We start from the raw sequence: 937,319 nt of genomic DNA on the forward strand, positions 1-937,319 counted from the left end.
TTACTTTCTTCAAACAACACCTTCTTTATCTGTGAATTCCCAGAACTTCAACACTGGATATGACTCCTTATCTAACTCATCTCTGAATTTGGAATCTGGAAATATCTTTTGTAAACAATGAAATCATTCTTTGAGCACCCTTCAAGAATCACCTAATGTTTGTACATATTGAAACATAGTATAGAAAATGTAAATCGACTTTAACTTCCATCTACCAAAGTTGTAGAACTCCACTTCGATACTATTGAATTGTATAGAATCCTGTATATTTCTGTTCTATATTATTTATTAATGTACATATCTGTTGTAATTATGTATATCAAACGAATTTCCAAACATTGTGTGCCAGTAACATCGAACATTTCGTCGCTTCCAAATTTTAGATTTTCCACCCAGTTAATTAATATAAACCGAATGCTGGTATAAAGAAGATTCGGGCGGTTTAATTCAGAATAAACGGAAAATGGTTTTATATTCTCCCCATTCAATATTCAGGCCTCCTGTTGAATATAAAATACACAATGAATGCGGGAAGCTGGCTCTGGAGCTGTATGATTGAATTTCGGGAAACAAATTCTAATTTTATGCATTGAAAAGCAACGTTCACATACCTCATTGCTCCTGAGACTGCATCAAATAAATCGCAATCCTTTCCTACATCAATTCAATTTACCAAGATTTCACCTCCAGAATTCATTTGCTTAATTTTCCACTTTGCGAAAAACTTTATCTCATTCGCCTTTTTCTGTTCAAGGGTCTCCTATGTTTCATGTAACCCATTCGGTTGATGTTAACACTGATAAATAATTCATTAGGTCTTGGTTTAGGCATTACTTAGATGTTCTTATTACTGGACAGTGTTTGCAATATCCTAGTCCAATTAATAACGAATGAATCGATTGAATTATATTTGATTTATCAAGCTTTCAATTGGTATAGTTATTATTTAATTTTGTTATTGTTTTTATCGAGATATTGATATCGAATTTTTATAAATAAAATCGAATTACTTGAAAAAAATTCTTTTATTTGCAAGTGATATTGAAAAGTATTTGGATTACTCCAAATTCATCCTTTCCCCTTATTCAATTCGTATGATTGAGACATCTGAGCATCACTTCAAGAATACCACTACAAAAGTATCATCAATTCGAAGATTTCAAAGGTACAAGTTCTCATTCGCTATCTATGAACATCTAAATAAAACTCGAAAAAAAAATTACTCAGGAGAAATGAAATGGGCATTTTAGGTCTTTATAATATTGGCAGTAGGTAGATACAAATTAGTTCGGTCGGTTTTTTATGTTTAAATGGTTATTTTAGAATTTCATTTCGAAAAAATGCCTCCTCTTTGGTTGCTATCCAAAAGTTGTGAGCCAATTTTCGATTTCTGTTGAAGAAGAGGCTTGTCTTCAACGTGAAAATCGAAAGCATTTTCTTCATGATATATCAGTTGGAGCATTGTCATCATAATCTTCCACAAGGATTCAATCTATTTCAACTCTATTTTTCTTCCAATTGAAGCAGACAACTAAAAAATGAAATTCAAGGCAATATGAACAAATGTCTAACCTCTCTGAAACCACTAAAATCTGCTGCCACTATGAGACATTAATGACAGTCAAACAGGCAAAGCCATTTTTTTAAACGGACCGAACTAATATCTACACCCGATATATGAGGTAGGGTACTATCATTTACATAAAAAATTCGAGAATCAGAACAACTCTGCAGCTTACTGCTTCAGATTTCTGCAATCAATATTCGCGCCAAAAATTCCGACAACGAATCATAAATTCTACGTTCAAAGCTCGATCGAAAGATCACTCGTAAAAAATATCCCATGGAAATATTTACTATCCACATATACGTGAATATTACATCCAAGTAGAGTGAAACGTTTCCGAAGATACGAAGGATTCGAGCGTTGGAATAAATCCCATATTTCTAATATAAAATTTTATGTGTTTACACGGCAGAAGCACTCCATTGATTCTTTTTTCTCTCCGATATAGGCCCGCATCAATAATGGATGTGGCATCAATCATTTATTATGTATACCATCTTCAAAGAAGAAATTATGTTTCGTGTAGGTGAACCTACGGATTCAGTAAATTCTCTATTCACTCCCTCATCCCAATGCATCCAAATCAGAGGTATTTCAATCACAACACGATACTCATTTTTCACCTCTTCCTGAATTATAGTATTTCTTTTACCATAGCCAATGCTAAGATGGTGTTTGTCAACAATAACAAACACTCCTACCCGACCGATTTAGATATCTCTTTAGATATTTTCAACCAATGGAAGTTTCCTGAAATCTTCTGGTAGTTTCTTCGGTATCAGGCCTGTAGACTGTAGATGAAATGGCAATAGAGATGGTCTTGATATCTGTCAACTTCCATTGTCTCCTCGTTTGTTTCTTAGAGTCTCTGCATTTCGAAATCTTGTTTTGTGCCTATCTAGAAGGTTGTTTTTTAATGCCAATTCTTGGTGAAGAATCTTGGCTACAGCATCATGTCTACTCTTGTACTCCGTGCCCGCGAACTTCTGACATCCCCCGGTGATGTGCTGGATAGTTTCATGTGTCTCACAGCCATAACGACAGCTATCATCCTTCACTGAGGCATACTTGGCCTTATATTTCATGTAGTTCCTAGTCGGTCCACCTGGTCCTGGATGGTGAGGATGAAGCCCTCTGCCTCGGGAAACAACCCGAGCAATTTCTGCATTTTGCTTTCTGCAGAGTATTCGACAGTTTCCAGGTGGTCCTGTTGTAGCTTCAAAGGAGTAGAACTATCAGCAACACAAACTACTCGATGGAGTTCTGACGAAGCACCCTTTTCGAAGTCCCTCAATTTCCTGGGACATTCGGTTGGACAAGTCAACAATTCCTCTACCCCCGAGGTGTCGTGGCAGCTCTGTCCGTTCTATTGAGCTTTTGGGGTGATGTTTATTATGTTTTGTCAGCATCGTCCTTATTTTTCTCTGTATAGGGCTGCTAAATCCGTGGTGGTCCAAGAGATGATACCGAATGAGTAGCCCAGCCTCTAGCAAACGTAGGTATTAATCGCTTTTATCAGATTCTTGCTGTTAAGACCAGTTCTCATTAATCTTTTCAATGTTCGGGTGAACTCCTCAGTTAATTCTTTCTTCATCTGGGTCTGATTGATTTTTCTTGCCTGTTTTATGCCCAGATACTTTTATGTGTCTCCTTCCTTCAATGCTTCAATTTCTGCACCTTCCTTGAGCTTGAACGTACCATCTTCTATTTTCCCTCTCGTTATGTTCAGCAGTCGACATTTTTCTAGTCCAAACTTTCTTTTGATGTCTTCCGAGAATCCTTCCACCATTTGCACCATGTTGCATTTGTTTTTTGGTAGATGCGAAGAGTTTCAAATCGACCATGTAAAGGAGATGATTCAGTTTCATCATTGTTCTACTGCCGCTCTTGAATGCAAATCCGTAGTCCGTAGAATTCAATCTATGAGACAAGGGATTCAGGACCATGCAGAACCACAGAGGGCTCAGCGAATCTCCTTGGAAAATTCCGCGTCTTATTGGAATAGGTCCTGTTGTAATGGAGCCATCTGCTGCTTTCATTTGAAGACTTGTACGCCAGATTGACATGGCGTTTTTCAGGAACTCAACAATATTGGGATCCACCTTGTAAATCTTCAAGATCGTCAAGAGCCATTCGTGGGGTATAGAATCGAATGCTTTTTTGTAGTCTATGTACGCAGCGTAAAGATTCCTCCGCTTGTAGAACGCTTGATTGCAGATAACTGAATCAATTATTAGCTGTTCTTTGCACCCTCGGCTGTCTTTGGTGCATCCTTTCTGTTGCATGGCGATGATGTTATTCCTTTCGCAATGGTTGTGAATTCGATTTGAAATGCACGATGTGATTAATTTGTACATCGTTGGAAGACATGTGATTGGTCGGTATTTGGATGCGTCTTCTGTATTCCTTTGGTCTTTAGGTAACAGGTACGTTGTGCCATGTGTAAGGAATATTGGCATTCTTTCAGGATTTTCAATGACATCATTTATTGCGTAGGTCAATTCGTCATGCATGATCCAAAGTTTCTTGATCCAGAAGTTCTGTAATCCATCAGGCCCAGGTGTTTTCCAGTTGTGTAGTCCTCTGATAGCTGATTTTACTTCTTCAATTGTGATCATGTCATGTTGCATCGGCTCATATTTTATAGCTTCAGACTTTTCATCTTCAATCCATTCGGTATCTCCATTGAACTGAGGTTTCGTTGATAATTGTTCGGTCCAGAATTGTTCAATGGCTTCCTTTGGTGGTAACTTTCCATTTTCTCCATCAGACGATGTGAGTGACCGGTAGAAAGTTTCTTCCGACTTTTCGAATGAATTATTGTCTCTTTTCCGGCTATAATTGCTTTTATATCTTCTCAGGCGTTCTGCATACAGACTTAGCTTTTGCTTCAGAGTGTCGAGGCAGTGATGAGCTGTAGCATTCTCCGTCTCTCGTTCTGTGTGTGTTCTGTTTCTATCCATGATTTCTTTGGCAGCTTTCACAACCTTCCTTCCGCGATTCCCGTTCAAGTACTCCGTCAGTCGTCCAATGTCTCTTCTTAGTCTCTCTGTTTTGTGTTGAAGACGTTTCTGCCATGGTGGCGCATATAATTTGTGTAATTTTGGACCATCGTTGTTCGTTCGGCGAATTTTTGCCCCTATTGTTTTAGCCGTCGTTAGCGCTGCACAGTAAAAAACTAGATGAAGATATTCCAATGAACTTCCATTCTGTAGGTACTCAGGTAAAACGTCATTATTCAAGATGTCGATTATGAGTGACAGTTTCTTGGATGTATTGAGTCGGGGAGGTGCTATTCGATGAAGAGGATCTGTTCCTTCCAGTTCGGCAAAGTATCTCCTCATCTCAGAGTCAACTTGTCGGTAGAGCTCTTCCCTATCGTCCTGGTGTTCTGCCTCACTTGGGTTGCAAGATGGACTTTCAGCGTCAATTTCTTCTGGCTGTTGTTGCCCAGGCATGTGAATCTCATCAGAGGAGTTGGTGTCGCTCTCTGTTACTGGCGGACGATGAAGTTCTTGTTTAATTGCGTCGATTCTGGCCATTAGTATTAGTTCATTACTCAGAATAACGCGGTACTGGTCTGTCACCCGTTGTTCAGTGACATTGAGATTTGGGTAGGCGTTGCAGAATTCCTCATGGAGCCTTTTCCTATAGTTGTTCGTGTTCTGCCCTAGTCCCGTGATGGAGTTATATATGCGCACAATAGTTTCATTCATGGACGTTGTCCACTTCATGCGCTTTCTAACTAACCCCGCTTGGGTGAGCACTGGCTGAATATCCTGTGCAGCACCTTCAGCGGTTCGAGTCGGCAATTGAATTGGACTGGCTGGTTGCTGTTGTTGCTTTGGAGCTGTAGCTTCTTTTGCAGCAGGAGCCCGCTTCCTCAACATCCTGCCACCGACGTCCCGCATGCTGTCATGTCCAGCGCCGGCTCCAGACATGCCCTAATAATATTATTATTATTATTATTGGTGGAATGGTTCTTTCTGATCTACCTCATCTTAAAAAAAGACTAATTCTTGAATTCACCCTGTATTTGTTAGAAAACAATGAAGGGAAACAGATGCACAAGCTCTATGATGAGTGTTACACTGCCACAACCTAATTTTCTGACGGTCGTTCAAAAAATCCCAACAGGAGCACTTTCTGCAGCAAACGGCGCTTACGACCCCATCTCCCACGCCAATAATCCATATTCCCGATAGAAATATCCGTCAGAATTCTCAATTCAATTCGTCGAAAGCACTAAACCTGATGGCTTCGATCCGGATCGGCACGTATGAAACGGTTTTGGAAGCTGCACGCTGGCCAGCACATGGTGGCCGGTCATTTTCAGTTCAGTGGCCATTTCAGTAACCAAATGGAACTTTTCAATATTCGAACGGTGTCGTCGGCGGACTCTGAGGTCCCTTTCATTTCCACCTCTCCCCGGCGAGAGCACGTTCAGCAGGAATGGAGACAAAAGCACCCCTTCGGCCGTTATTCCACTCTTTTTTCTTGGGTCATATCGATTTCGGCTAATGGGAAAGTTTATTCGTGTAGCTGGACCAGTTTTCATTGATATGGTCAGTCGTCTTTAGGAATAGGAATATACAAACAGAATTTTTCATTCAAAATGAACTTTTAAAATTTAAGAATGTAGATGTTTTCCGGAGATTCATATAAATATTTTTTTCGAATACATAAGCTTATAACGATTATAGAAATATCTTCTAGTTTAACGTGTAAAAGTTTTTCTTCAAGTTGAATAATTATTTGTCCATGTGTGTAGGAAATGTTTTCATCTCTTCAATTCTATTTTAAATGAGATCAAAAGGTTCTATTAAAAGTCGAGTTTTGTTCAAGACAAGTTTCATTTGATGACGATGCCAACGGAATCCTTTCGGGATGCTGATAGCCAGAGTGCGATAACTCGTTTTCTCTCAAGGTACCTTACTTTTCCACTGGAACTGGGAAGTAGTAAAACAAACAAAATTATTTTCTCCTAAACTGGGCCAGTTATTGGAAATTTTGGTATGAAAATATAGGTTTTCGAACACGCTGAATCCATTGCGAACAATTTCGAGAGCCTATCTCCCTTCGTTTAGATTTTCACCTCCGAAATGCCATTTTTACAAAAATTACAAATTTCAATATGCGATATCTCCTGATTTATTCGTCTGATCCATTTAGGATTTCCAGTTTTATAATCAGCATTGCCAAGGCTTCCACCCAAGCACAAAAACTCGATTTCGAAAATCTTGATTTTTTTGGGTCAAAAATGAGTAAGGGGTTAGACCCCCCAAAAATGATCTATTTGCACCTCTGCCTAAAAATGAGGTTGTCCTACTATTGACCTAGGATATGGAGTGCATAGAAGTTGTTTAGTAGATTCCAAAAAACCAAACAGTTCACGGTTCGATACACAATTGAACTTCAGAGAGCCATTCAAACTGAACTCGAAAATGAAAAGTGGAAAAAGAAAAAATCCGATTTTCTTGTAAACAGTGTTGGATATCCGAAAGTTTGGTATGAAATTATAGGTTTTCGAATACGCTGAATCTATTCCAATCAGTTTCGTGAGCCTATCTCCCTTCGTTTAGATTTTCATCTTTGAAATGGCATTTTTTCAAAAATTACAAATTTCAATCTGCGATATCTCCTGATTTATTCGTCTGATTCAATTGGGATTTCCGGTTTTATAATCAGCATTGCCAAGGCTTCCACCCAAGCACAAAAACTCGATTTCGAAAATCTCGATTTTTTGGGTCAAAAATGAGCAAGGGGTTAGACCCCCCAAAAATGACCTATTTGCTCCTCTGCCTAAAAATTTGGATGTCCTACTATTGTCCTAGGATATGGAGTGCATAGAAGTTGTTTAGTTGATTCCAGAAATCCAAACAGTTCACGGTTCGATACACAATTGAACTTCAGAGAGCCATTCAAACTGAACTCGAAAATGAAAAGTGGAAAAAGAAAAAATCCGATTTTCTTGTAAACAGTGTTGGATATCCGAAAGTTTGGTATGAAAATATAGGTTTTCGAATAGGCTGAATCTATTCCAATCAGTTTCGTGAGCCTATCTCCCTTCGTTTAGATTTTCATCTTTGAAATGGCATTTTTTCAAAAATTGCAATTTTCAATCTGCGATATCTCCTGATTTATTCGTCTGATTCAATTGGGATTTCCGGTTTTATAATCAGCATTGCCAAGGCTTCCACCCAAGCACAAAAACTCGATTTCGAAAATCTCGATTTTTTGGGTCAAAAATGAGCAAGGGGTTAGACCCCCCCAAAAATGACCTATTTGCTCCTCTGCCTAAAAATTTGGATGTCCTACTATTGTCCTAGGATATGGAGTGCATAGAAGTTGTTTGGTTGATTCCAGAAATCCAAACAGTTCACGGTTCGATACACAATTGAACTTCAGAGAGCCATTCAAACTGAACTCGAAAATGAAAAGTGGAAAAAGAAAAAATCCGATTTTCTTGTTAACAGTGTTGGATATCCGAAAGTTTGGTATAAAAATATAGGTTTTCGAATACGCTGAATCTATTCCAATCAGTTTCGTGAGCTTATCTTCCTTCGTTTAGATTTTCATCTTTGAAATGGCATTTTTTCAAAAATTGCAAATTTAAATCTGCGATATCTCCTTATTTATTCGTCTGATTCAATTGGGATTTCCGGTATTATAATCAGCATTGCCAAGGCTTCCACCCAAGCACAAAAACTCGATTTCGAAAATATCGATTTTTCGGGTCAAAAATGAGCAAGGGGTTAGACCCCCAAAAATGACCTATTTGCTCCTCTGCCTAAAAATTTGGATGTCCTACTATTGTCCTAGGATATGGAGTGCATAGAAGTTGTTTAGTAGATTCCAGAAATCCAAACAGTTCACGGTTCGATACACAATTGAACTTCAGAGAGCCATTCAAACTGAACTCGAAAATGAAAAGTGGAAAAAAAAATCCGATTTTCTTGTAAACAGTGTTGGATATCCGAAAGTTTGGTATGAAAATATAGGTTTTCGAATACGCTGAATCTATTCCAATCAGTTTCGTGAGCCTATCTCCCTTCGTTTAGATTTTCATCTCTGAAATGGCATTTTTTCAAAAATTACTAATTTCAATCTGCGATATCTCCTGATTTATTCGTCTGATTCAATTGGGATTTTAGGTTTTATAATCAGCATTGCCAAGGCTTCCACCCAAGCACAAAAACTTGATTTCGAAAATCTCGATTTTTTGGGTCAAAAATGAGCAAGGGGTTAGACCCCCAAAAATGACCTATTTGCACCTCTGCCTAAAAATGAGGTTGTCCTACTATTGTCCTAGGATATGGAGTGCATAGAAGTTGTTTAGTAGATTCCAGAAATCCAAACAGTTCACGGTTCGATACACAATTGAACTTCAGAGACCCATTTAAAGTGAACTCGAAAATGAAAAGTGGAAAAAGAAAAAATCCGATTTTCTTCTAAAGAGTGTTCAATATCCGAAAGGTTGGTATGAAAATATAGGTTTTCGAATACGCTGAATCTATTCCAATCAGTTTCGTGAGCCTATCTCCCTTCGTTTAGATTTTTATCTCTGAAATGGCATTTTTTCAAAAATTGCAAATTTCAATCTGCGATATCTCCTGATTTATTCGTCTGATTCAATTGGGATTTCCGGTTTTATAATCAGCATTGCCAAGGCTTCCACCCAAGCATAAGAACTCGATTTCGAAAATCTCGATTTTTTGGGTCAAAAATGAGCAAGGGGTTAGACCCCCCAAAAATGACCTATTTGCTCCTCTGCCTGAAAATTTGGATATCCTACTATTGTCCTAGGATATGGAGTGCATAGAAGTTGTTTAGTAGATTCCAGAAATCCAAACAGTTCACGGTTCGATACACAATTGAACTTCAGAGAGCCATTCAAACTGAACTCGAAAATGAAAAGTGGAAAAAGAAAAAATCCGATTTTCTTGTAAACAGTGTTGGATATCCGAAAGTTTGGTATGGAAATATAGGTTTTCGAATACGCTGAATCTATTCCAATCAGTTTCGTGAGCCTATCTCCCTTCGTTTAGATTTTCATCTTTGAAATGGCATTTTTTCAAAAATTACAAATTTCAATCTGCGATATCTCCTGATTTATTCGTCTGATTCAATTGGGATTTCCGGTTTTATAATCAGCATTGCCAAGGCTTCCACCCAAGCACAAAAACTCGATTTCGAAAATCTCGATTTTTTGGGTCAAAAATGAGCAAGGGGTTAGACCCCCCCAAAAATGACCTATTTGCTCCTCTGCCTAAAAATTTGGATGTCCTACTATTGTCCTAGGATATGGAGTGCATAGAAGTTGTTTGGTTGATTCCAGAAATCCAAACAGTTCACGGTTCGATACACAATTGAACTTCAGAGAGCCATTCAAACTGAACTCGAAAATGAAAAGTGGAAAAAGAAAAAATCCGATTTTCTTGTTAACAGTGTTGGATATCCGAAAGTTTGGTATAAAAATATAGGTTTTCGAATACGCTGAATCTATTCCAATCAGTTTCGTGAGCTTATCTTCCTTCGTTTAGATTTTCATCTTTGAAATGGCATTTTTTCAAAAATTGCAAATTTAAATCTGCGATATCTCCTTATTTATTCGTCTGATTCAATTGGGATTTCCGGTATTATAATCAGCATTGCCAAGGCTTCCACCCAAGCACAAAAACTCGATTTCGAAAATATCGATTTTTCGGGTCAAAAATGAGCAAGGGGTTAGACCCCCAAAAATGACCTATTTGCTCCTCTGCCTAAAAATTTGGATGTCCTACTATTGTCCTAGGATATGGAGTGCATAGAAGTTGTTTAGTAGATTCCAGAAATCCAAACAGTTCACGGTTCGATACACAATTGAACTTCAGAGAGCCATTCAAACTGAACTCGAAAATGAAAAGTGGAAAAAAAAATCCGATTTTCTTGTAAACAGTGTTGGATATCCGAAAGTTTGGTATGAAAATATAGGTTTTCGAATACGCTGAATCTATTCCAATCAGTTTCGTGAGCCTATCTCCCTTCGTTTAGATTTTCATCTCTGAAATGGCATTTTTTCAAAAATTACTAATTTCAATCTGCGATATCTCCTGATTTATTCGTCTGATTCAATTGGGATTTTAGGTTTTATAATCAGCATTGCCAAGGCTTCCACCCAAGCACAAAAACTTGATTTCGAAAATCTCGATTTTTTGGGTCAAAAATGAGCAAGGGGTTAGACCCCCCAAAAATAACCTATTTGCTCCTCTGCCTAAAAATTTGGATGTCCTACTATTGTTCTAGTATATGGAGTGCATAGAAGTTGTTTAGTAGATTCCAGAAATCCAAACAGTTCACGGTTCGATACACAATTGAACTTCAGAGAGCCATTCAAACTGAACTCGAAAATGAAAAGTGGAAAAAGAAAAAATCCGATTTTCTTGTATACAGTGTTGGATATCCGAAAGTTTGGTATGAAAATATAAGTTTTGGAACACGCTGAATCTATTGCAAGCAATTTTGAGAGCCTATCTCCCTTCGTTTAGATTTTCACCTCCGAAATGGCATTTTTTGAAAAATTGCCAATTTCAATATGCGATATCTCCTGATTTCTTCGTCTGATCCAATTAGGATTTCCAGTTTTATAATCAGCATTGCCAAGGCTTCCACCCAAGCACAAAAATTCGATTTCGAAAATCTTAATTTTTTGGGTCAAAAATGAGCAAGGGGTTAGACCCCCAAAAATGACCTATTTGCACCTCTGCCTAAAAATGAGGTTGTCCTACTATTGTCCTAGGATATGGAGTGCATAGAAGTTGTTTAGTAGATTCCAGAAATCCAAACAGTTCACGGTTCGATACACAATTGAACTTCAGAGACCCATTTAAAGTGAACTCGAAAATGAAAAGTGGAAAAAGAAAAAATCCGATTTTCTTCTAAAGAGTGTTCAATATCCGAAAGGTTGGTATGAAAATATAGGTTTTCGAATACGCTGAATCTATTCCAATCAGTATCGTGAGCCTATCTCCCTTCGTTTAGATTTTTATCTCTGAAATGGCATTTTTTCAAAAATTGCAAATTTCAATCTGCGATATCTCCTGATTTATTCGTCTGATTCAATTGGGATTTCCGGTTTTATAATCAGCATTGCCAAGGCTTCCACCCAAGCATAAGAACTCGATTTCGAAAATCTCGATTTTTTGGGTCAAAAATGAGCAAGGGGTTAGACCCCCCAAAAATGACCTATTTGCTCCTCTGCCTGAAAATTTGGATATCCTACTATTGTCCTAGGATATGGAGTGCATAGAAGTTGTTTAGTAGATTCCAGAAATCCAAACAGTTCACGGTTCGATACACAATTGAACTTCAGAGAGCCATTCAAACTGAACTCGAAAATGAAAAGTGGAAAAAGAAAAAATCCGATTTTCTTGTAAACAGTGTTGGATATCCGGAAGTTTGGTATGGAAATATAGGTTTTCGAATACGCTGAATCTATTCCAATCAGTTTCGTGAGCCTATCTCCCTTCGTTTAGATTTTCATCTTTGAAATGGCATTTTTTCAAAAATTACAAATTTCAATCTGCGATATCTCCTGATTTATTCGTCTGATTCAATTGGGATTTCCGGTTTTATAATCAGCATTGCCAAGGCTTCCACCCAAGCATAAGAACTCGATTTCTAAAATCTCGATTTTTTGGGTCAAAAATGAGCAAGGGGTTAGACCCCCCAAAAATGACCTATTTGCTCCTCTGCCTAAAAATTTGGATGTCCTACTATTGTCCTAGGATATGGAGTGCATAGAAGTTGTTTAGTAGATTCCAGAAATCCAAACAGTTCACGGTTCGATACACAATTGAACTTCAGAGAGCCATTCAAACTGAACTCGAAAATGAAAAGTGGAAAAAAAAAAAATCCGATTTTCTTCTAAAGAGTGTTCAATATCCGAAAGGTTGGTATGAAAATATAGGTTTTCGAATACGCTGAATCTATTCCAATCAGTTTCGTGAGCCTATCTCCCTTCGTTTAGATTTTTATCTCTGAAATGGCATTTTTTCAAAAATTGCAAATTTCAATCTGCGATATCTCCTGATTTATTCGTCTGATTCAATTGGGATTTCCGGTTTTATAATCAGCATTGCCAAGGCTTCCACCCAAGCACAAAAACTCGATTTCGAAAATCTCGATTTTTTGGGTCAAAAATGAGCAAGGGGTTAGACCCCCCAAAAATGACCTATTTGCTCCTCTGCCTGAAAATTTGGATATCCTACTATTGTCCTAGGATATGGAGTGCATAGAAGTTGTTTAGTAGATTCCAGAAATCCAAACAGTTCACGTTTCGATACACAATTGAACTTCAGAGAGCCATTCATACTGAACTCGAAAATGAAAAGTGGAAAAAGAAAAAATCCGATTTTCTTGTAAACAGTGTTGGATATCCGAAAGTTTGGTATGAAAATATAGGTTTTCGAATACGCTGAATCTATTCCAATAAGTTTCGTGAGCCTATCTACCTCCGTTTAAATTTTCATCTTCGAAATGGCAATTTTTCAAAAATTGCAAATTCAAATCTGCGATATCTCCTGATTTATTCGTCTAATTCAATTGGGATTTCCAGTTTTATAATCAGCATTGCCAAGGCTTTCACCCAAGCATAAAAACTCGATTTCGAAAATCTCGATTTTTTGGGTCAAAAATGAGCAAGGGGTTAGACCCCCCAAAAATGACCTATTTGCTCCTCTGCCTAAAAATTTGGATGTCCTACTATTGTCCTAGGATATGGAGTGCATAGAAGTTGTTTAGTAGATTCCAGAAAACCAAACAGTTCACGGTTCGACACACAATTGAACTTCAGAGAGCCATTCAAAGTGAACTCGAAAATGAAAAGTGGAAAAATAAAAAATCCTATTTTCTTGTAAACAGTGTTGGATATCCGAAAGTTTGGTATGAAAATATAGGTTTTCGAACAAGCTGAATCCATTGCGAGCAATTTCGAGAGCCTATCTCCCTTCGTTTAGATTTTCACCTCCGAAATGGCATTTTTACAAAAATTGCAAATTTCAATATGCGATATCTCCTGATTTCTTCGTCTGATCCAATTAGAATTTCCAGTTTTATAATCAGCATTGCCAAGGCTTCCACCCAAGCACAAAAATTCGATTTCGAAAATCTTAATTTTTTGGGTCAAAAATGAGCAAGGGTTTAGACCCCCAAAAATGACCTATTTGCTCTTCTGCCTAAAAATTTGGATGTCCTACTATTGTCCTAGGATATGGAGTGCATAGAAGTTGTTTAGTAGATTCCAGAAATCCAAACAGTTCACGGTTCGATACACAATTGAACTTCAGAGAGCCATTCAAACTGAACTCGAAAATGAAAAGTGGAAAAAGAAAAAATCCGATTTTCTTGTAAACAGTGTTGGATATCCGAAAGTTTGGTATGAAAATATAGGTTTTCGAATACGCTGAATCTATTCCAATCAGTTTCGTGAGCCTATCTCCCTTCGTTTAGATTTTCATCTTTGAAATGGCTTTTTTTCAAAAATTGCAAATTTCAATCTGCGATATCTGCTGATTTATTCGTCTGATTCAATTGGGATTTCCGGTTTTATAATCAGCATTGCCAAGGCTTCCACCCAAGCACAAAAACTCGATTTCGAAAATCTCGATTTTTTGGGTCAAAAATGAGCAAGGGGTTTGACCCCCCAAAAATGACCTATTTGCTCCTCTGCCTAAAAATTTGGATGTCCTACTATTGTTCTAGGATATGGAGTGCATAGAAGTTGTTTAGTAGATTCCAGAAATCCAAACAGTTCACGGTTCGATACACAATTGAACTTCAGAGAGCCATTCAAACTGAACTCGAAAATGAAAAGTGGAAAAAGAAAAAATCCGATTTTCTTGTAAACAGTGTTGGATATCCGAAAGTTTGGTATGAAAATATAGGTTTTCGAACAAGCTGAATCCATTGCGAGCAATTTCGAGAGCCTATCTCCCTTCGTTTAGATTTTCACCTCCGAAATGGCATTTTTACAAAAATTGCAAATTTCAATATGCGATATCTCCTGATTTCTTCGTCTGATCCAATTAGGATTTCCAGTTTTATAATCAGCATTGCCAAGGCTTCCACCCAAGCACAAAAATTCGATTTCGAAAATTTTAATTTTTTGGGTCAAAAATGAGCAAGGGGTTAGACCCCCCAAAATTGACCTATTTGCACCTCTGCCTAAAAATGAGGTTGTCCTACTATTGTCCTAGGATATGGAGTGCATAGAAGTTGTTTAGTAGATTCCAAAAAACCAAACAGTTCACGGTTCGATACACAATTGAACTTCAGAGAGCCATTAAAACTGAACTCGAAAATGAAAAGTGGAAAAAGAAAAAATCCGATTTTCTTGTAAACAGTGTTGGATATCCGAAAGTTTGGTATGAAAATATAGGTTTTCGAACAAGCTGAATCCATTGCGAGCAATTTCGAGAGCCTATCTCCCTTCGTTTAGATTTTCACCTCCGAAATGGCATTTTTACAAAAATTGCAAATTTCAATATGCGATATCTCCTGATTTCTTCGTCTGATCCAATTAGGATTTCCAGTTTTATAATCAGCATTGCCAAGGCTTCCACCCAAGCACAAAAATTCGATTTCGAAAATTTTAATTTTTTGGGTCAAAAATGAGCAAGGGGTTAGACCCCCCAAAATTGACCTATTTGCACCTCTGCCTAAAAATGAGGTTGTCCTACTATTGTCCTAGGATATGGAGTGCATAGAAGTTGTTTAGTAGATTCCAAAAAACCAAACAGTTCACGGTTCGATACACAATTGAACTTCAGAGAGCCATTAAAACTGAACTCGAAAATGAAAAGTGGAAAAAGAAAAAATCCGATTTTCTTGTAAACAGTGTTGGATATCCGAAAGTTTGGTATGAAAATATAGGTTTTCGAACAAGCTGAATCCATTGCGAGCAATTTCGAGAGCCTATCTCCCTTCGTTTAGATTTTCACCTCCGAAATGGCATTTTTACAAAAATTGCAAATTTCAATATGCGATATCTCCTGATTTCTTCGTCTGATCCAATTAGGATTTCCAGTTTTATAATCAGCATTGCCAAGGCTTCCACCCAAGCACAAAAATTCGATTTCGAAAATTTTAATTTTTTGGGTCAAAAATGAGCAAGGGGTTAGACCCCCCAAAATTGACCTATTTGCACCTCTGCCTAAAAATGAGGTTGTCCTACTATTGTCCTAGGATATGGAGTGCATAGAAGTTGTTTAGTAGATTCCAGAAATCCAAACAGTTCACGGTTCGATACACAATTGAACTTCAGAGAGCCATTCAAACTGAACTCGAAAATGAAAAGTGGAAAAAGAAAAAATCCGATTTTCTTGTAAACAGTGTTGGATATCCGAAAGTTTGGTATGAAAATATAGGTTTTCGAATACGCTGAATCTATCCAATCAATTTCGTGAGCCTATCTCCCTTCGTTTAGATTTTCATCTTTGAAATGGCTTTTTTTCAAAAATTGCAAATTTCAATCTGCGATATCTGCTGATTTATTCGTCTGATTCAATTGGGATTTCCGGTTTTATAATCAGCATTGCCAAGGCTTCCACCCAAGCACAAAAACTCGATTTCGAAAATCTCGATTTTTTGGGTCAAAAATGAGCAAGGGGTTAGAACCCCAAAAATGACCTATTTGCTCCTCTGCCTAAAAATTTGGATGTCCTACTATTGTCCTAGGATATGGAGTGCATAGAAGTTGTTTAGTAGATTCCAGAAATCCAAACAGTTCACGGTTCGATACACAATTGAACTTCAGAGAGCCATTCAAACTGAACTCGAAAATGAAAAGTGGAAAAAGAAAAAATCCGATTTTCTTGTAAACAGTGTTGGATATCCGAAAGTTTGGTATGAAAATATAGGTTTTCGAATACGCTGAATCTATCCAATCAGTTTCGTGAGCCTATCTCCCTTCGTTTAGATTTTCATCTTTGAAATGGCATTCTTTCAAAAATTGCAAATTTCACTTGAGAATTCGTCAAGACCGAATGGTTGCGCCGAGATGGATGAAATCTTGAGATTTATTACAAGAAGAGTGGCTCTTTCAGAAGATGTACAACATTCGGATCTACGATGATTTTCCTGGAAGATACGAGACTCGAAAGTTGACCTTCGAAAAATTCCCAAAAAGTTGGGTTCAGTTGAAACTTCCTCAAGATCGAACGGTTGCGCCGGGGTGGATGAAATCAAACAACCATAACTGATAGAGCACGTGCTACAGCGCCAGTAGAAGAAGGTTTTTTTAATTCTTTCGGTGTAAGAAGGCAGCATCTCAGCCCTTGCAGAATGGCATTCAGCGTCTTCGAGATGTCGCAGTAACTAAGAGTATCGTGGACAAGGAAATAGTTATGGCAAATATATGTGTCGTTCTTTGAAATAAGAAACCCGGAAAATTAACGTGTGTACGTTGGATTCAATCACGCGTTTGATTTCTCGTCTTTAATTCATGATAGAGCGATTATCCATATCAAATCAACTGAAACGACTGTTTCTAGTTGTTTCAATATATAATCCGATGGCATTTGAATTTCTCCCCTATATAATTATCTATTCATGAAGAAAACCAACTTGCAATCAAAACGGCGGTTTCAATATCATGATGGATGACTTAAAAAGTGCATTCCCTATCATTCCAGTTATGATTGCGTTATAGACCCACACATATAATTCCAATATTACGTCATCGTATCATTTGCGGAGAAGAAACCAAGAAATGTAGGTGTAGTGGCAGGAGCTGTGTACTGTGAACACACAATCGTAACAATTACACACAAAAGCGAATTCGAATTGAGAATCTCGAAATCAACGAAAAACCTTATGAAACATAACTTCAACCCTGCGAACCTCCTAACTTTGAATAAAATCATTAAAAAAATGACAGTTTTTTGTTGTAACAGATCGTCGTGCGAAGATATTCATTACTTTTTCTGGGAGTAGAGTGAAGTTGAGGAAAAAAAGAACCTCCTTTCACAAACAGACAGTTGGATATAACGCTAAGGAAACTGCAGAAAATACAAAGATATCTTTATTAACTTTACATTTCACTTCAAACAAATGCCTATATCGAAAATTTACAATAAACAATTTTCATTTGTAAGTTTGATTGAGCTAATCTACTATTCAAAACTGAGGAGAAAATGAAGTAATTTAATGACTAGTGATAAAAAATCTGGAACTAGAAATCTAACATCAATCTGACAACTGCACACAACCTATTGAGAATATTATAACACTTTAAGAAAATACAAAATACGCACTTATTCCACATTCGATAAACTTTACAAATAAAAATTACCAACTATGAAATTCTCGACAAAACCAAAGGTCTTCAATTTGATTCAAGTTTTTTCAGAGAACACAATCAAAATCAACTAGGAATGAATTCTCATAAGTATTTGTGCAAAAACCATTAACCATACCGCAATTCAAGTCGCAACGTTCATAATCTTTGGGAAAAAATAACAAATAAATAACTATTAATGAAGTTATTGTACAGACATCTTGGAGATTGGTAGATTCTCAGGTAGTAGAGCAATAAGTGTTGAAATTTGTGTTATCAAATAGAAATACGAAAATCTGGGTTCGAAAAATATGTTGAAAAGGTCATTTTGAAACTTTTTCAACACTTATTGTAGGAAAGTTTTGCATATTTCAACGACAAAGATACATGGATTGATGAAGTCACAAAATTATGCAACATATATCTCTTGGAATATTAAACCTGGCTGTTTTTTAGTGTGGCACCTTCAAAACAGCACTGCCAATTTTTCAGGACCAAAGAGAATGTTGATGATGCAACAGTTAACAAATTTCACAGATAAGTCAATTTCTTGCCAGAAAATATACCATTATATCCAGAGAATAAATTCTCTCCAAGTAAAAAGTTATAGTTATTAGTTTTGACTAATTATATACACAATATTCATTACAGATATACTTTGTGGTATTATTGATGTTTTTTTTAAATATATTCTGGGTACAGCAAAAATATTTCTCAGCTCAAGAAGACAAAGGATATATGGAATTAAATTTTTCAGATTTTACAAAACATAAAAGATTCAATTATTACGTTAACTGAATTTCAATAGAGTCAGACCTAAATTAAATAGTAATCGAAAATTTTTTCGATAGTAATTTTATTTTCTGAAATTTATTTCATATCAAACACATAAAAACATATAGTTCATCGGTATCAACAAATTGGCACTAGTTTAGACATATCCTCTTGATGAGAGCTGATAAATGGTTGATGAAGAGAAAGTTCGAATTCATCTTCCCAGAGTTCATTCAGAGTAGTCCATCTTGAAAAAGAAAATGATTTCAGTTTCAGAACACTTATTATTGAACCGATCTGATTGAGAAAGTATTTTTTATTGATGACTCCTATTTGTCTAACTATCAAAATATGGTTGAATAGGAGGGACAAAATATGAGCCAGATAATTTAATTTTTTTTTAACAAAAAAAAAGAAACGAAACGTACGTCTCCCATGAAATGAAAATATGTATTAAAAGCATTAAAAATATTAAGATCATGATTCTCATAAATAAAATCCTTAAATATTAAATATTGTTTAGTGTTTTATTGAAAAAAACTGGCAATTCAACGTGTAACTCTGAAATCAATATAAAAAATTGTTTTATACATGTGATGACAAATGAAATGAAATGAAATGATGTAAGTGATGGGATGCTTTTTGGGGTGTTTAAGTCTAATCTTTTATTTGTGAAAAAATTTTATGGAACTTTGGTAACCTAAACATAAGTTTTGAAGAATTTTATTCAAAATATGTCAGAATAAAAATACTGTCATTTTCTGATATCTTAAATGCTTCAACGAGACTCACTTTTTAAATAATGAGAGGATATCTGGGTAAAAACAATCAGTTTGACTGATCCGATGTTTCGATCAATGTGAAATCCTAATTGGGATTCTGCAATAAATGATCCAGAACTAGTCAGTGATGAAAACAATGACTAAAACATACCGTTAAAAATATTGGAGAAAAAATTTCTGTGTTCAATTTGCGAAACATGTTTCTTTTCAAATATTTCTCACTTAGTCTATTTCTGTTTCAACTTATTTCTCTTCTCTGAATTTTGATCATTGTTACTGACTTTCTAATTATGGATCATTAGTTTTGGAGCCCTGAAGAAGATTTAATATAAATCGAAACTTTGGCATTCTGTTAAATTAAGTTTCAAAATACTAATTCATTAGTTGAAAAAATCTCACAGAATATTTCAAGAAAGTGACATTATTTTAAATGAAATTGATCTGGGAAACATATAACATTTGTGAATAACAAGGAAGGGCGTTAACCAAAATTCACTTCATGAAATTGATTTTGGAAAGGAATTGATTGGAGTTGATAACTGATACATTTTGGAAAAAAAATTAAAAGCATTGATAATAAAAATTTATTAGAACTTATTCAGTAAATAAGTTCATATTTAGGGAACTTGACCATTTTTTCAAAGACAATTGATTGAGAAAATACTAACAATAATCAGTAATAATATTACATCAAATACACAGCTTCATTTTTAAATATATATAATTCTAATGTAAAGAAACCTGACATTGAAGGTATTAGTTTACCCCTGAAGATATGTAATGAGATGGATCTGATTTGTGTATGTGGCTTTAATTTCTTGGAAAAGAATCTAGAAATGGTAGGAAAATGACTTGGTTATTATCAATTATCGTTTTAATGGGCTATCTATATTACCAATAATTATTACAGAGTCAGCCTGCTTGGGACAAAGTTCACTGTAGATTTTCATCATTAAAGTTCCCCTGAAAATAAAAAACAGATTCAAAATCAAGAAAAAGCATACATATCAAATTGTAAACAACAAAATATACTGGATGGTTTAAAATGGAGTGTTTACTTCTCGTCAAAATCGAAGTGTAACAGAAAACTAATATATTTTTACAAACTTTGACAATGACATTGCAAAAATCACTTACTTCGAAGCTAGCCCTCCTCCGGGTGGTAACCCTTCTAAACCAAGGGCTTTGAGCTTCATAACCAAATTTCCCCATTCAATGTCATTCTCCTGCTGGACAATCTCTGCAAAGAAAAACAGAAAGATTTCAATAAAACACATCTGAGATCAAACAGTCGTTTATTCAAACAAACCGTTTATAACAAGAGAACAAGGGACCAAATGATGTCAGTATCAACGACAACATCGAAGTCGCAAAGAAAATATTGTCAACGAGGTCAAGTACGCATTATTGTCGTTCATACTAAATAGTTCTATCTAAACTCTTGGGAAACAGACAAAAAGGTGAACAACATCAATAAAAACAAACCTAACAATTTCAAAATGGAGATCCTAAACAACTCGAACATGTCGAGTACTAATATTTGGACAACAACAATAAAAGATTTGGGGGTAAAATGAGTTTTCATTAAATTTGTATTCGATAGATTGTGACTAGAAACAAGAAGATATATCTAATATTCCGAAAATGTTCAATATTGGAATAGATAGTTGTTTAACTTGAATATGGAAAATTTACTTTCAGATAAATTGGTCATTAAAACTTCTCAGGAATCGTACACTTGAAAGTCATAATACAGATTCCACACCATTTCCAAGTGTAATTCAGAAATTCAGAATAGTCGATTTTATTTCAGAAATTCTCATTTGAAATTGAGTTGTCTCATTCATTTCAGAAACCGTCAATTTTAATTCTGATCAGTCATTTTCAGAAAGTATCAATTGAAGTGTAAAAAATGGAAAGTTCATGAATTAAACTGATTTCTTTCTAAATTACAGTTCGAATTTTCTGGAAAAAATTGACCCTTTTTACACCAGAAAACGATGTAGATATGTAATAATTCATTCATTTTGAGTCGTCACACACTTTTTTAAAGTGTAGAATTTATATAAAGAAATGTGATTCTGAAGTATTCGTATTATGACTCTCAGGTGTACAAAATTCACTTATCTACTATTTGAAATTCTTGACTAAAGAAAAGGTGAACACTGAGTGGTGAAAGGAAGGAACACTTATACGATAGTTGGATTAATAATACTATCACAATGTGCAGATTTCGATAAAAAAAATCATACACTTTTTCGCTTCTGAAGACAAAATATTATTCGACTTCTCTTTCGATATGAGTTATTCCTGTAAATATTGATAATAAAAAGCCTATTTTCATGAAGTGTAGGAGTTGAAACTCAAGAGAAGAGGCAGATTCATCACCAAAAACAATCCAGATATAAACAGGTTAAAGTAAAATTAACTCAATTAAAAACGCTGAAAACGTGTCTTAGGAGATGTTGGAGATATTTCCGACCGAAGTTATTTATTAGAATTTCAATTTATGCGTCTTGAAATAACAAATTGGTAGAGATAGGCTTTGTTTTTTTTTCAACAAGCATTCTTCTGTCAAATAATAATAATGGTTTGTTTTTAATATCTTTAAATCAATCAATGTCACAACCTGCATCTTGCTTGTGAACTGGCACATTTGAATAAGGAAAGTTTGGCTTAGTCGACATATAATTATTGAGTTTTAGGATTTTGCTCTCATTTAAACCAGCCTATATATGCCCAATGAATGAATAATAACTTAAGGGAAAAAAAAATTTAAACCAGTTTTCTGTAATGAGAAAAAGAGGTTAACTGATATCGATGGTAGATAAGGTATTGCAATTGTGATAGATTATTTCACCAATGGAAATACCTAGGTTTTAAATATTTATCACAGGGAATGTTACCACTACTAATGCACAGGAATAATGAAAGTCCATGTTAATACATTCACTGAAAAGAGCACCTAAAAATTCAAGACTTGTAGCCATTTTCAATAAATCAATTAATAAGTATTTATTGCGCTTATGAATATAAGCTTTTGTAGAAGAAATGAATTGCTTTCTTCCAGTTCCAACTTTCAAAAAGGTTTGCAAAATGACTAGTAAATTTGTTACTCTGAAAAACAATCAACAACAGATAACAATAGTGTATAAATAAAATTTTCGAAAATAAAAATAAATATAACGTCAACAATAATACTGCACATAACTGAAAAATACTGAACGATCGTAAAATTGGGGTTGAAATGGTACTCGAAGGCCGTATATTATCACCGCTTTCTGATATGCACAAAGATTCATTTCTGGAAAATTGAATGGACCAACTAAAATCTTCAACAGGCTCAGAAGTAGATGATTATTCATCTAATTTACAGTGTCCACCTGGCAGTGCCCATTAGAAGTTTACGAAGAAATAATATACGAGATCTGTTAAATTTTGTACACAGACATAAGACATGATCTTTTTTAAATATTTGCAAGGATTTATGGCCGAGAATTAGAATTTGCATATTTTAAAGAGGAAGGTCCAACATTTATTTTTCTGTAAACTTGTAATGGACACTCCTGGTATAAGACCCTGTATAATCAAATTTTGGAAAGTAGTTCTCGCCCACTGGATAAAATATTTGTAACAAATTCATAACATTCAAATAAAAAACCTGAAGAACTTAGTTAACGGAACAAGTAAGCCAAACAGCATCAAGGTTTTCTTCCTAATTGACAATGACTAGATTGACTAGAATTACATTATTGCTATATATTCTGGCACATTCTAAGATATCGCAGACAACTGCAATTAGGTGGTGTACCATTTATTGCAACTAATACGAGCAGATTATTAATTCAGGGGATACGCAAAGAAATGAATCAAAGTTATCAGAAAACAATATCTTTGAAAGAGCAGAAAAAGGGGGGCAGTTACGAGCCATGTTATCATTCTAAATATCAATCGATTCTTATGTGAAATCGTCAGCGAAATCGTAATTTCGGCAAGGTAAAAATTTAAGACAACCTCTGATCCTCCTTTCAATGGTGGCATCTAGCTCCTTTTCAGCTTCAATTGCCTCCGCAGTAGGTGTAGGTGCTCCAGGAAATACGACTAACACAATACTCATATTGTCTCTGCTCCCCTGTAACAAAAACAAAATAGTCAGCAACCGCATCAACTCATATTTTCTTATTATTATTCATCTTCTTAGCCTCAAAAGGACTTGCTAACAAAAAACTACTCACTTTGTACAAACATGTGTCTATGACTTGACTGGTAACTTCATTCAGGTTTTCAGTGACTAATAGACGATTATGTATATATTGGCATAAGTCTTCATTACTCATCACATCCCAAACACCATCACAGGCTAAAACTAAAAACTCATCTTGCTTATCATCACGATCTCTGACAAATATATCCGGTTCCGGAGAAACCAACTGTTCACAAGGACCCCTACCCTCAACATTCTGAAAAAAAAAACATCTGATAGACTCCACAGCTTCAATCTTGAACATGATCATGCACCAACCTTGTAATCATAGTCTCCTAAAGCTCGGCTTACGGCCAAACTGCCATTTACCCTTGAGATCATGACTGATCCGCCAGCTTTGACGATACGGTCCAGTTCTGTGGGCAATCCTGGTTTGTGGTCTTGAGTGGAAAATACCGGTTCGCCTTGACGGCATAACACAGCCCTAGAGTCGCCACAGTTCGCAATGTAAATGAGTCGGGGAGAGATAAAAGCGCACACTGCTGTTGTGCCACTCCTATCTTCACCCGATGATAATTCAGGTAACGAGCGCATTTGGTTATCTAATTCTGAAATTCCAACGGTTAAGAATCAGTCTGAAGTGTACACAATTCCTTAATCATAGAAAAGCTTTCTGATAATGACGTTCTATTCAGTTCACTAGGAACTCTTTAATTACAGATTTACAAATTTGAAGAATGTATCCTTTTTCTATGAATGTTAGGTGAGCTTGAGCCACCAACTTACAGGAGCAGAATATATCTTTGTAATAGTAAATTTAATATGTTCAATTACCGAAGTTCAGAAGCTATTTGATATACTTGTATATGTTACCTAAAAATCCGTTATGAATTCCCTTCTTTGTGTCCTCCTGGAATTCATCTGTAGCCATAATCGCTTCCAGTAAATGAGAAGCACAATGCTTTGATACTCCGGCACCAGCATGTCCATCGAATACTGCGAAATAAGACCAGTTTTTGAGTTCGCCTTCACCTAACTGTGTTTTGGCCATATGAGCATCCTCCATCTCCAATCTCCATCCCTGCATGCTAGCAACCCCATATTTGAGACCATTGCCTTCGCCACTCTCCAAAAGCTTTTCCGTCAATGGTTTGTCAAGAAAGGCTCCCATTGTATAATTTATTCAAAACTTTCTTGTACAGAACGTTATTTACAGCATAAATCCCACATTGCTGAAAAAATGTTATGTAAATATTGCTCAGCAATCAAGGACTTGCACCTGATTCGCACTACTTTCAATCAGGATGTAAAAACTGTCTCATAATATAACGTTTAACGTTTTGAACTGTCATCTACAACTCACCGTTATTTCTACCAGATTATCCTAAAATCATTTTCTTTTTTATTTAGTGCAACATATATTTTTTATAAACAATAAACTAATAAACATACAATAAATTATACTAATGGCGGTTATTATAGAACACGCTTGCGTACAGCTAAAAATAGAAGCTCAAATGACGTAATTTTCGTCCAATAAGCACAGTACCTGTTCGATGCTCCAAATTTGTACATTCATTCACGCAAATTCAAATTGAAAACGGATTACCTATATTATGTGCAATAATCTTACCTCAGAATCAATTCAGTTACTAACTGTAAGCGAAGATGCTTTATTTTTAGAAAACTCACATTGGATAACATAACATAGAGAAAATGCTGATTGCTGAAGTCAGCTGATTTGAAAAGTTCCGCTTATAAAAACATTCTGCAGATGGCAGAAGTGGTTGTGATTTCGATTTCGATTTCATTCATATTCGATTCATTCACGGCATCCATAATCCATATCAAAGGCACACTTCAGCTTTCAGAGAGCTAACGGTGTGGTATTTCTAAAATATCATTATTTATTTCAATTTCACCATTGAATTCAATTCTGCCATTCGATCATGCTGGATCCCGCGCGAAAAACTGGATATTTCTGTCAACTGGCATAGACGAGTTCAAATTGGCGCGAATAATCTACGAATTCAAGAATGAAGAATGTGAATGCCGTAGATCCTCTATCTACGGTAAATACTTTGGAATTATCAATGGCTATTGATGAACATTTCAATATCTCAATACCTCGCTACACCAACTTCTGGTGAATATACCTAATAGCAATTTCCTTATGATCAGTCTGTTCTTCTAAATATGAAGTTTGATAGATAATGGATCATAAATCACAACATGTGATTCACAAGTGATTAATGAAGGATAGAAAATAAGCGAAGGTTCGTTAATCACAAGTGAAAAAACGCATAGATGATGGATAAATATATTTTTCAAAATCAAAAATATGCTTTAATTTTTGCATCGCTCCCTTTGGTGGACCACTGATTATGACCTCTCTGTTTTGTTGTGATTGATGAAGATTGAAAATCTAAACTTCTTGGATGATTTGAAAATTTTCTGCTGATATTTCACCTGATTTTATGCTAAACAACTAAAAAGCACACTATATCTATATATAATATATATGCTAACAAGATGCAAAACTCTGCCTTCAGGACTGAATGATCTGACAGAAGATTATTTCTGGTATCTAGATATATTATATATTTGAGACTGATTATCATGGCTAATAAAAACTGTACTGATGGGCAAAGATAGATATATGTTTATGAATATAGATAAGAAGGAAAATTGCAGTAGGGACCAAACATCAATGGACGGCTCCACAATTATGATGATAGGGATCACTGACCTTCCATCAATTTATTTCAGGAATATCTCTTCAAGATATTCATTTTGATCAGATACCCAGAGTATGTTGGGTTGATATCCTCGTTTTTTTTTTTTCAGAAAAGAATGAAAAATTGAGTTTCATAGAAAAAATTCAATTGAAAATATGAGGTTTGAATAAACAGAAAAAATAAATGAAGACAAAACTGAAAGTCTCGCATTCTACTCTTTGAGGCATACTTTCGATGAGACAATTTATTAAATTTTGGGAAAAATTGGTCCATATATCTGCTCCAGATTGTTGATCGGCTCTTCAATGGAAGAGAGCTCTCTGACATCTCTGCCAAGACATGATCAATGCAATTTTGTCTGGAGAGCGAGCTGGCCAGTCCGTCCTTTCAATAGCATGAGCTTCCAGCTTCCAGTGCTTCTCTTATCAAGCCACTTTCACAGAAAACAACCGTTGATTTATTTTATGGCCACTATGGTGAGGTAGGACATTATAGTCAAATAAAATGCAATTTTTTCACCGCATAATTAAGTTCCATTATGTTCTTGAGAACGATTTTCCCTGGATGCATCTATACCAAAGAGGTTCTTCTTTGTCCATACTCTCATGAGCGATACGCAAATTTCGCGGACCACTGTACATTTACAAGAGAATGTATTCAATGTATGTCCATCATGCATGGACCACCAGCTATACACACCTGTCGTATACGAATGGAGCATCCAATGAATGAATGTGAAAGTGTGTTGTCTGCCATTTTTTGCGATAACCAACGTTTCTTTCCTCCGACGCCGTATACCTTCAACTCGTGACGTCACGTTTCATTGCTCCCTTTTTATCACGTCCGCGGTCGGCTGGCGTCGCGACGGCCTGTGCGAAAGTGACGTCACTTAAATGCCGCATGGCATCCAAAATCCTCCGATCGTCGGCAGTACTTGTTAAGATGCGGGAAAATAACGAATGGAAACAAAGCGACATAACGAATAAGTTGCGCCAGTGTGAAAATTAAAAATCAGCAAGAGTCGCCTTTGCTCTGCGATCTGAATTCATAGCAAGCCACGAATCAACTTTCTTTGTTGGGTAATTTTCAACATTATGGACAACTGAAACGCGGTCTTCGAACGTTCAATGCCAGGGGGTTCCATTCTTGTGAAGATGCGCCTTTTAGCCCGTTAAAAAATAGACCGAAGAATCAGCTGTGAACAGTGCGTATTTACGTCGGCCGTTGGAGTCGAGCCACAAACATTTTCGATGTCATGAAATAGCATAATTTGTCCGATTTTTTGAAGAAAAAGAAGCGATAATGGAACAACCAAGTGCTAATATTACTAACCGTACGATTGCGCCTATGATAACGCCTATAACTAGCAACAGAGGGGTCTTAGTTATACAGGGTGAGTACTGAAAAAGTCCTTTAATTATTTGAAACGAACCCCCACACTGCAATGAAGATATTCAACAACTTTGGTTGTCAGTATATGAAATCTGTAAAAATCTTCTACTATCTGTCAAAAACAATACAAATCCTACATATAAGTGCATTTTTTGTAACTTCGGACGTTAGATTCGGACGAAGCCGCAAAATCACGATAATCAATTAATGAAAATTTCATACGAAAAAATAATGACAAAACTTTTCTTTTGCCCGATGAAAATATATAAATAACTAAGTTTTTTCAAAAATAATTATACCCAAATCGGAAAATCATTGACTTTTCAATGAATCTTATACATATAGACATATTAAACTGATCAACTTGACCAATTAATTGAGAAAGAACGAAAAATATTTCCAATTTCAAATGTACAGGAATTCCATCGCATTAAAAAGTTCAAAGTACACCTTCTAAATTCTACAGGGAATAAATAAAAGATATTTCAGATCTGTATATCGCAATTCCTGCAAATTCTAAAATTGCAGTTTAGTCTTAGAATTTGCAATATTTATCTTGGATCTCTCCCAAGAGAACAAGTAAACATCAGAGTTAATCAGATTATCGACAAAAAAACTTGTGTTAAAAGAAGAGTTTATTTTCAATCCGAGGAATTATTAAAGTCTGTAGGAACTTCTCGGTATAAGTGGTCTGATTTTCTTCAAATTCAGCAAAAAATTATGTGCAAATAAATATTCAATATCATATAAGGTGAAACGATACTTGAAAGAACTAGATTGAAAGACCGGAATATCTCCGATCCTCATCAACCTTGGTTAAATGAGGCGAATTGTGAAAATTTGAATGAGCACGATTTTTGAAATATTCTTCAAATCACGTACCAAGACCAAGGTGGATTCGAACCTCGTTTTATTGTATCACATGTTGTGAAAATGTATTTTCTTCTGATGTAATCAATAATAATGAAATTGTCCATTTAGAAAGTTATATTTAGCATTATTTCATTAGAAGGAATATTATTTATAATTATATCACAAATAAAAAACTCGGTGAGCGGATTCCTTTGACAAAAATAAGAATAATTCGTTTATTCAATTTTCCCCTACTGTTCTTATGAGGGGTTGAATTAGGTTATGCTTCAACTTAAAAATGGCCATATAGAAGACTGATAATTTGAGCAATTTTTATATCGATTTAGTTTCTGGACAACTTTGATTTTCACGAAAATTATCCTCTTTTGGAACAGAAATCTGTTGAGAAATTTTAAGAAATGTGGTGTGCACTGGTGCTAACATATCATTCATCAAAAAATTTTGGTGCAAATACTACAATAAGGGGTTGGAAATTTCAACTCATCTTGTGAGGGGCTTGCAAAATTCGTTCAAGAGCGTTTTAAGACAATAATTTTTACCAAATTTTATCCAAAAATCCAAATATGAACTATCATCAGTCCATGGGAAAAAAAATTGTCTCTTCCTTATAAGGTCTATCTGGGAATGTGAATAGAATAGCAATTTGTGACAAACTATCTTTATTTTTGGCTAAGGAATCCACTCCCAAAAAAAAAATTTTTGAATCCCAATCATTTATAAGACCCTGTATCTTAATAAAACGAAAAACTAGAAAAAAAATTTTCAAAACTTTATTATAAAATGTAATCACAAAAACATAATTATCATTATAAAGTATATCAAATCAACCCTTGTATAATATTATTGCACTTTTAAAAATTCCCTTGACACTACAGAAATAACAAATCATTTTATAATTTAGCTTTCTCATTCTTTGAAGAGAGCTTGTTCAAAATTTGATGTGCTTCTGAATAAAATGGATCGAACTCTTTTCTGATTGTATTCAACCATTCTTCCAGTTTTGGTCTTCCTGCTACAGGATTCAATCCAGTAATCCCTAAAACAAAAATTTTTCGAGTCTTTTATTAACTTGAATTGATTAACTCACGTGGTTGTTCAATTTCACAAGCAGCAAATAAATCGGCTACCGTCACTTTATTACCACATATGAATTTATTTTCCCTTAACCATAAGTTTTCAATACTGTCCATAGTTTTTTTAATTCCTTTTGCATATCTAGTTATTATTTTTTGATCTGGTTCCTGACCAGTTAACATTGGCATAAATACCTACATTGGAATTGGAGATTAATAAAAATGCTACGAAGATAAGCACCAATACTTACCTTCTCATAAGTATACATAGCACAATAGAGTCTTGTATTATTATGCTGCCATTCCAAATATTCATCAACAAGTGCTTGTTGTTTACTATCTTTCGGATACAATTCTTCGCTAAGTCCATACTCTCTCGATATGTATCTAACTATAGCCACACTAGAACCAAAGCCAATGTCGTTGAACTGTACCTAATTATAAATTGTATTTTTACCTCTCACTAAGAATAAAATCTTTATCATGTATGAAAGGAACTTTTTGGAACCTATTGAAATTCTGCTTGAAATCTTCAGAAAAGTGCTCACCTAAAATGCGTTAAGGATTCATTTCAGGTGAAACTTGTAGGTCCTATTAATTTTACCTTCACGTAAATTCACAGGACGAGCCTCAAAGGGTATTTTATTCACTTTGAATAATATGTATAGAGCTCTAGATGGCTGTGATAATAAATCGTAAAATAATTTTAAGCTCATTTTAGTGTGTATCAACAAATCTATAAAAAAAAATAGATGAAGGTTAAACGAATAACAAAATATTTTCCATCATTGAATGCTTGAACAGGGTAGACGATAGACCCCATAGGGGTCGAATTAGATAAGGAAAAAAATCCCTACCAAATGAAAGTCAATAAAATATGGAATATAAAATATAAACAGAACAGAAGACTGTTTTATTTTTATTTTCGTAAGTAGAGAGCACAGAACAGAACAGGTTGTCAACACGGATGTCGAATGACAATTGAAAGGATGCGATCCGGCCGCTCCGTCCTATAACTGACAAGTTGTAGCAATCAAATCCTTTTAATTCAACAACAACAACCACAATTTGGAAATTCTTTACCTTACCACATGATTAGGGAAAGCACTGCGAGTGGAGAATGTGGAGATTACGGAGAGGAAAGAGGTTTATTGGAAGCTACATAAGAAATGTCAAAATTAATCTAGGATCAACTTCAATCCCGAACTGAGCAACCTTGCCTAAATATTAACAAATAAGTTTAAAAATAAAAAAATGACAATATTATGTTAACTTGTTATGTTATCTATCCAAAGAAGACAGCTTAGTAGTTGAACAATGATAGTGAGTTAGAGTATAAGAATTATATAATAGTTGAGAAATACTGAACTCATTATTACAGTATGAATAAAGCGAAACTTTGATAGAATAATCTTCATGCATACTAAACAGAACAGACGCAGAGAAGAAATAAGTGTTTCCAAATCTTCTGAAATTTTGACCGAGGCAACGGTCATATTAATAAGCGTTAAATCAAAATTTCGATATCCATGAAATGGCCCATAAAAAACCTATTTAATACCCATTCGACTTGTAACAACAACATACATCTTCACGAAGCGATTGATTGATTGCTCGTAACAAGCCACTAGAACCGCCTGTAAAAATATTGGGAGTAGCTATCCCGCCGAGAAATTTAAAAATAATTCGGATTCAGGTAACGAATGCAAGAACTATTTGGCAGACATGACATCGTTATTTTCGACTGTTTTAATGCAGGACTGAACTGGCACTATAGACCCAGATACGAATAATTGTGTTTTTTCGATGCATGTTCTGAGGTTTTTCCATATTTTTCTAATAATGGTTGTACTGATACTGATGAAGAAGCTCTTATCTTTCCAGGTTTTTATTGAAGGCGTAGGGTGTTATGGAGTTTTCTCCATGTTTGGACCTCTAGAATCATGTCTTGAAATATATAAACATTTTCTTTGCTTCCTTAATACACTGCGCAAAAAAATTAACGCACATTCTGAAAATCTCAATTTTAATGAAAGTTAACTCTACATTGACTTATTTTTTATGTTCTCTCGGGAAGGTTTTGAACGAATCAAGACACATTAAATGGAAGAAAAATTCAGGATTTCACCGAATCTTATGTGAAAGAAGAGAAATGAACAATTTTCGAAATACTGAAAAGCTGATAAGTGATTTTAATACTTGGTATTTCCACCCCTTGCGTTAATTACAGCTCGGCAACGACGGTTCATACTCAAAATGACTGATCTTAAAATGTTCTGATCTAATCCTTCCCAGATTTCTCCGAGTTGGATTCCTAAGTCATTAAGAGTAGCTGGATGATTTTCTGAACTTCTCAGCCTTCTATTGAGGTTGTCCCAAACCTGCTCAATCGGATTGAGATCTGGACTTCTTGCTGGCCATTCCATTCGAGAGACTTCAACCTCTTCAAGGTACTCCTCTGAACGATGCGCGCACGATGGGGTCTGGCCATAAAAATGAAATTTTCACCAATTCACCAATGTATATGGGGCAAATGGCACTACATGCTCTTCAAGAATGTTCCTTATATACTTATCAGCATTCATAGCTCCATTATCAACGACCACTAGGTCTGTGCGAGCAGTCAAAGATATTCCACCCCATACCATAATCGATCCTCCCCCGAAACCAGTAGTATTCAGGAAATTGCACTGAGCATATCTTTCATGTGGACGTCTGTATACAAGGGAACGTCGATCACAATGGTAGAGGCAGAATCTAGACTCATCTGTGAAGAGAACTCTTTCCCAATCGGCCTCTTCCCAATGGATATGCTCTCTCGCAAAATCCAAACGCGCCCTTCCATGGGCTGGGGTAAGAGCTGGGCCTCTTGCCTCGACATGAGGCCTTAAATCATATTCTCTGAGGCGATTTCTTATTGTCTGAGTGCTAATTTGCACCTCATGAGTTTGCTCAAGCTGAATTTGAAGGAGGCCAGCGGTTGCAAACCGTTGTCTCAACGAAGAAACTGTCAAGTAACGTTCTTGAATGGCAGTTGTTACCCGTGGTCTACCCTGTCCTGGTCTTCGGAGATTCATACCTGTCTCCCTGAATCGCTGCAACATTCTGGACACACTTGTATGGGAAACTCCAAACCTTTCAGCAATTCTTGTGTATGTCCACCCTTCTTCTCGCAAAACTACCGCTTGGGCACATTCCTCTTGGGTCAAATTGCGTGTTTCGCGTTGCATAGCGATCGAGTGTAGAAAATCAAACGAAAGAAAAAGGATTGATCACAAGAATTGATCGAGAACAACTGATTTTAGAATGGAGCCAATACATTCAAAATCTGATAATATCATCTTTTTTTATTCCTGCTGGGAAAAAACATCTGTATTGAAGAAAACCGTTGATAGTGGATAACATATGCATGCATAATTCTGATAAAAATAATTATCATTGAGAACACCTTCAGTTGTAGAATAAATTTGAGATTTCCATAATGTGCGTTAATTTTTTTGCGCAGTGTATAACTGGGTTAACTGCATGGTTTCCCTCTGATCATAAGTTTATGTTATGAAAAACCATTTAAATTAGAGTAAAATCAATTAGGTAAAAACTCTTACGTCTTCATAAAGAGGAAGATGCATTCCTATCATGGAACTTTTGAGGAAAATAGATGTTTGTCTCCTTGTACCTAGACACTATTCAATTCCAATTCAACTATTTGATGAATGTAATAAAGGTAGAGTAATGAAAATGCAGAATGGGATACCTATATCATAAAATTTGGAGATATTCGAGATGTGACTGCGTCTGATTTTGAATCAAGAAAAAAAAACTATGCGTAGAATTTTCATCGATTTTCCAGAAATAACGAACAAAGATCCATCATCTAGTCTGATCCTGAACTCGTTCTTCGGGATACACAATACAGGGCGTCTAAAAATAGTCTCGCACGTCTCTGGCAAAAGAAACCCGCGCTTTTATTAGGTGATAGAACAATAAACTCTTGCATGCGGTAAATGTAAACGAACATGCCGAGCACAAATATTTGGTTGTGAAGTTTTGTTCTGTTCTGGAGAATTCGAAATGCGTAATAAATTGATCGAACCGATGATCTTGTTTCAAATAGTTGCGAAAAGTGACGAGATGCATGTGTGTTTTCCATCTTATTGTTAGATATTTTGCCCACGGGTGTAATAGAATCTCTATAGGTGATTTTCAGAAATTCGGTTTTACGAAAATCACTGAATTTGGTACTCAGGATTTTTATTATAACAATATCTCATAAAACTACCTATTTTGGCACTTGACCCCTTCAGAAACTCTTTACTGGGCCACAATCTCTTTGGAACCACTAAACGTTAATTCATGTTGGTCTTTCTAAAATCTGACCTTATTTACAGTTTATACTTATCCCTCGGTTGATTTGTTCATGCCATTCAATAAATTCAAGAATTATGTAACCAATGTACCCTAGAATGTACCTCACAGAATCAATGTAGAGGATTTTGGATGTTGGCTTGTGAATTTTGTGGGAAGGAATGATCCCGTTTGGTTTATATGTTCATAATTCATGTAGTAAATAAATAAATGAATGAATTCTCGAACTCTTTACTATTTGTCGAAAAATATTACCAAAACTAATATTGTGAAAAAATGAATCCATGATTTAATGGAACTATTTGAAATTTGTCTTAGGAGAACATTTTTAAATCTTTCCAGAGTTCTAAACAAATTGTATTCTCGAAAAAAGTAACCTCGAACTCTATACGAGGAAAAGATATAAGAGGAGCTTTGATCCTGCGCATACGCCATTTTGCAACTTTCCAAGTTACACATTAGTGGACATATTTTTTCAGTTATCGTTATAGTATGGTGAAATTCATCACTTGATTTCGGACACAAAAAATTTAAGAGTGGCTTTGTTGTTTCTGAATCACGATATGCTTAGTTATGAACCTAACTTATCCTAGCAAAAACACAATATTTGTATTTCTACTCTCATCATGATAGTGGTACACTTCCTCATGAGACGATACAATAATTAGAACACGTTATTGATCAACATTGCTTGCATTGACTTTTAGGAGCAAGTAGGTCATCTATATAATGGGGTTTTCCTTGAATTCCTCTTATATATGACTTTTAATACTTGTTATAGGCAAGAAAAGAGTGTGAAATAAAGAGTAATATTTCTTAAGAGAATCCATTTCGAAATGAATGAAATGAATAAATGTTCCACCAAGGGAGCCATATGAATCTTGTTGTGTAGGTGACGTCTAACATCTTGACACAATCAATTTCGCTTGTATCGACTCCTTCCACATCCGTCGAACTTTGATTCCATTTTGTTCTGGTTTCGCTGTTTACAATAAATATATTTAGCTTTCACGTTCGACTTCGACGAGTGAAAACAAACAGGCCTCCTTTCAGCCATTGAAAAATTTTGAAATAAATATATAACTTGATGGAAGTCCAACTTAGCTTCCAGCGGCGTTTTAACGATCTAAGTTTAAACGAACAATTGGATCGACGTGCTAATTAGTGCGGTATTTCGGGCTTCATGAATCTCTCAGAAAAGTATCGATTGAGCTTAAGTTGAAGGCAGTGGCGGAACTTTAGGCTGGAGTAGCTTCATCAGACCCTCTTCATTAATTGTTTCATAAACATTGCGAACAAATGCAGGATAATATTGATCTCTGAGTTGTTTGTAATAGGAAAGGTGCTGGAATGCTTCGTTTCCGAGATACAGGGCGTTACATTTTCTTCAAATAAATAACAAATTCCTCGGTATTTGGCAATCTATGAGTAATAAAATTCATTGTTTGATTGCTCTACTCGAGTGTTACTCAATATTTCACTGAAAAGTGGTGTAGATATCTAGGAAAAACACACATACTCTTTTTGTTCTCAATAATTGATTAAAAATTGTAGAAATGAATTCAAAAATATACATTGTACGCTGTTTTAGAAGGTGTTGAAAGGCTCTGCAAGTTGGTTGTTATAAAGGTACCCAATTGAGAGGAAAGTATCTTGAATACTTAAATGTTTACTTCTATAATAGGCCATGAATTAGGGCTTCTCGCAAGTTAGAACGATTGAAATAATAGAAACGAATCACGTACCTCGTAAACATCATTGCTAATCTAAATATTGACACGTTTTACGTCTTCTCATTATATAATAAAATACAGTTTTCCGAAAAGGATATTTACGAGCACTATAAACGAGCTTCCCGAATTAATCTGGACGATCGTTAATCGTGTTATTTATAAAACTCCCGAAGACATCTATCTCTTCATGAAACGATAAAATACGGAGGTGTTTTCGGATTTTTGGGAAATCACAGCTTCGTGGATCAAAGGAAATCATCAAGGTCAACATCTGAATTATGTTCTGCTCTATGGTTGAAAAGTCCATTCTGTTCGCATCGGAGAGAACAAATGGGAGGTCTATGTGCGTGGGAGTTAATATTTTCCGAAATTTTTAGCAGAGGTTTTGTGTTGGAACTTGTCATTTGGTGACGTGCTGGGTTGGTTGGTTGTTAGTCAATCTCCTCCTGAGATTTTCAACACATATTTCCAGTTTTATGGTTCTTTAGTGTCAAGACTTTCAGAAATATGACTTTTTGCATTTATTTCCTCAAATTTTCGTCCTTTAAACGAGTCGATCGAAATCTGGAGCAGGTACTCAATTTTTGTAACTAATTTCATGGAGTTCCCCCTATGGATTATTCCATTTTGGAGTTTTGCATACATTGAAACATACAGCGTGAAATTTTTTTGAGGGTTTATTGCCTTTTCCACACCTGATTTCTATGTCCCTCGAGAAAAGCCGTATGTTTGGTTGAAGAAATATTGGGGACTTATGCCCAGCCCAGTATCTTCAAAAAGACAGAAACGAAATTGCACTTTTATCTATGAAATTCGAAAATCCATACACATTATTCTTTTATCGCTTCAGTGAATAAGGCATGAAAACGAGATTTATTTTATATTGTATTGAAAAAGATATTCATTCAAAAATCGTATTTTTCTATCTTTTCCAAATCAGCTGATATCTGCACTTCCAACCAGGTTTCCATTCCGCCAGTTACAGTTTTTGTGGGTCAAGGGCTTATTGGATCGAATCGAAGGGTTGGCACAAGGAACTACAACGTACAGTTCGCGTGTAACAATTCAGAAAAGTTTCTAATGATTAGTAATGATGACGTTCTTCTATAATTGAACACGAAAGGTTCAGCAAATTGCGTGCTTAGCGGACTTTGATCGATAGGAACGCTGATGGAAACCTAAATTTTGAGCGTTTTAAGTTTAGATTCAGATGATTGAAAATGTATTTCGACAATCTATCAAAAATATGATGTTTGGAGGAAAATCCAGATGTTTTATTCCTGTACTTATATTATGAGGACAGTTTATCTGAATCAATATATCTCAAAAGTTTGCAAGAATTCCATTTATCAGTCTGAAATTCCGCATTTCTTGATTTCCCTTTCGTTCTGAATCACCCTGTGTATAGGATAGTTTCTGACCATTGAACCATCGAGCAGGTGGTAATATGAGAAGTCAAAAATGAGCACCCAAACATCTCTTATGCTCATTATCTCACCTTCACCAATATGTTAAGGAGATTAATGTGCATCACATACAGAGTGATGTTTTTGATATCTGATCATCGAAACAAAGGCTCAGAAACGGTCTTCTACATATAAAGTAATTTTAGCATCTTATTCATAATCATATTTGAAGCTATAGTTTCAAATATTGTTCTAAGGAGTCGAATATTTAGAGAGTTATAGGAAATATTCCGTTTTCTAATAAAAAAATCGAGATTTACTTAATATCAGATGGCTCTAATTCGTAGAAAAACTCGCGCCATTAGAAGTGGTGATAAATTTACATATAGGATTCTTTCTTCTATTCACGAAATATAGAAATAAAGTTTTTTCATGTACAGAGTGATATTTTGGTAGTCCAGTTCTGTTGGGGTCTGGTTTTTTCTGGATTTTCGCTTCTGGATTTTTTGAGTGCCCCTTCTGGCTCCTCATATGGCCCTCATTCCCCTACCTGATGGGTACAGAAAAAGAGGAGAAAACGAGAAAGAATGAGAAAAAAAAATAGTTTTTATGGAATGGATCTGAAGATCCTTATACCTATATTGCAATAGATATTCATAACCATAATTGTCGCCTTTATATTGAAAGTATAAAGAACCTTCCCCTATTTTTAGACTTGTAGGAATCCAATCGAAGAATATCTGAACGAATAAAACTCGTGATTTCCTATAACAGCCGTTATTATTTCCGATTCTTTTCTTTTCAGCAACCGGAAAACCAAAAATACCAACAGTGCCTCCTAATGGGATATCAAATCAAGGAGTTGCCACCCTCATTGTGATGTGTTGCGTGCTTACAATTATCATGATGTTCTGCTGTTTTGCGGCTCCAGGAATACGAGATCTCTGCAAAAGATATGTATTTCGCCAATGCGTGATAGATGACCCAGACGTGAATAATGGTAAGTTGAAGTTGATGTTGTGAATAAAGGGTAATAATATGAAGCCAAATTTCCCAACACCTTTGAATATTTGCCTACTCTGTTCAAGGTTAGCATACCCCTATTTTCCAATCATCCCGTATAAAATGATGATGCAGTTCAACTTCGATCAAGATTTGGGAAGTTCATCCAACATTGGTTGGTTTAAAATTAATCCAACTGAAAATGTGTTTTTTCATCTCTCTTAAAGAGACATCGTAAAATTATTGAAGTCCTATTTCAATAACAATCCTCGAAATTGTTGAAAATTTTTAGCCAAAAGCTTCATTATTGATCTTTGAAACTCTATTGACACTTTTCCCAGTAGGTGAAAATATACAACATACCAAAAATTCACGAAAAAAATAATTTTTAATTTGATTCGAAAAACGCAATTCTACAGCATACACCAATTATAGAATGGGAAATAAATTTACAAATAATAAGAATAAGCTTCTCTTAGTATTTACGAGCCCATTAGATACAGCACTTTTTATGTCAGGGTGAGTAGATGAAAGTGTCCAAAATATGCTGATTACTCCAAAAATACTGACACATTTTGACAGAGGTAAATTCTATACAAATGGTGCTTTACCCTTTTTCACTCAGGTAATGTTGAGTAGGTAATAGGTTAAATTTCAGGTATAGAACATTGAAAACCTTCCGGTAGGTTTTTAGAAAAGTGTTCGTGCATCTGACGCAAACTCGTCAGGCTGTATACAAAGCAATTAACGTTAAGTTATCTTGTTTAAGTGGTTTCGTCTTAGGTTTCAAATATACTGATTATTAATATAGTGACATTAATAGCCATTTTTCATGAGAAAAGACGATTTGAATACGAATATCTCGTCAAAGAGGACTTTATAGTTTTGGATATGATCCAAAACCTATGAAAAGTCAATAATTCAACAGTGAACCAGAACATCAAATGAGTACCAATGGTTTTCACGTACATTTTATCGAGTGAGAGAACAATTTTACGAATAGTGTACGAATTGATGATGCGATCAAGTTCTGATAGATCTTAAAGGAGCAGAACGGCAGAAGGATCTAAATGTTGAACAATAGAATTCTTGGCATCAGAACATCTTCGTGGCATTTGGAATTAAATTAATATGTTGGCATGTCTGCGTTCTATAGCGGTGAATGTGTTAGTTGGCAGACAAATTATTCCGATAAGACGAAGTTCTATCGAATCTGACTGCCTAAAATGCCCAAAATTTCCTTCAAATATCGACTTTGTATACACTGACGAAAATTTCCTCTGGGACTTAGCAGTTGAAGAAAAAATTGAAGAGATGGCCAGTATCTCCATATTCTGGGTATTGGGATACAAATTGTTATGATTTGACAGGTAACGTCAACAAGATAAATAATGTTTGAAATATAAGTGAAATAAATCAGTTGCTACGAAAGTGGTTTTTAATGTTGTAGTTGCCAAAACGAAACAGCAAACAAAATTAAGGATCGAAATAAATTGGTGCTATGGATGAGCTTTTCCGAGATTTCTTTGAAATTTAAAATAGGGAGAGGCGTTTTTTGGTATTCGATCGAATTAACAAAATGCATAAATTTGAAATCGTTTCAAGAACTCTCAAAAATAATTGCAATCTTCAGAACAATCTTGGTAAACGAGTTCTTTGGGATGAAAGGAGCAAACGGTCAAGGAATTTCGAGTGTTTATGCAGAAAACTTACTTCTTTTATTCTTTCATTTAAATTATTTTTTGCTTCCTCATAATTTGCAGAAGAAGGCTCTTTGAAAATTCATTGATGATTTTATCATATTTTGATCAGTGCTCATTTGTTGTTGCTCAGAAATACTTGGGGGAAAGTGGTCTATATATCTCCTTGGCCTCCATACAGGCACATTGGATTGTTTTCAGTTAGAAATTAGGCGTTTAACCCAATTACTCATGACATTCGACGTACTTCACGGCTGAAATAAAGGCTGAAAATATTGACGGGACTATTTAAGAGTAGGTATACATCCGAGGAATAATTAAACAAGTAGAACAGATCTTCGCGGAAGCTAATTATAAATGTCAACACTGTACGTTGACCATTATTTCCTTGTTTCGAGAAGATGAATTTTTGGAACAGTTCCACGAAACGAAACTAATGTTCGTTGCTGAAATTACTGACAGAATGATTCTACACGATAAAGCTCTGCTCATCAAGAACTGAAGGATAATAACACAGAACAGTACCGTAATACAATGTTAAAGGAAAATGAATGAGTATTCGGCATTTACGATTTGATTGTTTGATGATATTTATAGAGTGTTTTGGTGAGAATGAGTCATATTTTGAATGTAGCTAGCTCTTCTCAGTCTTTATGATTGAAGTTGATGAAAAAATCATTATGAAATGTTATAGAGATATCTATACTCTATACTAGTCTATACCCCTTGATACTTCAAAAAAATTCTTCGCTTTTTTTCATGATTTGATATTATGAGTAAATTGAGAAACTTATATCATCGGTATTTTTTCGGATAATCGAATAATTCGAACTGATATCAACACCGAAGTTTATTGAATCTCCATTTCAATCAATTCATTACGGTTCTGTCCCCAAGAATTTTGGCTCGATCTTCCCGTTAAATTATTGAGATAAGATTGAAGAAAAAGAATGATCCCCTTATTTTTAGATGTTTTATAGTGAATTATCAGGATGCAGTCATCGTTGTTTTTTGTTCTCAAAGGAATATTTTGGAAGCTATGTTGAAACATTCTATAAACATCGTCATTTGTGACTGTTCGTTATTGAAACGCCAAATGAAAGTCAATATCTCTTTGATTTTTGAAAATTACGGGATTTCTGAATTCTTTTTATATACCACATGAATATGTATTGGTTGTTTTATTTTATTTTGGTTCTTATGCTCATATTATACATTATTATCATGAGGCAGAATTGCAGGGGTGACTCCTTGTCCAAAAATATTATTATTTTCTTTCTTCTGAGAAATTGGTGGTCAAAAATAGGAACTTTTCCACGTTTTTGTTGATAAACACCAAATAAGATCGACCTTCTTCTATTTGTTCCAGTAGATAGTGATTTTTCAATGGAAAACCTTAAAGTTATCCATATTTCAGCAGAGTTTCATTTTCAGATTCATTTTCGTGGTTTCACGCCGCAAAACGAATTTTCTGGATAATTTGACATTCAGAAAACTCAGAATTTTATACAGAATCAACTTACATGTTAAAATATAGGGCTAAAACATTGGAAAAACGAAAATTTCTATTTCTTCCCAAAAATATTTTGACGCACGCAATTCATGCCACACCCTGTATAAATATATAAAAAAAAGGGACAAGGAAAAAGGACACGAATAATATTGGTGCTTCATCATTCATTGAGGTACCTTTATGGCTATAAATTCGTAATTATTTCAGTTTGGAATAGAAGACGTGAACTAGCAGCTCAACATAAAATTGTAAATGAAAAACAACAGCAACGACGGATGAGTAGAAGCAGTGAACATCGCCAGGTAAAAGAGATTTCGTGTGAGACAAAAAAAAAATAAAATGAATAATAATTCGCTTTTTGGAGCTTTAACATATTTAACCAACGCAAGTTTGCTTTGAGTGTTGTTGTATTTGATTAATGGTACCTAAATTTCTACTGATTTCCCACTAGTCAAACATTATCTTTACTTTTTCTAAGAACATGTTACATGAAATATTTCAGTATCCGATTCAAGAGTGAAATTCACAAAGAGGGAAAGAAAACTTTTGTTTTCTAACTGTAGGAAATGGTTCAACAATCCCTTTTTATACTGTGATCGGAAAGATTTTCTGATCTATTATATCAATATTCTATTCTGGCAACATAATCATTACCAGATCATATGAAATGTCTTATATGACATCGTTTTTCTAAAAGACTGATAAGAGATTTGCCTGATACGGAACTAAGAAAGACTATATATAACTTCATTCAAATTTATTTTAGCAGTCGGTTGGCCATGAAATAATTTTCTCAAGTTTTTGTAACTAGAACGAAGTTAGGTTGGCACTGATGAAATGTCGTTAATGTCATAACGCCGTTGCCACAACTAATATCAATTTTTATTACGAAAATTCGAAAATGCCGAAAGTGATTGAAAAAAGAGACAGGGTTTCAGGAAGTGCTATTTAGAATTCAGGTCCGCTCATTCAAATAGTTACACCCTGATATTCTAAAATCCACAATACGTCAGACGGTAGCGAACATATTCAAGGTAGGAGACTTTATATAATGTTTCATCTGAATCTAAACGACTTATATTTCAGCTGAATATTTCCTCAATCAGAAAGATTGTGAATGAAGAGTATGACAAAGAATTTCCTTCTATTGGGAGACCTAAAAAAGTGGTGGCATTTGGGAATTTTATGTTTGAGTGAATTAATGCGAAAAGTTATCTACAGGATTTTCGATAAATGGCATCGGAGAATGAGTTCCCTAAAATGGATTTTTCTGTTTTTCATTTGACTTGTCCTATACAATGTAAATGTCTTAAGGTACTAATAAATACCTAATTATTATATTACATCAATGTATTAAGATGAATAGCCACAAATACGCGCAAGTTGCCCTGTTACTGTTTATTCATGTGAAATTTTTGTTCAACGGTGAAGTTGCATCTTAACTTGAAACTTCCTTCAACTCCTTTTACTTATATTGATGCAAGATAATTTTTATTGAAAAATTCAACATTCTTGTAATTATCTGTTAATTCCTTCGGGAGATACCCATTGCCAACCACTGCATCATATGCATTTCATCTTCGGGTTAATATTTTTGAAATCTACAAATGATGTAAGCCAAAGAAGATAACGAACATTAACTCCCCTCAAGCTAGTGCATATTATGATATTATACTGATCTCTTGTATTTTCCATGCAAATAACTGGATTTGGTATGCCTTCAATCAGTTTGTATAAACTTCAATTATGTTCGTCAGATATTTTCCGAAGAGATTCGACATTGTGATAAAATACGTAATAACAGAAACTTTTACGTAGAACGGGCAACATAGCGTTGATTTAAAACCCAAAAATGTTTTGACAAGCATCATAACCCCACATTTTCGTACTATACAGAGTGAAATGTGTCAAATTTCCATGGCCAACCGACTGCTAAAATAAAGTTGAATGAAGTATAGGTATCTTTCGAAAAAACCGACCTCCGATTATGAACGAAACAATTTTGGGCATCCCTTGGTCAATATTCTTCTGTGGTCATATGGGCACCTCCGAAAACTGGAATCAACATTGCGTATACTCACATTATGCACAAAACAAATGTTGGAAAGGCGCTGATTACCTTTTTGTTACAGTCCAGACGCCCCAGCAGCACCAGACGCCCACTCTAATACTGCTGCCGTTCGGACGGATGCTCGTGGTCGACCGATCCATGTTCCAGGCCTTCCAGTCGGACCCCACAGGCCTGGATCTGCTGGAGATCGGCAGGCATATCATGAGGAACCAGAGCCTGATCTCAGACAGCACACCCAGTGTCCTAGACTGCGACAGTACGAGCAAGGGACTGACCCCGGATTCCCTGGACCTGCAGCCTCCATCTTACGACGAGGTCTTGAGGAAAGACCTGCCTCCGGCTTACAGTGAATTGAGTTTGATGTTTCGAACACAGCGCTATCCGTCCTCGACATATTGTGCTTCCACGCAGAGTATCGAATTGGACCATTTACGCGAAAGACATCTTGAAAGTGAGACTGATCTTGTAGATAGGGATTTGGTGTCCAAGTAGATGCACTGATATTGTCCTGTTTCACTGGGCTCATAACCTGTTCGTTGATGCAATTATTTTATAGACTATCTATTTATGATGACATGACCTGCCAGTTTATTTAACATTGGTGATGTTTTAGGTACATAAATTATCTTTATAAACTGTTGAAATTATTAAAGTTACTTTTGTGGACAAATGTACAGTGTTTACTAGTTTCCTATAAAAAAACCCGATTATTGTTGGAAGAGATTTCTGCTAATACTTTTCATATGGCCTTGCAAGAAAAATCTAATAAAAAAGCCGCGGAACCATATCCCTTTTTAGATTCCAGTTTCCTGTAATGTTGCTAGAAAGAGAGCTGAAATGGACAGCACGAATACCAGAGCAACGAGTGGGTTCATCCGTAGTTATATCTCCAGAGATGAGAGATCCAGATTGGAATAACCCACTTGAAAAGTTGTTTATGATTGTTTATGAATATCAGTTTATAATATCTCCGCCAACGAATAAATGGTATGAGAGCAGGTTACTTTATGTGAAATAGTTAACATATGAAGGGTTAATGAATGTCAAATTGAAAATGTTGGGGGCTCTATCTTTCTTGGGGGCCACTTTAGAGAAATTTTTTTTTTGAGGTTTTCATCATACTTTCAAGTGCTCTGAACGTCCTCAAATTTTGATCTCCTATTCCAGAATATTTTCTATCAATGAAAAGTGATATTTACAGGGTGAGTCTTTGACTCGTACAGATATTCTAACAGTAGATTCTTGAGGTCAAAAGAAACACTTTTTTCTCAAACCATTTTTCCGATACGGCCCTGATAAAAAGATATAGTCATTTTAAGATTTCATAATGAGCTGTGCCACCTCTGGAAAAACAAAATTACGTTCAGAATAACTAGCTGAATCTGTGACACTACACATCTGTGGATCTTTCAAACATTGTTGCATTCGGTCAAATTTTTCAAATTTCACAGATATTTTTTATTATTGAACATCAAATTACTCGAAAATGGCGCATTATACGAGAAAATATGAAAAAATACTTTTATTTTACTAAATGGTCGAATATTTATTATATAGTGTAGAACCTAGTTTCAAGAGTTGGGTTTTTGAATTTTTGGTATTGTTTTGGTACGTAATGGTCATAATGAGAAAACTGGAAGACGTGGGTGATATCTTGTGTTCGAAAAAGATTCATTCGATAAAACCGTTTGTGAGAACTAAAAATAATTTTTTTTATGGTTTTTCAACAGCCTGTATATTTTTTAAACCTAGCTGATTGCTGATTCGGAAAATATGATACGAGAAAAAAGTGTTCCTTTTGACGTCAAGAATCTACTGTTCAAATATTTGTACAGGTCAAAGACTCACCATTCATAAAGCAAAGATCGAACAATGTTTTTCAATTCATTTTTCAGTAGTCCTCAGATTTAAATTTCACAGCTTCCATCGTAACTTGTTCATAATAATTAAATGCAACTGAAAATTCCCGATTTTCATATGACTGTTTTTTTATTATATTTTCATTATTATCAATGACGTTTCTTCATGAGGTACACACATGAGTTATACTGTATTATTAGTCAACAGTTGGGTCCAACTACATTGGATTTTAAATTTTCATTCTGTTATGTTTGTTTTTGAATGTTTATGGTAAATTTTAAAGGTTTGTTCAATTCCTTTTTAACATTTTATGTTAGAATTCATTATTGGAATTATTATAATTTTTTAGATGTTTTTTATTCGTGGATTGATGCTGTTTTTATATGTGCTAATTCCAACGATTTCCACAACAATGGAAAAATGTGAAAACATAAACTGTGAGTGTTTTCAAGACGAAGGTGGACTAGAATACCATTGCCCAAGTTCCGACTGGCATAGAAAATTGGTGGTCCAAAAACAAACAAACCAAAAAATCAGATGGAGCTGTCTGAACGTGGATGATATGGATAAGTACCTACCAAATTTGAAACTATACGCCGAAGAAATTAGAATATACGATTGTCCGTTAACATTCGAAGCTGCACTAAATATAGATTTCGAAAATATCGAGAACCTTAAACTTCAAAACTGCAACATCACGGCTGGTTTCGTTGAAGTTGTAAGCAACTTCACCACACATCATATCGAGAAATTAATCCTTTCATCCGTCAATTTCGAGGAGGATCTGGATTTGGGAAATTTCAGCGGCACAAATCTCCACACTCTAGAACTTACGGAAGTGGATATAAACTACGGTATAAGATTGTTTCAAGATCAGTCGAATTTGAATATACTCAATTTGAGGTCCAACCATATAAAGCTTCTGAAGGAAAATACTTTCGAAAATTTGGTGAAATTGGTATCATTGGATTTGTCTGATAACGATCTGGTATACCTACACTCAGATACATTCAAAGGACTTTCCGATCTAACCCATCTCTTCCTAATGCAGAATCATATTGAATTTTTGGAAAAACCGATTTTTAGGGACTTGATCAAGTTGTCCACACTTGATCTCAGCCACAATAATATCTGTTTACTCCACAGGGATATCCTGAAACCATTGAAATCCTTGAGAGAAATCAATTTGGATAACAATGAAGGACTAGAACTAGACGATTATTTGTTCTCCAATTTTCCTGAACTCAGGAAAGTAACGATGCGATCTTGCAATCTGAAAAAACTCCCAGGAAATATATTCAGTGGGTCGCCAAAAATATCGAGGATAGATCTACAAAAAAATTCAATTTCCTCTCTACCTAATTATCTATTTGATGGTCTAACAAATTTAGAAACGCTTATATTGACGGATAATGAATTACTCTCAATTCACAGTTCCGCATTCAATTCCTTATCAGGATTGAAGAAGTTAGATTTAAGTAACAATAAGTTACAACGTTTGGAGGCAGGACTTTTCGAACCTCTAGTAAAATTGGAATATCTTGATGCGAGGTTCAATAAGATAAACTACATAGGAAACCGTTGTTTTTATAGGAAAGAATATCTGCGTGAAATTTATCTATCATACAATGAATACAAGTATGATGGAAAATCAGGATCGAAGGACTCTTTTGCGGATTGTCCACAGCTTGAAATATTGGATTTGAGCTCTAATCGAATAGAAACTATCCCACAGGAACTGTTGGATACACCCAACAGCTTGAAGTCTCTCGATCTACAAGGAAATAAAATGAAAACTTTAAATGTGAGTACCAATATTCTGATTTCTCTTCATATATTCCTTCAACTTGTCCACAATCATAATTATATTTGTTGAATTATTATAGTTTCAGTTATGATATACCATAAATTGTCCTACAATCATCATTTTTTGTAATTTGACATAACTGACTATATTTTCTAGCTGACATCTGTGTGGAAAACGGCATATAAAGGGATTATGATCAACTTGGAAGACAATAAAATAACCAGATTCATCTTCGATATGAGTTTTCTTCCGGAAGAACCAGAAGATCCAGACAAAAATGAACATGCTTCGTATATTTTTCTAGCGAAAAATCCTTTGAATTGCGATTGTAGCGCTAAAAAGTTCTTGGATTTCGTTAACAACGTTATGGAAAGATCTCCAGATTGGGGAATTTTATTTGTCTTTAAGGACCTTACTTGTGCCAGTCCGAAAAATTTGAAGGGAATCGAATTCATGCAAATTTCACGCCATATTTCGGGTTGTAAATAGTACAAAGTAGGGAGAACTCAATAAAAAAAGCTGGGGTTCAAAGTATCTATTATATTATATTCAGAATGAACAACTTCGAATACAATCTACTCATTGTTCCTTGAAGGGATACTCAGGATGGTTTTGTATGCTGAAAAAGATTGAAATTATAAATATCGAGTTTTAAAATCTGTTTTTTTGACAAAGACGACCTACCCTTTGAATAAATCAGAGAAGTGCAGTATTCTTCTGTTCTTATCTAAGGATTTGAGTTCTCCCATATCTTGATCATCTAGCTGAAAGTCAAAAATATCCAGGTTCATTCTGATCCTAGAGGGGTTGATGCTTTTTGGAATTGGAACTATACCACTCTGGATATAGAAACGTAGTATAATTTGAGAAGTTTTCTTAGAATATTTGTCAGCAATCGCTTTGACAGTGCGATCCCCTAAAAGATCTGGTAGGTCAATTCTGAAATTTTAAATAAAATCAATAGCAATAACATTGTTATTTATTCTTCTTGATTCATGCTAAAAGATTATCATAAATTCACTTGTGAAATCTGAAAATTTCTCATCATACTCACTTCTCTTTGAACTGTTCATAAAATTTGCGAAGTCCTGGGGAACCCAAAGGAGAATATGCAATAACGAGTATATTATTCTCTTTACAGAATTCGACAAGTTTTTTTTGTTGTAAATATAGATTCAGTTCGATTTGAAGTGCACTAGGTTTAATCCAGCTGTTCTTCAAAACCCTTTCTATTTGTGTTACGTTAAAATTCGATAATCCGATGGATTTAGTCAAACCAGCATTAACTTGTTGTTCCATTTCCTTAAATCGAAATTTTTATACGTAAAAATGATTGTTTCATAGCACGTGGCTCTCTACATACATGAACTCCTTACCTACATGAATAAATTCTTGAAAATTTACGTAATCTGCTATTTCGTTTCTTTCGCAATATTACAATAATAAAGGAGTCAAGTACAGTCAGTTCTTTGACATTTCAAAACTCAACATAATTCAATTTAAAATATCTACATATTTCAGTGAATTTAGTGCAGTTGTTTGATTGAACTGGAACTGATATAAGTATTTTGTAGATTCGAACACAACAAGGTGATTCAAAACTTCATTCACTGTAAAAAATGTGATATAGCTTGTTCATGGTTAATTTCCAGTGCGTATACTTTCGAATTTACAAAAAATTTACAAAAAATACAACATTATCCAAAGGATTCAAGCAGACCATAAGAGTATCTGTCTGTATACGCTCCATAATTTTGGCCAGGAGTTTTGAATCACCCTGTGAGACAGAACCGATAAAAACTTCCAAACCTGCCAAATAGCCCTTAAATCCGTAGTAGAATCCATATCTATACTGCGATTGTCAGGTGCTAAAGGGTACAAATTATTGCCATCTTCCTTGAAAGCAAATGGAACATGAATCAGGTACATGTCGAGGTAGTCAAGTTGGAGGTTTTCCAATGATTTTTTCAAATATTTCGAAACTCCTTCTGGTCGATTACCGCTAGGTGGCAGCTTGGATAATATAAAAAGATCCTCCCCTAAAATAATAACGTCCAGTTTCATAATAAAATTTAAAGTCACTTTAAGCTTAAAGCTTCCCTTAATGGCATTTTTAGTAGGGTTAAAGGAAGCTTTAAAATTAAAGCGACTTTAGGTTTGATTATGAAACCGGCCGTAAGTAGATTGAAATTTTTTCAAACAGAAATGGACGTTTTGAGAGCAAAAGTTGGTATTTACTTTTCAGTTTTTTCTCTGCAATCCAACGTTTTAAAACTTTTCCAATTACTTTCTCGTTTTCGTAGAGATAGGCTGTATCAATATATCTATAACCGGCCTCTAGGGCCTCATCAAGAGCTATTTCCAAATCTTGATCTTTTGCCTGAAAGAAATTGAGAATATGAGAATAAATAACTATAATATAACTTTCCACACATTTTGCTCGAATAAGTAATCATTTGAAGAAGATTTGAAGAATATACCTGATGTTATATTCCATTTGAAATAATATTAATTTGTCTTCAATAAAAAAAATATTTGACTCTTGACTATAAACCTAACAAAATAAATCAAAGCTTTTCATATTCGATATTGAGTATTCATAGATAACTCAATACTATTGAGGATTTATAAAAATTTCTTATAAATTTATAATCAGTGCAGAGCTCAAAAATTTCAAAATATGTATTGAAAACTCACCATCCAAGTTCCAAATCCAATAGATGGTATTCTTCTACCATTATTGAGGATAAAATTTGGAATTTCGAGAGCAATTGATTGTTTTCCACATAAGATACTCAATATGAGGAACGGTAGTTCAAATTTGATCCAAAATTCTTTCATTTCGGGCAAATGATGAGTAGCTTAGAAATTGGGTTGGTGAATAAAATTATATTTTTCCTTGATTACGTATTTATATTTACTTGGCATAGTAGATTATCCAATAGAGGCTTTTATGGATATTCAAGGATTTTTCGGGAATATGTTATTTCGAAGCTACTGAATCAATAGTTGGTTGGTAATTAAATTAAATAACAGTAATTTTTCCAAAATTATATGTCATTTAGAGGAAACAAATGGATAATCATATGCAAAGATATGTGAAAAGATTATACACAGAGCCCCCCCATTATAAAATTTGGGTTATTTCATACTTTTTATCGAATAATAAATACCCCCACCCACTCACAGATAAGTAACCATAAAATTCAATAGTCCCATATAATCCGTTGATCCTTAGAATCAGTTAAATGTTTACCTGACAAAGGATTCCATAAAATAACTACCTTTTAATTCTCTAGGGGTCATTTCAAGAAGATATGCAAAGCAAAGGGTAGGTTTTGTAATCTTGAAGCAGGCATAGCTTCTAACCACTCAGTTGGTGAAGATTAGTCAAGCGGTGTTGGTTTAGTTTCGATACATCTCCAGTTTTGAGTTTTGTTTATGTGGAATAAAATGAGGAAATAACTAAATATTGTGTCTTTTATCATATCAAAAATTAAGTTCTTGAAGGTATGTTTAATTTTGGAAGCAGTACATTATTTTTCATATGTTTTTCACTGTATAGGTATTTAGGTATTGTTCATTAGGTACATATTAGCCTAAAACATACATTTTGAGATTTATAGATCGTAAAATCAACAAAATAATTCAGAAATAAAAAAATTATGCGAAATGTTACACGCGAAAGCATTTTAAATTTCATATTTTGGTTTTACAGAATTATTTTCTTAAATATCTTTCTTTCTGTAACCTTCCTAAACTCTAGAATATTTTCACCGAATAATTTCAATTTTACACACATCAAATAATAGGAGAATGAAGAGGAATCTGGTTCAGGCAGTAAAACTGTTAATTTATTCAATATTTGTTTTGATAATTATAAGTGTTTTTTCCATTTGATATTTTTCCAGATGGCTTCCTGTTATACTATTGTACTACTGACTTATATCATTTGTGCAATGGTTTGTGAATCAGCATTAAGATGTATGGATACCGATTGCTTCTGCGAAGATTATGGGCCTATTCTATATCAATGTCCCAAGGGAAAAAAAACTGAAATTGAGATCCGTGTGGAGAAAAATCGTGACACCATTATGTCCTGCCGAGACAAACAACGTCCAGAGAATTTTCTCCCGAAAAATTTTAATTCAACCGAAAGGCTTACCATAGAGAACTGTATAGTTTCTTCTGTAACCGCCAACACTTTGAAAATCACCAATACAGAGATTTTGAATTTCCACGATTCGATATTCAGTAAAGATTTCGTTGGTTTTTTATTCGAAGCACTTTTTCCCAGATTACAGAGCTCAACTTTGGATGCTGTGGATTTACAAATTGAATCCTCTGGATCTATAAATGCCCCGAAACTCACTTATTTGGAGTTACGCAACTTGGGCTACAATTCGGTCCTCAAACTAGTCAACAACCAAAATAAACTAGAAGTTTTGAATTTGAAAAAAATCGACATTATTTCACTAGATGGAGAAATATTTAAAAAGCTCCCAAATTTGCTGGAGCTACAGATTGATTTGAACTCGATTGAAAAAATAGACGACCAAGCTTTTAGGAGTTTGGAGAGCTTAAGAGTTTTGAATTTGGGGAATAACAACATCAAGTTCATCCGAAGTCAAGTTTTAAGACCTCTTCAGTTTGTACGTCAAATAATCCTTGACAATAATGATGGACTCTCGTTGGACAATTATTTGTTTGCTAATTTTTCACATCTTTCCATTATTCACATACGTAATTCAGGCCTGATTTCCATTCCGGAAAATATTTTCTCTGGCTCGAGTAACATCTCAGAAATATCCTTGCAATCAAACTATATAACTAATATTCCGGAAAAGTTATTGGATGGGTTGAAAAATTTGATGTACGTAGACCTCAATGATAACAAGTTGAAAACGTTGGAAGGTGTTTTTCGAAACTTGCCAAATTTGCAAAAACTCGAGCTGAATTATAACGAAATACCGTCAATAGGCTCTAAAGACTTTTGGGGCTTAGGCAAACTGAGGGAGTTAGGATTGAGTCATAATGAAATAGGGGTTATTGAGGAAGCTGCTTTCGAAACCAACGAATTCTTGGAAGAAATACGTTTATCTCACAACAGGTATAAGTATGAGGCCGTACCCGGAATGTTATACACAGACAGTCCGTTTTCTAAATGCAAAAATCTCAAAGTTTTGGATTTGAGTTACAATCTTATGAAGGATATACCTGATGACCTTCCTGTTCTTTTAAGCTTCTTAGAATACTTGAATCTCGAAGGGAACAACATAGAAATTTTGGATGTAAGTACTTAACTATTTATACCTAATATTCGGTTCGGAAGAATCGATATATACAAGGTGTGTCTTTGACTCGTAGAAATATTTCAACAGTTGAATCTTGAGGTCAAAAAGAACACTTTTTTCTTTATCATTTTTTTCGAATCAGCTCGGTTTAAAAGATGCAGGCTGTTGAAATACCATATATTTTCAGCTCTATATCACAAACGGTTTCATTGAATGGAATGAATTTCGGAATATATTTTTTCATTTATTTGATGAATCTTTTGCGAACACAAGATGTCATCCACGTCTGCCAGTTTTCTCATTATGGCAATTACGTACCATAAAAATATCAGAAATTCAAAGAACACAACTCTGAAACTAAGTTGGACGCTATCTAATGAATGTATGAACGGTTTGTAAACTAAAAGTATTCTTCACATTTTCTCGTATAATGCACCGTTTTCCAGTAATTTGATGTTCAAAAATAAAAAATATTCGCAAAATTGGGTACTTTGGCTCAATGTAAGTCTGTTCTAAAGATCCACGGATGTGTAGTGTCATAGACTTAGCTCGTTATTCTGAAGGGAATTTTGTTTCTCTAGAGATGGCATAGCACATTAAAACTTAAAATGACTATATCTGTTTATCAGGGCCGAATCGGAAAAAAATGGTAAAGAAAAAAGTGTTTCTTCTGACCTTAAGACTACTGTTATTGTAAAAGTCAAAGGCTCACCCTTTCTATTTAAGTGAAATCTGAAGTTTATATAATAGAATTGCGGTATTTAAGTTTTTTTTTTTATAGTGACAGGAATATTTCGGACTGGTGAAAAAACTGTCTAATGCACCTTACTAGCGTTTGAGATTATTGTAAAAACTGAAACCCAAAAACATAATTTAATGGGTAGAGTTTTTTGGGAATTAAGAATTTGAATTCTATATCAGATAACTAAGCAGAGGCTAATAAATGTTTCAATTTTGTCTCATAAAATTCAATGTAGGAGACATTATAACCAAAAAAAAAACATTGGGCAATAAACACATTTCTTTCTTCAAGCTCTTACAGCATTTTCTGCAAAATAATTCATCAGCTCATCAAATTCTGTCTCATAGATAGCTCTCTAAAGAAAAAAACACAATTTTCATTTTATTTTTCAGTTGGAACATATTCATACTTGGAACGACGCGTTCAAATACATAAAAATCAACCTGCAGAACAATAACATCAGTCACTTCCCCAAAAACGAAATGATCGACCCTGACTACGAGATTGAGGAAACTCCAACAGAGCTTGAACATATTCATTTACTGATATCGGGAAATCCCCTGAACTGCGATTGTCACGCAGAGCATTTGGCCGATTTGATAAAAACAGAATCAAGAATTTTCCAGGATATTGAGCAGCTGAAATGTTTCGACCCACCAAACATGAAAACCAGGAGATTCATTGAGGTTTCTCCCAAGGACTTAACCTGCGAGTTACTGTTGGAGAATGAAGATTTTCCTTGCACGGATTCACCAAATTGCACCTGTCATTGGCGACCCTTTGACAAGACATTAATAGTGAATTGTTCCTCCTCCAAGATGACAATGGCTCCGGTATTGAATGTCACCGATGATATGATGTATCAGAAGCTTGAGGTTCATTTGGAAGACAATTTATTGACAGAATTCTCGGAGCTGGAGGGTTATGAAAATGTGACTAGCCTGTTTTTGTCCAAGAATCATATGAGAAATGTGTCTTGGATTCCATCGAAAATTGAGGTGAGTAGATTTCAAATTCTGTATTTAAGGGTATCTTTCAACCTAAGTATTTTTCAGGTGATTGACATAAGCCACAACAATTTGACCGTATTGACCAAATCAATTTTGAATGCGTTGAGTTCGGATGACGTCAAAAACGTGACAATGGGAAATAATTCATGGTTGTGTGATTGTGACAACTATCACATGAATAATTTTGTAGTTGGAAATATCAAGAAGGTAAGCTGAAGTTCTAGAAATCTTGTCTTTTCATTTGAATTCATAATTATTGTAAAATAAATTAGATATTGTTTATTTCTTTTAGTACAATGAGATTACATCTTTTTTCTATTTCTCCAATTTTAGATTGACGCTGAGAATATACGCTGCGCTTCTTCTCAAACAACCATCTATTCTGTGGCCAAGAAAGATATCTGCACTGATACCAACCTTTTCTTGATAGCGAAGATCGCCATCTTCATTCTTCCACTAATAGCATTCCTCACATCTGCAGTATTTTATTATAAATACCAGCAAGAGATAAAAGTTTGGCTCTACGCCAAAAACCTTTGTGTCGGATTTTTGGAGGAGGAAGACCTAGATAAACACAAGAAATTCGATGTCTTCTTGAGCTTCTCACATAAAGATGCAGATTTCGTTGAGAACCACTTGGTTCCTTTAATGGAAGACAACCCGTTCAATTACAAATTATGCCTCCATTACAGAGACTGGACTCCTGGTAGTTTCATAACAGAAAACATCGCCAACTCTGTAGCTAGTTCAAAGAGAACCTTGATAGTACTCTCGCCGAATTTTGTGGAGAGCATCTGGGGCAAAATGGAGTTCAGGATGGCCCATCTGGAGGCCATGAAGGAGAAGAGGAACAGGGTGATCTTGCTCATGAAAGGAGATGTCAACACTGATGAATTGGACGAAGAATTGAAGTTATACGTATCGACGAATACGTATATCAAGTGGGGAGATCCTTGGTTTTGGAAAAAACTTCGATACGCCCTTCCTCGTGTGAAGGAAAGGGAATGTGAAAGTATCCAGATAGCTGCATGAAGTTTGGCGAATTACTCAATTATTGTTGGCCTCCCAATACGATTATTACAAAATCGAGAAATCTATATACGCGATGAACGAGAAAATGTATCATAGATGAGGATGAGAGAATGTAACTGGTTATTACAGACTTTCAACTATTAATGCACAACAAGCATGAATGTTTCTTAAGTAATACAGAATTGATTAGATGCCATACTGAAAAACAACTGCCATTTGAATCAATCAATCAATCAATGCCAGTACAAATTCCCGAGCCAGATACCTACATCCAGGATGACTGTTTTTTAGTTTTTCCTTGGTGTATGCCCACAAAAAATGGGAACAGAGGAAGAATTCTTGATAAGGAAAAGCAGACTGCTTAATATTACATAAAAGCATGTTGTAAATGACGCTCAATCGACAATCATCTGAGAATGTCTTTGATAAACTTTCGATCAATAAAACACATTCTACAATTAAAAATGTTTATTTCATTCTTGTACAACACTAGGTAAAACTCAAAAGTTCTTGATAATAATCCGTATTTCACGGACGAATTCCTAATGAATCTACTCCTTGATTTCTGACTTGAAAGGATATTCAGGATGATGCTGTATCCTGAAAGAAAAACATAAAATTTGAACCTTCTTCCAAAACCGTGAAAATTATTGAAATCAACGCCTGTATTATGATAAAGAAAGCATGTTGATGCTCACCCTTTGAAAAGTTGGAAATTCAATATCCTAACGCCGGCATCCAAACCTTTGAGTTCCTTAATGTCCTGTTCGTCTAGCTCGAAATCGAAAACGTCGAGATTTTGTCTTAGCCTTGCTGGATTTGTACTTTTAGGGATGGGTACTATTCCTCTTTGAATGTCGAAACGGAGAACCACTTGCGCTTCGGTTTTAGAATGCTTCTTTGCGATGGCTTTGATGGTAGGGTTTCCCAGTATATCGGGCAGGTCTATCCTGTAATTATAGTGCGTACATTATCCTTATTCTGTTAACCAAACATAAAAATTAGGATCGTTTAAATTAAGGTATTTTGCTATGATTAAAAGTTCATTCGTAAAATAATAGGGCTCCACAAAACTTCTCGACAACTTTCAAGGAGGATTCCACTAAAATAAAACCATATGTGATTTCGATTGGAATTGGCCAATAAGCACGTGAATTGGAAGGATCAATGGAGGTCTGTATAGTTCACAAAACTTCAAGAACTGATATTCTAGGTACTACAAATAAAAAATAAAAATTCACCTTAAACTGTTAAACTCATTTCTGAACTTGTGTGAAGCGGTATATTTGCACATCTACTTCATATAATCATCATATACACTGCGCAAAAAAATTAACGCACATTCTGAAAATCTCAATTTTAATGAAAGTTAACTCTACATTGACTTTATAACTTATTTTTTATGTTCTCTCGGGAAGGTTTTGAACGAAACAAGACACATTAAATGGAAGAAAAATTCAGGATTTCACCGAATCTTATGTGAAAGAAGAGAAATGAACAACTTTCAAAATACTGATCTAATGCTTCTCAGATTTCTCCGAGTTGGATTCCTAAGTCATTAAGAGTAGCTGGATGATTTTCTGAACTTCTCAGCCTTCTATTGAGATTGTCCCAAACCTGCTCAATCGGATTGAGACTTCTTGCTGGCCTTTCCATTCGAGAGACTTCACCCTCTTCAAGGTACTCCTGAACGATGCGCTCTCGATGGGGTCTTGGATTATCGTCCATAAAAATGAAATTTTCACCAATGTATGGGGCAAACGGCACTACATGCTCTTCAAGAATATTCCTTATATACTTATCAGCATTCATAGCTCCATTATCAACGACCACTAGGTCTGTGCGAGCAGTCAAAGATATTCCACCCCATACCATAATCGATCCTCCCCCGAAACCAGTAGTATTCAGGAAATTGCACTGAGCATATCTTTCAAGTGGACGTCTGTATACAAGGGAACGTCGATCGCAATGGTAGAGGCAGAATCTAGACTCATCTGTGAAGAGAACTCTTTCCCAATCGGCCTCTTCCCAATGGATATGCTCTCTCGCAAAATCCAAACGCGCCCTTCGATGGGCGGCCTTAAATAATATTCTCTGAGGCGATTTCTTATTGTCTGAGTGCTAATTTGCACCTCATGAGTTTTCTCAAGCTGAATTTGAAGGAGGCGAGCGGTTGCAAACCGTTGTCTCAACGAAGAAACTCTCAAGTAACGTTTTTGAATGGCAGTTGTTACCAGTGGTCTAGCCTGTCCTGGTCTTCGGACATTCATAGCTGTCTCCCTGAATCGCTGCAACATTCTGGACATACTTGTATAGGAAACTCCAAACCTTTCTGCAATTCTTGTGTATGTCCACCCTTCTTCTCGCAAAACTACCGCATGGGCACATTCCTCTTGGGTCAAATTGCGTGTTTCGCGTTGCACAGCAATCGAGTGTAGAAAATCAAACGAAAGAAAAACTATTGATCACTAGAATTGATCGAGAACAACTGATTTTAGAATGGAGCCAATACATTCAAAATCTGATAATATCATCTTTTTTCATTCATGCTGGGAAAAAAATATCTGTATTGAAGAAAACCGTTGAAAGTGGATAACATATGCATGCATAATTTTGATAAAAATAATTATTATTGAGAAAAAATTAACGCACATTAATGTGCGTTAATTTTTTTGCGCAGTGTAATTCACCAAAATTTTGCAAGACTTCAGAGTATGAAACTGTGGTTGTTTTGGGCCTAAAACCGTGGCCTTTCTTGAATCAGTGGCGTAAGGATAAATAAATGCTAATGGTAATGAAATTAACTATTGAATCAAGTGTCTGCATGTTAACCAAGAGTTTCTTAGCGATCACGATCCGAATAATGGTCCAAATGCACACTTACTTCTGTCCGAAATTGGCAACAAAAGCTGCTAGCCCAGGGGAGCCTAAGGGAGAGTATGCTGTCACTATAATATTGTTCTGTTTACAGAAATCGACCAATTCGTTCTGTTGAAGGTAGGCATGCAGTTCGATCTGTAAAGCGCTGGGCCTTATTCTGCAATTTTTCAGCACTCTTTCTATTTGCGTTTTGTTGAAGTTGGAGAGTCCAATTGCTTTCGTTTTTCCGCTGTCCATCTGTTTTTCCATCTCCTTCAAATTGACACAATGATGAAATGAGGTGTTAAATCCAATAAAAGTTTCAGATAAAAGAACAATATTACAGAAAAGGAAGTTTTAGTTACCATGAGCTTGTAATATTCATGGAAAAACATCTTGATATTCCATCATAAAAATGATTTTAACTCGAAAAATGTTTGTATGTAATTACTCACCTTCCAAATAGCAACATGATCGGTTGATGTATCCATATCTATGGTGCCATCGGGTTTTGTTGGGTGTAAGTTACCTTCAATATCTTTGAATGAAAACGGTACATGAACCAGATACAAATCGACGTAATCTACTTGTAAATTAGCCAGAGATTTATTCAGGTACTTGGAAACGCCCTCAGGTCTAACACCACCAGGTGGAAGCTTGGTCACCAAAAAGATATCTTCTCCTACAAAAATAATTCATAGGATTTTTCTTATATTTATATTTATTTTAATTCATATTTCTATTGTGTTCTATGAGCAATATAGTTTTTCACATTCTGCTAGTCAGTACGTGTATCGTGATACAAGATGGCCAAACGTTTGTACTCACTTTTGACCTTTCCTTCGTCAAACCATCGTTTCAGCACTTTTCCTATAACCTTCTCGTTCTCGTAAACATAAGCTGTATCGATATGTCTATATCCTGCTTCTAAAGCAGCTTCTACTGCTTTCTCCAGTTCGTCATCCTTTGCCTATAAAAAAAGGTAAGGTGAGGAACTTTGAGATGTAGAGAGTGAATGATGGGTCATCTTTTATACCTCAATTCATGCTAGGCTCGATTTAAAAGGTTTTTTCCCTGAAACTGAGAATCTTAACATCTACGCTAAATGAATAGATTTATTTGGAATATCTGTTCTTTTATGCTTTCAGTATTTTACCCCACAATTCATTTTGAAGTGAGAAGAGTTTAAAATCAGTGCTATATTATGAAAGAATAGAATTGTTGGACGCTTAATCATTCAGGTGCAACTTAATAACCTTGCCCATCATTAGATGCTCTCTTTTCAAGTTTAAATAGGAAGTCTGCGCTTTTATCGAATGCACATCAGGATGCAGAGAAATCGAATATCAATAGTATAGGATTGTTTGAATCGTACAAAAAATTGTTGTTCTAACGATCAATCCTGAACAACTCACAAGTGTCGATTGCAGGTATTTTTTTCAAGGTTAAATCGCAATTATTCAAATTATCATCGTTATGTAATTCAGCAATCTGATTCGAGACAATTGCAGACAATATTTTCCTCTGTATGAAGGTCAGTTCTATGCATTATTTTATTACAGATTTTTATGAAATTCGATTTCCCGGTGACCGTAAATGATAGTTACATATAAGGGGAGAAAGCATGAAAAATTATGAAGAATTAGAATTGATCCCCTTAGCGAATAGGAAGATGGATTTGTAGTTCTTGCAACTGGGATCGTGAATGATTATATAACTTTTTGGAAAGAAACAATAATTGGATTTTCTATGAGGAAAATTGACCAAAATTTTTCTTTCAATCATTGAAGCATCATTCTACAGACTCATATAAATATTTCAACAGTAGATTCTTGAGGTCAGAAGGAACAATTTTTTTATTTACCATTTTTTCCGAATCAGCTCAGTTTAAAAGATACATGTTGTTGAAAAACCGTGAAAAAATGTTATTTTCAGTTCAATCTCACAAACGGTTTCATCGAATGAAATGAATTTCGGAATATTGCTTTTCCATTATTTGATAAATCTTTTTTGAACACAAGATACCACCCAGTTTTCTCGTTATGACCATTACGTACCATAAAAATACCAACTCTTCTAAAATGGTCAGATTTCATTAGCGAGCTTTCTACTCAGCTAAGAGTTGGGTTCTTTGAGTTTCTGGTCTTTTCATAGTATGAAATGATCGTAATTCAGAAAACTGAATGATTCAGATGGAATTTTGTGTTAGTAGAAGGTTAATCACATCAACAAAAAACCATATTCCATATTACTCAATTCGATCAAATTGTTCGTGAGATGTAAAAACTGAAAATTGAATTTTTTAAGGACATTCAATAATCTGTATATTTTCAACCAAGCCGAATTTGATAAAATAGTGAACGGAAAAAATGTTTCTTCTGACCTAAGGAATCTCCTGTTGAAAAGTTTGTATAAGTCAAAGACTCCCCCTGTATATGACCTATAAATCATGAATGTACATATTTAATGAATGTATCGAATTTTCACAATGATTTTTCTAATTCGAAAAAAACGAAAAACGGCATTCTTCTCACCTGCCAAGTACCATATCCGATAGAAGGCATATCTCTGCCGTTATTCATCGTGAAAGCTGGTATTTTTGAAGCCATACTGTTCTCTGTTGCGGTCACTGCGTTTCTAACGTATAAATCGATCGCTGAAATAGCGACTGCTATTCTCAGGGACTTGAATAATACTGACATTATTTAGTCATTAGCTGCAAGCTTCACTTATCTTGTACCTACTTCCTTCTGCTATCCTACTTCAGGTAACAATGAAAAAATCGTCCTTTTATTGGCGAGAGAATGTCTTCGGCTTAGAAGAACCGGTAACATTGGTCTTGACCTCGAAGTGCTAAGAGGTCTATCTCAAGATTTGTTCCATAGGTTGAAATTATATTGTTATTTTGCCGGCCGGTTGATTCTATTACAAATTACCATGACTCATCTTCGTTGTTGCGTTGTAGAGCAACCACAGAGTTGGCCAAGATCTGATAAAGCTTCGGAAGCTCTCCAAAATCTCGTCTGACATATACTGCCCCACAAAAGTTAAGGAAGAGTGTTTGAATTTTTTCGCCAATTTTTAAATATGGGAAATTCAACTCACTAATCTGCCTCATTCTTTTGCCCATGTCATTCAAAAAATTGAATGCTAAGTAAAGAGTATGAAGTATATGACCTCCTCAAGCATCAAATACAACCTGAGAACGCCTATGCATACTTTCGATCAGTTCGTTAAAGTAGATTTGATCAATAGTTCTCCAGAGTTGTGGTAAAAGCGTATGTGGAGGTGGTTGATGAGAATCCAAAGCTCTTTGTAGCTGATCCCAAGCGTGGTCAATGGGACTGAGGTCCTGTTGCCGAGAAGGCAAGGAATATCATGAAATTGCAGAACTTCATCGACACATTTCGATGGAGAGGAGTATTATCATCCAGAAATAAGAAATTTGACTCAACAGCAACTTGAAACGATGGAATAATATTGTCAATAACATTCATTGTAGCATCAAGCACCAACAGTTCTATACTTCCATTGAAATAAATGTACCATCTCAGGATGAACTACCTGAATCGATTTACACTTAGGCTAAACCCAATTTTTCTTGCATATTTCGAAAATGAATCAATCTATATAATTCTCAGCCTTACTCCAATATACGGAAAAAATGAGCGTGTGATTTGAGTCACATGTACTGTGAAACGAAAATTTGGAATTAATAAAACATCGAGTCACATTCACCAGTAATTATAACTGCAATAATTACTCATGCAAAGCCTCTGAATAACTCAATAGGCCAGGTTTTTCGTGATGGCAAATTTATTCTTCGTGTCTGCCAACCAAAGTTGTAATTATTCAATGCATCATTCAGCAGACCAATTCGAAAATACTCCGATATAAATCTTCACATCAATCTCGGTATATTGGAAAGGTTGATTTGATACTTAATCTTTCACAGAATTGATTGAAAAATGCCTGATTTGAGAAGGTTAGTAGTATAATCGAAATATTCCGTTTAATTTTATACTCTTTTATATTTTTCCACTCTTCCATATTCTTGTTTACACAGAGTCTTCAGTCAGATACTGATTGAGAGAGCGAACCACTGGTAAAAAATGTTTCAATAATTTTTAATGAGTAAGTTTCCTCCAAAAAAAATATTTTAGGCATCAATTTTCGAGGATAGGTGATACAATTATTCAGTTTAACAGAAACCGAGATATAACCACTGTTCTAGATTGCCTTCTTATCATAAATGCTAGGAGAAATCGTACATATCCGACATCCAGGCTCATATATGAGTGTTACAAAAGTTCTAATTTCTAATCAGGCTGTAATGGTGAGTTTATGCAGAGGTACTAAGAACTAATATCTAATAAAGAGGCCAATCTCGTGTGCAGATGGCAAACACTTGCATGCCATCTGCCAATGAGATCGATTGGTAATCCTTTCTTAGGTATTAGTTCTTAGTAACTCTGCATAAGCCCACCTTAAGATGGTGACTGCATGTTCGTGGTTCAAGAGCACGTGTAGGTGGGTACAGCATCCCAGTTTGGATAGGGAGAACAGAGTAGGTGTGCTGATGATGTCAGTGGACCGAGGAACACCTCAAGTGGATTGTTGAAGTTTGAAGTTTGACGCCCTATTGTTCAGAGGAACAGAGGTCGATGAGTTTGGGAACAGTTTAAGGTTTCCAAAACGCTTTTATGATTAAAAAACTAACTGAAGATCAGGACTCTTTTTCCCAACTATTTTTATGAAGTGGCGTTCATTAAACTCAACTTGTAGTATCATGATGGGAAATATGATATCAAATTCTGTTTCTGGAACTTCTCGCAAAAAAATAAGAGTGTATGGAGGTAAAAACAATTTTTTCCTTGTTTTTCAGATCTTCGAACAAGATCAATTTCTTCAGATATTCCCAAATTTCGATGATCCTCTGCGGTATGTGGCCTTTAAAACTGAAAAGTCCATTCCTTCAACATGCCTACAAAACCTACAGATTATTCATGAGGCTGGAGCTGATTGGTGCACTTCTATTGTGCGGCCCAATAACAGTACCTTATGCTTTTTTCATCGATAAAACTCTGTTCAGCGAAACCTTGAGCTATGAAATACAGTACATAACTCTTCTGTTAAAAGTATGGGTGTTCGAATCTGAAGCTGCAAGGAACCTGCTCAAAGAATCCCTGGAGATAGAAGAAAGGATGGCCGATTCGGGGATCCAGGAAAATTTGAGAATCCTGAGGAGAAATAAGAGGATCAATGTCAAATTGTCGATAATTTACACGTTGATGATAACCAGCGCTTTCGTTATGTTTTGTAACGCCTTACTCATTCAAACCGAGACCAATTGGAAGGAAATTGAACGTAATTTGAACGGTACTTTGTCTTCAAAGTCAGTGAAAAGGCAACCTATAGTGTTCACCCTGCCTTATATGAGTGGAGGGTGGTTTTATATTGGGATGTTCGCACAGACTCTGGGTGTTATCTTCGTTATACTTTATTCCATAGCCACACAGTCCATATTTTTCACGTATGTGACATTCACTGTTGCCCAGATACAGGCGTTGAGGCATTCCCTAAAAAATTTCGAAGAAAATGTGGATTATTCAATATGCCAATCAAAGGAAAGTTGTATAGAACAGTCGCTCAAACGGAATATACTAACTCACCAAAAACTGATAAGGTTAGTTAATACTCAGACCTCAGATAACTATTCGAGAAAATACAGGGTGCTTTCTCACAAATGACCCAACATAGGACCATATGAGGTGTCAGAAATGGGCACTCAAACGTCCGAATTGATCGTTTATCTTTTTTGCAGATATGTTAAGTCCCTAGATGGTTTCCTAAAATACGCCACTTTATTCGATTTCGCTTTTTATTCCCTGCAAATAGGAGCCACTGTCAGCAAAATATTGTCGGAGATTAAGGTAGGATCCTCGTAGAGTTATTGCATGTAATAAAATTAATTTTTTCAGCATTCAGAATATTCTGCTGTATTGTTCCACGTCAATTATCTATGCTTCAATTACTTAGGATTACATTTTAACTACACGAGCGCATATGAAATCATTTTCGAGGTAAGTAAATATAACCACTACGAGTTTTAACCTATGTCAGAATATCCTTTTATCAAACATAATAGGTCCTTTCGTTTGCATAAAAAGTGTAGCATTTTTCTACATTCGATTTTAGTATTCGTTTGCTGATTGAATTTACACCATTGTAGAGGAGGTGTAGTTTATCTACATCTCCTTTTGACTATGTGTATATAAACTACACTTCCTCTACACTGGTTTGAATCAAATCGAGTGTAGAAAACTGATACATTTTTTATGCAGACGAAAGGACCTTATATACTGTCAGGCAAAATCCATAGGTTTCATTGGCAGTATTTCTAGAAATCTATTAGGGTAAAATTCAAGATTTTGTCATGCATCCTCTACGAAGTGTAGAATGCAGTTGAGCGTTTCAAACAGCACCCCTAACTTCATACAATCCACCCCCAATAAATAAATATTTATTAAAGAGTAGGGTCATGTTCCTTTTTCTTGAACCAGCCATGTTTTCAGTTCTTCAAATAGCATTATTATAGTTTTTAGGCCGAATCAAATAAACCCCTTGTTCTAGAATCGAATTCTTTGTAAATTTTCCAGAGTTCTGGCCTCTCAATGTCTATCTACGAGAGTAGATGGTACGAACAGAAAGTGAACATTAGGAGAAGCTATATCATGATGATGAGGCAAATGAAACATCCCCTGTGCCTGCACATTGGACCTCTGTACGCTATGTCGAATGAGATGTTGATTCTGGTATATTCTACAGCTATTTCTTCAGATTTATATCTATTGATAATTGCTTTTTTAGATCATCAAGGCTGCTTACTCCTATGTGACCCTTTTGAGCAAATCTTCAGAATAGAAATTTCAACGTTTACGAATCAAAACACGAAAATAGCTGCATAGTTCGATATGTGTATGTGAGCAATATACATATAGGTATCTGAACATTAATAACCCTCACTATTTTGTTCCAATGTTTCCCATTTCTTTTCAGTATATTTCATCGAAAATATGAAGGGAGTAACGAAAGGTTTCGAAAATGCTACCCCTGCTTAGTTCTTAGATACAGCTCTCTAAAGATTGCACTTGAAATGCAAGTCCCATTTAACATATTCTTTGTTCAAACTTTGTTATGGAAATCAAATTGAACAATGGTCAATATAATATCTGCCAATAACATTTATTCTGGGGCAAAACATGTAGTTCAACAAAAATTAAACGTATAAGTGTGAAACATTAAACAACTGAATTATTTGCCGTATACAATTACTGGGTATTTATATACATAAGGGTAGTAGGGGTAGTAGGGATATCCTATATAGGCGCTCTCAGCTCCTTCCAGTTCGTCCTTCGGTCCAGTTTTGGCAGAATCATCGCTGAAAAATAATAAGAAACGAATAGTAAATGATGTAGAATATTGGTAAATGGAAAAGGAGAGAGACAAATGTGAAAGTTTTTGATTATTGCTACAGTTGTACGATATATCTGTCCAAAAATAACTTATTCTCGATAAATACATTGTACCCACTCAATTTTGAAAAAACGTATGAATTATTTTCAAGTAGGTATTCATAGAAAACGTTTATCGCCAGTTTTCCCATTTTATTGAACTTTACTGAATTTGTCAATGGGAGATTAGGCCTTGATGAGCAATAAAAAAAGTCTTATCTGATCACTGGTATTTCCCATTATGTAATCGACGATCAGGATAATTTAATTATCTCCAATTCCTTATTGAAAAACCGACGATGTTTTTTGAATACAATCTCAGGCTTTTTCAAGATTCAAAATGATGTCAATCAATATGAGCTTTGAAAAATTGTGAAAATATCGACATTTTGTAGTCTTAACATAAAATCAATTATCGGGGTTTAAACAAATTGGTTATTGTTGAATGAAGGGGAAATGAAGGAGAACAGCACTTCTAGGCAGGAGGGTTTTCTTCTTCTACATGTAGTGACTCAACTTGGCAAAACCTAGGCCTTGTGGACTATCAGCTGGTAGTTGGAGAGACTAACACCCTTAGCCACGATAACAAAAATGTTACCAGCAACAAAAAAGGGTCCCTGTCACCATAAGAATAGTGGGTGATGTGTAACTCGGTGAGGTTACTACAGGCGTAAATGTTTATTGAACAGGGGCTCTATTCACCTGTTTCCTCCTAAAAGCTATCCATACAAGAACGTCTCTCAATGAGTCAAGAGAGTTCACGTGCTCATTCAAAAATCATAACCAAAGCGGTCACCCATTCAGGTACTTAACGGTCCCGGTGCTGCTTGATATTTCCAAAAATCAACAGATCCAAACAAGTTGAAAACCGTTACTTTGGCCCTAGAATAACGTTGAATAACGTTCGAGCTTTAATTTGAGCACCATAATTGGATGATGAATACGAGGTTTAAAAATAACTTAATATATTCGATCCTTAATGCGGAAAATGTATCTTCGATAAGATACTCAAGTTCAATATTTTACGTCTAATCTACGATACCGTAGATAAGGTTCTCCCATGGCTATTAAAGGTGAGAACATAACACAATTGACCAATTCTGGCGAGCTGACGCACTAACATTGCAGCTTGTCAAGCGTGAAGCGGTATTATACCATACTTCTGCCTGCCCTTTGGTTATTGTGTATCCAGAACATCATCCAGAATGCCAGACCACTGCCATGACTGTCATCACGGCCACTGTGACCATCACCATCACCATGATGAATGCTGTGGGTGTTGCAATTGTTCCGGATGCTGTGAGTGCTTGAAGAGTATTCTGTGCTGCGTCGGTATATACGAACTTTTCTCATGTTTTGGATGCTGTGATGACAATTGTTGATTCAGATTCGAAGGACTGATTTTACTATTCTTGTCGTGCAAGTAACGTCAAATATGTATAATGATGGTGGATTTTTAATCGAATTTTTTCAAGTCCATTGAAAAATAAATATTTTTTATTGATATCATATCTTTTATTACTGTTAAAGATGGGGTAAGTAAATTTTCATTAAAAAAATCATCTGACCTCATTTACTGAGGGATTAACAATGAGCACAATTCTTCTTTCTAATTATCACGATTCTTTGACTAAACTGATGATGAGTTTTTCTCTGCAAAGCTTCTGTTTACAACAGTCAATTTTTGAAACTTTGTTTAATTCCTATCACCTAGGTCCTTTTTCATTGAGGAGTTTACTGACTTCATATCTTATTTGTAGGATACAAAAGTAAAAGTAGTAGGTAATTTGGCTTACATTTTAAAGTTCCAATCAAGAAGCAAGATTAAAATTATGTCAGTGAAAACTTGAGAATCATAAATGTAATTCCATGATTTTAAGGCTTTTTTGTTACAGGGCTGAAGATTATTTATATTTTTCTTGTAGCAAATGGTAGGTAAGTAGGAAATTTCTAAAAAACTCGCAATAATTATTCCCTTTTAAAACCTCTTTTTTTAATCCTCGGTTAAAGCATTTTGAAAATTCTTCAACATAACTTGAGTCGGCATTCATAATAGGTACTCACTTTGATTGTTCACTTAATGTGGAAAGTGGCAAAGCCTGTGGTGCGACAGCATTTTGTTGCACAGCCACTTCTTTTTCTACTGGTATCGAAGATACTACCACTATGATTCCTAGTAGAAGGAGGACCACCTTAAAACAAACAACAGGATTGACACTTTGACATTAAAATATTACTAAAAAGAAATAAACGATATGGGAATTTATGAGAACACCGTTGAAAATATCCTACAACATTTGTTGGAAATTTGCATCAAAAAAGGTGTAGTTGACATTGCAATCGGTGTAGGTGCAAGACGTGCAATTATCAGTTGAATCGAAGATGATTTTCAATGTAGCACAAAAAAATTTTCACGAACTTTTGGCCCCACCCTGGTTTCCACGAAAAAAATTATAAACTACCTTTAATTTGCAATCTTTAGGGGCTGCTTAGAAAGTAATTTGTATGAAAGACTCGGACTATTTTTTGACAAGGAAACACCCCTTAAATTTTCAAGCAAATAATCATTCACACCCCGTATACAAAATGGTGCTTTTCCCTTGAGTATCTGATATGTTACTTTTTTGTGCTCATGTTTATTTTTGATTGTGATAGATAAATATTATCAGATAACACCCATAACGGATATAAGTGCATGTACAGTGTGGCGTATCCAACGAAAAACTGATATAGTTTGAGGGTCATGAATGTGTACCTAAATATGAGTAAATCCAGCGTTTTGACTATAAGGTTTCTTGTTTTCAGCGAATTTCAACCATCAGAGAAGCAGCAAGTCCATTGGGTTATCAAGTAAGGATAAAATTGTCGAAGATGCCATCTACATAAATTTTAATCGATTTATTTCTTATACAGGGTGAATCAAGGGTGGGGACCAAAATTAATAATGCCAATATCTTGGGAACTATAAGAGATGTGGTTTTGCGGTTTTGAAAGGTCGATAGGTGATATTTGCTTCTGAAATTTCCCAGAAAATGTAAGAGTAAGGTGCTATATTACGCCCTATAGTTTCCAAATGAAATATTGGATATGTTGTTCCTGTTATCTTTTCCTGAAATCTAAATTGAGTGTCGTTCAAATAGAGCCTAAGTTAATGAATCCCAGGTTATGTTTAAGGAAGTAACTAAGATGTCTAAAACACATCTTAGAAGTAACCGATTGTTTTTCTATAGAGAAAAGTTTATTCACCTCATCATCAGGTTCATAGAAAAATGACCTGAACAAATTTTGTGGAATAGAAAGGGTTTCTGATTTTTTTCTTCTTACCAACATTGATTGTGATATATTTCGAATAACACAAAATTATATTCTTAATTTTTAAATTGCTCCTTCTAGCGGAAAACTTCGATCTTAAAAATTGTTCAAATCATATTTTTCCCCTGATTTTATAGTAGGTACACACGTTTTTCGAGATACAGCCGATCGCTACCCTTAATGATTCACTCTGTATATCATAGTTTCCGAGACAATTGCAGAATTGCTGGAAGAAAGACAAACAAATTTTAAATTCTTATTTTCCAAACTTTACTTTTTCATCATAACCCAAAATTAGTTTATTTCATCCTTATGTGGGGATAATAATTATTGACAACAACATTGATCCAATTTTTCCACTATTTCTACTTACTGCGTATTTCATGTTGTTTCTTCGCTGTGTTATAATTTTTTTCACGACTGATCTGTAGTCCTGTACCGATATCCTTTTTATAAGAAGTCTTCAAGTAACTCATTATCACATTATCTATTAATGGTAACATGAAAGAAAAAATTACAAATTCAAATGTGGCAGCCCTTCACCCACAATAGGATCTTCTCACACATGATCTGCTAAACTTTTCCATTATTCATTAACAATAATCACCTTTGTGTAGGCAGTGTTATTGAACACGGCCTGATTTATATAGACATTCTTGTTGAGGTGATTTGAATGACACGTGGAATTTGGATTTATGGGATAAGATTTCAATCGAAGTTTTCACGATATCGATCAAGAAAATTCCTTAGGTACCGGAAAAAGAAAAATCAGGATAAGGTGCTGATCATTTGTCAGAATCTGTTTTTGAACTTTTCACAAAGTAGCTGCCTCAAGTTTCTATTCTATAAATTTCGTAACTTGTTTTCGAATGTTTTCCTCTTGACTGCATTTCCTGTGTACTCAATATTTACCTCTTCTACAGAGGACCTTACAAAATCGTACCAAATCAGATGTAAAAAAAATTCCTAGCCTAGGCTAGGAATGAAAGAAAAAGGAAAGAGACAAATGTGAAACTTTCTGATTATTCCGATTTGTCTGTACAGAAATAACTGATACTGAATAAATACATTGTACCCACTCAATTTTGAAAAAACGTATGAATAATTTTCAAGTAGATATTCATAGAAAACGTTTATCGCCAGTTTTTCCATATTGTTGAACTTTATTGGATTTCTCAACAGGAGACTAGGCTTTGATGACTAAAAAAAGTCTTATCTGATCAATGGATTTTCCCATTATGTAATTGACGAACAAGATAATTCAATAATCTCCAATTCACAAATTCGTTGATGAAACAACTAACAATGTTTTTTAAAAAATTGTGAAAATACCGACATTTTCTAGTCTCAAAATGAAATCAATTTTCGGGGTTCAAACAAACTGGTTATTGTTGAAAAAAGGAGATATAAAATGAGAACAGAACATTTAGAAGAGTTTTTTTTCTTCTTCTTCTTCTTCTTCTTCAAGGACTCAAGGAGTCCATGTTACCATAAGAAATGGATGTTGTGTTATCCCTAATTCTAATGTTCAACAGTTCCACTATTGCTCCAACAGCCCAAGGAACAACTATCAAGTTCCATTTCCTTCAAATGTTAATTAAATATGGGGCTCAAAGATCAAAGATTATTATAGAGTCATAATCTTTGATGAGGCTAGTTATTGTACCAGTCGCCAGACTCGGCTGTTTCATCCCAAGGGCCAGGCATACAAGAACGTCTCTCAATGAGCCAAGACGGTTCAAGTGCTCATTCAAAAATCATAACCCATTCAGGTACTTAACTGACCCAGTGTTGCTTGATATTTTTGAAAATCAACATATCCAAACAAGTTGAAAACTGTTACTTTAGCTGTAAAATAACGTTCGTGTTGTAATTTGAGCATCATGATTGGAGGATGAATGAGAGGTTTAAAAATAACTCAATATATTCGATCGTTTATGCGGAAAATGTATCTTCGATAAGATACTCAAGTTCAATATTTTTCGTGTAATCTACTGATACCGTAGATAAGGTCTCCCATGGCTATTAAAGGTGAGAACATAACACAATTACTAATTCTGGCGAGCTGACGCACTAACATTGCAGCTTGTCAAGCGTGAAACAGCATTCTACCCTACTTCAACAAGATTTTTGGTTATTGTGTATCCAGAACATCATCCAATCCAAAATGTCAGACCACGATGATGGATGCTGCTGTGGGTGTTGCGATTGTTGCGATTGCTGCGGATGCTGTGAGTGCCTGAAGAGTATTCTGTGCTGCGTCGGTATATACGAACTTTTCTCATGTTTTGTAAACCGTGATGGCGATAACTGATTCAGATTCGAAACACTGATTTTTATATTCTTGAATTCTTGGCGTGCAAGTACCATCAAATATGTATGATTATAGTGGATTTTTAATCAAATTTTTTCAAGTAAATGGAAAAATAAATATTTTTTATTGATATCAAATCTTTTATTAGGTACTGTTGAAGGTAAGGTAAGTAAATTTTCATTAAAAAAATCATCTGACATCATTTACTGAGGGAGTAACAATGAGCACAATTCTCTGTAATTTTCACGATATAGGTACCAAACTGATGAGTTCATCTCTGTGAAGCTTCTGTTTTCAACAGACCGCTAACTTTATATCTTATGAGTAACATACAGAAGTAAAAGTAGATATTTGGCTTTCATTTTGGTGTTTCGAGCAAAAAGCAGCATTAAAATTATATATACCTATCTTTAGAAACTTGAGAATCATAAATGTAATTCTTTAGATTTTAAGGCTTTTTTGGTGCAGGACTGAAGATTATTTACATGAGTGGATTATAGATATTTTTCTCGCTCTTACGTTAGGTAAGTATGAAATTCCTGAAAAACACGAAATAATTGTTGTTGTTGTTGATGATTTTTAATGTAGCGCAAAAAACTGTCTTTTGGACACTCCTTGATTTCCGCGAAAAAAAATTGAAATTGCCTTACATTTGTCATCTTTATGGGGTATATCTAAGCAGGGACTGCTAAAATAAGATTTTATATGATCTAAGATAAGATTAAAAAAACAGAAAAATAATATAAAAAAATATTTATTGCAACCTCCTCTTAAATCAATCTACAATCGAAATATAAATGAGTCTTCTTTATTCAGCATCTGGTGCATTGTCTTCATTTTCAGCACCGTTGGTTTTTCCATCGTTGTATACAGTCTGGAAAACAGACAAAAACAAAATAACTATGACTTGGAAGGTTTTTCTTTTGGCAATGTTTCTAAGTGAACAAAACTCACCTGGGCCTTCAACTGTTCTAATTCCTCTTTCTTAGCTCTCTTGAAGAAACCAGCCTGAAATTAAAATTATAATTAAGATTTTATTTTCAAATTTCCAAATACAAAATTCACCTTCGTTAGACCAAGAGTGAGTAGTAGCAAAAGCAGCAATCCTAATACCACTGAAACTATTATAATCCATGTATCAATCTTTTTCTTGTTGGTATCATTCAGGAAAATGCTACTAACAACTGCCATATCAGGCCTGAAAAATTAGAAAAGTTCAATCAACAAGTTCAATGAAAAACCTCATGCATAAATCGAATAGAAAAAATTGATTTATTCTTTGGATTCTATGAATTAGAAGATTTTCTCCCAAATATTCGTTTGAAAGTCAAACAATGAACACATTTTGGTACATAGTTATGAGTTTATACTCTAGATTTTTTTAAAATAAGATCTCCCAAGAAATTATGTTTTCCTATTTGTTTAACTAAGTGTTACTAGAACTTTTTGAAGCTAAGTGCATACCTTGTGCCGCTCTGCTTAAGGTTTGGAGGATCTTTTATCGTAACTACTCCAGTTGTAGAATATTTGATGATTGCATTTTTCGGAAGGAACCCTAAAAATTTAAACAATTAGCTACCTTCTGCACCGTTATCATGTTTAACATAAAATTTCGTTTTTTTACTCACCTGTTATATTCTTGACGTCAAGGAGAAGCCGAAGTTGAAGGACTGCCGAATTTTTGGTTCCCTCAAATGGTCCAGCCGATCCATATATCCTACCGCAAAGAACATCTTCCCTTTCGCAATTTATTTCATAAGTAGTAGTGCCAATGAATCCCTTCTCCACACTGTCTCCCTGAAGATTTGCTGTGTTCAACTCCAACCGAGTGTCGTTCTGCAGTACCTCTATTTCCGACGTATCAACCTGTCTTTTCTCCCTTATTTCCTTTATCTTATCCGAGCCTATGCCCTCCGAAGATTCGAATTTGTTCACGACCAAAATGGGCAGTTCACTCTCGAAGATCAAGGACTGTCCTTCAAGGAGACCTACAGGCTGATACAGGGATATGAAGGTCACATTTTCTGTTTTTGTCTGTATGGCGTAAGGGATGTAGAGCTGGAACGCTATGGTAGTCACAGGACTCAAACCGAGTTTGCCGATCTGAAAAAAAATTAGGGCTAATATTGAAGCAAAAATTTTCTTCTCGCGTATTTCACAAAAGCTCGAAAATTTAGTAGAACATGTATCTATTTATAATTTGAAATGATATTTTATCTTTCAAGTTTTAATTTGAGGCGAGAGTAGAACATCTCATTTTTCCATTCCATAAACCGTACCGAAATTTTGGAAAAACTGCACTTCTTACCAAATAGGTCTGCTCGAATTCCACCTTTGAATTTGATTCGTTCCCGTATGAATAACTCTGCTCGCCAGATTTGCTGTGAAAAAACAGTTTTATTTTTATTATTTGAAATGCAATAACAGTTGAAGTAAACACCTATGAACGCAAATAACTTCACAAAGAAAAAATTCACTTCCCAAAATGAAGACAAACACATAAATGAAAAAAAAAAAAGATTTTGGGATATAGGAGACATGTTAAAACAGCACTTGTCCAGAGAATGTTTCTCCATCATCAAAGACTGTCCAACCCATTGGTGGTAGGGCTATTGAACATATAGCTCTTGGAAGACATGCCACTTGGAAAAAGAGTATATGAACATCGCCAATCCCTGACCAAAAAGTTCTATTGGCCCAAAACGCACAAATCTACGCATCAAGAAGGCTTCTTCTCAAACACAGAAGGTCCAGCTTATATAGAAGATTATTTCTCAATTGAATATTTTCAGACCTTTTGAACACAGGAACTCATAACTTACCCAGAAATGGTGATATCAGCTTCGGTTTTCAAGTAGAATTTCACCCTTTTGAAAGCTTGGTTTTTGTTCAAACTGTTTGTGAGTACTGTCACGTTTATGTAGAGGAAATCGGTATCTATCTTTTGGTTGACATACTCCATATCAAGTTTCAGTATTTGGACTGCCTGCAATAGAAGAAAAATGGGATATAAGAAACATATGAAACTCGGACAAATAAACCTCAGGATGGCATCAAATATAAACGAAACGTTAGTGTTTCATTTGTTCTTGATACAACTTTGAAGGATATTTGACTCTGAAGAACTACAATTGTATAGGTCCTTTCGTTTGCATAAAAAGTGTAGCACTTTTCTACACTCGATTTCAGTATTCGTTTGCTGCTTGAATTTACACCAGTTTAGAGGAGGTGTAGTTTATCTACATCTCCTTCTGACTATGTGTAGATAAACTACACCTCCTCTACACTGGTGTAAACGTAAGGACCTAATATGTCTGGAAAAGTTTTGGTTTTTCGAATTCGATCGGACTGTTTGGTTGAGAGTTTTTTAATGGATTGTTCTCAATTTATATTTACCGTTTTTCCTTCTTCAAGGGGATTAGCTAGAGGACATTTGATCCTCGTTCGATTTTGTTCACATAGGGTGGGCCTTTTCTTGAAACTCAATTCCTTTGGTAGGTCGACCTGAACATTGAGAAGATATGCCTTCTCTCCGCTATTACTAACTTGTATTTCTAATTCTATCACATTTGTCGAACCACGTATGAAGGTGTCGGTTCTGAAATGTATAAAATTATGTTTTTAAATCTTCAATTGCTGGTGGATACCTACATTGAGATTCAAATTGATTCTGAAGAAAAAAGGGTAACAATAACAAAGATTAGATTGTCTAGGCTATCTGAGCATAAATACAGTTTCTTCAATAATTGGTAGCCAATATTTCATCCCCATATTCTATAATAAAAAATATTTGGCCAGACTCAAATAATTTTTTTTCGCAGAATGTTTAAAATTTGAAATTGAAAATTTAAATCAGGTAGGTAAAAAACTGGGGGCGCAGTATTTTTCAGTTACACATTCTGCAAAGAAGCCAGTTTATTGTACTCAAAAAACAAAGGTACTCTTCCCCTTTCAACAGAATCTAAATTAATTGTGGAATTTTACTGAATTAATTCGAGCTTTATGTAGAAAACAGTTTTCAGACGAAACTGACTGAAATTTTCAATCTCTTCACCTTCACAGTTTGAGCTGCTAATTACCAAGAGTCATACTATATTTCATGATTTTTGCAGAGGTAATAAATAAATAGATAGAAAAAAACTGATGATTTCTGATCGTAGAATACTGTGGTGAATTATTGACCACTACCATAAAGCAATAATTACCTATTGCCCAGTACGATGAATGAAGAATTGAAGCTCAGTTCCGAGAGGCAAACATTATCATTTCCACAGCCAAGAGTGAAAGGAATTGATTCTTCTACAGTTTGTCTCGATCTGAATTTATCGTAAACGCCACACCGCATGCAAAAATTGTCACTACCTTGGGTGGAGTTGCTCACTAAAACGTTACCTGCTTTTGGCTTGTTTTCTACGAAGTAGTGTGTCACAGCCAGGGTCAAAGGGTCATAAGCATTAGGTAGAGATTTCTGAAAGGACAATTGCATGACAGATTTGAATGAAGCACATTACATTTTTGGTACTGAATTGTCGATTCACTGTGAATGTATAAATTCGTATAATACAAGTGAAAGAAGTGCTTTTTGGAAAGGATTACTTCTGAATATTTTTTATCGTGTTACTTCGAAAGTGAATCTACCTTGAAGTTAGATCTTGGGGCTGGTTTGTGTAGCGTAACTAAGAACTAATGCCTAAGACACAAATAATCCAATTGGCAAAGGGTATTCACGTGATCTAATTCCCCCATTACATTGATGGTTTCTTTATTAGGTCTTAGAAAGCCAAGAACCCACCATTAGATCTGCTTAGCAAGTTGTTGGGGAGATCCTCATGAAATTTGGGATTTTACCTACTCAAAAAAATTATATTCTTTGAATTCATCCTTATATATAGAACTCACTCGTAATTTTATTCTTAGTTCCTCACACTTCGGTTGAGACTTCTGCAGTTCGAACGGTTCTGTCTCTTCTTTACCGAGTAAATAAGCCCTCTTGTAATTCTCATCCACAACAATTTTCCTCGTTATTCCTATGAGAAATGAAATTAAAATTGCAAAGTGTAGTTTCCTATTGAAGTCGATTTGGGTACAACTTTTATTCTAGGTGCATTAAATATTATAAGAAGTGTAATGAAAGAAAACCTCTATCCGTGTTTTGGATCTTCTGAGCTATAAATTCAAAACTCCTATTCGAATCCAAATGAATACGTACTTATTTTATCCATTCCTCCATAGGCGCTAAATTCGTGACATAGATAAACGGTGAATTCATCGACTTGGGTTGAGATAGCGTTAGGTTTTCTGGCAAAATAACTATTGACAATAACTAAGGGTCTACTCCTCAAAAGTACAACATGTCCTGATTGATAAGCTCCTACTGCAATATCTGAAAAAAAAAATACATACTGAGAAGAAAGAAGATGATGTCCACCGAAATTGTTAAAATCGAGAAATTGGAGTATCGAGCCATCATCAAGTACCTGTATTTAAATGGATTAAGTGGTAAGCAGATTTACGAAGATATGCTCAATAATACCCTTGATGATCAATGTCCTTCGTATGCGACAGTGAAAACTTGGACTGCAAGCTTTAAAAGAGGTAAATTTTCCATTGAAGATGATGACCGATCGGGAAGGCCAGTTTCTGTGTCAGTCCCCGAAAATATCGATGCAGTTCATGACATGATTTTATCAGACCGTCGAATTGGACTAAAAAGAATATCTGAAGCACTGAATATTTCATACGAACGCGTTCATCATATAGTTCACGACAATTTGGACAAAAATTGCTGCAAAATGGATCCCCAAATGTTTGAATGTTGACCAAAAGCGTGCAAGGGTAGAAGCATCGCGTTCGATCTGTGCTCGATTTCAAAACGATGTAGACTTCTTAAGCCGAATTGTTACTATGGATGAGACTTGGGTACATTTCTACGATTCAGAAACAAAGCAACAATCGATAGAGTGGCGACACTCTGGTTCTCCAAGACCTAAGAAGTTTCGTGTCCAAAAAATCTGCTGGAAAAGTTCTTGCTTCAGTTTTTTGGATAATGATAGAACAAAAACCGGAGATTACTATTCGACTATTCGATTACTGACCACTCTACGGGAGAAAATTGAAGAGAAAAGACGCAGAAAGCTATCCAAAGGTATTTTGTTTTGGAAGGACAACGCCCCTGCACACAAATCTCATGTTGCCATTGAAAAAAATTCGTGATTTAGGGTTTGAATCACAAGAACAGCCCCCTTATTCACCAGATTTGGCTCCAGCCGATTATCATCTCTTTCCTCAACGGAAAAAAGTTTAAAAGGACGTAATTTTTCTTTCAACGAGAAGGTTATAGAATATGTGCGGAGGTCTGGTTTGCAGAGCAAGAAGAAACATTTTTTTTTAATTTCTAGAGACGTTGCAGGTTCCCTGTAATAAATGTATCCAATTAAGAGGAGAATATGTTGAGTAATATAATAAAATATTTTGACATTGAAATTTCGTTTGTTTCTATAGTAGACTAAGAATTTTTTAATATATCCTCGTATTATCGATGTATTGAATACCTTTATATCCATTAGCATCTATATCTGCTGGCTTTGATATACTCATTCCAAAACCCCTGATATTTGGAAGGAAACTCTTCCCAACAATTTTCTGTACTGGATTAGAATCTATACCGTAAGATTCCAGGAGACCTTTGAAAATATACACAACTCCTGAGCCCTCTTCTGCGTAAGGGGCAGCAACTGCAACATCTGAAAATAAGAGGTCGATTAAACGGACCTCAATATACGAAAATAAGTTTTTAAAATTAACTCACATCTGTTACCATCCCTGTTCATATCCCCTAGATACGTAATAGCAGCCCCAAATTGTCCATTGGTTTGAGTCCCATCGATGGACTTACCAATCACAGGATCTTGGAGTGAGCCCTATAAACATGAATAAATAACTACGGACATTCTTCTGCTGAAAGTTGAAAATCGAATAAATGTAATTCTGACTTTTAATTTTTCGAATTTTCAACTGAACAAGATATATGTTTTTATTCGTCATTCTTAAGGATCATTGTTAGAAATAATGAACCTAAATTCAACATATCCTATGGAAAGTCAATTTCAGTACTTACCTTTGGACTTCCCAAGTACAAATACATCCTCCCTTCATTATATTTGGAGCTGTGGTAGAAGGGGGCCCCAACAAAAAGGTCATCGTAGCCATCTTGATTGATATCGCCCGTTGCTAAAGCAGCCCCAAAATATTCGCCGAATTGGGAGCCCTCTTTTGTGTCTTTGACGTTCAATTTCTGGTCGTGATTGTCTCCAAATTGGCTAATGAGCACCTGCGAGAAGATGATACATGGATTAGAGCTATACTAAGTTACTAAGTGACATAGAGAACAGAGCACCCAGTATTTTCGTATCTATACATTACTAATGAATATTTGAACGTTTTGTAAGATAAAAGTATTCTCCATATTTTCTCGTATAATGCGCTGTTTTCGAGTAATTTGATGTTCAAAAATAAAAAGTATCTGTGAAATTTGAAAAACAGATATGTAGTATCTAGTTATTCTGAAGTGAATTTTGTTTCTTCAGGTGTGGCATAGCTCATAATGAAAACTTAAAATTCCTATATTTTTTTATCAGGGCCGAATCGGAAAAAATGGTATAGGAAAAAAGTGTTTCTTTTGTTTGACCTCAAGAATCTACTGTTAAAATATTTGTACGAGTCAAAGACTCATCCTGTATATTTTTGCTATTAATGCAATAACACCCATTCGACTCAAATAACTGAGGTTTACTTACTTGACCACGATAATTTTGTGATCGAGGTGCTCCTCCAGCGTATAAAAGCTGATTCCTAGAGTAGTAATATCCAGATGTCACGGAATATCCTGGAAATATTTTTTATGTGAACTACTTTTGTGAACTTTCATAACCACATCATAAAGCTTTTTATGAAAAAATTTCGTTAATATCTTTAGTTTTTAATTGTTTTTCGGAAAACATAAATTGCTCATTATGTTTTCATTCTACCAAGGTGTAATAATTCAATTTCAACAGTAAATTTTTTATCATTAACAGGAATTCCTGCTCAAGATTTGAAATTTGTTGGTTCGAAGGAAAATCAACCAGACTGATAATTCAAATATTAACAACACTACTGCTACTTCGACTTTGGCTCATGTTGTTTACGAATTCTCCTCACCAAAGAGACCAAACGCGAACAAGCTTCCACTCAGCCTTGCGTTAGCGATGTTAACATCATTCAGAACCTCTGCAGGATCTTCTTCTAAACCGTTGAAAAGTCTGTATTTGTTAGCTACTGGACTCTCATCTTTGAACTGCCTATCCCTGTATATCATGGTTGTCCCTTTCCAATTGAAAACTCCTGGTGCACCAATGTACATTTCCTTCTGGAGCTGTTAAATATTGAAGGTGAACATTTCATGAGTTCATAAAAAATTAAATATCAATTTCACCTCAGGCATATGAACGGATATTCCAGCTTCCCCTTGACCCCAGTTGTAAACAGATTCGTTTGTGGTTCTATCCTTGTAAATGTAATCGGAGGCTGCAACAGAAAAAAAAATTAGATAGGGAATGAGGAGTGACCAAGAGTCTCACTTGTTCCAAGCAAGGGCAATCTTTTATGGTATTGGTCACTGTTCAGGGTCGACCAATAGCAAGCGCCTAGCATTCTGTAATCGAGCTCCCTTCGAGAATCCTTGTAGACGTTTATCCATCTTGGGGCACAGACCTGCACAGAGTGTCGCAATGAAACAATGAAAACAAAGTCGGGAAATGAATTCGAAAAATTGCTCCTCTGTTATATTCGAAGAACTTATTATATCTCATCCCTTTACCCCTTTTTGAATTTCGAGGGTTTGGGATGCTGGGCAAAGATATCAGATAGCAGATTTGGTTATATCTGATAAATAGACAAGTTGAGGGTTAATGCAGATAGGAAGTTCTATAATAGGATCATGAAACTTTTGGCAGTTTTTAGAGAACTTCAGGAATACTTCCATAAAGTGCAATATGCTTAAGAGACTTCAACTCACCACAGTCCTGTTGTATTTCAAATTAACATCCATAGTAGCTCCAATCCACGCATCATCAAATTTATTATTGTACCTAGCGGTAGAACTACCCTCTGAAGACAAATTAATAATAAATACATTTAGTTGATAGTCAAAATTTACAGAATTTCCATACCTTTATCGATCTCTATATATTTACAAGGATTGGGAATGGAGCATCGAAAAATAATTCCTGGATTTCTGTACTGAAGGGAGGGACTGTTTCCTCTAGGTGCTCCAATTTGTAGCCTGAAATAGATCAAGATCATTGGGTAACATTGTAGTAGATACCTTCAGTGTTTAAAGAAGTGCAAGCTAATAGTTAATCAAGAAGAATTGAAAATGCGGGGCCATACTGTAAGGTTTGTAAGCTCTCTTTCACTCACCAAGCTGAGTTAATAGAATCTCCAGGAATAAGTAACACAGATAAACCAAAGAAACTAGTCTTCTCGGACGGATTCACGTATTTCACATATTTCGTTTGGTCCAAGTATATAACAGGATTATTCGTGTCTATGTTGAAGCTCGAAACTTGAAAAATCACTAATACTAGATAACATAAAAAATGTATATTTTCAGTCCCCATCTTTCGCGTATAAATTAAGTTATTAAGATAGTTTACAGATCCATGATTCAGTTCAAACTGTCGATGTAGATTATGAGGTATATAATTTCCCAGCCGACAGGATATGGTCAGATAGCAAAAGGAAATATGATGTAGACATGAGTAAATATCAAATAGTGAGGTTTATATTTGTGTATTTCGTTTTTACGGAATCTGCTGATATCTTGATTAGTCATTCAAAAATTTGATAGATTCTGAAGTTATTCAATGAATTTCACAGCCAATTAAAATATTCTATATTGGAATAAAATGTGTTAACTAATCGCAACAAGGCTGAACTTATTTGAATCAATCAGGAGCAAGTACATTTCAAAAGAACTTGAGGAAAATTCATACATCTGCAGAAAATATTTGATCAAAAGCAACAAACATTGTCTAACGTTTCAGTAATTGCAAAATCTTGAAAATATTACACCTCCCCATTTAAACCAAACCAATTTGAAAAAAAATTTGAAGCAGTGAGCCTTGGACCCGTAAGTTGCTCTAACACATTATATAGAGCGATTTTGTATGAGTTCGCCACAGACTTCAAAGCGAATAAAATGTAATATAGCCTGGAAATTCCAAATAAAATTTATAGGAAGTTAACCATTACTAAATTTCATCGTGGAGTCAAAAACCCTATAGTTCCTCCAGAGAGTAAACAAAATCTACATCTCCCGAAAAGCAAACTGTAAAATTTTTGGAGATTTAAAATTTTGGTTCTGTTTATAACTTGTAATACACGCTATTGTATTGTGCGCTGCCTATCTTCTACTACCTAGGATGGATAGCTACCCGCAATATACACTTTGTGTATTATGGGTTGACGAATAGAATTTAAAAAGCAACTTTTTTTCCAGGGCACTCAAACAAACAATTTTCCAAAAATATTCTTGACAATCAATTGATGTATTTTATTTGTTCATTGATTCTCATCTTCTAAATATTTTTTTTTTTTGAATGTTGGAACGAATAAAATATTCTCCTAGGAGTTAGAAACAATTCAATTCCCATGCATATTATCTTAGTTGGGAAAAGTTTCCAAATCCTCTTGATAACATTTGCATGATTACTCATTATCAACAGTTGGTACCTTCATTATCAGCAACGTTCAGCGAAACCAAATGCCAAAAATGTATCTAGATAAAATCCCCCGTTTCTATCTGAATTGTTTCATTCTGATCTATTATTGTACATAATTTTGGCAAGATGGAGCTGAAAAACTGCATCCAAAACACAATGTCGAATGTTGTTAACTATTGCGTAATAATCTGAGTCTGTACTTCTTACAGTTTAATTGAACAATTAAGACAACAATTGACCCATGACCATGAACTGTAAAAGTAAGGTATTTCTCTCCCACAAAAATGTTACGATGAAATCATTTTCTTGGAGCCCTTATTTCGTGGAATTTTGAATTTACTGGAGGAAAAAGGGAATTTCCTTCTCCATCATGACGTCATTGAACCCCTTTCAGTTCGATTCACGTCAACAAGGCGCGAGTTTTGCTACGTAGCAGGAGCAGGAACGGACAAACAGTACTTGGAAATGAATTTATAAAGCTGCTCATGCACTACATGTTTTGCTCTTACATTTCAAGGCCGAACGTAATGATTGCATAATTATGAAAAATTATGTGATAAACACAGAATGTCTTCGAGGATAGAACTGAAAATTAGGGAAAAATTCAGAAAAACTAGATTTCTTGAAGAATTACCAGACATGTTTTCCTCATCTTCGAAGTATCATTGAAAATTAGATGAGCTTTAACAAGGTGTTCAGCAGAATAAATATTTCTGATTGAAAAAACAAGATATATTTTGTAACTTTTAGGTAAGATTTTTAATAAAAATTTGTCTCGAGTAAAACCGACACTGGATTGATACCTTTAAGCCCAGTGCTTGCGCCGAATCGCTCGTCACGACGAGTACATCCCCGGCTTAGCCCCATCCTTCTTCTGTCTGCCGCTGAAATACTCTGCGGAAAAATATTGCGATATAGGACTTATAGGAGTTGATAATTCTGCCATTCGCTAGTGAAGATTATTGTTCATCCTACAAATTTTGTGTTTTGGAAGTTATTCCTTTATTTTTCTTTGTTGTTAACGATCAAGGAGCACCATGGCTGCACCGATCGTAAATCCAGTAAGTAGAGTGAAAATTCGAAGGGAGCCCCCAAAATTTAATATTATCAATTTCAGCCTACCCCTTTCACAACGATAATTCCTGGAGGGTTTTTCCCCGGTAAAATGATCCGAATTCGAGGATTCGCTCCAATGCACGGTCAAAGGTAACTACTAAATAATAATTAGCCTATGCAATGGTATTTAATCAATGTTTTTTCATTTCAGGTTCGATATAAACCTTCAGACTGGACCAGGAGGCGAAATTGCTGGAGAAGATGTGGCACTTCACGCTTCAGTTAGATTAACAGAGGGATACATTGCCAGAAATACTTTCCAAGGAGGATGTTGGCAGGAAGAATTGGGTGATGGTGGAATGCCCATCCAATTGGGTCAAAGATTTGAGTTCCTCCTCTTGTGTGAGGCCTTCGACTACAAGGTTAGATTGTTTGTGATATTTGGTGGCCCACCAATTTCTTGCTTATTTATAGCATTAATCACTCAGTCAAGGTCAATTTAACATTTGCTCTCATTACCAAATGTAATCTGCATCTAGCACACTTTCAACAAATGATTAATGAAATGAAGATGCTTAAGAATTCTCAAAACAGTCATTCTTTTAAAATCTTAAGGCATCTCATAATTTTCATTGTATAGGTATTGGAAATGAATAATATTCAAATTTATTTAAAATTTCCAATTGTTACACCTTCAAAGTTATCCTTAAAAAACTGGATTTTTGACAGTTATTCATCTAGATTCACAAATCTTCTCTTGTTATAGATTGCTGTGAATGGCCAGCATTTCTGTAGTTTTCCTCCGAGGGTCCCTTACAATAGAATTACTCATCTTCTGATTGAAGGTGATGTACAACTGGAAATGATTTCTTGGGAGGGTAGTGGAGCTAGTGCTCCACCAATGAACGAACCTCCCAAGTATGGAGATGCTATAGCTCCTCCACAGTACACACCACAACAAACTTATGTGCAACAGTCGGCCCCCATGCCCCCACCAGGAGCGGTGAGTACTCGATTATTTGTACCTGGCATGTCAAGAATGCAATTTTCTTTTGTTGTGAGAATTTGTCCCTGATGCTTGCTAAATTTCCCAAAGTATGCCCAGCTATTAATTTTCAAGCATGAAAAATTTTAGTGACATCATCATTTCTATTCCATCTTCATGCAGTAGCATTTATTCATTTGCATGGAGAACTTGTGGATTGTTGACTTCACCTAAAACTTGAAGTTACAAGCTATTCTAGGAAATATGAAAATTATGCTAAATTGTTTCATTCTAGTAAAACATTATATTTGAGTTCATAAACGAATATATACCGAACTGAATCTCCAAGGATCGCTATGCTAAAGTAGTTTTTGAATTATTCAGTTGTGAAAAATAATTAACAATCGTTGAACTTTTGAGTTAGCTCACACTTCACCCACAGGAAAAACTGTGGAGCAATGCAGCTTTAATCACAAGATTCCCTCCTTTTTCTTCATTCATTGCACCTCACTTTCCATGTCCCAATGTCTACATCTACTCTTATAATATATTATTATTTTCGCCCCATATGAGAATTCAAAAAATCATCTCTTCAATTGAAGAATGAATTATTTTTTTCACAGAAAGTTTTTCATCATATTGTGTTGGTTGAATTTACAACAATCTTGATAAAAAAATAAGGATGGTTGAATTTTTATGTGTTTGTGACAGTTCATCTTCTAGTTTGAATTTGACTTTTGGAGGCGGTGCAGAAAATGAAAAATCCAAAGATATTCTGTTGAAATTATTTCGTCATGAGTAATTTTTGGTGTTTATCTCTTGTCTTGGTTATTGCACATATTCCTGCATATTTTCTTCAAGTTGTCGAAAAAATACTATTTTGAGTGTTGAATGATGAAACATCTGTTTTAAGTTCCACATTTTCATATTCCTACTATTGAGAATCATAAGAGGAATTTTTACATGGACGTATTAGGGAGACTTATTAAGTTGCACTTTATGTTTGATTTATTTCTTATTAAGTCCTCGAAAAATTCATTTTTGTATGAAAATCTCTTGGATTTTAGGTTTCTTCGCTTAATGCCAACAGTTGTATAGGCTGAAGTATCATATAAAAATTATAGAGGAAATAAAGATAAGCCTTTTGAGATAAAAAGTTTCACCACAGGAAAAGTATTGCATGGATGGTGTTTGTTTCTGCGATAGTTTGGGTTAGATACGAATGAGTGGATATTTTAATTTAATAAGAGACAATGAGTCTTAAATTCAAGTCAAAATATATTCTTTGGAGTAATAACATCAGGAAATTGAATATTTTTTTTTTAAATAATACATTTCTTAGGTATAGTCAGGATATGATTAGGCAAAAGTTGAGAAACTGTGTATTCTAAATTACGGAAATATATTTTTTTCTACCTAATTATTGTTGAATTTAGCAAAATCCGCCCAGTTTTTTTATTGGTACATTCGATTCTAACCTCGTTTTTTCTTTTCTAGTACCAAGGGCAAGGATATTATAGATACTAAGATGATTGATTTTGAACAGAAATTACTATACAATTAATCAAGAGATCTGATATTTTATGGCTGCTTCAATATGCTGCTTCGATTAACAGTTGATTTATTATATTACATATTCTATTCTTATTCTGGTTATAATAAATTTTCTTCATATTAGCAGAGAAGAATTGTTATTTGTACCCACCCAAAGTAGTTTATAGAGTTTGGCTGAGAATTTTTTTATATGCATTCATCTCCATAACACAGTGAAACAATAAGGATATTGACTAACACTAAATCCACACCAAAAAATAATTTTTTCATATTGAACTTTGTGGAAAACATTTTCCGAAAATTAGGAAAGCAAGCATTTCAGAAGATTATGTAGAAGAAAAATGTAATGCATAAATGATTAAAAATTAATTGGGATTGTGGAAGTTGAAACAGAGGTTTTATTTTTTCTTCATGTCATGAATGGAGATCATGTAAGATGTAGATATAATAAATTAAATAGGGGAAGAATTTCATCAAATTTGAGGTTGGATGGATAATTTCTTTTTTCATTCATGGGCGTCGCTAAGTAGTGGCAGGAGGCGAGATAGTTCCCCCTCCTTGAAGAATCGACTCTAAATTCGTCATAAAATACGAAAATCACAGGAGTTTTGTTTTGTCACCCCTCCTCTCAGCAGGGCTGATTTTTTTTGCCCGCCCCCTAGCCTAATTGCTGGCTAAGCCCCTGTCTTCATTTGAGAGGTTCCATATTTCCCTATAGAACTCTTTCAGTTGGAAGAAATCTTTTTTTAGTCAAGGTAAAACTGGTCGAATTTTTCTTGGTGAGTTGTAACAAAAATATTTTCATCTGCAGGACTATCTCCATAATTTTCTGCATGGCTTAGTAATTTCTTAGCTTTGGATTCGATTTTTTTGTCACAAACACAAAATACAATGAAAGTGGTCCTAGGGTTGTCGAATTTATTTAATAATAATAGTATAATAGTAATAGTTAGAAGTCTATTATGTAATGTCGGTTACTAATGAGGCAGAAAACGATATTTTTTCATGTGTTGACATCCTTTACCTAGTGAATCAATTTAACGTGAAAAATTGGAAATAAGCTTTTAAGGTAAGTACATAGATGAAATAATACTTGATATCAGTATCTGTTAGGAAATATTATACAGTATGCCTACAAACTGAAGATAGGTTTTACTCCCCAGGGAAGCTCTCATATACAGAGTGAGTGAAAAGTAACGCTCAAAATTTGTATGTACTTTCGGTATTTACTATTTTTTAGGAAAATATTAACAAAACAACAGGAAATATAACAGGACGAACAGGTCAATTTTCATTTTAATTTTTTCATAAAGCCTGTACAGTTTCCCTAATTTTAAGCCTCGACTTTTGAATTATCCTCAGTAACATAAAGTCTAATCATTTCTAGCACAAAAATTCCTGTCATTTAAAGAACTCAACTATCCCTACCCCTCATAGAAGGTGCATGAGAAACTCGTAAATTTTACATGAAAAATTGGGTAATTAAAATAAAAATTGACCTGGTCGATCATTTTTTTACAAAGTAATGAGTAAATAAGGAAGAAATTAATTTTGGCGTTACTTTACTAACTTGAATTATTTTGGGACTTTCTATGCTTGATTACGACTTGATTCAAAAGTATTTGAAAAATTTCTCGGTACTGTCCAGCTCTGGCTATATTTCTGTACATAGTTGTGCAATTATTTTGCTTTATGGTTTCGTGATCGTTGTGTTCAGCACACTTCTCGTGGAAAAAGGAATATGACATAAATAAAGAAGTACAAATGTGGGGAATCTACGTTTAATATAAGTGTACAAAACAAGCCCTGTACATTAATCATTATCGCTCTATCGCGGTGTTTTCATTCATAAGTTAATTATGATGTCACTGTTATGTGACACTTGATATTGCAATGTTTTTTGCCAGTTATTAGTTAGATACTTGGGTATCTCACATGAGTCACATGAGGCGTATTACCACATATTATCTTATTACTTTTTGGTATTGCCATATAATTGTGTGAAAGAAACGTTAGAAAAGGAATAGGAAAAAATAGATATTAAAATTATTCAACTAGACATTTCTAGGTCCAAAATATTTCAATATTTTTCCCTATGATCTTTGACTCTATTAAAAGTAATGACACTGTGTCTCTTCGTATATCGTATACGATGAATATGAAAATTGAAGCAGTGGAACTTCTGCGAGTTAAGTTCTAAACACTTCCGAATACCGTGACATATTGCAGTGCACTTTATTAGTTATAGTGTTTGTCCGATACTGCCTTTTCCATGTATTAATTGTACTTCTACTATCATGTCATTTAAAACTGAGCACTCTCTGCACCGGTCCCAGCATGCATAAATGTTACCTGTAAAAGAATCTGAAAGAATAAACTCTATTTGTGTTTAAAGTTTTCAAACTCTGCTTTTCGTTGTAGGTTACTAATAGATGGTCACAAGAACGGCGAAAGAAATGTTTGATTATCTTCGCTATAATATCGTTGATTATGGTTGTCATTTTTGGCGTTTCTGCTTATATGATGCAACGCAATATTAGGGCACAAACGAATGGTGAAAAGAAATGGTTTCATGAACAAACTGACAGAATAATCATTGAGGAATAAAGTGTATAAGCGATAAGACAATGATATCAATGAATGGAATATGTTTTCGATGTGTCATTGTGGTCAACATAAATTTCGATTCGAAATATTGAATGTTTTTGAAATAATAACTTTTAGAATTTATTTTCATGCAGGCAAAAACTTTTTTCACGCAAAAATAGTTTTTTTTAAATATTTTAAATTTGAGATACTCATATATTAGTCGCTTCTCGATATCTGCGGATATCTAAGTGGTACTTCACGTTGAAGGAAAACTGTTATGTGCCATTATACAAATAATAATTTTTTCAATGGAATGAACATTGTGCATAAACTGATGTACTAAGTTTATAGGTAGGTTTTTATAATTTTCGTGTATTTTATGACCGTTAATTAAAAGTTGAATTCAAGAATTGATTTGTTGATTATTTAATAAATAACCTCAAAAATATTAACGACGTAATTACACAGGGTGTGAGTATTTGAGTTGTACAAATATTTTAACAGTAGGTTCTTGAGGTCAAAAGAAACACTTTTTTCCTTTACCATTCTTTCCGATTCGGCCCATATTAGAAGATGCAGCTGTTTTCATTATGATCTATGCCTGGAAACCTGACAATGAAATTTCTCTAAACTTTAAATGTACCATTTCAGCCTTGGAATTAAGCTGCTTCATTAGAAAAAAACATAAACTCACTTTTTCCATTCAATTCGGTGAACGAAGTTGTTTCAATACAATAAATTAAAATAAATAATAATAATAAATAATAAAAAAAAAAAACTTTTATGTTCACAAACCTAAAGAAATTATATTTTTTCTCAACATTCAAACTTTCTTCTTTCTTGTCAAGTTGACAAACAAAGAATACTATGTTTTAAGGATAATTCTGTGGATCTTACAGAGTCGCATTCAGCCAAAATGCCCAATTTTTCGAATTTCACAGATATTTTTCATTTTTGATTATCAAATTACTGGAAAATTGCGCATTATACGACAAAATATGAAGACTACTATTATTATCCAAAATGGTCAAATATTCATTAGGGTTCAACTTTGAAGAGTTGGGTTCTTCGTATGTATGTAAAAGGGATGTTGAAGGGAGAAGTGTCTCCTTTAGCCCTCAGTCAAAGGTCAAAGACTCACCTGCATTGCTTTGATTGGGCAAAATAATCTTGGGTAAGATTAAGAGAATTACAACCGTCTTCGTGGAACAAACTAACTGAATTCACCATCATAATAATATGTTTCATATAAATATAGTTGTGGGAGATGTATGTATAGTACCTATGCTTGTTGGTGCTTCGCTTTCGTTGATCACGTTTAAGGGCTTTAAAAAATCATTTTGTTTTGTTTTTAGGTTTTTGTTCATCCTGTTCCTGTTAGAAGTAATAGATCTCGTGCAGGCTGTTCAGCACTCGTTTTCGTTCTGATCATTCTGTTTTATGTGTTGAAAGTCATGGTCATTTCATATCGAGCCAATCAGCGTTGAATGTTTTCACGGACAGCAGACCGTACACGCCTTGCAATATTTCTGCTCAGAATAGGATAGAATAGTTTTTTCAAAATTTTCAAGTTGAAACAAATTGTGTTTTCCTAACTTTGGGATCTTTCCAATGATCTCTTCTCAATTTTCGTTCTTGAAAATCTTTAGTGACTTTTTAAATAGCACGTCCTGACTGAAGAATTTAACAGTTCCTAGTAGAATATCTACCTATAACCATTTTCCAATTATGTGTTCCAAAAAATTCGCCTTCAAATAGGCGGAAGAATTTTAAATGTTGATGTTCTGTGCTTGATACAAATGCTTGGCTTCACCATAACATTTTGTCATTGTTTTTCCAATTTGAAAAAAAACGTCAGTATGGCATTTTCTCCATATCGTTAAAGCTTAATTTCATGAGAAATATTTTGGCACACAGTACAGCGGCTCTCAAAATTCCATAGCCTTCTTGAACGAATATTTTGAACTCCTGTGAATCTCTTTGCTTGTACCCTTCGATCAATTAATACAGTACGGAAAGTGTAATGTTGTGACTGCCGGACTTTGTATTGTTGTAGGGATAGATTGCGACTTTCCTATTTTGAAGCGAAATTTTGTGAAGGTTTTTTATAATATCCTGAAATATCAGTTCTTACTTTCACGCTTTCATAATATAGGAGCTTGAATATTTTTGCAGTACATTTTTAATACAATTTTTGTGTTTTTTTATCCCCCTCCTCAAAATACAATATTTATTTGACAATTATCCAGAAGTATTCGACAAATGTGTTGTCGAGCTCCTACAATACTCCTTTTTTTGTGAAATTGTTTTTAGGTGCCAATATTCTTTCGCGGAATGCCTTTATGAGTTTACTGCAGTGTCGAATAGTTTTGGTAGCTCTTAGCGTTGGTTGACTTTGTTTAGGAAAAAACACATGAATTTAAGTGCGCCATTTCGACACTGTTTTTTATTTCAGGTAACCTACACTGTCTCAAGTCGTTGGGACCCTAATAGACGAAAGAAATGGTTGATCTATTTCGTTGTTAGCTTTCTAGTCACTTTCATACCTATATATTGGTATTACCGTAGTATAGTGGGTTAAATTGATTGAGTTACCCACTCTGAAATTGTACCATTCATTGATAATCTCCTCGTTAAGATTGAGACCAGAATGATAAGGTATATGATATTAGAGACATTTATGAATGTTTTTGAGATGTTTAAATTTCGCACAGAATTTCGTTAAATATGTCTCATTTATATATAGAAACTGCTTGTTGGAGTATATATAGTAGAAGTATATGTATATAGCAGCAGTTTCCGTGAGAATCATTCAAGAGCAAGGCCAGTAATGGCCCTATGAACTTTGAATAATCTGCATTTTTCAAAAAGAACGCACCCTACTAATTTTTTGAAAACTGGGATTCCGAAGGAAATAAAAAACTTATGTGGGTTGTACAATTGTTGCGTTCCTTTCTTGATGACATGACGATACATAAGGTTATGTTATATATTCGGCAATAAGCACGCTAATTATACTTGACAACTGATAATAAGAAAGTGCAAACAAATTGTGTCATATTCGCTCAAAATGTCGTCAGTAATTTTACTGTCCAAATTGAAGAAACCATGTACTAGTATCATACCATTCAATATTAAACCACTACAATGCCCATGCCCAATAGCCAAAAGTAAACACACCACCCAATAGGTACCATCTAGTCATGCACGAAGTGCAATCAGCAATAACCCAATTTTTGTTTGCGTTTGTCAATGCATTCTTCTAACCGATATAAGTCTTCATGCCATTGTTTTTTCAAGAATTGTTTTGTGTCGTAGGTTACTTGCCGGTTCTCAGACAGAAGGGGGTCACAAATATGTAAAAGATACTGCAAAATCTTTTTGCTTGGCTGTTGCTTTGGCATAATTTTCTTCATCTTAGTAATACTCATCTCTATCTGGATCAAATAGTTCATTAATTAATTTCATTATAAAGAATTTTTATAATGTATATATTATAATATGTTCTTGAATTGTTATATTATCATCCTTATCATTATTACGATCTAAAATTTATGAACAATCTAATGTAAATATTAAACACAACTAACATTGATTCAGCTTAAATTCCTGTTTCATGTTTATAACAAGTTAGTATCATCATATTCATAGCATGGATTTGCATATAGGCACAAAATCGGTTTACTTTTGTAACATGTTTTCTCCTGAGGTTGTTGCTTTTTGTCATTCGATATGTTATCTACATCTAGGAGATGGTAGTCGAACATACATGAAAAGTTGATCAAACATTATTGCTGTGTCCTCTATTTTACCAATTTCAATGTGAGTAGCTATAAGTTGTTACAACACAACACACAGGGATTATATATATTTTTTTTTTGATGAAGAGCATAACAGTTTTTTACATCAAACAATTATTATAGCATGAGTATGAGATACAGTTTAAGCAGGGGTTAATGTGAAGGGTTACCATATAATTTTGCGTATGTGAGATAATAAAATAAAGATTCGTAGGTATCTATGTCAGATTGTCCTGAAATTCACAACCCAATTCAAAAAGATTCGGAAACTGCATGTATAGCCCTAAAATCATCCTCAAATTTATAAATTGGACAATGATTAACCAGATGATTTATGGTTTCTTCTGGTTCCCCGCATTCACAACTAGGGCTTCAACTGAATTCCATCGGAAAAGCATACTATTGTAACGTCCCATTTTCCTGGGAAGATCAAAACCAGGAACTCTATTCGAGGGATCAGTAACTAATTTTTTGTTGGAAATAGTGCACGTATTCCATTCAGACTGTCAAATGTCCTTGTCCCTTATATTCGAACTAAGGAATCGGTTGGACCATAAGGGTTCACTTGACTTCAGTCTTGGAATCCTATTTTGTGGAAAATAGGAGAGAATCGGGAAAGGAGTGAAATTTATTCTAAGAATTTCTAACTGCAGTCTGTCTACAAATATGAGGCGGTACAGTGTTTGTAAGAAATGGTAACCATGGAATAGGTGAAGATCTGACAGTTTCCAGATTTGGGAAACGTCTTCTAGAGCAGATTCAATCCTAAAACAATGTGTAAAGTTCATGTTTGAAATATTCCATTTCTCCTTACGATAATACTAATTCTGAATTCTGGCTGAAACGCTTCTAAGACTTTGCAAATGCTTCCTCACATCTCCTTCGGTAGCTCACATGGCAGAGAGACAATCAGGGGTCGTAGGTTCGAGTCCTGCTAAAGCGGGTACTTTTTCCAGAATTCAATAATTGTCTGCATGCTATTAAAAAAATTTCGAATTTATTTTCAGACAGTTAAACTAACTTTCATATTTCACTTTCGATTGAATGATATTCGGAATAAAGTTTCTTCATTATGACAATTACATACCATCCAAATACCAGCTATTCGAAGAAACCAACTCTTGTTTTCCTATGAATGAAAAAATGAAAATGAGCAATCAGAAACGTTTTATGCGCCATGCGCAACTTGATTCGAGTTTGAGAAATATGCCAGTGGTATTTTTTTGTTCAATTGTTTCTCTGAAAATTCATCCTTATATTCTGCCTCAATTTATTACCATTCACCAAATTAATATATTCTTCCCAGACCCCTGCACTTTTTACTATATGGCACGAAGTTTTTTATACTCATTTCAGTACCCGGATGCTTTATAACTTGGTGGAGTGGACAAACAGTACAATTATTTCAACAAAATTTCCTTTTCTCTGTTTTCTTATTTGTGTCTTTATAGGTTACCTACCGGTTCTCAGAGAGATGGGAGGCAGATAGCTGTAAAAGATACTGCAAACTTTTTTGGCTTGGATGTGGCATTGGCATCATTATCTTCGCTTTGGTTCTACCTATCTTATTTGGACTGCAAAAGTAAACATTTATTTTGTCATCAGTTCCACCATTTCCATTTCATAGGATATGCAATTGTCACGTGCTTCGAATTATATTTTATATAATATATGGTTTTATTGTTCCGAACCAAGCATGCGTCTTTTGTGGACGAGCATTCCAAGTCTTTGTTTCTACTCATAGTATCACTTCAATTCGATATGTCGGGAAATATCTCGGGACTTCTATCTACCCAATTTCTTTTGAAAACTGCGTTTTGTCTTTATAGGTAGTCTACAATTTTTCGGAGCGCTGGGAAGCAGGAAGAAGAAAACGTTTCCTGAAACTTTTCTGCATTAGCTGTGGCCTCATTATTCTTCTTACTATATTAACGATAATTCTAAGTATTTGGGCTGCTATTAACTACTGATTATCGAAGACATCGAAGACATTTTTAACGGACTGTATTTCTTCGTAGGTTCTGGTTGAAGAAATGTCCTTATCTGTACATAGATATAAGCTGACCAATCCCGTATATTTTAATCAAATTGTAAATGTAATATGCATAAAATTTCGATTCGTGAAGGATCCTACACCATTTAAAATAAAGGTGTGTTCCTGTTAGATTTTCGGAATATTGGTATGTTGTGGATTGTGACCTACCCAGCAAAGATGGCCATAGGCACACCAAAAATGATGCTTTCTGCTCAGAATTTTTAACAATTTCGAGAATCGACAAATTCTGAGCTGAAAGTGTCACTTTTCACCGCAGGGTGTTTGAAATCTACAAGGTACCAAAAATTCAGAAAATTCAACTGAAAGCCATTTTCCATTAAAATGGTTTCCTTTGATATATACGGTTTTGGGCATCTCGTGTAACATAAATGATCTATGATATAATATGAAGTAAATATCGGGATTTTGAATTCTGTAAATAACAATATGCCTGTGATTCCTTTCTCGTAAGCTGCTGTGTCTGCTGAGCTTGAAATATTCCAAAGGTATATATATTATAGAGTGGGCTCTAGAACGACAGAAATAGGTGACACAAGTTTTGCATCAAGTTGATCCACTTAAATTTTTACTATTAGTAACTTTCCAAATATCGAATAAATGTTGTACAGTCGAAACTCATAGCTTTCATATTCCCTAATCATTCATTAACATTCAAATTAGAAAAATAATCAAATATAACGGAGATATTTTTATTGATAATCTAGAATTCAAAAATCAGTTAATCAGTAACTCGAAATGTTTTGCTATGAATGAAAAATGTGTCACAAAACATCAAGTCATCCTTAGAACAATAAATAATGAATAGAAATTTCATCGCCATAGTATTAACCTCATTTTTTGGCTCAAATATACAGGGTGGTAATAACGAAAAAATTTGGGAAGTGATTCCTTATCAAAAAAAATTTGGGTCTTTCATATATTTTTTTCAGCAACCCTTGCCCCCTAAACATGGAACTTGAAAAGCAATTTTTAATTTTTTCTCGGAAACCAGAAAACTTTTGGTGATGTGCCCCTGTAATTGCAAGAGGGAAGAAAAAGCTATACACCTGAAATTTGTTTATCAAGAAACTCTTCCTAATTCATAATATACCTTGGTTCATTTTGGACCAACAAAATCTCTTGTAATTTCTCGCTAAAAAATAAGATTTTTCAGATAAGAATAATTGATTAAGAGTCTTCGAACCTTAATTTAAAAAATTAAAAAATTCTTATAGAAAGACCAGAACTAATTTTCAAAAAGAAATCACCATCAGCCCTTTAATTTTTTCGCAACTATTTACACCCTGTATATTTCCACTAGGTCACATCACATCGTAATCAAGTTATCTGACATAACTTCAACATATAACGCTTTTTTTTTTCTTTTTTTTTTTGAAAGTATTGTTTTATGTCGTTATAGGTAACCTACAGATTTTCTGAAAGATGGGAGGAAGATCGGCGTAAAAAACTCTTCAGACAATTTTGCATTGGCTGTGGCATTGGGATTGTCCTTATGCTATTAGTTATTCCTTTTAGTTTTTGGTTAACTAGTATAACGCCGAAAAGGAAATACACTCATTAAGAAATTATTCCTTCAAACAGGTGGTTTTAGGCTATTTCTGAATGGGTCAAGGAAGCTAGATAATAAATGATTTCCTAGTCAATTAGAAGAAAAACGTCATATTTTTCACCTATGCTATTTTCCTTAGTTTCCCAGTTTACTGCACCCAGAGATATATTAATGAGTAATAGAACAAACACAATCAAAAAATAAATATATCTTGTAAATACTGCTACTACCTTTGACACCATATGCAAAAAATTCCGTTTTCATCTTTATGATATTGTTTTTTCGTCTATGCTTAAAATTCAGTTGTATCATTAACATAATTCACTTTCTTGTTCCATAATAGATTTTCAAGTTTTCATGTTTATTGTGATGAATGTTGCTTTTTACTGATGTTGCCAAAAAATGTTAGTGGTGATTCCTTGTCAGAAAATATGGTGGGTCTATTATATAAAATTTTTAGTGGCCGCTGCTTTGATACAGCCCCATGGCATCTGAAAAATATTGCTTTTCAGGTGCTGTATTTAAGCAAAAGCTGCACAAAAAAAAATTATAGCATACACATATTTTTCGACTAGGAGTCACGCCTTGAATTTTTTCGCAACTGTTCATTTACTCCCTGTATAGTTTTCCATTCGTCTATATCTACTGATACATCTATTGTTTTGGCAATCAATTGAAAGATTAATGATAGACTATATTTTGAGTCTCCCAATTGTTGGAGAATGTAAATTTTGTAATTGAAAAGATGCCTACGATTCCTTTTTTGTATAAGTTTTACTAACGTTAATTTAAATGTATAAGTTTATAGATTGCTCAATATTAAGTCACCACTTCTTCAAACATGCGCAGCAAATATACAATCTGAACTTTGGTAGTAGAACCATGGAGTTTCATGTTTTACAATCCTTCATCCACTTACATTTCAATAAAAAGAAAACCAAATATAATTAAATAATAAGGGATTCAAAACTCGCTAGCGGAATGTTTAAATGTTTTACTATGAATGAATAAATAGGTCCATCACAAAAAATCATGTTCATCCTCAGAAAAGGAAATAATGAATAGAGATCCAATCATCACAATAATATTAACACCACTTCTTACTCCTAAATGTGTGAATCTTACACCGCACTTCACAGTTTGCTAATCATTGAATGTGGCGCCTAATTATGAATATAATGTTGTACAGTTGTCTTATTTTTGAAAATGTCGTTTTGTGTCGTTATAGGTAACCTACAGATTTTCTGAACGATGGGAGGCAGATCGGCGTAAAAAAGTCTGCCTACAATTTTGCCTTGGGTGTTGCATCGGAATCCTTATCGTGCTATTAATTATTCCGTTCAGTTTTTGGCTAGCTAGTGTTACCCCGAAAAAAAGATACACTCACTGAAGAACTATTTTTTCATAAGTGTATGTATAGTCATAGGTTATTTCTGCTTTCAAACCAGTCGAAGAAGCTAGCTAACAAATTATTTACTAGTCAGTTGAATTTTTACACATATGCTATTTTTTCAGTTTTATAATAGAATCCAGTTAGATTCATTCATCATGAGCACATGCCTTTGAGTATATTAACTTGTTATAGGTTGATTTTTTTTGTATTTTCCCAGTAAAAAAAAAACAATAATGAATTTAATATTACATTATATCTGTAAACTCCTCTAATACCTTTCAAAATCGTACATTTCTGCATGGAATAACAATATTAGATGTTGAAAGTACTCTCCAATATGCTCTTCGTGGAGGAAAGTTCTTTTGGGGTATTAGAAAAGTATTTTTGCAGTGTCCTATTGGTTTTGTCTTCTGTTTCTTCTGAACATTAATGAGCATGAGGTTGAAATTTCTGTGTGTCAGTTATGTTCTCGTTGCTACTGTGTGATTTAATTTGCATCATTGTATTATCATAAATTTGATTTGATCATTTTTGAACGTGTCATGGAGAATTTTTGGATATTTTCTGAGAGGTGGCCTACTGATTTTCACCCTTATGAGAGAGAAAAAGAAGAGATCCCAATGGGTGACACTCATTTGTTTTTCATCATCACTTGGTTAGTTGAAGGTGCTATCAGGGAAATGAACATTCTATTGAATTGTTGTATAGGTTTCCCTTTTTATCGATCAGTTTTCTGTATCCATTCAGTTGAGACCCATTAATGAAGAACATTAATGACTAATGAAATTACCAACAAACAAAAACGTGGACGTGTAAACAATTCCTCATCTATATGAATTTATCTATGTGAAATCTTGTGATAATTTTTGGTTATTTCTTTTTCTTTATCGATTTTTTTTTATTAGAACTGCATCTATTTATTTTTGTAAATATTTTGTTTCGATTGATTTATATTTGTTTTTCAATTATCCTCATATTTCGGAGTAGATCCTTAGGATTGTATGCTGTTTCTATCTAAAAGTCCTGATAATTGACTAAATGAAGTCGAGTATCGCCATTTCTACTTAAAAATCTAACACAAGCTACTTAACGTCTGGCTAACTAATCATTTGAAATAACGCGTCATATTTTTCATATAATGTGCCATTTTTCAGTTCTTACTTATTCTAGATTTAGATATCTTCATGTAATATCCATGACTAAATAACACTGAACCCACTCTTGAAAAGTTGCCTAGTTTTTGATGCTAGTGTTTCCTGATGTCTCATTCTGATGCTGTTTTTTTTCCACGTCGAACAATCAAGAGGATTCAGACTCACAATTTTTTTTTGAGATTGATTATTGATTGGGATCTGAGATTCATTATAGATCGATAAGGACTTGGCAGCATAAGAATTTTTTTCTGTCATTTCGTGAATTCCTAAAGATATTTGTTTTTCATTTATGAGCGATGTGAATCAGCACTTATTATGCCTTCTTTTATAGGTTACTTTCAGATTCTCCGAGAAATGGGAACAAGATCAGATTAAGAAAGGATTAAAAATGCTCTGCTATGGATGCGGTATAAGTCTCATTTTTGTGATCATCTTGAGTATCATTATATATGAATGGTGTAAATGAAAAATTATTCTTTCCTACCATCCGAAATCTTTTGAGTTTGAAGTTATAACTCGCCAATTAAAATTTTTCTTTTCGCTTTTGATCACAATTCTTAAATTGATAATACCAAGATAATTCCTGCCTAGGATAACAGAATTAAAAACTTGACCCTTAAATTGGAAAGCAACATCGACAAACTTCAAATGCACGTTACTAGGTAGTAGCTTTTTTTTTAGCAGAATATTTCCAGTTCTAGAAAAGTATTATTTTCAGTGTGCCATTGGTTTTGTCTTCTTTGAACAATCACTCGATCAATGAGCATGCAGTTTTGCTTCGGTGTGGTTTATTTGCACATTTCATCATAGTTTTCATCATTTTGGTTCATGCCATGAAGGATTGTTATCATTTTCTTATAGGTGGAATACAGGTTTTCACCCCACTGGGAGGCAGACAGGCGTAAAAAGGCTCTTAAAATAATGTGTGTCACTTGTTTGGTTACAATGGCTTGTTTCATCTTATTGTTCTTCATCATTGCTTGGTTAGTTGAAAGTACAAGTAGGAAAAGAACACATTGAATTGTTGGAAAGATTCATCTTCATATTGTTCTTAAACTTCGTTCTAACTCATTGAATTAATCGATTTGGATACAAGTGATTGTTTTTACCCTTTTAGAAAGTTCATCCATCTTTGTGATTTGTTCATATGTATATCAATGTTATTTATGAATATTTCGTTCGAATTTTTTTTTTATAAAAATAAAATTATATTTGGTTTTCTGTTTTTTCTTCATATTTCGAAATAGGTGCAGTTGTGATTGTATGCTGCTCTATATCTAAGAGCCCTGATAATTAATTTAACGAACATTTTTCAGGTTGTACCTCCTCGTAGAGTTAGTGTAACCTCTGGAACATATTGTTCATCTCGTAACAGGAAGAATCTTCTCAAAGCTGTTTTAGTTATCGTCTATTTTTCTGGTTTCGTTTTCGCTTTTCAGCATATTCGACTGTAATACTAACAATTTTTCATTGATATTCGCATTTTGGTCCCTCAGCTTTTCAGTGTCTTGTCCTAACTTTGAAGTTATCGATTAAATTGTCCATTTGTCTATACGTTCATTGTTTGCTACAATAAAAAATTAGCATTTCTACGTCATCCCATCAAATTGATTGATGAGATAAAAAAGTCCATTCTCAACTGGTGTATTCTTCATGTTCATTTCATGTTTGTTATGGTCCATTTGTTATAGCTGTTTTCAACTTGAAAATTTCGGTAGGTAAACACTTTTGATCGTGTTTTGTCTAGAGAATGTCCGTGTGTCAAAATATTTTCTCATTGGTTCATGATTGCCTCAAAATTCCATCTTTAAGAACCCGTTTGATAGTCTCATTCCAAAAAATTGTCTGCTGTCTCATTTCACTTTTCACATTAATATGCATTGTGAAGAGTTATTTTAAAATTCATTATTTCACCTCTGCCATAAGTTTTCCCTTTAATACCTCAGTATAAATAACACTGCACTCTTAAATCAGTTTTTGTGAGGCTAATTTTTTATTATTTTTGTATTTCACTCTGCATTTCTACACCCATATCAATATATCCCTTTATGTGTTTCGATATTGTCAATGTTTGATTGTAATTGTTGTAACTCATATATCTGGTTGATTCAATTTTTTCACGTGGATTTCTGGGAATAAAAAAATGGAATACTCGAAAGAGTATGTTGAATGTACGAATATTATACGTGTTAACCGAATCTATTCTCTTGCATTAGAAAAACAAATATGTTGATGTTCAATTATTCTAGTTCAAGTTTCTAACGTGACAATACTTCAGGTTCTAAATAAAATTGTAGCTTACTATACGAAAAAAATGCTGCTATGATAAGGAAAAAGGTGCCTTATCCTTAATTTGTTCGCCTTCGATGTGTTACTTATGTTTTTGTATCTGATTTTGATGTGTATTCGTTTTGGGTTGATTTTAGATCCGCACAAATTTTATAATATTCTAATCATTATGATTGTGTTGGCTGTTGTGAAAATACTTACGATTCTAACATGCTCTATTTCTGAATGACCAAAGTTTCCCTGTATTCCAGTTGCCTAACCGAATTAAATACTTATTTTTTCCGATAGATCAAATATTTTTCTCCAAGTAAGTACCGAGCAAAAATGTGATGATATTGTGAACTAACCAAGTTGGCTTCTCATTCTGTTGAATGCTTCCCTGAAAAAAATTTCTCTTTCAGATGCCAACAAGTATATTCCGTGACCCTTTGCTTTGGTACGGTTCAGATCAAAAGGGTACACTTGTTTTTTTCTTAATATTAGTAGCCATCATGGTGACGCTATTCGTTGTTTCATTTTATTTCATGATAAGATCCTTTCATACACCTGTTCAGAGTTTTCAAGAAACGATGAGTAATATTGATGACTATGTTTCAAATGATAATATAGATTACCCAGGATAGATCATGAATGTAGTAACAATAAATCGGTTAAGGCAATTCCAATTCCTTGTTTGTACAGAAATAGGGTATGTTTTCCAATTTTCTATCAGACTTAAATAATGATTTTACTTATTTTATGTTATTTTGATCAACTTGAGAGCAACTTGTACGATTTAATATGTATACTCTATAGTTTCAGTCTTCTCGGCATAATTTTATAGTGTCGAATATTGTTATTGTTCCATTATTACTGGTTTTTAGGATTGTATAGTCGTGAAAATATAATGAACTATTTTTTGATATTTGCTGTTATCCTACATTTTCAACGATATACAATAAAGTTTACATGTGAAGTATTAATGTTTTTTTTTTATAATAACTACGTTTCCTTCAAAAAATAGGTAGGTGCTAAGCTACATTATCACGAGAGCAAACAGCTCTAGTACACTCATCATTCAACCAATCTATACACTTGATGTGTGCATGTTCTGTGAATGGAATTTTTGAATTTTCACCTGAGAATTGCGATTTAATCTTGCAAAATTATTCTTCACTTTCTGTTCTCACATTGTAGGTGAATTACGTGTTTCGTCCAACCGGATATGGTCCTTACAGGAACAGAAATAGGATGCTCAAAATCTGCGCTGGAATATGTTTGAGTGTCTTCCTGATTTGGATGATTCTCTCCATATTCCTCAGGAGAAGACCAGCACATGTAGTTCATGTGGATCATATAAATCATTACGTCGATTAAGTTTATTTTTCTCGAGGATTAGTTTGCATCATTCTGATGGCACTACGACGAATGAAGTGTATCGAGAATTTCATTTCGAATAAATGTTCATGTAAAACCCTCATCTTGATAAGGGGGTGGAATTATATTTGATGAATATAAGTATATCAGATCCAAGCATCAAAATAAATTATAAAGTTGAGAATTTCATTTTATGTGAAAGTTTTCTCTGGCACATTTGTAACAAATGGATTGAAGCCCTATTTTCCTGACCTTCGACGGTTTAAAAAAGAAGCGATGAACGAGAAAAAAAAAACGGTTTGATTTAATATTATATTTTATTTTATGGATAGTTCCTTGGATATGTCATAATCTGAGGGCAGCTTAGAAATAGTGTACTTATTCAGTTTGAAACTAATGATTTTTAATCCAGCATATAATTTTTTCATACTCCTCGTCATTCGATATGTTCTTAATTAGGTTGAGCATTACTAACAAGCCTAATATGCAGGAACATACTAATTTCTTTTGATGGTACTTCTGCAAGAACTATCTGTTGTAATTTTTTTTTGCATTTTCATTCTGCTTTTAATCCAATAACTTTTACTTTCTGCCTTCTATTCATTTGTTTTATATACCAGAACTTCTTTTTCGTTTTGTTGTTTTGAAATAATTTAGCTTTTTTAAAAAATGTTTTTCAGGGATCAACCTTTCATGCTCCCCCAAGAATTTTCGTTAGAAGCTACAAGGAGCAAAATCCAATTGTTGGTTGTATAATACTTTTAGTTTTCATTGCCATTTTTGGCAGTATCGTTTATTACGGTATAAAGTCGCATAATGAGTTCAAAGAAGAGTCTGAAAGACATATGAGGGAATTCAGAGAAAAGCATGGTTTCAACTGAATTAATTATTTATCCTTATTTCATCTTACAGATTATTTTTTCAACTCATTTCTGAAGTTGTTCTCGAAATATAGTGGAATTTTCTTTCGTTTAATCAATTATGATTAATAAAAAAAATTCAATTTCCAGAATGCTCGTATAATCTCTTTTATATTTTTTAAAGGTATACTTATGGGAATATTAATAACTCCTATTTATATGTCGTATATCTTGTATTTATCTTCTAACTTAACTTTTCTCATGAATTTTTGTGATAACTTTACACTTCCATGTTTCTTAAAATTCTCCATTTCTGTAATTCAGAAAATTTATTCTCATTAAATTTTCACTTTTTTTGGATATTTTATGGTTAGCTCTGTTTTATTGAATGGCTGCTAATATTGAAAGGCGTATTCTCTATTTTTATATTGTTGACATCACAAATACCGTTATTTTTTTAGTGCCTATGTGAAGATAAAACTGATTTATGAATATTTTTAAGTACTTATACTGTTGTTATTCTGAACTATTTTAACGTTATATAATAAAGAGTAAGTATATATGGTAGATGACTTTTTTCAGAGGCGTACCTACCAAAATAAAAAACATATCGAATAATCGAAAAACAAAACGTAAGAGTACACTGTACATAGTTAGATGTGGATCTTTCCATTCCATCTATAGTAAAGGGACCATGCATGAAACAATACGACAGTTAAATAAATTGGTTGGGACTCTCAAAAGATACTAGAAATACATAAAAATAAATTTTCACGCTAATGACTCTGATCGAAATGATTAACCAATATTAGTTTCTTTGTATTGAATTCCTGTGGCCGATAATTGATGCCCAGTTTTTGAAACGCCATTTTTCCCAGATTGTGATCATGTCAACGTCAATCTCTTTGTGATTTTCTGTATATAAATAAACATTCTTTGAAAAAGATCCAATTCTTCTACAATCCACAACGCTAACTTGAATTTGAAAGAAAAAACACTAAGAGCGGGAGTCATGAAACTTTGATTGTCCGATCAACGATTTGATAGTCGCTCGATTTCTAAAAAGAAATCACTGAAACAAACCTTTTCATTTCTGAATATATTGAAGAAGTAGCAATTGAGAATAATTGAATGGACGTATGAACATCATAATGTGATGTGATGATATTCTGATGATCATGAATGAATTATCGATTGAAAACAAATTGACGTCTATTCGTCAATCAACTGTTGATCCCCCGATCAAGATTTATGAACCCCGGGGTAAATGGTGTAGTAGAAGCTAAGCACTACGTTTAAGCACAGAATATTCACCATCTGAATTGCATAGCTGTACATATTTAGTTCCTTAAGCTGGAAAATTTCCAAAATAAAATATGATGTCATGGCCACTGTCCTGGTTCCTCCTAAATCAATAAAACTATCTGGATTACGTAAGGGAGTCCCAGTTTACAGAGATAGGCGATAGAAAGTCTAGGGTAAAACTAAGCTGTGCTAAACTAACTGACGAGTGACGAGATTTATTTTATTTGCTTGATTCACACCAAACATACATAAAGCAGCGACAACGTTAAAGATATGCGAATAATATATTGAGTAAATAAACCAATTGCAATCGTTTCTATTGGAAACAATATGCTTAACTACTGTAAAATTCCAAAAATATCAATGCCTGTATCAAATTTTGATCATGCATGTTTGATGATATTATTTTTTCAAGGAGAAATTCGTGGTTCTTCCTGAAACTTATTACGAGTTTTCTACCCAATATCTCAGACAAAAGGAATAATAAAACAAAGTTAGTGCATAATTTCGCACTAACTTCTAACTAGCTTCTGACAAGAAGCGATGGTTTGTGTTTGTGTTGGAGATCAAGACTCATTGCGAAATTGAGAATTAAATATATTCAAGTTTTTAAAAGCTGTCGTAAGTCTTGATGGAACTATTTCATTCATAGTTGATAATTAATTAGTTTTGTTGACAGCTCAACTAAAAAACTGTTCATATATCTCATTTAGAACAGAAAATTTTGAGAAGTTAAATCATTGGACTTCGATCTGCTTTTCAATGATTCCAATGTGAATCATTCGCTATTAAATATATCATTTAAAATTTCTTAATACGTCACTGACATCGTCCTCGCTTTCTACTCAACGATGTTGATGTGATATTTGGCCTGCATCTAGTAGCTAATGAATATTTTCACCTTCTCAAGTATTTATTGTTTATATAGTTATTTGTTCAGTGAGTTATCCAAATAAAGCAGTATTGATCGACCTGGAAATTGGAATATACATTGAGCTTACTGAGCGAAAAAATGGTTTGTACATAATATTTCGTTTGTGCATTTTCAATTCATGACTCACCACACAAAACCTCTAAACATTAGATTTTCTCATCCATAACATACATCCATTGTTCACTAACAAAAATTGTTGGGCAAATTCAGCTGAAGCCATGTTATTAACAAGGATAATGATTAACTAACGTGTCTCCTTTGGCTTACGATGAGAACATCATCGATTCTACAAAATTTGCTTCGGAAAAATAGCCAAGGGCATCCAATCAAAGCAAGAGATTCTCGGGAATAAATTGGTTACCCACCTTAATACATGTGTTGTGAACATTTCAATACGTCATCTCTATTTATTTCTATTAATAATCCTTGCACGATTCTGAACGTACGGTCTTCAAGTTTGTTACTGCATTCAGTGATTTTTGTGAAAATGCAGCTGGAAGACGAAATTATTCCTGATGAGAAACAAGGGGTAAGTAAAAGAAATTTTTTTTTATTATTGTCAAATGTGGACTACGCATTCCACAAATAATAATTCTCGTTGGAAAAAGGAGTTAATTTTTTGGAATATCGTATTAATTACATATGAAGACACTTTTCAATATATTAGAAAAAATTAAATCTCGCTTATTATAACGTTATAAGGCTCGAGGATCCAGAGAAAAATTTGTAGCTTTATTTCAAATTAGATAGAGAATCCTTGAAATATTACTTCATTCCAAATCAGATAAGAAGTGAAGGCTTTATTCCTAAGAATAGCATGTTTTTGATGATTCAGTGTAGTATATTTACGTCCAATTTTTGTTCATTTCTTTCAATAGTAAATATTGAGAATCGATCAATGAAAGTGTTCGACTTCTATTAGAGTTTTAGAAAATTGAATTGAAGGTACTAGTTATGATTTTTTCAGAACATATTCTCCGATTTATTCATTTATTAACAATCGAATCAACTCATGTTTTTTTACGATTTTTTTATCTTTGAATTTCAAATTTATACTCTAGATTTGACTTGGATAATTCTGCCCAAAGCATTCTCAAGAATCAAAATACATATATTGATTGAATCAATCCATTTTATGTCATTTTAGTTGCGTATAAAGAGTGTCCCTTAATACTACAAAATTTTGTCACAGATTCTCGACTATTTTAGACTTTTACCCCCATCGCTCGTACAAATATCACTGAATTTGGTACACAGAACCAAATTGAGAAAATATCTGTCTCTTTTTTCACGAAATATTTTTGAGGAAAATCTAAAAATGTGATTGAGCGCATATCGTGATTTGTATCGAATTCTGCTTGTCAATCAGGGGTAGTTGTATTTTTAGATTATTCAAAAAAATATCATGGGGGGGTCACCTAATTTTTTCTCAAGAATCTGAGACCAAATTTTATTGTAGTCATTTCGGGACACTCTGTATAGTTTGCCGAATTGGAGTGATCTGATAACTAACATAGTGTCTGATTACATCTCAGTCTGAGAATTTGTATGCGGAAAGAGAATAAAGTTCTAGTTCTAACCCAGCTGACAAGAGTATGGAGATTTTCTCAATAATCAAATATTCGCAAAAGAATTAATATGAAAGATGATTTTGAGAAAAAATCTATTCATTCCATTTTATTCCAAGGAATAAAACTATCATCTTACCAACTCGCGTTACTTCTGTTGTTAGCATTTTCAAAATTATAGATTTAGGTATACATATATGACTCTATATGAGTTCAACACATTTTCATTCTTAGTAAGTAATGAACAAAATTTCATATTTCATATGATTGTGTAAGGAATAAATCATTATACGGGTATGTATGTATGTATCCTTGTTCTGCAGTCCCATCACACCAATCAAGGTGATGCCCTGCACAATTTCCTGGATTCAGCGCAGACCGTTTTAGCGGAAGTAGTTGCCAAAAGCGCCACTGAAAAGGTCGTAGATGGTATGTTTTCTCCTGGCCATCAACCGAATCAAGGGGCTCCGCAACCTGGTGGGCCCCCACAAGAGGGTGTAAGTACTTCCGCTTTGTATTCTCCTCATTTTGTCTTTCAAACAAAATTAATCGTGTCAGGATAATTTGGGATATGTTCGAAATTCAACAACACCATTTCCATTTGTATCCAGTATCAAGATATGCATTTCCAAAATAACAATACTGCACACATCGGTTAATTGATTCAAGAAATTTAATTTTTGAATAATTTCAGATCGATTCAACAAGCAGTGAAATGCATTATTTATTATTATTACTCATACGATGTGTTTTTGTTTACTATTTGAAACACAACCCAGAATCGCAAACAACGAAAATTCCACTTCAATTTTAGGACTTAATGTTGAAAAAAATTTACATAAATTTGAATAAAATAGAAGGTTTTTGAACATTTTAGTGGAGGCATATAATAATTTGTGTCACAATAACGAAAACATTTCAAATAATTTATTTTTCTTCACTCTGAGTTCTTCATGGAAATATACACTGTGAGTAAAAAGTAACGGACAAAATTAATATCTTTATGTATTTACTATTTTGTAGAAAAAAGCTTTAAGGTACCCTCTATGAGAGGTGGGAAAATTTTTAAAACACTTTTTACGAGTTACTTTTTACTCACTCCTGTATAACCCCTTTACCTTAATGTATCATTGAACTGTATGGATATAATTATAAATGTTTCCATTCTTTTGAAAATTCGATAGATCTACCCAGATCTCGACAGAGAAAATAATCGAAATAGAGAACCCACCTTCATAGACACTGCTCAGAATGCCTTCGCTGATGCATTTGCCAAAAAAGCTGCTGAAAAGGTGGTTGATGGAATTTTACCATCGAATAAGCCCAGCCAACCCGAAGAAAACCATGGGCGTCCAGTAAGTTTGTCGTAATTTTACCTACCTATATCTATGTATTAAAAAATAATATTTTAGAATCAGAGCAATTCCGGATTCGATCTCAGCAGCTTAGGGTCTTCCCTTCTTGAATCCTTTGCCGATCAAATGATGCATCCATCTGAGAAACAGGTAGGACATTGATTTTTTTCAATTCTTCTTGAAGTATTATGGATTTGCTTGTCTGGTTTTATTGGATTTTATGCCACGAAAATATGATAAAAGTTTGGTAATTGTTTGTTTAGGTATTTAACTTTTATGTTATCAATTGAGCGCGGAAATTGTTTGGTTTATCAAAACTGTGCCGATCGTAACGATCATTAAACATTGTTTATTTATTAGAATATAAATCTTGCAACGCACACATTTCTCTCAGATGATTCGTTCTGAAAAATTATAAAAGAATATAGATCAAGTTGGATAAAAAATAGATACCCATGAATATGGTATTCGGTCTTTATTATTATTACTAATTATCGTTATTTTCCTAATTCTTAATCAATCTGAAAGAAATTTGTACCTAAAAATGTTATTGCGGCAATTTGCAGGGCACCCAACAGCAACATTACTCACCACAGCAACCACGCGGTCAGGGAAAAGAACAATCAGGTTTGGATTTCGGTAATATGGGATCGGAACTGTTAGGATTTGCCGAGCAAATGCTTCATTCTCAAGGTCAAAAAGATCAGTCCGGCCAAAGCAGGCAACCCCAAGCTCAGAGTGACAACCAGGGCGGGTTCGATTTTGGCAAAGTTGGCTCTGAACTGCTCAGTTCGTTCGCTGAACAAGTAATGCATCCAGAAAAAAAGGTATAATCTCGTGGTAATCAGGAAATTTAGTAATTTCTCCTCATTTTTCAGGCATCTGAACAACAAAATCCTCGCCCGACTCATAATCAAGAGGATAAGCAATCTGGTTTCGATATCAGTAAAGTGGGCGCAGAGTTGCTTGGATCTCTGGCTGAGCAAGTGCTACATCCTTCTGATAAGAAGGAAAATGCTTCTGTTCAGAAGCAATCTCCAGACAATCTAAGAAACTCCCCAAATCAACATGGAGGTGATATTGCGGCAATTTTGGGTTCTTTTGCCGAGAATGTGTTAGGAGGAAATAAAGTGAGTTGGACTTAGAATACCAATTAAATCAATGTTTAATTTATCTAGACTGAGAGAACATAACTTCATAATTGTAATATTATCGAACATTTCAGCCGAATCAAGAATATCAGATTAAGGGCACTGATGCAAAACCTCACACACTCGCTGATAGTGCTGGGGAAATAGCATCTTCTGTTCTTGGGTCACTGGCTGAATCTATGTTGCACAAAAATTCTAATAACGAATCGGTAATCTATTAAAATGTTAAACTCTCAACATATCGCCACTTGCAATTAATATTTTCTCAGCAGCAATATCAGGATCCTAGAAATTACGGGCCCCCTCAGTGGTATGGGCCACCAGGGCAACAAGGATATGGGCCCGGACCACAAGGATACGGGCCAGGGCCCCAAGGCTACGGGCCAGGGCCCCAAGGCTACGGGCCAGGACCTCAAGGCTACGGTCCAGGACCTGAAGGCTACGGGCCAGGACCTCAAGGCTATAGACCAGGCCCGCAAGGATATTGGCCTGGCCCTCAGGGTGACTGGCCTGATTCCCAAAGAGGACTTCCGGCGAATCCAAAAGAGGCACCTTTATCTGAGGATATCGGTTCTTTTTCATCGAATCGCCAGGTAAAATCAATTGTGATTCCTATATCCAAGTTATTTTTTTTTTGACGAACGTTTCTGATTGTTGTTTTTCCAGAATCATCAAAAACCCCAAAATGAGGATGATGAGTCGCCAGCAGCTGAGTTGGGCTCATTTTTAGTTAATTCTCTTGCATCTAAAATGTTGCAACCTCGTCAATAAACAAAAGCTCTCTGTTTTGACATAAAATGTTAAAGTATATGACAAAAAAATGTTCTTATTTATTTTTAACACTTTTTAAATTAATTATTCTCTATTGTATTATATACAACGTTCTCCCTATGTTATACTTTTTTCGCAATTATTGTTCAGGCCGAATTAATTATTCTTTCTGGAAGGGCGTCACGGACTCGATATTCTTTGGATATAGGGTGAGGAAAATAACCCCATTTCTCCTCATATCCGTCTATACAACTTGGCTGTGGATGAAAAGTTAACCTAAATAGAATATAGATATCAATTTGTTGAAATATATGTGAAAATCTTATGTGCCTTCATGGAAATTATTATTACATTGTACTATTCAATAAAATATTAATAACACCATTGTGTTGTAAATATACCATATGCGGCTCTTACCACTCATAACATGGTTTCATCAGAGTTATTTTAAAAAATTGAATTGCTCAGCAAGTATTGTATATACTAACATATGGTCATCATCTGTATATAAAATAATTACTTACAATCGATTTATTAATTGAATGATGTGATATTTTATATACCTACACTTAATATTAGTATTGTAGTCATCACATCTCAAGTATACCTACATGAATTGAAAATAGCATTCTTGACATTTAAAACAATCTTGAACTTAGTTTTATTATTTTGATTTTGTAGAGCAACATGCCAATGCCAGCAGGTTTGAGTTACGGGCCAGATAATGGATTGTATCCAAATTTGGATTCTCATTTCCATTCTGGTCCAGGAATTCGTCCTCCCCAGCCAGGACTACATCCCCCTATGCCACCAAATATCTCTACAAACCATCCACCTTCAGGAGGTATAGTGCCGCCCCCACATATACCACACGGAATGCCGCAACCCTCTATTCCTCCTAGTATTAGTGCAAGCTGTCCTTCCCCAGGTTATCCTGACGCTGCCCATGCGCCTTTCCCAACTCATCCTGGATCTATTCATCACGATTCTGCGCATAGCCCTTTTCCTGATGTCCACAGTCATCTTTCTAGAAGGGACTTGAAGAAAATTTCGAAAGCCGAGTATAAAATGGAAAAGGAGATATATAAAGCCCAGAAGAAGGCTGAAAAGAAAGCGTATAAAGCTCACAAAAAGGCTCTCAGGAAACAGAATGGGTGTTCCCACTGTAAACATAGAGGCTCATCCTGTTCTTGTTCGTCCTCAAGTTCTGATTAAATTTTGGAGAAATTGTTGTTTTTGTTTGATACAAATGGTATAACTTTTTTTATATTATACATTATTATTCAATTATATTAGTCAATTTTATTAATGTTTCGCAAGGTAATAAAAAGTAAATATTGATCTTGATTTAAAATTTGCCTTATGTTATAGTCGTATATAATTTGAAATTATTGCAACAAATTTTTTTTTATTACCTATATTAGTTGGAATTATAATTTTCATTTCAATAAGCATTTTCTTCACGAATAGCTTAGCTTAGCATATATGTAAAATCCAGACGATATTTAACAGTTGAAGTATATGGTTGGATATGGAAAATATTTTGAACTTAATACTCAAGAATGAAAATTTGAAAATCTCTAGGCCAGAGCAAAGGAACACTTGTTTTATTGCAAAGAAATCGATTCCAGACAATCAATAAATAATAGCATACCCTGAGTAATTTCGAAGGAAGCGTCAAATACCTTATATATTGCTGTATTTTTGTATGATTTGGTAATTTTTCCAATAAAATTTCAGAATTTAAATGCTGCAGCCTCTCCCTTTGATTTATACCCACCTTTTTCCCAATACTTAAAATTCATTTTTCTTTCAATAGCATTTAATTAACATATCTAATTTGTTTGAATACATAAAGTTTGGAAACAAATATAAGAAAGTTTCTTCCCATCTTTCTACATAATAAATAATTTTTAAAATTGAAATACACAAGATATATGTACATATATCAGAAGTCTTTCATAAGGAGAATAAAACGTAGATTTTCAATTGCACAATGAATGAAAATAACTACAACTCTAACAACAAGATTTTAAAAATATATGGATATTTCATTTCTTCAACCTATATGATACTTGATCATCAAAAATAAAAAACCTTCATGAGCAATACATATTGGCTGGACATAATTGGTTAGATGCATTAAAAAATCATAAAAAATTTTGTCCGCATTAGGAATACATTCAAACATAATAAATAATATTGTCCTTTCCAAATCAAAAATGACGGACATAATATTTGAGAGGTGATATAAAAAATGATTAGATAGTTCTTAATCAACAGAGACACTATTGATAACAAATTCTCATTATTTACAACAAAAAGAGATACATCTAATGGACAAGTTCTGAAGCACTTGCCAACCTTTTAAATATTTGAAACAACTCTTGCAATGGAAACAGATTTTTTTTTACATTTTATTTACGTCTTTGGGTTACCTGAGTCATTTTACAATTGTTGGAATTGAGAAGACTTTCAAGCCCGTGTGATAAGTAAAATATTTATATTATGTTTTCCAGTAGGTAAGTTTTTTAACATTCTGGATTTTTTTGTGTGTTTAGTGCATAACATTGATAGTTTCGCCACAGAACAACTACTGAAGTGTTAAAGTTAGTTATAAAAAATATTGCAATTTCACAAAGTGGTGAGTTTGTGACAAAACCATGAATGTAATAATAAAACCAGATAAGAAAAAACTCCCAAATAATTTCGAAACTTTCCTTGAAAACCCAATATAAATGTTTTCAAATTCCTCAGATTCAATATTCGGCACAATTCCAAGAATCGTTAAAAGATCAAGGCGACAAAGACACAGATAAAATTGAAAAAATATGTTTCTATAAGAGTTTATTGGAGTATTTACAATGTTGGCAAGCGTTTCAGAACTTGCCCATTGCTTTAAAATCAACTTTGTATAATTGGATTAAAATCGGTTAAAATAGGATTCCTGATCACTCACTCGTTACAACATAACAATTTCAAATACATATTCAGAAAAAACGCAAATATAGCTCATTTCAAGGAAGAAACTAACTCGCGATTTTTGAGTGTAAAGATTTTAAATTCCGAATAAAAACATCAGTTAGAATCAGAATCTTCTGTTATCTTTTTTCGGATATTGTTTATCCTACTTTTCTTCATGCGTTTCCTAAATCTCTCGTATTTCAGTTCATCGTCGGAACTACACGAAGTATCATCTGAACACTCTTGGTGGCTACTAGAATTTTTTTCATAGGAGTTCATACTGGAACTTGGTCCTGTTGCAAAACCACTATCTAAATCACTGATAGTGCACCTCTTTTTAACAGGTGTAACATAGTCAATATCACAATCACTATCACTGTTTGTATTGTCTTCATTTAGATCTACTGGTGGATATGAACCGTTGAATGAACTTCTAGGGAAGCTGGAAGTTGCATCGTTGCTTGAAGAGGCCCTATCTAACCCTCCGTCAATGCAAACTGCTGAATCATATCGATATCTGTTTTGTACCGAAGTTGATGGGGAACCAACTGAATTGTCTCTTGTAGTCCCTGAAGTATCGTTCGAATAAGTAGTTAGGGTGTGAACAAACGTGTCTTGTGTACCATTGATAGGCGTTGGAAGAATATTGACAAGATTTTCCTCTTGAACGGTGCTACTTTCAACACAGCCATTAGGTGGTGTATCTTCCTCGGAATCCTGGTCTATTACACGAAACACATTATTGTGTGAACTAGTTATTCCAGTACTTGTACTGGGTGTATCTATCGAAGTATCAAAATTATCACTTAAATCACGCAAACTCTCCCTTGTTCTATATTTTTTTAATTTGCCTCGCGCAGGAGAGGGCTCTTTTTTTGAGTGTTTCCTTTCATTGCTCAATTCTTTTCTTGGCGACTTCTTTGTAAAAGCACTTTTACTTTGCTTTGAATTTTTGCATTTACATGGCCGAATTTGTTTGTTTGATATTTTTGCTGCACCATTTCTGAAAATAACGTTTTTTTTAGTAACCAATCAGAAGAGAATCACATCATTTGAAATCATTACTAATGATACATACCTGTGATATTTTAATGATTTATCATGTGCCATTTTAACAAGGATATTCCTCTTCTGCTCAATCAACTGGGCAATTCTATTTTGTTTCATTTTTTTAGTTTCTTCATTCAAATTCCTTGAATTCACATACATGACTTTACTCAATTCAGTATAACTCTGTAACAGAAATCATAACATTCAAATATTACAACTGAGAAGCACTCAAACCACAAATGAATATACCTTAGTTGAATTATCACTTCCAGAATCAGAGTTATTGGAGCTATTCATAGATTCCCATCCTTCTATCTCCCTCTGTATCAATGAATCAAAAAATGCCATCATCCTCGAGTCTTCAAGAATTGAATGCTCGCTATAGTCATGCGATATTCTCTGAAAAAAACCAATATTCTCACAACAACTGGTTTATACTAGAATTTTGAGTTTTTTTATCACTGATCAAGTCGTACTTTATACTGGGAGTGATTGAATCTGAAGTTCTGAAGTATCTGAACAGTATATTTTCTCTGTGGAGAGAGAATTGATAAAGGCGATACAAAAATCCATGAATAAATTAAAAACTGAAATCTTCACCTGAAGATGCTATCATTATAACGAAACGAAACATGTGTGGTAGTTAAATATCTATCAGAATCAGGCTATTTCAGTTTTTTGTACAATTTCCTAAGATGAAAACTGAGTGTAAATATTCATCAAATCTGAAAAAAAGTGTTTTTGCTTCACTCACCTCTCCTGTTACTCCAACCAAACGAATGTATTCTTCATGCGAGTAAACTGATCTCTCTGGTTCACTCACTTCGTTCAATAATGATCCTTCCCAGTCGCCAATAGGAAGTGTACTCCAAAACTGAAACATGTTTATGTATTATAGAATTCATCACCAACTGATCGAGTTAGCTACCTTGACCATTTTTTCAACACCTGAAGAAGCTATAATATTGTTTTGTTTATTATACCTGACTTGGTTGACTATTGACCTGTGACCTCCTAACACCAAATGTGTAGAGCCCCATTCACCTATAATTGATAAGAATTAGAATTCAAAGTGTGATAAAAACACCAAGAGTACAATTAAAATCACATATATGATTATAAGATTACTTACTGTTATTTTTGGGAATAGACCACATGTAAAGGTTGAAATCATCAGATCCACTTAGAACATACTCATCATTCTCCCCAGCGAAGCAACATGTTTTCATTGTACAAGAATTGTAATAATTAGGGTGATAAAATTGGCAAACATTGTCCTCTTGTTGACTGTTATACAGAACGGGCGGTAAACGCCTTCTCAAAGCCAATATGTGTGTGCCTGATGAATTGAAACATGCACTAATTCCGCTCACAGGACCTGCTTCTGAATCATAATGTATGAGTGGTCTGAAAAATGCATTAAAGAATAAATTATTTCGGTGAAATCTTAGAGTATTCCATATTTTAATCAGAATGTACTCTTGTTGCACTTACTCTCTAGGTTTTCTGCAATCCCAAAGCGCTATACCCTCTTCTGCATTTGCAGTTGTTAATAACATTGTATTTTGTGGATTGTACATAACAGAATGAAAACCTGTCTTTTGTTTAGCTAAGCACACACCTGAACCTGAAAATTGAAATTACACAGTGTGTGAAAAAGTAATTAAAATTAAACAGAAAAGAATGAAAGGGCTTTAGAACAAATTGCGCTTCTTGATGCCTACCTGATTCAGAAGTTTCTCTGAGGTCAAAAATTAATATCCTGCCATCATCTCCTGCAGTTGCTACAATATCATCGTTCTGTGGGTTCACATGTAAACCATATATGGGTTTCTTATGGATTAATTTATCCACCAGAAGTCTTCTGGAATGGGGGATTTCAATTCTTAATTTATGATCATAAAATTTCATTTTCTTATTCAATACTTATAAATAATTATCATTTAATAATCTAGATAACTCAGATGGATATTCATTACACTTACGTTTGGATGTCATGAATGAGGAGCTGATCATCATTGCCACCAGAAAAAATTCTGGTATTTTTAGAATCAAACCCCAGACAAAAAATGTTACTCAAATGGTTTGTTCGCATGGACACAGGAGAGCCTTCTCCATGGAGAGCATTCAACATGGTCCAGAGGAGTACTCGACGGTCATCTCCGCCTGAAAAAGAAATACATAATATTCCAAATTCTACTTATAAGTATTATCAATTTAATGAAATCATCTACTTTGACTGTACAATTAGACTAATTGATATGAAAATCATTATAAAACTAGAAACTGAATTACATGATTATACCTGAAGATGCTACTGGAGTATCGAAACACGTGCAGTGTAGTTAAAAAACTCATTCCCGTGAAAATCATGTTATTCAGTTTCTAGTGTACAATTATTAGTCTTGATTCCTGTGAAATTAATAAAGTTTTTTTTACTTTTACTAATTAGCTGGACAACTCTTATTTTAATTGAATTTTTAATTGGTCTAATGACATAAGTAATCGAAAAAACAATCAGATGCGAATAGACTTATTTTTCGAATAAAATTAGACACTGAGCATGGGAATGTTTCAGAATTTGTGTAATATAAAAGTCCTATCAAAAAAACGTAAGTTGAGATCCACCAAACACATCGGCCTAACTTAAGGGCTTTCGAAAATGGCAAAAGTAAAACTTGAAATTCGGGAAAGAATCAAAAAATTTCTTCAATCTTAATTTAATGATCTAATTTATATTGGATTAGATATCAGATAGTATATTGAAGTTTATCAGAGAAATAATAGAATGAATTGAATTTCCATTTTCTATTAATTCTACATCAAAACATAATAATATATCACATGTCCTAAAACTATGGAAATTTAATGGACAGATATTTTTTTTTCGTTATCGATTTCAAGTGTTCATTGTTAGAAATAATGAAACAAAACCGAGGATTGCATGGCTTAATTTGATTTTCGTTTCAAGAACTTTATACTTTAATCACGCCAATGCGATGAAAACTAATGTTGGAGGAAAAAATATTCCTCAATAAGCTAGAGATTCTTATCGATCTTGGCCTAAAATAGGCTAAAATGCAGTAAATTCGCAAGTTACAGTTAAAGGGTAATCAATATTACATGATGAGCTCTCTTTATACAAAACTTGCAGATAAAATTGATTTTCATCTGATTAAAGATCGTCTACCTAATTCTCCTTTTTCTATTTTCTTTTGTGAGTACAAGAGGTCATGTCACATCAAATAAAAGCAATGAATCCGAGTATATGTCCCAGGATTTTTTAAATAATTGTCAGTTTAAGAACTTATGAAACAATATTTTCAATAATCATATAGAATTAAGTTTTTTAAGGGTTGTCCGTATTTCTTGTTGGTTATCAATGTATGTATGTACCCCCTTGTTTCATAACATAAATATGTATATGAGGATATGGAGGACTTTGTGAGGCTGCACAGTTCAAGAGAATACAAAGAATGAATAAAAAAAAAAATTGAAGCATAAGTAGCTGAGTACTAAATCAAAAAGGGGTTTGAGCCGATTCTTTTCAAATAATTTCCTTGAGTCTTCCAGAAAATGAGTTTTTGTTTTCATTATGAATCATATTATTTAGGAACGCGTATGAACAGAAACTCAAAGGCTCGATATCGTATTAATTTTGACGACTGAGTATCTATATCTATCACAAATGCCTATATCAACAAATGACTAAAAACTGATTGATCGATATGCTTATGCTATTTCCATGTTCGTGGATTTTTTTATAGTTAATATTTATATTTGACTGATTCATATATACGAAGTTCTGAATGTCGTCATGTTGTAAAGAAAAAATATGGTTCACAATAATATACTGAACACATATCGTATTTTCTGATATCCCTTGGAGATTAAATATCCTCCAAGTTAAAACTGAGGCTCGATGAGATTGTTTACAACCAATTCGAAGCCCAAAAAAGAGTACTCAATCATCTCGAAATTTATAGTGAAAGGAACGACATAAAAATTCTACATAAGCTCAATATTTCAAAAATACTTACCAGATATTAATAGTTCACCGTCGTTAGAAAATTCAATAGCATTCACACACCCATAATGAGCAAAAAGATCTTTTTTATATAAACTTCTTGCGTTAGCTAATCGTTCACTAAACAATTTCGATCGAATCGCACACTTTTTTTGATACTGTCTTTCAAGAACGTAACAAGCTGGGTTTATACCCGAATGTTTCAACATTTTATTGTGTTTTACCGAACGTTTGATTGCAAAAAAAATCGAGACAAATCTTCAGAGAACGTCAAGCACTTCCATAACGTCAGAATCAGCTGTTCAATGTGTACAATCCGAAATTCGAAATCAACACAGGCTGAAAGGTCACAAACTATTGGGAAGTTTCTTCTTTTTCAAGTACCATCAAGTAATCATTTCTTTATTCTATGTTCCCTCATTTTTAAAATTTTGAAAAATATAATTTTAGCAATAACTCAATTGTAAAATTTTCAATAAACAAGTATTAAATAAAAGTAAACTTCCGTAAAATTCTCATCCTTTCTCTGAAATCGCTATTTCTCAATTTCCGAACATAATTTCTGTAATCATTTTGCAGTTTTTATAACTTGCGGGCTCTGAATTTAAAGAATGCATTTGCTGCTAGAAAAGGTTTTAAATGATTTAGAAATTGACTTATTTGTTTAATTTGAATTAAAAAAGTGTATGATTCGAACAATTCCCATTAAATTGATATACATGGTGTCCCATACTCTTCATACTTTCTTACACTCATTATTATTTCATTTTTGGAAACGGAAAGCGTTTTGATAAGGATATATCTCCTCCAGCCCCCTAAACATCTCTGCCTCAAATTTTTAGAGCCAGGATTCTGGTTGATTTGTACTTATTAATTTCAAAGGTCTTTTCAAACTGCATATGGTCGTGCATTTGTTTTTGTATTTTGATTTGAAGCGAAAACGTTGTCGGAAGAAATCATTTATGAATTTATTTTATTTAAATAATTTTATGGAATGGAAGGATCTGCTTCCTTTCAGCCACCAAATTTCAGTGATTCGTATATTGCATCGATGTGGCCTATACTTCATGAAAATTCATAATTTAACTGAAAACAGATGATATGATTTTCACAAAAATGAATTTTTAAACCACGACACGTGTTTCGCTATCACAATAACATCTTCAGTGAAGTTTAGATAAAAACAGAGGTGGAGGACTTGCTTTATGTTTATTTATGGTACACATAGAATTTCTATGGGACATTTAAAATCCAGACATAATTAGTATGAAAGCTAGAAAAAATCCCGTTATGAAAATCCAGAAATAATGCTAGGTTAAAGAGATGCTTCAAAAAAAATGAAAATGGGAATTTGGAAAACTGTTTTAAATTTTTTTTATTTCTTCAACTCGAGTCATAACTCATCAGTTGTGTGTAGGATTATGTGATTGAAAATAAAAGATGGAAATAGATAAACATTTTATTCTTAAATTAGCATTGCATAAAATAAATACAAAAATTGTAGAACTACTATATAAAAATGACAGTTGATTACAAATAATGTAATCCATTTATTGCTCATATATTCATATAAAGTATTTTTTCAATATATATTAATATTCCTAATAATAATAACACAAATTCGCTTATTTGGAATAGAAGTATTTTTCTATTACAAAAATATATATCGTTTAGATCCTATAAACTATATAAAATTCATGGAGGGAATATTTTCGCATAAGTGAAAAATTTATATTACAAAAAAGGCATTTCATGGTAGCAAAATTATATCTGCATACAATATAGCAAACTAGCTTGAGCATCGGTATTACTTATCATTATTGAATGTTCCATGTTTAGTACTGGTAAACAAAATATGACTACTGAGGGAAAAATAAAATTACTAGCATAGAATTTATTGAATATTCATTATATGTTATAATAAATAATATGACACTACAAGATTGTTCATTGGAACAAAATAAATATTTTTGGTTTCGTTAATTACTAAACATGGCCGTTTTGGTAAAGTTGACACAAGTGTCAGTTTACGTGAGCACTCAAATTGTTTTAAAATGGCTTCGCAATGTGTCAAAAGGTGATCACATCCAATAATCAATTATGCAGAAAGTTATCATTCGAGAATTAAATGGTTATACCACTTAGAGCAATGTACAAGACACAGCAAAATGTCAAAGAAATTCAAAGAGTTGTCAAATACCAATATTCAATTTTCAAAATACTCTAACAACCTTTCCAATAAATTTCAATAGTAGTAAAGGTCTCCAAAAAACAGCAATATCCATAAATTGTAGAAAATCCTGAGTAACATTTAGTACCCATTCTGAACAACTTGAAAAAGTACTTTTAGAGCTATTTGGCGAAAGGATTCACACAAACCATCAAGTTAATGTTTCGTACAAACAAGAAACTAGATAAGTCCAATTATTCACAAATCATTGACTTTTGGCAAAATTACACTCTCCCTAAGGATTATAAGCTGACAAGCTTCGGTGGGTTACATGTATCAGGGGAGGTTACATCTGCAATACTAATTGGTAGATTCCGTTGTTGAATACTGCAGGTGGGTAAAGGGCCAGAAACCGGTGTGAGTCCGGTGCCCCCAACCATGAGCGAATCGAAATTGAATTGCATACCATTAGATGGAGTTGTTATCGACACTCCTACAAAGAAAAAGAGAAAATTAAAAAACTTTCTTTGGACAAAGCAAGTATGGACTAGACGGGGTGACTAGAAATGGGAGAGGTGTACAGAAGTACAACACCAACGGACAATTTTGAAGACTCATGGATAATTCGTCAAAAGAAGATATTCGACAATTTACTCCCATTTTTCAGAAGAGTGAAATTGAAAGAATATTTTGCCAATATTTAACTTCTGGAAACCTCTCCTGCATTTGGCAGAGTTAAATTCATCTCTTTAATCAATAATCTTCAATTATGAGTCGAATTTTCAATGTTGAAATGGAATTGAATCCTTTTAAAAGAGCATATTGTAAGAAATTTCTCGTATTTTTTATTCCAGTGTATGATTAATTCACTTTGGTCAGTCTTTTGGAAGAAGATCTCCATAATTTTGAAGTTCAATAATACAGATTATTATGTCAGCAACAGGTTTGATAATTATGCAACACAGCAGTTTCTGGGGTGGATCTAATCTAATTGTATTGATTTGCAGGAATTTTAATCGCATTAGTAAGTGTTAAATAATTGGCATTAGTAGTATTCAAATTTTTAAAACTTCTAACACGATCCATAAAGTTGCTTCCAAAATTTTCATGAATTGTCACCTTTTAATTCATCTTATTAATTTTGTTGTTATTCACACTATTCAGTCTCAAAAATTCTTATACACTGAAAATTTTGAATATTTCTTCATGCTCGTCATTCAAGAAAAGTTCAACAACTTACATAGTGCAAAACTGTTCAACTTATCCTCCGATATGTCTACTTTAATTAATATACATCATTATTTACACAATAATTTTAAAAATTGGCCCCTCATTTGCTTGTAACTTTCTCTTTTTGTTTCTGCAAATATCACACATAAATTTCAGCCATCACCAATAATTGTACATATAATAATCCCCAGGGTAAAATGTACCTGCAATCTCATCCATACTAGACTTCGGCGCTGTAGCGGCAACGTTAAGAGAATTCGGTCTACTGGGTTTGGATATCGGTACGGTGGAACTCAAGAGTGGAAGAGGAGCTCTTTGTTTGGCAGGAGATGGTATCGAAAATATGTCACTATCTAGTGTAACTGGAACGGGAGGTAGTTGATCGATAACTTCTATCTTGATTCGTTCTTGGTTTTGGTGTGGGTTCGGGTAACAATGCGTTGGGTTGTGAGGTTTGATTTCTGGCGGGCTGAGAGAACGTCTTTCCAGGCAACAATTCGTAGTGTTCAGATGGTTTTCAAGAAGGAATTCCAACTCGCGTTTCATCGATAAATATTCGTCGTATTCTTTCTGGAGGCTGGCTTTCTTAGCTTGGAGTTCTTCAGTTTCCTGAAAAAATTTATATTGTATAATGGTATTTTCTTCCTAGATACAACGTTTATATCCCAGTTGAATTTTTGGATACTTACTGCGATAAGACGATTTGTATGGTCCACCCGACGTTTTCTACACCTAGCAGCTGCAGCTTTATTTCTCTCCCTTCTGATCTTCCTCCTTTCTTCGTCTTCGGGACTGAGGGAAACGTCTTTAGTGGGCTTCCTGCCTCCCATGTTCCTTCTGGAACCTCCGGACAGATTGCTGGATTGATTGACTTTCTGTATAACCAATGGCGGTGTTGATCTAGTGTTGGAATCTGAGCTTGACTGAGACAATGAGCTGTGCCACAGATTTGGCGACTTGTTGTTTGAATATATGTCAATATCGTTCACCGAGACATACTGGTTGTTTCCTGGAAAAATGTTATCTTTTTAGAAATGTTCAATAGTAAAATTATTCGCTTATCTCGCTGAAAATAGCTGTAGAATCTGCAGAGATTCATTTTTCCAAAGTCAGCGAAATATTTCTGCTTTCATAAGTCCAAATCAAAATTTAAACCGGAGATAGTTAGCCCTATATTATTTAAGGCACATGACAAATCCCTCGATTTTACATGGAAAGTTGCGTTATTTGAAATAAAAATCGACCTGTTCGAGCATTTTTCCACAAAAATGTAGATAGCGAAGATATTAATTTTGGTCAACCTGGTTTTCGAAAAATCGTCTTACCTATTGCCTGAACCAGTGGCGGAACGAAACCTGCTTCGTTTTCATGTGACTCGGGTTTCGATTGTAATTCAATAAAGGTCTGCTCTATATTTCTTAAGGTAGTTGGGGTGAGGGTTGGGGTCGTGCGGGTTGGCACCCCTGAGTTGAGGCCTTCGAAAGCTATAAACTGCAAAGAATAAAAAATTTGATTAGTAAAATCACACATCCATATGGAGAAGAGGATATTGATCGATTGAGTTTGGTGAAGATAAGTCAGTCAACTTGGACGCATATCACATTCAGAAGATATTTGGGTTCACTGAAATGTCGTATATTCTTGGAAATAGTCAGAATGGAAAAAATACATAATTGAATAGGTACTTTAAATAATCAGCAGATTGCATCGTATGACGAAATTTATGATTTTATTGTTCCATAAATCCAAAAATTCAAGAGAATACTATGGATGTTATCGCACGATTTCATATAGTGGTTATTAGAAGAATTGTTGAAGAAATGTATAATAACATTTCTCTCCCCCACGTACGTATTTTCCCCCGTTTTTGAGTGAAATAATAAGGAAAGTTCTCTTTTCATAATAATCAATCTATCAACTGATTATTTTCACGTATTTCATTTAGGTTGTTCCTTCTCAGCTCGACTGACACTGCTATAATTCAACATTGACATTTCCAATGATTTCATAAGGAAAGCTTTTCCTTCAAGCTCATTAGGCAGACTATAAAACACCCACAGTAGACGTTGGAAGCAAATTAAGAATTAATATACCTTTTAAAGTAGTCGTTATAAGCGAGTATCAGAATCTCTAACATAACTTGCGTCTCAAATACAGCAATTTCAACGTATTGCACATATTAGGGACAAGGGCGTATGTAGCATTTTCTCTCTCGTGTTCTTTAGACATTACTTTTTTCGTCGTTTGATCTTTGCCGCTTCGTTTGGAGGTCTTTCCCACGACAAACTGCTTGCAGAACGCATTACGAATAAGTACATATTTATGAAGGAATAAGAAACTGAATATTGGTTAAATTCTTCGAATATTTTATAAAATTTTGTCTCGATGGAACTGAAATTTTGTTATTTGAAATGATTAATCAATTACGCACCAGAAACAAATGGAATAAGTTGTCGCTAAAATAATATAAACTTTTATGCCGGAAGATTTTTCAACAAAATTGAAAAAAAAATAAAATACCTTAAAAATGAAATTGGGAATAAAGATATTGAAAATATCACACACAACTGACCTGTTGGTAAAATAGCTCCTTCGCCAGAAAATTAGCGATTTCTTTCTGATCTAGGTAGGCCATCTCAATACTCGCGAAAAAAAAAATTACAAAAGCGAAAAATACCAACACAACAACAAATAAAAACGAGAAGCGGAAATATTAACAATAACAACAGTGTAAGTACTGATTTTCGAAAATCGTTTTGTTTACTACGATCGTAGTTCGTTCGTTCGATTAAAAAAAAAAAAATTAAAAGCAGAGCGACGTATCCCGAGGCTCAGCTAGTCGAAGAATGATCCTTGCTAGAGGAAATTTTGGTCGGTCGCCCACAGGAGTCTTTATTTAGATCTGGTTGGCTTTAAGTTTGCACTTTAACACGAATTTATTTATATCATTTCTGATTATTGTTTTGCATTCGCGTTACGGGTTTTATGCCGTCGTTTGGATTCGGACAAAAAGCGTGATTTTGGACACAGAAACCGGAAAATTGCACGTGTAGAGGACAGCGCCACTGACGGAGTGGCATGTGCGACATGAAATAAAAGAAGAAACAAAACAAAACAACGATGATCACAAGATAAAAATTATAATTCCACAAATAGATTTTTCAGGATAACTCAATGGGTATTCTGTGCATGAGTTGAATGAAGTGATATGAAAACAAAGACAGAATTTCATTCATTATTTTGAATAATTTTTCAGCTCGAATAAATACAAAACGCCATTTTTTATTAAGTAGGACTCCTTCCATTCAACAATCCTCTCACGCCTAAGGTGACAGGAAAAACAAGCATTAGGTTATCTATGAAAAGCATTATACGTAATTTTGACAATTGACGTTTGGGCACGTAGACATAGAAATACCAAACGTAGACTTCTAAATATGGTTTTCTTGATGTTTGGGCCTTGAGAGACATCTTTGTCACAGAATTTCAATCGAAATTTGAAGTGAAATATTATGAGAATCATTTTCCTAAGCACTTTTACCAAAGACGAATTGAATTAATGTATAGAAACGAGTTCAGTTGATCTGCGGTTTTTCTTCGGACATTAAAGTAGGTACCTCTATGATGCATCGTTTAAATTATTTCACTCGCAATATATCTTTCTAACGGACATGTCTACAATAAATCACAGCATTCGGTTAGGAAATCAGGTTATTTTTATATCAGGACGTCTCATAGATCTACAGTAAATATTCATTAAAACTTTTATTTTCGATTAGGTATAACGATAAAGTTGAGATCAGACGGAAATTCAATTGATCCGACATTCTATGGTAACGAGAAGCATAGACTAATAACATTATTAGTCTATGACGAGAATCAATCAAAAAAAACTTTGATGGTGTTCCACTATAATGTAAAGTAATAAACTTCCTCTCTCTACACTCCATTGATCCACGGTACTACCTATATTCAGGTCTAACCTGCGTGTATCTTTTTTTTTTAAATAATGTCGGCCTAGTTCTGAAGTTTCGATGTTTTAGTTTTAGTCATAGAACAAACGCAGCGGAGACATTAATGAACCAAGACACCCAAAACATAAGGAGCCGTGTTTATCCTTCTACTTCTAATAAGACGACGTGTAAGCGCCACTATACATATAAATAAGCCGGTTTCAGTATCATCAAACTGCGACACGTAATTAATCTGTACGCTTTCCGCGATTTTTTTTTTCTTGTCCCGACTCGCGAGCGAAGTCTCGCCATCTTTATTGCCCAGACTTCCGGTTCGGACGCCCTGGCATGCGGTCTTATCGGACCAAATTAACCAGAAGACGACGACGTTTAACGGGCGCCACCCCGAATGGCTCGTCCTCATCGAAAAAAAAAAGGCGAAACGGCGTCGATTTCGCGGGACGCCGATGCTGGCGACACTTGGGAGTTATTACGGGAAGACGCTCCGAAGGCGATCGACACAACAGGGAAAAAAGTAATTTTGCGTCACCGCTTTTCGAAAAGCAAAATTATCTTATTCGTTTGCAGAAATTCAGCGGAAGTTCATTCAACTATCACTGTCAGTCTAATATTTTTTCGATGACACTAGACCATAGAATTAGAATTTCCTGTGTGACTTTTCCTGCAATAAGTATTTTTCAAGTATTGAATAATAATCAATATTAATTTTCTATATTCGTTACCAAAAAAATGATTGACATTCATTACGCATAGATAACGCAGAAAAAACCGAAACGTAACCAATATCCAGAGAACATGTCATCTGAATTTTGTCCAATTTCTAATTCTATGCTGCAAAAACATTTGTCCACAAATGTTAATCGGAAGGAAGTTGTTTCTGTTATCTGTGATTGAGAAGATATATGACGTAATGAAACGGTTGATATGAAAATTGCCATTGATTTCACTGCATATAAATATTTATCTGCAAAATGATTTTAATAGAAGAATTGGCCACTTCATGCATTTTTTCAGCATTATTAATTCATCCCATTATTCTCCTGTACCAATTCTCATCATAATGCAAACCCCGATAAATACACAGAGAAATCGTAGACACCTGTCTCGTCGAAAATAGAGTAGCCAGATTATAGATTGGTAATCCCGGCGTAACAGTGTCGCCACTATACTTTTCGCAAGTCACTCGGAAGCTGGCTAATCGTCTCTCTAAATATATTATCTTATTTCCATCTTCTTGTTCCTGTACCTCGACATCGGAAAAACTATTGAGTAATACAGCCGGGATGAACTTTCCGAACGCCATTTGTCAAAGAGGACTATCACGACGATTTGGGTTGTTGCCAGCCGGTTGGCAACCTTGAATTAGAATTTTCTGGCTAATCAAGAACTGGATTATCACGAAGGCGCTGATACGAAAAATCACAGTCTGGTGGAACCCGTGAACGAATAATAAATTAATTTCTGTTCGAAAACGTTCTGTCCCCAGAATTGTCAGATAGTTTTAAAGATCTACAGCTGTTGATCAAAGATGGTTTGTCAGGTTGTTTAGGTTGGTAACTTCAATTGCAAATTTATAATCAGAAGAGTTTATTATCAGAAGTGAAACTTGAGGTCAGGAAGAGCAGGGAAGATTTCAACTGTCGTTAATTTTTGCACTCAGTCTAATAATGCAATTCAGGATTCTTGTAGCGAGAACAGCAATGACTGAACATTGATCTTCTGATCAAATTTTAAAACTGAGTTCATTTAACGATCAATATCAACTAAATTGGTAGGGCCTACGGACATAAAGCTGAATTCAGAACACCTTAGAAAGTGTTCATCTTTAAGCATCATGGACTTATTCAAAACACATTGAATTGAAGAGTAAAACTTCCTTCACACCGAAGCAATCGATCAGATATGATACAAATTGGCGGATGCGCCGGAGACCACTGCCTTTTCCTCGAAAGAGATCACATTAATTGGCTTCAAATCAGCACGCAACGTTTTGAAAAACATTTAGTCGACTCCAATGAACAAATTATGATGAAATATCACATACTGAGTGGCTACAACTGTCCGAATTTTCCTTCGAATCCAACCGTCTGTCTGAATATTTTGATGAAATCAACATCTGAAAATGGCACCTGCACCAAAACAAATACCCACTCCACCTCTGGCCAATATGAAATAACACCGAAATTTGTGGTTTTAGTTTCGAAATTAGGGATTTTTACCAGAACAACGATCGCATTGTGATCGCGTTTTTAAGGCAACGTTTCGTCGAGTTACGTAACCTCTGAGTGGGTCGAGAAAGCGGCATTCGTTGGAAGGTTTACCGTATCCGAGGTATGCGAAGCATTTCCGATTTAGGATGACTCATACCCTCCCAGGTTCGCGTCCAACGGTCAGGTGATGCCCGTAGCGAACCCTTCTCAGATCAGAGATGCGACGGAAACAGTGATGTACTAGGGGAAATTTTCAAAAGAGCATTGATAATCTTCACAATATTTTTTGCAATTATGTACACTTGAAAACGAAAAGCAGAACGTCTTATTTCAACAGGTGAAAAATAAAATTGGTCAACCAGAAATTGTTTAAACTGATAATTTCATATCGCGATGCAAAAAAACATTTTAATATAGAAAAACTATCTTCTAGAAATTGTTTAGTTCTATTATTTTTCGTATATTCATAGTTAGATGAGATTTGTTGAAAAAAGTGGAGTTGGATCATCCTACAAAGTTTCCATCAGATACCGGTGTGAACTTAGCAGCCACTTTCCAGCAGCCACTTCAGATCTAGCGGCCGTTTGACCAGTGGCGTCGGGTACTTTTTTTTCCCGTACTGTGCTTACTGAAATCGGTATTAGGTCTCGGAAATGAATGAATTCTTTCAAACCCAGAGTGTTTATTCATTAGAAGATGATAAATACTATTTGAAAGATTTTTTTATTCCAAGAATGTTGAAGTGTCAGTTCCAGCCATAAAATGGATATTCGAAATATAATCGAAAATAGGTCTAAAAAATGAATAAAGGGTTTGAAATTCGGTGTATGTATTTATAAACCCTCAAGGAACGATATTCCGAGAGATTTTTCATTTGCAGGACTTGAAAGGGTGAATTTCACCCCCTCTCCTCAGAGTCCACAAAATAATTCGTAAATAGGTCTCAAAAATGAATAAAGGGTTTGAAATTCGGTGTATGTATTCATAAACCCTGAAGGAACGATATTCCAAGAGCTTTTTCATTTGCAGGACTTGGAAGGGTGAATTTCACCCCTATTTCTAATAATAAAAAAAAAATCGAAAATAGGTCTCAAAAATGAATAAAGGGTTTGAAATTCGGTGTATGTATTCATAAACCCTCAAGGAACGATATTTCAAGAGGATTTTTCATTTGCAGGACTTGGAAGGGTGAATTTCACCCCCTCCTTTGGGAATCCACAGAATAAATCGAAAATAGGTCTAGAAAATGAATAAAGGGTTCGAAATTCGGTGTATGTATTCATAAACCCTCAAGGAACGATATTGAAAGAGCTTCTTCATTTGCAGGACTTGGAAGGGTGACTTTCACCCCTATTTCTAATAATAAAAAAAAAATCGAAAATAGGTCTCAAAAATGAATAAAGGGTTTGAAATTCGGTGTATGTATTTATGAACCCTCAAGGAACGATATTCCAAAAGATTTTTCATTTGCAGGACTTGGAAGGGTGAATTTCACCCCCTCCTTTGGGAATCCACAGAATAAATCGAAAATAGGTCTAGAAAATGAATAAAGGGTTCGAAATTCGGTGTATGTATTCATAAACCCTCAAGGAACGATATTCCAAGAGCTTTTTCATTTGCAGGACTTGGAAGGGTGAATTTCACCCCTATTTCTAATAATAAAAAAAAAATCGAAAATATGTCTCAAAAATGAATAAAGGGTTTGAAATTCGGTGTATGTATTTATAAACCCTCAAGGAACGATATTCCAAAAGATTTTTCATTTGCAGGACTTGGAAGGGTGAATTTCACCCCTATTTCTAATAATAAAAAAAAAATCGAAAATAGTTCTCAAAAATGAATAAAGGGTTTGAAATTCGGTTTATGTATTTATAAACCCTCAAGGAACGATATTCCAAGAGATTTTTCCTTTGCAGGACTTGGAAGGGTGAATTCCACCCCTATTTCTAATAATAAAAAAAACATCGAAAATAGGTCTCAAAAATGAATAAAGGGTTTGAAATTCGGTGTATGTATTTATAAACCCTCAAGGAACGATATTCCAAGAGCTTTTTAATTTGGAGGACTTGGAAGGGTGAATTTCACCCCCTCCTTTGGGAGTCCACAGAATAAATCGAAAATAGGTCTAGAAAATGAATAAAGGGTTCGAAATTCGGTGTATGTATTCATAAACCCTCAAGGAACGATATTCCAAGAGCTTTTTCATTTGCAGGACTTGGAAGGGTGAATTTCACCCCCTCTCCTCAGAGTCCACAAAATAATTCGAAAATAGGTCTAAAAAATGAATAAAGGGTTTGAAATTCGGTGCATGTATTTACGAACACTCAAGGAACGATATTCCAAGAGCTTTTTTATTTGCAGGACTTGGAAGGGTGAATTTCACCCCCTCCTTTGGGAGTCCACAGAATAAATCGAAAATAGGTCTAGAAAATGAATAAAGGGTTCGAAATTCGGTGTATGTATTCATAAACCCTCAAGGAACGATATTCCAAGAGCTTTTTCATTTGCAGGACTTGGAAGGGTGAATTTCACCCCCTCTCCTCAGAGTCCACAAAATAATTCGAAAATAGGTCTAAAAAATGAATAAAGGGTTTGAAATTCGGTGTATGTATGAATGAAAAATGAAAAATCATTACATTACATACACCGAATTTCAAACTCTTTATTCATTTTTAAGACCTATTTTCGATTTATTCTGTGGACTCTGAGGGGAGGGGGTAGAATTCACCCTTCCAAGTCCTGCAAATGAAAAGGCTCTTGGAATATGGTTCCTCGAGGGTTTATAAATACATACACCGAATTTCAAACCCTTTATTCATTTTTGAGACCTATTTACGAATTATTTTGTGGACTCTGAGGAGAGGGGGTGAAATTCATCCTTCCAAGTCCTGCAAATTAAAAAGCTCTTGGAATATCGTTCCTTGAGGGTTTATAAATACATACACCGAATTTCAAACCCTTTATTCATTTTTGAGACCTATTTTCGATGATTTTTTTATTATTAGAAATAGGGGTGAAATTCACCCTTCCAAGTCCTGCAAATGATAAATCTCTTGGAATATTGTTCCTTGAGGGTTTATAAATACATACACCGAATTTCAAACCCTTTATTCATTTTTAAGACCTATTTTCGATTTATTCTGTGGACTCTGAGGAGAGGGGGTGAAATTCACCCTTCCAAGTCCTGCAAATGAAAAATCTCTCGGAATATCGTTCCTTGAGGGTTTATGAATACATACACCGAATTTCAAACTCTTTATTCATTTTTAAGACCTATTTTCGATTTATTCTGTGGACTCTGAGGGGAGGGGGTAGAATTCACCCTTCCAAGTCCTGCAAATGAAAAGGCTCTTGGAATATGGTTCCTCGAGGGTTTATAAATACATACACCGAATTTCAAACCCTTTATTCATTTTTAAGACCTATTTTTGATTTTTTTCTGTGGACTACTCTGAGGGGAGGGGGTGAAATTCACCCTTCCAAGTCCTGCAAATGAAAAATCTTTTGGAAGATCTTTCCTTGAGGGTTTTTAAATACATACACCGAATTTCAAACCCTTTATTCATTTTTGAGACCTATTTTCGATTTTTTTTTTATTATTAGAAATAGGGGTGAAATTCACCCTTCCAAGTCCTGCAAATGAAAAAGCTCTTGGAATATCGTTCCTTGAGGGTTTATGAATACATACACCGAATTTCAAACCCTTTATTCATTTTTTAGACCTATTTTCGAATTATTTTGTGGACTCTGAGGAGAGGGGGTGAAATTCACCCTTCCAAGTCCTGCAAATGAAAAAGCTCTTGGAATATCGTTCCTTGAGGGTTTATGAATACATACACCGAATTTCAAACCCTTTATTCATTTTTGAGACCTATTTACGAATTATTTTGTGGACTCTGAGGAGAGGGGGTGAAATTCACCCTTTCAAGTCCTGCAAATGAAAAATCTCTCGGAATATCGTTCCTTGAGGGTTTATAAATACATACACCGAATTTCAAACCCTTTATTCATTTTTTAGACCTATTTTCGATTATATTTCGAATATCCATTTTATGGCTGGAACTGACACTTCAACATTCTTGGAATAAAAAATCTTTCAAATAGTATTTATCATCTTCTAATGAATAAACACTCTGGGTTTGAAAGAATTCATTCATTTCCGAGACCTAATACCGATTTCAGTAAGCACAGTACGCGAAAAAAAAAGTATCCGACGCCACTGGTCAAACGGCCGCTAGATCTGAAGTGGCTGCTGGAAAGTGGCTGCTAAGTTCACACCGGTCCATCAGATCCATTTGATGGAAAAATTTGAGGGGTGAAAGATAAAATCTTATATTTCCAAAACTGCTGATGACAGACTCCCAAAATCAGAAGTATTCATTGCTTGAAATATAAAGGGTGTTCCATAAACATTGCGAACAAATTCAAGATATTAATATCCGAGTTTTTTGGAGTCGGAAGAGTCCTGTAGGTCTTTGTCCGGAAATGCTTCGTTTTCAAGATACAGGGCGTTACATGTTTCATGTTTTCCAAATTAATAACGACACATTCAACGTAAGTTGGAAACAAAGCACTTCTGGACAAATAAAAGTCCTAGAGGATCTTTCCGACTCAAAATAACTCAGTGGACAATATTCTGAATCTGTTCACAAAGTTTATTAAACATGAATCTACTTCACATCATTCTTCTCACAACGAAAGAGAATCATTTAGAAATTTGAGTGGCCACAAGTGACCACGAAGAGGTTGAATGCTTTTTGAAGGTGTAATGTTTTTTCATAAAGTGAAAGTTGAAAATATCCGACCATCTTGGATATAATGAATGTAGGTATAAAATCTGCAGAATTTCTGTGATTTCTCGGTTCTGCCCAGCGTGCAATTGACTACGGTCCTGATCAATCTAGATGTCGGAGGTTTTTCTCCATCACCTTATTCCCTGGTACCACAAGCGCATTTTAAGGTCACCCGCAAGGCTACTATACATTTTCAAACGACTCGGGCGATTCCCAGAACATCTTAGTCATCGAAGAATGCGGCATTTTATGAATGAAATAAAGTGTATGATGACGGTAATAAAATCTCGGGACTCGATCGCTTGGAAATTGGATGCAGGCTCCATTACCGAGCAAAAACTGGCACAAGTGTGTATGTGTTTCCATGTATACCTATCATTATATAATTATTATTCACGATAATGTTTCCTTGAAAACAGTAGGTTATTTCGTTCCACTACCGTGTGTCAAATTTACGGGTTTGAATAGGTAACTCGAAAACCGCAAACGTTATCTGAGTTATTAGCAAAAATTGAGATTTTCACTATTTCCGAAAGTTCTCCTAACTTTTTTGTCTTTGAAGTTACAGATCTGAAAGTTGAACCTTCTACAGGCATTTTTATACGTAGCATCTACTGACGAATGGTTTTTTTCCAATTCAAAAATAACAAATTCAATAAAAGTTTGCATTTGAAGAACAAAAGTTTGCCTAATAATTTTTTAGAGCTCGTCAGTGGATTCTTCGTAGAAAAGTGCCTGTGAAAGGTTCAAGTTTCAGATCTGTAACTGCAAAGATAAAAAAGTTATGAAAACTTTTCGAAATCGTCAAAACCTCCAAATTTTTTTGCTTATAACTCGAAAACGACGAATTATAGGAGGCTGCGGTTTAAACCATTCTTTGTTTGTCTGAAATAGATCACAGAAATGTGTTATCGGTGGATCACTAGATTTTGTGACATATTATTTGTGCGAAATTGTAAATTGAGAACCAATTCATTAGTATATGTATTTTTGATGTGCAATCCAAATTTGCTCTCGGAAAAACCATAGAACGGACGCATAGAATGTTATTGAGCAAAAAACGTTAAGAATACCAAAAATTCGCCATTTCGACACCAGAAATCTAAATAATAAGAATAGCCCCCACTGCATATTTGTGGGGAATTTCTCGTCTAAACGAAACACAAAAAGCGGCATAATACCTACGAATCCACTTTCTTTGCGACAGTTTCAAAAGAATTGGGAAAAAAGATCCTTCAAACGATATCGTTGTCGGTCGCTTGCATCCATTTTCTCAAACATATACTCTTTCGACCCCCTGTAGAGTTGAAGGGTCTTTTTATGAATGACCACCGGGTTACAGTGAAAAAATCAAGACAACGTTGTAAAACTTGGCGCCACTATTCATCTACGACTTCCGTTCAGGTAATTTTTTTGGTTTCATGAATGAAATCAAAATGACAATACGTCATAAATATTTTTTTGAAATTTCTGGCACAGTTTTCTGTTGTTTTCAAATTCCTCGGAATATTAAGAAACAAAATTGAACCGAATGAGAATAGAAATTATTCATTCCTAAATTTACAACCATCAAAATCGAGCTTAGTCAAATGCTGAGAGTACCATCGACAAATGGTGGGTATTGAATTTTCATACGAAGTTTCATCGGGTTATTTATCTGAATAAAGAAATATTCATCCTAGCATTGGATAGATAGATCTTTTAATTGGTTTTTTGATATTTTCATGAATGAAAAGTTAACTATGAAAATTTCAGGGACTTCAAGTTGTACATACAGACTGTTTCATAAACACTGCAAATGAATGCAGAATATTGTTCTCTGAATTATTTCGAGTCGGAAGGGTTGTTTACGTCTTTGTCCGGAAATGCTTCGTTTCCAAGGTACAGGGCGTAGACCAAACATATAAAGAATTCCATATTTTCTAAACGATATTCTTGAAGGAGATTAGGTAAAAATGAATACCTCATTAAGGTGATTATTTCACGTTGAATACTTCGTCTTCGGCAACTACAGTGGCGTGCGTACTGGCATTCACTTTCTTGTTTTTGAAAAAAGTAGTATGTAATACAGTGCTTTTTTCCAAAATTAATTTCATTTCTACAATTCTTGTCAATGTAGAACAAACTCGAGTAAACAATCGAACAATGAATTTTCTTGCATCAAAAAGCTTTTCAAATTGCAATTGCAAATTGTTGTTGAAAACGTTTCGAAAATATAGAGGATTTTGAACTTTATTTGGAAAATATGTAATATTGGAAACGAACCATTTTCGGACAAAGGCCTACAGGATTTTGCGACTCTAAATTTTCCGACTATCTTGAATTTGTTCGCAATGTTTATGAAACACCCTGAATACCTACTTTTTTTTCGGTTCCAAAAGTTCATGAATGAAAACCAGAAAGAATCAAATACCCAATTTTATACGAAGACATTTCCCCCTGTCCTGATTTTCAAGTCCTCCATCATGATGTGACCTAAATTTGTATTAATAGTTGAATTTAATTGATCAACTGAATAAAATTATGCACAAATAAAAAAATTTCGAGCAATGATTGAATAGTTCAATAAGCAGATTCAGAAACGAGATTTAAAATAAAAAATCAAATAATACTGTTTCAATGACTTAAGTTTTATCAACTCAAAAAAATTCAATATTATTGTAATTCAAAAAATATAGAACGGTGTAGTTTTTACTAGGTATGATGCTAAAGTTTGAAAATATGTCATATTTATGTAATAAAATATTGAAGGATTCCGTCAGCTTACTGCCAAAACCAGATAAGTAACATTTTGTTAGTTTTGTGTAAATGAGGATTGAAAAAGTTTCTTTCTACAATAAAACAACAACATGAACACCTTTAATAAGTGGAAAAATATCACAGATTGTTGTTCTATGAACATAATCAATACCCGAAATCAGAAAAAAACTAATTAACAAAAGTTGGTAATGCAACACGAACACAAAAAATGTTAAAAAATGTACTTATCTTGTTTTGGCATTAAACCGACGATTTTTATACTTAAATTAAGAACGTTAAGATCAAACATCTCTCTTGCAGCATTCTGCTCACCCTCAAGTAATCCATATCCATATTCATGTTACTATTCATGTGGCAGCACTCCATCACTCAAACTAGAACTGACCTTAGAAACTAACAGAACCTCAGCAATACTTCTTTAAGACTAAAGTTTTTAATCAAATGACACCCGGTAATATACCGGCTAAGGGACGGCCATGAAAACAAAATTATTTCTCCATTTAACGGACACTACAGACCTTTTGTGTAGATCCTTCGTAATGATACCGACTGTCAAAATTTCTCGAAAGTAAATTACGGACCATTCTGTGTGAATAGATTTCGAGTTTTGTAAGAATAAGAAATTATAGAGAATTGGCAGAATTACCTGAGATAAACCTTTTGTAAATTGATGTACTTATTTATTAGATACATTGAGAAAAATAGAGTTCGAAGAAGGTACCTACACGACAAATAACATTCACAATATAACGTATGAAATTGAAAAGGAAAAACATCGGGTAAAACTGTTTGTCTTTACTCGATGAAGATGAAGGAACCTCCATTATAGTTTAAAACTCATTCTTGAAGTGATTTATGGAGGATTAAAATTTTGATAGAGCTTTAAATTATAACAGACTTTCCTGAAACTGGCGATAAAGGGTTGAACCGTCATTTGTCTAGTATAGGTTCATCCTGGATAACGCCGTTGCCACAACTAATATCAATTAATATCACAAAAATGCCGAAAGTGATTGAAACAGAGAAAAGATAGGGATTCAGGAGAAGCTATATAGAATTCAGGTCCGCTCATTCAAATAGTAGGTAATCCTGATATTTTAATATCTACAATTAGGTATAGGTCCTTTCGTTTGCATAAAAAGTGTAGCACTTTTGTACACTCGATTTTAGTATTCGTTTGCTGATTGAATTTACACCAGTGTAGAGTAGGTGTAGTTTATCTACATCTCCTTTTTACTATGTGTAGATAAACTACACTTCCTCTACACTGGTGTAAATCAAATCGAGTGTAGAAAAGTGCTACACTTTTTATGCAAACGAATGGACCTTATATCAGACGGTATCGAACATATTCAATGTAAGTGAATTCATATAATGTTTCATCTGAATCTAAACGACTTATATTTCAGCTGAATGTTTCCATAATTTGAAAGATTGTGAATGGAGAGGATGACAAAGAATTTCTTTCTATTGGGAAACCCAAAGTGGTGGCATTTGAGAATTTTATTTTATGGTGAACGAATGTGGAAAGTTACTACGTACAGGATTTTCGATAAATCTCATCGTAGAATAATATCCAGAAGATTAATTTTTCTATTTTTCCTTTGACTTGTCCCATACATTGTAAATGTCTTAAGGGAACAATAAATATATAATTATTGTCATTATGTTATATTAAAAATAAACAGCCATAAATACGAGCCATTGTCCTATTAATTGTTAATTCATGTGAAATTTTTGTTTAAAGGTGAAGTTCCTCTTGCCTTGAAACTTCCTTCAATTCTTTTGACTTCTATTGATGCAAGATGGTTTTTGTTGAAGAATTTAACATTCTTGAAATTATCTGTTAATTCCTTCGGGAGATACCCATTCCCAACCATTGCATCATATGTATTTCATCTTCGGGTTAATATTTTTGAAATCTACGACTGATGTAACGTATTCAAACTTTAGCAAAAGAAGATAACGAACATTAACTGTCCTGAAGCTAGTGCATATTATGATATTATACTGATGTCTTGTATTTTCCATGCAAATAACTGGATTTGCTATGCCTTCAATCAGTTTGTAGAAACGTCAATTATGTTCGTCATATATTTTCCGAAGAGATTCGACATTGTGATAAAGTACGTAATAACAGAAACTTTTACGTAGAACGGGCAACATAGCGTTGATTTAAAACCCAAAAATGTTTTGACAAGCGTCATAACCTCATATTTTCGTACTATACAGAGTGAAATGTGTCAAATTTTCATGGCCAACCGACTGCTAAAATAAAAGTGAATGGAGTATAATTACTGATACTTCTACGTAGAACGGACAACATAGCGCTGATTTCTTCTTCTTCCTTTAACTATGTCCACGGCTGCTTAGGCCATTCAGACAAATTTCCACCACATTAGCCTCATGAGCCTGCTGCTAAGCAGATCTTGTTAATTAAAATACTCAATCGGATTTCATATATAAATTTTTATATAGAACTTTTTTTGTGGTCTGAATAAAAATAGAGGTATCGAGGTATCGATGGTAAGAAATAAAGGACCTAATAAACATGAGAAAAAAATTTTAAGAAATAAAATAAGTTAACTTGCTATACCTACCATTTTCATAATTTAATGTTTGAACATGAAAGGAATTCAATCAAAACTTTAATAGTGGAAATTTCATTACGAAAAAAGCAATGATATATGTATATTAATGGGAAGGGGGTCATTTCTCGCTGATTTAAAACCACTGAACTAAAGTTCAATGTTTAAAACCGAAAAATGTTTTGACAAGCGTCATAACCCCCACATTTTTGTGCTATACAGAATGCAATGTGTCAAATTTCCATGGTCAACCGAGTGCGAAATATAAATAGAGTAGAATTCTTTATTATTTTTCTCTCAATATATCTTTTTGTCCATCGATTTCAATCACAATCAAGTTCTTTACATTTATAGAGGCGATTTCGAAATATAACTTCATATGGGAAGAATCGACTGATGATCTCATTTCCACAAACCGCACTTCTAATCCGGTACAAATATCTAGCTTCCAGAGTTCGGCATCTCCGTTATAGCCGTAGATAAAACGAAACCTTTTGTTTGATCGTGTTCCGAAAATGGCAAATTCCTTTGTTTGTCCGATAGTTCAAGAATTACTGGATTTATTATATCTCATTCAACGTGGTGGCATTCCGTAGTATGAGCCGATGGCCGTGGATGTTTTTCCTTTCTTGTAACAAATACTTTTACTACGTAGATTCTCATATAAATAACCGTGGAAACGATCCGAGCCAGATGAAATTCCCACATTTATTGGAAAATTCAAGGATTTACTCCGATTCGTATTTGCGCTAACGCTCCTTTTATTGGTTTTTGAAGATAGGATCATTATCGGATCGAAATTATGGATTGAAATTTCATACCAGCCGATTTGGTTGTTGTAACTTTGGAACTTGGCGTTCGCGAGTCGGCAGATTATTTTGTTTACTTTCAGATATGGAAAAAATCTCCACTTTCGATAGTAACCTATAATGGTTGAGCTTGCGTTGATATTTACCATAGGAAATTCCACTCCTTGAACAGAAAATCTAGGTTTTTCCATGTTCATACATTCATGGAGTAAAGGAGTAGTGATTATACAACTACAATTGAAGTTAGAACTAAAATTAAATCTCATCACAATCAAAGCCAAACTTTTAATCTGTTTCAGGGTGAGTCTTTGGCTCATAAGAATATTTTAACAGTACATTCTTGAGGTTAAAAGAAACACTTTCTTCCTATACCATTTTTTCAGAATAGGTTCGGTTCAAAAGATACACGATGTTGAAAAACCATAAAAGAAATTTATTTTTAGTTCTATCCCACAAACGGTTTTATCGAATGAAATGAATTTCGGAATATAGTTTTTCATTCATTTGATGAATCTTTCCCGATCACAAGATATCACCTACGTCTTCCAGTTTTCTCATTATGACCATTACGTATCATAAAATTATCAAAAATTACAGAACCCAACTCTTGGAACTAAGTTGGACGCTATTTAATGAATATTTGAACGTGCATGTTGTACAATAAAAGTATTCTTCATATTTTCTCGTATAATGCGCAGTTTTCGAGTAATTATATGTTTAAAAATTGAAAATTGGCTGATTACAACTCTGTTTAAAAGATCCACAGATGTGTAGTTTCACAGATTGAGCTAGTTATGAAAACTATATATTTTTATCAGAGCCGAATCGGAAAAAAATGGTATAGAAAAAAAGTGTTTCTTTTGACCTTAAGAATCTACTGTTAAAATACGAGTCAAAAACTCACCCTGTATACTTTTCATAAGTTGACTTCTTTCTTACTTAAATAAAGTCACAAGTATCCTTCATAATGAAGAAATTGCAAGATCTGGGTGGAATTTTGTGCTCGGAGAAGATTCATTGAAATGAGAATTTGATATTTGGTGTAACTTGAGATACCCTTAAAGAATAGTCATAAAAAAATTTACGATGACTCCTTATATCAAAAAAATTATCTTTGATTTACCCACTGAATTTACTTTGGTATTTATTGCATATTTTATTTTCCGATTGCCAAATAAAGAATGAAGAAATTATACACAGAAAAAGGAGCTGGAAATGAATTATTAGGTCAATTATATGCCCCATTGAATGTGAAAAAAACAATGCATCTTTCCAATAGATCATTGACATAACTGGACAAATAGATATAACCATTCCCCATCATTATTTAACTGGAAAGTAATAAGATTACCTCTCTTATTTGAAATGAAATAAAAATATCGCCTGGCAAATAAAACTTGGAGGATTTTTTACGCCTGAACTCTGAATTATGTATCCGACGTGTCTGTACAAATATTGACCGAATATCCATCGAAGATAAGGGATAAAGGGCGTAGACGGAATTCAGGGGATAACCCTGAAAACTTCCGTTGTTCGGGATTCGAACAGATAGAAACGCTTCTCTTCGGTTAAATTCGAAAAATCACCGGATCTCCCGCTTACATCCTGTCTGTGACATGAAAGAATTATCTTACGGCACTTTCAGAATAAACAAAATAGAAGACGCTCCTTCTGCATGCTTTCTTCGGAATTGTGTATTTGGTATTTCTTCAATTTTCATGAAAAACAACAAATTAAAAAAAAAACTAAAAATTTGGCTTCACTCAGTTACTCTACCTGAATTAGATCTACTTAAATTGTTCGAGTAGGTGAATGAAAAGGAGATACAAATGAAAATTTCCCAATTTTGAAACAAATATTTCAATTTATTTCAAGAAATCTGAATTCGGAGAAAATATAGGATGCCATTCAAACTCCATAGAGAAAATGAACATAGATTTGTGTAATTTTCTGTGAAAGGTAAAATGTTTGCCATTTCTTGTTCAGATTTGTTACAATTTGAACTTAGACTTTTTTCATACATACTATGATGCTTCAAAAAATTATGAGATGAGCAAAACCTAATCCAGGTTCTGATCTAATTTTGGATTTTCTCTGCCTTCTGACACCCCTGATGTAGAATCTCATGAATATTCATCAGGCATATCACAATTGTTTAAACTAAACACTTGATAGGCTGGGGATTTCCCCCACGTTTAAATCCTTACATTTTCATCGACGCTAAACGCTCGCATTAAAAAACTTTTAATCTGAAATTGATAAAATCCTAATCTCATCATAAACGAGTTCCTACGTAACAACAACCCAACCGGAAATTCAAATAGTCTGCAGCCTCCCCCATTCGCGAATGCCGCGCAAAAATAAAAACAATCGTAATCAACTCCAATTAAAAGGACATCAGGAATGTCATTATGTCCAATTCGGCGCGAAAAAAACAAAAACAACAATTTCATGATCATCAAAACCTACATTACAAGTTGAAGGTCGGGAGTCTAACCTTTAAACTTGGAAAAATCCTATCTGGCACACAAGACAAAGAGGAGAACAAGAAGAAGGGGTAATCCAATTACAAACACAACACAAACACATCACACGTTACAAAGGATCATAGAATACTGTCATAGTGCCGGGAAGCGAATTGTTGGAATTGTTCGGTCGCTGTCAGATACTGATAACTCACATGACTTGACGTCACGGTAATTCCACAAAAAGAGAGGTACGACGATGAAAGAAGAAGGACGACGCAGTCAAGAAAGCCGCACGAGCCGATTGGTCGCCGGCGTATCTGTTTACCGATTACACCACGTTGCGTTTATTGTGATTTTCGAAACGATAGCGATGTTGTCGGGTTTAAAAAATATTTGCAGATCCAAAATTGACCCCCTTTCGCCATGAAAATCAGAAGAAAATTTCAAAGTTACTGTGTTAACAAAATTTTTTTGGTGCACCCCTGTATATCAAGGGTAGGTGGGTTATTTTTTGTATTACAATCTAGTCGAGTGGGGTGTCTGTGCATAGGTTTTTTCGATTTGAAAATACACAATTGGGCTTGATTGCGAATTGAAAAAAAAATTTTGAAAAAAAATGAACAAATCTTTTTGATAGAAGTTAGATCAACTCACCTGAGAGAAAAAATTGCTTTAAATTGCTTGTGGGCGATTATGAGACCATAATGAAATTTCAGAATTTTCGCTGGTGGATTGAAAAAGTTTAAGGGAAATAAAACATAGGGAACTCAATCGAAAGGGAAAAATTTGAGAAGAGCAGGGAGCTTTTGATATACATAGAAGATAAAACAGTTGGTTTTAGATTTTAGTTCTAAGTTATCATTTTGTTGGTTGTTACAGAGAAGAATAAATGGAGTAGATTGAGTTTAGAGAGAGTTTCGTGCATAAAAAGGACGTTGAATACATGTTTCCTAATTAATATTAAGTGTTTTATTGATATAAGCGAAATATATTACAAAACTTTTTATGATCCTTCGAGCCGGATCGCCGCCTATCATAAATTCGGGAAATCGAAATAATCGTGACAACTTCGCACGCCGCCTAACCCACTACTTGTCGCAACTTGTTGATTGGTAAATCAACGTGGTCTAGGTCCGGAGAGATTTTCGAGTTGTCGTGCACGATCCCAGCAGAGTTCTAGACGTAGCAGACGACGACTACGACGTTGGCCCATAGAAATCATATTATATATTATTACTCTAGAATGCTAATCCAGTAGTAAGAAATGCGGCGAAAAATTGACAGTGGTCGTTAATACGAATGCGCATCATTAGTTTATTTTCTAGTAGAATGTTGCCGAGTTTCTGAATATTCTGTCTATCGAATCTTATGAAGAGGGGACAATTCATGTTACGAAGGTATGTCGGACAACAACGCGTTTTCTGTCAGTCATTTGATTTTTCACTGTTGCACGATCTGCTCGGAGGTAAGGAGTTTTAAGTCACATTTTCTGAAATGTACTTGTGTACTTGTCTATCATATTAAAAATAATAAATGCAAAAAAAAATTCAAAACTTGAATGAATTATCGAGTTCCACTGATAGCGAATTCCATTGATGGTATATAGTAGTATTGCACTAGATCAGGATCAAAGATTATAGAGACTACTCTATAATCTTTGATCAGGATATTTCAAAATTGTTGCACGGAGTTTATAATATGCACCCAATGCTTAGGTACCTGTTTATCTGATCGAATCTGGGATAATATCGCATTGCATTGGTGATATTAAGTTAAGATCTTCTGGAATTTTTGTTGTGAGTTCCAAATATTTAGTAAGCACCAGTTGTTACCATGAAATTCGCTATAAAACTCCAATCTTCAGCCAATTCACGGTTTGGTCAAACAATCAATGAATACTCAATAATATCTCTATCCACAAATTTAGATTTGGACTTATAACACGTCACCTCCGAGATCCCGATATATTTTCAATGAAACCTGCAACAACATTGTACTGATTTTCTAAAACAAAGCATATATTAACACAATAAGTCATCCATGCATGTGTTCAATACCGACAAGAAGTCCCGTATGAATCGAAAAATAAGTTCTTTTACCGAATGAAATATGTTTATTTCTCATTTATACCAAATAAACAATTCGACTGACATAAGGTAGGAAAGTCTAGGCAACGTTCGAGTTGAAATAAACTAATGGCGCGCCGTCGCCTTAACGACAACTGTCAATTTTTCGCCGCATTTCTTACTACTGGATTAGCATTCTAGAGTAAGTATATATATTATGATTTCTGTGCGTTGGCCGCACGTCGTAGTCTGGGGCAACGTTTGGGGACCGCATCCAACGGTACCAGGGACAACCCAGTACCTCTAGGTGGTTTAGACAAGACAAGACTCGCGGGTACTAATTGGGTTGCCCGAGAGAATGTCATTTTTTTGCATTTAGATCGGTTGGCGGAGATTGTTCGAGTAATCGGTATTGAAAATATGAACGATTGTTCGATTAGGGCGCTCTTGAACCGTCGACATTCACGCAAGTGTGATAATATTGCATCAACAAATTCAGTCACGATCGACCATAGAAATGAGACGCAGAATTTCATCAAATCCCTGGAAAAGTTTCATCACACCACGAAAGATGATTCCACGAGTATTTTCCCTGAAAAATATAGGTAATTTCATCGACTCCCCCATCTACTTTAGTGGGAAAACTTGAAGGACAGGAGATTCAGCTTTTCGAGTCGATTTACCTCAAAAACCCTTAATAAAATTAATTTAATGAATACCGAAGCCTTAAACACTACTCCTCGCTGTCGATGAATTGAATCGACACTACCCACCCCTGTCTGGGATCTGCGCTAACTTCACTTCTATCAAACTGACCACTGACGTATATTTGTTTACATTCAAGTAATAATTTATTTTTGAAAATTTATACTAGAACGCATTTTCACATTGAAATGAAACTACACCTATCGTCACTGCGCTTTCAATTAAGAAAAAAATGTTGATTTAAGGGTCTGTTTGTATTCATCCCGATGAATAATGCAAATAAATGTTAACTTCTGGATTAATTGCAGTTGCAACGACCTCAAGTGGGCTGTGGAATTTTGACGGTCAATGTCCGGTGCCTTAACGTGGCGCTTAGTTTGTACCAACAATCATTCGCAGAGGGGAAGTACCTATGTAAACATCTCAATAACATTAACCTTCAGCGTAAACATTTTCAGGAAAATTCTTAGCATATTTTTGCATAATCCGAAACGCTAACTTGATAGTCAATCAAATTTGGAGGATAAACACAATGTTCATCGAAGAAGCTACGCATCACTTTCAAGCACAAAATATCAACATTCAAAACAGCGTAGGCTACTTATTTGACGACGAATTTATTTGAAATGTCGATAAATGGCAATCGCACAAAATGGCACAAAATCATGTATCACTTTGAGTCATAGACATATAGTCTCTATGTCTATGCTTTGAGTATATATTCTATGATCAGACAGTAAAGTGACAGCACCTGACATTGTTACACAAAAATGAGAGTCTATGTCTCTATGTCTGTGGCATAGATGAACACTGACTGGTCGTCAGTTTGGCCCATAGACATAGACTATGTCTATGGTACTAGTTTGTACCAGCAATAATTCTCCTATAATTTTTTCAGATCATTGCCAAAGATTTTATGCAGCAACAATAATGTAGGTATTATCGTCAGTTAACATTTTTTGCCCCATATCATATTTTCGAACCGAAATGTTCGTAAGAATAAAGGTCGACCATTACCTCTGTTCCAATATGTAATTTTTCCGACTTGTTTTTATGGCGTTTGTAAATTGAGGTAGGGTTATGAACCGAGTAGGTAACAAACCCATACCATGCCCACACTGTCCGGAGTACAAGGAATCATTTACATTCAAAAGGCAATTATCTCTTCACGGTGATAAATAAGACGAATGCTCGTACATCCTCTATGTTATACAAAGAAAATGCGAGATCGCGTTACAAAGGTAAACCCGTGTTTAAAGAAACGAACTGGAATTTTGTTGGGGGTCAACGAAATTATACTTTTTTATTTTAGTGGTGTTGGACGGGTTGATGCACGCTGATATTTATTGCTAATTTCATGCTTGTAGCTGAAAATGGAGGAATTTTACAACGCTTGAAAGATCACATGTCAAGTATTCGAGTAATGAACACGTTCCTGAAAATCGAAAATTTTCAAAAGAAAGTATTGTTTGTTGGTTCACGAGTTATATCAATCAATTAACTTTTGGAATCTAGCCTGAAAACAAAATTATTATTACTAAACCCTCTAAAATCTCAGTTTTCATTCGAAGAAATTTACCTAAAATTAAAATAGTACTGAACTTAATTCAACTCTAAAATGTAATAACAACAAAAAATTAGGGGTTAAAATATAGTAGTGCTTGAAAGGCACTATCTATTTTATCATAAATACCTGTATCATAACTTTGAAGCCAGTGCTTAAAATTATTTCAGATCAGGATAATGTAACTTTTATTGGTTTTGCCACCTAACAGCCTGTTAAATATGGTTTTGATCCTGAGATTTATTGTGATTTTTATAATAGAAAAAGTAATATGATATCTGTGATAATGTTGATGCCAGACTAGTGAAATTCGAAATACGAATTGCCAACATTATACTTGTTTCAACTCCTCTCTAGTCTAGCATAAATACATCAATGTTTCATGATATGGAAATAAGATAATGAACACATACAAGTTGTTCTTTCCTCTCTACGCAGAATATTTACAAGAATCCCTCCACGTATTTCCTTGTTATCTACCAGTTTTTATAGCTCGTACAATGTATCCTCTGTTTTATCTGGTTTTATCTTCTAAAACCTCCCACTGATACACCCATGTAAGTTTTAACGGCATAATTATCTAGGACCATGGAAGGAACACTATGGGTTGAAAAGTCTTAGAATAATCTTTTAAGTAGCTAAGCTTGGAAGCAACCACTTAAAAAGATACCCCTATTGATGTAGACAGGTATAGATTTCAATCAGTGTGAGTTCATTTGAGAATGCACTCAAGGGTTGTAAATGTTGTAATCCAAACGCAAATGGGTACTTAGTTAACGTTTCTATTCATCGTTTGATCCAGAATAAATTAGGGGGTATAACGAGTTAACGACTGATATTCATTCTTGATCTTGATAAAACAAAAGAGGATTTTTTTGTCAATTTCATACACAACAGAAGGCCTGGGCATAAAAAAGCAAGTTAATTTATTTACAGTTCAAAAAATCGATTCTAGTTAGAAGGGAACTACTTTGCTGCTTTTTGCGCATCACCCTCTCCTGGTATGAAAAATCGGCTATCTTTGTGCAAGAAATTCCGCAATGCGTGTTTCCTAGAAGACAATTTCTAACCTCCTGTCGCAAATGGGCATTTTATACGTCCCACGCAACGAAACAATGGTTCGCTAACAGGAAAACAATAATTGATAGTCCTTGAACACTTCCAACTGTCCTGAATACTGAGAGGAAGAGAATAGCTCCTCGAAGTGAGCAGAGAAAGTGTATTCGCATCTGTTATGGGAAGAGATATGACGCACGTGGATGACGTCATCGAGAATCCTACAGGTGAAGACGGGGCATTATCTTGTTGGAACAGTTAACAGGAGGCCAGGCAACGTTGCCACGTCGATCGGGAGATTACATGAAGCACGTTTTCAATCCAGTGAAGAAATCACAGTCGTCTCTGGATTTTGGATATGCTGGACAATTTTATGTACACGGTGTCCGAGTTGAAGTGTGCCTATACCCTTATTGTGGAAACTAAAGGAGCTTGAAGAAAACTTTTATGTAATCGATTGAACTTTTATTTTTTATAACCCACCTTAATATAGGGTGCCCCGTTTTTTCCCTGTTGGTATCAACTTTTTATTTTAAATGAAACACCCTGTATATCATTGCATATTTGAATTCCTTGTCAAATTTTAAGATAACTTTGGTCTGACAACCATGGTCCTATATAGCACCGATTCTGAGATATTCGCATTTTTCCTAAAATTTTGACGGCTGTAAGTGCTCACTCAAATAGCCTGATACTAGTTTTTTAATGAATGTATCGAAACCAAATTTTGTACAGATCTTGTCAATATATTGGATCATACGTTACATTTCTATTTTTAGCAATCTGATATACAGGATCTTCAAAAATTAAAGTTAAAAATTCAAATAGAAGTTCAATCAAAACTCAATTTTTTCAAATGGCAACCTATATTTTTTCTTGTTCATCATGTAGAGCAGGTTAAAATGAGCAAAAAATGTAGTAATTTTTTTTCTGTAATGTGAATAGTTTCAGAAATATGGACGAAAAAAAGCATTTTTCCGTAAGAACCAACGATTTTATTATTAATTAGTGTTGTTGCTTTATTTTTTGATAAATTTAATTAACTAGATTGAATAATGAAAGACAAAAAGACTCTTTTACTCATAATCAGTACTAGCTCCCAATAAAATCAAATTATAAATCAATTTAAAAGGGACACTCAACAAACGAATACATTTTTCTCAAAATAATCAAGTCTAACAACAAAGAGAAAACTCAAAAATACACTATTCGATAAGTGCTAGTTTCCATGGATACCATATTCTATCAGCTCAATTAATTAAAATATCGTTGGTTCTTACGGGAAAATGCACTTTTTCGTCAATATTTCTGAAACTCTTCACATTACAGAAAAAGTTTGAATACATTTGTTGCTGCTCATTTAAACCTGCCCTACATGATGAACAAGAAAAAAATATAGGTTGCCATTTGAAAAAATTAAGTTTTAATTGAACTTCTATTTGAATTTTTAACTTTAATTTTTGAAAACGCTGTATATCAGATTACTAAAAATAGAGATGCAACGTATGATCCAATATGTTGACAAGTGCTGGGCAAAATTTGGTTTTGATACATTCTTTGGAAAACTAGTATCAGCTATTTCAGTGAGCACCTACAGCTGTCAATATTTTAGGAAAAAGTAGAATATCTCAGAATCGGTGCTATATGGGACCATGGTTGTCGAACCAAAGTTACCTTAAATTTCGACAAGGAATTCAAAAATGCAATAATATACAGGCTGTTCCATTCAAAATAAGAAAGTTCAATCAATTACAGACAAGCTTTGTATTCAACTTTTTCTTCTAGATCCTTCAGTTTCCACAATAAAGTATAGGGACACTTTAACTCCCTGTACCTGTACCCTCGCCAGCCTGGTGACCAGTTCTGACACCTATTGAATTTTTCCTATACGGGTTGATACGGGGACACCTCAAATCTGCACAAATCATCATAATCTTTTATCTCAGAATCCGCTGATACGAAAATCACCGAATTTGGTATACACAGGAGTTTCAAGATGTGCAAAATCTCATAGTGATATCTACCTATTTTGGCGATAGACCCTTTTAGGACATTTTTTACTGGCCACAATAGAGAATCCGCGATCAATTTTGCTGCCTCAATTTCGGGACACATGTATATCTTCATCTGAACGGAACTTCCAAGTGAGAGAAAGAGCAGAAAGAGTTGCGCCTTATCCGGTTTCCAATTGATATTACACAATTCCCGCCTTGTCTCGGTCGACTTGCCAATGTTGATCACATTTTGCGATATCGGTTTTTCTGTTGTCCTTAGCCGCAATACGGTTTTTTTTTCTCCGTATTAAGGTCGGTGAAATTACCGTCGGCGGCTGCCGCATAGGTTGGACAATGGAGCATTATTTAAATGTTTAATACCGAGTTGAATTTGTGCTAAACATGACTTATGGCGGCCGGCTTTGCTTGTCATTTCTCCACGCCCTTTTGGAGACAATATTCAGTGGCAGCAGAGTCCGGTTTCGAGTATTCAGGAACTGAACCGAAGACAACTGAAAAAATTTGGCCAATCGTTTTTATTCGGTCGTGCACTCAACCTTTTTGAGCATTGAATTGACCGGTTCAAGCCAAATATAAGAGAATGCATCTGTGTCTGTACCTTTTAAGCTTGTTACATACATGCTACGTAACTTCTTATCGTAACACACTGATTGTAAGACGGAATTACCTACGTTGTTACATGTTTTGTTACATGTCTGCACCCAGCTTTACATCTCAGTCGAACTGTGGAAGAATGTCTGTGATCACATAATTAATATTCACAGACGTACGTTAAAATTCTATTCATATAGATGACTCTAATAACAGGTATTGTACGTTATGGTAAAATGGAGAAAAATCAACCTCTAACCTTCAAATTCTAGAAATCAGACCTTTCCCAACATCTGGATGTTCTAAATATGCAAAACGTGATGATATTGCCAAGGTGAAATTCCCAGATGAATTGCATCACCGAGAATAGTTCCGCCAATGGAGAAATTGTTGGATAAGCATAGAGCATAAGATAATTTACTCATCGTTAAATTTCATGGATATTGAAATCGATATTCTGGGTGATTGGATCTCTTAATTACCCATAGAGAGTAATTATTGGATACACAAACCACTTTTTCAATATCCTAGATGAATTTTCCTTCCACGATTCTTGAGGAAATGGAAATTTCAGTGAAAGAAACCAATAAAAACGCAGTATTTTCAACCTTCCTCAGGCTACAAAGAAAAACAACCTGAAATCGAAGTTATCACTTTAGAGGGATAGGTAATTTTGTGTATTCCCGTAAATATGACTTTTACGTAGAGTAACAATTGAATTTTCTCAAAAAAAGCACAATTACAATAATAAACGAACATGTAATTTATCAATCACTCCTAAAGTGTATGTCATTGATCTTCAAATACATTAAAAACAAAAAAAAAATATTCAATTCAATGAGTTTAACCATTTTATTCTTATAATAGGAAAGGGTTCATAAAAAACTCATCAACAACAAAATCATCCTTAGTAACAAAAAGTCTAATCTATTATCATTTAAGAAAACTATCTTCCAACCCTTGTAGAAAGTGTACGACAAACTTTTCATGGTTTTCCACCAACTAGCTCATTTCTTATACTGCCTAGACGTTATCCAACGTTTCATATAGGTTTATTCGACTGGAATTTCAACTTTTCGATATTTTTTCTCCATTATTTGATCGTATTTCAGGTTAGTGATCTCTGTGCAAACACAGAGTGATCACTCCCATTAAAATTGTTTTTACATGCGGGTTTCTCTGAATGCGAAGACCCTAACTGGGTGGTCATTTATTTATTGAACTTAATTATTAATTTAGCTACCTCTTTGAACGAATTAATTGCTTTATGAGCTAGATATTCAATTTTTATTCGCTCAAGTGGAAGGGTAAACTTTCAAATAAGTTCAGTTGTTAATTATCGTGTATTCATTTCAATTCCGAAACTGCACCTCAATGATTCTCTGCAATTGTCCAAATCGGATATTTTCATTGAAACTCAAACGAAGCTCTAAGGAAAACTAACAGATGCAGATACGAATGAAGATAACGAGAAGAAAAATGCTCTGCTCACAACTCAGCATGGTTTTATTTCGCAGAAGAAATAAGAACGATAAGGTGGCCATTCAGATCTGAAGGCACCTCCATTAACTAAAAATGAGTTGATAATGAGCGATACCAGCTTTGTTTCGAAATGATTTACTTTCGGTCGTAAAAAAACTGTAGTTTCGAATAAGTCCTAATCTGAAAAAGCTCTCTGGGTATGGGTACAGCGTGGAGTAACATAAAAACGCCACTTCTAGAAAGTTCATTTCCAGCAAAACCCATTAGAAGCAGAGTGGATATCTTTGTTGACAAATTCGAACAATGGGTACGGTATGCTAATTGTTACTACGGTGTTCTGTTACTGGTTCATTTCAGTAGATAAAGCGCCTTAATGGACTCCGATGGATGCTTCACAGAAACGTATCGAAGGAATTATTATTTATAGTTGGATTTCGAAACAGAGCTACAAGGTGTCTCGTCGTATACGGTAGTTGGACTTTTATAGCGCATTTTAGGGGACATTTAACCACACTGCTCAAAAATTTACTTACTTTTTGCTCTTCAATCCAATTTCAGTATTGATGTGCAGCTAGAACAAAACGGATGGACACACTTTCTAGCTCTTTTTCAGAGAAACAAATAATGGTGAAAACCGTTTTTTGATTTTGACGACTTCGAAAAGTTCTCATAACTTTTTTGTCTTTGAAGTTACAGATCTGAAACTTGATCCTTCTACAGGCACTTTTTCACAAGGAACCCACTGACGAACTAAAAATATTTTTTTATTTCGAATCATTAGGCGAACTTTCGTTACTTTTGAATTGGAAAACACATTTTGTCAGTAGATTCTACGAATAAAAGTGCCTAAGAAGGTTCAAGTTTCAGGTCTGTAACTTCAAAGACAAAAAAGTTATGAGAACTTTTCGAAATTGCCAAAATCTCATTTTTTGCCAATAACTCAAAAACGAATCATCGTAGGAGGCTACGGTTTTCACCATTCTTTGTTTCTCTGAAAATGAGCTAGGAAATGTGTCATCCGTCTTTTTCTAGCTCTTATAGTACCCGAGATCCCCTCAATAGACAACGTATATGCCCACCCTGTACATAACTTAAGGAGAGGCATATGTTTGCGTGGGACTGACACAAAATAAGACACATAATGGCTTAATTTAAAAAAAATTACAAGAAACTCGAGTTCGACATGCTTTTAGAAGCCTTCCAACTTGAACAATTAGTGATTTCTTTGAATGAAGGTTTAACTCAATCTACTAACTTTCTCCGGGTTTCGCAAAGTGTAGTTAGTAAAGCGTGGAATCGCTATCATACTAGTGGAAGTGCTGCATATACTCATGGGGGTGGAAGAGCAAGAACTACAATCGTCTCACAAGTTCGGCTAGTAAGGCAAGACGAATCCCTTCTTCACAGCATCCCGAACTACTCATTCTGGAAACTAACGGTAGGATACTTTCTGTTCAAACAACGGAGTAGGATGCATAGACTCAATTTGAGGGAAAGAAGATTAAGTAGGAATCAGGGGCGTATATGTGTGATATCCTGCAGTTTTTACAAGGATGTATTGATATCTAGTAAGCCTAGACCAGTTCCATGCATAAAAAAAATATTGCGTTACCATAGCAACGAACAATAACTCATTAGAAGTGTCAGTGTGAAGTTTGAGGTTAAAAAAGTAAATCAGAGTTACGCAATAAATTAAAAGAAAGAAGATGTCCACCGAAATTGTGAAAATCGAAAAATTGGAATATCGAGTCATCATCAAGTACCTGTATTTCAAAGGGTTAAGAAGTGAGCAGATTTACGAAGATATGCTCAATACCCTTGGTGATCAATGTCCTTCGTATGCGACCGTGAAAATTTGGACTGCAAGCTTCAAAAGAGGTAACTTTCCCATTGTAGATGATGACCGATCGGGAAGGCCAGTTTCTGTGTCAGTCCCCGAAAATATCGATGCAGTTCATGACATGATTTTTTCAGACCGTCGAATTGGGCTAAAACGGATATCTGAAGCACTGAATATTTCATACCAACGCGTTCATCATATAGTTCACGTCAATTTGGACATGAGAAAAATTGCTGCAAAATGGATCTCCAAATGTTTGCATGTTGACCAAAAGCGTGCAAGGGTAGAAGCATCGCGTTCGATCTGTGCTCGATTTTAAAACGATGTAGACTTCTTAAACCGAATTGTTACTTTGGATGAGTCTTGGGCACATTTCTAAGATCCAGAAACAAAGCAACAATCGATTTAATGGCGACACTCTGGTTCTCCAAGACCTGAGAAGTTTCGTGTCCAAAAATCTGGTGGAAAAGTTCTTGCTTCAGTTTTTTGGGATTGCCACGGAGTAATCATGATTGATTTTTTGGATAAGAGTAGAACAATAACCGGAAATTACTATTCGACATTACTGACCACTCTACGGGAAAAAATTTAAGAGAAAATTCGCGGAAAGCCATCCAAAGGTGTTTTGTTTTTGCAAGACAACGCCCCTGCACACAAATCTCATATTGCCATGCAAAAAATTCATGGTTTAGGGTTTGAATTACTAGAGCACCCCTCTTATTCACCAGATTTGGCTCCATCCGACTATCATGTCTTTCCTCAACTGAAAAAAAGTTTAAAAGGTCGTAAATTTTCTTCCAACGAGGAGGTAATAAAAGCTGTGGAGGTTTGGTTTGCAGAGCAAGAAGAAACATTTTTTTTGAAAGATCTACAGACGTTGCAGGTTCGATGTAATAAATGTATCCAATTAAGCGGAGAATATGTTGAGTAATAAAATATTTTGACATTGAAATTTTTTTTGGTTCTATAGTAGGCTAAGAATTTTTCAATATATCCTCATAGATCAACCCAATACCCCTGTTGCAATGAACTAGGTGAAGGAGATCACCAAGAAACAATAAATCTAAGGATTTTCCACATGTTTACTAAGTGGTGTTCGGAGATTTTTGAATTAACAGTTTTTTTATGAAAACGAGGGTTTCCAGACAGGCGTGGAAGAAAATATGATACTTGGAGTACTTGGGACTCAAGTCGCACAGAGAAAATCCCCTGGCAGGATGGTGGAGCAGAAACAACAAAACCAGACCGAAGAATTCACGAAAGACAAGTCGGAAAAGCGCGCGTGCCTTCGCATGCATATAAATTGGCTATTTTCCTTTGTTCCAAATGGCAGGGAGCACTGACAAAGGCCATTGAAATACAAATACGTAACGCTCGACCGACACGAACCACAGATAAGAGGTAAGAAAAAGAGTCCGCGCCGCCTTGGCGAACGTAAAAATTCGCGTCCGAAAATGGTGCGATATTTATTGAACAAATAAAACAAAAGATAATGGAGTTTTCCTGTTCTGCATCGAAACAAAGACCGGAATACTGATAACGATTTTCCATACGTGATTTTTAACGAAATAACGAGATAATCTATTACGCCAGGAGAGTTTAAATAATCGTGATAAATGGGTAGGAATGGCTGGAAATCTGCACGTGTTCAAAGCGATACAGAAACATGGTTGGCTTTATTGAAAACTAACAATGGAAACAAAAGACGTCCGATAACTTTGTAATCGTTGGCTCTGATAAGACGTATCGACACTTTGGTGCCTGAATGTGGAGTAAAAAAATGAAGGATTATGGCTAGACAATGGAAAGTTCAACAATGAATTTCGTTTTATCGAAATTGTTTACGATTGCAGGACCACCGACGGTTCTGAAAGAACCCCACGTTCATTCTTGTGATTCGCAAGAACTTTTTGCCACAGAATCGTGCAAAAAAACAATACTCCAATATGTCATAGGAAAACTCCCGAAGTTTTTCCTAAAACACCCTCACGCTCTGGAAGCCCTAGTTAGGTATTTTCATTCCCACTAATAAACCTTTAGACACGAGCGTGAAAAATGATTTACCGACTAAATTTTCCACATATTATAGTGGTAGGAAATTATTTTTTTATTTCAGTGTATGGACACTATGGAGTTAGTCATTGACTTTAGCAGAAGATTCCTGAGGTCAAAAGAAAAATTTTTCCCTTACCATTTATTCAATTCGGTTCGGACTTTTGTTCGGGCTTTCGAACATCCATAAAAAAATGTCATTTTTAGTTATATCTCACAAATGGTTTTATCGAATGAAATGATCTTCGGAATGTAGATTTTGTGATGAATCTTCTCTGGAGGCAAAATTCCACCACAATTTCCAGTTTCTTCATTACAACCATTTCATACCATGAAAATACCAGAAATTCATAGAACCCAACTCTTAAAAGTACCTAAGTTGAACGATCACTCATGAATAATGACCATTTTGAAAAATAAAAGTATAATTTGATAGCAGAAAACGCTAACACATCGCGAAACAATACTTGACTGATACAATCTACATCAACATTGAAATCCTTGATCCTGAAGTCGCTGAAACATTTATTAATAGAATATTTCCGCTGTTTTCTTCCCATTTTTGAAGTAGCATTCAATAATGAATGCTTTTTGCATGTCGGTTTGAACCATTTTTATAATTTACTGATAATTTCAGTACAACAATCCAGAGCGCTGGACAGTTTACCTGGAAAATGGTACCGAAAAGAAGCAAAAGACTTGGTTTAGACACAGAGAACATCAACCTTCAACCGACGAATTTTTTTACGTACCCACGTTACCTACTAATCACAAATTAAAATCAACATTGCTTGATTTCAGCTCAATTCGTTAATCAGATACTAGAAGAATACATAATAAGAAACCAAAATTTCAGAGGTTTAATTTCTTTATGCTAACAATTTGAGGAAATTATTTCAGCGTATCCCAAGAAAATTGAAACCCTAATAAGGTATTTCTGAAAATATCATGCTGAAACCAAGATTTTTCACGTAAATCTTTGTTCAGATCAATACCTCATTCGATGCTCATATCGTATAGCATTTTTTCGTTTACTTTCGTGATGAAGATTTATTTATTTATTTGTTTATTTATTTATTTATTTATTTATTTATTTATTTATTGTTTGAATTCAAAATGTAATTTTCATTTAGAAGATTGGAATTTTTATGGTGTTATTTGCCAAAAATCACTAAATTATAAATTTTGAAAATTTCAAAGCCTAACTCCCGACGTTTTTTTTAAATGGATGTTATTTTTTACAAACTACGAAACTTATGTCTTGCCTTCGGAAAACTGAAAAAATTATTTAGACATCTATTCGATTTTTCTGCGATGTCTAAGTGAGCACCTATACATTCCATAGTATTCTTCAATATTTTAGTGGTAGTATGTTGGCTGTTAGAAGTTGGTGGTGCTTTATATTTCTATGAATAGTGATATTTCGAAAAATTCATTTGCATCCCTTGCAAGAAACTTCTTTATTCGATACCAAACATGATGCGCTACATAAATAATTTTTCCTCTCAAAAGTAATCTAAAAACGTGAAAAATGCTATGAGAAATTTTATATCTGTCAGTTGCGAACTCTGAAAAAGAACTAAGAGGAGAAGAAGAAATAATATTTATGACTGAATCAAAAGGATGCCAGTCGATGAATTGTTTCAAATATATTGGGAATAAAAGAGCGAGAGATTAAGAGAAACACCTACAATAACATTCAATTAACTAATTAGTGTAGGTACTGCAGTTAATTTTTCCTATAGTGGGCGTTCGAAAACCGTGTCAGTTGCATGTTTGTCAGCTGCATGTGGCCAATTGAAAATTCTAGTAGAATCCGGTAAGCATCAACCATAACTTTTTCAGCTTCATTGGAATGATTCGCGATTTCGATTGAGACTTCCACGAATTATAAGAGTCACTTTTGGCGAATCAACAAGTTGTGAAATCATCTAAATTCGTTAATTACTGACCCATGCAAATTGTGGAAAAAGAGAGATACGAGAGAACGAAATCTACAACCTCCGTACATTTAAATCAGAGATATTCATGTAAAATAATTATAAAATATGAAAAATTACTAGTGAATATTTTTGTTGATCGATGTATCAGAGAATCAGAGGGTAAAATTCAAAACATTCAAAATACACCGGAGTCATTTTTCGTTTTACTCAGCCTGAAAATAGTGGAAATACGCCGATTCAAAACATTCGAGAGTAACGTTGGTTGCCTAGCAATTCCATCATATTTCATCACTGGCATTAGAAATTGAAAGTGCTCCTACACTTCGCGAATTTCATTCTCGCGAGTTGAAAAATGTGTTTACCGCTACTTCTAGAAAAAACATTCAATACCACATGTGAATGTGTAGACATAAATTCAATCAGGACGGTGTTGGGAGAAAAGTTACCGAATTTTTTCAATGAAAATTGAAAATTTTAAGATAGGAAACGCAATTTAACGAATTAGAATACAAAAGTACCGTAAAGCAACCTCGACGTGTTTCTGATTAATTGAACAACAGAATGACGTAAATATCGCTCGAATTTCCTGTTCGATACAGCAGAAACTTCTCTTACATTTCTCATAGATAGTAACATGAGGAAAGATAGCAACACGAGGAAAAAACTTTAAAGCAGTTGCCAAGAACCCGATCAATCAACATTAACAAATCTCGGATTCACAGCGCACTCGATAAATAATATGTTTACATTACTGATAAGCGATCGATCAAATATTGATGAATCACTCATCGTCGAGGATCAGCGGATGGAAAAAGGACTCACCATTTTCTTTCTGGAAATCTCGTGGTTGTAAAAATAGTCACTTTCGTAGCTGTGAGTGTCCTCCAAACCGAAATTCAGGTAAGGCACTAACTGAGACATAAGTAGGCTATGGAGCGATACGAAATTCGAAAAACGAAACACACAATCGTCAGTGACGCGTTACGCGTACGTCAATCCGCGGAATACCAGTACAAATAAACGTTCTAAAAGTTTAATTCACAGACAAGGTCGTTGTGCGACAAAATCACGAAATCGACTCGGAGGCAGCATGTACTTCGGATCGACTTTGCCGTTCGAATGTTGAAGTTTGAAAACGGTACGCGCGAAACGGCGGGGCCGGTAGTGGATCGCGCCGCGGCGTGACGTAAATTACACGCCGGCTGGGGGGAAAACGTTCCCGGAATGAATTTCGTTCGATTGGAACTGGTTCTGGTCGGAGAGAGGGACACACACACGGTTTTCGGCGGTTTTCTGGGAAATTCGGAAGTGGGTGCGGAAGATCGGCCGGAGAAAGGCTCCTCCACCTCTTGCGGCTCTTCTTCCATGAACGACGGCGATGCCTCCGTGATTGGAATACCGGTTGCGAAGGCGACCGTGTGGGTTTTTCAGGGATTCCTGTGAAAACGGCGGCGATTCTGCACATAGGCCTATTGTTCAACGCCTTCACGTTCGTTAGGATAGATCAGGCATAAAAACGGGTGAATCTTCGCAAGAAAAATGAGGAAAACATTGAGGAGAAATCAGAATCTTTCGCGAGCTTGGGAGCTTGATAAAATTTATAACCTGGGGCCCGATTCTCAAATGTCTACTGGATAAATCTCGCATGCGACACTACAAAATTGACCAATGAAAATCTACCGATTACTGCGGGAATAACCCGAAGACATGTGAGAATCAAGCCTCTGGACGGACACCCATCCAAGTACTGAACTTGCCTGGCGCTGCTTGTATACCGAGAAAAATATTTTAGCAATGTTTCCAAAAATACAGGTCTGATCATATCGTAAGTTGATACTTAGCTTCTTGGCTGTAAAATAAGGTGAGTTTTACAACTGTGTCTGTAAACAAATGCGAAGGACTTACGGAGGTGATTCCTCGATGAAAATAAGCAGGGGTAGTTCCTATAAATTTTTTTCGAAATCGACCTCCCTTCCATGATACAGCCTTTGGAAGGCGATGAGGAGTTGACAGTTTATAATTTTTTTTACGGGTTCTAAAAAACACAGTCATAAAACTATACATAATATGAACCACTAAGTAGGGGAAAGTTCCTTTGAATTGGACAGCCCATGAACCGGACGCTACAGTTTTCTACTACACTGGATAGTAATTCAGCATCCTTTACGTAAATCCCATTTTCGCAAAATCGATCGAGATCTCTTTGAAAATGGCTGACCCTGTGGCTCGCGCCTTGTTGCGAAAATGGGATTTACGTAAAGGATATGCTAAATTACTATCGAATGTAGTAGAAAACTGTAGCGTCCGGTTCATGGGCTGTCCAATTCAAAGGAACTCTCCCCTAGATGTTATTCACACAATTTTTTTAGATGTCATAATTTTATTATTAGGGGTTGAAAATACCAACCCCTTGTTATTTTCCTTCAAGAATTGTTTTCCTGGGATAGATTTTCGAATAATAAAATTCTCTTATGGTTTCCCATTCAATTCTGGGGAAAAAAAGTCTCTTGCAAAATTTCGATACTTTTCTCGGAATAAATAAAAACTTACAAAAGCAGTTCTGATCATTGTTCATTCCATTTCATCGTATAAGTCTTCCATAGAATGACTACCACCCGCTAAAATACATGCATCAACTCTCTGCCACATAGACCTTCGTATACTGCTTGTAAGTTTAAATTTATTCCAAGAAAAATATCTACTGTATCGAAATTTTGCGAGAGACTTTTTTCTGCAGAATCGAATGGGAAACCATAACAGAATTTTATTTTTCGAAAATCTATCCCACGAAAACAATTTTTGAAGGAAAATCATAAGGGGTTGTTATTTTCAACCCCTAATAATGAAATTATCTACCTAAAAAAATTGTGTGAGTAACATCTACTCAGTGCTTCATATTATGTATAGTTTTATGACTCAGTGTTTTTTAGAACCCGTACAAAGAATTAAAAACTATCAACTCGACATCGCCTTCCAAAGGCTGTATCTTGGAACTACCCCTGCTTATTTTCATTGGGGAATCATCTCCCTAAGTCCTTCGTATTTGTCTACAGACACCCTGTATACGTTTCCATTTGAAAAACGGTTGGATGAGGCTGTCGCTGAGAAGTGAAAGAAAAACACACAATTTTTGCCAGAAATTGAGGTTAATCAAAAATCGATTGACGAGTTTCAGCGTATTAATTGTTCTTACATGATTTTCTCCAGAAGTTTTCTTGTCATTCATTAGAGAAAATTATGAATCATGTAATATTCAATCCCTGATTGAAATTTGCAACGTTCTCATAATGATCCTGATGCTGAAGCCAATGTTTCATTCACGATAAGCGCAAATGATATCTATAAATACTGTGATACAAGGTTCAAAATTTAGTTAGGTGCCCAAAAACAAATCGAATATGAGCTGTTAAAAATACATAAATTATATATTGGGTAACATATTGAGTCGATACATACTTGTAAAGAATAAGAGCGCCAGATAGTATAAACTCGGAATTATAATCATTTTTCCTGCTGAATTACCCATTCATTAACATTTGAATTCTTCCAGGATTGTCTTCGAATAGAAAATTAATTGATTTATCGCAAATATCTCTTAGAGGGTGAATAATTTGAAAACACGGGAAATGAATCTCACAACCACCAGGTAAAAGGTTTTCGAAAATGGAAAATGTTCTCAGTCACTTCTAAGAAGAATGAGCATTGGCCCTGATTAACATCAACGTTTGTGAGAATCGACGAGTACTTCCCTGCATGTCATTGAACAGGCAAAATTCGCTAAAAATGGAATTGAAAAATGAAGAGACCCATTACCTTATCAACCTAGTAATCCAGATATGCGCTCCATCAGATAAAACTGAGTGTATGCTCTGGAGAAATTCAATTCAACTTTGAAGAGAGGATGAGATTTTAATCCGAATGATTAATCTATGGAAACACTTGAAGCGGAAACATCCAAATCTTATATGTCAAATGAAATCTGGAATTCTGATCATGGTACAATATAAATATGTGCTTTTATTTTTGCTCGATTTGTTGTCTTCCAGAGATCTCTCTTTAAAACAACTACTTCTAGTGACATTGATATAAGTATAATACGTCACACAGTGTAGTTAATGAGATACGCAATAGAAATATTTTCTTTATCCAGAAAATAAATGTACAAACGTTAAGTTAGATATGTATCAATACAATTCCAAATGCTATTAAGTTGAATTCGCGTTAGATTATTGAGTATTAAAGTCAATTGTTAGATAAAAAGTTTGAGAACTGATTGTTAGTCCTCACCATTCGTTTTTGAGAAGAAATTATGCCACTCCTACCACGACCCAATGCTCCCAGCAACCATAAATCGATCGTCGATCGAATTAGCCGTGAAATATCACACAGCAAGAAATATTTACCAAAACTAATATATCTTAAGTGTCTCTCAAACTGTTAAATTTTTATGGATAACCCAAGGTAAAGGAATAAAGCATTCCTTCAAGCTGAGATAACAAGGAGTTTAATGTCTCCCCATTTATAATTGGACCGCTGAACAGTGGCTTGGTGAAATATGAATAAACCCGTCAATAATGACATTGGAGTTGACTGACAAAGAAACTATTGAAATGGTGTCAATTTTTCATATCATTCATATTATTTTTAGATTACCTGAACGTTTCTATCTTAGGTAATCATAACAAAAATTATAAGTAATTTTATGAAAGTCCCCGCCACTGGTAAGAATCAATTTTTGATGATTTCCTTCATCCATTAACTCCCATGTGCTAAATATCATTCGAATCTGCCAAATTTTGACAGAGCTATTGCGAATTTGCTTCAGTTTCTCACGAACGGTTTTAACGAGTTGAATGAATTTCAGAATATAGTTCTTCATTTATTTGATGAATCTTTTTCGAACACAAGATATCACCCACGTCTTCCAGTTTTTTCATTATGACTTTTACGTACCATAAAAATACCAAGAATTCAAAGAACCAAACTAAGTTGGACGCTATCTAATAAATATTTGGACGTTTTTTGAAATTGAAGTATTCTTCATATTTACTCGTATAATGCGCCGTTTTCGAGTAATTCGATGTTCAAAAATGAAAAATATCTGTGATATTCGGAAAATTGGGTACTTTGGCTGAATGCAACTCTGTTTAAAAGATGCACAGATGTGTAGTATCATAGATTAAGCTTGTTATTACGAAGATCATTATGAAAACTTAAAATGGCTATATCTTTTTATCTGGGCCGAATCGGAAAAAATGGTATAGGAAAAAAGTAATCCTTTTGACCTCAAGAGTCTACAGTTGAAATATTCGTACGAGTCAAAGATTCACCCTGTATTCCTGAACAGACAAGCACTCAAATTGAATTTGCTCTCGATTGAGTAAAGATTCGTACGATCCGTATAAATCGCATAGCATAGATAGATCAATCAGTATGAATCATCGGTCACGACGAGCCGCCACTGGTCCGTCCCATAATCGTGTACCGGGAGCGTTACATAAAATTTTAAGATGTATCTGATAATTGCTGCTCGGTGGGCATTTAAGTGGGTTCAAATACCGCCATGACCGATGACCCCCCTGACCCCTCGTCCGGCAGATGGTCGAAATTAAGACAAATAGAAGGAACGATTAAAATAGAGTGGCGCGAGCGGGCCATAAAGGGCCTAGCCACTAACGCGGCAATCCGCCGTTTGATATAAGTACATAAATAGAATAGAACGTGCATCATTGACAATTGACTTCGCGGTAATCCGATGACGTTATTGGTCGATCTCTGGTGAATATTAAAAACCCCGATTCTTTATCCCAATTACCCAGAACTATATCAATGGCGTGCAGTGAAAGGCGATAATAATAATAATAATCAATGACCATATTTCTAACACATACAACTAGCACAACATACCTGTTACATGTTACCTAAAGACCAAAGAAATACCACTTATCACATGAATTCCAACGATCTATGAATTAATTACATTTCAAACCGAATTTCTATGCATAAAACAAAGAACAGTCAAATATTATTCTATGTTTTTTGAATATATTAATTCTATGTTCTCTGAATATATTCATTCTATGTTCGAAGTCAGTCTATGTTCGAGGTCAGTCTATGTTCTAACAAGTTCTAAGCTTCGCGATCAAGACGCGTGAAGCGTCTTTAAGCGGTGCTATTCGAGGGAATAAGTCATGACGTCAGTATCTGTATCATCTCTTGGATCACCACCGATTTACCAGCCCCACACTGAAAAATAAGAACAATACTGAACAAACATCACCCTAAAAGCTCAATAGATCGAACAGAACTGCCACGACATCTTTGGGTTTGAGGAATTGTTGATTAGTCCAACCGTACGTCTTAGGACTTTGAGAATATTTTCAGAACAAGGCTACTTCATCAGAACTTCATCGAGTTTGTGATGCTGATCTACTGCGTTGAATCAGCAACAGGATAACTTAAAAATCGTCCAACATTCTCTACCAAAGGCAAAATGCAGACTCTGATCGCCATGCATAACACCAGAATTAGGTCAATCAGGATTACGTCGACATATCTGCGTCGAACCACTGGTTGACTTCCGGAAAGTTGTTTCCCGATGGCTTCATCAAGTGTGTTTTCTGATCTAGCTCTAGGGTTTAGAGTTACCATGACAAGGTCTGTTTAGTTGTTAAATAGAGCATTTTCCGAACCAACTGAAGCAGTTGATTTCCCCTTTTGAATTGCCGACTCGGTGCTTACAAAATTACGATACAGTTTTTGACTCGTACATACCATTTTTTCTTATTCTGCCCTGATAAACAGACATAGCCATTTTAAGTTTTCATAATGAGCTGTGCCACCCCTGGGAAAACAAAATTACCTTCAGAATAACTAGCTAAATCTGTGACAATACACATCTGTGTATCTTTTACAGAGTTGTATTCCGCAAAAGTACCGATTTTTTCAAATTTCACAGTACTTTTTAATATTCCTATATCAAATTACTCGAAAACGGCTAATTATACGGGAAAATATGAAGAATACTTAGTTTCAAGAGTTGTGTTCCTTGAATTTGTGGTATTTTTATGGTACATTATGGCCATAATGAAAAAACTGGAAGACGTAAGTGATATCTTGTGTTCGAAAAAGATTAATCAAATAAATGAAAAACTATATTCTGAAATTCATTTAATTCGATAAAATCGTTTGTGAGATAGAAGTAAAAAATTTTTTTTTTATCATTTTTCAACAGCCTGTATCTTTCGAACCGAGCCGATTCGGAAAAAATGGTAAAGGAAAAAAGTGTTCCTTTCGACCTCAAGAATCCACTGTTGAAATATTTGTACGAGCCAAAGACTCTCCCTGTATATGATAAAGAACATATTTCACCCATTAGAATAAGTCTAATGGTCTTAAATCCGGAACTATTACTGATTTTTTAGCTGCTCACATCCCAGAGCTTGATGCTAACCCCGCCACTGCCACAATTTATTCCTCATTTCAATGAATACTAATTATTGAATGTTCCCTTCTAGCAAGATTACAAGAATATGCAATGATAATACGAATTGAATTGTTACTTATCTTTGCTAATTTGTCCGTTCCGTTGTGTGAAGGCGGTAGAGTGTAAAATAAACTTATCGCATTTCTTCTAATCGAGTTGATTTCATTTCATTGGCGTCATTTGCCAAAAAACGGATTTGTAGTAGCGCCAGGAAGTCCTCGTTTTATTCTTTCTGATAGGATTCCGAGTACATAAAAGGTGATCGGTAGTCAGCCTTGAATATCGGTCGCCATTTGTAGTCCTGCGGTTTGCAGAGAAGACTTTAGATCATTATGGAGTCAAAAGTCGTTTCCGTTGTTTATAAGCCATTTCATAAATTCATTTTGCATCGGTTGATCCTTTGTTTGACAACGATATGAATGGTACGAGGAGGTTCAGAGAAAACCAGTTGAAAAACTAAATGAAAACAATGGTTATTTATATTGGTAAGTAGCATCAGAATAAGAAGGAACAGAAAGTCGATATTTCAATAATCTTCGACGTACAAGTACGTGTGTCATATATGGTCAAGCAATAAAGGAATAGTAGAAGCTATTTTCACACTTAATGAAGACAAAATTAACCTTCACAAAGATAGCTTGTGGAAATGTTTAAAAAGAAAAATTGTTGAACATAACATTGCTATTCTCTTGGTTCCTTGAGAATATCCAGGAAAGTATACAAGAAATCTTTCCACAGCCAACAGAGCTTTTGAACAAAATTGATCCAGCAATACCAGCGATAATATACGCATAATATCTTGAGCTTATCAAATTCCATTGTTTTAAGATTTTTCCCCAACAATAAACATTCTCCATCAGAGTTTATTTTCCCTTCCATATCTTGCGGACCCCAGAATCGACTCATTTGTTATGACTATGCAAACTAATGTTCGTTTTGTTCAAATCTCGATTCCCAAAAGATAAATAAATATTTATCCTTGATTTAAGAAAATAGCAGATGGACATCAACTGTGATCACTTGAAATTATATAAAAAATTATTATTTTAAAAACTACACATTTTGCTGCGGAAAACCACAATATACAGGGAAGAAAGTTTAAGGAGTCAAAAAATGGTGACGGTTTTCCGAGTTAGACAATTCTTAGAAACAATTTTTAATTATTTCTTAGAAATCAGAAAACGGGTGGAAATTAAATTGTCCCAACTATTATACAACATTAAATTTTTTTCACCCAACTCTCTACTGTTTTCATTGTTAGGTAGTATACACTATTGTGGTAAATGAATAATAGCTCAACAAAAAGTGTAGTGTCCTTGAAGAAACATTTAATAACACTGAATAAATGATATACACACTTTTTATTAATTGAATCGAATGAGCTCTAACTGGAACTTATCCACAAACAAAGGAGCTGACAAAGTTTTACACTTTGGCAAGAAGCCTCATTAGCAGGGAATCCCGGAATGAAAATAAATTTCTTGCGTCGAATGGAAGTGTCGTATTATAATATAAACGTTCATTCAAGGTAGCTGGCCCGAAGCCAAGATCTTCAATTCCCTGTAGAACGAATTTTAACGTGAATGATGACCAAGCCAAGCTGACAGAAATTTTTTTAAACGTGCCCGATTTCAAGAGTCAAAACACGTCAATAATTTCTGGTTTTTAAACGATATTGTCTCATTCTGTATGACAAAACTAATTCGACTATCTTCCGAATCGAATACAGGGTTTTCATAACTGATTGTAACATTGCAGTCGGCAGCACAAAATTGTGAATAGTTAGAATAGTAAACTTTAAAAAAATATTTATTGATGAAACAGTGGAACGATCTAGAAAAGACTGTCACAAATTGTGTTACAAGAAATTTCAACACGATATCACCATATTTCATGATTTTTTCCTTTATTTGCATATTGAAGTCGATTCGAATTTACGTCATATTAACCATGAATATCGTTTTATCCTCGAAGATGATCACGTATAGATATCCAATTTCTTCGCCGACTTTTTTCCAATCGAAGCAAATTAGTAATTCAAATATTATTTCCAAGATTAATGTATTTGAAATATGATAACTACACCTTGCTAATTAGTTTCTTATCGAGAATATACCAACATTAAGGCGATTAACAGAATGATAAAATTATTGAACGTTCACGTCATTCACATACTGCGTTTTAATAAATCGATCAGAAGTATTAAATTTGGTTGTGAATGATGAATGCCTAGAACTGGTTAAAATTATACCTATATAATACACATACAAGATTTTTTGTATGTAGAAACATAATAAAGGAGGATTTAAATCCATGGATTTAAATTCGCAAAAAAATTTGGGAAAGATCTGCAAATTGTGAAGACAAATGTTGAGTGAAAATCTGGCTTTGGTGGTCAGAAAAAAGCATTCCAATGTTATACCGTTTCAAAACAGAATAATTTATAGTTTCTGTGTTTTTCTCTGAAACCACAGGTTGACATGAGATTATTTAAGTATTTCCTAAAACAATTAGAGAGGAAAAACCATTACACATCGGATTCAAAATCAATCAATTCACAAACGCCCAAAAGATTAGATTAGAGTTATAAACAAGAGCTATGAATCAACCTGTCTGAAGAAAACATGTTTGTTACCAACTTCTATGGGTTGAGGGAGTAACTGAAGACAGATAAAAGTGTTTTTCTTCAAATCGGCTCCCATTATTACTCAACGCCTCGAAATGTGATACGTGAAGACCAAACAAAAGGAGTTTTTACCCTCCAATCGAGAAAATCTAATCGCTATAATATTTCTTCAAAGTGCTATCAAAACTAAACAAATATTAAAGCAAAAAGCATTAACTGTCAGGTCCTAGGAAGGCATTGAGTCGAGTTCCATTTCAAACGATAACGATGATAACAGTCAACTATACACTACGTTCTTAAGAACATGACCTACCTAAGAAACAACTTTCACCAGTCAAAAAATGAGATATTTGATTTGTCTAGCTGATTTTACTTGCGTTCAATTTCAACCCCCCTCAAAATAAGTCGATTATATAGAATCGAGTTACTTTTTGTGGCTATAGCCACAAAAGGGTTGTTGTTTGTTTTGTCCCATCAGTTTGAAAATCAGTAGGAAGTTGAATCAGAAATTGTACGTGGCCAAATTATATTGGTAAAGAAGGGTGGATCTCTTTATTTTCATATTATTATTATATATACTGCTTCGAAAAATACGTCTCTTAGGACTTCTGCTCATATTGTATACTATACAGGGTGAGTACATATATTTCAACAGAAGATTCCTGAAGTCCAAAGAAGCACCTTTAATCGTTACCATTTGGCTCGATTGAAATCTCGGTTGAAACGATGAACAATGTAATTTTCAGTTATATCTCACAAACGATCCTATCGAATGGAATGATTTTCGTGATACAGTTTTTCCGAGAGTTTTCCATTGATGAATCTTCAACGAACACAAAATTCCACCTAAATCCTAAAGTTTCTTCATTATGACCAATACTATAAAAATTCCAGATATTCAAAGCAACCAACTTTCAAGATTAAGGTGAAAATAAAAGTATTCCTCATATTTTCTCGTAATATGCGCCGTTTTCGAGTGAATTGATTGGGTACTTTAGCTGAATGCTTCTCTGTCTAAAAGATGCACAGAATCAACCTTATAACATAAAACATCACAGATATGTAGAGTCATAGATTTAGCTTGTTATTCTGGAGCATAGGCATAGAGAATTTCTCTATGTCTGTGTTCTGAAGAGAATTTTGCATAGATTCCATGTCTATGGAATTTTGTTCTCATTGTAGTTTTCTATGTTTGTTAATTTGACAAAGATCATAGACATAGAGACTATAGAGTCTCTATTCCATAGACATAGGTCTATGGAATACTCAGAGAAAATTTCAGCTTGCACCTTATCTCACTCATTAACATGTTTAATGAAATAATCAAAACATTGCGTTTATTTCAGTAAGCTGACATGCAGAAGGGCTGTTGACTGTTTACTTTTCATTCAACTTTGGCAGAAAAAGTGTTCAAAGAATTCCTCGAAATGAGGTTAGGTAAGTCCATAATTTACTTAAAGTTATGGACCAATGAACCTCATTTTATCATATAAAATACTTGAAAAAACATATTCTCCGAACTTCATTCCGAATCGCATCATATTTATTTTTATTGGGATACAACACGATACTTTCAACGAAACCTCCCATCAGTTGACCCTTTGAAAGCAACGTTTTGGCGAACGTTCAAATATTCAGGATATTTGGAAACTTGACCTATAACCAATAAAAATAAATAAATTTCCAGGAAAGAGGGATCGTATATTAAATGTCAAGGTAATGAATCTTGACGTGATAATTCCAGCATAATAACTGATAGATAATGCTCGAAACAAGAGGTTAATTAAGTACTAATTTCCCATTGTAATACGCATTCTAGAATAATACGTAGATATGATTCATTTCATTCATTATTTCGGATACTTTGTGCTCGTGCGAGAGGAATTTCTTGAAGAGTGCTCATTTATTCGAGCTCTATCGATACTTTTTTTAATTATTAAGACATATCATACTGGGTATCCCAAAAAACAGGAGCTTGAGCTGGAACCATGTGGATGCCTTGTAAGTAATAAGAACGGCCATTCTTCGTAAAACCTGACCTATGAAGCCGTCGGGCTCAATCCGTACCTGACCACCCCCGCAATCATTCCATCGAACACAAAGAAGGGTGAAACAGAAAGCGGATTAGGGCATGGATATGGTCGCAATTTAGGAAACGGAACGCCATGCCTTGCTTATCGATTTTCCGGACGAGCAAGGTCAAGGGAGATATGGAATTGGGGGTTGAAGCGAAGGGCATGCGACGAGGGTGAAAGTATACTCGTTTTTCAACTGTAGCATTGGCACACCGTGATCAATTCCGCGTACGTTGTCTGGCGCTATTGGGCACCGCCCCCAAGATCGATGGTTGATCTTTTTCGTGGACATAGAAATATAGACATGTCTCTATGTATGTCTATGTTCGTTGATATAAATTCACAATTCCATGACTTGAGAACTATATGATATAAATTTATGAAGTAAAATGTGTCGTTTTAGCAATAAATGCTTGGTTCAACTTTCGAGAGACTGATATCAACTGATTTATGATATCAAAGATATTATTATTATCATCACATCCTTACGTTATACTTTCGTTTTCAACGATACCTGTTATAATTGAATATGTCGTTAATTGATGAATTTACGAGTTCATCTATTTACTATGAACTTGACATAACTTTACTACGTACATTCCATTCATAAACTTCTGTTGAAAGAAGCGACAAAGGCATTCTTCAAGTTTACAGTAGATTAAATAGCTATTCCTTTCTCGAAATTCTTCCCAATTCCATACCATATCAAGCACGTGCTGCATAACTTGGCGCCACTAATTCCATTAGTGTTTCGACGACCAAATCGAAATTATGATAAAAGAAATCAGGGAATTAGTTCTCCGGAACCCATTCTTACTGGATTTGTCCAGGAATTTGTTCTTCCTTTTGGACCTGCAAAATTCTGAATTTTCAATGCTACTTTATCGCGTAAGCTATCAAAAAGTCTTTCCTGGTATGCAGGGTATATACCCCGCGGTTTGTTTAGTGGCTCCAAAGATATTTTGGCCCAGTAAAAGGGGTTCTATAACCAAAATATGTAACACTACGAGATTTCGCATATCATAAAACTCCTGTGTACAAAATTCTGTGGTTTTCGTATGACCTAATTCTGAGGAAAAAAAGAAGACACAAATTGAAAATGATCCTTATTTTGTCTAGAGAATCTGTGACCAAATTTCAGAATAATAATGAACTAGAGTTCAGTTCAAATTTTGTCACTTTTATGAACTGAATGAGTTTCTTAACTTAACGCACAAAACTATTTGATATTTTCGAAGTGATATCGAAAACATGCCTCTTTTCGGAGGGTGGTATTTGTCAAGGTCAAAAAAAGAGATATTTATGTGAATCGTTTCTCCATGAATGCATTCGAAGTACACAGTTCATATATGCAAATGTAGATAGGTACCACTTTTAATGGATAGCTATCAATTCCTTGACCTACGATTCATTGTTTATTATGCAATAATCACAACTCTGCAAATTCGACCGAATTCTCGCATTAATTGTTTCTACTATCTTTCCAAATAAATTTCTTCACATAATCACACCACTTAAAATCAAGGAATTCAATTATTCGTTTACGCTCGTTCATCAAGGAGTTATCTTGGATCAAACTAGAGTTTAGCTATAATAGTAATATCTGTAGAATATACGGGAATATGATGAACCACAGAAATGGAAAACAAGTTTTCTTCACGAAGGGTTGACAATGATTATTTTTGTCTTGCCATATGCCTCGTGATGCGGGATCCGGGTTCAAGGCTCGCTCAGACCAAAAGGTAGACATATTTTCAAAATCAAAACAAGCAATTAGTAAAATTTGAATATTTTATTTGATTCATTTCTTTGGCCATTTATGCTGGTAACGCAAATGAATTCCAGAACACCATACCCTTCAAATATACCCCGTTTAACCCCTTCACACCTACGCGACAAAAAAAGGACGCCTACCCCTACGAGATGGCTTCGACGACGCCGTCTACGGAACATCGTCCATCCGTCTGTCGTGTTCCACTGACTGACCACCCCCACGTTTCGTCGCGACGCCCGTTGCGACGGTGGCACCCCACAGGCTGGCTCCCTAGCTCGGCCAGATCGATCTAAAGGCCGGGGGTGCATAATAAGTGGTCGCACAACGCGAAATGCCACGTGCTATTATATGAAATTGCCGCTCGTCAAACGGGGTTGTTGTAATTGTCGGTAGATCGACGTAATGGCGACAAACGAATTTTACGTAACTATACAGTGTGGCCCATCGAAAAAATCCACCGGGATATTTTCGAATGAAGGAATTTTTCCGGCTGCTTCGTTCACTTCCAAACTGAAAGATCAAGATCTATAAATGTCAAATATGTTTTATGATCATGGCATAGATATCTTTGGAAGGGGTATGCAAGATCGCGACGAAAGGCGAAGTGAATACTTAAAACTGAGCAACAACACATATTTTTGAAACACAGAACCAATTCTGGAACGCATACGAGGTCGTCGAGAGACGATAGCATAGAAATATTAGAAAACAGTCGACACGCTTCTTCTTCTTCAGTCGACAATCCTGAATGAAAGATCATTATTCTGTGATATTTACTATTTGAAGTTTGCCGAGCAATTAATTTTCTATGACTTCAATGAACGTTGCCAGTTCTCCTTGATTAAAAGAATAATATTTGCTAAAGATATTTTGTCTAATTCAACCCTATCTAACATAAAGAAAGATTATTCATTTATCGAGCCAGAATTACATTCCCTCCGTTTCGAATCCAGACCTGACATTCGAAGCTGGCGCCGTAGACCATTTCCTCACCCCCTGCAAAAGACGGCGCTGATACTTCGGCGAATTCACCTGCCTCCCCCTTTGAACTTGGCAAGGGTCTAGATTCGCGAATAAAACAAAGCATTTTTCTTCGAATACGATATCTTTAGATAAAGGGGAGATCCCACAATCACGATTTCTTTACTTGAATTCATATAATGATAATGAATTTTGATGAGGTTTTGATACCTTCACAGATGCCCTTCTAATAGTGTTTGAAAATTTCAAAAATCAGTTATTCTACGGTTACTTTTATTGAGAGATGAAAGACTCGAAAGCTGACCTTCGAAAAATCTTGAAAAATATGGGTTTAGTTAAAAATTCGTCAAGACCGAACGGTTGCGCCGAGATGGATGAAATTCTTAGATTTAGCACTAGAAGAGTTGCTCTTCCAGAATATGTATCACATTTCCATTTACTTCTTCAAAATTTTTTCAACTCAAAAACACCGAAAGCCGAAAATCAAGACAATGTGTTGTTTCCACTGGATATATGGAACTACATACCGAAGAAAGTCGATCCAACAAAACGTAATTTCTCCATTTCAAAGTTAAATTTCTGATAGCACTACTTGAAAATTTATAAGCAGTGAATACTTATGATGAAATTTGAAAATCAAGGAATCTATTATCAATAAAAATATTGTGCAAGTACTTAACAATGTTAACAAATTATTGGATGTTAATATTTTCTGCAGATCACAGGTGAAATATTTAGGACAAGAACAAATCACAAATAATTTACATAACTTTTTAATACTTATTAATTATTCATTATTTCCAACTTCATTCAAACGATTATATTTAATACTGTATCCGTTCAAACGATGTGAATCAAACGGTGGAAATTCATTACACCTTCCAATCAAGTTCTTCGCCGATACTCCGTAAACCACACCTTTCAATCCAATATTAACAAGTCTGGGAATTTCCTTTTCAAGATTTGGTAATTATGGAGAACATGCCACCATCAAGAAATACGGATGAAAAATTCAGTACTTACTAATTTTGGGGCGTAGATTGCGAATCCGAAGTCGAAATCCCGTGCAAATGCCTAGTTTTTGAGAAAAAAAATAAAAATGGTAACTTCATTCACGTCCCTTCATTTCTTTATATTTGCCGTAAAAATGTATTCGTTCTTAATTTCAGCCAAGTATTTCGTGTAAAGATTCATTTTCAATCATAATTCATGCATTTCCATCCGTTTTTCTACCATTAATTCGCTAAAAACGAGATGTTTACGTTTGCCCACGGAATCGGCCATTAGGGTTATGATGACAGCGAGTGGAGCGTAGTTGCCAGACCGAAAATTTTTCGGATCAGCCAAGAAACCACGGGGAAGTGTGGGCCACCTTTGTCTGCATAGGAGAATGGAAAAAAGGAATGATTTTGAGAGGGAAAAAGAAGGTTAGGTAAGGTTACGTTAGAACTTTTTCTAGCACATAACTGAGGCGAGTACAGCTCTCTCCAAATGATGAGGAAGCAAATAATTGAATAGTTCAAATCTGCGGTTTAGTTCCTGAAATAATTTTATTTTTCGTTTCTATTTCATTATTCAAGCTTCTCCTGTTCATATTTGTTCGTAACCTCACCTAACCTTCTCACAATCATTCCTTTTTTCCATTCTCCTATCCAGGCCCACACCTCCCCGTGGTCTTTTCTGGATGATTTTTTCAGCTGTACTCACCTCAAGTATGTGATAGAAAAAGTTCTAACGTAACCTAACCTAACCTTCTTTTTCCTTCTCACAATTATTCCTTTTTCCATTCTCCTATCCAGGCAAAAGTGGCCCCAGAGATATATCTGGGTGGTCTACATATCGCCCCGTGGTATCTTTGCTGATCCGATAAATTTTCAGTCTGGCAACCTCGCTCCACTCGCTGTCATCATAACCCTAATGGCCGATTTCGTGGGCAAACGTAAACATCTCGTTTTTACCGAATTAATGGTAAAAAAAACGGATGGAAATGCATGAATTCTGATTGAAAATGAATCTTTACACGAAATACTTGGCTGAAATCAAGAACGAATGGATTTTTACGGCAAATATAACGAAATGAAGGCACGCGAATGAAGTGACCATTTTTATTTTTTTTCTCAAAAACTAGGCATTTGCACGGGATTTCGACTTCGGATTCGCAATCTACGCCCCAAAATTAGTAAGTACTGAATTTTTCATCTGATTTATCCGATGGTGGCATGTTCTCCATAATTACCCAAGATTTCAAGTAGTACTTATTTACTACCATACACTTAATAATTGTTTTCATCTTATCAAATGAAATTAACGCAATAAACGAGGGAGAAGATATTATATTTCGAAACAAACATCTCATCATATTTTTAATTTAGAAAGAATAACACGAATGATGAATAAATTACATTATCGAAATAAACTTATTCAAAATGTTAACCTCACTTACCGTAGCAGTAGACGTAGTGAGAAGTAAAGATCCATTCCCCATCGATGTCATAAAATCGGCTGTGCTGATTTGAGAATTTTGACTATCGTTAGAAAAATCAGAATGGTTCGAAGCACTATCACAAATCTCAAATTTCATGTTGGCGAATTTTCCGATTTTGTTTATCACCCCAATACAAACTTCAATGGTGAGAGAATTGTACCGAAACCTTGTAAACAAGTTCAACGACAGCTGCTGGTAGGAACGATAAAATTATAACTATTTTTCAAGGAGATAAGAAAATTAACACTTGTTTTGGTAAATCTATTTTAGAATTTTGTCCGCGGATGCAGCAAAACATGTGTTCTTGTCGAAAAACAACACTTTGATGAGTCACCTCGCAGGGAAACCCTTCTCAGAACCACCGACTGTGATGTCACAACTAAAAATACACGGGATTCGCGAAAGCGAAAGAGGCAACCAAAGATACATATAACTTCTCTCGGAACACGAGAGCTCACGAAGAAAAACGATCGCGTACGATCAATCGTAAACGGGTTTGAAAATTTCTCGGAATTGCGGTGACTCATACTTAAAAGTTTTGCGTAGGTAGTTGTTTGAGAATTAATTTCAGCTAATCAATTATCTTATCAGCTTTTTTTTGGGGATTCCGTTAGTGTTCTCGGAGCTAAGAGATATTTGTGATGATCGTGAAGTTCTATAGTAGATATTGAAGATAAATTTTCTTTCCCATAAAAAAAATATTGTTATGTCATCCTTTCCATAAAATTTTACCATTCTCTCAATTCCTAGGTGGAATCTTTCATTTTCATATAAGAAATTATAGTCATTTTTATGCAGAAATATTGGAATAATTCAGTTTTCAAGTTTGTCGGATAATAATGACCGTTAATCTCGGAACTTACGAATGTAGAGGAGTAAATGCACTCTGTTCAAGCTTGAAGATGATCAATCGAATATATTTTTTCATCAGTCCTAATTATTTTCAAATTTTCCTAGATTTCTGGTTTGATTCTGTTGAGAAACCTATAAAAATTGCGCATCCGCCAGATATTAATGTTTCTATGGTGCTAAAGTATGATGATTCCGCCAAAACCTTGTAGAGAGAGGAAAAAAAAACTAAAATCATAGGATCAAACCTCTAACTGCGGATAAAACAGAAGCGAAATATTTTATCGACAATCATTCGATGGCTCGGAAGTTTTTGAAGAACATAACAATAAGCAATCGAATTAAATCTGTACCTCTTTGTTGAAGAACAAGGTAAGGAAATTGCAAATAATGAAGTGTTAATTATATAGTAGTCTCCTGGACATCAAGCTTTTCCTAACATTTACGCTTCATCACAAGCTGTCTTGGTTATATTTCAACAATAGTTCACTAAAGTACCTACAGGTAATGAAGAGAGTGAGAGGCATACAAATTCAGCATTTTTTAAGAATTCCTCGGTGAAGCAAAGCTATGTGTTGTTGTTTTGAATCTCTAACATGAAATAAAATAACTTGTTAACTCTTAAATTAATAAAATATTGAAAAAATTTATAATCTTCACTTGTATTTTTTTCAAACAGTGTCTACGTACAGATGACAGTTTAAATCAGAATTTGGTAGAAATAATGAGGAAAAACTATGAATTCATGATAACGAAGTTTTTTTCTGCAAATAAATTCGATTTATAACCACAATTTCTACCAGAGAATGGCTTCACATACTCTCCTATTCCTCATTCAAGCTATAATATATAATTTTTCGAAATGCCTTCATGAAAGCTAATTAACAAACTCTAATTATCCCTTAATTACCTCATATTTCCTAAATGGCAACAGCCCGACATCCCCAAACAGAACAATTACATTCCTAAAAAAAGTCAACGAATATATAAGTTGCATTTGGACATCCTGCATCCTGTATAATTCATGGTAGAGTGGTCACAACTCGACGAATGTCTTTTAACTTCAACAATACACATATTTCACGTCTACGCCATAATTAATTATTCCCCCTTTTTAATGAACGCATATTATTATTTAGCCTTCATGAGCGTATTCGTGATGTAAAATTAGCCGCAAATTCAGCGAGCAGATGTGAAAATGGAAAAATCGGACAGTGGCTGTACGTCCGCACTTGAACAAGTCTGTACTTGCAGATAAAGAAACCAGAAGGAAGCGCTTAGAACATACTAATGAGAATATCTGGGACCCATTTACATCGCGGTAAATTCATCTAGATTTCCAATAAGGAAACATGAAGCGGCATTAATATAATTTTAACCTTGCAAAAATAAAAGAGGAAATTTTGCGATCTGCTTTCCACTATTCAATCGTGCAACATATAAATTTTTGGACGAAATAAATGCATTCCATGGAGATATTTTAAAAAGTATTAACTGAATACCCTCCACTATGTTTGAAACCGATTATTATGGCTATGGAACAACCCTCGGAAGGGCCTAACGATAGTTGATAATAGATTTTCTTCTATATTTCTTTCGAAATGTACCAATACATTAAAATAGCTGGTTTCACTTGAGGGTACTAGGATATATCATTTGCTTGTGCGTCTTGATTCTTCGGATTTACTTCTTCGCGTATTCATTTACACCCTGTTCATATACATAATACTCAATGATGAACATAGCGATAGGCGCTTCAGACAACAAGCTCTACAAAACTTTTTTCGAATGACCGTCCTATCGGCTATCGCTGAGCAATGGTGTAGAAAAGCCTAGACCAAAAATTTAATACAATACTTAATACGTTCATTTCCAAAGACAACCGTTAAATTTTACCCTAGATCTTGAAATTGAAGAAGACTCATCAGTCTTCGACCTGCAATACTGTGAAAATTTGCATGTTAATTTTGTCAACACTGCGTCAGGCCGGTCAGGCGCCACTGAACAAAACGAAGGGCGAGAAACTCGATTAAATTTAACGATAGTTATGTTTGCGAGCAGAAATAAGAGCCTTTTTGTTATTGCCGTCCTGACAAGAGGAAAACTAATAAATCAACCACATATGTTTGATGAGGCAGAGGAATGGAGTTCATCTCTCTGCATGACATGTTCTTTGTGTTATTGAGATAAGAAGTTAGAATAATTACTATCGTAGATGGCAGATGCGTTTGAATTTATGCGATACCTGTGCCAAGAAATACTACGCATAAGTTATAATAAGAAACGGGGTTGTACTCAGAATCTCTTCTATTCCAGTGAAGGTGGTTGAGATTTCAGCACTTATTTGTACTGGGTGACCTGCCATACTTCTATTTCTAATGCGACATTCAAGTCCTCATAAGGAAGTGGAAGATTTTTGTAGTATCATTGAGTATCAACCCCTTTGAATACTACCCTCACACTAATTGCAAACACTGTTGGTCAGTGTATCACAAACAATGAAGGATGGGTATTTTATTCTTATGGGCTGTATAAAGTACGTGTTCATTACAATCCAGCATTGGGCAGTTGGTTAGTGGATTAATTGAAGATCAAATATACGTTTCAACATTGATTTATTCATTTAACAAAAATAAATAATACATATACATGAAATAACTGTATAACTGTGTAAATGATAAGTGAGGAATTTCAAAACTATAATAATAACTGTAATCAACCTTATCTTCAATAATATTCAGAGTAAAATATGTTGATATAGTTATATACTTTTTGATAAACAACTTGTGTGTATAAAATAAAAGGCACTTCTTCGATGTCACTAAAAAACTAAATCGAATGGTGAAAAAAGAAAATATATATGACACAAGAAAATCACTAGTATCTAAATTGTGAGACAAAAAACTGGTATACTTGTAAAATTGAACAGCAATGGTATCATACTGTTCAAGAAAAAAATATGGCAATTCATTCGATATTAAGCTGCTCTTGTTCTACTTCATCACACATTTTATTGAATTCTTTTATCCACTTCTGAGCTCCTTTACTGAGTTTCGCCTAAAAAACACATAATTCACTAAAGAAAAACACATTCAAACCTCGCATAGACTCACCTCTGATATTTTATTTTTATCAGTTTCTCGATCTGTCCTCTTTTTTGAGTGTGTCTTGTAATTTTTGAAAGGTTCCTGGGAACAGAAGACAAAATCATGAAAATGAAGTTGAAAGGATACATAATTTTAGCGCTACAAGAAGGAAAGAAGCTATATATAGGAATGGCCTAGACTTTCAAGCCCAGTTTTGATGTCAAAATTCTTGAAGCAAGTACAGTTCCTGCAAAAACTAACAATTAAGGCCTTAGGATTTTTCATGAAGGAGCTGAATCTTTCATTTTGAAGAGTTTCAAAAATAAGGGATTTTTAATGAATATACAAGCTGATCTTACTGTAGTTTGGTTGAAATCCTCAAACAATCCAAGTTCACCACAATCTAACCCATCTTTATCTACAACTTTGTCGAATCCTGGATCATCCTCAATGAGTCTCCTTAGTTCAGAATCCCTAACTGGTTGTTTCATCTTGTCTGGAATTTTATCAACCCTGTTATATTTTTTGTATGTCATCTCGATTCTGAATGGTTTCGCACTTTTATCAAGGGCTGTATTTTTTTTTGAAACTCCAGAAATAGAATCAAACCCAAAATTATCTTGTTCCTTAGAACTATCATCGGAACATGATGTACTGGTTTTCAATTCTATTGAAACTCCATTGTTCTTAGAAGTAGGAGAATTAGTTGTATTAATATCATTAATGACTCCTAAAATATTCCTTCGAGTGTGTTTTTTTTCATTACTGTTCAATTTCTTCTCTAATGAATTTTCTTTATCTCCATTCTTATCTTTAGTTGGGCTCAATTCATCGATATCATACAAGCTTTGTGAATAGTTATGGTTTTCATTAGTTCTTTCAACAAAGCTTAATATACTCTGTTGTTTAGGTGAGGACTTTTTTGTAGGAACTGAAACCATTTTATTCACTCCTTTGATACGTTCATCGAAAGTATGATCTAAAACTGGCTCTTGATTGAGAGATGGCAAGGAATTTTTTTTTAAAGCAATAAAGTGTGGGTTTCTATTGACAACATCAGAATCGAATCTCCAGGATTTCTGTTCTTTGAAACGTTTTGGGGTGGATATCTGAAAAAAAAACATTACTAAAGCACAATTGAAAGACTGAAATTTTTTTCAAAGTTTGAAAAAGTTTATAAGTAATGGTTTCTTCATGTTTGAGCTCCTATATTTGGTATATTCCTGAGATAATATAACAATTTTTAATATATTTTATCTACCTATACAAGTTTTCAAAATGGAACTTCAAACTTTAGAAAATGAATGAATTCAAATGATGTTCTACACACTAAAATCAGTGATAACATTTACTTAAGATAATAACATGATCACTTACGTATGGCATTGAAGGTGTGGGTCTATTTATAATAACATTTTGTAAGATATTGATGTGATTTGCAGGTACCTCTTCAGCAGCTCCCACATCATCCGCAAAGCCGAATAAGTTATCAACATTCCCATCGAATGATCTTATGCTCATGTCACTAAGGGAGTTAAGAGACAATGAGTTTGAGCAGCTATCTTGACCTGTGTTAAGACTAGAATTTTCACTAGCAGGTATGCATATTTTCCTGGTGTTATTGACTTTCACACTACCCATTACATTTGGTTTTAAAGTATGTTCTTTACTACCACTAGGTATAATAGACTCATCTAAAAATATCATTTTGTCTCTTTCTGGTAACATGGTTGAATTAAAGACTGTATCGATAATGGGCTCCAGATTTTTCTCAATTTGGACACCCTGTGCAATTTTTTTTTTGGAAATTACATGTTTTTCAACTGTTTCATTATTTTCTTTGTTGCTTCTGATTTTGGTGGCAAACTTATTCATTATTCTGTGTATTTTATCCTTATACTTAATAGTTTCAATTTCCCTATTCACTTTGGCATTATTAACTCTTCGATATATATCTTTTTCATGAAACTTCATTTGATGATTAACTCTCCTTTTTTTTGTAGGCAAATTAATTTTGAAACTAACATCAGAATCTTTCTCTTCATCCGATTCCTGTACAAAGTCATATAAATCCCCTTTCCTCTTTTTAGATTTTGGTGAATCAATCTTTACTTTTTTATATATAGGCATTTTTCTGCTCCCTGGTGAAGCTATTGTGCTCACTTCTGGTGTACCAATAGATTTCTTTTCTTTATAGTTCACTTTTTTCCTGGCTCTCAAAAATTTTCTTTCTGGTAAATCTGGAGCTGACATAACTGACCCGCCAGTTTTAGGTTGATTAATTTGTCGGTAAGAATTTGGTAGTTGTTGCTTGAATTGTACAATTCTAGGATTAGTTTCAACCTCTTCTGGTCCAACTGAATAAGTTTCCTCGCTTTCGGGAATGCACTGTTGATTTGAGAACACTGTCAACATTTTTGATTTTTTTGAAGAGATAGTTCCTTTGCCATCCGTTTGTTTGGCTGAATCCTTTTTGTTGGTAGAGCCAACAGAATAATTCGAGAAATCACAATTTTCTAAATTAACGTAACATTTATAACGGAACTTTGGATCATTAAAAGTTTCAATTCTCTCATTTCCACCACTTGAAGTATTTGAATTAACTTTTCTCTTCCGGACCATTTCAATAAAATAATTTTTAAACTTTTGTTTACTTCAGTTCGTAAATAGAACTCTTGTCCACAGATATCAAAATAAACTCTTGTCAGCAAAGATTATAAAGTTAGGTTAGGTTACTACGCACAGAACAACATATTAAATATTTTCTGCAAAGATTTGATAACTCTTTGGTTTTATGTTACCACCATAGAAAAAGTTCACCACAGATGTGCCCGTAGATTCCAACACAGAACACTAATATATATTTCTTTGTTACAACTACAGAACAAAAATAAAAAAGTAAGTATTCTGAAGCTGATAAGGGAACAGAAATAGTAAATCAACCAAATGTTTATTCATATATAACTCAATATATATTAAACTCACAAAATGATTATGAAAAATTTATTTCAAAGCATATTGCTCAATACAAATGAACTCATAAAAAAATAATGTTAATCATCGATTGGTGAAGTATGTTTATCACCCATTGGTCAGATACAACACGAGTCAAAGTAATTTAAAACAGAAACGACTTCATTTTTCTCTCCAGCAGTCCCATGTTCTTCATATGTCCTTTCTTTACCATTTTTATGAGACTATTGTATGGTTTAATCTTACTCTCAAAGAACTAAAACATATAACAGCAAATTAAATCATGGAAACTTCACTATCTTCCCGTAAAACCCTTCCATATGGAAGCGATGCTGGCGGCAGCACTGTTCACTAGACCACCAGCCATACTACTAGCCTGCTGAGTGTTGACAACTTGACTGGTCTGCACAGCCACTGGTCCCGCTGGTGCTTCAGGGTATTGAATATTGGGCAACTGAAAGATACTCTTCTAAGAAATACAATCGTGACTACATAACTGAGTCTTATTTCGATAAAGTCTGCAATATCTTCAATTACAGCAAGAGGATTTGGCAAGGAAGAAATAATGTAATATTGAAGGCTTCTTAAAAAAATTGGTAAGAACTTACAGCTTCCCAACCACTCAAGCCATCCTCTGAATCAGAATCATCTCCTTTTTGTAAGTCAGACATTATAGGTCGTTCCAGCACATCCACTTTTTCATTCTCAACATCGTTAGATTCAACCCTGAAAATCAAAAAAAGACATGTAAAATAAATTACTTCACATACGAACAGCAGTACTCACTCCTTATTTGCCTCATCATCAATTTCATTTTCTGAGCAAGTGTCCAACAATTGCAAGAGATTGTGTATAGTTCCGCCTGGAATTAATCTCTCCAAATTAACATTTCCTGTGTAACATAGGTGGAAAATGTTTGCATTCAGTCTAGCTACTCGGGTATTGAACTGTTGTTCAGTTAGATATCGGACACAAAACTCACTGTAACATTGTTTAATCAGAGAAATCCACATAGATGAAGTATTGATATACTTTAAAGTATTGGCAACATCAATTCAATATTTAAAAAAACCTTGTTTTCATATTCTATCAGTTCTTAAATACAAAAACTTTCTGAGTCCTCTCCAGTAATCATGTTTTGATATTTTACTCACGTACCTTGGTGACACTTTGAAAGGAAGAATTGCATTCCTATGCTGAGCTAAAATATTAACAAACTGCGTAGTGTATGTGAGGGCAGCACTTATGCTATTAGCATGATCCTCATGTTCTGTATTTGTTGAACTTCCAGGTAAACTACTGCTCTCTTTGACCTCTGCCACTGCGGAAAATTTTCATGAGAAATAACAATATGCAGTCTCTATACAGCCAAAAAATTAGCCTCTCTACAGAAGTTTAATTCTTAGAATTAGTATAAGAGAATAGAGTTTTATGTTTCAAACTAATGAAGAATATAAAATTCACAACATTTACTAACACCACATATTGTAGCAAGTGTAGTTTCCAGAAGCTGGCAGGCTAGGAGCAACAATGGCAAAATTCATTTCACTGCAGTTTTCAGTATATTCCCAGCTTCCTCTCAAATCTGAGCTGTGTGAAGCCTCCTCTAAGGCCAGGACTAATTCAGATTCTATTTGTTCTGCAGTTCTAAAATGAGGAGTTTCCAAACACTGATCAATTTGCATAACATAAACATTAACATAAGCTTCAAAGATTATAGGGATTAGAATAACTTTTTGAAGAATATACAGAAATTAATTTGAAAAAAGAATGGAGATGCACACAAATTCTATGAAAATTACTTACACCTTTGGTTGTGTTTTGAATATTGGAAATATATATTGAGAGAGCTCTCGTGATCGAGTCCTAATGAATTTATTAACCTCAGTTTTTTTAGACTGCAAATCATGTTCAGTATACATCAGTTTTCCAGCTTCGTTTTCAACATATTCCTCAATTTCTTGTATTTTAGTGTCACATTTTTCTTGGAACTCTGCTTTCTTCTTGTTATTTATCTTCAAACTAGAGAGTTCCTTTTTATAACCATCTATTAACTCTCGTTTTTCTAACAATATTATTTCGAGGGACCTAACCCTTTCTCTATAAGTGCGTAATTCAGATTTCTGTAAATAAAAAAAATGAGGTGAACAAAAAATAATGGTTGTAAGAGTTTACCAAGTCATGTTCCTTCATAACATCTTCAGACAATATTTCGAATTCATTTTTCTTGTCCTTCTCCTTCAAGCATAAGTCACTAAATTCAATTTGAAGTTCTTTATAACTGAAAATCATTTCTTGTTAGGACAAATAAACGTCTATTTCTAAAGAAACAAACCTTTTATCACCTTGTTGGGCTTTCGAACAATAAATATCACCTTCTTCGATACACTTTTTGCAGTACAAGTTTCTTCTTGCTTTTAGACATAATGGACACTTGAATTTTTGGAAATCTAGTCTACTTTCACTGTCTAGGGATGAAGATAGATGAAAATCTCTTGGTGTAGTGCCACTTTCGTCTGAACTGCTGGCAGCCATAACAAAACTAAACCATCACGTAAATTAATGTATTTGCTCAGTGACGAAGCGTATTCATAAATGATTACTGTTCAATTGAAATTTTTAGAACCAAAGGTGACTCCCAGTAGTCATAAAATTAATAAATTCGTTTAAATTACTGAGAGAATGAAATCATTATCAGCTGATCCTTTATTTTTGTTTTGATTCTATGTCACAAAAGCGCCATTTTCAAAACAAAGAAAATGATATGGATACAGATCGAAAGTTGTTTGCTTTCATTTGGAACCAGACCAAAGTAGAATGATGATAAATAATTATAGAACTTCTTTTCAATTCCTACTCTTTCATCATGAATTTATTCTTTCACTGAAGTCACATTTAATTCTATTGTTATTTAATTCTGGATGTACTGTTTACTATACCAACATAACATAAAAAACTACTTAAATGCAGTGTGCCAACATAAAATGGAAAACGCAGGTAATAATAATAATATTGGAAATAAGGCATGAACAAATATACATTAATGACACAACATGAGAAAACTAAAGTAAAAAAGTTATGAAAATAGTTATTCTTGTGGAATCATAAGAAATGTTTCCTGTATTAGAATAAATTCCATATTCAAATGCAAAACACAAAACTATAGGTAAATCAAAATCGAAAACAATCCCTTGCTACTAGGCACACACGTGGTTAAATCTGTCAATTGAAATAATCATGGATTTCTATTTGATTTCGAATGCGTTGTGATTTTTATGATTCTTTAATGAATAATGATTGAACTGATGAAAAATCGGGTAATGGTACGTTGATTTAATGGAATTCGTTTTTGATATCTACTGGGATTTTTTAACAAAGATTTGAATGAAGAAAAGGGAATTTCATACATACGAGGGTACAAATTTTTCAATGTACGTATACATCTTTTCCATGATTCGGTGTCCTGGGAAATTATATGAGAACCAGAAAGAAAAGCTGCTAGCTTATGTACTTATATTTTTTACTTTCACATTGCACACGAGTTGTTATGTTCAGATACACAATAGAGGCACAGGTACAGGCAACATTTCATTCTGTGCCTTTAGGGACAGAATTTTCGAAATGACAACCAACAAAAACAATTAGAGGAGGGGATGAAGGGATTCCGAAATTTCGAATTTGTTGCTGCAACTGTATTGGTTTCCGCGTTCCAGGAATTTCTACCTGAACTCACAACAAGGGATTTTTAAATTTAGCGGTAAAATGCTGCTGTAGACCAGCTACTCTGTAATCTGTGTGTAGAGCCGAATCAGCGTGGTCAAGTGGTCAACGTACACTTTGTGTGAATGTTCAATGCAACTTTTCGAATGACACGTTGAAGAACTCGTTTCATGTCATTATATAAAAATTACGGGAAACTTTTCTCACCTTATCAAAGCGTTGCATTTCAATAGTTTTCATCACGTGTATTTCTTCACATTATCAGAAACAGATAACAGTTTAAAGTTCTCTTCTTATGTTAAACAAGTACCAGGGCACAGAAATCAAAAGGTTCATTGGGAAGAAGAAACATACATGCATATGAACAGTTGATCTTCATATCAATAATTTGAAGAACTGCATAATTTTTTAAATTTTATCACCCTTATTTTCGTATCGAGTCATTAGGCTAAGTAAAAAAGGCTCCAAGTATTTTCAAATTAATTGCTTTAATATTTTTGGACTTTTGGAGTAAGTAGGTACTTCCAATAACAGTCTTTCATTTAAATATAGAGATGAGAGGTTTATGATAATGAGTATTAAAATAAAATTGTAATATTCTAGATATACATACAGCGAATTGTATAAATCAATAATCTCTGAAATGCGATTATTTTCAACTTTTTTAAGTTTGGGCAAATATACATATGTATGTTCTTGGGAATTATCATCTTAAAATTCGAAAATCACACATAATTTGACAAAATATTGAAATTAATCATCAATTCTCCCATTCCCAAGAACAATGCAGCGTGGTAAAACAGTGTGTCCGCGCTATCTCCAGGCCTTTCCTTAAAGAAACGTAGGTATCTTAGAAACATTCTCAGCTTCAACCATTTCTGATAAAAATTAAAGAACAAAATACTCTCAAAACCTCAACCATTAAACAATCGAAACTGAAATAAAAAAATATCTGAAACGAGCCAGGATCGAACCTGTAACTACTATTTGGGTTATCATATTTTCGCGCTGAGCTAATAAAGCTGTTGTACCATCGAAACATCGAATCGGAAATACTCTATGATATATTCATTATCTCTATATTTTCCTGTGCGATTGGAAAGGAAGGTTTAACAAAATGATCATTATGTTTTCATTCGAATTGGTAAAAACTATAGACAATAATAAGTTGGAAGATTTATTCAAACCAGGACTAGAGCAGACTAGATATAGAACTATTTATTAAAATAACATTAGATATGCAATAAGAATCTTCATCACGGCAAATACTCCCTAACACCACCAAGTTGTCCCTGGTCCCTTATTCTTTGTTCTTCGAGACGTTCCTGTTCTTTTCCATCGCTTCCTAGTCCCAATCGTTCGATCGCTTTCTCACCAAATCGTCCGTTCACTTCTTGATACTGTTTCGATCTTCTTATGCCCTCATCAGGATCGAATGGAAATGTTGACGTCTTGTGGATTTCTGGGATCCCAGCCACATTGAACTGTATCAGATCTCTGATGAATCCGATACAGCTACAGGTAGCGAGTACAGATAGAATAACGAATATCTGGAAAAATATTCAGCATATTATCAGAAAAAAAAAAAATGGTAATTTAAAGATACCGTTCCGTCTTGACGAATTTTTAACTGAACCCTGCTTTTTCAGGATTTTTCGTAAGTCAACTTTCGAGTCGTTTATCTCTCAGTAAAAGTAACCGTAGATGGAAATGTGATACATATTCTGAAAGAGCAACTCTTCTAATGATAAATCTGGGAATTTCATCCATCTCGGCCCAACCGTTCGGTCTTGACGAATTCTCAAGTGAAATCTTTTTCGGAAAAATCATCGTAGGTCTTAATGTGATACATATTCCAAAATAGCAAATTTTCTATAATAGTAAAACTCGAAATTTCATCGATCTCGGTGAAACCCTTCGTTATTGATTCATTGAGAAAGCGATAATAAACAATTTGAAAACCGTTTCAAGAATTATTATCGAAAATTCGTAACTTACCTTTAGAACTGATAGTTTCATGGCTGTAGAAAAGTCAGACACCGATTACAAAAGCTGGTCACATACTGCTCTACTCTGCGGAGAGAAAGTGATCGCGGAGTAAAGGCCGTTTATTAAGTCATTAGCTTCGTAACATCTTGATTATAATCATAATTGACGGTATGGGCCAACTAGGCGATTATAATAAATTATAGATAGGTACATAAAGTATACACCGTAATCCATCGCGTTGAACACGTACTTCCAAAAAGGAATTTTGGATAGTTTAAGTGGATGATTAAGATTGCATCAAGAAAAAAGGGCCTTCTGCTGTGAATAACAATTCAATGTCCAACCTTTGTAATTGAACCTAAAAAATCTCGATCCCATAAAAAGTTACATTTTGGGACAAAAAACAAATAAAAACGCTGGAAATTTCGAACATAGGTTCATTGTTTCCGAGATTTTCGAAAAGGAAATGGAAGAGTAAATAAATGTATAACATTTCCGGCAGTTTATGAATATTCCAGTTCGATTTCAATTGGAAAATAATTATGTCAGACCTACTTTATGAAACTTACATCACATTCTTGAACAGTAAGTTTCAATTCGAGGAAAATAGATGAAATATTTCTTATTTAATTCTATTTTGAGATGATCTGCATCCTGCTGGAAAAAATCAATTAATATGCATGGTCGTAATGAATGATATATATGGCACATTTATAACTTCTTTCAAGAACACATTCGAAATAGAGAGAGTGGGAAATGATTACTTTCTCTTTCAGTCGACGAGAAGATTTCGGACAGAACAGCGAAAGTGCTTCATCGAGAGTTTCTATTTGTTTTAAAAATGAATTTCGTTCTTATAATGGTAAGTCACAGCAGAGAATTTTCCTATTTAATTAGTTGTTTCAAAGGAACAGTAGTTATAGTTAGGTATAACAGAAGCACACAATTTTTCATACGTTGTCGTTGAAATTTCTGAACTCTATCAGCATTTCTTGGACACTTCCTAATGATGTCAAGGAACTTCTTTGCTCCTTTGCCAGTGAAGTAGCAATTCATAATATGTTTGTGGAAGTTACATAATATTCGTCCATCCAACATTGAGAAAATCTAAGCAGCAGACTGTATTATTAAAATCTAGATGAAACAGCAGAAGTGATCTCTTCACTTTAAATCATGCAAGACTAAAACCTCAATCGTATACTTCCCCAGTGTTGGGGCTGTTTTTTTCCCAGCAACGTGGCGAAGCAAAAATCATTATTTGGTGAAACAAAGACATTTCCTACAGGGGATAGATTTTTTCGTTATGCTTTCAGAGCACCCAATAGCTTTTCTATGGACTGTTTCAATTATATCCATTCATTCTGGGACACCCTGTATTTTACATCTACGATCGTAGCGATACATAGACTATAGAGGGTGTTTCACGCAAAGTGGATTCGATATATGAGGAACTTCTAAATTATTTATAGTTGTAAAATACGCTACTACTAATTAATTTAATAATAATCACAATATTTTGAACTTCTCTTATTTTTATGTTCATTCAGAATATGGCGCGAATGAGGCTACAGGCCCGGCCTAAGTTCGTTACAATAGGAATTAAAAACGAAATTTAACGATGGTGTACACTCCACAACAACAAAAATTCTGTACCATGCAAATGCGCTACAGTGTTGGCATAGTCTCATTTTGAGCTACCTTTATCACTCGGTTAATTTGTATATCCATATTTCTCTAGACCACATCAATGATTTTTTTAACCAAAAACTAATTTTGTACTATTGTACTAGATTAAATTATTCTCCTCGCATGTGACTTTTACAAAGGAAGAATTTTTACAACATGAATAATCAACCCATTTTCCATTTTCAGATGATGTCCTTCGTATTTTTCGGGAGTTTAGTGAATGCCATACAACCGAGAGCCCCTAACTTCCAATATTTTGAAAGGTAAAAATGGTGAAAAAAAAAATAAAAATACCCATACCTAAAATTTTATTCATAACTTCTAATTGCATGTTATTAATTAACTTAACTTATATATGGATATTTTTCAGGCCCAAATACAGGTATCCTTATTATGACGAAAATGGCGTAGGAAGATTGTTATATGGCTATGGAGACGAAAAGCTTTACCAGTACAAGTCTTTCACTCCCTTGGAAGGCATCCATTAAGGCATAAGGATTATGGTTAAGAAAATATTCCAAAGGCAAAAATGATAATAGAGATAATAGAGAATTTCGAGTGGGATCAATGGTCTTCAATAATTAAAAAAATATTGAATAGTATAAATAAAAAACAACGAATGTTGATGAATTTCATGATGCGGCAGAAATATATCAAATCTAGTCTGACTGAATCAATATAATATTTGTACGTAACTTATACCTCGAGACGAGAAAATATAAATTGATAAGTATATTTCGTTTTACTGTTCATCATTATTGCTAGTCAAGTAAAATAGTTTGTTTCTTTCGACTGTCGACATCAACAGACATTTTACATGAAATTGCACACACAGTATTTTTGTCTACTGATTGAGTTGATTCGTGTATATACCAAACAGAACAGGCAAAAAATTTAAATTTTCAGATAGAAATATTTATTTGGAACAATAAATAGTTGCGATAAAAATCATACGTTTATCGAGATAAAATGAAGGCTAATCACTGGACGAAAGAAAATCGTTGAGATATCTCCGATGATGCGACAAATCTAACGTAAAGATAAAACCCTTTCGTCACTGGACGAGCTTAATTCATCACTATAAAAGTTATTTGACTTATTCCTTGATATTCCACATACAGACTTCTAAAATATTGTAAGATGACTTCAGAAGACATAGATATATCTAAGAGAATCATATGGATCGTCCATTCTATACTACGCCAGTTTGTTGCTGTGATTGTGGGCTATACAATTTCAATGATGTTTGGTGAAAAATTTACCAATTGGATGGTATGGCACTACATCTTGATGTCTTCAGGGGTATGTGGTTAATTTTCAACTAAAAATATTCAGTACAATCTTGTGAACCTGTTAAGAGGTTTCATTTTTTTGGTGCCTCTTAAACGTGCGAAATTGTCTTATTTTTACTCCACTATCATTCAAAAAAACTTTGTAGTGAAAGTACACCTCTCTTATTTGGCATCCTTTAATTGTATTCTTCTCAGGTTGTGCTCATCATGTTTGAAGGCATTCTATTCCTGAGTCCACATAATCATTTCTCCATGGGTATCAGAAAAAATATATTGAGTGGGATGCATGGTAGTCTAATGGGAATTGGTTTCATAGTAATGACTTTGGGAATTATTTGCGCTTACATCAAACATGATAATGGACATTTCAAGTCAACTCACGCTGTATTGGGTAAGATTCAATTCACACAAATCATTTTAAATTTTTCCATCCAGAGCGAAATATAGGAGAAGTATGAACAAGATCATACAAATATTATGCATAGTGCTTTCACAAAATTATTTGTATATTTAGTACGTTACTGCACTTATCCAAGAGTAATAACTATCAATTTGTTTTCAACCAGTTATCCCAAGCAAGCTCAAGCTTGTTATTTTACTGGGTTTTTTATTTTTTCAGGTTTGATATCTTGGATTTTCTGCCTGTTATCAGTCTTGGGTGGGCTACTAGCTTACCATTCCTTCAAGCTGAAGGATTACATCAAACCCATTTTTCTGAGGTTTCTTCACACCTTTATAGGGTTAAGTGGATTTTTGCTGTCGATAGCTGCGTCAGCAACCGGTTTCTACAAGTTTATAGATTGGAAACCTACCAACACCCCTATAATGATGACGTTGTTGATACTGATTGGGGTTGGAATATTTCTGAGATCTGGTCGAACAGTGTTGCAACGTTTACAAAGCGTTATCAAGCAGTGAATTAAATTTATTTTCTGTAACTAGAAGATTCTCATGAATCTCACATAACATCTTCGATAGGTAGTCAGTAAAGTGTGAATTGGAATAATTGCCTGCAGTGGTTACAGCCTTAATAGAATGAATCGGTTATGGTGTCAGGGCCTTTGTTCTATCATCACACAATTACAACAACAATAAATATATCTGTAACTTTTTAGGGTTTTCACTCCCAATCCCTGGAATTTACGCAAGAGCAAATCGTTTATTTCAATTTTTTAATTGATTTTGTTCCAGAGATTGGGAGTGAAAACCCTAAAAAGTTGCAGAAAATGCAGAATCCTCCCAGATTGAATTTCAATCGATATCTAATAAATATATCACCATATCTCTCTCAGTGTCTACTGAAAATTTGTGGATCTGAATGAACAGCCGGGATCTATTCAACTAAAATATTGTCCTCACGGTAACGTCCGGTTACACCAGAAGTTAAGCCAAATTTTATTATTTCAAATGGGACACCATTACAGTTTTGGATTCTCCACAAAATTATAATTAATTTTTTTTCAACTTCCCCAGAGCCAAACTTTGAGGTTTTTGAGATATTAGTTCATTTGTCCCAAATTTGATGTAAAGATACATATGCTGTAATGAATTGAATTAAATGAAAAAGATCTATTGTACTCTCAGGATTCTTGAGTTATTCCTAATATATTGTTCATTTTCCCCACTGAAATATGTCCCAAAGACATAGGAGACATAACCCCAAAGGTTGAATGTACGTACCATCCGAATTAAAACATTGGGAATTTCCTTAATGGATGAATAACAATGGGATGTTTATTGTTACTTGGAAAACAATAAAAAACTCAAATTGTAGTGGCGACTTCATTCATCAACAATGGTATTTACAAAATAAATTATCGAAAACAATTACATTTCACGACACTATCAATTACATATCAAAAATTGTTCACACCACACACTTTTGAAATTTCCCTTCAATTCAGACTCTAATGTGTTGCCATCTAATGTAAATAATTGTGGATAAAATCAGAGAAAGGATGGTGAGAAGATACATGTCCCAATAAGAACTGAACAGCTCGGTAAATTCCACTACTTGATAAATTGGACTCTGAAAACGGAGAAAACATCTTTGAATATGAACAATACGAAGTTCTGAAGGAATTGAGTTTTTGAGGAATATTTTCGAGAAAAGACGTTTTGAGACCAAGAAGAGAAAGAGCAGTCACCCATTCAAAAGCAGAACGATGCTGCTTGACTTCCAGAAAAAAATTTGATTCAATTCAAAACTACTACACAACTTAAAAATGTACTCAAGGTTCTTGCAAAATCTGACAGCCACCTGGCCGATTATATCGATATTTTTTCAATACTAAGAAAAAAAAATCAGACGCTTTACCGCAAAATGAAAGCATATACACTGTTCAAAAATTGACGAGGATATTCGAGAGAAAACTGAACATTTCATGACTCAAACAACTTTTTTTGGTGGTGGCTAAGTATGCCCTGTATGCAGTTGCCATTTCAGCCAGGTACTTAATATATCACTATATATACAAAATCTACTTTTCATTTCCCTCCATATATTACAACATGTACACAAATTATCCAGTTCAATTTTTGGGCAGTGTATTTCAGAAGTAACAGAATATTAGAATCGGAAAAAACTAAAATTGACCATTAGATGGAAAATTCCTTTGCTCAGAAAAAAGAGCACTCACCTGTTGTAACATTTCCATTCCAAACAAGAAATTTAATTTGATGAGTGCCAAGGCTACTGGTACCTTAGCATCACTACTAGTTTCAGCTGCCAAATCATACAACCTTTTAGCAAGATGCATATCTTTAGACATTCCCAGTCCTTGCTCATGCATGTATCCCAGATTGAACATTGCTTGAGCATTATGTTGCTGCTCAGATGCTAGCCTGTAATGGGTCGCCGCTGCTTCATAATCCACTGGAGTACCCAAGCCGTAATAGTGATAATCGCCCAATTTCACCTGAAATATGGATTGAAGTGAAAATTTCAGAATAAATTGATAAAATAAATTAAATATTTTTGATGTTTTGAAATATTATTTTACCTGAGCTGCAGAATAACCTTGAGCAGCAGCTCTACCCCAATAGAGAAGCCCCCTGACAAGAGCTTCACTTCCCGACAACATTGGGACTTCTCCTCTATCCAAAAGAAAGGCTGCGTTACTTTGTGCCACTTCATAACCCAGTTCCGCTAATAAGGCATACTGCACAAATGCACCATTGTAATTTCCATCCCTGTAGTCTGTGTGAGCCTGAAAAAAAATTAAAAAATACTCGTACACACAAGGTTTTTCACCTTTGAGAAAAATTCTCACCTGCATCAAGAGTTCACCCCACCTTCCTCTTTCTGCTACATTTTTGAATAACTCTACAGCTGTGGGACAGGATCTCAGCATACCAGTACCTTGTGCATGCATTTGCCCTAAATTATAGTACGCCAAAACGTGTCCGGACTGAGATGCCAATGAAAAATATTTGTTAGCCAATTTGTAATCTTTTCTCATTCCTAAACCATCTGTAAGTAATGATCAAATTTTGATTTTCCACAGTCTTTTGAGAAGTCAATAATTCTTGAAGCTCTTATCATAACAGATGCTATGATACATCAGTTGAAAAACTATATCATTTACTTACTAAGGTACATATTGCCTAACTGAAGTTGACCATCCACCCAGCCTTGATCTGCTGCAGCAAGAAAATATTTATGGGCTTTAACATAATCCTTTTCCACTCCCCTTCCATACAAATACATCAGACCTAATCCACTCAGACCCACTGGGTTGTTTAGATCTGATGCTTTTTTGAAATACTTAAATGCTGTAGCATTATCAGCCTTGATTTCATCACTTCCATCCAGATAAATCTAGAAAAATAATTAGTTAGATATGGATTAAAAAATATGGCCAAACCCTTACTTTTCCTAAGTAAGCCATTGCAACTGCATTGCCTGCATTAGCCGCTTGTGTAAAATAATGGAGAGCTTTCTGGTAGTCCAAATCTACACCTCTTCCTCCTTGATAATGCAGTTGACCCAATCCAACCTGCAGATCCACAGAAACAATGATACAAGTAAATAAATTGTGGTAGATTTGTCTAAATTATATTTACCTGTGCCTGAATATCTCCTTTCTCTGCAAGAAGTTGGTAATACTCAATGAGGTCATTGTCTAATATGCCTGATGAATACCCATTCTCCAATTCATCAAGTAGCCTTATCCTCTGAATGGCCGCTCCTCCCCCAAAAGTAACACCCTGACTAACTGAAACCGCAAAAGAAAAAGAATAATTGAAGTGTAACTTCCTCAATTATTCTAAGTTTTTTTTATTCCAGCAATTAACACTTTTAAGACAGCTGAAAGAATTTTTTCGATTTACCTTTGTCAGCAACTTGCCTATAAAAGTCCAAGGACTTCTCACAACTTGGTGATACAGTTATTCCTGACCAATATCTATAACCCATGACCATTTGCGACCATATATTTCCACCAATTGCTCCAAAAGTATAATGTACTAAAGCTCTAGCTTGACTAACATTCACAGTTAATCCAGTAGAATATAAGAAACCTGAAAACTAAAGTAAATAGTGACTATATCACTAACATAATGTTAACATTTACCTAGACCTGTATGCCCATCTGGATTTCCAGTTTCAGCTAATGATTCGAAAATTTCATGAGCACCTTTAATATCTTGCTTCAAAGGATTACCGAACAGTTTTGCCCAAGCAATGAGAGCTTTTGCTTCTTGACTACCTTTATTTGAAGCCTCTTGCAGCAGAGTGTAGGCTTTGTTCTTATCTGGCCTAGTTTTATTAAGCATTTGAGAAGCTTGATCAAATATTTCTCTAGCTTCTTTTTCTTCTGGGGTCAACTCTTTTGGATGAAGAAGAGCATCAGGCATAGGAGGAAGTTCCTCCTCTGAGTTATCACTCGGACTTTCATCTATTATAGAAGTTCTTATGAAATCAAGCTCTTCAACCATTTTTTGAAGAACTTTAGCTTGATCTAGCATCAGTATATCTACAGTTTCTGAAAGAAAGATGTAATATAACATCACACCAAAATTGCAAGTACATCATTATGTATTTCAAGCGTTTTTACCTTTCTTTCTGTCTTTTTCTTTCGACAAATCGGGAGGTTGGACAATTTTCAATGGGGAGGTTTCATCATCATCTTCACTGTAAGATGCTATAAAGCTCTTAGATTTTTCATCTGTATTTTGTTTTTTATTAGATTCTAAGGGTCCACGAAGGGTTCCATTAGTTAGTTTGTAGTGTACTATTGAAATCACAATAAACAATAAAATTTTGTACCGCATTTTCACAATGTTTTATTCATATCACAATTTCTTATCACCACTACGTGTCCCAGTGAAAAACGTCAACGATTACTGATAGATTGGAAATACAGTCATTTTTTATTTGAATAGCCTATTCACACTTTATAAAACAATCAAGATTTGAATGAGTTTTGTAGAACATTTATCATAATTCCAACAATCGGTATTATTGTTTTATACATATTTTTATTATTCTTTATTCTTGGCAAATTTTGACATCTCTAAAATGCATAGACGATTTTGACAAATGACAACAAAAAAACTGGTTGTGTTTTTTAACGTGACGTAGGATATTAATAAATATTTTTCTATCTTCAATATAGATAATGAAATATGAACGTGTTAAAATATTCATCAATTATTTAAAGAAAATAATTAAAATATCAAAAGCAAATTGACAAACGGAGTAACCAGGTAACTCTTTGAGGTAATTCTATGATATTTTCGGTTAGTTAATTGGCCTTCTGTGATTGAATTTTGATTTGATTGTAACTGCTGTTGAATTAAACAAAAAATAATAATCTGAACGTATTCCTTGTGTATTTATATACTCGAAAAACAGGGTGTTCTCTATTTTAACATATGTAAGTAGACTAAATAAATTTTTTCCTCGTTTCAATTCTTTCTATTGTAAGGATATCATTTTTGATTTGAAATGTATTACAGGACATGGATAACTTTGAAACGATGGATTTTGATAATATGGCACAAAATCTGCACGGCGATCCTTTTGCAAACATACCGATGAATGACATAGATATTGGCAGGGAGTCTATTCCTTTATTAGAACTCAGTACCTCCTTTGGCAGAGAATCATTAGGAATTTTGAAAATTGACTGTGATATAAACAACCATCTGAATAATGCAACACAATTCAATAATACTGATATATCTCCAAATGTTTTAGATCAAGCATTTCTCTTATCATCTCATAGTGATTTGAAAAGTGCATCAACAATTAAGTCATCCAATTTCTCGTTCAATTTAAATGGCCATGATCAAATTTCACCTATAAACATATCAGATTTTCCTAATTCATTTCGATTCACCGGTAGTACTAACATACTGAATGATGGTTTTCTATATACAACTGCATTAAGTGAAAAGTTTCTCCAACAATATAGATCTCGATTCAATTCTTTGCCCCTTTTCACCTTAAACAATGAAGTTGATAAAGTCACAGCAAAGCAATTAATGAATAGAGCATCAGAAGGATGCATGACTAACTGTAGTATCTTAGAAGAGGAGGGAAATGGATTTGTATGTTTTGGGTTTGAAGTGTTTTCGTTGTAAATATATATTCATTTTTTCAGAATGATTCTGTATTCATAGAAGCTCGTCATTTAGCCACAAAATTCAATGATGAAGGTAAGATGTTCTGTTTATATGGAAGGAGGTTGTTTGTGAATTTGTTAACAGCCAAAGTTGAACCTTACAGAGAGGGTGTTTCATGCAAAGTATCCACCTGAAGTATCTAGAGAACCAAGTGGAATTTTTTTCTGAAAATTTGTGGTCAGTCTGAGTCTAGTTGTACTAGAAGTTGTGCAACAGATTGTTGTTTCAAATGGGACAGTCTTTCTTTTATTAATTTTTTGGATTCACAAAATTTTAACTGACGTTCAATTAAACTTCCCCATGAGCAGGGTTCTCTAGATATTATGATCCACAAATTTTCAGAGAAAAATATCGCATTTGGTTGTCTAGATACTTCCAGTGGACACTTTTTGTGAAACACGCTGTATTGATACGGTATAATAATAATGATATAATTATCAATAAGTATTTGTAGGATCAAAAGATGGTTTTATTCTGGATGACACAGATCCTCCAGAGTTAATAAATGGAGATCTAGAAAGTAGTAATAACAGTAAAGATGAAAAAATCAAATATGACAGTGATGAAGTTTTCAAAAGAATAGATAAATTGTTACCAGTTGATGGCCTCCAGCAGCTAAATAAAAAATTAGATAATCTCACTTCAGACCATACAAAGCAGCAGAATGATTTAGTTAAGCAAGTTGAAGAGAATTTGTGCACCAAGCAACCCGAATTACAGCTTTCCAATCCTAATGATAATGCCAAAACGGAAATGAATGGAAAATCTGATGAAGTAGATCATGACAAAGATACAACGCCAACTGGATGTGTTCAAATTAATACTGAGGAGTCGGATAAAATACTCCGTGCTCTATCTTTGATCCTTGCTAAAAGTGATAGAAGTGAGAAAGAAACAGAGGAGGGGCAATGTTTATTGAATACTTTAGCAGATATGCTCTCTAATAGTTCTAAAGAAAAATGTAAATCTGTTATTGGTGACTCAATTAAAAGTATAGATGGTAAGTTATTATAATATATTCAATAAAGTTATATAATTGACAGATGTATTGTGTGGGATTGAAACTAATTAAATTACATTGTGATTCTCTAGAAATCACTAAAATACAAAATGTCTCCACCAAATCCCAGGATGGATCAAACTCGAGTAGTTTTGCAACAGGAAATCGTCTCAGGAGCAAAAAACATAGTAATTCATTTTCAATGCCAAACAAGGTATTGAAGACAAAACTAACTGCTAGTGTAGTTAGATCTCCAAGTTTCGATGGATCCAAAACAAGAAACTCAGTGAGTAGCGCAGAATCTAGTGTCGAAGTTAGAAACTATAGTGCAGAAAATCCATCTGTCAATTTGAAATTGAAGAAGGTCAGTTCTACAACCACGAGAAGAGGACCGATGAAGGCTACTGTTCCCTTGGAGAACATAACCAAACCACAGATAAAGGGTGAGAATGTCTTGATAATTTCAAACAGTATTAGAATTTTTTTGCTGCATTTAAGGAAATTATTCACACAAATGATCAGATTCCAAATTTTTATATTTATTCATCATCTGATGAATAAGTTTAATTAATGATAACGTGTCCAATTTCAGGCACTCCTACCAAAGCGCAGCAAATAATGCCAAAACTGAAAAGTAGAATCAGCACACCTATTCGTGTAAGTGGACTTCAGTTGTTATAATTGATCACAAAATTATATATCATATCATCCAAAATGTATCGTATCAATAATTGATTTAAATTCAATTACCTATGTTTTTTACTGGTCAATTTTTCACAGGATATTCAACTGAAACCTATGGCACAATCAACACCAGATCATAAGGTCAACAATTCCTCAACGTCATCTATGGAATTAACCAATATTAGAAGCTTAAGGTAAGTTCTAATTGTTTTCTAATGACCTTAATAGTTTTCGTCAGGGGTGGTTTCTCTACCATATGCTGCAGAACCTCCAATTTTTTTAAGGCAAAGTAGCAAACAGTTGACGATATAAACTGCTCACCAATTGATAAAGATCACCAATCTTCCATCAATTTATTTCAAGAATATATGCTTCAAGATGTTCATTTTGATCAGATATAGGAGTATATTTTGTTGATTCTCTCGTAAACAGTGTTAGACGTCTGAAAGCACAATCTCCTGTTATATTTCTCCGATTCAATTGATATCTCCGGTTTTATAATCAGCGTTGCCAAGGCTTTCACCCAAGCACAAAAACTCGATTTCGAAAATCTCGATTTTTTGGGTCAAAAATGAGCAAGGGGTTAGAACCCCCTAAAATGACCTATTTGCTCCTCTGCCTAAAAATTTGGATGTCCTACTATTGTCCTAGGATATGGAGTGCATAGAAGTTGTTTAGTAGATTCCAGAAAACTAAACAGTTCACGGTTCGATACATAATTGAACTTCAGAGAGCCATTCAAACTGAACTTGAAAATGAAAAGTGGAAAAATAAAAAATCCGATTTTCTTGTAAAAATTGTTGGATATCCGAAAGTTTGGTATGAAACTATAGGTTTTCGAATACGCTGAATCTATTCCAATCAGTTTCGTGAGCCTATCTCCCTTCGTTTAGATTTTCATCGTTGAAATGGCATTTTTTCAAAAATTGCAAATTTCAATCTGTGATATCTCCTGATTTATTCGTCTGATCCAATTGGGATTTTCGGTTTTATAATCAGCATTGCCAAGGCTTCCACCCAAGCACAAAAACTCGATTTCGAAAATCTCGATTTTTTGGGTCAAAAATGAGCAAGGGGTTAGACCCCCCAAAAATGACATATTTGCACCTCTGCCTAAAAATTAGGCTGTCCTACTATTGTCCCAGGATATGGAGTGCATAGAAGTTGTTTAGTAGATTCCAGAAAACCAAACAGTTCACGGTTCGATACATTATTGAACTTCAGAGAGCCATTCAAACTGAACTCGAAAATGAAAAGTGGAAAAATAAAAAATTCGATTTTCTTGTAAACAGTGTTGGATATCCGAAAGTTTGGTATGAAACTATAGGTTTTCGAATACGCTGAATCTATTCCAATCAGTTTCGTGAGCCTATCTCCCTTCGTTTAGATTTTCATCGTTGAAATGGCATTTTTTCAAAAATTTCAAATTTCAATCTGTGATATCTCCTGATTTATTCGTTTGATCCAATTGGGATTTTCGGTTTTATAATCAGCATTGCCAAGGCTTCCACCCAAGCACAAAAACTCGATTTCGAAAATCTCGATTTTTTGGGTCAAAAATGAGCAAGGGGTTAGACCCCCCAAAAATGACATATTTGCACCTCTGCCTAAAAATTTGGCTGTCCTACTATTGTCCCAGGATATGGAGTGCATAGAAGTTGTTTAGTAGATTCCAGAAAACCAAACAGTTCACGGTTCGATACATAATTGAACTTCAGAGAGCCATTCAAACTGAACTCGAAAATGAAAAGTGGAAAAATAAAAAATCCGATTTTCTTGTAAACAGTGTTGGATATCCGAAAGTTTGGTATGAAACTATAGGTTTTCGAATACGCTGAATCTATTCCAATCAGTTTCGTGAGCCTATCTCCCTTCGTTTAGATTTTCATCGTTGAAATGGCATTTTTTCAAAAATTGCAAATTTCAATCTGTGATATCTCCTGATTTATTCGTCTGATCCAATTGGGATTTTCGGTTTTATAATCAGCATTGCCAAGGCTTCCACCCAAGCACAAAAACTCGATTTCGAAAATCTCGATTTTTTGGGTCAAAAATGAGCAAGGGGTTAGACCCCCCAAAAATGACATATTTGCACCTCTGCCTAAAAATTAGGCTGTCCTACTATTGTCCCAGGATATGGAGTGCATAGAAGTTGTTTAGTAGATTCCAGAAAACCAAACAGTTCACGGTTCGATACATTATTGAACTTCAGAGAGCCATTCAAACTGAACTCGAAAATGAAAAGTGGAAAAATAAAAAATTCGATTTTCTTGTAAACAGTGTTGGATATCCGAAAGTTTGGTATGAAACTATAGGTTTTCGAATACGCTGAATCTATTCCAATCAGTTTCGTGAGCCTATCTCTCTTCGTTTAGATTTTCAACGTTGAAATGGCATTTTTTCAAAAATTGCAAATTTCAATCTGTGATATCTCCTGATTTATTCGTCTGATCCAATTGGGATTTTCGGTTTTATAATCAGCATTGCCAAGGCTTCCACCCAAGCACAAAAACTCGATTTCGAAAATATCGATTTTTTGGGTCAAAAATGAGCAAGGGGTTAGACCCCCCAAAAATGACATATTTGCACCTCTGCCTAAAAATTAGGCTGTCCTACTATTGTCCCAGGATATGGAGTGCATAGAAGTTGTTTAGTAGATTCCAGAAAACCAAACAGTTCACGGTTCGATACATAATTGAACTTCAGAGAGCCATTCAAACTGAACTCGAAAATGAAAAGTGGAAAAATAAAAAATCCGATTTTCTTGTAAACAGTGTTGGATATCCGAATATTTGGTATGAAACTATAGGTTTTCGAATACGCTGAATCTATTCCAATCAGTTTCGTGAGCCTATCTCCCTTCGTTTAGATTTTCATCGTTGAAATGGCATTTTTTCAAAAATTGCAAATTTCAATCTGTGATATCTCCTGATTTATTCGTCTGATCCAATTGGGATTTTCGGTTTTATAATCAGCATTGCCAAGGCTTTCACCCAAGCACAAAAACTCGATTTCGAAAATCTCGATTTTTTGGGTCAAAAATGAGCAAGGGGTTAGACCCCCCAAAAATGACATATTTGCACCTCTGCCTAAAAATTAGGCTGTCCTACTATTGTCCCAGGATATGGAGTGCATAGAAGTTGTTTAGTAGATTCCAGAAAACCAAACAGTTCACGGTTCGATACATTATTGAACTTCAGATAGCCATTCAAACTGAACTCGAAAATGAAAAGTGGAAAAATAAAAAATTCGATTTTCTTGTAAACAGTGTTGGATATCCGAAAGTTTGGTATGAAACTATAGGTTTTCGAATACGCTGAATCTATTCCAATCAGTTTCGTGAGCCTATCTCCATTCGTTTAGATTTTCAACGTTGAAATGGCATTTTTTCAAAAATTGCAAATTTCAATCTGTGATATCTCCTGATTTATTCGTCTGATCCAATTGGGATTTCCGGTTTTATAATCAGCATTGCCAAGGCTTCCACCCAAGCACAAAAACTCGATTTCGAAAATCTCGATTTTTTGGGTCAAAAATGAGCAAGGGGTTAGACCCCCCAAAAATGACATATTTGCACCTCTGCCTAAAAATTAGGCTGTCCTACTATTGTCCCAGGATATGGAGTGCATAGAAGTTGTTTAGTAGATTCCAGAAAACCAAACAGTTCACGGTTCGATACACGATTGAACTTCAGAGAGCCATTCAAAGTGAACTCGAAAATGAAAAGTGGAAAAAGAAAATATTCGATTTTCTAATAAACAGCGTCGGATATCCGAAAGTTTGTTATGAAACTATAGGTTTTCGAATACGCTGAATCTATTCCAATCAGTTTCGTGAGCCTATCTCCCTTCGTTTAGATTTTCATCGTTGAAATGGCATTTTTTCAAAAATTGCAAATTTCAATCTGTGATATCTCTTGATTTATTCGTCTGATCCAATTGGGATTTTCGGTTTTATAATCAGCATTGCCAAGGCTTCCACCCAAGCACAAAAACTCGATTTCGAAAATCTCGATTTTTTGGATCAAAAATGAGCAAGGGGTTAGACCCCCCAAAAATGACATATTTGCACCTCTGCCTAAAAATTAGGCTATCCTACTATTGTCCCAGGATATGGAGTGCATAGAAGTTGTTTAGTAGATTCCAGAAAACCAAACAGTTCACGGTTCGATACACGATTGAACTTCAGAGAGCCATTCAAAGTGAACTCGAAAATGAAAAGTGGAAAAAGAAAAAATTCGATTTTCTAATAAACAGCGTCGGATATCCGAAAGTTTGTTATGAAACTATAGGTTTTCGAATACGCTGAATCTATTCCAATCAGTTTCGTGAGCCTATCTCCCTTCGTTTAGATTTTCATCGTTGAAATGGCATTTTTTCAAAAATTGCAAATTTCAATCTGTGATATCTCCTGATTTATTCGTCTGATCCAATTGGGATTTTCGGTTTTATAATCAGCATTGCCAAGGCTTCCACCCAAGCACAAAAACTCGATTTCGAAAATCTCGATTTTTTGGATCAAAAATGAGCAAGGGGTTAGACCCCCCAAAAATGACATATTTGCACCTCTGCCTAAAAATTAGGCTATCCTACTATTGTCCCAGGATATGGAGTGCATAGAAGTTGTTTAGTAGATTCCAGAAAACCAAACAGTTCACGGTTCGATACACGATTGAACTTCAGAGAGCCATTCAAAGTGAACTCGAAAATGAAAAGTGGAAAAAGAAAAAATTCGATTTTCTAATAAACAGCGTCGGATATCCGAAAGTTTGGTATGAAACTATAGGTTTTCGAATACGCTGAATCTATTCCAATCAGTTTCGTGAGCCTATCTCCCTTCGTTTAGATTTTCATCGTTGAAATGGCATTTTTTCAAAAATTTCAAATTTCAATCTGTGATATCTCCTGATTTATTCGTTTGATCCAATTGGGATTTTCGGTTTTATAATCAGCATTGCCAAGGCTTCCACCCAAGCACAAAAACTCGATTTCGAAAATCTCGATTTTTTGGGTCAAAAATGAGCAAGGGGTTAGACCCCCCAAAAATGACATATTTGCACCTCTGCCTAAAAATTAGGCTGTCCTACTATTGTCCCAGGATATGGAGTGCATAGAAGTTGTTTAGTAGATTCCAGAAAACCAAACAGTTCACGGTTCGATACATAATTGAACTTCAGAGAGCCATTCAAACTGAACTCGAAAATGAAAAGTGGAAAAATAAAAAATCCTATTTTCTTGTAAACAGTGTTGGATATCCGAAAGTTTGGTATGAAACTATAGGTTTTCGAATACGCTGAATCTATTCCAATCAGTTTCGTGAGCCTATCTCCCTTCGTTTAGATTTTCATCGTTGAAATGGCATTTTTTCAAAAATTGCAAATTTCAATCTGTGATATCTCCTGATTTATTCGTCTGATCCAATTGGGATTTTCGGTTTTATAATCAGCATTGCCAAGGCTTCCACCCAAGCACAAAAACTCGATTTCGAAAATCTCGATTTTTTGGGTCAAAAATGAGCAAGGGGTTAGACCCCCCAAAAATGACATATTTGCACCTCTGCCTAAAAATTAGGCTGTCCTACTATTGTCCCAGGATATGGAGTGCATAGAAGTTGTTTAGTAGATTCCAGAAAACCAAACAGTTCACGGTTCGATACATAATTGAACTTCAGAGAGCCATTCAAACTGAACTCGAAAATGAAAAGTGGAAAAATAAAAAATCCGATTTTCTTGTAAACAGTGTTGGATATCCGAAAGTTTGGTATGAAACTATAGGTTTTCGAATACGCTGAATCTATTCCAATCAGTTTCGTGAGCCTATCTCCCTTCGTTTAGATTTTCATCGTTGAAATGGCATTTTTTCAAAAATTTCAAATTTCAATCTGTGATATCTCCTGATTTATTCGTTTGATCCAATTGGGATTTTCGGTTTTATAATCAGCATTGCCAAGGCTTCCACCCAAGCACAAAAACTCGATTTCGAAAATCTCGATTTTTTGGGTCAAAAATGAGCAAGGGGTTAGACCCCCCAAAAATGACATATTTGCACCTCTGCCTAAAAATTTGGCTGTCCTACTATTGTCCCAGGATATGGAGTGCATAGAAGTTGTTTAGTAGATTCCAGAAAACCAAACAGTTCACGGTTCGATACATAATTGAACTTCAGAGAGCCATTCAAACTGAACTCGAAAATGAAAAGTGGAAAAATAAAAAATCCGATTTTCTTGTAAACAGTGTTGGATATCCGAAAGTTTGGTATGAAACTATAGGTTTTCGAATACGCTGAATCTATTCCAATCAGTTTCGTGAGCCTATCTCCCTTCGTTTAGATTTTCATCGTTGAAATGGCATTTTTTCAAAAATTGCAAATTTCAATCTGTGATATCTCTTGATTTATTCGTCTGATCCAATTGGGATTTTCGGTTTTATAATCAGCATTGCCAAGGCTTCCACCCAAGCACAAAAACTCGATTTCGAAAATCTCGATTTTTTGGGTCAAAAATGAGCAAGGGGTTAGACCCCCCAAAAATGACATATTTGCACCTCTGCCTAAAAATTAGGCTGTCCTACTATTGTCCCAGGATATGGAGTGCATAGAAGTTGTTTAGTAGATTCCAGAAAACCAAACAGTTCACGGTTCGATACATTATTGAACTTCAGAGAGCCATTCAAACTGAACTCGAAAATGAAAAGTGGAAAAATAAAAAATTCGATTTTCTTGTAAACAGTGTTGGATATCCGAAAGTTTGGTATGAAACTATAAGTTTTCGAATACGCTGAATCTATTCCAATCAGTTTCGTGAGCCTATCTCTCTTCGTTTAGATTTTCAACGTTGAAATGGCATTTTTTCAAAAATTGCAAATTTCAATCTGTGATATCTTCTGATTTATTCGTCTGATCCAATTGGGATTTTCGGTTTTATAATCAGCATTGCCAAGGCTTCCACCCAAGCACAAAAACTCGATTTCGAAAATCTCGATTTTTTGGGTCAAAAATGAGCAAGGGGTTAGACCCCCCAAAAATGACATATTTGCACCTCTGCCTAAAAATTAGGCTGTCCTACTATTGTCCCAGGATATGGAGTGCATAGAAGTTGTTTAGTAGATTCCAGAAAACCAAACAGTTCACGGTTCGATACATAATTGAACTTCAGAGAGCCATTCAAACTGAACTCGAAAATGAAAAGTGGAAAAATAAAAAATCCGATTTTCTTGTAAACAGTGTTGGATATCCGAATGTTTGGTATGAAACTATAGGTTTTCGAATACGCTGAATCTATTCCAATCAGTTTCGTGAGCCTATCTCCCTTCGTTTAGATTTTCATCGTTGAAATGGCATTTTTTCAAAAATTGCAAATTTCAATCTGTGATATCTCCTGATTTATTCGTCTGATCCAATTGGGATTTTCGGTTTTATAATCAGCATTGCCAAGGCTTTCACCCAAGCACAAAAACTCGATTTCGAAAATCTCGATTTTTTGGGTCAAAAATGAGCAAGGGGTTAGACCCCCCAAAAATGACATATTTGCACCTCTGCCTAAAAATTAGGCTGTCCTACTATTGTCCCAGGATATGGAGTGCATAGAAGTTGTTTAGTAGATTCCAGAAAACCAAACAGTTCACGGTTCGATACATTATTGAACTTCAGAGAGCCATTCAAACTGAACTCGAAAATGAAAAGTGGAAAAATAAAAAATTCGATTTTCTTGTAAACAGTGTTGGATATCCGAAAGTTTGGTATGAAACTATAGGTTTTCGAATACGCTGAATCTATTCCAATCAGTTTCGTGAGCCTATCTCCCTTCGTTTAGATTTTCATCGTTGAAATGGCATTTTTTCAAAAATTTCAAATTTCAATCTGTGATATCTCCTGATTTATTCGTTTGATCCAATTGGGATTTTCGGTTTTATAATCAGCATTGCCAAGGCTTCCACCCAAGCACAAAAACTCGATTTCGAAAATCTCGATTTTTTGGGTCAAAAATGAGCAAGGGGTTAGACCCCCCAAAAATGACATATTTGCACCTCTGCCTAAAAATTTGGCTGTCCTACTATTGTCCCAGGATATGGAGTGCATAGAAGTTGTTTAGTAGATTCCAGAAAACCAAACAGTTCACGGTTCGATACATAATTGAACTTCAGAGAGCCATTCAAACTGAACTCGAAAATGAAAAGTGGAAAAATAAAAAATCCGATTTTCTTGTAAACAGTGTTGGATATCCGAAAGTTTGGTATGAAACTATAGGTTTTCGAATACGCTGAATCTATTCCAATCAGTTTCGTGAGCCTATCTCCCTTCGTTTAGATTTTCATCGTTGAAATGGCATTTTTTCAAAAATTGCAAATTTCAATCTGTGATATCTCCTGATTTATTCGTCTGATCCAATTGGGATTTTCGGTTTTATAATCAGCATTGCCAAGGCTTCCACCCAAGCACAAAAACTCGATTTCGAAAATCTCGATTTTTTGGGTCAAAAATGAGCAAGGGGTTAGACCCCCCAAAAATGACATATTTGCACCTCTGCCTAAAAATTAGGCTGTCCTACTATTGTCCCAGGATATGGAGTGCATAGAAGTTGTTTAGTAGATTCCAGAAAACCAAACAGTTCACGGTTCGATACATTATTGAACTTCAGAGAGCCATTCAAACTGAACTCGAAAATGAAAAGTGGAAAAATAAAAAATTCGATTTTCTTGTAAACAGTGTTGGATATCCGAAAGTTTGGTATGAAACTATAAGTTTTCGAATACGCTGAATCTATTCCAATCAGTTTCGTGAGCCTATCTCTCTTCGTTTAGATTTTCAACGTTGAAATGGCATTTTTTCAAAAATTGCAAATTTCAATCTGTGATATCTTCTGATTTATTCGTCTGATCCAATTGGGATTTTCGGTTTTATAATCAGCATTGCCAAGGCTTCCACCCAAGCACAAAAACTCGATTTCGAAAATCTCGATTTTTTGGGTCAAAAATGAGCAAGGGGTTAGACCCCCCAAAAATGACATATTTGCACCTCTGCCTAAAAATTAGGCGTCCTACTATTGTCCCAGGATATGGAGTGCATAGAAGTTGTTTAGTAGATTCCAGAAAACCAAACAGTTCACGGTTCGATACATAATTGAACTTCAGAGAGCCATTCAAACTGAACTCGAAAATGAAAAGTGGAAAAATAAAAAATCCGATTTTCTTGTAAACAGTGTTGGATATCCGAATGTTTGGTATGAAACTATAGGTTTTCGAATACGCTGAATCTATTCCAATCAGTTTCGTGAGCCTATCTCCCTTCGTTTAGATTTTCATCGTTGAAATGGCATTTTTTCAAAAATTGCAAATTTCAATCTGTGATATCTCCTGATTTATTCGTCTGATCCAATTGGGATTTTCGGTTTTATAATCAGCATTGCCAAGGCTTTCACCCAAGCACAAAAACTCGATTTCGAAAATCTCGATTTTTTGGGTCAAAAATGAGCAAGGGGTTAGACCCCCCAAAAATGACATATTTGCACCTCTGCCTAAAAATTAGGCTGTCCTACTATTGTCCCAGGATATGGAGTGCATAGAAGTTGTTTAGTAGATTCCAGAAAACCAAACAGTTCACGGTTCGATACATTATTGAACTTCAGAGAGCCATTCAAACTGAACTCGAAAATGAAAAGTGGAAAAATAAAAAATTCGATTTTCTTGTAAACAGTGTTGGATATCCGAAAGTTTGGTATGAAACTATAGGTTTTCGAATACGCTGAATCTATTCCAATCAGTTTCGTGAGCCTATCTCCCTTCGTTTAGATTTTCAACGTTGAAATGGCATTTTTTCAAAAATTGCAAATTTCAATCTGTGATATCTCCTGATTTATTCGTCTGATCCAATTGTGATTTCCGGTTTTATAATCAGCATTGCCAAGGCTTCCACCCAAGCACAAAAACTCGATTTCGAAAATCTCGATTTTTTGGGTCAAAAATAAGCAAGGGGTTAAACCCCCCAAAAATGACATTTGCACCTCTGCCTAAAAATTAGGCTGTCCTACTATTGTCCCAGGATATGGAGTGCATAGAAGTTGTTTAGTAGATTCCAGAAAACCAAACAGTTCACGGTTCGATACACGATTGAACTTCAGAGAGCCATTCAAAGTGAACTCGAAAATGAAAAGTGGAAAAAGAAAAAATTCGATTTTCTAATAAACAGCGTCGGATATCCGAAAGTTTGTTATGAAACTATAGGTTTTCGAATACGCTGAATCTATTCCAATCAGTTTCGTGAGCCTATCTCCCTTCGTTTAGATTTTCATCGTTGAAATGGCATTTTTTCAAAAATTGCAAATTTCAATCTGTGATATCTCCTGATTTATTCGTCTGATCCAATTGGGATTTTCGGTTTTATAATCAGCATTGCCAAGGCTTCCACCCAAGCACAAAAACTCGATTTCGAAAATCTCGATTTTTTGGATCAAAAATGAGCAAGGGGTTAGACCCCCCAAAAATGACATATTTGCACCTCTGCCTAAAAATTAGGCTATCCTACTATTGTCCCAGGATATGGAGTGCATAGAAGTTGTTTAGTAGATTCCAGAAAACCAAACAGTTCACGGTTCGATACACGATTGAACTTCAGAGAGCCATTCAAAGTGAACTCGAAAATGAAAAGTGGAAAAAGAAAAAATTCGATTTTCTAATAAACAGCGTCGGATATCCGAAAGTTTGGTATGAAACTATAGGTTTTCGAATACGCTGAATCTATTCCAATCAGTTTCGTGAGCCTATCTCCCTTCGTTTAGATTTTCATCGTTGAAATGGCATTTTTTCAAAAATTTCAAATTTCAATCTGTGATATCTCCTGATTTATTCGTTTGATCCAATTGGGATTTTCGGTTTTATAATCAGCATTGCCAAGGCTTCCACCCAAGCACAAAAACTCGATTTCGAAAATCTCGATTTTTTGGATCAAAAATGAGCAAGGGGTTAGACCCCCCAAAAATGACATATTTGCACCTCTGCCTAAAAATTAGGCTGTCCTACTATTGTCCCAGGATATGGAGTGCATAGAAGTTGTTTAGTAGATTCCAGAAAACCAAACAGTTCACGGTTCGATACATAATTGAACTTCAGAGAGCCATTCAAACTGAACTCGAAAATGAAAAGTGGAAAAATAAAAAATCCGATTTTCTTGTAAACAGTGTTGGATATCCGAAAGTTTGGTATGAAACTATAGGTTTTCGAATACGCTGAATCTATTCCAATCAGTTTCGTGAGCCTATCTCCCTTCGTTTAGATTTTCATCGTTGAAATGGCATTTTTTCAAAAATTTCAAATTTCAATCTGTGATATCTCCTGATTTATTCGTCTGATCCAATTGGGATTTTCGGTTTTATAATCAGCATTGCCAAGGCTTCCACCCAAGCACAAAAACTCGATTTCGAAAATCTATTTTTTGGGTCAAAAATGAGCAAGGGGTTAGACCCCCCAAAAATGACATATTTGCACCTCTGCCTAAAAATTAGGCTGTCCTACTATTGTCCCAGGATATGGAGTGCATAGAAGTTGTTTAGTAGATTCCAGAAAACCAAACAGTTCACGGTTCGATACACGATTGAACTTCAGAGAGCCATTCAAAGTGAACTCGAAAATGAAAAGTAGAAAAAGAAAAAATTCGATTTTCTAATAAACAGCGTCGGATATCCGAAAGTTTGTTATGAGACTATAGGTTTTCGAATACGCTGAATCTATTCCAATCAGTTTCGTGAGCCTATCTCCCTTCGTTTAGATTTTCATCGTTGAAATGGCATTTTTTCAAAAATTTCAAATTTCAATCTGTGATATCTCCTGATTTATTCGTTTGATCCAATTGGGATTTTCGGTTTTATAATCAGCATTGCCAAGGCTTCCACCCAAGCACAAAAACTCGATTTCGAAAATCTCGATTTTTTGGGTCAAAAATGAGCAAGGGGTTAGACCCCCCAAAAATGACATATTTGCACCTCTGCCTAAAAATTAGGCTGTCCTACTATTGTCCCAGGATATGGAGTGCATAGAAGTTGTTTAGTAGATTCCAGAAAACCAAACAGTTCACGGTTCGATACATAATTGAACTTCAGAGAGCCATTCAAACTGAACTCGAAAATGAAAAGTGGAAAAATAAAAAATCCGATTTTCTTGTAAACAGTGTTGGATATCCGAAAGTTTGGTATGAAACTATAGGTTTTCGAATACGCTGAATCTATTCCAATCAGTTTCGTGAGCCTATCTCCCTTCGTTTAGATTTTCATCGTTGAAATGGCGTTTTTTCAAAAATTGCAAATTTCAATCTGTGATATCTCCTGATTTATTCGTCTGATCCAATTGGGATTTTCGGTTTTATAATCAGCATTGCCAAGGCTTCCACCCAAGCACAAAAACTCGATTTCGAAAATCTCGATTTTTTGGGTCAAAAATGAGCAAGGGGTTAGACCCCCCAAAAATGACATATTTGCACCTCTGCCTAAAAATTAGGCTGTCCTACTATTGTCCCAGGATATGGAGTGCATAGAAGTTGTTTAGTAGATTCCAGAAAACCAAACAGTTCACGGTTCGATACATAATTGAACTTCAGAGAGCCATTCAAACTGAACTCGAAAATGAAAAGTGGAAAAATAAAAAATTCGATTTTCTTGTAAACAGTGTTGGATATCCGAAAGTTTGGTATAAAACTATAGGTTTTCGAATACGCTGAATCTATTCCAATCAGTTTCGTGAGCCTATCTCCCTTCGTTTAGATTTTCATCGTTGAAATGGCATTTTTTCAAAAATTGCAAATTTCAATCTGTGATATCTCCTGATTTATTCGTCTGATCCAATTGGGATTTTCGGTTTTATAATCAGCATTGCCAAGGCTTCCACCCAAACACAAGAACTCGATTTCGAAAATCTCGATTTTTTGGGTCAAAAATGAGCAAGGGGTTAGACCCCCCAAAAATGACATATTTGCACCTCTGCCTAAAAATTAGGCTGTCCTACTATTGTCCCAGGATATGGAGTGCATAGAAGTTGTTTAGTAGATTCCAGAAAACCAAACAGTTCACGGTTCGATACACGATTGAACTTCAGAGAGCCATTCAAAGTGAACTCGAAAATGAAAAGTGGAAAAAGAAAAAATTCGATTTTCTAATAAACAGCGTCGGATATCCGAAAGTTTGGTATGAAACTATAGGTTTTCGAATACGCTGAATCTATTCCAATCAGTTTCGTGAGCCTATCTCCCTTCGTTTAGATTTTCATCGTTGAAATGGCATTTTTTCAAAAATTTCAAATTTCAATCTGTGATATCTCCTGATTTATTCGTTTGATCCAATTGGGATTTTCGGTTTTATAATCAGCATTGCCAAGGCTTCCACCCAAGCACAAAAACTCGATTTCGAAAATCTCGATTTTTTGGGTCAAAAATGAGCAAGGGGTTAGACCCCCCAAAAATGACATATTTGCACCTCTGCCTAAAAATTAGGCTGTCCTACTATTGTCCCAGGATATGGAGTGCATAGAAGTTGTTTAGTAGATTCCAGAAAACCAAACAGTTCACGGTTCGATACATAATTGAACTTCAGAGAGCCATTCAAACTGAACTCGAAAATGAAAAGTGGAAAAATAAAAAATCCGATTTTCTTGTAAACAGTGTTGGATATCCGAAAGTTTGGTATGAAACTATAGGTTTTCGAATACGCTGAATCTATTCCAATCAGTTTCGTGAGCCTATCTCCCTTCGTTTAGATTTTCATCGTTGAAATGGCGTTTTTTCAAAAATTGCAAATTTCAATCTGTGATATCTCCTGATTTATTCGTCTGATCCAATTGGGATTTTCGGTTTTATAATCAGCATTGCCAAGGCTTCCACCCAAGCACAAAAACTCGATTTCGAAAATCTCGATTTTTTGGGTCAAAAATGAGCAAGGGGTTAGACCCCCCAAAAATGACATATTTGCACCTCTGCCTAAAAATTAGGCTGTCCTACTATTGTCCCAGGATATGGAGTGCATAGAAGTTGTTTAGTAGATTCCAGAAAACCAAACAGTTCACGGTTCGATACATAATTGAACTTCAGAGAGCCATTCAAACTGAACTCGAAAATGAAAAGTGGAAAAATAAAAAATTCGATTTTCTTGTAAACAGTGTTGGATATCCGAAAGTTTGGTATAAAACTATAGGTTTTCGAATACGCTGAATCTATTCCAATCAGTTTCGTGAGCCTATCTCCCTTCGTTTAGATTTTCATCGTTGAAATGGCATTTTTTCAAAAATTGCAAATTTCAATCTGTGATATCTCCTGATTTATTCGTCTGATCCAATTGGGATTTTCGGTTTTATAATCAGCATTGCCAAGGCTTCCACCCAAACACAAGAACTCGATTTCGAAAATCTCGATTTTTTGGGTCAAAAATGAGCAAGGGGTTAGACCCCCCAAAAATGACATATTTGCACCTCTGCCTAAAAATTAGGCTGTCCTACTATTGTCCCAGGATATGGAGTGCATAGAAGTTGTTTAGTAGATTCCAGAAAACCAAACAGTTCACGGTTCGATACACGATTGAACTTCAGAGAGCCATTCAAAGTGAACTCGAAAATGAAAAGTGGAAAAAGAAAAAATTCGATTTTCTAATAAACAGCGTCGGATATCCGAAAGTTTGGTATGAAACTATAGGTTTTCGAATACGCTGAATCTATTCCAATCAGTTTCGTGAGCCTATCTCCCTTCGTTTAGATTTTCATCGTTGAAATGGCATTTTTTCAAAAATTTCAAATTTCAATCTGTGATATCTCCTGATTTATTCGTTTGATCCAATTGGGATTTTCGGTTTTATAATCAGCATTGCCAAGGCTTCCACCCAAGCACAAAAACTCGATTTCGAAAATCTCGATTTTTTGGGTCAAAAATGAGCAAGGGGTTAGACCCCCCAAAAATGACATATTTGCACCTCTGCCTAAAAATTAGGCTGTCCTACTATTGTCCCAGGATATGGAGTGCATAGAAGTTGTTTAGTAGATTCCAGAAAACCAAACAGTTCACGGTTCGATACATAATTGAACTTCAGAGAGCCATTCAAACTGAACTCGAAAATGAAAAGTGGAAAAATAAAAAATCCGATTTTCTTGTAAACAGTGTTGGATATCCGAAAGTTTGGTATGAAACTATAGGTTTTCGAATACGCTGAATCTATTCCAATCAGTTTCGTGAGCCTATCTCCCTTCGTTTAGATTTTCATCGTTGAAATGGCGTTTTTTCAAAAATTGCAAATTTCAATCTGTGATATCTCCTGATTTATTCGTCTGATCCAATTGGGATTTTCGGTTTTATAATCAGCATTGCCAAGGCTTCCACCCAAGCACAAAAACTCGATTTCGAAAATCTCGATTTTTTGGGTCAAAAATGAGCAAGGGGTTAGACCCCCCAAAAATGACATATTTGCACCTCTGCCTAAAAATTAGGCTGTCCTACTATTGTCCCAGGATATGGAGTGCATAGAAGTTGTTTAGTAGATTCCAGAAAACCAAACAGTTCACGGTTCGATACATAATTGAACTTCAGAGAGCCATTCAAACTGAACTCGAAAATGAAAAGTGGAAAAATAAAAAATTCGATTTTCTTGTAAACAGTGTTGGATATCCGAAAGTTTGGTATAAAACTATAGGTTTTCGAATACGCTGAATCTATTCCAATCAGTTTCGTGAGCCTATCTCCCTTCGTTTAGATTTTCAACGTTGAAATGGCATTTTTTCAAAAATTGCAAATTTCAATCTGTGATATCTCCTGATTTATTCGTCTGATCCAATTGGGATTTTCGGTTTTATAATCAGCATTGCCAAGGCTTCCACCCAAGCACAAAAACTCGATTTCGAAAATCTCGATTTTTTGGGTCAAAAATGAGCAAGGGGTTAGACCCCCCAAAAATGACATATTTGCACCTCTGCCTAAAAATTAGGCTGTCCTACTATTGTCCCAGGATATGGAGTGCATAGAAGTTGTTTAGTAGATTCCAGAAAACCAAACAGTTCACGGTTCGATACATAATTGAACTTCAGAGAGCCATTCAAACTGAACTCGAAAATGAAAAGTGGAAAAATAAAAAATCCGATTTTCTTGTAAACAGTGTTGGATATCCGAAAGTTTGGTATGAAACTATAGGTTTTCGAATACGCTGAATCTATTCCAATCAGTTTCGTGAGCCTATCTCCCTTCGTTTAGATTTTCATCGTTGAAATGGCATTTTTTCAAAAATTTCAAATTTCAATCTGTGATATCTCCTGATTTATTCGTCTGATCCAATTGGGATTTTCGGTTTTATAATCAGCATTGCCAAGGCTTCCACCCAAGCACAAAAACTCGATTTCGAAAATCTATTTTTTGGGTCAAAAATGAGCAAGGGGTTAGACCCCCCAAAAATGACATATTTGCACCTCTGCCTAAAAATTAGGCTGTCCTACTATTGTCCCAGGATATGGAGTGCATAGAAGTTGTTTAGTAGATTCCAGAAAACCAAACAGTTCACGGTTCGATACACGATTGAACTTCAGAGAGCCATTCAAAGTGAACTCGAAAATGAAAAGTAGAAAAAGAAAAAATTCGATTTTCTAATAAACAGCGTCGGATATCCGAAAGTTTGTTATGAGACTATAGGTTTTCGAATACGCTGAATCTATTCCAATCAGTTTCGTGAGCCTATCTCCCTTCGTTTAGATTTTCATCGTTGAAATGGCATTTTTTCAAAAATTTCAAATTTCAATCTGTGATATCTCCTGATTTATTCGTCTGATCCAATTGGGATTTTCGGTTTTATAATCAGCATTGCCAAGGCTTCCACCCAAGCACAAAAACTCGATTTCGAAAATCTCGATTTTTTGGGTCAAAAATGAGCAAGGGGTTAGACCCCCCAAAAATGACATATTTGCACCTCTGCCTAAAAATTAGGCTGTCCTACTATTGTCCTAGGATATGGAGTGCATAGAAGTTGTTTAGTAGATTCCAGAAAACCAAACAGTTCACGGTTCGATACACGATTGAACTTCAGAGAGCCATTCAAACTGAACTCGAAAATGAAAAGTGGAAAAAGAAAAAATTCGATTTTCTAATGAACAGTGTTGGATATCCGAAAGGTTGGTATGAAACTATAGGTTTTCGAATACGCTGAATCTATTCCAATCAATTTCGAAAGCCTATCTCCCTTTGTTTAGATTTTCATCTTGGAAAGGGCATTATTCATAAATTGCAAATTTCACTAGAGAATTCGTGAAGACCGAACGGTTGCGCCGAGATGGATGAAATTCTCAGTTTTATCACTAGAAGAGTTGCTCTTTCAGATTATGTATCACATTTCCGTCTACGGTTACCTTTTTCGAGAAATAAACGACTCGAAAGCTGACCTCCGAAAAATCCTGAAAAAGATGGGTTCAGTTAAAAATTCGTCAAGACCGAACGGTTACGCCGATATGGATGAAATTCTCAGATTTATTACTAGAAGAATTACTCTTTCAGAATATGTATTACGTTCAGATCCACAATAATTTATCTGGAAGATACGCGTGTCCAAAGTTGACCGAAAAATTCCCAAAAAGTTACCATTTGAGCCCTATTAATTAATTGTTAACCAGTGTATTAATAGCAATTTTCCATTATGAACTCGTTTACTTTATTCTTTATTATTATTTCAGTTCTTCGAATATGCAGGAGAAATCAAATCATTCTAGTCCGACAACAAGCGTATCATCATATAGAGACAGCTTTCTCTCCAAGGATCGTCCTCATATTTCACAGTTGCCAAGAAGAAATTCAGTTAGCGAATGTCGAAAAACTTCCACACCTGATGTTAAAAGGACTTCCAGTATGAAGGAAACCTCTCTCATGAAGGCAATGAACAAAATAAGACAAAACATGTCCGTATCCAAAGGCCCGTTGCGTGATTGTTCTAATGTGTCTTCAAGGGAGAGTTTCAGTACATCTGGAAAAATCATCACCACACCAAAAAGAGTGGTAAGTGAAGAAAGAAAAGTTATATATTAGGGAGAATAGAAAAAATAATATAAGGTGAGTTTTCTACTGAAAATTTGTGTTTTTGTATTTCTGATTCACTTGCTGAAATATTTTATCATTTTTGCAGATGAGAGCTATTGGTAAGGAGAACACTTCTGCTGTTTGTTGAATTGTATGTTCCTGGTTCTCACTTTACTTCAAATAATGTGATATGTTTTTTATATGTTTTATTTTTTGCGATAAAATTTTGAAAGAAAACGAAGAATTTTTATATAAATACTTTTATTGTTTATGTTCTACACTTCTCAGTAATGATGCATTAGATAACATGAAATAATATTTAAAAACATCGACTTACAGACAATTCATAAGAAAATAAAAGTGCCTACATTCCCATACATTCATTCTGAAAATACAAGAGGATTTGACTAGTCCAAAATAAAAACATTAAAATAAAATGATTAAACGTGGAAGAAATAGTTTAGACCTTTTGGAGAAAGCTTTAAAATATCTTTACAAACATACCTCAAAAACATTCAAATTTAGTTCAAAACTACAAAATTTATCACAGACAATTTTTAATTTCAAGAATTTCGAAATGAATCAACACAAAATCCATCCAGTTCTTTTCTTAATTTTCAGTTCCGAATCGTACAATAAAATTTGTTTTTATATAATCCGATGAGTCAACAATAATTGTTAAAAGTACCATTTACCATGTTCAACTGCCATTCTATCACATTTCAGTTTACCTCAACTTCATGTTGAAATAATGCCTTCTTCGAAATATACCCACTCGAGATAATCGAACCTAATTAATGAAAATACAATATAGGTTTGAGAAATTTCTGGAAATTGTCATTGAAAATGAACGGTTTAATATTTTAGTTGGTCGTGTTTTTCCAAGCTGCGTCGATATCGATCATGCAAAAAGTTGCCAGAATTTTGAAGGAATAATCGACTATAATGTGTACTTCGGAATACTCAGGATGGATGTTTACATGCAATCTTCTCAGATTAATCAGCGTTATTCTAAAACATGGGTTTCTGGGTATCTTTTCAACATCAATACTTTGAATTTTAGGAGTAAAAACTTTGGAAATATCAAAATTAAGCGAATTACGCTTATTTAATGCTTAACTAAAATTTTAATCCGCCGTTATCCCTTGGAGAATAACAGTTTTAAATTTTAATGGGGCATTATATGTTAATGGACGTTCCTGCAACTGCGCGTTGTCTTATGAACAGAGTGTATCCAAACATCCTGATATTCCAACCAACTACACACACGAAAAAACCCCTGTTTTTTTAGAAGTAATTTCCAGTCTTCAGATAAGTGTTCAGGTACTGAAGTGATGTCATACAAGAATAACTCTAATACTAAAAAACTGATTACCACATTTCCTGTTGAAAGTGATGAGGATCCTTTTTTTTTTCAGTCTTTTACCTCGGTTTCACTGATGGGCTGATAATTTCCAGAAAAAAAAAATACAATCGAAATTTTACTGAAATATATTTGAATTACTTCAACGTAAATCTTCAGCTTCAGTTCTATACTAATTGATTCAAGTATTATCATTAAGTCGTTTCAGTTCATTGCACAGCCATATATGGAGTGAGTCGGAACATGAAAAATGCAACACCCCAAGAAGGATAACAGCTATTTTTCAATAATAATACATCAGCTATCGATGTCCGTTCAAAAATCATTCACCGTCGAGGTAAACACGCTGATTAAACAAGTGAGGGCTTCGAGGGTCAAACTGCGCATGCGAGAACAGTGTCATTCTTACACCTTGTTGCCAGATTGTGCAAAAACCGTAATTTTTATAATCGATGCTTCATATAGAAAAGAATTATCAAGATGTTCCGGATTCACTCCATAAACGGCTGCGATTCTTCTTTCAAGCTTAAATCTACACGTCCTCACAAATTCGTAAAAAATATAGTATTCTTTCCATTCACAATAACGCTTATTTGATACACACATTCATACCTCCACTGTACCAGGACAGGCTTTCAACCGCGTCACTTTTTTCCTTAACTGGCAGTTAGTAGCTCAAATACATTTCTGATAGTAAAAAATTGGAATTTTTAATATACATATAATCTCGTTAAAGTTTTTTTGCCATAGTAATCTATCAGAGAGTTATTCGTGTCCCCCATGAACCACGTATCAAAATATAGATGAAAGAGAATCAATTTATATTTATAAGATGTGGAATATTTATTTTTGCTTCAGAAATAATTTTGTCGGAATATAAGACCTTTTTGAATAATTTCATTAAAAAAATATTGTTGTTATTTTTTTTTTAACAAGTATTGAATCTTAACATGACAGTGCAAAGTGCTGTTTATTCCTCCATAGATATTCGGTAGGGAGTATTTAATCCATTGCTAGTACCTGGGTAGTGCATCTTTTTTGATATTTCTACAATCACTGGAATTTCATCTCTTTTCCACATGCTACCACCAAACTCCTAATTCTTTATTCCTCAAGCGTAGTTTGCAGAGTTTTAAAGCTCTTGTATACTGCACATTTTTGCATCAACCCTCCTTCAACCTTTTTCTTGTTTTGTTTTGGGGGTAGTCAATGAATGAACGTATGCATTTAAATTAAAAATGGCAAATTGAGATACATTCATCCAGTGAGCTTTTTTATAGTACCAGGTACCCAAAGAGGTATTGAATATATCCATAGCCCAATTTCCAACAACTTTCATTTTTTACAAGTGGCCTGCAGTCAATCTTCCTGACCAAAATTTCGTATTTTTCGAATTAGATTACCTCTGCCTCAATCTTATAGGATTGAATATTGATTGAATTGATGTGGCTGATACTGATGAAATTTCATAATTAAACCAGAAAAAACTAAAGTTCCTTTAGTTTTATATAAGATTAAATTCGAAAAAACTAGCATTCCTACAATTCAACATAAAAGAACTGAAAAGAAATGGGTTATTTGAAACTGTATTATGCCAAAGCTCGAACGCCAACGCACGCAAAATCTTGGGATTCGAAAATATTTCAAGTGATTCGAAGTTTCCATTCACATCGGATTCAGTTTCGAGTTGGAAACCGCTGGATAGGGTTCGGGGATACTTTCGACGCTAGGAAATGTTCACCAACGTCGGAAAACATTCCAATCTCGTCCGAGCGAAAGCAGGCTACGTCATCGAACCGTTGAAAAACGTTCGGATTGATTTGGCAATGCCGTTCATATGTGTGGATGAGGGGTTTGGAAAATAGAATTAACAGATGACCAACCAAAACATCCAATTCGGCTCTAATATTAGAGATATTAAAGTATAGTTCGTTTTATATGATTCTAGATTTTTTTTGATTTGTTGACTCATTCAACATCATATTTTCAGTAATCAAATCAACCTTCACTTGAAAATATAACAATAAAATGGTAAGAAACAAATGTTATTCATACAATGTAGTTCTCAAGTCTTAGATAAATATTTCTTCCGGTAGCAAAGTCTTATTGAGGGAAAATATTCACCATTTAGACTTGGTTGAATATTAAGAAAAAGGTGATTTTAGGTAAAGCATTAAAGAGTATACGAAGCGATTTACAAACCAAAGAGTTAGTATTATGACTAACGAAATAAGTTTCAATATTAATAAGTGTGTCTTGCTATATAGAAGACAAATTATTAAAGATATTGATATGTGGATCAAGTGAATTAACACCTTGAAAAAGAAGTATTCAATGATATCCATTATTAAAACAATAACATATATTTCTGGACATAAAATTTTGTGTGTTTGATGCAAGCCATCAAATTCTTTCTTTAACACGATGTGGAATGCTTGTAAAAATAGTTTCAACAGCGTCAGGTATCCTTTTAGCAACGCCAACGATAAACTTTCAGTCACGAATTCGTGATAAATAGAATAGTTCAATATAATCTCAATTTTCAACAAAAATAAAATATTGAAATCCAAAACAATAAAATAAAACTTCCACATTTTTAAGCCATAACAACACGGTTTCATTATCAAATATGTAAATAAAAAACCTGACGACTGGACCGAAACAGTGAGATCAATGTTAAAGACAGAATTATGCTTTGTTAAACCCTGTAAGGATGAATTCATTCAAAATGATACCTCTTATAAAATCAAAGTGTTTATGATTAATCATTTGGAGCAATACTAACTCAAGGGTCGTTTTGGGTTCAAAGGTTTAATTGATACGAATATTGAAATTTTGGTCAGAAGTGATAGATGTTTTATCAAGAAAGTTTATATCCGGGTTACTTTCTAAAACTATGTTATTATCTCCATCAAGTGGTTCAAAAGTAACGAAAGCTTCATTGTAAACTTGTGAAAGTTCGTCATTCTTGATTGGTTGGCCATTTATCAAACAATCCCTCAAACTGTAATTGAATGAATCATCGGCTATCAAAGGAGTGGAAGGATACGAATGCGAATTTTGGATTACTATATCTTCGTTTGGTTGTGCGATTTGGAGAAACGGTAGGGGTGTGCTGGGTACAGACCTAGACAGAATTTTCTGATCAAAACTGATGATATCAATGCTCTGTGATCTTTCCAAGTTTCTGCAGGGCTTCTCAAAATTTGTATTGGTTAGTAGGATATCGTTTTTATCAAGGTTATCCTGAATCAGTTTATCATCTAAGGAGATGATCTCAACGTTATTGTTATTGTAAACTTGAGCGTTCAATGAATTTATAATGTTTGTAACACCTAATTTCTCATCCTCTATCGTGTCCAATTCGTTGAAATCGTCCTGAGACAATGGAGGTAAAAATCCGTTATCGGTAAGTAAAAATGTATTCTTTTCTATCATTTGGTTCAACGGTACAGATTGCGACCTGAAACCTACATCGTCAGACAAACTCAGCACGGGCGAGTTCGTAACTACCTGACATATTTCTGTCGACTTATTGTCTTGTTTCAAAAGTGGCTGATTTATATAATTTGGAGTGTACGATACTTTACCGTTCGTGTTAAGCAGAGTCTGAAGCATGGATTTATTGGGTAATATGGGACTGGGTGGAGCCGACATTGCTAGAAAATTTTTCTTGGGATGTTGAGTTACTTGCCCCGTTGTTTCATTCTCGAGAACCAAATCTGGGCTGAGATCAATTTCTTTTTTCACTTTTGTAGATGTGCTTCCACTCATTTTGCGAGTAGGTAGAATCTGCAGGGTGAGGCCTACAAAAAACGAAAATAATCTGTAAAATCAGTATAATGTACTAAGTTCGATGGCAAAAGTGGTGTTTTTGGCCTCAGTATTCATGAAATTCGTTTAATTATGGTTTGATGAGGCAAATCTGCTTGAAAAGGTGAATCTCCTGGCCAAGCTGTATAATATTGTTTCTATTCATTTAGTACTCACCACTGTTTTGAAAATTCCTTCCTTTGGGCACAGGAGTATTCCTAGGACTCACAAAAGGACTGACATTGGTACTGGAACCCTTAGACTGTCTTCCGTTACCGGTAGGAGAAAGAGGACCGGGAGAGATTGGTGTAAAACTGAAATGTTTACGTCTTGTGTTAGGACTGCAGGGAACACTATCATCCTGAAGCATCACATCAAAACTAACTCTCCTTCGAGCACCCCCTGAAGTACCAGACACGTTCTGCATCACATTCAAATCGACAGGTTGGTAGTTGATGACAGGGGAATTGTGGGAGCTGACCTTCACATCTCCTGAACTATTTATTTCCGGATCGGAAATTTTAGCCTTGGTAAAATCGTTTTCCTGTAGGAGTTGTCTCAGTTGAGATATTTTTGATGTGTCTTCTGCCTCGGTGATATCGTTTTCTTTACTGAAATATTTCGATATCTCCTCCTCGTGTTGGCTATTATTTTTACCTGGGTTGAATTCGATTCAATTATCATCTACACTTTTCGATTTTTTGTGTAAAACAATAGATTAAACAAGAAGTGATTACATATATACTAAAACTAAATTTTCATCAGTAGTTGCATACCATTGTTGATGCTTATACAGGGTGTCTCGTCTTCCATAATTTTCTCCGGACTTTCGTTTTTGAGATACAGGGCGTAAGAAAAAAAAATTCAGAAAGAATCTGTTGAATTTGGTATCAAAATGTTACATTTTTCCAGTTGGGTCAAAATTAAGGGGGAAAAACCCTTAAGATACTTCGGAATCTCCACCAACCTTCCAATTAATTTGGAAAGGGTGCAAGAAAGTAGCTATTCACAGTGGAAATTTGTGTACAAAAACTCAGACCTCAGTCCAAATGGTGCCTAGGATTTGGCAAATAACTGAAAATTTTTTACACACATTGCTTCAAAAATGAAAACTAAGGGAGAAAAATGGAAGACGAAAACAATTTTTTCTTATGACACTTATTTAGGAACACAACTGGGCGAATTCTACATTAATTTTTCAATTCAAATGTACATTGAATACAGAAATTTTGTTTAGCATCAACGTCATGGTAGCACCTAACTTCAAAACTTAGCTAATCATCTTAATGTGTCTCTTACCCAAATAATCATCCATCGCATCCTTATCAACATTACTGATACTGTTCAGTCGTTCCCTTGACAAAGGCAGTTCTGTTTGGAATTCGTCTGTTTCTGTTTTCTTATCACTAATAGGTTCTGAGTTTTGAGATCGATTGTCCGCTACTATGAGCGGGTTGTACATATTATCACATAATTGATACAGGGGCTTAGGCTGGACAGTTTTGTACTTTATACCTATGCTCTTGGGGGAGGGTAAATCCGTTTGTCTGGCCAGATCAGCCTGTGTTGCCGATACCTAGAATGTTATGAGAATAAACCAAAATGGTCGGACATTCATGGAAAATGTCAATGACTCACAAAAACGAAAAAATCAATTGTGTAACTGATAATTTTCAAAGACAGGCGTTTTTTCAACTTACTTCAACTTTAACCTTCACTTACTTTGACTGAAGTATTGTCCTCCGGATTACTCTCCTCTATTACAACAGATTTCTGAAAACAGTTGAAGTCAGGTAACGAAGCAGGTTTATTATTATAGTCCTGATATTTATCACAGATTGATTTGCCCTCAATTGGACTGGTGTTAGAGCTGGCACTGCTTTCACTGGGAGATGCTTCACTCAGGGCTTCGACAGCAGACGTTATTCTGCTTTTCTTCTTGTGGGAAGATTTTAATCTTGTGGACTGAAAGGTATATGCTGATCTTAAATTGCCGTTTCATTTCAAAGAAATGATTAAATTCGACAAAATGATCAGAACCTACACATGAGAAACCTATCATCTATCGATTGGTGTACACCTCGATTATTTTCCTGGCGGTGTAATAAAATAAATCATATGGATATGCAAAACCGAATTACCTGTAATTTTCTTTTCCTATCCTTAATCGCTTCTTCCTTTTGAAGAATCTTTTTTTGCAACTGTATTTGTACATCTCTATGTGACTGATCAGACTTCATAACTTCATTATCTTCTGCAAATAACACTAATTTTACTGGAAATATCCTAACCTATTCAATAAAAACATTTAATGAATATTCATAGACCTTTTCCTTAGTATTTGTAATAGGGAGTTGCTGTTTCAGCTTATTTTGAAATATGCAAAAGATGGTTCAAAATGTTCAATGCTTCTTTTCATTTATCAACTGTACTGTGTCTATAGACTAGATTTGACTGAGTAGAATAGAGTGGAGTACACTGATGGAATAAAGTGAAGTTGTAAATAAAATGAAGAAAAAAAAATAAACTGCGCCCAGTAGGTAAATTTGGAAATAAGCAAGCCACTGTACATTTCTCATCAATTTTAACAGTACACAAGCAAATTGGGAAATTCTTCAAACTTATAAACAATCCTTCTGAAGAACATACATTTTTTTCAATTTACTTCACAAGAGGACCTCTTACCATAGTTTACTTGTTTTTAACACAAGCAGTTATGGTGTAAATAAAAAGAGACAAACAAGAGCCACTTTCTCTCATGAAAATTGTATCCAATAGTCAATAAAATTGAAAAACCTACCTGATACTTCAGAAGAAGTCATCGAACTGATTTGATTTGCTGCCTCGGTACCTATCCCCACTGAATAATTGATTATGAGAAAAAATGCAAGAGCTTGAAGTGAGTTAAAGCAAGCGTTAAGTTGATTTTCTGACCATTGCTTCACTATCAGCCAAGCAGCTGTTGCCAGGGAAGCCTGCGTGAGAGGTTTCTTCTCGTCCTATAAAATAAAATTTATGAAGTATGTATGTGTAGCAATTCAGTCATTAAAACTTCTACCTGAATACCCATTAATTGCATGGCATTCGAATCTTCATCTAAGGCAGGCAACTTAGGGATTTTTAGTTTTGTACAATTTCTGAGGCCAGAGTAGCAATATCTGGAATTTCCCCTTGTGCCCAATCTTCGGGCTTTCACTTTTGGATAAACTTGCTTCATTACCTTACCAAAATCTGCCTGCGATAATGGTTTCATCCTGATCTTTGAACAGTATAATCTAAAAATCAATATTAATTGTCATGTGAGGAAATGGTGACAATATGTAATAATATTATGTATATATATGACTTTGAAGACAGAAACATATTTTTCAGTTTAGTTTTGAACCTCAATTCACAAATTTTATTTACCTTTCTGATGATAGAACAATCTACCTTGAATAAGCAAGAATATTAAAACAGATATTTTGAAGGATAATTGTGGAATGAAATAAACTTGTAAACTTTTTCAGGTTTTCCATCATTAATTCAAATAATATAGACAATCTGAACTTTAATCTTTCTGATGATTTAGCCTATAATATTTGGTGCTACTTATAAGAACTTCAGTTAGTAAATTCAAAAACTTATAACTAAATTCTTAAAATGAAAAAAAAAAGAAAACCTGAAACACCAACTTGATTATGAATAACCTATCCAACTTTTCATAATGAGAGTTCATGAAAAAGTTTTCATCTTTGAAAGAAACCTAAAAAAAGTGAGTCTCTAGAGATCTATTTACTTACAGTGAAAATTTCCAACACAACATTATAATTAATTTTCAACATCATATTATGAATTTGTTGAAAACTTACGTATACTCATCATAAACTTGCTGCTTGGGTAGTGAAATCTCTGGATCCTCTTCCAAATGTGTTTTGATCCATGATATAGTTCTACACACTTCAGATCGGCTTCCCAAAGGATTTAAAGGCTGTTTCAATGGATCTCCACCATTAGATATTTGTTCGTTCAATTTGATGTAAATCAGGAACCTTTCAAGTGGCGGCAAAGATTTTATTTGCTCCAAGATGTTCAATATTGTTTGCCTTGATGTTTCACTAAAAGAAGATAGAGAAATGAACATAAAATCTCATAGGGTTATACGAATTCTATTTCCAGGTTTTGATGTTAAAGGTGAAATAGAAAGATTTACTTATAAAGGAATATTATTGCCAAGCTGTGTTGCAGAATCTTTATTAGAGGAAATATTAAGAAATGCTCTGATGGCAGTATTGAAAATAAACTTTATAAATAGGCGAATAAAGCTTACCAATACCTGTTGTTTTCAATAGATATACTGAAGAATCTTGTTTTGTATCAGGTAAATGTATGTTTTTCAAATAGTTCTGAATTAATCAAATAAATAGTTGAGAAAATGAAAATTTGCGGTGAATTTCCAGCCTGCAGCAGTAGAATATGATACCGCGATCGGATTTTCATTTCTTTCAGAATTTAATAGGAAGAATCATAAAAAATTCATAATGTGAATGAATATATGTTTTCCATAATAACTATTTTATCCTTTCCAATATATTCAGTTCAGTTAAGAATTTCATTATGCAATTGGATGAGCATGCTAAATATATTATATTTGAACACATAAAATCCAGATGAGATTAGAGAAACAGAAATAATAAATAAAGGAACTGATGAAATGTCAAATTTTTGGTTGGGTAAAATGTCTAAATTATTCCAAGTTTTACAAGATTGCTTTGTATTTTTATCTATTTTATAAGATACTCAACCTGATTTGGTATCCACTATCGCTCAAATTATGAACATTTCCCAAATATCCATCAACAAGTTCGCCGGATTCCTCTTTCACTTGATTCTTGCAATCATTGTCTGTAGTATCAGTATATCTATCTGAATTTTGCTGAAATCCTTTGAATTCTACTGGCCCTTTGTGGTTTTCCATAACACTGATATGATTCTTCGTTTACAAGACACAAATATACAAAACTACACATGTAAATCCAACAAAAAGTACTTGGAAAACCGGAACATTTTAGTATCAACTCAAATCAGCTGGTTCCAGGTTTCCAATGGACGAAACGGCAAGTATCAAATTGACAGATGACAAGCCAGAAAACAGTTTTCCATTTTGACAGTTCCAGAGAAAATTCTATCTCCTTTTGGAGAATTTTCGAATTGAATGTTCATTCTTCAACAAATCATTGAATTTGTTCTTATCTCAAGCACAAATTTATATATAAGTATCTGTTTGCACTGGGAATATCCGCCAAAATGGGATTGTATCATCATAACAGAAAGCTTTTCTGCATTTTCTGTTCATTTTTGACGTTTATTGAATTTGATTTTCTGTGTTCAATTTTCATGATCGGCAAGATAAAGATGGCTACACAGTGAAGTGAAATAAATATTTGAGTTTTTATGCGAGTTATCGAATATTAATAGTTAATTGAAGTGTTTAGAAGTTTTATTGGGCTTCATTTTTATTTTTTCTTGGGGAATTGACGTTAGAGGTATGTTAGGACCTTTGTTATTCATTGGTTGAAGGTGTTCCCCAATCTGCCAGTCTGTATGCATATAACTGCTTTTTCTAATAAAATTGCACTCATATTACCCTTTCTAGAGCTCATTAATCAGACAATTTGATTAATCAAATGAATATTCTTCGCAAAAGTAATACATAATTATATTCATGATCTATAATTGAGAGATGATTCGAACGATACATATATGTAAACTAGGTATGTTGATGAAACGAAAAACATTGCAATTTCGATGTAGGTGACTCTTGGATCTTTCCTTGAATGCTGTATAATCTGAAACAAATTTTAATGATTTCTCCGCATATTTATAATTATCTGCAAAAAGTTATGTCATTCAAAAACTTGCACCCTATGCGTAATAATTGTGTACATCTATAGGTAGGGTTATTGCAGATGTTGAATTTTTTGCTTACTCAATATTATCTCGCTTTTATCATGTGCACTGACCCAACCAAAATTCCATATTTATTAAATACTAATTAAATTCGCAGATATCAGGTTGTTTATATTTTCTCAATATTATTATTTATATGAAAGCTATAGATTTCGCTCAGTTATATCCAATAATAAACCTTGGATTCGAACACGAAAAAATTATAACCCCCTCTGATATTTTTACAGTCTTTTGTCGTGCAGATTTCATTTGAGGGATAAAAAATTCGTCCGCCTGCCTTTTCTTCAAAAGTAGTGGAAAAAATTGTAAAATTGATGCGAGTTGGTATCATCTGATCATTCGCCAACAATCTTGCCAGCTTTTGTCTTTAGTCGATTTTGAAGGTTGAAAATTTAACACTTCTTAACCATTTACATTAACTTAAGTTTTCAAGTTGGAACTTGCTAAGGTCATCAAATTTTTTTTAGAATGTAGCGAAAAGTGGAGAGTTATTCTTGTAAAATTTGGAGGTTTTATTGTGTGTACTTATAGTTTATTTTCTTTGGTTTGCGTAGGGACTGTTAAAGATTATTAAAGGTGGGATATTCAGGCAAATCATAAGTAATTCGCATTACGGTTTTCTGGTTTTTTGTCATCTTCTTGTTTCTGCAACTGCAAAGGCAATTTTCTCCGCCTTGTTGTGGATAAGTTAGCGTTCATCTAGTGTGTTTTACAACAACCTTCCGCGCTAACGACTTTTTTCTTTGAATATTTTCCATCGTAGTGAACTATTTATTGTAGACTTTAATTCAAGTCAGATCTAGAGTGTCATGAGTGAATTGTTATTTAAGTTTTCATCATCGTCGAATATATTTCGAAATATTGTTTCGTCTTTGAGCTCATTTTATCAATATAGAGAAAGCTAATAGTTTTCACTTTGAATCGCGTTTGTTGTAGGGGCTTAATTCGAACATTTAGTTTGAATGATTTACTAATATTTTTGTACACAATAGAATTAAACGATTAGAGGATAATACAATCTGCTTTATTGACAAACTTTTGACCTGAGAAACACAAGTCGAACATTTCTGAAAATGAAATTCAACGATCTTTGAGTGGAGTAGTCACAGGGCTACTGTTCTCGCTTCTGTTACTGACGTTACTGTTCATATTCTTGGGGATGTAGCTCTCCCTACTAGGTAGTCGATGAAGGTTTTCCATTGAAATTTGCTAATCATTATACTAAACCTTGCATATTTCGAAGTCATGAGAATTATTATCTCTAGTGTAATATTTGCATCGTTCTTCATATCATCATTTCCATAATTCTCATTCAAAAAATTGTAGTTTTTTCAGGATGTTAAAAAATCTTTACAAGATGTAAAGCATCGTTTCCCGAAGTTAGGTGATTAATCAACGTTCCGCTGTTGCCCAAATACAATATGCACGTATAATATTCCGAACTCTACCTGCTTTATTATTTACGCAAACAACTCCGTCTGAATGGTAACAGAAACCTGCGAAACCATTGACTTGTTCTTTTTATGGGAGAGAAAGAATCGAGGCATAGATTAAACAATTACGTCACTGTTAGCAGGAGCTTGGCCACATCGTTATGCCAGTCTCTCCTTAATCTAGTCCGTAATGGTATTATTACCATGTAATTAGATTTGATACGGACGAATTAAATTGTATATCTTTGGAACGGATTGTTGGTATCGACGAGGCTTGCGACGTTAGGAAAATTTCCCTGGTGGGTTTCCATTCAGTTTTGGATTGATCCCTCGGAGAATTGGGTTTTTCTGGTGAAAATGTTCCTTGTTTCTAAAGTAGTTCATCGAGCTTTTGTTCCACTATAAGAGATGGTTTTTATGTCGATAAATATGAATGTATGTTGTCAATGAACCCTTTTTTTGTTGTTGTTTTTCCTCGAATTGTATTGTTACTCGGATGAGAATTTATTCCTATTGAAACAGTGAAAGGAATAATTGATTATTTATCTTTTTATTAAGGGTGGCTGTGGCTACTAACAATAAGGCAAATTGAAACTATTCAAAATCATTCTTCAAATATGAGGTTTTAATATTTGAATCCCTTTGTTTCTAGTTTACGATTTGGCAACAGCGCCTACTAGAAAATAAAAGGAATAATTGCTCGTTCATAAAATAACAACTGTAGATTTACAGCCATCATAAGGCGCATACTCACTGGCGAGCCTCAACAGCAACCGGCCATAAAAATCCCATAAAATTTTACGACCTTCCTCGTTCGTTGCAGACTTCATAGACAGCCATCCTTGTCTATCTCATCAAGATAGTGTATTTGTTGTCCTTTACTATCAACGCATATTTCAGTCGATGTTGCCAACTTGTGCAATAGAAACGAAACGCTTTCAATTTTAAATACCCATTTTAATTTTTCATTTTTAAGTACTCAAAAGAAATTTTTTTGTGAAACGGTTGAAATGGTTATTTCAGAATATGACGTTTCAAAGATATTTCATAAAAAATACATGATTTTTGTCAGAAGGAGTGTTCCCTATTCAACAGCAACGTCAACTATCGGGCTAAATTGTGAATCTGAATCATGAAGAGCCTCACTTGAGACATAAAAATTTCATCAAAATCGTAACAACAGTTTCGGAATCTCGACTGCAACGCCACCTAGTGAATCTAAACCATCCACGCAAACCCTCTCACATAATTCAAATCATATCGTCCCAACTACAAAATGTTTTTAGCTCCATTTTCGCTGGGACCCCCTGTACATATTGAGATGTATCTTTATACTTGGAATAACCTAAATAAAACCTATTTTTTTATTATTCGCAGTGTTGTCGCGATGGCATATTCATGCCCCCGCGACCTGGACGGGTTTTTGCCCCATATGGCAAAGAACGATACCCGTTTGAGGCAGCAAGTGGGCGCGGACCTCCTGGCTTTTCTTGCTGATCTGTCGAACCCAATTGTTTGTCAGGACATCGGGCAGTTAGTCGACTTGCTCATTCCATGGATGCAGAGCAGCAATTTCAAGGTCAGTATATCGGTGCCTTTCAATTAATCAATCAATATGATGAGGACGTCTTTAATTCAAATGAAATTATTGGTTATTATCGGTGAAACGATGATTCATCGATGTCATGCATCGAAGTGTAACGGGCAGTGCAGGATTTTCCATCAATTTTGACTTAGAGCATTGGCCGATCAGTGGTATAGACCTGTGACTTGTGAAGACCCCACTGCGAAAGGTCTAACGGGGTAAAATCACGTGATCTTGATGGCCTATCCACTTCATCTTCTCCAGAGATAAACAAATCGTTCATACAGCGAAATAAGTTGGAAAATTCTATTCTAGCATTATATTTGTTTAAGTCAGGATAAGAAACACATAGTTGTTCAACCATATAAACATAGTAAGGCGAGGCTGGTTTGTCCTTTAGAGAAATAGTAAATAGGATGTACAGAAGTGTAAATACGGTAGTGGATTGTTGTCGAGAAACCGTACACGAAGATCTAGAACTACTTGATAAGTCAGAAGACTTAATACTGGTTGTTCTCCTTACTCTGCATTTTCTTCAAATATTCTACTATATCCCCACAGTAATAAATCCAAAAATTCCTGTAGTAGTAAAGCATGAAGTTCGTTGGTTCCTGACCCCCCTTAACAACATTAAATTTGCCCCTCACGCCCATCTCTTTAGACAACTCCGGAGTTGTCCTCTGGCCAATGTTTTTATTTTTGTTTATTTGCACGTAACGCTGTCGCAGAGCAACGGGAGAAATGCACCGAGTTTTTTAATTTCGAAAATGTCCCCGGTACCCAAATAGACCGGCGTATATTTAGATCCTCCCGTAAAATCGCTCTAATATGTGACCGCATCTACCAGTCGTTTCTTGTGAGTCAAAGTGCTCGTAATATTGTGATTTTTTGGTCTTGCCGGTGATAAACTCAAGGATGACTTCTTTGAGACCTATGCGACTTGTGTAATCGGTGAGCCTGTAAAAGAAGCTATAAAGAGCCTTAATTCATGGCCTTAAGATGTTTCTAGCTATATTGCTTGGCTTGGGATAAAGAGTTACGATGTTGGCTCTGGTATTCGAAGTAGTGTTGAAAATATACTTATTCTAGGGTCTTTATTAATATTTGCCACATCAAAGATTCAAAGATCCTCTTTAGATACATCGCCTTTGGCTTTTGAACTAAACATGACAGAATTTAAAAATTTTCGGCCACTATAGATATTAAAATAATTTGTAATTTTAAAAGACACCTGTATAATATTTCATACTTATTTATTAAGTTTTAAGACTGAAGAACAAACATACGGCACCCATCCCATAAAGGACAAAAACTACTAGGAAGAAGGATCCTTTCGTTTGAAAGTATTAAAATACTTTATTTTTCAATACCAGAGTTGGTGGATCTTTTAAAGGAACTTTCAAAAGATCAATATTATTAACTAAATATTTGGCAAAGGTCTTCAACCTTCTTTTCGTCAATATTGACTCAATGTAGCCCTCTGACGATCAATATGTTTATCAATTAATCGATTTTTCTTCAATATAACCTTGGAAGGACCTATCAGTTATACAGGGTTTTTATAGACGATTGTAACATCGCAGTGGTCATGAATTTTTAAGATTCTATGAAATTAGACCGAAACCTTTCAGTTAGGAGCAGCAGAGTTTAATTTTAATCATTCTCTTTACATACGTTTCATATAGAAAGATAAATATTAGTTTTTGTGGGATATCCATCAAATCTAATCGAGGCATTCAATATTTTCATATAACAGATCACAAGGATTACTGTCAATCTACAATCAACTGTGGCTGCCTCTCACAAATTGCTTTATTGAGATGCAGCTCACTTCACAAATGACTCTGTATATCAGATGTACCGGTTCGAGTGAAATAAACAACGAGGGTCAACAGTACTTTTCTTGAAGTACATTACGAATTATCTATTAAAACTTATATTAACATACCAACGACATAACTTTGAACGCTTGTGAGCTGCAGAAGGTGCAATCCATCTACTTACTATGCAGTTACGTATAATATATTGTGAATTTTCCAGGGACATCAATTTAGATGCGAATAGAAGCTTCTTCTTCTGTGTCACGATTATGTGTTATTTGGGATTGTTGAACTTTGACCTTAGAGTCGCAACACAAAATACAATTATTATCATTATGTTTGGTACAGTATAGAAAAAACTACATGACTGAAGAAATGAATACAGAGCGTAAAGGAATAGTTGCTAACAAAATTCTGGGGTAATTCCTTGCCGTGTAAAAATAGTGTGGGTGTTTCATATATTTTTTTGAGTAGCCCTGCTTGAATGCAGCTCTGTACCTCGGTACCTGAAAATCAATTTTTTCTTTGAAATAAGAAAACTGACAGAAATGAAATCAAATAAAGCAGACATTCTTCTTTCGAAATAACTACTCCACAGAGAATACTGAGAATTTATCGAATCAATCTTAACTGAACGTTACTGTACGCCCAACTTTATGGAAAGTGTTCGAAATGGACATCAATTCCAAAATTATATGCGAAAATTCGCGGAAACATTTAAACCGTCGTTGAAGGTTAACTCTATTTCTGACTTTGTTATAAGAACAAGGAGTTTGTTCGACATAGTTGTTTATTAACGATTATGGCTTTCCATTCCTTTTCCTTACTAGATTTTTCAATCCCTATATAGCTTTACTTTCATCACAACTACTAGATATCAAAGCCGGTGATGTAATATCTCTATGAATGCATATACCTTTATTAATATAGGCGTGATTATTTGAACAGGAGAGCTAATTTAATAGTTGAGTGGATAAATGCATTTTTTCATACGGTAGATGGAAATTTCTATTGTTCCTATCGTCTCAATGGGATGATCTGAATTGGATCATAAGATGTAAGACATCCATATTATTCTTGCATTACTCCAATGAAGAATCTTTGGAAAAATCCCATCTCCGAAGGTACCAATGGCCTACTCTCAAAATTCGAAATATATGTTGCCAAAATAATACTTTCTATAGCATGTAAAGTAGTTTCCGAGTACCAAAGAAGTAATGGAATTTCAAAATTGGGGCGCTTATTGTATATTAGGGTTTCTGAAAAAAAAAACTAGAGTATCAACTAAACATACTCTATTATGTAAACCCTATCAATTGTTGGACAGCCTATGTGGTAATAATTTATCGGACGATAATGATACATAAAAATTATCGAGGAAATAAGAAAATTACACTAAAGTTTGACGATTACGAGTTTGAAGGCAAACGTTTATTACTCATTGTTACTCAATTAAATAACTTGTAGGAAAAATTATAAACTTATAAATGATTATTCCTAGTCATCCCTCTGCATAGAACCATTAGATTTTTCCTGAATTCGCTACGAATATAAAAAATTTCTACATAGAATATCTCCTTAGTCCTTATCATTATCAGCTAAAAGGCATAGCCGATGGAGGTTCCTAAATACCTTCACCTTGTAATTTTGTCGAACGTCAGCCGTTTATAAATAGAATAATAACCAGTTACGAGATGTTTTTCGTTTTGAAAATTGAAATGATAATGTATTTGTCAATTACGACACGTCTTGCGATTATTATCGAACTTGCTGGTTATCCGAATTTTAAACAAAAGCTATATATTGAAATTCGGAATACCTAATGATGAATGAACGTAAAAAAATTAGTTGGAGAGAAATACCACCTGGTTTTTATGCAACCATCTGCAGAAACAATTAATCGATTTCAGAGGGTGAGAGCTTGATGAAGTAAAAAAAAAACAATATACAATATGACAAAAACAACTCTAAATATCCTGAAAGAACGGATGTATAACAGATGTTCAAGAAAACTTAGCAATAAAAGCCACATATCAATAGAAATTTATACCCTTATCTATCGCTGAGCAGTGTATTCAAGCTGCACATAAATCCAATTGACACTGACAGTTATTTCACTTCGAGTGAATTACCAAAGAAAAATTGTATTCTCAAGAAAATGGTCAAATCGCCTGAAGATTTGGAGTTTGAAAGAGAATTGGGAATTCAATACCTTTCTACAGTGAGTAATCTTCTGGGCACGTTCAAAATCGAATTCATTCATTTTAAAAGCGATTTTTTTTGTTACTACGCTCTTATCCTAAAATAATTTTCGGTTCAGGATACCAGGATAGGTAAGTTCAGCTGAAAGACTTTTAAATGCAATCTCGATAATTGGACATTTTAGCGTTTGAATTTCTTTTTTTACTCCCCTTGAATTGTCTTGATTTCTTGCTGAATTTTATTTAAATACCTACCTCACCGTTACTTTTTTGCAGGTATCCAGCAATGGCATAGAGGTTATGACCTATCTGATCGATAGGCTTGGAACAGACTTCAGACCATATATACAGACGGTTCTACCAAACGTTATTGACAGATTGGGCGACGCCAAAGATACAGTTCGGGAAAAATCTCAACTTCTCATATTAAAACTATTGGAAAGAAACGTGCTTTCTCCACAGACCCTACTGGAAAAATTGACTCCTTGTTTTTCACACAAGAATGCCAAAATTAGAGAAGAAGTTTTAAGATGTCTTGTTAATACCTTGAATGAGTAAGTACATTGCGGACCTAGTGCTGGGGGCCAACCTGGCCACAGCTTCCGAATTTTATTTCCATAAATAATAATTTATGCATTGCAGGCACGGAACCCATTCCTTAACATTGAACAAATTCATTCCGGATATAGTGAAGCTTTTATCGGATCCCACAGCCACTGTGAGAGACACAGCATTCCAAACGATAGTTGATCTATATAAACACGTTGGCGAAAAGCTTAGGGTGGATTTGCAAAGGCGAAATCTAGTCCCCGCATCAAAGTGGCCAGCTCTGTGTGCAAGATTTGATGAAGTTAAATGTAGTGGGGAATTGATGATCACTGCCTCTAAAAGTGTTGAAAGTGAGTGAATCAATCAAGTTCTCATTTATTCCTTTCAATAGCGATTTTACAGAAAACACGTTATAAATTCAAATTCTTTCTTTATCTTTCAGTGGATGAAGTGGATAGAGTGGGGCTTTCAACGCCTATTGCTCCTGTTAAAAAGTCTGTTTTAGGTAGCTCTATGAAACGAAGTCTAATAACTCCATCTAGTGCAAATTCAGGTAATTGAGTGTTAGCCCACCAGTTATATGTTTTCTTACGATAAATTTTTTTCTCAGCTGGAGCAGTGGACGAAGACACATTTATTCGCTCCTTCGATGATGTTCCAACGGTACAGATATTTTCCTCCAGGGAAGTTACAGAAATTTTACGGAACATACAGGACACAATATCCGATTCCAGTAAAGAATGGAATAAAAGACAAGACGCTGTACGTACTAGAATATTTGTGCCAGATGAAAAAAATGGCTCGTTTTATTTTTTAGCTAAAAAAAATTCGTTCTCTAGTCAAGGCGGGTGCAACCAGCTACGATGAGTTCTTCACTGGTCTAAAACAATTGGAAATTCCATTGCAATCAACGATTAAAGACTTGAGGTCCCAAGTGGTCCGGGAGGCTTGCATCTCCATCGCGTATCTTGCTCAAAATCTTGGAAATAAGTTTGATAAGGCTACAGAATTGTTGATGCCGCCTCTGATAAATCTCATACAGAATTCTGCTAAGGTAAGCATCTACTTAGTTTTGGAGGCCTTTTGGAATTTTTTGCTCGTCAGGTTATCAAATTGATTCCATTTCAAGATTTGAAAGAAGAAATGTGCTTTTAATCTAGTTCTAATATGTTGTATACAATGTAGTACCAATTTATTGGTTCTATGTATTTGTATCCCACCATCACTATTATCAAACTTTTTCAGGTTATGGCAACTGCTGGAGCAGTAACGATTCGTTTCATAATTCAAAGCTCCCATAATTCCCGATTAATACCAATTTTAACATCTAACGCTGTGAATTCGAAAAGTAAAGATATTCGTAGGAGTTGCTGCGAATTTTTGGAGCACATTCTGACAAATTGGCCTCCGAACTCTCTGGAGAGGCATATTGGTCTCCTGCAGGAAGCCCTCAAAAAAGGAGTTGCTGATGCAGATCCCGAGGCCAGAGTATTTTCCAGAAAGTAAGAGTAAATGATTATTTAAAAAAAAAAGGTGTTTTTATTTGCTCTTTTTAGGGCTTTTTATGGTTTTCGCGAACATTTCCCTGATCAAGCTGAAATATTACTTCAGTCTTTAGAGCTCAGCTATAGACGAGCACTTCAAGGTGAACCGTCAGTGTCTGCTAGTTCCTCCCATAATAATCTTAGCAGTGCATTCAAACCGCCTAGGCAATACACTAGGCATACTTCAAGTACAGCAGGTATGACCACAACTTTTCTTATGTCATATAAAAAATTTCATATACTGATTGATTGTTGCGAAAATTATTTCTAACAAGTGACTGATGATGTCCCAAATAATGAATTATATGGAATAACGTAATTTTGATAATAACCAAAAAAATTTTCTTTACCATCATTTTGAAAAGAAATATGAACCTAAAAAGAAATTGGAGTGGCAGAAGTCTATATTCAGAGTATACCATTTGTAGAAGTAGATTTTAAAGGGGATTGACTTGAACTAAAGGCCCACAGCTTCACTTGATCGGCATCGTTGGTTGAGTTATGCGATACTGATGAGATCAACGACTATGTCGCTACTCTGCTTCGATGTGGACATGTTCTCTGTCGTATTTTCTAAATATAGACTTCTGGCAGTCCGAATTCCTTCATTATCTTGCATAGCCATATGTGTGTTAAAACACACATTAAAGATGAACAACGATTTTTATCATATTTATTTGTTCAGTCATTTCATGAGTATTTTATATTGCTATGCTGCTTCATTCGGACTAATAGGAAGTACTGAAAACCTATCTGCTAGTGAAAGTAGTGCTGGGGGCTTGCAAAGAGTTCCATCGCTACCAAAGTCATATAGACAGCGTAGTGGCATACCCATCTATAGAGACAGTAGTAAGGGTCATAAAGCTGCATTTTTTCCTCTTACCCAGTTATTTATTTTTCATATATCAATTATTGACATTTGCATGTTATTACATGGATTATAATTTCTGTCAATATTACTTTAGTCATTTTTGTAATTATTTAATTTTTTTGCTATTCTGTAAAGCATCGAGTTCTCATTCGATTTATCAACAGATTCAGGAAGGAAAGGTCTGCGCAGCAATTCTGCTATTGATCTGCAAGCAGCTCAAAGGGCTAAGGCAAGGGCCCAATATGCCGCAATGGCTAGAAATAAAATAGCATCTGGTACAGCTAGTTTACGTAAGTAACAACTATTATGCTTCCTATTGTAGTAGTTTGATCAGTAATTCATTCCATCCTTACCCCATTAGTAGGAAGTAGAGGTAGTTCTGCTATTTTTTTCCCCAAAAAGATTGGTAGCAATCAACAAAGATTTAGCTAATCCGCGAAAATATTGATCTGTTATGAGTGAATCTATCTATACAAAGTGAGCAAAAAGTTATGCACAAAATTCACATTTTCGATATTTACTATTAAAAAAAAATTATAAATCTTGAAGATATGAATTTTGTGCATTACTTTTTATTCGCTCTAAACTAAATTCTATTTATGAGAATTCATACACCAAATTTTAAAAGTTCTTTATAAAAAAAATTGCTTGAAAGATTTAACTAGCAGCTTTTCATATTCGTTTGAAATATCTGAGAAACCATTAGTTTTAGTAGAAAAGTTGTCATTTCATAAATTTTTTGCTTGCTTTTAATAAGTTTTGCAGTAGAAATTTTAACAAAGAAGGTGAAACAAATAAAATAGTTCATTATAGGTAGCCCAGAGGGGTTGGGAGTTTCTTTAGATAGCTTATTAATTTCAATTGGCTTTTTGAATGCTGTGGTATACCTACTAACTTGTTGTTGCTTTCTTGTCTTGTAGATGGAGACGTTGCTTCTCATCAAGGTATTTAAAAATAACTTACAATTTAATTGGTCCTTTGAAATAAGTTCGAATTTTCTGTAACAAAATGAGAATATAGAAATTATCTTTTTTGCATGTATTACTACTTATCTGATGTGGAATTTCGATCTGATAGGAAATTAATTCAAAGGATCTGAGGATACTCACTCAAAACACTGAAGTTGAGTCCTTTTGAACTTTGCATTTCTTTTGATCCCATAACTCTCATTTGAAGCGTTAATGTTGAGTGAGTTCTGAATTGAATTCTTGTATATCATGATGAACACAAATTTCTTTGCTGGAATTATACAGTGCTCAAACAGCCGATAATCCTTAGATATATTATGGGGTAAAAGAATGTATTATTGTTTTTATTGGATTCACGAGGAGTTTTCAAGTCTTCTTCTTTTGGGTCACTATACAGGTTGTCCAAAAGACAGTCGATTCGGCCAGAATTTGAATCATTCTCCTAGCCGAAAATTTCTAAGAGTTATCGACTGATCGAGCAGTGTGGACTCACCCTGTATACAGGTTATGCCAGGTGAACAAGCTGCCTCCATATGCATTTTTCAAAATTGTTCGGATACAGCAGTTTATGTCAAACACTTGGGGACAGCTGTGGCAACCAAATCACGTCCTCTGTATAAAAATTGCTAGATTGAAACAGTTTTGGAAAAAAATTGTTTTAGGGCGGAACAATTTAGTTGAGACAGCCTGTATACTGGTACAGTAAATAAGTCATAATGAATTCATTATATGATTCAAACATTTTTTATTACTAATTTTACAATTTTTATCTTCGTGTAGCAAGACCAAGAAAACCCTCTGATTTGGCAGTTACTCAGTCTCCTGAAAGAACACCTAGGACGAAAAACCGCAGTTCTCAATCGCAACGTAAGTAGATTTAAGTTAGAATGAGGTATAATTGAAAAAAAAAAGCTTATACTTATTGTGTAAATATTTCGACTTGCAGCAACAAGTAGGTCAGCATCTCCTAGCTCAAGACTGGCATACCTGTATAGGGGCTCAGATCACGATTCTTCCAGACCTAGAAGGTTATCTTCTGGTATACCTAGATCGACAACCACCTCCAGAGATACATCGAGAGAAACTAGTCCCAACAGAAGTTCACTGAGTAGATTTAGGAACAGGAGTGATCGACCTCCTCTCAGTCCTGCTTCTAGACCTGTTCTTGCTCAAAAAATACTACAGCAGAGTAGGGAAGCTGAAAACGCGTTGGCGGACGCATTCGTGAGTATCCCTTGATTTTTCCTGGTAGAAACATCTGCTTGAAGACAGATATGTCGCCTATAGCCCATTCATTTTTATAAAATAAGGTTGGCCTTGGAAATTTGACACATTCTACTCTATAGGGCGAAATGTGTCAAAGCATTAAGTATTTCTTCAGAAAATAAATTAATTTGGAAGGATGTGGGGGACATAATTAATTAGAATGGCAAATTTCAATTCTGAATAGTTGTTCCTGATACTTTTTCTTTGCCTTTTGTCTAACACTTTCGGCATTTTTGAAGTTTTGTAATTTATTTTCCAGAATGACTCGGCAGATGCCTATAGATCTCCGCGAAAAGTCAGCATGCGTTCAATGGACGGAGGAATGCATTCGGACGAATCTGAAACTTCCAGCGTGTGTTCTGAACGCTCATTCGATTCTTACAAGAGGCCATGTGACGTAAGTTAAATAATCAGATTATGTTAGAAAATGCTGCATGAAATATGTGGCTAATATTGCTTTACCACCTGATTGTCCTTGATCCAGTGTCATGTGTCAATGTTAATCGTAATTATTCTCTCACCTCAGTCGTATTCTTGGAGTGGTTCCCAACAACGGCTGTCTGGTAGGGACTGGGAACCAAGTCAAGTAAGTACTTTTTCTTGATGAATTTTCGAATGAAAGTTGAATGAATAACTTGAAATTCAAGTTTTGTCACACACTGATTAACAATTTTCTATCATCGCTAAAAATATGAAGAATCTTGAATCTACTGCGATTAATGGTGGTATTCTGCTTTCAAGTGTAAGCCAATCTGTAACTTTTCATAAGCTTACAGGAAAATTGCAATTCTGGACGCTTTTAGTGGTCTACAGCTTACAGGAATCCGTTACTATTTACGATAAGTAGTTCAAAAGTAACACTGTAAAGAAGATAGTAACAGGAACATTTCCAGAATTGCAATCGAACACTTACAGATCGATCGTACGCTACAGATTTGTAACTTATGGATGAAAAGCAGAATACAACCATAAGGGCCAATTTCTCCAACGAGATTAGACGTATAGTCCATTCAAGAATGGTTGACATCCCAGTAGGTCTTGAAAATCCAGACGAAGCTTAATATCCGATCACAAAATATCTTCAATAATTTCTGTAGTTTCACGCACAGAACAGGAATATGCAAATATAACTTAGACAAGTATTTGAAAACGAGAAATATTTGAATTCAGAGCATGTTAATCACCATTCAAAATTGTACGATTAAATTAAGAACATTAATAGCAGTACAAAATTCAAATTATCGTCGGTCAGTGCATAGATTCACACATCATAGGACTATAGATCACTGTTTATTCACAATAACAACATGAATTCCTCAAAACAAAATCTCAACATATGAGCTATTACCAACTTAAATTCGATTTTCCATAGCCACCCGAGATGTCAATCATTCCTGAATGGACTATAACTGGCGTTAAGGAAAGACACTTTCCGATTTATGTCGATTACGCATATTAACTTCAGTTAAAATGGGGTGTCTCAGTGTTTTGTGGTTTCTTTGTCTTCCTCAATTCACTGCAGATGTCCATGTTAGAAACTGTTTGTTTGAATTTTAATCTGAGTTTAGTTAAGCGGAGTTAATTGCCGTTCGGTGAAATTGACCCTAGGGAGATGGAAGGTAGGTATTATACAGGATGAGTCTTTGACTCGTACAAATATTTCAACAGTAGATTCTTGAGGTCAAAAGAAACACTCTTTTCCTTCAACACTTTTTCTAAATCGGCTCGATTTGAAAGATACAAGCTGTTGAAAAACCATAAAAATGTAACAAAACGTCACAAACGGTTTTATCGAATGCAATGAATTTCGGAATATAGTTTTCATTTAATTGATTAATCTTTTCCGAATAGGATACTCTAACAATTTGTCAAAATCAGCTGATTGTTCGTTACCGTGGGGCACACAAAGCTTTTTATTATCACTATAAAGAGGCATTTCTGAAAAAGCTATAGTCTTATCACTCTAATCTAACGTCGGGATGAACATTTTTTCCAAAAACATGCACAAAACACAATACTCGACCAAAACAGCACGCGAATCAATGGAGGGAAAAGCTTGTGTGCCCCACGACAGCGAACACTTAGCTAATTTTGACAAATCGTTAGAGTTCCCTATACAAGATGTCACCTACGTCTTCCAGTTTTCCCATTATGACCATTACGTACCATAAAAATATAAAAAATTCAAAGAACCCAACTCTTAAAACTAAGTTGGACGCTATCTAATGACTATTTGAACATTTTGTAAAATAAAAGTATTCCTCATATTTTCTCGAATAATGCGCCGTTTTCTACTGATTTGATGTTCAAAAATAAAAAAATATCTGTGATATTCGGAAAATTCGGTACTTTGGTTGAATACAACTCTGTTTAAAAGATCCACAGATGTGTATTGTCATAGATTTAGCTTGTTATTTTGAAGGGAATTTTGTTTCTCCAGGGGTGCCATGGATCATTATGAAAACTCAAAATGGCTATATCTTTTTATCAAGGCCGAATTGGAAAAAATGTTATAGGAAAAAAGTGTTTCTTTTGTCCTCAAGAATCTACAGCTAAAATATTTGTACTAATCAAATACTCGCCCTGTATTGTTGTCTTTGTTTTGGTTGATTATTTCCAAAAAAACGTTCTAAAAATCGTGTTTTCGACTACCTTTTTTGGCAAAGTAATGGTGAAACCTGAAGGTTAAAATATATTGAAGAGTTTAAAAATACTTTTGTGAGAACTATAGTAATTGAATTGATGTGGCCGATACTAGATCCATAATTGAACTTGAAACAGATTATACGATTCTCCCAAAATGAGTTTTTAAATCACGAGAACGGTTTCGCTATCACAATAGCATCTTCAGGTCAACTGAAGATGAATTTCAAAATTTATCGTTCTTTCTGATATTTGAAAATGAGATCTATTATTAGGAATTACAATTTTCCTCTTATTATAATCATGATTGTGTTCTTCCTTCAGGACATCAACGAGATAATCGCACTGTGCACGAGTTCGATATGGCAAGAAAGGAAAGATGGACTAATATCGTTGCAACACTACATGAGTTCGGACAAAGTGATCAAACAAGCCGAACTGAAGCACCTCACAGAAATCTTCACCAAGATGTTCATGGATGCTCACACTAAGGGATTAAGCCTGTTCTTAGACACACTCCATGAAGTGATCAAAATATACAAAAACGACCTCCACTATTGGATCTATGTCTTGCTTCAGAGGGTGTTTCTGAAGATAGGCACAGAACTACTGAATTCGGTCCAGAGCAAACTCATGGCCACGCTTGATATCGTCAGATCGAACTTTCCCATACCTCTGCTGATTTCCAACGTGTACAGATTCCTGGTCGATTCTACTCAAACCCCGAACGCTAAGGTTAAGACCGTGGTGCTCAACTACCTTACGACGCTGTGCAATTCGATAGATTCTAGCGAATTCTCGTTTCAAGCGCCCGCCCCGCAGGCTCTGCAGAAGATCATTGTTTTCTCGCAGGATTCCAAGTCGGCGGAATTACGAACTGCCGCTAGGAATTGCATAGTCGCCATGTGGAACTGTAATACGTCGCAGGTGACCATGATGCTGTCGGAACTGCCTAGAGACGTGCAAGATGTTGCTTCCAGCATTGTGAATTCGCATATGAGGAAGAGCTCGAATAGCAGCGAACCCAGTAGCCCCTTGGTGGGAGCGAGTCCGAAGGCCATTTCCCCAAGTACTCCCCCTAACAGGAATGGTTTCGACCAGGAAGAGATATATCGGAGTTTGAGAAAAACGACTACGGAAATCCAGAACTATAGTTACGAAACTTTAGGTGAGAAGTGCGAAATTGTTTGTTATGATGGTCAAAAATTACTTTCATGGTATGGAACTATCAACGCGAAGAAACACACAAATTCATTTGCAGTTCCATACTATGCAGTTTTTTCATTTATTATGTATATCTATTGGCCAACACGTCTAGGCGTTTGGCCTCCATTCACATTTATTTTAGCACTCGGTTGGCCATGGAAATTTGACACATGTCACTCTGTATAGTACGAAAATGTGGGGTTATGACGCTTGTCAAAACATTTTTAGGTTTTAAATCAACGCTATGTTGTCCGTTCTACGTGAAAGTTTTTGTTATTACGTATTTTATCACAATGTCGAATCTCTTCGCAAAATATGTGACGAACATAATTGAAGTTTTACAAACTGATTGAAGGCATACCAAATCCAGTTCTTTGCATGGAAAATACAAGAGATCAGTATAATATCATAATATGCACTAGCTTGAGGAGAGTTAATGTTCGTTATCTTCTTTGACTAAAGTTTGAATAAGTTACATCTGTTGTAGATTTCAAAAATATTAACCCGAAGATGAAATTCATATGATGCAGTGGTTGGGAATGGGTATCTCTCAAAGGAATTATCAAATAATTACAAGAATGTTAAATTCTTCAACAAAAATCATTTTGCATCAATGGAAGTAAAAGGAATTAAAGGAAGTTTCAAGTCAAGATGAACTTCACCTTTGAACAAAAATTTCACATGAATAAACAATTGACAGGACAACTGGCGCGTATTTGTGGCTGTTCATCTTAATACATTGATATAATAATAATAATGAGGCATTTATTGGTACATTAAGACATTTATAATGTAGAGGACAAGTGAAATGTAGAATACAAAAATCAATTTTCGGGAACTTATTCTACGATGACATTCATCGAAAATCCTGTAGTAAACTTTTCTCATTAATTCACTCAAACATAAAATTCTCAAATGCAACCACTTTTTTGGGTTTCCTAATAGAAGGAAATTCTTTGTCATCCTCTTCATCCCTTCTGATCTTGAAAATATTCAGCTGAAATATAAGTCGTTTAGATTCAGATGAAACATTATATAAATTCACTTACATTGAATATGTTCGCTACCGTCTGACGTATTGTGGATTTTAGAATATCAGGGTAAAACTTTTTGAATGAGCGGACCTGAATTCTAAATAGCACTTCCTGAAACCTTGTCTCTTTTTTCAATCATTTTCGGCATTTTCGTAATAAAAATTGATATTAGTTGTGGCAACGGCGTTATGACATTAACGACATTTCATGAGTGCCAACCTTACTCGGTTATAGTTACAAAAACTTGAGAAAATTATTTCATAGCCAACCGACTGCTAAAATAAATTTGAATGGAATATAGATTTTTTTAATGAAATCCTTTTTTTACGGATAGGAACTAAGCTGGATAGAGATAGAGATACCACTTCGCAAGATTCGGGAATATCGCAAATGTCCTTGGGAAATGAAAAGGCAGAAATTGTTGCACTGGAAGAAAAAATGGAGGATTTGTCTCTGAAGTCCGGCTCTCATTCTTTGCCATATTGTAATGTGAACGGTTACTCTAAAACTGAATCTAATGGCTTCAGAAGTTTGGGTGAGACAATTTTAACACATATACCTACAGGTTGTTTCCCTATGAACTGAACAAATATATTGAGTAATTTAGATGAGATTAATTTTTCTCAAGATTTCTTCTGTCAGTTGCCAAATTGGATTTAATTCTTCAAATATACCCGATTTTCTAAAAATTTAGGTAAAAAAACTTGACAAGAATCGAACATCACTGCTTTCTTTCATGTACCTATACAGTGAATTAAAAATTTGAATTAGCTTTCAGCAGCCTTCCAAATATTCGCCACACTCATTAAACTATTGCTGAAAAATGACCTCAAGCACCCTGTATCTCGCTTGTGCTGTACATACATCATAAGGCAAAAATATTTCAATTGATCTGATCTGACTATATATGTTTGTCCAGCTCATGGTGGAAACACCCCGTATATATTCAAAATAATTTTCGTAGCAATTACATGTTCATTTTTTTCCTCACCACCATTCAGGAATTCCCTGTACAGACGTTGTAAGGAGTATCTTAGAAATTTGTGTGATCGGCAATCCTACTCCTGCCTACGAAAAAAGAGAACTGATGGCACAACTGATCGACTTGATACAAAAAGGACAAACGGAGAGCATCAAGATCAATTTCAAGTAATTTCGTCGCTCATCCGTGATGAACCTTTTCAAATTCATTCTTATTTCAGAAAATTGTTGAGGATATTCTTGGATCACTTGAATGAAAAGGGTAACTATATGACGCAAGTTGTAGTTTTACAAATCTTAACTGCCATATTCAAATGTGAAGATTTGAGAGAATATTGGAGGAATTTTGTTGAATTGTTAACATTGAGAGTATTGGAGGCGCATTGTCATGAAAAGAGAGAGGTAATATTTGGCTCTCCTTTCAATTGTTATATCACTATTTTATTGAATATTTTAAACTTTTCGTAGGTTGTGAAAATGGCCGAGATAACGGCAGCTGCCATGAGTGTGTGTCCATTCAACGTAGTGGTCAGTACACTAGCACCTATAATTCTTACAAGTCCATATCCATCTGTGTTAGGTGCTATAAAAATGCTAACGAAATTGGTGGAATCGAATCCACATGAACTTAAGGATGAATACCTTGAACAAATTATGCCAGGACTAATCAAGGTGGGATCAGTTAAAAACTATGAAAAGTTACATTTACTAATTTTATTCTGTTTACAGGGAACAGATCATGTCGAAAGTCCAGTTAGAAAAAGTTCTATTTTCTGTATGGTCGCAATTTATAAGGCTGTAGGTGAAGAACGACTGGGAGAATACATCAGCAAGCTTAGCGCAAGTAAGGTGAAATTACTCCACTTATACATCAATCGAGTGGAGCAAAATACGTCAGTACCCACCAGTCCCAAAAACACCGCTACTAGCTAGTCCTGGCCGTGAGTAAATTGTGAGAACATGTAAATTTTTTAGAATGTACCGCTTGATGTTTGAGTTCAAACAGTTTCGAAGATAATTTTAATCACTGATATTCTGTACAGATAATGGTTAATTATTCTTCTAAACCTTTCAAAAATATAATCGGATGGAAGACAATTACTAATATACGTTGAAATGAAATGGAAGTGGTTCATTAACGAGAATTTAATTTCCAATGAGACAGAATTCACTAAGTTATTATTATTCTTATTTATACATTATGTATACATTATTTGTGATATGAGTCAATAGATAATAAATATTTTTATATTTCTTTGACGAAAAAAATTGAGTATTTTTGCGCAATTATAATTTATGAGTTTTGCAGAGCTTTGTTGTATTTATTTGAGAATAGAATATCAGTGCGTCAACGGAAAAAACGTTTGATGATAAACACACACATTCTCTTCGCTATAAAATACTGAAATTATGAGTAGACAAGTAATTTGATGTATATTCCAAAAAAAGCTCAAACATATCACATTTTTATTTTGACAACATACTTCCATCTCCTTTTGCTGAATCACATGTTCATGGGAAAAAATCCTTTTTTTCATTAATCGAAAAAATACTTGTTCTAGTCGCCAATAATATTTCATAGTGAATTCAAAGGAAAATTGTTGTTTATGAATTTTGCATTTTCATTTTGGAGTAAAATGAAAAATGTATTTATTTTTTGTTACATTTTCTTAAAAGTATAGTGAAGATGTTTTTTCGTAATATAAATGCACTTGCTACATTTGGAATTTTTCATCTTAAAATTTCAAGAGACGAAGGTGTGTTTAAATCTTTGAGAATGAACTGTTTTAGCCAGTGACAGGAATTGTTAATAGTATGAAAGGGAATTTAGAAAGCGCTTCTTGTTATGTGTCTGCAAATTTGTTGACACACGAAATTATTTCCTAGATTAGAACATTTTCTATCATTAAATTTTTATATATTTGTTAATTTGTTCTTTTTTAACCCGTCATGTGGTTGCATACTTTATGAGAGTTAAATATTTTAACCGAACATGTATATATTCGTCATTGTTGTTTCCAACATTTTGCACATGGAAGAACAAACGAACAGAATTCTCTTTGATGAACGCTATAGAAATTGTATATATTTTCTCGATTCATCACTTAGTCATATCTATTACTATACTATATATGTAGATTTCCTACTAATTTCGAGTTGATTGTGTAGATTTCATGAATGAAAGTGTTTTTTTTTTTCGAATGAGGTGAAAATGACGTAAACCATGTGATGGTATGATTCCCTAGAGACATTGTCCTGGCATTTTATAAACTGATCAATACATTATTGATTGCTTTCCACTGAGCCATTAGAATTTGCTGCACTTTCAGCTTCATCAAATTATACGTTCAATTCTGATTTGAATATTTACTGCTTATTTAATAAAGGTGTATTTTTGATGGGGCGAGGAGGGGGGAAGAAAATTACGTAATTTTATATGGCAAATAGATGTTATATCCCAGTGTTTTTGTAACTCAACTAATAGTATATGTTATATCACAAACCCATCTGTTTAAAAATTAGGCTATTTTTGTTTATTATATGTGATAACTTTTAATAAACCATGAGCGAGAAATATTTTGTATGCCAAATAATATAGAGCTATACAATGTGCTATACTTTTTAATATTTTAGGTTGTATATAACACATTCATTTTAAGTTATTTATATAATTGATAGTATATAAAACTTGCTTTCGTTCGTTATTACAGTGAGAATCCTCATCTGATTTTAATAAAGTACACTTTAATAATCAGTTGGATTTGTGTGTTCTTTTGAACCCTTATAATGTTGTGTTATGCGTAAAAGACTATTCTACGGTCACTTCTTCAGTTTCTCCTTTCAGTAAGACTGAAGGGCTAGAAAATTAAAAGGGCTTCAAAATTTGTTGTGAACGAATGGGTGTTAGATAGAGACGAGCTAAGGGAGGCCAGGTCTCGATTAGGATCCATAAAAAATGGATTTTAAAATTTATCATGAAAGTGTCTATGAATGGCTCGATTCTTTTTTTTTATTTGAATTGAAAACTTATTATTATATCAGCCCAACCAAGATCACAGTACCCGGAAAAGGAATCTTCCAGCTAAGAAATATATCTCTCCAAATGGAAACATCTTAGAGTGTTGATGAAAAAAAATCCAGCATCGAGAAAATATTCACCACAATGCTAAGAGACAAGGAGATTGACCAACCACCGTCGAAATTCATAATATACAAAAACGAGTTAATGAAAATCGAAATAGGAACAAATCAATGATTTTATTCATCTTTAAATACAATAAATATCTATCAAATCCTCCCATATTGTAATCCACCAGTGGAAAACCCAAACGATGAATGGTCATGCAGCAGTTTGCTTCCAAAATGAGATGAACCAGTTCCACTACTGCTTGAGAATATACTGCGTGTATAAATCGATAATGTATTACCAGATCTCCTGGCTCTTAAGAATCCACCAGTCGCGATAACCGTGGCTATCAAAAATAGTATTCCAAGTATACAAAAAGATATGGCAACTTTGTGATAGGATATACACAGTGTCTCTTCTCGGGACGTGCCTTCGAATTCAAAAGGGGAATCTAAAACACAAGGTGCATTTTTAAGTTTTCGTGGATGAATTTTAGTCACTGTACATGTTTTCATCGATTAAGGATACCAAAGAAAATAAAATATACCACATACCCCTTTTGATACAAAAAGAGATAGTTTTGCCCCCTAGTCACTGCTACTTATTCCTATTCTCCTCATTTCTTCATAAAAAGAGTCTAACTATCAGCATGCTTTCCACAACATATCTAGGGATAGGTAGTCAGAAGTACACATATAAGGGGTAAAGAGAAGAAAAGGAACTATTCTGTAAATAGACTGTACACATATACAATACAAAAGCACAATAATATTATTATTACATTTTTGCTGAATGATCTGCATATACCTATGTACAAAAGTGCCTTTTTTATCTAAAGTGAGTACTTACTGATCAAGTCTTCATATTCTTTGGTTCTGTGATATTCGTTTATAGTAGGTGCAAGTACTTCAACGCTATTGAAAATTTTTATTTGATCCAAAATGTTCTCAGTTTCTTTAACAACTTTTCCAGAACGGTAATCGTGGTTGTTCGATTGGTTTAATGCACAGTTAGTCTGCATTCAGAAATCCAAAATTATTTTTCAATTTTTCATACATATGGTGACAAAAAAACATACCTCAGAGCATGAATTCTTACAAAGCAGTAACATACAGGTCATATGTAATCTGTCTCTATCAGGAAATTTAAAAGCTGGAAAAAGTGTTATCGCTTCTTGATATTTTGTTATTGTTTTATCGTGAATGGCTCCGTACTTCAGCTTTGGCATTATTTGATCGTCAATAGGACATCCTTTATCGTTTATTAGCTTTTGGGAAGAATCTCCTAGTCCATCATGGGCTATGCAATCCACAACTTTCCATCCTATTCCGACTGCAAAATATTTTTTTGTTTATTTCAATAGGGGAATTCATTTTTCAAGATGAGTATCTATAATCCCCATCCCTATAAACGGCTACAGTATTTCTATCAACACTTGAAAACTTTTTTCTGGACGATTAATTAAATTATTTCGATTCGAAGAATAGCTGAAGCAGTATCTCAGTCAGAGAATATTTACGAGAGGAGAATGACTGGTTCAAGAAAAAATTGTATCATACATATAGCCGCAGTCAAATATTATACAATCCTACCTGGTAATGTAGATTTAACGATAAGTTTTGCCGTTTCCCCAACACGAAGTTTATCATTTTCAAGGGAATCATTTTCCTTTTCAGAAATTATTTCCATCCATGCCTTGGCTCCTTTAACTGATTTATGATATTTGGTATCTTCCTTATATTTATTTTTTTGTACTTGTTGGTTCCAGACCTCATCTTGTCGCATCCTACCGTTCCTGAAAAGTCGCATGTTTTTTCCAATTACTTATTTTCTCAACCAATATTGATCAAAAGCATAGCAAGCATTTTTGTTGCAGACGTGAAATAACTGAAGATGGAACATTGAACTAAAGTTCAAGTTCTTTAGTTCAATGAGATGGAATATTTTTTGTATGAATTGAGGCCGATTATTGGACCATTTCCATCATTTTGATTGTTCTCTTCAACGTTTCGACAAGCATTCGCCATAACCGTCTTTAAGAGATCTGAAACGGCTGGCGAATGATGGAAATAGCCCAATAAATCATACTACAATCGTTTTTTTATAGTATAGTCTATATAGACAGACGCACAATTCTGCCTTTACCGTATTACCTTTTGATCACGTCATCTTTCAGATCAGCTTCCAATTCATTAATCATAGTTTGGCTATTCAGAGAAAATTCTTCTGAATTTATTTGGCAAGAAACATGAATCTCTTGATCTGCTATCTGGCGTAGATGTCGATCTTGCTGTATCGCCAAAGTAACGCTATATTGCATCAATAATTCCCCATTTCTTCCACTTTTAGAACTCAGCCTCAATCCACATCCATAAGTGGGTAAGTTTAAGGTCACTGATTTCTGCAGAGATCCTTGAAATAGGAAATATTTATTTGAAATGCATATAATATCATACTTTTTTTAATTTGTCGAATCTTAGATACTAACGAAAGCCTTACCAATGTAATGCTACATCCTCATTTATCGAAATTAAATCCTAAATCATTCAACTGCTTACCGAAAGAATTGCACTCCCTTGAAAAGTCTTTAGCTGAAAGCATCCCTTTGAAGGGATGTTCCAAAGTTACAGTAACGTTGAAGGAGTCTGCATTGCATATCACATCGATTGATTCTATTTTGTTCTTCACTACTGGAAGCCTCAGTTGTTGAGTGGCTAACACTGTACTCAAAATAGTAGTCTTAACCAACCAAACTACCGCCTTGTGAGGAGCCATATTTTTTACTACTGAAATCAGAAATATTTAAAATTGTTGGGAAGTGATTACTTTTGAGATTTTCTCATATTTCACTCCTAAAGATTCAGTCGACCTATTTTCTTGGTTCATAACTTATTCTAAAAGAATAAAAACTTTTTTTTTAACTTTTCAAGCCAAATGTTTTATCAAAATTAGTTCACTCCAAAACAAATTTTCTATTAGTTCTCGATTGTATGGTTGTTATAAAGCATGACATTTTTATTTCCGCTCTTAAACATTGAAAACCATTTTTGCACGAAAAACTAGGTCGATCTGTTACTTTTGTACTGGGAACTATTCCACTTCCAAGTGGAGTAGCAGTAAATTGAAGTTCCGCTATATCTTTTATTTCTGTTCAATTAACTAAGACAAAGAACTCTCGTGGGAAGAAACAGCGCGAAGAAACATCGCAACTTCAATCACAGTTTTTTTGTTTTATATCTAGCTCCTAAGACCGTGTAAATTATTTTTCTTGACACCTGTATAATAAAAAAAATTATCTATTCAATAATACGTTTCAATAAATCAGAAAAAAAATTTAAATGACTACCAAATATATCAAACTCAGGTAACAAAATAGCTCATAAATCTAAAATATAAGGAAATATTTATTGGAACATAATATATATAAATGAAAAGGCTGAAAGTGAAAAGAATTAGATGGCCTCTGTCAAATAGCTCTAGCAGAGCCTCGGCCTCTAGTATTTTCCTGTTTTTAATATTGCTATCATAAATTAACTTTACTGCCTCACCATGTATCTCATATGAACTCGCTATAGCCAAAGGCAATAATTTTTTAATCATACTGTATAATGACATAATTTTTTTCTTTCATTTCGAATATTTGAGTTTCTAAAAGTTGTATTGAGGTTTTCTGCATAGAAAATTTCTGCTCAGTTTTCCATATATTTCATTACTTGATCTCCAGAAATTTTCAAGAAAAACCCTTTTGAAATTCGAATTAAACTCTTGAAATTCGCAGTGTATACTCATGGTCTATTGATAGGTAATATACTAATTAAACGTTATAAATGAATGATATTCCTGAAACTCACCTCGAATAAGTTATATTATAAATCACAAAAAAAATGTGTAGCGCGTCTCCGGCTCAAAATATACCTATTCTAGAATTTGTTTCGACACCTTCGATCATTGCGATTCTTAAAGACCACTGCGAAGTTCAGACTAAAAGCATAGTTACGCATTAACGTTACTTTCTTTGATGAATTACAGTTCCTTACGGGACTTCTTGCAGCACGCGGTATTGCAACTGGAACAAAATCTAGATCGTTCGTTGAATTCTATTCCTTTTTGCGTTCCTTTCTTTCGCTTGTGGAGGTCAGGAATTCACAAGAGTGGAGATATTCTCGTAATCAGGGGAAAGATGGGAGAAAATAGAGGAATCACTTGTATTTGCTGATAAATGGAAATTCCTTCATGTAAACTGTTATTTTTGGCCAGATATTCGTGACTCTGAATGGGACGAGTAAAAATTGATGATCGTTTTAACGTTGTGAAAATTAGTTATCGCAAGATAGGCCAATTCAGGGGAGTTTTCAGCTAATTGGCTAAAGGGGGTGATTCCAAAAAAAATTCAAAAAATATAAGCTAACAAAAAATTCTAAGAGGGGGTAATTATCCGATTACCCCCACTTGAAACCGCCAATGTTATACTTAAGAGAGGATACGGCTTTTTTCGTGGGGTGGTAAAATTTATTAACAAAAAAAAGCAAAAATTTTGATCAACCAACCAATAACTCAGTCAATTCCTGCTGTTAGGCTCCTAATTTCTTAACTGAATTAATCGGGCGATTTTTTTAACTAGAATGAACAAATTAAGAAATTATAAAATGTATACAAATATTATATAAAGATTTTGATCTAATTCTCAGGAATTTATGAAAGGAAAACTTGGGTTAACCCAAAGGTAATAAAACAAGTATAAGTATGTTAATAAAGTTTTATTAATTACTTAAATAAAAATTAATACAAAATGTATCTCAGTGGATCAGGTTAGCCAAATGCCAATTTTGAGAGACATCAAGTGGTCCATCTATTTGAACACCATCAACTTCATCAATGGTAGCAACTTGATACTTTGGATAACTTCTAGCATCCCTATAGAAGAGAATTTCAAGGGCTTTGTGAATCAAAACTTTAGCATCCTCTTTCTTCAAGCTTGGATTTTTATCCATTGCATCGCGAATCATTGGTGTTACAATATGGGCTCCATATCCTGTACATATAATTTTATCTTCATATGCTGTACCAAGTTTATCTACAGTTCCCAAAAATGGAGTTCCGTCCTGAAGGAAACATATGATTAGACACAAGAAAGGTAGTTAATGAATGAAATGATTTAAGAAAATACATACTTGAATACCTCCTACAACAAAATTGTTCCAAAATGGATCGAATTTGCTTCGTCTATTGTACATAACTCTAGTTAACCAGCAATAGAGGGATTTCGGCTTCAATTTCACACCATCATCAAGGCATTCTTCATCAATACTTAAAAAAAAAACAAAATTGATTGACAGTTTATGAAAAAGTGGTGGACACTTACATCTTCTGGTCGATCAGAGCTTTCACATATTGAAAATCACCGTAATCTCCACCAGCTCCCAATATAATATTATCATTTATCCGCAATACTCTCGGACAATTTCTGTAGCGGGCCAAAGAACCATAAGATCCTAGAAGATCACCAGCAATAATAACTCCTTTGTCGTATACTAATGCAACAATCGAGGTGGCTGTAGTAACAGGAGATCTAAGAGAAAAAAGTTAGGATATTATTTTTTATGCAGACTGTTATTCATAATACGGACCATCATCTTGATCATGATTCTGCAAGATACTTACTGTGAATGTGTGAAAGCATCTGATGGGGAATTCTTCAGTTTATTGAAGAGAGTGTTTGGAAAGTTATAGAAGCTTCCAGGAGCTGGGCCATTTTGCCATAACGGGGGAGCTTCTTGAAACATATTCTACTATATTTAATTATTTGAACCGTTCACAATTTCCAACTTCCACAACTATCACAATGATTTTCAATTTTCCAACAAATCTCTATGTTCTGTTTTCAAACTAATGGTTTTCTATGATCTGGCATAATAAAAAAATACTCACTTCTGCTCGTTTTCTACTGATATTACAAGACAATATGAATTGTATTTCTAGTGGTTATCATATTTCCGTTTTTCAAGAATAAAAATTTGAATATAATATATGTGTTATACGAAAAAAGTTCTTGGCTTCTTTTTTCTTCACAATGATCGTTCTATGCTTTCGATTAGTCATATGACTCATATGTCACTCAATAAAAAGTCAAAACATTAAATAATAAATAGTGGAAGTATTTTTTGAATCTAAATATCATTAATATAACAATGTCTGTCAGTCAAGGTAAATAATTTGATTAGATTTAGCATTGCTGATTAATGCATTTCAATGTTTCATAGACAATCGACCAGAGTTGTACGAGGAGGTGAAACTTTATCACAATGCCAGGGAAAGGGAAAAGTGAGAATTAATCAAATATTTAGTAGACATGTCTTAATAAAAGCTTATAGGTACGACAATATGGCTGATTTGTATGCTGTCATCAACACCTTGCAGCAATTGGAAAAGGCCTACATAAGAGACTGTGTTACACCAAAAGAATATACCGGTGCTTGCAGTAAATTGTTGGTACAGTATAAATCTGCATTTCGGCAAGTCAAAGAAGAATTTCCTACTGTTGAAGCTTTTGTGAGAAAATACAGAGTAAGTGCTCCTAATTCACTGATTAAACAAAAAATTTACATCGATTGTTATTACAGTTAGATTGTCCAGCAGCATTAGAAAGGATAAGAGAAGATAGGCCAATTACTATCAAGGATGATAAGGGGAATACAAGTAAATGTATTGCAGATATTGTGTCTGTAAGTTTTGAGAATATATCATCAAGTATTTGAATTAGTCTCATATATTTATAGTGGGAAATGATGCCTAACTGATGTTTATTTTGTAGCTCTTCATAACAGTTATGGATAGACTCCGTTTGAATTTGAAATCAGTAGATGAACTGCAGCCTGATTTAAGAGACTTGGCAGATACAATGAATAGACTTAGTATTCTACCTGCCGATTTTGAAGGAAAGGAGAAAGTTGGAGAATGGTTAGCAACTCTAAACTCCATGCAAGCTTCTGATCAGTTGTCTGATGCCCAAGTGAGGCAACTTCTTTTTGATCTAGAGAGCTCCTACAGTGCGTTCAACAAAATGTTGCATAACTCATAATAAATTTATATATTTATCATGAATTTAATTTTTATGTAGTATATTTTAATCACCTATTGAAAAGTTAAAAGTTATTAATATAAAAAGGTAATAAATTATCTTTAAAATTCCTCATCACTTTTCATTTCTGCTGGTGATGTCCCTTCTTTTAGATTACTTCTGTATTCTAAAAATGATAATTGGGGTTGGAGCAATATCCCATAGCTTTCAACTATATTTTATTTTCAGCTTATATCATAACCTTTCATAGTATTTAGTAGGAATTTATATCATCTTCTTCTTCGACTAGGTCCAGGTTGATTTATATCTTCTTCCTGCATGTATTCATCACTGTCAGAATTTGAACCTTGTGTTGTATCTCTGGCAATGTTATTGAATCTATCAATTTCAGTCCAATCATTTTTGCAACATGGACAAGTTATTTGACTTTGCAGGTATAAATCTATACAATATGAGTGAAACATTTTATCACAGCTGGCACATATTTTTCCCTTGAAAATAGAAGCTGATCAATATTAGAGCATCCCTTTTTTTAAAAGACAATTGTACTTTAGATAACTCACAGTAAATGATATTTCTGAACACAAATAGCAAACACAATCAGGTCTGTGGGATCTCAAGTACGTGTTGAATTCCAATATTAATCTTGGTCCAAGATGTACAAAATCACTATTCTTCACAAAATAGCCTCCATGCATCCACTTCGTTAAAACTTTTTGACCACTTTCCCTCGAGAAATTTCCTGACAAAGTAGATGTTATGTTTATACATACAATATACATGATTTTTCTCTGTTCAGAAGCCATAATTTCTTGAAGTATTGCTTGAAAATATTCAAGTTCCCGCTCTGAAAAATTGACTTGAAGTTTTGTTAATGTATCATTTTTCATATTAACCCATACAAGCATCTCCTCTTGTGTTACTTCACATTTACATTGTACTATTTTGAAGTATTGATTACATACAACTCTATTTATTTGGTTTATAGTAATTCCAAGTTTGCTTTCACTCAATTCTTCTTCTGAAAATTGAAAAAGTTTTGAGTAATTTTGAATATTTTCCTCGATTACTGACCTTTTGTTACATTACGACAATACTGAAGAGCCTGTTGCACTTTGGATACACCATTCTTCAGCATGAATTGGATCAAATATTGATGACACTTATCAATATACTCCATATTTAGTTAATCAGAAATCAAGTTTTCTTATATTTTAAAATTAAAATTTCAAAATAATAATAACCGTTGCAAAAACATTTAAAAATATAGGCGAACTTTAGGGTTAAAAACACTACTCATAGAGTAAAATCAAAATATGTTCTTTTCTATGGGTAAATTGGACAAAACTTTTCCATCCAAGGCCAAAATTCAAGAAGAAAAACAATTGTCAATATAAGTTGGCAGTACTGAAATTTGACATTCTAGTCTAGTGTTCTTTGATGTCGCGGTTCTTTGATACGAAGGAGTAAGTTTGTCAAGATGGCTGATCAGGTAAAGTGAACTTATTTCACAAATTATCTTAAGTTTTCAAGATTTTTGCCAAATTATAATGTCGTAAACATATCCTTCATAGTTTTGATTCATTCAAGTGTGTGTTTTTACACTGGAAAATATATTTCAGCTGATACGTGTTTTGTGTACCGTTCGGTGCACGTGGTGTATTTTAATTCTTTTATATATATATTTTATACCCACTACTTTTGCAGAATGAAAGAGCATTTCAGAAACAACCCACAGTTGCGAATGTTCTTGCTTCTATCAAAAGTAAAAAGGGCATCAAAAAATCGAGGAAGTCCTTAAGATACCACCGTGAAGTGGGATTGGGATTCAAAACTCCTCGTGAGGTAGGCACTATTTTAACCTTACTAATTTGTGTTTTTTTTCAATATAGGGTGAGAAAGCTTTTCAAAAACAGGCGACAGTATTTTTGAACAAGAAAGGGGGAGTAAAAAAAAAGAACCTTCGTTACCACAAGAATGTAGGATTAGGGTTCAAAACCCCTAGAGAGGTTCGTTTTCTTAATTTTTTTGGAGCTTGGGTAGTCTGATGGTATTCAGACTTGGTGCATGTTGGTCGAGGAGGTGTTGGATATCTTTAGAATTGGAGTAGTTTGTTATCATTTCAGTACTAACTTTCATAAGTGCTCACTAACCTGCTGTGTAATAAAGTTTCACATTCTCATAATACAGTTGAGGCTGTAAGCGATGTTGACGTTTAGTTCTGTTTTCAACATGTTGGTATTGGTCCTTGGTTTAGAATTAAGATGTCAACTTTCAGTGATTGTAATCAACTGCTGCTTCATCATTTCAATGAAAAATTCAGAACATTATCATAATCATTTTGAGTTCTTCATGCGAGTGTTAACTTCCTATGAATGTGATTCTTACAGTACGAGAGTCTGAAAAATCTGGTCTATTCATTGGTTTAAATGGTATTGCTGTTATTCAATATTTAGGGTCTAACGTCATCAATGTTATTATTGATTCATTCTAATTGACACTAACAATTTATTCTAACAAGTACACCATGTCGAATTAAACTTTTTAACATTTAATGTTGTTCAATTATAGGCAATAGAAGGAAATTATATAGATAAGAAGTGCCCTTTCACTGGCAATGTGTCCATTCGTGGTCGTATCTTGACAGGTGTTGTACTGAAGCTTAAAATGCAGAGGACTATTGTGATCCGTAGGGATTACCTACATTATGTAAGGAAATACAACCGTTTCGAGAAGAGACACAAAAATATGTCTGTGCATTTGTCTCCCTGCTTCAGGTATGTTGAAAATATATGAATATTTAAATTGCAGGGGAATCAGGATCAGTATACTAACTACTACTTTGACAGGCTGAATTTTTTTAATGTTAAGTTTAATCTTTGGGCACCCTTGTCCTTTTTGATGAATTAAATATGAATTGAATTCCTTTTTTGTCAATGATGAAATTGAAAAAAATTGTTTTCCTGTGAAATATTTTTAGAATTTAAAACCCATTTTCCACGATTGATTTGTATGGTAGCAGAGTATATGTGATCCACTTTTCCATTTTAAACAGTTTTATTTTTTATGTAGTTTACATTCTGACATATAGTTTACTTTCTGTTACAGGGATGTCGAAATTGGAGATGTTGTGACCATAGGTGAATGCAGACCTCTTTCAAAGACCGTGAGGTTCAACGTTTTGAAGGTTACAAAAGGCAGTAGCTCTAAGAAGAGTTTCAAGAAATTTTAGAAACTTGTTTAAATAAAATGACAAAAAACTATTATTGCTTTTTGATTAACGCCAATCCTGAAAATTTATATATTATATTGGGAAGCTACAATTAATTTCTCTCCAGGTGATCAGCCTAGGCACCGGCGTTGATTGAAGATACTCCAATCAACGGCACCGGCTATTTTGCTGGGGGAGGGGGGTTCATACTAATTGAACATTTTTAAGTCAATGTAGCAAATTATAAACAAATATTTGAGATCTTTGATTAAAAATAAACTTTGGGTCAAAGCTTCTCCCTATTCCTCTGCCGTAATCGATAGTTAGGTCGGAGGTTGTCTCTGGTTAGGTTAAATAACTATAATCTTTTGTCATTAGAGATTTAATCGATTCAATTCAATATTTTAAAGAATTTTTCACAAGAAAGTACTGCATCTCAACTTTTTTATTATAACCAGAATTCTTATTCTTGATAGAGTAGATCATAAGGTAAATCAAAACGGGTGTTTTCTGTGAAGTAGATGAAAGTTGCGTAGGTAACTTATTTTGGCGAAAGTGAAATATTTGTCACAATGTGTTGAATGACACGACAATAATAAATTTTCGATCGTGTAAATTTCTGTTTTTCTTCAAATTTGTTTAATAATAATAATCAAAGGTTCATGATTAGTTTTTTAGGATGGATGTTGCAGATATACTAGGGAGCGGTATAGAAATTATAATAAGTCTAACATAATTCCTTTTATTTTATCGTTTCAGTAATAAGCTTCATTGAAAATTATGGCTGGTATTTACTCATAACTATCGTAATAGGAATTTATATTTATAACCAGTTCCTAAAGGAAAGAATTCAAGAATATTTGAGATGGAAATCTGAGCAAGAGTATTCAGCAAAATATCACAAAAGTGAGCAACTCTCCGAATTATTGTTATAAGTATTTATTCCATAATTATATATATGAAATTATGAACTATGTATGTTCTACTCTTAAACAATTAATTGAATTTGCGTTCTCAACCATAAATTTAATAACATCTTATTGCACTATCACAATACCAGATAAAGATCTCAGGTGATAATATGAAAAACCATGGAAAAGTTTTCCTTTTGAGTAAATCAGAATCAACAGCCGAAAGGTTCTTGAGGGAGATTGAAGATTCTATTAAGAATGATTTTTCAGATCCAGATCTTTTAGAGAAACGATTGAATGCACAACAAACTTACGCCAGCAAATTGCAAGAAAAGTATAATCGTGAAGCAGAGGAATATAAAAGGAAAATGGAGGAGGTGAGTTTGATCCCTAAGAAAATTGCCAGTTCTTTTTGTATCACTGTTTAAACATACTTTGAAAAATTATTTCTGTTGTTTTATTATATATACAATATTGAATGGTTCTCAGAAAGAAGCTAGGAAGAAGGAAGAACTTCTGAACAAACTTGAAGGAAAGGGCGGTACCAAACTAGGTTCTTCTTCCAAATCTGGTGAGTTCATTGAATAATAATATCAGATCTGTTGAGTGATTTCATCCATATTCTGTATTCAATAAATAATATCAGATTCAAACCCCTTACATGTAATTTATTTTGAGTAAATGTCGTGACAAATATGCACTTTTTCCAATAGAAAACTCTATTATGGATGAGGTACTGATATTAAAGCCCTGATTTCAGATTATAATCCCCTAATGGGAGCTGGAACTTCTGGAGGATACAGGCCCCCTAAAAAAAGTTGTTGCAAAAAAGGAGGTGGTTGTGGATAAAAAACTATTGCTCATAGTGTAGAGTCTGAAAATTTATGAATAAACATTTATAAATCTTACCACAATTACCCTTTCACTAATCAAATTAATAATATCAAACAATTATAATTTTTAAAATTGTTGAATAATGTTTTTTTTTATACTGAAGATGTTTAATATGATAATATAAGATAATAAGAAATTAGTGTTTTTCATTCATTCCATTTTTGGTCTTGTAATATTTCTTTTAGAAGAATATCAACTCTTTCTGATTTCCCGTCAGTTCGAGCAATGTTTTATTGACATTTTCATCTATCAGTTGTGTGATTTTTATGTGCAATTTTTTGCATTTTACTTATTTATTTATCACACATTTTTATATTTTATTACATCATTTCATCGTTGAACTATGGCACGAAAAAAAGGTGACGATATATCCAACTTATTAGGCAAATGTGACAAGTTGAAGTCTAAACACAATCATCCACCCATACTTGAACAAATCATGAAAACATATCTGACCGAAGATTTAATGGATACTTTTAAAATCAAGGAGAAAAAAAGAAAATATTTGAAGGTTTTATTAGCTGAGCAAGCTAAAGAAACTGGAGAAAAATCATCTAAAGTACCCATATTACCGCTTACACCAACCATTCCGGTTTTGAATATAGCTCATGAAATAATGAGGAAAAATGCTGAAAGGTGTCCAATTTCTCCGATGAGCAGATTTTTCGAGCAAGATGTCAGAAATATGATTAAAGGAAAGAATTTGGAAAAAAAATATCCAAAAATTGTTGATTCTATAATATTAGAAATTCGGGACATATTCATTACGATGACCCATAATGCAGGAGTCGATTTGAAAGTAAAACCCTATGATGGTTCACTCACTAGATTTAAACCGGCTCCTTATAAATACATGGGAAAAACTGAAAGATATCAGATATTTTTAAAACGGAGAGAGGAGCTAAAATCTAAATGGGTGTTATACTACCCACTGATAAAGAAAGTCCATCAGGAATGTGTAGAGCGTTTGCCTGAAATGATCCTTGATGTTGGTGTTTATCATTATCCTGAGGTATTAGAACTTCAAGAATTAGCTTCTAAATTCAGTGAACTTTCAGTAGGTGTTAGTAAAATTTTGGACAATCTTCGCAATAGAATCATACTGATGATAGAAAATGATAAAACCAGAATTCAAAAATCTCATGTCAGGCATTATTATGAAGCAATTACTACTTTACAAGCCTTACATGTTTCTAACTGTATTAGTCGTATATTGGAGCACATTGTTGATGTATCTGGATGCAAGAGAAGAGTACCTTTCATGAAATTAACGATTCATTTTAAAGGTAAGTGATCAATTTGTTTTTATCTTGGGGGAAGACGCAAAAAATGAATTTTCATATGAATAATTAAGAATTTTCTATGTAGTTTTGGTGAATGTTCTTTCTGTACATAATTATAATGTGAAATAGTTCAAACATTAAACGGAGTTATAATTTTCACTTTTAGTAGGTTGAATGTGAGTAGCTTCTTCCAGGCAAATTCACCTGAAGAACAAAATATATCCATTTCAATAAATTATAATGATTCATTGAGTGTACAAAACAAATTGTCCTGATTATTCTTTGTGACATGCAGGTGGATTGTTGCTGAAGCCTTCCTCTAGCGAAACAAGCTGCATATATAAAGATTTCATGAAGCAACTAGTTGAAGTTGGAAAAGGTTACCAAACTATAGAAAGAAGGCAAAAACAGATAATTGAAAGATTCATCCACCTCAACATTACAAATGATTATTTTGAGGATGTGGCAGCTCGAATGAGATCCAACATCCAAAACCTTTACAAGCCGGTGATGGATTATATAAAAGAATTGGACACTCAATTTTCAACTATTTACAGAGATATTGATAAAGGAGATACAATTTCCCAACAAACTGAGATGACCTTTGAAAGCGGATGTGATTTAATACAACACTACGATAACTATTTCCAGAAAGCAAGTAACATACAGTGTGCAGAACATTTTTCTGTTGGGCAGTTAGTTGTATCTGAATACATCAGAACCTTGAGAGAATCTTTGTTGGGAGTGATGGAAGATATTTTTGTGCAACTATGTGAAATTCATGAATTGGAAAACGAAGCTATAATAGAGGAATTCAATGAAGTCACAAGGAGAGCACTTCAAAGACCATCTTCAACAGAGGAGCTTATACAGCAAGGGAAGTATATGATTGAAGTGAAAACCGTAATTCTAACGCATTTAAGAGAAAGAATTCAAAAACTTCTGAGTGGTTTGGCTAAAATAATGGATTATGGTGTTTTAACAAAAGAACACATGGCACTAAATGCTAGGACTATTAAATGGTTGGAGGATATCGAGGGCGTTCTGGAACAGAATTCAGCAATGTACGAGGGTATTAAGTATGAAGCAGAAGAAAGGGTCCATAAGAGTATCGCTGAAATTAAAAGGAGAAATAAGGATATTATTCCTAAATTGAACATTTTCAACAAAATGGATGATATCAAAATGGCCAGGCAGTATATTATGGAGATGGCACCCATTATGGACGAATTGAGAGATATCAAAACCCAAATTGAATGGACTAATAGGTAAGACATTTTCAGATTCTAGTAACCAATAGGGATCCCGACTTTGTCTAGGAATCTACAGACTATTTAGGTAGTTTCTCTAAACTAGTTCTTTTTGGCGTAGTCATTATAAGGCATAGTTATTAGATCACTGGAATTCTTCTAGAGTGCACATATTTCATAATTTGAATGACTTTCAATTGAATTTCATAGGGAGGAGGCTTGCTTGGGATTTGCCTTATCGGAATACCCAGAGTATGCTGCACTCACTGCATTTGTCTATCCTTTTTATCACCTCGTCAAAATGTGTCTGAACTTGATACGTAAAACTACTGTATGGTTAGATGGACAGTTCGAATTTCTCAATTATGAAGAGACTGAGACGTTCATCGAAGACAATAATAAGGAATATCTGAAACTATTCAAGCTATACAAGACTAAAATAAGACTAGCCCAGCAAGAGAAATCGCCTTTAACATTCAAGGGGATATCTGAAGATGTCGATTCAAATAATTGGCCGTCACCTCTGAAGTTATGCAGTCAGTCGGTGCTTTTGATCAAAGAATTCCGACCAGCTATGACTATGATGCGAATAATGTGTAATGATGCTTTACTGAAACGCCACTGGAAAGGTAACTCATTCGCATAACTATACATGAATTTTTCTTCCAATAAGAGTGGCCAACTTTTTTTTTATTCAATTTTTGTTGAATAATGATTTCAGAGTCTGTAATCTCAGTTCAACGAAATAACTGCATCTTTTTAGTCCTCACAGGCTGAAATTGTTTTTTCAGATATGTCAGATATAGCAGGATTCGATCTGACTCCAAATGCGGGCACTTCGTTAAGAAAAATGCTACATATGGGACTGGAACCAGACATAGACCAATATGACGTTATCAGTAACGGTGCCACAAAAGAACGAGAACTACTCACTAATTTAACAAAGATGAAAGCTGAATGGCAAGAGATCAAATTCAAAGTGGGGCAATATAAGGAAACTGGACTGCCCATTTTAACAGCACTGGACGACATACAAGTAGTTTTAGATGACCACATCATAAAAGCATTAACGATGAGAGGATCAGTGTTCGTTAAACCATATGAGGCTGAGGTTAAAGAATTTTATGCTAAGCTTGTAAGGGTGAACAGCACAATAGAAGAGTGGGGAAAGGTTCAAGCTCAGTGGTTGTATTTATTACCAATATTCTCATCGAAAGACATCGTAGCCCAAATGCCAGAAGAAGGGCTACTTTTTAGAGAAGTTAATGACACTTTTAAAAAATACATGGAGGCTGTGGTGCTTGAGCCAAGAGTAATAGAAACGGCAGGATCTATGGGTGTCCTGGAAGCAATGCAACACTGCTTAGAGTTATTAGAACAAATCAATGAGGGTGTTTCCAATTACTTGGAAAGAAAGAGATTATTTTTCCCAAGATTTTTCTTTTTATCCAATGATGAGATGTTGGAAATTTTATCTGAAACTAAAGATCCTCTCAGGGTGCAGCCACACTTGAAAAAATGTTTTGAAGCTATAAACAGTTTACAATTCGATGAAGTACTTGCAATACACGAAATGATAAGTCAAGAAGGTGAAAGGGTCAAGTTCAAAAACATTGTTAGCACTAAGGAAGCTGGGGGTAGCGTAGAAAAATGGCTCATATTGGTGGAGGATCAAATGATAGTTTCTATCAGAGATCAAATAATCAAGAGCAATAGGCATTATAGTATGGTTCCAAGAACCCAGTGGGTGAGGACTGAACATAATTTCTCACATTTTGTTTTATTCGACAATAAATATTTGCATTTTCATTACATACCGGAAGAAAAATATCTTCTATATTTCAGATAACCAAATGGCAGGGTCAAATTGTGTTGTGTGTGTCACAAATGCAGTGGACAGCAGATGTACATAAATCTTTGAACCATCATGAAGGTTTCACCATTCCAGATTACGCTGCCAGCCAGGCAGAGCAACTGAAAGATACTGTAGCACTCATTCGAGATCCCAAACTATCCAACTTGAACCGTATCACCATCAAAGCTCTGATCGTAATCGATGTCCATGCTAAAGATGTTGTGGAGGAGCTCAACAAAAAAGGTGTCAGTAGTGATAAGGAGTTCAAGTGGTTGTCCCAGCTGAGGTATTATCTGGAAGATGATGAATCGTTAGTGAGACTGATAAATGCTACAGTGAAATATGCATACGAATATTTGGGTAATTCTGATCGTTTGGTCATAACACCTTTGACAGACAGATGCTACAGAACTCTGATTGGTGCTTATCATCTACATTTGAATGGTGCACCTGAAGGGCCTGCTGGAACCGGTAAAACCGAGACAACAAAAGATTTAGCGAAAGCTCTCGCTGTTCAGTGTGTCGTCTTCAATTGTTCTGATGGTTTAGATTACAAGGCTATGGGTAAATTTTTCAAAGGATTGGCTTCTTGCGGTGCATGGGTGTGTTTTGATGAGTTCAACAGAATCGATATCGAAGTATTATCTGTCGTGGCTCAACAGATATTGTCTATAGTTCTGGCTGTGAGGGCCAAAGCAAAAACATTCCTCTTTGAAGGTAAGAATATGTGACATAAGGTTTTTTTTGTATTATGAGAAAATGTATGTATTTATCCTATTATAGGAACTGAATTGAGATTGAATCCTGCTTGTTATGTCTGTATAACCATGAATCCTGGATATGCAGGAAGATCAGAGCTGCCAGATAATCTGAAAGTGCTTTTTAGAACAGTAGCCATGATGGTACCGGATTATGCTATGATAGGAGAAATTTCACTCTACTCGTTTGGATTCATTGATGCCAGAAACTTATCAGTGAAAATTGTAACAACATACAGGCTTTGTTCTGAGCAACTGTCGTCACAGAACCACTACGATTATGGTATGAGAGCCGTGAAATCCGTATTATCAGCCGCTGGTAATAACAAAAGAGCGTTTCCTAACGAAAATGAAAGCATATTGCTACTTCGAGCTATTTTAGATGTAAATTTACCAAAGTTCTTGAGCCACGATTTACCCCTATTCTCTGGAATAATATCCGATCTTTTCCCCGGCATAATTTTACCTCAAGCAGACTATAAACTGTTCACAAGGACCATGGCTATGTGCTGCAAGGAGAGAAATCTTCAACCGAAAGATACTTTTGTTGTTAAAGTAATTCAAACGTATGAGATGATGATAGTCAGGCATGGATTCATGATAGTGGGACAACCATTCGCCGGAAAAACCTCGACTTTGAAAATATTGGCCGACACTTTGACAGCCCTCAATCTGAAAGGTATCAAAGAAGAGAAGGTCCAGTACAAATTCCTCAATCCCAAGGCAATAACAATGGGCCAATTATACGGAGAGTTCGATCCCATTTCTTACGAATGGTTCGACGGTGTCGTATCGAATACGTATAGGGACTTTACAGTTGCTCCCGAACCTGATAGAAAGTGGATAATTTTCGATGGCCCCGTAGATGCTGTTTGGATAGAAAACATGAACAGCGCCCTGGACGACAACAAGAAACTTTGCCTGATGTCTGGCGAAGTTATGGCGATGACGTCTTCGATGTCTTTGATCTTCGAGGTTATGGATTTGGAACAAGCCTCCCCGGCGACGGTGAGTAGAAGTTATTTTGTCTTCGATTTATATCGTTTCTATTGAAGAAGATGGAGAAAGTAGTGCAAAACCATAAATAAAAAGAAGATCTGGCACTGAAAGGCGAGGAGTAAACAAACACTAGAACAATTAGACGTAGATATTGGCGAAAAGAGCTCCCATGAGTGCCCCCCGTGCAATAGATCTTGAGGTCCCATTGCAACGCAACCCCTTCAAACTCTACAATCTCTGTCTTCGATTTTGGGAATACTGCAACCTTGGAAGTGTGAAGTTTCCTCTGTATTTTCATTCATGGGGAAACTATATTTTCATAGGTGAACCTTTTTCTGTTACAGGTGTCTAGATGCGGAATGATATTCATGGAACCTACGTCATTGGGGTGGAGACCCCTATTGGACTCCTGGCTGCCAAATCAAAGCCCGGAATGGTGTAGCCCGGATAAACGGAAGTTCATAATCGATTTGTTCGAATGGCTCGTACCGCCATGCCTTCATTTCGCACGAAAAAAATGCATAATGTTCTGCAACCCCGGCGACATATGTCTGGTGAAAAACACGATAAACTTGATGCAGATGTACCTTGACGACGCTTGCGAGAAAAGCACGAAGAAAGAGGAAGATTTCAAATACCTGAGACAATGGACGGAGGCAACCATGATCATGTCGATCACCTGGGGTATGGCTGGAATCTTAGACGCCGATTCCAGGGTGAAATTCGACGAGTTCGTGAAGAAACTCTTTTCCAACCAAAATCCGAAGTATCCAGTACCAGAATCTATTGGACAAATTGAAGTAATGATACCTCAGGACAACGTATTGACCGAGTACGCTTTTATTTATAAAACGAAGGGGGCTTGGAAGTACTACCCGGAATCCGTCAAATATAAGAGGGTTGAAGATGCAAGCAATCTACAACAAGTCCTGATACCAACCATCGATACTTCAAGATATATGTCTCTAATGAAGCTTCACATAAAAAATAAACAACCCTTTCTACTGGTAGGTCCCACTGGTACCGGTAAAAGCTTCTACATTCAAGACTTGATACTGAATAAAATCGAGAAGGAACTCTACGAGCCAGGGTTCATAACCTTCACCGTACAAATAAGCTGCAATCAAACTCAAAACTTGATAATCTCGAAATTGAATAAGAGAAGAAGGGGCATCTACGGTCCTCCGAAAGGAAAACTGGCTGTTCTGTTCATAGACGACGTCAACATGCCCCAAAAGGAGGTGTATGGCGCCCAACCCCCCATCGAACTGCTCAGGCAATTTTTCGACCACAAGAACTGGTTCGATTTGAAGACCACCGAACCGATCTACATGCTGGACGTAATGTTCTGCGCTGCAATGGGCTTGGTGGGCGGCAGCAGGCAAGAGATTTATGCCAGGTTCCTCAGGCATTTCAGCATCTTGTCGATCAACGAGTTTAGTCAGGAGAGCATGGCGAAGATTTACGTGAACATACTGCACGTCGGTTGGAAGAACAACGGTTTTCCCAGCGATAGCATCAACATGGTCAATCAGATCGTGAACGCCAGTCTGGAGATTTACAGAAATGCCATCGAGAACTTGAGACCGACACCGTCCAAGAGCCATTACGTGTTCAATTTGAGGGATTTCTCGAGATTGATACTTGGAGTGGCGATGCTGAGGAGGGAATCGGTTACAGAAGAAACTGGTGAGATAATTTTTTAAGACTTATTAAAACAGGGCATATTCTTAAGGTTGAAACATTCTTAAAATCACCTATAAAATCTACTATATTGACTGTGTGTCACTAATAAGGTCCAGACCATGGTCAGCATCTATACTGCTCGAAAATTGCAGTGGATATTGGAGATAAAACCTTCTTTTAGCACTTGAATCGATTGATGTACAGGGAGGGCAAAATTGGTGATACCTGAACTACAACTTTTTAACCCAACGAGATAGAGGAAAATGAATGTACGATTCATGTCGTCTCTTTTTGGGAAATTAATAATGCCCTCAACTGCATTCCTCTATCTTCTTTTGTTTTTGAGTTATAAGCCAAAATTCAAATTTGGGCGATTTCAACTTTAGTCATTATCTCTTTCTGTTTGTGCTAGGATGTAGCAATGAAAACATTATACAGACACTTTGTTGGAAGCAATCCAGTGGCGTACTAAGAGTTTTTCCTACAGGTTTATTTGCTGAGGTATAACATAAAGTTGTGTTTTTTCTTATGAAAACAGTAGTTTAAAATGGCTTAAAAGGATCGCCATTTTTTTACCGTTTCAGAAATATATCATACATCGCCCTCAGTCTTTCTAAGTCATTTTAAACTACTGTTTTCATTAGGCAAAATAAATCTCTATGTTATAGCTCAGCAAATATACCTGTTGGAAAAAATCATAGTACGCCACTGGATTGCTACCAAAAAAGTGTCTGTATAATGTCTTCATTTCAACATCCTAGCTTAAACAGAAACGGAGATAATGACCAAAGTTGAAATTTGAATTTTGACCTATAACTCGAAAACAAAAGAAGATAGGGTGATGCAGTTGATTGCATTATTAGTTTGTCGAAAAAAGACGACCGTATTGTGCCATGCATTTTCCTCTATCTCGTTGGGTTGAAAAGTTGTAATTCAGATATCACCAATTTTGCCCACCCTGTACACACCATGTGGAGAGGCGTATGTTTGCGTATTACACACACAAAATATGGTTCTCATGACACTTAACTGGAAAAAATTACAAAAACTCACTTCTTTTAGGAGTATAATATTTTTGTGGTCTGTATGTGCTATAATGGGCTATTACAACTCATCAGTTGTTGTATTGTATCAACATGCGAGTTGAACATGCGTTTAGAAGCCTTCCAACTTGAACAATTGGTTTAACGAATGAATTCACAAGATTTTTATCATCTCAATGATTCTCACAGATTTCCCACTGCGCTAGATGGTGCAATCACAAACAAAAATAATTTGAAAGTTCAATTCATTCTTTTCAGGAAAGAAAATCTATCCGAGGATATGGGTCCACGAGGTTTTAAGAATATTTTACGACAGACTGATAGAGGAAACCGACAAGGAATGGTTGTTCAACAGAATAAAAATCATAGTTAGGGATTTCTTCAGGGACTCCTTCGAGAGTGTATTCGATAATTTACCAAAAAGTTCTACCAATGAAATAACTCAAGAATCCCTGAAGGGTTTGATGTTCGGAACATATTTCGATCAGGATTCCGCTGAGGAAGAACGGAAATACGAACAAGCGTCCAACATTCAAGCCTTCGCAGACATGGCACAAAACTTCCTAGACGATTACAATTCATCGCACAAGAATAAGATGGACGTTGTCCTTTTCGATTACGCCCTGGAGCATCTCTCGAAAATTTGTAGAATACTGACAATGGCCAGCGGCAGTGGTCTCTTAGTAGGAATAAGTGGTTCTGGAAGGCAATCACTAACAAGATTAGCAAGCGAAATATTTCAGCTCAAGTTGTTCCAACCAGAAATTACCAAAAACTACGGTTTGAATGAATGGCGCGATGATATAAAAAAGGTTCTGAAGGAATCTGGCGGTGCTGGTAGAAACTGCGTCTTTCTCATATCTGAGGAACAGATAAAAGAAGAAGTTTTTTTGCAAGACATCGATTGTCTCTTAAACTCAGGCGAAGTACCTAACATTTATCAAATTGATGAAAAACAGGAAATTCTAGACATGGTTAGATTAGCCGCGCAAGGTGGCAACAGAAACCTCGATATAAGCGCACTAACCATATTTTTCTTCTTCACGAGACGCTGCAGGGAGAAACTCCATATTCTTTTATGTTTCAGTCCTGTAGGTTCTACTTTCAGAAATCGTTTGAGACTGTTTCCTTCCCTGATCAACTGTTGTACGATAGACTGGTTCGAACCATGGCCAGAAACAGCTTTACAAGAAGTGGCGCGGACATGGATGGGAGACGTTAATTTGACAGAAGAGGTTAAAAGCTATTGCGTCGTAGCTTGCCAATATTTTCACGTTCAAGCCAGCACAGCCTCTACGGAATTTTTCCAGAACATGGGTCGTAAAACGTACATAACTTCAGCTTCATATCTAGAATTGATCAAATCGTTCACGATTTTAACAAACACGAAACAGCAAGAATTAATGAAGGCAAGAAACAGATATCTTGGGGGCTTGGAAAAGTTGAAGCATGCTGCCGCTTCCATATCAGTTATGCAAACCCAGTTGGCAGAATTACAACCCCAATTGCAAGTAATGAGCGTTAAAGCTACCGAAATGAGGACTCAGATTGAAGCTGAAACAGTTTCGGTCGAAAAAGCAACTGCCTTAGTGAAAGAAGACGAAAAAATAGCAAATAGACAAGCAGCAGCTGCCCAACTTCTAAAGAAAGAATGCGAGGCAGATTTAGCAGAAGCAATTCCAATTCTCAACGAGGCATTATCCGCTTTAGATACATTGAAACCAGCGGACATTACCTTGGTCAAATCGATGAAAAATCCCCCGGCAGCAGTTAAATTAGTATTAGCAGCTGTTTGCATCATAAAAGACATAAAACCAGACAGAGTGCCAGAACCTGGAACTGGACGAATGGTGTTAGATTTTTGGGGGCCAAGCAAAAGGATGCTTGGCGACATGAACTTCCTACAGGGGCTTAAAGATTTCGATAAGGACAACATAAAGCCTGAAATTATAGGACGAATACGAAAAGAATTTCTACCTAACAAAGATTTCAGACCAGAAGTGGTAGCTAAAGCCTCTAGCGCCGCTGAGGGTTTGTGTAAATGGATCATAGCCATGGATAAGTACGATAAAGTGTGGAAGATAGTGGCCCCTAAGAAGGCCAAATTAGACGCAGCTGAGAAGGAATTCGCGGAAACTATGGCAATTTTAACAGCCAAAAAGAACGAAGTAGCTAGATTAGAAGCTGCTTTAGCCGTTTTAAATGAACAGCTCGACGTGGCTATAAAAAAGCAAACGGAACTGCAGGATAATGTCGATTTGTGTAACGCAAAACTTTTCCGTGCCCAAAAACTGATCGGCGGTCTTGGGGGTGAAAAAACACGTTGGACAGAGGCAGCGGATAATCTGCTCTTGAAATATGAAGGGTTGGCGGGAGACATTTTGATATCGGTCGGGATTATATCGTATTTATCCGCCTTCAACGCGCAGTACAGACAAAAAATTATAGTTAAATGGCATAAATACGTCAGAGACTTGAAAATCCCATGCTGCGAGGAATTCGACTTCATATCGATTCTTGGAGTTGATGTCCTGATTCAAAATTGGTACATTTACGGACTACCACGCGATACGTTCTCAACTGAAAACGGTATAATCATGGCCAATTCGCGCAGATGGTCTCTTTTTATAGACCCTCAAAGTCAAGCGAGCAGTTGGATCAAAAAGATGGAGAAGAGAAATGATCTAGTCGTTGTTAAATTTTCCTATCCGGATTACATGAAGCGTATCGAGGTATGCATACAAACGGGTACGCCAGTTCTGATCGACGGTATCGAGGAAACTTTGGAAGCACCTCTAGATCCCATTTTGTACAAGAAGGTATTCAAGCAAGCCGGCATGGAAGTTATAAGTTTGGGCGAAAATGTCATTGAATACAACAAGAATTTCAAAATGTATATGTGTTCAAAGTTCAGAAATCCACATTACCTTCCAGAAATTTTCAACAAGGTGACCATTGTTAATTTCGCTCTGACTCTGGATGGACTTCAAGACCAGTTATTGGGAATAGTTGTAGCTGTTGAAAATCCGGATTTACAGCAGCTCAAAGAGGAGCTCATAGTTCAAAAAGCCGAAAATAAAGCAGCTCTGCTAAGGGTCGAAGAAAATATTTTGAGAACATTAGCTGAATCCAAAGGGGATATACTTGAAGATGAGAGTGCAATCAAAGTGTTGGACGAATCACGTATACTATCTGTAGAGATCACTGAAAAACAAGAAAAATCTTTGGAGATCGAGAAATCCATTGAAGAATCAAGGGTTAAATACACTGGAGTAGCTCAACACTCATCTGTCCTTTATTACTGTATCTCAGATCTTGCCAATGTCGATCCGATGTATCAATATTCTCTGGAATGGTTTATAAATCTTTATATTGGTTCCATCCAAAAAGCAGAAAAATTCAGGCTTATTGAGAAAAGATGCCAAAGTTTAATCAATGGCTTCACTTTCGATTTATACTCCAACATAACAAGGTCGTTGTTCGAAAAAGATAAACTTCTATTCTCATTCCTCCTCTGTGCTAAAATACTGATTTTCCAAAAGAAACTACAAGAGAGCGACTTGGTATTTCTATTGACTGGAGGCGTGAGTGTTGAAAACCATCTAGAAAATCCCACAAATTGGTTACCTACTAAATCCTGGGATGAACTTTGCAGGGCGGCAGAAATACCAGCGTTCCACGGTTTGATTGAACATTTTACAGATCATCACAACACGTGGAAAAAGTTATATGATCACATAGAACCTCAAACTGTAGAACTTGCTCCTCCTTGGAATGAGAGTCTGAGCAACTTCATGAAGTTGATAATAATTCGCCTCTTCCGACCAGATAAAATACTCATCGCAATAGCACAATTCGTTAAAAATGAAATGGGGGAGAAATTCATAATGCCTCCACAGTTCAATATAGCATTATCTTTCGCCGAATCTTACAGTTTGAGCCCTCTAATATTTATTCTATCACCTGGTACAGATCCCATGTCCGCCCTAGTCAAATTTGCGGAAGACAGAAAATTTACAGAAAGGTTTCAATCTATTTCTCTGGGCCAGGGTCAAGGTCCTAGAGCGGCAGCCATGATCGAAGCAGCACAAGGTGAAGGGTGTTGGGTATGCCTGCAAAACTGCCATCTTGCAACTTCCTGGATGCCCACATTGGAAAAGATATTCGAAGATATCGATTACAGCAATACCCACGAATTCTTCAGACTCTGGCTGACCAGTTATCCATCAGATAAATTTCCAGTTACCCTTCTACAAAAAGGGGTTAAAATGACCAACGAGCCACCAACAGGTCTGCAACAAAATTTATTGAAATCATATACGAGTGACCCCGTCAAAAACCCGGATTTCTTCAATGGATGCCCAGGAAAAGAGGCTATGTTTGCTAGGTTATTGTACGGAGTTGCTTTTTTCCATGCTGTGGTGCAAGAGAGGCGTACTTTTGGTCCTTTAGGCTGGAATATCCCCTATGGTTTCAATGACTCCGATTTTGACATATCTGTACAGCAGGTAAGTTTTGGTAGTTGTTAGTCTTCATGACTAAATCAAATTACAAAATATCATAGGATTTACCTCGAGCCTTTGATTCTAGTTATACTTTCATGTTTCCAGGTTAGGATGTTTATAAATGAGAGTGAGAATCCCTACGAAGCATTATCATACCTGATAGGAGAGTGCAATTATGGAGGACGTGTAACAGATGATTGGGACAGAAGACTTATTGTAACAATTCTAGAAGATTTTCTCAGCCCTCAGGTCGCTAATAATGCAGCATATCGTTTTGTTAAAATAACAGCATCCTACTATGGACTACCAAAAGAAAATAGTTATGACGATTATGTAAATCATATAAATTCTATGCCACAAGTACATCCTCCTGAAGCCTTTGGCCTTCATACAAACGCGGGAATAACAAAAGATCTTCAAAATTCAAATATGCTTTTGAACTCGGTTCTTAAAGCATACGGAGAAAGTAGCACAGGTGGTGGAGAAGATGTTGATAAATATTTGATGCTTCTAACAGGAGATATACTAGGAAAACTTCCTAATGTGTTTGATATTGAGACAGCAAAAACGAATTATCCTGTTGTGTATAATGAATCTATGAATACTGTTCTTGTACAAGAAATGGAACGATTCAATAAGTTACTATTGGTGATCAGGGCATCATTGGTAAATTTGCAGAAAGCAATAAAAGGGCTTGTGGCCATGTCTCCAGCTGTAGAAGCATTTTCAACATCATTGATGCTTAGCAGAATACCTTCTAATTGGATGGGGGTCTCGTATCCAAGCTTGAAAAACTTGCCAGATTATATTGCAGATTTCATAAAACGAATTGATTTCCTTCAAAAATGGTTTGAAGAAGGAAAACCAAAATCTTATTGGGTATCTGGCTTTTTTTTCACCCAAGCTTTTCTCACAGGAGTTAAGCAAAATTATGCAAGAAAATATACAATTCCCATTGACAAACTTACATATGACTTTGAAGTTCTGAAAGATGAAAATTTTGCAAGTGCTCCTGCAGATGGAGCTTACATTTATGGACTATTCACTGATGGTGCCAGATGGAACAAACAGCTACGTGTCTTGGATGAACTGCAGCCAAAAGTTTTGAATGAAGCAATGCCTACTATTTGGGTAAAACCAATAAAGTTGGATGATTTGAAGCAGAAGGGTCGATACACATGTCCCGTGTATAAAACTTCAACAAGAAGAGGTGTTCTTTCCACAACAGGACATTCCACGAATTACGTCTTGCCAATACTATTAGAAACTAAACAAAATTGTTCTCACTGGATAAAGAGAAGTGTGGCCCTATTATGTCAGTCAGACTGATGTAAGATATTGTATATGTATATATTATTAAAATTATGTATCAGTTAGGTACGAAAAATATGTTTTTTTGAATGTTTTCAAATAATTTTATTAAACTTTTTACTTATATACACTATATTGAACTGTTCAAGAGTATTCGATAACTGCAGAAAGAATTCAGTATAAAACCAGTTACTTTGCCTATAATTTACCTCTGCCTGAATCAAAAATTAAATGGAATTCGGTCTTGCATAGCCAGCATCTACTTTTCTTCAACAAAATATTTCAAATGGAAATTCATAAGTATTTGGTTAGTTGGAATTCAACTTTTTTTTTTAATGATTCAGAACTAAGAAACACAATATAATACCTTCATTTCAGTTTACTTGAAACACGTCTACTCAATTCTCTTCTGTGACTTGTCTCATGTACATTTGCATCCAAGTAAAATGGTTTTCTAAATGGTCTGTCTCTACCACCAAATCTTAACTGTCCCGATTCCTTCATTCCTCCAAAACCACCTCCAAGCCTCCTAGGTTTCCAACCTTTCAAAAGCCTTTCACACTCAAAATCTACAAATATTGGTCTACCATCCACTACCATTTTATTGGCTTTCACATAAGCTTCTTCGGCATCATTTTCTTCTTCGTATTCTATGAAGGCATACCCTTTTGGCATTCCTAAATATGATTCACTATTATATAAATATGGGTTACCAATTATATTTTCCTATATACCTGTGACAATATCTTTGACAAGCCTGAATCTGCGTATCCTTCCAAATTTGGAAAATATTTCATTTATATCCTCTTTAGTTGTCTTACAACTTAACCGGCTCACAAAAATTGTACATTCTGGTTGTCCCTTCACGTGTTTATTGGGGTAATATTCAGAATTAATAGCTCTAACTATAGCCTTATCATGAGGATCTACATCAGTACCGTCAATTGATCCGATTTTAATGGGGTCATATTCTTTTGCATATTTAGACCATTCTTTCTTCCTCGAATGCGTCTGCAAAAATTTGTGAAATAAAATCATTTTAGTCAAAAATTTAGTACTATTACCTCCATCTTTTGAATTTTTGAGCACAGATTACAGAGTAATCTGTAATCTGTGTTTTTGAGTTTGTCGAAATTGACAAAATTTTGGGTTAGAATTGAAACGTCAAAACAAAAAATAGTTCAAATGTCCCACTCACAGAAATTTTGTTCTTGTGCTCTCTTTTAAATCTGTGCTCATGTTGCAGGTTGCAGTTTCAAAACAAAGAATATTATTTATTTTTTAAACATTAATCAAGAAAGATTTTCTCAACAAAACAAAGATTTTCCTCAAGAATGCTGTAATTCTTATGGAATATAATATCTTGTAAATACTATCGTATGCCATTCAAAGCATATCCTCTAATAATTCTCACTAGTAGATCAGTTTAGGTGAGTTCATTCTTCCTTTTCATTCATCGTTTATTGAATGAAGATTGTAACAACTTATTAAGTAAATGATTAATTTCAATATTTCTCCTTTGGAACAGCCTTTCCTTTATGTTTCCTATGTCTTATACTGAATTGGAACATGGTTACCAAGGGCTACGGAATGCTGCAAGACCAACTCAATTTTATGTTGGAACGGTAAGCTTTAAATTAAAATTGATATTTTCTTCCTCCCTCAATTTTTCATCTATATGCTCCTGTCTTGGCTACATTTCAAACCTCCTCAAATGCTGTAATAAATACATAACATATTGTGTGATACCATTAAGAAATTCAATATGCATTGTTCTTCAATAGCGAAAGAAAAGAATTAAGACTATTTTCTCATTGTATACACAAAGTTTTTCATAATATTCTAGATAATAAAGTATTAAATCCAATAGTTGAATGTAAATTTGATTTGATGTCTACTAAAAAGCTCTCAGGAAAAACTACAAAAAATAATTTATTTCAATGATGTCTCAGAGTTTTTTGCTAGTAATTGATGAGACTTAAAATATTAATGCACTCACTAGAAGATCTGCAATGCAAGAAGACATGTATATTTCAAGACAGAAGCAACGAAAACAAAGACCAACCAAGGACCATCTATTGCTAGTGCCAATTTATCTAGTTTATTCAGTAAGGTTGTTAGTTGATCATCTTCACTGCAACAATCTTCTTGGGGCATGAGGGATTAGAGGTCATTAAGTCGTCATTTCAATTTTGAGGTGGAATGTTTCGAAAAAAAAAATGACAAATTTTACATAAGTCACCTGAACTTTCAGTTTTGAGTGACTGATCAAATGAAAACCTAAAGTTACATATGGATTAGCATTAATGGTAAATATTTTTGTTCAGAAAATTTTTATATGTACTTTATTTTAATCTTTTTATCTGGCAAGATTGGTGTGATGATAAGCTAATAATAATCAGTGAGCATATTATGCTCTGAAGACCTTTTACTCCAGAAAGTTTAAAAAGAAATAACTGGTATTTTTGTCAGCCAAATAATCATATTTCATTATTAGCTTCCCAGGCTTTCCTTCAAAGAATACCTTCCCTGCAATAACTTGGAACACTTCCTAAGGCTGTGAATCTTTTGAAAACTTGAACCGCTAAACATTACCCGCGTATTTTAATTCCTTGAAAATTGTTGAACCACTAGAAAGCCAATTCAATAGAAAAACTTTCTTGTCCTTGCGATTTTTTCATGAAACGCAAAATCTAAATGTGATCAACAAGTAAAATTCTATACGAATCTCGAAATGCGTTCAATCACAATCCTAGATTTTTCTCAAAAATCTTGTATTTCATGAAAAAAATGGAAGAGACAAGGAAGTTTTTCAATTGAATGGGCTTTTTAGCGGCTTAACAATTTTCAAGGAATTAAAATACGCGTCGCGTTTGATTTTTAGTGGTTCCAAAAGACATTAAGGATCAGTAAAGAATGTCTTAAGGCAGTCCATCGTCACAATTAGTAGCAGTTTGAGATTTCGCATATTATATTTAAGTGATTTTCGTATGACTGGAATCTGAAATAAAATAAAAAGGCTATTTTCGAGGGCGAAAAAAGGCTGCCTCCTGGCAAAATCAAAAATAGGGGTCTCCCTATTTTATCTCGAGAATCTGTGACCAAATTCAGTTGTATTAATTTAGGGACCCTTGTGGTGCGAGATTCGAACCTTGCTGATTAAAACTTTTCACATCGCAGCTGAATCGCTTTTTTTGTAGAAAGTTTAAATTCTAGTAATTTAGTTTTTTGGTATCTACGTAACGAAACCATTCACTGTATAAATTGCTGGAGTGATTTGTTTTTTGTTTGGCTCAATTATTAATATTTAATAATCCTACTCACTCAACTCCGTGTAAATGAGAACTGTATACACCTCCTTCTGTCAACATTTGGATAATTAGATGGACTGTATCAATTTACATAATGGCATATCCACTTATTGACCTAACCGAATATAAAGTTTAGTTATACCTACAATAGATTAGACGCATTATCTAACATCAGAGGGCGGCCGTTGTATAACATCTTCAAAATCAAACAATTTAATAACCCGTAATCAGATTTTCGTTTCAGAGTTATCTTTCTCGGTATAGATAAGTCTAGTCGTCAGTGAGTTTTCTGGTTATTAGCATCAGAATGGATTCAGAGTACGAGGATTATTACGACTGGGCAGATTCACAGTCGTCAGGGGTATTGTTATGAGAATTTCTATTATATATCGTTAATTTGATTGACGGCTTTCGGTTATTTTTCATTCGATTTAACAGTATGCTTGCGTGACACGTTCAAATTACGTTAGATAATCTCCAAGAAAGCCAGCTCTGAAGTTTTCGCAGTTGCTGGAATTTCAAATATAAAAAAAAAAATGAACCTGTATGAGTGAAATCTTCTCAGAAATCACGTAAACAGCATCTGTCAATAAGATTGTTCCTTTCTTATTTCAATGGTTCTCAGGAACTCTCATTAACACGCTTGTGGAGATTAGCATCTCTTTGCTGGCACTGCCTCAACTGTCTGGAAAAGGGTGCACTCTCAGAATCTTTGGTTTTCTCAAGCTCGATCTAGAAGGTCTCAGATAGTTCACACTTTCTTTCCATAATTTCTTTCATCAAGAATATGAGGGTTGAAAGACTTGATGTACAGCTTTTTGAACTTGTTTCTTTGCTTGCTATTAAAGCCCGTTTGCAACAGCCGAAAATTCTGTAGAGAATTTACTCGTACTTTCGGTAGAATTCACTGTTTAGTTGCATACAGAATAATCTCTGCCGTTTTCTTGCCGAAATTTTGTAGAGATTTCTACAAAGAATTCTCGGCTGTTACAAACGGGCTTAAGAAGCATTCACAAATGGACTTAACTGCCTTTTCTATATGGCCGTCCATAAGTCCGTTTTTAACAAGACAAAACTCGAAAGAACTATGGACTATCCAAGATGTTGATAATTTTCAATTGCCACACCCGTCCCTAGATTTAAATCCCATTGAATATCTGTGGCACCATTCTCTACAGGCTGTGTCGCATTTAATCTTGGGAAACTCTAGTTGTTTGAAACGACACCTCATCCTGTCGAAGTATAGGGTCACCAAAAACATGAATTTCCTGTCAGATGATAATAGGGTTTCTTGGAAATGTTATAGTTTCATTATTAGAAAAACAAGTTGAAGATATTATCCCTTCTTATTTCACTAAGTGTAGTTAAAAAGTTTTCCAGTCACTATTATAAAAATTCTAAATTCTCAAAAATGCAGCATAATTTCCATATTCAATAGTTTTCGTATCTACTTATTCGATCGCTTATCGCCGCTCTATTTCCTTTGCCAGAAATTTGTTGACCCTCAATTCGATTTGGATACGAAAATAACGTCATGCTTCGTCACTATTTTGAGTTTTTATATGTAAATATCGGTTGTTGATAATGCCTTGGCGAGTTTTCAAGGGGAATAATGGTGAGAAAAAAATCGAATGATTCCATTAGCTTCAAAAACACCCATTGTTGATATTTTTTCAAGTAGAATTGATTAATTAACCAAAAGTAAGCGCTATAGGCTGTTCTGGGTGATAATTAAGTAGATGAGACTGCGAATTTTCTGGACAGTCGACTGAAGTCAGGATCTGAAAATTATGCAAAAAAATATATGTTGGAAACTTTTCCAAAATCTTGTTGGAGGAGTATTGAAATAATGATAGTATATATATTTTGAAAATTTGATTAAGGAATTTCCGAACAAAATGAAGGAAAAGAAAGAAAATAGATCTGATTCAAATGATAAATGAAAGAGCACATGCATGTGTTCTAAAATTTAAGATTATCATCTGGATAATTCCAACAACCTCACAATAACTTATCCCATTTAGATTTAACTATGTTCATTTTTAATGAAAAAACATACATGAATTATTCTTTGAGGAAGAATAATAAGGTAAATTGATTAAAATTATTAATTGATATAGGTATTTTACTTATTAGGAAGTGGTATATCGGTATATTGTAAAATTTTAATTAGTGAAATGAGTTTTATGTACCTGTCTGTTTTCATCATTATCTTGGACACCATTTGCTAATAAATTTCTGGGGAAATACAAGCTAATGTTTATCTGCAAATTTTTTTGAGAGATATGTTAGTTTTAAAATTTGACAATCATCATCTAACAATATGAGAAAATTCTAACAAGACCCAATTGGCGAATTTTCATCAGATTTTCCATATATTTTGTAGAAATATCAATTGAACAAGCTGCTTCGCACGTTAAAATTAAACTGCTTACATCGTATTTGTATTCTGCTATTTCAATATTTCTCATTTCTATATAAAATGATACAATGAAATACATTCCTATTTTATTAACTTTTATAGTTATATAAATATATAATATATAGCATTATTTTGAATTTATAGGGTGACATAGAGTTATGTGACTCCAGTGATACCTCCTTAGGAGGTCCTAGCTTAGACGATGGGGAGAAAGTTGTTATTGTGGGCGTTTGTGCAATGTCCAAAAAATCCCAAAGTAAACCTATGAAGGAAATACTCACTAGACTGCAAGAATTTGAGTACATAAAAGTTACAGTTTTCCCAGAAGATGTGATCCTAAATGTGAGTTTTGTGTTGTAATCTAATTTCAATATACTACGCTGATATACATGAAAGAAAAGAAATAATTATGAATTCATTGAAAAAAGTAATTGAAGAGATCCAGATGTGAATTTTTCTACATTCCAGAAAGCTGTTGAAGAATGGCCAGTTTGTGACTGTCTTATATCATTTCATTCAAAAGGTTTTCCTCTGGATAAAGCTATACAGTATGCCCAATTACATAATCCTTATGTCATAAACAATTTACACATGCAGTATGATATTCAAGATAGAAGGAAGGTGTATTCCATATTAGAATCTGAAGGAATTGAAATACCTAGATATGCGGTGTTGGACAGGGACAGTCCTGATCCAAAACGTAAGTATTTCACTATTTTCAGCAAGCATCTTCGGTAGAGGAGAGTGGATTTACTAGGTACCTTTAATTCATCTAATTTAAAACATGAACAAAGGCAGATTTTCATCTCAACAATTGAAGAAAAACCATTAAAGTGATATAAAACAATTTTGATCAGTATTTCTCTTCAGATCATGAACTTGTTGAATCAGAAGATCATGTAGAGGTAAATGGTGTTGTTTTCAATAAACCGTTTGTTGAAAAACCAGTATCCGCAGAGGATCATAATATTTATATTTACTATCCGACATCAGCTGGCGGTGGTAGTCAGCGCCTATTCCGCAAGGTGTGTATAAATTTTCACTATTTTTTCAGTAGTATTAGATTGGCTTGTTGGTGAATGTTTTGGGGGATCCAGTAGTTTTATTCATTTCTTCTTGTGAGCGTTCCGAAAAAAAATGAGGTCATTCTCGGGTGAAAAATTATAATTGAAAGTGAAATGCATATTGGAGCTTTCATTGCAGCCATTGTTTCATATCCAACTCAAGTGTTAGCCAGAAATATTTCACAACACCTTTGTGTGGAATAAAATTGGTCACTTACAGTTTACTTCGTTTTGCATTGGAACGCTCTGACTACCTTTTTTTTTCATAATTTCTCCCTTTTAATCTATTTCGTACTGTGTATTTCTCAGAGTAGACGGACTATATTTATTAGGCATGCTATCTATCTGAATCTATGTTCAATGTTATGAATTTGCATCCCTAATTTGAGTACTTGTTGTAGAGTAAGTGTGTCGAGTCTTGAAACAATTATCTAAAATAATTTAAGGGTTTCTATTATTCTCAGATTGGCAGCCGGAGTAGTGTATATTCACCTGAATCTAGAGTGAGAAAGACTGGCAGTTATATATATGAAGATTTTATGCCTACAGATGGCACCGATGTAAAGGTAAGCTCGATGAATTGTTTTAATGAACCGTATTTCAAATGATCATTTGACCATCCTAGGTTTATACTGTTGGACCAGATTATGCTCATGCCGAAGCCCGAAAATCACCAGCTCTAGATGGAAAAGTCGAAAGGGATAGAGAGGGCAAAGAAATAAGATACCCAGTGATCTTGAGTAACGCAGAGAAATTGATTTCCAGAAAAGTATGCTTGGCCTTTAAACAGGCCGTGTGCGGATTCGACTTACTCCGGTACAAATTGGAATCGATAATTACAATAAAGTCCTTTTTATACCTCTAAATTTTGTTTTAGAGCGAATGGAAAATCTTTCGTGTGCGACGTGAACGGCTTCAGCTTCGTGAAGAATTCCAACAAGTATTACGACGATTGCGCTAAGATCTTAGGAAATATGATACTGAGGGAGTTAGCGCCGACTCTCCACATCCCGTGGTCGGTTCCATTCCAGCTGGACGATCCACCAATAGTACCAACCACGTTCGGAAAAATGATGGAGCTAAGGTGCGTAGTCGGAGTGATAAGACACGGGGACAGGACCCCCAAGCAGAAGATGAAAGTCGAAGTTAGACATCCCAAGTTTTTTGAAATATTTGAGAAGTACGACGGTTACAAACATGGCCACGTGAAGCTCAAGAGACCTAAGCAGTTGCAGGAAATCCTGGATATAGCCAGGGGGTTACTAGCCGAGATTCAGCAGCATGAGGCAGATCCGGAAATCGAGGAGAAACAGGGGAAGTTGGAACAATTGAAGGGAGTTTTGGAAATGTGCGTTTTCAGCGATTTTAAATAGGATATATTAAAAAGTCTGTGTTTTCAGGTATGGACATTTTTCGGGAATTAATAGGAAGGTACAAATGAAATATCAGCCTAAAGGAAGACCGAGAGGTTCCAGTTCTGATGATGGTAATGAAATTTCGTTGCCATATATATGGATGCACAATGAGATTTTTCTCTAATACTTGGAACTGTGAGACTCTTTTTAACAAGCTTCAGCTCATAGGAGCTTGTTATGCACCCTTTACTTTTTGAAAAAAACAGTATGTTCCAGAGGACGTAAATTTTGAATCTAAAAAAAAAACAGTCTGTATTTTGGTCAGAATCGATCCAGTCGTTTTCGAGTTTCTCGTAATTTACCGGAATTTCAGGTCCATTTATAGAATTTTTTGTTCGTCAGGTATGAAGATTTTTTGAACGGATTTCATTTCGGGTTATGAAAGAGGAAATGTTCATTTCTTTGGATACTTGTGTATGTTTATGTCGAATAACCCTCTTCATTCCTTTCAAGTCAGTTAATGTACCTCCTTCCAGTAGACAAACCAGCGGAACCATCATTGGTGCTTATTTTGAAATGGGGAGGTGAACTCACTCCTGCAGGCAGGATACAAGCAGAAGAATTAGGACGTATATTCCGATGCATGTACCCTGGCGGACAAGGTAGACATCTGGCCGGTTCGTATTCCGCTTTTTATTTTTAATTGAAACATTCTCCTATTTAGAATTTCAGCATGCACTTGAAAAATGTTTTAAACATCATTATTTTAAGTTGCAGCACTGTTTGTTGATTTGATTTGACTTGTTACTTCTCTGTATAATTGATTAAATATCCCCAAGTGTTTTCTGAGAATTCCTACATTCAAAGTATATTATGAAAAAAAGTATTCTGCTTATTTTCGAAGATTGGAGACTTATACAATTTTCATAATAGTAGTGTCCATTCCTACCATCCTAATTTGTTATATAGGGTGATTCACCGCAATGGCCCATCAGCTTTTATACAAATTTTGTGCTGAAATTTTTGGACAATGAACTATCTCCCCTGATAATGAAACATCTCCCTAAAATATTTTCAGACCACTGCAACTTCCGCTTAAATTGAACAATTTCAACATTATGCCATATGCTGCGTAAAAACTCAACAGTTTATGAATTATTGTAATTCTTATGGAAAAAATGGTGGAAACAGAAATCGCACAGCCGTGTTATAATACTACATATTGGTAAAAAGTATGATGTTCAGTTTTCTTAATTTTTTTCATAAGAATCCCAATAACTTACGAACCGTTGGGTTTCTACCCTAAGCATACTGTTGAAATTTTCATCAAACCAGCTATCTAACGATGCAAAGAAATACTGGGTATGCCATTATTTGAACTGAGAAGGTAGTGGGCTATTTTCGGTATAACCGAAAGTTGTGAAGATCAAAAGGTATTTTAGGGAGAAAGTTCATTGTCGAAAACCCAAACTTGCAAATTTTCCGCACAAAATTACCCTGTACATTGATTTTTTTCGATGGGAGTTGAATGAAATGCGAGAATTTTTGTCGTTGATTGGTCAGTTACAATCCTCATCGACATTTTTAGGCGAATATTCTGGCGCCCAAGGTCTGGGTTTGTTGAGACTTCATTCTACATTTCGTCATGACCTTAAAATATACGCATCCGATGAGGGTCGCGTGCAGATGACTGCAGCAGCTTTTGCAAAAGGGCTACTTGCTTTGGAAGGGGAGCTTACGCCAATATTGGTCCAGATGGTGAAAAGCGCAAATACTAATGGGCTCCTTGACAATGACTGTGATAGCAGTAAATATCAAAATATGTGAGTGTTGAAGTGGTACTTCTCTATTTTAATGAGCTCTAAATCTGTGGAGCATAAAGAGTATTGACAATTCATCACATTTTTCCTCACAGGTGTAAATCTAGGCTGCATGAACTAATGCAATTAGACCGTGATTTCACTCAAGAAGACAGGGATATGATAAATCCGTGTAATTCATCTAGCATAGCTGATGCTCTAGAATTTGTAAAGAATCCTGTTAAATGTTGCAAACATGTACACCTGTTGATAAAGTCCCTGATGGAAATCGTTCAAATAAAAAAGGACGATAGTAAAACCAAAGGTAAATTTTCAAGAATAATTCATGATCAGTAATTTGAGATCGCGAATTTGCCCATAGACGCAGTACTTTACCATGGCGAAACGTGGGAACTGATGGGACGCAGATGGGGCAAAATCGAAAAAGACTTCTTCACCAAAAATAAGACTTTTGACATCAGTAAGATTCCTGATATTTACGACTGCATTAAGTATGACCTCCAGCATAACCAGCATACTTTACAATTTGAACAAGCTGAAGAGCTTTATTTGTACGCCAAGTATTTGGCAGACATAGTGATACCTCAGGAATATGGGCTTACAGCGCAGGAAAAATTGACTATTGGTCAAGGTATATGCACCCCATTGCTGAAAAAAATCAAAGCTGACTTACAGAGAAACATTGAGGAAAATGAAGAGACTGTTAATAGGTTAAACCCTAGATATTCCCATGGTGTTTCCAGTCCAGGTAGACATGTAAGGACAAGGCTTTATTTCACCAGTGAAAGTCACGTGCATTCACTGATAACTGTTTTGAGGCACGGAGGATTGTTAGATGTGAGTACCGTCAATTTAATACGAGTTTTTTGAATATTTTAGGATTTGTTGAAAAAATCTACATGGGACTTGAAATCTTTGCCTTCCTCTTCAGATAACAAAGGATGAACAGTGGCGGAGGGCTATGGAATATGTCTCCATGGTATCTGAACTCAACTATATGTCCCAAGTGGTGATCATGCTATATGAGGATCCAACCAAGGATCCTTCGAGCGAAGAAAGATTTCACGTGGAACTCCACTTTAGTCCAGGAGTGAATTGTTGCGTTCAGAAAAATCTGCCACCAGGACCTGGTTTCAGACCACACTCAAGGAATGAGTCTTCAAGCACCAAAACTTCTGTGAGATAATAACCCAAGAGGTTTGTTTTCCACGTACTTAATTTTTTATTTCTCAGAGTTCAAATAATTCGGCTACCCCAACACCCCCTGAGGATGCTAAGAGCCAATGTTCGCTCAGAATAGATGAAGAAAGTGAATCGACATTAGACGAAGACAGGCCAGCTTCAAAGTCTTCAATGGAAACTTTGGGTTCTAGACACAATTATAGTATATTTTTGCCGAGCACGTCAGGCAGTCGTAAATATCGTACCAAAACAAGCGATCCTATTCCGATAGGGTGAGTCAAAATGATTTTGATTTCTGTTTACTGGTATCTATTAAAATCCATTTACAGAAATTCTCACACAGTATGCGGACATGAAGCAGCTCATTTAGCGAAAAAGTTGAACGAAGAACTTGCACAACAAGGCAAACGTAAAAATGGTAAAAACTATATGGCCAACAGAACATTGAGCCCTGATCCCGAACCAAGGTCAAAAAGCTATGACAACAAGAGCCCTAAAAAGGAAAAAGGTACAATCATATAAGTTTTTTATGAACTAATCTTTTTCTAACCATGGTACAAAATCACAAAAAAGTAGAAGCATATTCAGTTTTGGTAGATGCTTCGAAACACAAGTTGTATTGGAAATTATATTGCATGGAGATTCTGGTTTGCCCTTTAATATGACTAATTTTTTCAAACAGCTGAAAAAGTGCAATTTCAAAGTTTGGATGCTGTTAACAGCTCAGGTATGACTTCATACATTTGTATATCCATTGGGGCCTAGAGTAATTTCGTTTAATTGAGGGAAAAAAGTCGATTGTTGATTTTGAAATTTGTATAATTGTCCTGAGTTTTTTTACAGAAGTAGGTAAAGAGTAAACAATTGGTAATACATATTCAACTTGATTTTGCGCTATTCGTAGAATTGATTATCACAAACTTGGGCTTTTTAATTTTGAAAGGCACTTCTTAGATCAGATTTTACGTACCTCTCTTATGTCCTACTTTTATTGGTCGTGAATGTGTTGTGAGTCACTTCATGAAATCGCACATCACTCATTAATGCAGATATAATAACATCTGATATGATAATATGATTGAACTCATTTCGAGGTTCGTATGGAATTCTACTCTTGTTGATCATGAATCATGAAAAAATTGCAACAGGCAAGAAAGTTTTTCAATTGTATGGGCTTTCTGAAGCTTTAACAATTTTTAGGAATGCAAACACGCGATTAATGTTTAATGTCCTGATGTCTCAATAAAAGTGTGAAGAATAAACAAAACTTCATGCATAACTTTTCAAATTAGAATTGGTTTTAGTTTTTTTATGCAGTTTTAAAAATTTTATACTTACTCATCTGAATTATGTCGTGAAAGTGACTCACAAATCGAAAAAGTATGTCATTCATGAATGCCTGTGCATGATCAAAGTCAAGTTGAAATGGATTAACTCGTCTGTCTGGTTGTCCTATGCGACTGGTGCTTTACAACTTTCCTCAAAAATATATCTCACCCTACAGGTGTAACGCCTACTAGGGTTTCATATATTTTTGTTTCCTTTTTTCCTCTTTTATTCCTATCTATAAACGACATAACTGCTTTTGTTGCTGCTTCTTAATCTGTCCAACTTTTCAAGAGTCAAGTCAGTAATAGAAAACATTATTGGTTCAGTAATCTGAATATTGTCTTGCTAGGCACAGAGATTGAAAATTCTTTCATTGAGTTTTCCAGTAATTTGAATGTGAATTGGAATTTTGTTTAATAAAAGCAGTTTTGTTTTCAAGGCATGTGCTTGGAATACACTGTTTGCCTATTGGGAAGTATATGTAGGTATACAAGGTGTGTCACAAAAAGTGCCCACTAGAAGTATCCTAGAAAACCGAATAATTTTTTTCTAAAAATTTGAAATTACCAGAGGTACTATCAAGACGGGAGTATTTTAGTTGAATAGATTTGGCCATTCATAATCATCCACAAATTTTTAGAAAAAACTGATTCGTTTTTCTAGATACTTCTATTGGACATTTTGTGTGCAACACCCTTTATTAGGACTGAATTTTGACTAATACATTAATTTGGGATTTTCGAATACTAACATCCAATAATCCAGGATTAACAGCCAGTTCCAAAAAACTCTGATGAAAAGAGAAACTAAAAGAAGCATTGAATTAAAGAGACATTGATAATTGTGAAACTGGCTGTAATCAATGTAGATGGGGCTCTGTATTACACAGGAAAATCATATCTGTATTCATAAAGATTATGTTCATAACTAAAAACTGATCTATAACAGAATTTTATTGGAAAAATCAATAATGTTTCATTTGAATGGCAGTTTTTGGTCTATTACAAGTAACTCTAAACCTCTAAAAAAAGTCTTTGTCATTGAATACTTAGTTCGCTGACTTTCAGATTAAACCATTCAATTTCTAATAAGATTATGTGTTGATGTTTTTATTTTATTATTTTATGAAAATGGTGGTGAATGAAAGGAGAATATTTTGTTAAATTTTACAACTTGAATTTTTCATCATTTGCCATCATGTTTCATTGTAGCTTTAGGTGGTGGCTGTGAATATATAATTAATTGTTTCTTTTCTTCTATCACCTGCCTGCTTGGCTTCCTTTATTATTAACATTTATACATTTAACAATGTGCCTCTCATTTCAAAATTGACCTCACTAAAGAACAATTTGAGGATGATCAATCTCACAAACTAAGACCCAAAGTGCCAATAATAATCATAAACTCCCCAGTATCCTATAACGTCGAAGCAAGATCCAACTTGGTGTCTCAGGGCACCATAGGAGGCTTAGATACTGAACCATTAACAATAAGCAAGTCTAAACCACAAAGTTCCACAAATGAATTGCCTCTGACCGAATTAAATTTAGAGATTTTCACATCGAATCAAAACGATAACAGTAATTCAAGGATGAGCACTAATGAATTACCACTGAGTGATATCACATTTAGACCCCGTAGTAATACATGTTATACGGAAGAAATAGCAAGAGATTTTCACGATAAATGTAGCCTATCCAAGTATAAACAGAGGTCATTTTCGGATCCCAATATTCTCGATACCGAGATTATATGTTGCTCGGATAGGCTACGTTGGTTGGAGCAGAATAACGAAGCTTCAGTAGCTGATGATATTTCCAAAGATACTGAAGCCACTTTATCGTTTTGTTTATGCGAGAACTCTTTGTGGTTTCGACGGGCGCCCTCTACCATCTTGTCTTTCTTGACTTCTCCGCCCAACTATATGTATCCCAAACAAGTACGTTCCATCTCGCAACCATCATCACCTTGTGTGACAAACCCTTGCATGTCCTATACAGAGTCAAACAGCTCACCAGAAAAGCGCCATCGTCATAGTATAGCCGGTCAGATGAATTACTTCAGGGTGATTCAGACTCCTGCGTTCGGATGGGATTTTACTTTCAAGAGGACCACCCTAGGGAGCACCAATTCTTTGTTTAGTACCGCTGTTATTTCGGGCAGTTCCAGCGCGCCGAATCTGAGAGATATGATTCCGAGCGCGACGAGCGTTTCTGGTAAGTAGAAACATTTGTATCCCGTTCCAGTTTCATGGATTTGCCTAGAAGAAATCCTGTGTTTGTCCTTTCTTATGGTCTTTGTCTCTAGAGCATAAATTTGTCTTGTTTTTTCCTATTGTTCGCGCCTCATTAAAAATTAGGATGATGACAGCTGTCTATAGAGAACTTTTAGACGCCTGCAGGGTGATTTTATACCGCTAATAAAATAAGGAAAAAATAAAAAGCAAAATTGCAATTCAGGTTGCTTATTCTATGTGGTGTATAAACTCACCTTTAAAATGCTGACGAATTTTGTCGTGATTTTATGAATAATGGAGAATTATGGATTGAAATATGTAAGCTTAAGCTTCAAATAATGTGACGGTACAGCTGGTACAAGCTAAGAACCAAAACCAGACACAGAACGTTAATTTTCAAAACTACTATTTGAGAGCCACATATTTCTAAAAGCAACCTCTCACCGCATTTGTGAACAAATAGATGGTGTCCTCCCGAATCACTTCATAGCACATTACATCAGATTACATTTTATCGCTTCCTTTGAGGAGGGGGCGCGGCAACACTTACCCCTCCCCCACTGGTGATTCATCTTCATTGGAGCATGATTTCGTGTGCTAGCATAGTGGTAGATTGTAGACCGCTGTCTTTTTTGCCGTACCTTTTGCAGGTTTGGAAGGATTTGGTGGAGTTCCACCGATTAGGCCATTGGAAACTTTGCACAACGCTCTGTCACTAAGACAAATCGATGCTTTCTTAGATCGCATGACCAAAGCATCTTTGTTCAAAACACCTTCATCTACTCCACCGAAGTACCCGTCTACACCCTTACCAACCCCTGTGGGGTCGCAATCAACATCAACCAATTTATCATCGCTTGGAGAGCCACCCCTGAAGAGCCCTTGTAATGGTAAGTTGAGCATTAAAAAAATTGATGAGTCGATCTAAGAATATGCAGTTTTGAACAAGATAAAAACGGGTGAGGATGAAAAATTTTTCGTTAGTAATGAATTTTTTTAAGGAGTTTGGAGTGGACCACCAAGTTATGTATCAAGTAGCGGGCAATCATCTCCAGGTTTATCAGAAACAAACTCAAAGGAAAGCAGTGACTTATCTTCAAGTGCGATCAGTTACGATGGGTATTTAAAGCAATAAATTCTATAAAAATCTATTAGTTCCTCCGATGTTATGGAGCATTAAGTTTCTTATATGTTGTAAATTTTTTGCTTTCAGTTGCATGTTTTATCAGTTTTTCTCTGTCGAATATTCGCTGCATCTTTTGAATATTTTTGTTCAAATTGCATGAATTTAAGGAATGTTATGATTTTAAAACTATTATAATGAATGAAATGGATTCTGTTTGAAATTTATAAAAACCCAATATTTTCAAGAATAAGATCTCATTGGCATTATTGCACTTACATGTTGTATTTAATAGCCTAAGTAGCCAGTAGGCAAATATTATACACCTTCGAATATACAGGATGACAATTCATTATTTCAACACAATGCTTATATTAGCCGTCTTCTGCCTAACATTATAAATCAATGGCAGTTATAACATCCAACTATTCCTCACCTTACTCATTAATCAGTTTGCAGAATAATATATAATTTTAATTGGTTATAATTGTCTACTCGAGCGTATTTTTAAAAAACGAATAACAATGCTGCAAGCTAGAAGTTGGCCAAGAAAACAATTTTTACATTTTTCTTGAGGGATAAGTCGTATAATGGAATTAGAAATGAACAGGGTAAGTAGTTTATGCAGTAAAGAAATACAATATATTTATTCTAAACTTATGAAATTATTTACAGTCAATTGATAGATTTATAGTTCTCAACAGAGGGGTTGGAATGTTTCGTTGTTATAGTTGATCATTCTTGAATATGTTTGATCGATCAGGTTTCACCGGGGAAATGTGTAACCTATTGTATCAGGAATTCATCTCATTTTTGAAATATGCGCAACATCCACACGCCTATAGATGTATCATCCTGTTTGACTGCATAACATGAATGCTTCTGCTAAACACTTCTCACTATTTTTGATTAAATATTATATGCTATTAAAGCTTTGCTTTCCAATTGGAGCGTAACTATCCAAGCAATGATGAATTTCGCAATGAATTTAAATGTATTAATACATTTTCATGATCAGATTGACTATGGACAACATTTCTAAAATCTTCCCAAATATGGCTGCCGAACTTGATGAAGATTTAGGAAATGTGAGAATTCAGCTTGATTCTCAACAACAATCCCAGGAGGACGAATTACTGGAATATTTTGGAAGATTCAACTTGGAAGGTCAGGAAGTTGGAAAGATTTCGCACAATATTATCCCAGAAATTTTTTTCTAATACCTTTGTTTTAGGAAGTGAAACGACGACACCAATATCTGGTCCTAAAGTGGAATTACCAAAGATCGAATGTCAAGAAAAAAAATTATTGAATATTGAGCAAATGTTCAACTATCCACTCCTAGAATGTGGAGAAAATTTAAACACTATTGATTCCGTAACAGATAACGAGGCAACATGTCAAGAAAAGGCTACATCTCCAATATGCAATCAATACTCGACCGATTGTCATTCAAAATTCAAAACATCATGGAATGATGGCAGAGGACAAATGGAAAAAAAGAAGAATTCATGCTACAAGAATAACTGCGACATAAATTTTGCTGTGAATTCAGTCAAGAATCTCACCCCTAGCCTTGGTTCTGATAAATGGGTGTCTGAAAAGGAGAAATTTTTGGACAGTTCATCATTCAAAACCGAGAATAACGTTGAAAATTCGACTACAAAAGAAAATAAAAAATTAGGCACAGTGAAAGTAAAGGAAAGTTTTATTGAACTACCACGTATAGGTAGAATTTCTAAAAGTTTCCATGGAAAATCTCCTAGCAAAGATAGCTATTTGGTTGTTGAACTAACACCTAGGAGAGCTAGCGATAATATGGTTAACCTTTCAAGTAACTTTCTGAACTCTAAACCAATCAATTTGAAGAACTCTGATTCACAAGATGAAAAGTCAAAATCGACTAGGCCTAAATTTTGTTCCCAAAAATCGCAACCGTGTCCAGTTGCTGCCAACAAAGAAGAATTCAGAAAATCCTCATTATCAGAACCTCAAAACTTCAGAGGAGCAAGATTTACTACAACTATAGTTGACGAAAACTTATTCCTAGAAGGTCTGAAATCAAGTAGTATTCCAAATAGAAGTGTTCCAAATGAATAGAGAATGTGATAAAAGTTCATAATAAAGACTAGGCAATTAGAGTTTTTTTTATATAGGTGTAGTATGCATTTACATCCTAATATCTTTCTTTCAACATTTTCCACCAACCAATTTAAAAGAAATTTTAACTGGTTTTGGAAGGCTAATACAATCAATATTTGAATTAACAAATATTTTAATACTGATGAAACCAACAAAAATTCAATACCTATATAAAACCAATAAATATTTAAAAACTCATACATAGATAAATCCAGATATAAAAGATATCACCAATAGTTGAAATAATTTCCCAAAGAATACTTAAAACCATGTAAAAACATAACGTTTATAGCTTATGTTTCAAAAACAAGTTTAACGTTTTTCCCTCGAATAAGTTCCACATATAAGGCTCTGAAAAAGGACTTGTGAAATCGACAGTTTCAACATGTGATTGATTCTCTTACCAATGTTGCATTTAATTTCCAATAGTTTCCCTTGATCCACTTCATAGTACCACCCATTAACTCTGAAGTGAAAAAAAATTAATATTGAAGGAGGTTTTTCAGTTTGACATAATTCAAAACGTACAACTATGGAGGGTCTAAACATATGACCTAGAGTTAACTTACCCCCTCGCTTTTTTCAGTGCACTGAAATAGGTCAGAGCGCTCAGGCAATTTGAAAATGTATCCAAATTCAAACTGTATGGGTGAATGAACTGACGTCTCATTTCTGCTTCAATTTTCTTTTGTGCTTCAGTCAATATTGTCTTCTCGTCACAACTACTACAAGTCTAGAACGATAGATCAATAATGATCTTTCCTTTGATAGGATCGATACAAATTACCTCAAGAATCCTTATGATTTCATTATAGGAGTAAAAGAATGGTTGTATTACTGATATCAATATATCTTGCATATCCTTGTTATGCCCTAAATTATAGGTATTATGATCTGACTTCTTAATCAAACTTATAGCTGTACTTTGAATAAGAGCTTTCTCAAATTCTTTTTCAATGTTTGAAGAAGATGTGACGAATTCATATAGCAATATGTTTCTCATATAAATAAAACTACTTTTTAGAACATCTGAAACCAAGTTCACTGCAAAAATTTTTCTTGAAGAGTGGAGCGGTGAGGAATATAGAAATTTGTGTAGATTAGATCCATTCTTATCAATATATATCTACCATAACAATAACATGCAGGCGATATCTACTAGATGAATGGTTGAAGTCTTCACATACAAACTTCTGCATCCCTCAAGCTCACATGTTCATTAGATATTAATTTAAGCACCAAGTCGACTTACCTAAAGTTGTACTAGATTTCACTTTTAAAACTGCTACTATTATGGCTGAATCTATCAGATAATGTAAAACTGGATTTATATAAATATAAAGCATGACCAGAGGAACAGAATAAATCATTACTTCCTCTGAGAGCTTGTGAGCTTTCAGTTTAGTAACATTTAAATTTGTCAAATCAATATTTTCTCGTACAACATCAACTTTTCCATCATTCACAAAAATTTTATTTTTATGTACTTCAAAAGCTTCCTCCATCTCTTCATCAATATGTGTACACCAGACATTGGCACCAAATTCTTCTAAAACACCCTTGAGCCACAGGACTTTATCCTTCAGTTCAGCATAAGTAAGGAGTTCTTTACTATTAGTTAAATTGTGATTTACGATAATGGCAATCAAATTGATAATGTTTAAGATCGATAATTTTTGTTGACAATGGACTATTTCATGTGCAAGGGAAGGTATAATTTTTTTGTCCAAATCACTCAATTCTTGTTGGTGAATTGGACCGATATTATGATTAGTTTTATCCAAATTGTCACCAAAGAACTCTTTGCTAGAAATTGGTTTCCCGAAGTTCAAATGTATACTTCCATATCTTTCCTTAATAATACTGAGGGACTTGAATAATGCCTGAAATTTAATTATATCAAAACAGTCATCGAATTCTTATTCTTAAGTTAGTAGAATTTAGGCGTTTTACCATGGCTCATGATAATTTGTGCAACATAATTTTGTAGTATAAATATATACTCACAGATGTACTCTCTTTAGGTTTTGGCACTCCCAGCAATTCAAAAGAAAACAGTTTTTCTTCCATAATTCTTTCATAACTAATGTTGATTGGCACAAATATAATATCTGGTACTTGTCTCAAAAAAAGGGGTTTCAAAATCATATTGAGAAGACCTTGAGATAATTTATCTTATTAGTTATATGTATATATACCCATTTATATATATAAAGTAACAAATCCTCACCATATTTTGGCATTAGAGATTTGTTACTTCTACTCCTAGTTCCCTCAATATAGAATTCTATCGGCAATTCTCCTTTGGTTACAAGCTGATTTATATATTGCTTGAAGGTACTCCAGTATAAATAATCATTATTGTAAGATCGCCTCATGAAAAATGCTCCAGTATCCCTTAAAATTGATCCCATTGCCCACATCTCATGAAAATCTAAAGGAGCATTTTATTATCAAAAAATACTTTTAAAAATTAATAATGAAAAATTATAATTTTCATGCAACTGCAAACAACGTAAATTATACCTATGATGCTGGGAAGCCTCAGAGTTTTCAGATTTGTTGAAGAAACTCCCCACTACTAAACAGTGCAGACAAATATGATATAATCAATAATCTAAGAAAATAAATTTCAATATTTCTTCTCACCCATTCCGGCCGCTATAGCAGGTATTTCAACATCATATGTGAAGCATGAAAATGACATTAAAATAAAATCTGCATAACTTCTGTGACTAGGGACAAAAATTATAGGATTACTACCCATGAGGACTTTGGTCTAAAATTTCATTAAAATTAATTCATTAAAATTGTTACCAAAACATTATATAAAACTTACATGTAATATACTATCATTATTCACATATATTCCCTTGCACACTTTGAGACATATTTTGATAAGTATTAAAGCCAGGCCACGAATTACCCTAAGATTTTTATTGTACCCAATTTCATCTAGAATAACACGAACTTGGCTTTCCAAAAATTCTTTGGGAATTCTTTTTTCAATAGATATCTAAAAATATAATTTGAACAGAACGAACTTTTAATTCATGAATGATAAATATATTGCTCAAAATTGAAAGGTAAATGAATTTTTTTGGAAATATGGGAGCTAAAGAATGAAATCAAGATATTTTCAGAAATGATGCCACAAATCAGATCAAAAACATTGAAAGATGTGTGATCGAAGCTGCCATTAGAATAATCCATACAGGAGTTTGCCTGCTCTCTTAGAAGTTTTCATACATGAAACTTACTGCCTCGAGCAATTCTTGAATTCGAATATGATTAATGACATCTTCTTTGTGACTTTCTGGGGTGGGTCTAATTGGCTGTTTGAATGCCACAGTAGTATCAATTTTTCTCGAAACCCAATAATAGTTACTTAAATCTTTCCTTCTTGGTTCTAATATATCATCGAAAATAATCGACTGCATTTTGATTGATATTTTCTGCTTAAAATGATTTAGCAGTTTTCTTCGTGTTCAAGAAAAGAATCATAAAAACTGAATAAATATATTCTGAGCAATATGAATGTGAACTAAATTTCTAGACTCTGTAATCTGTGTTCCTAGATTTCCTAGGAATTATTGTCTCAATAATAATATTGATAATCCTTTATTCGGCATATGGAGTGTTATTCGGCATTTTATTTTGAAGTTTTTTCAATCATCATTGTTGAGGTTATGTAATGACTTTGACAAGAAATGCCACCAACCAAAGATTATAGAGTTAACTCTATAATCTTTGGCCACCAACCACCAACCAACCAAAGATAAAACTACAAATGTATTCACTTTACTTTTGGAAATCTGAATTTTACTCATCACATAAATATAACATAATTGTTAATGATTGTTCAAATAAGAAAAGAAAAATAATTATTCTAATGATAATATGAAGATAAGGGATTACGAATCAAAAAGTTGGAAATTTCTATGCCATATAAACATAACCTCAATTTATCATCAACAGAGCGTTTTGTTTTTGATATAATGTTATTATATTAATCTTAGTTAAAATCTTAATACTATGGCTAATCGAACGGTCAAAGATGCCAAATCTATCCATGGAACTAATCCTCAGTATTTAGTAGAAAAAATTATTCGTTCCCGTATATACGATTCTAAGTACTGGAAAGAGGAATGCTTCGCTTTAACAGCTGAACTTTTAGTGGATAAAGCAATGGAGTTACGTTTCATTGGGGGCGTCTTTGGCGGTAATATTAAGCCGACACCTTTTTTGTGTCTTACTTTGAAAATGTTGCAAATTCAACCTGAAAAAGATATTGTTGTTGAATTTATCAAGAATGAAGAATTCAAGTATGTGAGAGCTCTTGGGGCATTCTACATGAGATTAACTGGTACTTCATTAGACTGCTATAAATATTTAGAACCATTGTATAACGATAATAGGAAATTAAGAAGACAGAATAGAAGTGCTGAATTTGAGTTAGTTCATATGGATGAGTTCATTGATGAATTGTTACGAGATGAACGGGTAATTGTTTTATTTTCCATATATTTATTTGAGAACAAGTTAATTGGTGCAAAAGATCAATATAAAGTATCAAGGCAACGTCCAGTCAGCTGATAACAAATTAACAGTTGAAAATTATTGAAAAATCTGTTGAAAATTAAAAAAAAATTTCTGTTCATTCTATATTTTAGGCAAGATTATCATCATCAGAATTATCTTTAGGGAGTTCGATAGTAATTTTCACAAAAATTATTTTTTCAAGGTTTGTGATGTCATATTACCCAGAATTCAGAAAAGACATATCCTGGAGGAAAACAATGAAATTGAAGCAAAGATTTCGGCTTTAGAAGATGATTTAGATGAAGATATGGAATTAGAAGATGATACAACTAAATATCAATTGGAGGAATATGTACCAGAAAAAAAAGAAAAGGAGAGAAAAAGAAAGCGCAGTAAATCAAGAGAAAGAGGAAGAAGAAGCAGGAGTCACAGTAGAGAAAGGCATAAGAGAGATAAGGATAGAAAAGATAAAAAGGATCGAGACAGAGAAAGGGACAGGAGGGATAGAGACCGAGACAGAAAAGATAAGGATAGAAAAGATAAAAAGAGAGATGAAGATAAGTATAGGGAAAGAGATAGGCATTGATTGGCATTTTCCTCTACTCGTCTAATGAACTTGGCATAATTTTATGATTTGTAAATATTCATTTTCTCATTGAAATCTACCAAAAATAAAAAGATAATAAAAAAATAATATGGATGTGATATTTCTCTTGGGTAGTTATTCTCAAATAAATTATCCATTATTATGTGGTTGTGATAACTTATCATTGATGTGCAGGAGTAATAACTGCTGTTGTCAGAAATCATTATATCAACACCCACATTCTATCTGCATCATAAATGAAGTTCAATTGCCAAAAATGGAAAGTATTTCTCTCATTAAATAAAATACACTTTCAATTTCCAATACAGCTCAACCAAGGTTATTCAATAAGACAAATTTTTTGGAAAACAAGTTATATTTGTATCTTCGGCTTAAAAAGTAAACAAGGTATAAAAGCAATATTCAATAATAATGTCAACTTAAATCAAAATCGATGTGTATAGTGAGAATTCAAATAGGAAATGGAGGGATCATAGACTAATAAAGTCTATGGGAGGGATTGATCTCTGCCTTAAAAACTCATGATTCACTAATCAATTTTTTATAGATTTCATTGACTTGTTGCCAAAGAAGGGGAGGTAACTTATTTTTTGACTCTTGACAGATTCTGGTTATTTGATTCTGCAAATCATTAGGTTTTCTGAATAAAATGAATTTTATGTAATTAATCCAAACGTCAACATCTTCTTCACCAAATTGTGCACAGGCAAGTTCATGCACTTTCTGCCAGCTATCATGGTCAATGTTCATTTGTGAAAATTCCAACTTTCCCATGAGAAGATGTAGCTCTTTGCAATAAGGTCTCTCTAAAGCAAGGGTGCTGAAAAAGAATTAGTTTCTTACATAAGAATGTTATAGATGATATGATATTTTTATGTCTGTGATTGGTTCAACTGTTATCTAGAAATGTATATGTAGGTGAGAATTTGAAATTGAATTTACCAAATTGGAAAATCTGTTCTAATTAAATTAACTGGCTATAATTCAAGGCCATAATGTTTACAACTAAACTTACCTATATCTTGCTCTAGCTACATCAATTCCTTCATGAAAAGCAATCCACTCGATATATTTTGGCTTTAAAACATCAGAAATTTCAGGAGGTTGTCTGACACCATCCTCAAATATTACTCTCATCTTATCATTCTCTGAAATCAATAAATGGAACCTCAAGAGCATCAACCATAAAGTGAGTGCCCTTTCTTGTAATGCTAATACACCTAGCTTAAATGTAACGTTCACATCATTGACGCTATCTGTTTTGATAGCATATCTCAATTGCATTTTCCACAATTCTTCTGACTGTGGAAAAATACTAGTGGCTTCTTCAAGCGTTTTTCTGGCTTCATCATCTGGCATCATTTCCACCCATATATTGTAATGATATTCTTCCAAGCATTTATCACGATGGGCTTGTTGGAGAGCTGTTTTCAGTAAACCTTCTCTATCAATACTTTGTGTCTGTACATTTTCTTCCTGTATTTCAATGAGAGTTTCCAAGTAATTACTCCATAATTTTTTTTTTCTATCCTCAGCTACCAGCAGTAAGCCTTGCTCATATTTATCTATGCAATACATTATGCATGATTTAGCAAAACTATTTGATCTTGGCTGTTCATTAGGATTGGTGACAAAATGCATACCTAAAATCATTTATTTATTCAAACTAGCATCATAATTATTAGTTTAGGGATCAATTTATCTTACCTTTTTTTTCTCTCTTAGCTAATGTGTGCCAGACTACGTCTTCACTAGAGTGATTCTGGAATAAATGGTCCAAAATCAACTGCTGTGCAGGATTTGTATAATTATGACCTTCCAAAATAGCCAGTGTTGAAATAATATACTCTAAATTCTTAATGTTCTTTAGGATTAAATTAACATAGGTTTTGATTTTTTCACCACATTTATTTTCTTTGAACAATCTTTGCTCAGGTGAACAATCATTACTCGATACCTGATTAATCTCTAATTCAATTGCAGTACTGAATAAAACAGTACTTTCTGGATTTACTGTTAAGCCTTTATGAAGTATCTGTAGAGCTTTATCAGTATCATTCAAATGACAATACCATCCAGCAGCTAATTTCCATACTTCAGGCTTATAGGAGAACATTTTAATCATGTTGTCAACAGCTTGTGAAGCTGAAGGGGTGTAGTTATTTTCTTTACAGAATTTATAAAAACCTTCATGAAGGGAATATTCATTGGGAAATCTTTGTAGGGCAGTTTCATACAATCTTCTTATCCTCCTAATTATACTGTTCTCCACTGAATTTTTTTTCTCAGATGTTTTCTTTTTGTCACGGCATTTTCTAATTTTGTTCAATATCAGATTTTCGTGCGTAATATAGCTTCTATAATCATCAATATTCTTAGAAACATTATTTATTTTGGATTCCATGTGTCTTCTTGCTACAACAATACGACGAATTGTATCATCAGACAATAATTTGGATTGTTTGAGATCTTCCAATTCTTTGACAGTTATTTCAGACGTTTTCTGTACCAACTCTGCCATTTTGAAAATACAGGTTTAAAGAAATTTAATGAACACTGAATTATCCTTAAGTTATGCTAGTTTTAATTTTTCTTCGAAAAGTTTTCATATGTATTTTCGAAATATTTGTTTTTACCTCGGATTTCATAACCTCAATATTATTAACCATAGACAGAGTTGTGTCGTTCCATAGAGTTGATACTATTTGCATAGAAGTTTTAAGTAGAGCACAGAGCCAAAGATTTACTTCTTTGACAGAACACATATACAGACTGTTGATTGTTTTTAAACTGGGTTTTTTTCAACAAAAGTAGTCCATAAACAGAAGTTAGACCTGGTCAAAATTAAGTGTTTCACCAAAAGCACCTATACAAAACTCTCAAAATTAAAATAATGGAGTTGAGCTTTGCATGCCTTCCTATTTGATGTTTGATTCTGAAGGAATGTCCCAAATGCAGGAGTTGCATGTATGTAACAGAATGTTGCATTCACACAACACTAATATCAAAAATTAACCTTCCTCTTGGCTATCTGCAGAGATATAGAATATATCAAAATGGGCTGAATATTATCAGTAATGTTAAATAACGAATTAAGAATATTAGTTATTTGAATTCTTTTATTATTAGTTATCATATTCAATTATTTCCATGTATTAAAAATAATTTACAAATTATCAATATATTCCTGAGTATCAATATTGTCCATTTGAAAATCTAGTGATGCACTCAATGAAGGCTTATCATTTTCATTCGATTTCAATTCTGAATTAGGAGTAATTTCCTTACTGGTGCTTGCTAACATATCAGAAAAATTTTTTAGAGAATTTGGGTTTGGAAATTTCATTAATGACAAGTCCTGATCTGAAGAAGACTCCTCAAATATATCATCATGTTTGCTAGAAGTGCTTTCAGCTTTTATCCCATCAGCAAGATGTTCCTTATCAATTTCAAAAGCATGGTTTGAATCACCCGATCCTGAATCAGAAATGTTCTCTTCAATTTGACATTGAGGTTCTCTAGATGTCGTATTTTTTGTTTTCCTTTTTTTATTACAGTTAATATTCACTTCTACTGGTTCAGCTAAAGATGGATCATTTCTATATGCCTCTAACAATTCACTGAGATGCTGAATTCTTTTTTTCTTTTCATTCAAGAGTAAAACAAAGTTTCTCAACATCATTTGTTCATCAATAATCTTCCTATCAACTAATTCCTCCAATTTTTTTTTATATTCATCAACATCCCTCTTAAGACAATCATTGTCATATAAGAGCTTCTTGCACTGTTTATCTGAATGTGCCTTTTGAGATTGAAGGTCATCAATGAAACTCCCTATAGAAGAACTGCTAGCCTGAAAATAAAAATTCAATGAGTGATCTGATCTTCCACTATCTGGTTCTTGAATATTTTCATGCATTTTTTAATCAATCTCTGCAATCTTTTTTTTTTACTATTATTACTAGCCAATGATATGATAAACCATCAAAATAGAGCCTTCCAACTTTATTAACAGATTAGGCCTTTTGAATCAAGCATGACAAAAAAAATAAAATCATCCCTGAAAATTACACATTTCAGGAAATTTCAAAATATGAGAGTCATCTTATATTATATAATTCTAAGGAATAATTGTTTTCACCTTGTTGATATTGCAAGTGAAGTATTTGACTTGAAGATGGGAATTCACATCCTCAATCACAGTTAGGTTGTTATTACACAAGTTGAACTTCACTCTACATGGATTTTCAAAGAGAGAAATCAATTTTTCGAAGTAGTCATCCTCGCTTAGACCTAGTTTATCAGCTTGATGTTTCAAATTTTGCTCTAGAATCTACATTACATAAGGAAAAGTTATTCCAATTTCATTTTATTTTCAATCTACCATCGACTTGAATATTAAGAATTCCTCGTTAGTTTCTTGGAATATAACAAGGGAGAGACATTTTATACCAAAATCGGCTTGAACTCTTATACCACTTTCCTCAATCTTCCTATATAATACTCGTTCTTTAATATCCATTACTCAGGGAAAAAAATTCAAATTTGAAATTATCATGGAAATTATGATGGTGTCATAACCTCGTTTTTTATTTCAACCATAGAGTGGAAATTTGTGTTTACTGGAATGTGTTTTCAGGAATGAAAATTTGTGCGATGAACCAAACTGGAAAATTGAAAACCTGCAAAATTGCAGAACTCGTGAATTTTTCGAAATAAAGAAAACCTCGAAGCTAGTTCTCGAATTTTGAATTTGAAACGAAGACGGAATTCCACGGAGTATCATGAATGTCAGCTGTCAGTACCTCTATGTTCTTATCATTTTTATTCTGTGTGAGCCAAGTTGTCTAATTTTCTGTGGTGTGATAACGTAGTGCAGCCATTTGTCTTCTTATAAAAGAACAGTTTTTCATCTAATAATTTGTAGTGTAGTTCCCTGGACATAAACAATTATCTAACTTTTATTGTAAACTAGTTAAACACTCAGAAAATCACGTGAAAATGAATCCCGAATAGTAAGTGCTTCTTTTTTTCATGTTTTAATTGATATTATCGACAATGGTAGGAAGGTGTATTTTGACGTTAATTGCGCATTCCTTGAAAATATTTTAATGTTTCCTGGTCATTCTTTGAAGACAAAACGTTCGTTCGCCTAGAAGTAATATGGATCAATTTTGAACAAACTTATATATCACTATTTTCTTTTGTATGTGTTGTCATAAGACAGCTTTCCTTTTAGTGGAAATAGTTACAATTCTACCTACGTCACTTGAAATTGGCACCTTGCAATGATTCATCAATTTGCATACCTTCCAATAGTTTTCCTTTCAATTGGATAATTGTTATCTATCTATTGAGTATCATTTTTTTGAACATTGATTTTGACCGATGTATATTAATATAGTTATAATTAGTTCACAGGGGGGCGTAATGTTTTCTTTGTTCACTTCATTAAATTTCCAGTTTGTTTGAATATATTGAAAAACTATTGAAAGTGCTATCATTCAAAATATGTATGTTGGTATGGGGTAGTTCTGGGAAGGAATTTCAGTGCACAATGAATTCTGTCAGAAATGACTAAAGTTTATTTGTTATTCGAAGGAATTAATCTACATTTGTGCTTCCAAGTTGGATTTACTTCAGTGTCTTGAAGTATCTTCTCAATAGTTAATACTTACAAAAGAAGGTATTTTCTCATTCCATTCTTTCGTCCGTTGTTCTTTCAAAAGGGTGATAAGAGCATTATTTCAGAATCATCTGTTTAATGAACATTTTGAAAGTGAGGAATTCCTATCTATAATTTGGGTTTCCAAATGGCGCTGGCCAATTTTTTTCGTAACCGTCGTAAATTACTCGATCGACAATCTCCCTGGAATCCACTAGTAAAAAAAAAATAGTTCATGAGTGTCATATACTTCTACACTGTTCATTAAAACGCGTTCGTCAGGCATTTTATTACCGTACGTTCACATACCTCATCGTTAAAGTATATTGTGCGTTAAGGATGCATTTATTTTTTTAAATCTTTCTTATTTCTAGCAAACAGTGTGACTTATCCATATCTAGAAATGTTCGTTCATATCGTTTGTTAATGGTACTATAAATTATTAAATAGTTATTGAGTATTATTCTCATCTTCTAATCAATAATTAATTGTTATGGGCTATAAAGATGCAACAGAATATTGCTCAAAAATTCGATATAAATGTTTTACAAGAATAATTTTAAAATAGTAATACATCTAACTAGTGCGAAAGAGGCACTTCACGCATGGGTAGGGAATATTTTTTCTCTCTCTATTTTCCTTCACTCACTTCACTTTTCCGCCTTAGTGCGGGAAAATCACTTTGCGGATATAAAATTACATGACTATAAATTTTGTGAATTTACTTAAGAATTATTTTCTTCCGTTTTTCACTCTACTGCGGATTCTATGAAAGCTTTAATAAAATGAGCTGATTTATTATTTCTAGATGTAGATATGTGTTACATCGAAATGAAAATTTCCAAATTCGGACGCTGTATTACTGCGTATATTTATGGAATCACGCCCCCATCACGGCTTACTTTATGGGGTGAAAAGCGTTTTTCCTTATTTTGAAGTCCTCCATTTTTTTACCTATCTGAAGAAATTTCCCAGGAAATTCATGTATACTTTTTTTTTCTAGTGATTACTTGTTCAAACTTCTCCTTATTGGCGATTCAGGAGTAGGAAAATCTTGTCTGTTGCTTCGATTTGCGGTAAGTGAAACTAATAAATGTAGATATGAAGGATTTTTGACGAGGTTTATGATTAACATCCATTGATATAAAAATCAACAAATGTTACTATTTGAATTGAACTAGTCAACCACCATCAGTCAAAGTATCAACAAAAAAGACTATTTCATCGGGAAAGAGTGGATGCTGACCATGGTTGTGGTCTTATTTGAAATTGTCAGGCAACAACTCGGATCTAGATGAAAATATGTAGTACGAATTAATGGCCTTTTATTCGATGCAAATAGTCGCTACGTTGTCTGAATATACCCTAGCCGCTTGCGCCACCTGGGAAACGAGTTCCCACTCTGAGAGTTGAGAAAGTTAATTGAGTTGGACCTAATTTCCTACCAGGTGGCGTTAGGGTATGTTTATAAACCATATCACCTTATGACATGGAATAAACCATACTCATATCCAATTCTTGCCTCATTTTCCATTGTTTTTTCAAACTTCAGTTCATTCTAAAGAGGGAATTAATCCTAATAGAATCACTTGCATGATCTATTTGTCTCTCTTGTCACAGTAAACTTTTTTTTCAGGATGATACTTACACAGAAAGTTACATTAGTACCATTGGTGTTGACTTCGTAAGTTGTCTCATTCTTAAAGAGTTCATGTATTGATACATTGAAATATTTTTCTCAGAAAATTAGAACAATTGATTTAGATGGCAAGACGATAAAACTCCAAATTTGGGACACTGCTGGCCAGGAAAGATTCAGGACAATTACTTCCAGTTATTACAGAGGTGCACACGGCATCATAGTTGTCTATGATTGCACAGATCAGGATTCCTTCAGTAACGTTAAGCAGTGGTTGGAGGAAATTGACCGCTATGCATGTGATAATGTCAATAAATTGCTGGTAGGAAACAAGAGTGATCTGACAACTAAGAAAGTTGTTGATTACACCACGGCAAAGGTGAGTTCTATCAATTTTGTTTCACTTAGCCTATTTCCTACACAAACTTCATTAAGCAACATTTTTGAATTTATTTCCCTCAATACAATTCTCAAAAGGATGAAGGTGTAATCTTTAATGAAAAATAAAAACATCATTTTAAATTGACTATATTATTACTGGAAAAATTTTCGATTTAAACAATTTATCCAAACCATTTTTAAATTTTTTGTGCATCTGGTTTCTGTTCTATAATGTGGGATATTATTAGTGATCTGTTTTAAGGAATATGCTGATCAATTGGGAATCCCCTTTTTGGAGACTTCAGCAAAGAACGCAACCAATGTTGAACAGGCCTTCATGACTATGGCTGCGGAAATCAAGAATCGAGTAGGACCCCCATGTTCACCATCTGACCAAGCTAGTAAATTGAAAATCGATCAGAGTCGCCCAGTAGAATCAACAAAATCAGGATGCTGCTGAAAGACTAATGGGTCAGTAGATTTATATGATTGAATTAATAATTATTGAAATTCTGCGTGAAAATTCCAATTAGGTGAGAAAAAACCCAATATATTCTTATTGAAACTGTCAGAAGTTGAGTTTATTCACCGAATTGGAACAACACTGTAAAAATTAAATAAACAAATAAGGATGGTGATGATGATCTATCGAAATATCAGAATATCTGTCTTCCATTCTGTATAATTAAGTCTTTTCATTACAGGTGGGTGACTATTTTAATCTTCTGAAGTTTTCGTATGATGGCACGAAGCTACTAGTTATAGTACTACCCCATCTGTATAAATAGTTTTTTATTTCGTGTATTCCATATTTTAGATTTTTCTATCATTGAAAAAATTCAAATCAAAAAGAAGGGTCTAATCAGTACATATGTGGTCGGAAAATATTATTTCCTCTAAAATTGCACAGGTAGAAACCCAGTTTATTTATTTCCTCCTAAATATCAAATTTGTAGATATAAATATGATACATAATATTACATAGGATAATGAGATTTTTAAAATGTGTAGTTTGTTTTAATAGGTGTGAAAATTTGTTATCCAAGTGCAGTATAAAGTAAGGATTCTTTTGTTAATACATTTAATATAAATATAATTCCATCCTCCTTTCATTTTATTTTTTTTTATTTTTTCCGAGCTTTTATTTACACATAGAAAGTATGTAGTACCTTGTATTTAAATTTTGCATCAATTTATTTTGTGGTATCACTTGAATATCTGGAGAGCCTGTTATTATAACATTAATTGTGAGCTGTCTGGGTATTTTCTTTTGTACTGATAGCAAATATACAATCACAAAACTGCAGTTGAATTCTTTGAATTGACATAAATTTCCATCGTCGATATCAAGTGGCTATTAAAAGGTAAGTTGAAAATCTTTATTAGGAATAGAGGTGGAATTTATATTACATAGGTAAATGTTGAAATAGTATTCTTATTCATTAACTGAAGTATCATTATCGAAATTAGGTAATACGTGGGAATGGTACTTGAAATTTATTTACACAAAGATTGGCAACGCCCACTTTATAAGGGTTTGCACAGCAAAAAAATTTCTCCGAGATTTCAAGAAAACTCTTATTTACGCAAATCTTATAATTCAGGGATGACGTGTAATTCAGAGGCGCAAAGGTAGTTTCATGGGAATTTATAAATAAAATTTAATACATTCGAATCGCAAAATGATGTCCGTTCTAGGCTTTGAAACTCAAAATTTATCATTAATAATGATATTTTTGTTGGAATGATTTTTATTAGTAACAAGAAAATTTCGTATGTTCTGTGTCTCTTTCGTCACATCCGTTTTTCAATAATCTGTCAAATCAGTTGCTAACAGTTACGGCTAAATTGAATCTTTTATAACATCATTTGTAAACATTGTCAAGCTGCTATGTATATTTTTATTGCTAATGTATATAGCAAATGACTGGATAATTATCAACAGAACTAAAGGAAATTTTTTTTTCCACGTTTATCCGTAATGTGTCAAATCCCGCCATAACTTCCGCTTCATTTTGAGTGAGTCACATTGCGTTGTTCTAGTCAAAATAGTTACTTCATCGTTCATTTCTTAAGTTCAGTGAGAAACAATTGAATTTTTTGACAAAATAAAAATAACATAACTGTCATAGTAAGAAGCGTTTTCAAAAAGAGGGAGAATTTAATAATTATATCGAAATCGTATAGATATTTGCTAATAAAGTTAGATGAATGAAGCATCCTTTCAGGTATATGCGTGAACGGTTCCCGCGCACTGCATGTTAGTAGTAAATATCTATGGTTCCTAGGCAGAGCCGCCATGATGGCTTTCAGGGAAGCACGCTCAACAAGGAAAGTTTCAAAGTTGTTTTTTAGTATTTGTGACTGAGTGAGTGCAAACAAAAACAATGGGAACAATCTAGGGAAGACAAGGATTCGATTTGTGCCCGTCTCGGACGGTCCGAGACGATAAATATTCGTTTTAAGCAGTTTTTTATGTTGGCCTTGTCGAGTATTTTGTGCTGTCAACAAATATGTCGAAGCTCTCGTTTAGGGCGAGAGCCCTGGATGCTAGCAAGCCCATGCCAATTTATATGGCTGAGGAACTCCCGGATCTCCCTGATTATTCAGCAATTAACCGGGCAGTTCCTCAAATGCCATCTGGAATGGAAAAAGAGGAGGAATGTGTAAGTAAATGTGGAGATTGTCATTCGGTAGTTCATTGAAAGTACTCGGCCATGTTGATTCGTCCGGAGTGTTTATGCGCAACCGGCGAAAATAATTTTCAACAACAATTTTTATCTGCCGAATCACATTTTTCCTGAATGAAACCGAAATTTCTGTCTAATATTCAATTTTAATCCATTTGGTAACAGAATTTCCAGCTGTCATTGAGTTTTAAATTCCTGAAACTTTAAACTCAGTTCTTGTAAACAGTTTGTTTATGTCACTTCATACATACTTAACCACAAGATGTTGAAATTAATTTTATCCTCTAGGAGCACCACCTTCAAAGGGCTATTTGTGCTGGTCTCATCATTCCTACACCAGAGGTTTCAGACATACCACAAAATGACTTCTATGATAAGGTGTACCCTTCTACATACAAGCAGCCTCGACAGCTTATTTATATGCAACGTAAGATTCCTTTCTTCATTTATTGTTTACTATTCTTGCTGCTAGAGCTTGTATCAAAAGAAAAAAGTGTGTTGCTATGGCAAATGTAGTGAAGTCATAAAAGTAATAAAAAAAAAGAAGTTGTTGCAAGAGAACTAATGATTTTGATCAGAATTCTTGGCAATATTTATTATATGTATGAATTGAAGTATGAATTGAAGAAGGGATAATTCTATACTGGAAGTTGATAACATTATTAAATGGACCAATGATGTAGTATAAATCTTGAAAAATTAAACAGTATTTTGAAATAAAAATTCCAAATTTTGATTTACATTTTTTTTCAACTTACATGGGTTTGAAATTATTTGAGATAGCTGTATATCGTGTTAATAATCTTAATAGATTATTTGGAAATCGAATGACTCATTTAGAGACTGATCATATTGATGCCTTTTTTATGATGTCAATGTGGCCTTCTAGGGATATACCTTTTTTTTTTTGTCTTTTCACATGAAATCTTTCATTTTACCTTCCCTGCTAGCGTTTACAATGGAACATGATATTCCGGATTATGACATGGACTCAGATGATGAAATATGGCTGCAATCTCAAACCCAACGGTTAGATCTAACTCCCTTGAAATTCGAAGAAATGATGGATAGACTGGAGAAGAGTAGTGGTCAGACAGTGGTTACTTTGAATGAGGCAAAGGCGCTGTTGAAAGAAGACGATGATCTCATAATAGCAGTATTTGACTACTGGTTGAATAAACGATTAAAAACGGTAAGTTTTGATTAAAAAAATACTATGGGAGTTATACGAAAGGGTGGTTACTTCATTTTTTCAATAGATTCTATATATTTTGTCAAAAATAACCAAGATATATCTATAGACTACAGAATTTGCATGTAGTTTGTAAATGAACTGAAAACTGCTGGTCTATCTCCTCGAAACTGAACATAATTTTTTTTTAGCAACATCCCCTAATTCTGTCCGTTAAAACTGAACAAAGGGCTGGTACAGCCGCCAACAATCCATATCTGGCGTTTAGGAGAAGGACTGAAAAAATGCAGACAAGGAAGAATAGGAAAAATGATGAAGTTTCATATGAAAAGATGCTGAAATTGAAGAGGGATTTCTGTAGGGCCGTAACACTTTTGGAACTGATCAAAAGAAGAGAAAAAATGAAAAGGGAAAATGTACATCTTACTGTGGAAATTTTTGAGAAGAGATATCATGCGAGGGACTTCAGCGGTACCATTTTCAACGAGGTTTCTTCTATCAAAACTTCGTCAAGGCCTGCTTTCACACCTATTTTCCATAATCATTACACTAATCAGTCTTGGACCAGCAAAACAATTCTGAAAGATGAGGTGAGATCATGAGGATTGTGCTCCTTCAAGATCTTAACATCATTCTCTATTTCAAGGCGATTTGAACTTGATTTAACTCTCATATTTTTCAGGGAATACCACGAAAGGAGAAGAGGCAATATAAGAAGCGTAAACACAAAGCAAGCCATAATAAAACTGGTGGTCTTGGGCAAGATGTAGAAATGGCTGCTGGATCTTCTGATGAAGAGCTTGGTGCTCCGGCTGCATCTCCCGAACCTGAAGATACAGAGGATGAGGGACAGTTTGCTTTCAGGAGAAACAAACTATGCTCTTATCATATGGTATGCTTGATTTATCCATGACTGTACCATAAAGTTTTCATAATCTATCTGTTCCTTGGAGCATTATAGCATTGATAAATCACTTGTTATTAATGAGTCATAATTCACTGGTAATCAGAAAACTCTAAACTTAGACTTCTCGTTTGGTAATATCATCATTAGATTTTCCTCAAGGGGTGAAGCATAGAGGAAACTTAAATAAAATGAGCTAAAGGGGACCATTTAACAAATCCCAGTCAGTTGAGTGAATGCTTATAGTTTATTTTGACGAAATTTTCAGCCTCTACCTCAGTTAGGAAACTGGCCCTGGTGTTCAAAAGAAGAAAATGGCTCTGCATTTAGGAAATTCCGTTACAATCTCACATCTGTAACAGACAGACTGCACCAAAGGAGAAGATGTATAGGATTTGCTAGGCGAAGAGTTGGAAGGGGAGGTCGAATAATCTTAGATCGTGCTTCCACAACAGAAGATGACGAATTTTGGAGGACCCTAGATTTCACGATATTAGAGAACGAGCAACCCAACGTAATCAACGTAACCGAGGGCAAAGACATGTTAACAAACAATGAAGTTAGTGTTAAACCGGATAATTCGAGTACCGGTAATGTGCAAATCTTACAGACCGAAGTTAAGAATGAAATTGGTGATAACGTACGAATAAGTAACGGTAGTAGTGTAAGTGAGATGAGAACGGAAGTAAAAGTTGAACCGATGGATTACTCCGAAAGTGACGTTCAGCAGTTGAATGCTCCTCTCAACGTTGAGCCTCCACCTACCTATGCGAAAGAGGAAGAACAACAAATGTTGGAGTTCCTTCAAAGCGTGAGAAAGGAATGGTAAGTTGAACAATAAATTTTTCACCCTCCAAGTATAGCTTCAATAATCCAGGCTGATATTGTTCTGGCATATGTTTGGGTTATTGGGGTGTCCGGATTATTAGATTTATCCATAAATTTTTTCAACATTAATCTATTCAACAAAGAATTTGTACAAATTTCAATTCATTATGAAACGAAATCACCAACTTGTGGAACAGAAGAAAAAATTTGTATGTACAGTGTGTTTTAAGTGAGCAAGCTACATTAATAGCCAAAAACAGTAGTGGATTTTTGAAAAAAAAATTCTCTTCCTGTTTTCCTGAAAACTACAAAATTTTCCTCCTCGAAGTAATCCTTGCGAGTCCAGACACAGCTTAATATGTTTTTACAAATTTTCTGTCGTTACAATTTAGGAAATAAAATATGCAGGGGGTTCGCGCCATGGGGCATCAGTCGATTACTCTAATTCTAATAACTTTACAAAAATGAGTTTCAAATAAAACTTGCCCCTCTTTAAGTACAGTAAGTTTAATTATTTAGATCTATACAAAGTGTTTCGTTTCTTCTGCACAGCTGTCAACTTCGTTATTTTAAAAGGAACACCCTATATATTTTTACATTTTTGAATTCCTCGATAAATTCGAATATGAGTCTGATGATACAACTATGTCTGACTTCTCAACGGTTTTCTAGAAATTTGACTTTTTATTGCTACTTTGACATTTAAAGTACTTTTCTGTGCAATTGATTCAAATTTGGAATGTTTTTAGTCAATAAATGATACACTAAAAATTTTTTTGTAAATAACCATATTATATTCAGGGTCCACGAAAACATAGATCCATTATCAAAACAGAAATTCATCAAAGTTTTCGTTTTTTTATGGCAACCTATTTTTTTTTCTATTAATTATTTGAACATTTTTTGTTCGCTTTTAGTTGTTTCAAATAATGAACAGAAATAAATATGGGTTGCCATTTAAAAAAATTAAGATTTTGATGAATTTCTGTTTTGATAATGGATCTATGTTTTCGTGGACCCTGTATACAATATAGTTATTAACAAAGAAAATTTTTAGTTTTTCATTATTTATTGACTAGACACAGTCCAAATTTGAATCAATTACAAGAATAGGGAAGGAGCTGTAGTCCTTATTGTAAGTACTTCAAACTATCAAAATATTAATAAAAAGTCAAATTTCTCGAAAAACGTTGAGAATTCAAGATCAAAATAAACAAAATACATACGTATATATTTATTCATATTATTTGTCACGGTTGAAAATAAATGAATAGATATACATACACATTTAGAATAAAAGCACTTCTCCGTCTATGTTTCAATCAATGATCAAATTAAGGTTTTAAACTTGAGATAATTCATCCAACCAACATTGAATCCCAGGTTATGTGAATGTTATGTTCTACTAATTTCCTGAAAATAATCTCTCGAAGAATTTCACCTAAAATTCATTGGAGGGACAATTTGGTGTAATACAAAAATATGAACTTGTGGTTTTTTTTATTACTTACGTTTTTGTTCATTGTATTTTTCAGGCTACATTTTCGGCCAAAAACACCTCCCCCAGAACAGGAGCCTGTTTGTAATCTGCAACCGCTGGAAGAATCCTATTGGAAAGTCGGCTCTACTTCACCGTTCTCCTTGGAGATCCAGTGTCTGGATTCGCCAAGCGCCCTACTGGACACCTCGGCTTTCGTTTCAGATCAATTCAATTTCGATAATTTAGGCTCTTTAGATATTCCAATTACCGATACTCGGCAACCAAGTGATAAGATTGTGCAAACGGGCATTAATTTGAACGTTAATGTCGGCATTAATACGCTTACTCCTAGTGTAAATAATGATAATTCTTCGTTTAACCTCAACCATGTCGATGGTAAAAGTGATGCAACGAACACTGGTTCAGATCGTAGGGCCAACAATGATAAGACTATTGGTTGCTCTAAGTTTAACGTGTCAGATTTGAACGCAAGTTCTAGTGCTCCTTCGTCCAAATTCAGTACGTGTACCTTTGCTAGTCGTAAGTTCAATAGTATTAACCAAGCATCCGATGGACAGTTGAGGCCAAATTCAGATGCTGCAGTGAACAATACCAACGGAATCTTACCGCAATATGGTTATGAGAGTAAGTACATATCAGTTATTTCTTCCATTTATCCTACAATCATGAGAAAAACGCTCAATAAAAGTAGGAGAAGTATAACTGCAAAATTTAAGTAATAGAAAGATATTAGTTGTGATTCTTGAATATTGCACTTTCAATTTTTAGCGTTCTCTGATAAAGAAAATTTTCCTGCAGATAAAAAAAGGATTTTATGAAAAACATCTTCGAATCTTTCCATTTCAACCTTTTTCTGAAAAACTTATTTTAAATGTTCAAAAAAGGAAAATAAATAAGGGGAATTTAAATTTTAACGGCTCCTTTTCTGCAGGGTGCATTAGAGCCAATTGGCAATTGCTAGTGTATACATATTGGTTAATTTTTTCCAATAAATTCATCATGTTCATATATTAAAATGAACTATCACTTAGCTTTGCTCTTTCTGTTTGATTTGACATTTTTCTTTGTTATGTATGACTTTACATCACTCAATTATTATTTTTCAGAGTCCACTGGCAGAATGAAAAATAATAAAATGTCTTACGCTTTCCCAAGTGGTATGGAGTATACTAATGCCACCCCTGGTATCAGTCTTCATACATCCGCTCACACTCTTACGCTTAATAGTCATAGGTGAGTTTGATATTTTTTTCCTGATTGATCCATATTTTCGTAGTAAGTCTTCTTTTGAAGCTTCTAATCAGAATCATGATTTGCTGAAATGAATGGCTAAATGACATTTGTTATTTTTATACTTCATTAATAAACTTAAACAAACCTACAATTTTTACCGAAGGGTCATTTTTCCAAATCATTGCAACTTCCACGAGCCAAATGAAAAAAGGAAGATCTCAAAGCACCACGTGATATGGTGTAATTCATTACTTGAAAACTACTGAAGTAGACTTTTGTGTGAAAATTGTTATAAAAAGTCTGAAATCATCGCCAGCACCTATTCTCCATCTGAATATTAATCTTATGGTGGGTTTATGCAGAGTTACTGAGAACTAAGATCTAACAAAGGAACCAATGCAATGGGCAGACGACAAATACAAGTTCAACTCCTGATTGAATAGTAAATCAATCAATTTGAATCAAAAATTCTCGATTAGAAATTTCAAGAGGAGTGCATTCTTTCTTGTTACCATTTCTCTTCCGATATTGTTTGACATTGAATGTTTTGTTTTAGTGCCAACATTTTCGAAATTCCTATATCAAATAACACAGATTCTGTTTCAACTGACTCAGTAAATTCTCAATGTACAGACACTAGTGGAACAACTTCGAATAACAAAAATAAAACCATAGTAAGGAAAAATAACTTGGCAATGGAGGTGACGTGATGGTCATCGATGGGCCTGCAATTTCAGAATGAAATTGCAGGATGGTTGTCTTGCATGGGTTAACTGTAATCTGTAATGTGCTTCAGGTTATGTATACCTGTCAAATTGTTTCCAAAAGGGATGACTTGGATATTACCAATTGGCAAGAATAGATGATTCCATTAGCTAAAATTACGAGAATATTTATTTCTATATATTGTGCTTCACCAAATTATATTTATATAATTTTATGTTTTAATATACTATACAGTCTGTGTTTTAAGCTTCTGGTCACAAAATTTTATTTCTTGACTTACAGGATTAGTTCAGAGATTTGTGTGGATGTGTAGTTTTTCTTGATATTCATTACAATGGCATCAGTGGACTCATTTATTGCACGTCTCTTCATCTGTTCATAGTTTTTTTATCATCAACATTCAAATAATTATGGTCATTAGTTGATCTTATAATTTATGGAAACTTATTGAAATAAAAACATTTGGTTTTCTCATTTCCAACAAGAATTTCCTAGCAAAAATGTTACATTCCAAATAATTTCGGAGTCATCCAACTTTTCACAATTAACTTTCAAAAATCCTAATATCAAAAACTACTCATAAAGAAAAATTAAAGTAAACAGTATTCTAACTTCACTATTTCAAATTCGTATTCATTTAATGATTATTGCGAGATATCTCGGTTTATTCAGTGAAAAACCATTGAATGATTATTATCTCGCTGACGTTATTATCATTCTTCGGATATCAGTGGTGAAAACTCGTAAGCACATATTCCCTGTTTCTAAAGTGCGACTGGGGATTTGCATCATCAGTTTGTAATTGCATTGATCATTTTAATTTTCGTCCTTGAAATATATTTTATTTTAAATTATTAATTTTTACGTCTCCTACAATAATCCCAAAAAGAATTTTTAATTTCAATTAATGAATCATTTACGACTTGCAACCTGAGTTTCATTTTCAAAATTTCTTTATGGCGAACGACTTCTGTGTTTTTTACAGAATGCATAGTCTACTTAATAAATTACTTTTTTGAGTGTCTCTCTCAGCATAGGAAAATGTATAATCGAGAGCTGACGTGCGCCGATATGCATTGATTAAAAATTGCTTGATTAAATTTTTCTTTCTCTCATTAGAATGAGTTATCAATTTCAGTTACGATTTGTGCATGTTATGAATTTGAATTGAAATCAAAATAGGAACTTTGAACGAATGAAGACAGCTTGGTCAACCAATAGTAATCACCTTTACACTCTTGTTGTGTTCAATTAAGTGATTGTGAAAGAACTAGGCTTTCAGCTTTACATAATCAATTGATGTAAAGCATTTGGAATACCTGATGCTAACAAAACATACTTCTAATGTTAGGAGTTGTAATTTATTTTTTGTATATTCAACATTATATAATTATATTTAGGTTATAATTTAGTCTTAAGAATTCATGAGGCTGTTAATATATTATTAGTAACTTATTTACATTTTGTAATTCAAATGTTTTGTGGAATGTACTTACCTAAGGAAAAATTTGAAAAAAAAATTTGTATATTGGAAAAATTTACTTTGATAGCTTTTAATTACGAATATTGTTATTTTTGAGACGTCGTCAAAAATATCCTGAAATAAACCATTTTTATTATTCAAAAATCTTGTACATTTGTTTATTTGGTCTCGTGAAATTTCTTACTGTATAAAATTGTTGTTGGCACTTTGCATCCAATATTGTTAATATTTTTCAGTATGAATTTTTTTGTGTATATTTTTCTGAATATAATAAATCGTTTACCACGTGTTGACAGATCACTAGTAGACAATTTCATTTGGAATTTCTTAATCTGATTCGATAATGATTGTATGTTTTATAAACATTTTAAAACAAGGCTGTTGAAATAAATATTGGTATAGTTACGCTTTTTTTATTTCTTTGTTTCATTATTTTCACCAATTATAAGTAACCAATAGTTTCTAAATATGATAAGTTAGTTCTCTGGATATGGTAAATGATGGAAATAGCAGCAATAATTTGTGATTCTCTTGAAGTCTTAAAGGCTTTACACTTTCGTTTGATATTCTCATTTAATGGAAGTATCCGCTTTGGGTTTCTCATAAATTAAGTTGAACTTACTCAATAATGAAAATAACATACTCTTGTCAACTCCAAATACAAGAAATAATTTGTTATCTTAAGGAAGTATAAATTGGATTTTCAGTATTTATTTTTTTATACTATGAAAAACTTAGGAATTTTCATTGTGTTATGATTCTGTGTTCTGAATTAACTGATCAAATAACTGATTAGTTCCTTTTATTATTCCTGTTTTGAACCAAAAATGAGTCTGCAGGATAATATTCAAAATATTTTTGAAGTTTGTGTTTTAAATTATGGCTGGAACATTTTGTGAATGAAGCCAAAAATTTTAGTAAGACAATATTTTCATACTATCTCATTTTACAGAGAATATGAGAAGTATTTATCAATTTACTTGTCTCAATCCACCCTTCATTTAGATGTTCAATTCTTATTATTACTAACATACGGGTCAATATTATTTTTTTTTGGTTTTAATTAGAATTTCTGAATGTGAATATATGTAAATAAATTAGATATGTGTAAAATATTGAATAAAATCTGTTAACCAGAATCGAGAATTAATTTACCTTTTTCTAGTGGAAATGATGTGATTATTCACATCTTCAAGAGTGGAGTAGTTAAGTGGTCTTAGCACTAACTTGGCCAGAAATATAATTTTTTGGATCTGGTATCTTTCAATTTTGAGTTACTACATGAAGCTACTAATGCTGTATCAGCTACTTCTTTCTGAACCTATGTATTTCATCACTAAATTTAAAAATGTTTTCATGATTTCTTCAATGAAAAGAATAAACAGGATCCATCTGTTGATTTCCATGATTTAATTCAGACAATGTGCTACCAATCCACTACTATTACTCAACGTAAAAAAGCATATTCACAAACCGATCTCAAATTAAAATTTTAAAGGGCAAATTAGGACAGTTTGACTATGAAGATTGAATGATCATTCATTTTAATTGTTATGAAACCATTTTATCAAGTCAAGTATAATTGACATTTAGTAACAAAACATTATTCTTTAAATAACTTAAAATTTACTCAACTATCTTGAGTATCAGAGGTTGGTTCAGTAGAAGCTTGATCACCTCCCGGAAGTAGACCTCTTATTGAAAGATCATAAACAACCTCTTCTATTTTCTTAACATCATACTTCAGAGCATCAAATCGTTTTCTAAGAGAATCATTTTTCAAATTTAGTAAACGAAAACCAGCATTCAGTTCTGCAACAAATTTGGAGATCTCTAGAGGACGATTATAGTTGCCATAGGTTACTGAATTTACTGCAAATCTAGACTAAAAAAAAAACAAAACGTTTGCAAAGAACTACACCCATCTTAGAGAAACTCACTAATTCAGTTGCCAAATTTAATAATCCCATAAGGTAGTCTTCCAAGTCCAAATGAAGATGTTCCTTACCATCCACTGGAAAATACATTAGACAATTCATTTTATACTTGGTCGCACTCACAAATTACTCTGAGTAAGGTCTGATTACTCGAAGCGTTCAGAAATGTGCATTTCTTTCTCAGAGTATGATCTCTAAGCATGGTCATAATTATATTCTACTCTAAGTTTGTGAACGCAACCAATTTGAACAAGTACCATCATTGTTCATGAGATATTTATATGCCAAATAGAATATAATGCTTACTTCCAATAATTTGAGCTGCAGTATCTTTTTCAATCAGGAATCCTTTTTCTAGGTATACAATTAATGCAGCTAGAAAACAGAGACGTTGTGTTGGATACCTCCAATGATCATTATATCTATAATACTGTCCTTCAGGAATTATTTTATCTAGTCTGTCGAAGCCATTTCGAACTTCTTCAAATAATTCTCTAGATTTCTGACATGCTACTCCAATTTGTTCACAGTTCTCCTTATGATGGATAACTTGCAGTTGAGTGATTATTTCACGAAGAGGCTTTTCGATATCTTTCATAATGTTGCGAATTTCCTACAAGTTAATTATTAATTATTCACTATTCATGAAACGATGATCATGCCACACTTCTCTGAGATCTTGTTCAGCATTAATATGATGTTGGAATGGTTTGAAAATATTAGTGACAATGGTGTTGGATGTTTCCATATTGCTCGAGTTTCTGAGAAAACAAATATGGAACAAAATTGTGATTTAATATTCAATTAAAAATATTGTTTACTGTTTGCAAAACAATATCATAGAATTCATAGATAGATAATCTAATTTGTCCATAGAGACATAATTTTTTTTAGTGTTCGAATACAGAACCAAAGAGGATCTTTGACAGAACACTATTTCTGCTCAACCTCTCTTCTTCTTTTTAGTAAAAATTGTTCTTGCAAATACTAACTAGCAAAGCTAATGGCAGAGTCTGCTAATGGTTAATCATTGTTATTTATTCATTTTGTGATGGCTCGATTAATTTTCCGTACAAACCTATGGTTTTGAAGGTTTACCCTTTTTATTTGACCACTGTAATTTTCTCATCAAATTGTCGTAGGTGTAAATTTATTTGTGAAGAAACGTTATTATTGCTTTTATAAATATGTATTTTACCAGATACCCATAATCTTTGCCTTATATAGAGAAGAAAAGGAGGATTAATAAAAGGGCAATCAATGTTACACACATGTATTTTAAAAAATTATTTTTTACTACTATTGATCAATTACCTACTGATTGTTATAAATTATCTTTCACATTTTCTGCGATATCCCTCTTCATCTTTTTTATAAGTGATGGTAAATACTCCATCTGTTTATCAACACAATTTTTAGCACAATTTTCAAAAAGAGCAGTAAACTTTTCCACCTAAAATAAGCAAGTGATGAAAAAAAAAATCTCAAGACTCAACAATGTTTACCTCAGAATCAGTTGGATTGGGCCCCATTTTTACTTTTATGTCATCATTACAATCCATCACACATCGTTGCAGTTTATTTTGAAACATATTCAGATTAGTTTGAACATAATTTTGTGTCCAATTCAATGTTGCTGAACAATTCTCTACACATTTTTGGACGCCTTCTAAAGAAATTTTATTATTGTCACAGCATTTAGCCGCACATCTATGCATATCTGCCTGAAATTTTTAATAAGCTCTTTACTGTGAGCAAAACTTTTTTCATCAGTACCTGAATTTTACGAATGTACATAATGTCTAATTCGTTTATCATTTTTGTCATTTGCTGTTCTATTCTTTGTCTTTGTTCTTCAACCATGATTGCTTATTGATTTCTTCTATATTTCTTCCTTCAATTCAGTTTTAAATTTTACAGCTCCAGACAAGGTGAGGTTTGAGGTTATTTACCGATTTTAGGTTACCACACAGAAACTTATCAAAAAAATTATGGTGTCTTATTCTTTCTTCAAACCTCCACTAATTCTATGGTTAAACTTCTTTAACCTCATTCAGAATTTTAAATTTTAATAACAAAATAAAAATGTTATCTTCTAGACGACTTTTGGATTTTTTCAGATATTATGCAATTAATAAAAATATCAACTTCTCCACTAAGGTCATAAAACCACTAGAGAATATTAAGGCTGAACTTAAAATTACGGATAACTGCGTCAATCGTTTGAAATCTATCATTACCAAAGGTTCTTCTGATTTTTTGAGAGTTTCTGTTGAAGGAGGTGGTTGTTCAGGATTTCAGTACAAGTTTGGTTTGGATAGTGAATTATCAGACGATGATAGGTAAATGCTATTAATTTAGATAAGGATAAGAAACAGTAATTATTTTCTAGGATATTCCAAAAAGATGGAGTGAAAGTTGTGATAGATGAAATTTCTTTAGGGTTTGTGAAAGGGGCAACTGTTGATTATCAAGAAGAATTAATAAGAGCATCTTTCAAAATAGTAAATAATCCTCTTGCTGAACAGGGTTGCTCTTGCGGTTCATCTTTTGCTGTGAGACTCGACTGAGAAATTGTTATGTAGATATTTATATAAATGATTTTATTTATGTAATATATTTGTGTCACTTGAGGTCTGCTTTTATTTCAAATTGCTGGGGAATAAAATAATATAACTTGTTGAAGTTAATTTCTGAAGAAATTACATCAATACCAATTAGGGGAATAACAACTAAATAATTTAGGTAATGAAATGAAAACTTGCAAAACTGTTTGGTGTGAGCCATATTATCATAAAGTATATTTTATATGGAATAAAAATCAAGCAAAGTGATTATAATTGCCATATTATAAATAAATAAACCTATTTGTGTAACTTAATATCTATGTACAAATAATGGAATATTATTTCTTGGATAATAATGTATGTTTAAGCATTTCAATTTCATCAGACTGCTGAGTGATCTTATCATTTTGGGCAGCCAAATGCTCTGTCATCGCATCTAACTGTACTTTATAATTTTGGTTTGTTGTATGGAGTTCTTCTTTTTTTACTTCTAATTGTGACTCAATTTCCCTATTTTCCAGGAGCAAATTCTCAAGTTTTTGACACAAGGCTGTATTTTCAGCCCATAGGGTTTTAGTCTCCGAGAGGCACATTTGTTTGGTTTCTAGCATTTCTCTCAGTTGTGATTCATAATACTCTGTAAGCTGCTCATTTGAGGTAGGTTTTGATCTCAACAATTCACACTCAGCTTTCCATCGTTCTGCTTCTTCTTGCCAATATTTACTCTGGAAAATAAAAAAGGGTTGTAATGAAAATAGGCTTGAAATGCACACATACACTAACTCTTTTTGATTCATCATTATCTTCTTCACTATCCCTTGAACTACTAACAGTAATTTGAGGTTGTAAATCATTTTGACTAATTTGTTTATTGGAACTTGTTTGATTTTTCATTTGAACCATTATATCTGAATAATTTTTTTCCAGTTCTTCATATTTATTTTCAAAATTTTGTATCTTATTTTCTAGCCATTTAATTTTTTCTCTACAATCATTTATCTCCAAGTCCTTATCAGTCATCTGAAATTTTGAAATGTATATAAACAAATACTATAATATGTACTTGCCACGATATATATAAAATTTGATAGATATATAAAAATTATACACTGCTCAGGAGTTGTGCATTTTCCATAATCTTTTTCTGCAATTCTTCATTAATGACAGTCATATCTGGAGGGTGGAATAAATCATTGTTGCCTTTTTGTTTCCCTTTTTTGTTATTTGGTTGCAATTCTTGTTGTAAAACAGCTATTCTTTTACTTAATTGCTCATTACGAAACATCAAACTGTCCATTTCTTGATTGTGTTTCCTCAATTGCTGCTCATGTTTCTTGATAACATCTTTGAGTTCTGCGGTCTTTGCTTGTTCCTCCAGAAGTGCCTTCTTCAATACTGTTGCATGAGTTCGTATCTGCTTGAAACGGTATATGAGTTACGCCTACATTACAGAACATATTTGAATTTTATTTTATTTACCTTTGAGAACTCAGTAGCTAATTTTTGATATTTGACCTCCAACTCAGAGGAGTTTTCTTTATCCATTTTGTTAAACACAATTACTTCCGATATTAATTAATTCGTTTCCTTGAATTAAGTGAAAGAGGTAAAATATTGAACTCTGGTAGTTTTCACTAATTGCTAAAATAGTTTAGGTTATGTTTTTCTTATGATTGTCAAATTGCAATGTTACCAAATGCACAGATTACAGAGTACCAAATGCTAGCTTCCAAATAAAATAATTTCTATATCTATGGAGGATCCTGCAAAAATAGGCATATCTGAAGAGAGTTTATTTACTGAGATCCTCAAATTTTATTGTTCCACGAATATTTTGTGGCAGAAGTGAATACCAGAATGTCTTCACAGTTGAGAACATTTCAAAGGAAAAAAGTTTTCTTCGACAAATATCTCTGCCATCTATACCAGTATAACTCACTTCATTGATGCCATAAACTATTGATTGATGCTTCCTATAATATTTAGAAGGAAATTATATTCGGTTTTCTGAAGAGATTGTTCGCTAGATGTCGCGAAAAAATAACGGCAACCCAACATACACGGACGTTGTTGGCAGTTGCTTTCCCCAATTCTCCGGGCGCAAACCTGAAGTTACTAATTTTGCATTCTAATCTTCAACCCTCTATCTAATACTCTGATAATATTTATAATTAGACTTTGAAATTATGTTCCAATCTGCGAAATAATTGGAGTTCATTTAAAATCGAAATCAAATCAACTTTCATTCTACCTCTTCCTCTTCCTCATTTTTCATCATCCTCCAGTATAAACATAAACAAAACTTTATACCTATTTCTTTTGTGGATGTTGGTATAACGAGAGTTGAAAAAATAGTCGTCAAAGGCTATGGAATTTCAAAGTTGATATTTTGTGTGGACCTCTTACTTATACTAGTTACTTTGCTCCTGTTATACCCTTGTGTCTTTTAGGTTTGATAAAATTAGTAGCAGCGGAGTTACTAGTGTTCGGAAGAGCTATTTATTTCCTTCCTAGAGTTGAGATATTGGAAAAATACAGAAAATTTCGAAGTTTTCATCATAAATACAATGTTTCATGTTTCTCAAGAAACTAAACTGGTCTGAGCTCATTCCTACTTCTCAAGGATATCAAAACATTCTGGGAATCTATTGGTTTTCGTAATTTGAACATGAATAGAAAAAATTATGCGGGAGGAATTAATTATGAATTGTTATATTGCATTGTTTTTAATATAACTCAATGATATATGCCTACTCAAAGATATAACCAATAATATGCTCTGAGATAATCTATCAACGCCAAAGAAAACTCATGAATTCATCTTTTGAAATTGAAGTCACTCAATTCGATAAATCTGCGTTATAAGGGATTTCGAAAATCATTCTTTCAGTTCTCGAACACAGTTACCCCTTCCCCGAAGTCAAATCTCATCATACCATGTGTACGGTTCGTTTGACATTTCAATTTTCCCTGTAATAGGGCACATGTCTTGTTCAGCAGCGGTTTAATCTTTCACAAGGATGTGGATTCATTTGGGGAGATTGCAGAATGCCATTGTGCGTCCTCACAATTTCATCTTTAGTCAAGAGATAGGCTTTCGAACAGAATGTTTCTTATGTTTCCTTTTACGTAAAACGTTCAATGATTAAACTCAGTGGGGTGGAACTAATTTTGAATTTCACAGATGATATTTTTAATATTAACCATTGTTGGTTTGACAATAATTAAAACCGACTTGAGACTTGAGAGAATGAATAGTTTTAACGATAAACGTTAAAACTTCGATTTTCGAGATTAACTCAGGATTATTAAACAATACAATTGAGTATTATACTCAATGACAATACCTAATGTTTCATAAAAAATTTGAAAGCTTATTTTTTCAAATATCTTCCAGATGCGGTTTTTATGGCGGAGCTCAAATTTTGGGTCTCATAATGAGACATAAGGGCAATCAATTTCATGTTACTACTTATTATTAAATTTTTTACTCATTTAATAGTTTAATTGTCATAAACCGGACCAAGGTTTATTCAAACTGAATTTATAGGATATTCAATTCAGGACTTTAAATTGAGAACTAATTTTCGTGAACTGATTGACCGGGATCAGTTGTTTATTTTACAAATAATGAAACTCGTTTACCTGTTCCCACAGAAAACGAACAATAAATCAAAAAAGCTTATTTATAGCGTCCTCTCCCGTAAAATCACCTATTATATGAAATTTCACGCAATTTCATGTGTAATAAATCACATGAGCCGGACAAGCAACCCCAAAAACCTGAGAGTTCACCTCGCAGGGTTTTTCAATGGGGATTTATAATCCCATTTTTGTGATCTGATACAGGTACCTGTCGATGGAATGATCTTTTTCACGGAAAAAATCTCGAGGAATAAAATTTCGCTGTAAAAAGAGAGAAATGCAAACAAAACGAATCGATTTGAACCTTTTTTTCTGATTTGCGATGTTGAATCATCTTTGTGAGGTGCTTTTCTATAATGTTTCGTTTTCAGCAACTAAACATCTGAGAAGGGGAAATCAAATTGTCTTCGTATTTTTATGGGTATCTTTATTTTTTCTTCAGGTTATCTATTATATGATGGATATCGAAAGATGAAAGATATTGTTTTTATTGTTCATTGAGTATATACTAAATTTTTCAGGAAAAAATGTGGGAACAAATCGTTAGGTATAGATATCTATAGGGTTTGAATAAAATATTATTATAGATGGATGGGTATTGAGTATTTCTTGACATATAATGAAACACTTTTTATTTTCCGGCAATTAAGTACCTACTGTTTGTTCGAGAAAATTGCATTGAAATTTGTGAACAGAAAATATAAGTATCAGGAAATAATTTTGTAAGCATTTATATGACACTATATAGGTAGATATACCCACTGTTTCTTTCCTGAAATTATGTGATGTAAAAATATCGACTTCTTAAATCCTTAGTTGGCAGGCTTAAACTTATTTCAGTGTTTTTCACTGATTTTCAGTGATTGCTATGCTATGGTAACCTTGGAACATTTATGTTTCAAGATGGTAACTGCTACAGAAATCACAGAAATAAGTAAGCCTTAACGTTATACATATAAGCCTGCCTCAAATAAGTAGATGCAAACCGGTATTGATTTATCAAATTGATGAATATTTCTGATGGCTAATTAGGCAAACTTTTTATTTAATTTCCTGCGTGATTCACATAACAAAACATAAATTTGGGAAATTTCAATGGCTTGCAAAATGATCTCACAATACCTACAAATACTCATAGGCATAGACAAATGGACTGAAGAGCATTCCCTTTCCATCTGTGCATAAAGTACGGTCAGAAAAATTGACAGGAAGAAACTGAACATCAGGTCAGCTAGAGTTATCTTTTCGATTGGTCCACACTCACGTCTATGTCAACAGAAAATAGGGAGGTATTGGCTTGACGATCATTTCCCTCTTTCTATAAAATAGTTTTATGCTTGTCTTGTATTGCCATAGACATATAGACATTGCTCAGTCTATTTCTCTATGTCTATGCAAATAGTGAAATACTAAAGAACAAGAAGAATCTCTATGTTGATTTCTTAGTAAAATTTGATGAAACGAATATCGTACCAAGAGCCCACAGAAGAAGATCGACTTTTTCATCATCTTCGTGAGCGTGGTGATACGCGTGCCGCGTTCGTGGGGGTCAGTCGAGGTCACGCGGCATGGCCACAGAGACGCCCGTGAAGCACGCACCGACCATCGACTAAATTGTGCGTCCCTCCGCTCTGCCGCCCTCTAAAACTGGTACGGCACGTCGGAGAGGTTAAATTGGAGGCTTCTCTCGAAGATAATTAATAATGTGAGGTATTGCACCGGTACCTTCGGTACTCAGATCTGAGTTGGACGGTCGAAAAAATTTCGTTTCTTGGAAGTTATCGAAGGCGAGAGTCTGATGCTGATACAGGTTCTCTATGGACGATTTATTTCGAATTCTTAAATCGGTTGAGTTCCGAAGAATAAGAAGGCCATTGTTTATGAACTTTAGACATAGAGAATATGTCTCTACTCTCATGGGAACAACGTATTTAGTATATCTATGATTGATATGTTCTGTGTGCTTGTTAGCTTGTTGGCTGTCAACCACAGACGAATCAAATACTTTTTATGATATTGGTCATATATGGCCAGTTTCAACGAAAACCAAACTAAAAAACACTAATCCTGTCTGTTTTCTCGTATATATCGCAGTGGCCTGTCTATAAATCTGCAGCCTGAACCCTCTGCGTACAATCCAGCAATTTGAAAAATTCTCATGAAGAAAATCCCAACTCATCTATCATAGAGGAGAAAAGCTTCATCTTGTTGAAACCTAAAATTTTGGATTGTTTCATTGTTTGCTATTTCTATCGTCAAGAATTTAACTTTAACAATAATTTGGTGTTCGATTTTCCCTTTCCAATCCTGATGAAATATTCGTCTATCGAAAATGAAGACCTTTAGGTATAACTTGATCATTATTGGTGATCAATGTAAGAAAAATCTTGATTATTCTAGCCTGGTCCCTCCCATTCATTTCAAAGTGCATGTATGCATTCAAAACAACCCCCTAGAGACGAGGACTATATCGTAGGGTGCGTGGATTCTTTTTGCTTCAATAACATACGGCCACCCTTGTGCAGCATATTTGATATGGATATCTGCATAATTTGCGGTGATATATTCTCCACACCAGCACCACCCAAATAATTGAGAACTGCATCAAGGAATAATGACTATTATTCAGTATTAATTATCCACCAAGTTTGGTGCTAAATATTCGTATCAATTCGAATCGGAATCGAAATAAGGAGATATAGAAATAGAAAGTAGGAATACCTAATGATAAATACCGAATTTAGTTCACGATAAAACGTTTTTCTTGTACAGGGGTTCCTCCCGATGTTTTTCATCCCCCGTATGAGTCCCAAGCGTGGGAGCTTTATCCAACCATGGTTTGGTCCTTGACAGATCGCATCCGATCAGCAAATAGTGAGCTAATTCGGTCCCGGTAATCCGTTTAGTTGGCTGGCAAAATGAACAGTTACAGGATTATATGGAAATGCGGCCGCCACGCTAATATAAGGAGGGAATTCCCAAGGAGCGTGACACATGGTTTTCTATTTCATCTGATCTAGCGAATTCGTGACGCTTGTGATAAGTGGATTTGAAGCCGCATAAATTTGGCAGAGGATATGTTCTATGATCATTTCCATTTGGTATAAGAGCTACTCTTCTAGTGATAAATCTTGAGATTTCATCCATTTCGTCACAACTGACCCCATCTTTTTGGGAATTTTTAGAAGGTCAACGTTCCAGTAGTTTTTCTTCGAGGAAAATTATCTTTGATCTAAATGCGATACATATTCTAAAAGAGCAACTCTTCTAGTGAGAAATCTGAAAATTTCATCCATTTCGGCACAACCGTTCGGTCTTGAGGAAGTTTCAACTGACCTCATCTTTTTGGGAATTTTTCGATGGTCAATTTGCGATTAGTTTTTCTTCCAGGAAAATCATCGCAGATCTAAATGTGTTACATATTTTGAAAGAGGAACTCTTCTAGGGAAAAATCTGAGAACTTCATCCATTTCGGCACAACGGTTCGGTCTTGAGCAAGTTTCAAATGACCCCATTTTTTTGGGAAACTTTCGAGTAACGTATCTTCAAGGAAAACCATCGTAGATCAACATTTATTCGGAAAAAAAAACTTTTCTAATAATAAATCTCGAATTAGATAAAATTAAACGACAACTTCCACAAAATATTTCTATAATTTTACAACAATTGTTTCGCTAACATTGTAGGTAGCTTCATCAGGTTCATTTCCCAAGCCTTTTACCTATATAGTTTGTACCGTCCCCTCTGCCTGAAGAAGCTACACTGTTAGCGAAAGGATTGTTGTAAAATTATTAAAATATTTTGTGGAAGTTGTCGTTTAATTTTATCTGCTTCAAAATGAACTTCCATCAAGTGAAGACCGAATCAATCAAATAAATCTCGAGATTTCATCGACCTTTTGCTCTTGACGAATTTGAAAGACCCACACTATTTTTTGAGTAGGAACCACCCTTCAAATTTTTCCGCCATAATTCATTCACACCCTGTAGTGGCTTTCCGGTGTTAGTTTCTGAATTATACAGGGTGAGTCTTTGACTCGTACAAATACTTTAACAGTACATTCTTGAGGTCAAAAGAAACACTTTTTTTCTATAACATTTTTTTCGGATCGACCCTGATGAAAAGATATAGCCATTTTCAGTTTCCATAATAAGCTGTGCCCTGAAAACACCAAATCACCTTCAGAATAACTAGCTGCATCTGTGACACTACACATCTATGGATCTTTTAAACAGAGTTGTATATATTCAGCCAAAGTACCCAATTTTCCGAATATCACAGATATTTTTTATTTTTGAACATCAAATTACTCAAAAACGGCGCATTATACGAGAAAATATGGAGAATACTTTTATTCTACAAAACGTTCAAATATTCATTAAAAAGCGTCCAACTTAGTTTCAAGAGTTGGTTTCTTTGAATTTTTGGTATTTTTATCGTACGTAATGGTCATAATCAGAAAACTGGGAGACGTGGGTTATATCTTATGTTCGAAAAAGACTCATCAAATAAATGAAAAACTATATTCCGAAATTCATTTCATTCGATAAAACCGTTTGTGGGATAGAACTGAAAATGAAATTTTTTTATGGTTTTTCAACAGCCTGTATCTTTTAAACCGAGCCGATTCGAAAAAATGGTTAGGGAATAAAGTGTTTCTTTTGACTTCAAGAATCTACTGTTAAAATATTTGTACTTGTCAAAGCCTCATCTTGTATAGCACAGTCAAGTTTGGAAATCAACGAAAACTCGTGTGAATCTCTTGTAATGGTCCATTTATAACGAGTCCGTCGTGCGTACACTTGTGAGATTAATTACATTAAGGCTTTGCCGAAAGTGGGACGGGCGGCCAGAACCCGAACCTTGCGGCGGCCCTTCTCTCGTTCGTGCTCTATAATTAGAAAATTATAACCCTTTAGGAACGTTATGCGTGGCTGATCAAACATAAAACACGGCCAGAAAACATGCGGTCACGATTTTTGACGAATCGTTTTGTTAGTGTGTGTGTGTGATTTGGGTAAATGAAATTTTACGTATATGCGCAATTTGGGCAGGTATTTTACGGCACGCAAATGCATATTTAGTCCGTGTGTGTAGCGCAAGAATCACGTATAAGCCTACAAACTTCATAGCTTAGGGCCTGAAAAAGATATCCCAGTGTGGGCCTATACGAAAAGCATATTCGCCACTGACCTATCTGGATTTTTGAAGGGCTCCATATCGCCATATCTCAAACAGTTTGAGGGCCTTATGAAGTTTAAATCCGGTCACGGGTGTATAAATGAATCCTTAGACATGGAGGGAAAATATCTTTTTTGAAGTATTGTTGACCACACCGTCCGATTGTTGATTATAGGTTTCTGAAATGATCATAGCTTGCCTCATGTTTCTAATTACTCTCAAAGACGTCCTTTCAGGTTCCTCATACAGGGTTTTGATTGCTCTAGGTTAGGTAAGGTTAGTTCGATTGATCTAGGTTTGCAAGTCGCATATACGAGGATATATTGAAAAATTCTTAGCCTACTATAGAACCAATCAAAATTTCAATGTCTAAATATTTTATTACTCTACATATTCTCCTCTTAATTGGATACATTTATTACAGCGAACCTGCAACGTCTCTAGATCTTTCAAAAAAAATGTTTCTTCTTGATTTGCAAACCAGACCTCCACAGCTTTCATTACCTACTCTTTGGAAGAAAATTTACGACATTTTAAACTTATTTTCAATTAAGGAAAGAGATGATAGTCGGATGGAGCTAAATCTGTTGAATAAAGGGGGTGCTCTAGTAATTCAAACCTTAAATCACGAATTTTTTGCAGGACAACAAGAGATTTGTGTGCAGGGGCGTTGTCCTGCAAAAACAAAACATCTTTGGATAGCTCTTCAATTTTTTCCCGTAGAGTGGTCAGTAATGTCGAATAGTAATCTCCGGTTATTGTTCTACCCTTATCCAAAAAATCAATCATGATTACTCCATGGCAATCCCAAAAAACTGAAGCAAGAACTTTTCCAGCAGATTTTTTGACACGAGACTTCTTAGGTCTTGGAGAACCAGAGTGTCGCCATTCCATCGATTGTTGCTTTGTTTCTGGATCGTAGAAATGTACCCAAGTCTCATCCATAGTAACAATTCGGTTTAAGAAGTCAACATCGTTTTCAAATCGAGTACAGACGAACGCGATGCTTCTACCCTTGCACGCTTTCGGTCAACATTCAAACATTTGTGGATCCATTTTGCAGCAATTTTTCTCATGTCCAAATTGACGTGAACTATATGATGAACGCGTTCGTATGAAAAATTAAGTGCTTCAAATATCCCTTTTAGCCCAATTCGACGGTCTGATAAAATCATGTCATGGACTGCATCGATATTTTCGGGGACTGACACAGAAACTGGCCTTCCCGATCGGTCATCACCTTCAATGAAAAATTTACCTCTTTTGAAGCTTGCAGTCCAAATTTTCACGGTCGCATACGAAGGACATTGATCACCAAGGGTATCAAGCATATCTTAGTAAATCTGCTTACCTCTTAACCCTTTTAAATACAGGTACTTGATGATGGCCCGATACTTCAATTCTTCGATTTTCACAATTTCGGTGGACACCTTTTTTCTTTCAATTTATTGCTTAACTCTGGTTTACTTTTTTACCTCAAACTTCGCACTGACACTTTTAATGAGTTATTGTTCGTTTCTATGGTAAAGCAATTTTTTTGTGTGCATGGAACTGGTCTTGGCTAACTAGATATCAATACATCCTCGTTTTGGATGAGTATACTCCAGTCTTTGAGTGCCCATTGCTGACATCTCAAGAAAAGTAGAATAGTTAATTCATTTTCATGAAATTTGGATATTGTCTTGAGTACTCTTGAAATCCTTCAGTGGGTTACCACCCTGCTTCAGAAAATTAAGAACGATCAAAAACTAGAAGATATAATTGTTTTGAAATTTGGGATTCATTCAACCGAATATAAGTATCTTATCAATTTTTGAGTACATTTTATGATTAATCCTTTTGCACTCACTTGTTTTGGGTACATCACTCACATAACTATCGATTTCCATTGATACCATCAGATATTTCCTGATAACAAGTACTTTAGATCATAATTTTCCATTCCGCTTACGCCATATCTTGAGCTATAAATTCGGAAAAATCTCAGTTTTCCAAGATAGAAAAACAAGAAACATGTTCAGATTTGCTTTCGTTTTCGTTCTGGCTCTAGGCATCCAGGCACAAGTTCCTGCACCAGGAAAATGTCCTGAAATCGCCTCAGTTCAACAAGACTTCGATTTGAACAAGGTGAGTACTAAACTTCACTATGGATTTTAGTCAGTTTATCAAAACTCAAGAAATATATATCTATTTGAGTGTTTTCTATATCCCTTTGTGTGGATGGTGTTTCTTTGACTCGTACAAATATTTTAGCAGTAGATTCATATTCTTGAGGCCAAAAGAAACACTTTTTTCCCTTACCATTTTTTCCGAATAAGCTCGGTTCAAAAGATACAGGCTGTTGAGAAACATTTGTACGAGTCAAAGACACACCCTGTATATAGGATGCATATTAATTTTCAGTATTTGGGTACTTGGTACGAAGAAGAAAAGTATTTCGCGATATTTGAGCTTGGTGGAAAATGCAATTCTGCTGAATATTCCTTGAACGAAAATGGTACTGTGAGTGTCAATAACAAACAGATTGACAAGACGTAAGTTGAATCATTCGATAAAGGATAAAAGGTGGTCAGGGATAAAAACATGTTTTCAGAACTGGAAAAGAGACGACAATTGTAGGAAATGCCAAGCCTGCTAGTGCAAAAAATGAGGGGAAATTTCTTGTCAACTTCCCTGGAAAAGGATGTGAGTAGGATGCACTGTTAATTGCTACATAGTAATGTAGCAATTGCAGTATTATTAGATGTCGATAAAACGAATACATGTTAAAAAATTTGAATTGAGCGCTTTTCTTTCTTGTAATAATTTTCTTTTCTTCATCGCTCTTTATCTTGAATACGCAACCAAAATTTTTTACTAAGCAAACCTCAGCAGCAAATTTTTCAATTTTCTACCTATTCTAGAGACTGGCTCACAGTTTTTTGAAACATCCTGTATAGCTTTTCCACATTTCCACAGATATATCTGTAGGGAAAACCAGCAGCATCAATGTCAGCTTGTTTAAACGATTTTCTTTTTATTTTGGGATAGAAGAAGAGCTTTGAATCTGAAAAAAAACAGAGGATGATTGATTGATATCATTTTTGATAAGTGTACTCAAAATATGTGTTACTAACCCCTGGTTTCACAAGGCTTGATCGGGAATCAACGCTTGATTGATGAATAAACGTCAATTTGTTTTCAATCCATTATAATTCAGTAGTGAGCATTCAGAATATCATTCTAGCATCAAATTTTGATCTGTTTACATCCAGTCAATGATTCTCAATTGCTACTTCTTCAATATATTCAAAAATGAAAAAAATTCAGCAATCAAAGATTTGTGAAACCAAGTGTGGGGAAGAAAATTATCCTCTTTTATTATTTACTTAAATTATGATCAGAATCAAAATCCTGTATTTTTTAGAGTAGAGGCGTGTAAAAAAAAATGAGGACAAGCAGCTCTGCAAAACTTATCGATGAAGTTATTAATAATTATTGTTCATTTTAGTCCAAACGGATGCACCTTACTGGGTCTTGGAAACTGACTATGACAATTACTCAGTGGTGTGGTCATGCGTGGATATTCCTCCAATTGTCAGTGCAGGTATTTATTAATGAAACTTCTTACTATCATTTTTTTTACTCCAAAAACTCCACAGAATTCGCATGGATACTGACTAGAGAACGAAGCCCAGCTCAAGAAATAGTGGACAAAGCACACGCTGTTTTCGACAGACTCAACCTCAGCAGAAAGCCATTGACCAAAACAGATCAAACAAACTGTTGAAATTTCGAATTTTTGATTATACCTACTATAACACACTGATAAAATAAAATTAATTTTTTTTCATTCGTATCGTATCTCTATATACCTACCCAAACGTTTCTGAAACCTGAATATACGAATTTTCTTCAGAAAAATGAGAAAATCTGCTTTGCTGAAATTGCATATCTTGTAACCTTGTGATGTGTATAATAAACTTTAGAATGGAATCTTTCAGAAAAAAATATGGGACTGGAATACGTAAAAATAACAGTGGCGGCTTGAAAAAAATCTTTGACTAGGTACGTTACTGCATTCTAATGAAAAGTGTCTGTAGAATATAACATTTGTTTTTCGATATCACTGAAATTTCACGAAATAGAAGCACCAATTCAAAGAGCCAAAAAGTTTTCACTTATAACTTGAAAACAAAAGAAGATAGAATAATGAGGTTTTGTAGATTTATCCATCATTTTAAAAGCGAGGTTGAAAACGTGCAAACCATTTTTCCCCAGATCTTACGGTTACAGAGCTGCCATTCAATCCCATCTAATTTTGCCCACCCTGTACAGCCGATCAAAATTAGGGGAATTCTCTCAAAATGGCTTTCTTCTGATCAGAGTAGACCTATCTCCCTCTATCAATTGTTGAGCAGTGTACATTCAGAGGCACATATTATCAAATGAGAGAAAATAAATATTTATTCGAAAGTCGATATCGAACCGATGTAATATCCGTTCGTTCATTGTTCAAATCAATCGACCAAGCACTTGGCCTGCTTCAAGAAACAAGATTATCCTATTTAGTAACCAGTCCACTTATCTCACGATCCGCTGACAGGACAAACGTGACTAAATCCTGTCGTTGATAGAATACTTATCAGACTTTGGTGCTTATTCTTGTTGAGATGTGGAAATTATTAGCCATTTGGGCGATTTGCATTTGTGAAATATGGTGTCAAGTACCTTTCTTTGGAAAGTGCCCCGAAATCGATAGTGTGCAGAAAAATTTCGATTTGAATAAGGTGAGTTTCTTGGATTTTACGCAAACAATTCAGATGACCAGTTTGCATCTTTTGGCCTTCAGTTGGATCGTCAATTTTGGGTATCTCTTTATCGATTGAACAGTGGCGTATCTTACTTTTTGTATCAGATATCTCACCAGACTTCTCTTTCTTCTCTCCTATTGAAATTATGGGTTTTTATCAGGTTTGAGTGAGATATAAATGGTCCAAAAGATGTCTTGTCAAAAAATAGTTTAGGTCTTTCATCTACTTCTTTTCACAGAACCCAGGAAACTGACAGAAATGAAGTTGAGTAAACAATTAGACAGATCGATTTATTTTGAACAAATGAAGTCCTCTTGGACTTCTTGATAAAAGTAACGGTTTTTGAAGAAAGGAATCATTTATTAACAGATACCTAGCGTGGGTAGTTTTCTGGTTTCTAAGAGAAAAATTGAAAGTAATTGAAATCAGATGCCATCCTTGGGGACTTGTACATAAACAGGGGATGCTGAAAAAAAATTACGTGAAAAACCCACACTATTTTTTGGCTGAAAAAATGTATAAAGTGCCTTCAATGGTTCGACCATCATTGTTCTTCTTCTTATGTTGATTTCGATTATTCTCCAGTATACAGGTAGATGGTTTGAAGCAGAAAAATACTTCGCTAACTTCGAGCTAGGAAAAAAATGCATCTTCGCTGACTATTCTCTCTTCGAGAATGGCACCATGAAAGTATTGAATCAAGATATAAACATTAAGTGAGTTGTTGCATCTATGAAGCAACAGAACATGTTATATTCTGTTTTTGTAGCACCCACAAGAAGAGTTCAATTGAAGGAAATGCAAGACCTGCCGGAGACGACAAAGAGGGTAAATTATTGGTGAATTTTCCGCGTAGAGGAGGTAATTGCATTGAAAAAATTGGCTAATGCAAAATTGAGTTAGTCGAGATGTTTTGGTGATCCTTATCTTCATTGTAACAATTTTTTATTATAGTTCGTGTAGACGCACCTTACTGGGTGTTGGAAACTGATTACGACAGCTATGCTGTTGTCTGGGCATGCTCTGAGTACCCAATGGTTAGCACAAGTAAGTTCTTACGAATATTCTGTGGATACTGATTCCAGACAACTGTATGAAACAATTTTTAGAGTATGCCTGGATATTGACCAGAAAGAGAGACCCATCAGAAGAAACACTAAAGAAAGCTTACCAAGTATTCGAAAGGCTTAATCTCAGTAAAAAAGATCTGTTCAAAACCGATCAGAAAGACTGTCCTATCGACGAATGAAAATGAGGAATAATATTTCGATGAAAAATGTTTTTATTCTTTCAATAAAGCTGTTCCTCATTTTGCATCAAATTTATCATTTTGAATATTGCTATACGAGTAGCAACAACTATACAGCTTTGTCAGTGATCTTGAATAGTTCTCCAAAGCGAATTTTCAAGGTTTCAAAATCATACTTACCTACAACTTATGTGTGACTTCCGTGTTTTGCTCTGAGAGTGTCATCATATCCCAAAGTACATAGTACCGTTGTTTACCTTATAATTATTCCGTCAAGGATACCCCTAATTTGTCATTTCCGATAACTAATTAACTTATTTTCGTTTTGGCCGTCAAGCATTCTTACTATTATTCACTATTCATCGAGTAGGTAATAGAGAACTTATCGCTTATCCACTAGTTACAGTAGTTCATTCACTCGAGTCACTAATTTAGAAGTAAAAATTTGTTAAGTGGCAATATTGACGCTTCCGTACAGTGAGAACAGCGGTTAATATGTTTGAATTATTGATAGTTACAGCATTGTGCTTTTTTGGTGCACACAGTCAAGTGCTGAACACTGGGAAGTGTCCTAAAATCGAGAGTGTTCAGCAGGATTTCGATTTGAATAAGGTGAGATTATGTTGGGGATGTTTTTTCAAGCATGCATAACTTAGTTGACTAAAGGTGTAATTAGAAAATCGTATTTAAAGTTACTAATCCATCACGATAGTAGTAACTATCAACTACTAGTATCAACTAGGTACTCATTTTCAAATAATTTTTTTGTCAGTATCTAGGCAAATGGTACGAACAAGAAAAATACTTCACAATTTTCGAACTAGATGGAAGATGTATCTCAGCAACATACTCCTTAGCTGATGATGGAACAGTCAAAGTTCTGAACCAGCAGATTGACAAATTGTGAGAATGTTACAAGTATCACGTGAATTTTATTTTGACGAAACTACTTTTAGGACAAATAAGACCAGATCCATTGAGGGGTCTGCAAAGCCACAAGGAGATGGTAAAGAGGCAAAATTGTCAGTGAACTTCGGCAATTTCGGGAATTTACCGAGTAAGTCTTACTTCACTATCGTAACTGGTCAAATCAAGCATTGATGAAGAATAATACCAACAGAGATGCAGTAGAAGAAAAATATTACAGGTGTGATGTATTTTAGTCGGGACACTCTGTATACTGGACCATTAGATTAGGTTGAAGGAAATGATATTATTTGAAAATTTGTGTTAAATGCCTTGTTCTTTCTGTTAACGCGATGAAATTTTCAGTTCACATCGATGCACCTTATTGGATCCTTGAAACAGACTACGTAAGCTATGCTGTTGTTTGGTCATGCACGGATTTTGGAATATTGAGCACAAGTAAGTGATTTGAAATGTGATCTGAGCTTGATTTTGGTTGTTTCTGGTACTTCCAGATTAGATGAAAGGGTCTTCATTTGTCTTGAAGATATAACCAAAGAAACAGCCAAAATCATGCAATTTGGATTGGGTTCAATTCGAAACGATTTTTTCTTACAGAATTTGCATGGATTCTCACGAGAGAACGAAATCCACCATCGGAAGTGTTAGAGAAAAGTCATGCAGTATTCGATAAATTCAACTTGAACAAGAAGAGTTTGCAAAAAACAGACCAAGAAAATTGTCCGGAGGATATATGAGAAGAACAACAGATCAAGTTACATAATAAAATTATTTGATTTATTTGATATGCCTGGAAACTTCAATGAGTAGATATCTTTTACAAAGCAATAATGAATATAATGAAAATAAACTCCATCATTAAAAAATTATTCTCGGTATATTTCACCATAGAAATATAAAATTATACCAAAGAGTAACCAACAAGAGGATGCACTCTGTCATTTTGGCCGGTTGGGTTTCAATGACCTTGAGGGAATACTCATAATTCGATATTCGAACTATTTTGAAAGAAGTCGCATTATTTTCATAAACGGAAATTGATTCGTTTCCTACAGGATACGAAAACGAAAGCCGATATCTGCCGATATTCGTTCGGTTCGCAACTCGCAATTTGATTGGACGCCCAGATTCTGATTTGACTGCGGATGATTCTGTTCGCAGTATTCTGGCGCGTATCGTGTCACCACTCCAAGGTTAAAATTCCATGAGTCAGATTTCGCCTTGTAAATTGACAGAGTGAAACCTCTTGTTGGTTACTCTTTGATTATACCTTTCAAGAGCTGTCTGTTTGACTGTTTCTATGATAAGCCACAGAAGTAAGGTAAGAACCTAATCATCAACCATTGTTGAAATTGGTAAAATGGAAAACTGTTTTTTAAAATTCAAACAAGGAAGGCTTCACATCTATTGTATTCTGCTTTTTATCTATAAGATACAAATCTGTATCGTACGATCGATATGTAAGTGTCCGATTGACAGATATGTAAATAATGCAATTTTGGAAATGTTCTTGTTTTCTATCTTCTTAACAGGGTTACTTTTGAACTACTTATCGTAAATAGTAACGGATTCCTGTAAGGTATCGGTCACTAAAGACGTCCAGAATTGCAATTTTCCTGTAAGCTTATGAAAATTTACAGATTGGCTTACTGATGAAAGCAGAATACCACCATATTGGTTGGTATGGTTGGTTTCCATGTCAGTTCCAGACATAATGAAGATGTTTCACCCTGAAGACATTGAATATATTCTATAGTTTTTTTGCAGACTAATACCAAATACAATCTCATGAATCTTTTACTCATTCACAAAACCACATGCTCAACTGTTATTGTCCAGAAGTATAAAAGAAGTTTTTGAATTCAATTCCCTTGAAGAATCTTACAATTTGGGTTAGTAATCGACAAAATTGTGTTCTCAAGCGTCTCCAAATTTGGTCGATTCCTCTCTATACTTCAATGAATGAAATGCTTTCAGTAATTAGAAGAAGTTTTTTCGAATCCGATGGTAATTTTCTTCCGAAATTCAATTCTGTCGAATATTTCATTAGTTATTATGTCATTGATATGTTAATTATGATGGGTGCTGACAGGTATCGAAGGATGTTCAGTCACAGATGAGATGTCTAGTTTTAGACATCTCTATCACAGAATATAAATTAAATTTTTGAAAATTTTAACGATAAGGTGAATATTGTTGGAAGCTCTTCATTTCTCAAGGTAGAATGGTAAGTTTTTATTGAGGATCTTTATCTGGAGCCACTAATTTAGGTAAAAATTATGGTATGTATGAAATAATCACAGAATGGTGGTAAATCACACAGAGATATTCTGTCACTCTTTGGTTCACCTAGCATCTAGCGAATAAATATAATTTGAAGAGTTGTGAAGTGGTCATATTTCTTGCAATGGGCGATAAACTTTTGATTAAAATTTGGTCAATTTTGTGTTGGTGTTTTTGTGCGTAGAACAATGTTTGAAAGATCTCTTCGAGGAAGCTGAATTGACGAGGTTTGTAGTTTTTTTTAACTTGTTATTTGATTTCATTGAGTACTGTTATGACTCACAGATTGCACATATATTTTGAATGAAGTTTATGTTTTTCATCGGATCCAGTTTTTGTAGATAAGTGTCTTGCTCAATAAGTTTTGACAGAGCTGGCAGGGCTCCGTATTCAATATTTTCAGATACTAAAAGGGAGGTTGGCACTCTGATATGATGACTCTACTAATACTAAGTTCGAAAAATACACTCCGTCGCCTCTCTCTACTCTTATTGTTCTTTTTATCTAGTTTAGTGGGAAAGATTCGATTAAAAGAACGATAGGAGTAGAGAGAGGCGATGGAGTGTATTTTTCGAACTTAGTATAAGTATAGGGGCTTACAACAAGAGATCCTTCATTCAAGGATCATTTCATAGAGGTATAAAAATTTCCCTTGAACATGTAGACATTTTCATAGAAATACCAAACGAGACATTTTCCTGTCAATATGAAAAACTGTATGATTCTGTTATCTGTGCTGTAAACTGTGTGTTTATCACAGTTCCAGACCTGCTGAAAAACAGAAAGAATAAGAAAAGTTAGAAGGTAATTTTGAATAGCATATTCCGCTTTCAAATCTAAGTTCCTCCTCTTTAATGCGTTAATAAATTTCGAGGAAAGGTATGTCATCTTCCCGATACAGAAACATACTCGAAATAACAATAATTATCCACCTAGATTCAACAGTTTATTTTTCGACCCGTTCACCCGCCTTACCCTCATCAATATTCAAAGTTCGAGATGTCCATAATCTTAATAATCTCGATTATGGTTGTTATAAATTCGGCATATAATAGTCGGAAGTTCTCTAACGAAAACCGTATCGTGCTATATGTAAATTGGTGGTATGCATAATGCATGAAAATGTTTTTTGTGATGTTGGTGTAATAAATTTCTGGAGTCGATACCTTATCAATATTCATTAGGGGCGGGCACCATCTGTCTCGTAAAAAACCGCCGGTCCTAAGTCGCCAAATGTGTGTTACGGGCTTTAATAGGCGTGTAATAGCCGATTTGGCTCTAGTTTTCGGTATTGATTTTTTGGGGGAAGGGGAAGGGGGTTGCGAAAAACAACAACGGGGGTTATTATACACCCTGAAAACCATCAATTCTGTAATGAGGGCCGATTTTCAATATCTCAATTGGAATCGCGGTGGATGGTTATCGTTTTTTGGCTCATTATTTCCAATGATGAATGCATCAATCCATCATCCCGGTGAAATTTCGGAAATACAGGGTGAGTCTTTGGCTCGTACAAATATTTTATCAGTAGATTCTTGAGGTGAAAAGAAACGCTTCTTTTACATACCATTTTTTCCGATTCGGCCCTGATAAAAAGATAAAGCCATTTTAAGTTTTTATAATGAGCTGTGCCATCCCTGGAGAAACAAAATTCCCTTCAGAATAACAAGCTGAATCTATGACACTATACACATCTGCGGATCTTTTAAACAGAGTTGTAGTCAGCCAAAGTACTCAATCTTTCACATTTCACAGATACTTTTTAATTTAAAACAGTTTTGAACATCAAATTACTCGAAAACGACTCATTATACCAGAAAATTTGAAGAATACTTTCACTTTAAAAAACGATCAAATATTCATCAGATTGCGTCCAACTCAGTTTCAAGAGTTGGGCTTTTTGAATTTAGGCTATGATAAAAAGATCATTTTATCTTTTCCTAATAAGCTGTGCCACCTGTGGAAAATCAAAATTACCTTCAGAATAACTAGCTTAAACTGTGACACTTCACATCTGTTGAACATAGTTGTGTCCAGCCAAAGTACCTAACCCAATTTTTCAAATTTCACAGATAGATACTCTTTAATTTTTGAACATCAAATTACTCGGAAACGGCGTATTATACGAGAAAATATGAAGAATACTTTTATTTCAGAAAAGGTTCAAATATTCATTAGAAAGCCTCCAAGTTAGTTTGAAGAGGTATAGATTCTTTGAATTTTTGGTATTTTCATGGTACGTAATGGTCATAATGTGAAAACTTCAAGACGTGGGTGATATCTTCTGTTAGCAAAAGATCAGTCAAATACCTAAATGAAAAACTATATTCCGAAATTCATTTCATTCGATAGAACCATTCGTGATATAGAACTAAAAATAACATTTTTTATGGGTTTTCAACAGCCTGTATCTTTCAAACCGAGCCGATTCGGAAAAAATGGTAAAGGAAACAAGTGTTTCATTTGTCCCCAAGAATCTGCTGTTGAAATATTTGTACGAGTTAAAGACTCACCCTGTATATGTACCTACCTAGGCATACAGAAATCGGTTACCATCTCCTTGGTTAAGGTCTTGGTACTCAGTTTGAGGGGAAGAAATTGAGCAGTGAACCATAAAAAAATGTTGTTGGACAAAAATCGATTTATATATACAGGCTGTCCTAAATTCCATGCTCACTGAGAGCATCTAGGGAAGAGAGACAAAATCTTCTAGGATACATCAGATACCTCGTATCTCGTATCTTGATTCGTCCTCGCGTGGGCGTTTTGAAAAATGACTGTTTCAAATATTTCGCTATTTCTTGTTCGAGATTAGAAAAATACCAAAAAAAAAATATTGTCATTGATTTTTATGTTTTATATGTTACCTACTAGTAACGGATCATACAAATTAATTACCATTCCTGGGATTAGAGGACAGACGGTAATTTTTAAATGGGACACCCTATTATTTTGAAAAGCAGGTTTTAGTCGCATCTCATTACCGGTTTTTCAAGAATGTCATCCGTTTCAAAGATATATACAGGTTGTTCTTGAATTGGAGATATACCCATCTACAAACGAAAAGAGGAGAATCCTTGAGTAATTCCAACAAAAAAAGTCACCTTTAATGTTAAAGAGATTAAATTCATTTCTGTGGCTTTATCTTAGTTGGTAAACTCCGGTCTTTGATCAGTTAAGGGATCTTTAAATCATTTTGCCAGTTTTTCTGTTGTTATTGGTGATAATAAGTCTTTTTTCTTATCTGTTCTTATATTTCTAATTAATCTCCTTTCTTTACTGTTTTCCCCCAATGTAGGGATTAATTTTTTGACCGTTTTTTTTACCACATTTCATTATTTTCTTGGGTTATTAATTTTCTCGCTGTGCTATTTAGTACTTTATTTTATCGTCTTCTTATTTCGTTGTCAGAAATGTGTGATATTTCTGTGTTTTTCCTAAAATTGCTTTCTAGACCAGTTGATTGCCACATGATTAGAGTTCTTGATGTATTCATAGTGTTCTTCGGTATTATCGTAGTCGACCTTGTCTAATTTTTCATTTAGTCGTTTTTGAAATGATGCTTTCACGCTTTTACAGTAGCTAACGGAATAGAAAGGATACTGGATAGATTAATCTCTTATAATCCACCAGTTATCTGATTTACAGTTGTCAAGATATTGAAGTGACCTCAGAAACTTACACAAAACTAAAGACAGTTTATCCATTAATCCATTCGTTAAGTTTTCGAACTAATAACTAATGATGGTTATCGAACGAGCTCAGAAACCAGGCATCAGCCACATATTTCTTCGAATTTAAGAAGGTTTTGGCAAATTATACTTATTCGGCACAAAATTAAGATTTTCACCAGATGTCCAAACAAGACGTTATAACGTTTCCTTTCATAAGATGAGATCAGATGGTCGTTCAACATATCCTCCCTTCTACGTTCTACGTAACTGAAGTAAGCACCCATCTTTGAAATGGACGAAGCTCAAACAGCATTCGAAACCCTTTATGCGAACGGAAAAACCAGAAAGAATGGAGAGCAGAAACCCAAACAACAACTCCGGTGGAGAATATGCCTGCGTACGTAATAATAACAATGCACCGATCCGGAGGAGGAGGGAATAGGAGGATAAATGAAATGAACTTTGGATAAGAAATAGAGTAAACAGCACTTGTCGCCTCCGGGCCTTGCATTGTAATGTTACGGATGAACTGGGGTATATAATATATCTTTCGAAGGGTGATCCTGCCTACGAACAATATGGCCGGTCGTGGAGATTTGTTTATTGTGCGTCGAGACGGAAAGATCTGAAGGGTTGCAATTTATTAATTCTTGCATTCTGTGCGAATAGCGCACGATTTTTTCGAGAGGGTGCAAGAAAAAAAATATGGGTGTTGCTGATGTAACCATTGGTTTATTATTTACAGAGTGTATATTATATGTTCTTCAAATTTATTTCCTTTCTCTATTTATCGGAATTTTCATAATATATTCTTATAGATTGTGGATTTTCCATCTATTGTGTAAGAGGGATTTTATCAAAAATTTCAGATTTTTTCTGAATTTTCACCAATATTAGAAGCCTTATGAATTTTGTAGAAATCATATTATAATTCTGAAGAATGCGATTTCTCACCAGTAATTACATACAGGGTGAGTACGAATATCTTAACAGTAAATTCTTGAGGTCAAAAGTAACACTTTTTTCCGAATCAGCTCGGTTCGATAGATACAGGCTGTTGAAATACCATAAAAATTGTTGGTTCCATCTCACCAACGGTTTTATCGAATGAGATGATTTTTCGGAATATTGTTTCTCATTTATTTGATGAATCTTTTTCGAACACAAAATATCACCCGCATCTTCCAGTTTTCTCATTATGACCATTAGGTACGTACCATAAAAATACCAAAAATCCACAGAACCCAACTCTTGAAACTAAGTTGGACGCTATCTAATGAATATTTATACGTTTTGTAAAATAAAAGTATTCTACATATTTTCTCGCATAATGCGTCGTTTTCGAGTAATTTGATATTCAAAAATAAAAAAAAAGTGATATTCGGAAAATTGGGTACTTTGGCTGAATGCAATAACTCTGTTTAAAAGATCCATAGACGTGTAGTGTCACAGATGTAGCTAATTATTCTGAAGTTAAGCACAGCTCATTATTAAAACTTAAAATGACTATATCTTTTCATCAGGGCCGATTAGGAAAAAATGGTATGAGGAAAAAGTGTTTCTTTTGACCCCACGAATCTACTTTTAAAATATTTGTACGAGTCAGACTCACCCTATATATATACAGGCTGTCCCAAAACTAGTGAATCAAACGTCACACCACGATAGAGTAGATCAAATACTATCGAATGACACCAACATTAGTTGAGCGAAAATGTACCTTTTTCTGAAAAAACCTAACCTAAAGTTGCGATTTTCGAACAATTTTTTCAATCACAAGGCCAATTTGTAATAAAGAATAGCGTTTTTCTCCCATATTATCACTCCTATAGAGGGGGTTTATTCTGAGTAATAAAAATCATGTAGAAAAATTGTTTTAATTCACATTTACTTAGGTTATCGATTAATTATTCGAAATAATTTCAATTAGGCGAGATGAAACAATAATCTTAGTTCAATATAATTTAAAATCGATATCCTTTTTCACAAACTGGGCCTGTGATTAAGAAAAATAGTTCGAAAATCGGCAACTTCAGGTATTTTAATGAAATTCTGATTATTTTGGAAACGGTACATTTTCGTTGAACTAATGTTGGTGTCATTCGATAATATATTTGGTCTACTCTATCGTGGTGTGACGTTTGATTCACTAGTTTTGGGACACCCTGTATACTAAGTGACACAAGATTGAAAAAATTATCTGCGGGCCTGTTTGACATTTAAAGGCTAAAATGAGTTTTAAACCTATTCAATTTCAGCCTAAAATTTTTCCATAAAAATAAAACCTTTCAGAGCCATTTGAAGAAATTGACATTTTTGGGTCATATTCGAAAAATAGCAGTGTCCTTAAGGACTACCTGTATATATTCATCTATAGAACGGTTTTTGAGTTTTGATCTCTCAACTATCAAAATTGTCGAAAAAAAATGGCCTATATCACATAGATAAATAATTGTAGTAAGTGGAGAATTTCATGTACGTATATAGATTCAAAAAATGATATAAAGCAGGGTGGTATCATGTTCCACCACTTTTGGGACAAGAATACTTCTATCTTGTGAGCTACTTGAAGTCGATCGAATCATTCTCCAAGCCCAACATTTCTAGGAGTTATCGACCTATCGAGAACTGTGGGTTCACCCAGTGGCGGCGCAAGACCTTAATTTGATGTGGGCAAGATACATTTTGCGAGGCCCTCTGGTGACGCCAGAGGACGTTTTGATGAGAAAGCGACTGATAATAAAAAATGAAAATTAAGAATTTTCTACTTTCAGCCTAACTCACATAACTGAACTAATTAATTATCAAGTCATGGCCCACCTGAGATGCTAGATCATGCTTAGTTAAAAAATTTCAAAATATCTACTGAGGCCTAGTTCAAATGAACGCGCAACAACTTGTGATTGGATCGATACACAGTGCAAGATTGTGTTGAACTCGGTCAACCGTTTACATGGTCGCGCGTAATTAATTACGCGTAAACGGTTGCCGGAGTCACGCGATCCTCTGAACTAGGCATCAGTGTATTTAGTAGGCTTAGTTCAGATGATAGTGCGTAAACGCGCGATCCACAAACCGCGCGACTAAAGATATAGAGGAGTCATATACAAATGTTCATATGGTCGCGCGACATCTCGCGTAGACTGCACTGTATCTTAAGGCTTAGTTCAGATGATTCGAACCAGAAACCGGACTACTAAAGATACAGAGGAGTCTACGCGCATATGAACATTTATATTTGAGTCCTCTGTATCTTTAGCCGCTCGGTTTGTGGATCGCGCGTTTACGCGCTATCATCTGAACTAAGCCTTATTCAGTTATGTGCATTCAGTATAGGTCCTTTCGTTTGCATAAAAAGTATAGCACTTTTCTACACTCGATTTTAGTATTCGTTTGCTGATTGGATATACACCAGTGAAGAGTAGGTGTAGTTTATCTACACCTCCTTTTGACTAGGTGTAGATAAAATACAGCCCCTCTACACTGGTGTGAATCAACTCGAGTGTAGAAAAGTGCTACACTTTTTATGCAAACGAAAGTACCTAATATCATAGTCGTATAGAATTATGAACTATATACGCCAATTTAGTGAGTCTCAATGGCTTTTTTTTAACATCCCTATTTAAGCATGAAAAAATTTCATGGTTTCATGGATTCATTCTGAAAATTAAGTTAATGTCAAATTGTTGATAACCCAATTAAAGTCTTGTGAAACCCGCTGTTGGACGTCAAGCTCAAGCGGTGTAGTGGATCCTCAAGGTAAGCGTCCACAGTTAAGTCACTCGGGCGAAAATTATTCGCTTCGAGCGATATTTCGCAGTACCTAAAACAAAGCGCAATTCATGCAGAGCGAAATTGTCGCGTGTAGAGACCTTTGATGCGCTGATAAAAACCAACAGACCACCGACTCGCAGTGAGGGCCCTAGCCCGACAATAACTCGGTACCAAAACTTATAATCTTTGCTCGGTACCTCTACACTAGGCGCTTTTTAAAAAGTCGGTCCATTTCATAGAGTTTCTTGAGTGAATGTATATGTTAATCGCTGTTTTCATGACAGAACATTCTTTTCCTTCTGGCTACTCCTTCCTTTCTGAAGTAATTTTGAAGATCAAAACGGTTCTCCTTAATCAACTCTTCGACTCTAATCAATATTCTTTGATCCTGTTTGAAAATGTACGCAAATGTTTTAAAGTAAAGGAACTTTTAAATTAACTTGTTTAGATTGCTACAGGAATATGTCTCATACCAAACATGTTGGTGGAACTTGAAAATGGCAGAACAATTTTCTGGATATACCCAAAACCCTCAGATTTAGACACGTTCACTGTTTTTATTGCACAAACCTGATGCGAGGGGCTCCTCGGCCCGCGAGGCCCCTCAAGCCGCGAGGCCGTAGGCCGTCGCCCACGTCGCCTACGCCTTCCGCCGCCACTGGGTTCACCCTGTATAATTCCATAATTGGATAATTTTATCGACCTTCATCTTACACACCAACGTCACCAACAGTCAACAACAGATTTAGGGGACGAAGAAAATTTCGACCACGAGAGGAACATCGAAAAATGGATATTTTTCGAAGTGGTCTGTCAGGATTCACCCCCACTTGACCCTTGAATTTAGGACGAAAGAATCCTTGTTCAGCGTTGGTCACCCTTGGGCTCGGTTCAAACCTATTCAAATAATTAGTCACGCATGGCACTCGAGCAGAACCTTCACAATTATTGTGCCACACAGACAGCTTGACATGTATCTGTTTATTCGTACCCCCGGAGCATCTCTTCCCTCCATTATTTATGGCTATTGACCGGCTTATCGGGGTCGATTGTGCCATTATTCGCGAACAGACTATTCAGTGATTTCGGGAGTATATCTCTATATCGAAAATGAATGAGAATAAGAGGAATCGAATACAAAAACGTGTTCGATGTTTGCCCACTGCGATTTCACGGTTATTCTAGGGGATGCGACAGTGGTCGCTGGTTGATGGAAAACTTTATTTGGGTGGATGACGAAGGTAAAAAACGGGCTTTAGAATAGTCCATGAATTGGGTGAATATAACAGGTTGAAATTCTACCTTTTTTCCTCGAGTAGGGTGGTTTCGGTCACGGTTAATATGCTTTGATATTTTGGGGAGAACTGTGCAGTACAGACTAATCAATTATTGGAAATTCCGAACAAGCGATATGCCACCTGTGGATCGGAGAAGATTATAGTGTTTTTATGAGAGTTTTCATGGAAAATATGTCTTAGTCTCTTGGAAATATCTTCCCCTATCTCGTGATAATGAAGGTGTCAGATTTTCAGAGGATTTGTAAATTGAATCCAAAGGAGGATAGTTTTCAAGTGACTGACAATTCGAACTTGAGGCAAGGTCACAGCGGTCCTTTGAAAATGCAGAAAAAAATCGTTACTTGTACATACACGAACGTGTCAGATTTTCATACAGATGGTTAATCTCGGTGTTGTAGTAGACGTGTTGACCCATTAATCTGACAGTTATCTAGGGGTGTTTTCTTAATCTGACAGTTTGAAGATGATAACAAGGCATTTTATTCAAATATCTTCTTTCCTGTTCCTCTAATCGTTTCTGTATTCCTTATGAAAGTTGTAGATAATAAAATTCTATACCACTTTTGTCTGAAGCAATTTTACATATTCTTAACCGTTTTCGAGTTAAAGGGCGATAAGGGCGAGGAGCTTAGCCACACATGCCAAAGGCCAAGGTCAATGTAGAAACCCAGTCTAATGTACATTCATCGTCATATATCTCGAAAACGTTCAAACATAGAAAAAATTGCTTCGGACAAAATTCGTAGAAAATGTTATGCCCTACAACTTTTATAATGAATGCGAAAACAATTTGAAGCCTAGGAGAGGAGATATTTGAAAAAAACTTATTTTTGTGACCTTTATGGCCAATTTTTATTGTTTCGGCTAGCTGAAAGTGTCAGTTCATATTGTTTTCGTTATTCTTGAATCATAAGCTTCAATATAAGGAAAAAGCCACTGCGTTCGAGAATGTACACGTGACTTTTTTCGCAAGTTTGGCGCCCTCCCACACATTTTCGTCACGCTTAAATTGTCAGATTAAGAGAATATATACTTTTCAACTTGCCCACTATAGAACCAAACAAAATTTCAATGTCAAAATATTTTATCACTCATCATATTCTCCTCTTAATTGGATACATTTATTACAGCGACCTGCAACGTCTCTAGACCTTCAAAAACAAATGTTTCTTCTTGCTTTGCAAACCAGACCTCCACAGCTTTTATGACCTCCTCGATAGAAGAAAATTTACGACCTTTTGAACTTTTTTCAGTTGAGGAAAGAGATGATAGTCGGATGGAGCCAAATCTGGTGAATAAGGGGGGTGTTCTAGTAATTCAAACCCTAAATCACGAATTTTTTGCATTGGAACATGAGATTTGTGTGCAGGGGCGTTGTCCTGCAAGAACAAACACCTTTGGATAACTTTACGCGTCTTTTCTCTTTTATTTTTTCCCGTAGAGTGGTCAGTAATGTCGAATAGTAATATCCGATTATTGTTCTACCCTTATCCAAAAAATCAATCATGATTACTCCAAGGCAATCCCAAAAAACTGAAGCGAGAACTTTTCCAGCAGATTTTTGGACACGAAACTTCTTAGGTCTTGGGGAACCAGAGTGTCGCCATTCCATCGATTGTTGCTTTGTTTCTGGATCGTAAAAATGTACCCAAGTCTCATCCATAGTAACAATTCGGTTTAAGAAGTCTACATCGTTTTCAAATCGAGCACAGATCGAAAGCTATGCTTCTACCCTTGCACGCTGTTGGTCAACATTCAAACATTTGGGGATCAATTTTGCAGCAATTTTTCTCATGTCCAAATTGTACACCCTGTATGAGTAGTTGTAGGAATTATAAAGTCCTATTAGGTCCTATGAGGATTTTTATTTTTCCTTATGTTCTCTAAAGCTAGTGAAAGTTATATAGAACTCACTTGCAATACTTTCTGGAGAGTAGACATCAATGCTCGAAATTTCATCTGAAAATCTATACTTAATCTTGAAATAACCCCATTTCTGCTCACCCAAACGACCTGAGGAACTTTTCGACCCCTATTGAGTTAGGTGTAATGATAGATACCGTCGTGTAATAACAACTTTCAACGCGCATAAACAATACGTTACACGTACACATAAGGTGCATGCACGTCCAAAAATCGGGCTCATCTGCATATCGACCAAATTCCTCTCAATTTATAACGATAACAACCAGATGCATAGGTAATTGAGGCCATAAACACCGTTCATAGTACATAAATAATGGCGGGGACTATAATTTAGAATTCAAAATCGACTGTTCGGGAATTATCGCCGGGTCCCATCTGCTGCGCGCGCGCATTTAGGGAGGCAACTTTAAAATTCCGCCGTCGCGCCCTCCGGGAATCCCTGCGGGTCGTGTTTTATCATATCAATTGCATCAAATCTCGGATGAAATGCCAATTTACAATTCAGGCAAATCTTCTCGGAGAAAATAAAATGCACCCCAGCTGTTTGAAAAGCAATCGAAAAAATACGGGTTTCGACTACTCCGTAGGAGGGTGGACTGTATAACATTTATACTCGAAGGCTTTAATTTTTTAAATTCAACTCTTGACATTCCCTACGAAAATGAGAATTTCGTTCATTGACACCAAAGGACTGTTATGTTAAATATGTAGGCATAGTTTGACATTGGAGGAATTACGTACTCATGACATAAACAAACTGCTTGTAGGTACCCTCCCAAACACCCAAACTTCAAATCTTCCAACCTCCAACTCTATCTACTTTCCTTTAACACAAACTGCCAATTTATCATTTCACACTGTGCAACAATCACCGAGTATTTTTTCTTAAAAAGCTAATTTTCATCTAAAATCAAACTAGAAATGTCCTTAACACGTCTTTTTCAAAATATACTGATCCACGAAAGTTAAGGAATTCAGAAATTTCGAGAACCGTTCCCAAAGTTCCGATTTTTATCCACTTGGGAAATGAAATGTTTACTCCCTTATGTATAACTAATTTTTTCTGTCCATTTCTCCAAACTTCTCACAGTTTCAAGTGAAAATTAATTTTTAGTATTTGAAGTTAAGTTGCAGGGTGTTGAAGTTTGAAAGATTTATATCAAACAATTTATTATCGTTAGAATGTATCACACTTGGGTACGTTGATGAATAAGGTAGAACAACAAAAAAATAGCCTTTCTTAGATTGACCGAAAACTTATTTGGTTTGTGCTAACTAACACACAAACGGACATGCAGAGACTAATATTAGTGAGCTGGCAGGAAGACTTCGGTCGATAGCCAATTTGATCCTTTGTATCAATTAAGTTATGTTTCTCTCTCTCTCTCTATTAGTGAGAATGTCCAAATTCTCCACTTTCATGGCCATCACAACCTATAAGTCGATCCATTCCAATTGGGAAACACTCGTACTGAAAATGAACAAAACATATTTTTCATATCAGTCTCTCGAAACAACGTCGACGTAAGGAAAAAGTTTTTGCAGCCGCTCGTTCTTCGCAATGTTACCCCATTCGGTAACAATTCGGAAGAGCAGTCGAGGAATGGGAATCGGAGTGGTACAGCGAGAAACGAGGACTAATTGGAAAGTCCTCGGGCGATCCTTGCTGGGAATCCTTGCATCCCAACGACTGGTCGGATATAATCGATACCGTACACACAGAGAGAGGCGATTATGTGAGCTTCTACTCTGATAAATTGGAGCATCTGCCTGTCAGCCTTCAACAGGATCCACAATGTCGGATTTATGTCCTTTCTGTATCTTGTTCCATGATTCGGATGATCAAGGAATATGGTGGCCACATCGAAAAAAATGTAACAATAATTTCAGGAAGATTCGATTAGACTATAGCTAGTTATGGGACTATGGGTGCAAAAATTATTCTTTTCGATTACGACATTTTCATGATGATCTTTTCTACGTCCCTGCTGCTTGATGGTAGTGCAAAAACACAACAAAAGGGCTAGGAACTTGAACTTTTCTGGACAGATTGAGGGTCGAGAGCGTCAGTTGGAAAATATCGTTTTCGTTATTGATTATTATGATATGGCGAGTGCTTGACAAACGTGTTCAAGCATTGGACAATTCTAAAGCTCCTGTTGTATCTTAGTCCAAAGTAATCGTCTGAATAGAGATAGGTTCCGTTTTATGAATGGTCTCACAAGAAAGGTCCAATGATGTTAAAACTCAAGATCTTGGCTTCAGGTACGAGAGGACTAACGCGACATTCACCAAATGACAAATGATAGTGTTCAAGGTGGCATCTTTTCTAACGAGACTCTTTCCCACATCGTACAATCAAACATAATAACACAAATACTTTCATAAACCCATCATTAAGAACTCGAAACCACCACTTCGTATTCGTTAGCAAGACAAAACTTGTTCATTGAATCGCCTAATAATTGTCGCTTTTGATTGGGATGGATTAATTTGTTGGGTACCATCGACAGTTGACTTATTTATCTTCCTGAGTACAGGGGTTGTTGGTGTATAAGTTAATACTTACCAAGATAGATGCAGGAGGACAAAATAATGAAACACTTATTCATGACTATCTCTGGTCTATTTCAGTTTCCACTATGGGATACTCAATAAGTTCTCTGTATTTTATCACCCACTGTTCAGATTCTTGAAATTGTCTTCCATTTATCCGTGTGCGAGGTTGATTATTATCTCCGGTTATTGTTCCACCCTTATCAGAAAAAAAAATCATGATTACACCATGGCAATCCCAAAAAAACTAAAGCAAGAACTTTTCCAGCAGATTTTTGGACACGAAACTTCTTAGGTCTTGGAGAACCAGAGTGTCGCCATTTCAACGATTACTGCTTTGTTTCTGGATCGTAGAAATGTACCCAAGTCTCATCCATAGTAACAATTTGGTTTAAGAAGTCTACATCGTTTTCAAATCGAGCACAGATCGAACGCGATGCTTCTACCCTTGCACGCTTTTGGTCAACATTCAAACATTCGGGGATCCATTTTGCAGCAATTTTTCTCATATCCAAATTGACGTGAACTATATGATGAACGCGTTCGTATGAAATATTCAGTGCTTCAGATATCCGTTTTAGCCCAATTCGACGGTCTGATAAATTTTTTGGGACTGATACAGAAACTGGCCTTTTCGATCGGTCATCATCTTCAATGAAAAATTTACCTCTTTTGAAACTTGCAGTCCAAGTTTTCACGCTCGCATACGAAGGACATTGATCACCAAGGGTATTGAGCATGTCTTCGTAAATCTGCTTAACCCTTTTAAATACAGGTACTTGATGATGGCTCGATACTCCAATTTTTCGATTTTCACAATTTCGGTGGACATCTTCTTTCTTTTAATTTATCGCGTAACTCTGGTTTACTTTTTTGACCTCAAACTTCACACTGACCCTTCTAATGAGTTATTGTTCGTTGCTATGGTAACGCAATATTTTTTTTATGCGCGAAACTTGTCTAGGCTAACTAGATATCAATACATCCTCGTATACATGCACTTTTCTACATAGAATTCACTGACGAGCGGAAAAATGGTATAGGAAAAAAGTGTTTCTCTTGACCTCAAGAATCTACTGCCAAAATATTCGTAAGGGTCAAAGACTCAACCTGTATAAAAATCGTATCTCCCCTGTAAGTATATCCCGTTGAGGAGTCGAAATTTCTCGAAATCTCGTTAATGATACTCGCTGCTCCGCATATTCACTCCCCAGAAACAAAGGACCCATTGAACGTCCCCAAAGAAAGGACCACACAACGGGGGCGCTAGTTAATAATGAAAAACCCCGACGACGTGTGGTGTAGATCATGCGGTATTTACAGAGACCGCACACGGGGGTACACGCGTTTTCATATGTCAATGCGCCACCCCAACGGTTCGGCACAATGAGGATTGACGCGCTGCCTCTAATCATGCCAATTTTCCTTTTACTGCCTATTTAACCGGAAAATTCACAAACCGTCCGCGAACCAGAAGGCCGCCTACATACGTGACGTAAAAGTCACGTTCGCAAACAGTTGGGGTCGGGGGTTGGGTATCGGCTGGTTTTCAACCCTGATGCGGAATCGTTCGGCATCAGTCATTAGGAATTGACGATGGTGGAAATTGAGTCCTGCTTTTCCGAATTGAAATCGAACATGGTTTCGGAAATCTCCCCACCATATTTGAAATTTTATCCAGATGAAAAAAGGGATGAAAAAAGTGACTTGAACCTTCACCCACCAAAACCGTCGGAAGCATATCATAATTTGCTAAATTTCTCGAACGGTTTCAAAGAAATATACAATGTGAGTCCTTGGATAGTACAAATACTTCAACAGTAGATTCATGACTCTTGAGGTCAAAAGAAACACTTTTTTCCATAACATTTTTTCCGATTCCGCCCTGATAAAAAGATATTGGTATAGCCATTTTAAGTTTTAATAAAGAGCTGTGCCACCCCTGGAAAAACAAAATGACTTTTAGAGTAACCAAATGACTATATTCCGAAATTCATTTCATTCGATAAAACCGTTTGTGAGAGAACTAAAAATTTCTTTATTTTTTATGGTTTTTCAGAGTCTGTATCTCTCAAACCGAGCCGATTCGGAAAAAATGGAAAGGGAAAAAAGTGTTTCTTTTGATGTCAAGAATCTACTGTTGAAAGATTCGTACGAGTCAAAGACTCAGGCTGTAGATATATTGTTCATACACAAGTTTGATGGTCACTGAAGTTGGTTTTCAAGGTAATAGCGGCTAGGGGAATTTATCATTAAACAGAGTTTGGAATTTTCCACCTTGGTGATTTTGGCGCTGTTAACAAAGATTTGCATCAAACGTGGTACATGAACCCATGAACGGTGTGAAGATTCGTACCTAAATAAGTTATCCTCAATATGCATCATTTTTTGCCGAAGTGAACTGCTCCACAAGAGTTAGGGATATCGTATTCAATCGTTTTTAAAAGTATGTACTCTTCGAGAAAATCGCTGTAAAATCATTCAAAACTCAATAACAACTTGAATCGATCCAATAAAAATCAGTATGGGACATTTCGTCAATCTGGTCGCCTTTTTTCTGAAGTTTGCTTCTTTGCATATGCTTCATGAATGTTCTTATTTTGAAATGAAGTCAGTTTATCAACGGCTTCGATTTGAAACTGAAAATGCCAAGACGTAAATTAAAAAACGCTGAGGCTAATAGGGCTATCGGAATACTATAGGGTGGCCTAACTCAGGTTGTTGTAGCGGAAAGGCTCCAAGTCAGCCAAAGTGTGATATGTCGACTTTGGAATAGGTTCAGGGAGACAGGTTCCGTGTTGGAAAGACCAAGGCTTGGTGGGCGACGAAAAACAACACCTGCTCAGGATCACCGTTTTCGGAAAAATGCAGATGGGGTCCAAGTTTCCATCGAAACCATCAGACGACGTTTGAGAGAGGTGAATCTAGGTTCTAGACGTCCATTAAGAGGAGTTCCATTAACACGTGACCATAAGCGTCAAAGACTGGAATGGGCAAGGCAACATATCAATTGGAAGGATCAATGGCGTAGTGTCCTTTTCACTGACGAATCCAGATATGGACGATTTTCAGATTCTCGAAGAATAAGGGTATGGCCGCCTTACCATTATAGGGAGCATGTCATTGACAATGTTGTGGCAAATTTTCACGCTGCTATTAGTGAAACTTTTCAATTTCTAGACGATAACGCTAGACCGCACCGTGCGGCCATAGTTGAGAATGCGCGCGAGGACCTTGGTATTCCACATTTACCAATACCTCCGCACTCACCAGATTTGAATTGCATAAAACATGCATGGAATATGCTACAAAGAAGATAAGATAATCATCAACCTATCCCAGAATCTTTAAATGATCTGAGAGAGCTTCTGCCCCGTTTATGGAACCAAATTCCTCAAGAAATGTGCAACAACCTCGTGTGTAGTATGCACAGTAGAAGATCTATTGATGCCCGTGGAGGCCATACATTGTATTGATAGTCTTAAAATGCTTGAATTCTCTGGGAATATTTCGTTGTTTTACTCGATTTTTCTTAACCATCCTGTATACGCTGCAGACCTACAGGCTTAAATTAATTTGCATCTTGAAATCATATTTACCTACATGAATTGTCATCACAAAAATCTTATTTCAACTATATTTTTTTGCAATTTAAGTCAATATCCCTAACTCATGTGGTACAGTTCATCTGCCCAGTATCTTCCTAGAATCTCGCATCTATCGGCCTTTCCAAGAACGCCGATGAGTAATTAATTTCCGATTCGTAGATCACGGAGCGAAAACGCGGTACCACGTGCTGTATTACCATTCCGTATGAATATTCAGCAACACACGGTTAGATCGAATCAGTTGCGCATAACAGATGAGCATCTCTCAGGCCCGAGGTGCAATTGTTTCGGCCGAATAACCATCTAACCATTTAGGGCTCAACGGGGTGCACGTATTTTACAATATCTCACGCAGCGTGGTGCTGTACGCTTCGTTTTCAGTCTGGGGCTACTGGTGTTCTTCGGCACTGCGAGGGCGATCATTATTTATCTTTCTCATCTTTACGCGTGAAATGGCACTTGGAGCCGCGTTAGCCGATGTTCGATCGGCGGGCGATGAAGGGAGATGTCAAAAGTTAAGGATATTGTAGTATTTACCGTATCATCTAAGATGTCTAAAACCTGTTTAGATTAAGTTCTGCCAATTTTGAGAATATGGGAAAGTTTTTCCCATGTAGGTTTGGAAATTGACAGCTTATTGTTGATTTACATTTGAAAACAATTTGAATAGGTACATTACTACGACTTACGATTGTGCTTCGCTTATAAGAGACTATAGACATGTGAAAATGTATTAGTTTCGAGAAATGGTATTAAGAACTTTCATTTCTACCCTTTGTTGTCTGGATTTGAAGCAAGATTTGTTTTTACGACGAAAATTTAAGTGTGAATCACAAATATTCGTTAAAAGCTGACGAAATGGTCTAGTTTATAGTTCGTACAATATGTTTTTAAACATCTTTGAATGATCTAAATATTTTTCTTTCAATGACATACAGGGTGTGTGTCTTTGACTCGTAAAAATATTTAAACAGCAGATTCTTGAAGTCAAAAGAAACACATTTTCCCTATACCATTTTTTCCGATTCGGCCTGATAAAAAGATATAGCATTTTTAACGAGTTTTCATGTAAAGAGCTGTGCCACCCCTGGAAAACAATATTACCTTCAGAATTACTAGCTGAATCTGTGACACATCTGTGGCTCTTTTAAACAGGGATGTATTCAGCCAAAGTACCCAATTTTTCAATTTTCACTGATACTTTTTAATTTGTGAACGAATTACTCGAAAACGGCACATTATATGTATATACGAGAAAATATGAAGTGTACTTTTATTTTACAAAACGTTCAAATATTCATTAGATAGAGCCCAACTTAGTTTCAAGAGTTAGGTTCTTTGAATTTTTGGTATTTTTATGGTACGTAATGGTTATAATGAAAAACTGGAAGACGTAGGTGATATCGTGTGTTCGAAAAAGATTCATCAAATAAATGAAAAGCTATATTCCGAAACTAGTTTCATTCGATGAAACCGTTTGTGAAATAGAACTAAAAATAATTTCTTTTATGGTTTTTCAAGAGCAAGTATGTTTTAAACCGAGCCGATTTGGATAAAATGGTAAAGGAAAAAAGTGTTTCTTTTGACCTCAAGAATCTACTACTAAAATATATGTGCGAGTCAAAGGCTCACCCTGTATATTTTTAAAAATCATAGAAAGGACTTCTGGTTCATTGTGAGGTTTGCATCAAAGTTTAATTATTTCTTATCCTTGTGTATTAGAAATGCACTTTGTAATGATTTTCGTTTAAGTCTATAATTTCGATTTTCGAAACAGTGATCACCTGATCTATCACTAGTTCCAAAATTTTCCAAGGTTCACTGGACACCTTGTATATGTGTAATAGATCTAATAGGTCAACGTCATACTGAGTGGACTACCACCAAAATGATTTTGAGTTTGCACAGCCACCTCAAATGTCAAATGATTATAGTTTTTTTTTATTAAATTTGACAGGTAAAGTTTCAGCTGGACCTATTGGTACAAAGATTCTCCTTCAATTTATCCTCATACTTCGAACCTACCACCTAGGGCCTATATTATTTGCGAATTTATTCAATTTCGTAGAAATCACTCTTCGAATCTCACGATTGCCTTTATTATAATTGGCCGACTTTTGCGTGCTACCGTGTATACAACAATACCCCTATTTACCGATATCGGATTGCCCCGCCGGTATATGTAGTTATTGCTACTACCCATCGGTAATTTGCAACAGATAGCTCGTGGGTGTGGGAGGTGATGGTGGGAAACATTTTCAAGAATTTGCCAAAATGACGTTTGTCGAACAGGGATTGAACATCGATTTTCGACGTCGACGTTTTTGAAACATTTGAACACACTCGATATATACTTTAATAACATTATAACATAATTTGCAGCAAAAATTTTGCAATAATTCAAAACATTCTTCGCCAACGTAAAACCAAAACTTTCTATTTGATGGGAGTTTGAATTCATTGATGAAACTATGCCAATTATTTTATCATTATTGCTAATAACAGCAAGGATGAATAAAATAAGAGTCGATCTGATCCATCAATAGAGTAACAATAACTGTTTTATATCGTGTTGTAAAATTTTTGGACCTGAATCTTTAAATGTGTTCCTTCCAACTCCTATTGATCTTTCTATGTATTATAACAATCGAAAAGAGACCTACCTAAGAATGAGAGGATTCAGATTAGATTTAAGCATATCTCCTAACACTAATATTCGTTTTCGATATTTGATATTCCATAATTGTACCTGGATTAACTATACAATGTTTTAAAGGCGTTATGATGCAACAGTGATCAGATAAAGATGAGCGATTATAGGAAATACGAACCAAATGATTCTTGAATTAAGTTTTTCTCGATGAGATCTGATTCTTCATTTAAATCGATGTTTCCCAGATCCGAAAAATATCGATGGTTTTAGCACCCCTACCAACTCTCGACTTGCGTGTGGGATTTTGTCTCCCACACTTAGGAAATATCGACTCTTGCACGCAGGTTAAATTCCATAGGTACCGCTGTAATGATTTGGCTTTTTTCGTGATTCTTGTCTTGCCATGGGCACCTCTCTCATTTTGGACGGAATTAGCGGTAGGGTTGTAAGTTTGGAAGCATGAGAATCCCAAGTGAAGGGATTTATGAATTTGCGAATTGCTGTACAGGATGTTTTTAAAGGTGAGGTTTTGTTTTGACAAAAGGTAGAAGTCATCAGAAAAAGTAATTTCACCAAAAACTATCCATACAGGGTGAGTCTTTGACTCGTACAAATATTTGAACAGTAGATTGTTGAGGTCAAAAGAAACATTTTTTTTTATACCATTTTTTCCGATTCGGCCCTGATAAAATGATACGTTTTAATAATGAGCTGTACCACCCCTGTAAAAACAAAATTTCCTTTAGAATAACTAGCTAAATCTGTGACACTACTCATCTGCGGATCTGTGGAGTTGTATTCAACCAAAGTATCTAATTTTTCAAATTTCACAGATACTTTTCAATTTTTGAACATCAAATTACTAGAAAACGCATTATACGAGAAAATATGAAGAATACTTTTATTTTAAAAATCGATCAAATATTCACTAGATAGGGTCCAACTCAGTTTCAAGAGTTGGGTTCTTTTAATTTTTGGTATTTTTATGGTACGTAATGGTCATAATGAAAATCTGGAAGACGTGGGTGATATCTTGTGTTCGAAAAAGATTCATCAAATAAATGAAAAACCATATTCCGAAATTCATTTCATAGGATAAAAGCATTTGTGAGATAGAACTAAAAATAAGATGTTTTATGTTTTTTAATCAGCCTGTATCTTTTAAAACGAGCCGATTCGGAAAAAATTGTGAAAGAAAAAAGTGTTTCTTTGACCTCAAGAATCTACTGTTAAAATATTTTTACCAATCGAAGACTCACCCTGTATAAAATATTCATTATGGCTACAATCCCCAGAATTTCGTAGAATTTCAACAAAATTTCATTAAATTTCAAGTATGGGACTGTGGAAGGCATCGGAAAAACGAAACAAAACATAAACATATGGCCACACAATGAATCTTTTAGTACAACCGAGTATATCTGATTGGTTGAATAAGGTCACTAGAAAAAATTGTTGCATCGTGAAATTTGAGGAGAAAACAGTGTAGAAAATTGAGCACTCTATTAAGTGCTTTCAATGTTCCTACCCCATTTCACCCTATATTTTTAAGACGATTGTTGGAGGGTTCAAACAAGAACAAGATTGTAATGACCATTGTGAAAAAAAAATGTGAATAATTAAGACGAATTTCATTTGTGAGATTTAAGTTACTAAATTCATAATGAGAAAATTTCAGTAATTTTAAGTTTCGAATATCGTAAACGAAATCATCTGGTTGGGGCAGTTATCACGAGACATTGCTTTACAATAATTCAGATATCAATTTATCTAGGGTCGTATTAGAATCTATTTCAGCTTCATTTGTGAAATTTCGTATAGTTGATTTTGTTGAAAAGCTTTATTTTGAGAGGCTCTACCTTCTATTGAAAAAAAACCTTTAAATACACCTTATATACGGTTCATCTTATCAAAATCTTTTCGAGTTAACGGGTGGGTATTCAAAGTTATTGGCCAATGTATCATTTATTGACTGAACTTATCAGCATGTGATTCTATTGCATGAAAAATCGTACTTAGAAGAAGAACAGTCACGTGAAAATTCCTTATATTCATCTTGAATTGAACTTTGAAAATGAAATATAGTCGGGAAATAAAAAATAAAATATGCACAAACCATCAGGGAGCTTTTCGCCTACGCCACTGCCGCAATTTCGTAACCATTCAAAAAGGAACAACGAACGATTTTCGATTTGCGTGCTACTGACAAATCGATGGGAAAATATTTCGGATTCCGGTGGGTGATGGGTCGTGGAATTTTGCGGGGTCCTATTAGCATAAGTAATTTGGTAGTCGCAGAATCGAACTCTTCGATTTGAGAAGAAGAACCCTTCACTTTGGTCTCATTAGACGCTCATCGTCCGATTGATTTCTGCATCGAATGGCGAATAGGTACGAGGAGAACTGTTTGAATTGTTGCCTAGAGGTGATTTGAATGACCGTTATTAAATTTGATAGCTCCGCGAATTGAATTGATCTTTGGGAAACATTTTTCGTTCACAGTTCGATTTCGAACTGCCAACAATGATTTGTTTGGATTTATCTGAAGGTTGTAGAGGTCAGTGCAAGTCTTTAACGTCGAAAGAATTCAGTAAATCAAAGACATTCGTTTCTGTGGATCTCCTGGCCTGCTAGTATGATCTTAAATCCACAGGGTATACTTTTATTTTAGCACTCGGTTGGCCATGGAAATTTGACACATTTCACTCTGTATAGTACGAAAATGTGGGGTTATGACGCTTGTCAAAACATTCTTCGGTTTCAAATTAGCGCTATGTGGTTCGTTCTACGTTAAAGTCTCAGTAATTACGTATTTTATCAGAATGTGCAATCTCTTCGGAAAATATGTGACGAAAATATGTGACTTACATAACTGACGTTTATACAAACTTATTAAAGGCATACCAAATCTATACTTCATTCACTTTTATTTTAGCACTCGGTTGACCGTGGAAATTTGACACATTTCACTCTGTATAGTACGAAAATGTGGGGTTATGAAGCTTGTCAAAACATTTTTGGGTTTTTAATCGACGCTATGTTGCCCGTTCTACGTAAAAGTTTCTTTTATTACGTATTTTATCACAATGTCGAATCACTTCGGAAAATATGTGACGAACATAATTGAAGTTTATATATCTACAAACTGATTGAAGGCATACCAAATCCAGTTATTTGCATGGAAAATAAAAGAGATCAGTATAATATCATAATATGCACTAGCTTGAGGAGAGTTATTGTTCGTTATCTTCTTTGGCTAAAATTTGAATACGTTCAAGTTGTAGATTTGAAAAATATTAACCCGAAGATGAAATGCCTATGATGCAGTGGTTGGGAATGGGTATCTCCCGAAGGAATTAACAGATAATTACAAGAATGTTAAATATTCAACAAAAATCATCTCGCATCAATATAAGTAAAAGGAATTAAAGATTCAAGTCAAGATGAACTTCACCTTTGAACAAAAATTTCACATGAATGAACAATTTACAGGACAACTGGCGCGTATTTGTGGCTGTTCATCTTAATACATTGATATAATAATAATAATTAGGTATTTATTGGTACCTTAAGACATTTACAATGTATAGGACAACTCAAAGGAAAAATAGAAAAATCAATTTTCGGGAACTTATTCTACGATGACATTAAACGAAAATCCTGTAGTAAACTTTTCGCATTAATTCACTCAAACATAAAATTCTCAAATGCCACCACTTCTTTGGGTCTCCCAATAGAAGGAAAGTCTTTGTCATCCTCTTCATTCACAATCTTTCTGATTGTGGAAATATTCAGCTGAAATATAAGTCGTTTAGATTCAGATGAAACATTATATAAATTCTCTTACATTGAATATGTTCGCTACCGTCCTACGTATTGGGGATTTTAGAAAATCAGGGTAAACCTATTTGAATGAGCGGACCTGAATTCTAAATAGAACTTCCTGAAACCCTGCCTTCTCTCTTTTTCAATCACTTTCGGTATTTTGTAATATTAATTGATATTGGTTGCGGCAACGGCGTTATGACATCAACGACATTTCATGAGTGCCAACCTTTTTCCGTTCTAGGTCCAAAAACCTGAGAAAATTATTTCATGGCTAACCTAGTGCTAGAATAAAAGTGAATCGAGTATAGGTACTCATATAAAGTCGAACCAGATGGTCCCAAAGTTTCATTTGAGCTATCGTCTCAATTCAAATGAAGTACCTCAATAACACCCATTAAGGTCATAAGTGGGAGTGTTTGACACCACGTATTTCCAATAAATTGTACCTCAACACCATAATTTCCTGGCCGAGAACGATTTCGTCAATGGAAAAACGGGATAATAATGGGAAGGCTTGGCAATTAGTGTTGAGTTCATATTTCATCTCCTGAAATGGACTTTTTCGTACGGGGAAAATAATCTACTAATCTTAACTCAATTGTACAGTCGGAGTTATTGCGGTAAATGACAAGCGACCACGCATTTATGATACGGCGATCCTCAGCAAGTGTGTCCATTGATTTATGGCTCGGCCATAAATTTCACTTATTTTGCTTTAACTGCATATTAGACAGGTAAAATACGATGGGCTGGTATTGCGGTCTGGTCGTTACATAAATCAAGTAATTAAGAAGCCCATCGTCGTTTATTCTAACTTTAATAATCTTTCGAAAACAGATAATAAACGCTCTAAATTTTAATGAGCATCGAAATTGTGAAGTGATCATCGGTTTTTGCCCGGCTTGTTTCAACTTGGCGGTGATTGTGTTGGAAACTTGGGTTCTTCGAATCGTCCCAGGTATTAATCTCTCTGAAATGTATGCGGCCAGTTAAAGAAAATTTGATTTTTGATATTGGTTTCACACAAGCAACTATTGGTATGATTTACGAGGATATATTGAAAAATTCTTAGCCTACTATAGAACCAAACAGAATTTCAATGTCAAAATATTTTATTACTCAACATATTCTCCTCTTAATTGTATACATTTATTACAGCGAACCTGCAACGTCTCTAAACCTTTCAAAAAAAAATGTTTCTTCTTGCTCTGCAAACCAGACCTCCACAGCTTTTATTACCTCCTCTGTGGAAGAAAATTTACGACCTTTTATCCTTTTTTTCAATTGAGGAAAGAGATGATAGTCGGATGGAGCCAAATCTGGTGAATGAGGGAGTAATTCAAACACTAAATCACGAATTTTTTGCATGGCAACATGAGATTTGTGTGCAGGGGCGTTGTCCTGCAAAAACAAAACACCTATGGATAGCTTTCCGCGTCTCTTCTCTTTAATTTTTTCCCGTAGAGTGGTCAGTAATGTCGAATAGTAATCCCCGGTTATTGTTCTACCCTTATCCAAAATATAAATCATGATTACTCCATGGCAATCCCAAAAAACTGAAGCAAGAACTTTTCCAGCAGATTTTTGGACACGAAACTTCTTAGGTCTTGGAGAACCAGAGTGTCGCCATTCCATAGATTGTTACTTTGTTTCTGGATCGTAGAAATGTACCCAAGTCTCATCCATAGTAACAATTCTGTTTAAGAAGTCCACATCGTTTTCAAATCGAGCACAGATCGAACGCGATGCTTCTACCCTTGCACGCTTTTGGTCAACATTCAAACATTTGGGGATTCATTTTGCAACAATTTTTCTCATGTCCAAATTGACGTGAACTATAATATATGATGAACGCGTTCGTATGAAATATTCAGTGCTTCAGATATCCGTTTTAGCCCAATTCGACGGTCTGATAAAATCGTGTCATGAACTGCATCGATATTTTCGGGGACTGACACAGAAACTGGCCTTCCCTATCGGTCATCATCTTCAATGAAAAATTTACCTATTTTGAAGCTTGCAGTCCAAATTCGTTATTTTCCAGTTTAGTTCGGAGCACTCACAGTGTGTTGGAATAAACCCGGTATTTCCCTAGCGCTGATGTCTTCGTAACCTGCAACACAGATCGATACCTCATAATTGAAATATCATGTGACCGCAGTTAAGCCCTCCCGGAGTTAAATCGTGTCACGTATATGGCCTTCTGTTGCTGATGGCCGGATGAAATTATCACCTTTGATCATCCGACCGTTCGCTGATCCACCGCGAGTGTTCTCAACATTCAATTAACATGATGCACCTACGATATCCCGCAGCCCGTTGTTGTGTTCTGAGGCCTCCTCTCAAAAGGGGAACCGGGATCGGCATGCACTACAGGTTCTCTCCCGCTTTCGATGTAGCTCATCCGAGATCTTCGAGGTGGATGAGCAGGCTTGGTTGCGCTAAGTGATTTCGCTGTTGCCCGTAGAGGGTAATTCCCAACGAGCCGGGTTTATTATTTTCAATTAGGCTGATGTGCATGTTCGCTTTGGAGGAGTTGGGATGGAAACTTTCAGGGATTATCCTCGTGTTTTGTCTGATCTCGGTGTGCTGTCATTAGCTCAGTGACTTATCTAGGTACTGATATTGTGGAAGGGAATATGCTTCTTCTGTAAGCAGACGACCATTTGCAGTCTGATTGACTAGTGATTTCACCAAAATGAGGCCAGTTACGTGAAGAATACGAGGATGTATTGATATCTAGTTAGCCTAGACCAGCTCCATGCATAAAAAAAATTACGTTACCATAGCAACGAAAAATAACTCATTAGAAATGTCAGTGTGAAGTTTGAGGTCAAAAAAGTAAACCAGAGTTACGTAATAATTAAAAGAAAGAAGATGTCCACCGAAATTGTGAAAATCGAAAAATTGGAGTATCGAGCCTTCATCAAGTACCTGTATTTAAAAGGGTTAGGAAGTAATCAGATTTACGAAGATATGCTTAATAGCCTTGATGGTGATCAATGTCCTTCGTATGCGACCGTGAAAAATTGGACTGCAAGCTTCAAAAGAGGTAAATTTTTCATTGAAGATGATGACCGATCGGGAAGGCCAGTTTCTATGTCAGTCCCCAAAAATATCGATGCAGTTCATGACATGTTTTTATCAGACCGTCGAATAGGGCTTAAACGGATATCTGAAGCACTGAATATTTCATACGAACGCGTTCAACATATAGTTCACGTCAATTTGGACATGAGAAAAATTTCTGCAAAGTGGATGTTTGAATGTTGACCAAAAGCGTGCAAGGGTAGAAGCATCGCGTTCGATCTGTGCTCGATTTGAAAACGATGTAGACTTCTTAAACCGAATTGTTACTATGGATGAGACTTGGGTACATTTCTACCATCCAGAAACGAAGCAACAATCGATGGAATGGCGACACTCTGGTTCTCCAAGACCTAAGAAGTTTCGTGTCCAAAAATCTGCTGGAAAAGTTCTTGCTTCAGTTTTTTGGGATTGCCATGGAGTAATCATGATTGAATTTTTGGATAAGGCGGATATTACAATTCGACATTACTGACCAATCTACGGGAAAAAATTAAAGAGAAAAGACGCGGAAAGCTACCCTCTTTATTCACCAGATTTGGCTCCATCCGACTATCATCACTTTCCTCAACACAAATAAAGTTTAAAAGGTCGTAAATTTTTTTCCAACGAGGAGGTAATAAAAGCTGTGGAGGTCTGGTTTGCAGAGCAAGAAGAAACATTTTTTTTGAATGTCTAGAGACCTTGCAGGTTCGCTGTAATAAATGTATCCAATTAAGAGGAGATTATGTTGAGTTAGAAAATATTTTGACATTGAAATTTTGTTTGGTTCTATAGTAGGCTAAGAATTTTTCAATATCTCCTCGTTGAACTTGTTTTTCAACAGCTTGAATCTTTTGAACCGAGCCGATTCGAAAAAAATGTCAGAGGAAAAAAGTTTTTCTTTTGTCCTCAAGAATCTACTGTTAAAATTTTTGTACGAGTAAAAGACATCCCCAAAATGATTTGATATTTAGAAAGTTTGAAGGATTTTAATCATCTATATGAAATAAGCAACCTTTTGGGTGATATCTACAGTGTTTTCTTTATCCACGTATAACTGAGAAAATTCCAGTTTTCTCCAGTACGTGTCTGACGCCGAGGCGTCGTCGGTAGCCGTCTCGCGACGCCAAACGAAGAAATAGGGAAAAACCTCACCCTCCGCATCGAAAACAATACCCCCTTGTAATTGGGCGCATCCCCCGCATAACCCGCCGCGTAAATATAAAATGTGCCTTCCGACAGCGGCGTCATTCCTTGGCCGGGGGCGGCGAATAGTGGGCGCACGCGCAGCCGTTATCGAACGTGGCCCGAGGGGCGGCATCGCCGTCGTCCTGCCAACCCCCCAACCCCGCCGCCGCCGCCCGAGCGACAGGCTGCGTAACGACTGCTCCCTTCGACACACGCCGCAGCGATATGGGGTGTCCTGATGGATACGCGCCGGGGTTATTCCGGTCCGGATTTTGAGGCTTGTACGTGATTAGATTCCGACTGGAAATTTTGGTAATTCGATTCGTGGGAGGCGGTCGAGGTTCTGGGGGTGAACTCGGTCGGACTGTATGAAGTTTCCGATGGGATTATCCTCGGACTTGAGGAGGCGATGATGGTGGTTTACTTGGCGGTAAAGGACTCCAGATATTACAGACGTATTTTCTGCTCGTTGGAGGTTCGACATTTTCAGTCACTCGAGGAAGAGGCGTTCGGTTTGGAACAATGTTGATTTTAGGGCTCGGAATTCTTGATTGAAGGGATGAACGTATTCGAATATTAGTTTCTTTGATGGTGTAATCGACTATTATATGAACATTGACGGCATATCAAGGAGACCAGGATTTGTATAATCTAAAACAAAGATTAGAGAGTCAGGTCAAGTTAGGTAACTCTCTAATCTTTGATCTAAAACAACTGGCGACAAAAGTTATAGGGTAACTCGCCTTGTGAAAACTACACTTGGTAAATCCGAAGCATAAGCAAATAACAACAACAACAACAGTCTTTATTCCATACTTATCAATGGTAACAATAACAACTTAACAAATCTAATATACAGGATGCCTGTGAACAAATGCGAAGGACTTAGGGAGATGATTCCTCGCTGAAAATAAGCAGGGGTATTTAATATAAATTTTTTTCGAAATCGACCTCCCTTCCAAGATACAGCCTTTGGAAGGCGATGACGAGTTGACAGTTTTTAATTTTTTTACGGGTTCTAAAAAACACTGAGTTATAAAACTATACATAGTATGAAGCACTAAGTAGATATTACTCACAAATTTTTTTAAAATCTCTTAACTTTATTATTAGGGGTTGAAAATAACAAACCCTTATGATTTTCCTTCAAAAATTGTTCTCGTGGAACAGATTTTCGAAAAATAAAATTTTCTTATGGTTTCCCATTCAATTCTGGAGAGAAAAAGTCTCTTGCAAAATTTCGATACAGTCCATACGTTTTTCGGAATGAATAGAAACTTACAAGCAATATACGAAGGTCTATGAGGCAGATAGATGCATGTATTTTATCGGGAGGTAGTCATTCTATGGAACACTTATACGATGAAATGGAATGAACAGTGATCAGAACTGCTTCTGAGTTTTTATTTATTCCAAGAAAAGTATCGACTGTATATCGAAATTTTGCAAGAGATTTTTTTTCTCCAGAATTCAATGGGAAACCATAAGAGAATGTTATTTTTCGAAAATCTATCCTACGAAAAAAATTTTTTAAGGAAAAATCATAAGGGGTTGTTATTTTCGACCCCTAATAATAAAGATATGAGATCTAAAAAAATTGTGTGAGTAACATCCACTTAGTACTTCATATTATACAGGGTGTTTCCTAATTGAATATCAATATTTATGGGGGTGATTTTTGGGGCCATTTAAAAAAAAAAACTTTATATGAATATATGTCCTAAACGTCTCACCTTTTGAGATACAGGGTGGTAAAGTTTTCAAAAATGAATCATTTATTATTAATATCTATAATACCACACAGATATATTAATGAAATTTGTCATACATGTATGAATCAGGAGGCATTTTTAATGTATCACTGTTTTTTTAATTTCCACCAGTGGCGTTCGTACGTAATTTGACCTACCTATTTTGGCAGACATTGATGGTACGCCACAGATTTTTCCTGAAATAAAAATTATTTTTGAAATTCCAATCATTTCTTACCGAAGTTGAACATTTGATTTTTTTCAATCCGATTCACGGTTTTCGCTTAAAAAAATAAAAACCGTTTCTCTGCATGATGATAACAATATCGTTAATACATACATATTATAGTATCACCATGCAGAGAAATACGTAGATTTTATTTTTTTTGATGAAACCCGTGCATCGGACTCAAAAAAATTCAAGAGATCAAATTTGCTCACAATTGAATACAATCAATGGTGTGCTACTGACTGTCTAAATACATCAAAACTTCACCACCCTGTATCTCAAATGGTGAGACGTTTACCTACATATGTTCATATGAAGTTTTTTTCTTAAAATTAGCCCAAAAATCACCTCTATAAATATTAACATTCAATTACGAAACACCCTGTATATAGTTTTATGACTCAGTGTGTTTTTTAGAACTCGTAAAAAAAATTAAGAACTGTCAACTCGTCATCGCCTTCCAAAGGCTGTATCTTTATCAGAGTGATTTCAGAACCAATATTATAAACTAGCTGACCCGGCAAACCTATAAGTACTCTATGATTGCTCGATTGGTCGTAAGAAAAAGGAATGCCTTTTTTTCTGTTCTGTACAATTTTTTTTTGGGAATATTTTGTTATATAAACCTTGCCCTAACAATAATAAACACAACAAAAAAAGGATTGTCCAATTTGGTGCGATCGTTTGAACAATAAAGCATTTTGAAGTAAACCATAGATCCTCTTTTATTAATATAGATTTAATAGACCCAATACAGCGGAGGCGGAATGAACCTACTGTATGGCCTACTGAGTATTTCTGAAAATCATTAAAATCGGTCAATTTATTTTGGCAAAGGGTATCAAAATATACATGGTATCTGTAAACAAATACGAAGGACTTAGGGAGATGATTCCTCGATGAAAATAAGCAGGGGTAGTTCCCATAATTTTTTTTCGAAATCGACCTCCCTAAGTCCTTCGTATTTGTTTACAGATACCATGTATATTTTGATACCCTTTGCCAAAATAAATTGACTGATTTTAATGATTTTCAGAAATCCTCAGTAGGCCATACAGTAGGTTCATTCCGCCTTCGCTGTATTGGGTCTATTAAATTTATAATATTGGTTCTGAAATCACTCTGATAAAGTTCACATCCATTCATCTTCTTCAACGTTAGTGAATCCCCATGAACTTTAAGAGCTCTAAGATTAACCAGCTTTCTCCAAAATCCCTAAAAAAGCGATAAAATAAAATGTTTTTCCTGAATCTAAATAAAAAACTTCGTATTTACAAAAATTGACACCAGGGGGCGTATCCCTTGTTTGAATTTCCCAATATGATTTGAAATAAATAAGCATCCAACGTTGTCACCCTTTCTAGCACCGCTCCTCAACCTGTCACAGGGTGCGAACAGCGAAACTTATCGAAAACCATCCTTCAATTCTCGAAAACCCAGATATCGGCCCTAATTCCCTCAACTCTTTGTTTCTCCCCGTGTTCGGCACCTGGCACGGTTGACCGGCCAGGCCGGGGCGTATCCTCCGTATAGTAACATAATGAACATCATGCGGCCAGCGAAGATCGCAGCAAGGCGCAATGACTTGGCTCAAGGGGACAGTCGTGGTCTGCCGATCGAGAAAGGCTGCATTGTTGAACTCCAAAGTACCCCGGGCCATCATGAGCCGACTGGAAATCGTTCGAGAGCATGCACGCGACCGTCTGCCGCGGGGGTGGTAGCATGGGCATTTTTGTGGGAGGCGGCGACCGGCTCTCCGCGTTTTTCCTGTCGAAACCGCGGAAGAAAACGTGTTTGCTCTGCGATTTGTCATGGCCGGCTATAGGATTTGTAGATCGCGGAAAGGAGAGGCTTTCTAGGTGCAATGTCGAGGAGGAACGGGAATTATACAGGGTGTCTGTAAACAAATGCGAAGAACTTAGAGAGATGATTCCTCAATGAAAATAAGCAGGGGTAGTTCCTATAATTTTTTCTCGAAATCACCTCCCTTCCAAGATACCTACAGCCTTTGGAAGGCAATGACGAGTTGACAGTTTTCAATTTTTTTACGGGTTCTGAAAACGCTGAGTCTCAAAACTATAAAAAATATAAAGCACTAAGTAGATGTTACACAATTTTTTAGATCTCATAACTTCATTATTAGGGGTTGAAAACAACAACCTCTTATCGTCGTTAAAACCCGAAAAATGTGTAACTCCATTTTAGCTGATTTTACAGGAGAGGCAAAAAACTTTTTACTATTATCCGTACTCCCTTAATATTTACCTTTGTTTTCACAGCAAAGCAGCACTATTTTTCTACTACTTCTTATGTTATCCACTGATGCGATGTGGATATATGCACTGACGCCGTGCTAGTGTAAGGGAGGTACACGTATTTCTTTTAAACAATTTCAAGCACGGAGATACACATTATTCTATTTTGCGCGGGAAAAATAATTAACTGTTCGATGGAACTACGCAAATTTCTGAGCATGTAGATGTCGAAAACCGCTAAGGGATGGCATCAAAATCTCTTTTTTGATTAAATTGGGAGTTACACATTTTTTGGGTTTTAACGACGTTATACTCTTATGATTTTCCTTCAAAAATTGTTTTCGTGGGATAGATTTTCGAAAAATAAAATTCTTTCGTGGTGTTCCATTCAATTATGGAGAAAAAAAATCTCTTGTAAAATTTCGATACAGTCGATACTTTTCTCGGAATAAATAAAAACTTTCAAGCAGTTCTGATCACTGTTCATTCCATTTCATAGTATAAGTGTTCCATAGAATGACTACATTCAGCTAAAATACATGCATCAACTCTCTGCCTAAAAGACCTTCTTATACTGCTTATAAGTTTTTATTTATTCCGAAAAAAGTATCGACTGTATCAAAATTTTGCAAGAGGCTTTATTTCTCCGGAATTTTAGGAAATTTTGAAGGCTGATTTTCGGTGGCTGAACGTATGTCTTTCCAAAATGTAAACAATGAGATGACATCAACCTATATGTCGTAATTTTGTACGGAAAGGCACTTTTTAGAAAAAGTTACCTGTAAATTTCACCCAACGTTCGAAAAGCATTTCTTTCATTGAGTAAGTTGACAAGAATCCTAAAAACCGGAGGCGGTTAGAAAAATTCTTCGTAAAAATTTTAATCGTCCACTATTTTCATACGTAAGAGAAATGAATCTTGAATTGATCGTGGTATTATGTTTTTTTTTGTAAGAAGGTTCCAGCTGCTTCAGTCATATGAATAAATCACAGTAAGAATCTCAATAATATGTTTATTAAGTCTCTATAAATATTGAATTGATTCAGTCATTACTGAAGATCCATCATGATTAAACTAAAAGAACTGAATTACATGAAAATAGCTTTTGGACAATTTATTAAAATTCAATTCAGCTATAAAAAGGCTTGATGCTTTCTTTGTTTGAACATACCTGTTTCGTCAACACATCGCAAAACAGTGCAATGGAAAAATTCATACTTAATAATCTACAGCAACATATAGGCTTCTATGAAGTCGCCGGAACAGAATATTTGCATTCTCCTTCAATTTTCTTTCCAAATTTGAAGTAGGATTCAATAGTAAAAGCCTTTCACACGTCCGTAAAAACCATCTTTATAATTTGCTGATAATTTTAATTCAACAACAATCCAAAATGCTATTATAAAATGACAGTTCACCTGGAAAATAGTATAGCACGAGCTAAGAATTACGTTTAGGCAAGAAATATCGACGTTCAAAATTCCATAGCCTACTTGACGACGAATTTTTTTGAACGCACGTTACATAAGTTTTTCTCAATCACTCGTCTTGAGATCATAGACTCAGTAGCGTACCGTAGGGGGGGGCGGTGGGGCGGTCCGCCCCAGGCCCCGCACCAGCATAGGCCCCCAAATGATGGGCAAAAAAAAACCAAACATATTTAAAAAAAAAATTTAAATAACTTATCAGGCCCCATGACGGCAAAGACCTCCACATTATACAAATGTACGTTGCAAAACATGTCAATTTCGACGAATTAATCCAACAATTTTCAGAAGTCAAGTCTCGCAAAAAAACATTTTAATATGTTCTTTGTTTTTACTATTCATTGAAATAACTATGTAATTTCAGAGTAGAATATATTATGTAATTTTAAAATTAAAAATCATTATAAACATACCTATTTATGTCTGTTGTCTGCTACCTTCATTGTGCTTGATAGTACCTAATTTATATTTGTTATCGAAACTGTTTGAGTGACAGTGAAAAGACTTATTAGTGTTACTATGTGGGGTGTTCATCACGATGCATTAAAACTAACCTTCAAAAAATGTTGAGGAAAAGTTTCATCTTTAAATATATTCTATAGGGCCCCCTCATCAAAAGCCGCCCCAGGCCCCGAACTATGTCGGTACGCCACTGCATAGACTTGGCCTTAACCTACGAATGACAGACCGCAGAGGGGGGGTTGTCTTCTTTTGGTGGCGGGAAATTCAAATCAATCTACTAAGCATTTGTTGTATTTGCAGCGATTTCCCAACCCAATCAATATGAATTTCTGTGGGGCGAAACTTCATAGCCACCGGGTTCATAATAAATAATACCGGAACCACAGTGGCGTTGCCGCCGTTGTGTACTACGCAAATCTCGCATATATACAAAGACCGCGCCGCCAACTTAGCATATTTGAAAGCGGGGGTCTCGTAAAAACTCCGGAATCGTGACAGAAGGTAGTCATCCACATATCGCCGATAAATATATTCGAGTTGCTGCTTTCGCGAATCAGCCCCCGAGATATGACCCGTCCATGCAGGCAGCGGTGGATTCCCAGCATCAAGTGCTCTTCGGAGGTAGCCGCGATGCATGGGGAATTCACACCCCCGAGGTATTTTCGGTAGGTGGGTGGGTTAAGTCGGTCTGCGTCGTGAGTTTCGTCGAGGATTTTCTTATTCGTGCACAACTCACACACACACACACACGTTCATTAGGGTAATTATACTGTCTTGCTTTTTGGCGTTTTGGCAACATTTAGCGATCGACTATGGAAGAGTTGCGAATGTTTCTTTGGATGAATTGAAGGAGTGAAAGTCAGATAAGATTTCGGAATATAAATTCCTTTCTTGAAATGAATTGGAAGATTCAGGAAACCTTAAGATTTCCATTCCCTTATTGTAGTCATCATTAGATGTGAATATTTCCTGAAACATCCAAAAAGATCGAAATTTTCGGACAAAATATGCCAATTGATTCTTGAGGTCAAAAGAAACAATTTTTCCTGTACCCTTTTTCCGATCCTGATAAAAAGATGTAGCCATTTTAACTTTTCATAATGCGCTGTGCCATTAAAAAATTCCCTTCAGAATAACTAGCTAAATCTGTAACACTATACGAGGATATATTGAAAAATTCTTAGCCTACTCTAGAAGCAAACAAAATTTCAATGTCAAAATATTTTATTTCTCAACATATTCTCCTCTCATTTGGATACATTTATTTCAGCGAACCTGCAACGTCTGTACAACTTTCAAAAAAATGTTTCTTCTTGCTCTGCAAACCAGACCACCACAGATTTTATTATCTCCTTGTTGGAAGAATATTTACGACCTTTTAAACTCTTTTGCAGTTGGGGAAAGAGATGATAGTCGATGGAACCAAATCTGGTGAATAAGGGGAGTGTTCTAGTAATTCAAACCCTAAATGCGAATTTTTTTCTTGGGTACATGAGATTTGTGTGCAGGGGCGTTGTCCTGCAAAATCAAAATACCTTTGAATAGCTTTCCGCGTCTTTTCTCTTCAATTTTTATCTTAGAGTATGGTCAGTAATGTCGAATAGTAATCTCCGGTTATTGTTCGTTGTTTATCCAAAAAATCAATCATGATTACTCCATGGCAATCCCAAAAAACAGAAGCAAGAACTTTTCCAGCAGATTTTTCGACACGAAACTTCTTAGGTCTTGGAGAACCAGAGTGTCGCCATTCCATCGATTATTGCTTTGTTTCTGGATTGTGTAAATGTACCCAAGTCTCATCCATAGTAACAATTCGTGTTGAGAAGTCTACATTAGTTTCTATCAAGCATATATAGAACGCGATGCTTCTATCTTTGCACGCTTCTGGTCAACATCCAAACATTTGGGGATCCTTTTTGCAGCAATTTTTCTCATGTCCAAATTGACGTGAACTATATGATGAACGTGTTCGTATGAAATATTCAGTGCTTCAGATATCCGTTTTAGCCCAATTCGACGGTCTGATAAAATCATGTCATAACCTGCATCGATATTTTCGGGGACTGACACAGAAACTGGCCTTCCCGATCGGTCATCATCTTCAATGGAAAATTTACCTCTTTTGAAGCTTGCAGTCCAATTTTTCACGAAAAATATGCATATGAAGGACAAGGATATCAATACATCCTCGTATTGTGTGGATTTTCACAGATATTTCTTATTTTTGAACATCAAATTTACTCGAAAACGGCACATTATACGAGAAACTTTAAAGAATACTTTTATCTTCCAAAACGTTCAAATATTCATTAGATAGCGTACAACTCAATTGTAAGATTTGGGTTCTTTGAACTTTTGGTATTTTCATGGTACGTATCTAATGATGATAATCAGAAAACTGAAAGAAGTGGGTGATATCTTGAATAGTACATCTACGAGTACGAGATTACTATGTTTTTAGTTTTTCCAGTCCTTGAGTGCGTACATTAATATATAAACGACGAGGCTAAACCTTTTTAACTCTTGGGAATGTCTCCTTAGTCCCTAACTAGTGCCCTAATAGTGGCATAGACGTCTCGAGTTGTTGAGCTAGCAGTCCACCAAGTGTCAACAAAAAAACTCTGTAGGCCTTCTATATACTGTTGCCAAATTCTTCTACAAAAACTGGACATTTCTGGCTTTCTTACATTTACACCCTGTACAGCAAGAAAAAAAAACTAGTTCTTCTCAGTGGCATCCAGGCAAGGGATAATACTTTGCATCTAGGACAGAAAATGCAACCTCACCAAAATAATGTCGGACTAGGCAATCTTTCAGCTATATCTACCACTTCATTTGACAAAAACTTTTCTTTGTACGGTACAGAATAAAATGAGATGTTCAATGTGCAATTTGTCCATGCAATTAAATGCTTGTCTCCGAAAGAACGAAATATCAACCACGGGAAACAGTCCCATCGAATAAAGTATAATAACCATCAGCTAAAGTAAGCGAATTTTAAATGCCCCCTGGTATAGATACCTTCAGTCACTCATTTCTACCTACCCGCATTTGAATTTCAAATTTCAGAGTTGCACCTGGCGCCTCAATGTTTTCAATTCAAAGATCCATATTTTGTGCGGCGAAACTGCTCAAGGGAAAACAATTAAGCCTAATGAACACGTCAGGATTTCGACAGGTCGTTAAGTATTATTCTAATTCATCACCGTGGGCAGTCGTATATAACGCGAACTGATTGATTGGGTGGACAATATGTCAAGATGGGACACTTTGGTGTCAACCTCTTGGCTATGAATCCGCGTAAGTTGAAAGAGATCATCATTAGCTGCGGTAATAAGAGGCTGGAGTGAGTGATAAGAGGCTCCCTTGCAATTTCCTCATTTCCTCTATATGCTGGCTTGGAATTGTCAAGCCTAAGTGACTTAGGTAATCTTTATGGAGTAATTACTTCCTTTATTCTGATCGGAGTAAAATTTGGCATCTTGGATGAATCTAGAAACTGATTTATATGGTGAAAATATATTGTGATAGGATATAGCGAAATACGTGTAATGGTTCATTTCCTGGTTTAATTATACAGGGTGTTTCGTTGGGAAACGGAAATACTTAATAGGCGGATAGGTGGCATATCGGGATGGTTCAGGAGATACTACATTTCTTGGCTCTTACTGTCTTAGTACCTAACCCAGATACAGGATGTTTTATGAATTTTGTTCGTTTCTTCCTGAGGCCATATCTGACGAACCACCCGGTATATTTTCTTCATATTTGGCAAACGTGTTCCTTATTCGAAGCTCAAATGTATCATGCAATAATACCGTGAGAAAAATCCAGGTTCGGGTTAAGAAAAAATTATGAATCGTTTGAATCCTCGACACAACAAACGAAATTTTGAAAATCTGTTTCAATATTTGAAAAGACCACAAAAAACTCAACTGAGGCGTGTGCAGAAATTTTCAACGTAAAAGTGAAGTTTTTAAGAATTTGGATTCCCGAAAGTGGTTTGAAGTGACTTTCAATGACGAATTATCAAAACTATATTGAATCCATGATTATTTTAACTAATGTAATTAGTAATTACTAAGTAATGTTAAAATAAATATGGATTCAGTATAGTTTTGATAATTTGTCATTGAAAGTTACTTCAAACCATTTTCAGGAATCCAAATTCTTAAGAACTTCACTTTTAAGTAAAAAATTTGTGCAGTATCTAAAACTGTCTACGCGAAAATATAACGCACATCAATTCCAGCGGTATAGGTACTGGAAAAATCTGCTATGGTCTGCCACATTTTTTTTAATGGTTTTTCAACAGCCTGTGTCTTTTAAACCGAGCCAATTCGGAAAGAAGTATAAAATATTCAAGATTGTTGAACTACAATTCCTAGAATTCCGACAAAATTTCATTTAATTTCAATCAAGGGACTGTGGAAGGTGACTCCGGAGTCGAAAAATCGAAAAAATAAAACAAAAACATATGGCTGGACAATGAATGGTTCAGTACAAGAGTGTATATCTGATTAGTTGCATTAGGTTATTTGAAAAAATTGTTGTATCGTGTCATTTGGGGTGAAAACTGTGAAGAAAATTGAGATAGTTTTTTAAAAACGCTTATGTTGACAAAGTGCTACTATTGCTACCCTATTTTACCCCATTTTTACGATAATTGTTGGAGGGTTCGAATAAGAAGATGATTGTGATGACCATTGTGAAAAAATGAATTTTATTGGTGAGATTCTATTTTTTTATACTTGTTCCTAAGTATTTTTCTGTCAGTTGGTATCGAAAAGAGCTATTTCATAAAATCGTTAAAGTTACTAAATAATAAAATAATTCGGCAATTCCTACATTATTTTCATCGCTACGTGAAAATCGTTTTTTCTCCTTGCTTTGCGATAATTAAGATAACAAATGGTCGAGGTTCGTTTTAGGATTTATTTCAATCATCAGTTTTAATTTTTTTTTTTCAACTTTGTCATTTTGAAATTTTTTGTATTGGTGATTTTCGGTGAAACGTTTTATTTTGTCCATTTCTACCTTCTGTTGAAAAAACCTCAACTTTAAATACAGCCCCTGAGCTATTGAAACAATTTCAAATGTTTTTCATATACAGGGTTAAAACTATTTAGAGGCTGACTATAGGAATATCGAGAACCGTTAAAATAAAGGGTGGCTTAAATTACAAAAAAGTATATAGTACACAAGTATAATCGCTATATAGGATTATAACCGAATTTCGTGTGCCTAGTTATCTCCAAAAACAAATGAGTTATGAAGAAAAAATGATAATCTTGATTTTCAGATTTTTCGAGATATCTCAGAAACCATCAGAGATATTTGGGAACTGTTTACACCCACCCACTCATCCTTGAATAACGCAACTTTTTCGTAATTTAAGCTACCCTGTATTTCTAACGGTTTTCGATATTCCTGATGTAGTCCCCCCCTAAATAGTTCTAACCCTGTATATCTCTTATATCTTCGGAGATATGCCAAATTCCTGAAAATCCACCCTGTATCCACACCCATTTAATTTACTGTTCATCAATTATAATCATGAAAGAAAGTCGTTGAGTCATAGAATATAGTTTTGATTTTTCCACCCTGAGTTGTATTCGTACAAACTTCATAATTTTTTTACGAAATGAACAACAATACTCATTCTCTTCCTTCAAGCAATCCCAAATATAAATCCTCCGACACTCAATCATCGAATTACGGCGTAGATATGTGAAAACCGCACAGACTCCAGGCAATGTACCGCCGCCGCATTCATTATTCAACATCACCCCCTCGGACCCCTTGGAGCACAAACCGAGAGGGGCGACGCGGCGCCTAAATCCGGTCCCTGTATAGCAGCAGCGGCCCGTTCCGAAGTTGGGGAATGCATGTGTAGAGTGATCTTCGGAAGGATGCGTAACATCGCCCCAGGCTGGGCGTGTCTTGGGGTCCCCATTGGCTGCGGGTCCTAGCCGGGGGGCGGGGACTACGGATGCACAGTGGGACTTTTTCCCCTTGGCGCCCGGGGCCCACCTGGAGGCCAGTTTCCCCCAAGCTTTTGTCAAGATTGTCACTCTGTAAGTGCCGCGAATCTGCATATTTCATTGAAATATCCTCGCTGGGCATACGTGAGTATCTCATTTGATTTTCGGTCGTGCCTGATGCGGTCTGGAATTGGTATCTATACCTTATAAAGGCTGTTGGAAAAAAGGCCCCATGAAAAAAAAAATCGATGTGATGGGAATTTCTTGTTCGCATTGAAATGATTGACGTCTGATGGGTTTATTTTATTGAAAATTCAAACTTATATACTGAGGTACCAATAGGCGCCCGCAGGGGGGCAAGGGGGGCCCTCCTGAAATTTTGGTCTTTATGTCATTTTTCAGAACAACACAGATACATAAAAGGAAAAATATTGGATTCGCAACAACTTTCTGGTTTTCAATAGAATTTTCATATAATCTGCGACATCGAGTTTTGTCATGACTATGGTCATGACAAAACAGCCAACTGGCGCTGAAATATCATCAGAAAAAAAATTAATTTTCTGTAGGAAAAAATATTGTTTAAATGGCTCGCGAATCTTATTTACTGTTGAATATGTGCGCCCAATCTTAGTCAAAAATATGTATCGTAATGAAGAAACTGATATTAAAAAAAAATCATTAGAAATGTGGAAATTTTTTTTCAACATTTTCACGGAATGATGCGTTCATTTCCTGAATGAAATGAGATGAAATTCTATTTTTTAAAGTTTTTTTTGTAGCACATGAAGTTTATTTTTTTTGCTTAGATGAAACCATCATATTTTATGGAAAATGAAAAATTCATTGAAAATTTGATTTTAAGGCAAATCGTTGGTTTTTAATTCACCCTTTCTTATAGAAAAAATTAAAAAAAAAGAATTGAAAATTCGGCTGAACAAATTAGGTAGATATTGGTTTGAAAATTTGCCTTTTTCCGATTGTGACTCGTGAAAATTTCAAAAATGGATATTCAGCTTTAAAAATTTCACAACTCCTTCAACTCATAGAAGTCGATATTTTCAGTAAATAAAAACCGAAATATCGGAGTGCTTTACATTTTTATATATAATTCATTTATAATTTATACCAAATTTTAGGACCAACCACCTACTATCAAGATTTGTTTTTCTCTATGTTTGTTCTTGGACTATTATTGTTGGTTTTAGCATTGTTATTATAAGTATTCATCGAAATCGGATTTTATTCCTAATTTTTCAAATTTAATGCTATAGAGGGATTTTGTAAGCGTATAACAGAGACCGGTCATTACTTTAGAACGAAATATTTCTACTCTTTGGCGTATATAACGCTCAAGTTCTTTCTATTCTATAAGTAGTATTTATTTTTTTAGTATTCATAATATGTTCTGTTTTTTCAATTTTATAATAAATTAATTTTCATCTTCGATATTGTTATTTTTGGAGCAAATCTGTGTTATTTGGAATTTTTCAGTACCTATCCAGTAATAACATGTACAGATTGGGAATGAAAATGGAAACTTAGGATTGCCTAATTTTTCTCATTACTCAGTAACTTGAGCGATTTTATGAAATGGCTCATTTCGATACCAACTGACAGAAAAATACTTAGGACCAAGTATAAAAAAATATTAGTTCAAAATTTCATCAATAAAATTATCATTCAATAAACTGTCTCAATTTTTTTCTCAGTAACTTGAGCGATTTTATGAAATGGCTCATTTCGATACCAACTGACAGAAAAATACTTAGGACCAAGTATAAAAAAATATTAGTTCAAAATCTCACCAATAAAATTATCATTCAATAAACTGTCTCAATTTTTTACACTGTTTTCATAATAAATCGCACGATACAACAGTTTTTTCTAGTGACCTGATGCAACTAATCAGATAGACTCGGATGTACTGAACCATTTATTGTCCAGCCATATGTTTATGTTTGGTTTCGTTTTTGCGATGCCGGAGTTACCTTCCACAGTCCCGTACCGAAAATTTGATGAAATTTTGTCGAAATTCTAGGGGTTGTAGCTCAACCATCTTGAATATTTTATACAGGGTGTCTGTAAACAAATGCGAAGAACCTAGGGAGATGATTTCTCGATGAAAATAAGCAGGGGTAGTTCCTATAAATTTTGTTCGAAATCGATCTCCCTTCCAAGATATAGCCTTTGGAAGGCGATGACGAGTTGACAGTTTCTAATTTTTTTACGGGTTCTAAAAAACACTGAGTCGTAAAATTATACATAATTTGAAGCACCAAGTACAGATGTAACTGACACAATTTTTTGAGATCTCATAACTATATTATTAGGGGTTGAATGTAACAACCCCCAATGATTTTTCTTTAAAAATTGTTTTCGTGGGATAGATTTTCGAAAAATTAAATTCTCTTATGGTTTGCCATTCAATTCTGGAGAAAAAAAGTCTCTTGCAGAATTTTGATATCATTTCATTGTAAAAGTGTTCCATAGAATGACTATATGTACTTCCCGCGAAAATACATGCATCAACTCACTGCCTCGTATACCTTCGTATACTGCTTGTAAGTTTCTATTAATTCCGAGAAAATTATCTATACTGTATCGAAATTTTGCAAGAGACTTTTTTTTCTCCAGAATTGAATGGGAAATCATAAGAGAATTCTATTTTTCGAAAATCCATACCACGAAAACAATTTTTGAAGGAAAATCATAAGGGGTTGTTATTTTCAACCCCTAATTGTAATGTTATGAGATATAAAAAAATAGGGGAGTAACATCTACTTAGTGCTTCATATTATGTATTGTTTTATGACTCAGTGTTTTTTAGAATCCGTAAAAAAATTTGAAACTGTCAACTCGTCATCGCCTTGCAAAGGCTGTATCTTAGAAGGGAGGTCGATTTTGAAAAAAATTTATAGGAACTACCCCTGCTTATTTTCATCGAGGAATCTCCCTAGGTCCTTCGAATTAGTTTACAGACCCTGTATAGACTACTTATTAGGTCCTTTCGTTTGCATAAAAAGTGTAGCACTTTTCTACACTCGATTTTTGTATTCGTTTGCTGATTGAATTTAAACCAGTATAGAGAAGGTGTAGTTTATCTACATCTCCTATGACTATGTGTAGATGAACTACACTTCCGCTACACTGGTGTAAATCAAATCGAGTGTAGAAAAGTGCTACACTTTTTATGCAAACGAAAGGACCAATTTTGAGTTCTTCTTTCTTCAAAAAAAGCTTCACCTTTCCGGTTTTCCAGCCGAGTTTGGCATCTCTCCAAAAGAATTATAACATCCGTGATATCCTCGGCATTTTCTCGTTTATCGCATGGGACAGTCCACCTTCTACACCTTCCAGTTGTCATCATGATACGTATCCGAAGACTCGATCCACCTCGAGGTATCGCCCTAATCACAGACGCGCACACATCGTTCGCCCTCTAATCATCGGATCCCACAAACGGATTAGACGAACTAATGCTTTTTAAACAACCGCATAAGTATAAAAAAGTGAAAACGACACACAAATTAGAACGGCAGAAGCGACGCCGAAACGCGGCCGCCGCTGATGCCGCTGCGCCATACGCCAAACATCAAAAATGCAAATTTATGACAAACAATTTGATAAATTTCGTTTAAATTGCTCGTAATCGAGCCGTAATTCGTATTAATGACCGTGTTAGTCCCCCGACGCCCCCGGGTCGTGTCCAATTTCGTATTTCGGATTACTATTTGAGTTTGGCCCGGCGAAAAGGATACAAAACGGCCCTGCGACATTAACATTTCTAAGGCGAGTTCTCTACTTCGGGCGAGATCTGTTTTGGGGCGGTTCCTGATGCCCCGGATGATCTTGACTCTTGAGCGTCGAGCAGGCTTTGAAAATTGACGTTTCACGACGTTTGAATGGAAATACGGATAATGTGTCAGATGTCCTTCTCGAAACCTTTTAAGGTTGACCAAAGGTCGATATATTTGTCCATTATTTAGTGATTTTTGGGAACCGTTTAATTTTTACAACCTCCTCACGTGAGATATGTTGTAGGAATTCTAAAACTTTTCATCGGCCTTTTTTTTTGACTCTTCTTGTTCGTGAACATTGAACTCCATAAAGAGTGAGTATTGAGTTCAATGCCGGTAGCGTAAGTGTGGATTTATTCTTATGCAGCTCTATAGGTATACAGGGTTGGGATAAAGTTTGGCACCAAATTAATATCTTTAAAACAAAACGGGCGATATTTTTGAAATTTGGCAGCTGAGTGTAAGGGACCACAATGCATCTGATGAGCATATTTTCATTAATGAGATACTTCCGGTTTAACCGGAATGGCAAAACTTTTTTTATTTGAATGGGACACCCTGTATATTTCTGCAGATTCTGAAAGTGCACCTTGTTTCGGATCTGTTCATATTGGTTTCCATATAAAAATTATCTGTAAAAAAAAGAAATTCAGTCTTTTTGTACATTTGAGAAAAAATCCATTCAAATAAATAAATCGTTGTTATTTGTATCAATAGTGAGAAATAAAACGAAATACTTTGTATAAGATAACTCTTTCTGCTTTTCATGACGTATTTTTTATGCAAATCTATAAAAAGAAGAGATACAGGGCTTTTACTAGTAGAAATAATTTATTGAAAATAATTAAAAAAAAAATCATTTTAAATGTTCGAAGTGCTTGCCATTCACCTCCTGACAATAAATTTAAAAATTACCGTCCGTTCCGTTGTATATATATATTAATTTGGTGCTAAAGTTTATCCCAACCCTGTATAACAAATACCAAATAAAAATGATCAATTAACAAATAGTATACAGGGTGAGTCCTTTACTCGTACAAATATTTTAACAGCAGATTCTTCAGGCCAAAAGAAACACTTTTTTCCCTTATAATTTTTTTCTAGTCGGCTCGGTTTAAAAGATACAGGCTGTTAAAAAAACCACAAAAAATTTTTTTTTAATTCTATATCTCGCAAACGGTTTTATCGAATGAAACGAATTTCGGGATATAGTTTTTCATTTATTTGATGAATCTTTTTAGAACACAAGATATCACCCACGTCTTCTAGTCTTCTCATTATGAACAATACGTAGTGCCATAAAAGTACCAAAAATTCAAAGAACCCAACTCTTGAAACTAGGTTGGGCGCTATCTACTGAATATTTGAACGTTTTGTAAATTAAAAGTATTTTTCATATTTTCTCGTATAATGTGCAGAGTTCGAGTAATTTGATGTTCAAAAATTAAAAATTTCTGTGAAATTCGAAAAATTGTGTATGCTTACTGGCTGAATACAACTTCTTTGGAAAGATCCACAGATGTGTAGTGTCACAGATTAAGCTAGTTATTCTGAAGGTAATTTTGTTTCTCCAGGGGTGTCATAGCTCATTATGAAAACTTTTTATCAGGGCAGAATCTGAAAAAAATGGTATAGGTAAGAAGAGTTTCTTGTGACCACAAGAATCTACTGTTTATTGTTATTACTAATATTCTTACGATTCAAAGACTCATGCACTCTGTATATACAATACAGGGTGTTTTCAAAGGTGAGGCTTTTTTTGACAGAAGGTAGAACTCATCAAAATAAGTCGTTCAACCAAAAATTGTCTATATGAAATATCCAAGATGGCTGAGATACAACTCCTAGAAGTTGTACAAAATTTCACTGAATTTCTAGTACGGGACTGTGGAAGGTGACTCAGGCATTGCAAAAACGAAACAAATCATAAACATATGGCTGGACAATGAATGGTTCATCGGATTAGATGCATCAAGTCACTTTTCAGAGAATCATAGTTGTTGTATCCTGCAATTTAAGGTGAAAAAAAAAATCAGAAAATCGAGGCAGTTTCTTGAAAGTGCTTATGTTAGTTATGTTGAAAAAGTGCTATGATGTTTCCCTATTTGATCCCATTTTTACGACGATGGTTGGAATGTTCGAACAAAAAGATTGTTATGTCCATTGTGAAATTCGTGAATAATTTAGACGAATGTTATTGGTGAGATTTTGAAGTATTATTCTATTTCTTAAAACTTGTGTCCTAAGTCTTTTCTGTCAGTTGATATCGAAATGAGCCATTTCACCATTACCACGTAAATATCGAACGAGACAATATCCTAAACGAAACTACATGGTCGAATCAGGAGATAAGTTTTTTCCCAATGCTTTGCGATAATTCAGATAACAAACGGTCTAGGGTCGTATAAGAATCTATTTGAGAAATCATTTAAACTTTTTTTTGTCATTTTGAAATTATGGTATAGGTGATTTTTGGTGAAACGCTTCATTTTGACCCGTTTTATCTTTTGTTGAAAAAAAGCCTCACCTTCAAATGCAAATATCAAAAGATATTTTTAATCTGTAAGCATCGTTGGGTGAGCTCAGTAGATAGGTATCTAATTTTCGATGGGTGGTGATCACCCATTAGCTGTAAATTTGAACAAGCGTACTAAAGTTCCTGAGTCAGTGCACAATTACAACTGAATTTAAAATCATTTTTGTTGTAATATATGTACATGCTCTTGCCATAGCTTGTTCCTGAAGAAGTATATCTATATTTCATCCACTCTGATCTGTACTCGTATCTACCAGATAAGAGATCACCGATAACTTATTCGGTATGTGCCGAAATTATTGCGACAAAATTTGGTAACAAAATAAAGAGACCCCTAAATCCATCCCCAAAATAGGTAGCACTATATGAGATTTCGCATATCAGAAATTTCTTATGCAGGTACCTACCAAATTAAGTGATTTTAGTATGACCGACTTCTATATACAGTCTATCCACTCTAAGTATTTGTAACTGCAATTTTTATACCGTTCTAAAGATCATCATCCACATCCACATCCAACCCTCCAACTTTTGTACCTATGTGTGTCATGTGTCAAGACTGGAACAATATTTGGATTGGGTTGACCCGATCCTTTCGTGTATGCCTCGAGTGCCTCGTTCTGGTTCGAGCCAAGTGGGGACCCGGCCTTAAATGAGACAGGCACACGCTCGCGGTCCATTATTCAAATTGATTTTAAATTGGGAATATCGTTAACCAGCTGAGATATTTTATTCAATTTTTTACGTTAAAGGTGATCGTCCAAATGCCATTCAGCGCTGAAAGAAGGACCCGCTAGGCCCGGTCTCCATTTTGGACGGGCTCTTATACGTCCTTTTAATATTTGTAATTGCAATGTCGTGCCCCTATAATCCGGACTTTCGCCGCATGATGTTTCCTCATTAGGAATGACAAGATTTTCTTAGTTTATGTTTATTTGATGCCCCAAATTGGCATGGTTGAGTTTCGAGATTTCGCATTGTGGTTTTAGACGGCCTGAAACGATTGTCCTTAGGCTGATTGTAACAATGTAGGACTGGGTAAATGCGTGTTTTAGTTTTTAGGATTTTCGGAATGAGTTTCGGGAGATCATGGGTATGTAATCAGGGTTTACCCACTCAGGATGATACACAATTTGATGAGCGGTGATAACTCTTGGTTTATATTCGCTTCGTAAATCGAGTCTGGGTTTCGATCTGAATTGGATCTCGTTGTATACTAGATGGCGCTCGATTGCTTATTAATACTCAGAAGCTACTACTAATATTGAATTGAGATCCGTCAATTCCAAGAGTTTTTCATCGGAGTGTGAGTTGTGTTGCTCTGAAGAGGTCGAATGAGTACTACCCATGGCCAACATCTACTCTTTTTGTTGAATAACATACTCGAACAAATATTTCCGTCTCTTATTATATATTCACGGTGGCATTTTTTCTTATTTTGAAGCTAATGAGTCAAGAATAACGAAAAGAATATAATCTGACAGTTTCAGTATGCCAAAACAATAAAAATTGTCCATAACGCTCACAAAAATCAGTTTTTTTGAATTATCTCCTCTCCTGTGCTTCAAATTGTTTTCGCATTCATTATAAAAGTTGTAGAGCATAACATCTTCTACAAATTTTGTCCGAAGCAATTTTTCTACATTGACCTTGGTCTTTCGCATGTGTGGCTAAGCTCCTCGGCCTTATCACCGTCTAACTAGAAAACGGTTAGAAGTATCTATTCCAATACAGTTCCTTTGATTTTACATGGTGAGCCTCCGACTCATACAAATATATTAACAGTAGATTCTTCAGATCAAAAGGGATACTTTTTTCTCTTACTATTTTTTCGGATTCGGCACTAATAAAAAGATAAAGCCATTTTAATTTTTCATAATGAGCTGTGTCACCGGTGGAAAAACAAAACCATCTTCATAAATCTGGTGACACTACACATCTTTGGATCTTTTAAACAGAGTTGCATTCAGCCAAGGTACACAATTTTTCGAATTCCACAGATATTTTTTATTTTTGAACATCAAATTACTCGAAAACGGCGCAGTATACGAGAAAATATGAGGAATCCTTTTATTTTGCAAAATGTTCAAATATTCATTAGATAGTGTCCAACTTATTCTCAAGAGTTGGTTGTTTGACTTTTTGGTAATTTTATGGTACGTAATGGTCATAATGAGAAACTGGAAGACGTAGGTGATATCTTTTATTCTAAAAAGATTCATCAAATAAATAGAAAACTATATTCCGAAATTCATTTCATGCTATAAAAACCGTTTGTGAGAATTGAAAATGAAATTTTTTGTTTTTTCAACTGCCTGTATCTTTTAAACCGAGCCAATTCGGAAAAAAATGGTAAAGGAAAAAAGTGTTTCCTTCAAACATAAGAATCTACTGTCAAAATATTTGTACGAATCAAAGACTCATCCTGTATATTGCTGAAGTAGCCATAAAACTGTTAGCTGTATCCGTCCCGACTGTTCATGAACTACGAACTAGAAGGAAATTTTGGTCATATGCCATTGTTTTCGTCTGCATGGATTCTGATCTAGGGGGATATTGAGTTGGATTTCGTTGCTTACTAGATGGCGCTGGAGTACTTTATAATACTCAGAAGCTACTACTAGTATTTAATTAGGACCCGTCAATTTCAAGCGTTTTATATCGGAGTAAGAGTTGTGTCGCTTTGGCAGGGTCAAATGAGATAGGAACCATGATCAGCATCTACTCTTCTTTGATGTAACACCTATTGTTATTCAACGTTATATGCGTCTGAAGTGATTCTTATCATTTATGATTAACATTATGGGCTGAAGGTTATATGCTATTATATGTATAATGATAACAGGCATTTTTTTTCCAGAGAGAGATGTCGTTTATCGCTACTCTGGACTGTAACAACTGGCAGGTAAGCGAATACATACATTTATTGGTCGGAAAATTTAACTTGCTATTTTACTGATTACGAATTGTCCACATGTCCCTTTGATTTGATGAAGATGACATTCAATCAAATATGTCATAATATGAAGAGGAACTTTGTTCTTCACATTTTACTACAACATGAAAAAAATTGACAGGATCAGGTAAAATCACAAATAATACACGTTCTCAAATTCCCTCACTTTTGTGGAGAATCTTCAGCTTCTCAAAATATCTTCAATGAGAAAAGTGAAGAACTTAAAAACGGAAAATGTGTGTGGTGTTTGTTCAGCGTCGTCCCTTCTTGCTGTGGGTAACTGTGGCGGAAATAGTCATTCAGGAAGCGTCGCTAGACGGGAAATGAGATCTCAGTGTCGTCCTGATTGAATCATTCCGCTCTGACTGCTTTTCTGAACCCCCGCGTAAGTTAGTTTGAACTAAAATGACCGTCTGCCAACTTATTTACGTCACTACTCTTCGGTAACTTTCCTGAACTTGCGATAAAAGAAGATATTAGTATGAATCTTTTACGTTAGATACTTTACACTCACTCTGTATACGTAGGTAGAGTCATTCCGGGCAACTGTGCGCACTTTTGTCTTTCAAGCCATACCCTGTTTGAAATGCTGAAGCTAGGAAAATTAAAACATATTCATAAGATAGAGAATTTTCTAATCTATAAAAAAACATCAAAAAACAAACAAACAAAAACGTTTTCTTTCCGCAAAAAGAAATTTAATGGTTAAAGTCGGAGTGCGTTCACATGCCCCGTATTGCGGGTAAGTGTCCGCACCCTGACGGGGTAAGTGAACGCAGTGCTTAGTGAACCACACAATCAAAACAAATCACAAAATAATTTCATCAAAATGTTACAATATTAGAGAAATGCTGTTCATTGTCAATACAGAAGCGCCTTTTTACAAGCACTGCATCATTGTTCGTGCCAACATTCCTGGTGAACACAACACTTGATACATTCCCCTGTTGGTGGCTCTTCATATTTTTCTGAACAAATAGGACAATATTGATCTAGTCTTGAGCGAGAAAATCAACAATGTCATAATTTATTCCTCACTGAACTAATTCCCATAAAATGAATCTATGTGCACACTTACCCGCGCACACTTTCCCCAGTAAGCCAAAATTTGAATTAACGTTCTTATAGAGTTGAGCAGCTAAGAGAACCTAAAATTTAGATTAATATGCGCATAATCGAATAAAATATTGTTTAACACTGTCGGACTCGGAACTTGGACCTGGCAGAATTTGCGGAGATGCTAAAAATTATCAAGAAAACTAGTGAATTTGATTGATTGCAAATAAAAAGTTAACGAAACGTCGCACGGCGCACTCCTATGAAAAACTAATATGGCGATTCTGCGCCCTTGCTTCACCCAAATGAACCCCTCTTTCATACATTGCATAGTCGAGATATACGTACTGCGCACACTTACCCTCTGCGCTCAGTTATCCAAAATGACTATGATTCTGGAGTCTTCTTTTAGAATCTCATGAATACATTCTATATCAAAACGTGGAACTGTTTCTCAAAACTGAGCATCTTCTCTCGCGAGAAATCTTGAAGAAATCCCCCGTAACCTTAGTGCGTATTCGCCGGCATCGTTAACCTTGAGAAATTCCTGAACCTCGGCCTTAACAACATCATCAATTTCCTCTTGGACCCGCAGTAACTTCGGTTAAATAATAACAATAATAATAAACTTCTCCTTTATAGTCATGCGATGTAAAACAAAGGGAGAACATCAAATCGAGGCATCCGTGGCTCAGCGCCGAACCATAGAGATAAGAGGATCGTTTAAAGTTCATAATGAGTATCGAAGCATAGAATCGGCCAGATGGCCCGAGGTGCAGCGCCGATGCACATCTACAGCGAGAAGAAGAACTTATGGTACGCCTACATCACCGTTTCTCGAGAGCGAGCTGCACCTGTCGCAACCTACCAGCCACGGCATGGAATTTATCCAGCTATTATACGTTCTTGCACACTTATTACCACGAATTGAATTGTTTATACGGTGCGCTATAAAGTACGGAGATAAGATCTTGGCGTGGCTATGGATACATACGTATAAGCTGCATGATATACATACATTTAGTTTCTCCGGCACGCATCATTGTTTGGCTGATGGCGTGTATACCTTTATGTGGAAGTTTCAACAAGCCTTACACTGTGGGTAGATACCAGATATGCGTATTCCATACCAAGTTGCATTGATCCCAAAATATTCTATTTATCATCCAACCTAACCATCTCCAATCAAAAGCGAAACAATTTTTTGACGTACGAGAATGTATTGATGTCTTGTTAGCCTAGACCAGTTCCATGCATACAAAAAATATTGCGTTACCATAGCAACGAACAATAACTCATTAGAAGGGTCAGAGTGAAGTTTGAGGTGAAAAAAGTAAACCAGAGTTACGCAATAAATTGAAAGAAAGAAGATGTCCTTCGAATTGTGACAATCGAAAAATTGGAGTATCGAGCCATCATCAAGTACCTGTATTTAAAAGGGTTAAGGGGTAAGCAGCTTTACGAAGATATGCTTAATACCCTTGGTGATCAATGTCGTTCGTATGCGACCGTGAAAAATTGGACTGCAGGCTTCAAAAGAGGTAAATTTTCTATTGAAGATGATGACCGATCGGGAAGGCCACTTTCTTTGTCAGTCCCCGAAAATATCGATGACATGATTTTATCAGACCGTCGAATTGGGCTAGAAGGGATATTTGAAGCACTGAATTTTTCATACGAACGCGTTCATCATATAGTTCACGTCAATTTGGACATGAGAAAAATTGCTGCAAAATGGATCCCCAAATGTTTGAATGTTGACCAAAAGCGTGCAAGGGTAGAAGCATCACGTTCGATCTGTGCTCGATTTGAAAACGATGTAGACTTCTTAAACTGAATTGTTATTATTGATAAGACTTGGGTACATTTCTACGATCCAGAAACAAAGCAACAATCGATGGAATGGCGACACTCTGCTTCTCCGAAACCTAAGAAGTTTTGTGTCCAAAAATCTGCTGGAAAAGTTCTTGCTTCAGTTTTTTGGAATTGCCATGGAGTAATCATGATTGATTTTTTGGATAAGGGTAGGACAATAATCGGAAATTACTATTCGACATTACTGATTACTCTACAGGAAAAAATTAAAGAGAAAAGACGCGGAAAGCTATCCGAAGGTGTTTTGTTTTTACAGGACAACGCCCCTGCACACAAATCTCATGTTGCCATGCAAAATGTTCGTGATTTAGTGAATTACTAGAACACCCCCCTTATTCGCCAGATTTGGCTTCATCCGACTTCGGCTATCATCTCTTTCCTCCACTGAAAAAAAGTTTTAAAGGTCGTAAATTTTCTTCCAACGAGGAGGTAATAAAAGCTGTGGAGGTATATATGGTTTGTAGAGCAAGAAGAAACATTTTTTTTGAAAGGTCTAGAGACGTTGCAGGTTCGCTGTAAAAAATGCATCCAATAAAGAGACAATATGTTGAGTAATAAAATATTTTGACGTTGAAATTTTGTTTGGTTCTATAGTAAGCTAAGAATGATATTTAAAAAAACTGTTATCCATTTCGATATTTAGTTTTCCGACTTTATTCTTAACACCTTAGTCTTGATAGTTTTGTCAACCAAGAAGTTCTGATCAATTAAATAATTTGGGATATGAAAAGTTAGTTCAATAGATAATATATGCAGGATTACCACAAAACCACTTTGTATGGAATCAAAAACCGGAAATAACAGCGATAATATCTTATGTTAGTTGTGGAGTCACTGATTGAGATTTCGTCCTGAACAAAGTTAGGGGTTGATGCTTTTTCTGACCGTACGTGGGGGAGTGTTAGCATCGATGACATGCTCGATGTAGCACGTCACCAGTTCGATCAACCGTCTTTGTAGAAGAGGGTTGTTTCACTGATGACTGACTCCTCGAGATATATAACCGAGCGAATGACTTTTGCAATTATTCTTCTTCAATTTTCCATTCGTTTATCGTTCGTAGTCAGAAAGTGATTTTTTTTATTCGTGTTTCGACAAAACTTCGGAAAGGTTTAGTGCTAGCCTTTCTATGAAGTGCTCTCGAATTACTGGGCACTAAGCTTGGAGAGTGCTCAGGAGGACAAAATGACAAGAGCTTTCACAGGCACTAAGCACATTGCTTTGAAAGGGCCCTGGTTAGATCAGATGTGACTTCCAGAGAAATAATGAAGGAGATTGAAGGGGACACTTGTTAGATTTGGTTCATCTTAGCAATGAAATGTCGTCAGCAGTCAAAAGACAACAAAAAACAGCGTTGTCAGACTCTCAAACTAATCCTAGCTTTTACTGGTGACATTAGTCATAACGAATTTTCGTATGAAATGGAAGATCAGTTCATCAGTTCATTCAGGATGTAATCTCACACACATGTGTCACACATTCTGTACAAATCCAGTTTGAATTGCTATCAAATCAACTATTGAACGATGCAAAGATATACTGGGTGTGCCATTTGAAAAATGAGAAAGTGGAAGCCCGTTTCTGGATATAACCGGAAATTGCAGAGGTCTGAAATTATTTCAGGGAAAAAGTTCATTGTCGAAAACTCTAACATGCGAATTTTCAGCAGAAAATTGTGATTAAATTTCTATAAACATTTAATAGGACATCGTGAATCATGCAAAATCATGAAAGCAGCTGCGTAAAGAGCCAACAAAATATAATCCTTCAGATTTTCATAGCCATCTGAAGACGAATTTTTTGGCAATTTGTCCGTTTAGAAGTAAGAAGAAGAAGTATTTTAACACATGAATGGAAAATTTTTACTTGGTTCCACTTCCCAGCAACCGTTCAAAGACAGCGTGCTTTAATTTTATAATTTGTAGTTCATAGACCCAGATTATGATACAAGTGTAATAAAATAATCCATTTTTTTCCTCCCCTACTCATTTCTCGTAGAAAAAATCCAACTAACCAATCCTGTTTGTACCCAACAATGCTCACACCTTATAATCTTCGCCTTGCTTTGTACTAAAACTTTCCCAGTCTAATAACAGTGTCACACATTCCGTACAAATCCAGATTTAATTAGTGAACCTCGGCCGGCATGACCGAGAAGGACCCTAAAAAATGGAAAACTCCAGATTGGTCCGAAATGGGTGTTATTTCGTCGGAGGTAATTTACCGTTTCTTCCCAATGTGACTCTACGATGCTGTAATAACGTGTAATTGCAAAGCGCGTTTTGTGTTTCTTTCCTAACAATGTAATTGTGACGTTATCGCGTGACGTTTTCTCGCTCTATTCCGAAAGATATAATGGAATTTTTGTATCGCGTGTGTGGCATGCGCTGCCGCTACACGTTATTTTGAATGCTCATTGTGGGCCGTAATGGAATGCCTCGAAGTATAATCAAATGGCATTTTTTTCCGGGCAGGATAGGACGAATTATGCGGAGGTGGAATTTCGATTAATCTGTTCAATTTCCTATTTCAGATGACTGTAGGTGAAGGAATTAGGTTCAGGCGGTTGTATACAGGGTGTTCCTAAATTGAACGTGCAAACGAAAAGGGAAGATTCCTTAGGTGAGTTTAAGAAAAAAAAGTCCCATAAACATGGGGTCGCAAACGTTTCGTTTTCGAGATACAGAGTGTTGAAGTTTGAATTTTTTTCAAGTTTTTTTCTCGAAATCGTTGGTAGATACGACAAAACTACAAGAGACCGAAAAGTTTGGTATAAGAACAAAGCTTCTTTTTACATTTTTTCAAATTAACAGTTGCTCACCAAAAAAAAGTTCTGCGGAAGAACAGGTGGCAGTGTTCCAGAAAAAATATCACCCTGTAGATCTATAGAATCGAAATTGCCATGTCACATGGTGAGAACTCTAAAATGTAATATCTATGCCAAATTTCAGTTGAATATCTTGTGAAGTGTAAATACTATGAAAAAAAAACTTGAAAAAAATTCAAACTTCAACACTCTGTATCTCGAAAACGAAACGTTTGCGACCCCATGTTTATGGGACTTTTTTTTCTTAAACTCACTTAAGGAATCTCCCCTTTTAGTTTGTACATTCACTTAAGGAACACCCTGTAGAGAAACAATATACTTCAAGGAGTCTATCTGCCGTAAGATGAAAACATGTAAATGGAAGTCAGTGTTCTCAAACTTAGTTAATAGTCGAAATGAATTGCATAGTAGCGTTCTTAATAATCAATAATGGATAGTGATAACGATACGGGTATCAGTAACAATCCAATCCTCCAAAGTTGAGGGAATTGGTAACTAGGGCGTAGGAAAAAACTGAGTTCTTCGAACTCTAAAATCTACTGTTAAAATATTTCTATTCTACAACTCAAACTCTCACCCTGTATAATGTTACTAAATATTCACATTACCGTCACCCCAAAATTCGTAATTTCGAACAAACAACTAACAGCAAACCACGATGAATATTCATCAGACGGATAAAATCGACAAATACAAGCCATCAGCATCAGACCTAAAATATTTCGACGTAGGTAATAAAATATTGTTGCAGACATGTATTCCAAACAACATCATGCAAATATTATTCGGAGTAAAGCAACTTATTCAAATCGCGTCCCTGCCATCAAAGTAGCTGAAGGAAGTAAATAAAAAACATTTAATATTGTTCTTGAACGGAATAACTGCGGCTTCGTTAAAAGATAATTTAATTTCTCATCTCCTCCTCTCCATCTTCTTCCCGCTTATTTTGCCCCGGTCTTACTTCAAATCTATTTATGCGAATTGACGAAGAATGAGCTGCTCTGTATTTTGATCAGCGGAAGACGATGAGAACGATGCCATCGGTCCTTCTAGGTTTGTACGAGGATGTATTGATATCTAGTTAGCCTAGACCAGTTCCATGCATAAAAAAAATATTGCGTGACCATGGCAACGAACAATAACTCATTAGAAACGTCAGTGTGAAGTTTGAGGTAAAAAAGTAAACCAGAGTTACGCAATAAATTAAAAGAAAGAAGATGATGTCCACCGAAATTGTGAAAATCGAAAAATTGGAGTATATCGAGCCATCATCTAGTACCTGTATTTAAAAGGGTTAAGAGGTAAGCAGATTTACGAAGATATGCTTTATACCCTTGGTGATCAATGTCCTTCGTATGCGACCGTGAAAAATTGGACTGCAAGCTTCAAAGGAGGTGAATTTTCAATGGAAGATGATGACCGATCGGTAAGGCCAGTTTCTGTGTCAGTCCCCGAAAATATCTAGGCAGTTCATGACATGATTTTATCAGACCGTCGAATTGGGCTAAAACGGATATCTGAAGCAGTGAATATTTCATACTAACGCGTTCATCATATAGTTCACGTCAATTTGGACATGAGAAAAAATGCTGCAAAATGGATCCCCAAATGTTTGAATGTTGACCAAAAGCGTGCAAGGGTAGAAGCATCGCGTTCGATCTGTGCTCGATTTGAAAACGATGTAGACTTCTTAAACCGAATTGTTACTATGGATGAGACTTGGGTACGTTTCTACGATCCAGAAATAAAGCAACAATCGATGGAATGGCGACGCTCTGGTTCTCTAAGACCTTGGAAGTTTCGTGTCAAAAATCTGCTGGAAAAGTTCTTGCTTCAGTTTTTTGCGATTGCCATGGAGTAATCATGATTGATTTTTTGGATAAGGGTAGACCAATAACCGGAGATTACTATTCGACATTACTGATCACTCTACGGGAAAAAATCAAAGAGAAAAGAAGCGGAAAGCTATCCAGAGGTGTTTTGTTTTTGCAGGACGACGCCCCTGCACACAAATCTCATGTTGCCATGCAAGAAATTCGTGATTTAGGGTTTGAATTACTAGAATACCACCCTTATTCACCAGATTTGGCTCCATCTGACTATCATCTCTTTCCACAACTGGAAAAAAGTTCAGAAGGTCGTGAATTTTCTTCCAACGAGGAGGTAATAAGAGCTGTGGAGTTCTGGTTTGCAGAGCAAGAAGTACCGTTTTTTTTTTTTGGAAAGTTTAGAGACGTAACAGGTTCGCTGAAAAATGCATCCAATTAAGAGGAGAATATGTTGAGTAGTGAAATATTTTGACTGTTTGTTTGGTGCTATAGTAGGCTAAGAATTTGTCAATACATATATCCTCGTATGTTCTAAGGTTTTCAAGGTTAGACCATCAATTTCCCCCTTCTAAAAAAATCACATGTCGATCCGGCACCGCCCTCTCATTACATTTTCTCCAAACGGCGATGAATAATCAAAAGTCATTCACGGTCAGAATTTTCCATGATTTATGCCCCATTTTAATTTCTCCGCGGCGGAGGGAGAAAAGGCTCCGGGGTAACGATATATAAATCAAAATCCTCGAAACCTCGAATTATCCCATTAAGATAGCTCATCCCGTTCAACTGCAGACGGATCAATTTATCGGATGCGAGAGATGGAGCTGCGGTGAGTTATCGGCGCGCCCGCCATTAAAAACAATTAGGCCGTGATGAGTTTCGCGTCCGATCCTGATTGCGCTTAATTCCAGTGATTAGAGACAGATTCGTGTTATTTGGGTCATGCAAGTAACAATTAGTATTCGATTATTAAACAAACACCTATATTAATCAATTCCTGTAATTAGTTTGGCTACATGCTGCAATTATGTGAAATTACCAATCCTGATATAACTTAATATGCCCCGGTAACTGGGCCCGGAATGTCTGTGTTTAGCGGGTAATTTGGTAGCCGCCGCTGCTGCACCGGATCAAAATGAAAAACCGGGCCCGGACGAAAATGATATCGTATAATTGCCGCCGCGATGCTCTATAGGTACGATTTATCTTCCCATTTACGTAGTTGATAACTTCATGGATTTAATTACGAACGCTAGGATAGTTTCCCAAGAGGGTACATTTGAGATTGAGGACGTTAAACCAAAAATCTCTGTGCTTCACCATAATACTATACTTCATTCAATTTTATTTTAGCAGTCGGTTGGCCATGGAAATTTGACACATTTCATTGTGTATAGTACGAAAATGTGGGGTTATGAAGCTTGTCAAAACATTTTTGGGTTTTAAATCAACGCTATGTTGCCCGTTCTACGTAAAAGTTTCTGTTATTACGTATTTTATCGCAATGTCGAATCTCTTCGGAAAATATGTGACGAACGCTATTGAAGTTTATACGAACTGATTGAAGGCATACCAAATCCAGTTATTTTGCATGGAAAATACGAGAGATCAGTATAATACCATAATATGCACTAGCTTGAGGAGAGTTGATGTTCGTTATCTTCTTTGGCTAACATCATTTGTCAGGCCCGGATCTACGATTTTTTCTGACCGGGGCAAAAATTCATGATGGCGCCCACCCACCCCCTCTAAGGTTCTTAGGAAACATATAATTGCACATTCGTCATCGCGATTTCAACCCGAAATATTTTTTTTCACTAATTCGAGGTCGTTGATTACGAATATGCAATTAGATTTTTCCTAGAATGAGTACTTAAAAAAAAAAATAACTCTTATTTTTTTTCCCATTGTTCCATTAAAAGTTATTTTTTTCTCAAAGTACTCATCTTAGCAAAAATCTAGTTGCTTATTCGTAATCTTAGACCACGAATTAGTAGAAAAAATGACTCGGGTTGAAATCGTTCGAAAAATAAAAAAGTTTGCTTTTACAAGAATGTCGTTTGCAACCCTCGCTCACCTATCGTTTTTACCCGCGCTTTACGAACGAAATTATTCCGAACGAAAATTAATTTTTTCAGCGACATATATCGACCCGGGTTATTTTACTCATTAATTCGAGGTCGTAGATCACGAATATGCAATTTGATTTTTTGTAGGATCAGTATTTTGAGAAAGAAATCACTTTAAGTGCAAAATTTCGAAGAAATCGGTCAACTTTGAGGAAGGTGTAGCAGCCAGAAAAAAAGCACTAGTCATATGCTGATTTTTTTGTGATAGATTGGTTCTTTGCGAATAGAAAAAACCACACTTCATTCATCTACCGCTAACAGTTTAGATTTTATAATTTTTTCCGCGAAGGTCCAAAATTTCCGATTTTCCATCGACCATAACTTGAAAACTTAATTTTTAAAAAATATCTGTTTGCATATTCGTGTTCTACGCCCTCGTATTAGTGTACAGTACGAATTTGGTTTTGATCGGAGACCAAAAATATTTTTCAAAAAATTCATACAGTATGGAAAATTCGGAAAATTTTCGACCTCTCCGATTTCCACCAATATTGTTGTATTTACGGAATCGAAGGCGTAGATTATGAATATGCGAACAGAATTTTGCTGAAGGGATTAGTTTTCAAGTTATGGTCCATAAAAAATCGGAAATTTTGGCCCTTAGTTCCAGATGGAATGGGGATGAGTCGGTAATTCCCTAGGCAAAGAAATTACTGGCTCTATGCTTTCGACAATTTGTAGACATATCCCATCTTTTAACCTATTTCACCCAAGTGTGGCGGTCATTCCTAGATGACTGAATAATACATATACAGTCAATTGATCCCTCATTGATTTTGAAGATTTTTGGCATAATGATGGTTTATCATGTTTCCATTCTACGGTTTCGATTTTAGCTCTAGGAAATTAATTTTTTCCGAGAAACTAAAAAAAAAATTTCAACCTCTGGTTGATTTTGGCGCCCCCTTGAGCTGACGCCCGGGGCAAGCGCCCCGCTTGCCCCCCCCTAGATCCGGGCCTGTCATTTGTAGATTTCAAAAATATTAACCCGAAGATGAAATGCATATGATGCAGTGGTTGGAAATGGGTATCTCCCGAAGGAATTAACAGATAATTACAAGAATGTTAAATTCTTCAACAAAAATCATCTTGCATCAATATAAGTAAAAGGAATTGAAGAAAGTTTCAAGTTAAGATGCAACTTCACCTTTGAACAAAAATTTCACATGAATAAACAAGTAACTGGGCAACTTGCGCGTATTTGTGGCTATTCATCTTAATAAATTGATGTAATAATAATAATTAGGTATTTATTAGTACCTTAAGACATTCACATTGTATAGGACAAGTCAAATGAAAAATAGAAAAATCTATTTTAGGGAACCTATTCTCCGATGACATTTATCGAAAATCCTGTAGTAAACTTTTCGGATTAATTTACTCAAACATAAAATTCTCAAATGCCACCACTTTTTTGGGTCTCCCAATAGAAGGAAATTCTTTGTCATCCTCTTCATTCACAATCTTTCTGATTGTGGAAATATTCATCTGAAATATATGTCGTTTGGATTCAGATGAAACATTATATGAATTCTCTTACATTGAATATGTTCGCTACCGTCTGACGTATTGTGGATTTTAGAATATCAGGGTATAACTATTTGAATGAGCGGACCTGAATTCTAAATAGCACTTCCTGAAACCCTGTCTCTTTTTTCAATCACTTTCGGCATTTTCCTAATGATATTAGTTGTGGCAACGGCGTTATGACATTAACGACATTTCATGAGTGCCAACCTTACTCCGTTCTAGTTACAAAAACTTGAGAAAATTATTTCATGGCCAACCAACTGCTAAAATAAATTTGAATGAAGTATAGTAGAGTCATTCGGGGCAACTGTGCGCACTTTTGCCTTTCAAGGCATACCCTGTTTCAAATGTTGAAGCTAGGAAAATTAAAACATATTCATAAGATAGAGAATTTTCTAATCTATAAGAAAACATCAAAAAGCAAACAAACAAAAAAGTTTTCTTTCCGCAAAAAAGAATATAATAGAGAAAGTCGGAGTGCGTTCACATGCCCCGTATTGCGGGTAAGTGTGCGCACCCTCACAGGGTAAGTGAACGCAGTGCTTAGTGAACCACACAATCAAAACAAATTACAAAATAATGTCAACAAAATGATACAATATTAGAGAAATGCTGTTTATTGTCAATACAGAAGCGCCTTTTTACAAGCAGTGCATTATTGTTCGTGCCACAATTCCTGGTGAACACAACACTTGATACATTCCCCTGTTGGTAGCTCTTCAGATTTTTCTGAACAAATAGGACAATATTGATCGAGTCTTAACCAAGAAAATCAACGATGTCATAATTTATTCCTCACTGAACTATTGCCCATATAAAGAATCTATGCGCACACTTAACCGCGCACACTTTCCCCAGTAAGCCGAAATTCGAATTCACGTTCTTATAGAGTTGAGCAGCTAAGAGAACCTAAAATTTTTTATTATATATTTAGATTAATATGCCCATGATCAAATAAAATATTGTTTAACACTGAGTGACTCAGAACTTGGACCTGGCAGAATGTGCAGAGAAGCTAAAAATTAACAAGAAAACTAGTGAATTTGATTGATTGCAAATGAAAAGTTAGAAACGTGGCACGGCGCACTCCTATAAAAAACTAATATGACGATTCTGCGCCCTTGCTTACCCAAATGAACCCCACTTTGGCCACTTTCATACATTGCATAGTCGAGATATACGCACTGCACACACTTACCCACTGCGCTCAGTAACCCCGAATGACTCTATAGTCTGTTCTCAGAAACTATGAAATGTCTTCATGCCAGCAGCAACCTCCTTGGAATTCGCACGAAACCGAGCGATTTCTGAGACATTATGTTGTCAACACTATGCTGTGTTGTCGGTGCACTATCGATTTATTGCAATCGTTTCGTTTTAGCCAAATAGTTAGGTTAGGTTCAGGTTAGTTTTAAATCTAGATAGAAACTCAACATTGGACGAACTCGAATGAACGCTAAAGTAAGTCGAATATACAGGGTGAGTCCTTGACTCGTAGGTAAAAATATTTTAACGATAGATTCTTAAGGTCAAAAGAAACACTTTTTTTCTTTACCATTTTTGCCTAATCAGCTCGGTTTAAAAGATACGGGCTGTGTAAAAATAATAAAAAATTGTTACTTTTAGTTCTATTTCACAAACGGTTTTATCGAATGGAATGAATTTCGGAATATAGTTTTTCATTTATTTGAGGAATCATTTTCGAACACAAGATATCACCGACGTCCTCCATTTTTCTCATTATGACCATTACGTACCATAAAAATACCAAAAATTGAAAGAACCCAATTCTTGAAACTAAGTTGGACGCTATCTAATGAATATTTGACCGTTTCTTAAAATAAACGAATTGCTCATATTTTCTCGTATGATGCGCCGTTTTCGAGTAAGTTGATGTTCAAAAATTAAAAAGTATCAGTGAAATTTGAAAAATTTGGTACTTTGGGTGAATACAACTCTGTTTGAAAGATCCACGCATGTGTGGTGTCACAGATTTATCTAGTTATTCTGAAGGTAATTATGTTTTTCCAGGGGTGGCACAGCTCATTATGAAAACTTAAAATGATAATTTCTTTTTATCAGGCCCGAATTGGAAAAAATGGTATAGGAAAAAAGTGTTTCTTTTAACCTCAAGAATCTACTCTTAAAATATTTGTACGAGTCAAAAACTCACCCAGTACACTATTCAAGAATAATCAATATTATCTTATTTCTGGCAAATGTTTCATACTCGACTACCAAATTGCCAGAATCAACACATCCTCGTGGCACCACTGCTCATTTCTGCTCGCACCCGATTTCCATGATGGAAAAACGGAAAACCATTCGGATTTCCACTCGTTATCGAAAAGAGGGAGAAATTGAAATGCACCGGGAACAATAACACTCAACTGGCAGTGTTAGTTACCGCTGACAGGGAAGGGTCCTCGTGGACTCGTTAGCAGAACAAATATCCGAACACGTGACAATGCCCACTTCTGGTCCCATTGTTTCGGCCGTTCGTATCTTCGGATCTTTATGCCACAACAACGGAATATCGGGAGAAACTCATTAGACTTCGGGTCCCAGCCACATGTACCCGCCGCTTTGAATTTTCGCTTCATCCGAAGAAACTTCATCAGAGAGAAATGGGTAATAATGGAACCGCGAGTTGGGGTGTTGTAATCCAGTTCGTGGTTATCAGGTTGGTAACCCTGCCTAATGATAAGTTGCCTAAAATGCCATATTTGCCAAACAAAATGTCAACATTACAACCTTCCATTTTGCATAGCGGAGAAGAAGCTTGTTTTTATTAATCTGCCAGCGTGAAACACAATCTTTTTTCACCTCGTTGATGCTCTGTTCAGAATGTAGAAAGGAACAAGGTTGACCTTGTTTTAAACAGACCTTCAAAGCTCATTCACAGCGAACATCAAAATGGAAAAAGGAAATGATATTTCCTTACAGTTGTTAGTGTCCTACATAAATGATTGAAAACACGTTGTCTATAAGGAATTTATTCATATTTTAAAAATCTCGATGTATTGTAGAATACATTTTAAAATCAGTGTGTTATATCCTACAGCTATTTGACTAGAATTGTCATTACAACATTTTCCGAGAAAGAACTCGTGTTTTTACCCTTGCGATAGTCATTAAAACGTTTATATGTACAGGGTGTTCCTAAATTGAACGTACAAATGAAAAGGGGAGATTGCTAAAGTGAGTTCAAGAAAAAAAAGTCCCATAGACATGGGGTCGCAAACGTTTCGTTTTCGAGATGTGTTGAAGTTTGAATTTTTTTCAAGTTTTTTTCTCATAGCATCTACACTTCACAAGATATTCAACTGAAATTTGGCATAGATATTACATTTTAGAGTTCTCACCACGTGACATGACAATTTCGATTCTAGATCTACAGGGTGATATTTTTTCTGGAACACTGCCACCTGTTCTTCTGCAGAACTTTTTTTTGTTGAGCCACTTTTAATTTGAAAAAATGTAAAAAGAAGCTTTGTTCTTATACTAAACTTTTCGGTCTCTTGTAGTTTTGTCGTATCTACCAACGATTTCGAGAAAAAAATTTTTGAACGATTCTCTCGAAATCCTCGTGAAACCCAAATTATGATGGGCCACTTTGTAAGCTGTGGTGAATGAATTCAGTGCCAGTTTTGACACATCAGATCAGGAAAATTTCCATAAAAACTGACACTGAATTCATTCACCACAGCTTACAAAGTGGCCCATCATAATTTGGGTTTCACGAGTATTTCGAGAGAATCGTTCAAATTTTTTTTTTCGAAATCGTTGGTAGATACGACAAAACTACAAGAGACCGAAAAGTTTAGTATGAGAACAAAGCTTCTTTTTACATTTTTTCAAATTAACAGTGTTCACCAAAAAAAAGTTCTGCAGAAGAACAGGTGGCAGTGTTTCAGGAAAAATATCACCCTGTAGATCTTCTATCGAAATTGCCATGTCACGTGGCGAGAACTCTAAAATGTAATATCTATGCAAAATTTCAGTTGAATATCTTGTGAAGTGTAGATACTATGAGAAAAAAACTTGAAAAAAATTCAAACTTCAACACTCTGATGTATCTCGAAAACGAAACGTTTGCGACCCCATGTTTATGGGACTTTTTTTTCTTAAACTCACTTAAGGAATCTCCCCTTTTCGTTTGTACGTTCAATTTAGGAACACCCTGTATATCCTTACTTTTCTCTTGATGTTTTTGGCAATAAATCTAAGGCGGATCGGCCACCAAATACGAAGTTGCGCGAAGCTGAGCATTTTCAGTACTAATATAATCAACAAGCTACGAATAGAGTGACGTAGCTCATCATTTAGCATTGAAAACTCTCAGCTTCGCTCAACTTCGCATTCTGTGGCCGATCTCCCTAATGAAGCAGTTTTCACTGACTCAACCAGCTCTGGGTGAGTCCCAGAAATGGAAAATTCATCATCACTTATCATTTGTTATATTCGAAAATAATATAAATTAAATTTATATGCGTCAAGTTTGACAATTCAACATAAATAGGTTTCCATAGTAACGCAACCAATTTCATTACGAATTTCAAAGCACCATTTATTTGTGATTGCAATAATTCGCGATTTTCTCAGAATTAATTAATATCTTCAGAATTTTAAACGATTTGCGGAAAAATAGTATAGGTATGTTTACCTCGTAGGAAACATTTCTGGACTATAGGTCGTTTCGTTTGAATAAAAAGTGTAGCACTTTTCTACACTCGATTTAAGTATTCGTTTGCTGATTGGATTTACACCTGTGTAGAGAAGGTGTAGTTTATCTACATCTTCTTTTGACTATGTGTAGATAAACTACACTTCCTCTACACTGGTGTAAATCAAATCGAGTGTAGAAAAGTGCTACACTTCTTATGCAAACGAAAGAACCTTTTGTGTTGCTTGTGTGCAATCTTCACAGTCGTTCAAGAATGTTAGGCTTTTCCTAGCCAGTACTATTGCTTTTGGAGAGTTGAACTAGGTATGGTGACTTGATGCGAAAACTTTTCATTCATAATAGAGATGAACACGTTATATGAAAAATGAAAAAAATTCACGTGAAGAACAGACTCTGTAAATAATGAATGTACCAATGAGTGAAATGCGCAGGGTTTTGTATCTGTTGTGTCACACATCAAAGCCCCTTATAGCGCCTCAGCCGTCAAATTCTAATTCCTCAAATCCTGATGTAAATGTAAATCAGCGATCAAGCCTTCATCTCTAATGGGGCCAATCCAGAGGGCCTTGGCGATGATATCGTTAATAGTCATTTCGTAATTGAAACATAGTCCTTTGTGCTGCCCCAACCCATTATAAAGACGCAGTTGTGTGTATTTTAAAGAACTACCCCACCGGATAATCATCCGGTGAACCCTTCCAGAGAGAGAGTATATTGAATTGTCATCTGCGAGAAGGGGGACCCTTCCACAAACAAATTTAAACTCGCTTTTTAAACTTGGAATACTGCAATTTTGGTTTATGAATTCCACAAAGGGATATTAGAGGGTGTATACCCGTCAAAGATCTTGATACGACCGATTCGAGTTGTTATAGTTGGTTCTCTTTGAGAGTAATGAAGGTGGGTAATGTATTTTTTATCGTTTGAATTTGGCGGAATTGAAAAGGAATTGGATTATGCCCTTTGTCTGATGGGAAACTACAAGAAAATAATCAATTTTTCATCCTTTGGTCCTTTCAAATCTGGAAGAAAAGGAATGAAGAGGGTAGAAGCAAATACTACCGTAATAATACGAAAGATCGAATAATTGAATGTTATGTTTAGGAGACTGGATCAGAATGCTTCACCAGGCAATAAATTGAAAATCTTAAGAAATTTTTTCTTAAACTCACAGCTTTCTTTTTCGAAGATTCTTCTTCATGAAAAACGCTTTTGAAAATTACAGGAACACTGATGAAATTCTATAGGGTGTGAGTGTAAAAATAACAATCTTTTGGAGAAAAATTTGGGAATAGAAGAGCCCTTTACAGAGTTTCTTTGCTGGGTGGATTGCTAGGTCTAAACTTAGGAACATTTTTACCACTTTTCGGTTTTAGCTATGGAAATAACATCATTTTATTAAATCACATTTTTTTCTTGAAATTCTTACTAAAATCTCGTCCTTTATTTGCCGATTTTATACGTAAATGGCTCTTCTTATAAGAAGTTTTGAATATAGGGTTGTGAAATATTTTTTGCTGGAAATTAAAAAAACTTAGGACCCTACAAAGTTTCCATAGTTGATCGTTGATCTGATAATCCACCCAGCATCAAAATAAAACTTTGTTAAGGTCGCCTACTATTTCCAAATTATTTTCCAAAAAAACGGGAATTTCACGCTTCCTCAATAAATAATTATCTTGCCGTATTTAGAATCACCCTATATAGGGTGATTATATAAAGGGTGTTTTCAAAGGTGAGGCTTTTTTTTGACAGAAGGTAGAACTCATCAAAATAAGTCGTTTAACCAAAAATTGTCTCTATAAAATATCCAAGATGGCTGAGATACGACCCCTAGAAGTTCGACCAAATTTCATTGAATTTCAAGTACGGGACTGTGGAAGGTGACTCCGGCATCGCAAAAACGAAACAAAACGTAAACATATGGCTGGACAATGATTGGTTCAGTACCAAGTTCATCGGATTATATGCATCAGGTCACTTTTGAGAGAATCATAATTGTTGTATCGTGCAATTTAGGGTGAAAAAAATGTAGAAAATCCAGGCAGTTTCTTGAAAGGGCTTATGTTAGTTATGTTGAAAAAGTGCTAGGATGTTTCCCCATTTCATCCCATTTTTACAACGATTGTTAGAATGTTCGAACAACAAGATTGTGATGCCCATTGTGAAAAAATTCGTGAATAATTTAGACGAATTTTATTGGTGAGATTTTGAAGTATTATTCTATTTTTTACACTTGTGTCCGAAGTCTCTTCTGTCAGTTGGTATCGAAATGAGCCATTTCATAAAATCGTGTAAGTTACTAAAAAATAATTAGAACAATTCGGCAATCCGAAACTACATGGTCGAATCAGGAGATAAGTTTTTTCCTACTGCTTAACGATTATTCAGCTAACCAACGGTCTAGGGTTGTATTAGGATCTATTTCAGTAATTATTTTCAATTTTTTTTCAACTTTGTCATTTTGAAAGTTAGTAGAGTCATTCGGGGTAACTGAGCGCAGTGGGTAAGTGTGCGCAGTGCTTGTATCTCGACTATGCAATGTATGAAAGAGGGGTTCGTTTGGGTGAAGCAAGGGCGCAGATTCCCCAAATTAGTTTTTCATAGGAGTGCGCCGTGCGACGTTTCGTTAACTTTTTATTTGCAACCAATCAAATTCACTAGTTTTCTTGTTAATTTTTAGCATCTCTTCAAATTCTGCCAGGTCCAAGTTCCGAGTCCGACAGTGTTAAACAATATTTTATTCGATCATGGGCATATTAATCTAAATATATAATGAAAAATTTTAGGTTCTCTTAGCTGCTCAACTCTACAAGAACGTCAATTCAAATTTTGGCTTACTGGGGAAAGTGTGCGTGGGTAAGTGTGCGCATAGATTCATTATATGGGCATTAGTTCAGTAAGGAATAAATTATAACATTGTTGATTTTCTTGGTTAAGACTCGATCAATATTGTCCTATTTGTTCAGAAAAATATGAAGAGCCACCAACAGGGGAATGTGTCGAGTGTTGTGTTCACCAAGAAATCCAAGAATTGTGGCACGAACAATAATGAAGTGCTTGTAAAAAGGCGCTTCTGTATTGACAATAAACCGCATTTCTCTAATATTGTAACATTTTTATGACATTATTTTGTAATTTGTCTTGATTGTATGGTTCACTAAGCACTGCGTTCACTTACCCCGTGAGGGTGCGCACACTTACCCGCAATACGGGGCATGTGAACGCACTCCGACTTTCTCTATTAAATTCTTTTTTGCGGAAAGAAAACGTTTTTGCTTGTTTGCTTTTTGATGTTTTCTTATAGATCAGAAAATTCTCTATCTTATGAATATGTTTTAATTTTCCTAGCTTAAACATTTGAAACAGGGTATGGCTTGAAAGGCAAAAGTGCGCACAGTTGCCCCGAATGACTCTATAGGTGATTTTTGACCAGTTCTACTTACTGTTAAAAAAGCCTCACCTTCGAATACACCCTGTATGTTCCTCGGACTACAATTACTGTTGTGATTCGAAGTGCCTACTGCTGTTTGCCCATCAACTCAACGTCTAATCAAACGTACAACCTCCATTGTAGATATTCTTTCATCTGCATTAATTGACCAGTCGGCGAACTACATATCTATTACCCGAGTGGAATCAATACCCATTAAACCATCAAGCTCCTAACACGTGCTTCTAATTACCAATTATGCCCCATAATAACTGTTGATGTAACATCGGACCGACTCTTTGCTACATCTCGTTAATTTTTTTCGCGAGGTAATAGTAACGCTCCCCAGTTTTTTTACTGAAAAGTTATTACTTTCGTCCGAGCCGTTTCACGAGTACGCATTGATGCCCGCGATGCGTGCAGACCATTGGCGTGCGGGGTTCTACTTTCCCAACGGATCGTGGCACATCAAGGCACTCGATATCAGAGCTATATTATTATTCGAAAACAACAGAGGAACATATATTTTTGTTCACTTCTACAAGATTGAAATGTATATTTTTATCTGGACATTCAACCCTAATTCGTCGGGGTCTATTATACCTTTCGATATAGGGTGGAGCCTTCTTTTACTCTTCGTAGACGTAGTTCTCTTACTCTATTCGCCATTATGTCAATCGTCAATGAGTTTATCAATGACTGTTTTGCCAAATGTCAGTCGAAGCATTGGAGAACTATTGTCAATAGTCTCCTAATACTATTCCGCAAGATCTGGGAACAGGGAGATGTGCCACAAGACTTCAGAGACGCTTTAGTTATCAACCTCTATAAGAACAAAGGCGATACGTCGAATTGCAACAATTACAGGGGCATATCGTTGCTTAATGTGGCCGGTAAAATTCTCTCGAAGATTATGGCTAATCGTCTGGTTCCACTCTTAGAGAAGCTTTTACCTGAATCCCAGTGCGGCTTTCGACCAAATCGAGGTACGGTGGACCTAATTTTTACACTGCGACAGCTACAAGAAAAGGCCCGTGAACAACAATCAAGGATTTATACAGCCTTCATCGATTTAAGCAAGGCATTCGACTCGGTGAATCGGAGAGCGCTATGGAAAATCATGGCACGTCTGGGAGTACCCGAAAAATTCCTAGCAGTGTGCAAAAGCCTTCATACCAACAACACCGCTAGAATACAGCATAATGGCTCTACAACCGACCATTTCTCAACCAACTCTGGAATAAAACAAGGCTGCGTGTTAGCGCCTTTACTGTTCAATATTTTCGCGATAGCTGTATCGATAATTGCTGACATGAGCATGCCCGTAAGAGGTGTTGGGATAAGATTCAGATTTGATGGAGGCCTGTTTAACCTGAAGCGCCTCAGAGCAAAAACCCGTACCAAGTTTATCACGGAACTTCAATATGCAGACGACTGTTCACTCATCGCTAGCAGCTCAGAGGATCTACAGATAATGATGGACACCTATAAACATATATACGAAGCTTTAGGCCTTAGACTCAATATTGACAAGACCAAAATCCTGGTAAGTCCGCCAGAAAGCCTTCAAACAGATATCAGCCTGGACAATGAAACTCTAGAACAGGTCGAGCAGTTCAAATACTTGGGAATCTTCATAAATACTGGTGCTAACCTTGACACGGAAATACACAACCGTATCAATTCGGCATCACGGGCATTCTGGAAGCTGAGGGACAGAGTGTTCCAAAATCACGACCTCAATCTGAAGACCAAGACAGCTGTTTACAGAGCAGTGGTCCTCCCAACGCTTCTTTACGGAAGCGAAAGCTGGACTCCCTACAGGCGACATATTAAACAGCTTGAACAGACGCAGCAACGTCATCTAAGACAGATAATGCACATCAGATGGTTCCACAAAGTTTCGAATGCAGAAGTCTTGCAGCGCGCGAGTTGTACAACAATTGAGACTCAAGTAACGAGGGCCCGACTCAGATAGAGCGGCCACATTCTGAGGATGCAAGACACAAGACTCCCCAAAATAGCTCTATACGGCGAACTCACTGAGGGAGCCCGGAAACCAGGAGGCCAGTATAAGCGGTTTAAGGATACACTACATCAATCCCTAAAATCAGTTAATGCTAATCATAACTGGGAACAACTAGCGTTAACCAGGTCACAATGGAGGTCTTTGGTCCACAGTTATAATGGAGAATCGAGAAGGATACAGCGGCGGCCAGATCTGGTTGGCGACTATCCATGCCCTGAGTGTGGAAGGATCTGCAGGTCACGGTTGGGTCTCTTTAGTCACAGGAGGGCACACAGTCGCAACTAGCACCAAGAAGTTACAAGTCTGTTCGAATTTGTTTTTTTTTTCTTCTTCTTTCTGTAGATTTATTCCCGGTAACGGGATACAGCAATGATGATGATGATGAACTATTATAATGTCGGAGGTGGGTGAGGTAAGCGGTGTTATTGCAGTGACATTGCAGACCAAACATGTTCAATACAATTTTGGTCTGGAGAGGTGGTTAGCTAATCTATGGGGTCTTTGACAATTTTGGACAGGTATGGACGAGCATTATCGTCGGTTAATATTAAATTATCGCTGAAGGCTGTCGCAAAGGGAACAATAATAGATTATACAATCAAATTACCGCTGTCATGGTTTTGTTAATGGGAATACATATTTAGATCATTGTTCCCACTGAAACAAATGCCTCTCCAAACGAATACTTAGCTGAGCTACCACCGAGAAGATTGATGGCGTCAGTAAATGTGCCGTTGACATCGACCTTGACACAACAACGTTCGCTCATCGGACTCTTACAGACGAAATCTGGACTGCCTGTATGTATAGGGTGGGCAAAATTCGTTTTTTACTGTGGGAATCTCAAGAACTATGGGAGCTAGAAGAAAACGGATGAAACATTTCCGAGCTTTTTTACAGAGAAACAAAGAATGGTGAAAACCGTAGCCTCCTACGATTTTTCGTTTCTGAGTTATTAAAAATGAGATTTTGACAATTTCGACAAGTTCTCATAACTTTTTTGTCCTTGCAGATACAGATCTGAAACTTGGCACTTTTATACGTTGACAAAAATCATCTGTGCTGTTCAAAGTGGGAGGGAGGCCTTATTTTGAGCAATAAGAATGGAAGAAAAGAATCTTGGACTTTGTGCTGTCGAAGAAAAGCCCTTCTCTCATTGTTGACCGAAAAGATTCCTCTGAAGAATAAACTGAATCAACCTGATTTGTTAATCTATTCTTAATCCCTTAATGCTAATGAACCAGAGCTAACGGTTTCACCAGTCTGGGGTACGCCTATGATCCCTGTATGATGTTTTTTAATTTCGATGAAAAGATCAGGACAACACACGTGCGTATATTACAGACCGACGAAACCACTCACACGGCACGTGTAACATCCTGATGGATCCAGTTAATCCGTCAAAAACTCTCGAATCTTGTTTATGTTGGATGCTGAGAGATGGATATCTCATTATCCCGTATCATTTCGATGGGCTGCTAGGTAACGTCAAGGAGTTTATTGTGATCACCCTATGTTGTTGCGACTTGGAGTGGAGAAGCCCCACACATGGGAAAATGCCATTTTGGAGATTTCATAACGCCCCTGTATGCATGTCAGTTGACACTACTAGAACAACTAAAACAAAGCTTAATCTTTTTGATATCTGAGATATCTGGGATAAGTTAATGTACATCTGTGAAAGCTGCAAGGCTTATAATTATATAATAATAAGAAAGTTATTTAATAGAATGGGCTTTCTAACGGTTAAGAATTTTCAAGGAATTCTAATACGCGATTTGTGGTTCCAAACTCCAGACATTTTGACCCACTAAACAGTGTATTAAGATCATCGCCAAAATGGGTAGCACTATGAGATTCAGTGATTTTCGCATGACCGTATTCTGAGGTAAAGAGTTTCACTATAAGAACTTTCTCACATATACTCCATTCACTTTTATTTAAGCACTCGGTTGGTCATGGAAATTTGACACATGTCACTCTGTATAGTACGAAAATGTGGGGGTTATGAAGCTTGTCAAAACATTTTTGGGTTTTGAATCAACGCTATGTTGTCCGTTCTACGTAAACGTTTCTGTTATTATCACAATGTCGAATCTCTTCGGAAAATATGTGACGAACATAATTGAAGTTTATACAAAATGATTGAAGGCATATCAAATCCAATTATTTGCATGGAAAATACAAGAGATCAGTATAATGTCATAATATGCACTAGCTTGAGGAGAGTAAATGTTCTAATGTTCGTTATCTCCTTTGGCTAATGTAGTAAACTTTTCGCATTGATTCACTCAAACATAAAATTCTCAAACGCCACCACTTTTTTGGGTCTCCCAATAGAAGGAAATTCTTTGTCATCCTCTTCATTCACAATCTTTCTGATTGTGGAAATATTCAGCTGAAATATGAGACGTTTAGATTCAGATGAAATATTATATAAATTCTCTTACATTGAACATGTTCGCTATCGTCTGACGTATTGTGGATTTTAGAATATCAGGGTATAGGGAATAACCATAGACATAACCCCAAATTTGGTTTGGGTTTTGGGTTTAGTCTATGGGAATAATAATAATAATAATAATAATATAATGTTTATTAGGTACTTTCGTTTGCATAAAAAGTGTAGCACTTTTCTACACTCGATTTTAGTATTCGTTTGCTGATTGAATTTACACCAGTGTAGGGGAGGTGTAGTATACCTACATCTCCTTTTGACTATGTGTAGATAATCTACACTTCCTCTACACTGGTGTAAATCAAATCGAGTGTAGAAAAGTGCTACACTTTTATGCAAACGAAAGGACCTTTATTTGAATGAGCGGACCTGAATTCTAAATAGCACTTCCTGAAACCCTGGTCTCTTTTGTCAATCACTCTCGGCATTTTCGTAGTAAAAATTGATATTGTGGCAACGGCGTTATGACATTAACGACATTTCATGAGTTGAGACTTGAGAAAATTATTTTATGGCCAACCGACTGCTAAAATAAATGTGAATAAGGTATAGATTTCGGAATTGACATTTTTGAGTTTTTCTATGTTGCCCGTGAAAATCATGCATTAATGGGAAATCGAGTGTTTATAGGGGCCATTAATGGATGATTTCGTGTATATTAAACTGACCAGTTAATTCGGAATCTACGAAACATATCATTTCGATTGTTACCTCCGTTTAATTTAATTCTGTTCACAATATGTAGATACTGGCCGATTAAAGTAAAAATAAAAAAGTGACTGAAGGGTGCTGGACGGAATGAAGTCTAGACACCGCAATTTTTCTGCTTCTCATTCTGCACGCTAGCTGAATTTTTCCGTTCCCATGGGAAGTCCTGAAAATCAATTTTTAAAATTCCTCCGACGCGGACGTGAGAAAGAATCCGCCACTTTCGGCCGTCAGCCGATATTACGGTATGATTATACATTCAGATGAGCCTACATATCTCGAAAATTATTCATATGAACTTGTCTCTTCGCCGCTGAGTAAGTCGGAACACGCAAGTTAAATATTTGGGAATGCGTTCTGTTGGGTCCAGTTCGATCTCTCAGGAGATGAACGAGGGACACAAATAAGTACATTGGCCGGTAATTACGGATAATGAAGTGCCCTCATTCGTTTCTCATCAGTGTAATCTGAATATAGCCGTCTTCTTCTTGGTTCATGTCCCGGACAAATTTGTCGTTGTAAATCTCTGTATGATGTGGATGGGAGAGTTTTGAAATGTAAATGGCTTTATACTTTGGTCAATTATGTAGACTTTACTTTGAATAATATACTGATATACAAGGTGGGTTTTTGACTGGTACATTTTAATTTTTGAACATCAAATTACTCGAAAATGGCGCATTATACAAGAAAATATGGAGAATACTTTTATTTTACAAAACGTTCAAATATTCCTTAGATAGTGAACAACTTACAGAGTTAGGTTCCTTGAATTTTTTGTATTTTTATGGTACGTTATGGTCATAATGAGAAAACTGGAAGACATGGGTGATATCTTGTATTCGAAAAAAATTCTTCAAATAAACGAAAAACTATATTCCGAAATTCAATCCATTCGATGAAACCGTTTGTGAGATGAAACTGAAAATAAAATTGTTTATGGTTTTTCAACAGCCTGTATCTTTTAAACGTAGCCGATTCGGAAAAAATGGTTAGGGAAAAAATGTTTCTTTTGATCTCAAGAATCTACTGTTAAAATATTTGTACGAGTCACAGACTTCCTCTGTATATTTTGATCTAGGTAAAATCGGAAAAAAATGGTAAAGGAAAGAAAGTATTTGTTTTGACCTCAAGAATCCACTGATAAAATATATGTACAATTCAAAGACCCACCCTGTATAGAAAACAGAAAACCCGGTATTACGGAAGATATTAGAAAGAAATGAAAGAATGTCTAGGAATATATTTGTCTACGACAGGATAAAAAATGATGAGTTTTTCAAACATATCTACAGAGTGGTTTTTGTGTCATCGTCTGTTTTCCTCAAACTGATAATCATCCTTTGTGTTGAAGAAAATGTGAAATGGAAGAATTCGAAAGAGGCAAGTGTGATAAAGTCGTTTTCCACTCACTATCGATGTGGAAATCGTATATTTCCCATCCATTTGACTGGAATGGTATGAAATGGCATCCTTTTTTCGTTTTTCGTCCTCTATCCCTCTCCATCGGTGGCCCATTCCTAGCTCATGAAACCGCTTCCAGGCCGGCTCCTCCACTTTTCAGTCAGGACGCCGTGGGTGAAATTCCGAACAAGGTCGGTCATCCCCTTCGGGACTCAAACACCTGGAGCTGAAAATTTCACTTTCCGAAGTTCATTTCGGTCCATGTAATTCGCGCCAGCAGGACTGGGTCTTGAACGGAGAAAATGAAGCGGTAGATAGAACTTTTCCGGGTCTCTTCTTGTGTCTTTACTTGTTCCTTACTGCCGAGAAAAAATTGTTCGAATCGGGTCTGAATTGGCGGAATGATAGCTATTGTGGAAAATATTTGATATTTAATAAACGCAAATCTAAAAGAATTCACGATTGCAGAATATACGAGGACGTATTAATATCTAGTTAGCCTAGACCAGTACCATGCATAAAAAAATTCAGGATTTCACCGAATCTTATGTGAAAGAAGAGAAATGAACAATTTACAAAATACTGAAATGATGATAAGTGATTTAATACTTTGTAATTCCACCCCTTGCGTTAATTACAGCTCGGCAACGACGGTTCATACTCAAAATGAGTGATCTTAAAATGTTCTGATCTACTCCTTCCCAGATTTCGCCGAGTTGGATTCCTAAGTCATTTAGAGTAGCTGGATGATTTTCTGAACTTCGCAGCCTTCTATTGAGGTTGTCCCAAACCTGCTCAATCGGATTGAGATCTGGACTTCTTGCTGGCCATTCCATACGAGAGACTTCAACCTCTTCAAGGTACTCCTGAACGATGAGCGCACGATGGGGTCTGGCATTATCGTCCATAAAAATAAAATTTTCACCAATGTATGGGACAAATGGCACTACATGCTCTTCAAGAATGTTCCTTATATACTTATCAGCATTCATAGCTCCGTTATCAACGACCACTATGTCTGTGCGAGCAGTCAAAGATATTCCACCCCATACCATAATCGATCCTCCCCCGAAACTAGTAGTATTCAGGAAATTGCTGAGCATATCTTTCATGTGGAAGTCTGTATAAAAGGGAACGTCGATCACAATGGTAGAGGCAGAATCTAGACTCATCTGTGAAGAGAACTCTTTCCCAATGGGCCTCTTCCCAATGGATATGCTCTCTCGCAAAATCCAAACGCGCCCTTCGATGGGCTTGGGTAAGAGCTGGGCCTCTTGCCGCAACACGAGGCCTTAAATCATATTCTCTGAGGCGATTTCTTATTGTCTGAGTGCTAATTTGCACCTCATGAGTTTGCTCAAGCTGAATTTGAAGGAGGCGAGTGGTTGCAAACCGTTGTCTCAACGAAGAAACTCTCAAGTAACGTTCTTGAATGGCAGTTGTTACCTGTGGTCTACCCTGTCCTGGTCTTCGGACATTCATACCTGTCTCCCTGAATCGCTGCAACATTCTGGACACACTTGTATGGGAAACTCCAAACCTTTCTGCAATTCTTGTGTATGTCCACCCTTCTTCTCGCAAAATACCGCTTGGGCACATTCCTCTGGGGTCAAATTGCGTGTTTCGCGTTGCATAGCGATCGAGTGTAGAAAATCAAACGAAAGAAAAACTATTGATCACTAGAATTGATCGAGAACAACTGATTTTAGAATGGAGCCAATACATTCAATATCTGATATCATCTTTTTTTATTCCTGCTGGGAAAAAACATCTGTATTGAAGAAAACCGTTGAAAGTGGATAACATATGCATGCATAATTCTGATAAAAATAATTTTCATTGAGAACACCTTCAGTTGTAGAATAAATTTGAGATTTCCATAATGTGCGTTAATTTTTTTGCGCAGTGTTGTTCACGTCAATTTGGACAATCGAACCCTATCAACTTAATCTGTCAGAAATTCGGGAAGATGGTCTTTTTTGTGTCCTTTTCAAAATGCATCATGGAAGAATTTACTGAAATGTTCGTTAACGAAGCTTCAATAATCGTCTATGAGTGATAAAGAGCCCGATATTGCTGGAACAATTAGCGGATGCTGCCAGTCTTAACAACATTCCCAATTAAAAATAATCATCTCAGAGGCTTTGACAACGTTCCACAGTTAAAACCGTGAAAATCCAATTAGGCCAAACAGCCATTTCGCGAAAATGGTAAAGCGTAAAAACTGCGAAAGACAATAGAAGATGGTCTAAGCGGTTCGGTTTAATCTAAAGGTAGAAGAGGTCTTTCGCAATAAAATACTGATGGCGTTCTGCGTGTCTCTAAATTGGTTTTTCGATCTGGCCGGTCGCTTAGTACTGGGAAGATCTTAGGTTTTGGATGGAATTGGAGACGCAGCATTAGATGGAATTCGAATTTTGCTATCCAACGAGCGTTCTGATGAATATAAGGCAGCAGCCTTGTGCACACGCGAATTTGCTTCATCGTTTCTGAACTAACTGCCAGAATGGGGTATTTTCCTAAATTTCAAAATATATGTCATTGAAATCCTCATAACTCAAATATATCGAAATATATTTTTTTAGAATTTTAACATATTGCGTTTTGTCTGTATTCACTTACGAAAATTCTGATTTCAGAAGTGCTCTCTTATGAACATTCTACGTCATTTTCACAATCCGGCAAAGGCCGTTGAATCAATAATAAAAGTCATGAAAGTTTTATGATCATCATAGACTTAATAAATATCAAGTTTGATAAATAGCGTTTGAAGATCAGTACCCATAGAAATCACGTGGAGCAGTTAACAATGTTGCCATATATGTGTCAGACAGATTGAGTTATGTATTATACAAGGTGTCTCACGGTGGGTAATTAGTATCTTCGTCCGCCAGAAAGCCTGCAAACAGATATCAGCTTGGAGGATGAAACTCTGGAACAGGACGAGCAGTTCAAATACTTGGGAAACTCCATAAATACAAGGGGCTAACCTGGACACGGAAATACACAACCGTATCAATTCGGCATCACAGGAATTCTGGAAGCTAAAGGACAGAGTGTTTCAAAATCACGACCTACGCCCTACAGGCGACATATTAAACGGCTTGAACAAACGCAACAACGTCATCTAAGACAAATAATGCACATCCATGGTTCCACAAAGTTTCGAATGCAGAAGTCTTGCAGCGCGCGAGTTGTACAACAATTGAGACTCAAGTAACGGGGGCCCGTATCAGATGGAGCGGCCACATTCTGAGGATGCAAGACACAAGACCCCCCAAAATAGCTCTGTACGGCGAATTCACATAGGGAGCTCAGAAACCAGGAGGCCAGTATAAGCGGTTAAAGGATATACCGCATCAATCCCTGAAATCAGTTAATGCCAATCATATCTGGGAACAACTAACGTTGGACAGATCACATTGGAGGTCCTTGATCCACAGTTATAATGGAGAAGAATAGAGCGGCGGCCAGATCTGGTTGGTGACTATCCATGCCCGGAGTGTGGAAGGATCTGTAGGTCACGGTTGGGTCTCTTCAGTCACAGGAGGGCACACAGTAGCAGGTAGCCCTAAGAAATTATAAGTTTGATCGCACCGATAGTTTTGTGTTTGAGTCTTTTTGTAGATTTATTCTCGGTAACGGTATACAGCAATTAATGAATGAATGAGAATGTACCTTCAAGAGGGCAAAGCCTGCAGCGGCCGTTTGCTTCCTGGTCTAGTTTAGATGTTGGAGGGACGAAGGACTGTATATTTTTCGATAACTCATTAAAATACAACCAAACATAATCCCCTCTCACAATAAGCGATTCGACTCACCCTTGCTGCCCTTATCTCCTGATATATATGACTGCTGGAGACCCCAGCCTCCCTGCAACATAGTAGTTATCAGACTTTATCGCACAGTCCTCTAGCGGCCTTCGATACAGGCCGCAACGACACGCGGCCTGTGTAAACAGACCTTCATCCTCCGCACTTCAAAGAGACCAACGACACACTTTGCCACTGTCTCTGACTACGCTTTCCCATATTAACTTTTCCATGAAGCATCTCCGTTTGTTTTTTCTTCCTGGCGACTACGCAGCTCCATTATCGAGATCAAAGAAGATTGCGGAATGCATTTGCGATATGTGTACTTTGTGTACGACGCGTGTGAAGATCCAGGTTTCCTTTCTTGGAATTCCGGATGCGAATCCGGATTTTGGCGAAGAAATGACGAGTTTCTGGGAAGGCATAGGTTCTTTCTTGTTTGTTGCATGGATGATCAAAGGGGCAGATGTCGGAAGAAACCAGGAATATCGATATTTGTCGGAAATACATGATCCACGAACTTTCTCTGCTCGGGCGAAACAGAGGTACTATTGGCAGTGATGTCATGGCAGGCAGAACAGTTTAGCAAAACCGTCAAAGGCAAAACTAGGCCCAAAGCTAATTTACTGCTCCGAAAAAGTTAATGAAAAGTGTCAATTTTTATCACCAATTTTCTAAATATGGGAAATTTGAATAGGGATTCACTTGGGTTCAAAACTTCAAGGAAAGTCGTATGAAGGGAGCTCTCATCACTTCACCGATATTGACATAGCCTTCAGCCTTAGTTTTTACGAAAGCTCATCAATTCACCCAAATGACGCAAATTCAGAAGAAAATCCGAGACTTTTTTTGCTCGTTTTAATTCAATCTCCTATTTTTGTTTATGGGTGCAAGCATGGCAAACAATCCATAACATAAATTTACGGCGTTTCCTCCTCTATTATACACCGTGAAATCAGCCAGGATGAAATTTATCAAAACGACCAGATTGTTTTCATTAAAATTTGGTCGGACGGACATTTAAATTAAAAACACATATAGAAAAAGGTTGAGCGGTCATTAAAATATCTCATAGAACTTAATTTAACGCGGTTGATTGTGAATCCATCTGACCGCGCTTCATGGAAAGTCAATCCAATTCTATTCCACCAACGCCAACTTATCATTTCTGGACGCCAGTGGCGTGGGTGGCCAGATGGCCGAGATACAATCAGAATTTTCTATGGAAGTGATGAATAAGGATAGTTTTATTTTTTTAGCACCGTCGTAGTTTTTTTGAGTTGGTTTACTTTTAGCGTGGATCTTTGCAACCTGAGAGCACGAAATTCAATATTTAATCCTTAGAAACCAGAAAACTGAGAGAAATGGAATTGGGGAAGACTCAAGAGATCACCTTTTAAATTTCACAACTATTCATTTACACCCTGTATAATGATATACAGGGTGAGTCTATGACTTGTTGAGATATTATAACAGTAGATTCTTGAGGTCAAAAGAAACACGTTTTTGCTATACCATTTTTTCTGATCGGCCCTGATAAAAAGATAGAGTTTTCATAATGAGCTGTGCCTCCCCTGGAAAAACACAGTTACCTTCAGAATAACTAGCTAAATCTGTGAATCACATATCTGTGGATCTTTTAAACAGAGTTGTATTCAGCCAAAGTACCCAATTTTTCAAATTTCACACATACTTTTTTATTTTTGAACATCAAATTACTCTAAAATGGCGCATTATACGAGAAAATATGAAGAATACCTTTTTTTCACAAAAAGTTCAAATATTCATTAGATAGCGTCCAACTTAGTTTCAAAAGTAAAAAGTAGGGTTCTTTGAATTTCTGTTATTTTTATGATTTGTAATGGTCGTAATGAGAAAGCTGGAAGACGTAGGTGATATCTTCTGTTAGCAACAGATTAATCAAATATATGAAAAACTATATTCTGAAATTCATTTCATTCGATAAAACCGTTTGTGAGATAAAACTAAAATAACGTTTTTTATGGTTTTATACAGCCTGTATCTTCCGTACCGAGCCGATTCGAAAAAAGTGGTATAAGAAAAAAGTGTTTCATTCGAGCTCAAGAATCTGCTGTTCAAATATTTGTCCGAGTCAAGACTCACCGTAGCCGATCCTACAATCGAAAAGAAATAGGGTGAAACCCTACTAAAATTCCAAATCTTGAAAGATAAACAACCTCTTTGAAGTTTGAAGAATTGAATTTCTTCCATTGAAAATTTTTAACGATTTTGGAGGTACAAGATTCGAGCTACAAGAAGTCGTAAACGAAGGAGGTTGAAAATAGTTTCGCAATTTTAGAAATAGCCCAAAACTCTCACATTTCGAGTCGCTGGAGCAGAGGTGTCGTGAAAAGACCATAAAATTTGAGATGCGTTCAGATTGACTTCCGGAGTGACCAGGAGCAGCTTCTAGAGTCAGATCAGGATTTCTCATTGGATTATCGAAGTTTTCGGACAATGTGCGAATCGCAAAAAGGGCTCAGACAAAGTCCGTCGCTGGCCCTGACCCAAACTCGTTAATGCCCGAGGATCATTACTATATAGAGGGAGTGCATATATCCTTACAGTCATAAAATCCGTCAAAACAGAACACCTGAGTTCATTCAGAAAGACCACGGTCGGCTATCAACAGCAACAACAAGCGAACCGACCGTCTTCGGTAGGGAATGGGCCGTTAATTAAAAAATGAATTAGTAAGAGGAATCTGTCATAGGAAAAATGAAATGCCAACCGACGATTACATATGAGGCGACCAGGTAGATGACGGCTTTCCTCGCTTTTCGACAGAGCCAGAGGCGCAGCATCGGCAGGAAGATGCTGAACTTGGTTTATTTCATTTTTCGGATCATTGGAGAAGAGTTCTTCCTCATTTTTCTATCGTCCAATGGATTAGACTTCGCCAGTTCAGACTCTACCCCTTATACAAATTTTTCCTTTTTCTATTTGCTGAAGATGCCGTAAATGAGCGAAACATATCACAAAAGTCGTTGTAGAAATAATCTGCAATTTTTTCCGGAGTATAGTACCCCCTATAATAGCGATGCGGTCTCTGCTGTACCAAGGATCTTCCTGACAGTTTTATTACGAGGATATATTGAAAAATTCTTAGCCTACTATAGAACCAAACAAAATTTCACTGTCGAAATATTTTATTACTCTACATATTCTCACCTAAATTGGATACATTTATTACAGCGAATCTGCAACGTCTCTAGACCTTTAAAAAAAAAGTTTCTTCTTGCTCTGCAAACCAGACCTCCACAGCTTTTATAACCTCCTCGTTGGAAGAAAATTTACGAACTTTAATTCAAACTTTTTTTCAGTTGAAAAAAGAGATAAGTCGGATGGAGCCAAATTCGGTGAATAAGGGGAATGTTCTATTAATTCAAACCCTAAATCACGAATTTTTTGCATGGCAACATGAGATTTGTGTGCAGGGGCGTTGTCCTGCAAAAACAAAACACCTTTGGCTGGCTTTCCGCGTCTTTTTTCTTTGATTTTTTCCCGCAGAGTGGTCAGTAATATCGAATAGTAATCTCAGGTTATTGCTCTACTCTTATCAAGAAAATCAATCATGATAACTACTATATGGCAATCCCAAAAACCTGAAGCAAGAACTTTTCCAGCAGACTTTTTGACACGAAACTTATTAGATCTTGGAAAACCAGAGTGTCGCCATTCCATCGATTGTTGCTTTGTTTCTGGATCGTAGAAATGTACCCAAATCTCATCCATAGTTACTATTCTGTTTAAGAAGTCTATATCGTTTTCAAATCGAGCACAGATCGAACGCGATGCTTCTACCCTTGCACGCTTTTGGTCAACATTCAAACATTTGGGGATCCATTTTGTAGCAATTTTTCTCATGTCCAAATTGACTTGAACTATATGTTGAACGCGTTCGTATGAAATATTCATTGCTTCAGATATCCGTTTTAACCCAATTCGACAATCTGATAAAATCATGTCATGAACTGCAGCGATATTTTCGGGGACTGACACAGAAACTGGCCTTCCCGATCGGTCATCATCTTCAATGGAAAATTTACGTCTTTTGAAGCTTGCAGTCCAATTTTTCACAGTCGCATACGAAAGACATTGATTACCAAGGGTATTAAGCATATCTTCGTAAATCTGCTATTATCTCTGCACCATTCAATTTTAAAGACCAGTCGAATCTAGTGACCTGCTTACTTAAAACACACTTCACCCCAAATGTAATTTCGCAAACACAATAACTCATCGAGTCATTGATTCATTAGCTTAATTTTCCATCAATAAAAAATCAAGTATTTCTCCTTTGTTTCTATCCCTCTCTAACCTTATTCCTGCCAATAAAACCCTCGAAATAAAATAATTCACTGGTGGTTGAACGCCCGTCCACCACATGTCGAACACACAACAGAAATCTCGTTTTTTGATCGTTATATGATTTTTTTTTTTCAATTCAATTCGGTCCCGCCCCTGACACATTTATAATTCCCGAGATTCAGATGAGTGGGAAGGTGGGGTCCTATGAATTTCGGGATAATTTTCATGACAAAATGTGATAGATTGATCATCAAATTAAGATTTTATAATTTATATCTCGTATATAATGTTTATACTGTCATGATTGATAGCGCCGCTTATCTCGCAATTAGAGCCGAAATTGTTTTTGTTTCAGTATATATGGGATATCTGCCTGGTCAAATGCAGGTAGAAAAGACGTTCTCGGAACGTAATTTGTGAAAATTCCTAAGCTCGCGAAGTAATTACAGAAAATTATGCCGTTTACTTTGATTGAACTTTTGTAGATGAGAAATCACTGTCACGATTCAATCGAATCAATTAAATTGTTTATAACGGCCTTTGTTTATTGGCTCACGATTTTCGATAAACATTAGAAGGAATTTCAAGGAATATACAGGGTGATTCACCGCGAAGGCCTATTAGACATTCATAGAAAAGTAATCATAATTTTGTGCTGCAAATTGCATGTTAGGATTTTCGACAAATATTTTCACATTTCAGACCTCTGCAACTTCTGATTATACCGGAAATATCCTTCTACTTTCCCATTTCAAAAACCACAATCAGAAAGTATATATTTTCATCGTTAGATAGCTGATTTGATGGCTATTTCAATAGTAAGCGATACCTTGGCGAAAAACTCAACAGTCCATGAGTTGTGTGGATTCTCATGAGAAAAAAATGTGAAAATGAGAGGTCACACTTAACTGAATTTCTATGCTGGAGATTTTTTTTTTAATTTTCAATTTTTTAGACTCAATCATTCTATACTCCATTCACTTTTATTTTACCACTAGGTTGGCCATGGAAATTTGACACATTTCCCTCTGTATAGTACGAAAATGTGGGGTTATGACGCTTGTCGAAACATTTTTGGGTTTTAAATCAACGCTAAGTTGTCCGTTCTACGTAAAAGTTTCTGTTATTACGTATTTTATCACAATGTCGAATCTCTTCGGAAAATATGTGACGACCATAATCGAAGTTTACACAAACTGATTGAAGGCATACCAAATCCAGTTTTTTGCATGGAAAATACAAGAGATCAGTATAATATCATAATATGCACTAGCTTGAGGAGAGTTAATGTTCGTTAATGTTCTTTGGCTATAGTTTTAATACATTACATCAGTTCTAGATTTCAAAAATATTAACCCGAAGATGAAATGCATATAATGCAGTGGTTGGGAATGGCTATCTCCCGAAGGAATTAACAGATAATTATTAGAATGTTAAATTCTTCAACAAAAATCATTTTGCATCAATATAAATAAAAGAAATTAAAGGAAGTTCCAAGTCAAGATGAACGTCACATTTGAACAAAAATTTCACATGAATAAACAATTAACAGGACAACTGGCGCGTATTTGTGGCTGTTCATCTTAATACATTGATATAATAATATTAATTAGGTATTTATTGGTACCTTAAGACATTTACAATGTATAGGACAAGTCAAATGAAAAATAGAAAAATCAATCTTCGGGAACTTATTCTACGAAGACATTAATAGAAAATCTTGTAGTAAACTTTTCGCATTAATTCACCCAAACATAAAATTCCTAAATGCAACCACTTTTTTGGGACTCCCAATAGAAGGAAATTCTTTGTCATCCCCTTCATTCACAATCTTTCTGATTGTGGAAATATTCAGCTGAAATATAAGTCGTTTAGATTCAGATGAAATATTATATAAATTCTCTTACATTGAATATGTTCGCTACCGTCTGACGTATTGTCTATTTTAGAATATCAGGGTATAACTATTTGAATGAGCGGGCCTGAATTCTAAATAGCACTTCCTGAAACCCTGTCTTTTCTCATTTTTGACCACTTTCGGGATTTTTGTAATATAAATTGATATTAGTTGTGGCAACGGCGTTATGACATAAACGACATTTCAGACATTTTACGAGTGTCAACCTTACTCCGTTCTAGTTACAAAAACTCGATAAAATTATTTCATGGCCAACCGAGTGCTTAAAAAGAGTGAATGGAGTATAGAACCGACAGAAATAATTAAAATATAGATTGACACTCTCGAATTTTGATAAATTCGATTTGTCCAAATACTACAAATTGATGATTATATCATAAGCACCCGGCCAAATGGCATAGGGTGTTATAATGCATCAGAATAAAAAAATTGACATAAAAATTCCAGATAACTTCTCTATCAGAAAAAGTGAAATTGTGAAGCAAGGCAGATTTATCATTTCGCCCTCGCTGTTCGTACGAATCTATCCGAATTCGGTCCACCAGAAAGAAGGGGAAACGTGAAGATCGACAGAATTCTTTTGATGATACCGACCCCACCCTCCCGAAGGTTGTGATTGCGTGATGACTCCCCGGACCGCCCGCGCTGGTATCTTTGATCCAAAAACGAATTTATCATCCGGATCCCACGCCAACTTTGCGGCTTCTTACCCTCACGTCAAACAGACAAATTAGGGGATTTTTATTAAAAACTTTTTCCGGGGTTCCTTTTCGCGGACGACTAAGTTCCGTTAACGAAAATTAATTTATTCTGGGTCTGCGGCTGATATCGAGAATTTTCATCGGGAACTTTTCGTCCGTTGCCGTATCATCAGAAATTAATTGATTGCAAACATCCATCAAGCGGTGGAAAATTGTGGAATTAGCCATGTTTCCGAGATTGTTCCTTCATCCCCCTCGGATCGTATGATTTAAGATAATGTTTCTCGATTTTTTAATCTAGAAGAAGATATTATCTGAAATAGAAATTTTTTATATAAATATAAGATTTACATTGACCTGACAAAGGTCATAGTACAAGGTGAGCAAAATTCGTTGTCCACTGAGGAGATCTCAACTATAGCAGCTAGAAGAAAACGTATGACCCGTTTCCTAGCTCTTTTAGAGTGGTCAGTAATGTCGAATACTAATCTCCGGTTATTGTTCTACCCTTATCCAAATAATCAATCATGATTACTCCATGGCAAACCCAAAAAACTGAAGCAAGAACTTTTCCAGCAGATTTTTGGACACGAAACTTCTTAGGTCTTGGAGAACCAGAGTGTCGCCATTCCATCGATTGTTGCTTTGTTTCTGGATCGTATAAATGTACCCAAGTCTCATCCATAGTAACAATTCGGTTTGAGAAGTTCTACATCGTTTTCAAATCGAGCACAGATCAAACGCGATGCTTCTAACATTGCACGCTTTTGGTCAACATTCAAACATTCGGGGATCCATTTTGCAGCAATTTTTCTCATGTCCAAATTGACGTGAACTATATGATGAACGCGTTCGTATGAAATATTCAGTGCTTCAGATATCCGTTTTAGCCAAATTCGACGGTCTGATAAAATCATGTCATGAACTGCATCGATATTTTCGGGTACTGACAATGAAACTGGCCTTCCCGATCGGTCATCATGTTCAATGGAAAATTTACTTCTTTTGAAGCTTGCAGTCCAATTTTTCACAGTCGCATACGAAGGACATTGATCACCAAGGGTATTAAGCATATCTTCGTGAATCTGCTTACCTCTTAACCCTTTTAAATACAGGTACTTGATGTTGGCTCGATACTCCAAATATTTTTTTGCATGGAACTGGTCTAGGCTAACTAGATATCAATACATCCTCGTAGAATCCACTGACGAGCTCAGAATTCTTTTTCATTTCGAATCATTAGACGAACTTTCGTTTTTTTGAATGGAAACTTGTATTGAATTTGTTATTTGTGAAAAAATCTTCTGTCAGTAGATTCTACGTATCAAAGTGCCTCAGGAGTTTCAAGTTTCAGATCTGTAACTTCAAGGACAAAAAAGTTATGAGAACTCTTCAAAATCGTCAAAATCTCAATTTTTCCTTATAACTCAAAATCTAGGTATGATAGGCCGGTTCTGTTCTCTGATTTTGATTAGTCAGTTTTCTTCTAGCTACTATAGTTCTCTAGATCTCCTCAGTAGGTAACGAATTTTGCCCACTCTGTACGTGTGATTATTTATTATTATTTTTCTAAATAATTGATGAAGCCACATTCACAATTAATGCATTAAATGGATATTTCGAAGTCATTCGAAAAGTTGATGTAATGTAAAAGGAATGTTAATCATGTAGAAGAATAGAGAGTGCTTGTTCGTGTTCAAAGTGCCATTATGACTGCCGTATCGAGTTAAACTGTGAGGACATCAAACTAATGATAGCAACTTTCAGCAATATGGTAATAATTTAGACCAATATTATTGTTGACTGTTTGAATTTATTTAAAATTGTAACACACTGTCTTAGTCTTTTTGAAATTTTTGTATAGGTGGTTTTCAGTGGAACGGTTTATTTCCACCAGTTCTATCTTGTAGTATCATGCAGAGGAGAATTGCACAAAGATTCCTATCGTCGAACTTCACATCACAAAACCAGACAAAAACCCAACCTCCCCGCTAGTTTTCGCTTAATGAACTTGGATCCGAGGACCTCTCAAGAAACCAAAGACGATCCTCACACATCTTCACGCTCAGTGATCACCTTCACGGCGTAGATAGGAGTTTGTTTGATGTAGTTACGCCCTCTACCGAACCCCCAATTAACCAGTAGCCTTTGGTAAGGTCTAATCACGACATGATTGCTACCTGTTAACGCCCAACACTGCTAAATTAATACGAAATTTTATGTCTCAATTAGCTATCACGACCACCGTAAACATTCCATTACTATCAATTATTGCGTTGGTAATGGGTGTTATTGAGCCGTGGAAAGACACAAATCGTAACAACGGACATAAATTATCGGATGAAATATGGTTCAGTTACGCCCGATCATTCAGAACTGTCCGTTCCGATGAATTATTCGGTGTCGGCTTCGATTCGATGTACCGAGTTATCCTTCACTGTTTGACAAGTGACACTAGTGACAGGGGTGTCACCTGTCACCTATCTAGGTGGCGGAGCTGCCCCTTCTGGGATGCTTCTTCCTCTGCCAACATCCAACACCTGAAACACAAGGAATCAAAATAAAAAATTGTTATTTTAGAATTTGGTCTTACTTTAGAAATTACACTTCTTGAAACATTGTTGCCTAACAAAGAAAAAAGAGTATTTGACAACGGGTAATCAGAGAGAGAATTTATTTGATAGCTTGATTCATTTTCAACATATAAGAATAAGCTGAGTAGGTAAATAGATTATCTAGTCAATACGGTCAATACTTTTCTCGTACACCAAAAAAAAATATATGTAACTACAAGTTGCTTTTCTTTTCTTGAATCGAATTTATCAGATCCGAAAACTTCCTTACAGTGAGTTTCATTGCATGAAACTTTCATTGTCATCAACAACATGACAGTCACTCGATTTTCAAAAAGAAATCACTGAGACTTGTTGCATTTCTGAATTTTTTGAAGGAGAATTAATTGAGAATCATTGAATGGACGTATGTAGATCATAATTTGATGCGAAAATGATATTCTCAATGCTTGTGACTGAATAATCGATTGAAAACAATTTGACGTTCATTCAATCAAGCGTTGATTCCCCGATCAAGCTTTATGAAACCGGGGGTTAAACTTCCAACTATTCTAGCAGCCTGTTGAAAATCACATCAAAAGTCTGAATTTCTCATTGGCCAATTTAAGAACTGACTTTATAAGGCATATTTTTGAGTTGGGACTGTTAAGCAATCCCGAACAAAGTGTCGAACCTTCGAAAAAAAAATTACAACCCCTTCTACTCCTGCAACAATGGAAATTGATTAAGCTGTTGATGGACCGGCATATATTACATTATCAATCAACGACTTAAGACTGAAAGAGAGGCGTCACGTGATCTTTCATCCGGCGTACCGTGAAGAAACGTCTGTCAGGATGTTTTTTCAACAAATATTAACTCAAAAGTTAATTATGGTAGGACTTCAGCATCGATGCCCATTATGACCCCCCGTTAAACGAGATATTTTAGGGTTCAAAAGGAAATAATGAATTTAGTTCCACCGGCGCGATTGCGAAAGTATAAATAGGTATTGGTATACAGGGTGGTTCTCTCTGACTTCTTGAATTGTGAATCGTACAGGTTTTCTTTGTTAATCTGGTCCTCCCAGAATTTTCCCTTAATTTATGGATTTTTATGCATAATTAAAAAGAGAACATAAAAATAATATCACTATATCAATATACAGTGTGTGAATCCTTGACTCGTACAAATATTGTAACAGTAGATTCTTAAGGTCAAAAGAAACACTTTTTTCTTATACCATTTTTTTCTGATTCTGCCCTGAATAAAAAGATACAGCCATTTTAAGTTTTCATAATGAGCTGTTCCACCCCTGAAAAAACAAAATTATCTTCAGAATAACTAGCTAAATCTTTGACACTACACATCGCTGGATCTTTTAAATAGAGTTGCATTCGGTACCCAATTTTTGAATTTCACAGATATATATATATATATTTTTTTCGAACATCAAATTTGTCGAAAACGGTGCATTATACGAGAAAATATGGAGAATATTTTTATTTCACAAAATGTTCAAATATTCATTAGATATCGTCCAGCTTAGTTTCAAGTGCTGGGTTCTTTGAATTTTTGGTATTTTTATGGTACGTAATGGTCATAATGAGAAAACTGGATGACTTGTGTTCGAAAAATATTCATCAAATAAATGGAAAACTATATTCCGAGATTCATTTCATTCGATAAAACCGTTTTTGAGAAAACATTTTTATGGTCTTTCAACAGTCTGTATCGTTTAAACCGAGAAAAAATGGTAACAGAAATGAGGGTTTCTTTTGACGTCAAGAATCTACTGTTACAATATTATTACGAATTGAAGACTCACGCTGTATACAGGGTGTTCCTAAATTGGAGGTACAAACGAGAAGAGGACATTACTTGAGTAATTCTGAGAAAAAAAGTCTCATAAACATGGGACCGCAAACAATTCCTTTTCGAGGTACAGGGTGTTGAGTTTAGAATTTTTTAAAATTTTTCTCTTATAGTATCTACACTTCACAAGATGTTCCACTGAAATTTGGCAACACCCTGTATCTCGAAAACGAAACGCTTGCGATCCCATGTTTGGGGTATTTTTCCTAGAAATTACTTAAGGAATCTCCCCTATTCCTTTGTACCTCCAATTTAGGGACATGCTGTATTTGCTGGATTCTCAAGTGCGAAGTTTAGCTAGTAATTAAATTTCTAAGTTTGTTGCTGTAATGACCAGAATGGGCCACCCGGTATAATCGTCATCGATATTGAGAAAAATCAGATTAATTATTGAAACGATAATGGACCGTCTTGCCTACCTGTGACGGCGAATTAATCAACACGTCGACAACGCACACCGAATAGAACCAATTTCCTGTAGCCGCATTCGAGATTTATCCCCGTGTTTCGAGCTATCAACATGAGGAAGAAAATTTATTGTAATGGGCAGGATGCATAAATCCCAACTGGACACTTCCATAAAAAAAATGAAAAACTCCTAACCGCTTGTTTATCGAAGTAATCATCGATTCTCTCCTATGGGAAGCTGATTATTCAGTTAAGACATTAAATTGCAAATCCTGCTGGTTTATTTTCTTGGAGAACTGGAGTATCAATTTCTAATTAGTAGGAGCTGATCTGTTGTCACGATAACGCCGACATTGCGATAAATTGTAACGGTTTTTGTTAAATCTTTCACTGTCGTAGTATTGATTGTTGGTTTAGCGACCTGTATTCCTGTACAGGATACAGGATATCCCAAATTGCTTGATTTTGGCTGTTTCTGGTACTTCTAGACTAGATAATAGGTTAAAACGTTGAGTTATCAATGAAAGTTTGAGGAATGTTTTGGCCGTCGAAGCATTGGCGAGCTGTGTGCGGTGGGTCAGATAAGCGGTGTAATTGTTTTGACACTGAAGACCAGACAAATTTGTTCTGGAGAGGCAGCATTATGCGATCTTTGGCAATTCTGGCCAGTTGACGGTGTGGAAGAGCGAGAAAACATCTCTCTTTTCACGTACAATTATTTCACAGTATCCTAAATAACCAAATCTCAATGAGAATAGTGTCTGAATATAAAGGTATACATCCAATATTTGATACCTGTTTTTCGTCAGAATAAAAAAAGTCATTAGAAGAGAAAAAAATTTGGATTAATAGCAACAAATGGACCCTTCTCTTCCGAGACCTAATTTTTTTTCGAACCGGCATCTTTTCATTTTGCATTCTTCAATTTAATGTTTACTGCCTCTCATCTATTTGAGATGGATCATCCTCGGACCGAACATAAAAAACCGATCCTTCTTTTATTGCGATATTCCACGAAAGGATTCGCCCTTGTTTGTTTTTTTGTTAACGTTCACAGAATGTGCATTGCAATATCAATTAATGACGAGAATTCTTGATTCTCCCTTTACAAATGCCGAACCATAGTCATAAATTTTTGCTGTGTTGATGAATGTATTTAGGTTTCATCGTAAATCTCTGATTTTAAGTTTCTAATCTGTCAGATCTGGTCTTAATATTTGAAATAAGTCATGTTCAAAAATTATCTGTGTCTGAACCAAACAGTATTCTTAGCTTCTATACAGTATACTGTACTATTTTCAGTATTTTCTAAGAAAACTGTCATGTTACCGTTCTGGATTGTTGTGTTAAAATAATCAGAAAATTATAAAGAGGTTTTTGACCATCCTGTGAAAAGCATTTATAATTAATAATTTAGTCTTACTCCAGAAATAGGAAGAAAATAGAAGGAAATAGGTATTAATAAATGTTTCAGCGACTGTATGATCAGGATCTAGTATACCAATGTTGCTGTAGATTACCAATTTTGCCAAAGTACTGTTTCGTGATATGTGTGCATTTTCTTTGAAATTGGTAGTGTCCAAAGAAAAAAGGAAGTGATCGACAAAAAAAGAGAACCCCAGAGTCAATCAATAATGTTGAAAATATCATTACAGAAGCTCTACAAACATCTGTTCGGGTGAAGATTTTGAAAAAAGACATAAATTTGTTTCCATATCGATATAATGACATATTATCTGATGTTCGAAGACGTTGATTATTTTCGTAGGATTTGGGCCAACTAAAGACAAAAACAATTGAAAAAATTATTCAAATTGTCAATTTCATTTTGAATAACGTTTATTAATCTATTTAAGAAGAAGTGTTTGGAGTAAAGAGTAGGACTCCACCAATTACTGTTGACTCAGAAACTTGAAACTCATTGTTATGTAATGTATAGTTTTCTCATTATGACCATAACGTACCAAAAATTTAAAGAACTTAACTCTTGAACCTAAGTTTGACGCTATCTAATGAATATTTGAACGTTTTGTAAAATAAAAGTATTCCTCAAATTTTCTCGTATAATGCGCAGTTTTCGAGTAATTTGATGTTCAAAAATTAAGAAGTGTCTGTGAAATCTGGAAACTTGGATACTGGCTTGGCTTGGCTGAATACAACTTTGTTTAAAAGATCCACAGATGTGTAGTGTAAGAGATTTAGCTAGTTATTCTGAAGGTAATTTTGTTTTGGGAGGGGTGGTACTGCTCTTTATAAAAATTTAACATGGCTTTATCTTTTTATCAGGGCCGAATCGGAAAAAATGGTATGGGAAAAAAGTGTTTCTTTCAAGCTCAAGAAACTACAGTAGAAAGAATTTTACGACTCAAATACTCACCCTATATAGTTTAATGACTCTTTGTACCCCCCTTCCACTTTGAGCAGTGATTTAAAAAAAGAATTAGGTGTCACAGAACATCAATCTTTAAATTCCATAGCCTACTTGACCATGAAATTTATTGAGTGCATGTTACACATATGTCTGCTTGTAGAAAACGCCTTTTATTCAATAGACGAATTCATGAACCACCAATTCTAATATTTTGTAAACATTATATCTCATAGTAGGTGCCTGTAGGTAAATGATTTATTGTTTATGTATGTGCATATGTTATTATTGGGCTCACAAGTCAGATGTCATATATTTACATTCTGTTGTCTCACCCTGTAAGATTTTTGAGGGAAATGAATGAGTATGAGTATGAGTGTGAGCATATTTCATAATTCTCCAAAACATTTTTTAAATAACTTAAGGACGGCATAGCAAGGCTGACAGAACCTTTTTGGAAAGGTCGTTTCTTCAACTTTGCAAATTAATATATAGGTGAGTGTACCTATGACTATGTATGGTGTGTATCCGAAGGTCGATCAGCAGGCAGCATTACTCGATTTCATTAGCAAATAATATCCATCAATACCGATCGCTGTATAGAACGTTATAATCACGCGGGTATCAATGTTTCCAAACCCGTAATTTAAGAATGCATGGTGGGTCCTCGGCGAGCTGTAAATATAATTACAATATTGGCGTATCCAATATCCGCAATGATTGAATGTAGATGGCTATCGGACGAGCGTTGAAAGAAGGTTAACGCGGGTCGGTCATAGGTCAATTGTGTTGTTTTCAAATTTTTTCGGCGTCTTCCATCAGTCATGCCATCTCGCTGATTAAACTGTAAGACAATCATACACAGGCCCCGACGGATCTTAATAGGTAAAACTGCATCAATCTCTCCACGCTTTCGTCGTCTTAATGTTATGCAGATTCGCAATTTAAAATTTAATTTCTGTTCTGCAGGTAAGGTTCCCTCCGCCGACACGCAGAACTGTTGTCGGTTGTTTTCTTCGGAACGGGGCATTTTGCAGTGATTGAAACCCGCTCTTGTGCAGGTACTTTAATTTGTTGGGGAACTTTTGTCGAGTCGTTCATTTGCATACCGATATTAGCTAATGGTCGAGTGTGAAGTCGGTTGTTTTTCGATTATTCCGTTGTCACGAAGATTGATGGGTGTTACGGGAGGGATGATCTCGGGTTCAAGTTTTTCCGATACGGGATTCTTGGCCTCCGAGACCGATCGATTCGAATGAGGGGGGGGGAGGTTCCCTGATGGGTGCTTGTATGAAGAATGGTACTCACTTCGTGTTTTTTGAATACATAAATAAGGAACACTTGATCTTCCCGGTAATTATACAGGCAATTAAACATTTTGAGTATTCATAACGAGATATGCAACCCCTGCAAAAATAAGCTTATGTTATGACACTACACTACTACTGAGGATCTTCTAAACAGAGTTGCATTCTGCCAAAGTACCTGATTTTTCGAATTTCTCAGACATTTTTATTCTTGGGCATGAAACTACTGGAAAACGACGCATATACGAGAAACTTTGAAGATTTGATTTTGCCAAAATGGTCAAATGTTCATCAATGAGCATTCAACTTATTTCTCAGAGTTTGGTTTTTTGAATTACTGGTATTTTTGTGGTATGTAATGGTCATTATGGAAAAAATTAAAAGATGTGGGTGGAATTTTGTGTTCGGGGAAGATTCATGAATGTATAACTATATTCCGAAGATCAATCCATTCGGTAGAATAGTTTGTGAGATATATCTGAAAATTTTCTTGAGGATCTTCGAGGAACTCCGAATCCCAATCTCTCTGAGTTCAAATTTTCATCTTCTAAATGGCATTTTTCGAAAGCCTATCTCCCTTCGTTTAATTTTTCAACTTGGAAATGGCATTTTTCAAAAGTTGCAAATTAAAATCTGCAATATCTCCTGTTATATTCATCTGATCCAATTGGGATTTCTGGTTCTTTAATCAGCACTGCCTAGGCTTCCACCCTAGCACAAAAACTCGATTTCGAAAATCTCGATTTTTTCGGGTCAAAAATGAACAAGGGGTTAGACCCCCCTAAAATGACCTATTTGCTACTAGGTCTGAAAATCAGGATGTTCTATTACTGTCTTAGGATATGGAGAACATAGAATTTGTTCTGAAGGTTCTAGAAAACCAAACAGTTGATGATTCAATAGAGAATTGCACTCCAGAGAGCGCTTCGAAGTCAACTCTAAAATGAAAAGTGGAAAAAATAAAAAAATTATTTTCTCCTAAACTGAGCCAGATATTTGAAATTTTGATATGAAAATATAGATTTTCAAACACGCTGTATCTATTTTGACCAATTTCGAAAGCTCATCTCTCTTCGTTCAGATTTTCATCTTGGAAATTGTATTTTTCAAAAATTGCAATTTTCAATCTGCGATATCTCCTGTTATATTCGTCTAATCCAATTGGGATTTCCGGTTTTTTATTCAGCATTGTCAAGGCTTTCACCCAATCATAAAAACTCGATTTCGAAAATCTCGATTTTTTGGGTCAAAAATGAGCAAGGGGTTAGACCCCCTAAAATGACCTGTTTTCTACTCTGTCTGAAAATCAGGATGTTCTATTACTATCTTAGGATATGCAGTGCATATTATCTGTTTTGAAGATTCTATAAAGTCAAACAGTTAATGATTCAATAGAGAATTGCACTGCAGAGAGCTCTTCGAAGTCAACTCGAAAATGAAAAGTGGAAAAACAAAAAAAATTATTTCCTGCTAAACTGGGCCAGATATTTGAAATTTTGGTATGAAAATATAGGTTTTCCAACACGCTGAATCTATTGCGAGCAATTTCGAAAGCCTATTTCTCTTCGTTTAGATTTTCATCTCAAAAATATGGCATTTTTCAAAAATTGCAATTTTCCATCTGCAATATCACCTGTTGTATTCATCTGATACAATTGGGATTTCTGGTTCTTTAATCAGCACTGCCTAGGCTTTCACCCTAGCACACAAACTCGTTTTCGAAAATCTCGATTTTTTGGGTCAAAAATGAACAAGGGGTTAGACCCCCCTAAAATGAGCTATTTGCTACTCTGTCTGAAAATCAGGATGTTCTATTACTGTCTTAGGATATGGAGTGCATAGAATTCGTTTCGAAAATTTTAGAAAACCAAACAGTTGATGATTCAATAGAGAATTGCACTCCAGAGAGCTCCTCGAAGTCAACTCGAAAATGAAAAGTGGAAAAATTAAAAATATTATTTTCTGCTAAACTGGGCCAGATATTTCAAATTTTGGTATGAAAATATAGGTTTTCGAACACGCTGAATCTATTGCGAGTAATTTCGAAAGCCTATCTCCGTTCGTTCAGATTTTTATCTTGGAAATGGCATTTTTCAAAAATTGCAATTTTCAATCTGCGATATCTCCTGTTATATTCGTCTGATCCAATTGGGATTTCCGGTTACTTGATCAGCGTTGCCTAGGCTTTCACCCTAGCACAAAAACTCGATTTTGAAAATCTCGATTTTTTAGGTCAAAAATGAGAAAGGGGTTAGACCCCCCTAAAATGACCTAATTGCTACTCTGTCTAAAAATCAGGTGGTTCTATTACTGTCCTAGGATATGGAGTGCATAGAATTTGTTTTGAAGATTCTAAAAAACCAAGCAGTTGATGATTCCATAGAGAATTGCACTCCAGAGAACGCTTCGAAGTCAACTCGAAAATGAAAAGTGAAAAAATTAAAAATATTATTTTCTGCTAAACTGGGCCAGTTATTTAAAATTTTGGTATGAAAATATAGGTTTTTGAACACGCTGAATCTATTGCGATCAATTTTGGAACCCTATCTCCTTTCGTTCAGAGTTTCATCTTGGAAATGGCATTTTTCAAAAATTACGAATTTCACTTGAGAATTCGTCAAAACCGATCGGTTGTGCCAAAATGGATGAAATTCTCAGATTTAATACTAGTAGAGTTGCTCTTTCAGAATATTTATCACGATAAGATCTACGATAATTTTTCTGCTAGGTAATCGACTCGAAATATGACCTTCGAAAAATTCCCAGAAAGTTCGGTTCAGTTGAAACTTCCTCAAGACCGAATGGTTATACCGAAAAGTTCGAAATTCTCAGATTTATTACAAGAAGAGTTGCTCTTTGAGAATATGTATCATGTTTAGATCTACGTTAATTTTCCTGGAAAATAATCGACTCGAAAGATGACCTTCGAAAAATTCTCAAAAAGTTGGGTTCAGTTAAAACTTCCTCAAGATCGAACGGTTTCGCCGGGGTGGATGAAATGTCGGATTTACCACTAGGAAGTTTATATCCCTTACGAATTCTAACAAAATCATCACGAGTACACTTTTGATTTCGGAAAAAATTTAAGGTCACGTTTCCTTTGTGCCGCAACGAATGTAATCGTATACGCAATCTCCAATCGAACACAATTCCATTGTGTTGTTATTCGATGTATTCTACCCGCTCGTTTGCACATTTGTTCGGATAATTCAATAAAAAACACTGCTAGCGATCTATAGATCGCCCATCCGTCAATCCGAATGCTAATGGCTCCGGTTATGACTGGTCCCCCCCCCGAGATCCGTGGGGAAAAAGATCATCTCATGGTTAATTAGGCAATGCGGCAGAGGGGGCTTCGCGTGCTCTCTATGTAAATATCACCGAGGGACAATTTCAAGCTCTTTTAACCACCGCTTGACAATTACGCCACAATTTAGATATGTATCTGACGTGAGGGGAGCCAAAGTTGGCACGCCGTGACCTTATGACGCGGTTCGAGTCACGAAAGATCGACCGGAGTGTAGATTTGTACGTCAGATTGAAATAGGAACGTGGGTGGGGTTCACCAACCCGGAAAAATTAAAATTTGTCAAGTGGGAAAATGATTGAGCTCAACGATTTGTGCAAAAAATATAAAATTTTTAGATTTATTGTTTGTATCGTTTGCCACAGTCGCAAATTCTCTAGAGAATTTACTCGTGAATTCATGCGCCGTGAATTTTGTGCAGTTACATACGTACTTTCGGTAGAATTCACTGTTCAGTTGTATACAAAATATGTACTCTCTACCTCTACCGTTTTATTGGCAAAATTTTGTACAGAATTCTCCAGAGAACTGTCGGCTGTTACAAGCATACGGGCTTAATAGAAGCGTTGCTGTGTTAGAATATGTATCACATTTAGATCTACGATGATTTTTTTAGGAGATACGCGTGTCGAAAGCTGACCTTCGAAAAATCCTGAAAAAGCTGGGTTCAGTTAAAAATTCGTCAAGACCGAACAGTTGCGCCGAGATGGATGAAATTCTCAGATTCATTACTAGAAGAGTTGCTCTTTCACGATATGTATCACTTTTTCATCTACGCTTACTTTTATTGAGGGATAAACGACTTGAAAGCTGACGTTCAAGGAGTCCTGAAAAAGATGGGTTCAGTTAAAAATTCGTCAAGACCGAACGGTTGCGCCGAGATGGATGAAATTCTCAGATTTATTACTAGAAGAGTTGCTCTTTCAGTATATGTATCACATTTCAATCTACGGTTACTTTTATTGCGAGATAAATGACTAGAAAGTTGACCTTCTAAAAATCCTGAAAAAGCTGGGTTCAGTTAAAAATTCGTCAAGACCGAACGGTTGCATCTAGATAGATGAAATTCTCAGATTAATTACAAGAAGAGTTGCTCTTTCAGAATATGTATCACATTTTCATCTACGGTTACTTTTATTGAGAGATAAACGACTCGAAAGCTGACGTTCGAAAAATCCTGAAAAAGATGGGCTCAGTTAAAAAATCGTCAAGACCGAACAGTTGCGCCGAGATAGATGAAATTCTCAGATTCATTACTAGAAGAGTTGCTCTTTCACGATATGTATCACTTTTTCATCTACGCTTACTTTTATTGAGGGAAAAACGACTTGAAAGCTGACGTTCAAAGAGTCCTGAAAAAGATGAGTTCAGTTAAAAATTCGTCAAAACCGAACGGTTGCGCCGAGATGGATGAAATTCTCAGATTTATTACTAGAAGAGTTGCTCTTTCAGTATATGTATCACATTTCAATCTACGGTTACTTTTATTGCGAGATAAATGACTAGAAAGTTGACCTTCTAAAAATCCTGAAAAAGCTGGGTTCAGTTAAAAATTCGTCAAGACCGAACGGTTGCATCTAGATAGATGAAATTCTCAGATTAATTACAAGAAGAGTTGCTCTTTCAGAATATGTATCACATTTTCATCTACGGTTACTTTTATTGAGAGATAAACGACTCGAAAGCTGACGTTCGAAAAATCCTGAAAAAGATGGGCTCAGTTAAAAAATCGTCAAGACCGAACAGTTGCGCCGAGATGGATGAAATTCTCAGATTCATTACTAGAAGAGTTGCTCTTTCACGATATGTATCACTTTTTCATCTACGCTTACTTTTATTGAGGGAAAAACGACTTGAAAGCTGACGTTCAAAGAGTCCTGAAAAAGATGAGTTCAGTTAAAAATTCGTCAAAACCGAACGGTTGCGCCGAGATGGATGAAATTCTCAGATTTATTACTAGAAGAGTTGCTCTTTCAGTATATGTATCACATTTCCATCTACGGTTACTTTTATTGCGAGATAAATGACTAGAAAGTTGACCTTCTAAAAATCCTGAAAAAGCTGGGTTCAGTCAAAAATTCGTCAAGATGGAACGGTTGCACCTAGATGGATGATTTTCTCAGATTTATTACTAGAAGAGTTGCTCTTTCAGAATATGTATCACATTTCCATCCAGGGATACTTTTATTGAGAGATAATCGACTCGAAACCGATCTTCGAAAAATCCTGAAAAAGATGGGTTCAGTTAAAAATTCGTCAAGACCCAATAGTTGCTCCTAGATGGATGAAATTCTCAGATTCATTAGTAGAAGAGTTGCTCTTTCAGAATATGTATCACATTTCCATCTTCGGTTACTTTTATTGAGAGATAAATGACTCGAAAGCTGACCTTCCAAAAATCCTGAAAAAGGTGGGGTCAGTTAAAAATTGAACTGTTTTACCGAGCTCCATGAAACTTCGAGATTCATTACTAGTAGAGTTGCCCTTTGAGCACTGGAGAGAATTATAATCTATTATCATTTGCAAATAATAAATATTTGCTATTCAAGAAACAGCCCATAATATCAGTAATCGACATTGGAGTTACAACTTAAGTTTATTAAGATTTGTGAACGATCCATTAGGAGCAGAGCATTTCCAATCGTGAAAACGAATCGTTTCTTCGATTTTCATCTCGAAAAAGATCTCGTTTCCGAGAACGATCCGTCTGCCTCCATACGAAAAGCGCACTCCTGCTCTCGCTAGTTTGTCGTGAACCGCGGCCGTATAATTAGATATGGTAATGGGTGGCAGGCGGTGAGGGCGAGCTGGCCTAATGAGGGGCCCCGGCTCGGTTCAAGCCCGAATGTTCGGGCCCCGGGGCCGCGACCAGACTACACACGCGAGCTAGACGCTTTCTTTTCGGACAGGGCGGATTGCCGGGTAGGTACGTCATAAACAAAAATTAATCTGCGCGGATGATGAACATTGCTCCCTCGATTGCTCAGATGGTGATCGGAGTTATTGGTGCGATCGAAAATCGGGCTCCTTTTGATCTTTCGACCGGCCGTCTTGTTTGGATATCTGCTGGTATATACGGATGTGAGAATCGTGCCCAAAATGACATACAGATTGGTCCACTTATATCTCCATTCATTAAGATTTTCATCTTGGAAATGACATTTTTCAAATATCGCAATTTTCACTCTGCGATATCTCCCGTTATATTCGTCTGATCCATTTGAAATTTCCGGTTTAAAAATCAGCATTGCCAACGCTTCCACCTGAGCACAAAAACTCGATTTCGAAAATCTCGATTTTCTGGGTCAAAAATGAGCAAGGGGTTAGACCCCCCAAAAATGACATATTTGCACCTCTGCCTAAAAATTAGACCGTCCTACTATTGTCCTAGGATATGGAGTGCATAGAAGTTGTTTAGTAGATTCTAGAAAACCAAACAGTTCACGGTTCGATACACAATTGAACTTCAGAGAGCCATTCAAAGTGAACTCGAAAATGAAAAGTGGAAAAATAAAAAATCCGATTTTCTTGTAAACAGTGTTGGATATCCGAAAGTTTGGTATGAAACTATAGGTTTTCGAATACGCTGAATCTATTCCAATCTGTTTCGTGAGCCTATCTCCCTTCGTTTAGATTTTCATCGTTGAAATGGCATTTTTTCAAAAATTGCAAATTTCAATCTGCGATATCTCCTGTTTTATTCGTCTGATCCAATTGGGATTTCCGGTTTTATAATCAGCATTGTCAAGGCTTTCACCCAAGCAAAAAAACTCGATTTCGAAAATCTCGATTTTTTGGGTCAAAAATGAGCAAGGGGTTAGACCCCCCAAAAATGACATATTTGCACCTCTGCCTAAAAATTAGACTGTCCTACTATTGTCCTAGGATATGGAGTGCATAGAAGTTGTTTAGTAGATTCTAGAAAACCAAACAGTTCACGGTTCGATACACAATTGAACTTCAGAGAGCTATTCAAAGTGAACTCGAAAATGAAAAGTGGAAAAATAAAAAATCCGATTTTCTTGTAAACAGTGTTGGATATCCGAAAGTTTGGTATGGAACTATAGGTTTTCGAATACGCTGAATCTATTCCAATCAGTTTCGTGAGCCTATCTCCCTTCGTTTAGATTTTCATCGTTGAAATGGCATTCTTTCAAAAATTGCAAATTTCAATCTGCGATATCTCCTGTTTTATTCGTCTGATCCAATTGGGATTTCCGGTTTTATAATCAGCATTGCCAAGGCTTTTACCCAAGCAAAAAAACTCGATTTCGAAAATCTCGATTTTTTGGGTCAAAAATGAGCAAGGGGTTAGACCCCCCAAAAATGACATATTTGCACCTCTGCCTAAAAATTAGACTGTCCTACTATTGTCCTAGGATATGGAGTGCATAGAAGTTGTTTAGTAGATTCTAGAAAACCAAACAGTTCACGGTTCGATACACAATTGAACTTCAGAGAGCCATTCAAAGTGAACTCGAAAATGAAAAGTGGAAAAATAAAAAATCCGATTTTCTTGTAAACAGTGTTGGATATCCAAAAGTTTGGTATGGAACTATAGGTTTTCGAATACGCTGAATCTATTCCAATCAGTTTCGTGAGCCTATCTCCCTTCGTCTAGATTTTCATCGTTGAAATGGCATTTTTTCAAAAATTGCAAATTTCAATCTGCGATATCTCCTGTTTTATTCGTCCGATCCAATTGGGGTTTCCGGTTTTATAATCAGCATTGCCAAGTCTTTCACCCAAGCAAGAAAACTCGATTTCGAAAATCTCGATTTTTTGGGTCAAAAATGAGCAAGGGGTTAGACCCCCCAAAAATGACATATTTGCACCTCTGCCTAAAAATTAGACTGTCCTACTATTGTCCTAGGATATGGAGTGCATAGAAGTTGTTTAGTAGATTCTAGAAAACCAAACAGTTCACGGTTCGATACACAATTGAACTTCAGAGAGCTATTCAAAGTGAACTCGAAAATGAAAAGTGGAAAAATAAAAAATCCGATTTTCTTGTAAACAGTGTTGGATATCCGAAAGTTTGGTATGGAACTATAGGTTTTCGAATACGCTGAATCTATTCCAATCAGTTTCGTGAGCCTATCTCCCTTCGTTTAGATTTTCATCGTTGAAATGGCATTCTTTCAAAAATTGCAAATTTCAATCTGCGATATCTCCTGTTTTATTCGTCTGATCCAATTGGGATTTCCGGTTTTATAATCAGCATTGCCAAGGCTTTCACCCAAGCAAAAAAACTCGATTTCGAAAATCTCGATTTTTTGGGTCAAAAATGAGCAAGGGGTTAGACCCCCCAAAAATGACATATTTGCACCTCTGCCTAAAAATTAGACTGTCCTACTATTGTCCTAGGATATGGAGTGCATAGAAGTTGTTTAGTAGATTCTAGAAAACCAAACAGTTCACGGTTCGATACACAATTGAACTTCAGAGAGCCATTCAAAGTGAACTCGAAAATGAAAAGTGGAAAAATAAAAAATCCGATTTTCTTGTAAACAGTGTTGGATATCCGAAAGTTTGGTATGGAACTATAGGTTTTCGAATACGCTGAATCTATTCCAATCAGTTTCGTGAGCCTATCTCCCTTCGTTTAGATTTTCATCGTTGAAATGGCATTCTTTCAAAAATTGCAAATTTCAATCTGCGATATCTCCTGTTTTATTCGTCTGATCCAATTGGGATTTCCGGTTTTATAATCAGCATTGCCAAGGCTTTTACCCAAGCAAAAAAACTCGATTTCGAAAATCTCGATTTTTTGGGTCAAAAATGAGCAAGGGGTTAGACCCCCCAAAAATGACATATTTGCACCTCTGCCTAAAAATTAGACTGTCCTACTATTGTCCTAGGATATGGAGTGCATAGAAGTTGTTTAGTAGATTCTAGAAAACCAAACAGTTCACGGTTCGATACACAATTGAACTTCAGAGAGCCATTCAAAGTGAACTCGAAAATGAAAAGTGGAAAAATAAAAAATCCGATTTTCTTGTAAACAGTGTTGGATATCCGAAAGTTTGGTATGAAACTATAGGTTTTCGAATACCCTGAATCTATTCCAATCAGTTTCGTGAGCCTATCTCCCTTCGTTTAGATTTTCATCGTTGAAATGGCATTTTTTCAAAAATTGCAAATTTCAATCTGCGATATCTCCTCTTTTATTCGTCTGATCCAATTGGGATTTCCGGTTTTATAATCAGCATTGCCAAGGCTTTCATCCAAGCAAAAAAACACGATTTCGAAAATCTTGATTTTTTGGGTCAAAAATGAGCAAGGGGTTAGACCCCCCCAAAATGACATATTTGCACCTCTGCCTAAAAATTGGACTGTCCTACTATTGTCCTAGGATATGGAGTGCATAGAAGTTGTTTAGTAGATTCTAGAAAACCAAACAGTTCACGGTTCGATACACAATTGAACTTCAGAGAGCTATTCAAAGTGAACTCGAAAATGAAAAGTGGAAAAATAAAAAATCCGATTTTCTTGTAAACAGTGTTGGATATCCGAAAGTTTGGTATGGAACTATAGGTTTTCGAATACGCTGAATCTATTCCAATCAGTTTCGTGAGCCTATCTCCCTTCGTTTAGATTTTCATCGTTGAAATGGCATTTTTTCAAAAATTGCAAATTTCAATCTGCGATATCTCCTGTTTTATTCGTCTGATCCAATTGGGATTTCCGGTTTTATAATCAGCATTGCCAAGGCTTTCATCCAAGCAAAAAAACTCGATTTCGAAAATCTCGATTTTTTGGGTCAAAAATGAGCAAGGGTTTAGACCCCCCAAAAATGACATATTTGCACCTCTGCCTAAAAATTAGACTGTCCTACTATTGTCCTAGGATATGGAGTGCATAGAAGTTGTTTAGTAGATTCTAGAAAACCAAACAGTTCACGGTTCGATACACAATTGAACTTCAGAGAGCTATTCAAAGTGAACTCGAAAATGAAAAGTGGAAAAATAAAAAATCCGATTTTCTTGTAAACAGTGTTGGATATCCGAAAGTTTGGTATGGAACTATAGGTTTTCGAATACGCTGAATCTATTCCAATCAGTTTCGTGAGCCTATCTCCCTTCGTTTAGATTTTCATCGTTGAAATGGCATTTTTTCAAAAATTGCAAATTTCAATCTGCGATATCTCCTGTTTTATTCGTCTGATCCAATTGGGATTTCCGGTTTTATAATCAGCATTGCCAAGGCTTTCACCCAAGCAAAAAAACTCGATTTCGAAAATCTCGATTTTTTGGGTCAAAAATGAGCAAGGGGTTGGACCCCCAAAAATGACATATTTGCACCTCTGCCTGAAAATTAGACTGTCCTACTATTGTCCTAGGATATGGAGTGCATAGAAGTTGTTTAGTAGATTCTAGAAAACCAAACAGTTCACGGTTCGATACACAATTGAACTTCAGAGGGCCATTCAAAGTGAACTCGAAAATGAAAAGTGGAAAAATAAAAAATCCGATTTTCTTGTCAACAGTGTTGGATATCCGAAAGTTTGGTATGGAACTATAGGTTTTCGAATACGCTGAATCTATTCCAATCAGTTTCGTGAGCCTATCTCCCTTCGTTTAGATTTTCATCGTTGAAATGGCATTTTTTCAAAAATTGCAAATTTCAATCTGCGATATCTCCTGTTTTATTCGTCTGATCCAATTGGGATTTCCGGTTTTATAATCAGCATTGCCAAGGCTTTCATCCGAGCAAAAAAACTCGATTTTGAAAATCTCGATTTTTCTGGTCAAAAATGAGCGAGGGGTTAGACCCCCCTAAAATGACCTATTTGCTACTCTGTCTTAAAATCAGGTTGTTCTATCACTGCCCTAGGATATGGAGTGCATAGAATTTGTTTTGAAAATTCTAAAAAACCAAGCAGTTGATAATTCCATAGAGAATTGCACTCCAGAGAGCTCTTCGAAGTCAACTCGAAAATGGAAAGTGGAAAAACAAAAAAAATTATTTTCTCCTAAACAGTGTCAGATATTGGAAAGTTTGGTATGAAAATTCAGGTTTTCGAACACGCTGAATCTATTGAAAGCAATTCCGAAAGCCTATCTCCGTTCGTTTAGAGTTTCATCTTGGAAATGGCATTTTTCAAAAATTGCGAATTTCACTTGAGAATTTGTAAAGACCGAAAGGTTATACCGGGATGGATGCAATTCTCATATTTGTTACTAGAAGAGTTGTTCTTTGAGAATATGTATCACGATTAGATCTACGATAATTTTCCTGGAAGATAAAATACTCTAAATATGAGCTTCGAAAAATTCCAAATAGTTGGGTAATTTCTTTTCTCAAACGCCTTTATCTTGGATATGGATGGTATTCTCGAACTATTTTTCTGTTTTTCACCTTACCTAAGAGACGGGATCACCTTTTTTGATTGAATGAACGAAGATTTCAAGAATATATAGATACGATTGGGGACGAAGGAATCTGGTGCATTTTAATATGCTTCGAAAAACCAACTTTTTCTCTAAAAAACCCACTATTGACTTAATGATGAAAGATCATCCATGGAGTCACTCCAAGATCATCCTTGAAGTGACAGTCAACTCTTCGAAAAAAGCTGCTATCCTATCTGTTCATAGCTAGAAAATATTTCTCTCCCTAGTGTCCCTATATAGTCATCTTCTTATACTTCGCAAAAGTGAAGACTTGAAGACGACTTCGAGCATCGAGAACGCGCTGGAACAAACACCGTCGGCTCTAACTGGACAAATTGCTCGGTTTCTTCTCATAAACGCCGATCTCAGCATGCAGTAACTTCTGTAGCAAACATTCTGGGGAATTCCCGCTGCGACAGTGGCGACCCCTGCTGTAGTAACAAGGCATCGATCGTAGCCCGCGGCATCGCATACACCCCGCCGCAAAATGGTCGACACATCCACAATGTCTTCTATTTCGTGGAGCGATTCACCCTTCTTTTTTCTCGTACTATCGTCGATTTTCATCGGGATTTTATGGATTGTCGGAGGCGTTCGAAGGTTCTGCTTTTACGGTCGTTTTATCGGGTATTTTATTGGGAGCGTCAACTTCAACGACGGCTTCGAATGGTCTTAGGTGGGAGAGAAGGGTTTTAGTCGGATTGTTCCCAGAAAAATTCAGGGAATACCTAGACAAAAACCCTATAAAAGGCCCTGATAAAAAGATGAAGCCTTTTTGAGTTTTCTCAATTAGCTATGCTACCCCTGAAGAAACAAAATTCCCTTTAGAATAACAAGATAAATCTTTGAGACGACATACTTGCGGATCTTCCAAACAGAGTTGCATTCAGCCAAAGTACCCAATTTTTCAAATTTTACAGATAATTTTTAATTTAACATCAAATTAATCGAAAACGTCGCATAATACGAAAAAATATGATATGAAGAGTGCTTTTATTTTACGAAACAAATATCAAATATTCATTAGATAGCGTCCAACTTAGTCTCAAGAGTTGGGTTCTTTGAATTTTTGTTATTTTTATGGTATGTAATGATCATAATGAGAAAACTGGAAGACGTGGGTGATATCTTGTGTTCGAAAAAGATTAATCAAATAAATGAAAAACTATATTCCGAAATTCATTTCATCGGATAAAACCGTTTGTGAAAAATAACATTTTTTCCTGGTTTTCCAACAGCCTGTATCTTTTCATCAGGGCCGATTCGGAAAAAATGGTAAAGAAAAAAAGTTTTACTAATATCCTCAAGAATCTTCAAAATTTTCGTACCAGTCAAAGACTCACCCTGTATAAATACCTATGCATGAAAAATCAAGATTGCCATTTGAAAAAATTATCGATGTTTTGAGGGATGCTGTATAAAATTTTCCCACAACCAAAAGGGCGCAATTTTAAATACCAATCGTACTTTCCAAGCATCTTCACAACAAAATAAGTGTGTCTTTGATTTACTGAATTTATTAAAAGTCAGGGAATCGCACTGTAGAATTATAAAACTTTCTCTTTCTCAAGGATGTTGTTTCATATAACGCTTTCAACTGGGTGAACCTTTTTTTACCACAAATTTTTGGATGTAAGGGCTCTAAATCCCATTTTAGAATGTTCGATCTGCAGAGTCACATTTTGCGTTTTGAAAATTATCAACAGTTTTCCTACAAGTATAACTGTTTAGTATTTCGTGATGTTTTATTCGAGTAACTCTAATAATTTTATCGAGATATATTGTTGATACTAATATTAACGATGAATCAAAAAAAATAATATTATTTTTGTATTCTCTCAGCTGAGGTGCAATTTATATCATTTGTATGTGAGCTTTATGGGAAATTAAATCAAATCCATCTCTTATATGAAGAATACAGCTTCATATAGGTACAATTATAAAACCACACAATAATTATATGCTATTCTCTTTTCTGCGAACTTTTATGCATCGTAACCACAGTAGATGAACGTTATCCTCATAAATGATCTTCAATAAAAAACGTCCCAACCTATAATGAAGCAAAAATGATACATTTATTCTGAATGGTACCTTACCTAGTCTCTGGAGGTTATAGGTACAAATACGTTCACCCACTTAATTATCAATATATGTTTTGACTAATATAAAAATTAATGGCTTCAACCGACCCGTCTGATACATTATTGATTATAGTTTTCGTTTAGCAGACATTTGGAGAACAATGCCAAAGGGTGCACTGGAATTGGTCCAATAGTTATTATTCTATATACCAGATGGGGAAAATATATTGAAAAACATTGAAGGGATAAATGAAAATTTCTCGTACCTCGTACTTAAATTATAGGGGGAGTCCAGGAGACTTGCTTAGGTAGGAGACTTGAACCACCTCAAATATTTCAATTCAAATTTCGCGCTACCGGTATCGTAAATAGCTTGCGATATATACTCGTAACAAGACATAACTAGTGGTGGCTCCATATTGGCTGAAATCAGAACATAATCAGTGGTCCAAGTTTCCCACACTTAACTTAGATAATAGTTTTCTTCAAAAAAGGAATAGTGAATAATAGAAATAAATATAAGAAATATACCTACAAGAGTTCAAAAAAGTAAAAAACACCTCGGAAATAAGTAAGACTCTGAACTAGAAAATATGTATTTCATACGCTGATACATCTGATGATGAAAACCTTGATATAGACAATCGTTGGTCATTGGAAATTGTTTTCTTTCGATGTTTTTCCTGATGAACAAACTTATGATCAAGTCTCTCTCGCCCCCTGTTCAACAATCCCATGGTTTATGAGACATTAGCCAATTTTCGGTTCCTTGTACTCAAAATGTTCATCTCACCATCACTCTACTATTAACTATCGTTATCTATTTGGACATGATATCTTCACGCAAAAAAATGAGTTGCTACCATTTACAGATACAACTTAAGTGGCTTCAGACTCTTCAGAGTGAAAAGGGGTTCAGGCATAGACTTATTATTATTATTAATATGTCTATGGGTTCAACTCTCTCGAACTCCTCATATCTTTTTTAAGTAAATTGCTCTTGACACCTCTTAAAAGTTTTGGTTAGTTGTGGGAATTACTCAAAATTATACACTATTTGTCAGAAAAATGTGTTGGAAACAATGTAACCTAATTGATATAGGTAATATCAAAAATATATGAATAATTCAAAGTATCGTATGAGATTTTATCAGAAAATAAATCGAATATTTTAGAGAATTAAAAATTCACTTCACTTCATATTGTTTTCATATTTTTATTGGTGACACTGCTTGACAAAATTGCATTGGAAGAGTTATTCTGATACTTAAACTTAAGAAATATCAGATTCTAAAAATGTTGTGGTTCCAGACTAAGTATATTCTTCTGATTTTTCTTGGAGGACACTGAATAAGTAGGTAAATATCAAGGTATAAATAAAGAGTTGCTGAAATAGTGTGCATGGGTTTTTTATAAATGTCTCTATAAATCTCAGGTATGCGGAATTTGTATTTAAAATAAAAAATAATGTATCTATAAAATATCGAGGAATTTTTCCGATTTGCCCAATTGGTCCGCACCGCACCGCCCGCCTTGTAATCCTCTTTCTCTCCTACCACCCCAAACTGACCGAACCGTCCGAAAAGGTTAAACATACGGTGCTTTAACTTGCTACAAGTCGCCAACGTGTTATTATTCGTCCAACTCTGAAAACATTAATAGATGGGCACAAATCGTTCCGAAATATTTTTCCAAATTTCAGTGGGAGTAAGGTTTACGAGATCATATAGTTTTATCGTGCCTCTCACGTGTTATTATATCGCCAGCGTGCAATTCTCTCCGGGTTCTTGTGGCATCAGAAAAAGCCAGTTAATTTGGTCGATTTGTGTTGGAGGTTGTTTGTGACAAACTTTCGATTGTCATGAAATGAAGTCTTTACGAGTGTGGAACAGTGTGTGGTGATTAAGAGAAGCCTTGATTTCTATGCTTTTGTTGTTACAGACCTTTTCACGTGTATCATATTAGCGTAAATTTTATATCCATTCTACCGTGAATTATTATCTTTTGAGGGAAATCACTTATTTTTCAGTTCCGAATTCATTTCCACCATCCAAAAACCGAAAAATCTAGATACCATTATAAAACTAGCTTGTCAAGTTGTTTATGGACTTATTTTGCATCCCCATACTATGTATAAGTTAGAATTATTAAAAATTATCTTTGAATTTGTTCTCTATCAGCTGTTTCAAATCTTGAAAGCTGGTGTTTGTAGTAGGTCCTTTCCTTTGTATAAAAAGTGTAGCACTTTTTTACACTCGATTTTAGTATTCGTTTGCTGATGAATTTACACCAGTGTAGAGGAGGTGTAGTTTATTTACATCCCCTTTTGACTATGTGTATATAAACTACACTTCCTCTACACTGGTATAAATCAAATCGAGTGTAAAAAAGTGCTACACTTTTCATGCAAACGAAAGGACCTATTGTTTTCATTGTACTATTGTACTATAATTTGTCACAGGGCAGGAGTCTTAATTGTTCTTTAGCTTCTTAACACGAACACCGCTGCAGTTTTTCAGAAATATTATCCGTTTTCATGCAGAATTTTCATGAATTATAGTTATTCATTGAAATTTAGAACTTCTTAGGTACTATGAATGTTCTGTCATCATTCACTTTATGTGTGTTATATTATTTCGTAGATATTGAAGAGTTGGTAATAATCCATGTTCTACTTCGTGATTACTTATGCCGCCGTTAAAAAAAAACACAAATAAAACCCGCAGTTCACATTTTGGTTGAAATTTTACGTGAACGAATTTGAACAAGGAAATTTTCTTGAATCCACTTAGAGAAACGTTTAAATACTTAGTATTTGTCTTGGTTGGTTTGGTACAGAAGCAAATAAATAGGCATTGCCTTCAAATCAATATTGTGTCAGACTTTCCCTTGTTTTTTACATTCTACATTTCTACTGACCAAGATAAAATATGTTTTGTGAAAAACGTAAAGGTATAGGTGCGCTAGTTGTGGGCTCAATTTTTTTTCGTTGATAGACAATGGGTACAATCAATACATATAACAATACAATAATTATATGCTTTTGTGCGAACTTTCATGCGTCGTTACTGCTATAAGTGAAGGTTATATTCATACAATATTGAATTAAACTTTCAAACCTATAATAAGTAATAAAGATTCGTTCTATATGTAACCACTTATTTATCAATTTATGTTCTGACTAATATATAAATTAATGGCTGGAATTGACTTGTCGTATGCATCATTGGGTAAATCGTTTTCATTTTGCAGATATTTTTGTAACGTTTGTTCAAAAAAATTCGTCGTCACGTAGGATGCGGAATTTTGAATGTCAATATTCTGCTCTAAAAGTCATTCTTCTGCTGTACCATGTTTCCCAGGTGAACTGTTGTTTCATCAAATATTGGTCACATAAATTCATGACTTATCCAAATCTGAAAACAGAATCGGCCTATCATTTTTAGATTTCGAGTTATAAACAAAAATTGAGATTTTGACGATTCCGAAAAGTTCTCATAACTTTTTTGTCTTTGAAGTTCTGAAACTTGAAATTCTTAGGCTCTTTCATAATCTACTGACAAATGACAAAAAATTTCTCTCCAATTCAAAAATAACAATTTCAATAAAAGTTTGCATTTAAAAAAAATTAAAGTTCACCTGATGATTCGAAATGAAAAAATTTTTTGAGCTCATCAGTGGATTCTACGTAAAAAAGTGCCTGTAGAAGGTAGAAGGTTCAAGTTTCAGATTTGTGAATTCAAAGACAAAAAAGTTATCAGAACTGAAATTGTCAAACTAGAAAACGAAGTATCGTAGGAGGATGCGGTTTTCACCATTCTTTGTTTCTTCGAAAATGAGCTCGGAAATGTGTCATCCGTTTTCTTCTAGCTGCTATAGTTCTTGAGATCCTCTCAGTAGACAACGAATTTTGCCCAGCCTGTACAAAAGGTCCAGATCCATTGCTACATGACCTAAGACAGCCACGTCCCTCACTTCGTCTCTTTCATGCATCCTCTTTTTGGTTCCGACTGAACCAGTGGCGTCACATTTGGTACACAAGTTGCACAACGTAAGCAACAGATAGATTTTTTTTCATTTTTTCAAGGATGTCGTTCGTTAAATTAAGTCGCTGTTGTTACTTACAATCGCTTTGGCACACTTGTAACGTTCTTAAAAATTCACGATAGACTGAGGTAAATCCAAAATTTGACGTGTTTCTTATAGAATTCCAAATTTATTTCGTATTCTTATTGTTTCTAAGAATTTCGAAACGCCAAAGTTACTTTTGCCTTAAGCGTTTCTGATATACCTAATTTCTCTGAAAAAGAACACAATATACAATAAAACCGAACCTGATCTTTATAAAAGATCACCGTAGATAAAATGTGCTTCATAGTATGATGCCTATCATCATAGAAGATCCATAAAAGTTATATGTTAAACCTCGAAGACCAAAATAGACATAATAGGAGGGGACAAAATCCCAATAACCATCGGTTCTACTTTCAACCCCCGGTCTCCAAAAGCAACCCCGAATATCGCGGTATCCACCCTCGCCAAAGCCAACCTGTGATTAGGCATCTGGCGCCGGGACCGCTAAGTGTCTATTTATTAGGCTAATCACAGGGTGTTCCGATTTATCTGTCCGAAGTGCCTCGCTCGCGATGGGCGTAACGACGGGGCGGGCGCAGCCGATACGCCCATACCTCACGACGCAGATCACCAGATTACCGACTATGTCTCAGTTATTCAACAATGCAAATCAGGGCCGACTGGATGTTTTTGTTCTCGATCCCCGACGCGCTGCTGCTGTCATTGAATCGTTGTTGTGTTGGTAGTACCGGGGGAACGGCATTCCACCGTTGGTGCGTGGAATGTTGGCGGTACCGCGTCTCTGGTATCCAGATCGAAATTGGTATGTGCCCGTAGTCGTGGTAGGAAGGGTGTGGTCTTGCATTTATGGAAGGAGTAAGTTGACGGGTTTAACTGTTTTAGAGGTACGAGGGGACATACCGGATTCGATCGGTCTAGTCAACGTTCGCCTAACGTTGCTGTGCTGAGCACTGTGGAATAAGCAAGAGTGGCGCAACTTGTACCTACACCTTTGGCTTTCCACGAAAGGAAACGGCCATAATGATTATCCAAACAGAAGTGGATTAATCATTAAAGATAATGTTAATTCGTTGTGGTCCCAGCTCACCCGTTCTCTGCACCAAGTCAGTCGATCACTTCGTCGAGAGGACGCTATGAAATAAAACTCAAAACAATCTGGCCATGAACTGTTCGCGTTGTGATTAGCTCTGCAAACCATTGCGGAATTCATGGAATGTCAAAATTATTTTTCGGAACATAGAATTTTATTTTTTTCTATGGTTTCCGGTATTCACAGAAGAATATTCAAGAAGTTCGAGAAGACCCTTTTTCCTCAATTCAAGTTTTTCTCTGATAACTCTTGAATTTTGCATTTTAGGTAAAGGTTTCATTTATGTATAAGAATTTTTTTAAGTGGTATCGACTGATACAATAAAATATAAGGGATGTTATTTGAAAATTTCGAGTTTTGATTGATTCGATTTGTCGGGGTTAATTATCCTCCCTGCAAATTTTAGGTCCAAACATCAAACAGTGTTAAATAATACTCAATAATGGAAAAATTGAAAATAGTAAGGATTTTGATCAAACGATCCTTGTCAGCAGAAATAGTAGGTACCTATTGTTGTGATGTTATGTTAGTCCATATGCTCATGCAAATATAATAAAGTAAAATAAAAAAAAAAGTGGTCTCGCTTCATTTTTTTTCAGAAGAATCCCATTAATTCGTAAATTGTTGAATTGTAAGGTATGGCATACTGTTTAAATTGCCATCAAATCTATACAAAGGTTCAATGATATAGGTACCTAACATGGATGAGAATTTTGATAGAGGTTTTTTTTTTAGTTTCAAAGTAATCTACTATTATCTTTACTATGTGTGCAACCCTTTCGTTCCTAGCTTATGAAACCACCTCTAATAATATTTATTCCAGGCGTCCCTATGGTTACATCTCAAAACAGCTGCAATAGTGGTACGTCAAAACCGGCTTCTCATAGCGGGTTGTAATAGTTCTGCAAAATAGCGCTGTATATATAGCTTGAAAAGTTGGTCTTTGCTTAAGTGACAAAAAAACTAGTTTCTTGCCTTCCACAAGGAATAATAATATTATCTACTTGTATTATTAGTAGTGTCCTGGTGGTTACATGTAGAAACCACCATTAAAAAAAAATGAAAATAGATATTCAATGAAATATATTGAACTTCATGTTTTCTCGACCTCGAAATATAAGTTTATTTTGAATGAAATTTTATAATTTGGGCCTGAAAGGGTTAAGTAGAGCTGAAATACAGAGTGATTCATTATGGGCACATGTAACACGAAATAAAACACACTTTGTTTCCATATATTTAGATTTACGTGTTAATGGAACATATATAGAAGATATTGATTAGGTATCCTCCTAGGATGACCTTTTGCCACTGGTTTCTCAACCAATTCCTCGACATGATCTTTCTGGATATGTCAAATCTCAAAATATGAGGATGTGGAACAGCCAAAAATCAGAAAATATTAACCCTGAAACACCGCTTCTCAAAAAATTTGTGTTTGGTGTGGCCTTATGAGTTATAAAAAATATATAAGCCTTCATAGTTTAATTGAATTCTGATGGATGGTCCTACTTATACAAGTTATTTAAAAAAAAAAAAATGAAGCGAGAACACACATTACCATTAGAAAACGTAGTTAGGTACTCTAAGGAATGTTTTTCAGGATCGACTCATTAGCCTCAAATTGAATTTCCTTCAAAATAGTGTAAAATTACACCATGTGCCTCATTTGAAGAATTATATCTTTCAGATTTCAAATAGTAGTATCATTGAAAAAATTTATCGAATTAACAATGTTCCTTTAATTTTATTTAAATAAAGTTCTTGCATCTGTCAAAAGCATCAGACGTTGAAAGTGTTTGGATCAAAGGGGAGGAACTTTCCAGCTCCAGACTCATTGTCTTGACTGAGTTTCTTCAGTTCACTTATCGATTTTCATCAAGCATTGGCTACATTAATAATAATTCAGTAATTATAGAGAATTGTACATATTGGGATTCTTGCTATGATATATTCATATTACTGAAATAAGTACAACCTTTTCACATCAAGAGGTAGGATACAGTTTACTCTTTTGTCCCAGTGTGGATTTCATGAAGAACCATCCAAAAGCGAACAATCCCAAAAGCTGTGAGAATCCCCGACGGATTTTCTCGGAAATTAGGAGTGAATCGCCTGGATATCATAAATTCATTTGAGTTTGTACGTGAAACCCTGTGGTTAGGTTAATAAATGAGGTTTCAACGGCGCCCACCGCCCTGACCGCCTAATCACAGGTCAAAACTTTCAAGATTACACACAAACGCACACTTCGGCAAACTAAAAGCGAGGGTGGGCCCCAAGTCGTGAACTCTTTCCCTAATTTGAGGTCAGCGATTGCTCTTCTTCTTCGTAGTATGAGAATTTCGAAGGACGGATGGCGCCGAATGAGGGATTTTATGGGAATCATACTGACATGCTTCCTCGCCGACCGGAGAGGTGAGTGATATGATAACTTTCTGTTCGTCTACTGATGGAAACGTATATTCAAGAAACAAATTGATTGTCTGTAAGTCTATGCGAAAGGTCTGAGTTTCGAAAAATAAGAACTGTCAATATTTATACGAAAAAAACTAATAATAATCCGATAGTGCCAAATAACTTTTTCTGGAAAATCTCGCATACAAAAAAATTGAGGCAAATTAACTACCGCTCCAGAGAGTGCCTATATGAGAGTTTATTACAGTACAAGAGCGTATGTATGGTTGCTGAAATTAAACTCTGTTACCAAAAATATTCGAAAATCAAAACCGTTGAAAACTCGAAATAACATTTCAAAAGAAAATCCGTGCGCTGCATGAAATATTTTTCGATAGATATTTATAGGAAAACAAAATTCTCAATATTCATGAAGCAATTGAGATTTTCTCAAATACCGTTTATTTGGCATCTGTTACATCCTTGGGTTCCTAATTTGATAGATTTATCCATGAATTCCTTTAAATAGTATTTAATAATTAATTCGAAAGAAGTTCTAGTTCCAGTAATATTTTGACTTATTCACTTAAAACATAAATACATGGAATGGACATTGACGTGCTATGAATGTATTTATTGTTGTACAAACATTCGATGCTTCTCTGTCTAGCGCGACACTAAGGCAGTGGCGTGAAATAAATAAATTTATATAGCGCCTACCTTTTTGTACGGAAAATTGACGTGGCAATGATGTCAGATTCAACTATCTCAATTGTGATTGGCGACACTAAGCAACTATCTCACTCCAGTCTTTGGACAAAAACAAATGTTCATTTTTCATTCCTTGTATCTATATGCCAAGGTAATTCATTCGTTATATTCGCTGAATTTTTAAAGTGACATTGAACTTCTATGATTGACCATTTTTAGCTTTATCAATAGGTCAATTTTGAGCAGGATCGAATTAATATTTGTTTGGCATCCAGCTTGCATTAGACAAGTTTTGATTTTTGTCGCATTTCAAAATGAGTGATTCATTTTTTTTGCCAAAAATGCCCTTGTCTCTTATATTCGAAGAAAGAGTTAGACCATAAAGGTTTACGCGACTTCAGTCTTGGAATCGTATTTTGTAGAATACCTATAGGACATTATTGGAAATGAGTCGGGGAGAGAGTGAAATTTATACCAAAAATTGAATAGATGAAGATCTAATAGTTCCAGTTATAATTCTCATAGAAATATTCAGCTGTGCATTGCGCTATAAACCTATAAACGGGACAACAGTAGGTATTCAGCAGTCGAAGAAACCAAAGCAAAGGCTGCCGTTCGAAGAGTATATTTGCATCAATAACCCATGAAGTACAAGTTAGCTTGTGCAGAATATTATTCATATCCAATAATCCAACTTCACTTCTAGATATTCTGGATTGAAGCTATGTTCCAAAGAAGAATTACCGAAAACTACGCTCAATTTTCTATATTTTTGATGGTTATTTATATGGAAACACGAAACCTCGATTTTATTTGGGTTAGGACGCAAACGCCACTCGAAAAAGTAATTCCTCAAAATTTCTAAATCTGTAGATAGATTATTCTCTATGCATCTAATATCAGAATGACGGAATGCCAGGGCAATATCATCAGCGTACCTATACTTATAAATTCCTCAGAAGAAGTACTCAGTAAGGATATCACACAGATATAAATTGAAAAGGAGAGGTGCTTAAACTGATCCTTGTGGAGGTCCATTATTCAAAGTTTTGAAATCACTACTATCATCGTCAACAAAAACATGAAATCTTCAACATATCTGACGGCATGTTTTCTAGTTCTTTCCACACATCAGATGGTATAAAGTTTGAAAATCAAATTCCATACATATTCCTTCCATACTGTGACATATGCCGCAGATGAATTCACGAATTCTGTTCCTGTTTTTGGTTTATCATTGAAAACTACTTCAATGAAAGTGATGCTTTTAGTTCTCTAAAACCATCGCGAAAACGTTCTGGTATACGTATATAAGCCAGTTCTAAATAAGCTCAATATTGAAGATCTCCGCTCCAGCATCGGAAAACACTTAGAGAACCCCATCCAGCTCGAAGAAATTATACGATAAAATATCAAATAATGGTACATCAGTCTAATGGACCAAACTCCGAACAGATTTCTGGTAGAACAAATAACAGCAATTATAAAAACCCTACAGAACAATCAAATTGATATCCAGCATTCAATAAAAACCACCGATAACATACAATCCGGCATAATTGCACCTTTGACTAGTCCAGCTTTTTACCTCTTTCCGCCATAATACAATAATTTAGTGTAGGATATGCCCTCAATAATAACCCAGATGGAAAAATCCGAGTGCCCAACTACGTCGTCGGTGCTTCATTAAAGTTTGTCAAGGTTCTAAGCTGATAGGGATGAAATTGATAAATACTTCGATAAAGGGGTAATGGGTGGTTTCGACGGCACCGAGCTGCCCCGGGCGACGTATTTATTATGTCACGGCTGGCGAGGACGCTCAAGAAACTTTGATAATTTCACGTTCGAGGGCTGATGGTGAATACATTACGGGCGCTGCCTTCATGTTTCCTTCTACAAAGTGATCATTTTCGTGTTTGCTGCACGGTCGATTCCGATGTTGATTGTTGGGTGTTGTTTCTTCCTCGAGTTCGACTAATTATTGTCATCTGTTCGGCCGAAAGTCAAAGTTTGCAAGGTGCGAACATTGAGGTCGACAAATAAACGGGTTATATAGTTGGGGAAATTCAGAAATTTACGATGAAGCTGAAGAGTATGTTATTATTCAACTCAACAGTGAATGATTTCGGTTTTCCAAGAACGTTCTCAAAATGAGTAGAAATCGAATGCTATTGTAGCATTGTCAATAATAATTATTTTCAACAAGTACGGGGATATAATCATTTCTCATAAGTGTACCGTGAATTGACTTCATTCAGGATTTCACCACTTACCTATAACTTTTTATTTGGCAATCACCAATCACATAAAACAACAAACTGTTAAGTAAAACTGTTTTCTATATACCTACACAGGGTGAGTCTTTGACTCGTACAAATATTTCAACAGTAGATTATTGAGATCAAAAGAAACAGTTTTTTTCTTTACCATTTTTTCCGATTCGGCCCTGATAAAAGGTTATATCAAGATAATGAGCTGTGCCTTCCATGAAAAAACTAAATTACCTTCAGAATAACTAGCTGAATCTGTGCCACTACACATCTGTGGATCTTTTAAAAAGAGTTGCATTCGGTCAAAGTACTCAATTTATCGAAAAATTCCACAAAATGTTCAAATATTCATAAGATAGCGTCCAACTTTAGTTTCAGGAGTTGGGTTCTTTGAATTTTTGTTATTTTTATGGTACGTAATGGTATAGTGAGAAAAATGGATGATATCTTGTGTTCGAAAAAGATTAATCAAGTAAATGAAAGCTATAGGTATACTGAAATTCATTTCATTCGATAAAATCGTTCGTGAGATATACGAGGATGTATTGAAAAATTCCTAGCCTACTATAGGACAAAACAAAATTTCAATGTCAAAATATTTTATCACTCAACACTCAACATATTCCCCTCTTAATTGGATACATTTATTACAGCCAACCTGCAAGGTCTCTAGACCTTTATAACAAAAAATGTTTCTTCTTGCTCTGCAAACCAGACCTCCACAGCTTTTATTACCTCCTCGTTGGAAGAAAATTTACTAACTTTTTTTCAGTTGAGGAAAGAGATGATAGTCGGATGGAGCCAAGTCTGGTGAATAAGAGTATTATAAGAGTTATAGTAATTCAAACCCCAAATCACGAAGTTTTTGCATGGCAACATGAAATTTGTATGCAGGGGTGTTGTCCCGCAAAAACAAAACATATTTGGATAGCTTTCCGCGTTTTCTCTCTTTAATTTTTTCCGTAGAATGGTCAGTATTGTCGAATAGTAATCTCCGGTTATTGTTCTACCATTGTCCAAAAAATCGATCATGGTCACTCCATGCCAATCCCGAAAAACTGATGAAGCAAGAACTTTTCCAGCAGATTTTTGGAAACGAAACTTCTTAGGTCTTAGAGAACCAGAGTGTCTCCAATTCATCCATGGTTGCTATGTTTCTGGATCTTAGAAATGAACCCAAGTCTCATCCATAGTAACAATTCAATTTAAGAAGTCATCATTTTCAAATCGAACACAGATCGAACGCTATGCTTCTACTCTTGCACGCTTTTGGTTAACATTCAAACATTTAGGGATCCATTTTGCAGCAATTTTTCTCATGTCCAAATTGACTTGAACTATATGATGAACGCGTTCGTATGAAATATTCAGTGCTTCAGATATCCGTTTCAGCCCAATTCGACGGTCTGATAAAATCATGTCATGAACTGCATCGATATTTTCGGGGACTGACACAGAAAATGGCCTTCCCGTTTGGTCATCATCTTCAATGGAAAATTCACATCTTTTGAAGCTTGCAGTCATTCTCGTATCTAAACAAATTTTTTTATGGTTTTTCAACAGCCTGTATCTTTCAAAACGAGCCGATTCGGCAAAAATGGTAAAGGAAAAAATGTTCTTGAGGTTTTGACCTGAAGAATCTACTGTTGTCAAAAACTAGTCAAAAACTCACCGTGTATGTAGGTGAACTTTTCTGGTATTATCAAAATCAAGACGATGTTTTTCATTCAATACGTAGACCGTGATAGCTGTCTTGTCAACATTGCGTTTATTTCTTTAATCAGACTCATGTTGCTTTATTCTAACCTTCTTACAATCCTGGAAAGGGAACCGAAACGTTGGCAATTTTTGTAGTTAGCAATGAATTATCCACATTCCCAAAAACAACCGTTCGAATACTCAAAAAAAAAACAATTTAACCAGTGATAATGGGTCTTATTGAAGAAGCAGTCACTAAACAGTTAAGGTTCTCCAGCGATAGTGGATTTTACGCAGAACTACCCAGGAGTAGATACCCTTTTTTTCTTCGTATGGAATCTGGATTGAATCTTCCACTAGAATCGTTCTTTTTCGCAATTTGAGGTCGTGACAGCTCTGATGCCTCCTGAAGATCTAACTCACCTGCCTATCTCTGATTTAACAGAACATATCAGATCCTATCCCGTTCGCAACATCGAATATATGTAGTTGGATGTTTACTTTCGCCCCCGAAAAAAAAATTCGCATCCCACGGATCGAGGAGAACCGCTCCTTCCAACATGGGAAATCAATCAGGACCCCGGCGAAACAGCGTATCGTTGTCATGACACATGTGATGCGAATCGGCGGCTGCAGCTAGGTTCGCAAACAGGCCCCGGGGTTCAATAACGGGCCCGGGATGTGCCCCGTCTCACCGACGACGTCGTCGTGGCCATAATGCACCCGTCACCCCTCCCTCCCCATGTGTGTCTTCGAGCCTCATTCGGGAACTGAAAAGTGACGACACCCCGAGGGCTGATTCGGAGATGCTTTTTCGCCAAAGGTCCTTCCCACCTTGAAGGAATCCGGGATGTCTAGATTGGGAGCTGTCGAAATCTACCATTTCGATGTATGAATGAAAGGTGCTGGCTGAAATCCTGTTTATTTTATGTGGCATTGATTTGAACGTCTACATTCCATGGGGAAAGCTTAAAGTGATCTGCTGTAGTTGGCACAACTGTCTTCTACCCTCCCGCGGAGTTTGAGTGTTATCTGTCATTCCGTTTGTCAACAGTGCTCCATTAATTCAGTCAGTTCATCCGGGGTCAGTCAAGAGCTGATTATTCCTCAAAAAACATCAGTGATCCAATCCACTTTTTTGGAATTACATATAGGGATGTTTTCAGTAAAGCATAGACGTTCTATCAATTGTGAATAGTAAAAATACTTGTCCTTAGGTAGACATACAGAGTATAGGGAACTCTAACGATTTGTCAAAATCAGCTGACTGTTCGTTGTCGTGGGGCACACAAAGCTTTTTATTATCACTATAAAGAGGCATTTCTGAGAAAGTTATAGTTTAATCACTCTAATCAAACGCCGGGAAGAACATTTTTTTAAGAAAAGGCACAACATACAATACTCGACCAAAACAGCATGTGAATGTGAATCAATGGAGGGAAAAGCTTGTGTGCCCTACGGCAACGATCGCTTAGCTGATTTTGACAAATCGTTAGAGTTCCCTATATTTGAAGGTGAGGCTTTTTTTTCAATAGAAGGTAGGGCAATATGAAGCGTTTCATCAAAAATCACCTAAACAAAACCTTCAAAATGACCAAGTTGAAAAAAAATTGAAAATGATAACTAAAATAGATCCTAATAGGGCCCTAGACCGTTTGTTAGCTGAATTATCGCAAAGCAGTGGGAAAAAACTTATCTCCTGATTCGACCATGTGGTTTCGTTTAGGATATTGGCTCGTTCGATATTTACGTGGTAATGAAAATGTAAACTTTCGATTGCCGAATGGTTCTCATTATTTTTTAGTAACTTACACGATTTTATGAAATGGCTCATTTCGATACCAACTGACAGAAGAGACTTAGGACACAAGTGTAAAAAATAGATTAATACTTCAAAATCTCACCAATAAAATTCGCCTAAATTATTCACGAATTTTTTCACAATGGGCATCACAATCTTCTTGTTCGAACATTCCAACAATCGTCGTAAAAATGGGATGAAATGGGGAAACATCATGGCACTTTTTCAACATAACTAACATAAGCACTTTCAAGAAACTGCCTCCATTTTCAAAATTTTTTTTTTCACCCTAAATTGCACGATACAACAATTATGATTCACTCAAAAGTGACCTTATGCATCTAATCCGATGAACTTGGTACTGAACATCTTCCACAGTCCCGTACTTGAAATTCAATGAAATTTTGTCGAACTTCTAGGGGTCGTATCTCAGCCATCTTGGATACTTCATATAGAAAATTTTTGGTTAGACGACTTATTTTGATGAGCTCTACGTTCTGCCAAAAAAAAGCCTGACCTTTGAAAAGACGCTGTATATACAGGGTGAGCCTTTGACCCGTACAAATATTCTAACAGTAGATTCTTGAAGTCAAAAGAAACACTTTTTTTCTGTACAATATAGCCATTTGAATTTTCATAATGAGGTGTGCCACTCCTGGAAAAACAAAATTACCATCAGAATAACTAGCTAAATCTGTGACACTACACATCTTTGGATCTTTTAAAAAGAGTTGCCTTTGGCCAAAGACCCCAACTTTTCAAATTTCTCAGATATTCTTCAATTTTTAAAATTACTCGAAAATAGCGAATTAAACGATAAAATATGAAAATAAGTAGATAGTTTTATTTTACAAAACATTAAAATTTTTATTGGATATTGAGTTGGGTTCTTTGAATTTTTGGTATTCAATGGTACGTAATGGTCATAATGAGAAAACTGGAAGACGTGGATGATATTTTGTGTTCCAAAGAAGATTCATCAAATAAATGAGAAAATGTATTCCGAAATTCATTTCATTCGATAGAGCCGTTTGTGAGATAGAACTAAAAATAATTTTTTTATGGTTTCTCAACAGCCTGTATCTTTTAAGCCGAGCCGATTCTGAAAAAATGGTAAAGGAAGAAAGTTTCTTCACAGGGGCTAATCCATCTATCACCAGATGACGAGGTAACATGTAAGGTACTTTTGTAGGTTCTGAAATTCCGGATATCTACAAATGGGATATTTAATGGAAATGCCAAGATAAAAAAGATTTTTAATCACTCTATTTCGATACATAAATATTGACACATAAATTCCCTCGATAAAATCATCACAGGATCACTTCTTCTTCCCTTTCTTTTCATTCTGTTTCTCCTCAGCCTCCTTTCTCTTCAACATTTCCTCCCTAAGGGTCAGTTGGTACTTGGCGTATTTCTTCCCCAGCTTCCCTACCGGTGTACCATTGTACCATTTCTCGTATTTCTTCCATACCTTATCGGTGATCGGCTCGATCTTCGTGAAGGGTTCGAAGAGCTCTATCTGCTGTAATGGCTGATAGTATAGCTTGACAATGCGCGACGGCGTCATTATCTTTTTCGTGACTTCCTTTATGACGCCCAAGGGGTATTTGACGGTCAGTTTGCTCAAGCTCGACAGGTCCATGCCCCTGTCGACGCTGTGGTAAGGCATCAGCTGTTCCCTCCAGTAGATGAAGACGCTACCATAGTCAGAACGTGGTATCAGGATAGCCTAGGAATAATTAACGATACGTCAAAATATTTCGATGAGAAAGATGAGAAGGTAAAAGGTCATTCATCTACCTTCTCATAGAGTTTATTCATTTTCTTCGCTGCAGCCCATGGCTGATTGCAGAGGCCCAAAAGCATCACTCTATCCTCAGGCTTGATGACTTTCACCACTTTCTTCAGTAAAACTTTTCCGAGTCTCTTCGGATCTAGATCTTTCTCCTCTGCAGGCACCTTCTTATAAAAAGGCTTCTCTGCTGCGTTGAAGAACAATATTGAGGGCTGTAGGAGTTTTGACATCTTCATAACGAGGTGGAGAAGCATATTCAGACCCTACCAAAGAATGAGAAAGGATTAAGAAAGGAATAAGAAATTAATCTACTTAAATAACATTATGAAATAGGAAATCATGTGTCCAGAAAGAAAACTTGAAGAAAAATATAGGGTATTGGATAAAGCACATCGTTGTTTGTAGGCTTCAAGCTGACGCCAAAGGATAGTGCAGGGTTAATCAGTAACAAGTGTCTCAAAAATATTTTGTTAACGCTTCAATGAAGGTAAATCATGGGTAAATTTGAAGAATCTTCTGAACAATGAGGCTTATATTTCCAAGCATAGCTCACCGGCTTTCCAGGGTACTTTCCCGCTAACACCTCAGGGGATAGGTCGAACAGAACGCACCTGGTGGCGGTAAAGATTGCGTTCGCTAAGATCTTCTTTCCAGACTGTGGTGGACCACATAAAATCGCCGATCGCACCCTCTGTTTACACACGCTTAAGCCCAAGGGTAGGATGAGGTCGACCACTATGGCCTGTTTGACGTCACCGAGGCAGGGCGGTGGATCCAAGAACTCATTCTGTCGTAGTTCCATGTTATTGTAGCTGAAGTCGCCGATGAACTCGTCCAGACGCGTCTTTGGATAGAGTCTGATGATGCCGTTATCCACGAGTTCTTGGAAGATTTCCTCTGTCGTCCTGTGGGCTGTTATGTCCTTCGGTGGTTTCTTTCCCTTCTTACGTTTCGCCTTAGGTTTTTTCGGTTTTTTGGGTTTTTTATTCTTGTCCCTGGCTAGCGCGTCGTTGAGCAGCTCTAGTTCTAGCCTGGAGAGAAATTATAAGAACTCTAACCAGTGGTAGATAGAAATACGAAGAATGATTCAAGAAGAAACTGTAGCATAAAAATATGGTTGGTTTTTTCACCTCATCATCTCATCAACTTTCTGCCTCATCTCAAGCTGCACCTCATAGCACCGCTGATCGGTAATCAGGTCCATATAATGAGTCTCTTCAGGATTCAGCATCTCGTCTCTTTCGTTCCAGATCTTCACGTGCTCAGCTTGACCTTCAGCAAAAAGATAACTACCCTCAGGTTCGTCGAACTCCATCTGGTAATTGACCACGTCGTTCCTCCTCTTCTTCTTATCCTTGATAGCCTTCTTCAAAGCCGCCATCTTGACCTTCTTGGCTGCCTTCTCGGCCGCCTTCTGCTTCGCCTTCTCCGCCTTCTTCTTCTCCTTCTCCTCTTTGGATCCGCCAGCCTTAACTTTCTCCCTGCGTTTCCTCTCCACATCGTCTATCCATTCTTCGGGCGTCATGGTTTCGCCCCTCACGACCAGGATGGTGCCTCCCTTGTCTTCCGGAGGATACTTGTCGAAGTTCTTGGCCCTCAGGTACCATTGGTAGAACCACTCTCTTATCTCGTCGCCTATATCTTCCATGAGACCTGGACCTACCACTCGGAGGATTCGATCTTTCTCCGCCAAATTGGCGTCGATGTACTGCTTTATGCGGAGTTCACGTAGTTTTCTGCGTTCTTCTATGGCTTGTTCTTCTATCTCGTATTCCTTACGAGATCTGAAACTTGTTTCCGTCATACCTTGAAACAGAAGTTGATATATAGGGGTTTGCCAACAAGATTTGTCGAAAACTCAGGTTGTATCTCTTTTTTCTCCTATACCTATCAACAATCTCCTCTCGTTTTCCTTTTTCTTCAGATAATTCCTCCAGTAATGTCCTCTATAAACCCTCTGCAGTGTTCTGGCAGCTTTTTCTTTATCTTCCGGTGTATATTCCCTCCTCTGTTCCCCTTTCTTTGGACTTCCATCATCTTTGTGCATGAGGAAGACCGCCCAGATCTCTCTGTGATACAGTCTTGCCTGCCTAGCCCTCTCATGGCGTTGTATGATCTCAACTGCAGCTGTGATTTCCGCCTCTTTCTTTTGGCGTTCTTTCTCCTCAGGTGATAGCTCTGCTTTCTTTTCAACAGCTATTGGAGTTTGAACTGGTGGCCTGAAATATCGGTGTTAAACTTAAATAGTTCAAGGTTTTCAGTAGAATTACCTCTTTTTCTTCTTTTCCTTCTTGGCATCTTGAGGTTCTTCTACTGGAACAGTAGCTTCCTCTACATTCGCTTCTGGTGCAGGTTCTGCAATAAAGCTTTACCTTCTTAGGCTTACTCACCTAAATCATTGTTCTCCTATATTACCTTCTTCGAGTTCTGGTGGGGGAGTTGAAGGTTTGGTGTAGATCCTCTCGCCGTTCTGGAAAAGGGGAAGTTCAAAGGAAAATACGTTCAGAATCTTGAAAATTCACCTTTATTCTTTCGTACATTTGTTCTATGTCGTATGGTCTGGGGTAGCAGAGATACGGATGGAGAATCTCAATATCATGAGGGACCAGTTTCAACTCTACAAGGGCATCGTCGATGTAGTGATACTCGGAAAAGTCTATCCATCTCAGTTCGTTGAACAATTCTTTAAGGCGGAACACAGCCGATTCCACCAGTTTTCTGATAGCGACAGTTTTTTGAGGCTGAAATGGAAAATTAATATAGCGTATTTAGCCTTTTTCCTTAGTGGGACACGTACTTGAGCCAGCTGATCTAAGCACAAATCTAATTCCTGAACCAGCATGCAGTACCTAGCGTACATTCCTCCTACTAGTTTGTTGGCTATACTGCGTTCTTTAACATCTTCTATTTTCGTCCTGAAGTTATCGTCCTTCTTTTTGAGTTCTTCTAATTCTCGCTTGTTCTTAATCCACCAATTCACGTAGAATTTAAAAGACATTTTGAGCGGTTTACACTGGAATTTTGCCTTGAACAATCAAGTTTTAGATTCTAAAGTGGTTTTTTGAGGTTTGACATGGTCCTTGGCAGTCGCATAGAAATAATACCTGTCTTATTCTTCTGACAGTTTGGCTATTGTTCGGTGAACACCTTCATTCTGGAGATATAACGGATGGAATCGAATCAGGGTGTTCAAAAACGTTTCTCGCTACGGTACTGCACCCGTTGATCCGGCTGTCCAACGAATAAAAAGACCTGATCTGCTCTTGTTGTTCTCTTTGCATCGGATCATGAACGCAGGAAATGTCGTGGGCGTCCTGCTCGATAGGCCGCGGGTCACAACATGGCTTCTTGAGTAGTCAATATGGCCGACTACCCATTGTTTCAGACCGATCAGGAATTCCAATACTTCGATCGGGGTATCGGAATGTCTTGGAGTTTATTATACCTACCTATATAGCTATTCTGGTATGGGTTATGTTAATGTTGGCAACATTGGTTTGAGGAAGAGAGAAAGGGGATCGAGGGCACAAGATCTACTGTATAGGTTATAGGTATTTCAATATGAAATAGTCAGTCTAAAGATACCTAGAAAACAATTTAGTGATTTGATTTCGAAAGTGGTTGATTTGACCTATTTAATTTAATTTTTATAACATCATCTTGCCTTAGGGTAAGGATGTTTTCTTGTCAAAATCTCTCAAAGACAACCATTACTATCAAGAATTTCAATACTCAATATCGGAATGGACGCGATCAGAAACCTCTGCCAAGTTTTGACTTATTCGATTGTTTTTTCTGGTGTTGTTCTTTCATTATTTATGGTTTCCCCACAGAACACCTCAACAACTGAATTGTTCTGTGGTAGTTTCAAGGATGTATAACGACTCTATGTGAATTTGCAATATTTTTAACTTGGAACATAGATATATGTTCCAAGGTTTTTAATAACTAAGATGTCTAAAACTCTGGTGTATTCACTGATTCGATTTTGTTTTTAATTTCGTGGGGATATGGGATCAGTTTCGTTTTTCCCACTGTAGGTAGCGCTGTTTAGAATTTGACAGAGCATTGTCAATTGATATTTGAAAATAATTTCAATACTTCCTACGACTCACGATTATTGGTGTGTGAAAATGTATTAGTTTCGAGAAAGGGATGTAGAACATTCATTCATTCAACATGTCGTTCAGTTTTCTGTATGGACAATCAAGAACTACAACTAAGAATTCGGTGTTGTTGGAATTTGAAGCAGAACCAAATGAGATGAACGAACATTCGGGACCGATATAGCTAAGTTTTATGGAAACTTCAGCAATGTTTCAAAGAAACTGTATTGGAAATACGTAATGTGAATTGTGAGCATGTATTGAGAATCAGAAATACATAAATCTATTCGAGTCTGTTATTTAAAATATTCTTCCTGAGTAGATATAGTGAAAATTCCCTTTCCGTCAACTGAATATATTGGATATTTCACCAATCAACTGTGTTTTATTAATATCATATTGAATTATCCCCCTCACGAATTCAATTTGTCAAACGGAAATTATCTTGAAGAAAAATAGTAAATACTCCTCCGAACCCTTATTCGATAGTGTTGAAAATATTGACAGATTTGTTTTTACAAAGAAAATTAAAGTGTAAATCACAAATAGTCCTTAACATCAGCTGACAAAATGGGCCAGTTCATATTTTGAACTCGGTGATCGATAATCGATATGTCAACGCAAAACAAAATAAAACGAGAGATCATTGGGACTTTCTTTGGTAGAACAAGGATAGAACGAAGCAAATGACATGGTGGCGCCGCCACGAAACTGATCCCATATACCCGATTTTCTGAAATGTTGATGCTTGCAAAAAGTGACAAGTGCACACACCAGTGTTTTAGACATCTTATTAATAACTAACTTTGACACTTTAATACTTTTTCTGTGAGGAAACCATCACTGTCATGCACAAAACAAAGATAGATGTCCCAAAATAGGTATGTGATAAGATGTCTAAAAACACATCTTTGTATGTTATAAGATCTTAGTATGTGAAAAAACCTACTTTGAAATAACCATATGAATTTTTTATTTTATCATTTGCATTTGATAGCCGGTACTTTTCGAAGGATTGTTAAATCATTTAAGGCAATCAAACGATACAGGCTGTTGAAACACCATAAAAAATTTATTTCTAGTTTTATCTCAGAACGTTTCATCGAATGAAATAAATTTTGAAATATAGTTTTTCATTCATTTGATGAATCTTATTCGACTACAAGATATCACCCACGTCTTTCAGTTCTCTGGTTATGACCTTTACGTAGGTACCATAAAAATACCAAAAATTTAAAGAACCCAACTGTTGAAACTAAGTTGGACGCTATATCTAATGAATACTTATTTGAACTTTTGTAAAATGATAGTATTCTTCGTATAATGCTCCGTTCTCGAGTAATTTCATGTTAAAAATTTGAAAAGTATACATATGTGAAATTTTAAAAATTGGGCTGATCTCGACTCTGTTTAAAAGAACCATAGATGTATGGTCACAAATTCAGCTAGTTTTTCTGAGGGTAATTTTGTTTTTCCATCAGGGGTGGCACAGTTCATTGTGAAAACTTAAAATGGCTATATCTTTTTATCAGGCCGAATCGGAAAAAATGGTATGGGAAAAAAGTGCTTCTTTTAACCTCAAAAATCTACTACTAGTAGGTTTGTATGAGTCAAAGACTGATATGGTGCCTCTGTCAAGAATTAATTCGAAAAACTAAAATTCTTGAAAACCCGGTAACATGATGCTTTTCGAGAAATCTGCGACTTAAATGCGTTGAAGAATATGGGGTGGCCCATTTAAAAACACCGAATTTCCTCTATATCTCTCAAACGGTTATTAATTTCTATGATCCGTGACGAGTAGGTATCATAAAAACATAAAAATCAATTTTATTCAAATAAAATGAAGGTTTCAGAACCGACTCAAGCACCTTCAAGTTATAGAGAAGTGATTTTACTTCGAACGGTTCTCCTTGAAAAATCCCCGAGTGAATATCCATGAAAGTCGTTATTTCCTGTACAGTTAAAACTGCCATATATGGACGGCAACTTCTTATACGCACTGTTAATAAGTAATGCCGTCGGAAGATAATTATCATCCCAATCCCCACTGCCGTTCGGATCTAGTCTCCTCCCATGAACTGCCAGGAGGGACTTGAGCTTATGGTATAGGCAAAGATCTCCAAACGAAGTGTTATCTCCGGCAAGAAAAAGCCAACGTAGGTACACGTCAGATGAAACGGGTACATTTAGATTTCAATCTACCATTATGGCATGAACATAATTATTATTTATATGACCGTGCTCGCCTTTGTGATTGACCACAGTTAATTCGAACTTTTACCAACGGACGTATCTACATCGTTAAATTTGTTATTAATTGCCTTCTCTGCTGATGACATGATGTCATGTTATTTATGCACGTCATTCGTTCATTTTCGCTCTGTTCCATTCCGTGTTTTCTTACGTTTTTTTTTTCTGTTTAGTTTGGCTTCGTCGAAGAAGTTTCGTGAATCTGATGAGAAGATTGTCCTGAATGTTATGATTATGTCATTAGGAGAGAAATTCATCGGGTTTTAATCAATACCGAATGGCATAAGTTTGCTCACTCGAGGGATACGGGATCAATTTTTAATCCCACTTAAGTAAAACGCAGTTAATCAATAGAAAATGTTTATTCATATAATTTTTCGAAATATTATCTTCCACAACCTACCAATATTCTTGAGAGCATTTTTTTCCAATTTATCGGCTCTCTCAGATCGTTCAAGGATTCTGGGGTAGGTTGATGATTATCTAATCTTCTTTCGAGCATATCCCATGTTATGCTAATGTTCTATGCAATTCAAATCTGGTAGATAAGTGCGGAGGTATTGGTAAATGTAGAATACCAAGCTCCTCGCGCGCATTCTCAACTAGGTATATGGCAACACGGTGCGGTCTAGCGTTATCGTCTAGAAATTGAAAAGTTTCACCAAAAGCAGCGTGAAACTTTGGCACAACATTGTCAATGACATGCTCCTTATAGTGTCAGGCGGTCATACTCCCAGGACAAATGTGTAGATCTATACGCCCGCTGAAACATATCCCGGGCCCATACCATAACACTAGCCCCTCGGAATGGATGGACTTCTTGGACATAGCGACGATTACGGGGTATGCGTGGGATTGTCCATACCCTTATTCTTCGAGAATCTGAAAATCTTCCATATCTGGATTCATCAATGAAAAGAACACTACGCCATTGATCTTTCCAATTGATATGTTGCCTTGCCCATTCCAGTCTTTGACGCTTGTGTGAATGGAATTCCTCTTACATGGACGTCTAGAATCTAGATTCACCTCTTTCAAACGTCGTCTGATGGTTTCGATGGAAACTTGGACCCCATCTGCATTTGGAAGAGTATTCCGTAGCATTCTGCACGTAGATTTAGGGTTTCTTCTCGCCGAAACGATGATGAAACGATCCTGAGCAGGTGTTGTTTTTCGTCGCCCACCAAGCCTTGGTCTTTCCAACGCGAAACCTGTCTCCCTGAACCTATTCCAAAGTCGAGATATCACACTTTGGCTGACTTGGTGCCTTTCCGCTACAACAACCTGAGTTAGGCCACCCTGTAGCATTCCGATAGCCCTATTAGCCTCAGCGTTTGTTAATTTACGTCTTGGCATTTTCAGAAAACTCGTTTCAAATCGAAGCCGTTGATAAACTGACTTCATTTCAAAATAAGAACATTCATGAAGCATATGCAAAGAACCAAACTTCTGAAAAAAAGCGACCAGATTGACGAAATGTCTCATGCTGACATTATTGGATCGATTCAAGTTGTTATTGAGTTTTAAATGATTTTACAGCGCTTTTCTCGAAGATTACATACTTTTAAAAACGATATCCCTAACTCTTGTGGAGCAGTATCTATATATGTATATGTACACTCTCTAACTTAGAGCTATAGAAACATCATCGAAGAGCTAAAAGTGGTACATATAGGAAGAGCAAGTCTTCTAGTAATAAATCTCCAAATTTCATTTTTCAGGTGCAACAATGCAAAATATTTCAGAGTTCACGCCTAATATTCACAGTATTCGTTGGTCGATTTGGATGATTTAAACACTTTTCTGCATTGAATTGAATCGTAGATCAAGGAAATTTATTAATTTATATATAGCTGAAATTCTGAAAGAGCCACTCTTCTAGTTATAAATCCCGAAGATCGTTTGAGTAAAAACCTTAAACCTATGAAGAAACTGAAGATTTTCTGTAAAGAGTTAAAATATCTCATTATAGGGAAGACACCTTATTACTTCTACACTCTTTTTCAATCTCCTCCTCGAAAGTTTCTCTCGTAATCTCATAACGACATCCAAACACTGAAAAAACCTTCTGGCAATCTTACCAAACTCGAAGAAATCGATAAATCGTCTAAAGATAACGAACAAATCTCCAATAAACGTGTAGGTACGTTGGCTATTGAGCGATCATGGTGAGAATTTATTGGTGTGTTTCCAACGTTCCGCATATCTAATCCGAATAATAAATGAAAGAAAGATCGTACATATAGTTATAGATAGGGACAATAAACTCGGGGACGGGAGAATTGAACCACACAAGGCCTGAAACGAAGGTAAGAGGCCAGGTCAGCGCCAGAAGGAACCACCTACGGGGTCGTGGCAGCTTCTTCAGAGGAGGAATGCTTATTCAAATTAGCCGCATTTGTACACGCGGATGATGACCTGAAAAGGTCACAAATCAAGGAAACTATTCGTGTTAAACATGATTTTCCTTGAGCTATGGTTCGTTCCGAAAGATAATTGCAGATATGAGATTTGGGTTTTTTGGAGTCGGAAATTGTATAGGTATTTTTGTTGAAATTCGTAATTTCAAGATGGCGGTAGCGGAATCAAATAAATTTTCTGCATGCGGAGATCAATTTCAGGGTGAAAAATCTTTTCATCCTGAATTCGTGGGTGTAGGGTCATCCTAATGAAGGGAGTTATGATCTACTGAAATCTTGAATTGCAGAGGGTATACAAGGTGAGTCTTTGACTCGTACAAATATTTAAACAGTAGATTCTTTAGATCAAAAGAAACACTTTTTTTCTGTAGGTACCATTTTTTCCGAATCGGCTCGGTTTGAAAGATACAGGCTGTTGAGAAACCATAAAAAAATGTTATCTCACAAAGGGTTTCACGGAATGAAATGAATGGTTGGATTCTGCAGTTATAATACAAATCTGTAGCGTACGATCGATCTGTCAGTGTCCGATTGAGAGATTCGTAAATAATGCAATTCTGGAAATGTTCCTGTAACTATCTTCTTTACAGTGTTACGTTTGAACCACTTATCGTAAATAGTTACGGAATCCTGTAAGCTACAGATCACTTAAAACGTCAATAATTGCAATTTTCCTGTTACCTAATGAAAATTCACAGATTGGCTTACAGATGAAAGTAGAATACCACCAGAATTTCAGAATATAGTTTTTCATTTATTTGATGAATCTTTTTCGAACACAAGATATCACCCACACGTTTTCTAGTTTTCTCATTATGACCATTAGATACGTACCATAAAAATACCAAAAATTCAATGAACCCGTCTCTTGAAACTAAGTTGGACGCTATCCAATGAGTATTTGATGGTCTTGTAAAATAAAAGTATTCTTCATATTTTCTCGTATAATACGCCGTTTTCAAGTAATTTGATGTTCAAAAGTAAAAAATATCTGTGAAATTCGAAAAATTGGGTACTTTGACCGAATGCAACTCACAGATTTAGCTAGTTATTCTGAAGGTAATAGCACAGCTCATTATGAATCTTATAATGGCTATATATTTTTATCAGGGCCGAATCAGAAAATATGGTATGGAAAAAAGAGTTTCTCTCGACCTCAAGAATCTACAGGGTGTCCCAAAACTAGTGAATCAAACGTCAGAACACGATGGAGTAGACCCCAGTAAATGTAAATTGAAACAATTGTTTTTTCTACATCATTTTTATTACTCAGAATAAACCCTCTATAGGGGTGATAATATGGGAGAAAAACGCTGTCCTTAATCACAAATTGGCCCTGTGATTAGAAAAATAGACCGAAAATCGGCAATTTTAGGTTAGTTTTTTTTGGAAACGGTACATTTTCGCTTAAATAATGTTGTTGACATAGTATTTGATCTACTCTACAGTGGTGTGACGTTTTATTCACTAGTTTTGGGACATCTTGTATATGCTGTTAAAATATTTGTACGAGTCGTTTTTTCGAAAATATTCATTTCAATTAATTTTTAAATGCATGTAGATATGCCTAAGTATATGGGATTTATACAACAGACAATAAGAAAACTTCCGGAACTGTTCATATTCAGAAAAAATAAATAAATTGGTCATTTCCATCTTCTAAGTCCGAATATGCAAGTTTATGTGAAGGTCATAAAGTAATTCATCATAGTGGATCGTGGAACTCTACATCCAGAGGCGTTTTTCCTACGGCAAGGGAATCCTGACGGAAGGATCGCCCACCCAGAGAAACTGCAGCGCTCGCAGGGGATGTCATCGTTTTCAAAACAGGGCGCCAAGAAGTCTCAAACAACTACCAAATTGTCTGTACTGTATACATTTTCTATGAACTATTAGTTATCTTTCAGTAGATATGGTACTATGCATATGTTTTGTCGTATAAGTAATACATTACTTCACTCACAACAACAGTTTAGTTTTATTCAAAAAACTTCAGTACCTAATGTAGTACCTACATGTCTTCATCAAATATCTACATCATAATTATCAATTCCTTAAAAGTATGACTTTAGAAGCTCTCAAAAAACTTGTATTGATTCAACAAACCGAAAGTTCCAATGAAAGTGTATTGTTGGATAATAACAAAAATAGTCCTCTGATGAAATATTACTCACCCACACAGATGAGCAGAAAATTATCGTATGAAAACATAAATCATATCAAAGGTCGAAGAAGACCTTTGGAGATTACCTCGCTCGAAAAGCAATTCCAAAAATGGATTACGTATGTCAACGGCTAATATGACGGCCAACCTTCGCATATACATATATTCATTTATGGATATTTATTCATCGTATCCAAGGCATAATTTACAAATGAAGCTCCTGACGAATGTATGAAATCATATTCGGCACAATTTTCACGTTCACCGTGTAATTATATGCCCGTGGTTGCACAAGTGAGCTGTTATTATATGCAAATATGTGCCATACCATTTCTATTCTGAAAAGTTCAGCTCATCATCTCTCACGATTAGTCAGAAAGCGAACCCTGATGCGTGTTTATTATTTTTAACATCTTAAAAATTAACAGAGTCTTGATAATTTTCATCATGATTCGTCAACATCATTCATTTCCACATGAACAATTGTTTCGAGACTAGATTATTGAATTCGAAAGCCTCCAATTTCACTCACCAGTTTCGTTTTATTGTGATAAAGTTCTTGTTCGATCTCAAAGTAAAATTATAACACAACCTATTTGAACTTAGATAATACTCGCATAGTATTACTACTTATATGATCAATTGGCATAGTTGGCAGCTAATTGGGTATGTGTGAGGAAAATTAAAAATTAGTAAATTAGAATCAAGAGAAACATATCTACTGAAAGATAACTAATAGTTCATAGAAAATGTACACAGTACCTACAGACAATTCGGTAGTTGTTTGAGACTTCTTGGCGCCCTGTTTTCAAAACGATGACATCCCTTGCGAGCCCTGGGGTTTCTTTGGATGCATGGGCGATCCTTCCGTCAGGATTCCCTTGCCGTAGGAAAATCGCCTTTGGATGTAGAGTTCCACGATCCACTATGATGAATTACTTTCTGACCTTCACATAAACTTGCATATTCGGATATGGAAATGATCCATTGATTTATTTTTTCTTAACATGAAAAGTTCCGAAAGTTTTCTTATTGTCTAATGTAGGTATAAATCGCATAGATATACTTAGGTATATCTACATGCATTCAAAAATTGATTGATATAAATATGTATTTTCAAGAAAAACGAAATATGTATATATAGAGTGAATCTTTGACTCGTACGAATATTTTAACAGCATATAGATTCTTGAGATCGAAAGAAACACTTTTTTTCCATACCATTTTTTCTGATTCGGCCCTGATGAAAAGATATAGCCATTATAAGTTTCATAATGAGCTGTGCTAAGCCAGGTAAAACAAAATTACCTTCAGAATAACTAGCTAAATCTGTGAGTTGCATTCGGTGAAAGTATTACCCAGTTTTTCGAATTTCACAGATATTTTTTATTTTTGAACATCAAATTACTCGAAAACGTTCAAATACCAATTGGATAGCGTCCAACTTATGGTGGTATTCTGCATTCTGCTCTCATCTGTAAGCCAATTTGTAACTTTTCATATAAGCTTACAGGAAAACTGCTATTCTTGACGTTTTTAGTGATCTATGGCTTACAGGAATCCGTAACTATTTGCGATAAGTAGTTCAAAAGTTACACTGTGAAGAAGACAGTTACAGGAATATTTCCAGAATTGCATTATATACGAATCTATCAATCGGACACTGACAGATCGATCGTACACAACAAATTTGTAACTTACAGATGAAAAGCAAATTTTCATTCGATAAAACCCTTATTCTATTAGGAGACCCAAAAAAGTGATGGCATTTGAGAATTTTATGTTAGAGTGAATTAATGCGAAAAGTTTACTACAGGATTTTCGATGAATGTCATCGTAGAATAAGTTCCCGAAAATTGATTTTTTTATTTTTCATTTTACTCGTCCTATACATTGTAAATACCTTAAGGTACCAATAAATACCCAATTATTATTATATCAATGTATTAAGATAAACCGCCACAAATACGCGCCAGTTATCCTGTTAGTTGTTTATTCATGTGAAATTTTTGTTCATCTTGACTTGAAACTTCCTTTAATTCCTTTTACTTATATATTGATGCAAGATGATTTTCGTTGAAGAGTTTAACATTCTTGTAATTATTATTCCATCGGGAGATACCCATTCCCAACCACTGCATCATATATGCATTTCATCTTCGATTGAAATTTTTGAAGTCTACAACTGATGTAACGTTTTCAAACTTTAACCAAAGAAGATAACGAACATTAACTCTCCTCAAGCTAGTGCATATTATGATATTATACTGATCTCTTGTATTTTCCATGCAAATAACTGGATTCGGTATGCCTTCAATCAGTTTGTATAAACTTCAATTATGTTGGTCACATATTTTCGGAAGAGATTCGACATTGTTATAAAAGACGTATTTACATAAACTTTCACCACGTAGAAAAGGCAACATAGCGTTGATTTAAAACCCAAAAAGGTTTTGACAAGCTTCATAACCCCTCATTTCCGTACTATACAGAGTGAAATGTGTCAAATTTCCATGGCCAACCGAGTGCTAACATAAAAGTGAATGGAGTATTAGTGGGGAATTTTGAAGTCAGATTTTCATGTTGATTCAGAATGATATAAAAATCGGTTAAGTATTCTCTGATGAAGTCAAAAATAATTTTAGCTTATATGCGCTATAAGTAGAGTGGATTCCTCCGAAGTTTGAATCATTCTCCTAATCCAAAAGTTTTAAGAGTTATCCACCGATCGAGCGTGATTTCAAACATATCCGCGCATTGAAAAAAATAACATTTTCCTTTCCTTTTCCAGAATTAACCTCAAATTTCGCTTTTTATTTCCTATCTCAAAATTACTACAACCCGCATGAGAAAAAAATTAAGGGGAGATGTTTTTTTCTATGGTCTCTTAAAATCCATTCGGAAAATCTTAGAAATGGAAGAATCAATTTTCATAAATTATAAGTTCCCTTTTCGTTCCACAATTCCATTTTATTCAATTAATACCTATATCTATTTATTTTTGACTTATTGATCTCTGAACTTATTAATCGAAAAATTCGACCACGAACTTGACAGCTGGAAGAAAATGTTCAATTTTTTCTATGAGTAATGCCGAACCATAAAATTCCGTAGAAATTCGTGTAACTCCATATATCAATTAATCACAGAACATCTTCGACGGTCTTAATTGTTAGTTAGGTTTTTGCCCCGGTACCACTAATTATATATCAACCGGTAAGACACATATTATCTCCCATCTAGTGATAAATGACAATCCACCTCTAAATCCGGCCCTGAAGTGAAACTATTCCTGTTCTATAAGTTATTACCCGTTCCGTGGCAATCCGGCCTTACACCCACAGCCGTACACAGTGAAGTAAATCAAAGGATGAAATTGCAGGTTTATAATCGCGTCGCCTGTGGCACGTAACTCGGTGAGCCAATCGCGAGGCCGACAGCAAAGCGTTGTGGCCAATGGCCGACGGCCTTTCCCCCCGGCAGCTACGGCACTAGCCAAAGGACTCTACACTACCGACTCGCAGACAGTGCCTGGAAACCTGCCTAAAACCAACATTGAGCTAACGCACCACCAATCTGCCCTTCGGTAAATGCACCCGCGACTCGATATCTCTGTTCTGTGATATTATAAACAAACAATTTCTCGAAACGGCGGTTTTGCGCACGGTGTTATTTTTTTGTGATAATAAGAAATTGGAAAGTTCTCTCTGTGCCTCGAACGAGCCTTGATTTCTGTGCCAACAACTGCGACCGACTTTTTTCTGTGATCTGCCCTTAGGAACTATGGAATGATGTCTCGATTTTACCTGAATCCGAACACTTCTCTAGCGAATTACCAGCAATACGAGGTGAGTCTGTTAGAATATGATCGTCGTCCGAATATTACACACTATTACGAAATAGGTACACTAGAAATAGATAATATGAGTGCAACTGATGAAGACGAACAAAGAACTCATATTCAAGAACATAGAAACAAGCCAAAAATTATGCCGATAAATCTTTCATTCAGAATCACAATTTCGACGTGTTAAAAATGGGAAATTGCCAAGAATATCTTGAGCTCATTTCGCGCACTTCGAATTCATTCAAAGCGTGTAGAATTACACTGATATTCATGGGGTATAAATGTTAGTTCAAATAATCCTTCCAGTTTATAAACGGCGCGTACCAAAATGGCGAATGCGCCGGGATAGAATAGGCCTATATAGTCAATATTCCGCGTTAGAACATCGAAAACTCGTATTTCCACAGAGGAAACATTCCGAAACAAGGGCTCGATGCATTTTCTTCGGTTTAATTCGTGATATAATCGATTTTGACGACTTTTTCCGATATTTCTTTACTTCCAATTTAATGATTCGATCGAATTTTCTGTTTCGTTTGTGTTACCGATTGATTCGGTGGTTATTTCTGAGGGCAACCACTCCCCCGGTATTGAGTCATTGTTCATTTTCCTTGTGCGAAATCAACATTGCATTTCACAATACGATTTATCTCGTTTCTCTCTACTCGTGCGTGACTTATTCAATTAGAGTAATTGCTATTACAATTCAATCTTTGACTTCCACTGAATAGTAGACAAGAAGGCGTAGAAGGGCTACGGAATTATTTTATCTTCAATCCAGACTTTGATTCGGGATTTTGGCTATAAGCTTTGTATTTAACTCGATAAGATATCTACAGTGATGCAGAATTGCAGAATTCTATGGAAAAATGGGAGAAATTTTCTAGAATTACATATTTTTTCTTAGTCTTAGTTCATATACAGATTACGACAACAAATTTTCTATTGCAGTTCCATCAAAATATTGGTGTTTCCTTGGAATTCAGTATGAAATTTCATTTCCTTATTCGATCTGAAACAATTATAAACGATGGTTAATTCACTGTAAAATGTAAATATCATTACATCATCAGGGTTGTTTTTAACTTAAGAAGTAATTCAGTTACCTACACATCATTCGAAAAAAATTTTTCTCTACCTACTTATAGGTCGTCAGGAAAGACGAAGAAAATATACAGCTATAAACAGCTTAGTTTCAAGTTTGGACATCTGTTTTATTAATTATTCTAGTAACAAAATCTATATCTTACATTTTCTTGAACGATTTTATGATCGATTTCAGTGATTAGGTAAAAACTCATGGATAATCCTCATAAAATTAAAATGGATCCGAATACAGATTTATATCTACTAGAGTCAACTCATAACAATGATAGGTATATTGCTGAAAACACTAAATTAAGGGTGCTTTTTCACATTCGGTTCCTACGTAGATACGCACAATGTTTCTCATTTTTATGCCACTATATAAATATAGCCTTTTTGGGTTAATGATAAAAATCTACTTATTCGACTTACGTCCAGTTGCAGGAAAGTCCATTAAAATTTAATACTTCATTAAAATCTTAATCCTCCATTTTCCCCTTCAAAAATGACAGTTTTAAATTTTGATAGGACATCAAATCTTAATGGACTTTCCTGCAACTGGACGTAAGTATGTATAAGTAACTTTTCCGATTTTTTCTTCCGTAAGAAATTTCTTCGAAGTATGAGGAAGGTTAAAAAAAATGAATAAAATCAGTTCAGCCGTTTTTTTATATACATAGGTAAGGAAATATTGGGATATTTTGGTTGGTGACCAATTTTCTATTTCAATATTTATATTTCAAAACGTGAATGAAGGAGTAAAAAATAATATTCAGATGATGCACAACATTCATTTGTACCTACTCTGTAAAGGGTGTAATAGTTGCGAAAACAAGGTGGTGATTCCTTTTCAAAAAATATTGTGTGTGTTTTATATGGATTTCTTCAACAGACTCTCATTAGATACAGACCTCTGATGATGGCACCTGAAAATCAGTTTTTAAATTCAGAAGACTGAAATAAGAAATGAAATTAACAGACATTGTTACTTTTCTTTTTTGGGAGTTCAATACACAATATCTAGGAGTTCAGCTGGATTCCTTGCTGAATTTCAAAGCCCATTTCTAAAATTTGTGTCTGAAGTTGAAAGCTAGGAATAATATCCTGCATAAACTAGCTGGTACTCATGCGGGGTGCTGAGGCAACTACTCTTCGAACAGCAGCCTTAGCTTTGATTTTTTCTGCTACTGAATATTGTTGCCCTGTTTAGGTGCTCATGTCTAAAAATTGATGCAGAGCTAAATCTTCCTATATGAGAATTATTATTGGTACTATTAGATCTTCACCTCTTCAAGGGTACCACACCACATTCGTAGACAGACTGCAGTTAAAAATTCTTGGAATAAATTTCACTCCTTTCCCGACTTATTTCTAATTCTGTCTTATATTCTACAAAATAAGATTCCAAGACTGATGTTGCGTAGACCCTCATTTTCCAACTCTTTCTTTAATTCGAATGTAAGGGACATTTAGCAGTCTGAATGGGATACGTGCACTATTTTCAACCAAGAATTATTTAGTGATCTCTCGAATAGAGTTCCTGGTTTTGATCTTCCCAAGAAAACTCAGTGTAGGTATTCTGAATCGTATAAGAACAGGTCACAGACGTTGCAATAGTATGTTTTTCCGATGGAATTCAGTTGAAAGCCCTAGTTGTGAATCCGGAAACCAAAAGAAGCCATAAATCATCTGGCGAATCATTGTCCCATTTATACATTTCAGGATGGTTTTAGGGCTATCCATGCAGATTCTGAATCTTTGAGTTCGGTTGTGAATTTTAGGTCAATCTGACATATAGAACTCAATTTTATTATCTCGCATTTTTCTGTTCTTGTTTTTTTGATATAAAATTTTAACAGAAAGTTGAAAATTGCTTTTCAGGTGCCACTTTTAAGAGACAGTATTTATACAATGGCTGCTCAAAAGAATTTTAATGAAAATGAATCAAACCTCACATTTTTCGCAACTATTTATACCTATACACCCCACATACATAATACAACATTTCAACTAAGTTTGTTTCAATGTTGATATTTCTATTCTTTTATAATACATCGTTCAGATAGAAAAATTGGAATTTTGATTAACTCCTTACTATAACTTGTTGTCAGGCAAGTCTCAACCTAATTTATCACAACGGAATAGTTAACAAGACCAATTTGCTTCAATATTTAAACAGTAATAAGTGATACCCCCATCGCCATTCTAGAAATTCCTCGACATCTATCATATTTCCACCTGAAAACCTGTAATTAGTCAAACTTATATCCTCACTCGACCAAATATTTCCATCTATAACCTGATGAGTACGGTCGTTGGAAGCAGAACACCATTACGATGTTATGAGTAGAATCAATTATTTGAAAAATCGAGCCGTATACCTATATATGAATGAATCGGACACGTGAACGTACAGCCTCATCAATAAATGCGATGATTAATTGGAATACCTTCGGTTTTTACGTCCTGATGGCCTCAGAAATAAGACGAGCAAATACGGGGCTGCACTCCAGCGTTAATGAGAGTTGGAGTGATCATTTAATTGGGTTCGTAACTTCGGAAGACCGAATGAAAGGTGAATTATTGATGATCTAATTATAACGGATCTAGGACAACGGGGAAGAGAGATTGTGTCGAGATAATGGAGCGGCAGTTTGTGATGCCGAGCGAAATTTTACAAATGGTGCGTTTGGAAGGGTGGTTTCAAGATAGTTTTCATATTCATTCAGTTGATCTTTGTGGCATGACTCTGTGAGTCCCAGATATGCTGGGAAACATTGGAGATAAAGAACACATAGACTCTAGCTAAAGGATCAGGAAAAACCCCCATAAGGAGTTCTAGATTCTGATAGATATACAGGGTGCTTTTCAAATTTGAATGGAAATTAAAACCACTGTATATCTCCTGAACGGAATCATCGACTGATGCGAAATTTGGAATGAAGTAGCTTTCATGGGGTTCTAGAAAACTGCAGTCAAATATCATTCGATTTGCAAGACCGTAGGTACCATATAAATTTGAACGGTCCTTAAAAGTTCACGAAATCACTCTGTACATTAAATTTCATGATTTTTTCGATATCTGCGTGGAATGCAAGAAGAAGAAGAAGATTCAATTCGCCAAATAATATTGCATGGCACATTCCAGGTTGCTGAGGACTGTGTTTTTGACAGATGGCTGAGATACATCCCTTAGAAGTTCGACAAAATTTCATTAAATTGCAAATACGGGACTGTGGAAGGTGACTGGCATCGCAAAAACGAAACAAAACATGTTTATGCCATAAGTTTTTATGGCTGGACAATGAATGGTTCAGTATTTCCGAGTCTATCTGATTAGTTGCATCATGCCACTAGAAAAAATTGTTGTATCGTGTGATTTAGTGTTTAAAATTGAGACCGGACAAATTTTGTTGATGAGATTTTTTCCATTGCTGTGCGATAATTCAGATAACAAATGATCTGGGGTCGTATCAGGATCTATTTCAATGATTATTTTCAATTTTTTTCTTCAACTTTGTCATTTTGAGAGTTTTGTATAGGTAGGTATGTGATTTTTGCTGATACGCTTTATCTCGATCAGTTCTACCTTCTGTTAAAAAAAGATCCTCAGCTTTAAATACCACCTATATAATCAAGATAACGATATAAACCTAAAACTGAGATGAAGGTTGTCGTAATATTTGGTCAAAGTATTTAAGTAGGCTGCTATATCTCCTTTAAACAGGATAGGTCTTTGACTCGTACAAATATTTTAACACTAGATTCTTGAGGTCAAAAGAAACACTTTTTTCCTTTACCATTTTTGTCGAATCGGCTCGGTTTAAAAGATAAAGGCTGTTGAAAAACCACCAAAAAATGTTATTTTCAGTTCTATCTCACAAACGGTTTTATAGAATGAAATGAATTTCGGAATATAGTTTTTAATTTATTTGATGAATTTTTATCGAACACAAGACATCACACACGTCTTCCAGTTTTCTCATTATGACCATTACATACCATTAAAATACCAAAAATTCAAAGAACCCAACTCTTGAAACTAAGTTGGACTCTATCTGATGAGTATTAGAAGGTTTTGTAAAATAAAAGTGGAGATAAAAGTATTCTTCATATTTCTCGTATAATACGCCGTTTTCGAGTAATTTGATTTTCAAAAATTAAAAAGTATCTGTGAAATTTGAAAAATTGGTTACTTTGTCTGAATATAACTCTTTTTAAAAGACCCACCCAAATGTGCAGTGTCACAGATTTAGAGATATTCTGCAGGTAATTCTATTTTTCCAGTGGTGGCACAGCTCATTATGGTAAAGGAAAAAAATGTTTCTATTGACCACAATAATGATGAAATATTTGTACGAGTCAAAGAATCAGCCTGTACACTAGACAGATGACAGATGCATATATAGGTTAGCTCTCAACTAATAGTCATTTCAATCCTCTATGGATCTTTTTTCAGAAGCTTCTCTATGTTACCTTATTTGCTCAGGTTTGGAATTCAAATAGGAAGACCCCGATTTAAATGAAAACTTTTTTTGAAAATTGGCTTCTCGATGCTGGCTCAACACTGATCTCTCGTAAGTACGATACGTAATTCCCAGCTTGTTCAAGATCCTGCCTTCGCCAAGAAATATTCAAACAATCCTACCTACATGTTGGCTCAACGGACTAAAGTCAGGTAGCAGGGCGCGCGCAGCAAGAGTCTTTCGGTAGTCGACATTCCTGCTGAGGAGCTGAAGCTGGGTACGCGTTTGGGCTCATATTTAATTGATGAGCTCGCTGGAATGTAGATAATTACAAACCATTTCGTGTCCGCAACGTCGAACAGGTGTACAAGCCGTAAGACCCCTATGTAGGTATATACGACGAAAGACAGAAATCTGTAATCTTCTTTCTATTTGCATATTTTCACGTTGGAATTTCCTGCCACAAACAATAGATAATTACGGTTTTGGATCGTTCGATAGGCGGCCATATCGGAATTATTGATCGATGATAATGGTTGGAATTTTTGTTCGGTTTGACGAATTTAGGAACTTCTAGAAATTACCAATAATAAAACTTTTATTGAATAATGGGAAATGAGCAGGATATTGGTGTTGAATGCTTGAAATCATTTCCATATGTTTTGGATGTAGATTTGGTGCATTTCATTCAGATAGCTCAAATGCAGCAGGAAATTTTCATCCACCTACGTCCTTCCCTCGTTTATACAGGGTAGCTGATATTTTACAAGCAGAATTTGATCAGAAGAAACTCTTCATTTTACAATTTTTCCCAATTCGGCTTAGATGAAAAGGTATAAGTATAATCTCGTGTAAAGTGTTAGTGGGGTGTATATAAGGGTTGATAAAAAGCTAATTAGAGTACATATCTTCTTTATTCCTACATTCACGCTTCGAAGAATGCTTTCATTTTCCAAAATGGTGAAATATTCATCAGTGAGCGTTCAACTCAAGGGAAATTTGAAGAGTTGAGTTCTGTGAATTTCTGTTATTTTATGGTATAGTCCAATGAAGAATGATTGATATCCCAGTAGGCCTTGAAAGTCCAGACGCAGATTAATATCTGGTCACAAAAGATCTCCAATAATTTCTGCAATTTCAATCACAGAACTCAGAACTGGAATATATAAATATAACTTGAAGTATTTGAAAAGAAGAAATATTCAAATGCAGAGCATATTAATCAGCATGCAGAATTGATACAATTATGTTTCCAATTTGTACGATTTAATTTAGAACATACACGTAAACAGTACAAAATTCATATTATCATTTTTTGTCAGTGTGAGATTCAAATAATAATAGGTCTATAGATCAGAGTTTTTCCACAATACGAAACACAATATCTTAACTTATAGGCTATTACAAACTTAAATTCGTATTTCCATAGCCATAACCGAGATGACAATCATTCTTGAATGGTTTATATGTAACGGTGATAATGAAAAACTGGAAAATTTAGGGGAAATTTTGTACCTAGAGTCACCAAGTCAAGGAAAAATAATACACAGTAGAAAATCGAGGAGATTTTTAACACCAAAATAACACCCGGCGGTGTCTATATCCATACACACCATTTTTGTGTTAATTTAACAACGTATACTTCATTCAACTTTATTTTAGCAGTCGGTTGGCCATGGAAATTTGACACATTTCACTCTGTATAGTACGAAAATGTGGGGTTATGAAGCTTGTCAAAACATTTTTGGGTTTTAAATCAACGCTATGTTGCCCGCTCTACGTAAAAGTTTCTGTTATTACGTATTTTATCACAATGTCGAATCTCTTCGGAAAATATCTGACGAACATAATTGAAGTTTATACAAACTGATTGAAGGCATACCAAATCCAGTTATTTGCATGGAAAATACAAGAGATCAGTATAATATCATAATATGCACTAGCTTGAGGAGAGTTAATGTTCGTCATCTTCTTTGGCTTACATCATTTGTAGATTTCAAAAATATTAACCCGAAGATGAAATGCATATGATGCAGTGGTTGGCAATGGGTATCTCCCGAAGGAATTAACAGATAATTACAAGAATGTTAAATTTTTCAATAAAAATCATTTTGCATCAATATAAGTAAAAGGAGTTGAAGGAAGTTTCAAGTTAAGATGCAACTTCACCGTTGAACAAAAATTTCACATGAATAAACAGTAACAGGGCAACTTGCGCGTATTTGTGGCTATTCATCTTAATACATTGATGTAATTATAATATTTAGGTATTTATTAGTACCTTAAGACAACTTTTTTACATTGTATAGGACAAGTCAAATGAAAAACAGAAAAATCCATTTTAGGGAACTCATTCTCCGATGACATTTATCGAAAATCCTGTAGTTAACTTTTCGCATTAATTCACTCAAACATAAAATTCTGAAATGCCACCACTTTTTTGGGTCTCCCAATAGAAGGAAATTCTTTGTCATACTCTTCATTCACAATCTTTCTGATTGTGGAAATATTCAGCTGAAATGTAAGTCGTTTAGATTCAGATGAAACATTATATAAATTCTCTTACCTTGAATATGTTCGCTACCATCTGACGTATTGTGGATTTTAGAATATAACTATTTTAATGAGCGGACCTGAATTCTAAATAGCACTTCCTGAAACCCTGTCTCTTTTTTCAATCACTTTCGGCATTTTCGAATTTTCGTAATAAAAATTGTTATTAGTTGTGGCAACGGCGTTATGACATTAACGACATTTCATAAGTGCCAACCTAACTTCGTTCTAGTTACAAAAACTTGAGAAAATTATTTCATGGCCAACCGACTGCTAAAATAAATTTGAATGAAGTATAGGTGCAGTGTAAAATTAACACTGTGTTGGTGAATATATTTTACACCGGTAGTTGTTGATATTTATCTACCGATGGTGTCTATTTGTCTCCCGGGAGGTGTAAAAAATCACTTTTTACGGTGTATAAAGAGCACCTAGTGGTGTAATTTCTTCATCTGATAATGTTTAAATTCACCATACAGAGTATCAATTTTTGACACTAAAGAGTGTATGGAAGCAATAAAAATGGTGAATCTAAGAGGTGAAAAAAACATGGTGATTATATAAAATTCTTTATTCTCCAATAAAAAACAACAAAAAGACTCTGGATGATAATCATAAAATATTCATATTCAAATGTATGCTACTATTATGTACCCTTAAAACAAACATAGAGGTATATAATTACTCAAAACACTTCTTGAAACAATACAGAAAATAGTATTTGAACATAGCAAAAATAAAATATTACAAACAACTTACTGAAACCAGTTCCAGAAAGTTTGAGAATTCTCCCTGATCAATCAGGAAGCCGCTTTCATCTGCCAGTTTAAAATCGTCCTTTTCCAATCCAGTAGAACTGTTGTGGTGTGAATTTGTTGAGGCCTGAAACACATTTGTATCAATGTAGAAATGTAGAAAAAGTAGAAGCATACAGGTTCTGGTTCTATAATACCTATATACCTATTAGATAATTTGGATGATAGTTTAATGTCTGAATTCCTATTAGATAATTACAACTTACAAGGACTACGGAAAGCAACGAAACTATTGTTATACTCACTGATCAGAATAACGTCCGTGTAATTGATATTTTTATCTACCAACATCCATTTTTCAATGTTTCGGTATTCTATTTTGATGAACACCTACTTTGTATCACACTTCACACTTCACTATTCAATCTGATGTCCGATAATTTAAGTACATACATATCTAATAGGCTTCAAAAGGTCTGGATGCGACCTCTTGACCTCCGACTCCAAAAAGACTTTTGGCAGGACTGGAAACTGGAACCAAAGATCTGGAACGACGCACGACGCGTTACTACATATGGCCAATATGGCGTCTTTGTTTCAATACGCTCTGGTAACTGGTACAGGGTAGTACGGTGTTGTCTTAACCACTTGCGGGTTCAATATTGAACACCAAACGGAGTACAATATTGAATATGTCTTTGGGCAATTGTGGAACCATGTAAAACGGAGTTTTTCAGATTGACCACAGTCAATGGTGTCAGAGTTAACACCATTCAGTGAAGAATGTTTGAATCACATCAGGGTGTAAAAGTTTACACCGGCAAATTTTATACTGTGTAATATATTCCGAAATTCTTTCCATTCAATGAAATAGTTTGTGAGATATGCATAATAAGTACCTGAAAATTACATTTCCTTGAGGATTTTCAACCTCCTGTATCTGTTCAAGTATTTCTTTTGATCTCATGAATATAAGTACAAAAATAAAAGTCTGACTTCCCTCTCCCTATAACTGTAGGTATTCTATAAACAAGGCTTAAAAATATGCTTATTGGAAGGTCCAGTAAAACACTTACCCCCGGTTTCATAAAGCTCGATCAGGGAATCAACGCTTGATTTACGGATAAACGTCAATTTGTTTTCAATCAATAATTCAGTCATGAGAATTCGAAATACCATTCTCGCATCAAATTATGATCTATATACGCCCATTCTATGATTCCCGATTGCTAATTCTTCAATATATGTAGGAATAAAAAAGTTTTAGTGATTTCGTTTATAAAATCGAATGTCTGTCAAATCGTTGATCGGGCAATAAAAGTTTTATGAAACCCGACGTTAGTTTATAAATGCCATTTTCGCAAAACGGTTTGATTCAAATATATATCTTATTCTATCTAAATTTTTCAAATGCCACAGCATATGGTAGTAAATGATGTACCTACCTACCACATTCGAAGCAACTATAGTCTTGATTATGAGGTTTTGTGTTCATTTTCGAGTAGGTAACTTGTTGCAAAAATGATGGATATCATGATATTGAAGAAAAAGATTTTTGTCAGGGAATACCATTGCAAAAGACTGATTCCTCAATTCAAAAGTGCAAAAATTGAAGTAAATAACCCACTATTGAAAAACGTATACTTCTACACTAGTTACCTAGTAACTTATCAATATTTTGATACCAGTTCGATTGAATGATATACAAAAAGATAGAACTAAGAGAAAGTACGGAAAAAACATTATTACAGCATTATTCGAACAAGAATTTTTCGGAAACCGATGATGTTTATAGGCACAATAAAATCGCTAGTCACCAAACAAACAGGCGAGGGTGAAAGTAATTCAGAAGTTCTTTATACGCCAATAAACTGCGAAAACAATTTGAATTCCTCAATAATGAAGGTGTGGTTAAGATTTAATTGAAAATTGATTTAATTAGCCTGCATATTTACTAGGTACATTGCATTTTTAAACGGAGGAACCTTATGGGCATATATAGGGTGTATATATCATTACAATTTGGAAATATATCAATCATATAATATTCTCACCTCAAAATATGAGGATCTAACCCACCTTATGCATCTAGATGAAATGAGTCTTCTTTTTTCGTTACAGAGTGTGTGAGATTCGATAATTTTCAAACTGTTTTTGCCTGTTGCTTCAAAACTATTGGATCCATCATTGTAGATAATGGTTAGTAGGAAAGGTACTGATACTGAATTATGTATGTTAAATGATTTTCTTTGGCTACTACCTGTGGCTTAAGGAAAATGCAGGTACATTCGACACATGGTGGTTGTATGAAGTAACACAGTTCGCCAACATTCACCTATAGGGTGTTACTTTTCCTCTTTAGTATTATAGTATTTTTTGGTTCATATTTTATCATTATTTTCATTGATTTAACTGCTTTGAAACGACATTGTTTCGCATGTAAGGAATCTTCCGTTGGAGCAGCTCGAACAGCAGTAAAGCTATAATCACGATCAACATGGATTAAAAATCGTTCGACTCTTCATCCTTGTTCCATATCGAATCGATATTTTCCCAGAAAACCGTATAGGACGATAAAAATCGACACGATAATACCCGCATATATTAAAACCGGAGATGCGCCATACCTATAATCTACCCGGCTAGAAAGTATCAATTCTAGGTAGAAATCCCCGGCCATTTGAATATCCCGAAACTGCGAAATCGTAAAAACATAGCGAGCTGCTCTTCCCGGACCCGTCAAAAACGTTCAAAACATAACATTACGATGACCGGAGACCGTTAAACCTTTTGTGTGCGGGCGAGAAATAAGAAAAAGGAATAAAAGGAACGTATTTTCTCACTGGGCCAGGCATTCGTGCTTAGGATATGTTTCGCAGGGTCCTAATTATAGTCGGGGAAAAGGCATTTCTTGAGAATTCGCATTTTGCCCCTTAATCATTTCGCAATTTGTTATACCCAATTATTAAACGGACCTTAATTTCGTTTGATAAAATTTCTCGGATAATTACAGACGTGTTTCTCTTGTTATATTATATCTAAGTCGGTAATCGCTATAATTTGGTGTGACAACGAGGTGCATTGTGAAATATGGCTCGTTGGTGAGGATCCGTTACCACGTGATGCCGTCCCGAAGAATTGAAGAGGAAAAACCACGGGACTAGCTGAAATGCATTTACCAAACTTTCGAGGATTCCAATAGAGCGAGAACACTGCTGAGTAAATTTCGTATTTGTTAAATATTCCTCGATAAAATACTCTTCATAGAATAGTTATAATAATTCGAATTGGATAATGAAATTTTTTTCAATACAGAGTGAGTAAAAAGTAACGTTCAAAATTCATATCTTCGGTATCTACCTACTCCTTTGCAGGTAGACCTCTCAGAAATGAGAGTTGTATCCATTTTGGCATAAAAAGTTAGGGTTGCTCAGAATAGAAACCCTTTTTCAAATGAGGTTTCAATTAACCTATCTTTCCTATTCAATATATAGGGGTTGGGGTTTCAACTTTTAACACTAATGATATACAGAGTGTCCCAAAACTAATGAATCAAACGTCACACCACGATAGAGTAGACCAAATATTATGGAATGACACCAACATTAGTTCAACGAAAATGTACCGTTTCCAAAATAATCAGAATTTTATTAAAATACCTAAAGTTGCCCATTTTCGAACTATTTTTCTCAACACAGGGCTAGTTTGTAAAAAAGGATATCGATTTTAAATTATATTGAACTAGGATTATTGTTTTATCTCCCCTAATTGAAATTATTTCAAGTAGTTAATCGATAACCTAAGTAAATGTAAATTAAAACAATTGTTTTTTCTACATGATTTTTATTACCCAGAATAAACCCCCTCCATAGGGGTGATAATATGGGAGAAAAACGCTATCCTTAATCACAAATTGGTATTGTGATTGAAACAATAGTTCTTAAATCGGTAACTTTAGGTTAGGTTTTTTCAGAAACGGTACATTTTCGCTCAACTAATTTTGGTGTCATTCGATAGCATTTGATCTACTCTGTCGTGGTGTGACGTCTGATTCACTAGTTTTGAGACACCCTGTATATTTTTATACAGGGTGTCTGTAAACAAATAGAAACTAAGGGAGATGATTCCTCGATGAAAATAAGCGGGGGTAGTTCCCATAAATTTTTTTCGAAATCGACCTCCCTTCCAAGATATAGCCTTTGAAAGGCGATGACGAGTTGACAATTTTTCATTTTTTTTACGGGATCTAAAAAACACTGAGTCATAAAACTATACATAATATGAAGCACTAAGTAGATGTTAGACAATTTTTTTAGATTTTATAGCTTTATTATTGGGGTTGAAAATAACAACCCCTTATGATTTTCCTTCTAAAATTGTTTTCGTGGGATAGAATTTCGAAAAGTAGTCTGTTGCAAAATTTCGATACAGTCGATACTTTTCTCGTAATGAATAAAAACTTACAAGCAGTATACGAAGATCTATGAGGCATCAGAGAAAGAGATTTTATTTTTCGGAAATCTATCCCACGAAAACAATTTTTGAAGGAAAATCATAAGGGGTTGTTATTTTCAACCCCTAATAGGGAAGTTATGATAGCTAAAAAAATTGTATGAGTAACATCTACTTAGTGCGTCATATTATGTATAGTTTTATGACTCAGTGTTTTTTAGAATCCGTAAAAAAAATCAAAAACTGTCAACTCGTCATCGCTTTTCAAAGGATGTATCTTGGAAGGGAGGTCGATTTCGAAAAACATTTATAGGAACTACCCCTGCTTATTTTCATCGAGGAATCACCCCCCTATAAGTCCTTCGCATTTGTTTATAAACATCCTGTTTCATTTTCAATGGTTACATGGAGGAAAAAGTGGATTCTTTACTTCTGAAAAATCCGTCTCATAGAAGTAAAGTAAATTTCATTTCTATCAAAATGTACCTATACCTATCTAACATATCACTCGTAGAATTGTTGAAAGTGCGAAAACGCGTTCCCTTTCAAGATTAGTTTTATTATTCGTCTCCCGAAACGAAAAAAAAAACACTTTCGAACCATCAAATTCACGACACTTCCTGCTGAGAATATCGAGAGTCGGCTGTCCTCGGGCCAATTAGCAGAACTTTCAAGTGGACAATCCTTTCCAGGCCTGCCATATAATCAAACAAATTAAAATTGCGCGCAAATATTTAGTTCTTATCCGTGGCAATTTTTGCCAACTCGTAGCAGAATGCCATATAATTGCCGGTTGTATACGAAAAGAGAAAGGATGGAATTTTAAATGCAGCCTTTGTCGTTATGTTCATTAAAAACAAATAAATGACGGTGCTATGAATTTTACGCACTAGTTGTGGCGTGTGTACACCGTCAATTATTTCCTCGACGATTTCCATCCTTAATGGGGGGACTCATTTGACGCAACACTATGTCAGTATCAGTTTAACATGTGAACAGCAATTTCGAAAAAATTTTGCGGTACTATAATGACCACTACACGTGCGCCACCTGTAATTAGTTTATTTTTGAACATCTCTTCAATCAAACATAAATGTTTCCACCCTTTGAAAACTTCTATTCCAAGATTTCCGACACAAAATTAATTGTGAAAATCTCCCTGTTCGAAACGACAGTACAGATTTCTTTCTCCGACCTGCCCAGAAGCAATCTGTAAACTCCCGTCAAAGAAGGATCGCTGTTCGGCAACGCCCAAAGCGTCAGATGATCAGGTTATCCTACTGAACGCCAGATGTCTAACTGGCTCCAGTCGGATGCTGTACGGAGAAAATCTCTGGGGTTTACCGTTTCAACGACAGAGTGCGCCAGTTGCTTTTGATGGAGCAAATCGTACTTGGTCCGAAAATTGTCCCGAGGAAAGGCAACAACTTTTTTTATAATTTGACATCCAATAAAGCCATTTCAAATAAGAAGAATATAAAAAAAATGTATCTTGTGAAATAATTTTGGTTTTGGGTTTTTGCTAACTATCTATATTTTTCTCAATGAAACCTCCACTAAATGAATAAAAAAATACAAAATCACATAAATCTGGCACAATGAAAACAAAAAATGTATGCGATGAATAACGATCAATATGCTTTATTTGGTAATGAAAAGACATTCAATAACAACGCCTCAATATACCAATAAAACATCCGTAGTATCATCCAGCCGATCACTCGAGATTTAATCAAACGAAAAATTTAGAAACCGATTACAAGACGTTGATGACCCTACAATTAAGTCCGGCAATAACCGCAAGGTTAATACACTTTCTCCATAAGAAAAAAACTACCGAATTCATTGATTTATTCAGGGGGACCGATGAAACAGGATAGAAGAGGAGTTGATCGTGATGACGAGAGACATTTCGGATTGATTCGAAGTCGTTTGACATTCTTCGGCATGTTATTGCTAAAGCCACCCATACTTGTTCGGGTTTGCTACTCCATAAAATTCCTTTTGAAAAAATCGAGAAAAAACTACTCTTGAGAGTAAGTTGAACACTCACTTATGAATAATTGGAAAGTAAAAATATTCTCCATATTTTTTTTCGTGTAATGCGTTGTTTTCGAGTGATTCGATAAGGACTATGTATGGGAAATCTAAACATTGGGTGCTTTGGCTGAATGTAACTCTGTTGAAAAGATCCTCAGAAGTAACCTTAAAACAAATACATTACAGATGATATAGTGCCATAGATTTAGCTTCTTGTTCTGTTGGGAATTTTGTTGTCATTATAATGTTCTGCGTTTGAGAACTTGGCAACGTTTGAACGTTCAGAGAAAATATTGTACAAGTCAAAAACTCACCCTGGATGGCTACCAACTATCATATATTGCTGAGACTTCTTCGTTGGAAGCTTTTTGTCTTATTTTCCCTGAATCAAAGTTCTCTAAAAACTCTAGAACACTCAATTACCATTCCCTTTAGTGGATTCCTGCTGAAGGTAGTTCTTCTAACAATTCACAACTTTCCATAGAGGAAAAAAGCCATTCCTTTTACATTTCGCTTAACGTCTTCTCCTCATTGTTAGCCGGAGGGTATAAAAAGAGCGCTTCCAGGTGTGAGGGAAAAGAACACTTCCCAAGTTAATGAAATAATGATTGCCCAATGAGTGTACACATTCACGGTTATGAATAATTCATATGAGTACAGGCCTGTTCAATCATAATGGGTTATGAGGAATAAGAAGAGGTGGACACACAAGTGACGATTGTTCTCATGTCTTCTTGTGTTGTTCGGTTTATTCACCAGGTTTTGATCCAGGAAACAGTGGAGGACAAAAATGAAGTTGTTGTTTTTGATCCTGAAAGTTTCAAAGAATGCAAATTGGGATAAATTCAAAAGTTGAACCTCTAAAAATTCACACCTACGAGGTTTGTCGCCTATGGGTTCATTTAAAGAAATTTACAGATACAAAACATATTAGATCTACTAAAAAAACTCTCCTACGGACTATATCGTTATCGTTTATAACGGACGATTTGCATTCCTAATAAATCAGACGTCGCATAACTTTAAAATGATGCCCCGTGCATTCATTATTCCTACATGCTTCGATAAATAAACTAAATAATGAACTGAGAACTATAATGAATTCGCCGTATAAGTGGTGCGATAAAAGCGTGACCATTAACACTATTAGATAAAGATAAACAAGATGAATAATCAACTTTACAAAGTGTTGTAGAGGTGAGAAACTTCAGATAAGGATACTGCCGACAAAATTGTTCATATTAGCATATTTCTGCTGCGCAACAACTTCAAAGTGGAGCAGAAATGTTCATATTTTGCCTTAGATTTGGTGAATCTTCCAAGTTCCATTCTTATTTCGTATTATGGAGGAAAAGGAAATTTTTGCAATCTCAATAATTTCAATTTATAATCGAAGAAATCCATTTTAACTTCGATGTCTTCACAGGAGATGTTTCTGATGCCTAAGTTTCAACACCCTGTAGCTACGTAACTGAGCGTTTGCGGAATATATAAGAATTTTTCACCTCAAAATTACTCAGTGATATCCCTGAAATTATTCGATTGAATTTTGGAATATTCGTTCATTCAGAACCCTTATTTTTTGCGGAAGCGAGACGCCAGATGGACCGTTTCAGGAAATCCAGGAACTGTTCGACATCCACCAGCAAGATTGATGATCTCCGGGAGGTCGTTCCATGTTTCGTCCGAAAAACTAGATGGCGCGTTATCATAAGTCCGTAAAAAATTTGTGGAACACACCTAATAGTCGTTTGTGACTTCACATGAATGGAACGCTAGATTTCTGCGCGGAAATTGGAATATCCATAATGTCGAATGCGATAAACATTTCAATGGGACGCATAATGGTTTTCCAACGTCCCTATCTGCTTTTATCGGAAAGCCGCCTCTTTCAGGAGGTCAGATCCGTCTCGAGGGGAGATATTGGACCAAATCTAAATCGCATCATTCAAGAATGGGAATTTTCTCTGTTTTTCTACACGTTTTTGGCTTATAACACCCCTGAAATTTTTCTCTGAATCTCTCTATGGGATTCGAGCAAATATCTCAGTATAGGAAATGGTGAAACTGTCAGATGAATAATGTCAAAACTAGAATCGATAAAGCAACAGAAGAACAAATTGAAAGAAAAGTTTCATCAATATAAATCAACAGATAGTTCAACAACATATATCAAAGATGGAAGGAAAACTAAGCATGACAGCTCAAAGAAAGTTTATTTGAAGAATTGCTATAAAAATAAGAAAAAAATTGCAACATGGCATCTCTGGTATGGGTCACTACAAAGTCAATGTCATGCATGGATTTCTTTGGATTCAGAACAAAATCTCTGTTCGCATATTAGACGGAGAAGCTTGCAATCAGTGCTTTTTTCATTTATCTTTATGGCTGTTCTACGGGAGTGAAATCTGAAATTGGATTAAATAGACCGTGACATCCGTGACACTACATATCTGTGGGTATCCAATTTCACAGATATGTACTTTTTAATTTGTGAACATCAAATTACTCGAAAACGGCGCATTATACGAGAAAACATGAAGAACACTTTTATTCTACAAAACGTTCAAATATTCATTAGATAGCGTCGAGCTTAGTTTTAAGAGTTGGGTTCTTTCAATTTTTGGTATTTTTATGGTACGTTATGGTCATAATGAAAGAACTGGAAGACGTGAGGGATATCTTGTGTTCGAAAAAGATTCATCAAATAAATGAAAAACTATAATACGATCTTCATTTTATTCGACAAACCCGTTTGTCAGATAGAACTAAAAATATTTTTTTTTATTGTTTCCCAACAGCCTGTATCTTTCAAACCGAGCCGATTCGGAAAAAATGGTGAAGGAAAAAAGTGTTTCTTTCGACCTCAAGAATCTACTGTTGAAATATTTGTACGAGCCAAAGACTCACCCTGTATATAGTATAATTTGGACGACGATTTTTATTGAATTTTCTAAAAAAAAGATGGCCGACGTTTCGGAGTAGTTCACTCCTTTTTCAAAGCTCAATTCGAAAGTTATATCAACTATTTTTGTTATCCTGTCATTAGGATATAATAGATGGGAACAATGTGTTATTATAATTTAAAATCAGCCTCAGATCAGTTCCTGTACTTGAAATCTACCCAAAGATTTCCCCTTCTTCCCTCCAGTTTCCCGCGGACAAACCAAACACAGAATAAGACGGTAATCACAGACTAATAATAGAAAAACAACAATGAATCAGAAACTAGCAACAGAGAGAATATACAAATGAAATAACTGTTGATTAAAAATACGAAATCGGCATAAAACCAGACACAAAGGGCCCCCCTCGACGGGGGGGCGTAATTGGCTGGATTTCTGGACTCCTGTAGCGCCCCCTGACTGGGGACCGCGGTGCCCCACCGTCTGGGGGGTCCTCAAATGAATGCCATTGCTTTTTCACACCTCTACGCGTATGTCAACCCATTATGATTCGGTTTGTCAATGGTTTGTTGTTTCGAATGCCGATTTGATAAATGGATAGAAGCGGACCATTTGGGCATATGGAATCACCGGAAAGAGTTATAGATCGGGTTGAGATATGTCCAGTTGACCTTGTTAATTTTTCTAAGGTCAACTTTCCCGTTGCGTATAGTCCAGGAAAATTATCGTAAATCTAAATGTGAGACATATCCTGGAAGAGCAACTCTTCTAGTAATAAATCTGAGAATTTCATCCATCTTGGCACAACCGTTCGGTCTTGACGAATCATTAAGTGAAATTCGCAATTTTTGAAAATCTCATTTCCAAGATAAACTAAATGAATGAGATAAAATCTCATTCCAAGATAAACTAAGGGAGATAAGCTTTCGAAATTGCTCGCAATAGATTCAGCTTGTTCGAAAACCTGTATTTTCAAATATCTGGCCCAGTTTAGGAGATTTTTTTCCACTTCATTTTAGAGTTGACTTCGAAGAGCTCTCTGAAGTGCAGTTCTCTATTTAATCATCAACTATTACTATTGGGTTTTCTAGAATGTTAGAAACTAATTCTATGCACTCCATATCCTAGGATAGTAATGGAACATCCTGATTTTCAGACGGATTAGCAAATAGGTCATTTTAGAGGGGTCTAACCCCTTGCTCATTTTTGACCCAAAAAATCGAGATTTTCGAAATCGAGTTTTTGTGCTAGGATGGAAGCCTAGGAAAGGCTGATTATATAACCGGAAATCCCATTTGGATCAGATGAATATAATGGATTTGGAATGCAAAGAGCATTCCATATCCTAAGGCAGTAATAGAACATTCTGATTTTCAGAGAGAATAGCAAATAGGTCATTTTAGGGGGTTCTAAGTTCTTGCTCATTTTGACCCAAAACATCGATATTTTCGAAATCGAGTTGTTGTGCTAGGTTGGAAGTCTAGGCAATGCTGATTTTATAACCGGAAATCCCAATTCGATCAGGCGAAAATAACAGGAAATATCGCAGACTGAAAATGGCAATTTTTGAAAAATGCCATTTCCAAGATCTAAATCTAATCTAAACTTAGAGAAAAACGTTTTCGGAATTGCTCGCAATACATTAAGGATGTTAAAAAATCTACATTTGCTTCCAAACTTTCGTATATCCAACACTGTTTAGGAAAAAATCAAATTTTAAATTTTTCCGTTGTTCAACTCTCGAGTTAGTTTGTATCTAGCAGAAAAATCATAATAGATTTGAACATGATACATACTCTGAAAGAGCAAATGTTCTAGTAATAAATCTGAGAATTTCATCCATTTAGGCACAACTTTTTAAAACTGAACCCAACTTTTTGGCCATCTTTCGAATCGATTATTTTCCAGGAAAATTGTCGAAGATCTAACTAAATGTGATACGTATTCTGAAAGAGCAACTCTTTTAGTACTAAATCTGAGAATTTTATCCATCTCGGCACAACCGTTCGATCTTGAGGAAGTTTTAACTGACCTCATGTTTATGAGAATTTTTTGAAGTGTAAATTCTGCAAATTGTTGATATAATCACGTTGAAACCCACACTCCTACATATAGAAGAGTGTTCAAACAGTCTCTATCTTCTTCGTGTCTTCCAACCAATAAATACAAATAACCATTCATGATCATTGGAATTTTTTTCGCACAATGACCAATACAGTTTCCCCGTTTTGATTTATGTCCATCCCACAAAAGAAATGTCGGCCGTAATTCAAAAATAACTCTATTCGTAATCCAGTCTACAGCTAGATCCATTCACCTCCATTAAACTAGGTATTATTTATGGTTACCAACAGAAGATTGATGTTCCGACGGCTAATGACGTCCCAAAATTGTTGTTTTCCTCAAATGAATAGGAAGAGCTTTTTTCAGTCCTTATGGCACTCCGTTGTGTGTCATTTTACAATCATAATTTCGATAATAAAATGCTTTTGACCGTCCAAACACGTCCTCGATTTTTTATTATTCACTCACTCGAACTGAGTGGGTTTTGAAATTCTTTATTACGGAATTTAATGGGACTCCAATTATCTTTTTTTCTTCTGAAGGTGTTCCGGACGCTGTTTCGATGTAAGGGACATCCTCAACGTCACATTCTGCTCGTTAGGTAAATAGTGGAAGAATTACATATCTACTTTAAAGTTGTGAGCAATCCAGCAAACGTATAAACGTGTAAAGTGAATGCAATCTTCTTCAATTTCTTGATTTTTGTTGATTCAACTACCAAAATCACTTCAATCATCTTCCCTTCCATATTTGTCACATAATGCTATAAAAATGATCACGTGAATAAGAATTGGTCTGGAAGGATATGAAACCAACATTTGTGTATCTCTTATTGAAAGGTATCATGATTAGAAAACGAATTTATTGGATCAGAAAGGTCACAATAACTCCTCAAACTGAGTTTTTCCGAAATTTGCAATTTTTTTTCTTCAATATTACGTCGATTTCTTTCTAAGCTCCCGAACACCCGTCGAGTGCTCGTAGATCGAGTCATTAAATATGTATCATGCGATATTCGGGGAAAAACTATGAAAATAAGGCATCTCAAATTGATTCCTTCATTAAATTCCCGAGTCCATGATTATCCACTGATTTATTGGGAATAAAAACTAGACCGAGCATTGGTGACAAGTTGAGTTCCGCCTCAATACAGCCTTCTTGCGGCTTTAGTTGTTTACAAGAAGACAGGGACGGTCTACGTAATTTTAGGCCATCATAAAATTCAGCGATTATGGAATATTTCAGTTCATCCTCAATTTTTTCAAACGCGAACTAAATGGTGCAGTCCAGAGTTCACATTTTGATACTTATTATAACGATTTGGGATTAAAAAAACCTTGGTTTTTTATTCTCGGAAACTACTAGATACTACTGAACACAAATTTGTGAAATCTATGGAAATATGGATTACAAGAACCATGATTTTCATGGTGAAAATACATTTGCCTTACTATCTTAAAATGATTACTGTAGAACTTCAGTACCTTTCATGCTGATCAAAAAACGTCTCACAGTTAACGAAACTCTAAACTGTTCCTCATCCAATTCGAAAAAAAATCTCGAATAGTCATTTTATCACGTACTCCAAGCAAAATCAAAAGAACAGGAATTATGTTGAAAATTTCGATATTTGTTGTCTTATTTTTGGGTAATGTGTTCGACCCCTATTTCAGTATTTCCAGAGGTATAGGAGACGAAGCCTTATTTATTCAGGAATATGTACAGTGTGTTTCACGTATGCAGGCCACTGAAATTTGCTACTTTTTTCTCCCATATCGACTTTTCATCAACACTACCAAACTCTATCAGTCCTATGTTCGAGGATATATTGAAAAATTCTTAGCCTACTATAGAACCAAATAAAATATCAATGTCAAAATATTTTATTACTCAACATATTCTCCTCTTACATACATTTATTACAGCGAACCAGTAATGTCGCATAGTAATCTCCGGTTATTGTTCTACCCTTAGTACCCTTATCCAGAATATCATGATTACTCCATGGCAATCCCAAAAAACTGAAGCAAGAACTTTTCCAGCAGATTTTTGGACACGAAACTTCTTAGGTCTTGGAGAACCAGAGTGTCGCCATTTCATCGATTGTTGCTTTGTTTCTGGATCGTAAAAATGTACCCAAGTCTCATCCATAGCAACAATTCGGTTTAAAAAGTCTACATCGTTTTCAAATCGAGCGCAGATCGAACGCGATGCTTCTACCCTTGCACGCTTTTGGTCAACATTCAAACATTTGGGAATCCATTTTGCATCGATTTTTCTCATGTCCAAATTGACGTGAACTATATGATGAACGCGTTCGTATGAAATATTCAGTGCTTCAGACATCCGTTTCAGCCCAATTCGTCGATCTGATAAAATCATGTCATGAACTGCATCGATATTTTCGGGGACTGACACAGAAACTGGCCTTCCCGATCGGTCATCATCTTCAATGGAAAATTTACCACTTTTGAAGCTTGCAGTCCAATTTTTCACGGTCGCTTACGAAGGACATTGATCACCAAGGGTATTAAGCATATCTTCGTGAATCTGCTTACCTCTTAACCCTTTTAAATACAGATACTTGATGATGGCTCGATACTCCAATTTTTCGATTCTCACAATTTCGGTGGAGATTTTCTTTCTTTTAATTTATTGCGTAACTCTGGTTTACTTTTTTGACCTCAAACTTCACACTGACACTTCTGATGAGTTATTGTTCGTTGCTATGGTAACGCCATATTTTTTTTATGCATGGAACTGGTCTAGGCTAACTAGATATCAATACATCCTCGTAGATTCTGACTGACATCAGATACATGCGTTACCTAATGAAAGTTCAGAATAAAATCCCAGAAATAAACGCTCAGGCATCCATATCCATGCAATAATTTCTTGTGTGCAACATTTCATTCACCCTGTACTTTCGTATAACAGATCCTTCGGTCCGGTCCTGGTAAACAGGTACATAGAATTATGCGAGAGATAAGGAGTTTTACACACACATACCTGAGTTGTGTCATCTATTCTTGTGTATTGTTAGTTTACAGTTAGATATTTAATTGACCTCATGTCCAGCTCATACAATCTGTGAAATCTCCAATTCCTCGTTTCCTTTTACGGGATATCTAATCCCCGGATTTTTCACGGGCCTTAATTAATTTGAATGAGCTACGAGAGGAGTTATTTATCAGTCTGTTCGTACGATCTGGCACGAATTGACATGATTTCCTAATTTAATCAATTTTGCGCCTCAAATTGAAATTGGATTAGAAGTTTTTTCGATCAGAAGCTCAATGAAGACTGTTTTTTTGATTCTTGAGTTCTTTGTACTCAAAAATAGTTAGTTATTGTGCGTTAAAAGGGTAATAATTGTAATCCTAATCGGAAATTTTCCATATGCTGTACAACGAATTTTAATTTAAATGATACGTTTTAAGTTATTATAACTTAACAACTTTTTTGCTCCGAATTGCCTGTAAAATCACTCTGTAGAATTGGGCCAGAGTTAACTTGCTACAATGCTTGGAATAATGCAATTCAGATTGTGCAATATACGTCAAGGAGGAAAATATAAAATAAATTGAAGAAATTTAAATCAATAGTCTCTTGATAACATTTCAAACGCTGATTATAATGGAAGCAAAGGTTCAAAATTTTTTAACGTCTCTTCATTATTCTCTTTGAGAAAGTATTTAATATTTGTAATCTCTTGAAGTTTCACTGATTACTGAAGTTTAGGTCGATGCATGAAATTCTTTGAGCACCCCACAAGAAACGTTCTATTTATCAATTTGTTCCTTGTGTACGACGCGACAAGCTCAAGAGTCCAGAAACAGATCATCAACTTTCAAATTTCCTTAGTCAACATGACAATATAATTTTAATAGGCCTCGTCATACTTCTAGTGATGATATTTCGAAATTGATTGCTTGGAAGCAACATATTTTATTAATAAATTCCTTTATGGGAGATTCAGACTTGGATTAAAATAAAACTGATTGAATTTGTGGAATTCAGTGGAAAGTATTTCAAGAGGCATTGCAGTAAAACGTATATAAGTACAATATTTTATGAAAACGATGAAATTTTCAATTAATTGTTGATGGCAATAATTAACGACAAATAGCTCACTTAATGCAAGAGGAGAAAAACGTAAAAGGAAGAACTTGAGAGTGTTTTTCACTCAGTCCAAAAAACGAAGTCATCCTAATTTCTCATTATTTCAAAGATTGAAAAATGTTTCCCCCATTCTAGTTATTTCAATAGTTCTGTTATATTTCGAATTTGCTCCTGGTTATCTCGAACAATTCTCGATATCAGTAATTTCGGGAAATATTCAGCTTCTCTTTGAACCGAAGAAGAGGAAAATTGACATGTTTTAGATAAAATGAACCGTTTTCTGGACCCTGGGAAGATATTCTTGCTGATAGAACTCTTGTAAAAAGATAAATCCTATTCAATCCTCGCCTCAGATGTTCATCGAAAGATAAAAACGAATATTATTCAGTGTTCAAGGTTTCCCATCTCATAGAAAACAACTCGGACAAGCAATCACAGTTTTATTATATTGTAACCAGTATATCCTTCCTCACAATTGATATATTGTTATAGGCAAATTATGCGTGAATACTATCTTTTATTTCATGAACTTCTGTATTATTACTTTCAGAGACCTTATGGGGCAATGTTATTCAGATAATTTTATCTTATGTATTATTCTGTTTGGATTTATCACGAAAAGGTGCAATAAAATCTTTTGTGAGGACGTTGCTACTATAAGAAATCGACCGGTGATTTTTTTTTTCATTCAAAGATAATCCTGCGATAAAAATGAATAATTCATGGACCACAAAATTGTAAATGTGAATGGATCCATAGAATTTTTTTCGAAAAGAAATTAAGCAGCATATAGACTTTCGACATATGAAATTCTTGAATGGAGTATATTGAAATAAACAAAATTTATTCTAATCAAATCGAACAACGTTTTCGGGGTCGACAACAATTCGAACCATCGAAAATTCACCATCGGCCTCACATTTCCTCGCTTGTCACTACAGATCATCGTCAATAACTGCCAACAATCGATACCCGTCAAATTTCAACATAATTCCAATCTGTCCCCCGCCAAATTCGATAATGAGATTCCATTTTGGCCCTCATTACGCATCAATGGTCTATTAATCGAACTGGAAGCCAATTATATTCGCGTACTTTCTCACGAGTACGCAAGGCTTAACGGGTCACAATTTCGGAACCAGCGATGGAAAAGAGATTGAGATTGTTCGAGTATTGGAAGTCAAGTGCAAAAGTCTTTCTTAACAGGTACACAGGGACGAATCGGGAGAATTCTCCAACGTAAAATCTAGAAACCGGATCGTTCCTATGGTCCCCATTTGACATCCGATATTTTGACATACGTCATGTGTCAAATTAACGGGTTTTCTCTCGTAATTGTGATCGAGATAGAGTATAATCGGAAAGTTGTTTACTCTATGAATAATAATATCAAAATAAAAAAACAACAATGCACGACTGACAGATACCAATCTCTGGAGTCCCCATCAAACCTAACAAACCGAATGGTAAGAAAAACATAGAATCACGGAGCTACTATCAGATATCCATTATGTTGGGGCACCCATCAATGTACCCACAGATGAAGACTGTGTGGGAGACTTTACACATCGTAGGAAAACAATGAAGTGAATGACGGATAGTTTGTTATGCAAATGCTAGACAAATAATAGGGTGACTCTCGTCTAAAGGTGCTTCTTAAACTAGTCCTGATGTCATCTTGTATTGGAGTCGTGGATTTCGAGATTGAAAAATGGTTATAACGTTTATGATTTATTGTTGTTGATTGTTTATCGGGAAAAATGGGCTTCAAGGACTTACATCGAGGATAGATGAATTTTGTTATTATGCTATTATGAATGGACTGCCAATTGCGTACAGGTTGTCCTGGCACTATACTTGACTCTTCCTCAGGTGTGAATAAAGTATGTGGAAAAGAGTCATGAATGCTTTAATAATTGCTTTTTTAGGTTTTCTGTGGTGACTTTCCAATACATTTTTTGGTTGAAGGTATCGGCGAAATTTCTACATTTATGCATTTTGTCTTTAATAATCGGTTATAGAAAGCTATAATAGAGTCATTCGGGGTAACTGAGCGCAGAGGGTAAGTGTGCGCAGTGCGTATATCTCGACTATGCAATGTATGAAAGAGGGGTTCATTTGGGTGAAGCAAAGGCGCAGAATCGCTAAATTAGTTTTTCATAGGAGTGCGCCGTGCGACGTTTCGTTAACTTTTTATTTGCAATCAATCAAATTCACTAGCTTTCTTGTTAATTTTTAGTATCTCTGCAAATTCTGCCAGGTCCAAGTCCCGAGTCCGACAGTGTTAAACAATATTTCATTCGATCATGCGCATATTAATCTAGATATAGGTATAATAAAAAAATTTTAGGTTCTCTTAGCTGCTCAACTCTATAAGAACGTCAATTCAAATTTTGGCTTACTGGGGAAAGTGTGCGCGGGTAAGTGTCGCATAGATTCATTATATGGACATTTGTTCAGTGAGGAATAAATTTTGACATTGTTGATTTTCTTGGTTAAGACTCGATCAATATTGTCCTACTTGTTCAGAAAAATATGAAGAGCCACCAACAGGGGAATGTATCAAGTGTTGTGTTCACCATCAGGAATTATGGCACGAACAATAATGCAGTGCTTGTAAAAAGGCGCTTCTGTATTGACAATAAACAGCATTTCTCTAATATTGTAACATTTTGATGACATTATTTTGTAATTTGTTTTGATTGAGTGGTTCACTAAGCACTGCGTTCACTTACCCCGTGAGGGTGCGCACACTTACCCGCAATACGGGTCATGTGAACGGACTCCGACTTTCACTATTAAATTTTTTTTGCGGAAAAAAAAAAGGTTTTTGTTTGTTTGCTTTTTGATATTTTTTTATAGATTAGAAAATTCTCTCTCTTATGAATATGTTTTAATTTTCCTAGTTTCAACATTTGAAACAGGGTATGATTTGAAAGGCAAAAGTGCGCACAGTTGCCCCGAATGACTCTATTGGTGCTACATCGAAAGAATGCATCGTTTTCCAGTTACAAGCAGTTTTATGATTGGATATCAGAATATTCTTTCATGGATATTGCAAGCTCTTTTCTGTCATTGAGCATTAAATTCTATGATTCTAATAGTATAGTGTATCCATAAAGTATGGGACGGTGAACAATGAATAAATAAACAAGAAGGAACAAAGGTCTATATTTTCAATCCCATAAAAACTCTCCACTTATTTGTGTGTAACCGGTTTCGTCATGAAACGACATCATCAGACACAACACTGAAAAGAATAGACAAATATCAGACATGCACAACAATCAAAACATCAGCTTCTTAACCTACAGTACAATATTTCGTCAAAGAAACAATTTTTTCTCCAAAAAGTCGCTAACCATGTGTTCTTCCAGAAGAGAGAATTCAACGCTGGTACAAAAAAATATTGGCATCGGATTCTGTTCAAAACTTCTCCTATACCTACTTCCTTCGTCCTTAGTATCCTGTTTTTGGTAAAATATACCAACTTGAATAGACTTTAGATACAAAAATATTTATCCAGACAAATTATGATATCATTTACCAGTTTTAGTAACCATTAAAGCCGACATATGAAGTATTTCACCAATGTAGATATTTTTATTTTTTATTTTTTTTATTTTTTTTCACCCTGTAGATATTTTATGAATCAAAATGAATTGGGCCGTGCATTCCGTGTGAAAATGCGGAAAAACCCGTCCACGTTCACTTTTCCGATCGTTAAAAGTCCCTCGCCCGGCCACAGAGTGAATGGACTTTTAACGAGGCAAGAATGCGCTCCTCCCCGACGGCCAAATACGGCCATTACGCAATTTCACACCTGCCTCGGCGATGTGCAACCCGAATTTACATAAATCGGTAAGAAATGCGGTCCCCGCCGCGTCGGAACGCGTCCGTTCCGGAACCCGTCCCTGTCCGTGAATTCTCTGGTCGGAGGGCGCGGTCGCGATCAAACGAAGACCATAGAAATGCGCGCTGCGGCGGTCAACAACCGGCCAAATCGCTGCCGCGGTCCGCGGAGCTGTCTCTTCCCTCTTCGCCTCGAGATGCTGACCCAGATCCCTGGGAGTTTTTGCGTCAGATGTAACAGTACTGGACCCAACCCGTATACACGATGTGTGTGTGTGTGCGAGGCACCGACATATGTTAGTTCTCGATTTTACTCTCACGGAGATTCGGGCAAGAGGAATCATAGAGTTGGAAAGGAAGAATAAGAATTTTCAAGGTTGAAATGTCATTATTTTCAGTCATAGACATAGAGAGATGGGCTGAGCAATGTCAGCATGATATTGACTTTTTTATAGAAAGAGTTAAATGATCGTCGGGCATTTACCTGTCTCTTTTTTGTTCACATAGAGGTGAGTGTGGACCAATCAAAATTCTAGAAAAAGACAACTGCATGCCCGACGTGCGTTTCTCTCTGTCACTTTTTTTGACCGTATTTCATGCATAGATATAAAGGGAAGGCACAATCCATGTCTATAGTCTATGTTATGAGTAGGGCATCGACATAGAGACCTGGACTGTGTCTTCCCTTTCTATCTATGCATGAAATATGGCCGAAAAAAGTGACTGCACCGGGCATGCAGTTGTCTTTTTCTAGAATTTTGATTGATCCGCACTATCCTCTATGTGAACACAAAAGAGACCGGTAATGCCCGACAATCATTTCTCTCTTTCTATAAAATAGCCAATTTCATGCTGGCATTGCTCAGTCCATGTCTCTATGTCTATGGAGTAGGGAGAGTAGAGAGAAGGAGAATACAATCAATATTATTCTAATGTTTTATGCTGCTATTGGGCTAAATTTCTCATTTTTTGACGATAATGCGCCACCCTATCGCGGGGGAATTTCGATGGAGATCAGAAAATTCATGGTATTCCGCATTTGGCCTTGCCTTCTCGGTTGCCAGACCTAAATCTCATTGAACACGCTGCAAAGAGCTTTGGATTCTCATCAACCAGCTCTACAAACATTTCCTAAACTCAGACGGCTTCTTCAACAATCTCATGGAAAGCATGCGAAGGCATTGTCATACTGTGAACTAGTTTTGCACTACAAATACTGAAAATGAATAATAAGAATTAAATTCAGATGTAAACCACCCGTCCATATGAATATCGACAAGTGTTTCGATCTGAAATTGACTAGTCAATTTTTGCCATCGTCAAGACAGCTAAATGAGGAGTTCAGAGCTGAAGTGAACCAAGTCCATTCAGCCTTATTTTGAGATGAATGGCTTAGAAGTTGTTTATCACCAATCAATTCAAAAGTGACGTCTTCATTTATTATTATTCTTATGTAAGCATATGCTTAAATTCTAACTTTTTAAAATTAACGAAGTCACTTTTGAATTATGGGTGATAAACAACTTCTAAGCCGTTCATCTCAAAACTAGACTGCATGAACTTGGTTCACTTCAGCTCTGAACCCCTCAAATATAGAACGTTCCACCGATGAAGAGCAGATGCTGACCATGATTTCGGGCTCATTGGTCCTCGTCAGAGCAACACACCTCCTTCTCCTATGGAAAAACGTTCGGAATTGACAGACCCTTATTGAATACTGGCAGACGCTTCTGAGTATTATCAAGAGGACCATCATTTCCAAACGTTTTTCTATCGGAGAATGAGCTGTGTTGCTCTGATGAGGTCAAATGAGACCGAAACAAATGTCAGCATGTGCTCTTCTTCGGTTGAATGTTGCACATTTAGTTGTCCTAACAATGGCAAATTGGCTAGTTCAATTCAAATAAATACAACACTTGTTGAGTTTCATATCGGCGGGTGATATGCATCTGAATTTAATTCATATCACTTCATTACTAAACAAAATTTCCACCTGAAACAGTAGGAAGGAAAAGTTATACCAGAAATTTGCTGTACAGGGTGAGTCTTTGATTCGCGCAAATATTTCAACAGTAGATTCTTGAGCTCAAAAGACACTTTTTTCTATACCATTTTTTACGATTCGGTCCTGATAAAAAAATATGGCCATTTTAAGTTTTCATAATGAGCTGTGCCACCCCTGGAAAAACAAAATTCCCTTCAGAATAACAAGCTAAATTTATGACAATACACATATGTGGATCTCATAAACAAAGTTGTATTCATCCAATGTACCCAATTTTCCCAATTTCACAGATACTTTTCAATTTTTGAACATCAAATTAATCGAAAACGGTTCATTATACGTGGAAATATGAAGAATACTTTTATATTACAAACCGTTCAAATATTCATTATAAAGCCTCCAACTTAGTTCCAAGAGTTGGGTTCTTTGAATTTTTGATATTTTTATGGTACGTAATGGTTATAATGAGAAAACTGGAAGACGTTATTGATATCTTGTGTTCGAAACAGATTCATAAAATAAATAAAAATCTATATTCATTTCATTCGTAAAACCATTTGTGAGATAGAACATTTTTTGATTGATTTTCAACAGCCTGTATCTTTCAAATCGAGCCGATTCGGAAAAAATGGTATAGGGAAAAAGTGTTTATTTTGACCTCAAGAATCTACTGTTGAAATATTTATACTAGTCATAGACTCACCGTGTATAGGTACGGACCATACCCATGATGATGCGTACCCTTGCTCGATACAAACTGAAATGAGAAGCCATATGATGTTTTATATTTTTGAAATCAGTAAAAATTAAGCTTTCAAAAAATTGCACCAAAATCTGGTGTTTCCATTCAAAAAAACCTAACTTTGGGTCATAGCTTCGTAATTAAAAATCCTGCTAAAAAGACAAGCACGCCACTGGATTCTACTTGAAGAAGTGCCTGTATAATGTTTTAATTTCAGAGCTCTAACATCAGTATTAGCGGAGATATAAATTTATTTCGAAATCGCCATTTTTCCAATTTTCGCTTATAACTCGAAAAAAAAAGAAGGTGGCCAAAAATGACTACTACTCTTGTTAGTTTCTCAGAAAAAGAGGACGAGAATGGGGTATCAGATTTTGTCTATCTCCACTGGTTTAAAAGCTGTAGTGCTAAAACATCGAAATTTGCCCGCCCTGTACAGTTGAAAGAATCGAGTTAAACTGAAACTGCAGTACCCAATCACGTACAGTTTCTACTGTACAGTTTTAACTGTAAGTACATTTAAAACTGTACATACATGGCCAGCCTTAGATTTCTCATATTTGGAAAATTGGTGAAATGAAATGGAAACTTTCAAATCAGTTTGAAAATTCCTGAACTTTTGTGAAGACGCGCCTTCTATTTAATCTTCTGCATAATCCGATTGTGGCCAAGTGTCCGATAGAATCTTCTCAGTTCTCACTGTACTCTCCTTCGATGGCACACATCCCACAGATCGTTTCGGATCCGGTATCCCCCCATCTTCGGTAGTAAACTATGGCACTCTCAATCGGTACCGGAATTTGGAAATTGCCGAAGACGTCTCATCGGTACGCGGCAAGTGCAGGAATTCATTTCGCTGGAATTATTCGCGGGTTTCCTTTTTATGTCAGCTATAGCCCTTTCCGTAATGGCCGACAATAAATCGTCGGGCCCGGAAAAGACGGCTCGCCTTTTTTTTTCTCGTAGAAAGTAGGTTGGGACATGACAGGAATTATGTTGCGAAGAATGGGACGTAAACTTCGAGGAAACAGAAGAACGGAGTCAGAGGTGGAGTCAGCTGCGCCACTTGGTACAAATAAGTGCCACTGTTAAACAAGGAATGTTTGATGTTTGCCAAATGCTCTCTAGAATACACAAGACTGTGCAATGTGCAAGTCATCTCTGGTCAAATCTCACAGATATATTCTACGACGATCAGTTAGCCTACACCACCAGTTCCATGCATAAAAAAATATTGCGTTTCCATAGCAACGAACAATAACTCATTAGAAATGTCAGTGTGAAGTTTGAGTTGAAAAAAGTAAACCAGAGTCACGCAATAAATTAAAAGAAAGAAGATGTCCACCGAAATTGTGAAAATCGAAAAATTGGAGTATCGAACCATCATCAAGTACTTGTATTTAAAAGGGTTAAGAGGTAAGCAGATTTACGAAGATATGCTTTATACCCTTGGTGATCAATGTCCTCCGTATGCGACCGTGAAAAATTGGACTGCAAGCTTCAAAAGTGGTAAATTTTCCTTTGAAGATGATGACCGATCGGGAAGGCCAGTTTCTGTGTCAGTCCCCGAAAATATCGATGCAGTTCATGACATGATTTTATCAGACCGTCGAATTGGGCTAAGACGGATATCTGAAGCACTGAATATTTCATACGAACGCGTTCATCATATAGTTCACGTCAATTTGGACATGAGGAAAATTGCTGCAAAATAGATCCCGAAATTTTTGAATGTTGACCAAAAGCATGCAAGGGTAGAAGCATCGCGTTCGATCTGTGCTCGATTTGAAAACGATGTAGACTTCTTAAACCGAATTGTTACTATGGATGAGACTTGGGTACATTTCTACGATCCTAGAAAAAAAGCAACAATCGATGGAATTGCGACACTCTGATTCTCCAAGACTTAAGAAGTTTCGTGTCCAAAAATCTGCTGGAAAAGTTCTTGCTTCAGTTTTTTGGGATTGACATGCGGTAATCATGATTGATTTTTTGAATAAGGGAGAACAATAACCGGAGATTACATTTCGACATTACTGACCAATCAACGGAAAAAAACTTAAGAGAAAAAACGCGGAAAGCTATCCAAAGTTGTTTTGTTTTTGCAGGACAACGCCCCTGCACACAAATCTCATGTTGCCAGGCAAAAACTTCCAGATTTAGGGTTTGAATTACTAGAACACCCCCTTCATTCACCAGATTTGGCTCCATCCGACTATCATCCCATTCCTCAACTGAAAAAAGTTTAAAAATTCTCTTCCAACGAGGAGGTAATGAAAGCTGTGGAGGTCTGGTTTGCAGAGCAAGAGGAAACATTTTTTTTGAAAGGTCTAGAGACGTTGCAGGTTCGCTGTAATAAACGTATCCAATTAAGAGGAGAATATGTTAAGTAATAAAATATTTTGACATCGAAATTTTGTTTGGTTGTTTGGTAGAAGGCTAGGAATTTTTCATTAAAATATTTGTACGAGTCAAAGTTCACCATGTATAATATCGACGCGAAAATAATTTTGCCAATGGAGTATTGCATCAAATTTGGATGAAATAAACCTTTATAAGGGTTGAAAATATCCCCATACTTCACGCCCACGTGACTGACTGTGGCGTGAAAAACTAGCGATACGATATAGAGTGAAAATTTAAAAATTATCTCAGTGTAGCCCTTATTGAGAAAATTCATGGCGCTATTCTGAATTCACATGACAGATCAGCGGTTTCGTCGGTATCTTCAAAAGGTACGTTTAGGAGTGATGTTCAATTTTCGTTGAGAGGAATGCAGGGAAAAACAACTATTTAAATACTGTTTATGAGGAAAATCAATGTAATCAGAAAGTTCCTGACTGTAGAATTGGCGTTTTGCATAATGATTACAAGGTAATCGAATCTAAACGCTTTTTGTCATTTGCAGTTTAGCTCATCCGTATTTATAAATGATAACTGCCTTGTGATTTCATCAATTGAATTACAAATCCGACCAGTGGTGGACAAACCTTGGTAATCGCTTCGGATTTTTCAATCCTAATCTTTGTTAATTAGTTAATAAATTCATTTGGTCCTTTGTGTGAGGAACTTTGGAATTTAGCCAAAAAAAGTACTATAGAAGAGTTCGCATTTACCCGTAAAAACAAACTTTCAACTCTGAAAAGAATTCCTGATCACCTGGTACAGAATGCGTCCCAATTCCATTGCAAAAAATGTAGACGAAATACTTGTTGGAGTGAGGGATACCTTCCTAGAAGACATACCAAATATGGTTGTTAGCATATTATTGTAAATACCACTTGATAAGTTTTCACGAAAAATCATGAATAATTCGGGTTTAAAACAATCGATACTAATACACCAGTTTTCTTTTGAAATCTTGATCCTCCAGATCATCTCCTGGCGCAATCCAATCCGACAAAAAAGGATATTTGTATAATTGCCTACCCATCCGCATACAAATAATTTGCCTTGCGGATTGTTCAAGATCCATCTCGATTGTAATTGCACATTGCTTCGGACGTATCAACAGCAACTATATACGTAGTTTAGTTGTCATTCATGTCATAATAACCGATGATGGATTGCACCGGTGCAATTCGAGCTATGGGTGCAAAACGTGAAGTAGCAATTGAAAATGGATTGATGGAAGAAGTCCTTGATTGCCTCAATAACGACGCTGAATTCATGATTGTTAGGCAATAGTTCATTCGGAATGTATAACTTATCACCATAGGGGTCCTTTTATTGTTGGTCTGTTGTTATTCTCGTGAAGTCGAAACTATGTAATCATCTATTAAGACGGTCGGAGTGATCACATCCAATTGTTTATTTACAATATCGAAAAATAATCAGGAAGTTAAGTATGTTGAGGTGACGCTGAATTCAATCATTCTTCCACACTTACCAGAAGATTTATGATGTTATTATTATTATATCCTTGATGATTACATCACATAAGTTAGCAGCCCCTAGCACGATGGGGCTATGTACCCAATTTCAGGTGAAATTCGAGAATCTGCAGAAATCTTGGGAGCACCAATTCCCAAGAAATGATGTCGTGTTCCAAAACAAATTCACAGTATATACACTGCGCAAAAACATTAACGCACATTCTGAAAATCTCAATTTTAAGGAAAGTTAACTCTACATTGACTTTATAACTTATTTTTTATGTTCTCTCGGGAAGGTTTTGAACGAAACAAGACACATTAAATGGAAGAAAAATTCAGGATTTTACCGAATCTTATGTGAAAGAAGAGAAATGAACAATTTTCAAAATACTGAAATGCTGATAAGTGATTTAATACTTGGTATTTCCACCCCTTGCGTTAATTACAGCTCGGCAACGACGGTTCATACTCAAAATGAGTGATCTTAAAATGTTCTGATCTAATCCTTCCCAGATCTCTCAGATTTGGATTCCTAAGTCATTAAGAGTAGCTGGATGATTTTCTGAACTTCTCAGCATTCTATTGAGGTTGTCCCAAACATGCTCAATCGGATTGAGATCTGGACTTCTTGCTGGCCATTCCATTCGAGAGACTTCAACCTCTTCAAGGTACTCCTGTACGATGTGCGCCCGATGGGGTCTGGCATTATCGTCCATAAAAATGAAATTGCATTCACGCAAAAAAATGAGTTGCTGCCATTCACAGATACAACTTGAGTGGCTTCAGAGTGAAAAGGGGTTCAAGTCTCCCGGACTCCCCATACTCCTGCTAAGAGAAATTACATAATTTTTCGCCAGTGATATTGACTCTTCAGAATTCTCTGTCAGAAAAGAGGTTATCACGTGAATGTCTCCATTATTCTGTTAACAGAATTCTCTTCTTTTAGGTAACTTTGAAAAAAGCGAACCTTTGCAGCTTTTAATCGCTTAAAATCATCTTGCAAGTAATCAGAAACAATTCAAGAAACTGCGAGGGATCATCTATCACCACCAGGAAGGTGCCTTTTGCAATTTTTCCAGAACCTAATGGATCAGCTCAACCATCACTGACAGGCGTCCGCATTAACAAATTAGAGTTGTGTAAAGATTTGAGATAAATAGAATATTGTACCGAACAGGAACTGTGAACGCTCTCGATGGGGAGCAAATGTGTTCCTTTCAGACGGTGCAAATTAAATACGATGAGAAATTGTCCGTGTCATTGTGGGCTGAATACGCCAGGGCAGGTGCAGTCGTATCTCGGCTCTGCGCCAGAGTTATGTCACTAGTCACAACTAGTTAATATTCATGAGGAAAAATACGCGCTGCTAACTTGTGATGGAAGGAAGAAAGTTTGCCGTGGGTTAACACCGACGCTTCCAAGGATAATTGGATGGTTATCCTGAAAGAAAGGGAGACATTTACTTGCAGGGCACTATTATGGTGTAGGGAAGATGTCCTTGTATCATATGCATTCAAAATAATTCGTCGTCAAGTTGGCTATGAAAGTTCGAAGGCTAATATTCAGAGACTTAATATATTATAATTATTTCCTTGAATACCGGTAGCGCGAAATTTGAATTGAAATATTTGAGGTGGTTCAAGTCTCCTACCTTAGCAAGTCTTTTGGACTCCCCCTACTTTAAAAAAAATTACTAGCAGTACCTAACTGAAGTGATGTAGCCGATACTTGATTATTTCTGGTTCCTGTATAAATTTTTCCTTATGCTTGTCAGCGGATTTGAGTTTTTTCTGATAGAGTACCGGAGAAGAGGATTTTTATGTTTTTTCGAACCTTGGGAATAATATAATGAGTAGTTTTATACGAGGTGGTTTCGCGCTTGGTCGCTCATTGAAGTCTCCGTGAAAATTACTCTTCTATGGACTGGCGTTAGGAGATCGAATACGATTGGAATATTCCTGATTACTTTTCTTACTTTTTCAGTATTTAATGCTTCATTTGAGGTCTTCGCCAATATATTTATCTCACCTCACCTTGTAGAGAAAAATTATTTATTATTTATTTATTTATTTGAAAACGATACAGAGTTGAGGCAAAGCCTATAAAACTTAAAATAAAAACATATACGTTCTACATAGAATCAAGAATACATTGTGTGTACATGAGAATGAAAAAGTGTGAATCAAAATAGAGAAAAAAAAAATCCACTATCAGGAAGAAGAATAAAGAAAACAACAAGGAAAACACCGAAACAATGGGGTTTTGTCGGGAAAAAATGCTACGAATTTCCTACCTTGGACAGGCCAACCCACTCACTGCAAATCTGACAGAAAATAATCGGTTATTCACACAGAAAAAGTCGATTCTTACAAGCTACTCGTACACACGTATCAACAGAAGCAGAACGTTCAGAATATGAATAAAATTTTAAGCAAGATTTGTATTTTGGAAACAAAACACAGTTTTAAATTTGTTTTCAATTGTCTCTCATTTTATTGTTTTAACGGAATATGTATTTGTTCGATTGAATAACAATCTACTTAGGTTTTCAATTCAAAAATCATTTTGGGTACCTACTATCAGTCAGGCAAAAAATAACAAAATAACAATAAAAAACAAACGTAATATCATCAATAAAGAACGATGCTTCTCATCGCAATTTAAATAAAACTTAATTATTATCCACCAAATTAAATTTTGTCTGTGTACAGCAGTTCTCATTCATCATTGGAATCTTGTCTATTTTTCCAGTATCAAACTGTGGGTGATTTCGTTGTTCTGCCCTTTTCTTGTGCTTTTCATTTCTCCAACTATTTTTTGCGACATGTCACAAAATTAAGAGTTTTTTGCTATGTCAGTTTTTTTACGTCTTCGTAGCACAAAAACAACAAATTTTGTAGGGCCACCTTGCGATTTGTCACTAAACTGTCAGCTGTCAAATTGTTTTTTCAAGGTTGCCAACTCTTTGACTGCACAAATGGCGACAGATTCAAATCTGGCGTTAGTTTTGGTATCTAGGTCCTTCATTATTTCCATTAATATGAGGCAGGAATCCTTCAATAAATTTCAGAGGACCAACAGTTAACAATACCGAAGAATGTCACCGCTACCCAAATAATCACGAAGACGGAATTCTGCGCCGGAGAACAATCTCCTGCGCGGAATTCCTGAAAGTCTGACGTAATGAGCAAAAATGCAATTATTTCGACTTTCGCAATGAGCCTTTAATTGGCCCACATCGTATACGGAAAATTCCGTTTATTTATTACCATAATAACGGTACATCCAGTACGACTATCGATTAATATTTTCGGTTCCCCAGATGAAATGTTATAAAAACATAAATGTAATCGATGCGATATGACAGCGTGTTATTATTTGATAAACGATCGTCCGGGTCCATTAGTGCTGGTTTGATTTGGATTTTTCGAAAATGTGTATCCATCTATCGTCGGATTTTGAGTGGGCCCGAGCTTATCGTGTATCGGATATTCGATTGAGGCGTGTTATAAATAACGTTTCCACTTGGTAATCTCTATAGATGGTACGATTATTAGTAAGATTATTATTTAAATCTCGGAAATCGACATGTGAATTCTTGTAAAATTATGCTCCGTGCTGTGTATCTATTCCAATGTCAAAATCACGAATATTACACCCACGTATACTGCTTTTAATGCCATCATTTTCTTAGCAGAATCCAAAGAATGTATCTGAATGTGTGTTCGTCTTTCCTATAGGTATAATGATGTATAAAGTTGTCAACTCCGAGCCAAAATTGACAGTATCCTATTCCAAATTTAGGCGATGGGTTTGTTCCACTTACCCCGGGTTTTATAAAGCTTGAACGGGGAATCAACGGTTGATTCAATTTGTTTTCAATCGATAATTCAGTCATGATCATTCATAATATCATTGTCGCACCAAATTATGATCAACATACGTCCATTCAATTATTTTCAATTCCTACTTCTTCAATATATTCAGAAATGAAAAATTTGCAGAAATTGAATGACTTTCAAGTCGTTGATCGGACAATCGAAGTTGTATGAAACCCACCGTCAGAGTTGTAGCGATTTGGTTTGGAATTTGTTCTTAGAAGTGATCTTGAATCGAAGTTTTCGAGCGTTTTTATACAGGGTGAGTCCTTGACTCGCGCAAATATTTTAACAGTAGATTCTTGAGGTCAAAAGAAACACTTTTTTTTTTTACCATTTTTTCCGAATCGGCTCGGTTTGAAAGATACAGGCTGTTGAAAAACCATAACAAAATGTTACTTGTAGTTCCTACTAACGATTTTGTCGTATGAAATAAATTTCAGAATATAGTTTATCATTTTATTTTATTGATCTTTTTCGAACACAAGTCTTCCAGTTTTCTCATTATGACCATTACGAACCATAAAAATACCAAAATTCAAAGAACCCAACTTTTGAGGCTAAGTTGGACGCTATTTAATGAATATTTGAACATTTTGTAAAATAAAGGTATTCCTCGTATTTTCTGGTATAATGTTCAAAAATAAAAAATATCTATGATCTATCTGTGAATGAAACTCAGAAAGATCCACAGATGTGCATTGTCATAGATTCAGCTTGTTATTCTGCAGGGAATTTTGTTTTTCCAGGGGTGGCACAGCTCATTAAGAAAACTTAAAATGGCTATAACTTTTTATCAGAGCCGAATCGGAAAAAACTGGGGCTCCACAACTATAAGCTTCATTTAGGTTGAATTCTCCCAATTCAAGCTCAAAAAAAGATCATATTATGGTATTGGTTTGTGCATATTCCGATAACACAGATTACAGAGTAGAATAGATCTGACACTCACGTTCTACGGTGAAAAATACAGTTTATCCCGCCCTCAGCGCCCCCATGCGGCTGCCACCCAACTAACCGGGAGTAATGTCGGTAAAACAGGAAACTGCAATTGCAAGGCGCGAAATTTAAATTGGCCCATTCACTGGTCTTTTAGACGTCGATAGAATAATATGGATTATTATGGCGAATTTAAAGGAGAAATAAAACATCTCATGAAAAATATACATATATTGATATTTCCAGCACAGGAAAAAAAAATATGGAAATACATAAGCTATAATTATGGCAATGAATATATGAGCAGAGGTAAAATGTCAATAGGGTCACATATCTTCGTAAGACAATAATTATAATAAACAGTAATAATATTGTTCATAGGAAATGAGGTTGAAATTATTATATGTTCAGAAATCTTCAACATTATCCTAAAAGGACACAATGTTTGTTGGGAGTCGGCCATAGAAATCAAAAACAGCATGCCAAAGCTTAGAATGCATGAATTATTTGAAAAAGAAAAAATTAGTTGCCCAAAGACCTATGTGGATTTTATATTTTCCTGCAGGAAAGATTTCAAAGTGTCTAAACAACGACTCCCTGTTTTATCTTCCTCACAGTTAGATCACCAGGAATGCACTGACATGAAATTATTAATAACTAAAGTTTTGAATGATGAAATAAAGTGTTCAACATTTGGCCCCTCAACGAATCAAATAACTCATCCAAGAATAGTATAAAGTCAGCAGTGTCGATAGCCTCTCTGTGAAGCTGAACCGGATGCTTGATTTCTAAAAAGGAAAATAGTAAATTTTTGTATTATTATGTTTGAAAAAAATACTTACCCCATTGAGAAATGAGCTTCATCATTGACCCCACGGAGTGGCTTAATAACTGACTACACAGTTTGACTTTCATTTCCATTAACACAATTTTTAAAGGGTTTGGTTGGATTGGTTTAAGTATAAACGATTAATGTTATAATTACGTGGTTCTTTGAATCAAATATTTCTTACAAGAAAATTGATTTCCTGATAAAACTGTCGAGTTCAATAAATGAGTATTTTTAATTTACTCTCGTATAAGATCTCGTTTGTAAACAAGAATTTGCATTAAAACATATTGACATTGACAGTGTTGGCGTTCACAAATCCAATATGTCAGAATACAGTAATCTGTGGAGAATATTTTCGTATGCAGTGCCACATAGCGATTGATTGCAGAACTAAAAACCGTATTTGGGGTGGGGGTAAGGAAGTGTCAAGCCCCTGTCCGATAATCTACCTCGATCATCTTCCAATAGCGAGGTACCCAATTTTTCGAGCTCATCAACGGGGTCACGAGATCTCCGAAGAAGCTTCACAATAACATCGATCCGATTTCTGTTCCTGTTACATTGTAATTTTCTTTTCCGTGAAATTACCGGCCCAGACTCTAATTTATGCATAACTCTGACGAGGAAGGATATTCCTATACAAGTAATCCGATCTCTACGATGCACCATTCGGATTTTAACCGCATAATTACAAGGAATTGTTGTATATTCTCGTTTGGGTCGAATTATACAAAGCCTCAACTATTCCCCATGATAATCGATCGGTAAAAAGCGACTAGATTGTATCGTTATGCGATGGGTCGAATTCTTATTATTGATATCGGATTTTCCGAGAATTTTGAAGTAATTGGACGAAACTCGTGATGAGAATCTTCGCAGGGGTTAGCTTCTTGTTGTAGGCCATGTTGCCAGCTTGATAAATTGTAGAAAAACGGCTTTTTCACTGAAAAAGCTCCTCCCTATCCTCATCCAACAAGACATCGATGATTGGCACCAATAAAACCAAATCAGTAAGTTTCTGTGCCGCACCCTGTATATAACTTAACACATAAATATGAAAATCCAAGACTCAGCTAGTCTGGAAATAGATGCAGTAATATAAGGAGTTTCTAGGATAAAGTTTTTAGAATAAAATACCTAAACGGCACTAATGAAAGTAGAGAATTTATTTCTATTCAGGAAGAATGTTTCCATTCCTTGTGATATCTTTCTCAATGAAAATAATGAAATTTAAGGTAGAAAGTAATGAACCAAATTCATAAAAATTGAGCTTTATTATACAAAATAGCAAACATCGAAAATATGAACATCATTCGTAAGTTTTTATTAATTCTTATCTGATTAGTTTATTCTATTCTTGTTTTTATTATATCATCCATAATCTTAACCAATAAAAATTTTTATTTTGTTTCTATTTGAGATCATCAATCAGTAGGGAGAGTTCGGGAGACTTGCTCAGGTAAGAGACTTGAACCACCTCAAATAGTTCAATTCAAATTTCGCGCTACCGGTATCGTAAATTATGGCCGCCATCAGAACAGTTCGGGAGTGGGAGGGTTGAAAGTGATTTTGTTGTTAGTAAGTAAGAAATTGAATAATTTTTGTTTGTTATACTGTCTGAAAAGTTTAATAGCTGCGTGGTGTTATTTAGTTTTATTGCTTTCATTGATTAATATTGTGTTACAAACGATGAGCCTTTTCAATAATAGTTTCAAGTTTCAAGAAAATATCTGTTGAATAGAGGGAAAGGGGGTGACTTGACCCATGCTATGGTCGGGAGACATAATCAGTGGTCTAAGTTTCCGGCACTGAGAGTAGATAATAGTTTGCTTCAAAAAAAGAAAATTGAATAATAGAAATAAATATAAAAAGATAAACAAACATCTTGGAAATAAGGCAGAGTGACCCTGAAATAGAAAATATATATGATACATCTGATGGTGGAATCTTGACATAGAAATTCGTTGGTCATTGGAAATTGTTTTCTGTCAATGTTTTTCCTGATAAACAAACTTATGGTCAAGTCTTTCTCGCCCCCTATTCAACTCTCTCATGGATTAGGGAGACATGAGCAAATTTTCGGTTCCTAAAAAAAGAATCGCTTTACACAAAATGTTCATCTCACCATCACTTAACTATTATCTATCGTTACCTATTCGGGCATTATATCTTCACGCAAAAAATGAGTTGCTACCATTTAAAGATACAATTTAAGTGTCTTCACAGTGAAAAGGGGTTCAACTCTCCCGGACTTCCCATATACCCCTGAAAGATATTGATGATGAAAATCGTATATTCAAAAAGGCGAATATAAACGTCCTTCCTAGCCTTCGAGTGAAATTTCACGTACAGTAAGAAGATGGAAATTCAAACGCGTAGATCCACGACCCCCCCTTCGTCAAAGTCAGCACATAATGAAACACTTCCTTGACAGACTACCAACGCAGACTACCTAACGTCCATTCGTTTAATACATGAATCTCCATTATGAGTTATCCACTCCTCAACTACACAAGTACGAGTTTGTCGGCCATTTATAATAATTTCAAACAACAACGTTCAAACACACGTTGCGCTTGCGGTGTTCAACTCACAATCAATTTCAGTGCCGAGAATTTACTTTATAGCGTATAAAATCTAACGAGGTACCTATACGCTGCTTAGAGGATGGAAAAAAAACTAGTTACACCAATATTCCGAGTACGGTTTCTGTTCACCGGCGTAAATGTGTTATTATACTCTGAATAATTTTCGCTTGTTGATTTACCTCCATCGCATACAGTAAATTGAAAATTTGTTCGTTGATTTAGTAGTTCGTTGTTAGCTGTTCCACTTTGATTGGAAATTCCGAAGCGTACCGAAGCCGAAGCATTCTCATTCGTAGAATTCACCTTAGGTACTTGAACTTGATTCAGAAAAGTCAAAATCTCAATTTAGAGTAGCGGCTGACGAGATGCAACGGTTCAGATGAATATAGCGATTTTCGAATCCTCTAAATCAGCTGATTTTCCCTCACTCGATGATTACGAAATTATTACGTAGAAATATGCACAAAATGGCGAATGCACAAAGAAGTTAACAAGCTGTTAGCTCGTGTAAAGAAGGGTTGATAGAAGTCGATGTTGGAGCTTTGGAGGTGTTTGTGAGTCAACTGCAAGACCGTCACTTCGAGAATCAAAATACATTCGTCTTCATATGGACAAAGATGACAAAATAAGAAAAAATCACACTTACAAAATTTCCTTTTGACGGCCAGTACACGAGTATAGATAATACAAAGGTCATCCTCCTTCGGCTGCTTTGGAGATGGGGACAATCCGATCCATTATCCCTCCAACAATGCCGAAGAACAATACGTAAGACATTTAAAGGAATTCAAGGTTGCCTCGGGCTCAGTCCGCAGGTGCAACGCGAACCACAGAGTATAACGTGAAAGGTAATCCTAATCGCAACGCGAACAATGGCTCGCTATTTATCAAGACGGCATTGGTAAATATTAATTTCAGGTAGATAACTGATCGCGCCAAATGATTAATTGATCGATTAATTATGGGCTTAGGTGAAAAGATGGAGGAGGCGAATATTATCAGATGCGTATGTGGCACACATAAGGCGATTTATGAAAGATAGCAATTTTTTTCGAAACTGAAATATGCTATCCTCAATTTAACATGGATTCATTGTCTTTTGAAGGTTTAATAAGCCAGCCACGAATTATGCACTTAGGTTTTCCTCTCATAACATCGATATAGGAGTTCAAAACCATATTTCAAGTAAACTGCTCCACAAGAGTTTGGGATATCGTATTCAATCGTTTTTAAAAGTATGTAATCTTCGAGAAAATCGCTGTAAAATCATTTAAAACTCAATAACAACTTGAATCGATCCAATAAAAATCAGTATGAAACATTTCGTCAATCTGGTCACCTTTTTTTTGAAGTTTGGTTCTTTGCATATGCTTCATAAATGTTCTTATTTTGAAATGAAGTCAGTTTATCAACGGCTTCGATTTGAAACGAGTTTTCTGAAAATGCAAAGACGTAAATTAACAAACGCTGAGGCTAATAGGGCTATCGGAATGCTACAGGGTGGCCTAACTCAGGTTGTTGTAGCGGAAAGGCTCCAAGTCAGCCAAAGTGTGATATCTCGGCTTTGGAATAGGTTCAGAGAGACAGGTTCCGTGTTGAAAAGACCAAGGGTTGGAGGGCGACGAAGAACAACACCTGTTCAGGATCGTTTCATAACTGTTTCGGCGAGAAGAAACCCTACATCTACGTGTAGAATGCTATGGAATACTCTTCAAAATGCAAGTTTCCATCGAAACCATCAGACGACGTTTGAGAGAGGCGAGTCTAGGTTCTAGACGTCCATTAAGAGGAGTTCCATGAACACGTGACCATAAGCGTCAAAGACTGGAATAGACAAGGCAACATATCAATTGGAACGATCAATGGCCTAGTGTCCTTTTCACTGATGAATCCAGATATGGACGATTTTCAGATTCTCGAAGAATGAGGGTATGGACTATAGGGAGCATGTCATTGACAATGTTGTGCCAGATTTTTACGCTGCTATTGGTGAAACTTTTCAATTTCTAGACGATAACGCTAGACCGCACCGTGCAGCCATAGTTGAGAATGCGCGCGAGGAGCTTGGTATTACACATTTACCAGACCTCCGCACTCACCAGATTTGAATTGCATAGAACATGCATGGGATATGCTCCAAAGAAGATAAGATAGATCATCAACCTACCCCAGAATCCTTAAATGATCTGAGAGAGCTTCTGCCCCGTTTATGGAACCAAATTCCTCAAGAAATATTCAACAACCTAGTGTGTAGTATGCAAAGAAGATGTCAAGTTGTTATTGATGCCCGTGGAGTCCATACATTGTATTGGTAGTCTTAAAATGCTTGAATTCTCTGGGAATAAAATTTCGTTATTTTACTCGATTTTTCTTAACCAGCCTGTATGCGCTGCAGACCTACAGGCTAAAATTAATTTGCAACTTGAAATCTCATTGATATGAATTTTCATCACAAAAGTTGTTGGATTTTCTGAAGAAAAAAATCCATTTTTCGGCGACCAAAGGAAGAAAAAAACCTAAAGATGTCTAAAATACAAACCACAAGATGTGGATCCAGTAAAAAGCACAATTTTTCCATCGTAATATTTTTTATTAAAAAAGAAGTATACAGTGGAATAAATTCAATAAATCGATGACAGTTTTCTCTTGTAAATATGCTTAGAAAGGTCGATATGTATTTTAAACTGCGTTTATTTGTGAGAAAATGTTGAACAGCGGGTCCCAAATTTGAGATATGATGTCATCGATAATTTTTTCAAATGAAAATCCTAATTTCTTATGAGTATTCTTGAAGGGTATGCCAAGTTACACGTTGCACATGCGAACCAAATATCAAATTCATATTTCTTGTCGTTCAAAACACATTCAACGAACATCAGTTCATTCGAAAATGAGAGAATCTCAATTCAAAAATGGAATGACAAGAGGTATTCGTTTCTGGTAAAGAAGGTTAAATAAACATAAATGAGGAGAATATAGCATCGTATCGAGCGAAGATCATCGAGTATATTATTGCGACATCAGGATACTCTTGAATAAAGGAAGAACATCATTTTATGTTCTTGTCTTATCTCCTTAACCTATCATCATTAAAATTTCAGTCTTGTGGGTTCCAGTGTACGTTATTTCTCACAAAACGACGAAATTAAGAAATATCCCATTATAAATAGCACATTATACAGGCTGGCTCTTCTACCTGTACGTATATTTTAACAGTAGATTCTTGAGGCCAAAAAAAATTGTTTTTCCTTGTTATTTTCTCCGATAAGAAGATATAGCCATATCAGGTTTTCATAATGAGCTATGCCACCTATGTAAACCTGACACTGAATTTTTTCCAATCAAAATATACCATTTTCACCTTTGAATCAAGCTATATACTGTACTAATTGGAGTCTTTGACTCGTACAAATATTCTAACAGTAGATTCTTGAAGAAGCACTTTTTTCCTTTACCTTTCATTCCGAATCGGATCGGTTTAAAAGATACAGGCTGTTGAAAAACCTTAAAAAAATGTTATTTTTAGTTCTATTTCACAAACGGTTTAATCGAATTAAATGAATTTCAGAATATAGTTTTTCATTTATTTGATGAATCTATTTCGAACCCACGTCTTCCAGATTTCCCACTACGACCATACGTACCATAAAAATACCAAAAATCTAATGAATATTTGAACGTTTTGTAAAATAAAAGTATTCCTTATATTTTTTTCCTATAATGCGCCGTTTTCGAGTAATTTGATGGTCAAAAATTTAAAAATATCTGTGAAATTTGAAAAATTGGATACTTTGGCTGACTACAACACTGTTTAAAAGATCCACAGATGTGTAGTGTCACAGATTTAGCTAGTTATTCTGAAGATAATTTTATTTTTCTAGAGGTGGCTCAACTCATTATGAAAACTTAAAATGGCTATATCTTTTTATCAGGGCCGAATCGGAAAAAATGGTATAAAAAAAGTGTTTCTTTTGACCTCAAGAATCTACTATTGAAATATTTGTCTGAGTCAAAGACACTGTACAATAAAATCAAGCACAAACTCATTTTTTCCATTCCATTCGCTGAAACAAAGTTGTATTTAGAATGCAATGATCAAAGGTATAAAAGCCGGAGGATTGCTTAGTCTTTCTTTCGGCACCCTGTTATGATGGTTGGCTAGTTCGGTCTTCATATTTTTTATTTTTTTATTAGCAACACAATTGGTGAAAAATTCAAATCCTAACAGAATGCTTCGTTCGTTTCCTCATACAACAGCCTCGTATCGAATCGAAAAATCGTGTTAGCCAGTACAGATTGAGAACATGTTTCGCTGACAGCCAGCAACTGCGTACCCCTCCCGCCACCCGTTGGAATTTCGCCGCGAAAGTGTAATATTGATTGATATTTTATCTTCGACGGTTTACGGCCATCGAGCAGAACGCTCCTTTACCTCGCGGAAAATAAATTAACAAGCTCCTCGCACTATGTAGTCCGTGTTTATTTTAATGCCGACTTTATTTTTGCTTGTAGTCGTAATATTGAAATGTAAAATTGATTTATGCTTCCTTGTTATTCGGTTTACGTTTAATGACCGCGGACGGTTTCGATCCCGAGGGAATCTTTATGGGCGTTTTATCGTATGCGTGGCACTTTGCAGATCGGTTTTGATGATGGGCTCCAATCGGGATTAGCATCAGAGGCGATTGTTGCACGTTGAAGAAATTGCCGAAGGTCGGTTTTATGGGGGGCGGTCGGAAGCTGTCCTATAAGTCGATTGAATCGTTATTCGAAGTTTTCCGATTATCATTTCGGTTTATTATCGGCAATATAAGGCCTTTTTAATCCTGCGTGAAAAAAAATTCTCGGAAATTTTAACACGTCTCAAAGTATTTATGTACCTAGAACTCGGAAAAACGGATTAATAAAAGAGGTGGCCTAAGGACCTTATTTATTACTTGGAATGGTGTTGATTTTCGTTATCACTCACCTTTTTGAAATCTCATTTTTCCTGGCCATATGAACATCTGCAGGGTAAGTCTTCGACTTGTACATACATAAGATTTTTGAGGTGAAAAAACACCTTTGCCTTTACCATTTTTTTCGATTCAGTCTACTTAAAAATATATATTCATTTTAAGTTTCTATAATTAGCTATTATACCTCTGGAAAAATGATACTGTAGTTTTTCCAAGCATTAAAAACTATACTTCATTCAAATTTATTTTAGCAGTCGGTTGGCCATGGAAATTTGACACATTTCATTGTGTATAGTACGAAAATGTGGGGTTATGAAGCTTGTCAAAACATTTTTGGGTTTTAAATCAACGCTATGTTGCCCGTTCTACGTAAAAGTTTCTGTTATTACGTATTTTATCACAATGTCGAATCTCTTCGGAAAATATGTGACGAACATAATTGAAGTTTATACAAACTGATTGAAGTCATACCAAATCCAGTTATTTGCATGGAAAATACAAAGAGATCAGTATAATATCATAATATACACTAGCTTGAGGAGAGTTAATGTTCGTTATCTTCTTTGGCTTACATCATTTGTAGATTTCAAAAATATTAACTCGAAGATGAAATGCATATGATGCGGGAATGGGTATCTCCCGAAGGAATTAACAGATAATTACAAGAATGTAAAATCTTCAACAAAAATCATCTTGCATCAATATAAGTAAAATGAATTGAAGGAAGTTTCAAGTTAAGATGAATTTCACATGAATAAACAAGTAACAGGGCAACTTGCTTGTATTTGTGGCTATTCATCTTAATACATTGATGTAATAATAATAATTATAGGTATTTATTAGTACCTTAAGACATTTACATTGTATAGGACAAGTCAAATGAAAAATAGAAAAATCCATTTTAGGGAACTTATTCTCCGATGACATTTATCGAAAATCCTGTAGTAAACTTTTCGCATTAATTCACTCAAACAAAAAATTCTCAAATGTCACCACTTTTTTGGGTCTCCCAATAGAAGGAAATTCTTTGTCATCCTCTTCATTCACAATCTTTCTGATTGTGGAAATATCCAGCTAAAATATATGTCGGATTCAGATGATTTAGATGAAACATTATATAAATTCTCTTACATTGAAAATGTTCGCTACCGTCTGACGTATTGTGGATTTTAGAATATCAGAGTATAACATTTGAATGAGCGGACCTGAATTCTAAATAGCACTTCCTGAAACCCTGTCTCTTTTTTCAATCACTTTCGGCATTTTCGTAATAAAAATTGATATTAGTTGTGGCAACGGCGTTATGACATTAACGACATTTCATCAGTGCCAACCTAACTTCGTTCTAGTTACAAAAACTTGAGAAAATTATTTCATGGCCAACCGACTGCTAAAATAAATTTGAATGAAGTATAGTGTATGTAATACCGTTTCAACCTTGGAAATGAGCTAATATACAGGATGAGTCTTTGATTCGTATAAATATTTCAACAGTAGATTGAGATTAAAAAAAATACCTTTTTCCTTTAACATTTTTTCCGATTCGGCCTTTTTCAAAAGATATAGCCATTTTAAATTTTCATAATGGGCTGTTGTGCTACCCCTGGAAAAACAAAATTATCTTCAGAATAACTAGCTAAATTTGTGACTCTACACATCTGTGGATCTTTTGAACAGCCAAAGTACTTAATTTCCAATTTCACAGATACTTTTTAATTTTTGAACATGAAATTACTCGAAAACGGCGCATTATACGAGAAAATATGAAGAATACTCATTTTACAAATCAGAGCGTCTAACTTAGTTTCAAGAGTTGGGTTTTTTTCCAACCTTATCGAGGGTATGAAATTTCACTGGCGCTACCATGTGTATTCAAGTGTAGTATATCTCTTTTTTCCATCCATTGTGAAGATCTTGATGTTTTCTTTCTAAAAATACGCGCAGTGGTGCTATGAGCTAAGCAAAAATTCCGGTATCTCATGGTCAATTTTCCTGCAATACAACGAACGTTTGAAAGAGAACATCAAGACCCCCATTCCTTCGTGATTGCACCAATGATCCAAGGAATATCATTTGTTCAAGATACATAATTTCCAATTTCTGTATGTATTTTTGCTGCTATTCCTGTTATATGTTAATTGTTTAAATTCATTAGATTGAGTTCGACTTTAACCTTACACTGCTTATTTTTTGGTAGGTTCAAAAACGAATGAAATGGGGTGCACCTGAAAAAAGAGTAAGTACTCACTAACCCGCTTTTTTGCATCTAACAACGCCCTACTCGAACTTCGTAAAACCTAACCCCTTCTTCTTTCTGTTTCCTCGATGTTTGCTTGTTCGGTGAGCGGAAAATAATTTCCGATTTCCGAAGTTATCTTGTCGAAGAAAAATCAGTTACTCTCGATCGCATCAGCTTGATGGTCGATATGGACCGTTTGGATCTGCTGACTCAGAGAGGGTCAACCCTTGAGTTGCTTGAGTGCTAATAACCTGCGCTGGATGAGAATGTTCAATATGGTACGTACACTTACAGTTGTTGAAAGATATACATTTTATCGATCTAGATTTTAACGAGAATAATTACAATGGAAAGACCCAAAAAATCTGTTGAAGAAGAAATTCAATGCTAGTTTTGCCAAACAAATTCTACGTAAACTTACAATTTTCTCAACTTTACCCCCAGTTTTACGAAGATTGAGAATCAACGCTTGATTTATGGATAGACGTCAATTTGTTTTCAATCGATAATTCGCACAAGAGCATTCAGAATATCATACTATCATCAAATTTTCTTCTATAAACATCCATTCAATGATTCTCAATTGATTTTTCTTAGATATATCCAGAAATAAAAAAGTTTTAGTGATTACTATTTGTAAATTGAGTTACTGTCAAAGCAATCGTTGATCGGGCAATCAAAGTTTTGTGAAAACAGCCTGTTTGTCATGTCTTGGAATGAAGATATTAAATCAGTAATTATACAGTAATCGTGTATAATGTCGAATATCATTCGGAAGTCTTCGGTCTGAAATACAGAGTGGGTAAAAAGTAAAGCACAAAATTTATATTTTGTTCTGTAGATGAATGCTAGAATAGGTCAATTTTTATTCTAAGTTACACAATATTTCGTATATAGTTGGCTTCTCATTTTTGCGCCAGAAATGGATAGCCCTCTTTGCACTGAGGATCATTTGATCATCATTTTTTTTTTTTTATTATAGAGATGAAATGGGTTTTTTATATATTTTGAGGTCCATGAATAAACCCTACTTCAGAAGTAACTGATCTTTTTGAAGAGTCATCTTTAACTTTTTTTTCTTAGGATAGTACTTGATGCACTATCTGAAATAAAGAAAATCACATTTCTTAGGTCTATTTTCTGTTTTGTTATACTTAAACGTATAGTTTTCATGATGAAAGAACATAGATCTGCTCGAATGAATTAGAAAACGACCTATACAAGAAAACGCTCGGTGTTTTGTTAATGAAACTGCCCATTCTGACCAAGTCAATGTTGTGCGAACATGTCGTGCCTGTTGAAGTACGAAAATCTTCCTGCATTCCCACCGTAAATTCGATAATAGCCATGACTAAGTGTTATCCGTAAAAGTAACGGCTAAATTTACACTCATTAACGATTTGACCATAAAGGAAACGATTTTCGTTTCTTTACTCTACGGATTATATCAAAGGAATTACTACGATTTATTGTTAATATTAGGCTCTAAATTATAAGTGAATGAGTCAATAGTCGTGATCAAGCAATATTTACGATTTCACACCCGCCTCCTCTTGGACGGGTTCAACCGTGTGTTGCCATTATTCAGGTTGAATATACCTCAGAAGACAAAGAGGGTATTGATCCTCTATGAATTGGAGGGTGTCCGACAGACTCTCATACGAGGATATATTGAAAAATTCTTAGCCTACTATAGAACCAAACAAAATTTCAATGTCAAAATATTATTAATCAACATATTCTCCTCCTTATTGGATACATTTATTACAGTGAACATGCAACGTCTCTAGACCTTTCAAAAAAATGTTTCTTCTTGCTCTGCAAACCAGACCTCCACAGCTTTTATTACCTCCTCGTTGGAAGAGAATTTGAGACCTTTGAAACCTATTTTTCAGTTGAGGAAAGAGCTGATAATCGGATGGAGCCAAATCTGGTGAATAAGGGGGGTGTTCTAGTAATTTAAACACTAACGTCCAGTTTCATAATCAAACCTAAAGTCCCTTTAATTTTAAAGCTTCCTTTAACCCTACTAAAAATGACACTAAAGGAAGCTTTAAGCTTAAAGTAACTTTAAATTTGATTATGAAACTGGACGTTAAATTGACAGTAAAGGAAGCTTTAAGCTTAAAGTGACGTTTAATTCGATTATGAAACTGGACGTAAATCACGAATTTTTTGCATGGCAACATAAGATTTTTGTGGAGGGGCGTTGTCCTGCAAAAACAAAACACCTTTGTATAGCTTTCCGCGTCTTTTCTCTTTAAATTGTAATAGTTATCTCCGAATATTGTCTCTACCCTTATCCAAAAAATCGATCATGACTTCTCCATGGGAATCCCAAAAAAACTGAAGGAAGAACTTTTCCAGCACATTTTTAGACACGAAACTTCTTAGGTATTGTAGAACCAGAGTGTCGCCATTCCATCGATTGTTGCTTTGTTTAGGATCGTAGAAATGTACCCAAGTCTCATCCATAGTAACAATTCTGTTTGAGAAGTCTACATCGTTTTCACATCGAGCACAGATCGAACGCGATGCTTCTACCCTTGCACGCTTTTGGTCAACATTCAAACATTTGGGGATCCATTTTACAGCAATTTTTCTCATGTCCAAATTGACGTGAACTATATGATGAACGCGTTCGTATGAAATGTTCAGTGCCTCAGATATCCGTTTCAGCCCAATTCGGCGGTCTGATTAAATCATGTGATGAACTGCATCGATATTTTCGGTGACTGACACAGAAACTGGCCTTCCCGATCGGTCATCATCTTCAATGGAAAATTTACCTCTTCTGAAGCTTGCAGTCCAATTTTTCACGGTCGCATACGAAGGACATTGATCACCAAGGATATTAAGCATATCATCGTAAATCTGCTTACCTCTTAACCCTTTTAAATACAGGTATTTGATGATGGCTCGATACTCCAATTTTTCGATTTTCACAATTTCGGTGGACATCATCTTTCTTTTAATTTATTGCGTAACTCTGGTTTGCTATTTCGACCTCAAACTTCACACTGACACTCCTAATGAGTTATTGTTCATTGCTATGGTAACGCAATATTTTTTTTATGCATGGAACTGGTCTAGGCTAACAAGATATCAATACATCCTCGTAGACTTGTGTAGCGTGTAGTGTGTAAAAATGAATAAGGAGAGTAGCATCGTAACGAGCGAAAATTAGCAAAGTTATTCATGTCTACATGGGCGGTAAATCAGGATACCTCACCGTTGGTGAGAGTGATAGCTACGCCAAAAAGAATCACCCAAACTGCAGTCGGACCATATATACATCAGAAAGATGAAAATTTTAATTGATAGCGGAACCGACAAAAAGCCGACCGACTGGCCGACAACGAAACAAAACCATCGCGAGCATACAACCAATCAGTCAGAATAACAATCAGTCTTCGGTTGGACATAATGACGCTAAACAGGATGCGACGTGTCACCTCACAGGGCCGTTTGGGGAAGCAGCCTCCTCGCTAGCCTGTAATTTTTCTGGTCTGTGACGGAATTTCTTAATTCGTGTACGATTGCTGAGCCGCAGCATCCATCCAGTCCGTGTCCGCGGTGAAGATTGAGGAGTGTTTACAACTGCGTTTACGTTTTGGATCGTGATGCTCCGCTTCAGATGAACAAAGCAAATGAGGATATGCATGATTGTTTCATGACGGCGGAATTGCGATTCATACGCGTTTTTTTTCTATGCGCAAGTACTGGAGTTCTATGAACCGGCATGGACATCTCGATGTCATCCACTATAGCCACTAACGAAAAAAATGGTCACTTTAATTACAGTTAAGATCCATTTGAAACTCCGGCGCCCAAATAAGTGATAACCTATGTACTTCTTAGAACATGTCAAAATGGAATTTTGAAAATTGACGTTTTTCATTTGAAATTTTAGCACAAAATGTCAACTGTCAGAATTCCGTAGCCTCTATTCTACAAGGCGTTGACGTATTGTACAAGGCACGTGTAGGTATAAAAAATGTAATGAATACGATAATATTTCGTGTTCTGTTTTGACTCACTCAGTTGTGTAGAATTTGCAGCGGTTTTCTGCACAAATTATTCGATACTTGAGAGATTCTTCTGATTTTCGAACTCTCCCATTAAAGTTGTAGTTACCTCCTCACATTTGCAAACGATTGAGACGATACAAATCTGACATTTCGCTCATTGGAAGGAAATTCTCAATCGAGAAATGTTATGAATATCAAATTAGAATCGTGACTTTTCCGTGCAATTGAAAGTGAAATAATGCCCCTCCCGTTCCAATAAAAAATCAAGGATTCCTTCACTATTCGTTGTATCGACTCTGAGACTTCGTTGGGGAATCTGAAAAAAAGATCCCTTAGTTCATTTAATAAATTTATTCCCAATTAATCCTCACATTTTAGCAAATGTGAAAGTTCTTGTGTTTGTTTGTTTTTCCTATCCTTAATCCTTCACCAAATAGATATCACCCTTTATATATTCTTTTGAATGTAAGCAATACATTTTTGGTTATCAAACAATATAGCATATGTATGAGTTTTAGCAAAGGTTAGTGTAACGGGGGACCATACAATTTGGAGTATGATATAAGAGCTTAGGGAAAAACCTCTGTAAGAAACCTTGTCTCCCCGTGAGTAGTGTAGTGATGATAAATTTGTTAACAGAATAAGCTTTTAATACTGAAGGGCTTCTTTTCCATTGATATACAAATTTCTGTATTCCTTTTCATTTCGAAGTAACATTTGAAACAAAGAAACATAGCAGAAAACGAGAAAATATGTGAATAATAAAGCTTTCATCAAAACTTATTGGAAGACTTGATGATGAATGGAGAAAAAAATAAATAATCATATGGGTACATAACTTGTCCTTTATTTTCACTGGGAGGAATATAATCTCTGCGTCAAAATTCTTCAGCTGATCATAATGGAGGATCATCCTCGTCGTTAGAAATGCCTTCAGTACTCAAATTAATAATAGAACTAACTTACCACGGGTATCTTCTCCATATTCCTGTTACATTACATTACACGGTTGAAATTAGCAACCCTTACTTTATTTCATATCAAATCTTTTTTTCGAGATGAAGTTTCATGAAATAGAATTATACGAGGATATATTGAAAAATTCTTAGCCTACTAAAGAACCAAGCATAATTATCAATGTAGAGTGGTCAGTAATGTCGAATAGTAATCTCCGGTTATTGTTCTACCCTTATCCAAAAAATCAATCATGATTACTTCATGGCAATCCCAAAAAACTGAAGCAAGAATTTTTCCAACAGATTTTTGGACACGAAACTTCTTAGGTCTTGGAGAACTAGAGTGTCGCCATGCCATCGATTGTTGCTTTGTTTCTGGATCGCAGAAATGTACCCAAGTCTCATCCATAGTAACAATTTGGTTTGAGAAGTCTACATCGTTTTCAAATCGAGCACCAGATCGAACGCGATGCTTCTACCCTTGCACGCTTTTGGTCAACATTCAAACATTTGGAGATCCAATTTGCAGCAATTTTTCTCATGTCCAAATTGACGTGAACTATATGATGGACGCGTTCGTATGAAATATTCAGTGCTTCAGATATCCGTTTTAGCCCAATTCGACGGTCTGATAAGATCATGTCATGAACTGCATCGATATTTTCGGGGACTGACACAGAAACTGGCCTTCCCGATCGGTCATCATCTTGAATGAAAAATTTACCTCTTTTGAAGCTTGCAGTCCAATTTTTCATGGTCGCATACGAAGGACATTGATCACCAAGGGTATAAGCATATCATCGTAAATCTGCATACCTTTTAACACTTTTAAATACAGGTTCTTGATGATGGCTCGATACTCCAATTTTTCGATTTTCACAATTTCGGTGGACATCTTCTTTCTTTTAATTTATTGCGTAACTCTGGTTTACTGTTTTGACCTCAAACTTCACACTGACACTTCTAATGAGTTATTGTTCGTTGCTATGGTAACGCAATATTTCTTATGCATGGAACTAGTCTAGGCTAAATAGATATCAATGTATCCTCGTAAATTAAAATCTTTGTTCTGTTTACGAATTTTTTTTATTCTTGAATTTTTTTCCCAAAACTGATAGCTGAAGAGAAAAACTATATTTCATAATTATTTCAATAAATTCAGTTGAATACACTGAAGATGTAAAATGTGGAAAGATTCATTATGAATGCTGGAAATGACCACCTCTACCTTCTTTGCTTTATTGGAATTTAAAAAAAAATAAAAACACATCGGAAAGGGATGGGCTGAAACTTTGTTATAGGAAAGACCCATCTTAAGTCAAGCTACAGATTTCCATTCTGATTTCTCTCAATATTTTTACTTCCAACATCATTCTACCCATCATTTGGGCTGGTACTGCGCAAATTCCTCGCATCCTCGCATTACACTCGTCAGAAATCGAAATATGTACTCTCATTCGACCAACAAAGAACTCGTTAACCCAATTACACTACCACATCTCGATTACGCCGAGCGATCAGCAAATGATTACTTTTCGGCGATTGGTCTCGACTTAATGGGACGAATTCCTCTCCCGAAAACCCATCGCCGAAAGGCTGGCCGCTCGGACGTCGGCAACGGCCACGACCCAGCATCTCTCCGCAAGAAGGAGATACACAACTCTCTTATTTCTCATCCCTCCCTCTTCTGTGGTCAGTTGCCGCGAGCAAGTATCGCCTCAGTCGCCCGGAGCCTTCCTTACTAGTCATAACCTCTTGCCATATAACATGTGCCTTGTAGTTTCGCGAGTGCCACCAACCACCTGAAGCGACATTGCCATATTTTCCCCCCGAGTAACACGTGACGTGAATAACAACAATAACAATGGATAACCCGGACTCCCCGGACTCGCTGGCCAGCGATCAGCTATCCGTGGACCTGCTCAGTCCGCGTTCGAAGAGGAGGTCTAATGTTGTCACCTGCGACATGGTCGACAGGAGAGACGGTACCCCCGATGTTGTCGGAAAAAACACAAACAACAATGACGTGGGGTTCGTGCTCATGGAGGATCAGTCGCCGGAAAATGCGAATGAAGAGGAGGACGATGTACGTATGACACCCGGAGTTTTCCGTCTTCGAAATAGTACCTATAGTAGTTGACGCAGTTGAAAAATTAACGTTTTTAATGATCGACAACGTCTATGTTTATAAACATCCTTCTATCACTTTTATATAGGTTAGTTTATTCATGAGTAATGTCGTATTTGGATATTCTTTCAGTTCTCCAGTAAATACAGGTTTTTTTATAAATGATTATAACATCGTAGAATGTAGAAATATTCTCATTTCGCAGATTTCAAAAGTTCACGAAATTTCGCGAAGAATTGGGAATATAATAAACTGATAGCCTCTCAATTCGGAAATTCCATAATATTTATTAGTATGAAATGCCAAATAATGATGTGTTGTTTGATTCATAATTTTAATCATTCATAAATTTCGTGTTTTGAGCTTATTGTGTGGTGGAATGAAATGCTCTCTAACGATGGCAATTTTTAGTTTTTTCTTAGAAACCAGATACCGACAGAAATTATATTCAGCATAGATTTTATGGGAGCCAAAAGGCAATCGAAAAAAATTTGGTGATGTTCTTCTATAATGGCAAGGCGTAGAAAAAGCAACCCCAAAATGTGTTTCGCAAAAAACTTTTTTCCTTATTCATAATACCCGTCAAAAATTGACCTTTGGTAGCTTGATTCAATTTGAACAAATAAGGCCCTTCTAATTTCTTGCTGAAAGAACAGTTTTTGAGATAAAAATTATTTATCTACAGTAATGGAGTCGAATAAGCAGGATAAGAATTTGTCTGTTACTCCCCATGAAATGTCGATTTGAAATTGCCATTTAAAAAAATTTTTATATGAAAAATCCACACTATTTTTTTCAATAAATAATTAGCTCTATCCAATCAGATCAATAATTCGAGATTTTATTTAGTAACTTAATTGTAGAACACGTTCGAAAATCTTATCGAGTAAGAAAAAAAAAAAGATGTCTAAATACGTTTCAAAACGATATATCAAAAAATTTCAACTCTACATAGATGTATTCGTAGTTTCGTAGATATGGATGCTGTTTTTCGTACAATATTTTTGTATTCCATTAAAAAAATTATAATAAATGAATTCAAAATCAGAAAAGAAGAATCTGCAAAATTTCGTACTGAAAATTTTTATTTTTTTTTTACGGATAAACAACTCATTTACTGAGAGTACTACAGTTTGGTCAAAATTCGTTGTCTACTGAGAGGATCTCGAGAACTATAGCAGCTAAAAAAGAACGGATGACATATTTTCAAGCTCTTTTTCAGAGAAACAAAGAATGGTAAAAACCGTAGCCTCCTACGATTTTTCGTTTTTTGGTTATTAGCAAAAAATGAGATTTTGATCATTTCGAAAACTTCTCATAACTTTTATGGCTTTGAAGTTACAGATCTGAAACTTGAACCTTCTGCAGGCACTTTTTTAGTTGGAATCCTTCGACAAGCTCAAAATATTTCTTCATTTCGAATCATTAGGTGAACTTTCATTGATTTTGTTATTTTTGAATTGGAAAAAATCTTTCGTCAGTAGATTCTACATACAAAAGTTCCTAAGAAGGTTCAAGTTTCAGATCTGTAACTTCGAAGACAAAAAAGTTATAAGATCTTTTCGAAATCGTCAAAATCTCAATTTTTGTTGATAACTCAAAATCTAGTAATGATGGGCCGGTTCTCTGTTCAGATTTGGATTAGTCACGATAGTTTCTTTCTGAATTACAGAGTACAATTAGTTCAAACTTTGTATCCTTTTCATCAATCTTCTTTCAAGATTAATATTTTTTTTCTTTTCAATATCTAGTAGCATCTAATGATATTCTCAGAAATAATGGCCAAAATGCAATTGTAAAAGCTTTCATCAGTAATATTTCCAGCTGCGATTCTGAAAAAATACTTTTTGAAATGGTTCAAATAAAAAAGACATTATCAGAACAAATATGTCTCGTCTCATCTCAATTCAATATGGAACTTCGAGAATTATACGGGGTGTTCACTTTCAAGGGTATAGACCTTCAACAAGCAGATTTATACCTTTCGATTTGTACAGGGTGTCTAATTTAATCCAGTACCGTCACCAAGTTTTCACGTCTCTGACAAATTACAACTCTATTTTAGTTGTACTCAGCCTCTGGCTTAACCCCTACTTCGTAGATTTATGGCTCATCATCATATTTCCGTCATAACTTAACCGTTTGACTTAGGTCGGCGCAAACAGATTTTATTGTTTCTGAAGACGTTTCTACCTGGGTATTCTCTCTAGGTGGAATCGTTCCTCCGGTCCGGTGCCGGATACATGAAACAGATTTGTTTCTAGGAAATTGTACGGAATCCGGTTTGGTTTCTTCTGCCATGTCTTCATTGAAGAAAATTCAATGAATCACCGTCAGATTCGTAGATATCCCATACGGACGATCGTCGTTCTGTTCGCGAAATGTTACCGACCTTCGATCGCATATAATTTTGATTAATAGTTCGCGACTTCTTAGAGCCGGTTAAACCATAAATCTTCGCGTGGAGAAAAAATTCGCGAATGCGGTAAGGAAGCTAACGGATATTCAACTATCTCATTTACGAATCGAGGAAGGAATGCGCAATACAGACTGTTTCAAAATTCAACACGATAATTTGTATGTTTGAATAATTTCAAGACAAAAATTTCTTATGGACATAGGTGTGCAAACGCTTGGTTACGAGGCTACAGGGTGTTCAAATTTCGTTTTGCTTACTTCCTAGAGTTTTGGACATCTTTCGCTCAAATTTGAAACATACAGTGGTCTAAAGGTTCTACATAATGGGACAAGCTATCTAATAGACAAAATCGACAGGGTGATATTTTTCAGGGGTCGTTTCCACTGTATCTCCGCGGTACACAGAAAAGAAACAAAAAATGCCGGTGAGCTGACGATGCTAAATGATGTAGAAAGAAAAAAGGTTCTATGATGAAAAGATGTAAAAGAAATCGTTAGTTGTACATACTCGGGCGTGTCAGATTAAGATACTGTATATTCCCTATATGGAATGTGACTCTGACAGTTTGCGTGGTGGGGCTGGCCGTATAGAAGAGTTGAAAATGTAAAAAAAAAAATTTTCGAGCGTGTCAGATTTTTAGAGGATATGTAAAATGAACCCAAAGGAATCTACTTTTCGAGAGACTGACAAGGTTACAGTGGTCCTTTGAAAATGCAAAAAAATCGTTACTTGTACAGGGTGGGCAAATTTCGATGTTTAAGCACTACAGCTTTTAAACCAGTGGAGATAGACAAAATCTAATACCTACCCCATTCTCGTTCTCTTTTTCTGAGAAACTAACAAGAGTAGTAGTCATTTTTGGCCACCTTCTTTTGTTTTCGAGTTATAAGCGAAAATTTTTTATTATTTTTATTGATGCAAACCATATGTGTTATATATTTTTGAAATCAGTAAAAATTAAGCTTTAAAAATATTGCACAGAAATCTAGTGTTCCCATTCAAAAAAACATAACTTTGGGTCATAGCTTCGTAATTAAAAATCCTGCTAAAAAGGCAAGCACGCCACTGGATTCTACTTAAAAAAGTGCCTGTATAATGTTTTCATTTCAGAGCTCTATCATCAGTATTAGTAAATCACCATTTTTCCAATTTTCGCTTATAACTCGAAAACAAAAGAAGGTGGCCAAAAATGACTACTACTCTTGTTAGTTTCTCAAAAAAAGAGGAGAAAATGGGGTATCAGATTTTGTCTATCTCCTCTGGTTCAAAAGTTGTAGTGCTAAAACATCGAAATTTGCCCACCCTGTACATAATCGAGCGTGTCAGATTTTCATACAGATCGTTAATCTCACTGTTGCAGATGTGTTGGCCCATTAATGTGATACTAACCAGGGGTTTTCTGAATCTGACTGTATAAAGATGGTAACAAGGCATTCTTTTGAAACATCTCTGATTTGTGACCCTTATATGGAAAATTTTTATTGTTTCGGCTTGTTGAAACTGTCAGATTATATTTTTTCCGTTGTTCCCAAATCATTAGCTTCAAAATATGAAAAAAATTCCACCGCGCTCGAAAATGTACACGTGACTTTTTTTTTTGTAAGTTTGGCACCCTCCCACACATTTAAATCACACCCAAATTGTCAGATTAAGAGAATATGTACCTAAATTTGAACATGTAATTAACCACATATATCTTAATTTGACATGCTTGAGTATGTAGAATGAGCGTTATTTCCACTATTCTGACAAGCTGTCCTAGACAATTCCCCCCATATACAGGTCTGATTTTTGGTATAGAGGTGCTCTACAGGATCCAAGGTATCTCCCCTTATATTAATCTGACACGCTCGAGTAAATCCCGAATTTTCCTCTTGGACTCCCCAACTATTAGGACCAAATGTAAAAAAATTGAAGATTTGTTCAAAATCTCAACGATAACTTTTTTTTCCCTCTAAATCTCACTATACAACAATTTTGTCAAGTGCGACCTGATGCAACTAATCAGATAGACTCTGAAGTACTGTACCATCATATGTTTATGTTTTGTTTCGTTTTCCGATGCCGGAGTCACCTTCTACAGTTCCGTACTTGAAATTTTGTCGAACTAGAGCTCAGCCATCTTGAATATTTTATATAGACAATTTTTGGTTAAATAACTCATTATGATCACTTCTACCTTCTGTCAAAAAAGCCTCACCTTTGAAAGCACCCCTCATTTCGAATTGAATAGGTAAAATTTGATTTGAAGTGAAGGAAAGATTTCTTGTTTTGGGTTTTTGAGCAACTTTTCGAAACTTCGAATATTTGCCCCCCTCCCTACCCTTTGTAGATGAAACAAAGTAGGGGAGACTGGGGAGGGTTGATACGTTTTTTGGAATTTTTATTCTGGAAACTGAATTATATGAAGAAGCAGGACTTTTCTTATATTATATAATTCTTCAATTAATCGTTCAACAAAATAAATATAGAAGTCGCAAAACATAAACATCTTATTCTGTACAGAACGTTGAACACAAAAACATGCAAACTGTCTCAAGCCTCCCCACATATGGGAGGATTGATACGATGTACTGGGAGAGTAATCGATAGGATTATTCAGCTCAGTAGGTAGGTCAGCAATGATACTGGCTTGCTTTGATCCCATAGGTGTAGAAAAATCAGGAAATTGTCAGTTAGTCACTTCCACACAAGAAAAGTCGGCCTCGTTAAATACATGGGGATTGTACGGTTTTTAAAAATCCCTTTGATACGTTGGATGGTGAAGACGCCTTCATGTAGGCCTATCCAACTAGCTACGGAATATTTTTTGAAGATGATACATGTATCAGGCCTCCCCACGACAAATGTCTCAAACCTCCCTGAAAGCAATTTTTAAAGTGATTTATGTTTTCATCTTATACTCATATATTTTGAAAAGCGAATAAAACTGTAAATTGAGTAGTTTTATGCATATTTCCCAGTGAAATGTTTGTTTATGCCGAAGAATTAATGCATGATCATAAAACCCTTAGGTAACTTGAGTAAAAACTTACAATTTCTCACCTCGAAACAGTCTTCGTTGAATATTTCACAAACAAACTACTGTTAGCCTTACAGATTAACGTCACGCAATGCCCTCTGCCAAAGAATAGTGTTCACTAGTATAATACTTTTGAAAACGGCTACAAATCGCGGATATAAGCCTGTATCAAGCCTCCCCATGTATCAATGCTCCCTAGTCTCCCCTATGTATTGAAAAGGAGTCTGTAATCTTCTCTCGTACAATATCATCTTGTTATTAAAAATTCTGCTAAAAATCGAATTATCCATATTTTCTGTTGAAGTGGTATGGGAAAGAGCACGTTGTATGCATCATTGATTGACCCTGCACATCCCTACACGGTCCAGTCCTCAATATCATCCTCAACAAACGGTGGATCTACCAAAATCCGAAGAATGCCGACGAAACAGTTCCGCGGGCGTGCGAAAAGTGATAATCACGCAAAACCCCGCTTGTCCGAAGGCCAAAATGAACCGTTAGCGTGCCGGAGAACGGGCCAAACCTGGAGACGACCGCAGAATCCCCCCAGCCATCAGACATCCATCAATTCGAACAACAAAGCCGGACGGCGGAGACATCGACGCTGGGTCAAGCCACGAACAGGTAGACGCCCCGGGTAAAATGGGATACCCGCCCGCGGGGGATACAGGTACGGTCGTCGTCGCTTTTGTCGGAATGCGCATCTGAGCCGCAAGACGCTTTTAGCAACCATTCTCACCTGATGACCTTCCCGGAAACGCTGCCGTCGGAATTAGAAGGTGTACCACGGTGCATTAGACGCGGTCGTTCACGAGGCTATAGAACGACACAGGTTTATGATGGGTTTTCGTGATTCGATAAGTGGACGGAACGAAAGGTTTTTCGAGAATTTTCGGGAAATCGATGAGTGGTGGAGAATACGAATTTGTTTGAACTAATCCTCGGTCTTCTTATTCAAATCTGTCCACAAAATTATACCCGATGTTAAGGGAAAGTAATACCTCAAGAATCTCCATTCAAAAACGGCATTCACTAGTTCCTAATTTACGCTTTCAATTCATACATGTGAAGCCTTGATTTTTTTTTAAATTGAAGTTAAAGGACGTCTTGATATCACCCCGTCTCTTTTTTTCCAATTTTAGTTTTTTCATGAGAAAAAAAACTTGAACTTTAGTGTCAGTAAAACTTAACGACGGGTTGACATCGTCGATTCTATTCTTTATATATTGCAAAGACTTTCATAGCGATATATGCCAAAATTACGCTGAAATTCAGGAATAACTGAAACTTCCTAATATTCCTAATATTACCTCTCACGTGGTAATTTCTACTTTTTAACTGACTCAGTTCGTAATTCAGGCAATTGCTCAAAGATGTGACAGATTTTCGTATTCGCTATAGCATCCGTAAAGCAACCAATGTCGATCGTCTTGATCTCAAATCGTATGTACCTACCACTTCCCTTTAAGAATGTGGTAAAAATACGGTAGCACTTTGTCGACAAACCATGTCACAAGCACTTTGAATTTAGGAATCTCAATTTTGCCAAGCTGGTTCTACACCAATTTTTTCAAATGACCGCGCGCATATTCATGCTATCCCAATTTGCTTGATTTTGACTGTTTCTGGTTTCCTTCTATATATAGACTAGATAGCTAAAAACGTTGAGAGGAGTTCTGGGCTCAATTTTCGTGAAAAGTCCATTAGTGTGAACCGTTTTTTGATATTTTGTCTTGAAGATATGACCAAATTTTGATATTTTGTCGATTTCGAAAATGTGCCATAACTGCTTCATTTTCGGAAATGTCTAAAAACGATAATTACTTTTTACAGGCATTTTTTCACTGGGAATACGACACTCTAGGTATTCGTTTTTTTAGTTATTTTGTACTGAGGGTAGAAAAAAAAAACAACTTTTTTTAAATACGAATGCTTTTTATCTCATATCAAACGAAAAAATTTCATTTTCAAAAATGTATACAGGGTTTCCTTCACCATTTCTTTCGAATCGGCTAGGTTTGAAGGATACAGTATGTTGAAAAACCATTAAAAAAAAATGTTATTTTTAGTTCTACCACAAAAACGGTTTTATCGAATGAAATGAATTTCGGAATATAATTTTTCATTTATTTGATTGATCTTTTTGGAACACAAGATATCACCTACGTCTTCTAGAGTTTCATTACGATCATACGTACCATAAAGATACCAAAAGTTCAAAGAATCCAACTCTTGAAACTGACTTGGACGCTATCTAATGAATATTTGAACGTTTTGTAAAATAAAAGTATTCCTCATATTTTTTCGTATGATGCGCCGTTTTCGAGTAATTTGTTAAACTAAAAATATCACTGAAATTCGAAAAATTGGCTACTTTGACCGAATGCAACTCTGTTTAAAAGATCCACAGATGTGTAGTATCACAGATTCACTAGTTATTCTGAAGGTAATTTTGTTTTTCCAGAGGTGGCACAGCTCATTATGAAAACTCAAAATGGCTATATCTTTTTATCAGGGCCGAACCGGAAAAAATGGTACAGAAAAAAAGTGCTTCTTTTGACCTCAAGAACCTATTGTCAAAATCTTTGCAATAGTCAAAGACCCACCCTGTATATGTCGATATATTACTTACATCTTCAAGGCAAAATCAGCATAAAAGTGAAATAATCACTAACTGTTGAGTCTCACATAGATTATATGAATTGGTCATAGAATATTTCAGTATAATGGTAAAGGTCATAAAAAGATATGGAATTTGCACGTTTTCTAGCTCTTTCTCAAAAAATGGCAGAAACCGTAGCCTCCTACCATCCTTCGTTTTTGAGTTATGTATTTGCAAAAATTTAAATTTTGACGATTTCGAAGAGTTCTCTTTTTTCAGATTGTCAGTGTATATTCTACGTAAAAAAATGCCTGCGGAAGGTACAAGTTTTAGATCTGCAACTAGAAAGACAAAAAAGTTACTTTTCAAACGTCAAAATCTCAATTTTTGCTAATAACTCAAACACGAAGAATCCTATGGTTTTCAACATTCTTTGTTTCTCTGAAAAAGGACCTGGAAAGGTGCCATCTGTTTTGCTCTAGCTGTGCTAGTTTCCGATATTTCTCACTGGATATCAAATTTGGGACACAGTGCATTGGATGTCCCAAAATTAGGTTGAGTACCATTATATTTTTCAACCTAATCTTAGGTCACCCTGTACACATTTATCATCAGATAGTTGGAATATAATGAACCGTTGTAAACAATGACCTTACACAGTGCCGTATACTTCCGAATAATCTCAGAAATTCATAATTTTCCAACTGTGATCAATGCATTGCTTCCTGAACGCTTCAAAAACCGCCGAATTGTTCACCTACCTACTCACTCGAGGTTTCATGAATGAAAACGTAGTAACATCCACATAGCCGACAAAAATGAAACGTTTCCCTGATGAATATTCAGAATGGGCTGTTTATGCGGGCATCTAGATTTGAAACACGATCGAGACACTGGTCTCGTAATTTATGTATGTAACGTTAGAAATATGTAATACACTTGATAACTACTTTTTTACATATGGAATTTATGTTGTTATTATACATTCAATAAATTGGTCTAACGTTAGATGTAACGTTAGGTCTCGAGGATACCAGATTTATGGTGAGAATATTTTGGGTTACGCAGAGGATTTGACGAAGGTGTGGCTGGTGCATAGATTGTCCGACAAAAACACTGAATTTTATGGTTAATAATCCGCGATTACTTCAATTCATCATAATAAACATTTGTAGGCAACAGATACCTATGTAGACATGAAGCAAAATCAGTGCTTGCATCATCGGTGTATATATTCTAATATTCTATTAATATTGTTCATTTATGAGAAATCGAATGTTTACTCTTTTCTATTTGAATGGTTTTTTGCTCCTCGTTCAATAACTTTTGGATTTTTTTACTTTCTTATCATCCATTTCGATTCAAAATCTGAAAATTTGTGAACCCAGAACAAACGTTCTGGGTTATTATATATATCAAATGTATCTTTTGATCGTATGTATTCGTATACGACTATTGATGACTGTTTTACAGAATTTTTCAATATTGTTAATTACTGTTTAGAGAAAACATGCCCTATGAGGCAATCTAATTTTAAGGTTAACAACAATAAAAATTGGATTAATGGGGAGGTTATTGAAGCCAGCAAAATGTTAAAAAATTTAGGATGGTTGAAAAAAAATTTGAACAATCAAAATTCTTGTGAAATTTATAGGAGGGCTAAAATTGATTTCAGGAAATTACTCAAAGAAACTAAGATGAATTATTATCGGGATATGTTAAATAGTTCATCTAATAAGAACAAAACTGTATGGGATATTGTGAATAGGGAAACAGGACGGAAAAAAATTTCTCGACAGAGCATCTCGCTCAAACAAGATGGAAAACTATATTCCGATCCCTCTGAGATTGTTGATATGTTTGCTGAGTATTTTTGCTCTATTGCACAAACAAGTTTGAGAAATCATTTTGGTAGTGCACCTTCACTTGCATGTACTACATCTCTATTATCATCGAATACCTTTTTTTTCTTTCCAGTAGTTGGAGAGGAGGTCATTGACACGGTCTTATCTTTAAAAAACATAAAAAGTACTGGTGTAGATAACATTTCTGTTGAGGTATTGAAAGCCATTGTGAACGTCGTTGCTGATCATTTCGCACATATTATAAATTTATCCATTAACACTGGCAAATTTCCTTCATTTCTTAAATCGGCTTCAGTCATTCCTCTATTGAAAAAAAACGATCCTTGCAATATTGCAAACTATCGTCCCATTTCGATTCTTAGCGTGTTCTCTAAGATTTTCGAGAAAATCGTATACCATAGAATGATGTCATTTCTGAGTCGGTTCAAAATCATAACAAGCTGCCAACACGGCTTTCGTCAGGGTAGGTCCACTGAAACAGCGGCTTTTTCATTTGTTGACTTCGTTTATAAGAAATTAGATGAAGGTCATTATGTTGCAGGTCTCTTTTTCGACCTTACACGTGCATTTGATGTGCTATCGCCGGAATTCTTGGAGAGTAAGCTCTACAACCTGGGTTTTCGTGGGGTTTTTTTGGAATGGATCAGGAGTTTCATTGTTGATCGTACTTTAAATGTAAAAATTGGAAATTTTTCATCTTATAAGGCTAAAGTGTTTCTGGGGGTACCACAGGGCTCTGTTTTGGGACCGCTATTGTTTCTTCTCTTCATAAATGATCTACCGGAGCATATCATTCCCGGTTTACTAGTGAATTTGATTATATTCGCTGATGACACATCCATCGCTGTCTCAGCACAGAGTCCTGAGAGGCTCATGGCGTTGTGTAATGAGCTAATTAGTAGGTTTGAGAATTGGTGTCGCTCTAATGGTCTGATACTTAATTTAGATAAAACGGAATGTTTATACTTCCGTGTAAGAAACTTAACCGGGGATCAACTTACAGTTGAATGTTTGGGAAAACAGATAAAATCTAGTGAGTCTGTTAAATTTCTGGGAGTTCACTTGGACTGCTCACTTAGATGGGTTCGGCAGGTTGATGAAGTCTGCAAGAAGTTGGGTAGCTCATTTTATGCAATTGGCAGGGTGAAGGATTCGCTTCCTTTCAATTCTTTGATGAGTATTTATTATAGTCTGGTGTACAGTACTTTATGTTATAATGTTTTGCTTTGGGGCAATTCTGTAGAGTCCAATAGAGTATTTGTTGTCCAAAAAAGAATAATTCGTTTAATTTTCAACTTGAATTCTCTTGATTCATGTAGGCCTATTTTTAGAAAACATCAAATTTTTACCCTGAGTGGCTTATTTATTTATAAATGTTTACTTTTTGTGAAAGAGAATGAACACTTAATGATTAAATTATCTGACTTTCATGGTTATTCAACAAGAAATTCGGATACACTGTGTATTCCTTCTCATGCAACTGCTAAATTCGAAACATCTCCCGGTTACCGGGCAATTATCCTGTATAATCATCTACCAGCAGTTGTGAAATCCTTGGGAAAAAAGGAGTTCAAAAAATTGGTTAAGGGTGAATTGATGTTGAAATGTTACTATAGTGTCAAAGAATATTTGGCTGATGATAGTTTCTTGGTTAGATAGTAAATTTTTGTATCAATAGGTTTAATTTTATATCGATAGTTTTAATTTTTGTATTCTTGACTTGTCTCATACATATTCTGTTATGTCTTAAGGGATCAATAAATTATTATTATTATTATTATTATTATTAAACACCACTTTGCGCAGCTCATGCGAATGTACTCAATTTTGCAACACGCTATAAATGATGTTAATTCACCTCCTGGATATGCCTTCAATTGGCGATGAATTCAAAAGTGTATTAAGTGAACCAAATTGCTTTTTAATTATACTTTTAACGATTTCCTGCAGTTCGTTCTCGAGTGAGTAATAACAGTCTTTTTTCGAAGACTTTAATGAATATAAGACAATTAATTATATACCTCACATTTGGTTCTTTCTTGTAATTAGAAATGAGATAAAAAATTCTTGTGCTCGTAATTGTACTCGGAGTTGCATGTGATGGAGAGGCTGGACTGGCAGTGGCGGTTCTGATGGGGGAGCAGTGCGGAAGTGACAATCTGGATTATTCCAATCTTGATGTAGATTTCTTGACGATAAGCTCAAACTAGGGAAGACTTTCCTTTATAGAGGGTGAGTCTTTGACTAGTACAGATATTTTAACAGTAGATTATTGAGGTTAAGAGAAACACTTTTTTCCTATACCTATCATTTTCTCCGATTCGGCCCTGATAATAAGATATAGCCATTTTAAGTTTTCGTAATGAGGTGTGCCACCTCTGGAAAAACAAAATTACCTTCAGAATAACTAGCCGAATTTGTGACACTACACATCTGTGGATCTTTTAAACAGGGTTGTATTCAGCCAAATACCCAACTTTTCAAATTTCACAGATACTTTTTAATCTTTTAACATCAAATTACTCGAAAACGGAGCATTATACGAGAAAATATGTAGAATACTTTTATGTTACAAAACGTTCAAATATTCATTAGATAGCGTCCACCTTAGTTTCAAGAGTTAGGTTCTTTGAATTTTGTTATTTTTTATGATACGTAATGGTCATAATGAGAAAACTGGAAGACGTGGATGATATTTTGTGTTCGAAAAAGATTGATCACATAAATGAAAAACTATATTCCGAAATTCATTTCATTCGATAAAACCGTTTGTGGGATAGTACTAAAAATAACATTTGTTCATGGTTTTTCAACAGCCTGTATCTTTCAAACCAAGCTGATTCTGAAAAAATGTTGAAGGAAAAAAGTGTTCCTTTCGACCTCAAGAATTAACTGTTGAGATATTTGTACTAGTCAAAGACTCGCCCTGTATAGAGCCCTCGAGGGGATAAAAATAAAAAGGCAACAAATACTGTTGACTAAGCCATTGATCATAAAATTTCTGTGGGTCTGTTTTTACAACAGATATTGAATTTGATCTCGAATTTTTTATCAAAGGCTGCCACCCAAATGTTTGAAACTATTTTTGCCTCATAATTCGAAAATTATAGACCATTGAGAAAAAAAGGATTGCACCCTGGTTTCTAGGAACAATTGGTTATAAATAAAACACTCGAATGGGGCAAAGTTCACAATACACTAATGATGACCTTAGTTTCTTCTGCACTACTCAGGTAGGTCATCAAAGTTTGTCGTGTCGATCTCTCCAAAAGTATTTCTTGCTAAAAGTTGTTTTATAGTTTTGCTGTGCAACGAGTTGTTTTGGTCGAGTTGTTTCTACTCAAGGGATTCATCATTCAAATTTACGAAAAGTAGATAAGCGGATGGAAGTATATTGCATTTAGAAGAAGAAACAGAAGGTTGCCTTGAGGAACTCCAAGTTCCAAGGATTATAGGTTCGGGAAACATCCATGTATACAGGTTCAGAACTATTAAGAGGGGGACTACAGGGATATCGAAAACCGTTAGAAATACAGGGTAGCTTAAATTACGAAAAAGTTGCGTTATTCAATGATGAGTGGGTGGGTGTAAACAGTTCCCAAATATCTCTGATGGTTCCTGAGATATCTCGAAAATACTGAAAATCAAGATTATCATTTTTTCTTCATAACTCATTTGTTTTTTGAGATAACTACACGAAATTCGGTGTGTAGTCATAATCGTATATAGCGACTATAGAGTTATTCGGGGTAACTGAGCGCAGTGGGTAAGTGTGCGCAGTGCGTATATCTCGACTATGCAATGTATGAAAGAGGGGTTCATTTGGGTGAAGCAAGGGCGCAGAATCGCCATATTAGTTTTTCATAGGAGTGCGCCGTGCCACGTTTCTTTAACTTTTTATTTGCAATCAATCAAATTCACTAGTTTTCTTGTTAATTTTTAGCATCTCTGCAAATTCTGCCAGGTCCAAGTTCCCCGTCCGACAGTGTTAAACAATATTTTATTCGATCATGGGCATATTAATCTAAATATATAATAAAAAATTTTAGGTTCTCTTAGCTGCTCAACTCTATAAGAACGTCAATTCAAATTTTGGCTTACTGGGGAAAGTGTGCGCGGGTAAGTGTGCAATAGATTCATTATATGGGCATTAGTTCAGTGAGGAATAAATTATGACATTGTTGATTTTCTTGGTTAAGACTCGATCAATATTTTCCCATTTGTTCAGAAAAATATGAAGAGCCACCAACAGGGGAATGTATCAAGTGTTGTGTTCACCAAGAATTGTGGCACGAACAATAATGCACTGCTTGTAAAAAGGCGCTTCTGTATTGACAATAAACAGCATTTCTCTAATATTGTAGCATTTTGATGACATCATTCTGTAATTTGTTTTGATGATTGGTTCACTAAGCACTGCGTTCACTTACCCCGTGAGGGTGCGCACACTTACCCGCAATACGGGGCATGTGAACGCACTCCAACTTTCTCTATTAAATTCTTTTTTCCGGAAAGAAAACGTTTTTGTTTGTTTGCTTTTTGATGTTTTCTTATAGATTAGAAAATTCTCTATCTTATGAATATGTTTTAATTTTCCTAGTTTCAACAATTGAAACAGGGTATGGCTTGAAAGGCAAAAGTGCGCACAGTTGCCCCGAATGACTCTACTGGTGTACTACTTTTTTGTAATTTAAGCCACCCTTCAGTCTTAACGGTTTTCGATATTGTTATAGTCAGCCTCTAAATAGTTCTAACCCTGTATGTTGTCGGAGGGGTCATAGGATCCATTACATCATTCTCTGGAATAGGTCGTCAATGCGATAAAATATAACGCAAACAGTGAACATTCCCGTTTTTCTGACCCGTCCACACCGCGGATGCAAACGTAACTATCCATTAGCTATCATATTACGATATAATGGAGTGTAACGTGATAATTCAGCGTTCTTCACGACAAGGAATAACACACCTTGGCAATCTCGAATAGGTTATAAACAACATAAATCTCTGGGATAGAATCGAGATCGCGGGTCATGATGTGGATATTTCTAATATAAGCCACGGATCTAAATTACACAGCGCCGATCTAAATCACGTTTTCTAGCTCCTAGAACTGGCTACCGACTGCACAGGGAGTCAGTGGCGGCCGTTTCCGATTTCAAGGACGTAAAAGGATTAAGGTTTTATCTCGATAGAGGTCCGGGCTAGAGTAGACACCTACGCAATCTAGAATATCGACAATTCTCACTATTTTCTGTATCGATCAACTTCAATCTAATGTACCAAATTCGTCAGCGATCCTCAAAATTGGAGCAACTGACCATATACCAACAGCCTAGGGAAAAACTTCAGTAAAAAAACCCTGTCTCCCTGTGGTAGTGAAGTGATGACAAATTTGTTTACAGAATAAGCTTTCAATACTGAATGGCTTCTCTTCCATTGATATAAAAATTTCTTTATCCTCTTTCCATTTCGAAATAATATCTGAAACAAAGAAACACAGCAGGAAACGAGAAAAAAGAGTGAATAATAAAGGTTTCATCAAAACTTATTCGAAGACTTGATGATGAATGAAGAAAAAATAAATAATCATAAATACATAACTTGTCCTTCAATTGCACTGGGAGGAATATCATCTCTGCATCAAAAATCTTCTGCTGATCTTGATGGAGGATCACCCTCGTCGTTAGAAATGCCTTCAGTACTCAAATTAATAATAGCCAAATCTTGTTTTTAACTGGGAGGGTCTTTCGACCAGGTCCAGTCTTCCAAGTGATGATTCTTCAGTTCAGTTGCTCGAAGAACCCTACAGGAATCCTTATGTTGGGGAATCATCTCCCATAGATATACCAATGGTTATTAAGAAGAAAATTGAAAAAACGAGAAAGAAATTCAAAAAACTTCTGACACTTTTTTGACATATGATATATAGAGTCATTCGGGGTAACTGAGCGCAGTGGGTAAGTGTGCGCAGTGCGTATATCTCGACATTGCAATGTATGAAAGAGGGGTTCATTTGGGTGAAGCAAGGGCGCAGAATCGCCATATTAGTTTTTCATAGAAGTGCGCCGTGCCACGTTTCTTTAACTTTTTCTTTGCAATCAATCAAATTCACTAGTTTTCTTGTTAATTTTTAGCATCTCTGAACATTCTGCCAGGTTCAAGTTCCGAGTCCGGCAGTGTTGAACAATATTTTTTCGATTATGCGCATATTAATCTAAATATATATATGAAAAAATTTTAGGTTCTCTTAGCTGCTCAACTCTATAAGAACGTCAATTCAAATTTTGGCTTACTGGGGAAAGTGTGCGCGGGTAAGTGTGCGCATAGATTCATTATTAGGGCATTAGTTCAGTGAGGAATAAATTATGACATTGTTGATTTTCTTGGTTAAGACTCGATCAATATTGTCCTATTCGTTCAGAAAAATATGAAAAGCCACCAAGAGGGGAATGTATCAAGTGTTATGTTCACCAAGAATTGTGGCACGAACAATAATGCACTGCTTGTGAAAAGGCGCTCCTGTATTGACAATAAACAGCATTTCTCTAATATTGTAACATTTTGATGACATTATTTTGTAATTTGTTTTGATTGTGTGGTTCACATAGCACTGCGTTCACTTACCCCGTAAGGGTGCGCACACTTACCCGCAATACGGGGCAAGTGAACGCACTCCGACTTTCTCTATTAAATTCTTTTTTGCGGAAAGAAAACGTTTTTGTTTGTTTGCTTTTTGTTGTTTTTTTATAGACTAGAAAATTCTCTATCTTATGAATATGTTTTAATTTTCCTAGCTTCAACATTTGAAACAGGGTGAGGCTTGAAAGGCAAAAGTGCGCACAGTTGCCCCGAATGACTCTACAAGGTGTTCGAAAACAAAGATATAGACCAAAGTTACACTTTTTTAAATGTAACACCCTATATTTGACCGCAAAAATGGAATGGCAAGCTCAAATTATGATGAGTTTCTTCAGATCACTTTATACCTTAGGAGCAAAGCACCCTTCGAGATAATGGCCAAAAATTGAAAATATGGAGTTTTTTTAAATAGCAATTAATGAAGAAACTAGTTACGCCAGCGTTACAGGCAGTATTTTCTCGAGTCGACAAGTAGGCTACTCCAACACATAAAAAAAATTCAACTCTGGAATATACAGAGTGATCATAATTAATCCTCAAATATCAAGTACAAATAATCGTCAAAAACTGCTGAGAAACTGAAGTTTAGGTGTTGGAAAACCTTATGAACATAGTTTCGAATTTAGAAATACCGGATGTGCCATAAAATAAGTTTTTGACGATTATTTTAAGTTGATTAGAATAAATTATGATCACTCTGTATATTGTTGAAATTTTTATTTATGTGTAGGGGCAGCCAACTTGTCTACTCGAAAAAATAGTGTCTGTAGCGCTGGCGTAAATAGTTTCTTCATTAATTTGCTATTTAAAAAAACTCCATATTTTCAATTTTTGGCCATTATCCCGTAAAAGGTGCTTCTAAGGTATAAAGTGATCTGAAGAAACTCATCATAATTCGAGCTTGCCATCCCATTTTTGAGATCAAATACAGGGTGTCACATTTAAAAAATTGTAACTTTGGTCTATATCTCTGTTTTCCAACACCCTGTATATATGACAATAATTTTAAATTGTGCTTCTGAACACCCTACACACACCACAACAAAAGATTTTCAAAATATCTTCATTTATTCCCTGGGCCACCCGGTATATATTATCAAAATCCCATCTACCATACAATGGTGTAAGACCATAAGAGTTGAAAATTATGGAATGAAGACGCATTTTGAATTAAAATTTCATGAAGTTCTTGAAAATACTAAGAAACATGAACTCTCAGACATATGGTGGAATTCTGCTTTAATCTGTAAGCCAATCTGTAACTTTTCATGAGCTTACAGGAAAATTGCAATTCTGGACGTTTTTAGTGATCTGTAGCTTGCAGGAATCCGTAACTATTTACGATAAGTAGTTCAAACGTTTGGGCAGGAAGACCTAGGTCGTTAGCCCTTTGAAACATTGTTACAATAAAGTTTACTACTACTTCTACTACTAGTTCAAACGTAACACTGTAAAGAAGATGGTTACAGGAACATTACCAGAATTGCATTTTTTACGAATCTGTCAATCGGACACTGACAGATCGATCGTACACAACAAATTTGCAACTTACAGTTGAAAAGCAGAATCCTAACATTAATCTTGATGAAGTTTAGTTATTGTGCACATCATTCGTTAGGAATTATATAATTTCAACCTAAAAAACTGCACATGTGCACATTTCAGAACAAAATTGGGTTTTTCCGAAGAGAAAACCCAAATTAACTTCAACATCCCCAACTTTTCGCTAGAAATCCATCCTCGTAGGCCGCCACTGGTTCTTCGTTCACGAAAACACGAGCTGGAACAAGAGGTAATGGGCGGCAGGAAGGGTTACGCGGAAGGCGTAAGCGTAACATCGGCGGCATCGACTTACCGAGCAGCACATGCCTCATGCGCTGCCTCGGGGCATCGGCATAAGGCCCGCTCCGGTGCTACCGCCGGACCCCTCGCCGCCTCCGGCCGTTCCGGGGTGGAAGAGTGCGTTTCCTGGCTATAAAGGGTGTTCGAGGGTGGGTTATTTCGCCTAATTTGCGTATGTTGGGTATCGGGGGACGGGCGGAGAGGGGAAAATGAATTTTTGTTTTGATTATTCTGGAGGAATTGGCGTGGGGTCTCGAGATGAAGCTCTGCATCTGAACGTGTGTCAATATCAACTTCGAAAACCAACAGTATTATGATTTTCATATAGAATTAGACTTGAAAGACTTTCATACAAATTCTTCAGCGTATCGTAGTATACAGCAATATCGAAAACTGCTAAAAATAAAGGGTGGCTTAAATTACGAAAAAGTAGTACACCAGTATAATCGCTATATAGGATTATGACTACACACCGAATTTCGTGTAATTATCTCCAAAAACAAATGAGTTATGAAGAAAAAATGATAATCTAGACTTTCAGTTTTTTCGAGATATCTCAGGAACCATCAGAGGTATTGGGGAACTGTTTACACCCACCCACTCATCCTTGAATAACGCAACTTTTTCGTTATTAAAGCTACCCTGTATTTCTAACGGTTTTCGATATCCCTGTGGTCCCCTTCTAAATAGTTCTAACCCTGTATAATAACAAAAGCTTAGACAGAGTGACCGGTAATCCTTACAATGTTGAAACTGTTGATAGACCAGGTCATGACCGTTCAGAATAACACAATTTCATACATGAAAATCACACCATTTTCGAGATAATGATCATTTTCTAAATTTTTAAAAAAGCTCTACTTACCCATCGCAAATTTTGAGAGCTACGTCTACCAATTAAGGCTAATTCAAATATCTTTGCATTTTTTCAAGAAATATAATTGAAATGGTATATTTGAATTCCGCACCTATTCTCAATAATTTGAGAATTTGGTTAAAATGGTTATTTTCCACCCCCACATCGTTTAAAGTTTTGCAGACTATGATGTCGAAGTTGAACTAAAAATTGATAGGATTCAATTCTGTTATTCCAACGTGTTGTGCGTCTATTAGTCTACCCCCATTCTTCAAAAAATCGTATCAATTTTTGAAAAACTTTTGTTTATGTTTGAAAGTATCACTCATCAGTAATCTTCAGCTGTAAATATACGAAAAAAGTCATAATTTGTAGGCATGGAACGCAAAAATCAAGCTCGGGTAAAACGATTGTTCAGGAATTCGAAATTAACCAAGATCTCGCAAACCTAATGATGAATAATTTTTTACACTGTCCTTTTCCAAAAACTAATCCGTTTTTCTTCTTTCAGGTAAGTTTCCAGTCATTCAAGAAAGAAGACTCATATTCGGTAAGCAAGCAAATACATAATGGAGGTCAATAAACATTCATATCATACTCATGTGGGAAATAGTACAAGCTACAAACGACACCAAATCAGAAATCATTACAGGGTGATAATTTTGAGCTGAAAATTTGCATGTTGGCGTCTTAGACAGTGAAGTTTCTTCGTAGAATATTTTCGGACCTCTGCAACTTTCGGTTATACCAGAAACAGCATTCTATTCGCTCCTTTCAAATGGTACACCCAGTATATCTACGCATCGTTAGATAGCCGATTTGATGTCAATTCTTACACTGTGTCATACCTTGGGTAAGAAATCAACGGTTTATTAGTTATAGGGATTCTCATACAAAAGTAATGATCATTGAAAGTCACACTTTTTAATATTTCTGATGCTTTACTTTCTTCAATTTTGCCAATAATGTATTATAACACCAAGTTTTTGCAGTTTGTATATACAAGATGTTTTCGATAATTTCATCAAGTTGGTTAAATCGAAATTATCAATATTTACAAACTGCAACCCATATATCATAGATTAACTCTGTTCATTTAATCTATGACCCATAATTTTTAATGTTTCAGTCGATTCTACGTAAATGAAAAGGTGGACTACCTGAACTACTAGAATACCTAGAAAACAGAGATTCGAAGCAGCAATTACGAACTGCTGGATTAGTCTTAGACTTCCAAAAACCACAGAAGGAAACTAAAAATCGATGTTCTGATAAATAATTTCATGAATTTTTGACGGTTCCAACGAAAAAATACCAACAAATAATTCATTGAGCACCTACAATTTATGAGATGTTGAAATTATTTATCGGAACATAGAATTCTTCTCACATACTCATGAAGCAGTTCGAAATTGCTATTTTATCTCATTTCAAGTTTTTCTTTGATAATTAGGAAAATTTTCATTTTAGGTATGCAGAAATATTCAAAAAAGTGTAACATTGTAACGTTTTTTTTTTCGTGAGAATCCCAAATAGGTACCACTTCTAAAACTCTGAGTTTTTGCCCAAGGTATATGGCATACTATTGAAATTTTAACATCAGCTATCTAACAATGAGAAGATATACTGAGTGTGTCTCTTGAAATAAGAATGTAATAGGCTGTTTCCGGTATAACTGGAAGTTACAGGGGAGTAAAAAATATTTATGAAAGAGGGGAAATAACGTGGAAATTGTCAGAACAAAATTGTGAATAGTTTTCCATAAACGTCTAATAGACCCTCCCTGAGAGTAGTTTGAGGAGGAGTAAGGGTTACTTTTTTTCTTTATATGGAATAGGAACCAGAATTAAATGACGAAGGGTTAAACAAGAACAATCCCCTGATGTCTTCTGTTATTAAGACATTTATAAAAAATAGCTCCCAAATCAGAATCTGGAAGAATTGTCACACAAAAGCTTCAATGCTGTTATGATTTGTGAAAAAAAAAGGATCATAGGGTTTTCCTTCTTCGTTTCCTAAGAATTCCGAAAAAAAACATCAAAAGCGACGAGTCATAACTCAGAAGGGAAGAACTGGGATTTGATTATTTCATTCGGCATGTAAAAAACATTCCGAAGTCCCCTAAAAATCTGTATCGCATACGAAACGTGAGTCGTACAACGCGCCGTTTTCGAAACGGTAAAAAAAAACTCCGAGCGCTAATCCGACTATACCGCATTTATCACATATTCGGCGGGGCGCGCGGTCAGGGGACCGGGGGCCAGCCTGGGGCAAGTCGCCTCGAGCAGATTGGAATGCCGTCAGGCCGGTGCACGCCCTGGAGCCCCCTCCGCGGCCCCCAAAGCAACGGCTCGCGATCTCGCGGTGTCCCCGCGCGGTAAATATCTCCGAATGTCTTTCTAATACATCTCTAACGCGAGAGGAGGTTGCCACGTTTGTCGGTTTTTCATCGAACCCTGCTACCGAAGTGGGACGGCGTTTCAACTGGTCTAAGAAAGAAGTATTCCCGAAAAAACCACAGGAAAGGACTGGAGTACTGAGCTCTCCCAGAAAAATAATTTTCCCTGTCTATACAAGACCCTTGTCTTGTAGATTCGATTTACGAGGATAATAGGCATTGAAAAATTCTTAGCCTACAATAGAACCAAACAAAATTTCAATGTCAAAATATTTTATTACTCAACATATTCTGTTCTTAATTGGATACATTTATCACAGCTAACCTGCAACGTCTTTAGACCTTTCAAGAAAAAGTTTCTTCTTGCACTGCAAACCAGACCTCCACAGTTTTATTACCTCCTCGTTGGAAGAAAATTTACGACCTTTTAAACTATTTTTCAGTTGAGGAAAGAGGTGATAGTCGGATGGAGCCAAATCTGATGAATAAGGGGGGTGTTCTAGTAATTCAAACCCTAAATCACGAAGTTTTTGCATGACAATATGAGATTTGTGTGCAGAGGCGTTGTCCTGCAAAAACAAAACACCTTTGGATAGCTTTCCGCGTCTTTTCTCTTTAATTTTTTCCCGTAGAGTGGTCAGTAATGTCGAATAGTAATCTTCGGTTATTGTTCTACCCTTATCTAAAAAAGCAATCATGATTACTCTATGGCAATCCCAAAAAACTGAAGCAAGAACTATTCCAGCAGATTTTTGGACACGATACTTCTTAGGTCTTGGAGAACCAGAGTGTCGCCATTCCATCGATTGTTGCTTTGTTTCTGGATCGTAGAAATGTACCATGTCTCATCCATAGTAACAATTTGGTCTGAGAAGTCTACATCGTTTTCAAATCGAGCACAGATCGAACGCGATGCTTCTACCCTTGCACGCTTTTGGTCAATATTCAAACATTTGGGGATCCATTTTGATTTTCACAATTTCGGTGGACATCTCCTTTCTTTTAATTTATTGCGTAACTCTGGTTTACTTTTTTGACCTCAAACTTCACACTGACAATTCTAATGAGTTATTGTTCGTTGTTATGGTAACGCAATGTTTTTTTATTCATGGAACTGGTCTAGGCTAACTTGATATCAATACATCCTCGTAGTTGGAGCAAGTTCAAATATCAAAGGTGGAATTTGGAAAATTGGGTACATTTGCTGAATACAACTATGTTAAAAGTTTAAAAGATCCACTAATGTGTAGTGTCACAGATTTAGGTAGTTATTCTAAAGGGAATTTTGTTTTTCCAGGGTTGGCACAGCTTATTATGAAAATTTAAAATGGCTATATCTTTTTATCAGGGCCGAATCGGAAAAAATAGCAAAGGAAAAAAATGTTTCTTTTGACCTGAAGAATCTACTGTTGAAACATTTGTACGAGTCAAAGATACTGTATATCATCTAGTTCTTATCCTCGAGAAGGTAGAATGTTCACGGACATAATACATAATTGATTTTGACCACGAATTCTTTATCACTTAGTCGAACCAAATAATTTTAGACCATTTTTGAACCTCTCCCATCTGGAAAAAGTCAATTTTTTCCGTAGTATCAGATTAAAGCTGTCGTTAAAAAAATTCACTTCAATTTTGACTTCGAATGGTCAAGTTTAGAATATTTCGAGAATATTGGGAAAAGTTGCCTTTGTAATTGCTCGTTTTGGTGCTGATTATCGGCGGTTCTTGAACTCACTAGCCGTATCTTAAATATCATCTCTTCACGATGTAAAATCCTTGATAATTTCTATACCTCAAAGGAAGAAGAACGTACAACAGTAATGAGAATAATGGCGAAACATTCTTCTATATTCTCTCTATTCTCGCCGAATAGTCAGTAGGTCAAAACAGACAAATCCTCGACTTCATCGGACTTATCCTTGGTAAACGCGACAACGTTGCGCTTATACGTATACGGCCCGCAGTAAATTAATTTCTTACAGGAAATACAGACTGTCCGTTCCCTATTTATTACAGTCGCCGAGAAGAGGCATCTCAGCATCCGCCTTTTTATCGGTGCGCGATTTATAAGCTCAATTACGGAATTGGAATAATGCTAATGCCGATAATTTCTGGTTAATTCGAGCGGTGCTATGATATCTATTCGATAAATGCGAAAATTATTGAAATGTTAGCGCTGACTCTCGATTCCCGCTGATTGGACCGAAGAAATGCGCATCCACATGTTCGAAATGGCTGCCGACGATGAAGAAGAAGGTTGGGATTTCGTAAAATTTCCTCCAGTTGTTCCGACAAAGGGTTGGATCTGTTTGTGTGGAGTTCCGCAAGGTTCGGTTCCGTAGAGAAAATTCCATGAAATGTAATATGAATGGAATATTTCATGTTTTCGGTCAAAGAGTAATGATATGAAGTCTAATTGCAGCAATAAATATCTATCGATTTTGACACAAAAATTTCACCCCTCGTACAAAGTGCATGATGAACACCTTAATTCTTCATTGCCAGTTTAGGATGAAAATGGATCTGTTCCTACATTTTTCCACAAAATTACAAAATAGTAAAACCGGAGATATGCACAAAATGCAGCTACTTTTTACTCACTCTGTATATCCACTTGAACCTCATTTCTTTTGCCTCGCAGAAAGCGCGCATTCGCCAGTTTGCAACTACTCGTCACTCAAAATTAAATCCTTGAGGACGAGGAAGAAGTTACATCCATAAAAAATCTAAGCAACTTGAAATATCAACTCAAGGGCGTAGAAGAACATGGGATTAATATATCGATTGAATTCGCAATCTACTTCTGATTTCCCCACATCCATGTATTATTTTGGCCGAGAAAAAGTTTTTTTTTTTATTCCACTTCTCAATCTTTATACCAAGCCGGAATCTTTCCATGGTCTTGGAAAATGTACCTAAAAGAAAAAATTCAGGAGAAGGAAACAAACTGAAAAAGAATTAATTACTCTGGAAGAATCTTCCGAGACTGGCACACTCCAAAAAGTTCCTTTAACACTTCTAAGAAGTATCTGGATCTAAGAAAGAGTACGCTACGCCTCCTTACTGGATTCTTCACGGGGAAGTGTCACCTTAGGAAGCACATAATGGAAATAGACCTAGCAGATACTGACCAGTGTAGTTTCTGTGGAAAAAGGATGAAAATCCAGATCTCCTGGTAAAAGAATGGTCCACTAGTTCCAGCCAACGCCAAAATGCTCGGGCAAGAAACTTGCAGGAGATGGCTTCAAGGAGATTTCCTCCAATCTTCTTGAAGCCATCTGGGATATTGGAGTTCATTAGAACTCTGGATATAGTGACGGAAATACCTCTGATGACGGCACAATAGTTCTTAAGGTAGCAGTGCAACCTTTAAAATCTAGAATATCTTATACTCTCAATCGATGAGAATCTGGAAGGACCATTATTTGATTATACTCGATCTTTCTGCATAATTCCATAACGTTATCACATTAGTTTTCGTGAAGAAATCTGGAGGATTGAGCGATTTTTTATTTTCGTATTTTGTCTCATCTCTTATAATCAGAATAAAATAACCCCTCTCGAAATTTTTGGCCCTTTTTGGAAATCTTTGTATTCCTTAACGTTCACTGCTATAATTTAAGGGTAAGGGATTGAAATTATTGTTTTTTGTGCTCCATTCCGAATGAAACCAGAAGTCCAACCGAGCAGACCTCAAATCTTCGAGGAAAAGATGAAAAGGCTCCTTTCAGATGCATCCATCAGTATCGATTACCAGTCAGACAGGACGTAGATTTCCTCACCACTTTTTGTGCATAAAATACGATCCATCCAACAACGGAAAAAATCCAAACTTCATTAAACCAGTGATTGAGAACTTACTCGCCATAGATCCGACTTTTATGACCGCCCAGATCCAGCCAAGCCATCAACCAGATATTAAGAACGGCCATTAATCCAATTTTATAATGAACCAGATGAAAAATCTATTCCGTATGCAAATAACTAACAGATACCCGACTCACGCATATCCGTGTATGTAGCGGACTGGTCGGTATCATCGATAGATATACAGGAGACCGAACCGAGAGCATGAAATAAGAGCGGATATGAATTTCAGGCTGTGAGAACGCATTCTTCAAAGTTACACCGTTGTCGAACACCCACTGAAGCAGCTTTTGCCGACACGTCCGAACCGATCCAATTACGGCGTCATTTGCATGTTTCGAATCTGGAGCACATCATCAGGGTACGTTGTGACCGATAAGATATCTCGCCGATAGTTCGAATCGTTAATTTCGTGGGTTTAAATGAGACGGATCGATTGATTAATGAACGGGACTTTATATTTGGCATGTTATCCGAGTAAGAATGCCGGAATTCATGTGGGAAATATCTATAAACATATTCAAAAACGAAGGAGGCGTTGCCTAGGCTTTCACCCTAGCACAAAAACTCAATTCCGAAAATCTCGTTTTTTTGGGTCAAAAATGTGCAAGGGGTTAGACCCCCCTAAAATCACCTTATTGCTACTCTGTCTAAATATCAGGATGTTCTATTACTGTCCTCGGATATAGAGTGCATAGAATTTGTTTTGAAGATTCCGGAAAACCAAACAGTTGATGATTCAATAGAGAATTGCACTCCAGAGAGCCCTTCGAAGTCAACTCGAAAATGAAAAGTGGAAAAACAAAAAAAATTATTTTCTCCTAAACAGTGTCAGATATTGGAAAGTTCGGTATGAAAATATAGGTTTTCGAACACGCTGAATCTATTGCGAGTATTTTCGAAAGCCTATCCTTCCTCGTTCAGATTCTCATTTTGGAAATGGCATTTTTCAAAATTTTGCAATTTTCAATCTGCGATATCTCCTGTTATATTCGTCTGATCCAATTGGGATTTCCGGTTATATAATCAGCTTTGCCTAGGCTTCCACCCTAGCACAAAAACTCGATTTCGAAAATCTCGATTTTTTTGGTCAAAAATGAGCAAGGGGTTTGACCCCCCCAAAATCACCTATTTGCTACTCTGTCTAAAAAATCAGAATGTTCTATTACTATCCTAGGATATGGAGTGCATAGAATTTGTTACGAAGATTGTAGAAAAACAAACAATGGATGCTTCAATAGAGAATTGCACTCCAGAGAGCTCTTCGAAGTCAACTCGAAAATGAAAAGTAGAAAAATAAAAAAAATTATTTTCTCCTAAACAGTGCCAGATATTCGGAATTTTGGTATGGAAATATAGGTTTTCGAACACGCAGAATCCATTGCGAGCAATTTCGGAAGCCTATATCCCTGTTTGTGAGGTGTATTAACTAATGCATTTTTTCATTAGAAAGTTCCGTCTCTAGTCCACTTACTTTTATAAGAGCTGTCGGTGGACAGATACTTCTGTCCTTACTAATTCAATTTCTTTGTTTGACATTCCATTTTTGAACTGCCGAAGTTATTCCTTTGAGTTGAATTAGATTACTACATTTTATAATAAAGTTATCCCATAAAGTTATCCAATAATTGAAAAAATTTGATCAAAAAAGATTTAAAAGATGCAAAAAAATCAACATCCACTTATTCCAAATTAAAAACACTCCGCTGTCAATTATCATAGCCCAAAAGACAGAATTAAATCCCAACAAGGTGATCAGTAACGAAAATATCAATCAAATAACGTTATACTGAGATTCGCGAGAGAGAAGATATTTTATAAATGACAGAACAGACGATGGCAATGATTGTTTTTAATTGACAGTAATACTTGCATCCGTTTCCCTGCACTATGACTAATGTCATGCGATTTATTCTCACATATTCAGTTTATACTTGCCGAAGACTAATACTCTCCTATAGCAAATACCAATTCCGTCAAAATTTATTGAGGAAACTATACGGGAACATTCGAGAGAAACGTGCCAATATATCGATAGCACTTTATGGAGTTGACAGTTCAGCCATAACATCAATAAACAACTAGCATTTGAACAATTTCATGGCACCAAAGCGAATGGCTATTTCTGTGTCCCACCGTGAATATTTTATTATAAGAAAGGAGGACTCTGGGCGAAAAGATTGCAGGAATCTCGCGAATGCACACGAAACAGGAGAATGTACAGGGTTCGTTCGAAATGCTGCAAGATTTAGGCACATAATAACAAAATAAAGTGTTTTTTGTTGGTTTTGTTGAATAGCTCACTATTTTGGCAGCTGTCAAATTTAGAGCTGTCATTATTTGACAGATGACAACTGACAGCTATGCCGTTAATTGAAATGAATGAAAAAACCTAACCTAACCTGACCTGACCTCGTGAATATAAACTATTTTTTGTTGGTTTCATTCTGAATAGCTCGCTATTTTGCCAGCTGTCAAATTATTTGACAGATGACAACTGACAGCTAAGCCATTAATTGAAATGGAAGGAAATACGTTTGAGCAACTTGCTGAAATTGACCTCAAAATGGTAAAGTTCCTTTCAAACAGCTCGTAAAGTTTTCTCGAACGTGCTTAAGCACCTCGGCCAACTGTTGTGAATCAGCCTGTACATAATGAAAAATATGATTTCAGCCTTAGCAATCCGCTCTTGAAATAACGCCACAAATCATTCTGGCTCTAAAGCCAGTGATTAAAATATTTACAATCCTGGTGCTACCTAAATGATGGAGGCAAGAACCAAATACTCCCGTTAATTAATTTTGCTGCTATATTCGCGTAGTGGCCTCCATAAATAAAGCGGATACTTAACCATCGTCATTAACCCTCCTAGAGAATTCTCCAAAAAATTAACGCACGAACTAGGAGTGTAAAGTGGAGTTCAACAAAAGGCTATCATGTTGAGCAGGAAGTGGTTTCAGCCACTCGATGCGGATGATTTAATGGTCGACTCCCGAGATATTTGAGGCGATTAAAGCGTCTCCATACGTATAAATGTACGTGTGTACGTTGTGGGGAAGCATAAATTTGCAATTGAAATGTAACGTAACCATAGAAGACAAATTGTGCTGTTCAAATCGCAATGATAAGCGTTCTACATGAGGAGTTGAGCAATAAGTACCTATTTCAGGTTTGAGACGCGGATTAAAATATTCGAGTTTAAATTCGTATTTCATCAGATCCCAGTACTTGTTTCTCTCTTCTTCTTCGCTTCCATAATTCTAAAATATGCAGTACACATTCAAAGTACTCCATAGTATGAAGTGATTGTTTTAGTCGACTGTATGGTTATGTGGCTTCAAATAAAATCATTTTTATTTATCGTCTTGGGAGAAATTATTATTTTATTAGGTACATAATGGAAATAAAGTCTATTTGAGGTTCATTCGATTCAAGGCGCATTTTTATCGTTGCAGATGTAAAAAACTATAGCACGTGGCTTCGAAATTGGGAGATTTTCGATAATTGGAAAGTTCATTTCAGAATAATAAATAACTCGAAAACGGTTCATTTTTAGACGATACATCAAGAGTACCTTGTATCAAGGAAAAGCTGAAATTTGAAAACTCATATTTCCTTTCAGGAAAGAGCTATCGACGTGAATTGAACAAGAAAATTTTCAGAGATCAGGCTTCAAAAACTCTTTTGAAGGCCCATTATTGCGTCACTAATTACCTCCACAGGGTGTTCAGAAATTTAGAGGAGATTGCAACTTTCAGTTCTACCCTGTATACCATCAAATTCAATTGAAATTCCTGAAGACCCGATATAAGGTGATAAACTATACTCCATTCACTTTTATTTTAGCACTCGGTTGGCCATGGAAATTTGACACATTTCACTCTGTTTAGTACGAAAATGTGGGGTTATGAAGATTGTCAAAACATTTTTGGGTTTTAAATAAACGCCATGTTGGCCGTTCTACGTAAAAGTTTCTGTTATTACGTATTTTATCACAATGTCGAATCTCTTCGGAAAATATGTGACGAACATAATTGAAATTTATAGAAACTGATTGACGGCATTCCAAATCCAGTTATTTCGATGGGAAATACAAGAGATCATTATAATATCAGAATATGCACTAGCTTGAGGAGAGTTAATGTTCGTTATCTTCTTTGGCTAAAGTTTGAATACGTTACATCAGTTGTAGATTTCAAAAATATTAACCCGAAGATGAAATGCATATGAGGCAGTGGTTGGGAATGGGTATCTCCCGAAGGAATTAACAGATAATTACAAGAATGTTAAATTCTTCAACAAAAATCATCTTGCATCGATATAAGTAACAGGAATTAAAGGATGTTTCAAGTCAAGATGAACTCCACCTTTGAACAAAAATTTCACATGAATAAACAATTAACAGGATAACTGGCTCGTATTTGTGGCTGTTTATCTTAATACATTGATATAATAATAAAAATTAGGTATTTATTGGTACCTTGAGACATTTACAATGTATAGGACAAGTCAAATGAAAAATAGAAAAATCAATTTTCGGGAACTTATTCTACGATGACATTCATCGAAAATCCTGTAGTAAACTTTTTGCATTAATTCACTCGAACATAAAATTCTCAAATGCCACAATTTTTGGGGTCTCCCAATAGAAGGAAATTCTTTGTCATCCTCTTCATTCACAATCTTTCTGATTGTGTAAATATTCAGCTGAAATATAAGTCGTTTAGATTCAGATGAAACACTATATAAATTCTCTTACATTGAATATGCTCGCTACCGTTTGACGTATTGTGAATTTTAGAATATCAGGGTATAACTATTTGAATGGGCGGACCTGAATTCTCAATAGCACTTCCTGAAACCCTGTCTCTTTTTTTCAATCACTTTCGGCATTTTTTCGTAATAAAAATTGATATTAGTTGTGGCAACGGCGTTATGACATTAACGACATTTCATGAGTGCCAACCTTACTCCGTTCTAGTTACAAAAACTTGAGAAAACTATTTCATGGCCAACCGACTGCTAAATTAAATGTGAATAGAGTATAGATGAAATAGGTTGCAAATAGACGACAAGATGATCAAAATCGATACACATTTTGAAAAGTTATTCTAAAATGAATTCGGTGAACATTTTGTTGGTCCGGTTTTTAGTCCATTGCCAAGAAAACTCGTTTTTTCGATTAGAAATCATCCATCTTTCACTATGACGGTGTGACTGCCGTTTGATGCTGCTATAGCTGAGCAAAAAACTATTCTGAAAAATTTGTTCCATAACTTATGACGTGTTTCCGAAATTCCAGCGATGGATAGAAAGTAGGCCTTGGCAGGTTCTCCACTGGTAATTCTCACGGTACATCTCCGGAACACGTAGGCGATCGACATCAGAAACAATAAAACCATTCAGATATCTCGGTAGTTTCCAGCAGAGCTGACTCCTTGGTCCATTAGGCATTCACCTGTTATTTGGCATCAAATTCGTGGTACCTGTCATTCATCGGGAGTATTATGGATTACATTACATTAAAAGCAGTACCACTCTCATAAATATTTATAAGCGCAGCACCGGTTCGCATCATCCTGCGGTTGATCGGGTAGAACAATATAATCCATCATTATTCACCAGTTTCATTACATTCTGATTTACATAAGCATCTTCCGATCGCGGTGCCTTTTTGCCAGCGAGCAGGCCGCTAAGCAGAAAAAATTGTGAAAGTTGCAAGGCGACGTCGATAATTGCCAGTTATGATCTTTGATATGAAAGTTTTTCATGCGTGTGTAACACTTTACATCATTTATCACGATCGCGGATAATAATAGTGATATAGTTGTGAATTATTGTTCGTGGCCATTAAGTTGATTTATTTCTTTGGCGTTGCTCAATGAGGATGGGACGTGTGAAGAGATCCATCTTCGCGATTTTGACGTTTGTAGCGACTAGTCGCGCGTTATTCAAAATTCGCTTATACAGGTCTTCGACTCGTACAAATAAAGTAGATTCTTGAGGTCAAAAGAAACACTTTAAGTATGTTATCTTCGAGAAAATCGCTGCAAAATCATTTAAAACTCAATAACAACTTGAATCGATCCAATAAAATTCAGTATGAGACATTTCGTCAATCTGGTCGCCTTTTTTCTGAAGTTTGGTTCTTTGCATATGCTTCATGAATGTTCTTATTTTAAAATGGAGTCAGTTTATCAACGGCTTCGATTTGAAAAGAGTTTTCTGAAAATGCCAAGACGTAAATTAACAAACGCTGAGGCTAATAGGGCTATCGGAATGCTACAGGGTGACCTAACTAAGGTTGTTGTAGCGGAAAGGCTCCAAGTCAGCCTAAGTGTGATATCTCGACTTTGGAATAGGTTCAGGGAGACAGGTTTCGTGTTGGAAAGACCAAGGCTTGGTGGGCGACGAAAAACAACACCTGCTCAGGATCGTTTCATCATCGTTTCGGCGAGAAGAAACCCTACATCTACGTGCAGAATGCTACGGAATACTCTTCAAAATGCAGATGGGGTCCAAGTTTCCATCGAAACCATCAGACGACGATTGAGAGAGGTGAATCTAGATTCTAGACGTCCATGAAGAGGAGTTCCATTAACACGTGACCATAAGCGTCAAAGACTGGAATGGGCAAGGCAACATATCAATTGGAACGATCAATGGCGTAGTGTTCTTTTCATTGATGAATCCAGATATGGACGATTTACAGATTCTCGAAGAATAAGGGTATGGACAATCCCACGCATACCCCGTAATCGTCGCTATGTCCAAGAAGTCCATCCATTCCGAGGGGGTAGTGTTATGAAATGGGCCGGGATATGTTTCAACGGGCGCACAGATCTACACATTTGTCCTGGGAATATGACCGCCTTACACTATATTATTTCACATTCTGCATATTGGTTCATTCTCAAAGACACTCATCTAGCCATGCGTCTAATTTGTTTTCTACTCAACAGAAAAACTGTATTCTTGTCAGCCTTGGTGACATTTCACCTTCCTCGTTGGATGCCTGTCGACACCAGTGGTCGCTGTATGCATCATCGAGCGGTTCTGCATCTTCCCTTGCTGATTCGGTACTGCGTGGAACACATTAGGGCCATAACCAGGGGGCCACACGTGTTGTGGCCTAACCTGCCCTGCCTTGACCGACACCTGTTATTATAAAGTAGATTACGAACTCCGCTCTACGCAATGTTCAGGACCGGATTGATCGGAAATCGTCCCATCCAACCTAAACATATTCTTAAAATCGCAGATACGGATACATAGTATCCGTATTCTGGTACTTCTAGTTATATGGGGAAAAACGTTAAAAGGAGTCCTGAGCTTGATTTTCGTGTTAAGTCCATTAGCAGGAACCGTTTCACGATATCTTCATTTGTCTTGAAGATATAACTAACTTTTTCATTTTGGAAAATATTTAAAAACGATGAAAGCTTTCTAGAGGCACTTCTTTACTAGGAACAGTACACTATATGTATATACTTTTTTTTGTACTAAGGGTACAAGAGTACCTTGTTCAAAAAGTAAATTCAGAAAGGATCTCATTGTTTGCCAGTAAATCTTTTCTCCTCGACCATACAGTAGAGATTTTAGTGATTCCCTTTCAATTACGAAAACAAGTAGAAAAAGAGCACTCCTCTAGAGTACTACCAAAAAGGTTGATGAATAATATGAAAATAAATGAATCTTCTGGTTCTCGCTGAAGTATAATTTGCATTTTCATTATGTTAATTCGTTTATTTTCGATTATTTTTGTAACCTGAGGGGGTTGGAATAAAACTGCGGAAACGTAGCCTAACGATTGATGCGTTTTCGTTCAGTTCCTTCAACAGACATTTCCCCTTCTTTGTAAATTGATACCGGAACGAAAATTCAACTTTGTTGGTAATCTGGAGTATTCCCCAGACTACCAAGGGATTTCAATGTCGGAATCCTGCCCTGTCCTGTTCACAGTCAGCACAAAATTGCACACACATCATCCATCGACAAGAGCATGCCTTATAATTTAGCCGACGATGATCTAATGCCCAGGAAATTGTTTCTTGTAATTTATTTTTTCAAGAATAATGTTACGTCACAACCAAACATCCTTAACTGTAAAATCATCGAAGTGTAATATGGTAGACATAGAGGAGTTAATGGAATTCTGGATTTTTGGACCGGCTCGGCTGTTGTGAAACTTTTGATTCTTGTGTTTATGACGAACGTGGGTTGCTCTCGGTCAAGGAGCTACTTCCGAACGATATACACATATGTAATGAAATTGTTCGAAAAAGTGAACTACCACCAGTGTTTTCAGACTTTTAAGGGGCTAGAAATACGTGGTATTGGTATTATCTGAAGAAATTATTGAATAATATTATTTCTCTTCGATAATGTCCTCAATTTCAAATTCCTATTTTATCCTTTCTTGTTTTACGTGGAGAAAATATGTTACTAAACTATGATCGTAGAAAGAAGTGGGCTATTCTTTAATTTTCTCTCCTCAATATCACAACAAATACCCGATAGCTTATTAGGTATTTGTAAAGTTAGAAATCTTTTGGAAATGAAAATGAATTATTCACATGAGATTTTTTTTGACAACAATGACAATATGCTCATGAAGGCTGAAGAAAATTTTGAAATGATTTCATCTGACATTCACAATTCAAAAACTATCTTTGGACGCGAGAGACGAGTCCTCAGGCCAACATTTTCTTTTTTTGAAGTTTTTGAAAAAATCTATTGTGTGATCGGTGATAAGAGGGTATTATCCTGTACTTGCACTTGCCTTCTCTCAATTTATAAATCCGCCGATTCATCGGATCCTATCGCTCTTTCCTGTCAAAATATCTCCGCTGGTCGATGAAAAATATTGACAGGAAACATCAGCAGGTCGAATAGCTGGCCGGTTATCTCTATCGCTGGAGCTGGAATAAATCAATTTTAGCGGTATGAAATGAATAATTACTTTCGTTGCTTGACAGGCAATATTGTAATGATTTCTAATTAACCATTACAATCCTTCCCTACTTATCTGCTGTCGGTGCCTACTTGTTGGAGCGATATGTAATAATGCAATGTTTCCTCCCAGTATAAAATTCATACCTCCTGAAAGGATGATTCAGCAAACTACAGACGTAATTTTTTCAAACATCTCTCTCTCTGGGTGCATGCTGCCATCTTCACACTGAGAGCGAGGAAAGTGGATTCAGTTGGATCTCGTTTCCTGTCAGATGGCGCTGGGGTCTATTCCTTCATCTTTACCGACCACCTACATCGAATGAAGTGGTCATCATTTCGTTCCAGTTTCGTCACACATGCACAAACATTTGTGCTGCTATGGTCAGCATCTACCCTCTCTCGACGTTATTACTTTGAGTGATGAAGGTTCGCTATAGTTCGATTGATTTAGATCGTAACATTGATTTTATATCAGCGGATTTAATGTATCTGAACTAGTTTCGTTCAGTATGGATAGAATTTCCTTTCTCAAACTATTTTGTTTATTTTTTTCTGTTGTCCGATTCCAGATGTGCATAATTAAAAGTTACGGCGTATTGGTAATTCACGAGAGACGGCGTATTGGTAATTCACGAGAGAATGAAGTTATTAACATCGAGTATGTTGGGATATTATTGAATAAAACAGCTTGCAACAGAATAATATGTAATTAATTATGAAAATAATCAAACGCAAAACGTCAGTCGCAAAATGATAATTCCTAAATTCCTGGAATTGTGCCGCAAAATTGATAGATATTGGAAAATTTATAATTGCATAACTGGAATTCACCTTGACTGCAGTTCCTATCGAATAAATTTCATTTTATTGGTACTCATGATGGAAAACGGGTACCTACAAATCATTTTTTCTTAAATATATAAAGTCCATGTTATTTTTACATATTTCAGGTCCATTTTTTTTGTGATTCAGAATATACAGGATGAGTCTTTGACTCGTACAAATAATTTTACAGTAGATTCTAGAGGTCAAAAAAACACTTTTTTCTATATTATTTTTTCCGATTCGGCTCTGATAAAAAGATATAGCCATTTCAAGTTTTCATAATGAGCTGTGCCACCCCTGAAAAAACAAAATTACCTTCAGAATAACTAGCTAAATCTATGACACAACATATTTGTGGATCTTTGAATCAGAGTTGTATTCGGCCAAAGTACCCAATTTTTCGAATTCCGCTGATACTAAATTACTCGAAAACGGTGCATTATAGGAAAAAATATGAAGAATACTTTTATTATTTTTTTTACGAAATATCCATTAGACAGCGTCTAACTTAGTTTGAAGGTGAATTTTTGGTATTTTTATGGTACGTAATGGTCATAATGAGAAAACTGGAAGGCGCGAATGATATCTTGTGTTCGAAAAAGATTCCTCAAATAAATGAAAAACTATATTCCGAAATTCTTTTCAATCGATAAAACTGTTTGTGAGATGGAACTAAAAATAAAATTTTGTCATGATTTTTCAACAGCCTGTATCTGTCGAACCGAACCGATTCGGAAAAAACGGTAAGGGAAAAAAATGTTTCTTTTGACCCCAAGAATCTACTGTTAAAATATTAGTACGAGTGTAACTCACAACGTAAAGTTCATTATCATATCAGCAATGAAAATGATGTGCCAACTTGACCAAACTAGTTTTTGAGTTTTTTTAACAATAAGAGACACGACGTATATTATATATTCTGAATCAGGAAAAAAATATGAATCTGGAATATGTAAAAATAACATAGGGTTTATATTAAAAAAAAATGAAAGTTACCATTACATTCCTGTAATGGACTGAAAAAATCTTTGGATACTCCACTGCATTCTTCATGAAAAAGTGTCTGTTGAATGTTAAACTTTATTTGGATATCACTGAAACTTTACGAAAAATAGAGGTACCAATTAAAAAAAAAAATTGGTTGAAAACAAGATAGGGGATGTGGTTTTGGCCATTACCCATCTTTTGAAAATAAGTAGTTCTCACGGTTACAGAGCTGCCATTCAATCCCATCGAATTTTGCCCACCCTGCGACCTGTCCAGGTGAAGTACCTATACCTAGTGTTCTACACTCATAGATCCTCCACAGTATAGAGATGTTCCCATGCTCAAGCAGCACCGGAAGAAGGCTTAACAAGTCGCCCAATCGGAAAGGAACGGAAACAACACTTTACACGCCTTGTCGCTGCCCACCGTATCTTTTTATTGGCGGCGAGTGCCAGCAATATTTTTACACTTCAATTGGATGCTAATTATCGCGGGCCGTAAGCGGGGAAATGATTAAATTTTTAATTAGGTGCGTGTACTGCTCTCCGTTAACCGAACCGCGGGTTAATTAGTTTTTTCTCATTTTTTTTTCCCGGGTGGTAACGGATCGAAAAAGTAATTTTGTTCTTTTGTTCGTGAGAATGACAACGTGATTTTTAAATCGATTTTTTTTTTTACATCAGTTGATTGATGGTCGATCTCTGCACTCGTATATACGGTTCGGTTGGATTGAAATCGAATGGTTCAAATAAGGTTCGATGAATTTTTCAATTTCTCCACCGAAATTTCGGTAGAGGGGGATATACAGGGTGTCAGGATTTAACATGGTTCTATAAGTCGAAAAAGGTCAAACCTTTATATCAACCTTCCCACTGAAATGCACCCCTAGGGGATTAAGATACTAGAACCTCTTCATAGAAACTTTCCACGAATTGAATATGCGGAAAGCTTTTGAATAATCCCGAATTGTTTGATAAAAAAGTCACTGGCTCTTTGAGAATGCATCACAATATCATTCATCATCTAAGCCTTTTTGTGTCTCAATTTCCTTTCAATGAAATCACACTGTGATTGGTAAAAATTAGTATGAACTATATTTATGAAACTTCCAGGCAAGTACAGGGTTTGCCAAATTCGATGTCCTGTGAAGGAATATCACAAAATAGAATAGCTAGAGCAAAACAGAGTACGTTTCCTAGCCCATTTTCAGAGAAACAAAGAATGGTGAAAACCGTAACCTCCTACGATTCTTCGTTTTTGAGTTATTTGCAAAAAAATGAGGTTTTGACGATTTCGAAAAGTTCTCATTACTTTTTAGTCTTTGAAGTTACAGATACGAAACTTGAACGTTCTACAAGCACTTTTTTACGTAGAATCCACTGACGAGCTCATAATTTTTTCATTTCGAATCATTAGGTGAACATTCTATTTTTTAAATGCAAACTTTTATTGAATTTCTTATTTTTGAATTGAAAAAATCTTTTGTCAGTAGATTCTACAAATGAAAGTGCCTGAGAAGATTCAAGTTTCAGATCTGTAACTTCAAAGACAAAAAAAAAATATGAGTACTTTCCGAAATCATCAAAATCTTATTTTTTGCTAATAACTCAAAATCGGAGATTTGTAGGAGGCTACGGTTTTCAGCATTCTTTGTTTCTCTGATATAGAGCTCGGAAAGTGTCATCGGTTTTGCTCCAGCTATTCTAGTTTCCGAGATTCCCTTACTGCAAATTTGGGACACCCTATACAATGACGCATGGTGCTATATTATTGTTACTACTGTAAGAAAAACTGTAAGACTGCATGACTTTTTTAATTCAAATGGGACATTTTGTATAACCGTCTTAAGTTTTGCTGGTTTCAAAAGATCTTGTTATTAGTAAAAATAATTTGAAAAATCGAAAAATACAAGGTTTTATAGTTGAGGAAGAACACCTCTATGTAAATTCATTTACTTCAGACTAATGGCGTCAATTATGTCTCGTTTTTTTCACATATTTACAATAATCTTGGTAAGTGCAGATTCGAAATGCTAAGGTCTTTTTAAATCTGCAAAAATATATAAGGTGTCCCATTTGAATTAAAAAAGTTTAGAGTATTTCAGGTGAAACTGAAAGTACTATAGAAATAAGAATATGGAATCAGATGCTGTTTGCCTGGAAAACTTCATGAATATTGGCTTTTTGGATTTAAATTTATTCATTTTGCTATCCCCCTATACTATTTTATATACCACCATCGAAGTGTTGATTCGATAAAATCTAATCGTTGTCCATTAATATCGTCATAACATTCAGCTGAACATTTCCGTCGATTCATATCTCGAAAATCGCGCCCTGCTCGGGTCAACTTCCGCCAGGGCGTAGAAATGGGGGAGACGCAGACGTGTCGTACCCATATGCAAATTAACCGGAACCGTCGACTTTTCGTCTCTGACCAATCGAAACAAAACGGAAATGGCACTTACACGGCGTTTACCTGCCTAATCGTTCGTCCGGCGTGAATTAACCCGTCACGCCAGTGGCGTACGTCGCTTCACGCTCAGTCGGCTGTCACGAAAAAGACTCATACGAATGGCCTTAGCTATTCCGAACCTGTTGATCAATATTCGATTTCTTATAGGACAAATACACGTGACGATAGGTTAGCTACATACAATCAATATCAGAATCATAGAAGTTCGAACATTTTTTATTGCTTTGACAATACATATGTCACGATAGATTAGCAACATCCAACATCCCACATATGTTGCATTGAAATCTGTGGTCCTGCCAGGGATGGGTGGATTGACAGACGACGGCAAAATTAATCTAACAGTATCCGAGAACAGTATCGGTATCGCGATCAAAAATAGCATTGTAGGAACAAACCCCCAAGTAGTGCATTCGCCATTTTGCAAGTTTCCATCAAAACGTTGTTCAATCACATGTTATGCTCTGTCCATTCAAGAATCATTGACATGCCAGTAGGTCCTGCAAGTTCACAGGGCATTTCGGATCAGTTGACTTTGACAGGACCGCTACACAAATGTTTGGTTAGGTCCATGTTATTTCGATTGATTTTCATGAACTCTTATCAATTTTCTTGGAAAATGTCGTTCAGTGAACGTTATTTATCCTTCAGTGGTTATATAATGTATGATAGGAGACTTATATTATTTTGATCATGAATGTCCATAGCTGGTTTTTTTGCCCCTCAAATCATGGACATAGAGAAATGGACTGAGCATTCCCTTTCCATCTGTGCATGACATACTGTCAGAAGAATTGGCAGGGAGAAACTAAAAATCAGGTCAGCTACTTGTCTTTTTCTAGAATTTTTATTGGTCACGTCGCAACCTTCACTGTCATATAAAAAAGACAGTTATTAGGCTGACGATCATTTCTCTCTGTCTAATAAATAGCCAATTTGATGCTGGTATTCAGTCCATTTCTCTATGTCTATGCCTCAAATGCAAATACCTAAAATATCTACCCACAGAAGATCAGTAATGATTTCTGTAGTTTCAATCTTGAAAAAAATTTATTGATTAACCTATAAAAGTATTTGAATAGAAGAAATATTCAAGTTCAGAGCAAATGAATCAGAATTCGAAATTCATACAATTAATTTCCCACTTTGTTGGATTAAACCAAAAACATAAACAACATTACAAAATTCAGAATATCGTCTGTCAGTTCATAGACTATAAAATTGCCGGACACAGAGAATCCTTTAAAATTATAACGAAATGGAAAATCATTGAGATGATAAAAGGGAATTTCTTTGTTCTTTATTGGATCATTCAAATCAAATGAAACCTCTTCAATCAGTTCAAAAACAAGAAAGAAGGTTTCTATAATTATGTTGTAGGTACTGCAATTCTTTAACGGCAATTTTCCAGTCTCCAACACAAACACTTTATAGACCAAGATTTTCTCCTCAAACGCTATACAAATGAAGACTAATCGGATAGTTGTTACACATCTGTATAATCCTGCAATTTCACGCTCCCGTTTTGATGCGCTCGTGTTCGTTTAGGTAAAGTGCAAAAACCCATGATGAACACTATAGAAACGTCATCATGGAATTAATTTTATCCATCCACCGGAAAAAGAATAAACTCAACTGGCAACACTATGGCGATTCGAATTTTTCTGTGACATTTATGGTGAACTCTGAACGTAAATTCGAGTTTATGCCTGTAATTAACATCGATCCACCGACGAATATAAAATGTTCAATTATGGTATATTGAATTTCATTATAGGAAAAGAGACATTTGCCGAAGCACAGAAATCTTCGCAGCAGGAACATCCTTATCTCTATCGGGAATCTCATCGATTACTTGGAATATACATATTTAATTAACATATTATTTTCATGGGAATGTAAATTTCAAACAATTCGAGGATAATACTTGGTGACCGAGTATGAAAATTATGTTTCTCTCGCAACAAACAATGGTAATGTATTCAATGGGAGAGATAAAATCTTATTGGTTATCGTGCAAGATCAGCTTGTTTGGTAACTGTCTAATTTCAATGAGACGACTATTTTGGAACGTTTGGATCTTTCGGTAAAAATGTAATTTACGACTATAACTGATCAACAAGAAAAGAACATTTGAATTATCTATGGACACAGGAAGGATTGGCCACAGACATAGCATAAGCAAAGAGTAAATTTTAACTCTTTGGTGAAAGGTCTAAGTAATATCATTCCTTATCATAAGAATCTCACATTTTCCCTTCAGTTTCGATAAGAAAGAGAAAATTATCCTCCTGCTTCTCTTCAACTCAAATCCAACAACGTATTATAGCCATAGACATAAAGATTACGTCTCTATGTCAATGATTTTAACCAACTGACAGAACCCCCGTTCTGTGCATCTTGATTGGACCACAGACGAACTCCAACTCATTTCTAGGAGATCGGACTGATTTCCCATTAATTCGGTGACGCGAAGTTAGTCGCCTCTGCGCTCGCACGTTCCCGAACTCGGTCGAAGCCCAGGGTAGCCCCGAGACGTTTTCGATCATCGCACATTGCCATCATAACTCGATGACTCTATGCCCGGAGTGGTGTTTCGATGAATGAGTGAAGTGGCTCGTGTTATGTTCGCCGCGCGAATCGCGTCAGGTGTCAAGACGTAGGCTGCGTTCCGCGAATCGTTTTTTTTTCGATCGGCTTTTCCGTTTCCAGTGATTTTTGGATTAACCGGAGTCGACAGAGGGAAGCTGGAGTTGATTTTAGTGAGTTTAAGACTGAGAATTGAACGATACTTGATCGAATGCGCGATAAATATCAAACAATTTTGGACTTACCTTAGAAGAAAAGTTTATCGGCTGTGTAAAGAAAATATATTTTCTAACAGATATTTCGACAAAATAATCAGTCGATAAAGTATAAATTCTTTAGCGCGAAATAGTTTTCAAATTGTTGATTGAATCACAGTTGAAAGTTCATTTCTGTGAATTCATTCCAATCATTCGATAAGTCAATATCAAAAATTGGACATGATATTTTCAGCAAGAATTCAGTAATCACTAATGTTGATGATTCTAATTGGATGTTCCTAATGGATGTCCAAAGAATTTTTCGATATCGATAACTTTCAGCTACTGCAATCAATTCCGAACCAAAATAATCCTTTCAGACTGAAGAAAACGTTGGTATTCCAATCGTGATTCCATTAGATAATGAGAAAAAAGCATCCATCCACGACTTACATAACTGCATCCTTCCATTGCAAAACGCAACATGAATTAACGAATTAATGTATGACTTCCTCCAGCAGAAATTCCCTTTCGTTATAATTGAATTTCGAAATTCCGAATCGAGCCAAACCATAGGCAACTCATTTCACATGGTATCAATATCGGTATGCAAATAATTTCAATTAATACTTAATGATGCCAAAAGATAGGAATAGAAAGTGAGGGAGCTAAACCGATAATTAAAAGGTATTACAAATATGAGAACAAGGTCAATTTGTACAGAACGTCCGAGTGTTGTGATTATATCTTTCTGTGAATTAGTCGATGAAAGTTGTCAACGACGATATTGAATTTCGTATAGAAAAAAAAATTTGTTTATTAATCTGAAAGGTGATTGTGGGAATGGGAGAGTTAATTCGGTGTTATAACAATTAATTTCACGAGAAACGACCAACACGAAAAAAAAGTTTGCTCCAGGTAATAATTAAAAAAAAATTAATAATCCAATGAATTTTATGAAAGAAAACGTGAGAAAGCTCCAAAATTTGTTGTTGTTTTTTCCAAAATGTATTACCACACTATTACACAGCCAATACATATCTATATGTACAGGCTGGTCAAAATTCGTTGTCCACTGAGGAGATCTCGAGAACTATGAAAGCTAGAAGAAAACTGATACACATTTCTGAGCTCTTCTTCGGAGAAACAAAGAATGGTGAAAACCGTAGCCTCCTACGATTCTCCGTTTTTGAGTTATTAGTGAAAAATGAGATATTGATGATTTCGAAAACTCATAACTTTTTGGCTTTGAAGTTAAAGATCTGAAACTTGAACCTTCTACAGGCACTTTTTCACGTAGAATCCACTGACGAGCTCAAAATATTTTTTGATTTCGAATCATTAAGCGTTTTTTTAAATGCAAACTTTCATTGAATTTGTTACTTTTGAATTGGAAAATATTTTTTGTCAGAAGATTCTACGTATAAAAATACCAGTTTCAGTTCTGTAACTTCAAAGACAAAAAAAAATTATAAGAACTTCCAAAAAATCGTCAAAATCTAATTTTTTGCAAATAACTCAAAAACGAAGAATAATAAGGGGTTACGGTTTTCACCATAATTTGTTTCTCTGAAAAAGAGCTATGAAATGCGTCATCCGTTTTCTTCTAGCTGTTGTAGTTCTCGAGATCCCCTCAATTGACAACGAATTTTGCCCAGCCTGTACATAGAACATTCTCTCAATTAAATTTTTCGTTATGTTGTGTAATAAAAATGTAAAATGAACATCGATAACGCATTTTATTTCTGAACTTTTCATAGGTTTTTTCAAATCGATACCTTCTTTGACTTTAAATCATTTTTTCACAAATATTGGAAAAACTTCATAAGGTAGAGTATCGAAAAATTCTAGGGGGTGATACCTAGTTAACCTAAGCTATTAGGCATCTCCTTATAAGGTTACACTCTTTCAAAAATAAATAAAACAATAACATGTTTTATATTTTTATTGGAACTGCTGAACAGTTGGAGGAATAGCATTTTGTGGACCTATTCTACTCAATTTTGTTTTGATCTTTCACAGGGGTGAAACATGCAACCCCCATTCAATTTTTTAATAGAACTTTCAACCTAAACAAAATTGATCAACTTGAAAAAATGTGTTGAAAAGAACGATTCATTGTGAATCTTTGATTCCTATACTGCAGCCTTCTTATTGGTAGAACAGGCACACAAAATGCCATTTCATTCAAAACTGTCTGTTTCGAAGGCCATAGTGAAGGATTAAACTTTTAATGGAGCATTGAATTTCGCTATAACTAGGCGTTAGTTTCATGAATGGCCCTTCAATTTTCTCCAAGGAATCTCCTAAACTTTCGCACTTATTTGGTAATACCCTGTAGATAACTGAAATGATGAAAATAAACTAGTGAAATTTCAGATTCGGAAATGAAAGGTTGATTAGGTTACGTCTGAATCTGGTAACTTTTGTACGAATTGAAATAGCAATACTGGAGATAAATTAATAGCAGAGTTAATATGGGTGATTGCATGCTGAATTCGTTCTCATTGTCGAAAACGAAATATGTACAAATCAAGAGAAGAATATCCGCCATCAAAATCATCTCAACCGTCAAATTAGTTGAAGTATCCAACCATGAATCGAAAGATAAATATTCCAACTAATGACCCTTCTCCTTTCCAGGAACGTCTCACTGCCAGCGGCCATGGTTCCTTAGCGTTGAGCGGAAGCAGTCCTGGCTACGGGGCAGGTGGTTCCTCCGGACACCACCGAGGCTCTTCCGGCCTGCACCACGCCGCTGCGATGCAGCATCAGTTGCCGCAGCCCGACTTCCAACCGGCCTATTTCCCCCCGACTTTTCACCATCCGCCCAGCCCACCGCCACAGCAACATCTGGAGTACCTCACGGATCCGTACGGGGCCCTGCCGGGTCTGCACCACTACAATCAGTTGGGCCTTGGAAGGCCCAGGGATTCCGACCCTAACCACCATGTGGTAAGTAGGCAATATTCAGATAACTGAAACTTTTGATCGCCAGAAGAAAAACGAAAAGCTGATAATGAAAGGATTGCATTATTCTTGACAAGAATTCTTGTTGAAGTCAAGTTCAATATATTACTATTATCTATCCATACGCCACTGCTAACGGACCCAGTTCTGATGTCAATTGAACTTGACTTTGCCACCTTCTACGTCATCACTCTTCCAATCGGCTCTGAACCGAATTGCCACTTATTTCTATACCTACTCTTGATTATCACAAAGTGGTTGTCTTATTTTACCATAAGTCATTCATCATTCATTGCTGTATCCCGTTACCGGGAATAAATCTACAAAAAAAAACGTTGCGAACAGGCTTATAATTTCTTAGGGTTAATTGAGACTGTATGCCCTCCTATGACGTTTTGACGGTTTTTGGGCTGTCGAAAACTTCACTGATACAGGGTCATTCTTTCTTGAGCTCACCCGAAAATATACGGAGAACTCAACCAAAAAAGTCGAGGAAACTTTTTTAGTTCCAGGCAGGTTCTAGTCGAAGATGTTATTGTTTTACCTTCTTACTATAAATTATGAACCAAAATCTGAAATTTTGTTTTGGAATAATGCCTAGACGTAAACTTAGTGGGGATGAAGCCAATAGGGATATTGGTATGATCTGAGGAGGGACGTAATCCAACCGTTGGCAATGTGTCAACATTCATATTCATTCATTCATTGTTGTATCCCGTTACCGAAAATAAATCTACAAAAAGACTCAAAAACAAAGCGACTGTGTGCCCTCCTGTGACTGAAGAGACCCAACCGTGACCTACAGATCCTTCCACACTCCCGGCATGGATAGTCACCAACCAGATATGGCCGCTTCTGTATCCTTCTCGAGTCTCCATTGTAACAGTGTACTAAAGACCTCCACTGTTACTTGTCTAATGCTAGTTGTTCCCAGTTATTACTGGCTTTAACTGATTTTAGGGATTGATGCAGTATATCCTTAAACCGCTCATACTGGCCTCCTGGTTTCCGAGCTCCCTCTGTGAATTCGCCATACAGAGCTATTTTGGGGAGTCTTGTGTCTTGCATCCTCAGAATGTGGCAGCTCCATCTGAGTCGGGCCCCCGTTACTTGAGTCTCAATTGTTGTACAACTCGCGCGCTGCAAGACTTCTGCATTTGAAACTTTGTGGAACCATCTGATGTGCATTATTCGTCTTAGATGACGTTGTTGCGTTTGTTCAAGCTGTTTAATATGTCGCCAGTAGGGCGTCCAGCTTTCGCTTCCGTAAAGAAGCGTTGGGAGGACCACAGCTTTGTAAACAGCTGTCTTGTTCTTCAGAATGGGGTCGTGATTTTGACCTTCAGCTTCCAGAATGTCCGTGATGCCGAATTGATACGGTTGTGTATTTCCGTGTCTAGGTTAGCCCTAGTATTTATGAAGCTTCCCAAGTATTTGAACTGCTCGACCTCTTCTAGAGTTTTATTCTCCAGGCTGATATCTGTTTGAACCATAAGTGACATTTACTCTTCAGTAAACAGAACGTCTACTGAGCCATTTGCCTCCGATTATGACTCAGAATATTCACTAACAAGCAATAGAGAGAAACGTAAGTTTTAGTAAAAAAGTAAAAATATAAAATGATCAGTGAAACAAAAGCGACTTCGACTAATGCGTGTGAAATTGATAAATCTGAATTTGAAACTGTAGCTGCGAAAGCGGGAGTAAAAGTAAAAAGCAGCAGCATTCACCAATGCAAGATAGTGGTAGATACTAGTGGCAATACTGACAGAAAGAAATTCTCTTATTCTTTCGAAATTTAGGTTAGGTTAGGTTAGGTTTTTTGTCTGTTGGGTGCCTTATAGGCCAGAGGAGGATAGTCTTCATTTTTATGAAAACATTTAAGACCACAAATGAAGAGTTTTAAGATGTTTCCATAAAAATAAAGGCAAAAAAAATTTCGTGCCATTTTGAAATATGGATCATTTTCAAAAAGTTTCAGTGTCTTTCGCTTCAACTGTAGGGTGATCCTCAAAACTACAGAAGACATGAAAGCTGTTAGGCAATTCAATAAAAAGAGAACCATTCATTTCGAGTGGTTTTCAAGATGTGATCTCTAGGTAAACCCACAACAACCGTGAAATTTCTCGGAAAAAATGACCTACGTCTAAAAGACACGACCAGTGCAAGCTTTTTCTAACAAAATAGCAAATACCGAAGTTACTGTTAATATTATCCTGTTAGTTTTAGTAGTTGGGAATTTTCGAATAAGAGCCTTATGCATATCCTTGTTTCCAAACGTGGATTGACATCCTGCGATGAGCTTTTCAGAATTGCACATTTTCTCGTGTTGCATTTTGGAATCGGGAACAGCGATAAAGATATCTATCTATCCCCTCGCATTCCTAGGGGAGGGGAGGGGGGAATGTTACGCATTTTTAATAGTTTCGGAATGCCGAAGTTGACGAAGATACGGCATCGACTCCGGCTGAAGATGATGAGCATCTCAGGCCGCGAGCCCCAAATATTTCCGATGTTCCGACATAGTTGCAGCGGGTGGAATCCCAGACATCCGCTGTACCATACACATATATTCGGAAACCCCCTTGCGATTAGACGACATTCTGAGGAGATCTAGCCACCCTTGTGGCTGTCGCTTCTGATAACGTGGGCGATATCGCATTTTGAGAATGTCAATCCATAATGAACCTTGTACATGGACCACGATTTTGTAAAAGTAATGATATATTAAGTTAGATCACAGCCCTCTCAACACTGTGTTTAAGAGGGCTGTGATGAGGCAGGTGAGTCTAACCTGCCTCAAATGGCACGTCTGAACAAGACTGCTTAAGGGAAAGTAGTACATACGGTTCGGGATTAAAATGATCGATAAGGGTTATTCCTTTACGGATGCTACCCCAAATACGGAAATGTGCCAGATCTTTGAATAATAGCCTGAATTACGAACTGATAGAGTTGAAAAATAGAAATTACCACGACAGGGTAACATCAAGACGTCCTTTAACTTCAATTTGAAAAAAAAATCAAGGCTTCACGTACAAAATCGAAAGCGTAAATTAAGAACTAGTGAATGCTGTTTTTGAATGGAGATTTTTGAAGTATTACTTCCCCTTAACAGTGACAACATAGTAGAGAAATGAACAGAATAAACAACCTAGTGGAGTCTGCAGGGTTAAAAAAGGTTCCTTCTGTTACAAACACCTCGAAATCAAGGTTTAATATCAGGTGAGGGCCTGCTTCAACTCATCGTAGTGCTAAAAGTAACCGTCTTCCATTTCCCAAAGAGTCATCTATTTGTAATACTCAAATAGCCTCAAAAAAGTCTGATGATATAAGATCTGGGAATCTTGGGGAAATTCTTCGCCCTACCAATCTAAGTAAAACAACATTAGTATAGAAAACGGATTTGCATTAGATGATTCCTAGAAGGATTCACTTAAATGATCTCCAGATCTTACACCATCTAAGAATTTCGTGTAGGGTCACAGAACCTACTTTTTTCGAAAAGTGGTGAAGTAACATATAAGTTTAAAAAAAAAATTGTCAAAACGTTGGAAGTGGTCAACTTAGAGATCATCTGTATAAATTAAATTATTTATCTCTATTTCCTGAATTGATTTAGATTTATATTTGAACGAATGGAGGAAATTTCATTTAAACAATCACTGATCTCAGTCAAATTCATGGTCATTTCGATGTTAACATACGCCAGAGGTTATTCAACCGTGGGAATTTACCTATTCTTAAAATTATTCAAACAACTTAATGTTTCCTCGACTTCAAATGATTTATCGCTTCCGACGTTATACAAAACTCATTAGCGATTTGATTATCGATTTGAATCTCGATACATGCAGACATTTCAAAAATTTATGCGATTTCAATAAATTATACATACGGATGAAATGTCTGCTATATTAATTTCACTCTGGTACTCATCGAAAAAAGGGTGTTGAAATTTCTTCTTCACTACTCTATTTTAAGGACCTCTTGAGATTCCATTTTTATTTTTTGAATTATTTCATTACGTTGAATCAGGTTTCTTCATTTTCGAATTAGTTCATGTTTCTTTCATGTCTTTTTAACGACAAGGAATGAGAATTTGATATTTGGTACGTAACATAAAGAAGAGTTATAAAAAAATTAGAATCGCTATTTAAAAAAATTATCGATGATGTCTTATCTCGAATTTGGGACACGTTTTGTAACATTTTCTTACATCAAAGGGGGAGGTTTGAAATACCAATCGTATTTACAACCAAAAGACAAAAAACTGGCTTTGATTTACACAATTTATTCCAAGTTACGAGCTGCAGACTCTGCTCAATTATGGACCCTTTCATAATGACGCAGAAAAAAACACTTTTATGTCTGGATTATACCAACTGAGGTATCAGCTCCATAAATATCTTGTTATGATCCTAAACCACCTTAACGGCGTTGTAATCTCTCCGACATATGGTGGACGTGGATTAGGAAAAATAAAAAGATTGATAGAGATAGAGTTGTTTTCGCTTATCCCCCCATTTTGAAGGTTCAAATGTGCAGTTAATCGAGCAATTTACTGCGTTACCATGTTATTACTTCGATAATTAAGGTAAGAGGAAAATTAACGACAAGCCAATTTCTATGAATATACAAGAGTTTCGAGTTGAACGATTTTTGTGGTATGTGGTTCACTCTGTTTCGTTGTTGGGGATCGGAAGCTAGAAGGAATTTCGATGGGCAATCAATGATTGGGAGATAACGGTCATGGAATTTAAAAAATCACATATTTGGAACTATACCATCTAGATGGTACCGTAGAATATAATTTTTTTGTACGTGGTACAAGGAATGATTCGATTTTTTTGTTTACAGGGCCAGCTCGGACACGGAGGTGGTTTCCCTTACAGTTCAGGGCCGGGAGGCGGAAGGTCCGACTATTCAGTGAGCGTTTCTCAACGTCCACACGATGATCCGCTGTCGTTGCACCAGGCTCTGGGACAGGCTGTGGATGAGGCCCAAGGAGGTCTCGATGACAACTCTGGGTTCATTTCAGAAATACCTCTCTTGAAAGGTGAGTTGACAAAATCAAAGTTAATTTTTTTCGTTGGTAGCTACTCTGAAATCCTTTATTTATAACCCTTCAACGAAAATTCTGGTACATAATCTACCATTTCGGTTTGTCAACCTGGAAATGGCATTTTTCAAAAATTGCAAATTTCAATCTGCGATAATCTCCTGTTATATTCGTCCGATCCAATTGAGATTTCCGGTTCTATAATCAGCGTTGCCAAGGCTTCCACACTAGCACAAAAACTCGATTTAGAAAATCTCGATTTTTTGGGTCAAAAATGAGCAAGGGGTTAGACCCCCCTAAAATGACATATTTGCTACTCTGTCTGAAAATTAGGATGTTCCATTACTATCCTAGGATATGGAGTGCATAGAATTTGTTTTGAAGATTCTAGAAAACCAAACAGTTGATGACTCAATAGAGAATTTCACTTCAGAGAGCTCTTCGAAGTCAACTCGAAAATGAAAAGTGGAAAAGCAAAAAAAATTATTTTTTCCTAAACAGGGCCAGATATTTGAAATTTTGGTATGAAAATATAGGTTTTCGAACACGCTGAATCTATTGCGAGTATTTTCGAAAGCCTATCTTCCTTCGTTTATATTTTCATCCCGAAAATGGCATTTTTCAAAAATTTGCAAATTTCAATCTGCGATATCTCCTGTTATATTCGTCTGATCGAATTGGGATTTCCGGTTATATAATCAGCGTTGCCTAGGCTTCCACCCTAGCACAAAAACTCGATTTCGAAAATCTCGATTTTTTGGGTCAAAAATGAGCAAGGGGTTAGACCCCCCTAAAATGACATATTTGCTACTCTGTCTGAAAATTAGGATGTTTCATTACTATCCTAGGATATGGAGTGCATAGAATTTGTTTTGAAGATTCTAGAAAACCAAACAGTTGATGATTCGCTAGAGAATTTCACTTCAGAGAGCTCTTCGAAGTCAACTCGAAAATGAAAAGTGGAAAAACAAAAAAAAATTATTTTCTCCTAAACAGTGTCAGATATTGGAAAGTTTGGTATGAAAATTCAGGTTTTCGAACACGCTGAATCTATTGAAAGCAATTTCGAAAGCCTATCTCCGTTCGTTTAGATTTTCATCTTGGAAATGGCATTTTTCAAAAATTGCAATTTTCAATCTGCGATATCTCCTGTTATATTCGTCTGATCCAATTGGGATTTCCGGTTACTTAATCAGCGTTGCCTAGGCTTTCATCCTAGCACAAAATTTCGATTTTGAAAATCTCGATTTTTTCGGTCAAAAAGCAAGGGGTTAGACCCCCCTAAAATGACCAATTTGCTAATCTATCTGAAAATCAGGATGTTCTATTACTGTCCTAGAATATGGATTGCATAGAATTTGTTTTGACTATTCTAGAAAACCAATCAGTTGATAATTCAATAGAGAGCTCTTCGAAGTTAACTCGAAAATGAATAATGGAAAAACAAAAAAAAATATTTTCTCCTAAACAGGGCCAGATATTTGAAATTTTGTTATGAAAATATAGGTTTTCGAATACGCTGAATCTATTGCGAGTAATTTCGAAAGCTTATCTCACTTCGTTTAGATTTCCATCTTGGAAATGGCATTTTTCAAAAATTGCAAATTTCATTTGAGTATTCGTCAGGACCAAACGGTTGCGCCGAGATGGATGAAATCTTGAGATTCATTACTAGAAGAGTTGCTTCTTCACAATACGTATCACATTTCCATCTACGGTTACTTTTATCGAGAGATAAACGACTCGAAAGCTGACATTCGAAAAATCCTGAAAAAGATGGGACCAGTTAAAAATTCCTCAAGACCGAACGGTTGCGTCCAAATGGATGAAATTCTCAGATTTATTACTAGAAGAGTTGCTCTTTCAGAATATGTATCACATTTCCATCTACGGTTACTTTTATCGAGAGATAAACTACTCGAAAGCTGATCTTCGAGAAATCCTGAAAAAGATGGATTCAGTTAAAAATTCGTCAAGATCGAACGGTTGCACCTATATGGATGAAATTCCCAGATTTATTACTAGAAGAGTTGCCCTTTCGGAATATGTATAACATTCGGATCAATATAAGATGATTTTTCTGGAAGGTACGCGACTCTTATGTATCGAACCAATAGGGTTTCACGATACATTCAATCAGGTAAAATGACATAGTTCCCCTTCCTATTCTCGAATAACAATATTGTCTCCAACAGAGAAAAATACATTGTATAACTGGTACTTACAGCTGTCTCTGAAATGAGAGACCTAATTTAAAACACCTCATAGGGAGTAACTAAACAGATGTATGAAGTAACTCCCCTATTATATCGGATTCAGGAGTTACAACCTTCCCATTTGAATTATTTTCCGCCCTTCACGTTTCAAACCCGAAAAAATCGATTCAATGAGTTGCTAATCGAATCCTGAATTCATTTTTGAACGAATAGTAATAGGAGGGGCAGAATTTCACACACTCTCTCCGATTTTTAAACTAAGCTGGAACTTGCCGAAGTTTTTTAAATCTCCTGATGAATCCCAAATTCACATGGAGGTAATCAATAAATATTAAGGTTGCGGAGATTTTATAAACTGAACTATCATGAATTCCAACACTTCGAAATACTAAATACAAAATTTTGTTTCAGGCATGAAGGGTGGCAAAGAACACGGCGTAGGTTCTATGGTATCCCCTAGCGACGTATTCTGTTCAGTGCCAGGCCGTCTCTCACTGCTATCGTCAACCTCAAAGTACAAAGTCACTGTTGGAGAAGTGCAACGGCGTCTCTCCCCACCAGAGTGTCTAAACGCATCTCTTCTCGGCGGGGTTCTCCGACGGGCAAAAAGCAAGAATGGGGGAAGGATATTGAGGGAAAAATTGGAAAAAATCGGTCTAAATTTGCCAGCAGGACGGAGAAAAGCCGCGAACGTAACTCTGCTCACCTCGCTGGTGGAAGGAGAGGCCATCCACCTAGCCAGGGACTTCGGTTACGTATGCGAAACAGAATTTCCTTCGCGACAGGTCGCTGAGTATCTTCTCAGACAGCACGGCGAGACGCCGAGAAGAAAGGAACTTTTACAAGCCACCAAACAGATAACTAAGGAGCTGATGGATCTCCTCAACCAGGACAGATCGCCCCTGTGCAATACGCGGCCGCAAATCATCCTAGACCCTTCCATTCAGAGACATTTGACCCATTTCTCCCTCATTAGCCACGGCTTCGGCAGTCCGGCCATAGTTGCAGCCCTGACGGCCATTCAGAACTTTCTGAGTGAATCGTTGAAACATTTAGACAAAGTGTTCCCAAACCAAAACACACAACAAGGACAGCAAATGTTAGTGACGTCCACGTTAGATAAAGCTAAATTAGAAGACAAAAAGTGACCGTTCAGTAAATCTGTGTTTTTTGTGATCTGAAGATAACGCTGATTTGGATGCATTTTCAATGGCGTCGTCTAGTTTGTTTTTTGAGACTTTGTTAAGTATTTTATTGTATTGTTTTTTTATTGTAATTATTCTGATTGATATGAGATATATTTTTTTCAAACAGTGCCAATGCCGATCATGAACGTGTAAATAAAATTTGGGTATATAATAAAGAAACATTCCAAACAGTATTATTGATAATTAAATGAGTTTTTGAAAAAAACCTATTACCTCTGTGCCAATGTTCTATGAAATGGGGAATGGTAAGGAAAAAACAGAAAAAACTGCGTCTTGATGTGGAAATCATATATCCTCCAGCCCAAGAGCCAGATCGGAAATAAGAAGAGTAAAGCTTTCATCACGGTATTCATAAAACTCATAAATATATACAGGGGAAGTCTTTGAAACGAACAAATATTTTAACAGTAGATTCCTGAAGTCGAAAGAAACATTTTTTTCCTACACCATTTTTTCCGATTCGGCCCTTATAAGAAGATATAGCCATTTTAAGTTTTCATGATGAGCTATGCCGTCCCTGGAAAAGCAAGATTGCCTTCAGACATACACATAGACTCTATGCCTTCAGAATAACTAGCCAAATCTGTGACAATACTCATCTATGGATCTTTTCAACAGAGTTGAAAGCCAATTTTCCAAATTTCCACTCTTTAATTTTTGAACATCAAATTACTTGAAAGCGGCTAATTATACCAGAAAACATGAAGAATACTTTCATTCACAAAACATTCAAATATTCTTTAGATAACGACCATTTTATTTTCAAGAGTTGGTTTCTTAGAATTTCTGGTATTTTTATGGAAGGTAATGGTCATAAATGAGAAAACCGTTAATTTAATGCCATTGCCAATTCAAATCAGAAAAATTATACATTCATCGTTCAATTCTGCGATTTCTGAGCAAAAAATTGTTCGAATCTGGAAAAACCAACCGTTCTAAAAATAATTGCGCTTTTATAAATACAACTACTATACCAATAATTTCATCAGCTGAGTTTTGCAATTACCGGTTCGACTTTATATGAAATCGATAAGGCTGATACACGATAAAAATATGAAAAAAAGTTTGTATTGCGTATTACATATCTTGAAAACGGTTGATTTTTCCAGATTAGAAATTCGAAAAATTATTTTACTGTTATCAATCGAAAAAATTACCCGAGAAGAAATCTGAATAGTAGTGATCTATAAATTTTTCGACAAGTAGGCCATCTATTGCTGAATATTCAAACTATGAAATAAATTCAACTCCCAATGTAGAGAAATCTGTAACGGTATCACTTAATATAGAAATCTGTAAATGGTGTCCAAAGAGTTTCCTGTTTTACTCTTCTCCAGTATTTATGTTATTTCATAGATGGCGCTCTCCTATATGCCGTGTTGCCATTTGATCAATAAATTCCTTCTATCAAATAATAGTTAAATGCAAAATAATACTTCCAAGTAATTCATAAATTTTTCTGCTACTATATCGCAATCGTATATTTTCATAGAATTTCTATTGAGATGCAACGACCTCAGTCATACTAATTAACGGCACTTCTTATCATTCTTTTTATCAACTATTTTCTTGGCAGACTACCCATATCCGTTGAGTTATTGATTAGCGAAATTCTAATCGCTCGTGGTAGTTTATTTTAGTTCTAATAACACAACAGAAATAGCATTACCTAATCAAGTTGCCAATAAAACTCGGGTGATCGAATAAATTATCATGAATCAGGGAAATATAATTTGTGTTTAAATTAAGAGTTAATGAAATAACACGAATTCGACTTGAATAACATAAAGCTGATATCTCTATTTTGTTTACATTCCATCCCTGGAAATCAAAAAATGAATATTTTCAGTTCAATAAACAATGGTGTTTTTCAACCACTTTTTAAAACTACAAAACTATAAATACATTTCAAATTCAACATTAGAAAAAGGAGTATAACGGTTCGTCAGATAATAATTTTTTTCAGCTTATCAGGATTGACCCCACAGATTTAAACGCCTAACTAATTACATTTCTTCACACGTTATCACTAAAATTAATTAGTTTTTAGTTGTTCAGGACATACAAGAATTCTTTTCCCGGAGATAAATCGGATGATCGTGGGTCAGGGTTAATGCCACCGTTTCGATTAGTGAAATCGAGAGTTAGTTCCGACAACGTCGCACCATTGATCCTCACTTCATTCCCATCCTAGAGCATATAGCGCCAATCGGCACAGCTGCCGTCTCTATTTTGTGAATGATAATAGTATTTTTTGTGTAAATAAAAAAATAAAACCACTTGTGCGTTCGGGAAGGTGAATTAACGAAAATCCATCATTCATTACACGAAGTGTGAAATGGAAACTCTTGAACCCTTCGTATTCAGACTGTTTCAATAGTTATAACTGAAGAGAAGTAATTCCGGTTCATATAAATTATGATCTAAGTTGAATTATAATCGTATTGTAGTGAATAGAATAATTGTTGTGTAGATTTGATTGATAATAAACATTTTCAAAATGATTAATTTCGATTATGAGTACTTGGACAGTGAGCAGTTGGCTGGATTTGACAAATATAAGGTTAGTAAATCTGAGGAATCTAAATTTTCCACAGTTTTGAAATTCTGATTGAATAAATTGGTTTCATATTCCATTTTCTTAACTGATTCCAGAGGTTATCAATTTGATTTTATTCACAGCGAATATTATTTGAATTACTCATCTGCAAATATACAATTATCCTATATTTATTATTTCTTTATCGAAGGAATCATTACATAATGGGAGAACTTTTATAAGTTATTTCACTGACCAACACGTATTAGAAATACCGTCTCTAATGGGGTGAAAATTGAATAACACTACATCTACTTATGCGTCATCAAAGCAAAGGGTGTATATTTGATATGGAATAGAGGTAATCCAGCCCGGCAAATGTCCTAACGTAAAAAATGACTTGTTATGCGAGTTATTGCGTCCAAAACAAAACATGATCAGAGTTCGATATGTGAATTTTGTTTGGTTAGGATTCTGAACACAATGACTGACCCTGGTACTTACGAGGAATAACTTACGAGGGTCGGTCAAAATGAGCAAATTTATATTCGGAGGGAATTTGAGAAACAATAGAGTTATGGTTAATGGAAGTAAAAAAATTCCAAATTATTTATAATTGCCAGAAGTGTGAGAACTTTCTCAATCACGTCTTGTTTCAACTCGGTTGACCAATTTGGTCGCGTAGATTTAACTTACTTCTACAAGCCCCAACATAATCTACAATACAACCGGGAATACAACTTATAGTCTATTTGAAGCTTTGGTCAAACATATTTAATGCCATGAATTTATTCCCATAACCAAGAAAAATTAAGTTGTTTTTTTAAAATTCATTATTTGTTTCAGTACAACTGCAAGGATACAGGACTACTCAGTATATATGTAATGCACCCTTTTTGGAATTGGGTTGTCGAGGTATGTTCTTTAGGTATGTAAGTACTTAAGGTCGTGTCAAATATTGAGGAACTTGACCCGCGACAATGAAAATCCCTTCTTTACTTGACATCCCTTAGGTTTATCAAATTTGTATTCACGGTTCTCTAACTCAGAACTAGAAATCATATTGCAAAAACTTGTACTCACCAGGGAGCAACTTTGGATGAGTTTCCATGGTCTGCAACACAAACACACACGTATATTACACCTTTTGAAACATCGTGTACGCTTCTACTCGGTTCATCAACTCGATTGTATTTTAGATGAAATTGGGCCTAGTATATATCCAATTGAGGGTACAAAAATCTAAATTTGGCTATTCAATATGGATCAAAACTCACCTATATCGCAATCGATTTCAAGCCAATTTTTTCGGCAAGTTACCTTTGCGGTCAAAACCACAGAGTGGTTCACGTAATGTGTTTCATATCGTGATTTTGATCACAGATCGAATCAATCACATCATAGAAAATTATTTAAAAACTTCTTCGGGATATAAGCAGTGAAAAATATGGAAATCGACATAGAGTCGATTTCCAGGAAGGTATATTAATTATCTTGAAATGAATCAAATGCTTCTTATTTCTAAAATGAAGTTCAGTTTAGAGCTAGTTAACACTGCATAATTGGCTTTCAATCTAGAGCTCAACTAATCGCGGGTGCCTGGAGGATTTTCTTGTCCTCAAATCGAAGCTATACAACCATAGACTTATAAATAAGTCTATGTATACAACCTACTCCAGATTGTTCGACAAGAAAATAATCTACCCTACCGGTAGCTTACCGAAAGCAGCTATTAATTCGGAATGTGAGGAAGGGATATCGTCATGCAGTTAATCGTATTAGCCGATCTTGTGGTACTGTTGTAGCTCTTGTTCTTTCATCCCGATGGTTGCATTAGCTCATGATCGCACATGCGGACCACAAAAAATATCATACACCTACAAGAAATGAGTTTCTTGTATTTTTTTGTAATAATTAAGCCATGTGTGTTATGAGGACCACAATTTGTGTCCATTCGTGAACCTACGCCTTACTTCTCGCCACCATGATATACCTATGTGTACAAACAAATATTCAAATTTCAGCACCCTAACATAAGGTGATCTGTCAAAACCGTGTGCTGCTTCATAAATTTTCTTCATTAATTCAATAAAGAATTAGGTATCGAACAACATCGAATGAAATAGACACTATGAAAAATTTTGTCGACAAAAATTATCCGAAGTTACAAAAATAATTGGAGAAATGGATGTATTGATAGTATGTGCATACGCGAAAATAAAAAAATGTTAATGTATATTGCCATTCGTTTAATTACAGTGTTTATCATGATAAAAATAATATCCTGGCACATCCATGTTCAATGTATTTATCTATGGCATTTACCTGCAATTTTCAAGGTTAATTGAAAATTCATTACAGCTACAATTTCTCTATCTGCATTATAAAATTATCCGAAAATTTCCATTTGAAGTAATTAAAAGAAAAATAGTCTTAATGAATAAGTTTAAAGGTCAACATAAATAATGATGAGGGGCCAAATTAGATTGATAATACCCTGAAATTTTTTTTTTCCAGTTTTGCCCAAAAAAAGTAGCCCCAAACCTGTTGACATTTTCGGGCTTCGCTTTTACCGTTATAACGACGGTGATGTTCATGATAATGGACTACTATTTCTACGCCTCAGATGAGGAACATCCTGAATTTCCACCATTACCAAGATGGGCTTTCATGTTGGCTGCCATCTTCATATTTTTAGCGTACACACTTGGTAAGTATATACAAAAGCAGCGAAAAGCATCTCTTCTAGTGACAAATCTCGAAATTTCATCGAGCTCGATCAGCGATATCAGTCATTGTTTATTGTTTTGTGAGAATACCTACAATCATTTCCACATTTTTTGAAATAAGGATGAGTTGACACCAATCTTTCAAACGCGTGTTTGATGAACCTTCAGGTACGAGTGACGTCAATAAACAAATAATCTATCGCAACGATTGGAAAAGTAACGGCTACAAATATCAACCTAAATCCGGGATTACTCAGAAAAAAGATAACGCAATAGATCAAATAAGCTCTCATCTTCTACTCAATCATCATAGTATTCGATTCAATGACTCCATCAGTATCCAAGAAATACTACTACCATCTTTTCTCGGTTTTATCTCGAGAATCCGCTGCCACAAGTGAAAAGTCAGAATGTAGTGTTGAAACTTCATTAATAAGTTAACATGTCAGCATACTGTGAGATCAAGAGTTCAACCGAGATAACGCTTTTGAATCTGCTTCTCACATTGGAAAACACTACATAACTATACATTGACCTTTCTTCCAAATAACCAAATGAGCTTCCATAGCGCGCCTTCGAAAACATTTGTATAGTATACAGAGTGTTGAAAAACATTCACAGGATCAACGATACATGGTGTAAATGAATACTTTGTTTACAGTCCTTTAAAGATGGCATCTAGAAAGCCATTTTTAATTTTTTTCAAACCAGGAAACAGATGTTAAATTCAGCAGAAATTTCATGGGAGCAAGAGGGTAATCCAAAAATGTTGATGGTTTTCCCTCAGGTCCATCTTTATGGAGGTGTCTCTCAACAACGACTCACTTAATTCAAGTTTCAACTTTTTTCAAAGGACACTACGGATACTAGCTTTCAACAGCAGTTTCGATAACAAACACCCCAAGATGGAAAGTTTACCATTGGTGCTGAATAATACATATACTTTGATCAAAGTTCAATCTTTTAGAGAATTTTTGTTAGAGACTAGAGATTCCTGTCAAAATTCATTTTTAGATGTTTATGGCCCAATCTTGATTTTATTTGGCGCTTTAGTGTTTGGCAGACTGAAAACATCATCTCATTTCAGATGGAATTGATGGAAAACAAGCGAGGAAAACTGGTACCAGCGGACCACTGGGTGAACTTTTCGACCATGGTTTAGATTCATACTCTGCTGGTCTGATACCCTTAACAGTCTACTCCATTTTTGGAAGAGGAGATCTATACAGTTTAGGCGTATACCGATTTTATTTCATGATGTGCAACATTCTCTTGAACTTTTACTCGCCACATTTCGAGAAATATAATACTGGCCTATTGTTCCTACCATGGGGTTACGATTTTTCCATGTGGGGCACGATCATAGTGTTCGCAATTACAGGGGTATGTGGAAACGATAAAAAAATTTGAAATGGTAAATTACACAGTCGATTTTACAGGTTGTTGGTCACGAATTCTGGCAGTTCAGGCTGGAGAACGGTATCAAAACGGCGACAATTTTCGAATTGACCATTTACGGATCTGCACTTCTCACTAATGTACCCATAATAGCTTATAATATTTACAAATCATACAAGGAGAAAACTGGATATATGAGAACATTCAGCGAAGCCATAAGACCTCTTGTTCCAGTTACGATTTTGTTTGTAATTTGCACAATTTGGGTTTTATTATCGCCCACGCGTATATTAGAGAGGGACCCTCGCATGATATACCTCATCCTTGGAACCATCTTTTCAAACATTTGTGTAAGTCAAGTTCCTTCCTCATTTTGGATTTTCTAGATGTCCCTTGATTGTGACTAAATTGTTAGTGACGCAATGAAAGGGAGCCACCCCTGATATTTCTCATAGTACAATCTTTGTATAAGTTATCCTTATACAATGGCACAATTCAATAGAATGAATTCTCTTCTGACCTGAAAAATTCAAGTTGAACATTTCAAAAAAAGAAATGCAAAGACCTTTGAAATGAGGTGTCAATCGACCTCGTTTTCTATTCAAATTCTTGGGGTTGTGGCGCCCCCTCGTAGAGGGTTACGTTTTTGAGAATTTTGTTGTTGTTAATGTTTATTGAATTGCAATGTTTCAACTTTAATCAAATTTATCTTTCAGTGTCGACTCATTGTATCCCAAATGAGCAGTAGTAGATGCGATATCTTCAATTGGTTATTTATTCCCCTACTGCTTGTTGTCGTGTCTTCTCTTTTCGTCAAGATAGCATTTTTAGAACTTATATTGACCTACATACTGTGTGCTTTTGTCACTGCTGCTCACATTCATTACGGAACTTGTCTGGTAAGAATAATTTTTTAGGTAATCAATATATAAAGTTTTCATTTCTTATTTATTTCTAGGTTCGACAAATGTGCAGGCACTTTGATATCAACTGTTTCAGCATAAAGAATAAGAACTAATATATTTGCTACAAAACATCACTTTCAACTTTGATATAAGATGAATTTAGAGCTAGTAGTACCCAGTAACTGATTGTATTTTTTGTACATTTATACATAATTTACCCAACAAAACAGTAAATTTTATTTTATTGCATACTATTTCTGTGAAAAATTATATTTTACTCAAATTACGTAAAAGGTTGTATATATTTATTACAGTTTAAATTTCAACAGTTTTTGAAGGTATTCCAGAAATGTTTTTATATGTTACATGCATATTCATTTTCATATATTTGTGTAGAACAAGCCAAAGATTAATTCGATTTATGAACATCTTTTTTGATAAGCCTAATAATTGTAATATTTTGAAGTATTATCCATGAAGTGAATGTTAAGTGGCTGCAGTTGAGAGAGAAAACAAAATATTGTCATGCTTGATTATGAATCATTCAATTATGTTTGAATAAAAATTTTCAGAAGTGATCTGATTAAAATAATCAGTTGTGTAATAGCAATGTTGTCCAACCAAATTTTTTTTATTATGTAAGCCTGAATATGAAGTGTTGAAAATATAATTTACAACTTCCATATTATTATTTCTTAGACGGCAATCAGTAACGGAGTTTGGGGGATGGTCGGGCGACCGTATAGAGCGCGCGTCTAAATTCTCAGGGGCGCAATAAGGCTTTGTTTCAAACCTAGTAGGTAAACATATCAGGAAAGCCAGTAATTTCTCAGAAAAATCTTGTTCATCCAAATTGAAAGATATATGTCTCTAAATTCTACGACGACCTGACGTCGATATTTTCATATCACAAGCCAATTTTCAATCCTGATAAATTTTTCAACTATTGAAAGCAATACGAGAAAAAAGCAAAGAGTTGTTACTCTTAGGTAAATTCAACTAATTTTGCACAAAGTCTGAAATTTTTGAAAATATATAAGGTTGCGGCGAAATTGAGGGGAGAAAATTCTTGTACAGGGGGTCAGTGTTACTAAGGCCTGTCCTGGATTTTCATCATGAAAGGAAGTGAGGGTGAAATGAAAAGGAAATGAGAGCAGAGGGAATGAGGGGCAATGTGAGGAAATTAAAAGGTTGAGAGGGGAAATCAAAAGCGAAGTTACTCCATTGAACTCTAAAAGAACAATGAGTTGCTCATACGCATACGAAAAATAGGTTATGTACCTCGAATCGAAATAGGGGCGCTTTATATACGCTGTATGTGCATGAGAACGATAACTACGCTTGTATTCAATATAAAATACGAAGGTAAGTTGCCTAGTTGTCATTACATTGGCGTGTATTGAATGAAATCCTTACACATCAAGAAAAATAATCGAATCTGGTTCCCCACATATTACAAAAAATTCTTTAATTGTAATCTGCGATCCTATAACTCTTCATTTCGGGTCTTCCCCATCTCCGGTGAATCTAGAGTGGGTTTATACAGGCCCACTAAAAACTAAGAAAGGTCAGATGGCGTTCATGCGTCAACTATCTGCCCATTAAAATGGTCAATTTCTTAGTCATGGGACTCATGGGAGCTCTGAATGAACCCGGCATTAATTCTGATCTATTGAAAAAGTCGATTGATTTCATATTTCCAAACCGCAGCAAAAAAAAATTATTATTTTCCCGATTACCACATGAATAAAACTTTTTTTTCAGATGGATATATTTCAATGGTTTGAGAGCGAAAAAGGAATTGAAATTCCTCTCTATTTAAAGAATCTTCTTAAAGCATCAGGCTATGACAATAAACTTGTTTTGAGCAAAATATCGGATGACGATTTTGGAAAAATCGAGAAATTTGCTTCTACGAAACTGATAACAATTGCTTCTCCCCATGAGTACAGAGACTTTTATGGGCCTTATTTTGACAAATTCCCATCGGAATTTGAGATAGTAGATGGTCATAAAAATCTTATCCGTGAAATAAGAGAAATCCTAAAACAAGGCCAAATAAGGAAACATGATAAATGTACAATGACGGATGAAAATCTAGAAGACTGTTCTGAGAATGATTTAAGCTCAAACTTGAAAATGGAACCTATTGACATAGATGAAGAAAACTCTTTTATTAGCAGACAAACTAAACAATCATTAAAAGCAAAATATGAAATAGAGTTTATAACCGAAGATTATGATAGCGCATGGAACAGAATGCATTTCCAGACATCTTTGAATGCTGCAAATTATTTGATTTGCTACATTACCTGCTTCTGTGAAGAAAGAATAAAAGTTTCCAAGTTACCAAAGTCGAAAAACTGTAAGCCCAGATGGATCCTCTCCAATTTTTATGTGCACTTTGAAAAGAAACATATCAGAAAGATAAGCGAAAGAAAGCTAATTAGTGGTCATGACTTTAGCCATGAAAAATGAAAAATTTTATACTAGTTCTTCTTTTCATATTTTATCTTTTAAAATATTTTATATCGTAGCCCCTTAAGTGTATATATGTATATTAGTGTTTATTCACACAATCACATTTGTTCTTAGAAATAAAAATCTTTTTTTATCAATTCTTATATGCATGACCCCTGGAAAATGCTGTTATTGGATTAAACAAAAGTTTCTAAAATTACCTCCTGTTGATTTATAGTTTTATATGGTTGATGAACCTGAGAAAATCAAGTTGTAGATAGATCTAAAGTTACTTTTTTAATAATGCATGTATTTGACAATGACTTCAGAGTATTGAATTATAAATAATATTTTCAAACTGAAGAAGAAAAAACCAGTATTTTCAGAAGTAACATTCTTGAGTAAAATTCATTGTTAATCGGAGACAGAGTTGTCTCTGTTCAGTTTTTCAAAATATTCCTCCTTTATTCGATCTCGTTCCTCTACAGGAGGTAAATAAGGTTTTATGCCTTTACTCCTTCTTTCCATTTGCACAGAATGCTAAAATTCCAGCCATAAACAGTTAATTTTCAATTTAAAATTTCCTTACCCAGAAACTTTTGCAAACTTTATAGTTTTCAATTTGCAATGCACATTTTTCATAGTCAAAATTATTTTTGTGGAAACACTTATCTGTTAGTTCATGTTCTTTCAAACACGGATTATTTATATTTTGATCTCTCTTCAGTTTTTTCATTATAATTTATTAATTTAATGATTTTTTAATTTTAGGCACTAGAATTAGGTTAATGAGGGATCACAGATTACAGAGTGAGGTGAGGGATTTACATAGATTCAGAGACGTAGAAAATTTGTGAACGCAGCCCTCAGATCAATAAAAAACATTTTCTGAGACGCAACCAGAGATTTTTCTATATCTCTGGACGCAACCCAAGTGATCTGTGTAAAATCAAAGATTAACTTCTTCTTCTTTGGCGGGAAACTTAATTAAATGTCAGAGAAAAATAAATAACAGCGAATAATTCAAAATATTATCAATAAAAACATGACATGATTTTTCTTCTGAATTGAATAATGAATTAGTTTTATTGACCGGTTAACACTACATACGCCTAACTAAAATATTGATAGAACTAAAAAAACAACCAATCAGAAATCAATGGATTTACCACAAAATATAAGGAAATTAGATGAGGCAGTAATTAACAGAATTGCTGCCGGAGAAATTATCCAAAGACCTGCCAATGCCTTGAAGGAATTAATTGAAAATAGGTATAAGATTATCCATGTTATCCATAGTAACTAATATAACGTTGAATTTTTAGTTTAGATGCCAAATCAACTAATATTCAAATAACTGTTAAGAATGGGGGTCTCAAATTGTTGCAGGTTTGTAGAAAAAAAATTATGAAATATTTTTTCTAATGACCTTATAGATTCAGGATAATGGAACAGGTATTAGGAAAGATAATTTTGAAATAGTTTGTGAGCGTTTCACAACTTCCAAGCTGGAAAAATTTGAGGATCTTTCTTCTATTGCTACTTACGGCTTTCGAGGAGAAGCCTTAGCTAGTATAAGTCATATCGCTCACCTAAGTATTACTTCAAAAACTTCTAATGAAGTTTGTGCATATACGTAAGTATGTTTGTTATGTTTGCTTTTTGAAAAGACTATTTTGAATGAAATATGTGAAGCGCCTCCTATGTTGATGGCAAAATTCAAGAAAATCCAAAGCCAGTGGCTGGCAATCAAGGGACCATAATAACAGTGGAAGATTTATTTTATAATATGATTGTTCGGAAGAAAGCATTAAGGAGTCCTGCAGAGGAATACCAAAAAATATCTGAGGTTGTTAGTAAATATGCAATACATAATGCTAAAGTTAGTTTTTCTCTGAAAAAATCAGGAGAAAATAATGATATTCGTACTCCTCCAAATTCTAATACTGTTGAAAATATAAGAATTATCTACGGAAATTCAATTGCAAGGTGAGAATTGTGGTTTCATGATTATTGTAATATTCACCAGTATAAATAAGGAAAATGTTTTAGGGAGTTAATAGACTTTTCCTTAGAAAATGAACCTCTCAGTTTCAAAGCAAAAGGCTTTGTCACAAATGTGAATTATTCCAGTAAAAAAATTATATTTCTCCTGTTCATAAATCATAGACTGGTAGATTGTCAAAGTTAGTAAAAGTTCCTTTTATACTTTCTTATCTACTAAATCGTCTCATCTGCAGGTTTGAGAAAGTGCATAGATCAAGTTTACACAACTTATTTGCCAAAAAACTCACACCCATTTGTATATATGAGTCTAGAAATCAACCCAACTTATGTTGATGTTAATGTTCACCCAACAAAACATGAAGTTCACTTCTTAAACGAGGATCAAGTGATTGAAGCTGTAGTAACAGCTTTGGAAAGCAAACTTTTAGGTTCCAATAATTCTAGAGTGTTTTACACACAGGTACAATATAAAATATTTTTTGCACTAGCTTTCATGATGATTTTCTTTGAACCAAATTTCAGGCCAAACTTCCAGGCGTTCAAGTGGAGCCAGTTTTATTGAAAGACAAAGAAAAATCTCAGAATGAAAAATTGCATAAAACGATTAATCCAAAAGATTTAGTTCGGACAGATGCAAAAGAGCAAAAACTGGATAAATTCTTTGGTAGTCCTGTAATCAAAACAAACGAGGAGAAATCATCTAAAAAGGAACAAAATATTTCTCTTACAGAGGAACAGTATGAGATGGAACATGAAAATTTCATCAAAGCAGGGGAAGAATTCGAAAATAAGGTTTTGAACAAGACTGTTCAGAGTCAAGAAGAGAAATGTGATTCATTGAAGAGTACAGAAAATAAAAAAATTTTGACTTCTATATCTAAGATAAGCAGGTGAGCTCTTGAAAAAAGTTAATATAAAGATCATGTGGAAATTTTATTTTCAAAATAATCATTTGTACAGTTGTATTTCCGTTCAAGGTGTGCAACTGAACTCACCAGTGTATTAGAATTACGGAAATCCATAGAGGAAAACTGTCACAAATCGTTGAGAGAAACATTTGCCCAACATGTTTTCGTTGGAGTGGTGGATCCAAACAGAGCTCTCTTGCAACACAATACCAAATTGTACCTGTGTGATACCAAAAAAATCTTAAGGGAGCTATTGTATCAGTTCGTCATTTACAATTTTCAGAACCTTGGCAGTATCAATCTCTCTGAAAAAATCTCAATCCAAGAGCTGGCTCTCATAGCCCTGGATCTGCCAGAAACAAATTGGACCCCTGAAGACGGGCCAAAAGAAGAATTGGCTCAGAGGGTTGCGGAGATATTGATAGATCATAGTGAGATGTTAGGGGACTACTTTTCAATGGAAATTGATAAAAGTGGTAATCTGTGCTCTGTGCCATTGCTTCTAGGTAAAAAATATCGATAAAAGTCATCTTTACATTTCCACAAAGTAATCATTTCGAAATTTATTTTATCCCACCTCACTTGAAACCTGTCTGATGCAAAACAGGAAACAGAAAAAAATTATTTTGCAGTTATTATCCAGAGTGCTTCACACAGTGTTTATGAAACACCCTGTATATTTTTATGGTTTATGAATCAATTCAGTTTGTTTTCAGATAATTATTTTCCCAGTATGACCGATCTCCCGATGTATATAATTCGCCTTGCAACAGAAGTCAATTGGGATTCAGAAAAGGATTGTTTCGATACATTCGCTAGAGAAACCGCAAGATACTATGCCATAATAACATTAGATACGAAATTCGAGTCTAACGATTGGCAGTGGGTTGTTCAACAAGTGGTTTATCCAGCCATCAAAGATTTTTTTATTCCTCCTAAAGAATTCACAGAAAATGCTGCAATTTTAGAAATTGCTAATTTGCCCAGCCTGTACAAAGTCTTTGAGAGATGTTGAATATGTTTCAATCCATTAATTGGATATCAAATGTTACATTCAGAATAATATATAGTTTATTATTTTCTATTTGGATCAGATATACCAGTTTGCCGGTAGGTCTAGGTCTAGGTGTTGATACACCTGTTTGTTAGATACATTTTTTTTAATGCAACTCATTGAATTGGAAAAACATGTAGATTTATTAAAACTGATTAAAATGAAGAACAAAATAAGAAAACCTATAGAAAACTCTTCTTGAAAAAAAAATGCTGTAAAAAATTATAAAAATTTACTAAATACCTTGTGTTGGGTTGTTTGTGTCAAAAACACAAAGATCCAAGACCTAAAATATGTCCTTTACAGGGCGTTACTGTTTCACCATCGAGATATAATCTAGCCAAAAAGGGCAGACATTCAGATACCATTCAAATTGCATAATAAAATCTGATCAAAAATGTGTTTTTTTGACTAAACAAATCCATAATTCATTCAGAAAAAATCAACTTAATAAATTTCTTTATATTTACAAGTCGTAAGTTGAGAAATGTACATTTTCAAAATGAAGAAACAATATGGACGTCCATAACACACCATAAGTAGCAACAATAAATAATATGCAGTACAAAACATCAATCTACAATAATTGCGATGAAAGTAATTGATTGTATCATATAAAATTAGTTCAAATTTCCACAAAAGTCCATCTGCTATTTGGCAGGGGACAAAAACTCTTAAGGAATATTTAAAATTGCAAATAAGGAATGAATGACATTCTATAAGAATTTCTCAGAATTCCGATAGAAGAAATTTATTTTATATCTAGAAAGATGAAGTACTTACTTGGTTCAAAATGAGATGAAGAAAATTTCAATTGTACTCAGCTTTCTTCTAAATTTATTACCAATAAAATTGCAATGGTCTAGAAGTTGTCCCAAATTATTTTAATGTGAATGAATGGAAAGCCGTCATAGAATGTAATACTGCAAAAAACTCGTCTTTTGAAGTTCTCCACAATACACTAGAAAGAATCATTCTGAACTTAGCTTTGATTGGTTTCAGAAACATTTCTAGCGTACTCTTACACTTCAACTGGATTATATGATTTTGATAAATGTTGTTTTTCAAATGTCCAGAAGGTAATTATCATCTGAGAAACTATTCAATTAAAAACAGGAAACAGAAACATAGGAATGAATAAATCTATTGAGGTTTTTCTTTAGAGGAGAAATGATGTATGATTGTGAACAAAAATAGTTTTTGCTTTCCGTTTCCGAGACCCCAAGTCGCCATAAGAATACATTAAAAATGCAAAATGAAATATACTAATCCTGCTGACTCGAAGTTTGTTGAAACTTTTTCAGTCTTCTTTGTCTTATTTCATCTTCTGGAGATAGCACAGTGGTTGCATCGTCTGTTACAGAAGAAGTTTCTAAATTTGTTCCTAAATTAGTTTTAACAGTTAAATTAGATGTTACTTCCAATCCCTCCCCCTGTGCATCGTAAGATGTTGAAAGGGTTTCAGTCTTGGGATTGATTACAGAAGGGTTTTCTTTACTTGTGGATGGTTTCGGTGAACTGTTAGTCGGAATATTTTCTGTTGGAACAGATGTCGCTGAATTGGATGCTGCAGGATTAACTGTTGCAGCAGGCCTGCCCGGTTGAGGGAAAACCCCTGAAAGTGTTGCAGCAGCTGTATATTGTTGCATCATCACCACTGCTGCATCCAACATCACCTGGGATATGTAAATGAATTGAAGTGAAGTAACAACTGATCTTATGGAAGCGATTGTAAAATGTCAATTTTGAAATTCTGTTTTCTGGCCAACTCAAGTCATTTTGCAGTCTGAAGGAATAACATGCTGGCCAAGCAAATTTCATTTGAACATTATATTTTGCATGTGCGTATACAAACGATAAAGAAATATGGAAAAATAAAAGCATATTGTTTCTAACCTGAATGTTCCTCAGGCACTGAATTCTGGCCTCAACATTAGCCCTTTCGTTTCCTTCCATCTGCTGGAGTTCTTCCTCGCTCAAATGTTGAAGGTTCTGAGGAGGCATAGGGGGCGGGGCCATGAATGGAAAGAGGGGGAAGGGCGGCAACGGAAATGACGGAATATTTATTGGGGGCGGAGCGTTCGGAGGGGCTCCGTTCTGTGCTGGGGGCACTGGGGTGGGAGCTCCGTTCTGGACATTTTGGTTCTGATTGAACATTTGAAATGGGTTCGGACCGGCATTTTGATTCTGATTGAATATTTGAAAGGGGTTTGGTCCAGCGAAAGCGTTGAAAAATTGATTAGGTTGGTTTGCAGGCATAGGGCGTGGTCTTGGTTCCGGTCTGTCATTGTTTGGGCTTCGTAGGATGTTCAAACGACAAGTAGGACAGGTTTGTTGCCTTTGAAACCAAGATCTGAGGCAAGAAGTATGGAAAATATGATTGCAAGGAAGTTTTTTCGATGCTGTCGTCATTTCTTCCCTACAAATAATACAAACATTGTCTGCAGCAGCTAGTTCTTCTGGGGTTGCATCTGGGTATAGTGTGTTCATATTGTGGATAGCACGGCGTGAAAGGATAACATCACTTAGTGCCTTCTTGAAATTTCTCAGAGTGTAATACATTGGTCTGAATGCAAATAACGGAAGGGTATAAATCCTAACCATAATTGTAACAAAGGCAACGTATAAAAGCACTTTGATGAAACCCATAACCAACTCTGTATATAATAAAAATACAGCCTTATTATCCCATGGGGCTTCACTATTCAAATCTACTGAATGAAGAGCATACTTTATGGCTATGTTGAAGACTATAGTAAGAAGAATTGCATACTCAAAGCCAAATACTAACTGCACAGATGCTCCTTTTGAAACAGTAGATAAGTATGCATGACGAATGAAGTGGAGATCTAAAGATCCTAACAAAAGTAACAAAGAAAGAACCCTTATGTGGAACAACCAGCTTATAACTGGACTCCTCTCCATCTAAAAAGTAAACAATCAATCAGTTCTTAATTCCTAACATAATGAATAAGGAGAACTCACATAATCTACTCTGTCCTCTGCAAGCCAGTGAAAACTTTTCAGAAATAATAACAAAGTGAAAAGAGCTACGAATTTGGGATTAAAATCGTCCCTGAAGACTGTAAAAGCAAGGCAGGTCTCTGTAATTGCATACCAAGAACGTTCCATCAAATGCTGAAAAGAATAAATATAAGAAATAAAGATATGAAAACCAATAGCATTAATCTACCTCAAATTCAGCTGTTCGTAACTGTCCGAAAAATATTCTTCTTATTATCTTTCCAGCAATAAGTACACAGATGAAAGCTTGAATATAAATTACCTAAAAAATTATTGTTATGAATCCTAATGTTATTTTCTGAGGTAGGATTTCACTTACTGCCATACTAGGATTGGACTTAGTTATATACACAACAGAGGGATAGAATTGTTTCTTCTGATAATATGCATTTGCGATAACAATCACAGTCAGCGTCAAGCTCAAAAGAGAAATTCCGAGGGACCTCATTTTGGCGAGTATTTTGACTTTATTTTTCCCTGAAACTAATAGTTACAATATGCACACTGATAATTTTCTACGTGTATTTCATCCTTGGGAAATCAAAATATGAATTGTTTTGAGAATGTCAAAGTCAAAGCTGATGAAGAAGAATGCGCTCTGGTGGCGATTTTCCTAATCAAATCTCGTGGACACTTTTGATTGGTCTTTTTGAATTTTCACGAAAGCATATTTTCCTGAACGCATAGAGAATAATTTTCCTGAAATAATTTTCACTTCTTTTTGGAGAGCTTTCCCATCAATACAAATATCGTCTATGAATTAGAAAATTAAATAAGATCCTCCTGAATAACAAAAATGAATTTAAGAAAACACGTTAGATGTTTCTTCAAATTAATATGTGAATATAAATCAAGAAATTATATCGTCAATAGTTATTGAATATGTGGCTTTTCCAGGTAAACCTCGCATTAGAGAATTTTTAAACATGGATCCCTGTAATGCAATTGTGGATAAGTATTTATTGATAGGGGTTTTCATATATTTCATTAGAGCTCATTTCGAAGCTAAAGACTACACAACTAGAAATTTTTATATCGCTCTGTAAGTTTTATTACAATTTTCCGAATTTAATGTTTCTTATAAACCTTTAATTTCAGATATTTGTGCCATGAAATACACGAAGAGGTAGATTTTTTTAAATATAGAATAATGAAAAATTGTCTTGGTGACTGTATTGAAAACCTTCAATGCGTTCAAAGATTCAACTCAGATCGTATACAATTACTGAAAAAAATCAACTTTCATGTTCAGTTCAGAAAAGAACATTGTGAATTAATTTTTTCAAGATTTCCGCATGCGATGTGGAAAAGAAACAGGACAAAAGAACATTCTGGGGTTATTATTGATGAAAATACAGCATGTCATACTTGTTCTCTACCTTTCAATCCATGTTGAGAGCTTAAAAAAAATAAATATAACTGCCAGTTCAAACTGGCTTTCTTTGAAGGTGTTGATAATTCGATTAAATCTCAAATTATTCCTATTAAAATATATTTCCATTCAAAATTACAATAAAAAATCAATAGAACATATAAAAAAAGACTTATATTATTTTGAGCAACTAGTATTCCATGGGTTTTGGAGTAAAAACTTTAAGAGGTGTGCTTCTATCAAGATGTGGAGTTCTGCACAACCTCTTTGGAGATCTTGTTATTAAAGATTTTTTTATCACTGGACTTCGACGAGGGGTATATTTAATTGGAGATAATAGACCTTTATCAATATTCACTGAGCATTCGTTCTCAGGTGGGGTAGTGTTCATCCTTCTATTTCTTTGTGCTTCAACAAGCTGTCTAACAGCTTGCAACTTCTGTTTTTGTGACAAGTTTAATCTGTTCCTTCTAGGTGATGAATTTTTCCTCACCACTTTTTTCTCATCTGCCTTCAAGCTCTTAACCCTTTGCGCTAATTTTACATCTGATTGTCTCACACTGCCAATTTTATAAGTAGTTTTTACTTTTGTATTAGATTTGACAGACCTATCGCTCAAATTAGAATTATCAGAATCGACCATGTTATCAAATAATTTTGCTTTTGCAAGAACCATTCCAGCATTTTGACTTCTCAATTTGGCAACTGAAGGTCTACTGTTAGGTGGTTCAACATCTGAGCAAGGAGTTTTCAAGGATGAAAAATATTTCTCTGCACTGGTCCAAGGGTCTGATGTCGGCGTATTAGTGGAAATTGCAGAATGAAAAGATTGTTTACCAGGTGTATCCATAGATGTCGTTGAAATATTTTTATTTACAGATGAACGTAGAACTCTGTCGGATACATTTAGGGTTGGTGTATTTGTGATTCCCGTTTCACTCTGGACACTGTTACTGGCCGATTGGGTAGAACTAGCTCTACGACGTCTCAAATTGACACGTGGGATTGTTATTGCTTCATTGCTCACATGCCAAGACTGATTCCTCAACAGTTTACCATTCTGTCGTTCTAATTCTCTTGATCTTCGTTTCAGGGTGCCTATCTTACGAGCACTGGGAGATCTAATCACAATGTGGTCAGAACTACGTCTTATTTTCAACTCCCTACTCAGCCGTCTCGCCAGATGATCTGTTGTAGGACTCAGATGTTCTGCTTGAACTAAAGTTTGTTCATATGCTGTCTGGACATTTTTCACCCGATCATTGTCACTATCACAGTTCCTTGGTTCAGCATCCATTTTTGACTGCACATTATCCATTTCCAATGAGATTCTCCTCTCAATTTCAGAAACTCTATTTTTGATTTGCTCATATTCCACTTTAGAAACTTTGACGAAACCATCATCAGAATTTTCATCAATCTTTATGTCTCTCAAATCATGATCACTTTTGGAAGACTGTGCATTGAGTTGATGCTGAGAACCTCCGTATGAATTACGTTTTTTATTTCTTCGAAAGGCAGCCACGCTGCTGACAGCTGACCACCGCCTTTCTATGATCGATCTAGGCCCTAGACTGCTTCTACTAGATCTAACATTTTCTTCATTCTCTGCTTTCGAAGACTTGGAGGATTTGTTTTTCGTGTACCACTGCGTTTTCTTTTCCTTTCCCCTAAAGTAGTGAAAAAAGATTGTCTGAACATTGTTTCCTCAATTTGAGAAATTTCATAAGAAATTAGATGTGATAAATCAATATAAATCAAACAAGCTTACTTTGGATTTTCGCTAATGGGAGTTGATATAGGTGCAAATGGCATCTTCAGTATTTTTCCTTCAGGAAGTTTGCTTATAACCTCTTTTCTAGAATAGATGCAAGTTTCCTTATTAGATATACTGGCCAAGGATGCAGTATAACTATTGAAAAAAACAAAAAACTTACTTTTTCTTGTTGGATAAGCCAAGCGATTCTATTTTTCTTTTCTTCACACTCCTACTTATAGAAGGAGTCAAAAGGAGATCTGGTGTTACAATAGTCGGTGACATGTCCTCAGACCTATTCCCAACCATTTTTCTGAGACCATTGAACATTCCTATGATTGAGTTTTATAAATTCAATTCATTCTACATCAAAATTTACCACTTACTTGTCAAGGATCCACTACGCCTTTTTTTCTTTTTCTCAACAACATTTTCCTCGTTCACTGCATTTGAGTCTGCTACTTGATCTATTATATAATTTGGTATGATCCCCACTTTATTAGCATTTTCAATGAGGAGCTTTTAAAAACAGAGATATTGTTAAAGATATGAGGCTTTGATTTCGAATTGAAAGTATGAAAAAATTTTAGAGACGTTTAATTCTCAATAATTACCTGAACTAGTTCGCAAATTTTTTTGATTTTATGCTGGGCGGTGTAGGATTTATCTTGAAGAAACGGAATAATATTTGGTCCAATAACAATGGCTAGATTCAAGGCACTCATTTTATTATGTGTAGAACGCTTTGCAATGGCATTAAAGAACTGAAACAATACTCAATAATTCTAATTTTTCATAGCACCATTAGAACTCACCCTAAGAAGATATGCCAGTGTGTTAAGGTTTTCCTGAGGAAGTAGAAGACAAAGTAAAAGAACAGCTTCTAACTTTTCTTTTTCCAGTATTGTACACCTCAAAAAATAATCATGAAATGTAGTTGGTATTAGAGGTTCTGGTAGTTCTCTCAGGAACGTCTTCAATATACCAGCCACATCAATAACATGATAATCATCCTCTATTTTACATCCGGCATTCAATGACAACTAAAACAAGTTAATTTTCTGTAAAGAAAGATTACCACCATATAGATGAACTAAGGTTCCATTACTTTGATCTCATTTTGTCTTGATTTCGATCCTTCCTTTCTGAATAATCCTTCAGTGTCAACTTTCTTTAAAATGAAGGAACACAATTGGTGAACAACGGTAGGAACCAGGAGTTGTTGGCCATCACTCAAAGTTACTACTTGTGTTGGCAGCAAGCTGAGTTCAATTTTAAAACATTTTGATGTCTTTCTCGTTTCCTGAAATATTAAAGAGCAATGTTTAAATATGTAAATACTTATATTTTCAAAATCATAACCTGTGCATTGGGTTTCGATTTCTTTCTTCGGAATTTCACCCCAATCCGACGCAAATCCTGAATGGCAATTTCTTTAATTTCATCTTTTTTGTGTACATCATTCATAAACATCTTCAAAAATCACGTAACTAAACATTTGATGAATTATTTATTTATTGGGGCAACCACATCTTTCTGTCATTTTTTTGAAAGTTGTTGATTAGCATACGAGTATGGAGTCATTTGCGCATGGATTGCTACTAGAATTTTCATTTCATTGGCCAGAATCAAGGAGGGAAGATTGAAATGTAACCGTTTTTCTTATCATTGTGTTATCAGTACAGAGCGGTTTCCTGTAATATTTTTTTTACCCTTTTGTGAAACCTATTGAGAAATTAATAGTTCGTTATGAAGACCGATGTCAATATTTAAGATATCCATAATATTCGACAATTTTTTTTTAAATACTAAGGCAATAATTTTTATGATGAAAAATTTCTTTATATCACGATTAGGAAAAGAATTTAAAGTCATCAATGATTTGGATAACATGAAATATTTTCAAATATGAAAAAAAAAACACTTACCACCTTTACAAATTTGTATTTTGCATGGGGCGCATCCACCATTAGGTTATTTATGTCCACCATTTAGAATGATTTGAGAAAGAAAATTATCAAGATTGGGGATATTTTTAAGATCGAAGATTCGGGGAATATTCTGCATTCAAGCTTATCCTGAAATGACTATATCATATGTATTTTATCTCTAAATAAAGAATTCATCAGTCTGGGATGAGGAAGTTTATTTATTTATAGTAATTTATCGTGAAGATATTGTATTTGCCCAATGTTTCAAGATGAGAAATCAAAAAGCATTCCAGGAGGTCTTCTCCCTATTGTCTAATAAAAGATAAGTGTATCCTAGCTATGTTTAGTCGATATCGATCATACAATACTTATATCAAACGCGCAAACCAACCAAATAGAATGTCCATTTTGTGTTTGGGACCAAAATCTTCTGGAAAAACTCATCTGCTTAAAAAACTTCAGACTGAAAGCAATGTGGACAATACATCAACCTCTGTTCCAACGATCGGTACAAATATGTACACCATTAAACATAATGATTACATTATGCAAGTGAGAGAAGTCGGAGGATCTATGGCTCCTTTATGGCATAAATATTTTGGTGGAATTTCCATAATTATTTATGTTATAGATGCATCCAATTTATGCCAGATATCTGCAGCAGGAGTACTTTTTTATTCATTACTTACTGATCCTGCTCTTCTACGTTGCAAGGTATTTCAAGCTTTTAAACTTTCGATGTAGGTTGTACACACACACGATTATCGAGCTGGAAGGAATTTTGAGTTGCTTTGAATTTTTAGCGTTTTTTCTAATGCTCGATTCCAAATAAGGATCATTGTTACTTCAATTATCAAAAATACATGCTATATCCAATATAGTCTCTCCAAATAAACAAAATTGATTAAATTGCAAAAACAAGAATTAGAAAGATATTGAAGGAAACGTAATATGATTTCGAATACTATTTTATAGTGATATTTTCCGTATTTTATTAGTTGACAAAAGCTAAAATGGATTCTAGAAGTGCAATTGCTTGATAATCGCAGTTTTGTATTTATATATAGGTATCGCGCTTTAAAATTGTAAAATCGTTGGAAAAGTGTGAAAGTTTCTAGCTTTATTCTCAACCAATTTTCAGATCCTTCTGATTCTATCCAAGTCAGATGCAAGCTATCGTCAAATGAGAAACGAGGCCCTCTTGATGCTTCAAATGAAGCGGTTGCAGAAGGAGATAAGACAAAAAGTAACAATTATGGTTGCCAGTGCCATAACAGGGGAAGGAAGAGAAGAAATTTTAAACTGGATGAAGAAACAGTCCATTACACACTTTCACTGAAGATTACTCAAGCGTTGGATTACTTTCATTCAAACAATACCAGACTTTTTTGTCCCTTTTCATCCAAAATCAATAACTATTTCATGGTCTATTGGTTTTTCATTGCTATAAAATACATCTCACAATTTTAATGGTGCATAAGTTTCAAGAGTAATCTTCAGGAATTAGCAGTAAAATGTCTCAAGTAAGACGGTGCGAATGTTATATGGTGTTATGTTTAATATTTTTCATTTATTCCAGATTACCTTAGTTTGTCTTTGTTTGTGTATATTTGTTAGCTTAGCAACATGTCATCCTCTACCCCAGGATTTAGAAGAGGCGGCGACAAGTGATGGTGAGTATTCAAATTATTTAATTCTTAGAATAAATTTCATGTGATCAGGAAAAAATTGATTTTTTATTAGTATTGCTGAAAAGTTTGTCCCCAATTATTACTTGAGGATATATCGGGTAGATTGGTTTTTGCGCATATATCATCTCAACAAATATCTTCAGGAATAAATCATCTGCATATAATTAAGTTAATATTAAACATATTTTGCGCTTTTTTACCTTGATGCCTAATCAAAATAAAAGGTTGGAAAAGTATATTTGTATTAAGCTTTGTTGCAACTCCATAAAACAATAATTAGATATATAATTAATATGAAATTCGGAAATTTCTAAGAACAAAAAAATTTTTTTTCTTCAGATCATCATGGTAGAGTTCAAATGAAAATATTCAGAGGTCCTACAGAACACGATGGCCACCATCATTTTGCTCCTTGGGGTTACTGGGTCAAACAACCTGCTGATCATCATCACTGAAATAATTATTAAGCCAAAGACAAATTATGTATAAGTGATTAATTACTGTTTTTATGTTACAATAAAACATTTAATTTTAAACAATTACGAGTTTTTTTTCACTAAAACTATCCACGTTGGTTCTGCCTAAATACGGATAGTACCGTGGATCAATGGAGTGTTGAGGAGGGAAATTTATTAACACAGATAACAAAGTATGTTTAATAAATTTGGCATTCGAAGGTCTACAGGTCTGAAAGCTTTGAGCAAAGGGTATCAACTTTTGAAGAAATGTTTCGGATGTGGTGGCATTGCCATATTTTTTCCTCCTTCATAACCTGAAATGAAGTTCGTTCGGAAATTTTCGCAAATGACTCGAAAACGGCTGGATAGATTCAAAATATTTTTTTGAACAACTTGACGCTTGTTAACAAGTCGCAAGCAGTCCCTTCCAAAGGTTATATCTAAGGTTACAAAAATAAAACACCTATAACTCAATATAAATATATTCGAAATAACTTCAATAAGTACATATGTGATGTAACTAAATATGATAAATGATATAACTGATTTGATACTATGAGAGACCTCACTATTATTAAATTAACCCCTTGTTTAGTTTTTCAGTGGATATTTTGTCCGAGTTGTTTTCACATTTGTTTCATCAGCATACAGCATTTGTAATATTACATGTACTAATCAACTCTTCAAAACAGCAGTCGAAATTGAATTTTTCGAAATAGAACCTCCTCCCATTCATGATGGAATTGAATGTTTCTCTGTCTATGATATTGAAAAAGTTTCTCGTTCATAAGTGAGAATAAATGGGAAATTGAACTGAATCAACAAATTCTGAACATACAAAATATGATTATCCTATCTTACGCTGAATAATCTACTGATATCAATATTATTTATAACATACTTCATCAATATTCTGTATATTAATTCATTTCATTTAAAAATATATGGAATTATTCGCAGTTGTTTTAGCTTCAGGCAATTACTGGACGGATTTGATTTAGAAGAGGCAAAACATTGAACTCTTCAGAAATATTGAATTTGAGTTCAAGAAGCCTCTAAAATGATTGAAATATTAAAGATGCCTATTTAACAGGAGTTCAAGGGTCAATACACCTAAGTACCAATTTCAAGCATTCTTATGTTATAGTACGTAAAATAAGAGTCTCTGCATTACATCAGAATATAATACAATACAAAAGTTATGTACGAATAATTTCATTCCAGAATATCTAATACTGTCTCTGTATAAATACTTAAAACTTACTATTCCAGAAATATCGCAGATGTAATTTTAGTCTCCAATTTTTTCATTTACCTAGACTACCTTCATAATGCTGGAAAATTCCGATTAGCAATACCTTTTATAGCAAAGAATTTCATAAATGCAAAGTTAATATACTGATTTTTTTCAATTTTATTATTTTCAGTAGACGTTCGATATCCTTGTAAAACTATTTTTCAGCATCATCCCTGTATTTACACCATCTCATCATATCTTATTCAAAATATATTTGTTTTAGGACGTCGAGTAAATGGAAAATATTTACAAATGCAATACTTGTATATTAAATACCACATACATGACAAAAATAATACTTAAAAAATACTAAAAACTGACAATAATATAACAATAAAATTAACTTATAATAAAATATTTCCAATATGTTAATCAGTTTAAAAATGACGAAATCAATACTTGAGAATAAAATTGGAATTCATCAATTCGGAATGTTGGGTAGTCTCATTGTTACATTTTAAGTACTTAGTTCCCACTTTCAGGAGATAATTCATAACAATATTTAGGTAAAGTTCATTTACCTTTGAGCAAGATTTATTCTTGTCTTCATAAACTACTATCAAAGATCACCAAAAATTATTCAATATTTGCAAAAAACACTTTTGATAATTGCTCTTTTTGAAAAGTAAGTTGTATGCTAATCTCCAATGAAACAACAATTAATTTAGGCAATTTTCGTTCTGATAGGATGGCCAAAAAAAATGATACAAAGAACATTTTGAATTCAATAATTCATAAAAAATTTATTTGAATACGACTTGAAGGGCAATAAAAACCGCAAAATTTAATAATTACCTAAAATTATTGAATGAATCATTGAAATATCCGTTTGATGATTTTGATTGTGGAGTAGGCAGTAAAGTCAGTACATATGAGTTATAAATTAAAAAATCACTGGCTAATTCAATTCGATAGTACTTAACCGAATATTATTCCTATAAAAATACATAAAATTTTATTAGGAATCATTTTTGTCTACTGATTCCACTTCATTTCCAATGTTCTGTAGATGCAGCAAAAAATAAATAATACAGTTAACATGGAAATATTCTTCAAGCAAACGTATCTTGATATGTAGGGTTATTCTCAGTTTCTTGTAACATAATTGTATAAATAGCTTTACTCTACCTTTCCGACAATTCGAATACCAAAATAGAGCAACTTAAATGAGTAAACCATATACATCACTGTAAAAGAATTGAATAGAGAAGAATTGAATTTAAAATGTTAGCTAAACTTAAAACATTGAAATAATTTCGGAAGACACAAAAAATCAATACATTCCAACATACTTGTATTCTTATTGGTCATTAAAGAGCTTACAAATCTTATCACATGTTGACTTACTACTTCTCACAAATGCAGCACCCCTTCGTCCCTCATACTGCTCTCTAGGTGTCCTTTGGTCAAATCAACTATTTCATCTTGATCATCTTGATCTGATCCAGCTGTTGTGTGGGAATGATGGGAGCCACTGGACTGTTGTGAAAGTTGGGAATTCCTACTGAAGCTGCCTCGTCTAACAGGAGCTACCATCCTTTGATTAGCCGGTTTAACCGTTATAATCAAATTTGAACTATTAGCTACCATCATGTCTGTTACTTGATCAAGAGTTTTTCCTGCCACTTCTATGCCATTAACTTCAAGAACCTCATCATTTACAGCTAGAAGACCTGTAGATTCAGCTAAACCTCCAGGAACTAATCGAGAAATGAAAATACCAGGGATTTTTTCCAGCCCTAAATTGATAAAGTAATTTGTGATTTTCAGCTGATTTATTCAGACATTGTTTCAGAAGAATGATAATTAATCAAAAGTAGAGTAACAATCTGAGAAGTTTAGTACCAGAGAAGAATATCCGAATTATTAATAATCAATTTTTGTACATGATGAAGATAATTGAGTGTTAAGTTAACTATCCTGCCTTACCATTTTGGGTGACACGGACACTAGTTCCATCTCTTATGTAAAATCCTAATGGTTTATCTGAGCCATGTTTCAGTAATCTTACTCTTCGACATGTTTCTGGTACTATGTCCACATCTATGATAGCAGACACTTGTCGAAAGTCATGAGGATTAGATATTGCTAAAGATTTAGTTCGACCAGGGGTTCCTCCTAATATACTTGATATCAAATTGCGTTGTGGTTTGATTGTACCGTAGCCATTAAGTTCTTCTAGACTATCCCCTGAAACAATTCTCAAGTATAAGCAAACATCTGAAATAAGAATCAAATCAGCTCACCTTTTCTTTGAATTATAACTCTCAGTAGTGGTTTTGCATTCAAAAGTGCCCTTCGTAGATTATCATCATTATTTATTGGGAGCAAGTCTTGATCACTGGGATCTATATATGATACAAGAAAAGTTATATCTTTCAAATTATGTAGGTCCTCCAGTAAATTCTTGAACTCTTCAAACTTAGCTTGTGGATTTCTTTCCAGTGAAAATCGTCTGAATTCTGCATCAAACTGCAAATTATCTTTAATTAATGATCGACACTGATTTTGATTTTATTGTACAGTAAGATGATTCATGCTCTCATTACCAAACAGGTAAGGAATAATGATTATCATAATTAATTGGAAGTAACAACTTCCTTCTTGGAATAAGAGGAAGCAATAAAGTGCTGTCAAATTTTGTTGCATTAGTATAGTAATAGTTGATTGAATATTTCAAATCAATCGGTATGAACTTACCTTGCTCTTAACTTCTACGATTGAATTGTCTGAAGAGGTTTTCATAACAATCTTATTTTTTGACATTTTCGAGCATTGAAAAGGTACTACACTGATAATCCAATAGTATACAATGATAAAGGAAGAAACTGAACAAGTTTCACAAATAAAAAAAAACTTAAAACACAACACAATAAAATTTCAAATTATTTACGTTTTGTACTTCATTCTTCGGATCATGTAGTCACCCTAAACTTGACTGATGATTTCAGTAAATCAGTGAACCTCAACAATTTATTTACATTCCATAAAATAACTGCTTCATCAAATTCCCTTGGGATTGTAAGCCAGTATTTTGGATGATGTTGATGATAGTGTATTTTAGCTAATATTATTCAACTAATTGAATATAGAAGTATCTTGGTACCTCTGTCTAGAAGTCATGATAATAATGAATTAATTTACTTATTGAGGATTTCTGGTCAGCCAATAAGAAAACATTGACAGATTAACCTACTAATTATCAGTCATTTACCTGTCAGTATTAAGATAAATAAAGAATGCTAAAGACGTGAAAAACTCCACATTACATATATTTACCAAGGTAAATATCAGAGTCTTAATTTTTCATTTGAAATTGTTCATGCGAAGAAATAAAAATTTTCTTCTGGCTAATTAAAATTAAAAAAAAGAAAAACAACTCTTTGATCCTTAATCATAGAAAAAAAATATATTTATTTCGATGATCTATCTGCAATTTTTTAAAATTCACAGCCGCTTCATTTGATTTGAATAGTGAATTTTCAAAAACACATTTGTGAACAATATAATAAACGTAATATCGTGATATGAAGGAAAAAAATTATGTAAGAGAAGATTATTGAATTTTGATTTCGGTACCCTTTATATAAAAATGATGTGATGATATTTTAGGACGCGAAGAAGGAATATCAAAACTCTAAATTAAAAAGAGTAAAATCAGATTCAGAAATTGAAGGTTCTAGTAATAAAAAAGGTAAAAAATTAAGAGCTCATTGCACCAACAAATGTGCAGAAGTGGATCAAAGTAAGAAAAGTCAGTTTAATGTCCAGATTGAAATACTTCTAAAAGATACTGAAATAAAAAACAAATATAAGAAGAAATTAACATCTTGGATTGATGACTTTCAGATATTCCTAAATACTCTTCCTATACATAATGCAACTTATATTTCTAATTTTTCAAGAGAAATTTTCAATAGACCTAGCAGAGATTTGAGATTTGTTAAAAATATAGCCAATCATTCAAAAAATAATCTACGTTGTGATAAGGATATATCCATTACTTTTATAAGACCAGAATGTGTGGGTACTTTTGGGTTATACAAAATTGATTCCTACCCTGGTCCGAATATTGAAATAAACTTTCATATGACAATACCTAGGAGATGTTTCAAAGTTAAAGATTTCCTGAATAATAGATATTTTGTGAAAAAATTTTTTTACCTGATGTATCTGGCTGAACATTTACATTCCCAAAATATTTGCTCAAGTATAAAATGTGGATATTATTATGAGAATGTTCTACTGCCCTACTTGATATTATGTCCGAAGAGTACTGAAAAAATACGAGTCAAGATATTTTTAATTCCTGAACAGAATTATTTCAAGGCTTCCATATTCTCCCCTGAGGTTAATAATGTTAAAGCACAAGTTTTTGAACATGATATAGGCAAAATACATAATGTAGAAGATTGGCCTACAACTTTCTATAATGCTGCCTTAGCTTTCGATACGTCCTTAGCTGAAAATAATGTTTATATAGAGCAGATTTTCAGCAGTTCAATCAATATACAAAAGGGATTAAAATTAATCGTAATATGGATGAATAAAAGGACACTCGATACAGGTTTAGGTGGTTTTTCAACCGACTTGGCAACTTATATCCTGGTATACTTAGTTTCTAGAGGAACAGCTAATAACAATATGACCCCACTGGAGATATTCAGAAATTTTATTTATTTCTTATATAACTTTGATTTAACAAAAGTACCAATTAGTATTTGTGAAAAAATATCCGAAGAAGAATTACAGGTATTTAAAGACTCTTTTGATATTGTGGTGATGGATAAAACAGGATGTTATAATGCAGCCTCCTTTCTAAATATTAATGCATACCTGAAGATTAAGAATGAATGTAAATTAGCACTGAACATTTTAGATCAATTGGATTCATATTCTTTATCAGATCTGTTTTTGATAAATATTCCTTTATATTTACAATACGATGCTATAATTGAGTAAGTAGGATATTTCCTATTGATTTTATCTAATAATTGTTGATTTATTACTTTGTGCAGTGTAAAAAATGATAACAACTACGAAATCCTATTGAAAACTGTGAATTCAAGAGAAAAGACAAAATATATTGGTTACCATATGTTATTATTCATAAAAATTTTACAAGAATACCTAAATAGAGGTTTTTATGGAAGAGTCTTAAATATTGTTCCTATTATACCTGGTAGCACTGAGTGGCATTACGGAGAACGTTTTAAGATGAACAACCGTAGAATATTATTTGGAATACAACTGAACCCAGATATTCCACTGGATATATCTGGATTAGGACCAATTTTCAAGGATCTTGAAAAGGGATATGAGGAACTGAATGACGATCATTCTAATGATGGATGGTGGAGATTGTTTATTTCATAAAAAAAAAATTATTTAATTCTGTTTATATAATTTTAGGATTCGTACCAGTAGGGGGGTGAATTTCAAGACTAATACATCAAAAGGTAGAAGAAACATTATTCAAATGATCGCTAATGAAGTGATGAGTAAGCAACTCAATTTGAATTATAAGATGTATTATAATGAATTAGAAGAATTTTTATTGGACGGAGAAGTGAAGACCTGGTACAATTCTGGTACTAATGAGGAAACAACACTAAAAATTATTAAGTCCTCAGATGATCTGAAACGAAAAATTATGTCTTTAAAGATTCAAACAGCAATTGTAGGAATTAGAGACATTTCAGATGTTTTTAGGTAGAAATATACATGCCTACTTTCAATTGTATCAAGAACTTGATTCATCTCTAATAATCTTATTCCAGCTTCACAAATGTGTTTCCAACAATTCCTTCGTCATATATTTTCGACAATAATATTACTACCATCAAAGAAAATAATTTAATCTTTGAAAGCAAAAGGCCTAACATCATTCCAAAATATGTAGAGCCAGTGGAATGTGTAATTCAACTCGGTATGTCAAAATTAATTCCTGAAAGACTTTCGAGCTAAAAATTAACATTTTTTCAGATCCCAATTCCAAAGAATTCAAGAGTTCGAAAATACTGAAACAAAAAAAAACTATTTTCTTAGTGAAAATTTCAGATCTTCTAAAGAAAAAATACAACATTTTATCTTCAATTAAGCCTCCCTACATGGATATTTTGTTTGAGGGAATTGTGTTCAGATACAGTTTGTATTTATCAAATGAAATTTCCCTTAAAAATGAGGAATCTGGTGATATGGATATATGCCAGATGGAAAAAAAATTTATTGTTGGTCCGAAAATTATTGAAGCATTAAAAGGGTGATTAAGAAATATTCGAAATTTTGTTAATTACTTCATTAGTTTCTGAAAATTGTGAAGCATTACCGCTAAATAATAACAAATCTTTTTTCATAGGTCCAAAAGGGGTTCAGGATATTTCATTGGATAATATTATGTATCTCGATTGAAATTTCAGGATCAATTTGAAATATCCAAGCTACGGAGTGAGTACATGCTTAGCAAAAAGGTGGTTAAGGGCACAATTAGTGGACGATTATCTATTACCTGACATGGCAATAAATTTATTGAACGCTCATCAATATCTGCAGCAAAAGTTATATAATGTCTCTGTTGCACCTCAAGTAGCTTTCTTGCGCTTTCTGAAACTTTTAGTAGAACTACAGTGGGATTTACAACCTGTTGTTATCAATTTCAATGATGAATTATCTGGTAAGTGCCTCTTATGCTTAAGCTAATAATAAACTAGTTATTGTTTGCTGCAAAAAATCTTGCAGATGGGATGTTATGTCTAGAAAGCTAGAAAAAAAAAACCGGCAATATCCCTCAGTATTGGTTTAATGCTCTGGAATTATGCCAAATATTTGAATATTTTGATTTTCAGATGAAGTGATATCCAAAATACAGGCTGAAATGAAAACAAAGAGAGAAGAATTTTCAACATTGTTCATTTTGACCCCATATGATGACTGTAAATCAATATTCACTAAGAAGGCTCCATGTAAGGAAGTACTGACAAGGCTGAGAGTGCTTGCAAGTGAATTTTTGGATTATGTCAAAGATATAATTCTAGAAGAATCACTCTATAGTTGGAAGGTAACATGTTAATCAAGCATTTGAATATTCACTTTCTTGGATGTGAGCTAGACCTATTGTTTAAGTTGTATTCTGTTGATAACTTTCGATTGAATGTTTACGATTAACATCAATAAGATTAATGATTGTATCAAATGGAATAACTTTTTATTAGGAATTATTCATACCTAACAGAAGAGGATTCCATTGTATCTTAAACTTGAATTCCCCTTTGAATCCAAGGAGGCATCATCGAATTACAAGAAGTAGAAATGAGCCAAAAGTGATTTACGAGGAACCTAATAAGGATGATCAATATTTACCTATAATAAACTTTGATCCTGTACAAATGTATTTAAAAGAATTAAGAGTGAGTATTGTTCGTTCATTCTACCTATGCATAAATTTGCTTATGCTTATTTATAAATTTTCATTTTTCCAATTCAAGTTTTTTATGCTTGTCGGACAAAATTTAGCATTATTATTTCAAACCCTAAGAGGACCTCAGAAATGAATTATGCAATATTTTTGATTATTTTTGTTTTGAATTATGTATTTTCAACACAAGAGACAAACTAGAGTTCTTCAAAGTGGTATTTTTTAGATCACCTATGGCGATTATTGTGTATTTTTCCATGATACCTATGGAGGAAATTATATAGGTGTCCTATGGAAACCAGATGCACTGGAATCAAAAGAAGATACCCAAAAAGGTTTTGAAATTCTTGGAAGAGATATTTTAAAATCTATAGAAAATGACTGCGAGTGTTAAAGTATTAAATGATTTTTCTTCATAAAATTAATAAGTTGAATATGAAGTAAAGTTTCAAATACAGAATTGTTAAATATTATAGATGTATTATTTGATGTCGATTTCATAGCCAAAGTATTTAATTTGAGTTATATATATTCACAAGACTGCTAACACAAAACAGTAAGTTTCAAGCAAATTACTCAACCAGAGTATAGATATTCAAGAGTAATTTTCAAAAAAAATAATGCATAATGTATTAATTCAATCATTATACCATTTCTTCTAATATGATTGATCGAGATATGATGGGAAGTTACAATAAAAACTAGATGTAAATTTAATTTTTAATTTGTCCTCTCAAATATTTAACAACATCAAAGCCTACTTTAGTTTCTTCTTGGGGCGGAGATTGTTGGTGTGCCCACATTTGGTTTTTCTGCAGTTTGTGGCACGAGGATGTAATCTAGCATAGCACTTACGACAGATCATTTTATCGCAGTTGTACTTCTGTGCCAACAGACGAAGGGAAGGCTCAATAATACCACCACGAAGACGCAATACTAAATGGAGGGTACTCTCCTTCTGAATATTGTAGTCTGAAAGTGTACGTCCATCTTCAAGTTGTTTTCCAGCGAAAATCAAACGCTGCTGGTCTGGAGGGATGCCTTCCTTGTCTTGAATCTTGGCTTTTACATTTTCGATTGTGTCGGATGGCTCGACCTCTAATGTGATGGTCTTACCAGTGAGGGTTTTCACGAAAATTTGCATTGTGACGAATTCTGCAACAAAATTTATCTGTCAAAAATTTGTCACGACCGCGAATTTAAAACTTTTTTAGAGAAATATATTATGTGAATATTGAAATTCATCATTTGAACATTACCCTCCATACTTACTAAATGAAAATAAAACAATAACAGAGAAAGCAAGAGCAACTTACCGTTCGCAAAAACGTGGTCGACACAACTTCCAAAATCTCAAAACGGAAAGAGAGCAAACAAATGAACTCTGTGTTATCGACCGGATGTTCATCGAAGCTGTCATTCATTAATCTAGAAGGCGGGTCTTTTGAATCTAATTCCACGGTATCGAACTCAAATATTACTTAAACAAAAGTGTAAATAAATTATATTTTTCCTTTCTAGAGCTTTCTACCTGAGACATGGAAACAAACAAACAAGGTAAATATAAAATAAATATATGGGCTTAATAATTTGAGGAGACGCAGTAACTGGTGACATCTGGGTTTTCTTTACGGAAGTTGAACGATGTCTCATCGAAACCCAAATAAATTTTTTTTTCTATGTTCAACTACGGTTTTCTATGTTGCACTGACGTAAACTGACAGTCTGCCAATCTGTCATTAAAAATTCCTTCTTGACAGCATCTTGTGACAACCACGTGTTTGAGATTTCGGTTTTTCTTGGTTATCTAGGAGGTAAAGACTTCAAATGAATAATAAATAAAGACTTCTTCCTTATTGGTTTTAAATTTCAGATATAATCATGGGTAGAGTGCGTACTAAAACAGTTAAAAAAGCATCAAAGGTCATAATTGAAAAATACTACACAAAGCTAACCTTAGACTTCCACACCAATAAGCGCATATGTGAGGAAGTAGCATCCATACCTACCAAACCTCTGAGGAATAAAATTGCCGGGTTCGTAACTCATTTGATGCGTAGATTAAAGCATTCTCAAGTAAGAGGTATTTCCATTAAACTCCAAGAAGAGGAACGAGAGAGACGTGATAATTTTGTACCACCAATATCTGCTCTTGAGAATGACATCATTGAAGTAGATCCAGAAACGAAAGAGATGTTGAAGCAGTTGGATTTCACCAACTTGCCTGGACTTCAGCTCACTCAAGCAAATACAAATAATTATAACAGAAGGGTATGAAAATGTTCAATAAAACAAAGTATTCATAAAACTTGTTTTGGAATTTTCTTTAGTAAAATTTTATTTCTTATGATTGATCAGATGGTTATATTCCATCTGAAATAATTCTTTCAAAATTATTACTGCCTCATAACATTATAACCTTCGATGTACTTTAAAAGAGGAAGAATTTTATCAGAAATGATATCTCAAATGGCTACTCGTAAAGCCTGTAAATTCATATTGCCAGTACTACACTACTCTAAACAAACTTCGAGAGGGATATGTGCAATCTGGTATTTGATAAAGAGCAAATATCATCATCAGGGAAACCTTGAGACAGTATAAATTTTTCTCCGAAGGAGTGTTTCTATTAGTCACTTTTCCAATTGAATTTTTTAGATTTCCCTCGACCAGATTTGAGCATAATATTACCAAAATAGAATATTTTATATATTTAATTCGACTACCCAACGCTAGGTGCAGCAGTTCTGGGGAAAAGGGAAACTGTAATCAGTTTTAGGGATCCTGTTTTCAAAAAGCTGTGGCGTTGATAAAGAGAAGTGTGGCCTTGACTCATTGAACTAAAGAAGTTCAATGCCTTGACTACTCTGACTTGAACATTGAGTAGTTCTAAATAACAACTCTTCGTAGTTCATATGTTCGAAGATTTAGATAATTCTGTGCTACATATTCGTGACATTCGTGTTCTGTGCTCAGAGTTAACAAAATTATTCTTCATAAGATAATGAATTTACCAATATTAGACAAATATTTAAACAAACTAGTTATATTCAATTAAAATCACAAAACATCATTAGGAAAAGATTAAAAAAACTTCCAATTGTCCCTATTCTTCAACAATAAAACATTATGAGAGTGGAGGTTAAGTAATTATTCAACTCTATTTGGAAGATGATAGCAAAAGCAAAATGAGCAACTCGAGACTATTTAGAAGGTATGGTGAATTATGTGCTACACATCCATGGGAAGTGATAGTGGCTGTATTAACCCTGACAACAATTTTTTTAACTGGAGACCATCGTCACAAACCACTTATACCTAAAGAATCCAAGGACTGTCCAGGATGCTACGAAGATCAATTTCATGCAGCAGATGTAATAGTGATGACAATTGTAAGATGTTTGGCCATACTTTACACCTATCATCAATTCAGAAATCTCCACAAAATGGGCTCCAAGTATATTTTAGGATTTGCAGGGCTCTTTACTGTGTTCTCAAGTTTTGTGTTCACATCCACTGCAATGAATTTCTTACATATCCAATTAGTTGATTTGAAAGACGCCCTTTTTTTCTTCCTTTTACTAATTGATTTAAGTAAGGCCGCTACTCTTGCTCAGTTTGCTTTAACTGCCTCAAATCAGGAAGAAATTACAGAACAAATTGGCAGAGGAATGTCTGTTCTTGGTCCATCAATGACCTTAAATACAGTAGTGGAAACTCTAGTAATTGGTGTGGGTACATTATCAGGTGTGCCTCGTTTAGAACGAATATCATACTTTGCTTGCTTTTCTGTGATAGTGAATTATGTTACACTTATGACTTTCTATCCATCTTTTTTATCTCTGATATTGGAATTAACGAAAATTACCAATGTTTATGGAGAAAGACGTAGTATTGTTTCAAAAATGTTGGAAGAAGAGAAGGATAAATCAAATCCTGCTGCTCAACGGGTGAAGTTGATAATGTCGTTCGGATTATTAACCGTTCATATACTGAGTAGATGGTCAATTTTTGGTGCAGAAACTCCATCTGAATTCAAAAACAAGGAGAGGCTAGAAGATTCCTCATCGTTTTATTCACTTATAGTGAAACAGTTTGTAATGAGTGCTGATCATATTGTGATCCTTATACTTTTGATCACTCTTATGATTAAATTTATATTTTTCGAATCAAGTGATTTTGCCTACGAGAGAGTGGATACAGGTGGTCAAACAGAAAATTTGAGTATATCTCAAAGGAAAACCCCCACAGCTAGTGAATCTCTAAGGCCTAAAATCGAGAGACAAAGATCTATTTCAACTAGTAGTTCTATGAGCTTCGATAAGAATGAATTGGAATCCGTAGATACTTGTAGGAATTTAGAGGTTTGCCTGCAGTTGTACAGATCCAAAGATGGCTCTGCTAATTTGACTGATAAGGAAATAATGCTACTAGTAGATACCAAACATATACCTCCATATAATTTAGAAAAGGCCTTGAACAACTTGGAGCGTGGGGTTGCTATAAGAAGAAAGATTTTAGAAAAGTCACTAGGTATTTCAAAGTTTGAGAATCTTCCATATAAAAATTACGATTATAGCTCAGTACAGGGAAGTTGTTGTGAAAATGTAGTGGGATATGTTCCTGTACCTTTAGGTGAGTGTTTTTTGAGAACATATATTAATATTGTGTTGTACCCATTTTCTAATCCATTCCGAAGGTAGATCTACTTTTTCCTGTTTCTGTTTGTTGCATATTCAAATAAATTTTGAACCCTGTGAGTAGTTTCCCGGGATATTTATGCTCCTTTCAAGCTTTTTAGTATTATTGTGAGGAACTAAATGAAATTTTTTTTTATTCTGATTGTAATATTCTATTTTCATCTAGTATTCTTTTCAAGGTGTTGCTGGCCCATTGAATGTAGATGGTGAAATGTATTATATTCCAATGGCAACTACTGAAGGATGCTTAGTAGCAAGTACCAATAGAGGATGCAGAGCTGTTGAGCATTGTGGGATAAGAAGCACCATAGTAGCAGACGGAATGACTAGAGGACCTGTTGTTCGGTTTTCTTCCACAACCAAAGCTTCTGAACTGGTTAAGTGGTTAAATATAAAGGAAAATTTTGATAATATCAAAGCAAAGTTCGATTCCACAAGCAGATTTGCCAAACTCTCAAAAATATCTGCTAGGATAGCTGGCAGATATGTGTTCCTTAGATTCGTGGCACAAACCGGAGATGCCATGGGTATGAATATGTTATCTAAAGGTACTGAAAAAGCGTTAAATTATCTACAGGACTGCTTCAACGATATGGAAATCTTGAGTTTGAGCGGTAACTACTGTACTGATAAAAAACCATCTTCCATCAATTGGATTGAAGGTAGAGGGAAATCTGTGGTCTGTGAAGCTGTTGTACCTGCGGAAATCGTTTCCTCTGTATTGAAATGTACTACTAGTCACATGGTAGATTTGAATTTATCTAAAAACATGATTGGATCTGCAATGGCCGGCAGTATAGGTGAGAATTTTGAATTTTTTCAGTGACAACTTCGAATTTTTTCGTTGTTCTAATAAACTTGATTATAACTCATATTTGATGGACAAAAAATGTGGTCATATTTTTTCCAGGAGGTTTTAACGCACATGCAGCTAACGTCGTAACCGCAATTTTCATTGCAACAGGTCAAGACCCTGCTCAAAACATAGCAAGTAGTAATTGTATAACCATAATGGAACCTTGGGGACCTGAAGGAAAAGACTTGTATATTTCATGCACAATGCCTTCGATTGAGATTGGCACCATCGGCGGAGGGACAATTCTTCCGGCTCAGTCTTCGTGTTTAGAAATGCTAGGAGTTAGGGGCCCCCATCAGGAGTGCCCTGGTGATAATGCCAAGAAGTTGGCCAGAATAGTATGTGCAGCTGTTCTCGCTGGTGAATTATCTCTAATGGCTGCCCTAGCTACGGGACATCTAGTCAAAAGTCACCTTAAGTACAATAGATCATGCTCTGAAAGAGACACATGTGACCAAAGTAAATAAATCTTTTCCTCAATTTCAACGGTGTTTTATTTCCAATGCTCATCCTGCAACAACGTTTCAATATTTGATCCTTATTATTGGTTCTTACTCGTTGAAGACGTTGACTTCCAACCTCCAGTATTTGCTGGAAGCGTTGGGAATTTATCTGCTCCTATGCAAGGGACTACTAGATGAGAGAGAATAGGAAACAGTGAGTAGTTAAAGACTGAAACGAACTCTTGGGGACTCAGAAAATGAAGTACAAGATTTTCCCTAGGATAATAAGCTTTTAAACAAGTTTTGAATCAGATAACATGTAAAAAAGTTAAACATTTTTCTTCCATTAGCAAAACATTTATATTTGAAACATTTATTCCGCACATATAATTACTATCAATTCAGGGAAATGAGATCAGATTTTGACATAATTCTTTTTGGTATTTTCATGTTGCTTGATTCATAAGATCTTTGAAAAACTTCTGAATAAAATTCGACGTTACTTCTACATGGGAAGGTAATATTATCATTAGATTTTTGATCAGTAAGTGTTGGACTGGAATTAGTTTCGTTTCCCTCTTGTGTGTTCATTTGTGAAAAGTTCACTGAGCTCCGAGACTCTAAACTTTTAATGATATCTGAAACACTTGCGTTGTAGAAAGGAATTATCTTGTCCGCCGTTGAAATATTTGGTGATTTGAAACATTTTTCATAGAAAGCATGCATTTCCTCATTGAATTTCTTGAGATCGAAGGTTTTGTTAGTTTGTGTTACTTGTTTGCTGATTAATAAATCTGCTCTCAATTCTTCCTCTTCTTTTTTCTTCTCTTCTAAATCGCCTTTATCGAAAACTTGCATATCTTTCGTAATTAATATTTCTGTTTCATATTGATCATTTGTTACTTCTTCATTTTGACTTGTGGGTTTAGGCATATTTAATGGAACTGTGTCAATTTCATTGGACAGGGAATGATTGTCTTTGCCTGTTTTACTTTCTACTTTGTTTTTATTTTGTGACTCCGATATATTAGCATTGTTTTCTGTTTTTAGAGTGGGTGTTGTTTTCTTCTTATTTTTCTTCATTTGTGGAGAAATTCTGCTAGTATCTCTAAAGGATGGAATGAATGACATCAAACCAGTTTTTGTTGTAAATGGTTTCGGCGTATAATTCATACTCATATTAGTCGACGTCCTAGAAATATTGGAAGATGCTTTAGATATATTCGAAGTTTTTTTTGAAATATTCGAAGATACTTTGGATATACTTTGAGAAGTTTTGGATATCGATTTGCTCGGCTTATGTTTTTTACTTTCTATAATTGTCTCATCTTGTTTTATCGGAGCTTTATCATCAGCCAATTTTAGCGTATCTTCGATCGTTTTGTGATCTTCAGGAAAATTAACGGGATGGTGTTTTTCCCCTTCATCCATTCCATTTTGGTGGGTTTCGTGTTTGTTTTCGATTTGTGAATTGTTACATAAATCGGAAAAATTGTTCCGTTTATCCCTGATAAAGAAAACATCTTTGGTCGTATTGTGCCGTTGTTTATTATCAAATAGAGCCTCGCATATTGTGGAAAGGTATCGCTTCTTCACCTCGCATAATTTTTCAATATCTCCACCCGCGTTTTGTTCGTTTATCTCGTTTTGATCATCATCGTGAAGTACTTGAGGTTTCAAACAAGGTGTAGGATCATCGTATACCTTCTCTATTAAGGGATTATTATCGATTTTGTCGATTCCAACGAATCTATAAATTTCATGAGGCATATCTGATAAGAGCGAATTAATGGTCCAAGGGTACTGTCTAGAAGGCACTCCAAATTTTGAGAACTTTTTCTCACCGAGATCGCATAAGTCTAGAGTTATAGTTTTTATCACAACATCTTTTGTTGTACTGGTTGATTTTTCAGTAGTATTTGAATATTCAGAAGATTTGAGCCGGTCAGAGGAAAAGTGGTATAAGTCACAAATTCCGATTTTTGAGTTATACCGATATTTGGGTACCAAAGGCATTGATAGGTATGGAAAATTTTGTTAATTAAATGGGTATAACTCGGTCAAAACGACGATTTGACTCATATCACTCATAAGAAGAATAATATGCAACCTTTGGTACCCCAATATCGGTATAACTCAAAAATCGGAATTTTTGACTTATACCACTTTTCCTCTGACCGGCTCATTTGGCATTTGCGTTTTCTTTTCTATTCGATAATAAAGTTTCCTTGGAAACTTTGTCGTTTATTCTTGATGTTAATAATTCTATGCATTTTTCCAAAGATGTATCTTTGGCGTTTTGTGTCATCTCGGTGCTTTCACTTGCCAAATTTGAACTTGAAAATACAGGATTGGTTTCACATTCACAGCGATAAATTAAATGCTCCCCGTAGCAGCCTTTACGTACTTTACGACAACATGTAGTGGGTTCGCTGTAACAGCATTGATCGCAACAGCAACAGCAATTCCTATTTTGATTGCAGCAGCAGCAACATCGTCGCTTGCAACAGACGCGTCTTTTCATTTTAGGCTTAGGCGTTTTTGGTCTAATTTCGGTATTCGTGCAAACTGTTTCAACTTTGGTGAAACAGTGGTTTGATACGATGGTTCCGCAATTTTTACAAGATTGTTTCGCTTCAACACTTCTACAACGGCAGGACTTCGACTTCTTTTCTTCTACTTTGGGTGCCAGGATTTCTTTGCTTTCACAGCATCTCGGTGTTCTGTGGCAGCAACAGCAATTGTGGAAACTTTGGCAACAGCAGCAGCAACAACAATCTTCGTCGACATAGTCACATTGATTGTCGTTCTGAGCTCCATTCTTCAAGTATTTCAAGCATTCAAACAGTATGTCCTTGGACGAGTCGAATGTTTTTACCCTCTCGTTACAGTCAGGTTCATATTGACTGCCTTGGTGGATAGTTTGAGGCTTAGCAGCATAACATAATGGATTAGCAGTCGCGCACACTGGATAGGGAGCTCCCCTAATCTTACGGGAACACCCGTATTGGCAGGCCGATGATGATGAAGGGCAAGGCGTTGCAAAGAGATCATTCAAGAGGCCTTTATTCAGCCTATGCAAGGATTTGAGGAGATTACCGTCCCTGTTGATGTAGGTATTTTTGATCGGTAGCACGCGTTGACAGTTCGTGATAGTAACTGTTTCGAAATCACCTTCGTCGAACTCTTGGCATGTTGTAGTGCAGCAGTCACGTCTTTCTACTTGATTGGGGATTCTGGAATTATAAAAAGTAAATGGGAAACCTGAGTTCTGAAGATAAATTCTTGTGCCTCAATATCCTATTATCCTTTAACTTTTGAGTATTCACTGACAACAATGTACAAGCCTATGAAATCTCTATGAGATTTTGATGGTGATAAATCAGTTTTTCACATGATGGCCGCTTATTTGAACGTGTCTCCTAATTAAATAACCCATCCCATTAATTGTTAGATACTCCAATGTAATTTCTCTGGAAGGGTGAAATTTTTTCGGTTAAAATCAAGAGAATGCCTGAAGATAGCTGGCGAATGCTAACCGAAACGTTGTACTCGATGTTAATAGCCGATTCATTTCTCGATTATTCAATTTTAAAGTAGATTACAACTTCTTTTGCTATTTTATTACCTTTGGTATGGCGTACTCGGTTTCTTACTTCTCCAGTTACAGTTCCACCACCTTGTAAAAGGTTTTTCCTTCAATTTATCTCCCTGATAATGGTCTTGATCATTATAACGGACTGGCGATCTTAAGTCTCTCATGTACGGCTGGTACCACACTTGTTCATTTGGTTTTCCAAGCAGTTTTTCTTCACAGCAAGTGTTGATAGGATAAGTGATTTTCTCTACTACTTTAGGGCATGCTACTACAGCTATATTCCGATGCTCTGAGCAGACTCTGGCTGGAGGACCACAGGGCATTATTTGGATTGTTATATTTCTTCCAACATCAATTTTATCATCGTTGAACCCGATGGGAGGTTGTTTATCCCCACATTCACATGCAACAGATTTTGTTATTGGTTGAGATCTCAATTGCGATTCTTTCTCCGGTTGCACCTTGAGTGGGCAGTTCCTGTCACATTTGAAATGAGTATCAGTGTGAATTCTCTGATTTGGAATTATCTTTGGAGGAAAGGGGCTTCTTATGTAGCTGATATTTGGAGGAACACAACATTTAAAATTAGCTTCATTCCTCACAGAACAAGGTGTAAGATGTGTGAAACATTCTTCTTGATCTGATCTTTTACACTGAATGTATTGTTCTCTTTTTTCTACAGTAGGCTTAGATTTGCTAGAAAGTTCCTCCTGATCCACTTTGCCTGATTTGCAACAAGCAAAACACTTCTTTTTCTTTGTTTCAGGCGGTTTATTTCGCAAGTGGAAATCAGTTGGCTTTTTGCAGGTACAGCATTCCATATGCCTCTGATGTGAAGTTATATCTTGAAACATATCAGTTTCATTCAAGACAGCATCTTCAGAGAACATGAAATTGTTACAACAAGAATTAGGAATGATGCTTTCAGGGTATACTTTTGGTTCTCGTTGAAATATTCCACATCTTTGATTCCTGTAGGGTATTCCTTGACATGACATACTGCAGCATTTAGGTTCCATGTAGCACACCTGGGGGTTATAATCGTAATAACTTGGTACCGGTATATGAACAATTTTTTCTGTTGGCATCTGGAAATTTGTTGCTAGTTTCATTCCTAAGCAGTCAGAGCTACAACCAAAGGTCTCATGACCTGCATAGGAAAAATAAGGAGCATTGGGATCTACAAAATCATCAAAAAACGATGTTTTGAATTCCTTGGTAATAAAAGAACTTTCTAGATGATGAGGAAACAGCTTATGAAAAGGTGTATTGTTTTCTTGTTTCTGTTCTTCATTCATCATATTGAAAGTCCCCTTTCCAGTGTTTTCTGTTTTTTCCTTAGGTTTCTCCTGAGATTGTAAGTGAGGTTGTTTAGAATCATAATTTTGTTTGTTGTGTTGGCAGCAAGGTGGTTTTGTATTTGGGTTTTCATTTAAACTAATATTTGGAGTCCTTTCTTTAACATTTTTAGGTTCCTCGGTTGCTCCTTTTCTTGCAAATTGATAATTCACAATCATGATTTCATTTCCAACACCTAATTTCGATTCTTCTGGTGTAATACAGAGATTGGGCTCGCAATACATTTTTCTGTTTTGTATTTCGTTATTAGAATCATTTTTGACTGAACATGTGGTATTAAAAAGGGTAGACTGATCTTCATTAGTAAAGAAAAAATGATTCTGGCAAGGGGAAATACCATCAATTTTGAAATTATCTGTACCTTTTTCAATCTTTTCGTACTTTGGTGAGCTTGAATCATTACTATTAATTATTTCATCTGTGAATGATGGTGAATATTTTTCTCCTTCAATATTTATGGACTGATCAGATGCTGATTTCAATACTAAAACGGAAGATAAGTCATCTCTTGAGCATATGTTGTACTAAAATATTGAATAATTTTACCTGAGCAGGAAAAATCATTTTTGTGTTCTTGAATGGGACAAGTGTAAAGAAGTTCATCTTCACATTGGACACTGTTACATTTTGAAGTTTTGAAGAAATTATTTTCATTCGTAAGAATCATACCCTCCTATTCTAACAAAAATTTCTGTAAGATTGAAGATCTCATTCTGACAATATGTCAAATCTTTCTTACATCAGTTCCGTACAATTCAGAGTCAAAAAAATTTCATAGGGATATTATGCAAAGCATAATTACATTTGGTTTTTCAAAAATAAATTTTTAATCAGAATTATTAAATAAACAACAAGTTGAATTTATATTACATTTTGTGATATATATAAAATGATGAATAATCTTATAACTATACTCCAGTCACTACTCCCATACTTTCTGTACTTTGAGATCATGATTGTTTTCCATATCTAAACTGGGGTCAAGGTTCGCATAATGCCTTCCAACTTTTGACAGGAATATGAATATAAGTACAATTCCAATTATGAATATTGTCCCGAGTAAGAAATATCTTTTATATAATGCTTTACCACCCCTCCTAGTAGGTCCAAAAGTCAAACTGAAATTAAGATAAAGATCAATCAACTCACCAACTCAGAAGTCAGATGGATTTCTGGAAATCTAAACTCACTTCCACCAATTTCGCACTACAGTTAGACGTCTTTTATACTTATCATCATCATGATCAAATGGAACTGATTTAACATCTCTAATATCTTGAAATACTCTGCGATTAGAAGAAGTTTGGTAGCTGTCAGATGGATTTCTGATGAATGGTACTTGTTCATCAACATCCACAATTGAATGAGAACCATTACTCATTAAGACTGGAGAAGTAGGCTTTGGTTTTGTCATAGTATTGAGAATTACTGGGGCCTTAACTTCTCTTTCCTCTGAAAGCTGAAATTTTTTTTAATAACATCAATAATTAGAAGAGGGATATTTTGAAATATTTCGAATATGTAGACTATACTATTCCATATGGAAAAGTAATTCATTCAAGATTACAGTCTTTCAGTGGAATTGAATATATACTTTACCAGAGGTAAACCAAGACCAGCTCTGGCCCAGTTCACACCTGCCAGTTTTTCTTTTAAAACATCGGCAACAGGACTTATCAGATTAGAGGGTGGAAACAGTGGAGTTTTACAAGAAGGACAAACATATCCCCTTGGTGCAGTTGTAGCAGGTAACTGCCTTGAGAAATTATCCAAACAGGACCAATGAAAAACATCTACAAAAGAAAGAAACAATCTCAATTGCCCAATAAATTCTGGAATATATTTCATAAAAGCTCCATACTTACGATAACATGTTAATCTTATACTATCTTCAATATTCAACTCCTTAGTACATAATTCACAGATTGAATTGTAGTCACTATCTTGCAACCATTGCAAATATGACTGAACTATACACTGAAACACCCAGGACTCAAACCATTATCTACTTATTATATTATGTATTTAATTTGGTTAACTTACAATGGGATGATTCGTCACCATACAATTTTCGCACACACAAACTCTGTGTTCAAAGCAAAATTGGTTGGTAACACGACGTTTAGGGCATTTGCAGAGACCCATGGTTGGTTAGTTATTGAAATATTGAATAATTTCCACTAGACATATACTTTATTCTGATAAATAAATATTACACATAAATACTATCTGCCACATAAATGACTATTTGACAACCAGATGTTTTGATTATGACTTTGACGACTTTGACGTTTTCAAATCAGTGAACATAGAAAATTAAATGATTTATGTCACATCTTTTACAGGACATTGCGAGTTTTCGTTGAATAGCCAGTGTCAGTATATAGGGTGAATCGAAAAAGTTTTTGTATTAAATAAATTGACTAAAGATAAAGGATAAAGTGTCGTGGTTTCAGGAAGTTACAAAGACCTTAAACGGGCAATATACTAGTAATAACTTTCACAATGTTATCCTTATCTACAGGACATTTCCTATAGAGAGATGAACATCTATCTGTATCTGTTGATTTTCCCATGTCTACGGCTTGCTTGATGCTGCTTCCGTCTAATAATTGGGATACTAAGGAATTGCTGAAAAATTTAAAGTCACTTCAGAACGAAGGGCCGAAAATGTACGATAACTTACTTAGTTATGACACCGATTATCTCATCAACGGCACTAGCTTCGCCATTTTCTATATTTTTTCGGGATTCGTGAATGTAGTTACAAACAATTCGTTGCATGCAAGAACTGCTGTCAATGTTGTTCTGCTCTAACGTATTGTCCAGTCTCGAAAGCATGTCAGATACACTGGATACTCCATCATCCAAGCCTAAAACAAGAGTATTTCGAACATTCAGATAACTCGTTTTATTAGAATAAACGAAGTCGTTTTTTGACGGTAACAAAAATCATAAAGATTTATAGCGATGAAAAGAACACTAACTTCTGTAACCACCGTGTAAGCCACCAAATGCATGGGCCAGTTTTGGCAGGATCAAAATGGCACCAAGCCCAATTAGAGCTCCTAATGCAACACCTCCAATGTCCAGTTTCATAGGTGAAACCATGTAGCTAACTCCACCAGTTTGAGGGTAACTTTGTGCTCCACTTCCAGTGCTACCATAAACAATTGGCAAGCCGAACCTCAGTTTGTCTGAGGCCGATTTGGACTCCTTCTGATCTGACTTTCTTTCTGCCGTATGATTGTTGGAAGAATGGAGATTATATTCGAAGTATCTATTGGAACTAGGCTGAAAATTCCTGAAAAATAGCGTTTGTAGCCTTGTAAATTGTTAGAACCAAAAGGCAGTGGAGGTTTTTGATGTATTTTGCTAGACCGTTAGATGGGATGCAAAAATGGCGTGAAAGACCCTGTGTGTGTGTATGATAGAATAATAATAAGAAAACATTTTTCTACTTCAGAAATTCTAACGCGAACACGAGTGTTTGTTCATGATCAAATATAGGTTCGAAATACTCATTTGCTGATCCTTTCGTGAAAAAATTCACATTCATATAAATATGTGTTTATCGTAAAAAAACAATATTTACCGATCTGGTCGATGCCTTTGAATTCATACTGGAATCTAAAGATATTTGTCTTGAATAATCATGGTGAAGAACAAAGTTTACAATCATAGCAGAATTTTAACGCAACTTCAGATACATCAAAAGACTCAAAAAAGATATTTCACCCTAATAAACTCCTGTGCATTTAAATTATTCTCTACGTTTTAATTACTTACATTTCATCCTCAGGCATATACTTTTTGGGAGACCCCAAAACACAGGAAAAGAGCGAAAGAGCGATAAAAAATTTCGTGTACATCTTTGGATGATTCAGGAGCAGATTTTGAACTACGGCTGAAGAACTCTGTTACCCATATATAAAGATAATAAATGACACACTCACTTAACCAAAGACAATGTATAATATACCTAGAATTGCGACAAATTTCACTTTCTTTGGGACACGGTGTTTGTTGCATGAGTACATAATATTGTAATGAGTATATATGTAATTCATATGAAAAAATGAGGAAACTATTTTACGCAACACATATTTTCATTCATCATTAATCCATTCTGAAGGTATCCAATCCAGGAAGATTCTTATTAACGAATTTTAAAATGTTTAAACCCTGGTATATGGACCCCTTCCGACTAATTTGGATTTGGTTGATAGGAAAACAGAGGACAATTATTCAAGCAGCAATAGCAAATAAGTAGATTAGCTATTGCTGATGTCATGTTAGTGACAAAAAAATATTGTCATGACTTGTTTCGTATGCGCCGATTTTATGGAAGAAAAAAGCAACTAACGCTAAATTGACTTTTCGTTATATTATTATAATGTATGAAATGAAAAATACGGAAAATGAGTAGGTTTACTACTTTTTCCTGTGTTATTATTCTTATGGAAAATCGAAAAGTGCGATGCGGACAATCAAACATTAAAATTAAGGGCTCATATTCACAGAGGTCTCTTTTGGCATCCAAAGAAAACTTCTGAGCGTGGTTCCTAGAAATTTTTTCTAAACGCCCTAATTTAAACTCTCTTGTCTCTCTTACAGAAATAGCTCAGAAGGAAGCGAAAAATGTAGGTGCTGAATTTGTCCACTTCTTCCTTAAAATGAACCACATCATAAGGAATCAGTGTTCCGTAAATGTATTATTCTGTATGGATGACATCATAGTTGCATCAAGCTGATAACATCTCGCAATGATTTTTAAATTGGATTAACGTGAATCTAAGCTTTCGCTATTGTTTCAATTTACACATCTCCTAGGATTATAGATGATAGTAGTGCTGGTCCTTCAATCTTGCACGCTCAATTACTCTTTTCGCCGTACTGCATTTTTTGCTAACGCAATAAAGTTATTAATTTTTCTGGTTTGAAGATACCAAGTACCACTATCGTCAGACCTGCCGCAGAGACAACATTGACGCGTTATGTTTTTCGGAATATTTTTGGTTTTGGTCGTGGTTGACTTCTGTGCTTCATACGACAACAGTAGTGTATTTTCGGATAAAATTGGTGTCATGGGTAAATCTGCTTTTTCAAATCGTCAAAGCAGACTGATTTCCTTCAATACATTAGATGATGGTATATCTGTAAGTATTCTTTTTATACGTTATATGTAATAAGCTGGTGAACATTATTTTTTTCTGTCTTCTGTCAAATGGATTCAACAGGAATTATTCGTTTGTTCTTATTCCAGGTAGAATTGGATTTCACGGTACCTTTTATAACAATCCCCGTGAAGAAGTCGATGGCTTTAGCTCAAGGTTCCTTAGCTAATATCAATGTGGGGGCAGTCATTCTTGCAGGAGGTTTGGTTGTAGGGATCTCCCTAATCATGCCCCTCATTTTAACCTTTTTCTCCAAGCAACACATTATACCCTCCCAATGGAAACCAGGTTATAGAAGTACGTATAAATAGACATAGATCATCAGTAAGTTGAATCGATTATGGAAATGTATTTTATTGATGATAATATTAAGGAGTATGACTTTGAAATTTATTTAACACTAAACATTAATGATTGAATGGGGTATTTCCAATAACTGTTATTTCTTTCCTTTTTTCGCCTTATCTTTTCCTCCTTTATCCTTCTCCTTCTTCTCTTTTCCTCCTTTGTCTTTGCTACCTTTAGTTCCTTCCTTTTTCTTATCTTCTGCTTTCTCAGGTGGCGGAGGTAGATCTTTCTCATTATACTGAGTCTGTTTCACGCTGACTTCCTTCTTTTGGATAGGCCTGTCTGGGTGTATAATACCAGCTGGTGTCGTCACCAAGATGTCTAACTCATCGTCGGAGGAAGAGTCCGATTTGTAGAATTCTCCCTCATCTGTGCATACGCAGTTTGGATCCAGAAGGTTATTCTTGGCCACCTTGAACTGCATCGGGGTACAGTCTATATAAGGATTTTCGTTAGTCTGCAATTTGTTGGGATCTTTCAAGGGGTTCATGGTGATGTGGTATATTCCTTCTCGCTTCTTGATTTCGAGCGTGGGTTTCGGGCAGATCAGTTCATTTTCAGAATCGTCGTCGTTCTTTCTTTTCCTGACTCTCTTCTCTTCCTGGGGGCTTTGACTGGTCGCCTTTTTGTGCTTGATGATGGCTTTTGCGACGGTTTTCGTTATGGCCCCAGGACGCCATCCTCTTCTTGGCTAAAAAAAAAGAAGGTACCAGACGCAGACTGGTTTAGTAATGTCTTTAAGCAAATTTCATATTATAAATGTAAATATTCGATCTTAATCATCTATCCGATAGATACATTCAAGACTAGTGACAATAGAACTTATTGCTGTTATCTGTCTGTGCGAATATTCACCTTCAGATTCATACAGGGCGTGTGAATGTTCCACAGCCAGCCCATCCTCGGAGGTACGAAGAAATAGGGCATCACGCATTCCCGATGGCCAATTTTGAATCCGGGATATTTCATATCTCCGTAGTCCTCCAGTTTCTTCTTTTTGGTCGTACAGATCCTCTTGTACAGCGGGTCCCTACGTCTTGGAGACCTTTTAGCTTTTCTGGCCGTGGCCAACGGACATATTGGATCGCCTGTGAAATGTTGGAAAACCAAGTCAACTTAGTTATATTAGAGCTTCGTTTAGACATTCTCAATAAACTGTTTTTGATGTTGGAGTAATGAGATACTGAGGACAAAGGCGTACCTATTATAGCCTTGAAAATCCCAGGACACCAAATCATTTCCAGAAAGTTACTGGAGCCTAGCTAACGCAGAGGTTTTCCATATTCTCCTATTTAATGGAAGTCAACCTTTTTCTCATTGTCATCTGGATGTAACATCGAACATAGATGCCCTTTGCGGAGTATTCTCTGCGAATATTCTCCAGCCATCAGACAATAACAGTACGCAGTTCATCCCGCACTATGGAACAGTTAATTCCTAGGAGGAAGGATTGGTTGAGACGAGGTCCCTACAGCCCATCAGTGAATCATTGTGGCCTTTAGGCGCAGCAAGCCTATCTGGTATAGACCGTCGATATAAATTATCCTGTTGGGATTGTCAAATCAGAAGCTAGTGCCCTCGTGGTTCTCTCTATGAAGAGGGAGACCACTCGCGTGGCACTATCATGCCAAAGTCACTGTTTCCATGTTCTAAGAGCTGTCATCACAGCCACCTCCATAGTGGTGAGATGTTTAAGAGGTGATAAACCTAGGAGACAATCAATCTTAGAATACCCATAATAGTTAGGCAGTCTTTCCTTTGACATTTGGTCATAATAGTGCTGTTACAGTTCTTCTCCATAGAAGTCAACTAGTTCAGACCTTCAGAGATATGTATGTTAGGACAGGCCTCACCACCACAGATACAGTACATACATTGAGTGTATGATGTTTGTTTTGAAGCCGTCTTCCATGCAAGTAGACCAAATTCTCAATGTATTTTTTCCACAATGATTTCCGATATCAGTCAAGATATCGCGATTTGCTTGGATATAGTGAGACCAAACCTAAACAACTTGAGAAGTTTAGTGTTGCAGGATACCAACTCCTACTAGTAAGAACCATCTCTGTTTTGACAGAGTGTCACATAGTTTCGAAACCTACTATGTGGATTGTGGAAGAAGTGGAGTTAATACCCAATCGCAGGTCTTCTAGAACCTCGCTAAATAAATAGGTTTTCTGGCTAACCGATAGAGGTGTAGTGAACCTAAAAGAAAAACCCAAACTAACCTAAAAGAAAGGATTTTTGGCGGTCTAGAGTTCAGTTGCTGAATTCATTTATAATTATCATTGGATGAAATAGTTTTGCTATCAACAATATACGAACCTGGACATGTCTTCGGACAAGGACCTCGTTTTTTGCCTTCTGTGCCAACTCCGCAGTCTACGCAAGTGAGGTGACCACCCATGAATTTGCACGTTTTCACCGTACAGGGTGCCATGTCGTATACAGATGGTCTGTCTCCCGCAGTCCTTTCAATCGTGCCTTTTTCAACCGCCTCCTTGCTTCCTATCATCATCATCGACCTTCCTTGAGCGTCCATCTCTGTCAATTCACCTTTCGCCTCTTCGCCTACAGCCGGTTTGTCCAGTTTCTTATCATGGTACGGGCAGGTTTTATCCGCGCAATACTCGTTGAAGGATGGATCTGGAGTGGCGCAAAAGCCTAAATCTCTGCCCAAGGCGTCTACCTTGTGAGGACAGTCCGGATTGGTGCACGGACCTAAACCTCTCAGATTAAACGGACAGTTTGGGTTCATGCAAGTTTCTCTTTTGCTTGGACATGTGGGATTGTCGCACTCGCACACAGATTCATGGGATTCTCCCGATATTTTCGAGCCTCTCTTGTAGGGACAGTCGGGATTGTCGCAACTCTCCTTCGACTCCGTAGAAGATTCCTTCTTCAGGAACGGGCACTCGGGGTTCATGCATTTTTCCACGGATGGAATGTTGAAGGGACATTCTGGATTTGCACAGGCTTCTTTCGGAGGCTCCTTGGTCTCCTTCGTGGTGCTCCGGAAGGGACAGTCGGGGTTCGAACAGGCCAAGGAGTTCAAGCTGTCATCAGCCGAACTCGGCTCCGAAGAGCTGTTCGTGAAGGGGCAATTGGGGTTGGAGCAGCTCTGGGCGGCTTGTGCTTTGAAGGGGCAGTTTGGATTCGTGCAACTACCAGATTTTTCCTCCTTCAACCCCAAAGGACAGTTGGGATTGGAGCAGTCCCCCTTAGCGTCGCTCTGCGTGTATGGACAATTCGGATTTGAACATTGATTCTGAAGGGTTCTGTAAGGGCAGTTCGGACTCTCGCAGATTCTGTCCCTTTTCCCGCAGTCGCCAGCCGGTGCAGCTTTCAAAACTTCGCAGTTTGGATTATCGCAAAACACCATGTTAACTATTTGAGGGGGATTGGAGAATGGACACCCTGTACACGTATCATCCTTCACTCGCGCCGAGCTCTTGGTTGTAGGAAGTGCTTGTTTCACAGGTGCACATGCCGGTGGGGACTTGAAGGGGCAGTTAGGTGATGCACAAGGCGCAGGGGGTGCGTAAGGACACTGATCACTCCCACAAGGTCCTTTGGTGGACGAGAACCTTCCTTTGGTTTGCATTTCGTTAGATCCATACGGACAGTTGGGGTTTTTGCATTTACCGACCGGTAGAGGTTCTGGACAGTCCCAATGGATGGGCGGTAGGATAGGATCAGCTTGGTAGGAGCATTTGGGATGTCCACAGTTCCCCAAAATGGCGGGACCTATGAATTGCTTTTCGATATCGGCGTCCATTGCCATAAGGGCGGACTTGTATTTGGCGTACTGGCAGTCCGGCAAGCCACAGCCTACGGTGTTGGTGCTTTCTGGTTTAATACCGCATGCTTTCTTGCACAGATCTTCGGTTACGTTCGGTACGTAATTGCAGGCTATTTCTCCGCAAGGCGACAATGCCTTTCTGTATTCCTCCAGTATCTTATCGAATTGTTCCATTATTTCTCGACACTCTGCGATTGGTGATTTGGATGGAGCACCTGCTCTCAGTCTGGCGTTTTGTAATGTAGCATCCTCTGGTGAACCACCACCTCTTAGTCTTAGGGGTACCCTAACCAGATGTGGCTTTTTCGTTTGTTCATTTTTTTCATGGTCACATTTCGCTGGGAAATCATCACTTTCTTCTTCGTCAGCATCTGTGAAAGTAATGAAATGTCTTAGTTCTGAATAGAAACCAAATAGATTCTCAATTCATTTGAAAAAGTAACTCATGGAATATAAATCTTATTTGGTATGCTCATGATGAATTAAAAAAAAATGTTGATTAGAAAATAAATGAATCATCACCGATTTTATAAAAAATGTCATCGAAATACTATCAGTACCTTCTTATAAATTTCCTGTTCTGTGTACGACACAGAATGAATGTGGTTTCTGTAAGGTAATTCAAAATCTTCATTGCTCAAAACGAAAATTGCAAATTTCAGAGCAATTTGAAATATTTTCAGGTATTTAATTAGATTACCATTTGAAATGAATAACCAAGAAGAATTCTGAAATATTTATTTGTTCGGTAAATGTTTAACATTTGTCAAATTTGTAGATACATTTGAAATAAAATATCATTAGTTTTATCCTTATTCTATTTCTTCTTCTTCTTATCCTTCCCCTTTTCTTTTTTTTTGTCCTTCTTTTTATCTTTGTCTTTCTTATCCTTATCGTTTTCTTTCTCGTCCTTTCCTCTATGCTGTTTATCATTAGAGGAAGGTTTGATATCTTGAGCGTTGTACTGAGTGTCGATATGGATGACATCCTTCGTTTTGACAAATCTCTCTGGCCGTATGATGCCAGCTGGGGGCGTGAACTCTATGTCCAACTCGCTGTCTGACGACGATGATTCAGGCTCGTAGACTATGCCTTGATCGTTGCATACGCAAGATTTGTACTCGTTGGTTTCTTTCGCCTTCATTATCCTGAACTGTAACGGCGTAGTCTCCATATAAGGACTTTCGTTAGGAACTAGGGTATTGGGATCCTTCAGTGGATTCATGGTGATGTAGTAGACACCCTCCTTCCTCTTGATTTGCAGAGTGGGCTTGGGATGAATGAGCTCGGTTTCGGATTCAACGCCACCGAATTTCTTCTTTCTCCTCCTCACTTTACCTTCCTCCAAGGGTGCCATGTTCTGAGCCCTACGGTGGGCCTGTATCGCTTCCAGAATGGTCTTGCCGATGGCACCAGGTCTCCAACCCCTCCTTTGCTGTAACAAGACACCACAAATTCTAACAAAATGCAGTGGTGTTGAATGCATATGTTTTTGATGTTGTAGAAGAATCTCATCGAATATCTTCAATTGGAAAGTTCAAAAACTAACTTTTTTGGCGATATTGTAGATAGAGCAGGCAAGGTCCATCAAAAGCTGTCCTGTGAGCTCGCGCTGATTGTTCTTTGCAAACTTTTTCAACTTGGATGTCCCAAATATGGGAAATAGCCAGATAGAGACATGGGCATAACACAGTAGATATTGTAGATTGCAGTTTTAAGGGAAATTGCATTGATTTGCGACCTCAAGATCTATTGAGCCCCCTGTAGTCCTGTTATTTCAAAAAATTGTTCACTTGTCACTCTCTGTGCGAAAGACAGGACAATGTGGGCTTGCCTCCTCTATCTCTGATATCTCTATGGGATTTATTGCAAAAAATCTTGTCGATACTTACTTTTAGTTGCATGCAGGGAGTGTGAAGGTTCCACAGCCAACCCATCTTAGGAGGAACGTTAAACGGGGAAATCACGCAATGCTTGTGACCCCTATTGATCCCTGGATAAGTGTCACCGAAATGATATGCGAATTTACCCCTTTCTCTCCTCAGAGCCCGTTTTTCCGATTCAGCCTTCCTCGGCGTCCTCGGCAGCGATACGGTGTTGATAGCCAGTGGACATTTAACGTCACCTGGACATATCTTGGGACACGGAGCGTGTTTCCTTCCTTCCGTCAACGTGGCACAATCCACGCACTTCAGTTTGCCACCCATGAACTTGCAGGTGGTGAGGGTGCAAGGAGTCATGTCGTATTTAGATGTCCGATCGCCTTTGGTGTACTCAAGCGCTCCTTCTTCTACAGTCATCCCCTCCGTTTGATTTTTATCCTCCCCGTCTCCCCCACCGATGGTGGACTGTTCCCCTTTCTTCTCCTCCTCCTTCCCATCGTCTCCGGCTCCTTCGTGGAACGGGCAAGTCTTATCCCCACACACGGATCTATGGGGAGAGCCACAAACTCCCTTCTTCTTGGTAGACTCTCTCTTTTTGTACGGACAGTTGGGGTTCGCGCACACCTCACCCTTTTCCACGTTGAAAGGACACTCCGGATTGCTGCAGGTCTCCTTGTGAGCCGGGCAATTTGGATTGTCACACTTGCACTCCTCAGTCTGATCACAAATATCTGCCCAAACGGGCGTTGAACTCTGTTTGGTTTTGAATGGACAGTCTGGATTTTCGCAAACCTCGGTAGATTCCACCGATTTCTGTTTGAAGGGACAGTCTGGATTGTGACAACTCTCGTCTGACTGGCCATCGTCGGGCGTGGACAAATTACCCTTCTTGTACGGACAGTCCGGGTTCGAACAGGGCTGGGATACACTGGACTGTTTGTAAGGACACTCTGGGTTTGAACAGGGACCAGAGGATTCCACCTGTCTGAGAGGACAATCCGGATTTGAACAAGGAGCAGATAGGAGAGCTACCTTGAACGGACAATCAGGATTCGAACAAGGTTTACTCAAGTCCCCGTGCGCGAAAGGGCATTCCGGATTGGAACAAGATGACACTATGCCCTTGAGTGGACAGTTAGGATTGGAGCAACAAGAATGCGATTTCTTCATGTTCGGCAGCGATAAGTTGCAGAATTGCATCATGTTCACGATTTTCGGGGGGTTATAGAAAGGGCATCTTTGCCCACCCCCTTCTCTCGAAACTGGGAATTCCGGAGCGCTCTTGATCTGATTCTGGACGTATTCCGCTGGACAACCCTTAACGTCTACATTGTCTTTGTGTCCCTTCGACTCAAGTATCCTTCCAATCCTTTTAAGGTCGTCTGGGAGGTAGGGGCATTGGGGGTTCTTACAAATACCGACAGGCAGGGGATCTGGACAGTCCCAATGTATGGGAGTTAGTGGAGGCTCTGATATGTAAGTGCACCTTGGATGTCCGCAGTTTGCTGTTGTGGAAGGATCCATAAATTGCGCCATGTCGCGTTCTCTATTATTCCCAGTGTCAAGGGCTCTCCTGTACTCTTCCAAGATTTGATCGAACTGCTCCATGATCTCTTGACATTCGGCAATTGGCGATTTGGAAATCGATGCTCCTCGTGAGCCAGTCTTGCCAGTATCCATCACTTCCATGGTTCCACCTCCTCTCAATCGAAGCACAGGACGTTTTATCCAAGTTTTTCCTTCAGCCTGCATGAATGGAGTGTTGGTCTTGGAAAAAATTCCGTATGGGCCATACGTGTCGAATGTGCCATACGTTTGGGATAGACCGTACTGCACCGGTGGCTCGACAGGTCCGTACAGAGTACCCTGGCAACGCTCCGTGGCCAGAGGACCCAGCCCTAGCCTCTTGAACATTTTGGCTGCCGGGCAATACCTGTTGCGACAAGTGAAGGTCTCTGGTACGTCGTCTTCGGAGAACTTAAGTTGAAGCGCGACGTTTCTTCTGGTACTTTCGGGACAATAGAAATCAGCGCAAAAATAGTCCTCCTCTTTCTGTTGGTCGTCGTTTTGCACCAATTGGCTTACACCGACTGATCTCAATTTGAACGCCATCTTGCAGCAAGGGTTGTAGCATCCTTTCCCTCTCTTAAGCAAGTACGGTTCGTCTTGGTCATTACCGCCTCGTAGCCTCAAAAGAGAATCGTCCTGCTCATTATCCGAGTTTTTCTTATTTTGATTCTTCAATATCTTCTCGTATTTCACCCTTCTTCCAAACACCATCAAATCGGGATGGCTCTTTTCGTATTTTTCTATGGCGGCATAGACGTGCTTACAGTAAGCCGGCATCTTGGAGCACTGACAAGCTTTGGATTCCTTCTGGCTTCCATCATCTTTCCTCAATGTATCGTCGAAGTAGTAGATGACTCGTTCGTTGCCTTCGTCATCTGTCGAAGGAAAATAGAATTAGTCATTTCTTCATCCAAGTGAGCCATATTTTCTTGTTTAAGACTTTGGTATGCGATTATCTAGACTGGTCTTTTAGAAATCTTGTCTCTACGAGGGATGAATGCGTTGTGATCTGATTCACATCTTGACATGTTTATTTTCATGGGAGGGTGCTCAAGGCTACGGATTGGGTTCATAATCGTAAACTGCGTCTTGGAGAATGATGCAATTTCTTTCAATAGTTCACCATCGGTATCACTACTGCCTGCAATGCAGATTTGTCTTCATTCGGATAATTGAGAGTATAGCAAATTTTTCTAGACTGTCTTTCAATTTTTCAGTTCGAGATTGTTCTTTATTCTGTTCTTCACAGAACGCAGTAAAGAGGCATACAATTTTACAATGTTGTGTTATAATAATTCATAGCAAAATCACTGTTTCAACTATCACTATCACACTATTCCAGCTCACTAAGTCAGAAAATGTTGGGGAGATAAGAAGTCCGCGTCAGTTGATGATTTGAGTCTCTTACTTTGCATAAAATTTACCTACTCAACTTGTAAAACAAGTTATGAGTACCCAGACTTGGACGCTTTCGAAAATATTCACTTGGAACCAAGAAACAAAGAACTGAATATCTAGATTCAAATGGCATGGACCAGCAATATCAACTAGGAGACTTGATAAAAAAAAGTGATACGAATGAAATATCTTCTCATTTTTTCTCAATAAACGGTCTATTTGACCCACTGCTCATCAATGGACACATCATAAGGGACTGGGAACTATTCAAATCGAGCGATACGATTTTTCACAATAAAAAATCAACCTACCTGGTATAGTGAACGATTGTATAGACTCCTCGATATCCCCAAACTTCTTTCCTGTCAGAAAATCGATAAATTTTTCCTCCTCAGGCCTGGCTCTCAACGAGACTATGTCAAAGGTGATGGCCGAATCCTTAACCGGAGGAACTATGTTCAGATACTCCGGGAACAGACACTCGGATTGAATTGAGCTCCGTTTGTCGAACATGGAGCTGGATCGTCCTTCCATGACAGCCGTCCAAGATGCCGATTTGTTGGTGGTGCCCTTATCCGCGCTCTTCATGTAGCCTACGTTGTACAGAGGTCCTACGGGAAGGAAGTCCGTTGAAGTTCCTGCACCGAATCTGGAACAGAAATTGGTTGTTCATAAGATATGTCGATGGTATTGACAGAACTTGGAGATGAAGGGAAATCTAAAGGTGCCTACAGATTACTCTGACTTGACGTGGGACCGCGTCATAATGCGCATGATTCAAAAATCTAACATAGGGTTCTGCGCGGGTGCGTTCAAATGGTTCTGACGTGAGACGTTGTTGATATTCATCAGTACTTGGAGATTGGGGAGCTTTAACGTTGGTGAATCTGAGTCTACTCAAGAAACAAAAAAAAATACATTGTTTGAAAAGAAGGCTCACTTGGAACAAATGAAGGTGGTGGCCATATTGGGCGTTTTGAAGAGGAACTGCTTGTTTCCAGAGTCGTGGAGCACCTCGAACTGTGTCTGGATGCTCTTGCCGAAGCAGGACAGCCTTAGGAAGAGCTGGACGTTGCCCTTTATGACGCCGTTCTCCATCAGGCAGAAGTTGTCGAATATACTGGCAGGGGTGACGAATTCCTCGTGGGAAGCCTGCACCATCTCCTTGAAAGAGTCGTCCCAGGGTGCGCTAGACGTTCCTATGGGTATGACATCTCCTCTGACACCTACAGTCACCTCTAAACTCTGGCTGTCCAGGACCTGCAGCAGGTTCTCTTGCAGAAGGGGTATCAGGTGGGATTTGCCGGATTTGAAGTCGATAAGGCGTTTATTACCACCTGGAGTTAAAGAGAATTATTGAAGAATTTAGATCTTTGATTTCCGGCAACCAATTTAGGAGCTGGAAGAAATAGATCACTATCTAAATAGTTTTAAGGACGATTGTTGTTCAAAATTAATAATATCCCCAACGATTAGCAATGTACCAGCCATGAAACTAGGATTTCGTACTAAAAAACCTTCCAGTAGCCTTTGTCTTACCACCTACCTTCGCCACTGATCGGTAAGGTCTCCGATCTTATTTCCAAAGTGACGATATTTCCGAGTTTAACACTGACTACAATTTGCTTCTTTTGCGGTATTTCCGACACGCTATCATCGAAATAGATGCTGTCTATCAGGACCTCGAATAAGTAGAGACGTTCTTCCATTGCATAATTTGTATTACTCGCAATTTTAAACACACACAAAACACACAAACAATTTAATTTGATTTAGTATTTTCTCAACGGTTTGTCACATCTCACTAATGTCAATTTGAATGAATTCCACCGGCCGACTCTAGAATCTTGAAGAAATGAGAAATTCTGCTGAATTTTTTTTTCGCCAAACGTAGAATTCAAAAATTGGTGTATGAAGTTGTGATTATTTTTCTGACGAGAAAGGTAACTTTCTGATTTGCATCATTGTATTACAGATGCCGAGGATAGATCAGAAATATGGTCCCAGATCGAAAACATCTTATCCTCCCAGAAGATAGATCCAACATCATGCATGCAGAAATATATTTGTTCAACAATAAGTCAGTCGCTCATGAATATCGAGAAGGGAGCAGCCTCCAGCAGTGACAAGATAATTGATGGTATTGCTAGCAGTCCGTGGCTCACAGAACAGTTGCATGGTACATCTATGTATTTCGCTTTGAAAAATGGTTTGGGCAAAAATAACTGCAGTGATACCTACAAAAGTTGTGGAGTTTCTGAGGATTTGTTCGAGTCCACGTTTGATGCCTTACAGAAATTCGTTTTGTTTGGTTATTCCAATTTGAAATGAACCGAATATTTGTGATCAATTTGAAAGCAAATGTATATAAGAAGTGAGAGAAATAAAATATTGATTCCGTTGTCGACGAATAATGTTTTTGATGATGGGGGTGTGGAAGAATCAAGTCTTGAACAATATTATAGCGAGTGAAAAGTAACGAGCAAAATTCTTATCTTATTAAGTTATTCACATTTCCGTAGAAAATGTTTAAACAGGTCAAACAAAATAGGTTTGTGGTATCATGTGGTACTTGTTGCTAAGCATGTTTTATTCTCGTTTGAAAGCAGAAGTCTGATTTAAATTGATAATAATTATTGAAGAAGTGGAAGAAATGCCAAGATCGATGCATCAACTTCGATGGACTCCCTTGTTTGGAGAGAAGACGTTGAAGATTCGTTTTTCGATCATTTCATCTGGCCAAAGAATGATCAATCAATTGGACAATGAAACACACTTCTTTTCACATTTTCACTCTTCTTAAAACTAATTTAATGAGGATCATGGAGGAACTGATTGAATGACGCCTTGAAAATTCGTAACAATTTATTCGTCAAAAGTTTTTCAATAAAATTTCGTCTGCCTCTAGTCTCAATGTTTCTTCAGAAATTCACACGTCAATAGATATGTAACAAAAATAAATATGGGACATTTACATGCACGGTGTCTTTTCGTATCCGGATTCATTTGGCCATGTTCACATGAGAATTTTTATCCTCTTCTAGCTTTAGTCTTACAACTTTGTAAAGTGTTGCTTCCTTCAGCGAAGTTCTATATGGTCGTTTTCCTCTTCTCCTGTTCTCCTATACCTAAGGAGTTTGTCTACTGGTGGCAAAGAGTGATCGGTATAAACTTTTTTCCGATCTGGAACTCTACGGCCTCTGCTGACGCTTCTTATCGATCTTTCATCTCTCACAGACAGATTGTTCATGTTGTTTTTGTTCATGGAAATTAACATTTTGAGACCTTCTGGAATATGACCGCAGCACACCTTTGGTTCTCCTTTATAGAACCCGCATTGTTGTTCTCGCAAGAATTTAACTATAGGTCGGTTGAGTGGTCTGTTGGCGTCTATGAAATCCATGAATTCGGTGCAGTTTCTCACTGGGATGCACAGATCATCTCCAGGGCAAGAGTTATTTCTTGGTTCTGAAAGAGGAATTAATATAGGGTTGCTCTCAGGAATAAAAACCAAATTTTTAGAAAAATGAGAATCCAAACAAGTTGAAAATGAGTACTTGGCTGTATTTAACACCCTGAAGGTTCTTGCAAAACTTGAGCGTTATCTGACGCTTATAATCTGAGATTCAGAATTTTTTCAATTGGATCAGTATTTTTTAAATGCTTAAAAAGTTCGAGTTGGATCAATTTCCACCAGATAAGGATAGAATATTCTAAAAGTTGGTAAAGAAAAAGTTTACCAGAACCATGAGTATGAACAACTTTCATGTTTCATGATGTCTTTCATATAATTTCCACCATTTTTCGATAGTTATTTTCATCTTTTTGGGTTCAGAAATACGATATTACCTATTAATATTAATTCTTTCAAGTGGTTAAACGAATGTGACGAAATCCTTGGTGAATCTAGTTATTTTATAACGAGAAGAAAAAACTCTTTGTTTTGATCTCTATTTACGTTTGTTATGAAAAAACTATTTGATATTGGTTAGTTTACTATCGAGTTTTTCTCAATATTGAATCAAGTATGTGAAATACTCACGTGGAAATACTCCATAAAGGAAAAACAAAAAGAATAAATTAGTTAACACTAATTTTACCAACATTTTTGTGACAACACTTTCAAACATACAACAATGATACAAAACATGTGGAATGAGATGAATGAGTTAGGAAATATAACAACATTGTTAAAGTAGTGGGGAGCTCTATTTCTTCATTATCGTGAATTAACACAGAGAGTGTCCTAACTATAATTCATTCATCGCCATGTTCCTTGATAGCGTATACAGGGTGAGTCTTTGACTAGTACAAGTATTTTAACAGAAGATTCTTGAAGTCAAAAGAAACACTTTTTTCCTTCACCTTTTTTTCCGAATCCGCTCGGTTCAAAAGATACAGGCTGTTGGAAAACCATATAGAAATAATATTTTTAGTTCTATCTCACAAACGGTTTCATCGAATGAAATGAATTTCGGAATATAATTCTTCATTTATTCGATGAATATTTTTCGAACACCAGATATTACCTAAGTCTTCCAGTTTTCTCATTATGGCCATAACGTACCATAAATATTCCAAAAATTCAAAGAACACAACTCTTGAAACTAAGTTGGACGCTGTCTAATGAATATTTGAACATTTAGTAAAATAAGAGTATTCTTCATATTTTCTCCTATAATGCGCCCTTTTCGAGTAATTTGATGTCCAAAAATTGAAAAGTATCTGTGAAATTGGAAAAATTGGGTAGTTTGGCAGAATACAACTCTATTTGAAGGATCTACAGATGTGTAGTGTCATAGATTTAGCTTGTTATTCTGAAGGTAATTTTCTTTTTTCAGGAGTGGCACAGCTCATTATGAGAACTTAAAAAGGCTATATCATTTTATCAGGGTCGAATCTGAAAAAATGGTATAAAAAAAGTGTTTCTTTTGACCTCAAGAGTCTATAGTGTTGAAATATTTGTACAAGACTCACCCTGTATATCGTACCTATGGATCTAATCCTGAGTGACACTTCAACTCAGAGTTCTTTCACAGTAAAATATACCATGTAGAAGATATACGTTTTCATACATTGATTGAAAACATTAAAAATGTATCACAAAATCACATTTTTATTGTGAACATTTTTCCACACTATTTTTGGCAGGCATTCAATCTATGCATGTAGTTACTTGAAGTTTATGTTCCTTTACAAGTATCAATGTTTTCTGACATCGCATTTTTACGGCATCTTTAGTAATCACCCTGTAAATGTCCGATTAGTCGTTGAAGGAATTGTCTGAAAAATGCGACTTCTTTTGGTAGTTCAAAAGAGCACTCATTTAAACCAAAGTTCCAGTTTGAAGGGCCCAACTTCCCCATTTCGGCGATCAAATAAACCGCGAGAAAAATCTAAAATTTTAATTCCCGGAAAAAATGTAAACTCGAACCGAAAAATACCGCCCGCCTATCGCTTTGTATACACAAGCTTTCACAGGCCGCGGGTGCGAAGTTAAAAGTGTTCCCCGGTCGGCACACATTGATATTCCGATTGTTTAAACTGTATTAAATTCTTTGTTTGTTCTTCTAAAGGTCTGGTTCCTCATTTGCGGTCGTTCCGTATGTTCGGTATCAAAGGAGGAACACTTCAAAGGTCGACGCGGATCCCTACAGATTGAAATTGGACGTATTGATTCCGAGACGTTCGACTTGTAGCTAATTGGGTCGTAAAACTATTGTTAGTTTTGTTTTTATGTCAGTCAGTCGTAACTGATCGGTGAATGGATGCTGGGAGGTTCCTTGACACTGACCCCTTTGACGGAGGTCTCTTTCATCTGGAGTTCAATGAAGTTCACAGTTCGAAGAGCTACTTTCAACCTGAAGCTCTGGGGGTTTCTGATTTTCGCGTTTTAAATGGTGATGTAAACGAAACATCGATAAATGTGATGAATATTTCAAACGAGCAACTCTTCTAGTAATAAATCTGAGAATTTCATGGAGCTCGATGCAGCCGTTCGGTCTTGACGGTTATTCAATTGATTCCATCTTTTTGGAAATTTTTCGAGAGTCACCTTTCGAGTGGATTATCTCCCAATAACAATAACCGTAGTGGGAAATGTGATACATATTCTGAAAGAGCAACTCTTCGAGTAATAAATCTGAGCATTTCATCCATTTCGGCGTAACCGTTCGGTCTTGACGAATTTTTAACTGAACCCATCTTTTTCAGGATTTTTCGAAGGTCAGCTTTCGAGTCGTTTATCTCGCAATAAAAGTAATTGTAGATGGAAATGTGATACATATTCTGAAAGAGAAACTCTCTTAGTAATAAATCTGAGAATTTCATCCATTTAGATGCAACCGTTCGGTCTTGACGAATTTTTAATTGAACCCAGCTTTTTCAGGATTTTTAGAAGGTCAGCTTTCGAGTCGTTTATCTCTCAATGAAAGTAACCGTAGATGGAAATGTGATACATATTCTGAAAGAGCAACTCTTCTAGTAATAAATCTGAACATTTCATCAATCTCGGCGCAACCGTTCGGTCTTGACAAATTTTTAACTGAACTCAGCTTTTTAAGGATTTTTCGAAGGTCAGCTTTCGAGTCGTTTATCTCGCAATGAAAGTAACCGAAGATGGAAAAGTTATACATATTCTGAAAGAGCAACTCTCTTAGTAATAAATCTGAGAATTTCATCCTTTACATGCAACCGTTCGGTCTTGACAAATTTTTAATTGAACCCAGCTTTTTCAGGATTTTTAGACGGTCAGCTTTCGAGTCGTTTATCTCTCAATAAAAGTAACCGTAGATGGAAATGTGATACATATTCTGAAAAAGCAACTCTTCTTGTAATAATTCTGAGGATTTCATACATCTAGGTGCAACCGTTCGTTCTTGACGAATTTTTAACTGGACCCATTTTTTTCAGGATTTTTGGAAAGTCAGCTTTCGAGTCATTTTTTTTTCTATAAAAGTAACCGTAGATGGAAATGTGATACATATTCTGAAAGAGCAACTCTTCTTGTTATAAATCTGAGAATTTCATCCATCTCATCGCAACCTTTCGGTTTTGAGGAAGTTTTAACTTAACTCAACTTTTCGGGAATTTTTCGAGGGTCAACTTTCGAGTCTCGTATCTTACAGGAAAATTATCGTAGATCTAAATATGATACATATTCTGAAAGGGAAACTCTTCTAGTAATAAATCTGAGAATTTCATCCATCTCGGCAGAACCGTTTGGTCTTGACGAAGTTGCAACTCTTCTAGTAACAAATCTCGAAATTTCATCGAGCTCGGTCAGCAATGTCAGTATTTTATAAGGACCATTTTCAATGAAGAATTACATTCCTCAAACCAAAGATTGTGAGAATACCCACAATCATTTCCACCTTTTTTGAAATAAGGTTGAGTTGACCCCGATCTTTCAAACGCTTTCGAGTCGTTTATCTCGGTAAAAAGTCACCGTAGATGCAAATGTGATACATATTCTGAAAAAGCAACTCTTCTTGTAATAAATCTGAAAATTTCATTAATCTCAGCGCAACCGTTTGGTCTTGACGAATTTTTAACTGAACCCATTTTTTCAGGATTTTTCGAAGGTCCGCTTTCGAGTCGTATATCTCTCGAAAAAATTACCGTAGAAGGAAATGTGATACATATTCTGAAAGCTGAAAGAACTACTCTTCTAGTAATAAATCTGAAAATTTCATTAATTTCGGACAACTGTTAGGTCTTGACCATTTTTTAACTGACCCCTTCTTTACTGTTTTCATTTGGTATGTTTTCTATAAATACATTTTCTGACCACTTTTTTCGACATAAAAATTAGGTCAATCGGAGAGGAAGAACGATTTTCTTTTAAAGCTATTCCAAATACTTCTTAGGTTTTTTTATGAACATAATACATACTTAAAAATATTCTCTTGAATTCTCGTATGTTTATCTTTTCATTAGAGAATAATGCAAATTGATAAGAGAAATGCGTGATTCGAAAACATTCATGAAAAATATATATTTCCATTCTTTTGATATACTGCAAAAATACTAGGATGTCGTGAGCAAAAGCAAGATAATCTCAATCCTACTCCTCCTTCACCGTATCCATTCGCTTCACTATTCAAATCCCTAATATTCAATTTAACGCAACGTTGGACTATTCAAAACGTTCTCATATTTATTCTTCTGGTCTTTGTATTGTGACTTGGAAAAATCTCGGCCATATTTCACGCCCATTAAGAGTCGCCCATCCGCGAAGACCTCAGAAATAATACAAAAAAGGATATGTGTTTATCGTTCAGATAATTACAGAAGCAAGGGAATATATCAAAGTTCCACATAAATCCAGATTATGCGTCCAATAAATCATATTTCTGAGACGTTGTGAGCACCTGTTAGTTGTAAATAGATGTGCGGACAGCTCGACCGTTTGCCAAAGTTCCACTTTCCTCACTTCTCGCTGAAAGAGGAGAGAATTCGATGCATAATTGTGTGCAGGATGTTCTGTCGCCACTCGTTTCTTGGAATTAATCGCCGAGTATATTATACAGGGTGAATATGTGACTTATATCTACACATATTTCGACAGCGAGTTCTTTACTCAAAAACAATAATTTTTTTTTCTTTGGGACTAATTTACTGTTGAAGTAAGAGTACAAATCAAATACTCAGCATTAATAACTCATAAAATTCCTCAATAAACGTAAAACAATTGAGGTGGAAGTGGCTTTTCACAAATTCACAACTTTCAATAAACATAATTTCATTTTGGACCGGCGCATACGCCATTTTGCAACCTGTCACCCCTTAAATTAGGTACTTTGAGCAGATGTATCTTTTTTAATTATCGTCGCAAAGGAAAGAAATCTACACAAGATTCAAGGTAAGTTTATAGTATTTCAACACAAAAATGTTCACCACAATCAGTGCAAGGGTTCTGGCTTGATTCTTGAACAAATAAACAGAGACACAGCTTCAAGTTGACAACTTTTTTAGTTTCTGTATGGTGGTAAAATTTGATAGGAATAGCAGCTCTGTGAGTGTGAGAATTAGGGAGGAATGGATGGCAAATTTCTATCTCGATTTTCAAAAAAAAAAAACGGATAATGGTTTGAACCACATAACTTTATCTTTTGTTTTCAAGTTGTAAGTTAAACCTCATTCTTCTACTCATTGTAGTCGAATGACCCTTATTTTTTTGAATGGTGGTTGACTAAAAAACAAATTTCCTTTTTCCTAGCTCTCACAGTTATAGAGATGACATTCAATCCTATCCAATTGTACAATCAGTTCATCACGAACTTTGTTTCAATATTAAATCCATATCGATTATAAGCATAATGAGAGGGATTAATCAAATGTTCTATATGCATGATTGGGGAACAGATAATCCTTGTTCTATAAGCTACATGAGGAAGTATCCTTTTTTGAATAACCGTTCATATAAATGCTTACAGATAAATACATAAAAACTATTTTAACGTTCGGAAAGAAGATTATATATATTTAACAAAGACTTCACTTATAATAATTATAAAGTCAAAAATACATTATTATGATCGTAAATATTCCTGATATATCGGAATTATTGGGAAGGGAGACGTATTTGATTCTTTTTTTCTGTTAAACCGAGTAGGTACTTAAAGTGAAGGGAAACTGTTATTTTAAACCAATATTTTTCATTCTCACGTCACAAGAAGACACATAATACAAACAAGGTATTACTTATTATAGTTCTGGAGGACAAGTTATCCCCTAAATCACTTCCAGGATGTTCCGATGGTGTAGACAAAATAGGTAACATCTGTTGCTTATTGGGGTTTACACGGAGAGTGCATAAATGGTAAAAGCATGTCAACTTTCATCTTTTATCCACCGATGAGTATTCGAATAACTAATGTTTCACAGAATGATTTAAAAAAAGATTAGTGCAGATTGAAATGTTATGATGATACTGGTATAGGTTATTCCCTCAAACTTGCCTTTTTTTTAACCTAAGAGGATTTTCGATTTTCATTCTTTTTTGAATGGTCCAAGATTTTCGCAAATAACTCAGTACATATTTGATATTGGAAATTTTTGAGTGAAACCATCCAGACGTCGATATTCTGATGCATTATGATCCTTGTTGATAATTTGGGGTGATGCGATCTTTAAGCGATGGAAGTTCATTGTCAGTTACTAAAAATGCAAAATCAACTTCCAGAAATTTCTATTAAGTAAGTCTACAACAATTTTTATTTCGCTGACACTGCAGCTTCTTCAGGTTTACATTCTTGAAGCTGTATTTCAGAAGTTCTAAGGTAACATCGAGCATAATGAAATGAAATAGGTAGGTACCTATAATAAAATATATTAGATCAAGCCGCTGGAATTACCAGAAACTTATACAAAGAGATTCGATGAGGAAGATATGTCAACATCTGTTTGCTCATTTAAGAAAAAATTCAGTAAACTGGTACCTGTTGATTTCTAGATCCTTTTAGGATCAGACTATCAGACCAAGATTTTGGTAGGTATTTGTATGAATAATCTGAATATGCTGAATACGTTTTGTAAGAGTGGTACAGTCTCTCTGGTATTTCTCTGCGTTTTTTAAAGCTATTTCTGTTTGTCCAATATAAATCGTAAGGCAATCATTACATTTGAACGTTTTGTGAAATGAAAGTATTCTTCATATGCTGTGATAATTGAGGAAGGGAATACTCCTTCTGACGAAAATGATGTATTTTTTATGAAAAACATTTTGAAATAACCATTTCAACAACATTAAGCACTTAAAAATGAAAAATAAAAATGGGTATTTAAAATTTAAAGCGTTTCATGTCGATTGCACAAGTTGGCAACATCGACTGAAATATGCCTTGATGATAAAGGACAACAAATACACTATCTTGATGAGATAGACAAAGATGGCTGTCTATGAAGTCTGCGACGAACGAGGAAGGTCGTAAAATTTTATGGGATTTTTATGGCCGGTTGCAGTTGAAGCTCGCCAGTAAGTAGGCGCCTGTAAATCAACAGCTGTTATTTTATAAACAAGCTGATCGGACATTGTTCTTTTCATTGTCTGGTAGACGCTGTTGCCGAATCGTAAACTAGAAACGAAGCGATTTAAATTTTAAAACCCCATATTTGGAAAATGATTTTGAATAGTTTCCGCGGTGCATTTGAAAAAATCATGAATGAAACTCATAATTATTCAGTTTCAACTTGCATATGCTGTGATAACCCATATTCCCCATTGAAGCGTCCCGCACACAACTAACGCTTTATGAAGTTATTCAACAAACGATTGCGAAAGTGCGGACTGATTAACGCGGCCAAATTAACTGGCCCAGTGTGCCAACGATTCCTTACCACCTATACCCCTCGCATGCCTGACAAACCGATGTTATCTTTGTATGGCAGTGGTGCCATTAACACCTGACACTTACACGGGTTAAAAACGAAAATTGGTCCTTCGCATCAGTCGGCCGCGTCTGGCGGACTCTCCTCTCTCGCTCCGCGGCTCGCGAAAACCGGTCCGCTCTCCATAATTATGTCATCAGGAACTTCTTCGGCGAGGATTTTCCGATTTCCATTCTTCTCCGCGATGATGATGCACGTGGTTGAAGAGGTCTCTTTTTCGGAGAGGCGGGTCGGCCCGCCGCTCGCGTCCAATCCTAATGGCGAAAGAATAACGTCCGCCCACGCGGTGGCCGACGCTCCGGCGGACAGTCAGTTGTCAGCCGGTTTCAGTGCAGGCAAGTGCAAAACAGTGCTCTGTGAACCCGCGGCATGAGGCGTCGCGGCGCGGGTGTTTTCGCTACCGTCGCTTTGTGGACGCTTCTTTTGCATTTTACGGATGCGGACTGGTGGTGAGTTTGATGTTTGTTTTTTTTCGATGTTCGGTTTTGGTACTGTTGATTTTGGTGCGTATTGGCGTATCCTTTGTCCTGAGGTTGAGCTGGAATACCCAAAATGAGGATGTTTGTTTTCATGGTCTTCTTTCAGGGAATCGTGTGTAAAAGTGTTCAAAAGACATACTGAACACTATTTCCATGCAATTGCCGGTTTATCCACTAGGCGCCCAGAGAGCCTAAACGAATTTCAGGCCATTACTTTTGATAACTGAACATTTTTTCAAATAATAATCTGACATCTACGCCCATGTTCGAAAAGACGTAGATAGTCAGGGTACACGGTAGACGGTCGTCAAGATTAAGAGGCTGTGTTAAAGCTTTGAAAAAACTCAGATGTGTAATTTGAAGAAGAAAATGATAACTCTATGATTTAAGATACAAAGGAGTAGTAGTAATAAATTCAATGGTGTCAAAAGAGATGAACATAGGTGCCACAATCCTATCTTAAATATGCCTTCGATATGCGACTTTTTTCACGTGTTCTTTACGCTATTAATCAGTAAAATTGTCAGCAGATTTTTTTTTACAAACGTCACCAAGTAATTTGCTGTTTTCCGGGCATCTTTTTCTATTTCAAAAACCATTTTATTTCACCTTTTTGGGGTATCGAAATGCCAATTAAGGAAAAGGAACAACATATTGAAAACTTATTTTATTTTATTATTATTTTATTTGTTAGTGAGAAATTGATGTAAACAATTTGTGGTAGTACAAGAGCTTTCGATATTTTCAGTACTACGTTTGTGCTCTTGTGCCCTTGAATATATGATTTTTTGTCTCAAGATAATTCACAAATGCTTCAAATGGACCAGCACAGCACTTTTTTAAAAGTGTCTTTGACTCGTACAAATATTTTAACAGTAGATTCTTGAGGTCAATTGAAAAATTTTTTTCTCTACCATTTTTTTCGAATCGGCTCGATTTGAAAAATACAGTTAAAAAAGCATAAAAAATGTTATTTTCAATTCTATCTCACAAACGGTTTTATCGTATGAAATGAATTTTGATACAAAGGTTTTCATTTATTTGATGAATCGAACGTCTTGTGTTCGAGACCCACTTTCAGTGTTCTCATTATGACCATTACCTACGATAAAAATACCAAAAAAACTCTTGAAACTAGGTTGGACGTTATCTAATGAGTATTTGAACATTTTGTAAAATAAAAGTATTTTTCATATTTTCTCGTACAATGCGCCGTTTTCGAAAAATTTGATGTAGTATCTGTGAAATTTGAAAAATTGGGTACTTTGGCTGAATACAACTCTGTTCAAAAGATCCACAGGTGTGAAGTGTCACAGATTTAGCTAGTGATTTTGTTTTTCCAGGGATGGCACAGCTCATTATGAAATCTTAAAATGGCTATGTTTTTAATCAGGGCCGAATCGAAAAAATTTTATAGGAAAAAAGAAGAAGAATCTACTGTTAAAATATTTGTACGAGTCAAAGACTCACCCTGTATTATGTACCCGATCTCGTACCCGATAAACCTTGTAAGTACAACCTCTTGGAAACTGGTGATATAGACTAGGTGTCCTCACCTGAAAAATTATGAATGATCCTAATTCAAATAACTGTGCTGCTGAAGATGATGAGTTATGCTTCCAACCATACAGAACAGCTTTCAGAAATTGATGAGTTTTTTCACTAAATAGAGGGACAAAATGCCAATTTTCTTGTGATAAGACAATAATGTCAATGTTTTTAACCTAAAATTGATGGAAATCAAATCCTGCATATCATCGCCATTTCTCGGAGAGTTTTATCAATATTTGAAAACCGTTGCGTACGTCTGATATCACTAAACAGTACCTAATATTTAGTGGATTCTCTGATCAAGGGATGGCTTCTCCTTTTGCACTACGAATTACGATTTATAATTCTGGATATTATACGCCCCCTATAACAATTCTACTCTGCTCCAAAAACAACTCATTCATATTATACAATATTCGGCAATATTCGAACATTTAAGAAAGTAATTTCAGAACTATATGCTCCCATCAAGTGAGTGTAGATATCGCGTTGCTTTTTACGGTACTATTTTAGGTTGAATCAAATTTTCAATGACATTATTACCATAACTCCAAAAATACGAACATATTTGAAATCACTCACTTGAATCCCAATTATGCGCACGTAAAAATTCAGAAATCCGAGAGTTCTACCTACCTAAGTAGGTTCATCAAACTCTGTTCAGAAAATGAATAGAAATAAAATTTTATGGTCGTCTTATGAATATTACGCTCAGCGTAAAATAAATAAACAATTTCAATGAAGCCATTATGTTTGTATTTATAACCCCCTCGTTGGTTTCTATGGTTAGTGTGGATTTTTCAAGAAATAATTGGATTATTCCTGTTTAATGGATATTTTGGAAAAAAAGAAGGCAAACGTTTTCACCACCTGTTATGGTAAATAACGGTCAATGAAGAACCATAAGGAATTAAGGGGTTTTCCTTTTTTATCTCAACAATTCATTTTCAATTCCAAAGAATCCACTCTCTGAATCATGCCAATTTTTTCATATCTAATAAGTTATTCGAAGATCGAGCTTCTGGTTCAGGAATGTATCAACAACATGGTTGGAATTCCTTCGAAACCTTGCTCCTATTATTATACCATCAATATTCATCTCTTGGGACCCATCCACCCATAAAAAAGTTGCTCTTCAGACCCAATATCTTTGGAACTTGCTGTCTGTGATCCTATTGTTCAAACCATCAAGTTTTTATATCCTCCTCTCTAGTAGCAGCAAGAAGAATCATTTGACAACATTCATCGCTATAAAATTAGCATTCAACTTCAATAAATCAATAGGTTGTTTATCATAACTGCTGTTTTGTCAATAAGCAGATAGAGTACGCATGTAGCTACTTTATTTTGGTTTCACTTTCAGCAAATTGTTGAATATTGATGATCTTGGACTTGGAGCATTTTTTATAATTCAAAGAGACAATGGTCAAATTATATTGAAATGAACCTTATCCCAGGAAAACAATTTTTTATTTATAGAAATATAAAAAATGAAAACAACGGTTTGATATTACCTATATGATATCAATTTCTCACCTGTTAAAAAGACATATCTTGATCTTGATATTCAACATTCTTGAAAAACAGTTCAATTTCAATTCATACCAAATCTTCTCAAATCCTTATTGAAAAGAAGAGAACTCACAATGTAAAGATGGCTTACTTTTTACAAAAATCATGATCCATTCAAATAAGAAACTGTTCGAAAGCAAATCATGTGAAAAAATATGCATTTCAGCTCATTCCTTCTAAGAAGCTGTATATTTAACGGTTGGTTGCGTTTCAGTGACTACAAAGGTATCGTTCATACGCAAACAATACTCTTGGAGATTAAACTGTTACAATCGTACAAGCAAAAAAGAAGCTTTCGCATCATCTGCTTTCAGGGACTATTGAAATGAGATGAGAATAAGAACCACCCTCAACGGCAGAGATTATTGCTTAGGGATCAGTCAGTTTTAGTGAAAAATTAGAAAAAGTTCCTCTTAAAATATTTTTAAATGAAGGTTTCAGGTTAGGAAAGAATGATTCATTTTCAGGAAGGGTGTGATGAATATTAAAGATAAAACAAATTCGACAATCTTATTGAACGAGTTTTTTGATGTTCTATTCTTGACATTTTGTATACTCTGAGGGCTTTATAAAGATTATATCCTTCTACAAGAAATTACTTGTAGTCTCGCCTTCTAATTTTTATTTTGCCTCAATTAGGAAAGGTTAAAGAGTAATAGAAATTGAATCAGATACATCATGTATATCCATTGATATGAAAATTAGCGTATATAAGGATCTAAATCGAACTATCTAACCACCATCACTCGGAGAATGGAGGAATGAACTTTCTGTTGATGCTCCAAGTGATTGTGAATTAATTTCTATTATTATTGCCCGAAGGCTTACTCATTTGTTGGTTAAAAATTAATATATCATTCACCTAGCTTCGCAGTAGACGTTAAAACTAAAAAAAGCGGTATTCCAAAGCTGCATATAATTCTCTATTCAATTTATTGTGATATCGTTTCTCCGTTATCTGAAATAACTCATTTGTCTTTCGTTATGCAAATGAAGTCCGAGAATGCTGACTTGCGTTCTACCCTGAAAAAGAAAATTTAAGTCATAACTCTCTGGTTACAACTGCTTCGCCTCAGATGAAAATCAAAATATCGCTGTTGCATGCCAATGAGTTATTAAAGTCACGCTTGCAACTGATAGATATCATTGTGTAGAGCTTGGACATCTGTGTAAGGTAAGATGCAAATATTGCAGGACAAATATTAAATTATTCAAGGTTTCAATATTGTCGTGAATGATTATGTCCGAGATATTGATTGTGTAACGTTGATTAATATTGATTATTCGTCAATTGAAATCTGAAAAACTATATAGATTTTACACACAAGCATTTTGTCCCTCATTTTATGAACCTCTGATAGAAAATAAATTTCAACCTCAGCGCTCCTAGAAGCTATGAGAATCTTTGCCAGAATCTACTAGATTTTGTCAACAATTTCCATGCTAAATTTGTAGTATAGCTACTGGAAATAAGTTAGGAAACGTGGGTTATAATTTTTTCGAATAAGATTGAGTTAAACATTAGTATTTCCATGAAAATATAAAAATTATGGGATTGATGTGGCCTATACCTGAAGATGCCATTGCTATTGTAATAGCGAAATACGTGTTATGGGTATATAACTCATCCTACTGACAATCGAGTAATTCAGTTCAGTTTCAAGGATAAAAATTATCATTTCATCGAAGGTGAGCAGATTCATAAAAGTACCTACACGTTAATTACTTGAAACGTCTTAAACAACTGCTCAACTAATCTGCTCCACAAAAGAGTTAGGGATATCGTATTCAATCGTTTTTAAAAGTATGTAATCTTCGAGACAATCGCTGTAAAATCATTTAAAACTCAATAACAACTTGAATCGATCCCATAAAAATCAGTATGAGACATTTCGTCAATATGGTCGCCTTTTTACTGAAGTTTGGTTCTTTGCATATGCTTCATGAATGTTCTTATTTTGAAATGAAGTCAGTTTACAAACGGCTTCGATTTGAAACGAGTTTTCTGAAAATGCCAAGACGTAAATTAACAAACGCTGAGGCTAATAGGGCTATCGGAATGATACAGGGTGGCCTAACTCAGGTTGTTGTAGCGAAAAGGCTCCAAGTCAGCCAAAGTGTGATATCTCGACTTTGGAATAGGTTCAGGGAGACAGGTTTCGTGTTGGAAGGACCAAGGCTTGGTGGGCGACGAAAAACAACACCTGCTCAGGATCGTTTCATCACCGTTTCGGCGAGAAGCAACCCTACATCTACGTGTAGAATGCTACGGAATACTCTTCAAAATGCAGATGGGGTCCAAGTTTCCATCGAAACCATCAGACGACGTTTGAGGGAGGTGAATCTAGGTTCTAGACGTCCATTAAGAGGAGTTCCATTAACATATCAATTGGAACGATCAATGGCGTAGTGTCCTTTTCACTGATGAATCCAGATATGGACGATTTCCAGATTCTCGAAGAATAAGGGTATGGACAATCCCACGCATACCCCGTAATCGTCGCTATGTCCAAGAAGTCCATCCATTCCGAGGGTGTAGTGTTAATGGTATGGGCCGGGATATGTTTCAACAGGCGCACAGATCTATACATTTGTCCTGGGAATATGAGCGCCTTACACTATAGGGAGTATGTCATCGACAATGTTGTGCCAAATTTTCACTCTGCTATTGGTGAAACTTTTCAATTTCTAGACAATAACGCTAGACCGCACCGTGCAGCCATAGTTGAGAATGCGCGCGAGGAGCTTGGTATTACACATTTACCAATACCTCCGCACTCACCAGATTTGAATTGCATAGAACATGCACGGGATATCCTCCAAAGAAGATTAGATAATCATCAACCTACCCCAGAATCCTTAAATGATCTGAGAGAGCTTCTGCCCCGTTTATGGAACCAAATTCCTCCATACATTGTATTGATAGTCTTAAAATGCTTGAAATCTCTGGGAATAAAATTTCGTTATTTCACTCGATTTTTCTTAACCAACCTGTATACGCTGCAGACCTACAGGCTAAAATAAATTTGCAACTTGAAATCATATTAATATGAATTTTCATCACAAAAATCTTATTTTAACTATATTTTTTGCAATTTAAGTCAATATCCCTAACTCATGTGGAGCAGTTTATTTTCGAGGATCAGACAATTTCCTCGAAATGAAATACTTTTTTGGTATTGCCCTCTCCGAGACTATTCACAATAAAAAAACTGTTCGCAGAAAGAAAAACCCTCAATTGTGCTTACAATTATTTATGCATGAAACTCAATTTCGAGTTGTTTTTGGGCATGGCTGATTTTTTGATATTTTCAATTTTTTATTGCTGTGTCCCCTTCATCTTCAACCGGCCAGACTAGCAGTCGCGTGACGTGTATGGATGTCTCGACATAATCGGTAAGAAAAACTTGTTTGGTAGAATGCACTTTTAAAACAATAAAACAAATCCAAATATTTGACCCGGGATAAATGCCCAACAAGGTATTCCACTTAGGAGGACCCAGTCTCGAATTATAAATATTTGTTAATCGTACTCTTCAGGTACAGAAATCGGTTAGAAGGAGATAAACTTTCTTCTCAGTTCATAAATCTTGTGAATAGGGGAGGAGAAATTCAAAAAATATATTAATGAACATGAGGGGGTTGTATGAGATAGATAAGGTGTTGATGAAAGCTGCCAAGAATCTGGTACATTGTCTCTAAGGGTACAACGTTGTTTTATTAGCATTTCTGTATAAATACAAAGAGATCTCGGAAAGATCAAAGTGCCGACAAAGGACTCAACCAACACTTGTGTCAACCTGGTTGTTCCAGAATCGGTATACCTCTGGTAGTGATTGCCCTTACAATTTTTTCGAAATATGTATGATGAAACTGTCGATGCACTAGCAAATTGGGTCATTTATACAAGGAGTAAATGAATGGTCGCGAAAAAGTTTAGGAGTGATTCGGTGTCGAAAAATAATCTGTCTTTCATAGAAATTTCGTTTGTGAGCAATCCCTATTTATCTCCATTCACTTTTATAAAAGCACTCGGTTATCCATGAAATCATGTTGTTAAGTTTTTGTAACTAGAACGGAGTAAAGTTGGCACTCATGAAATTTCGTGAATGTCATAACAACATTGAGAAAAACGCCGAAAGTGATTGAAGAAGAGGGAATACAGCTCCCTAAAAAAGGAACCTGAAAAGCAATGCTATATTTTTTCCTTAGAAACTAGTGAAATGACGGATTCACGCTTCTTGATGATAATTTTTTGAATTTACATACTTCTAGCTAGAAATTCGTTCAAAACGAATCAAGCTATCAAAAATTCATTTTTCCATAGTACAATACGAATGAGGACAAAAGTTCCTCTCGAAACACATTTTAGGGGTGGCTGTTTCTATGCAATTAAAGCATAGATGTATCCTCAATTTAATTTCTGTTAGCTTTCTGGTTTTTCTGAGAAAAAAAATTTAAATTGGTTCTCAGGTACCATTTTTAGGGACCTGTATTTAAGTAAAAAACATGTTTACACAGTATTTTTCGACAAGGAATCACTCTAAAATCCTTACATTTATGTAACTACATACATGTATTTATGAAATATTTGTACGAGTTGAAGACCCATCCTATATATCAAGCACACTGCGGTGTCTATTGATTTTCTTATATGTTCATTCAATCATTCAACATTAATTTTTATCTTCATCTGAACCCCCAAAAACCATATGGCTTACGTTGCGTTGTTCCATCGGAACAAAAAAGTTCTCATCAAATATATTTCGTTTCTCACCAAAACATTGGCCCTTTATTCGATTCTAATCTAGAGAAATCTCGTTCATCTGCCAATAAACTTAGTATTTCCTGGAACGGTCACATCCTACTATAACGTGTTGATTTGAAAGCCGCCAGGTATTGAAGATTGGGCTGTTAGTCTCCCATAAACTGTCGGCGGATATTTGAGAACCTATTAAAGAAACCCTACAAACTAATAACTCACCACCAGAACAGCCGCCTGGTCAGGCAAAAAAATTACTTTTACGGTACGTGGTCGTTTGCACCCTTAGTATTAAAGGGCTGGTTGATTCGGGAGATTATATTATTATAGCTGTTGTTATACAGGCTGTAAAATACGTTGAAAGTCAATGGAATATACGAGGGTGTATTGATATCTAGTTAGCCTAGACCTGTTCTATGCATAAAAAAATATTGCGTTACCATAGCAACGAACAATAACTCATTAGAAGTGTCAGTGTGAAGTTTGAGGTCAAAAAAGTGAACCAGAGTTACACAATAAATTAAAAGAAAGAAGATGTCCACCAAAATTGTAAAAAATCGAAAAATAGGAGTATCTAGCCATCATGAAGTACCTGTATTTAAAAGGGTTAAGAGGTAAGCAGATTTACGAAGATATGTTTAATACCTTTTGGTGATCAATGTCCTTCGTATGCGAGCGTGAAATATTGGACTGCAAGCTTCAAAAGAGGTAAATTTTCCATTGAAGATGATGACCGATCGGGTAGGCCAGTTTTTGTGTCAGTCTCCGAAAATATCGATGCAGTTCATGATATGATTTTATCAGACCGTCGAATTGGGCTAAAACGGATATCTGAAGCACTGAATATTTCATACGAACGCGTTCATCATATAGTTCACGTCAATTTGGACATGAGAAAAATTGCTGCAAAATGTATCCCCAAATGTTCGAATGTTGAGCAAAAGCGTGCAAGGGTAGAAGCATATGGCGTTCGATCTGTGATCGATTTGAAAACGATGTAGATTTCTTAAACCGAATTGTTACTATATGGATGAGACTTGGGTACAAGAGGAGACAGATCTACGATGATTTTCCTGGGAGATACGCTGCTCCCTGAAGCACTGAATATCTCATAGGAACGCGTTCATCATATAGTTAGGGTCAATTTGGACATGAGAAAAATTACTGCAAAACGGATCCTCAAATGTTTGAATGTTGGCCAAATGCGTGCAAGGGTAGAAGCATCGCGTTCGATCTGTGCTCGATTTGAAAACGATGTAGAATTTTTAAACCGAATTGTTACTATGGATGAGACTTGGGTACATTCCTACGATCCAGAAACGAAGCAACAATCGATGGAATGGCGACACTCTGGTTCTCCAAGACTTTAGAAGTTTCGTGTCCAAAAATCTGCTGGAAAAGTTCTTGCTTCAGTTTTTTGAGATTGCCATGGAGTAATCTTAATTGATTTTTTGGATAAGGGTAGAACAATAACCGGAGATTACTATTCGACATTACTGACCACTCTACGGGAAGAAATTAAAGAGAAAAGACGCGGAAAGCTATCCAAAGGTGTTTTGTTCTTGCAGGACAACGCCCCTGCACACAAATCTCATGTTGCCATGCAAAAAATTCATGATTGAGGGTTTGAATTACTAAAACACCCCCTTTATTCACCAGATTTGGATCCATCCGACCATCATCTCTTTCCTCAAATGAAAAAAAGTTTAAAAGTTCGTAAATTTTCTTCCAACGAGGAGGTAATAAAAGCTGTGGAAGTCTGGTTTGCAGAGCAAGAAGAAACATTTTTTTGAAAGGTCTAGAGACGCTGCAGGATCGCTCTAATAAATGTTTCCAATTAAGAGGAGAATATGTTGAATTCTGAAAAATTGTTATAGGTGAGGCTGCAAATGGATAGCCGAGAGTAGACAATAGACAATTCTTGTCGAGGCGCATATTACATTTTTTCGTCGAACTCTACATACTTTTATGGAAGTAAGTGTTCACCTGTTGAAAAGTTGGTTCCTTATAAGTGGCCATTGAACACCTTATGCTGACCATTAAATAACTCCCAGTCCATTCCAGTTTATACACAATCTCCCTTACATTCTGGACGTACCAGTACCAAACGGTCATACCCTACAACGAAAAAAATACAGGTATTCCGATCATAATCTCTCATATCTTATGAGAACGCCGTTCACGGCTGACTAGATTACATGTGTCGATTATCTCGGTCCCATGAGTCGTCAGGATGAATTAAGCCCCCGAAGTTCTCCTGTAAGTTCAGGAAAACTTTTTTTTGTGAGCCAATGTCCGTGAATAATACCCCCTTGTCCGTAGGAAGTTATAAATCAGGCTGAACCTAATAATCAATTAGATCTGGTTGTGTATTTCTTTATTGAGGAATCCCAGCTTGCTATAGGGATAATGTTGGCAGGGTTTGCTTGCTCTGACACTCATTGATCCATTGAAAGATGCCAATTTGGGATGGAGGCCGGTTTATAATTATGTATTGCTATTACGTGTGGGTGGTAGATCATTTTGCCTGAAAGATTACTGAAAATGAGGAGCCTCTGCCTTTAAAAATGTTTGAAACATTCGTTTGGGTCAGAAGATTAGTGAAATACAGGCAGAGTGTATTCACTACTCTGCAGGAAATTGCTCAAACAGGTCAACTTTCATCACAAATTGAGCAACTTTTTTGTATACTTGAGAAGTTCATTTTTCACCCTCTATGAGGGAGAGTTTTTTAAATGGCAACCTACATTTGTGTGTCAGAAAAGGATAGACCTTTGTTGCTGAGACTAATTTGATTATATTATGTGTAACAAACGTAGAATCAACGTGATATGGTAAAGCTGCTCTGATCTGAAACTAGGATGAAAAGTATTTCCTGAGACATAAATTATAATACCGTTACTTGAAAAATGCAACGTTTCTTCAACGTTCCTACCTGTGTGTTTCTTGAGTAAGTTCAAATATTCTAATGTTCTCTTGTCAGACTGTTCCATAAAACGTAACAACAAAGTTTTATAACCATAGCCGGGGATATATTTCAGGAAAGCAACATATTTGGAATGTTTCCATTAGAAATCTAAGTAGCACTAATCTTAAAACCCGGAAGGTTTTCTCTCTCCCATTGAGAAACAAATTTGACTGTCTCGTAATCAAATGAATGGCTAGACCCCCAACACGGCTATTAATAGCCACTCTAGATCAGTTCCTCCTGTAGTGGTACCCACCTCTGGCAATCGAATCACTGTTGCACTAATTAAAAGTAATTCAATTAAACAGCGAAGTCAGTAAATTCCGTACGAATTATCACCTTGCTGAGTACAGCAGTCGTAAAATTGGTTGGTTACTTCTACGAGATGAATGGTCGTATAGTTCGGTACTTAAAATCGCTGATTTATTCTAAGACACTGCAAGCCGTGTGTAACAGGTATAAAACAATCATAATGCCTCATTTGCTGGAAAACGTGTAGGCATATTTTGATTCAGTGACCTCTGTTGTGCGTCTGAAATGTCCACGTTTATTTATTGCCTAACTCGTTCGAGGAAATAGCGTTGGATGGTTTAAATTCGTCAAGACTCACCGTTCGCTGATGGCATTAATGAAGCTTGTTTCTAATCTTTAGGTGTCTTTGTTTCCGAGAGATTGGTTGTCAGAGGGGCCACACTTGAAGTGTGTTATGGTTTCGCACCCATTTTAGATAGCGCAACTGCAGTGTTGAAATAAGCGAAAAATTTACCAATGAAATTTTAGCAATTCATGTGAAGAGGGCGATGATCATCTTAGGGATGTGATATTTGCAGTTTTATAAGTTCTAGAGTATGTTTTTTATGCTTTAGGATTCGGTTGTGAAGTGATTTTTGTGTTTTCTGAGGTAATGGTGCAAGCAGACGTTTAAGATAGGCTTTCGAAATTGCTCGCAATGGATTCAGCGTGTTCAAAAACCTATATTACCATACCAAAATTCCGAATATCTGGCTTCGTTTAGGAGAAAATAATTTTTTTTGTTTTTTCATTTTCGAGTTGACTTCGAAGAGCTCTCTGGAGTGCAATTCTTTATTGAATCATCTACTGTTTGATTTTCTAGAAATTTCAAAACAAATTCTGTGCACTTCATATCCGAGGACAGTAATAGAACATTCTGATTTTTAGACAGAGTAGCAAATAGGTCATTTTAGGGTGGTCTAACCCCTTGGTCATTTTTTACCCAAAAAAAACGAGATTTTCGAAATCGAGTTTTTGTGCTAGGGTGGAAGCCTAGGCAATGCTGATTATATAACCGGAAATCCCAATTGGACCAGACAAATATAACAGGAGATATCGCAGATTGCAAATTGCAATTTTTGAAAAATTCTTTTCCAAGATGAAAATCTAAACGAACGGAGATAGGCCTTCGAAATTGCTTGCAATGGATTCAGCATGTTCGAAAAACTATATTTCCATACCAAAATTCCAAATATCTGGCAATGTATTCAAGTGATTCAATCTTTTTGGAAATTTTTCGATAGTCACCGTTTGAGAAGTTTTTCTCTCAATAAACATAACCGTAAATGGAAATGTGATACATATTCTGAAAGAGCAACTCTTCTAGTTATAAATCTGATAATTTTATTGAGCTCCATACAGCCGTTCGTTCTTGACGATTATTTAACTGATTCCATCTTTTTGGAAATTTTTCGATAGTCACCGTTAGAGTAGTTTCTCTCTACCACAGCCTTCTAAAGTACTATAGACGGCTGTGCTTCTACCCACTTGACTGTTTATAAGCAGAACTAACTCTGAGGCCTAAGTTATGATCAAAATTTCTGATACAACCGAAGTTAACGACATCTTTGAGAAGGTACAATGAAATGTGTGTCCTATCCCAGCCATATACTGCGTTTAAATGTACAGACATCACTAGATGTACCCCAAATAACTCAACCGTCTTCAAATTCCACGCATATCACCTTCCTTTCACACCTCTCCCGGAACGACGACAAGAGATTGCTGCCGGAGGGCAACAAAAGGTCCAGCATCCAACACGAATTAGATCCATACGACCCTGACCATTCTCGCAGCTCGAACCTGACATAATCGGAGGTATTTTCGGCGTTATAGATGACGTCGAAAGCTCTGTAGTAGCCGTCGACGACGTATCCGTTGTCTACCTGTGTGTGAAGTGCGGCATCTTGTAATCACGTTGAAAATTGCTATTGAGACGGAGCCGGTCTTTAAAAAGAAGCTTACAAGAAGAGGGTGAACGTCTTCTGCTCTCTGCCGAGTCCGGAGGTGTTTGGCTGACCTTCTTCGGAGGTTCCGAGCGGTCTGTTTTGTTGTGTTTCACGTTATCGGTTCATTTGTGTATTTCAGCGTTTTCTCCGAGTAACGGGTACACTGGGAACCATTTTTCACGATTCTGAGGGAACACTCTCCCTTCTCTCAAATTCGAAAAGAACTCCAAACACAACTTTCAGTTGAAACTTTTCTATTTTATCATGTTACTTTTGATGTTTTGCATAGAATTTGAAGGTGTAGCAGATTCTAGCATAAATACTAATAACTATACTGCATTCACATTTATTCTAGCAGTCGGTTGGCCATGAAATAATTTTCTCAAGTTTTTGTAATTAGAACAGAGTAAGGTTGGCACTCGTGAAATGTTGTTAATGTCATAACGCCGTTGCCACAACTAATAACAATTTCTATAACGAAAAAATGCCGAAAGTGATTGAAAACAGAGACAGGGTTTCAGGAAGTGCTATTTAGAATTCAGATCCGCTCATTCAAATAGTTATACCCTGATATTCTAAAATCCACAATACGTCAGACGGTAGCGGACATATTCAATGTAAGAGAATTTATATAATGTTTCATCTGAATCTAAACGACTTATAGTTCAGCTGAATATTTCCACAGTCAGAAAGATTGTGAATGAAGGGGATGACAAAGAATTTCCTTCTATTGAGAGACCCAAAAATGTGATGGCATTTGAGAATTTTATGTTTGAGTTAATCAATGCGAAAAGTTTACTACAGGATTTTCGATGGATGTCATCGTAGAATAAGTTCCCGAAAATTGATTTTTCTATTTTTCATTTGACTTGTCCTATACATTGTAAATTTCTGAAGGTACCAATAAATACCTAATTATTATTATTATATCAATGCATTAAGATTAACAGCCACAAATACGCGCCAGTTGTCCTGCTAATTGTTTATTCATGTGAAAGTTTTGTTCAAAGGTGAAGTTCATCTTGACTTGAAACTTCCTTTAATTCCTTTTACTTATATTGATGCAAGATGATTTTTGTTGAAAAATTTAACCTTCTTGTAATTATCTGTTAATTCCTTCGGGAGATACCCATTCCCAACCACTGCAATATATGCATTTCATCTTCGGGTTAATATTTTTGAAATCTACAAATGATGTAAGCCAATGAAGATAACGAACATTAACTCTCCTCAAGCTAGTGCATATTATGATATTATACTGATCTCTTGTATTTTCCATGCAAATAACTGGATTTGGTATGCCTTCAATCAGTTTGTATAAACTTCAATTATATTCGTCACATATTTTCCGAAGAGATTCGACATTGTGATAAAATACGTAATAACAGAAACTTTTACGTAGAACGGGCAACATAGCGTTGATTTAAAACCTAAAAATGTTTTGACAAGCGTCAAAACCCCACATTTTCGTACTATACGGAGTCAAATTTCTATGGCCAACGGAATGCTAAAATAAAAGTGAATGGAGTGTAGATACATTGCAAGCCCAATATCGACGTTGTATTCTCATTATCTCCTGGGGTCATTATCAAGAGCCTATTAAATGAACTTTGTGAATGGAACTTGTATTGCGTGCGAAATAGCAGTTAATCTTCGAACATCAATTAATTAGATTAGAACATAATGAGACTTTAGTGTAGGAGGTATGAGTCTGTCTACATTAGAAGAATTGGTTGTGGGCTTTGTGCATTGTGAATCCGATAAGCCACTGAGATACCTTTGATTAATAGTTTTTTCAGAGAGGGGATATATGCTACCGTGATTGTTATTTATGTGTTGCATCATTCGATCTTCCATTCATGATCATTCCCATTTTCACTCCACTTTTCAACAGCTAGCTCTTTTCAAAATGGTAGAAATTAAATAGTTATAATAGTAAGGATAATATCTCGAATATATTTGTTGTGCTAAATAGTCAAGATTGTTCTTTTTGGGAAGATAACAACCCACACTAGATGAGAATCACACTCAATATCGAGAAAAAGTCAATATTTGTGTAGGGATTGCTCGATCTAGTAAAAGGACCTATGGACTCTTTTTTTGGGGCAAAGTGTTTAAAACCGAGCAAGAACGAATAACACTTAAAGTAGGCTAATTTCCGCCTACAATAATTTGACCGAATGTGTAGCTTGGTTTTCTTGTCCTTTAAGAATAGTCATTTTTCAAATTTGGCACGCACTATATAACATTTTCCTACAAAAACTTTGATTTACTGAATTTATTCAGAGTTAGAGACTGTACAGGCTGTCCCAAATTTGATGTCAAGTGAAGAGATCTCGGAAACTAGAATAGATAGAGCAAAACCGATGACACATTTCCTAGCTCTTTTTCAGAGAAACAAAGAATGGTGAAAACCGTAGCCACCTACGATTCTTCGTTTTTAAGTTATTAGCCGAAAATGAGATTTTGACGATTTCGAAAAGTTCTCATAACTTTTTTGTCTTTCAAGTCACAGATCTAAAACTTGAACCCCTGTACCCACTTTTTTACGTAGAAACCTCTGACGAGCACAAAATATTTTTTCATTTCGTATAATTAATGGAACTTTGGTTTTTTTATGCTAACTTTTATTGAATTTGTTATTTGTGAATTTGACTTCTGTCTGAAGATTCTACGTATAAAAGTGCAAGGTTCGAAATCGTCAAAATCTCAATTTTGTTTATAAGTCAAACTCTAGAAATGGTTCTGTTTTCAGATGTGGGTTATGTCAGGAAAAAAGGGCTTGAAAATCCCCTCAGTAGACAACGAATTTTGCCCACCTTGTACAGGGTGTCCCATTAAAAGTGAAAAAGATGATCGTCTTTTAAATAATTTGGTCGAAAATCTGTTTTATGATCGTAATAAATGAACGAATCGAAAAGAAATCGTTGCAGCTCGACTTTCAGCAGTTACAGCACCCAATTTCCGTCGGAGATTAGCAGTTACAGCGGACCCTTCCGCTAGGCCTTTCCTCCCCCGCGATCGGGGTACTTTATTCTTTTCTCTCCGTGATTCCACGTCGTTAAGGCGTTATCACACGTATTTCCACGGTGACTCATGAGTGTAAATAATACAGTGCGTTGTAATAACTGTTGTTAGCGAACACCATCAAGACACTTTACGACCGGAATTTTGTAATTTGAAGTGAAGTAGTTGCAAATTCCCGTGTTTCGTAGCAGACAATTCATTAATATTTAATTTTTCAGATTAGGAGGGCTTTCCCTGGCGCTCTTGATGGGTTTTTTCATGGGCACCCGGTTATATCTGATGCAGACGAAATAACTTCGCTGCTCGTTCGTAAAAACACTGAAATTTCGGCCATTATTATGTACGTCGGCGGTGGTTTCGTCTTATATTCATCCGTACAAAAACTTTTTATTGCTAATGGAAGTATAAAATTAAAAAAAAAAACAAATGAACATCTCTTCCAATTCCACAGAGTCTTTATGATATTTCAGGGTTACTGCAGTTTTGCCTCAACTGATTGATTATTGACTTCAGTTGATAATGGCGAAGACAGTATCACTTCATACGTGGCTAGTCTCTAACTTATAATGTTGTAATACATGAAGTAGTTGAGGAATTGTCTAGGACATCCTGTCAGAATAGTAGAAAAAAAACGATCAATGTACATACCCGAGCGGGTCAGATTAAGATATGTATATGTATGTGGTTGATGGTTGAAGAGTATATATTCTCTTAATCTGACAATTTAAGCTTGACGAAAATGTCTGGGGAGACCCTAAACTTGCATTAAACACGTCACGTGTACATTCTCGAGCGCGCTGGCGTTTTTTCTTATTTTGAAGCTAATCATTCAGGAATAACGGAAAAAATATAAACTGACAGTTTCAGCAAGCCGAAACAATAAAAATTTGCCATAAAGGTCACAAAAATCAGTTATTTTGAATTATCTCCTCTCCTGGGCTTCAAATTGTTTTCGCATCCATTACAAAAGTTGTAGGGCATAACATTTTCTACAAATTTTGTCCGAAGCAATTTCTTCTACGTTGGAACGTTTTCGAGATATATGGCGATGAATGTACATAAGACTGGGTTTCTACAATGACCTTGGCCTTTCGCATGTGTGGCTAAGCTCCTCGCACTTATCGCCCTCTAACTCAAAAACGGTTGGGAGTATGTAAAATTGCTTCAGACAAAAGTTGTCTATAATTTTATTATCCACAACTTCCATAATGAGTACATAATAGATAAGAGGTATACGAAGGGAGATATTTCGAAAAAATCCTTTGTTATCATCTTCAGACTGTCGGATTAAGAAAACCCCTCCTGATTAGTGTCAAATTAATGGGTCAACACATCTGCAACACCGAGATTAACCATCTGTATAAAAATCTGACACGCTCGAGTATAAGTAACGATTTTATTTTGCATTTTCAAAGGACCACTGAGACCATGCGTCAGGTCCGAATTGTCAGTTTCTTGAAAAGTAGCTACCTTTGGGTCCAATTAACATATCCTCTAATCTGACACGCTCAATTTTTTTTTTACCACTTTCAACTCTTCCGTACGGCTAGCTCCACTACGCAAACTGTCAGATTTACATGAATTTATTAACAGAGACTTGTATGGCATATACAGTATCTTAATCTGACACACCCGAGTATGTACAATTGACGATTTGTTGTACATATTTGAAAATCTGCAGACGCTTTCCCCACTGCAGAAAGGTCATACATCATAGAACCTTTTTTTTTATTTCTACCTTATCTAATCTTCGAAATCCAGTAGGTCTCCACGACTATGTCCCGATTTAGCGTCGTGGACTGCCCAACTATAATTTGAATTTGACATATATGTACTTATTTCAATGAAAACTATGGTAACTGCCTTCAAATTTGAAGTTACCTACCAAAAAACGAACTAGAGGAAGCTTTAAAATTAAAAGGTCTTCAAAAAATTTATTCTGAAACCATTGAAACCGGTTTCGTGTGTTTTTTTTTAAAGCACGTCCTGGTCGTCCTTTTAATAAGATTTGACGACTGTGACGTCACAGAACACGCCATGAAATAGCGTTCCGTCGTGGTATTTAAAAAATCGTTAAAAACATGAACTAATCATTTATCTTACCTTTTCGAAAAAAATTCGAGAACCGATTTTGTTCCACCCAGATGAATTTGAGTGGCAGACAACAGTGCCGTGCGGCCGGGGTTGAGGGGGATGAGGTTAACGAGATATCGGATGGATGGCCGCAGTCTCTTGGCCGCCAGCCTGTTAATTATATGAAGAGGGTGGATGTATACGCAACAAACTCTTATTTTCATCCGAGGGGTGGATATTCTTAATGGGGTGCTGTTGATCTCGGTATCATCAAGTATCACGTATACATCCTTGGGCCCTTCTTATTATACCCTCGCCCATTCATAAAATGATCTCATTTTCCGAGATTTTTTGCACTCCCTACTCCGTGTTGCATTATTGATAGGTGAGCCCTTAACGGCGTAGGTTATGCAATACGCCACGTTGGCAAAGGGATAATGTTAATTGAGATCCAGTTCAAAAGTGGAATGCCTGGATTTATAATTGTATCGATTTCTGTCCCTAGGAGTAATGGCCATCCAATTAAGAGATTCTTCGGTATCACAACTGGATCATTTAAACGAGGCCAGGTAGAATTTTCTACCCCTGTGAGAGGTTTTGATCTAGGACGACTATCGAGGTTTGCAGTCGGTTCCATTTAATTATTTCTGTTAGTTCATTATTTCCAAAAACTACGAAATGAAGTGGATCAGCTAAAAATTGCCCAAGTTGGCTTCGAAATTAATTTGGTTATGCTGGATTATCACCCTGATATGCAAAGCATTATCCTTCGCCCTATGCCATTGGCACTATAGGTATAATTTTTTTATTCTCTTCTTGGTGTACAGGGCGTGGAAGAGAGACTGATTTTCAGTGGAGAATTTTTGAATAGTAGTGATCTCTATAACGTGTTTTTTCAAATTGAAAAATTGTTCATCCACAATCCAGGCTTCTTTTTCGTAAACCATTGTGGTCAACTTTATTGAATTTGTATACGTCAAAAATCTAAAGAATCTCTCACCTCTTGAATATTATGGAACTGAATTTTAATAAATCATATTTCCTGGAATGTTAAATCTTGGATCTTGTACCTTGACTTGAAAAATAAATAAAAAAAGGGAGGTAGGTAGTCCTGTATTACAGTAATCAAATTATCCATAGCTTCTTTTGAATATTAGTGATCTCGATAACGTGTTTTTTCAAATTGTAAAATTGTTCATCCACAATCCAGGCTCCTTTTTCGTAAACCATTGTGGTCAACTTTATTGAATTTGTATAGGTCAAAAATCTAAAGAATCTCTCACCTCTTGAATATTATGGAACTGAATTTTAATAAATCATATTTCCTGGAATGTTAAATCTTGTATCTTGAACCTTGACTTGAAAAATAAATGAAAAAAGGGAGGTAGGTAGTCCTGTGTATTACAGTAATCAAATTATCCATAGCTTCTTTCTTTTCTAGTCAACCGTAGGCACTCATAGCTTAGTGTCTTTTGTCACTTTTCCACGCTAATCTGTTCAATTGGCTACCGTGAATTTGGTGATTTTATGACACCAATAAAAATGAAGCTTCGATAATGTTCGTTTTGTTCGACAAATCCATTTTGCAACCATTACATGACCCCATACGGGAATAACAATACTGTGGATTAGTTGAGCAATATAACCGATGTCTTAGAAATTATCATGAAAATTTTTGGTTCTCTATGGATTCGACACGCTATTTTCAGTTAGCTCTGTTGGGTTTGTACAGAAGAATAAATGATTTATTGCTTTATAGTTTAGGTACTCCACGTGGTCCAAGGTATTCCCACCTGTATCAATCCGACACGCTCGAGTATATTGAAAATTGTCATTTTAGGCTTTAAAAACATTCATAACTGCTTATCTAAATTCATCTCATGTCAAATGATTTGGTAGATGTGATATCAATCTTATACATAAATGGTTTTGTTTCAGTTTTTTCTACAGCCTTGTGGAGTAAAAATGAAAAAAATAATATCTCATATATTGCATCCATCATTTCAATGGTATGGGAAATTTTCTGTGAGTCGAATTATGATAAACTGGCATAAAGTTATCAGTAGAATCTCTCTGAAATTAATGGTTATTTAGAGCTGAGTGTTTCGTTTAGTATAAACAAGATTAATCTGCCATTGATATAACACTGTTCCGCTCAAGAAACTGTTAACGATGTGTTTGTTATCTCCTATTTCAATCGCATATGTCAGCTTTGGTCGATCAGTTCTTTAATTTGTAACTGCCGTTACAGATGGGAGAAAATCACTGAATTTATTAGGAGAAAGATTTAATCAGATGATTTCAGTAATCAATTTTCTTCGTTTTGATATCTGCCAAGACGAACGTTCACTTATTTTATACAGGGTGTTTATGTAAGATGGAGGAGGTGATTTCTTGTCCAATCAAAATTTCGTGAAGAAATATATTACCAAATATGGTTCTCTTCTGAGATATTAGATGTCAAAAATGTAAATTTTTCGTTGATGAAACTGAGAGGGTAAGATATTTCGTTAAAATTTTCAATATACAGTGTGTAGATGAATCGTTGCTAAATCCATTACTTTTAGGGAAAAAATACAAGAGACACTATGCATACAAATGTAATGAAGCAATCAAAAATTAATTAATCAACCCATTAATCTATCGGTTATATCCAGAGCAGTCTATCATGTTAATTAGAACAACTGGCGTGTTGTTTTGTGCCATTTTTCTACAAGAAAAAGAATGCATAACATTAATTCAATTCCTTTGTCGATTCTATGGCCATTTGCTTGGGAAACACATCACAGATCACAGACATCCTGTTCTCGCGAATCACTGTCCGAAAAGTCCTTCAAAAACGACAAAACTCAAATTAGTATGAATAATTTTACGAAATGGGATCACTTGGTATTTATGTCTCTGGAAAGATGTGAAAGTTAACTCGAAATAGAACCATTTGAACCATAAAATACACTAATTGGAGTAGTGCACTCGGGATGCTAGCATATAAAAAGGACTTCTGAACAAGTCCGTCTCTTTACCCGCATTATTTATGTGAAGATGTTTATTTTTATCCAATGTTCATTGCCCAATACTTTTTTGCCCACGCGGTAGACTAAATAAATCGTTGATTGCAGTTTTTAACGTAACCAGATCATTTGCACTTAATTAATTTTTATTTGTATCTATCGGGTGTAGATGCTACTGGATGCGGTTTCGGTGTGTGGCAATAAATAAACGATCCCTGTTTTTATGACGGAAATAAGGATGTCTTGGAAGCATCAACTCCTACACACATCAAGCGCATACAGACCGCCAGAATGGATGGAATTAGAAATATCATTGAAGACTTGAGTAGAAGCAGAAGAACTTACGATTACTGCAATTTGGTTCATTATTTTCACTCATTGATTGGAAAAATTGGGCACTTTGATTGAATTAAACTCGGTTGAAAAGATCCACAGAATTAACCTTGAAACATAGCACATTACAGAAATGTGGTGTCATAGATTCAACTTCGTTTTAGGAATTTTGTTGTCATTATAGTGTTCTATGTTAGTTAATCTGGCAAAGAAGAAGAAATGGGTTATGTGCATAGAAACTATAACTTACAAATTAGTATATTTATGGTTATGTTTGAATCTGGTAATTTTTATACTGAATGGAATGGACAATAAGAAATAAACAACGTTAATAAATGATTGTGAGATGTTTTTAAAATTCATTATTGTATCGATGCATCGATGTTCTATTTCTTCTCCCTATTTCTTTCACAGTCTCGAGAAATCTAGTAGCTGAATGAATCCCCGAGTGAGCTACACTCATCATCATCGAAAAATGACCATTCACCTCCCATTGTTTGGCGTATATAAGCAACAAAGACCACTAATAAGATTTATAAATCCTCTCTAGACGTAGACTCCGTTTTCGACGTTTGTGGCCTATGATGTGTTCGGCGCTGATGGCGCGTTAGACAAAAAGATTTAATCAGCTATTTAAACGAGGTTAGTCGATGAATTATAACAATTAAGAGTCTGGATCCTCGAGGGAGGTAATTAATCAGGCCAACCCTTCTCACCGAACGAGTTTAGGGATTTGACGAGGCCCGATGTCCATTGTGTTGTTTATACTGGATGAAATTGGAAGTTTCATAATTGTGTGGCATTTTTATGAAAGCCTTTCATTTAGGATTGGTATTGGTCGGTGGGAAGCTAGTTGAGTAAGAATATACATAGTTACTTGTTCATGTGAAAACAGTCGTCAAAAGCGGTAGATATCTTCTGACCTACCCAATATCTGAAAAATTCCAAGGAAAAATGTAACATTGGTTGGGAGTAAAGAGCCCAAGAGCAGAATATTTTACATTCAACCAATCTGACTTATAATTTCTCGAGAATTTCAAAAAAATAAAGGTATGCGAGTGTTCTCACGACAGAGAACTTCCGAGAATTTTAATTGGATGCGCAGCTTCTGTACGCGTCCAGTCTGCCATAGTTTTATTGAAGCTATTCACTAGCTTTTAAATATTCGTTCGTAAATTTCAAGCAGCGCGCTTCGACTATAAAGCCAAAACCGATGCGCATGTAAATACATACGCGGTCATAATAATGATTATAATTATTGGGGAATTTACATAATTTGATAGCGAGAGGTAATTAAGGTTTTATCTTGGCTACATGTACGGGAACCTTTATTGAATTGGTGTTAAAGGAGAGAGCGTTCATTCTATAACTGGTGAATACTACAGTCTGTTTCGTAAAGTGCCAAGTATCGGTGATTTTTAGTTACTAACTTTGAGTCTCATTATTGATATTTCGACATGAAATGTTATCCTGGAAGTGGGTACCTACCTAATGTTCTCCAACTTCCAGAAACAAATGAAAGATGAAAGAAACAAAGACGTACCCCAGTTTCAAAAATATCACGAATCATTTCTGGAGATGGAGCATTACACTTACAACATTTCTATCGTTTCTTGAAACTCTTTTGTGGAGCTTTCTAAACAGAACTTTCTCCGCCAAATTCATTAGATCATCAGGAAAAGTGATGACATCCATACATCAAAGCTATAATTGATGGTTGAAAGTCCACATTTCTCGACCTACTGAGCCACAAATCTAAAGGGTTAACTTCGACGACTTAATAATAAGGTAGAATGGACCTCACTCCTAAATCAAGATGCGGAAGATAGAGAGAAGCAAGCTGTGAACAGACCTTGACGACCTGGACCACCAGGAACCGAGTTGAACTTTTCGTGCAGTTACTATTTCGATCGACCACGTCAGTTCTGGGGTTCGTGTCTGGGGGTTTTTTTCTATTAGTCACTTGGTCTAATTGATTTTACATTGCTCAATTCTGCGATAGATTCGTGTGTCGATACGATGATTCACGTTTAGTGAAGCGGGTTCTCCTTGTACGAAGGCCCAGCCTTAGCTGGGAACTTGACTCGTGTGGAATTTCTGAGTTTGTTGCAGTCACTCCATTATTTGCCCGTTTTTAGAAAGGATTTTTCTTGTAGTTCTTATGCAATCATCGTTATTAGCAGTGTTCATTATTTTAATTGGGGATTAGGAATGAGATAAATGAAATTCTAAATCATCACACGGTACTACTTACCTACTATAGTTGGGTAGCCCAAAAAGGAAATTTGGGATTCACTCGAGCGTGTCAGATTAATATAAAGAGACCTTGGACCCTCTAGAGTAGCTCTACCAAAAATTTGATCTCTATACAGGGGGAATTGTCTAGGACAGCTTGTCAAAATAGTAAAAAAAACGATCATTATACACTGCGCAAAAAAATTAACGCACATTATGGAAATCTCAAATTTATTCTACAACTGAAGGTATTCTCAATGATAATTATTTTTATCAGAATTATACATGCATATGTTATCCACTTTCAACGGTTTTCTTCAATACAGATGTTTTTTCCCAGCAGGAATAAAAAAAGATGATATTATCAGATTTTGAATGTATTGGCTCCATTCTAAAATCAGTTGTTCTCGATCAATTCTCCCAGTTTGACCCAAGAGGAATGTGCCCAAGCGGTGGTTTTTCGAGAAGAAGGGTGGACATACACAAGAATTGCAGAAAGGTTTGGAGTTTCCCATACAAGTGTGTCCAGAATGTTGCAGCGATTCGGGGAGACAGGTATGAATGTCCGAAGACCAGGACAGGGTAGACCACGGGTAACAACCGCCATTCAAGAACGTTACTTGAGAGTTTCTTCGTTGAGACAACGGTTTGCAACCGCTCGCCTCCTTCATATTCAGCTTGAGCAAACTCATGAGGTGCAAATTAGCATTCCGACAATAAGAAATCGCCTCAGAGAATATGATTTAAGGCCTCGTGTCGAGGCAAGAGGCCCAGCTCTTACCCCAGGCCATCGAAGGGCGCGTTTGGATTTTGCGAGAGAGCATATCCATTGGGAAGAGGCCGATTGGGAAAAAAGAGTTCTCTTCACAGATGAGTCTAGATTCTGCCTCTACCATTGAGATCGACGTTCCCTTGTATACAGACGTCCACATGAAAGATATGCTCAGTGCAATTTCCTGAATACTACTGGTTTCCGGGGGAGGATCGATTATGGTATGGGGTGGAATATCTTTGACTGCTCGCACAGACCTAGTGGTCCTTGACAATGGAGCTATGAATGCTGATAAGTATATAAGGAACATTCTTGAAGAGCATGTAGTGCCATTTGTCCCATACATTGGTGAAAATTTCATTTTTATGGAAGATAATGCCAGACCCCATCGTGCGCGCATCGTTCAGGAGTACCTTGAAGAGGTTGAAGTCTCTCGAATGGAATGGCCAGTAAGAAGTCCAGATCTCAATCCGATTGAGCAGGTTTGGGACAACCTCAATAGAAGGCTGAGAAGTTCAGAAAATCATCCAGCTACTCTAAATGACTTAGGAATCCAACTCGGAGAAATCTGGGAAGGATTAGATCAGAACATTTTAAGATCACTAATTTTGAGTATGAACCGTCGTTGCCGAGCTGTAATTAACGCAAGGGGTGGAAATACCAAGTATACTAAGATCCGGTGAAATCCTGAATTTTTCTTCCATTTGATGTGTCTTGTTTCGTTCAAAACCTTCCCGAGAGAACATAAAAAATAAGTTATTAAGTCAATGTAGATTTAACTTTCATTAAAATTGGGATTTTCAGAATGTGCGTTAATTTTTTTGCGTAGTGTACATACTCGAGCTCGTCAGAATAAGATATATGTGGTTAATTACATGTTGAAAAGTATATATTTTTTTTAATCTGACAATTTAAGCGTGACAGAAATGTGTGGGAGGGCGCCAAACTTGCAAAATAGTCTTTCTACCATCAAATCTTCAAAATCCACTAGGTCTCCACGACTCTTGAGTATATCCCGATTTAGCATCGTCGACTACTACAATGAACTAGGTACTAGTCAAAAACATTTAACAAAATTTGCAATTGGTCCCTCTCGATCAAAAATCATGAAACACAGTCTGTTAGGGGTTGATTTCTTCCCATAAATTCTTCAGGCTGGGCAAATAAGTCATTCTTCGACTGAGATAAAGACTGATATCCATCATCGACTTCTCTCGAATAACTCAATAAACATAAAATGGATCCTCGGCCCCTTATGCAAACATTCAATGTGCTGCATGCATAATAAAACGCACTTTGCGAGATTTTGAAGTGTAGTCGATCTGCAAGACCGCAGCAACGTTATTTTAGACAGACCTAATAACAGGTTTCAGGTTGTTGTAATAAATTTGAGCAGGTTATTATGGTCTTGTCGGATAATTTACTTTGTTGTGTCGAGCTCACCTCGGTCCAGCATCTTTTGTTGAAACTCTTATGGTCCGGATAAATTGAGAAATAATTGGTACTAATGAAATCGGACATATCGACTGAATGATATATGTAGATACCAGTGCGGAAAGTTTGAGATACGGCCATTGATTGCGATGTTTCTGATTTTGGCAAACTTTCAACCAAGGCGCCTTCTGATTGTGAATTTATCCATTGCCATACTTGATGATGCTCCAAAAAACAATTATAAAGCAGAATCAAGGGGACAGTTTGAGACAGATAAAGGAATTCTTTATGGTCTTTTGGTACAACTCTCAACTTGCTAGAAATTGAGCATCATGTGTCGTTTACACTGCTAAAAAATGTATGTAGATATTAGAGAGAACCCTTACTTTTTGCACTTGGATCATGTTTTTAAAGAGACTTTAAAATGTATTATCAGTATTTCGGATTAATCGTGTCTATACAGGGTGAGTCTTTGACTCGTACATATATTTCAACGGTACATTCTTGAGGTCGAAAGAAAAGCTTTTTTACCATACCATTTTTTCCGATTCGGCCCTGATAAAAAAGATTTTAAATTTTCATAATAAGCTGTGCCACGTGCCACCCATGGAAAATCAAACTTACCTTCAAAATAACTATACTCCATTCACATTTATTTTAGCAGTCGGTTGGCCATGAAATAATTTCCTCAAGTTTTGGTAACTAGAACGGAGTAAGGTTGGCAGTACGCGCTTCGGCGGTACATATACTAAAATTGGAACGATAAGGTTGGCACTCATGAAATGTCGTTAATGTCATCACGCCGTTGCCACACAACTAAGATGTCTTAAAACATCTTACACACAACTAATATCGATTTTTAATACGAAAATGCCGAAAGTGATTGAAAAAAGAGACAGGATTTCAGGAAGTGCTATTTAGAATTCAGGTCCGCTCATTCAAATAATTATACCCTGATATTCTAAAATCCCCAATACGTCAGACGGTAGCGAACATATTCAATGTAAGAGAATTTATATAATGTTTCATCTGAATCTAAACAACTTATATTTCAGCTGAATATTTCCACAGTCAGAAAGATTGTGAATGAAGAGGATGACAAAGAATTTCCTTCTATCAAAAAAGTGGTGGCATTTGATAATTTTATGTTCGAGTGAATTCATGCGAAAAGTTTACTATAGGATTTTCGATTAATATCATCGTAGAATAAGTTCCCGAAAATTTATTTTTCTATTTTTCATTTGACTTGTCCTATACATTGTAAATGTCTTAAGGTACCAATAAATACCTAATTATTATTATATCAATGTATTAAGATAAACCGCCACAAATACGCGCCAGTTGTCCTGTTTTGTTGAAGAATTTAGCATTCTTGTAATTATCTGTTAATTCCTTCGGGAGATACCCATTCCCAACCACTGCATCATATGCATAATCTTCGGGTTAATATTTTTGAAATCTACAACTGATGTAACGTATTCAAACTTTAGCCCAAGAAGATAACGAACATTAACTATCCTCAAGCTAGTGCATATTATGATATTAAACTGATCCCTTGTATTTTCCATGCAAATAACTGGATTTGGTATGCCCTCAATCAGTTTCTATAAACTTCAATTATGTTCGTCACATATTTTCCGAAGAGTTTCGACATTGTGATAAAATACGTAATAACAGAAACTTTTACGTATAACGGGTAACATACCGTTGATTTAAAACCCAAAAATGTTTTGACAACCTTCATAACCCCACATTTTCGTACTATACAGAGTGAAATGTGTCAAATTTCCATGACCAACTGAGTGCTAAAATAAAAGTAAATGGAGTATAGCTAAATCTGTGATACTACACATCTGTGTACCCAATTTTCCGAATATCACAGATATTTTTTATTTTTGAAGATCAAATCGAAAACGGCATACAAGAAAATATAAAGACTTCTTTTATTTTATAAAACGTTCAAATATTCATTAGATAGCATCCAACTTACTTTCAAGAGTTGGGTTCTTTGAATTTTTCGTATTTTATGGTACGTAATGGTCATAATGAGAAAACTGCAAGACCTAGGTGCATATCTTGTGCTCGGAAAAGATCAAATAGGTAAATGAAAAACTATATTCCGAAATTCACTTCATTCGATAAAACCGTTTGTGAGATAGAAGTAAAATAACACTTTTTATGGATTTTCAATAGCCTGTACCTTTTAAACAGAGCCGATTCGGAAAAAATGGTAAAGGAAAAAAGTGTTTCTTGTGACCTCAAGAATCTACTGTTATATTATATTTGTACGAGTCAAAGACTCACCCTGTATAATTTTCTTCGCCCATATTCATGACCGGATCCCAATTTGCGTGTATGAATTCCCACCAAACCTCCGATTCCCCAGGTCTATATCACCCCTTATCCCGTTGCCTCCCTATTTGACGTGAATACCAAAACAGGGAGAGAAACCCGCCAACTTCGATACCGTCCACGATCTCGTTTATTTACCCCCAAAATCGGAATCACTAGCTCACTACAAATAGTTAATTAACCGCCAAACCAGACCCGACGATTAATAAACACCACTAATAATCTACCGGCTTCATCCTTCCTTCCATGTTGACTTTTAGCGATTCACGGTCTGTGTGTATACAAACATCGCCAAGCCGTTAATAATTTAATTGAGTCCGCCAAGATCCTCTGGGAAACCGTGAATTTAGCACTTGTTTTATCCGCGTCGACATGTGGTTGTTGCGAGGGGTTGTTACGTTGCATTAGGGCCCCTCATTTCCGGCGTAGGGAGCGGATAGCAACCCCCCGGCCGGTGCATCGTTGACTCCAAGACAAATAGAGAGTTATGGCACCGCCGAATTATATTTACATGACTTGGAGGGAAATCCGGAAAGGTGGGGAATCCCAAGTGTAAGAGATTGATGAGAAAAAGGTAGATCGTGATAACTAATAGTGTAGCAGCGAAGACAGGGGGTGTTTTACTGCAACTTTCAAATAGAAATTGCACATTTCTTTGTGCAGGGGTGGATATATTGAAAAATTCTTAGCCTACTATAGAACCAAACAAGATTTCAATGTCAATATATTTTATTACTCAACATTATTCTCCTCTTAATTGGATACATGTATTACAGCGAACCTGCAACGTCTCTAGACCTTTCAAAAAAAATGTTTCTTCTTGCTCTGCAAACCAGACCTCCACAGCTTTTAATACCTTCTCGTTGGAAGATTTACGACCTTTTAAACTTTTTTTCGGTTGAGGAAAGAGATGATAGTCAGATGGAGCCAAATCTGGTGAATAAGGGGGGTGTTCTAGTAATTCAAACCCAAAATCACGAATTTTTTGCATGGCAACATGAGATTTGTGTGCAGGGGCGTTGTCCTGCAAAAACAAAACACCTTTGAATGGCTTTCCGTGTCTTTTCTCTTAAATTTTTTCCTGTAGAGTGGTCAGTAACGCCGAATAATGATCTCCGGATATTGTTCTACCCTTATCCAAAAAATCAATCATTATTACTCCATGGCAATCCCAAAAAACTGAAGCAAGAACTTTTCCATCAGATTTTTGGACACGAAACTTCTTAGGTCTTGGAGAACCAGAGTATCGCCATTCCATCGATTGTTGCTTTGTTTCTGGATCGTAGAAATGTACCCAAGTCTCATCCATAGTAACAATTCGGTTTAAGAAGTCTACATCGTTTTCAAATCGAGCACAGATCGAACGCGATGCTTCTACCCTTGCACGTTTTTGGTCAACATTCAAACATTTGGGGATCCATTTTGCAGCAATTTTTCCCATGTCCAAATTGACATGAACTATATGATGAACGCGTTCGTATGAAATATTCAGTGCTTCAGATATCCGTTTTAGCCCAATTCTACGGTCTGATAAAACCATATCATGAACTGCATCGATATTTTTGGGGACTGACACAGAAACTGGCCTTCCCGATCGGTCATCATCTTCAATGGAAAATTTACCTCTTTTGAAGGTTGAAGTCCAAATTTTCACGGTCGCATACGAAGGACATTGATCACCAAGGGTACCAAGCATATGTTCGTAAATCTGCATACTTCTTAACCCTTTTAAATACAGGTACTTGATGACGTCTCAATACTCCAATTTTTTCGATTTTCACAATTTCGGTGGACATCTTCTTTTTTTTGATTCATTGCGTAACTCTGGTTTACTTTTTTGACCTCAAACTTCAAACTGGCACTACGCAATATTTTTTTTATGAAGGAACTGGTCTAGACTAACTGGATATTAATACATCCTCGTATATTTTCCCTCTAATAAATGTATCGAGCCTCCATCTACCCAACAATGTTAAAAGAATGAATATGTTGTATTATTAGAATATGAAATACAGAGAAAACATACAATACTTCAGTGTGACTTTTATATATTTTTTTATCAATCGTTTTTTAACACATAGGTGATAATTTAAATTCTAATTATTTACATAGAACTAAAAACTATATCTATGTTTCGACCACAAAACTGTCACAATTATATTATGCCTCTACAAATACCACACTCATTAAACCTATAGAACGTTCTCATCTTGAGAGATCGTCTCTTAGTGGTATAGAGGAAGACAGCAGAATAAAACTGCTTGAGATAGCTGAAACCTTGAAGATATCAGAAGGTAGTGCTTTTACAATTTTACACATCTCCACTACTTCTGATCCCCTATTGAACCTTCTATCTATGCCATATATTCTTGGGTGGAGTGCATCCAGTTTGATGCTTGACAAGCATCCAGATCGATCAACAAGAGCAAAGGCCACAGAGCCTGGTTTTCGCTGTTCTCATCTCCTGTCATCCACTTCTCAACTACCTGAACTTGGCGTGGGGCAAAAAACGACCACACCGGGTTCGGGAACAGAATATAGTTGTATTCAGTGGTCGAGTCATATCAAAAATTTGTTTCAGCAGCAATGCGAATTCCAGACTGTTCGAAAACCTTTGACGGAATGCCGAAGGATCGCCAGCGATCTCAATATTTCAATTCAGGAACACATATTAGCGTTAATATCAAGTTTCAACGTTTCCTCTGAAGAAACCAATCTCTGGCCAATTCCATTAAATTACAGTTCGTGAGGCCGGTCGGACAGCCTCAAACACGCGGAATTAGTTATGGCGTCAATTAAGAGTCATTTCAACTTCGCGTCTTTTCATTATTTTCGCTATTTTCGATACGCCCATACTTTCTCCGTAATGGAAGCTTTAAGATAATTATTGCCCACTCGATGCCGCTGTATCCAGAGATACTCCCACCGTGAAAATACGTGAATCATTGTTGGCGGCCCATTAGGGAGTTGTAATTAATCTGGAGGAATTCTTCCTCGAAGAATCCACTGGCAAGTATCTTATGGTTCTCAACATTGTCGGGCATCTTTTCGATATGTGCATGCGGCTAGATTTTTAGCTAGGTCCCCAGATCAAAATTCAAGGTTGATTTCAGAGAAATCAGAAATGAATTCAGCCTCCCAGATGGAGCATTCATACCTACACGATGATCTGCCAAGTTCTGCCACAAATGATCCTAGTTTCAATTCATCTGAAGGACACATTCACTATTTGGCATAACGATAGAAACGGATTTGCCAAAAATCTATCTAACACATAACTTCGGCAAAAAATGTTAGGTTTGCTTCTGACTGTCAATCGTTGCTTAGACTAGGATAGTAGTTTCGTCGAGTAATTTAGAGTGTGAAGATTCTAGCTTCTTTAGCTTCTTAACTACTATAGCCTAGTCTTCGAAACAACGCTCTATAATCTATAATTTATGCCTTAAGGGTTGCATCCATATAGAAGGAAAAAACTGCCAACTGCTGCCTAAGAAAACACAGGTCCTCCATCAGATGGAGTGCATCTGCAATTATTGGTCTGTAGAGTGGACTTTATTGAAGTTCAAAACTTTATAAAATTAAAAATATACTTCCTAAAAAGAATAAAACTACAAACAGCTCCCCACTCCAACCAGCATCCCTCCAATGAATCCTATACTGAACACCGTGTTCGTCTTCGCAAAAGTATAAATGGAATCGATGGCGTGGCAAAAACTATCACCCACAGAGTTCCTCATGTAGGCTGCGTTTCTCGGTATGGCGATTTTGTTGTAATGAATCGTGATTATGCCGTGGTTGTTTGCAAGCTGGAGAAGTATGATGCCGCCTCCGGTGGCCAGTGCCAGTGTCTTTCCGATTTTGGTCATGATGACACCGTAAATGTAGCCGGTCATGGCTGCAACAGCCAGCTGGCAGTCTGGATGGGAAGCATTGATGTTATCGAAAATTTTGTCTATGATGGCCTCGTTTGCATCGCCCATTATGGATTTCAGGTACATACTAACACGTCTAAGACATTCTTGGTGGAAGGATTTGACAACTTTTGAAGGACAATTGCCACCCTGGGAGTTGTTGATGTATTTGCGGTTCTATGCTTCGAATGCTACTATCATAGAATATGCTCAAAGGTTACAATGTTTTTTGAAGTATATCATAGAATTACAACACTGGTGATTCAAGTGTCAAGTATATTTCGACTTCTTCCTCATCCTTCATTCGGACTGGAAGATTTTTTAAGTAGATTTTAAGTAGGGTTGCGTTGAATGCGACCCTGAGAACTATTATGGCCTCCATCGGGGTTGTATGATTTTAACATCACAATGAGCGACAATTTTGAAATTATTTGATATACAGTTAGAAAGCAGCAACTCAAAGCCAACCGCTATGTTACAGCCATTTATAAAGACCTCCCATATAACATTCAAGGTGGTGCTAGAGCTAGACGAAACATTTTTTCAAAGCCATCAAGAAATAAAAGATTCCTTCCAAAGGCTAATTGAAAAAATGAGTAATTTCCTTCGGCGCATTTCTCCCATAAAGTTTACAACGTCAATACAACAACCGCATGTTGAGGTTTGATTTCCATTGAAAAAAATACCGAAGCAGAAGACAGCTTGTCACGTATTACATTAAGTTGAAAGGAGCGTTTTAGTGCCTTTCTCGAAATTTATTATCACCTTGCCGCAGATGGAACGCACAAGTTTAAGAGTTTACATCGAAAATCGTATACCATCCTATTCCGTGGTTTCAGTGTGATAAACTTTTTTTTACTTCTTTCTGTCGATACTCTGCTGAATGGGTTTGTCCGGAACCATGTTGAAAATCATGTCTTATGAATAATAAAACGGATATTATAAAATCTGAATATTTTAACATGGAAAGTGATGCTGTTATTCCTTGGGCCTAAGCGAGTATTAAATCAGTTGCAGGGAGAAAATTCGATGTTGAATATTTATAGATTAACATAATCGAATTGTCGCAGCATCCAAGACTTCGAAAAACGTAAAAAAGCCATTTTTAATCGACTAAATCACAGGTTACAGAAACAAGGTGTCTCTGGTTAACGCAGGGTCATTGGAGAAAAATCAGTTAGTTTAATTCCAGAAGAATGAAATATTCTACTGCATAATCAGATAAATCAGCGAAGCTATAATTTTTTAGAGATGTTTTAAGAGAAACGAGTTTCAAACAACTCACGAAGAAAAATCTAATGGTGTTAGATCTATGGATCTTGCGGGCCAGCCAATGGAACCTCTCTGACCGATCCATAATAACGTTTCTCTTGCTCGATTATAAACAAAATCGAAAAGAAAGAACATAAGTCTAGACGGAAATAATGACAGCAACGAAACTAAACCGCACCTCTTGTAATGATCAGCATTGGTTCGGTCGGACCTAATGGAAATTTATTTCGTCCTGATAGCCCTCGCAGAACCGAGAGGCCTCCATAAAACGAAAACTGAAATTGAATCATTAGCCGTTTAATTAATATTGATTTATTCACATGTGAATACACCTTCTTTTTATGACACTGGTAATTTGACGAAGTCGTAAACATTAATTACGTACAATGAATTAGGTACAGCAGTATTTCCACTAACTCTTTATGGCCCTAAGAATATAATCTCCTGAATTTACAATATTTCGATTCAGGGTTTACGTGGGAATATAACCAGCAGTAAAAAAGTGAAGAAGGGTTCTTCAATGAAAAATGAAAAGGATTCGAAATACACGTCAGTATATTACCTATGGCATTCAAGCTCCACATCATAATTATGGAGGGTAGAGAGAAGGAGAACAAACTAGTGTAACGAAAAGTGTCCGCAAAAACTTGAACCTGGTTTGATTATCTTCACAAATATTACAATAATACACTTTCAGCATCAGGTGGTCTTGGTGTAATAAAATATTTCACTATGATAATAGTAGCTCTGTAGATTTTAGTCACTTGGTTTTTTCAAATGGCAATGCTAACTTTTTCTGCAAAATAGTAAATACCAAATGCTATGAATTTTGTTCGTTACTTCTTTCCCACTCTGTACAAGAAAGATAAAAATTAAGTGTTCAATTTTAATTCAAAACTCCATTATTTTCCGATTGGTATATTCCCAGTAAAATTCTGTTGGCCCAAGACTATTGTCGATTGATTCTGTTGAATCTCTTCCTTCCCAGTCCTCCGAAAAGTTTGGGAAGCGAAGAAGAATCAAGAAAGTAAATTCATCCACTTCTGTGGACGCAGGGGTTGGGGAAAGCGATTGAATTTGTCCAGATAGGGAAGGCCAGACAAACGTTTATGAGTCCAGACCCCCGACTTTATGATGGCTGGCTAGATTTGATTGCTAATACTGGCATTTATTGCATGGCGTATAAATCTTAACCCCAGCTATAGCTACCGGTTTTCGGCTCATGAATTGATGGCAGTCTCAAGTCAGACGTATGCTGAGGATCTGTCCTGGTTTATGTCTTTCAATATCAGAGGATATTGAATATTTGGCTTATTTGGTGGGCGCCATAGAACGTAAACACAAGAAGTAAACCTCTGGTTGGTTATGGACTATAATTACCTTCGGAATGTAGTACAAAAAAATGTAAATGTAGCTACTCCATTTTTCTGGTATTGATTTCGATGCAGCATCCTTCAGATGAGACTTCGTTTTTATTCGTAAAACCAATCATATCGTTATCAGCCATAAAAAATATCAAACCATAGATAAACTAATTTGTCTATGTGTCAAACGACAATGGATCAATTCAGGAACGTTTGCCAACCTTGTGAATAATAGTAAAAACTCTTTCAATGGCAACGTATTTTTTTAATTATATTTGTGCCTTTCGGTAGCTTTCATCATTCTACAATCCTTGGAATGTCCCCGGGTCTCGAATCCAAATGATATAAAAGAAAATTTATATTGAATTTTCAAGGTGAGTTTTGACATTATTCAGGCGTTTTTTTTCTGTTTCATGCATTATATTTATGGTTTCATCCATAGATTTATAATTTATATTTTATTAGATTAGACTATGGTTCCATCACAGAACGCCTCAGCTACTAATGTGTTCTGTGATGAAATCATAACGATATAGGAAAAAGCATAGACATAGAGACATATGTCTATGGAAAAAAGTGTTTCTTCTGACCTCAAGAATCTAGTGTTAAAATATTCTTGCGAGTCACTGGAAGGTGTAGTCGAATTTTGTGTTCTGTGAAGATTCATCACATAAATGAAAAACTTCATTCCGAAAATCATCTAATTCGCATAAATGGTTTGGGAGATATAGGTACCTGAAAATTACTTTTTTTGGATCTGTATCCTGCCTTTATCGTTTCAACCGAGCTGAATTGGAAGAAATGGCAAAGAAAAAAGTGTCTTTGGACCTCAGGAATCTTCTGAATCTATTATACATATATACAAATCAAAGACTCACCCTATTCTCATGTGTTTCATTCAATTCTGAAGATTTGTTTCACAGAAAAACAACACTACTCATGCCTCAGATTATCATGAAACCGGAAATCCCGCAGCGTTTCTTCTTCGATTCCGCAAATCGAAAAGAAAATAAACGAAGGGAGAAACGGTCGAATCTTCGCATAAAATCCATCATAAAACCCATACGAACTTGATGAGCTTCCATCAGAGGATAGATCTAACAAAGTAGGAGTTTAAGACCGGGAACGAGTGATGAGTAACAGCAGTATTAGGAACATAAAGCAACTGCACATATCCAGAATGAGGTACCTAATGGCTCACAGAATGTGCCATTAACTAAGTATCTGCTCTTTCCCAATTCGGCCCATAAAATTGTTTAGTGTAGATTGGTATTTGGTAGTGGATCGTATCTTTTTATAGCATCAATAAAATGCTCAGTGCGCCTTTCGCGATTAAAACGGTGTTAATAAAACGGAGGTATTATGAAGCTGAACTGTGCGAATGCCACATTGGCATTCTTTTTTGGCGCGTTTGCATCAATAAATAAAGAAATTTCGCTTAATTAAGTTGCGACGCTGTCAAATATTCGCGGGAGGCCTATAGATGATTTTCGCTGTATCTGTGGTCGATTCGCCAAATGAACATTTCCCAACTGCTTTTTTAACCAAAGAGACATGTTTCCCTGTCAGAAACGATGTAAGTATTACAAGACAGCTCATCATTTCCAAGGATGCATCGATAATTCTTCGATATTTTCAATTATTGTCAATTTAAATCGAACTTTTACGTTCAAACGAGGCAGTCTCGTCAATAATTTTCTTCTTGGGCTTATTTCGGTGAGAATCAGATTTTTTCGGAACTTCTGAGTGCTTACCCTTGTTAATCAGCATAAAACCATGTTGATAACCCCTGCTGACCTTCTTTTCGTTATATTATATATTTAGACCAAAACAGGGTGAGCGTTTCGAACTAGAAAATAAACAGTCTTTTCCATCACTAGCACCTTAAATTTAGAAACGTAAACAGCTGAGACATGCGATAAACATATTAAACTCAGGAATCTCCCACGAACGCATTTTCCTATAGCAATTATTGCATTTGTACAGTTGACGAGCAACATATGCTCCTTATTACTTTTTACGTGGCGGAATAGATAGATGTTCCTCAAAAACTCAATTTATAAATAATAATCCGTAACTCCGTTCATTTTCCAGATTTATTTAGATCTTGACGGATGTGAGAGCTGCATCGATACGTCGAAAATAAATGTGAAGTGAATTGTACACTTGAGGCTCGTTGCATCCTGAACTAATTCAGAATTGAATCAGTTACCGAATATGAGTAGTTCATTCAAGAATAGGAATGATCGACATCTTGGGTGCCTATGGAAACACAAAATCTTTACTTATGGGCTATTACCATATTTACCATAGGCACCCGAGGTGTCAGTCATTCTTGAATGGCTATATCTGTATCGATAACGGTTCAGAACTGATTTTGAATCAACAGTTCTGAATTGTAGGAACAAACAGAAATTCATCTTTCAACATGTCAATCGAAATTAGATTAGTACAAAAATTTAAATACATTAGCTTGCATGAATCGTCATGTATTTTGCTTTCACAATAAATTCCTACTATTTTATAATTCATGAAAGATCTTCCTAGAAGCTCCATTCCATACTTTTGAAAAAAGTGTACTAAAAAAATTATAGACTTTGGACCATGGTTTTATAGATACAAAATGGCGAATGCGCCCTGATGTTAACCTAGGTATATGCTTGGAAGAATACTACAAATTCAAGATATTGGAATAATAAAAATGGTACTTTTGACTGGCACTTGTTTCCGCTTTAGAAAAAAAAGGAAATAAGTGCGAGAGCGTTATTGTAACTGAAACAAACTGAAATAGTATTGATTGATCATTGATTTCATTTCCATATAAATGAATAAACCATAGTTGACAAACGCAGAACAATATAATACCAACAAAATCAAGGACGGGTAGGTACAGCTATTTTTCATGGGGGGGGGGAATATCTCCTCAGATAACCATTCGAAATAAAGTTCACATGACCATAGATCGTAAGGATTTCGATGAGGGGGTTGTTACCCCCATTACCCCTCCCCGTAAATCCGCCCTTGGACAAAGTTCCCTTCAGAATAAAGCTGAATCTGAGACACCACACATATGTAATGTGTTATGTTTTGAGGTTATTCTGTGGATTTTTTAAACAGAGTTGCATTCAGACAATAAAATTTTAATTTTGAATATCATATTAATCAAAAACGGTACGTTATACGAGTAAATAAGAAGAATACTTTCATTTTCCAAAATGATGAAACAATCGTGAGCATTCAACTCACTCTTGAAAGTTGGGTTTTTTGATTTCTGTTATTTTTATGGTATGTAATGGTCATACGAAGAAACTGGAAGATGTGGGTGAAATCTAGTGTCGAAAAAGATTCATCACATCAATGAAAAACTATATCTACCTCAAAAATCCTTCGATTCGATAAAACCTATAACTGAAATTTACATTTTCAACAACCTCTAACTTTCCAGCCAAGCCGAATTGGAAAAAATGGCAAAAAAAGTGATTCTTTTGACCTCAGGAATTTTGTGTACGTACAAGTCTCACCATGTATTATTCAATAAGAGGTTATTCATGCAGTTCATAGATGTTTATTAGAAATAATACTGTGTTGAGCAGTATACTGAAGACCTTTTCAGCTTACACTCATTAAATCAGCAGGATTTATTGTGACATGAATATTCTTGGAATTCGAATGCACGAAAGTGGAAATCTGTGGAACGTATCTGTTCAATTAGAAATGGAATAAACCTACTCGTGTGTTCTCTAGATAATTATAAAGTCATTCGGTTTCATTAGAAAAATTCTGTGAATATTTCCCCGAATGAGTTTCCTGAACCTATTTTTGTATATGTAGTTCTATTCACGTAATTTGAGTATGGATATTAATCAATGTAGAGGTGTATCATAAATAATTGTTGTGTGTTTGCACCTTATTATTCGAAAAAGCATCTCGTGGATAATGAATTAAAATAAAGAAAACACATTTTGAGATTCTCCCTACTCATTATGTTGCCCCAAAATAAATCATTAACTGAATCTGAAACATATCTGAATTTGCTATTCGTTATAACCATTCCTTCAACGTTGTCTACTTTGAGCAAGAAGTCTATATAACGTTCCTTAACCTCTAAGATGAAACAGATAGAAAGCCATTAACATTGACATCCTCCCATCTATACATCCTTGTGTTTGTACAATTATTATCATTCATTAGAAGAGTATGAATGCACCTACAGTTCAACAGTCAGTTCTTTCATAACAAGCTTGTCTTCATAAAAGTACACCTGAAGTATTGGCGAAGCTATAAACTGTTCTGAATAATATGAGGAGGAGGAAATTGTCGATTTCAAAATATCAAGCGAATTACTTTTAGAATGAGCAGAGTTCAATTCAAAATAGCACTTCCTTATTCTTTTTTTTGCATTCAGGCATTTTTGCAGCGTAAACAAATAGGAGCTAGCAAATGCAAAGCGTTTTAACATTAATGACGTTTCATGTATGTGCTAGCCTTACTCCTTACTCCGTTCTAGTTATAAAGACTTAAGAAAATTATTCCATGGCCAACGGACTGCTTTTATAAAACTGAATGGACTATATGTAGTTAAATTCATCCGAACCATAACATAGCTTGTTTTCGAGTTGTTTCGTTCCAAATAAAAATGCTCCAGCAAAACATCCGATTCACAGCGGAGTGCAGCGCAGAGCAGAAGGAGAAAAGAACGAGATGAAAGAGGATATTATCACTCATCGCATGCGATATATCTTCCACGTTGGGTATTAATATAGGGGTGCATTTATGAAATGCATTATATTGGACATACAATACCATAAGCGATATAGCGGCAGAATGGTGTGTAATAGAATTTCATAATTTGATTGGCATTACAAATATCAATGGAATGAACGCCGTTTGATGAAGATGAATGGGTCCTTATTAAATTTTTCCATCTGTTTAATGGGCAGGAAATATGGCTCAACTCCCTTTCACCCCATTTAACCTTTCGTTATGTTCTAAGATCAAATAACTTTTACAGCATGGATTTATTTCCCTATATTGAATCTACAACATTTCTTTCCGTAATTCTCTGTTCAAAAAGAAAACTTTCTTGACAACAAGCTCTCAAGGGAGCATTTTGAAAGTTCGCAAAGCTTCAACCTCCTATATTGGGCCTCATCTTCATTTTAAATAATGATTTGTTTTTTTGACCTCTTACGTGTTCTACGTTTTTCATGAAGTTTGAGTGTTTTTAGCCAACACCTTCCTTATACAGGGTGAGAGAAGTAGATTCTTAAGGTCAAAAGAAACACTTTATTCCTATATCTACCATTTTTTCCGATTCAACCCTGATAAAAAGATATAGTCATCATGTTATTTTGAAGAGACTTCAAAATGTATCTCGTGTTCGAAGAAGATTAATCAAATAAATGAAAAACTATATTCCGATATTCATTTGATTCGATAAAACCGTTTGTAAAATAGATATGAAAATAATATATTTTTATGATTTTTCAACAGCCTGTATCTTTTAAACCGAGCCGTTTCGGAAAAATTGGTAAGGGAAAAAAGTGTTTCTTTTGACCTCAAGAATCTACTGTTATATTATTTGCACGAGTCAAAGACTCACCCTGTAGATTCTAATGGAATCTTGTGGTGAATGAGAAATTACTTACGAATTATACAAAATCAAAGACAGAGGAATCTCGCAACTTATAGAGTCGATCGTAAAAGTTTTCCTTCATGGTCGAAGGCCAAATTTCCCGTCATGTAAACCTGCCCGGTCTAGACTCCGGCCAATATATCGAGAATTGGATTGTACGTAAGATTACCGAAGGAGCGGATAAAAAATCCCCCGAAATCGATCCCTCCTGTTTGGGACGATTGTAATTTGTGAGCACGGTTTGAATCGGAACGGTAAGCATGTTTTTATGCCCTTAAGGAATGAAATAGTTTAAGTCTGGCGGTCTGCACCGACTGCGAAGGGCGCACACAGTCTGAATCGTTACTTTTTACGACGTCCATAAAGTTGTACGGGAAATAATTCGATATCCGAAAACCCACCGGAGCCCCGCAACAAACGCTGGACAATAGCGCCAACACTGGAACAAATCACATATTGAAATCTGGGGAAATAAAATAGACCGGATCGCGTCTTCCAATTTCCCTGCCCTAGCCAGCCGCTCAATGGGCATAGCACGTGTTCCGGTGCCGCGCATATTTATCGTTTCTATAACACGATCATTGTCCCTTCAATCGATGTGATTTGTTTGGGGCTTATCGCGATATACTATTAGGTGTAGGGGGAAAGTTGTGTTTTTCTTCTGTGAGAAAAGAAAACCATCTTTTGAACGATTACATTGTTCGTTTGTCTACCTTGTAAATAATGGAAAAAGCTGCATTATATTTATGGTTTCATCCATAGACAAGGATTTATTATTAAACTATGGTTTAATCACAGAACACATTTTTAGTTTAGGCGTTCTGTGATCAAACCAAAGTTTAATGCATAAAGCCATATTTTCGCGATTAAGACGCGTGAAGCGTCTTTAAGCGGTGCTATTCGAGCGAATAAGTCATGACGTCAGTCTTTAAGACGCTTAAAGCGGAACCTGGCGGTCTGTGGGGAGCGCCTGTGTCATAGAGTCATCTTGTCTCTGGCCTGTGTCGTCTTAAGGGGAAAGCGGAAAGAGGTAATATAAAGAAGAAGGGAGAATATGTTGTTTATATCGAATTTGATTTGAATTCCTACTAGGGAACTGCATTATCATTTAGAATAAATAAATATTTTTCAAATAATAGCCAAAGAACAGAAATTGAAAAATTCACAATTCGATTCTCATTTGACAGCGAACAGATGACTCAACCATCAGCGATATTCTATTTTTGCGACAACAAAATTAATGACGTCACGCTTAAAGACGCTTTAAGACATCGATTAAGACGCTTAATCGCCAAAATATGGCTTAAATTACTTAGAACATAGAATATATTCTAAGATAAATTATTAGTCTATGGATGAAACCATAAATATAATGAAGGAAACACGAATAAAACGCCTGAATAATGTCAAAACATAGACTTATAATACATGGACTCACTGTCACGTGACTTTTCAGTAGATCGAGGGGTTGTATGCATTAGAGAGAGAAGGGCTTATGCGTTTTGATCGAACAAGAAAGAGATGAACTGATTCCTTGTGGGCAATGTCAAAATCATATGATGGATATTAACGCAGACGTTGCCCACAAGGTGTTCATACGTTGAGTATTATTCACATTATATTTATTCTTGAATGAAACTCACATAATTTTTATATTTTCCATTTCGAAGGAATGTTAAGGAATTCCTGTTTGCCTTCTCGGAAGCTTGTTGAACATTTATTATGGAAAATTTTTACAATTTTCGCAGACTTTGCCCACAAGGTGTTGATAAGTTGATTATTATTCTCATTACATCTATTTTTGACTAAAACTCACATATTTTTTGACATAATTGATTTCGAAGGAATGCTATGGAATTTCTGTGTGTCTTCTCGGAAGCTTGTTTAAAATTTATTGAAGAAAATTTTCGCATAAACTTGTGTTCTATAACCTTTTGACAGCTTGCCCACAAACTTTCCATCTTATTCAACCAACCGACTTCTCTCTCACATGCGGAGTCCATGTTATTTATAAGTCTATGTGTCAAAACTTACCTTGAAAATACAATATAAATTTTCTTTTATATCACTTGGATTTGAGAGCCAGGGACATTCCAAGGATTGTAAAATGATGAAAGCAACCGAAAGGTACAAATATAGTTTAAAAAAAAATACATTTCCATTGAAAGAGTTTTTTCTATTAGTTACAAGGTTCCTGAACTCGTCCATTCTGATTTGAGATTTGACAATATGGAGAGTAGAGAGAAGGAGAACGATCGCCGTACTAATATAACATAGACATAGAGACATGGACTGTGCCTTCCCTTTATATCTATGCATGAAATACGGTCAAAAAAAGTGACAGAGAGAAAAACACGTCGGGAATGCAGTTGTCTTTTTCTAGAATTTTGATTGGTCTACACTCACCTCTATGTGAACAAAAAAGAGAAAGGTAATGTCCCGACGAGCTTTTCTCTCTTTCTAATAAATAGCCAATTTCATGCTGGCATTGCTCAGTCCATGTCTCTATGTCTATGTAATATAATGTGTCCCCGAAAAAGGGGAACGTAGGCTAGGAGTCGCTGCGATCGCTACGTTTATCGATAAGGGGTGGGGATTTTAGCGTCAATTCTAAATTAACAGCCTTCATTTTATTTTAGGTTATGTGTCATCGTGGTTTTTCTGATGATTTTTCGACAAAAGGTAGCAATCTCAGATTTAAAACTTAGGTATTAGAGTAGATTCTGTATCCAATACTCAGCTGAGAACCGTTATCAACGATATATTATGTTATGCGTTATGCCAATAAAATTCTTCAAGAATATCTACTTTTGAACCATGCAGTTTTATTGGTTAGATATTCTTATTCAAAAGAGTTCACTTCTCACGAGGGATGACAATTTCGATTTCGTTCAAAAAATCTATGGTCTCAAAGCAGCGATCGTTCTCGTCTCTACTCTCCATATTTGACAATGAACTTCGTTCTATACAGGGAGCTGGTTAAATGACTTATTTTGATGAGTTGTACCTTCTGTCAAAAAAAAGCCTCACCTTTGAAAATACCCTGTATATTCGTTAGGACAATCCCCCTTGATCCCCCTACTGGCGTTTTCGTGAACCTTTACATTAATATTAATTTCGGTCAATAGTCCAAATCAGCGAAGCGAAATAATTAATTGGTAGACATTTCTAGTAACAAAGTTGTGACTAATTTTCGTTTATTAACCATAATGATAGGTTACATGCTATGATAATCGCCGAGACCGTAACCGTAAAAACATATGTTCCTGCTTCAAATTTTAATTGGTCTTCTAGGAAGCACTCAAAAATAAACAGGAGTTTCGTCGACATTTGCTTTCGCGTCCATAGCTTTTGACGCTTGAGAACTGTTCGGAAAAACCCTAGGAATACACCTGAAATGAATCATCTTTTCAGAAACTCAGTTTTACAGGAGTTAATTCACACTTTCAGAGAAAATGTACTTAGATATTCTATCTTTGGAGAGAACTACGCAAGCTTCTACGAACTTATTCATATTCCAAACGGTTTTTATGACGCAGTTCGAATTTTGTAATAATAAAACCTTAGGACAATCAATTACATGTTACCAGCTTTTACTTTTCTGTGCCAAAAAGTACTATTGGAAGAATCCCATAGATATCGATTTATTCTAACTCAAAGATACATTTGTACCTATTTCACTCTAATCGTTACATTTCTAACATATTAAATAGACTTCAATATTGACACTTTATCATGCCATCAACTCTAGGAGTCGAGCAGAAATTATACAGAGTACAGCTGTTGTGCATCCTATTTTTCCAAATTTAAACAGAATCACATAGCTGCTATACTTTATACATTCAAGAACACTCAACATAGGACTCTTTTACTTCAAGAGTGATCTCACCAACCCAACAACGCCATTCTCAAAAAAAAAAAAAAAATAAGAGTGAACCGAACCATCTGCCATGCCTTTTTCCAGCTAATTAAGCTACGCCATCTCGGCCAAGTCCCCTGATTAACCCCTTGAAGAAAACCACTCTGCTCCTCTTTCAACGTTGATTAGTTGAATAGCTCAAAGATGAATGCAAATGCGTATAATGGTTTCATTGTCCGCAAACAATGGACAAACAATGGCCGTGTTTGCAAGCCAATGGGGTATGAAGTAACCCTTGGAAATTTGCTGCCATTGGAGGCCTGAAGCCAATCCCGGTTCTGGTAGATTAATTAGTTTGCTGTTTCTGCATTTCTGCGTAATTCGATACCATGTTCCTTCTTTCAACCCGACCCGGAAATGCCGTGTAGGGCTTTATTCTCTCTATGATGCCAATAGGAATATGGATTCCCCTTTTTTCTGCATGTGAAGAGCTTCTCTTCGGTAAAGCACGCTTCATATTGATTATTTACGTTCAGTAGCATCCTTCAACTGCACAAATGTATACAGATTTTATGCAGAATGAGATTTCATTATGACGAAGTAGATCCTAGCAGACAGACAAGAAATATCCAAGCTCATCTAAGAGTATAATCAAATATAAAACTGAGCAAATCTCAAAGAAATTTATGACGTTATGATGAGCATAATAGAACATTCCTTCAATCTCAAAGGGCATATATTCATATGAAAGCTATCGGGAAGTCAAGCACCCTTAAAAGTATTAAAAATTAAGGGAGAGTTCGAAAATAGGGTTCTACGATTTTGCGTTTTTTTTTCATTAAAATCGTTATTCATAACTCGCCATCACCAGCATGCTTCCAATCAATCTGTACCCAAAACTGCTCAATATTGAATGTTGAATTTGTTGTGATATTGTTTGATATTTTTCCAGGCACTTAGGACTCACGAATTCAATGTTGAACTCCGTGGACTTAGCTTCTTCTAATTTTAGAGAAAGATGCAACAAGTTAGAGTACCTGATGGATCGCCAAAAAGAACTGTGTTCGCTGAACGACAAAATATTACCAGTGAGTACCTACTAATGCAATTCTTATTGCAGTGTTGATTCGCCCAAATACACTGCGCAAAAAAATTAACGCACATTCTGAAAATCTCAATTTTAATGAAAGTTAACTCTACATTGACTTTATAACTTATTTTTTATGTTCTCTCGGGAAGGTTTTGAACGAAACAAGACACATTAAATGGAAGAAAAATTCAGGATTTCACCGAATCTTATGTGAAAGAAGAGAAATGAACAATTTTTAAAATACTGAAATGCTGATAAGTGATTTAATGCTTAGTATTTTACCCTTGCGTTAATTACAGCTCGGCAACGACGGTTCATACTCAAAATGAGTGATCTTAAAATGTTCTGATCTAATCCTTCCCAGATTTCTCCGAGTTGCATTCCTAAGTCATTAAGAGTAGCTGAATGATTTTCCGAACTCAGCCTTCTATTGAGGTTGTCCCAAACCTGCTCAATCGGATTGAGATCTGGACTTCTTGCTGGCCATTCCATTCGAGAGACTTCAACCTCTTCAAGGAACTCCTGAACGATGCGCGCACGATAGGGTCTGGCATTATCGTCCATAAAAATGAAATTTTCACCAATGTATGGGGCAAATGGCACTACATGCTCTTCAAGAATGTTCCTTATATACTTATCAGCATTCATAGCTCCATTATCAACGACCACTAGGTCTGTGCGAGCAGTCAAAGATATTCCACCCCATACCATAATCGATCCTCCCCCGAAACCAGTAGTATTCAGGAAATTGCACTGAGCATATCTTTCATGTGGACGTCTGTATACAAGGGAACATCGATCACAATGGTAGAGGCAGAATCTAGAGTCATCTGTGAAGAGAACTCTTTCCCAATCGGCCTCTTCCCAATGGATATGCTCTCTCGCAAAATCCAAACGCGCCCTTCGATAGGCTGGGCTAAGAGCTGGGCCTCTTGCCGCGACACGAGGCCTTAAATCATATTCTCTGAGGCGATTTCTTATTGTCTGCGTGCTAATTTGCACCTCATGAGTTTGCTCAAGCTGAATTTGAAGGGGGCGAGCGGTTGCAAACCGTTGTCTCAACGAAGAAACTTTCAAGTAACGTTCTTGAATGGCAGTTGTTACCCGTGGTCTACCCTGTCCTGGTCTTCGGACATTCATACTTGTCTCCTTGAATCGCTGCAACATTTTGGTCACACTTGTATGGGAAACTCCAAACCTTTCTTCAATTCTTGTGTATGTCCACCCTTCTTCTCGCAAAAATACCGCTTGGGCACATTCCTCTTGGGTCAAATTGCGTGTTTCGCGTTGCATAGCGATCGAGTGTAGAAAATCAAACGAAAGAAAAACTATTGATCAAGAGAACAACTGATTTTAGAATGGAGCCAATAGGTATATTCAAAATCTGATAATATCATCTTTTTTTATTCCTGTTGGGAAAAAACATCTGTATTGAAGAAAACCGTTGGAAGTGGAACATATGCATGCATAATTCTGATAAAAATAATTATCATTGAGAACACCTTCAGTTGTAGAATAAATTTGAGATTTCCATAATGTGCGTTAATTTTTTTGCGCAGTGTAGTTTTGATGCTATACTAAATTTACATTTCGTCAGGTCCTAGGAGGGGGAGCCAAATTAGCAATAGACGAATGTCAATATCAATTTAGAAACAGCCGATGGAACTGCACATCTTTCCCAGAAAAGAATTCCACCTTTGGAGCAGTAGTATCTATAAGTAAGTGTCTTGGATATCAATTGCACACATTTGTAAGGATCAGAAGTGATTTCTAGTCAATATTTTCGCCTGAACTTGAGCTGAGAAGATTTTGAACCCTACTTAATCTAGTGGCATTTAAAGATTTTCACCTTATTTTTCTTTTGATGATGTCAATGTGCTCCAGTTGAGGTGGTCAGCAGATTGTGTATTTTCTGTTCTAAAATCCCAAGTTTGGTGAGATAAATCAGCCTACACGGTACACACGAACCAATTTAGTGTACTGTAGGTTGTACAGAAAGTCGTAATACTGACTGTATTTGTATTTGCAAATATGATAGCCAGTTTCCAACTCTTACAAATTTTTCAACTTATATTAGCGGATTTTAACATGTTTTTTCATCTTAGAGAGTCGAGAGGCAGCCTACTTATCAGCCATATCTGCTGCCAGTGTGGCATTCACAGTCACAAGGGCATGTTCAAAGGGAGAATTGCCGCAGTGCTCATGTGACAACAAAATACGACAGAAAAAATCGCACAAATGGAAGTGGGGAGGATGCTCGGAAGACATCAAATATGGCGAGAGATTTAGCAGGGAATTCTTGGATGTCCGCGAAGATCCAAACACAGCCACTGGTCTGATGAATCTGCACAACAACGAAGCTGGAAGAAGGGTAAGTTGACAATATAGGTTATATTGTTTTAGAGCAGTTGCTTCATTAATGAATGTTGAATTGATGTGGCCGATACTTGATGAAAATCAATATTTGTACGAGTCAGAGACTCATGACTACTGATTATGTTATTATTCAGTTTTATGAAGTATGTTCCGTTTGAGATACCAGAATATTCGGTAACAATGTACCAAACCTACCAAAACTCGAATTCCGATTTTCATGCATCAATCTTGAGCGAAATTGGTAAATAAATTCTGCGCCATGCTTTACATCCCACGTATGTTTAGAATACTTTCCGTAGCAAATATTTGCAAGCTATTGTTCTGGGCATCGTTAAATAATTTGATTCAAGTCAGTCAAGTCAAGTTTATGCCATAGTTTATAAACATGCCGAGCTGCATCAACTGAACATTTTGTCTTGAAAAACTTTCGATCATGATTTCAATAATAAACAAGAAGATACCGGATTTTGCACACCCAATTTCAAAAATTCATTTATTGCACTTGCCGCGAAACGTTTGCCCGTTCCTACAAATAAAAATGATGTATAAGTATCGTTGATGGATGTTATGGTGATAGATCAAGGCAGATGAAAGATGACCCGAATTTTGCACATAAACACGACATTTTAGCGTAAATATAACAAAGGCTTCGGATTGAAATGTTTGACAGACTTGAGTAGTCGAATTCTAAACTAGACAACGAAAATATCCCATTTAACAAGCCGATACGAAGTGTTTACGGTGTACAATTTCATTTGATAAACAGGAAATCACTCTTTAAGATAGGACTGATTTTTTTCGACCAGTTGTCAGTTAAAAGGATTCTTGATGAAAATAATCGAATTCATTTAGTTAGAGCTTTTTCTTTTTTTTAAGATTTAGTGAGGAAAACTAATGAATAAGTAATATGTAATTCAAAGCCCTCTGCTATCCCTCAATCATTTATGCGTCTGCAAACCAGGCCTTAGAATTCCGACCCTTTTTTCAGGCTGTTAGATCGAGGATGCAGAGGACGTGCAAGTGTCACGGTGTGTCTGGCTCTTGTAGCATGCAGATATGCTGGAGAAGACTCCCATCCTTTCGCCAGGTGGCCGAGGGACTCTTCCAGCGTTACGAAGGGGCTTCCCATGTGAAATTCGTGGAGCGACGGCGAAAAAAATTACGGGCAGTCAGTCCTGACTTGAAAAAACCGAACAAGACAGATCTGGTGTATCTGGACGATTCTCCAGATTACTGCGAGAAAAATGAAACGTAGGTCACTAAATAAAATGAGTTTTGTGGATTTTGTTTGACTGAGACAACCTGAGATAGTTTTTATAATCTTCATTGTATTCCTGCAGGCTGAATGTCCTAGGTACACGAGGGAGGGTGTGCAATCGTACAAGTCAAGGAATCGACGGTTGCCGATTGCTGTGCTGTGGAAGAGGTTACCAAACGAGAGTACGAGAAGTAGAAGAAAAATGCAAATGCAATTTCGTATGGTGTTGCAACGTAGTCTGCGAAATATGCAGATACAGAAAGGAAGAACATGTTTGCAATTAGATCTATACGAAAGTATTGAATTCCTTTAGACTGAAAGCTTTATTGTTGTAAATATAGCCTATGAGATGGGCGATGACAAACTTGTTTGCATTTAATTTATTACTCAATGCTTAGAACTCCATCGTCATACAATGTCATATATTATTCAAATCATTAGAACGTAAGGTTTTGTAACGAAATTGCTAGAATATCCGTTTGACATTGGACTCAAAAGTACCAAACTCAGTACAAAATCGAATGATAGCAGTTTTCGAAGTGCGCATTTTAAATAAATAATCATCCAAGTTGATACCCTTCATATCGTTGAACCAAAGCTCTATAACCTTTGGTCAAAACATTTATATTTCTTCACACCTACATGAAATACCTAACATTCTTTATTCTAAATCAGTCAATGATAATCAATAGTGTGTAAATAAACTGAGAGCATGCATTCTTATAAAACAAAAATTACCTCTGGAATCAATCAATTACCCAGTTTTCACATTATAGAGACAAATGTTTTTATATCTGGATAAAAAGCGGAATACCTATGTTTCACGCGAAAGTATCCATCAGATCTATCTATCTTTGCGCGAAATACACTGTGTAATTGTGGCCAATGCAAATGCAAATCACTTTTGTGCTATAAATATTGGCCATATTATACCTATTCGAAGTATTTTATGAAAATCAAAAATTTCATATGTACCCTTTTCATTCCATTTCCATCATCAACATTCTTGAGTCTTCAAACATTATGAAGAAAAACCCCTATAAATCACGAGCATCTTATTATATAGATAATGAAACTCTATATCATTTTAACCAACAATACTCAACTCAAAACTGCCAAATAAAACTTATATTCTGTCCAGCTCATTATACATAATATATTAGATGGAGTATAGATCAACTCGAAAAATCACTGAAAATTCATCAAGTGTTCTGTATATAAGTGATTGAAGGTGTTAAGCAACAATAATCTCACTTTTCTTGGCATTTCATTACCAAAATATTGACGATATCCCGACTATTCAACTTCCTGCTCTTAGAACAAATATGTTTAAATAAATTCCTTCAAATACCTTAAACTTCTTTAGCAAATCATGCTCCTTAATTTTCTCATAAGTTGTATGTCACCTTGCACCTTGTTGTATATTAATCATGTGTCTGCACTTTAGATAATTAGACTTATTTGTAAAATTATTACCTTATAGTCGAATAAGTGAAAAAATTATATGTAATTGTAAATAGTCTTTTTAACAGAGTACCTTCCAAAAACTGATGTGTACTTAATAGTTCATAAGATGTGTGTAAATAGTTAATTTGAATTATTTATTATTGAATTTTTTGTTTTAATAAACAAAATAAATCTTATGTAACTAAAATATTAGTTTGTTTTTTCCCCTAGGCCCTTCTATATTTTTGAGATAAAATCAATATTCAAATCAAAAGACCATTCAAAATTGATTAGTTTATTTGACAAAAAACATACAAAATTCCTAAAAATCATTATTTCTCAAAAATACTATTAATTGTTTTCTGCGAAAGTAATGATAATTCATGTCGAAAATGAACTATTACAGATCAATAGCATTATTTCTTCTATTCATATCTTGCATTTTGGATATTTGTTCGAGATATGAACTAATCTGAGCAGTATTTCGATCAATCCATTGCAGTGAATTCATATGAGCATTCAATATTCTGCTGATTTGGGTTACCTAAAATGAGATATTACAAAATTACATGTTGTGAGATCGCCATAATATCCCCATCAAGGTGATAATGTAACTGAATATACTTACAGGATCATTAGCATCTTCTTCTTTATTTGATTCATTCAAATGTTCAATAATTCCTTTCAAATCTTCAGACATTTGCTTCATTTGTGAGTCCATACTTTCAGCTAACTGATATCTACAATTAGAAAAATTCTGAATATGAATAATAAGAGGCTTTGAAATTAAATTTACATTCTATTCCTTTCTTGATCTGTTGACTGGGGAATACTAGCTAATTCTTTCTCCAATGGAACTACCAATTCTTCCAATTCTTTTTGCTGTGCTAAAACAAAGTCAAGTTCTTGATCGAGCTGGTGTTGTTGCTGTTTCACCCTTTCTATACTATTATTCAGTACTTTAATCTTATCTCCATTTTGAATCAATAAGCTATCCCAAGCATTCAATTGTTTTGTTTGATTAATAAAATGCTTTCCTTGTTCTTCCAGATCGAGTGTCCATTTGTTTATTTGGTCTTCTAGTTGATTGTATGTGAGATTACCAGAAGTAACACTTTGGGCTGTAGTAGTAGCTGTAGCTACGACATTCCTAATAAATTAAATAGAGTGGGTGGATTATTAAAATAGTTTGAAAAGTCCCTATATATTAAATAATCAAGAACTCACTTTGAAGGGGCAGTTGAAGCTGCAGTTGTTTGAGCTGATGTGCTCTGTGGGAATTTTGGAGCGGCAGTGGAAAGTGTACTGGATCCTTCAAAGAGAAGAAAATAAGCATAAGAAAAACGAAAACTAATTTATTCAACTATTCACTTACCTATTGAATATGTCGGAGCAGCACTTCCTAGTTGAAAGCCTGTAGATGATGCTGTTGAGCTACTGCCCAATTGAAAGCCTGTGTTAGACGCAGAAGAGCTAACAATGGGATTTTGAGATAATGATGTAGTTGTAGAAGATCCACCAAGTGAAAACTGTGGTGTGGATGTATTAGTAGTACTAGAAGGAACTGGACCTTAGAAAAGCACAATTAGTTAATAATATAGACCCCAACTAGTACCACTGCTTACCAGCAAATCCAAAAGTGTTTGGTGCTGTTGTTGTACTACTGCCAAATGTTAAACCTGTAGATGGTGCAGCTGAGGATGTAGGAAATGAAAAATTTTGTGTTGATGCCCCAAATAGCGATGGTTTGGAAGTTTGTGTTTTATCACCACTTCCTCCGAATGAAAATCCGCCAGCTAAAATTTTTGATTTAGAGAGAATGTACAAGAATATATATGATATTCTTACCAGATGTGGCGGTCGTGGTAGAAGTGAGCGTGAAAGTTGAGGCAGGCTTTGACCCTAAATTGAACATTTTTGTTTTCTATCAAAATTAAATTGAAAATTTTATTTTAAATGTTAACAAGCTTTGTATTTTTCAGTAGAAAAACTAGGTTGGAAAATTTGACACTGGAGTAACCATAGAGTTTACACAGAATTTAGAAAAGGAAGTATTCAAGAATATTCTAGATTAAATTAAGTTTTTGTCCTGAATTAAGTGTGTTTTTTCTGCAATTCTTGATATTCGTACATTAAAGCATTATATTCTATTTTTAATTGGTCGATACTGAAATTTCTCGTCACGCATGTAATAAGATTCATAGAAAACGCAAAAAAAATTCTGTGTTAGATGTGGCCGACAGTCGTCTGCTAATTTCATAGACCTAATAAAATATTATTAGGTCTATGGCTAATTTCGACCTCCGATAAAAAAGGTGTATTCTTGATTTATCGAATACCTTTTGTACCAAGAGAAACATTCAAAATGTTTTCTAGAGCTCTATTATCAGGTAATCTCATTTTAAGGAAAAAAGCGCAATGAGATTCGATTTATCCATAATGTTGATTATCTAATACCGCTTCGTAGCCAGACGAATCATTTATGTAATCATGATAATGATTTTTCTTCAGGTCAACATGCTCGTTCCGTTGTTTCTTTGGGAACTAGAGCTACAGCCACATCGGTCAGCTCTAATGCTGCATCTCAAACACAAGGAGATAATCCTCCAGAATGGAGAAGGCCTGTGAGTTGAAAATTTTGAATCGATGATCTCTGAACATCAAAATCAATTTGAATAATTTGAACCTAAACAAAACTGAATATTAACAAGATTGAGGCACTGCTTATGGGTATCCATTTTATATTCTAGGTCCGTTTGCAAGAACCGGGCAAAGTTCGTATGGGCTTCATCCCAGAGGAATGGTTCCAATTCTTCTATAAGAAAACTGGTGTAACTGGTCCATATACATTTGCAGTAACATTATCCACTTATATGTTCAGCAAAGAAATTTTTGTGTGCGAGCATGAATTCTATAATGGATTATCCTTGGCGATTTTGTGTATTGCTGCTGTTAAATTGACTGGACCCAAACTAGCTGCTTATTTGGATAAAGAAATTGATGTTAGTATACTTTACTGAATCATCTTGTAAATTTCACTGTTCAATTCATAATCATTTCCACCTTACAGGAATATGAAAATTTGTGGAACAAGAGTCGTCAAGATTATAAAGATTCAATCATTAATTGTATCGAGGGGGAAAAAAAGGCACAGAAGAGTATGGAGGGTCAGCTGCTTCTAATTGTAGCTAAAAGGGAAAATGTAGCCCTTCAACTAGAAGCTGATTATCGCAGAAGACTAATGACAGCCTATAATGATGTCAAGAGGAGATTAGATTTCCAAGTAGAGAAATTGAACATCGAAAAGAGGATCACACAAAAGAACTTGGCTGAGTGGGTGGTTGCTAAGGTACAAGCATCCATCACACCAGATCAAGAAAAACAGAATATCGACAAATGCATTTCCGATCTAGCAGCTATGGCTAAAGCTTAGATTGTATTTTAATGTTAAGTGTACAGTACTGTATTTCAATTAATGAATTTCATTGGAATTACAAACTTTGGAGGACTTTAATACAAGTTACTACAACCTCTCATATGTCAAATAGATATTGATATAAAAGTTTTTTTAACTAGATTTTCCCAGTTTCCTGAGAAGAGGTGGATCCACCTTTGATCTATATTAACAATACCATTCCCTTTGGATTTAGAATAAAAAAATAACTAACAATGAATTACCAGTATATAATATCACAGATGCAGAAAACATTTTAAATACAAAATTGTCAACTGATTCACTCAAATTCACTTGGACTAAAATTTGTATTTTTAATCCAATCTTCAACTTTTCTCTTGTCAGGCTTTGTTTCTAACAAACTGAACTCCTCCATATTATTATCGTCATCCCATATCTGATCGAAATTTTCAGAATTCCAGTTTTTGTGATTAAAATCTTCGTCTGCAAGAAAATCATGGATGTTACTCTTCTCGTAATGATTGAAGAGGTCAACATCATTGAAATCGCACTCTAATTGGACAGTTGTCCTCGCACTTGCCAGATGAACCATATTCAAGTCAGGATTGTCAGTTTCATAAACTTCCATCAACCAGTCGTATATCCTATCTATTGTTTTTTGAGATTGTCCATTTTTTAGTAGCACATCATAGCAGAATATTTCGCCAAATATATTGGAAAAGTAAATTGAAATATCTGAAAAATACATATTATTGTCTATGTTTTAACCAAAGAGAAGGGAAAATTTGCTTCGACACACTTTATTAAATGTTACTTTGAATTTGAAAATATAAAAACAACTACAAGAGAAATTAATGAACTAGGCTTACCCTCATCAAAAGGTACTATTTGAACACCTGTAATAGGAAAGTTGAACCTTGCCTCAATATCAGGGATTACAGGCATGCTTCTTCCTGCTCTGCACTGACTATGAGCTTCTTCTAGGGTAGGTAGTAGGTAAGGTAGTGAATAAGGAGACGAGGTCCCAAACATAACAGCCTCTGCTGGAGACTGACTAAATAAAGTTACAAGTTTTGCATCACTTCCTTGGAAGCATCTAATAAAACAAGGAGGAACTCTTAAATTGTGATGAATGTAATCGTTTACACTGGCCTTTCTGATATCATAAACAAAAAAAGCATGTTTGGAAGACAAATACACTTCATTTGAAATACAGTGCTTATCCCTTTGTAGAGTAAAATCCAATAGCATGTCACAATCTTGAAGCTTTATTTCTATTTCTTGCGGAGCATCTTTACAACGATTATCTAAAACTTTGATCTGCTTGTCGGTCATGATCATCAACATATTATCTGTCAAATAATTCATTTTCAGAAATCTAGGTTCTAAAATGAAATACAGTTCTTCCATACTGTAAGAAGATATGATTTTCTGCTCTTTCAAATTGAACAATTTCAAGTTTGTTTTGGCATCCATAAGTGCGAGTTCATATCCATTGAAATGGTTCACAGTCTCATCGAAATAACCAATATCGCATTTCAATTTCAAATGAGTTTTTATACTCAAATTATCATCAATATCTATCAAATATACATTATTTTTCCCCCTTATAGTAAACCCATTTGAATGAGTTAGACCAATGTGTTTGATACTCCTAATGGGATCTGAATATAACCACTGTGAAATAATTTTCTCCTTCGGTTTTGTAGGTTTACAAATCTCTGAAATATAGAAACTTCACCTTAGAAATAATATTCTACCGTGATCAAAGCCCTAGAGACACTACAGAATAGTCCTCACTGCTCATTTATATAATTCAACTCAAAACTCACCTATGTTATTATCGATATTGGGCCTAACTAAACACAATTCGTTATTATTATAAAATTTCTCTAGGGTTCCATAGGAATATTGTATATTGAATCCATAGTCAATTTCGTCCTTCACTTCATTTTGAATATAATCAATTAAAAATTCTGGTAACACAGCGTGATTCTTGAAATCTTGATTACAGATATCATTTTTCATTCTTTTGTATTCTCTTCTGACATAATTAATTTCCTTTTCTCCTACAGTATATTTGAAAAACTCTTTCAATTTCTCTTTATCAATTTTTCTTGAAGGTGACTCAATCGGGTAAGGATAGTCTATCGAGATCGGAGATACATTTTCAGCAGGTATCTTGTTATAAAAACTCTGAGAAGAAGAGAAGTATTATTCATTTGCCGGTGCATAATTTAATATGTATAATATTATTTATTACCTCACTACCATCGAGAATAGTGTCATGTGATAGATCCTTGAAGTTAAAATTGTTTAAAATATCCATAACTGCGAGTTTTTTGAAGTCCTGATGAATAGAGACATGAGAATGTTAACACCTGTTGAATTTTGTTCTCGTCTTAGATATATTTATAGTTTATAAGTTCGAATGCTTTTGCAGAAATTACTTGTGGCTCTTGTTTCTTTGACGACGACGATATATGCATAACATAACAGAATGCAAAAAAAAACTAATTTTTTCCGCAACATAAACAAAAATACATAACCAAAATTCGTTTGTCTATGACATAACCCATTTGACGTAATATGTTTTGTGAACTAACCATTAATCTGGATTCCTTCATCTTCTGTATGATAGACTTGGTAAATCTAAAAAAAATAAGAGTTCCACCAGAGTAACCACTGTTACTCCGTTCTACTTTTTTCAGGTTTCTACTCTTGTGAAAGCTTTTGTTGGTCTGAAGTAGAACCAAATCCAAAACGTAAGCTTTGCAACCACTCAGCCCAAAGCTTAAATTGGAAAAATCAATTCAGAAATCAATAAAAAAGTTTAGGATAGTAATATTTTTTAATTCATGAAAAATTTGCATTTGCATATACATTTACATGAAAATAAGTTACTTTGAAATTTAAAATATATGCGAAAAAGTTAAGTTATTACAATATACTTAAAACTACAATGTGTCACCTTCATTACAGGAGACGTTTACCCATTTTCACGAATTTTACCACAAGTGAATTTTCCTCAGGCAAGAGACTTACGAATTGCTCCTTCACCAACACTGTTAAAAAAAAGGAATTGATGAGTTTTATCTCACATTTCAAGACAGAAAATTTTATGATGAATTATGAATACAAGGTTTAAAAAAAAATCTACTTACCTAAGAGAAGAAAGAAAGTTTTTGCAGCATTCATTCTGTTTTTAGGCTCAGGGATCAAATCATCGACTAGAATATATCCTTGACTTTCGTCCCAACTTTTTATTCTACCAATTAAATCTATTTTTCTTGCTTCATCCTCTTTTTTCTTAGTAGGTGTAAGTCTCTCTGGTGGAGTTCTGAAATTTGAATATTTAAGAAAAGTGGCAAAGTAATAGCTGACTATGCAATGACTTATACAAACGTTTTTTCTCATTTGCTTACAATCTTTTTGGTTCCTCTTGAACAAGTTCTTGAATGACAGGCTCTACATCTACACTGAAATCACAAAAAATCAATATTCCAGAGGAAAGTATAATTCTTATACTCACATCTGCTCTCTTTGCCTATCGACAGTTTCTTGAACCGGAATTTGATAATCGATCCTGAAAAAATCAATGAAATATTTAAAAGTTCATCATAATTCAAAATTCCCTCCAAATATTGTTGACGGTTGTCCGACCATAGATTACAAATTATCATCAAAGAGTAGGAGGAGTTCCGTCGGAGTAATCAGTGTAAGAGCAGTAATTCTGTGTTTAACGTCTTAAAAATAGTCGTTTCTGTACTCAGATTATTTCTGAACCTTAATCAAGAAAGCATCAATAATTAGTTTGTGACTAACCTGGTTTCCTCATAGAGTTTCTTGTGCGGCATTTCAACCGCATCCTTCCTGAAAGGCGTCGATTTTATGGTTTCAACATGGAACTCGGTCATGAAATCAGCACTCTGCGGAATCATCAACGGTCTCACCATCGATTGCGAAGATGATTTGGACTCGACGTTCATAGGCGTGAGACTAGTGGGCAACCTCGAGGCCCTCCTCAAAATATCCGAGCCAAAACTGCCCGTAGAAGCTCCTTTCCTCATTTGCTCCACCGTCATCTCTACCGACTCGGCCGGTACTAATGTGCCCATGTGAAAATCTGCCAGATCACTGTAGAGAATTTCCTTCTCCTCGAAAATTGTTATCGGAAAATCTTCTACGGTAACTATATTGTTGTAGTCATCCTGGAGGAATAAATGTATTTTTTACTCATTGGGTTGGAAGAGTAAGAGCTACAATCGTATCAAAAGATCGGCTAAAACTGCAAAACGAAATCTCCCCCTTCACAGCATCCAGCAAGCTAGTGGTACATTTGTATCTTTTTTTTTATCATCGAAAAATTAATAAATTTCAGACTTACCAGATGCAGGACCCTTCTCGCTGTTCTGAACTTCATTCTCAGGTACTTTTCTATTTTTTCCTCCTGAAAAAATGTCCCAAAAGTTAGTCCATTCAGGAGAATCTAAACTTGAACAAAACTTAAAGGACCACCTAAAAATTTTTGCGCGAGTGTTCGATATTTTTGAAATATCGTGAAAAAAACTTTCAGCGTCAAAAACTCCGAAACCATCGGCCGGATTTTGTCGAATGCCTCAGAGCTGAAGTTATTTTTTGTCCTCTACCTGATTTCAATGGTCATAATGTATTGTGGATGAAATTTGGTCCTTCTCTCAACATCGATTACCTTTTCTCTCCTTTCTCTTTCTTCCCTCGATGATCTTCTCTGCGTTATAGGTCCCGACGCAGGAATTTCATCCTCTTGCAGCTGCCTCAAGGGTTTCTTTTTCCTAGGCTGAACGACAACCTCTTTCTCGAGAACGGAACGGACCTCCTCATCTATCTCCTTTTGCGCTGTTTCCATGGCTTGCTGCGAAACGCCTGGTATATCTTGCTGCACAGTCTGGATCTCTTCCACTTCCATCTGTTCAGGCATAACTGCTCTGGGCGGTTCTTCCACAGTTGCTGGAACACCTAAAGGAGACAACCAGACATGAACATCTAAAAATTTTGGACTTATTTCCTTGTACCTTCTCCCACCTCTGCCGATCGATGCACCATAGCCTCCACTTGAATGACAGCAGGTCCCTCTGGAACATCGCTACTACTAGATCCTTTCTTATGGGTTTCTTCTATTCTGGGAATCCCCTGCTCAAGCTGGATTTCTTCGGAAGGTCTATGAACCTCCGCCTCCACCTGTACGATTCTAGGACCTTCTTCAACGCTACTACTACTGGATTTCTTCTTTTCAGCTTCAGTTCGCTCGATTTCTCGTCTCTTGGTTACTTCTACCTCAGCTGGGCTCGCCTCGGCGCCTCTGTGGACCATAGCCTCCACCTGTATCGTCTTAGGACCTACGTCAGCACTACTACTGCTGGATTTTTTCTTTTGAGGCTCGAGTTTCTTCCCGTTTTTCTTGAGCTCCTCATGTTCTGCTATGAGTTGCTCTTCGATTCTCTCCAACTGAGATTTTTCTGATCTGCAAATCGGTGTTATGAAAATAGTCTCAAGTTCTTTTTAAATAATTTATTGAAAAAATCCTGTATCTTGTACTGAGTCCGTTTTGGTGCATAACTTATTTATTTAATATACTCTTTAACATTTGCTCACGGGAAAGTAGCTCTTTGCTACTCGAAATGCGTGTGGGGAAAGGGTTGAACGCGTACGCTTGTAGAAAAATAGAACTTACGTTTCAGATGGTGGCTTTGGTGGCACTAACTTTGAAGTTGTTCCCGTTGGACCAATATCAAAATCACCAAATATGTCGTCTGGAATCACCACCTAAAAATTCCAATAAGCGTTTCCTTTATTCAGATCCTGTGCTGTGGGATCTACAGGGTGTTAATGAATAGTTGCCCACTTATTTTTTTCGCAACTATTCATTAATTGAATTTTACATCCCGAAACTTAATTGCTGGAATGAAAATGGCCTTGCTGTGTACTCAGCAAGTATCCAAAAACTATCTAGTGAGTGCAATTCCATTTCAAACCCAGAGAAATCTGAGATCCCATGCGTGTTTCGCGAACACACCAAATCTAGTTACGTACTTTCAATGGCTGAGCTTCTAAAATATCAAGGCTTTCTCTCCTAGCTTCAACTTCTGAAGGAGGAGGTCTGAGCAAAGCTTCAGTTGGTTCTGCTTCTGTTGCTTCCTTTCGAATTTCTTCCGCTATTGGTTCGATCGGTGGCTTCTTTTTCTTCCTGCTTTTTTCTTTAATGATAGGCGTTGGTGGAGTTTTGAAAATTCCTGTGGACAGACGCTTTTTACAATTGATTCCACAGATAACAGAGTAGACTGATTCGCTCGTATAAATTACTATTTCCAATAAAAAAAAAAACTGAGCATTCGTTGCCTTTCAGATATCCCACCTTTATCGTCTTTATCAATAATTATTTCATTACTTACTTTGTGTAGATCCTTTTTCCCTGAAAGTAAAAAGAAACGAAAACATTATACAAAATGGAGTAAAAATTAAACTTCACATAAACTCAGATTTATAATTTATGAGTAAAACATCTTTGAAGAATTTATTTTAAAAACGGGAATAAAAGGTTGCTCATATGAGGTAAAAAAAATTGATTTTTGGTGAAAACGGTTCATCAAAATTATGTTTTTTATGTGTAGGTACATAAGATGAGACGCGACTTGACCTTCGAAAAATTCCCAAAAAATTGGGGTCAGTTAAAATTTTCTCAAGGCCGAACGGTTGAGCCGAAATAGATGAAATTCTCAGATTTATTACTAGAAGAGTTGTTCTTTCAGAATATGTATCACGTTTGGCTCTACGGTAATTTTCCTGGAAGATAAATTACTCGCAAGTTGACCTTCGAAAAATTCCCAAAAAGTTGGGTTCAGTTAAAACTTCCTCAAGACCGAACGGTTGTGCCGAGGTGGATGAAATTCCCAGATTTATTACTAAAAGAGTTGCTCTTTCAAAATATGTATCACGTTGGGATCTACGATAATTTTCCTGGAAGATAAATTACTCGCAAGTTAACCTTCAAAAAGTTGGGTTCAGTTAAAACTTCCTCAAAACCGAACGGTTGTGCCGAAATGAATGAAATTCTCAGATTTATTAATAGAAGAGTTGCTCTTTCAGAATATGTATCACGTTTGGATCTACGATAATTTTCCTGGAAGATAAATTACTCGCAAGTTGACCTTCGAAAAATTCCCAAAAAGTTGGGATCAGTTAGAGACAAACATTTGTCTCTGGTTCAGTTAAAACTTGCTCAAGACCGAACGGTTGTGCCAGGATGGATGAAATTCTCAGATTTATGATTTATTACTAGAAGAATTGATCTATCACAATACTTGAACGTACCAATCAGCATAGAGTTTATCTGTCAGCTTGGTCTGAGCATAGAAATAATTGCTTATATCTCTATGCGAACGCCACAGATTACAGAGGTAATCTGTAATCTGTGGCCAAAGCAAAGATTACAGAGAATCTTCTGTGGCGATTGCTAAAAAGTAAGGAACAACAATTTCGGGATTTGAGATGAAACATTCAGGATGCTAGGTCAGGGAGCTTACCTTACAGGAAGGGATAGATCTCTAGGAAAAGTGGTTATACAGGTGTAGTATCGGTATAAGTCATCTAGAAAAATATGGATTAGGGATTTGGGATTTAATGAGTTTCGATTTTTTACCTTGAAATATCGAAACTTTTTTACTGAAGATTATGATAGTACCCTGTATAAGGTGAACAGCCAGCCTTAAAGAAACCCTTTCTCTTGGATTACTGGAACTACTCTTCAAATAATCCATGGTTTCCTGACTGAAAAAAAATAAATTGATCAAGTATGTAATGATATCTAGCTACCAACACCAATTGTAAAGATTAATAAAAAAAAAGGTGGCTATTGAAAAATTACTAATTAACTCATTAGAAAAGACTGCACTAATTGTGCTGAAATACTGTTTCTTATTACTGTCAGAGACAACTGTTCCTGTTACCGAAAATAAATTATTCCAAAATAACAAGTTCTCAATGAGATTTGCAGAAACTTCCACCATTTTGTATGTGAAGCTTCGAAGATGCAAGAAATCATTAAAGTTTAAAGTAATTGAGTTTTTTATTTGAGATTAATGAAAATCTTATACTCACCACAGGATGAATATGTCGATATCGCGAATTTTATTCAAACCAAATTCTCTGACAACAGTATTAATACCTCTAGTGGAAGCAACCCAAGCCATGGCAAATCTACCATGATTTTGGCGTCTCAATAAAACCAAGTCGTAAAACATTGTTATTGTATCTAAAAGAACATATAAAAATCAAACAAATATTCAAAAATTTCATAGTGAATTTCAATATATAACTAACTTACGCGTTATTATAATATCTCCTGTATTTTGATAAATATTAGCATCCAATACAGAAACCACTCTAACACCTTCTTCTCATGAAATCGATTTGAATAGATTTTCCGTTGAAATTGAAAATGAACTAAAATTTATTGCTATATGGCCAATCAAAAAATACCAATTAATTTGTGACCAATGAAAGAAGACAGAAAATGTCCAGAATGTTTTGAAATGAGCGGGAAATTTGAATTCAATCGTTCGATCATTTCAGCTCCCTAAATAAAAATAAAGATGTGCAAATATTACGTTTTATATAAATAGGAATAAAAAAAATCGAATAATCTCGAATAATCAACATATTCAGATATACCACAGCAATAATTTCTGCAGTTCTTGCATCGCATGAGTGAGGTTATCTTCCATATCTCCAGTGCTCTGTGTTGTGGATAACAAAATACATAAAAAATAACGATAGGATGGAGTGTGTTGTAATTTATGTTTTCATGTAATACTTAGTTTAAAAAAATGAATGAGAAACCGGATGTTCGGCAGAAAATCGAACTGCGTGCATTATCGGTATTGTACATGAAAATTCACTACTACTATCTTCACTACTTATTGCATTTTTAGTCAATATATCCATGCCTTGAAGATCTCAATAATGGAAACAAAAAAAAACCAATTAATATTCGTATCAAATTGGAACCATCTCAAGGCAGTGTCAGCAATTATGAGATGCTTGTTGAAGTCTATTTACATGTTAAATGTCCACCACTGTATCCAGAAGAGTAAGGAATTCATATACCTACCTTTTTGTTTTGGAAGATATAATCTGGCTGCTTTCCCTGCTTAAATGTGTATGAGTTGTGTGTGTGCAATTACACATCACGAATAATTTTCATGTTATGCGATTATTTCATATTTATGTACCATTTTTAGTATATTTGAATTTATTCTTCTATTCAGACTATAATGTTAAAATACTGCTAGTACCAAAGATTCATTATTAATTTTCTCAATAGGAGATAATGCATTCCACTTTTTACTTCTTGTGGCTGGTTCAGATTGGAATTCTCCAAAGGCCCGTACTTTCTTGGCATGACAGTATTCTGAAATATTGAATTATTTCAGGTTACCAAATATTCAATTGGAAGAAAGCAAAGGCCTTAAATCTGATGATTTAGAAAAACTCTTGCATGAGCTATTCGAAATTGCTAAGAAAAAAAAAGGAAATGAATCTATTTTCGATTTGTGCCAATGTGTACAGGATTTCTTATATGAGCACAATAAAAAAAAGTTAGCATTTAGAGAAAAAGAAGAGGAAAGGAAACGTGCTGAGAAAAGGGAGGAGGAGAGGAAGGTAAAAAAAAAGAATTTTTGAACTAAACTAAGGTTTAGTTTACCTTCGAATCTATTATATATAATCTATTTTTCAATTATAATCTATGAATAACAGCTTTTTCTTGGATAGCATTTAGATTTTCTCGAAGAAGTATTTTTAACATACCCTTCAAATATAAAAAGTTCATAATGTTTTTTCAGGCTAAAGAATTGGATGAAGAACTATCCAGATTCATAAATTCCAAAAAAACCCTAGCTGTTCCATCATACTCATCATCTGTAGAAAGGTATATCTAAGCATATCGAATATTAAACCATTTTATATTCATATTAATAAATAGATTCTGTCTTCCAGAAGTAGTTCTCCAGAAGAAATTATTGAAGTTTGTTCCCATGAACCTGTATGCAAAATCGATTTAGGTTCAAGACATATTTTGAGAGGAAAATGCTTAAGTGAGTGTTCAGTCCTATTTCTAGTTTTATTTAATTCGAAAATGCTTGAAATTGTCTTCACCTTCTTTGGAATGCTAATTTGAGAATGTCTACATTTTTTTCATACTTTATAGAGCACTTTAGCTCAAATCATTCTGTTCATGTTGGATTTGATGTGGAAAGTGGCGGAAACTATACAGTGTATGAATGGAAACTGACAAATTTTAGTGACAATGAGGAACAAATATTCAAACAAATAAGAGCTATAGAACAAGAATTCAACTCAAGCCTCAAGTCACTGAAACATGATAATTTAATATCATATTATAACATCACATCAAGCAAACAGGGGGATCATTATATCATCCAAACAGTGGAGGAACAGATCGATGGTAAGTGCGGGCTAAGTTATTTTTTCATTTATTTTTAATGTTATTTTCAGCTCTCAACTGCCACACCTTATTCGTCAAATGTGAGATCAAGATCGGTATTCAATATACAAGGTATATCGCAAAGAATGTGCTAAAAGCTTTAGATTATTTACATAGTAAGAATATAGTCCATAGAGATCTAGGAGGTTCCTGTATTTACATACTTGAAGGAGGTAACCTTTTCTCAAAATTCTATTTTTATACAGTATCAATTTCAACATAACTGCCGACATTTGGGGAGTTAGATCAGGTCGTAATCAATTCATAATGCAAACTCTTTTCTGTAGATATTGTGAAAGTTGCAAATTATGCGACACATCGAAGACTTTCGGATTTGGTGGAAAACAAAGTATCTGTGTATTATAATAAAAAAAAGGATATTCTAAGATTCGGGAAGTTCATTCTTGAATTAGTTTCCGGCATACCAGCATCTGATGAGGAAGAAATGAATATACCTGTATCGCTACCTCTTGATCTTTACGATTTCCTCGGACGGTGAGTGAGTTTTCATCAATGAATCATTTTGTTTCACTATGAGAATCCACAGATGTAAAGATGAAGAGCAGCAATACTCAGCGGCTGAGTTACTGAAACATGAATTCATTACCCGAAACTCCCCTCAAATGGATCATGGGGATGACGAATCAGAAGATCCTGAGAACAATTTCAACTTTAAAATGCAGAGGAGAAATCTAATAAGATATACTTCAACAAGTTTAGATCAGTCTAGGATATCGTCTGAATTTGAATTGATAGATCTACTTGGAGAAGGTGCCTTCGGCAGCGTTCATAAGGTAAAATTCGAAAGGATTCTAGAGTGCTATGTTCAGATGGGGATTTTAAAATTTTGTTTTAGTATAAGAACAAACTGGACGAACGATTCTATGCAATCAAAAAAATCCCATTGAACATAAGGAGTAAGCATACTATCAAAAAAATCAAAAATGAAGTCAAGCTTCTCTCTAGATTGGATCATGAGAATGTCGTGAGGTATTTCACTTCATGGATCGAAGAAATAGATGAAGATGATACGGCAAGTTCGTGCGAGGCCTCTTCTTCAACGGGGCAAGAAGAGAATGTGAAATTCATTAAAAAACCTGAGCAGGCAAGTTTCACAGACACTCTCAAATGAATTATTATAATAATGGGAAAATTATCGCATTTTAGTTGTCTCTGTATGATGATGTAGAGAAATTAGCACCTCCGATAAGTAAAAATAAAGTTTCAACAACTTATAGCCATCTCCAATCCGAGTCTTCGTCTGACTCTGAGTCTAGTGACGATGACGATGAGGAAAACAATAGGTATGTCTGTTTTTTTCAGAAAGTGATCATTAAGTTCTCGTCCTCAGTAGTGAACATTTTTTCAAAATTTATTTTGACACCAAATCAACGATAATGATATTAATAAAAATACCCAAAAAATTACTCTTTCGAACTTTGTTATTTCAAATGAGATACCCTATATTTTATATAGATTTTTCATCTTCAGAGATAGGATGTGAAACATTGCTAGATTTTTGCACTTTATCTAGTGGTTCTTTGAAATATAGGGTGTTGTATTTGGAAAATTAACTTTTTCGTGTTGCAGCTTCGTAATGGCAATAAATAAAAGATAGTTATCTATTTTAGTTCTAGTAAAAAATCGGAGTCTGATGACATAATATTTGAAGAGTCAGAAAATGCATCAAAATCAAATGACAACATTGCAGAAGAAAGTAAGGAATCAAAAAATAAAGTTCGAAATTTGACGAGAACGTACATGTATATTCAGATGGAATTTTGCGAGAAGAGTACCCTTAGGTCAGCAATCGATTACACTTCCTTATGCAATGATGAGCCCAGAGTTCAACGACATTTTAGAGAAATTCTTGAAGGTACTTTAACTACATACTTCATCAGTTTTCTTTCAACTGTTTAAGCACTGACTTTGCATGAATATTTCAATACTGAATATTGTTCCAATAATTTTCCATCGAATCTAAAATTTGGTGTGTTTTTAGGCCTAGATTATATTCACAGGCAAGGAATGATTCACAGAGATCTGAAACCGGCAAATATTTTTTTGGACATGAGGAACCGCGTCAAAATCGGTGATTTTGGACTGGCCACGAGAAATCTGAAGGGCAAACTGAATGACGACCATACCCATAAAAGCGAATTGGATTCTTTGAAGGATATGGGTGAGAGTAAGACTGGACATGTGGGGACCTTTTTTTATGTAGCCCCTGAAGTGAATGCCAATGCCAAAGCGGTTTATAATTCAAAAGTTGACATTTATAGTTTAGGTGAGTTGATTTTTTATAAGGAGATTTTTGAATTTTTGTTTGAACATATTTATTTCCCACAGGTATTATTTTATTCGAAATGTGCTACAAGCCATTTCCGACTGGAATGGAAAGACACTCAGTGTTAGTTGACTTGAGGACTAAGGATGTTAAGTTTCCAAAAGATTTCGAATCAACTTTAGTGAGAAAAAATGCAGTCATGATCAGGTAATAAAAATTGATGCACATCGAGAAAAAAGGTTCTCCTGTCATTTTTGAAGAATTATTATTCAAATATTTGGTTACCTGGCAGTTAATTGATGATTTTCAGATTGCTCTTGGAACATGACATTTCCAAACGACCCACAGCACAAGACATACTGAAATCGGAACTTGCGCCTCCTCCTATTTTCGAGGATATAGAACTGTTCAACTATATGAGCTATACGGTTGCGAATCCTCAAACCAAAGTGTACAAATCGTTAATAGGGAATCTGTTCAAGCAAAAACTGCCCCTAATCAAAGATTTAACCTATGATTATGACGAATCGTCCACCTCCTTTGGTAAAAGCTTGGATGTGAATTTTGACTTAGTAAAGACGATAGCAGTAAATGTGAGTATTTTATACTATCAAGCGACAAATATGCAAGGTGACTGCAAGTATCTAGAGAACCGAAAGAGATTTTCTTCTGCTCTAATCAACTGAAATATTTTACGCTTACAGTTGAGCCAAACTTTGTTCTTTCTAATGGGGCACATTACGTTATTTTATATATGGTTCATTTGAACTACCCACAAGCCTAAACCTCAAATTCTGGAGTATAAATTCATTTGATATGAAGATAGTGATGAATGCCTCTAGTGGGCACTTTGCGTGAAACACCCTGTATTCAATATTTTCTTGTTGCTGTGAATATTAGGTTCTTGAATTTTCTAGGTGTTCATGAATCATGGTGCCAAAAATATGTTCACACCCCATTTTATGCCTTTTAGTAACACTTACACATATCAGGATAAAGAAAACTGCGTTAAATTAATGACTCATGGGGGAGATATAGTTTCCATTCCAAGTGATCTCAGGTATGCTTAAAATGTATAGAAAACAAAGATTTTGCATAAATCTAATCACATTCTCGATAAATAATCTTTTATTTCTCTGGATTTCCAAATATTCCTAATGTTTTCAGGGTACATTTTGCCCGCTATGTAGCGTGGAATTCTTTGTATTTGATAAAAAGATATTCGATTGAAAGAGTTTTCCATGAGCAGAAGGTGTTTGGAGTCAGTCCGAAAGGTTTATATGAATGTGCCTTCGATATAGTGACCCCCTCCCCAGGTATGTATTAAAATTAAATTCAATTCCTAAATATTTCTAATAACACAATACTAAGGTTGTTTTAGAGGACTTAAATTCACTTCTTCTAGTTAATATTTTTTGCCTTTTTTTTTAGGTAAACACTTATTATCTGATGGAGAAGTTCTACAAACAGTGTATGAAATCTTGAGCCAATTGCCAGTTTTCAACAGTGAGAATGTAGTTATACATTTGAACCATACGTCATTGCTGACAGCTATAATGCTCCACTTCGGGATAGAACAAGAATTGCACTCTAAAATTCTAGAAATATTTTGTGGGCATGAAGTGAGTTTTTCAAGATTGTTGTGTCTTCAATAAACACTTTTCAATTTTCAGAACAAAAGTAACGACTTGAATAATAGCCTTGTCAATTTGAAATTATCCATTTCTCAAATCATCAGCTTGACTGGTATATTTTTCTCCAAAACCGAACCCGGTAAGGTCCCACAGATCATTAAAACAATACTGAATAGTAAAGTAGATGAAATCAAGAAGTGTGGTACTGAAGCTTATCAAGAACTGAAAAAAATCATGGATATCGCAAAAGAAATGGGTGTTGGGGTAAGTTTAAACAAAATAGAAACATCACATAATCTCTACTCTAAATTTTTGTAATCGCTATAAATTTTTAGTTCGCGATTTGCATCGTACCAGGATTGATGTATAACTTTCAACAATTCTCCGGGATGATTTGTAAATTTCTGTTTATAAGAAACAGACATAAACAGAGTAAAATGGAGACACTGGCTGCAGGAGGTAGATACGATGCAATGATTGCCCACTATAGAAGCCTGTTCCTTGAAACGCACCTGGCTAAAAATATATCGCAGTCCGCTGTTGGTATATCGATATTTTTGGATAAAGTCGTTCAATTGCTTCAAAAAAGCCAATCTCCTGGTGCCAGTCTAAAGTTTGCGGATGTTCTGGTCTGTTTGGAAGAAGAATGGCCTCCACAACGAGTGGTGACAGTATGTACTTTCATGCCTTGAAATATCTCTCTTGAATTTTTTAATTTTTCAAGTCTTTCATGTTCAATTTTATTATTTTCATGACAATATAGGTACTGAACAACTTATCATCACTTCAAATACAGTGGATTTTATTTCAAACTAATTCAATCAAAGAGGCATATGAATATAGTGAAGACTTGAGAATTCCCCACCTCGTTTTGCTGCTGAAAGACTACAATGAAAAAAAAATCTTTTTGAAAAGCTGGAACGAAGACAGGTTGGCATAATGATCCATAAAAATGTGAATTTATTGTGCAACATTGATGTGATAGTTTTTGATATTTTACAGATCTAGGTATCGAGAAAAAGAGTGCAACATAACTGAATTAGTCGAAGAACTTAACAAAGCCATAAAGAAAGGTTCTCAAACTAATGATGTTGCATTGAGTAGGTCCGAAAGTAAGACATTCGTTGAAAAACCCATTGAGTCCATAACGATAGTATTCCATACAGCAGTTCCTTCAAGAACTCGCATCGAGAGTCAAGTAGGTATCTTTATACATTATGCCGAAATTAATGCAACAAAATTTGGTCACAGATTCTCCAGACAAAATTAGATGACTCCTATTTTTTCTTGGAAGACCTTGAGACACTTTTTACTGGGCCCAATGTCTTCAGAACATTAGCCGTGTATTTGAATTCCTTGAATATTGTTAAATTGATGGAAAGCTCATTCAATTGCAAAATTTTCTTGTCTTCTGCAATTTATTCATGGAACGCAATTTTCGTTTAACCGGATTCTGAGATCAAGAGGACTAGGAAGAAGGGGCTTCCATCGAAAATGGGGATCTCCTAACTTTTTCTGAAGAATCTGTGACCAAATTTTGTTGCATCAATTTCGGGGATCCTGCAGATGAAAAATATCGAAGTAAAAAATTTTTTCACATTTTCATCTTTTACTTGAAATATTTCAGATTAACTCGAAGTTGGATGAAATTAGACAACGATACCATGGACCAATAGTAGTTCTAGCTTTCAATCTCGATATGGACATCATAAAAATGCTAGCCACATACCTAGAATTCCATTCTGAAAGTGCATTCCAGAAATCTGTGAAACATCTAGACCAGAGGTAACAGGAAAAAAGAATCGGCTTTCTGAATCTTAAAAATTCAATTTTATTTTTCAGGCATGTTAAAGAGAAGAAACTGCAAGAAGTTAGCGAGTTTATTTATGAACATAAGACCAAATCAAATAGGCCATTTGTAATTTTATACAGTTTGAAAGAATCAGCTTATAGGTATATATAGAAATTAACGACGTATTTTATTACTACACTGTTGACTGAAGTTAAGCTTTTTATTTATGATTGATCTATTTTGAAGTACAATATTTATCCAAGATACATATGAATTTTTATTTAATATAAAATATTGGTTAATTCTTGTTTTAATACCGACCAAACAAAAAGTTCATCCTACTCAAACATCGATATTATTCGTAATTTTCCGTTTGAAGTGAATCCTCTTTTAATCTCGCCTCCTAAATTTACCGAGGACCACATCGACCGATATGTAATACTAAAGTTTCCAAGAAAAAAAAGTTTCACCAATTCTAAAAATAATTTATTAAAAACATCCAACTACTTCAAAATATACTGTCAAATTAATAATATATGATTCCAAACCATTCCGATTTCATTAATGAAAATCAACGATGATAAAAATGTGTGCAAACTATCTCATCTCATTAATGACACGAATTTGACATATCAGAAATAATCAACTCTCGTACTATTTACATTCCTTCAAAAAATCAACATTTACAATTTGTGAGGACCCTATTTGAAAAACTGAACAATAAATAAATGGAGGAATATGTCAGACCACATTGTTTCAGCGGAATCATTTAGTAGCCATAGCCGCTTCCGTAGGAGCCCCACTGATTGTAGCTGCCATATCCACCTTGCGGATACTGCCAATTTTGGTATGGGTACTGATCGTTCTGGCCGTATTGTTGATAATTGTATTGACCCTGGGGCTGGGAGCCCGAATACTGGTAGGACCCTTGTCCTGAAGCGTTGTAGCTTCCGTAAGGACCATATGGTCCGGCCTGAGCAGCAGGTTGCGCGGACGACTTCTCTTTTTTGCTCGAACTTGTTTCCCTGGAAAATATTGATAAAGAACTGAAGGAAATCTTTGATCTAGGCCAAATCGGAAAGAACAGTAAGGAAAAAAGTGCTTTTTCAGAACTCAAGAATTTACTGGTAAAATATAAGCGAGTCACTCTGTTTTTGGATGATAATGAGGTGATAGTAAATGAATAAACATAATTTATTTATTAGCTTACCCCTTACTGTCCTTCCTTTTGAGACTGACATCTTTGCACTGCTTCAGATGTTTCTGATAATCTTCAAAAGCCTTCTGAATGGACTGGATGTCACTCCCAAAGTCCTCCAAATATTCCAACTTCCTCTGAGCGAAAAGAACCTTTTGATCCGCGTCAACGCTTTCTTTCTCCAGGAAAGAATCGAATATTTCCACGATTTCCTTTTCCGTAACATCGTCCTTCTGCATAGTGAGATCAATGTATTGTAAATACAGTCTGGGGTTGGTGTGGTCCTTGATGATGGCGTTCTTCAATATGTCAACAGCTTTTTCGTAATTCTTCATCACCTTATGCTGGAATCTGGAATATTTGATCGCGTGATAGCTGACTGTCGCTTTATTCTTGGAGGTGTTCATGTAATGTTCGAAAAGTTGACAGCATTTTTCGTTGTCGCCCCTTCGTCGTTCCAGTCCTATCCTCCTGTTGGCTACTTGAAGGAGATTAGGTACACACTTCTCCAGGTTGACTAGAATTTCAGCCGCCCTGTTGGCGTTCTGGTTGGATTCCTCGAATATGGCCCACTGGAGATGAAGATTTGGCTTTTTGAGATGATGAATCGTGCAAGCCCTCTCATAGACGTCTCTTATTTTCGGGACAATGTCTTCATCTTTCAATGTATTCAAATAATGTATAAACTGAAAATCATGGAATAATAAGTATTATTATTATAACATTGATCGAGAAAGAATTACCTTCAGCCAAAACTCTTCATAAAGGGCGCAGGCGATCAAGCATCTTTCGAATAAAACGATTGTTCGAGTTTTGTCCCCTTGTTGTATTTCAAAATCGAGGTAATCTTGCCAATTTTTCAACTGGCACCTTTCCAATTGTTTGATGTGGAAATATGGACGTTTGATCTGGAATATAAATAAGATTGGTTGAAGGGAAGATCAATGAAAAATGAGAAATTCATATAGGAACAAATAATTCAGTTGGCCCTTGCGTAGTCTGCATTATTGCTTCAGAGTTACTAGTAACCACATGTCACAAGTAACCGTATGCAAAATCATCATTATGTGTGCTTTGTTTACCTGATGTCAAGTTTTACATTATTGTACATTACTGAGAGAAATACCACTTACCCCCTCTTCAAAGTTCCACCTGGCCGACACTGCGGTTACAGTATTTTTGTATATTTTCCTCCTGATCGAAATTATCCTTTCTCTGATCAGTTTCGTTTCTTCGTCGGTACTGATCATCTTATTGAGGTCTTCATCTCCAGGCGGCGCATCTGAATCCACTGACGCTTCGGTGGTATCGTGTTTCAACAGGCTTTTTACCTCCTTGCGAAGCGCCAAGAATTCATCGACCTCCAAAACTTTGTTGGGTGGATTTGTTGATATGTGTTCCTGAAAACTGAGCGACGGCATGTTGAAAGAGAACTTACTCCTAGAATGAATATTTGACCATTTTGGGAAATGAAAGTATCCTTCATAATTTTCTCGTATAAGGCGCCGTTATCGGGTAATTCGATATTCGAAAATTCAAAATATCTGTGAAATTGGAAAAATTGGGCTGAATGCAACTCTGTTCGATGTATTTGATACCATAGACATGTTTGATACATAGACATATAGACCTCTATGTCTCTATGTCTATGATTTGATACGAGTTCAGAAATGTTTGCCAACCTTGTAAATATTCGACTACACTCCCTTACAATGCAAACATTTTTTTTTTAAATTATATTTGTGACTTTCGGTTGCTTCAAGCATTTTACAATCCTTGGAATGTCGCCGGCTCTCAAATCCAAGTTATATGAAAGAAAATTCATATTGCATTTTCAAGGTAAGTTTTGACATTGTTCAGGCGTGTTTGATGCATTATATTTATGGTTTTACCCATAGACTAATGATTTATTATTAGACTATGGTTTCATCACAGAACACCTCAGCTACTAATATGTTCTGTGATGAAACCACAGTCTAATAATGATTAAAGCCATATTTTGGCGATTAAGCGTCTTAATCGATGTCTTAAAGCGTCTTTAAGCGTGACGTCATTAATTTTGTTGTCGCTGATGGTTGAGTCATCTGTCGTTGTCATTAGACAGCGAATCGAATTGTGAATTTTTCAGTTTCTGTTCTATGGCTATTATTTGAAAAATATTTATTTATTCTAAATGATAATGCAGAAACTGCATTATTGGCAATAAAAGCACTCTTCCCTAGTAGGAATTCAAATCAAATTCGATATAAACAACATATTCTCCCTTCTTCTTTATATTACCTCTTTCCGCTTAAGACGTTCTGTGCTTAAGACGACACAGGCCAGAGACAAGATGACTCTATGACACAGGCGCTCTCCACAGACCGCCAGGTTCCGCTTAAAGCGTCTTAAAGACTGACGTCATGACTTATTCGCTCGAATAGCACCGCTTAAAGACGCTTCACGCGTCTTAATCGCGAAAATATGGCTTAAATTATTAGTCTATAGGTAAAACCATAAATATAATGCATCAAACACGGAAAAAACGCCTGAATTATGTCAAAGCTTACCTTGCAAATACAATATAAATTTCCTTCCATATCACTTGTATTTGAGAGCCGGCGACCTTCCAAGGATTGTGAAATGTTTAAAGCAACCTAAAGGCACAAATATATTTAAAAAAGAATACTTTCCACTGTAAGAATGTAGTCGAATATTTACAAAGTTGGCAAACGTTTCTGAACTCGTCCATAGAACGTCTCCCTTCATCTGGATACCATAACCTTTAAACACATTTTTCTTTTCTTTGATCTTTTGAATTACGTTAAAATTAGTGTGGAACAGTGGAAATGTACGCAATTATTGTGTCGTAGACAAATTGTATTATGCTTTTCAATGCTCACCTTTCAAAGTGGGCCGTGTATCCCTGAGTGGGCGTCGTTAACAGTTTATCATAGATAGCCGTGATCCTCTGTAAACGTTTACCTTCGGTTTCCCAGCGAATGTAAGAATCCCAGAGACGATCTGACCGAAACTCCAAGCCGCAAGCGGAAATTGCCCTCTCGAACTGCGACCTAACATAATCCTCGTCGTCTTGCCTGCTGCTTTTCACATAGTTGAGGTAATGGATCCATAGGTCCACCGACAAAGGTATTGCTTTCAATCCTCTCTCGAAAACCTTTATAATCAGAAATTACTAATAATATGATAAAGAGAACTGGATAAGTGCGTATTTGCTTGCCGTGAACGCAAATAAATAAGCACTATTCTACCTGAAAAATATATAATTTAAGATGCCTTATTCTAAACTTGATTGAACAGATATGAAGTATTTCATGTATTCCTATTTCACGTGAAGTATTTATTTTCTTACATTTGGGCTGCCAGAATCATCTCCAGCGATGTGGCCTGGCTGTTCTCTGCACGGATTTACTTTCATGACTGACTTGACGCAGAACAACTTACATGTAAGTCTACTTCACTACATACTTAATATCATCAATATCATATAATTTATAACTCAAGGTGTAAATATAGTATTGGATATAAAAATGAATAACAACATAAGTAACATATAAATAATATTGCAATATTGAATTCACAACATAGTATCCGAGTAATTTGTAGCAGTCAGCCACTGCGCCAAGCTGTAGGGATTGCAAAACAATTATGTAAGTGAATGTAATACGACTATTATATTCTTTTGTTACTTTACATACCTCCTCGCACTTCTTTTTGTTGCCCTTTCGTTTTTCATAGTCAGCATATTTTCTCCAATATCCATAACAGTATGGATAATGTGATAAGAAGGCATCATACGCCTCTCTTGCAGCCTCCATATCATTCTGAAAAAAATTATTCATTGATCGAAAGCGTCAGACTATTTGGCCATTTGCAAGACTTCAATAAACCTTTTTTTATTCTAGTGTCCAACCAACAATACGAGATTTTTAATAATATCTCATTCACTGCCATCTTTTGGACATATAGGCATATTGAAAAGATTTTTAAACTCTCAAGGAACGAACTAGGAGATGATGGAAGCTGAAAGATATTAAGACCATCCCTATTTTCATTTCATCTACAGACCAGATACCAAAAAACCTACCAGAACATTTCAAATTTCACTTGGAAGAAATCCAAAGACCTTACAAATTGTCACTATCTCCCGCATGATCAGAAAAATGGAGAAACAGAACTCAACTCACCTCCTGGTCGACATATTGAAGCAAGTAGGTCCATCCAGTAAAATCAGTTGGGTCATCATTTACTGCTTTCCAGAATTTATCCAATTCCGGTAGTTTCTTTGGCTTAACGACCTTTTCCTCTTTTTCCTTTTCCGCATCTTTATCTTCTTTGAACTTTTTAGTTGAGACTTCAGCTTCGGATGTTGGAGATCCTGGATCATATTCTCCTTCATTTAATTTACGCTTGCCCTCTTTTTTAACTGTGGGAAGCTCATCTTCAGAGACTACCTACAGAAAAACAATAAACAACCAATTATAGGAATCACTTTATATATTGAAAATATGTAATTAAGGATTAAAATAGGTACCTCTGTGTCTGCTGGTAGTTCTGCTCTTTTAGGTCCAGGTAATTCTTCATCAGAAACTTCTTCAGTTTCCGGAACCTTAACGGCTTGTACTGTAGGTAGTTCATCCTCAGAAATATTTTCAGTATCCGGATCGTTACCATTCTGAAAATTGAGTCAATAATAAATTATCATCTTCAGTTGTGAACAATAACTACTAACTTCTACTTTCTCTTCAGTTTTTGGTTCATCATTTTCACTAGTTTCACTGGTTTCCATTTTTTCAACTTTTATAGTTTCTTCTTGGTCCGCAATCACAGATTTAATTTCTTCAACATTGGAAGCTTCATTTATTTCATCAGTTGTCGCTCCGTTCTCATCAACAACTGTAGCTTCTTTTGTTTCAGAAATTTTGCCTTCAGTTTCATTAACAACTTCCTCATTATCATTGTTATCCTCTGTCTCCTTAGATTCTAATTTGATTTTTTCTGCAGTATCCTGCTGCTCCTCATCTTTTCGATCTATATCAGCTGAATCATTTGCTGGTTCTTCCTCAGAATCATCAACATCCATCGTAACAATGTTTTCTTCTACTTTAGAGTCAACTTCCATGTTTTCAATTTCAGCCTCATGTTGTGAACTCACTTCTTTATCTTTTTCAACGGCATCACTTCCATTTTCTACCTTTTCTTCCAATTCTTGTTTTTCTTCTATTACATCATCTGATTCCTGCTGTAAATTTATGAATTATTGTTCAAAATTGAATATATACATTTCTCAACAAATTCATATCTGATTATTAGCAAAATTCACTGTTATATTTTCAACTGATATGTATCAATTCCAATTTAAGAAAAAGTATTTCAAAAAATTAGGCCCCAAGATTTCACAGATATATTATGATAAATAATCAAAACAGTTATCAATAACTATGTATACTTCGTTGGTACCTAAAGAGAATCAGGATAATACGATAAATAATAAAAATATTACTTTTGAATCTCCCTTGCTTTCTTCAACTTCTTTCTTCTCAGTAGAGGTATTTTCATTTTCATTAACTTCTTTATCTTCATTAGTATGATCTTTATCATCAGCTTCCTTATTCTCAATAATGATGCTTTCTGAATCCTGTTTATCGATTGTTGCCCCAGATTCCGAAGGAACTTCTTCATCCGATACTTCAACTTCCATAACTACAACTTTCTTTTTAGTTTTTCTAGTTGTTTTAGGAGTAACACTTTGTGGACTAGAGGTCGTCTTAGCCGAACTCCTTGTTCTTCTAATGGGCACTACAAAATGCTCAATTACAGATAAATGATATAAGTGATATTCATCTGCATGATGAATATTTTCCAGTAGGTATAGGAAAATTAATACTATGAAAGAACTAACCTTTAGTATCCTCTTCGGTATTCATCTCAAATTATTAATTCACTTTTTTATACCTAAAACGTGAGTTTCGTCCAAAACCTCCGTCAATTAATAATTATCAACTTAGCATAGCAAGCATTAACAAAATGGCCGATCACAACAGCACTTGCGCGTATTCGGCGTGGAAATAGATTCTATCGTTGAAATGTCTACTGAGTGATATATCTTATAAATTATTGATTATCAACAAATGAAAACTACTGGTTTAATAGATAACTGAATGACTAATTACGCAAATTCTTAAAATCAAAATTTTCACATTCGCGCTTCACCAAATTTGACTTGAACATAGATGGAAATTAGAAATGATAAAAATCATAGAATAGATTATCATTGACATTTCAATGGAGGCATTGATTCTATAATAATAATCAACATTTATATATTTCTCAACAATTCCCTAAGAAAAAAGTTGTTGTTAATGGATATGATCATCTATGAGTAATTTTTTTTTATAATTTTTTCAATTCATGGGATCATTTTTATTTTTCTTTATTTTATAGATGTCTTCAGATTCTGTGAACTCCACATTTGCATTTCAGACTGTCAAAAAAATTAAACTGAACAAACATCTGAAATTGTCAAAAAAGTTTATTTCTATTTTTTTGTTAAAAATTAATAGTCCGTCATATTTTCATCAACTTCACCCCATGTAAAATACTGTAAAGATGTTTTCCCTTCAAAATCAGAATCAAGTAAGTATTCTATGAATACTTAAATTTGATCTGCATTTCATTGAATGTGAACTAATAGATTTACTCAATTTCAGGCAATACTTACTCTTTCCCAATTTTCTTCCAAGATAAATTCAAGACAGAATGCTTACATGAAGAAAAAGGCAACCAATAAAAAAGAAGCTGTAACATTTCTCTGCTTAGATAGCTTTTTGGAAACTCTAAAGAATGTCGATTTTTCATTTGCAAAATATTTCAACATAAAGACTCTAACCGAAACTCATATTTTAGATAAATTCAAAGTTTCTTATATATCTTTCGACAGCTTTTTAGAAAACAAGCGTGGTATCTGTGAAAGGAAATTCATTGATGAGCTGCCTCTCCTGTTGTTAAAGGAGGATCCTAAAGAATTCAAAAAGTTATTTAGTTCTCCCATTTTGAATTCCTATGTTAGCACAGACAAATATGTGAAAAAACTCACATACAATTTACAAGTCAGAGGTTTTAAGACAGATAGAAGTATTGAGGCTGAATTGTCAAGAAATCCATCATTGTTGAGGAGGTTGAAAGTAGTATTTGGGATGCAACATTCAACACACATTGATCCAAAACCTCCCAAAGATATAGCAGCAAATAATGAACGCTTAAAACATATTTTAACCAATGAAGCACAGAATATGACAGATCTTGAAAAAGAAAGACTCAAAATTGCCTTTGCAGAAGGATATTTACTTGGTAATAACCCAAAGTCTGGTAAAGCTGCCAAGTATTTCAAAGTTGTCCAACAGGTTTTGACAGTAGCTATATTTTTTGCCATCATCATTAGTTTAATGGCAAGTGCAAGTGGCTCTTCTTTTAGGTATATTACACTCGTAACTGGCCGTTATTTTTACTAAAGATTCACTTTTTAGGATCCAATTAGGAAATCAATTGGAGGTGGATCCTGAAGAAATACATGTTAAGTTTAGTGATGTAAAAGGGGCAGATGAAGCCAAGAAGGAATTGAAAGACGTAGTGGAATTCCTTAAAAATCCAGATAAATTTTCAAATCTTGGTGCAAAACTTCCTAAAGGTGTTTTGTTAGTGGGACCACCAGGTTGGTGATGAATTCTCATGATATAATCCTAAAAGTTACATAACACAAAATTATTCAGGAACTGGAAAAACCCTATTAGCGAGAGCAGTTGCTGGAGAAGCTGGAGTTCCATTTTTCCATGCTGCTGGACCAGAATTCGATGAGGTGTTAGTAGGGCAGGGGGCCCGTAGGGTTAGAGATTTATTCAGTAAGTTTTTAAATTGATTTTTTATTCTGTTGATTACCTCAGATGTTTTCAACCGTCAGGAATTCAGGTAAATTTTATAATTGATGTAGCAGAAAGGTTTGGTGCTTCATTGATGGTTTTGTTTAGATTCTACACTTCCTTTTCTTCACTGTGTAAATATCTTAAACTCGAAACTTCGATTTCTATCTCAAAGAACTCAACTGATTATCAATAGTTGTGAGTAAGCACAATAACCAAAGATTTCATCTCCCATTGCAGAATCTGCAAAGGAAAGAGCACCTTGTGTTGTTTTTATTGATGAAATTGATTCTGTTGGGGCAAAACGAACGAACAGTGTTTTACATCCTTACGCTAATCAAACTATCAATCAACTTCTGAGTGAAATGGATGGCTTCCATCAGAACGAAGGCGTAATAGTGTTAGGTGCGACCAATCGTCGGGATGATCTTGACCAAGCACTTCTGCGTCCTGGAAGATTTGATGTAGAAGTAAATATATTTCCTATTTGTAAACATTTCAGAAGATTTGACTGTTTGTCTCAATCCAGTATCCTCATAATTTATACATTTACATACACCATATCTTAAACATAAAGTTCTAATTCTAGTGATATGTTCAGGCTATTTAAAGCAGAATGTTATGTTAAATTTACATTTGCATTTCGAACACCTTATGAATCACGAAAGCATTACATTTGCATTAAAGTTAGGGCTTACATTCATTGTGAACGAGCACTAAGTTTGTGATTTCCTCATTCTTTTTCATTTTTGGATGGGATACATGTAATTTCATTTTGGTAAACAAAGTACACAATTTTAGGAAGTGAATATTTCGCAGTTGTGCAGTTCATGAATATTTCTTTCAGGTCACAGTTCCTACTCCAGATTTTATAGGAAGGAAAGAAATATTAAGCTTGTATCTCAGTAAGATACTATCGAAAGATATTGATGTAGATCTGTTAGCAAGGGGTACAACCGGGTTTACTGGAGCTGATTTAGAAAATATGGTGAATCAAGCTGCTTTAAGGTATGTTTTATTCTTCCAACAATAATGAACATCTACATTATGTGTCAGTAATACTTTTTTTTACCCAGAGCTGCTGTAGATGGCGCTGATTCTGTAAATATGAAGTACTTAGAATCTGCCCGTGAAAAGGTGCTTATGGGGCCCGAACGAAAATCTAGAGTACTTGATCCAGAAGATAACCTGATAACGGCATACCACGAAGGTGGACATGCGATCGTGGCATACTTCACCAAGGAAAGCCACCCTCCACATAAAGTAACCATCATTCCTAGAGGACCTAGCTTGGGCCACACGGCGTACATCCCAGAGAAGGAACGTTACCACACGACCAAAGCCCAACTTCTCGCCATGATGGACACGATGATGGGTGGAAGGGCAGCGGAAGAGTTGATTTTTGGGCCGGAGAAAATAACTTCAGGTGTGTTGAAAGTTTTTTTAAATTGTTTGAAGGGAGGATTTCACTGAATTGTCCGTTATGATAAGGTGCCAGCTCTGATCTTCAGAAGGCTACTTCGATAGCGACGCATATGGTGAAAGAGTGGGGTATGTCGGAGAAAATTGGTCCAAGAACTTTGCCAGAAAGGAAGTCATTCGAAGGGGAAAATATAGCACCAGCAACTAACGAAATAGTGAGTACCACAAAGTTTATAAAATCCCTACATTTCCTCTTTCATAACCTGAAATGAAATATCTGGAAAGGCCCGAAATTTCGGTAAATTTCGAATTGGAATAATACAAAAGCAGTTTCTTCAATTTCCTCCAAGATATTGAATATTCTAATACTATTTTTTTTATAGGTGGATACTGAAATCAAGAGGTTGCTTACTGAAAGTTATGAAAGAGCTAAACAAATTCTTCGAACACATGCAAAAGAGCATAAGGCCCTGTCTGAAGCATTGATGAAATATGAAACATTAGATGCTGATGATATTAAAGCTATTGTGACAGACAAAATTCCTAATATTGAAAAGTCATAATAGTGATAACAATATTTATTTATGAGAAAAACTGTCTATAATAATGTTACTTGAACCTATTATTACTATTTCAAGTTTTAAGAAATGTATAAAGAAATTTTTAGAAGGCATATGATTTGCATAATAACGATGAATAAACAAGTTTTATGAGAATTACTATTATAACAATTACTGTTTTGAAAACAGGTTTATAGGAATTTTTGAATGAGGTGAATAATTTGTGTACCAGGATGATTGAACTTCAAGTTTCATGAAAATGAGCTTGAAAAGTGAAGAACTTTCTTATTTTGTCAGTGATTAACTGTATTTCAATAACTAAGTTCTATTTGAATTTCATTTGGACATATTTTTTTAAATAGGCGAAATGTTTTTGTATATATTTGCCTTGTATAACTATCCCAATAAAAATGAACAGAAACCGTTTATTTTTCTTTTTTTAGTACTCTTTGAAATCAAACAAATTCTCAAATCCATGGACACATTACTGGATTTCGATTTAACAATAAACGCAATCAAATAATAACTTTAGTTTTTCTAAAAACTAGAAAACACCTGGATTGATTGTGATTCAGATGTGCACCAAGGTGCAAAATTTCACATCGATTGATACAAAATACCCAATGCTCAGAAAAACTTTTTTGGAAAGTTTGAATAACAAATTTCACTCCACCTCTTCTTTTATCGTTTTAAAAAATTGTAATTTTTTTCATTTCTGTGACCCTGATAAAAACACAGCTGATAAAACGTCAGAATTGACAGAATTGTCAAAATTGAAATATAACCTGAAAAGTCTTGAACTTGACACGTCGAGTTCCCCAAGTTGGAGGTCTCAGTTAATATGAAAATATAGATTAATTAAATTTTGATTTTCCTTGATAGATCTTATCAAATTACAAAAATGTTAAAAATCTCACCACCGTATAAAACTAATAAAGTGAGTTTTGCAAAGCAAAAGCCTTCGTTTTTCATAGACAATTCAATTGCAGTTTTTAACATTTTTCTGAAATAATGAGATTGAAAAGGACGAACATTATATTGGCATTATGTTTAGTTATATGGGCATCACTTTTGTATTACTCTTTCTCAACTATCCAATTAAGTACAAATGACAAAAACGATGAAGTTGAGAGAAATCTTAATCAGTTGGAAGCAGGACTTTCTGAGCAGTTTCATATGAATAATGAAATGATACACACTGCTCATAAACTATTACTGCACAAGAAGAAAGGAATGAAAGACAGTAACACCACTAATTCTGAAGGAAAAATACCTATTTTAGTATTTGCATGTAACAGAATAAGCATCACAAAGTGTTTAGATAAGCTTATATTGTATAGACCGAACCCAGAAAAATTTCCAATTATAGTTAGCCAAGTAAGCCTGCTAATCTAAAATTTGGTACCTGAATTTCATTCGAAATATTCATTTTTTAGGATTGCAACCATCAAGACACTACAGATATCATAAAGAAATATGAACAGATTACTCTTATTCAGCAACCAGATCAGAGTGATATCCAAGTTCCCCCTAAAGAAAAGAAATTTAAGGGTTACTTTAAGATAGCACGTCATTATGGATGGGCTTTGAACCAAATGTTCTTCAATTATAATTATAGTACTATAATCATTGTAGAAGGTAATTTTCTTTTATTGATAAAAAATTATCAACTTTCAAGTACATTGAAATTTTAGATGATCTTGAAGTAGCACCAGATTTTTATGAGTATTTCTTGGGAACATATCCGATATTGAAAAAGGACCCAACTTTATGGTGTGTGTCTGCTTGGAATGACAATGGAAAAGAGAATTTAGTAAACTTACAGAGGACAGATCTTTTATATAGAACCGATTTCTTTCCTGGGCTTGGCTGGATGTTAACTAAAAACTTATGGTTGGAACTTTATTCTAAATGGCCAAGAGCGTAAGTGAAACACAAATATTTGAGTTAAACAATTATCTAGATTATCAGCTAATTGAATATTGCTCCAAGGTATTGGGATGACTGGATAAGAGATCCAGCTCAAAGGAAAGGTAGAGCTTGCATAAGACCAGAAATTTCAAGAACAAGAACTTTTGGAAAAATAGGAATCTCAAAGTATGTTGATATTTTCTACTCTTGATTGCTTATTTATGGTACTCTAACGAATTTCCAAAATTCATTTTTCAATTTTGTCGCTGTTAGTTATATACCTTAGGGCAAGCAGATCAGAGTGTGTGAGTTTGCCTGCCTTACGGTAGCCAATGATTTTGACAGTTTGTTAGACGTTATGGTAGGTTCATAAAATATTTATTTTTCATCCTTTTGCAGTGGTCTCTTTTATGAAAAACACTTGAAATATATAAAACTAAATGAGGACTTCGTGCCTTTTACTAAAATGAATCTCACCTATTTGTTAAAAGTAAGTTGTCGTTTTAGTTCAATTTGAATTTGTTCATCACTCATAATTTTAGGATAATTATGATAAAGATTTTATAAATGCCGTTTACCAAAGTGCAGTAGTTACTTATGAGGACTTGAAAGAAGGTAGATTACCACCAGAAGGTCCAGTAAGGGTTATCTATAGAACAAAGGAAGAATTTAAACGTAGGTCAAAAATGTTGGGATTAATGGACGATTTCAAGGTGAGTTTTGTATTGAATTATCCTGAGATAATTAGAGCAAACCTTGAACTTGAAGATTTTCATGGAGATAAATTTTATATTACTATTGAAACAACGAAATTAAGTATTGAATATTGGTAAATGGACAGTTGGATTACTTGATTTTATAGCAGACCTTGAAGTATAACACCAATCATAAAATATCCTTTTTTTGTTCCTTCTTTTTCAGAGTGGAGTACCGCGAACTGCATACAAAGGTATTGTAACTTTCCATTATAAAGGTAGGATGGTACATTTAGCACCTAATTTGAATTGGAAGGGTTACGATCCTAGTTGGAGCTAACCATGCCTTTAATAAATATTGAAACATTTGAATTTTTTTACAGTTGACACCTGTGAAAAAATTTTACTCAACTCTCAGTTTCACTCAGCAATATTCAAAACTAACAAATTCCATTGCATTGCAATAATCCTGTTCCCAGTCACTAAGAAATAGTGTAGGAGAAATCTCAAGTATTTTGGTGAAAAAATATTTTAATTAAAAGGGGGGGGTAATTAAATCTAAGGACATTAGAACAAATCCTAAAATATTTTAATTCAGTTTGGTAAATATTTCATTCCTGGTTTCATCAATATAACATATTGATTAAAAAGGGATTTAAAGTAATTCTTGAAGAGTGTGATGAGTTTCTGAGATTTGTTTCTATATCAATCAATATATGTATATGCCAAAGCAAGTTAAATATTAAGGAAAATCTAATTCTATAATCATTATATGAAATTGAATAAACATCAATTTTACTATTTGTGGGAAATTCTTATTTAAAACTATTTTATTTGAATATTTATAAACTGGATTATAAGTGTTGTGTTGTAATTTCAGCAAAAATTATTTAGATAATCTATTTAATATTAAAAAACTTGACTGAAATTTTGTAATGTCGAATTTTGCTTTTTCGTATTCCAGGTATTGCTTCATATTTATCCCTTTTCATAACATTATTACTAAAAATTTTTCCAGATTCATGTGCTTTTTTATTTCCCATTTCTGAATCTTCTGGATTCATTAGTGAACCAAATATGGTTCAGTGTGCAATACATTCCAGGAAGTAATATTCTGTACTGCTCTCTCATATTTTCTTGTTATTTGTGGAGGAAATATAGATTATATATTTATAAGATTTGTCCTCTTCTATTTCAAATCCTTGCAAGCTATTCAATAGTCCTTTTAATTTGAATAAAAAATTTTCAGATAAATTTTTATATTTCCTTCATAAAATTTTTTATTTTTATTCCACTGTATCTCTCGAATAAGTTAGCATTTGCGACATATTATATTGTGATAAGCTGAAATTATTTTTATTTTTATTCAATATGTGAAAAGTTGATTGTTGGATTGCATCTCGATGGTGCTCAATACAAATATATTATGGTATGGTATCTTCTTTAGTTATAATTCCATAATTGAATTGAGATTCCACAAGTAAGGGAAAATTGATGAGGCAGAGGATTATGTCAAGGATTCTCCCAATTTTTCGCCATTTATTTTATTTCCAAACCATATTAAAATTCATTTAACAAATAACAGATACATTAACCAAATATAATATAACATTTACAGTATATTCCATAAAAACCCATAGAGTAAATTGAGTGAATTATTTATTTCGCAGAAATCTATTCATTACAATTGTACATAGAAATGGCCAAACCACAATAAATGTGACTAGTGCAGGAGAAAATTCCCCAAACATGTGTTTATTCTTCGTTGCAACTGCTGATCTATCCTTTTCTAAAATCTGTACTTTATGTCTCAGACTCTCAATGTCTAATTGTAAACTTTGGACAGCTTTCGAAACTTCAAGTGAAATATCTATATTTTGCACTTTCGTACGACTTCTTGAGACATGTTCTTTCTGTAAAATGCCATTCATATTCGGCTCATAATATAAAGATTCCTTGGCTATTCTTCTTGGTTCGGGAGCCTATATTAAAAAATTATGCTTTTTTAAGCTAAGATTGGGTTCTATAAAATAAAAACAATACAAGTTGTAATGAAAAAATTTCATACCTCAATAGTATCAATATACTCTTCATCTGACTCATCGTCTGCGAAAATATGGTTGGAATTTGGAGATTCAGGCCTAGAGCTAATATGAGTGGGTGAAGCATCTCTAGAAGCTGAAAATAAAATGTAAGTAGTTAACTACAGAATCATAATTTTTGCCAAGTTTAGTTGAAGAGTATATCTTACATATTGGCGAGTTGGTTTGAGACCGCACCCTCTGTAAAACATCTCCAGCAATTAATTCCAAGTCACTCATACTGATGGACTCTAATTCATTCGATGAAGCCTCCAAAAAATTGGCTACTTTATCAGAATAACTCAAAGTTTCTACAATGCTAAAATATTGATAATATTCAAGTCTTACCCTCATTTGATCTCAATATTTCTATCAGAAGCTGATCACAATTGATTTAAGAGAAAACGTGAAAAAATCTAGGTTAATACTGATAAAAACTTACGAATGTAACTCATCTATATATTTGACCATTGCCTCAGTTCTTGACATGTTGCCTAAACGTTTCCAAGCGTCATATTTTGCTCTATTTACAATGTCCCAAAAAGCAGGTCTTGCTCCTAAACATGGCCCTTCGGTTGCTTGTTTATAAAATGCATAAAATCTAAGGAGCAAGTCATTGCTTGGTTGATATGATCCTGAAAATACAATTCATAATAAGATAATTTAACACAAGGCAATCAACATTTGCCAATTCATTGTATATTTTTATGTCTAAGGGTTTAAGGAAAAGCTAAGAAGCGATACATTTTCATAAGGGCGCGCTTTTTGAATACTACAAAAACACTGGGATTCTAGAATATATTTATTTCCAAATTTCATGAATGAATAAAAAAAATACCCTTCAAATAAAGAATTAAAATTTTCTATATCATATTTAATGAAAAGGTATATTTTTATCAATTATCTACTTTAGGTAGAGTTTGTCATTGGGTCAAACTACAACGATAATGGGTAAAGGTGAAAGTTTAGAGAGATAACAAATTTGCGATGAGTCTTGAAATGTTATAGTAGGAAAACTTACCATTTTTCGGCAAACTTCGTATTACGTTCACCGCAGCTTCAAATTTTTGCTCAGTCGTCATAATATTATATATCCTTGAAATATGGTTGTAGTTTGTTTTTTCTGTAATTTTAGCTCAATTTCCTTGGGACTAAACTGACATTTTTACATATTCATAAATTAATTGGTTTAAAATAAGGTTGTCAAATTGACAATCAAATTATTTACAATTTGGTTCTCCTTCACCTTAAAGAGATGTCAGCACTTTCCTAAATTTTCTTTATCCTGTGAAAATTTGGTCTTTGCCTAATTAGAAATTTTCTAACTTCGATCGTTCATTGAAGTACTTCAATCAACGCTTCGATTAATGATAGTGGCCACTGACTGACTAACGAGAACAAACTAATTACATATGCTAAAAAATTTTTGTGTTATCACAAACTAATTTTATCGCCAAAGTTATCTGAAAGACTCTGGCGACCTCTTGTTTTAAATTCAATGAAAAATTTGTAAACACAAAATTCATCTCATTTATCTTTTCTAATTCCGCTTTTTTGCTTTGTCTCTGCGTATCCTGCGATCTATTTCATTTGAAACATTAGTTTGCTTTTCAAGATGTGCCTCTTTGGTAATATCTTTGATTACAGAGAGAAAGAAAGAAACAAAGAGTAACCAACTGGTTACTCTTTGAAAGAAAGATGTGTGATCAGTTCGATTTCGATGTGTGATGTGTGATCAGAGTTTGTCTCTGGTTCGATGCTCTGTGGTGAAAGCACAAAAAATTTAAAAAAATGCAATCTTAGCGCTTAAATTTGTAAAGCTACCTTATCTTCTTTGAGATGAAATAACTTTTTAATTTTTATTTCTATCTAACAATATTTCATTAATTTACTACAATATATTTGAGTTGTACTTGCCCCACTTTAGTAAAATATCTCAAAATGTATAAAAAAAACCTAAATGTTATGGATTTATTTGATGAGTGTGAAATGGTAAAAATTTGTGCTCCTATGGTTAGATATAGCAAGTAAGTCTAAAAGACTAATTCTATTCGAACTTTATTATTTTCATGATTTTCAGATTACAGTTCAGGAATTTAGTCAGAGGATATAATTGTGATCTCTGCTTCTCATCAATGATTCTAGCCGATTCTTTCCATAAAAGTATAAAGGCAAGACGGCATGAATTCAAAACAAGTTTAGGTAAATTAGTCAATCCAAAATTTTTCACATGCCTTCGGCCATACTTTGCTATATTAAAATATGACTTTTTCATATAATTGAAAGGTTTAAATTAATTTCGTTTTCCTATAGGTATGGTGGTTACATTTTTTTTTTTCATGAAATTGCAGGTGATACTCCTGTAATAATTCAGTTTGCAGCTAATAATGTCAATGATTTTGTAACAGCTGCTTGTTTAGCTTGTCCGTAAGTTCTCAGCCAAATACAGATTGAATGAATGAAAAATTCCGGTAAATGTTTTCAGTTATGTGAGTGGTGTTGATTTGAACTGTGGTTGTCCACAAAGATGGGCAAATGATCAAGGTGTAGGTTGTGTAATGCTAGAAAATCCACAAAAAATTTTTGAAATCACACGAAATTGTAGAAACAGAATCTGCAAGCCATTTTCTGTTAGTGTGAAGACAAGAATATTGCATGATTTGAAGTGAGTTAAATTTTTCATCTTTCATTAGAAGTTTTATTTTATCTTAAGGAAAATGTATACAATTTTGTTTTGCAGGAAGTCTGTAGAAATATGTAGACAAATAGAAAAAGCTGGAGCTAGCTTTTTAACAATTCATGCCAGATACTCAGGCCAAACAGGTGGAGTTATAAATGAAGAAGCTTTAAAAATTATCAAGGATAACATCAATATTCCGTTGGTAGCAAATGGTGGTATGAAATCTTTAAATGACTGCCTAGAATTGAAGGAAAGAGTGAACTGTGATGGTTAGTTCTAATAATTTTTTGTTAGTGTTTTTGATACCAAGACCATTTATTCTAGGTGTAATGATAGCAAACGGTATTCTTGAAAATCCAGCAGTTTTTTCAGGAGCTAAAGAAACACCAATTGAATGTGTCCAGAAGTGGGTGGACATTTGTTATAATTCAACATTGTCAGACGAAGCTTATGCTGCATTAACCCTAACAAACTCCCAGCCTACCATATTGGAAAGACCAGTTTCTTTGACATTCCAATGTTTTCATCATCATCTTGTTTTTATGTTGGAAAAAATTTTACCAAAGAATAAACGGAGGCTTTTCAACAGTATGAAGAAGTTTAATGAAGTTCTTGAATTTCTGAAGGAAGAGTTGTGTATTGTACCAAAACTGTTTAATTCAGATGAATTCAGGAAATATAAGCCATTGTATTTAGAATATGAACATGGAGAAAATCATTTGTATTTATCTGGAGAAAGCTTAGTTGAAGATGAGATTGATGAAAGCATTGTTGAAAGAGATGGAAAATTTTTTGAATCCAAAGTAGAAGAAAGCAGCTATGAGTATGGTAATTGGACAGATATGTTTGATGAAAATTGATGGTAAATGGGAATGAAGAAAATTTCTTACATGCATCTGATAAAATATATTGTTATACCAATATAATTATATCTAATGCATTTTGGGTCATTATTTCCAGTAGTCCAGCAAAGAGAAACAACTCATTGATTCCAGAAATGAAACAAAATTACTTCAATTTACAGTTTTTTAATTTTTTCACGTGTGGGTTTTAAGATCTTGATTTACATAGTAGCCGTAAGATGTCGCTACTTATCGCTTCGCTAGAACAAGAAGAGTTCGGACCACACATAATACACTAACTTCAGTTACCCAACTTGACACTAGGTACCGCACTATAGAATAATCTAAATAAAAGAAATCTACCTATTTGAGTATCCTCTGGAATGGAGAAATCTACTAGAGAATTAAATGTGGAGTTTTTTAAAGACATTGAGTACCAATAAGATTAGTACTGGGGGATAACTGTCAAATTACCCCAGTAAATTTAAAAAAACTCGAAAACAGCTGGATAGGTTCTGACCAGAATCGTTCAGTTGAGCACTAATGTGCAGAAGCACTAATGTGCAGAATTTTACATCGAAGATTCAAAGTTGTAATCTGCTGTAGCGTGCACGCAAAAATGTTATGTTTTTGAAAAATTCGAATAATTCAAAGCACTGCATTACACAGACACGCACAGATACAAATGATTCAATTGATACTGAATCTACCTCTGAAACGGATTTAGCCTGATAATTTTTTTCAACAATTTTTTTTCAAGATGTAAAGGGACGCGTAACAAGCTCTCCAGGAGTTTGTACTGATTTTCTTATGGCTAATGATATTTCAAAGATTATAGAGTCAGAGTTTAGATATAAGGTTTGATATCGACCCGCATAGGCAAGAAATGGACTTCGCAATTCGCATTCACTTGTGAATCAAAGTACGAACAGAAATACTTATAAATATTCACTTTTACTATAGCCAGATTGCCAGATACTGCTTCAAAAAACATAATTGTCAAGTACGCTATGAAATTTTGAAGGTTGATAGGTATCCTTCATTTCATCGTAACTAAGATGTCTAAAACTCTGGTGTATTCACCGATTCGATATTGTTTTCAATTTCGTGGGGATATCGGACCAGTTTCGTTTTTCCCACTGTAGGTAGCGCTGTTTAGAATTTGACAGAGCATTGTCAATTGATATTTGAAAATAATTTCCTACGACGTACGAATATGTTGTATTTATAAGCGATTATTGGTGTGTGAAAATGTATTAGTTTCGAGAAAGGGGTGTAGAACATTCATTTATTCAACATGTCGTTCAGTAAGTTCAGGTTTCTGTATGGACAATCAAGAACTACAGCTAATAATTCGGTGTTGTTGGAATTTGAAGCAGAACCAAATCAGATGAATGAACATTCGGGACCGATATAGCTAAGTTTTATGGAAACTTCAGCAATATTTCAAAGAATCTGTATTGGAAATACGTAATGTGAATTGTGAGCATGTATTGAATATCAGAAATACATAAATCTATTCGAGTTTGTTCTTCAAATATTCTTCCTGAATAGATATAGTGAAAATTACCTTTCTATCAACTGAATATATTGGATATTTGACCAATCAATTGTGTTTTATTAAAATCATATTGAATTACCCCCCTCACGAATTCAACTTGTCAAACGGAAATTATCTTGAAGAAGAACAGTAAATACTCCTTTGAACCTTTATTCGGTAGTGTTGAAATGTTGACAAATTTGTTTTTACAAAGAAAATTGAACTGTAAATCACAAATATTCCTTAACAGCTGACAAAATGGGCCAGTTTTTATTTTGCACTCGTTGATCGATATTCGATATCAACGAAAAACAAAATAAAACGAGAGAGTATCTTGGACTTCCTTTGATAGAACAAGGATAGAAGGAAGCAAATGACATGGTGGCGCCGCCACGAAACTGATCCCATATCCCCGATTTTCTGAAATGTTGATGCCTGCAAAAAGTGACAAGTGCACACACCAGTGTTTTAGACTTCTTAATCGTAACCAGCGTAACGAATTGACGTCACTTGATGGTCAAACAAAAACAAACTATCTTTGCATGACATTTATTATTTATGATCACAAAACTTAAAATTCTTTGGGTCAATATTGTCAATGATACCTAGTCAGTTCTCTATCATACCATACTTTCATTATCATCATAATTTGTGATAAATAATTTTCACTGAATGATATTCTACGCCGAAAAGGCGATTTTCACTGTGTTACCGGTTGCTAGTTGTTACCTATCAACATAGACATATAGTCTCTATGTCTATGCCTATCAACACATTGATGTGCCCCTCGGTGGTCCTGTCAAATTTGGCAGGACTTAAGTCAGCTGATCCGAAATGCCCTGTTGCAACATATCATGGTTATCTTTTAAAATTGATAAAACTGCTTACTGCAAATAATCTTTCCGGATTTGTGCTAGAATCCGTTAGAATTGATAAAGTATTAAAAAATGATGTATTAAAGTCTATTATGCAATAATATTAAGCCGTTATCAGAAAACCGAAAGTTGAAATTAAAAAAAAAAATTGGAAAATGGCTATGATGCAGATATTTAAGTAAAGGTACTTTTGAATAGAGGAAATATTTGTTGAATATAGGTACCTATCCGGTGTCGTATTTTCAAACAAATTTTCTATTCGAACTCGAAAAACCTGTCACTTCCATAAAATATAACAAATTGAAATCGACAGTAACCCTATTACTTGAAATTACTAACATCTTGAAAGCAAAAGATAAATAAGTGCAGGAGCAGGGGCATTAAGGAAGCACCAACTGAACATTTCCAGTGCCACTCCTCCATGCGAGACCATAGATTTCGACACGCCCATAGGCGTGATGGGCGTCGTCCGGGTTTCCCCCTCAAAACTCTAATTTCTCCCATTACCGCTACAGCAGCGGGGGCGCTGTTATCGATTACATGTGGAGGACCATATCTCGTAGTGAGTTTGCAGCGACGGTTCCCTTTGTTATTTAAATATTCAATTTATGCCACTAATGAGACCAGTGGCATATATGTTTATTTGAAATCGAGATATTCGATTACCGTTTTCAACTTGCTTTGTCGGATCACCGTAAACGTTTGACGATATTGGACACGGTTCGTCACAGATAGTCTTCATGATACGGTTATCGTCGCGAAGATGACAATTTGGATCATCTGTTGATCACCATTTTCGAATTTCAATGTTGTATAACGTTGCTGCCAATGCCGACTACTCACCTCTTCCATCCTATGGGGGGGTAAGTACTGATTGTCTTTTTCGTCAATGCTTTTTAATTAGTTTTATGTACCTACGAAAAATGGTGAGATATAAAGTTGGGCTGAGTAAAGTAAAAAACGATTGATTTACTGCTATCCAGATCATAAATTGCATCTCTAGGTATTTTGTTCAGATACTTATTTCTTGTTTTGGTAGGTAGGTATGTATAGTTTGAAAGAGTACTGAATCCAAATCGACGTTTCATCAATCTTTCCCGAAAATTCAAACCACACTTCGAGACAAACATAAAAATCCACCCCTGCATAATTTGTACTTCCCATCATTATAGGGCAGAAAATTTTATTTTTTTTTATTAAGTTGTTTGATTGGACTCAGCATGCGAGTAATTACTTACGGGGCGTGGCTAGTCTATGCTTCAACATTACCCAGCCGTAAAGATTTTTTTTTTTAAACAAAAATTATACGGAAGATTGGTACCTATCTACCATATCAACTGCTTACTTCTAACGTTTCCGAAGCCTGATTATTTGTAAATTTTGGCAGTTTTCACGTGTAGGAAAGCTTTCGATCATAGATATCATAGAAAATTCAGCAATAATACTTACTGACAGTAAAAAAGTTCCAATAAAAGTCCTGGAAATGCATGAAAGGTGATTGCAATGTTAATTTCATCATAAGGTATAATAGGTATTATTAGGTAACAAATCAAAATCCATGTAAAAAGTAATGAAATGGTTGACGTTCAACAAAAGTTTCAATAAATTTTATTATATTCAATGACTTTTCTGTAGCAAATGTTTCTTATTAACATGAATAAAATAAAAACACTGCGGGACTCATAGACATAGAGACATGGACTGTGCCTTCCCTTTATATCTATGCATGAAATACGGTCAAAAAAAGTGACAGAGAGAAAAACACGTCGGGAATGCAGTTGTCTTTTTCTAGAATTTTGATTGGTCTACACTCACCTCTATGTGAACAAAAAAGAGAAAGGTATATCCCGACGAGCTTTTCTCTCTTTCTAATAAATAGCCAATTTCATGCTGGCATTGCTCAGTCCATGTCTCTATGTCTATGGCGGGACTGAAAAAAAACCACACGGAAAAATGGTATTGTTTTGCGATCCTGTGTCATCGAGTTGTTTCCTCGACCACATAGACCATAGACATAGACGTATAATGACATGTACTTATTACAAGTCTATGATCGCTGATAAATATCTATGACCTTTATTAAGTACACATAAGTTCGAATAACATTCTATGGAGTATGCGGAGTGGACCACAGAATGAAAAATATACTCCAAGGAGTGGACATTACAGAATCTGGAACAGAAGACAGTAGAGTGGTATTGGGATACCAGTGAACTCTAAAAGAACTCTTTTAGACATTTTTCATTCTAGGAATTGATTGAATGAATATGTAACCCATCCATACTCAATGCAATTTCAATAATTTCATATTTCATTCGAAAGGATACGAACCATTGAGTGTAATGTTATAGTTGAATACCAACTCAAAGGTTGAAGCCCATAGAAAACTTACTCGCTTGCTCTGTGATGATATTCTCTAAATTCAACACTCCGATGACTATTTTTAACGCTGAACTCAATTGTTGTTACCAAGAAAGGCAATTAAAACAGTCCATTAAAAATATAAGGACTCTGGGCGTTGTTGAGGAAATTCCGCGAAGTGACCTGGTTCGGAAACCTTGAAATTAGCTCTGATAAAGAACTTGAGGTGCTGGTATCAGCAAATTGTATCTCGAGCGTTAATTCTGACTCGTATGCAAATTTCTGCATGTCTTGGAACATTTATCCGCATCTCAGCCTACCTACATCCGCGTTTTGCCAACTTCTGCAGCGCCACACGGCTGCTGAAGCGGCATTATTTTAATTTCTCACGTTTTAGAACATCGGTTGTTTACACTTTTGTACGGGGCGGCTGATATCGAGCGTTCAGATAAAAACGTAGTCGACTAACCTTGATAATTTAAACGTACGGGATTCAGGAGAGTGGAAACAGTTGGGTATACTTACTGCGTATTTTTCTTCCATCTGATCTTAGGTATATATTATCGATAACTTTGTGGTGTTACATGTTTTTGGGCACTCAAACACAATTATTGGTTATTTAAAAAACTCAAGTTAGAGAAGAGAATTTGAATGAAGTGGTAGGCCATGGATATAATAAAACGCGGTCAAGATTTGTTGTGTCTATATACACAGAATTGATTCAGGTAATCTCTTGAATCATTCTGTACTACTAATCCATACTCCGCTATATGTGACGTTTTCGCGTTGCTCGAAGCTCATTATTTTAGGTCATAAGTATGTCTCATCAAGAATCTAGTTCGACTTTGAAAGAAGGATCAATTTACAGAAAAGTTATCACGGTATATAAATTTCGGATCACAAAACCAATATTCTATGATTATTTCCATTTATTTATGGCCAACATAGACATAGAAACATAGACATAGATACAAAGACATAGACATAGAGTCTGTATGTCTATATTCATGGTTATTTAAAAGCATAGACATAGATGTCTCTATGTCTATGTTTCAAAGAAGAAGAGAATTCACCGTAACTTTCAAATGTCGTCTCATTGATAATAATTAGTCCGAAACATACACTACCTACGTACACAAATTGATTCAGACGTTTGTTGATACACGAAAAGGCGCTAGCCTCATCGTATACCACCGTGGTACCCAACACCCAAAATGTCGTGACAATGCTTACTGAAATTGTTAAATATAACCAATTTGTTATCGGCCATCGTTCGCCCGTAAATCAGTGACAACGTGAACGCACTGATCGTGTGTGGTTCGGTCATTCAATCCACTCCGAAACTCATAAATTCATTTGATTATCACTTTTATCCTCATCGAATTAAATATGAACACGGCATTCCCGATATCATCGCGCGCCCCAAAACATTAACGATCTTTATAACAACTTGTCACACTTGTTTTTAAACGCATTTTAATTTATCTCTATCTCGTACCATCGGGTCTGTCCGATCTCTGATGGCTCTTCCCTCTAATCAGACCAATTAGTGTGGTAATTGAAGTTGAGATCGATAGCGACGTCTGTGACGTGTTGGTTGCACCATATAAGAATCCTTTTTTTGATGAGCGTGCTATGATTTTTTAAACCTTATTGTTTCCACTAGCACGAGTGTGTGCTGAATATACTAGCTTTTTGGATTGGATAACGGCGATACCTTTCTATGATCGCATTGTAAAAAGTAACGTGCGTTCAAAAAAATTCGTCGTCAAGTAGGCTATGAAATTTTGAAGGCTGATGTTCGGTGGCTGAACGTATGTCTTTCCTTGAATTACTCCATCTTCCCAAAATGTAAACAGTGATGACATTAACCTATATTTCGTAATTTTGTACGGAAACGCACTTTTTAGAAAAAGTTACCTGTAAATTTCACCCAACGTTCGAAAAGCATTTCTTTCATTGAGTAAGATGAAAAGAATCCAAACAATCGGAGGCGTTTAGAAAAATTCTTCGTAAAAATTTTAACCGTCCACTATTTTCATACGTAAGAGACATGAATCTCGAATTGATCGTGGTATTATGTTTTTTTTGTAAGGAGGTTCTAGCTACTTCAGTCATATGAATAAATCACAGTAAGAATCTCAATAATATGTTTATTAATTCTCTATAAATATTGAATTGATTCAGTCATTACTGAAAATCCATGATCAAACTAAAAGAACTGAATTACATGAAAATAGCTTTTGGACAATTTATTAAAATTCAATTCAGCTATAAAAAGGCATGATGCTTTCTCCATCATAACGTTCTGCTATTAAAGTTCCATAAAAGAAAGTAGGTCCACATTTTGCTTTGACTGATGCATACTGAACTCCAATTTTTCTTGGATGCTACAAGGTTAGGTAATCAGAACCTTTTCAGTTTTCTGATAACATATCAATCTTTATGGAACAAATGGATATCTTTTTTTCAAAATCGGGTGGCATATGCCAACGGATACTCCAGCCACTTGAGATAAAACCTGAACAGAGGTTTGTCGAGCTTCTGTCATGATGTTTTCATTATTGCTGAACTCTGGAGTTTTCTTCTTTGGTCGACCACTTCCTTTTTTGTTTGAACATACCTGTTTCGTCAACACATCGCAAAACAGTACAATGGAAAAATTCATACTTAATAATCTACAGCAACATAGGCTTCTATGAAGTCGCCGGAACAGAATATTTCCATTCTCCTTCAATTTTCTTTCCAATTTTGAAGTAGGATTCAATAGTAAAAGCCTTTCACACGTCCGTAAAAACCATCTTTATAATTTGCTGATAATTTTAATTCAACAACAATCCAAAATGCTAAAATGACAGTTCACCTGGAAAATAGTATAGCACGAGCTAAGAATTACGTTTAGGCACGAAATATCGACGTTCAAAATTCCATAGCCTACTTGACGACGAATTTTTTTGAACGCACGTTAGATGGAGTCTACGTCAAGCGCATAGACGAGTATTGCATGTAACCATAGACATATAGGAAATGGACTGAGCAATACCCGCATGAAAGATGAAAGTATCTACTTTGTAGAAGTAGCGAAAGCAACGCAACGGCCATTACCTGTATTTCTTTCTGGGGACATAGACGTGAGTGTGGAACCATCAAAATTTTAGAAAAATGCAACTACCGGCTGCATGCTGGGTTGTCTCTTTCACACAATTTTTCTGCTATATTTACTGTACCTACGCAGCTTATACAGGAATGCTCAGTTCATTCTCTCTGCATGTCTAATATGATGTTACATGATAGACATAGAGAATAGAGACTCTATGCCTATGTTCTCCTTCTCTCTACTCTCCATAGTCTTGACATTTGAACATCAGTCAAGTCATAGTCATAAATCATCCTGGTTACAAATAGAAAATATCTATCCACGATGACGTCCTTTAGCGTGAAATAGTGTTCTCTCTTGAAAATAGGGCAATATCGAGATTGTCGAATCACAAAAACCATAATTTTCATTCTTTGGTTTTTCTGTGTAGACATAGAGACTCTATGTCTATGTTCAGGATATGCCATGCGTCCAACCGACCACCACATATTATGTTTACTTATTTAAGTATAGAGAATAAATCTAATGAACCGCTGCCGATCTGTCACGTGTGAAATTACACAAAACCAGAAACGGCAAAAAAAAAATTCAAACACCATTAAGTCGAATCAGTAAAACAGTTCCGCGGCCATATATTTGACGCTTTTTTCCGGGGCTAAAAAATCGAGAGGTGAACTGATTCATTCCCAACAGCTGTCGACAAATTTGGGAGAAGTAATTTATAACGGGCTAGATTGGCCGCCAGGGGACTTGTTATGTATGTGCGCGCTCGCATCTCTATCGCCATAATAATGAATACCCTCCAGTCGGGGAGGGTGACTTTTTATCTGATTTGGGAATTATTTTCGGGTGATTTATCTGGCGAACGGATGAGCGAGGAAGAGGAAGAGTGTTAACACTTAGCGTTTGACCTTTCGACCGGGCATAGTCATCTGTTTTGTCACGGTTCGCGTATATTTGTGTGCGTTTTAATTTGGTTATGGTAGTTATGGCAGAATTGCCATGGAGTGGATATAAAATTAAAAACTGCAAAATTATTATGAAGTTATTTGAAAAATGTCAGATGTATGGCTTAATTGATGACCCAAGGACCGAATATTCGGAGATAAAACATAACACCTTATCTAATAAAATATTCAGCATGATTCCTTGACTCGTACAAATATTAACAGTAGATTCTTGAGGTCAAAAGAAACACTTTTTTCCTTCACCATTTTTTCCGATTCGGCCCTTATAAAAAGATATAGACATATACTTCATTCAACTTTATTTTAGCAGTCGGTTGGCCATGGAAATTTGACACATTTCACTCTGTATAGTACGAAAATGTGGGGTTATGAAGCTTGTCAAAACATTTTTGGGTTTTAAATCAACGCTATGTTGCCCGTTCTACGTAAAAGTTTCTGTTATTACGTATTTTATCACAATGTCGAATCTCTTCAGAAAATAAGTGATGAACATAATTGAAGTTTATACAAACTGATTGAAGTCATACCAAATCCAGTTATTTGCATGGAAAATACAAGAGATCAGTATAATATCATAATATGCACTAGCTTGAGGAGAGTTAATGTTCGTTATCTTCTTTGACTTACATCATTTGTAGATTTCAAAAATATTATGATGCAGTGGTTGGGAATGGGTATCTCCCGAAGGAATTAACAGAAAATTACAAGAATGTTAAATTCTTCAATTAAAATCATCTTGCATCAATATAAGTAAAAGGAATTGAAGGAAGTTTCAGGTTAAGATGAACTTCACCTTTGAACAATGAATAAGCAATTAACTGTCGCGTATTTGTGGCTATTCATCTTAATACATTGATACAATTATAATAATTAGGTATTTATTGATACCTTAAGACATTCACAATGTATAGGACCAGTCAAATGAAAAATAGAAAAATCCATTTCAGGAAACTTATTCTCCGATGACATTTATCGAAAATTCTGTAGTAAACTTTCGCATTAATTTACTCAAACATAAAATTCTCAAATGCCACCACTTTTTTGGGTCTCCCAATAGAAGGAAATTCTTTGTCATCCTCTTCAATCACAATCTTTCTGATTGTTGAAACATTCAGCTGAAATATAAGTCGTTTAGATTCAGATGAAACAATATATAAATTCTCTTACATTGAATATGTTTGCTACCGTCTGACGTATTGTGGATTTTAGAATATCAGGGTATAACTATTTGAATGAGTGGACCTGAATTCTAATTAGCACTTCCTGAAACCCTGTCTCTTTTTTCAATCACTTTCGGCATTTTCGTAATAAAAATTGATATTAGTTGTGGCAACGGCGTTATGACATTAACGACATTTCATGAGTGCCAACCTAACTTCGTTCTAGTTACAAAAACTTGAGAAAATTATTTCATGGCCAACCGACTGCTAAAATAAATTTGAATGAAGTATAGACATCTGTGAAGTGTGAATCTTTGAAAGAGGAGTTGTATTCTGCCAAAGTACCCAATTTTTCAAATTTCACAGATACCTTTTTTATTTTTGAACATCAAATTACTCGAAAACGGCGCATTAAACGAGAAAATATGTAGAATACTTTTATTTCAAAAAACGTTCAAATATTCATTAGATATCGTCCAACTTACCTAGTTTCAAGAGTTGGGTTCTTTGAATTTTTGGTATTTTAATGGAGGACTTCCCTACATGTTTGCCAACCTAGAAAAGGGTCTAAAAGGTCTACCATCAGGGAATGATTGCTTTCTAACGAAACCTACTTCATTCTTTCCGCAATGATCAAATATATTTATGAAATTCTATCGAGCTTTCTAGAGTTTACTGTTAAAAAGAAAAAAAGATTTTCATAACCTCGATTGCTGATTGGTTGAAATTTATGTTGGTATCACTACTTCTTGTGACAATCGACATATTTCATTGGCAAATGTCATTTTTACTGATATATATAATATTAATATTGTCTGCTGTATAGCTTACAAAATACAAGAAAACAAGAATGCGTTCAAGCAAAGATTGTGCACATAACCAAAACTTTGCCCATAACCTAACAGATTACTTTTTTCTTCTTGACATTTGCCAACGAAACATGTCAATTGTCACAAGAAGTAGTAATACCAACATAAATTTCAACCAATCAGCAATCGAGGTTATGAAAATCTTTTTTTCTTTTTAACAGTAAACTCTAGAAAGCTCGATAGAATTTCATAAATATATTTGATCATTGCGGAAAGAATGAAGTAGGTTTCGTTAGAAAGCAATCATTCCCTGATGGTAGACCTTTTAGACCTTTTTTTAGGTTGGCAAACATGTAGGGAAGTCCTCTATTGTACGTAGGTAATGGTCATAATGAGAAAACTGGAAGACGTGGCTGATATCTTGTGTTCGACAAAGATAAATTAAATAAAGGAAAAACTATATTCCGAAATTCATTTCATTTGAGAAAAGCGTTTGTGAGATAGAACTAAAAATATTTTTTTAATGGTTTTTCAGCAGTCTATTTCTTTTAAACCGAGCCGATTCGGAAAAGATGGTAAATGAAAAAAGTGTTTATTTTGACCTCAAGAATATACTGTTAAAATATTTGTACGGGGCAAAGACTCACCCTGTATATTTTGTCTATACCATTATGTCTTTGAAACCACTGAACCTTAACCGCCAAGAGTGTAGTGGATTGTAAGAAATGAACTGTTTACAAAATAAGCTCAAATATTGATCCTCGAAAAATAACAAAAAAAAATTCAGGGACTCTTCTCCAATTTCCAAGAAAATTTTATCTGAAATAATAGATAAATTGGAGAATTCAATAGAAAAAATATTCTTTCTTACTTCATTTCATTGCTTTCCTAATTTGTTAAAGATCTGACGGAGCTCTATCATATCTCCGATCAAAATTGCGAGAAGCATCCACGCAACCTGGACGTCTGTCGGTCCCGGTCCTGTAACACGATCCATTTTCAGGATGCTCTTATTTTTCGATCCATTGTACTACCGGAGACCACAATAGACCTGTCGATTGCACATCCTACCGAATCATTCAGCCCTCCACATTCATTAATAGTTTAAATGTGCCCTGTTTTCAGCGATAGTTCGACAGGTCCGGGTTTTTTTGCCGCTGACGGCGACACAGGGAAGGATTACGAATTTTTATACGCGCTTCACTGCTGATGCATTGTCGTATTCCGACGTATGGTTTTTCTACATCCCGGTTAAGTTCATTATTTGCATTGATAAATTGTTGAGATACAGAGAAAAAGTTGTCTTTTATAGTTCATCTGCTTTCCGCAGTTTGGATATCTGGTATTTTAATTTTCGAGTGTATTTTTTGTATTTTTTTAAATTTTTGTGCTGCATGTTCGGATAAAGAAAGGAAAAATACCCTGATATTAGAGGGATGAATTAATCAGTAAAATAAAAAGCGTTAAGTCAAGCTGTATGAAAAAATTAAAACAAACAATGAAAAAAACCAAGCTAAAATTGTTTTAGCTTTCAAGGAACAATTTTATAGGTTAACTTCTAATAAGAACGTGATATAAATCATGTCAAAACGGCTCCATTTTTTAGTTTTGAAAATTGTCCTCATTCATTTACTGACATTGATGAAAATTATCGCAAAATCTCTAGGAAATTACACGATTTATAAAGATTTAACATACATATTGTTAAAAAAGGTTACAAACGAGTTAATATTCAAAATAAATATCAATATACAGTGTTTTCTATTTGAAAACTAAAACTCTAATTCTCCACCACTTTGTGGGCGACCTGTATGTTTAAATTTATCACATATATGTAGATTTTTAAAATTCCTACAACTCTTATAATAAGAGCGATGATATCCGCAATTTCATTTGCTGAATTAATTTTCACGAGTCTTCAACTCATACAAATATTTTAACAGTAGATTCTTGAGGTCAAAAGAAGCACTTTTTTCCTTTACCATGTTTTCCGATTCGGCTCGGTTTAAAAGATACAGGCTAATGAAAAACTATTAAAATAAAATGATATTTTTGGTTCTATTTCACAAACGGTTTTATTGAATGAAATGAATTTCGGAATATTGTTTTTCATTTATTTGATGAATCTTTTTCGAACACAAGATATTACTCAAGTCTTCCAGTTTTCTCATTTTATGACCATTACGTATCATAAAAATATCAAAAATTCAAATAACCCAAATCTTGAAATTAAGTTGGACGCTATTTAATGAATATTTGAACGTTTTGTAAAATAAGAGTATTCCTCATATTTTCTCATATAATGCGCCGTTTTCGAGTAATTTGATGTTCAAAAATTATAAAGTGTCTGTGAAATTTTTTTTGACCTCGAGAATATACTGTCAAAATATTTGTACGGTGTAAAGACTAACCCTGTATATTTTTTCGATACCATTATGTCTTTGGAACCACTGAACATTAACCGCGTATTCGCGTATTGAAAATTATTAAACCGTTATAGAAAGTCCATTAAAAATTTTCTTGTCTTTTGCAATTTTTTCACGAAACCCAAGATCTCAGAAAAAAATATAAAAATGTGATTGAGCCCATTTTGTTATTCGTATGGAATTAATTCTACTTGTTAGTCAAATTTTTGCTGGAAAATCTTGCGTTTCATGAAAAAATATAGATCTAATTTTTGTCTAGAGAATTCGTCCCCAAATGTTGTTTCATTAATTTTAGGACCCCCCTGTATAATGAATATTGAAATAGGATTTCAGAAACGAAGGAAACCAACCCCTCAGGACTCCGGTCCTGCTGCACCTTCGAAAAAAACGATAATGACCTTCTGATTGTTCCTTTCGCGTCCTTTGGTGAGTAACACGAGACATCGGGCATTTCAGTTTTCGGAAATTCATGCCCCTGTGCCCCAGCAGCCGGGCATTTTTAACAAGATATTTTATGAAAGTTCACTGAACCGTACCCTAATTGCATTACCGGCCGTGGATATTGTTTCGGGGTTTTATTTGATTCGCCAAACCTGATTATATCGAACTTATCGGAAATCACTGGCTTCGAAATTTGTAGGACACCCCGGCGAGCCGGCGAGTGGAAAAAAATTGGGACGTTTCGACGGTTTTTGGGCTGTCGAAAACTTCACTGATACAGGGTCATTCTTTCTTGAGCTCACCCGAAATTATACGGAGAACTCAACCAAAAAAGTCGAGGAAACTTTTTTAGTTCCAGGCAGGTTCTAGTCGAAGACGTTATTGTTTTACCTTCTTACTGTAAATTATGAACCAAAATCTGAAATTTTGTTTTGGAATAATGCCCAGACGTAAACTTAGTGGGGATGAAGCCAATAGGGATATTGGTATGATCTGAGGAGGGACGTAATCCAACCGTTGGCAATGTGTCAACAATCATATTCATTCATTCATTGTTGTATCCCGTTACCGAGAATAAATCTACAAAAAGACTCAAAAACAAAGCGACTGTGTGCCCTCCTGTGACTGAAGAGACCCAACCGTGACCTACAGATCCTTCCACACTCCGGGCATGGATAGTCACCAACCATATCCGGCCACCGCTGTATTCTTCTCGAGTCTCCATTATAACTGTGTACCAAAGACCTCCTCTATGACCTGTCTAAAGCTAGTTGTTTCCAGTTATGATTGGCATTAACTGATTGTACGGATTGATGCAGTAAATCTTTGAACCGCTTATACTGGCCTCCTGGTTTCAGAGCTCCTTCTGTGAATTCGCCATACAGAGCTATTTTGGGGAGTTTTGTATCTTGCATCCTGAGAATTTGGCCGCTCCATCTGAGTCGGGCCCTCGTAACTTGAGTCTCAATTGTTATACAACTCGCGCGCTGCAAGACTTCTGTATTTGAAACTTTGTGAAACCATCTGATGTGCATTATTTGTCTTAGATGGTTGCGTTTGTTCGAGCTGTTTAATATGTCGTCTGTAGGGCGTCCAGCTTTCACTTCTGTAAAGAAGCGTTGGGAGGACCACTGCTTTGTAAACGGCTGTCTTGGTCTTCAGATTGAGGTCGTGATTTTGAAACACTGCTGCTGAATTGATACGGTTGTGTATTTCCGTGTCCAGGTTAGCCCTAGTATTTATGAAGCTTCCCAAGTATTTGAACTGCTCGACCTGTTCTAGAGTATCATCCCCCAGGCTGATATATGTTTGAAGGCTTTTTGAAGGACTTACCAGGATTTCGGTTATGTCAATATTGAGTCTAAGGCTTGAAGCTTCGTATATATGTTTATAGGTGTCCAACATTATCTGTAGATCCTTTGAGCTGCCAGCGATAAGTGCGCAGTCGTCTGCATATTGTGTCGAAATGGTCAAGAATTATAAGACTGTTCTATCTGATTGGTTGCAAAACCTTTTAGTGGTTCCCCAGGGTAGCATACTGAGTGTGCTGTTTTTTCTTATTGCAATCAATGATCTCGATTCTGTTACTGAAAGCTGGAAGCTTCTCAAATGATTAATTTTGCAGATGAGATTGATTTGTTGATAGGAGATAAAAGTATAGGCAGCAAGTATAGGTTGAGTGCAGTCAATTGTACCAAAGTGATGAAAATTGTTTTTTACAGAATGATCTTGTTGCAAATCAGAGCAAAACGAACATTGTTATATTCCGTTCTAGTATGTAACAGAAAGCTCCAAATTCTTGGAGTTATTATAGACCAAATATGAATATTGAAAAACAATATTCTGAAATCCATTTCATTCGATAAAGCGGTTTGTGAGATAGAACTAAAAATTTTTTTTATGGTTTTTCAATAGCCTGTATCTTTTAAACCGAGCCGATTCGGATAAAATGGTATGAAAAAAGTGTTTCTTTTGACCTCAAGAATCTACTGTTGAAATATTTGTAGGATTCAGACTCACCCTATACAGGGTAGGTGTAGGTATTTGAAGGTGAGGCTTTTTTTTTCAAGAGGATGTAGAACTGGTCAAAATGAAGCGTTTCACCAAAAATCACCTATACAAATCTTTCAAAATAACAAAGTTGAAAAAAAATTTGAAAATGATTACTGAAATAGATCCTTATACGACCCCAGACCATTTGTTAGCTGAATTATCGTAAAGCAGTGAGAAAAAACTTATATCCTGATTCGACCATGTGGTTTCGTTTAGGATATTGGCTCGTTCGATATTTACGTAGTAATGGAAATGGAAACTTAGGATTATCGAATTGTTCTCATTATTTTTTAGTAACTTACACGATTTTGTGGAATGGCTCATTTCGATAACAACTGACAAAAGAGACTTAGGACACAAGTGTAAAAAATAGAATAATACTTCAAAATCTCACTAATAAAATACGTCTAAATTATTGACGAATTTTTTCACCATGGGCATCAGAATCTTCTTGTCCGAACATTCCAACAATCGTCGTAAAAATGGAATGAAATGGGGAAACATCATAGCATTTTTTCAACATAACTAATAATATAAGCATTTTCAAGAAACTGCCTCGATTTTCAACATTTTTTTCCACCCTTAATTGCACGATGCAATTATGATTCTGTCAAAAGCGACCTCATGCATCTAATCTGATGAACTTGGTACTGAACCATTCATTGTCCAGCCATATGTTCATGTTTTGTTTTGTTTTTCGATGCCGGAGTCACCTTCCACAGTCCCGTACTTGAAATTCAATGAAATTTTGTCGAACTCCTAGCGGTTGTATCTCGGACATCTTGGATGTTTTATATGGACAATTTTTGGTTGAACGACTTGTTTTGATGAGTTCTACCTTATGTCAAAAAAGCCACACCTTTGAAAACACCCTGTATGTGTGACTGATCATAAGACATACAAGAATGCATTGCGCTACTCCAAAAAAATCTTGTCGACACTTTCCTCCCACCAATAACCTACGTTAAAAGTCAAAGATTCGCCCTGCAATCTTCAGGTGTTCCTGAAACATCTCGATTCTTTCCCGTTTAATTTTATTCCATTATTAGATCCCGTTGACGGGGGAACAAGGTGTCCCTGGGGTGTACGTCGCGATTGCGCCCCAGGACCAATAACGTTCCCACTTATCCCGGCTAAGATAATGAAATTTGTCACCGGAGCCGACACACAATTATAAATTCCATTGCGAATGAATTTCCTTGTAACCGGAAACGCCCGCGATAGTGTTTGTCGACACTACCAGCCTCCTTCTCTTCGTCGCACTCAGCATTCCCCAGTCGATTGATGCCGGGTAATTGGAGTTTGATTCGAGTGCTGCTGGCACTGCTCCGGCGATGTCTGTTTAATTATTATTGGGGGTGGGGAAATTTTCTCCTTCTGATCAAAGCAGTTGTTATATACTCCATTCACTTTTATTTTAGCAGTCGGTTGGCCATGGAAATTTGACACATTTCACTCTGTATAGTACGAAAATGTTAGGGTTATGAAGCTTGTCAAATATTTTTGGGCTTTAAATCAACGCTACGTTGCCCGTTCTACGTAAAATATTCTGTTATTACGTATTTTACCACAATATCGAATCTCTTCGGAAAATATGTGACGAACATAATTGTAGTTTATACAAACTGATTGAAGGCATACCAAATCCAGTTATTTCCATGGAAAATACAAGAGATCAGTATAATATCATAATATGCACTAGATTGAGGAGAGTTAATGTTTGTTATCTTCTTTGGCTAAAGTTTGAATACGTTACATCAGTTGTAGATTTCAGAAATATTAACCCGAAGATGAAATGCATATGATGCAGTGGTTGGGAATGGGTATCTCCCGAAGGAATTAAAAGATAATTACAAGAATGTTAAATTTTTCAACAAAAATCTTCTTGCATCAATATAAGTAAAAGGAATTAAAGGAAGTTTCAAGTCAAGATGAACTTCACCTTTGAACAAAAATTTCACATGAATAAACAATCAACAGGACAACTGGCGCGTATTTGTGGCTGTTCATCTTGATACATTTATATAATGTATGTAGATCTTTATTCGATGTGAAATGATATTCTGAATCCGAATGATCATATAATTGAATAAGGTGTTGATTTCTGGACTAAGTATTTTTTATCAAAATTATAGTTGGAATCCTGTTTTTGTGACCTGTTTAATTTCTATCAACCCCTACAATCTTGACATTTAAAGGCAATACCACAAAACCTACACTCATTTCTCACCATTCACTTCAAATAGTGTGAACCAAATTGGAAAGGGTAAAATGAAATATATTTATACGGTCGATTGATTTCCTTCTTTGTTGCCTTTTAATGAATGTTGAACCCTTTTCCAATATAATTCGGTAGAGAATCACCTGGATCGAGCCAAAGAAATAGTTCTTGATATAATGCAATCTCGGTGAGAATGAATTTCGGGCTAGTTGAATAAAGAACAATTTAGCAAGGGTTAAATCCACATATTGACCGTTTGCTTTTTTGCCCTCCTTTAAGGAAATGCAATTCACAGGGGTTTGCGAAAAAGGGGAAATAACTGAAATCCCCGGAGAAAAAGACTGTTCTCAAGTAAGAATTCGACGTCGAAGAAAAATGTAGTGATAAAAATCTTTGAACGAACAAGCCTATCTATATTCAGCAATGAACTAAAAACTGAAAGTATATCGTATGACGTTCAACAAAAAATACTCAATTAACTTTCTGAATAATAAACCATGTAGATTCTTGAGGTAGTGTTAAAATATTGACTCACTATATTGGGAAAATAATATTTTTTTGGCAACCCAGCATTTAAGTAAATGGATGATTTTGACAAGCGCGGAAAAGCTCCACATGACAGTGCTTGTTATAACTATCAGTTACCTACTGTCTTTTGAGTGTTCGAAGTGTCAACGACTTGAACTCTTCGAAGAATCGACGTTAAAACAAGTGCATATGTCTAAATTTCATAAGAGTATCGATGACAAACCGAAATAGTTCGAAAAACGCCAAATGTCCATATATTCCTCCACATGATGATCATCTCCCATCAGAAACCTAACAACTGCCGATGATGTCACACATCAAACATGAAAATAGTGAAAACAAAGGGTTGTAAGGGGTGACTTAGCCAGGCATGCGGATATTAATGGAGCAAGGCTCTCCTACACAGCGAAAATCAAACAAAAGTGCACACGCTGTTAGGCGGATGCAGACGCAGAGTAAATCTCGACGTGAAGTTTGACAGAGAGCTGATTGACAGGTCCAGGCAAGGAGCCGTAGTTCTCACTGACAACTGTTTCCGTTCATCTAGCCACAATCGCGTTTTTGTCCTCTTGAACATCTACGAACTCCACTTTTCATTCCATTCAGACCGGTCTTGGTACATGTGTTAATTTTTATTCCTGACAAAGCTTTCTTATCCCGGTCCCCGTCTTCACTTGGCCAGTTTTTGGAAACGAGGGTTAGGTCGATCCGTAGTAACATGTCACTCACGAGGTTTGTCGCAAATTAGATGCATGTGTTAGAACTTGTTCGAACGGTGACCCAATTACAGTTAGCAACCACCGGCTGATTTGGGAAAAAATTGCGACAGATGTTTTAGGGGCGTCCGAGATTTTTTCCAGTTTTTGGTATCGTTGCTACTGAACAAGTTTCCACGAGTAGATGATGTGGGGATGACTGGAGCATCTGGTACTGATCAGTGGAAAACATAAATAAAAATGTTAGGCATTTATCTCACTTCGGAAATGGATGGAAGTATGCGGTTGTCTTAAAAAGTCAAATATGTCAGGAATTCCTACAAATCAGGGGTAAATGCCACATAAACTATCGACCCTATTCGGGAGAGTCTCCAGGATGACGACCACGTTCATGTTTTGACACATCAATTCTATAAGGAGTACGAAATAGTTTATTTATGTACCAAGGAAAAAACTGTCTATGCAAATCAAGCAGGCGAGACAATAGACAGTTGTTCGTCGAGGTTTATTTTACTTTTTTCGTCGATCTCTTCATACCTTTGACCAAAACATCATTTACTTGGGAATATACAGGGTGAGTCTTTGACTGGTAGTAGATACAAGTCGGAATTCTGAGATACAAGTCGGAATTTTGAGATGCAAGGCAGGAGGAGGGCTAAAATAGGTCTAATGACTTTTGTTTTTTTGCATTTGATACGTGAATGTGTTGTTGGCTTCTTGGAGGAATTTTGGATGAATGAAATGATATTCTATTTTTCTTTCCGGTTCCACCAGCTGAGGTGTCCCAAAGCTTCGTCCTCAGTGCTTGTGAAAGCACTTGGAGTATTTTTGTACTCCTGAGAATTGTGCTCCTGGGAACTTTTCAAAACCTTTCTCAGTGCTTAGTGATTCGAGTACTTTATCGAAATTCCTACATCCAGTTTCATAATCAAGTTCAAAGTCACTTTAAGTTTCGTTTAGTGTCAACTTCGGTAGGGTTAAAGAAAAGCTTTAAAATTGAAGGGGCTTTAAGTTGCATTATGAAACTGGCAGTTAGTCCTTAGTAATCCCTATAAAGTGCTCGCGAGAGGCTTTGCATCTCAAAATTTCAACTTGTGTCTCAGAAGTCCGACTTGTATCTCAGAATTCCGACTTGTATCTCAGAATTCAGACTTGTATCTCAGAATTCCGACTTGTATCTCAGAATTCCGCCTTGTAACTCAGAATTCCGACTTGTATCTCAGAATTCCGACTTGTAACTCAGAATTCCGACTTCTAACTCAGAATTCCGACTTGTAACTCAGAATTCTGACTTAGAATTCTGACTTACAATTCGCAATTCCGACTTGTAACTCAGAATTAGCAAGTCGGAATTATACATTTGGATTTTTTGTGTGTGGCCTGTCAGCGCTTTCGTATTTAAAAGATACAGGCTGTTGGGAAACCATAAAAAAATGTTATTTTTAGTTCTTTTCACAAACGGTTTTATCGAATGAAATGAATTTCGGAATATAGTTTTTCATTTATTTGAATAATCTTTTTCGAGCACAAGATATCACCCACGTCTTCCAGTTTTCTTATTATGACCATTTCGTACCATGAAAATACAAAAAATTCAAAGAACCCAACTCTTGAAATTAAGTTGGACGCTTTCTAATGAATATTTGAACTTTGTGAAATCAAAGTATCCTCCATATTTTCTCATAAAATGATCCGTTTTCGAGTAATTTGATGTTCAAAAATTAAAAATATCTGTGATATTCGGAAACTTTGGTACCTACATTGGCTGAATGAAACTCTGTTTAAAAGATCCACAGCGATGTGTAGTGTCATATAGTTTTTGCTTGTTATTATGAAGGGAATTCTGTTTGTCCAGGGGTGGTTTAGCTCATTATGAAAACACAAAATGGCTATTTCTTTTTATCTGGGCCGAATCTGAAAAAATGGTATAGGAAAAAACTGTTTCTTTTGACTTCAAGAACCTATACTGTTAAAATATTTTCACGAGTCAAAGACTCATGGTCATAATGATAAATTTCACATTTTTTCAATTGGCGTATAAGAAACTGACGAGTGTAGATTGTGTGGGGGAGGAATATCTTGGACAAGAAAATTATAGGAGGAATGAGGAGGTCTTGGAGCCATTCCAGTTACAAGTAAGCAGTGTAGCTTTAGATATTATAGAACCTATACAACAAACTGGCACAGATATTTCAGAATCATGTATTCATTGAGAAAATTCGAATATTTCGATACAAGCTATCTGAAATCTACCCTCAAGAAACACTTAACTGACCACCCTGTATATCCATTTTATAATCATCATTCAATAAAGAATTTATTCGAAATTTTTGGAGCTTTTCCCTGTGACTCCTCCCAAACGAAATTTCCACATGAGTATAACCGTCAGTTCAATTTCCACCGAGCAATCACAACGGGGTGCAGAACAACCGAGCTCATGATTTAATTTGGCCCCTGTAGACTCCATTATCCACCGCATTATTAGATAGACACTTCTTCCCCGATAGTGATACTTCAACCCTCCGGAACTTTTATTTATAAACTCCCCTACCCGGGCTCCTACACTTAACGATAACATTAACACATAAAGTAACGAAGTTATCTTTTTGTCGAAAATATTTTTATATCGTTTTCTTCCGCGTATCGGATTACCTACTCCTGGTTCTCGAGTTCTTTTATGCCTTCTTCCTAATTGCTTTATTTCTGTATGGAATACGGAATGCGTAATGGAAACAGCGGAAGAATCAGATGGATTTGTCTGTAGTTTGAAGGATTAACATAAATGAGATGACAAAAAAAAAAACACTTTTTTCCTATACATTTTTTTCCTATACCATTTTTTCTCATTCGGTCCTGATAAAAAGTTTTCCTAATGAGCTCTGCCACTCCTGTGAAAACGAAAATTCTGATGAAAATGATGTATTTTTTATGAAATATCTTTGAAACGTCACATTTTGAAATAACCATTTCAACCGTTTCCCAAAAAAATTATTTTAAGCACTTAAAAATGAAAAATAAAAATGGGTATTTAAAATTTGAAGCGTTTCATTTCAATTGCACAAGTTGGCAACATCAACTGAAATATGCCTTGATAATAAAGGACAACAAATACATTATCTTGATGAGATAGACAAAGATGGCTGTCTATGAAGTCTGCGACGAACTAGGAAGGTCGTAAAATTTTATGAGATTTTTATGGCCGGTTGCAGTTGAGGCTCGCCAGTGAGTACGCGCCTTTAAATCAACAAGCTGATGGGACATTGTTCTTTTTATTTTCTAGAAGGCGCTGTTGCCGAATCGTAAACTTGAAACCAAGCGATTTCAATTTTAAAACCCCATATTTGAAAAATGATTTTGAATAGTTTCCGCGGTGCATTTGAAAAAATCATGAATGAAACTCATAATTATTCAGTTTAAACTTGCATATGCAGTGATAACCCAAATTGAGGAAAATTCCCCCATTCCCTTCAGAATAACAAGCTATATCTATGACACTCTACATCTGACCATCTTTTAAACAAAGATGCATTCAACCAAAGTACCCAATTTTCCGAATATCACAGATATTTTTTATTTTTGAACAACAACTTACTCGAAAACGGTGCAGTATACGAGAAAATATTATAATAGGAATACTTTTATTTCACAAAACGTTCAAATATTCATTAGATAGCATCCAACTTAGTTTCAAGATTTTGGTTCTTTGAATTTTTGATATTTTTATGGTACGTAAGGTCATAATGGAAGACTTGGGTGACATTTTGGGTTCGAAAAAGATTCATCAAATGAATGAAAAACTACATTCCGAAATTCATTCAATTCAATAAAACCGTTCATGAGATAGAACTAAAAATAACATTTTTTATAGTTTTTCAACAGCCTGTATCATTTAAAGTGAGCCGATTCGGAAAAAATGGTACAGTAAAAAAGAGTTTCTTTTGACCTCAAGAGTCTCCTATAAAAGACTCAACATGTATACAGTGTGACAATTTGAAAAGGTACCAACTTTAATATCTCGGTCCCCATCATGATTTCTTAGAATGCTAAAAATAGGAATAGTTCGAATATGTACATATTTAGTAATAATAATAAAACATTGGGGAAAATTTGCTCATTTCCCTGTATCTTCAATCATCTCCCAAAATCAAAATAACTTTTTTCTCATTTTAAAATTGTTACCTAGTTACCTTGGCTAGAAATATGTGCTTATATTCGTCTATAATTTCCCGATATACCTAGGTACCAAGTTGCTAAATAACACAAGATGAAATCTTCATATCCCAATGTCGTATTCAATATTGGCACGACCAGAAACACTAAATCTACAGATGAGACCCGAGATTAACCCCGTGGAACTGCAGATCTGGTCCAATATAGATAGATCAGCCGAATCGCATTGTCGGATTTGTCCGTGAGACATAATAAAGATATGGAATAACAAGGCTACCTACCAACAATGGATAATAACTGATTTAGGAGATGGGACTGCGAGATTAAACACAAGAATAGGTCACAATGAAGAGGGATGAAAGCGACAGGGGCGCTGAATGTTCTTTTCACAAGCCGTGCGACATTCAAAATCGACGAGTAATAGGTATTGAACATCGTATCAACATCGAGAGGAGACTCATTTTGCGACTGAATAGACAGCTGTTCATGAACGATTCAGACGGGATGGAAAATCGAATTTCTGATGAGCGAATAACTTCTTTTCTACGTACCTGTTACCCTTGATTTTTTTTATTCAACCTTTAATTACAGGTAAACAAAATTGTTGATTTGTTTTTCCATTATTTTTATCACAAAATTTGCTTATCATCAGATAACTCATGACCATACCTTAGGTAAAAACTCAACGGCTTATGAGTTTCTGGAATTATTATGAAAAGAAAAAATGTGAAAATGGAAGATCACACCGTAAAAAATCTTGTCATTTCATGAATTCTTGATGGATTCTCAACAGTTCCAACAGAGATAACTCTGCAAGTTTCCCTTTTAGATATATGGTTTATTTAGGACACCCCCTCTGAAAATATTGAGTTTTGATGAATTCGATTTGTCAAACTTGATGATCTTTTCATAAACACCCTCTGCATTTTCGGTCCAAATAGCAAAGAGTGATATTATACTTACTACATGACCATTATTTTCATCCCAATAACTAATATACTGTTCAACTGTTAAATTTTTACCCAAAGTATGAATATACTCAATATACTGTCGAAATTGCCATCAAATCAGCTATCTAACGATGCAAAGATATACTGGATGTGCCATTTGAAATAAGAAAGTAGGTAATATCACAAACAGTATTTTTTTTTAAGTACAGTCATTTAAAGCTGTGCGAAGTATTAATTTTTTAATATTTGGTTGATTAAAAAGTGACACTTCTTCCATGCTAGAGCAGATGGCTTGAAAATTTCAGGCGACATTTAAGGAAGCATCATTTAGGATTACATAACGAGAAAGAAAATATGTAAAGACTTATAGCAACAAGAGGGACCTCATAAAATGAATGTATTTCATACATTTTGCACTATACTGAATGATCAACCTATAACCTATATAATACACTTTCGTTATAACAATATGGATAAGGTTTAACCCTCACTTTCTTCCCTTCCCGTGAAAAAACGAATTACTTAAAAATCATAATGCTCCATAAAAAGATACTGGCTTCATCTGTAACTCTCAATAGCACCAAGACGTTTACCTAAAAGCCTGTATTTGGAACGTCATTGTTCTCATAGCCATTTCACTTTGTTTTGGGGATTAAAGAGGGCTTAGTAAAGAGGCCTAAGCAGTCATCGAACATTGCTCGTAAACAGAAATAATTTTCTTTGTGCTCGAGAGTTTCCGCATGAACGGACTTCAAAAAGGGACTCGTGCTACTAAATCTCTAGCTAGAGTAGGACTACCCTGGCGCCCTTGCCATTTCGCCAGGAGGGCACAAATAACAACTCCAATTTACGATTAGTACACGCGTGAACGAATGCCTATTTTACCAAAGTTGCGCTTTTATATTACGAGAAATTTCAGCCGGTAAGTATTGTTTGGGAATCTGCGGTTTCTCCGGCAATTTGGTTCGAAAGAATGTGGTTATTTGAGGGAATTGCACAATATCACATCTCGAAAAAGGTATGTTTCTTACAGATAACTATTCTTGAACGATTTGATGGAGAACAATATGGAAATTAATACACAAAATTTGGTCACAGATTCTAAAGACAAAATTATAAGACCCCTTTTCTTGATTTTTGCCAGCATTCCTCTCAATTTCGTCCCTAAGAAAGTATTTTATTTGTCTCAGAATCCTGTCATACGAATATCAATTTCCAGTCCACTAAAATTAATTTTTGATTTTCTTCTCGCTCCCATAGAATGTGCCTGGTTTTTAAGAAAAAATATTCAAAACTGCTTTTCAAGTATCCTCTTTAGGGGGCCCTATCTAAACAGGGGCTTCTCAGGGAATTATCTGAAAGACCCACTATTTTTGACAAGGAAATACCCATTACATTTTTTTGCAACAATTCCTTTACTTGATTCCTGTACTAATTCCTTATTTTTTAAGATATGCTTAATACCCTTGGTGATCAACGTCCTTCGTATGCGACCTTGAAAAATTAGACTGCAAGTTTCAAAAGAGGTAAATTTTCCATTGAAGATGATGACCGATCGGGAAGGCCAGTTTCTGTGTCAGTCCCCGAAAATATCGATGCAGTTCATGACATGATTTTATCAGACCGTCGAATTGGGCTGAAACGGATATCTGAAGCACTGAATATTTCATACGAACGCGTTCATCATATAGTTCACGTCAATTTGGATATGAGAAAAATTGCTGCAAAATGGATCCCCAAATGTTTGAATGTTGACCAAAAGCGTGCAAGGGTAGAAGCATCGCGTTCGATCTGTGCTCGATTTGAAAACGATGTAGACTTCTTAAACCGAATTGTTACTATGGATGACACTTGGGTACATTTCTACGATCCAGAAACAAAGCAACAGTCGATGGAATGGCGACACTCTGGTTCTCTAAGACCTAAAAAGTGTCGTGTCCAAAAATCTGCTGGAAAAGTTCTTGCTTCAGTTTTTTGGTATTGTCATGGAGTAATCATAATTGATTTTTTGGATAAGGGTAGAACAATAACCGGAGATTACTATTCGACATTACACTGACCACTCTAGGGGAAAAAATTAAAGGGAAAAGACGCGGAAAGCTATCCAAAGGTGTTTTGTTTTTGCAGGATAACGCCCCTGCACACAAATCTCATTTTGCCATGCAAAAAATTCGTGATTTAGGGTTTGAATTACTAGAACACCCCCTATATTCACCAGCATTGGCTCCATCCGACTATCATATCTTTCCTCAACTGAAAAAAAGTTTAAAAAGTCGTAAAGTTTCTTTCAACGACGAAGTAATAAAAGCTGTGGATTTCTGGTTTGCAGAGCAAGAAGAAACATTTTTTTGAAAGGTCTAGAGACGTTGCAGGTTCGCCGTAATAAATGTATCCAATTAAGGGGAGAATATGTTGAGTAATAAAATATTTTGACATTGAAATTTTGTTTGGTTCTATAGTAGGCTTAGCATTTTTCAATATATCCTCGTATATAGGTTAGGTGAGGTCAGATGAAGAGGAATTTTCAAGAGGATGAAAATATCGAATAAAAAAATAAGGTTTCTGTTTGAAATAAGAAAATATCCATGGGATTCCTAAAACACAATTTATTATAAATGAAGGAAGATTATTTAAAAATCATTTTTAATTATTTAAATTTCTTACAAACCTTTTTTTCGGAAAGGAATATGTAGTTTGTTTATGATTCAATTAGAAAATGAGAATTTGAAGACTCTTATTTGAATCAATTCTTGTGTTATTTTCGGGCAAACCGTCAGTTGAAATAAATGCTCTATCGAATGTGTCAAATTTGCGGCTTTTCCTAATTGTTCGCTTCCCTCATGATGGCTCCCTACGTTAGAAGCGAATAAATAAAACAATATTTACTCTCCATTCAATCCGTGGCATTGTGACAGTCCATTGTCCATTTCCTCATGTGTGTTAGGACTTCTACCGAAATAGCCTCCAACACTAGTGGCAATACAACTTCGCTTTGCGGTTCCCTGGAGTCAACAAGTGCACATTCAATGCGTCTGTAAATACACTCGCATTATACAGGGGGTTCTCGGCACACAACGAGCCACTTGAATTCTTGCGTCCTACCTGGATTTCTTCACCCTTCTCACCACTCGAACAGCCTCTTGGCTCACAAAGGCCAAAAGCGTATTTTGACTTTGGCCTCGCCGAAGTTATGACTGAGGAAGTAATTTTTCTGTCTAGGCAGATTTCACGCATTTCGGGAAGGATTAAACGAGATGATCTCGGCGCTTTGGTATATAGGTCTAGACCGGTGGCAAATTGCAAGACTGGAAGCTATCGAGAGATCTGAGATAATGGGGATGTTTCTCTGTTGATGAGGATTTTCGAAGATTTTAACTCAGATTTCGGAATGTGGGGTAGCAGGGCATTGTTTTCCTAGGGACAGTTGTAAATTATGGATCTGGTTGTCCATGAGAGCATTCCGGACTTAGTTACATTTTTTCATTGTTGTGATAAATCTCCGAACACAAAATTCCACACACTTCTTCCAGTTTCTTTATCGTGACCATTATTACATAACATAAAAATAACAAATACCAGAAATTCAAAGAGCCTAACTCTTAAAAATGAGTTGCACATTCGACCATTGGTGAAAATTAAATATTTTGCATGTATATAATGCACCGATTTCCACTAATTTGATATTCAATAATGAATAATACTTGTGAAATTCGAAAACATGTTACCTTGGCTGAATACAGCTCTGTTTGAAAGATCCACAAAATTAAATATCATTCTAAATGCCAGTGTCATAAAATTTTGTTTTCATCATAGTGTTCTGTGTTCCATTTAAAGCCGGAAAATCGAGGTGTTAAGTTTTCGTTGGACCACATTGGTACAAGTCCAAGACTCATTCTGTATATTATTGAAATGTCCATTAAATTTTGTTGCAAAAAATTATCTCTTACTATACTCCATTCACTTTTATTTTAGCACTCGGTTGCCCATGGAAATTTGACACATTTCACTCTGCATAGTACGAAAATGTGGGGTTATGACGCTTGTCAAAACATTTTTGGGTTTTAAATCAACGCTATGTTGCCCGTTCTACGTAAAAGTTTCTGTTATTACGTATTTTATCACAATGTCGAATCTCTTCGGAAAATATGTGACGAACATAATTGATGTTTATACAAACTGATTGAAGGCATACCAAATCCAGTTATTTGCATGGAAAATACAAGAGATCAGTATAATATAATATGCACTAGCTTGAGGAGAGTTAATGTTCGTTATCTTCTTTGGCTATAGTTTGAATACGTAACATCAGTTGTAGATTTCAAAAATATTAACCCGAAGATGAAATGCACATGATGCAGTGGTTTGGAATGGGTATTTCCCGAAGGAATTAACAGATAATTACAAGAATGTTAAATTCTTCAACAAAAATCATCTTGCATCAATATAAGTAAAAGGAATTAAAGGTTAAAAGTTTCAAGTCAAGATGAACTTCACCTTCGAACAAAAATTTCACATGAATAAACAATTAATAGGATAACTGTTATAACATTAATAATTATATTGGTAGGTATTTATTGGTACCTTAAGAACTTTACAATGTATAGGACAAGTCAAATGAAAAATAGAAAAATCAATTTTCGGGAACTACGAAGACATTCATCGAAAATAGTAGCTTTTCGCATTAATTCACCCAAAATTAACATTCTCAAATGCCACCACTTTTTTGGGTCTCCCAATAGAAGGAAATTCTTTGTAATCTTCTTCATTCACAATCTTTCTGATTGTGGAAATATTCAGCTGAAATATAAGTCGTTTAGATTCAGATGAAACATTATATAAATTCTCTTACATTAAATATGTTCGCTACCGTCTGACGTATTGTGGATTTTAGAATATCAGGCTATAACTATTTGAATGAGCGGACCTGAATTCTAAATAGCACTTCCTGAAACCCTGTCTCTTTTTTCAGTCACTTTCGGCATTTTCGTAATAAAAATTGATTTTAGTTGTGGCAACGGCGTTATGACATTAACGACATTTCATGAGTGCCAACCTTACTCCGTCCTAGTTACAAAAACTTGAGAAAATTATTTCATGGCCAACCGACTGCTGAAATAAACGTGAATGGAGTATAGATGGGCTCATCGAAAATGGTATTATTCTATGCACTGAAGGAGTAGCTCAAAACGCGGCTCACCCTGTAGAATTCCGTGGGAATAGTGGATATTACAGCGTCGTCCTCATTACCTGACGCATTCTGCACGTTAGCGGGGGATTACCGAATACAAAGGTCACCGTGTAGATCTAATTGAGATCGGTAACTGTTTGCGGGACTCCCGTTTAATTAAGTCGAAGATACAGGGAGAGGGTTGTAATTGCAAGGTACACACGTGCCCGGCTGTATAACCGGCATTACCGTCTGTTCTAATCAGAATCAACGCCATGGTTACCGTTGTCAGGGAATAATATACGTGTCTGGTAATGAACAGGATACAACAGGACGACCCCAGGATAACAGCTCTTGGCACCGATGGTGATTTAGAGGAAATTGGATTGGGAAAAATAGATTTTCTTCCTTGCGTAAGGTATTATAAGTCGGTGTTATTCATTTCCTCACACAACCTAAGGTGAAATTTCGAACTATTCGATGAAAAATATCGAGAATAATTAATCGCAAAGTTAAAAATTGTCCTCTTCCCTATACTTCAAGAGAAAATCCTTCAAAATCATGTGAGCAATAGTTCGAGTATTCATCTTATTGAGATTACAAGAAAGTGGTTCTAAGGTGATTTTTTGTAGATCGTGTTCAATTTCTTGCGCATATAGTGAATTCCATTATGGTAGAACCTTATCCTAATTTTTATGACTATACTCAAAGGGTACATCAAGTTACACATGCATGCAAAACAAGGATCAAATTCTTATTCCTCTGCGTTGAAAAGATATTTAACAATTATCAAAAATGAAGAAAACTGATTAATGAAATAATCCAGACAGTTCTGAAGTGGCCTGTCAAGAGGTATATGTTCATTATTTTTTGTCAAAAAAATACCGTTTTCGATGGTGAGGTATAATAATCAACACAGACTAGATGATGGAAGTCCACACATATTATAATAAAAAAAGTCAATGTTTGCACAGGGATTACTCGTGATCGAATAATAATAATAGGACCAGTTTTCATCCAAGGAAATCTCAATGAAGCTGGATATTCACTATAAAGAATTCTCGCAAAAAGTATATGTACCTACCGAGTAAGGCTACTATGTATCTTGTTTTTTTGCAAAGACCTGCCCGTCAGTATCTGGATGAGGTATTTTCGGTTTCCAGGCCGATGGAGTTGTAGAAGAGGTCCTTTTGCATAGCCTAGCGGGCCTCCAGATTTCACACCTTTAGAACATTTGTTCTACATCGTGTTTCCTTTCAGGAAAGAGCTATTGACGTGAATTAAACATGAAAATGTTAAGAGAAAATCAGGCTTCGAAAACTCATCTGATGACCAATCATTACGTCACTAATTATTTCCACAGGGTGATCAGGAATTTAGGGGAATTTGCAATTTTCAGTTCTACCCTGTATGCTGTCAATTTCAATTGAAATTCCAGCAGACTCGACATCAGGTGATAAACAAGATTGAAGAGGCTACAAATAGACAACAAAATCATCTAAATCGATGCACACCTTGAAAAGTTATTCCAAAATGAATTCGGTAAACATTTTGGTTGCCCGTTTTTTTTTGTTCAGGAGTGTATTAACATTCAGCATCAGTTCGCTGCTTCTTCATTCTGTTATTTCAATAAGTTCGACCTTTCTAGGTTTTCAATAAATTATTATAATAACATTCCGACTTTGAGAACAAGCAGACCGCCACGTTTTCTCGTAGATTTCGTTTAACGAGAATCCCACAAGTCGACAAAGCGATCGTGTCGTTGATACACAACGATTTCCTAATCCTTTTGATATAATTTAAGAAGGAAATCATCTAGGGTTTCCCTCGTTTCCTCGCGTGGCCGGTCTTCGACATCCTGCTAGAGGCGTGTTTTGGTGGGCTTCTTTTCGACAACAGTCAAGATACGGTCCGCTAAACTCGTCCATCCGTCAAACAATCGACTACTTTTAAGGATTCCTTCAAACCGGGGGGCCCCACGCCGTAGGTTTTTCGTTAAATACGTGTGGGAAAGACAGATCGATAGTGGAACGGGAAATACAGGGTTGATTCTCACGCCGACCAGAAACTCGAATTTTTTCATTTTTCAATTCGTTCATAAGAGGATATATATTGAAAAATTGTTAGCCTACTATAGAACCAAACAAAATTTCAATATCAAAATATTTTAATTCTCAAATTCTCCTCTTAATTGGATACATTTATTACAGCGAACCTGCAACGTCTCGAGACCTTTCAAAAAAAATGTTTCTCCTTGCTCTGCAAACCAGACCTCCACAGATTTTTTTGCCTCCTCGTTGGAAGAAAATTCACAACCTTTTGAATTTTTTTTCAGCAGAGGTAAGAGATGATAACCAGATGGAGCCAAATCTGGGGAATAAGGGGGGTGTTCTAGTAATTCAAACCCTAAATCACGAATTTTTCGAATGGGGCAACATGAGATTTGTGTGCAGGGGCGTTGCCCTACAAAAACAAAACACCTTTGGATAGCTTTCCGCGTCTTTTCTCTTTAATTTTTTCCCGTAGAGTGATCAGTAATGCCGAACAGTAATCTCCGGTTATTGTTCTACCTTTATCCAAGAAATCAATCATGATTACTCCATGGCAATCCCAAAAAACTGAAGCAAGAACTTTTCCAGCAGATTTTTGGACACGAAACTTCTTGTGTCTTGGACAACCAGAGTGTCGCCATTCCATCGATTGTTGCGTCTCAGGAACCATCAAAGATATTTTGGAACTGTTCACACCAACACACTCATCCTTGAATAACGCAACTTTTTTGTAATTTAGGCCTCCCTGTATTTCTAACGATTCTTGATATCCCTGTAGTCCCTCTCTGAATAGTTTGTACCATGTATATTTCGATTTTCGATCATTTACATTTCACTACATAAGTTTATCGATATGTGATTCAGAATTCTCCCAACTATTCAACACTTGCTATATTTTTCTGCATTCAAAACCTACCCTGAATGTATTCTCACGAGAAAGCATTCTTTCAAGAAACTGCTTGACATTGACATTCACCTTTTTCAGTTGAAATTTCTATATTTTAGCCAATAATATCCAAAAAAGGGTTCAAGACGCATTAGAACATGACAAAGACGGAAATCAATCGACCGTATACCTATATTTCATTCCACCCTTTCCATTTTCTACACAATTTCGTGAGAAATGAATGTATTACGGTATATGATTCAACTTCAACCCTTTCAACTGTGGAGAATGGGGTTGATTTTTGAGAAATACAATAACTCACTCAGAGTTCGAACGAAAATTCCGTTAAACATAATCATATTCTCCCTATTTTACTTTGAATACAAGAAATTATACAAGTTAGCAACACTTAGGCACAGTTTTGAGGTTATATTTTACAAATACATAAAACTATAGAGTTACAAATACATCACATTCAAATTCTGTCTTAATTCTTACCTTGTTCTGATTTACCAATCGTCTCAATGCGTTCCTTTCCTTGTTTACCCAACATAGTCTACAAGGCTAGAAAGAGTCCCCTAAACGTATTGGTTTCTTCTAGATTTTTCAAAATCGTCAATGCTTTCTCACGAAAATAATCTACTTAAAATTCACCCTTTTGAAATTGTGGGAAATCGTACTTTTCCGTTGAAATTCAATAACTTGAAAGAAATTCCTCAAAGGGGTAAAATTTATTGAAATATATCGTAGACGGAAGTCAGTCAACCATGTAAGGACATTTAAATTCACCCTTTCCATATTTCAGTACAATATTCGTTCTTTTTAGGTTTAAGGAAAGGGTGAATGCAGGTATTTTTAACCCTTTATGTGGGGTGACCCACAAGAATGGTGGTTAACTTGAGTGGCGTTTTTCTTTATACTTGAAATGTGAAAATATGGGAAAACTGCAGTGGTTTGGTGTGTTTCATACGCAATTTTAGGCAATATTGTTCGGACTTTTTTCAGACATAAGGGCTATCGATAAATTCTGAAAATCTATTATTATCAATTAGCCCTCCTCGTGATATGGGTTAGGAGAAAGACGAATTGACAGCTATTCCATTATATAAACCGAACTGAAATCGATACTTTAGTCAACTGTATTTCGTCCTGCAATATCGGATTTCCCGGAATGAAAAGGCAATGCTTTGTTGACAAGTAGTTTCTGTGTTTCTAGTCGTTTTTTGGTGAAAAAGGGGAAATTGGTAATCGGAATCCATATTCAAAGGGTATAAATGACAAGCATCTGCACCCTTGAAAGTACCGATTTGTTCGAGTTACATTCGTCATGTTTTATTGTTGATTCGTTTTTTTTTTGGGACAAGCAATTGTGGAAACGCTTTGTTAATTTCACACAAAGGTTCGTTATTTCTTTTACATTTGGATAATACCTGAAACTCGGGTCAATAATACAGGTTATAAGTTGAAAGTGTCTGGAAATTCTACCTTGAGCTTATCATTCGGAAATTTTCAAATGGCAGCACCTAATAGAGGAGAACATAAATTACCTAGAAAATTTTGTATCACCAGAGATTAGAAAATCTATAATCATTGATGACGTTAGAAGAAACACTTCTTTCCCTTACATTTTTTTTCGAATCGTCTAGGTTTGAAAGATACAGGCTGTCGAAAAACCATAAAAAATGGAATTTTTAGTTCTATCTCAAAAAACGGTTTCATCGAATGAAATGAATTTTGGAATATAGTTTTTCATTTATTTGATGAATCTTCTTCGAACACAAGATATCAATCACTTCTCGCAGTTTTCTCATTATGACCATTACGTACCATAAAAATGCCAAAAATTCAAAGAACGCAACTCTTGAAACTAAGTTGGACGCTATCTATTGAATATTTGAACGTTTTGTAAAAAAAAGTATTCTTCATATTTTCTCGTATGATGCGCCGTTTTCGAGAAATTTGATGTTCAAAAATTAAAAAGTAAAGTTATATAGGAAATTTGAGAAATTGGGTACTTTGGCTGAATACAACTTTGTTAAAAAGATCCATAGATGTGTAGTGTCACAGATTCAGCTGGTTATTCTTAAGGTAATTTTGTTTTTCCAGTGGTGGCACAGACTCACCCTGTATACTTGTATAATCATTCTTGTTTTGAAGTTGGCTAGGTTGCAACCCTAACTCAAAGTTTCTCATAAGTGTCAAATTATTTACATCAGGAGTATGTTGTGAATGTTGATCCATTGAAAGGTGCTGATGCCTCAGATCTTCCTCTTTCAGCAAAGGGCTTTGTAATTCTCCTTTTAATAACTGTATATATATCGAAATAATCAGAACCAACTTGTGGTAGGATGTTAAATCTATTCCATCTTTCATTTCAGCATCTCTTTCAGTGTTGAATAAAGGTGCCAAAGGGTGAAAGATTTATAGTTCTTATTTCCTGGACGGAACGTTACACAAGAAGTATGAATATTGAGTGAAATGCTTTGCCATCATCCCCTATGATGAGCATGAAATTTTTTTCTTTTTACTGCTTCATTCCGTGGTTCAGAGTTTAATAGACCAACAAACCACCATCTCACTAGGAAATATGGCCAATAGACTCCTTCAAAATGTCTGATTTCGCATAGGAGTCCATTAACGCTGAATTACGTCGATGATGGGCGAAGAAGCAGAGACAGCAAGTGGTAAAGCCACACGAAGACGATCCGGAATCCGGTGAAACCCAAGAACCGTAAAGCCCTCCTACATAATTAATAGTTTCGCATAGCGTGCGAGGCCAATTCATGACCAACTCGTATTACCTGCATGCTGACGGGGCATTACGCTCAAAAAACTCGCCGGGGTTTATTGGTGCGATACCTACCAGGCAAAAAGTCCTCCATCGTAGAAAACGCAAGTTGCTTTGCAACCGCTGAGAGTATACTATACAGAGTGTCTGTAAAAAAATGCGAAGGACTTAGGGAGATGATTCCTCGATGAAAATAAGCAGGGGTAGTTCCTATAATTTTTTTTCGAAATTGACCTCCCTTCCAAGATACAGTCTTTGGAAGGCGATGACGAGTTGACAGTTTTCAATTTTTTTTACGGGTTCTAAAAAACGCTAAGTCATAAAACTATACATAATATGAAGCACTAAGTGATGTTACTCACACATTTTTTTTAAATCTCTTAACTTTATTATTAGGGGTTGAAAATAACAACACCCTATGATTTTTCTTCAAAAATTTTTTTCGTGGGATAGATTTTCGAAAAATAAAATTTTCTTATGGTTTCCCATTTAATTCTGAAGAAAAAAAGTCTCATGCAAAATTTCGATACAGTCGATACTTTTCTCGGTATAAATATAAACTTACAAGCAGCTCTGATCACTGTTCATTCCATAGAATGACTAGCTCCCTATAACATGTTGTTAATTTGTTAATTTCAACCCCTAACAATAAAGTTATAAGATCTAAAAAAATTATGTGAGTAACATCTACTTAGTGCTTCATATTATGAATATAGTTGTATGACTCAGTGTTTTTTAGAACCCGTAAAAAAATTAAAAACTGTCAACTCGTCATCGCCTTCCAAAGGCTGTATCTTGGAAGGGAGGTCGATATCGAAAAAAATTCATAGGAACTACCCCTGCTTATTTTCATCGAGGAATCATCTTTTCAAGTCCTTCGCACACCCTGTATACACTGCTCAAAAAAAATGTTTTACATGTGCAGAAAAGAAAATACGATTTTGTGTACTACTGATGTTAGTTAGGTGTCTACCTACATACATCAGTTAACCTCCCTGAAATGACAACGATAAGCAAGACTGCTTTAGATCTACAACATAGTAGAGGAATGAACAAAATAAAGATTCTACCTGAGGCTTAAAGAAAGGTTTAATATCGAATGACGCCACATCTACAAGCTCTTATTCTGTTTGAAATTGTGTTAATGAGATTATCGATGAAACTTTGAGGCATGTTTCGCCAAATGTCCCTAAAATCATTTTCGAGCTCTTGTAATGTCTGCCGTGGGTCAGATAAGCCGTGTAATTGCTGTGACATTACAGATCAGACAATTTTTGCTGGGAGAGTTCTATCTCACAAACGATTTTATCAAATGAAATAAATTTCGGAATTTAGTTTTTCATTTATTCAACGAATCTTTTTCGAACACAAGGTGTCAGAAAGGTCTTCCAGTTTTCTCATTATAACCAGAACGTACCATGAAAATACCAAAAATTCAAAGAACCCAACTCTTGAAACTAGATTGGACGCTATCTAATGAATACTTGATCGTTTTGTACAATAAAAAGTATTCTTTTTATTTTCTCGCATAATGCGTCGTTTTAGAGTAATTTGATGTTAAAAATAGTATCTGTAAATAGGTACTTTGACTGAATACAACTCTGTTTAAAAGATCCACAGATGTGTAGTGCCACAGATTTTGCTAGTTATTCTGAAAGTAATTCAGGGGTGGCATTGCTCATTATGAAAACTCAAAATGGCTATATCTTTTTATCAGGGCCGAATCAGAAAAAATGATATAAAAAAAGTGGTTCTTTCGACCTTAAGAATCTACTGTTAAAATATTCGTTCGACTCAAAGACTAACCCTGTTGTCATCCGAAAAACAATCGTTGAAGTTGATTAATCATATGGTCTGTCAGTTCTTCATGAAATCCTGGACGAAGTAGTAAATATCAAATCGATAGTAAGGAAAATTCAAAATAAACTCACCTGATATAGATAAGAAGACAAAGTTTTTCTCTATAAAATAACAAAAAAAAATGGAAATCACCTTTTTAAAATTTGCATCATAATAGGACGTTTACCAATTTTTTCAACACCAGAGGCCTCACATTTGCGAATCGTGTTATCCTGATTGTATATATGGAAGCCAATGAAGCTCCTTTCGAACAGCTAATTCGTAAGATTTCTTAATATTTTTGTGCATAATAAAATGAAACGAGCAAAAGAGACTACTGACCCTGGAAACTCGATTTGATATTACTGAAAAAGTGATTCAAAAATCTTTAAAATAAAGTGTCACTAGTGCAATCTTCCCTATTTAAATTCTTGGCATTGGAGGGCCCCCATCTAGGGGGTCAACCTTTAAGTACCTTCAATTAAGTGAAAATCATGTACCTAATTCAGTTTTTTAATTCACTCATTTAACACCATTAGAATTCCCCTTTCAATTATAAGAAATCCCAATCTTTTCGAACAAGAAACACAATGGGAAAACCTCCTTTCATCAGATCCCTCCGTATTTCGAAATTATCAAGTTTTTGCGCCCCCTGAGAACCCACCACACGGGGGCCCAAATGAGCAATGAGTCGAGAGCCCTGCAGTGTATAGCAGAACGTTCAGTACCTCGTACAGCTTCATCTGGTAACGCACAAAGGTGTTCGATCCCGCAATGCAAACTTACATGCCCCTCATCTGCGACAGGTAAGGGTGGCCCAGGCTACGAATAATGGTGTAATTTGATATCGAACAAGCAGCATCGGCGGTCCCCTATCCGGCAGCCGAAAAGAGCGACGTCGCTCGGACGCGCGCGCGGCAGCCTACGTAGATCGGCCCCGAAATTCTAATTCCTCTCCTGTGAGAATGTAATGAATTAACAGGGTCCTGGATTGACGAGTTTGGAGCCGAATAATAGGGCTGTTGCTTTCAAAAGGCTGTAATTTCAAATTCGAAACTTCTACAGGGTGTTCAAATAGTTGAGCACCGTCTGGGAGTCGATTCTACAATCAGTGTAAAAAATGAGGAAATGCCGAAAAATATGGGAATACTAAAAAATTCGTCAAGACCAAACGGTTGCACTGAAATCGATGAAATTTCGAAATTTACTACTAGAATAGTTGCTTTTTGAGAATATGTATCACATTAAGCTTTACGATTATTTTCTTGGAAGATACGCGTGTTGAAAGTTGACCTTCGAAAAATTCCGCATTTAAAAAGGGTTTAAAAAGAGGTAAGCAGATGCAAGAAGATATGCTTGGTGATGAATGTCCTTCGTATGCGACCGTGAAAAATTGGACTTCAAAAGAGGTAAATTTTCCATTGAAGATGATGACCGATCGGGAAGGCCAGTTTCTGTGTCAGTCCCCGAAAATATCGATGCAGTTCATGACATGAGTTTATCAGACCGTCGAATTTGGCTAAAATGGATATCTGAATCACTGAATATTTCATACGAACGCGTTCATCATATAGTTCACGTCAATTTGGACATGAGAAAAATTGCTGCAAAATGGATCCCCAAATGTTTGAATGTTGACCAAAAGCGTGCAAGGGTAGAAGCATCGCGTTCGATCTGTGCTCGATTTGAAAACGATATAGACTTCTTAAACCGAATTGTTACTATGGATGAGACTTAGGTACATTTCTACGATCCAGAAACAAAGCAACAGTCGATGGAATGGCGACACTCTGGTTCTCCAAGACCTAAGAAGTTTCGTGTCCAAAAATCTGCTGGAAAAGTTCTTGCTTCAGTTTTTTGGGATTGCCATGGAGTAATCTTGATTGATTTTTTGGATAAGGGTAGAACAATAACCGTAGATTACTTTTCGACATTACTGACCACTCTACGGGAAAAAATTAAAAGGAAAAGACGCGGAAAGCTATCCAAAGGGGTCTTGTTTTTGCAGGTCAACGCCCCTGCACACAAATCTTATATTGCCATGAAAAAAATTCGTGATTTAGGGTTTGAATTACTAAAACACTTATTCACCAGTTTTGGCACCATCCGACAATCATCCCTTACCTCTGCTGAAAAAAACTTTAAAAGATCGAACTACTACTCCCTAGTAACGAACCGTAATCCATATTCCAGGAAAGAAACTCACAGACGACAATGAGATTCTTCAGAATATGACGAAAAACAACCATTTTAACCCTTTCCACTTTGGAAGCGGTCAAATGAAAAGGGTATAGGCGGAGAAAATGTTTCTTTTCATCCTAAATTGCAGCACTTGAAACTCTTTCTCCATATTTACATAACATTGGCAGCAGATGAAGTGACTCCGAAAGTATCCGTCGAGAAAGAATCGTCGGTACAAAGAAGGGATGTTTTTGCAGTTAAATAAACACTTCAACCGAATAAACACAGGCCCTTCATCAGGCAACGATTCCAGGTTATACACCTCAAGTGTTTCCAGTTTTCGAAGCTTCGGTAAAAGATGAGAAGAAATCTCAGAGGTTTATTCGACGGTCTGATGAAATCATGTCATGAACTGCAACAATATTTTCGGGGACTGACACAAAAACTGGCCTCTTTTGAAGCTTTTAGTCCAATTTTTCACGGTCCCATATACGAAGGACATTGATCACCAAGGTATTAAGCATATTTTCGTATATCTGCTTACCTCTTAACCTTTTTGAGTATACTTCATTCACATTTATTTTAGCAGTCGGTTGGCCATGAAATAATTTTCTCATGTTTTTGTAACTATAGAACGCAGTAAGGTTGGCACACATGAAATGTCGTTAATATCATAACGCCGTTGCCACAACTAATATCAATTTTTATTACGAAAATGCCGAAAGTGATTGAAAAAAGAGACAGGGTTTCAGGAAGTGCTATTTAGAATTCAGGTCCGCTCATTCAAATAGTTATACCCTGATATTCTAAAACCCACAATACACAGACGGTAGCGAACATATTCAATGTAAGAGAATTTATATAATGTTTCATCTGAATCTAAACGACTTATATTTCAGCTGAATATTTCCACAATCAGAAAGATTGTGAATGAAGAGGATGGCAAAGAATTTCCTTCTATTGGGAGACCCAAAAAAGTAGTGGGCGTTTGAGAATTTTATGTTTGAGTGAATTAATGCGAAAAGTTTACTACAAGATTTTCGATAAATGTCTTCGGAAAATAAGTTCCCTAAAATGGATTTTTCTATTTTTCATTTGACTTGTGATATACAATGTATATGTCTTAAGGTACTAATAAATACCTAATTATTATTATTACATCAATTTATTAAGATGAATAGCCACAAATACGCGCAAGTTGCCCTGTTACTTGTTTATTCATGTGAAATTTTTGTTCAACGGTGAAGTTGCATCTTAACTTGAAACTTCCTTTAATTCCTTTTACTTATATTGATGCAAGATGATTTTTGTTGAAGAATTTAACATTCTTGTAATGATCTGTTAATTCCTTCGGGAGATACCCATTCCCAACCACTAACCACTGCATCATATGCATTTCATCTTCGGGTTAATATTTTTGAAATCTTCAACTGATGTAACGTATTCAAACTTTAGCGAAAGAAGATAACGAACATTAACTCTCCTCAAGCTAGTGCATATTATGATATTATACTGATCTCTTGTATTTTCCATGCAAATAACTGGATTTGGTATGCCTTCAATCAGTTTGTATAAACTTCAATTATGTTCGTCACATATTTTCTGAAGAGATTCGACATTGTCATAAAATACTTAATAACAGAAACTTTTACGTAGAACGGGCAACATAGCGTTGATTTAAAACCCAAAAATGTTTTGCAAGCTTCATAACCGCACATTTTCGTACTATACAGAGTGAAATGTGTCAAATTTCCATGGCCAACCGACTGCTAAAATAAAATTGAATGAAGTATAGGTACAGGTACTTGATGATGGCTCGATTCTCCAATTTTTTCGATTTTCACAATTTCGGTGGACATCTTCTTTCTTTTAATTCATTGCGTAACTCTGGTTTACTTTTTTGACCTGAACCTTCACACTGACACTTCTTATGAGTTTTTGTTCATTGCTTTGGTAACGCAAACATTTTTTTATGCATGGAACTGGTGTAGGCTAACTAGATATCAATACATCCTCGTATACGAAAGGGAAAACTCCCAGTATCTCTGATACTAGCAGACGTAAAAGGTGTTTGAGTGGCCATTCTGACTCTGTTACATCCTGGTCAGTAATCACCCTGTATATGTTCATAGAACCTTAATTTTTTTCACGAGTCTTCGCCATTGTTCCAGGCACCTTTCAGATATCTACCCGTACCTAAATTCCCATTATTTTCCTTAATGGGTATGTCGAATCGAGAGGAATGTAGATGTGAGCCATGCCACACAACAAAATCTATTTCCCCTTTGTTCCTTTTCACACACGTAGAGAAAAGAAAGGCTTTGTAAGAAGAATATGGTCCGATACACTCGGTGCACGTAACCTCAATATCGAGTTACAGACTTGACGATTTTATTTCCTTTGCGGTACGCGGTTTACAAGGTGACTTTTTTCTAACAATCATTAGCCCTGTAGCCGTCGTCATTCTCTCATAGATCGCATCGGGTTACCCATTCAAAGTCTGCGACGGAGTGAACGTCGGAACCTGGTCCATCTGTACAGATTCTGGGACGAAATACGATTAATAACAGAAGTAATCTAGCATTTCTAGCAATGAGGTATTTCCGGGTCTAGAGAGGTTTTCGAAATTCCCAATAAATGCATCAGGAGCAAAGATATACAAAGTGAGTCTTTGACTTGTACAAATATTTTAACAGTGGATTCTTGGGGTCAAAAGAAACACCGAATAATGTCCACCCTGTACATTCCTGAATAAAAACACCTTTGGACCGACCGTCAATACCTATCATAATAATTATAATGAATGAAAACCTATATTCCTTGACAGCAATCTCAACTACAGATAAGTTTTGAAAAAAAATTGTATGAAATCCGAATTTAAACCGGAATAATTTTGCAACTGTTCTTTATACATTAATGAAACTTCCTACAGAAGTGGACATACATCATGGTATCATATTTTGAAAAACTCAGGGTGGTCCCAAAGTCACTAACAAAGTTACATTCAGTTACTTATACAGCTTCATGAAACAGTCTGTATAACGAAACTTAAAGTGGTGGGCGGTGTTTGGATATCTGTGATATCTTGTTATTCAGAACACAAGGCATCATGAGGAAATTTTGAAAATTAGAAGAATTATCATCAAAATTTAAAGATTCATTTTTGCGTAGCTGCAATTTTGGAACGCCCTATAGAAGAAACCGGATGTAAGACCTTCGTGAAAATCTGATATATTGTTATCAATGTTGATATAAATATAATATGAAAAAATGGGGAAAATTCACTGGACCCGCTTTTCCTAAGTAAGTGAGCGGGGTCCTTTAACAGTTACTTTTTTAATTTTTGAACATCGAATGACTCGAAAACGACTCATTTTATGAGAAAATATGAAGAATACTTTTATTTTACGAAACGTTCAAATATTCATTATATAGCATCCAACTTAGTTTCAAGAGTTGGGTTCTTTGAATTTTTAAAATTTTTATGGTACTTAATTGTCATATTGAGAAAACTGGAAGACGTGGGTGTTATCTTGTGTTCGAAAAAGATTTAGCAAATAAATGAAAAGCTATATTCCGAAGTTCATTCCATTCGATAAACTGTTTGTGAGATAGAACTGAAAATAATTTTTTTTATGGTGTTTCAATAGTTAAAGAAATAAGTGTTTCTTTTGACCTCAAAAATCTACTGTTGAAATATTTGTACGAGTCAAATACTCGCCCTGTATAGATTTCAAGCTGTATTTTGGCATTGAATTGCTTTCAAAAATATTTCCAAAATATATTCTGCGTTACGTCACTGGTTTAATTTTCGCCAAAATGTATAGTTTTTGACTTGGATCATAGATACGCGGAATAGAAAATAAACAATTCTTGTTGTCCAAAGACTGGAGTGCGATAGTTGCTTAGTGTCGCCAATCACAATTGAGATTGTTGAAATGACATCATTGTCACGTCAATTTTTCGTACAAAAAGGAAGGAGCTAATTAAATTTATTTATTTTACGCCACTGCCTTAGTGTCGCGCTAGACAGAGAAGCATCGAATGTTTGTACCATAACAACTACATTCATAGTACGTCAAACAATGTCCATTCCATGTATTTATGTTCTAAGGTTTTTGAAAGCTTTACATCGCGATATTATGACAAGCGATTGACAGCCAATATTCTTTTTTTTTCAAAACTTATGAAATATTTTTGGAAAATGTTCACGCCAAAATACAGCTTGAGTGAAACAAAACGTAAAACAGTATATTTGTCCTAGCCATTTTAGCTGTCATAATGACGTGACATGATTACCTCTTGACATCAGACGAATATGTGACATATGGGAGCAAATATACAGTTTCACCATTGAGCTATTGATACAGATGCGTTTCAACAATTCATTGAGCTCCAAACGTTGTTTATCAAACATTTTTGTCGACATCATCTATTGCATGAATCGATCATGATCATATTCTATCTGTTTCACTGACCGTACGACATTCATAAATCACATGTGATCAATGGGAATTTATTCACTGATCTATTGAACTTTATGGTCCAAAACACAGAAAACTCAAGCGGGAACGGAAAAAAAAGTAAGTATAGGCTCTTGGACATTGCAGATATTGCATAGTGGCTACACATTGAGAAATGTCAGCAGGCGCTTAGCAAAACTAGCGAGTATATCTTAAATGGATTCAGATATTAGTGAAAGAGATGAGATATTTTAGAAGAAATCACTTGAAATGTATGTATAGTCAAAGAGAAACAAAATTGTTACTCTTTGGTACTCGCATATTATGGCTTTTATTCACATCGACGAATCGTTCGCATCCCTAACTACAAGTTCATTCTTGAGCGATAATTACAACAATTTCTTTCATCTGATTAATGTTTCGAAATATCAAAAACTTACTAGAGACCTAAAACTGTCCATACTTCCCTCAGATCTGATGTTGCAGTATATAAATCAATTTTCGTATCCTCAGGATAAAATATTCCTCGAACGTCTGCTCCTTTCAAAACCGGAATATCATCCAATCCAAAGGAAAAACTGGGGGTTAAAACTCAATTCATCCCCTCTACGAAGAGGGCCCGTCGTAGGGGAAAACGTAGGCGTGGCATCGTCGAAATGGAGGCAGATGGACGGCTCTCCTGACTGCCTCACAAGACCGGACTGCATTTATTATAGTTTTCGATGGCAGATGGAAGTCTCCCTCTCGCTTCAGCAACGTCAAACGTCAGCGACGGACTGGCGTGGAAGCCCACCGAAAAGAATGACACTTCGAAAAACGTCGCCCTGAAGATGGCCAGGAGGTTCGAAACCTGTTGAGCCGGAGGGATGACGATGAATTGTTTCCGTTTGTGGGATCGTTAAACTGTTCGAAAATCAGTGGACATGATGCATTTCGATAAGTGGTGCCACAACAAATATTCAGGAAATCTGAAGATGCTCAAGAATTGAGTGGTCCGTCCGTTGTGTGAAACAAGCTAAAAATCTAATCATTGTTAGGAAGTGAGATATGGAAAGAATGAAGAATGAGGCCAAGTTCCTGGAACTTTTGAAGAAATGTACACTTCTTGAAAGTTGATGTGGATATTCAAGATAAAACTTACTTTTTGCACTTGAATAAGATTTTCAGGATTTGGTAAAATGTGGAAAGCGTATTACACACACTAAATATGGTATCCTCTTATCCTCATGACACTTAATGGCTTGAAAAACTAAAAACTTACAAGAAACTCATATCTTTTTGTGTTATCTAGTCTAGTTGTTATATTGGGATAAACTTGTAGAGTCATTCGGGGCAATTGTGCGCACTTTTTCCTTTCAAGCCATACCCTGTTTCAAATGTTGAAGCTAGGAAAATTAAAACATATTCATAAGATGGAGAATTATCTGATCTATCAAAAAACATCAAAAAGCAAACAAACAAAAACGTTTTTTGTTCGCAAAAAAAATTTAATAGTAAAAGTCGGAGTGCGTTCACATGCCCCGTATTGCGGGTAAGTGTGCGCACCCTCACGGGGTAAGTGAACGCAGTGCTTAGTGAACCACACAATCAAAACAAATTACAAAATAATGTCATCAAAATGTTACAATATTAGAGAAATGCTGTTTATTGTCAATACAAAAGCACCTTTTACAAGCACTGCATTATTGTTCGTGCCTCCATTCCTGGTGAAAACAACACTTGATACATTCCCCTGTTGGTGGATCTTCATATTTTTCTGAACAAATAGAACAATATTGATATAGTCTTAACCAAGAAAATCAACAATGTCATAATTTATTCCTCACTGAACTGATGCCCATATAATGAATCTATGCGCACACTTACCCGCGCACACTTTCCCAAGTAAGCCAAAATTTGAATTGACGTTCTTATAGTGTTGAGCAGCTAAGAGCACCTAAAATTTTTTATTATATTTTTAGATCAATATGCGCATGATCGAATAAAATATTTTTTAACACTGTCGGACTCGGAACTTGGACCTGGCAGAATTTGCAGAGATACTAAAAATTAACAAGAAAACTAGTGAATTTGATTGATTGCAAATAAAAAGTTAACGAAACGTCGCACGGCGCACTCCTATGAAAAACTAATTTGGGGATTCTGCGCCCTTGCTTCACCCAAATGAACCCCTCTTTCATACATTGCATAGTCGAGATATATACGCACTGCGCACACTTACCCTCTGCAATCAGTTACCCCGAATGACTCTATAGTATTAATTGTGCATTAATTATCATCATCAGTTCAACATTGGTTCAGAAGCCTTCAAACTGGAACAATTAGTGTGCCGGTTAAACGCAGGCTCAACTCATCAAAAATTTGTGACATGATATCTTTACCATTAGCCTTTTCTTAAAAAGTCTGATTTTTTACGAAAACAATCCAGTACCTTCCAACCTGATTCAATGCATGCATTTTGCCGCATCTTCATTAAACACCCTGTAAGAAAGACCGTGAATCATTGCGAAAAAACTCGAGATCGATAAGAATACGAATAAGTGAGCTGAATTCCTTCAGATGAGGCAGGATTTCAAATTTCAGTCAAGTATTGATTTTCCGATATCCAACCGAGCAAATGAGCAATTTTGCTGAAGGGGCCAGTCCGGCACTGCTGCAGCTGTCGACGTGGAGAGAAATTCCAGGGATGTTCGGTATGAATGAAAAGCTTTTATTGTGCACCCCCTCAGCAAATATTAGCTTTGTTTGTCAGCTTTTCGGTGCGCTTCCAAAGTTTGGCGAATCGATAAGGAGAGTTTGTGTTGAAAGTAATGAGGTTTTTGTGTTCCCGCCGTATACCGACGGAGTTTACTTTGTTTTTCCCAAGATTTACGGAATGGCTTCCTTTTAAGTCGTTGCCGGATTAATTCAATCGATTTTCTTTCAGACATCAGGCTTTTTAGTCTGGTTCTAAGATGTTTTTTACGACAGAGCAGATACTACCTACAGCTACAGAAAAAAGTTCAGAAAATTTCCAGTTTGGTTGAGTATGGGATGACACCTATTTTAAAGTAGTTTTTCTCGGAGACCATTGAACATAGCTTACATAGCGCCATGGAATAACGTCTTCCAGTTTTCTCATTATGACCATTACCATAAAAATACCGAAAATTCAAAGAAGCAACTCTTGAAACACAAGTGTAGTGTCACTGATTTAGCTAGCTATTCTGAAGGGAATTTTGTTGCTCCATGGGAGGCTTAGCTCATTATAAAAACTCAAATTGGCTATATCTTTTTATCACAGCCGAATCTGAAAAAATTGTACAGGAAAAAGTTTTTCTGCTGTTGAAATATTTGTATGAGTCAAAGAGTTACCCTGTATAGTTTTCGTGGTTTTAACTATTTAAGAGTGATCAAGATTTTATCTTTTCAGGATCGTTAGCGTCATTCATTAGTATTACATTCATATTATTCATCATTATGTATCAGTAATCTACGCGATTGTTTGATTAAGGTGTCAGCACTTTTTCGCAGTCATAACAGAGGAGTTTACAGTCCTCCATTTTCCAAATATTTTTGTACGATTTCCGCTTGAAAATCGAAAGGTTACAGTTAGGTACATTAGAGCACATTTGCCAGTTCTAGGAATCTTTACGCGTCTCCCAAAAATATTTGGACTCAATACTGCTTGCAATATTCCTTTATTTTTTAAATTTTCTTTCGAGTTTGGTTTGTTTATGTTATTCATGTTGCTCATAGTGAGTCATATTTTTCTGTGGCATTCTTAGTTTGGCTTTAGTTCAAATCTTAAAACATATATTGGGTGGGAAATATGGAAAACACCTTTTATACTCTGAATAAAAAGGTTTAGAGCATAGGTGGATGGGTGAATGAAGCTAAGGAGGTGTATACTTTAGAACCTCAAACTATCCGTTTTCATTTCTCACTTTACTCCGAAATATACTGGATGAACGACATAAAACATCACTGCCAATATTTCTGTGAGTTGAGTTTTTCAGAAACACAACAGTTTTCAATCGAGCGGAGAGACATTGATTGATGTCAAGAGATCAATCTTTCCTAAAGTGTAGAGTGGCTTTTGAAAAATCGTTCTTCCTTTCAGGAAAGAGCTTGTGTTCTCAATGATAATTACTTTTATCAGAATTGTGCATGCATATATTATCCACTTTCAACGGTTTTCTTCAATACAGATGTTTTTTCCCAGCAGGAATAAAAAAAGATGATATTATCAGATTTTGAATGTATTGGCTCCATTCTAAAATCAGTTGTTCTCGATCAATTCTAGTGATCAATAGTTTTTCTTTCGTTTGATTTTCTACACTCGATCGCTATGCAACGCGAAACACGCAATTTGACCCAAGAGGAATGTGCCCAAGCGGTAGTTTTGCGAGAAGAAGGGTGGACATACACAAGAATTGCAGAAAGGTTTGGAGTTTCCCATACAAGTATGTCCAGAATGTTGCAGCGATTCAGGGAGATAGGTATGAATGTCCGAAGACTAGGACAGGGTAGACCACGGGTAACAACTGCCATTCAAGAACGTTACTTGAGAGTTTCTTCGCTGAGACAACGGTTTGCAACCGCTCGCCTCCTTCAAATTCAGCTTGAGCAAACTCATAATGTGCAAATTAGCACTCAGACAATAAGAAATCGCCTCAGGGAATATGATTTAAGGCCTCGTGTCGCGGCAAGAGGCCCAGCTCTTACCCCAGCCCATCGAAGGGCGCGTTTGGATTTTGCGAGAGAGCATATCCATTGGGAAGAGGCCGATTGGGAAAGAGTTCTCTTCTCAGATGAGTCTAGATTCTGCGTCTACCATTGTGATCGTTCCCTTGTAAACAGACGTCCACATGAAAGATATGCTCAGTGCAATTTCCTGAACACTACTGGTTTCGGGAGAGGATCGATTATGGTATGGGGTGGAATATCTTTGACTGCTCGCACAGACCTAGTGGTCGTTGATAATGGAGTTATGAATGCTGATAAGTCTATAAGGAACATTCTTGAAGAGCATGTAGTGCCATTTGCCCCATACATTGGTGAAAATTTCATTTTTATGGACGATAATGCCAGATCCCATCGTGCGCGCATCGTTCGGGAGAACCTTGAAGAGGTTGAAGTCTCTCGAATGGAATGGCCAGCAAGAAGTCCAGATCTCAATCCGATCGAGCAGGTTTGGGACAACCTCAATAGAAGGCTGGGAAGTTCAGAAAATCATCCAGCTACTCTTAATGACTTAGGAATCCAACTCGGAGAAATCTGGGAAGGATTAGATCAGAACATTTTAAGATCACTCATTTTGAGTATGAACTGTCGTTGCCGAGCTGTAATTAACGCAAGGGGTGGAAATAGCAAGTATTAAATCACTTATGAGCATTTCAGTATTAGGAAAATGGTTCATTTCTCTTTTCTTTCACATAAGATTCGGTGAAATCCTGAGCTTTTCTTCCATTTAATGTGTCTTGTTTCGGTCCAAACCTTCCCGAGAGAACATAAAAAATAAGTTATAAAGTCAATGTAGAGTTAACTTTCATTAAAATTGAGATTTTCAGAATGTGCGTTATTTTTTTGCGCAGTGTAGATGAGATAGGCTACAAATAGACAACAAAATGATCAAAATCGATGCACACCTTGAAAAGTTACTTTAAAATGAATTTGGTGAACATTTTGTTTGTCCGGTTTTTTTGTCCAGGAGTGTATTTCTGGCACAAAAAGTTAGGGTTGCCATTGAAAAAACTAATAATGATAAGCAATTTTTGTGCTTTATTCTTTACTCACTCTGTAGGTATATTTCGACTCATCACACGTTATATTTATGAAAATCAAAGGAAATTACGTCGAAATACAAAACGGCAACGCCGACTCGACCAGTATAAGTAAATAAAAACAAAGTTAAGTGGCACAGAATCGGACATCTTGGACGTATACAACAACTCCAATCTGAAGTGAGCAAAAAAAAACATGTTTACGAGCTAGCCGTAACGCGATATGCCCCGCTTCGATTATAATGACTATTCGTCCATTCTAAAACCTTGATAGAAAACTTAAAAACTGTATCATTTTTGCACCTTTTCCGTACGAGTGTGCGGTTTTGCGGTGATTCGCAAAGTCCGCAGATTCGTGGGAAAGCGTAGTTAGAAACCGTCTCAAGCAATTTTCTGCCGACGAGGTTCGTTCTATCGAATGCGCTTACTCGAATTACTTATTTTTGTGTCAATTCGCCGTCTTTACAAACGGAGAGGTTTCTAGATGAACTTCCGGTTTGATGGATTGTCATTTACGCTTTACAGACGTACACATCGATTTCAAGATTTTCAAAAGTCTATGTTCATCTTCAACACTCTCGAGAGTACAGGTTGTCCGAGTTTTGAAAGAAACAAGACACATTGAATGGAAGAAAAATTCAGGATTTCACCGAATCTTATGTGAAAGAAGAGAAATGAACAATTTTTAAAATACTGAAATGCTGATAAGTGATTTAATACTTGGTATTTCCACCCCTTGCGTTAATTACAGCTCGGCAACGACGGTTCATACTCAAAATGAGTGATCTTGAAATGTTCTGATCTAATCCTTCCCAGATTTCTCCGAGTTGGATTCCTAAGTCATTAAGAGTAGCTGGATGATTTTCTGAACTTCTCAGCCTTCTATTGAGGTTGTCCCAAACCTGCTCAATCGGATTGAGATCTGGACTTCTTGCTGGCCATTCCATTCGAGAGACTTCAACCTCTTCAAGGCACTCCTGAACGATGCGCGCATATGGGTTCTGGCATTATCGTCCATAAAAATGAAATTTTCACCAATGTATGGGACGAATGGCAAATGGCAATGGCTCTTCAAGAATGTTCCTTATATACTTATCAGCATTCATAGCTCCATTATCAACGACCACTAGGTCTGTGCGAGCAGTCAAAGATATTCCACCCCATACCATAATCGATCCACCCCCGAAACCAGTACCAGGACCAGGAAATTGCACTGAGCATATCTTTCATGTGGACGTCTGTATACAAGGGAACGTCGATCACACTGGTAGAGGCAGAATATAGACTCATCTGTGAAGAGAACTCTTTCCCAATCGGCCTCTTCCCAATGGATATGCTCTCTTGCAAAATCCAAACGCGCTTTCGATGGGCTGGGGTAAGAGCTGGGCCTCTTGCCGCGACACGAGGCCTTAAATCATAATCTCTGAGGCGATTTCTTATTGTCTGAGTGCTAATTTGCACCTCATGAGTTTGCTCAAGCTGAATTTGAAGGAGGCGAGCGGTTGCAAACCGTTGTCTCAACGAAGAAACTATCAATTAACGTTCTTGAATAGCAGTTGTTACCCGTGGTCTACCCTGTCCTGGTCTTCGGACATTCATACCTGTCTCCCTGAATCGCTGCAACATTCTGGACACACTTGTATGGGAAACTCCAAACCTTTCTGCAATTCTTGTGTATGTCCACCCTTCTTCTCGCAAAACTACCGCTTGGGCACATTCCTCTTGGGTCAAATTGCGTGTTTCGCGTTGCATATCGATCGAGTGTAGAGAATCAAACGAAAGAAAAACTATATTGATCACTAGAATTGATCGAGAACAACTGATTTTAGAATGGAGCCAATACATTAAAAATCTGATAATATCATCTTTTTTTATTCCTGCTGGGAAAAAACATCTGTATTGAAGAAAACCGTTGAAAGTGGATAATATATGCATGCATAATTCTGATAAAAATAATTATCATTGAGAACACCATCAGTTGTAGAATAAATTTGAGATTTCTATTGAATGCATCAGAATCAAATTTTGCCCAGCTCTTGTCAACATATTGGATCATACGTTACATATCTATTTTTAGCAATCTGATATACAGGGTTTTCACAAATTGACGTTAAAAATTCGAATAGAAGTTCAATCAAAACTTAATTTCTACAAATGGCAACCTATATTTTTTTCTTATTATTATGTAGAGAAGGTTGAAATAAGCAAAAAATGGATTCAAACTTTTTCCGTAAAGTGAATAATTTCAGAAATATGGAGGAAAAAGTGCATTTTCCTTTTTCCTGCAAGAACCAAGGATAATTATTGATTAGTTTTGCTGCTATATAGTTGGATTTAATTTTTTTGATGAATTTAATTAACTAGATTGACTAATGAAAGACAAAAATTCTTTTACCCATAATCATCAGTACTCGCTCCCAATAAAATTAATTTATTTCAATTTTAAAGTGAGACTCAACTAAACAGATACATTTTTCTCAAAAAAATCAAGTAGTGGTCTGACAACACAAAAACTCAAAAATACACAATTAGGTGAGTGCTAGTTTCCATAGTAACCATATTCTATCAGCTTAATTAATTAATTATTGTTGGTTCTTACGAGAAAATCCACTTTTTCGTCCATATTTCTGAAACTATTCACTTTACAGAAAAAGTTTGAATACATTTTTTGCTCATTTTAACCTGCTCTACATGATGAACAGGAAAAAATATGGGTTGCCCTTTGAACTTTTTCGTCTAGCTCCTTTAATTTCCACAATAAGGTATAGAAACACTTTAATTCGGACACCCTGTATCTACTCATGTGTTTTGTTCATTTATGCAAACTTAGCCGTAACACTCTCGCGATGCTCTATCAATATTTCAATCGGTAAATTCACCCCCTATTCGTACGAATTTCAACACACGAAGAGCTAATAATTTCCCATCACCACCAAATAATAATCATCATAATCAATTCGTTTCTGGATGGATCCCGAAGTTCATTATTGCACTCGTAGATCTTCATCGGGGGGGACGTGTTGGTTAATAGAAACGCCGCATGAGCCCTCGTTTCCCCAGGGGATGGCCCCCCAAACAACTGTTAACTTCGGCATCGCTAATGAAGTAGGCCAGCGAGCTTGCAGTGCTTTATAAACATATGTTTAACTGCTCTTTTTGGGCGCGATTGCCACTCGGATAGAGCATCCCGAATCCCGGGGGGCGTTTAAATAAATATAATTTGGGTTTATGGCGATAATGAGGCTTTTCGAGCGGTAAGGCAGAGATGGGGAGGATAGGGGGGGGGATATATTAATTTCGAATTGAATTCACTCAGGGACTTGATACTTCAATTTACACCATCCTCCGATGATAGTTGTAATACAATTCGAGAACAATTGAATAAACTACGTTGAAGAAAGAGTATAAGGTTGATCCTTATTAAGTGACAGAAATGTCCTATAGGATTAGGTTAGTAATCGATCGAAATGGGCTAGGAAAAAAGGTAAAAATTAATAATGTGTTGGACGATGGGGCATACTCCTTATATGGTCGATTTTCTCGTGAGTTATCTTATCCCTGGCAACTTGTACAGGGTGGGTAAAATTGGTGATACCCGAACTAGAACTTTTTAACCCAACACGATAGAGTAGCGTACTATGATTTTTTTCATACAGGTTTATTTGCTGAGCTACAACATAAAGTTGTATTTTTCCTTATGAAAAAACAGCAGTTTAAAATGAGAATCGCCATTTTTTACCGTTTCATTCATATATCATACATCGCCCTCAGTCATCTGAAACCTTAGAACATAGATACATGGAATGGAAAATAAACATTCCAAAGACTGGAGTGAGAAAGTTGCTTATTGTCTCCAATCACCATTGAGACAGTTGACACGGACAGCATTGTCTCATCAATTTTCAGTACGAATAGATGGAAGTACCCATGTGAATATTTCAATACTACGCCATTGCCTTTGTGTCACGCTAGACAGAGAAAGATGAAATGTGTGTACTACAAACAATTCATTCGTAGCACTGAATTTCCATTCCATACCTATATCTATGTTCCAAGTCTCAATAACTACTCTTTTCATGAGAAAAAACACATCCCTATGTTATAGCTCAGCAAATATACCTGTGGGAAAACTCATAGTACGCCACTGGATTGCTATCAAAAAAGTATCTTTATAATGTTTTCATTTCAACATCCTAGCTTAAACAGAAATAGAGATAATGACTAAAGTAGAAATTTTAATTTTGGCCTATAACTCGAAAACAAAAGAAAATAGAGGAATGAAGTTGATGGCATTATTAGTTTCTCGGAAAAAGACGACCGTAATGTGCCATGCAATGCCATGCAACAAATCCACTTGATTGTCTTCAAAATTAGCCAACATATTTAAATGAAGACTCTGCGAGAACAACAACGGCTTTATTTAACGAAGGAGATCCTGGAATAAATGTACCTGCTCCTTTCGTTGTGCAAATGGTTGCCAAATTTGTCGCTACTGGTTCAGTGGGAAACACAAGAGGGTGCATGAAAGGGGCGAAGCGAGGGACGTGGCTGTCTTAGGTCATGTAGCATTGGTTCTGACCTTTAGTACTAGGAAATTGTCCGATGTATCTGGTGTTTCACGCACAACAATCATGAGAATTCATGACATATTGAGTGGCCACTCAGATCACCTGATCTAGCTCCACTCTTTTTCTCACCCTCGAATCAGAAATTGACGGGTCCGAATGATTTTCCAGATTTTCATTTAAACCCGGAAAATCCAAGTGTTAAGTACTTTTCCATGCAACCCTGAAACAATGAGTCATGAGTCTTTGAGTGAATTTTGTGCCTCAATTGGTGTACCATCAGAATAAACAGAAATATCAGTACCTAAATTTCCATTTATCACCCATGATCAAGATCGAAATTTATTGATCATTTAAGTCGATTCAACTAGGCTTGCAACGCAGAATGATATCGTGAACATGATTCGGACCAAACAGTGACAAAACCCTTGATTATAGAGAAAACTTACAAGGACGGAATCGAGGGTAGCTACGCATACGGAATTTTCGTTTGTTAAACTGCCGTCAGCCACACCGGAATTTAAGAGATATCAAATGGCTTCAGTGTAACCCTAAACGAAACCACTATTTCATTATCTACACTCTTGTTGACATTCTATTACAATCGGTGCCAGAAAACCACGTGTCAATTCTCTCATGGCTTTCGCATTGTGAAACCGTGGATAAAAAAGTTTTAAATCGTGAAAAGTGAGTTATCTCTAATGAGGAAGCTTCTGTTCCTATGGTATAATCCAAAAAGATGGTTAATTGTCAGGAAAAGATCTTCATTTTCGACTTGAATCATAAAACTCGTATAGTTTCTGTTTGTTTGTAGAAATGTGCCTGCTATTAAATTTCGTATTCAAAATATCGAAAATTTTCGAAGAATAATTGGAGCAGGTTATTTTGGTGTCCGGACGTGGAAAATTTTCTAGTATGGTTCTGTCTTTTCTTGATTTTCACTCTCAGAGTATTTGGACTATCTAAAAGACAATAAGCTAGCAAAATATCATCGAAATGTATTAAATACTTCAGAAATTAATTCTATACCGTGTATTCAAGAAACTAGTAGGCATGAGTGACGTTTGAGTGCCTATTTCTGACTCCTCACCTCATATAGTCCTTTAACACCCCGTATAGTTCGTAACCCTTTTCTGAAAAGCAGCACAGAACAAAGCCAACTGCAATGTCACAATCATTTATACTTTGTAGATCAATAGATCATTGATGTTTTAGTAGGTATGATACCTATATGATGATCCTTCCATGATATGTGCAAGTCTGTTTGAGTGATGAACTGCAATTAATATTAATCAGTTGTTCCATTAATGGTCGAAAGATAAGAATTTCTGGCTTAGAAGTGCTCCGATAACGTTCATCAAACTTTTAATAGTGCAGAGAAGGATCAGCGATATGTGGACCACGAAGAATAGAACATTCTGTTCCAGAACTTCCCATCTTTTCGAATTTGTAAGTCGAAACGATTCAAATAACCCTTTTTTCACTATTAGTGGTAAAACGAGACTCAAAATTCGTTCGTTAATATGATGAACGAGGCTCCAAATCAATCTCATTATGACCAATGTTCTGAGCCTGCCCTGTCCGTATATAACAACGACAAAATCGTGAATAAATAGGATTGTTATCCCAAGGGAAGGGGTGGTACAGGACTAAAAACATTCACTCGACATTCATCATCATCCATCACGCGTAATGGTTTGAGTTTTTAATAATTATCACATATGGGACAGTGGGCGACTTATTGATGACGTCATTAACGACACATGCAATCAGTCGTTAATTTTGTTTGTTGTGCCAGCAGATCGTTGTGAGGATTGTTCTTCTAATGACGTTGAAAGTTCAACCCAAACCAAATATACTTCAATCATATCAAACTAAGGTCTTTCCATCAAATTTCTTCGAAGATTATTCTCTTCAGTACAATTTTTTTCTTCTCAATTTTTTTTACTGTTTTGAGCATGTCTTACACTATGATGAACAAAAAAATTACTAGATATTTGCTAACACCTTAAGTTTTTGAAATTCGCATTCTGAAAAAAGATTACTACTTCTTCAAGTAAAATTTGTATTCAACACTATGAAAGTGTACTAGTCTTTGACTAGTACAAATGTTTCAACAGTAGATTCTTGAGATTAAAAGGAAAACTTTTTTTCTATACCATTTTTTCCGATTTGGCCTGATCAAAAGATATAGCCATCCCTGGAAAAAACAAAATAACCTTCAGAATAACTAACCAGCTGAATCTGTGACACTACACATCTGTGGATCTTTCAAGAAGTGTTCCCCACTCGGTCTAAGTACCCAATTTTCCGAATATTACAAATATTCTTTATTATTGAACATCAAATTACTCGAAAACGGCGCATTATATACGAGAAAATATGAGGAATACTTTTATTTTACAGAACGTTCAAATATTCATTAGATAGCGTCCAAATTAGTTTCATAAGAGTTGGGTTCTTTGAATTTTTTGTATTTTTATGGTAGGTAATGGTCATAATGAGAAAACTAGAAGACGAAGGTGATATCTTATGTTCGAAAAAGATTTATCAAATAAATGTAAAACTATATTCCGAAATTAATTTCATTTGATTAAACCGTTAAACTGAGAATAACACTTTTTATGGTTTTTCAACAGCCTGTATCTTTTGAATTGAGCCGATGCGGAAAAAGTGGTAAGGGAAAAAAGTGTTTCTTTCAACCTCAAAAGTCTATCGTTGAAACATTTGTACAAGTCAAAGACTCACCCCGTATAATTTCTTTGAAAGATACCTCTTGTTGCAAGTCCTAACAGTAATCGGTCATCACATCATAGTCCCAACCCCTTTTATATAACGCTTTCTCATAGTCTGTAAATCTTGATAGAAACTGTCACCCTGCTTTTCACTTAAAATGTCCAGACTTTCTGAAAATCCCTCTAGATGTGATATTGTTTTCGGAATTCTTGTTCCCCAGAAAGTTATTTATAACCAAAACAAACTGATTCCTGATTCCAAGCTCTCAATTCGACTCCACCGATTGAATTGATTGAATTTTCAGTCACACTAAACATTTCTATCACATAATATGAAGTACCTATCCCTGGCTTGTCTTGATTGCACAATCTTGTTTTGATCTAAGTACTGATTTAAACGTGGTCTGAATGAAGACGTCAACTCGTGTGTTCTTTTCGAAGTCTTATTTCATACAACAATAAAAAATAATTGAGTAATGGAATTAATGTCTGGAATTAAATATCAATGAATATATTAACGTGTGTTCTTTTCGAAGTCTTATTTCATACAACAATAAAAAATAATTGAGTAATGGAATTAATGTCTGGAATTAAATATCAATGAATATATTAACGGCATGCAGACAATTATTGAATTCTGAAAAAGTACACCTCATTTCAGCTGTAGATATAACTCTAAAACAGGATAATTATCCTGTTTTCCTGTTTATCCTGCTTACTGACTTAGAAAAGTGTTTGGGTACGAAAAGTACTTGTCTTCAAAATAGTCATTTTTTGTTCAGGTCGACGAAAAAAATATGTTTTTTGGCGGATGTTATATCAAACCAATAATGTTGTATATTGCGTTTTCCTCTAGTGGCGCTTCATGCGTCTATCTATAAATACTACTTGTAATCAACGCACCACGTTGATCACGTGACAAACGCCAGTTCGCGACTATAAGGTGTCCATAAATACATCTTCTCAGAATCGAGATTAATTACCAAAAGTATGATGTCATTCCTTGTTCGAGTTCTCAAAAACCCCGTATTATGTCCAAAAGGAGCTGAATCGACATCAGCTATGATAAGGTAAAATGCATCCCATACCCTTCTGGTCACGTCCGTATAAATTTTAATGCACCGCCTTCTGGGAATGTTTTCGAATATCCGCCACGGCAACAGTAGGCTCAATTTGAGCGTGAATATTGGCTACATTCTTGCTCTTCAGCATCTTCGGCGACCCGTGTTAACACCGTTTTATATGCGTTCCGCGAATGCTTAATCTTATTTTGATATGGGCTGAGTGCTGCTGGTTGATATGGTGTGTTTTAGGGTGCTTATCTGTATAGGAGGTTGAAAAAGGTGCACATAAGCTGTCACTGCAAACTGTTTCACTTCTAACCTACTGAAGTTTATGGGGTGTTTACTGAACATACTGAAAAAAAGGTTTTCCGAAAATATTAATATACGAGGATATATTGAAAAATTCTTAGCCTACTAAAGAACCAAACAATGTCAAAATATTTTATTACTCAACATATTCTCCTCATAATTGGATACATTTATTACAGCGAACCTGCAACGTCTCTAGACTTTTCAAAAAAAATGTTTCTTCCTTCTCTGCAAACCAGACCTCCACAGCTTTTATTACCTCCTCGTTGGAAGAAAATTTACGACCTTTTAAACTTTTTTTCAGTTGAGGAAAGAGATGATAGTCGGATGGAGCCAAATAAGGGGGGTGTTCTAGTAATTCAAATCTTAAATCACGAATTTTCTGCATGGCAACATGATATTTGTGTGCAGGGCCTGCAGGGGCGTTTTCCTGCAAAAACAAAACACATTTGGATAGCTTTCCGCGTCTTTTCTCTTTAATTTTTTCCAATAGAGTGGTCAGTAATGTCGAATAGTAATCTCCGGTTATTGTTCTACCCTTATCCAAATAATCAATTATGATTACTCCATGGCAATCCCAAAAAACTGAAGCAAGAACTTTTCCAGCAGATTTTTGGACACGCAACTTCTTAGGTCTTGGAGAACCAGAGTATCGCTATTCCATCGATTGTTGCTTTTTTTCTGGATTGTAGAAATGTACCCAAGTCTCATCCATATTAACAATTCTGTTTAAGAAGTCTACATCGTTTTCAAATAGAGCACAGATCGAACGCGATGCTTCTATCCTTGCACGCTTTTGGTCAACATTCAAACATTTGGGGATCCATTTTGCAGCAATTAATGTCCAAATTAACGTGAACTATATGATGAACGCATTCGTATGAAATATTCAGTGCTTCAGATATCCGTTTTAGCCCAATTCGACGGTCTGATACAATCATGTCATGAACTGCATCGATATTTTCGGGGACTGACACAGAAACTGGGCCTCTTTTGAAGCTTCCAGTCCAAATTTTCACGGTCCCATACGAAGGACATTGATCAGCAAGGGTATTAAGCTTATTTTCGTAAATCTGCTTACCTCTTGACCCTTTTAAATACAGGCTCTATACTCCAATTTTTCGATTTTCACAATTTCGGTGGGCATCTTCTTCCTTTTAATTCATTGCGTAACTCTGGTTTACTTTTTTGACCTCAAACTTCACACTGACACTTCTAATGAGTTATTGTTCGTTGCTATGGTAACGTACCATTTTTTTATGCATGGAACTGGTCTAGGCTAACTAGATATCAATACATCCACGTTCTATAATAGTAGCATAGAAAACAGAACATCCATTATTAATGAATTTATTACAACAATGTTGTGTATCGTAAACAGTTGGTCGAAGGACCGTGATCGAAGGTATGCCTAAATTTAATAGCTTTCTATCCATGCGAAACCCTTAAACCCAACTGGTTAAAAACCAACATTCGCTAGTCCCAAGGGAAACAATTTCCGATCGATTGAACATATTCAAATTCCCGAAGGTATATACCTATCGCAGGAGACCTAAAAACCAACCGATGAATTTCCTTGAGAACCTTGCGAAGGGTGTGAAATAAAAAATGTCCCTGCTACCACTTTACCCTCATTAAAAGCTGCCATAGGGCGTTCTTTGAAAACATGTGAACCTAGGTAAAAGTGTTGCTCCATTTGTGTCATAATGCTCGAGGGTTGATTGTGCGGCATTTCCGGTGAAATGGGATAAATTGAAAGGCCCTTTAGGGTTTTTTCAGTAGCAACTTGCTACTTGTTAATGAGATGTTATCGGGGAAAACTTGATTTCTCGGTATATAGGAAGTGGACGGATTTGTTATTCTATTGTTGAATCAAGCCGTGTTTATCGAATTGAACGAAGCGTGTGAATGGTTCGAAGGGTGGGTCAGGAAAATTTACATTTCAAATCAGGCGATTGGTACCCAAAATATAAGGAAATCTTGTCGAAATCTGTAGAATTTCTTTACTATATTTTGTGACATCTACACCAGCCGAATCACCCTGCCAAAACCGGAAGCAAACTACAGTTTGTTACATTGTTTTACACCTTACACCTGATCCGAATTTTATCTCACTTGCTATTCTGACTGTTTTTTTGAGAATCTATAACTGAAGGTTCAACACCCTCTTCTAACTTTTTACAGCAGGTGATACCAAATTGGTATTTGGACTATTTGGACTAAAATTTTTTACAAGTTTATTACAACTGATTTATTAATTCAAATCCCAATTTTGATCTTTCCAAGGAATTCACCTGATGATGAAGAGTCAGAACGCAACATCCTGTATCATGTAATATTTGTGATGATCATCAATTCAGTTGGAAAAAAAATTTTTCAATTTTATTCATCATATGAATAAATGAAAATTTTTTCAAGTGACTTGATGCAACTAATCAGATAGACTCGAAAGTACCGAACTTATTCATTGTTTATGTTTTGTTTCGTTCTTCCGATGCCGTAGTCATACCTTTCACAATTCCGTACTTGAAATTAAATGAAATTTTGTCGAATTTCTAGGGGTTGTAGCTCGGCCATCTTGAATATTTCATATAGGTAGGCTATTTTTGATGAAATGAGTTATTTTGATGACTTATTCTACCTCCTCTCACAAAAAAGACCTCGCCCTTGAAAACATCCTGTTTTATACGAATATTCGTTAAAAAAACCTATTTATTTTTCGGGAAAAGAACCATGTTGTCATAGAACACCCTGTTAAAGGTCAAAACTGAATGGAATTTCGAACTTGAGATCTAAATTTAACTAAATTCCATAAATAAAATGAACTGCTCCACAAAAGTTCAGGAAGTTCAAAACTTTTCAAAAGTTGTCGACCAAATTTTCATTTATGAGGATTCAAATGTTCACTTTCTAATATTTGAATGTTTTTTTTGTACTACAAATACTAAAAATTAATTTTCACCTGAAACTGTGTGCGAAAGAATGAGTTGGTGAACATTTTGATTTCTCACATTAAAAATAAGGGTGAAAAACAAACTAACTTTGAGATACTCTCTAAATTTCTGAACTAAATTTTGCTCAATTAATAAGTCACAATACAGTGACAACATTCATGTGAAACACACTCTACCTACTTATACAACGTCTTTAAATTTTTCAGTACATTGGTATTGGTTGACTGCCCCAAAATCATCTATATATGTTCTGTATAGTGATTGACCTCTTCAGTATCGACCAGCTCCATTTCAATTAACGTTGGTACCCATTCAACAAGCTCAATAAAAAGAACTTGCATCAAAGAGGACGACCGTAAGCTGTGTAACCGAGAAGCTAAGTCAATTTCCGATTTTGATGACTATTATGTAACAATTTATGAATGAAGTTGACAAATTCGAACAAGTGAATCACATAACGTAATCAAGTTTCAAATCGCAAGTTATGAATGGAAGAGAGGGACATGCGATACCTTGGTGTATGTGATATTTTGGTTGTAAGATGAGAAGTTCTATTTACAAGAACCTCGGTATCAACAGAGTGTCACATGTTCTCCCTGTTTGAGTTATACTTTCGTGGCATCGAAAAAAATCGGGAAACAAGAAGGGCGCACAACTCTTTTTAACTCCGCTGGCGTGAATATAACTGTAGAATCCTTAAATTTTATGTTTTGAAAAAAAGTTATTTATTTTTCATTGCCATTTGAGAAATAAGAGTAGCCTGCCTCAAATAGGATAGAATTTTGAAGGCTACGTACTATTTTCCAGGTAGGTAAACATCTTCAATTGTCTTGAATTCTTCTCCCATCATCTGATCTGCAATCATTTCTTTTCCACAAAAATGGCAATTTCCCGCGGTATTTGTTTATTGAAAACATAACAAACAAGTAGTAAACTGTATCATATAAGAGGCGGTGAGAACTGTGAACAGCTGCTATAACAGGAAATTTTATAGTCCAATCTTGCGCTTCCTGTTTTGATGATGGTTGATGGCGTTCCTATTTTCAAAACGATTTAATATGAAGCAATAAAGGTTTTTTGGTTCTCACTCTGCTGGGGAAAGCTTTTTGGAGAGTTTGAATATAAATCTTATATCAGATCCATAACAGGAAGAAAATTGTGGCAAAATTCGTGAATAATTTACGCGAATTTTATTGGTGAGATTTCGAACTATTTTTTAAGACTCTGTCTTTAGTATTTTTTCACTCACTATCTATACTCCATTCACTTTTATTTTAACACTCGGTTGGCCATGGAAATTTGACACATTTCACTCTGTATAATACGAAAATGTGGGGGTTATGACGCTTGTCAAAACATTTTTGGGTTTTAAATCAACGCTATGTTGCCCGTTTTACATATAAGTTTCTGTTATTACGTATTTAATCACAATGTCGAATCTCTTCGGAAAATATGTGACGAACATAATTGAAGTTTATACAAACTGATTGAAGGCATACCAAATCCAGATATTTGCATGGAAAATACAAGAGATCAGTATAATATCATAATATGCACTAGCTTGAGGAATGTTAATGCTCATTATCTTCTTTGGTTAAAGTTTGAATACGTTACATCAGTTGTAGATTTCAGAAATATTAACCCGAATATGAAATGCATATGATGAAGTGGTTGGGAATGGGTATCTCCTGAAGGAATTAACAGATAATTACAAGAATTTTAAATTCTTCAACAAAAATATCATCTTGCATCAATATAAGTAAAAGGAATTAAAGGAAGTCAAGATGAACTTCACCTTTTAACAAAAATTTCACATGAATAAACAATTAACAGAACAACTGGCGCGTATTTGTGGCATGTTAATACATTGATATAATAATAATAATAATTAGGTATTTATTGGTACCTTAAGACATTTACAATGTATAGGACAAGTCGAATGAAAAATAGAAAAAACAATTTTCGGGAACTTATTCTACGAAGACATTAATCGAAAATCCTGTAGTAAACTTTTCGCATTAATTCACTCAAATATGTAGTCAAATGCCACCACTTTTTTGGGTCTCCCAATAGAAGGAAATTCTTTGTCATCCTCTTCATTCACAATCTTTCTGATTGTGGAAATATTCAGCTGAAATATAAGTCGTTTAGATTCAGATGAAACACTATATAAATTCTTTTACATTGAATATGTTCTCTACCGTTTTACTTATTGTGGATTTTAGAATATCAGGGTGTAACTATTTGAATGAGCGGACCCGAATTCTAAATAGCACTTCCTGAAACCCTGTTTCTTTTTTTCAATCACTTTCGACATTTTTGTAATATTAGATATTAGTTGTGGCAACGGCGTTATGACATTAACGACATTTCATAAGTGCCAACCTTACTAGGTTCTAGTTACAAAAACTTGAGAAAATTATTTCATGGCCAACCGACTGCTAAAATAAATTTGAATGGAGTATAGGGTGTTCTCTGATATTGTTTTAGTTTACTTGTATGAAGGGGTCATAAAAACAATATGAAAACTTTATACAGGCTGAAGCTAAACCCTTGATCCATATGGATTAAATTTTGAACATCGGCTTCATGGTAGTCCAACCATTCCGCCTATAACTTGGTCAAAAAATGACCTACACGTTTTTGTGGATTCCAAATCCTTGCTACACTGTGATCGCGTGTCTTTTCAAAGCAGAAGCTCCACAACTACAACGCCTAATTCTACCAATTCCGTCTCAGAGGAAGAAGGTCCTAAATCTGGCCTTGAAACAGCCGCCCCAAACCCCTCAACCCCAATCTACTTCCTCCATATCTTTTTGTCGTCTCGTAAAAATCTGTTCGGTGTTTTGTTGCATCCCGGCATGCTAATTTCACATAGTTTTATGACATTCCGCGTGCAGTTAATAACGTACTTCTTCGCTGGCTAATTAGAAGGTCCCGCCAGGGCCGTTTGTTATGCAACGTGATCTGCCACCCGAAATTCGGGGTAGAGGAATATGCCCTAGATGGATTGCCACTATAGGTCAGATGTTACGTTTTAGCACTTACTTCTTGGCACTTAATGAGGGGGGAACTCCTTGGATTTATCGGGACAAGTGGGAGATGAGTTATTGGTTTCCTTGACAAATTGTTTAGGTACTTGTAGATGAATATTTCTTATTGAGGTGAAAATATCTCCTCTCTCAGAGGGGTATAACTTTTCCGGGGGAAGATTTTTCAAAAAACTTTATGCCGAATACCAACATCAATTTTCCTCAAAGAATCACTTGTATTTTGAAAACCTTTGAAGTATGGGATACTTCATCACGCAACGTGTCTCTTGAGTTTCTTTCGAGTTTTTTATAGCTTTTGACGACATTCAGTGTCCACTCAGCTGACAACCTCTTTTATTATGTCGTAAGTAGATATATACAGAGTTAAAACTATTTAGAGGGGGACTACAGGGTTTTGGAGATAACTACACGGAATTCGGTGTGTAGTCATAATCCTATACAGCGATTATACTGGTGTAGGTACTACTTTTTTGGAATTTAAGCCACCCTTCATTTTTAACGGTTTTCGATATTCCTATAGTCAGTCTCTAAATAGTTCTAACCCTGTATATATAGATAGAGATAGATCCATGTTTCATCCATTTTCATAAAGGAATGCAAAAAAATCCGTTTATTTCACTCAAACAACACCAAAGAGTTCTATCAATGGTCGACGCTTTGTTTTGTAACATCATAGCGCACTACCAGCGCATTCGCCAAATTGTTACAGGTGCTCTTTAATTTCTTGTTTATGAAGATGGTACTGAGTACTTTTACAATAATTACATAAATTATTATCGCACATTCAATAAAGAGACAATTCATTGAAACGTTTTACATAAGGGGAAACAGGGTGAGTATTCAACGCGTACAAATATTTTAACAGTAGATTCATGAGGTCAAAAGAAACACTTTTTACCTATACTATTTTTTCCGATTTGGCCCTATTAAAAGGTGTGGCAATTTTAAGTTTTCATAATGAGCTGTGCCACCCCTGGAAAAACAAAATTACCTTCAGAATAACAAGCTAACCCCCGGTTTCATAAAGCTCGATCGGGGAATCAACGCTTGATTGACAGATAAACGACAATTTGTTTTCAATCAATAATTCAGTCATAAGAATTCGGAATTCAATTCTCGAATCAAATTATGATCTATATACATCTATTCAATGATTCTAAATTGCTTCTTGTTCAATATATGTAGGAATAAAAAAGTTTTAGTCATTTCGTTTTTGAAATCCAGTGACTGTCAAATCGTTGATCGGGCAGTAAGAGTTTTATGAAACCCGCTGTAAATCTGTGACACAACACATCTATGGATCAGATGTGTATTCAGCCAGTAATTACCAAATTTTTCGAATTTTAGAGATATTTTTTAATTTTTGAATATCAAATTACGCGAAAACGGCTTATTATAAGAGACTATATGAAGAATACTTTTATTTTACAAATATTCATTAGATAGAATCGAACTTACAGTTTCAAGGGTTGAGTTCTTTGAATTTTTGGTATTTTTATGGTACGTAATGGTCATTATGAGAAAACTGGAAGACGCCGGTGATATCTTGTGTTCGAAAAACATTAATCAAATAAATGAAAAACTATATTCCGAAATTCATTTCATTCGATAAAACCGTTTGTGAGATAGAACTAAAAAAATTTTCATATATTAGTATAGCAGCTAGGCAGATCCTACATAAGTTCAAACACAGAATTTCGAAAAGATAAGATTTTAAATTCATATTAAACTATCCCTTCCCTGCTCGGAGTGCTCGGCAAGATTGCCGTATAACTGATGAAAGAATTAGACAATATACTCTATGATTGCTGTATCTATCGGAGGAAGAGGGAAAACCTCTTTTCTGTTTCCTTACGACTTTTTCTGAAATATACCGTTAGATGAACCTTGTCCTGGCAATAACGAACACAACTAAAAAAGAATTGTCCAATTTGGTGCAGTAGTTTGAATGTGATGTGCTTACATAATATCCATAGATTCCCCTTCATTTACATATAGAAGAAGAAGATGTGGAAAATCTAAATTGATGGTTCTATATAGAATAGTTGGTATTTTTGAGACTTGTGGGATTACAAATTTCTATGAATTTAAATTACGGAGTCAAATTCTCTCAGAATTTCCCTGCCAATGCCAGAATCTTAAACTGTAGTTACTCCATATAATCACCGAACAGTAATATTATACAGGGAAATCGTGTATTACATCAGGTAGATACTTTATTCCCCAGTCTTCAAGACGGCAACGAACCAAGCCCTAACCTACGAACTCTGGATCAATATATCGTTCGACAACATCCCTCAAAAACAACACATCAAGACAGATTTGACAAATTAGCACTCCTTAACACGTAGGGTCCTTCGTTCCAACCAGGCTTTTAACTTCCACATAATTTACATCAATGGAATATTCGCCTGAGCAGGACTCCAAAAAAGGAATAAAATAAGATAATGCAATAATCATCCGGATTCTATTGGACATCCCGTCCGCCAGCTCCGGTGTCATTGGTGCTCGCGATCCCTGCTAGTTCGCACTCCTACCGGGAGAGGGGAGAGGTCATCTCGCCCCCCTACCAACACCGGATTCAGTCTCGATCACACTCAGTCACAGAGAACACTATTCGGATAGGGTTTCCGAACCTATCCGCTTGTCCTTTTTGCTCCGTTTTTTTTGGACGAACCACAGAGTGCAGTGAAAGTGATCTTAGAAACAGTGATAGTAGATGTTGATCGGCTGCAGGGGTCATAGATTACAGTGACGATTGTGCAAATCCATGGGTTAGCATGATTTGAAGGACCTAATTGACTCCGATTGTTTTTTTGTTGTGTTGTAATTTGAAACAGTGTTGGCGGTTTTGTACCTTGCGGGTATTATCATGGTGACTTTAATGCCCTGCAACTACTTGAATGCTCAGACGTCCAGGTGCAGTATGATCGACAAAATGTGCGAACCGAAGGTATGTTTCCGTTTTGAGACGATTCTATGCATACTCTACGGTCAAGTTCGTTCCGGTAAATAGTGTGTTTGTGAGCAATCGGTTTCGATTTGCTTGGGGTAACTAAAGGCCGTCGCTATTTCCAGAGCTAAACCCTCTGAACTTAAGGAAATATTTTTTTATTCATGAGGGGAATTTCCTTTTTTTGTGGAAACATGAACTAATCTATGCATGCGTTCGGTTGTGGGGAGAAAAACTTGGAAATATGAAGTTTCTTTTCCATAAATCCTGTTCGATGACAAAAATCGGTCCTATCCCTAAACTGTCAAAAAAACAGTTCATAATACGTACTTCCAACATAAGTACATTTCAACTCTAGAACCCTAGTGAATTTCAGGTTTCATTTTTGACATTTGCTGTAATTGGCATATTTTTACGGAAACCCTAAGAAAGTTTTTCGACTACCTATCAGATGAAACCGTTTCAAGCTCGGTTTAAAATGTTATCAGGCCAAAAAACGTGAAAATTAACCTAAGTATTTGTGATTGAAATTGTTGGAGCAATTGCAATGACATTTGAGTACTCAAAATTGTCCCTATCTTCTTCCTCTTTACTCTAATGAGTAGGTCCAATTCAAAAGCACCTTATATTAATCAATCAAAATGTGTGACCTTATTTCCTATCAAATTGATGAAATTTTCAAAATCATGCCCTAGTTCGATGATCTAAAATGCTTTCGAAATCTGAGAGCTCATAGCATTATAGGAACCGCCTAACTGCCATATACAGAGTGTTTCTTTGACTTCTACATAGTAGATTCTTGAAATCAATTTTTCTTTCACCATTTTTTCTGATTCCTTCAGAATAAGAAGCTTTCTATGACACTACACATCTGTGGTTCTTTTAAACAGAGTTGCATTCAGCCGAAGTACCCAATATTTCGAATTTCAAAGATATTTTTTGTTTTTGAACAGAAAATTACTCGATAGAAAAATGAAAAATACTGGGCATTATTTCCCAAAATGGTTAAATATTCACTAGAAAGTGTTCAACTTGTCATGAGATTCTTTAAATTTCTGGTATTTTTATGGCACGTCGTGGTAATAATAAGGAATCTATGGTAGATTTAAGAATGTTCGGAGAAGATTCATCACATCAACAAAAAACTATATTCCGAAAATCATTAAATTCGATAAAATCGTTTGTGAAATTACCTCAAAATTTTATGGATTTTCAACAGCTTGTATCTTCTTAACCGAGCTGAAATGGATGAAATTGTGAAGGGAAGGAGTGTTTCTTTGGGTGTCCAGGGGTGGAATCTTCTGTTGAATATATGTACACCATTCACTCTGTTTATAAAATTTCAACCCAATCTGGTAATCCCTGTACTCAATTGAATTTTTGTCTTAATTCGTAAACCACTCTGTTTGTCAGTAGTGAGGCGGTTTTTGACATTTGTTCATGACATTTCGCGATCATTGGCATTGCATATACATAATCGTCTGGTCGGTTTCATCTAAAAAAACCCATATACTGATTTATTCACAGGTAGAGTCTATTTTTCCATATCCATAATATTAAAGCTTCAAATTCTCTATATCCCATCTAATTTCTGGATTTTCTGGTATCAATATTAGCATACCCGGCTAAAATTAGGATTTTGGATGAGAGTTCGTCTTGATTCGAAACCATTTTGATCAAAGATTATAGAGTAGAAAGATGGGAAACGAGGCGACTAAAGCAATTTGAGCGCCATCTGTGTGTCACGCGTGTTTTTAAGACGCTAGGACTGGTTAAAATATTAATTTGAGTGCCATTTGCAGAAATATATGAAATTTTTTAAGATTTCAGACGTCAATTTTGATCAAAGAGGTTTTGAATGTTTTGATTCTCATTCCGCTTTTTGTTTATCTGGCTCGTTCTAGTTGCTGATTTTTGAATTTTTTTTGTCTTATTTCTTGGTGAAAACATCAAAATTTTTTTCGAAAATTATTGAATGGTGAAGAACGGTGGATCAAATAATAAAATGTATTTTATGTGATTAAGTTTTTCACTCAACTAAGGAAAATGGAAGCGTAAGTATTAAAAGTCGTAACATGTGAATCGGTCATTCATTGATTCTAATTTTCAGTGCTCCGAAGTGGATAAAATTCTCAGAGCTTGAAGACAATTAATTCAGCAAACACTACTAACTACACCATGTGCAATGAACATTTCACTGCAGGTCAATTGAGAACTGTTAATCGACGTAAATTGTTGTATGCAGAAAGCATCCCTTGCATGAACGGCCTATTAAGGGGAAATGATGATCTTTATAGGTCCATTCAATGATTCTCAATTGCTACTCTTTCAATATATTCAGAAAAGCAGAGGTTTTATTGATTTCCATTTGGGAACCGAGTGACTGTCAAATTATTGTTTAGAAAGTCAAAGTTTTATGAAACCTACTGTGAGTGTTTTGTTCATTCATTAATCAATTTGTATATTGTGTCATGAAGAGACCATATCATAAGGAAATCATAAAAAAAGCACCAAGAAACTATACTGACATACAGGTCTTGCATATGTCTGTAAGGTTTTTTTTAGTGTGGTTCTGAAAATTCTTTAAATAATACCTACATATGTAAGTAACTGGAATATGTATGCTATGATGGTATATTGAATATTGGGTCATATTAATTTCTGATATATGTATATTTTACAAATTCAACTAAGTTCATTAATTCAGAACAACCTATTGTACAGATACAACACCTTCGACATATAGCAGATCACCATATACTTTAGTGTCCTAGTTAAAACTTCATTTATTGCCCACTATTTCAATTTTTGTAAATTTTTTATGAATTGCAAATAAATATATAGCACATCCAACAGCGTTTTTCGTTGATATCAATTGATTCCAAACAATGTTTAGATGAAAACTAACATCCTGATCACAGAACAAAACCATACTTTTGTTTTGTCGCTCAGGATGTTTGTTTTCTGATAGAAACAAAGTCAATATTGGAATGCAATACGAGAAATAGAATTCGAATTTCGCGCCCCACAATTAAAAAACAGAAAACTGTTATCAAAAAATTTTCTTGTATTGACAGTGCGTTTTTAGCGCCATCTCATTGTCACGCGTGTTTTCACTGGCCAAAATGTAGTCGGTTTTTAGTACTAGCGATATGAGGGCGTTTCCTATCTTTCTACTCTATAATCTTTGATTTTGATGTTATCAATAATACGAACTGTCAAATGAGCTTGTAAATTACTAGAACTATATTCATGTCAACAAAACATGTCATCAGATATGATATCTATCCATTATATACCTGAATAGATGTATTTAAATATGAGGAACATTTTCCTGATTTGGAAACCATTTCCAGCATTGAATTTTGGTTGTATGATCGAAAAAAGTGTATGATAGTGACTTTATCCACCATCGAAGCACCAAGTGATTATAATCTATGAGTTTCCTTGAGCATTATGTTATTTATAAATCACTAGTTATTCATGAACCATTATTCACTGATTTTTATAATACATTCATTAATCACTAGTTATTTATGGGTCATTATTTACTTATCTATCCAACTTCATGTGGTTTCATCACATAAAGGTGGCTTCATTTCAGTGAATAATATACCATTAAAGTATGCACTTACAACGTTGAGAGGTTAAATTCATTGCGAGTGTTTTAAAGCTTCAATTATAACATGCGCACCATATTATTGTTACTGTTTTATAGTAAAATTAGTTGCATCTCGCAAGATCGTCTATATTTCGAATAGAATAATGTCCCATTTATAATGCCCAATCACAAACTAATTTTTCCGTTGCAGGTTAAAAGGGCAAGAACCGACGTCGTCTCAGATTCTTCGGATAGGGACAGGTGAGCTTATCGAAATATTATAATCTACTCTCTGTCTTTGTGGTAACAAAATTAATGGCCGCTTCGTAAGCATCATTCATTTTGTCCCCGTGCGAGTTCCTTATAACACATCGTGTATACGCGTCCAGCACGGAGGTGAACATTTTTTAGATTTTAAGGATCGGGTCGAGCCGAATCGTAAAATAGGAATTTTAAGGGGTCTCCGTCGACTATGACCTATCGGACTGGACAAGGTTTACTTATTGGACTTGACTATACTTCGAAACGCGACATGTGCTTTTATGTGGACAGTTATAAATAGGTCGAGTGAGGAACGGGACTAGAAGATTGATTCTATAATTGCAGATTGTTCTGAATTTTACCTTCTCCAACAATAATTAATTTTCAAATCCTAAATTTTGGATGAAACACGAAATTACGTTAAAAAAATTTCATGGTACATATGTTTTCCGTTTTCCGTCAAAAAATGATACGATAAGCTTTAATATAATATACAAAGGTGAGGCTTTTTTTTTAAAAAGGGACAACTCATCAAAATAAGTCGTTTAACCGAAAATTGTCTATATAAAGTATCCAAAATGGCTGAGATACAACCCCTAGAAGTTCGACAAAATTTTATTGAATTTCAAGTACGGGTTAGACCCCCCTAAACTGACCTATTTGCTACTCTGTCTGAAAATCAGGATGTTCTATTACTGTCCTAGAGTATGGACTGCATTGCAGTTGTTTTGAAGATTCCAGAAAACCAAACAGTTGATGATTCAATAGAGAATTGCACTCCCGAGAGCTCTTCGAAGTCAACTCGAAAATGAAAAGTGGAAAAACAAAAAAACTATTTTCTCCTGAACAGGGCCAGATATTTGAAATTTTGGTATGAAAACATAGGTTTTCGAACACGCTAAATGTATTTCGAATGCCTATGTGTCTCTTCGCTTAGATTTTCATCTTGGAAATGGCATTTTTCAAAAATTGTAAATTTCACTTGAGAATTCGTCAAGACCGAAACAGTTGCGTCGAGATGGATTAAATTCTCAGATTTATTACTAGAAGTTGCTCTTTCAGAATATGTATCATGTTTAGTTCTACGATAATTTTCCTGGAAGATAAATGACTCGAAAGATGACCTTCGAAAAATTCCCAAAAAGTTGGGTTCAGTTAAAAGTTCCTCAAGACCGAACGGTTGTGCCGAAATGCATGAAATTCTCAGATTTGTTACTAGAAGAGTTGCTCTTTCAGAATATGTATCACGTTTGAATGTACGATAATTCTCCTGGAAGATAAATTACTCTCAAGTTGACCTTCGAAAATTCCCAAAAAGTTGGGTTCAGTTAAAACTTCCTCAAGACCGAACGGTTGTGCCGAAATGGATGAAATTCTCAGATTTGTTACTAGAAGAGTTGCTCTTTCAGAATATGTATCACGTTTATATCTACGATAATTTTCCTGGAAGATAAATTACTCGCAAGTTGACCATCGAAAATTCCCAAAAAGTTGGGTTCAGTTAAAACTTCCTCAAGACCGAAAGGTTGTGCCGAGATGAATGAAATTCTCAGATTTGTTAAAAGAAGAGTTGCTCTTTCAGAATATGTATCACGTTTTGATCTACGATAATTTTCCTGGAAGATAAATTACTCTCAAATTGTCCTTCGAAAATTCCCAAAAAGTTGGGTTCAGTTAAAACTTCCTCAAGACCGAAAGGTTGTGCCGAAATGGATGAAATTCTCAGATTTATTCCTAGAAGAGTTGCTCTTTCAGAATATGTATCAAATTTTCATGTAAGGTTACTTTCATTGAGAGATAAATAACTCGCAAGTTGACCTTCGAAAATTCCCAAAAAGTTGGGCTCATTTAAAACTTCCTCAAGACCGAACAGTTGTGCCGAAATGGATGAAATTCTCAAATTTATTACAAGAAGGGTTGCTCTTTCAGAATATGTATCACATTTTCATGTACGGTTACTTTCATTGAGAGATAAATGGCTCGCAAGTTGACCTTCGAAAATTCCCAAAAAGTTGGGTTCAGTTAAAACTTCCTCAAGACCGAACGGTTGTGCAGAAATGGATGAAATTCTCAGGTTTGCTACTAGAAGAGTTGCTCTTTCAGAATATGTATCACGTTTAGATCTACGATAATTTTCCTGAAAGATAAATTACTCGCAAGTTGACCTTCGAAAATTCCCAAAAAGTTGGGTTCAGTTAAAAGTTCCTCAAGACCGAACGGTTGTGCCGAAATGGATAAAATTCTCAGATTTATTACTAAAAGAGTTGCTCTTTCAGAATATGTATCACGTTCAGATCTACGATAATTTTCCTGAAAGATAAATTACTCGCAAGTTGACCTTCGAAAATTCCCAAAAAGTTGGGTTCAGTTAAAAGTTCCTCAAGACCGAACGGCTGTGCCGAAATGGATGAAATTCTCAGATTTGTTACTAGAAGAGTTGCTCTTTCAGAATGTGTATCACGTTTAGATCTACGATAATTTTTCTGGAAGATAATTCACTCTAAAGATGACCTTCGAAAAATCCTGAAAAAAATGAGTTCAGTTAAAAATTAATTTACATCTTTCAAGTCCAAGACCGTACCAAAAGATCTGTTTGCTTACAATCCAAACTTGACCACGTATACTCCCTCTGATAAGTTGGCTCGCCAAATCTCTACATCGCTCGTCGATCGGAACCGATAAACCACGTATCCAATAAACACCGACACAATTCCATCAATCCATCGGAAAATCGCCGGATAATCGATCGGGTCTCGAGATACGCCGGCGTTAGTAGGCTCTGACGGAAGACGGACGAGCGGCATTAAATCCGGGCGAGAGAAGGTCAATACGGTTATGCGTGTGTGTGCACGGACGGACGCCGTAAAATCGGCCGGGGGGCTCGCATGGAGCCCCAGCGACGCCCACGCTGAGACGCCGCGAACAATGGTGAACAATCGAACAATCGCAACTAACATTTGTTATTTTTCACCCGCGGCTGCGATCGCAACCAGAGTGCATCCATTTGAAACTGTTACACGGACATTATTCTGTCAAAGTGGCGGTTAACAAGAGTTTTATCGGATGACATGAGGGCGCGCTGCGGCCATAAAACCGGACGGTTTGACATTTTTTTTTATGGCGCGATAGAGTCGTGGCCGCCTTGTCGAACGGTGCCTACGGCTGTGGTTTTTTTTTTCGTTTTATTGGAGGAGAATTGATTGCAAGGACTTATGACTTGTGTCAGCTGGCGACAATCATTGCTGAACCTGAGAGTCCACGAGATCGTTTCATACCGGGTGGCCCACATGAAATTCCCATTTCCATAAGACTCGAACGAAACAATCGATTTTTTCGGAAAAATAAATGAATTTAATGAGATTTGTTTTATTTTGTTCAGATTTTTTGGATTTTCTAAACTGCGCAAAAAAATTAACGCACATTCTGAAAATCTCAATTTTAATGAAAGTTAACTCTACATTGACTTTATAACTTATTTTTTATGTTCTCTCGGGAAGGTTTTGAACGAAACAAGGCACATTAAATGGAAGAAAAATTCAGGATTTCACCGAATCTTATGTGAAAGAAGAGAAATGAACAATTTTCAAAATACTGAAATGCTGATAAGTGATTTAATACTTTGTATTTCCACCCCTTGCGTTAATTACAGCTCGGCAACGACGGTTCATACTCAAAATGAGTGATCTTAAAATGTTCTGATCTAATCCTTCCCAGATTTCTCCGAGTTGGATTCCTAAGTCATTAAGAGTAGCTGGATGATTTTCTGAACTTCTCAGCCTTCTATTGAGGTTGTCCCAAACCTGCTCAATCGGATTGAGATCTGGACTTCTTGCTGGCCATTCCATTCGAGAGACTTCAACCTCTTCAAGGTTCTCCTGAACGATGCGCGCACGATAGGGTCTGGCATTATCGTCCATAAAAATGAAATTTTCACCAATGTATGGGGCAAATGGCACTACATGCTCTTCAAGAATGTTCCTTATATACTTATCAGCATTCATAGCTCCATTATCAACGACCACTAGGTCTGTGCGAGCAGTCGAAGATATTCCACCCCGTACCATAATCGATCCTCCCCCGAAACCAGTAGTATTCAGGAAATTGCACTGAGCATATCTTTCATGTGGACGTCTGTATACAAGGGAACGTCGATCACAATGGTAGAGACAGAATCTAGACTCATCTGTGAAGAGAACTCTTTCCCAACCGGCCTCTTCCCAATGGATATGCTCTCTCGCAAAATCCAAACGCGCCCTTCGATGGACTGGGGTAAGAGCTGGGCCTCTTGCCGCGACACGAGGCCTTAAATCATATTCTCTGAGGCGATTTCTTATTGTCTGAGTGCTAATTTGCACCTCATGAGTTTGCTCAAGCTGAATTTGAAGGAGACGAGCGGTTGCAAACCGTTGTCTCAACGAAGAAACTCTCAAGTAACGTTCTTGAATGGCAGTTGTTACCCGTGGTCTACCCTGTCCTGGTCTTGGGACATTCATACCTGTCTCCCTGAATCGCTGCAACATTCTGGACACACTTGTATGGGAACCTCCAAACCTTTCAGCAATTCTTGTGTATGTCCACCCTTCTTCTCCCAAAACTACCGCTTGGGCACATTCCTCTTGGGTCAAATTGCGTGTTTCGCGTTGCACAGCGATCGAGTGTAGAAAATCAAACGAAAGAAAAACTATTGATCACTAGAATTGATCGAGAACAACTGATTTTAGAATGTAGCCAATACATTCAAAATCTGATAATATCATTTTTTTTTATTCCTGCTGGGAAAAAACATCTGTATTGAAGAAAACCGTCGAAAACATATGCATGCATAATTCTGATAAAATTAATTATCATTGAGAACACCTTCAGTTGTAGAATAAATTTGAGATTTCCATAATGTGCGTTAATTTTCTTGCGCAGTGTATTTGAATTCTTTTTTTCTCTGCTTATTTAGGGTTCAGTTGTGATGAAAATTTGATGGTATTGAATAGCAGCTATAACCTGTATTAGGGAAAGAATAACATTTTTTTATGGTTTTTCAACAGCCTGTATCTTTCAAACCGAGCTGATTCGGAAAAAATGGTTCAGGAAGAAAGTGTTCCTTTTGACCTCAAGAATCTACTGTTAGAATATTTGTACGAGTCAAAGGCTCACCCTGTATACTAATGACGTCAAAAATAGTTTCGTAAATATAATAATAAGAATTCATGTCGCTATTGGTCATTTGGTTGCTGAAGAAAGAAGAATCGAAGGTTGTCGATAAAATGGTCCTACACAAAGTGCTGAAAAGGCATCATAAATCCCTTTCGTTTATAATGGACTATTTGAGCCATATACTGGGAATTGTTTACAGTTTTTTTACGTTGTTTTATTTACTCCAATAGAACTGTTGAGTCTACGCAATATATGGTTGTTGATGTGCGATTTCTGATTATTCTAAGAAAAACGAATGGGTAGTGTTTTAAACTTTCATCATAAATGATGGGCAAAATTTTAATATTTTGTACATGACGCATAGGCGTAGCCAGGGTTGAGTTGCGGGGGGGGGTTTTGAAATGAAATTTTTCTGATTTTGACATATAAATTGAGACTTTTTGAAACTAATATTATGTAACTATATTATTCCGGGGGGGGGGGGTTTGAACCCCCAAAACCCCCCCCCCCCTGGCTACGCCCGTGACATGACGATTAATTATATGACTTTTTCATCACAGCAGAATAATAGAATAGGGAACCATTTGAACGTACAAGCTTCATACACCCTGTTTATGTGAAAATAGGTAAAAATCAGTTATTAATCTTGAAACTTTTGTACGGAATTTTTTTTCTACATATTGACTCAAAAAATGTTAAAGGTGTGGTTCGTTACCTTGTTTCTTCCGCCATTCAAATTGTTCAAGAGGGATATATGGGAAAACTTCAAAGTATGCCTAATCCTTATGAATGTCCCACCAGGAAATATGCCCCTACTTCATAGCAAAAGTATTTAGCCGACTATTCCAGTAGCCTTTTCAAAGTTTAACAATGCTTCCACATGTGTGGGGGTGTAACTTGACCGGAAATCTCCCGAAGAAACTATCTAAATCAGCAGTTAAATGACCAGGCCACCCTCTTCAGGGCAAAACCTCCATCTAGTGCGATAATTTATTATATGTCGAAAACCTTGTTGGTAAATATGTTCCGAAGAGTATAATGATTTGAGTTTCTACCCAAAATTTTTGCTTTTTTTTTTGAATGGGGTTTTCACTGCTTATAAATCAGTTAAAAAAGAATTTCAGGTGGTGCAGCTTACATGGGAATGGTGAATTTTTTAACCATTCGAGATTTTGGAATTCGAGAACTGAATTCGATAGGTGAAATTGATATTTCACTCGGAATGAAATGATTCGATGAAATACCGTGGGAATTCGGTATGGGATCTAATTTCCAATAACGAATGCATTAATCATCTTCTGTTTGACACATAGAAATGATCAACTAATTTTCTTGGGAAAAAAATAACAAAGAATTCAGTAAAATTCAATATGAGTATCTCATACAAACGAAATTCAGTGCGAAAAGAAACCAATTAGACCTCATTTGAGTATTTTCGTTGTTCGATCCATATAAGAAATTTGATCTGAGCAGATGATGGTTATCGATTGATATAATATGTTCGTTATTCAAATATCCTCTAGGTAAATGAGTTTGGTCTCATTGGTGGTCACCTCATTTAATATTTTATAAAAAGGTTATCGATGAAAACTTAATTTTAGTATTCCCATCGGGTTGGGTTATTCTGTCCGACGTTTCGGCAAGCATTCGCTAGCCGTCTTCAAGGATTACCTCGTTTTCAACCATATAAGTTACCTATCTATAAGTCTAACATCATTTGACAAGATTTTCGGATTTGACAGTTCTATTGATAAAATCATTGAACCACATTTTCCCTTTTCAGAAATGCCAGAATTATACGGATTTAGTTCATCTTCTCTGAATATACAGACTCGTACAGATATTTTAACAGTTGATTCTTGAGGTCAAACGAAACACTTTTTTCTCATACCAATTTTTCTGATTCGGCCCTGATGAAAAGATACGGCCATTTTAAGTTTTGATCATGAGCTGTGCCACCCCTGGAAAAACAGAATAAACTTCAAAGTAACAAGCTGAATCTGTGACACTATTCATCTGTGGATCTTTTAAACAGAGTTGTTTTCAGCCAAAGTACCCAATTTTTCAAATTTCACAGATACTCTTTGATTTTTGAACATGAAATTACTCGAAAACGGCACATTATACGAGAGAATATGAAGAATACTTTCATTTTACAAAACGTTCAAATATTCATTATATAGCGTCCAACTTAGTTTCAAGATTTGGGTTCATGGTCATAATGAGAAAACTGGAAGACGTGGGTGATATCTTGTGTTCGAAAAAGATTCAGCAAATAAATGAAAAACTATATTCCGAAATTCATTTCCTTCGATAAAATTGTTTGTGATTTAATATTTTTATAGTTTTTCAACAGCCTGTATCTTTTGAACCGACCCGATTCAGAAAAAATGGTAGATGAAAAAAGTGTTTCTTTTGACGTCAAGAATCTACTGTTGATATTTTTGTACAAGTCAAAGACTCACCCTGTATAGATGGCGCCGTAACGGAAAATCAGAAGCTAAGGTCAGAAACGCTGCTTCTTTCAAGTTTTCTTCGATCTTCCTTCTATCGAAGGAAGTCTCAACAGAGAGAAATCTAAAAATCCAAGCTCATCCAATGTGTTTAGAAGAAGACCATAAGAATCCATCAGATTAAGCTTCCATTATATAAGTTAGACAGGTAAAGTCGAAGAAAACAGGAACAAGCAGCGTTCATTACTGTAACTTTGAATCTGAAACTTCCAGTTTACTTTCTGTCCAACTGAAAGTGATTTGGGTCCCAAGAAGTATAATTCTTTGACGAATTTGTACTAAAACCACGTCCAAAAATCCAACTGACACTAAAACTGGACCCAGACAGATGAGAATAAAAGTCTGATGTTAATATTCCTTCAACTAATAAGTCAAAATGAAAACGCTGAAACCCTTCAATCGATTTTTGATAACCCTTATTTTCTGGCAGAAGAATCGAGTGTTTTTCTTCAAACCCTTGGTCGTACCCCATCCAACTTCGTTTTTTTCAATTGAAAACATACACCGTGTGTGAGCTCATTAGAATGTTCACAGAAAATGGAATCCCACCATGATCTTTGTTTTTTGATTTTGTGGTTATCCTAAGAAGCATAAAAGTCTCTGGAAAAAAGGAAATCTATAGTTTCTCTACCAATATCTTCGAATTGATTTTTTTGACTTCCGATGGTGAATTAAGATAACAATATACAAAGTATTCACTGGAGACTCGCACTGTGTATTATTATTCTCTTCGTTTCATCTGAGTTATCGACGAGTCCACAAATTTATGTAGAGACCAAACGAACTGAACTACCTTATTAATTTCGCTGTTTCGCCTTTTACGAGTACCTTATCAATTATTTTTTATTATCCAAATACTAAAATCGAACACCATCCTCCGGTGGGAGATTCTCCAATATCTACCGGCCGGTCGGATTGTCTCACACCTCGAAGAAAAATCACCCAATGAAATCTGTACACATAAAAATATAAATGAACGTCTATGCCCGGCCAACGAGTCGTTACGACATGAAATTTATGGAATGAAACACTCCCGACCGATGTGGGTAAGTCGTTTTCACGGTCATAACTTTTCTCGACAACACAACGAGAGGAAAATATTGGATTTTAATTGTGCGAATAAGACCGCCGAACAAGGTGACGTCATACAATCTTTCCGCCATCAGTGTTTCGAATATTATGTATTGTTATACCTCATTATACAGGGTGAGTCTTGGACTCGTATACAAAAATTTTAACAGTAAATTCTTGAGGTCAAAAGGAACACGTTTTTCCTTTACCATTTTTTCCTAATCGGCCCTGATAAAAAGATATAGCCGTTTTAAGTTTTCATAATGAGCTATGCCATCCCTGGAGAAACAAAATTCCCTTCAGAATGACAAGCTAAATTTATGACACTATACTTCATTCACTTTTATTTTAGCAGTCGGTTGGCCATGGAAATTTGACACATTTCACTCTGTATAGTACGAAAATGTGGGGTTATGAAGCTTGTCAAAACATTTTTGGATTTTAAATCAACGCTATGTTGCCCGTTTTACGTAAAAGTTTCTGTTATTACGTATTTTATCACAATGTCGAATCTCTTCGAAAAATATGTGACGAACATAAATAATTGAAGTTTATACAAACTGATTGAAGGCATACCAAATCCAGTTATTTGCATGGAAAACACAAGGGATCAGTATAATATCATAATATGCACTAGCTTGTGGAGAGTTAATGTTCGTTATCTTCTTTGGCTTACATCATTTGTAGATTTCAAAAATATTAACCCGAAGATGAAATACATATGATACAGTGGTTGGGAATGGGTATCTCCCGAAGGAATTAACAGATAATTACAAGAATGTTAAATTCTTCAACAAAAGTCATCTTGCATCAATATAAGTAAAAGGAATTGAAGGAAGTTTCAAGTTAAGATGAACTTCACCTCTGAACAAAAATTTCACATGAATAAACAAGTAACAGGGCAACTTGCGCGTATTTGTGGCTATTCATTTTACTACATTGATGTAATAATATTAATTAGGTATTTATTAGTACCTTAAGACATTTACATTTTATAGGACAAGTCAAATGAAAAATAGAAAAATCCATTTTAGGGAACTTATTCTCCGATGACATTTATCGAAAATCCTTTAGTAAACCTTTCGCATTAATTCACTCAAACATAAAATTCTCAAATGCCACTTTTTTGGGTCTCCCAATAGAATGAAATTTTTTGTCATCCTCTTCATTCACAATCTTTCTGATTGTGGAAATATTCAGCTGAAATATAAGTCGTTTAGATTCAGATGAAACATTATATAAATTCTCTTACATTGAATATGTTCGCTACCGTCTGACGTATTGTGGATTTAAGAATATCAGGGTATAACTATTTGAATGAGCGGACGGCATTTTCGTAATAAAAATTGTTATTAGTTGTGGCAACGGCGTTATGACATTAACGACATTTCATGAGTGCCAACCTAACTTCGTTCTAGTTACAAAAACTTGAGAAAATTATTTCATGGCCAACCGACTGCTAAGATAAATTTGAATGAAGTATACACATCTGTGGATCCTTTTAACAGAGTTGCAAAATTACCCAATTTTCCGAATATCACAGATATTTTTTATATTTGAACATCAAATTACCGTCGTCTAGTATTGGAACGGTGACAGTTGACGTTTAGAAATTCCATAGACTACTCTATCGGTATTCCGAATCTCCATACTTCCTCCCATGGAAAATTCAACCGATTAGATATTTTACGAATGGGGGCGTTCATCGTGTGACAAGTGTCAAAAAATAATGGACCTGCATCTGTTCCCATCTCTATATCCTTCTGAAGGACCACCTCATGTGTTGCTCAGGGTCCAGCTGTGCTCCTTGAAGTTCTAGACAAAAGACGCTTCGAGATAATGAACAAGAACTAGCCACCGAGTTGAATAGGCAGGATATCATTTACAGTTGAAATGGGCAGAAGGGGTACTTGGGTAGTTAGTAGAAATCTCGAAAAATCCTAGAAATTGAGATGAAATACTTAGAGAATAAAGTTGTCAGTCTTAAGGAACTGGTTTATTCAGGAATTATTTATACAGCAACGTGTAGAGAACAATTCTTCTCTTCAAGAGCTATAATATTAATATATATCTTCTATTCTCGCCAAAAACAGAAGTTACATACCACTTAGTATGTATTTCAATCTATATAGGGTGAGTCTTTGTCTCGTAACATTTTTTATGGTTTTTCAATAGCCTGTATCTTTTAAACCTAGCCGATTCGAAAAAAGTGGTAAAGGAAAAAAGTGTCTCTTTGACCTCAAGAATCTACTGTTGAAATATTCTTACGAGTCAAAGACTCACCCAGTAGAATGTATCGTTCTCGAAAATTCTTATGGACTAAAGTTGTCAAGTCTTGTCTTGACAGGCCTATCAATATCAGAACAAAAATCATTCATATGAACTTTCAAGATCATATTTTCCATGGTCATCACAAAAGAACCTTATTCAGGGTGTTGTAACCCTTCAGCATCAGGTGGTCTGGTGTTATAAAATAAACTGCTCCACATGAGTTAGGGATATTGACTCAAATTGCACAACAATATATTTGAAATGAGATTTTTGTGATGAAAATTCATATTAATATGATTTCAAGTTGCAAATGAACTTCAGCCTGTAGGCCTGCAGCGTATGTGGTTAAGAAAAATCGAGTAAAATAACGAAAGTGAGGAATTTGGTTCTATAAACGGGGCAGAAGCTCTCTCAGATCATTTAAGGATTCTGGGGTAGGTTGATGATTATCTAATCTTCTTTGGAGCATATCCCATGCATGTTCTATGCAATTCAAATCTGGTGAGTAGAGGTATTGGTAAATGTGGAATACCAAGCTCCTCGCGCGCATTCTCAACTATGGCTGCACGGTGCGGTCTAGCGTTATTGTCTAGAAACTGAAAAGTTTCACCAATAGCAGCGTGAAAATTTGGCACAACATTGTCAATGACATGCTCTCTATACCATAAGGCGGTCATATTCCCAGGACAAATGTGTAGATCTGTGCGCCTGTTTAAACATATCCCGGCCCATACCATAACACTACCCCCTCGGAATGGATGGACTTCTTGGACATAGCGACGATTACGGGGTATGCGTGGGATTGTCCATACCCTTATTCTTCGAGAATCTGAAAATCGTCCATATCTGGATTCATCAGTGAAAAGGACACTACGCCATTGATCGCTCCAACTGATATGTTGCCTTGCCCATTCCAGTCTTTGACGCTTATGGTCACGTGTTAATGGAACTCTTCTTAATGGACGTCTAGAATCTAGATTCACCTCGTTCAAACGTCGTTTGATGGTTTCGATGGAAACTTGGACCCCATCTGCATTTTGAAGAGTATTCCGTTGCATCTACACGTAGATGTAGGGTTTCTTCTCGCCGAAACGGTAATGACTTGATCCTGAGCAGGTGTTGTTTTTCGTCGCCCACCAAGCCTTGGTCTTTCCAACATGGAACCTGTCTCCCTGAACCTATTCCAAAGTCGAGAAATCACACTTTGGCTGACTTGGAGCCTTTCCGCTACAACAACCTGAGTTAGGCCAACCTGTAGCATTCCGATAGCCCTATTAGCCTCAGCGTTTGTTAATTTACGTGTTGGCGTTTTCAGAAAACTCGTTTCAAATCGAAGCCGTTGATAAACTGACTCCATTTCAAAATAAGAACATTCATGAAGCATATGCAAAGAACCAAACTTCAGAAAAAAGGCAACCAGATTGACGAAATGTCTCATACTGAATTTTATTGGATCGATTCAAGTTGTTATTGAGTTTTAAATGATTTTACAGCGATTTTCTCAAAGATTACATACTTTTAAAAACGGTCGAATACGATATCCCTTAGATACTCTTGTGGAGCAGTATATTTCACTATGATAATAGTAGCTCTTGGAATAGTGGGTGGTGTAGCTTCAGATAAAATCTACATCAAACGAGAATAAGTCTGGAAAGTGCGAGGGAAAGTGTAATGAAATTCAGACCTGATGTCATTGTAATAAATTGTAATAAAAATATATCAAATTGTAATATTCTTCCGGTTTTGACTGGTGTAGGTTAATCATTACCATCATAGTTTGTCATTAACTGATCAATAAACTCTATATTATTATTATTTATTACCACTCAATTTTTGAGTGTTTATGTTTTGATAGACAGTTTTCCTTCTACAGTTGACTCGTCTTAGAGGATTAGTTATACGTCGTAATCAAGTGCGAAATATGTTGTCCAATCCTCAACAGCTGATACGTTCTTTTGAAGGCATTTTACAGCAGTCGCTGGCAAAAACACCTACTCCATAGAACGGGCCTCGTTAACAATAATTCCCCGAAGTCACAAATCATTTCGAGGAAAGCTCGTTAATCATCCTCCCCCTCTTCATTCCCTCGCTCTCTGGGCAACATGGAAGTCTTTTGAAGTGGCTACATAACTGCTAAACACTGGGCCGTAAAACCGGGCGCGCAGTATTTTCGAAATTGTTAATATTGACAATTCGGTCGCGGGCGACGTGCTTCCCGCGTTCGTGTGCCTGCGTGTGGTACTCTCTGCCCCGAAAAGAAACAGGAATTAACGCGTATATTTTATGTTTTACAGTTTACACTTCGGAATATAACTACAATTCACGGAACTTGTTCGGATCGGACCCCACACCGCAGCATTCTGCACGATTCTACAACTGTTCGTTTAATTATCGACTGTCAAAAGTCAAGGTCGTCCAACGAAACGCGGAATTTTTGGTAATTTGGGAACACTTTCGCATTATTTTCAGCTCCTCGTAAAAAAGCTTGACAGATATTTGATAATTCCTCGGTTACCAGGACAAAAACACCTCTATATGTATACTTCCATTGACTTTTATTTTAGCACTCGGTTGGCCATGGAAATTTGACACATTCCACTCTGTATAGTACGAAAATGTGGGTTTATGACGCTTGTCAAAACATTTTTGGGTTTTAAATCAACATAGCGTTGCCCGTTCTACGTAAAAGTTTCTGTTATTACGTATTTTATCACAATGTCGAATCTCTTCGGAAAATATGTGACGAACATAATTGAAGTTTATACAAACTGATTGAAGACATACCAAATCTATACTCCATTCACTTTTATTTCAGCACCCGGTTGGCCATGGAAATTGGACACATTTCACTCTGTATAGTACGAAAATGTGGGGATATGAAGCTTGTCAAAACATTTTTGGGTTTTAAATCAACGCTATGTTGCCCGTTCTATACGTAAAATTTTCTGTTATTACGTATTTTATCAGAATGTCAAATGTCTTCGGGAAATATGTGACGAACATAATTGAATTTTATACAAACTGATTGAAGGCATACTAAATCCAGTTAGTTGCATGGAAAATACAAGAGATCAGTATAATATCATAAAATGCACTAGCTTGAGGAGACATAATGTTCGTTATCTTCTTTGGCTAAAATTTGAATACGTTACATCAGTTGTAGATTCCAAAAGTATTAACCCGAAGATGAAATCCATATGATGCAGTGGTTGGGAATGGGTATCTCTCGAAGAAATTAACAGATAATTACAAGAATGTTAAATTCTTCAACAAAAATCATCTTGCATCAATGTAAGTAAAAGGAATTAACGGAAGTTTCAAGTCAAGATGAACTTCACCTTTGAACAAAAATTTCACATGAATAAACAATTAACAGGACAACTGGCGCGTATTTGTGGATGTTCATCTTAATGCATTGATATAATAATAATAATAATTGGTAAATTTACAATATATAGGACAAATCAAATGAAAAAAAAATCAATTTTTGGGAACTTATTCTACGATGACATTCATCGAAAATCCTGTAGTAAACTTTTCGCATCAATTCACTCAAATGCCATCACATTTTTGGGTCTCCCAATAGAAGGAAATTCTTCGTCATCCTCTTCATTCACAATCTTTCTGATTGTGGAAATATTCAGCTGAAATATAAGTCGTTTAGATTCAGATGAAACATTATATAAATTCTCTTACATTGAATATGTTCGCTACCGTCTGACGTATTGTGGATTTTAGAATATCAGGGTATAACTATTTGAATGGGCGGACCTGAATTCTAAATAGCACTTTCTGAAACCCTGTCTCTTTTTTCAATCACTTTCGGCATTTTCGTAATAAAAATTGATATTAGTTGTGGCAACGACGTAATAACATTAACGACATTTCATTAGTGCCAACCTCACTCCGTTCTAGTCACAAAAACTTGAGAAAATTATTTCATGGCCAACCGAGAGCAAAAATGAAAGCATATGGAGTATAGAAAAAATTGAAAAACTGGCACTTGAAAATCAATCGAGGTATGCTGGGCGGCCCACACAAACATTTCCCTGTATATGGATTGTTCAGGAAAACTCAGTTACAGGTTAATTTTTTTTGTGATGGGAGTATCTTTTGATTTTGAATTCTTTGGTATACTATCACACCCTTATGCTCGACGTGCAACCTCCATGGCAAAATGGGTCGAGTGACACTTCATTTTGAAATATTGCTGTTCTATTTTTGACTAGGTTATAAATCGTTTAAAGTGATTAGTGGAGTAAACGAATCCTGAGCTCTGATGCTGAAATCTTTCAGGCAGTAATCAAATTCTCATTCACTATTTTATTTGACTTTAAGAATCTAATATTTGTATGAGTCAAAGACTCACCCTGTATAAGAACGCTCGGATACCTCTTATCGCTATTCTGAGTCCAGCATTTTAATGATTTTCCATATTATTTCATGGAAAAAAGAATATGGTACTTAAGCCACTGTTTCATCTCTTGCTCAATTTCAGTCTTTTAATGATCGTGCCTCGTACATATTGAATATTACTGCCAGATCTACGCTGAAGACTTCGTTGTGGGTCTAGAGCTATTATTTGTTTTTCGAAACGGCACATTCATTGACGCCACTCGATAATTAATGAACTACAACAATAATTACGTAAGTCCTCGGCACATTTTATTCATTATTTCCGGTGTTCTCATTCATGGGAATAGGCAGAAACTTTTTCAATTTTTTCTTCCGCTGCGTTCGTTGAAGTCGTCAATTTTTTTCATGATATGTAATTAAAAGTATTCATCAATTTTTGTAAAGGTACATTTATTCACACTTATTGCTTCGAAGGAAAGTATTTGTAGATTTTTTCTTCACTTGGATCATCGAAAAATTCAATTTACCTATGAGGTAAAAAAACAGCTAATTTTCGTGCAGTCCGTAGGTGATTTGATCTCAAAAATACACAAACGAAAAAAAAACTTGACCTTATTTTTTCGGAAAATATTCTTTGGAATTTTTCAACTCAACTTTGAATTTGCCTGTTCTACCAATGAGAATTATATTTGTGTATTTGTCAGATATCACCTAGAACATTTTCTTGTTCTCTATTTGGATTTAGATTTCTGCTGTATCTGCAGTCAAGATAGTTTGGCACTTCTTAGAGGAGATACTATTGTTCTCCACGAAACCAGCAATGACTAATTTTTTCGTGTCTGACAGTCCTATTTATCGCTGTTCCCCGATAAGTATTATCTTAACAGTTGTTTTTTATGGTTTACAATCCCTTCTCTGTTGATTTCTCAAATACCTTCCGTTCTTGTCAGTTCAAACTGCAATGGTTTATTTTATATGTTTTATTCTGAATGCTTTTTCGCAAATGCTATTTATCAACATCCACTCTATCTATACCGCACCCAACTATTTGTTTAGTATACCCAATAATTATAAACCTTAGGAATCGACAATGAAAAAATTAAAAGACACTCGAATTTTTTGTACTCTACGTTTTGAAATATTATAGAATCCATATAATAAATATTAATTCCTCCTTTTCAATAACATGGTTTCACTTATCATCTCTCTTCTACGAAATAAAGCTAGGAACTGCAAACAAATTTCCAACTAATGGTAACTACCTATACAAGAAAATTGTCGAAAAACAAACTTTTGAAACAGAACTTTATGCTATGATGGGCGATGGCTGTGTACTAAAAAAAGGGTTTGATTCTGTTAATATGATGCTGTGAAGGAAAATTGGGAGTTTATCTGGATGTGCACTATTCGGTAGAATTCTGCAGATTCAAATACAAATATGCAATCCAATTATATGAACCTAAAAATCCTGGGGGAGAAAAAAGCTCGGTCCTTTTGATGATAAATATGGGTCGTTTCTGCATTAGTGCAGCGCTCGCACCTCTACTATTCAGATCAATACAAGGTGAGTCTTTGATTCGTACAAATATTTCAGCAGTAGATTCTTGAGGTCAAAAGAAACACTTTCTTCTTATATAGCCATTTTAAGTTTTCATAATGAGCTATGCCACCCCTGGCGAAACAAAATTACCTGCAGAATAACTAGCTAAATCTGTGACACAACAGATCTGTGGATCTTTTACAGGAGTTGTATTCAATCGAAGGACCCAAGTTTTCAAATTTCACAGATACTTTTTAATTCTTGAACATCAAATTATTCGAAAACGGCAAATTATACGAGAAAATATGAAGAATAGGTACTTTTAATTTACAAAACATTCAAATATTCATTAGATATATAGCGTCCAACATAGTTTCAGGAGTTAAGTTGTTTGAATTTTTGCTATTTTTATGGTACGTAATGGTCATAATGAGAAAACTGAAAGACGTGGGTGATATTTTGTGTTCGAAAAAGATTCAGCAAATAAATGAAAAACTATATTCCGGAATTCATTTCATTAGATAAAACCGTTTTTGAGGTAAAACTAAAAATTATATTTTTTATGGTTTTTCAACAGCCTGTATCTTTCAAACCGAGCCGGTTCGAAAAAAATGGTAAAGGAAGAAAGTGTTTCTTTCGACCTCAAGAATCTACTATTAAAATATTTGTACGAGTCAAAGACTCACCCTGTATAGCAGTCGATGATCAGAACGTGAAAAGCAATTTTTCATTTTTTTTTCTTGCTTATACACATAAGCAGTATACTTTATGCAATTACGTTATTATCATATTTTTTTCACAAGAGTATGCGATGGTAAATATGAACTCGATTATTTTCTCTTTGAAGCCATCAAATCATGTGTCTAAGCTCATTTACCATTTTTGTTTTTTTTCTGAAAAAATTGTCATCTAGTTATCATCTTATCTTGGACACGGAAAAACCACTACATACATATATATTTTGTTGAAAATTTGAATTTTCTTATCAATTACCTAGAATATATATCTCAGAAAAAACTAAAATATCTTCTTTATAAACAAAAAAACCTCTGTTTTTCGTCGCCATCTCATAACGTAAAAACGGCTGGACTGATTTCATTCATTTTTTTAAACCTTCCTCATACTTCATAGGAACTTCTTACGGAACAAAAAATCCGAAGAGTTGCTTGGGAATTAGGAAAATAAAAAAAACTAGAAGAAATTTAAATTTCGCGCCTGCTTGTATGTTGGGTAGTCTATACCCTCCACGGACAAGTGATTGACACTTGCAGAATGTTGACAGTTCACAAATGCATAACACGCCAATATTTATATACCGTTCTAAATGTTCATGGTACCTATAACTTGAAATCCTTGAGATATTCTCTGTTTAAGATCTAGTAAGGAATATTGTACAGAATGCTTAGGGAATCTATGTCTCTCCTGAGCGTCACAAATACGGGACTTTATTGTGGACCACCCTGTGTAAGATGGGGCTGTTGAAAATATTATATGAAATATGTACCTACGCTATTTACTGGCCATTCATTTACACCCTCTTCATTATGACCATATAAAATACATCTCGATGATTTCGGAAAAAAAAATAAGAAAAAAGTGAAATATTCCAAGCGTGCTCACATCGAAAAAACGGCAAAGAACCCGTCTCAACCTCGTCAGGTCCCTCCGAACCGGTACACCAGGGTGGGCGCAACTGCACCGTGAAATATTCGTAAAATCGGGCGTAATATTTTAGAAAATTTGGTCCAGTGAACAATTAAAAACACGGAACCTAATCTTGATCAATTCGTCATGGTTGTTTTGTCACATAACGAGCCGGACCTCCTGGTCGCAGCGGGCCCTGACGGCCCACCTACCATCTCTCTTGTTTTATTGTCGTCGTTTGTTTTTTTCCACCTTTTATTCCACACGATCTCGGCAGGCCGTGGTAACGATTAATTCTATTACAAGCCGGTATACGAAACCCTCCTCACTTATCGGGGGACCAATTTGTATCTCTTAGGTGGAACAAGTCGCTATTAACGAGAATGGTCATCAGGTTGATTCTTCTTGTTTCGCCGCTAACCGTTTCTTGTGTGTCAACGCTGTTTTATAATCTCTATTTGGCAGTTGCCTACTGATTAGGAGATCTCGAATAACTAGATTCATTCAAAACAACAAAATATGGGAAAATCTTTATAGTTGTCCCAGTTTTTGTGTATTTCTTGGGATAATGCAACATGTTAATCAAAATATATTGGAAATTCCTAGTATATCCTGCTTTATTTGACTTCTCAAGGCTGTATCTGCATCCAGTAACTGAATGAATCCAGCGTCGAAAACGTTAAATAGAAATTATTTCAACAAAGAACGTGAACGTTCAACTCCAGCACCGAACCTCATAATATATCTGTCTTCTCCGCATCCACATCATAATTACTGGTGTTTGTATAGCCAACTTCCTAACCTAAAAACTACGAAAAGAAAATAGAACATAATGAGTGTTCTGGAACATGTGCTGGCCAAATGGTAATGGACCTTCCTTGTCGAACCTCTCGGGAACCCCTATATTCCTCTCTGTCCCGTCCCATCTTTCGTCTTTGCAGCACCATTAACTTTTACAGTTGACACTTGTTGCGGAGACCTGTGGCAGTTTTATATATAGGACATTTATTTTTATTAATTACGTTTTGTCTCTTGAATAATACTCGTGGAACGGACCGACCTTTCTCAGAATTCGTACGGCGACTACGTGTCAAATTTGGAGACCGATGAAGTGTTGAGAGTTGTCTTAAGATGGGTTCAAGGCCGAGGGAAGAATCAGAAGGGGACCTGTGGGTGCCAAACTAAGTTGTGACGAGATTTAAGTCCCCTGTTACAGTCACATACAAAATATTGTACTTTCAGATAAGAAAACTGTATCTATTACCTACAACCAAATCACGCCAAAACCGCAAGCATACCTTCTACAATTTGAAAAAAAAAATTACAATTTATTGCACCAGGTTTTGAATTTTATTACACTCGTTATAGTCGTTTTTCCCGAGTTATGCTTGTTTGGAGTGGGTTCTATCTGTAGCTACACCACCCACTTGTAACTTATTTGGGCTAGAATTTATTACAAATTTATTACAACTGACTCATCAATTCAAATACCAATCAACCTCGATATCAAATATTCTGAGGTGGTGTTTTCTAAAAACTATCATTGTCATAGTGAAATATTTTGCTACACCAGATCACAAATATTACATAATACAGGGTGCTTCGGCTCTTCAGTATGAGGCGGTCAATTGTAATAAAATATTTAACTTTAAAACTTAGTTTTTTGATACAACACAACGAATTATATTTCGATCAAAATTTTCCATTTTCTTAAACCGACAAATATTACTAATACAGGGTGTTGTGGCCCTTCAGCATGAAGTATAATAAATTATTTTACTATATAATAGTAGCTCCTGGAACACACATAGCTCAGAATATTTGATATTGGAGGTAGGATTTCCTTACAAAGATCAAAATTGGGCTTTGAATTGATGAGTTAGTTGTAATAAATTTGTAATAAATTCTAGCCCAAATCACATTCATTTCAAAAGTTACAAGAGTGTGTTTTAACTATAGATAGCATCTACACCAAACAGGCGTAACTCCAGAACGACTAGTTTAATAACTTGTAATAAGATTTTAACAAATTGTAGTACCTATGCTTCAGGTTTTGTCAGAGTGATTTGGCTAGTGTAGGTTGGAGTCACTTTTGGACTGTTCTCTTAAGGTGTAAACAGACTTCAATGTGGTATTTGTAAAAGTACACGGGTCTTCCATCAGTGTGGCTTCAGACAGTTGATAAACCATTTAAATACAAATACCAACTTTGAACCACATGCAATTTTTTGGACGTGATGTGACTTCCCATGTCTACGTGACGTTATAGCAGTCCGTGGCCAGCTTTGCAGTTTTCCTCACGTGTTACTTGTGTCCTGAACACCCATTGAACCGATTAATGTGGTGCAGAGAATGACTACACTGAACCAAGGAATGTGAGGTTGTCCAAGTGCTCGGTCAACTGCGAAAGAAGTCAATGAAAGGAATGCAATAATCACGTTTATCCGTACATTATTGATTGGATATCAGAATATCTGAACCCTCGGAAACTGGACCATTCATTGTTTTAACAGAAATATATTCAACATCGAATACTTAATCATATCACAAACTAAAAAGTGGAAAAAAATTTCTTAACAAATTTATTTTCACTCCTTGTATAACTGGAAGTATATGTCCAGTTCTCCAGAAACGTCCAATAGGCACTCGAACTTGGGACACCTTGTATTATAAACGTGGAAATCCTTCATCTCGAATGCATGTACGAGGATATATTAAAAAATTCTTAGCCTACTATAGAACCGAACAAAATTTCAATGTCAAAATATTTTATTACTCAACATATTCTCCTCTTAATTGGATACATTTATTACAGCGAACCTGCAACGTCTCTAGACCTTCTAAAAAAAGTATTTCTTCTTGATCTGCAAACCAGACCTCCACAGCTTTTATGACCTCCTCGTTGGAAGAAAATTTACGTCTTTTAAACTTTGTTTAAGTTGAGGAAAGAGATGAGAGTCTGGAGTCTGATAGAGCCAAATCTGGTGAATAAGGGAGGTGTTCTAGTAATTCAAATCCTAAATCATGAATTTTTTACATGTCAACATGAGATTTGTGTGCAGGGGAGTTGTCCTGCAAAAACAAAATACCTTAGGTTAGCTTTCCGCGTCTTTCCTCTTTAATTTTTTCCCGTAGAATGGTCAGTAATGTCGAATAGTAATCTCCAATTATTGTTCTACCCTTATACAAAAAATCAAATCATGATTACTCCATGGCATTCCCAAAAAACTGAAGCAAGAACTTTTCCAGCAGATTTTTGGTCACGAAACGTCTTAGGTCTTGGAGAACCAGAGTGTCACCATTCTATCGATTGTTGCTTTGTTTCTGGATCGTAGAAATGTACCCAAGTCTCATCCATGGTAACAATTCGGTTTAAGAAGTCTACATCGTTTCCAAATCGAGCACAGATCGAACGCGATGCTTCTACCCTTGCACGCTTTTGGTCAACATTCAAACATTTGGTGATCCATTTTGCAGCAATTTTTCTCATGTCCAAATTGACGTGAACTATATGATGAACGCGTTCGTATGAAATATTCAGTGCTTCAGATATCCGTTTTAGCCCAATTCGACGGTCTGATAAAATCATGTCATGAACTGCATCGATATTTTCGGGGACTGACACAGAAACTGGCCTTCCCGATCGGTCATCATCTTCAATGGAAAATTGACCTCTTTTGAAGCTTGCAGTCCAATTTTTCACGGTCGCATATACGAAGGACATTGATCACCAAGGGTATTAAGCATATCTTCCTTAAATCTGATTACTTCTTAACCCTTTAAATACAGGTACTTTATGATGGCTCGATACTCCAATTTTTCGATTTCCACAATTTCGGTGGAGATCTTCTTTCTTTTAATTTATTACGTAATTCTGTTTTTTTTTCGACCTCAAACTTCACACTGACACTTCTTAATGAGTTATTGTTCGTTGCTATGGTAACGCAATATTTTTTTATGCATGGAACTGGTCTAGGCTTACCAGATATCAATACATCCTCGTATATGTCATGTTTGAATGATAATGATTCAAAATCACCCTCTACATGTATACGTATTATCAACAAAACGCGCAGTTCTCCTCGAAGGCTGACAATAAGATCGTACCCTCTGAATGGGGTACCTCGAGTTAAGATTCTTGACATAACAAGAGACTTAACTGCCGTTTCACAAAGGGTGGCTGACAAATTCATTCATTCCCCCACATATTGTCGTGATCTATTGGACCACCTTCCTGTCCTCGGGGGCGATTAGAGCCGAGACGAGGGCATTTAAAATATCACGAGGTGTACTTTATTATACGTAACTGCGGGTAGTGCATGCCACCTACAATAGCCCAGCGGTGAGCCTGCACCCGTTTCCCATCTTCGAGGAGCCCGTTGAAGACGCCTTCCAGATCACAAAAGAGATGGTCCTTCGGGCCGGATGGTACGCGCGGAAGTAGTCCGCTTAGAACAGATATACTACACTTGGATGTTCGCTTATACAAGATTTCGTTGTCTTTTTAAACGGTGTGGCAAGATTTGGTCAACGATTTTCTATACAGGGTGAGTCTTTGACTCGTATACGAATATTTTGACCCCCCTTCAAGAGTTCACCACCTACAAACGTCAAAAATAGACACCTTGGCTTATATCATTTCTGTGAATTAGAATTTCCCATTTTGCTGACCATAAAACGAAATGCGTGATGGGTGTAAACTCTCACAATGTTAATGTTTGCTTGTATTTATACATGTTCCGGCTGCCTCTTACGCTTTGAGAACTTTAATGCCGTTTAACAACCGGCTTGCAAGCAGCTTGTCGCTTTACCGATTGTTGGGTGTGCTTTTTTTTGTTTTCCGGCGTTTTTGATGAAGCTCCAAATGAAGTTGTTCCGTCAGTCTCGCTGGGATTATTTCCGCGATGGAGTTCCTTTGAATTATCGGGATCTTTATGTGCGTTTGTTGAATCCCGAACAAATTGTTTTACGAATCGATTACAAATCAACTCTGGACCATTGTGACCGTGGTAACATGGTTTCACTTCTTAATTTTACCATTTGTTGTGGGAACAACCGTAATCGAAAGGATCTTGAAAGGATTCTTAGGATAGTTTTACTCTTCGACGACGAACATTTTTTAAAATTCTTATATTTGTTCTTTATGCACAAAATCCAATTATATAATAAACAATTAATTATTCAAGTCTAGTTGAACACATACGCATGAAATTTAACAGAAAAATCCCAAAAGTTTCCCAAAGTTGTTGAATAATTCAAATTTTCATTATAGTTTCAATCAGTGCTTTTATGTGGTTGAATCTGAACTTTAATTATCGATATTTCATCTTTTATATTTCAAGATTTATGAAGAGGATTTTAGATCTGTCATTTCTCTAAGAAAAATTTCATTTTCTCAGTTTTCTGGCGCATTCGCCATTCAGTATCTGCCAGAAAAAGACCCTGGTCATTATGCGAAACTATAGGAATTACAGAAAAAATACTCGAATAAAAATTGTTCTAGATGACGCTGTCTTCAATAAATTAATGATACAATATGTCTAACTCATTTGTATACGGGGTGGCAATGCAAAGTTACTTTTTTTCAATGGAAATTATATTTCATTTGATACCTTACCTATCCTATATTTCATTCGTTGTAAATTAGTTTTGCTTGGGGAACCTTAAAAATTGAAGTTCTACTTCCATGTCATGAACAAGTACCTAATTATTTGCATCCAGCATATCATATGAAGAGACCTATAGTTGTGTATAGGAAGGCTTAAATCCTGGACGAAAAATTTAAAATAAAATGTTTGGATATGGAGAAACCTATACTCCATTCACTTTTGTTTCAGCACTCGGTTGGCCATGGAAATTCGACACATTTCACTCTGTATAGTACGAAAATGTGGGGTTATGAAGCTTGTCAGAACATTTTTGGGTTTTAAATCAACGCTATGTTGCCCGTTCTACGTGAAAGTTTCTGTTATTATGTATTTTATCACAATGTCGAATCTCTTCGGAAAATATGTTACGAACATAATTGAAGTTTATACAAACTGATTGAAGGCATACCAAATCTAGTTATTTGAATGGAAAATACAAGAGATCAGTATAATATCATGATATGTACTAGCTTGAGGAAAGTAAATGTTCGCTATCTTCTTTGGCTAAAGTTTGAATACGTTACATCAGTTGTAGATTTCAAAAATATTAACCCGAAGATGAAACGCAAATGATGCAGTGGTTGGGAATGGGTATCTCCCGAAGGAATTAACAGATAATTACAAGAATGTTAAATTCTTCAACAAAAATCATATTCAATCAATATAACTGAAAGGAATTAAAGGAAGTTTCAAGTCAAGAAGAACTTCACCTTTGAACAAAAATTTCACATGAATAAACAATCAACAGGACAACTAGAGCGTATTTGTGGCTGTTCATCTTAATACATTGATATAATAATAATAATTAGGTATTTATTGGTACCTTAAGACATTTACAATGTATAGGACAAGTCAAATGAAAAATAGAAAAATCAATTTTCGGGAACTTATTCTACGATGACATTCATCGGAAATCCTTTACCTAAACTTTTCGCATTAATTCACTCAAACATAAAATTCTCAAATGCCACCACTTTTTTGGGTCTCCCAATAGAAGGAAATTCTTTGTCATCCTTTTCATTCACAATCTTTCTGATTGTGGAAATATTCAGTTGAAATATGAGTCGTTTAGATTCAGATGAAACATTATATAAATTCTCTTACATTGAATATGTTCGCTACCGTCTGTATTGTGGATTTTAGAATATCAGGGTATAACTATTTGAATGAGCGGACCTGAATTCCAAATAGCACTTCCTGAAACCCTGTCTCTTTCTTCAATCACTTTCGGAATTTTTGTAATATTAGATATTAATTGTGGCAACGGCGTTATGACATTAATGACAATTCATGAGTGCCAACCTTACTCCGTTCTAGTTTAAAAAACTTGAGAAATATATTTCATGGCCAACCGACTGCTAAAATAAAAGTGAATGGAGTATATACGTTTCTCAATTTAACGCCTCAATTTCTGGATCTTCCTGTAGGCAATCAAAAGTGCCGAAACAAAAGTATGACAGGGATGACTGACGTGGTGATTCGTAGAACAAAAAGGACTTCCTCATTCCTCATCGTTATCCCTTTGCGCAAACCCCGACGCCGTTTGTTCTAGTACAGTAAAATGACGGAGACCAACACAAATCTGACACGGCAAGAAAAAGCGGGCATAATAAATTGGACAGGGGACAAAACGCATAAATTTCTCGGAATCGCGGCGTGTACAAGTGCGGGTGTTCGTTTTTACTCTCTTCCTTCTCCTCTCCCTCTTTTTTCCTCCGATCCGGGAAGATGGAGGTGCCACGAGGTCGTTGCGTACTAAATTTTAGCTGACAACTTGTTGGGTGTGTCAAGAACAGTGACATACATCTTGTCAGGTTGGCACAACTTGTGAGATACGACCGGGTTCGGGACTACGCAGGCGATGAGAGGTGAATATAACTTGGCTGCGATGAGAGAAATTTTCAAGCTTCGAGTTTTGATCCACCATTTCCATCCAGTTGACAGTTAGTCTGATTCGAGCTGGTTGAAAGTTAGATACACTACTCAAAAATTGATGTGGATATTCGAGAGAAAATTTACTTTATGCACTTGTATCAAATTTTCATCAGTGTTGCTGTTACAGGTGGTCCGCCCAAAAAGGACCCTATACAGGGTGGGCAAAATTCGTTGTCTACTGAGAGGATCTCGAGAACTATAGCAGCTAGATGAAAAGGGATGACACATTTCCGAGCTCTTTTTCGGAGAAACAAAGAATGGTGAAAACCGCAGCCTCCGCGATCAGTTCTAGTGATCAATAGTTTTTCTTTCGTTTGATTTTCTACACTCGATCGCTATGCAACGCGAAACATGCAATTTGACACAAGAGGAATGTGCCCAAGCGGTAGTTTTGCGAGAAGAAGGGTAACATACACAAGAATTGCAGAAAGGTTTGGAGTTTCACATACAAGTGTGTCCAGAATGTTGCAGCGATTCAGGGAGACAAGTATAAATGTCCGAAGACCAGGACAGAGTAGACCACGGGTAACAACTGCCATTCAAGAACGTTACCTGAGAGTTTCTTCGTTGAGACAACGGTTTGCAACCGCTCGCCTCCTTCAAATTCAGCTTGAACAAACTCATGAGGTGCAAATTAGCACTCAGACAATAAGAAATCGCCTCAGGGAGTATGATTTAAGGCCTCGTGTCGCGGCAAGAGGCCCAGCTCTTACCCCAGCCCATCTAAGGGCGCGTTTGGATTTTGCGAGAGAGCATATCCATTGGGAAGAGGCCGATTGTGAAAGAGTTCTCTTCACAGATGAGTCTAGATTCTGCCTCTACCATTGTGATCGACGTTCCCTTGTATACAGACGTCCACATGAAAGATATGCTCAGTGCAATTTCCTGAACACTACTGGTTTCGAGGGAGGATCGATTATGGTATGGGGTGGAATATCTTTGACTGCTCGCACAGACCTAGTGGTCGTTGATAATGGAGCTATGAATGCTGATAAGTATATAAGGAACATTCTTGAAGAGCAAGTTGTACCATTTGCCCCATACATTGATGAAAATTTCATTTTTATGGACGATAATGCCAGAACCCATCGTGCGCGCATCGTTCAGGAGTACCTTGAAGAGGTTGAAGTCTCTCGAATGGGATGGCCAGCAAGAAGTCCAGATCTCAGTCCGATTGAGCAGGTTTGGGACAACCTCAATAGAAGGCTGAGAAGTTCAGAAAATCATCCAGCGACTCTTAATGACTTAGAAATCCAACTCGGAGAAATCTGGGAAGGATTAGATCAGAATATTTTAAGATCACTCATTTTGAGTATGAATCGTCGTTGCCGAGCTGTAATTAACTCAAGGGGTGGAAATACCAAGTATTAAATCACTTATCAGCATTTCAGTATTTTGAAAATTGTTCATTTCTCTTCTTTCACATAAGATTCGGTGAAATCCTGAATTTTTCTTCCATTTAATGTGTCCTGTTTCGTTCAAAACCTTCCCGAGAGAACATAAAGAATAAGTTATAAAGTCAATGTAGAGTTAACATTCATTAAAATTGAGATTTTCAGAATGTGCGTTAATTTTTTTGCGCATTGTAGATAGAGACTAGAGAGATATCTACTCGCGCAAATGTCTGTTATTTATTTATTTTCTCGAGCAAATTTTCGTGAGGCCCTATACAAATTGTTTTTGGGAAGAGGACCGTTTCAAGCCGCATAAAAAATATAATCTGTTGTCCAATGCACTCTCGATCGTTCCAGTGACATTTGCCGAATCGAACAACAAAAATACGAAAAATAAAAAGTTTGGGTCCTGCATAAACCCAGGTGAGACGAAATGATCAGATGTTATCACCAACGGAGGAATGTAAGGACCAGTCTTCCCGAAGATTAGTCTATCTAACATGGCATAAACATAATTATCAACAACAGGTCGCAGACGGAGGGTTTACCTGCTTTTGGAAGATACGAGACGTATCTCTCTCATCTTCAAGAATCGATGGAAAAGGTCCAAGATTTGGGCATTTCGACTAAATCGGGATTATGATTTGTGAAGAGGACTTTTTATTGGGCCTTATCTTCGAAGATCGCTGTGTATGCCACACCATAGAAAATATGGAAGGGCCACCTTTTTGAACTTTCAGTACACAAACATTTGACTAGACTAGACCAAGGTGATTTTGGAAAAAGAAGGTTGAGGAGCATCCCATCATCTTGCATCATTTCAAGTTTTTCAACTAAAAAATCGTCTAAGGAAATTTTCGATCAATGACGTCAGTAGAGTACTGAACCAGTTTAATACTCAAAAATCTTGCAACTTGAAGAGATTTTTGTAGTTCTAGATTCTGAATGACATAAGCTCTTTTTTTCTTTTAACAAAACCGAATTTGGTCATTTCCTGATGGGGGGTATAACATTGAGATGATTTCAAAATTGGCAAAACCTTCAACCTTTTTTTCTCCTGAAGTGCAATGACCTTACAGCTTCATTTGAAAGATCAATTTCCATTAACACAATTTTGGCTGTGTTAATCCGAAATTTATTCAAGAAAAATTCTACCAAAGTTCCTCCCTAATTCCATAAGCAACTGCATCTCACACATACAGTGTTGGAATAAAATATTGAACCAAGTAAATTTCTATTCAAACTCAAGAAACGACATTCATGAAACCTTGCAGGCTTGGGCATCTGATGCCATATTTTTTGTAACTCCTGTACTTCCGGTTTGACTTGAAATAACCTCTTCTTTTCTATACTGAATTGATGTGGCCGATACTTGATGAAAATCCATAATCGAACTTGAAAACGTTTATACGATTTTCACAAAATGAGTTTTTAAACCACGACACGTGTTTCGCTATCACAATAGCATCTTCAGGCGGGTGAAAGTAAACTAGTTCAGTTTCAGTTTTAGCTATTGAAGATGCCACTCTGACAGCGAAACACGTGTCGTGGTTTAAAAACTCATTTTGTGAATATCGTATAATCTGTTTCAAGTTCAACTTTTTTGATAAAATGGGACACCTTGTATAGCTTTGCAGATTTCAAAAAACATTTTCATTTCGAAATCGCACATACTAAGTTTTGTGGAAAAAATTATGAAACCGATTAATAAATCACTTTGTAATTGAAGAATATACAAGGTGAATCTTCGAGTTGTACGTAGGTATATTTTGAAAGCAGATTTTTAAGGTCAAAATAAACATTTTTTTCTATTCCATTTTTTCCGATTCGGCCCTGATAAAAAGATATAGCTCTTTTAAGTTTTCATAATGAGCTCTACCACCCCAGGAAAAACAAAATTACCTTCAGAATAACTACATAGCTAAGTCTGTGACACCATTTTTTTCGATTCCTTCAGAATAACAAGCTTTCTATGACACTTCACATTTGTCTTTGACTCGTACAAATATTAACAGTAGATTCTTGAGGTCAACATAAACACTTTTTTCCTTCAGCATTTTTTCCGATCCGGTCCTGATAAAAAGATATAGCCATTTTAAGTTTTCATATGAGCTGTGCCACCCCTGGAAAAACAAAATTACCTTCAGAATAGCTAGATAAATCTGTGACACTAGACATCTGTGGGTCTTTTAAACAGAGTTGTATTCAGCCAAAGTACCCAATTTTTCAAATTTCACAGACCCCTTTTTTATTTTTGAACATCAAATTACTCGAAAACAGCGCATTTTACGAGAAAATATGAGGAACACTTTTATTTTTCCGTCCAACTTAATTTCAAAAGTTGGGTTCTTTGAATTTTTGGTATTTTTATGGTACGTAATGGTCATAATGAGAAAACTGGAAGATTTGGGTGATATCTTGTGTTCGAAAAAGATTAATCAAATAATTAAAAAATTATATTCCGAAATTCATTTCATTCGATAAAACCGTTTGTGAGATAGAACTAAAAATAACATTTTTTTATTTTTTTCATCAGACTGTATCTTTTAAACCGAGGCGATTGGGAAAAAATTGTCCAATTTCTGATATGTTGATAGACTTTCATTATCCTAAATAAAAAGTAATCATCCGTCTACTATTTAAGGCAGTACGACAACCAAAATATTACGAAAGCGATTGGCCAATAATCCGTCAAACATTCTTTTAATGATTATTTTCTTGTTGAGTATAAAATGTATGATTAATAGCTAATAGAGAAAAATTTTAATTTTATATGACAAACTTTTTGGTGCATCAATTACACATAATAATCTAACGACCAATTTCAATGCAAATAAATTCATAACCGATATCTGTCGTTCACCAAAAACTGACACGAGATGAGTATCCGTCTAACGCGATTAGATTTTTCTAAGCCCCGAATTTGCATACTTCCGAATTTCTCGGCATAATATCTTCATTATCTTACCCGATCCGCGTATTTACGACCGGCGTACCTGGCATAATGAAATGGAGGTGGCATATTGCCATAAATCCGTTGCGACACCTCAAAAACATATACGCGTCGATGGAGGGTATATTATCTTGTATCAATGGCAGTTCCCGAGGCATTATCGAATTTGAATCTCGCAAAACGGCAATTTATAACCGTGCCTCAGCATCCATTAGTCTGACTAATGGCTCGGCCGAGGCGTTCGGCCAAAACAACGAACGAAATGCTGTTTTAACGTTATGCGTTTCTTTCACTTTATATTCGTGTGGTCTTGCGAGGTGTCATACGCTCGAGATGTGTCTGAATGATCCCGTGATTGGTGGGCTTGAATAAGCTTGCAAAATTTTGTACTTAGGACTTGGATTTTGGAGGATATCACAAAGTAGTGTATCCATATGGCATAAGCTATTGTAAATATGGCTCAGCTCTTTAGTCGAAATTGTCATTATATGAATATTGAAATGAACAGCATTTCTGAATGAAGAATCAGATAGGGCTGCCTCTGCTAATTGGGCATTAAGGGGCTCCACTGTTACTCGAAGGTAGTGGAAATAAACTGCTCCATAAGTTGGGGATATTGAATTAAATTGCAAAAAAAATATAGTTAAAATAAGATTTTTGTGATGAAAATTCATATTAATATGATTTCAAGTTGCAAATTAATTTTAGCTTGTAGGTCTGCAGCGTATACAGGGTGGTTAAGAAAAATCGAGTAAAATAACGAAATTTTATTCCCAGAGAATTCAAGCATTTTAAGACTATCAATACAATATATGGCCTCCACGGGCATCAATAACAGCTTGACATCTTCTTTGCATACTACACACGAGGTTGTTGAACATTTCTTGGGGAATTTGGTTCCATAAACGGGGCAGAAGCTCTCTCAGATCATTTAAGGATTCTGGGGTAGGTTGATGATCATCTAATCTTCTTTGGAGCATATCCCATGCATGTTCTATGCAATTCAAATCTGGTGAGTGCGGAGGTATTGGTAAATGTGAAATACCAAGCTCCTCGCGCACATTCTCAATTATGGCTGCACGGTGCGGTCTAGCGTTATCGTCTAGAAATTGAAAAGTTTCACCAATAGCAGCGTGGAAATTTGGCACAACATTGTCAATGACATGCTCCCTATAGTGTGAGGCGGTCATATTCCCAGGGCAAATGTGTAGATCTGTGCGCTCCTTGAAACATACCCCGGCCCATACCATAACACTACCCCCTCGGAATGGATGGACTTCTTGTACATAACGACGATTACGGGGTATGCGTGGGATTGTCCATATATATTCTTTGAGAATCTGAAAATCGTCCATATCTGTATTCATCAGTGAAAAGGACACTACGCCATTGATCGTTCCAATTGATATGTTGCCTTGCCCATTCCAGTCTTTGACGCTTATGGTCACGTGTTAACGTCTCTTAATGGACGTCTAGAACCTAGATTCACCTTTCTCAAACATCGTCTGATGGTTTCGATGAAACTTGGACCTCATCTGCATTTTGAAAAGTATTCCGTAGCATTCTACACGTAGATGTAGGGTTTCTTCTCGCCGAAACGGTGATGAAACGATCCTGAGCAGGTGTTGTTTTTCGTCGCCCACCAAGCCTTGGTCTTTCCAACACGGAACCTGTCTCCCTGAACCTATTCCAAAGTCGAGATATCACACTTCGGCTGACTTGGAGCCTTTCCCCTACAACAACCTGAGTTAGGCCACCCTGTAGCATTCCGATAGCCCTATTAGCCTCAGCGTTAGTTAATTTACGTCTTGGCATTTTCAGAAAACTCGTTTCAAATCGAAGCCGTTTGTAAACTGACTTCATTTCAAAATAAGAACATTTATGAAGCCTATGCAAAGAACCAAACTTCAGAAAAAAGGCGACCAGATTGACGAAATGTCTCATACAGAATTTTATTGGATCGATTCAAGTTGTTATTGAGTTTTAAATGATTTTACAGCGATTTTCTCGAAGATTACATACTTTTAAAATACGATATCCCTAACTCTTGTGGATAAGTTTAAAATGGGTAAAATGTTTCAAAAAATCTCAAGCTGATGTTCTTTATTTTATTCCTGGATCGACTGAAAAACTGAATTTATTCCTTTTAAATGGCATACATCGCATGATATAATGAACCCAGACAAACTTTCTTAGGATTTAACGATTTTTCTTTATCTTTCAGGTTGGGAATTGAAACAGGATGTAGCCCCCAGAGTGGACACTCCTCTTCCACGTGCGGTAGTCCGCCAGCCACAGCGTCCACGGCAAACAGTTCTCACAATTCCACAGACCCATCCTCCACCTCCACATCCACCTGCATCCCCTCGCCAAATTTCACATCATCTTGGTCGCTCCTAGCAGAAGCTTCCGGTAAGAGTCAGGGTGAGTTTTGACATAGCGTACATTAACCCCATCAAGGTTATTTTAATCCAGGCTTCTCCACTTTATAATTCGTACAGGGTGTCTGAAGATTAATTAAAAGAGCTGAAACAAAACAAATAACACGTTTCGGGGCTCTTTCATTTGTGATTTTGACGATTTCGAAATCAATGACAAAAAATTTATGGAAAGTTTTCGAAATAACGTTTATTACATTATTTATGTACTTCTATCATAGAAAAACTAAAGAAACACTTGCTTGACTTCCTCAAAACTCCGCATGAGCAGAGCATAAAGAATCTTATCTTATTCCTTGAGTAGTTTGAAGTTGTGGTTTTATGTAGTGTTAACTTTGTCACCCTCTTTCAGCAGGTGTAAAAACCGAGATAAGAAGTCCCGGCTTAACCGAAACAGATGTGGCTACTCTGTCTCAAGAGTCTGGCTTTTATGGAGCATCAGTCGACTTGGGAAACGTCTACGACAAGGAGTATCCAGGATCGTACCCAACAGCACATCAGTATTATAATAGGTAAAGATAATTCTTTCAGAAAAAACCTCAGCAAATGCATATTTGGTCGAAAGAACACATCGCTGCCCAAATTATGCTTTTCCTTTTTGATTAGTAGCAATGTGAAAAAAAATACACAAGATAAAAACATGTACAAGACAAAAAACATAACATTTGGGATGGCAACAATGTTTTTAACAACATATTCGTCTGATATTCGTCGATAATTATTGGTCTCAATAATTATCTAAAAACAGCGCGAGCTAATCACAAAAATCATACTTCATCCCAAATCCAGATACTTAACAAATGTTCAAGTTGGTTTAGTTTAAGTAATACCTAATAATGCGCTTCAAGGTTGTAAAATAGTCTTCCAATTTTTTATTGGTCACTGCAACTTTTCATACAAAATATATTCCTAATAGAAAAATCTTTATTAGTCAATCTATAGTGTTAGTAACCTCATATCTTTTTTTTCAGCATGCAGCAGGCATATAGCTCCACAAACCCAGCAGCGGCGGCTGCTGCTGCAACGTACATGAATTCTTCATTCTATAACGCCTCCTCATATCCTTACTCTTCTCTAACATCCACAAGGGGACTCAACTCCGCGTGTAAGGCAACGAGTGGCTACATTTCATCTCCCTACAGCTCTCCAGCTTCACCTTTTCAAAGTACAAGCCAAACATCCCAATATTCCCCCTATGCTTCATACAATGCACCTGGAACTTCTAGCTTTGCACAAGGATTTTCCGCACAGGTAAGAAATTTTATGCTTTCATTTCGATTTCATCCTAAAAAACCTCAAAATAAATTGCTCGTCAAGATTTGTGGATATTGAATGAAATCTCTGTAGGCTGTGGTCATCAAGGGTTCTTTGTAATTGATTCCAAGCGTCCTCGACTGGATTTGCCAAATTTTTGATGAGCAGTTTATAAAGATCGCTCCTTCCCATGAGATCTAAGTCTATGCTACTTTCTATAAACAAACCAGAGACTCTCTATGAAACAAACATTTATCTACTGTAACAACTCTTGTTACTCTTTGTTAACAATTTCACTTGCGACACATTCACAATTTTTCCAATTTATTATTTCAGGACTATGGAACTTATGGCACCTACACAGATTCACAGGCATCCCAGTTTTCAAGTTATTATTCCAACCAGTCTTATTCACCTTACGTCAGTTCACCAAGTTCAAGTGGAAGCATAGGAGCCTCAACTTACCAGTTAGCAACAACTTCACTATCAGGTTGGTGCGTAATGTAAATATTTGAAAAAAATGAAAATTCTCGTCTGATATCGTGGCTGAGTAAATAAAAATAAAAGGTTTTGATTTATGGAACTCACCACTAAAATCAAGGTCTTAGATGTCAGTTCAAGTCATAATTCTATGGTTTCCATAAAAAACATAACCTCAAAATATAAACAAATAGTTGTAAATATACTCCTTAGTTTAGTTTATATTTCTATTTCTCCTTTTCATTATGTTGTGCCCCTATAGTGATACCAGTAGTTCAGATGAAGATGGTACAAATGACAATAAAATTCTTGAAGTTTTTGTTGAATACTTAAATTCCCTTTTGTTTTAGAGAGCTCCTCGAACGGCCTGAGTTTAGTTGAAAATTCCACCTTACCTCTCAAAGTAGATAGTGCAAGAAGATCCCGTGATTCCACAAATAGCATAGGACCCGAGACAAGAAGTACAAGAGGAAGGGGACGAAGGACAAACACAGTTTCTCCAACCACTCCCGAGTCAACAACAGATAGAGTATTTATTTGGGATTTAGATGAGACAATCATCATATTCCACAGCCTTTTAACAGGAGGCTATGCAACGAAGTTTCAAAAGGTATAGATTTTCCGTAAATGCTTTTCTATTTTCATTAATATTGCATTTTTTTTAAGGATGCTCAAAATGTGGTTCAGTTGGGCTTTAAAATGGAAGAAATGGTTTTCAACATGGCCGATTCACATTTTTTCTTCAACGACCTAGAAGTAAGCATAAAACTTCAAAATGATTACAATTCATATTGAAGTTCTTTTCTTACAAGTTTATTTTTTTTGCAGGAATGTGATCAAGTTCATATAGATGATGTTTCATCGGATGATAATGGACAAGATCTATCAAATTACAATTTTAGCACTGATGGCTTTCATGCTGCCGCTGCAACCACAACTAATTTATGCCTACAGGCGGGAGTGAGAGGTGGTGTTGATTGGATGAGAAAATTAGCTTTCAGATATAGAAAAATCAAAGAAACATATAACACATACAGAAACAGGTAAACACGGATTTTTTCATATGATCAATTCCTTCTTAATTTTCCTTTTTGGTGAAAAGCATTCACTAATTTGATTTTCATTTCATTTTTAGCGTTGGGGGTTTGTTGGGAACAACTAAAAGAGAACAATGGATTCAACTGAGAGCAGAAATTGAGGCTGTCACAGATAATTGGCTTACTTTAGCGAATAAGTGTTTAACTCTAATAAATTCGAGAAGTAATTGTGTGAATGTCCTCGTTACTACCACACAATTGATTCCAGCACTTGCCAAAGTTCTATTATTCGGATTAGGAGGTGTCTTCCCTATTGACAATATCTATTCAGCAACTAAAATAGGTGTGTCTCCATTGAAATGAATTGTGTATTTGCTTAATGATTCCACCATTTAAATTTTCATTAGTTTGTTGTTAGGAAAATTGATATATTAATTATTTTCCAGGTAAAGAAAGTTGCTTCGAGCGTATAGTGACGAGATTTGGCAGAAAATGTACTTATGTTGTGATTGGCGATGGACCTGATGAAGAATCAGCTGCAAAAGCTTTAAATTTTCCTTTCTGGAGAATAAATAGTCATAGTGAAATAGCAGCATTATACAATGCTTTAGATATGGACTTCTTATGATTCAACTACCAAAAAAACAAATTTTTATATATTATGTTTTATATGAAGATTCTCATTATATGTTTTGTGGATGTATTATAAAAATTGTACATACATAAATATTGTAATAAATGTATTAAGTTACACTAAAAGTATATAATAGAAAAAAGAAATTTCTCATATTTTTGTTTTACTGTAAAACCCTCATGGCTCACATTCAGCTGCATAACCCTTCATTAAATAATCAAATAACCTGAAATGGATGCATTGAATGGTACTGAATTATTTTTTTATTGAATAGATCATGGCAAAGCAGAATCAGATTTTTATGAATTCATATTTAAAAGTGCTGGAAAAGCAGTATAATATGATAATCTTGTTTCAAAGTCAATGAGAAAAGTATGGGTAAGAAAACATAAATGAGAAAGTAAAGATTGTGAACTACTCGAGCGTATCAACTGCATCTCTATAAGAAGAAATAGCAATAGAATATTCATTCTATGCATCTATGCACCTTTGAACTAAAGGGGTCATTAAACTAATTCAACAAATTGATGGATGTTGTCAATAAAAAATGCTATCAGTATACAATTCTTTATTTATATATAACACGAACGATAACCTCAATAAAGTATATTTCTTCGCATAGCACCACCTAAAAAAATTTCACTCCTTGCATATCATCAGACAAAATCAATTCACATTTTCTCTCATCTTCTAAAACCCTTAAAACTTTGATCAGAACCTCAGTTTGCATTCCCGCAAATTCTTGCTCTTGGACATCTGTACCATTTGTCAATTCATAGAACGTGAGAACAGTATTTTGCAATCCCGAATCACATATATAACCATATATCATAGAAGCCCACTCTTCCAATGTATGCCAATATATTTCCCATCTATTTTTCGCTTTGTCCAATGCAGCACAATTCGAACTCTTGGATAATTCAGACAAGACAGAAACTATTACAGTAGAGTTCAACCTCCGATTTATGGTAGAATTGTAAAATAGGGGCCAATCTACTGCTTCCCTAACATCAAGTGTGTAAGTTTTGGTCTGTCGACAATAGTCCAATATAAGCGTTTTCCATGCTGCTAATTGTTTCGATCTTGTTTGTGCGGTAGGCTGTAGTGTGAAGAAAGGTGGAAAGTTATATTGCCAGGGCCAATTGATTTCAACGTCCGTCATTATCGAAATTTCCTTTCAATTAATAAATAGCAACTCAAAGATATTACAATAATATCTTTGTAGCAACTCGACTTGAAATCTTAAGTGTGAGGTTATGTTATTATTATTGTTGTCAATGTACGTGAGTTGTCATTTATAGAATGTTCAGAATATTTCTTCTTTTTCTTTCAAAAATACCAATTCTATGATTGGCTGCTTTCCTCCTCAGCTAAAGCCTCCTCTTTGCTAAAGCCATCTACACATGTGTTCAGTTTGTTTTCCTTTTTCCAACCAAGAATAAAGTGTTGAATTTTTCTACAACAATCTTTAGCGACACTCGAGCGAAATTGGATAGGAAAAATAGCCCAGTAGCGGGCAATGCCCGTCAATGGTTCATTCTTTCGTAGCACACTTTGGAAATTAATTTTTCTTGGGGTATTTGGAAATAAGATAAAATCCATAGTTACATATGTCAAAAAATATTCGAAGTTGAAATATTTCACCATAATATTTTGAACATGTCTTACCTCATCCTACCGACCTTGAGAAGATCTTTATGTTTTCCTTCTATATTTCAATTACATGCAGCGGTCCGATCAACACATTGGCATTTGAAAATGGCTGGAAATAGAGAACAAGTAGGTTATGGAGTGAACGGAAATCCTATTTACTTCGACGCATCGGAAATGCCATTTCCAGCAGTGAGGTGGAAGGAACCTACGCCTGAGTTATGTGTGAGTTGTGTCTGAATGAATCTCGGAAATTTGTACAATTTTTTTAAGGTGATCCCATACAATTTATTTAGGTAGTCTCCGATGTACTGGACCATCGTGTATAATGACGGTTCAGTCACATGTTTCCTGCGGCGTACGTCCTACACAGTCCAGTACTTGAAATCACAGATAACAGAGTATTTAAATTATTAAAATTTAAAAAAATTAAATTTAGAATTTTGAATACGGTCGATTTTTGTTGAATGATTTATTTTGATAAGTTTGACTTTATTTTTTACTTTTGAAAGAAAAGGATATGGTTATTAGGTAAACATTTTCACTTATAACATTATTGTCGCTGAGGTATGGAAAATACATATTTCAAACCATTCTTGAACTCAAATTTAATAGCAGAAACAACCTATTTTTACAGTTGTGAAATTATAGCGTATAATTAATCGAATCATTTTTTTCACTTTTTGAATATTCGCAGTGTCTTTGGGAGAAAGAAAAGGGAGACTGGGGAAAACTGACTCGTGAAGAGAAAAAAGAGCTTTACAGGGCTTCGTTCAGGCAAACATTCGCTGAATTTCAAGCTCCGTCCCCCGAATGGAAAATAGTTTTGGCAATGCTTTTACATCTCATCAGTGTATCACTGTTGTTACATTATCTTACATACTCAAGTGAGCTAAATATCATGCATGCAATTTGTTCGGTCCATTCTATAATAATCTATTTTAGTTTATCCTACAATGCCTGACACATTTTGTGAATCTAAACGACAAGCCCAATTGAGACGTATTTTGGATTTACAACAGAATCCAGTGTTTGGAGTTTCCTCGAAATGGGATTACGAGAAAGATACGTGGAAGTAATAGAAAATACTGAGTTACGTATTTATTCATCATTCCGAATGTTCTCTGTTTTTTCGAAATTTTGTTTTAATTGTGAACCTGTGATCGAATAAATATTAACACTCCATATATTAGATTGATTATTGGAGCTGTCTCTCAAACTTTTTGGAAATTTAATGAATGAAGCATATCGGCTTAGCATTTTCATCTCAATTTTTCCGTTACTCTTAGCCCAAGAAAAAAGATGAAGAAGGAGCTTAAAGGAAGAAAAGAAGAGTTGTCAGCATCAAATGTTATTCGATTTTTAGTCACGTGACGAAAAAATCTGTCGCCTATCGGATATAAAAACGAACGCCCCTCGTATCTAGTATCTAGTCATTCTATGGAAGTTTTGGTCACAGACGAAAATTTTGACATCTGATCATAAAATAACATAGACATATAGACATGTCTATTTCTATGTAAAATAAAATTTGTGTTCTGTGATTCAGTTCTGAGTTTTTCTCTGGACAATTCTGTTTTGCATAGTCATTTCATTTTTCAATAAATTTTCATCGAATTGAGTAAAAAATGTCGTTGGTCAAAGTTATTAATGATGAAGCACACTTCCAAACTGAATTATCTGCAGCTTCTACCAAATTAGTGGTTGCCGATTTTACTGCTAGTTGGTAAAATGTCTTTTCAATCTGCACCTCAGTATATTTACCATTCACCTTTTCAGGTGTGGGCCTTGTCAAAGAATTGCTCCAGTTTTCCAACAACTATCTGTTAAATATCCTAATGCAGTATTTCTTAAAATTGATGTTGATAAATGCCAGGAAACTGCAGCAGCTCAGGGCGTTTCTGCGATGCCTACTTTCATATTCTACAGAAATAAAGCTAAAGTAGATCGAGTACAAGGTGCAGATGCAGCTGCATTGGAAAACAAAATACAGCAGTACTATGGAAGTTCTGAAAGTGAAGAAACAGAATCTGTTAGTGGATATTTGGATTTATATCCATTTATTACTAAAGCTCAATGTGAATGCTTGAATGAAAGTGATGATCATACTTTGGAGCATTGCCTCACATCTGGAAAAGGTTTTCTGCAGTCAGATTGTGATGAACAATTAATTATTTCTATTGCATTTAATCAAGCTGTTAAAATCCATAGTATAAAAGTTAAAGCTCCAGCTGGTAAGGGTCCTAAGAATTTAAGGTTGTTCATAAATCAACCAAGAACGTTGGACTTTGACCAGATGAGTAGTTTTGTTAGCGTTCAGGACTTGGAAATTAAACCAGAAGAACTAGATGGTACACCTGTCAACTTGAAATTTGTAAAATTTCAAAATGTACAAAATATTCAAGTATTTATCAAAGACAACCAAGAAGGTGGGGAAGTTACTCAAATAGACCATCTAGCTTTCATAGGGACACCAATTAGTACTACTAATATGGGAGATTTCAAGAGAGTAGCTGGTAAAAAAGGAGAAAGTCATTAAATGATGGTTGCTTTGATTCCATTAAAATCAACTGAAAAATGATTCAGAATTTCATAAGTTTATATTTGTTAACTACATTCAATATGAAAAAAGACGAGTTTACATTGGTGTTTTTTTTCTAATTCTTTTAAGAAATAGTGTTTTTCTGACATAACTAACTTATTTATATTTTGCTGAAATGTTGAGAGATTAGGAAACCACAAGAAAAGCAATTAAGGAATATGCTCTGAATACATACATATGAAAACAACTATATTTACTCTGAATAAACAAATAAATCTTAATTTTTTTTTCATCCGTATTCCAAAATGTTTTTAAAATTGTTCGGAAAACCTAATTGGTTGTGTTTTGAACACAGGCTGTAAATTAGAATGGATATCTCATTAGCAGTCATATTAGAATGAAAACAAAAAGATTTTCATTTTTGTTGAACTAAAACTTTTGACAGTTCCTAGTATTTTTCTTGCTAACCTAACCTAAATCGAATGACAGTTCCCATGATTTTCCATTTCATTTTGAAAATGTGATAAATGTGAAATTATCAGAAATATGGACATCTCCAAAAATTATTCAACAGTCGACATCAGCGTCTATGATGAAGAGGAAACTGTTGATCGTTTATAGCTTGTCCTAGTTTATGGAATTTAAAAAAAAGTTTACATTTTTTTAATGGAAAATATGGAGGTTCCTTTAACTGAAGGAAACAAAACAGCACAAACTGAGAAATTTGATTTTATAAAGACTCTTTGTAGATTATGCTCAGTGGAGTGTAACTCAAGATCGAAAAGTATATTTCAACGAAAAATTCTTGAAATGATAGAATTTTGTTTTTCTCTTCATCCAAGTCAAACTGATGGACTGCCAAAACGTATATGCTCAACATGCTTTGAATCTCTGACCAACAGTTATCTGTTCAAAATACAAGTTGAGGCAACAGATACTTTGTTGAAGGAAAAAATGAAAGCACTTGTTTCAAACCAAGACATACTTGATATTGCTCTAAATGAGGCTGAAATCAAAGATATACAGGGTGAAATGATCTCAACAGAGAATTCAACGAGAGTTCTAGAGAATATTCCTTCAAGAAGTATGTATAACAAGATTGGATCTGTTAAGCTCAATGAAGTGTCATTACCAGTGGAAGACATTCAAAATTGTTCTGCGAGTTTGAAGGAAGAAAATTTCAAAGTGAAGGTTATTGAAGAGGATAAACAAACTCCAGAACAAATCATTTATAATATTGATCTTCCACCATTGATACCTATAAAACCTTCGGAAAATGCTGAAAGAATTATTATAAATCAAGTTCTTCCTCAAGAAATACCACCCCTAGTACCTCTCAAGTCGATTTGTCATGAACCTTTATCTTTGAAAGATTCAGTAGAATCTTCAGAGCATGAAAACAATGATGAGAACGTTAAGTTAGATATGTCTCAAAAAAATTATAAAGAAATATGCGAATCATCCAAGTCTTTATTCTGCAATATTTGTAGAAAAGAATTCAAAGATGGCAAAAAACTTATTGGACATTTAAAAGGTCACATGGTTCCAAAAAATTTTGCTTGTAAAATTTGTGGAAAAAAATATCCCAGCCATAGTACTTTCCAAATACATATGAGGTCTCATACTGGGGAAAGACCATTTAAATGTCCTGTTTGTGATAAAGGTTTCACACGATGGGCTGGAGTTGTTAGCCACATGCAAACACATGAGGACAATAGACCTTTTAAATGCAATTTTTGCAATCAGTCATTCAAAATTGTATCAAACTTGGAAAGACATAAAGTGTTACATTCTGGGGTACTACCATTTTGCTGCAACTATTGTGGTAATACATTTAGTCAGTCAGCCAATCTGCAATTGCATATAAGGACATACCATACAAATGAGAGACCTTATTTGTGTTCCGAGTGTGGTAAAGGTTTCGTTTCATCATCAAGACTTAATCGTCATATGTGGGTTCATTCAGGTTACAAGCCGTTCCTATGTAAGATATGTTCTAAAGCTTACTCAAACTCTGGTGATTTGAGAAATCACGAAAGTGGCGCACATGGCGATGGAGATTTCGAAAAACCCTTTACTTGTAAATTATGTGACAAAAGTTTCTTGTATTCATGTCGTCTAAGGAAACATTTGAAAACGCATCAGAGACCTTTAGCATGTAACCAGTGTAGTAAGACTTTCCGCTCAGGTGATATCTTAGAACAACATGTAAGAAGTAAACACTCGGAAGTTCCTTGTTCAGAAAACAAAGATTGAATAAATGATATCTTTGAAGAATTGAAGTACTAATAATTTCAATTATATGTTCATTATTCCATAAACTCTTAAATAGGTACAAATTACAGCTAACAAGCATGTTAAGACTGATGGATCTATTACAAATTTTTTGTACAATAAAATTCTTTCATTTTCTCTCTAAAATTAAATAATGGATTAGAACAAGTGGTAAAATTATTAATCGCATAAATTATTTTGCTATGAATACATGATTTTTCAAGGTGCTACTCTTTCATCTGCGGCTGTTTGCGAAAGAGTTTTAAATCTTTTTTCATAACATAACATAGTTAAAGCACGGCCTTCTAAACCCCCTTTGTCTTTAGAAGGCCGTGGTTAAAGCATGGTTAAAGACAACTTCGCGAGGCGTTCAGAAAGTTCAAATATCTTCAAGAACACCCGTCGTCCCGTACTGAGATTATGCTACATAATTAATATTAGTTTGTTCAGTTGCAGGAAAGTCCAACATTTTGATGGAGTGTTAAATTTTAACGGACTTATCTCCTGCAACTGGATTATTTTTTTTTTATAGGCATAGAGAAATATATTTTTCGTTAATATAAATTTCTGTGTTTTCTAAGATTCTATGCACAGAACATCAAAGAGCATCATAGATAATAATTTTTCGTGTTCCGAGGAATTCTCTGGTGCAGTTCAGTTGACCTCGTTTTTTTGTGAACAGTGGATAAACTCAAAAATGGGGTTTTCGGATCAGCAAAAGGCTTTTATAACTGAGTCTTACTTCAGGAATGGAAGGAAAATTGGTGGAAAGTGGAAATACTCCGTAAAAGACTGCATAGATGAATTCAAAAGCAAATATCCAGATGTTGCTGTAGATTATAAGAGTTTTCAATCTACCCTCATGCGTTGTGTTAAGAATTTCAGAGAAACGGGTAGCGTTCAGAGAAAAGAGGGAAGTGGTCGTCCAAGTAAAAGAAATCCAAATTTGATTGATGGTATTCGACAAATAATGGAGGAAGCTCCAGAAACTTCAGTTCGTGTTCTATCCCGATTAACTGGAGTATCTGTAGGTACTTGCCACAAAATTCTGAAGGAAGATCTTAAGCAGGATGAGAAACATGAAAGTTAAACTAGAATGATTTTTTATTCTACTATGGTGAAGTTCTGAAATGTGCTGAAGTTCAAAGATGACCAAGAAGGTGGAGTTACCCAAATTGACCATATGAATGCCAAAAATTCTGATATGGAAAACTTACCAACGTAGCTGGTCAACAGCCATTATTCCTTGTTCAGGAGATTAACAAGCTGCTTAAATTCAGAAAAACTCAACTGAAGTACTAACAGTTTTACATTTATTGATCACCGTAAAATATCTTTTGTGATCAAATTTCCAATGAATAAAAAGCCATTTTATTTATATATATTTTTTTATATATAAATATAGTCCATGGTTAATTCAGATATTTTTGTAATACTACCTCACAGTGCCTTTTATACTACTCAAACTTTTCATTAGTTTAACATTTTCTTTTTTGATTTCTTCAACTTGTTTTTTCACAACATTATTTTTAAATTCTATTTCACTAATTTTCACATCATTTTCACCTTCTACAAATAACTCTTTCACATGCATCAATCTATGATTTTTGGGTGAATTGAAGTTAAATGTTAACTTAGATTTATGCTTAATAGTTCCTAATATAGAAAGTAATCCCCAATTTGGTGAATTTGTATCACCAGTCGATTGAAGTAGCCATGCAGCATTTTTCACTTCTTCCCTGAACCTATCCAGTTCTTCCAAACTGACATTTTTGCTCACATTCAATCCTCTTTCCAAGGGATTCACAATATAAAGAGGGCTATGATCTGGTTTCGACAAAGTCACTGCTTCATTTAAACAAACTGATTTGGTCTTGAAATCAAACTGGGAATAGTACTCAAAAAATTCACATAGCAAACTTTCTAAACTTTCAGTATTTGATACATTATGATGTAGCTTATCGATGTCTCTAAGAAATGTGCAGTTGACTCCCTCTTCTGTGACGAAGGAATCCTTTGAACCTACCAAAATTAATATTTTTGAAGATAATTTCAAATTTGAAAAATATTTTATTTAAATGAAGAAGTATTTGAAAACGATGTTGAGTTTGTAATGTGTTTTTTCAGATTTTTTTTTTATTTTTATAACTCTGGTAATCAAAATCTATTAGGAAAGGAACACTAATGTTAATTTTTTGCAACTAATCATCATATCTTTCAAGGTTATGATAAATATTTACTTCTACTAACCTGCTGATTTCACCAAAGTATTGAGTGCAGGCAAAATTGGTGGTGAATGTAGAGGCCTTTGCAAAAAGGATAAAACAAGTAGAGTAAGTGAAAAGTTTGTGATCCAACGACCCGGAGTGCTGTTAGTTAATCCTACATCTTTGGCCCACCTTCTAACTGTGAATACTAGTGGTCTTACTCTTGGATCTAAGGCACCCATCATATACAAGAAGTCAGACATGTGTACTCCAGAACTGAAATTCAGTGGAATGAAAGGCAAATAACAAAAATTTATTTTGCTTGAACTCACACATTAGACATCGATAAATCGCATTCTACATCTGTGAACTGATGGTAATACTTGATTATAGGAACTCTAGCTTGGAGAATTTTCCTAACTCTTGTGCATCCAGGTAAAAATAAATGCAAGATATCACCAATAGTCTCCAGATTTCTCATATTCAAAGATCTATCTACTCCCGAAGAACCTTTACAATGAAATATTAATCTGCTATCTGGTGCTTCCTAGAGTAATACATGTAAATTAATTCTTCATTTTCTGACACCAGAGAATTTCCCAAATCCAAATGTATATAAATTTTTATTTGAATATGAATAAAGAGAATTAGCTCCAGTTGAACAGAAGTGTATATCCATATTTCCCAAAAAGAATTCTTGAAACCATAAGGTATACTGAGAAACTTCAGAGCCTTTTATCAGAACCAAACATTTTATAAGTCATTTAATATTTTGCTTTACCTTTTCATTATCCAGTGTTAACACAACATCAAGATCGCATCCTATTTTGCCATAACCATTAACTGAAGAGCCAAATGGTAGAACCTGTGCATTAGGAAACATTCCTGCTAAAGACATTTCTATCTGTCTAGCTGTGAGAAACCGTAATCTAGACTCTAAATCTGTAAGTTTGGACATGTCATAAAGTGTATTTATTTGGTCGCTTATCTGAAAGTCATCATTTCTAATAAAAATGTTAATAATGAACAAGTTCTGTAAAACTTACACTTTCACAACATCGCAATTCTTTTTTAAGGCAGTCACTTGATAATTTTTTCAAACCATCAGTAACTGACAACTCAATCTTTTTGTGTTTACGCTCAGAAAATTTTTTGGCACCTGCTCTGAACCATAAGAATTGAGAGTGGGTGGGACAAATTGTATTATTTTCAATAAAGGTACCTGATGATAAAGCAGCTTTAACAGCATCTATTTGTTGAAATTCCACTAAAATGAAGTGCTAAATCGAAAAAAAAAATTTGTAAATGTAAATTTGTTGAAAGCATATGTATTTAATCACCATAGGTTCAATCCCTGCAGAATAGTGAAACATTTGTTTGATATTACCAAAAGAACTACAATATGAGTATAGTTCTTTGAAAGATTGAGCTGATTGAACTTGTACAATTATACTTTTTTTGGCTTCAGACCTTCTTTTCCGCACTTTATCTTGAAATGTTACAAAAGTTTTGGCTGCACTGGTATCTAAAATATGCAACAAGCATTTAAGAAAAAAATATTACATTAGTTGCATAAACCTCACTATAAGTTTCTTGTTGATTGGTGGAGCTTTTCGACGAAAAGTATCGGGAATATTGAAATAATTTTTCTTTAAATTTAACATTTTTATAACACACTTGAAAATTTTTGGATGTTATTTGCTGGAATATTGACATTGTGAAGGTTCGAAAACTTGTTAGGTTATGGCACAGATCATTCTAAAGTTGATCCTTTCACAGAATGAAAATACATCACACTTATTCTTAATGAGAATATCGTTGCATTTTCATAGATTGATTTACTCTCCTTTGAAATTTGTAGAGGGATAAGATTAATGCCTTTTTAGATTTGAAAATATGAAAAAATATTGATTTCAAAGACAAATTTTCAAGTTTTATCCTCATTTTTCTATAATTCTGATTGACATAATCCGACATTTTCTATGACCGTTTTCTCCTACTGCTGAAGACATGATAAAGAAAGAGAACCGTGACGCCATTGTTATTTATTTATTATTCATAATAACCGCAGGAACGAATTAACGTTGCCCGTCCGTAGTCACATTTTCTGGAAAAAGGTGAAAGTAATTTTTCGTCTTCTTTTAAACGTACCTCTAAGTCAAATAAGTGGAAGTTTCTTCCGAGTATCAGTGTGATTCGAAGAGGACAGTTCGATAAAAAAATAACAACATTTAAGTGAACGAAATTCGAATTCAAATGCTTTTTGACAGTGTTTTGATGATTAGTTGTGTTCCAATGCCATTAAACAAATTGTATTGTATTTTTTGCAACTGTGATTGATATATTTATTGGAGTGTAATTCAGCAATAGAAGTAACAATTAAAAACGGCAGCAAATATGGTAAAAAGGTATGTTCACCCTTTCTTATCATATATTGAGGCCTCATCAATTAAAACTTGCTCTTATCTCGGGAATATCGAACGGAATGATCATTCTTTACTATCATAACATATTCTTTTCCCATGTTTTTTGCATGTACATATTATTTTCATAAATGTTTTGAATAGATTGTGTTGGAGTTATTTTTTATCACGATTATGTTTATAGAGAATCTCCAGTGTTATTTATTCTCAATTTGCTGCTCAGCAATATCTTATTTTCCTCATACATTGTTGAGAGAGTTCAATCTTGTATATCTATGAGCCCTTAGGATTTTTTTACAGACAAATTGAGAATATTTTGCATGGGCATAAATCCAATCTAATGAATATAAATCAGGCCGAATTTCGATGAACAAGTGAATCAAAGTCTCATTAGAATACGTCAGATTTGGTAATAATAACTACAGGTGTGGACTGTGTAGTATAGCCTTTATTTACATATTATTATCGATTATCATCAAATATCGGATTTTCAATATCTTGAAGTCAAGTTCATCTTAGTTTTTTTTATATAAATACTTAAATCAAATCACATGGGACCGACAAAAAGTCGCGCTATGTGAAATAGTGTATGTGTTTGATGATCTTGAAGTTTGGTCAAAAATGTATTTTAAAGCTTGAAATCCTATTCAAATTTTCAATTAATAGTTTTCCATCGAACTCGGTATCACACTTGGAAAATTGGTCAAATTGAGATTCTCTTATTACCAAATCTAATTGTATAATTGACTTGCTTCATTCAATTTTAAATGGTGATTATTGATATAAAAAATCTATTTTTATTTCGCGATTTCTATATGTGTTAACAGGGCTGTACAAACAAACCATATTGCTTTACATTGCATGTCTAATCGAGCATTCAAAAACGTAAAGTTTGTCCAAGTACCTCCACTGCTGAGGGTGCATGGTTAATTCTCCAATTTTCACGAAACTGTAATTACTAAAGATTAATTTTGTGCATTACTTTTTACTATCTCTGTATAATAAAGCAAAAAAAAACGTGTTCGAATTTCCTCTTTATTATAAGTGCATGACCTTGAGCACATATTTAAATTTGATGCGAATTTTTAAGGGTGAGGTTCCATAGATCTAGATAACGGTTTTTCAGAGAGAGATCTCACACCACATAAGATTATGCATCCAAGTAAACTCTGTCTAACGGCCAGTTTCATATTCAAAGTTTAATTTAAAAGTTTCCTTTAACTCTACTGAAAATATACTAAAGAAAGCTAAGCTTAGAGGGACTTGAAATTTGACTATGAAACTGGACGTAAAAATTGTAAATTCAACAATCATTTCCGCTTATAACAGTAGTACCTTACCATTTGCGATAAGTATTGAGGTCGCCCATGTATTTCGAAATTTCTTATCATTTATCACTTTTTTATTATTCCTATCTGCAAAAGTGCATTCAAACATTTCATAGCGGATTTCGCAATATGCACTTCATTGAATTTTATACTTATAATATTATGCCGGATGGGAATAGCAGATACCAGGAATTCAGTGCTCATTGTGTAGTGATTCAGTCATGGAATTGAAATGTACAACCTTCTCTTGTCAGAAAAATTAGGGTTGTCATTAAAAAAATATATTTAAAAGACTTGGGAGATAATATCATCTTCGAATTGATTATTTTATAGTTTTCTACATATAAAACAAATACACTCCATTTGCGATTGATGAATCGCATTAGTGAGACACTTTCTGAACAGAATAAATGATTATATCCTTCTTCTTTCGGTATTCCTCGACAGGTGCTCAAATTCTGCACAAAAACATGTCGTAACAAGTTCTCCAACGGTCCTCACTGACCAATCTTCCCCTTTTGCAGATCAGATGGCACCGACCTACCAATACTTGAAGAACAGGAGGGTACAAATTCCGAGAAACCTAAACAACCTGTGAAATATGGAGAACTAGTCATTTTAGGGTGAGTCGATCTTTTGTGCATTTTTAAGGGTTGAATCCTCATTCGCAAATGGAGCATTGCAGACTCCTTTTGTTCTGTTGATGAATTTTCTTCGGTGAAATTGATCGTGCGAAAATAAATCGATCATTTGTTTTGTGGAACGCATCATGCTCCAATTAGGAGTACAAAGAAATGAGCTGTAGTAACTGGGAAAGTTTGCGTGAAATACTACTTGCGAAAAAGGGGCCCCTTTCAGAGTGTTTGCATTCATTTGTAAGACAATCTGAAGAGTCGGTCAACATAAGATTCACATCATACATAGATGTATAGGTATGGATAACTAACTAAAATTCGTAGAAGTAGTAAAAAATCTTTCACGAATTGTTCAAAAAAACTGTTTTTTTTTTTGTTATTTCCAATCAGAAGTGTTTGCTGGGCACGTTCTGGTTATAGAACAGCAGATAGCGATTTACCAACCCTCTCAATCAGCTGATTTTTCCCTTTTAAGTCCTTTTGAACAATCACCTCTTGAAATCTTCAACACAAATGCAGAAACTGAGCTAGTATCAGAAATTAACATTGAGAATGCGCACAACAAATGCCTCATATTCTTCGATCGCTCTGCACTGAATAATTCATGCGGCAATCGAATCAGTTTCATTAAAATCCGATCATGAAATTAACTGCATAATAAGTAATTACTTTCATTCAACGATCTATTGAACTCCTAGCCGAACAATTCTTATATGACTTCTTGTTTTATTTCTGTTTCCTTGTGCACAGAAACGGTAGATTGTTGATGAAAACAATTACATTACCGTTGATCATAAATTATTCCAAGCAGGGGGTTAAGATCGTGGTTCGGCGGGGGTTTGTAGGATTAGAGGAAACGTATTTGAAGAAAAGGAGATATATTAAATTCCTAGATTTGTGGGAGGTCTGCTGTTCGACTAGAGTGACTAGACTAGACCGTTTAGAATACGACATATGCGAGGACATATGTAATATGTTGAATTTCGTTGAATCAGCGTCAAGAATTTGGGAAAGATTGTTTTTTCATGTTCTAATCTTCAATTTTCAACCCTGAAAATTAATCCATCTTGCCAAAAGCTGAAAGTGTCAGTGTCGAAAGAAACTGGGTTTCAATCTAAAATTCATCAAGTAATTTTCAGTAATTTTCGGGAATAATGACGATATTAATTTCAATGATCTGTATGGGGCTTGTATTTTGGATGTTTTCATTCCAGACAAAATCCGCTACAATATCTATCTCATGATAACGAATTATATTGATCAACAATTGATAGTGATCAATTTAGGGAATATTGGCTTCAAGAACTTCATTTTGATCAGATACAGAGTATATTTAGATGGATACACCCAACAATCGGTAAAATCTGTAGGAGGAAGTGGGTTAGAACTTTGTTGCAAGGTGGAAGACCTCTTCTAAATATTTGCGACCAGATAAGGTCTTGTACACTTGTTTACAGATCAAACACAAGCTGAAAGTGAAGAAAATGATTTTTCAATGGCAATTTTATGGTTCACTGAGAGCTCCACTCTTGAGAGAAGGAATATTACATTACACTCTTTGATGAAATCAGAGGTTAATACTCAAAACCTCTTATCTTTAGTCTCTTTTTCAATTTATTATTTCACTGTCACATACATATGGATTTCAAAATATTTTCTTTGGAAGACTGTTTAATTCAAACTGTATTCTTGATTCAGATTTCATTTCATACAGAAACAAACATGTCTACCTTATTTGATTAGATATTTGAAGTGACAAAGATTAAACTTCCTCTAATTTACTTAACCGACATGTGAACCTGCATGAACTTTTATGTTTGTATAAAACAAAACACAAGTGCTAGAGAAAGGAGACGAAATAAAGTGTTAAATTGTTGACTGTTTTTGTTGTTGAAACGTGAATAATTCTAATTAATCAGTTTAGGTTTTCCGAAATGATTCACGCCTGAAACAACAAACATGTAATTTACTGTCTCGAATTTACGAGGTATCTTTATCGTGAAGAGTATGAATAATTGAATAACCTGAACTGGTAGCGTTTAAAATTTTTTTAACCAATCTACACTCAAATCAAATTTTCTTGAACATTCGGATGGGTCATTACAAAGGAATCTTTTAATTGGGGTGATGTATTCTTGAAAAAAAATGGGGAAAGCCTTGACGTGAAGACAGCAGATTTTTTGATCTTCTTCAGATTCATAACCAGCGGTCAACCATCCAGATACCGAACTCTCATACTTGGTTCGAATACCTCACGAAATGATCGAATTCCGAAGTCAATTCGAAAGTCTTTCTGAAGTTCTGCACGCAAAATTAACGTATTCATGGCGGTATAAATAAATAATATCGAATGAATGACCACAGTCTAGCGACTTGCAACCGTTTCCAGTTATTCCCCGGTATATCTTCTACCAGAAACGGACGTAGCATAACGGTCACGTTCAAAATTATCAACGATCATGAAATATGACTGACCCCCTTTCATTATTCAAGTCTAGCATTTTTTCTGGACCCGAGAATCTAGTAGGCCAGGAGAGACTATTGCAGTATTTTTAGGAGTAGGTGTTTCCTTAATTTTTTCATTTCGAACGTTTCGGAAAGCGTCCGTCGGCCATCTTCAGGGATTATCTTTCCCATTATTCAACAATTTCACTTCGTTAACGATAAGATGAACAAATAATTATTCAAAGTAATAAAAAAAGTTCTATGATTCTCGTGCTAGGTTAAACGCATCAGGATAATTGTCAGACTGTTGTCATCGGCTTGGATTCCAGCGCTCAATTACCCGACGAATAGGCATAATTAGGTATGCCTTCATAATAAACAATTAGTTCCATCTTATTACAAAACACTGTGAATTCACAGCCACAGCAGTCCCTCGTTATCTTAAGGCCTTATACCGTCATTGTATGCGTTTATAATTCTTTTATTTCTCGTGACCTCGTGATGGCACTGGCTGTTGCCACATCGATTTTTCAATTTCGTTATATTTAGTTCACGGCTTTTTCCCCGAACTACGTGAAAACGACTGTGGACGTCCAGCCTACTCGATCGATGTTAATATTCTTAATTGATTTATTGTACCCTTTCCCAATAAATAAGAAATGATTTTCGGCCCACGTGACAACAGCGCTCGAGAAAAAATTGAAGGAAAAACGAAAAGCTGATCTTTTTGAGCTCGTCAGTGGATTCTACGTAGAAAAGTGCCTGCAGAAGGTTCAATTTTCAGACCTGTAACTTCTAAGACAAAAAAGTTATGAGAACTTTTCGAATTCGTCAAAATATCATTTTTTGCTAATAACTCAAAAACAGAGCATCGTAGGAGGTTACGGCTTCACCATTTCCTCGAATTTGGGACACCCAGTGCATATTACGTTTCCAATGCCCTTTCATCAAACAAACATCTGGCAGTATATTTATGTTAATTTTTGAGTCATTAAATCCGAATTAGAAAAAATTACGAATTGAGTTATTATTCGCGTGACTGCTGCAATATACCGTTAGAATAAATGTGCCTCTATGACCATTATATGGTGAATAAAAATCCTCGAAGTGATTAATTGAAATGTGAAAAGTTAAGATTTCGAAGTCGTTTAGTGAAATGATTTCTTCTATGCTGATGTCTGTATTATGAAAAATAATCCTATCAGATTCAAAACTGCTATTTAAACATTGAGAATGATCGGGGAATTTCTGAAAGCGATCTTCTGTTTATTCAAGCTATAATTTGTCTTGTTTCGTTGCATTACTCATTTCCGGTTCTTGAATTTCACATTCTGGGAATAATTTAGCGGGCAAAAAATTCAAGAGGTATGAATAACGCGAGTAAATATTGGATAGTATATCATATCTTGCTATAATTTCAGCTAGGAAACTGCTGGCTAGGGCAAAAAACAAAATCGATATAATTTCCTCAACATATAAAAAATATTACAACTAACACCTTTTGGAAGATACGGACTACAGGAAGATGAATATTTATTTATATATCAAAGAAGTATTATCTCCGACATAGCTATGAAGGATAATGTAAAAGAAATTTGTCCTCTATCTATGGTTTACTCCGAATGTAGCATTCTGTCAGTTCAATTCTTTTTATAATAAGGCCCAGTACTTTCACCTTCGAATAAATTTTATTCAATGTGAATAACATAGACATAGAGACATAGAGACATAGATCTATGTCTATGGTGAATAAGTATATATCTGTCAAATAATTTCCTATCTGAAGGATACCTTATTTCGGTGCTTTCAGATGAAATTATTTGACGAATAACAATTCTATGAAAGCACGGTATACTACTTTTCACTGATTAATGTAAAATAAGACACCGCATTGTAGAAATTGTCATAATTACAACTAGAAAGCAAATATTTCGTGTAAATCACACAAAGATCAACCATACATCAAGAATTAAAAAAAATCAACCTATAATGACGTACCGACATTCGATCTATGACAAATGAACTCTTATTATTAAGTTTCAATGACAGATTTATTCGATGAATAACACCATAGAAATACCAAACTATCTGAAAGTGAAAAGACAGCATTTTTACTTATCCTACGAATAAGACTTATCTATCGAATAAATTTATTTATTCGCACGTGAAAGTACCGGGCCTAAGTAAATCAAAGTGTGTTAAATCTTTGCAGTTTGTATTTGTACGGTTGAGAGTACGCAGTGTAATATCTCAAAACAACGTTTCGGAGTAAACATCAAAGTCCTTCATCAAGAGGAAGGTAATTTTTTTATTCATAGCTTATAATATGTCGAATGATGAGACTATCCTGTAGGTTTCCATTCCACTCCGAAGGGACCCCGGACCTGTCGAAAACAGGTTCAAACGTGCATCACTGAAAGGGTTCCATCGAGTTGACGACAGAAGGGTATCCTTTGGAACACTTGCATACAATATAATATGGAAAACATTAATTCTTTCCCCCCCGAAGATTTTTAAGAGCATAATACGTGATGAGAGGACAATCAGGATTAGATTACGGTGTTTGTCTGGGACGTCCCCTCCTGTGCGATGATGATCATTTAAAACGACTCTCATTCACACACATCCTTACTGACTGACGTAAATAGACAGTTCAACGGTCTCTTTGTACTTCAGATTAAGGAACGTGATGAGAATCAACGAGAATTTTTGCGCATTTGAAATTGGTAATTGATTCAACTTCAATTAACGTTTACCTGCAAAATGTGAGCTTCTGATTTCGCTAATTATCTCCCAAATATTAGGTTGTTTTATTGGTTACAGATTGATGGATCGAAAGATGGAGTAATGACAGTGGTTTGGGCATTGATGATTTTAATTTCCTCAATTTGCTAGTTAAATTTTTGACTCGTTTGCCTTTTTGTGCCTTTCTATAAGTGGCAATTTTCAAGAGTGTAAAAAATGAGCCTTAACTAGTTTTGAATCGAGGGACCAGTCAGTAAAGTTGGTATGGCTTTGCTGGGACACCCTATACATCGTCTTTATCAAATTTTGTCAGAATATTCCGCTGATATTGTGTGGTTACAGCTCTTCTCGATCAGATAGGGAGTTCGAACGAATTTTTGCTAACGTTACAAATTCTCGAGTAAACTCGTTGACGAGGTAAATGTTCGATGTCTTCCGGTCAAACAGGAAGGTAGTATTACCACCTGCGTCCCCTCGTTAAACGATGCCTGCGGGTAGATATAAAATTTCAGGAGGATACATCTACAACATCGATGGCGGATTATCGAGTATATTGTGCAGGTTTTGGGCCACTTGATCGGCAACATCCGGTTCTATGACTTGAAACCCGGGGAAATATTCGAAGAAACAAAAAAAGCTGCAAATTTCACATACACATACTCAGACCGTGGCAATGTAACACTCTTAAATCTGGAGCCAGATCGGAAAATACCAAAAAAGGCCAGGAAAATGAAATTTTTGACGTTTATCGAACGTAAATGCAAACAAATCATAGCCATAGAGACTCTATGCCTTTGAAACCATAGACATGGAGTCTCTATGTCTATGTATGAAACAAACCCACTGACGTAAGTTAGCACCGATCAGTGACAGGGGTGTGTAGTACCGATTCGACTCGTGAGCATAGAGTGTTTTTGGCCTCGACATTTATGAAATTCGTTTCATTGTGATTTTTTAAGGGAAATCGCAGCTAAAAGGTGGATACGTTGCTATATAGGGTGAATCATATATATTTAAACATTTTTTTTCAATTTACAGACATTTCAAAACGGAAACTGAATATTGAAAAGGTTAATGAACCAAAAGTGAAAAACTTTCCATTTCTCCCGTATACAAAATTTCTAAGCCATATTGTAGAAGGAAAGGTGATGGGAAACGGCGAATCGAAACCGTTTCAGCAATGACATAAACTGGCGGATTCCGTTCCACAATGATTTCACATGGAATAGATAATTTTTTTCTTCATTTCGATATCGACGTGAACCGGAAACATCTAATTTATTCAGCAGTAATGATCGCGGCTTTGAACTTGAACAAAACCTAAGTTCGGCTCTATCGACCGTCGTACACCTTTCGCTTCTAGTTCTGTTACGAAATTATCCTTTTTGTCATTTCGAGTATTACGTCAGTTAGGTAATAAATTCTGGGCATATTTGGAGCGGAACTTGAACATGCATTGTTCTCACACTGTCGATAAACCCATCTTCCCAGCTTCTTCCGCAAAAGCTTTGCCTTGTTTAGGAGGAATCGTTATGTTGATGATGCCTTTCGATGAAATTGTAAGTGAGAGTTATGAAATCGCTAAACTTGGTTTCCGGTATAGTCTTTTTGTTTTGGAAAAATATCCGTTGCCAATAAAATATTACCATAACTGAATTCAGTTTACCTTCGCCCACCTGGAGATGCTACTTTCTTTGCTTCGTACAAATATTTTAACAGTGAATTCTTGAGGTGAAAAGAAGCACTTTTTACATATACCATTTTTTCTGATTCGGCTGGGTTTAAAAGATACAGGCATGGAAAAACCATAAAAAATGATATTTTCGGTTCTCACAAAAGGTTTTGTCGAATGAAATGAATTTCGGAATATAGTTTTTCATTTATTTGATGAATCTTTTTCGAACACAAAATATCACCCACGTCTTCCAGTTTTCTCATTATGACCATTAAGTACCTTAAAAATACCAAAAATTCCAAGAATCCAACTCTTGAAGCTAAGTTAGACGCTGTCTAATGAATATTTGAACGTTTTGTAAAATAAAAGTATTCTTCATATTTTCTCGTATAATGAGCCGTTTTCGAGTAATTTGATGTTCAAAAATTAAAAATTATCTGTGAAATTTGAAAAATTGGGTTATTTGGCTGAATGCAACTCTGTTCAAAAGATCCACAGATGTGTAGTGTTATAAATTTAACTTGTTATTCTTAAGGGAATTTTGTTCCTCCAGGGGTGGCATAGCTCATTATGAAAACTTAAAATGGCTGTATATTTTTATCAGGGCCGAATCGAAAAAATGGTATAGGAAAAGAGTGTTTCTTTCGACCTCAAGAGTCCACTGTTGAAATATTTTTACGAGTCAAAGACTCACCCTGTATAATGCAGTTTTTTAATTTAATTATGGATTTTCATTAAGTATTGGCCACATCAGTTCAAAATCATAATTTTCTGCTGAAAATTTGCATGTTGGAGTTTTCGACAATTATCTTTCCCCCTACTCTGATTTATTTCCTGACCTTTACAAGTTCCGGTTATACCGGAAACAGCCAACTATCTACTTTCTTATTTGAAATGGCACAATATATCTTCAATGGTTTGATGTCAATTTCGTCAGTTTGCCATTCCTTGGATAAAACTCAACGGTTTATGTGTTATTGAGATTCTTATGAAAAAAAAAAGGTTGTTCAACTGTTTTGAATATTTCTGCTGGGGAGGTTTTTCTAAAAAAAATATTCGATTTTGTCATAATGTAGTATTATAACACTGTTTGCTGTCTGGACTGAAAAGTGTTTATGAGAAGTTATTGGAAGTTGGACAAATCGAATTCATAGATTTTCAAATTGCAACCTATGTTTAATTATTTCAATAGTTTCTACGTAAAAAATTTTTTGCCAAAATAAACCCTGTTCCGAAAATAATATAATAAACTCCTCAATTTCGAACTGATTGGTTAATCTGTGACTTCCGGAAACTGAATGCGAAAGTAAACTAATGCACAGGGTGTTCCATGTGTGAAAATAGCTCAAATTTTTATTGATGTGTATATATCAAAGAAATAAGACTTTTTTGCATACATGGTGTTCACGAGACGGTTTAGGCTCATCATTTCAGATACTCACGGTATATTCTTTCATTTTTATTTCGATTGGTTTGTTTTTTGTGGGAAAAATGAAAAATTGAGTAGTCTCTGATAATTTTTAAGCAGAGCTTTCCAAGATCTTCATTGCCCGGCACATTAAGGTCGTTCCCCAAATATTTTCTTGTATACTACGTTACTAACCGCGCTTTATGTTAATATCCCATTAGCCGGTGACGGGATCTCTCTCTCGTCTACTCCTGTTACTCATTACGAATTCAATTACTTTGCAATTGCCCACCGCACGACGCGTATCTTGATTGAATTTTGACATGATGCGGAACCATTATCATTAAATTGAACCGCAAATTTCGTTCTACTGCGTTGCTAATTGCCCGGACCTTTTGTCGCAATCTCCTCTACCTTCACCTCGATCCGCGAATGTTCGACGACCTCGTTCGCGTGCACGATTTTTATACTCTTTTACCGGAAGCCGAAGGATCGGTTCAAGTTTTTAAGAAGTCATTGTGTACTACAGAGTACAGGGCGGGCAAAATTCGATGGTCTGTGCTAGGGGAAAATGGGATGGTACGTTTCCGACGAGTTGAATCGGTCGTACCCACCCCTGTCTGAGACATAGAACATAAATATCTATGTTCCAAGGTCTATGATCGGTGCTAACCTCATTTCTTTCGGCCATCGATTTGTTTACATTTGCCATAGACATAGAGTCTGTATGTCTATGGCGTTTGGTAAGAAAAATCACATATTTTCTAGGGCTTTTTCTAGGTTACCCGATCTGGCTACCTGTTCCAGGGTGTTGCTGCTTATGCCAAAGAGTAACAACTCTTTGCTTCTGCTCCGGTTATTCGTAGTTCGTTTGGCATTTTTAGCTGACTGACTTTAACCCCTTGCCTCTCCAGTCCGCCACTGAATTGAAAAAGTGACTGTAGAATGTTACATTGGTTTTCGATATTACTGACACTTTACGAAATAGAGGCATCAATGCAAAGTGCGGAAAAATGAGGGATGCAGCTTTGGCAATTACAGTTTTCGGAAATCGAGGTCGAAAATGTGACCTTCATCTTTCCCCAACTCTCACGATCACAGAGCGTTTCAATTTTACCTATAAAAAAATCTACTTTTCCCCAGTCTAGTGGGAAGCCTTCACGATCGATGGGCGTCCAATAATCAGCGCATTCAGGCGTTCACAGCTGGTTAGATTGTAAGTCATCATTCGTTTGACCTAAAAAGGTAACGCCAACGCACCTTCCTTATAACTTGATTACGCCAATAACACATCGTTTACCGCGCTCATCAACACCTATGATGATAATATGTACGATACGTTCATTATTTGGGCCTATCGGACCAGATCATTAGATTTCACAGATTTTCGGTTCACCAGTTTCAATTGGAAACTCAAAACGAAAATATTGCTAACATTATTCGATAAAACCGTTTGGGATTTGTTAAGGAAGACTAGAATTCTCTGGACTTGCTTGATAGCAGTATCTGCTCAACATGCAAAGCAATTTTTGTAAGTTGGCGCTAGAAACGTAAAAAAAAGTATGATACAAGCATAGACATAGAGAAATGTCTCTATGTCTATGGCTAAGCACTACTTCAGAACACAGAACATTTTCTGTCAAAATTTCATAGCGTCCTTGATAACGTATTTTGATGAACTCTACTCTCCCAGACAGATTTTTTTTTGTACTAACGTGATTTTGTTGTCGCCGTCGTGTATTGTGATTTGTGATATTGTTTATCTGCAGGAGGACCGACAAGCCGAATTACCGGTTTGGTTCGAAAATTACCAGCGGGAAAAAACCGAGTAGCAGTTTTACTTTTCGATTCCCCATCAAGAAACAAGAAACTATACACTGTCAGTCCACTCTTCTTCGGCATCTCGCGATCCAGTTTGAGGTCAAAGAAATGGAAAGAACGACATCAACCGCGGTCCGTTTTCCTGTTGCAACGCTATCACTTGAACGGGCCATGCAGTTATTTATAACCTCTTAATCTTATTTATCATAGCATTCAATGTAAGAGAGTTGATTGACACACGGACATGTTTCATTTTCCTCGGCGATCTGCGACCGGATAGTCGCTGATGGTAACTTTGCAGATGAGTAGTTGGACGGATCTTTGCGAAATTGACTGAATGGAAACCTTGAGCGTACACGGGGTTCGGAACGGAAATTGAAAAGAGCTATTATAGAGACCAGTCAAGTTTTGGTCGAAGGAATTCACCTCCCAACGGGGGTATTTATTTTTTATAGCCGAATTTTTCGGTTTCAGGATAGATTGATTTTAGTCAATGATAGTTGGAGAGAATCTCCAACTATACCAATAAGTTTTAACTTTGCCACCCATTTATATTTGCAGTTTGTAAGAAAACCTTGTCCGTTTTTTTGATATTGTTGGTTGCAATTTGATTGAATTCAACATTCTACATGAAGGATTGCCAAGACTGCTACTGGGAATTGCACTCCAGAGAGCCCGCCAAAGTCAAATCGAAAGTGAGAAATGGAAAATGAAAAAAAAATTTCTCTCGTAAGGAGTGTCAGATATTTGGGAATTTGGTATGAAAATATAGGTTTTCGAACACGCTGAATCTATTGCGAGCAATTCCGAAAGCCCATCTCCTTTCGTTCAGATTTTCATCGTTGAAATGGCATTTTTCAAAAAATGCAAGTTTCAATCTGCGATATCTCCTGTTATATTCATCTGATCCAATTGGGGTTTCCGGTTCTATAATCAGCGTTGCCTTGGCTTCTACCCCAGCATAAAAACTCGATTTCGAAAATCTCGATTTTTTCGGTCAAAAATGAGCAAGGGGTTGTACCCCCCTAAAATGACTTATTTGCTACTCTGTCTGGAAATCGGGATGTTCTATTACTGTCCTAGAATATGGAGTGCATTGAAGTTGTTCTGAAGATTCTAGAAAAACGATCAGTTGATGGTTCAATAGAGAATTGCACTCCAGAGAACTCTTCGAAGTCAACTCGAAAATGAAAAGTAGAAAAACGAAAAAAAATATTTTCTCTTAAACAGGGCTTGATATTTGAAATTTTGGTATGAAAATATAGATTTTCGAACACGCTGAATCTATTGCGAGCAATTTTGAAAGACTATCGCACTTCATTTAGATTTTAATCTCGGAAAAGGCATTTTTCGAAAATTGCAATTTTCAATCTGCGATTTCTCCTGTAATATTCGTCTGATCCAATTGGGATTTCCGGTTCTATAAACAGCGTTGCCTTGGCTTCTACCCCAGCACAAAAACTCGATTTCGAAAATCTCGATTTTTTGGGTCAAAAATGAGCAAGGGGTTGGACCCCCCTAAAATGACCTATTTGCTACTCTCTCTGGAAATCGGGATGTTCTATTACCGTTCTAGAATATGGAGTGCATTGAAGTTGTTCTGAAGATTCCAGAAAAACAATCAGTTGATGGTTCAATAGAGAATTGCACTCTAGAGAGCTCTTCGAAGTCAACTCGAAAATGAAAAGTAGAAAAACGAAAAAAATTATTTTCTCCCAAACACGGCCAGATATTTGAAATTTTGGTATGAAAATATAGGTTTTCGAACACGCTGAATCTATTGCGAGCAATTTCGGAAGCCTATCTCCCTTCGTTTAGATTTTCATCTTGGAAATGGCATTTTTCAAAAATTGCGAATTTCACTTGAGAATTCGTCAAGACCAAACGGTCGTGCCGAGATGGATGAAATTCTCAGATCTATTACTAGAAGAGTTGCTCTTTCAGAATATGTATCACATTTAGATTTACGAAAATTTTCCTGGAAGAAAAACTACTTGCAAGTTGACCTTCGAAAAATTCCCAAAAAGATTAAAACTTCCTGAAGACCGAACGGTTGCGCCGGGGTGGATGAAATGTCGAGATTTATCACTAAACAGGTGGCTCTTTCAGAGTGTGTATCACGTTTAAATCTACTATGATTTTTCTGCTAGATACAACCTAACTCAAAAAAATTAAAAATTTTATTTTCTGGTAAACAGTGTTAGCTATACGAAAGTTTGGTAGGTTTTCGAACACGCCAAGCAATTTCGAAAGCCTATTTTTCCCAGTTCAGATTTCCATCTCCTAAATGGCATTTTTGAAAAATTGCAAATCTCAACCTATCATGAAGATATTTATTTTTATCGTACCATTTTTCGACCAGCCCTCGTAGATACGTATTCTCCGAAGTTCGAGAGCGATGCTACGATACAATAACAACAACACGATTGATATAATGTACTCGAAATCGTACGTAGTACAATTGTACTTCAAATCATCACTCCAGATATTCGCTCGAAAAGTCTGATATTCACAGTTAACGCGAAAATCGTCTTTTGTATTCAAATTGTCGATTAGTCAAGGTCGGTCCATCCGAGGAAAGAGATTACGTATTTCTGGAACTGTTCTGTTGCGAAAGATTCTCATTGTGCCATGATAATTTGGGGAATAAATTTGCGTGATTTTCTGTCTATGATTCAGGTCAACAGGACCATGACACTAAAATTTTAACCATCGTCACATTGTTGTAATGCTTTCTGAGGTTTTTTGAATGAAAAGAGTAATACAACGTCATAATTAGACTATAATTATTGGGAAATAGAATTTAATAATTTCTAGTTTCTTCTAAGGAACAATTATTTCTACTCAAAATCAACAATCGATTCGACACGGTTCTCAAATATTTACCTACGTTTAACTGAATTGAGTACAAACTTCTTCGTTCGACAAAAGAAGTAATAAATACTCCTCAAATGCAAGGCTGATAAAAATAATACCCATGTGGTATATTCCACTTTGCTTCTTTCACTTTTTTGGTTGTCAATTAGGTGAATTATAGGATCAGACACTTATAATCAAATATTCAAAGTTGCTTGAATAAGGCATAAAAGTGCTAAAGAATATGTTCCTTTGATGTTGCCGCTTTCCTACTAGAAGCGGCAAACATCCTAGAAAGGTGTTGTTGGTATTCAAGTGACTTTGAGTAGGTTGAAATAAGGGTACAATAAAATGCTCATACTTCCGTTCAAATTTGTAAAAATCACTTTAGAAAAATCTTGTTCTTCTATGTTCCAGGTATAACGGATATCTGCCACCTGGCGACAGAGGAAGGAAGCGCAGCAAATTCGTCCTTAACAAGAGGCAGGTTGCCAACGGCGTGAAGCGATCCAAGCATTACGTTGTAAAAACTCCGCACTGCTCCCAGGCCATCCTTGATGTAACTCAACATTCGATCTCCTACACATTATCCAGAAACCACGCTGTTATAGTAGAATACGAGAATGACGAGGACACGGACATGTTTCAGGTAAATTCAACTCGATTGGTGTCGAATCCGGCGATACAGACGGCCAGAGGTAGAGGTGCCGCTGTATTGGTGGAAACGTTATCTCTAAACTAAGTAGAAGAGGTCCAGATGGGGTTTACAAAAGTGCACAAGATGCTTAGGATGCTTGAATCTCCCTTCACGTTCTCGAAAACCCTCTTTTTTTTGTTTTTTTAAAACTTATTGATATTCAGTTAACATTGAAATTATTTTATTTTTACAATGTTCATAATAGTACGAAACAAAAACATACATGATTTTCAAAAAATGAGTTTTGAACCACGACTCGTGTTTCGCTATCACGATAGCGTCTTTAGGTGGGTATATGGGTTAACTATTTTCCTTACCCATTTAAAATTTTTATCTGTCTACTATTAACAAGATTACCTCGTCATTTTCGAAAGTTACAACGCATTAAACGTTTTGTTTTCTTAGCCTGGAATACGATGCATTTGTTTCAATAAAGATAAGCCTAGTGGTCCAATAACAAGTGAAAAAGTAAACATCAATTAACTCTTCCATATATAAACTCTTCACTCAAATTATGGGTGTAGATTATGATCGATAATTCTAATGACTGTACATTCATATTTTGTTGTGATAGCGTCTGACCATTGTCACTATCGACCTTATTTCACCTGATGGAGCTTTCAAGGATAGAACAAATTACCCTTGAACTTTTTTTATCCATTGAGGCCCTAGGTCTAGGTGCTTCGTGCATCATAATCATTATTTTTCATTCTATGAAGAATCGACTGGACTAAGAGAAATTGATATGTTTGGGGAAATTTAATGTAATTCCGAAATGCTTTTAAAACTTTTGTTAGTTATTTCAGACTGATGCTCTTTGACAATTTATCATTTTTTAACAGCAGCTCGTTTATTGATTGAATGATGGTATCATATTTTTGAACTAACGTTATTCCCCCTTCATTTAAAATTTCAGATTTCGCATATTCGAACGTTAGAACAATTTTTTTTGCAGATCGGCAGATCTTCCGAAGCCCCCATCGATTTCATCGTTATGGATACAATACCTGGGGACAAATCGACGGAAAACAAAGTTATGCAGCAGAGCACAATATCCAGATTCGCCTGTAGGATTTTATGCGACAGAAATAATCCTAAAATTGCGAGGATATTCGCTGCCGGTTTTGATACATCTAGAAATATATTTTTAGGGGTGAGTACTGGCAATAGAAGAACCATATTTTTTATATAGTTGTCTAGACACATATGTAGTTTGCATTATCAAACTGATTTCTTGGAGAAAAACACCTCGACATTTGATTGCTTGAAACTAATAAAGATTTCATATTTTGAATTTGTAAATTTACAGATTTTTTGTTGACTAGCTTTTAAAATTTGAGGCTGGCATATACAAGGCACATAGCACACATGATGTTGCTGCAGCTTGATGATGAAATCATGAACATATTAGTTTCCTACATAACATTCGTATGTTATAGGAAAAAGCTAATAAATGGCAGGAAAACGGAAGAGAAATAGATGGTCTAACAACGAATGGTGTCCTGATAATGCACCCTAGGGGAACGTTTTGTGGAGGAGATGCTAAATGTCGCTACTGGCTAGAAACTTCAGTAGGTGGGGGAGTTTTCACAACTAGGGAGTCTCGGTCCGCTCAACAGAAAGGCCAAAAAGTCGACGAGGAAACAAATGTTCTACAAGATGGTACCCTGATTGATTTATGTGGGGCAACCCTTTTGTGGCGATCGGCAGAAGGACTGGCTAAATCACCAGTAAGGGAATCTAAACGGCTTAATTTCTTCGATGTTTTAAAATTTCCGCTTTTTTCAGAGTAAACGAGATCTGGAGAGAGTCATAGACGAACTGAATGCTGGCAGACCTCAATGTCCCGTAGGTCTGAACACGCTAGTCATACCTAGGAAAATAACACCAAATGAGAATCAGCAGCAGCCTTATGTTTACTTGAACTGCGGCCACGTTCAGGGACTGCACGACTGGGGACAGGACAAGGATTCTGGGGATAGAAAATGTCCGATCTGTTTAGAGGTACGTGAAAAAAAAAAGTGATCTTTGAGTGTTTTTCAGGTCGATTTTGGTCTGTTCTAGTTGGGACCAGTGGTGAAAGTGTGCATGGGGTTAGAACCAGCTTTTTACGTTGATACCGGTCTGCCTTCTTTTGCTTTCAATCCTTGCGGACATATGGCCACAGAAAAAACAGTGAAGTGAGTAAACATTAAATATATTTTTTCAAAAAATATTTAACATTTAACATTGACATATTCTGGTCGGTATATACTTATTTCGTAAGCATCAAGTGGGAGAGGTAAGAGGAGAAAATCAGCTGATAAACAGACTTTTTCACAATATCTGTTCATCTATTGATGGAGAAAATCATTTCAAAACTTATCCACCTATTGATTTTTGTCAGAATCGAACCAACGGTTTTAGAGTTTTTCGAAATGTACTGGAATTTTGGTCCTTCATTAGAAATTGTATCTAGAGTTGATAGATAGTTATTACTTCATATCTAGAAACGTAGAGGGTTTTTGTGTGTTCTTCATAAGCGTTTTCATGAACTCTTGAAATGCTGTTCTTCTGGCGCTTGTAAATCCTCTGGTTCGAAGCCAGTGCAATAAATCTACCTATCTACTTCGACAGTAGATCCTACTTATGATCTTGTTACTATTTTTATTAATTTACATTCCACGTATAATGACGAACTATTCACTATAGATACTGGGCCAATGTAGCTATTCCACATGGCACCAATGGTTTCCATGCAGTCTGTCCATTTTGCGCATCACCCTTGTCAGGCTCACCAGGTTATGTACGCTTAATATTTCAAGATAACGTTGACTGAAGTTGATCGAGGGGAAACTAAAAACAATTTTTGAATCAGTGTCTATTGTAAATGTTTGGAAATGTATAGACCTTATTGTATAGAACTTTTGAAGCTTTATTTATGTAGACCGTTATAGTTTTGAATGTTTTTATTTATTGATCTTAGTAAGAAGTGGTATTAACAATATAATTGCAGAAAGAGGGCGTTAAAACAGTGCCGACTTGAAAATTTCCCTTTGTATTTTTCCTCTCAAACAAAAATTTTGGCAATAAAGAGCATCAAACATTTGGATATCTCTGTTTTGATAAATATTTCGAAAAAAATAAATAGTGGGCAAAATTTTAAGAGTTGAGGGATTCTGTTTGATCAATGAGGATAAGACATTGGTTGCATGAATATTGGATACCACTTCAACAAGAGTAATTTGTTTTAATGAAATTTCATAAGTTGTTGTTTCATCGCAATTATTGTACCATTGTTGTGTCTAATCAACTTTATTTCATTTCATTTAAATTCTATTCTTTGATTTTATTGTTTATGATAAAAGAATTGTATTTTGTATATAACGAAAATTGCGAAGTCTATTGAATAATCTGAAGTTAATTTGAAATTACATGTGAAGTGCTAGTAAGTTCGATTTGAGGTTCGTAAGTGCAAATTCTAAGACTGGTTAGGAGTAAAATAAGATATTTAAGCATTTAATCGATTATATAGTAGACAAACTGAAACTTATTGGAACTTTTATAAATATGCCATCTCAACAATAAAAGAGTTAATTTCAAAGATTGTAAAATACTGAATTGGTGCCTAAAACACATGCAGAATTTAGCTGATTAAAAATTATTGAGCTTGGGGGATACCCTGTATAAAATCGAACAGATACTAAGTGAATATCTTGGTCGTTTCAAATTTTGGGAGAATTACATTGGACAATACTCATGTATTTGTCAAAGATTATTTTTCAACCGTAGATCAAACAAAACAATGAATTAATCCATTCTAAAAAGTTTCACTTCCTTGGTGTCGAATAAAAAGTTGATGCCTATTTTTGTATGGTTAAGATTGTGCAAAATTTTAGACACCTACCCAGTAGCTGAGAATGAAGGGAAAGATTAAAAAAATCCATAACCTTAATATTCTACAAGTTTAGCAGTAAGTGACACATTTTGGAGTGCATGTAAAGCTATTGAAATTTTTTGGATTGAATGGGTGATCTTATATCTTGGCCAATTTCGAAGATTGAAATTATGCTCTCAAACTTACACAATTTTCAGAATGATAGTTTTTCAGACCATCACAGATTCAAGTGGATAATGGTAAAACTGTTATCTTCTAGAAATCCTGTGACATCTTGCTTGGAACCTTACTTTGGTCTTTGGTTTCGGTCAATTCTCGTTACTTGAGTTTGTGATATTTTTTAAGAATATAGTGGATCTTTAACTCAATATTTTGAGAAATTTATTCTTTTTTATAATCCCCAGTAAGTCATTCTTCGCACTTAAAATTGGCCTACTTATTAAGATAAGGTATGTACATACATGTTTGAATCGTTCGAAATATTGACTTAATGGAATCCTAGAATTTGTATTTTACATTTGAACAAGACCATTGAATTTTTCTGTTGAAGAATTTGTGAACATAAATATAAGAATGAATCCAGTAGCGTATAGTGTTTAAGATGCTGTTATAGTACCCCTCCACACAAAAGAATTTTATCTGTGCCTGGAACACTAATAAAATTGATATATTTAATCTTCTCGTTTCAATGAAGTACCTTTGTAATTTGAATAATTGATACCTTAAAACTCTCAAGGATGGTTTGAGCAGGTAGTAAATAAGTTTTGAACTTTTTCAATCAAAAGTAAATGCTCCAAAATTATTGTGAAAATTTTATTGAAGACTGTCATAAGTTTTAAATCTTTTTACAGATTTCACAAGGAATCACATATTTTTTTCATCATTTCCTTATCTTCTTTGGAGAGATTTCCTATTTTGTTATTAAGAATCCTCTGAACATAATCAGGATCTTGCTGAAAATTAATAGATATTTAATGTTCATGGGGGAATTCTGGTTAATTTTTTAGCACCTGAAATATATGCACCCCTTTCATAGAAAAAACAACCAACTCTTTAACCGCATCTCCAGTTATATCAATAATTTGAAGACCAAAAATTGGGGAGGAAACCTTCTTTATATCTTCCAATACCCATTTATCATCATAATATTTGTATAAAATAATTTCCTGTGACAACAATTCATGAATAATATGTCATTTTCTACTTCAAATAATTAAATGCTTACTTTAGCACTGCTTCCAACAAGAATTTCCAAATTACCATCCAGGTCTATATCAGAAACATCACAGCAGGTCAGAATAGTGGTAGAGTTATCCCTTGGTAGAGATACATAATTGCTTAGACCATATTTTAAAACATCACTGCAAAGAAAATTCAGAAAAAACCAAATAGATAAATACTTTTCAACAACACATAGCTATGGCAAACTTTTATGCGATAACTCATGCTTATGTTTTCAAATTTTTGGCTAATCTATATTTCCTTTTCAGATACACTTACTTGAAGACTATGGGACTTAAAACACTGCTTATTACAATCATATTTACAGCTCTTTCATATCTGTACAGCTTAACATTTGAGATAAAATTATCTAATCGAGTAGAAAAATTGAACATGATTTTCTTTGTTTTTGTACATACTTTTACCAATCTGAGGTAACCACATTCACACCCTGTCACAACTAATCGTCTGAAATTTGAACAAATTTAACTGATTTCATATGACTACATTCTGGAGAAACTCACTCAGATTCATCGTTTATATACAATGATTCCATCCAGACAACTGGACTGGGAGTTTTCATCAATTCTGGAAAATATTCTTTAGCTTCGATTTCTCTGAATAAATGATCTGAACCTTCTCGAAAAACATGAATGAGATTATCACTACCAGAGAGTAAAAATACTTTCTGAAAATGAAGAAAATCCTCTTAGAAAAGTCTAGGTTCTGTATTGAACTTGAAACATAGATACTATGTTCCAAGAAATTGAATTATATCTACCTCCTTCAGTACTACATCATCATTTTCCCAGTGTATCAAGTCAGTATGTATCAGTCTATATGGAATAAAATTAAGTTCAACATTCTGACAATTCTGGGCTATATTTTCTATGTTAAAATCATCTGAAGCTTCCCAACCTGAATATATATTTAGGTATGTTTCTAATGCATCTGAATCATTTCTATTCTACAATCATTATGAATAAAGTAGTGCTTCAATTCAGTTTCCATATTAGAACCAACCTTAATTATCGTTATACCAACAACAAATTCATTATTATTTGAAGATTTATTATAAGCATCTATTGATATAATTTCAGCACCAGCTGGAAAATCAAATTATATGTAAAGCTTTGATTGAAGAATTGTGGGAAGATACGGTAACCAATGCATTAGGATTCCTCTCTCCCCACAGTACATAAATCAACAATGTAAAGTACGACTATTGTAGTGTCAACAACTCACTTGGTATGTAAGTAAACGAAACTTCCCTAGCTGTGGGGATCAACTGATTATTTGGACCATCTATATATTCGAAACAAAAAATTTCTCTTTTCAAAGAAGCCACAAGGAGCTTCGACGTGCCATTAGCTAATTCCAAGTTCGCCAAAGAATAAATATTGCCCTGTGTGGGTAGGGAGAAATAATGAGAATATTTTAAATAATCCATTTTGAATCTATTGGTTAAAGTTTTATTGACAAAATTCAAATCATTTTCATCCCTTCAACCTCAAATTTTTTATATTTACATATGTCTACAACGTCCGTCAAAATCAGCTGATCGAAGTCAGGATCACAGAATTAGTGCTTCGTTTGTCTCATTCTCTCAGTCTCAGGTCTTCAATCTTCATTACTTTTTGAAGAATATTTTTTTCACTACGAACAAAACAACAAAAATTTCTTTAAGAACCTACCATGTGTTGAGAATTTTCAAGAAACCAACAGTGGGCTGGTCTCGGGAAGAATCATCCGAGGGAAAAGTGAAATGTTTCTAGTACAAAAACATTTTTTCCCCTTATCTAAAACCAATTTTGGGTTTACTTTACCCTATTTTGAATTCATGATAGAAAATCTCCCTTCCAAAGGATAGACCCAAAGATTAAAACTCTTTGGGGCAGACTTTTTTGATAATTCAAAGTTCGCTCCTACTCCTACCAATAAGGAACTCTTTGTCCCTACCAGAGATATAGAAGGGGGGAGATTGAGCTTCGACCACTGCGCATCCTATTTTCATGGGACAAAAGTGGGTCCGCCATTTGTCAGGTCATAGCACGGTATTATGATCACGGTCTAACAATTTAGTGAATATTCTTGTCATTTAGCTGCCATTGCCTGCTGTCAAGTCAAAAGAATGTAAACAATAATAACAAATATGAACGTATTTTTGGTGATATTCAGCGGATTCGTGTGGTTTTATTAGCTTTTTTCGCTGAATAGCAGGATATTTACGATGGCTTACTTCACAATTATAGGTAAGTTCCCAATTATATCAATTTTTGAATATCTTTGATAGATTTACAAATTTTTTAAACTTGTTTCAGTATTTCTCCTTCAAAATTGATGAAAAGACTCATCGAATTGAAAAAACTCCATATAGAAGGAAATTATACAATTAAGTCTCTTAAAAATAAAATACAACACATAAAAGAAGTGATGGACTTTTTGAGACAAGATCAACGTATTTCTGAAAATGCTGCCCATCATTGGGAGAAATCTTTTGATTCAGTGCCACATTGATGAAGAGACATTTAAAAAATGTAGAGAATGATACTGTGACCCTAAAAGTTCCAGTCTTGAGGGAATTGTAATATTCTTCAAAAATCAAGGTAAGATGAGATAATTTAATATGAAACTGAAATGATTTTATTTTTTGTTTGTTTCAGAGGGACTTCATGTACCATCATATGGAATTATAACGATATGTCAATCAGGAATTTGATGATTTCAACTGAAAATAGAGTTTCAATTCAATCCCAAAAATTTTATGATCGAGTTGATGATTTGTTCCCTTCCTTGAAAGAACATTTTTTATATTCTTCAGTGATTGGAAGACATTATGGCTTTCTTTTAGTGAAAAATATTGCCAGATCTCATTTTAAAATTAGAATATTCAATCTGTAAAAAGTTTATACTGAAAAATTCAAGGTTCTGCAATTAGAAGACTTCATCAGTTGATTTTATGCAGCAATCGATACTGGATATACAATATTGTATAAATAAAATGAATAGAAAAATGTTTTTTTCTTTTATATATTTAATGCCAGTAGCTACTGAAAAATTTATCGACTTGTTAGCTTTCATCATATCATGTCTTACTTCCAATAAAAAATATCAGATCAATGATATCCACTTTGTGCAAAAAATTTAGTGTCCTTCAGATAGACAAAATCGTGTTTCCTTAGAAACAGAAAATAAAAATTAAAACTTAAAAGCAGAGTTCCAGAATTGCATCTCGAAGGAAAGTGGGCGAGCAATTTTTCAGGGTACTTTCCTCTGATCGTAATTAGGGAACAGTAGTGAAAAGAAGCGATTCTGGAACAAACCAAATATTGGTGACGCTTCGAAGTCTATATATATCAAACTACCCCATAAGACCAAATTGCTAGAATCTTCGAAATCATGGATTTTATTTTGAAAACGTTACCTATTTAGAAAAGAAGAAAAGACAATTAAATTAAAATTCATCGTTGGTTACAAACGCTTGAATATAATTCAGAAGGATTCATTGATTTAGATGATATGTTCAATATGTGGACATCTCTTTATATTCACCAGAATACATAAAACAAAAAATTTTTTCCTTCGTTGACATTTTTGGTATTCATTTTGTATTGTACTGAAGAAATAAGAAACGAATTGACCGAAATCTCATAATTTCAAGTACTGTTATCAACGAAATCATAACATTCAAATTCTGAATTTTACGTGCCCCTGTATATAACTCTTGCCACATGCTATCACTTTTAGGCGGTGCTGTATATATTTCCTGACAAATGGCGGCCTTCAATTTTAGCCAGTTCGCGCAGCTTGAAGCTCAATCTCCCCCCTTCTATATCTCTGGTCCCTACTTGACCTCTTGACTTGATTCCTCCAGAGCAAAGCTCTTTGTCCAGAGTCTCTGATTCCTCTTTGTTTGATGTCAAATCAAAGTTTGATGTTTAATTTGACGTTGGCGAATTAAAATTTTGATAGATGAATCAGTGGTGGGTGGAAGAAGAGGACGTGGACATTGGAAGGAGAATCGATTCAATAACTTGTAGCTTAGAGACGCTTTTTCTCTCCTAACTAGTCGGTTCGTTCAGTGCTGCGCCAGTTATAAAATTCTCACTTATCCCTAATTATTGATTCAACAATGGCTAATTTTAAGATACTAGCCTTGGCGTTTTGCGCCCTTTGTTGTTTAGTAAGCGCTGAAACAGAAGAAGAAAAGGCTAAAAAAGGACCCAAAGTAACTGATAAGGTAAATATCATCTGGTTACAATGGATGGTATCATTTTGTAAAAATGTATTTGATTCGTTCCATATATAGGTTTGGTTCGACATCAAACGTGGAGATGAGAATCTGGGTAGAATTGTCATTGGATTATTTGGGAAAACCGTTCCAAAGACCGCCAAAAATTTCAAGGAATTAGCGCTGAAGGAACAGGGTGAAGGATACAAAGGAAGTAAATTTCACAGAGTCATCAGAGATTTCATGATACAAGGAGGAGATTTCACCAAAGGAGATGGAACTGGAGGTGAATATATAATAAATATTTTCAAGCAATTACTCAACTTCGAATTTAATATATTTGGGGTTAAGTCTGAAAGGTCAATAACTTGCTACATCATCATTGATGATAAAAAACCAGTGGATATGCACTATTCAATACACTTCTCTTACTCAGTCTACACTATTCCAAAAAGGTTTCTGTGTACTTTTCATTCTTTATTCTGACTAAGCAAAAATGCTTTGTCAGAAATATAAAAAATTGTTGAATGTTAATAATTTTTGCATTCAAGGAGCTCAAAGTTGAAATAACAGATCAGAGTTGTTGTCAATCAATAGATATGAACCTAGTGGATCATTATTTAAATATTTTCAGGCCGCAGTATTTATGGTGAACGTTTTGAAGATGAAAACTTCAAGCTCAAGCATTATGGAGCTGGATGGTTATCTATGGCAAATGCTGGAAAAGACACTAATGGATCTCAGTTCTTCATCACAACCAAGAAGACTACTTGGTTAGATGGTAGACATGTTGTTTTTGGTAAGGTTCTCAGTGGAATGGACGTTGTCCGAAAAATTGAAAGTACAGAAACAGACAGCAGGGATAGACCTCTTAAAGATATAACCATCGCTGATTGTGGAGCTGAAGAAGTTGCTGAACCTTTTGGTGTTTCTAGAGAAAGTGCTAGCGAATGAATAAATAAATATTTTTATTATGTTCAACACTTTTCTGCCATTTTTGAATAAATACTTTTTGATACATATAGTCTATCTGTACCATATCGAAATATAGGAATATTATTCATATTCAGGAATTTATCCATCAAGTGGATTAATTCATTTTTCATTTCCAAAATAAACGAGTATATTGCACTTGTCAGCTGGAACCTTTATTCAAAGAGGAAGTTTCCTCTTATCCACTTTGCTTTATTACAGATCTCTGTAATCTGTGGCTGTCAGAGAAAACTTTCTTTCTGATGGCTGTCAATGTCATTATTCTACCAAATTTGTCGTTTTTTGATTGACCTTCAAATTTGAAATCATTATTTTGGATAATCAGAAAATGGGTGTATAATATATGCAATCTTCACATAAATTTACATATAGATATAGCAAATTATAAGCCTTCAAAAAGTTGAGATTATAACAATTTTCATCATGCAATCCTTTTGAGTACTGATCAATAATCTTAGTACTGTGGGTTCCATTTTACAAGTAATATTTTCATGCAATATATTGCCTGAAGTAATCATCAATCATGTGTGAGGTAGAGACGAAACCTCCAGTAGAAACGATAGAGTCACTAACGAAGGAAGCGGAAGTATTGAAAAAAAAATTAGAAGATGAGAGGCAAAAATTGAATGATATTACTCGTAAGTTCACGACTACAGTGGACTAAGCAATTGATTATATAGTTTCAATTTTTAGTGGCCACAGTTGCTGAACGGCTGGATATCATAAATTATATGAATATTAAGCCCAGAAGGACTCTTAAAGGGCATCAAGCTAAAGTATTGTGTTCAGACTGGTCTCCAGATAAAAGGCACATTGTTTCTTCATCTCAGGTATTTTTCTTTTTCCTACCCTATCGATATGATAACTTGGTTTCCATGTTTCATTCGTTCCATTTCACCAGGATGGTAAGATGATTATATGGGATGCTTTTACAACTAACAAAGAACACGCAATCACTATGCCTACTACATGGGTGATGGCCTGTGCATATGCCCCATCTGGAAATTTGGTAGCATGCGGGTACTTCTAAGGTGTTGTACCAGGAACACTATTTAATATTAGTATGATTTCAGTGGACTTGACAACAAAGTAACTGTTTACCCCCTCAGTTTAGATGAGGATGTCAATCTCAAAAGAAAAAATGTAGGTACTCATACGAGTTATATGAGTTGCTGCATATTTCCCAATTCCGATCAACAGGTAATCATTAATAGTGTGTGAGAACAAAATTGTAATTTTCTATTTGTAATTTTTGTTAGATTCTCACGGGAAGTGGAGATTCAACATGTGCTCTTTGGGATGTGGAATCTGGCCAGTTATTACAAAGTTTTCATGGACATTCAGCAGATGTTATGTCTATTGACTTGGCACCTTCTGAAACTGGAAATACATTTGTTTCTGGGGTGAATACATTATTGAGATTTGACTAAAAAAATTTCAAATCACCAGCTATACAGATATTTTTCAGAGCTGCGACAAGATGGTTTTAATATGGGACATGAGGTCCGGCCAGTGTGTTCAATCCTTTGAAGGACATGAGTCTGATGTTAATAGTGTTAAATTTCATCCAAGTGGGGATGCTGTAGCTACAGGAAGTGATGATGCTACAGTAAGTTTTTATTTTTGATTACATGTTTATATTTATACTCAACAATTGAGTTCCTTTAAATAAATTTTACAATGGAAATTTTTTTAGTGTCGGTTGTTTGATTTGAGAGCAGATAAGGAAATTGCTATATACAACAAAGAGAGTATTATTTTTGGTGTGAACTCTGTTGATTTCTCAGTATCAGGTAAATCTCTTTGTGTTTTTCTTAGTAGCTTCTTAAAACTAATGTTCCTTTCTCCATGAAATATTCTCTTGTAATGCTGTACACTGATTTAAGAAAAAATCAATCAGTTATATTAAATTTTCTCTTCTTTATAGGTCGTTTATTATTTGCTGGTTATAACGATTACACAGTTAACGTGTGGGATACTCTGAAATGTGTGAGGGTTTGCCTTCTGTACGGCCATGAAAATCGTGTATCTTGTTTACAAGTATCGCCAGATGGTACAGCCTTGTCTACAGGATCATGGGATTACACTCTTAGAGTGAGTAAAACTTCACTTTATTTTGTATGTCATGAATGAACCTACAAATTTTGTCTGAAAAAAAATAATTATGTACTGAAAGCTGTCAATTCAAAGCTTGATAATAAGCAATAAGGAAAATTCTGAAGAATTTTGATTAAATTTCTCAGGGCTTGTTTTAATTTTTTACTGTTTGTTTTGTATTTCCAGGTTTGGGCGTAAACAGACTAATTGTTCAAATAAGACTCCATGTGAAATAACAATACCAAAATAGTTAATTGTAGAAAATGTAATTCAAGAGGTTAAGAAACATTAGAAAAACCATTGTAGTCGAAAGATTTAATATTTTTGTTTTGATCAAATCTTGCTTGATAAAATTTGATGTTGAAAATTGTAGTTCATAAATAATCTTTGTTATATTGAATAATTGTTAGCTGTTCACAACTGTTAGCAAAGGTTTTGATGCCATATAATTATACTTCTTATCCTAAAATGGCTTGTTCCCACTAGGAAACAAACTACTGTTTTCAATCAAGTATCTCTAGTCAAGCTTTTTTGTGACGTAATGCTATATGCCAAATATAATTCCATATTAATTTATTAGATAATTAGCTCGAAATATATATTACACTTACTATTCCAGTAATTTAGATATTCTTTGTTGTACAAAATGTAAATTTATTAGTTATATATTGTTAAATATTGTTTTTATTTAAATATATCATAAAGAAGGAAATTTTTTCATCTGTGATCGATGCTTGAAAGGTTGTTCAACAGTTTACTTGAGCATTATGATATATCACTTGCAATTGTTCATCAAACATTCATTTATCACTCGTGATTCATGAGCTATTATTCAATGGTCTATCAAAATTGATGGCAATATAGAAAGGTCAGAAGGTGAGATGTTATATGAACACACATTTATAGAAAATGAGGATGGAAGCAATGGAAAGAGAGGTACTAATGAAATAAACAACTTTTTAACTAGTTGAAGATTTATTCAAAACATGGTAAATAATCTCTTTGAGATGAATCTTGGATGCAACAACTTGCTGCGCAAATAAATCCATAGATATTACTTTAATTCCGCAATATTCATCACAGTACAATTATTTTACATTGCGTCACAAAATTCAATAAACAATTCATCAACAACATGTTTTCCGTGCAAGCACCAACTTCATTAATAAGTACAAGGTCAAGAGAACTTTCTACAATGGAAATTCAAATAACATTTTCACGAACTGAAAGAAAAACAAATTTGTTAAATTTTTTTTAGATAGGACACGTTCAACGATTATTAATCAGGAAGTTTATCGACATTCGACTGAATGACTTTCGAAAAACTGTAAGATGAAGTTATACCAATACATAGAGAAATTCAGATTATATAATAATGCTTCATTGATACTGAAGGCACTGTTTAATATTTAATTTATCAAGAAGAGAACCGATATAAATCTATTTCATGAAAAAATTGTTATTTGGAAAAATTCGAAGTCAATTTAAAACTCATCAGCCAATAACCATCTTACAATTTTATTTCATCAGAACGCGCCCTAAGATAACGCTAATATGTTTGCTTAAAGGGCATTATTTTTATATTTTATCAATATGGGCTAACTAATGTCACTGATTTGTTCCTAATGATTTGCGAAGGAATGTGATCTGTGATGCTCAAGATTATTTACTGGGAAGGAATGAATTATTTATCAATGAATTAATAGTATATTATGAGGGGGTATCTAAAAACTACCACATCCAGTTTAAAATTTCGTGTCATTTCTTTGAGAAAACTATGTTAAAGTTAATTCTTCTAACTTCCAAATGAAAACAAGGAAATAACACAACGATCTTAATGTTATCAGGCGAATCAAGCAAATCTTATCAATATTGTTTATCACAACAAGGAATTTGACCAAGGAAAATTATTACAGTCGGTTATTAATTCAATCACAAAGTTGGGGGAACCAGTTGACTAGAATTTATATCAGTTCATCTCAACATAAAGTCAATTTATTTGTAACAGTACAACTCACTTTTCAACAGATATAAATTTCAATATTAAACTTCATTTGAAATAACAGAATATTCAACACTAACAATTTAACCTAAAAATAGATTTATTTGGTACATGAAACGAAATGAATGAAGTCTTTTAGTTTTTGAAATACTGATAAATAATACTATGGGGTTGACGCAGACACTATTCTCAACAATTAAGGCGTTTGAATGTTTAATTGCGAGGTGGCATTAACGAAAGAATTTCTTCATATCACGTGTGATAATTTTCCCTTCCGGCTGGCTTGATTCGATTAAACAAAATGATAAGATTTTTTGTTTCCCGAAAATGTCCTATGCAGAACAAAACAGAATAATCGGTGAAAGTTTGGCAGTTTTGCATCAATGAATAATCAGCATACGTTATTTTAGCCCTGTTGATTCAGAAAAACTCAATTATCTCTCTAATTCTAGAATGTACAATGTGTATGAAGCATTACTAATGTCGCAACAAGTGAGGTGACTTATCTGGAGTATAAGATGAATGACAACAGTCAGAAAAGGAGTTAATTTTTAATATTCCTAAGTAGATAGTTTTTAAAGTATTGAATGCAACGTTTAAGCTCATATATTATAAAACATAAAAAATAAACAACAGTCCAAATGTGCATAATCATATATATGAAGTTAATTTTTATAAACAAGTGGGGCGGTTTTGTGTACATTGCCTTACTTTACCTATATACAAGAGTATGCTAACAATTCAAGTTTATCGGTCTCACAAGTTGCAGGTAGTATATTGTGCCAATAAACAATTGAAAAAAAAAATAAGTACTGACTAAGAACTAAACTAGTATTATCAAAAAGCTGCAACTCGTAAGGCTAAACTGTGGTTTAGAGCTTAGGAAGATCTTTAACGGGTAATAACTTCTTTGTACAGTATATGCAATTGGCTTGCAAAAAACCAATCCGGAATTGTCTCTAAACATAAATAAATTAAAATAAATGACGAAATATTGGATTTATTGATGGTTTTTTCGATTGCCAAATTATTACTAATTTGGGGCAGAATTCACTGCCTATGTCTCAAGTTGGAATCTTTATTGTGATCTGGAGTATTTTTTCTGAAAATGAAGAATCACACATTTTTATCCATTTCAAGATAAACAACTTTATTATACAATTATAAATGATAAACGACGAGTACCATAAAAAAATTGTCGGTCTACTCACTGATCTGGGCTCTGATCTGTGTCGCTTTCTTCGAGTTCTGTCTTGTTTCGCTTTTTCTCGTATATCAAAATAATGGCACATAATACAAACACTTCGGCACAGATACCCAGGAAAGGCCATAAAGCAGCATATTTGTCTGAAAAGGGGAATGATTACAAAATTATTTCTCAAAGGAGCAGGGTAACAAATCTACAAAACGGGAAGTTTCTTCATATTAGGAAATTTCTATGTTTATGGAAATTTCATCAGAAGAAACCATAGAATTTGCGGAGTCCGGCTAACTTCACATTTTATGAAAGGAGGTGAAGATAGCTAGAGACATGAGCGTAACATCCGACTGGGCATTCACGATTGAAAATGACCAATGACTTGTCATTTTAGCATATTTCAAGGTTTTATTCGATTCCAACGGATTTTATCGTCTTTTTCGAGGTAACAGCACATAGAAGATATATAAAGCTTTGATACTACCATAGAACACGTTAGCAGTTGAGATGTTCTGTGATGAAACCATAAGATCAAAATAACAACTCTGAAATAAGGTCTGAACTTTCCTTGAAAACACTATGAAAATCAACACTTGGATTCAATAGCAGGCTCAATTCTAAGAATTGTTAATTGATTAAGGCATAAAAAGAATGTTTTTATTGTTAAAGTCTTTTAGAGTATTTAGGGTGGCAAGCATTTCTGATCTCTTCCATTCAAATATTTCAAAATCAAATCTTCAAAGTTTTCTACTGCGATTAGGTTGATCCAACAACCCACTTGCAATTTTGATGGTTCAATGCCCGATTGGTCATTAAGAAGGAAAAGAGAAAAATATAATCACCTTTAACCCTAACCATACAGGTGTCATTGACAGTTTTATATCCATATGGTGGCTGACCGACACATGTATAAACTCCTCTGTCCCACATCTGAATGTCGCTTTTGACCAGCACAGCATTATCAATATTTTTTTCAGTATCTTTCTCGAATGTAATTCTATCATCTCCGATGTCATTCACATTGGTTTCATTCATGGTTTCATTGGCTATAATAGTAAAAAAATTGTTTGCACTTATTATAATGAAATGTTCAGTGGTCACTCACAATAGAACCAAGAGATTTCAGAAGGTGGTTTTCCCGATACTATACACTTAATTTTCAGTACTTCAAGTTCTACTGTGTTGATGCTTCTTTGCACCTTGACTGAAGGCTTGGCTGAAAAATATAGAAGTTTAAAATGGGCGTTGACATTCAAGCAGATTACCTATAAAAATATTCGTGTGGAAAATTAAAACTCACTGAAAACTTCAATATCAACCCCTTGCGAATTTTTGTCATCTTCCAAAGCGCAAGTGTATTTAGCTATATCCTCCTCCCTGGCATCCCTGATTTCCAGTTTGTATATAGTTCCCCTCTTCGATGTCCTGTATCGGTCTTTGAGTGAATCGACATCTTCAATAAGTACGTCATTTTGTTTCCTGGAATTCAATTTTACGGATTCAGTGACCATGATGGATGAATGAAGTTTTCGAGAAAAATATAAAAGAAACTATAAAAAGCGTGTAAAATGTAACACATCTTCAGTATTCGCTATTTTGTAAAAAAAAATGCTCAAGCAGGTCAATTTTTATTTTAAATTCTCAACATTTCATTTATAATTGAGGAGTTTGCAATCCTCCACGAGGATAGAATTGTAGTTCAGTTTTTTAAATGACAACCCCACATTTTGTATCAGAAATTGATAGACCTTTTGTTTCTGAGGATGATTTAGTAATTGATGGTTTTTTTATCAACCCTGTTTTATTACAGGGATGAAATGGTTAAAACTATTGCATGCGAGGTTTTCCTTCTTTTTTAATTTCAGGCCATCAAACTAAGTGTTCAAGTTCAAATATGTATATGTACTTATTTACCACTTAGTAACATCAAACGGAAATACTTTGAGTAAATGAGATAAACATATTTATCATTTAAATGGATAGGCCAATATAATTAAAACAGACACTTCGTCTCTGATTACAATATTGAATGCATCATGATAAATTCGAAACGCTAGATAAATTTAAGAGACTTACCATTCTACATCAATTTTTGCATTCTTCTCATCGGATGTAGCATTACAAGAAATAACGATTTGTTTACCTACAGAAAACGTAACTATTGGGAGACCATCCTGGTACACTGCAGATAAATGCACTGCAAAGAAATACAAAAATTTTAAAAATTGTCTGAAAACGCCTCACCAAATTTGTAAACATATTCCATCGGTTTAAGTAAGAAAACGAGTTAACTATGCAAGTATAGCTATAATGGTGAATTATTTATTCTTTAATATTCATTTGTATCCAAGCTTTTTAAGTGGTACAATAATTTTCAAATTGTCGTTGATGTTATTATAATACTTTATACCCGAGGAAATAGCAAATATAACAGAAGTGGGGGTACGTTTTCAAAGGCCTTTTGTGAAGCTAAATGATTTCTGAAGGTTCAACATCAAAGCCAATAATCAGGAGATTATTATTTCGTCAGTACGGATTCATAAACATCGCAGGAATGGAAAATCATCTCTCGAATTGTGTACAAAGAGCTATTTGTTTGCATTGTTTTGATGCAAGTATATACGTTCTCATATGAACGGCATATGGATTGAGTTCGAAAGACTGTGTGTTCTTTCTATATTAATCTGCATTTCAAAAGTTAGGATAAGGTCATGTTTCTGTTTAATGGCCAAATATTTGAAATAATGTAACAAATGCTCAGTGTATATACAAAAATAATTTGAACAAAGTATATTTCAAAATTAGTGAAAAATATCACATAAATTTTTGCGAAAATGTACATTTCTTGTTCCTGTATATATGCGACTAAAAACCGCTAGATTATAACCATAGAAAAATTCGTCTATGATTATAACGTGATTCATTGATTCTTCCATCGCGGAGAAAATTTTTATAGGATGTCATAGAATCCGGCATCTGCTGCAGGGCCGTGTTTTCCCCTGAAATCCTATCTCAAGGGTAAATTGTTTGGTACGTAGGCTAAAAAACGAGGAAAGCCGGAAACAGGGAACGGCTTGGGGATGTCGAAGGACGATTGCGTTTCACATTATATTCGAGAAACGCGGCGCCAGTTTTCCTCACAATATTTTCATAGCCACGAGAAAACAAAGAGCCATTATCTTGAGGCTTGATTAGACCAAACCATAAATTCCGAATAGAGAGGAAGGTAAATATACTTATCATTAAGTCACAATCGAGCTCTTTCCATCTTATCGATCCAATATTACGTGAAGTATAACGCACACAATAAATATGAATTGCCCACAAATTGCTGATAAGTATGACAATTTTGAATCAGATATTTGTTGAAGTAATTCATCTTTCTTTAGGAAGAAACACAACTAATTTGATGACTGATTAGGGTCTTATTGTAAATTACCCTGTAGGTAGGTATAAACATGATGATACTAAGAAATAACTTTAATCCGAACTTGTTATCGTAGGTGTTAACTTATTTTCTTCACGATATCATAACAACGTGGGATGTTTGGTAGGACACTATTGAAATGAATAAAATGTAGATATACATAATTGAAACGAGGAAAATTTTCGTATTATTCTCAATATGATACTGGTAATGTTTTAATTACTTCCCAGGGCGTTGCAGGAAATCCGTCAAGCCAAGGTCCTTGACATTAATTTCTACTAGACAAATCGATGAAATTGAGCGGATGGAAATCATTGTAGCTGCTGTTTCGTTCCATTCAATTTTCGGAAAATTCCATAGGAAAAATGAAATGTGCGTTGATTGAATTAAACCCATTTTTAGCAGAAAACGCCTACCTGGATTGGATTTAAGGGATAAACTATTGACGAAGAGGTGAAAATGAGAAGTGCAGACCATTTAAAAAAAGCAGAAATCGTTGGGCGATTCACATTTCTGTTGTTTCTTCCAAACTTCCCAGAAAGACTTCGTTCCAAGGAAGTTGTTGATCCATCAGAAACATTATTTATATCAATCATCAAATATTCTCAGATATCGGTGAGCAGTTTATATTTCAATCGAGAATGAACGAACTCTAGTGTTAACTTTTTACTCTTACAATTGAAAAAATATTATCGAATGGCAGTAAAATTCCAATAACTAGGAATAAACAATGTATAGTGTGAGAACCATTACAAAAGCCATCAAACTCGAATACTTCCTCGGACAGACCATTCGTTATGACTCATTAAAATGTTTATGCGATCTATTGTGATTAATTCAAACTTAATGGAATTAGCCTGAAAATAGCGCGGTTTTCCCACTTGGGACTTGGTCGCAGTGAACGTTGTAATTAGTGGACATACTGGGCGGAGAGAAATATGCTTCTTTTTCGAAAATAAGGCCAGTTTTGTGATGCTTGATCAAATTAATCGTAAAAAATTTGCTTAACTATCAACTGGCTCGTTGGTCTAGGGGTATGATTTCCGCTTAGGGTGCGGGAGGTCCCGGGTTCAAATCCCGGACGAGCCCAAAATTTTTTGTCGAATGAAAATTTGCACAATTTTGTGCAATAATAATATATGTGAAATATGTATGGGATGTGTAAGCAAACTTTTCTCAAAATAATACCATTCTAAGGCGGAATTTAATTTTTGGAATGAAAAAAGATATCCTTGAATGAAAGAATGGAGAATAAACCGATAAATGGGTGTTATTTTTGGTCTTACGAGATATTCGTAACTCTCGATAAATTCTTTGAAAATATTCGGATCTTAATAAAACAAATAGACCATACCTCTCCCCAGGTACTATGATAACGTATAAACCCAATGTCAAAATAAACGAATGTGTTCAGTTTATATTGAGCATCACTCACAGGAAGCGTATTTTTTCGGAACTAGTACAAGGAAGATGATGAATTTCCAGCATCATTTTCCTTTATAATACCAAAACCATATTACAAAAAAACTGTAAATGGACAAACACAATAAGAAAACTGAGGTTAGGAGTGAAACAGATTAATATTTCGGTGAAAAACTAGACGAGATTCTCCAAATTTTTTATGAAGAAGTTTATTTTCAACGTCCAATATATTAATAACACACCAGACAATGATAAGCGAGTATTTATGGATCAAAATATTTGAACTTGGGACCTAGAACTTATTCTTAAAGGACTCGCATAGATGTTCATACTCAAAATGAGAAAACTCTAGTTATATCAAAATTATTGCTCCTGTTTCATGCATTTATAAATTTGGATGACAAATCTATCTAAATATTTGTTCAGAAGCTAACCCATAAGTAATGGATATATATCCTTGAATAGGAAGATAGAAAATCGATTATCCCTAGCGATTCAATTTACACCTATACCTTGATAATATTAACTGGTACATACTGGAATAAAATACTCAAGACTGGTATGAATTGTTACTGAGAATGATAATCAAATGTATCAAACACAAAATGAAATATCGATGGGAATCAATGAGATAATGAAGTTTATTCTGTATGATAGTAGTTTGTACTTCAATATATCAAGATTCTCACAAATACAAGAGTTATTCAAAAATCAATATTGAGACTTCGATTATTAACAATTCAATCTCAAAATATGGAGATAAAAAGGAGTCGAACGTAATCATATGAGAAGTTATCGAAAATAATATGAAAAGAAACAAGAAAGGGGACACTCATGACATGATACTATGCGTCAACTATTGTCCAAAGAATAGATTCTCTTAATTTTGGAATAAATTACTTCAGCTATGACTAATCTACGATTTACCAGCGGCGAAACGGATTATTACTCGGATTCTTCGAAATAAACCTTGGATTATCAAATGACCTATAAGAAATGAGCAAGCCCGTAGATAATAATTAGTGGACCTATTAATAGTCTGATGGGAAACACTAACACAAAATATTTTCCAATCTCACTTACCTGCAGAATAAACAAAGTCGACGAGAAATATAGAACTGAAAATACAACACAACACCGAAGATTTCATTTTTGCTGGGATTTCTCTGATGCAAACACCTCGAATTCGTTCGACCGCTATTAGGAACGCCTATACATCCGGCACCACTTGGAAGAAAACCGTCAAAGGGAAAATCGTATCATGTGTCCAGGAAAATGAAAGGGGGAAAAATAAAAATGGCGATACCCTCACTTCGCCCAACGATCAGCAATAAATGGCACAACTATTTTTATGTAACCAGTCGCTCCTTGACGTCATTAATCGTCATTGAAAAGCATGCGCCCATCCGAGATTTCCGTGAAACAATGTCGATGTCAAAATCGGAGCTGTCAAATAAAGTTGTCCCAGCGAACCACAGAATATATTTCAGCACCTGTTATGCAAAGATTATAGATATAGATTATATACTCTATAATCTTTGCTGTTATGGTGCAGGCGTTCTTGTGCGATTGAAAAATTATTCGGTGCAGTCTTTTCGGAAGGGGGAGTGACGTCATATCATATTAGAAGAATATTTATCAGATTGTTTCCGAATGAAATACTACTGAATGTGTATCTTCTCCGATTAAAAAATGAGAGAATTCTTGATGACAGCTGATGGCGAATGCTCAACCAAACTCTGTAAAGAATAATCAAATATGAAATCAAACAAAACCATTCCAATGAATGAAACAGTTTTTCCAGTCATTCTTTCTACATTCATTTCTTTTATAATCAACATCATCTTCCTAGACTATTTTTATTGAAGATCTAGCGCAACCTACTCACCCCTGATCCATATAACAGACAAGACAAATATTTAACAAAACTATTCTTTTTGAAAAAATTGTACGTTTTAAAATTGGAATAATCTTCTATTTTTTCTCCGTCCACATCCTAAAAAAGTGCAGAGATTATAAATTTTATTAGAAAGACAAAACTGAAATTTGCCGATTTCCAAGAAAATGCCTGGACTCTTAAAGTTATACAGCTCGCATGACCTAAAATGTGTAATATTTCTACATAAAAACTAGTTTTAACTTATATATACCTATGTATATGTATATATCATACAGATATCCTAATGAATTTCATTTAATGGAAATAACCGTTTTAAATATTTTACACTGATGATGTTTTAATCTTTCTAATTAATATGCGGGACCATCATCGTCCACCCAATGAACCAAAAGATTGGCGCGTTTAACATAATAAAATAATCTACAAGGCAAAACGCGTCCGCAATAACAATTCCTACGATAAAACGGCAAAATATGTTGAAACACCAAAAAGTGGGGTAGATCGTCCTCCCTTTCATTGATATGTCCAAAACAGAATAATGATTAGCTTTTATTGGTTTGGGATCATCATCGAACTAGTTTTCAAAGTTCGTGGAGTCCAGTAGTTCGGTTGATTGGTTTAGGAGTTTTACATCATGTTCAAGATACCTTTGTTATTTATTCTGCAGTTTCTGGTGAGCGAAATTACATTTGCCTGCCTTTGACCTATTTTAGATCACATAAAACCAATCATACCCATTATTCCAGAGTAAAACTGATTCATTAAAAAAATTAATAAGTATCTACTTCATGAAGCTGTGGTTTAAGATATTACCAAACTATTTCGAGTGGTAATTTTTCTCATATATTCCACCAAAAAGTAAAAGAAATAAAATCTGATAAAGTATAAATGTATTTCTGAATAAAATCCTTTGAATTTGAGTTATATAACACCCTTAAAATTTGAGCACAAGCTTGATTAAAACTTCGCCAATCTGAAAAACTATTTTTACGAACATTTATTTACTTGTCCAATATTTGTTCTACAAAAGGGCCAGCCTTACTAGTCCAGCAATAGAGTGCGAACGAAAATTTAATTTTTGAGGACTTTTTGGAGCTTGAAAACTTCAATGAATCACTTTCAATGATTCCACTTCAGTAAACTTTTTTCTTTATTCTTAATAAGCCTTAAACTTATAAACATAAATTCTGAAGTCTACACAAATTACTATGTAGAGGTTTTGAGAATATATTATGTATATCTCGACTGGTGAAGGTGTGATTATAGATTTAAGGGAGGTTTCATTGCACTGCTACCTTAAGTAAGGTCTATTGTGCAACCCACATTGTTACATCTCCAAGTCCTATCAGCAGCCTTCTGCACGCCATCAAGGTTTTTGTTGCTTTATTGCTATTAAATTGCATTCAACCACAAATTATTTTATATCACAACTTACTAACGCTTTCATTTTACGCACTCTTCGATTTGACCGTATCCAAATTCATTTGCTGCAGAGTCGGCAAAGTTCAGAAGAAAAAGCGGTCTTGAAAGATTTCGATGGAAGAGCATGCTCTGTTTTCTTCATTTGGTTCGAAATTTTTCTCAGACTAAAACGGGTTATCATGCAAATTTTTACTGGCAACGAATCTTTTTTCGCATACTTCAAAGATGTTCTTGTAGACCCTGACAATGATATCGGGATACGGTGAACTCATTATTATGCCGTTGTCGTGGATTGGTCACATAAACGAATCCCGCATGCATAATTAATGGGGAATCTTTCATATTGCGAAAATCGATAAAGTTGATTGTCCTGAACGAAAATGATTTGACACGTATTAAATTGTGAGCGCATAAGGATTTCAATAGGATGTTTCATCATATCTTTCCAAGTTGATGTACGATCTGTTGTTTGGATCGCGATCTAGTGGTCTATTTTTGTACTTTTTAACGACTTCTTTATGCGAGAGATTGCTATCATCAATCGTAAACACTTGAAATTTCCTATTGGCTTTGTCGCTTTGTGAATGCATTTACAATCATGTTTATTGTGCTCAGAAGGAAAATTTCTGAAAATGCTATGGTTGAAGAAAAACTTTCTCTTGAGTTTGGTACGGATCTTCCTCCAATAATACTCCATATTTCGTGTCTTCGACACCATAGGCCCCAATTGCTTTTGTCTCTCACTTTAAGCAGTCTCAAGCGAGACCTCTTCAAGGGTGGTGCAAATACATCCCTCTTCTACATATAGAGGATATCGCCTGAGCACTAGCTTCTGCTTTCACGTACCCTACAGGAACGTTCCTGATACACTTCTATGGTCTACAACAAACAGGCTTCTTGTGATGTTCATGTTGTGTGTTGTGCCTAAGATGTGTTTTAGACATCTTAGTTGTGCCCATTGAACTAAAGAACTTTAGTTCAATGGTTGTGCCTGAACATTGAACTCTATGGGAACCCCATAGAGTTCAATGTGCCTGAAGGTCACAACAAAGAGTTAATCTTTGGACAAAGAGTAACAACTCTTTGCTTTGGACCAACTTGGTTCACTGATGACTCTGTGTTATTCACAACCCCCATTATTCTTATGATGAGAAGGATCTTTGTCGACTTATGGAATTTTTGTCAGCATAGTGTGAGTCTGTAACTACAGCCCGGTGCAGGCACCTCAAGTAGAAGAAGGGCCTCATCGTATAAACTATGAAAATTGCAGGGAAGCTTTCAGTTTGCAATTGCTCCTCACCAATTAACATGGTTTTTATTTTTTACAGGTAATCAACCAATATGAAGCCAAACCTTTCCTCTACAACGTGGCCAGCGTACTTACTTCAGCCAGTAGTGCCAGCTCCGTCCCACAAAACAGCGAAAATATCGCTGATTTGAGGAAATCTGACAGACAAGTGATTAGACCAGAAACACCCCTAGTTGAGGAGAACGTGAACGGATTCACTTTCAACGAAGATCCCCAGACCAACAACGGATTTGTGCCTAGCCTCATCCAAAAGAAAGTGAGCAAGATATTGAGGAAATTTCTATACATCAACATGTTCGCTAATTCTGGCAGCAAACCCACTACCACTACAGACGAAGACTTTGACAGGGAGAAGGAAGAGTTCGACAGAGAATTCGAACAAGATTATGGGAAAAACAACACCAGCGTGAACATAACTGGAATTCACAGCGTAATCGACGTGGTACTACCTTCAAACATCACCGAGGAAATTTCGGTACATCCAAACGAAATAATACTTTTCGACGAAAACGGTATAATTGAAAAACGCAAGGAGATCCAAAAGATTACCGACACTAAAAAGAAAAACGATAGGTTACAAGATGTGGGAATATTAAGATTTTCTCCTGGTGACATCGGCGTCTTCTTCACGGAGTTGTTTGGAAGTCTGGTAGGTTTGGCTTATGGCGCTGCAGCACAGTTTAACCGTCCGACTGGAGGACAAAATCGAGCTCTCATTTAAAATTGAACACAGTGATATTTTTGGTTTTGATTCGAAGATGTTTTCTGTGAATAAAACAATGCAAGACATTGGTTGTTTGTTCTCTCCTTCCCTTCCCCAATCCTTCGTCATATTGCAGATCATTATGATCTCTAAGAAAGGTTCATTGGGGGAAAATAATGAATCAGAAATTTCCGCGAGCATTTCACATCGCTTTTGATGGGAAATCGATTTTCTTCGAAAAAGAGCTTAGGGACGGGATATTAGTGCTCCGTGGGGACGACTACCGCGTATTAAAGCCTCAATTTTTTTTTTTTTTTTGAGCAGTTTGCGGGCCTGTTCCGATATTGCTGGTTTTACTGGCCAGTAATCGAATAACAATAGAACTCAAACGACTGGGCCAATAGGCATCTTCTCTGAAATACTGACAGTACTGTTCAGGAATATCGGAACAGACGGTGCATCACATTCAAAATTAGTCCGCGAAGAAATAAAAAATACACTCTTTTTTTCTTCTGTGGTCAGAGTGTTCATGTCAAAAATAAAATTTTCCGGATTTTCCCGTTTGACATTTGGTTTGAGGTTACCTAAATTTTCGTCATTTGTTTTGTGTAACAGTCCGTAATTTTCTTGTCCTGTTTAAACCTTGAAAAATATTTAAATACTCTAATTGAAAATGTCTATCGAAAACGAAGAAACCAACAAACAAGAAGTTTGCCAAGAAAGCGCAGCCAGTAAAACAGAAAATGACTTGAACAAGGAAAACGTTGAGAGTGAACGAGTCCAAGATGAATGGATTGATATATTGGGAAGCGGCGTAATAATGAAGAAAATTTTGAAGGAAGGAACTCCAGATACTCGTCCTCAAAAACAACAAACTTGTGTCATCAACTATGAATTATTTGTCGAGGAAGATGACATAATACAGAAAGAGGAAAATTTTGAAATTGATTTAGGGGACAATGATGTAAGAAGGTTGAAGGTTCTGTATCGCGTATATTCTAATTATCTTTTTTTTTATAAGGTTATTCAAGGTTTAGATGTTTCCATTGGATTGATGAATGTTGGGGAGACATGCATTTTGAAAATACAGCCACGCTTAGCATTTGGGAGCAAGGGATTACCACCGAAGATTGGCCCAGATACGACAGTTAGCTACAAAATTGAACTGATCTCTGTCGCAGAGGAAGAGCTTGAGTCCATGAGTATCACCCAGAGGAAAATAAAGGGGTAAAATCTAACATGAGTAACATATTATTGCTCCCTAATTCCTCTGATCAACCTACTACATGCAAACTATGGACTAATAATGAAAGAGGAGTCTGAATGATCGGAATTTTTTTTTTTCAGAAACAAGAAGAGAGAAAGAGGCAATTATTGGTATGGTAGAGGGGAAAACAGTATTGCCATTCAGTGTTATAGGAAAGCTTTGGATTATTTGGATGAAGTTGAAGGGGGCATTAAATTTCCAGAGTCCAATGATGAACTGTCAGATTCTGCTCTTCAAGAATTATTAGAAGATAGGATAAGTGTTTATAATAATATGGCTGCAGCACAAATCCGAATGGAGTCCTATGATGCAGCTTTAATCTCCCTGAAGACTGTATTAAAATGTCAGCCTCATAATATCAAGGCTCTCTTCAGACAAGCCAAGGTATGTGATTAACAAATTTAGAGGATTGAAATTGAGATGTAAACTCTCGAAGTATTTCTCTGAAAATTATCAACTGAATTTCTGTTAGTTCATTCAAAAAATCTATTGAATGTTTTAGGTAAACACAGCTAAAAACGACATAGGATCAGCAATGAAATCCTTACTAAAAGCTAAAGAAGTGTCACCTGCTGATCCTGACATCAACAATGAGTTAACTAAATTGAACAAAATCATTGAAAAACAGAAAAAGACCGAACGGGAACTTGCAAAGAGGATGTTTGGGAGCAACAGTACCAAGCAGGGCAAGAATGAACAACAAAATTCTAAGAATGTAAGAATCAGATCTTACTTCAATCCTGTCTTTACTTTTTTGTATTCAAACATTATTATTGTCTTACTAAAAATTTTATTCTTTAAGGTTTACTATTGGGCTACAATAGCAGCTAGTGTAGCAGTTGCGGTGGCAGGGTTGGCTTCATATCGCCTCAAATATTTTTAGCATTTTTTTTTGAGAATACAAAAATGATGATACAAATTTTGAACCTGTTTTCCTTTAATAACACATGAGATTGAAATGCATTTAGTGTTGATTTATTTGCTGATGGATGAAAATGTTCATTTACTCTACTTTTTATATTTGTTATTTTCTATACAGTTTAATTATATTGATTGAAAGGTCTGATTATATTATGGTGTCTGATTAAGTTGTTGTGGTTATCGTCTTCATATTGTGATGTTTATTAAATAAAAGAATGGTTTAGTTTGTTTGTTTTTGATTAAAACACATCAAAGTAACCATAAATAATTTTTTTATTGCGGATAACAAAACGGTGAAAAAGTATCAACAAAGTATATCTAAAACACAGGAGCTTGGATTATGACACTGAAAATATCAGAAATACATCATGATGACTAGCTCAGGTTCACAAATAACAATGGTTGTGTAGGATGCTCTTTCCACAAGTGGGAATTAATGATTAACAGCAGTTACGTTGAAGAACTGCTTTTTGGTTTCCTGCCGTTGAAGTCTACATTGGTATACAGGTTTCATGCAAAGATTTCAGTAAAAACAATTTATCAAAAAAGAACAAGACTTTGATAAGAAAATTTCAGATTTCAACAGCCAACAAAATAAGTAACAATAATAAAAGCTATAAAAACAATGTTAAAACGATTCTTGTCCAACCATGGAATTTTTCAGTATAGAAAATTTATTATAATATTGCATGAATACAAAGTGTAAATCAAGGGTTGACTTATTTTTATTTTAAATTTCATTAGTATGAAACATTCAAAACGTTTTGCCTTTCAAGTTTTTATTTGAGCAACACAGTCAATGAGAACCTGCCAAGGCAAAAAAAAAACTGTTTCTTTAAATCCTAGCATATTTGGAAACGAAGAATTTGTCTGAAACAAGTTAAAACGTCTAGTCTAGTTCAAGAGGTTGTCAATATTGAAAATGAAGTGAGATCGAATTATGTTGATTGTTGATTTCCAAAAAAATAAGAACGAAATATTTCCTGTTACTTATGAATTGAAACAGGATAGTAAAAATGTATGCTTTAATATGAAATGTAATAAAAATCTTCAAAAGACGTTTTCATCGTGATTAAATTTTTTCAAACCAATGTTTAATACATTTAAGACGGCTTAAAAATAAGTCATATGTATATTATTATATATTATATATAATTTAGTTATAAAAATGTAATACATATATTGGCATTTTCAAGGTTCAGTGTCGACAACAATCAGTAAATGCTTTTCTCATATGTGCATTTTCACTCTAATGGATAAATTCAATTGAAGCATTTTGAGACATCGATACAAACATTTAGTGTATCACTCCATACAAAGTTTTGAGAAGATAAATTAGATTGAAAAATACTTGAAATATGGGTCACAGTGCCACACAATGAATTTTGTTGTTGGTGATATAGAGTTGACTTAATTTTATGAGAAGGATTGATTGAATCAAAATGGGACTATACAGGGTGTTTTAAGCAAAATGTCCACTAGAAATATCTGAGAACCGAATGAGATTTTTTGAGAGTTTATGGACCACAATGAATGGCAAATAAACCTTAGTAAAAATATCATTCAGAATCCCAAAATGAAAGAAAATTTAGCTAATTCCATTTGAAATAACAAATTTTAACTCAACTTCTGGTATAACTGAAGTACCAAAGAGATGAGAATATTTCAGTTGAATAGATCCCTTCATTATGATCCATAAACTTTCAAGGAAAATCTCATTCTGTTCTCTAGATACTTCTAGTGGACACTTTATGCGAAACACCCTGTATATACAAGAAAAGATATCTGATTATCAGTCAGATGATAAATAGAGTCATAATAAAACATCTACTTTGAAGAAAATACGTGATAAAGAGGAATCATCACAGTTAATTCATATGAAGATTTGTCCAAAAATAGACAAAACCGAAATAATATATGATCCCTATTGATCTACAAGTATATGCCTATGTGTCATTTCAAGTTGCACAATGAGACTGTTAAGGGGCATGCTGAACTTAAAATTTTGGGTTGTGTGAGGGAACTATGAATTTTCCTGCATTATTCCCCCACAGTAAAAGTACTTACCTCTCATACTTTTTGGCAGTTTTTTCTTCTTTCTTGAGAAAAAAGATCGAAATTGCATGAAATTCTGCGAAAATGATTCATTAGTTGAAGGCTCCAATTATAAGAGATCAATGATACTTGATGAGAACCCATAATAAATGAAATATTATTTTCATTTGATTTTCCAATAATTTTTTCGCAATCAATTGAAGAGAAATTGAAGACTAGGTAAGATATAAATGCTAGTTGATGATAAAATGAAAATCCACTAACCTCAAAATATGAAAAGAACACATTTGAATTCAAGTTTCACTTTCGATGGACAGAAAGCCTCACCAGTATTTTCCACTTTTGGTAGTTCAAAAGTACGTATACATACTTATATAAAAAACTCTAAAAGAAATGGCACCATTTGTTTTTTGAAAACTCTTACAAACATTTTTGTCTCTGATATTTCTCGGTTGTGTTACCATTGGTATTAATTGTGGTGATGTACAAGAGGTGGAGCCTCTTCCATTCCTTCGCTGTGGGTTCCCCTACCGATCATTTTCAGTAAGGCTTTACTTTCCGGATGACCTATTTGTCGTTCATTGCTTTGTCCTCTCTTCAGTTTAGATGATGGGGAAGGTGGCTTTCCCAATCCCCAGACTTCAAGATGCCTATAATGGAACTCTTTATTCGCCGACATTTGTTGATAACCAGAATACGTTGTGCAAGATTCACTAGTATGTCCTATTCCATATTCACTGTCTAACCAGAGTCCACAATAGCCATGCTGACCTCCCATAGCCTTAAAAAATGAAGATAAGTGTTAGTGCACATATATAATTTTAAATTATACCGGATGTCCTATCGAAAATGCCTTTTATAGGTTTATGGAGAAATATATATTGGATGTTTGAAATTTCATATGAAGACCTTAGGCAGATGAACCTTTCTCATCAAAACATATATTTCTTCATAAACTTATAATGGACACTACTAGTGGGACACCCTGTATATAATCCACTCACCAACCCATTAGGTAGGGTGTGCTGGTGCATATTCAGATATTGGAAATGTTGATTGTATCCTGTAGAAGGGAATATACGCATCCTTGGGGCCAGAGTGAATAAAAAACTGCTGTCGTTACCGAAAAACTTGGGATTCAAAGTCCAATTTTCTGGAGCGAAACCACCAAAGATGTAACCATTCTTATCTTCTAGAACCAGCACTGTTGGCCCTTGATCAATTATTCTTCCTGAAAAATCACAAATTTTGGACTGAATCGAGAAAGAAAAAATCAACAATTTTCACCCAATTTTTTTTGAACTTCGAACTTCATAATTAAAACATTACACTTCTTCATGTCCAAATTAATCAATACGCAAAATTTCAGGGAAATCGTTCGAAAATTGTCGATTTTTGTTCCTTATCAACATATCTCAGTTAATCAACTACCTAATTTTCATCAAAATGTGACAGATTCTGATAAGAATTGGGTTTAGTAGAGCGTCAATCACATGACTCTTACCTATCAAGGTAGAAAATGATTCACCATGTATTTCCGAGCTGAATAAGAACCTCCAGTCAGTTTGAAACTCTTGAGGAAGATTAGAATTCATAAAAATGATTTGGTTCAAATCTAAAATACTTGGATATGATGGTATTAAATCTAATCCTCTACAGGTTGGAATTAAACTCCTATCTTTTGATTGTAAATCTCTATCAGTGGTGTCATCTTCTTCATGGGAAAAACTTGCTCTATCTGTAGGTTTTTCTTTCTCTTTGTGCGACATCTTATATAAATGATTGAAAACATAGAGCAGTAGTTGTCCTAATAGGGTACATGTTTGCAACCAATTTTCCAGTGTTATTTTAGTGATACTTTCCCCTACAGAAAGGTCCTTGGACAAAGATTCTCCAAGACGTTGAATATTTTGAGGAGCAATAAAGCATCCTTTAGAGAACCAAGATTTATAATGTCTGTTGTTCGTAACTTTTTGTATTTTCATGTAGGATGATACTATACTTTCAACATACTGAAAATAAAATTCTCATTACTCCTCTCACAAATAGGATCTTGAATTCTACTGATCTTTATAAAGAAATTGGTTAGAGAAACCAAATCATCAGAAAATCATCCTGAATATCTCCAAGGTGAACTTTGACTTCACCAGGATGAATAGCTGTGTGTGTATTTCTATGAAGTTATGAATTGGCTAAAAGGGTTCATAATAATTAAAAAAATTAAGGGTGCATTACCTCTTTGACTAGAGAATAGGGTAAGTCACAAGTTTCACTTTCTGATTTACCCAAAGATTTCAAAAGAACTTTGAATTTTTCATCAACGGTTCCTCTTGTACAGAATACATACAATTCCGCAAATGCTGATAGAGAAACGAAAGGTTGTTTATCTTCCCCAATACCAAAAAGGTAATTATTTATGTACTGCAGAAGACGTTGATCAATTTGACTACCCCATAATTTCTGGAAATATAGCAATGAATAATTATCTTCAACTATCATATTGGGATCTTACTGTCAAGTCGTCTTCTTTGATTCTATCAGAATTTTTACTTATTAAGCGGAATGAGTTACTAACAATATTTTGCTCATCTTTAGATAAAAAATTACACTTAGCAGCTTGTTTTTTACTACTGTTTCCCATTACCTGAAATTACATGTTCGTTATTTCATCATATATTCATAATTTATGTTTAAGTCGTCTTACAAATATTGTTTGTGAATATATTGTTTAATTATTGAAGTTTTATTTATATCTTGACCCCATAAATTTTCATGTGATTTGAAGGAGAGAAGAGATGGAAGATAAACCGAGCAGCGATAAAATACCTCTTATCCCTTCCTGGAATTTTTGAATCTATTATAATTTCATTAATGTGGTTCTGAAATCAGAGAAAGGATGAAATAATCATAATTTTGTTTGACAATTTGATTTGAGATTTGACCGACTTTTGAAAGTCAAATTAGGGGTTGACATTTCAAGGACATCCATAGAAAATAATCGCATTTTTTCCGCTTCCTTGACGGCTCCGATATACGAGGGGCGCTTAAAAATTATGTCCCTATGTGATGAGCTGCTGAAATGAAGCTGGCAATTTAATTCAGAGCTCGCAAATACCTACTTTTGATCCTTCAACTTGAAAATAAGACCCGAGATTGAAAAATGCTCTCATAAGTCCCATGTTTGAGGCTGCACCAAATTCGTTCTCACTGCTTGATTCTGCCAGCCTGTCCAGAAGAGTGCTATTCGTCTTATGTAATCCTTAAATCAGAGACAGGTTATCTCTGTCAAATATCGAAGATCTTTGCCCAATATAGCCATGCACGTTGTTCATCTGTCATATCAGCGTGCTGTGACCGATCTTTCACTATAGATACTACCAACTACCAGAGAGACAAAGTTTGTTTCTGGATACTACTACCAGGGTCAGGGTCAATATTGTTTGAAGCTGAGCTTTACTATGCCACGTCCTGAATATCCTGTCAGAAGAACACAGATTACAGAGTAGAAGAACAAGCAACGATATACAGTCGAGCTGTACATCTAGAAAGGCTCGATTAGAACGGACCTAGAGCATCCTGACTATAAGTCCCTGCCACCCTTGAGGTGCTGTATGATAAACTTCGTCTGTCTTCTTCTCCCTCCTTCCCTTATTTAGAGATAACCTGTGTGGAGCGTTTCAGCAAAGAAAACAATATAATAGACGGTTTTACTGTTGATGAATATTCGCATTCAATGTTATTAAGATCCTTGTTATTTTGATTAATTTGTATTCTACCTTGTTTATCACTTTTACTGCTCAACTCATTATCTTAACATAAACACGATGGCACTAAATGCCAAAATGAATTGTAATATAGAAGTTTACGATAATAAATAGAGTTATGACACATAAAATGTTCTTCCTGTTGCCATTCGCATTATTTGCAGTTTGGCCTCCTGTCGTTACAGTAGACTTGAAGCTAATTTAATGGCGTAAAAATATTTCTCCATTTTACGAACTGGAATTTCTTCAAAGATGAATCTACCACATAGCTAGATATTTGGTTCAAAAGCAGTCCATTCAAAGGAATAAGTGATATACCCAATTAATGAGCTAGGTCCACCACATGACCGTATTGCTACTAAGAGTACCTACTCCGGTACGAGTTGAATAGTCGACAAATGATTTGAAGCAAGAGATAAATCTTTTGTTATGCCAACTAGTGACACTAGTGAAAAAATGGATAGATATCAGTTTTGCTTTTTTTTTTCCAGACTGATATTAAAATATCAATTAAGATGACTGTGGTATAGGCAATCATAATAATTGTTATAATTTACGTGAAATCACATCAAAGATAGAGCGATTTTGAACAGTATCGATGATTGGTTGTCCGCACTAAAAATACGAAAAATATCGCATATTTTCATCCATATACATCTTCATCGTGGCAATAAATATCTCGTGAATTATTACTTGTAAAACTGCCAGACCTATACCAGTAATTAGATAATTCACTGCAATTTGGAATGCCTACATGTATGCAGAAGAGAGTGAAATATTACTTCGAAGTAGCTCTTAGGCTACATTAAATTTAGACTCGGAAAGGCAATTTTATATGACCCTAAGTGTTCTGCCAACGTCCTTGTTGAATATCTGATCAATTTATTTGACTCGACTCGCTCTAAATGCTGTAATTCAGGCTGGAATTCCTGAAATTGATTTCGAAAATTGTTGCTCGAGTACTTTGTGTAGGTTTTGTTTCATGTTGAGTCTTTGTCCGAAGGCTGGAGGAATGGAACTTATGGGGTAATAGGGAAGCTGAACTACTGGCAATCGAAAATTAGAAGAATGGGTAGGTAATATTATAAATTGTCTACACTCTACAGGGTGGGCAAAATTCGATGGGATCGGGCAGCTCTGTAACCGTAAGAGCTAGGGAAGAATGGATGGCACGTTTACGTTTCTTACCTCGATAAAAAATGGCCCTAACCGCATCCCCCTATCTTTTTTTGTTTTCAAATTATAAGTAAAACTTTGAGTATTCAAATACCCAATGCATTTTCGGCTCTTTGAATTGGTGCCCCTATTTCGTAAAGTTTCACTGATATCGAAAAACAAATGTTACATTCTGCAGACACTTTTTATATAGAATGCAGTGGCGTAGTCAGAGATTCTTTTCAGTACGCCACTTCAATGAAAATAACCTGCCAACTTTACCGAACTAGTTTTAGAGTTTTTATTTATTTTTATTCAGTTCGCCCTAGTCAAAGATTAATCTTTGACTACGCCACCGAATTCTACATAGAAAAGTGTCTCTAGAATGTTACATTTGTTTTTTGATATCAGTGAAACTTTATGAGTTAGAGGCACCAGTTCAAAGAGCCAAAAAAAAATGAGTTATCACTCTACCATAAGAACACCATCGAATTTTGCTATTATGGTGTACAGGGCGGGCAAAATTCGTTGTCTACTGAGGGGATCCCGAGAACCATAAGAGCTAGAAGAAAACGGATGAAACATTTCTAAGCTCATATTTTCCGAAGAGATTCGACATTGTGATAAAGTACGTAATAACAGAAACTTTTACGTAGAACGGAAAACATATCGTTGATTTAAAACCCAAAAATGTTTCGACAAGCGTCATAACCCCACATTTTCGTACTATACAGAGTGAAATGTGTCAAATTTCCATGGCCAACTGGGTGCTAAAATAAAAGTGAATGGAGTAAACAAAGGTGTTACAGATTTGTGGTGAAATATGGGTGGATATGATGATTTTGTTAGATTTCCAATCAAAAATGTTCTAGGAGTTCTTCTTGAAACTTATGGTTCCTGAGATAATAAGTTTTTGGTAGTACAGTAGATTCTTGAGGTCAAAAGAAACCCTTTTTTTATACCATTTTTCTGATTCGGCCCTGATAAAAAGATATATGGATAAATGCGTTTACCTCATTCTCCACATACTGTAGCACGCTTCGACATGACATGAAACTCCTTTTAGTGGCGAAGGTTAATTTCCTGAAGTATTGGCCAAATTGTACCTCACATAGAATAAGTTCCTATTTGTTCATCTCTCCACCCTTCCAGTTGACTCCTTTTCAAAATATATACCAAGAGTAATTACGATGGAACTGAACAGCTATAATCTTTACTATTCTTTTTTACTCTACTAAAAGTACCCTCCAGGCCCAGAGTATACGTACTTTTCCATGTCACAGGTAAGTTATAGCTACCTCTATTGAAAATGCAAATCAGTCACTTCTTCCAGAGTAATCCAACCAACCACTTCTTTAAACAGAGACCAACAGTGTAGGGTAGGATTGATTTAGCAGTTTTATGTCTTTGACCTCTATCTAAACAGATAAAGTTTCATTTTCCACGAATTGAATTCCAGTGTATAATTAGCACAAAGCGCTCAACATGAAGATAAATAAGCTGGACGAGTTTAAAGAGCGCTTTATAGCTCTGATTCCTTCTGCAGTTACAGCATAATGACCATTCGCCGGGGTAACCAATCTTCCTTCGCTTTTCGCCACTAGTGTGGTAAGCCTGCCGGTCGGCCATTTTTTTTCGAAAAAGCGTTTTACACCGCAGCAAATTAATTTCAGAATGCGCCTCTCCGTCCGACCACGAAAGAATAAGGTGAATTATTACAATAATTGTGTGTACTTGTTAAAATAAATTGCTTATTATAATTACATGACTGTGAACATCCCTCTCGGTGCAAAAAGAAAGGTTCGGCCGAAGAAAGCAATTCCGTTTGATGGCGTGCACGATTTATGGCCGTTTTATAGGTTTGGCCGGCTGTTAAATTCACTCTAATTTTTTTCGTTTCGTCCGAGGATAACCTGACAGGTAGATTTCAAGGTTTTCGAAAGAACAGGAGCCTACTGGTGAATTTGGCAATTGACAAGAGATGTGAGGGTGGAAAACCGTGAAAATTCAGTATTAATAACTCTGGTAGATATAAGAGTAGGAAGGCTACCTTCCACATACACTGCTCCAAAAATCAAGAAGATATTCGAGATAAAACACACACAAATATGGTCATGTTGACACTAATTAGCTCACTTAAAAAAAATATAAGAAACTCCTTTCTCGTAGGTGTATTCTTTTGTAGTCCGTATGTGCGTATCCCGAGAACTATAAGAGCTACAAGGAAACGGATGACATACAAAAACAACAAATTCAATAAATTTTTGCGAAAGTTCGCCTAATAATTCGAAATGAAAAAATATTTTGAGCTCGTCAGTGGAAGGTGCAAGTTTCAGATCTGCAACTTCAAAGACAAAAAAGTTATGATAACATTTCGAAATCGTCGAAATCTCATTTTTTACTAATAACTCAAAAACGAAGTATCGTAGGAGGCTACGGTTTTTACCATTCTTCGTTTCTATGAAAAAGATATCACTACATATTTGAATGAGCGGACCTGAATTCTAAATAGCACTTCCTGAACCCTGTCTCTTTTTTCAATCACTTTCGGCATTTTCGTAATAAAAATTGATATTAGTTGTGGCAACGGCGTTATGACATTAACGACATTTCATGAGTGCCAACTTAACTTCGTTCTAATTACAAAAACTTGAGAAAATTATTTCATGGCCAACCGACTGCTAAAATAAATGTGAATGGAGTATATACATACGCTACATGACTTTAACATTTCCCCCTATGGTTCCATTCAACCCTCAGCAGAAGGCTTTCGGACGATCGCGAACGAGACGCGTGCGCAGCACCCTCCGTCTAAAATTTCGCAACCCTCGTCGTGGCGTCCAGCTCGTGGAACAATAATTAAAAGACTTAGGTATTTACGATCCAAAGGTGGAGAAATAGCGATTCGATTAAGAGATGCAGCACAGTGTTGGAATCGACGATTATGATACGGGTTCACTGCTCCCACGAACAAGTTTCCTACGCTGTCGGCAACTTCACTCTCGGAGAGCCCCCAGCAGCCGTATTCGACCATCATCCTAAAACCCAGCACGGCGTTGCCATTGTCTGCGGCCCCAAAAAATTGATCTATCGAGTCACTGGATTTTATGGCTTATTCATTGAGCAGAATTGAAGCATCAGTATTTTTCAAGGGCTATCCAAATGTGCTACCGGAAAAACCATTGAACATTGAACAAAGGCAGGGAAAGTTATTGAGGAAAAACCTCAGTGGTTTTCAAAATTAAATGACAATTTCTGGCCACTTTTTTTTTTAATTTTAACTCCTGGTTTTTCTTGCATAATTATCTTGAAAAAACAATTCCGAACTGAATGGTTAATAAATTCTCAATTCGACTATAAAAATATGATGGTAATCTTTCATTTATTTCAATCCATTTCATGGAAAATGAATTCCTGTTGTTCATGGTTCAACGAATAATTGATGATATCGTAGTTTTATGAATTTTATTATCTACATTTCACACCAAGTACCTATTTATTGAACGATAGATCCAAATTTCGATTTTAAATTTCCTCTGGGTAATTTCTGAAATAATTGCTTTGAATTACCTAAGATTTGATTACTGGCCGTATGCATCGTTTCATAATTCCTTAATCGTCTTTTTTTTTTCATAGGGATTCTATGCTTAAACGTGGTTTAAGATCTTAATCTACGTTTGATTAAATTGTCATTACCGTTCAGAAAGTATGAGCAGAAGTTTTCAGAATATATTTCGAGAAAACTGGAAGTTGAAATGAAAAAAAACTAAGTAAGCAGTCAGAAATTTTCATCAATACATTCAATTAAATTTAAAAAAAGTTTTCTGTAATAATTTTTTATGCCTATATCCTCGATAGTTTTACACATTTATGGCCGCATGCACCGTTTTATTGAACAAAGTTTGAGCTCTAAAACGACGTATAAGCTTAGAACATAGATACATGGAATGAAAAATAAACATTCCAAAGATTGGAGTGAGATAGTTGCTTAGTGTCGCCAATCGCAATTGAGACAGTTGATTCGGACATCATTGGCGCATCAAGTTTCAGTAAGAATAGATAGGACGCATGTGAATTTTTCAATAAAACGGCACTGCCTTAGTGTCGCGCCAGACAGAGAAACATCGAATCTGTGTACTACAAACAATAGGGAACTCTAACGATTTGTCAAAATCAACTAAGCATTCGCTGTCGTGGGGCACACAAGCCGGTTTCCCTCCATTAATTCGCATGCTGTTTTCGTCGAGTATTGTGTTTTGCGCATGTTTTTGGAAAACATGTTCTTCCCGACGTTAAATTAGAGTTATAAGACTATAACTTTCTCAGAAATACATCTTTATAGTGATAATAAAAAGCTTTGTGTGCCCCACGGTAACGAACAATCAGCTGATTTTGACAAATCGTTAGAGTACCCTATTCATTCGTAGCACTGAATGCCCATTCCATGTATCTATGTTCTAAGCGTTTGAGCATAGAATCTCTATGGAAAAAAAGGATGTTTAAGAAATTAATCTCGTTTAATGAAACGGTGCATATGGCCATTAGATTCTCCGGTTGGTTTACTTTTTTTTCGCTCAATGAATAAGTCACAAACTGGAGCTCTCTGACGTGAAACACTCTGTGTGAGTAGTACCTACCTCTTTGGAGAAGAAATGCGGAAGAGTTTTTAGTGGAAAATGTACAATAACCTCAATATTTGGCATCCTGGCATATAAAATAGTAGAATTCTCTTCAATCCGCCGATTAAATGCCGTTTTGTTTCTTCCATTTCTTCCTTTTTCTCGAAACGCACGATTTTATTCGGAAGAATCGTCATTCGGAGAAATTCGAGCCCGTTCTTCAGCTCAAGAGATTCATTTCGAGCAGTCAGTCCTTTGTTCTGCTAATTGGACTTCCCGGAATACCGCCAACTTCATTTACCATAAGCCGCTCTGTGAATTTTTGTTTCAGAACTGCTCAGAAGATCCCATTGAGATTGATTCTTGCAGAGACCGACTATGAAAAACATGCAATTGGAATATCATAATATCAATGAAATTAACGGAGGGATGAACTTAATTTAGGAGTCCAGATTGTAACCAAGAAATTTTAACCACGTATTCTACATCAAAAATAAGCCCTAGTTTGTCATATAAACATGTGTCGAGAAATGTTTCCTCTCCGAGAGTGTTAAATTGATAGAAAAAAAATGTTTTTTATTAATAACTTTCACACTGCTTGAAATATTTTTATGAAATTTGAGACATAGATTCTGAGCGTCAAGGAGCACCTTTTTCATAATATCATTCCTTTTCTTTTCTACCAGTGGCGTCCGTACTGCAGTGAGACTGAATATTTTCAGATAAAAAAATGATACGCCACTGGTTTTTCCGACAATAAAAATTACTATTCAAATCCTTACTTAATTTGGAGCAAATTCGGTCTCTTGACTTTTTGATGTACGAGGCACCGTTTCCGGGTAAAAAAATAAAACACATTCTCATGCATGAAGAAAAATAATTCATAATTCAATAATATTCAAAAGAAACACTTTTTTCCTCTACCATTCTTTCCGATTCGGCCCTGATAAAAAGATATAGCCATTTTGAGCTCTTATAATGAGCTGTTCCACCACTGGAAAACAAAGAGTACTTTTATTTCACAAAACGTTCAGATATTCATTAGATAGCGTCCAACTTAGTTTCAAGTGTTGGGTTCTTTGAATTTTTGGTATTTTTATGATACGTATCTAATGGTCGTAATGAGAAAACTGGAAGGCGTCGGTGATCTTGTGTTCTTAAAAGATTCATCAAATAAATGAAGAACTATATTCCGAAATTCATATAAAATAATAATTGTGAAAATAAATCTAGTGGTGTAATTGTGTAAATAAATTAGTTTTAGTGTATTTCACAGGTGTCAATAAATTGTTGAACGCAATATCCATCACATTCAAAATCGATCACTTCACAAACTCCTCATGATAGTTTCTCTTCCTGTCTCCACACATCTCATTGAACCCTTGGTTAATCCCATCAATCTGTTCAACCGCTCAAGATCGTATCCATACAATTTTTCTGGGCAACTGAAAGATAGACCATCGAGAAGAATGAATACCGAAGCATTTCAGCAGGAAGCAGGGACAGATACTGATATAATAACAACTCCAAGAGCACCTGTTTGAACCTGTACCTTCGGTCCACGATCCGATCAAGATCCTCCAAGAACGAGCTGTGAATGATGGGGTTAGATAAATTGTAATTGCCACTTCTTTATTCCGTAATAATATGGAGACGGAGGAAGGTCTGCTCAGAACAACGACGCAAGTTGCACGATCTTTGTAGATTTGAATTCCAGCTGAAAGCAGAATTTTATCGGATGAGGTGAATGGTTTGAACGTTCGATGAATTGGGGCAATCACCCTTTGTCTTGATCTGCATTTACGTCGAGAAAACTACTGGGAATCGACTGAATCTCTTAATTCGGTTTTGGTCTTCTTTTTGGGACGCCATTGTTGAAAACATCGCCCACTTCAAAGGAAATAATTTCGAAAGTGATTGCATTCATATACACATACAAGATACAGGGAGGCCAAGGGGTGCGAACGGGGATGTATTGATATCTAGTTAGCCTAGACCAGTTCCACGCATAAAAAAATATTGCGTTACCATAGCAACGAACAATAACTCATTAGAAGTGTCAGTGTGAAGTTTGAGGTCAAAAGTGTAAATAAACCAGAGTTACGAAATAAATTAAAAGAAAGAAGATGTCCACCGAAATTGTGAAAATCGAAAAATTGGAGTATCGAGCCATCATCAAATACCTGTATTTGAAAGGGTTAAGAGGTAAGCAGATTTACGAAGATATGCTTAATATCCTTGGTGATCAATGTCCTTCGTATGCGACCGTGAAAAATTGGACTGCAAGCTTCAAAAGTGGTAAATTTTCCATTGAAGATGATGACCGATCGGGAAGGGCAGTTGTTTTGTCAGTCCCCGAAAATATCGATGCAGTTCATGACATGATTTTATCAGACCGTCGAATTGGGCTAAAACGGATATCTGAAGCACGTCATTTTGCACATGAGAAAAATTGCTGCAAAATGGATCCCTAAATGTTTGAATGTTGACCCAGAGCGTGCAAGGGTAGAAGCATCGCGTTCGATCTGTGCTCGATTTGAAAACGATGTAGACTTCTCAAACCGAATTGTTACTATGGATGATACTTGGGTACATTTCTAGGATCCAGAAACAAAGCAACAATCGATGGAATGGCGATACTCTGGTTCTCCAAGACCTAAGAAGTTTCGTATCCAAAAATCTGCTGGAAAAACTCTTGGTTCAGTTTTTTGGGATTGCCATGGAGTGATCATGATTGATTTTTTGGATATGGGTAGAACAATAACCGGAGATTACTATTCGACGTTACTGACCACTATACGGGAAAAAATTTAAGAGAAAAGACGCGGAAAGCTATACAAAAATGTTTTGTTTTTGTAGGACAACGCCCACACAAATCTCATGTTGCCATGCAAAGAATTCGTGATTTAGGGTTTGAATTACTAGAACACCCCCCTTATTCACCAAATTTGGCTCCATCCGACTATCATCTCTTTCCTCAAATGAAAAAAGGTTTAAAATGTCGTGAATTTTCTTCCAACGAGGAGGTAATAAAAGCTGTGGAGGTCTGGTGTGCAGGGCGAAAAGAAACTTTTTTTTTTCAAAGGTCTAGAGACGTTGCAGTTTCGCTGTAATAACTGTATCCAATTAAGAGGAGAATATGTGGAGTAATAAAATATTTTGACATTGAAATTTTGTTTGGTTCTATGGTAGGCTAAGAATTTTTCAATATATCCTCGTATGTATATTTATATTTACATTAGCAAATAGGGAAAAACGAGAAAGAAATTAAAAAAACTTTTAACGCTTCATTGACCACCAGATGAATTGAAACGATAATAGGACTGATAGCTGTCATGCACTCGAAAATTTAAGCAATTCCATTCGATTTTGAGGTATGATAGCTTCAACAACTCGAATTTTTTGTTGAGTTCTATCTTTCTACATATATCGTTATATTTTGGCGAGAATATGTATTTGGCAGATCTAGCAGACACAGCTTCATTTAAGACTTATAGTCTGTGTTTTAAAATTTTTTCACTATGCACTTATGCTAGGCCAGTGGTGCCCATCTTTTAGCTTGAAGTTAGTTGAGAAAATTTGAGGAGTAATTTGGGGTTATGAAATGTGAATCTTAGGTTTGCCTCGCGTTTATGATCCCAAGTTAACTCAGTTTATCACTGATCCAAATCCTTCCAAGCTCGCAGCTATATATTGATTGTGTATCACGCCTAGGTAGCAGAATTTTTATTCTCACCCCTGATCTAAATGCACTCCATTCTTCAACATTAATTCTACCCGTCGTTCGAAAAGCGTCTACATGTTGAACAATTTACAAGGGTATAAATTCACTTCGGTATCCAATTAAGCATAATTAGTTAGTTTATGGAAATGTTTACTGTTGGAAACGATTACATCGGCAAATATTTAGAAGATACCTACATTAATGGTGAAGTTGCAGGAAATGTGTAAGTGATACCAAGCATTTAATTGCACATCTGAAAGCACACCTGATTTATCACTCGTATAATTTCACTGAAATAATGCATGCAAAGTTGGGACGCTTAACGCAAAATCATAATAAGGAGTATCTACGTGTCTTTATGGCTTGTTGGTTTTATTTTCAGGAAAGCTCACGTTACATGGTTAAATTGGTTGTTAGTATGCCTGTATATTGAAATAGGAATCGGTAAGCTGTCTAGTGTATGCAACATTTTATGGATCGCCCAATATATTGTTGTCGTTTGCTTTGAATCGCTGGCTCTATAATGAGGAATGCAGAGCTCATATATTACTTCATCGAGGGCCCCAGTGCTGATACCCACAGAGAAAATTGAAGCAGTACTCAATAGCAATCTCTGCAAGAAATACGAATAGAAAATTTTATTTCAGCTAGAACAGTTTCAGCTAGAGATACAAAGTTTTCTGCTGATCCTGATCCTTAATGAACGTTTCTAACCAGAAAAATTCATCAAGAGATATTGTAATATTTTCAGTTCTGTGCACTCCATATTAATATATATCCAATTATTGGAATCTACATGATATAACTTTATTTTTGACTGGATGATATTAATTGATTAAATTTAGGAATTCTTGACAACATCTGAAGTATTTTCAGTGCCGCCTAAAACTTTTTAAAATTACTTGTTTAACTGCAATTATCCCCGAAGATAAGGCTGTCAAACCTGTCAGTTATAACTAGCGATTCCCATCAGAACTGCACATCCATTCTAGGTTATAATTTTGCATCAAAACAATACCGTCCGTTGAATATAAAGTTTGATGCTTTTATGTTGGGACGTGTTTACCGGAAACTGATTAGAAGCGGATGTTGAAGGCCTTTTAGGACTGGCTTGGCGATGACGACCAGTGTCGTCTCGTTCAGGGATTAAATTAAATTTTCACAATCTTCTGAAACATGGGTAATTTTTGGGCAAATTAAGTACTGAACAGTCAAATCTCAAGAAATCACTAAGCGTATGAAGTTAAGCGTTTTTTTGCATTTTTCAGCAATCTGCGTACTTCATTGCGATGCTTGCTTAACGCATCGTTGAAGTCTCCAAGCATATATGCGTTTTTGCAGTTTAAGAGTTGGGATCTTTGTTAACTATGACGAATTATGTTGGAATAACGTAGATTCAGATTCACAAACTGTGAATATGTGGTTTTATATGCCGGAAATGATGGGGAAATAAAGAATTTAGTTGTTTCCAATAAATTTCTGGGGAAGACGTGTTCCTTTTCAGTATCGATGGAAAAATATTGATATTACACTGAAACATTGAATCTTGAGCTGTGATTGCACACTTTATAAGAATAAGTAATCCTTGAGTACTTCTTCACTGTCTCCATGCAAACATCGATGTATGAAAACCTCGTCTAGAAAACAACGATATTTTATTTTATTTTAGGTTCATATATTATTTATGTACAGGCTGGGCAAAATTCGTTGTCCACTGAGGGTATCTCGAGTACTATGAAAGCTAGAAGAACACGAATGACACAATTCCAAGCTCTTTTTCAGTGAAACAAAGAATGGCGAAAACCGTAACCGCCTACGATTCTTGGTTTTTGAGTTATTAGCAAAAAATGAGATTTTGACGATTCCGAAAAGTTTTCCTAACTTTTTTGTCTTTGAAGTTACAGATCTGAAAGTTGAACCTTCTTCAGGCACTTTTTTACGTAGAATCCACTGATGACCTCAAAATATTTTTTCATTTAGAATCATTAGGTGAACTTTCGTTTTTTTAAATGCAAACTTTTATTGAATTTGTTTTTTGAATTGGAAAAAATCTTTTGTCAGTAAATTCTACGTATAAAAATTTCCTAAGCAGGTTCAAGTTTCAGATCTGTAATTTCAAAGACAAAAAAGTTATGAGAAATTTTCGAAATCGTCAAAATCCCATTTTTTGCTAATAACTCGAAAACGAAGAATGGTAGGAGGCTACGGTTTTCCCCATTCTTTGTTTCTCTGAAAAAGAGGATATGTGTCATTCGTTTTTTTCTAGCTCTTATAGCTCCAAAGCTACAACGTAATCCCTTTTCCAAAGGCGACCTCCGCCCATGGTTAAAAATAATACAGTGACCTCCATTGTATTTTACATTTTTGGTGGATGTTTGAACTTTAACGGTATCCGCTACTTATGCATTGTATAACTTAGACGTGATTTATTGTTTAATATAATGATATTAAGACGACGACAGCTATAACTTGCCGCGATTTTTGAGAACCATCCAGGAAATTGACGCTTTAATAAGCGATCTAACTGTAAATTACATTTTCGAATTTATATCAATGACAAAATCAATTATTCATGTTATTCCTCCTTCAACGTCGTGATTCACTCAGTGCACTTCGACATTGTTTGTAATTATGTTGATGGCATGGCTGGATTCTGTGAAGATATTGTTATAATCTCGGATCATTCAGTTAATCTCAGAGCAATATCGAAAAATTTGTGAATTAAAGCTTATATCCTTCATTTTGGATTTTCCCACACATGGTCCAGCCTAAATTAGTTTCGAAATTATAGCCTGATACATTTTTTTCTATTAATCATTCTAGAAACTATTATGAAATGTTTTATTTTTTTTTTATTGGAATATTTTCCTTCTTCGGCTATGATATGTACAGAAAATTAAAGTTGCCAATTGTCTGAAAAGTTTCTATCCAAGAAACGATTTGATAAGCGTTTCTTTGTCTTTCAGTAGGTATCATGGACGTAGACGGGTATGAATTACAGAAATTTCTCCAATGGGCAATAATTTTTATAGAATCCTTATGTCTGTTTATGTATGCATTCTTCATGGATTGTCAGCGACATACAGGGTGAGTCTTTGGCTAGAAATATAGTTTTATATTTACACTGCGCAAAAAAATTAACGCACATTCTGAAAATCTCAATTTAAATGAAAGTTAGAGTTATAACTCTATATCGACTTTAAAACTTATTTTCTATGTTCTCTCGGGAAGGTTTTGAACGGAACAAGACACATTAAATGGAAGAAAAATTCAGGATTTCACCGAATCTTAAGTGAAAGGAGAGAAATGAACAATTTTCAAAATACTGAAATGCTGATAAGTGATTTAATACTTGGTATTTCCACCCCTTGCGTTAATTACAGCTCGGCAACGACGGTTCATACTCAAAATGAGTGATCTTAAAATGTTCTGATCTAATCCTTCCCAGATTTCTCCGAGTTGGATTCCAAAGTCATTAAGAGTAGCTGGATGATTTTCTGAACTTCTCAGCCTTCTATTGAGGTTGTCCCAAACCTGCTCAATCGGATTGAGATCACGACTTCTTGCTGGCCATTCCATTCGAGAGACTTCAACCTCTTCAAAGTACCCCTGAACGATGCGCGCACGATGGGGTCTGGCATTATCGTCATAAAAATGAAATTTTCACCAATGTATGGGGCAAATGGCACTACATGCTCTTGAAGAATGTTCCTTATATACTTATCAGCATTCATAGCTCCATTATCAACGACCACTAGGTCTATGCGAGCAGTCAAAGATATTGCACCCCATACCATAATCGACCCTCCCCCGAAATCAGTAGTATTCAGGTAATTGCACTGAGCATATCTTTCATGTGGACGTCTGTATACAAGGGAACGTCGATCACAATGGTAGAGGCAGAATCTAGACTCATCTGTGAAGAGAACTCTTTCCCAATCGGCCTCTTCCCAATGGGTATGCTCTCAAAATCCAAACGCGCCCTTCGATGGGCTGGGGTAAGAGCTGGGCTTCTTGCCGCGACACGAGGCCTCAAATCATATTCTCTGAGGCGATTTCTTATTGTCTGAGTTATAATTTGCACCTCATGAGTTTGCTCAAGCTGAATTTGAAATAGGCGAGCGATTGCAAACCGTTGTCTCAACGAAGAAACTCTCAAGTAACGTTTTTGAATGGCAGTTGTTACCCGTGGTCTACCCTGTCCTGGTCTTCGGACATTCATACCTGTCTCCCTGAATTGCTGCAACATTCTGGACACACTTGTATGGGAAACTCCAAACCTTTCTGCAATTCTTGTGTATATCCACCATTCTTCTAGCAAAACTACCGCTTGGGCACATTCCTCTTTGGTCAAATTGCGTGTTTCGCGTTGCATAGCGATCGAGTGTAGAAAATCAAACGAAAGAAAAACCATTGATCACTAGAATTGATCGGGAACAACTGATTTCAGAATGGAGCCAATACATTCAAAATCTGATAATATCATGTTTTTTTATTCCTGCTGGGAAAAAACATCTGTATTGAAGAAAACCGTTGAAAGTGGATAACATATGCATGCATAATTCTGATAAAAATAATTAAACACCTTCAGTTGTAGAATAAATTTGAGATTTCCATAATGTGCGTTAATATTTTTGCGCAGTGTATTTGATAAATTTTTGTGAACACAAGATATCACCCACGTCTTCCAGTTTTCTCATTATGACCTTTACGTACCATAAAAATACCCAAGTTTAAAGAACTCAACTCTTGAAACTAAGTTGGACGCTATCCGATGAATATTTGAACGTTTTGTGGAGTAAAAGTATTCCTCATATTTCCTTGAATAATGCGCCGTTTTCGAGTAATTCGATGTTCAAAAATTGAAAAGTACCTATCTGTGAAATTTGAAAAATTGTACTTACAGGTTAAAAGAGTTTCTTTTGACCTCAAAAATCTACTATTGAAATGTTTGTACGAGTCAAAGACTCACCCTGTATACAGAACAATGTAGATTATAGACAATAAACTTTGAAAGGAAAGAAATTATAAAATGAAAAAGTAAAATGTAATTTCTTTATTTCTTCATCATCCAGTAAGTCAGTGACTTTGTCTTAGATTCAGTCATTCAGTGTTTAAATTAAAAGGGAAAGAATTTTGTTGCACATTTCTTCTGTATCTGAATATTTCGTAATTGGGCCAATCTCATACGTCTGTGAGACAAATTGGAAGCCGAATTCAAAGAACGCAACGCAACATGTACTGAAATATTGTAGGCGAGCATAATAAACCATGGCACTACATTTTCAGGCATTTTTAATCCGGCACACGTATGGGAATATCAGAAAAACGCCACAGAAGTGTTACGGCACAATAGATTCTGTTATCCCATTGCTCTGTTTCCTAGTTCTCACATCAGACAGTTTCTCCCAAGAGTTTATTCAGTCTTGTAAACACTATTATTCCATTTTATTAGGTCATCTGCATCTCCTTACGTCATGGACACTGATGCTTTTTATCGAATATCTTGTTAGGTTATTAATTACATAGTTACGCGAACGTTCCATAGAGGTTTTAACAATGAGGTCTCTCTTTGTGTTCGACGCATATTGTAGCTGGTAGACATCTTACAACCCATGAGGATTTGTGTCGGTTTTTCAACGTACCATGATGGGCAGTTTTTCGTTTTCGACTTCTCATTGAACTGAATTAGGAGGAGAAAATTGGAAGGTCTTAAAAAGCAATTCATTTCAATGGTCTCGAAATGAAAAATATTCCTTTTTATAGATAAACTTTTTGATGGGCAAAACCAACTAATCTTTTCCCAGTTTCAAGGGATCCAGAGATGAAAATATCGAAGTTTCGGTGCTCACCTGAAGGGTAAAAAACAAAATAAACAGCAAATGAAAACTACCCAAGTTTGACTATGTAACCTATATCAACCTATCCACCTAGCATAAAAAAAAACTTTGTGAGGGCCTCTACTGATCCCAAATTCTTCGCCAAAGAAACCTTGAAAAACAATAGATTGGGAAAAAAAAATACCATGCGTCAGTGGCACGCAGACAAAGCATCAGCAAAGTAATGTTGGAGGTCAGCAAGTCAAACTTGGGCAATTTTTTAGCTCCCCTCCTTCATTGGTGGTTTAGTCTATTTGGAAGGACTGAAAATATCCCAGATTCTTTTCCAGCAATATCAGGGGCATATTCTTAAGGAAGTATTGATCAAGGAGGAACCTCAGCACCTTTTTCACTTTGAATTTGATTTCATTACGTTGGCCAGAGAGTTAAGTGAAGGATATTCCTGTTCTATACTAAACGATGGAAAGACATCACAAAAAATTATATTCTTCTATGGGAGATTTCAAAATCGTTTGGAGTTTTGTCCATTTGACACAAAGAAACAATAAAATTTCTCGAATAACTTCCTTGAGGTAAGAAAATCACCCCAACTATCCACCAACAACTGCCGGTACATGGCATTCAATTTGCCTTTACCGTTACAGTTGTGCCACCTAATTGCTAGCGAACTAGTAAGCGCCGACAAGAGTAAATCTCCGATGGTGTCATTGTTGCCAATCGTTATCAGTGTTCTATGATAATTTGATCACGGTATAAGGAAACCGGCAACTCCACCGCATCGTGCTTATCGTGGTATGAGGAAGACTAAAAGAATTATTTATGAAGTTTGTACCGAACGTGCCTTGTTAACGTGGCCCTTGTTATTCAAGGAATAAGTTGGGGGACACAATTAGGCCCCCTGGGACATCCAACGCGAAAATTTCCATGACCAGGAAGAGCAATGAAAAGAACGCAGTATAATCAATAATTGGACATATAATGGTGATATAATAGAAGGTTTCCAATGAAAAATCAATATATAGTCCATTCAAGCTGTGGAAAATAGAATATTGTGAATAAAAAGTAATCTATATAGACCTATTATAACTATTATATGAATCTATGCTCCGACCAAAGATAATTTGAAGTTTGTACTGCTGTTTATGTTTATAATTTATTCGAACAAATTGGGAATATAATTGTATCAATTTTGAATTCTCATTAATTTGCTCTCTATTCGAATATTTCCTCCTTTCAAATACTTTTCTAGGTTATATTTATTTATTTCAATTCTGTGATTGAAACTACAGAAGTTAATCTTAATCTTTTGTGACTATAGATATTAGGCTGCCTCTGGACCATAGACATAAAGTCTCTATGTCTATGCTCTAGACTTTCGAGGCCTAGTGGGATGTCAATAATTCTTGAATGGGATTTATTTAACATAGAATTCCAGATTGAAAACTTCTTCTTCATCATGGTGTATAACCGCGCATGAAGATGTTTGAATGAAGGTTTCAATCTTCTCTCGTAAAAACCATACTCATTATTCATTTCGTATAATTAAACTGTGACATAGAAAATGAAAGACTGGGTCTATGAAATCCGCTACTTCTGCGTTGTAACCCGCCGAAACTAAAGGAACTTTGTCATGGAGGAGTAACTGTAAATTCATAATTATTATCGATCCATCTATATCCTTCCGTTCTTTGTTACGAGATTTTTTTATTCATCTCTCGCTTAGCGATAAATAAGTTGCGATGATTATCTACGTTGTTATTTACTGCGGCTAAGGTGTACTTACCACATCAGAATGGGTTGAAGAGCGTACACAAACATATATCACTGAGCAACTACTGAACCGATTAAAACGGTTTCAGATGATCTACATAGTTAGGAAAGGAAATTGAGGAAGTGCTTTTCAAGGATGTATGATGGGACTACGATGTTCGCATACCGAGCGTTCGAACATAGAATATTCTTGATATCAACCTTCGATATTGATCGATTTGGGTGAAACAGATCTTATTGAAATATTGATGAGAATGAGTTATAATAACCGTCTTAAAAATCATAAAAAAATGTTTGCTATTTTTGATGATTTGCATCCTGAAAAATACCTAACCTATCACTTTCGACTATAAAAAGTCAATCAAAAGCTACAAGATTATACAAGATGTCCCATTTAAATTAAAAATAGTGCACATAATAGTTGGGAAGCTCAAGAGTGAAATTCGGGATTTACTCGAGCGTGTCAGATTAATGGGTCAACACGTTTGCAACACCAAGATTAATCATCTGTATGAAAATCTAACACACTCGAGTATGTACACCTGACGATTTTTCGTCAAAATCCACTAGGTCTCCACGACACTCGAGTAAATTCCGATTTATGGTTGTATTCTGATTTTCATTCGTAAGTTACGAATCTGTAGCTTACGATCGATCTGTAAGTTTCAGATCACAGAACACTAATATCAGATTGACAGATTCGTAAATAATGTTTCTGTCACTATCTCATTGACAGTGTCACTTTTGAACTACTTATCGTAAATAGTTACGGATTCCTGTAAGCTACAGATCACTAAAAATTGCAATTTTCCTGTAAGCTTATGAAAAGTTACAGATTGGCTTACAGATGAAAGCAGAATACCACCACTAGCCTCGGCTTCCAACTATAACAAATGAGAAGGAAAGTAGAAGAAAAGAACAACTGTCCTAAGCAATAAGTACCCATTATATTGCAATTAAAGAAATATTTGTAGCTGTTCTTGAATGAAATAAAATATGATGTTTTACGTCTTTTAGGAGCTCGTTTTGTCAATGGAGCCTTCATATTTTATTAGTGTGAAATATGAGTTGACACCTTTGCATTCTCGGGTTATGCAAAGCAATATCTCGACAACGCCTTTGTACTGAATCTTGTTTATTCAACAAAACCATTTTGTCGTCGATTTTCACTTTCTTCGTAGGCACAACGTTATTAATAATAAATTGATTTACGGGCATTCCACAAAGGCTGGCCTTGCATAACCATTCATCCGTTTCCTATATCATGTGTTACGAATTTTTCAAACTACAATGGAACCGTTGGAACTTGGCCGCACACGGTAGGCAGTTCCGGTTAAATGAGCTGGAACTGGAATTATTCAAATTCTGTGATCGATCGTAGCGACACTTCCACATTTTTCCGAACTTTCACGGATATAATACGGACTTATTTATTGACCAAAATCAAAAGTTCAGCCATCAGTACGATAGTACGACGATATATTGAAAAATTCTTAGCCCACTATAGAACCAAACAAAATTTCAATGTCAAAATATTTTATTACTCAACATATTCTCCTTTTAATTGGATACATTCATAACCGTGAACCTGCAACGTCTCTAGACCTTTCAAAAAACATGTTTTTTCTTGCTCCGCAAACCAGACCAGCACAGCTTTACCTCAAACGTCACACTGACACTTCCAATGAGTTATTGTTCGTTGCTTTGGTAACGCAATATTTTTTATGCATGGAACTGGTCCAGGCTAACTAGATATCAATACATCCTCGTATTTTTCAAAGGCCATCTAAATGTGCTATCGGAAAAACCATCGAACACTGGCATGGAAAAACCCACGAGAAAGAGACCGCCACTACGTCCCTTTAGAAGATGGCGTGACAGCTGGCAGTCTACATCACAAATACGTCCACAGAACTGAGCACAAGGGTTGAAAGATCCTCAAGAATAGGCATAAAGCCTAACCTAAGTAGAAGAAGAAATCTACACCCCACTCTGGGAGTAAATAAAAAAATATCGAATACTTATTTCACAGAATAATTCCTCACTTCATGAATATTCACGATGGAAGACGTTGGTCACTACCGATGACCACCGATGAAGTGAATGATGACTTAATTGCACAAGAATCAGAATTAACATCCCTGCAAAATTAGACGTTAGGCAATAATGCGACCGCGTTAATAGCGAGGTGTGTTAAAACTCATTTCAACGGGGGAAAATAACTTCCTGTTCGTATTATATCATAACCCAGCTAAATTGGAGAGAGTTAACTGAAATTTCCTCTAATTTGGCCAATTTGGGATCTATCACTCTAAATACTTGCGCCTATTACTTGGGTACAGCGCGAGGAGTGGCAGAAGACAATCTTATTAGCTACTTGTTAGCAGCGTCATTAGAGGAATGATTAACAGGCGACTGAAAGAAAATAGACTTCCTTATGTAGAGCTCAGATATATGTATTTAAAGTATAACCTATGACAGCCTGCATGGAAAATTCTCGTATGGAATTTTCAATGTTGTTTTTTAGATTTGGGAATTCTATATTTCTAGAAACTAGTACCCTTCAAATAGGTTCAAAGTAAAGGCTTGTTCAGCTCAAACATGTGTTGAAAGAAGTTTTTTTTAAGTCTGAACCAAATGACATCAACTGTAGGAAAATGATATATACCTACCATAAGTTACAAAGAAAACATAACACTCATCATTAACGAATTTATTACATTACAACTATTTTTGTACATGTCTTAGGGTTAGGTAAGTAATCGATCAAATTTTGAGAAAATCCAACCTAGTGTTCAAATTACACTTCACAGGATTTTGATTTGCCATTTCGCTTGATCGCATGTATATTACCTACTTTTGGTATAATGAGAGTACCAAAATGATTCTCCAAAAATTTAGATGCAAGTTCTTAGTTTGCAGCTCACAAAAGACGGTTTCTTTTACCATTCCTTTCCAAGCTCTATTCTAGAAAACGAATCCATTACCCATTTAATCCCAAGAGAAACTTTCAGGAAGATTAGTCTGCAGGGAACAGGAAACAATTACCAGTAAGAACCATATAAACCCATGTAACAGATGTTGAATAGCAACATCCATATAAGAACAGTTATCTATGGGTACCTCCAAATGAATATCTGTTTTTTCCGAGTGTTTTTCCTCGCCATGTTCTCGAGTATCCCTGAACCACCCATGCGTTATTCTTAATTGGTGATTATTTGTCAGTGATTTTGGGAATTCGAGGCATCCGAAGTATTCGTTTCTGAAAAGTGATGAATATTACCTATATTGGTGTTAACTGTACTGATGTATTGGCAGCAATATATTATTAACTATTGAAAGCATTCAGAGAAAGACGAAAATAGAATAACCTATTCCAGTGCTCTTTCTGGAAACTGAAATAGTCTGTACCTGTATCAACAGAGTCAAATATGAAAGTAAACTTCTCAAAAGTGGAATAATTTGAGTGTCGGAAAAACGATTTTGTATATGAACTGGGTCTAGTGTTCTTGAATTTCTATCTACCGATAGAAAAGTGAGAAGGAAATACACAATCGATCTTTACGATTAAAAGGGATGAAAGATCTGCTTTCTCGGTTTTCTATTGTACTGAGATCAAAAATATGGGCCCTGGTATACCTCTTGAATTCGCTGTGTTTGATTCGATGAAAGGAACCTGAAAAACTCTGGAGAAATAATGAATTGATTAAGGCCTTCCTTATCAATATCATCTGAAAGGCTTTGTCGATATTAACTGAATTCTCTTTAATCATTTTCGTTTCCTTCTCCATCTCGGCTAGTTTTGTACCGTTTTGGCGTGTAAAATTAACTGTGAGAATTCCAGACAACTTTGGTCCAGGGCCGCTTATACGTTTTCCAAGACAATTATTTTCTTCGCTCATTGTTTACAGTTAATTTTATGTGATTCCTCAATGTAGAGGCTTATGCGAAGGACGATGAATATTCATAATTGGCTTCAACTGTACTATTCTTTAGGTGAATTGCAAAATGTTATTATTTGGTGTGAAGAAACTAAGGAAGTTGGTTCCAAAGTTTCAACCTTATCTGATAATTGGGTTTCAACTGGATTTAACTGACAGTAGGTATGGAAAGTTATAATTTCGGTTTCTTATACTTAAAGGTACGGCTCTGAATTTCCGAAGAATTAGAGGATGAGGAGCTTTATGAAACTTTTTTATTACAAGGAATAACAAATGCTGATAATAATATCACAAAAAAATATTGAAGAAAAAAGTTCGTAAATTATTTTTTATACAATAATACAAAAAAACAAAATACATGATCTTATGGCTTTAGGAAACCCCAATTCCCATAGATCAAAATGTGGAAACATATATCATGAGCCCAGAAAAATCTATCGAAATTTTGTAGAAGGAAGGATGAATGAAATTCAGTATATGTTAGTGACTGATGCTGAATTTTATTGTGTGTGAAGGGCAGTTGCTCTGATGAGCATTGAGATATATTCGATGGTAAAATAGTCAATTATAAAACCTAAAATGCCGTGCTTATAGTATTGCTTTTAATCGAGTGTACAGGGTGGGCAAAATTGTTGGGTTGTTGGGTTGTCTACTGGGGGGATCTCGGGAACTATAAGAGCTAGAAGAAAACGGATGACACATTTCCGAACTCTTTTTCAGAGAAACAAACAATGCTGAAAACCGTAGCCTCCTACGATTGTTCGGTTTTGAGTTATTAGCAAAAAATGAGATTTTGACTATTTCGAAAGTTCTCATGATTTGATTGTCTTGGAAGTTACAGATCTGAAACTTAAACCTTCCTAGGCACCAATTGAAAAATATCAAATTCAATAAAAGTTTGCATTCAAAAAACGAAATTTCGTCTAACGATACGAAATGAAAAACTATTTTGAGCTCGTCAGTGGATTGTACGTAAAAATGTGCCTGTAGAAGGTGCTAGTTTCAGATCTGTAAATCCAAAGACAAACAAGTTATGACAACTTTTCGAAATAGTCAAAATCTCATTTTTTGCTGATTACTCAAAAACGAAAAATCGTAGGAGGCTACGATGGTTTTTACCATTCTTTGTTCATCTGAAAAAGAGATCGGAAATGTTTCATCCGTTTCCTTCTAGATCTTATAGTTCTCCAGATTCCCTCAGTAGACAACGACCCTACATTGTTTCTGCAGAAACCCTTGGAATATCTTATAATATGATTCAAAATTTGATATGAGCGACGAAATAATGGCAGTTGTACAGATCTTGGAATGGTAGAAT

At 35.4% G+C, this 937,319-nt stretch overlaps 90 protein-coding genes, 1 long non-coding RNA gene and 1 other non-coding gene across 156 annotated transcripts; 48 read left to right on the forward strand and 44 right to left on the reverse strand.

Moving 5' to 3' along the window:
* Positions 1-17,614: 17,614 nt before the first annotated feature.
* Positions 17,615-25,425, reverse strand: LOC123307819 (protein phosphatase 1B). Of its 3 annotated transcripts, none has more exons than XM_044890266.1 (8): positions 25,006-25,166; positions 24,516-24,874; positions 23,961-24,250; positions 23,674-23,898; positions 23,453-23,570; positions 20,576-20,678; positions 20,334-20,401; positions 17,615-18,903 (listed from the first exon to the last, which is right to left on the reverse strand). In XM_044890266.1, exons 2-8 carry the CDS (start codon positions 24,811-24,813, stop codon positions 18,890-18,892), a joined length of 1,116 nt encoding a protein of 371 aa, XP_044746201.1. In that variant the 5' UTR covers positions 24,814-24,874; positions 25,006-25,166; the 3' UTR covers positions 17,615-18,889. The 3 variants fall into 3 exon arrangements, with proteins under 3 accessions (XP_044746201.1, XP_044746200.1, XP_044746199.1); XM_044890265.1 differs by lacking the exons at positions 17,615-18,903; positions 25,006-25,166 and adding exons at positions 20,009-20,268; positions 25,276-25,425; XM_044890264.1 differs by lacking the exon at positions 17,615-18,903 and adding an exon at positions 20,009-20,268.
* A 1,836-nt stretch (positions 25,426-27,261) lies between these two features.
* On the forward strand, positions 27,262-44,178 carry LOC123307822. Its single transcript, XM_044890269.1, has 3 exons — positions 27,262-27,773; positions 38,028-38,222; positions 43,570-44,178. The coding sequence occupies exons 1-3, from the start codon at positions 27,683-27,685 to the stop codon at positions 43,998-44,000; spliced, it is 717 nt and encodes a 238-aa protein (XP_044746204.1). The 5' UTR covers positions 27,262-27,682; the 3' UTR covers positions 44,001-44,178.
* LOC123307823 (glutathione S-transferase theta-1) lies at positions 29,402-30,619 on the reverse strand. Its single transcript, XM_044890271.1, has 6 exons — positions 30,576-30,619; positions 30,323-30,454; positions 30,176-30,266; positions 29,970-30,120; positions 29,733-29,913; positions 29,402-29,681 (listed from the first exon to the last, which is right to left on the reverse strand). Exons 2-6 carry the CDS (start codon positions 30,432-30,434, stop codon positions 29,536-29,538), a joined length of 681 nt encoding a protein of 226 aa, XP_044746206.1. The 5' UTR covers positions 30,435-30,454; positions 30,576-30,619; the 3' UTR covers positions 29,402-29,535.
* Positions 44,179-45,433: 1,255 nt separating the features above from the next.
* LOC123307173 (toll-like receptor 6) lies at positions 45,434-55,718 on the forward strand. The gene is made up of 8 exons (XM_044889390.1): positions 45,434-45,651; positions 45,718-47,172; positions 47,332-47,663; positions 49,080-49,098; positions 51,087-52,466; positions 53,604-54,209; positions 54,267-54,428; positions 54,555-55,718. The coding sequence occupies exons 2-8, from the start codon at positions 45,718-45,720 to the stop codon at positions 55,251-55,253; spliced, it is 4,653 nt and encodes a 1,550-aa protein (XP_044745325.1). The 5' UTR covers positions 45,434-45,651; the 3' UTR covers positions 55,254-55,718.
* On the reverse strand, positions 47,701-50,294 carry LOC123307821 (aldo-keto reductase family 1 member B1-like). The gene is made up of 7 exons (XM_044890268.1): positions 50,097-50,294; positions 49,873-50,036; positions 49,414-49,555; positions 48,985-49,214; positions 48,230-48,477; positions 47,860-48,114; positions 47,701-47,794 (listed from the first exon to the last, which is right to left on the reverse strand). The coding sequence occupies exons 1-7, from the start codon at positions 50,101-50,103 to the stop codon at positions 47,755-47,757; spliced, it is 1,086 nt and encodes a 361-aa protein (XP_044746203.1). The 5' UTR covers positions 50,104-50,294; the 3' UTR covers positions 47,701-47,754.
* LOC123307820 (1,5-anhydro-D-fructose reductase) lies at positions 55,707-60,920 on the reverse strand. Its single transcript, XM_044890267.1, has 6 exons — positions 60,647-60,920; positions 58,941-59,082; positions 58,568-58,794; positions 58,138-58,385; positions 55,952-56,203; positions 55,707-55,853 (listed from the first exon to the last, which is right to left on the reverse strand). Exons 1-6 carry the CDS (start codon positions 60,812-60,814, stop codon positions 55,805-55,807), a joined length of 1,086 nt encoding a protein of 361 aa, XP_044746202.1. The 5' UTR covers positions 60,815-60,920; the 3' UTR covers positions 55,707-55,804.
* On the forward strand, positions 59,454-65,548 carry LOC123307818. The gene is made up of 6 exons (XM_044890263.1): positions 59,454-59,646; positions 62,998-63,798; positions 63,937-64,045; positions 64,094-64,195; positions 64,772-64,927; positions 64,983-65,548. Exons 2-6 carry the CDS (start codon positions 63,041-63,043, stop codon positions 65,034-65,036), a joined length of 1,179 nt encoding a protein of 392 aa, XP_044746198.1. The 5' UTR covers positions 59,454-59,646; positions 62,998-63,040; the 3' UTR covers positions 65,037-65,548.
* A 6,442-nt stretch (positions 65,549-71,990) lies between these two features.
* On the reverse strand, positions 71,991-80,995 carry LOC123307850 (integrin alpha-PS3-like). Its single transcript, XM_044890310.1, has 21 exons — positions 80,712-80,995; positions 80,462-80,574; positions 80,308-80,399; positions 79,871-80,003; positions 79,726-79,817; positions 79,452-79,665; positions 79,049-79,137; positions 78,370-78,582; positions 78,061-78,172; positions 77,804-77,995; positions 76,462-76,635; positions 76,152-76,279; positions 75,458-75,720; positions 74,649-74,850; positions 74,075-74,238; positions 73,561-73,633; positions 72,881-73,355; positions 72,717-72,807; positions 72,318-72,450; positions 72,207-72,260; positions 71,991-72,126 (listed from the first exon to the last, which is right to left on the reverse strand). Exons 1-21 carry the CDS (start codon positions 80,909-80,911, stop codon positions 72,061-72,063), a joined length of 3,273 nt encoding a protein of 1,090 aa, XP_044746245.1. The 5' UTR covers positions 80,912-80,995; the 3' UTR covers positions 71,991-72,060.
* A 1,877-nt stretch (positions 80,996-82,872) lies between these two features.
* Positions 82,873-111,495, forward strand: LOC123307532 (galectin-4-like). Of its 6 annotated transcripts, none has more exons than XM_044889882.1 (5): positions 82,873-83,076; positions 83,133-83,221; positions 83,283-83,493; positions 83,838-84,074; positions 110,422-111,495. In XM_044889882.1, exons 1-5 carry the CDS (start codon positions 83,053-83,055, stop codon positions 110,953-110,955), a joined length of 1,095 nt encoding a protein of 364 aa, XP_044745817.1. In that variant the 5' UTR covers positions 82,873-83,052; the 3' UTR covers positions 110,956-111,495. The 6 variants fall into 6 exon arrangements, with proteins under 6 accessions (XP_044745817.1, XP_044745818.1, XP_044745820.1 ...); XM_044889883.1 differs by lacking the exon at positions 110,422-111,495 and adding an exon at positions 102,477-102,705 and having other exon boundaries at positions 82,875-83,076; XM_044889885.1 differs by lacking the exon at positions 110,422-111,495 and adding an exon at positions 101,617-101,843 and having other exon boundaries at positions 82,875-83,076.
* On the forward strand, positions 104,959-110,121 carry LOC123307531 (glutenin, high molecular weight subunit 12-like). 3 transcript variants are annotated; one of them, XM_044889881.1, is made up of 9 exons: positions 104,959-104,976; positions 106,787-106,960; positions 107,648-107,818; positions 107,876-107,968; positions 108,385-108,645; positions 108,697-108,948; positions 109,044-109,178; positions 109,239-109,562; positions 109,636-110,121. In XM_044889881.1, the coding sequence occupies exons 1-9, from the start codon at positions 104,974-104,976 to the stop codon at positions 109,738-109,740; spliced, it is 1,518 nt and encodes a 505-aa protein (XP_044745816.1). In that variant the 5' UTR covers positions 104,959-104,973; the 3' UTR covers positions 109,741-110,121. The 3 variants fall into 3 exon arrangements, with proteins under 3 accessions (XP_044745816.1, XP_044745813.1, XP_044745814.1); XM_044889878.1 differs by lacking the exon at positions 104,959-104,976 and adding an exon at positions 105,254-105,424; XM_044889879.1 differs by lacking the exon at positions 104,959-104,976 and adding an exon at positions 105,254-105,424 and having other exon boundaries at positions 109,242-109,562.
* A 1,079-nt stretch (positions 111,496-112,574) lies between the features above and the next one.
* LOC123307530 (DDB1- and CUL4-associated factor 5) lies at positions 112,575-118,100 on the reverse strand. The gene is made up of 10 exons (XM_044889877.1): positions 117,795-118,100; positions 115,740-115,920; positions 115,479-115,618; positions 115,249-115,381; positions 114,887-115,161; positions 114,683-114,798; positions 114,509-114,628; positions 114,004-114,153; positions 113,783-113,937; positions 112,575-113,707 (listed from the first exon to the last, which is right to left on the reverse strand). The coding sequence occupies exons 1-10, from the start codon at positions 117,988-117,990 to the stop codon at positions 112,819-112,821; spliced, it is 2,355 nt and encodes a 784-aa protein (XP_044745812.1). The 5' UTR covers positions 117,991-118,100; the 3' UTR covers positions 112,575-112,818.
* Positions 118,101-119,227: 1,127 nt separating this feature from the next.
* Positions 119,228-173,863, reverse strand: LOC123306453 (transcription factor kayak). 5 transcript variants are annotated; one of them, XR_006536914.1, is made up of 6 exons: positions 173,483-173,863; positions 122,507-122,672; positions 121,871-122,190; positions 121,385-121,790; positions 121,192-121,311; positions 120,219-120,444 (listed from the first exon to the last, which is right to left on the reverse strand). XR_006536914.1 is itself a non-coding variant. In XM_044888458.1 (5 exons), exons 1-5 carry the CDS (start codon positions 173,618-173,620, stop codon positions 120,254-120,256), a joined length of 1,221 nt encoding a protein of 406 aa, XP_044744393.1. In that variant the 5' UTR covers positions 173,621-173,859; the 3' UTR covers positions 119,228-120,253. The 5 variants fall into 5 exon arrangements, 4 of the variants coding, with proteins under 4 accessions (XP_044744393.1, XP_044744394.1, XP_044744395.1 ...); XM_044888458.1 differs by lacking the exon at positions 121,192-121,311 and having other exon boundaries at positions 119,228-120,444; positions 173,483-173,859; XM_044888459.1 differs by lacking the exons at positions 121,192-121,311; positions 173,483-173,863 and adding an exon at positions 156,920-157,275 and having other exon boundaries at positions 119,228-120,444.
* Positions 173,864-176,973: 3,110 nt separating this feature from the next.
* On the reverse strand, positions 176,974-180,169 carry LOC123306836. Its single transcript, XM_044888999.1, has 4 exons — positions 178,837-180,169; positions 177,819-178,568; positions 177,487-177,561; positions 176,974-177,430 (listed from the first exon to the last, which is right to left on the reverse strand). Exons 1-4 carry the CDS (start codon positions 180,079-180,081, stop codon positions 177,341-177,343), a joined length of 2,160 nt encoding a protein of 719 aa, XP_044744934.1. The 5' UTR covers positions 180,082-180,169; the 3' UTR covers positions 176,974-177,340.
* A 279-nt stretch (positions 180,170-180,448) lies between these two features.
* LOC123306837 (beclin 1-associated autophagy-related key regulator) lies at positions 180,449-183,149 on the reverse strand. The gene is made up of 8 exons (XM_044889000.1): positions 182,768-183,149; positions 182,608-182,713; positions 182,239-182,555; positions 181,910-182,079; positions 181,591-181,753; positions 181,219-181,413; positions 181,041-181,158; positions 180,449-180,886 (listed from the first exon to the last, which is right to left on the reverse strand). The coding sequence occupies exons 1-8, from the start codon at positions 182,965-182,967 to the stop codon at positions 180,728-180,730; spliced, it is 1,428 nt and encodes a 475-aa protein (XP_044744935.1). The 5' UTR covers positions 182,968-183,149; the 3' UTR covers positions 180,449-180,727.
* Positions 183,150-183,294: 145 nt separating this feature from the next.
* LOC123306838 lies at positions 183,295-188,367 on the forward strand. Of its 2 annotated transcripts, none has more exons than XM_044889001.1 (4): positions 183,295-183,429; positions 186,918-187,003; positions 188,014-188,090; positions 188,198-188,367. In XM_044889001.1, exons 1-4 carry the CDS (start codon positions 183,354-183,356, stop codon positions 188,313-188,315), a joined length of 357 nt encoding a protein of 118 aa, XP_044744936.1. In that variant the 5' UTR covers positions 183,295-183,353; the 3' UTR covers positions 188,316-188,367. The 2 variants fall into 2 exon arrangements, with proteins under 2 accessions (XP_044744936.1, XP_044744937.1); XM_044889002.1 differs by lacking the exon at positions 183,295-183,429 and adding an exon at positions 186,580-186,726.
* Positions 185,317-186,317, reverse strand: LOC123306839. The gene is made up of 2 exons (XM_044889003.1): positions 186,151-186,317; positions 185,317-185,702 (listed from the first exon to the last, which is right to left on the reverse strand). Exons 1-2 carry the CDS (start codon positions 186,169-186,171, stop codon positions 185,409-185,411), a joined length of 315 nt encoding a protein of 104 aa, XP_044744938.1. The 5' UTR covers positions 186,172-186,317; the 3' UTR covers positions 185,317-185,408.
* A 475-nt stretch (positions 188,368-188,842) lies between the features above and the next one.
* LOC123307419 lies at positions 188,843-190,229 on the forward strand. The gene is made up of 3 exons (XM_044889711.1): positions 188,843-189,129; positions 189,315-189,510; positions 189,739-190,229. The coding sequence occupies exons 1-3, from the start codon at positions 188,968-188,970 to the stop codon at positions 190,035-190,037; spliced, it is 657 nt and encodes a 218-aa protein (XP_044745646.1). The 5' UTR covers positions 188,843-188,967; the 3' UTR covers positions 190,038-190,229.
* A 658-nt stretch (positions 190,230-190,887) lies between these two features.
* Positions 190,888-194,607, reverse strand: LOC123306885 (protein sel-1 homolog 1). Its single transcript, XM_044889072.1, has 10 exons — positions 194,177-194,607; positions 193,694-194,104; positions 193,452-193,640; positions 193,185-193,336; positions 192,992-193,117; positions 192,711-192,939; positions 192,392-192,591; positions 192,122-192,328; positions 191,759-192,037; positions 190,888-191,148 (listed from the first exon to the last, which is right to left on the reverse strand). Exons 1-10 carry the CDS (start codon positions 194,391-194,393, stop codon positions 191,020-191,022), a joined length of 2,139 nt encoding a protein of 712 aa, XP_044745007.1. The 5' UTR covers positions 194,394-194,607; the 3' UTR covers positions 190,888-191,019.
* Positions 194,608-194,699: 92 nt separating this feature from the next.
* On the forward strand, positions 194,700-215,675 carry LOC123306886. Of its 3 annotated transcripts, none has more exons than XM_044889074.1 (9): positions 194,700-194,841; positions 195,081-195,674; positions 195,728-195,782; positions 196,204-196,749; positions 196,842-197,192; positions 197,342-197,406; positions 197,530-197,627; positions 215,099-215,417; positions 215,545-215,675. In XM_044889074.1, the coding sequence occupies exons 2-9, from the start codon at positions 195,084-195,086 to the stop codon at positions 215,584-215,586; spliced, it is 2,067 nt and encodes a 688-aa protein (XP_044745009.1). In that variant the 5' UTR covers positions 194,700-194,841; positions 195,081-195,083; the 3' UTR covers positions 215,587-215,675. The 3 variants fall into 3 exon arrangements, with proteins under 3 accessions (XP_044745009.1, XP_044745010.1, XP_044745008.1); XM_044889075.1 differs by lacking the exon at positions 194,700-194,841 and adding an exon at positions 194,848-194,998 and having other exon boundaries at positions 215,099-215,471; XM_044889073.1 differs by lacking the exon at positions 194,700-194,841 and adding an exon at positions 194,848-194,998.
* Positions 215,676-219,380: 3,705 nt separating this feature from the next.
* Positions 219,381-225,728, reverse strand: LOC123306884. Its single transcript, XM_044889071.1, has 9 exons — positions 225,399-225,728; positions 224,466-224,711; positions 223,673-223,889; positions 223,415-223,613; positions 222,756-222,868; positions 222,337-222,579; positions 221,914-222,190; positions 220,792-221,271; positions 219,381-220,607 (listed from the first exon to the last, which is right to left on the reverse strand). Exons 1-9 carry the CDS (start codon positions 225,569-225,571, stop codon positions 219,613-219,615), a joined length of 2,943 nt encoding a protein of 980 aa, XP_044745006.1. The 5' UTR covers positions 225,572-225,728; the 3' UTR covers positions 219,381-219,612.
* A 250-nt stretch (positions 225,729-225,978) lies between these two features.
* On the forward strand, positions 225,979-247,419 carry LOC123306883 (CLIP-associating protein). Of its 5 annotated transcripts, XM_044889066.1 has the most exons (21): positions 225,980-226,139; positions 229,374-229,575; positions 233,879-234,156; positions 234,245-234,501; positions 234,594-234,704; positions 234,762-234,913; positions 234,969-235,205; positions 235,397-235,653; positions 235,708-235,892; positions 236,731-236,856; positions 237,487-237,510; positions 238,315-238,401; positions 238,481-238,758; positions 239,060-239,197; positions 239,327-239,386; positions 241,768-242,611; positions 244,018-244,218; positions 244,685-244,832; positions 244,886-245,066; positions 245,133-245,336; positions 245,394-247,419. In XM_044889066.1, exons 2-21 carry the CDS (start codon positions 229,384-229,386, stop codon positions 245,595-245,597), a joined length of 4,164 nt encoding a protein of 1,387 aa, XP_044745001.1. In that variant the 5' UTR covers positions 225,980-226,139; positions 229,374-229,383; the 3' UTR covers positions 245,598-247,419. The 5 variants fall into 5 exon arrangements, with proteins under 5 accessions (XP_044745003.1, XP_044745001.1, XP_044745002.1 ...); XM_044889068.1 differs by lacking the exon at positions 239,327-239,386 and having other exon boundaries at positions 225,979-226,139; XM_044889067.1 differs by lacking the exon at positions 237,487-237,510.
* Positions 247,420-247,903: 484 nt separating this feature from the next.
* Positions 247,904-251,923, reverse strand: LOC123307828. Of its 3 annotated transcripts, none has more exons than XR_006537011.1 (8): positions 251,643-251,921; positions 250,350-250,577; positions 249,945-250,203; positions 249,384-249,586; positions 248,870-249,123; positions 248,641-248,806; positions 248,346-248,458; positions 248,116-248,242 (listed from the first exon to the last, which is right to left on the reverse strand). XR_006537011.1 is itself a non-coding variant. In XM_044890280.1 (7 exons), the coding sequence occupies exons 2-7, from the start codon at positions 250,564-250,566 to the stop codon at positions 247,953-247,955; spliced, it is 1,389 nt and encodes a 462-aa protein (XP_044746215.1). In that variant the 5' UTR covers positions 250,567-250,577; positions 251,643-251,922; the 3' UTR covers positions 247,904-247,952. The 3 variants fall into 3 exon arrangements, 1 of the variants encoding a protein (XP_044746215.1); XR_006537010.1 differs by having other exon boundaries at positions 248,211-248,242; positions 248,346-248,528; positions 251,643-251,923; XM_044890280.1 differs by lacking the exon at positions 248,346-248,458 and having other exon boundaries at positions 247,904-248,242; positions 251,643-251,922.
* Positions 251,924-252,533: 610 nt separating this feature from the next.
* LOC123307868 (proteasome subunit beta type-4) lies at positions 252,534-253,659 on the reverse strand. The gene is made up of 4 exons (XM_044890338.1): positions 253,453-253,659; positions 253,154-253,360; positions 252,963-253,098; positions 252,534-252,893 (listed from the first exon to the last, which is right to left on the reverse strand). The coding sequence occupies exons 1-4, from the start codon at positions 253,572-253,574 to the stop codon at positions 252,588-252,590; spliced, it is 771 nt and encodes a 256-aa protein (XP_044746273.1). The 5' UTR covers positions 253,575-253,659; the 3' UTR covers positions 252,534-252,587.
* Positions 253,660-253,845: 186 nt separating this feature from the next.
* LOC123307869 (vacuolar protein sorting-associated protein 28 homolog) lies at positions 253,846-254,979 on the forward strand. Its single transcript, XM_044890339.1, has 5 exons — positions 253,846-253,995; positions 254,052-254,112; positions 254,163-254,355; positions 254,412-254,513; positions 254,603-254,979. The coding sequence occupies exons 1-5, from the start codon at positions 253,980-253,982 to the stop codon at positions 254,867-254,869; spliced, it is 639 nt and encodes a 212-aa protein (XP_044746274.1). The 5' UTR covers positions 253,846-253,979; the 3' UTR covers positions 254,870-254,979.
* A 91-nt stretch (positions 254,980-255,070) lies between these two features.
* On the reverse strand, positions 255,071-256,155 carry LOC123307867 (non-structural maintenance of chromosomes element 1 homolog). Its single transcript, XM_044890337.1, has 3 exons — positions 255,944-256,155; positions 255,433-255,890; positions 255,071-255,360 (listed from the first exon to the last, which is right to left on the reverse strand). Exons 1-3 carry the CDS (start codon positions 256,047-256,049, stop codon positions 255,139-255,141), a joined length of 786 nt encoding a protein of 261 aa, XP_044746272.1. The 5' UTR covers positions 256,050-256,155; the 3' UTR covers positions 255,071-255,138.
* A 94-nt stretch (positions 256,156-256,249) lies between these two features.
* On the forward strand, positions 256,250-258,132 carry LOC123306682 (40S ribosomal protein S11). Of its 3 annotated transcripts, XM_044888799.1 has the most exons (5): positions 256,250-256,361; positions 256,577-256,714; positions 256,762-256,878; positions 257,441-257,646; positions 257,978-258,132. In XM_044888799.1, the coding sequence occupies exons 1-5, from the start codon at positions 256,350-256,352 to the stop codon at positions 258,099-258,101; spliced, it is 597 nt and encodes a 198-aa protein (XP_044744734.1). In that variant the 5' UTR covers positions 256,250-256,349; the 3' UTR covers positions 258,102-258,132. The 3 variants fall into 3 exon arrangements, with proteins under 3 accessions (XP_044744734.1, XP_044744732.1, XP_044744733.1); XM_044888797.1 differs by lacking the exon at positions 256,762-256,878; XM_044888798.1 differs by lacking the exon at positions 256,577-256,714.
* A 494-nt stretch (positions 258,133-258,626) lies between these two features.
* Positions 258,627-260,021, forward strand: LOC123306683. The gene is made up of 5 exons (XM_044888800.1): positions 258,627-258,787; positions 258,840-258,986; positions 259,262-259,368; positions 259,481-259,562; positions 259,752-260,021. Exons 1-5 carry the CDS (start codon positions 258,760-258,762, stop codon positions 259,838-259,840), a joined length of 453 nt encoding a protein of 150 aa, XP_044744735.1. The 5' UTR covers positions 258,627-258,759; the 3' UTR covers positions 259,841-260,021.
* A 60-nt stretch (positions 260,022-260,081) lies between these two features.
* Positions 260,082-274,710, forward strand: LOC123306678 (dynein axonemal heavy chain 12-like). The gene is made up of 9 exons (XM_044888782.1): positions 260,082-261,171; positions 261,464-262,436; positions 262,629-263,047; positions 263,210-264,165; positions 264,264-264,990; positions 265,057-266,039; positions 266,375-267,719; positions 269,018-273,267; positions 273,370-274,710. Exons 1-9 carry the CDS (start codon positions 260,229-260,231, stop codon positions 274,591-274,593), a joined length of 11,820 nt encoding a protein of 3,939 aa, XP_044744717.1. The 5' UTR covers positions 260,082-260,228; the 3' UTR covers positions 274,594-274,710.
* On the reverse strand, positions 264,428-275,820 carry LOC123306681 (U11/U12 small nuclear ribonucleoprotein 35 kDa protein-like). Of its 3 annotated transcripts, XM_044888795.1 has the most exons (5): positions 275,700-275,820; positions 275,640-275,661; positions 275,310-275,586; positions 274,943-275,252; positions 264,428-264,566 (listed from the first exon to the last, which is right to left on the reverse strand). In XM_044888795.1, exons 2-4 carry the CDS (start codon positions 275,643-275,645, stop codon positions 274,945-274,947), a joined length of 591 nt encoding a protein of 196 aa, XP_044744730.1. In that variant the 5' UTR covers positions 275,646-275,661; positions 275,700-275,820; the 3' UTR covers positions 264,428-264,566; positions 274,943-274,944. The 3 variants fall into 3 exon arrangements, with proteins under 3 accessions (XP_044744730.1, XP_044744729.1, XP_044744731.1); XM_044888794.1 differs by lacking the exon at positions 264,428-264,566 and having other exon boundaries at positions 274,937-275,252; XM_044888796.1 differs by lacking the exons at positions 264,428-264,566; positions 275,700-275,820 and having other exon boundaries at positions 274,937-275,252; positions 275,640-275,677.
* A 27-nt stretch (positions 275,821-275,847) lies between these two features.
* Positions 275,848-292,558, forward strand: LOC123306679 (inositol hexakisphosphate and diphosphoinositol-pentakisphosphate kinase 2). Of its 9 annotated transcripts, none has more exons than XM_044888786.1 (22): positions 275,848-276,005; positions 276,104-276,200; positions 280,453-280,650; positions 280,777-281,008; positions 281,179-281,333; positions 281,819-281,938; positions 281,998-282,188; positions 282,250-282,720; positions 282,773-282,858; positions 283,264-283,404; positions 284,316-284,550; positions 284,643-284,851; positions 284,909-285,384; positions 285,479-285,724; positions 285,781-286,001; positions 286,059-286,237; positions 286,412-286,456; positions 289,059-289,274; positions 289,945-290,184; positions 290,299-290,413; positions 291,436-291,584; positions 291,652-292,558. In XM_044888786.1, the coding sequence occupies exons 2-22, from the start codon at positions 276,114-276,116 to the stop codon at positions 292,515-292,517; spliced, it is 4,878 nt and encodes a 1,625-aa protein (XP_044744721.1). In that variant the 5' UTR covers positions 275,848-276,005; positions 276,104-276,113; the 3' UTR covers positions 292,518-292,558. The 9 variants fall into 9 exon arrangements, with proteins under 9 accessions (XP_044744721.1, XP_044744718.1, XP_044744720.1 ...); XM_044888783.1 differs by having other exon boundaries at positions 275,849-276,005; positions 290,296-290,413; XM_044888785.1 differs by having other exon boundaries at positions 275,849-276,005; positions 283,267-283,404; positions 290,296-290,413.
* Positions 292,559-292,674: 116 nt separating this feature from the next.
* Positions 292,675-296,231, reverse strand: LOC123306680 (dihydroxyacetone phosphate acyltransferase). The gene is made up of 10 exons (XM_044888793.1): positions 295,820-296,231; positions 295,399-295,575; positions 295,209-295,338; positions 294,790-294,993; positions 294,567-294,718; positions 293,812-294,442; positions 293,347-293,588; positions 293,129-293,292; positions 292,964-293,025; positions 292,675-292,910 (listed from the first exon to the last, which is right to left on the reverse strand). The coding sequence occupies exons 1-10, from the start codon at positions 295,997-295,999 to the stop codon at positions 292,846-292,848; spliced, it is 2,007 nt and encodes a 668-aa protein (XP_044744728.1). The 5' UTR covers positions 296,000-296,231; the 3' UTR covers positions 292,675-292,845.
* Positions 296,232-296,499: 268 nt separating this feature from the next.
* LOC123306416 (pre-mRNA-splicing factor 38) lies at positions 296,500-297,801 on the forward strand. The gene is made up of 2 exons (XM_044888400.1): positions 296,500-297,062; positions 297,304-297,801. Exons 1-2 carry the CDS (start codon positions 296,595-296,597, stop codon positions 297,685-297,687), a joined length of 852 nt encoding a protein of 283 aa, XP_044744335.1. The 5' UTR covers positions 296,500-296,594; the 3' UTR covers positions 297,688-297,801.
* Positions 297,802-297,930: 129 nt separating this feature from the next.
* On the reverse strand, positions 297,931-300,388 carry LOC123306414 (U3 small nucleolar RNA-associated protein 6 homolog). Its single transcript, XM_044888398.1, has 3 exons — positions 299,416-300,388; positions 298,724-299,351; positions 297,931-298,528 (listed from the first exon to the last, which is right to left on the reverse strand). Exons 1-3 carry the CDS (start codon positions 300,227-300,229, stop codon positions 298,228-298,230), a joined length of 1,743 nt encoding a protein of 580 aa, XP_044744333.1. The 5' UTR covers positions 300,230-300,388; the 3' UTR covers positions 297,931-298,227.
* A 421-nt stretch (positions 300,389-300,809) lies between these two features.
* On the reverse strand, positions 300,810-302,303 carry LOC123306415. The gene is made up of 3 exons (XM_044888399.1): positions 302,093-302,303; positions 301,850-302,041; positions 300,810-301,561 (listed from the first exon to the last, which is right to left on the reverse strand). The coding sequence occupies exons 1-3, from the start codon at positions 302,228-302,230 to the stop codon at positions 300,875-300,877; spliced, it is 1,017 nt and encodes a 338-aa protein (XP_044744334.1). The 5' UTR covers positions 302,231-302,303; the 3' UTR covers positions 300,810-300,874.
* A 250-nt stretch (positions 302,304-302,553) lies between these two features.
* On the forward strand, positions 302,554-306,699 carry LOC123306417 (ras-related protein Rab-1A). The gene is made up of 6 exons (XM_044888401.1): positions 302,554-302,723; positions 304,377-304,449; positions 305,010-305,057; positions 305,116-305,391; positions 305,656-305,864; positions 306,098-306,699. Exons 1-5 carry the CDS (start codon positions 302,710-302,712, stop codon positions 305,851-305,853), a joined length of 609 nt encoding a protein of 202 aa, XP_044744336.1. The 5' UTR covers positions 302,554-302,709; the 3' UTR covers positions 305,854-305,864; positions 306,098-306,699.
* A 569-nt stretch (positions 306,700-307,268) lies between these two features.
* On the forward strand, positions 307,269-316,355 carry LOC123306399 (enhancer of polycomb homolog 1). Its single transcript, XM_044888381.1, has 9 exons — positions 307,269-308,059; positions 308,372-308,510; positions 309,034-309,275; positions 309,467-309,865; positions 309,958-310,167; positions 310,448-311,004; positions 312,543-313,132; positions 313,615-313,741; positions 314,298-316,355. Exons 1-9 carry the CDS (start codon positions 307,907-307,909, stop codon positions 314,449-314,451), a joined length of 2,571 nt encoding a protein of 856 aa, XP_044744316.1. The 5' UTR covers positions 307,269-307,906; the 3' UTR covers positions 314,452-316,355.
* Positions 316,356-317,477: 1,122 nt separating this feature from the next.
* Positions 317,478-318,756, reverse strand: LOC123306400 (translin). The gene is made up of 4 exons (XM_044888382.1): positions 318,555-318,756; positions 318,194-318,500; positions 317,891-317,964; positions 317,478-317,835 (listed from the first exon to the last, which is right to left on the reverse strand). Exons 1-4 carry the CDS (start codon positions 318,633-318,635, stop codon positions 317,581-317,583), a joined length of 717 nt encoding a protein of 238 aa, XP_044744317.1. The 5' UTR covers positions 318,636-318,756; the 3' UTR covers positions 317,478-317,580.
* A 388-nt stretch (positions 318,757-319,144) lies between these two features.
* On the reverse strand, positions 319,145-319,857 carry LOC123308034 (protein FAM136A-like). Its single transcript, XM_044890558.1, has 3 exons — positions 319,664-319,857; positions 319,393-319,611; positions 319,145-319,340 (listed from the first exon to the last, which is right to left on the reverse strand). The coding sequence occupies exons 1-3, from the start codon at positions 319,748-319,750 to the stop codon at positions 319,212-319,214; spliced, it is 435 nt and encodes a 144-aa protein (XP_044746493.1). The 5' UTR covers positions 319,751-319,857; the 3' UTR covers positions 319,145-319,211.
* A 58-nt stretch (positions 319,858-319,915) lies between these two features.
* LOC123308035 (iron-sulfur cluster assembly 2 homolog, mitochondrial) lies at positions 319,916-320,520 on the forward strand. The gene is made up of 2 exons (XM_044890559.1): positions 319,916-320,229; positions 320,280-320,520. Exons 1-2 carry the CDS (start codon positions 319,973-319,975, stop codon positions 320,455-320,457), a joined length of 435 nt encoding a protein of 144 aa, XP_044746494.1. The 5' UTR covers positions 319,916-319,972; the 3' UTR covers positions 320,458-320,520.
* A 137-nt stretch (positions 320,521-320,657) lies between these two features.
* On the reverse strand, positions 320,658-322,131 carry LOC123308033 (protein phosphatase 1 regulatory subunit 21). 2 transcript variants are annotated; one of them, XM_044890555.1, is made up of 4 exons: positions 321,934-322,131; positions 321,563-321,871; positions 321,238-321,474; positions 320,658-321,179 (listed from the first exon to the last, which is right to left on the reverse strand). In XM_044890555.1, exons 1-4 carry the CDS (start codon positions 321,997-321,999, stop codon positions 320,793-320,795), a joined length of 999 nt encoding a protein of 332 aa, XP_044746490.1. In that variant the 5' UTR covers positions 322,000-322,131; the 3' UTR covers positions 320,658-320,792. The 2 variants fall into 2 exon arrangements, with proteins under 2 accessions (XP_044746490.1, XP_044746491.1); XM_044890556.1 differs by having other exon boundaries at positions 321,563-321,868; positions 321,934-322,129.
* A 9,084-nt stretch (positions 322,132-331,215) lies between these two features.
* On the forward strand, positions 331,216-333,110 carry LOC123308220 (apolipoprotein D-like). The gene is made up of 5 exons (XM_044890795.1): positions 331,216-331,407; positions 331,684-331,814; positions 331,874-331,965; positions 332,771-332,866; positions 332,922-333,110. Exons 1-5 carry the CDS (start codon positions 331,294-331,296, stop codon positions 333,047-333,049), a joined length of 561 nt encoding a protein of 186 aa, XP_044746730.1. The 5' UTR covers positions 331,216-331,293; the 3' UTR covers positions 333,050-333,110.
* Positions 333,111-333,764: 654 nt separating this feature from the next.
* LOC123308219 (apolipoprotein D-like) lies at positions 333,765-335,389 on the forward strand. Its single transcript, XM_044890794.1, has 5 exons — positions 333,765-334,049; positions 334,659-334,789; positions 334,843-334,934; positions 335,028-335,120; positions 335,183-335,389. Exons 1-5 carry the CDS (start codon positions 333,933-333,935, stop codon positions 335,320-335,322), a joined length of 573 nt encoding a protein of 190 aa, XP_044746729.1. The 5' UTR covers positions 333,765-333,932; the 3' UTR covers positions 335,323-335,389.
* Positions 335,390-335,539: 150 nt separating this feature from the next.
* Positions 335,540-337,104, forward strand: LOC123308218 (apolipoprotein D-like). Its single transcript, XM_044890793.1, has 5 exons — positions 335,540-335,934; positions 336,095-336,225; positions 336,279-336,379; positions 336,595-336,687; positions 336,847-337,104. The coding sequence occupies exons 1-5, from the start codon at positions 335,818-335,820 to the stop codon at positions 336,984-336,986; spliced, it is 582 nt and encodes a 193-aa protein (XP_044746728.1). The 5' UTR covers positions 335,540-335,817; the 3' UTR covers positions 336,987-337,104.
* A 1,509-nt stretch (positions 337,105-338,613) lies between these two features.
* Positions 338,614-587,882, forward strand: LOC123307349 (transcription factor AP-2-epsilon). 9 transcript variants are annotated; one of them, XM_044889620.1, is made up of 7 exons: positions 338,614-338,759; positions 387,472-387,516; positions 527,553-527,591; positions 554,469-554,507; positions 578,897-579,208; positions 584,084-584,282; positions 586,913-587,882. In XM_044889620.1, the coding sequence occupies exons 2-7, from the start codon at positions 387,478-387,480 to the stop codon at positions 587,647-587,649; spliced, it is 1,365 nt and encodes a 454-aa protein (XP_044745555.1). In that variant the 5' UTR covers positions 338,614-338,759; positions 387,472-387,477; the 3' UTR covers positions 587,650-587,882. The 9 variants fall into 9 exon arrangements, with proteins under 9 accessions (XP_044745555.1, XP_044745558.1, XP_044745561.1 ...); XM_044889623.1 differs by lacking the exon at positions 554,469-554,507; XM_044889619.1 differs by lacking the exons at positions 338,614-338,759; positions 387,472-387,516 and adding an exon at positions 476,951-477,243.
* On the reverse strand, positions 461,899-465,544 carry LOC123307348 (dynein regulatory complex protein 11-like). Of its 2 annotated transcripts, none has more exons than XM_044889615.1 (9): positions 465,250-465,544; positions 464,975-465,193; positions 464,868-464,922; positions 464,723-464,807; positions 464,340-464,671; positions 463,583-464,258; positions 463,006-463,483; positions 462,458-462,715; positions 461,899-462,386 (listed from the first exon to the last, which is right to left on the reverse strand). In XM_044889615.1, exons 1-9 carry the CDS (start codon positions 465,448-465,450, stop codon positions 461,976-461,978), a joined length of 2,715 nt encoding a protein of 904 aa, XP_044745550.1. In that variant the 5' UTR covers positions 465,451-465,544; the 3' UTR covers positions 461,899-461,975. The 2 variants fall into 2 exon arrangements, with proteins under 2 accessions (XP_044745550.1, XP_044745551.1); XM_044889616.1 differs by having other exon boundaries at positions 465,302-465,437.
* A 2,000-nt stretch (positions 587,883-589,882) lies between the features above and the next one.
* On the forward strand, positions 589,883-595,961 carry LOC123307328 (ethanolaminephosphotransferase 1-like). Of its 2 annotated transcripts, none has more exons than XM_044889583.1 (7): positions 589,883-590,272; positions 591,095-591,163; positions 592,766-592,958; positions 594,065-594,360; positions 594,417-594,725; positions 595,092-595,274; positions 595,334-595,961. In XM_044889583.1, exons 1-7 carry the CDS (start codon positions 590,210-590,212, stop codon positions 595,391-595,393), a joined length of 1,173 nt encoding a protein of 390 aa, XP_044745518.1. In that variant the 5' UTR covers positions 589,883-590,209; the 3' UTR covers positions 595,394-595,961. The 2 variants fall into 2 exon arrangements, with proteins under 2 accessions (XP_044745518.1, XP_044745519.1); XM_044889584.1 differs by having other exon boundaries at positions 590,221-590,272; positions 591,095-591,176.
* A 456-nt stretch (positions 595,962-596,417) lies between these two features.
* LOC123307329 lies at positions 596,418-597,898 on the forward strand. Its single transcript, XM_044889585.1, has 2 exons — positions 596,418-596,645; positions 597,045-597,898. Exon 2 carries the CDS (start codon positions 597,045-597,047, stop codon positions 597,756-597,758), a length of 714 nt encoding a protein of 237 aa, XP_044745520.1. The 5' UTR covers positions 596,418-596,645; the 3' UTR covers positions 597,759-597,898.
* A 116-nt stretch (positions 597,899-598,014) lies between these two features.
* LOC123307330 (coiled-coil-helix-coiled-coil-helix domain-containing protein 7) lies at positions 598,015-598,536 on the reverse strand. The gene is made up of 2 exons (XM_044889586.1): positions 598,330-598,536; positions 598,015-598,280 (listed from the first exon to the last, which is right to left on the reverse strand). Exons 1-2 carry the CDS (start codon positions 598,474-598,476, stop codon positions 598,155-598,157), a joined length of 273 nt encoding a protein of 90 aa, XP_044745521.1. The 5' UTR covers positions 598,477-598,536; the 3' UTR covers positions 598,015-598,154.
* A 203-nt stretch (positions 598,537-598,739) lies between these two features.
* LOC123306782 (DNA mismatch repair protein Mlh1) lies at positions 598,740-601,908 on the forward strand. The gene is made up of 9 exons (XM_044888924.1): positions 598,740-599,012; positions 599,066-599,129; positions 599,177-599,376; positions 599,436-599,729; positions 599,793-599,926; positions 599,981-600,207; positions 600,270-600,637; positions 600,725-601,161; positions 601,372-601,908. The coding sequence occupies exons 1-9, from the start codon at positions 598,900-598,902 to the stop codon at positions 601,668-601,670; spliced, it is 2,136 nt and encodes a 711-aa protein (XP_044744859.1). The 5' UTR covers positions 598,740-598,899; the 3' UTR covers positions 601,671-601,908.
* Positions 601,909-602,156: 248 nt separating this feature from the next.
* Positions 602,157-605,324, reverse strand: LOC123306783 (E3 ubiquitin-protein ligase synoviolin B). Its single transcript, XM_044888925.1, has 5 exons — positions 605,053-605,324; positions 604,903-604,995; positions 604,695-604,847; positions 603,606-604,634; positions 602,157-603,385 (listed from the first exon to the last, which is right to left on the reverse strand). The coding sequence occupies exons 1-5, from the start codon at positions 605,179-605,181 to the stop codon at positions 602,975-602,977; spliced, it is 1,815 nt and encodes a 604-aa protein (XP_044744860.1). The 5' UTR covers positions 605,182-605,324; the 3' UTR covers positions 602,157-602,974.
* A 106-nt stretch (positions 605,325-605,430) lies between these two features.
* Positions 605,431-612,013, forward strand: LOC123307773 (speedy protein 1-A). 3 transcript variants are annotated; one of them, XM_044890202.1, is made up of 6 exons: positions 605,431-605,572; positions 605,631-605,775; positions 605,832-605,859; positions 610,934-611,315; positions 611,372-611,465; positions 611,823-612,013. In XM_044890202.1, the coding sequence occupies exons 1-4, from the start codon at positions 605,530-605,532 to the stop codon at positions 611,129-611,131; spliced, it is 414 nt and encodes a 137-aa protein (XP_044746137.1). In that variant the 5' UTR covers positions 605,431-605,529; the 3' UTR covers positions 611,132-611,315; positions 611,372-611,465; positions 611,823-612,013. The 3 variants fall into 3 exon arrangements, with proteins under 3 accessions (XP_044746137.1, XP_044746136.1, XP_044746135.1); XM_044890200.1 differs by lacking the exons at positions 605,431-605,572; positions 605,631-605,775; positions 605,832-605,859 and adding an exon at positions 609,561-610,506; XM_044890201.1 differs by lacking the exons at positions 610,934-611,315; positions 611,372-611,465; positions 611,823-612,013 and having other exon boundaries at positions 605,832-606,240.
* LOC123307772 (rho GTPase-activating protein gacN-like) lies at positions 606,209-609,448 on the reverse strand. Its single transcript, XM_044890199.1, has 8 exons — positions 609,224-609,448; positions 608,970-609,164; positions 608,677-608,904; positions 608,476-608,625; positions 608,248-608,380; positions 608,043-608,193; positions 607,877-607,963; positions 606,209-607,775 (listed from the first exon to the last, which is right to left on the reverse strand). Exons 1-8 carry the CDS (start codon positions 609,332-609,334, stop codon positions 606,296-606,298), a joined length of 2,535 nt encoding a protein of 844 aa, XP_044746134.1. The 5' UTR covers positions 609,335-609,448; the 3' UTR covers positions 606,209-606,295.
* A 394-nt stretch (positions 612,014-612,407) lies between the features above and the next one.
* LOC123306385 (partitioning defective 6 homolog gamma) lies at positions 612,408-616,312 on the reverse strand. The gene is made up of 4 exons (XM_044888363.1): positions 615,939-616,312; positions 615,485-615,710; positions 615,168-615,428; positions 612,408-614,977 (listed from the first exon to the last, which is right to left on the reverse strand). The coding sequence occupies exons 1-4, from the start codon at positions 616,002-616,004 to the stop codon at positions 614,592-614,594; spliced, it is 939 nt and encodes a 312-aa protein (XP_044744298.1). The 5' UTR covers positions 616,005-616,312; the 3' UTR covers positions 612,408-614,591.
* Positions 616,313-616,670: 358 nt separating this feature from the next.
* On the forward strand, positions 616,671-621,122 carry LOC123306384 (nucleolar protein 6-like). Of its 4 annotated transcripts, XM_044888361.1 has the most exons (11): positions 616,671-616,783; positions 616,851-616,983; positions 618,118-618,196; positions 618,257-618,592; positions 618,651-618,950; positions 619,019-619,167; positions 619,224-619,500; positions 619,658-619,911; positions 620,084-620,295; positions 620,450-620,644; positions 620,879-621,122. In XM_044888361.1, the coding sequence occupies exons 1-11, from the start codon at positions 616,766-616,768 to the stop codon at positions 621,044-621,046; spliced, it is 2,121 nt and encodes a 706-aa protein (XP_044744296.1). In that variant the 5' UTR covers positions 616,671-616,765; the 3' UTR covers positions 621,047-621,122. The 4 variants fall into 4 exon arrangements, with proteins under 4 accessions (XP_044744296.1, XP_044744294.1, XP_044744295.1 ...); XM_044888359.1 differs by having other exon boundaries at positions 616,851-618,196; XM_044888362.1 differs by lacking the exons at positions 616,671-616,783; positions 616,851-616,983 and adding an exon at positions 617,876-617,990.
* Positions 621,123-621,360: 238 nt separating this feature from the next.
* On the reverse strand, positions 621,361-622,129 carry LOC123306387 (ubiquitin-60S ribosomal protein L40). The gene is made up of 2 exons (XM_044888365.1): positions 621,969-622,129; positions 621,361-621,807 (listed from the first exon to the last, which is right to left on the reverse strand). Exon 2 carries the CDS (start codon positions 621,794-621,796, stop codon positions 621,410-621,412), a length of 387 nt encoding a protein of 128 aa, XP_044744300.1. The 5' UTR covers positions 621,797-621,807; positions 621,969-622,129; the 3' UTR covers positions 621,361-621,409.
* A 198-nt stretch (positions 622,130-622,327) lies between these two features.
* LOC123306386 (40S ribosomal protein S17-like) lies at positions 622,328-622,954 on the forward strand. Its single transcript, XM_044888364.1, has 2 exons — positions 622,328-622,466; positions 622,526-622,954. The coding sequence occupies exon 2, from the start codon at positions 622,534-622,536 to the stop codon at positions 622,927-622,929; it is 396 nt and encodes a 131-aa protein (XP_044744299.1). The 5' UTR covers positions 622,328-622,466; positions 622,526-622,533; the 3' UTR covers positions 622,930-622,954.
* Positions 622,955-623,647: 693 nt separating this feature from the next.
* LOC123306661 (3-hydroxy-3-methylglutaryl-coenzyme A reductase-like) lies at positions 623,648-626,694 on the forward strand. The gene is made up of 3 exons (XM_044888762.1): positions 623,648-625,287; positions 625,532-626,152; positions 626,263-626,694. Exons 1-3 carry the CDS (start codon positions 623,841-623,843, stop codon positions 626,673-626,675), a joined length of 2,481 nt encoding a protein of 826 aa, XP_044744697.1. The 5' UTR covers positions 623,648-623,840; the 3' UTR covers positions 626,676-626,694.
* A 302-nt stretch (positions 626,695-626,996) lies between these two features.
* Positions 626,997-632,320, reverse strand: LOC123306660. Its single transcript, XM_044888761.1, has 4 exons — positions 632,155-632,320; positions 630,280-632,092; positions 628,838-629,887; positions 626,997-628,587 (listed from the first exon to the last, which is right to left on the reverse strand). The coding sequence occupies exons 1-4, from the start codon at positions 632,273-632,275 to the stop codon at positions 627,048-627,050; spliced, it is 4,524 nt and encodes a 1,507-aa protein (XP_044744696.1). The 5' UTR covers positions 632,276-632,320; the 3' UTR covers positions 626,997-627,047.
* A 91-nt stretch (positions 632,321-632,411) lies between these two features.
* Positions 632,412-633,877, reverse strand: LOC123306662 (zinc finger protein-like 1 homolog). Its single transcript, XM_044888764.1, has 5 exons — positions 633,652-633,877; positions 633,474-633,585; positions 633,208-633,401; positions 632,799-633,067; positions 632,412-632,726 (listed from the first exon to the last, which is right to left on the reverse strand). The coding sequence occupies exons 1-5, from the start codon at positions 633,751-633,753 to the stop codon at positions 632,531-632,533; spliced, it is 873 nt and encodes a 290-aa protein (XP_044744699.1). The 5' UTR covers positions 633,754-633,877; the 3' UTR covers positions 632,412-632,530.
* Positions 633,878-633,988: 111 nt separating this feature from the next.
* On the reverse strand, positions 633,989-635,835 carry LOC123306663. Its single transcript, XM_044888765.1, has 4 exons — positions 635,398-635,835; positions 634,592-634,912; positions 634,295-634,513; positions 633,989-634,239 (listed from the first exon to the last, which is right to left on the reverse strand). The coding sequence occupies exons 1-4, from the start codon at positions 635,478-635,480 to the stop codon at positions 634,080-634,082; spliced, it is 783 nt and encodes a 260-aa protein (XP_044744700.1). The 5' UTR covers positions 635,481-635,835; the 3' UTR covers positions 633,989-634,079.
* Positions 635,836-636,260: 425 nt separating this feature from the next.
* On the forward strand, positions 636,261-648,192 carry LOC123307646. The gene is made up of 3 exons (XM_044890039.1): positions 636,261-636,767; positions 636,875-637,082; positions 647,761-648,192. The coding sequence occupies exons 1-3, from the start codon at positions 636,606-636,608 to the stop codon at positions 648,114-648,116; spliced, it is 726 nt and encodes a 241-aa protein (XP_044745974.1). The 5' UTR covers positions 636,261-636,605; the 3' UTR covers positions 648,117-648,192.
* Positions 637,111-647,607, reverse strand: LOC123307645. 3 transcript variants are annotated; one of them, XM_044890037.1, is made up of 6 exons: positions 647,332-647,607; positions 646,726-647,122; positions 646,097-646,434; positions 639,459-641,306; positions 637,989-638,221; positions 637,111-637,824 (listed from the first exon to the last, which is right to left on the reverse strand). In XM_044890037.1, the coding sequence occupies exons 1-6, from the start codon at positions 647,492-647,494 to the stop codon at positions 637,225-637,227; spliced, it is 3,579 nt and encodes a 1,192-aa protein (XP_044745972.1). In that variant the 5' UTR covers positions 647,495-647,607; the 3' UTR covers positions 637,111-637,224. The 3 variants fall into 3 exon arrangements, with proteins under 3 accessions (XP_044745972.1, XP_044745973.1, XP_044745971.1); XM_044890038.1 differs by lacking the exon at positions 637,989-638,221 and having other exon boundaries at positions 637,546-637,824; XM_044890036.1 differs by lacking the exons at positions 637,111-637,824; positions 637,989-638,221; positions 639,459-641,306 and adding exons at positions 641,659-642,370; positions 642,828-645,262.
* A 443-nt stretch (positions 648,193-648,635) lies between the features above and the next one.
* Positions 648,636-649,659, reverse strand: LOC123307365. Its single transcript, XM_044889647.1, has 2 exons — positions 649,635-649,659; positions 648,636-649,253 (listed from the first exon to the last, which is right to left on the reverse strand). The coding sequence occupies exon 2, from the start codon at positions 649,186-649,188 to the stop codon at positions 648,865-648,867; it is 324 nt and encodes a 107-aa protein (XP_044745582.1). The 5' UTR covers positions 649,189-649,253; positions 649,635-649,659; the 3' UTR covers positions 648,636-648,864.
* A 7,553-nt stretch (positions 649,660-657,212) lies between these two features.
* On the forward strand, positions 657,213-708,404 carry LOC123306506 (protein Wnt-4-like). 3 transcript variants are annotated; one of them, XM_044888546.1, is made up of 6 exons: positions 657,213-657,625; positions 702,979-703,114; positions 704,714-704,834; positions 705,222-705,487; positions 706,481-706,743; positions 706,833-708,404. In XM_044888546.1, the coding sequence occupies exons 1-6, from the start codon at positions 657,546-657,548 to the stop codon at positions 707,032-707,034; spliced, it is 1,068 nt and encodes a 355-aa protein (XP_044744481.1). In that variant the 5' UTR covers positions 657,213-657,545; the 3' UTR covers positions 707,035-708,404. The 3 variants fall into 3 exon arrangements, with proteins under 3 accessions (XP_044744481.1, XP_044744482.1, XP_044744483.1); XM_044888547.1 differs by lacking the exon at positions 657,213-657,625 and adding an exon at positions 668,859-668,964; XM_044888548.1 differs by lacking the exon at positions 657,213-657,625 and adding an exon at positions 700,257-700,294.
* On the reverse strand, positions 689,516-690,071 carry LOC123306508 (FUN14 domain-containing protein 1-like). The gene has a single exon (XM_044888550.1). It carries the CDS (start codon positions 689,981-689,983, stop codon positions 689,594-689,596), a length of 390 nt encoding a protein of 129 aa, XP_044744485.1. The 5' UTR covers positions 689,984-690,071; the 3' UTR covers positions 689,516-689,593.
* A 71-nt stretch (positions 708,405-708,475) lies between the features above and the next one.
* Positions 708,476-710,222, reverse strand: LOC123306505 (nuclear pore glycoprotein p62). Its single transcript, XM_044888545.1, has 7 exons — positions 710,045-710,222; positions 709,822-709,992; positions 709,572-709,766; positions 709,424-709,508; positions 708,993-709,346; positions 708,825-708,936; positions 708,476-708,740 (listed from the first exon to the last, which is right to left on the reverse strand). The coding sequence occupies exons 1-7, from the start codon at positions 710,109-710,111 to the stop codon at positions 708,597-708,599; spliced, it is 1,128 nt and encodes a 375-aa protein (XP_044744480.1). The 5' UTR covers positions 710,112-710,222; the 3' UTR covers positions 708,476-708,596.
* Positions 710,223-710,421: 199 nt separating this feature from the next.
* Positions 710,422-711,758, forward strand: LOC123306507 (ATP synthase subunit b, mitochondrial). The gene is made up of 5 exons (XM_044888549.1): positions 710,422-710,445; positions 710,486-710,586; positions 710,708-710,820; positions 710,947-711,198; positions 711,267-711,758. Exons 2-5 carry the CDS (start codon positions 710,562-710,564, stop codon positions 711,627-711,629), a joined length of 753 nt encoding a protein of 250 aa, XP_044744484.1. The 5' UTR covers positions 710,422-710,445; positions 710,486-710,561; the 3' UTR covers positions 711,630-711,758.
* A 102-nt stretch (positions 711,759-711,860) lies between these two features.
* LOC123306504 lies at positions 711,861-714,156 on the reverse strand. Its single transcript, XM_044888544.1, has 4 exons — positions 713,875-714,156; positions 713,444-713,807; positions 712,481-713,332; positions 711,861-712,346 (listed from the first exon to the last, which is right to left on the reverse strand). Exons 1-4 carry the CDS (start codon positions 713,938-713,940, stop codon positions 711,931-711,933), a joined length of 1,698 nt encoding a protein of 565 aa, XP_044744479.1. The 5' UTR covers positions 713,941-714,156; the 3' UTR covers positions 711,861-711,930.
* A 307-nt stretch (positions 714,157-714,463) lies between these two features.
* LOC123307517 lies at positions 714,464-720,112 on the reverse strand. Its single transcript, XM_044889862.1, has 15 exons — positions 719,974-720,112; positions 719,748-719,901; positions 719,290-719,417; positions 719,174-719,237; positions 718,043-718,062; positions 717,684-717,883; positions 717,325-717,416; positions 716,666-717,114; positions 716,323-716,609; positions 715,999-716,061; positions 715,437-715,822; positions 715,144-715,197; positions 715,037-715,090; positions 714,776-714,951; positions 714,464-714,676 (listed from the first exon to the last, which is right to left on the reverse strand). Exons 2-15 carry the CDS (start codon positions 719,888-719,890, stop codon positions 714,588-714,590), a joined length of 2,205 nt encoding a protein of 734 aa, XP_044745797.1. The 5' UTR covers positions 719,891-719,901; positions 719,974-720,112; the 3' UTR covers positions 714,464-714,587.
* Positions 720,113-720,372: 260 nt separating this feature from the next.
* Positions 720,373-728,166, forward strand: LOC123306268 (eIF-2-alpha kinase GCN2). 3 transcript variants are annotated; one of them, XM_044888169.1, is made up of 24 exons: positions 720,373-720,526; positions 720,581-720,738; positions 721,082-721,310; positions 721,493-721,578; positions 721,647-721,744; positions 721,858-722,115; positions 722,166-722,327; positions 722,442-722,649; positions 722,702-722,948; positions 723,011-723,259; positions 723,322-723,458; positions 723,786-724,030; positions 724,157-724,441; positions 724,504-724,648; positions 724,752-725,034; positions 725,359-725,501; positions 725,609-725,757; positions 725,873-726,063; positions 726,115-726,339; positions 726,411-726,746; positions 726,839-727,005; positions 727,078-727,273; positions 727,703-727,860; positions 727,918-728,166. In XM_044888169.1, exons 1-24 carry the CDS (start codon positions 720,476-720,478, stop codon positions 728,036-728,038), a joined length of 4,527 nt encoding a protein of 1,508 aa, XP_044744104.1. In that variant the 5' UTR covers positions 720,373-720,475; the 3' UTR covers positions 728,039-728,166. The 3 variants fall into 3 exon arrangements, with proteins under 3 accessions (XP_044744104.1, XP_044744107.1, XP_044744106.1); XM_044888172.1 differs by having other exon boundaries at positions 723,792-724,030; XM_044888171.1 differs by having other exon boundaries at positions 721,650-721,744.
* Positions 728,167-728,340: 174 nt separating this feature from the next.
* On the reverse strand, positions 728,341-735,302 carry LOC123306269 (pre-mRNA-processing factor 39). Of its 2 annotated transcripts, none has more exons than XM_044888174.1 (11): positions 734,968-735,302; positions 734,569-734,864; positions 733,798-734,304; positions 733,600-733,740; positions 733,253-733,519; positions 732,764-732,889; positions 731,948-732,222; positions 730,199-730,472; positions 729,809-729,973; positions 729,078-729,751; positions 728,341-728,892 (listed from the first exon to the last, which is right to left on the reverse strand). In XM_044888174.1, the coding sequence occupies exons 1-11, from the start codon at positions 734,990-734,992 to the stop codon at positions 728,637-728,639; spliced, it is 3,006 nt and encodes a 1,001-aa protein (XP_044744109.1). In that variant the 5' UTR covers positions 734,993-735,302; the 3' UTR covers positions 728,341-728,636. The 2 variants fall into 2 exon arrangements, with proteins under 2 accessions (XP_044744109.1, XP_044744108.1); XM_044888173.1 differs by having other exon boundaries at positions 733,798-734,307.
* Positions 735,303-735,539: 237 nt separating this feature from the next.
* On the forward strand, positions 735,540-739,389 carry LOC123308733 (ATP-dependent zinc metalloprotease YME1L). The gene is made up of 9 exons (XM_044891527.1): positions 735,540-735,701; positions 735,776-736,539; positions 736,592-736,776; positions 736,835-736,963; positions 737,222-737,451; positions 737,829-737,989; positions 738,058-738,407; positions 738,473-738,618; positions 738,787-739,389. Exons 1-9 carry the CDS (start codon positions 735,675-735,677, stop codon positions 738,964-738,966), a joined length of 2,172 nt encoding a protein of 723 aa, XP_044747462.1. The 5' UTR covers positions 735,540-735,674; the 3' UTR covers positions 738,967-739,389.
* A 349-nt stretch (positions 739,390-739,738) lies between these two features.
* On the forward strand, positions 739,739-743,006 carry LOC123308734 (alpha-1,3-mannosyl-glycoprotein 2-beta-N-acetylglucosaminyltransferase). The gene is made up of 8 exons (XM_044891528.1): positions 739,739-739,900; positions 739,953-740,340; positions 740,400-740,601; positions 740,658-740,886; positions 740,956-741,060; positions 741,274-741,364; positions 741,417-741,587; positions 741,796-743,006. Exons 2-8 carry the CDS (start codon positions 739,975-739,977, stop codon positions 741,907-741,909), a joined length of 1,278 nt encoding a protein of 425 aa, XP_044747463.1. The 5' UTR covers positions 739,739-739,900; positions 739,953-739,974; the 3' UTR covers positions 741,910-743,006.
* Positions 743,007-743,097: 91 nt separating this feature from the next.
* On the reverse strand, positions 743,098-745,045 carry LOC123308736 (acyl-CoA-binding domain-containing protein 5). Its single transcript, XM_044891531.1, has 5 exons — positions 744,672-745,045; positions 744,093-744,285; positions 743,821-743,969; positions 743,638-743,747; positions 743,098-743,551 (listed from the first exon to the last, which is right to left on the reverse strand). Exons 1-5 carry the CDS (start codon positions 744,730-744,732, stop codon positions 743,225-743,227), a joined length of 840 nt encoding a protein of 279 aa, XP_044747466.1. The 5' UTR covers positions 744,733-745,045; the 3' UTR covers positions 743,098-743,224.
* A 346-nt stretch (positions 745,046-745,391) lies between these two features.
* LOC123308735 (tRNA-dihydrouridine(20a/20b) synthase [NAD(P)+]-like) lies at positions 745,392-747,270 on the forward strand. Its single transcript, XM_044891530.1, has 6 exons — positions 745,392-745,677; positions 745,731-745,852; positions 746,002-746,077; positions 746,136-746,315; positions 746,391-746,599; positions 746,655-747,270. The coding sequence occupies exons 1-6, from the start codon at positions 745,592-745,594 to the stop codon at positions 747,188-747,190; spliced, it is 1,209 nt and encodes a 402-aa protein (XP_044747465.1). The 5' UTR covers positions 745,392-745,591; the 3' UTR covers positions 747,191-747,270.
* Positions 747,271-750,139: 2,869 nt separating this feature from the next.
* Positions 750,140-854,590, forward strand: LOC123307786 (eyes absent homolog 2). 6 transcript variants are annotated; one of them, XM_044890217.1, is made up of 11 exons: positions 750,140-750,450; positions 818,072-818,121; positions 850,819-851,018; positions 851,385-851,544; positions 852,004-852,283; positions 852,623-852,776; positions 853,117-853,376; positions 853,433-853,522; positions 853,595-853,809; positions 853,902-854,146; positions 854,250-854,590. In XM_044890217.1, the coding sequence occupies exons 1-11, from the start codon at positions 750,394-750,396 to the stop codon at positions 854,429-854,431; spliced, it is 1,893 nt and encodes a 630-aa protein (XP_044746152.1). In that variant the 5' UTR covers positions 750,140-750,393; the 3' UTR covers positions 854,432-854,590. The 6 variants fall into 6 exon arrangements, with proteins under 6 accessions (XP_044746152.1, XP_044746153.1, XP_044746148.1 ...); XM_044890213.1 differs by lacking the exon at positions 750,140-750,450 and adding an exon at positions 813,889-814,259; XM_044890214.1 differs by lacking the exon at positions 750,140-750,450 and adding an exon at positions 813,889-814,259 and having other exon boundaries at positions 851,388-851,544.
* A 400-nt stretch (positions 854,591-854,990) lies between these two features.
* LOC123307788 (vacuolar protein-sorting-associated protein 25) lies at positions 854,991-855,795 on the reverse strand. Its single transcript, XM_044890219.1, has 2 exons — positions 855,666-855,795; positions 854,991-855,632 (listed from the first exon to the last, which is right to left on the reverse strand). The coding sequence occupies exon 2, from the start codon at positions 855,597-855,599 to the stop codon at positions 855,066-855,068; it is 534 nt and encodes a 177-aa protein (XP_044746154.1). The 5' UTR covers positions 855,600-855,632; positions 855,666-855,795; the 3' UTR covers positions 854,991-855,065.
* A 115-nt stretch (positions 855,796-855,910) lies between these two features.
* On the forward strand, positions 855,911-857,270 carry LOC123307839. The gene is made up of 3 exons (XM_044890294.1): positions 855,911-856,312; positions 856,785-856,974; positions 857,033-857,270. The coding sequence occupies exons 1-3, from the start codon at positions 856,097-856,099 to the stop codon at positions 857,164-857,166; spliced, it is 540 nt and encodes a 179-aa protein (XP_044746229.1). The 5' UTR covers positions 855,911-856,096; the 3' UTR covers positions 857,167-857,270.
* Positions 857,271-857,617: 347 nt separating this feature from the next.
* Positions 857,618-858,728, forward strand: LOC123306780 (thioredoxin-like protein 1). The gene is made up of 2 exons (XM_044888922.1): positions 857,618-857,813; positions 857,867-858,728. The coding sequence occupies exons 1-2, from the start codon at positions 857,716-857,718 to the stop codon at positions 858,624-858,626; spliced, it is 858 nt and encodes a 285-aa protein (XP_044744857.1). The 5' UTR covers positions 857,618-857,715; the 3' UTR covers positions 858,627-858,728.
* Positions 858,729-859,250: 522 nt separating this feature from the next.
* On the forward strand, positions 859,251-860,911 carry LOC123307269 (zinc finger protein 239-like). Its single transcript, XM_044889507.1, has one exon. The coding sequence runs from the start codon at positions 859,296-859,298 to the stop codon at positions 860,883-860,885; it is 1,590 nt and encodes a 529-aa protein (XP_044745442.1). The 5' UTR covers positions 859,251-859,295; the 3' UTR covers positions 860,886-860,911.
* Positions 860,912-861,538: 627 nt separating this feature from the next.
* On the forward strand, positions 861,539-862,283 carry LOC123307270. The gene is made up of 2 exons (XM_044889508.1): positions 861,539-861,859; positions 861,935-862,283. Exons 1-2 carry the CDS (start codon positions 861,601-861,603, stop codon positions 861,991-861,993), a joined length of 318 nt encoding a protein of 105 aa, XP_044745443.1. The 5' UTR covers positions 861,539-861,600; the 3' UTR covers positions 861,994-862,283.
* LOC123307268 (poly(A) RNA polymerase, mitochondrial) lies at positions 862,259-864,856 on the reverse strand. The gene is made up of 7 exons (XM_044889506.1): positions 864,694-864,856; positions 864,451-864,635; positions 864,157-864,390; positions 863,892-864,098; positions 863,443-863,657; positions 863,154-863,386; positions 862,259-862,925 (listed from the first exon to the last, which is right to left on the reverse strand). Exons 1-7 carry the CDS (start codon positions 864,824-864,826, stop codon positions 862,339-862,341), a joined length of 1,794 nt encoding a protein of 597 aa, XP_044745441.1. The 5' UTR covers positions 864,827-864,856; the 3' UTR covers positions 862,259-862,338.
* A 272-nt stretch (positions 864,857-865,128) lies between these two features.
* On the forward strand, positions 865,129-885,695 carry LOC123306281 (protein pellino). The gene is made up of 8 exons (XM_044888188.1): positions 865,129-865,518; positions 867,386-867,484; positions 880,864-881,095; positions 882,099-882,296; positions 882,583-882,873; positions 882,932-883,147; positions 883,208-883,323; positions 883,835-885,695. The coding sequence occupies exons 1-8, from the start codon at positions 865,508-865,510 to the stop codon at positions 883,959-883,961; spliced, it is 1,290 nt and encodes a 429-aa protein (XP_044744123.1). The 5' UTR covers positions 865,129-865,507; the 3' UTR covers positions 883,962-885,695.
* Positions 885,696-885,819: 124 nt separating this feature from the next.
* Positions 885,820-887,787, reverse strand: LOC123306282 (KICSTOR complex protein kaptin-like). Its single transcript, XM_044888189.1, has 8 exons — positions 887,487-887,787; positions 887,265-887,347; positions 887,023-887,208; positions 886,766-886,929; positions 886,521-886,709; positions 886,246-886,381; positions 886,031-886,186; positions 885,820-885,973 (listed from the first exon to the last, which is right to left on the reverse strand). The coding sequence occupies exons 1-8, from the start codon at positions 887,689-887,691 to the stop codon at positions 885,875-885,877; spliced, it is 1,218 nt and encodes a 405-aa protein (XP_044744124.1). The 5' UTR covers positions 887,692-887,787; the 3' UTR covers positions 885,820-885,874.
* A 411-nt stretch (positions 887,788-888,198) lies between these two features.
* Positions 888,199-889,257, forward strand: LOC123306284. Its single transcript, XR_006536895.1, has 3 exons — positions 888,199-888,493; positions 888,563-888,847; positions 888,905-889,257. It is a non-coding gene; the product is annotated as an uncharacterized LOC123306284 (long non-coding RNA).
* A 938-nt stretch (positions 889,258-890,195) lies between these two features.
* LOC123306283 (peptidyl-prolyl cis-trans isomerase B-like) lies at positions 890,196-891,492 on the forward strand. The gene is made up of 3 exons (XM_044888190.1): positions 890,196-890,481; positions 890,551-890,758; positions 891,107-891,492. Exons 1-3 carry the CDS (start codon positions 890,374-890,376, stop codon positions 891,424-891,426), a joined length of 636 nt encoding a protein of 211 aa, XP_044744125.1. The 5' UTR covers positions 890,196-890,373; the 3' UTR covers positions 891,427-891,492.
* Positions 891,493-891,724: 232 nt separating this feature from the next.
* Positions 891,725-894,274, forward strand: LOC123306823 (guanine nucleotide-binding protein subunit beta-5). The gene is made up of 9 exons (XM_044888979.1): positions 891,725-892,103; positions 892,159-892,295; positions 892,367-892,485; positions 892,539-892,665; positions 892,725-892,868; positions 892,934-893,074; positions 893,162-893,258; positions 893,393-893,559; positions 893,749-894,274. The coding sequence occupies exons 1-9, from the start codon at positions 891,989-891,991 to the stop codon at positions 893,758-893,760; spliced, it is 1,059 nt and encodes a 352-aa protein (XP_044744914.1). The 5' UTR covers positions 891,725-891,988; the 3' UTR covers positions 893,761-894,274.
* Positions 894,275-894,518: 244 nt separating this feature from the next.
* On the reverse strand, positions 894,519-903,013 carry LOC123306771 (neuroplastin). Of its 2 annotated transcripts, none has more exons than XM_044888909.1 (7): positions 902,695-903,013; positions 898,839-898,959; positions 898,063-898,241; positions 897,868-897,978; positions 897,605-897,808; positions 896,750-896,911; positions 894,519-896,666 (listed from the first exon to the last, which is right to left on the reverse strand). In XM_044888909.1, exons 1-6 carry the CDS (start codon positions 902,759-902,761, stop codon positions 896,772-896,774), a joined length of 822 nt encoding a protein of 273 aa, XP_044744844.1. In that variant the 5' UTR covers positions 902,762-903,013; the 3' UTR covers positions 894,519-896,666; positions 896,750-896,771. The 2 variants fall into 2 exon arrangements, with proteins under 2 accessions (XP_044744844.1, XP_044744843.1); XM_044888908.1 differs by having other exon boundaries at positions 896,776-896,911; positions 902,695-903,010.
* On the forward strand, positions 901,207-901,278 carry Trnap-agg. Its single transcript has one exon. It is a non-coding gene; the product is annotated as a tRNA-Pro (tRNA).
* A 965-nt stretch (positions 903,014-903,978) lies between the features above and the next one.
* Positions 903,979-907,022, forward strand: LOC123307877. Of its 2 annotated transcripts, none has more exons than XM_044890350.1 (2): positions 903,979-904,184; positions 906,262-907,022. In XM_044890350.1, exons 1-2 carry the CDS (start codon positions 904,146-904,148, stop codon positions 906,961-906,963), a joined length of 741 nt encoding a protein of 246 aa, XP_044746285.1. In that variant the 5' UTR covers positions 903,979-904,145; the 3' UTR covers positions 906,964-907,022. The 2 variants fall into 2 exon arrangements, with proteins under 2 accessions (XP_044746285.1, XP_044746284.1); XM_044890349.1 differs by lacking the exon at positions 903,979-904,184 and adding an exon at positions 906,011-906,125.
* A 470-nt stretch (positions 907,023-907,492) lies between these two features.
* LOC123306896 (peptidyl-prolyl cis-trans isomerase FKBP8) lies at positions 907,493-909,359 on the forward strand. Its single transcript, XM_044889086.1, has 5 exons — positions 907,493-907,909; positions 907,967-908,172; positions 908,293-908,596; positions 908,715-908,927; positions 909,015-909,359. Exons 1-5 carry the CDS (start codon positions 907,619-907,621, stop codon positions 909,093-909,095), a joined length of 1,095 nt encoding a protein of 364 aa, XP_044745021.1. The 5' UTR covers positions 907,493-907,618; the 3' UTR covers positions 909,096-909,359.
* A 29-nt stretch (positions 909,360-909,388) lies between these two features.
* Positions 909,389-914,135, reverse strand: LOC123306894 (MTOR-associated protein MEAK7). The gene is made up of 6 exons (XM_044889084.1): positions 913,893-914,135; positions 913,701-913,832; positions 913,424-913,648; positions 912,693-913,200; positions 912,193-912,419; positions 909,389-911,969 (listed from the first exon to the last, which is right to left on the reverse strand). Exons 2-6 carry the CDS (start codon positions 913,827-913,829, stop codon positions 911,658-911,660), a joined length of 1,401 nt encoding a protein of 466 aa, XP_044745019.1. The 5' UTR covers positions 913,830-913,832; positions 913,893-914,135; the 3' UTR covers positions 909,389-911,657.
* Positions 914,136-937,319: the final 23,184 nt, after the last annotated feature.

This window comes from Coccinella septempunctata, chromosome 2 (genome assembly GCF_907165205.1).
Source record: "Coccinella septempunctata chromosome 2, icCocSept1.1, whole genome shotgun sequence".
NCBI classification, from domain to species: Eukaryota; Metazoa; Arthropoda; class Insecta; order Coleoptera; family Coccinellidae; genus Coccinella; species Coccinella septempunctata.

What these genes read in the sequence shown, in the direction of transcription:
- LOC123307173 (XM_044889390.1), top strand. Translation starts at nt 45,718, where the DNA reads ATGTTTTTTATTCGTGGATTGATGCTGTTTTTATATGTGCTAATTCCA. An exon ending in ATAAAATGAAAACTTTAAAT is followed by an intron (nt 47,173 to 47,331) that starts GTGAGTACCAAT and finishes TATATTTTCTAG; the next exon opens with CTGACATCTGTGTGGAAAAC. An exon ending in GGATTCCATCGAAAATTGAG is followed by an intron (nt 54,210 to 54,266) that starts GTGAGTAGATTT and finishes AGTATTTTTCAG; the next exon opens with GTGATTGACATAAGCCACAA.
- LOC123307867 (XM_044890337.1), bottom strand. Translation starts at nt 256,049, where the DNA reads ATGGAGTATATTGATAAGTGTCATCAATATTTGATCCAATTCATGCTG. An exon ending in TTGTCGTAATGTAACAAAAG is followed by an intron (nt 255,891 to 255,943) that starts GTCAGTAATCGA and finishes TTCAATTTTCAG; the next exon opens with AAGAAGAATTGAGTGAAAGC. An exon ending in GTTCAGAAATATCATTTACT is followed by an intron (nt 255,361 to 255,432) that starts GTGAGTTATCTA and finishes TCTATTTTCAAG; the next exon opens with GGAAAAATATGTGCCAGCTG.
- LOC123306782 (XM_044888924.1), top strand. Translation starts at nt 598,900, where the DNA reads ATGGATTTACCACAAAATATAAGGAAATTAGATGAGGCAGTAATTAAC. An exon ending in AAGGAATTAATTGAAAATAG is followed by an intron (nt 599,013 to 599,065) that starts GTATAAGATTAT and finishes TTGAATTTTTAG; the next exon opens with TTTAGATGCCAAATCAACTA. An exon ending in TAGACTGGTAGATTGTCAAA is followed by an intron (nt 599,927 to 599,980) that starts GTTAGTAAAAGT and finishes TCTCATCTGCAG; the next exon opens with GTTTGAGAAAGTGCATAGAT.
- LOC123307839 (XM_044890294.1), top strand. Translation starts at nt 856,097, where the DNA reads ATGTCTTACCTCATCCTACCGACCTTGAGAAGATCTTTATGTTTTCCT. An exon ending in AACCTACGCCTGAGTTATGT is followed by an intron (nt 856,313 to 856,784) that starts GTGAGTTGTGTC and finishes GAATATTCGCAG; the next exon opens with TGTCTTTGGGAGAAAGAAAA. An exon ending in ACATTATCTTACATACTCAA is followed by an intron (nt 856,975 to 857,032) that starts GTGAGCTAAATA and finishes AATCTATTTTAG; the next exon opens with TTTATCCTACAATGCCTGAC.
- LOC123307818 (XM_044890263.1), top strand. Translation starts at nt 63,041, where the DNA reads ATGATCCTCTGCGGTATGTGGCCTTTAAAACTGAAAAGTCCATTCCTT. An exon ending in ACTCACCAAAAACTGATAAG is followed by an intron (nt 63,799 to 63,936) that starts GTTAGTTAATAC and finishes TCTTTTTTGCAG; the next exon opens with ATATGTTAAGTCCCTAGATG. An exon ending in CGAATGAGATGTTGATTCTG is followed by an intron (nt 64,928 to 64,982) that starts GTATATTCTACA and finishes TTGCTTTTTTAG; the next exon opens with ATCATCAAGGCTGCTTACTC.
- LOC123307348 (XM_044889615.1), bottom strand. Translation starts at nt 465,450, where the DNA reads ATGTCTTTTAAATTCTACGTGAATTGGTGGATTAAGAACAAGCGAGAA. An exon ending in GCTTAGATCAGCTGGCTCAA is followed by an intron (nt 465,194 to 465,249) that starts GTACGTGTCCCA and finishes TTTCCATTTCAG; the next exon opens with CCTCAAAAAACTGTCGCTAT. An exon ending in AAGGAAAAGAAGAAAAAGAG is followed by an intron (nt 464,672 to 464,722) that starts GTAATTCTACTG and finishes CCGATATTTCAG; the next exon opens with GCCACCAGTTCAAACTCCAA.
- LOC123306679 (XM_044888783.1), top strand. Translation starts at nt 276,114, where the DNA reads ATGTTTCCTATGTCTTATACTGAATTGGAACATGGTTACCAAGGGCTA. An exon ending in AGGTTCCAGTTCTGATGATG is followed by an intron (nt 282,859 to 283,263) that starts GTAATGAAATTT and finishes ACCTCCTTCCAG; the next exon opens with TAGACAAACCAGCGGAACCA. An exon ending in CCTGAAGAGCCCTTGTAATG is followed by an intron (nt 290,185 to 290,295) that starts GTAAGTTGAGCA and finishes AATTTTTTTAAG; the next exon opens with GAGTTTGGAGTGGACCACCA.
- LOC123307772 (XM_044890199.1), bottom strand. Translation starts at nt 609,334, where the DNA reads ATGTTTATGAATGATGTACACAAAAAAGATGAAATTAAAGAAATTGCC. An exon ending in CAAGACAAAATGAGATCAAA is followed by an intron (nt 608,905 to 608,969) that starts GTAATGGAACCT and finishes AACTTGTTTTAG; the next exon opens with TTGTCATTGAATGCCGGATG. An exon ending in CCCATTAGCGAAAATCCAAA is followed by an intron (nt 607,776 to 607,876) that starts GTAAGCTTGTTT and finishes TCACTACTTTAG; the next exon opens with GGGAAAGGAAAAGAAAACGC.
- LOC123307819 (XM_044890265.1), bottom strand. Translation starts at nt 24,813, where the DNA reads ATGGGAGCCTTTCTTGACAAACCATTGACGGAAAAGCTTTTGGAGAGT. An exon ending in TAGACACATGTTTGTACAAA is followed by an intron (nt 23,571 to 23,673) that starts GTGAGTAGTTTT and finishes TTTTTGTTACAG; the next exon opens with GGGAGCAGAGACAATATGAG. An exon ending in GGAGGAGGGCTAGCTTCGAA is followed by an intron (nt 20,402 to 20,575) that starts GTAAGTGATTTT and finishes TTTTATTTTCAG; the next exon opens with GGGAACTTTAATGATGAAAA.
- LOC123307877 (XM_044890349.1), top strand. Translation starts at nt 906,078, where the DNA reads ATGATGAGAAGGATCTTTGTCGACTTATGGAATTTTTGTCAGCATAGT. An exon ending in GGAATTTTTGTCAGCATAGT is followed by an intron (nt 906,126 to 906,261) that starts GTGAGTCTGTAA and finishes TATTTTTTACAG; the next exon opens with GTAATCAACCAATATGAAGC.
- LOC123307330 (XM_044889586.1), bottom strand. Translation starts at nt 598,476, where the DNA reads ATGAAAAAACTGAAGAGAGATCAAAATATAAATAATCCGTGTTTGAAA. An exon ending in AAGTTTGCAAAAGTTTCTGG is followed by an intron (nt 598,281 to 598,329) that starts GTAAGGAAATTT and finishes CTGGAATTTTAG; the next exon opens with CATTCTGTGCAAATGGAAAG.
- LOC123306780 (XM_044888922.1), top strand. Translation starts at nt 857,716, where the DNA reads ATGTCGTTGGTCAAAGTTATTAATGATGAAGCACACTTCCAAACTGAA. An exon ending in GCCGATTTTACTGCTAGTTG is followed by an intron (nt 857,814 to 857,866) that starts GTAAAATGTCTT and finishes TCACCTTTTCAG; the next exon opens with GTGTGGGCCTTGTCAAAGAA.
- LOC123307646 (XM_044890039.1), top strand. Translation starts at nt 636,606, where the DNA reads ATGTTTTTCGGAATATTTTTGGTTTTGGTCGTGGTTGACTTCTGTGCT. An exon ending in CATTAGATGATGGTATATCT is followed by an intron (nt 636,768 to 636,874) that starts GTAAGTATTCTT and finishes TTCTTATTCCAG; the next exon opens with GTAGAATTGGATTTCACGGT. An exon ending in ATGGAAACCAGGTTATAGAA is followed by an intron (nt 637,083 to 647,760) that starts GTACGTATAAAT and finishes ATTGTATTACAG; the next exon opens with ATGCCGAGGATAGATCAGAA.
- LOC123307517 (XM_044889862.1), bottom strand. Translation starts at nt 719,890, where the DNA reads ATGTTTTACGACTTGGTTTTATTGAGACGCCAAAATCATGGTAGATTT. An exon ending in AAAAGTTTCGATATTTCAAG is followed by an intron (nt 719,238 to 719,289) that starts GTAAAAAATCGA and finishes ATATTTTTCTAG; the next exon opens with ATGACTTATACCGATACTAC. An exon ending in CCAAAGCCACCATCTGAAAC is followed by an intron (nt 717,115 to 717,324) that starts GTAAGTTCTATT and finishes ACCGATTTGCAG; the next exon opens with ATCAGAAAAATCTCAGTTGG.
- LOC123306387 (XM_044888365.1), bottom strand. Translation starts at nt 621,796, where the DNA reads ATGCAAATTTTCGTGAAAACCCTCACTGGTAAGACCATCACATTAGAG.
- LOC123306281 (XM_044888188.1), top strand. An exon ending in AAGGACTGGCTAAATCACCA is followed by an intron (nt 882,874 to 882,931) that starts GTAAGGGAATCT and finishes CGCTTTTTTCAG; the next exon opens with AGTAAACGAGATCTGGAGAG. An exon ending in AATGTCCGATCTGTTTAGAG is followed by an intron (nt 883,148 to 883,207) that starts GTACGTGAAAAA and finishes GGTCTGTTCTAG; the next exon opens with TTGGGACCAGTGGTGAAAGT.
- LOC123307270 (XM_044889508.1), top strand. Translation starts at nt 861,601, where the DNA reads ATGGGGTTTTCGGATCAGCAAAAGGCTTTTATAACTGAGTCTTACTTC. An exon ending in AAATCCAAATTTGATTGATG is followed by an intron (nt 861,860 to 861,934) that starts GTATTCGACAAA and finishes GAGTATCTGTAG; the next exon opens with GTACTTGCCACAAAATTCTG.
- LOC123306894 (XM_044889084.1), bottom strand. Translation starts at nt 913,829, where the DNA reads ATGGGAAACAGTAGTAAAAAACAAGCTGCTAAGTGTAATTTTTTATCT. An exon ending in TCAAAGAAGACGACTTGACA is followed by an intron (nt 913,649 to 913,700) that starts GTAAGATCCCAA and finishes CTATATTTCCAG; the next exon opens with AAATTATGGGGTAGTCAAAT. An exon ending in CCTATTCTCTAGTCAAAGAG is followed by an intron (nt 913,201 to 913,423) that starts GTAATGCACCCT and finishes TTTTATTTTCAG; the next exon opens with TATGTTGAAAGTATAGTATC.
- LOC123308219 (XM_044890794.1), top strand. Translation starts at nt 333,933, where the DNA reads ATGTGGAAATTATTAGCCATTTGGGCGATTTGCATTTGTGAAATATGG. An exon ending in AATCAAGATATAAACATTAA is followed by an intron (nt 334,790 to 334,842) that starts GTGAGTTGTTGC and finishes CTGTTTTTGTAG; the next exon opens with CACCCACAAGAAGAGTTCAA. An exon ending in GAATTTTCCGCGTAGAGGAG is followed by an intron (nt 334,935 to 335,027) that starts GTAATTGCATTG and finishes TTTTTATTATAG; the next exon opens with TTCGTGTAGACGCACCTTAC.
- LOC123307531 (XM_044889878.1), top strand. Translation starts at nt 105,269, where the DNA reads ATGTGTTGTGAACATTTCAATACGTCATCTCTATTTATTTCTATTAAT. An exon ending in AAAATTCTAATAACGAATCG is followed by an intron (nt 109,179 to 109,238) that starts GTAATCTATTAA and finishes ATATTTTCTCAG; the next exon opens with CAGCAATATCAGGATCCTAG. An exon ending in CTTTTTCATCGAATCGCCAG is followed by an intron (nt 109,563 to 109,635) that starts GTAAAATCAATT and finishes TTGTTTTTCCAG; the next exon opens with AATCATCAAAAACCCCAAAA.
- LOC123307530 (XM_044889877.1), bottom strand. Translation starts at nt 117,990, where the DNA reads ATGTTGAAACATTCGGGTATAAACCCAGCTTGTTACGTTCTTGAAAGA. An exon ending in CTCATTCATGACATCCAAAC is followed by an intron (nt 115,619 to 115,739) that starts GTAAGTGTAATG and finishes CCCCCATTCCAG; the next exon opens with AAGACTTCTGGTGGATAAAT. An exon ending in CAGAGAAACTTCTGAATCAG is followed by an intron (nt 115,382 to 115,478) that starts GTAGGCATCAAG and finishes TTCAATTTTCAG; the next exon opens with GTTCAGGTGTGTGCTTAGCT.
- LOC123306836 (XM_044888999.1), bottom strand. Translation starts at nt 180,081, where the DNA reads ATGGTCCGGAAGAGAAAAGTTAATTCAAATACTTCAAGTGGTGGAAAT. An exon ending in CCACACCTTCAATGCCATAC is followed by an intron (nt 178,569 to 178,836) that starts GTAAGTGATCAT and finishes TTTTTTTTTCAG; the next exon opens with ATATCCACCCCAAAACGTTT. An exon ending in ATAAAAATAAAATATCAGAG is followed by an intron (nt 177,431 to 177,486) that starts GTGAGTCTATGC and finishes TGTGTTTTTTAG; the next exon opens with GCGAAACTCAGTAAAGGAGC.
- LOC123307820 (XM_044890267.1), bottom strand. Translation starts at nt 60,814, where the DNA reads ATGTCAGTATTATTCAAGTCCCTGAGAATAGCAGTCGCTATTTCAGCG. An exon ending in GTTGCCAATTTCGGACAGAA is followed by an intron (nt 56,204 to 58,137) that starts GTAAGTGTGCAT and finishes CTATAATTACAG; the next exon opens with GATAGACCTGCCCGATATAC. An exon ending in AATTTCCAACTTTTCAAAGG is followed by an intron (nt 55,854 to 55,951) that starts GTGAGCATCAAC and finishes TTTTTCTTTCAG; the next exon opens with GATACAGCATCATCCTGAAT.
- LOC123306417 (XM_044888401.1), top strand. An exon ending in GTCTGTTGCTTCGATTTGCG is followed by an intron (nt 304,450 to 305,009) that starts GTAAGTGAAACT and finishes CTTTTTTTTCAG; the next exon opens with GATGATACTTACACAGAAAG. An exon ending in GTACCATTGGTGTTGACTTC is followed by an intron (nt 305,058 to 305,115) that starts GTAAGTTGTCTC and finishes TATTTTTCTCAG; the next exon opens with AAAATTAGAACAATTGATTT.
- LOC123306783 (XM_044888925.1), bottom strand. Translation starts at nt 605,181, where the DNA reads ATGAGGTCCCTCGGAATTTCTCTTTTGAGCTTGACGCTGACTGTGATT. An exon ending in AGTCCAATCCTAGTATGGCA is followed by an intron (nt 604,996 to 605,052) that starts GTAAGTGAAATC and finishes ATAATTTTTTAG; the next exon opens with GTAATTTATATTCAAGCTTT. An exon ending in CAGAGGACAGAGTAGATTAT is followed by an intron (nt 604,635 to 604,694) that starts GTGAGTTCTCCT and finishes TTTACTTTTTAG; the next exon opens with ATGGAGAGGAGTCCAGTTAT.
- LOC123307269 (XM_044889507.1), top strand. Translation starts at nt 859,296, where the DNA reads ATGGAAAATATGGAGGTTCCTTTAACTGAAGGAAACAAAACAGCACAA.
- LOC123308735 (XM_044891530.1), top strand. Translation starts at nt 745,592, where the DNA reads ATGTATAAAAAAAACCTAAATGTTATGGATTTATTTGATGAGTGTGAA. An exon ending in GCTGCTTGTTTAGCTTGTCC is followed by an intron (nt 746,078 to 746,135) that starts GTAAGTTCTCAG and finishes AAATGTTTTCAG; the next exon opens with TTATGTGAGTGGTGTTGATT. An exon ending in AGAATATTGCATGATTTGAA is followed by an intron (nt 746,316 to 746,390) that starts GTGAGTTAAATT and finishes TTTGTTTTGCAG; the next exon opens with GAAGTCTGTAGAAATATGTA.
- LOC123306506 (XM_044888546.1), top strand. Translation starts at nt 657,546, where the DNA reads ATGAGGCGTCGCGGCGCGGGTGTTTTCGCTACCGTCGCTTTGTGGACG. An exon ending in TGGAGCAGTAGTATCTATAA is followed by an intron (nt 704,835 to 705,221) that starts GTAAGTGTCTTG and finishes TTTTCATCTTAG; the next exon opens with AGAGTCGAGAGGCAGCCTAC. An exon ending in ACAACGAAGCTGGAAGAAGG is followed by an intron (nt 705,488 to 706,480) that starts GTAAGTTGACAA and finishes CCCTTTTTTCAG; the next exon opens with GCTGTTAGATCGAGGATGCA.
- LOC123306415 (XM_044888399.1), bottom strand. Translation starts at nt 302,230, where the DNA reads ATGGATATTAAAGAACGAGTATTATATAGGAAGATTGAGGAAAGTGGT. An exon ending in TCTTAATATTCAAGTCGATG is followed by an intron (nt 302,042 to 302,092) that starts GTAGATTGAAAA and finishes TATGTAATGTAG; the next exon opens with ATTCTAGAGCAAAATTTGAA. An exon ending in TCACTTGCAATATCAACAAG is followed by an intron (nt 301,562 to 301,849) that starts GTGAAAACAATT and finishes TTTTATTTTCAG; the next exon opens with GCTAGCAGTTCTTCTATAGG.
- LOC123308734 (XM_044891528.1), top strand. Translation starts at nt 739,975, where the DNA reads ATGAGATTGAAAAGGACGAACATTATATTGGCATTATGTTTAGTTATA. An exon ending in TTCCAATTATAGTTAGCCAA is followed by an intron (nt 740,341 to 740,399) that starts GTAAGCCTGCTA and finishes TTCATTTTTTAG; the next exon opens with GATTGCAACCATCAAGACAC. An exon ending in GATTAATGGACGATTTCAAG is followed by an intron (nt 741,588 to 741,795) that starts GTGAGTTTTGTA and finishes CTTCTTTTTCAG; the next exon opens with AGTGGAGTACCGCGAACTGC.
- LOC123306508 (XM_044888550.1), bottom strand. Translation starts at nt 689,983, where the DNA reads ATGTACCTGAAATCCATAATGGGCGATGCAAACGAGGCCATCATAGAC.
- LOC123306504 (XM_044888544.1), bottom strand. Translation starts at nt 713,940, where the DNA reads ATGGATATTTTAAACAATTTTAACTTCAAGGATCTATCACATGACACT. An exon ending in CAATATCGATAATAACATAG is followed by an intron (nt 713,333 to 713,443) that starts GTGAGTTTTGAG and finishes TCTATATTTCAG; the next exon opens with AGATTTGTAAACCTACAAAA. An exon ending in AATAGTACCTTTTGATGAGG is followed by an intron (nt 712,347 to 712,480) that starts GTAAGCCTAGTT and finishes TGTATTTTTCAG; the next exon opens with ATATTTCAATTTACTTTTCC.
- LOC123306883 (XM_044889066.1), top strand. Translation starts at nt 229,384, where the DNA reads ATGGCATATTCATGCCCCCGCGACCTGGACGGGTTTTTGCCCCATATG. An exon ending in TGCCTCTAAAAGTGTTGAAA is followed by an intron (nt 234,502 to 234,593) that starts GTGAGTGAATCA and finishes TTTATCTTTCAG; the next exon opens with TGGATGAAGTGGATAGAGTG. An exon ending in ATCTGGTACAGCTAGTTTAC is followed by an intron (nt 236,857 to 237,486) that starts GTAAGTAACAAC and finishes CTTGTCTTGTAG; the next exon opens with ATGGAGACGTTGCTTCTCAT.
- LOC123307869 (XM_044890339.1), top strand. An exon ending in AATGCCAGGGAAAGGGAAAA is followed by an intron (nt 254,113 to 254,162) that starts GTGAGAATTAAT and finishes AAAAGCTTATAG; the next exon opens with GTACGACAATATGGCTGATT. An exon ending in CTTTTGTGAGAAAATACAGA is followed by an intron (nt 254,356 to 254,411) that starts GTAAGTGCTCCT and finishes TTGTTATTACAG; the next exon opens with TTAGATTGTCCAGCAGCATT.
- LOC123306837 (XM_044889000.1), bottom strand. Translation starts at nt 182,967, where the DNA reads ATGGCTGCCAGCAGTTCAGACGAAAGTGGCACTACACCAAGAGATTTT. An exon ending in TTATGAAGGAACATGACTTG is followed by an intron (nt 182,556 to 182,607) that starts GTAAACTCTTAC and finishes TTTTATTTACAG; the next exon opens with AAATCTGAATTACGCACTTA. An exon ending in TTCAAAACACAACCAAAGGT is followed by an intron (nt 182,080 to 182,238) that starts GTAAGTAATTTT and finishes TCCTCATTTTAG; the next exon opens with AACTGCAGAACAAATAGAAT.
- LOC123306823 (XM_044888979.1), top strand. Translation starts at nt 891,989, where the DNA reads ATGTGTGAGGTAGAGACGAAACCTCCAGTAGAAACGATAGAGTCACTA. An exon ending in GGAAATTTGGTAGCATGCGG is followed by an intron (nt 892,486 to 892,538) that starts GTACTTCTAAGG and finishes GTATGATTTCAG; the next exon opens with TGGACTTGACAACAAAGTAA. An exon ending in TGTTGATTTCTCAGTATCAG is followed by an intron (nt 893,259 to 893,392) that starts GTAAATCTCTTT and finishes TCTTCTTTATAG; the next exon opens with GTCGTTTATTATTTGCTGGT.
- LOC123307328 (XM_044889583.1), top strand. Translation starts at nt 590,210, where the DNA reads ATGATTAATTTCGATTATGAGTACTTGGACAGTGAGCAGTTGGCTGGA. An exon ending in TAGTGTTCGCAATTACAGGG is followed by an intron (nt 594,361 to 594,416) that starts GTATGTGGAAAC and finishes TCGATTTTACAG; the next exon opens with GTTGTTGGTCACGAATTCTG. An exon ending in TTCATTACGGAACTTGTCTG is followed by an intron (nt 595,275 to 595,333) that starts GTAAGAATAATT and finishes ATTTATTTCTAG; the next exon opens with GTTCGACAAATGTGCAGGCA.
- LOC123306884 (XM_044889071.1), bottom strand. Translation starts at nt 225,571, where the DNA reads ATGGAAAACCACAAAGGGCCAGTAGAATTCAAAGGATTTCAGCAAAAT. An exon ending in GATAGTGGATACCAAATCAG is followed by an intron (nt 224,712 to 225,398) that starts GTTGAGTATCTT and finishes ATCTTCTTTTAG; the next exon opens with TGAAACATCAAGGCAAACAA. An exon ending in ATAGGAAAAGAAAATTACAG is followed by an intron (nt 222,580 to 222,755) that starts GTAATTCGGTTT and finishes TATACCTTTCAG; the next exon opens with TCCACAAGATTAAAATCTTC.
- LOC123306453 (XM_044888458.1), bottom strand. Translation starts at nt 173,620, where the DNA reads ATGAAATTTGAGATTTGTGATAGTGCTTCGAACCATTCTGATTTTTCT. An exon ending in GCCACTGGTTCAGGCAATAG is followed by an intron (nt 122,191 to 122,506) that starts GTAAGACGATTT and finishes ACATTTTTCCAG; the next exon opens with GAAACAACCAGTATGTCTCG. An exon ending in ATACAAATCGTCTTATCGCA is followed by an intron (nt 121,791 to 121,870) that starts GTAAGTATCCAA and finishes AAATTTTTTCAG; the next exon opens with GAAACTGAAGAACTCCAAGC.
- LOC123306682 (XM_044888799.1), top strand. An exon ending in GATTCAAAACTCCTCGTGAG is followed by an intron (nt 256,715 to 256,761) that starts GTAGGCACTATT and finishes TTTTCAATATAG; the next exon opens with GGTGAGAAAGCTTTTCAAAA. An exon ending in CATTTGTCTCCCTGCTTCAG is followed by an intron (nt 257,647 to 257,977) that starts GTATGTTGAAAA and finishes TTTCTGTTACAG; the next exon opens with GGATGTCGAAATTGGAGATG.
- LOC123308035 (XM_044890559.1), top strand. Translation starts at nt 319,973, where the DNA reads ATGTTATCTTCTAGACGACTTTTGGATTTTTTCAGATATTATGCAATT. An exon ending in GAATTATCAGACGATGATAG is followed by an intron (nt 320,230 to 320,279) that starts GTAAATGCTATT and finishes ATTATTTTCTAG; the next exon opens with GATATTCCAAAAAGATGGAG.
- LOC123306416 (XM_044888400.1), top strand. Translation starts at nt 296,595, where the DNA reads ATGGCTAATCGAACGGTCAAAGATGCCAAATCTATCCATGGAACTAAT. An exon ending in AATTGTTACGAGATGAACGG is followed by an intron (nt 297,063 to 297,303) that starts GTAATTGTTTTA and finishes TATTTTTTCAAG; the next exon opens with GTTTGTGATGTCATATTACC.
- LOC123308736 (XM_044891531.1), bottom strand. Translation starts at nt 744,732, where the DNA reads ATGACGACTGAGCAAAAATTTGAAGCTGCGGTGAACGTAATACGAAGT. An exon ending in ACGAAGTTTGCCGAAAAATG is followed by an intron (nt 744,286 to 744,671) that starts GTAAGTTTTCCT and finishes TTGTATTTTCAG; the next exon opens with GATCATATCAACCAAGCAAT. An exon ending in AGTATATTGATACTATTGAG is followed by an intron (nt 743,552 to 743,637) that starts GTATGAAATTTT and finishes TTTTTAATATAG; the next exon opens with GCTCCCGAACCAAGAAGAAT.
- LOC123306839 (XM_044889003.1), bottom strand. Translation starts at nt 186,171, where the DNA reads ATGAAACTATCAGTTCTAAAG. An exon ending in TGAAACTATCAGTTCTAAAG is followed by an intron (nt 185,703 to 186,150) that starts GTAAGTTACGAA and finishes ATATTTTTCCAG; the next exon opens with ATATTCGTTATTCTATCTGT.
- LOC123306505 (XM_044888545.1), bottom strand. Translation starts at nt 710,111, where the DNA reads ATGTTCAATTTAGGGTCAAAGCCTGCCTCAACTTTCACGCTCACTTCT. An exon ending in TGCTCCGACATATTCAATAG is followed by an intron (nt 709,509 to 709,571) that starts GTAAGTGAATAG and finishes TTCTCTTTGAAG; the next exon opens with GATCCAGTACACTTTCCACT. An exon ending in GCTTCAACTGCCCCTTCAAA is followed by an intron (nt 709,347 to 709,423) that starts GTGAGTTCTTGA and finishes TTAATTTATTAG; the next exon opens with GAATGTCGTAGCTACAGCTA.
- LOC123306838 (XM_044889001.1), top strand. Translation starts at nt 183,354, where the DNA reads ATGTACTGTTTACTATACCAACATAACATAAAAAACTACTTAAATGCA. An exon ending in ACATAAAATGGAAAACGCAG is followed by an intron (nt 183,430 to 186,917) that starts GTAATAATAATA and finishes TTTCTCTTTCAG; the next exon opens with TCGACGAGAAGATTTCGGAC. An exon ending in TGAATTTCGTTCTTATAATG is followed by an intron (nt 187,004 to 188,013) that starts GTAAGTCACAGC and finishes TTCCATTTTCAG; the next exon opens with ATGATGTCCTTCGTATTTTT.
- LOC123308220 (XM_044890795.1), top strand. Translation starts at nt 331,294, where the DNA reads ATGTTCAGATTTGCTTTCGTTTTCGTTCTGGCTCTAGGCATCCAGGCA. An exon ending in AAGACTTCGATTTGAACAAG is followed by an intron (nt 331,408 to 331,683) that starts GTGAGTACTAAA and finishes ATTAATTTTCAG; the next exon opens with TATTTGGGTACTTGGTACGA. An exon ending in TCCTCCAATTGTCAGTGCAG is followed by an intron (nt 332,867 to 332,921) that starts GTATTTATTAAT and finishes AAAACTCCACAG; the next exon opens with AATTCGCATGGATACTGACT.
- LOC123307828 (XM_044890280.1), bottom strand. Translation starts at nt 250,566, where the DNA reads ATGGCTCCTCACAAGGCGGTAGTTTGGTTGGTTAAGACTACTATTTTG. An exon ending in AAGGGAGTGCAATTCTTTCG is followed by an intron (nt 250,204 to 250,349) that starts GTAAGCAGTTGA and finishes TCCTATTTCAAG; the next exon opens with GATCTCTGCAGAAATCAGTG. An exon ending in AAAGATGACGTGATCAAAAG is followed by an intron (nt 249,587 to 249,944) that starts GTAATACGGTAA and finishes GCGACTTTTCAG; the next exon opens with GAACGGTAGGATGCGACAAG.
- LOC123307349 (XM_044889617.1), top strand. Translation starts at nt 534,446, where the DNA reads ATGGATAACCCGGACTCCCCGGACTCGCTGGCCAGCGATCAGCTATCC. An exon ending in AGAAAGAAGACTCATATTCG is followed by an intron (nt 554,508 to 578,896) that starts GTAAGCAAGCAA and finishes TCTCCTTTCCAG; the next exon opens with GAACGTCTCACTGCCAGCGG. An exon ending in CCGACCCTAACCACCATGTG is followed by an intron (nt 579,209 to 584,083) that starts GTAAGTAGGCAA and finishes TTTTGTTTACAG; the next exon opens with GGCCAGCTCGGACACGGAGG.
- LOC123308733 (XM_044891527.1), top strand. Translation starts at nt 735,675, where the DNA reads ATGTTTTCCCTTCAAAATCAGAATCAA. An exon ending in TAGGGTTAGAGATTTATTCA is followed by an intron (nt 736,964 to 737,221) that starts GTAAGTTTTTAA and finishes CTCCCATTGCAG; the next exon opens with AATCTGCAAAGGAAAGAGCA. An exon ending in GCCGGAGAAAATAACTTCAG is followed by an intron (nt 738,408 to 738,472) that starts GTGTGTTGAAAG and finishes CGTTATGATAAG; the next exon opens with GTGCCAGCTCTGATCTTCAG.
- LOC123306771 (XM_044888908.1), bottom strand. Translation starts at nt 902,761, where the DNA reads ATGAAATCTTCGGTGTTGTGTTGTATTTTCAGTTCTATATTTCTCGTC. An exon ending in GCAAAAATTGATGTAGAATG is followed by an intron (nt 898,242 to 898,838) that starts GTAAGTCTCTTA and finishes ATTGAATTCCAG; the next exon opens with GAAACAAAATGACGTACTTA. An exon ending in TGAAATCTCTTGGTTCTATT is followed by an intron (nt 897,809 to 897,867) that starts GTGAGTGACCAC and finishes TTACTATTATAG; the next exon opens with CCAATGAAACCATGAATGAA.
- LOC123307868 (XM_044890338.1), bottom strand. Translation starts at nt 253,574, where the DNA reads ATGTTTCAAGAAGCTCCCCCGTTATGGCAAAATGGCCCAGCTCCTGGA. An exon ending in GATGCTTTCACACATTCACA is followed by an intron (nt 253,361 to 253,452) that starts GTAAGTATCTTG and finishes TTTTTCTCTTAG; the next exon opens with ATCTCCTGTTACTACAGCCA. An exon ending in TTGTTGTAGGAGGTATTCAA is followed by an intron (nt 252,894 to 252,962) that starts GTATGTATTTTC and finishes TGTTTCCTTCAG; the next exon opens with GACGGAACTCCATTTTTGGG.
- LOC123306400 (XM_044888382.1), bottom strand. Translation starts at nt 318,635, where the DNA reads ATGGAAACATCCAACACCATTGTCACTAATATTTTCAAACCATTCCAA. An exon ending in CTGAACAAGATCTCAGAGAA is followed by an intron (nt 318,501 to 318,554) that starts GTGTGGCATGAT and finishes ATTAACTTGTAG; the next exon opens with GAAATTCGCAACATTATGAA. An exon ending in TAAATTTGGCAACTGAATTA is followed by an intron (nt 317,836 to 317,890) that starts GTGAGTTTCTCT and finishes TTTTTTTTTTAG; the next exon opens with TCTAGATTTGCAGTAAATTC.
- LOC123306268 (XM_044888169.1), top strand. Translation starts at nt 720,476, where the DNA reads ATGAATGAGAAACCGGATGTTCGGCAGAAAATCGAACTGCGTGCATTA. An exon ending in TAAAGACGATAGCAGTAAAT is followed by an intron (nt 725,035 to 725,358) that starts GTGAGTATTTTA and finishes TGAATTTTCTAG; the next exon opens with GTGTTCATGAATCATGGTGC. An exon ending in AAATATTTTGTGGGCATGAA is followed by an intron (nt 726,064 to 726,114) that starts GTGAGTTTTTCA and finishes TTCAATTTTCAG; the next exon opens with AACAAAAGTAACGACTTGAA.
- LOC123306414 (XM_044888398.1), bottom strand. Translation starts at nt 300,229, where the DNA reads ATGGCAGAGTTGGTACAGAAAACGTCTGAAATAACTGTCAAAGAATTG. An exon ending in AGCTAAGAGAGAAAAAAAAG is followed by an intron (nt 299,352 to 299,415) that starts GTAAGATAAATT and finishes AAATGATTTTAG; the next exon opens with GTATGCATTTTGTCACCAAT. An exon ending in GTAGCTAGAGCAAGATATAG is followed by an intron (nt 298,529 to 298,723) that starts GTAAGTTTAGTT and finishes ATTCTTTTTCAG; the next exon opens with CACCCTTGCTTTAGAGAGAC.
- LOC123306896 (XM_044889086.1), top strand. Translation starts at nt 907,619, where the DNA reads ATGTCTATCGAAAACGAAGAAACCAACAAACAAGAAGTTTGCCAAGAA. An exon ending in CTCTCTTCAGACAAGCCAAG is followed by an intron (nt 908,597 to 908,714) that starts GTATGTGATTAA and finishes TGAATGTTTTAG; the next exon opens with GTAAACACAGCTAAAAACGA. An exon ending in AACAACAAAATTCTAAGAAT is followed by an intron (nt 908,928 to 909,014) that starts GTAAGAATCAGA and finishes TTATTCTTTAAG; the next exon opens with GTTTACTATTGGGCTACAAT.
- LOC123308033 (XM_044890555.1), bottom strand. Translation starts at nt 321,999, where the DNA reads ATGGATAAAGAAAACTCCTCTGAGTTGGAGGTCAAATATCAAAAATTA. An exon ending in TAGCTACTGAGTTCTCAAAG is followed by an intron (nt 321,872 to 321,933) that starts GTAAATAAAATA and finishes TACCGTTTCAAG; the next exon opens with CAGATACGAACTCATGCAAC. An exon ending in ATAATGATGAATCAAAAAGA is followed by an intron (nt 321,180 to 321,237) that starts GTTAGTGTATGT and finishes TTTATTTTCCAG; the next exon opens with AGTAAATATTGGCAAGAAGA.
- LOC123306384 (XM_044888359.1), top strand. An exon ending in ATTATTGAAGCATTAAAAGG is followed by an intron (nt 619,501 to 619,657) that starts GTGATTAAGAAA and finishes TTGAAATTTCAG; the next exon opens with GATCAATTTGAAATATCCAA. An exon ending in AATCACTCTATAGTTGGAAG is followed by an intron (nt 620,296 to 620,449) that starts GTAACATGTTAA and finishes ACTTTTTATTAG; the next exon opens with GAATTATTCATACCTAACAG.
- LOC123306385 (XM_044888363.1), bottom strand. Translation starts at nt 616,004, where the DNA reads ATGTCAAAAAATAAGATTGTTATGAAAACCTCTTCAGACAATTCAATC. An exon ending in TCGTAGAAGTTAAGAGCAAG is followed by an intron (nt 615,711 to 615,938) that starts GTAAGTTCATAC and finishes GATAATTTGCAG; the next exon opens with TTTGATGCAGAATTCAGACG. An exon ending in TGTCCGTGTCACCCAAAATG is followed by an intron (nt 614,978 to 615,167) that starts GTAAGGCAGGAT and finishes TTATCAATTTAG; the next exon opens with GGCTGGAAAAAATCCCTGGT.
- LOC123306399 (XM_044888381.1), top strand. Translation starts at nt 307,907, where the DNA reads ATGTCGAAGCTCTCGTTTAGGGCGAGAGCCCTGGATGCTAGCAAGCCC. An exon ending in AAACAATTCTGAAAGATGAG is followed by an intron (nt 309,866 to 309,957) that starts GTGAGATCATGA and finishes CATATTTTTCAG; the next exon opens with GGAATACCACGAAAGGAGAA. An exon ending in ACCGCAATATGGTTATGAGA is followed by an intron (nt 313,133 to 313,614) that starts GTAAGTACATAT and finishes ATTATTTTTCAG; the next exon opens with AGTCCACTGGCAGAATGAAA.
- LOC123307365 (XM_044889647.1), bottom strand. Translation starts at nt 649,188, where the DNA reads ATGGATTTCATAGACGCCAACAGACCACTCAACCGACCTATAGTTAAA.
- LOC123306660 (XM_044888761.1), bottom strand. Translation starts at nt 632,275, where the DNA reads ATGATTCTTACGAATGAAAATAATTTCTTCAAAACTTCAAAATGTAAC. An exon ending in AAATGATTTTTCCTGCTCAG is followed by an intron (nt 632,093 to 632,154) that starts GTAAAATTATTC and finishes CTTCCGTTTTAG; the next exon opens with TATTGAAATCAGCATCTGAT. An exon ending in AAAGAAAACGCAAATGCCAA is followed by an intron (nt 628,588 to 628,837) that starts ATGAGCCGGTCA and finishes TGACCGGCTCAA; the next exon opens with ATCTTCTGAATATTCAAATA.
- LOC123308218 (XM_044890793.1), top strand. Translation starts at nt 335,818, where the DNA reads ATGTTTGAATTATTGATAGTTACAGCATTGTGCTTTTTTGGTGCACAC. An exon ending in AGGATTTCGATTTGAATAAG is followed by an intron (nt 335,935 to 336,094) that starts GTGAGATTATGT and finishes TTTTTTTGTCAG; the next exon opens with TATCTAGGCAAATGGTACGA. An exon ending in TTTTGGAATATTGAGCACAA is followed by an intron (nt 336,688 to 336,846) that starts GTAAGTGATTTG and finishes TTTTTCTTACAG; the next exon opens with AATTTGCATGGATTCTCACG.
- LOC123306282 (XM_044888189.1), bottom strand. Translation starts at nt 887,691, where the DNA reads ATGGATTATTTAAAATATTCTCATTATTTCTCCCTACCCACACAGGGC. An exon ending in TTAAGTCCCATAGTCTTCAA is followed by an intron (nt 886,382 to 886,520) that starts GTAAGTGTATCT and finishes TTTTCTTTGCAG; the next exon opens with TGATGTTTTAAAATATGGTC. An exon ending in AAGGGGTGCATATATTTCAG is followed by an intron (nt 885,974 to 886,030) that starts GTGCTAAAAAAT and finishes ATTAATTTTCAG; the next exon opens with CAAGATCCTGATTATGTTCA.
- LOC123307532 (XM_044889882.1), top strand. Translation starts at nt 83,053, where the DNA reads ATGGCTGCACCGATCGTAAATCCA. An exon ending in GCTCCAATGCACGGTCAAAG is followed by an intron (nt 83,222 to 83,282) that starts GTAACTACTAAA and finishes TTTTCATTTCAG; the next exon opens with GTTCGATATAAACCTTCAGA. An exon ending in CCATGCCCCCACCAGGAGCG is followed by an intron (nt 84,075 to 110,421) that starts GTGAGTACTCGA and finishes TTGATTTTGTAG; the next exon opens with AGCAACATGCCAATGCCAGC.
- LOC123307786 (XM_044890213.1), top strand. Translation starts at nt 814,179, where the DNA reads ATGGTGACTTTAATGCCCTGCAACTACTTGAATGCTCAGACGTCCAGG. An exon ending in AGCAACAACTTCACTATCAG is followed by an intron (nt 852,777 to 853,116) that starts GTTGGTGCGTAA and finishes CTTTTGTTTTAG; the next exon opens with AGAGCTCCTCGAACGGCCTG. An exon ending in TATAACACATACAGAAACAG is followed by an intron (nt 853,810 to 853,901) that starts GTAAACACGGAT and finishes TTTCATTTTTAG; the next exon opens with CGTTGGGGGTTTGTTGGGAA.
- LOC123306269 (XM_044888173.1), bottom strand. Translation starts at nt 734,992, where the DNA reads ATGAATACCGAAGAGGATACTAAAG. An exon ending in TACCGAAGAGGATACTAAAG is followed by an intron (nt 734,865 to 734,967) that starts GTTAGTTCTTTC and finishes AGCATTTTGTAG; the next exon opens with TGCCCATTAGAAGAACAAGG. An exon ending in GGTGGAACTTTGAAGAGGGG is followed by an intron (nt 729,974 to 730,198) that starts GTAAGTGGTATT and finishes TTTATATTCCAG; the next exon opens with ATCAAACGTCCATATTTCCA.
- LOC123307645 (XM_044890036.1), bottom strand. Translation starts at nt 647,494, where the DNA reads ATGGAAGAACGTCTCTACTTATTCGAGGTCCTGATAGACAGCATCTAT. An exon ending in ACCACCTTCATTTGTTCCAA is followed by an intron (nt 646,435 to 646,725) that starts GTGAGCCTTCTT and finishes TTTCTGTTCCAG; the next exon opens with ATTCGGTGCAGGAACTTCAA. An exon ending in CTCCCTGCATGCAACTAAAA is followed by an intron (nt 642,371 to 642,827) that starts GTAAGTATCGAC and finishes GTCTTGTTACAG; the next exon opens with CAAAGGAGGGGTTGGAGACC.
- LOC123306683 (XM_044888800.1), top strand. Translation starts at nt 258,760, where the DNA reads ATGGATGTTGCAGATATACTAGGGAGCG. An exon ending in TGCAGATATACTAGGGAGCG is followed by an intron (nt 258,788 to 258,839) that starts GTATAGAAATTA and finishes TTATCGTTTCAG; the next exon opens with TAATAAGCTTCATTGAAAAT. An exon ending in AGGTTCTTCTTCCAAATCTG is followed by an intron (nt 259,563 to 259,751) that starts GTGAGTTCATTG and finishes CCCTGATTTCAG; the next exon opens with ATTATAATCCCCTAATGGGA.
- LOC123306885 (XM_044889072.1), bottom strand. Translation starts at nt 194,393, where the DNA reads ATGCGGTACAAAATTTTATTGTTTATTGTGATTTCAATAGTACACTAC. An exon ending in CAATGGCTTACTTAGGAAAA is followed by an intron (nt 192,940 to 192,991) that starts GTAAGGGTTTGG and finishes TTATTTTTCTAG; the next exon opens with ATTTATCTGGATGGAAGTGA. An exon ending in GGGGTGAACTCTTGATGCAG is followed by an intron (nt 192,329 to 192,391) that starts GTGAGAATTTTT and finishes ATTTTTTTTCAG; the next exon opens with GCTCACACAGACTACAGGGA.
- LOC123306662 (XM_044888764.1), bottom strand. Translation starts at nt 633,753, where the DNA reads ATGGGTCTCTGCAAATGCCCTAAACGTCGTGTTACCAACCAATTTTGC. An exon ending in CTGGTCTTGGTTTACCTCTG is followed by an intron (nt 633,068 to 633,207) that starts GTAAAGTATATA and finishes AAAAAATTTCAG; the next exon opens with CTTTCAGAGGAAAGAGAAGT. An exon ending in GTAGTGCGAAATTGGTGGAA is followed by an intron (nt 632,727 to 632,798) that starts GTGAGTTTAGAT and finishes TCTTAATTTCAG; the next exon opens with TTTGACTTTTGGACCTACTA.
- LOC123307821 (XM_044890268.1), bottom strand. An exon ending in TGCAGAGAAAAAACTGAAAA is followed by an intron (nt 49,215 to 49,413) that starts GTAAATACCAAC and finishes TTATTATTTTAG; the next exon opens with GGGAGGATCTTTTTATATTA. An exon ending in ATTTAAGGGCTATTTGGCAG is followed by an intron (nt 48,478 to 48,984) that starts GTTTGGAAGTTT and finishes TTTCGATTTAAG; the next exon opens with GAAATGGAACAACAAGTTAA.
- LOC123307773 (XM_044890200.1), top strand. Translation starts at nt 610,132, where the DNA reads ATGTTTAGTCGATATCGATCATACAATACTTATATCAAACGCGCAAAC. An exon ending in CTGCTCTTCTACGTTGCAAG is followed by an intron (nt 610,507 to 610,933) that starts GTATTTCAAGCT and finishes ACCAATTTTCAG; the next exon opens with ATCCTTCTGATTCTATCCAA.
- LOC123307329 (XM_044889585.1), top strand. Translation starts at nt 597,045, where the DNA reads ATGGATATATTTCAATGGTTTGAGAGCGAAAAAGGAATTGAAATTCCT.
- LOC123306283 (XM_044888190.1), top strand. Translation starts at nt 890,374, where the DNA reads ATGGCTAATTTTAAGATACTAGCCTTGGCGTTTTGCGCCCTTTGTTGT. An exon ending in GACCCAAAGTAACTGATAAG is followed by an intron (nt 890,482 to 890,550) that starts GTAAATATCATC and finishes TTCCATATATAG; the next exon opens with GTTTGGTTCGACATCAAACG. An exon ending in CAAAGGAGATGGAACTGGAG is followed by an intron (nt 890,759 to 891,106) that starts GTGAATATATAA and finishes AAATATTTTCAG; the next exon opens with GCCGCAGTATTTATGGTGAA.
- LOC123306886 (XM_044889074.1), top strand. Translation starts at nt 195,084, where the DNA reads ATGGATAACTTTGAAACGATGGATTTTGATAATATGGCACAAAATCTG. An exon ending in GAATCAGCACACCTATTCGT is followed by an intron (nt 197,407 to 197,529) that starts GTAAGTGGACTT and finishes AATTTTTCACAG; the next exon opens with GATATTCAACTGAAACCTAT. An exon ending in TCACCACACCAAAAAGAGTG is followed by an intron (nt 215,418 to 215,544) that starts GTAAGTGAAGAA and finishes TCATTTTTGCAG; the next exon opens with ATGAGAGCTATTGGTAAGGA.
- LOC123307268 (XM_044889506.1), bottom strand. Translation starts at nt 864,826, where the DNA reads ATGTCAATATTCCAGCAAATAACATCCAAAAATTTTCAAGTGTGTTAT. An exon ending in CTGCAGGGATTGAACCTATG is followed by an intron (nt 864,391 to 864,450) that starts GTGATTAAATAC and finishes TTTTCGATTTAG; the next exon opens with CACTTCATTTTAGTGGAATT. An exon ending in GATTTATCGATGTCTAATGT is followed by an intron (nt 863,387 to 863,442) that starts GTGAGTTCAAGC and finishes ACTGAATTTCAG; the next exon opens with TTCTGGAGTACACATGTCTG.
- LOC123306661 (XM_044888762.1), top strand. Translation starts at nt 623,841, where the DNA reads ATGAGCAACTCGAGACTATTTAGAAGGTATGGTGAATTATGTGCTACA. An exon ending in ATATGTTCCTGTACCTTTAG is followed by an intron (nt 625,288 to 625,531) that starts GTGAGTGTTTTT and finishes ATTCTTTTCAAG; the next exon opens with GTGTTGCTGGCCCATTGAAT. An exon ending in TGCAATGGCCGGCAGTATAG is followed by an intron (nt 626,153 to 626,262) that starts GTGAGAATTTTG and finishes TATTTTTTCCAG; the next exon opens with GAGGTTTTAACGCACATGCA.
- LOC123306680 (XM_044888793.1), bottom strand. Translation starts at nt 295,999, where the DNA reads ATGCAGTCGATTATTTTCGATGATATATTAGAACCAAGAAGGAAAGAT. An exon ending in ATAATGATAGTATATTACAT is followed by an intron (nt 295,339 to 295,398) that starts GTAAGTTTTATA and finishes ATGAAATTTTAG; the next exon opens with ACCAAAGTCCTCATGGGTAG. An exon ending in TGCTATAGCGGCCGGAATGG is followed by an intron (nt 294,994 to 295,208) that starts GTGAGAAGAAAT and finishes ATGCTCCTTTAG; the next exon opens with ATTTTCATGAGATGTGGGCA.
- LOC123306678 (XM_044888782.1), top strand. Translation starts at nt 260,229, where the DNA reads ATGGCACGAAAAAAAGGTGACGATATATCCAACTTATTAGGCAAATGT. An exon ending in TGGTTCCAAGAACCCAGTGG is followed by an intron (nt 264,166 to 264,263) that starts GTGAGGACTGAA and finishes TCTATATTTCAG; the next exon opens with ATAACCAAATGGCAGGGTCA. An exon ending in AAAAACATTCCTCTTTGAAG is followed by an intron (nt 264,991 to 265,056) that starts GTAAGAATATGT and finishes ATCCTATTATAG; the next exon opens with GAACTGAATTGAGATTGAAT.
- LOC123307788 (XM_044890219.1), bottom strand. Translation starts at nt 855,599, where the DNA reads ATGACGGACGTTGAAATCAATTGGCCCTGGCAATATAACTTTCCACCT.
- LOC123307419 (XM_044889711.1), top strand. Translation starts at nt 188,968, where the DNA reads ATGACTTCAGAAGACATAGATATATCTAAGAGAATCATATGGATCGTC. An exon ending in ACATCTTGATGTCTTCAGGG is followed by an intron (nt 189,130 to 189,314) that starts GTATGTGGTTAA and finishes TATTCTTCTCAG; the next exon opens with GTTGTGCTCATCATGTTTGA. An exon ending in GTCAACTCACGCTGTATTGG is followed by an intron (nt 189,511 to 189,738) that starts GTAAGATTCAAT and finishes TTATTTTTTCAG; the next exon opens with GTTTGATATCTTGGATTTTC.
- LOC123306386 (XM_044888364.1), top strand. Translation starts at nt 622,534, where the DNA reads ATGGGTAGAGTGCGTACTAAAACAGTTAAAAAAGCATCAAAGGTCATA.
- LOC123307822 (XM_044890269.1), top strand. Translation starts at nt 27,683, where the DNA reads ATGGAACAACCAAGTGCTAATATTACTAACCGTACGATTGCGCCTATG. An exon ending in AGGGGTCTTAGTTATACAGG is followed by an intron (nt 27,774 to 38,027) that starts GTGAGTACTGAA and finishes TTTTCTTTTCAG; the next exon opens with CAACCGGAAAACCAAAAATA. An exon ending in TGACCCAGACGTGAATAATG is followed by an intron (nt 38,223 to 43,569) that starts GTAAGTTGAAGT and finishes TTTTTGTTACAG; the next exon opens with TCCAGACGCCCCAGCAGCAC.
- LOC123306507 (XM_044888549.1), top strand. Translation starts at nt 710,562, where the DNA reads ATGTTTTCTAGAGCTCTATTATCAG. An exon ending in CTCCAGAATGGAGAAGGCCT is followed by an intron (nt 710,821 to 710,946) that starts GTGAGTTGAAAA and finishes TTTATATTCTAG; the next exon opens with GTCCGTTTGCAAGAACCGGG. An exon ending in ATTTGGATAAAGAAATTGAT is followed by an intron (nt 711,199 to 711,266) that starts GTTAGTATACTT and finishes TCCACCTTACAG; the next exon opens with GAATATGAAAATTTGTGGAA.
- LOC123307823 (XM_044890271.1), bottom strand. Translation starts at nt 30,434, where the DNA reads ATGAGCTTAAAATTATTTTACGATTTATTATCACAGCCATCTAGAGCT. An exon ending in GATTTTATTCTTAGTGAGAG is followed by an intron (nt 30,121 to 30,175) that starts GTAAAAATACAA and finishes CTTTGGTTCTAG; the next exon opens with TGTGGCTATAGTTAGATACA. An exon ending in CTATGTATACTTATGAGAAG is followed by an intron (nt 29,914 to 29,969) that starts GTAAGTATTGGT and finishes ATTCCAATGTAG; the next exon opens with GTATTTATGCCAATGTTAAC.
- LOC123308034 (XM_044890558.1), bottom strand. Translation starts at nt 319,750, where the DNA reads ATGGTTGAAGAACAAAGACAAAGAATAGAACAGCAAATGACAAAAATG. An exon ending in TGTACATTCGTAAAATTCAG is followed by an intron (nt 319,612 to 319,663) that starts GTACTGATGAAA and finishes TAAAAATTTCAG; the next exon opens with GCAGATATGCATAGATGTGC. An exon ending in CCAATCCAACTGATTCTGAG is followed by an intron (nt 319,341 to 319,392) that starts GTAAACATTGTT and finishes TGCTTATTTTAG; the next exon opens with GTGGAAAAGTTTACTGCTCT.
- LOC123306681 (XM_044888795.1), bottom strand. An exon ending in TGTCAAAGATATTGTCACAG is followed by an intron (nt 275,253 to 275,309) that starts GTATATAGGAAA and finishes AATCATATTTAG; the next exon opens with GAATGCCAAAAGGGTATGCC.
- LOC123307850 (XM_044890310.1), bottom strand. Translation starts at nt 80,911, where the DNA reads ATGGGGACTGAAAATATACATTTTTTATGTTATCTAGTATTAGTGATT. An exon ending in GATTCTATTAACTCAGCTTG is followed by an intron (nt 80,575 to 80,711) that starts GTGAGTGAAAGA and finishes GATCTATTTCAG; the next exon opens with GCTACAAATTGGAGCACCTA. An exon ending in ATATATAGAGATCGATAAAG is followed by an intron (nt 80,400 to 80,461) that starts GTATGGAAATTC and finishes ATTTGTCTTCAG; the next exon opens with AGGGTAGTTCTACCGCTAGG.
- LOC123306663 (XM_044888765.1), bottom strand. Translation starts at nt 635,480, where the DNA reads ATGTACACGAAATTTTTTATCGCTCTTTCGCTCTTTTCCTGTGTTTTG. An exon ending in CACGGTGGTTACAGAAGTTA is followed by an intron (nt 634,514 to 634,591) that starts GTGTTCTTTTCA and finishes TAATAAAACGAG; the next exon opens with TTATCTGAATGTTCGAAATA. An exon ending in ATAATCGGTGTCATAACTAA is followed by an intron (nt 634,240 to 634,294) that starts GTAAGTTATCGT and finishes TAAATTTTTCAG; the next exon opens with CAATTCCTTAGTATCCCAAT.